Source organism: Rhinolophus ferrumequinum, chromosome 13 (genome assembly GCF_004115265.2).
Source record: "Rhinolophus ferrumequinum isolate MPI-CBG mRhiFer1 chromosome 13, mRhiFer1_v1.p, whole genome shotgun sequence".
NCBI lineage: Eukaryota > Metazoa > Chordata > Mammalia > Chiroptera > Rhinolophidae > Rhinolophus > Rhinolophus ferrumequinum.
In genome coordinates this window covers 18498171-19651603 of record NC_046296.1, presented here as the reverse complement: position 1 = coordinate 19651603, position 1153433 = coordinate 18498171, and the positions used below count along the sequence as shown (strand labels likewise).

General features: G+C 41.8%; 6 protein-coding genes, 1 long non-coding RNA gene and 4 pseudogenes across 22 annotated transcripts; 5 read left to right on the top strand and 6 right to left on the bottom strand.

The window, feature by feature from the left end:
* Positions 1 to 266286: 266286 nt before the first annotated feature.
* LOC117032731 (cytochrome P450 26B1) lies at positions 266287 to 286621 on the bottom strand. 4 transcript variants are annotated; one of them, XM_033124340.1, is made up of 7 exons: positions 286543 to 286621; positions 285102 to 285723; positions 281413 to 281637; positions 272405 to 272680; positions 272000 to 272155; positions 270100 to 270384; positions 266287 to 269729 (listed from the first exon to the last, which is right to left on the bottom strand). In XM_033124340.1, exons 2-7 carry the CDS (start codon positions 285303 to 285305, stop codon positions 269337 to 269339), a joined length of 1539 nt encoding a protein of 512 aa, XP_032980231.1. In that variant the 5' UTR covers positions 285306 to 285723; positions 286543 to 286621; the 3' UTR covers positions 266287 to 269336. The 4 variants fall into 4 exon arrangements, with proteins under 4 accessions (XP_032980231.1, XP_032980230.1, XP_032980229.1 ...); XM_033124339.1 differs by having other exon boundaries at positions 285102 to 286228; positions 286543 to 286619; XM_033124338.1 differs by lacking the exon at positions 286543 to 286621 and having other exon boundaries at positions 285102 to 286361.
* A 32736-nt stretch (positions 286622 to 319357) lies between these two features.
* Positions 319358 to 903545, bottom strand: EXOC6B (exocyst complex component 6B). Of its 3 annotated transcripts, none has more exons than XM_033124336.1 (23): positions 903321 to 903545; positions 838641 to 838806; positions 833073 to 833120; positions 830947 to 831037; positions 830791 to 830836; positions 819061 to 819265; positions 673920 to 674096; positions 658461 to 658529; positions 613916 to 613999; positions 613507 to 613553; positions 612216 to 612336; positions 603310 to 603381; positions 602490 to 602587; positions 600592 to 600697; positions 599670 to 599779; positions 593212 to 593323; positions 583203 to 583337; positions 571722 to 571901; positions 508086 to 508227; positions 478324 to 478397; positions 326860 to 326972; positions 325743 to 325754; positions 319358 to 322741 (listed from the first exon to the last, which is right to left on the bottom strand). In XM_033124336.1, exons 1-23 carry the CDS (start codon positions 903431 to 903433, stop codon positions 322615 to 322617), a joined length of 2448 nt encoding a protein of 815 aa, XP_032980227.1. In that variant the 5' UTR covers positions 903434 to 903545; the 3' UTR covers positions 319358 to 322614. The 3 variants fall into 3 exon arrangements, with proteins under 3 accessions (XP_032980227.1, XP_032980228.1, XP_032980226.1); XM_033124335.1 differs by lacking the exon at positions 319358 to 322741 and adding an exon at positions 324648 to 324851; XM_033124337.1 differs by lacking the exon at positions 325743 to 325754.
* Positions 419937 to 420490, top strand: LOC117033272 (60S ribosomal protein L18-like; annotated as a pseudogene).
* Positions 840223 to 840713, top strand: LOC117032734 (LIM domain transcription factor LMO4.2-like; annotated as a pseudogene).
* LOC117032732 (60S ribosomal protein L9-like) lies at positions 885177 to 886328 on the top strand (annotated as a pseudogene).
* Positions 887556 to 887655, bottom strand: LOC117033493 (uncharacterized; annotated as a pseudogene).
* A 37180-nt stretch (positions 903546 to 940725) lies between the features above and the next one.
* On the bottom strand, positions 940726 to 961139 carry LOC117033245 (uncharacterized). Of its 3 annotated transcripts, XR_004424858.1 has the most exons (6): positions 960881 to 961139; positions 950847 to 950971; positions 947428 to 947577; positions 946034 to 946194; positions 941162 to 941280; positions 940726 to 940813 (listed from the first exon to the last, which is right to left on the bottom strand). It is a non-coding gene; the product is annotated as an uncharacterized LOC117033245 (long non-coding RNA). The 3 variants fall into 3 exon arrangements; XR_004424856.1 differs by lacking the exon at positions 960881 to 961139 and having other exon boundaries at positions 950847 to 951236; XR_004424857.1 differs by lacking the exons at positions 940726 to 940813; positions 941162 to 941280; positions 960881 to 961139 and adding an exon at positions 944384 to 944466 and having other exon boundaries at positions 950847 to 951236.
* SPR (sepiapterin reductase) lies at positions 947998 to 952036 on the top strand. 2 transcript variants are annotated; one of them, XM_033125306.1, is made up of 3 exons: positions 947998 to 948576; positions 949244 to 949534; positions 950005 to 950850. In XM_033125306.1, exons 1-3 carry the CDS (start codon positions 948255 to 948257, stop codon positions 950013 to 950015), a joined length of 624 nt encoding a protein of 207 aa, XP_032981197.1. In that variant the 5' UTR covers positions 947998 to 948254; the 3' UTR covers positions 950016 to 950850. The 2 variants fall into 2 exon arrangements, with proteins under 2 accessions (XP_032981197.1, XP_032981196.1); XM_033125305.1 differs by lacking the exon at positions 950005 to 950850 and adding an exon at positions 951243 to 952036 and having other exon boundaries at positions 948012 to 948576.
* A 16642-nt stretch (positions 961140 to 977781) lies between the features above and the next one.
* EMX1 (empty spiracles homeobox 1) lies at positions 977782 to 993978 on the top strand. Of its 3 annotated transcripts, XM_033124324.1 has the most exons (4): positions 977880 to 978681; positions 984499 to 984683; positions 991576 to 991709; positions 993411 to 993539. In XM_033124324.1, the coding sequence occupies exons 1-4, from the start codon at positions 978153 to 978155 to the stop codon at positions 993412 to 993414; spliced, it is 852 nt and encodes a 283-aa protein (XP_032980215.1). In that variant the 5' UTR covers positions 977880 to 978152; the 3' UTR covers positions 993415 to 993539. The 3 variants fall into 3 exon arrangements, with proteins under 3 accessions (XP_032980214.1, XP_032980215.1, XP_032980216.1); XM_033124323.1 differs by lacking the exon at positions 991576 to 991709 and having other exon boundaries at positions 977782 to 978681; positions 993411 to 993978; XM_033124325.1 differs by lacking the exons at positions 991576 to 991709; positions 993411 to 993539 and adding an exon at positions 986099 to 986147.
* Positions 993979 to 1001873: 7895 nt separating this feature from the next.
* SFXN5 (sideroflexin 5) lies at positions 1001874 to 1113387 on the bottom strand. Of its 4 annotated transcripts, XM_033124729.1 has the most exons (14): positions 1113154 to 1113387; positions 1105165 to 1105233; positions 1091829 to 1091906; positions 1078145 to 1078171; positions 1077546 to 1077600; positions 1075600 to 1075625; positions 1055278 to 1055331; positions 1054327 to 1054383; positions 1052919 to 1052984; positions 1042388 to 1042478; positions 1027917 to 1028032; positions 1025877 to 1025962; positions 1019817 to 1019934; positions 1001874 to 1004706 (listed from the first exon to the last, which is right to left on the bottom strand). In XM_033124729.1, exons 1-14 carry the CDS (start codon positions 1113253 to 1113255, stop codon positions 1004629 to 1004631), a joined length of 1023 nt encoding a protein of 340 aa, XP_032980620.1. In that variant the 5' UTR covers positions 1113256 to 1113387; the 3' UTR covers positions 1001874 to 1004628. The 4 variants fall into 4 exon arrangements, with proteins under 4 accessions (XP_032980620.1, XP_032980622.1, XP_032980621.1 ...); XM_033124731.1 differs by lacking the exon at positions 1091829 to 1091906 and having other exon boundaries at positions 1113154 to 1113305; XM_033124730.1 differs by lacking the exon at positions 1105165 to 1105233 and having other exon boundaries at positions 1113154 to 1113305.
* A 1459-nt stretch (positions 1113388 to 1114846) lies between these two features.
* On the bottom strand, positions 1114847 to 1153118 carry RAB11FIP5 (RAB11 family interacting protein 5). 3 transcript variants are annotated; one of them, XM_033124726.1, is made up of 6 exons: positions 1152472 to 1153118; positions 1130567 to 1131003; positions 1129661 to 1130360; positions 1120856 to 1122814; positions 1117336 to 1117525; positions 1114847 to 1117056 (listed from the first exon to the last, which is right to left on the bottom strand). In XM_033124726.1, exons 1-6 carry the CDS (start codon positions 1152900 to 1152902, stop codon positions 1116853 to 1116855), a joined length of 3921 nt encoding a protein of 1306 aa, XP_032980617.1. In that variant the 5' UTR covers positions 1152903 to 1153118; the 3' UTR covers positions 1114847 to 1116852. The 3 variants fall into 3 exon arrangements, with proteins under 3 accessions (XP_032980617.1, XP_032980618.1, XP_032980619.1); XM_033124727.1 differs by having other exon boundaries at positions 1120856 to 1122502; XM_033124728.1 differs by lacking the exon at positions 1120856 to 1122814.
* Positions 1153119 to 1153433: the final 315 nt, after the last annotated feature.

The following is a 1153433-nucleotide window of genomic DNA, read 5'->3' as shown; positions in this document are numbered from 1 at the left end:
AACGGAGAAGTGCCCTTCACACATAAGAGAGACTTGGAGTGCTGGTGGACATCCAGGTGCAGATCAAGGGACAGACCCACGGAGACCTCAGGAGAGCTGAATGGGAGCAGCGTCCTACAGGAGGAGCACAGCTGTAGAAAGTCTAGTGTTTGAATAAACCCACTGGAAGGACATGGTGAATAGTTGAGGACATGGTAAATGCTACATCACCCTTTACAACCTTAGGCACCGATGAGGCTGCCATGCCGGGCCTTGGAGCTGTCAATTAGAACGTACCCAGATTGCAGTGAGGGAAGAAGTTGAGCTCTCCCCAAGGGCAACTGCTACCACCAGCCTTGTCTATAAGCGTCATGTAAGCCAAGGGTTAAGAGCAATGGGCCTGGGTTAAGAGCAGGGTTCTAACAGCTCAGGACCAGAGAACCTTTTCTGATGGCAGAGGAGTTTCCATGAGGCAGTGAACTGTGAACGGCTAGCCCCTTCCCACCCAATGTGGGCTCTGAGTGGGGTCTTCAGAGGCCTCAGAATCTGGTCTCTCAAGTGCCTCGCATCCCACACTTGAGACTTGATTGAAGGGACTTGGGGTCATTGTGAGGAGACAGTTGAGGTCAAATGAGGACCAGGGTTAGGGATCAGTCTGTGTTCAGGGCAGGGCATTCTGAGGCTTAGGGGACGGCCTGATGGACAGTCAGCCTCTGACTAGAATGTGGTCTCTATACTGGTTTACAGGCCTGTCTGTGCTGGGACGAAGGGAATAATACAGAGATGATATCCCCTAAATGGCGAGGACCACAATTTTAGGGTTTCAGCTTCATTAGAACTTTTCTAAAATCTCTGAGCCAGCAGGATACTTTTCAGGGCTAAGGAAAGGGAGTTATGGAAACATGAAAAACCTTCGGGTGAGTGGAGGTACTCGGGGCCCTGACAGGGAGGGAGAAGATGAGGTGGCCTTGGGAGGTGGTAGAAGAAGGGGTTGTGGAGATTTCGGGCCAAGATTCCTACAGATAACTTAGAGCCAGAAAGCTTGAAAGGTGATGGGAGGTCAGAGTGGGGTGGGTGGGAAAGGAGCCAGGATGTTTCTGGGAGCCCAGACCACCTTGGTGTCCTTCCTGTGACTGCCCCTAGAGTTCTGTCTGGAATGCTGCATGGGAACACAAAGTGCTGGCCTTTCCTGGGGTCTGGAGTCCAGGGATAAGAGATAACAGCCTCCTGTGCTCTTGGTGCTGGCAGCAGGAAATAGCCTTGGTCTGGACCCCCTGAGAAGCCAGTGGAAAGGAGTCCTAAGGATGTGGAGAGAGACACGAGGTAGTGAAACTGGGGATGCACTTATAAGGAAGGCTGGAGAAACCCGCTCCCTGGCAACAGTCATTAGGTTTTAGGAGCTGCGTCCCAGCAGGTCTCCCCACTGCTGAAAACCTCCAGGTCAGGAGTGAACCCTGAGCACCCACATCCCAGGCTGGGAGGACCGACCCACCAGATAGAGCCTGGTGGGCTCCATATGGCTGGTGAGCCTGTAGCCTGAAGAATCGGGGGACCATCCCCAAGGCTGTGGTGACAGTGAGAATGTAGGAAGAGAGCAGGAGGCCTGAGGAGTCCACCGGGCAGTGGAGAGCTACAGGACTGAGACTGGTAGAGGAAGGTGGTCAGAAAGTGTGATGGATTGATTCATTTTGGAGAGGCAGCAAAGTATGGCGACGGGCAAGGGAGGTGAGACACAAGTGTCCACCACACAATGTCTTCTCCTGTCTATTTCCCATCAATTCACGAGCTCCATGTTCTCACCAATCCTTTTACAGTGGGTTCCGGCCTCTGTACATTCATTCAACAAACAAGGGGTATCTCAAGCTGCTTGAGGGGCTTGAGGGGCTTGGGGATACATCAGTGAATAAGAGACACCCAGATCCCTGTCTGCACAGGCTCTAGTGAGAGCTCAGGTGGTTGGGAGGAACAGCACGTGGGAGGTGTTGGGAGTCTGGGAGCAGGGAGGGGGCTTTGGTCTTTGCTTGAAGACTTAAGAGGAACTGGGCCTCTGCGAGGAGAAACAAGAGCAAGACTCAGGCCGGGGCTTCAAAATGGTGCTAAGAGGATCTCAAGGCAGAGCTTCAGACTCAGGGAACGGGTCTCAGGTACAATCTGAGAGGTGCAAACCCATTTATCAGACTGTAGGCACAAAGTCAGGGTTGTCAGAGGATGGGACCAACTGCCCCAATGCTTCTTCTTCCTATGGCCCACCTGAGGGGCGGGGACAGACAGGTGTGTGCTGAGCTGCCTGGCTTTGCCCAGAGTGCAGACTGCCCTTTTATCCAGGTAGACTCACTTCTCCCACCCACGTATGGAGAAGTGGGACCATCTAGCTCTGACAGCCTGATCACTGCCTGGAGACAGATTCACCATTTTTAGCAGAATATCCCTCAAAGAGGGGTCTTTTTCCTGGAACACTTCAGATGTTTTAGTTTGCTTCCTGCGTGCTCTGGCAACTATGATTTCATGTTAACCACCCACTGCAAGAGGTGGGAGAACTGTGAGAGAGGCAGAGGGGTGGTCAGGGTTAGTCTGTGTTTTGCAAATAGACATATTGAATCCCTGACCATTTATAGTGAGCCCAGTGTTACAGCGAGAGCTGCTAGGATAATGGGGGTGGCTGCTTTCCTCACTCACCTGGGACCCAGAGCAGGGGCCCAGAGGGGAGCATATCTTAGACCCTGTCAGACACAGAGGGAAAGAAGAGTAGGTGGGGCCCAAGCCCTGAGGTCTCAATGTCATGGTAGTCGTTTGGGAGATCCTAACAGCACAGTTTGGAGGAGGGAGGAGAAGGGGTAGAAAATCCCACATCTTGTCCTAGTCCCCTCTTCCTTGTTTCTAGGGGCTGCGATGGGTTGAGAAACAAGTTTGGGCCCAGGGATGCCTGATGTCCCTCCACCATAGTAGAGAGGTGAAGGTGGGACACTCCACGGGATTCCTCGTCAAGGTTGAGAGCACAGTAACGTTGCACACGTGGCCAGCTCTGGCTCGTCAGAGGCCTCCTGGTGTGGCAGAGCGCTGGGCAAGCTCAGCGTAACATTGACTTATCCACTTGGTCTCTGTCGGCTCTGCTTCTCAGCCTGAGATTAGCTCCCCTCCCTCGCATTTGTCTCCTTCCTGGGACCATTTTTGCTCTCTGAGTATCTATTCTGACGCTCTTTTTCTTCCTGATCAGGCTCTCCCTGCCAATCAGTGGCCAGATGTGATTACTGCCACATCTATGCCACAAAACTGGCCTCCAGAGCACGTCATCAAGATCCTTTATCAGACTCTAAGTGGCCCTGCTAAGATGCACCGTGTTGAGGGGCCCTTCTAGCTTAGGGGTACAGCTCTCTCTAGTGGCTCTTTGCCCTTCCCCAGGAACGCAGTGGCAACGGACCTCCAGCTCTGGCCCCTTCCCTAGCTCTGTGCCTCTGATTCTCAGCCTGGGCTGCCCACATCCCTCCCTCTGCAGGCAGCCTCCTGGCTGACTTCACTCCCTGTCACATTCCTGGCTGTGAAAGGGACCTCTTCCAGGGCCCTAGGGAGATGACATGAGTTTGTTTGTTTTTCTCCTGTCTCCACTTCAAGGGCTCCACTGGCAAAAACAACACCCTGATGACTTCCAGCTCTTTTCTTCCTTTGCCCTGAACATGGGAAAGACGGCCTCCACTCTCAGATGTGTCAGCTGAGAAAAGAGGAGGACAGGGTCACTTGCTCCCCACTGCTTTTTTGAGGAGCACTCACAGAATCACCTGGCATCCACAAAGCTTCCCCATGGATCCAGCCCCAGGAGCCCTTCAGGGAAGGTAGGAACACCATTTGTCTAAAAAGAAGGGACTTGGGAGTGCAAGTCTCAACCCAAAGTAATGAATCTAATGAGAAAACATTGAGCCAGATTTGAGGATCAGAAAGCTTTCCTGACACCTCTTACACAAAACAATGCATGAACAATCCTCCTCATAGCAACAGGTGTGTTTCTATACAGATGAGCTGGGCTGAGCCTTCAAAATCATGACTATAGCAAACTTTCCTCTAGTGGAAGAGACATCACACAGAACCAGCGAGAAGGGGCTGTGCCTGAGGCACAGTGTACATCTACCCTCCAGGTTCCAAAGATGAGCTGCTGAGGACCAGACTTTTTTCAAGGGAAAAATGGAAAGCTACTGTTCCCCTTAAGGGATAGTCCTTGGGCCAAAGAGACTGATGTGGAGAGCCCAGTGGAAGGACAAGGTAAATAAGACGTTCTAAATCCTGCGTCACCCTCTACCACCTTCGCAACAGTGGGGCTGCCATGATGAGAATGCCCTAGGTCCTAGTGGGGGAACAACTTGAATTGTCTCCAAGGGCAGAGCAGAACCTGACTACCATTAGCCTTGTGCATAAATTCCAAACTCGGGGGGCCACACAGAAATGGGCCCACAGTGAGTTCAGGACTCTAAGATTGGAGCCCTTTCTGACGGCAGGAGTGGGTCTATGAAGCAGTGAATGCAGGGATACCTTTAGGGTCAATTAGGAACCCTTAGAAAGCCAAGCCAGAGGACTGCCGTGTCCATCTCCCATGGATTCTCAGAGAACAATGGAGGCTGATGGGGCTCAAGGTGCTAAATTAGGAACTGATGCAGGAAAACAGGAACAGGCAAAGGAGGAGGGGAGATTCAGCTTCTTCAAATCCTCAAGGTTCATTCATGCCTGTGTCTCTCACTTTACCCAGGACCCAGATACTTGCCCTGAGCAAAAACGGTTGTATAAAATTCACTTGACGTGGTGGAGGAGAAACAGCATCATCTTGAGCTCCCTCAAGCCCCTGCTTTGTGTCTGCCATGGTGGACAAAACCCTGGATGAATTGTTCCCACAAGATCAGATCAGATTCTTCCCTTATGAGTCCTTTTCCTGACGAGAAAATAGGCTTTGGGGATCCCCTACCTATCCTGATAGGTAAAATACATTTCTTGCCCCTGGACAGCCCAGGTCTTCTGGAGCCCAGGTCTTATGGCCCCTTGGGGATCCACCGGTCAGCCTCAAGGAGACAGCAGGGTCATGGACATGAAACGTATGCACTGGAACGCAAAATGGACGGTGACCACAGCTGCTAAATGGAGTACCTCACAACTGTGCTGGGGGTGTGGTGTGGTGGGGGGTGCTGGGCAGAGTATGAAGAGTCTGAGCTACTAGGGTTTGTCAGGAGAGCCTTCTCAGGGGTTCGCAAGGTCAATGGGGGCATAGATTGGCAGAGATGAAGAGGTGTCACGGAGGCGAGGGTAGTATGAACGAGCAGTTCTGTGTGGCTAGGCACCAACATAATGGTGTTATTGAAGAGCACTGGCCACCACATTCCAGTGTCTCAGGACACAGAAAGGTCACCTTGCCCACACTAAGTCGTCCTCTCTGTCTTTCCCCTACATTGTATTTTCTCTTGGTCTCTGTCTTTGAAACATACTTCTTACAGGCCATCTATATTCCTCTTTGCATTTGGTGTCCCGAACTTCTCTCATCCACTCATTCAATTTATATATATTTAGTATCTTCTATGTTCTAGATACTACATTGGGTGCCAGGGGTACAACGATGAAGAACACCCAGTTAGGTCTTCAGGGAGCCCTTAGTTGAATGCAGCACTGTTTAGTAGACCTTTCTGTGATGATGGAAATGCTCTACACCTGTGATGTCGAATATGGTCACTCGTGACAATTGAGCATCTAAAATGCGGCTGAGGCACCAAAGGAACTGAATTTTTATTTTAGTGAGCTTTAATTCATTTAAATTTAAATAGTCTCATGTGACTCGTGGGAACTGTAGTAGACAGCAAAGATATAATGAAAGAGGGAGACAAGTAGCTGGGCCACTACAGCATTAGGACGGCACAATCAAGGCTGCCATTGTGGTCTGGTCAAGGAAATAGAGGAGAGGGAGTGACAGTATCTGCCTGAGAATTAGGAAGTCTTCCCAGATGAGGTGACCTTTGAATTAAGTCTGGGATAAGGAACAGGATAGGCATGAGGATGGGGAAGGGGTGTGTGTAGGCAGAGGCCTCAAACCAGCGATTCCTGTGTTTTTGTAGATTTCCCAGCCGCGCTTCTTCATGGATTAAGCAGCAGAACTGGGCTTGCACAAGGAGATACAGATGTGCTCTGCCCACTGGCTTGGCTCTCTGCCCTCCTCAGTTTCTAGGGAGGTGAGTGATGACAGTTGGACTCATGACTCTCCCTAGATTGAGGATCCAAAGGGCTGAACTGACCCTAGGAATGATGATTGCACCCAGGGGAGAGGGTGCGGGGTATCTGGAGACCATATGGGAAGCTGGGAAGCATTTAGGGGAAGAGGATTGACGCAGGGGGAGGAGGTTACTGGGAGCCAGTTTCCCAGTAGAGGCCAAGAGTCATTCCCAGGGTCAATCCCATCCTCCTGTCCAGATGGAGAAATGGGGGAGAGATACGTGGGCCCCATGGGGCCGTTGCAGGCAGGCATTGTGGGGATAAGGCAAAGAATGGGTGATAAGGTCTTCCAGGGCCCTCCTGTGCTCGAGTCCTTGGTGTTGGCTGGTAGGACCCACTCCACTCCCATCAGACTAGGGTCTCCCTGAGGTAAGGCCCAGTGTGTGGCCCTGAGAAAAGCGAGTATGAAAAGCGGGTACTTCATTTCTACATTCCTGCAATGAAACTCTTGATATACTCTTTCAAGCCTCACCCCTCCCAGGAAATCCCATCTCAAATTGGCGTCCCCATCCAACACGTGGCTGCATCCAGAAAACTGGGAGAACTTATGGATTCTGCCTTCTTTCTTACTTCCCACGTCGTCTTCATCAGCCGGTCCTGCTCCTTTTCCCTCCGACATACATCTCTCACCCATTGACTTCTCTTCATTTCTACTGCCATCATTCTGGCCCAAGCTTCTAGAATTCCTCAGCTGGGAATTTGCCTGTAACTAGTATCCCGATTTCCTATGCTGCCCTTTCTATTTTACACACAGATGTAGGACAATTTAAAAAGAAAGAAATGAGATTACTCTTTTCACCTGTCTAAAATGTCTTCAATGGCTTCACATTTTACTTGGAATAAAATCTGTACCCTTTAACATGGCCAAAGAGGAACTGCGTAATTTGGCTGTGATGCTTCTTCAATGTCGTATCACGGACCTGAATCTCCCCCAGTACGTGATGCTCCTCCTACACTGGTCTTCCAGTTCGCTTAAACAAGCGCAGGCTTTTTCGACTGCCAAGCCCTTGCCCACAGTGTGGCCTCCCTCGCTCTTAGCTGAGATGCCTTCTTCTCACCCTTGACACCTTCACGTGTGTACACGTGACACCTCCTCCTCTTCCGCAGTACACACTTCTTTTCCCTAATAGCAGAATTTAAAATTTGTTTGTTTGTTTGTTTGTTTTGCTGTTTTTTTTCCTTCATTAGACTCAAAGCTCTGTCAAATCAAGGGCCGCTTTTACTTTGTTCACCACTGTATACTTGGCAGCTGACGGGCTGCCTTGCCCATAGAAGAAACTAGACAAGTATTCATCAAAAACATGAATGAACGGTATTTCTCCTTATTCAGTCCTATGGAATCCACATTGTTCCCTGTCAGGAAGAGCTGACTAACCCCCAGGGCTTCCAACATTGTCTTCAGCTATTACGAGGCTTGCCCTACATGTTCCCACTCTCCTGTCATCATATGTAAGACAAGTCAGACTTGTCAGGGATTACCAAAGCCCTATGGACTTCCAAGGAACCCTGATTCTGTTCCTTTTCATGTCCATTCTAGCATTTCCGAACATAAGAGCTTTCAGTAGCAAGAATATTGTGATGGGACAATCTTTTCCCAGCCTGAGTCTGGCTTGGATTTCCATACACTTTTCCTTTTCCTTAAAACTCTCCCTCTCTGGAAAAATGTGGGTGGCGTGAGACTAGGAGGATTGGATTTTTGAGAACACATTTGGACCACGGTATTGGAGGGCACCAAGCACCTAATCCTAGTGACAAGGGCTCTGTGACTCCAGAAAGGCCGCAGACTCAGCCTGGAACAAGGGGCTTGCTATGTCCCTTCCCTGAACTCTCATTTCTAAAGAATTTATAGCCCTTGTTCTGAGCAGTGCAGACCAGCCTTCAGGGCAGTCTAGCGGTAAGGCTAAGGGTTCAGGCTTCAAGGGGTACTGCCTGGGCTCAAAGCCTCTGTAACTGTAGGCCCGTCACTGGCTCTCAGCACCAGTGTCTTCATCTGTCTTCTGAGCCCCACTTTCCCTCCATCAGATCTTGATCCTGTGCGTAGCCCCCCTGACCACCCTAGTAGAGGTCACATGGAAGGAGCAGTCAGTGCATTGGGCTATCCTGGGCACCTGTCTCTTACATGGTTACTGCCAGTGCCTTCGGTCCAGGAAGGGTAAAGGCCTAAAAGCTGGGCCTGAAAACAGAGTCAGCTGCGATATCCTTTTTTCATATTTGAAATCTTGGCTCATATATGTCCTCCATGGGTGCCCACCAGGTTTTTCTCCCTCAACTAGGAGCTCCCCTGAAATAGAAAAATGTTACAACTTGTTTTTCTAATAATAAAAATAGTCTGTTCATCTCCCCCCATTATAAAAGCAATTCACAGAAATACAGAAGCTATCCAATGTTAAGAAATTTATTCATTGCACAAGTGAAAGAAAGTGCATGATTATAGCAGTAGACATTTAATAGAATTCAGCATTAATTTTTTTTTAATTAAAGTTGATTGGGGTGACAGTTGTTAGTAAAGTTACATTGATTTCATTGATATATACAGGTGTATAATTCTGTATTACATCATCTATAAATCCCATTGTGTGCTCACCACCCAGAGTCAGTTCTCCTTCCATCACCGTATATTGGATCCCCTTTACCCTCATCTCCCACCCCCCTCACCCCTTACCCTCTGGTAACCACTAAACTGTTGTCTGTGTCTATGAGTTTTTGTTTCTCATTTGTTTGTCTTGTTCTTAACTAAAAATTTTTAATCAGATGGGCCTAGAATTTTATTTTACTACTTGGTAAAGAGTGTCAAACTTTATTCGAATCACTTTATCCAGAATGGTTTAATAAAAGAGACATCATCATGAAGTCAAGGAATACTATTGCTACAATTTTTCAACAGTTTGGGATATCCTAGACAATAGAATAAAGAAGAAACACGGAGTAGCATAAATATTGGAAACAAAGAGGCAAAAACTTCACTATTTTCAGATGATTTTGTTGTCTCCATATTGAATAACTATTGCCTCTCCAGGATTTATTGCCTCTTCTTCCTGAAATAGCGTCTAAAATTTACTTGAGAGTTTACACCCTCATACACTCTTGGTCCCTTTGATCTGGTGGAGCTCCTCCCTCAGCAATAGCCTGGGTGTTTTGATGATGGACCAACCACAAGGAACCTGAGAATGAATTTTATACATCTAAAGGCCAAGGAGATAGATGGGGAAAAACCAAGTCCTCCTGATGTCAGTCAGTTTATCCTGGACTTTCCATTATCAGAGCAAATATATTTCCTTTTCACTTAAAACAGATGGAAAAAATAGCTTTATTGAGATATAATTCATATACCATACAATTCATTCATTTAACATATACTGTTCAATGGCTTTTAATATATTACCATAGTTGGACAATCATCATCAGCACAACACCTCTCCAGTCCTAGGCAACCACTAACTACTTTGTCTCTATATACCTGCCTATTCTGGACATTTCGTATAAATGGAATTACATAAAATGTGGTCTTTTGTGACTACCTTCTTTCATTTAGCCTAATGTTTTTCAGGTTCATCCATATTGTAGCGTATGTCAGGATTCCATTCCTTTCTATTGTCAAATAATATCTCGTTGTATGGATATGCAATTCATTCATTCATAAGTTGATGGATATTTGGGGTTTTTCCCCCCTTTTTGATTATGAAGGATAATCTGTTATAAACATTTGTATATAAGTTTTGGCATGGACATTTGTTTTCATTTCTCCTGGGTATTTCCTAGGAGTGGAATTACTGGGTCATATATGGTCACTCTACATTTAATTTTTTGAGGAACTTCCAGACTGTTTTCCGAAGTGGCTGCACCATTTTGTATTGCTACCAGCAATATATTAGGGTTCCATTTTTTTCCCCTGTTTGTTATTATCTGTCATTTCTATTATAGCCACTCTAGTGCATATGGTGTCGCATCTCATTGTGGTTTTGATTTGCATTTCCCTGATGGTTAATGGCGTTCAGCATCTTTTCAGGTGTTTTTTGGCCATTTGCATATCTGTTCAGAGAAATATTTATTTAGATCCTTTGGAGTTTTATTATTATCATTATTATTATTATTATTATTATTATTATTATTATTATTCTAATTGTAAGGTGGGGAAGACCTCCCTAGGCAATGTACGAAACTCAGAAATTTTAAGGAAAATATTGAAAGATCCAACCACATGAAAATTTCAAACATCTGTGTTTTCAAAGGTAAACACGGCTACATGAAAATCATCTTTTTTCTACTTTAGGAGAAAATATTTGAAACACATATAACAAGGGTTAACGTTAATACTGTATAAAGAAATTCTACAAATCAATAAGGAAAAAAATCCAATAAGTCAAAAGCAAACTGAGCAAAAGGTAAGAATGAGCATTTCACAGAAGTGCCAGTGGCAAAGTAACATGGGAAATGATACCCAACCATCCTGCACATCTGGGACTACAAATTTAATCAACAATGAAGTACTTTGATTTCACCATCAGTTGGGCAAACCTTTATAAGATCAATATTGACCAGCATTAATAATAGTTCTCAGGAAACAGGAGTCTCAAATACCCAGTCGGCATGTGCATCATTACAGCCTTCTTGGAGGTCATGGCAGGATCTATCTGTGTTGAACTATTAGCAGGAGAAATCTTAGGGTAGTAAGATTGCAGATGGCTTTATCCTTGTGCTTTTGTGTGCTTTCCAAGCATTCTGCCTTAGGTCTGTTTTAGTTTTTCAGATGGGTAAAGGGGAATGTTATTTAAAAATAACAAAAGGCAAATGTTGTACAGCAAATCTCTAGAACTTATCCTGCATAACTGAAGTTTTATACCCAATGAACAGCAACTCCCCTCCCTGCAGCCTCTGGCAACTACTATTCTACTTTCTGTTTCTATGTAAGTGGAATCATGTAGTATTTGTCTTTCTGTGACTGGTTCATTTCACCTAAGATAATGTCCTCAAGGTTCATTCATGTTGTCAAATATGGCAGGATTTCTGTCTTTTTAATAGGTAAATAATATTCCATTATATGTACACACCACACTTTCTTTCCTCATTTGTCACTCAATGGGATACTTACGTTGTGTCCAAATCTTGGCTTTTTTGAATGATGCTGTGATAACATGGGAATACGAATATTTCATCAAGATCCTAATTTCCATTTTTTTGGATCCAGAAGTAGAACTGTTGGATCATGTGGTAGTTCTATTTTTAATTTTTTGAGGAACCTCTATACTATTTTTCACAGTGGTTGCACCATTTACATTTCCATCAACAGTGCACAAGGGTTCCAATGTCCCCACATCCTTATGAACAACTCATTAACCATTCTAATAGGTGTGAGGTGATATCTTGTGATATATTGTGATTTTGATTTACATTTCCCTGATGATTAGTGATATTAAGCATCTTTTCATATATCTATTGGCCATTTATATATCTTCTTTGGAGAAATGTCTATTCAAGGTTTTTTGTTCATTTGTTTTTTTGTGATTGAGTTCCTTTTATAGTTTGGATAGTAACCTCTTATGAGATATACGATTTGAAAATATTTTCTCTCATTTTGTAGGGTGTCTTTTCACTCTGCTGATTCTTTCCCTTGCTGTGAAGAAGCTTTTTAGTTTGATGTAGTGTCACTTGTCCATTTCAGTTACGCAAGATGAGAAAGTTCTAGAGCTCTTCTATACAACGTTGTGCTTATAGTTACAATACTGTAGTGTATACTTAAAATTTTGTTAAGAAGGTAGATCTCAAGTATTCTTACCACAATTTTATATGGACATGAAAAGTTAAGGAATACAAAGGATGGGATTAGAAATGCTAATATCCAGATAATAGGAATCCCAGAAGAAGATAAAAATATGTAGGAAGAAGAATATATTTGATGAATAATACAGATATATTTTCCAGAATTTGAAAATAAATAATCTCAGATAGAAAGGATTGATAATGTGCAAATAGGAGAGAGAAGGAAAACCTCACCCTTAGATACACTATGTCAAATTTTTAAGAATCTCAAAGACAAAGAGAACATTTTAAAAGCTTCCATTGAGAAAGAAGTGAATCACTACAAAGGAAAATGAGTCACTCTGATATATCAGACTTCTGAAGATCAACAACAACAGAGGCAAAAAGACAATGGGATAATATGTTTTGAATATTGAGGGAAAAGCTTGAAACTGAAAATTGTAGATCTAGCAACCAAATTATCATTTGAATGACAGTGCACAATTAAAATAGTCTTAGTGATACATGGGCATAGATGACCAGCCACCCACACTGAAGACCCTTTTTGAAATGTCTTTTAAGAAGAGAACTAAATTCAACTGATAATACAAGATACATCAGATACAAAGGTGATCAAAAATCTTGGAAGAGTGATTTGTTTGTTCTTCTTGATAGGATCAAAGGGAAAAGAAAGAAAGTACCACCACATGGATGAATCTTGGTAGCAAATTTAGAATGAAAAAAAAAGAAATCTCAGAAGGTTCTGGTGCTCAGCTACAATCTCCCAAGTTAGAAAACAAGCAAAATTAAAAAAAAAAAATTCCCTCATATTTAAATGTATACGTATATCTGATAAAACTACATTTTTAAAAAAGTAAGAAAATGGTAAACATGATATTCAGCATAGTTACACTGAGAGATTGGGGTCAGGGGACTGAGGGGGCGAGGAACACAGGTAGTTGAAAGTTCCTGTAACGTTGGGTGGTGGTTGGTAGGTGTTCAGTTTCTTAGAAATGAACAAATTCCTCATAAATAATAAATAAAGGAAGGTCACATATGAACCAGTGATGATATATGCAGTGAGCTAAGATGGGTATTATTGTAAGATTGGTATTACCATAACTTTGTGCAGTTGAAGTCTATACGAAAAAGAAGTTCAAGAAATGCCTTAATTTGTCTCCTTGAATTTGAAAACTGTTTCATAGCCAGAGACAGGAGGCTCTGCAAAAAGTTGGCCTAGGCCAGAAATGGGCCCCAAGGTTTACGGGTGCCCCCTGGCTGCCGTCCCCGCTCCCAGCCCCACCTTAGATGCCTTGTATTGCAAGGAAGAGTGTGTGGACACATGGCCAAAGAAAGGCAGGTAGAGAGTGATCAACAACCAGGTTTTGCGGTCAGAGAGCCTGATTTCAGCTCTTACCCCTGCCACAGAGGAGTGACTGAGGGCAAATTATTTAACCCCTCTGATAAAATGCTATATGTACACATTGATTGAGCCTGATAAAATTGTACACGATCATATTACAAAGTACTTGGTACGTGACAGAGGTTGGACAGTTAAGTTTGAGAAATAATCCTAGAAAAAGTGCTACATACCTCACTGCTGAATATCACAATGGTCACCTTTGAAGTGCTCCCCTAGGGAAACTATGCACTGATGCCAGCGCCTAGTCCACCCTTCAAAGCAATTTTGGAACTCTTTTTCTGGAATGGCCATCAGAGCTGTCATCGTATTACACTTGATGTCCTGAATATCGTCAAAATGTCTTCCTTTCAATATTTCCTTTATCTTTGGGTAAAGAAAGAAGTCATTGGGGGCCAGATCAAGTGAGTAGGGAGGGTGTTCCAATACAGTTATTTGTTGACTGGCTAAAAACTCCCTCAGTGCCGTGTGAGCTGGTGCATTGTCGTGATGCAAGAGCCATGAATTATTGGCGAAAAGTTCAGGTTGTCTTTTTCATGCAGCCTTTTCAGCACTTCCAAATAGTAAATTTGGTTAACTGTTTGTCCAGTTGGTACAAATTTATAATGAATAATCCCTCTGGTATCAAAAAAGGTTAGCAACATCGTTGCAACACGTTCACGAACTTAATTGTCAGACCTCATATGCTCAAAAATATTAGTAGAAAATAATAGTGAGAATGGGGATTAGAATAATAAACTAAGAATAGGAAATAAGATCCATTTCTAAGTAAATAAAAAATAAAAGAAATCTTGGGGGATTTGGGTTGGGTTCTTTGATCTAAGCTTGCTGATAAATTCTGGAATTCCGTAATAGTTCCTAACCTCCGTCACTTGCCTTCAGTTTTGCTTTGTTTGTTTCTTAGTTTCCTAGTAAACAGTTTGCAAAAGTCCACCCTTATTTTGGCTGAGTGCAGAGGGAAAGGGGCTTGGCTGGAAGAACAAGGAGGACGCTACTGCATTCCTGGTGAAGGCTGCTCCCCAGGCCTGATGGGAATACAGGGTTGGGGTGGGAGTAGGAAATGGCCCTCGCATTTGTTGAGCCTCTACTCCGAGATAGGCACCATGTTCAGTGTTCTCACAAAGGTCAGAACAAGGCTGGGTAAGGTTGCATTCAGTCCTAAAATGCCAAGATGCTCTACACTCGGTGAGTAGCCAAGGTTTCCCAGGTCTGAGTGAGTGAAGGGCACTCAGAAAGCCTGATACTAGCAATTAGCAAGTCCATTCTCTAAACTTGTTCAAAGGGTGTTTGAATCATCTTCCCAAGTCACCCCAGCCGGAGTCCACCTGCCCAGCCTAGCTTCTGAATGCATTCAGTTATCCGCCTTCTCCAAGACCCCTAGAAGTCTGATCTGAACTCCCTGCCCCTGTCCCAATGCCTCCCCTTTAGTTGCCAGTAAGGACACAGAGGTGCAGAGATGTGTGCCATCAACTTCCCCAGCTTTTGGAAGCCAGCGGCTTCTGGGCCTTCGTGAGGTCATATGGGCCTCTGTGGATCAACCAGGCTCTGTCCGCGGTTTGTGCTGGGGTTTCTGGGAGTTTCCCGGATTGTCTCCTGTTTGCCTGTAATGCAGCCTCTTCCTCTCCACTCTGCTGCCCCTCCAGCTTTCTTCCGGCAAACCCTTGGGAAGGTGCCAGGGTTCCCTCTCCCAGCGTGCGAAAGCTCTGCTTGCTGAGGGCCCTGGGTCCTGACTGGCAGCTGGCACTGGACAGTCCAAGGTGGGGTTAGTCATGGGGTCAGTGGCAGCCCTAAGATGTAGCTGCTGATAGATGGCCGTCTGGCCTTATGTTGACTCATCAGTGACATCTGTGTCTTCGTTGAGTTCGACGCTTCGCTTCATCTTTTGTCTTGTTGCTTTCCTGAAATAAGAAATGACAAACAATCCCAGAACCCGAGCCACATGTCCCCAAATGCGTGTGGCTCAGCATTGGTCATGTTTTTCCAATTATCCCTTGTTCTGAATGCCACAGTTAATACGCGCGTGCACACTCACACACATACTGAGGACAATTTTTAGCCAGACATTCAGTCTCCTCTTTTCCCAGAACCCCATGGCCCTTCAAGGCCATGCCCCACCCAGCCCCTCCATCCCTGTTCCACGCCCCCCGAAAGCCCCCTGGCCTCCAGGTTCACCCTTGCTCTGTGAAGGCCACTGTCTCAAGACAGGATGTACTTATTTTTGTGTTGCCTGGAACACCCCTCCTACCCGCCTCGGGATTTCTAAATCCCACCCATCCTTAAGACCCAGCACAAGGGGTTCCACCATGACAGCTTCTCAAGGCCTGGTACTGCCTGAATTCATTTAGTAATAGAGGGTTCAAATGAGCACCTCCCAGCCTTTTTGAACCTAAGAATATTATAAAGTTTTGAAAAATAACATTTGAGGTTGATAACAAAAGGACAATATGTTCATTGGAAACATAGATAAACAAAAAGAAAATAAAAATTGCTTTATTCCTTCTACCGAAAGGTAACCATCATTCATCTCTTCATGAGGGTCTGAAAGGAAGGCCTTTTTCTAGACACACACACACTCACACTCACGTTTTTAAAGAAAAAAGATTGAAGTCATACTTACGTATGGCTTCATAACTGCTTTTTTTTCACTCAACAATGTATTGTGAACAGCTTTCCACAAAGAACTCCCTTTTTAATGTCAAAAGATTCCATGAATGACCACATAAGAGCATTTATTCTTTTTAAAAAACGTTTTATTATGGAAAATTTCAAACATTCAAAAGTAGAGACAACAGTATAATAGCCCCCATGTACTCATCATCCAGCTTCAATAATTATTAACATTCTCTCCTTCTAGTTTCATCCACCCCCTGCCTTTTTTCCCTTGAGTATTTTAAAAAAGAGCCCAGATAACATTTGATTTCTCTGTAAACAGCAGTTGTCTTTATAAGGCCTGCTGTTTGAGAAAGTGCACAGTAACCCAAAGGCGGTCTGCGTGCAGGATCACTTTTGAGCGAATCTGTGTTTCATTCGTGATAGCAGCATTGATGATTTGAAAAATAGTCACACATATACGTGCAAGTTGTATTATTTATTCAGCCTTCGGTCGATGCTTGTAGGGCATATGGATGTACAGCTCTCTTGCAAGAGTTCCAGCCCACAAGCCAGGCACTGCCGGTCTGATCCACTCACTCAGGCATTCAATCAAACTCTGCCCAGCGTTTGCCTGCAGTTGGCTCGCACATGTGAGTCCTCGCTTCTAACTCCTCCATTAAATTCCTTCAGCTTCTGTCCTGCACACAAGCTATAGGCATCAAACCAAGGCAGTGGAGGAGAAAGGATTGCCTCAGGGGCAGAGCTGGGATGAAATCTCAAGTCTCCCACCTCCCCGCCTGTTCTTTGTACCTTGTCTCTTGGCCTTGTGCGCAGAACTTTATGGAAGGGGCAGGACACAGGGAAAGTGTGGCCTTGAGGCATCTTTAACATCTTTGGGAAGTTACTGCTGTCTGGCTCCTTGTTAGTGCTTCCAGGGAGGTTTCGGACCTGAATACTACTGCTCACTTCCCTTCCTCCCAGCTTTCCTGCCAAGGGATTCTTGAACATAAGGATAAAATCCAAAAGGGAAACAAAGTAGTAGCTTCCCAATCTCTGGATGAGTGCCAGCATCACCCCAACGTGGAGCTGCTCTGATAAGATGGGCTAGTCAGGAGGCTCTGCCTGAAAGCCTAAGGGGAGCTTCCTACTCCCAAGTCTCTCCTGTCTCGGCAGGCCTGTCCTGTCCCCTCTGTAGGTGCTGGGAACACCTCATGCACCCAGACACAGGCGAGGTGTGAAGGACTCTGGGAGCCAGATTACAGCGCAGGAAATGAGAGCAGGCAGAAGGCTGGCTGGGATGTCCTGGGAAGGCTGAGTCCCTGGAAGTGAAAGAGAGAAGAAGGTGGCACCTGAGTACGCCCACCCACTGTAAAGCCTGGGCAGGGGAGTGCCCAGTTCTGACCAGGTCGGCAACTCATCTAGCGAGGGGCAAACAGGAAGGAGATGAGGAGAAGGTCCAAGATGGTTCCCCCTGACCTTCCCTAGATTGGCGAGAAGCTGGGGTGGGTATACACCCTTTGTGAATCAAGCTGAATTATGGGGTTTGGAATCTCATGCGCTTCCCCACTGTATCCAAAGGTTTATTTTGACTGTTTTGACTATAATCCATAGTCACTTTGTTAAAACTAAGATCAGCCAATATCTTTGTGAACCACTGTGCTGATTGTGCTACACCAAATTGTGCTACAGAAAGTTGACATATTTTATTCCTTACTTTTTCCTTTACTGTCCTTGTGCCTGGAGTTTGAGATCTGGAAACTAGTTTTCTTTTCCCATCCTTTCTCCTCCTCTCCCTTCCTTTCTTTCATCCACCAGTAACTTTGGGGTACCTACTGAGGATCAGGTTTCACGCTAGACTCAGGGCTTCTGCAGTTCAGATTAGGAGCGAAGCAGTTGGACAAAGGCAGCAGGAGGGAGAGGGTGCTGGGAGAAGAGCAAAGGTACAGGTGTGAAGAAATGGTCACCCAGGATACACATCCTCGACGCCAAGGGTCCCTGTCCCCACCAATGAAGAACAGAAGTCAGTCACCATAGCAGCACCCAAACCAAAGTCTCTGCTGTGGAGTCTCCCCAGCTGCGCTCCCTGATCTCCAGCCAAAGTGAGGAGGCTCAGGGTGAGACCCAGGCATTTGTGGCACAAAGGATGGGGACGCTGGCTCCTCCTCATGTCCAAGGCCATCTTGAGAACCCCAGACATTACTCAGGAATCCCAAACGTTCTAGCTCTTTCCTTTGCTTTAGTAGAGTCTCCCATGTACCTCATACACAAGGGCAGGCGCGTGCACACACGGTGGGATAAGGCTCCTGCTGCTCCCTATTGCACGACATAGTCTCCTCGCTCCCGCTCCACTCTCTCACTAAGAGGCTGAGAATCTTCAAATGAACAAAGCGATTCCATTTATTCAACTGATCACAAACATTTATTAAGTACCCACTATGTACCTAACTTTAGACTGGGTGCTTTCGAGATAGGGAAAAAAAAGGAAAAAAATACAGGAGTCCTGCCCCTTCCCCGCAATAAGAAGAGTCTATGATGGCTGTAAGAGATCAGCCTAATTTTCAGACATTAAGGGAAATACAGGCCATTGGCTGGTCAATTGTGTGATTCAGGTTTTTGGTCCAGGGGAATGAGTGGTGAGGTTAGTCCCAGCATTGGTGGCTTGGGAGGCTCCCAGGAGGAGGTTTGAGGGGATCTGTGAGATGAGTCCTGGACAAATTGGGGATAAGCCAGGAGGAGGAGAGAGGTGCATTAGGTGAAGAAGAGAACGTAGGCAAAGGCAGGAGGAAGGAATGAGACCAGCCTGCCCTGGGGATGGAGAGGAGCCAGGCCTGGGTGGAGGGCAGGTATGCAAGCCAGGATGGAGCGTGATGAAAAGGCTGGTGAGGGAACAGTCGATTGCAAGGGCCTGCGTCAAACACATTTGTAGGACACTCTGCCTGGAACTTTTCTGGAGAGGTAGGGAATTTGGGTCTGCATGTATTTTTAGCCTCGTCTTTTCCGCCCTCTTCTGAGCAACGATTCTAAGAGCTTTCAGCCTGAGGTCATCTGTTTTCCTAGTCCCTGTTCCAGGGAAGCAGATGCCAGCACCACCACCTCACACAGAGGCTGCTGCCGCCCCAGCGCTGACCCCAGGAGAGCGACGTGTCCACTGGACCACAGGAGCAGCCTGTGGGAGGCCGCCCCTGTGGCAGGCTCTGCAGTCCTGAGCTGTGCCAGAATGTCACCCCTCTGTTCTGGCAGGACCCTAGAGGAGGGTTTCTCTGAGGTTTTGAGAAACCCCCAGATGCCTGTCTCTACTCTGCTCGGGGCCAACAAGGGCACGCTTCAGGCTGGAAGGCTAAGGAGGGATACGGGCTATGAGAGCCAGTCTTCAGGATACCCCTGGTTACAAGGGACTCTGTCCTTCCTGTCTTCCTCCTTCCCTGCTCACTCCCTCTCTATCACCAGCTCCACTCCATCCTTCCCTGCTACCACTGTGGGTATTTCCCAGGATCTGTTTTCTCCACTGCAGCATCTGTAGCAGCACACCCTTGGAGAAGAGCTTATTTCCTCTTGTGCCTTTGAAGACCACATCCTGGTTCAAAGCCTCTTTTCTGAGATCTAGGCCACATTTTCAAGGCCCTGATGGACATGACTACTTGAAAAAACACGACCAAAAACAATTCATGATTTTTCCTCCTGAACATCATTCCCTTACACCATCTTGTTTCTATTAGAGGTACCACCAGTCTACTCTCCAGACCGGAACCCCTGAGGCCTGTCAATTCCTATGTAATGCTCATGTCCAGTGAGATGCCAAGATGGAGTGCTCTTTCTCAACCTGTCTTTTGTGTTGATGCCTCATCCACCACAAGCTGTCATCGATGCTTGGTTGGGTGATCCCAGGAGCCTCAGATGGTCTCTTCCCTTGCAAGCTCTCCTCTCCCTGCCACTCTATAATGCCAGTTCCCACCCGATCAACAGTCTTCTGAGTCACCTCTTTTCTTTTGCCATCAAATCTTAGGTCCTCTCCTGGGCTTCTCAGTCCTTACCTTGTCCCCTCCTCCTGTTCAGCTTTAGCTTTTCCTCTCCACTCAAATCATTTGGGGTTGCTTTCCATTCCTTGAACATATCAAGCTTATTCCTGTCTCAAGGTCTTTGCCCTGTGGTCCCTTAGGCTTCCTTTCTTTCCTCTACTTTAGCAAAGATTTAATCCTCCAAAGGCAAACGTTACTTCATTTCTCAAAACATACAGCACATTCCAGCCTGGAATTGTCCTCAAATATAGTTTGTACATCAGAATAAAATGTGACTCATTTATAAAATGTTTTGTCTATTATTTGTATTTGCACCACAATGGTATTACCCAGCTTGATCACTCAAGTTTATCAATTTGGGTCTTCTTAAAATACAGAATAAGACATGAGTAGATGTGAAGATTTACTGGGGGAAATGCCTGTGAAGGATAAAGGGGAGGGAGCTAGAGAAAGCAAGGAGAGCCTTCAGATCGCAGTGCAGATGTGTCCCCTGTGAAGGACAGAGGGAAGGAAGGAGTACTGGAGAGGAAGCGTCTGAGACTGCAGTGCCCTTCCAAGAAAGTCTCAGCCGCGAAGAGAAGTCTGACGAGGAATTCTTGAGCCAAAGTCTCCTGGCTGAAGAGTCCCGCATCTCCAGAAATGGGCAAGCATTAGTACCCCTGCCGTGCTCCATCATTGGCTGGAGTATCTCCTGGGAAGCATGGGCTCAGCACAAATGCTGTAGTGGATCTAGAAGGGCGGCAGCTGAAGCCATCTTTCTATATGCTCATCAAAGCAGAGGTTCTGAGCAGAGAATAGTCATGCTTGCCTCACAAGGCTTAATTTCTGCTGCTGAAGGAAGATTAGAGTAAGGATTCAAATGCTGAATCATTCCAAAGTTGAAGATTAGAGCTGAAATTATTGAAATGAGCTATGTATTCCTAAAGAGACTTTCTTGAGATAAGGGGGATTTGTCTGCATGATCACATCAAGGCATTATCACCGTCATTGCCAGAGTTTCCACCATCATCAACATCATCACTACTGTAATCACCTTAACCGTCATCATCACCATCTTCATCATCATGACGTCACCTTCACTGCCATCATCACCACTATCACCACCTTACCTACATTATCACCACCATCCCTGCCATCATTACTGTCCCCACTGCAACCACCACCGTCCTCCCCATCAGCATCACCACCATCACCATTGTGACCACCACCATCTCCACCACCTTCATCACCATCATCATCGCCATCTCAGTTATGAAATTAGAGAGTACAGTGTGGGGGAGAGGAATCTGCGTCCAAGGCCCAACACCTGGCCTTCAATTCTGCATCTGCCATTGGTTTGCTGTATGACCTCAGGCAACTCTTTTCGTCTCTGTGAATCTTCATTCCATTCTTCCATTTAACAGACAACTACAGTGTATCTGCTCTGAGCCACAAAGTCCTTTGTGAAGCAGAAAGTAGGCTGAGATTATTGTAAGTCTGATCTACCGCCAATTCTGAAGCCAAAGACTCAATGACATTGCCTAATGACTGACCACATCCAAGGTTTCATGAAAACAATGGTCATGGTAGCTGCAGAATGAGATGTGACCTTGCCCTGGTTAGAATGCCCAAGAGCAATTAAAGAGGTTTTACATTTTATCGAGTTCCTGTGGGGAGCCAATAATAAATGAATCACTACACTTGAGGGCCTCAGGAAGGAGGAGGAAATTCTGTAGAGAACTAAGAGCTCACACTTTAGCACATATCTACCGAAATTCAGAGAAGGTAAGGCCTCCCCCACTGGTGGCACAGCGTAGTGTGGCTGAGCTGGGTCTGTGATTCTAAATTTCCAAGTGTTCTCTGGAGAAGGATGGTGGCTGGGGTGGGGCCTGTCTGGGATGGGGACAGGAATGTTGCTAGAATACAGCTCTAGGGTGAAATGAAGGCCATAGGCCCTGGGTGATGACAGAGGCAGCTGCCGCAAGCCAGAGTCCCAGCCACATCTGGGCTGCTGATTGCACAACCCAGCTGTCGGCTGGGCCTTCTGACTCCCCAGTGGGATGGGCTGGCTGGGGGACTGGAGGAGGGTGGGCTGGAGGCCTTGGGAAAACTCAGCACCTGCAGATGGGTCTGGTGAGTCTCTCCTCCTTTTAAAAGATGTCCTGGCTGAACAGGAAAGTGGAGGTCAGAAAACCAAGGGGTCCTCAATTTTCAGTATTCCCTTTGTTTCCATCACCCCTGTTCTTTAGGTCACCCCCTTGTTCCTGAAAAGGGAATTTCCACAGTTCCCTTCCCACCCATCTGGGGGACTGGGCAGGGGTGGAGGGTGAACTGAGGGGCAAAGAGGAGATGGAAATTCCCTTAAAGTTGGCCATAGTGGAGGATGCCATGTGTAGGACTGAAACTACTGATCTGTGGCTTCAAATCCATTCCTGGAAGGATGTGTTCTCTGCTCCACCCCCTACCCTTCACCCCCGCCTGGAACCCCTCTGTACCCAAAGGCCCTTTGTTCCCTGGAACCTGAGATAGGTCCTGATCCTGCTTGGCCTGTCCACCCTTCCATCACTCAGCACCCCTCATCTGACCTCTCCCCATGCAGATGTCAAGGCTGGGACCCAGCAAGAGGAAGGCAGAGCCCTGAATCATCCCTGAGGTCAAGAGCTGTGTCTCTCACTTTGGGAAAGGAGTACCCCCAGGCCTCCCCCACAGGACTGGGGTTCCTGAGGGAATGGGTGCAGAGTACTCCGGGGAGGGAGGAGCTGGGAAGTAGCTTCCTTCTTCTTTGTGATCAGGAAGAACTAGGCTCTATGATGAATCACTGTTGCTTATTTTGGCGCTCCATTTTTTTTTTTTTTTCTGAGAACTGGCACAAGAGCTCAGAAAATACTACATTTCCTCAATTTTAAGACTTCATTGATTGTACGAAGCACTATTGATGTAACTGCAGGTCTCTGTTTTGTTGTGGTGGTGTTTTTTGGTGAAGGGGAGCCTTGAGGCAGAGTGGGGGATGAATTGCTGGCATGGACTCAAGGTCCTCTCCTTTATTAGCAGGATCTTGGGTTTTTCCAAGTTGGAGGCAGAATTCTGACTGTCCGGGTTTCTTTTTGCAGTTGTGGCTCGCATGGAGGTGAGAAGCCTGGGTGAGAAAGTAGAGTCATCCCTCTTATTTCCATGACCCCGTACTTAACTGACTTCCCATTTAAGGAAAATCTCTGAGAGCCAGAAGAGACCTTACAGGACATGTCCAGGCTATGTTCAGATACATCTAGGGGCAGGAATCCCAGAATAATCCCAAGGAAATTTGTCCTATCTCAGGACCACTTGGAGGGTGAAAGATTTCCTTTTTGTGTAAAATTGAAATAGATCCCTGTGGAGCCCCATGGGTTGAGTTCTACCTTTAGGGACCACGAAGAATAAGTCCCATCTTTTAAGAAAACGGCATATCTTCTTAGATCTTCTTTTGATGAAAATTTTATACTGAGTTCCTGCCTTTGTAAACATGCTTCATGTGCCTCCCCATCCAGGTGTCCCTTTGTAAGGTATGGAACCCACAGCGGAACACTGCATCAGTGAGGGTATGGAGCCTGCAGGACCCTTTTCAGTGATGACATGGCCTTTCTATTTCTCTGTTCCAAGCCCACACATTGTGAGTGTGTGTGTGTGTGTGTGTGTGTGTGCGCGCGCGCGCGCGCTTCTCTGTTCATTTCCCACTGAGCTTGTAGTCAATTGAGATTCTTAGGCCTTTTACACATTAAAAGTTGTCTCCTATATCCTAACAATCTGGATTTCGTTGTTTTCTTTGACATCAATATAGGATTTTGCATTAAATCTATATTTTTTAAATACTTAATTTTGTTAGACCATCTTATAATTTCAGCCAATATATTAGTTTCCTATTGCTTCTGTAACAAATTATCACAAGGTTGGTGGCTTAAAATAACACAAGTTTATTGTCTTATGGTCCTGGAGGGCAGAAGTCCAAAAAAAGTTTCACTTGGCTAAAGTCAAGGTGTGGCCAGGGCCATATACCTCTGGAGGCTCTAGGGGAAAATCTGTTTTCTTGACTATTCATTTCTACACGTTTCTCACATTCCTTGGCTCATGGTTTCATCCTACATCTTTAAAGCCAGCAGCATATTATCTTTAAACCTCTCTCTGACTCTGCTTCCATCATCACATCTCCTTTTCTGACTCTTCAAGGGATTCTTATGATTATATTGTATCCACACAGGTAATACAGGATAATTTCCCCTTCTCAAGGTGCTTAATGAAATCACATCAAATCACAAAAAGTCCCTTTTGCCATCTCAGATAACATATTCACAAGTTACAAGGAATAAGTCCTGGACATTGTTTTGGAGGGGAAGGCATCATTCTTCCTACCATAACCAGTCAAGATTTTTTTTTGGTCCTAATTCTATCACCTAATATATTAGTTATTCCTGTTAGTAGTTACAGCATCTGTCCAATTGATTAACATTTGGTCATTATTCTCATCCAAATTCAAAACAATGTTAAGGAAGACAGGGATCAGTATCGATTAAATACAAAGTTCTTCTTCAGGCTGACACTGATTCATTAATGAACATTTTTTGATTATGATGATTCCCGTAGTTAACAGCATATAGATAAACTTTCTTTTCCTCTTCCTTTCTTCCTTCCTTCCTTTCCTTCTATCTTCAGTTCTTTCTTTACATGAATAGTTTGTACAAGCACTACATCAAGTTCCAAAATATGGGAGAGGACAAGATAGAAATTGTCCCTTCCAAATCTCATCTTATGGTATATTTGTGGAGAAATATTATTAAGCAATTAAACCAGTTAATATTAGATTTGGCAGTGACTACTAGAGATACAACTCCAATGCCTTAAACAAAAAAGTGTTTACTTTCCTCCATGAAAGAAACCTAAAGGTAGACATAGCAGGGTTTGTACATACACATTTATTTCCATTTTTATGAGATTTTTTTCTGCATTACTATGTAACAAAGTTCAAAGTTATTCAACTCATCTGCTCTCTTACTAAACAATGCAAGGATCAAGCAATGCAAGGACCAAGCACTCTCTAACTTTTATTAACATGTTATTTTTCATTCCTACTTATGTAATGCCCCAAAGTTAATCATCACAATAATTTTTGTTTTTATACAATCAATATTTGTTTAGGTTTACCTACATGTTAATCAATTTCTTTGCTCATTATAATTTCACACATCCCATTACTACCTTCTGGATTCAATTTCTTTCCTACAGAAAAACACCTTTCTGTATTTTTTTTTCAGTGAGAGCCTGTGGGTAGTATACACCCTTTGTCTTTATGAAAATATTATTTCATTCTCACTTTTGAATTGTATGTTAGCTAGGTATGGAATCATAACTGACAATTACCCTTATGACTTTGATGATGGTCCAATTGTCAACTGACCTCTGCTGTTGCTGATGAAAAACCTGCTGTCAGTTTAAGTGTTGTTTCTGTGTGAGTAATCTGTCTTTTTCCTCTGGCTACTTTTAACATCTCCTCATTAGCTTTTGGGTTCTACAATTTCACTATGATGTGTCTATGTATGGACTTATTTTTACATATCCTGTTTGAGGTTGTTATTTCTTGAATATGAATCATGTCTTTCATCAAGAACATGGAAAGTTCTTAGCTATTATCTTCAACTATTGCCTCTCTCCCATTCTCTGTTCTCTCATTCAAAAACCTCTGTTAGAAACAGGTTGTATTTTCTCCTCCACCCTCCACATTTATTAAACTGTCATTTATATTTTCTATTTGTGTTTCTTTCTGTCCTGCAATTTGAGTAATATTCTGAAAACTGTCTTCCAGTTTACCTAATCTCTCTTCAGCTGTGTTTAATATGACCATCCATTGAGTTTTTAATTTTCTTTCTTTCTTTCTTTTTTTTTTTTTTTCATGATTCTATTTTATATTTCTAAAAGTTCTACTTGGTTATTTTTCAAATTCATCTAAAGAACATTTTTATTTTGTTTGCATATATTTATTTTTTGTCTTTGATAATTAAAATATTTATTTTACAGTATCTATCTGATCATTCTGCTATCTGAATTATTAGAAGTCTAATCCAACTACTTGTTTTGTTTGATAATTCTTATTCATGACAGAATTTTTTCCTTCTGAGATTCATCTTCAGAAGATCTTTATTTATGGGAATACAGTGCTATCTGGGTTAAGTATTTGTTCTTCAAGGATTTTGTGTTTGTTTCTGCCAGGAATATCACTTGGATGAAACTGTTTTTTAATGAGGATACCTTAAAAAGAGTAAACATGAAACCCAAATTTGCATGAGGGAAAGTTAATGGTGAAACATTCTCAGAGGTTAATTTTTTCCACATCTAGATCATAGAGAAGATAGGTAGTTGAACATTATTTTGTTCCATTCTTGGCATTATGAAGAATGATATATTCCAACTCCCTAACCTTCGTGGGCCCGTATCTACTCTCCTGTTTCCATGTGAGTAGTAAAACTCAAGCTTCCTAACTTCTGAATTTGAGAAACTCATATATATCATGTATCATTCACAACATAACCTCTTACTTTGGTGAAAACCCAATGAACCTCTTTCACATGATAGAAAAATAGACAAACAGAGAAAAAAATTGTTTCTTTAAGATAACTTAGGCTCTCTGCTGAATACTGCATAAGCATTGTCCCATTTAATTCTCAGAACAACCCTAAAGACAAATATTATTATCCTCATGTTTACAGATGAGGAAACAAAACTCAGAGAGGTTCAGTAATTTTCTCAAAGTCACACAGCTAAGTGTGTAAGTTTCAGAGACAGGGTTTAATCCTAAATTTGATAGATGCCACAGCCCAGGTATGAATATATAAAAATGTACACATTTTTTTAAGAAAGGAAAACTGTATTAAAATTGTAATACTCAATATATACTGATAACAAAAGATGAATACAAGTCATGTTTAACATCTGTAATTACAAGAGGTGCTCAAAGTGGTTACCATCAGCATCCAGACATTTCTGATTATGGCAAACTACTGCTTGAGCAACGTTGACCAAAGTGTCCACTTGTATACATTTTTTGGCACCCCCGGTGTGTGTGTGTGTGTGTGTGTATACACACATATACATACATATATATACACACACAGATACATATACATATGTATATATCCTTCCATATATATATATATATATATCCCCTCCTTCCATTAAAAAAATGCCTTCCATCGTCTGTGTTTTCCTTCAGTTGATACCCTATTTCTCAACTTAATCACAAAATAGAGGTTCTTGAAAGATTGATGGATATTCAGGCTTCTTTACTATCAGACTTCCCCTCTTACTGTATCCCAAGACCATTTCTGCTTTGGTCTCCAATGAACCGCCTACTGTTATGAGGTTGGTACAAAAGTAATTGTGGTTTTTGCCATTATTTTTAACCTTTTAAACCACAATTACTTTTGCACCAGCCTAACACATCCATGGCCCTTGTCCTACTGGACTGTCAAAATTTTGTATTGTCCCTCAACTCCTTGTTAGAACATCCTTTGGCTTCTTGAGTTCTGCTGGTTCTTTATCTGTTTATTTGCTTTGCATCTCTTTCCCTCTTTCATTTCCAACACGTAGGTGTTTTCCTACTTTCATATTCTTCTTGCGTCTTCTTTTACTCCCTTCACTTCCTGATGGTCTCACTAATCTCAAGGCCTTGACCTCCACCTCTAAGCAGGCGACTCACGAATTTCCATCTCCAGCTCAGGCCTTTGACCCCAGCTTCAGACCCCTATGCGCAATCAATAACCAGGCGTCTCCGCCTGGATGACTCCCAGAGACCTCAGATTCACAGTGCTCACACCTCTGCTCGTTGTGTTCCTCCTAAAACCTGACTCAGCCCCATCGCAGACAACGGGCCAGCATTTCCCACTCATGCATAGCGCGCCAGTCTTCCCGTATCTGCCATGGTTTGTACATCACCTGACAAAATTTCTCAGCCCATGACTCACTCCAAGATTCCACTGTTCCTGTGGTCTTGTTCCCATAACTTTGCTCTTGCTGCTCTCCTATCCTTGAGCGCCTCACTCCTTGTTTCTGGTTTTCTATATCTTACCAAACCTTCAAAATTTAACTCCTATATGAGCTATTCTTCGCTCTGTTTTCTTTAAATAAACTCCTTAGTACATTGTAACAGATGTTATCAGGGCCCATATGCTCTTGCCCTTTCCATGTTAGTGTACTCTGACTCAACTGCCAACCAACAGCACTCACACTGATTTTCCCGCAGGGTTTCTCTGGTTACTAGTAGCTTTGTCCTCTGTGTAGCAGGCCAGAGGTACGGGGGTATTAACACTTTCTGAAAACAGCTCTCAACCAGTAAATACCCAGCTCCCTCACTCTTGTGTAAAATAACTGAGTAAGTATCTTGTGTTGGCCTTCAGAGAATCCACAGTGGAATTAAACTCTAGTTGCCCACAGTGGGAGCTGAATTGGTAGGGCACCTGTTGACTGCCCTCCATTCCCTGTCTCATGTACCATCCGGTGGTGTTTCCTGGAAACATCTCTCAAATAAAGTACTTCACTCAAATCCTTGTGTCAGGGTCTACTTTTGGGAGACCCTAATGGGGATGCATGTGGTCTGTACCTCTTCTAACACTTAATTCCTGTGGGCCAGGGCAGGGTTGCGCTTTATTTCAGTCTCCCACCCTAGTTAAGCCCCTGTCCACTGAGGATGAGGAATGATAGTTTAATGAAGAGGGTCTGGAGACTACAGAGAAGTGAGCTAGGACCTGCTTGTGGTGTGTCCTCTCTGTCAGAAGGATGATGCTGGACTCTTATCACAGGCTTGGGGGAGAGGGAGTGCTAGTAAAGCCTATAAGGAGGAGAACTCCCAGAAGAGAGGCAGGAGGAAGTGGAGTCCTAATTGGTATGGAGGCCAGCCTGGGGAGATGCTCGTGGAGGTTAGTGCCAGGAAAATGGTTCCAGAAAACCAAACTACGACAGGTGAAGCTGCGAGTTAAGGGTGGAGAAGAAAGGGAAGATTTACCCTTAAAAAAGCAAACAATGACCCTTGAAGATCACTGCTACAACCTGAGCACATCAATTCCACCTGTTGTCCCAGCTAGGCTCCACTTTACTACTGCAGCTTCTCAAGGTTTCTCCAGACCAGTGGCATCCAGAAACTCGTGCCCTGGGCACCTGCCTGCCCATTGGCACCTATTCTTAGTGAACTAGTGCCTCTCCTGGGAGCCTAGGGTCCCCCCAGGGCCCAGACTAGAGAGCCCAGCCTCCTCAGTGTCCCGATCCCTACATCGGGCACTTCCTAACTGCTCTGCTATTACCCCAATCTTCAACTCTGAGTTGTCCCTGACTCACTGTGGTCCTTTCCTCTTTGTCCCTCAAGGATGGGCCTGGGAGCCCAGTGATGCTGGGAACCATTCTGAGTGGAGAGAATGTTTCAGGCCCTCAACACTGCCCTCCACCCTCTTGCCGACGGGGATTACATGAACAGCACACTCCTTCCAGCAAATACCCCAAACTCACCCGCATGCCTCTAGAGCAGAACTGTGACGTGTCAGAATTTAACAAGTGGATGACAGCAAGGGCAGAAGGACCTGGTAGGCAGGGCCTTGAAACCAGCATTTGGTTGGGGTACCTTCCTATCTGCCTTAGAAACAAGGACCTCAGGAAGCTCTTGCCTCACCTTTCTGGGAGAGGATATGGGAATTCTGCAGAAAGGACGAAGTTCCGTAGTGATAAGCAGTGTTAGAAGGAAGCAGACCAGGAGCAGTGTGGAAGAAAGAAGGCTGTCAGGCTTTCAAATAATTTTTCCTGGCAACTTTGCTCCCTTTTTAAACTGGCTAGTTGCTGCATGGCTTCAAACTAGGCACCAAGAGAGGTCATTATTGAAAATCAATGAAAGAGGCACGATTGACCACCTGCTCTAAGTTATTTGTGACAGAAACAAGAGAAGAAAACGTCCTTACCCACAGGAAGGAGACATCCTTCCGGTCTTCTCCCATCCCCTTGGAGCTTCCCCCACTAGATCCCTCCCCCCATTCTTGCATCCATGGGGTCAGAGGTAGAGGAAACCCTTCTCCTGGAAAAGGTTCATCTCTCCTTCTAAGTCCCTCACCCAAGCTACTGTGGTTCCCTACTGTGTCTGTAGACTCTGCTTGGGGTCCAACTCTTCACTAGATCCCTAGGTCTATATCATGTCCTCCACGACACCACTATGTCCCTTTGTCACCCCCAGAAATTATATTATTTATTTACTTGTTTCCCCACTGGAATCTAATTTCCATAACAGTAAAGAGATTGTCTTGTTCCCTGTGATATCCCCAGCATCCAGACAGTGCCAGGAACACAGCAGGCATCTCCCCAGGAGACACCAGGGGCCAGCCCTCATCCTTGGAAATGCATTGTCCCTAGGGGAGGGAGAGATCTACGTCGTGAAGGGCCCAGAGAACAGCTTAGCCCTAGAGAGTGTTCTGGACCTCGGCAGCTGAAGAAGGCTTCTGGGAGAGGGAGAGCCTTGCACCGAATCTGGGATAATAGGAAAGGTTGGGGTAGTGAAGAGGGAGCAGCATTCCCAGTAGGGAACCCTTCCAACAAAGCCCCATTGGTCACGGTGGGGGTGGATGTGGGGTGTATGGAGGACCCTGGGAAGGCTGGGGCAGAAAGGAAGCCATGGTGGCTTTGTAGGGTGGCAGACTTCTCGCTGTGGCCTCTCCCCCACCAATGCCTTCATCATCCTAGGAAACCAGTCCCTTCTTGGTGTTGACAGCAGTGCTGGCAAAAATGATATGGTGGTAGTATTGTGGGGAGAGTATAGCAGACATTGGGAGAACTGAGTTCCAGTCTTAGCGTTGTCATTCACACGCCATTCAGGTCATCTGGCCAATCTGATCCTCATTTTGTCCATCTGTATTGCCAATGATTCATTTATTTACTCACCAAATATTTATTGGGCACTTACCATGTTCCAAGCAACGTCCAAGGCCCTGGGTTTACAGTTATGACTTAACTGGACACGGTCTCTTCCTGTTGGAGCTTGCAATATGGTGGGAAAGCCAAGCAGTAAATCATCAACAAATTTATCATTTCATATTTTAGGAATCTTAGGAAGGAAAGGGGCCAGGTGTATGTGAGATAATAGTCATAGGCCTCCATTTAGATTGAGAATCAGAGAAGGCCTTTTGAGGAGGTGACATTTCATCTGAAATCTGAAGAACAAGTGGACATTAACCAGGGGACAAATGGAGGAAAAAGCCTTCTAGACAAGAGACTAGACTTTAGGTAAGAAAGATCTTGTCCTGTTCAAACACATGAAGGTTGGCTGACATGGCTGGAGTGAGACTGAAGAGGGGGGTAGGTGGGCCAGACTATGCAAAGCCTTGAGGTCCATGTTCAGGAGTTTGAACTTTATCCTGAGCACAGATGGAAACCTACTGAAAATTTCTAAGCAAGGTGGTAGCATAACCAAAACTATACCTTAAAAATATCATCCTGGCGGCTCTGTGCAGAGTGGCTTAGGATTGCTGAACAGGCAAGAGGTGATGGAGGCTTAGACTAGGGTGGCGGCAGTGGAGATGGAGAAAAGCGCGATGCATTCTGGGTACATTCGGGAGGTAGAATCAGTAAGATTTGGTGATGGAGTGGATGTGGCAGGTGAGGGTGGGGGGAACCAAGGATGACTTGCAGGTTTTTGGTATGAAGTGGACGTGCCTATGACAGGGGAGGGGAACACTTAAGGGAGGAACAGATGTAAGTGCCAGACCAAGAACTCGGTTTTGTTGATGGTGAGATAGGAGTATCTGTGGTGCACCCAAGTAGAGACAGCTAGAAGACTGTTTGGAGCACAGGAGTGAACGTGAGTGCACACTTGAGAGTCCGAACTTATGGTGTTCAAAGCCAAGAGGTCATACTTCCATTCCTTGCACCCAGTACAAGTACAGAGATCATGGATTTATGGGTAACAGAGGAGCCTCACCAGACTCCAGGTCATTGGCAAGAGTGACAACGAATGGCTGTAGCAGCCGGTTTGAGAAGTGGGATCTCCAATCTCCCTGTTTTATCTGAAGTATTAGGATCATGGATGCAAAGTGAGTTTGTCCTTGGGAGTCGGGGTCTTAATGCCTGAGGAGTGGCTGGCAGGAGCCCACTAGGGACCCTAAGAGAAAGATTAGGGGCAGCAGAGAAGTTTGAGCTGGGAGTACTGATGAAGATGGAATCAAGGGACTGCTGGATCAAAGAATCAGGCAGGTAATCCTTAAGGGGCCCTGGAGCGAATGTCATATGCAGAGTTTAAGCCATCTTGCCCTAATTAGAAAGCTGTAGCCCTCTGCCCTCCTCCCCTCTCCCTTTTCTTCCCCTCCCCCTTCTTTCTTCAACCACAGACCAAACCTGCTTTCCCTGGCTTTGCCTGCATCTCAGGAACTCAGACCATAAGGTCTGGCCAAGAAAGCCACGGGAGAAGGAGCACCAATAGGTGAAGGATGGTAGGCATGGTGGTGAAGACAGAGAGAAGGCAGAGGCTTGGAAGGGCTGCAGCATGGGTGGAGCTGTGGTAGGTAGCCTGTCCCAGCAAACCACCTCCTTCCAGGCACTCTTCCCGGAGCATCCCCTTAGCAGGTTTGGATAAGAGGTCCCAGGGGAAGAAGCTCAGGCTCCAGGTCCCAGGCCCCAGTCCCACAGACCTGAATTGAAAACCACTGGCCTGAGAAGTTTGACAAAGTTTTCCCTGGTGCTTACTGTGAAGCTGCGATTACTCAGGGCTCCTGGCAGAGCTCCTGGCAGAAATCGTAGGAAATGACTGGTATGGTAATTAGAGGGACTGAGAAGTCCAAGTCCCAGTTCAGACCTCGGGTGGGGCTATCCACATTGTTCTGTTTCTCATCTCCTCTCCCCAGCCACAGACTGAACCTCTAACACCCTCAGCAGACCAGGGTTTGACCCTAGTTCTGGTGTAGCAAGGATCATTACTGTTCCCCAATATCTGGTCTCCTCTCCTCCTAGGTACATGAGAAATTGTAATTCCCCACCTCGTAGAAATTAAGAGTGGTCTTATGACTTGCTTTGGCCAATGAAATGTGAGCAGAAGGGAGGTGCACCCCCTTCTGGTGGAAAAATTTAATTGGCCCCGCTCAACTCTCCACTCTTCTCCCTTCTCTTGTTCAGGCAGCTATGGAAGTCCCCATAGATATGGGACATTAGGACATTACATGGAAGGAAGACCCTGCCCTGGAGAGTCACCCAGACCTTTGCTATTTAAGTCACTGATATTTGAGGCTGATTTGTAATTGTATCATGACCTAGCCTATCCTGACTTATACCAGGTTAAGTCCGGTGTGCCTTCTGTGTGTGTGTGGTGGGGGTGGACGTAAAGTGGAGAGAGGATAGAAAAGTCATCTTCCAGAAGGTCAATAAAGCAACTGATGGAAATAGAATACTCCTTTGGACTTAAGTCTGATCAGCAAGAAGAAATTATTATAATTAGAAAAGTGAAAGTGAGAGGAATCCTGATGAATATTAACCATTATGTAGCCAGGGAGATTTCCAAAAGCTCTGAGAAAAAAATGTTAATTCATTAATTCAGGAATTCAGCCAGTCCTTCAATTTATTCATTACCAGTTATGTATTGAATGCCAGGTATGACACTACAAGTTCTGACAATTAAGTTCGTGAACTTGTTGCAACGATGTTGCTCACCTTTTTTGATATCAGAGGGATTATTCATTATGAATTTGTACCGACTGGACAAACAGTTAACCAAGTTTACTATTTGGAAGTGCTGAAAAGCTGTGTGAAAAAGTTAGACGACCTGAACTTTTTGCCAGCAAATCATGGCTCTGGCTTCACGACAATGCACCAGCTCACACAGCACTGTCTGTGAGGGAGTTTTGAGCCAGTAAACAAATAACTGTATTGGAACACCCTCCCTACTCACCTGATCTGGCTGCCAATGACTTCTTTCTTTACCCGAAGATAAAGGAAATATTGAAAGGAAAACATTTTGATGACATTCAGGACATCAAGGGTAACATGATAACAGCTCTGATGGCCATTCCAGAAAAAGAATTCCAAAATTGCGTTGAAGGGTGGACTAGGCACTGGCGTCCGTGCATAGCTTCCCAAGGGGAGCACTTCGAAGGTGATCGTAGTGATATTCAGCAATGAGTTATGTAGCACTTTTTCTAGGATGAGTTTGTGAACTTAATTGTCAGACCTTTCATATGACGGGGGACACCAAAATAAAAATATAAGGCCACTGTCCTTGCGAAGCTCACAGAGAGCAGAAGCTCTTATAACCCAGACTCCTAAGAGGAATGCTGCCAGGGAAATCTTGAAGGATCATGATGAGGAAAGGAAAGAGAAAGAGCGAGCTTAAGCTTAGATGTGAGAGGCACAGATGGACGTAAAAGGTGGAATGAGGATCACAGCGCAGGTTGGGAAAGCTCAGTTATACCACAGTCCCCAATTTCACAGACAATTATCTACTATGTGCCAGGCATTGTTCTACATGTTAGGATGTCGCGAACTTAAAGAAGGCCAGGAGAGAATCAATGTGCAATATTAGTTTAACCAGTAATGCAGTACTGGACATCGATGTGATAAGTGTATACTATGAATCATGAAGAAGGCGTCAACAGGAGTGAGGTTCTCTGTCTAGGCATTTGGGACAGGCGTTGGTGCATGAGGACTAAATAGTCTTCATGAATCAGTCATTCATCTGTACATTCGTTCAACTTCTCTTTTGGGCTCTGGTAAACCTGGAAGGGGGCTGTCTGGGAGGGGCCATGCCCAGATACAAGAGCCTAGGGTCGGGCTGAATCAGGGTAGATGTGTTCCCAGGGCAGGGTCAGCACTGTGACCACGGGAATCGTGCATCCTGGTTACACGGAGAAGCCACCAGCCCAAGCTGAGCAACAGATTGAGGGGGTGAGATGAGGGCTTTGGAAGGAGAAAAGTCACAATATCCAAAACCTGAAAAGACTCAGGTCAGGTCGGAATGAGGAGCAAAGGGAACTTGGGAGGACTCTCAGAGAGAAGCTGAACCATATCCAGAGCCTCGATGTAGCTGGTGCTGGCTGCGTGAAGCGGTGGGGGAGTTGCTGACCACAATGTGCTGGACTGATTGGAAAATGAAAATTTTGTCAAATTTTTAAAAGCACAAAAATAGACCTGTTATTATTTAAAAAAAAAAAAAAAAAAAAAAAAAGGAAGATCTACCTGAGAGAAAGTCCAGCTACTTCTCCAGAATGGGCTTTGTTTAGTATCAGGGAGCATCAACCCTCATCACCCTGACAATGGGTAGCGGGAGGCTGTGTCCCAAGGAGGGAGTTCTGGGTCCCAACCACTGGGTCTGGATGGTTACTGAGTTTGAGCTGCCCTAAGGGGTGCCAGCAGCCTGCCCGGCTCATGCCTTAGGAAGGGCCGAGAGCCCACAGGACCTCTGAAACTGCTGCAGACAAGGTCGGCCTCACTGGCCCAGCTTATGGGGGCCCCGGAACCCTGTGCCCAGACATCACTGCTCTTAGGCCAGGACTCTAGGGCCGTCACGGCACTTTTCACATGTGTGTGTGATTTCTTGGTTTATGTTGGTCTTTTTCTGTCTTTAATTAAATTCCTTTTTGGAAAAGATCCATCTCCACAGAACCAAGGGATTAAAAGTTTTCAGTTTTGCTTTTGATTTTCGTTTTCACCCCATCTGTGCCATAGCTTGGGGCCTTTAGTGACTGATTTTCACATCGGGGATAGCAGGCACCTGATTGAACTGTGTGGGAGGGTGTTGAGTGAAGTGACGATGGGAGGCCAGACAGGTGGCAAAGCAAAAAAAAATGTCTTCCTCTTAAGTTCCCATGCACCCACCCTAAATGCCCACCCTCAGGGAGCTTCCCAAAGGACCAGAGCCCCTCCAGCGTGGCTTCCTCCCTCCTAGGCCCTCTCCTCTCCTCCTGTGTGGCCAAGTCCCAGCCTGGACACTCCATCATCAAAGGGAGAAGACAAAGCCTGCTTGTTGTTCCATATTTGTCTTGGGAGCCCTTATTCCTAGGAGAGCCTCCTGGCCTCTCAGGCCAGGAATAGCACTGAGTCTACACGGCCAGCCTGCATGCCCCGCCAGACCTTCTGAATTGCTTGTTTTTATTAAAATTCTTCTGCACGCGCAATCCCGGATGGTGTGTGGATCTTGGATGAGGCGGTGTGGGGGACCTGGGGTGAGGAAGGCCTCAGACTTATTCAGCCTGGTGTTTATTTGGCCTGTCTTTCCAGAGTAGTAGAGAATGGAAGTCCATAGAAGTGACCCGAGATTGATGCCCCAGAGCATGGCGGGTGTGACACAAGGTCCACGGCAGGCCTTGGCCTGGCGTTGGGCTGCCAGCCTCCAGATGGCATAGGAAACACTCTGGAGAACCATAGGAGTGGAAAAAAGACAGGACCCAGCCCTGTGAGCAAAGTGTATAAGAACTGTTCTCTCTCGGCTCTTACCTGCAGGCCTACAGAGTGACTGTCAGCTTGGCTGTTCTCTCCTGACCACGGGCAGGATTCTGAAGCCGGCAGGGACCTCCTGTGACAGCTTCAGCAATATAAACCTTCTGGGAGCAAGATTGGGCTCTTGGCTTCCAGTTTTTCCCATGTTTTGGCCTGGTTACAGGTTCTGTATATGATGCCCTGCAAGGCTATGCGTGTCACCTTCCTGGGCCCAGATATTCTTTGGCATTCCCCCATCTGGTCTTGGAGGGTAGCACTCACCCCAAACTTCAGAGTAAATCTATTCTGTATAGTTGGAGTTGCACATAGAAATTCTGTTCCCATCACTCAATCTCATTTACCTGGAGACTGATTTCCTTCTTGTCCCACTGATCCCTACTCTCCTGAGCCATTAAGCCGGTCATTCTCCGGGGAGACAGTTGGTGAGACAGGCAGATGATTGCAGACAGTGGCATGGGAGCATCCAGCCAAAGAGTGCACTTTTCAATGTCACGGTCGAAGACCTAGGCTTGGGGTCCCAACTGTCTGGGCTCTAAGCCTCCCTGCTGAGCTGACCACCCCACAAGACCTGTGGGACGTGGTGGAGGGTGTAGGGTGGGGGAGCAGTTTTTAAGTCAGGAAATTGCAAAAGTTCCAGTGTCTGCAGCCAAAGGCTCAGTGTGGAAAATTTCAGGCTCCAAGCAAGGTTCCAGAGGAGGGGGAAAGGGGCTCTGGGGCCAAGATGCTTGTCCCGGGCTTCCCAGACCTGGGCCCTCCCCCCATAGACGGGAAGTGAGGTGAGGGTACAAGGCAGTGTTCTCTGGTGGTAGAAAACCAGGGTCCAGGGCTCACACACCTTCCCTGCCCATGAGGGGTTTACACTAAGCAGAGGGAAAAAAATACAAAAGGGTCTTAGTTCTCAGGGGAGTGCAGTAGAGGAACCCCAGTTCTCAGTGTTCAGAGCAAAACTGAGGCACAATGAGAAGGGATTTGCTCTAGATAAGACCAGAATTTCAGTGTAGGGATTGTTTCCCCCATATAAGGGGCATGCATCCTACTGGGACTTAGGAAGGGGGTGCAATCATAGGGAAGAGTTAGGGTGGGAGTGATGGTCTGGGCTTGGGGGCTACCTTCCCCTCCCCTTGGAGTCATTGTAGGGGCTGCCTCTAGGAAGAGCTGAGGTTCAGCGTAGCCAGAACGATGAAGGGATGGAATAAAATGGGGTTGGGGGTGCCAGGCATAGGGGCCAAGAGTGGCTGCAGCCCTGGCCAAACTGCCAGCCAAGACTTCCTCCCTGCCTGGTCCAGCCACTGCTGCAGTGTTCCCTGCAAGGGTCCCCGCTCTGCTCAGCAGCCAGGCTCCAAGTGGCAGGGCTCCCACCTGTCATCAGGAATAACCAGGGCCCCACAGGCACCCCGCTGACCCCGCATCCGGGACCATTTGACCGGGCCTGGGGGGAGCCGACAGTCTCTGCCACCAGCATCTCCGCCGCCTGCCTGCTCTGGCCTCCTCAGGGCTCCTGGAGCTGGGCCGAGAGCGTGCAGCCTGCCGGCTTGCGGCTGGGGATTTCACTCGGAGCCGCTACATTTGGAACCCATTATTTAATCATTAATTTCCTCCTCTCGTCGACCCCTTCCACCCCGCCTCAGCTCGGCGCCCCCGCCCCAGATTAGATCTCCACGTGGTGCTTTTCAGTGATCCCTGACAGGGCTTCTGTGCTGGGGATGGGGAGGGGAGCCAGGAGGGGCTGGGGCTGTCCCAGGCCCGCTCAGTCTTTGGCTTCGGAGACAAGATGTGTCCGCCTAGGAAACTGGATTTGGGAGCTAGGAGGGTGCAAAGTGTCCAGAACCTCACCTCAGCAACTCGGGGTACAAGCTGTGCCTGCCTGGGGGAGTCAGAGCAAAGGGACTTTGCCAGAGGATCATGGCCAGAGGGGGATGTAGTCCTGCCAGCCCAGCACTGGCACTGATAGAGGACAGGGGCTCCTGAAGCTCCTCTAAGCCTCTTCAGTGGGATGAAACAAAGTGCGCCCCGTCCTGCCCCCTTCTCTCTTGGGGGTTCATGGAAGGGGAGGAGAGGCAGTGGAGAGGGAGACCCGTGCTTGATAAGGCTGTGGTCAGTGCCCTCCACCATCCTGAGAATCACCCCCACCTCTAGCTCTGGGCCCAGCCAGGCCACAGGCATGGCCTCCCGTGCGGGAGCTCTCAGACTGTGTGAGGAACAGACTCCCCACTCCCCAGGAGGGCTGAGGCCTCAGCGGGCACACACAGCACTGGCCCCGTCCCATAGGAGGCCAGTGAGCTGCATGTGGGAAGAGGAGCCTCTGTTGGGCTTTGCAGGCTGTAAGGGCAGGGAAATCGAGGGCGTGTATCCTTCCCCCGCTCTCTGCCCTGCCCGCATACCCGTAATTACATCAGAAGCCTGAGGGGTGCTTATGACCACAGCAAGTCCCACTCCCAGGGAGGGGCAGCTCTGAGGACACTGTACACCTAGCGAGGGAGAGAGGGCGCTGCAATCAGGAAAACAGGGAAGGAACAGGCACTACTGGGTGCCTGCCGTGGACTTTGTCAGCGTGCTAGTGTTTTTATTGCCTTCCCCTCCTCCTCTTCCTCTTCCTCCTCCTCCTCCTCCTCCCCAGCATGGCTGACCTTCAGAGAGGGCTTTCGTGTGTTGACAATGTTCTCAGTACTTTACATCTGGTATCTCACTGTGAGCCTCTCAGTGAGCCTCTGAGGGACGCACTGCTGTTACGCTTACTTTAAAGATGGGGACATTGAGGCTCAGAGATGTGAAGTCACGTGCTGTAAGACAGAAGAGACAGGGCCAGGATCTGAAGTCCATGCTCTTTCCAGCAGGTAGAGACGGGGCTTCCAGCTATGAACTTCCTCGAAGCTGGGCTCGGGCCTGAACAGGCCACCACTATTCGCCTTTGATCCCTGGCCCCGGAGAAAGCTGGCTGGTCCAGGGATGCACTGGCACGTCTCAGTGGGAGACGGGGAAGGGACAAGGAACTCCTCTTGTCTAGGCCCCACTCCCAGCAAAATGCCTTCCCTCATCTCCCCATCCTGAAACACCCGCCTCCTTCCAAGCCCCAGCTCAGTGCCAAGCCCTCCCTGACATTCCCAATCCCTTCTCCAGCGTCTTAATTGCACTAACAGGCTGCGACATGCCTTGTGCTGTTGTCCAGAAGTTGCCTGTGGGCGAGACTTTTCTCTCCCCAGCCTGGAAGCCCTGGAGGGCAGAAAGAACAGCAGTCTCCTAATGAGTACCCCTCCCCCGGGAACAGGGGTGAGGACCGGAGGTCAGGATACTCTGTGCCTCACTGTCTCTCTACCACCCCACCCCCCAGAAGTGTATGAACTGGGCTGGAAACCCAGGGGCCAGGCCTCTCTTTCCTTCTCACACTCACTGACCACACTAGCTGCTGATTGCTGGCTGAGTCTATGGAGGGACATTTATCTTTATTTTTTATATTTCTTGGCTTCCTAGTCTCTGAACCCCCTTCCTGCACTTGGAGGACTTGCTAACTGAATGAGTCCTAGTGCAAGACAGATCCCATCCACAGATGCTGAAGCCAGTTACGTTCTGTGAGGTTGGGACACTAGCCGCTGACCTGGGCTGGGCAATTGGACTTTAAACCCAGGATAGGGAAGAATTATTCTGGTGGTGGCTGCAGCAGCAACCGCCAGTTTGGAGGGGCAGCAGCAGCAGTGGCAATTGTGGTGGCCAGCCTGCAGGGCCAACAGGTGGCAGGATCCCTTCTGTAGCAAGCTTCGGGCTGTGCTTCCACCTGTCTTTTGAGCCTGACTTTCTACTTCCTGGGCAATGCTGGGAAACTATGAATAGCCTTTCTCTGCTTAAATCAACCAGACTCAGTTTTTGTTGCTTGTAACTGACACAGTCTGGATTCTTGCAGCATTCCTTTGCCCACCTTTCCCCCATAGCTTGGAGCCTACTTGGCCTGCAGTCAGTCAGATATGCAGTGACAAGATGCCAAGCTGACATTCTTTCCAGGGCTGGTTTCCCAAGCTGACTTAAAAAGTAAGGACACACGGGTGAGGATAAGTTTTGGAGCGGCCAGAACCTGGGTTGAGACCCTGCCCTCCTCTTTGACAAGTGATACAATACTTAACCTTTCTGAGCAACAGCTTGCTTTTTTTAATCTGCAAAGTATGTGTCAATGTAATAAAACCTGTTTCATATCAGTTGTTGAAAAGGTTAAATGAGATGATTAATGAACACAAAGCACCTACAATGATGCCTGACATACAATGAGCACTTAACATTTATGTATTCAGCAGGTATTTTCTAATTATTGGCTCCAGATCTTCACCGCTGTCTCTCTCCATGCCCTTTGCCGTGTGAATTTGTTGTTTCTCCCATGAGAGGCAGAGTATACTTTGCGACCCCTCAACTGTGGGCGCATCTACATAACTTGCTTTGGCTAATGGGGTGTTAGCAGATGTGACATAAACAGAGGCTTGCGATGTGCCTGCACGTTTGAGCTCGTGCTGTTGTGATTTTGCTGTCATTACGGGAAGAACATGCTCTGAGTAGAGGCTGGTCCTAGGAGGATGAGAAATGCATGGAGCTGACACAACCTGCAGCTTAGAGCAGAGACCAGCTGATCCCCAGAAACGTAAGTGAGAATAAATGATTGTTGTTTTAAACCACTGACTTTTGGGATGATTTGTTATGTGGCACTGTTGAGGTAGTTGCTAACCGACACACTCACTACCAACAAGTCCATAGATAGGCAATCCATGGATGACAGAGGCTGGCCTTCACTCCATGCTAATAGAGACCCGTGCTTTCTCTATCATTCTGCTTTGCTATCCTAGCATATGAATTTGTCATCATCACTGCAAGCTAGTTCCTGCACCTCTGACCATCATGCCCACATTGTTCCAGGCAGGAAGAGAGAAGAAAGGTGAAGGATGAAGGGTAAAGGACAAAAGCAGAAAGAAACATACCAGTTGAGTCAGCCCCTTTAGCGAGCTTTCCCAGACGCCCTACCCACCATATATTTTATATTATTTTTATTTTATTATTCCACTTATATTTCATATCCAGAACAGTCTTAATGCTACTCTAGCTGCAAGGGATTCTAGGAAGCTGAATGCTTTTAAGGAACTGCAGTGTTCCCCTGAACAACTTTGAAGTTCAGTTAGTAAGGGAGGGAGAGAATATCTGCCTCAGATTTATTGAGACTATACAATGTGCCAGAGAGTATGCTAAGAGCTGGGGAGGCAGCTGGTCCAAGCATCCTGGCCTAGTATGGAAGAGAGATGAAAATAACAGCGCTATGCGTTGTTAGCTACTGTCCTGCATGGAGGCACATTTTGAGCGGGCTCTTTTCTGTCAAGTATGAAATGAGTATGGGGAGCTTTCCCTTCCCCAGCATCCCATCCTCACCTTCGCCTTCAAAGCCCCACCTCCCTGAGATATAGCAGTGTTGGTGGTGGTGGAGGGGTCTGCCCTAGATGAGCTGGATGGGAATTGAGTGGACACAGAGCTCAGAAAGAGGCTTCCCTTTTCCTGGATGGTCAACGTGCAGCATTCTGGCTGCGGCCCCGTAGCAGGCGCTGTCCAGATATCAGGGAGGAAATCCTAGGGGGTTCACTCAAGGGGAGATCAGGGAGTTCAGGGTTGTACCAATTTCACTCCCACATGATTGCCTGTTGTTGGTAATGAATGATGCCTACCAAAGAGGGGCCAGGTATTTCTGGATGCTGATCACTCCCCTGAATACATGGTTTCCTCTGGGTGCAGTGCCTGCCTTCCTGTCCAGGCCCCACTCCTCTCGTCACGTCTCCCTTTCTCTCCCATTGCCTTAACCTGGGCCATCCTATCTAGACTCGTCGTTTATTCCATCCTCTCAGGGTCTATGCTTTGAACTCGCCAGAATCTAGTTCTGCCTTTCTACTGCAATAGCTCTTCCTGGGGTCATGGATGCCTAACAGTCTAGCTTGAATAGGAGAAAGCCATGGGATGAAAATCAATACTGGGATGAAAAAACACATCCGCGATGATGCTAAAATCCTATCATCTGCATACGTGGTCAGGCTATTTCAATATAATGTGATAAAATCTAGGGAAGCCTAATCTGGCTAGAAGGGCGTCACCCAGCCCAAGGGAAGACTCAATTCGTTTATCATTATTTGTTGGCACCTGCTCTGTGCCAGGCGCTGTCCTTGGTGCTGGGATAAAAGGCGTTAACCAGGTGCATGGCAGAGGGTACTGTCCTGGCAGAGGGGGCAGCCAGGGTGGGGGCAGGGAGAGTGCAAAACACTCAGAGAAGTACTAGTGGTGAGAAGCGTGTGGAAGAACTTGGGAAGGTGGGGTGTCAGTAGTGTCACGGTGTCAGAGTGGTAAGAGGGGCCCGGTCATGTAGGACGCACTGGGGAAATTGGACTTGATCCTGAGAGCTGCGGCAAAACAGGTTTTAATGTTGGGCAGGGGTTAGTGTCTCAAGGAAGGAAGATGGCTCTGGCTGCAATGGAGGGAATGAGGCAGAGGGAGCCTGGAGAACATACAACAGGACTGGTTAGGACGTTTCGCCCTGGTGGATTTCAGGGCTCCCACCCAAGCCAGAAGCAGCAGGCATGAGAGAAAGGGACTGATCAGGAAAATGGTTAAAGGCAGAGAAGCTGTGGGTGTGTGTCTTCGTCTCCTTTTCAGAAAAAATCGATAGGGCAGAGTCACTGCTCCTTCCCTCCACCCTGCCACCATATTTTCCTTCTTGAGACCCAGGCCTAATGTTCCTCAGGGGAAGACTTGTTTAATCACGAGGAGATGGGAATGAGGGCAAGTAAAAGAAAGTAAGAAAGGAGCTGTGGGCCAAAGTGTGCTGTAGGTGAGAATGAGCAGGGACTCCAGACTGAGGAGCGGCTTCTAGCTCTGAGTGACCCTCCTCCCACCGAGCCAGCGCACCTCCTTCTCCCTCCTGCCCTCCACCAAATGGAGAAACCTCCCTGCTCTCTGGGGCCCCTCAAGAGCCTTTGGAATCTCTCTCCAGGAAGGGTTACCCATGTTCTGGCTGCCTTTGTTCTGGTTCTAACCTACTCCCAGTAGCCCGCTATGGGAGATCTACTCCCAAATGCCTTCCCCCCTCTGCTCTGAGGCCAGACAGACCCCTTCCTTGTCCCCCCGTCCAGGGCCTCCTGCAGATCCCTGCCCATGGCTTCCATCTGGCCTCCAAGGCATCACTTCATTTTCTTTGGCTGTTGCTTTTTCCTCTTTCCACGTACCTGGTTGGCTTCCAGGATCAGCCGAGGCGCAGACTTGGCTACATGGAAGTAGAGATAGACACAGTCCCTCTATTATTTAATTTAGTGAAAGAAAGAAAAAAAAAAGAAGAATTCTTGGCTAGGGTGGCACCTCCCAAGCCAGGAGACCCCACTAAAGACCCTGGGAGCTTGGACAGGAAGCGGCCAGCAAGGCTCTCTCTTCCAAACTCAAATGGCCTCCCCACCCCCACCTCAGGTCATCTCCGCTGGCAGGCTCCAGGCCTCCTGACTACCCTCTGCCTCCCACCTTCCAGGCCTCCCTTGCTCCCAACCCCCCAGGGCTGCAACCCCTGCCAAGCCCTGGCAGTGACTCTTTGCTCAGCCCCTGCCTGAGGCTCTCCCAGCTCCAGCGACCTCTGGATGCCCCCCCAGGCCCACCACATACTATGGACTGTTCCAGCCGAAATTCCCTTGCTCTGTGGAAAGAGGAAATGAGAGCAGGGGTGGGGGGAAGGGATAGCAGAAAAAAAGTAAAATGAGATGGAACCAAGTCCTGGGAGGAGAGAGAGAACTGAAGGAAGAAGAGGGTGAGAATTAGCTGGTTTGGCTGGGGACGCCTCTGGGGCCATGGCAACGGGTCTTGTCAGGTCATACTCAATGGGGATGGCCCACACCTCCCTTGTGACAATGTGCAGAGGCAGATCTTGTGTTGGCCTGGGTTTGAGTGAACCTCCTGCCCGGCCTTCTCTTGAGTAGGCATTGCTGTCCATCGGAGCTGGCCGTAGTACCGGAGCAGCTGAGGCCCCCGACGAAGCAAGGGAACGGCTGGCCCCATAGGAGGCGCTCTGGGACCGCGGCCCCACCACAATGTCCCCGTGGGCGTGGTGTTCCCCATCACTCTTCCTGGCCCCTCTTCCTCCCTGTCTGATGCCAGACTCCCAGCTCCCCATTCTGAAGGACTTTCACACCCTCCACTGCCCCGTCCCTGTCCTGAAAGAGCACCCCAACCCCTAAATTTCATAGCACCCTGTCATTCTGCACCTTTATTAACCCACTGAATGCTTTCCAAAATGCAGCGTGGTGATTGTGTCACTACTGTTCTGTCTCTACAAAACTTCAGCTCTTTGGGAATGGGCTCTGGAGACCTATCTTTGTTCCAAATGTGGGACTGTGGGGGTGGGGCTGCCTCAGGGAACAGAGCAGGACCTGAGTCAAGACAGCGCCACTGGAGCATGACCAGGGGACATCACGCTCGCATCAGCCTTGCCTGTTGTAGAAATACTACTAAATAATTGCTTAATGAATTAAATGAAGTTATAAAAGCAATGCATTAAATTAATCCACACTAAGGTATCCTCATCTATGACTAAGAATGTCCTTACTCTCCCTGACCAAAATGCGCCCATTTGTGATGAAAATGCTCGATTAGAAGGGAAGAGAGGGAAACTTCCCCAACCTGAGAAACTTCATGGGATGACGGGGATCTTCTAACCCTGGGTTGTGGTGATGATTGCACCACTCTATGTATTTACTAAAATCATTGGTGACATTGCATGACAAGGGAATTTTTTTGGCATGTGAATTATACCTCAATAAACCTATATATATATAAAAAAATCACCCAAAAAGATGATGTGTGTAAATCTGACTGTGTCCTCCCCGGAGGAGTTTCTCCCAGCACTGTTGAGACGTGGGGAGCCGATGACAGGGACTGAGGTGAGAGCCTGATGTCTCCTGGGCCCTCAGCCAGGGTCAGGTCACTGCAGGTAAGAGGTAGGACATCCTACTCTATTCCTGATCCAGTCACACCTGGGAATGCTGCGCTGGGAATTATTGGAACCCTGGCCCTGTGCTTTGATCCCCATTGACTCAAAGTTGATTAGAAATGGAGGGTATATACATGCATATGAGTATATAAATGTGTGTATTTGCATGTAAGCATATTTGTATGTGAGCATGAGTGTGTGTGACGGTATATAGCTGTGTGTGCATGAATGAGTGTGTGTGGACAAGTGTGTGAATATGTGAGTGTATGTTCATGTTTGTGATCTGCACTCAAGCCTCCAACAGTGTCTATCCACCCTGGGTGAGTGGGGCTATAGCAGATGAAACAACTGAGTCGGGGCCTGAATGGCAAGGCAGGATATTAAGGGTTGACAGCAGCCTGAAGACAAGTTGGGAGAAAAGGATGGCCTGAGGTTCTCTTCATGCCTCCATAAGCCTTGCTATCTGTGTACACACACACACACACACACACACACACACACACACACACACACACACACAGTTCTGCATATGGAGACCACAGTTACCAAGAGGGCACAGTCACTTCTGGATCAAGATGTTAAGAAGTGGATCCTTGGCCTTCCTGCTGCCATCACACCCTCTTAAAAAGGACAAAGGGGAAGGAATAACAAGCATGTGGTCTTCAAACCTTTTGGCTGTGATGCAGAATACACCTTTCAACTAGCATGAAGTAGAGAAAAAGGGGTAGACACACCATCCTAAGTGGGTCTTAGTCAGAAACTCTTGCTCCCACCCCCATCCCATTGGAGCATAAATAGCAAGATCCAGACCCCTTTTTAACCCTCTATCTGTCCACCTATCCATCTATCCACCCACTCATTTGCTCAGTGAACATTTAGCAGGTACTGTACCAGGTCCTGAGAACACAGTGATGGGGAAGCCCAGCTTGCCATCCTCAAGGATTTCATGGTTGGCTGAGGAAGACAGAAGCTAGACCTACATAGTCACAGAGGCTGAGTGTGTCTGGTGTGTGTGTGAGTGTGTGTGTAGTGAGAGGGGTGGGTAGTGTAGTAGGGGTTCACAGGACAGAGTCACCAAATTGAGCCTCAGAGAAAGGAGGCTGGTCAAGAGAAGATTCTCACAAGAGGTAATGCCACAGAATAGGAGTTTGCCCAACAGACAAGGGGAAAAGGTATAGCAGGCAGAGGGAACAGCTTGTGCACACCCTGCAGGTGAGGCAAACCTTGACTTGCCCTGGAGGCTACAGGCAGGAGACTCCTTGACATGCTGGAGGAGGAACAATCTTTGGGCTCAGCAGTGAGGCAACAATGCCACACCAGGGCCCCAGCCCCATGGGAGTCCCACTCAGCAGCCCTGCTATGTCTGTGGAGGCTCAGATATGCTTCGGTTTATAAGGTTTAGGAGGGAAGAAGTGCGGGGGAGAAAAAATTGTGCAGACCAGTAAAAATCTGACCTGGCCTGGTGCCTGTCCATGGACTGGTGGTTGGGAAACACTCAGCTAGAGAATCACTAACATTCCACGAAGCTAATGTTCCAGCCTTCCTGGTCGGCGAGCTACAATGCAAAGTCCTTTTCTCCAAAATGTCAGGAGCAGTAGGTCAAACCATGTCAAAGAGTGTAGGAGAATACAGACCACATGCCTCCTCAGGTGCCCTAGATGCTGGGCTCATAGTCCTTGCCCTTGGGGCTCCACCATCTGATGGGGAAATCAGAGGCCTCTCTTAGTCTCTCAAAAGCAGCCAAGAAGATAGGAAGGGCGGGGGAGGTCCCACCTCTGAAGTACCAGGTCCAGGCGGTACAGTGACCCTACAGAGCTGGACTCTGGGCCAGAGGCACCTACACAGCTCCACCCTCAGCGACCCACACAGTCTGAAGATGTTTCAAATCTTTTAATCCCAGCAAGTGTGTCACCAAAGTTTTTTCCTCAAAGGTGTGCCTGGAACACTAACAATATCTACAGCACTCTGTGATGTGAAGGGTGGTGAATGCACCTGAGAGAAGAGAAGAATGTGGGGATGTTAGAGACACCCCATTTTTCGCAGGTGTCTTTGAGAAGGTGAGCAAGAGGTGAACTGAGATCCCTGTGATGGTGAAAGCCTGGCCTTACCCCAAAACAAGACAATCCAGACATCTGACCTCCCAGTGTGGTGAAAGCCCAACCAACCTCAACTCTACTCAGGATTATAAAGTCGGTGTCGTGCTCATCTCAGTTCTCAAGACTCGGTCCATGTCACTTGACCAGCTGGCACACCTCCCCTTCTCTGTACCCATCCACCCTTCAAAAGCCACCTTTTGTCCTTTTTCCTCCAGCCCTCAGAGACTCCACATGGCTCTGGACACAGTGTGTCTTGCATTTTACTAAATTACTGGGAAGCTCTGCCAGTTTCTGTCTAAGAGCTCTCAGAGGGCAGACGGCCACTTGCTTTCTATATTCCTGACATCCACCTGTCACATGTCCAGTGCCAGTCCATGTAATTGGTGCCCAATAAACGTTTGTCTTATAGGATTAGCCGGAGGCTTTCATACCCAGCCCGTGTGATTCACGTTCCCCTCCACGTGCACCAGTGCTGCATTCTCCCAGGTTGTGCACCTTGTCTTCCCCACTAGAATGGAAGACAACTGAGGACTAGCTTGCTTACTGTCTTGTTTCTTAGAGTGCCAGAAGGGCTGAGCTGAAAGGGTCCCCAGAAACCATCTATGGCCTCTCAATTTTACTCAGAGAAAACTAGGCCTCGGTGCAGGGAAGTGTGGTAAAGGGAAGAGTACTTAGTGTGTCATGTCAGACCTGGTCTTAACCCTGACTCGGTGTCAGACCTGGTCTTAACCCTTCATTAAGTATGTGATGTTTCCCAAAGCATTACACACTCCCAGCCTCATTTTTCTCATCTGTGAAAGGGGGCATTAATTCTTATCTCCAAGGTGTTGGGAATATAAAATGAGGAAACAGTGTATTGTCCCCAGCTCCCAACAGGCATTCAGTTTTACCCTGAGATAAACATGGTTCATACTTTGATGCATTTTATTTCCATTCTTTGCCATGGTATTTTTCAACATAATGGTGATCATATGCTGTGTATGAAGTTGGATATATTGACTTTCTCATTGTCATTATTTCCCTAAAAACCTGTAATTACAAAATTGATTTTCTTTTTATCCCAAAAGTTATTCAAAAGGCTGAAAGTAAATTCCTAAGTAGTTGCAATTTTTTGTTTCAACTTTTGTTATTAATACCTAGTGCTATTGCACTGTGGTTAGAGAATATGGTCTGTACAGTTTCTGCTTTGAGAAGTCACATACTTCGGGGCATTCTTTGTGGCCTAAGATATGATCGTTTTTAATGTATTATGAATATTTGAAAGCGAGGTGTATTCCATTTGTAAGAGGTAAGTCTTATAAGTACATTAATCCTACTTTATTAACTGTATCCTCCAGACACTGTATACTCTTGCTTTGTGGTTATTTCATTAGGTAAATGGGGACATGGCATGCTAAATCTCCCATAATGCCACACTCCTATCAATTTCTCCTTGCACGTTCAGCAGATTTTGCTCTTTAAAGTTCAACAACGATGTAAATCGGTGCAAAAGTTTGTGAGTACTGAAGCAGATGTGTGACCCTTATCGAGAGACCCTTTGTCCATTTGAATTGTTTTGTTTGATATTCTTGTGACTTCTGCTATCTTTCCCTTTCTCCTCATTTGTTTGGCATCCTTTTACTCATCCTTTTAACTATAAATTTCTCTGCCACGTTGGTATAAGTGTCTTTCATGATTGGCATATAATTATATTTATGATATTTTTATCATGCTTCATGTTGTTTTTGGTTCCATTTGGGGCTCTGTTTCACATTCCTTATAGTTTTCATTTGTTATATGTGCTATATTTTCTTGCCTTCCACCCCCTGCCCCCACCACAGTTGGCTTCAAGTTGGTATGGAAAGAGAAAAGAGGCTACCTGGGGAAGACAGCTCATTTCTGGGGCACACTGTGGAGGTTTGCCAGATATTTTAACACTCAGGGCAGTACCCAGACATGGAACAAATTAAATAATCATCCAGGAGTGTGTCCTTAGTACAAAAGCCAAACTCTCAGACACTTGGTACGTGGAGGAGGGACCAGCCCATGTGAACTGCTGGGGCCCTAGAATCCACCTCAAAGTTGGAGAGAAGCCGGGAGGCTCCCTGAGTTTGATTTACAACCTGTGGGGGAGGCTCTCTCTGATACTGGATGCCTCAGACAGAGAACCAAGGTCATGCAGGGTTATGTCAACTCAGTAAAGTTAAATCTAACAGGTTCCCTGGTGAAAACAGCAGGCCTCAATAGGTAAACAATTTCTTTAAAAGTTACAGTCTTTCCTGGAGGGGAAGGGAGGTCCCTGACAGATTTCCTTTAGCTTCCACTACCCCGAATCACCTGCCGACGTGTTTCCCGGACCCTGGAGCTATGGCGGAGGGTGTGTGCTCCCAGAAATCGAGCACCCCCTTGTGAGTTCCATGGACCCTAGGCACTGTTGTCTTCATGGGTCTCTTCATGCATAAAAACTATATACCAGGGGTGCCAAACAAATGTATACAAGTGGACACTTTGGTCAACATTGCTCAAGCAGTAGTTCATCATAATCAGAAGTGTCTGGACACCGATGGTAACTTCTTTGAGCACCTCTTGTAATTACAGAAGTGAAACGTGACTTGTGTTCATCTTTTGTTATCAGTATATATTGAGTACTACAATTTTAAAAGTATTTTCCTTTCTTAAAATGTGTATACATTTTTTTGGCACTCTCTCTCTATATATGTATGTAAAGGTATATATATAGGTATATACCTTTACAACTGTGTTGGTGCAAAGATTAATTCGATTATTATATGTCATCATTATTACTATATTCTTTTCTTCTGATTTTAAAAGTTGGTGAAATTAAAACATTTTGTGAGCCCCTACAATTATTTCAAGCTCTTGGCACTGTCTCTCCTAATGGGTAAATAAGCCCTGCAGAAACCAGGGCCATGTGTGGGGATTGGCTGACCGGGAGGGATGAGGGGAAAGACTTCGGGTTGTGGTTTTCACTTTGGGGTGCTTGCTTCAGAGCCAGAGAGCTGAGACAGAGGAAGTGTGATAGGTCAGTCAGACAGTGGGAGCGTACATGGTCCCAAAGCCACAAACGCCTCTCCATCTGCGGCAGGAACAAGGCCTGCCAGCCCTCGAATGGGCATGTGGTGATGTGGGAAGGTGCTGGAATGCCCTTAAGGTTTCTGACCACAACCAACAAGAAAGAGAAAAGGCCTCCACACATATGTTGGGACATGAGAGATTTTGTTTGGCGCCACACGGTCAGGTGCTGAGGGGGAGAGCACACAATGAGACCCACGTGGAACAAGTCGCTGCCAGAGGGAGTCAAGGGGAAGCCTGGGTGCTGGTTCTCATTGGAGGTGACCCTGCTGAGTTAGGCGTAATTCTGGCTCTTTTAAACCAGTCTCTTAACCTCAACATTACTGACATCTGGGCTGGATAATTCCCGGGGTGGGAGGCAAGGGGGGCTGTCCTAATGTAGGATATCTAGCAGCATCCCCTGCCTCTACACACGAGATGCTAGTAGCAACCCCTCACCCTATGTGAGGAAAAAAAAATTGTCTCCGGAACTTGCCAATGTTCTCTGAGGACAAAATTGTCCCCAGGTGAGAACCACTATTTTAATGTAAGAAATAAGGAGGGAATTTCAGGACTCCAAGAGCCTTGGTGGCCCCAAATGTTTCTTACTACTTCATTATTACCACAGCCACCTGCTGGCAAGCTTTCCTTCCTCCCTTCCTTCCCCACTTCCCCTCTTTCAAACAAAGTCTAAGCAGATCTTTCCAATGCTGCCGTTTTTGTGGGACCAGATCCACGCATCTGATTTGGCACACAACTAACCGTTTGCTTCAAAGTGGGGAGGTGCTCTGACCCTTTTCAAAACTTCTCTTGGGGCTGAAATGACTGGTCATGGTGAGTGTTAATTATAACTCTACTATTTCCTTTGAGAGTAATGGTCGAGTCTCCCTGTGTTCTGTAATAGCAACATCTCACAGACTAGCACCACTTGGGGCCGAGTAATTCTCACAAGATTTTTGTCAGTCTTATGGCGTTTTATTTGTTACAATTTGTAACAGTCACTTTTAGGGGAAAACTCACAGAAATTCTAGTGTCACTGACCTCTTTAGAGCTGAAAGCTGTTAAAACTTGTCAATCTCACTTATTCCCTGAGAAAACTTGATGAATTAATTCTATGGCAGGAATAATGCGGCTGTCGACCTGTCAGGGGAAATGAACGCTGTAAAATCCTACAACTCATGAGAGTAACAGTGGCCTCAAGTTGTTGTAGTTGATGTCACTGATTCAGAGAGAGAAAGAAAAAGTGGAGACACTGGCTGCCCTTCAGGGACAGACAAACAGTAAGGTGGGGACAGGTGGCATCAAGGCAGACCTGGGAAACAGGGGGCGACATTCCCATTCCTGGTCAGCAGGCTTCTCAAACAAGCCCAGGGGTCCTGGGGAAACTATACCCATTCATTTGCTTCCTACGTTAAGGTGCCTGGTCGCAAACAGGACAGGGTAACCAACCATAGGCCCTGCCGGCCATCAGGCCCCAGTGTCTGTGGGGTAGATTCAGGAAAGACACTGGATTTCTGAGCAGTTAAAGAGGTGTTGGCCATCCACTTATTTCTAGCCACTTGTAGCAAGAAATTTTATGCCAAACTTATGGATGAACCTAATGGCAAACTTCCCTTGCGCAGAGAAATCTACCATATTATTCCAGAAATTAAGTTTGGGAGTAAAGAATTGTTGGCAGTGTTGACAAACTCTGCCAAGCAGGCAAGGGACTAGCCCAGTAGCAGCTGACTCCCATGTTAGGTGGAGGGAAAGCCTGTGGAGGAAGGGGTTAAGGCAGGCAGGGCAGCCAAGGCTCAACCGTAATTTTGGGCCGGTTGTGTATTGCACAAGTGCATCATAGTTAAGGGATATTATTTAATAATAGTCGTCAAAGGCATGCATATTTATTATTATAATTTTTAAAAGATGGAAGTAAAGGATCTTGAGAAAGGGGATGCCATTTTCTAACTCCCACAGAGATGTCGTGTGGACAGCTAAAGGGCACCCATTTATGGTATTTCTTCCATTGCAGTTGGAGTGCCAATGCTTTTGACATAAGCAGATTTTTGTTTTGTCTTTCCATTTTGTTTATTTATTTTTAATGGAGGTATCATTAATATGCAGTAATATACACAAGTACTAAGTATACAGCTGAATGAATTTTTACGTATGGATATACCTATGTAAACACCACTTACATCAAGGTAGCACATTAGTAGTTTAGGGACTTCTTTACAGTCAAAGAATTAATGAATTTAGAACAGAAACTGTACATAGAAATGACCATCTAGGCCCAAGATATTGTCTCTCCAATTTTGGACACAGGCAGTCATTTCTCTTTAACCCATATTAACCACAATTAGTTAGATTCAAGTCCATATTTAACAGCACTTACTGTCAGTCTGACACTACACTTCCTTTTCTTGAATTCTTTATTGGCTGAATTATGTCTTCAAGTGGATTATATTTTATATATACTTGAAATAAGTATATTTCTTCTAGGAAGGATACATAGATGCAATATTCTGAGGTCTTTCATATCTGACAATGGCCTTCACTTATAGATGGTGACTTGGCTGATTTGTGTTTCCAATCATAGACTTTCTTTCTTGAAGTTCCGAGACCTCACTCCCTTATTTTTTGCATTAAACAGGAAAGAAGTCCAAAGTTGACTTTTTTTTCTTTTGTAAGTAACCTATTTTCTTTTTCATCCTTATGTTCTTCATTTTTGAATTTTGGAAATTTCATTGGGGGTATTGTGTTTATTCCTTTTCAAGTCTTTCTTCAACTCAGAAAAGTTTTATTTCTATTGTTGTGGGATGGGTTTCCTTGGTCGTGATTTCTTCCTCAGGAATATCAATTATCTGAGAATTGAATCCCTGTTCTTCCATGATACCATGCTCTCTTCTTTCTCTCCCTTTTAAATAGACTTTATTTTTCAGAGCACCTTTAGGTTCACAGAAAACTCGAGCAGAAAGTACAGAGTTCCCACATACCCGCTACCCCTAGTCTCCTGCAATATTAACATCCACACCAAAGTGCTACGTTTGTGACAATAGTTGAACATACATTGATACCTCATTACTACCCAAGATCTATATTTTACATTACATTACACTTCTGGTGTTGCACATTCTATGGGTTTTGACTATGTATAATGACATGTATTCACCACTATATAATAATATAGTGTCATACTGTTATGTAGTGTCATAGAACAATTTCATGCCCTTCAAATCCTCTGTGCTCTGCCCACTCAGCGCTTTAGCATAAGCTCAGCAACCACGGCTCTTTCTACAGTCGCCATAGTTGTGCCTTCTCCAAAATGTCACATAGTTGGAATGATATAGTATATAGCCTTTCCACATTGACTTCTTTTACTTAGTAATATACACTTAAGATTCCTTCATGTCTTTTCATGGCTTGAGAGCTTATTTCTTTTTAGCACTGTATAATATTTCATTTTCAGGGCGTACCACAGTTTGCTCATCCATTCACCTACTGAAGGACATCTTGGTGGCTTCCAAATTGTGGAAATTATGAATGAAGCTTCTCTGAACATTTAAATGCAGGTTTTTGTGTGGACATGTTTTCAGTTCATTTGGGTAAATACCAAGGAGTGCAATTGCTGGGTTGTACGGTGAGACTAATGTTTATTTTTGTAAAAAACTGCTAAGCGGTCTTCCAAAGTGGCTGCACCATTTTGCATTCTGACCAGCAATAAATTAGAGTTCCTGTTGTTCCACATCCTTGGCACCATGGGGTGTAGGCAGTATTCTGAATTTTGGCCATTCTATTAGATGTATACTGGTGTCTCACTGGTGTTTTAATTGGCATTTCCCATATGACATATGATGTGCACCATCTTTTCATATGCTTATTTGTCATCTGTATATGTTCTTGGTGGAGGTGTCTGTTCAGGTCTTTTGCCCACTTTTAAATCAAGTTGTTTATTTTATTATTTTTGAGTTTTAAGATTCTCTGTATACTTTGGATAGCAGTCCTTTATCAAACATGACTTTTGCAAATATTTGCTCCCAGTCTGTGGCTTGTCTTTTCATTCTCTTGACAGTGTCTGTCACAGAGAAGAAGTTTTTAACTTAACTGAAGTCCAGGCTATCAATTATATTTTTCATGGATCATGCCTTTGGTGTGTCGCTAAAAAGTCATCCCCAAACTCAAGTCATCTAGGTTTTCTCCTATGTTATCTTCTAGGAGTTTTATAGTTTTGCATTTTACATGTAGGTCTATGATCCATTTTGAGTTCACATTTGTGAAAGTTAAAGATCAGTGTCTAGATTAATTTTTTTGGCATGTGTATGTCCAGTAGTTCAATATCATTTGTTGAAAACACTATCTTTACTACGTTGTATCGTCTGCTTCTTTGTCTAAGAACAGTTGACTATATTGATGGGTTTCTACTTCTGAGGCAGTATTAGTCTTCCAACTTTGTTCTTCTCCTTCAATATTGTGTTTGTTATTCTGGGTCTTTTGCCTCTCCATATAAATTTTAGAATCAGTTTGTCAATATCCACAAAACAACTTGCTGGGACTTTGATTGGGATTGCACTGAATCTTTGGATTTTGTTGGAAAGAACTGACATCTTGACAATATTGAGTCTTCCTATCCACAAAGATTCTTTTCTTTTTTCAAACCATTCTATCTTCTTATTGTTTTCCTCAGCATTCTGAGAGAACTCAAATATCCTCACATCGTCACTTCTGTTTTCTTCAGTGTCAAATCTCCCTTTCCATTTTTAATGAAGATTTCAACTCTGCTTCGGCATTTCTAGTTTTCTTACGCTCTTTCCCCATCATCAAACTCCTGTTTTCTCTTAAACTCTTTCTTATCCCTTTTCATCTCAGTCTAATATTTCAACATCTCATCTGTTATCTCTTTTTTCACAGAGTCCACATTTTCTTAAATTATTTGAGAACACAAAGCAACTATTTCCTAACATTTCCTGTACTGAATACTTGACAAAAGCATATTTATAATCTGCATCTTGATTGTGGTGCTTTATTTTGCAGGATCTCTTTGGTCCATGCTAAGTTCTTTAGCTTCCTCCTGAGGACAAATGAAAAAGAACAGCCAGTACAACCAATGCGTGAATTGTTCTAGGTTCCTATCACATTTTTTGGGTTGCTGCACAAATCCTGCTGCCAGCTCTTAAGCTGTAGAGGTGGCTGATAATAACTTACACAATCCATTCATTCAGAGTGAGAAGGGAGGCAGAGCTGTGAGCAGTCTTAGGAGGGGACTGTGTGTCTGGGACTCTGGCTCCATGTTTGGGGAAGCTATTTTCTACTTCCGTTTTCCTGTTAGGTCTGGCCTTCATAACAGGTATAAACCACAACTGGACCCAGCCTCCTTCCATGGCTCATTGCCCGTTTTACCAGGGCAAATTCTACTTCCCTCAGGCTTTCTGTGGGAGGTTGCTGTCACTCAAAACCTGGAGCCTTCCGGTGCCTGTTGCACTGGCTGCTGCTCTGTAGCATGAAGGGAGTACACACGGTGTGTTCCTCATCTGCTCTTCGTCCGCCCTTTCCTCTAGCCCTCATCCCTCAAATTCGGGAGAGTGGTAGTGTCCGTAGGCTCTCTTCTCCTCACTTCCTTGGTGAGTGCTGCTCCTTAGGCAGAGCCACTGCAGATTGGCTTTGCTGCTGTCCATCAATCTGCACTCACACAAGGGCCCCTTGACTTTCTGGGTGTGAGTGGTACCCTTCCATATTATCAGTGATGCTGCACATTTCCCATTTTCCCATTTCTAATAGTTTAGTCATTTCTAGGAGAATCTCAAGTAATATGAATGGGTGGTGATGCATACACACATCATTGTCTTACTCAGAACTTTGTCCGTCCATCCGTCCGTCCATCCGTCCATCCCGTTAACTGTTTAACAGGGTCAATTTTGTAAATTTGGACCAAGTCTCATCATCCTGCTATTTCCTTCTGACTCAACTCCCTTGGTCTCATCCTCCTTTTTTCCACATTGGGAAGCTGACCCCACAGTTATAGATATGTTTCCATGTGCCTTAGGGTTATCTGTATTATATTCCTATATCATTGGCCAGATCAGAGGAACTAAGTCAAATTCAGATGAAAACAATGGGTATGGATGCCCCAGAGACATTTCTTAGAGAGGAAAAGGCTCAGTCTTGATGGGAATAAAGTACTGGTCAAGCTTGTAGCTCCATTATTAACAGGCTGAGCTTCCCAGGGACATATCCTTCCTTTTATGGGGTCTCAACTTTCCCCCTTTGTTAAATGAGAGCACTGAATTTCCAAGGCCTCCCTCACTCCGGTATTTTTGGATTTTGCAGTGAGCCAAACTCTGCTCTGAAAGAAACAAGAGAAAGTGCAGCTCAGATTTGTGGTTAAAGAGGCAAGACTTATACTTGCATCAGCTTGTGAAGCCCTATAATGTCAGGTGAAACTAAACTGCAAACAAATATTGGATGCTTAGTATTTTGTTGAGAAAAGAAAAAGGAAGGGATAAAAAGAGTGACACAGAGAAATTGGATGAGAATGACAGATGATGTGAAAAAAGTAGAGAAAGACTGAAAATAAGAGAGAGAAGAAGAGTGAGAGGGAGAGAGATCAAGAGTGTGTGAGATGTGGAATGAGAGGGAGGCAGGAGAAGTACCAAGGATAGGACAGGTAGCTGCGGAAATGAGGGGCTGGACTGGCGGGGGTGGGGGAGATGAAATGAGGAGTTTCATTCCTTTTGGTCACTGTCTGAGATGACAAACAGAAGCTCCAAAGTTCTAACAGGTCTTAGTGGTTGCCTCCCACTCACATTCTCTCTCAAATTCCCAGCTCATCCCTGAGTGGGGAAGAGGGAAGAGGCAGCTGATGCAGTGACATCCGGGCCCCACTAGGCGGCCGCGGGTCTTCTTTGAACTCCAGGCTTAGCAGAGAATTCTTCCCCATGAAACCTGAGATCCATTTCCTACTTTCTCTGTTCCCTGGAGAAGATGGGTGGAACTGTGATGAAAGGAGATTCTAAATAGAATAAAGGACACACACACACACACACACACACACACACACACACACGTATTTCTTCATTGAAGCAGTTGTTGTGTGAAAAACTATAACCATTGCAGAAGGCTGAGGCTGGCTGCCATAATTTCTTACCTGGTTTTCCTTAGCAACCAATGGCTTTTTTCTGAAAGCCAGAAGATAGTGTTGCGAGTCGAATTTCCAGGATTCGGGTCTACCTTTGGTTAGGGTTAGATTCAGTTCATAGTCAATGTTTGGATCAATATAAGGTCAAGAACAAGGCTCTGACTGAGCTCAGAGTGGGAGTTATTTTGTAGCTGGGAAACAGAATGACTATACGCTCACATAAGATATAAACCCACAACATTTTCAGCTCTGTTCTCTGAGGGAAAAAACCAGGGATGATTTCCTGTAGGGAATAAGCTTCTAGTGAGACTTTGAAGAAGAAACCTGGTAAGGCAAAATGAAACCTTCAGGGACTAGAGAGAATGGTTGGACATAACTGCCTGTAATGGTAACAAAAGTCCTCAAATGATGGCGTCTTCTGATCAGGGTCTTGCTCATGATCAGGCACGTGGACTTCCAAGTCACCCTCTCTTGTCCTGTGTGGGAAGAGGACTCTTGCTGGCTTTGGCCAGGGGCACTTCTCCATGCATTTCTAGCCCTGAGTGTTCCTGGGCCCTGAGTCTACACTTGGGGCTGCCCGGGCAGGGGCTGGCGCCAGGCTGGGTGGATACAACCTGGAAACAGGGAGTGGCTGTGGAAACAATGCAAGTCTGGCACAAACCGTCCAGCCACTCCCAGGCTGGAGATGGGTTGGGTCATCACCGGGGAAGTCAGAGCCTTGGGATAGGGAGCTGCAAGGGGCTCACTCAGCCCAGAGCCCTTCTGCAACAGGACTTACTGTTGTGGCCCCCCCAAATCCAGCAGCTGCATCAGGCCCGAGGTCTATTCCATTGTGTTACCTGACACTTTTAAGTATGGTTTTGGTATGTGTCTTAGCTCTGTTTTCTCAAATGACAGCCTCAGTAAAGCATCTCCCTTCTCTCTTCGCTCCTTGCTCAGGGTACTCCTGCACCTGTGAGCAGTCTCCAACTTCTATGAGGGGATGGCCTTCACCAGTTAGTGAAAAGCTTCTCTAAAGGGAGTCTGCTTTAGTTTGAATATGGCTCCTTGAAGAGTCTCTCCCATCAATATGGGGAGGGGACTTTCTGAGGAAATGCCTCCCCCAGAAATTGGGGAATCCCTGAGGAAATTCTTCCGCATCTATCTGGAGACTCCTTTCCCATCAGTCTAGAAGTTCCCTACGAGGCTGTCTCCCTCAGGGGTCTCCATCACTGTGGTTAATCAGTGAAGGATTTTTCTCTAGTATGGCGTCCTTGAGAGTATGTCTCCCCCAGTAGTCCGGGGCCTCAGAGTTCCTGGACCAGAGCAGCATAGCAAGGTGGAGGCATCAACCAGGAATCCAAGTCAGGCTCAAGTGGAGGTCAGGATGGAATGTTAGTCCATGCCCATGCAGGTTTTATAAAGGAAACGATGGCAGACATAATACTGCTTATGGTGTTGGTAATTAATGGAGCGGTGACAGCTGGGGGTGGCAGTAGTGATCATGAGAAGGGGGTGACGGCCCTGACAACCTTGGTGGTGGTGGTCCTGGTGATGGCAGTGTTGGTGTCAGCAGTAGTAGTGATGGTGCCCAAATCACCGTGATGGTGCAAACAGCAGTGATGATGGTGCTGATGAAAACGAGGGGGATAGCACTGATGACGGTAGTGGCAGCAGGGATGCCCACAGTGATGAGCGGGTGAGGGGGGTATTGGTTATGGAGATGGTAGAAGATGCAAACTTATCACCCCTGTCCTAAGAGGGAAGGGTCCTGAGGCAAGGGGAGCAGACTGTTGGGGGATATTGACTTCGAATAGCTGGAAGGAGAATCTTAACCATAATTAAAAAGGATAACAAAAACTCAAGAGTGGTTCAAGTGAGACCTGAAACAGGAACACCAATTACAGAGTCTGAAAACTAAGGGTTTTATAAACATTTTGAGATGTGACTGAGAAACAAGCAGAGGCAAAGCCCGCTGGACCGAGACTGTGAAGCTGAGAGGGGAGAATGCCCGCTGTGATGGAGACCCTTGCCAAGGTGGGTCTGATGCCCCTGAAGTGAGGAACGTAAAATCCTGATGTCTCCATGCCGCTGGATGGTCCAGAGGAGACTGGGGTGTTCAGAGCTGCTCCCGGGCTGACTGGATGAGGAAAGACTGATGACCAGATCTGGGAGCCTCTGTTGTCCCTCAACTTCTTTGTTTTCAACTCAGGGAGAAGGTGGGGCTGTGGGAAGAACGTCAAAATCAGCTGGTAAATGTTAAAAATATAAACATGCCTCCTCACATCATGTCCTGGATATTCTGACTTAGTTTCCAGGGTGGGGCCAGGCATACGTATTTTTAATAAGCTTCCAAGGTGATGCTGGGACATACACACACATACACACAGGTCGAGATCCAGGACCAGATTCTATATTCAGCAACCTTCACCTCTGCCATGCACTTGAGGGTAATTATAACCAAAGGCAATAATTTTTCCATATCGTCACATCTTCACCTGCCCCGCCCAGAAAGTCTTGGAAGCTGCAGGTGATTGGATGATATGGAGGTCCTGTCCTGAGGCCTGGTGCAGGACTGCTGCAGGGACATGGGATGGTCATTTCCCAATAAAGATCTTCCACGGGCCTCAAAGAGGAAAAGGGAAGTGTTGGTGCCCACACATGAGTCCATACGGACCCCCGAGATTTCCTAGAGAAGAGACCTGGGTTGGGGGTGTTGGAGGTTGGGAAAAATGTGGGAAGCCCTCAGAGTATCAAAGCTGAAGGAAGAGAGAAGGCAGACGCTCAGGTGATGTGAGAGCTAGACAGCGTGGGCTCAGGCCCAGCCTGCCCTCCCTTTGAGGGAGCTGTGCTGTTTGCAGTGCCCTCCATACCACCCTGCCTGCTCTTCTAGACCAACTCCCACTGAGCCTCATCCAGGAAGCCCTCCCAGGCCCCTAAAGACTGCAGGGCCCTCTTCCTTTGTTTGGGCTGTCAGAACTGGGTGTCTGGAATTAGACACCCAGTTCTTGTATTTTACCTATTCTCACAGTTGTTTTTTTGTAGTGCCCGCACGACTGGCTTTCCCTACACCCCCACCTCCAATTGATTTTTCTTTCTCTGGCCCTCAGCCACCAATGTCCCATGGTAAGCATAGGAGAGCATTTATTAAAATGTGCAGACTTGATTTGAGGGTGGGATGGGCACCCAAGGGGAGGTCAGGGCCCTTGGGTTCCACCCCCAACTCTGCCCTTTTCCTGGTTTCCAGGGACCCACTCTGATGGGAAAGACACAGAATAGCTTATTCCGGCATCTTCTCTCTCTTCAGCAAGCCCTGGTGATTCTGTGTCCTTTGTTCTAAGGGAACAGCTTGAGCCTGCCAGCAACAGAACTACGCTGGGTCCCAAGTGACTTCCTCCAGTTCAGACTGCCAGCATAGAGGGGAAACTGAGGCAGCCTCTGAGATCCTGACAATCTTGGTTTGCTCTCCTTGAGGCTCTTTAAGGGGGTCGCTTTAGGTCACAGCCCTTGTGAAAAGGGTATAAGGTTGGCGAATCAGATTAGGGAGTAACTTGAGCTGATCAAAGGAAACTTCTTGAAGGAGGAGAAAGTGAGACAGTGAGAAACTCCTTGTCATCTCCAAGCTCAAACCCAAGGACAAAAGTGGCTCATTCCGAAGATAGGGAGGCCCTGAGGTGAAGGAAGGGGGTGGCCTGTGGCAAAGTGGGCTAAGGGGACAAAGGAGTTTGAAGGCTGGCTTATCTGCGAGGTGACCCCAAATGGGGGCGGGGATGCAGGAGGGCCCGTGTGGGAGGTTTAGGGACTAAAGGAGGGCTGGGCCTGAGGTCCAGAGGAAGGGGATGGGGCTGCAGGATTAAAAGCAGCTCAGATAGCCATGGAGTTTCCCCCAAATCCTCAATATCTCAGCTGTCTCCTCAGTGACCTCTCTGTCACCTAAAGTCAGGCCAGAGCCGCTCCCAGGTGAGGGCATCAGATCTCAGGGCAACTGTACCCTCCTTGCCAGGAAGCCTAACTGTGGAGTCTGAGGGATCTCGCACCTCCTAGCCCTCTGCTTCCCCATGAGCTACAGAGGTTTCTCTCTCCCTCCTTCTCTCCCTCCCTCCTTCTCTCCCTCCTCCTCCTCCTCCTCCTCCTCCTCCTCCTCCTCCTCCTTCTTCTTCTCTCTCTCTCTCTCTCTCTCTCTCTCTCTCTCTCTCTCTCTCTCTCTCTCTCTCTCTCTCTCTCCCCTTAGTGTCAATGTGTGGAGGGAAGGAGACTTCCTATTCTCTGCCCCAACAGGAATAGAATGTTCCAGTAGATACTTTATTCTAAAGAGGGCATGAATGAAGATGCCTGTACATTTTGTCTATAATCAGCTATGTGGTGATAGAGACCCTGGTACCAGTCAGTCAGGAGTCTCTAATGAGATGTGTGGGTTGTATAAAGCTGGCACCTTCCTGGCAGCTGGACCACTCCTCTCCCTTCCCCGGGGGCCTGTGACAAGGCCTTAGCTAGTCAGGCTTATGTTCCCTCCTCCTCACTCCTCTCCTCCATCCCTCTCAGGATGTCCTCCTAAACAGACACCCACCCCCACACAGGAGGAGCTCGTGCATGAAGGTGATGACAAGAAAAATGACAGCATCCGTCCACACAAAGGCTTGCGCAAAGCCTCACACACAGATGTTGGACAGCTTTATCTGGAGTAGCCCCAAACTGGAAACAACTCAAATCCCCATCAACAGGTGCCTGGATAAACAAACCCTGGTACATCCATCCGATGGAAAACTAGTCAGCAATAAAAAGGAATGAGCTACAAATTCATACAACAACTTGGACAATTCTCAAGGTAATTTTGTTGAGTGAAAGAAGCCAGGCCAAAAAAAGAGAATGTGCTGTATGATTCCATTGATATAAAACTCTAGAAAATGCAAACTAATCTATAGTGACAGAAAGCAAAGCAGGGGTTGCCTGGGGACAGGGAATGGGCTGGGAGGGACAGAAGGAGGGATTGCAAGGGTCAGGTGGAACCTTTTGGAGAATATGGAAATGTTCATTATCTTGGTTGTGGTGATGGTTTCACAGGTCAGAAATGAACCAAGCGTATACCTCAAATAGGTCTGTTTATTATACATCAGTTATACCTCAAGAAAGCTTTCTTTCTTTCTTTCTTTTTTTAAAGTGATGGCCATCACGATAGTGATAAAGCTGAAGCAAAAGTTGCTGAGAGTCAACCTCAAGTGTGAATGAGGCCACTGTGTTCTGACAATGGTTTAGATACTTGCCTCCCCCACAAACTGTGGGGACTAATTGGATGGTGGCTTCTTCACCACTCTCCCCAGCACCCTGCATAGGACTCACAGTGCAGTAGACATGCAACAAATAGTTTGTTCATTTGGTGATGATAACCCAGCATGATAAATGCTACAATTGAGAAACTGTGGGAGTACGAGGGACCGTCGCCGTCACACAGTCCATGAGGGCTTCCTGGAAGAAGTCATGTCTCAGCCGAGACTGGATGGGCAAGTATGGGCTTGCCAGGCAAACAGGGCTTGGCTTGGGTAGGGGAGGAGTGTCCCAAGTATAGGAAACAACTTGTGCCAAGGTCTAGAAGCTTCACAGAACAGAAGGTATATGAAGGAAGTTCTGTATGGTGGGAGCCAGAGTAGGAAGAGGGAGACAGACACATAATGTCAGATGAATTTATTAATGAATGGATGGATGGATGGATGCGTGTGTTGTGTCTTCAAAGCCATAGGAAGCCCCTACCATGGAGTGGCTATAGAGATTGGCATTGTAACATGACAGTGATGTCCCAGAGGTTTCCTTCAGATGTGAGAGAGGCCTCTGCCATCTCAGTGGTCCCTCTGGTCCCATGTGTCCACCTGGCACTAGGCCATCAAAAGAGGAGACAGGATGGATGGGTTGGTAAAAACAGCCGCCCAACCCTCACCTGCTGTCCCCCTCACTGGAGGAGAAAGCGTCTGTGACTCTGGGAGGAGGCTGAGGGGCAGGGCTATGAGGCCCCCCTCCAACCTCTCCCAGGCATTCTGCCATGTTCAGGTCTGGAGCGAAGGCGGGGGGGGGGGGATAAACAAGGCTGGCGGGTGAGGGGGGGCCCTCGTCTGCTGAGGGCTGGAACGACATGGGCTGGCCCCCCCGCCGGTCCCTGGGGGCAACAAAAATGAAGTGAGAAGGATGCAGATTGTGCTGGGCTCTTCCAGGCAGGCCAGCTGTGTTCCCCACACTCCGGGTGGCCTTGAGCGGCACAGCCAGACATGCCCTGCAGGCCTGGGGTGACCCAGAGAGGCAACCTCTGCCCTGGCTCGAGCCCACCCTGTGTGTGGCTGCAGCTTCTCCAGCACATGGCCTGCTGTGCACCTCAGCTCAGTCTGGCTTTTGTAGGGTGCAGCCACCCACTAGGCTGGACCCTGACACCCATTCTGAGTATCAGTGTCCTCAGCACTTAGTGACTGGGGCTACAGGGACCATCTGTCCATGCGCGAGATCCCAGCGGAGTGAATTTGTCTTGACACACTGCAGGGCCTTGCCTTTCCTTCTGGATGCATGGTTCCCATATCATCCTTTCTTGCACACGACACCATTGACACTCCCTACTCCCATGGAGCGACATGACTCCTTGTCATCTCCAAGCTCAAGCCCAAGCAGTGGCCACTATGCGACTGAGACCCGGACACAGCTGGAGCATCTCTTCACATCCTTTGTTGACTTTTATAATTGTCAGCTGCTGTGCCAGTTAGGATTGCAGCATTCTAACGGGGTACTTCCTACTTTTGCTCCAGTGCTGGTTGTTTTGTTTAATTAACCGTTGGGCTACAGCGCAGGCTGTCCCAGGGACTCTGCAGATGCAGAGATGGCCCTCAGCTCTGCTGGGCCTTTCTTGCTCCAGCTTTGTCCAGTGCGGGCAAGGGGCAGGGGAAGGTACTCATCCTCCCTGCCCAGGGTACCCCGAGTCTCCCCTTGGTTCCTAGCCTCACTGGAGGCACAGCTTTCAAAAGGCCTGCTCCTCATGGCCCTGGTGACTTCTCTAGTCCTGGAGGGGGTGTCATTCCTTTTGCATGGTGGCTCCACCAATGCCCACAAGGGGTGTATCCCAAGCCCGAGTCCTTCCAATTATTACATTCACAATTTCCAGCTCCACGGGGCCACATCTCCACCATGTTCTTAAAAAAGAAGAGGAAAGAAGGAAAAGGGAATGTCATGCTTACCTCCACATCCCCTCTTTGAGGAACTCTGAAGCCTTTGGGGAAAGAGCCAACCTGAAGCAAAGTCAGTGGGCAGCAGGGGGCAGGCAAGGGATCAGCTCTGATGGTTGCTGGCAGAAATCACAGGGTTTCACTGGGAAATCTGCTTCTCCCTTCCTCCTGCTTCTTATCTCCTGCCCTCTGGAGAGGTCAGTGTTGACGGGGGATGTCTGGTGGCCTTTGCTGCTCCTTCACAGACGCCTCTAGGGTGCAAATCGGGAAGGTAGATTAAGAATAGGATAAATATCTCTTTCAGACCCAAGCCAAGGCTGTGTTTGCAAAAAGCAAGTGGGGTCCAGAAGGCAATGCATTTGAAAAGTAACAGGCTCTGGAAAAGCCGGAAGGCAGGTTGAGATAGTGACAGGACAATCGGGTCCAAACACCCATCTTACAGATGGGGACAATGAGTTCTGCCAGCTCTAATCTGGGATTTCTGAAGGCAGGGCCCTGGGATCCCTACAGGATATGCAGGCCTGCACTTTGTTCACCTTCTCCGTGCTCCCTCTACACACACGTGTGCGTTCACACCCAAACGTGCACATCTGAATATACACACACACACAAACATATACACACACACACACACACACACACACACACACACACACACAGCTAATTCATGTGGTACGACCTCTCTGTGGCTTAAGACTGTGATAGTGACATGAAACATCCCTTACACTTACACTGAAGCCATCACAGCTCAAAAAGATCAGTGAAATCTGAGAAGTCACAGCAGGGTATATGTAGAGCTGGCTGCAGCAGGGGTTTTCCCTGTGAAGCAGAGAAGACAGTCTTAAGCCCTTTCACTGGGGAGACCTGGGAGGATGGACAAAATGAGAGAACGATGGGAAGCATCAGAGTGGGTCCCAGAGAAGGGAATCCTCAAACCCCAACCATCTTCTGAGGTCACTATTGGTAGCCCAGGCTCTGAGCCTAAGAAACGGGAAGGCACTGTCCCATTCTACCAAACCCAATGGGTTAGAAGCAGAGGGAGGAAGCTGGCAGCCAGGGAAAGGTCTTGGACCACTTTTTTTTTTTCCACTGGTGAATCAGAGGAGAGCGGTAATGAGAGCCAGGCTGACCTGACCCTGGTCACCTCTGAGTCATAGCTGAGGTCCCTGTGCTAATCTTAACCCCTCGGAGAGGACTTGTTGGGACTTGCCACCAAATCTTGACCACCAAAATACTCTTGGAGCTGATGTCACCCTGGGAAGGCCCAGCCCATCAGGGCAGGGTCAGAGAATGGTGCCAGGATGCAGAGGGGCTGGTGTGGGTGTCAGGTTTGCCCCCAGCTCACTTGTGACCTTGAGCAATTTACAGTGATGAGTGCAGCGAGATGAGCTCCCAAGTCCTCCTAGCTCAGACTTCTCCCACAGGGCTGAGCTGGGGTCCGTGAGGGAAGGGACCAAGGCCAAGGCCAGCAGGAAACCACCAGGCCAGGACTGGCCTGCCCTCGTCACACCTACTGTTCACCAAGGACCTGACCCCTAAGAATGGACAGCAAGTGGTGGCAACCTGTGTTCTGGGGCAAGTTCTACCGCAGATATTTTGTGTAAATTTGGACAAATTGCTTCCCAAACCCCTTTTTTGCGCTGGAGGCAGTATAGCTAGTGGTTTAAAGCATTGGACATTGAAGTCAGATTGACTTGGGTTGGAATCTTTGTTCTAACACTTAGTAGCTGGGTATTCTGGGGCAAGTCATTTAACCTCAACAAGTCTCAGTTTTCTGGTTTATAAAATGGGAATAATGATCATACTTTTCTTAGGGGATTGTTACGAGGATTGAACACATGAAATGCTCAGCTCAAGATCTGTCACATAGAAAATTTTCAGGAAATCCTAGCTGCTGCCATTACCAGCTACTACCTCTGGGCTTCAATTGTATCCCTTTATAAAAAAGAGAGAAAGGCAAAACTGATTGCTAAGTCCTTTTCTCTGATCAGCTCCTTAGCCCTGAGCAATCAATCCAGGTACTGGGACTTGTGGGGAGTGAGAAAACAGTGAGTTGTGGAAAGATCTCCGGGGCTCTAGAGAAGGGATTTGAGAGACAACAAAGGGATCGCAGCTAATCAAAGGTGAGCCGTGGAAAGGCGTGAAGTGGGGGCAGAAGCCCAGCCTCATTCTGCACCTCAGGGGCAGGGAGCCCAGGGGTGGGCCCCTGAGGTCTATGAGGACACCTTCTCCCTCATGCTCAGGCTGATACTCCGAGCTCAGGTTGCCACTGAATTCCAGCAGAAGGATCTTTCTTTTTCACACTGTTTCCGCAGGTGGTCTTTTCATCGTGATCTTAGCCGCGTTGTGTCAAATGTGTGTTGAAAATGCTTCTGTTAGAGGAGGTGGGGTGTGACACTTTCCCTCCTTTTCTCCTAGGCATGCTGGTGTGTGTGTTTGTGTGTGTGTGAGAGAGAGAGAGAGAGAAAGAGAGAGAGAGAGAGAGAGAGAGAGAGAGAGAGAGAGAGAGAGAGAGAGAGAGAGAGAACAAGAGAGGTTGTATCTGTGATGAGGACAGACAGATATGGGCATCTTTGCTGTCAACCAGGAAAGCTGGGCAATCACGGAGCTGTGGCCTAATGGTAAGGTGAGGATGTAGAGATCCAGAAGGGCGGGACCAAAATGTACAAACTACTACCAAGGCCAGAAAGGGCCTCTGTTCCTTTCCTACCCAACACCAGGACCTGCTCCCCAGGAGCCCTGGAGGTCAGGAAAGAACAGAAGTCCCCTTCTCCCTGGGGCAACAATTGTGGGGACCTTGGATGGGGCCAGGGCAAGGGCCAGCACAGGAAAAATGGAGGTTACCCCCCTTGGAAGATAAGACTATGTGGAGACCCTAAAAAGGAATATGGTGCCTGGGAGGGGTGAGGTGCTGAGTCTAGAGCACCTCCTATGGGTGGGCTTATTAGATTGTCTTCTAGTCAGGAGGCTGGGCGCCTGGTGGGGTAGATGAAACTAGGAAGCAGGGTGCCAGGGGCACAGTGAAGACACATGAGCATCTATTACATTGTTGCCAAATACTGAGGTCCACAGAGGCTGCTAAGGAGCTGGGCTGAGAGAGGAAACTGCAATAAAAAGGCAGCCCTGGGACACTCTCAGTTCCTGCTCTGATAGGAAGGGAGAAGGCCTAATATGGAGGGGTGGGAGGGCCAGGGGCAATCCCTTGACACAGAGAGCTTTGACTCAGGGGTCAAGGGAACAGCTGTGAAAACCACGGGCACATCTGGCCAGGGCTGGGTTGGAGGAGGGTGGGCCTGTGGCCGGCAGGGAGCCAGGGACGTGGTGGAGACAGATAGGGTCCATGTTTACTGCCCAGCTGAGGTGTTGCAACAGGAAGGCGGCTGGGGGAGGAGGAGGCAGCACAGGCGGAAACAATTTATCTGGAGCACGAGGAATAGCTGGAGAGGGAGGCCAACTCTGCCACTTTCCAAGGCCAAGTGGGATGTGAGGAAGAGATGCCCAGTGCCAAAGCGGCTAGCAGTCCCTGTCTCCTGCCTCCCACCTCGGAATTCAGTCCCACCGTCCTTGCCCAGAGCAGAACCGGTTAGCCAGCCACTCCCACGGCTAGTCCTCCGCTTGGGGCCACCCTTCCCAGTGGGAAGCCCCACCGAATTGCAGGATTATCTACTGCTGAGTATATGGTGACCACCCACCATGTGCCAGCGATTGCACAGTCTTTTCATCTGACGGCCATGTGAGACAGGGGTGTTCTCCATGTTTCAGAGGTGAAAACAGAGCAGCCATAAGTGATTTGTTCAGGGCCACACAAAAAGTCAGGGCTGTGGAAGGAACTGGAGCCCATGTCTGTCTTCATTCCAGAATCACTCAGATGCCCCGGGGCACGGGGAGGTGGGCTGTGGGCCTGCCCTTGGCCCTGTGGGGCGGCTTCTCCCTCCTCAGCCTCGCCCCAGGACCCCTTACCTCCACCCAGCTCACGGCCCACCTGAGAGGTCAACAGGCCCACAAGTACCCTCTCCTGCCAGGGTCTGATCAGGAAGGCTTGCCTGTTACCTGCCTCTCCTAAGTCTCTGCACCTACAGCTGCACACAGGGCAGCTTTGCAGCAAAGATTTCCAGAGCACAGTCAGGGAAGAGGAACCGGGGCTGGCAGACTTCTCCTGGACCTCTCCCTCATCTCTCGGAACAACACGAACTGGAAAGCTGGGGCAGCTATGAACAACTGGCTCCCTCCCTGAGGGGGACCTGGAGAAATGGGAGGGCAAAGGAGCACAGCGGACACCACTTAGGAAGACCTCTTGAGTTACACCTATTTCTGAGATGGGGAAGAAGAGGCTTGGAGAGCCCTGCCAAAGCAGGAAGGGCAGACCTTAACATAGCTCCACTTTTAAAACCTGCCAATCAAAAGACTAGAATGGAGGCTCCAGCCCCAGGATGAGCTGATTTTCAGAGAATGTCATTTCCCTCCTGGAGGGCTGTCATATGTCCTGTCTCACTTTGTACCCTGAATAGGGACTAGGACCTCCTCCAGGACAGGGTCTTTGCCTCCTATCTGTGTCTCACTCATGGAAGAGGACGTGCGAAATGAACAAGATTTGTATATATCCCATAATAAGCCAAGCATCGTCACAGTCAGTCCTTGCAACAATCCTATAAAACAAGTGTGAACTTTCCCAGTTTTCAGATGAAGAAACTGAGGCCCTAAGAGGAAGAGACTGGCCTAAGGCCATGTAACCAGTCAGTAGCTATAATTTAAATGGATGGGTATTGAGCAAATACTGTGTATTGGAAAAAATAAGTTAAGCTACTATAACAGACAGCCCCCAAAATTTAAAAAAAATTTTAAATATATTTTTCAGTTATAGTTGACATACAATATTATATTAGTTTCAGGTATACAACATAGGGATTAGACATTTACTTATGAAGTGATTCCCCCAATAAGTGTAGTGCCCATTTGCCACCATACAGAGTTATTACAATATTATTGACTATATTCCCCCCAAATCTTAATATAACAAAGGCTTATTTTTCTCTCACACAAAGTCTGCAGCTGGACTCTTCAGGGCAACTATCTTCCTCTTTTCTTTTAGGGTGCTTTGATTTGGAGCTCTGTCATCTCACCAGACGACTTGTCTTTCACAGGGCAGGTGCTGAAACATTCACTAATGCCTTGGTCAAAACTAGCCTCATAGTCCTGCTTCCCTCAAAGGGGAGTAGTTGCAGGGCAGCTGGAATGTTGGTGAGCACCACTGTCTCTCCACAGTCACGCATAACGCTAGCCTGGGTCCACGAGTCAGTGCTGAACCCTACACAGTTTTCGGAGCCCCCTGGGCAATGTTCTCGCCATGAACGCCCTCCAAAGTCCTTAGGCCCTCCCCTGGCTGAGCTCCTTCAGCTGCCAAGAACTTAGGGCTCAGCCTCAGGTGAACTTGGAAAAAGAACCCCATGATATAATTCCAACTTGTCCAACTCCATTTTAAAGTCCTACTTCCTTAGAGGCTGTTTCTCCAGGTAGCATTCCATGGGCACCACCCACAGTGCATGGTGAACGATCTTCCTCTTTACTGTGTCCTCTAGTCCCTTCCCTACAGCAGCCTGGGCAGCAGTTTCCTCGTCACGAGCAACTGCAGTGCAGAGATACCTCAGAGGAATGAGAAAACCAGCCCCCTGCCTCTCCTCAGCCTGTCCGCAGGCACGAGGGGAGCTCAGCTCTGACTCCTCTGGTTCAACCTTTGCTTTCTCCCTTGGTCCAGCACCATAGCTATTTCTCTGACTCTCAGATCCCCAAGGAAGCTTAGTTCTGTGCAGCTGGGCTCCAGGTCTCCCCACGTGTCTAAGGCGGAGCTGTTCCCTCAAGCACCCCACTTGGACTCAAAGGCTTCTCTTTTTCTGCCTCCAGAATTTCACTAAATCAGACTCTGCTTTCCCATATGAACACAGGCACAGAGAGGCTATTCATACTCACCCATCCAGTGAAGGCGGGGGAAAGCCCTGCAGGAGCACTGGGCGCCTCCAGGGGCTTTTCCATCCACTCCGCACAGGAACAAAACCAAACCATGTGGTTTCAAAGAGCCTCCAATTGCCTGGATTCGAGTCCTCCTCAGGTATTAGGAAGTTTAATGAATAATTATGTAAAGTGCCTTGCATAGCATTCAACACATATTAGAAAAACATATTTAGCAACATTGCCCATAAAAATCTCTGGCCTGGAATGTTCTCCTGAGTGTCAGACCTGCGTATGTGACCGCTTGGCTTCTCTACCTGAGTGCTCCACAGGTAGACTTGGTTAAAGCCTCCCCAATAGCCATTCTTCCCTCACTGCCCTTTTCTGTCTGTCAAAGAGCACCTCCCATACAGGGGCTGTAAAGGCCACATGGTTGTTTTCCCAGTGTCCCCTGCAGCTAGGACATGGGCATATAACCTTGTCCTACTCAATGGACGTAGGGGCTTCTGGGAAAGTCTTCTTCTGTATTAAACTAGGCTCATGAATGGATACTTGGCTTTTCTTTGGCCAGCAGTTAGTATCTAAAGGTGGTGCCTAGACCTCCAGCAGCCACTTTGTGACCCTGAGGGGACAAACCCAATGTGTTGAGTTTAGCAGACCAAAATTATGGATGAATTTGGCTTCACTGGTTATGTGATTGGACCAATGAACTAACCTAGGACCTTTGGACTTATTGCTACGTAAGATAACACCTGTCTTTATTCTAAGCCATCTGCATGCAGGTGGGTATTCTGTTACCTGTAGCTGGAATCACTCTAACGGATACACACCTCACAATCAACAAATCCGTAAACAAACTCATCTATTCTTTGCCAAATCACTCTTCCTCCAGAGTTCCTCATCTCAGCAAAGACAGCTTCTTTTGCCAGAAATTCTACAGTTGTCTCTGCTTTCTTCTCCCTCACGTCTCTTGTACAAAGTGTTACCAATCACCTTGACTCTGCTTCCAAAGCCTCTTCTGTCATTTGTCCCTGCCAGGATGATGGTGACCATCTCCTGCTGGTTTTCCCTGACTCTAATGTCTTCTCCTTTCTGCCATTGTCTGCAGTACACTGACCATCTCTCTCTCTTCCCTGGGCACGCCAGGCTACTCACACCTCCACGGCCTTGCATTTGCTGCTCCCTCCACTGGAATGCTCTCCTCCCTCTCTTTTCACAGAACTCCTGTTCAGCCTAACAGACCATGTGACGTGTTATTTTATCTGTGGGAACCCAATCAGAGCTAGTTGAACTTGCATTTTTTTGTTCCTCCCATAGCTCTGGTTTGAGTAATCATAGTGACCTCATTGCCCATATAGCTCCCCTACAAGAAAGACTGCAGGCCGGTGAGGTAATGGATGGTGTCTTAGTCACCTTTGAACTTCCAGGACCCAACAATACCAGACACCAGCTACTTAGAAATTCTTAACCCAGGGAATTGAAAAGCTCTGTAGAATAAACCGCCTTCCTCTTAAACGTGGGCACCTATCCCAGCTATCTAATTGCTATGTAACAAAACTTAGTGGCTTAAACAAACATGATATTTATTTTGCTCAAAATTTGAAATTTTGGAAGGGCTCAGTGGGGAGAGGTCATATCTGTTCTACCTGGCATTAGTTGGGTTGGGTCAAAGGCTGGCGGCTGAATCATCCCAAGGCTGATTTATTCGCATGCCTGATGGTTGATGCTGGCTGTTGGGTGGGACCTCATCTGAGGCTGTCAGCTGGATAACTTATATGTGGCCTCTCCATGTGCTGGGCTTCCCTGCAAGATGGTGGCTAGGTTCTAAGGATGAGCTTGTTGAGAGAGCCAGACAGAAGCTGTATCAACTTTTATGACCTAGCCTCATTACGGCTTCCTTGCCAGCCTGAGTCCCCAAGTGGGAGAAACGGATCAGTACCCCCAGCCACCCAGGAGATGTGGGGATTGTTTGTTACTGGGCCTAGTGTAGGCCATCTGACTGGTATCATTGGACACTGGGACATTGCTGGCCTTGACTATGCTTGCCCAAAGCAAGAGCTGCTGTGTGGACAGAGTCCCAGAGAGCAGTTTCCAGGCTCTCGACCTGGAAAGGTGCTGGCTCGGGTAGTAGATGGCCATCAGCTGTGACTAGTTGGCCATCAGCTGTAACGAGTTAGCCAATTAGCCACTGATATAACTGCTGTGGCTGAGCTAGCAAGTGCGGATTGCAGTTAGCAAGGGGTTGGTCTGTTGGTTGGCAGAGAAGTGGACGGCAGGCTGCGCATCGTGTGGCTCCTGCTTCCTGTGTCTCCAACCCGCCGCCAGCGAGATTATAGTGGTGTGACTCCCCTATCTATGGCTCTGTTGGTGTTCCTTTTTGGCCTCACCGTGCCCTGCATTCTTGTGCGGGGAGTGGGAGCTGAGACCCTGTATTACAGCTGCAGTCATGGAAAAATGGTCCTTGCTGTAATTCCACCTGCCAAATCCCACATCCAGTTAGAAAAAAACCTAATTTGTATCTAGAACCATAGCTTTAGAAGAGTCTAAGAAATGTAGTTTTTACTTTTCCAGCTTCTACAATGCAGGAAGGCATTCTCAAAAACAGTGTTTCTGAGCGTCAATTTAGCACACCCACTATAACAAACACATACTGAAATTCTAAGGGTGCTTCAGCTCAAAGCTGGGGTGAGAATAATCTATAACCTGATAGTTGGATCAAACAAGGCTAGATGAAGGGGACTGAAGTAAAAAAAAAAAAAGTCACATGAGATGGGCTTGGGAGAGCAGGTGGAGAAGAGGGAGTCTGCACTGACTCACCACCTCAAATGTGAAGCATTATTATAGTGTGTGTGTGAGATCTATGGGATTTTGAAGACCATTTAAAGGATCCTAAGCAAATTGACAGAATATATTTTTGTTTTATAAGTATTGCTTATAATTTATTAAACGTTCTGTGAAATACTGGACACCACTGGATATCACTAGACTGTGAGCTCTGTATGTACAGGGAACACGTCTCATTTATCTGTGAATCCTTTGCATCTAGCAGTGTTGGGCATGTAGTAGGTGTTCAGTGAATGCTTCATGAAGAAACGAATTTGTCAATGTTCCCCTGAGAAACTGACTGAGAGAATTTGACTCGGTGTTCCCAGTGTGGTCTGATTAGTCAGAGACTGGTGGGAACGCCCCCTCCCCTGGTCTTAATATTATACTTCTCTTAACATGGCCCAAGATTATATTAGTCTTCTTGGAGCCACACCACACAGATGATTCATATTGAGCTTGAGGTCAGCTGTAGTCTCTGGGTCTGTTTCACATGAACGGCTATTAAGTAAGGCAGGGCTCCTCCATCCTGTCCATATGTAGTTGATTTTTTGAACTGAATGCCTTATGTAACATTTCATTCTGCTGAGTTATAATCCATCTTTCTAAATTCTCAAGATCTGCGCACATCTTAAGTCTTTTAACTCAATGTATTCTTATTCATCCCTCTGAGAGTTGTTTCATCCATGATTGTGACACAAAGGCAAGCTGCATCTTTATGTATGTTCACAACAAAACAAGACAGGCCACCCAAGACCTCCCTGAATGTGGATATCAACTTTTCAATCCTTGTAGCCGTGGGATAATAATTTAACCATCTCTGATCCCCTCTGTATTCTCACCCATTGTGTCCACCAAATGTAACCAGAGACTGTTGCAAGCTGAAACAACGAAGTATACAGAATTCTCCTGCTCTCTGGTACCTACGCCAGAGGGTGAATGAGGTCAGCCAGGTATCACTTGTTCTTTTCAAAGTGACCCTAGGCATCTTCACATTCTCTTATAGGCTGCCAAAGACATTTCTTTACTTCATCAATATGTATCAAGAACCATGAAGATGGTCAAATTCTTAGACCATGTGAACCGCTGTGATCTAGGACTCCAGATGAAGGTAAATGGCAAAGTCGTTGTGGTACATCCTCTCCATGGAGCAGCATGGGCACCATTGGAAAAATCATTATTTTAAAAATACATATACGGTAACACAGGGGGGAAAAAAACTTAGATATAATGTGAACTCAAGAAAGCAAGCGACAAAAAATTGCATGCTCTCAGTAAGGATATACATGTAAAATACCATGCCTGTCTGAGGGCATCCAAATATTGTAGACGTTGGATTAGGGAGACAGGACTATGAGTGCTTTGTCCTCTCTATTTTCAAGCTTTCAATAACGCTACAGAAAGCAGCTTCTGAGACAAAGAGTACGTGAATATGCCCAAGGAGCTGGAGGGCAGGACAGGGAATGAAATGGGGAGGGATGGAGGGACGGAGCTGGCCTCTGCAGGTGGTCGCTGGATTCCATGAGGCTCCCCCAGAAACCATATGAAATCACCTTCAGGGCTGCCTACGTGTGGGGAAAAGTGGGAGCTCTTATCAGTGCCAGCTCCCCCCTATGGGGCGTTAACTCTTCTGCACTTCTGGTTCTACATGTGAGAGTGCCTAGAAAGTTCATGGGGAGCCCCTGCTGCCACCAACACAGAGCAGCCCTGTGGGCAATGGGAGGACATGGAACCAGCTGTCAGGCGGTGCCCACATGAGCATGGCTGGTGGTGCAGCACTGATCCAGCAGCAGTGCCTGGCGGGGGAGCCAGGTGGGGCTGGGGGCATCCAATGTACTGCATGGGATGAGTCTGATCCAGCTCTAACGGTTCATAATTACAAAAACCTGCTCCCTTCTATTGCTGGAGATCGGCTTCACTGTCTCTAACTTCCAAAATTCCATCCTGAAGATCAGGAGAATCTTTATTCATCTCCGGTTTCCATCTTTCATCCAGGGTTTGTCATTGGCAACTTCTCCCAGAGTTTGAAACCCAACTCACCTCACCTGTTAGGGACACCTGTGCCCTCCTGACCTCTCCAAATCTCCCAGGAGTCAGGTTGTCACCCCCCCCCCCACACACACACACACGAAGACAGTTCCCAGGGATGCTCACCCTCCAAGGAAAATGGAAGTGTTCTTAGGAGGCCAGCCTTCAGCCATCTCTTTCATCAAAGGTCCCTTTAAGCTTTGACACATCCTGGCTAGGGTAGCCCTGACACATTTTGGACCATCTGATCTGAGAAATACATTTTTTTTTGGTGGGGTGTGGCAGGATTGTTTTTGTTCTTGGCTATATGCTAACTCCCACTCCTCCCATCACCTTATTCCTTGTTTGTTGTTGGTGGTGATAGTTTTCTTTTCTTTTCTTTTGAGTTTTTCGTGGGGCCACATTGATCTTTTGAATTACCTTCTCAGGGCCACTATATTTTCTCCATTTGAAAACTATCTACTTTCTCAAGGTCCACCCTACACAACTGGTTGTGCCCACCACTCCCTTCCTGTGACATTATGAATGCCCAGATGATAAAGGCTTTTTCTTCCCAGGTCTCCATCACCTTCATTTTACTACCGCACGCCTCTTACTTGATTAGAATTTGCTGTCTCCTGCCAGTTCCGCTTGTTGCTTTTTCAGAGATTAAATGATCAGCCCAGCAAGAATGTAGCAGGAATCCTAGCCTCAGCAGATGTCCTCGTAAACTGGAGTCCCATGACTCCAGCCAGGACCTGGCTTCTGCCAATTTGGGAGCTCTGATCTCAGACTGAGAGAGGTACTTCCACTTCACCCTACACAGAGGACCAAGGAGGGCTGTGGGAGAGGAAAGCTGGTCAACATGGCTGGTCTCCTGGAGCAAGTCTTGTAATCTGCTGGAAGTGGACAGGAGGGGAGTGCCAGGCTTCTCTCCTCAGCTCCACGACTCATTGTGTGACTTTGGGAAAATTAATAAACCTCTCTGGGTATTAGTTTCCAAATCTGTAGATGCTGGAACTCTCTTGATCTTTCCAGAAAGTGTCAGAGAAAGGTTTTCTTCGCACAGCCACCATGCCTCCTGCCTAACCGATAGTGATCTAAAGATGCCATTTCAGAGAGGCTGAAGGGTGAAAAAATATGTGCATCTTGGAACCAATGAAATAGAATAGTATCTACACATGAGGTTGTTAGAATTACACAATTTAAAATATGCAGAGCACCGAGAGCAACGACGAGAACATAGCATGTGTGCGTGTGTTAGCTATCTGGGTAAAGAGGTGGAAGACGGCAAGGATGGAGGATAAAGACCTCTGAGGAGTGCAGGGTGAGATGGCTCCTTCTCCACTGTCGCTCTCTGTAGAACAGAGATCTTTTTCTTCTAGGAATCAGCTTCCCAAGGAGGTAGTGTCCCCACTCTCCCCCTTTCATCCAGATGTACTATATGCCATGTGACCAATTCTCACCAATGGTATGTGGGAATGGTCACTTCTCAGCTAAGGGGTTTCCGAAGAGGAGGCGCCTTCTCCACACACTGCTCATGTACTGCGCATGTGGAGCGGCCTTGAGACCCTGTGGGATAACAGAGCCACAAGATGGAAGAAGCCAGGGTCCCTGAATCACCACCTGGAGAAAAGTCACAGGTGAACTAGAAACACCCACCCAGGATTGCCACGTAACTGAGCAACAAACCACAGTTGCGTGAAGCCACTGAAATTGAGGGGTTAATTTATGATGACCTAGGATTATCTTGACTAAATATGTAGTCCACGTGAGAGGCGTGAGGAGGATGGGCCCCTGTGGAGGAAGCTTGGAGAAATGGAAGAATGTTTCAGAGAAATTCAAAAGACTGCAACATCAGGGCGTCACTCATCGTATTCTAGTGCTTCAGAAAACAGTTGAGAACATCCAGCTTCTGCTCACCTCCCCCACACAGTGCTGACTTTTATCAAAGTTTTCATCAACGGACCATTCATTCAACGTGTAATGCGTCTCTACCCTGTGTTAGCACAAGGTCCCTGCATGACGGGCCTGCTGGGTGTGGTCCCGCACGGCCCCCCATTCTGTGGTCAGGCCCACTCCCGCAGCCCATTCATCATCCTGACGTCCAGAAGAGACCCCATCAATCACAACACCTCATTTGCTAATGTGACTTCCCTCTGCCGCACTCCGCCAAGGAGGGAGCGCCAGCTGTCCTGCGGTGGGTGGGTGGACATCAAGGACAGCAGCCTGTACCTCACAAACTCACAGCAAGTATTCCAGGCCCCAGGGATAGGACCCCGAGGGCTTCTGTCTGTGGAGGGGTCACTGCAGCTGAGCTGCAAGGTTTCATTCAGGAAGCTGTCGGGGTCAGGGAGCAGGCCAACTCCTCCTGAAGGCTGCAAAATCCCAGGGCCATTACCTGTAGTGAGCTCTGAGTTTTATTTCTTTTTTGTTTAAAAAAATAAAAAACCCAAACCCAAATGGTTTGTCTGCATTTCCATTCAGTATGTTAGCATCAAGCTTAAATAGTCTGTGGCTGCTCCCCAATTCACCTCTCAGATCATAAAACCTCTGTAGTGACTGAAAGCAGGAGTCTATCAAGTGGCTTTCTGTTCCCCTCCCCTGTCCCCCCAGGGCTAGTTACAAGGAATCCAAGTTACAAAGTGCAGGCGCCCCACGGCCTGACCCCCGGTGGCCCCCAAAATCCCCTTGCCTGGGATGAGGTTCTCATAACCCCAGGCCCAAAATTGGGTGTGACAGGTTGACCCGGGTTGACCTAGGTTTTTGAAGGGTCCTCTCCCATACTCCAGGGCAGGGGTCCCTTCCCCCAGCCCTGGCCCTTGCTGGGTCCAGTGGGTGGGCTCTGGCCTAACAGGCAGGGCAGCTGGAGAAAGGACTGTCCAAAACAGAGTGTCCCAGACTACAGGTGAGACAAACTTCCTGCATGGGAGCTCAGTCTCCTCTCACCCTTCCTAGGACTGTTTTACTGTAAACCTTTCACAGGAAAGTGAACCCTACAGAGTAAAGTATTTGGGACTCATGAGCTCTACCCGTTAAACCATTGCAACCTGGAGAAAATACAAAACAGCAAAATTGGAAATAATAAATTTTTAATGGATTCATTCAAACATCATTAATTGTTCAATTTGGTACTCATGAACATGTCCTTCCATTCGAAAACAATTTGTACCTTCACCTTTCTTGCCGTATACAGATTCCTGAGTGTATGGGATGATGGCTGGCAATCAGAGTCAATTGTAAACTAAATGAGTAAACTTCAGCCAAATAATTTCAAAAGCAAAATTATAAAAATTCTTTCCAAGTATTTTATAGCAAAATAATTCTATTTAATGTGGGATGTGGGTGCATTTTAATTTTTTATATATTGTATTGTGGGACCTATAAAAGTAAGACTGTCTAGTACCCAGGAAGGTCCTGCATCTCTCCCCTCCCCGTCCTTCCTTTTCCCTCCCTCTCCTTTCCTCCTTTTCTCTCTTCTTCTCAAACTCCTCCCCTGAAGTTTCAAGGATGCATCAACAGATCTCCTGCCAAAAATATGAATTTTTATAAAGATACTGATTCTTAACGTTTCTGAGGCCTCTCGTGGAAGGTGGTAAAAGGCTACTACTCAAAGGGATTGCTATTTTTGTCTTTCTCTAGTCCCTTAGCTATTCTTAAGGAAAACATACTCTGCTGAAATAGATGCTTCCTTACAGCAAAGGAACTGAAAACCATGGCTGCTCCACGCATGACGGGTCCTCTCACCGCGGCTGGCTGAGTGATAGGCTGCCCTTGGGATCCATGGATTCTGTGACGAGCCTGAAGTTCCAGCCAGCTAGAAATAGATGCTGCAACCTGTGGTTTAGCTGAAAGGTCCTTTTTCAAACAGACACATGAGAGTCACTCAGAAGCCTGGCACCTTCTTATCAAAATGCTCAGCACCCTCAGGACTCACAGGTAGTCTTCCTGTCTCCTGGGAAAAACACCTGAGCACCTGAGTGACTCAGGCCACGGAGGTGAGGTCCACAGCACGGATGGCCATTTGCAGAACGTCGCGGGCTGCTGAGGTAGCTCCTAGGCCAGGAGAGAGGCTCTGAGGACACCGCGGGAAGCCCACCCGGGACCCTCTCAGACAACACTGGGGAGGGCCAATTGTCCCAGCCTTGGAGCGTATGTGACTGAATGTCCTCCAGGGCCCTCCCAGTAGCTGAGCCACACCGAGCTCTGCAGCGTCCCTCCTCCACGCCCCCCACACCCTGCTCTCCAGATGGCAACTCTAGAGTAGCCCCTGCTCTGCTGCCTCAGCCAAGTCTCTGTCCATGCAGCCCCCTGCTGCATTGCCCATGGCCCTGGACCTGCTCCTGGCGAGCTCCCCTATCACCTCAAAACTGAGCTGCGGTACCCCCTCTCCCAGGAAGCTTTGTCCAGCCAACTCTCCCTTCCCAGATGCTCTGCTGTATTTGTTGTGTCAGATGATAGCTACCTAGCTAGCGACACACATACGTGTATGATAGATAGATACATAGGTAAGTAGGTACATTTGTATACATATACAGATATATAGGTACATAGACGATAGAGATATAGATGGATGGATGGATAGATAGATAGATGATAGATAGATAGATAGATGATAGATAGATAGATAGATGATAGATAGATGATAGATAGATGATAGATAGATAGATAGATGATAGATATAGATAGATAGATAGATAGATAGATAGATAGATAGATAGATAGATCCACTGAATTGTTGTCCCATTGTGAGGGCACAAACAGCCTCATCAATCACTGTACCTCCACTATTCCTAGCAAAGAGCCGGGCACATAGCAATGCTTGATGAATGAATGGATGGATGGGCAAGAGCAAGGCTTGGGTGAGCAGGAAATTGGGACGGATATCTATGGGTCTAGAATGAATCGTCAGCAGCTGTTGTCTCCAATGCTCCCAGGACAGTGTTTCCAGATTCACTCTGCCCCTTTTCTGTCATCTCTTGGATAACAAGTGTGGGAGTGCTATCCTCTAGCCACCTGTCAGGCCACCTGTCAGGCCAGCATAAGGCCTGCCTCTCCCTGCCTCCCCAGTGCCAGGGTCAGGCCCACCAATGTGGATGAGCACCAGCCTCTGGAGCTAGACCCGCGCACATGCCCCAGCTCTGCTGTCTGCTCACTGTAGAATCGACGCAAATTTTTCCATCTCCCCGTGCCTCCACGATAGCAGTGCTTGCCTTGCTGAGTTGTGTGGATATAAATAAATGAATCCATAGAAAACGCTTAGACTAGCACCCGGCATGTAGAAAGGGATGTGTAAGTATTAGCACTTACTATGTCAAGCCAGCTGCTCCCCACCCCCACCAACCATCCCGAAAACAGGGTTGGGGGTCAATCTGAGGTCTGTTAGGGTCAGTCTGAACTCAGGGTCAGGATGTGGCTGGTGGGTCCACTTCATGTAGTTCTGGGACTCCTGAGAAAGGACAGCACATTCACATTCAGCCACCAACACCCCCACAATTCTCCTCAGGAGGAAGGAAGACATACTGAGGGAAGCCTGACCTGGCACTGCTCTCAGGGAGGGCAGAGGAGAGGGGTGGTCTCTCACCTCAGCCCCGGGCCTCCTCCATCCTGCTCCATTACAGAATCACCCTCACATCCAGCTCCCTGCAGCCACGAACACTGGGCACTGTCAAGTGCAGGCCAGGCCTGGCATACAGTGCCTGAGAAACACTGTGCCTATTGTCGTGCTCCCTGCCTGGGCACAGAGGCCAAAAACAACAGAGTACCACCCCAAGTACAGTGCCTGCTGCCCTCCTGCCAGGAGGAAGCCTCGCACAGGGTGAACGGGGAGGAAGAGAACCACGTTCTGCTCCGGAAACGTCAGCTGCCCTCCTGTCCCCTTGGCTCTGCACGGCGCAGCGGCTTCTCTAGAGACCTAGCAGCCCTGTCCCCAGACACCCGTCTCCACAGTCCTAAAAACAAGTCCAGGGCCTGATCAGAAGCACAGCCTCCTCCGACTTCCTTTCCATCCAACCATAGCTAGGACTTCTGAGGACCTAAGACACATTTACACAATGAGGGGTGACTTTTACATCTTGCTTTTTAGGAATTGGAAAAGAAATGAGAGGTTCCATCCACACATCAAATCTGGCTAGTACTTCAAGGCCTAGTTTGGTGCCCTCCTCCAGAAAGCCTTCCCTGACTGCACCAGCCCACAGCCACTTCCTTTTCTGTTCTTTCTACAGCTATTCTACACTGCCCCCATACACATGCATGCTTGGCGAGGCTGGTGGCCAGGCTGAGGATGGGCAGGGGCTGCTGTCTGATGGTTCCAGGGCTATCTCTGGGCCTCCCCTTCGTCTATTATCTTGCCCATAGTGTGCTCCGGGGAAGGACTAAAAGTAGCTGGCTGCCCAGCACTGCTGGGGTGACACGTCTACAACCACTTGTTAGCATCAAAGTCTCCCCAAACACAGAACTCAGGCTTGTGCCAAGAGCCTTCTGGGCCTCACATGCTCTGCAAGCACTCCAGAGTCTGCAGCTGGTCTTGTTTCGCTTACGCGGACAGGAACCTAGAGCCCTGTGCTTGGAGGGGCTTGGCGAGTTCCCTCCTTTGCTCCCTGGCTCCTGAGAGCAAAACTCTAATCCATGAAGGACCAGTGGGAGTTGGCCCATCTCTTCTGGAAGCTGCCCAAGCTGTTCATCCATTACCTGCTTTATATCCAGAAATGTTCTCTTACGTGGGGCTCATTTCCGCAGGTCCCGTTCTCCAGAGAGGTGGAGAACTATGTCTCCCTCATCCCTGATTCAGTCTCCTTTTGTTCACTCCCATCCTGAACCGCCTCTCCCAGGTCCACCTTTCCCCTTGTCTGTAGCCACCCCTGGTCAGCCAGGGGCCACCCAAAGAACTCCATCGGCACCTGGAAACCTTCCCACCTCTGTGGGCAGAAGTGAGAGCTGCTCATAATGGAGGAGGCAGCCTTACTCCCCTCTTTGCTGGGCTTCAGCAACCTCTCAGGGCGTCCTTGTTCCCTCTGAAGACCCGGAGGGCCCCTGGTCTTGGACATGCTTCGGAGGGGCCCATCACCGTCTTCACCCCCTTTCTCTCTTTGCTCCTTTCACGCCTCTGCCCACTCCTTCCTCCTCGCCCCACCCGTTACTCCAAGAAATAAGGGTTCCGTCAAATTGTCTGACTCATGTGATTCATGAGGTGAAGAGTGGGGTACACTGTGACCCCATTCTGGGAGGGCTTGTTGTCATAGCAGATTCCCTGGCACCCCGGGAAGAAAGAATGGACTCCAAGAAAGGTTGAAACTAAATGTTCCAAATATCTAGATAAGCTCTCGATTCTGAGTTCTAATGCCATTTCTCTTAGTCCTTAGTCAGGGTTAGAGTATAGATGAAGGCAGGTCTGGGAAGAGGAGAGGGGCCAGGTTTGGTCCTGGGCCACGGCAGGCTGACCCACAGCCCCTGGCCACACTTACCTTGGCACTGAGCCCAAATGTGAGACTTTCCTGGCCAGGACAGCTGATCACCGACCGCATAAGTAACTTGCAGACCTGCACTGAGGGTTTAAGTCTCTCTGCTGCCCATCTCCCTGCCCCGGCACCTGGCTCAGGGCCTGGCCTTGGCCCCCTACCTCCTCCCTCCGCATTTCATGCTCACTGTGGTTATGCCTTTGACTGTGTTCAAGAATCTGCTCCCCTACGCGTGCTCAGTGAGTAGTGCTGGAAGCCAGTGTTGCCAAGGTGGGGGGTGGGGTGGGGCGGAAGGATGGAGGGAGAGACAATGAGGATTTACCCAAGACCCCCAGGAGAGGGCGCTCTGGTCTGAGAGACCCAAGGCCTTGACTCTGCTTGTGGCTGTGTTGTGTGGTCTTGGGCTGGCCATTTTCCCCTGTGGGCCTCAGATTTTTTTTTTTTCCCCTATAAAATGAAGGGGTTGAAATAGCTCGTCCTGCTCCAGAACGCTGTCTGGGGGAAGCCTTACAAAGAGAACATTAAAGAGATATTAAACCAAGACCAGACATTGTGAGATCAGCAGCATTTTGGGTACTGGCTTGGACTAGACACAGAAGGAAAGAGTTCTGTTTCTGAAATTGAGGCCATAGCCCAGACAGTCTTGAAGAGAGGAGAGACTGATAATGTTTACTGAAAACTTGGTGAGGGCCTAGGAGCAGGTATAGTGCAGCAAGCTTTGACTAATAACGCCTTGTCAGAGCTCGGCACAGTTTGCGGGTATAGGCGTTAACTTCAACGTAAGGAAACAAACTTGGGGAGTGTGATTCACGTGCCCGAGGTCAAAACAGCTACTAAGTGACAGAAGTGGGATTCACCCCAGGTTGTTCCAGGCAGAAAGGAATAACCAACTCAGGATGTTTGGAGACCGCTGGAAGAACCGCCTTGGGTGGATCTTCCTTGAAACCTTTGCTCTCCTCGGGGACAAAGCTGGCCCAGAGCCCACCCCTCTCTAGGAGCTCCACTGAGAGCTGCCTCTGGACCCAACCCTGCTCTAGGGGAGCCAGCCTCCTCACCCCACATCCCCAGCAGGTCGTGTGGATTTGGAAGGGGACCTGAACTCCATAAACAGAGGCTCCACCTACACCCCAGGCCAAACGAGTCACTGACTAAACCACAGCTGGGATGTTTCAGATTAAATTGGCCTCTTCTTTGAGCAAAGGGAATGACAGGAGGGAAGCCTGGAATGGCTAAACATGGTTCAGCTTCTCAGCTGACATCTGAGCTATGGGAAAAGGACCACTGGGGACAGGATTGATGCTTTGTGTTTTTCAGACATAGCATTTAGTGATGTTGAGAAAATTTTCATATGTCTTTTGGCCATCTGTATGTCCAAAAATATCTTTTAAATGAGAGAAGCATAAAATGGGTTTCAAATATTAATTAACATTTTTGGATATTTAGTATGCTCCAGGAACTGTTTTAAATGCTTTATAGGACTTAGCCCATTGAATCCTCATGATAGATCTATGACATAAGTATTACGATTATTAGCCTACTTTACCAATGTAGAAACTGAGGCACGAAAGGAAAGTGACTTGTCTAAGACCACACAGATGGTAAGTGGCAGGAAAAATATTCAAGCAGAGGAGGCAATACTCACCTGACTGGGACCTCGTAGGGCAGGTATGGGCCTGGCCCCGACAGCTCTTAGTGCCCCATCCTCTGTGGGTTTCTGTAGACCCAGTCTGGTCCCTAAGGGGGGGGGATAAGGCTCTATGGCCTTTCCCTGGGGAGAAGGGGCAGCTGGGGTCTCCCATAGCACACTCAGAAGTTCTGTCCCTCATTTCATTTCAAGGACTACCTCATTCCGAATGGTCTTCAACATGGACCCTTGACAGCTCTCAGCTCAAAACACAGAAAGGCTGGCTCATCACTCATTCCTCGTGAAGACTTCTCTAACACTTGAAACTTTTTCTTGAATCCCTCCTACTTGCTGCTGCTTTATTCTCAAAGAACATATGTGCCATTTGTATATTTTTCTTTTGTAAATTGCCTGTTTGTATTTTTTGCTTATTTTTTTCTATTGAAGTATTTCATCTTTTCTTATTGATTGGTTAACGTACGCTCACATCTGCATACGCTGTCTCTCTTTCATTGTTGTTGCCTTTTTCTGCAAGATTCTCATTCTTGCAGCTCAGGTATAATTCCCAGCAGTAAACATACTGAGGAGATTATATTGCACAGTGATTAAGAGAATGTACTCTGCAGCTACCCTGCTTGGGTTTAAATTCTGGCTCCAGCATTCATTAGTGGTGTAACCTTGGATGAGTTATTTCACCTCTCTGTGCCTCGGTTTCCTCATACATAAAATGGGGATAATAGTACTACTTCTTTCACAGGGTTGTTGAAAGGATTAAATGACAAAATCTATGTAAAGTGTTTAGAATCATGTCTGGCAGATAGTAAATGTTTAAGTGAGAGCTATTATTTTAATATTAAAGAGATTGGCCCTTTGGCTGCCATGTGTTGCAAATGTAATAGAAATCAACTGTGACCTAAGATGGCAGGCTCTCGGTTTCGCTGAGCTTCTAAAAGGATTGGGATATGTTTGTTTATGGGCTAAGACAGAGCACAGAAGAGCTGAACTTCTCTGAATGACAGAGGGAAAAGGATTTGGAGTTGGAGGGATTTGGAAATGAAGGGAGATGGGAGTGAGAGAAGAGGAGGTATGAGTAAAAGAAAAATGTGGTACGTTCCAGAATATGCGCCTTTCTCACGACCCTGAAGCCTGCAGTGATGTCCAGAGGGGCAGTGCTAGATGTGAATGTGGTTCCTTTGATCTCAACCCTGGTGGGTATGAAATGACTATCTCAGGGCATGAAGTCTGAGGACATCAGAGCCAGTCACCCCCTTGATCCCTGAACAGGCAAACCCAAACCATCACAGCGCCCAGGAGCACCAGGAGTTGATATGTGGATTACACAGATCTTTTTAACCCCAGGCAATCATTGGGCTGTGTGTTTTCTTTAGGGTTGGAGTGGGTACTGAGATGTACCCACCAGGTCTCCCTGTAGAGCTGTAGGGCTTAATCTTCCACTTGCAGAGAACATTGCCGACAAAAGCCCTCAGCTGTCAGCTCTCAAAAGCTACCTTGCCCCAAATCACAGGTGTAATAGTTATCCAACGTTATGTAATAAATTACTTTAAAACATGAGGACTTGAAACATTTATTATCTTGCAAATTCGGTGGGTTCGGCACTTAGAAGCCATTTATTGGGGTGGTTCTGGCTTAGGGTTTCTCTTGAGGTTGCAGTCAAGATGTTGACCAGGCTGCGGCCAGCTGAAGTCCTGACTACTGGCTAGGGGAACGGCTTTTAAAACGGCTGTGGCCAGGAGGCCTTGGTGTCTCACCATGTGGGCCTCTTCATAGGGCTGCTTGGGTGTCCTCACAACATGGCAGCCTTTCTTCCTTCAAGAGAGAAGCGCAAGAAGAAGCCCCGATGCCTGTTACGACCTAGTCTTGCCATCACTTCTGCCATATTCATTTTGTAGAAGGGACTCACTAAGTCCAGCCCTCATTCAGGGAGGGGAAGTAGCCTCTACCTTTTGAAGGGACAGATGTTGAATAATTCATGGACATATTTTGAAACCACCACATTGCTCCATTCCTGGAGGAGTCCATATCTAATTTATGGTTGCCCAAGGATGTCAAGGCCAGACACCTCCCCCCAACTTGAGACAACTCTGAAGGGCCACCCCAACTTCAGGGCTCCCTTTGGGGTTAGCCCAGCCTTCACTGAGATGAAACACAGCTCAGCCTCTCACTGCTTGCGCGTGTGGTATTCCCAAGAACACCTCTAATATACCTCCTATGTGCTTCATCTCAGAGTCAGCTTCTCAGGGAACCCACCTGTGAAAACGGTGTTTTCTGTTAATGTGCTATGTGTTAAATCTCTCTAACTCTTTCTTTGTGCATTCTGCTCTTGTGAGTATTTTTAGAAAGGCCTTCTAATCCTGAGATGAGATAAATACCTAGATTTTGTTCTAGGTTGTCTATGGTTTCAAATTCTACTCTTAATTATTTAATATAATTGGAGTTTATTTTAATATACTTTGTGAGATAGGGATCCAACTTCACTTTTCTCCAAAGTCTCATCAATTATCCTAACACCAGTTTAAAAAACAAATCATTTTTCTACTGATTTGAAATGACACTTTTACATATGTATTAAATTCTAACATTTAATCAGGTTGGTTTCTGAGCTTTCTATTCTGTGCTGGACTCCAGCCACATTATTTTGATTATTATATTTCTGAAATAGATTCTAATACCTGAGAGTACAAGGCACTTGTCCTTTTCTGCCTTTTCTAGACTGTCATGAGTTTATTCCTTTAGAATAATTTTACAGTAAATTTGATAATTGCTCCACCTCCCATAACCACACTGAGTTTTGATAGGAATGTGTTAAATGTATTGACGTCAGTTCTTTCGAAGTATATATTTATTAAAATCTCATTTTAAGTTCTTTCGGGATGTTAGCTATGTGTGTAGAGGGTCTATGTGGGGAAGTGTGTGTATGTGTATGATGGGGGTGTGTGTGTGTGTGTGGGGGGGTGTGTTCACTAGGTCCCACTATGCCTGTTAAGCTTACTCCTAGATATATTATGGCTTTTCTTGCTATTGGTGATATATTTTTCTCCACTATGTTTCCTAGTTGTTTATTTTTGGTATCTAGGAAAGCTATTGGGATCAGTATATCTATTTTTTGACACGGTTCACTCTTACTACTTCTAATACTTTCCTAATTGGTTTGCTTCGGTTTTCTTAGGCAAAACCATGATAATTTCTTCCTCTCCAATATTTAGACCAACAAGGAGAAGAAGATGACCCTCCAGATTCAGAGAAAGAGCACATTCTTGCCTTATGCTAGTTTTGTTTCCTTTTTTACACAAGTAATATATAAGCGTAGTACAAATGTTAGGATGTTTTTTTAATTGAACACCTGAAATGCAAGCACCTATTTAACACTTCAATGTATTTTCTTTTTGGACTATTTTCGATGGAAATATATATGTGTGTGTGCATGTATGTGTACATATATAAATATGTGTATGTGTATAGTTTTATGTGTGTATAAAACTATATGTGAACTTAAAGATATAAAATAGACACTATTTGTGATGTGAATTTTTAAAATTTATTTTTTTTTTCAGTTACAGTTGACATTCAGTATTATTTTATATTAGTTTCAGGTGCACAGCACAGTGGTCAGACAGTTGTATAATTTATGCAGTGGTCCCCTGATTAGTCTAATACCCGTCTTGCCCTATACAAAGTTGTTACAACATTACTGACTATATTCCTTATGCTGCACTTTACATCCCCATGACTTTTTGGGACTACCAATTGTATTTCTTAATCTCTTTACCTTTTTCACACAGCTTCCCAACTCCACTCCCTTCTGGCAACCATCAGTTTGCTCTCTGTATCTATCAATCTGTTTCTGTTTTGTTTGTTTGTTTTGTTCTTTAGAGTCCACATATAAGTGAGATCCTACTGTATTTGTCTTTCTCTGTCTGACTTACTCCACTCAGCATAATACCGTCTAGGTCCATTCCTGTTGTTGTAAACGGTAAGATTTCATTCTTTTTTATGACTGAGTAATATTTCATTGTGTATACGAGTATGTACCACTTCTTTATCCAATTGTCTATTGATATGGGCACTTAGGTTGCTTCCATATCTTGGCTATTGTAAATAGTGCTGCAATGAACATAGGGGTGCATATATCTTTTTGAATTAGTATTTTGGATTCCTTTGGATAAATACCCAGAAGTGGAATTTCTGGGTCATAAGGTAGTTCTATTTTTAATTTTTTGAGGAACGTTCAAACTGTTTTCCATAGTGGCTGCACAAATTGCCATCCCACCAACAATGTACAAGGGTTCCCTTTTCTTCGCATCCTCACCAACGCTTGTTACTATTTGTCTTGTTGATGATAGCCATTCTAACTGGGGTGAGGTGATATCTCATTGTGGTTTTAATTTGCATTTCTCTGATGATTAGTAACATTGAGCATCTTTTCATATGTCTATTGGCCATCTGTATGTCCTCTTTGGAGAAATGTCTGTTCATTTTTTAATATGATTGTTTTTTTGGTGTTGAGTTATATCAGTTTTTGTGTTTTGGATATTAACCTCTTATCAGATGTATCATTGGCTAATACCTTCTTTCATTCAGTGGGCTGTCCTTTTGTTTTGTTGATAGTTTCCTTTGCTGTGAAAAAACTTTTTAGTTTGATGTAGTCCAATTTGTTTATTTTTTCAGTTTACCTTATCCAAGGAGATAGATCAGAAAAAATGTTACTTAAAGCAATGTCAGAGAATTTATATACTACCTATGTTTTCTTCTAGGAGTTTTTTGGTTTGGGGTCTTACATTTAGTCTTTAATTCATTTTGAGTTTATTCTTGTATGTAGTATAAGAAGGTAGTCCAGTTTCATTTTTTTCATGTATCTGTTCAGTTTTCCCAACATTATTTATTGAATAGACTATCTTTACCTCACTGTGTATTTTTGCCTCCTTTGTTATAGGTTTAATGAACTTATAGACATGGATTTATTTCTGGGCTCTCTATTTTATTCCATTGATCTATGTGTCTGTTTTGATGCCAGTACCATGCTATTTTGATTACTATCGACTTGTAGAATAGTTTATCAGGTAGCGTGATACTTCCAAGTTTGTTCTTCTTTCTCAAGATTGCTATGGCTATTTGGGGTCTTTTGTGGTTCCATATAAATTTTAAGATTATTTGTTCTATTCTGTTAAAAAATGCCATTTGTATTTTGATAGGGATTGCATTGAATCTACATACTGCTTTGGGTAATATGGAGATTTTGACAGTTTTAATTCTTCCTACTCATGGCCATGGTATATGCTTCCATTTATTTGTATCTTTTTAAATTTCTTTCTTCAGTGTCTTATAGTTTTCCAAGTAAAGATTTTTTTACCTTGGTTAAATTTATTCCTAGGTATTTTATTTTATTTTTTGACACAATTTTAAATGGGATTGTTTTCTTAATTTCTCTTTCTGACCATTCATTATCAGTGTATAAAATGCAACCAATTACTGAATATTAATTTGTATCCTGCCACTTTACTGAATTCATTTATTAGTTCTAACGGTGTTTCTGGTGGAATCTTTTAGGTTCTCTCTGTAGTATCATGTCATCTGCAAATAATGACAGTTTTACTTCTTCCTTTCTGATTTGGATTCCTTTTATTTCTTTTTCTTGTCTGATTGCTGATTCTGATACTACGTTAAATAAATGTGGTGAAAATGGGCATCCTTGTCTTGTTCCTGGTCTTAGGAGAATGCTTTTAGCTTTTCCCTGTAGAGTATGATGTTAACTGTGGGTTTGTCATATGTGATCTTTATAATGTTGAGGTATGTTCTATTCCCACTTCGCTGAGAATTTTTATCATAAATGGATGCTGGATTTTATTAAATGCTTTTTCTGCATTTATTGATATGATCATATAATTTTTATCCTTCATTTTGTTTATGTAGTGTGTTATGATAAGTGATTTGCATCCCATCCTATTGAACCATCCTTGCATCCCAGGAATAAATCCCACTTGATTGTGGTATATGATCTTTTAAATGTATTGCTGAATTCGTTTTGCTAAAATTTTGTTGAGGATTTTTGCATGTATGTTCAGCAGGGAAATCAGCCTATAATTTTTCTTTTCTATTTTTTTTGTAATGTCTAAGTCTGGTTTTGGAATCAGGGTAATAGTAGCCTTTTAAAATAAGCTTGGGAGCTTTTCCTCTTCTCTTTCACATATGGCCCATATCTAGCTTTGGAAATACTCATATATCCCTTATCCTACCAATTTCTGATCCCAACACAGCAACTGTAGGGTTCCCACCAAAGCCACAAAGCAGGCATTCTCTGATATCTGGGTTTCTCAGAAGAGTCAGCCCCCAACCCCAAGCCACTTTAGTACCCCCAGACCTGGGGCATGCAACAGTCCCGTACCTTTCGTTGCTGAAAACACCTCCAGAAACTCTCCAAGAAGTTCCTCGAAATCCCTTTTCCTAGTCTTGACAGTAGCCTCCCCCACTGATCACCTACAGGTGGGGTAAGGACCCAGAAGGGCAACAGCTCTCTCTAAAGAATCCCTTCCCCAAATCCCCCACCCTTGTAGTCTCAGTCCTTGTTTTCATCCTTGATGTTGCTGAGTAGTCCAAGAATCATTGAACAGATTCTTGGCCAAATTCCTTTGCCAATCTATAGAGAGGGAGGGGTCTATGACACATTCACCTTGGTGTCCTGAGCCAAGAAGAGTTCCATTCTAATATTTTGTTACACGATCACAAATAATGGTGCAATTAATATTCTTGTCCAAGGATATTTATTTGTGTACATGGACCAGTATATCTACACGAATTGCCAGATGAATTAACAGAGGAGAAATTGTGGGGCCAAAGTATATGACTATCTTTTTATTTTTATAAATATTGCCAAATTGTCCTCCAAAGAGTTATACAAATTACTCTCCACCAAAAATATATGGGAGTGCTGGTTTCCCATCCCCTTGGTAAGCTTCATATTTTACATTTAAGCCTTTAATCTACCTGGATTTATTCTGACATAAATTATGTTTTAACTCCTCAAATATCCCCTGCCCCCAAATATAGTAGATAGTAAATTCAAATTTATTTATTGAATAAATTCATCCATTTCCCACTGATTTAAAATGTCACTTTTATCTTGCAATGCATTGTTGAATATTCTTGGACTTTCTCTGGTTTTGTGTTTTGTTCCACTGATCTATTTTGACTATTCCTGCACTAGTTCCGTCCAATGTGATTATTGTAATTTTATAATACATTTTAATATCTGATAAGAAAAACTTTCATTTTATTATTCTCCTTTCTCAAAAATTCCCTGGATATCCTCAAACTTTATTCATTCAGTAATTTTTAGAATCATTTTGCCTAGTCCTAAAAAAATCCCACATGGAATTTAATAAAGATTACAAATAATTTATACTTTAATTTGTGGCAAATGGACAACTTTCCAGTATTAAATGTTCCCAAAGCAGAACAAAATATTCTCACTAGTTTTTTTTTTTTTTAAATTTAAGTGAGCTTTGTAATTTTCTTCATACAATTTATTTCTGTATATTTCCATAAACCTAATTACATGTATATGCAGACTGCATTTCCCCAGCTGGAGTTGTACCACATATATATGTAACACTGCAGACTATCTGTTGCTATTGTAATCAAGCTCCTTTCCTCATTATATTTTCTAATTAGTTAATATTGGCACATAAAATTTTCTTTCCGTAAAATATTACTATCTCCAGTCATCTTTAGTTTATTTTCTTTTAGTTCCTAAACTGGTAGTCATATTATTTGTAAATAATAACTTTACTAATTCCATTTCAAGATTTATACTACTCATTTTTATTTTGTTTATTTGTTTAATTACCAAGGCTTCACCACCCACTACAAAGTTAAAGCCACAAACCCATATCTATGAGTGTCAGCAACTAAAGACAAAATTGTGAGGGTACGTGACAAAATATTAATCATGGTTATCTTCTTTGTTATAAATTCTGTATTTTGGTAATATTTGAAGTAAACAGGAAAATCACAAAAGCTAATTTCTGCATCATACTTAAGTCTATAATTATCCAAGTCAAGAAGAAAAAGAGTACCTATTTTACATACTTCCAGTGATGATATTAACAGGAACAGGCTTACCTCCCACCGTAAACAACTAGAAACTAGAAAATTATATGAAACAACTGCTATCAGGTATTGGACAATAGGCAGCTAAAGACTGTTGTCCCAAAGGGGGAAAAAATGAGGAGATCGCTATGAATACATTGGCTTCTGCCTGGAGAAACATTCCGAACCACAGAGCAGGGAGAGGGATTCCAAGCTATATATGGCACTGTCACTGGAGTGAGAATTCAGGGAGTCTGTTGCAGCTGAATGTTTAGGGGAAGAATTTGCAAATGGAGTAAGATATTTAGAAAAAATCTTGAGAAATCTGCATAGGGGTCCTCTTGAGTCTTTGATGAAAATCAAGATGGTTATGTATAGAGCGAACTCCATGAGAGTGGGAAAGAATAATCAGGAAGTCGTAAGCTGAACAATTCTACGCTATCAAACAGGGTTGGAAGAATCCCTGTTGAACATGTACAGCATTCAGTAGAGATCCAAAGAAGAATCACACATTAATAGGTGGACTAAACCCTAGATTAAAAGCCCTCCATACAAAATGCTTTAAAAACAAGCCTTGACAGGATGAACTAAACCACTAGGAACTGTGTTGCCGACTACAACAAAGCCCAATGCTTTATAAAGAAAAACAACAGAATCCCAACTCTCAAGAATGTATTATTGACCATGTCCAGCCCCCAATCTAAAATTTCCAGAGATGACAAGAAGCAGAAAAATTTGACCCATAACCAGGAAAAAAAATCACTCAGTAGAAAGAGACTCAGACGGTATGACTATGACTGCTTAAACAGCTATTATGAATTTAATAATTTAAAGGAAACGGAAGCTATATTTATATAACTCAAGTGAAACATCTGAAATGAAAAATTTACTAAATGGGATTAATGGTGTCAACCCGAGAAAGAAAATACCTGTTAATAAGGGCTCCTGGTGGCTGATTAGGCTCAAATTTATAAACAGAGCTTAGCAGCCCTCGCTACACAGGAGCCTCTCACTCAAGCCTGCACTAAACTGCCTGCCACCTACACTGACCTACTGTTTGCCTGCACTGTGTTCCTGCCATCTGAGCCAACCCTTAAGGAGTTCCTGGAATTGAATTTCAGCTAATAGGACTGAGACTTTCCCCGTCTAATCTGTAAAGCTGCAAAGCTATATCTGCATTAGCATCTTCACTGGCCAATCATAGCAGCTCCATTCCAACCAGTCAGGACAGTGCTTTTTGGATCAATCAAACCGTGAAGATTTGGAGTCCTCATTTGAATAAGAATGGACCAATCAGGGTGAGGACTTTTCTCTATATAAGTCAGCTCCCCTCTGGCATGGAGAGCACACTTCGGGATTGCACCAAAGATGTCCTTGCTGGAGCTGTACCACTTAAGCTGTCTTGTGGGACTGGACCAGAATTGAGAGGAACTGTCTCACCAGAGAGGGGCCAGGCTACAACACCAGGGTCATCTCACCCCAGGGCCACCTTGCCCTAGAGCCACTGCACAGCCATGCTGTTCCATAGCCATACTCTATCATAACTGAGCTGTCTCATTCACCTCATTTCATCTCATCATGTAAACATTTTATCATTTCACATCATCACAAGAAGGGTAAGTATAGTACAATAAGATATTTTGAGAGAGACCACAATCACATGACATTTATTAAAGTATATTGTTATAATTGTTCTATTTTATTATTGTTGTTGTTAACCTTTTACTATACCTAATTTATAGACTTCATCATAGGTAAGTATGTATAGAGAAGAACATAGTATATATAGGGTTTGGTACTATTCGCAGTTTCAGGTATCCTTTAGGGGTCTTGGAACATATTCCCCATGGGTAAGAGGGGAATACAGTAAATTGCAAAGACAACCTACAAAACGGAAGAAATATTTGCAAACCATATATCTGATAAAGTGTTAATATCTAAGATAAAGAACTCATACAACTCAATAGCAAAAATGTAAATAATCCAATTTAAAAATAAACAAAAGTCCTGAACAGACATTTTCCAAGAATACACACAAATGTCCAATAGGTGCTCAACATTCACTAATCATGAGGGTAAGGCAAATCAAAACCATAATGAGATATCATCTTACACCTGTTAGGATGACTATTATTAAAAGACAAGAAATAACAAATGTTGAAAATGTAAAGAAAAGGGGATGTTTATAAACTGTTGATAGGAATGTAAATTGGTTAGCCATTATGGAAAACAGTATGGAAGTTCCTCAAAAAATTAGAAGTTTGACTACCACATGATCTAGAAATCTCACTCTTAGGTATATATATCCAAAGGAATTAAAATCAGTATCTTGAAGAGCTATCTGCACACTCATATTCACCACAGAATTATTCACAATAGCAAAGACATGGAAACAACCTAAATATCCTTCAACAGATGAATAGGTAAATAAAATGTGAGATAGATAGATAGATGATAGATAGATAGATAGATAGATAGATAGATAGATAGATAGATAGATCTTCAAAAAATGTATACACATTTTAAGAAATGTTAACACTTTGGTTAGTGTTGCTGAAGCAGTAGTTTGCCACAATCAGAAGTGTCTGGATGCTGATGGTAACCACTTTGAGCACCTCTAGTAATTGCAGAAGTCAATCTTGACTTGTATTCATCTTTTGTTATTGGTATATATTATAGTTTTTTCCTTTCTTGAAATGTGTATACATTTTTTTTGGCACCGTGTGTGTGTGTGTGTGTGTGTGTGTGTGTGTGTGTATGATAGAATATTATTCAACCATATAAAGAAGGAAATCCTGCCATTTGTAACAACATGGAGGGTATTATTTTAAGTGAAATTAGTCAGACAGAGAAAGATAAATATAGCTATTTTATAAAAACAGAATAGAAGAGTGGTTGCTAGGGGCTGGGAGGAGGGGGAAATCATCACATTGTATACTTTAAATATAGATAATTATACTTCTCAACTATTTTTAATTATCCCATAAAAAAGAAAGAACAACTATTCAGAAAACCAGAAAGTATAGAGAAAAGTTGAATGACATTATCAAGCAACATGATCTAATTGAAATTTATAATAACAACATACACATTCACAGCAGAATAAACATTCTTTTCAAGATCATATGGAACAATCACCAAGATAGACCACATTCTGGGTCATAGGATACAACATGTTTAAAAGAATAGAAATCACACCATGTCTGTTCTCAGACCACAATGGAATTAAACTAGAAATCAATCAATTCCTTGACAGACAAAATTTGCCAAAACTCACAGAAGGAGAAATAGTCAATCTCAATAGTCCTTTATATACCAAAGACATTGAATTAATAATGAATACTAATAAACTTCTAAAACAGAAAGCACCTGGTCTAGATGGATTCACTGGTGACTTCTACCAAACATTTAAGAAGGAACTTATACCAATTTTCTACAATCTCTTTCAGAGGATAGACGCAGAGGAAATACTTTGGAACTCATTTTATGAGGCCAGCATTACCCTAATACCAAAACCAGACAAAGACATTACAAAAAAAGAAAACTACAGACCAGTATAAACACAGATGCAAAAATTTTCAACAAAATCTTAGCAAACAAACAAAAAAACTAACAAACAAAAAAACATATATATATATATATATATATATATATATATATATCATGATTAAGTGGGATTTATCCCAGGTATGCAAGACTGGTTCAACATTCAAAAATCAATTAATGTAATACATCATATCAACAGACTAAAACAGAAAAATCACATGATCATATCAATAGATGCAGAAAAAGCATTTGACAAAATTCAACACCCATTCGTGATAAAAACTCTCATTAAACCAGGAATAGAAACTTCCTCAACCTAATAAAGAATATCTACAAAAAATCTGCAGCTAATGTCATACTTACTAGAGAGAAACTACCATCTTTCCCATTAAGCTCAGAAACAAGACAAAGATGCCCCTGTCACCACTCCTTTACAGCAGCATACTAGAAGTACTAGCTAATGCAATAAGATAAAAAAGGTGGGGGTGGGGAGGAAGCATACAGATTGAGAAGAAACAAAACTCTTTTTGTTCATAGACAACCTGTTATTTTATGTAGAAAATATAAAGGAATCAACAACAACAAAAACTCCTGAAACTAATAAGCAATTACAGATAGCTTGTAGGATATGAGGTTAACATACAAGTCTATCACTTTCCTATGTGCCGGCATTGAATAAGTGGAATTGGAAATTAAAAATACAATACCATTTATATTAGCAGTCCAAAAAATTAAATGCTTTGGTATAAATCTAACAAAATATGTAAAAGATCTACGAGTATATGAAGAAAATTACAAAAGCCAATGAAAGAAATCAAGGAACTAAATAAATAGAGAAGTATTTCATAGTCATAGATAGAAAGACTCAATATTGTCAAGATGTCAGTTCTTTTCAATTTGATCTAAGATTTAATGCAATTCCAATAAAAATTCCAGCAACTTATTTTGTGGATACTAACAAACTGATGAGAGGTAAAAGACCCAGAATAGCCAACAAAATATTGAAGGGGAAGAACAAAGCTGAAGGATGGACGCTGCCCACATCAAGACTTACTATAAAGCTAAAGTAATCAAGGCTTGTGGTATTGATAAAAGTATAGACAAATATAGAAATGTACACTTGAAACCTATATAATTTTACTGACCATTATTAGTCCCATAAATTTAATTCAAAAAATATTCAGCCCAGTGTTTAAAAAGTATAGACACATAGATCACTGGAACAGCATAGAGAGCCAAGAAATAGACCCTCATCAATATAGTCAACTGATATCTGACAAAAAAGAACAAGCAATACAATGGAACTAAGATAGTCTTTTCACAAAAGGTGCTGAAACAACTGGGCATCTACGTGAAGAAAATGAATCTAGACACAGACCTTATACCCTTCACAAAAATTAACTCAAAATGGATCACAGACCTAAATCTAAAACAAAACCAAAACTCTGAGAAGGTAACACAGGAGAAAACCTGCATGACCTTGGATATGGTGATGACTTTTTACATACAACACCAAAGGCATGATCCATGAAATAAACACTTGATAAGCTGGAGTTTATTAAAATGAAAAACAGATTCTCTGCAAAAGATACTGTCAAGAAAATGAAAAGACAAGCCACAACTTGGAGAAAATATTTGTAGAAGACACATCTGATAAAGGCTATCATCCAAAATATACAAAGAACTCTTCAAACTCAAAAATAAGAAACGAACAATCCGTTAAAAAATGGGCAGAAGACCTGAAGAGACACCTCACCGAAGAAGATCTATAGATAACAGATAAGTATATGAAAATATGCTCCCCATCATATGTCATCAGGGAAATGCAAACACAAAAAATACAAACAACAAGACACTGTCAATGCAAATGCTGATGAGGATGTGGAGCCACAAGAAATCTCATTTACTGCTGGCTGGAATGCAAAATGGTACAAGCACTTGGGAAGACAGTTTAGTAGTTTCTTTACAAAACTAAACATATTCTCACCATACAACCCAGTAATAGCCTTCCTTGGTATTTACCCAAATGAGCTGACAACTTATGTCCACACAAAAACCGGCACATAAATATTTAGAGAAACTATTCATAATTGCTACAACTTAGAAGCCACCAAGATGTCCTTTAAGTGAATGGATAAACAAACTGTGGTACATCCAGACAATGGAATATTATACAGTGCTAAAAAGACATGAGCTAGCAAGCCACAAAAAGACATGGAGGAGCATTAAACGCGTATTAGGAAGTGAAAGAAGCCATCTAAAAAGAGTACATAGTGTATGACTGCAACTATATGACATTCTAGAAAAGGCAAAAAAAAACAACAAAAAGAAAACTATGGCGACAGTAAAAAAAATAATGGTTGCCAGAGGTTGGGGTGAGGAATGAATGAATGAGCAGAACACAGAGGATTTTTTAGGGCAGTGAAAATATTCTGTATGATAGTGTAATGATGGGTATATGTTCTTACACATTTGTCCAAACCTAAAAAATGTATATCACCAAGAGTGAACCCTAGTGTAAACTATGGACTTTGGGTAATTATGATGTGTCAATAATATAGGTTTACAATTGTAACAACACCCCACTCTGGTGGGGATGTTGATAATGTGTAGGCAGTTGGAGGTATATTACTTTCCTCTTCAGTTTGCTGTGAACCTAAAATTGCTCTAGAAAATAAAGTCTTTTTTTTAGAACTTAAAGGGAAAAAAACTATACCTTACATAATTCTTAATGATAACAAAACAAAATTTTCCCCCTAAAGTGGGAAACAAAGTATTCACTCTTACCTCTTCTATTCAACATTTTACTGGAGATCCTAGCAAGTACCATAAGGCAAGGAAAACAAACAAAAGGAATACAGTTTTGATAAGTATTAATACAACTCTCTTTATGTACAGATAACGTGACTAAGTCCATAAAATATTATAAGGAATCAATCTACAAAAAAACAAACAAAAAAAAAAAAAACAAAAAAACAAAAAACAAAAAAAACCCCATCCTGCTAGAATGAATAAATGAATTTAGAAAGTTACAGAATTAAATATCAATAAATAAATATACATTGTATTTTTATTCTCTAGCATTGAACAACTAGAAATTAAGCTTTTAAAAAATACCATTTACAATGCCATAAAAAATATGGAACATTGAGGGATAAAAATAAAATAGATAAAACACTGCTGAGGAAAATTTAAGTAAATGGAGAGCGAGAGGTCATATTCATGTATTGGAAGACTCACCATCATTAGGATGCATATTCTACCCAAATCGATCTATAGATTCAATGGGAAACTCAATCAAAATTCCAGTAAGTTTTTAATAGAAGTTGACAAGGTGATTCTTAAATTTATATGAAAATCAAAGGCACTAGGACAGCCAAAATGATTTTGAAAAGGTGACCAAAATTGAAAGACATACTTGATTTCAAGGCTTACTATATTATACTGAAGAAAAGAGGCCAAGCACAAATAGTACTTACTATGTGATTCCAGTTATAATAAACTCTAGGAATACTAATCTAGAGAGATCAAAAGTGAATGGTTTCCTGAGATCTGGGTGGGGGGCAAAGGGAAAAGTTTACCTGGGAAGGGCCACAAGTTAACCTTCTAAAGCAATTAAAATGCTCTATATATTTTGTCTGTGGTGGTAGTTGCACTGTGGTGTATGTTTGTCAAAGCTCATTGATTTATACACCAAAAATCTTTATCATGGGATAAAGATTTTTTATGCAAAAAAATGCAAAAATCCCGTGCATTTTTATCATGGGAAATTGTACCCCAATAAAATGTATCTTTCAAAAGAGTATCTATTAAGATATCCCTATGAAAGATTTTTTAAAAAACTAGTATGTGTTTACTGCATACTTACCTTAAATTCCTCCTCCCAATTTTTATCAAAATGATTTGATATTTTTACCTCAGTTTTATAATGGTAAAATCATTATTGATTTTAAATTTTTATTAGTTAAAAATACAACTAAGAAAACAGTCTGCTTCAAACCAATAATGACAATAATTTAGACTCAGTTCTGTATCCATATTACTTCAATAATCACCATAGTTTCTTTTATACCAGGACCTCCCCATTTGTGAACTGTTTTGCTTTATCTCCTTGTTAGCTGGATTATAGATTTAAGTAAGATTTTTTTCCCAGAAAAAAATAGATGTGTGATATTTTTCCTGAATATGTACATAACTAATCATGTCCTTCTCTTGCCTTAAAACACAAATGGCACCTTACCTTGCCTATAGATTTCTTGAATCTCAACTTTCCCTTTCAATCTTCTGAATAGATTTCTAGTTTCTTCAGCTTTCTAACAAGCAAAGAAATATGAGCCTAGCTTGATTACTTTCAATCTTGAAAAATCTCTCTTCCTTTGTTTCCAGGCTCTTATAGCCTCCTGATTCTCTGTTTCTTGGGGTACTCCTTCTCACATTTCTTTGTAATACTTCTTCTTCCTCTGCTCTTGAGTATTGGTGCTCCTAGGTGCTCTATTTAGGCTCTCTTTCCTTCTCATGCTAAGCCAAGATTTACAAACTCCGTCGAGTTTATTCTTTTAAGCACTCAATAAGATAAATTACTTTCTTGGGAAACACAAATTGACATAGGAATTCAAGAAATATAAAGCCTTAAAAGATCAATAATTAAGTAACAAATTAAGAAGGTTGATACAGAATTTACCCCCCCCCCAATTCTGCAATGACCTATTTTATCACTCTAATGTTCATGGAATTGAGGACTTCCATGTTACATAAACTTACACAGAGAATAGAAAAAGATATAAAAGATCACAGTTGATTGTATAAACCTAGATTATACATGATATAAAAACATGAGAACTAAAGTAACAAAACAAAACTACTTACTAACTCTAGAAAATTCCAATCCAGCACTATAGTAAAAGAATAATATAACATGAGACAATGGGCATTATTAAAATAATGTAAATATGGTTTAAGAGGAAATCCATTAATATAAGTCACTGCATCTTTAGGTCATAGGAGAAAAACCTATGATCACCTAATTGGTGTGAAAAGGCAAGAAAAATCTGCCTTCTCTTAGAATATAGAAAAATCACAGGGGATGTTTCTTCCTTCCATAAAAATGGTTTTTAAAAAATCTCGATAATCTACAAAGTTATGAGTTTTCCTGAAACTATCAGAGAGCTGATGTCGCAAGGCTACCAGACGAACTGGATTTCAAAGAGTGAAAAGCCCATTTGAGGAGAGATAGAACACACAATTTCTCTTTGGCAGAGCACAGAAGAAAGGGTTGGAATTTGCAAGATGTGATATTGTTAAGATAAAAATAGCAACAATAATATTCAAACCTGTTTCAAATATTGACTTGTTTAATTCAATGACCCCTCCCCTCTTTCACTACACACACACACACACACACACACACACACACACACACACACACACAGATTTATGGTATCACAGAAAGAGTCATGCCCTCTCAGGGCAAAAGTACCATATATCTCAGTCTCTGCTATTTTTTCTGTATACCTTGTCCAACATTCAACAAAAAAGTACAAGATACCCCAAAAAAGCAATTAAAAATTGTCAAGAGATAAGGTAGTCAACAGAACCAAACCCAGAGATGACCCAAATGTTGGAATGATCAAACAGGAACCTTAAAACAACTATGAGTAAGACATTAAAAAAATACAGTGGAAAAAGTGGACAACATGCTTTAACAGACAGGGAAGTTCATACAGAAAGGAAAACTATAAAAAAAAGTCAAATAGAAATACTAAGGAGGAGGGAAAGATGGTATGAAAGAGTGAAGAATTCCTTTGACAGGTTATTCAGCAGACTAGATGCAGAAGAGAAAAGAATTATTGAACTTAAAGGTAGGTGAATTGACATTTTCCAAACTGAAGCACAAAGAGAAAAAAAGATTAAAAATCAAGAAGCCCCAAAAGCTATAGGACAATATCATATTGGAAAAGCAAAGGAACTAGAATAGCCAAAATAATTTTGAAAAGGAAAGTTGAAAGACTCATACTATCTGATTTCAAGACTTACTATAGAGTTACAATAATCAAGATGGTTGTATTGGAAAAATGATAGACACTTAGATCAATGGAACAGAATAGAGTCAATGGAACAGAAATAGACCCTCAGATACTTGACTTTTGTAAAAAAGTGGATAATTGACTTTTGACAAAAGATCAAAGATAGTTCATTAGAAAAAGGATAGTCCTGTCAACAAATGGCACTGAAATAATTAGACACCCACATGCAGAAAGATGTTCATTTTCAATACATGCCTCACTCCATATAAAAGTTAACTCAAAATGTATCATAGACCTATATGTAAATTCTAGAACTATAAAACTTCTAGGAAAAAAATTTTGGAGGAAATCTTTGTGACTTTGGGTTGGGAAAAGTTTTTTTTTTAGCTATGACCTAAAAAACACAATCCATAAAAGAAAAAAAAAATTGATAAATTAGACTTCATCAAATTTTTAAAATCTGCTCTTCAAAAGACACAATTAAGAAAATGAGAAGACAAGACACAGATTGAAAGCGAATATTTACAAAACACGTCTACAATAAAGAATTTGTATGCAGAATATGTAAGGAATTCTTACAACTTAATAATAGGAAGACAACCCAATTTAAAAATGTACAACTGATTTAAACACTTAACCAAAAAGAATACATGGATAGCAAATAAGTACATGAAAAGAGGCTCAACATCATTAATAATTAGAAAAATGTAAATTAAAAGCACAGTGTGACACCACTACACTCCATTAGAATGGCTAAAAATTTTAAAACTGTAATATCAATTAGTGCTGAGGGATGTGATTAATCCAAACTCTCAAACATTGCTGGTGGAAATGCAAAATAGGACAACCTCTTAGGAGAACAGTTTGGCACGTTCTTATAAAGTTAAACATATACTTACTATATACACATGACTCAGTAATTCTATTCCTAGGAATTTACCCAAGAAAAATGAAAACACATGTCCACCAAAGACTGGTATGCAAATTTCTAGGAGCCTTATTGGAATATAGGCCCAAATTGGAAATAATCCAAAAGTTTATCAATTAGTAATGGATAAGAAAATTATGTTATATCCATATAATGGAATACTGCACAGCAATAAAAAGGAATGCAGTACTGATACATACAATATGAATGAATCTCAAAAGCATTATGCAAAGTGAAGGAAGCCAGATATAAAACACTACATACTATACGACTCCATTTATTTGACATTCTGGAAAAGCCAGAACTAGAAGGACAGCAATCCCCTATTTCTCCCCAAGCTTATAAGCATAAATATTCTCCAAATTAATTCTCTTCATACAAATCAACTTGTGCAAAAAGAAACTTACATCCTCAGACTCAAGCTTGTACCCTCTTAGAATGCAGAAGGATGTTCACCAGTGTTGTTGATAATAGGCATTTAAAAGAAATTGTTGGATGAATAACCTATGACAAAAATGCAGCCATTCAATCCTAGTAGAGAATATTAATGACATGGGAGGTGATGTCATATATATAGGAGAAAAAGACAGGAGACAAAATAGAAACACTAATAGCTAACGGCTTTTGAGTGGCTACTATGCACTGGCACTTTTCTAAGTGCTGCTATGTGTTATCTCATTCAACCCTGGCAAATACATCATTGTTGCTGTTATTGTTATAAAGTTGAGATGTGAAACCTGAAGTTTAGGAAAACTGATGTAATGTGGAGCTGGGATTTGAACCCCGGTAGTCTACTTTCCTCTAGACTCAAAATTGTAACCACTATACTTTACTGACTCTATCCTGCATGACTCTGTATTTTAAACACACACACACACACACACACACACCCACCATGGGTCTGGAGGCAGTTGTACCAAAATGTTAACAAAGCCACCTCTGGATGGCGGGTAATAGGTAGCTTTTTATTTCCTTATTTTGCTTTTCTGTGCTTTTAAGATTTGTACCCCAAAAAAGTGTGATGTTCATAATAAAGTAAAATAATACATGTGATTTGAATAGATGAAGACACAGTCTTATCTGAAAAGTTGCCTCCTCAGTGAAACATGACATTCTACCCCCTGTAAGTCCAAATGTGCCACACTGATGAGGGCCCTGCACAACTCCTGGTTCTGCCGTTCATCCTAGGACACCTCACCTCAAAAGTCTAGGATGAGCAGCAAGGCACTGTCTCCAGAGAAAGCCTTCCAATTGCTTCTGCCAGGTATCCTGGATGACAGCCGGAGGGAGGCTGGGAGCGTCCAGCTTCCCCTAAGTCTGACGCCGGCAGAGCTGGCCCTGGGTCTTCAGCAGGGTACAGGCGGCAAAGACCCAGGTAGGTCTTCCACCCCTGGGAGAGGAGGGGAAATGGTAGAGACAGGGAGTCTTGAGGTAGTGGTGGCGAAAGTTAACAGAAATAAGAAAAGACCTGTTTGATTAAGCCCCGTCTCTTCCTCAGAGCCCCCGCCCCACCCCACCTCCAATTACCACCCGTCCCTCCCTAAGCTGTATTCAAACCCCATTACATTTGGAGGGAAATCCAACCCATGTGTTTCTGATTCATTTACACTTAACTCATCAAAATCCTGTTTTGAAAGAGGCCACTGGATGGTCTACAAAGTCTGAACAAAGCTCCCCACTGCTGCAGGCTGATTGTGGACTCACCAAATACCCCGTCTAATCCACCAGCTCTGTGGGCAGGCTCTGCACCATGGTAAAGGCTGTCTGAATGTCTGAGCATCTGCTCCCTGGCCTCGGCCCCCTGGGAGCCCGTCCCCACTGCCTTCTGCCTCTTTGGGAGCTCTGAGGCTGCTTACAAGGGTCTGCGAATCTCACACAGCCTAAGGGAGAGGCACAAAATGTACTGCCCTTCCAGGGGCAAGGCTGGGTTTGAGATGAGCCTGTAGAGGAGAACCAAAAGGAGGCAAACTTAGAGTGAATTCTCCAACATAAGGAGTACATTTTAGGGCAAAGTGGCCTGCACAAGGCTCCAACCCAGGGGAGATAAGTGATGAGAGGAGCAAGCAGTGTGCCTTGTTGCCCAGACCTGTCTCTCCAACCCAAAGTCTGAACCGGCATTATTTCTCAACCTCAGACCTTCTTGGATTGGATTTGAATGGCGAGCTGGCCCTCCATCAAGAGATGGAGAACCTAGTTACCATCTTCAGGGACTACCAGGTTTTCTTATGTCAGTGTGGGGTGGTGCTCAGGGTCAAATGCTGGTGCAAAGGCGAGTTCTCCCAAGCACACATTTGGAAGTCATTAAGTCAGAAAAGGTTGACTCACACAAAGCACGCCAGAGCTAGAAAAGACCTTAGAGAACTTTGTGGTCCAGCTCCCACATTAACACATCAATCTCCTTGAGATCTCCTCCAGGAGGATTTGGATAAGCCAAGCTCCTCTAGCTTGCTGTTTTGGGAGGATAAGGGGTGTGTTCAGCAGACACAAGAAAGGCTGGGTTCCCTCCAAGCAAGGCTACAATGAAAAACATGGGGAGCAAGAACAGAACCAAGAGCGTGGGGACCTGGGCACTTTTGTGTGACCATTACAATGGACTTTTAACCCTTGGATAACTCCCTTCCTTGGATTTGAGTTGTTCCCTTTCCCTGTGGTTACCAGCAGGGAAATTCTTTAGATCCTGCTATATGCAATTGGGAACCAAAAGGCAAGCAGTTACCTAATAAAGCTGAAGGGACATCAGGGGCTGAATGAGACAAGGAGGCAGAAGATGAAAAATGACAGTAGTGACTGTTTATTGGGGGGGAGGGTCCTTCAATCATGAAGCTCAGAAAGGTTCAGTAATTTCCTCCATGTCAGCAGCACTAAGTGTTGACAGCAGGGTCTAAATCCGTGTCTGCCTGGTTCTAAAATCCACGCAACCAAAGAAATAGAGGATGGGAGGACAGAGATGCTCTATGCTCCCTGGTGTGCAGGGTTGATAATCAAAGAAGCTCCCAGAAGGAGGTGCTGTTGTGTAGTGTCTAGAAAGAGGGAAGGAGCATGGCTTATTGTAAAGAGGAAGAGGATGTTCCGAATGAAGGATTGAAGGTGGTGTCAGTTGGGGTGCTCAGATGCTCTGGGCACCAATGGTACGTGGTAGCTGCACTTGGAATCTACCAGCAGGTGGCAGTATTTCAGAACAAGAAGGTGACTCACGTAGGTTAGGACTGATAAAAAGAGGAGTTACAGAGCTCTTACTACACGCCAGGCATTGTCATAAACATTTTACACAGAGCATCTCATTGAACCTTCACAACAACTCAATGAGTTAAGCACTATTATTACTCTCATTTTATACATGAGAAGGGTTTAGTAACTTGCTCAAGGTCCCAGAGCCAGGGAGCACCAGAGCCGAGATTCTTACTCAAGCAATCTACCTTCACATCCAGACCTAAACTCTGTGCAGACATAATATCACACCTCAATTCACAAGCATATACGGAATTTGCAGCATGCATTAAGCATCGTGCTGGGTGCTAGAAACTCGAAAGTGATCTAGAAACCATCCCTGCTCCGGAAGCTCCACCAACTTATGGCTCTAAAGGAGATAGGTATGCACAAGCAGCAGGTAAGGGACCAAGGGGTTGGGTACTGACCAGGTCCTCAAACCTGGGTCAAGTCTGGCTCTTCCACTCACTGCTGGATCTCAGAGCCTCAGTTTTTCTCATCTATCTGTAATTTGGTATAATAGCGACCTCATAAGGATTAAATGAGAGAGGACTCAGGAATGGAGTAGATTGTGTGCTTTGCTGAAATAACAAAAGGCTTCAGGAGTCCAGAAGAGGGCCACTGAAATGAGTTTCCAAGGCTGAGCCCTTGGCTGACCGGAGGCTGAGGATTGCAGTCCAGGAGAGCAATATTGAGAAGGCCTGGAGACTTGACAGCCTGAGATGCTTGAGAAAGCATGAGGGAGAAGGAGGAGGAAAGGGACTCAATGAGCGCCCCTCCATTCCATGGAACCAGAGAGCTGGATGTGTTAGAGGACTGGGAAATACCATCTTCGGAGAGTTCCAAAATGAGCTAGATTTAAACATGGAAGCAGAGGACGTGGAGCACGCAAATCATCATGCTGTCATTCAAGAAGCATCTCAAGGGCTCACGAAAGGCCAAGCACCAGCCTTAAGTTGGCTCGGCCTGGGCCTTTCTTCCTGTGGATGTGCTCCTGGAGCTGCTCACAGCACTGTCTTGCCCACGATTGGATCAAGCCCACTCAAGACCCACCCCAGGCTCACCGCCCAGCTCCGCCCAATACATCTGTGAGCAATTTGAGTCTGTCAGAAGTTCCCTACATGCTCTGCATAACCCACTCCACCCATGAACCCACCAGTCACACCCCCAGCAGAAAAACGGGGCACCCCTCCAGGAAAGGAGATAGCAAGAGAGTATCCACTCCTTGGAGTAGTTGAGTCATTCAGAGGGTGCATGCCCTGGGCATTGCGGGAAATGAAGGAGAAATACACAGTTAAGCCCCACAGACCTGCAAGCTCAGTGCCACCTGAGGGCACTTAGGGCTGAAAGAAGTGAGACGTGCTCAGGCAGCGGGGCCCACCACCCTCCTCTCTGCCTCCATTTCTGACTTTCAAATCTTCAGAAGCAGCTGTGAGATCATCCTCCCCGCTCCGCTCTACTAACACCATGCCTCCTCCCCACTGTCACCCCCCATGCTTCTAGACTTCCTTCTTAAGATACGGCAGGAACAAAGGCTAGTGGCTCTTCAGGGTGGGCGGGGATGATGGCAGTGTGTGTCTGGTGGCTCTGGCGTTATCTGCACACAGGAGCATTCCTTCCCTGGACTGCCCCCCACCCAGAAACATCATCATTCACTCCATCACACACACAGCTGGGGCTGGGGGAGGCAAGGACAGGTGGGCCAGGCCGGGAGGTGAGGATGGGGCACCGCGGTCTTCTCCCCACCCCCCAAACAAGACAGATATGTCCCCTCTGAACATGCTGGGGGAGATTATTTTAACAAGCACTTTTGTACCAGGAAATCAGTGTGTTTAACCTAACAAGCAAAGAACAGCCCAGTGGGGCCCATAAATCTCGTTCCCACCTATTAATTTTACGGCCTACATAAAGCAGTGTTGAAGTCCAAAGTATATGTGACCTAAAAAGGCATTGCTCATTCTGACACATATACGACGTGGCCAGGACTCGAACCCTGACCCTGACCCTCACTCCAGGAAGCCAGCTCCCAAGCTTCACAGGGTGCAGGGCTCATACTGCAGAAACCTACCCAGCCTCCTCTCGGAAGAACAGGACGTCTGGAGGCGATGACTGAGGAGAGGGCTGAAGGGTGCTGGGTCAGTGGGGACCCACTGCACAGAGACCCCAACCAAGCCCAGGGCTGCTCTGTGGAGTCGTGCAGGTGGGTCATTGCCCAAAGGCACCCAGATGACAGGACAAGTGAAGGATGACATCCAGCCTGCACACTGGAGGTTCGCCATGCCTGTCCCCTGGGGCATGAGTGGGGCATTTTTTGAATACACACAAAGGTGCTATACGGATTGGCAGCACAGCAGATCCCTACTCTGACTACTTCAAAAAGTGACCCCCAAATCTAATGACTCACTGTACCCCCAAACCAATTACACAGCCGTCCCACCAGGGAAATACTCCTAACATCAGTTCCATGTGATCCCCCCCAATCCCCAGCATGCTTTAATTGTTCACTCACCACATAAGGACCAAAAGCTGGCCACTCTGGCCACTCTATAGCAACTGCATATTGATGCCCACAAAGTCATCAGGACACAGACCACCCAATACAACCGAACCCTCAGCCAAGCCACCTCAATCCCCCACTGACCCTACAATAGAACAGAAGAAACGGCTCGAGGAACCCAAGTCACAACAGCACACTTGCTGTACCCTGGCCATGTGTCGAGGCCCCAAACTCAAGTGCACAACTGTGCTCAGTAGTTTCCATTTGCCACCCCCCGCCAGAGTCACGCTCCCACCTCTGTGCCATGTGTGCCTAGAAGGCTGACCCTGAGGACTGCATCCTGCCTCCCTTGCCTTCTAGTTTCCAGCCAGTTTCCCGAATTAGACCCTCATTAGTGACGTAAGGGAGTGACCCCCACTCCCAGAGGCACGCACTCTCTATCATGGTTTTTGCTTTATCTTGAAAAGTCATGTGGAATTCCTGCTCCATAATATATCTTTGTTAGCTTTATTATAAAAATGTTTCTCTTAGGTCGGGTTCCACAGAAGCAAACTGAGACAGGGATGTGAGGGTAAGTCGTTTACTTGGGCCGTGATCCCAGGAAGCACCATAGGGGAGTGGGGACCTGAGCCAGGAAGGGAAGGAAGCCCACACAGGGTGTATTGATGTGAGGGACTACTGTAGCAATGGGACTTGGTCCGGCTGTGGCCCCGAAGCCGGAGCACTTACGGATTCCCGCCCATCATGCGTGTTCGGCTCTCACTGAGGGCGGTAACTCCAGACCTTCCTGACTTGCCTGGTGAAGACAGAACCTACTCCTACAGCCAGACAACATCCCCAAGCAGCGGAGCCAATGCGGCAGCAATAAGCTACCGGCAAACTCGTATAAGGGACAGTGAGTACCAGGGAGAACCGGCAGGACAACAGTAAGAACTGCTAGTGGTTTTGCCCAAATAGTCAGGTCAACTTGACCCCTAAATCTCCCTTGGTTTCTAGGTTCTCTAAGAAGCCCAGTTTGAGAAGTCCGCACCCAGACTCTCCACCCCGAACAAGGCACTGACTCCCCATATTACCTCTTGCCACCAACTCTTTCTCACCCTCGTCATCGCACACCGACCGGCTGACCTTTAACCCCACCACATGTGGAACCCGTGACTCAACGCCCCAGCCGGTTCCAGCTCAGCCTTCACGTTCTCTGCTTGTATAGCTTCCTTCCTCTGGGAGTCTTCTCCAGGAGACCACTCATTCGTCCCATGCCCATCTTCATTGACAACCTAACCGCTCTAGCTCAACCTTGAGATAAGCAGCTGATCCCCAAGTACCCGACGACCGCCCAACCCTGGCCGCACCTTGACCCTCCTACCTGATAACGTGACTTGGAAAGACCCACACACGGCAAGTCCAACCATATTTCAGTTGGATAATTCAGCCATGAATAATTCCAAATCACATTGACCCCCCTCCCCCAGTGCCAACCACACGCGGATGCCTCGGTCCCATCCAGAGCCACACACTGACCCACAGACAACCTCACTGCAATATGTAGCCCAGCCACACAATTACCTCTGATCTCGGTCACACATCGTGATGCCCAACCCCTAATACACACCAAGCTCCTCAGATCCACACAGCACACACATTAACCCTCCCAACTCAACCAGATACCAATATACCAAAGCCCGAAGGGTGCTGGCTGTCAGTTTCCCAACCACATGCTGACCCCCCCCCCACCCCAATCACGGTCTGTCATTCCCATCACAAGCCTCACCTGGATGCCCACCACCCAATGAGAGCCACTGGCATAGACACACCAAGCTGAACATTCACTGACCTCACGAACCGCAACTAAACAAGGACCTTAATCCCAGCTATCCCTGGGACCCCCAAACAAAGCCACACCCTAAATCCAGAACTTCACCTGAGCTCCAACAAAATTGATCCACCAAACTTCACCTGAAAGTGACCTGTCTCAAGCATACACTGACCCTCAAACAGGCCAGGACTACCCAACAGATAGGTTGACCCCAAAGCCAAAAAGCACACAAACCACACATCCTGCCTACAAGCTGAACACCCTGTGCCAAACCTCACTGTCCCTCGCATAGAGAGAGGGCACTCTGATAGCAGCCCCAAGCCCACCCACTGTTCACTGCTCCCCTCGCCACAGTGAACCCTGGCTACACTGGGGCCTTCAAATCCTGTACACACACCAACCCACACAAAATGTTTCCAACCCAGGCTCACTCTGTCCCCTTCAGCCTCACCCACACCTGAAGGGACCTTATAATTCCATCCTCACAGAGACCACCCAAGTTCAACCACTCCATTATTCTCTAACATGACCTGACTCCACAGATCCTGTGACCCGACACAAGCCAGCACAAACAGGGATGGTATTCAAAGAGGGACATCCCCAGAGTCCTGTGGGCAGCAGCACCTAGACCAGGTCCTTGATGCTCTCCTTTATGTCCTGTCTCCACAAGTCAGGGAAGGTACCAGAAGCTCTTGCCCAGCAACACTGGGATGACCAGCTATATTCCTTCTTTTCATTTGTATGCCTAACTTGACTAAGTCTCAAGTTCCTCTCCAACTCTGAGCATACTCACCTCTTCCCTGGGGTAGAATTCCCCTGTGCCAAGTTCAGGTCTCCAGGGAACCGCCTCAGTCAGCTACACTGAGTTGGATCACACCTGTCTATGCAGCCTGCCGGGCAGAGGGGTTAGGAGCCTTGGCAATTGTCCTGCTTACCTGCCCCTACGATGCATGGTCTCTGGGGGACTCATTCAATCCTATATATCCGGGGTCAGCAATCCACTAAGGATGGATTGAATCCCACCATGCCCACTCCTTTTTCTATTGTCTATAGCCGCCTTCAGGCAACAATGGTGGAGGTGAGTAGTTGCGACAGAAACTGTAGGGGGCTCAGAGAGGAAAATATTTACTATCTGACCCTTCCAGAAAAAGTTTGCCACCTCCTCTGTGCATGCTCTTTCTCCCCGAGGGCCTAATCTCCCTGGGAGATTCTCTGTGTGAAGGTTTGAATACAGGATACCTCCCCTCCTGTTTTGGGCTTCTCCAGAAAGATGTTCCCTACTGATACGTGGATTGTTCATGATGGTGATAATAAAACTGTCATTGCCCGCCCCCCAACCTGTGGAGGAGGGGCATAACAAAGATCACAGGGACAGAGAAAAGGCCTTGGGGCTTGGGCAGCCATGTTGGGATGCCCCAGTCTCTCTGTTTATTGTGGAGGCTCTTCCAACATTATTGCTTTTGTTTATTGAAACCCAAACCCCCTGGCGCTCATCACCCTTGGCAGTGGGCCCAGACCTGCCCAGGCCCCAGCCTGCCAGTCCTGGCCAAGAGGACGGGGAGCGGAGGGAGCACTGACCGGCCCCATTCCAGGAGCCCTGCTGGCTTACAGCCTAAGGCACTAACCCCCACTTCTTTACGTCTTGCTTACAAGACAGCATTTGGAGACAATTTCTCATCAGACCTTCTTATAAACATCCTCCTGGATAAAGCAAGCCTGAAGGAGCTCTTATTAGAAACACCTGCACCAGACGGCAGGCCTGGTGAATGACAGCTTGCAGAGCAGGCCCCTGCCAATCGTGGGGCTGGTAAAACGGAGGGGACGAGAAATGGAGTGAGGGTTTGGTTGGGTGCAGTCTCTTGCCTCCGTCTCCCCTCATCCATAAGCCCCCATAGGGCCAGCATTGCTGAGGCAGCAGCACCCTTCTCGTTGCGGTATGGGAGACTCAGGGGCGTTGGGAAGGCTTGGTGAAGGGGATTCTCTCATCAGCTGGTTCTTGTGGTGCCCAGAACTCCCCCCAATTAGTCACCTCTCTGCATTGATCATTGTCCTTTTCAGGTTGTCTAAATAAGATGGCGGCCACACTTCTTTGGCATACATACATCCCAGGAATGTCAACATACTGAGTTTCTCGCCACTTGAAATGAATGAGAATATTCAAGACTTCCATCAGTTTTCAAGTTCCAAGGGTATCCCTGAGCAGAGGCAGATAGAAGTCTCCCTAAATGGAATCCCCAGGCTGGGAGTAAAGCTGACATGCCTGCAAAGGTACAGAAAAAGCAAAGTCACAGAGTCCGACGGCTACAACTTCCACTATAAGGTAGTGTCAAGCCTGCTCCAACTAAACATTTTAGTAAATCCCCATTTTGCTAAGAGAAAGCAGTAGGAAAAGGGAAGGAGGAAGAAGAAGAGGGACTATGAGCTCTGAACTCCTAAGAAATCAATTCTCGTGCCATGAGCATTTTGCCACTGGTCTTTAATGGGACATGCGAGCATACCCTGCACCCACCCCACCCCACCTCCCCTGGGACTTCTGGCCAAGTACACCTGAACCTCTTCCTGCAGTCCTGCTCACAGTATCTGTCTGCCACTTACTTGCAGACCCATCCTGGGACCGACCCTGCTCTGGGTCATCCTTTGGCTTTCCTGGTGGCCTGGAAAGGGACCTTCTTCTACTTCTGGGGTTGGACATCCAGTTCCTAAGGGGGACTGGACAGTTCTAGACGGAGCCGAGACATGAGGGTCTCTCAGGGTCCAAGGAGACAGCCTGTACTCCAGCCCACCCCTCACCCACACCTGCCAGCAGGCCACAGAGCCCTGAGAGGGACAGAGGTAGGGAGGCTCAAGAAGGGTCACTGGAAGGAAACTTGTCTTTAATGAGTTGGACAGAAAGAGAAAGCACGAGGCTCCATGAAATAAATTAGCGAAATCTCAATTTCGATAAATCCAGTTCCTTAAAAAAATGAAAGAAAGAAAAAAAAAACAACAACCAGCAACTGGTAGGAAAAGAAAATGTAATTTATGCCCATTGAAAGGAGGCCAGGTTTAAATTGATGAAGTCTCCTGTTTATGTAATAAATCCATTTCCATTCGTGTCACCAATATATTTATCCACACATCCTGATCCAAGTCAAATCTTCATTATTTTATTATTCAACGGGGGCAGAGGGGAGGGCAGGGGAACAGAGTTCTGTGTCGAATTAATAAAGTCTCACTCTCTCCCCCAGATCCCTCCTTGCACAGGGACAATTTATTCATTCCTAAGAAGGAGGCAGAAGAACTGGATGCAATTTATGTGCTTTGAAAGAGACCCAAACGTAATTAGGCAAAGTCTCAAGTTCACCGAGAAATAAATCCCAGAGAAAGTAGCCGGGGGTAAAATTTACGTTCCCTGAAAGTCTGAAAGCCTCTCTCCCACCGGCCTCCTGCCCCTCCCCCAGGCCACCATGCTTGGTTCAGAAGTCTGCCAGGCCCCAGGGGTTCTCTTCAGCGCCCCCACTTCCCAGGTGCCCCCCATGTGTCTATATGGCACTCCCCTCCGCCCGCAAGTTCCCCAGGGGATACTCATTCTGCCTCTCCATCGTTCCCTTTGGCCCCTCCTGGGGCCAACTGTGGGACTTCTAATCCTGAAGACTGTGGGACTTCTAATCCTGTAGGGGCATTTGCCACAGAGAAATGAAGAACTACAGGGAGTGCCTCTGCCTCCACACCGTGTCAGAGAGTTTTTTCTGAGCAAGGCAGTTTTCCTGAGATAAACTACCATGGGCAGCCCGGCTCAGGTCCAGGAGAATCTCACTTCACTCCTGAGCCTCCCCTCCCTGCCTCTCCTCATTCAAGAGTGAAGGAACAGCAAAGGGTGTGCCCTTTTCCCAGGAAGTTGGACATTTGGTAGTTGGATGAAGGTGGTTGAAGATTTTTATAACCATCAGTTTGCAGAATCCAGGGTGGCTGTGGTCAGAGACACGATCGTGAGGGGTTATTCTCCTGAAGGGGAAACGTGAATAAGGCGGGCAGAGCACAGCTCTCCACCCCATGGGCTGCCTGGAGCTTGGTGTAGGGCGCGCACACCCATATGAGGTTTACAGTTGGGAAACCTCCATTCCGCTTCTCCCTCCACCTGCCAGGCAGGTCCCTAAGAGTGTAGCTTTGTGTGGCGATGGCAGCAAAGATGCCCGCAGGACTATGTCTGCTTAGATGGGGGGCTTCTGGACGCACAGCCAACAAGTGAGGGGCCGCTGCTCCAGACAGACTGTGGGGCCTTCACCTAGGTCCAGCCTTACTCCAGGTCCCCCTGGCAAGAAGCTAGGATCGTGGCAGTCAGGGGCAAAGCCCCCTCTGGGAGGAGCTGGAAGGTGAGGGTGGTCGGAAGGGATCCCAGGTTCTGGCCACAGGGAGGACACAAGTGACAAGGAAGGTATAGAAAAAATCCACAGGACTCAGTGCAGGGTGAAGGCTTGAAAGGGGAAGGAGTGGGGACAGCTCCCTGGTTTCTGGTGTGAACACCTGCCTGACCAGTGATGCCATGTGCTGTGATGGGGAGTGCTGGGCAGAAGGAGCCAGGGGGGATAAAATATGCTGCGTTTATCTGACAAGGACCTGGTTTTGGGGGGAAACAGGGATGAGGTGGCTCATTTTGGTGTAAGTGAGTTGGCCAAGATTGCCACATTCCTGGGGAGATGTCCAGTAGGGCCATAATCGGGTGTCAGGAGGAATCATAGAGATGGTCACTGAGGCCAGCCCACAGCCCAGCTGTGCTTGTCCGCGGAGAGTGGGGGAAGTGAGGAGAGAGGGGTTGAGGCCAAGGGTGGAGGAACAGGGGCCGGCAAAGGATTACAAAAGGCTCAGCTGGAGGGAGAGGTGGCCATGGAAGGCGATGTCAAGAAGGGGAAGGTGTCCCACAGCGTCCAAAGCAATGAGAGTACAACGCACGAAAGACGGCGATGTCTCCACTGCTGGTGGCAGAGACGGACGCTGATGACCTTGGCGAGAGCCCTTTTGGTGGAGGCTAGGCCTCAGCAAGTAGAGGTGGGGGCACGGGACCGTGTGTTGCAGGGAGGATGGGATTAACCCTACAGGCCGAACACTGACTAACACGGATCACAAAACCAAGTGCTGGGACAGGGTCTTGGAGAGAGAAGGTACCAAGCAGCTGTTTCTCAGAGGCTGCCACTGCAGCCTGCACAGATGTGGGGCACGTTTTCCTCTGAGATGAGAGGGAAGGTGGCTCTGGACATGAGATGGAGGGCTGTGCCCAGCTGGGGGAAGGGCAGGGGAGGAGCAGGGTTGGAATGTGGTGAGAGTTGCATGGGTAGCCCTGGGCCTGACTCCTGCCCAAGCTGATGCTCTTTGTAAGAACCTTGGATTTTTGATTTCTGCTCGCCACTGCCTAAGAAGGTCACCTGCTGGAGGCTGCCCACCCTGCCCCTGATGGAACCCGACAGGACCCGTTTCAGTATCTACTATCCTTTGTTTCAGCCCAGGGGAGGCTCCTCGGGTTCAGGGTCCCGGCTTCCTCATCCAGCACACCTCATTTGCCATTCTAATTGGAAGTGACCTGGCTGCTGGGAACGCTATGCTTTTCTCAAAAAGGCCCCGGCTGGCCCCATCTGTGGGCGAGCTGCCTTAGAAGATTGTTCCCCCAAGGGCCGCACCTCTGGGAAACTTGTCATGACTAAAGGGGGCCATTTGATTCAACTGACGCGTTATTGCTCAATAGCAGCTCATGGCATACATTGATGGGAAGTGGGCTCACGGTTCAGCCAAAGGGCTGGTGTCTTTGATGATGCAACAATTGCTGTATCTGTGACATGAGCCTTCTAAGGGTTCATGGAGCCCTCTCACCTTCACCCATAGGCAGCCTCAGGTCAACTCTGGGTCAGCTGGGCAGGTCTGGGCAGGTGGTCGTGAAGACATTGGAGGAGGTTGGGATCATCCTATGGCCTGGATGAGGGGTGGAGGTAGACAAATTGTCACTCCTGCACCTCTCCAGTGGTGCTTTTCCTGTGGCCACACACCACCAACGGGGACAACTTGACCTCAGTCTGACTTCCTTGATCTGGGCTGCAGGGATTCTGGCTACAAAATTCTTGTTTTACGAGGCTCTCTGGGAACTCCCCTGGCAAGCCTACCCGGACAGCCTCAGAGGAGCACAGAGAAGGAAGCCCTGATGCCAGGATGCACCGCACATCAGTCCCTCTATGAGCAACTCGTTTCTGAAGAGCCCAAACACCTAGCCAGTTGTCACAGAGCTCGGAGGAGGTCCCTAGCTTCCTCACAAAGGGCTGACAATGCATGAAGACCCCAGGATCCTGCTGCCTTTGACCCAGGCATAGTGAGAGGACTGCGGGGTGGGGAGGAAAGTCGGTGCAAGCCCAAGTCTCCTGCTCCGTTCTGCGTTGGTCCCCGGAAACCCCCTTAGTGGACCTGCTACCTCCTCTCAGAAGCAGATGCTGAGAAGGGGATTCACGTGCAAGCAGTTTATGAAGGAAATGCTCCCAGGAGAAAGCAGTGCGGGGAGTGGGGCACGCAGGACAGGGACAGAGAGAAGCTAAGTAATGGTGTGCTTTCAGGTGTAGTCCCAGCCTGTCTGATCCTGCAGGGAGCCCTGGAGGACAAATTACACCACAGAGTTTATCTCCTCGCCCTAGCCCCCCGTTCCCCAGACGTGGAAACTGAGCTGCCATATGCCTCCACCAACCAGGCGGTAGCTTCAGTCTGCCCCAGGGGGACAGAAATTCTCAGCATTTCCAGATCTCTGGGAGTCTGCGTGAAGTGGACCCAGTGACCCAAGTCATAGGTGCAAAATCTTAATAGAGAAGCTACAAGAGCTGGGGGTGGGCGTGCAGGACTGGCAATGGGCATCTGGGCACAGCCCAACAGCATCCTTTCACCTGGTGATGCCATTGATTAGAGATTGCCTCCCAGAGCTCAAGAAAGGCACTGAAGGTCCTTTTTGCTCCCAGAGCTCTTAAACCTTTGCCTTAAGCACTAGGTCCAAGTTCCTGCAAATTGTCTGTTCCGTTTCTTGGCTGGGTACCCATTGGCTGGACCTGAAGCAAAGTCTCTGGTCCCCCCTAAAGGGGCAACTTCTCTGCTCCAAGTATCAGACCTACCAGGCTGTTGCTTTCAAATTTAACAAGAGGTCGCTGCTTTCTCTTTTGTAAGGTTCAAATTTGGGATGGCGATGATCCCCCCACCCCCCGGCCCACCCCACCCCATTGATCTCTGTCATACCATTCCAAGCAACAGAGACAGCAGTTGAAAACCATCTACCCTCTTCCCAATATGGGTCCCACTCTGCTGGCCTTTGACTCCCAGGCAGGAAGCACTTTGGAGCCGACTGTGTGGGTTTAGTATGGCTCACGTGTGTGTGTCCTGAGAACCTTAATTACCATATGACCACACTGGGAGTAACCATCTGACAGAGTCCTTCTTTGAAATGGCGATAAAGGAGGACCAATTTCTAGGCCCCTCCTTACTCTCTGGGACTGGAAGCATTGGGTTCAGCTGTGCAGCGCTGGCCACGACAACCAGAAAGACTGGGCTGAGACGTGGCAAGTACTCCCTCCTCTAGGGACTCCAAGCTTTACTTACAAAGCCCCAGAGCTGTGCACTTGGGCCACGACCTGGACCTTTCAGAACTACAGTCCATGAGCTCCCACAGAGAAACAATATGAGTGAGAATGCCAGGGGGTGATCGTCTATTTTCCTTTTGACTGCAAGGAAGCTCCTATCAAAATTTTGTTTTTAAGAACCAACCGTAGCTTGCGTTTATGTGTATGTCTTGATATAATTTTCCCTTATTTTCCTAGACTCCCTCCACACACCTCTGGGTTAGGGAGGCATCTTTCTAGACACTGTTCCTGGTGAGAATTTCTTCACTCTCAGAAAAAGATAGCAATCTTCCTTCCTCTGTCATCAGCAAAGTTCATGGCCATGCCTTAAACCAACAACAGAGGATGTTTTTACTCTGGTAGCTTGCCTGAAATTGTAACCTGAACTCTCTGCTACTCGGCGTATTCAAAAGCTTGGTTTGGAGAAATAGTTATCATGGCGGTTACGGGGAGGGTTCCTGGTGATATTAAAAATCTCATTCCTGAATCAAGCCAGGCGATCCTAAGTCACTGGAGAGCACATACTTGGACCACATGGCTTTGAACTCTCCTATAGTTGCTGTTACTAAATTGCCTTTTGCTCTTCAGCTTGGATTTCATCCCTATAATCAATAGTAAGTTTCATATAACTGTATATGTGCTTTGAAACTTAGTAAGTTGTATATAATTTACTATTTATTATGGGGATGTTGCCTAAGATCTTGTCTATTAAAATACACATTGCTCCCAGGAGCAATCCACAGGAGAAAAATTTCTCTGACCTCACAGCCAAAAAGCCAGAGCCACTGGTCTCTTTATTATTATTATTATTATTAGTAGTAGTAGTAGTATTAGTATTAGTATTATCATGTAGGCATTGTGAATTGTAAATAGTACTCTGGTTCTCTTTGCTTCGGTTGCTAGGAAGCTCAGACCCAAATCAGCACCCTGTCTCTATCAGTCGTGCATAAGTGTGAGAGTTTCTGTAGAATAGCTGTGTGGAGGGAAAGCTCATCTTCAGCTTTACTAGATATTATCAAATTATTGTCCAAGGAGGTTGCAGCTATTTACACTCCCGTCAAGTGACCCACGGAGCTCCTGTTTCTCCCTCTCCCCATCCACATAGGGTTTCATCACACACTATGCTTAGTTTTTGCCCGGCCAACGAGTTTGAAGTGGTGCATTTATACAGTGGTGTCTCATTGTTTCTTCAATTTGCATTTCCCTAATTACGGGGGAGCATCTTTTTCATACACATATTGGCCTTGGGTTAACTCACTTGCAAGTTGCCTGTTCAGAGCCTTTGTCCCTTTTTTATCTATTGAAATATCAGGGTTTTTTTCTTATTGACTTTTGTAAGATTTGCAAGACCTGTCGACTTCCTTTTATGCCTGACTTCATCTTACCTCCCTCATCTGTTTTGCCTCCCACTTGATTTCTTTAGCTATTTATTTTTATATTCTTGCTATACGCAGTTGACCCTTGAACAACACACAGGTTTGTACTGTGTGGGTCCACTTATCCATGGATTTTTTACAATAAATACCTCTACTGTTTTCGATTCCTGGCTGGGAGTCCACAGATGCCAGCTGTATGCATTGATCTATGCCATTTTATACGGGGGACTTAAGCATCTGCAGGTTTGGGTATTTGCCAGGGCCCCTGGAACCAATCCCCCACAGACACTAAGGGACAACTTAAGTTTTAGGAGAGTCAAAGGTTATGTGTGGGTTTTCGATTGCATGAGGTTCAACTCCCCTCACACCCTTGTGTTTCAAGGGTCAACTGTGTATCTTTGTAAGCTGCATAAATACTCGGGGGTACATTCACCAGAGCAGGGTAACTGGTAACAAACAACCCCCAATTTAAAATGGCTTAGAAATGACTCTCTACTGTATCAATCCAATGCAAGCCTTGCTGATGGGTGACTCTCCACCTAGCATGGTTCCGGGAATCTGGAATCTGCCCCCTCCCTGAGTTCCAGAGTTCTCTGCTGGACTCTCCACAATCAGCCAGGAGAGAAGATTATGGGGGAGGTTCTCAGAGCCAGCCCTGGAGTGCCCTCCATCACTGCTGCTCTAACCCATTGGCCAGAACTTAGTCCCTGCAAGGGAGGCAGGAAATACCTTGCCCGGGAGGCAGAGGAAGTGAAGTTTGGAGAACACACCACCATCTCCGCCATTCTACGGATATAAACACACGGTGACTTTGTTTTTCACTCCATGCTGATGGCTCAGCGTGATGGTGTTTGCTTTCGTGCCATCTCAAATCTGTATTTGGAAGCAGCAAAATGGAAGTACAAGCAAACCTGGTGGAAGAACCGCCATGTGGAAGGCCCACACAGGGGTATCTTTCTCAGAACTGCCTTGAGTTGGAATCACCTTGAAGTGTTAGGAATACCTAACTTTGCCAGGAAGGATAGAGAAAGAGCATGGCCAGAAAAAGAAAAAGGCCTGGGAAAATGACGACACAAAGAGAGAAATTCATTTCTAGAAAAAGGGAGTGATTTGCATTATCAAGTGGAGAGAGAGAGAGTCAATAAAATAAAGACTAGCAATCGGGGTCACAGGTGGCCTATCTGAGACGCAAAGAAGAAGACCTTGGGGCCGGGGAGAGACGAGGCCTAGAGGAAGTGCAGCTCTGGGACTAGAGGCCTCTCCTTTGAGAAGAGGAGGAAGCCAGGTGGGCATGGCCAGAGGGCCTGTGTCTGGGGACACTGAGAGCTGTCCCAACAACTGCCCCCTCCTGAGCCAGGGAGGGATAAATAAACGAGGTGAGCGCGGTCCTTGCTGTCACAGGCTCACTGGAAGGACAGACATATCCTCAACTGATTATGGCCGGACCACAATAAATCATGCAATAAAACTGTTAGCAAGCTCCAGCAGGACAGAGATCAGGGAAACGGCTCTGCCAAGAGGGCTGACAAGGCATTTACACTGGGCTTTAGAAGATGAGTGGGATGTACAACAGGTGGACGAGGGGAGGTGGGGAGCAAGAAGTCTGCAGATCCCGCTCCCTGGAGTGAAACGGTCCACTTAGGATAACCACCGAGCAAACATTGTCTCATTTACTCTCTCACGACGACACGGTTAGTAGCCCCACGTCGCTGATTAGGGCATGGAGAAGTGGAGATATGTCAAGAGACTTGCCCAGAACATCAGCCGGAAAAATGGCAGAACTGGCAGAAAAACAAGAGTCTGAGTAAGGCCGTGAAGAGCAGAAAGCGGAGGCGTGTTTAGGGCCGAGGGTCATCCGGCCTTCCTCCACCCCCCAGGGGCTGAAACTCAGGAGTGGTGTTCCACCAGGACCAGATCTGCCTCCTCCACTCATAATGCCCAGCTTCCCTGTAGGGCTGGGGTCCGGAACAAGACCTTCTGCCCAGCATGTGCCCACACCCTCCCTGAGAGCTTGACCCCCATGCCATCCCTGGGCCTGGAGATGGGGGTGCCATTTCAGGCATCGGGGGTGATGGAAAGAGCAGAGGCTCTGGAGTCAGACAGGCGGGCGTCCAAAACCTGCCTCAGACCCTGCGCAGCAGGTGACATCCAGGTTCATTGCTAGTTCTTCTGGTTTTGGCTTCCTCACTCAGGCGGTGAGGATACTAACGGCAATGTTGAATCTCTGAGGATTCAGTAAGAAACTAGAGGTAGATGTGTCATGTAGTCCCCTGAGCTGTGTAGGAACTCGGGCTGGGGTTGTTGAATCTCAATTACCTGGGATATTTCTGGGCAGAGAGATCTCTCCAGGGCCCCTCTTGTTGCACCTAGTTAGCAATTCTAAACTTTAGAGGGATTTCCAGCTCTGGCCTTCTGCCCTTCCTTGCAGTCCTTTGGGGGCTGAAGCACTCATGTCAGCCTTCCCAGGTCTCCCCCGAGAGACGCTGCCAGCTCCAGCCCATCTCATTTGATTGGCTGCAGATCAGGGCACAGGACCTTAATCACAGCCCACCCTTACTCATAGCCTTCAATGACGCCCTCTTACCAGTTAAGATTGAGCCCCTCTCCCTGGGATTGAAAGCCTTCACAGTCTGTCCGTCTAGTCTACCATATCTCCAAACTGCCACTACTCCCCTCTCTCTAGCAGGGACCTGGGGTCTTGCATCTGCCTGAAGCTGGAAAGCTCATCCGAAGCCAGATCGACTTACCCTTTAAGACCAAATCCCTCAGCAGGTCTCATCCACTGCCTGTGACCTTCCCAAAGGTAGCGCCTCCCCTCACATTCCGGGGTGCCCAACTCCCCCTCTCTACCATCCCTGCTTTGCTTTGCCTCACTAGTGACTTTCTGCCTGGTTGTGCACGCAGCTGAGGGCCACCTGGAGGCTCCTGCAGCCCCAATCTACTATGGGACAGGGAGTGCTCAGCTCCATGTCCCTTGCTGAGAGAGCACCCTCAAGAGAATAAGCAAGCCGGCAGGCTCCTCTCTATGGGTCCTCCTCAGGCCATACCCATTATTCAGCATTCAGGAATTGTCCTCTCAGTTGGGGGCAGGGCTATAGGAAGGTCCCAAGCCCTCCTTTTCAAAAGGTGTTGGACATTGAGGCCTAACCCCCAGGGAACATCCTAATGTCTTCCAGGGTAAGCAAGGTGCCAGGCTCAGTCCACCCCTGTAACTAACAGACCATGCTACTGCCCTGGATTGTGGCCTGGACAAGTTTGGACAGGATGCCAGCTAAGCCTCGGGGGGGAGGAAGGACGAAGGGAAGCAGAGCAGAGAGGAGGCGGTAGGAGAAATGAGGAGTGGGAGGAGAAGGGGGCTACACAGGGAGCCGTGGACGGGGAAGCCATCTAAGCCCGGGCCCCTAGAGAGTTCTGCAGTTGTTCACTGCATGCAGGTGTCCTTCTGGGAGGTAAGAACTGAAATCTATCCATTCACCTTTCACCAAGGCACATTTCCTGCCCAGGCTAGGACTCCCGATGAAGGGGTGTCCAGAGGAAGAGCCAACCCTTCCTTCAGGACCACCTCAGGATTCTATGCCTTTGCACTTTCTCCACGCCCTCCTGCCCTATTTCTGCCCTAACTCAGGATGGGGAGAAGATGTGCTTCCTGGAAAGAGGAACCCAGAGGCCACTCTCCCAGAAGGGTGAGGTGGCCTGCCCTTGGCTTCTGCAGACTCCACAGCTAGCTCCTGAGGGCCCCGTCTGTGGAAACTGGATGACCCCTCTGCCCACCTAGTCCCTGCCCCCTCTTTTCTCCTATTGGCAAAGCCTAACTAGACACCCCTTGTGGCCGAGGACAGTCCCAAGGATCTGAGGCCAGGAGGGGTGGACAGAACAATCTGGGCCACCTCTGCCTCCAGCCTTTGGAACCCTCATCTCTCAGCCAGAGCACCGGTCAGGAGGAGGCAGCGGCCCGCAGAGGGGCCATCCTGGTGTTACACCGCTACAGGCCTGAGGTAGTCCTCAGCCAAGAACCAGGAGAGTCCAACATGGCAGCCACTTACCTTGAGGTTCATTTGGCTCAACCCCCTCAATTTTGGGAGGCAACTGTGGCCCAGGGTGGGCCAGCGGCTGCTCAGGGTCCCCCACAGCCAGCAGCTCTCTGCCAGGCCCTAGGGCCCACCCTGATTGTTGTTGAGGGAGCACATGTCCCTTCCTCCCGGGACGATGAGATCGAGTTGGTTGCATGCTCTTTGTCACCAAGTCTGTGAAAGACGGTGAATGGACCTGAGTTGTTTGGGAGGAGTCAGCAATGGTCTAGTCTTAACAAAATACAATTTTATGTTTCTTAAATACATGAAGTCACCCTGAACAGCCATTAACAAAGTATGGTCAAGGCAAGGTGCTGGCTGCTTCTGAGATGAGGTCAGAGTTTGCTTGTGATTGGCCCACGAACTGCTCCCATAAAATCGGGTGTTGCCAAAGGGTACAGCACTCCCTCTGCCATCTGGAACACAACCCGTGCTCAGAGGAGCTCCTGTTATTATTATCTTGTTCCCACTAGGAGTTTGTTCAGCACATGTTCCCATCAGCAGGGTCCAATTCCTCTCTGGCCTTGTGAAAGCATCACAAATTCTAAATTAGAGGTGTCTGAGCTAACAAGGGCCTCTTTCTACTCTTCTTAAGTTTCTTCCATTGTGTTTTTCTCATCTCTACCACCATCCCCCAGCTAGACCTTCAATTCCATGGAGACAGGGACCATGTCTTCTATTTCATCCATTCAATGAGTATTGATTGACCACCTGTCCTGGTTTGTACCAGGTGCTTTGGGGAATACGAAACATGGGGAAGCTGCAGTCTCTGCCTTCCAGGAAGAGGCCTTATTGTGACTGCATTGTCTTGCTTTATGGAGCCGTCAATATTTTCAGGACTATTTTTTAGCTACAAAGCTCATTTGGATAGCCACAATGGTCCTGAGGGAGAGGCAGAGATAGCATTGTTCCCATTGGTCAGACAAGTAAACTGAGGCTCAAAGAGACTAACTGACTCCCTTGGAGCCACACCGTCTGTTGGTAATGGAACTTGGGCCAGAAACCCATGTTCTCTGTTCTTGCCAACAGTGGGCAGTTAGACCTGCACACACTCACACACACAGCCCTCTGCCCGCACATCTTAGAGGGTTGGATTTTGGCCCCCTCCTCTCTGGCCTTGCCCAGTATAGCAGCAAACAGCCCACCCCAACCCAGCATGTACACTTTAAGCAAACACAGTTTCACAACTCATTGGAGACTAAAGCAAAAAAAAAAAAATGATAAAAAGCAATGAAAAAAATTGATGTGAAAAATTTCATATTTGGCTAAATGTTCACAAGAGAGCAGGGGCCTACCTGGCAGGAAGCGAACAACTCCCTACTCTACTCGGTGCCACCCACAGCGCTCTGCCAAGTGCCCCAGGAAGAAGCAGGAGCTCCGTGAAGGAGTATCTGTTTAGTGGATAGTTCTTGCTTGTTGTGTGAAAGGAAACAGGGGCCCCGGGTTGGATATAACATTGTCATACGAGCTCCCAGGGGGACAAAGAAGCTCTCCTATCGCAGGAGTCGGCCAGCTGACAACTGATTTTGTCTGCAGTGCACATCAGCCTTTCATCTGTAACCTAAAGGAGCCAAGTGTACAGCTGACGGCGTGGCACTGCTCCTCCCCACTGCTAGGGACAGGGTTCTGGGGCAGAAAGGGAAGCCAGGGGAACCGAACTGACATGTGGCGCTGGGGTCCCACCCTTACCTCGTCACAAGCCAACTCATTTATTCCACGGCCTGCAGTGTTCTCCGTGGATGAGGGTGCATGGATGTGGCAGGCCAGGCTGGGGGCAGGGAGGGAGGATGAGAAGGCAGCAGATGCAGCCACCTGGCCTTCACTCCCACAGCCCCGTGTGCGCTGGGAGTGGGCAATAAATTTGAAGAGCTAAAGAGTCCATATGGGAGGAAACAACTTCTGAGGAGGAGGCAGGGTTAGGCTCTGGAGGGGCCGCTGGAGCCTCCTCTCAGGGAAAGCAACAGAAGAGAAGTGTCTCTCTTTTCTGGGGAGGTTTTGTGTCAGGACAGCTGACGTTCTCAAACCTGAGTGTGCATCTGAATCCCCTGGGGGCTCATGAAAACCCAGATTCTGAGGCCCCACCCGCAGAGTTTCTGATTCCGCAGGTCTGGGGTGGGTCCTGAGAATGCACATTCTGCCAGTTCCTGGGTGAGGCGAAGGCTGCGGTTCTCCAGTCCACACCTGGAGAACCACCCAAGCTTTCTAGAGGACAAGGTGACCTGCTCTGCGGGGAACTTTGGAACAGAGGGTTAGCAAATGGCTATTTTCATAGACATGTTTGCTGGGTCTCTGGTCGCAGTCTGGGAGGGTAAGGCAGGGGGTGGACAAATGATGTCTCAGTCTTCCTCCTTCTTTCCATCTCATCAAGGAAGAGGGAGACATAAAGGCTGAGGGTAGAGTTCAGGAGTGGCCTCCTGGAAGTACGCGTCTGTGTGTGTGTGTGCGTGTGTGTGTGTGTGTGTGTGTGTGTTTGCGTTAGGGAGAGGGAGCTGGCTTTTTCCAGCTTCAGGAGTTCATCAGAACTGCTGACTCTGTCTCTAGTTCCCACTGTTTGACTTCAAACAAGTGCCCACAGCTTTCTAGGACTTTCTCAGCCATGAAAGTCATTCATGGGAATTGCCCTCCCAATCACTTCACCATCCAGCTCGTAGCCATCCTTCATGCCAAGTCAAACCCACCTCCTCGAGGAAGGCCTCCTGGCTGCTCCAGCCATTCTCTGCCTGTGTCTCTGGCTCTCTCCACACCTCAAAGGATCCTTCTCCTGTTTAGCCCACAGTGGCCTTCACATGGCTGGGCCACAGCAGGTGCTCAGTAAACAATACTAAACTGAATTTGATTTAGAGCACAGTTAAGAGAACCAGGAGTGGGAGGCAAGGAATGGCAAGGCCATGGGCTCCCAACTGCTGAGCTAAAAGTGGAAAGTACAATCACAGCCCTGGAGGCTTGGCCTTCTTCCTTCTCTTACCATCTGCTTTGCAAGGAAGGGAGCAGAGAGAGGCCACAGCACATGTTACTCACTGACTGAAGTCATGGGTTGAGACAGTCAGGGATGCGGGTTAGGGAAGGAAGCCAACCTTTCTGTCTCAGTGAACAGCCCCTCCAGCTACCTTGCTTATTCAGGCCCCACACTTAGGACACTCCCCGTCTCTCAGCCCATATCCAATCCGGCAGGTCTTCCTCTAACACATACTCCAATTCATCCATTTCTCTCCATCTAAGATGCCCTTGTCCAGCCCACCTCCTTCACTCACCTGGACCCCTGAAATAGTCTCTTCTCTTAATGCCCTGTCCCACTTCTCTTCCCTCTAATCCACTCCAGCACAAGAGGGATTTCAAAAGTGTCAATTAGTCATATCATTTCCCTGTTTAAAGCCTTTCAAAGGTGTCCCCACCACTCTTCAAATAAAGTCCAGACTCCTGGCCATGGCCTTCCAGATCCTTCCTGAGCTGTTTCCTGCTCCAACCTCATGTCTCCCAATTCTCCTGCTGCCCTCCTCCTCACTCCTGCACCACGGCCACGTCACGCACTCCAGCCCGTTCCCACTCCGGCTTTTCTGCACTGGTTCTTCCTCTGTCGGGATGCCCTCCCTGTGACTCTACACATAGCAGCTCATTCGGCGACAGTTCAAGTACACACTACAAGGTGTTGGCCACCGTTGGTTGGATGATTGGTTGTTAGAGACAATAGTAATCCTAGGAGGGATAGAAAGGAAGGATTTCCAGTCCCGTGGAAACCCAAAGGGGACAGATGTCAAAGAAAGTGGATGCCCAATTTTTAACCCCTCCTAGTAGGAGAAACAGATACATCTGCGGCCCAGAGGAGCAGGGATCCCTCCATGTGCCCTGGGGCCCCAGCTCCTGCCGGAGTGGGCATACGAAATACCCAGAAGGGGAGGCCCAGGCTGTCATTTACACCACAGTCCCTGTGAATGGTGCCCTCAGAGCTGTTTAGGCTACCAGGCCACAGGCCACGCCCCCCTCACCCCCGCCACCCCCGGAAGTTACCACTAGAATCTCTTTCCCAAGGGAACTGGTAAAGACACTAGTAGTGATGTCTTTTATTTTTTCTGAGAGGAGAGGTCAGTGAGAAAATGGGAAGTACATCCATACTCACTTTTTCACACAGCAGTTTCCACAGTGCGGGTGATGAGCCCTGCTGGGAAAAGTGGAGTCCTCTTGGGTTTCAAGATCTCAAGAGATCTCCCTGACCCCCTAAAGACCATCTGTAGCTCACGCTTTTGTTGCTACAGGGGTCTCTGGCTGGGATACTAAATCCTAAGTGGTCAGTAAGAAGCAGCTCATCCCCATCTCCCCAGCGTCACCTCTGATCCTACGTCCCCTCCTACGGGATGCTGAACTGGTATCCTGACACCTCCCTCATGGGCGTTGCGACAATTCCATAAGCAAACAGCCATAAAGCACCTAGCACAGGGCCCACTGCAGGTATGGCAGTGTGTTCTCCTGATGGACTGGGGGCTGGGACAGGAATTTTGGAACAAGGACGACTTCCTGGCATCTTTAAAAGTATACTGCAAAGAGAAAAATTAGAAGAAAGAAAGAACAGAAAAGTGGGGGAAGGACGGTGCTGCTTCTCGATATGCTTCTAATTTGGAAATTCTGGCAACGGGCTGGGAGACAACGTGGCAGGGTGAGAGGATCACTGACCCGGAGCCAGGAGCCTGGGGTCTTGGAAGCTGGCTCTGTCACAGCCTCAGAGCCTGCCACTCCCCACCCCCACCCCCATGTCCCCTCTGCATACGGAGGGGCCAAGGGGAGAGCACCCCCAGCCCAGCTCCCGCCCAGCACTGCAAGTCTGGGATTCCATTTAAGCGCACACAGCCCATCTGGTTCCCATTGAGGAGGCTGCGTTTTCTCAAGTGCCGCACCCCCCCCTGCAATCCAGATTCCCACCATGTGACCCCATCTTCTCCCAATGGTGTTCCGTTTTATGGCTTGTTGTTCTGTGTGCGTGATTTGAGTTTGGGGACTTTTTTTATCCCCCACACACAGATTTCCCTCCCTCTTCCAGAAAACGTGGAGCCTGAACTTTTGACTGCCTATAACCCTCAGGGGGACGGGATGAGGACAGAGGGCAGGAGGAGATGGATGTCTCCGCCCGTCTCCTACTGCCGAGTTCTCTGTTTCTTCATTTGTTTCTTCTCTGTTTGAAGCGCTGCTCCTGATGGCTCCTCACATGCATCAGTCGAGAGCTGAGGCCAGAGAGGAGGCTGGAGAGAAGGAATGGGTTCAGTTCAACAGTTCAACCAACGTTTATTGAGCTGCCCAGGCCTGTGCGTGCTGGGGCTGCAGAGGGAAGAGGACAGGCTCCGGGCTAGAGGAGGCCACAGGCTGGTGAGAGAGGCAGGAGGCATGCAAAGAACCCAGTTCATGGCCGAGTGCCTCCCAGGAGCTCTTCACAGGGCCGGGGAGAGAACAGGGGAAGATGTGAACTCCACGTGGCAGGGAGAGGCCCAGAGAGGTCTTTCTGGGAGATGTGATACCCAGTCATTGGTGCGTTCAGTCTTTCCACAGTTATTTATTAATCCCCTTGTAGGTGCCAGTCCCTGCGCTGTATATACTGCATATAGAGAGATGAATAAAACGTAGTTCCTGTACTTGTGGGAGTTTCTAATCTCCAGGAAGAGGAAAACATCAAACAGATAATAGCAAACATATATATATTTACACAGAGTAAAGATGCTAACAGCAGTTATAAGGGGTCTCATTTAAATCCACTGATCCTTAAGGAAGCGACACTTAAGCAAGACTGAATGAAAGAGCAGGAATTAGTAGAGAAAGCGTGCTCTTAGCAGGGCGCAAGTGTACCCTGAGGTGCTCACACCCAAAAGAGCTTCCCGTCTGCAAGCAACTGGAAGAAGGGCAGTGTGGTGGGAAGACGAGGGTGGGTTGGGTGAGAGTGAAAAATGATCTAAGAGAGCTAGGCCAGAGCATCCCAGGCACAGCGAGGCCAGGACTCAGCCTGAGGTCAGGGTCAGGGGTCATTCTGAGGTCAACTTTAGGGGTCAGTGTGAAGCTAGGGCCAGGGTTGGACCTTTGATGCCAGAATCAGGGGTTAGTCTGTGGCCAGGGTTAGAGTCAGTCTGAATCCAGGGCCAGAGTCATCCTGAAGTCAAGCTTAGGGGTCAATCTGAGGACAGCGCTAGGATCAGTCACTCATTAAATATTCACTGAGCATCTTCCTGGCCTGACTCCCTAGGAGTATAGTGATGGGCCTGGCAGCACCCGTGGCCTTCCTGGGACTTACAGTGGAATGGGAAGGACAGTCATTAAAGAAGGAATTGCCTGAATAGTTAGTTCATTAATTACCACTGTGACGAGTGCTGTGGAGGAGAATGCTAGGTGCTCTGAGCCCTCAGGAGGGTATTGTTCCAGTCACTATGGCCGTGTAGCAAATGACCCCACAACTTCACAGCTTAGAACAACCATTTGTTATACGCACAGAAATTGTGGGTCAGGAATTGGAAAGTGCATGGTAGGGATGGCTTGTCTCTCTCCTCGACGCTGTTTGGGGCTGCAGGGGGTAGACCTAGAGGCTGGGAGTGGCTGGATAGCCAGCGACTAGAATCATCTGAGGCCTCCTCATGCACACGTCTGGCACCTGGGCCAAGACTGACGGCCAGAGACCTATGTGTGTCCTTTCCATGTGGCGTGGCTTCCTCACAGCAAGGCGACTTCAAGGTGTTTGGACTTCTTACATAAGCACAGCTGGTATAGGGGACAGGCAGAAGCTGTGTCACTTTCTATGACCCAACCTCCGAAGTCACACAGTGTCACTTCCTCTGGGCTCTATTGTTCAAGCAATCAATGCCCACCAAGAAACCAGGGAAGTGGAATGGAACTCTAACCCCCAACTGGGGAGTGGCGTGATCACACTATAAAAGGCATGGATCGGAGCTATTTGGAAATCTCTGGAAGATGCCATCTACCACAGATACCAGCAGAGGGCAGGTCAGCTTGGGCTGTGGTAACGGGTCTATCCCTAAACAGCCTTAGAAAGAGGATAAGAGAGTTTGCTGCTGGAATGCACACTGGTCTCCAGCACAGTGGGAGCTAATCACTTAGGCAACCCCACGTCCGCAGGACACACCAGGGGTATGTGGGAAGATTCAGGAGTGAAGAAGCTCTGCAAACACTTCCTGCCCTGCTCAGTGGAGAGGGCTGACACTTTCCCAAGTCTTGGCTCCAGTTCCTTATTGCAGCATTAGTTGTCCCTTTATAAAATGGGAAATTGTCCCAGCCTGGGCAGATTGGAGGCTGGCATAGTCCATACTGATTCTGAAGCAAGGCCCGGTTGGGACGCCGGGAATGGAGGCCTTGCAATGTCCCCAGCCGCACCTTTCCTTGATGTATACCTTAAGGATAGACCATCCCCCTGCGGCTTGAGTTCGAAATGTCCCCTGTCCTACCCAGTTCCCTGTTTTAGAAAATTACCCTGAAACTTATGATTAATACACTTTGGCTTATTGATCACAATCTCAGTGGTCTACCAGGCTAATCCCATCATTGTCCTCGGGTTGCTGACTCCACAATAGACCTCTGCAGGAATGCCCAGATTTTCCCTTAAATACCCCAAGCTGGTCTGAGAATATTAAGGCAGTTTTTGGAGGTGTTAACCCGCTGCTGTCTCAGACCACCGGTTCTCTGATAATAAACGCTTATTCTATGACCCATCTCCTGTGTCGGTCTGTTGGCTGAGCGGCGCAGGCAGCAGGACCCCAGACTCAGTTGGCCTCTGATTTCAATTCTGGGGTCCCTGAAACTTGAGGAACCTACAGGAACCTAACTCAGACTGGATGCCATATTTTAAAAACCTTTGATGCCTTATAGGTGGTAACTGTTAATAACATTTTGCTCATGAAATTATTAATAAAAGTTTTGTGAATCAAATCCTATATGAAATACACCTTACCTTCATGGAATCCTATAGTAAAGTCTTCTCTAAAATGAAGAGTAGTTTCTAAAGTTAGGAATTTCTCCCACTTTAGTATTTTGGAAACTACAGATTTATGTCAACCTGGTTGGAGGAAGCAGGGGCTCCCTTCCCAGGATACAGAGTCAGAGAAAACATTTCCTTTACTCACATTGGTCTTTCTCTGCCATCTGGAGAGCTGTCGTCTGTCCTGAGGGAAGAAAGGAAAAGAAATGGGTCCAGCAGAAGCAGGATTTAAACCAGAGGTGGACAGAACTGGAGCTCTGTGGGTCTCTAGGAAAAATAGAAACAGCTGGAGCAGGCACTAGCCTGGAGACTGTGAGGATGAAATTGGGGCAAAGCTGTCTTGGGGACGCCTTCAAGGAGGAGAGCAAAGGGCCTTGTGCACGAGCCCTAGGTGCTGGTCTTGGTTCAGCTGCTAACTCTCCGAATGGTCTTGGGGCCTCTCTCTGGACCTCAGTTTCCTCCTCTGGTTGAGTGACTTCTGAGTGCATTCCACAGCCCTTGGGCCCAAACCCCAACAGCACCCATTCTCCCATCTCCCCCCACGCCACCCCCTTCGCAGTGGCTGGAGCTTTGCAACAGTCAGGGCATGACCCCCTTCCTCACTGGCCTTGGGAAACTCCCTGAACTTAGCCCCAGGGCCGGGGTCAAGCCAGCAGTATGGCTCAGATGACCTCATGCTGGGTTCTTGCCCTGCCATTTATCCCTCCATGACTCACCTCAGGGTGGGAGAATCAGGGCCATTTGAAAATCGAAAGCACTGTGGGGCCCTTCCTTTCCAAGCGCTCCGAGAACAGGCCTTTGGTATGTCTTAGTTCTTCCCATCCCAGGCACCCACGATGAAAGGCTGGATGTGTCCCAGCCAGGGTTGTTTTTCCCCCAGAGCAGGTAGAGCATCCTACCTTCCCACTTCTCTTGTCTCTGAATCAGGTCCTCAGGACTCTAGGCCCAACCTAGTTGTATAATAGTGATTGCACTCCTTGCCTTCTCTGGGACTGTGTCTGCATCTCTAAACTACAATCCCTCTGCTCTAGTTCAGTCCATCCTTGCTTTTCTTCTCCATGCACACCAACTCAATCTGCCCGCCTTCTCCCAAATCCCATCTTAGCCTCAGGAAGGTTTGACTGCACTTAGAAGAGTTCTGTGGCAAAGCTGTGTCTTGCTCTCTGAATACGCATGGGCTCCCCCACATTCTCCAGCCACCTTGCAGTTAGCTGGGGCCTGGTGACCATCTCAACCAATGGTTACTACTTGGCTGGGCATAGAAAAGCAGGAGAGATTCTCCACACACACTTTCTTCTCCTGCCACTTGGGAGACGAACACAGAGACTTCACAATACATATCTGTACTGCCAAACATAGCAGCAAACTAGCTACATGCGGCAATTTGTGTAGAAAAAGGAACCCTCATACATTGCTGGCGGGAATGTAAATTGGTGCAGCCACTGTGGAAAACAGTGTGGCGGTTCCTCAAAAAATTAAGAATAGAATTACCATACGACCCAGCAATCCCTCTTCTAGGTATCTACCCAAAACACTGAAAACATTTATCTGTAAAGATATATTAGGTTGGTGCAAAAGTAATTGCAGTTTTTGCAATTATTTTTAACCTTTTAAGCTGCAATTACCTTTGCACCAACCTAATATGTCCCACTATGTTCACTGCAGCATTATTCACCAAGACATGGAAACAACCAAAGTATCCTTCGATGGATGGAGAAAGATGAGGTACTTATATACAATGGAGTATTACTCGGTCATAAGAAAAGATGAAATACTGCCATTTGCGACATGGATGGATCTTGAGATTATTATGCTAAGCGAAATAAGTCAGACAGAAAAAGTCGAGAACTATGCCTTCACTCAGATGTGGCATATACAACGGAAAGCAACAAAGGAACAAGACAAACAAAAACTCATAGACACAGACAACAGTTCAGCGGTGACCAGAGGGCACCCTCATTGCTGCCTGTGCCCCTTACACCCATCGGATTCTTCCTGACCCATGAAGCTCTTCCTTCTTGATGATTCTCTTGTCCTGTCATCTCACCTCTCTCTTACTGCCACTGTGGAGAGGTTCACAGGGGCACACATCCCATCTGAGCGCTAGAGCCTGCTTCTCCACTCATTGGTTGTATGATCTTAGGCAAGTCACTTAACCTCACTGAACCTCATCCCCAGAGTGAAGATAGTCCATGCTTCACAGAAGAGCTGATGTCTGGGAAATCATTTTGTGAACCTTAAAGTATACTCAGACGGGAGGGATGCCATTACACTTCTGAGCCTGTTTTCACGCACACATCTTGCCCACTTCTTTTCCTTCCCTTAGTATCTAGTTCACAGCGAAGGCTCGCCAAAAGTGGCAGGTGGGAGGCGTTAGAGGCCTTGGGGTAAAGCATTTCTGGCATCTAGAATGTCATGTGGGAGCTACGAAGTTCACTCCTCCATCCACCTTAGTCTTCACATCCCTAAAATAAGGGGGTTCACTGAGGAGTCCTCTGAGGGCCCTTCCACCTGCTGTTTTCTCGGCCTCAAGTCCTATACAACCTTGGCTAATGCCCGCCTATGATTCAGGTCCCCGTTCAAAGGTGGCTTCTCCAGAGCCAACCACTGCACCCCTCCGTGTTTCAGGCTTCCTGTTAGATGCTCTCGTGTCTCACAGTCCTTTCTCCCCACAGCTCTTTCACAGTTTGTAATTATATGTTGGTATATTTATGTGTTTAATGTCTGTCTTCCCTATCAGAATGTCGGCTTCACAGGGCTGGGACCAGGCCTCTTTCACTCTCTATTTCATCCCCAGCAATAAGCCTGGCATCTATTAGGTTCTCAACAAAGATTTGGGGAGTGAATGAATGAGTGAGTGGATGACTGAATGAGAAAGATAAGACAGTTTTTTAATCATGCACTGCATGGCCAAACACCCTCTGGGCCCATCTCCTCATAAGCACCTCTCCTCTACACTCCTGCCCTCAGCCCTCATTACCCTCTGCCCACACCCTGCTCATCCTAACTGGACTCAGGGGAAGAGGCCTCTCCACATGGCTTCCACTGCTCTGGATCTCACACTGAGCCTGACTGGGCCTGGACTTGTGCAGAATAAATAGTTCTAATCCAGATGGGCCTCACTTTGCCCAGGAACTGGGCTTAGACGTGTAGAATTCTGTGAATCTGATTTCCCCAGCCCCCAGGCTCCTCCCCGAGCAACAGCCTCTGCTCCCCTGGTGGGGCCTCTGGACAGGAGCCAGGACTCTGCCACCCTCGGGTCTTTCACCTCCCACAGCTCTCGGGCCCCCCAGCTCATAATCTCTCCTCCAAGATGTAAAAATATGTTTCAAGGCACTAACTAGGGAGGTCATTACTTCAAAGACCCTCTTGGCAAATTCTTTTATTGGCCCCAGTTTAAAAAGCCAGAGTCTTCTTATAATGGGGTTCCTTCGAACAGAGCCCACCTGTGAAAATACTGCCCTCTTCAGGGATTGAGCCGGGCAGGGAAGGGCAGGCACCAGGCCCCTCAGCGGCTCCCAGAGGAAGGGTGGGGAGGAGGTTCAGAAGAGCTCAAGAAATGGTCTTTTCCTAAAGGGAGGGAAACTCCTCTTGGCCAAAGACTCCAGATGGGAATTAACGCTTTCAGGGCCTAGTCGAGGCGACCAGCGAGTTCTGGCCTCAGGCAGCGCTCTCCTGAGTAGAAATCCCGTGAACTAAAGGGACTGACATTGGTCAAGCCATGTATCCCTCCACTCTCCAGCCCTCTGAGCGGGTGGCCTTGTTCCTGCCTCCCCGTTAGGGATAGCAGTGGGATGGAAGTCGCTGGATCTCCTGTCCCCAGACATACAGGGATTTCTGACATTAGTCCATCTCTCTGAGTAACATGGGGGAGCCATCCGTCTGCTTCAAGCCTTCACCATCCTGTGGGCTCCATCCCTAGTGAGAATCAGACTTCTCCTTCCTTCTCAGGGACAGCCCTCTTGCTATCATCTCTTACTCTCTATTTGCCCCTCCCATCAGCATTTATGATGCTCAAGTGTCTGCCATGTTAAAACTGCACAGCTCCAGCTGCTGCCCTCGCTCCCTTCTCTCATTCACAGCCAACTTCTGGGAAGTACCCACACTTGCTGTCTTTTCTTCCTCACCTTTACTATCTCCTCAATCCACAGTAGTGTTGCTTCTCACCACTTTCCTGAAACTGCTCTAAGTACCCTAAAGTTCTCCTTGTTGCTAAATCCAAATTCAGCAGCATATGGCCCTGTCTCTCCATCTTGAAAGTTCTTTTTGCTTGCCTTTCTCAGCATAGCACACCTGAGTTGGCTCTTACCCTCAGGCTACAGCTTCTCATTCTCCATCGTGGACCCTCTTCTGAATTCTGTTTGGACTCGCCTCCTTTTTAACTCTCACGCCACACTCTCCGCAGGTGATCTCATCTACTTCCACGGTTTCAGTGATTAAAGTCTTTACCTGCAGCCCAGATCTCTCTCCTGAGCTTTAGACCTACATGTTCCTTCCTTCCTTCATTCATTCATGTACTCACACACTCAACAGATTGAGCACCTACTATGTGCCAAACACCGTTTTCAGGAACAAAACAGATCAAGCCCCTGTTCTTGGGGGGCTTAACAATGCAGTAGAGACAAACACTATAGAAGAAAACAGGTCATTCCATGCAGGGTAAGTGCAAACACAGTAAAGGGCCAGTGTGACTGGGGGCCACGGGGGGCTGCATCTGTTAGGGTTACGTCAGGAAGCAGAGACATGGTGAGTATTAAGAAATGGGGGATATGTTATAGGAATAAGACATTACAAAATTGTGGAGAAAGCCAGGGAAGCAGAAGTACTAAAGGGGGAGATGGACTATCGAAAGAAAGCCATGAACCGGGCCCCTGAAGCCAGGCCTGTCCAGCCAAGAGTGAGAAGAGGCAGTGGAGAAGTGTGTGGAGGCTGTTTCCTCTACACTTGGTGGTGAGCAGGGCTGGGAGTAGAGAAGAATATTCAGGGATCCAGCAGCTCTCACCTGGATTACTGCCGAGTTTCCTAATCGTTCCCCCTGACACGATTCTCATCTCATTCCAATGTGTCCTTCACAGTACAGTCTGCACAGTCTTTCTGAAGCATAGCCCTAACCTGTCAGTTTCTTTCTTAAAACGCTTCCTGCTCCGCATTACCTACCAGATAGCGTTTTAGACTCCTTGGCAGGCTGACACAGCCCGTCACGATCCCCTACCACACCGGCCTCCCTCTCTTGCATCTCCCTCTTATACAGCCCGTCCCCATCCCATGCTCACCCCAGCTCTCCAGATCCCCACTAGATAAAACTTTCTTCAGTTCTCCATGCTCTCACTGTCTTCTAGATCTCAGGACATTCCCGCACATCTTTTTCCTGGCCAATTCTTACTCACCGTGCAGGACTTCCTCCAGGAAGTTTCTATGACAGCCAGCCCACAGACATCTGGGCCCTATGGACACGTCCCCCCAAATCCTGCCTTAGATCCTCTCTCTGCCCCTGTGTCACACTCAGGCACCTGAAGGCTTGCCTCTCCCTGTGCCTCACTTGCTTCTAAACGCCATGAGGCAAGAGGCCTTGCCACGGTCAGCCTGAGCCTGGGCATTGCAGGTGTCTGAAGAGCATCTGTTGAAATAACAAAGGTTTATAAGAGCTGTGCAATAAAACAGAAATATGATTGTTCTGTGATGTTCTTATAAGAACAGAACACAAACTTTTGTGTTTATTAAGATTGCAATTTGTAAAATAAATAGACTAAAAATGTAGGCCCAGTTAAAATAAAAGGGGAATGGAAGGAATGAGATAAAATTGTTAATAAAGGTTTATCTCTGTCTGGTGGGCCTATGAGTGACTTTTATTCTACATTTTAGTCTCAAACTGTTCTTTAAAGTTTAAAAAATTGCCATTAAATATTTTTCAAGAGCAATAAATTGCTCTCTTACCACCTACTTCTATTTTTATATCCACATTCCTCCCTAACCACATTTGTTCTATACTTCCAAGAATGGAGATCTCTGTCTCGGACAGAGAAAGCCAAATCTTTTCTTTCAGTAGGAGTTGACTGACCTGTCTTCTCTCTGTCATCTGTTCCCAAATACCATCTGCCAGAAAACATGTTCCCATCCCTTCCTTATTCTCCCTGCTTTGTATGACAAAAAGTAGTCATGGAGGTTTTGAGCTATATCAGAACAGCACACAGATGGATATTTATAGAGACATAAATGGCCCAGGTGTGGCTCCCAGATCTGGCTTTCAACAATAAGCTTCCCTCAGAATCCCAGAAAGAGAACATAGGCACAAAAGACAAGATAAGGCAAAGGAGCCCTTTGTTCCCAGTGGGGACTTTGCCCCCTGCCCCAGTGCAGAGCAGAGCCAGGTCTCCACTGGCCATGCTGGGTGACCTCCTCCTCTCCAGGGGAGCTCAGCCTCATATCCTGCAGCTCTCACTATGTGAGGAAGGGCAATCCTGATCAGGAAAGGAGAGGAGGGCGCAACGTGCAATGAAGAGTATGTTGGCCGTAGGACGCAGAGCAGCAGGGATCTAGGAGGCCCACCCAGGCTTAACCAACCTGCCAGCACAGTAAAAGTAAGTAAACACTGACTCCAGGAGAGAAAGCCGACACTGTGGCACTGTGGACCGATCTCTGACCCTGAGTGTCCTCACTGTAGGAGGGATACAGGAGGAGGAAGGCAGATAGGGACCAATACTAAGTTGCCCCAGGACGGACCAATCCTTCAGTTGACTTTTTCGCATTGTTTCAAGCCTGAGTTTATTCTGCAATCTGGCCTTTAGATGCACCACTCTCGAAGACATGTTTATGTCTTATTTTAGCTGCGTTCATGAGAGAATTCCCTTGGGAGCTTTATATGAAACCATTTGCAATCATTTTTCCATAGGACACCTTTCTTTTATTATTATTATTATTTTTGTCATTTCAGACCTTTGGATTTGATCTGGCAGGAAAAGGATGAGTCTTGAAAGTTGTGAAGCAGTGGACGGACTCGGTAGTTTTAACGGCCTGAAAGGCTCTGGCGCATCAGTGTGAAGAATGGGTAGGGTGGGCGGAGCACTGGGACGGGGGGTGTTGTTCGGAGGCCGCTGCAGTAGTTCAGTGAGAGATAACAGAAGCCTGAACAAAGGCAATTTGAGGAGCTGGGTCCAAGGGAGTAGGGGAAGGTTTGAGAGACATACTGGGGTACAGCTGATGGAATCAGAAGAGGAGGTAAGGTTATGTCCAAGGTTATAGCTTGAGAAATCAAGTGCCTAGTGACAACGCTACTCAAGACACATAACACAGAAGAAGTAGGCATTTGAGGAGAGGATAATGAGTTTGAGATGCCTAAGAGACATCCGGGTAAAATTTCTCACTATGTATTTGAAGATAGGGGCCTGGAACTTGGGATAGAAATTAAGGCAATAGATACGGATCTAGATACAGATGTAGGTGTAGCTACAAGTACAGGTACAGATATAACGTAGAAATATGTGAGAGACACAGAGATTGAGATAAATGTAGAAATAGCTTAACAAATGACAATAAGAATCCAAACCTGGGTGACTTCAAGAATTTTTCAAGGAAGAACTAAGGGTAGTGACCACTTAAGCGTATGTGACAAAAGTATGTAAGCAGTTAAAAGTGATTCCCAACATCACTTGAAGTCTTGATGTCTGGAAGAACAGTGGTCCCATTGGTGGAAACGAAGAAGACCAAGCTCTGGGGAGAAATGACAACTGGTATCAGAGTTGTTGAATGTGAGGTGATGGTAGGACAGGCAACTGGAAATGCTAAGCAAGCAGATTTAGGACCAGAGCTCTGGCAGAGTCAACCTGGAAATGCAGAACTTGGAACCATAAATTTATAAACTATTAGAGCTAGAAGGAATTTCAGACTCCATCTAATCCATTACCTTCCTTATAGAGATGAGGAAATAGAGACCCAGATGTTTTAAAGGTTATCCTCAAGCCCACACAGCTTTAGATAGAAGAACCTGAAGTAGAACCCTAGGCTCTCTCATCCCATCCAGAGCTTCTGTAACCTGCATAGACATATGTGTTGAGAGGATGACAATGGATAAAACAACTCTGTGGGAAGAGTGCAAAGGGCTATTGCAGTGTGAAATCATGGTGACTCTGAGAGGTCTGAAATGATTGCATTAGAACACTTGGAAGGGACAGAAATTCATTTCAAACTAACTCAAAGCATTAAAGGGGAAATGCAGGTAGAAATGGTGAAACAGGAACGGAACTGGCCTTCAGCGACAATTTGATCAAGGGACCAAATACCATCTGGACTGTTTCTTTCATACATCTCTCTTCTCTGTACATGAGATTTATTCTCTCAGTCTGCCTTTCACGTATGATGAAGGACATGGTCACAGGGTATTCCAGACTCTTCTCCTTGTAACTTTGGCCTGAGAGGAAAAGGGCTCGCCCAAGGAGGGGCTTTGATTGGTCAGCCTGCATCACATCCCCATACCTGACCAAAACGCTGTAGCCCAAAAGACATCACATGACTACGCCCAGGAAATTGTTTCTTATTGGAAGAGTGGGGAGCGGGGGGAGGGATGAAGAATGTTGGAAAGAAAGAATCAATAGCCCCTCAACAAGTTTTGAACCCAGACCAGAAAACCTGAGCATCAAGGGACAAGCAACATGAGAGAGATGAATGAGGGAAGGCTCAGGGCACAAATTAGATGATTTGTAAGTTGAGAGTCTGGGAAACCAAAGGAGAGATCTGTGTGTAAGAGATAACATACAAGGGAAGGAAAATAGTTTTATATCCTGCCATGATACGTTAATATTATTTTGAAAATATTGTCCTATTTCATTTACTTTTTGAAATCCCTATTTAATGTCCATGTATTTTTCCATAGATATACCATAATCTAACCATCGACTATTGTCAGTTATCTAGACTATTCCCATTTTGCTCTTAGAAATAATGTGTGCTGTGCATCCTTAAACACATCTGTAATATATTTTTTTTTATCTCTTTATAATAAATTCCTAGAAGTGGAATTACTGGTTGAAAGAATATAAATCTTTATAAGGCTCTTGATGATTCCAAATATTTGAGTCTTGGTGTCTGGAAGAACAAATTTCTTTCCAGAAAAATTTTCATCGGCTCATACTCCCACCAGCTGTAAAGTAACAGTGTCATATCACACGCTTGCAAGTAGTATATTTTTCAGTCTTTGTTAATTTGAGAGTCTAAAAAAAGACATCTTATTTTAATTTGCATATTTTGATTATCAGCCATATTTAAAATTTTTTAATGTGTTTACTAACCTTTCATAACTTTGTTTCAAAGCTCTTTGTATTTCAAGAACAGTATCTTTTGCCATATTGATATTGGAGATACTGTTTGATGTCCGAAATGTCCATGGGCATTGTACACAGTACACTATTCTTTTTATCTAGGATGCAAATTTTTCCTTATTGCTTAAACGATTTAGATGGGCAATGGTTGGTTAAAAGCAGTTCAAGAAAGTTTGCTTTTATAAATCTTTTTCTACGATTCTAATAGGACTTCCTTTGCATCTTTTGATGCTATAGTGTTTGGAGCATTAAGCATTGATTGGGTTCTGAAAAGAAACAGACGGCCCACTTTAGGTGCGGTTCCGGGGTAGCGAAACCACAGTGGTCATACAGCACCCTACGGCTAGAAACAGCAGGGGACCATCATTGTCCTTAGGCTGTAAGGGGCAAGGGTGAGAGTAGATATGGAACCTGGAAACAGAGAGGGCCTGTGGCAACTGTGACCTCAGGGGAGGGACAGAGCCAATCTGTGGGACCCTTGCAGGAGGTTGCTAAGGAACGAAGCAGCCCAGCCTCACTCTGCAACTTGCCCTCACGCCCCTGCTGGTGCTCTCCACTTGCCAAACGCAAGTGCAAGCAGAAGGAAAAGCAACTGCCAATGTGGCCCTTCCAGGCCCAGAACAGTGAGGAGATGGAGGAACAGTGGGTCTGGAGGAGAACAGAGACGGTGTCCAGAACAGGGATTCCTTACTGTTGGAAAGTCCCTGTGCATTTGAATGCTAATCAACAGAAACTGAACTTGTGTGATCCTCTTTCTGATTTCTCCTTTTTCTGATTTTTTGTTTACATGTTTCTCCATATAATTTAGTCTACACATTTTCTAGTGGTACAAGATTAATTTGATTTTATTTATTATCTACATAGCTTGCACTTATGCTTGAAAATTTCAACTGTGAGCTAAGAGTAAAAGAGAAAATATATGGGTACTGGACAGGGACTGCAAGCTGTCCCCTTCTATTCATTTCCCTCTCTGTAGTAATAGAACCCTCATTTCTCACCTGGGCACATGGCCGTCCAAAATAAAGATTACATTCACCAGCCTGTCTTAGAGCTGGGATGGCCATGGGACTAAGATCTGGCCAATAGGATGGGCAGGAATGTGATGTAGTCAATCTGATGTGGCCATTTCCCTGAAGGAAGGAGTATGAGCCTTCTTTCCCATTCCGCCGCCCTGCTACGTGGGGCATGGATGTGGTAGAGAATCACCAGGACCATAGAAATGCTGGGACAATGGACCACCCTGGACCACCTAGATTGCTTATTCCAGACACTAGATGAGAAAGACATAAACTTCTTTTAAACTTAAATCGCTGTTGTTTTGGGTGTTACACCCAGTCTAATTCCTAACTATGTAGTACAGATATCATGGAGCAGAATTTCAGTCATCCATTCAAAGAGGAAAAGAAAATAGAGATTAACATTTTCTGAGCACCTACTGTATGTTTTCCCCTGTATTATTGTATTTAATCCTCCTAATAATCCTGAAAAATGAGTGCTATTATCCCCATTGTTACCCATGAGGAGAATGAGGCTGAGTTAGCTTAAGACACTTGCTTACGGTCACACAGCTAAAACCCTGACAAGATTGAGATTTGAACCAGGGCGTATTTATCTGGCTCCAAAGTCAAGGTTCCATGTATGTCAGGCTCCTGAAGATGAGTGAACACAAAAGAGACTCCAAACTGGGCCAAGAGCAAACTTATGTAGAGGCCTTAATCGTCTCATATCCTCTAGAACCGGTGTGCTTTTGGGAAACAAATAGGTGAACCCTAACACCTTGTCATCATTGCAACTGCTGTTTACAACTGGGATTCATTCTTTAGCTCTGAGGAATGGCCAGCAGCCCTCAGCTCTGGGGATTTGTGAGTAACAGGAAATGCAAGAACTCAGCCCCTGCTGTCAAAGACAGAGGTCTTGGAAGACTAAGACACACTATGCACAAAGTCAGACATTCATGAGTCTCACACCATTATCAGTACCATCTTAACAACTGTCTTGATTCAGAGAAAATGACATTTCCCATTTCTCTTCTTTGCACACCGATGACAGGCAATAGGAGAAAAGAATTGTAGAAGCTTTTGATCAATTTTAAACTTCTCAAGGATAGTAAGAAAATGAATTGGGTTAGGGAATGTGTCCAGTTCCTGGATATCATTGGCTTGTCATTATTGACCTCTACAGTAGTACTTTCTTGGGCTTTCTCTCAGATGGCTACTTTGGGGGGCACTGTGAAGCGAACCCATGTTGAAAAATAGTCAAGTTGTCACTGCTATTGTCTAGCATGACTTCCCATTATCTATGTGAAGGTACATATTCTGGGTGTTGCTGAAAGATCCAGTCCTTTGGGGTAACAAAGCTTTGTAGGTTCTATGTAAAAAAAGGAAGAGAATGACCCCTTCTCTATCGACTTGTTATTTGACCCCAAAACAACTCCGGAGACTGGTGTTCTCTCCAAGTTTCTCTTTAAACTAAATCATGAATTTCTCTCTTCTAAGGTACAGGTATAAGATGTAAGTCAAGGTTCTTTTCTTGCCTATGAATGCATGATTGTTACAAGACCATTAGTTGAAAAGATGATCCTTTCTTCATTGCATTTTTGTCAAAAATCAATTTACCAACTTCACACCATATACAAAAATTAACTCAAAATGGACAAAAGACCTAAACTTAAATATAAGCTCTAAAACTATAGAAGTCTTAGAAGATGGGTATAAGTCTCCATGACCTTGGTTTTGTAGATATAACAACCAAAATATGAACAATAAGAAAAATAGATAAATTGGACCATAATAAAATTCAAAACTTTGTGCATCCAAGGACACTCTCAAGAAAGTGAAGAGACACGCATAGAATGGGAAACGAAATTGCAAATCATATAGCTGATAAATGTGTAGTACCTAGAATGCATAAACAGAAAAAATTTTCACAACTCAATAATAAAAATAAAACCCAATTTAAGAGTGGGCAAAGGAGCTGAATAGACATTCTTCTAAGAAAGATATACAAATGGTCCAAACACATGAAAAGATGCTCAACATCACTAGTCATTTGGAAAAAGCAAATCAAAACCACAATAAGATACCACTTCAAACCCACTAGGATGCCTATAATAAAACAAAACAAAAAAGGGGAAAAAAAATGTTAGTGAGGATGTAGAGAAGTTAAACCCTCATACATTGCTAGTGGAAATGTAAAATGGTACAGCAGCTATATAAAACAGTTTGGCTGGTCCGCAATAAGTAAAACACAGAATGACCACGTGACACAGCAATTCCATTTCTAGGTATATATCCAAAAGACTTGGAAACAAATGTTTAAACAAAAACTTGTACACAATGGTTCATGACAGCAATACTCACAATTGCCCAAAGGTGGAAACAACCCAAATGTCCATAACTGAATGAATACACAAAATGTGGCATGTCCATACAATGCTATATTATTACGGCATAAAGTGGAATGAAGTACTGATATTTGCTCCAACATAGATAAACCTTGGAAATATTATGCTAAGTAACACAAATCAGACACAAAAAGAGATGTATTGTATGATTCCATTTATGGGAAATATTCAGAATAGGCAAATCCTTAGAGACAGACATCAGATTAGAGATTGCCGGGGCTGGGGGCCGAGGGGAATGGGGAGTGGACTGCTTCATAGGGATAGTGATTCCTTTTGAGGTGATGAAATTTTTCTCGGAGCTAGATAGTGGCAATGGTTGCACAGCATGGTGAATATATAAAACAGCAATGAATTGTACCCCTTAAAATGATTAAAATGATCATGTTATGTGTATTTTACCAAACCCCAAAAAAGAGCAACTGGCCATATTTGTGTGAGTCTCTTTGTGGACTCTTACGTGACATTGATTTATGTGTCTATCCCTTCATATATATCACACTTTTGATTACTGTAGCTTTATAGTAAAGTTTTAAACTAGGTCGTGTGATTCCTCCAATTTTATTCTTCTTTTTCAAATTATTTTGGCTATTCTAGTTCCTCTGCTTTTCATACAAGTTTTTAACAGCTTTCTTGAAATATAATTCCCTTACCACGTACATTCACCAATGTAAAGTACACAATTCAATGGGCTTTAGTATTTTCACATATACTTGCAACCATTAGCACGGTCAATTTCAGAACATTGTTATAACCTCAGAAAGAAATCCCTTAGTTTTAGCTATCATCTCCATACTCCCAGCCCTGAGCAACCACTTATCTGCTTTCTGTCTCTATAGACTTCCTTGTTCTGACCTTTCATATGAATCAAATCATATAATATGTGGTCTTTTGTGACTGACTTTTTTCACTTACCATTCATGTTCCATCCTGTTGGAGCACACATCGGAACTTCATTCTTTTTGATGGCTGAATAATATACCATTGTGTACATATACCACATGTTTATCCATTCATCTGTTGATAACCATTTAGGTTGTTTCCACTTTTTTGGCTATTATAAACAATAATTTATAAACATTTGCATACAAGTTTCTGTGGACATTTGTTTTCATTTCTCTTGGGTATATACATAGGAGCGGAATTATGGGGTCACGTGGTAGCTCTATGTTTAACTTATTGAGTAACTGTCAAATTGTTTTCCAAAGTGGCTGTCAATGATTTGATTGATTTTCAAATATTGAACCAATCAGTATTCCCTGGGACAAACCCAATCTAGTCATGGTATATTATTCTTTTTATATATTTCTAGGTTCAATTTCTAATACTTTGTTAAAATTTTTGCTTCTATGTTCATGAGCAATATTAATCTATATGTTAATCTATAGTTTACTTTTTTTTTTTGGTACTTTGGTTTTTGTATCATGGTAATGCCAATACAAAATAAGTTAGGAAGTGTTCCCTCCTCTTCTATTTTCTGTAACTGATTGCTTAAAATTGCTGTTATTTCTTCTTTAAATTGTTAGTAGTGTTTACTAGTAAAATTATTTCGGTCTGGAGATTTCCTTTTCAGAAGGCTTTTAGCTAAAATGCAATTTATTTAATAGTTATAGAATTCTTTAGATTATTTAATCTTGATTGAATTCTGATAGTTTTGGGTTTCCAAGGATTTTATTTCATTAAAGTTGGATGCATGTGTTTAGAGTTGTTCATTTCCTTATTACTCTCTTAATGACTGCAAGTTCTGTACCCTTTTTATCACTGATATCAGTAATTTGTGTCATCTCTTTTTCTTCATCAGTCTTGCCGATAGTTGTATTAATTTTATCAATTTTATTGATCTTTTAAAGAACCAGTTTTTGGTTTGATTGATTTTATCAGTTCTAAATTTCATTGATATCTTCTCTTTTTTTGTATTATGTCTTCATTTCTGCTTTCATATGCTTATTTTGCTGAATTTTTTCTAGTTTCTCAAATGTGTAAGATTAGGTTATTGATTTGAGAACTTTTTCTTTCGTAATACAAACATATAATGCAATGAATTTATCCCTAAACACTGGCTGTAGCTGCATTCTACAAATTCTTCGGTTATGTTTTCATTTCAAAATATTTTCTAACATCCTTTGAGACATTTTTGGCCCATGTATTACTTAGAAGTATAATGTTTAATTCTCATGTATTTAGAGATTTTCCTATTATCTTTCTATTATTGATTTCTAGTAAATTCCATTTTTGCCAGACAACATACTTTGTGTAATCTCAATTCTTTTAAATTTTAAAAGTCTCATTACATGATCCATGAATGTTTGATAAGCACTTGAAAAAAATGTGAACTTTGCTATTACTGGGTGAAGTGTTCTATAAATTTTAATTAAATACATTTGATGGTGTTCAGTTCTATGCTGATTTTCTGCCTCCCAGTTCTATTGGTTACTCAGAGTGTTGAAGTCTCAAGCTATAATTTTGAATTTATCTATGTCTCCTTTTAGCGCCGTTAGTTTTTTCTTTTTATTTTCTTCTGTATTTTGCAGCTTTGTTATTAAGTACAAATGTATTTAGGATTGGCATGACTTTTTTTGATGAAATGATCCTTTTATCATTATATAATGTTGCTCTTAATCTCTGGTAATTTTTTTGTTCTGAAGCTTACTTATTATTATTAAAGCCACTCTAACTTTTCTTTTGATTGGTATTTGCATGGATTATCTTTTCCATCCTTTTACTTTTAGCCTACGTTATTATACTTTTTAGTTATTTATTATTTATCATCTAAATATATTTATATATTACTCATTAATTTATCATTATACTATATTATGTATACTTTTATATTATTATATTTGAAGTGAATAATTTGTACACAGCACTGGTTTTTTAATCAATTTTTATAATTTCTGTTCTAATTAGTGTATTTAAGCCATTTACATTTCATGTAATTATTGATATGTTGGGATTTAACATTTATATTTCATTTTCTGTTTATTCCCTCACTTTTCCTTCTTCTTTGTCGTTTCCTGCCTTATTTTGAATTATTTGAACATTTTTCATTACTCCATTTTAATGCACTTACCATGTTTCCCTGTAAATAAGACCTAGCTGGACCATCAGCTCTAATGCGTCTTTTGAAGCAAAAATTAATATAAGACCCAGTCTTATATAATATAATATAAGACTGGGTATAATATAATATAATAAATATAATATAATATAATACAATATAATACCGGGTCTTATATTAATTTTTGCTCCAAAAGATGCATTAGAGCTGATGGTCCAGCTAGGTCTTACTTTCGGGAAAACAAGGTATTGTGCTTTGAATATATTTTTTGTGCTGTTTTTTAGTTTCTATAAGGTTACAAAAAAGATACTTCATTTTTCACAGTTTTCTTAGAATCAATATTTTACTATTTCCAATGAAATATAGAAACATGACCACGAGATAGGTCCCTTTCCCCTTTCCCCTTTAAGTTTTAACTTATCTTATTATTATATCTACATACCTTAACACCCTCCTCAAAATGGAAAAACATAATAACCCAAATTAAATTCAATAGATATGTTTACAAGTAGGTTGAGCCAAGCTGAAAAGAGGATTAACACACTGAAAGATATATGAGTACAAAAGTCTGAATTAAATCATGGAGAGGAAGACAGTATAGAAAATGCTGCGAAGAGGATAAGGGACATACAGAACCTAGTGAAAAGATATAACATGCTAGTAATTAGAGACCCAGACGGAGAAGAGAAAGAGAATGGAGCAGAAGCACTATTTGAAGAAAACTGATGAAAAAAAGTCAAGTATAAATACGAACTCCAAGAATGAAAACTACAAAGGAAAAAGCACACCTATACACATCATAGTAAAATTGATAAGAATAAAAATCAAAGAAAAAAATCTTAAAAGTTTCCAAGAACAAAGACACATTACCTTCAAAGGAGTAAATATGTGGATTAATCTGAATAAAATTTGACTCTACAGAGCAGCAATGACAAAGTCTCCTGGGGTTTAAAACATAGGTAAAATTAAAACACAATGGAGCAATAAGGCAAAAGCCTGAAGTGGAGGTCTTTAGGATTTTTACATTGCCTAAGATAGATCAATAATATATATAGTAATCTCTAGAGGTGGTATATGTGGTAATCTTCTATATCCTTGCTGATTTCATATCTGCTAAAAAAAATTTAAAAAATGCATATCCAATAAGCTAATAAAGAGAAAATAGAATTTTTAAAATCTTGCTTAATGCAAAAGAAGACAATCAAGTTGTATAAACAAGAGCAGAACAGTAGGTATGACTATAAAACAAATAATAACATGGTAGACATATACTCCAATATATCAGTACTTAGATTAAATGCAAATGAACTAAAAACACTAATCAACAGTCAAAGATTATAAGACCAAATTAAAACAGCAGCAGCAGCAATGACAACAACATGTTTTTTTGTTTGTTTGTTTGTTTGTTTTTTACAAGAGACAGAACTTAAGTGTAAGGGCAAAGGAATATTGAAATTCATTTTCTATGCTATAACTTGTATGGTATAGCATAGAAAGTGAAAGTTGGTATAGCTATATGAATAACAACAACAAAATAAATGGTAAGGTCAAAACCACTACCAGATAAACATTTCATAATAATGAAAGCATCAATAGGGCAGCAAGATACAACAATTCTAAATTTGTAAACAATTAATTATTAGCCTCAGAATATACAAGGCAGAAATTGATAAATCAGAATGAGAAATAAACAATGGTAACCATGACTTGGAAATTTTAACCCATTTCTTTCAGTAACTGATGGAACAAGCAGATAAAATTTAATACAAATTTATAAAATTTGGATAACATGATTAACAAACATGGCTTAATCAATGTATGGAGTTTACTGTACCAATGAGTTTTCGGAATTTATGTTTTCTAAAGATAATATGGAATATTTTCTTAAGATGCTGGGCCATAAAGCAGTTCTCAACAAATTTCAAAAAAAAAGGAATAAACTGAGTATGTTCTTGACTATGCTGGAGTTAAGTTAAAAATCAATAACAAAAAGATAAGTAGAAAAATCCCCTAAATGTTAGGAAATTCAGTAATATGCATCTTAATAGCTCATAGATCAATAAAGAAGTAGCAATGAAAATTAGAAAAAAAATTAATTATAATGAAAATATAACACATTTGTGAGACGCAGGTAAGATTATGCTTCAATGGAAATTGATAGTTTTAATGCATATGTTATAAAAGAAGAAAGGCTGAAAATTAACTGGCCAAGTATCCATCTCAAGCATTTATAAAAAGAAAAAAAAATAAATACAAAAAGTAAAAGAAAATAAATATAAAGATGACAGAAGAAATCAATGAAAGAGAAAGCAAACATACATAGAGAAAAAAACAAGAGTTCATGCTTTGAAAAGTCTAATAAAAATTGACAAATCCTTAGCAGAACTTATTTATATAACAGTGAGAATCACAGATTACTAATTCCATAACTAAAATGGTACTTTATTACAGCTTCCATAGGCATTAAAAAAACCTGAAGTATATGGACAAAGGAATTATGTACAACTTCATGAAAAAAAAAAATTTAATTTCAATTAAGCAAACAACTTGCTAGAAAAAATTAACTTACCAAAATGGACCAAAAAAAGAACATCTGAAAAATACTACCTATATTTTAAACATTGAATCTGTAATTTAAAACCTTCCCACAAAGAAATCTCTAGTCCAGAAGTTTTCATCAAACATTTAAGGAAGAAATAACCCCAATGTTAAACAAACTGTTCCAAAGAATGAAAAAGGAGTAAGCACTTCCCCATTTGTTTTATGAAGATAGATGCAAAAATAAACAAATTATGATCAAAGTGAAACCAGTTATGTATATAAGAAAACCAAGTTAGGTTTATTCCAAGAATGCAAGGTGAAAGGTTAGTTTAACATTCAAAAACTCAACAAAATTCACTGCATTAATCACAATCGAGAAGAAAAAAATCAAACAATTACCTCAATAGAGGCAGACAATTTTTTATAAAACATAATATATATTCATGAGGAAAAAAAAACTGTCAGCAACTAGAAGGGAACTTCCTTAAATAATAAATAGTATCTACAAAAAAAAACAAAAACAGCAAATATCATACTTAATGGTGAAAGGTTACAAACTTATTCCTGAGATCAGGAAATAAGACAAAGTTATCAGCTATTACTTCTAGTCAATGTTTATTAAAGATTTCCATCAATGTGTTAAGGCAAGGAGATAAAAATAAAATGTATGAAAATTAGAAAAGAAGAAATAAAATGTCGTTATTCACAGGTGACACGATTGTGCTCATAGGACATCTAGAACAAAATGCAGGTTAATTATTACAATTAATAATGGATTTAACAAAGTTACTGGAAACACAATATAGGAAAATCAATTACATCTCTATATACTAGCAACATACAATTAGAGAATAGAAATTGTAATATGATACTAGTTACAATATATCAAAAAAATCAAACATCTAGGCCTTAATAATATTCAGATATAAGATCGCTACACCAAAAAATACAAATATCATTGAGAGAATCTTGAAAGACTTAAATAAATGGGAGTATATATATCATGTAAAGAGGATCAAATATATGGTGATGGAAGGAGAACTGACTCTGGGTGGTGACACACAATGTGAGATAAAAATGATGTATTACAGAATTGTACACCTGAACGTTGCTAACAATTGTCACCCTAATAAACTTTAATTTAAAAAAAAAGAATTAGATAGATCAATATTGTAGGTATAAGTTGTCTCCAAATTATGTCCCACACACATACATATCCACTCATATAAAATCATTATTTAGACAAAGATGACACTACCATGCAGTGTGGTAAGGATGGCCTTTTCAGTAAATAATGCCGGGTAAGTTGGAAATCCACATAGAAAATACAGAGTCTTGACCTTTACCTAACGTCATAGGCAAAAATTAAACTCCAGATGGGTTGTAGGTCTAAATATGAAAGATGAAACTTTAAAAGTTCTAGAGTAGTGGTTAGCAAATATTTTCTATTTTTCAGATAGAAATGCTTAATATCTTGAGGGCTATATGGTCTCTGTTGCAACTACTCACCTCTATTGTTGCAGCACAAACATAGCTGTGTTCCAATAAAACTTTATTTACAAAAACAGTGGTTAACTTTAATTGGCCAGTGCTATCAGATGCATTCTTGACAGAGGTGATATTGTCCCCTGGGGGGTGAAAATCAATTCTTGGGGAAGGGGAATAAAAAAAAAATCTTACTATTTTTATGTATAAACACAGATATACATATAGTACAGATATACAGTACATGTGTAGTATTAAAATTACAAAGTGGGGAAGGATTGTGATCAGGGAAAAAATGTCAAAGAAGTCTCCTTTGGGGGTGTTATCTGTTGCTGCCTAACAATATGACCACAAACTTAGTGGCTTAAAGCAACACATCTATTATATCACAGTTTCTGTGGACCAGGAGTCTGGACATGGCTTTTGTGGGTTCCCAATCAAAGCATTGGCCAGGTCTGGATCATCTGAAAATTTGCCAAGGGAAGAATCTACTTCTAAGCTCATATGGTGATTGGCAGCTTTCATTTCCTTGCAGGCTTTGGGACTGAGGACTTCAGTTTATTCCTGGGTGTCCATCTAGAGGTTACCCTCAGTTTCTTGCCACATGGCTTTCCTCATTGGTATACTCACAATATGGAAGCTTGCTTCTTTAAAACCAGCAAAGGAAAATATGCCATAGCAACACAGCTGTTACAATCTTAGGTAACATAATGGCGGAAATGATAGCCCGTCACCTTTGCTGTGTTTTATCGGCTGGAAGCAAGTCATAGGTCCCTTCTGTATTCAAGGGGAGGGGATTAAACAAGGGCATAAATACCAGGGGATGATGGGGACTACCTTAACATCTATCCACCACAGGTGACAATGAAACAAAGGTTGAGAAACATTGCTAGAGGATAGCACAGGAGAATGTCTTCATGATCTTGGGGTAGGCAAAAATTTCCTAAATAGAACAAAAAAAGCACTAAGCACAATGGAAAAAAAATAAGAAATCAGCCTACATTAACATTAAGAACTTCTATTCATCAAAAAATACCATTAAGGGAAAGAAAAGACAAGCAATAAAGTGGGAGGAGATGTTTAAAATATATATGTCTCGGGTGGTCGGATTGCTCAGTTGGTTAGAGCACGAGCTCTGAACAACAGGGTTGCCGGTTCGATTCTCACATGGGCTAGTGAACTGCGCCCTCCACAATTAGATTGAAGATAACGAGCTGCCACTGAGCTTCCGGAGGGGTGGCCGGATGGCAGTTGGTTAGAGTGCGAGCTCTCAGGAACAAGATTGCTGGTTCAATTCCCACATGGGATGGTGGGCTGCGCCTCCTGCAACTAATGGTTGAAAACAGCAACTGGACTTGGAGCTGAGCTGCACCCTCCACAGCTAGATTGAAGGACAACAACTTGGAGCTGATGGGCCCTGGAGAAACACACTGTTCCCCAACATTTCCCAATAAAAAATTAAAAAAAAAAAAAAAAAAAAAACCTCATTTAAAAAAAATAAATACATAAATAACATATATATGTCTGACAAAGGTGAGAAAGAGCCTGTGTCCACAATATACACTATAGAACTCTTGTAAATCATGGAAGATAGATAAACCACTAGAGAAATGGGCAAAAGACTTGAATAGGCTTGTCAGAAAAGAGGGTGTGGCTAATAAACACATGCAAAGCTATGCTAACCATTGTCATTGGGGAAATGCAAATTAAAAACACACCAACAGGCTAAAATAAAGACAAGAATGCTTACAAAGATATAGAATAAGTAGAGCTTTCAAACACTGCTGGAGTAGTATAGATTGGTAAGAATCACTTTTGGCAGTAATATTTGGCAGTAGATCTTTACCAGTATTTACTGAAAGTGATCACATGGAAACTCTATGGCTCAGCAGTTCCATTGCTAGATATATACGCAACAGTAGTGACATATACCAAAATGCTTAAAGCAGCACTTTTCATAATAGTCAAAACCGGAAACAACTCAAATATTCACCAACACTTGAATAGATCAATGGTGGTATATTTATTTACATAATGTAAATCTTTATAGCAAAGAGAATACAAGAACTACTGCTTCATGCAACAATACGACAAACTCGAAATAATATTGGAAAGAATATAGACAATGTGATTCACTTATATAAATTTCAAAAAATAGGCGAAACTAATCTATGCTGATAGAGGTCAGAATAGTGATTTCCCCAGAGGGCAGAGAGGCTAGAGACTGGTAGAAGTCATGAAGGGATTTCTGGGGAGCTGATAATGTTCTATTTCTTATCTGAATGCTAGTTATGAGGATTTGTTCATTGAGCTGCCCACATAGGATGTGTGCATATACATTATACTTCTATAGAAGTTTACTTAAAAATGTATTCATTGAATTGCTAAAACCCAAATACAAAATCTAAATCACTAGTAGATAGGGAAATACAGATTAAATAATGAAATGTCACTTCACAATATCTATTTCTAGAGGACATGTGGAGGAAAAGGAAATCTAACATATTGTTGATGGCAATTTGAAACGGTATAGCTATCACAAAAAGCAACACGCAAATAACTATAAAATTAAACTATATACACACCTATAACCTAACAATTTCATTGCTGGGAATCTAGACATAACATTAAGAGCACTAGTACATAAGCATATATCCTCAAGGACATTTATTATAGCATCATTATTGTGGAAAAAACTGGAAGCAAAATTAATGCCTACAAATAGGGGTATGGCTGAGAAAATACGGTTCAACCATATCGTGGAATATTATGCAGCTGTTTTTAAAAAATTGAACTAGAAGTATACCTTTTTCTCTAGAGGGATTTACAAGAGATTTTATTGTGCAACACGTGGAAAGGGGTAAATAATATCTACTCTTTATATTTTTATGAAAAACATGACAGAAACAAAAACTCTTATTACATATGCACGTCTGTGTGTGTGCATGCATATGTAAATGATCACATTTGCATAGAGAAAACTATGGAAGGTCACATACTAGTTCACTAACATGATCTGGTTGCTATAATGGAAAGAGGGGAGAGGACCAGGAAAAAGAGAAGCCAAACAAAGAAATGGAAACAAAAGCAACACATTCATGCCTTTATGTAAAATTACCTGTGTAGGCGCATAAAGAAATTCAATAACTTTAAAAGACAAAAACCAAATCGTAACTTTGTAGTCATTTCCTGAAAGGTTAAATAAATTATTTATTTTACATCTTTCTAGTCATTTCAGACATTTAAATTTTTAATCCAGTGTTATGAACCCTATTGTTTGCTTCTACAATATAATTGAGCTGTTTTTCTTCCTTTCGTATTTTTATTTAATATTCACAACATTTTTACTTAAACTTTTTGTCTTAAAAATACCTTTCAAATGCTCCATTCCATAATCATGGCTTACATTACCTTTCCTTGCCTTATTTTTTCCATAACACACGTGGCCAACTGAGAGCATGCCACCTGCTCAGTGACCTCCTCTCCTCCCCACTGGATTGCGCATGTGCGGAGGCGGGGCCTGGGTCTATTGTTTACCACTCTCTGGTGCAGGGAGAGGTGTCTAGCAGGCAGCAGGTTCTCAATGAATGCATCTGTGAATGAATACCTTTTCTATTTTGACTTCTGTATTCTCCAGTCCATTTCACTTACTCATGAATTTCTTTAGCACACAGTGAAAGAATGTTTACTATGCTAGAAATAGGAACATACATTGAGCTAGAAATAGGAACTAACAAAAGAAGACAACATGGCCATTCCCCACAAAACAGCATACATTCCAGTGGGAGAAAAGACCGGGAAGTCAGTGATTATACAGAACACTATGAAAGAGGTAAACATGATATACTAATGGAGAGTCGAGGACAGCCATTTCACTTATAACTTAGCCTATTTGGGGGTGCAGGTATGGGGAAGCTTCCAGAAGCAGTAACCCCAAGAAGGAAGACCCCGAGGCTGGGGAAGGAATAGCTCTTGGGGCAGTGAGAAGGTCCCATGGCAGGAGCCAGGGTGCCCAAGGGAATACCACAGGAAGCCTTGCTGGAAGGAGCTGGAGGGGCAGGCAAGAAACATCTGGAAGGGCTTCCAGGTAGCATGAAGTTGCCCCAGTACAGGCATGACTATCTACTGAGGGATCCAAATAGAATTATCATAAAATTTTTGTCCTGTTGCTTCTGCCAAAATCGAGCTTGAGGAGAATGGGTAGAAGCAGATTGGCACTAAGTCCTCAAGGTCCATTTCTAGAGGAGTTTGCTGAGTTAGCACTCTTTGAAGCATCTCTGGGCTTCTACAAGTGGATTGCTGCCAACATGAGTCTGCTTAGGGAAGATGAGATTCAAGGCCTGGAGACGCTTGCTGCCGGACCCAGGTCTGTTGATTTGCAGAAGAAGAGGCAGCCTGAGAGCTTCCAGGGGCCCATTGGTACACCAGATTCCCAGGTCAGGATTGTTTCTCATCTCTAAGTCAGTGATGAGCTAACAACTCCTCTTCTTTATGCAACCGTTCTATGTATGCTCCTTGTGTGAATTCTCCTGGTCATTAGTTGTAATGGTTTTCTGTTTACTGCACTAATTCCTCTTTCCCAGCACTCCTGAGCTTAATAATGATAATATCAACAGATAGTATGAATTGGATTATTGCCATGGCTCATTTAATCTTCACAAGAATCCTATGAGGTAATCACTATTATTATCCCCATTTCCCAGATGGGGAAACTGAGACTTGGAAGGATAAATAATTTGCACAAAGCCACGCAGCCAGAAGGTGACATAGTTACATATCCTGACATCCCAAGCTTTACCAACTTAGGAAGCCACATTTCCCCCTTTGTCCCTGATTCATAGAAATCTGAGCTCCTATCCCTTCCCAGCTCTATCTGGACTTCCTGAGGAATATTGGTGTGTTCACCAAATGCCTCCCGTGTTCTTTCCACCTCAGGGCATCATCTGGCTCTGGAACACTGCCTGCTTTTCTGAATGTTGCCTCTATAGGCTCAAGGTCAGCTTCCCTTGAGATGCGCCTGCTCTCCTTGAACCAACTCTTCCCCAAGTATGGAAATAACATCGGCTTGCCACTCCTCTGCTGATGTAGACCTTCACACGTGCTGGCTATGAAAGGAAAGGTTAGCACACAAAGTGTCTGCACTGAATATTATCAGTGACTGCCTTTAGTCCACAGGCCCAGACTCCTTCACAGAGACCCACTACTGCTCTCCTCTTTCTCTTGATTCTGGCCCCCTCACTGGGTTAGGGGCTGGCCTGCCTCCCTGCCTTGCTTCCATGTGCTGCCTGTTACAAGGTCTACCCCCCAAGTAAGTGTCCTTGAGCATGACAGCCCAACTCAAGACCCCGTTGAGTCATATCCCAAGACTTACAGACAGTAGGCAGTTTTTCCTCACTGAATTCCAGGACCTACCTTCCAAGTTCTTATTTTCCAGTCCTATGAATAACCTTTTGCAAGCATAAGAGACAACGAGAAATTAGCTCCCTTAAAGAAAACAACCCCACCCACAGGAATACGAGCATGCCCTTTGGTCCTTAAAATGTATCCGAAGCCAAAGTTACAAATCAAAAGATTTCCCAGACTCTAGCTTATTTGGTCTCAAAAATACCATCTGTGAGCTATCAGTAGTCCAAGCCAAGCCCAAACCATTCCTTTTTCCTCTTTTCTCCAGCAACAGTGTTGACCAGACCTACACAGGCTTCCTGTCATCTTCAGGAACTCCTCCAAGATCTGTGGCCAAATGCTTGAAGAGTAAGTAACATAGAAACACCTCTGAGAACAAGCAATATCATACCAAGAAAGACAGCCTAATCCAGTAGTTGTGAAAGAGGCATTTCTTTAAAGGAAGGAAGTGTTTCTGCAGAGGTGAGACTCTGTCCACCCCTCCCCACCTTCACAACTCTCATTCAAGATAACCTGTTAACATTGTTATGCAGAGACACTTAGCTCTTTGGAAATCCCTTGCCTTTGCTTTGCTTACTCAGAAGGGCCATTGCCCAAGCATGAATCTGAGAACCCACCTCGAGTGAAAAAGAAAATCATTTGAACTTCTTGTTCTAGCTTCAACCCTCCTTAGAGGGACTCTGTAAACCCAAGACCAATTCTTGGTTTGAGGATCAAGTTCAGTGTGTCTTAGCCTTTTCTTCTCAACAGCCTCTGCAAGGAGGAAGTTTCCAAAGTGGATGGTGTCAAGATGATAGTAGCTAACATCGCTGGGCGCTGTGTGCCAGGTACCACACCAAGCTCACTCTCTCATTTTCCAAGAAGGAGAATGAAACTCAGGGAGGTTAAGTGGTTTGCCCAAGGTTCCATAGCTAATAACTGGGAGACCCATTCTTTGAACACAGTCTGGCTCCAGCCCTCTTAACTGTGACCTACAGGTGGAAAATGAGAGCCCAGCCCAGGGAGGAAAGCCCCTGCAGAGCCATTCCTCCTCCACAGCAGGCGCTGGGAACCACAGCTGACTGAAAAGTCAGCGTCATTCCATGCTGCACATGTCCAGTTCTGTGATGCGACCTCCCTTGCCCCATGGTCAAGGAGAACCACTGTGTGTGGTCCCTTTGGTCCCCTTCTTGACATTGTCATTTCTGCTGGGGCATGCTCACCCCCCAGAGCTGGCGTCTGCTGCAATGCTCACTCCTGACAACTACGTGGGCCCCGTGGTCACTGTGGTTCCCGATCAACAAGGTCTGTCTGACTGGAGGCTGCAGGAGGAAGCTGGGGGAAGGGACTGATCGGGGGAAGGGAGAAAGGAACTCAGTCCAACTCAGTGGAAGTTGACAGCATAACTCATTTCTCTCTATTTTCCTGTCTCAGCAGAGTCCCTCACACCATGGGGCTCTTCATGGGTTCTCTTTCCCCCTTAGTTTACCAAACATCCTAGCTATTTGTTTTGGATGCAGAGGTGGAGTCTGACAATGCTTCATGGTGTTTCTTCATCAGGCCCAGCAGCACTGGGTTTAGTAGACACTCCTTTGACCTGTGGTATTTAGTTGAGTAAGTGTACAGGCACCTTTATTTAATGTCTTTGACGCAAGAGGTAACTTTAAATGAATTCATGTTTTGGATGAATTAAGTCTCAGAGCACAGAATATCATTGCAAATGTGATTACTGAATCACTGTCCGTATGTTTGAGAGTTCATGGAGAACTAGAGACGGACCACAAAATAGGAGCCTGACAGGTGTTGAATATTTTTCATGTAGACAAGATGGCTGGCATGTGGGAATTGTAGACTGATGAGTGTGACACCTCTTACCAGCAAAACACTAGAATGGACAATTAAGCAGTTTCTGCACCCTAAATCACTATTCATAAACATGGGTTCTCAAGGAATGACTAGCTCACACCCAATAACCGACTCTACTTCCATTTGGTTATTTGACTTAGGAGTCAGGGACCACTCTGGGTATGGCTTCTCTGACTACAGTGAGCCACTTGACAAAACTCTGGAAAGCTTAAGTAAATGAGATAAAGAAACGTGAGTCGGCTGCTATATTTGTAACTGGCTAAACAAATATACTTAAAGGATTTGATAAAATATTTTTAATCAGCAGCTCGGATAAGAGTACTTATGATATGCTTATCAGATCTGCAAACAATGCCAATCTGGGAGGGACAACTAATAATTTGGATGACAAAATTGGGATTCCAAAGTGTCTTGATAAACAGGAACTTGGGCCAACGCTAGCAATAACACAGTGAATGAAGGTAGTAAAAAGTTTTTCATTTAGGTACCCAAAAAAGCAATAAGATAAGCACAGAAAGAGTAGACGTGAGTTAGCAATAGTTCTTTGTATTCGATGGGGATGCTTTGGGCTGCAAGTAAAAAAAACAGCTGATTCAAGATGGATAAGGAAGTTTATCATCTCCTATAACAAATAAATAGAGGAAATACAATAAATAGCTGCAGGTGTGAAAGCTTTGCTTCTCTGAGGCACTCTGGCTAGTGGTTCTCAACCGTGGTGTTGTCATTTGCCCCCAGGGGATATTTGGCAATGTCTGGAGGCACTTTTTGTTGTCACACTGGGGAAAGGGGATATACTACTGGTATTTAGTGGGCAAAGAGAGGCCGGGATGCTGTTAAACATCTTACAAAGTACAGGACAGCCTCCACAACGAAGAATTGTCTGGCCCAAATGTCAATAACGCTAAGAAACCCTGATTGAGAGTAATTCAGATCTAACCCGGGGGGTTAAAAGATTACCTTCCCCGAAGTCACATGGGGGAGGTATGGATATTTGAACAAAACTGGGATTTGTTACAAAGGAAGAGGGAAGAGATGAATGTTGGAGAATCTGCCATAAAAACAGTATACGCATCTTAAAAATATCTATTGCTTTGGTTGACTATAGCCAAGGTCATTGCTAGCCTATAGAAGGTCTTTGTCTGAATTAGAAAAGGCATCCTCTTCCTCAGACACTTTACTGCCATCTGCTGGAAAATTATTATAAGAAATACGTAAATCTACAATATGTTGTAAATAGAGCCCCCTAGAGTTGTGCAGTATGTAACCTCACAATAGTTTAGAGCGTCCCTTTGGTGAGTCTAATATGATCCAGCTAATGTAAAATGGCAATCAAAGAAGTAGCTTAGGGCTGTACAAACAGGAATTGTATGTCCCAAGTGTGGAAAGTAAAAAATCTCATTGTATTCTTTATTAGTCAGACAATACATAATATTGAAATTCCCGGTTAAATTCTTAGTTCCATAGTTTAAGATTAAAAAAATCGATCACAGGAAGTTGGACAGGAGAAGAAAGAGTCAAGAAAACATCATATACGTGAGTGGTTAAAAAAAAGAGGAACTAGAGATACGGAGAATGAAGAAGAAAACACTAGAAGTGAATGAGAGAATTCTCTACAAATATCTGAAGGATGTTAAGGGGTGAGAGATCAGGCTAATCTGTGTTTCTCCAAAGGACAAAATTAGAGTCCAATGAGCGAAACCATAGAATCACAAGATCTCAAGGAAGGAAGTAACCTTGATCGTCAATTAATCAACTCTCACAAATAACATCTACATTCTCTCTACAGTGCTTCTCAGCAATCATTCTGCCAGGGCTCCTTTGGTCAATCCTAAAGGTTTTTTTCATTATACTGAACTCTGTCTCCTTTGACTCCCATCCATCATTCCCAGTTTCCTCAGCTGCTCTCTAATGACAAGTAGGTTTCAGAGAGTCAGATTTGCTTTATAAGGAAGGTTTTACCAGGGTTTCCACTCAAGGGCTTCAAATAGAAGATGGGCAAACATTTGTCAGGAATCCTCATCTCTGAAAAGAAAGAGTTAAGTGTAGATCTCCAAGTTCTTGCTTAGTATCCAAGAGGAGTATGGCCTCTGGGCTACGGAATTAGGAATGTGATGTCCAAACAGAACCAACTATATGGTGTGCCAGGTTTTTCCTTCCAATTCCTCACTCTCTTTGTACACATTTTACAATTTGGTGCTGAAATGTACCATAATTAATTTAATCAATCCTCAACTGATGAACCTTCAGGTTGTTTCCAATTTTTCATTATTATAAAGCATACAGCAATAAACACCCTTATATATAATTTGGGGGCACTTATGTAAATATTTATAAGTTAAGTTACCAGGAATGGAATTGCTGAGTAAAACAGACGGACACTGCAAACTTACTCCCCTGAACAATTTGCATCAATTTATATTTGATGCAAATATAATTTATATTTGATGCAATTTATATTTGATGCAAAATATAATATTGACCCACACCAATACTGGATAGTTGCACTCTTAATTATTTCTATCAAGCTGATAAACTTGCATTTCAATTTGAATTTACTCGATTTTCTAGTAAAGTTGAGAATCTTTTCTTACGTTTATTGATTTCTATGAATTGTTCTTTATAATCCTTGGCCATTTTTTTGAGTTATCAATATTTTGTAAAAGTTCTTTGTATGCTGTGGATAATAATAATTTTTAATATATATGTACATTAAAATATTATTTCCAGTTTTGCATTTGTCTTCTTAAGTCTATTTAAGTCTTTTGCTAGACAGAAATTATTAATAAAATCAGGCTTGATAAAATCTGACATTGTTTTATTTTATTATAACTTTTAGATTTTAAGTTATGCTTAGAAAGATGTTTCAAATGGAAAGATTATGCAAGTAGTCTCCAAGACTTTTATGATAAGATGTTTTACGTTTCATTACTTAATTAGTCTGAAATTTATTTCTGTATTTGGTGTCAAGGAACTATAGACACAAATTTTTTTTCAAATGGATATCCACATATTCTAATCCCATTTAAAAAAAATCATTCCTCTGTTAAATATGATTGCAAACTTTTTGCATACTTTACATACTTAGTTCTTTTTTATATTTGTAAACATTCATCTATTTTTGTATTCTTTATTCTCTTCTATTAATCATTTTTCCTGTATTCCATTATACAACTTTCTTACTGTATCTTTATGGTACTTTTTGATAGCTCATAAAACAAATTCTCTTTTTATTATTCTCCTTTTACAAAATTATAATTGATTTGTCATGTTTAAAAGTTAAAATCTCATTGGATTCCAAAGTCATACCCTTAACTACAACCCCACAATAATGCTGCTGGGAAAATTGGAAAGTCACATGCAAAAGAATGAAATTAGACTGCTATCTGTCACCATGTACCAAAATTAACTCAAAATGGATCAAGGACCTAAACATAAGCCCTGAAACAATAAGTTGCAAAGAAGAAAGCATAGGTACTAAACTTATGGACCTTGGGTTCAGAGAGGGTTTTATGAATTTGACCTCAAAGGCAAGGGCAGTAAAAGCAGAAATAAATGAATGGGACTATATCAAACTAAAAAGCTTCTGCACAGCAAAAGAAAGCATCAACAAAACAAAGAGGCAACAAACCAAATGGGAGAAGATATTTGCAAACAACACCTCTGATAAGAGGCTAATATCTAAACTACATAAAGAACCCATAGAACTCAAAAAAAAAAAAAAATCCAATTAAAAAGTGGGCAGAAGACCTGAACAGAAACTTCTCCTAAGAAGATGTACAACCAACAGATAATATGAAAAAATGCTCAAGTTCACTAGCTATTAGGGAAATGCAAATCGAAACCACAAGGAGATATCACCTCACACCAGTTAGAAGGACTATCATCAAGAAGACAAGTAATAACAAGTATTGGAGAGGCTGTGGAGAAAAAGGAACCCTCATACTTTGCTGGTGGAAATGTAAATTAGTACAGCCACTATGGAAAACAGTATGGAAGTTCCTAAAAAAAAAAAAAATTCTTGCCAATCTTGAAGGAGGTTTGTCTTATTTTTTAAAATCCTTTCAAAGAAACTTCACGAGGACAGCAATCACATCGGCTGTGATGTCAGGATCCCCAGTGGTTTTGTGTAGTACCTGGCATATATTCACCATTGTAATAAACATTTACTGACAGGCTAAATCAATAGAGGTTTGTTTTGACTTCTTGTATCAATTTTTTTCCTTCTTATGCATAAATTTCTTTCTCCTGCTTTCTTTTGATATTTTGTTGTTTATTTTCCAGATTCTGAAACAAAACTCGCAGCCAGTCCCTTTCAATCTTTTATTTTTAATAAAATAATTAAAACAATGAACTCTACTCTTAAAGCAACTTTGGCTTTACCTCATAAATTTTGATACATCTGTTTTCTTTATTATTAATTTTTAAATAGAAAAAATTTTTTAATTGTTTCTAACTGATTCCATTTTTAGAAAACTTTTTAAAGAAATTATTCCTAGTTTTATTGCACTGTAGTCAGTTTAGGAAATTTATTGAAAATTTGTTTATGTATGTGGACACGGTCAATTTTTGTAAATGAGTCACAGGTATCTGAAAAGATGTTTTTCTATGTATTAGGTATAAAGTTCTATTGCATGCATTACAACAAACTTAGTAATCGTGTTACCTAAATCCTTTTGAGTGGCTGCCCGATTCTGACAGAGGTATGCTAGAACCTCCCAGGTGATTGTGGTTTCATTAAGTCCTTACACTTCTAGCAGTTTAAACCTTTCTAAACCTACCTTTCCATGCATAAAATTTTATTAATATTGTGTATTTTCATTGATTTTAGCTTTTATAAATATAAATTATTCCATTTTTTTCAATCTAATCTTTCACCTTAAATTCTACTTACTCTGATATTGATATTTCCATCCTTGCTTCTATTTCTTTCCCTAATAATTTCTCTCTCTCGTGCATATGCATTTCACAATATATCTTTGTTTATATCAGTATTTTCTACATTTTGTATCAGTTTGGTTTACATGTTTCTCTTAAAGATAGCACAATGCTGGATTTGGCTTTTATAACCACTCTGAGATGATTTTTTCCTTTAAATAGAGAATTTAACTTAGTCACACTTGTCACTTTTATGTTTGATTTCATCCCTGACATTTTATCTTCTGATTTGTATTTATTAATATTTCCTATTTTCCTTTCCTAAGTTTTACTGGATAAATTTTTGGTTCTTCTTATTCTGCAGTAGTTTCAAAGTCTTATATCTTATTTCTGTCCTACTAGTGGTTATCTCTAAATTTTAACAGATCTGAATATGTACATCAATAAACACTATCTCAAAAAACAAAATAAAAGTTTTAATTTGTTTTTTTGATTGTCTTCCTCCTGTGTCTATTTCCCAGATTTTTACATTTGTTTTTCTTCTTTTTATAATCCTTCCACAATACTTGCATTAAATTTCCAAATCCCATTACTAGCACATTTATTTGGATTCAACTGTTTCTTGGATCCTGTATCTTCTATCCCTTTACCTGGATTTATTTTTCTCTGATTCATTTTGTGTTTTGTTTCTCCTCAACCCCCCCTGCCTCACCCTTTCAGAAATTTTGACTTCTGTGTTCTAGAAATGACTTTCTCTGTCTCTCACATATGAACATCCATTGGGCAGGTGCAGATTTCTAGGTCACCATCATTTCCGCTAGAAAAGGTAGGTGAGTGATGTCTGCCAGGCTCCAGGGGTGGGGTCTGCCTGGGGTGGGGACCGGGTTGGACCACACTGATGGGGGCTTTTTTTCAGGTGGATGGACTGAGAGCAGAGCAGCAGCACAGAGTTCTCAGCAAAAGGCTTCTGGCTGTAAGGACTCCTGGTCTCATCCTCCAGTGGTGTGCAGCCTGGTCCTAGTGGTAGCCTGAGGGCTGGAGAGCATCTTGGACAGAAGCTGGGGTGAGGAGCTCCAAGCAAGTCCTGGAGGAACATTAGACTGCTCCTTGCTGATGGCTCCCTGGCCTCTTACTTGGAGACCTTTGGTGCACGTGTATCTCCAGCAAAGCCATTGATGTCAAAAGAATGATGTCAACAGAAAGAAGGAAAGGAGTTACCACTGTGGGAGTCGAGGGCCCTTAAGGGATTTCACCACCCTTCAGATTTCTTTCAATCCTCCATATTTTTAGTACTGGTCAGAGTTAGCTGGGGCCCTGCCACATCCCACTTCATTTTTCAGTCCACACTGAGACTTAAGGAGCTCACACAGAGTGAACCCGCCTCTCTCACTGCGGGGAAATGACCCAGTTTCCAGTTTATATCTTTTCAATTTGCCATCTGATACTGTCCCACCACCCACCCCTGTACGCTGTTCCTGTTGCTACAAGCTTTGAGTCCCTTGAAGTTTTGCAGGCAAGGCGCCTGCCCTCACTTTCAGGGGCAGCCTCTGCACCTATAGTGTGTGTTCACTCGTGTGTTGATCAGCTGTCCTTCCAACCTGATCCTATCTGCTTCATTTCTTCCAGAAATTCCTACAAATGCCTTCTCTTCTCAGGGCAACCTCCTCTGTTTGTCAGTGCTGCTACGGACTTTTTCTAACTCTTGTTCTCATTGGTTGTTTCCTTGTATCTTTGGGAGGTTACAAGACTCAACTCGCCAGCCTGGAGCTGCATCACGGATGTCCAGAAGGAGCGTAGTTATCACGGGGAGCTAGGGAGTGGGCACCAGGCTGGGAGAAGAGGATATGCAGAGGTAAGCAACAGGAAGGTGCAGGGCCTGTCAGGGGAGGCAGGGAGAGTCGGCCATGGACATCATTGGCAGGTTGGAGGGGTGTGGCCTGGGTCAGGGTCAGGAGACACCCAGTAGGCAGGACCCAGATCGTGGAGAGCTGGCATACAATGCCACAGAGTGCAAACTTTGTTCTGGGAGTTGTAGACATGGGAGTGAGGTAATTGGATTTTGTGTGTTAGAAACATCTCTATGGTGACAGGGTAAAGGAGGGTGGATGTGTTCTAAGAAACAAGAGGCGGGAGAAGGAGACAACTGCACCAGAGGACGCAGGAGCTGTTGAGCACGTGGACTACGGCCGTGGCCCAGGACACTGAGAGGAGGAGATGGATCCCACAGATAATAGGGAACTAGAATCACTTGCACCTGAAGACCTATTGAACATGGGGGGTAAGGCCGAGGGTAGAGTCAGGGATGACTCAGAGGTTTCTGGTTTGGGCAACTCAGAGGATTAAGTCGCTATTCATCAAGATAGAGAATACAGGAGGAGGAGCAGGTTTGGGGGAAGATAATGAGTTCAGTCTTGAACTTATTGCTTTTAAGTTGCCTGCAAAATGATAAAGTATTGATGTCAATAGGTTGGGCCAACAGTTGGGTCTGGGGCTCAAGAAAGAAGGTGCATCTGGGAGTCGTTAGAGTGTGTGGTAGTTCATGCCAGCGTGGATGAAATTGTCCTGGGAATACGTACGGGGAGCAAGGCTGGCTTCATGGATGCATGGCCACACAGGGCCCTGTGCTCAGAAAAGCCCCATGCTAGGCTGAATGCTCTACTGTCTCCATCTTCAATTTCTTAATTGTTTTTTTAAAAAAGGTGCCCCACATTTTCATTTTGCACTGGGCCCTGCAAATTATGTAGCAGTTGTTGAGGGCAAAAAGGACAAACACAAAGTCCTCTGAAGCACCGAGCTGAAAGGAGCAGATGGTGCAAGAGAACCCTAGTAAGGCTACGATGGAGCCCTGTGCCAGGTGCGAGGAGATGCAGGAGAGGTGGGTAGTGGAGGCGAAAGAAGCAAGAGTCCCAGGAGCTCCATGTCATGCAGAGGAGTTTTTGACAATCTGTGATGGGATGGCAGCAGCAGACAGGTTGCACTGTTCGAGGCATGAAAAGGACAGGGACGTGTGGACAACAAAAGAAGACAAAACAGACTTCTATTTCGGTGATACAGTATAGAGAAGGACCCAGAATCTGCCCCCTTCTTACCTCTCCTATTACAGTTCAAACCCCCATCACCTCTCGTCTGAACAGCTGTAATATCCTCCTAACTCATCTCCCTGCTTCCTCCTTCCCACGATGGTCACAGTGATTATGCTGAAACTTAAGTCAGATCATGCCGTGCCTCTGCCCAGACCCATCAAAGTCTTCTCATCTAGGAAGAGCATCAATTCTTTTCTGTGGTGTACGAGGCCCTGCAGAAACAAGTCCCTGCTCCCCGTCTCCTACCACTCTCCTCCAGCTGCACTGGTCCACTTGAGTTCCTTTAACATTCTCAGCTTGCTCCGAATCTTTGCGCCAACCAGTCCCCCTACCTGGAATGCTCTTAACAGTGAAACCCCGACTCCGTCCTTCTCTTCCGTGGGCTCTGCTCAAATGTCCCCTCTCAGTAAGACCAGCCCTGGACAGGCTGTCACTGCCTTATTCCCCCTACCCTGCTTTATCTTCTTCATAACGCTTAACACTACCTGAAGTTTTATGTAGTTATTTATTTGCCTTTGTTGTCTCCCTACTCCTTAGAGAGTAGATGCTTAGCTTTGTTCACAGTTTTTCTGCTCGGTGGGTCTTGTAGATAAATGGTGGCCCTGGGACAAAAAAGAGCTACACAGACCTCATTTCCAGTGCCAAAAATTATGCTATGTTGTCTAGTGATGAGACAGAATATGCATTTGTTTACTTGTGTGTTTGGATATACACCTATTTGTTTCACCATAGGATTTAAGGCATCTTACAAGATGCATAAAATTCAGCAAAATGACATAAATTAGAAGCAGGTGAGAAAGAAAAAAATGTAAAAGCAAGGGTAAAGCCATAAAATGGAGCCAAGGATGGGACCAATACAAAATAAACATACTATAAACTTTGATCCATTTGCAAGGGGTGGGCCACAAATTTGGCTCTAAAACGTCTAACAGGCAGTGCCAAGATGAAACCTGATCAGCTGCACGGTTCCCAGGATCCTCCAGATGAAAGCAAACCACTTGCATAAGAGAAACACCAGCATTCCTGATGTCCCAGAGAACAGAAAAAATGTCTCCTCACCCCTCCCCTAGAGGACAAGACAATGAGCAAAGCACTCAGAGGTATCTTTGCAGCAGGACCCGCCATGACTTTGCTCCGCACATTCGACAGTCTGTCTAATGTGACATGCAGTTAGTCGGGGGACTCAGGGCATGAGGCTCAGTGCAGCTACACGAATACCTGAGGACCTGACTTTGTCCAGGGGTAGATGCTAGAGCAAATGGTGAAGGGTGTCATCTGCAGATCCTTCAAGTGATGCTTTGGAAAGCGTATCCCTAGGCCACGTTCACACAGATGGTAGAGGACTGTAGAATCTAGTGACTGGCGCCTTGGTGGACGCTCTCCTTGGTTCTAAAGGTTTGCATCAGACCCAATGACCTACCAGATGTCAAGCTGGGGAAAAGTTGGACATCCTTTTTAAAAATCAAAGAAGCCTAACAAGGACCAAGATTCTTCCCAGGAAGTAATGATGGACCCAATGAAATATAACTGCAAGTGATTGGAGCCTGGGAACACTTTAAAACAGAGCCAGCTAAACATCAACTCACTTTTTTTTTTTTTTTTAAGTGTCAGTAAAGTCTCGTGGGATGCCTAACTTTGAGCAGTCTCCTTCCTGCTATACCTTCCAAGATAAACCACTTGTGAAATGAAACCCAAGGTAGCTGCGCGGAGACCTGTGCGATGATTCACTGCCGTTAAAAGCCGAGGGACAGCTACCAAAAATAATGACTTTGCTGACAAGAGTATTTGATCTGAAGTCTTTCTTTCTGGCAATAATTAGATAGCAGGGCCAACTGTCTCCTGGGCCCAAATGCAAAAATCAAGCTGCCCCAGAAAATCGAGATGAGGGGCTGACAGGCTGATGGGAGGCAGAGCAGAGATGGGGTGGCCCCTCCCCAGCCCCATGCCGCACCCCTGATAAGGATCCCAGTCCCCTCCCTGCTTCCCCTGGGTGTTGAAAGCCTCTGAGATAACAAAGTGCCCCTCCTCTGCATTCCTGGGAAGGAAGGCGCTAGGCAAATAAGAACCAAGGCCCAGGCGAAGGGCACCGGGAAGACCTGAATTGCAACACGGGCTCCGGGCCTGCCAGACCCTCCACACCCCGCAGAGCCCCAGCTCCTGAAAACTAGGCTCTCTGATCTGTGACCAGGTCAAAGAAGTGTGTTGGTGGTCTTGGGTATCTTCTCTAAATTTTTCTTGACACAGATGAAAACATCCTGTCAAATTCACAGTCAATGACTGAAGTCTAGTACATATAGAGCCCTAAGAAGTCCCCGGCCTCATTCATGGTCACCAGCTTCCTGGCTGTGCCAGAGCTGCCTCTCAACCTCCAAGCCCCCTCCCCAGCTCCTGTGCCTGTTTCCTCTCCAGGCTGGCTCTATAGAATCAGCCCTTATGGCGACTCAGTCCTGTTCCCTCTCACTACACACTCCAGCCCCCTCCGTCCTCTAGGCTTTGACCTGGCTGCAATCTTTGCACCCTTCTCACCTTCTTGCTAGCTCTTTTGGGCTAGTCCTATTCACCCCTCACATTAGCAGGGCAGGAGATTTCCTGAGATCTGTCCCACAACCACAAGGAGGTGGGGGGTTGGAAGCTAATTATGATCTCAGTTTAATAAATAATCTGGCTCAGAATCGCCGCATGGTTTTCCCACGGGCAGGGCACAGAGAATGTCCAGGTGGGGAGCAGCACAACTCCAGGATCCCTGACTGGACTCTCAGCACACCCAGCCCTTCTCCAAAACCAGCCACCTATCAGGACAGGTCAGCCTCACTGAAGGGACAACTGGAGCACACAGGTGTATGTGTCAGGAAGGTACGCGTGATGGAGGCGAGAGGCCAGGGGTAGGGCCTCCCTGAAATGCTGCTACCGCTACATCTCCTGATTCACTTCTTAACACCAGGGAATGACCCAGCCACAGGCAATGCAAGAGTTTCCCCAGTGCAATCCTTCACTTCACAGATGGGGAAACTGAGGCTCAGAGAGGGAAAGGAGACAAGTTTAGAGTTCCTGTGAGGAGAGCTCACTCCATGATCAGAGCTGGGCAAACTGCAGGACTCAGTCAGGGTTGGGGATGGTTGAGCACACATTGGCAAGGGCTGAGGGGTCAGATTCTCATGTACCCATCCGCACACGTGCGCAGGTCTCACTGTCCATCACCTGTATGTCTAAGCCACGCTCTACGAGTCCTGGCCACTAAGTCCTCTGGAAAGAGCAGGAGCTGGGCAGGAGCAGCGCCTCCGTGTAGCCCCAGTTGACAGCTGACCATCTGGGTGACCTTGGGCCTGTTCTTTAACAGTTAAGAGCCTGTTTTCAGCTTACACCATAAAGGAATTGACCTGAATGAGTCCTGGGTCTTTCTGGTCTCAGAGTTCATTCTAGGATTCCAGGACTTCCTTCAAGAAAGTAAGGAAGATACGCATCCTTGGAGAGAGGAGATGTGGCTAAATGAGACGGGACACCATAGAGCATCAGAACAGACAGGGCGAAGTGTTGGGTTGTGGCGGGAGTTGAGGGCAGGACGCTGCCTTGAAAAAGGCAGGAGGAGGCCACGCACTGAGGAGGAAAACGAGCAGAAACCCAGGGCCCAGGAGGAGATGGAGAGCAAACAGACAAAGCCCACTTGGGACTCCGTGAGGCTGCAGCCCAGCCCAAGGCCCTAGAGTCCTAGACTGTCCAGTCCCTTTTCCCTCCAGATACAAAAGCCGAGGCCCACCTTTAAATTGAATAAAGCTGGAATGGCTCTTACTGGACATTTTTACATGCAAGTTCTCATCGCCGCTTCACAATCTCCTGTGCAATTGGGGTTGAGATCTCCAGAGTGCAGACACGAAAACTGAGGCCAGACAAGTGAGGCCAGGGCGGAATTTCGATGGAATCGAGGCCCGGTGCTCTCCCTACTGTGTGGCCGTTGGCCCCCCCACACCCACTTCGTGACCAGATCCCCACATCGTGTCTGAACTGATGAATACAAACGCTTCGCGCAGGAAGGGTGGCTTGGAATCGGAGACCCCTTCCAGTCAGAAAATGAGGAGTGTCCTGCCCCGAACATTAATTCTTTGTGTTCAATACTAAACTCACCCATACACTAATCTTTGTATTCATTTCACTCATCAGTAACTTGTGGAGTCCCTATCGTGTGCCAAGCACTGTGCTACACTATAGTTTTACAGTTTGTTTAGGGCACAGGCTTTAACACGATCTTGCATGTTCGTATTATGGTGCACTTGAGCACCACTGGAATGTCTGGGGGGAGTGCTCCGCCCGCACCCCAAAGCCCTGCGGAAAAGCTGCGCCCTCAGTCATCTCTATCAGGGTGAGAAGTGGAGACTGTGGGAGTCGAGGAGGAGGAGGGAGAGAGACAGAGCCTGAGAGAGCTGTAAAAGTAAGGAGGTAATCGCTGGAGAAGTTCCTCTCCATCATTAAAGAGGATCTTAATTAAGGTCCCCGAAATAGGTACTGAGAGCAAGCAGCAGCTGTGGGAACCAGATCTGGCGGGATAGCGAGGAGGCCGCCCAGAGGTGCTGGGTGTTAGCCGGCCTGCTCCTCACCTGTCATTAGGGAGTGGGAAATCGCCCCACATCAAAGCCAGCCAGGAAAGAATGTGACAAATGCCATTCAGCCTAAAAACACTGATGAAAATAAATGCCCAAGTCTGCCAACCATTGTGTGCGAAAACTCCTCAGGCAGAAGGACAATCCCCAGAGAGAGGTAAGGTGTGTCCAGCCAAGAAACAAAGAAGGGATGCCTGGATCTGGGAACAAGTCGTCCCTCGGCTGGGGCAGTCCTATCCTGTACACACCCCTCCTCACCTTTGACCTTCAGGTTAGAGGGGGCTGAGGCCCCAGAGGACCCTGAGAAAGAGAAAAGCAGTTGAGTCGCCCCTTTCTGCCCACTATTCCACCATCCTGCCCGATTACCTAACTTGGTTCCTTCCCTCCCAGCGGCTGCCTGCCCACTCAGCTTTGGCGGGAGAAGCAGGGGTCAGAGCATACCCTGGCTGGGCTCAGCCACCGCCGGGGGCTGAGGCTGGGGCACAGTCACTTCCTGTCTTGGACGCCCTGATTTCCCTCTTCTGGGAGGCGGTTATTTTCTATCTTTTTAATTTATGATTAGGTAATCCCAGACAAAAAAATAAATAAATAAATAACCTCTGCGCCCAGGCGTCTTCACTGTAGCAAACAAGTACTCCAGAATGTGGAGGGATGGTGGCAAGTTGGCATTTCAAGGTCAGGCTATGGCTGACACTGGTAGGAATTTGCCAGTGCCAGCCTGGAAAACAGATACCTGGGAGACAGCTGGCCAATCGCTTGCCCTGGCGGTGTGCTGGTGCAGTCTTAGATGAGGATCTGGTGGCATGGGGGTGGCAGAACACTCCTTGTGCCAAGGCTGGGTCTACACATGCATCTGGTTGATGTGGGAGAATTGTCCATCCACGTACCTTTGTGAGCCTGTCTTAAGTGGAAAGCAGAGAAAAAGTGGCACAGAGATCAAGAGACAGAAGCCGGGCAAAGAGAGATCCAAAGAGAACTGAGGAGACAGGGTGGGCATATTATCAGCTGCAGAGCAGTTTTTACTGAGATACTGGTGTTTCTCAAACAGCTTTCTCTTCACACTTAACCTCCAAAAGCAACGCTGAGAGAGGTCTGTCTGTCCTCTCCTGTCCCAGCCTTTAACTTTGAATCCTGTAAGCATCCCATAGCAAGTTCAAAGCGAGGTCCAATACTTCTTCCCATCCCTCCCGAAGCAGGTGTGGCCAGACCTCCATCACAGCCCCATGCAGGGGAGGCCCCAGCTCCCAAAAGGCAGAAAAGCAGGTCTGTACCTTAGCTTCTAAAATGACTTCATCATGCTCTGGCACCTCACCTTGGCCACAAATTTTAGCAATCACGGGGAAATAGGATGGGAGCGGGGGACAGACCCTAATAAACCTTTGGCCTACTTCCTATTAATGCCAAGGGCCAGAGGAACTCAGAGAGGGAGAGTCTGGAGTGGACCGAAGGCTTCCTGGGGGAGGTGACATGTGAGCTGAGCCATGAAAGATAGATAGGAGTCAGCACAGATCAAAGAGGACACCCTTGGCAGTGGCGCCTGCATGTGTGGTAAATTAGCAGTTGGGAGAATATATACTCCCTGAGCCACAGGTGAGAGGATGAAAGCCATGGCAGAGGAACATCAGCATGGCCCTTGCAGTGAGAGGCTGCCTTGGGGTGGGGTGGATATGGGGAGAATTTGTAAGCCTTTATGGCCATTCCATTTGGGTTCTTGAATGGCTGGGCCCCAGGAACCAGAAGCACAGGTGTCAGGCTGTGCATGCCCAGGACGACCCTGGCACCCTCTCATGTTCTGGACTCTGGTCACTGGGATGCCTCATAGCCTGGGAAACCAGGCCATCCTCTTTCTCTGCACTGAGCACGGGGGAGAAACAGAGATGTGATTTGGCTGCAGCATGCAGACTAGAAGTCTGACCTTAGGGGCAACTACCTGAGATAGTTTGAAGCTCCTGTCTTAGAACGCTTTGTCCTGAAGAGTTTTGACAAGATCCTGTCTGCTTGCGGCCGATAGCCCACTCCACTCCACACCTGTGATTGATGGCTCCCGGGTTCTGGGGAACGGGACTTGGAAAGGTGAGTTTAGCCCCTCCTCCCCTTTCACAATAATAAAAATAATAATTATTGCTACAGCAGCTGGTATTCTATGTTGCAGGCACTGTTGTAAATGTTCTTTATGTGTTAACACATTTCATCTTTGCATAATCCTATGGCTACATTATTAACCACATTCTTCAGTTGAAGAAACTAAGCAGCAGAGGCAAATAACTTGCCCCCAAATGCATGCAACAGTTTGGAACTTGAACCCGTGTTCCTAAGCTCTCTACAAACCCGCCCATCTTCAAATATCTTCCACTTGGGTCTCAGCAGCGTCTCCCAGGAGCCCATTCTGTGCCCAGGACTGTGCAGTCAGACAACAGAACAGAACTTAACATGAAAAAAATTAAATCTACGTGCATGAAAAAGTTTGGCGTGGAGTAAAATCAAGGGATCTTTTTTCCAAATTCTAAATGTGGACCAAACGTGGACAAAGGCTTGAATATCGAACCAAGATTTACAGGAAACCAGGGGTGTGTGGTTTCCACTAGGCTCAGAGGAAGGGCCATCGCTGCTCAGCAAGGCCAGTGACCTCGGGACTGAAGACCCCAAAGGGCCTTCGTGGAGGGCTGAGGAGGGGGCTCGGCCAGACCCTCAGGTTGGGAGGATACTACTAGGTGTAGGGCTGGCAGCTTTGAACCAGGGCAGAGGCAGGAGCAAAAGGAAGAGGAATATCATTAGCTTTCAAATCAGGTGACCCTGAACATGGCCAACTCCTCTGCAGGAGAATGAGCGGGGCAAGTAGGGGAGAGGGGACCACGGCACCAGGGTCTCGGTTGGCACACAGTTTCTGGGATTTTGCCATGTCAGATCAATGTAAAAGAAAGCAGATAAGCAAGAACAAAGAGCCTTAAGTAAATGCATAATCTGAATGACACTCACAAGGTCCGTTATGGGTGCTCTGACTGCCAGCTGCCGCTTCGGCTGCTGGCTCCATCAGGTCTTCCTGTCTGAGCCCTCAAGAGATGCCCTGAACCCGACAAAGAGGTAAGTCAGAGTAGTGTTAACTCTTCCATCCTCAGGACACCACTGTCAACTTTTCAAGTGTTAAGAGACTTGAGGAGAAGTGGAAAGTAAACCACTCATGGATCTTTGGTCACTCACACAGCAAACAAAGCGTTAACTACATTACACACTACACGTGTGTGTGTGAGAGACAGTGAAAGGAAACTAGGCCAATATAATGGAACAGGCTTCCTGGCAGAGGACTTGAGAACCTACTTGACAAGTGGAATTTCCATTCCCATCCTGGGAGAATGGCGCACACAGGCCTGATTAGCTCACCTTGTTTGAACAATCCTGAAGTTTCTCCAGCTCAGAAATAACAGCTGGGCCAATCCCCAGCTGGGTGAGTGGGGGCGAGAGGGTGTTTGCGGTGGGTGGAGGCCCTGTCCTTTCTCCGGTGGAGAAAGCCATTTATGACCTCACAGGATGAAAGGAACCAACCCAGGCCCGCTGAGCTGTTATTATAACAATTATCAAGACCTATCACCTCCCTTTGGGAAATGTTCCCTTTCAAGTTGCAGTGCCCTCCTGTACCCTGGCTCACAGCCGCTTACAATCATTACCGGGTGCCCAGGGCAGCTTCTTAATAATGCTTTCTTTCCTTCTTTCTGACGTAGATGGACGTGATCTGTTTAAAGGTCCATAGTTTTGCAAGGGGCTCATTAAAGCCACTGCAAGCTGGTGGGGAGGGAGCGTGTGTGTGTGCTCTCATTGTTATGTCCCACGACAGCCCCCCCCAACCCCGAGCTTGCCCAGGTGACTAAACATGCCAACATCTCATCTCGGGAAGTGTATACGGCTTTGATCTTGCTCATGAGTACCAGGACAGGGAAGGGAGGAGAACAGGGGGATGTTTTCCCAATAGTTTTCCTCCCTGGGTGACTCATCACTACCTCACCCCAGTGCAGAAGCCTCCAAATATTTGGGTTTGGGGCTCCAGGGCACGTACAGACCCTATTTCCTTCTAGAAGTTGACTCAAGACCAAAGTTCTCCTAGCGGGGTCTCTCTTCCCTGGACCCAGGCTCTTGGTAGAAGGAGGCCTTCTCCCCACCACCCAGCTCCCACTCCACTGTCCCCACTGCCATGGGCCAGCAACAGAAAACAATGAGACTGGATTCTTGAAGAAATAATGTCAAACCTGCAGGAACTTTAGAAATATCAGTTACAGCCTCCTCATCTCACGGGTGGGACCACCAGCAGACCAGTGGCAGAGACAAAGCAGGATCCAGTGTTTGCATTCTAAGACACCAAAGGACGGTTGGACTCCTATGTAATTGGCTGTTGTGCTTCCCTTAAAAATATTTTTGAAATGGGACACATTTTTAGAAATGCCCTTTTTTAAAAACCAAGTTGTATTGCCCTCTTTGGGATTCAGCCAGGAAGCCTCACACAAACACTAAAATTGGAAAGAACATTATTCCCATTTTAAAGATGAGAAAGCCAAGTCCCAGAGAGTCACATGTTCAAGGTTACACAGCTAGAAAGTGGGGGAGCTGGAACTCAAACCCTGTACTTTGCATTGTGCCTCCCAGTTCTTCACGTCCCAGGGGTAAATATCACTTTCAAGAAGATTTTCCACATCTCAATCGTCCTTCCCTCTGGTGGAAACTGAATATTCTCCCTCATGTCCAGATGCACTTTGGAGGTTCACTGGACACAAGCTCTGGAGGACAAGCCGGGCTGGCCGTGGCTCTGACTGTCCCAGAGCCTGGAAAGGCCTTTTGTATGTGGTGAGGCTCATGGAGCAGAACTGAACTGACAAGGGACACAAAAGCATAGGTCTCTTTGAAAGGTCCGTTCTCAGAAAGGGGCAGGAGATTTCCCTTAGGAACACGTGCCAAAGAAAATACCTCATGCTCCCGTGGGTTTCTGAGCAACGTGTGTCTCCTCTGCTGGGCTCACCTGGCTCCTCTGAATAGCTACGACCAGCACCTACTGACTACTCCATCTGCTTCCTCCCATGTAGAGTCCAGAAGCTTCTGTCTCCTGTCTCAGGCCTGTAGCTGGAGACACAATGGGGTCCAGGACAAGGCGAAGGGCCAGAGGAGGAAGGGAAGGGAGGTGGCAAGAGATAGGATGGTGAGATGGGGGAGCGCGCAGACAGGGGTGGGTGGTGTGCGCAACCAGAAGACAGCCTATCAGGACAGCAGGAAGGGGGAGAGGAAGAAAGGGAGGGAAGGGAAAGGCAGAGAGGCAAGGGAAAGAACAGTGGATGGAGAGGGCCATAGGATCCCAGCAAGGGGGTGGGGGCGGGACTGGTTTCCTGGACCCTTCAGCTGCCAGGGTTGTCCTTGGGAACAGCACCCGTGGCAGGGCTGCCCCTGAGTGAGGCCTGGGAAAAGCAGATTAGAGAATGGGTGAGGTGTGACGAAGGTGGGGAGACGGCCCCCCCAGGGAGCCCTGACATAGGAGAAGAAGGAAGGGGAGGGGAGAAGGGACCAGCAGAGGAGGCTCAGGCTGAAGGAAGACTTCCTCTCTGGGCTGGCCCCTGGGGCTCCTCATGCCACCTTCAGGAAAGGTGGGCTCTTTCTTTCTCCAGGCTCAGGCTTTCCCCATGGCCAGCATGGGAGACCCTGGCAGACACAGGTCCTCCTTACATCACAGTCCAAAAGGAAGAGAAGGTGTTTCCACAGTACCAAGAAATGTGAGTGCAAAGCCCTTTGTGGCAGCGCCTCTCTCTCATCCCACCAGGCATACTTCTCCAACACGGATTCTTCTACCCATTCTATAGATGAGGAGACTGAGGGCCCAAGAGGCACATCTTCCTGCCTGTCAGTGGCAAAGTGCTTGAAACAGGACCTGGGCACACAGCCGAGTTTCAATCAATGTCACCTACAGTTGTTGCTATTAAAAAGCCTGGACTCCTCTGCCTTATTTGGAGACTTCCCAGGGTGTTCTATCTCCAGACTTCCCCGCCCTAGGGGACCAGGCCTGGCCCTGACTCTTGCTCCAGGGGGATGGGTATCCAGGAAAACCCACCTGAGCACCAGCCAGAGAGGTAGGAGGGCAGATGGTGGGCTCCCTGTACCCTAAGCATAGCCTGCTTGTCAGGTCTCAGCCCAGGCTTCAGGGTGTCTGGGAATATAGGTCACAGGAGAGGAGGAAGGGTGGATGCTCTTTTGACCAGATCCCAAAAGGCACATATCAAAAGACTCTGGAATTCATGTGCCTCCTGGGGCCAGGCCAGGACCTAGGAAATCACAGGGGAAAATCACAGGGTGGTGAAGGAATGCTGAGACCCACCCTCATCAAGGTACAATGTGGTTAAGTCCCATTCCTCCCTGATGGGGACTAGTGAAACCTGCAGGTGGACCCCAGCGAGCCAGCACTAGGAAGTGCCTGGCTCAGGGCCCTGTTTACCTATCTCCTGGGAAGGAAGGCATGATGTGTCAAAAGTGGCACAGGCTCAGCATCCAGACCCTGTACTGACCCTCTTCCTGGCCATGTGAACTTGGGTAAGTCACTTAACTTCTCTGAATCTCAGTTTTATCATCTGTAAAATGGAGATGCTGATATGTTCCTGGAGGAATTAAAGAGGGAACCACAGTGCCAGCACCTGGCAGCTGTGGGTACTCAACAAACACTAGTTCCTTCCCTTCCCTGAAGGGGAACCCTGGGAGCCTCCCTCTTGCCAGTTAATGGTGGGTGTGTAAATCAGTGATGCCCTTCTGTCCCATGTGAAGACTCAGTTAGGCAACCGGGCACCCAGAGGTGCCTGAGACGAGCTGTGCGGTTGGGCTTGGCTGTGCCCACAGTCAGCCACCAAGACAGAGACCATCCAGGACACCAGAGGCAGCAAAGCAAGGGCCGCAGGCAAAGGACTACCAGGACTGTCTTGCTCCCCACTGTCCCTCAATACCCAGCAAGGTACCCAGGCCGAGGAGGTCAGTGAAGAGAGAGCCCTGTGAGCTGGGAGGATGAGCCTGAGGTAGAGCACAGGCCTCCCTGGAAATGCAAGTTGTGAAATGCTAACATAATTATGAAAACGTAAACACAGGAACATTTGACTATGGGAACTAATGGTTTTTAATGAAGGTAATCAGCTTAGTTAAATCAAATCAAATTATCAGCTTTGACAATAGATGTGTAAACAGGAACGTAATGAATTTGTTGCTTGCTCTTGCCTGCTAAAAAGACATTACAGTAGTCAAGGTCTAGCTTGGACCCACACATCTGGGCTCCCCTCCCCTGCTTGGGCAGCTCCCCCCCACACACACACACACATATACAGTGAGAATGTATTTCTCCCATCAGGTTAGAGGACCCCAAAGGGCAGGGCTCTTCACCCTCTTTTACTTCTTGTATCTTTGTTTCTCCTCTGATTCATTCTGTACCTGGTTGCTGCCCAGGAGACAGTCCTTGAGGAATACAAGATTGAAGTGACAGAGTCAGGAAGAGGAAGAATGTTAAGACATTGGGCTCCTGTGTCCTAGCACTTTTGGATACACGATCTCATTTAATGCCACAGGACTCTTCATACTATTATCCCATTTTACAGGTTAGGAAACTAAGGCGAGGTGGGGGGAGTGGGTTGGTGGTGGTGGTTGACACAGCTGGTGATAGTGGTTGAGCCAGGCTAGGCACCAGGCTCTGTTAATGGCATTGTCCCTAGTCTCCTCTTACTGTAGGAGGGACTTGGGGCCAAGAAGAGACCCTCTTCAGCTGGAGGAAGCAGAGAGGAAATCTCCTCGAATAAGAAGGTGGGAACTCAGTGGTGCACAAGAGGGTGTTGAGGGGCCATGCAGGAATGAGGGGACAGACCTCAGGGCTCACTGTGGAAATTGTTTTTGAGCCAGAAGATGAAACGAGCCTCCCACCTCTGGAGACACCCTGGCAGCAAAGATGCCCCCATAACTTCTACTTAGGAACATGTCAGGGGAAAAATCTTGGGGGCTACTTCAAGCAGAGGTGCAGAGAGGACCCCGTTCCCTGAAACACACGCATTCCCCCCACACACACATGCATACACTCACACACATTCACACACACACACACACACACACACACACACCGGTATCAGCCAAGCAGGTGTCTCTCACAGTGCTGGGGGCAGGGGTGCTGGTCTTACGGTTCTATGAATAATGCAATGAGCTCAGGCAGGGGCTGGGGTGGGGGCCAGCTGGGGGCTGAGGCAAACAACAGGTAGACACTCCCAAGAGACAGCTCACCCAAACAACCCTCCAAGATACCATCAGGCAGCTACACCGCAAACACAGCCGCTCACTGGGGCAGCCACAGGAGACGCTGCCGTCTCTCACCTGGGCTTGCAAATGGGAACATTAGTCAGACAGACAGAGGGAGGGAGAGTGTGCTGAAACCACCTCAGGCCCTAGCCAGGTTCTCCCCAAAAAAAGTCCAGTCTGCGAGGCAGCAAGGGCTCGATCCTGTTCTGGAGCTGGGGAGAGACAGAGGGCAAGGCCGCAGGCCTGGTCCTAAGCTGATGGAGCAGACACAACCCCTGCCATCTGACCTCAGGCCAGTGGCAAAGACAGCCCCGCCATGCAGCAGGCTTGCGGAACCCAGATTTATTTAGGGAATCACATTTTTCCTGTACTTGGACGCTTTGAGCCTGCAATCAGTCAAAGGCAACATAGCTCCCATAACCCCAAATTGGGGACGACAGTACCCATGGTCTTGCCCCTCCAGTGGGTGCAGGTGACCTAGTCACACTGTGTACATCTCCCCGAGGGAGTCTTCATGAGGAAGAGAGACTATCTCCAGAGAACTTGGATGTGACCTTAAGGTGCCTGCCCAGGCGTGGTGGAGCAATTTGGTAACTCCAGAACTCCTTCCCAGAAGGAACAGATCTCTTCTGAAGTTGAACCCAGTGATTTAGAACCGGGAAACTAAAGAATTAGCCTGTCACTAGACCCGGGCCTAGGACAGGGTTTGGCACCGGGGTGGAAGAGTCAGACCCAAGGAAAGAAGGAGAAGCCTCTTTTCTAGCCTCTGGCCCCAGTCGTATACGGCTCCACCCTCTCCAGAATTCTGTCCACATATTGTACATTCCTCTAGTAGCACAGTGTGTAGTCATTAAATGTGTACCTCCTTCACGAGACAATGAGCTGCTTGAGTGCAGGGACAGTGTGCCTGAGTCAGAGCGGGTGCCCAGTATTTATTATGGTGAAAGATGAATGAATAGACAAACAAGCACATGGATGGGAGCGTGCGTCGGTGGGTGGATGCTTAGAGGAATACTACACCATGTCCACCAGCACCCCTAGTGGCCACTATATGGTTTGCCTTATTCTTGGGTTGAAATTGTACCAGCCCTTCTCCATTCTAGCTCCAAGCCGCTGATCCAAATGTCCACACAGGTGTCCTCACTCTGCAAACTGCCCTTCTCAGAAATGAGTTAGACCCCAAGGCCTATCCCCCGACCCTTCTAACACCTTACCCAGAATTATGGTTGTATCAGAACTTCCAGAGCCCTGTTGGCACGTGGGCAAGGAAAGAGAAGGGTCAGAATCAAAACTGGTTAAGGAATGGGAAGGCTTCCAAATGAGAGTGAGACAGAGACCACATGCCCCCATTCAATCCTGACCTGGTCTCCAGAGAGGAAGCAAGTGAAGGCCATCCCAAGGGAAGTGTGATCCTGGCACTCCCACCCCCAAACCCCTCTGACCATGAGGTGCAACCTCCAGTAATGGGTGGAATCATGAACTAGAGTCATCTGCACCCTGCACCTAACACAGCCCCAACCCCCAGTCTACCCCCAATAGCAATGAATAGCAACCACGTACCTACCTAGCAAGCCCCCTGTGCCAGGCACCCGTCCAAGAGCTTTACATGTACAGGGGTGCCAAAAAAATGTATACGCATGACTTGTGTTCATCTTGTGTTATCAGTGTATATTGAGCATTACAATTTTAATACAGTTTTTTCCTTTCTTAAAATGTGTATACATTTTTTTTTTTTTGGCACCCTCTGTATTAACTCATTAAAACCCCAGGACAACCTTATGAGGCAAGAATTCTTATTATCCTCATTTTAGAAACGAGGAAACTAAGACACAGAAAGGTTATATAACTTGTTCAACGTCAATAGGTAATAAGTGATAGAACCATAATATGAACCCGGAAATCCTGGACCCTGAGTCTTTGCTCTTAACCACGAGATCGTCCTACCAAATGCAGCTCTGCCCTGATTTCAAACTCCAACCCAACCTAACCCTAAAGTCACCCTTAGCTGTAGGGTTGCCCAAAAATGCAGGTGATAAAGAAGCAAAGTAAATGATGTCAGAAGGAGGCAAACAGACAAAATCCGGAACGTGGGACATTTCACAAGGCATCCGACCTGGTGTCTACAATAAATAAGTCAATGGCATCAAAACTAAATAAATAAAAGGAGTGGGGGATATGCTCTAGATTTAGAAACTGAATAAAGTTCATCTAACTCAGGTATTTTCTCTGTAAGGCCCATCACAAACTTCCTGAACACAGGAATACTTCAGCACTATCTTTGGAGGCCACGTTAAAGAGAAAAATCTCCCGTAACAAGCACAAAAATGTGGGGGTAAAAAAACGTGGCACTAGGTAGACAGTGAAAAGGATTCTTGTTATGGTAGGAGCGCTGAAACAAAAAGGCAGAACAAAATTGTTAAAAGAGTAGATCTTAAATGTTCTCCCCACATAAAAGAAATGGTAACTATGGTACACGATGGAGTTCTTAGCTGATGTTACGCTGGTAATTATTTTGCAATATATAAGTGTGTCAAATTACCACGGTGTCCACCTTAAACTTACCCAATGGCACATGTCAATTATATCTCAATAAAGTTGGAAAAAACAAAAAGGCAGAACATTGGCTTGTTCGACCTCAGCTGAGAACCTGCTTATCCGGCGACTCAAATTCTTCACTGCTCCATGCATGGCCCTCAGTGTCCACAAAAGCACCACACGTGTTGTCTTGGGCGTTACAAATGTATTTCAGCAGTAGACGAATTCGCAAATACAGAACCCGTGAATAATGAAGATCAACTAACTGCTTTAAGAGTGAAAGGGCATGATGTCTACGAGTTGTTTTACATCACTTGGGTGGCAGGGGGAGTGGAGGGAAGGTTGAGGGAAGGACGGATGAAGCAAATGTGGGCAAATATTGATGAATGTTGCCTGGAAGATGGGTGTATGGGATGTGGAGTTTGTTAGTCCAGGTCCTCCAAGAAGCAGACCTCAAGATGGGATTCAAGGTTTTATTTTATGAGAGGAAATGCCTATGAGAGAGGAAATAGAGTGGGGGCCAGAAAGGCTAGGAGACCATCGTTCTATTATAAATGGAAGCCCAACCCTCAGGGAAAGAGGGACACAGGGAGGGCTGCGTATCACTCTCCAGGCACATCTGAGACCACAGTGCTGTCTTGGAGTCTAAGGACAGTGGTCCTTGAGCGAAAATCACCAGGCAGTCTTGCCTTAACACCGCTGCCGCACCGGCAGTGTCCAGCCCTGGGGAGGTGCAGCCTCAGCACCGGCAGAGCCGGGCAGCTGGGCGCCGGGTCCATTACGTTCGCAGCAGTAGGAGGTCTGCAAAGCATGCTCTCTTGGCTGCCACGTTAACAGTTCATTAAACTATTCTCTACTTTTGAGAGTGTTTGAAATTGTTCTCAATGACTGTTCAAAGAAAAAAAAGAATGGAGAGAGCAGAAAGTGCTAGAGAAAAGCCTAACCAAATTACCATATGCAACAGCGTTTGGAATGCCGTCCATGCAAACAAGCCTTCTCATTTTAATACTACAGGTTTGTATCAGAGTGCTGTACAGTTTCCAAATCACTTCCACTCCTCCCCATTGAACCTTCGCACCTACTTGAAGAAATGGCAAGGGTATTATTATACCTGGATGAGTAAATCTCGCTGAGTACCCAAACCTCACTTTAATTAAGACAATGCCCAGGGTCATCCAGCTGAGTGGGAGCCAGAGGGGAAAGGAAAGTCCAAGTGGCCGTCCACGGCCCTTCTGGGCCTCACTCTCCAGGGACTGAGACTCAGGCTGTGATCTCGGTCCCTCTGGACCCACCTGGAGCTGCCCACACTGCTATGCTCAGTCTCCCTTGGAAGGAAAAATACTTAATTTATAAGATAATGGGTAGGAATCCAAGATCAGCTTGTGGGGAAGGAGGCTTAAAGCTCTGTCTAAGCCCAAGGCTAGAACAGGGTCACTCTGAGGTCAGCTTTAAGGGACTGGCTTGCGAGTAGGGCTGACACTCCCTTAGCCTAGTGCTGGCTGCTGTGCCCCTATCTGGCTGGCCACAGCCTTCTAACTCTGGACCTGTGGACAGGAGGCTGACCGCACCCACAGCACAGATGCACTGCGTTTGTCCCTCAGACCCATTTGCATCTGGCACACCTCAGGCTCACCCAGGACGATTTCTCAGGAGCGTTTCGTAAGCCTCCTGCCTGCATTTAAGCCCACTGACAGCAAGAACAGCTTTGGGACAAGACCTGTCCGATGCCCCGCCCATTGCTACAGACTTAATTACAGAGCCCCACAAGTGGCTCTGCAAGTGGCCACCTCCCGCTCCCACATGGGGCAGAGGAGGGGACAGGTTTCTCCTCCACTACGAGATATCAGGGAGAGCAATCAAGGAGCCTTTCCCAATAGAGTGCTCAGCCTCCGTTGAAACTGTGGCCACAGTGGTGACATTTTCTCAGTCTGCCTCCATCCCTATTTGTGTTCCTTCCCAAATGTCAGCAAAATTCTCCCCATTCCCCAGGCAGGCTCTCCCTTCATTCATCCTGAAAGGGAAGGTCTGGATGTCCTGCCACCCTGTGAAAGGAAAACCTGAAGAGGCAGTGCTTAAGCCCAAGAGAGGACATCTGCTGGTGGGATCGCTGGCCTTGAAGCCAGCAAATGTGGACACAATTTCGGGCCACAGAGTCTTTCCGGTGTTTGGTAGAAGCAAGACCCCACCAAACTATGGCAGGAGCTACGTCCTTTCCTTCCTTAGTGATTTGTCCCCTAGCCAAGTCTTCTGGGTAGGCTCCCCATGAGCTGCCTGAGAGACGGCAGGAGCTCAGGGCGCTGCTGACTCGGTGGACAGAACCATGCTGTGTGCCAGCTCATGCCCACCACCCACACTGTCTGGGAGGCCCTCTCCCTCTCCCTACACCTGATCATCAGCCTGGGAGCCCACCTCAGAAGTCTAGCAAATCCCTGCCTCTACCTCCATCCTGCCCTGGCCTGAGGTGGCCTCATCTCTCCCTGGATCTGGGCGGCAGCTTTCTAACACTTCCCCAGTCAGCGCACAGCTCCTCAAGGCAGCTCCGTTCAGCAGCAACAGGTCTACACCGGGGCGGGTAGACACTGTGGCCGAAGGCCACATCCAGCCCCTCAGGCCTGCGCACCTGAGGCCCCACAGAGGAGAATGGTTTTCACAGGTGAACATCCATCCTCAGGCAGATGATAGGGACCACTAACTTTAAACCCCAACTAAGCAAAATGCTATATCCCTCCAAAAAATTCTATTCCTCACATTAGTAAACTTATACTATATATATATATATATATATGTTTACATATATATATAAAATATATTATGTTAGTGGACATATACTATATAATATATATTATATTAGTAGACCGATACTATATATAATATATATATATTATATTAGTAGACCTATATTACATATAATATATATTATATTATATTAGTAGACCTATACTATTTATATATATATTCTCTTATTATTATTACATTTTAAATTTCATCATTAAAAATTTGTGGAAAATTATTTTCTCTCTGGTTATATTAGTAACTATGAAACCTTCCATTTTCCTTCATGGCCTGCAAAGTCTAAACTATTTACTCTTTAGCCCTTTACATGAAGAAAAATTTGCCAACTGCTGGTCTAAATCCCTCCTTTGAACATTCAAATTTCCTAGCCATCAATACCCCTGTTTCCCACCAACCCAGCCAGACTTCTTGAGTTCAAATCTTGGCCTTTGCATGTACCATCCTGGGTAAGTTATTTATAGTCTTTGGGTCTCAGTTTCCTAATCTGTAAAATGGGGATAGTAATTCAGGAAGTTATTATGAAGATTGAATCAGTTAATATTTATAAACCACTAAAGTCACGAGCCTTTGTACATGTTTGAGAAGTAAATAAAGCCTCTCCCAGCCCCCTGCAACCTTGAGCAGCAGAAAGTCCCATCTCCTCCATGCAGCTTCCTTCTCCTTTCACTGAGCCCCTATCTGCATGTTTTATCTCTAGCACAATGAGCGTCATCAAAACACAGGCACTGTACTCTCTGCTCTGTTCCCTGTAAGTTCCTTGAGGGCAGGGATAATGTCTTTTCTTTCTTATTTTGCAGATGACTACAGAGCTGACTGCAAAATGAAGCCACACACACACACACACAAAAAAAAAAAAAACAGAAATAATATTTAACATCTAGAATAGGAAAGAGTATTCTTAACCTAAAAGTAAATGAGGAAAAAAGTGAATGGAGCAGTTTAGAGGAAAATATTTTAAATCTGATTGCTTAAAATGTAAGCCTCTCTCATAAGCAAAATATAAAATCAAGTGGGAAGCATGGAAGCAATATTTAAAACCAATAAAATCAGTAAAGGGAGAGTTAATGTCTTTAATATACAAAGAGTTCTTTCAAATCAATATTTTTAAAAAGCTAGAACCCAAATAGATAAGTGGAAAAGGATTTAAATAGACAAAGAAGTGGAAATGTAGATGGCTAACAAACATGTAAAAATGTTTGCAATCACTAGTAATCCACAAATGCAAATTAAAAGAATGACAAAAATTTTTGCACATGAAATGAATAGTTTTTAAAGTAAGAGTATCTAGGCTTGGCAAGGGGACTGCTGGTGAGCATGTAAATTAATCATCTCAGTAAATTTGGCAATATGTATCAAAGGCCTTGAAAAAAATCTTACCCTTTTTTATGTCAATAGTATCTCAATATAAATGGGGGGTGGGGAGTCTTACCTTTGTGACAGTATTGTGACTTCTGGGAATTCAGCCCAAGGAAATCCTCTGCTAGGTGGGTAAAGATTTATGCATAGTCTTGTGAAAAACTGAAAAAAACTTACATGCTCAATAATAGGGGATTGGTTTAATAAATTAGGGTCCACCCATATGACAGTAGATTATGCAATGATTTAAAATGATGTTTACAAAAGGTATTTCATGACATGAGATACAAAATTGTACAAACAGCTCAACTGCAAATATGTTTTTCAGGTGCATAGGAGACAGAATGGAAGGAAATCTATACGATTACCAACCTTCCCAGGCAGGACTGGGGCACTGAGCCTGCACGTGGCGACTACTCTGTGTCTGAAGCGTGTGCAATTACCTTTGCTTGGAGGTCTCTGTACATCGGAGTATAGGAGCCTAGTGTCTGCGATCATGCTAGAGAAAGTCTTCATTTGTGGACATGGGTGGGAAAGCGTATGCCAGGCTGCTCTGAGTATGTGCACTTGTGTCTTATGTACAAGTCCTTATGTTTAAGCAAATCAATTCGCAAGTGATAGGGACATTCCTCAGCCTGCACGCCCTTATCATCAAGGGCCAGTAGCCACGGCCCCCATAAAAGAGTATCCAAAGCACTCAGCCCCAAGCTGGCCCAGGCCAAGGACACTGTCCTAGCCAAGTTGGGGGCTTAGCAGTCTTCAGGGGACCATGACTGGAGCTGGTCCAGGCCTGCCAGGTCTGATTAGAGGTGGTGTTAGAGATCCCATGGGCCTAGAAGAAGGCTGCCATTGCTTTCCAAGACCCTGGAAGGCCACGATCTATACAGGCCAGGACTGACCTTCAGCTCACTCAGACCCAGTCTAAGCACTGCACACGTGCAGGTCCTGCAGAGAGGATGCCCACCTGCACCCGGTTGAGGGTTGCCTAGGTACCTTCCACAGACCCAGACACCTGGTGGCAGCCCTCTGGCCCCTGTCTCCCAGGGTCTTTCTGTTCCCATTCCCAGGAAGGGGCAGTGTGATGAGTGATTTTCCATTGAGGAGTGTCTGCGTGATTGCCATCTCCCCAGAGCCGGGCCAGCTCCGCCCGCTGGCCTGGTTGGCGATAAATGGGCCCCACCTGCTGCCCCCACCCCAGAAGCAGGTGGGGGCAGGCTGCTGGGGGTGTGCCAGGATCCTATCTGGAGCACCCAACCCAGATCACGGGGTGTGGAACTCCCTGGACTCCCTAGTACCTACTCCTGAACCTGGGCCCCACCACCTAACCCCAAATTGAACCCTGACCTTGGGTACCTGGCCTGTCTGTTCCCTTCTCTAAGGACCCACCCTCCTCCAACGAGCTCATCCTGTCCACCCCCTGCCTCCAAACTTGGCTGACACTCAACTCAGCACACATTTGTTGAACACCTACTCAGTCTCCGGGGAGTTCCCTCGGAGCTAAGCCCAGCCACAGCAGGTGTCAGTAACAGGCAGCCCTCCTGCAAACCTTAGCCGGTGAGTGGGAAAAGGTCCACTAAAGTCCATGTGAGGGTGTGCAGATTCTCAAGAGGCCACGGGAGATGAGAAGAGGGGACACGGGCTCTTCCTGAGAGAACTCTCACATTCCATTAAAAGCAACTGCTGAACTCCGACTGTGCCAGGCGCATGTGAAGTACTGGGCACTGATACCATCTGTGCTTCCTCAGAACTTATGGTCTAAATCAGAAGAGCAAAGGAAAGTAAAATTGCCACTGCATTAGGGACGTTATGCCAAAAGTTCATAGGACCAGGACAGCCTGCACAGGCAGAGCCCACACGGGAGGACCGTCTGCTTTGGCGACACGGCGCAGGCCGATGGCGTCCCAGCATTGCATTGGCTCCTGACGTCAGCACAAGCCTCCAGCCAGAGCTCTCCCAGGGCAGCTCAGGCCTCCCAGGGGGCAGGATGCTCACGGTGCCCCCCTTTGTCTCGTGAAGGCCCTCTACCTATCCCCAGTGTGAGAAGTGAAATGCACAGTATAATAAACGGGCACTGAGCGGAGCAACAAGTGTGGAACAAGGGCACTGCGGAGAGCAGGAAAGGTTCCTGGAGAAAGTCATGTCTGAGTGACAGCTGAGGGCTTCACTGCCCTCACTGCCGAGCTAAGAAAGAAGCGCCCCAGGCAGAGGGAACAACTCCTGCCAAGGCTGGGCGGAGGGGCACATGGCACGAGCCGGGAAGTGAAAGGTGGCCAGGGAGGGTACAGAGGAGCCAGGGGGAGACGAGATTGCTGGTGCTGGGGTGGGGCTGGGGGGACCGTGGGGCCGAACTTGGGGGGCGGGGGGCGAGGCCTGCCTCTTGTTCTTATTCTAAGTGTACTCAGAAGCCCTGAAGGACTTTAAGGAGAGGGTGACATAAGGAACTTTGTCTCTTTCCTGGCTGCCCTGCGGAGAACCGACGAGAGGCCAACAGAGAGAGGCAGGGAGCCAGCCAGGAGGCTGTGGCAGCAGGCCAGTCCTGAGGCCCCGACTCAGAGGGGCGGGGGGGGCGGGGGGCATGAGTAGTAGCCACTGGGGGGAGTGTAGGGAGGCAGGACATAGGTGTAGACAAGGTACTAGCACCGAGGACCCTCACAATTCAAACCCGTGTTGTTCAAGGGGCAACAATATTTTCGATCCAGAGTTAGGAACGTACAGGGGTGGAGGGCCAGCTATAGATACACGATGATTTTTGACTGGGTAACAAGGGTCAGCACCCTGTCACCCCATGTTGTTAAAGGGTCACCTGTTCACAAAAGTACCTGTGACTCACTCACCAATAGAAATCAGATATTTTCACGTCCCATTACAATTGGGAAGATACCCAGAAATACCAGAAACGCTCATCACTCTACTGGAACCATAACGCGTAGTAGATCTGCTGTTAGAGCTTGTTAAAGCACCAATAAGAAGCACATCTATTATGTCACAAATCTGGAGCTGCATCATTCCCAGCTGGTGGCTTTCCAGTTTCCCACAGGCGGCCTCTATGCCCCCAGCCATTCTCATCAGGAAGAACAAAACACCCACTCAGTCCAAGAAAGCTAATAATTTAGTGTCCCAGTAAACTATTAAAAATTTTTGTGTGTTCAGCTTTTATTTAGTGGAAATGGAGAAACGGATTTTCCATTAATACGTTACATCCATTTTTCTTTATGTTCAAATTAAGAAATCGACTGCTTGTAGTAAATGTAGTATATTTTAATTTACTTGAAATTGTCTTGATTTCACAATCTTCCCATTATTATAACTGGCCACTATTAGCCACCCCATATATATAGCCTTACGATATATTTAAAGAGTTGTTTTTTTTTATTCTGGTTCATGTTCATGGTTCAACTGGCCACTTTCCTCAAGTTCTCAGTCTTCCTTTTCCTAAAATGGACTTGTTGAGGGTCATGTCAAACGCTTTAAGCCTTATATAATAAAAACCAACCCTTCCTCCCCGGTAAACCGTGCTGCATGAACTATATATTATTTAGTTGCGGGATTTTGGTTGATTACAGCTTTGACTGGGTCCCAGGTGAGAGGCGTGGTATGTAACTGTGTCATGCACCAGGTACATGCTTATTGCAGAAATACAAAATCAAGATAGGTTGGCAATGTGTTTTCTTGATTCTGCTCAAGAGCACTATTTCAGTGGGAGTAGAGCTAATTTGCACTTGGTCAGTTATGGACAGGGTCACAGTTGGAAACCCAAGTTACTAGAAGGCACTATTTTCCAGCTTGATCTTTGGTACAGACTATCCACCTGACAGGTGCACAGGCTTGCGTTCCCTCAGTTTCTTCCTGCTAAGGGGAGCTGGGCTCCCAGGCCCCCTTTCACAATCCTCCTAGCTGAGCTCCTCCACCCCCTATACAAGGAAGCCCAAGACCCGTCAGGAGTCTTATAGAAAGGGCATTGGTGAATCGTGGGGATGGATCACTGTGACACCTTAGACACACAGCACAGGTGTGAAGCCTTAGACACACAACACAGGTGTGAAGTGGTCCAAGGTGCCCCTGCTACCAGCCCCGCTTTGGGGTTCTCAGGCCTCCCTCCTCCTCTCTGCTTCCCCATCTCACCTCACCACCTACCCAGGGAGGAAAGCATCAGATTATGGCATTTATAGTGATGATACCTTTCCCAAGGAAATCTGCTTATAATAAGGGGATGTGCCTTAGTCCAAATGGGTGAATCTCCCCTGCTCAAATTCCAGGCACTATAACGGTTGGGGATACTTGGAGAGAAACTTCTAGAAACACCTTGAGTAAAATACAGTTCACCTGTCTATGGGGTCAGCCTTTCTGTTGAGCTTTGATCCTTCTTGGAAAGTCTCTGGGCTTCCTGACATCCCATAGTTTCTATCAGTAGCGTAGGTACCCTGTGCCTTATCCATGGGAGAGAGGGCATGACCCAGGAAGTCTCGTGCCTTCCTTCTGAAATACAGGCTATACCAGGGAAGGAAGCAGAGCCGGCTAGGGCTGAGGAACCAGCAGAGTTAGCACTGGAAGGCTTCCTGGGAGAAGGACACCTCAGCCCCTCACCAGTACTACCCAGAACATTCCACAGGCATTTAGAAACTTTTGCAATCTGACCCTCCTCCACCTGACATCCACACCCTCTGATCTGGCCCCTGAATATAAGTTCATCCCTTTCCTCTGGCTATTTCTCGGCCCAGAATGCCTTCTACCCTGCTTGCTTCTTCTCTGCTATTCTGATGGCTTCCATGGGGTTGTCGCTAAGCACCCACGCACTGACACGTCTCCCACAGCTACTGTCCAGCGCCTGTTGCAGAGTCATCCATGAGGATGCTCACCATTAGCCCAGGTCTCCTCCTCCACCCAAAATACAAGGCTAATCAACAGGTTTCCCAAAGGTCACAGCTTGCTTCCCTAGAGCAGAGAGTCACGGCCAAGAGTTGGAAAAATGACAGCCAGGCTTGGGGACAGCAGAGATTGTATATGGAAGAGCTCTTGGAATCAGACAGGATAGGTCTGTACCCTAGCTCTCGTATTTATTAGCTGGGCACTCCGATTTATTTCTGAACCAGCCTTTTCCATTTTTTCTGAGTCTCAGTGTTCTCACCTGCAAAATAGGACTATATGAAAGTGGTTTGTAAATGACACAATACTGAGCACATGAATGGAGATGGTTAGTCAGAAATTGCTGGCAAGCTGGATAGATAGACAAGTGAGTAAATTCCAAGCCAAGGTAGGGATCTGGGGCAGGTGTGGGTGGTTGCCTGCCTCACCTATGCAGAGGACCAACCCTAGGCTCAAGTTCCCTTTCCTTCCTCCAGAATCCAGGGATTTACCAAGCAGGCAGCTCTCGCCTGGAAAGAAAGTGACTCAGGTCTCCAGGAGAGCTAAAATGAATCAGGAAGGCAGGGACTGAGTGTGGGGCCCCCACCCACGGGCCTGGGCCTCTCCCAGCAGGAAGAGCATGAGCTGGTCCCCAGAGCTCACTGGGTGAGAGGGCAATCCTGCCAAAATATGCCCCTACCCAGCCAATGGGGCCCAATAACAACCATCACCACACTCACTCCCACATTCCAGACCTGTCGGGGCACTTCCACGAGTGCTATCTTGTCATGCACAAATCTCTGAACCCCACGTCGGGAGGCCTGGGTTCTAGCTCTGCCGCTTATGCTCACTGGCCCAGGCAAGTCACACGGGCCTTAGTTCCCTTCTCTGTTCGGTATGCTGGACCCCACCAGCCTCATCCCCTTCCTGTCCTGGCTGTCCCTGGGAGGTAGAGGACACAGGAGCTGTGAGTCCCAGCCTTGCCGCTCACCTACTACAAGGCCTTTTCCTTTCAGCTGCTTCCTTTTCTCACCCACCTCTAAGGGTGCATCGTACTGTGACAGAGGGAAACCCAGAGCCAAGACCTCAGACTGCACTTTTCCTTGCACTCCAGACCCGCAGGTCCAGCTGCTGGCTTGACTGCTCTGCCTGGGATGCACAATAAGCAGCTCAAACTTAACACGCCCAAGACTGAGCTCTGATCATCCCCCAAATGCCCAAAAAAGAGCCTTCTCCATCCTGTATCTCAGTAAATGGTAACTCATACTTCCAGTTGTTCAGGCCACAAATTTTGACTCCTCTCATTCTCTCCCACCTAACATTTAATCCAGCGGCAAATCCTTTGACTCCACCTTCAAAATCGATCCCGAACCCCACTCTTTCTCACCACACCTCTCCTCCCCCACTATCCAGGCCCCGTGGTCTCCCCTGGACCATTGTGGGAGCCCCACCCTTGGCCCCCTACCGTGAGCTCTCCCCACTTCAGTCGGAGGATCCTTTGCAAACATCAAGTTAGATCAAGCCCCCCCAGTGCTGAGAACTCTGCAAAAATTGACAACGGTGCTCAAAGTAGAAGCCAAAGCCTTGGTGATGTAGCCACCCTCCTCTTCATACAATAAAACCAACTCCGTGTTACGGGGGGAAGGCCATACACTGGCCTCCAGGGCCCCACCTGCTCTGTGCCCTACTCCCGCTCCATCGTCTTCATGCCTTGAGCCGCCCTCCAACCACACTTACCCCCTTGCTGTCTTTATATGTGTCAGGTGAGCTCACCTGTGGGGCCCATGTGTGTCTCTCTCCCAGGTAGCTGCATGGCTCCCTCCCTCGTCTCTTTCAAGTCTTTGCATAAAGGCGACCCTCTTTGGCCATGCTACGTACATTGCAGCCTGCTCCTCTCCAGCATGCCCAGTCCACTGTAGGCTCCTTTATTCCCCCCCATACCACGTACTATCTTCTAGCATACTGTATAATTTACTTGTCTACTGTGTGTACTGTTTACTGTCTTTCTTCTCCCTCTGGAATGTCAGAACTTTCAGTTTGTTTCATTCACTAATGGATCCTTAACACTTGGCATGTGGTACCCACTCAATAAACACTTCTGGAATGAACGAATGAATGAGAGTCCATAGATTGTAATGGCTAAGAGAACTTTGCTAATCCACCATTTCCTAACTGTGCGACGCAACCTCTTTGTGCCTCAGTTTCCCTATTGGTAAAAGTAAGCTAGCAATGGTACCTGACTCATGGGGTTGTTGTGTGGATTACATAAGGTGTTCAGTTCAGTGGGTGGCACATGACATGTGCTCAGTAAATATTGACTGTGCCCATGATGCCATCTTCACAGCATCACTGGGAGACAGGTGTGTCAGGGCCCACTGAGCTCATTTCCAGGTCAGGAGACACTCCTGGAAGCTCCCCGTGGCTCGCTCAGTAGGCTCTTCTTGCCCAAGGCCTAGGGAGGGCGCCCCCATACTGACAAACAGGCTCCTGTTCCAAGGATGTCAGGTCAGCTCTCATACATGTGCTCGGTCACTCTGGGATACTGACCGTGTTACATGGAGGGACTGGCCAGTGGGAGAGGCAGTGCCAGAAGCCACTGGCCCTCCGGTCAGGAGTAGGTCTCTCTGGGCCAAGGAACAGCCATTCTTATAACACATGGATTCCTTTTCTAGGAGCTGGGGGCTCCTAGAAGGCCTGGAGTCTGAGAAAACCCTCCCAGTTTCTTCTTTGAGCAACAAGAGCAGTGTGCAGTTCAGCCCTGACTATTAAAACCTACCCATTGGCTCAGGGGAGCCTCAGGGGGACCCCATGAAAGCCAAGATAAGGTCCCTCATTGTACCCATTTAACTCCCAGATAAACAGAGGCCTAGTGGGGCAAGAGGATCTGCTCAGGGTCCCACTGTGAAAAAGAGGTGGAGCTGGGGCCAAAAGTCAGGGCTTGTGGCCCTAAACCCAGGCCAAAGCCCTGCTTCTCCTCACCCTACCAGAAGCTGCAGCTGTAATTTGTTTCTGGGTTTTCAGGCCCCCAAAATGCCACTTTTTCCACCCCCTCTTCAATGAAGAGGGTAATATGTGGGATACTCCTGCAAGTTCCCCTAAATGATCTGTGAGCTCCTCTGGACCCTATTATTTGATTTTTTAAAATGTATACTCTACTCACTTCCAGAGAACACACGAGGTAGTTTACAATAAAATACATGCACATAATGCTGCCACTATCAAAAAAATAATAGTTCAAGAAGAGGAAGATACAAATATGCCAAACAGAGAGAGTAACATAGACCATTGTGATTAAGGATTAAATTCATCTCTGAGCTCCCCAACAGCCAAGGTAAAAAGGGAGTCTCCAGGAGTCATAGAATCATCTCTTCATCCTCCCCCAGAACCTGGCATCTAGGAGACCCCTGAAGAAAGCTGGTAGCTGATTGAAAAAATGGGTGCCCCAGTCTCCTGGGCAGCCTAAGTTCACAACTTGCTTTGTCCAAAAGACCCCACGGGGCACCATAGCCTGATTCTCTAGGTCTGTCCCCTGGAGGTCAGTCCTGGGACATGTATGTGGGTGGCTGTCTTGCTCTTCTCTCTCTCTTAATACATGTTTCCCAGAAAATAAGACCGGGTCTTATATTAATTTTTGCTCTAATTTAGGGGATGTGTCTTATGTTCAGGGGATGTCATCCCGAAAAATCATGCTAGGGCTTATTTTCCAGTTAGGTCTTATTTTTGGGGAAACACGGTTGTCTGTGGACAGGACCCCCAGCCCACCCACAGGAAGTGTGTCCCTGGCCTATGAAGTCATGGCTGACCTTGGCACCTGTCCTGTTTTCTTAATGAATCAGACCTCACTAAGGAGAAAGCTCCAAGTGGCCAACTGGAGTGATTAACAATGACTTAATTCATCTGTTTAATTGAAAAGAGAGATGAAGAAACCAGCCCCTGCAGTTTGGGTACCTGTTTGGGTCACAAGTGCTATGGGGATTCCCCAGTACAGTGGCTCTCGTTCAGAGGACGTACCCCACCCCTACCCCAGCCCTATCCTAGGGTCCACAGTGGGAGAGGCAGGCTGGGTCCCATGCGCTCACTGTATTTGGAAAACCAGGCAGCCAGGGATCACAGCAAGGCCATCAACCGTGGAGGATCAGACCTGGCTTTTGTGACTTAGCCTTAGAGAGCCAGGTCATGGCAGACATCAATCCAGGAGGATTCGTGGAAGGGGTTGGCTAGGTCAGGCAACTCAGGAAGGATGGGCCAATGTAGGGAGGTGAGGCCTTCTTGGGGTGAAGGGCAGAGAGGAGCTCTGTGGAGAGGCTGGACCAAGCCCTGCAGGCCCAGAGTCTCTGAGAAGCTACAAGGAGTGAGGGGAACAGGGGAGGCAAGCTGAGACACCACCATCTGATCCCTCTCCAGTGAGAAAAATCCGGTTGGGGTGGGGGCAAAGATCTCAGCCTCACTGAGTCTCTCTGCCTCTGTGGAACCCCTCACATGATGATGGTACCCCTAACATAGATACCTATGGCTTCTGATGTCTGTTGAGCATTTGCAAGTGGCAGGGGCTATGCCCAGTCTCCTGAAGCTCCTCCCATTTAATCCTCACAACTCTAGGAGCTAAGTAATGTTATTGACCCCATTTTGCAGGTGAGGAGACTGAACTTAGAAAGGTTAAGAGGCCAAACAGCTAATACATGATAAAGCCAGTATTTGAAGCCACATTTACAAGTGTAGTGCCCAAGCTGCTCTTATCCCCTCCTGGGGACCTCCCCTTGAGTGATTGAGACAAAACTCCCACTCTCGGGGATCTTCCAGTCTGATGGAAGAGATGTGGTCCTGTCTTTAAGAAACCTGGTCCAATTGGGGAGCTCTGTCACTTGTCTTAAGGAGCCCCTGGACTAAAGGGGAAGGGTTGGTCCCTTCTGTCTGGGAGCTGCAGTCAGAAGGGGCAGGAGGAAAGGTGTTTGTTCCCCAACGGGCATCACTCAGACGTCGACTGAAGGGACAAAGTCAGTGACTTCTCCAAAAAGACACGAGGTAGCTTACAATAAAATACATGCACATAACGCTGCTCTTAACAAAAAACAATAATAAAAATTGAAGAGCAAGACACAAATATGCCAAACAGAGAGGGTGACATAGGTCATGGTGATTAAGGATTACATTCCTGTCTGAACTCAAGCTGAGGCCCCCTCTCCAGGTGACTACTCCCAGCAAGGGGGGCCAGGCAGGCACACCCCACTTTCAGGGAGCCAGACTGCAAGGCAGATGGAGCACATCAGCCCAGACCTTGGGGATCAGAAGGGAGGGACAAGTGGTGCAGAGAGGGTCTTCATCCCAGAAACCCCGAGTGTCTTCCATGTCTGGGAGATGGGCCAGTCTGCAGCCAGGGCCAGAGCTCAGCCAGAGACCGGAACTGGAGCCCTGTGTGAGCCCAGGAGTCTGCCTGTGGCCAGGGTCAGAGGTCAGTCAAAGGTCAGGGTCACACATCAATCACAGGCCAGCTTGAGGTCTCAGCTAGAGGTCAGGGTCAGTGGTGTATGTGGTGTACATGAGGCTGGCGTTGCAGAAGGGAGGGACTGGGGGAGTCCCATGCACTAGTTCTGGATCAAGAGGCTGCAGTGAGTCACCGGGGTCACCCTTGAATCCTACTGCTTGTGGGTCAGCTGCTAGGGAGCAGATACAAGGTGGGGCAGGGAGGGCCCCAGGGGTAGGCAGGAGCCTACACCCTGCCTATAGACTCCGCGCCCCTCATTCCTCCTGGTTGAGGTCATTCCATAGGCCCAGCCACCCCAGGCCTGGGAGGGGAAGCAGAGGTTCTGAGGCGGATCCCCCAGAGTACCTGTGAGTCATGATCCCTAGGACAACAGCTATTGGGCCCAGCAAAGGATGGGGGTACCCCAGCAGTGTGCAGCTTCCAACCCCGGAACCTCATGCGTCAGCAACGAAGAGTCAGCTAGTGGTTAAATCATATTGTGCCAGGCACAATTCTAAAGCTTTCTATACATTGTTTCTTTTAATCCCGTGATGTGCTATTATCCATTTACAGATGAGGAAACTGAGGAACAGAGTGATAATATGTGGCTCTGGCTCTTAAAACCAAGCACTGGTTTTAAACCCAGGGGATCGACCTTGCTCTTAATCACTCTGTGATTTAAGAGCACAAGCAACACTAACACCACCCCCACCCCACTCAATCAAGATGTGGCATTGCCAGAACTCTCCTCCCTCCCCCACCACCCCACTTCCTCCTGGAAGGAGCTTAAGCCAGAGTCTTAATCTCTAGGAGTGGAATTCCAGAGGGAGTCAAGCAAGTCTTCGGAGCCAGGCAGAATTTGCATTATTTCTACTTTTCTTGATACCTGGAACTTTACCATGTTCATTTTTTTTTCTTTTCTATTGAACACAGGGCCTACCAGCAGGCAACTTATCCTGGAGGGGCCACGCAATAAGATGTGCCGGCCTCCCGGGAAAGTGGGCTAAGAAGTACCACACTTTGGTGCAGTTGCTCTAACTGCATTTCTATTCGATGTTAATGGCATAAATGATTCTGGAGCTAAAATACAGGGTTGTGAGGACATGGGTTTTTGAGGGGCACGAACAAGGATCAATAAGGATCCTCAAAAAGGCTCAAAAAGGTATGCAGGACCCCAGGGGCACAGCGGTGCCCTCCGCATCGCATTTGATCAGCAACTGACCCCTCTCCAGGTACGTCCATAGATCCCTGCCTTACAGTGTCACAAGGGGTGAAGTGGCCAGAGGTGAAACTGTCCACCTATTGCACAGATGAGCAACTGGAGGGCCCCATAGGATAAGTGTAGTGGGTGCGTTGGTGGTCTCTCAACTGACATTCTACCCCACCCCTTTCTCATTGCTGGGAACTCCCAATTTTGTCCTGAGGTCCATCATCCTCGGTGATCAAGGAGACTGCCCCCTCACAGCCCCAGGAATGAACTCTATTATATAAGCCAGTGGCTCACCGCCCTCTCAAACTCAATGCCCTCTTTTGATAGCAAACATTTTTTGAGCGACCCCCTGTCCTGAAGTGAAATCTATAGATGATAGAGTTTTAAAGGAAAAAAAAATCAGCAGAATGCCATAACTAACATAAAAAAGGAACGCAAGAAAAGCAATTTCTGATAAGATAATTGTGTTCCGATCTGCACATGGTCAAGCAAGACCACCCAGAGGACGCACTGTGACAGCAGCAAACACAGAGTGACCTGAGGCAATGTGGTCCCTTGTGCTCAATGAAGCCTCACCGCCCAGGCTTGGGGACCTTCAGAAGTGGTGGGTGGCTCTAAACCACAGAGAATTTTCCCTCAATTTACCAGGTAAGCCTTGGGCAAGAACACGTCTATAAAATGGAGTTAGGTCGTAGGCTTGGATAATAAAAAGCAGGTTTTTCACCTCCACAAATGGCTGGCATGACATTCAAAGGTCATGGAAGGTGCAAACCATGTCAAGCGTTTCACGACCTCCAGCCCCCACCTCCGAATGCCACAGGACCTCCGTCGCCAGGACAATCACAACGTGCTCATGGTTTCCTTTTGAGAGCCAGCAATGAAAGCCGATGACAGGGCCTCACAAGCCTGTTGTGTGCACGTTGCCCAGTCTCAGTCACTGGGACCTGCGAGGCATAAGGGAAAGTTTCCTCACTATTCAAAGGTGAGGGACCTTCCATGCTTGTTCACCAGATGCCATGTTGCCATTTACCACCCCACTATGGTAGGTAGATAGGATGACAGGTCCCCGGTCCTCGAGGGTCAGAGGCACTGTTGGCCTCTCAGGTCAGTCAGCCTGGATCTCCCTCCATCGGGAATCCCTGCTATGTGAGAAGACAAACCCTCTCGTCAAGCTGCTTTGGGCCTTCAGTTATTAATACTCGTCATCGTGGGCGCTCAGATGTAAGACGTGAACTTTCCAGAACTCACAGACATTTTGGAAATTGGACCCAGGTCTTGCCCCTCCACTCGGTCCTCTCTCCACCTTGTCCTGGGGGACAGAAGCAACAGGAATGGGGCACTGCTCAAAGGGTGCTTCCTGGAAAGGGGGTCCCCTGGGGCCCTCCCAGTGGGTGCACACCCTGAAGGGGCAGAGGATGTGAGGGAGACCAGTCAGGAGCTTCTTGGGGCTGTTCCCCCCCACCCACCCCCAGCTCCTTCTCTGACTCAAGAAACAACTGGGATTAGCAGCTGCATACCTCACTGGTGTCGTCCTTTATGCTTTCAAGTGCTTTACAGGCGCCAATTAGCAGCCAAGTGCCCCACCCGAGGGTGCCTACCGAGAAGCCAGGGCTCCCTGAGTGTGACCAAACCTCATCTGCAGTGGGCAACCCAGGCAATCCTGGGCAAGCCTCCGAGTGCGGCCCCCAGAGGTAGGAAGGAGTAGGCTGAGTGTGTGGGGTGACAAAGGGTACTGAGAAGACCCTGCCGTAGGGAGACACAACAGGACGCAAGTTCCAGGCCGTGCAGGGCCTGCAGACCTCAGCACAGCATCTAAGCTTTATCCCAGGCACATGAGAAGCCATGGAGGGGTTTAAGCACAGGGTGACACAGCCATCCCAAGCCCTTTCCCTGACCCGCCTGGGCACACGCCCAGGGGTCCTCATCCCTGCAGGACTCCCACTACAGACCGAAGCTGAGGCCTTGAGTTTGCTCCTCAGTGGGGGCCAGGGTCTGCACAGCCACCTGTCTTTGTGGACATGGGCAATGTCCCTGGTCCAAGCCCTCTGGTGCTTGGGTGTTGAGGGAGGAAGCAGGATGCTCGCTGCTGCCTGGCATTGTTTCCTAAAGCACTTCTTGCAGCCCATCATCCCCATGTTCGAGAAGCTGCCTTATCTCCCTACTGGCCAATGGTCAAGGCCAAGGCCACTCTCTGGGCTCAAGTGACTTCTCACCCTTTACCCACTTGTTCACAAACACCAACACTGAGTTCCCAGCAAGCTCACCTCCGAGGACCCTGGCTCTGGGCACGTCCCATCTCTGCACGATTGCTCTCATTTCCCCAGTCTGGAGCGGCTGCCCTGTTCCCCACAGGCACTCACAAATCCCACCCAGCCTTTAGCCACGGAGTCTCCTCTCACTAACCCCATAAGTATTTGCACAACTCCCTCAGCCCACGATGACTCCTTAGTCCTTAAAGCAGTTGGGGAGATTTGGCTGCGTGTTCCATTAAAGCCTCCAATTACTGCCTTACACAGCTACTTTCAGCGTATATTGTTATTCTTCCCTTCGCATTTGTGTTCTTACCCCCACCACCACTTCCACTCTGTCGTAGACTCTTAAAGGATGGAGACCTTACACATTCTTATACATCCCACCCCCCAGCACAGGTTGGGTACCTGCCTGGTAGGAACTCAGAAAATGTTCTGTGTCTCTGAAGTGACTCGGTGATGAAGGTTCCTATGCAGGAGTAACTGGGTGGGGGGAGGTTGAGGGAAGGGTCCGTCACTTAAACTATCATTATCAACAGGTATTTGTCGTATGTCTCTGTTCTCACGTAACTGGGGATGAGACTCGCCCCTGCAATCTGTGATGATGGAGCAAGAAATATGCAAGCAAGAGGTGCAGAGAGAAAAAGGAAGCAGCAGCAGACATGCGCAGGGATGAAGGCAGAGATATGACACGGGAGAGAGACAACATCAGGACAGAGAGAAACAGGGTCAAGGAAAGAGGAGCAGGGAGCAAGAGGTAGGAAGAGGCCAGGGGCTGGGTGGGGCCACGACCCAGAGAGAGCAAACAAAAAAGGCAGAGAGGGAGAAGGAGGCCAAAAAGGCTGAGAGACGTAGAAGGGCAGCAGAAGAGCAGGCTCCTCCCTCCTCGGCTGCCTCAGTGCCAGGCTGGGCTCTGCATCCTCAAAGCCTCTCCTGAAACTCCTGCATGTTATAGCACGAAGGCCAGGAGGAAGGCAGCCAAGCTGGAAAGCAGCCGAGGACCAGATGCTGGGGAGGCCTGCACCCAGGAGAGTGGCAATGGGACGAGGAGACATTGCCCTGGCTCATGGCCCCCACCATCACACACCCCACCCTGACCTAGCCAAGGGATGGCTGCCACACCCAACCAGGCTAAGCCGGGCTGGAAGGGGTGTCCCTCTCCAAGGCTTGACTCAGGTATCTGCTGGGGACAGGGAAAAGGAGTGGCTCAATTGAGACCATGGCGGTTGGGGGTGGGGGTGGGGGTGTCAGGAATGAAAAGGAAAGCTGGGATTAAAGTTTCAGTAACCTGTGTCAAAAGTACCCAGGCATGGTGCAGGCCAGAATCCTGGACACTGAATAAGGCAGCCGTCTAGCATGGATGAGGGAAGAACAGGCATTGGCCTCTGGTTGGGGTGAGGTGGGCAGGTGGACAGAGAGCCCAGCTGCCCCTTCCAGGAGCCCAGAGCCTTCTGCCCACCTCCTCCCACATGCGGTTCCTTCCTACAGTACAGGTACAGTACAGGTCAGGCAGTACAGTACCGCCTGAGGGCTCAGCCCCCAGCTAAGGAAAATTAGCTGGCGGGTTGAGACTGAAGGAAACCTGGGCCTGGGGAGGTCTGGGAAAGATGCCCGTATGTGTGGTCTGTTAAGAGGGAGAGAGAAAGCCAAGAGACAAGGGACCAAAAGACGCAGAAGCTCAAGGGCTTTGAGAAGAATAGCTGGCTAATATTTGCAATTCATCCATGCACTTAAGCAACATTTATTGACATAGAAAAAAAAAAGGATCCAATCAGAAACCAGAATCCACAGACAAACCCTAACCCTGATCGCAGACTGAACCCTAACATGGCCTCAGACCGAACTTTAACCCTGGCCACAGCCTCTCCACTAAACCTGTCCTCAGATTTACCCTAATCCTACCTTCTCCAGCTTCACCGAGCCTAACCTTGGCTGCTGGCCACCACAAAACTGTGTGTTTCGATCACAAAGGTACTGGAAAAGAGCATGTAGATGTTTCTGGAAAAACACCATAAAGCACACAGCTATAGGGCTTGGCCGGAATGACATTAGTCTGCATGTTATAAATGACTGCACCGGCCATTCAAAGCCCTGTGGTTCAGCAGAGCCTCAACCTCCCCCACAACCAGATCTCCTCCTGCCCACCATCCTCTCTCCCTGCCTGCCAGGCAGTGTGTGCACTTTCCCCTGCCCTTGAGCTCCTGCCCCCCTTGGGGCCCTTCTGAACCCCATGCCCCAGCTTCAGAGGCCCCGAGCCCCATTTTACTAGTCAAGCACAGCCTTCATCTTCTCCCCAAACTAGTAATCCCAGCCAGAAGTCCCTCTCTCTGCTCGGAACTCCTGCAGCAATGTGACTTAATAATCCATCTGGCCACTCATCACAAACATTCCTTCTTTTGTCTTCTTAAACTGTTCTTGTCCTTGGCAGAATGACTGTGTGTAAGATGTACAGTCAAATTACTTCCCCAAGTAGATGGTAATTGTCCTACTATCATAAACAATGCCGAGATGAACATCCTTACAATACATCTTTATGCACTTGTATACTTTTTAAACATCTCTTCAGCCAGAGGAAAACCTTCAACATAATTTTAAAAGTCAAAAAAGTTCATGATGAAAACGAGTAATGCCCTGTCTCACTCCTCCCTCTGTCCCCTGAGACACTCACAATTCCTTTAGTGATTTTTCAGGCACTTAATTACATACATCTAAATAATTTGTTTATATTCTGTTTTCTTGATTAACCAGATTTAAACATCATCTATTTACTTCCTACTATGGAAAATGGAAAGAGGGTGCTCTTATACAGCTACTCACAAACATTTCTCCTCTCCCCGGTCTTCTAACGCAGTTAAATTACATTTCCAAATCTGAGCCATGTAGTATACTATGCTTTCATGTCCTTTTCTGTAAAATTTTCAGTTCTTCCTGGAGTTAATAACTGCCTCGTTTTTTATTTACTTCAATTTCCTCATACTTAATGCCCTTCTTTTAAAACTTTCTGACAGACCCATAAAACATCTCTAAATAAGGTCAACACCTCATGTCACCTTCCTTTATTTTTTTTTAAATGTCCTCATGTAGCTCTCTACCCTGCTGTTCCCTTCTGGTCTGGCTCTCTACCACTCCGCACAACTGCTGTTCTAGTACATCTGTCATCATCATCTTCAGAATCCACTTTGCTTCTCTCCTGTTTTGGCATCCTTCTTCCTGGCTCCCCTGTTTTCATTTTGTTAGTTCATTTCTTTATTGTGGTGGAACACAGTTTCTTGAGAAAGTGTGGCAAATACAATTTTTGAGAAATTAGGTGTCCTTATTTCTCTTTGATTACTGTAGTAAGTTTTTAAACCAGAAAATATGATATCTCCAACTTTATTATTTCTCAAGATTGTTTGACTGGTTGGAGTCCCTTAAGATTCCATATGAATTTTAGAATGGATCTTTCTATTTCTACAAAAAAAAAAAAAAATCATTGGAATTTTGGTAGGGATTAGATTCAATCTGTAGATCTTTTTGATAGTATTGACATCTTAACAATATTAAGTCTTCCAATCCAGGCAGAGATTTTTTTTTCATAATTCATATTAAATAGACTATGGAGGAAGAAAAGAGACCATGTTCTTTAATTTGTCTTTGAATTTATTTCTTCCAAGCCATTCACCTGAAAACCTCAAAGCATCTTTATTAGTTGCTTCTCAAGCTAATCAATGGGAACTATAATCACTTTTCCTTATATTATTTATCAACAAAGAATCCACACCTCCTCCAGATTGATGGCTTCTCATTGGAATTATAGATCAGAGTCATCTGAGAGATTTTGTTTTGTCTTGTATTAATATAGAATTCTATTCTCTCCATCCCTAAAACATACTGAATTATAATTTCAGGGATTTAAAAATAAAACAAATTATACCACAAAGTTAAAAACAAATCCAAGAGCAAGCAAAAAGAAACACCTCCCCCACCAAAAAAAGAGGGGGGGACAAGAAAATGAAAAAGAAGCTGGGAGAGGTAGAAATGTGCAAGAAGGAATGACACTGAGGGCAAATGCCAATGTTAGCGCTATAATAGAAAAACAAGCAAATCAACTGCAAAGCTTAGCTAAAAAGAAGGAAAAAAGAGAAAAAAAAATCATAGGGAAAACAGAAAGCACAAAGTTTAAAATTTTCAGTAATCACCATAGAGTTAAATAGACTAAACTCACCAGTTAAAAGATGGATATGGTCAGATTAGACTTTTTAAAAGATTATATACGTGCTTTTAAAAATCACAGACATAAAACATGAAGACAGAGAGGTTGAAAGCAAACGAATAAAAAAAGTATTATAGGCAAATACAAAGAAAAAATAGGTAGGCAGCTGTATCATAAAAGACAAAAGTTAAAATGAGAAACATTATCAAGGATAAAAAGTCACTACATAATGAGAAAAAGTTTAATGTACTAAGAAGATGTAATAATTATAAACTTGTTTATACTTATAATAAGTGATTGATCCAAGTAGAGTAAACCAAGGCATCATCGTAATGAGCAATTTCAGCACAATTCATTCACTTACTTATCCTTCAGCCACAAAGGTATATAGGATTTGAACAACACACTGAAAAAGCTTGAGTTAATGGATATTTCTAGAAGTCATCACCCCACAATCAGAAAATACACATACTTCTTAAGCACACATGAATAATTGACAATTGACAAAAAACATTTGTCGATTTTTTGGTCTATTATTTCAAACTACAATCTCTCAGCACAATCCAATAAAATATAATTAAATAACAAAAATATGTTTATTTTAGAAACACATTTCCAAATAATGGTTCCAAAAATAAATTTTAATAGAAAATTTAAGATGGTCAGAACAGTGGAGTTCAGCCAACATGGAATAACAATGAAAAGATTTACTCTCTCATCTTACAGAATAGGAAACCAGACAAATATATACAAAACTGATTCTCACACATTGGACAATAAGTAACACAGTTTAATAACTGAGAGAAGAGAAACAAACAAAATTAACCCTATGATTTCACCAGCTTACTGACTTCTTGTCAGAAGTTATACAAGATAGATAACAAAGAAGAGATATCATTAAAATACTGAAACCCCAAAAATCTATCAAGCTAGAATTTTTACCCAGCAAAATGTTTTCTTTTTTTATGTTTTTTTTTGCCTGTTTTTTTTAAATTAAATTTATTGGGTTGACATTGATTAGTAAAATTATATAGGTTTCAAGTGCACAATTCTATAATACATCATCTGTGTATTGTATTGTGTGTTCACCATCTAGAATCAGTTCTCCTTCTGTCACCATATATTGACCCCCTTTACCCTCTGGTAAGCACTAAACTGTTGTATGTGTCTATGAGTTTTTGTTTGTTTGTCTTGTTTGTTGTTGCTTACAATTTTATATCCCACATATGAGTGAAATCATATAATTCTCAGCTTTTTTTCAAAGTTGAAAAGAAAATAAAGAATTTTTTTCAGACAAAGACTGAGAGAGTTCATTGCCTTCAGACCTGCACTGTAATAGAAGTTAAAGGAAGATCATAAGGCAGAAGAAAAATTATACCAGGCAGAAAAATGTATTCACAAAAAGAATAAAAATAGAAATGGTAAAATTCATATCTGAATCTCTTTTGAAGATAATAGACTGCTTAAAATAAAAATAATAAGGATATATACTGTAGTTTATGCATATGTAGAAGGTAAATGTATAAAAATAGTACAAAGGATGAAGAGGGAAGTGGACGTATACTATTTTAAGTTTCTTACAAATACATATGAGGTTATATATTATTTTAAATTAGACTACAAGTTAAAGATGTTTATAGTAAAGCATAAAGCAACGACTAATAAAATAAAATAAAGACGTATAACTAACAAGACGATAATAGAGATAAAATGAAAACTTTTAAAATTAATTCCAAAGAAGGAAAGAAATAGGAAAAATGGAACAAAAATCAGATAGAAAGAAAAGAAAACAAATAACAATATGATATAATAGATGTAAACTGGAAAATACTGAAATGCACATTAAATATAAACGGTCTAAGTATACAATTTAAAAGGCAGGGACTGTGAGATTAGATTTTTTTTAAAGCAAGACCCAACTACATATTCTCTACAAGAAACTCACTTTAAATATAAAGACACAGATTGGTTAAAAAGCAAAATACTGAAAAAGATATAGCTTGCAAACAATATTCATAAGAAAGCCAAAGAGGCTATCTTAATATCACACACAGTAGACTTCTGAAAAGAGACTATTACCAGGGATAAAGACAAAATAAAATGATACATTCATCAAGAGGACATAACAATCTTACATGTGTATTCACCTAATAGTAGAAATTCAAAATAGATGAAATAAATACAGAACTGAAAAAGAAATAAATTTATTAGTATAGTTTTTCCAACACTTCTCTTCTAATAATTGATATAACAAGTAAACAGAAAATCAGTAAGAATACAGAAGACTTGAAAAACACTCCACAAACTCAATTTAATTTACATTTATAAATCACACCATCCAACTACAGCAAAATATAAATTCTTTTTAAGTGCATGTGGAACATCTGCCAAGATATACTATATTCTGGGCCATATAACAAAGTCTCAATAAAATTAAGAGTATTGAAATCAGGCAAAGAAAATTTCTCCTACTACTCAGAACTAAACTAGAAATTGATGACAGAAAAGTATTAGAAAAACCTCCAAATACTTGAAAATTAAAAATCTCCAAATACTTTTAAATAACCTATGCTTCAAATTTATTTCAAATTGAAATAAAAACTATTTTGATTTAAATGAAAGTGAAAACACAATCAATCAAAATGAATGAATTACAAAGCAGTGCTTTGAGGAAAAACTTGTAGAATTAAATGCTTATATATTGGGCATGAGGGTGGGTCTACAAACTAATGGTTTTAAGCTTCCAAGTAAAGAAACTGAGGGGGGGAAAAAAAGGAGTGGAGCAAATTAAACCCAAAGTGAGAAAGGGAAGGAAATAATAAAGAACAGAAAATAATTTCTAAAAAGGAAAGAGAAAAACAATAAAGAAACCTCAATGAAACCATAAACTGGTTCTTCAAAATACATGATGTAAAAACTGACATCACAACCATGGTATCTGACAGAATATGAAAAGTTTAAGACCAATGTCATTCATGATATTTAACCTAGAAAACAGCGTTTAAAACTTGTAGTAAACTGAATCCAGCAATGTATTTTCAGAAAGGGCAATACGTCACAATCAAATAGGGTTTATCCCAGAAATGTAAGGTTGGTTTAGCATTCGAAAATCAGTACATTTCACTTAGCATACTTGGCAAGCTGAAAAATGGTCCCACAAAAGATATTCACATCTTATTTACTGGAACATATGAATGTTACCTTATTTGAAAAACAGTCCGTGTACATGAGAGTAAATCAAGGATTTTGAGAATAGGTGATAATTCTCACCTCAACTAGATTATTCCGGTGGGTCCTAAATGTCATCATAAGTGTCTTATAAGGGAGACCCAGAGGGAGATTGACACAGAGGAGGAAGCAATGTGAGCACAGCGGCAGAGATTGGCACGACATGGCCACAAGGCAAGGATTGCCAACAACCCTCTCCAGAGAATAAACCTCTAGTCATCTGCTGGGGTAGGGGAGAGGCAGGCACTCGTTGACAGAGTTGAAGAGGGGGCCTACGGATCCAATTACCTCTTAAGCAGCTTTTCAAACAATCCTCCCTAGTTAGCCACACACATTCCTTCCCCCATTCCCTTCCAGAGGTAACTGCGGCCTCCAATTCTTGGATCTTTTCAAGACTCTGTGGTATATATGTAAACCAGGTGAGTTCTCAGCTTTCTCAGGTTCACCAAGTAAATTCTGACTCATCCATAGACTTTCTCACTTACAAAATTGTGTTCCTCCTTTCTTCTCTCCCACTCTCTCCACTCTTGCGGGTTCAAGCCTTTTTAAACAATCCCTTTGCTGTAGCTTCAGTGGGATTTTGGAAGAGAGCAAAATTAAATGCATGTGTTCAATTTGCCATTCTCTGCTCATCCATTCATTTTCAACTTCCAAAGCTATGTTGACAACTCTATTCCACTGTCATCTCCTTGTTATTTTACGCTTCTCTTTTTAACTTGGTGTCAATCTAGTGGGGTTCAGGAGGGTGCAGAAACAAACCCATGCATTCAGTCCACCATGTTGTACTTGAAGCTCTCTAATTATTAGCTTTGGATAAATTCCTTCCCGAAAGTGGAATTACTGTGTCAAAGGGCTTGCTTGCATTTTAAGGCTTTTGGTAGAGATGGTCAAATTTCCCTCTAGGAAAGTACTAATTTATACTTGAACCAATGGTGTATGAAAGTGCCAGTTTCTCTATAGTCTGAAAAGGAGCAGTACTGTGCCTTTTAATCTTTGCCAATCTGTTAAGGGGAAAAAAGATATCGCATTTTGCATTTATTTTCACTACTTAATATCAATGTTTTTTCGTATATTTATTGGTTTTTACTTTTGTGAATTATCTGCTTGTATAATTTGTCAATTTTTACAATTAGGCTATTTTCTTGCTGATTTTAAGAGTTTTTATATAGAAAGAATATTACTGATTTTTATTTGCAAAATAAAATACATAAGTGTCCTTATAAAGAAGAGGCAGAGGAAGATTGTGACAGAAGAGGAGAAGCGTTATTTTGATTTTTATTACATTTTTACTGCAAAAAAAAAATTCCCACTTTGATAGTTTTATATTTTCACTTTTTCATAAAGGAGATGATCTTAATCTGGTCTTCCGTATCCCTAATTCATGCCCCCAGGTAGATCCAGTCTGCTACTTATCCATTATTCTCTTCTTTATTTTAACTACTATATTTTTCCTACTTAATATTTCTGCTTGATCTTTGTTATGTTTTCTTGTCCTAAGATGTTAGATATTGCTAATATCTTCCCTTATCACTTTTAATTTATTACTCTAATTTTAAATCATTGATCTGTCTGTTCTAATAGTTCTCCTTCTAAAGGATTCTGTACTCCAGTTGTGTTTTATTTTTTGTTTGAAATAGCTATGATTCTAAACTGTCTTCTTTTGGCCTGAGCTCATTTCTGCTGGGGAGAAATGCACTCAGTGAGTGCAACTGAGAGAAGGCCAGACCCCTAGAATCCAAGGAGCTGAGGGGTTGGGAGTGGAAGAGTCCCGGGGTAAAGAGACAGGGCACTGGAGATCTCAATCACTACTCACCTCACAAAACAACTCTTTGGGACTGGGTTTCATTCACCCTTTGCAACCCAGAAAGAAACAGCACTGTGAGGAGACCAACACCACCACCCCCACGGCCCCCAAATAACTCACCTGCTTGGGGACTTGGAGAGGGAGGGGTGGAGAAGCAAAAGTCCAAACTTAATTAATTTCTACCTGTTTTTTTCAGTTCCTCAAACTTACCCTGCATTTCTGGAATGAGCCCTATTTTAGCAGAATGTGTGTATTCTTTTCACGTAGGCATGCGCTTGATTTGCTAATATTTTATTGATGTTTTATTCATGGGCACATTATTCAGTAGCTTTCTGTTTTGTGCTGTTCTATAAAGTTTTTGTATTAGAGTTAAATAAATTTCGTTAAATAAATTGAAAAGTTTTTCTTCTTTATCTATTCACTAGAGCAATTTAAGTTGCATAGAAATTCTGTTTTAAAATAAAGCACCTACAAGCAGATCTACATTCTGTGTCTGAGGTACAGTTTGGAGGAAAGGGGAGAGGACAGAGTTCTTCACAGACTTCTTGATTTATTCCATGTTTACTGCTCTAGTCAGACTTTCCTTTTCTTGACTGTATTTCAGTCATATTTCCTGAAAACTCAACCAATTAACCTAGATTTTCAAATTTCTCAGCCTTACAGTCTTTTCCTTCTTAAGATAAGCTTTACTGGAGTCTACTTTACATTCAAAATTCCCTCATTTTAAGTGAACAGTTCTAAGGGTTTTAACAAATTAATGCATTCTTGTAACTTCCACCAAAAATATAAAGTTTTTCTGTCATGCCAGAAATTTCCCTCATGCCCATTTATGGTCAATACCCTCTTCCCAGCCCTGCCCCAGGCAACAACTGGGCTGCTTTCTATCACTATTACTGGTTTTCCTAGCATTTCATAGGAATGGAATCAGGCAGAATTTGTCTTTTGTATCTGACTTCTTTTGCTCAGCATAGTGTTCTTGAGATTTACATATGCATGTATCCATAGTTTGTCTTTTTTTATTATTGAGTAGGATTCTCTTGTACAGATATACCAGAATTTATTTATTCATTCATCAGTTGATGAAACTTTGGATTATTTCCAGTTGGGGCTATGGTAGGCTGACAAAAAAGAAGTCTCCCCGAAAGACATTATCATACTAATCCCCGGAACCTGTAAATGTTACTTTATAAGCAAAAAGCATCTTTGCAGATGTGATTTAATTAATGGTCTTGAGATGAGCAGATTATCATGGATTAGCAGGGTGGGCCTTGAATGCAATCCCACGTATAAGAGCGAGGTGGAGGGAGACTTGACACACACAGCGGACAAGATATGAAGACTGAGCAGAGAGAAATTTGAAGATGCTGGAGTAATGCAGCCATAAGCCAAAGAATTCCAAGAAGCTGGAAGAGGCAAGAAATAGGTTCTCCCCTAGAGCCTCCAGACGGAGAATGGCCCTGCCTCCACTTTGATTTCATACCAGTGAAACTGTTTGGACATCTGGCCTCCAGAACTGTGAGAGAATAAATTTATGTTTTTTCAAGCCACTAAGTTTGTAATAATTTGTTACAGCGGCCTCAGGAAATGAATTCAGGGGCTATTACATATAAAGCTGCCATATAAACCTCTGTGTACAAGTCTATGAGTAGACACATTGTTCATTTCTCTTGGATAAATAGAAGTGATATATGTTTAAATTTATAAGAAATTGGCTGTTTCCAAAGTGGCAGTACCATTTTGCATTCCCATCAGTAATGTATGAGAGTTCTTGTTGTTCCCACATCCTTGCCAGCACTTGGTATGACCAGTCTTTTTAACTTTAGCCATTCTAGAATGAGCCATAGTGATATCTCATTGTGGTTTTAATTTATCTATCCCTGATGACTCATGATGCTGAGCACCTTTGCAAATATTTTTTGGCCATTCATATATCTTCTTTGATAAAGTGTTTATTCAAATCTTTTATCCACTTCTTACTCAGAGTTTGCCTTCCTATTAAGGTATAAGAATTTTTTATATAACAGATATGTTTGCAAATATTTTTCCCCCAATCTGTAGTACATATTTTCAATTTGCTTGTCTTTCAAATAGCAAACTTTTTTTATTTTAACAAAGTTCAATTTAATTATTTTTCTTTTATACTTTGTGCTTTTTGTGTCCTAAGAAATCAGCCTAACCTAACATCACAAGGATTTTCTTCTATGTTTTCTTTTAGAAGCTTTAGCATTTTAGCTTTTACATTTAGGTCTATGATCTATTTGATGTTAATTTTTTTTTTTTTGTGGTGTGATGTAAGGATCAAGGTTTACATTTTTACACGTAAATATGCAATTGTCCCAGTTCTATGTGTTGAAAAGAGTATCCCCATTGAAGTACCTTGGCATCCTTATTGAAAATTAATGAACCATATGTGTTTCATTGATCTGTGTGTCTATCCTCACACCAATACCACACTGTCTTGATTACTATAGCTTTATACTCATGAAACCAAATATTCTAAGTCCTATAACTTTGTCCTATCTACAAAATTGTTTGGGGTATTTTAGATCTTTTGCATTTCCATATAAATTTTATAATCATCTTGTCAATTTCTATCCCTCCATTCCCCTCATTCTCTAACCCCCCCAAAAAAGCCTGCTGGCTTGTTTTGAATCCATAGATAATTTGGAGGACAATTGAAATCTTAATAGTAAGTCCTCTAATTCATGAACATTGTATATCTTATTATTTCAGTTGTATTTAATTTCTCAGTAAGGTTTTGTAAATTTTCAGTGTACATGTCTTGCACATAATTTGTGATAGTTAGCCTTATTTTAAGGTTTTAATGCTCTTGCAATTGGTATTTTTAATTTTGATTTCCAATTGTTTATTGTTGTCTTTTTTTTTTTTTAGAAATCATTCTTTCTAGGGTTTTGTGCTGTCTCTCATTTATAACATTTTGTAAACTCTTTTCTGTTTAATTTCCACTGCTAAAGATTTTCTTATTTTATTTGCCTTTACACAAATAAACACTTTGGTTTTTCAATAAGACTATTGAGTCTGCATTTCCTAATTCACTGTTTTGCTTTTGTCTTTATTAATTTTTTTCCTTTCGCTTTCATTAGATTTGTCTTATTACTCTTCTCTAATTTTTTTAGTTAACTGTTAAAGGCATTTGCTTTCATTCTCTTATTTTATTATTGTTATGGCTTTGTGCTGTGACCACTTAGCCAAGCTGGAAGAACTACATTTCAGAGAATTCCCTTCCTTATGTGGTTGTGGGTTAGAGAGAAATTTACATGATATTTAGGAGGCAGGAGTAAAGAAGCAGTAATTTTTATTTTTTTTTATCAAAGGTCAGTGTGGGGCCAAGTACTATTGCGGTTTACAAATGTGCTGGCTGATGTTGGTGTGACAGCAGCCAGGCCCTCAGCTCTACTAGGTCTCCTCCTGTTTCTCAGAATTCTGGTCCTCCTGCATGTACAGTTGGTGCTACTTACTGAGGTAGTGGAAAACAGACACGTTTCCTGTTTGTCGTGGTAGATTCTGGTTTGCTCTTACTCTTTCCTACTTCACATCTATCTCCCTTCCTGATTTAACCTAACCTGAGGATTTTCATTGGAATCACCAGAGGTTTGGGGTCTAGGTTAATACTATAAATTTCTTTTCACTCTGGTTAGTGCTCTAAAGAGTGTTTTTCTCATTTTATTAAATTTCTAACTACGTCACTAGCAATCATTTATACATTAATTCTAAGTTTTACAGTTTTATTGCTTGCCACCATTTCTTGTGTAGCATACTTTCCATGCTGGAGTTATTTTGATCCATTTTTCTATTATATTTCTTCTAGCAATTTTTTAGGAGTAATGGAGGGTATCCTTTCTGAATCCTGGCATATCTAATAATATGCCCAGTACATGTCTCTTTCTTGGCCATATGATTGATATAGTAATGGACATTAACCAATGTCAGGCCAATGAGAATGAACTTTAACCAGACCTATTATTAAAGTTAAGTCTTAGACCTACCAAGGGCCAATTGGGCCACCATGTAGATGAGAAAGAAGCCAACCCAAAGTAACTGCAGAGGTGAGGGATGACAGGAAATGAATTCTTGAATACCTGTATCCTGCCAGAAAATGAAAGGAATTGATTGACCACCAAAAATCCAAAAGATAGATTCAATTCCTTCTGGATTCTGGTTTCAGCTTCCTCCTTCATTTCATTGGGAATATAAATGTAGAATATTTCTTTTTTAAAAATCATGTTTAATGAAGTAAATTTGTTGCATAGGGGGTATATATTTTGTTATTTTCACAGGGCTCCCCCTTGTTTTAGATCCCTTGTTTAGAGCTTTTGAATTTTTTTCATGTGTCTGGTGACTTTTGTTTGCTGACACAGAGGGTGTATATATGCTGTCCCAGGACTAGGATTTATAAGAGAGTTGTCAGCAGTTGTTGACGTGTTCAGTCATAGATAAAATAGATCTTTTCTGTGATCTTATTCTGTTAGATTTAGTTTGAGGGTGGCTTCCAGTTGCCTAGGAAGATGGGGTAAGTGAACCAAGTGAGAGAATTTGGTTCCTATTGTTTTTGTGGCACCTTAAGGTTGGCTAGATCATTGTATCCCTCATCTCCCTGAGACAACGACATCAAAGATGTCCCTACCAAGTGCCAGCTGGAACCTTAGGCCTTCGTCAGTTTCTCCCTACACGGGTTCATGCTTCACCATCTGAAATCATTCATGGGGTTGAAATTCCTGCCTCCTCTCCATCTTCCACCATGCTGCTCCTCAGTTCATAATTAGCCCTCAACTCTGTGTCAGTCTGTTCTAATCTTGGGCTTTCTAGAGGTAACCTGTAGGTAACCTGTCCTACAGCTGAAATCAGAAGCTGAAATCAGAAACCTTCTCCTAGGTAACCTGTCCACTTACTTCCTATGCAAGACGTAAACTTGTATACTTCCTTCAAACCCTATGGTTCTCAAACCCCAAGAAGCAACTAAGCAACAATAATGAGTAATATTAAACCCAGAGAAAACAAAAAGTTGCACAAGAAAGGAAATGTGATCGTAGTATGTACTACATGGCTCAGTGATGAAGAGTGGATTTATAAGGTCACAACATCAAGTCTAAATATTAATCAACCAAAAAGATATTTAAAAAGATATAATTCTGTTAGAAGACTGGAAGGAGAGCAAGTATATCTGTACGTTGGGGAGGGAGTTGTAGCTAAAATCTCATTTTCCATAGTATGAAACCAACAGATAGTATCTAAATCTACAACAAATTAAAAGCTGTATAAGTATGATATTTTAAAATATGGAGATCAAAGTCACTGAAAGAGTTAAAAGTGGCTACCTCTGGGAAGTGGGACCAGAGGAAGGGAGAGGTAAAACTACTAAAGTTTTTAAACTGTGTACCTATGTCACTTTGTCAAAATAAGACACCTATTTAAATAGGTGAACTATATGAAGGTGTTCTGTCCATTAGCTCGTACTGTAGCCACATAAATTGTCATAATTTATTTTCTATTTCTGTGTTTTAATTAAGGTGTTTCTCTCTGTAATTATTAGTTTTCCTGAAGTTTTTCTTTTTCCTCTTCTTTCCCTCTCCTCCTACTCAGGGCCTAATGATTGAGGACAATCCTGACAGTAATGACAGCTGTTCACCTTCATTATCTTATTAAATCCTTGCAACAGCACAATGAGATAAGTGCTACTTCCTGTTATACCTTAAAGAAAAGGAACCTGAGGTTCAAGGAGGTGCAGCAATTTCGTCCAAGTTGCATAACAGCAAGTGGTGGACCAGGGGCTTGAACACAGCTGTGGTGACCCCAGAGCCTACGCACTGACACTTACTGTCCTACCGCACTCTATTGCTGAAGAAGGGAGAAATCACAAATTTTAGGCTGACTTCAGTCTGCCAACTTCAAACCTGTGGCAGCCAAGTGCCATCATCAAGCCCCAGCTGAGGACCCTGCCCACTTATACCAGGTGGCTGTTGCCTCATCTGCCTGGGGCCCCCATCACTGCTCCCTAACAAGGACTCTGAGATGGGATTTCATAGTTCTAGACTTGTGCCTGGTGCTCAGAGAACAACTCATGATCATTAGCAAGAGGTTTGACCTACATGACTCCCACTCCAGCCTCTGGGGGCCCTCCCTGCTGTCTTTGTTAAACACCTGCTGGGTATAGCCTCTGCCAGCAGGCCTGGCCAAGACCTCTCTTGCCTCCCTTCCCGGGACAACGCAAAGCCTAACTGGGCAAGCCAAGGTTATCAAGGACCTAGAAAGGAGTTACAAAGTAACAGCTCATCTGCAAGGACAAAGTGAGGGGCTTCAGCTCACGGCCTTGAAAGATGGTGTGGAAGAATGAAAGATGGCTTGCAAGTCTTTGCTTGGCGGTCCATTGGGAATGGAGTCTAATTCCCTCCTCCTAAATGTGGGCTGGCTCAGCTGGTGCTGTCAACCAGAATGCCTACTCATGAGACTGTCACACTGGAGAGGTTACCTATAAAATCTGTGGTGGGAAGCCCCAGCTGAGCTCCACCTAGCAGCTTCTCTGCAGGGCTCTGGGAACACCCTGGGGAAGGTCCACTGGGAGGTAGCAGAGGTATGGGTGAAGCATCTTAGACCCTTCAGACCAGCCCTTTCACCAGTGGAGGACCACTGAGTGGGTTTAACCAACATCATGAGGAGCAGCAGGATGGTCCAGCTGAACCCTGTCCAAATTCCTGACCCACAAAATTGTGAGATATTATAAATAATATGGTTGTTTTAAACCTCTAAATTTGGGGCGTAGTTTGTTACACAACAATAGATAACTGGGGCAGACCACTTAGGGCCAAGGTAAGTGCAAAAAGATTTCATTGATGAGAGAGAATGGAGATACGGTTTGTGAGATATATCGGTGGCATGGAGAATTTGCAATACAGGAGACAGAGAAAATGTTTCTGATCTTGAAGGGAAGAAAGTGGGGTAAGGAAGGAATGCTGAGATGGGGAAAATGAGCCCTGAAGTTGATGAAAAAGAGATGCGGAGGGCCGGCCCGGTGACTCAGGCAGTCGGAGCTCCATGCTCCTAACTCCGAAGGCTGCCGGTTTGATTCCCACATGGGCCAGTGGGCTCTCAACCACAAGTTTACCAGTTTAACTCCTTGACTCCCACAAGGGATGGTGGGCAGTGCCCCCTGCATCTAAGATTGAACATGGCACCTTGAGCTGAGCTGCCTCTCGGATGGCTCAGTTGGTTGGAGCGCGGGCTGTCAACCACAAGGCTGCCAGTTCGATTCCTCAAGTCCTGCAAGGGATGGTGGGCAGCGCCCCCTGCAACTAAGATTGAACACAGCACCTTGAGCTGAGCTGCCGCTGAGCTCCCGGATGGCTCAGTTGGTTGGAGCGCATCCTCTCAACCACAAGGTTGCCAGTTCGACTCCCACAAGGGATGGTGGGCTGAGTCCCCTGCAACTAGTAACGGCAACTGGACCTGGAGCTGAGCTGCGCCCTCCACAACTAAGACTGAAAGGACAACAACTTGAAGCTGAACGGCACCCTCCACAACTTAGATTGAAAGGACAACTTGACTTGGGGGGAAAAAAAAGTCCTAGAAGTACACACTGTTCCCCAATAAAGTCCTGTTCCCCTTCTCCGAGAGAGAGAGAGAGAGAGAGAGAGAGAGAGAGAGAGAGAGAGAGAGAGAGAGAGATGAGGAGGAAACACTTAGTGGAAGAGTCTGGAAGGTGTAGCAGCCAATCAAACATCTTTGAATGAGGGGATGAAGGGGCGGGGCCTCAGGGGAGGAGAGCAAGAAGGAGGCTCCAGCCTCTTGAGTCCTCATGGGATGGACTCAAGCTTGCTGTGCCCCTGCCTGCTGTGCCCCTGCCTGAGTCAGCAAGGGAGGAGAGGTGCCATCTTCATTTGCCAAGAAACCCTCCTCAGGCCACCAGCCACACCAGTGGCGCCTTCTGAGCCCTTCTGCCTTCTGAGCTCTCTGAGGAGGAAAGGAAGGGCAGGCAAGACTCCCGCTTCCAGGAAAACCAAAACCCAGAGTGAACAAGAAACTGCCCAAGGCCATACAACCAGTCCAAGGGTGGAGCTGGATGCCGGGCCTCCTGGACTCCCACCCCCATTTTTTCCACCAGAATACGACCACCTCAGAGGAAGTAAGGGGAGGAAAGGTGAGATGAGGTGAGCTGGTTCACATCCCTGCTCAAAGCTAATTTCCAGGCAGGACCATGGTTATTCACAATCCAGGGAGGGAGTTTAATGTGCCAGAGTACACACACACACACACACACACACACACACACACACGTTTCAGGGGAAACTTGGGGTCTGAAGAACCTTCCAGAAATGTGAGCCCCAAGACACAGGTAGTCGGACTCCATACACAGCCCTCTGTCCACCCTTTATGATGAACAATGATGCCTGAGAGCCCGGGAAGGACGGGCCTGGATGGATCTCTGGCAGTGATGACCCCCACCCCACAGGGTGTGCCCTCACCCCTGGAGTGGGGCAGTTGTGGGTCCCTCTGTGGATGTGGGGAGGGTGAGCCAGGGGCCATGGAGCCATTCTTCACCCCTCACTCCAGCCACTGTGTGGGTGAACCACAGGCACACTGGCTTTCACTCGCCAGCTCACGAGACCACTGTCTCTCTGAGATTTGTGGGACTTTTCACTTGCCTGAGAACCCAAGTGACTCAGAGCTTTGGGGTTTCCAGATCGCCCTCCCTGTAACTCAAATCGCATAGCTGAGTAATCAGAGGGGTTGCAGGGTCAGAGCCACCAGTTTCCCTACCCTCAGGCTACTCTCTGGAGGGCAGCAGAGACCCCGTCTTGAGGATTATCTTTCATCAGAGCCCTGAGGCCTAACCCAGTCACGTTCCCATCCAAGCCCCTGGATAAAGCGCTTCAGTGCTACCTCTCACACTGCACCCCTACCCCTTCTTGGTCTCCATCTTGGCGAGATGGCCTGCCCCCACCCCGAACAATTCTGGGAAAGACACAGAGAAGGATGGAACAATAGCCTAAAATTAGAACCCACAATAGAATCGTGGAACCCTGAGTCATGCATTGTTCTCTTTCTGCCACTCAGTGCTGCCGGTAACCACGGTGGTTCTGGCCCTGATGCTGTGCTGACGACAGGGTTAGAGGGAGCCAGGCCTCAGGGGAGAGGGGTTGCGGGGAGTGGTGGCCCCATGGGGCATGGGCTACTGGATGTCGGAGGACAAAAGGTCAGCATTGCCCTCTTGTAGGCCCTGATGTGCACAGAGATGGGAGGCATATGCCAAGCAACTTTCTACTCGCCTGGGCCGGGGCCGATTGGTCCCGCCTCCTTTCTTCTTTGTGCCGTGTGCAATGTGGATGTGCAATTTCACCTCCTCACACGAAATGATGGTTGGCTCAGAGGATGAATCAGCCATGATTATGATCAGCCCCGGAATCCCTGTGTGGCTGGTCCCTCCCTCCTGAGGCCACACTCTCTCACCTTCTCAGGAAAAACTAATTCATAGATGTGTTCTCCAGTTTGTACCCCAGGATGGAGGCTGTGCCCTTTACCCATGACGCTCGGGACATCACAAGGATGGGGTCCCCAGCAGGGAGCCTCGCCCCAGAGACCTCTTGTCCATCTTCTCGCCTCCCTTTAACGAAGGAGACTGGTGTTTTGAGGTTCCCTCCCATGTGTGGCGTCGCCATCACTGTTGAAGTGAGTGTCCCCACTTGTAGGCAGGCCTGCCCTGGGGCAGGTCGGGCCTCGTACGGAACGTGGTTTTCCTCCAGGTGTTTGCATTGGGTTTTATGGGAGAGGTAAAGACAAAAGACATAACCTCCCACCATTGTGCAGTGACCCCCAGTGTCCCACAAGCTCCTCAAAAGTTAGCAAGAGCCAGCACCACCCCTAGAACAGCTGGCTTAAGAGCTGTCTCCCCTTTCCAGAGGGTCTGAGGCTCTGAGACTAGGCAAGCCTCACAATCTGCCTTCCTCCCAACTCTCTCAGGAGAGCCCATGGCCGGTGGTGAGAGACCACACTTTGAGAAACGTGAGCTGAGGTCTGGGCATACGTGACCAGAGTCTGAAGCACAAATGCACAGGCCTGCTGCCTGTCACCTGTTGTCCCTCGGGGGTGCTAGGGGAATTTGAAGGTTGGAACTGGCAAGGTGGGTAGCATGTGGGGAGGCAGGAATTAGAAGTTAAAATTAGAAAGATTGTAAAGAGCCTTAAATGCCTGCCAAGGACCGTGATTTTCACTTTTTGGAAAAGAGGAGCAGGGTGGGGACAGGCCGTCCGTCAGCTGTTTGGGGAAGGGGCTGGCAGAGTGTGGAAAGAGCCTGGGAGGGACGCAAGGAGAAGGGACCATGCCTGGCCCTTAATGGCAGCCCCTAAATGATGTGGGTCCAGTGAAGGCTCCTGCAGGCGTGTGATGCGAGAGGACAGGCCCATGAACAAGGAAGGGCAGGGCACAAGTGGCACAGGTTGTGAAGGTGGGACACAGGCCAGTCTTGGAAGCCTCGGAGTGGGCAGGGGTGGAGCTGGGGGATGGGCAGAGATAACTTGTGTGCTGTGAGGAGGGCGGGAGGACAACGGAGCCAAGACAGACAGAGAGAATGCAGGAGCCTGCACTGAGTAAGCAGAAGGAAGTAATAACACAGTTCTTCCGCGACGACCTCTGCCTCCAAGATGGTGTAGTCAAGGGGAAGGTGGGCCATGGGAACCTTCATCTTCGCTGTAAAGCTTCACACATGTCCCGGGTCGGGCGTGGGGCCACCTGTCCGCTAACCTCAGTCCCTGCGAGGGGCAAGCGCCACACTGTCTCCCCAAAGCGAGCTGGCACTGTAAGAGAAGATGCTGGCCGCTGAGGGGGTTTTCCACAGCTGGCGAATCCCCGGCACGTGGCTGGGCTGCTGGAGAGGGAGGTGCAGGCAGCCACCCGAATCCAGGCCTGGAGGAAATGGAGGAAAGTCAGGTCTTGCAGAGGGGAATGAGGGTGGGGGCGGAGGGGGGGGAAGAGTTTCTGTTTAGATGGAAAATTGTCAGAAAACCCAGAGCTCCCATTCCAGTTCAGACTGCCTTATTGGTTTGTTCTCTTTTTAAGACGCTGTCTTTGTTTATAAAGAGCATTTGTATTTGTTTCCGTTTGGTATTCGGCAGATGAGTGAAGCAAATTCCAGGGTCTGCTTCACGGATCAGTTCCACTTGAATACACGCACATTCCACCCTCAGATGGTGCTGTCTCCTGTCTGTCTGCTCCCCGGCAGCCCCAGGATGGAGGGTGCACTGAGCAGGCAGGAGACAGGGGTTGCCCCCGCAGGAACATCAAGGCATAAAACACCACAGCCCACCATTATGGCAACTTCAAACGCAGCCAGCTCATGGATCACTATTTAAATCCTACCATAATACCATGCCGTAGGTACAATTATTTGCCCTGTTTTACCAATGGACTCAGAAGCTCAGAGAGGTGAAAAACATGCCCACAGTTGCTCTGCTGGCACATACAGAACAAGGATTCGAACCCAGGAACCCAAGCAGTTTAGCTCCAGGGCTTATCCCAGACCATCAGGTAATATTCTTTCTGTACAAGGCCCTACTGCCCACAGAGGGATGTGGCCCCAAGGGTCTTGATCCCCCTTAAAAGTGAGTGTGGACTGAGAGGCAGGAGGCGCCGGCACCCACAGAGCTCGGTGACCGGCTATGTACTGCTCAGAAGGGAGCTTGTGTAGGGCTGCCTTCCAATGAAGACCTCTCCCAGGCAGGTGCCTGAGAGGCTAGAGCAGCCAGGCCCCGGGAAAGGCATCTTCTCCTTGCATCCCCCAAGCCAGGACGGTTGCAAGGACATGGAGCTCAGCCTAACCCAAGCTGCAGAGGCAAAGGGTGTGACTCAGGACCCCTGCAGCCCTGGGAGGGCATCTCACCTGCCTGCAGTCCCCTCTCAACACCTCCTCATGAGGACTCTGCTCTGGAGCTCCAGCAAACCCCTGGGGACTTCCCAGCCTGTTGTTCCGCAAGCCCACCCCCGACCCAGAGTATGCCCTGGGGAGGAAGGAGGGCCCAGTCTGGAGGAAGGATGTCATGGTCACAGACAGACACTTGCCTGCTCCAGAAATGCCAAGGTCGGAGCAAATATCAATAAAGTGATGGCATGAAGCAGCCAGGCCAAGTACTGAGAAGTGAGGTTACTCAGCAAGCGGTCATCTGTGCTGGAACCCAGCAGCTCCCTGCCAACCCAGGAATGCTGCCTGGAAGAAGCCGCCTACTGAGTGCTGCTGATCATTCCAGCAGCTCTGGGATCTATTCCCAGATGCTTCCAGCTCCCAATAATATGGTGGGCTGTCTGGCTTCCTCACACCCCTGCAGCCTGCTCTGACAGGGACAGGAAGAGGAAAAGAGACAAGAAGGTACTCAGCTGGGGAGGAAATGAGCAGAGGGGTCATCCCCAGGAACTGCGCCTTCTCTAAACCTTCAATTCTGCAGTCCCCTCCCTGATCACAACCTCACTCCTACCCTACTCTTCACCCAGCAGCTGACCTTGCCTAAAGCACAGAGAAATGAGGCGTAGGGCCAGACACCCGGTTCCCTGCCTCCCTGGGGACGGCAGCACATACGGCCTCCACCTGTGCTTCGGGCCACCTCTCACAGGTTGGCTGTCCCTGTTAGCCTTTTCTCTTCCTTCCACCTAGCTTCTGGCTCCTACCCCACCACCTGGAAACATACGCAAATCTCCTTCTGGAAGACTTTCCCTCCTCCCAAGCCCTTCCTTCTACCCTAAATCCCTCTAGTTCCTTTCAAACATCTTGAAAGAAAGATCCACATTAAGGCCCAGCTGGTCCTCGCCGCCCAGCCACCCCTCTGCCCTCAGCCCTCAGCTCTCTCATCTCTGCCCCACCCTCACTGGGAAAGCGACCATGGCCTCATACTTACCTGTGCCTGTCTGTCCTGACGCCTTTCCCTCCATCAGAGCTTTCCCCTCTGGCCCTCTGCCCTGATTCTTGGCCCCTCCTCGGTTCTCTGTTCCTCTTGAATTTTGCCTCTTCCCGAGTCCCCTTTTCGGTTCCCTTTCCTCCTCCTCACCAGGCCCTGGGTCACCTCATCTAATTGCACAGTGTTAGCTCCCTGTCAACAGTTCCCGGCCCTGGAGCTCCCTTCTTTCTCCCACACATGAGTTTCCAAGGAAGGGCCTGCTAGAACCCCAGAGCCACCTGACAACTCCAAAGGGGCACCCACTCAACTGTCCCAACCAGACTCACCTTTGTCCTGAGACCTGCCTTCCCGATTGCCCCCACAGCTTCACCACACACTCAGCAGTTGTCCTTTACTCCTTCCTCTCCCTCACCTCTCGCCCCCAACAGGGCCAAGGCTGACTATGTCTACCTCCAAAAGGTCTCTCTAATCCAGGGGTGTCCAAACTGCGGCCCACAATCCATTTTTTATTGGCCTGCAGCAAATTCCAAAAATATATTTAGTTTACTTAAATAAACCAGGTGAGGCAATACGTACTTCACCTCGAGTGAGTGGCCCGGCTGTTTGTGTGTTTTACCGCATATGGCCCTTGGTGAAAACCGTTGAAAAAAGTCTGGACACCCCTGGTCTAAACCATCTCCTCTTCCCATTCCAGGGCCAGTCAACAGGGCGAATCATCTTTTTCCTAGGCCATAAGAGTAGCCCCTACCATTAGTCAGCGTTCTCCCAGCCGGCGGTTACAGGATGCCCACCCAACAGGGGCTTCACCGAGGAAGATGTTGAATACTGGTTCTTTTATCTACTAGGTGTGTGGACGGTCTCTGCCCAATTCACTTCAATGTTTTGTGCATCCATTTCCTCATCGGCAAAGTATAGATAATAACCTACATGTATTACATGGATAGATAATAATATAGGTATTGATTCTTTCCTTTATTTATAAGATTATTATGAGAAATTTAAGAATCTGTACATGTAAATTTGTAGGGACAGCACTCAGCAAATGAGAGCTATCTCCAGCAGGCAGCCTCAGGATCAGGGTCAGCCCCACCCTGATTCTTGTGCCTTTCTCCTAAAGCATGGAAGACAGTTGCCACGGATCCCAACATCACAAGGCAAGTCTAAAGGCAAATAAGAAAACATTTTCCTCCTCAACTTCCTCTTTTTATCAGGGAGGATTTTCCTCCCCTGGAAACCACTTTCCCCAGGGGGATTCCCTTGGGTTCCATTGGCCAATTCAGGTCACATGGCCATATCTAGCTGCAAAAGAGGCTGGAAAAGCCAGTGTCTGACATTTTTAGCCCTTTACCCAGAGGGTGGTTTCTGTCAGCAAGGAGACAGAAGACTACTATTCTAGTTAACTGGATTACCTGCCCTTGACCTTTCTCCTCTCCAGTCCGTGCTCTATCTTCATACCAGAGTGATCTATCTAACCTGAGATTTGGTTGGCTCCTGCTTAAGAACTTTAAATAATCTGCTTCAGGAGAAAGGCCACAGTCCTTTGTATGACATATAAAGCCTTCCATTGTGTGAGCACAGCTTCTCTTTCAGCCAATCCCCAATCTCCAGGCAGTTCAAACTTCTCACCATCCTTTCAAACTGAGATGCCCTTCCCCCTACTCTTTCGCCTCCTAAATCTGCCAGACAAAACTAAACTACCCATTCCTCAAGACACAGCTTCTCTGTGAAACCTCTTTGGCCTCCTTGTTAGGTTAGGCCAAATGCCTACCATAGTGTTCAGACCAGAGGTGTTCAATCAGGAAGGAAGGAAGGAAGGAAGGAAGGAAGGAAGGAAGGAAGGAAGGAAGGAAGGAAGGAAGGAAGGAAGGAAGGAAAGAAGGTAGGAAGGAAGAATGGAATAGAATGATGCCCCAGGCATCATGAGCCCCTTTACCCCTCCCATGGAAATCTTCATCTACTACTAAAGTAGCCCCATGGGCTGCCTGGGGCATGGCATTTTGTCCCAGGCCATTGGTGGAGACTAAATTAGAGGCCACACTTTTATTATTATAGGGTTCAAGCATTTTGGAGTTATCCCTTTGGGGCAACCCCCTCACCCTGTGGGCTGTTTTCCTGTAGCCAACGAGGCATGCCAAGTATTTTTCAGAAAAGCTGTAGAGCTGTGACCTGGGTGGAGGGAGCATTTCCCATTTGTCCTTTGAGTGTCATCACATTGCATTTGACCTCTCTCCAGTCTGATACCCACTCACTCACTATTCCTCTCAGTCCTGGTCACACCCTCATGTGATAAGCATGTCGTCTATGTCTTTATCTCCGTAGCTACCAAGACATTCTGCTGAAACTTCCCTTCGTCTGACCTCAATCTTTTCCTCAATCAACACCCTTTGGTTGTGACTGTTCAACCCTGGAGAGACTGAGTAGGAACAAAATCTGGCTCAAGGTAACCTCGGAGAAATGGGGGAAGTGAGAAAAACCTGTCCCAACAAAGGTTCCACCAGGCCTGGGGCAGGAGAGGGGGAACCAGACTGATATTCAATACCCTGAAAGGCTCAACCTGGCTACAGGGTTCTGTCTTCCCATCATCTCAGAAGCAGACATCTCTTCTTCCGCTTCTTTTGCCTTTGTTTCTCCTTTTCACAGCCTGACTTCTATGGATTATCTCACTTTTGACATTCCCTAGAGAACATCTGATTAGACCAGCTAGTCACTGTCCAATATGGAACACTCTTGTGGGCAAAATCTTACCACTAGTGTGACTCCTGTGCAGCTCATCTCCTGTGTCGAGCCAATAGATGACTTCTTTGAATCGGTCCTGATTCCGGGACCAACCTGTTGTGACCAGAGAGGAGCAGGGTTCTAGACCACGCACCCAGCATTCACTTGCAAGGAGCTGCCCAAGGCCATTTTCCTCAGAAGGGAGCAGTGGAGGTAGCAGGAACTTGGAGTTCCATAGACTAGCGTGTCTGACCCCAACCTGTGAGAACAGGAGATCAAGGCTTGTAGGCTGTGGGGGAGCTGGGATCTGGGACTAGACGTGACCAGAGTAGCCGTTTGCTAGGGACATACCAGCCATCATTTGGGGCAGGAAGTGTAATTGAGCCAGTAGAAAGAGAGCAGTTTGGCTGAGAACACTGCTGTTGACGTAAGACACGTCCAAACCTATAGAGAATTTTTATGAGTTTTTTGAGCCAAAACTGACAACAATGCCAGGAAGCAAGATCTTAAATTCTTCTGAGAATGACAGTTTTGCCGTTTCTTTTATACATTTGGAATTAAGGAGGGAACTTAAGGAAGATTGCATCAATGTGGGAAAGAGCAAGGTGGGGATCAGGTGACAGGATAGTTAACAAAATCATTTGCTGTTTTGAGGGTGGTTAAGCTTCAGAGGGGTCTGATAAAAGAGGCATTTCAAAGTTGTGTTAACCTAGATGCACAGAAACAATGGACAGGGCTTGCTTAAGGCTAAGATAAAAATTTTACTAAAGAAGTTGTATGCCTGGGGTATGACTACACACCATGACCTGCCCAGTTAAGAATTTGTAATCAGATCACCCCGTGAGGTTATGTTTGATTAGATTTATAGTGCACCTTTTCTTCCACAGTGCCCAGGCAGGGTCAGCCTTTGAGGGGCCAGAGGGAAGAATAAGCAGGGACATCTGTGGGTGTCCTGGCAGGCCAGGCTGTGCAGCATGGGCTTCACTGGGAAGGAGCTGTTCAGCCAACTGGTAAGGACAAGAAACAGACCCAACACTTGGATGGATGGGAGTTCCCGAAAAGGTTCAGGGACAATACAGGCCCTATATTAGACTGGATTCAAGGCAGGCCCTAGTCTCTGGATCTGGTGCTTTAGGTCAGAGCAAGGATGAAAACAAGAAATGACAGTGCTGCCTTATCCAACTGCAGACTGAGCTCCATTTTCGAAAACCCTGTTTGGGATTTATTCCTGAATCAACATCCCAGGTAGATGTACATACCCCTGGTCTCAGCTGTAAGGGGAAAAAGAAGGCAGAGTCAGAGAAGGGCCAGGTCATCCTAGCCCCCAGGTCTCCATGTGGCCCCACTGCAGTGACTTAAGAGACTTTGGGTGAAACCGACACACCTGCCCCTGGCCCTCCTAATTCATTACCGATTAAAAAATGAACATGAAAGAACTTCACATGTCTTTTGAGTAGAGCCAGGGTGGTTCCTGCTGGTGACCACTTTCTTTTCTACAGATTCACGAGCCACATTTTCACCCAGTCAGAAGCCTACTTGGACATGGTACCTTCTTCCATGATCCATCTTTTCTCCAGTTTTCCAGTTTAAATCACATTTGCACAGACTTCCTGATCCTCTCCCAGCTTCCATGATAACTTGCAATTGTGCAATTTTTGCACAGTTGTCTCCAGGCCTGCCAGCCATGAGCCACAATTTACCAACAGGATATCAGCACTTCCATTGATTACCCTGGGGCAATGGTTGGGTACTGTCTGAGTAACTAGGTTCAAAAGGACAGGGATGGGATTGAACAACTGAATTAGTTCTGCATCATTCTCCTAAGGGAAGGGGAAATGCAGGCCAGAGGCAACAGGAGGAGGCCTGCTTACACCTGGGGGGTGGTTTGCATAGGAGTCAATTTCTCACTCATTTTGTAAGATCAAGTCCAAACTCCTCAGCCTCATATGAGGAAATGACTGTACTAGAGGCCACGGTTTTCCAATGTATCGCTACTGCACATTTTGAAACATGAATGTAAAACAGTGGTGATAAGATTCCAGAAAATGGTTTCACTTGAAAGGTGAGAGGGAGGTCTTGGAAATGAGGGAAGGCTGGTGACTCCAGCTGGCAAGGGCTTGCTCATACTTTGGCCTTACTCAACTCTTCCTAAAAATGTGTAGGAAATTAGAGAGGTCCCTGGGCTGAAAGCAGGGGACTTCAAGTTCCTAACAGAACTTGGAAGAAGGCATCTCATTCTCTCCTGGTCAAGCTTTTCCCCTCCAGTAACACCCTCAGCATAAAACAGTTCCAACTGTCTTAATAAACACAACAAAAATAATTTCACCAATAGAGAAATAGTTAAATTATAAAATGATTTAATGTATATTAAATGCATATGTATTTAGTATATCCATACATTATATTCAATGTAAAATATCATTTTATTCCGCTATTAACATTAAAATTAGAGTTTTAAGTAACATGTTACTTTTAGAATAAGAAAGTCTCAGATTACTAACTCAAAGCTAAAAATATTGGTTTAAAAGCATTGAGGGTTTTTTTAAGTCTATATTAAGATTCACTTTTTTTCACTCAGGGAAGTCCTTTATTAATGTAATTGCCTAGCTCACTGTCTGTTAACTTTTGAGATTAGTTGGTTTTTAAATGTAATAGAAGCTTTCAGAGTTTTCTGAATCTGCTATCTGCCTGATTTTCCCTTCATCCTGCAACCATCTCCTTTTGCTCCCTTCCCAGTCAAGTTTCTCCATAGAAGGGTCTGATCTCACTGTCTCCATCTCCTCACCTCCCATCCTCTCCCCAGTGCTTTACAATCTGACTTCCGGCCTCTATCACTGAGGGAAAACTGTGCCCCAAGGTCACCAGCAGCCTCCAGAGCTAAATACAATAGACCCTTGCAGGCCTTATCGTACGCGATTTCTCAGTAGTGTCTGATAATTGGCGACTCCCCGCTCCTGCCAAGTTTCTCCCTTTCTGCATTTCCTCTTAGCCCTCCTTCAGGCTCTCTTCCTCGCCTGTCCTTAGATGTTGGCACTCCCCAACTTTCTCTTCTGAGTGCCTTTCTTTTCGCTGGTCTTCTTGCTGAGTATCCCACCCCCTGCCTAACTTCCTCTCCACCCTTCACTCCAATTTACCCTCCACAGAAGGAGTGATTTTATAAAATACAATCTGATGATGTCATTCCCCTTTCTGACACCTCTCAAGGGATCTTTATCATCTTTGGGAAGAGATGACCATCCCTAGCCCAACCAGCAGCTCTCACGTTCTGAAGCTGCTCACCTCTAAGCTCCTGCCCTGCGTCAGATCTCATCCCTAGTCCATCCTCCCCAACTCAAGCAGATAAAGGTACCCAAGCAACCAGGTCTTATTCCAAAATCCTACAATTGTATACCCTGGGTTGGCCAAAGCCTCACTAGCCTCTGGGAACAAATAAAGTCACCCTATTGATAATAACCCCAATTTCTCTGGCTCATGTCATGCAAGAATTTTTCATCTAACAATCTCCACTCCAAGTATACTAGGAGTCTCCAAGAGAGTCTCACCTATGTCAACACAAGTCCAGTTGCCACCTAGTTGTCTGCTGGGCATTTGCGGATGGTTTCATGTTGCCTCCTCAGCACTCATTTCACCCTTCCTATGTGCATAGCAGCCAAGCAGTTTGAATGTTCCCGACCTCATCTCAACTCAAGGGGATCCTGATTGGTCCAAGTCAGGATTTCTCAACCTCAGCACCACTAACATTTTGGGCAGGATAATACTATGTTGGGAGTGGGAGAGGGGCTGTCCTGGGCATTGTGGGATGTTTAGCATGCATCTCTAGCCTTTAGCCACTAAATGCCAGTCACTCACACACACACACACACACACACACACACACACACACACACACACACACACACCTCTTATGACAAAATGTCTTCAGGCGTTGCCAAATGTCCCCTGGGAAGCAAGGTTGCCCCTGGTTGAGAACTGCTAGTCTAAGCTAATGACATAATGTCATGCCCTTCCACAGTTATTGGTTTGGGTATATGACCTAAATTGGTCCAATCAGAATGAAGTTCAAGAACTGGGCTCAGTGGCTATGTTTTCTCACCTGCTTGATGTCAATCTAGGAATTGTGGGCAGCCATCTTGCCATTACAAGGGCAGCCTGCTATAAAATGAAGCTGATCTCTTGGAAATGAGGTAGAAAGATGAAAAGAAATTAAGCCCTGAGTAACATCCTTGGACCTCTACATCAAATTGCCTGAAGCTCACTGCATTGCTGGACATTTCCATACACTAAGCCTACAAATTCCCTTTATTGTTTACATGGTTTATAATTCTGTCACTTGCAACTGAAACCGTCACTGCTAGCTTACCTGTTCAGGCCAAAGCCACAGTCTAACACAGGACTCTGCACAGTCACTGGGTACTACTGCCATTCCCCACTGGGCTCCGGTTTCCACCCCAAGCATGGCTCCTGGAGGCAGCTCTTCCCAATGTCTTGAAGCCCTCGAGATAGAAAGTGTCCAGGGCAAAGAGAGATAGAATATTTCTCTCCCCTTCGCGTTACACTTTGGGAGAGGATCTCAAAGCTCATTTCTCTGCACACAACATTGTTCAGAGCTTTAGTGAAATGGATATTTTGATTGTACTGGCATTGGAGCTATCTTACTTGTCATCCAAGGACAAGGTATGAGTTCTTGTGACATGGCAAGGACATATTTAAGTAATGGACACTGCTTATATTAAACACCCTTAGCCTTTCCAAGGCCAACCAGGATCTTTCTAATCTTAGAACACATTCTTTCCCAGAAGGTCCCCTCAGTCCATCTCAAATAGATTCTCATTTATTAGACTAATATTGGTATATCAATTAGCTGGTGCTAGTTTAGATTGCAGGAACAAGCAATCCCAAAATCTCAGTGGTTTGCAACAAGAGTTTTAACAGTTTTAATATTATGTTAATGGTTCTGTATATAAATGTATGTAAGATTCACCACCAGCCCATTAATATAAAGGTTTCTCCATTCCAGAGTTCTTTATTAAGATTCATCTCTTGATTAACTGGATTCCATCACCAGACAGTTTCTCAAGAAACACTTACTATGACTGCAACAGTCCTTGCATATTTTCATGTTTGTGAGTGACGATTGCCTTTAGACTTGAGTGACAATTTGGCTGAGTGAAAACTTGTTGGCTCATATTTCTCTCAGAACTCTGTAGCCAATACTCCACTACTTTTTGCTACTGAATGTTACTGAGGATAAGCCTCAGGCCAATTGATACTGTTTTTCACCTTGGGAGTGACTTGCTTTGTCTGCCTGGATGCCCATATGATTATTTCTTTAGCTTTAATACTTAATTACTTCACTAGGATATGTTGGTTTTTTTTTTTTTTTTCTGGAACATAATGTGCCCTTTCAAACTGTACATTCAGGTCTTCCTTCATAAGACAGTTTTATTTTTTATTTTTTTCTCCTCCATTTATCTTGTCTACTTCTACTGGAACAACAACTGCATATTTTTTCTATCTGTTCTTCATTTCATTTTATGAGATTTTTCTCATACTTATCTATTGTGCATCTTAATCTGCTTTCAAAAATCTGCTCCGTTCTTGTGACTGTCAATAAGGTTTTTATCTTTCTAAAACATTTATTAGCTTGCTTTTTAAAAAAAAATCTTTATCAGCTCACTTTTTAATCTCTCTCCATTGTCATAATGTTACTTCTTCAATCTTTTAGCTCTTCTCTGAGCTCTTCCATTTCCCTGTTAAGAGTTCAGGTTCTCATTAATTTCTTTGGGCTCATAGACAGAGTATTCTTCTGAAATGTTCCTGTTTCCTGGAGTAATTCTTTTTCTGATATGCATTCTTCATCAGCTTTTTACTTGTTATGCATCTTTTCTTCTCTCTCTGTTGTAACAGTTTTCTTGATGATTATTTTCTGCTCATTAATCATCTTTAAATGAGGAAATTTCTATCTAGGCCAGCCTTTTTCTTAAATTTATGGTTGGGAAGGAAGGGGCAGTGGGCCAGGGCAGGTGACAGCTTCAATTCAGGCCTTAATCTTACACCACTTTCTTACCAAAAGCACTGTGTTCTCTGTCTGAGGACACAATACCCCTCAGGTTCTGGTGATTCTCTCCTACCTTGAAGATGAGCCAGAAATCGTTTTGCAGTTTCCTCTTCTTTGAATGTCCTTATTATTATTTTTCTACTTTCATCTGTCATTTCAAAAATCAGCTTTATTGGGGTATAATTTATGCACATTAACATTCATTTTAAGAGTACAGCTTAATGAGTTTGGGAAATCGTAAATAGCCATATACCCGCTATCACAATCAAGATATAAAGGATTTTCATCTCCCTAAAAAGCTTCCCTGTGTCTCTTTGTATCAACCCGCTCCTCTAGCCCCACAGCCCAAAGCAGCCACTGATTTACTTTCTGTCACTGTATGAGTAATTTTGCCTTTTCTAGAACTTCATGTGAATGGAATCACATAATCATGTAATATGTAGTCTTTTATGCTTTGATTCTTTCACTTAGCATAATGCTTTTGACATGATTTGTGTTGTTTTTATGTATCAATATTTTGTTCTTTTTATTGCTAAGTATTATTACATGGAAATTCTACAATCCGTTTATCCATTTACCAGTTGATGAAGATTGGGCCATTTATGAACAAAGCTGCAATGAACCTCTACATACAAGTATGTCAGTGGACATATGTGTTCTTTTTCTTGGATAACTACCCAGGAGTGGAATTGCTGGGTTGCATGATAAGTGTGAACCATATTGCTTTCCAAAGTGGGTGTACTATCTTACATTCCCAAGTAGTATATCAGGTTTCTAGCTGAGTGTCCTCAACGATGCTTTGTGTTGTTGATCTTTTTAATGTAATTCTGGTGGGCACATAATGGTATCTCATTGTGGGTTCAATTTGCATTTTGCTGAAGACTAGTGATGTCAAGCGTCCTTCTGTGTGCGTATTGGCCATTCACTTTTCTTCTTTGGTGAAGTTGCCTGGGTGGTGGGCATAATTTGTGTCGGTGGCTGTCCACCGCAACATTCTTGGGAGGAAGAGTGTCCATCTGGAGGAGTAGGGGGTGGCAGCAGGAGGTGCAGCTGCAAGGGTCCATCTCACTCTCTGCCCCAGTGACAACCATAACCCACACACTTTGCTCTTCCAGGAGAGCCTGGCCATCTCAACTAGAGAACCTTGTTGTGGGGGAGGCCACTTGCTGTCTCACTATCTCCTGAACCAAAGTTAAGAAACCAACGGTCTTGGGTGGTTATGAGGACTAGGGCTGCTTCTCCAAAAGGTATGGAAGCCATAGGCATCAGATTTCAGAATAATGTGAAGGAATAATGTCATCTGATCAACGGGCTTCTCTGTTGAGAATAGATTATAATGGGTCCAGGGCAGAAGCAGGGAGTGTAGTTAGGAGGCTGGGCAGGGATCCAAGTGAGATGGCCTAGAGTGGTTGACAATGGACTTGATAAAAAGTGATCAAATTCTGGATATATTGTGAATGTAAAGCTGACACAATTTGCTATGGATTAATTGTGGAAAGTTAGAAAAAGAACACATTCAAGAGTGACCCCAAAATTATTGGCCTGAGCAATTGGAAGGATAGAGTTGCCATGAATTGATATGGAGAAGACAGTAAAAAGAGTCAGCTGGGAAGGGAGAGAGACATTTGGGATGCATAGTGGACATGTAAGTGGAGATGTTGAATGATCAGTTCAGTACACAAGTTTGGGGTCAGAATAGAAGTCCGGGAGATATAAATTTGCTAATGATCAGAACATAGATAGTCCTAAAAGCCATAATATTCAATGAGATCACCAAGGGAGGGGGTGTAGACAAAGAAGAGAAGAAATGCAAGCAATGAGCCTTAGGGCCTCTCAACATTTTGTTTCTGATTATTTCCTAGAGGGGTTCCTAAATTTGTATGTTGTTAAATCTATGGGTTTTGCCTTTGATGTTATATTAAAAAGTTCTGTCTCATCCAAAGAGTTTATAACTATTCATCTACGGTTCTTTCATGATTTAACTTTTTACACTTAATTATGCCCAAATCTTTATTTCTTAATGCCATTTCCCAATCAAAGGAACCAGAGTTCCTTAGAGAAATGGATGATTCCAAGTCTGGGGCAGAGACTGTACAAAATGAGCCTGGAACATCTTGCTGTGCCAGAAAGTAAAGAAGTGCTCAAAATAATTATGGGAACATGTCAAAAAGACACAAGACCCACTGGCCAAATCTAGGATAATTTGAGCATCTCAATGAATAATGACAGTAATGGTTGATGATGGCCCATTGAATAACATAAGAATCCATGAGTCCATACTGACAGGAAAGAAAAAGAGAGAGGAAGGAAAAGGGAAGAGAGAAGAGAGGGAGGAAGGAAAGAAGGGAGAGAAACCTCTTCTTTACAATAAAATGCCAGCTAATAAATACAGAAGGAATGATAGAGCTAGAAATCACCACCTTCCAACAATTCTAGTGACAACTCATTTAGGCAAAAATGAGTAACAGATATTTATACAGCTTCAAAGTATCCCCCCACAGATTTTAGTATTAATCACAAAAGAAAATAGAGTAACTTCACAGTGGAGAAATCCATTAAACACTACTTAGCCAAGTGATGAATCAAACTTGACATCACCAATAACAGAACAAACCTACATCATGTACCTCCTAAAGCGATGCACTGAGAAGGACACAGCATGTCTTAGGCAGTATCCCTACAAAAATGCATAACCTGATTCTAATTATGAAGAAGTATGAGATACAAATGGAGGGAGGCTCTTCAAAACTACTGTTCTATGTATTTCAAAAAAATATCAGTTACATGAAAGACAAAGAAAGGCTGAGGAATTAGTCCAGATTAAAAGGAGCTAAAGAATGACAACTAAATGCAGTAAGTAATCCTAGATTGGATCCTAGATGGAGGAGGGGGAAATACTATAAAGGATAATTATTGGGATACTTGGCAAAATTTGAATATGGACTAACCATTAGATTAGTAACAGCATTGTATCAATGTTAAATATTTTGAATTTGATCATTGTATTGTGCCTGCATAAGAGAATGCCACTGTTCTGTGAAGACTCTCACTGAGGTATTTGAAGACAAATACTTCATTCATATATGTATGTATATATATGACATAGCAATTGTAAAATGTTAACAATTGGTGAATCTTTGCAAAGGAGATGATGGAATTTATTATACTATTCTTACATCTATTATGAACATTTTAAATCTTTTCAACACAGAAGCTCAAAAATAAAACTATACATAATTAAAAGCTGAGATTTGTTTTTATGTGCCTTTTGAGGAAGAAATCTAACTTAGCTATTGTTTACTGAGTGAGTGGTCATTTCCACACTCTATGAAATACCTTCATAATCAATAATAAGTTCTCACACACACTCCTGCCTCCCTAGTCTGTCCCATGAATCCATCTGTCTGTTTTTATGCATCAGTGAATGTTTTAATTGTTGGATCCTTTAATTATACTTAATATCTGGTTGGGCAAGTCCATCCACCTTACTCTTCTTCAACATTTTCCTCTAGACACCTCTAGTCTTCCAGAGAAATTTACAGTAACTTTGTTAAGATTTCCTTAAGAAAAAAATTCTCATTGAGATTTTGATTAGAATTTGTTCACTTATAGATTAATTGGGACAACTGAAAACTTACATTGTTTATTCTTCTCGGAAAAGAGTATCTCCCTGTGTTTTCAAGTCTCATTTTGAGTTTCTCTGTAAAGTCTTTTTGTTTTCTTTACATAAATCTAGCCCATTTCTTGTTAAGTTAATTCTCATGAATTTTGTTGCTGCTATAAATGCCATATATTTCCACAATGTGTTCTAATGGCTTATTCATTACAATAGGAAAGGTATTGGTTTTTATATCTATATTTCTATATTTTGGGACTGCTACCCTCCCTGTTAGCTCCCTGACTTCTTCAATTGATTTTTCTAAGATGTTCAAATTACAAAAAACCATGTCCCCTGAAAATGACAATGATACTATTTCTTCCTTAGGAATATTTATGATTCTTATTTTATCTTCTTGTTTAATTTCATCTTGAGATTATCATGCTAAGTGAAATAAGTCAGACAGAAAAAGTCGAGAACCATATGAGTTTACTGATATGTGGGATATCAAACTGAAAGCCACAAAGGAACAAGACAAACAAACAAGCAAAAACTCATAGATACAGACAACAGTTTAGTGGTTACCAGAGGGTAAGGGGTGAGGGGGTGGTGGAAAAGGATAAAGGGGGTCAAATATATGGTGATGGAAGGAGATTCGACTTTGTGTGGTGAACATACAATGCAATATATAGATGATGCATTATAGAATTGTGCACTTGAAACCTATATAATTTGTACTAACCAATGTAACCCCAATAAATTCAATAAAGTAAAAAACAAACCATATTCCCTGAAAATGACAATGATACTATTTCCTCCTTGGGAATATATATATTTCTTATTTTATCTTATTTAATTCCATTGCTGGAACTTCTAGAACATTAATAAGTTGTAGTGAAGAGACAGAGGCATCCTTATCTTGTTCCTGAACTTAATTGGGATGTCGTGAATGTTTTCACAGTTAATTATGCTGTTGATTTGGTTTGAGAGAGATTATGTTTGCAATATTTAATTCTTGTTTTAGTTACAAAAACATCACCAGGAAAGGAGAACAACGTCTTGCGATTTCTAAAAAACGATTATTTACTGAACTCTGACTACATGCTCAGCTCTATGCCAAGAGTTTTATATTCATTATTTCATTTAATGTGCACATGACCTTGACTTTAGACAGATTTTCCAAATTTGAAGATAAGGAAACTATCCAGGAGTCCATAGTTAGGAAGTGAAAAACGGCAGAATTTGTACTCAGGCTTTCTGACTTCAAAACCTGAGCTCTTAAGACAGTGATAATGTGGGTTTTCACCTTGATCTATTAACAAAATTGGTTGCATATGGCTGCATTCAATTTTCTAAATTTTGTCTGTATTTGCCCATCTAGCTGGTTGATTTTTGTGTCAGGGCAATGTTAGCTTAGTAAAAGGACTTGGGAAACTGCCCATCTTTTTCCGCGTGCTAACCTTATGTAAACAGCACAGATGATCTGTGAGAAGGTTTGAAAGAATTCCCCTCTGAAACAGTCTGGGTTTAATAGTTCCTTTTGACAACTTTTTCAGCTTCGTCTAGGATTGTTAATCTATTCGGGTTTTCTACTACTTCGTCAGTCAAATTTGGTCATTTGTATTTTCCCAGAAAACTATCCACTTCATTGAGATTTTCAAGTTTATTAGCATAAAGTTATAAAACCAATGCCTCAATATTTTTCATTTATTCCATATCATTTCTCATTTCTGCACTCTCATATTTTCTCTTTCTTGATTAATTAGGCTTGCCAATGGTTTCTCTAAGTCAATGGTCTTTTTAAAGAGACAGACTCTGGATTTATTCATCAATTTACGTTTCCCATTTTCTAATCCATTAATTTCTAGGGGTTTTCGTTATTAGCTTCTCCTTTTTGTTTCCTTGGGTTGTGGTGGTGATTGTTTGCTTTTCTCTTTTTTCTGGCATCTGGAAATAATTGTTTGGCTCATTTATTTTTCTCTGTTGTCATTATTATCATTATGTTCTATACAGCCTGTTACTGACATTTGTATTCCCTTTTAGACCAGAGAATTACTTAGAAAAGTAATTTTTTAAATTTCCCGAGTGAGTCAGTGTTTCAGTTTTTTGCTCATCCTTTGGTTTTTAATTTCTAGTTTTCTTGAATTCTGGTCAGAGAACGTGACCTACACAATTTGTAGATTAGAGGTTATTGATAATGTCTTCGTGACCTGGTTTAAGAATAATTTTAGAAAATGTTCTCAACAGTGATTGAAGAGAATGTGTATCATGCCTCTCAGATGGCCCGTGAGCAAGCTGGAAGGATGGAAGATAATGGACTTAAACCATCCCTGTGGCCCAAACTCAGAGAGAGGAAAAGAGGTGGGGTGAAGGGGGGGGGGCAAAGGCACAAGAAGAAATGGCAAGACTACCCTACCCCACCCTTCTGCCCAGCTTGAGGCAGGACCTGAGGGTGGCTTGGAAGCTGTCCCTCAGGACACTTGTGGCAGGCACTGGGTTGGGGTCCAGGGTCCCCTCTAGGAGCATTTTTTGGCTGCTTGGGATCCCAATATTGTCTGCTTATTGAACAGGAAAAGGCAAAGAGGCCAAGTGGAGCCTCAGAGTGTCATCTGAAACAGCCAGACTCGCTAAGAACAGGCTTCTCCTCACTGGTGCTTCTCTCCTGTGTGACATTAGAATGGGGCAGGGCTGGGGTGGGGGTGAGGGGAAGAGTCATTTAATCCTGACACAAACTCAGAGAAAAGGGAACCTAATGATCCTTGGCTTGACTGTTTTGTCTTGCTTAGAAAAAGACAAAGTGCAGTAACACAGCTCTAGAAATCAAAATGTGCATGTGTATGACCCGTACAGAATTCTTTCATTAATTTCAGAGCAGCACATCCCAGCCTATTCCAAACCATGGCTCCCTTGCTGCCACAGGCCCCCTAGTCCAGATGCCCTGGGACCTTCTCTTACTCTACACTCTGAGTCCCTTCTCTCCATTCTTTCTCTTTCTCTGCCCGTCATCCCAGACCCCCCTCCTCTCTCTTCTTCATTATTCAATTACGATTACATGGAAGTATCTAGCTCTCTTTGATGAAGCACCCACTGCCCCTTTCCAGACTGAGCCCTGAGCCTTTCTTCTGTAGCCCACGCATTGAGCCTGGCTCATGGGATGGCATCGGAAGGCTCCTTTACTTCTGTCTCCCATAATCATCATTTTAAACTTGATTCAGTGAGAGACGTTCTTTAGTCCCCAACCCTGCAGTTGCAAATTGGAACATTGCTTTTTTTCCTCTCTCTCACTTTCAGAGAATAAAAATTGCTTAAAGTCCCAAATACTAACTCAATTCAATGATTGAAAGTGTTTACCCCCGCGACACTCATCTGATAATAAAATCCTCAAACCTTGATATTCTCCCCTACCTCAGCAAGGCTGCCAACTTACACGGTGTGGGGAACGGGAAGGTCTGTAGGGCACAGCTGAGTGGCACGGGCAGTATTCAGCATAAGTCTTTTTCTCTTTTTTACTGCCTGGCCTTTCTCTACCCCTGTCAGCTCAGTAACTGTAGCATCTGCCCCCTCCAGAGCTGGTGGTCGTATGAGGGAGAGTGAGAGAAGAAGTAATGGGATAGGCAAGTGCCCACCTGACAGGCACTGTTATAAGATGGCTCTATGCTCTGTGATTTAAAGATGACTTTCTTAAGGTACATTTTCACGGAAACTTCAAAGGCCACACAGGAAACATCTGGCTGCACTTGCTTTGAAGATGGAGACACATTTTCTCCCACGGCCCCTTCCCATTTTCACTGTCACTGGCAGAGTCCCATGGCTTTTTCAGGAAGTCCTCTCTGGCAAGATTTTTAACACCTCTAGGCCAGTTGAGCCTCATTCCACCAGGTTCACTCTTGCCCATGAGAAATGATGCCCCCAGGCCAGCCCTCAGTGAAAATGACTCAGTTTCCATGTAGCCAGTCTCCCTCTGTCCTGCCATCTCAGCCTGAAAACCTCAGCCTCTTCTCGGGCTGGTGTTGGACCCCAGTTTTCTGTGTCCCCAAATCCAGGCCACACAAACCAAGCTCTCCTTGAGCTTGCTCAGTGGCCGTGAGGTAAGATGGAGACCGAGGCCCACTCACACTTACACTCTCCAAAGACACCCTCCCTCACAAGCCCTCTCTAATCCTAGTAACAACCTGGCTCAATCACAGTGATTTATGCCCTTGATGTGCGTAAAGGACCCAAAATTCACAAAACCAGGTTCTCTAGTAACCCTTTTGTAACTTCCACATATGGTCTCAAACAGCGATTCACAACTTAGGTGCACCTTGAAATCACCTGAGATGATTTTAAAAATACTAATTTCTGGGCTCAGCCACCAGATTCTCATTTAATTGGCCTGGGGTGTGGCCTGAACATTAGGATTTTAAAAAACCCTCCAGGTGATTCTAGTGAGCAGCCAAGAATGAGAATCTGTGTCCTAGCCCAGTGCTTTTCAAACTTAAATGTGTTTATGAAGCACCCAGGATGTTATTAAAGGGCAGATTCTAGTTCAACAGGTCTGGCATGGGGTCAAGAGTTGGCATTTCTAACAAGCTCCCAGGTGCATCTGATGTTGGCACATGTGATCCAAGGACCAGACTTGGTGCATCAAAGAGCTAGAATATCTATGTGCCTTGGTAAAAGTCTCCTTTTTAAAAAAAAAAAAAAAAAAAGATAGGCTTTGTTTTTTTCAGAGCAGTTTTAGGTTCATAGCAAAATTGAGGGGAAGGTACAGAGATTTCCAATATACATGTATCCCTGCCCAACACATGAACAGCCTGCCCCATCATCAACATCCACACAATCAGTGAACCTACACTGACACATCGTTGTCACCCGCAGTCCGTGGTTTACATTAGGGTTCACTGTTAATGTTGCACATTCTACGGGTTTGGACAAATGTATAGTGACATGTGTCCACTACTATAGTATCATACAGAATAGTTTCACTGCCCTAAATATTCTTTGTGCTCAACCTATTCATCCCTCCCTACCCCTAACCTCTCACAACCACTTAAAACTTTGATTTTTAACATCTTATTATATATTTATGCTTTTTAAAATCCTAAGAAGTTCTCTTCCTAAACAAAGAACGCAATAATAGCTCTACAGCAGAGTTTCCCAGCCTTGGCACTATTATTTAGGGCCAGCTCATCCTTTGTTGAGGGGGCTTTCCTGTGCATTGTAGGATGTTTAGTGGCATCCCTAGTTTCTACCACTAGCTGCTGGTATCTATCCCTCCACCAAGTTGAGACAACCAAAAAACCTATCCAGAGATTACCAGATGTTCCCAGGAGGCAAAAATCACCTCAAGTCTAGAACCACTGATTTATCCTGAGATCCAAGATGGTGGAGTAGATAAACACTATGCCTGAATCCTTCCATGAACACATTAAAATTACAACTAAATTATAGAACAATCAACCTGGAGAACCACCTGAAGTCTAGCCAAACAGAAGTCCTATAACTAAAACTACAAAGAAGCCACATCGAGATTGGTATGAATGGTGGAGACGTGGAACTGGCCCCAAACTTCCCTGTGACAACTCAGAATCTGGAGTGATAGCCACAGAGGTTCCCCCACAGCCAGAGGAGTGAGGAACCCCCACACAAGGATCCCAGCCCTGAGTATTTTTGCCGCAAAGAGGAGCCCCACAACATCTGGCTGTGAAAAACAGGGGATTCTGACCATTCAGGTCAGATAGGAGGCTTCAGGAAACACAAATGTCCACTCAAATGGCCCACGCACAGACTCACTTGGTTGCAGGCACACACCTTGGGCTCCAGAGAAGGCACGGTGACTGGGGAGCTGGGAGGGCTGAGCTCAGAGACATACGGGGGACAGAATGAGGTGTGTGGCTTCAGGGGGAGGAATGGAAGATAGTCAGCATTTTCCCGGTGAGGGGTCCTCTTCCTGTGCAGCCTGCAGGTGGGCTCCGTCTTTCCTGTGTTGAGCCCTCCCCCCATGGTGAAATCTGAATCTGATTGGCCTGGTGAGCTCTGCTGTTCTGCCCTGCTGACTCAGCTAGGACCCCACCCCCACACAACTCACGCACGGCCAGAGGCACTTTCTTCATGAGTCAGCTCCGCCCACATTACACTCTTTCTTGGAAAACAACTTGAGTCCACGGGCCTCAGGTAGGTGGTGACTGGCCTTGGTGTGCTCTGAGACTTGCTGAGTCGCTCCAGGCTCAGCACTGTCACCGAACCACAATCTACCTTAACCTGGTGACCACAACTCTTCCCACTCTAGTGACGCCCTGAGACCCTGTCTCACCCAATTCACATATTGCAGAGGCTTTATCAGTGGCTGAACTTTAAGGAGCCGCTTGGTGGCAGCAGGCCTCCAGGTGTCCTGGCTTTTTGCAGAGTTACCACAAGTCTGGTATTGGTGCCAGCAGTCCTCGGTTCCCAGCGTAATCTCTACTACATACCTCCAGGTTTACCACAGGCAGAAAACAACTGCAGATTGCTTTGTAGCTCCTACAAGGTAGCCCCAAGCCAGTCACAAGCAGTAGCAGATCTGGGCCTGCACCAGGGCCCGTCCCAAGAGGCCCCGAAACCAACATACTTGGAGTTTGGCTTCAGACCATAGCAGAGCACCACCCAATTAGCCCCACAAGTGGCACACACAAAGGGTGGTCTCAACAGGCACCAGAGCCAGCTGGGGCAAATCCCAGTCAGTGAGGTAAGCTTTCCACACAGCAGCCCATAAGCTGTGGATGTGGCCAAACCCCACAGCCAGTCAGCCTGAGGGTCAATACCAACCACTGACATGCAAATAACAATCAAAGCTCAACTATAACAGGAGAGCACACACAGCCCACACAAGGGACACTCCTGGAGCACTGGGCTCAGGTGACCAGGGAGACTGTGCCAGGGCCCCACAGGACACCTACTACATAAGGCCACCTGGAAAGAGACATCTACCTAACACATAGAAACAGAGAGGCAGACAAAATGAAGAAACAAAGAAATATGTCCCAAATGAAAGAATAGGAGAAAACTCCAGAAAAATAACAAAACAAAATGGAGGCAAGCAACCTACCAGATAGAGAGTTCAAAACAAAATGGTTATAAGGATGCTCAAGGAACTTAGTAAGAAGTTCAACAGAGAGATTGCAAGCATAAAAAATGACATAGAAACCATAGAAAAGAACCAGAGTACAGAATACAATAACTGAAATGAAAAATGCACTAGAAGGAATCACCAACAGACTAGATGAAGCAGCAGATTGAATCAGCAATTTGGAAGACAAGGTAGCAGAAAACACCCAATTGGAACAGCAAAAAGAAAAAAGAATTCCCCCAAAATGAGGACAGTTGAAGAGACCTCTGGGACAACATCAAGTGTAACAACATTCGCATCATAGATGTACCAGAAGAAGAAGAGAGAAAGCAAGGGATTGAGAACATATTTGAAGAAATAATGACTGAAAACTGTCCTAACCTGGCAAAGGAAATAGACGTACAAGTCCAGGAAGTGCAGAGAGTCCCAAACAAGATGAACCCAAACAGGCCCACACCTAGACACATTATAATTAGAATGGCAAAGGTTCAAGACAAAGAGAGAATCCTAAGAGCAGCAAGAGAGAGGCAACTAGTAACTTATAAGGAAGCTCCCATAAGACTGTCAGATTGCCTGATTTCTCAACAGAAACTTTGCAGGCCAGAAGGGATTGGCACAAAATATTCATCATGATGAAAAGCAAGGATCTACAACCAAGACTACTCTACCCAGCAAGGCTATCATTTAAAATCGAAGGACAAACAAAGAGCTTCCCAGACCAAAAACAAACAAACAAACAAAAAAAGCTAAAGGAGTTCATCACCACCAAACCAGTATTACAAGAAATGTTAGAAGGACTTCTTTAAGACCAGAAAAAAAAAAATTATGAATAATAAAAATGTCCATAGCTACATATCTATCAAAAATTACTTTGAATGTAAATGGATTAAAAGCTCCAATCAAAAACCATAGGGAGGTGGGAGATGAGGGTAAGGGGGATCAAATATATGGTGATGGAAGGAGAACTGACTCTGGGTGGTGAACACACAATGTAATTTATAGATGATGTGATACAGAATTGTACACCTGAAATCTATGTAATTTTACTAACAATTGTCACCCCAATAAATTAAAAAAAAATAAACAAATTAAAAAAATAAATAAAAAACATAGGAGGGCTGAATGGATAAGAAAACAAAACCCTTACGTATGCTGCCAACAAGAGACCCACTTCAGATTGAAAGACACAAACAGATAGAAAGTAAAGGGATGGAAAAAGATATTTCATGAAAATGGAAAAGAAAAAAAGAAAAAAAACTGGGGTAGCAATACTTACACCAGACAAAATAGACTTTCAAATAAAAGCTATAAGAAGAGACAATGAAGAACCCAGTAATCCCACTTCAGGGTATTTATCCAAAGAGAAACAAAATGCTACTTCAAGGGGATGTGTACATCCATATGTTCGTTGCAGCATTATTTACAATGGCCAAGATGCAGAGGCAGCCTGGGTGTCCGTCGATGGATGACTGGATAAAGAGGAGGCATTCATGTCTTCTCTTCGTTTTCCCAGTGAGGTAGGAAAAGTATCCATGTGAGGGCCTGTGGCTCAGAGAAAGGTGATATGAAGGCCAAGTTTGCATGAAATTGTGGTGGGGCTATTATAGAGGACTGGATGGAAAACCCCTACACCATAAACCCCTACACCAGTGTATATCCAACCGTGTCCTGTTTCCAGCAATATCCCATGAAAGAAATAGATGCTATTATTTACAATAGCCAAGTTATGGAAGCAACATAAGTGCCCATCAATAGACGAATGGATGAAGAAGATCTGGTACATATATACAATGAAATATTACTCAACTATAAAAAAGAATGAAAGCTTGCCATCTGCAACAACATGGATGGACTAGAGGATATTATTCTAAGTGAAATAAGTCAGACAGAGAAAGACAAATACTATATGATTTCACTTACATGTGCAATGTAAAAAGTAAAATAAACTAATAAAACAAACACACTCACAGACACAGAAAACAAACTAAAGGTTATCAGATAGGAGGGGGGTTAAAAAGGTTAAGAGATTAAGAAGTACAACTGGCAGTTGAAAAATAATAATGGGGATGGAAAGTACAGCATAGAAAATATTGTCAATAATATTGTAATAATTATATATGGTGTCAGATGAGTACTAGACTTATTGAAGGGATCACTTCATAATCAGGTATATAAAGGCCTAATCACTATGTTATATGCCTAAAACTTACAACATTATATGTCAACTGTAATTGAAAAATTAAAATTTTTTTAAAAAATAAACAATGAAAAGTGATTCCTACAAAAAAAAAACACTGATTTATAATAACACAAAGAACTTGCAGAAGTTTACAAATTTTTATACTTAAATTTTCATCCATTTATGAATTATGCTATTGAGCCAATACTATTTTGTGCCAAACAGAGATTTAGTACTGGAGATGAAAAGGTAAACAAACAAAAATGCTTATATAACATCAAGTAGTGATTAATTATGTGCAAATAAACAAATAAACAAAGCAGGATAAGGCAATAGTGATGGCCTAGAGCAGGGCCGAGCCAACAGAGAAAATCCCATTATGAATAAGCAAGGAAGGCCTCTTTGAGGAGGTGACTTTTGAGCTTTCAGGAAAATGAAGTGAGGATGAGTCAGGTAAACATGGGTGAGGGCAGAGGCCAGGTTGTTCAAAACTAAGGGAAAGCTGGTACAAAGGCCCTGAGGTGAGAGTGTAATTTAATCCCAGAATGAAATCTTAGGCTGGGCTGAGGATGAAGTGTTTCCATTTCTTTCTCCCCCAAGACTATGAAGGGAGCAAGGCAGCCTTCATAGCAACGTAGAAGATTATTCTAGCCTGTTCAAATGAAACCTCGAGGATCTCCACTTTTCCCCTTTATTGTTAAATCCATGTTATTCAATTTCTCTACAGCTTTTCAAAATTTCCTCAATTTGTCAAATACAGGGATTAGTGTTTTAAATCCCCACTAATATGTGGATTTGTAAATTTCTTCTTTTGTTTATAATAGTTTTTGCTTTCTGCTTTTTTAATGGGCTGTTATTTTGTTCATAAAAGTTTATAATCCATTTTATTGTGGATTTACATTTGATCAATATAAAATAATACTCTCTTATTTGCATTTTCCCTTAAATTCCACCTCATATACTTCTGATATCCCTACTGCTGCTTTCTTTTTGTTTGCATTTTCTCAGAATAATATTTTCCCATGTGCTTATTTTTCACTTTTTCATAATATTGTATGTTTCTGATAAATAGAACACTTTGATTTCTTTTTACACAATCTAAAAGTTTTCATCTATTAAGTAGAAGTTCATACATTTATACTTGAATGCAACTATGTTTGGCATTGTTTTTGTAATATTATTTTGTCCATACTACCTAAGGCAATATATAAATTCAACACAATCCCTATCAAATTACCAATGACATTTTTCACAAAACTAGAACAAATAATCCTAAAATTTATATGGAACCATGAAAAACCCCGAATAGCCACAACAATCTTGAGAAATAAGAACAAAGTTGGAGGTATCACACTACCTGACATCAAATCATACTACAAATTCATAGTAATCAAAACAGTATGGTATTGGCATAAAAACAGACACATAGATCAATAGAACAGAATAGAGAAACCAGACATAAATCTATGCCTATATCGTCATTTAATATATGACAATGGAAGCAAGAATTTACATTGGGGTAAAGCCAGTCTATTTAATAAATGATGCTGGGAAAACTGGACAGATACTTGCAAGAAAATGAAACTGGACCACCTTCTTATACCATATACAAGAATAAATTCAAAATGAATTAAAGACTTAAATGTAAGACCCGAAACCATAAAACTCCTAGAAGAAAACATAGGAAGTAAATTCGCAGACATTATCCTTAGTAATATTTTTACTGATATATCCCATTGGGAAAGGGAAGCAAAAGAAAAAATAAACATGTGGGACCAGATCAAACTAAAACGTTTTTTCATAACAAAAGACACCATCAATAAAACAAAAAGGCATCCTACTAAGTGGGAGAAGATATTCGCCAATGATTAGGGGCTAATATCCAAAATTTATTTAAAAAACTCATACAACTCAATATGAAAAAAAACAAACAACCCAATTAAAAAATTGGCAGAGGACATGAAGAGACATTTCTCTGAAGAGGACATACAGATGGCCAATAGACATATTAAAAAATGCTCGATGTCACTAATCATTAGAGAAATGTGAATAAAAGCACAATGAGATACCACTTCACTCCTGCCAGAATGGCCATCATCAATAAATCAACAAAAAACAAGTGTTGGCGAGGATGTGGAGAAAAGGGAACTCTCGTGCACTGTTGGTAGGACTGTAAATTGGTGCAGCCACTATAGAAAACAGTGTGGAAGTACCTCAAAAAATTGAAAATGGAACTACCTTATGAATCAGCAATTCCACTCCTGAGTATCTATCCAAAGAAATCCAAAACACTAATTTGAAAAAATATATGCACCCCTATGTTTATTGCAGCACTATTCACAATAGCCAAGATATGGAAACAATCAAAGTGCCCACCGATAGACTACTGAATAAAGAAACTGTGGTACATATACACAATGGAGTATAACTTGGCCATAAAAAAGAATGAAATCTTACCATTTGCAACAACATGGATAGACCTTGAGAATATTATGCTAAGTGAAATAAGTCAGACTGAGAAAGACAAATACTATATGATCTCACTTATATGTAGAATCTAAAAAAAAAAAAAAAAAAAAAACAGAATAAATGAGAAAACAAAACAGAAATAGACTCAGAGATATGGGAAAAAAACTATGGTTGCTAGATGGGAGGGGGGAGGGGGTGGGGGAGAAGGTGAGGGGATTAGAAAGAGCAAATCAGTAGTCACAGTACAGCCATGGGGCTGTGAAATGCAGTGTGGGGAATATAATCAACACTGTTGTCAAGATCATGCAAGGTGCCAGATGGGCACTGGACTACTCAGGGGGTCACTTCATAGACGGTGTAGATGCAGGATCAATGCGCTGTACATCTGAAGCTGAAGTAGAATAATACTGAATGCGGGTGGGAGTGGAGGCGGGGAGGAGAGAGAGAGATGGGGAGAGAGAGAGAGAGAAAGAGAGAGAGAGAGAGATTTTTTTCCCTTGTGGTGAGAACTTTTAAAATCTACTGTCTTTGTAAGTTTCAAGTATACATTACATCCCCAGTACTTACTTATCTTATAGCAGGAAGTTTGTACCTTTTGACGGCCTCCATCCAATTCCCCCACTCCACTCCTCACCCCCACCTCTGATAACAACAAATCTGATCTCTTTTCTTTAAGTTTTATCTTAGATTCCACATAAAAGTGTGATCATACAGTATTTATTTTTCTCTGTCTTAACTAGAAACTTTAAATGAGTATATAAAATCTCCATTAGCGGTTGACTTATAGTAGGCTTAATAAATATATGTAGAATGAGTAACGAACCTTTTTTTCTCCTCCTTTGTTCTCTTCAACTTTGTGTTATACAAATGTTGTATCACCTGGATTCTCTAAGTCTGTTATGTTTTCACTCATCTCCTAAGTCTTTTATTCTGATATCTAATAGAAATTTCAAGCTAGTTTTCTAACATAATTTGGTTTTATGCTATTTACGGCTTATACGTTCTAAATGTCTTAATAGTGATGTTTTCATATAAAAGGAATTTTTATCATCAAGATTATTCTTTTCTCATAGGTGCAATAAAAATTATAGAAACTACAAAGGGAGATATAATATGTTGTTTAATTTCATTTTTTTTTTCTTTCTCTTATTTCCTGCAGTTACTACAGTTTTCCATGACGGAACATTAATTCAGTTTCCTTGGGGTAGTCCCTGCTGTAGCCAACCTCCAAACTGTCCCCCAAAGAGCCCCACCTCCTGCTATTCTTGCCCCTCTGTGTTCCCCTCCCTCAGTGAACCAGGGCTGACCTGTGAGACCAATGGAGTCATGCCACTACAAAGACACAATGGTGTATGTGTATGACTTTTGAGGCTAGGTCATTGTGCTATGGGCTCTCTCCCTCAGGGGGAAGCCCACTGTCATGTTATGAGGACTCTCAAGCAACTCTGTGGACAGGTCCATTTAGGGAGGAAATAAGAGGTCATGCCAACCATCAGTGCCAACTTTCCATTCGTGTGACGGAGCCAACTTGGAAGTGGATTGTCCCAACCCATTACGCCCTCAGATGACACAGCCCGACAAACATATTGGAAGACCACCTGCCTGAGAGTTCCCAGACCAGAATCACCCTTCCATGCCTCTCCCCAATTCCTGACCCACAGAAATTGTGACAGCTCAGAAGTGTTTATTATTCTTTTAGGACACTAGGTTTGGGGGTAATTTGTTAGGCAACAATAGATAACTGATACAGTCCCCTTCTTTTAACCACTTGGTCATTTTAATAAATACTACTTTCTCCCTGTTTACCTAGTATTGGGATTTGAGATAGGTTCTGCCGGAGAGCATGTGGGTCTCTGTTCAAGTCTTTCATTCTTGGGGAGTGAAAAGAGAAAGGCTGAGCTGTGCTGTAGCTGTACTTGCTGTACTTTTCCTGTCCAAGGTCCTATTTGTTCATGATGAGAACAGAGGTTCCGATGCTTAGTAAGCCTGGTGCCATGTGTTTCCTTGCTGTGCGGGAGGGTTTTCTATTGGGGTATATTTGAGTGCTAGGGGTAGCCTCTCCCTGCACCCTACCATTAGTACCTGCAAAGTCCCCGTTTCTCCATTTCTGCCAGCCCTGGGGCCAGTGTTGGTCTTTCTTGTTTGCATAGGTCTCCCTGCCATCTACATCAAGTCTCCCAGGGACTGCTGCAGGCCCCAACAAATTCACACTGCAGGGCATTCAGGAGCTAAATGCCCCCTTTCCTGCCATGAAACCCACAAATCTCCATCAAATCAACTCTCCAGACCACAGAGTTTAGACTATGTTCTCGAATGAAGCATTAGGACAGTATCAGGAGTGATAACCACACAGGAAGAACAAACTTTGGGAAAACAGTCTGGAATCATCTTGTAAAGTTGAACATTCACACTGAACGTGGAGTACAACCTACTTCTAAAGAAACTCTGGAGTTTATTCATTGGGACACAAAAGTATTCATAGCAGCACTGCTCATAGTGGAAAAAATCTAAAATCGATCAAATGTTCATCCACTGTATAATAGATAAATTAATATATAAGGGGCTATTATATGGTAGTGAAAAATGAGCCACAACGCCACACAACACAATTTTGTAGCATCTCAAAATTCATAATGAGCAAAAGAAGCAAGTAAAAAATGGTTCCATTTACAAAATGGCAGGCAATACAAAATATTATTTTGCTCAGGGCTACATTCCAAGGTGGGAAACAGAATAATAAACTCAGAATTGAAGAGGTTGGGGCGAAAGGAAGGTGCAATTGAGGTGAGTTTCGCTGGGTTGGTGCCAGGCCTGCAGAGTTCATTTTCTTATCCTGAGTGGTAGTTCCACAATATTTGCTTTATTGTTAAACTTTAACCTGTACACACACACTTACATGCTCTTCAATATATAAGAAATACTTCACATTGTAACAAATTGAAAAGAAAATTGTTCTCTAACAGCTCCCTGACTCAGGTCTTTACAATGAGTTTGTCCTTTTAAACCGGGCATTCACTCCCCTCCTCTCGCCTCTTACCTTTTCCAGTCTCGCAGGCAGGCGATACCCACTCTCTGGGCTGGAAACCCCACCTGCTCCCCAGGATCCTCAATCTAAAGAAGCCCCTCTGTACGTCTGTATTGGCATCAGATTACCACGCCTTGGGCCTGTGGTCAGCTCCTCCCTAGACTGCCTTGAACATTAGGCAATAAATTCCTTCTTGTGGGTAAGCTAGTCTGACTGCGGATTCCATCACTTGCAATTAAAACAGTTCTGAACAATAATATATAAAGTTTTGCTTATTGAGCATTTCTCAAAAGGTGCAGGGCCCATTATGACATACGTGAAAAGGTTTGAGAATGTTTTTCTAGATCCTTTGAGTAGCTGGTTTCAGAGCGGGGGACTCCTTCACTGACTCAGTACTCAGGACAGCCTGGGCAGGTGGGCAGACGCTGGCCTGAGAGCCAAGCCAGGTCTCAAAAATAGTTCTGACCTTAACAATGTGGCTGGTTATAGGCAAATCACGGTTCCTCCCTGGGCCTCAGTTGCTTCACCTGTTAAGTGGAAAGTATGGAGCAAATGAAGTTCACATTCACTTTCATGGGATGGTCCTTACTTGTTAAGCATTAAAAGAATGAGAGGATCACTGATGAGGTGACTTTAGTGACAAGGTGACTTTAGTGATGAGGGTCCTAAAGAGGCTTTGCTCTCCTTGAGAAAACAGGACAATACGCAACACACAGAGAGAAGAACCAGGGGAGGCTGACTCCAGGGCCAGATTCTCCAGCACAGACACACACAGACAGGCACTGAGAGAAACTGTCCAAGGAGCAGGTGGGAGCAAGGAATGTGCCCTGGAGCCAGGTGTCCCACGAGTTCAGAGAAAGCTGAGAAGGTTCTCCCTGCTCATCCTAGAAGGCCCAGCTAGAACCAAGGTCAGTTGGGAGAGAGGAGAAATGAACGAGTTCAGATCTGGAAGACCATAGCAGGCTGAGTGTAGAATCAATCCAGTGGGGTAGGGGAAATATGTGGAGCTATGGGGTGGAGGAGCTTGTGAAGCCTGCCAGCTTTCTGAAGGAGGTAATGTGTCCATTCCTTGGGCATGAGGCCCTCTTGCTGGATGCAGGAGTAAGTGCCACCATCAGATACTCCCCAATGCTAAATATCTGGTCTGTAGAAAAGCTTAGCACTGCCCTTACAATAGGTCTCCAGCAGCTGTGCTGGGTTTGACCCCAGCTGGTGGCTGATAGAGCCCAGGGCAGGGCTCTATCACCACAGTTGGCTCTGCACCGCCTGCCCCACTCCATCTGGCAACAGGCGGGTGTTTGGAAGATGGTCGTGCAGGATCTGGTAGTTTGTGGCTGGGCCAAGGAAGGGAGATGAGAGATAACTTGTTCAAAACGGAGTCCCTGCAGCCTGGCCTCCCAGAGAGGAAGCTGGCCTCCTACAGGCCACCCTCCCACCACCCCCCCCCCCCCGCCCCACTACCAAAACTAGCCTTAGCCCAGCACACAAGGCAATGAGTCTCATAGAAGGTGAAGGGGGCTGCATCATCTGGTGAGGATGAATGGGTGCTATCCTGACCATTCACCTAGGAGCCCCCGAACTTTGGTCCTTCTCCCAGATGTCACATCTGGTCCTGCTAGATTCCTAAGTGCTGCCTCCAAATGTGATGGATAACTAGGACCTGAACACCTTACCTGGCCCCGTGGCTGGAAATTACGCACAATCAACTGTCCCAGGAGGCCCAGCAAGTGTGTGCAGCCTGGTCACCCGTCTGTTTGCTGAGCATAAGGGGAAAAGAAGTTGCCCTGCAGGAGGTTGTCTGCCCTGGATTGGACTGAAATCCTCTTTTTATTGAGACACAAGTTCTGCTACAGTCATCCATCTAAGTCCCCTTGGTCTATTATCTCCCTGAGCTGTTAGCCTCACAGCGGGTCAGGACTCACTCAGTCACACATCTAGAAAGAATCAGAGCTGCAAATGCTCACATGTACAGCAGGCTAAGCATCCAGAAGGGGGCTGAGAAGCACGCTTTCCCACCCTCCTCCTCGTCATTTGGGGAGCTCCTTTTTCAGTCCAGGTACTCGTGGTGGGGCTGACATCACAGGTCTCCACCATTAACCCATGGGAGCAGGCACTGCCCGTTGGCCAACCAATTCCCTGCCTGCAACCAATCAGAGCCTGCCCTGGGATTGTGTGAACAATGCGAGAAAGCTCCCTTTCCACTGGGGCTGCATGACCTGGGAGAAGCCATAGCCAATCTGCCTCCTGCTCACTTAGAATGAAGCCAGACACAACCAAGGACCAGGAGATAAAGCCAGAGAGAGCACCCAGGAGGATCCCATTTGAACCCCCAAGAACCCGCAGGGCCTGAACCAGTGGCCCTTACAGACTTGGCAGCTCTGCAAACCAGTGGGTCCTGTTTCATGTTGTTTATACACAAAAGAGTCTTTCCGGACCCAAGCCGTATACACATAATGCCATGTGCCGCCTGGACATTCATTCCTCACGGCTGTCTCAGCAGCCTGCCAGCCCCTCACCCTTACCCCCCTCCACCTGCCACCAGTACCCGTGGCCCTGCAGCTCCAGCTTCATCATCATGACCTCGGTCCTAGACTGGCCACTCTGTCGCACTTGTCACCCCAGGCGCTGGGTGGCATTTGAGTTTGGCTGCCTGGCCTCAGCCCATAGCTTCATGTCTCCATCTCAGGAATACAGACTTCTCTGAAGAGTTGCCCCAGAGCACACAGACTCACCCTCTGCCCAAATCCTTCATTTGATGACATTATCAAGCTCCGTTCTCGTCACTCGGCATTTTGTCTCCTTAGCTTGAAAGTCTGTGAGTTATTTCTCGTTCAAATAAAATGTGAAATCAGAGCTAATGCTTGAGTGGGACAAAATGGGGTGTTAGGCAAATGCTTCTGCGAACTGCACCACAAAAATTAGCACGGCATTGCCAATCTTGTGGAATTGAGGGAGCTGGGGGTCTGCGCGGTCCTGCGAGTGGTTGGGAGGGCCAGAGTGTCGTTTTCAGCCAGCAGTGAGGAAGGAATTACTCATTCATTCACCACTGTACACTGAGCACATACATGATTTGTGTCTGGCTCCTGAGCGAGAAACCCACATGGGTGGGCCTTGACGGCAATTTGGAGCCCCAGTAGCAAGGGGTCATTCTGTCCAGGACAGAAGCCCAGGTGCCCCTTGCTGAGAGAGGAGCTACTCGAGAGAGATGCCCAGGTGCGTCCCCAACCCTCACTCCCTCGGCGTGTTGTGACAGGGAGGGACAGAGGCTGGGAAACCAGTCAGCCATTCTCAATGAGTCAGGCCTTTGGCAGGCGGCCCCCAGCCCCAGGCATCTCTGACTCAGCCTGCTGACTGACAGACAGGGGACCGACAGACAGGAGGCAGTGAAAGTGCCGGGAAAGGGCAGCACTGAGGGCAGACTATGCTCAGCTTCCCCAGAAACCTGTATTTGGCACCTTCCAAGACCCAGCCTTGGGGGGGGTCCTTTTGTGTCCTCCTACATCTCATTCCTCTCCTCACAGCCCTCCTCAGTCTGAGGCTGAAGGTCTGGGGGAATCCAGAGAGACAGAGAGGGGCACCCCTTCCCAGACAGGGGCAAGTGAGCGGCCCAGTGATTCCCCCAGACTCCGGGGCAGACATTAGCCTACCCTCCAGAGGACAAGACACTTCAGTAAGGGTGGGGTTGATTCTGAGGGCTGAGGAAAGATCACTTCCTGGCTCTCCACCTTTCATGAGCCCCACCCTACAACCAGCTCTTTCTAAGTACCGCTCACTGCTGGCGTGGGGGTCAGCTCTGACCCCCAGGTTGTTTTCTTAACCGTGTGCCTCATTGGCTTCCCCCACCCTATACTAATGCTGTCGGTTTGGCCCCTCAGGACACACCTTATGCTCATTTCTCCAGTTTGAGCCCACACATGCCCTGACTCTTCTCTATGATCACATCACTCTTCTCAGCTTCGCAGGCACAGAGCCCAGCCTGCCACTGCTAAGGAGCCCTCAGGGTCACCCCCAGCCCCGGGACCATTTACACGCCAGAAAAGGGGCTGCATGGAGTTGTTTTCCCTCCGGCTACCTCAGAGCCTTAGGACGGGCCTACTTGTCCCTTTGTTCAGCCCCTGTTCAGCCACCCTACCCAAGAGAAGGGAGGAAGCCACACCTGACAGCTCTGCACCAGCTCCCCAGGCCCATCCAGCGGCCATCCCCCCACCCCAGGCTCTGCTGTCTGTGCGCTGAGCCATGAGCGGCCCAGACCTTCCTGCAAGCTGCACACTGGGGCCCTCTCTGCTCCTCCCCTTGCCAGGAGAAAACCCCAAGGAATAGCTTCCGTTTGAGAACTCCAACTTTCAAGCGGTGGGAACCTGGACAAGTCACTTAGCACTCTGAGCCCATTTCCTCATCAGTTAAAAGAGATAATGGGGCCTGGGACATAGAAAAAGATGAATAGAGATGATCTCTTCTTGTTTTACTGTTATTGACTTAAATGGAGAGAACCAATTCTTAACCTCTCTATAGATCCCTATACCCCTTTGAAAAGCTCTCAAAGCTATGAACTCTCACCTCCAGGAAGGGCGTCATACAAACATTGTAAAGACAGTACTAAAGATGGAAAAACCAGACATGCATGGACCCCAGGTTAGAAATCAGCTCCACAAATGCAGTCTGGGCTCAGGCTCAGGGCTGTCTGAGCCCAGTATTCGTGGTCACTCTGGATGTGCAACAAAGTGCTTTTTCTGCTCTACTGTTTGCCCATCCAGGAGCAGCACTCTCAGGTATGTGCAGGGCTGAAAAGAGTTCCCTGCGGCTTTGGTCTCCATTCCAAACATGGCTGGAGATGGTAGCACCTTCCCTGGCAAGAGGCTTGTGAGCTGTGCAGCTCCCCATTATCCCCACCCACCTACAGGCTGGAGTCTCCCACAGGCTGCCTGCACCCCACAGTATCTTGGCCCAGGCACCCCCAGGCAGTGTGAGTGTCCGCAGAGGGACTTGGTCCCAAGCAATGCTCTTTGCTTCCCTTGCATCTCTTGCCTGGGACAAATCTCATGGCTTTTTTTCTTTCCTTAAGTTTTGTGTGTGTGAAATAAAACAGACCTATGGAAACAGTACATAGAAATATAGACATGCATAGTACAGAAAACACACATAAATCAAACACTAGTGTGACTACCACCCACATCCTCAAGCACACAGCACAGCGAAAGGCTAGGGGAGGCGCCCCAGAACACACGCCAGGTTCTCTTACTGTGCAGTGTCTGCAGTTCAGACCTTAGGGCACGGCCCTGACAGGTAAGTTAGACTTGGCTTTTAGCCCTAGTTCCTGGATGGTGAGAGGCCCCTGTGCAGCCGCCCAGATCAGGAACAGCAGGGGTTGCACAGGGAGCTAGCAAAGAAGCATCCTGGATGAGGAGTCCAGGGTTGACCACCAGGGCCTTTGGCCTCGGATTCTCCATAGGCAAAGGGGACAGGAGGGAGCACATGTGTCATGCAGGGTCTCAGCTCCCGCTCCCCGCACAAGAATGCAGGATATAGTGAGGCCAAAAAGGAACACCAATGGAGCCATGGATGGGCGGTTCATACCACTGTACTCTCGCTGGCGGCTGGTCGAGACACAAAAGCAAACATCCACCAGTAGCCCAACGAGGCGTCTTCCTGCACCCCAGTCTCACTGGAGGCCGGGCGAGACACAGGAAGTAGGATCCACATGATCCTCAATTCGCCATCCGCACTTGCTAACCTCACTTGCTAGCCGCAATCCACCATCCACTTCTCTGCCCACCAACCAACCCCTTGCTAACTGCAATCCGCACTTGCTAACCACAATCTGTCCTCCGCGTCTCTGCCAACCAACCCCGCAATGTAGCCACGGCAGTTACATTAGTGGCTAACGGCTAACCAGTAACAGCTGATGGCCACTCAGCCACAGCGGATGGCCATCTAATAACTGAGCCAGCACCTTTCCACGTGAGGCCGAGAGCCTAGAAACTGCTCTCTGGGACTCTGTCCCCACTGGTCTATGAGGAACCCTTGACATTTTCTGCATGAGGGCATCAGAGAGCCACTCCTCAGCAGCAGCTGGGTTTTAACCAACCTCCCACCTGGGCAACCTCAGCACATCCCAGCACTGAAGTTCTGGGGGTGGAGAGCCTGGGAGGTGGAAACAGCAGCAGCTGCTTCCCATGGAACAGCTGTGAGGCTGTGGAAGACGGCACCTGGCCTCGGGTGTCCTAGTGACAGGTGGGCAGGATATGCCTGCCTCGGCAAGTGATGGGAAGTTGGGTTATAATGGGTACAGACTGGGTGTGGATTCCTCAGACAAGTGTCCCAGGTGGGGCTGCTCTGAGCCCTGCTTTAGAAGGTGGCTGATTGGGAGGCATTCTCCATCACACTTGATACCTCTTCATCCTCCTGGGATCCTCTAAGCTGGCTTCAGCAACCTGTGCGCACCCCTCAAGTGGGTTATAACTGACTTTCATGGCCACTCACAGAAATCTGGTGATGAACTGTCCCCATCTGCCTGGGATTGAGGGGTTTCCTGGGACACAGAACTATCAAAACTAAACCCAGGAATGTCCTGGTCAAACGGGTGATTTGTCACCCTACACAGCAGCCAGGAGGACTGGGGAGTGGAGGTCCTGCCAGAGAGCTGGGCCTTCTCAGCATGCCTAGGCAGCTTTGCTACACCTCCTTAGTCCAAGGACAGCAGGAGCAACTCCTCCTGTGGCACTAATTCCTTTTGGAATGCAGGGGAGGGGGTGTCCTGGTGTCAGATGCTCTAGGAAGCCAGGAAGTATCAGGCAGGCTGGTCACCGTCACTGAGTGCCCTATCTTCAGGGTTCCCCTGCCTGATTATCTCTGCTTCTGGGTCTTTCTGTGCCAGCCAAAGTTTGGTTTGGAACTCTCCCCAGCTTGCCCTGATTCTCCCAGGACTGCTGGCCTAGAATCAAAGTGCCTAGGGTACCCTCAGGGAGGGCCACGCTCCTGCAGATCCCCCACTTCCCACAGGCCCACCTGCTCTGGACCTGCCCTGAGGGTTGACAGGGGAGGGGGGAAAGCAAGGAGGGGGCTCTGAGGAGTGTTGTCAGGACCCTGCTCTTCCCTGAGGGTACCCTAGGCACTGAGGGTACCAGCACTGTTCCCACCTGCAGACCCTGGAGTCATCCTGGCTGGCCACAGAGTACATATTTGCACTTAAAAATTAGTAGTGTTTTTCTAGCAATAAAAAGGAATGAAATCTTGCCATTTTTGACAACATAGGCGTACCTAGAGGGTGTTATGCTAAGTGAAATAAGTCAGACAGAGAGACAAATACTGTATGATCTCACTTACAGGTGGAATTTAAAAACAAAATAACGAAACAAAATAAATGAATAAACAAAACAAAGATATAGATATAGATAATAAACTTATGGTTGCCAAAGGGGATGAGGTAGGGAATGGGAATGAAAAGAAAAAAAAAAAGAAAATATAGGGATTTAAAAAAATCAGTTATGGGTGGGACTTAGGGCAGAAATTGGTGGTTTCCACTTTTCCAATATATAATAAATATATAAACAGTAAAGACTTCGTTGGGCAAAGAGCATTAACAAAAAGAAAGACATTTGTCATGCTTTTTATAACCAATCCCTGCCCTAACTGGGGTGTTCAGTTATTCACAGGTAGGGAACTTCAGACTTGAATTATGAAATTAATAAAGAAGAGGTATTTTGCTCACAGCAGAATAACGTGTGTGGATTGTGTCTTGAGTCCACATAGCAAGTTCAGCGTCTATTGGTGTGAACACCTTAGGAGGTGTCACCAGGTGACAGCCCTCTCCGAGGAGGCTGATGCATCTTCCCACCCTCTAGCAAGGCGGCAACAACAATGACAGATTAGAACTTGAGGATGACTTTTCATTCTTGCTACCAGCTCCAGAAGAGATCCCAGTTTCTTTATGGAACTGGAATTTGGCTTCGTGGAGCTGTGCTTGCAATGTTGGTGCCTTTGGGCAGGACCTAGTGGCCTGGAAGTTTAGCTGGGAAGGGTGGTAGTGACGGGATACAGCTGGTGTAAGCGCCCCCTCTTAGTTCTCTAATCTCATCCACTCAAAGGCATGGAAAACCAGTTCTAAATCCTGGAGTGCAGAATGAAGAAGTGAGTGTGTATGTGTGAGAAAATATCTGTAGAGGTGACTTGTAAGGTAAACTTCCCTGTAGGAAGGGTTGACATTACCTCCCTGAGAAGGGGTGAGCAGACCAGGGCTTCTGCACAATCCATACCCATCCATGGGCCTTTTCTGTCCCTCATAGAAGTCGCTCTGCCACAGCTGACTTAATTTCGCCCTCTTTTCCCCCACCCACTCTTCAGTCTGGTAGTGGACTATTGGGGGAATTTCCAACTCTGATTGTTTTGACAGCAGAATGGGAGCAAACCAGTGAGGTCAGCTAGGTTGCTCTGCCCTAGGTGAGGTAGGTGAAAAAGATTCAACATCTCCTATTCCCACTGCTTGTACAAGTGACAAGCCCTGAGGTCCCCAGGGCTTCTGCCTATCCTTTGACCCTGACACCTGACCCCTGGTCCTTGGACTGCTGTTTCTGTGCACTTTAACACCTCTGTATTCAGGGACCCCAATGTGAAACTCAGCCCTGCTTTGATTTTTTTAAAAAATATACACACGCACACACGCACACACACACACACCCTCACACAAATCCCTGGCACATAGTAGACTTAATTTTAACGGAGAGTATTTGACATCATAATAATTTAAACAACTTCACATGGAGAAGCAGCAGCTTCACCTTAGAACTTCTCTACTCTTTCAATGTCATTTCTCACCACCCCCAGTCCTCTCACAGTCTTGCTAGCTCCTTCCCCTTCCCCTGGGACAACATTAGTTTCCATCTGTGCCCTCCCCATTCCTCCCCGTCTCAACCTTGGGCTGCCAAGATGTCAATTATCTCCAAATTGATATACAAATATACTGTAATTTCTATCAAAATCTCAGGAAGGGTTTTTGTAGATATAGACAAGATTATTCTAAAATTTATGTCAAATGGCAAAAGAACTAGAATAGCTAAAACAATGTTGGAAAAGAATACTGTGGAAGGGATAATTCTACCCAATTTTAAGACTTATATAGCTATGACAAGCACCCAGGTTGGGGAATACCCTCCTCCTGTAGGCCTGATACTCCCCACCACCACCCACAGAGACACCAGGAGTCCAAATGGCACCAGCTAGGGTGATCTTGCCACAGCTGGCATCCAGCCTGGGAAACGCTCTCCTTTGCTCAAGGCAGGGACTATCCTGCCACAACAAGTGCCCAGCCTGACAATTGCTTTTTATCCCTGCAGGCCAGAGACTTCCTTCTCCCACCTAGAAGCAGCAGGCAACCCTGGCTAGGGAAGCTCCTTCTACCCTCTCAAGCAGCACCAGAAGGCCCAATGGGAGCCTCAGTTGCTAAATAAACTAAGTAGACCAACATAACATTGAAAGCACTCTGAAAATTAAATTTTCACTGGAACTACAGCTCATAAAAATTAAGCCAGGACCTTTGTGCTAAACCTGAACAAGATGACTGACTACTGAAATGAAAAACTTATGTAGGACCTAGAGTGTCCTAACATAATAGCCAAAACATACGAGAGACAATAAAGAAATCACTCATAATACCAAGAATCAGGAAAATCACAGATTGAATGAGAAAAGACAATCAACTGATGCCCACAACAAGATGAAAGTACCTGGCAAAGCTTTTAAAGTATTCATTATAAAAATGCTTCAACAAACAATTCTAAATTCTCTTGAAACAAATGAAACAAAACTGAAATTTATAACAAAGAAATAAGGAAGAAAAGGAGGCTACAAAAGGGGGAGTGATCCAAGATGGCAGAGTAGATACATGCTGTGCTTGCCTCATCCCGTAAACACATCAAAATTACAACTAAATTATAGAACAATCAACCTGGAGAACCATTTGAAGTCAGGCTGAACAGTTTTATAACAAAGGATATAAAGAAGCAGTCTCATTGAGACTACTGGCAGGAGGGGTGAAGATGACAAATGGGCCGGCCGCAAAACTCTGGGTGGCAGATAAAAAATTGGGAGGGATATCTCGGCCATGGAGGTTCCCCACAGAGAAGCAAGGGACCCCAGCCTCACACCAGGCTTCTCATCCAAGAGTACTGGTGCTGGGGAAAGGAACCCCACAACATGTGGCTGTGAAAAACAGTGGGGATTCCTACCATCCTAGTGGGTTGGAAACCCAGGCATCCTCTTAAAAGCGCCGGTGCACAGACTCGCTCACAGGCACTCACCTTGGGTTCCAGCAGAAGAACTGTGACTCAGAGAGCATCAGAGGCATACGAGGGGGCAGACTGAGGGGTGTGGCTTCGAAGGGCAGCCTGGAGGACGGTTGGCAATTTCCCAGTTTGGTTCCTCCTCCGGTGCAGCCTGTAGGCAGGCGCCATCTTTCCTGTGTTAAGCCCGCCCCCTACGCTTCTGGCCAAATCTGAATCTGATTGGCTGGTGAGCTCCGCAACTCCCTGCTGAATCACTGAGACCTTGCTGCACTGAACTCTGTACCACCGGAGGCTTTATCTGCAGCTGAACCTTGTCAGCGCTGGCAATCAGCAGCAGGCAGCAGCAGGCCTCTGTGTGTCCTGACCTTTTGTGAAGCTACCCCAGACCTGATACTGGTGGCAGCCATCCTCAGTTCGAAGTGTGGCCTCTCCCACACACCTCCCGGTCCAGAACAGGCAGCGACCAACCGTGGATCACTTTGTAGCTCCTACCAGGTATTCCCCAACTGGTCACAAGCAATGGCTAACCTGGGCCACAGCAGAGCCCATCCCAAGAGGCCCCAGAACCAGCACACTTAGAGGGTGGCTTCAGATGACAGCACAGCACCACTTAATTAGCCCACAAGGAGCACACCCAAAGGGCGGTCTCAACAGGCACCAGAGCCCACTGGGGTGAATCCTGCCTCATGTGGTAAGCCCCCCAGCATGGCATCTTATAAGCTGTGGATGTGGCCAAACCCCACAGCCAGTCAGCCTGAGGGTCAATCCCACCCACTGACATGCCAATAGCAACCAAGGCTCAACTATAACAGGAGAGCATGCACAACCACACAAGGGACACTCTTGGAGCACCTAGAGCAAGTGACCAGGGAGACTGTGCCACTGGGTCCAACAGGGCACCTACTACATAAGACCACCTGGCAAGAGACAAAGCAGATCTGCCTAACACGTAGAAACAGAGAGGCGGCCAAAATGAAGAAACAAAGAAATATGTCCCAAATGAAAGAATAGGAGAAAACTCCAGAAAAATAACTAAACAAAATGGAGGCAAGCAACCTACCAGATAGAGAGTTCAAAACAATGGTTATAAGGATGCTCAAGGAACTTAATGAGAACCTCAACAAAGAGATAGCAAGCATTTAAAAAACAAACAAACAAACAAAAACCCATAGAAACCATTAAAAAGAACCAGTGGACCCAGTAATCCCATTTCTGAAGAAACCCAAAATACTACTTTGAGGGTACATGTGCATCTTACCAAAAATACTACTGAAGAAACCCAAAATGCTACATTGAGAGGACGTGTGCATCCCTATGTTCATTGCAGCGTTATTTACAATAGCCAAGATGTGGAGGCAGCCTGAGTGTCTGTCAATGGAAGAATGGATAAAGAGGAAGCGATCCATGTATATCATGGAATATAGCTCAGCCATTTATGGGAACGGGTTCCTGACATCTGTGGCAGCATGAATGGACCCGGAGGATATTGTGCTGAGTGGAGTACACATATGTCAGACAGATGAAATGTGATTTCACTTATATGTGATGTGAAATCTAAAGAACTAAATAAACAAACAAACAAAACAGAAACACACTCATAGATACAAAGAACATTTTGATGGTTGCCAAACGAGAGGGGATTTGAGGGGGTGGGTGAAACATGGGAAAGGATTGAGAAGTACAAATTGGTTGTTGCAAAGCAGTCATGGGGATGTAGGGTATAGCAGAAGAAATATAATCAATAATAAAGAAATGCAATCAGAAATATAGCAGAAGAAATATAATCAACTATGGTGTCAGACGGTTACTAGATTTATCAGGGTGATAGATGGGAGGGGGGGTTGTGTCACAGGGTGAACAAGGTGAAGGGATTAAGAAGTACAAATTTGTAGTTACAAAATAGTTATAGGGATGTAATGTAAAGCATAGAGAATATAGTCATAATATGGTAATAGCTATGTATATTGCCAAGTGGGTACTAGATTAGTGAGTACTCATTTAATTCTTCAATTATACAAATGTCTAACCACTATGCTGTACACCTGAAATTAACATAAAATAATATTGAGTGTTAACTGTAATTGAAAAATTAAAAAGGAGGGGGAGAGGTGAAGGGGAATAAGAGGTCCAAATTTCTAGATATAAAACAAATAAAACACGGGCATGTGATGTACAGCAAGGGGAATACAGTCAATAATATTGTGATAGCAGGGTACAGTGTCGGGTGGTTGCTGGACTTATGGTGATCACTTCTTTAGGTATATAAATGTTGAACAACTATGGTGCACACCTGAAACTGATATAATGTCGTTATGTTAGCTCTGTTTTTTTAATTAAAATCTTAAAAAGTGGGGGTATTACCAAGTAGCCCCAAACTGGAAACAACCCAAATGTCCTTCAATGCATTTATAGGTAAACAAACTGTGGCACATGCGTTCCACATAATACGACTCAGCAACAAAAACAAACTAATGATAAAATAATTTAGGTGGCTCTTCAGGACATTATGCTATGTGGAAAAAAAAATGCCTATCTCGAAAGATCACATGCTGAATGATTCCGTTTATATAACCTTCTTGAAATGACAAAATTGTAGAGATGGAGAACAGATTAGTGGTTGCCAGAGGTTGGAGGAGTGGAGGGGTGGGGAAAGTTGGTGAGTGACTATAAAGAGTGAGTGAGATCTTTGTGGTGATGAAATAATTTTGTATCTTGATTGTAGTGGTGCTTACACAAATGTGGGGCTATGATAGAATGGCATCAAACTATAGATATACTTGGTACCTATGTCAATTTCTTGGTTTTGATGTTAGAAATCATTCGGGGAAACTGGGTGACGGGTACACAGGACCTCTCTCCTACAGTTGACCATTGAACAACCTGGGGGTTTGGGGCACTTACCCCTGTGCAGTTGAAATTTTGTGTATTGACTTTTGACTCCCCCAAAATTTAATTGCAGTGGTCTCTTGGTATCTATGGGGGATTGGGTCCAGGATCCCCTTGAATATTAAAATCCTTAGATGCTCAAGTCCGTTGCGTAAAATGGTGGAGAACAATGCATACAGTGGGCCCTCCTCATCTGCAGATTTCCAACTGTGGATGAAAAATACAGTTTTTAATCTGCAGTGGGTTCAACCTCCAGATACAAACCTGAGGATACAGAGGTCTGACTGTATATTTATTGAAGAAAGTCCACGTATAAGAGTACATAACGCAGTTCAAATCCGTATTGTTCAAGGGTCAACTGGACTACTATCATTGCAACTTCCTATGAATTTTATACTTATTTCAAAATAAAACACACACACAGAGTCACACAAAGCCCTTGGGGGCATAGGAGACTGTTTTGATGGAGGAGGAGTTGACATAATAGTAATGTGAAAAAACCTCATGTGAAGCAGCCAAGGCTTCCACTTAAGAGCTTCTCCACTCTTGAAATGTCATTCATCACCCGCCCTCCTTTCACACTCCTGGCCCGTCACTTCAGCCACCTTGGTCTTCCCCCACCTTGCTAGCTCCTTCCCCTCCTTCCTGGCTGTGTTCTGGGTAACTTTCACTTCCATCTGTCCCCTCCCACACTTCCTTCCCACCTCTACCTTGGGCTGCCAATCAAATGCCACTTTTCTGCCCCACCCCAGGGCAGCTAATCAGAAGCGGCCATCCTCCTTCCCAGGAAATGGGCATGTGACTCAAATTGTGCCAGTCGGAGACTTGCAGAGAGTTGTTGTGTGACCACTGCAATTATGGGTGCAAGTGGGGCTTCATGCTGCACACCTCCAGGGGGCACCACTCATAATGTGGTCTACATAACTTTTGGCTCAGAGGGGCTCTAAACTGGAGTGCCAGAGGAAGAAACTATGAGAAAGAAGGACTTGCCAAAATCTCAAATCTATACCAGGCAAGGCAAGAAGGGCTTCTGTAGGAGTAGACATGCCAGGAAGGAGGGGGCCATAGCCAAGCAAGTGGGCACTGCCCCAGCACACCTGCCTCCCAGACCACCCACATTCCCTCCCAGGGAGGCTGTTACCCTCAGGTGTGCTACTGACAGCCTATGTGCCTCAGATAGCCAGTAGGGCAGGCCCAGATCCTTCCGTGAGTAGCATCACAGCACCACACCTCCGTGGAAGTCTTTGTGGGCTCACCTGTCGCTCACCTGTCACTCACCTGTGGTGCAGGGTGGGTGATCAGTTGGAGGAGACCAGTCCTAGAGCACAGGGCTTGCAGGGTAGAGAGGAGGGGTTCTCATTACGGAGAATATGCCAAGTCTGGAATAAGTGTCTCCTGGGAGGCCAGAATCCCTGGTGGTGAATGAGGCCAGCAGATGCCGAAACTTGGGCCTGACCAGTCTTTTCTGGTGAAAGGGAAGTCAGGTGAGAGCTGAGGCGCTGATTGCAAGCCCCATCCCGCTGTCTCACCGTCAGCCCCCCTATGCCATGCTCAGCACTCCAGAGCTTCTGTGAGGAATGGAGGCTGGCTGGCTCAGCCTGAAAACCGAGGCAAGTCAAGTTTGTTTTTCCTTTAGCCCCCAACACAGACGCACAGTCATTCTCCCTCTCCCTTTCCCCTCCAAAGCACGTCAAAGCCGAGCTCTGGCGAGTGCTGCTCTGCCCTCACCTGGTCGCCTCATCCTGCTGGCCCCAAGGCCCTGCTTCCCCCCCGGCCCTGTTCCTGGCTCCCAGCCCCCAGCCACCCCTGGCAGCCAGGCCCAGCCAAGGCCAGGCTGTTTTGGAAAAGTGCTGGGAGGTGGCAGAATGTGCGGTCTGCAAGTTCCCACCAAACTGGCGCCCCAATCCCTGGACAAACAGCAGCCGTGTTTGCCTGTCCACAACAGCCTGTGTTCTCCTTCCAGGCCAGGAGACCCCGGGGGCTGTGAGCTGTGTGGGGGGTGGGCAGGCGGGCAGGCAGACGTCACCGACTCGCGGGCCCACAGGAGAGCAGCACGGACAGACTGGGTGATGACAGGCCTGCCACCCTCCCAGCTGGGCCGTCCCACCCCGTGGCAGGGCGGTCAGACTGAGGGCAGCCCAAGGACCATGCTTCCTTCACCTCTGCTGCCACACAGGACATTCCACCAGGAGAGATGGAATTCACATTCTGAATAACTACTACCTCCTGCTGGCACATTTCCTGGTGGAAGCTGGGGGTGTTCACTGCTGCCTCTTACCGACCCTGGAGGCCTCTGTCTGAGGGAACCGCTCAGAGTGGGCATGTGCTGGGTGGGGTAGGTGGTCTGTTCTGGCACAGGGACTAACTACCCTTTGATTCTGAGAGGCTGTGGGAAAGTCCCTGTCACTCTGAGACTCTGCTTTATGTTATGGAAAACATCAGGGGACCTGATGCTTGCTGTCCTCCCCACCCTGGGGAGGGCTGAGGTTAGGGTTAAGACTCCGGGGAGCAGGCCTGGGCATGGTGGGGAGGAGGCAGATGAGGCAGAAAGATGGCACGGGGCAAAAGACGGGGATGGCCAGGGCATGCTGCGTGTCCTGCCCCGGTGGCGTTGTTTGGAAGATGTTGGTGTTTCTCTTCTGGGTGGCCAGGCTCTGTGACCCACGTAGGGAGAGGCCCAAGGCGTGTCTGCACCCGGGTATTCTGAGCCAAGATTGGGTCTGACTGACTGAATAGAAAAGAAATGCTGCAGCCACAAAAAGGCCTTTCTCAGACCCGCTCAGGGGAGGCTTTCCCTCCCCGGGCTGTGGGGAGAGGACCAGGCATGGCAGAGGCTCCGCGCAGCCTGGGCACTGTGAGGCCTTTCTCTGCCTGGTTCCTGGTGCAGCTCTGGGGACCACGGCTCTGTCTCTCATTGTGTTCCCTCCCTACCCACAGCCCCTCGGTCCTGGGAGCAGCCCTAGGCATTCTTCTCTCAGCACTGGAGGTCATGCCCTTTGCTGGCCTTATCTCCGATTTCTGCGACAGTCAGGGTACAGAGCAGCTTGTCACAATTGCTAATTGGCAAAGAGCACACTGTTCGTCATCAAATGGGCTTGGGGAGCCCTGCAACTTGTGTCCACTCTACACCATATTGCCCTTCAGTGTGTTCGTCCTCAGGTACAAGGTCCTGAGAAGTCCTGCAGTGAAGGAATTTGCCTACCTCGGATCAACCTCTTCCCCAAACTTATTTGATTAGAGAATCAATTTGCTCCTGCAACACCCATGAAACAGCCTTTGAGAAGTGCCTTGTGGGGCATAAAGCTGGGAGTCAAGAGAATTGAATTCTACTTCTCAATTCGCCATGTAGCTGTGGACATCAGTGTACACAAGATGGACCCTGAGGACAGGTCCTGAGCACTGGGTTGCTGTGTCCAGCACTGAGACACCTCACCCAACTAGTCACGGCCGTACTGGGCCAGGAGAGCTGGCTCCCAGCTGCCCCATCCTCCAGCGGTAGTCCAGTTACACCCTTTCTTCCCCTGTTCCTCGAAAGACACTGCCACGGACTTCTCTGTGCTTAGGCATAAGGAATGGCAGGCTGGCCTCATAGGACAAGTGTTTCCGGGAAGCACTTCCTGCCTAGCAGGTGGGACTGGGCTTTGCTGAAGGGAACATGGGTGTGTATGGTGTGTGTGGGGGCGGGGGGGGGACCCTTTCAGTGAGGCTGAGAAGGCAGAGACCAGAGAGCCAAACAAGGGTGAGTCCCCACGGTTTATTATGGAAGCCTATAAAAGAGCCACAATGAGTACTTTCAAAATCACAAAATGCACAACATTCATTTTTTAATATGCAACATGGAATATTATATACAGATTAAGACCACATGACAGCAAAAACACTCACACGGCACAAGTTTCACATCACAACAAAACACACAAGTGCTTTTTCAATATTAAAACAACTGTGATAAAAACATATTAATATTTTGAACCATGTTTACAATAGAGAAAAATTCATATTTTACTAAATAACAAATATTTAACAGCAAAAACTTTATACTAAATATCTATTTTGAATTATAACAAAAATAGTACTTATAATAGTTTATAAAGACAGACACAAAATTATAACATTTATGAAAAAAAAAGTTTTGTGTATAAAATATTATAGCCATCTGGGCAGGGTCAGGATGGTGCCCAGAATACAAACGCCAGCGCCCAAATTCGAAAGTGCTTCAATCTGCAAGCCCGTGGCAGGAAGAGTTTTGTGGGGTTTTGTCTTTTTAACGTCAAGTTACAATAGTTAGGAATGGTTAAGTGAGAAAACATCACCCATCTAATGCTATGTCTATAAAACCTACACACACACACACACACACACACACACACACACACACAGAGGAGAGATGGATGAATTTTGACATTGGAACCCTCCTGTCAGCCAGTCAAGAGCTTTCTTCAGTTCTCCACTTGTTGCCTTTGAGACCCAGCGGGACAAATGATCCTTCTTTCCTCCCTCACAGGGATCCCCCTCAGCCTTGTCTCTGCCTCTCCCAGGCTGTCACTCCAACAGAAGGACACTGAAGCTTTCCAGAGCCTTCCAGTCCCCCGCCCCTCTCCAGGGTCAGGCCCGGTGGGCTTCCTGTCTGAAGCTGCACTTACTGCATTCCTAGATACTCAGTCAAGACCCGATGGTTTGGGGCAAGCTGGATCAACTTGAAGGCACATGAACCTTCCAGACACTGGGATTTTTTGTGGGTGCACCATGCAGCTATTTTACAAGCTTTGAAGAGTCTTTACTCAGTTTTGCCTGTTTTTCAGAATGTGGAGAAACGGAGAGATGTTACTACGTTTTTCAAAATGTCTATTGTTGCCAATAATGTTAGGAATACAGTTTTTTTTAACAGTGAAAAAGTAGGAACCAAATGAAACACTTGAGAACAGGGGGTTATAGGACAGTCCGGGGGGTGGGGTTAGGGGCCTTTGAGCCCTTTCCTGTAAAGTCTCCCACCAGGTCGGTGTGAGTGGGGGCGAGAGTTGGGGGGGGGGCGCCATCTGATCCGCCCATTCGACACCATCAGAGGCGGCCACTGAGCAGTAACAGTGGTCACTGCTTGGAGAGGCCATTAGGGGGATTAATGTCCTACATCTTCTTCTGTGTTGCTGATATTCTTATAAAGAGGATTCACTTTTCTTATAACAACAAAAGCCAACAGAGAAACATTAGAAAGTGAAGAAAAATCCAAAAACAGACAAAATCACTGAAGACTCACCAAAGGTCCCAAACCAGCCCCGGGAGGCATTCTACATTGCCAACACTCAAAATGCCGGTGGCAGAAACTACTCCTCTTTCCCCTGGCCAGCCAGTTTTCAAGCAAATCTCTTCTGACAAATCACACATACCCTCCTCCTCGGCTCTGCAGCCTCCCCCGCAGCTGCCTCTAGACCAGGGCAGAGGCCTGAGTCAGCTCAGAGGAAGCGCTGCCTTCCAGACTCACCTCCCCTTGCTTTCATCTCGTCCCCACACCCCTGAGCTGGGCTAAGCAGACAGTGGCATAGAGGTGGGAAGGGACTTCAAGGACATCTTTCCAAGGACAAAGGGTGAGGGTTAAGGAAGGGACAATAGAGGCCCTTGCTCCCCATCAGAAGAAAGAACCCGTATCCTTCCCCATACTCACTAGCTGAGTGGGGGGCAGCGGGAGAACAGTGACTGTGCAGGAGATGGTGGCAGCCTCCAATCCTCACAGTTTTGCCAGAGCAGGGAGGGAGGCATTGGGTCGTCTCCCCATCTCCACCAGGGCACAAAGGCAGAGGCGCTGGATTTGACCCCAGGAGTGCAGCTCTGAAGTTGAACCCACAGAAAATCTAGAGCCTGGGGGAGCTGCTCAACCCTCAGCCAGGGAGGGCTGGGTCACTCGCAGAAGTCCTTCCCCAGGACAGCTGGGATGGAGGCTAGGGGACAGAGGAGATCCTATTCCAGTCCCCGGTAACATCAAGATTCGGTTATATCAGTGAATAAATACAAGCCAAGGACCTTGGGTGTGTGGAACAGGGGAGCAGAGTGGGCTCAAGGCTGCCTGGTGGGAAGGTGTGGATGTCAGTGCTGTGTGCACGCCCAGGGCCACCAGGGAGGTGCTGGCAGGACAGAGCCTGGGGCTCCTTTGCCCCAAGGTCAGAGGAGAGAAAAAGTAGCAGCAATAGGTAATTTCAAATGTCCAAACTGGCAAAGGGGTGGGATCCCTCCAGGCTGGCTGTAACCCCTGCCCCCGCCAAGAGTGGCTATGTTCTATACCAGAACACTGTTCCTTGGCGCACACCCAGGGGGGCATGTGCCCCAGTCTGAGTAGAAGCAGGAGGGGGAGCAGGGTGCTGAAGAGGCCACCTCTTTTCCTCCCCCACCCCATGTCAACCACTTGACCTCAAACTAAAAGGGTCCAAATGAGATGGGAGGGGAGGGACCAGTGGGGAACATCACAGGCAAATGCTGCAGTGTGAGCTGACTGACGTGTAACACTGTAGTGGGCATGCAGAGCCCCCAGCCATGCCCTGTCCCAGGAACTCAGCTGGTGGGAACTGGAGAGAGACTGGGAAAAGCAGGGGCCAGGAGGAGTGCCCCGTCCCCCAGAAGAATGAGGCCCTTTTGGCTTTGGGTAGGGTTTGCCAGGGTTGGGGGACAGGGGAGGGCAAGGTATGAGGGCCGCTCCCCCTTCCCCGGGTTCCAGCTCCCTCCCACACACAGGTTTCTACCCTTCCGTCTCCTCCCACCCCGGCCTGGCTGGGCTGAGGTGGGGGCGTGGGCCAGGTCCTGTTAGACTGTGGCGCTCAGCATGGCCTCCGTCTCTGGCAGGATCTTGTTCTGGTTGGAGTCCAGGCCAAAGAACTTGACACTGAGGCCATCCACGGGGTGCAGAACAGGGACCAAGGTGATGCGGGGGAAGGTCCGGGAAGCCAGCTCAAAGCGGCTCGTGCTGGCCAGCTCCACCGCCAGCACCTTCAGGAACAGCTTGGCCAGGTGCTTGCCCAGGCAGGTCCGGACCCCACCACCGAAAGGGAGGTAATGGAAGCGGCCATCCTTGTCTTCACTCCGAGCCTGACCGAAGCGGTCGGGGTCAAATACGTTCACGTCTTTGAACACGGGTGCCGTGTCATGGGTATCCCGGATGCTATACATGACACTCCATCCTTTGGGGATCTGGAAACCCTGGGGGCAAGATGGGGCGGGATGGGGTGATGAGAGCCAGGGAAGGTCTGAGAGGGCCCAGGACTTCCGGCCTGCCAGTCCCCCACCCAGGTGTTCCTAGACACACCCCACTGTGCCCCCCCCCCCCCCGACCTGGTCAGCACCCCTCAGCATGCTAGTCCAGTCTCTTATCTACAGAGTGTCCACATGCAACTTCACATATGACACCCAGGCTGGCTTCATCTGACCCAGCATTTGGGACGGGTCTCTCCCATCAGACTGAGGTACCCTGAGGGGAAGTCTGGTCTTTCCCATCAGCCAGCCCCCACCCCAACCCCAAGGCAGTGCTCCCCTGGGCCCCTGAGGCCCAGTCCCGAGGGCCCAGCCTCACGTCAAGCTCGAAGGTCTGCAGCACGGTGCGGTAGCCGCCAGAAATGGGCGTGAAAAGGCGCATGACCTCCTTGATGACGCAGTCCAGGTAGTGCAGTCCGCTGAGCGTGTCAAGGCGCAGTGTGCCCTCGCAGGGGCAGCCGCCACTGTGCAGGATGCCCTGGGCCCGCAGCTCCTCCCGCAGCTTCTCCAGCACAGCTGGGTGCTTCAGCAGCTGCATGATGAGTGACGTGCTGGCACTGGCCGTGGTGGCATAGGCCGCAAAGATCAACTCCAGGGTCCCGTCCTGCAACGCAGAGAACAGGCACCATTAGCCATCTGGATTCAGCTGTGCAGGCCCAGCCTGGGGGCAGCCCCACTCTGCCAGGGGCCCCTGTGCCCCAGAGTCAGCTAGCTGGATCCTGCCCACTTCCTCTGAGCCTCATGTTGCTGGGCACCTGGGCCATGATGGACACAAGTCAGAGGGCCAGTCCCCTGACTCGGCTGGAGATACAACTGCTGTAACCCAGGGCAGAGGCGCTAGCCTGGAAGTCCCATGGGGTGGGGCCACTTCTTACTCACTGCTGGGTTCTGGGGCAGTGAGCCCCAGCAGCCTAATAAGTGTGGTGAGCTCACAGAGAAAAGGAAAAACTCCCAAGGAGCTAGGCACTGTGTGGGTGAGTGGGGTGCGGGGTGCAAGGTCAAAACGCCAAGCTTCCAACTTGCAGCCCCAACTCCTTCCTCAGTCCTAGGAGGACAACGGGGTTTGGGAGGCAGTCAGGGGCCACACTCAGAGGACAAGACTGCAGTGAGAAGGCTGAGGGGAGGTGGCCCACAGAGGACTTAAAAGACTCCTCCAGGGTTCCCTGGGGAGCAAGGAACCTGGGCCACATGTGCCCCATGGAAAGGCTCCAGGAAGTCATCTCATTCCAAACCCTGCATTTTACAAATGTGGACACCAGGCCCAGAGAGGGGAGTGAAGGACCTGGGTTCCTTACTTGCCATGGCACCACCTACAAGAAAAACTTCTTGTGAAATAGTAAAGTCATTCAGACTTACCAGGAAGAAAGCTCAAGCTAAAGAGGGGGAAGCAAAGACAGGACGGATAGAGAAGTCTGCGGTAAGTCTCTGCAGGCACCTGGCAAGCTGTGGGTGGCCGAGTCTAAACAAGGATGAACTTGGGTCCCTTCTCAGGTGGAACATCCACCCTACAAAAGGGGGGGAAGGAAGCCCTTCTCGGAGCCCAGTGTGGACAGTCTTGGTGCTGGCAGCCTAACTGGGCTTCACCAGTGCCAGGCAGGGTGGGAGGGTGTCCAATGCCACCAACTTGAAAAGGCTGATGAGAAGGGAAGAGACCCAAGTTAGGTCCAAACACCCCCAGCTTTTCCCCAATGGCTGGGCTGCCCTCAAGCAGGTGGCTTCCTCTTCTGGACCTGAGTTTCCCTAGGTGACCTCCCAGGGCTACTGAGACCATGAATATGCAAAGAAATAGTGAAGACTGGAGGGAGGGGTAGAGGGGTCAACAAACACCACTGACATTGAGTCCATTCAGAGGTTTCTAAGGGCCAATTTCTCACATCTTTTCCATCTTTTCCAAAATGGTAGATAGAACGGTGAGCGGAATGGAGAGCGCGGGGCTCAGTGTCACAAGGACCCTCTCACCACGAGGACTGGGTGCACAGCAAGTCGTGGGGAGCAGAGGGGCAGCCCCACCCATTGCGTGCACTGCAGGCAGGGATATGGTCCCTCTTCAGGTTTAGCCCCCAGACTCATGCAGTGACGGCCACCACAGCTGCTCAGAAACAGTCCCTGTGGAAAGGGACTAGAAAAGGTAGAAGTGGCCAGTGCTGTCCCACTCTGGGGCAGCCCCAGGGTGGGGCCTGTGGCGCTCGCTCGTGCTGCCTGGTGGGAAGGGCCCCCACCTTCAACTCCTGCATGGTCATCTCCTTCCCGTGCTCCTTGCTGCTCTCAATGAGGATGTCCAGTGCGTCTGCGTAGTCCTTGCCCTGCGTGCACTGCAGCTTCTCCCGGATTGCCTTTTCCAAGCCCTTCTGCAGGGTCTGCCGTGCCTGAATGCCCTGAGGGGAGAAGGGGACCATCCTGTCACCCAAGGGGAAGTGCAGGGCCACCATGGGCCTCCTCCCAAAGTGGGGCGGGGTAGGGGACGCCTATGAGAACTTCCCTCTCATTCACAGAGACCACCCCGCCCTCCCACTGACACTCCCCTGTCTCTGTGACCAGTGACTATCTTAGCAATAAGGCACCCCCTCCCTCAAGGTGGGCTCATGGATGCCCATCTCCTCTCCTCCCTGGCCCTGGGTGCTCACCCGCCGGTAGCCACTGAAGGGCAAGTCGACAGGCAGGGAGAAGACGTTCTCCACAAATTGCTGATAGACCTCAAAGAGATGGCCAAGGTCCTCTTCAGGAATGCTGAAGCCCAGGAGCACGCGGATGGCCATGCGGAAGGTGAGCTTCTGTGCCTCCTGGTACACGTTAATGGCCTCAGGGCGGCTGCTCCAGGCACGCAGCGTGTCCTGGATCACCAGCTGGATCTTGGGCAGGTAGCTCTCCAGGGCCTCATGGCTGAAGATCTTGGAGAAGACCTAGAGGGCAGAGAGGTGGGCAAGCTAGTCAGATAGGCTCCAGCTGCCCATGAAGCGCCTGGAAGCTGGTGGAAGCACGGGTCCCATGGCTTCAATTGGGGAAAACAAGGTTCTCACCGGACCAAGCTGCCCCCTCAGCCTCCACCACCGTCCCCTTACTTGCACCCGTTCTGAACCCCTCGTACTGCCTGTGTCTTGGTGGGGGGTGGCAGGGGAAGGGCAGGATTAAAACATAGTTCCTATGTATTTTTATTCAAAGTCAAGATCTTCCTCATCACTCACAGGATGGCCTGAGCCATTGGCTCTTGTTTTGACCCTCAGAAAAGCCCGGACTCCAAACGGCAAAGCCCTGGGGACTGGGCAGTCCACTTGCTAATAGGTGTGTGGCTGTACTAGCCATGGGGGCAACACAGAGGGGGCTGGGCAGGACTGGAGGGGAAGCTGCCTTCCATTGCAGAGGCCCATTCTTAAATTCCCAGGCCACAGGACAGAAATACCCAGGAGGACGGTGACACAGGTGAGCAGACTGCACAAGGAAGAGGTGGAGAGCAACAGGCTCTTCTATTCCACTGACAGGAGAGCAAGGGAGTCTGAGGCTAGACTGCAAGAAGGGCTTCCTGAGACCCAAATTTGCTCGCTCTCTCTGGAAAACACCTACTGGGTAGAGATCCTAGGGAGTTTGCTAACAGCTGTGCCGTCAAAATGCCTTCAGTGTGGGCAAGTCTGGAGGCAGGAAGATGGGGGCAAGGCTTTCTACCCCGAAAGATCGCAAAGGCAAACAGAAGCCCTTTCAATTCCTGGCATCTTCCTGGTCCATTTTCAGTAGCCAATGAGTGTCTGTTGTTACCTCCCCTGCTCTCAGTCCTTCTGATTCCTCAGCCACCCTCTCCTTCCCCTCCTCACCGAGATGCCCCTGCACACGTCTGTCATTCTGCTGTCTGTCATGCTGTTGTCATAGTGTATGGGAGAGGGGAGAATGGTAGCTTACTTACTGATGGCCTGTGGGTCTCACATGTAACCAACCACCTCCATTCCGCCCCCCCGCCAGCCGTCCCGCGTTCCCCCTGAGTCTAGAGTCCAAAGCAGAAGGCAATGCCCCCCCACCAGCACCAAGGGGAAGGTCATGGGAGGGGGAGGGGCAGGGCAGGGGAAGGAGACAAATGTTCCTCCAGCCCCCTTACCCTGCTCCAAGCAAACCACACACACGCGCCCACCCTCCCCTTCTGCCCCCCAAACACAACCACCGCACAAACTGTAAATGTGAGAATTTCCCCTGCAGTCAGCTCGAGGAGGAAAAGGTAACATTTTCCTGGCCTCAGCCCTGCATGGCTAATGGGAGGGCTGGTTTGCAGAAATAACAGTGCTGGCCCTTCAGTGGCCCAGCCAGGCATTCACAATAGCACTTTCATTCCGAAATTCCCCTTGGGCAGAGGGAGGGAGGGAGGGAAGGAGGCCGCCAGTGAGGGGCAGAGAAGCCAGCACTGTTTGAGGCTGCTCCTGCTACGGAGGGACAGCTGAAAGGTAGAAGAAGGATGGGAGATGGCCAAAGGCAGCCCAGGCCTGGATGGGTCACTCACACCTTGCTCAGTGCAGGGTCCTGGGAATTTGCAGGGAGGACTTCAGCTTCCGCCCCCCTTCACAGGGTTAGGGATAAAGGCAGTGCTGTCTGCCTCAGCCCCCCTGCCCTGGTGTCCTTAGGATTCCAGGTTCAGCTCTTGGTCAAAGAATCTTATGGGGTGAGAGTGGAGGCCTTGTCCCCAGAGCCCAACACCCAGCTAACCAAGGGCCCTTACAGAACAGCAAAGAGCCCACAGGGTGAGCAGAAAGTGGCATGTGGGAGCCGAGCAGACTTATCAAGGAAGCAGAAAGGTAACTGTGGCTACCAGGCCTCAGTGGGAAGGCTGGAGGTGGGGACAAGCAGGGACAGGGAGGCCATACCTGGCCCACAGCCAGCCAGCCCAGGGCAGACTGAGAAGTACTGTCATGGAGGGGACAGGGGCAGGGTCTGGCCAGGGCCCCCAACACAAGGAAGACCTGGGTTCAAAGGTGGGGTAGAGGGGGCAATATGGCAGAGGCCACACTGACCAAAACCAGCCAAGGCCAAAGCCAGCGAGGCTCTAACATGCAGTGGAGTGGTGGGTAAAGGCAGGCTGGGTGCTCAGAAACCTGAGTTTTAACCCAGATCATCCACCAGCTTACTGTGTGATCACGGCCAAGTTTCTCCCTAGCCTCAGCTTCCTCATCTGTAAAACAATGACATTGAGCCAGGGTGACCTCTTTTTCCTTCCAATGTACAGCGCATATCAACGCCAGTATCCACGTATCCCTAAGTAGAGGCTATCCCCTCAGAGCAGCCCAGAACCTGGCACTGCATGATTCACCCGCTAAGTGCCCGCCAGGCCCCCACTCACACACCCTCCATGGGCTACACTGGCCTAGGAGGGGCCATCCCTGGGTTACCAAAGGGCCCCCAGTCCCTCCCCAAGTGGCCAGATGGAACCCACAGACAAACTCTGCCCTGCCCCAAAGGTTACATTCCCTGCGCCCTCTAGTGATGGCCACCTGAATAGTTCCTTCTCAAGCTTTGGGGCCAAGGAGGACAGGGGGGACCAGAGGGGACCTGGGACTGAGCAGAGGGACTCCAAGGGCAGGCAGTCCTGACCTCACCTCTAGGTGGGAAGGGGTCCTGAGCAAGGTCAGGAGCTGGAATGAGGCCAGGAACCTGCAGGCTCCCCAGGCTGGGGCTTCTGAAAAGACAATTGCGACCAGGAGCAAGGCTCTTATCTTGACCCATCAAGAAGTCTAAGTGGATGTTCTGGGGTCCCTTCTTACCTGGCATGATTCTCCTCAGAGCCTCCCTGAGGTGGAGAAACTACCCAAATGAGTAGCCGAGCAAAGGCAGATTGCAGGCACACCGGGACCAAGGGGCTTCACTCCGAGGTCACCAAGTCTGCACCCCTGCCTCTAGCCCAGCTATTCCACAGGCACCGGGCCTCCCAGGCGCCGGGAAAACTCCAGGGCCTCATCCCTGGGTCTGTGCCCAGGGTTCACAACGTGGGCACTTCCCAAAGTCAGGGCAGCCCAGAAACCACCGCCCACCACAAAGGCCAAGAGGAGGCGGAGGTGCTGGCCAGGGCAGAAGAGGCTGACGGGCGGGTGGGGTCAGGACTCGGGCAGATGGGAAGTTGCCCGGTAGAGCCACTCAGTGTGAAGAGGGGAAGGGTTCCCGGCCCCCGGAGCTGCCTGCCCTGACCACAGTAGTAACAGGAGCCAGGGCTGCTTTGTCTCCCTCTGGGGCTTCCCTCGGAATTCCCAAAAGTGAGCCAAGAATGTCGGACAAAGGTCATCGGAAACCAGCCCTGGCCCAGGCAAAAACCCTGCAGAGGGAGCAGCAGGTACGGACTTCCCACCAGGGTTAGTGCTGGGGAGAGCGAGGGCAGAGGGTCAGGGAGACGTGGGAACTCCCAGACATAGACCCGGGCAGGGTGCGCCCCTTCTGCAGCATGTACTTGGAAGCCCTCCCCCCAGCCATGTTGGTTTCCCCAATTACACCACTGGCTTGGTTGTACCTCTCCGCTGAATGAGAGACAATTCCACAGTGAGGTGGGTGGCGGGACCACCAAGGAGCTTGTCAAGGCTCAAATTCCTTGTAATTGTTTCTACAAATCCTTCCTCCTCCTCTCTCTGGACTCCCTGGAAGGGGAGTTGCTTACTGAACCCCAACGGCCCTGGCCCTGCGTGCTGACCTGCCCAGCCAGAGAATCTCCCCCTTCTCTGTCGGTGGCTATGGATGGTCAGACCCATGGACAGGCAGCCTTGGGAGTGGGAAGAGCCCAAGAGGGAACCCACTCCCTGGGCCAGTGACTCAGACGGGTTGGAATGGAAGCGGCTGCCCGGAGGGGTGGGAGTCTGGGTAGGTCACCCCGCCAAGACACCAGAGCCGTGGCCTGCGGAGTGGAAAGAATAACAGAGGGCAGGCAGGCAGCTGCCGCGGCAGCTGTCCGCACAGCACAGGGGTGACGCCAAGGTGTGTACTTTATACTCAAGAGGGAGGACAAGAGAGGACGTCATCTTCCCAGATGCCTGGCATTTCCATTGGGCCTCAACTTCACCCTGGCTGCCTCCTGAGCCAGTCCCTACCCAGCCCCTCTGGCTTGCAAGGGCTGGACCAGACACCCCCCTCTCACCCCCCCCACAAGCCTGTGCATGCCCCTCTGGGCTCCCAGCATCTGTAGAAACAGAGTATCTGTCCCCCATTTGCCTCCAGCTCTAATCGGCTCCCCTAATTGTTCCACACACAACGAAGGCATTCGGTAGGGTGGGAGGGAAGCATTTGGAAGATACCTGCTGAGCCACAGAATGCGAAAAGGTTTGCCCACTCATTCTTCTTCCAGCCATAGTAAAACCCCCTCGAAAAGCTGAAGTCCAAGGGGAAAGAGCCTCCCAAGGTCACAGTCCAGGGCACGACTGGCCACACCTCCAACATCCCTGAACCCCCTGGCTCCCATCACCCCCAGTCCCATCAATCTGCCCTCTACCATCCTGGGGGCTCTGAATTTATCTAAGAGCCCCGACAGGGAACCTTCTATCTGGCCCAAGTTTATTCTCAGGGCAAGGCCAGCTGTTTTGGCTACTGGTTTGCTCTCAGCATTTCTCAGCCCCGGCCCTTCTGCCTGCAAACCTAGAATGGATACAGTGGTGGCACAGGAGAGTCAGGGTCAGAGCACACCCCGGTCAGACCCCCTCGCCCACTCCTAACCAAGACCACAGTTGTCTCCCAAGGCTGGAAGCTTGAGCAAACACATCAGCATCATAGTCTTGGACCCCTCCCCGTCCTGGGAGAAGGACACAGAAAGGAGGGAAAAGAGAGGGCGTGACCCCCACTCCCACCGGACCTACCCTCCCACTGCCTGGTACAAGGGCATGCAGAGGGAGGCACCGGCTCCCAGACGCCCTGGTGGCTGTGTGTGGGCTCCCTCCCCCACTGACCTTCAGAGAGATCCGCTCCTGCCACCCGCCCCCTCAACAGCTCCTGTGCCCACCAGCTGGTGCTACAGTAACAGCTGAAGGGCTTCAGCTGGCAGAACAAAGGCCTATGATAGGGGGTCCTTCCAGTAGTAGGGCTGCCTGGCCCATGCCACCGGCCTTCCCATTCAATGCAGGTGGGAACTTCTGCCCTGAGCTTGGTGGACAGGATTCTGAAGTCAGAGGCAGTGCGCTGGTCCAAAGGCCACCTAGAGCTAGACCAGGCTGGCTTCCCCCAGGACCCTGCAACCATGGGTCCTCCTAGCGCTGCCTGCCTAGAGGCACCTCCTGGCCTCACCATCCCAACACAAACCCCAGGATGCAGCAACCCTGAGCCTGAGCTCCACCCCTAACCAGGATAGGGCCCAAAGGACAGGTCAGCAAGGAGCAGTAGGTGGGCTTCCTACTCCCTGCCTCCAAAGGCTGGGGAGTCTTGCCCCACCTCAGCCTCTGGCAGAGAAAGCTTTGTAGGGAGAGGTCCAGGTAGGAGGGGCAAGAAGACCACTCCTGGGTCTCCGCAATCCAGGGCTCCAAGGCCAAGGTGTGTCCCCTAGGATGCTCTCCAAGTTCTGGGAAGGCCACTGTCTCAGGTGCCCTGAAGTTGCTGGCTCCTTGGTGCAGAGGCCCAGCCCTGTCTCTAAAGGAAGAGGAAATGCCTGATCTCGGTGTGCAGGGCTGGGCACTGGAGGCTTTCAGAACTGTCCCTGACTCCTTATCTGAGTCCATGTCTGACAACCCCGCAATCATCCCTACCAGACTCCGTCCTCCCTTCCAGAACAATACTCCAACCTCTCTGCACAGAAAAACAAAAGGGAAGGGGGCCCTCTCCCATCCGTTAGAGACACTCCAGGCCCCAGGGTGAGGGAGGGGTAACAAAGGAAGAGGGACAGAGTTTGGCGGTGGCTATAGGGACACAGGCCTGGCTTCCGAAGAGGATTGTTAGACTGGGCAAAACTTTCTGGACTTTCTCCCTGGCAACCCCACCCCTCTTGAAACTAGATGACCAGGATTACCCAGGGCCAACACCTGGAGTGCAGCGATGGCTGTGAGGAGCCCCTTCTCAGCACATCTGGTCAGACCTCCCAGAACAGGGGTGGGCTACCAGCCCCAATGGAAACAGTGACGCTCCTCCTTCCCTGCCAGCCGGGCTCCTGCACACCTGGGCCCCGCTTCCTGCGAGTACATCCTAACCAGGCCTAGGCCTGGCCCAGCAGCCTGCTCTCCAGCCAGCTCCCTCACTGCAGCATGGGCTGGACAAGGTAGTGTGAGTGGCACCCAGCAGCCCCCACCCTGGCCAGATCGGGTTCACTGGGCATTGGGTCTGGCAGGCTGGCCATTCTCTCCAGGACCAACACGTGCCTCTGAGTATTCTCGTCTCATGCCCCTGGCTAGACTCCACTGCGTGAGGGAAAGGACCAAGTTTCCTGCTTTTATGTTTATACCTAACCCAAAGCTTTCTATTTAGTTCAGTAAACTTAAGTTCATAGAACACCAATTAGAGATTTGAGGGAAGGACCTTTCTGTGTACCCACTGAACGTAAGAATGTCTGTACAGGTCACATAGCAAGTACCACAACTAATACACACACAGGAGGGGAAGGGCCCCTGTGTTAGTTCCCTAGCCTGTGTCAGAATGAACTGCATTCTGGCTGCTCCCCATACCCAAGGAGCTAGAGGGCCAGTGGGCCCCATCTATGCCTCACTGGGGTCCCTAGTTTCTGCCCCCACTCCTGCCCACCCCTTCCTTCCCTGTGTATTCCTCTGATGTTGCTCATCTATGCCGTCCGTCTCCTTTCTCCTCCCCTCTTCCCTTCTCTCCAAATGGACAACGTAGGCTTTGGGGCTTTCCAGGTAGGCCCTCCCCACGTGGAGGCCCATAGTCTGGTCAGGCAGGGGGTGGGTGGAACCACTAGGCAATAGCCTTGCCCAGAAGCCCTCTGCACCCCAGGGTCTCACATTCGGGTCCTGACCAAGCCTTCTCCTCCCCCCCCAGCACTCCATCCCCCAGTTTCTGGCAGCCCCTGGTGGGAAGGACTAAGTAGGGCTGCTTGGCGGCCAGTCCAGTAACACCTCCTCCCATGGACACGGTGTTGCTGGCCCCACCTGCCTTTGCTTTGCCTTTCTCAACCTGAGTCTCAGTGTCCCCTTCTGTGAGAAGGGACAATAACTGCTTTCTTGTCAAAGCCTCTATAACGATAAAATGAAAAGGCAGTCACGTTCTTTGGAGCTAGGTTTGTGAGTCTCGGGCTCTTTCCTCAACCTTTGGAATGAGCTTTTGGTAGAGTTTCAAAGACTAAGAAAAAAAAAGTGTCCAACACATTTTAAAAGTCCCCATTCCTGAGCCTACAGCTCCCTCCCAGCCACTCCCCAGAACCCCTCCCCCCTCCCCCCATTTGACCCTGGGCAGTGTTAGCTGCTTCCTGCTTTAGTGAGGCAGATGGAGGAGACGACTGTAGAAGCCCCTTTCCAGTCCCTGAAATACAAGTTTTATGGGGGGAGGGGCGTTGCGGGTACCGCACACCAGTCCCCTCCATGTGATTTTTTCCTCCTTTTGTCTGCTACGGAGAACTACTCTTCGCCGGCAGTTCCGAAGCCATCAAACACTGTTAAGATGAATTCCTACGTTCCCAGAGACCACCTCACATGCAGACTTCCGGCGGAGGGGGCTACCCACAGTTGCCCCCTCCCCTCTCCTGGGTTCTTCCACTCCTCCCAGAGATTAGAAACTGCCTCTCCCTTTCCTTTAGGTTTCAAACCTGGGTGAGTCCTCTGACCCAATGGAAAAAAATGGAAGGAGGAGAGGTCGTGCAGTCTCCCCCACCCCCTTCTGGCCGCTTTAAGCCCGCAGGCCGGCGCCCCGCCTGCTGGCGGCTCAGCTTTCGGGTTACTGCAGTTCAAACAGCACGTGCCGCCCGCGCTCTCAGCCGCGGCAGCCGCGGCGGCTGCAGCAGCCGCGGCTGCAGCAGCTCAGCACTGGGAGGGGGGTGGGGAGGCTCGCTCCTTGAGCGCTGGCATGCCTCCTCCGCTCCTCTTCAAGGCGCTCGGGAAATCCACAGGATAAACACCCACTTTCTCTTCCTCTTGTGGGAGGGGGTAGGTGCGCTTTGATTCCCCGCCGCGCCTCGGCTGCTCTCATACCTCTCACCCTCCCCCCACCGTCTAGTCTGATACACAAGTGGTCCAAATTTCACCTGGCCCGTCCCAGACGCGGCCCTGCAACCACTGCCCACAAGGTGCCCGTAGCCCCACCCCCGACACCCTCACTTAAAGCAACCTGTGGCAGGAAAGCTAGGTTTGATTTTAGAATGATAGGTTGGAATTCCAAGAGGAAACGTGGAGCTCCAGCAAACGACCTGCCCTCTTCGTTTTCCAGTTTTGGGGAGCACGGTGAGAACAGATGATATGACTCCTCAATCCCCCGCACCTTCAAGCTCTGTCCAAACCACTCCCCAAACAGCCACCCATTGGGCCTGGTATCGTGCCCGGCGCAGTGGGCCAGCTCAATGGGCTGACCTGGAGGAGGCCTGTGCAAGCCCTTGATCTGGGATCGCAGCTGTCTACACAGGTAACCTACAGCATGGTTTGCAAATGGGGGTTCAGATTCGGGTGGAGACGTCCCCAGTGCTTCCAGAACTCCATAACCCAAGGTGGGTGCATGGGAAAAAGGGTCAAAGCACGGTTGGCGGGGCTTGGCCCAGAGCTCTTACCTTGCGCTTGTTGCGGTGGATGTCGCCGATGGAGTTAGCCACCGTGTTCGGGCCCAGAAGCATGCGTGTGCTGCGCGGCCACTCGGTGCTCACCAGGTGGTGCTCGCCCATGAGGATCTTGCGCACGTTCTCCGCGCCGGTCACGCGGATGAGCGGCCGCCCCAGCAAGTGCGTCTTGAACACGTTGCCGTACTTCTCCCTCCGCGAGGACTGGAAGCCCGAGCCCTGCGGGAGCCACACAAGAGACCTCTCTCAGAGTGCACATCACCAGATGGGAGGTCCCGGAGGCCCAGCCGCAAGGCCCAGTGGGGGAGGGTCAGAGACACCACCCGGGGCACCAGTCCCCTGCAGCCCCCGCCCCCACAAACATGCACATACGTTTTATTTTTCATAGCATGCACAAGAACTGGGAAGTAGGGCCTAGAGGATAATAAATAATACAAGGAGGCGGGAGGCCCAGGGGCACCCCGCGGGAAGCTAGTTTTTAGTAACGACTTGCGGGAAGGAAAAGGTATCCGGGACTGCGGGACCCAAAGCTAGAGCCTCTGCCCCCACGCCCCCCCCAAACACACATACACACACACTCCCACCCGTACCCCCCCCTCCGCCTTGCACTCCGGAGCCTCTCGAAATAAATATTTCCAGGCTCTCGGCCATGGGCTGGCGAGACCCCGCGGGGTGGCCGCAGGCCAAAGATTATTTATAGCGGTGAGCGGTCGGTGCCCGGAGTCAGTCACTACAGATGGAGGTGGGGGTTTCCTAAGTTCTCGGGTGTGGGCCGTGAAGGGACGGGCGGCTCTCTGAGGGCTCTGCAGGGTCGGGTCACGAGCCGAGAGCCGCGGTTTTCCTAATGCATTTTGCCCTGGAAATAACTGAAAAAGACTTTCGTCGCCGCCCTGGAGTTTGGAACGGGAGCGCAGAGGAAGGCGCTTCCCACAGGGCGGGGCAGGGATGGGCGGCATGGCCGTCACAGGTAACTGGATCCCCGGCGGTGGCAGCACGGGCGCTAGCCGAGAAAGGCTAGGCCCTGGCTCTGGCCCGGCGCTCTGAGGAGCTGGCTGGGCTGGTCCCGCGTGTACCGGAAACCGAGGGGACCTCCGACAGGTGGGGGCAGGGGCATCCCGCTCACCTTTGACGTAGGCGCTTGCCACCCGACCCCACATTAACCCTCTCCTTCCGGGACAGCACCAGGTGAGAAGGGGAGGGGCGCCACCTGTCCAGTTGTCCTGCCTGCCAGCCAACAAAAGTACAGATTCGGGCTCCAGACCCCAGGGGTTTTGCACTCCCGAAGGGACTGCTCGGCTTCTCTGTTCCGGGGTTGGTTCCCCTTTCTCACTTTCCTTTCTTCCACGGAAAAGTATTCTCCAGCTAGATGTGTACACACCCTAGCACTGCCGAAAAGTGACTCTGCAGAACCCCGAGTACTAATCACTTTTCCACATGCGCCTCCGGTCAGGAGCGCGACAGGGAGCGAGCCTGAGCGCCCGCGCCTCCAGGAGGGGGGCTGGGCTGCGGGGACGCCGCCGCCCCATTCCCAGGTTGGCGGGTCCCAGAGAACAACCCCCACCAGGCTGCCGATCTAGACGGCGTCTACCCCTTTAAGAGAAATCTAGGAGAGGGTGGAGGTGCGACAAAGGGGGGGTGAGGAGCGGGGTTCCCTCCCTCCGTCTGCTATACCCGTCTCCCTCGCTCCGTCTGACTCTCCGTCTCTCCTCTCCCTCTTTTCCTCTGTTTTTCTTTTCTTTCGACACAAAAGTTGAGCTGTGAATTTTCCGAGGTCGCCGCCGCCTCTCTCCCGCCCCCCCCCCGCCTCTGATCTGCCTAACTATAATTAAAGTGCGTTTTTTGTGGCATTAATAAAGAGTTATTTGTCCGCCGTTTCCACGGTCTTCACAAAGAGGACTTTCATAGGGGCGGCCGCTTGGGCCGTGAGTCCAATTTATACAAAAATGTTGTATTTTTAGCCCTGGGCTCTGTTTAGATGGCGCACGGTGGAAACGGAGAGCCCTTGGAGGTCCCCCCGTAAAATCTGATAAATGACTCCGAAAAAATAAAGCTGGGATTCAGAAGGCTCCCATTAACCCCTTCTGCGCTCCTCTACACGCATCCCCCCATTTCCCTCCCACCGCGGAGTCTAGGGCCCCAGGGGCAGATTGATGGGGAGGCGTAGGCCTGCTTCCTCCTCCCCATCTTCTGCTCTGGTTGGACGCTGAGCCCCAGGGGCCCTTGTGGGATTCGGAGAAAAGGTCAGGGGGACATTAGGGGGAGCAGAGAAAGGTCAGGAAAAGGGGGGGCGGTGACAGACCGCGGATTCCGCAGATTGGCTCTAACGAGGCAGAAGCCGATGCCCATGTGAGTTATTTTATTTCCTAAATTCTCGGCCAAAAGCCTAGACCACCGCTGCAGTTAACCCTTTAAGTGTGGTGGCACAGGATAGGCTCTGGGGAGTTCTTCATTGGGGGGCTAGTACTACTGGTTAAAGGGAACCCCACCCTGTTGCACGAACAACCCCAAAAAGAGATGGCCTCATTCCCGGACTTGGGATGACCACAGAGCAGAGGAACCTTGCGTCCCTCTCCCCGCCCTCACTCTGCTGTCACTTGACGCGGGGCGGGGTCCCTGTGTGTGTGAGAGGATTGCACGCGTCTGTTAATTTCAAGCCAAGCTTTCGCACTTCTAAACCCACAGGTTTCTGCGTTCACTTCCCGCCTCACCTCTCTTTTGTGCCGGGGATGTCCGTTTCAGTATGTCCATCCTTCCAATTCTCATCAGCTTCCACCTGACAAACACTCGTGCACACGCACACACAACACACCTCCCGCGGTTGACCCAGAGGCGACCCCCCCCAAGAAAAATACCTGGTGTGTATCAAATAGCAAAAGCGATTGTCTAACACTTGACGAGTTTAATTCTAGGTTAACCTCCCCATTACATACCTGGGTCCTGTTGCGGACGTGCCCACCCGGATTATCACCAGCTGTGTGGAGTTGTGCGGTGTCCAACAAACACACACATTCTCTATGGATCTCACACACACCTCTCCCAAGTTTCTCTCCCTTGCTACACTGTCCCCACCCAATAAGTAAATAGACCCTTTTCCCCGAAAGCAGACAACCCTCAGGTCTCAGGCTTCTCATTTTCCTTGGGTTACCTCCTTCCTCCACACCACAAAACACACACAATTTCTCTGACCGTGGCACAGGGCAGTTGTACCTGGCGCAGCCGGCGATGCGGCAGGAACACAGCCCCGGTCTCAAATAGGCAGTTTTGGCTACCACTGGTCCCCTCCTCCTCTCCCCTACTCAGTTTTCGGGTCTCAATGACACCAACAAAGCTCAGGAAGCCGACAGCTACTGGGGCCTGGAGGGCGAAGGGGAGGCTAAAGCGGACGCCCCACGCACCCCTGCTGAGTCGCCGGCGACTGCAGAAAGTCTGTCTTGGGATCCCTCTCAGGACCGGGGGTCTCTCTTATCAGCCCTCTGAACCTGCGCACCCAGCGCCAGTGGGCTCAGAACTACGCCGCAGGCGGGCAGGGGAAGCCCGGGAGGCGCAGGCAAAGAGGAGGGAAGGGGCGGGGCGGGGACCAGTGCCTTCAGGTTCCCGGCGCCCCCTGGCCGGCCCGCGGCTCCACCGGCCCTGCGCTCGCCGCTAGCGGACCCTGGAGAGCAGCGGAGCGAGTGCGCCCTTACCTGTAGCAGCCAGTGGCCGGTCTCTCCGATGAGCGGGAAGCCCATGGAGCCCTTGGGGATGGGCAGCTTGCAGCTCTTGTCGCGGGTGGCAGCCCAGCGTAGCTGCCACAGCTGCTGCGACACAGCCAGCAGCAGCGTCACCGACACCAGGCACGCGGCGAGGGTGGCCAGAGCCGACACCAGCTCCAAGCCCTCAAAGAGCATGTTGGAGGCCGCTGGGGGGATTGGCTGTGCGGGCAGCGGCGGGGGAGGGGAGGGCCGGACGAGAAGGGACGGGAGCGGCGGGGGAGGGGAGGCTGTGGCCGGGGGTCCTGGCACCTCCAGCCGAAACAGAGAAGGAGGAAGGGGCCAAGGGAAGGGGAGTGGAGGCTGCGAGGGGAGCGGAGAAAGGGAGAAAAAAAATTGCCTAGAAGAAGAGAGAGGAGACACGAGGCGACTCGGAGTGTAACTTTGTTTGTTTGTTTGTTTGTTTGTTCCCTTATAGCGGACTTAGGGGCTGCTCGAGGGGTGGTGAGATGAAGCCGTGAGTCAAGCTGGTGGATTAGCTCTCCCCGCAACCATCACACTCGGAAAACTTTGGAAAACTTTGTCCAGCGGGAGCCTCTCTCGTAAGCCCCTTCCCCTGCTCGGAAAAAAAAAAAAAGAGGGGGAGACAGAGGTAGCACAGAGAAAGTGCGATCGATTGGTCAATAGGTTCCCCCCTCAAATTCCTAGCTAGAAAAAAAAAAAGGAAAAAATTCTGAATCCAAAAATTCCAACGAACCCAGTAACTTTGGGGGCGAGGGGAAAAGCTCCCCAGCCGAGGCGAGTGGAGAGGCCCAAGCCCAGCGTCCCTGGGCTGCCCCGGGTGGCGCGCCCGAGCCCCAGAGCCGCCGCTGCACCCCCCAGGCGGGCGCGGCAGGCGAGGCGGCGCGGTGGCCGGAGCGCGGGTGCGGAGCCGGCGGACCGAGGCCGGGATGGGAAGCAGCCGGCGACAGAGCCCAGGGCGGGCGCTGGGGCGGCGGCGGGCGGGAGGGGTGAGGCGGGGTGGGGTTGGGGGAGGAGGTGAAAACCGGAGCTGGGCTATTGTATCAATTAAGAAAAGGCAGTCCGTCCCGGGACGCAGGCTTTCAGCTCAGGAGTTGCTGCTGGGGGAAGAAAAGGGGGAAAAAGAAAAGGAAGGCAAAAGGAATGAAAGGAGGAAAAGCAGGAGGCAAGATTTCAGGGCTGGTGGTTTTAAAAGCTTCTCTCAATGTGAATTTGAGTCCAAAGCCAGGCGATGCGTGTGTTTATATAGAGGCGGGAGGCTGCGCCGTGGGCGCTCCGCCAGCCCCCCCCCCCCTCCCGCGCGCTCACAAAGCCGGAGGCGTGGTGAGAGGCCGGCGGCCTGAGCGTGTGAGCGCCCGCTGCCGCCCGCCCCGCCCCGGCCGCCCGCCGCCCGCGCCCGCCGCCCGGGACCCACTTGTAGCCGCCGCAGGATCAAACTCAGTTCACCTCTTGCCTCCTCTTCCTTCTCTCCGGCGTCTCACTGAGCCGGGCACCTACAGACGGACGAGATGACACACACACACACACACACACACACACACACACACACACACACACGGTGCGCACTCGCACGATGCCCGCTTGGCTGCTAGGCTACTTCCCTTCCTCTTTTCCTCCCTCCCAGTTCCCCGGCCCCTTCCTCCCTCTACGGGCAGTCCCGCGTGGGCTGTCGCCCCAGCGGCTGAAGGCTTGGCGGGACCGCGGCTTGACTAAGGGGCACCAAAACCCCTGAACCTGTGCTCAGGGTCCCCAACTTCTATCCCGCGGAACCCTGCTGGCTCTTATCTCCAGGGACCCCTCCATCCTCGCATTTACCACTCCCAGTCTCTCCATCCAGGGTCCGTATACCCACAAATCTCCGATGCCAAGGTCTCCCCGCCACCCCCATATGTCTCTTACCCTACAAGACCCCGATGTTGCCCTCTCCCCGTCCGCTTCCCAGGCCGCCAACACTGCAGTCCCTCCTCTCGAGACCCCCTAACTTTGTAGCCCACCTCTGCCCCCCCGCAGCGTTGGAGGAACCCCGATGCAGGTCCGGTTGAGTGTCCCACGCCAGGGACAAATGCAGCGGCCCCAGCCTCTGGAGGCGGGAGGAATCGGGTACAAACGTTCATTGATACAAATGAGTAAATAAACATGCCGGGTGAGCGCGGCCACCTTCTCCCAGTCAGCCGCAGAGGGCCCGGCGCGCGTGCCTGTGCAAGATGTGCGTGTGGCCCGGGGCCGCACCTGTGTGTGCGCGCGCGTGTGTCCCTGGGTTGGCCCGACGTCTGGGGAGCTATGTGGTGTGTCTGAGGATTTCCGTGTTCTCTGCTGTGTGTCTGTGCATCCGTCTGTCATCTGGCCTCTCTTCTGGAGTGTCTGTGCTCCATGGAGTTGTGCGTGCCAACCTCGCCGTAGTCTAGCTTAGTGCCCGGCTTGCCCTCTCCGGTGTGTCCTGTTTCCCCAGCCCCCAAGTCTTTGTCATTCACTCTCGCACTCCAAGAGCGGACGACTTGCTATTCCACGTTCAGTTTAGGATGGTATGTGTGTAAACGAAACTAGACTTTCCTCTGAACACCTCCCCTGTCCCCAGTACTAATTCTATTTTAGAGTTCACTAGAAGAGAACGTGTGTGAGCCTCTCTAAGGTGCGAGCATATGTGCTGTCCCTCCCTGTTGAGCGCTTCCGAGGCTGATGTGGCGAGCGGAGATTTGAAAGCTGGTCTCTGGCTTCTAGCACTGGGTCATCTAGACTCTCACTCTCTGCCCTGGAACCCCACCTGGTGGACAGTTGTAGTACTACAGATTCCGGGGGAAGCCATTCCTGCTACCCCTTCCCTCAATCTCCTTTTCTGGTGGGAGATCCCCACTAGAGGACCTGCTTGTTGGCTCCCAAAGGGCTTAGACTTCCACCCCAGGAGGCTTGGGGCTCAGACACTCATAAAGGCCCTGTCAGGCCGCTGTGGACCCAGAAATACAGAGCTGGGGCACACTCTCACAATGGGAAGTTTCACTGGATAGTCAATCAACTCTGGACTGGGCACCCAAGAGTGGTGAGGCCAATACCACTCATCTTCCCATCTAGGGATGAAGCTGGGCAAGAATGGGGATGGAGAGATTAGTGAGGCCCTACTGTTTTGGAGAGCCCCAAGAATCCAGCCTCTCCCCCCGCCCCCCACTGCCCCTGCCCTGGACACTGGCCCTGGCCCTGAGGTGGTAAAATGGACAAGATGACCCTGGGGAACCCACCCATGGAGACATCCATCTCTGAAAGGATGGACACACAGCCTTATAGAGATGCAAATAAGTGCACAGGCAAATACTGAGCACACACACACACATACACAGGAGGCACATACACTTAGAGAATCGTTGTCAACAAGTTCAAGTAACACCTGCCTCCCAGCCACAACTTCCAGAGTCCACAAGAGGTATGTGCTGTGTGGGGTCACTCTCCCAGAAGTCTCCGTAAACCCATTGTCTTCCCCTCCCCCACCCCTATGTCTGGGGGATGGCTTTTGTACACTTTCCTACTCTCCTCCTGTTCAGGCGTAGAGTGGGGTTTGGGAGGGGGCATGAGGAAGTCATTCTGAGCCCTATTGCCCAGCCACCAAGTGGGCTCCTGGGGAATGTCCATGGACAGCATGGCCCCACAGCAACAGTTGCTGGATTTCCTAATTGGAACCATCTCTCTGCTCAAGTCCCAAAGAGTACTTAGGAAAAAATGAGAGGGAGAGCCATGGTATTATAACTCTCTCAGACTTGCCAGATATGCTGGGGAGAGGAGGAGCGGGCATGTTAGGAGGGGGCTAGTACAGAGAAGGGTCAGCAACCACCTTTGCCGGTCAGAGTCTATCAGAGGACATGCTTTCATCCGCATAAGATGGACTTCTGACCCTGGCCCCAGATTGAGCCTTTATCTAGTCCTCAGTCTCACTCGTAACCCTGACCCCTGAGCCTACTCCCACACTGCCCCTTAATCCTGGTCACATATTGACCCTAACCCTGACTCCTGACAGACCCCCGGTCCCATCAAGCATCCACCAACCTCACCTTTGGTCAAAGGAGTGTGGCTGCCCCTGTAGACTGGTGCAAAGGTGGCTCTGGGAGCAGGAGTGGGCTGCAGTTCAGAATATTTTTCTCACTCTGGCCTGAGAATCATCAGCCCGTTCCTCCACGAGCATCCCTCTTCCCCCCAGGCTGGCTGTAACGAATATCCCAGGAGCTCCTGGATACCCTCTGCCTACAACCCTCTTCCAGAGGGGCCCAGGGCACAGCCCCGGGCTTCAACTCTTGCCTACAGCACTCTGAAGCCTTGGCTCACAGCTTGCCTTCCATGTCCCTGTAGCCCTTCAGTCACCAGAAATCAGACAGAACAGACTGGGGGTTAGTCGTGGGCATGCTGGTTCAAAGGGAGCTCTGCACGGATGAACTTTGCAAATCTTGGTGGAAGGGGCTGGGAGAATATGGAGGACAGGCCTCAGGCACTCTAGGAATATGCAGAGAATGAGTAAGGCACAACCTCTGCACCCTCTTCCTGGGCTCAGAAAACACCCATCCACAGGGCCAAATCTGCTTAAAGTCCTGCTCCTCACTGAGGCACAAAGCTCTGCAGGAGTATCCTGGACTTTCTATGCCCAAAGGCATGAAGACATTGCACATTCCAAATTCCTTGCATGCGTGCAGTCCTGTGGAGCCAACAAATTTCTTCTACAGCGACTACTTTATTTCATCTCCACAACAGCCCCAAATGCACAATAGTGTGAGGTAACACTATTTTTAGATACCAGATTTGCATACTAATTTTTGTACCGATGAGAAAACTAAGACCCAGAGTCCCCGCTCCCCACCTCCACGGTATTGTCCTAGTCCGGCTCCCCCAAAGCAGGCCCCTGTGAGACATGACACCCTGTCTGACATGGCAGCTGCCCCTTTGTTCAATGTCCATGCTTTTGACCGTTCAAGTTGACAACAGAGGGAATTGTCAATTTTACACTCAATTTTGCATAGTTTGGGCCCTGAATTTTTTAAATTGATGCTGATTTACTTTCTTTTCCCTAAAACTACCTCTGCTTCCTCCAACCAGAGCCCAGTGCAAAAGGGAAAAAGGCCCAGGATAACAGTGGGGTGGCCCCTTGATCCTACTGGTCAGTGACCAGAGAGCAGAGACCAGGAGGCGGTGGGCAAGAAGCAGGGCTGGTATTCGGGGTTTTACAGAGTCTGTGCAGGGTCTTCCCAACCTCCTGTCTGGACCTATGGACCTGGTAGTCCAGGCTGAGAAACAAAATTCAGAATTTCACCTCAGGGCATCTTCTCTGCTCTTAGCCCTGTCTTGCCTTGCTGGCACCAAGGACCCCCTGGAATCAGCTTTTAGCTCCTCATCCTCCCCAGGACCTCAGGATGGCCCTCATTTCATTCTAAGGACTCTCAGTACAGTGGCAGGTCCTCTTGCCTGAAAAATTCCAAGTCCAATGGGGAAGTGACAATCTGTTTCCTTCTGAGGAGCTATGGAGGAGGGGGCCCAGCCTGGGACACCAGCTCCTGCTCAGACATGTCCCCCTACCTCTGCTGCAGAGCTGCCATTCCAGCAGACGAGCAGCAGACCTTGGGCCCTGGATCCCAGCTTGTGGCCCCAGATAACCATCCCGAGGCCTGCTTGCCTACCTTCTCACACTTTTGCCCTCCCTCCAGAGCGAGCACCGTTCTGGCCGGCAGTACCGCTCTGGCACCCAATCCTCAAGGACAGCTTAGAGGACACTCCCTGACTGTGTCCCAGGCGATTGTGAGAGAGGAAGAAACCCCTGCTGTCCAGTCTAGCTGGGGGTGGGGATTTAACCCAGCTTGGTTTGGAAATCACCACAGTGCCACAGATGCTGCCTTTCTAGAGCCCCCAGGGGCTAACCTCTCCTTCAGCTCTCCCCCTCCTTGCAGCTTCAAGGGCTTTGAGACTGTTGGTTAGAACATTTACTGACCCCTTCAAAACCCCGGCCTGCCAGAATCCCACCCGGCCCACCAACCTCTTTGGAGCCACCGTCCTGCTCTTTGTGATGCTGCAGAAGCAAAGCTCAATTCCAGATTCTAGTTCTTTATTTCATAAAGGTTTCCTTCTTCTTTGTCTCTGAATGTGACTTGCTCCCACCCCACCCCCAGATATCCTCTTGTCACTGGCTCTTTAGATTTTTTTTTTTAACTTTTGTTTCACAGATAACAATCCTTGTCCAAGTGTCTCTACCTGGCAGCGCCAGACGCAGGCACAGCCTGACTTGTCACTTCCAGTCACTCAGAGACCAGCGGCTAGGAGAGAGCCCCTCACCCACCTTTTTGCAGCCCTGGGAAGGGGGTGGCCCTCGGAAGACAACTTCGCTGCTTTCTCCTTTGCCTGAACATGGAACAAGCCTTACCCCATACCTCATATCAGAAATATCAGCTTCAGAGACTTACCCAAGAAAGAATTTCTTGAAAGTAATGGAAATAGCCCCATCCTCCTCATCCAAGCCCCCATATCTAGTCCTTTTCCTCCCACCCCACACCCAACCCAGACGAAAGCAACCCAAAAAGGGACTTGCCAATGGAGCGAACAGGGTAGGTACGAGGAACGCAGCTGACAGCTGTGTCCAAATCGGCACTGCCTGGAAAAGAGTAGTCTGCTCGGTGGCGATGGGACACCAGCAGTGCCCCAAGCTGACTGTGGCTGGCAGGGACACTGCCGCAGCGATGGCGTTCCCTCAGACCCGGGGAGCCAAGAGCCCTTTATAGCCTGAAACCTGCCCTGGCACCGCCCACTGGGCGGTTGTAACAGGCCTGCAACTAGGGGAGTCGCTAGGAGCTGGGAGGGCATCCGCCCGGGGACCCCAGGGACAGGCCCCCACGCACCAGAATCTGGGATTCAACCTCCTCCCATCCAGGCAACTCAATGTCCTGGTATGTGTATGAGACTCTGTGTGTGTGTGTGTGTGTGTGTGTGTGTGTGTGTGTGTGCGTGCGCTCGTGCTTAAACGTCCATTTAAAGACCTCAGATCTCTTTCCCTCATCCTCTTTCTCTGGCAGTAACAGTTTTTGAAAGGATGGGGAGAGCAGTGTGTTTCTGCTCAGTTTATCAAATTACACTCAGTGACAAAGGACTGAAGTGCATTTTCTTGAAGGCCTGACAATTGGGATCCAGGCAGAAAAAAGAAAGGCATGACAGAGAACCCAGAGCTTTTGTCAAAGGTAAAACACCGATATGAAAGGCGGGGGATGTGGTTGGATGGCTCTAAGTGAATTTGCCGTCATGTTGTTGGTTGTTAAAAACTGCTTCCCCCACCTTCAACCTTAGCTGCAAAAATCCCACCAATCCCAGAAATTGCAAGAGTGTTGATTTTTAAAAGGAGCACTGTTCATTTTCACACGGCTGAGTTACACAAGCTGGGGCACAGCTTCCTCTCCCTCTAGGGCTCCCTTCCCCCGCCCCCATGCCAGGGAAGCCTTCTCAGAGAGGTGCTCACAGAGGCCCAGTGCCCTCTGTACCCCCACCCCCATCTTGGCCTGTGCAGCCAGCTTCCTAGGGGTCCGGTTGGGATAGGGATGGGTGGGCTTTTTTCTGCCAATCGAAGTTCCGTCTGCACCTGTACTCTGTGGATTGTTAGATGGAGAAGGATGGACCATCAGGGCACCTTGGGGCCCAAGGCAGAGGACGTCAGGGCACTGGACTGCTTGTCCCAAAGTTTTCCACTCTTTGGGGAGGGAGGATTGGGCAGCAACCCAAGTCACCAGTTTCAAATACCTGGGAAGAAAAACATCCCCTTATCCCGAACTTGAAGACAGTACGTGAAACAAGCCCACCCCCGGCCTGCCTTCCCATTCCCAGCTGGTTTTGTTCAGAAGCCACCAGCAGGCAGGTCAGCTCACTGACCAGCAGCCTTGCCCAGAGAGCTCAGAGAGCAGAGCTAACATGAGAACCTGGTTAGCACGACTCCCCGCCCGAGTCCAAATCACTTGCTTTTGCATGAGGCCATGGCTTCTGCTCACTCCCTCAGAAGAAGGAGGTGAGGCAGAGCAGGGAGGCTGTGTTGTCTCCCACCTGAATGTCCACCCACTTCCTTTCCACACCTATACCACCGCCGCCCCACCCCAGCTCCAAGCTAACCTGGGTCCCAGATGCTACAGCTTTAATTAGTTTCCTCCCTAGACAGTGACTTGGTGGCCAAATATATTAGGAACAATTCCCAGTCAGACACCCCCTGGTTAGGACCGTTCTGATGGCCAAGGCTGTTCTAGCACACCACTGCCTCCAGGATGTCACTTGGTCCCCACTGCTGGGGCTTGACTACTCTGGCGGCACCAAGAGGTTCTTGAGAGAACTTCAGCCCCTCTGACATATTTTGCCCATTGGCATCCTCACCAAAACTCTACGCTTCCTCTTCAAATCAAGCTTCAGTACAAGCCCGCAGTCTCCTACCCCTTGCAAGCAGATTGCCACCCAATGGAAAATCTGGAGTGCCTCTGACTCTCTTTTCTTTTTCCCTTCATTGGCTTTATCCATTTCCCATTGTCCTGCTGTTCCAAATCCACTCATTCTTCACTCTTGCAAATGGATAGAGTGGCTTAGTAGCTAAGAACAAGGGCCGTGGAGTCCGTTAGACTGAGACTCCAAGTCTGTTCTGTCACTTCCAAGCTTGACCACCAAATTCCCCATCCAAGACTCGGGGGCTTTCCTAGTGTGGCCAGTGGATTCAAAGGGAATGAGAGTTGAGGCAGGCAGACCTATTAGGAGACTGGTGTTAACTCAGGTAATAATAATAATAATAATAATAATAATAATAATAGTGGCAACAAGAGTGATAACAAACACAATAATGATAGCTAACGCTCATTGAGCACTTCCTATGTACCGGGTACACTTTAAAGCACTTCACATGTGTTGTTTCATTTAGTTCTCACAGCGACCCCGGGAGGTAGATACTGTTACCTCACATTATAAAAGGAAGAATCTAGGGGTACCAAGTGGTCTGACAACTTGTTCAAGTGAATCCTGCTGTACTTTTATTTAATCTCTTTTAGAATTCAAACCCAGGGAATCTGGATGAGAGTCTGAGCTGTTAGACAGCATACTCAGGGCTACACTTAGCGGATAGCAGTGAGGATGGAGAAAAGTGGACAGATTTTTAGAAGTCTTTAGAGTTCTAATAAAAAAAAAAAACGGACAGATTGGGCACTGACGAGGTGTGGAGGAATAAGGGAGATGGGGGTCAGAATTTCAGTTTGGGTTCCTGGATGCGTGGTGCTATTATCTACTGAGCTAGGGGTTCAGGAGAAAAGTGAGGCTTGGAGGACAACATGATGAGTTTGGTTTTGCTCTGGAAGGTTCCAGGCAATTAAGGGGTATACGTGTGCAGCTGTTGGATATAGAAGTCTGGAGCACAAAAGAGAGATCTGGGCTGGAAAGAGATGTGAACATCATAAGCACCCAGATGCTGAGGGAAGCCATGGCAGTAGAGAAGCCTACATAGAAGGAGACGTGGGCCTAGGATAGAGCCCCAGGGAATGCCGACATTTAAGGTACAAGTGGAGGAAAAGGAGTCTGGGAAAGAGGAACCTCTTTTCTTTGCCCAAAACACATGTCCTAGTTAACCCTACTTGAGATTGATTATGCTATTTGTTTGTGTCCCCTCGGCACTTAGAATCTCAGGGTTGTCAAGGAACTCAGGTTAGCAATTTCACCCTATCGAACCCAGGGACACACACACCTTCCTGGCCTATGGACTATAAACAGTAGGATTCTTCATCCAGCAGCCTTTTTAGGAGTCAATTTTGGCATCTTATAATTATATATAAAACCATCTATTTCACTAAGGCATCTCACCACATCAATACAGTGGCATAAACACTTTTAGGGGCACCTCCTAAGGGGTGTGGGTCTGCCTGCCCCCAGACTGAGACTCTGTCCAGGCTGCATGCCTTTCATTGCATAGAGTACCCCCACTGCACTATGTCCCCCATCAGACTGTGGGATCCTGGATAACACAGCCTGAGTCGCAGCCCTTTGCTCGGGGCTGAAACAGGAAGGAGACGTCTATAGGAGGTGGCGTTGTGAGGATTCAGTGAGGTCAGTAGAAGGACCAAAACCTAACAGATGGAGTGGTCACACATAAACCTCATGTGGGAATGGGGACTGGACAAAGCATGGGAAGAAAACCAGGCACAGAAGAGCGAGGGGTGGAATCCCTTCCCATGTACTCTCTTGACCCCCTGTGGGAGAGCCCATGTGCTGGAAGAGCAAGCAGGGGGCAGAGCTGGCCTGGAGGGGCCTGGGGGAAGGCGGGAAAGAGGGGTGAGAGATAGGGAAGGAAGGGAGGAGGACGGAGGTGCTCAGGGAAGGTTCTGCACATGATTTTGATAGTTATTAATGCATGAGTTGATTCATAGGCTGTTTCATGGTCTCGGAGCCTCTTGCCTGGCAAAAGGGCCACCCATCATTCTTAGCACCTGAGCACCCAGGTGAGCAGTGAGCTTGGCCTGCAGGTGAGCTTGGCCTGCAGTGTGAGGGACACCTCACAAAAGCCTGGTGGAATGAGGAAGGCCAGCTGAGGATGAGGATGGGGGTTGGGGTGGAACAGGCCTCTCAGAGAGAAGCCTACACTAACATAAAAAGGACCCTGCACTGCCCTGTGCCTGGTCCCCAGACATGGACTTCTAGTTCTGCCCAGCCCCTGAGCTCCCTCCACCAGGACCCAGCTCAGATGGGGCCCTGGTCAGTCGGGGGGACCCACAATTAACTATTGTGCAGGAGTAGCCCAAGCTCAGAGCACCCACTCCTGATACCTCAGGGCTCTGTTACCAGGATTTCTTCTACCTTCCTGTCCCTGTGACTCTGCCTGGTCCTCCCAGGGCAGCTGCAACACTTGGGTATAGAACAACTGCAGAGAGACGGGACACTCTGTCCACAGTGTGAGGGTTGTCTGGAAAGGAGACATTTGGGCCGGAGGCTCCTCCCAGCCCACCACATAACCAGCAAACTCAACTCAGGCCCAGGGGCGGTGAAATGGGCACAAGCCAGGGGCTCAGTTCTGCCATCCACCCACTGCAGAGTCTTCGTCAAGTCACTTCACCTCACTGAGGCTCAATTTTCTTATAAAAGTGGGGAAAATAAGTCTTGCCTTACCGGGCAATTGGCAGTTGTGAGGATTTTTAAAAAAGGTAATCCATACAAAACAGTTGACACAGTGGCGGGTTCATAGCAGGGACAGATTCAAGGTGAAGCTGAGGAAGATGAAGCTTTGGCGTCTCTCACAGGTACAGACTCTTTCCCAAGCCCTGGGAGTGGCCCCTTTTAGTGCATTATTTTCTTTTTTAAAAGTTGTTTCATACTATTCTCTTTGGCGGTGTGTGTGTTTGTGTGTGTGGGGGGGGAGGGTTCCATTTTCACCCCTCAATAGATTTTATGTCTTTCTCATATACTTCTTCACTCATTAGTTCTTCTGTTTCTGAAGGGTTGCTCAGTGTCATTTTGACTAGCCAACCATCTTTATGACTAGATTTATTGACACGTCCTGGATTTTCCGCAAGAGTTTCCTTAATTTCAGGTACTTCTCCTGCGCCAAGGTGCTGCTTCCCGCTGTTCCAATGCCATTTTCTGTTATCCATTTATGTTTCTCTGTGCGTTTACGCCGAGAGCAGATGAGGGCCGACGCACACAGCGTCGGGAGGGCACCTGCTTTCAGGCCTCAGGGCAGCAGCCGGCAGAGCGCTGCCAGCGCGCAGGCTGCCGCCAAAAGCGCGAAGCTAAAGAGGGTCCCCCAAATCATACACGCTTCAGGTCTCACATGTCCTGGGACCGGAAGGCAGTTTTCTCCTTCCCATCTCGCCTCATTCTCAATGCTCTCTCTCAGTCTCTTCCATGCACAGAAGGGGAATTATCCAGTTCGGCCCTGCAGAGCTATAATGAGCCCTGGGCGAGGCCTCCTCCCAGATGGAAGGCCCCGGTGCAATCCCCTTCCCTGAGAAGGTTGCCCTAGCACTGGTCTCGGCCCTGAACTGGGCTTGGTGCCTACTCCTGCCTACCCTGTGCTCACAGCAGTAGGCCCAACCCAGAGACCCCGTGAAATAAATTCTCTGCATTCTCAGAAGTTGTGGCTGACGCTGGGCCCCGTGTCCCAGTCCTGCCAGGGGCTTTGCTCCAAAAATGATGAACTCTCAGAGAAGCCAGTTACAGGGCTGTGCTAGGCCACGCAGGGGCTCAGGAATGGGCCTCCAGGAAAACAAGAGCAACTGGCTGGCTGCTCCCTCAGCACCCGTTTCCCTAAGGAGCCTGGGAGGCAGTGGGGACACAGGGTTCCCTCCTCAGTGTCTGGGAGATGGATGGGGCTGGTTTTTTCCACGATTCCTCCCCATAAATCTGATTTGGCCCCTCATCTGTCTAGGACAGTCTCCATGGAGGTGTGTGGTCGTGATGAATGGGCTGCCTGGCTAATATGACTGGGGTGGCAGGGACTTGGGGAAGGGCTCTGCTCTGATGGATGGTCCTCATGAGGGCATATTGCATTAGACACCCATAATGCGATCAGAGGGGCCATTACGATACCAATTTGTCGCCCCTCCTCACCAGGGTGGGGCAGCGGAGCCGGAAGATTAAGGAGGATGTCAGGACTTTGGAGACACCTGGGGGGATTTCAGGAGAGGGCAAGATTTCCCTGTTGGGGGCTGTTACCGGAAATACTATGGAGCCAAAGAAAGTGCAAGCTGGGAAGGGACGAGAGAGGAAGTGAGGCCCAGAGAGAAGGTGTGACCCGTCCAAGGTCACTTCGGGAACCAGAGAGAAGAGCTGGAATTAGCATTTGAGTCTCCTGCCGTCTGCCAGGGTAACCAGGGCTGGAGGAAGGAATGGGATCGGGACAGGAAAGACAGCATCACTCTGGCCTCTATGCTGCTGGATGGAAGCCTTCACTTCTAGAAACCTACAGAAATGGCTGAAGCCAATGGCTGCTTCTATTAAAAAAGTAGGTGGTTCACTGGGGGTCCTACCATGGCCCTGGCTGGCAACCACGCCAGACCACCCACAGTTTTCCTATCCCCCCCCAGCCACATTCATTCTGTTCTCCGCGTCTTCCTCATGTAATTTTAAAGTAGCCTCCTAAACACTACACTGTCTCTAGTCTTTCCTTATCCTCTAGATCACCAGAAGGGATTTTTTTAAAAAACAAAATGTTCTTTTCTGCTTAAAAGCTGTCAGCAGTTCCCTGGTGCCCTCAGGATGGGGGCCCAGGCTGACACTCTGACTCCAGCCTCTGTGCCAGCCACAGCTCTGGGGCTCCCTCCAACTCACCCAGCCTCTTCTGCCATGAAAGCTTACCACACACTTTTATACCGCCAGGTCCATTATGTGGACGGCAGGGGCAGGAAGCTGGTCATAGGACACTCCAGTTCCTGGAGATTCCGGCAGTGCAGGCTTCACTCTTATTTCCTTTCCCATTTTGATCCCCTCTCCATCCCCCACTACGACCCCTGGCTCACACTCCATTGTGCTACCCCTGGTAATGTATATAGCTTTGAAAATAGTGCTATCTTATGTATGTGTGTATTTTTAATTTATGTAAATGATCTTGCACCATAGATCTTGTTTGTTGCGGATTTTTTAAAAAAGGGAAAACACTGTGCTTGAGATCTATTCATGTTGCTTTGTATTCTTCTAGTTGGTTACTTCCGACTGCTGCAAAATATTCTAAAATATGTACTGTATTTACCACATTGTACCCTAGTAACAGACACCTAGATTTCCTCCAAATCCCTATTATTACAAATGCTGTGCAGTGAATGTCCTTTTCTCTGGGTGTTTAGCCAGAAGGTGCCTATAGGGTCCGAGAGGATGTGACTACTTATAAGTTCTATGGGACTCCAGAGAGGCTACATCAGTCCACACTCAGCAGCAGGGCACAAAGGTGCCTGGTTCCCCTCATCGTCATCAATAACACTTGAATTATTCCACTTTCTAAGTTTGCAAGTCTGACAGGTGCAAAGTGATCTAAGCCTTTATATATTTACCACTACTTTGAATATCCTTCCTTTTTATATTCCCTTTACTATCTTTCTGCTTTAAATATCCTCCTTTCATTCATTGGCTGGTAAACTCCTACTTATCTTTCAAAACCTAAGTCATATATCATATTTTTTATGGAGTTTTCTAGTTTGTCACCCATTCTTTGGTGCTCCAGAACATTCTGTACATTCCATCCTAGCACTTACCATACCACTCTAACCCTTTCTCTCTTTCTCATTCACTCACCACCCCACTACCTTGGCAATTAAGGCAGATATGGTTCCTGCCTTTGGGAACCATCGGGAGACAGAGAGGAAGGAGAAGAATGGAGTGAGGTGGGTTGTATTGGTGAGAACTGGGGAATCAGGCAATCCGTTCTATGCTCTTTTCTCTTGATGAATTAAATTATAACAAGTACAGAAACTACATTCTTTGTCTTCCAAGTCCAGTGTCCAGTGTCCACGCTCTCAATAAGTGTTTTTCTGAATAAATCCTCACTTATGTACTCCAGGATCTCACTCACTCACTTCTGTCCCAAGCAATTTTATTCTAGCCATTTCTAAATGTTTCTTCCCATCTGCCTATAACCAAGCCAATATCTCTGTTAGCCTGAAGACTTCCCCGAATGCCAATGAACTCTGGGCTGACACTTCATAAAGGATGCAATGGGAAGAGCATAAGTGTTAGAATTAAAAGACCTTGGAGATCGCAACCTTTCTGGGCTTCCAGTTTACTGATCTATGCATTGGAGATGGGTTAGTTGTGAGGATTACATTCACCATTTGACAGCACTCTGGGCCCAATATGCTTCCTTTATCAAGCTTGTAAAAGATAACTTTTACACATATCCAAAACTGAATTCCTCATTTCCTTTCAAACCAACCCTGCTCCTAAACCTAGCAATTCAGTTTCTAGCAGCCTGTCATTTTACCAATAAACCAAGGGGACATTAGCTTGACATCTCCCTCCTCTCTGGCTGTTTAGTTAACCAAAAGTCAGTCGATTCTCTTTCCATGTTGATTCTGAATCTATCCCTCATCTCTATCCAATTTCCACTGTCCTCAGAATAGAGGAAATTTCAGGTTGGGTAAGAGTTTGTTTAGAGACAATATATGCAATTAAGTCAGCCCCTATAACCTATTTTCTTATGCTGCTTCTTAAGTGTTTTTGCCCCATCTACACTCAGCTGAGGGCTTATAAGAATCACAAGCCACCAATAATCAGCACTCTAGCTACCTCCTCTGCCCCAGATGTAGATACTTTTACAAGTTATGTCAAGGAACAGATAACCCTTGATACACCAAAGTAAAGAGAAGAAAGGGAAGATTTCTAAAAAAAAAAAAAAAAAAAAAAAAAAAAAAAAAAAAAATTTCCCTGTATACCAAAACAAAACCTTATGAAGGCAGCCCAAAGTGTTAGTATAGACAAGTCTTATTGATGAATATTTATGCAAAAATCCTAAATCAAATGCTATTATACTAAATAAAACCCAAAAGTCCACCAAAATAATAAAACATTATAACCAAGGGGTATTGAACCCATAAATTCACCAAAAGACTTTACTATATTAATAGGCAAAAGAAAAAAAATGATCATTCTAATTTATGCTGAAAAAAAGCATTCGATAATATTCAACAGCAATTTTTTATAAAAGCTTAAAATAAGCTAGGAATAGAAGAAAACTCCCTTAACTTCATAATTAACTAAATTCATAATTAACAACTAAATAATGTAAGCACTTTTATTAAAGCAAGAAAAGAGACAAATTCTTACAATTACCACTATTATTCAACACTGTCTAGCTTAGCTAATTAACATTGTCTTAGCTAATTAAATAAGAAAAAAATCAGAAATGCAAAGAAAAAGTCAAAAGTATAACATACAAATATTGGAGATAGCTCTTGGACAAGTTTCTTAATTTTAGTTTATCTTATGATTGTTGATCTTTTGGGGCTTTCTCTTCCTTCCTGGGTCAATTTTGGAAATACATATTTTTCTAGAAGTATCAGCCATCTTTCTTTAGGTTTATGGCTTTATTTCCACAAAATTGCGTAAAGGATTGTCAATATTACTTCTTTAAATTATTACTTTTCCTCAAGTATGTGGTTATTTCCATTTTCTGATTCTTAATTTTGCTGAGGAATCAGGAAAGTATCTGTACTTTTTTACATTGTTTTTCCTTGATTAGATTTGCTAGTGATTTGTCTATTCCTCCCCCCTCCAACACCACCAATAAACAGCTCTTTGATTTGGAAAAGAATAAGAAGTTTTCATTATCTACAGATATTAAGACTGCCTATAATAGAATATCCCAGGGAATGAGCTGAAAAAAAAAATACCAGATCTGATAAAACCATACAGTAACTGGATCAAATACAGGACAAACATATAATCAACAGCTTTCTTATATGTTAGCTTTAATAAATCTAAAAATGTAATTTAAAATGTATAATGAATAATGTGAATATTCAAGTGAATTTATGTGAGTAACGTGAATAATGTGAATTCATGAATAATGCAAGACTTATGGGAAGAAAACATAAAACTTTATGAAAGACATAAAAGAAGACCTAAATAGATTTAGCATGCTGAGATGTGACTTCCTCCAAAACTGAATAAATTTAATGTAATCCCAATCAAAATCCCCATGGGATTTTAAAAATAAAACTTCAAAAATTAATTCCAAAGCTCATCTGAGAGAATAAACACACAAGAAGAGCCATGAAAGTTTTGAAAAAGATCAATAAGAGACTTTCCCTACTAGATATCAAAACATATATTTTTAAATCTTTTTCTTTTTTTAGTTTCAGGTGTACAAAACAATGCAATAGTTAGACATTTCACCCCTCACAAAATGGTAATCCCCCCAATCTATTGCCCCTCTGACATTGTATATATCTATTACAATCCCACTGACTCTATTCCCTATTCCATATCCCATGACTATATATATATATATATATATGTTACATATATATATATATTATATATATATAAAGTTATAGTTGACGTACAATATTATTCAGCTTCAGCTTTTAAGGTAACAAAAGTTAAAATAGTGTCATATTGGCATAGAAATAGACAAATAGACCACTATAATACCAAGTCTAGACGTAGACCCATGCATTGCAAATCAGTGAGGAAAGGATTAACTAATAATAATAGTTCTTTAGGACCTTCGGATAGCCATTTGCAGAAGAATAAAAAGCTTAGAGCTGCATTTTATATAACCCCCTAATAAAATCCATATATGTTGAATATCTAAATGTAAAACAAAACTAAAATATGTTTATAATCTGGGGGTGGGTGGTGAGTGGAAAAGTTTTTGAACCACGATACAAAACTCAGGAACTTAAAGGAAAATATTGACAATTAAACTACAGTAAATTTCAAAATTCTGTGTGATAAAAGTTAGTATAAACAACAATTAAAAATAGGTGAAAGTGAGGGTATGGGTTAACCATTCTGAAACTGTATACTAGGCTTGAATAAATAAGTAAATGGCTCGTGGATGATGGGAGCCAGGTTTTCATTATTGGAGAGAGATAAGCAATAAGGAAAGGCTAGAATTATCCCTCCTGTGGTACTGGATTAGAGTTTGAGACATCTGTATGAATTTATATATGATTCATACCACACATACACACACAGATGTATGAATACAGAAACAATTACAGATATTTTTGTGTATACACGGCTTATCACACATAATAGAGAATCTAGCTCTGTCTGCTGAGAGCCCCCCAAAATGACACCCCAGTGGCAATGAGCACACCAAGCACCCAGATCTTGGTTTCTAAATATCATTCTCCCATAAAAAGAATCAGGGCTCCAGAATAACTGGTTAATTCTAGGGCTGGAACAGGGAAAGTACAAGCTATGGTTGGAGCAGCTTGTAGTCCCATAAATCAAAGAAATGTTTTTGAGCTCCAAACTGTCAAACCTGAATAATCTGAATCTGAGCAATAAAATATATAACATGGCATTGGATTATTACCCAAAGTATAAAATAAATACATACATTCAAGGAGTAGATGTATAGATCAATGGAATAGAACTGAGAGTCCATAAATAAACCCATACATCTATAGTCAATTGATTTCTACAAGGGTGGCAAGATCCTTCAACGGGAAAAAAATAATACTCTTTCTAACAAGTGGTGTTGGGACAACTGGATCTCCACAGATAAAAGAATGAATTTGAACCCCTAACTTATACCACATACAAAACTCAACTCAAAATGCATCAAAGACCTAAATGTAAGAGCTAAAACTATAATTCTCTTAGAAGGAAATAACGGTACACATCCTCATGACTTTGGATTAAGTAACAGTTTCTTAGACCCTTAGCTATCACACCAAAAACACAAGCAACAACAGCAAAAAGACATATTTGGACTTCATCAAAATTTTAAACCTTTGTGCATCAAAGGGCACTGGCAAAAAATGAAAAGATTCATAGAATGTGAGAAAATATTAGCAAATCACATATCTGATAAGGGTCTGTCTAATATCCAGAATATATAAAGAACTCTTACAACTCAACAATAAAAAGCCAATCCAATTTTCAAAAGAGCAAAGGATTTGAGTTGCTATTTCTCCAAAGATGACATACAAATAGCCAATAAGTAAACGGAAAGATTCTCAATATGATTAATTAGGGAAATGCATATCAAAACTGTAATATCACTTCACACCCTCTAGGATGTTAATTATTAAAACAAAACAAAACAAAACAAAACAAAAACCAAACCCCAAACAAGAAAATAGCAAGTGTTGGCAATGATGTGACATACTCTCATACATTGCTGATGAGAATGTAAAATGATGTAGACACTTTAGAATACAGTTCAGTAGTTCCTCAAAAAGTTAGACACAGAATTACCATGTGACCTAGAAATTCCACTTCTAGGTATGTACCTAAGAGAATTGAAAACACATGTTCAAACAAAACTCGCACACAAATATTCATAGCAACATTATTCATGATAGCTAAAAAGTGGAAGCAACACAAACGTTCATCAGCAGCTGAATGGATACACAAAATGTGGTATATCCATACAAGGGAATATTATTCAGCCATAAAAGGAATGAAGTACTGATACAAGTTACAACATGGATAAATCTTGAAAACATTATACTAAATGAAAAAAAGCCAGACACAAAATAACACATATTATTATATGATCCCATTTATATGAAATGTCCAGGGTATGCAAATTAATAGAGACAGAAAGTAGATTTGGGGGAATAGAGGAAGAGGGGAATTGAGAGTGATTGTTAATAAGTACAAAGTTTCTTTTAGGGTGATGGAAATGTTCTGAAATTAGATAGTGATGGTTGTACATTATTGTGAATATACAAAATCCACTGAATTATACACTTTGAAAAGATGGATTTTTATGGTGTCTGAGTTATATTGCAATAAAAAATTATAAAAAAGAATATAGCCTAAAATAAGTTCAAAAACATACACATGAGTTTATACTGATATAAACAAATGATTTAAATGATAGATGATAAAGACAAAACTTCCTTGTAGAAGAATTTCAAATAATTTATTTAGGTACCCTTTCTAGGAGGTAAAGCTTAATTCCCCACCTCGCCCTGTCGCCAACTTAAGTGTAGGCTGCGATTAGTGACTTGCTTCTAATAAATAGAATATGGGAAAGAATAAACAGGAGAAACCTGGCAGACACTGCCATACGAAGGTTCACGTCACTAGTGATGTCATGTGAACATAATGTAACCTCTTATAGATAATGAGGATGACATGTCACCTCTGTGGCATTCTTTAAAAAAAAAACAAAAACCCATAACCCCAGTCTAATTAAGAGAAAACATCAGACAAATACAAATTGAAGTCCATTCTATAAAATACCTGACCAGGATTCCTCAAAACTGGATGTAAAAAACAAGGAAATACTGAGAAATTGTCACAGACCAGAGAAGACTAAGGAGCTGTGACGACTAAAGGCAAAAAGGGATCATAGATTGGATCCTGGAACAGAAATAGAACATTAATGGTAAAGCTGGTGAAATGCTAATGAAGTCTGAGTTTAGTTAATATTATTGTGCAGATGTTGGTTTTTAAATTTTCATAAATGTACATGGTAAGATGTTAACAGTAGAGGAAACTGTGTGAGGGGTATACAAGAACTCTGTACCACTTTGCAACTTTTCTGTAAACCTAAAATTCTTCCAAAATAAGAAATTTATTGAAAGTAAGGGAGAGAGGAGATCCAAGATGGTGGAGTAGATAAACACTGGGCCTGCTCCCTTCCATGGAAAAATTAAAATTACAACTAAATTATAGAACAATCAACCTGGAGAACCATCTCAAGTCTGGCTGAACAGAAGTTTTATAACTAAGGAAGTAAAAAAGAAGCCACGTCAAGACTGGTAGGAGGGGTGGAGACTCGAAACTGGCTAACACCAAACCTCTGTGTGGCAGTTGAGAAACAGGAGGGATATCTCAGCTGGGGCGGTTTCCCCCAGAGGAGCAAGAAAACCCAGGCCCACGCCAGCCTCCCCAGCCCAGAGAACTGGTGCCAGGAAGAGGAGCCCCCACATTTGGCTATGAAAAACAGTGGGGATTCTGACCATCCAGACGGAAGGTGGCAGGAAACCCAGATATCCTCTTAATGGGCCTACCCACAGACTCACTCGCTCGCAGGCACTCACCTTGGGCTCCAGCAGAGGGACGGTGACTCAGGGGGTGTTGGAGACATACCGGGGCAGACTGAGTTGTGTTCCTTCAGGTTGAGGGCTGGAGGAGAGTCACTAGTTCCCTGTGAGGAGGTCCTCCTTCCGTGCAACCGGCAGGCAGGCGCCATCTTTCCTGTGTTGAGCCTGCCCCCACACGGCCAAGTCTGAATCTGATTGCTCTGGTGAGCTCCACAGCTGACTCACTGGGATCCCACTCCACCCAACCTCCCAAACCTGGAGGCACTTTCTCCAAGAGCAACCAGCCCTGCTCACATTGCACTCTTTCTTGGAAAACTATCAGAGTCCCACAGACCCCAGGTGGGCAGTGACTGGCCTCAGTGTGTTCTGAGACTTTTGCTGAGTAGCTTCAGGCTCAGCACTGGCACTACACCAGAGTCTACATTAACTTGATCACAACTCTTCCCACTCTAGTGACTCCCCGAAACCCTGCCTCACCCAACTTGTGTACCACACGAGGCTTTATTTCTTTATTTCTTATTTTTTAAAATTTTTTTATTGGGGAATGTTAGGGAACAGTGTGTTTTTCCAGGGCCCATCAGCTCCAAGTCAAGTTGTTGTCCTTCAGTCTAGTTGTGGAGGGCGCAGCTCCAAGTCCAGTCACCGTTTTCAATCTTTAGTTGCAGGGGGCATAGCCCACTATCTCATGCAGGAATTGAACTGGCGACTTTCTTGTTAAGAGCTTGCGCTCTAACTAATTGAGCCATCTGGCCACCCTACATGAGGCTTTATTAATGGCTGAACATTAAGGAGCCGGCAGGTGGCAGCAGGCCTGGGGGTGTCCTGACTTTTTGTGGAGCTACCTCAGACCCGGTACTTGTGGCAGACATCCTTGGTTCACAGCATGGCCTTTCCCATGCACCTCCAGGGTTAGCATAGGCAGCGAACAACCACGGATTGCTTTGTAGCTCTTACCAGGTAGTCCCCAGCCAGACACAGGCAGTGAGTGACCTGGGCCTGCCCCAGAGTCCTTTGCAAGAGGCCCCAGAACAAACATGCTTGGAGGTTGGCTTCAGACCACAGCAGAGGACCACCCAATTAGCCCCATAAGCAGTATACCCTAAAATCAGTCTCAATAGGCACCAGAGCTCACTGGGGCAAATGCCAGTAAGCCCCCTGCACAGCAGCCTGTAAGCTGTGGATGTGGCCAAACCCCCCAGACACTCAGTCTGAGGGTCAATCCTACCTACTGACATGCCAATAGCAACCAAGACTCAACTATAACAGGAGGCACACACAACCCACACAAGGGACACTTCTGGAGCACCCAGGGTAAGTGACCAGGGAGACTGTGCCACTGGACCCCACAGGACACCTACTACATAAGGCCACCTGGCCAAGACTGGGGGATATAGCAAATCTACCTAACAGATAGAAACAAACGGAGAGGCTGCCAAAATGAGGAAACGAAAGAATACATCTGAAATGAAAGAACAGGAGAAAACTCCATAAAAATAACTAAACAAAATGGAGGCAAGCAACCTACCAGAGACAGAGCCCCAAATAATTATTATAAGGATGCTCAAGGGACTTAGTGAGAACTTCAACAAAGAGATAGCAAGCATAAAAAAGGACATAGAAACCATAAAAAGAAAAAAACAGACAGAAGTGAAAAATACAATAACTGAAATGAAGAAGGAATCACCAGCAGAATAGATAAAGCAGATGATTGAACCGGCAATTTGGAAGACAAGGTAGCAGAGAATACCCAAGTAGAACAGCAAAAAGAGAAAAAGAATCCAAAAAAAATCAGGATAGTTTAAGAGCCCTCTGGGACAACATTAAGTGTAACAGTATTCGCACCATAAGGGTACCAGAAGGAGACGAGAAAGCAAGGGATTGAGAACCTATTTAAAGAAATAATGACTGAAAACTTTCCTAACCTGGCAATGGAAATAGACATACAAGCCCAGGAAGTACAGAGAGTATCAAACAAGATGAACCCAAACAGGCCCACACCAAGACACATTATAATTAGAATGGCAAATGTTAAAGACAAAGGGAGAATCCTAAAAGCAGCAAGAGAAAGGCAACTAGCAACTTCTAAGGGAGCTCTCATAAGATTGTTAGCTGATTTCTCAACAGAAACTTTGCAGGCCTGAAGGGATTGGCACAAAACATTCAATGTGATGAAAAGCAAAGATCTACAACCAAGACTACTTTACCCAGCAAAGCTATCATTTTGAATCAAAGGACAGATAAAGAGCTTCCCAGACAAGAAAAAGCTAAAGGAATTCATCATCACTAAACCAGTATTACAAGGAATCTTAGAGGGACTTCTTTAAGATGAAAAAAAAAAAAGATCAAAATTGTGAATAATAAAATGGCAATAGCTATATATCTATCAACAATTACTTTCAATGTAAATGGATTAAATGCTCCACTCAAAAGATATAGGAGGGCTGAATGGATAAGAAAACAGGATCATTACATATGCTGCCTACAAGAGACTTACTTCAGATTGAAAGACACACACAGACAGAAAGTAAAGGGCTAGAAAAAGATATTTTATGAAAATGGAAATGAAAAACAAAACAAAACAAAAAGCTGGGCAGCAATATTTATACCAGACAAAACAGACTTTAAAACAAAGGCTATAACAAGGGACAAAAAAGGACCCAATAATCCCACTTTCAGGTATTTATCTGAAGAAACCCAAATGCTACTTCAAGGGGACATGTGCAGCCATATGTTCAATATAGCATTATTTACAATGGCCAAGATGTGGAGACAGCCTGGGTGTCTGTCGATGGAAGAATGGATAAAGAGGAGGTGGTACATATATATAATGGTATATTACTTGGCCATAGAAGGGAATGTGCTCTTGCCATCTGCCGTGGCATGGATGGACCTGGAAGGTATTGCGCTGTGGAGTGTAAGACAGAAAAAGACAGATGCAATGTGATTTCACTTATATGTGGAATCTAAAGAACAAAATTAACAAACAAAACAGAAACAAACTCATAGATACAGAAAACATATTGATAGTTGCCAGATGGGAGAGGGATTGGAGGTGAGTGAAAAGTGGAAGGGATTAAGAAGTACAAATTGGTTGTTACACAGTAGTCATGGGGATGTAGGGTATAGCATACAGAATATAGTCAATAATATTATAATATTATAATAATATTGTAATGTATGGTGTCAGATGGGCACTAGATTTGTTGGGGTGATAGATGGGACGGGATTGGGGGGCAGGGTGATAAAGGTGAAGGGATTAAGAAATACAAACTGATAGTTACAAAATAGTCATGGGGATATAAAGTAAAGCATAAGGAATATAGTCAATGATATGGTAATAACTATGTATAGTGCCAGGTGGGTACTAGAATAGTCTGGGGGATCACTTCTTAAAAATGTCTAACCACTATGCTGTACACCTGAAAGTAATATAATATTGCATGTCAACTGTAATTGAAAAATTTTAAAAGGCCAGAAAAAGTGAAGGGGAATAAGAGGTGCAAATCTCCAGATATAAAACAAACAAGTCATGGGATGTAATGTACAGCATGGGGATCATAGTCAATAATATTGTGATAACGTGGTACAGTGTCAGATGGTTGCTGGACTGATAGTGATCACTTCATTAACTATATAAATGATGAATAACTATGGTGTACACCTGAAACTAATAGAGTATTGTATGTTAGCTATATTTTAATAAAAAATCTTTAAAAAATTGAAATAAATTTAAAAAATGTAAAAAATAAAGAGTAAGGGAAAGATTAGGATAAAATATTTGCTCATATATAATGAACACATATGTATTTAGCATCAGTTGGATCAATGAGTCAAGGATATTGTGACAGACACCATTCTTGACAATATTCATTTTCCCTGAGTTCCCTGCTAACAGGACTCAGGTTGGCTCAAATGGTGGTGTAGACCCCTTCATCACCTGCCGCTATCCCAGCTCCATTTATTTTTTTCTTTCATACGTACAGTCAGTTCATTCAACAAAATTTATTGAGCATATTTTTTGTGGCAGAAACTCTTCTAGGCACTGAAGATAAAGATGTAAACAAAGCACTCTGCTTTCATGGAGCTTACAGGGAATGAACCATAATTGGTCTAAACCAGACATGATAATCTTCCCTCTTGGCCTCTATTTGTTTGGAAGTAGCCATGCGATTCAGTTCTGGCCAATAATATGTAAGACGAGGTAATATAAAGAAATAATTCTATATAGTAATTTACATAATTTTGAGACTATTTTACATAATTTTAGGGAAATAAATCTGTAAACATAAAGAAAGATGGAAATCATGAGCTTCTAAGAAAGGGTCAGATTTGGCCTGCACAGGCCTTTATCTCTTTGCCTTTCTCTCTTCCTCCTGCCTGGAAGGTGGATGTGATATCTGGAGGTGAAGCAGCTGTTCTATGCCTATGAAATGATAAGCATGCCGAGGAGGACAGAACGGAAAGAGAGCAAGTGCCTGGGTCTCTGCTGCTCACCTGCTCTAGTCCTGTATTTCTGATGCGTAAGCCTCCAGAATTCTTATGTCAAAATACCCCCCAAAAACCCAACCAAAAATACCCCCCAAAACCGTACTCTATTCTTTACTGCACTTATAGTCCATTTTCAATTACTTGCAGTTGAACATACTTCTAACTGATGAATATATCAAAATGGCTAATGAGATAGGAAAGGATGATTCAGCCTAACAGAAACTGGCAATTGCAGATTAATATATCATTTCTCCCCACTCCAGTTTGACAGTCTCACTGAGAGTGTGGGGAAACCTTGTTGGTATGGATATAAACTAACACAGCCTTTTTGCATTATCTAGCAAAATGTAGACTATATACTCTTTATTTAGTAATTCTGCTTCTAAGAATTACTAGAAATCTTATAGAAATATTTGTACATGCACAAAAATATCAAAGATCATTGCTTCAGTAGTTTTTCTAAAACTTAGCAAGTGAAAACAAGTTAAAGAATGAGGAAATGGCTAAATGAAGGTATAATCACCCTGTGCAATACTAAGTAGCCGTTACAAAGACTGAGAACACTATGTAGAATACAAATCTATTTGTAAAAACATTTCTCCAGTTCTCCATATTCATTTTAGATTTTTTAAAAAAGAAGTTCGACTTTATAAAGTAAAAAATCAACTGTGTGCCACAAGGGACTTCTTTTTTTGTTCTCCCTCAGCAGTGACACCTAGTACTATCCTAAATTTGGTGTTTATCTTTCTCATGCGTGTTTTCAAGTTTTCAATTGTACTGTCATAATTCCTCAACTGCTTCTTTTATTCAACAGTTTTCTAAAGATTTATTCATGTTGACACAAGTAGATACAGTTTATTTTTACTGCTGTATAGTATTCTATTAGATGAGTATATCACAATTTATCTACTATTTTCCCATTGGTGGGCATTTAGGTTGTTTCTAACTTTTTATAATTATAAACAATGCTAGAATGAACAACCTTATACATGCCTCCTTGTGCACGCGTGGATAGATTTCTCTAGGGAATATTCTTAGATGTGGAATGCTGAGTCTTAGGATACACACATCTTTAGCTTTACCAGATACAAGCCCACAATATGTTGTTCGAAACCCTTAGGGCCGGATGTGTTTCAGAATAAGAATATTTGGATTTTAGAAAGGCAGAGCAGTGTGTGCACCATATATAACACCCTCAGCAGGGTTTGGGGAAGTATTCCAGAATCAAATATATTACTTTTTTTGTGTTGAAAAGTGTAAATATCCATGTTAAGTGAGATAAAGAAAGACAATAAATAGCTTCCCATCAGGTCAGGTTTTGCCACCAAATGAGGTAAGAAAGAATTTTTGGTTCTCAGAGCTTTTTGGATTTCTGAATTGCAGATAAGGGATTTGGATCTTCACCACCAAACTGCTTTCTAAAGTAGTTGTATTAATTTATCTTCTTACCACCGTTTCTCCATATCCTCACCAACATTTGGTAATACAGACTTCAGGATTTTTGCCAATCTGATAGGTTTTTACACTAAATTTTACACTAAATTTTACACTAAATTTTACACTAAATTACTTCTGTAATTAAAACAAAAAGAAAATATAGAACATGGAAGGAGAGATCTCATTTATAACAGTAATGAAAACATAAAACATTCATTATTGTACTGAATAAAAAATGTGAAAATTCAAATGCAGAAAATGTTAAAACTATCAGAGGAATACAAATGTGATAAATGGACATTTTTCATGATTGCCTAAACACATTGTGTTATAAAGGTGTCATTTATCTGTAAGTTATTTTTGTAAATTCAGTGCAATTCCAATCAAAATCACAACAGAACTTTTAAAACTTAGAAGAAAATAATAATAAAATTACCCTGGAAGAATAAATATCCAAATATTCAGGAATATTCTGAAAAAAGGTATGATGTAGGAAGGGACTACTAGATATTAAAACACGTTATAAAGATATGGTAATTAAAACAATATGGTAATGACTCAGAAACAGAATGATCATGGAACAGTAAAGAAAATCCAGAAATAGACCCAAGGATATATGTGAATTTAATTTATGATAAAGATGACATTAAAAATGAATCATTGATGTTGTAGGACAACTGGTTAGCCATTTGGAGAAGGAAAAAGCTGGGAACTTGCCATATTCTTCACCTCAAAGTAAATTTCAAATTGATAAATGATTAATATATTAAACATGAAACAGTGGGAAAAAAATATGGGTCAACATTTTTATAATTTTGAAGAGGAGAAAATCTATGTATGACTTGAAATCTAAACATCATGAAGGAAAAGTCTGATAAATTGACATTTCAAAATTGAAAACCCTTCTATATGGCAAAAAACACCATGTAGTCAGTTTTATGGCTGGTCTCTTCAATATCCCTTCCACCATTTCCCCATTATGCAGCTGCCACGTGGTTTGTTTGGGGGTAAGTATTGACCTCTTTACTCCAAATTCCAGGGGTGAGAACTGATTGTTTTAACCTACCAGGGTAATCCTGTTACCTTTGCCACAGTATTTGGTTCAGGTAACTCTGGTCTAAGTAGTAAAGTCATGGCACGGTCCCAATCAAACAGAATGTGATCCAATTTAGGCCTCTAAATATTGGAGGCTTATGGGACAGAAGAAGATTCCTCAGTCTTCTAAGAAGGCCACTGAAAGTCAGTTTCTGCACAGTGTAGTGTGGAGATGTGAAGCCTGGAAAAACGAGAGCCGGTTAGCTACCAGAAGGGAAGTGACATTTAGGATAGCCTTGCTACTATAAAAGGCAGAGCAGAGAGAAGGAAAGAAATAGGACCTTGATACTTTTTAGTCAATTGAATCAAACCAACCCTGAACTACCTTTGGACTTTCAGTGGAAAAGTCACTTTTTCTGAGTTGGGTTTTTTGTTATTTGTAAAATAGAGTTCTAAATGATAAAGACCACGAACAAACTTAAAAGACAAATGGAACATATTTGCAAAGCAAAAGACAAATAATTAAAACTGCTCACATACAGATAAATATGAAAAAGGAAACAACCTATTTTTTTTTAACAAGCAAAAATAACCAAATATAATTACATACATATGTATGGGAACCCCACACACATGAGAGCGTCAGAGATCGCACATACATGAGATGTTCAGTAACATAAAGGGAAAATGAGGTACGTATGTCATTCTGAGCTAATGGTGAGGATGAGGCACCTTGGAGCTTCAAAGGGGAGGAAAGTCATTGCAGAATGACAAGAAGAACAGATGTTCAGTAATTAGTAGTTTGCCCTGCCATATAGATCGGTCAAAAAGGTTATCGCTGTTTATTTCTTCTCATGGGCAAAGCCCCTAATTTAAATTCTTATAGGGAGTTAACGGGGGCAGAAGTTTCTCTTGAGTCCACAGGTTCTTGGTTGCCTTTAGCTCAAAATAATCCACATACTACAGAGGTCCATCTTGGGGTAAATTGTTCTGAAACCCAACATAACTAAAATGTCCACATTATGGCAATTGCTGAATAAATTATGGGATATTTATTCAGAACAATAACTTGCTGCTATTAAAAATAATGTTTGAAGAATATTAATATGGAAAATACAAGGCTATAAAATAATATTACAGTAGCATATATTTATAAAAATAAAATGTACTATAGACATTGCAAAGCAACTGAAAGGATTATATCAAAATGTTGACCCTGGATTGGTGGAATTATGATGCTTCTCTTAAAAAAGCTTTTTTGGCTCATCTGTATGGTCTATATTTTCTCCATAAACATGTAATGTTTTGTGAGAAGGAAAAACCCAGTTTGTTTTTAAAATACAAAACAAAAGAACTCCAATATCAGAGGGAGTTAGACCTTGGTGGAGTCAAGAAATATATAGTTAACTTTTTAGCATTTCCATGAAAGAAAAAAATCCTATAAAAGATCCTGTCTGATTTTTCGTTTTGTTTACACTTCTGTTTTTAAAAGGATCTAAAAAGGAATGCATTTATATCAATGTTTTCATGTGGGTTATATTTTTCCTGTCGGTGAAGACGTGATTGGTGGCAGTGAACACATGAAGTACACACTGAAGCTCCAAAAAACATAGAGTGGCAAGAGGTTGGCATATGTTTGAGGGAGAGCAGATTTCTAATCATTGAAGAAGTAACTTCCCAGGTGTTTCTGTCAGCTGGGCTACCACACACTGGAGGCCTCGAGGCAGCCATCTCCGCCATTCTGGACTTGGGGGTGTGAACAACTATCATCACCCCACTGGCTCTTTGGGTTGAGGGAGCAAGTGTCCTTTGGAGGTAGAGAGAGTTCAGTCTCTCATTTAACCAGCAAAGGTTTTGTTCTGACTCTCAGTACGCAATCCAATTAAAAAGCCAAAATTAAAAGCAGCAACCCATTTTGTTTTTCCTTTCACTGGATTATTTCAACTCTTATCCACCTCGAGGATTTTCTAAGAACAGCTCAAATAAAGTTATGACCTGCTACTTAAACCAAGGAGGCCCAGATTTCCAAAAGAAACTCACCCCAGTTCACCCGATGAGAAGCGGGGAGCCGGTGGGACACCATGGGCCCTCATGTGTACCTAGCACCGGTCCTGGTCCGCAGGGTGGTCCTGGGTGGGCTTCTTCGGAATCCTGCCAACTTCGCCAAGTAAATGTTGATGTAAGAATGTCCAAACCTATAGAGAATTTTTATAGGAGATTATTTGGGCCCAACTGATGACATATGCCAGGGAGCAAGATCTCAAATGCTTCCCTTAATTTTTTTTAAAAGGCAGAATATATGGGTAGCTACATCATACAAAAGAAAATACAAATGACCAACAAATAATAGAAATAGATGCTTACCTAACTATAAAAGAAATGTAAATAAAACAAAGGGAAATCATTTTTTACTTATAAGATTGGCAAGAATGAAAAATATTGATATCCCTTAGGGTTGAGGACATACAGAGAAACAAACTCATATACTATTGTAGGGAGTGCAAATTGGTGATTTTCAAAAGAGTAATACACAATTTCTATGAACATTTATAATATTTATAGCTTTTCATCAATCAATTCCACTCTTGAAATTTCATGCTATAGAAATATCTAAGCAAGAAAGCAAAGATGCATATAAATGTCTTTCAATATTGTTTATAATTGTGAAATACTGGAAACATCCCAAATATTTATCAATTCAGAATTAATTAAATAAACTCATGGTACATCTATGCAATGAAAAGAAATACGAATGGGCTTCATAAAGGATGAAGAAATCCTATATAATGCCATGAAAGATGTTTAGGATATATTAAGTGGGGGAAAAATCTGTAATATAATATACTAAAGTTATATATTTTGTCAAAGAAGTCAGTGTATACATATTAAATGATCTGAAAGAACATCATCGTACTGTTACCAGTGATTACATGTGGGAAATGGGATTAGGGCTCAGTGGGGGAAGCCCCCCCATTCTGTCACATACCCCTCCACACGCACACTCGTACACACATTCACCACCATCACCACCAGGACCACGTCTTGCCCATCACAAACTAAACTGCTACTTTGATTTCTCACCTGACTCAATCTGTTTTCAACCTGTTCCTTACTCCATGGCATACCAAGATGGGGTGGTACATATTCGCAGAGAATTTTAAAACCATAATAAAACAGACTTAAAGTTGGTGTGCTTTGTATGGTCACCATATGCTTTCTAAACGATGTCAGTGACAAAGGACTTCCCCCATCAGGCAGGGTTGCTCACACAGCCCCCGCCCTTGGTGGTCAGTGTCCCTGCTACAAATGTGATTCATTTGGTGTGAATGCCCATGTACCATTTGCTGGATGAGGAGCTGCGGTGGATTCAGACCGGCTATGATGTCACCCCTGCCTTTCAAGAGCTCATTATGGAGCAGAAGCATCCAACGAGTACACAGATACCAGAAATCATCAGTCTCTTTGGGGCTCAACTTACAGCCTGCACCCGCCTCCCCAAAGCTGCCTCTTCGCCAGCTGCACTGGTTGGGCCCCATCCCGAGCCCTCTTACCTCGACGCCCTCCTGCTGTCCTGCACCTGAGGACTTAGGGTTTTCTCACCTTGCAGGGGGAGAAAAGCTCTTGGATCCTCTTGTCTTTCTCCTATGCTTATCTTTGCCTTCCTTTGTCTCCGGTATCCAAATCACCACTTAACCCTCCACTTTGCTCTTGAGTGTCTGTCACCTGAAAACTCCTTCCCTGGCATCTTCCCTAAATCCTTGGAAACATACCCCTGTGAAAAAGTGAAGTGGTGGCTCGGAACTGGCCCTCTGAAAGCCTTCAATTGGGCAATCCGAGGCCCCTTTTCTGTGCCCACAGACGTGGTGTTTCCCCAGCAGGCTTCTCTGGAGAAGGGGTTCACTGGGGAGGGCAGGGCCTTACTCCATCAGCTTTAAAAATAAGCACTCCATGGAACAGAAAGAAAGAAAAGCCATCCACCCAGCTGAACTTGAGCCTTGTAACAGAGAGGAGAGTGTGTGGGGAGAACAAGAGGGAGATCCAATTAATTACCCTTAGAAGCAAAGGTAAAAGTTGAAGATTACGAGACCTATTTACAGGAGGAAATAGACCCATCATTGAGCCTAGAGAATGGAAGGATTGTTTAGGGCCAGAAAAAAGTCTCAATGTTCAGATTCCATTGCTTTTCTGGAGCTTTGGAGAGAGGAAGGTCATAGCTTGGGCTTGGAAGGTACTTAGTGGTGGTTTCAGACTGGGAGGGGGCTGTTTGTTGTCGTGGGTCCAGTTCTGGGCCCACATCCTGCCCCCACCCTGAGGGAACAGAAGCTCCACTTCTCTCTGGGAACTGATGTGGGCTGGCCAGTGAAGGGTGCCCCCTGTGAGAAGGGGCCCTCTATTACCATTACAACAGCTAATGTCACAGACCCCACAAAGCAGCTGGGGCCCCAAGTGCAGGGTAACCCTAACCCCACCAGTGATTGAAACAGATAGAGGGGCAGCTCTCCCACACAATGCGCAGGCCTCACTTCTCTCCTCCTCCTCCTTCCACTTCCTCAAGAGCCTTTGTCTTCTGGTCCCTTGGGCTTGGAGCCTCTCTCATTCCCGGCAAACACTGCCCATTAAATTCAAAACTGAGGCCTCTGGGGAAAGGGTCTGGCGCTTTCGTTCCCTCCCTCCTCTTATGTTCCACAAGCTATCCCGCATCCTCATCTGCCTGGGGAGCAGATAAGAAGCCCAGCTTTGAGAAAAGGGGCAAGCTGGTGACCGCTTCACATCCGTCCCTGGTTTTGTTTTGTCCACCCCCGCCCCTGGCACCGCACAAGTCCCTCTCTGGATAAGGCCTTGGGTGAGACATTGCACCAGGCAGTATTCAGAAGCTTTGGGAAATGTCCTGAGGTGAGCGGGCTTTAGCTTGGCTTTGACAGGCTCAAGCCTCTGTCCTGGGCCCTCTTATTTGCAATCTCAGTAACAGCTGGAAAGGCCTGTATGCTCAGAAGTGCAGAGTCTCATGCCCCCCTCAGAACCCTAACTTGTCTTGGGGAAAGAAAGCTAGGAAGGATCTTTTGCGTTTCTGTGGGAGCTCCTGAAAAAGGTGGGTGGCAGAGCTCCAGGTCTTGAAAAATTTCCTGCCACAACTATATGAGGCAGGGAGAGGAAGTAACTGCTGAAAACTTCTGGTTTTCCCTCACTGGGAGATCTACATTTCCAGAGATTTGGTTCGTGTTCAGTACTTCAATCTTCAATCTTTCTTAGACATTGATAAAAACCATGCATCTTCTATGCAGAAAAGTGGGTGGATGTAAACCTGAGCACACACTCACATTCTAAGGGCTCGGGGACCCCTGGTTAAGAGTTGCTGAATTCTAGATGGAGGTATAAGTTTTGGAACCAAAATGAGAGCAGAGAAGTTTCCACGTGGAATGGAGGAACAGACTCCACCTGAAGGACTAGCTCTGAGCCCGGCAGTCGGCTGGCTGACTTGAAGGGCCTGTACCTCCGTTTCAGGTATAGGAGGCACCCCCCTCCCATTAACCCTGTGCTGGGTTTGGGAGGGAAAGCCGGGAGGCAGAGAGGCTCTGACACTTCTGCCCAGCGCTCGGCCATGAGGTATGTTATGGAATGGAGGTGAGGAAGGGAAAGGCCTGAACGCATGTGCTCGGTCTAGGTACTGGCTAAGCATTCTGACCACCCACAGCTCGTTTCCACGTCACGACAACTGCGCTGTACATGAGGGGCTACTGCTCTGCTTTCATTGATGAGGATGGTGAGATTTCGGGAGTTAACTGTTCAAGTTCATCCAGCTAGTCAGTGGGGGATTGAAGCCCGGGTCTCCAGCATCAAAGCCCAGCTGCAGTAGTCAGATGTGTTACTGCAGAAATTTTTTCCATGCTATTCCCATGGCTTCTATGGCAGCCCAGGGGCAAGCAAGCTGGGTGCTGTTACACTATTTCTGGCCTCACTCACCATGGTGCCAGATGTGCATACCAGGTTCTTCACGGTCCTCCCAGCACGTACCAGACTCACTCCAACTTTTCACTCTAATGTGATCTGTGCCTCAACTAGTCCCATAGCTTAACAGAGTTTGAATTTAATTTCTTTAAGGCCCAGCGAACTAACATCCTGCTTTCTCTTTGCTATCTTCCCCGACCAGATCCACTCCTATCCCTCTCCCCTACTGAGCTCTAAAATAGGCTCTTTCCCCCTTCCCTCAGCCTGGCTTTGTTCTAGACATTTCTACATCATGCTGTCTTGACTGGGAACCTTTCCATGGCAGGGCGGGTGTTCTAAATACACTGGGTCCCAGGTTGCCTAGCCTGGTAGTGCACATATATCAGGCATTTCAAAAGTTCTTCCTCTCGATGACTCCAGTGTTAATTGTGTAGACAGGAAAACCTAACCCAGTAGTTCGAGATGTTTCCAAGAGCTCCCTGCCTTGTCTGGCCGACAGGCTTTCTCCTCCCCGGCAGGCTTTGCCTGCTGCAGTCCTCAGTCCAGTTGAGGGGGGCGCAATGTCTGTCATCCAGTTCACCAACCATAGCCACACTGTGCAAAAGGGGCGGGAGAACAAAAGACCATGAGACAACACCGTGGCTTTTGAAACAGGTACATAGGCTCTCGTTTAATAGCAGTTAAAAGAGGAAAATGTACAGGAGGAATAAACATGCTCTTTCCACACAGGAGGGTTTCCACTAACCATGAGGCCCGTCTGCATCAGTAGCTTTACTAGTGAGTTTTAAAGAAAAAAATTCCCTTTAGAGTTAAAAATGGACTCTCCTAAATTTCCTCCATAAATGTGCAAAATAAAAAGGCCATTTCCAATACATTAGTGAAAAGTAATTGCAAACACAGGCAAATAAAAAAAAAAGATACAAAGAAAAAAAACAAAAAAAGAGGCAATTGAAGCAGCCAAGAGCAGAGCCCTGGGGGAAGGGAGGCTAAGGTAGGGGGCTTTCTGCAGCAGGCCCCAGGGAGTGTGCTCAGGGGCCTTATGAGGAAGGTCATGGCCAATGCCAACCTTGGGGATAAAAGGCCCCGGGTCTGGGACTTGCTGAGCAAGCACATGTCAAGTGTGCAGGGAAGCTAGGCTGGCTTTTAGGCCTGGGAGGCCGTTAGGCCCGGCACGCAACGCAAACACCGGGGGCTGCTCCACGGAAGCTTTATGCTCCCTTTGCCGGGGGACTCTGCTGGTTCCAGTTTCCAGGTCCTGTTCTTTCCCACCAACCAACAGCTTCATTAACAGTCACCTCAAAGAGACTTTCCTGTGACTGTTAAAAGCATGCAAGCTGACTATATTACTACCGAAACGCACTAGGGTCCCAAAACAGACTGTCACTTCAGGAACACAGACCCGGTTTCCCCAAAAACTTGGCCAAGACGAGAAGCTGCTCGGCTTCCCGTCACCCATGTTCTCAGCCTCTTATTGAGGCTCCCAGGGCACTTCTACATCTCTGGCCATTTGAGGCCAGATCTTAGAGGAGTCTGAGGGGCAGGGCACACAAGCAACGCACAGGTCTTCTCAAGGGCTGGCCCAGCTACAGGCCTACAAACAAAACTGAAAAATCCTACTTCACCGATTCAAACAGCTTGGACATTGCTGGTCCCTGTGTTTGACCTTTCCCCGCCCACCAAGAGTGTCTGTACAGACAGCTCAGTAGCAGCATGTTGGTTTTGCTGGGGAAGACGGCAGGCAGACTGAGAGGGAAGGAGAGAGCTACCGCAAGCCCTACCCTTATGAGTCTTGAGCTTGAATAGGCTTTTTCTTTAGAGGGACTTGTGTGAGCAAGGTGCAGAGTGTCTTTCATTCCTCTGCCCTCTTCACTTTTTCGTCTCTAGCACAGTTTTCTTCCAGGGAACAAATGCAAGACCAGACCAGCAACGATGACAAAAAGATAACAATTGTGACATACTTAAGGTTCACTCCAGCCCCACTTCAAAGTCTCAGTGCTCAAAGCTGAAGGGATCTTGCTGCAAACTGGGGACTAGTGAGGGAGGGTGTTTGGGGCCCCTTTTAAGCAGTAGGACTTCAGATTAGTGTAATCATTTCTTGCTCTTTTTCAATAAAATCCAGGGCTTGGGAGATGGCATCTTGGGTCTTATTCCCATTGGCCCTTGCCTTCCCTTGGTTTTGGAAGTTCTGGGTAGCAGCATTTATCTTATGCTGACCCTCATCTTAAGACCCTGGGCCCACCACGGAGCCCCCAGTATGAGACTCAGAAGGCGTGTACAGAGCTCACAGGCAGCCCAGTCTCTAGCTCTGAGGAAGGCTGTATATCTCAGTGCGTATTCTCCTTCCTGCGGTTTTCAGGTGGTGGTGGGATAAGGGGGGTAAGCGGTGGGGAATGGAAAAGGAAGCACTGCCCTCCCCAGAAGCAACTCAGTAGCTGACAAAGGCAGTGTTCTGTTTGATGAGTGTCTCCGCCCACTAATCCAAGCTGGAAATGCCTGTGTGGCTTATTTGTCATTGTTGGGTGATGCACAATTATACTCTGGCCAGTAGTCCTCACAGCATCTTCCTGAAGTGTCTTCAAGTGCAGATTCCTCTGACTGACCTTATAGCAAAGCGCTTGCAATAAGTCTCTGGGACAGGGACACAGTCCCCCAGCTACGCCAACTCCAGAGTTGCGGGAATCAGATCATAGACAGTTTTTCTCAGGCAGGGCCAAAAGATCGTTGTGGGGGTCTCAGAAGAGGATGGAAGCCTTGGGCTTGAGCAAGAGCTTCGCATCCAGGCTATGACTCAGTGAGGGGCGGCTGGGCCCGAGGCAACACGCCACCAGGCATGGCTGGCCTGTCTACTTCAGAGTGACAGTGGCTCTACCGCTCCAGGCATCCAGTCCAATTGTGGCTGCCCCCACAGTGCAGAATTGATGACATTTCCTTTAAAGATGAAGGTGGTGGCCAGAAAGCTGGTTTTAAAACACAAAGGAATAATCTCAAGTAATCTTCAGGTTTTACCTAAGGGTAAAGTAAGGGCCATTTTTAGGCTTCTGGAATCTGACTTATGCCAATGACATTGCTGGAGGGGGCCAAGTCTGAGGCTGTCTGTGAGGACCCATGGAATTAACTGTTGACCTATGACTTGAACCAACTGCCCTGACCCTGAAAGAATGAAATGAGCTGAATGGGGAGGAGCTGAGGCTCTGAGTCCATCCACACGGGCCTTCTGCTGTGGGAGCCACCTCCATTACTGATGGGGCCCAATTTTTACTACTGCATACTCAGCTCTATCCTGCTCCAGGAAAACTAGCAGTAAAAGCATTGGGTAAGATCGAAGCTAAAGAAACTGCCATTCTTGGGGGACTGGAGTGAAGCTGTCATCTTGCCACATGCCTTGTTCACCAACCAGCTAATGAAAGTCAGTGGACTGAGGAGATGAAGCCCCAGAACTATGCGCTGGTCTTTCGCGTAGGAAATAGTAGTGTTTTGCAGGCCCTTTCTTTGTGTCAGGAAGAGTCAGCCTCACCTGTGTGGTGAATGGGGGAGCCAGGAGAGGATGGCATATACCGTGTGGTCCTTCTGCCTGCTCACCTTACCTCCCAGTGCCAAGTACCCATGTTGGCCCTGTAGTCCCTGAGCCCCAGACTTCAGCTCTAGAGCCGTGGATGAAAGGTGGTCCATCGCACTGGGACTCATGACACCACCATTTCCAGGGTAACACAGAGTATAGTAATCACTTGCCCTGAGTCCCAGCCTAGCAATATCTCATATGCTTGCTGATTCTTGTGCCTCTTTTACTATCGGGAAAGGTTATGCGAATACTGTACAGAGGTTATTAAAAAAATACATTTTCTCTCTTTGCAGAAGAATGCACAAGTGCAGGGCCAGCCCGGGCGGGTGCGGCCCGCGGGCCTTCATGAGTGGTGAGTGCTGATGAGCGCCCGGAGCTGCTTGGCCACAGTGTCGATCAGTTTCTGCTTGTCTCGCTCATTTTTCCGAAACTGTGCAAACATGTTGTTCTTGCGGCTGGTGTCCTTCATCCTGAACAGAGAGAGAAGGAAAGAGAGCCAAGTGTGTGGAAGGGGAAGGAGGGAGGATGGCAAGGTGCACCTCAGCTGCCCCCCAGGGCCGAGAGTGCAGAATCCGCCCATTGCCCTGCTGGCCCCCACTGCCCTCTCACATTCAGCCACTGGAAACAGTCGAGAGCCAGCCACAGAGGGGCCAACCCCTTTATCGCCCATACCCACCCTACCTACCTCACTCCCTTCTATCTCCGGATATGCACCTGTTACAGGTACCTGGGACGTGCTACGGCAATGATGGTCAACGGGCTCTTACAGAATGTCTAGGATCTACTTACTACCTCCTAAGCCTGCTTAACCCTGCTGGGACCCCAGACCTGGTAACTGAAAAGTAAAGCAGAAAAAGCCTCTTAACCAGCAACCCCAAGAGGACATGAATACCAAAGCCCCTGTATAATTCTACACCTCATTGTAGGTGGTTAGGATTTCCCATCCCTGATAAAACTAAGAGCTTGACTGATCTCTTTTCTTTTGTCTCAGAGTAAGGACCCAGAGGCGGTGAGGTAGCAGAGGGCACGGTGCCGAGGAGAGCAGGTGACAAAGGTTGGGCCATCCGCTCACTGCATAAACCAAGAGAAACTCCTGACTTCGCCAACGCTTCTATATCCTCAGACCTTTGGAAAACTTTCTATCACTAAGTCCCTCTAAAGTGCCAGAGACGGCATATTCCTAGAGCACAAACCATGGGCTGTTCTGTCAGATGGAGAGACACCTGGGAGGCACGGATCAAGAAAGTTAAGGCCAGGCTGAGATTGTCACAGAAACCTCGGTCTGCCCAAGCCGTGGAGACAGAACCCAGGAATCTTACTCCCTGCAGAGGACCCATGAGCCCTGACATCTGCTGGTAACTGTTAACTTTGGCGCCAGCCTCTGTACACCAGCCCTCCAGCCCACAGCTAGTTCTAGTGTTAGAGAACTGAGAACACTGCCCAGACTGATGTCTCCCTGCGGTCGGGATAGGCTGCTTGTCACCATCATTCGCCAGAAGCTGGGCCATCTCTCTGACCTCACAACTCCCTGGGCTGCACAGAGACCCCCTAGAAGAGCGGAGGGAAGGAACCTGCCCCTGAGGAGTAAACCACTCCCAGGCAGACTTCCCGGGGCCTCCTGCCAATCCTGGCCATTGTTTCCTGTGGGGTGGCCCTGTGCAGAGGGGCAGATTAGAGGCCAGTGGGTCACAAGGCCAGAGACCCCACAAGGGCATTTATATCCATGTAGGAAGAAGGCTCAGATGAGCACCAGAGCTGTATGGCTCTGGCTGACAGTGACAGCCACAAACGAACTGAGGCTTCTCTCTCTGAGCTAAGCTTAAGGACCTGCAGGCTGGAATTACTGCACATAAGGTACAACCACCCACAGGAGGAGGCCTGTGCTGGGAGGGGAGGACCGAAGGAGAGGAACTGAGGTTTCAAGGTTTAGGTTGAAAAGAAAGCACAAGGGTCCTCAAGGCTGTGATGATTATGGCGTTTGGTCATTTGCACATGAATTGCACAGTTGTGCTTATGGGACTGGCCGGGGTTTCGATTATTTACCCCAGAGAAGGACTCTTTCTTGCCTTAGATATGCTGTAAATCTAAACAAAAATAACACAAAATGAAACAAAAAGACAGACAGAAGAAAACCACTTCCTACATTTATAGAACACTTCACTTAATGCCCTGTGTGATCATTAGTTTCAGGATTCCTCACATCAGCCCAGAGACGGGCAGCTTGAGCTGGTTTTCAGCTCCCACAGGGAAGCTGCTCCAGGAAGGTAGGATAAAGGGCAGAGGGTAGTCTCTGAGTCTCAGAGGCTAGGGTATCTTAGCCATTTAAGCCTCGAGTTGGGATTATTTGAAAGATAAACTCCAGTGTCCAGAGGGCTGACGGTAGCATGCTGGTTTGTACTCTAGAATGCTCTCCAAACAAAGGAGAACCCTCCCCACCTCCCATCCCAGTCTGTAAGCCCAGGATCCTCATCTGCTTTGGCTATGGCACCTCTCAATGACCCGAGGGCCTCTTCTCTTTCCTGAATGTCCTCATGAGGTCTTTGGGTCTTTCCATGATTGTCTGTAGTAAGGAGTGCCAGGCTGTAAAAGAGAGAGTGCCAGGCTGCGGTGGTAGAGCTGGCTATGGGGAAAGCAGGCATGGGTCAGGTAAAGGGACTGATTCCTATGAGGCTGGGAAATACAGATTTTAGTGATCTGGGTGGCCTTTGGCTCAACTATGTTTGGAATGCAGCTTTTAAACCCTGCTGATTGCTAAGGGTAAGGACATGGCTTTGTTACTGGCTCGGTCTCCAGTGTGCTTCAGAGAGGCTGATTATTTTACCCTGTTGTTGATCCACAGGAAGTCAATAAGCCAGTACTTCTCGGATCTAGAGAGTCTCAGCAACCGATGAGTAAGGGACTGTTGAGAGAGGTAACTGGCTGAAAGGAAATCCCAGAGCCCATTTGGACACATAATGAATATGATATCTAAGCACCAACTCAAAAGCCAAAATGTCCCCCATTTCAGCTGGGTACTGAGAACTCTGGGATTAGGTCTTGCCTGTAATAATAAAAAGGCTTTCACGGGAGACATAGGTTCCAGAACTTAAAGGCATGGGCCTCACCACCAGGAGGTAGGGGAGACTGATGAGGAGCTGCCTTCTGTCAGGGCTGAATTTCAGGCCCTGCACTAGCGAGACTTTTGCCTGTGTTAGGAAGCTGAGTGAGAAACCCTTTACCTGGCACTGCTGGGGGAAAATCCCTGCCACCACTCCCAGCCCCAAAGGAATTGGCGAGCCAAGGGTCACTCCAAGGACCAAGGACAGAGGGAGGCAGCCAGCCACTTGGCACCAGGCTGGTTTAGTAGATTAGTATGTCAGGGTGGGGACAACTCACGTGGTAGGGGTTTAGTGTAATCATTAGTGTCAATGAGGAAACCAGAAGGACTTGCCTCAAAGTGATGGAAAAGGCCCAAGTGGATAAAATACTTACTCTCTAGATATCCTAGGGAGGAAGGTAATTGAAAAAGAGAACCATGGGAAACAAAGTTAAAATGGAAACGTCAGTCTCTGTCTTGTTCTGGATAAAGTTGCACTCTGGGCTCTTATTTTCTTGGCTCCAGACACATACCTCTGCATCCTGCTCTTGCCCATTTTCCATCCCCTCTTCTTCTATCCCCCTACCATATGCATAGTAGGAGGGGTACACCTTAGCCTCTCCGTCTGCTTCAGGCTCCATTCTGACTTAGACTCTGATCTTTGCCTTCCTAGGAGGTGAGGCCTGCTTGACTGGCCATAGGTAGACTTGCTACATTACTAGATGCAGGATACTCATCTAAGAGGCTTCTAAGAAACTGGGAGTGAACTAGTTTGAAGACAAGAAAAAGCTTCCCTTCCTGGGTTCTGGCCTGCGAGCTCTCCACTGGGTTAGCAAAAGCCAGAGCCACTCTGCAGTGCACAGCAAATGGCAGCACGTAGGTGACGTACTGGTAAGCTGCGAGATTGTGGAGCTGCCTAACCCAATCTCAGTGGTGGCAGCTTTTGCCAAGTAGTGATGACCTATGGCAAAAATCAGACATCTTCTCCAACATAGCTTTCTTGGGCCAGTCAGCACAATAAAGCTCAATCTGGCGGGGCGGGGGGCGACGGGGGCGGGCGGCTGGGGAAGGTTTCAGGAAGTCCGGGAACTTCTCTGCTAGGAACGGAGACGCCATCTGTTCTGAGAGGCTGTTCTATCCATCATCACACCCCAGATGGTCGCGGCCAGACACTGCTCACCAGGCTGGCCTGAGCCCCCAACTAAGGCATCTTCTTTCCTTGTCGTCTCTCGTTAAAGATATGTTGCCCATTAAGCTCTGGGGTAACTTCAGAGTCCAACTGACCCGTACTTGGCCTTGCTCATGGGTTCATGGAGTAAGACGCTACCAGAAGACTGGCCTGCTGAATGTGTGATGGAGACTGCTGATAGTACGCACGGCAACCTCGAGAGCAGGGCCTCTCTGCTATCTTTTGGAGGTGCTGGCACAGATGACACTACCCTCTATATCCCGCCCCCATCGCCAATCCCATTTCTCCACTTTGCGACACAGACCACGGGACTGGGTACTCACTTCTCAAGCAGGGTCAGAGCTGTCACTGGGTTTACGCGGAGGTACTTGCAGTTGGGCTGCCCATAGTCGGCAAGGTAGGTTGACCAATCCCACTGGATGAAGAGATCCAAGAGCTGTAAAATATCCAAATCCACACTCCAGGGATTAATCAGACAGACAAGACAAACCCCTCAGAAACCCCTAGCATCCTTCATTATCAGCTAAGAGTAGTGTTGGAAAATAGAAACACAAATGTAATAAGAGAAAGAATGGTTACAGATTGTAACGCAACTAAGAAAATAAACGAGTCATCATTAGAGCTCAGCCATCTCAGCCATAATCACTGTATGTTGCTAAGACTACACGCTAGCAGTTAGCTCTGAGGTCTGACCAGAAACTAACATGGGACTGAAGCATAACACAAGACTATCATAATAATCACTAATTTAATAAATACTTATTGAAAGCCTGCCATGTGTCAAGTACCATTCCAGCAGCTCAGAATTCAACAATGAACACAAAAAGGTGGACGTGGTCCTGTGCCACATATGCAATCGTATGAGCTCTGAGGTCAAAAGGTCAAGTACCTTTTTCAAGTACTACGTTCATGACTTGCTGCATGGACTTTGCCCAAGCTACCCAGCTGACACGTACACATACCCAGCCCACACACCAACACGACACAGACAATACAAAAACACTGAACCAAGGCACAGATGGGTCATGGAGCACGAGCATGAGGAAATGCATGCTGGACACTGGCTGAGCAGATGGAAACCAGGGCCGTGGGGGCCAGGACTGCAAAACGGCCCATGACTAAGGACGCAGAGCCTGGAACTGGGGTTACGAGTGCTAGAGAGGAGTGCCAAAAACTAGATGTGTATTTATGAGAAGATAAGGAGAGTTTTCTGAGGGTCAACTGAGTTCTCAGACTGAGGGAAATTTTGACTTAGAGAAACTAAATTTTGTCAAAGGCTTTCCTTCCCAGCCAGTTTTAGCCTCAGGTATCACTCTAACAAATATTTAAAAAAATTTAGCTAAAAAAGTAAATAAATAAATAAATAAATAAAGTCAGTGCATTTCAAAGGTCGGGGTGATGAAATGGAAGCTGTTCGCTCCCCTGCATAAGCTTCTAGAAGGGGCACCGTCCCAGACTCACGTCACTGCCTAGAAAGAGGGACCCTCTAAAAAATCTCCAGTAATGAGAGACATATACACGTTTTTGGACTCCAGACATTTCCCCACTTCTCCTTTTCCAAGAGATAAGGACATAAGTAGATGGCTGTCTCTCTGCGCAGAACAAAGGCACAGAAGCCTGGACTCCAATCCAGTGCCAAAGCCTGGGCTCCAGGCACGCCTTCCCCCGTCTGTCTTCACTGTGCAGCTGGGCAAACAGGCAGTGTGGGCCCTGCCCTGCTTGGCCAAGCCCCCACTTCCATCCATTCTCTTAGAATAGCTGTTATGAACTTCCTCAGGCAGGATGGGAATTGGCTGCCGTCCCAAGCCTAAAACTGAGAAAAGCCCCTACACCCTCAGCCAAGAGAGGGATGCTGGAGATGAGAGGCGAGGGGAACGAGGCAGACAGACACGTCGGTTGGTCTGGACCAGCATGGCCCCAAAGGGCCCTCTCAGGCCTCTTGAAGTCTTGCCTGTTTGAGTTGGCAAGTGAAAGGGCTTCTACCGCTTCCTTCTGCCGTCCCGAGGCCTCACAGAGCTCTCCTTCAGAGGAGAATTTCCTGACTTCCTCTTCTCACGTCGGGATCTCTGTCCATCGTGTCCAAAGACCACTGGAGCTAGTGCCTCTTTACTCGCTCCCAGGGAGCGCAGTGGGCGCTCAGAGTTCCTTGTTCAGAAGTTCTTCTAGTCCTGAGCTTTACATATAAGGTTATGCTCCCCACCCCCCTTCTCCCCCCCACACATAAATCCCAGGGCAAAATTATGGAAAAGGAGATAGCATTTTCTTAATGGAAGTTCTTTCTCAGAAAATGTTGGAGAACCTTGGGGAGCCTTTTACTGTTTGTACCCTAAGGGACTAACAGAAGAAAACTGAATGAATAACAAATAAGTTTAATTAGAAAAATTTGAAAACCTGACTTCTTAAAACTATGTTAGGTACTGCTTTTCAGATGTGGACATACACATGGCATTGAATGAAACTACCTTCTCTATTAATGAATTCTTAATTTCTGTGACGGAATGAATAGTGTCAGTATTTTCTGATTTATTGCAGAGAACACCACGTCTTCCTGGCTGATGCAACGTGGGTAAATCACCAACGGGGTGTGGAAGATAATTCATGACTTAGCTCGAAGGTTTTCTGTTTTTATCTTGCTGCCAGTACTGAGCCTAAGAGCTCTGGGGTGACAAGCTACCTAATTTATCCCACTTGGAGGCATGGAACCCACACACCTCCATTAAGCTCAACCAGTATGAGCCTGGGGATCACACTGGGTCTATATTCTTCCCACACTGGCCGATACCTAGATCTCGGGGTCTCCTCTGAGAGAGATGGAGTCTGGGGGGGACCTAACTAAGTTAGCTGCCTGGGGGCACAGTTCTTTTGGATTCCACAGAACAGTGTTAGCATAAAGAGGCCAAGTCAACCAGTAGAACTATTTATCAACACAGCACTTGGATTTCTGGACTATGAATTTCACAGGGGAATCACACCACACCCCTCCACCCGCCACCCCAGCCTGGTTCTCCACTGACAATGGCCTTGTCAGGTCTTAATAAAATGTCTCCCGGGATGCAGAGCCTCTGTCATCACTAACAGTCGCATTCTTTTTCATTAAACATTTTTTCCATTGGGAAATAACTTCAAGCTTATCAGAAAGTTGAAAGAATAAGCATAGTGTAGAGAATACTATATACCCTCCACCTAGATCCTTTGTCCACGTTTTACTCACACACTCCATCATTTGTGTTCTCTCTCTCTCTCTCTTTTCACACACGTGCACATGTGATATTACTTTTTTGAGTTTCTTGAGAGTAAAGTGCACATATCATGGCCTTTTATCCCTAAATAATTCAGTGTTCCTAAGAATTAGGGATATTCTCTTACATAACCACAGTATAGTTTTCAACTTTAGTAAATTCAATATTAATAACTGTCTATATTCGAATTTTATGAATTGACCCAATAATGTCCTATATAGTCTTTTTTTTGTGGGGGGGATCTACTATAACATATAGTTTAGGATTAGGTATTACATTTAGTTGTCTATTTAGTCTCCTTTAATCTAGACTATTTCCACAGGTTTCTCTTTCTTATACGATATTGACATTTTTGAAGAATATAGTTTGCTGCCTCTTTTTTTTATCCTAGTTTTGTTTTTTTTTCATGCTTTCTCATAACAACATTTAAGACATGCATTTCTGGCCAGAATACCACATAAGTGATGCTGTGTCCTCAGGGTATCACATTGGGAGGTATACAATGTTCATTTGTCTCATTGGTGATACTAATTTTGGTCACCCAGTCAAGATGCTATCTGATTTTTCCATGTCTAGGTGGTATGTTTTCCTTTGCAACTAGTAAACAACTGAGGAGAGAACTTAAGACCATGCACATAAAATTCTCCCAATTAAAATTTCCCCTTAGATTTAGCATCCGTCGAGTACTCTTGTCCGATTCAGTCTTTACTATGATAGCTGCAAACTGATTATATTCCAACTCCCTCCTTCTCTCCACGTTTATCATTTGTGACCCAGCATTCTACCACAGGCAAGTGCTCTCCCTTCTTCCCCATTCATTTATCTATTTATTATTGGTATGGACTCATGGTTTTCCGTTTTTTCAATGCCTTATATTCATTATTATACCTAATTATTTGGATGCTCAAATTGTCCCAGATTTGGCAAATAGGAGCCCCTTCAACTGGATCCCATGTCCTTGTGACATGCCCCCATCATTTTTTTGAGCACTTCCTTATTTTTTGGAATAATGAGGTGTTGCAGGCTCATCTTGCATATACTGTGCCCCAGCCTTGCAACCAGCCATCTCTCTGATGAGCTCTGGTTTCTTTCAGTGGAAATGTTATTAGAGATCAAGATTTGGGTGCTATATGTGCTCATTGCTACTGGAGAGTCTTTTTAAATTGCTACTGGGGGACAATCTGTAGGGAATTAAGCCTCTTCAGCAGAAAGAGCTAGGAAATGTACGAGTTGCGACAATTAAGTTGGTGAACTTGCCACCATGCGCTTACATTGGCAGAACTGTACAAACAGCTCGGTAAGGTTTCATAACCTTGGTATATCAGTGTCTCATAGCTGTGTTCATGCCGACGTGTGGTGGTGTCTTGCTGAGTGGCGTTCATTACTGTTGCGTGTTTCTGTGTGCCATCGCAAGAATGTCTGAGCTTGAATTAGAGCAACGAACAAACATTAAATTTCTTGTTAAACTTGGCAAGAGTAGAAGTGAAATCAGGGCCATGTTAGTCCAAGTTTACGGGGATAATGCCACGAAGAAGTTGGCAGTGTACAAATAGATTAAACGTTTTTCTGAGGGGAGAGAATGCGTCACTGATGAAGAGAGGTCAGGGCAGCCAGTTACGAGCAGAACTGACAAAAACATTGCAAAAATTCATCGAATTGTGCGTCAAAATCATCGGCTGACTGTGAGAATCATAGCAGACCAAGTAAACATCAATAGAGAAATGGTTATGAAAATCTTAACTGACAATCTTGGCAGAGAAAGGTGTGTGCAAAAATGGTCTCGAAGGAGCTCACTGATTGAAAGCAAAGGAGAGTCGAAGTTTGCCAAGACCTTTTGGAGAGGCAAGACGATGTTTTGGGCCGTGTTATCACTGGTGATGAAACATGGGTGTACCAAATATGATCCTGAAACAAAGTGTCAAAGTGTACAATGGAAGTCAGCCAAGTCTCCAGAACGAAAAAAGTTCCGTCAGTCCAAATCAAGAGTCAAAACGATATTGCTAACCTTTTTTGATATCAGAGGGATTATTCATTATGAATTTGTACCAACTGGACAAATAGTTAACCAAGTTTACTATTTAGAAGTGCTGAGAAGGCTGCATTGAAAAGTTAGATGAAAATGACCTGAACTGTTTGCCAACAATTAATTCATGGCTCTTGCATCACGACAACACACCAGCTCACAGGGCACTGTCTGTGAGGGAGTTTTTAGCCAGTAAACAAATAACTGTATTGGAACACCCTCCTTACTCACCTGATCTGGCCCCCAATGACTTCTTTCTTTACCCAAAGATAAAAGAAATATTGACAGGAAGACATTTTGATGACATTCAGGACATCAAGGGTAATACGACGACAGCTCTGATGGCAATTCCAGAAAATTAGTTCTAAAATTGCTTTGAAGGGTGCACTAGATTCTGGTGTTGGTGCATAACTTCCCAACGGGAGTACTTTGAAGGAGACCATAGTGATATTCAGTAATGAGGTACGTAGCACTTTTTCTAGGATGAGTTCGTGAACTTAATTGTCCGACCTCGTATTTACTTAACATTTTTTCTTTGTATTGATTCATGTTTTGATCATAAGAAAAATGTAAAAGAACATTTTACATCACTATTATAAATGGGAAACCACTCTTGCTTGCCATAAATACAAGATAAATACTAGCTCCATAATGAGATGTTCTCTTTGTCATCACAAAGACTAAAAAGAACTAGCTTTTTTACAATATGATTTAGTGTTTAATGGTGCACCTGGGTATTACCCACACCCTTACCTTGATTAGCACTTTCTACGGTCTTCTGTACCTCCAGAATTCCATCTACTCTATGTGTTGGGATTAGTTTGTGACTTCAGCCAAGTGCTGAGTGATGACTGTGTGCCTGGAATAGCGTTAAATGGTCTATGTGTACAAAGAAGCACTTGTAATGGAAGTTTCAGCTGAGCATCAGTCTCCTTATGAGAGAAGATCAGTGTGCACATGGGCTGGTCAGGAGGGTCCATAGCCAAGGGCATGGTCTGGCTGGTGAGGCCTGGATGGGCTGGGTCACCTGCTAACACAACCATAAGGACAGTTCATTGTTTCCCATGACCAGGTATCCTTAGTAGTTGTGGGTTTCCTTGTTGTTGGCTCTTGATGAGTACTTTCTTCTGCATCAGAACATTGTTAAAATTCTTGATTCTGCATGTGATCACTTCTGATAGAATTTACAGAACCACATTTTGTGCCTGCACTATGTTCACTGTATTTGTTTCTTAAGAATTGCATAAAAATTATAACCTTCATAAGTTTAAAAAGTTCAAGTAAAGTAACCTCTTCTAATATTTACTCACAGAATTTGAAATATGAATAATAAAACATATATGCTTGTCTCGGGTTTTCGTAGTGTAGATATAAACCCACTGAATTAAGCAAATGTTTTTAAAGTATCTAATTGTACAAGGAACAAGGCTGGCCCTTTCAAGTGATATTAAAAGAAATGGTTTCCCCTCATACAGAATAAAAGAAAAACATGAATAACTGTAATCCAAGCCAAATGAGTTAAATGCTATTAAATGACTAACTAACTACTCCTCCTTTTGAACTATCAACTAAATATTTTGCAAAGTTTTCCACTTATAAGAAAATTTAAATAGCAAATATAAATTGTGGTATAAACTACACACACACACACACACACTCACACACGCACACGTGTGCACAGTGTACTCTAAGTTCATTCTGATTATTAGAGAATGCCTGAAAGTTGATGGGAATAATCTCAGAAATATCAAATGCCAGTTATGCTTATATCTATGTCATATAGTTCAATATGGAAATCTGCCTGCATTTTATTAACAGCAGAGGCAGATTTAAAATTTTAATTTGAAGCAATTTTAGATTTACATAAACATTGCAAAAATAGTTTACAGTCCTCTATACCCTTCACCCAGCTTCTCTAATATTCACATTTTACATTACCATAGTACAATGATCATAACCAAGAAATTAACATTGGTATAATACTATTAACTAAATTATGACTTTATTCCAATTTTACCATATTTTCCACTAATGTCCTTTTTCTGATCCAATCCAGCCAGACTCCCACATTGCAATTTAGCATGTTCCTTAGTCTCTTCCAATCTGTTGCAGTTCATCATTTTTATCTTTCCAGACCTTGATATTTATGAATAGTCCACTTTTGATCATTTATTCTGTAGAATGTCCCTCAACTTCGGTCTGCCCAATATTTTCCCCTGGTTAGATTGAGGCAGTAACTCTGAACCAGCGGAGATCTTGCCTCCCAGGGGTCATTTGGCAATGTCCGGAGACATTTTTGGCTGTAACAAGGCTGGGGGTAGTGGTGGTGGTGATTCTATGGGCATCTCGTGGGTAGAAGCCAAGGATGCTGTTAAACACCCTACAATACTCGGGACAGTCCCCCACAATTACTTGACCCAAAATGTCCATAGTGTCGAGGTTAAGAAACTCTGGATTGAGGGTATGTATTTTTTTGTAAAAATACTGCCAAAGTGATATTGTGTCCTTCTTAGCGCATCCTGTCAGGTGTACATTATGTCCATCTATCTCATTATTGGTGATATTAACCTCGATCACGATCACTCGGTTAAGGTGATGGCTGATGAGTTTCTCCACTGCAAAGTTACTATTTTTATCTTTGTAGTTAATATATTTCTTTGGGGAGCTATACTTTGAGACTATGTAAATATCCTGTTTCTCCTTAGACTTTGTCCCCTAACTTTTAATGTCTATCGGTGGACCATGCCTGAAAGAATATTTACTGTGGTGTTTGACTATTTCCCTCATTCTTTCTGTAGTTATTAATTGGAATCCTTCTGTAAGGAAAAGGGCTGTCCCTTCTCTTCCATTTATTTATTTGTCCAATTATTTATATCAGTATGATCTCATGGATATTTATTTTATTTCATGGGTTATAATCTAATACAATCATTATTCATTTTGTTGTTCAAAGTGTTCCAGCTCGGTCATTAGGGACTCCTTCAGATTGGCTCTCTTGTGTATTTTCAGGACCTCCCCTTATCCTTTTTAGAATACTCCCTTACTTTCTGGCACTAGAAGATGTTCCAAGCTCATCTTGTAGCTTTCCTGACGCTGCTCTGGAATCAGTCACTTCTCCAAGTTCTTTTAAGTGGAGAATGGTTTTTAGAAACCGAGATCTGGGCACTGAGCATGTTCATTTCTGCCGAGGCATAATTGCTTTTAGGCCCTCGCAGTCGACAGAGCTAAGAAATATATGTATGTTTACTGACTTGCACATACAAACACATCCATATTTACTTCTGTATCTATTTGTATGTGTATATTAAAGCCATGAGTTCACATGTGATGTCTCCATTTCCAGTCCAACACCACAGGTTCTTAGCCTTCCCTCTTTCCTAATTTATCACTTCTTTCTCTGACAGTGAGAAACCTGGCTCTCATTATCTATAATATATTTTACCTACAGTTGACCTTGAACAACACGGGTTTGAACTGCATGGGTCGACTTACACACAGAATTTTTTTCCCATAAATACCTGTACTGTTTTCGATCTGCAGCTGGGAGTACGTGGATGTGGAGAGCTGACTGTATGCACTGATCTATGGCGTTTTATATAGGGCACTTGAGCATCGTGGATTCTGGTATCCACAGGGGTCCTGGAACCAATCCCCTGCAGATACCAAGGGACAACTAAGTTTTTGGGGAATCAAAAGTTAAACGTGGATTTTTGATTGAGTGGGGGGTCGGCCCCCCTAACCCCCACGTTGTTCAAGGGTCATTTGTATTTGTTCAATCCTAGTATAAAGCAGTTTCAGAATTGTTAATCTATACCCCTGTGAGAAACAAATTCAGTAACTAGAGTATAGTATTTGTATGTTTTGTCTTTAGGCTTTCCAGTCAAAATACTGGTTTCTAAATTATTTGGGTTAGTTCTTTTCTTACTCATTCCTTTCAGTGTGGTTATATTTTTCTTTCATAATTCAGTTAGATTTGTTTTTCAGTGGTCGTGTTGCATTTTGGATCCCCCCGTACATTCTAGTTGATTTTAATTATTAATTTATTTTAGGGAATGCATCAGAGCTATGTCAGAAGTATGGCTCCCCCCTCATCCCAACTAACCTGTTCTCTTCTCCCCTCTTCTTCCTACATCTTTCCTACTCACCTCTTGCGGGTAACCAATCTAGTTTCGGTTTAGCCTTCTTTTATTTCTTTTGCACAATGGGAAGATACATGCGCATTTTCTTATGCGCTCTTCTTTCTCACACGAAGGGGAACATACTATAAATACTCTTGCATTTTGCTTAACAGCATATCCTAGAATTCACTCCCTGGATGCTAACTGCTTATTAATGATCATATTCTCGATTTATTCATACAAATGATCTTTTTGTAAACTAGATAATCATTTTCAAGAGACAGACAAGACATTATGTTTTGGGGCATTTTATTGTTAAACTGGTAGAACAGGGGAGTGTTAGGTATTTATAGAATAGAATACACTGATAAATGTTAGGGCTACATCAATTAAAAGAAAACTCAACCAGTCATTAATGATGCTTTGTCCTCAAACACAGAGCTATTTGTTTATGGTATTCATCACACTAGAAGAACTAAACTGATGGGGTAGTTGGCACGACAGCTTATAAGCTACATAGGTTAATAAAAATAGTAAATTTTGTGATTATTGGTTATTACACAGAAATTTGGACAAGTAGGAAAGGACAGGACTCCAATTATGATTCTGATTTCATGGGGGTCAGGGGGTATGGAGGACCAAGACCCAGACAGGAAAAGCAACTTGCTGAAAAGTGCAAGGTAGACAAGAGGTAGAGGTCGTTTGATGGCTGGCGCTTCCCAGGAGGCCATGGCTGTTTATTTTTGAAAATCCTCATTGATTTGGTCTCTGGGTTAAGTATTTGCCTGAGGCTAGGTCAAATTTCTGACCAGTCTTTCTTTATTGCAATGGTAGTTGAGAAAGACTAGAAAAATCCAAATGGGTCAAAGTGAAAACTTGTCCAAGGCCACAGAGTGAGTTAATTGGACAGAGAACAGATAACATTACAAGAGCAGAACGAATGCAGACTTTCAGGAAAGACCTTCAGAGTGAGATTTATTAAGATAAAGTAGGACTCTGTTTACCCTTGTTAAAACATACCAACATACCCAGTTCTCTAGCAGCAAACGTAGAAGTAATTCAAGTGGATGAGTTGTTCACGGGAAGGGAATCTTCAAGTGAGAATCATAAGCTAACATTCAATCAAATGATCCTGAGGTGGCCATTATAGTCTCTTAGGCAGAAAGGATTACCCCCAAACACTCAAAGAGAGTACAAATGAAGAGCCTGGTGAAGGATGAATGCCCCACTTGTTCCCACTACGGGAGTAGTGTCATTAGCAAACCAGTTCATATCATGCTTATTCTTGGTGAGAGTTGTTTTATATATTCTTGCCTTTCTCACTAATTCCTGTGATAAGAGCCTCATCTCCCATGTAGATGGGGAGCTCCCCAAGGATGGGGATCATGTTTTCTCCTCTGACCACTCCACAGCATGGGCTAGCATAAGCTAGATTTCCAGCAGTTAGTCAGCAAAGACATGTTACATGGAATTAAAATAGGTGAACTGACTTTTATAGGAATGATATTGGCTAGATTGTGGGACCGACTTATAATTTGTGTTTCTCACAACAAACTTGCTGAACGGACCAGACCTAGGGTCCTCCTGACAAGTGCTAGAAGGAAGGTTGTGTGAGAAAGAAGAAAACTTCAAACAGGAGAGATAATACCCATGATACGTGAGTGGAAACGCAGCCCTGAATATTCGATTCCAAGGTTCCTGGGGAAGATACCTACGACAAGTGAAGGGGAACTCAGCAGCCACTTGGCTCCAAGGTGACTTCTGGGCTGGCTCTTGGTGGGCAGCATGGGGCCTACCTCATGTTAGAAAGACTTCCTCTTCCCCAAATGCCTACAAAGATTCCATGGGGAGCAAAGTATTGTGGGAGCTAAGATAACACACAAAGACACACTGACAACAGTTTCCCCTCTCTCCCCTAGAGATGATTTTCTGACATGATTTTTTTTTCTTGAACAGGCACACTGAATCCTGTAGAGAACTGTACCCCGAGAGCTGGTGTGTCCTTAAAGTACACTTGATGTAACGAAAACCTGAATTTGCATTCTGTATACATCCCAGAAAAATTTTCATGTTAAAGAGGATAGAGACTACAATATGATTTTAAATAACATGCTCCTCTGGTACACTTAACATATAATCTAACTGCCAAAATTCTAAATATGCTACCTCTTCAGAACACGGCTACTATATAAAGTACAGTATACTTACTCAAGAGAACAATAATATACAGAACACGAAACCAGGAGAAGTTTCTTTTGTCTACTCCCTGCCTTTGACAGGATGAAACCAATCACATCTTTATAAAGTATTTTTCATAAAAACTGATGCACAGGTGCCTTTCAGGAGACACAGCAAAAAGAGCCTCAGGCTGGTGGTCTCCGGACTGACAGTGTGACGCCAGATAAGCCACCAAATCTATTTTTCTTGTTCAGGTATGGAATCATAATAGCTCCTATCAACAGCTGAGGGCAGATCAAATGATTGCGAAAAGTCCACTAAAAACATATAATTGACTGATGACTCGTTTGTGTTTATTGCCCAAGATCTCCCCCAACTCCTTGTCCCGGGGGGTGCTGGGCCACACATTCCAAAGAGAGATCAGCCTACCTCCCACATATCTCAGGGGCACTTGCTGACACAGAAACCTGGGCAAACGCAGGAAACAGCGAACAGGAACTATTTCAACACACTGAAATTGAGTACCGACAATGTATCAGGCATTCTTCTAGGCACACAAAAGGAGGAATAAGGCATCTCTAGTCTTGAAGAACTCAGTCTGGTAAATAACAGACACAGAATGAAGTGAGCACTCTAAAAGGTACGCTAACAGGGTGCAAAGAAAGTTCAAAAGAAGGACATTTATGCCTGAGCCAGGTAGGTGGGGACTGCTCTAGGAATAAGCAAGACAAATGAGGCAAGTAATAAATGGCCACATATACTAAGCGAAGGAGACTGAATTTTAGCCTGGAGCCTTCTCTACTTGTTTTCCTCAAGGTTGCTATCTGCTTTCTTTGTGATTATGGGATGGAAAACTTCAGTCACCGCTTGTTTTTGTAAATAAAGTTTTATTGGAACACAGCCATGCTCACTGGTTAACAGATGATTTATGATTGCATATGTGTTATAACAGCTGAGTTAAGAAGTGACGAAGACCATATGGCTTGAAAAACATAAAATATTCACTATCCAGTTCATTACAGAAAAAGTTTGCCTCTAGATCCAGGCCAGAGAGGAAGGACAGTGTGCTCTGAAATTCTCTCAGATGTAAGATGTCTAATATCGTCTAAATTAAAAGAAGGAAAGAAAATGGCTTCAGGGAGACCCTTCTAATTGTAAGGCGGTGGCAAAACGTCATTATCCTAACATCTGGCATCAGAATTCTTTTAGGGCAGAGAAATGTGTTTGGGGAAAATCTTGCTTTGTAAGATCCCCAGGGTGACAAGATATATAGTAGAAAAGGTAGAGGAATATGTTACTCTAGTTCTTGAGAGGCAGAGAGCTAATCTAAAGAGAGGAGACTTAACTAGTATGTGTGAGAGGACTAAGGAGGAAAGTCCCATCAGTATTGTGGCCCCAAACCTCTTTGGAGACCTGCAATGTCTGTTGAGTGACCTTTTCAAAGCTGTTTGCTGTGTAGTAGGTGATTTCCCCTAAAAAACCACACCCTCAATCCCAATTTTTAGACAAATCTATTCTGCTCTCAATTAGCCATGTGAATGATTATTATTTTTTTATTTAATTAATGAATTTATTTTTGTGAACTCAAAGAGGCTGAGTTTCACACTAGCCAGCTACAAACCTGCATGTGGGAATGGGAGCCCAGGAAAGAAGAAGATTGGCCGTATCTAGGGATTCACAGAAATCTGAAGGCGGCCTTTGGATTTTCTACAGGCTATGGAACTCGAGTGGGGAGAAGCTCCAAGTCTCTCTGGATTTCTATAAGTTAAAGGACGCTGGCTTTTACATGAGTTTTGTAACCATGGCCTGTCAATAGGCTAGCTCCTGGGCCTCCCGGAAAGGTCTAACCTCCTCTTCTCTTTTCCCCCTGTTGAGAGAGGGCAGGCCAAGGGGCGGGTAGTGGCTGTGCTTTCCCTCCAGCCCAGCTGCCAGGTGGGTGGAAGATTCATCGAGCTCTTTATCAGAGACCAACTGCACATTAACAATTCCCTGAAAGGGGCCATCACTCTGAGAACTCTTTATTTGCCTCATAAACGTGGGTTTACAGGTGCTGCTATCTAAACTCTTCACTGCTGAAGACTACCTTGGTAAAGAGAAAGAAAGGGAGGCTTAAGGCTCTCCTATTGTCATCAGCTGGTGCCTGGGGGGAAACTGCCAAATAAAAATGCCAACACCAAGCAGTCCTTTGTGTCAGAGACTTCTATAAGGCCATTTCACCTGGATGACAGCATCTAGCCTGGTGCAGGGGGCAGAAGGAAAACCTATTACCACACTGGGTAGTAACAACCGTACTGTACACACCTGCTTGAGGGAAGGATGGGAGGCGTGTCCTATGGGCGGACTGAGCTGGGATGGGGGAGGGCAGGCAGATGCGGGTTCTGGATGGAGGTGCTGCCACAGACGTGGTCAAAGGAGGCAGGAGCCTTGGGCCATTGTTCATTTTCTTCAGCACACGGTGATTTGGTAAAGGTTTCTAGGTAAGTGGATTAGGGACTGTGTTGTTGAATTTTTAACTAATCTACCCTCCCGCTCCTGCCAAAATGAATAAGTGGTTTACAAACACCTCTGCAAAGATAACTATGGATTGATGATAATATTAACAACATAAGTATAAGCAAATATCAAGAAAATGGCAGAGCTTACATGTCTCTGTACCCACGTGCAAGCTTTTTATCACCCACATTATAAAGTAAAAACAATGATGAATTAATCAATATGATAAAGCCATCTTCCAAATTGGAAATTATCAAAATGTCTATTTAAAATATGACTTGTCTCCACTATTGTGAATAGTGAACCTTACTTAGCCTACGTACATATTGTGCTGTGAAATATTAATGACAGCAGTATGCGTGTGTATACTCCTATGGGCGTAACACAAGTAGACTTTCAAAGACAACAATAATGTTGTGTCTCTTAAAATGCAGTGAGGAAGAGGGGGTGTGTGGGATTATCCTTTGGGAGTTACTCAGTATCTAATCCTGATCTGTTATAAATTGTTAAACATACAAGTATATTAGGAGTGAGTTCTCCAGAGTTTTTTGGCCAATGGTGGTCCATCAAAACAGTCTGGAGATGCTGGTTAGATAACCTGCAGGAAAAACTTATCACACATTCATAATGAAAATGATTTGGGTTCTCTTTTTCAGTGTGGATAAATTAAGAAACATCAGTTGTAGAAAATTACTTCTTGCCTTATATGAGTCATTACAAATGACAATCCAGGAACTTTATGATAGACGTAAGAAAAATACCTAACAAAGGATAGTGAAGCAGGGAATGTCCTTATATTCCGTAGAAGTTTAGAATAAGCTAGAATCTCTGTGGCCTGGGAAATATGTTTGGGTCTGGACAAAAGGCTTAGTATGAGACAGCTAACTTCTTAAGACCCTTAGCCCAGTCAGATATAAATTTAAAATCTATTTTGTTCTCAGTTAGAGGGGCTGGAGAGGGAATAAAATTGCAAGTCAGATTCCAATGCCAAATTGTGGAGCCAATCATAGATCAATGAAAGAGGTATTCGATGATAAGTGGTTCTCAACCACCAAAGGATCCTTTTTGTTTTCCCTCCTTGAACTCCAAATTTCAAAAAGTGTTCTGTCTCCCAAAGATTTGTGTTAAGTAAATGCCAGAGCCTCAGAAGGCCCATGGGGTTGGGGTATTTGCTATTTCCCTTTTCATTAATTTTTTTTTCCTTCCTTTCAATTCTGTCTTCCTAATATTTTATGTGTCACTTTAATGAGCCAACTCGAGGCCATTTTGGAAATAGGTGGGATTAAATACATGTGATAAAAAAATGAAGGGCCCAGCCAGTGAGCACGACATGCATTAAGCAAAAGGAAAGATGGGAGAGGCCCCGAAGATTTAAAGTTCTAGGCTTTCAAGAAGATGGGCACAATTTGGATTAAACAGAGAAGAGAATGGAGGGAATTTCAAACAGAGACCAGGGGAAGCCAAGGAGCTTCCCCATAGGAGTAGCTGAAATGTGTTCAAGGGAAGAAGAAGTTGGACATTTCTTGAACACCTACTATGTGACAGTTACTGAGCTAGTTATCTTTCTCAACAATTTCATTTAATCCCCAGGAAAATCAAAAGCCTAATAGGTAAGAATCTCCACTTTAGAGATGAAGACGTGAAGGCTAAAAAAGGTGAAAAGAATGGACCAAAAGGAACATATTTAAGTGCTAGAGTCAGGGCTTAGACAGAGGACAGTATGACTCCCAAGACAGGGCTCTCCACTCAGTTCCCTTTCGGACCTCTCTCAGGGCCAACGTGGGGTACAACTTGGATGGGCAGTGGTGGCATTAAATGAACAGTAGTGGGGAGCCTGAAGAGGTGGTAGTTGGGTTAGACTGTGAAGAGCCTGACTGCCGGCCTAAGGGTTCCAAAAAGGTATATGCCATGGAGAATGGTAACATTTCAATAGTGACTCATTAGGAAGACAGATTTTACAGTGGCACACAAGATGGACGTGAGGAGAAAATTTTCAGGCAGGACGATCTGAGGTAATGAGGATCTGGACTAGCATGGCAGCAACAGGATGAGAGAGGAAAGGGTGGCCACTGTCTCAGGTCCAAATGAAGGACTGCGGGCTGACTCAGTGCTGGACGGGGGACAAGGCAGAGTTTTAAAAAATCAGTTTCTTCCAGGGGCCAGGCAAGTAGTACAAATGGATGAATCAGGCCGGTGCTTCCCATAACTGTTCTGAAAAGCAGATGAATCAGTACATCTCCGAGTTCTCACACCTGCCTTTAGCTTAAGCTACGCAGGAGCTTAAGCTACGTCTTGCTTTACTCTTCGTCGTTGCTCACTGAGTTTCCCAGGCAGAGGGTAAAGCTGGCCAGGGGCCTGTGGCAGGTTTCAATGCGGCCTGAGTCAGTTAAGGCTCAAAGAAACAGCAATACCTTAGAAATTAAATGAACCCTCAGAGCCTCTTCTCCACCTGTGTTTCCACCCCCACCCCCATCACCACGAATACATTTTGCCCATCAGATTCTCCTTCCAAAATTGTCCTCATGTCAGAAACTGCCACAGTATTACTTCTCAGAATTCTCCTTGGAGAAAGGAACAATTTTTGCTTGAATTTTGCCTGGCATTTTATAAACATTCTGGATCCCAAACCTTTTCGGTTTGTTCCATGTTATCTGTCTCTTGGTGAGCAAACACATCTTTAGTTGTCCTGCTTTCCTTTGCTAGCTTCAGATGTATTCCTTTGGCTTTTGAAGGGTTTTCAGGTTCCCAGAATAGGAGACAGAAGCCGAGTACTGTAGCCCTGGGTGTGGCACTAGCCTTCAGTGCTCTGCTAAGTAGGGCTCCTCCAAAAATCACTGTCACGGATGGCCAATGAAATCCATGTCCCTTCCAGTTCTAAGATTCTAAATCTAGACTATTCCTCATTAGCAAATAAACAGCTATGGCACAGAGAGAGTGGTTCTCATGGCTTCGCAGGAATAAGGCTGATAAAATGTCAGACCGTGAGGAATCGCAGAGAACAGCACCATTCCTTTATCTTACAGAGGAGGAAACTGAGGTCCAGGAAGACCGATTCATGGTCATTTGCAAAGCTACCGTGCACGGGGCTGGGGTTCAAAATAAGCCCCTGACTTCTGGTGCATTTTCCTTTCTACTACGTGGTACAATTTAATCAGCTGGTGGAGAACTGACATCTATGAGGACCGAACACAGGTCTGATGCCTAAAGAGGTGAAGAAGGAAACGGTAGTTTTTAGTTTTACTTTTTTAATTAAAAAATAAAACACCATAAAATCTACCTTACCCCTAGGGAACAAATGTTAACGATTGGTCTCATTTACTTTTTAAAAGATCCTCCCTTTGTTTTAAAGGAATAAAACATAAATAAAGGTATCCCCTCCCTTCCTCCGTCCCTTTTGCCTTCCTGGAGGAAACTATCATGATTTTGTTATGTGTCCCCTACATGTTTTTGAGCATTTAATACAGAAACAATATGTGGTAATATTTTATGTTTTAGTTTATATATATAATATTGTATAGAACATTCTGCAACTTGCTTTTTCCACTCAATATTATGTTAACCATGTGAGCTCAGTTCCTTGATTTTAACTGCTAAATCATGTTCCCCTACTGTATAAGCATACTTAAATATACTACATGCATTTACCAATTAATTCAACGATGGGAATTTATCCAGTTGTGTTTGTGGCTGAGAGGGGAATCTCCGGGATGCTTGCCTGTACCCACCCAGGGAGTAGGCAGCATGCTAGATAGGTATGGTGACAAAGGAGTATCAGCCAATCTTTACCATCATATATATCAGAAGTGATGTAAAAATGTCAGGTCACCTAGTTGGCCAACTTAAACACCTCCTGAATTTGACACCACAGCAGGTGACACAGAGAAAACTCAGATGGCCTGTCCAGGTCAAGACTCTTACCGAGATAGCTGAAAGGAAATCCATCTCTTCTTGGGAAAGAAGATCCACAGGAATAAAGGGAAAAAAGCATAGTAATGCTGAGGTCATGAAGGACACTCTGACCAGAAAGAACTAAGATAAACATAAAAATATTTCTTCTCTGAATGTAACATCAAGAAGTTACATCCCCATTGCTGAGCCTCTGGGAATGGATCGAGAAGTTTCTACAGAATTTTCAAAGGTATCTATCTGAGGTTGACCTGGGATGGTAGAGAAAGGCAAGCTCTGCTTCCATAGCTATTATCCTCTATTTGAATTTGAGTAGATTGTCTGAGATTTCCAAGAAGCACCTAAGTACCCATGAGCTAGTGTTTGAGTTGGGTGTCAAGGAGAAATTAGGAGAAGCCTCCTTGCGAGAGAGTTTGGTATCGTTCTCAGAGATCCTAGGATGGAAAGATTTCTTCTCTTATTCTGCACACGAGCTCAATGTTCTAATTTCTTGTATGGCCAGAGCAATAGGGTCTTTGATGGCATAGGGACTTTTATTTGACACTAAGTCTTTGTGTTTCTGATCTCTGGGTCATAGCATGGCTTGTGGTGAGGTCTCAGAGAAATCATTATTGTTTTCTAACTCAGTTTCTCAATCAATTGTGGGAATTTATTAAAAATCTGCTCCAATTTATTGCATAAGGGTATGAAAAGAGATACAGTCAGTGAAAGCACAGAAAAACTTCACATCGTCACTATAGTTAACACTATTATCACAGGGTATCATTATTATTCAAAGATATTTTTAAAAAGCAACTAAACATGACCCTTGGTGAACTTTAAAGCAACAAAAATTGTTTGACTTTTCTTTCAACGTAATGTAGACCGGAGCCCTTGGCTCTCGTCCAAGCTACAACTCCCTTCTCCCGACCCAGAGCCGTCGTGTCCATATACTCTGTAAGCCAGGGGCAGATGGACATTCTCCAGATGAGATTTGTCCACGTGGCTTGTTCCCTGGGAGGAGTTCCTTCAAGGACCTTAACGAGGGCCAGATCCTAAGCCCTGGTGGTGGTGTTTAGAGGGGACCACCCACAGTTTGAATATTATGAGCAAGCTGTGGGAAAAACAACCTATTCTTTTCTATTCTTTTACCTGAGATCTCTCCCAGGTCTGCAAGAAAATCACCCAAAAGTCGATACCACGGTGCATTAGCAAATCACCATCATCTTGTTTTATCCAGTCCCTTTGACTAGTTCTTGTCTGGTGACATTCCTGAATTGAAGGTGTCCTCTTTAGCAGCTAAATCTTCCCAACACCTTCCACTGTCCCCTTTATGGATCTCAAAACAAACACTTTACAACACTGGGCTGGGGGCAGAGGGTGGGAGCTTAGGAGATCTGTAACTTAGGAGAGTCACAAAGAGGAGTGGTGTTGAGGCAAATCCAAGTCGTTCTGCTTAGGAGCTGTCGTCTGTTTAGATTTTCATTGTTTCTTACTTATGTGCCCCTGGGCAAGATATTAACTTCTCTTTAAAGTGGAAATAATAATGCCTAACTTGGTAAAGCACTCAGCGTAATGCCTGGCACATAGTAAATACTCAGCAAATATCAGTGGTGATGAAGATGATGATTTTAAAGAAAAAGAAAATGACAATGAAGCTGACCAACTCATTTCTGCCTTCACAACTTCACTCGTGCTGTTCTCTGATTTGGAACACCTCCCCCTTTCTCTTTGGCTTATCCAGATCCTTCCCATTCTAAAGACCCTAAAGAAACCTTCAATCGGCTCCAGGCTCAATATCTCATTTGGTAGTACCATAGCTTATCTTATCCTAATTATTTCTTTTATCTTGCCTCCCCCAGGGAGATTATACGCTCCTTGAGGGCAGAATTTTTCTCTCTGTTTCTACCTGGCATAGGCCCATGTTAGCTATGCAATACTTAGTATCAAGCATAGTCAAGGAGGTTTCTATTTCCTGGTCACGGAACATACCAAGCACAGCACAAAGGGAATGTCACAGCTGAAGGTGTATCATATTGGCTGCTCAATAGCTCTGGCCTTTCTTTACCACCTCATGCTACTCAAATGGTCCTGTGTTGGCCAGAGGGGTAAAAACGAGTAAGGGGTTCTAGAAACTGGTTTGAGATTTAACATTCGCCCAACAGGGCCCCTGGGATGAAGCGGAGCTATGTTCCCAGAGCCGTGGCCCCGAGGCTCTGGATTACCATGGAACTGGGTTTATGGCAAGTAAGAGCTGGTCAAATATCCAGAGGCCACTGCCCCTCTGTAATCTGCTGATGCTCAGGCTATGGACTGCCCTTCTGCCCTTACACACTGGCCCTTATAAGCTTCTGGAATTCTCTGGCCTACGGGCATCTCCACAACCGGGCTGGGAACCAGAGCACAGCCCTACAAAGGAGGGGGAACTTCAACCAGGTTCCATCCAGAAGCTGCCTTTGGCTTTCTCCGGACACCAGCATGGTTCTCCTTCCTTCTCCTCCCTCCAGGGCCTGATCGTAGGTGCTCTGGCCTTTCAGCCCATCAGCACCTGAAGGGCCTGGCCCTGCTTGTCTTCTTCCTGTTTCTGTCCAGCACAGTCAAGGATGTTTCTGTTGCCTGGGGCAGAAAAGGAGCCCAATAAATGCCAGCTGACTGAGAAAGAACTGCCGCCGCCCGGGTCCTGGAAGGCCCTGAACATATCGGAGCAAACACCTCTGTCTCAGGTCTTCGCTGGGGCCTCCCCAGGGGCTCCGTGCTAATCTCGGGGGCACCAGGGCCTAGCTCCTCAAGGTGCTATTCTCTGCTTTCTGCTGGTGTTTCTTCATGCTCTCCAAAAGGCGGAGAATGGGTGGAAAGGCTCAGCCACAGGATATTGGACTGTTTACAGTTGGCCAGGCCAAGATTAGCGTGAGCACAACATATGCCAAGTTCATTGGAAGTTACATTTTCCCTTTGTTTACACATTAAAGGGGAGAAGACCAGAAGAAAAAAAAAAGCAGGTGACCTTCTGTTAACCTCACCCGTCTGCAAGAGGCTGCTGCCCTCACCTCTGAATGAACTTGCAGATTATCTCAGACAAGATTCACCTTGCGTTGAACTTGTACGCCTGCTCTGAAGCCCCCAGTCACGTAGCTGTGATTAAACATTACAGAGTGGCCATAAATTTACAGAAGTATTATTGTGGCTTGCTTTCCTCTTTCTTCTTTGGGAGAGGAAGAGAGCAATGGGTTCAGGGTGGGGGGAGTTGAAAAAAGGGAAACTCAGAGTCAAACAAACAGTTCCTTTTCACAGTTCTGAACAAAAGAGAAAACATTGCATAGGTGTCCCAGAAAGAAGGGGGAAGAAATTGGGCCATGGGAGAGAAATGGAAGCTCTAGAAGACTTCAGAAACCCCACACTCAACAGAAGCGCCAAGATACTCCTGGTACCACTTCCACGCAATCTGCAAGTTCGCAGGTGAAACACAAACCTGCTCTGCCGTGCTCCTGGCCAGTCTTGAAGGGCATCCCTGAAGTAATAGTTCTGCCCGAGAGAGAGAGAACTTCTCCCTTGGGTTTGCTACACCATAGGGGGCTCACTGACAAGGCAGCAGGCAGGGGAAAGGAGGCTGCAAGAAAACACAATTCATGTGGTTCTTTTGAGCTGTTCTGAGAGATGAGGACGCCCTCACATCTGGGACATTTAATAGGAGACTGGACAAAGACTAGACCATATTCTAAAGGAAACACCCTGAAGCTGTACCCAGGAGACTGACCAGATGACCTAAGAACATTTATTTCTATGATTCACCGTTTTATGCTTAAAGTAGGAAAAAAATGGATATTCCACTGAAGTCAAGTTTGCTAAACCCTCTAGGATTCCAAAGCCAAGAGACGCTTGCAAAAGGCCTGTGCTGACCATTAAACAATGAGACCTCTATAACCAGAAAAGGCCACGGAGTGCTCTACTTGATCCAAAAGAATTGTAAAAAGTGGTCAGGAAGCCCAGACTGAGGTGATAGGCTCTGGCCAGCAAAGTCACCTTTGGAAAGGAGTCATTCTGTCTCTGGTTACCCTATGGCAGTGACGGGGGTGCTAAAGAGGCTCATTGTTTCTGCAGTTGGCAAGGCCTCATCCATAAAAGCAGCAAAGCCCAGGGCCCATCACACAAGGAAAGCAGCCGATGGCTTAGCTCAGGCCCTGCTCTCGGCAAGCTCTCTCGCTACGTGTAAGAATCTGCCAGGAGTCAGAAGGAGGCCTTTGGAAGTGCTCAGGCATTGCCCTCTGACACATAGAGCTGAGCTGGGGAGTGCAATGGCCGTGGAGCCAGAAATGTATTGGGGAGATTTAAGATTGGCATGGGAATTCTGAAGCCACCCTCTGGTTCCAGGGGGCAACTTGTGTTCAAAGACCTAGTGTGGACTTGGAGAAGAAAGAGAATGGGTTCCTGACTCTCCCGGCCAGTTCTGTGTTTGGTGGTGAGTCCAGGAGTCTGAACATATGGAGGCAGGGATATGAGAATCATGGGGAAGCTGAGATAGCAAGCAAGGGACGGCACTGAAGCTGACAGTCAATCAGGCAAACGGTCACACAACACATAGGTACCAGCTAAGGACAATGAGACAGACTCGACAGGGCAGCGAGGAACCAGGAAGACATACGCAAGAGGAAGAAAGACAAATATGTACCGAGAGCTAGAAAATATGAGATTAGACTGTTGGGTGGAAACTCAGGGGCTGGGGAAAGCATAATGAAAGTAACAATTATTGAGAGCTGAAAGTGGGCCAGGCACTATATTAAATGCTTTATAGGGATTGTCTCATTTAATGTTATTCTAAAAGGAAGATATTATTACCATGCCCATTTTAAAGACAAGAAAATTGAGGCACAGAACAATCAAGCAACTGCTCAAAACCACAATGCTAATAAGCAAGGCAGTCAGAATTTGAACCCAGGCCTATCTGATTCAGTGCATTTTTAAATATGAGAGTACAATCTTAAAACTATAGAATTAAGGAAATCTATAAAAGTTCATGCTGGCCAGATTGAATAAAATGTCCTCTTCCTTTTCCTACCACCCTTCAAGCCCTGCTCTAGGAAACCTTGAATACGACTATCAGCTTCTTAGATTTATCTCTTCTCTGAACTGCATTTGTACTTATTGTTTATGCTGCACAGGAAGCACTGTATCACATATTTTTCTATTCTTCCAACTGTTTGTCCCTCATAACTGAACAATTGATTAGGTCAGTAAACCAGATGTTGATACAGAAAAAAAACCCAAGTGTTTTATATGTGTTATCTCCCAGAAAAAAAAGTCAATTCTTTGAGCTCTGAGATCCATAATACCTAATACAGTAAGGGGTACACAGTGGGACCTCAATACACTTGTGATCAAGCTCCCAGAAACCAATAAAAAGCTCTTGACGTATACACTGAGGAAACATTTTATGATGAAGAGACCTGTCCATTAGCAGAATGTTCGGGAGTGGAGGATGTGAGGAATATGTATGAGAGAATACTTCTTCTGTGTATAATTTCACCCCCAATGATGTAGCTTCATTATGTTACTTCTTTATAAAAACAACATACGCTCTTAGCAAAACAAAAATTTCCCAAATGGACAAATAAACAAACCCCTCCCCCAAAAATTCTTTAACTCAAAGAAGCATAATGGGAAAACTATCGTCCATAATCTCATCTCCTAGGGATAATAACTGTCAATGATTTGGTATCCAGCCTTCATGACCTTTTTCTCACCAAAATTAGAGCAAATTACTTTCAAAAGCTGATTTGTTTTTCACTAATACAGCACAGAATCTTTTACACATAAATAAATACATATAGATGAACTTAATTATTTTTAAAGACGCCATAGTATCTATTTTTAATAGCTATATAGCATACTAAGTTGAACAGATCCTTTACTGCTGGTTTTTTCCCCCTCCAATCCTTTGCTATATTACTCAATGTCTTGATGAAATACCTAAATATACATCTTTGTGCATTTCTTCAATTGCTTCCTTAGTAAACTAGACAAGTTACAATATAGTACAGTGGTTAGAAGTATTGACTCTGGGTCTAGACAGCCTAAGTTAGATTCCTAGCTCTTGCACTTACCACCTCTGTGACCTTGGGCAAATTATCTAACTTCTCTACAACCCAGTTTCATCATTATATAATGGGGATAATAATCGTAGATATATAACAAAGTTGCTGTGTGGATTGAATGAGTTAATCCGTGCAAAGCAATTAGAAGAGTTCCTTTCACACAGTACATGCATGATGACAAATGTTAGCTATGATGATGGTGATGACTGATAAACTCCTGGAAGCAGAACTCTTAGTCACAGCTTTTGATATCCATTGATAAACTGCCCTCCAGAATGGTGTATACATTTACTCTCCCATTAGAAGTTATCAGAATGTTTTTGAATGGAACAGGCTACATGGGTGTCTTTCAGAAATATTAGCAGGGCTATCTCACTAAGCCAAAAGCTTTAGGGATCTTCACGGTCCCTTCCGACCACAAAATCCCATGCTTCCTTGCTCTATTCCTAAATCATATGGATGTAACGAAAATCAGGAGAACATGTTGAAAAACTTGGAACATTTTGGAAGGAGAGTCTAACTTACATTTGGATAGAGCTTTGCAATTTGCAAAATGTTTTCAAATATATTCTCATTTTTGTGGCGCAGACACATCTAACTTATTGGTTATGAAACTCAGATTTCCCAACTGGGACAATTAAGGGATGATTAGTTTACAAAATAATCAAAGGGGTGCCAGGTCTCATCTTAACCCTTTCAGATCCTAAGACCCAGCCTTGTACCCTGTAATGAAATAGACCCAGGGTGCCTGCACCCTTCACCTCACCACCCCCAGATTAAAAGCTCTCTAAGGTCCTCTTCCACTGTCACTGCTCAAGCATTCAGAAGCTTCTTGTCTTTGCATTTTAACTTGCAACCACAACTATTTCTCTACTCTCTAGTAACTCTTATATCAAATGAACACACAGGAAAGGAATTAAAGATACAATCTTGTTACCTGAACTAGCTTGAAATAGTTTCATTTACTTTGTCGTCTCTCATTTCATCAATGGTGAGCATTTACTCGAATTAACAAGTGAAAGTTCCTTAGCTGTTTCTATCTTGCTGCTCCCTTCTCCAAAAAGCCCCGAAAAACCTTCCTTTCTTAAATTTTTAGGTTTCTAAAGAAGCAAAGTTCGGACTGGTATCTTCAGGACCTCCCTAAGAAACTCCATCTTAGCACCCTCTCCTGCTAATAGGAAGTTTGAGTATCTCACTCTACTGGAAGCTTGTATGTGTTTCAGTCAAAGACCCAATGCAGACACATGCTCATAGCAGAAAAGAACAAGTGGCTCATTTAAAAATTGTGCTCTAGTTACATTTCTGATCATTACAGCATTTGCTGAACTAAAGGCTTACGTATGTCTACATCAGAGAATGAATGTTCTAACCTGTGTCCCAAGTGTAAAGTTGAGATAAGTGCACTGAAAATACAATTGTGGGCATTTGAATACACTGTTACTTATCAAGGACCATAATCAAGGCAGTCCCTCTTCCTTAAAATATATGGTATATACCATGTTTTGTATTGTTACTTTTTACATTCAAATACGATAACACCTAATGAAGCTGCTATGCACAGATTATACAGGCATACATTTTTTAAAACTACTGTCAATGAATAGTAAGGCTTTCCTTTGGTGGGTATCTGTAGCTCCTACCTCCAAGTGTATTGTTCTTTTGGGTCCTAAACCTTTACTTGCCACCAGCCTCCTCCGTAGTTCTCTCTGGTTTGTTTCAAGATACTATTGGTTTTTTTTTTAGATATCAAATCAATCACCCTTTATTGAGCATTTTCTCTATGTGTACCATGTGAAATGCTAGGATGACTACAAAGGAAGAAGATACTGCCTCTGCTCTCAAGAAGTCAACAATTTAGTTGGGATCCAGACCAACACGTTTGAGTCAATAAAAGTATTATTTCTATGGATGGCATTTTGTTAACTTTGCATTCATGCTAAACAAAATGAGCTTATCGGTGTGCAGTACGGTATGGATCACCACAGGTTTTGAAGAAAGAGCAGTGGACAATGATACTGTTTTGTTCATGCTGGGTACCCATTTCCTAGAATAGTGCCTAACACATAATAGACACCCAATAAATATTTATAGAATGAATTCCTCCTTCTCCCGACCTGCCATCTATGTCAAAACTAAGGGACCAGGTGTTTTCCAGGCCATTTCCTTCCCCCAAGGGCCCCCAAGTCATTACAATTTCCATAAGGTTGTGCAGTTTTCTGGCAGCCATCCCAGAGGGGCCTACGCCTCATGTAACAAGTCAGTATAGCTACTTCTCTGGGGACAGTGCCTGTGGGAGCTTGGTTTGCGCTTCTAATGAGGCTGGGTTTTTTGGTGGGTGGTGGGAAGCAGCAGTGGTGCTACAGGTCTGCAGTGGGGCACTTGTTTCCTTAGTAAAGCATGCGTACGTCCCCGAAGGACCGCATGTGGCTCTCCCCGCTATCAGCAGTCTGCGGCCCAGCAAAGGCATTCGCCATGAAATCTTTGCCATTATGCCTGAGTTACCAGAGAGCGACACTTGTTTACAAAGGCCTTTCCTCAGAATGTTTTCACTTAGCACTTATTGGAGGGTGCAGATTAGGAAAGAGTCACAGGCTGGGTCAAATGGTATCTGTGGAAGGTGAAAATACCACCTGTGTGCCCTCTCCACGCAGCCACAGCTTCCTTTGCCAGAGGTGAACCAGGAAAGTGTGAGCAGTTGTACTCCCCTCCCTCTCTGCCTCAAATGTGTCCTGTCTGCACCAATTGCCGGGGCACCTGCAAACCCTAAGAGTCATTCCTCAATGGACCAGTTTACACGCTTGCCTTGCGGAGATTCAGTTACAGATGTACTGACAAGTGATGCTGGAAAAAGCCATAATAGTCCTGGACTCAATTTCCCCATCTATAAAATGAAACTTTGGGGCTAATTGATTTCTAAGGGCCCTTTTCTAGCTCCGAAACTTAGTCTTTAAATGTGCCGTGTTCTCCAATGAGAGGCTGAGGTGGGAAAATGAGCCTTCCTCTTCTGCGAGAGCTGGACTGTCAGGGAAAGAGAAGCTTTTGAAGTCCTACAAGGTCGGGACTAGGGTTGGCACAGTGATCTCTGCATATGCGTGCATTTTCTCACCTATTGGTAATGAAGACCCATCATGAATACCCACCATGGGCCCGAAGAGTGCAAAGCCATTAACCGAAACAAAAACTTTGTCCCTGCTTAAGATGGAACATTCTCTCGCACACACCACAGGCCACGTTTTATGGAGATTTTAATGAGGCACCATGCATGGTGAGACAACCAGAGGTGATGTGCAGACTTATGAGTGATTTTTAATCACACAACTCCCCCACTTCTCACTGTAAATTTAGTATGTGGTCAGGCAGATGATCTGGGGTTACTATGCAACCAGTGTGATTTGGGATAAAAGTATGTTTTGTTTTGTTAACCTCAGAGGCTGTCTGAGGGATTTAGGAGACTGGACATCAGTGTGGTTTATCTGTTCCTTTGGTTTGCCTTTCTCTGATAACTGGTGATACTTCGCGCTGTGTAAAGTTATATCCCAGTGATTCTCAATGGTGGCTTTTTCCCAAACCAGAGCCCTTCACCGCCCTAATGAGTGTCTGCACTGATGGGAACGTGTAGAATCCCTTAGGTGTGTTGAGGTGGAAAAAAAAAAAAGGCTCAAGGCTCCATGCGTTGGAATATACTGAGGGCATGCCTCTCCTTGGCCCAAGAATGCCAAAATGAGTGCTGTCTCAAAGGTGGTTGTCTGGCCTTGGTTGGTGCCAATCTTTGTGGAAAGGTGGCATGTTTGCTTTGACCTCGGGGGAATGGAAGCATATCTAGATGTAGGGACCAAAAACAGTGTTTCAAAGGGTGTAATGGTGGCTATCCGCTACTAATACAGCTTTTTATCTTTGTCTGATTCAGCTTTTAGTCCTCTCCATAGTTCCAGTTTCTTAGGGTAGAGCAGGCTTTTTATGTGTTGTAGAGATTTGCTTTAATTACTAACATATCATAGAGATAAACCCACGTTTCTAACACACACAGGAATAGAGTAGCCCTAGAAAATAATAGCCTATAAAAGAGGACTTGGAGTTGCTGGTACTGAGAGGGGATAAAAGAACAGAGTAATAAAAAAAAATTAAATGTCAGTATCAAGCACATTAACTGAACTGAAAATCCCTGTGTGGATAATAAAACACCTCAACTTAATAATAATAAAAATGCATTTGACTTAAGATAGTAATAGGGGAAATGAACCAAGAATTTGCATCTTGTTTCCTTCCAGGTTTTTCTTTACTTCTAATCTTACTTAAGAGAAGCAGAGTTCAAACTTATTGGATAATTAGCCTTTCAGGGAATGTATGGAGGGTGCTGACTCCCACAGTCTCCATTTGCACTTAAGGTGAACAAAAAGACATGAATGCCAATTGTAGTACAAAATGCTTGGGTTAAATACAACACAGTTCTCACCAGAGTAGAATTTGAGGCACTGCAAGCGAGCCTCAGGTGGTATAGTACATTGTGTTTCCAAAGATGGCTACAACCATGGCTCTCGTCCCATGAGCTCTTTTGCAAAGTAAACTTTCCACTTGCCCTTCAAGAGGTGGAGTCTATTTCCCCCTCCTTTGAATCTGGGGTAGCCCCAGGACTTGTTTTCATTCAAAGATTCTTATGAGTGATGTTGTATACCTTCTGAGGCCAGGCCTTAAGGGGTCATAGCTTCTGTTGTGCCACTTGGATTACTCATTCTTGAAATCCAGTTGCCATGTAAAGAAGGCCAAGCTAGCCATGTACAGAGGTAGAGAGAGGTCCCAGCCTCCTAGCCAATCCTGCCGAGGTGCCACATCTGTGAGTGATGCCGTCCTGGTACTCCAACCGCAGCTGCCATCTGACTGTACCTTCATGAAAGATGCCATGTAAAGCAGAACTGTCCAGCTGAGCCCTGGCCAAATGCCTAACCCTCAGAATTCTGAACAAATAAAATGTTTGTGGATTAAAGTCACTAAGTTTTGGGGTAGCTTTTTAATGTAGGAAAAGATAATCAAAACAGGTAAAAACCTCCTTTCTAGATAAATTCTAGGAAGGGGTTGGATAGCAATTTGTTTCGGGAACTCAGGCAGAGAGAGTTTAAGACCCAAACTCACCTTTTTGGGTTTCACAATCCATGAACATGGATAAAGAGGAGGAAAGAATTCTCTCAGAGTCTCTATGGTGAGTCTTGTTAGGACTTCTGTAGGGGACTTCCTGATAGGAGGCCTTCCAGGGGAAACTGGTTTTTCTCTGTAGGCTGGTAGCTCTTGAAAGAGAAACTCTTTACTGTCGCTCAAGAAGGGGCTCCAATGATGCTCTTTGCCCACTACTCCCTAGAGCCTCTTCCTACATTGGAAAACTAGAGTCAAGAATCTGTCATTTCCATTCATATTGTCGTTTGATATTACTGAGAATTATTGGTGCCTGGGGCACAGGATGTGCTCTAACGTATCCTCCCCGATGACTATTTGTTATCACACACCACTGTGGGAGCTCAAGCCCCTTTTCAGTGTCTGCTTTTGGCTAGCCTTCCCTAATCAATCTATCCTGCTTCCATGGAATCTCCTCCTTCTCCTCCTCCTTCTCTTTCTTCCTCTTCTTTTCTTTTCCTTCTCCTTCTCCTTCTTTTTCTCCTTCTTCTTTTTTTAACAAATTAAAGATTTTATTTTGAGACTCTCCTACTGCGATATTATCTTAAGACCAATCATTTGGTTACCGTTGTAAATCTTGATGTATTTGAAAGTATGCATGTGGAAAGCCATCTACTTACGGTAATACTGAATTCGATGGGAAACTGAAGCATTTTGTGCAGTGGCAGGTGTTAGAGGGAGGCAGCAAATAAAAAAAACCCTTAAGCCTTATGGGAACTAACGCAGTATTTAGGTCCCTCTCACCATACTTCCCTGGAATCTTCTAGTTCCTTTGTGCTAGCCACACTTTCTACTCATCAGCTGATGTGCAGTCAGAATGCAGCTGCCATGTGGGGATGGGGCCACTTGAAGGATTCTTCCTGTGAGACCGTGTCAATGCCACCTACTATACAGGATTTATTTGATTTAATGAACAGAAGCACAGGCTGAGGACTCCAGGAGAAGCTTTCCCCAAAAGGTTTTGTTGATGCTATGCTTTTATATGTGAAAATTTTGTTTTGGGGTTGTGAACTCTTTAAAACAAACAGTTGAGGTCATTGTTGATGGGAGACAGGATGACTAGCATAGCTTCTGTCAAGACTGACTGCTTTTAGGGAGGAAATGCAGCAAACAGGGTTGGGCCTTTTCACAATGATCCATCTTTCAAAAGCACGAGTGAATGCCCTATCTCATTAATCATAAGAGTCTAGCTTACATTGAAAATGGGGAACAAGAGCTACTCATTAGGCAGTCACATCTCTCCTTTTGCTGAATAGTGAGAGAGGGCCAAATAATCTCATCTTCCCACTTGCCTATTAAACAACACCTCTCTGGGCAGGCTGGGTAGGGAAAGAAGGGATGGACATTCAAATTAGTAAGAGTTATTGTTTCGTGTCTCTCCTCTGAGGTAAGATATTAGGGAGGAGAAATCTTGTTTCATTCTTGGATTTCCCTGGGCTAGGCACAATTTCTATCACATCCCTTTGATTTACCACCCTACCATCACCCAGTAACCATGCAGGTCAAAGCAAATGCTTCTTTTGCCTGACATTACCTCTCCAACAATGTCTCACTCCCCTACCTAACGCAATGCTTATTACCTAAACTTAATTTCCAAGAAAGACACTAATATATTACACAAAAGTGACCAAGGATATAAGAGCAGAGTAAAAACTTCTCAGGAAGGAACAGCTCTTGAACCTATCAGATAACTGGGGTTGCAGAACAAACCAGCCTGAAACTTAAAGAAAGACAGGAAACTTCAAGCAGACATGGGATATGACCGCTTGATTGCCAGAGGCAGATGCTGAGTGCCAGGCAAGCTGGTAAGAAGTCAGCTAAAATTGTTAACAAATTCCTAAAGGCTGAGCGTGGACTAGCGCGAGAGCATTGACCGTCTGGGAACCGCATACACAAGAGGAATCTGCCCCTATTAGGAGACTCTTCCTCACAAATCTACTACTCAAGAGAGATTAGGAGTAGAATAGAGACGAGAGAAGGTTTCCTTCATGGTGGAGGCCTGCGGAAAAGGTACAGGAACCACTTCAGAAAAGGAACAAAGCCCTGCCCTAGATGCTTCTACCATTTCTCCACTACAAAACAAAAGCCTTAAGCTGCTTAGGAAAAAAAGGGCAGTGTTCCTGCCACAGGGGAAGATCTAGTGCAGCTGAGGAAAGGGAACAGAAAAAAACCCAACAACTCTGTATCCATGCGGGAGAGACACAAAAAGCAGTGCGTCCAGATCATAGAGATCCCTTACTGCTAAGAGAGGGACAGGATCACTGAGAATAGAAAATGGGAACATTTTCACCCCTCATCACCAAGCTAGCAAGCAATGAATAACCAATGTCTGCAATAAACTGCTAGAGGAGAGATACTCTGAGATGAAGCACAAAGGAAAGAACTAAAAGAAGAATGTCCACTCTTCCACCCATTTTCTTCAACATAGTGGAGGTTTCAGGCAATGCAATAAGGCCAGAAAACTAAATAAATACATAAATAAATATACACATAAATAAATGGCTCACAGATTGGAAAGGGAGAAATAGCACTGTTCACATATACAATCGTCTCCATAGAAACCCCCCCCAAAAAATCTACAAAAAAAAATCTACTAGTACTAATAGGTAAGTTTAGTAAGATCACAGGATAGAGGGTCACTATACAAAAAATCCATCCTAGTGCTGTCTACTGGCAATAAACAATTGGAAATTTTAAAAAGCACCATCTATAATAGTATGAAAACCCACAAAATACTTAGGTGCCAGATCTGTATGCTGAAAACTACAACATGATGAAAGAAATCAAAGACTTAAACAATAGAGAGATATACTATGTTCATGGATTGCAGGACTCAAGGTTGGTGTGATATCAGATTTCCCAAAATGATGTACAGATTAAACACAATTCCAATTAAAGTTCCAGCAGGATGTTTTTCGTAGAAATTGACAAGCTGATTCTAAAAGTTATATAGATAAGCAAAGAAACTAGAAAAGCCAAACAATTTGAAAAAGAACAAGTTGGAAGATTTACACTACCTATTTTCAAAACTTACCATAAAGCTTCAGTAATCATGACAAAGAGTACTAGTAAAATTACGGACATATAGATAGATCAATGGAGCAGAACTGAAAGTCCAGAAATAGACCCAACACATATATGTGGTCACTGATTTTTGAAAAATGTGCAAAGGCAATTCAAGAGCAAAAGGAGAGCTTTCTGAACAGATGGTCCTAGAAGAATTCACTAGTCATCGTATTAGTTTCCTATGACTACTGTAACAAATTATCATAAACTGGGTGGCTTAGAACAACAGATATCAATTCCCTCTTAATTCTGTAGACCCGAAGTTCAAAATCAAGGTGTTGGCAGGGCTGCATTCCCTCTGAAGGTTCTGGAGAGAATCTGTTCCTTGCCTCTTCCAGCTCTAGGCATTCATTGGCTTGTGGGTACATCACTCCAATCCCTGCTGCTGTGGTCACATTGCCTCCTCCTCTTCTGTGTGTTTCAAAATTCCCTCTGCCTCTATCTTACAAGGATACATGTGATTGCACATAGGGACCATCTGGGTAATGCAGGATAAATGCCTCCTCTCAAGATTCTTAACGTAATCATATTTTTAACGTAATCATATATATATATATATATATATATATATATATATATATATATATATATATTTTGCCTCATAAAGTAATATTCACAGGTTCTGAGGATTAGAACATGGACATATCTTTTTGGGGGCCACCACTCAGCCCACCACAGCTATATACAGAAAAACAAACAAACAACAATCTATGCACTATACCATTTACAAAAATTAACTCAAAATGAATCATGTACCTAAATGTAAAGTCTATAATATAAAACTTCTAGAAGAAAATATACGAGTACAAGAAAATCTCTGTGACCTTGGCTTAGGCAAAGATTCCTTAGATATAACACAAAGTACATGATTCATAAGATTAAAAAATTGATAGAATTAGATTCCATCAAAATTAAGAACCCCTGCTCTTTAAAAGAAAATGAAAAACTGCCACCGACTGGGAGAAAAATCTTTTCAAATCACTCATATGATAAAGGACTCATACCCAGAATATAAAATTAATGTCCAAAGCTCAATAAGTAAAACAACCCAATTTTAAAACATGGCGAACAGTTTAGATAGACATTTCACCTAAGAAGATATATAGATGACAAATAAGCACATGAAAAGATTCTCAGCATCATTAGTTATTTGGGAACTACAAATGCAAGTCACAGTAAGATCACTACACACCTGTTAGAACTGTTCATATTGAAAGTGAAATTGAAAATCCAGGTTGAAAACAAAATGGATTGGCAGTTTCTCAGCCAGGCTTAACTCAGCAATCCCACTCCTAATTATTTATAAAAGTTAAATGAAAACAGATGTTCATAGCAAAACCTGTATACAAATGCTTAAAATGGCATTATTCATAATTGCAAAAAACTGGAAACAATGCAGATGTCCTTTAACTGGTGAATGAATAAACAAACAGGGGTGCAGCCATACAATGGAATATTACCCAGCAATAAAAAGGCATAAACTACCGATACATGCTATAATATGGATAAATCTCAAATGCATATGCAAAGTGAAAGAACCAGACTTAGAAAGCTCCATACTGTATGGTTTCATTTACATAACATTTTGGAAAAGGCACAAATATATGGACAGAAAACAGATCAGTGATTTTCAGAAGCTAGAGTAGGGGGGAGAGGAGAAAAGGTTTGACTACAAAGGGATGAAGGAATGCTTTAATGTGATGGAACAGGTATCTCTTGATTATGATGGTGGCTACATAATTGTAAGCCAGGATTGTACTTGCCAGGACTGTACAGTGTAAAGAATCAATTTTGATGTATGTAAATTATACTGAGTAGTAATAAACAACAACAACTAAAAAACAGAAACAGAAAAAGTTGTGCCAATTTACATTCCAAGAAATAGTGAATGTGAAAGCCAGTTTCTGTACCTTTTCTGGTATTGAAAATTATTTGTCTTTAAAAAAAGTTTGTTAACTTGCTAGAGAGGAATGTTACCTTATTACTGCTTTTATTTTTATTTTCTTGATTATGAGAGACCTCATATACTTATTGGCTTTTTATATTTCTTATTTTGTGAATTTCCTGTTCACGTCTGTTGCCTACATTTTTGTGGGCTTTTTCCTATTGATTAGTGAGAACTCTTTATATATTCCGAATATTAATCTTCTGTCGATTACAGATATTTAACATATTTTCTTCTAGTCTGTTACTTGTATTTTAACTCTGCTTAATAATCTCTAATCTAACTTCAATTTGTTTTCAACTTATTCTTATGTTTTCTTTGCATTTATTTATAACTAGTGACAATTTTTTTCTTTTCCTTGCCTCTTATTTCTGCTTGCTTTATTCATTAACCAGAATAGTCCCATACTACCGGTGACAGTGGGCATTCTCGTTTAGTTATTTTTCTATTTCCATCTACTGATAATGTAAAATATCCTTGCATTTCTCAGATAAATCTTACTTGGTCAAAATAGATTATTTTTTTAATATACTTGAATCCATTTACTGGTATTTTATTTGAGATTTAAAAATCCATGTTCTAATTCAAAATGATCTATAGTTTGCTTTTTTGTGATTTTGGAAATGCAACTTTTAAAATTATGCTATTTTCATTAAATGAACTGGAAATTTTTCCATTTTTCTTAAGTTGTGATACAATTGAAATAGCATTGTATAGGAACAAATTAAATAGGATTGTTGACTAAATATATGGGGGGGAATCCTCATCAGAGTTCTGTTCAGCTCTCAAGCCTCTTTTACTTATTTTAAATTAGTTCTCTCTTTTAGTAAAAATCTTTGTTCCTGATAACATTAATATATTTAGTTGTTTACTTTACCTGTAATATACATAAAATTGATTTAAAAGTTTAACACCAATACTACCAACTATAATAAACCTATGAGTAAAATTTTTAAAAAATTTCAGTTATTTTGTGGAGAGAACAGAACTGTTTTCAAAGGGAAGTTGAAATTATTATTTGTTCTGTATGATTATGTTGTCAATTCAATAAACTTGTATAATTCAGTGAATTTATTACTGTTTTCATGCAATTTTTGTGTCTGCTACATTTTTTCCCTATTTAAGTAAAAATTTTAAATTTTGGAATAATCACAAACTTACAGAAAAGTTGGAAATACAATACAAAGAGTTGGGGAAAAAAATTTTCCTGAACCATTTGAGAGTAAATTGCCAATCCAATGCTCTATCTCTAGCAAATACTTTAGTGTATATTTCCCATAAACAAGGGCGTTATTCTACATAAGCATAATACAACCATCAAAGCCAGAAAATTAACTTGATGATATATTACTACCATCTAATCCTCAAATCCCACCCAAATTTCACCAACTGTCCCACTGTCTTTTAGAACAAAAGGACCCAGCTGAGAACTGTGAGTTGCATTTAGTTGTCATTTCCTAGACTCCTTGAATCTAGAACAGTTCCTTGACTTCCCTGGACTTTCATGACCTTGACACTTTGAAGACTACAGATCAGTTATTCTATAATATGTCTCTCAATTTGGATTTAGCTGATGTTCTCCTATGATTAAATTCAGGTGGCTCATTTTTGGCAAGAATGTAGAAGTGACATTGCTATTTATCCTCATTGTATCCTGTCAAGTGGCACATGATTTCAAACTGCCCTGTTACTGATGATGTTGGCTTTGGTCACCTGGTTAAGGTGGTATCTGTCAGGCTTCTCCACTGCACAGGTATACTTCTTATGGAGCATTTTGTAGGGAGGTACTTGCAAACGATATCAACATCCCATTCCTCATCAAACTTTTAATGTATTCAACTATTTATATCTTTATGGACTTGTGATTTCTTGCTTTTTCAATATAATTTGTTACTATCATAATATACTTTGGTGCTTGAATTATCCCCAATTTAGCCAGTGGTGTGGGGGGCTCCTCTTTAAGCTAGCGTCTGTATCCTTTGACACACCCCTATCATTCTTGGTTTCTGGTATAAAAAGAGGTTCCACGCTCATCTTGTACTCTCCCTGGAAACAGTCATTTGTCCAAAGTACCCTGGTTCCTTTCGGGGGAAAATTTATATCGAGAAGCCAAGATATAGCACTAGACATGCGTACTCATTGCCACTGGGGTGTTATACCACTTCCAAATAAATTTAGGAAATATACATAATATATATGCTCCTTTGAATATGTAGATGACACATACATATTAACATACACACATTTACCTCTACATTTATTTCTATATTTATGTGTAATAAAAACCATGAGTTCACACCATAGGGTTCATTTGAGTTCTCTCCCTTCCCATAGCTGTGTACCCCATCTCTGACAGTTAGAACCTGGCTTCCATTCCCCTTAATCTAGTCACTTATCCTCCTTTATAGAAGGAGTCTCCTATCTCTGTTGCTCCTCTGTCCTCCTTGCCCTGTGCGGTGGCTCTGCCTCCCCTTTCTGGACAGCTGTCCCGGGTGTAAGCCCTCCTCACGCTACCCCGGGTGCTCTGATTCCCCTGCCAGACCGCCGCTCTGAGTATACACGCCCCTGGACCTTTGTGGGCTCTGACGCCTGGCGTGGGCCTGCCGCATGCAGGCCTTCCCCTGTGTGGGCTCTGACAGCCAATGCCAGGCCGCCACTCTGTGGGGACGCCTTCCTCGCCCGGCTGGGCTCTGGGTCCTCACGCCAGGCCACATACTCCACTCACAGACACCTACCTCATCCTGCTCAGACTCGGACGTCTCATGCCAGAGACACCTCCTCACCCTTAATTTTATTTTTAAATATATAAATGCTTAAGGACGCCTGGAAAATAAGCAGAATGATGGAAGCTTAGAGTTGACCAAATGCTGTCTCATTTTTCATAAAAGAGAAGAAAATGGATCCTGAAAACTCAATTAAAACACACATCTCATATACTGTCACTAATATTCTTTGACATGGTAATTTTATTCCTGATAATTTATATGGAATCATCTGACATGCTGAAAGAAAGCCTTATATACTAAGAATGATCACAACAGATTTACTTGTAATTTAAAATTGGCAACATCCAATAATAGGGGAATGCTAATGTAATTTATGTGCAGCCATGACAATTGTAATGTCTGCAAAAATACAGGAGAAATGTTCTTAAAACGATATATAAAATCAGCATATAAAATTGAATATATGGTATAAGCCCAATTATAAAATAAATGCATATGAGTGAGGAAAGGATATACCAAAATACTTACAGTCATTGTCTCTGGGTTGTGTGACAATGGGTAATTTTTTTTAATGAATTAATACCTTTTATATTTTCTAAACTCATTTAATAAGCATGTATTAGTTTTAAAATGGGAACAATAAACTTTAAGATGCTAATTAGTACGTAGTTCCACAGCACTGTAAAGAATACAAAGTTAAGTAAGGATAGAACCTGCTTTTAATGGGCCAGTACTGTGGCAACTACTCATATCCACGACCAAAGAATGACCCTCTTCTTATGGGAAGGTCGTCACCCCAGAAGCAAGCATAAAATCTTAGGATCCATGAGGAAGGGCATTGTCACCTGACTAATAATAGTGGTGGCAGCAGCGGCAGCTAACATTTATTGAATACTAACTATATGCCAAGTATTGTTTATGCATCTCCTTATTTAATCCTCAGGAGTTCTATGAGGTCCTATTATTTTCTTCTTTTTACATATAAGGACACCGAGGCACTGAAGGTTAACTTACTCACCATCAGACAGCTAGTATGTCGCAGAGCCAGGACTTGAATACAGGCAATATAAGCAATTGATTCCATAGACTAGTATGGACCGGGCACCTCATAAAAGAATGAACCCTGATAATCAAAGCGGGCAACATACTGCAGCACAGTGACCTCACAGCCTTCTAATCTGGCAAAGATAGAATATGCACATACAGTTCTACATACAAGGTACAAGCAGTAACTGTCATAAAAGAGAGGTATGGTTACAGGATTTTCAGAAGGAAGAGATGACTTCCGTCTGACACAACATGCAGGATAATTCATCAGACAATAAGACACGCAGGAAAGCGAACAATTTAAAAAGTTGTAGTGATCGAGATAAGAGAAGAAGGTGGCCAGAACTAAGGTGTCTCTGTCTTCTCATATAGAACTAACTTTGTGATTAAAGATTTACATTGGGTGCTTCTCAGAGAACCCCACTATTATGCCTTACTTACCCATTCCAGACCCACCCTGGATAATCCCAGTATTTGCAGGTCATGAGAAGTTGAGGACTAAAAAACGTTATGCAATTCTGGTACCTAAGCCTTACAAGCCCTCCCTCTTGGCTCCTTTCCCTCCCTTTACTCAAATGAGGATAAGGAACAAACACACAGCAAACATGGAGGAGCATCAAGGAGCAAGGTTTCCTGGGTTGGTACAGCATGGATACCCAGCTTGGACTTCTAAACTCGGTGGCACTGAGGGTCTGACCACTTTGCTATGGATGGTCCCTCAGGTACAAAAAGGAGCTGATGTAAAAGGAAAGGGTGCATTCAGAGAACTCACTGTGCGCAAGACTCACTATGCACCAAGTGCCGCCAGCAGAGGAAGGAAAGGACCCCCAACGGGAAAGATTCTAGTCCAGTGGCCAAAACACAGTCTTCCGCCACAGGGGCATTCCTTGTTCAAGGGGGAGAGGGAACTTGCATTCAAGGGACCAGAGAGAAGTGCAGGTTAGGGAAACAGAGATAAGACAATCACGGTGTGAATATGGATGCCTCAGTGCTAATGCATATGTGGGTCTCCTTCGGGGGACGCATACCTGGTCCCCACAGAGCAGCGGCCTGGCATAGGCTGTCAGAGCCCACACAGGGGAAGGCCTGCATGCGGCGGGCCCACGCCTGCGTCAAAGCCCACGAAACTCGCGAGAGGATGAGCACCTTGAAGGCCCCTTGATTATGCTTCATTTTCTTTGTGCATCAACTGCCTTAACAGGACCTAACATATAACAAGTATTCAATAAGTAATAAGTTCTAATATGGTTACTACGTGCGAGGCACGGTGCTTAGCATTTTTATATGTCACTTTAATTATCCTCAAAACAACCTTATGAGGCAGAGTTTATTAATAAGCCCACTTTACAGATGAAGAGAATGAGACCAGAGAGGCCAGTGACTTGTTCCAAATCACTGAAGGACTTGGAAAAAGGAGAATGCATGCTATTAGGAGCAATGACGGGAAAACATTTTTTCCAGTTTACAAGTCAGTGTGCACTCAGAGGAAAAACACGACCTGCCGTTTGTCAACCAAGAGAATACCTCATAAATGTGCACAGTAAGGCCTGTAAAGTGGCTACTTAGTGCTCAGGGGAGTTTTTCAAGTTGCTTCCTGCCCTAGTAGCTAGAAAGCTTTAATCCTAGGCATAAAGACATGTTATAGTTCAGCATTTATGGATTGCATGAATTCTTTGATCCTGCCTTAATTTCTAGGGACTCAACCTAGCATCAGGTGGCCACCCAACAAGGGTCTCAGAACACAGTGAGTGTGTGTGTGTGTGTGTGTGTGAGTGCACACGTGTGCACATATATATGTATGTATTCATGTAGGTGTTTATATCTATTAACAATTATGCACCACATTAATTAACCAAATTAACACGATTAATAATGAGTTTATTTGTCCACTCCTCCAGCACTGTTCCTCTCTTTGCTGAGTTTTTATTCGTCCCCAGTACCTTTTCTTTGGCATTTATCCTACACTACTTATTCCAGTTTTGATATGTCCTTAAACCTTCAATTCTACTCTTCTAGGCTCAAATTAAAAAACAAACAAATGAAAAAACAGGAATGAATTTAAAAAAAAAAAAAAAAACCACTGGAGAAAATGCATGGAAGGCCCAGTGTTTTGGCAACTCGATTGCAGCTGCAGTCGCCGTATCTGGACGCCTTGCTTTCTAGAGGCAACAAGCGGCGCTGGCCTTCAGCAGTGACAATCCTACCAGAAAGGACTGGTTTGGAGTTTCTGAGGCCAGAGAAGAGAAAGCTGACGGGAACGTCAGCTGCCGTCGTCAGGTGGTCAGCCAACGTGTGGATCCTGACAACTAAGTTACTGTCTCATATTCTCAAGTGTGGCTCAGGCAGTGGCAGGAGGCAGCAAGGCAGGGAGGGAAAGAGCACAGGACTAGATGATCTTGAAAGGTCATTACCAGAGCCGGGACGCAGACCAGTGGTTTGGAAAGCAGAATCCAGCTACCAAAGCATCCTCTGCTCTCAAATTGTAAGCTTCTCCCTCCACGCTGCAGTACTGCTTGAGTTCAGACAATGATTTTTATGCCAAGATTAGCAGTTTATAGCACTGTTATATTTTACTGAAGACTCACAATTTTACCTCTTTCATTTTTCTCCTCCTAGCATTACTCACTCTTTTAATCTTTAGTTTACTGCTCTTTGTTTTCCCTCTCTTCTCTACTCGAAGCTAAGCTGAGTCAAATGAGAGAGAGAACTTAGTTTTGTCAGAGGCTCAGCCACTGGTTGTCTCTCCGTTCATTTTTTTCTGCTCTGGCCCCAAACAAGAAGCACTTCCTAAATATTAAATAATGAGGTTGCTGATTCCTTCTGCTTTAATCCATGACCTAATGATAACTAGCATTAAACCACTTTGCTTGCCTCATTTTATTTTCACAATCACTCTTTGGAATAGGTAGGGCAGCGATCATTAGTATCTCATACATATAGGGAAAATCTTAGGCTCAGAGAGGTTACGTGATTTGTACTGGTGGAGCCACAGTTCAGTGCTGGTTCATGCACGGTGCAGTTACTGGGGACCTGACTCATCGTGCAGCCTCAGGTAAGCCACTTAACATACTTGTGTCTAATCTCTAAAATGGGGATGAAAGTACCAACTCACTTCTTAGGGAAGCTGCAGGGATTAATCAGTCAATAAACACATGTACAGGGATTTGGACATTCCAAACGTTACATAAATGTTTTAATAACCTTTTAATGTTAAGGTTCCATTAGGGACTCATGGGTGGACATGAGATGCGTTTCTCTGTGTTTGTATTTTCCAGGATCTGCAACGTACATCAACTGGATTAGGCTGGTTCTGGGGACAGGCCTGGCATTTTCCAAACTGCTCCTGGGTGCTGGCCTTGTGACTTGCACGTCCTGTCTCTGTTGCCCCCTCCACTGGAACCTCACCCAATTTCCTCACTCCTCCATCCTAAACTGTCAGCTCCACGAAGTCAGGAAACTTGCTCTGTTCTGCTCATTGATGCTGTGTAGTTGCCTGGCACACAGCAGAGGCGCAGCAAATGTTTATTGAATCGATGAATGAATGAGCCTCTAAAAGAACAATTTACTTTTACCTTACTTGAGGGCAGGGGCTAACTTCTTTTGAGTTGTCACTATACTCAACTCAGGCTTTGGGCACAGAAGACATTTAAAAACACATCCTACTTGACTGATATATCTGAATGGTATTTGAAAACCATTAATACTCTGTGATTGCCTTCTCCTTGGTTTTGGAAAGCCCGTAGGAATTAGCCAGCCAGGTAAGAGGGTCAAGCTAAGAATGGGGGCAGGTAAAGGCAAGGGACACAGAGGGAAAGGTAAGGGATGACTGAGCAGATATCCAGAATCCCTGAGAAACAGCCAGTGCACTCACAACGATAAGACGAGTCATTAAGAGCTTCACTAATGGATCAGCCACAGAAGATGGAAATGGAACTCTCTGAAACATTTACAACTTCGGTCCCTTTGTTGGCTAGACCCCACTACCTGGTGCATTCTAAGCACTTAAAGAACGAGTCCTATAAGATATATGGAATACTATAATTGCTGCTGAAAAACAGAATCAGATCTCAGAAAAGAGGCAAGTGCTACACCAAGCTGATGAACACCTACTCACTGCAGTAAGCAAACACTATGTGTGAGAAAAGTTCACAGGCTATCGTTGCGCCCAGAACGTATCAGAGAAACCTTTCTACAGGAAAGGTAGGTTTTAGAGTGTGAAAGGACACATTTTTGTGTAGACATAAGGACAAGTACATAATAATTATATTTTTATAGGCAGAGCTGAAGGCTTGGGATGATTCATTCAAGAAGCTTCTTAATCATTTTTTTCCTTAATCATTTTTTAATATAAAAACTTTATTGTATACTTGAGTGTCACGATACCTAGTTATGGAAACTCAAAAATAAATAAACAAGCAAACAACAAACAGTCCCGGGCTAGAAGCTAAGCCAATGATCAGTTAGGGAGAGCACACAGCCTTTCTTTTTGGGACACAGTGTTTCACACCTGGGTCCTTATGGGGGCACTGGTACCTTTCTCAGGAAATATCTGACACTGGCCTATGTTGGCGACAGGTCATACGGCTGGCTGGGCTACACGAGTAATTCTGGAAAATGCTATTATTGCACAGTGAGCTGTGTAGATCACTTTAACATATCCCCAATACTTCAAATAACTCATCACAAGCTACTCTCAACCCTCACTGGGCAGAGGGGACTTTCATGCTAGGGGTCCCCTCTTGTATTTATCATACCTCAGTAGCTGAACCCATAATGTGAGGCTGATGGCTAAGACACACAGAGGAGAGGAGGCACTTACTTTCATGTGAGGGCTTGCAGCACACTCACCTGTTCTTCCGAGTCTAGCTGCTTTAGATGTGAGTCACCAGCACTGAAAATGTGGCAGCAACACCATCTGTGTTCAGTATGTCTGAACACATCCTCTCCGTTCTGCAGCCCTTCCCCATGAATCTCACCCAAAGAACACTGCTGTCTCTTCCTTGGTCACCATACTCTATTCTAATTTGGTAAGAAGGTAGAAAGAGCCCCAAAGGCAGATAAAATTATGACAGTTAACTGATTTCAATAGCTACTAGCCATTGCAAGACCACTGTTCAGAAAATGCAATGGGGAAAAAAACCCATAAAGATTCCTCCAACTTGTTTTAAAAAATTGGATGAAACTCATTTAAACTTTGGGAAAGTGAGTAAAGCACCAAGTTATGAGTGCAGTTTATAAAAGATAAAGATCTGAGTCATCCCTTTGTGGTTACAGATTATGAAACCATTTCAGGCTTTCTCTAGACAGTATTCTCTGTGAAAGTTAGGTTGCAAACAGAGCGAGCAGAAGGGATAGCATCTCTGATTACAACCGTTAAGGTTTTCTCCTAAGTATCCGTGTAGTTTACAATTTAATTTTTTTTGCCTTTGTAATCTTTAGCCCTGTGTATATATCATCTAATGAAAAGGCCTTTTTTGAATTAACATGGTATTTGCAAAAAGAACATGTGTTTCTGTTTTATTATTAAATACATTTATAAAGAGAGAAAATGTTCTCAGACCTAGTTGATGCCTGGATTTTTTTTTTTTTTTTTTTTAAAGCAAGAATTCTGCAACACTTCAGGAAAACAGAACCTTTAACATAAACACTTCGATGGTGTGGGCCATGATAAATTTTTGGGTAGAGAGTAACTGTGGAGCTTAGGAATTCAAATTTGCCTCATCTGACCACCTTGGGGGTAAACACACTGTTCTGCCTTTCCCCAGCTATTTGGTGAACTTGGCATCTATTAGGCAGGACATTCTGGGATACAGACCATTCCAATTACCACAATGATCTTGTGTTTCAAGACTGCTTGTTTATAAACACAGCCACTTTCCAGTTTAATTTCTCTCCTTTTTCAGTTTGTTTAAGCTCTAAATCTTTTCAGAGTGCAAAAGCCTAAATAAGGATTTTTTGATTAATGCCTGGCAATATGCAATAAACTAAGAAAAGATACCAGAAATGTTATGTTACATGAATATTTAGTTTACATTCACTAGTAATCAAGGAAATGGACATTAAAGCAATGAGAAGTTGCCATCTTACACCTAAGAATTAAGAAACGTATTAAAAATATTAACTTTTGATGTTTGCAAGGTTTTGGTAAAAGTATTACACTCATGCGTTGCAAATAGCACTATAATATGGCAAACTGTTTAGGAAGAAATATTACCTTATGTCCTGAGAATCACAAAAATATTTCTACCCTCTGGCACAATAATTCCACTCCTAGAAATTTACTTGAAGGAAATAATTTACTAGATTAAAAATGTTCTATGTATAAATATGCATGTTACAGAATTCTCAGGGGGAAAAAAACTACATAAAATTGGAAACATGCTAAATGAATGGATCTCAACTAGGGTGCAAGCATCCTTTTATGGGGGATGGAAATATATCAGAATTTTCCCTGGGAAAAGAGGAAAAATATATGTGTAGCTTGAAAAGCATACTGAGACTTATCATTGCTTTTATTTTCTTTTAGATATAAAATTGCTTTATTTTATAATTTTAAATAATACCAAAAGGATACGATATTTTCATGTTTATTAAAAAGAGGTATGAGTAAAGAAAGCTGGATAAATTGAAAAATGGGCGGAGGACCTGAAGAGACATTTCTCCAAAGAGGACATACAAATGGCAAATAGACATGAAAAAATGCTCAACATCACTAATCATCAGAGAAATGCAAATAAAAACCACAATGAGATATCACCTCACCCCAGTCAGAATGGCTAGCATCAACAAGACAAATAGTAACAAGTGTTGGAGAGGCTGTGGAGAAAAAGGAACCCTCATACACTGTTGGTGGGAATGCAGACTGGTGCAGCCATTATGGAAGGCAGTGTGGAGGTTCCTCAAAATATTACAAATAGATTTACCGTATGACCCAGCAATCCCTCTCCTGGGTATCTACCCCAAAAATCTGAAAACATTTATACATAAAGATACGTGTGCCCCAATGTTCATTGCAGCTTTATTTACGTGGCCAAGACATGGAAACAACCAAAATGCCCTTCGACAAGATGAACGGATAAAGAACTTGTGGTATATATACACAATGGAATATTATTTGGCGGTAAGAAAAGATGATATAGGAACATTTGTGACAACATGGATGGATCTTGAGAGTATAATGCTAAGTGAAATAAGTCAGACAGAAAAAGCAAAGAACCATATGATTTCACTGATATGTGGTATATAAACCAAAAACAACAAAAGAACAAGACAAACAAATGAGAAACAAAAACTCATAGACACAGACAATAGTTTAGTGGTCACCAGAGGGTAAGAGGGGAAGGGGGTGGTAGATGAGGGTAAAGGGGATCAAATATATGGTGATGGAAGGAGAACTGACTCTGGGTGGTGAACACACAATGGGATTTAAAGATGATGTAATACAGAATTCTACACCTGAAATCTATGTAACTTTACTAACAACTGTCACCCTAATAAACTTTCATTTAAAAAAAGTGCTATAATAAACATAGGGGTGCATAAAAAAAAAGAAAGCTGGATAAATAGAAATCCACATATCAATAACAAGTCTAACAACAAACAAATTAGAAAAGCAACTCAACAACAATAACAACAGTTAATGCTTATTGAGTATTTTATGTGCCAGGTATGAGCTAAGTTCTTTGCACGCATTATTCTTTATTTAATTTTCATATCCCTAGGTAGTAGTGTAGTTGAAACATTTTACATTTATATAAAAGAATCATTATTGGAACCAGGTAGTACAAGAAAAATTCATTTGGACCCCTCGGAAGGTGTCTGAGCCTGGGTTTTCAAGCCCACGTGGGGACTGGGGATGACGACTTGGACCTGTCTATGCAGCTGGGTTGGAATTGAAATTGCTACGTAAGGGCAAGATTGTTCCAGGGCTGAACTTTAGTGATAGGCCACATAGGAAAACAAATCTACCCTTTGGCATAGCAGGAATAAGGAAAAGTGTTTATCATAGCATTTTAAATACACTGTTCCAAATTTTGCTTCCCCCCCGTCCCCATTGAACAAGTATTGGGCATCACTTCATATCAGTGTATAAAACTTCTTCATTAGTATCCTATGAAACAATTATAAATAATGATTCGGTGAATAACCTAGTACATGTATACAAGTATACAAACCTGGAGGACTGAGTCTTTGGAAGGGGAACTGCTGGATCAAAAGATAGGCACATTATACTCCCTCCTTACAAGTTGTACCAATTTACACTATACCACAGCAACGAATGTGATAATATTTCCATATCCTAGGAAACAGTGAATTGACAACTTCTAAAAGAATAGAAACAGCGTGCAAAACCACCAAACCAAAGGGAGAAAGGGGACAGGAGATAAAAAGATTCAATGAAATAGAAGGCAGAGAGACCAAGGAGATACGATGCCTAAATGCAATATAATATCCTGGACTGTATCCCAGATTAGCAAAAAGACATTAATGGAAAAATTGGTGAAATCTGAATAAAGTCTATAGCTTAGTTAATATCAATGTACTGATATTAATTTCTTAGTTGTGACAAATGTTCCATGGTGATATCAAAGATGTCAACATTAGGGGAAACTGAGTGACGGGCATGAAGGAACTCTCTGTATTATCTTTGCAACTTTTCTGTAAATCTAAAATTATACCCTCTGCCCCCAATTTTATTTTTAAAAAAGGAGAAAGGAAAGACCATGCCAGCAGGGGAGGAAGGTAGTATAAGCAAAGACATGGAGGGGGAAAATGGTACCATCCATGCAAGGAATTGCAGACAGTTTCGTGCTGCATCTCTGAACATGAGTTGCTTAATTATTCCCTTTTTTCCAACATCCCTTTAAAAACTCTTGATCTAGGTTTACTTGGGTTGTCATGTTTTAAACAGGAAGTATGAATTTAGGGTTTACCTTGACTTTGATTAGATCATAATAACATCACTAAAGCACTGTCATTCATCCTGGTAGTAACTACGAAGGAACTAACTTCATTCATTAAGTCCGTAGACTTGGGACATCAGTGAAATGGTGTTCAAGTTGTGTTAACAGCCAAGTGGTGGTGATTCTATTAAATCTGACACATCTGTCAGACAACTAAGCAATGGCAAGAGCAATAACAAGTGCTTTGAAATTAGCAGTGGTATGTTTTCTTCCCTCTTAACCAGAAGCAAATTGTCTATATATTTGTCAGGTAAATAGGAAGCAGTGGAATTGACAACTACTATATAAAACCCCCAAAAGATATATACTCTTCAATATGTATGTCAAAGACTGAAAGTAATATCAGGTATAAAATAGTTTCAGAAAATATCTGCATTCTATACATTCGTATTTGTAATGCTAACATTTTAAAACCGAAACATAAAAAATAGAAGGTAGGAAAAAAAGAGATAAAAACAAAAAGAAGCAAAGAAAAGGCATGGTAAATAATACAAATGTTAGAAGTAAAAATATACTAGCAGTAGTCTAAATTAATCAGTTAAAAGATAGAGATTTTCATATTGTATTAATAAGCAAGTCCAACTATATGCTGCTTATAAGAGATATTCTAAAATATAATTATGAGGACCCAGAAAATCAAGCAATGTGAAAACAAAAAAAAGAAAGAAAAGAAAAAGCAGTGTAGCATAGACTATAAGACAAAAAAGTAATATTAGGAATAAGGAGAGTTCCTATGTACTGATAAAAGAATAATTCACCAAAACATAACATTTCTAAAGTTTTGTATCCTAAAAGCATCGTCTCAAAAAGTGCACTTATTCAAGACAAAAAAATGACACTATTATGAGGATAAACTGATACAGCACAATATTAGAGGGAGATTTTAATATTTTTCTTTTGGTAATTGATAAAGCAGATTTTTAAAAATTAGTAAAGATTATTTAGTAAAGAATATTTGAAGAGCACAATTATTAAGTTTGACTCACTGGATAGGTAACCTTGCATTCATTTACTAGAAAATACACATTTTTTTCGAGCACCTGTAGGGCATTTACAAAATTGGCCATAAAGATGCTATATAGCAAACCTTAAAAAGGACTACATTCTTTGAATCAGTGCAATAACATAAATAAATAACTTAAATCTGCATAAGCTTTTTTTTAAAAAACAAGAAATTTTTTCACCAGGAAGCTTATAATTTTACTTGACTTAGGAAAACAACTTGGTGGGGCAAAAAGCTAAGGCAGTGATACTCACTTTTTAGCATTACATAACTAATGTTGCTCACTAATGTTATTCATCAGGCCAAGAAGAAGAGTATTGCTGGTGGAGAAATAGTGTTTGCAAAGGTAAAAAGATAGAAAAGAGCAAGGAATTCAGCGGAGAAGTATGATTAAAGCGTAGGATCAGAAGGAAAAAGTAGAAAAGAGACTGTTAAGGTAGATTAGAGTCGGCAAGATTGGATTTGATCCAGGAGAAGTAAGTTTGAATTTTATCATTTAGGCAAAGGGGAGTGTTCAAAGTTGTCCAAGTGTGGAGTTGATGAATTTGATCATTTCATGCCACTGTGGAGGATGGACTACACTGAAGAAACAATGGAGGGAGTGATAAATTGAAAGAGCTTCAATTGGGATAGAAGCAGGGGAGACAGAGAGTAACAAAGTGGTTTAAGACGTGGTAAGGTCATGGAGCTGACATCACTTGATAATTTACCCTAAATCCAGGGAAATGAGTAAGTGGCAGAAAAAGGGGAATCGAGGATAAATGTACGATTTCGTAGTGTGAGTGACTGATTGGGTGATGATGCCACTGATGGGGAAAGAAACTGAGAAAAAAAGGAAAAACAGGTAAGAGAGGAGAAAAACAATAAAGCACTAAATTCAGGACATACTGCATTTGAAGTATTGGTGGGACATTCTGAAGAAGATCTAACTCTGACAGTGATGAGAGAGTTTAGAGGAAGAATTAAGAAGCAAAGGGGAAATGGTGAAGATTAGAGGCAGGAAAGATTCCAGTTGGCAGAAATTGAGCAACCAGTCTGAGTCCGCCATTTGCTATAGAACCATGATCTTTATGGCAACAGGACAACTTTAGACCAATAAGTTATGGTCTATAACAATAAGCAAGACATCTCTCAAACAGTATTTACAGAGGGAGACAAGGCAGGGAGTTCCCAAATGGTGGCTGCACAGATCCCACAAAAGGAAGAAATTAGGAGGAAAGAGACAATCCACAAATTCAAATATCTGTTCCATTCTCACTCTTCTCTAATTAACACTGCCTGAAAATGTGTATTATAGAGTCATCTGCAATAGCAAAAACGAGAAACCATCTAAATTCCCAACAAAGATTCGAATTAGTCAATTATGACACGGTAACACAAAATATTTCTTTTAGAAAAGCTGCCTGTGTTCAGAAAAACAGATACTACATGCCACCTAATAACATTTCTTAAAATCTGCACTGTTGAAGCTTTGGCTATTTTCGTAGTACTGGATGTAATTACATCAAGACAAGGAATTCTGACAGGAATCCCCATTTCAAAGCATCTTACCTTACTGTACAATGGAAGGATCACCTTACTGCATAATGTACCTTAGACAGAAAACCAAAAAAGAAAAAAGAATATAAGACACAGGAAAGAAAAGGGTGAGTAAAGAGTAGAATAGCACTATTTCCCAAAGTATGTTCAAAGATTGTCTGTGTGGAAAAAAAGAAAAAGTTCTGCAGGCAATAAATTTGATTCACTTATGCTACGTGGGTCCCACATGAACGGTTCTGAGCAGTTCTGTTAAGAAATCCACTGAAAGCTGTTTAAGCATGTCCAAAATTTACTTATTATGGAACTCTATCACTGAAAGACACTTACCAGCATACTATGATTCTATGGTTCTGTTGAACATACTATAAGAAATATGAGCTAAATTTAAGACAGTTTGTTTGTGAACAAAGTAGCTTTGGAAAGGGAAGAACTATTAAAAGCAGAGAGACAAAAAGACTGAATTTGGGAAGTCTGACTTGAGTAATGTCGTTAAGTAATTGAAAGCATATCATTTTATCTTTTGCATTACAATTCATTCTTGTGTCAAATGGGGATAAGAATTTATTTCACCTATGTCTTACAGAGTCCCTGATATTAGCTGCATGAGATTCTGGCAGAGAGAGTGGTAAATACTTAATAATGGATTCTGTGCATTCTAACATTTTAACGAAGGAGATTTAAAAAAAATTCTTAGTGCTGCATAATAAGAAAGGGATGAAATAGTCTCTTTGAAAAGCTTACAATATCTGGTAAAATAAGATTTACACATGGGATAAAATGAATTTAAGTGCTCAATTGTTATGATTATCAGTGCTACTAGAATTCAGAGGACCAAACAAAGCCAGCTGGAAGAATTAGGATTTGATCTGGGTATTGAAGTACTACTGGGAGATGGCTAGAAAGAGGGCATTTTAGGCAAAAACCAGTATGAATGAAAGCAAGAATAGAAATGGCACATTCCTAAGAGTGAAAAAACAAGCCTAATAGGTATGTGTTGGAAAATAGTGGTTAAATAAAAAAGAGTCAATAAAGAAATAGTAGTTAAAATGCTTCCTTATTCATGAGAACAGCTGGAGACAAAGAATAGTTAACATTGATTGGATAAAATCAAATTTACTGAGAATGTTTGATTTAAAAGTTCCCATTGAAAACAGAATCTAGTTCTGGTTTAATATGGTGGAAGATTTTCCCAACTTCCTATTTCCCATAAAAGATTACCCCCCCACTCCCCCAGAACAGCACTGTAAAATTCAAAGACATGATTGCCAAATCTGGGAAAATGGATTACTCAACAATAGTGCTGGAAAAATTACCTGCATGAGACAAAAATAAATTAAATCTTCATTTCATACTATTCTCCAAAATAAATTCTAGATGCACTTGCAATCTAAAAATTTCTAAATGGAGCAATAAAGAAGAAATGAAGGTATTATTATTTCTGATTATGGAAGGACTTTTGAAGAATAACAGCAATAAGACAAATTACAAAGGAAAGTTAGAGATTTGACAATATGCGAAGGTAAAGATTCAGTATATTAAAACAAAAACAAAAACACAAAAATAAAGGGGAAATAAACCAAGGAAAATGTCTTCAGTAAACATGACAAAGCAGTAATTACTATATGAAGAGCTACAACTGATAAGAATGAAATGCTCCTATGAAACATGGGCAAAGACCACAGACATTATCAGATACTTCCCATAAATGGCTAATGAACAGTAAAGAATGTTTTGCTTCAAAAACAAAGAAATGCTAACTAAAACAATGAGATACCTTTTGCTTATGAAATTAGCAAACACTTTTTAAACCTGAGAATATTTAATACTGGTCATAGGAGATTAAAATAGACCCTCGCATGTAATATACATGGGAGTAAATTGGTAAAACTATTCTAGAAATCAATTTGTTAATCCACATCAAGAGCCATAAATATTTACAACATTTAACCTAGTAACTCTGCTTCTGGAAATGAATCCTAAGGAACTAATCAGAAAATCTAGACAAAGATATATGTACAGGATATTCATCACAGTGTTATTTATACTAGGCAAAAAACTAGAAACAATCTAAGTGTCTAACCACAGAAAAATAGTTAAAAATTATCTCCCCTAAGGTGGAATGTAAAATATGGTGTTTATGTAGTTTTTAATAATATGAGAACATGCTTGTAAGATAACATTAAGTGAAAGAAATGCAAGACACAAACCTATATAAATAATATCCCAATATTATTTTAAATTTATAATTTTCCATATTTTTCAAAATTTCTATAATAAACATGTACTACTTTTATAACCAAGGAAAGAGGCCCTACTAAATATGACACCCTTCAAAGAGCTATCACGGGACCAAGAATCTCAACAGATCACATGACTATAGAATCATATTTTCCTTATTACACAAAAGGGAGTAGGAAATTCAGGCAGAATTGGTAAATACTACAGCTTCTAAATGGTGTTGTCTAGAAAACTGAATGAAACCTAAGAATGATCCCACTTCACAGGCGTAGGGACTTCCGGTTTATAACTGTCTTCCTGTCGCCTCTTCCCAGGCCCAGCTCTCTGGACAGGCCACACTCCTTCTGAGGTGAAGCCCTCGTTTTCCTGCGTGCTGCGTGGTGAAGGACCTTCTCTCTACAGGCTCGGCCATCACCGCTTCTTACCACTGCTTATTTGGCATTAGCATACACCACTGTGTATCGTGGCTTATCTTTTTATAGCTATATTCCACCTCTCCTTCAAGAGGGCTGTAAACCCTTCCAGGCTAACAGAGCTGTACCAAAGTGCTTAACGGATGTCACTTGATGGCGGAGCTTAAAGCATCGAACAAATGCTATATTCATCATTCTGACTATTTTTGAGAAGAAAGGATTCCTACTCATTTTATAGAAACGAAAAATGACGTCTAAAAGAGTTAATTTACTTCCCTTAGATTCTCAAGCTGAACCAAAATGGACTGAGAATGCTCCTCTCCTGACCAGAGCAGGCAGCCTCTTGGCAAATGAGTACTTAATCCCTTCAGTAACACTGGTGGCTGACGGGTATAGCTGATACTGATTTATGCTTGCAAGACTAACTGCACTTGGAAAACAGAGCTGTAAAACAGGCCACTGCATACACGAGAGGAGATTAAATGGTTTGAAACATTCGGAATCCTAGTTTGCTCTGAGCTTGGAAAATAACCTGGATACACTATTGTGAGGGCAAAGGCAAGGAAAACACACCCTTGTACTGGCTTGTCGGTACGGTCTTGAATTCAGACTTTCCAAATCACTAAACATTTGGTTTCCAAATACAATGTACCTTTCAACACACATGCCTGTAAGATAGCTACCAATAAATTCAAGTATTCTTAGGTTCTGCACACACCCCTGGAGACTTCATGGAGCACTGTCCCTGTCTCTGCATTGTTTTGACATGTTTGGCCCATGATGACTCATTCCACGAGCAGTGCTATTCCAAGGCAAAGTGGCTGGGATTCTGTGACTCAGCAGAAGAGTCTCGAAAGAAGTGGTTATTTTCTTGGCAACTTTTGACCTAACTGTCATTTGGCCAGATCTCGTGCAAATAGATAAATAGTAAGACCGCAAGCAAAGAGGGACATCAAAATTCTGGGACCACAGGCAGTCTCAGTTTCTCGTGCACAATTTCAAGAGCTCTGTGGCCAAGTCCATGCTGCCTCTGATCACTGTCAACAGCGGAGTACTAGTCTCATATTTAAACACAGCACAGTGGCAGTCATATTTTTCTAGAAAGATTTTCTACTCGCTGGGTAGAAAGATGACATAGTTAGAGAGTCAATACTTCCTGAGACTTCAGGGTAGAAAGAAAGGCTTGGAAAAGAAAAGGCACAGTGGCCCCTGGTGAACAGAAGACAGTGGAAGCTCCCATGCTAGGTAGAGGATATCTAGGTAGTTCATTCATTCATGGAGCACCTATGAAGGGTCAGGCATTACATCAGGCAGTGGGAAACCAAAATGATAAACTCTTAGAGGTCAATATATCTTAGTTCAACTGAGATAGTTGTTTTTCCAAGCTAGAAAAGTATGTGTGCTGTGTGACAGGTATCTGGTAACCAGAACACCATCTCCTTTACCTTTTGATCAATGATTTTTATCAACTGGCCAAATACAGTACTCTCTCTGAGTATATGTTCAGGAAGTTGAAAACGTACATGTGCAAATTTCAAATAAAATATGTTGAAGAAATAAAGAGGGCAAACACTATAGTGGAAGAGTCAATAGCTATGCATAATAAAAATATGGCAAGATCCCAATACATCGATTATGAACAAAACACACAGAAAACTGGAAAACTGGCTATAAATGAAGTAAAGCCTGTAGCTGACAATATAAAGCAAGCTACATGGCAAAAAGAATTTAAACATGTTCCAGAGTCAACTTTGTCCTTCTCCTTACCCTCGCCCCCTGTCTGACCTCCGAATCTCTGTGTAATTGCCAGTTTCTGTCGGACTTCACATACTATGACTTTTTGATTTCTGCTCTGTATAACATATTTCGACAGAGTTTTACCTTGTGGCAGCAGAGGCTGTAAACTGAGTGCTCCTTGGAGGCTACTGACTTGAAGTGTGGGTGGAGAAGAGGCAGGAGAGAGCCAAGGCCAAAGAAGGAAGGAAACAAAAACTTCTCTCACTTTTGGACACAGGGAAGCATTCGCTTTTCTTTATTTTTAAACAGGTTAGCTAAGATACAATTCACATGTCATATAATTCACCTATTTAAAGTATACAACTCAGTAGTCTTTAGGATATTCACAGAATTGTGCAACCAGTGCCACAACCACATTTAGGACATTTTCATCACTCCAAAAGGAAATCCATACCTATTTTCAGTAGTCATTTTGAAATATGCCCAAAGCATTATGTTCTTAGCAAGGCTTGTTCTCAACAAAAACTACTTTACAGAAAACTAAATGGGTTTTCCTAGAGCCTAACAAACCTGAGCAATGGTAATGCTTAGCCTGAGCCTGCTCCATCTTCCATGCTGGAAAAGCCAACTTTTCAAACACATAGCCGTCTCTAGCTTTCCTGTCTTGTCAATGTGGGTGAGGAGAGCCGAGCTGCACTTATCAAGGTCATATCCCAGGGGGAAAGGCTCACTAAAAGACTGAGACCAAGTAATAGGACTACACCGGGGGTGCCAAAAAAACGTATACAAGTGGATACTTTGATTAAGGTTGCTCAAGCAGTAGTTCGTCGTAATCAGAAGTGTCTGGACGCTGATGGTAACCACTTTGAGCACCTCTTTTAATTGCAGGAGTCAAACGTCACTTGTATTCATCTTTTGTTATTGGTATATATTCAGTATTACAATTTTAATAGTTTTCCTTTCTTCAAATGTGTATACATTTTTTTGGCACCCTCTGTAGAACACTTTCCCTCTCCCCACACTTTGCGACCACATCAATAGAGCTCCTGCATAGTAAAGGGGGAATAAAACCGAAAGAACACCACACTTCAGATATTATTAAAAAAAAAAAAAAGAAAAGAAAAAGTGTCTAGGGAAATCCAGAGACAAGAGGGAGTCAAAAACAAGGACAACAGAGGAATTTTTAGCCTCTGACACACCTAAAGCAAACAGTAGATCCTATCTAGATAATCATAAAACCTCACACTAAAGGCATATTTACCTCAGTTTTTTAACCCAGTACATCATGTCTGGCTTTCAACACAAAATTACAAGGCACACTGGAAGTCAAAACACACAGTTTGAAGAGACAGAACAAGCATCAGAACTGGATTCATTCGTGACAGAGATGTTGTAATTATCAGACTGGGAATTTTAAATTACTATGATTAGTATGCTAAGAGCTCTAATGGAAAAAAATGGACATGCAATACCAGATGGGTAGTGTAAGAAGAGATGAAGACTGTAAGAAAGAATAAAAAAGAAATGCTCGAAATCAAAAATACACTGTAACAGGAATGAATAATGCTTTTGATGGGCTCATTAATAGACTGGACATGGCTGAGGAAAAAAACATCAGTGAGCTTGAAGAAATGTCAGTAGAAACTTCCAAAATGGAAATGCAAAGAGAAAAAAACTTAAAAAGAACACCAGGAGAAGAAAAGAACAGAAGAAATATTTGAAGTAATGTTGACTAAGAAATTCCAAAATTAAAGACAAACATCAAATCACAGATCCAGGAAGCTCAGAGATCACCTATAGAATAAATACCAAAAAATCTACACCTAAACATATATTCAAACTGCAGAAAATCAAAGACAAAGAGAAAATCTTGAAAGAAACCAGAGGGAAAAAACAACTTAACTATAAAACAGCATGGATAAGAATTACACTAAATTTCTCTTTAAAAACCACGCAAACAATAAGAAAGTGCAATGAAATATTTAAGCACTAAAAGAAAAAAAACACCAGCATACCCAGTGAAAGTGTCCTTCAAAAGTGAAGGAGAAATAAAGACTTTCTCAGAAAGATACAAATTAAGAGAACTTATTGCTAGTAGAGCTGCCTTGCAAGAAATTCTAAAAGACATTCTTCAGAAAGAAAGAAAATAATATACATCAGAAAAGTAGATCTAAATAAAGAGTATTAGTAAAGGAATAAATGAAAGCAGTATGAAATCAATTTTCTGATTCTTAATTGATCTAACCGGTAACAGTTTTTTCAAAACAATAATAGCAACAATGTAGTTGGCAATAATATATAGCTTATGGATAAGTGAGATGAATTGATAATAATGTTATAAAGAACAAGAGGGATGAATTGACAATATTCTGTTATGATGTACTTGCACTACACATGAAGTGGTGTAGTGTTATTTGAAAATAGACTAGAATTTTTTGTAAATTTATGTTGCAAATTCTAGGGCAACCACTAAAAAAATCATTGGTAAGTATCATTAATATGCTAAAAGAGGAGAAAAAAATGGAATCTTTAACATGTTCAATTAAAACCATAAAAATCAGAAGTGGAAGACCACACAAACAAACAACACAAAACAAGAGAAATGAGTAGAAAACACTAACAAATAGATATTAATCTAACTACGTCAACACTCACTTCAAATGTATATGGTCTGACTACCAATTAAAAGATAGAGACTATTAGAGTGGACAAATTAAAAAAGGCCAATTGTATATTTTTTTTACAAGAAACCCACCTTAATTATAATGACACAGATAGACTAAAAGTAAAGGGATAGACAAAAATATAATATGCTAACACTAATCAAAAGAAAGCTAGAGTAGATATATTAATTTGAGACTAAGTAGACTTCAGAGCAAGGAAAATTATCAGGGATAAAGAGGAACATTACATAATGATAAAGGGGTCAATACTCCAATCCTTAATATGTATGTGTCTAATAATAATAATAATATGTTTGGCAAAAACTGATAAAATTACAAGGAGAAATCGATGAATCTATATTATAGTTGGGGACTTCAACATACCTCTATTAATTATCAATAATTGACAGATCCAGAGGCCCGAAAATCAATAAAGAAATATTTGAACTAAACAGCACCATAATCCCTTGCAGGACATTTGGTCCTATCTAAAACGTCCATAGAGACATTTGGTCCATGCCAAAAGGTCCTTGATTGTTGGTCCTGTCCAAAATGTCAATCCTTAAGAAAATGTCTCTGGGTTCAAATAGCCCACACATTTATTTGTACTTTTGGCTTACAGATAAAATACATTAAAATATTATAAAGTTTTATTGGTTCAATAATTGTGTTGTGGCTGCATAATAACCCTACCGCCTTGGTAGCCTAGCTAGTCATGACACATGAGGTTAGGTAGATGGGTTGGCGTGGACCCAATATCTCCATGGACATTTTGATACAGGACCAAATATCAAGGATTTTTTGGTGTAGACCAAATGCCTCCATGGATGTTTTGGACAGGACCAAATATCCACTAATTCCATCAATTGTGTGGATCTAGTTGATATTTACAGAACAAGTCATCCAACAAGAGAGGAATACCCATCTTCCCAATGTCATACAGAATATTCACTAATATTGACCACACTCTGGGCCATAAAACATATCTTAACAAAGTTAAAAGAATAGAAATCATACAAAGTGTGCTCTAAGACCACACTAGATATCAAAAGCTAAATACCAAAACCAGAAAGATGATTGAAAAAATCCCAAAATACATGGAGATTAAAATCATACTTCTAAATAACACATGAGTCAAAGAAAAATTCTCAAGAGGAATTAAATAATATTTTGAACTAAAGGAAAATACAACTGATAAAAATTTGTAGGATGCAGCAAAAGCAGTTCTCAGAGGGAAATTTATAGTGCTGAATGAACATATTACAAAAGAAGAAAAATCTAAAATCAATAATCAAAACTTTCACCAAAGGAAACTGTAAAAACCAAGAATAAGTTCAATATACAGTGAGCAGAGAAAAAGAAATAATAAAAATTAGGAAATAACCCAATGACACTGAAAACAGAAAATCAATAAAGAAAATCAACTTGGTTCTTTGAAAAGGTCAATAAAATTGATAAACCTCTAGCCAGTATAATAATAAAAAAATTGAAGACATAAATTACTAATATCAAAAATAAAAGAGAGGACATCACTTTTGATACCATTGATATTAAAAGAATAATAAAAGGTAAGAAAAATGGCAGAACAAGTGGTCCCTGACTTCAGTTCTTACAGAAAAGACCAACTGGCAACTATCCATAGACAAGACATCTTTGTGAACATCCCAGAAGGTGAAGGTGAGGCTGAAGGTACCCCCTTGGATACACAGACCACGAAGGACCATATTAGAAGGGTAAAAAGGGTGGTTTCACTTTGACTCCATCATCCCTCCCCCAGGCCAGTGCAGCATTACACCAAGAGGGCCTGTCTGGAACTTTGGATTCTTCTGTGGGAAAAAGAGAGCCCAAAGTAGACATCCAGCTTCCCCAGCATTGATGGACGATTCCCAGGAAGCCAACTTGGGTCTTGGCTCGCGGGGATCACTTGGGGAATCAGTGGGGTAGGACCATGGGGGATCAGATAGAAATGAAGAAAGGGGTGGGGTTTATAGCAGCCAATGGATAGATCTTGGCAGATCATGTTCCTGACGGCAGGGGCAGCACTCAAGAGAGATCCCAACCAGTGGCTCTGCCCATTTGTATAGCTGTGCTAGTGGCTCCATTGGGCCAGGGAGCTTGATTGGCAATTCTGCCTGGTTTCAGTTGCGAGTAAATGGGCCACACTGGCTATGCTCAGACAGGGAAGTAAGTTAACAGCTTCAACTAGCTTCTAAGCATAGCCTCAGCCCTGTCTGACCAAGAAACTTCGACAGAGACCCAGTCAGCCGCAGAACAAATCCTATAGCCCTCCTTAGGCAAAAAGCCAAGCCAGAAACCCCACCCAACTGCAGAACAAAATCTCTGGTCCCACTTTACCAGGGAGCCTGAACAGTGATCTTGGGAAGCCCTGGAGCAGAGCCTATGGCCCCATCCAATTACTGAGCACAGCCTGTAACCTGTGACCTTACCCAGGCAGGGAGACCAGCCAGTGACCCCACCCAATCACGGCTAGCCTGAAGCCCAGCCCCACCTGACCAGGGAGCCTGGAGAGAGACACTGCCTGATCGTGGAGCATAGCCCCCATCCATACTCAACAGCATAGTACAGCCGGAGACCTTGCCTGACGAGAAGGTATAATCTACAAACATGTCCAGTAGTGGAACACACCTAGTGGTCTTTCCAATGGTGAAACCCAGTCTGTGGCCCTGACCAATTTCAGAGCACAGCCTGCAGCCCCGCCTCATTACAAACTATAGCCTGAAGCATTGCCCTATTGTGAGGACCTGCGGGCAGCCCTGCCTAAACATGGAGTCCAACCAGTGGCCACATCTGTATGGAGCACAGCCTGAGGTGCTGCCTGACCAGGAGTGATCACAGAGCATAGCCTGCAGCTCCATCCATATCGTGGAGGTCAGCTAGTGGTGCTGCCCAGCCAGGGAGCACAGCCTATTCAACTACAGGTAATTGCAGAGTCCAGCTACTGGCCCTGCCTGACCACAAAGCACACCTCCACCTAACCAGATAGGATAGCTAGTGGCTCTGATTGAATATGGAGAACAGGTAGCAGGTCCACTCAGTGACAGAGCCCAGACAGTGCCCACCACCACAAATCTGAAATCAGAGAGCATGGACAGCAGCCTTACCCAACTAGAGACTCCCACATCAAGCTCAGGCTGCTCACGGATGCTATCAGATGACCTGCCTGGAACACCAAGCTGAGCTGACTGGTAAAGGTCTTTCCATGCAAAAGCAAACCTATAAAGTCTGGAAGAGGACACCACTTTCTCCAATACAGAGATACCAACACCAGGATATATGAATCACCAAGAATCAGGTAAATATGACATGACTAAAATAAAAATAAAAATAATAATAATAATAATAATAATAATAATAATAATAATAAAACTCCAATAACTGACTTTAAAGATATGGAGATCTATGAACTGTCCAATGAAGAATTCTGAATAATCGTCTTCAAGTTCAGGGAACTACAGGAACACACAGATAAGACAACTAAACAAAATTAGGAAAACAATGCATGAACAAAATGAGAAGTTCAACAAAGAAGTAGAAACCATAAAACAACAGCAACAGCAACAACAACAACATCAACAACAACAAAACCCCAGAGATCCTAGAACTGAAAAATACTATGACTGAACTGAAGAATTCAGTAGAGCTTTACTAGCACTCTAGCACACTCAACCAAGCAGAAGATAAAAATCAGTGAATTCAAAGCCAGATCATTTGAAAGTGGGACTCCTGGGGGTGAGGGGGTGGAGTGGGGATGGGAGAGGGAGAAGGAGAGACTGAGAGAGAGAGAGAGACAGAGAGAGAGAGAGAATTTAAAGAAATAATGGCTGACAACTTTCCAAACTTGGGGAGAGAAATGGACATCTAGATTCATGAGGCCCAAAGACCCCAAATAAGTCGAACCCAAAAGGCTACATACAATAAGATACATAATTAAATTGTCGAAAGTCAAGACAAAGAATATTAAAAGCAGCAAGAGAAAAGTGACTTGACACAACAAGGGAGCCCCCATAAGACTCTAAGTGGATTTCTCGGTGGACCTGGCAGGCCAGGAGAGAGTGGAATAATATATTCAAAATATTGAAAGAAAAAACTGTCAAGCAACAACACTATCCCCAACAAAGCTGTACTTCAGAAATGAAGGAGAGATAAAGACTTTTCCAACAACAAAAGCAGAGAGAGTTCATTACCACTAGACTAGTCTTAGAAAAATCCTATGGGAAATCTTCAAGCAGAAATGAAAAAAATGCTAATTAATACCACCAGGAAATACAAACGCTTAACACTCCCCGGTAAAGGTAAATGTATAGTCAAAGTCAGACTCTCTAATTTTGCAATGGTGGTGCATAAATTACTTTCAACTGTAGTTTAAAAGTTAAAATAAAGTTACTGCTATAATTATTACTATAATAATTTGTTATGGGATAAACAATATATAAATTAGGTAAATTATTACTTTAATAACCTGAAATATAATGGGTGGATAAAGTATACTTTCTGAATGCTATCAAAGATAAGTTGTTACCAGCTTAAAATGGGACATTATAACTATATTTTATATAAGCTTAATGTTGTAACCAAAGAACAAACCTATAGTAGATACACAAAAAAATTAAGATAAACGAATCAAAGAATAACATCACAAAAAGTCATCAAATCACAAAAGAAGAACCTTTGTGTACCGTTAGTAAAAATGTAAATTGGTACAGCCACTATGGAAAACAGTATGGAGTTTCCTCAAAAAGTTACAAAGAGAACGACCATATGATCTATCCCACTCTGGGTATATATCTGTATGAAATGAAATCACTATCTCAAAGAGATATCTGCACCTCAATGTTCACTGCAGTATTGTTCACTATCGCCAAGACATGGAAATAACGTGTCTATTGATGGATGAGCGAATAAAGAAAATGTAGCAAATATAAACACAATGCAATAATACTCAGCCATAAAAACAAAGGAAATCTTGTCACCTGTTACAACATGGATGGACATTGAGGTCATTATGCTAAGTGAAGTAAGTTAGGCAGAGAGAGACAAGTAATGTATAATCTCACTTATATGTGGAATCTAAAAGTCAAACTCATAGAAACAGAGTAGAACAGTGGTTACCAGGGTTGGGATGGGGGAAAAGTGGAGATGCTGGTCAATGAGCACAAACTTCCAGTTATAACATGATTGAGTTTTGGGGATCTAATGTACAGCATAGTGACTATAGATAACAATACTGAGAGTTACTCATAGAATAGATCTTAAATGTTTTCAAAACACACACACGCACACACACACACTATTCGACGTGGGTGATGTATAAACTAACATTATTTTGATAATCATTTCACAATATATACAAATATAAAATCATCATGCTGCACACCTTAAACTTGCATAATGTTAAGTATATATCAATAAAACTGTGGGGGGGAAGGCATAATAAAGAAATATCATAGGAACTAGTAAGCTACTATAGCAAGGTTACAGAATGCTGAGTTAATATACAAAAAGCCTATTTCTTTCCTACATACCAGAAATGAAGAACTAGAATTTGAAATTGAAAATACAGTACCATTTACATCGGCACTCCAAAAAGGAAATACGAACATAACAAAACATGTACAGATTTACATAACGAAAACAATAAAACTCTGATGAAAGAAACTAAAGATGTAAATAAATGAAGAGATATTCTATGTTCATAGATAGGAAAACTCACTATTGCCAAGACATCACGTCTTTCCAACTTGATCTACAGATTCAATGCAATTCCAATGAAATCCCTACCAAGTTATTTTGTGGATGTCAAAAAATGGATTCTAAAATGTATATGGAGTAGTGAAAGACCCACAATAGCCAACATAATAGTAAACTACCCGATTTTAAAACTTACTGTAACAGTAAATAGTACAGTGTGGTACCAGTAAAAGAATACCTAAGTAGATCAATGGAACAAAATAGAGACCCCAGAAATAACCCCACACAAGTACAGTCATCTGATCTTTGAGAAAGAGCAAAGGCAATTTAACAAAGAAAGGATAGTCTTTTTAAACAAATGTAGCTAGAACAAGTAGATATCCACAAGCAAAAACTTAATGTAGACACAGACCTTACACAAAAATTACCTCAAATAGATTATAGACCTAAACGTAAAATGCAAAACTATAAAACTCCTAGACTATAACATAGGAGAAAATCTAGGTGACGTGGGGTTTGGCAGTGTCTTGTTAGATACAACACCAAAAGCATGATTGATAAGTTGCACTTCATTAAAATTAAAAGCTTCCGCTCTGCAAAAGACACTGTTGAGACAATGAAAATTAACCACAGAGTGGAAGAAAATATTTGCAAAACACATATCTGATAAATGACTTATATCTAAAATATATGGAGAACTCTTAAAACACAACAAAAAGAAAACAGCCTATCTGTTAAAAATGAACAGAAGATACGAATAGACACCTGACTAAAGAGATATGGAGATGGCAAATTATATGAAAAGATGCTGTACATCATATGTCATCAGAGACCTGCAAATTAAAACAATAATGAGATACCAATATACATCTATTACAATGGCTGAAATCCAAAACTCTGACAACATCAAATGCTTGTAAGAATGCGAAGCAACAAGAACTCTCACTCATGGCTGGTGGGATTGCAAACTCGTACAGCCACTTTAGAAGACTTTGTCAGTTTCTTACAAAACTAAACATACCCTTGGCATACAATCCAGCAATTGCACTCCTTGGTGGTTACTCAAATGAGCTGAAAACTTATGTCCACAGAAAAACATGCACATGAGTGTTTATAGCAGCTTTACTCATAATTGCCAAAATTTGGAAGCAACCAAGATGTCCTTCAGTAGGTGAATGGATAAACAAATGGTGGAACAACCACACAGTGGAAAATTATTCAGTGATAAAAATAAATGAGCTATCAAGCCACCAAAAAACATGAATCAACCTTAAAAGCATATTGCTAAGTAAAGAAAGCCAATCTGAAAAGTCTACATGCTGTAAGCTTCCAACTGTATGACATTTTGGAAAAGGCAAAATTATGGAGACAGTAAATATATCAGTGGTTCCAGGGGTTCAGGTGGAAGTCGGAAGGGAAAATAGGTGGTGCGCAGGGGATTTTTAGGGCAGTGAAACTATTCTGTATGATACATAATGATGCATCCATGTCAGTATACATTTGTCAAAACCCATAGAATGTAGAACAGGGAGAACTCTAATGTAAACTATGGACTTTAGTTAACAGTGATCTACCAATATTTGTTCAATTTTAACAAATTCACCACACAAACACAAGATGTAAATAATAGGGGAAGCCCTGGCCAGAAGAGGAGGGAAGGGCTTATGTCAGAACTATCTGTATTTACTGATCCATTTTTCTATAAACCTAAAACTTATCTGTTAATGTCTGTTATTTTTTATTAGAAGCCGTAGTACTTCTGCTGTCTATCTACATAGCTCTCTTTAACAATTAGACGCGAATAATCAAGGAACTGAACTCAGATTCCCCTTAAATATTTTCCTCTTTTATTTTGTTCCTATCTAAATAAATAGCATCACTCGCAATTCAATTGCTCAAGCTCGAAATCTGGGTGTATGATAATGTGTCCATTTATTCATTCAAAAATTATTTACCTCATACGTGCTATATATTAAGGATACAACAAAAACTAAATATACCTTAAAACAGAGCCTTCTCAGAATTCATGGCTTACACACTATATATCATTCTTGTATCAAACACATATTTCTAGAAGAGGATAACATACCCTGCTACTTAGAAATGCAGAAGGTAGGACTCGGTGTTGTAAGGCAAACATCAAGAAGATTCTATCAAGAAGATGAAGAGAATTTTTCTGATAAATGTTTTTTTATTTAATGAATCACAGAGTCTCTCTGTGAGGTAGTTATTTGAGCAAGCTTATCCGTGTCTCGGGTATGAAGAGGTAGAAAGAGAAGACACAGGCAAGGCTAGGAGTTGTACTGCTGATACCACAATGTGTACAAAATAAGGAATTAGAAGCCTCTTGTGAGGAACCAGGTACAGCAGTAGGATGTCTGAAGTAGCAGGGAAAAAAATTTCAGCAGAGACTACTGCCTGAGAGAAAAAGGACACTGTGGATGCTGAGATGATCACACAGATGCTATTGTTAGCTTAGTGCCTTTTACAAGTTTCTAATCTTCCTTGAGCTCTTCTTTCAGGGTTTCCCAAGGATGTGCTGTGCTGACCTGATGGTGTGCCTCTGGCCTTTCCAGCTCCATCCAGATGTCAAAAGTCCTCCCTCTCAGATTTGCTATGAAATTAAGACACTTTTTGGCAGGCTGAAGTTTGTGACTGTAACTACTCATGTAAACTCCCAGCTCCTTTCTACAGCTGCCTTGGAAGGCAAACATGGGAAATTTGCAAATTTATCAGAACAGGATGACTGGCTCATAGATGAGATTCTTTTTGGGGGGAGAGGGAAAGGATGGTTGGTTGTTTTTTCAAAATTGAAACTTTTGGTCTTTTAATGATTTGTTTTGATTCATCTTATGATAACATTTAGAAGGCATATAAAGATGCTCTGAATCTGAACTTGGATCTCTTTCTTAAGAATCTTGGGGAGTTAGAAAGTCGGTCATCTATCTTTTCATGGTATAGGTGGAGGACGCCTGGATAATGGGAGATGGACTAGCTGTCCCCGAAGTGCTTTCAACAAAGGTTCTATAATAACATACGACCAAATCTCAGTGATTCTTTCTGTTGGTGGCTGTGCTTGCCAGTGGCCCTGGGATACTGGCCTGTTCTCCAGTCCTCTTGGAAGCATTTCTCCACATTATCCGACTCCCTTGGCCAGAATCTGAACTACTTGGATAACACAAAAACAGTGGTAACAACAACAACTAAAAATGTGTTAGAACTTTCTCATTATTACAATTCCATGTCCCATGGCAGGTATAAGTATATACTTTAGTTCCTTCACTTTTAGATTTCTGTTCTTACTTACCAAGCAGATTGATAGTCTTTGAAGGTAGGATCTAAGTTTGATAAATCATCATTTTATTGTAAACAGAATTTAGAGACACTTAAGAAATAATAATTACGTCTGGATTTGTTGAACTTTTAACTCTTTGTAGGCAGAGGTATCTTAGCTTAAATTGGGCCCAATTTTCACCATACACGGTACGCAGTGCAGGTTCATTCAAAGAGTGCTACCTGAAGGTGACTCAGCTTCCTAAATGTCCGGAGTCTTCCACCAAAACATCCAGCTCTAACTGTTCATTTCTTTGGGAACACCAAACATCCATCTTCACCTGTAATTTCCTTCTACAGACCTGTCTATCTTGTTCATTGCTGCCTCTCATATGCCCAGAACAGTAAAAGTGTTGTGTTCTAACAGTTAACTATTATTCATACCCTACGTACTACTAAAAAGGACAAAGGTTGCCTGCAATATTAAAACATATACACAATAAGATAAACAGAAAAAAGTTACATTAAAAACCCAATAGAAAATAAGAAAAGATAGAAATAAGGAAATAAGAAATACATAGTAACAGAAATAATACAAATACATACTATAAATATATAAATGTATTATAAATAATACAATAGAATAAAGGAAATAATAAAATTTAAAAAGAGACATAAAATAAATAGAAAAAAGTTAGATTAAAAGAACAAACAAAAAAATAGGAAGGAAAGAAAGAAAGATGAATGGGAAATCTGGGCAAATTCATCACTGTAATGGAGCACTAAACAGTTTTACTGTCTTCCTGGCTGCCAAACAAAAAGAGAAACACACTAAATTTCTAGTTTCAATACAGTTCATCTGAAGAGGCAAACATTTTCCTGGCACTGAATTCTAGGAGAGAAATTTTTTTTGCAAGGATCCTTTAATGATGGATGGTAGATTAAAAACAAGTACACAGGGTTTTCATCTTTAATTTTATAAAAGATGTGTAAAATTCCTTGCAAATGGATATTTCTTATATCAGCATCTACAAAAGTCAAATGTGTATAGTTTATTTTCACCATAAAACTCTTACTACCTGATAATTTATTTAATATGTATGGTCATTTGTTAATTGTCTGCCTCCATCAGCTTGTAAACAAACTGAGGACCTTGTCTGCCTTGTTCGAATTGTACCCCCAACTCACAAAAGAATGTCTGGCACAGAGAAGGTGTTCAATAAACACTTGCTGACTAGACGAGTACATTTCAGGGAGTGAACTATTAGCCACTGGGGCTTTACATACTTCTTATAGTCATTGCTGGCTTACAGAAATAAAGCTATTTAAATAAATAAAGCTTAAATCATTTTAAATAAGTAAAGTTTAATTCAATAAAGTTATATCATTGGCACGGAAAAAACACTTATCTTCTTAGTGTGGTAGGTAAGCGCTGAAATCTAATTCATAGCTGGTTGAACTGCGTGAAATTGCTGTGTTTTGGTTAAACATTGGTAGTTTTATATGATTTAACCTAATAGAATAGCTTTATTAAGTTATGTAAGTTAAACACCAAGAGTGAGACAGACCAATCTTGATTGATATTATTTATAGTAGAACTGTCCATGAAAATGTAAGCTTCCTGAAAATAGATTTGGCGTCGCTTGCTCACTGCTGAATCCTTGGTGCCTGACACACAGTAGGTGGTCAATAGCGCCTTGTTGAATTAATGGATATTCTACTCCTTGAGTTATTTCAAGGAAATCTTTCATCCAGAAAGTAACATAAAGCTTGAATGACATAGTAGAGGGATCCATGATCAAGTTTCAATCATTTTTATAATTTTGGGGGTGAAATTCTTGTGTAAAACATGGCAATCAAATGTGTTGCCCCTCTACAGTCTGTATCATGTTGGACCAAAATGATGAGTACATTTACGATCCTGACAACACTGTCTAGATATGAGCATACTTTGCAAAAGTCAGATTTTTCTAAACGAATAAATCTATTTGGTTTGAAATCTATTATGATATTTTGGAAAATGTAACGGTTCTTTTTCCTCTCATCGCTTATTAAAAACTCAATTTCAATTTGTTTCCTGAAGATGAATGAGATAATAGGTCTGCATTATTTCACTTGCTTACTGTCTGTCTGATATGGACGGTATCTCCATGGCTGGCCCCCCTACCCCCGTCTACTTTACCCCTTAGCACGCTTGTTCCTGATCTTAGTTTTTGATGAACTTTTCCTACTTGGATTGCAAGACTTTCATCATAAACCAACCTCTTAGAATAGGTTTTCTAGGCACATAGACTGGTTCAAAGTGTACATAGGAATTTCTGTTTAAGTAACACTATTCATTTTTCATCAGAATCTAATCATCTAAAGAAGTAGTTAATTTAAATGCCTTATCTGAAAGGAATGGGTATGATGACGGCACACCTGCTGTCAAACGTCGACTGGGTTATTTCTCCAGTGGTAGGAATAGATATGAACCAAATCCATCCTCACTGTTATTCATTTGAAACTAAAGGTATGCATTTGCAAGCTGGTTAGAAGCACTAAGAGGACAATGAGATACATGTGTGAATTTGAGGATAGCACTTTTATTTTTCTAAGTAGGGCAAATGACATGGATGAGGTTTGAAACCATAAGTTTAATAGCACTTGAGACAACTGGGTCCCAGGTAAGTGTACATTTACCCATACTGTGATACTTCCTACAGGGAGAGACAGAAATGTAGCATTTTCTCATAAATGTGGCTTATCCATTTAGCATAATCATAAATAGCATAGCCATAAATGAAATAAAAGTTAAGAGGCATTTCATTTAATACTTAGGAAATGTAAAGCTTAAATAACTTCACACCTGATTGAGATCAACATTAGATAACATTTCTGTTTACACAATTTTATCACCACCAAATCGATTAGCAACCTAGCATCTGTACCCGTATCTTCTGCTTCGTCTGTTACAATGAATGAAATATCCCTCCTCCTTTTGTGAACTAATCCCACTCTTTTTTGTCTACTCAAGGGCTTTGTTCCTGCAATTATCCCTTCTTTCTCTCTAGAATAAACTTTTCACTCTTTATCGATGTCATCATCACATGGACATTTTGCATTGTCTTCCAATCTGATAATTCCTGAGTAATATAAGGATAGGGAAGGGAAGAAAGTACTGGAGCCACAGAAGGGGTTATAGCTATTTTTGGAAGTTATACAATTTTACTTAATTGCATTTATATAAACAAGGGGGAAATGTCTACCACTATTGTCTTATGTAGACATTCTTGCTTCTTGCTCAATGATGTGTGTGTGTGTGTGTGCGCGTGCGCGTGCGTTGATTGGGGGTCTGGTGGAATATACATCCCTACTGTCTGCATTTATTGTAGGAGTGATATACTGCTCTTTGTAAACTAAAGTCTTGGAAAAAACAAAAGAAAGAAAGAAACAACCTCCCCCCACCCCAACACCCAAAACAACAACACTGGGAAACAATATAACACAAAGTGTAAAACCTTCAGCATATCATCTGACTGATTTGGGTTCAAATCCAGGTTGTGCCATATACTTTGTGATCCTGACCAAGTCACTTCACACTTCTGAGCCTCATTTTCTCAACTGTACAATAGAAAGAATAATACCGCTTTACAAATTGTTTTGAGGGTTGAATGAATAACACACATAAAGCATATTAGCACAGAATTAATAATACTATAAATAGGGTCATTAATGAAAAGATTTAAAGTCACAGATCACAGTTTTAGAAGGAAGCTTTAGAAATAATGTGTTTCCCTTATATCTGGCAACTGTAGTGGTTGAATGCTGACCCTCATAGAAAGGGTCCTATCCTTCGGTACCTATGAAGGTGACCTGATTTGGAAAAAGTGTCTTTGTAGATGCTACTAAGTCAAGGATCTCAAGATGAGATATTATCTAGGATTAATTAGCGGAACCCTAAATCCCAAAATCCAATGACAAGTAACCTTGTAAGAGCCAGATGAGGAGAAGAAACAGGAAAAGCCGGAGGTATAGCCTAGAATTAGGCAAGCCCACAAGCCAAGGATGTTTGGAGCTACCAGAAGCTGGAAGAGGCAAGGAAGAATTTTCCCTAACCTTCTGAAGGAGCACAGCAAGGCTAACACCCTGATTTCAGATTTCTGGCCTCCAGAACTGTGAGAGAATAAATTTCTGTTGCTTTAAGCCACCAAGTTTATAATTTTGTTACAATAGCTCTAGGAAACTAGTCAAGGTTTTGGTACATGGAAGTGGAGTGGTATTGTAACAACTATTCAAAAATGTAGAAATGGCTGTGGAATTGGGTAATGGGTAGGGGTGGAAACATTTTGAGGCAAATGATACAAAAAGTTTAGATTGCCTTGAAGAGACTGTTGGTAGAAATATTAACATTAAAGGCAATTCTGGTGAGGGCGCAGAAAGAAGTGAGGAGCGTGGTAGAGAAAGCTATCTCCTTAGAGATTGCATGCATCATCACAAACAGAATGTGTGGGAGAAACAAAAACACTAAAGGGGCTTCTGGGGAGGTCTCAGAAGGAAATGAGGAACATGGTATTGGAAACTGGAGGAAAGGTGATCCTTGTCATATACAGTGTCAGAAGACTTGGCCAAATTATGTTCTATAGTTGGGTGTGAAGTAGAACCTGCAAGTGACGAATCTGGATATTTAGTTGAGCAGATTTACAGAGTGTTGAAAATGCAACCTGATTTCTCCTTGCAGCTTATTGTAAAATGTAAGAGAAAAAAAAGATAAAGAAAAACTGAAAATTAGAAAGACAAAGAAACTATTAAGTAGAAAGGAATGAGTACTTGATGATTTGGGAGGTTCTTGGCCTATTCAGATTGCAAAGGATGCCAAAATCAGGAAATTTACTGTTAGGAAAGTGTGCTCTGGTGAAAAAGCCAAGGGTGTGCCTGGACAACCTTTTGCTGAAGAGAGCCTGTGTATGACTCATTGATCCACTCAACCATCTCAGCAGAAGCCAGAAATAGACATGGGTTATTCAGGAAAGATCTATGGAGGGCCCTCTTACCTAATGACATGGATCTCTGTGACATACACAGGAGACTCACGAGGTTTTTAGGGATGCCGTATCAGCAGAAACACTGCCAGCTTTCAGGGGAGGGGAAAAGCACAGGATGAAGTGAAGGAAGGCTTTTGGAGTTCTACAATTCTACAAGCAGGGACTGCGCTGATGGAGCTACTCAGCTGCACACGTACTACCACTCAAGAAAAGGAAAGATGGACTTGTACGACACAGACTCACGTGCAGAAGCAGAGGATGATAGAGACGCCGTAGGTCTAGAGGGCAGAGCCACAGGCCCAAAGGGCAGAGCTGAGAGCCAAAGAGGATTGGTTCTGGGCCTTGAAATCTAACCAAATGTGCCTTGCTGGATTTCAAAGTTGCTTGAAATTGGTGACCCTTTTACTCCCTCAACTTACTCTTTTTGGAACGGAAATGTCTATCCTGTGACTGTATTTTGGAAACAGATAACTTATGTTCTAGATTCACAGATCCACAGATACAGAGGAATTTTATCCCCAAATGAATCATACCCAGAGTCTCATCCACATCTGACCTAGATGATTTAGATGATGAGATTTGGGACTTTGGAGCTGATGACATTTAGGTAAGACTTTAGACTTACAGTAAATGCTATAATGGTTGAACTTTTGGAGGTGTTGGGATAGGGTGAATGTGTTTTGCATTTGAGATGGGTGTGACTTTTTGAGGGCCAGGAGGTGAAGCATAGTGGGTGGAATGATGACCTTCAAAAATATATGTCCAGGTCCTAACCTCCAGCACCTGTGAATGTCACCTTACTTGGAAAAAGGAACTTTGCAGTAACTTAGTTAAGGATCTTAAGATGCGATCATTCCTGGATTAAACAGGTAAGCCTTAAACCCAGTGGCAATTATGCTGATACAAGACAGAAGAGGAGAAGCCATAGGGAGAAGAGAAAAAGGCCATGTTAATATAGAGACAGACTGCAACTCTGCAGCCAGGGGCCCATTGATCTATGGAGCTATCAGAAGCTGGAAGAAGCAGGGAAGGATTCTCCGCTCGGAGGGACTCTCAAAGGGCTTTGGAGGGAGCATGGCCCTGCTGACATTTTGATTTTGGAATTCTGGCCTCCAGAAATGTTACAAAATAAATTTCTGTTGTTTTAAGTCACCAAATTTGTGGTAATTTGCTACAGCAGCCACAGAAAACTAATACAGCGACTAAGATACTATCAAATCATTTTGCAGAAAAGGTAACTAAAGTTTAAAGAACTTAAGCAATTTCAGTTCAGAGAAAAAGCATGAAACAGATGGTCTTTGCATCTGTTGCTTCAAGGCAGATTGAAAAGGCACTGGAACGAAAATGAGGAGACCAGAGTTCTAGCTCTGGCTTTCGCTGTGTGACTGGGCAAGTCACAACTTTTCTGGGCATTAGTTCCTTATTTGTAAAACTGAGAGTGAAGATGTGAGTACCGGTGAGTATAATTCAAAAACGGCTGATGAACTGAATCACATGGGAAGCTTACTTAAAACTATAGACTCCCAGGCCTGGTGACACCTCACCCTGTCCAACTTGCTAACTCAGAATCATTGCAGCCCTGAAATCTATCTATTTTTTTAAAACTCTCAGGTAAATCAAGGTCAACTGAGTTTGGGAATCACAGGGATAGAGGCTCATCGAATCCCTTCTAGTGCTAAATTTTATATTGGGTTAGAGAACTATCCCCATCGTTTTCAGTATTTAAGTATTTGCATGGCCTGGACTGTGTCCATCTGTGAATATGAAGAGGCTGAATGTAAAAGCAAGTATCTGGAACCTATTTATTCCAGGTTCCAGGAGCACGGAATTTGGGCCTAAAGTACCTTAAATATCCTTTGTTCTGCATAACCAGTCCCTGTCCCTAGGCTGACTCCCACCTGTGTCATCTCATCATGTTCTGGGAACAAAATGACTGTGCAAAGTGTTTTCTCGCCACAAAGGGAAGGCATATATGTGACATGACACAGGCCAAGTGAAACAGGTATTGTTCAAAGTGTCTGCATATAAGCGAGTTCTGCCAACATGGATTTGTCACAACTGAGAGTAATATTCACAAAATCTTTACCATCTTTCAGAAGTCACACAACTTTAAAAAAACAAAATAAAACACATCTTCCTTTTTAGAAAAGGCCCAGTTTGACTAAATAAGGTATTTTTGTTTGTTTTTAAACCCAGGCTTGGCTTATCTTGGCTCTCCAGTTTAACTTTCTTTTTTTTTCTCCTGAATTTAATCTCTAACTGCAATATCAGAGTTGGAAAAATCACATTTGTATTACAGCCTAAATTTGGTCATTAAAATTCACTGATCCTGAGTAAAGCCAATCTTAGCAGAATGACAAATCTCTATCAATCTCTGGTCATTAAATCAATACTGAAGGGGACATAGTATTCTGTTTATTAGCTGAATACAGTGTGTTAACAAGGCCTGTTAACACACAGAGCCTGAATTACATGTCTGTCAGCCACCAGGAGATCCTTACGGAGACAGGATTTGTGAATTCTGCAGAATTAGGAAGACCTAAAGAGGTCAACGAAACACTGATGCCTCCTTATCGTGAGGAAGATCAAGGCAGGAGTTATTTCTTCTGTCCACTGCAAAGCACCCCTTTTCCCAGGGCTGCGCTCGTCACCGCAACCTCCACAAGCAGAGGACAGCGTCAGGCTGACGGGGAGGGATCGCGTGGCCCCAGGCAGCACTCTGTTTCCTCCAACTCCAGACTCTTTGAAGAGTAGAAGTTAAATGGGCATAGAAACATCCTAATCGGGCAGTTGGGACTCTTCCCACGGTTCTGCGTTGTCTTACAAAATGGACACCTCTGGGAACTTCCATCCTGAGACTTGGAGGTGGAAGCTGGCACACTCACTCGATCTCACATTCAGAGGCTTTGAGGAGTTTAAAGCTAAAAGCATATATGTGACCAGATTCTTATGCATCCTTTAAGCCTAAAGAGTCTAACATTCGTTCAAACATTTCTTTTTTAAAATTCTCAGACTACTGTCACCAAGACAGCAACGAAACAGAGCTTTTCGTCTTTCTTTATGCAAAGTCAAGTATGAACAGCGTGGAAGCACCTCGTACCTCCCCGATTAGATCGTGAGCTCCTGAAAGGCAGGGTTTACGTTTCTCTTATCCTGCTGTTCCCAGCACTTAAGACCATGGTTGATGCCGTGTGTGGACTCTGGGAATGCTTGTTGAATAAATGAATGCGTGGATGATGATGATGATGATAGAAAGCCCTCACATACACAGACTGAGGTAGTAATTATTCCACTGAAAATTTTAAGCTTGGCTTTTCTTGTCATTGTGGATATAACCGCTTCTCAACCACCCCCAACCAACATTTTATGAAAGTTTTCAAACATACAGAAAAGTTGAAACAACATTGAACACCCATATACAGCCCCCTAAATTCTACAATTTACATTTTATTGTATTTGTTTGATCAGACACATATATGTATCAACTGTTCTTTTTTGGATGCATTTCAAAATAAGTTGTAGATAATTTATCATGCATGTCATTAACCAAAGTTCGATATTTGTTTATAGTTCTGCTCTTTCTTGTGAGGTAAAATTTACATACAATGAAATGTACAAATCTTAAGTGTACAGTTTAGATGAGTTCTGACAAATGCAACTACCTGTGTAACCCAAACCCCTATTAAGATGGAATATTTCTATCACTCAGTCCCTACCCCTCAGAGGCTACCATGGTTTTGATTTTTTTCCACTTTAGATTAGTTTTGCTTGATTCATGAATATTGCAAATTAGATAGTCACCTCTTCTAAAATTTCACATAAATAACAGCATACAATATGTTCTATTTTGCATAAGATTTCTTTCAGGCACTATAATGTTTTGGAGATACATCTATTCATGTTGTTGTATGTATCAGCAGGTGTGCCTTTTTATTGAAGAATAATATTCCATCGTATGACTACACAACAGTTTATCCATTCTCCTATTGGTGGACCCTGGGATGTGTCAGTTTTTTTTACAGTTATGAATACAGTTGTTATGAACATTCTTTTTAAAGTCCTTCTGGACATATGCTTTCATCTTGGACAAGTACCGAGGATTGGAATTGCTGGGTTGTAAGGCAAATACATGTTTACTTTCATAAGAACTTGCCAAACCATTTTTCAAACCATTTTACACTTCCATTAACAATGTATGAGAGTTCCAGTTGTTCTAATCAGCGCATTTGTGACTGAACAGTTTAGCTCCAGCTAACGTCGCCCCAAGCATGCCATTCTGGATTTCTTTGCCATGGAAGAGTAGCAGTGGTTGAGCTCCCCACTCAAGTTCATAGATAATAAAGTTTGTATATAATAATAAAGCAGTATCTTTAGAGATGTAGATAAACGAAGGAAAATCGAACTGTGTGGTCATATCTAACGGGAAGGCTGTGGCCTGTGGAGACTGGTGGGCTTTCATCTACATCATGGGATGAGGTGAGGCCAATCGGGCATTAGGAGAAAATGGCATTCTCCTTTTAAAACTTCACGCTTTGGAGCTAGCCCGTGGGATAACAGAAGTCATATCCAGTTTTGATTATGTGAGGCAACAATTATGAACTGACAGTCACTAGCACAACCTCTGTCAAGTTTGGAAGAGAATGTTTTAAAATATGTTGTCACAGATGAAGTTCAAAGATTCCCTTTCCTTGCCCCATGGCCAATAATCTAGACAGGGTTTCAAACACCCTGAAAGTGTAGTGGAAAAGAATCTCATATAAAACGTAGGCCCCGGCAGATTTCAGAAAGGGGAATGGGGGAAGAAAAAAAAAAAAAAAAAACCCAGCCATCCAGATAATTTGATAAGAGAACAGAGAAGATCTTGGCAATTTCCTTGTAATAGCTGCAATTCTCGGTAACTTAATCCTTGGGGGGATGGTGAGGTGAAGATATTCCCACATGCAAGAGCATATTCCGAAGAATCTCCTATTAGCGACACTATCCACCAAAATTGAGGTCTTATTTTTTATCTGGTGATAATCTACAGAATTTTTTCCCCTACACCATTGACTTAGAAATAGAAGTTACTGAAGTTTATCCAGTTTAGAGACGACTACAATTCTGCCTGACTCTGTATGTGTCTGCTGCATGACATCTGTGATATCATGAACCTCTTCTGTCTGTTCTTCAGAGAGGTGGGGAGATGAATACGGAGTTTATGTTGACAAGCACTATAAACTAAGCAGCCCCAAACACACTCCCCCAGGCTCCCAGCATACAAAGAAAAAAGTAATCACTCCAAATGACCTCCAACTATTTAGAATTTCATACCATCAAGTCAGATGAACCAAAATTGCTACCACCTGTAAAGATTCAAAGAAATAAAAAAATCACCGAGAAGAGGAAGAAAAAAAGTGGCAGATGTGTTTAGAGGGAGGGAGAACAAGAGAGGAAGAACATGCTTGGAGCACCCCCTCCAGGGAACTTGAGAGCATATCAGAGACTGAGGAGTTCTGCCAGATTGGAAAGTAATAAAACAACATGCTTTATCGATTCTTCTCATACTTCGGAGTTTAAGAAAAGTTTGTTAACACTTATAGATCTTTTAGGGTCATAGAACTGAAGGCTGGAAGGAGTCTGAGTTTGTCTACTCATAAAAATCATAAGACTTTTAGCTTTGGAAGGGACCTTGAGAATCATTTAGCATAATTTGCTACCCAATATAAAACATCCCTTATAAAATGTGAATCTGTTTTCTGCTTGCATGCTTCATGTTATAGGAAATGTAGTCTGCTCCAATTTTCGAGCTCTCTAGCTGTTGACAAGGTTTTCTCCCCCTCTAATATGGAGGCAATCTGCTTTCCTTTAACTTCCAACCATAGGCCAAAGTTAGCAGAACAGAAGTAAGTCCACTCACAGTTCTCTACAAGTTAGGTCTTCAACGTATTTAAAACTGGATCTCCCAAGTCTTCTCTTTTCCAGGCTGAAAAACTCACAGTTCTTTAAACAGGGTTTTCAGATTTCTTGATAGCCTGGTCAACTTTTTTTTCTAAATACACTCCTTCAGTGTCCTGCTTAAAATGTGGTGCTCCAAATCAAAAGCAATGCTTTAGGTACGGGCTTATTATCATAGCTAACCACCTCTAATTACAGATGACAGGAAAGGTTAAATTACGTGTTTACATTTATTCAAGCAGGTAGTAGCAGAGATAGAAATAGGAAATAGATCTCCTGCTTCTTAGGTCAGTATACTTTCCCTACATAACACTGAAAATAACCCGTTGGATAGAAAAAAATATGTTTCTTCAATATGGATAACAGTTTTTGTGATGATAAAAGGAATGAATGAAAAACAATGAGTCTTAGGATCAAGACCTTCCTTCTCCTAGGCCAACTTAATTCCCTTACTTGGGTCTTCACTCTTGTCCACAAAAGAAAACAAGATGTGCTCTTAGGTAACTTCTCTGGGTAAAGGTCTTATAAAATCTAGTAGTAGAGGATCAAAGCATCTGAGTAACTTCTGGTCTTTGTGTAAGAGGTCCAGTGCAGTCCAGGCTGTTTCCCCGTATCTCCCAACTGAAATCCCAACACTTACTTGGCCATGCAATAGTATCCTTGATATTAAAAGCAGCCTACTAATCACAAAGAAGCTCAAAACAACTAAATATTGGCCTGGTGATGGTGGTGGTAGTGGGGTGGGCGAAGACTTGGCATGTAAGCTATACCCAGGATTTTGAATATAAAATATATATAGCAAAGAGGCAGAATAAAGTGATATATATTACCTCTGGAGCAGTAGTTAAAATTAAGTTTGAGAGCACGGGCAAAATAGCATTCTGGTACATGCAGGTTGGTACTTGGCTTACGTGCTTTCTTTGTATCGTTCCCAACCTCCTACAAGTCCTGAATTCATCCCTCAAAATACATATGGAATTAATTCAATATATACTTACTGCAAATCAACAAGACAAAAGGCATTGAGGATAGAAATTTGCCCCAATAGAGAATAAGGCCTGCCTTAAAGAACTCAGCAACTAATGTTAAAAAGAAAACACGCAGACAATAAACAAGCTACACTGATATGAAAAAAAATAGATGCACAAAACATAAACATAAACAAACCAAGACTGAAGCTTTTCTTCTGAAAGCAAGACCCAAAGTTGGGGGAAAATTTGGAACTGAGACTAATTTACATTTGACATCAGATTGAAAATTCCAGGAAAATCTCACAACACAAAGGACTCAGGAACTCCTCTCCTTCTTCCGTTAATGGAATAAACTTGTCCTATGAAGTTAACTGGCCCCCAGGATGAGCAGATCTGTAGAACAGGCTGCCAGAGCAGGTTAACAGGATGACAGCAGCCAGTGCCAGTCCTGGCCTGCACAGTATGTTCAGCTGTGCAACTCTTTGACTCTGATATACCTGAACTTTCCATGACGGAAGATGGACTGCTGGGAAGAGACTATGCTCCATGATCAAAAGAGATACTCAATCCTTGCTTGTTTGGGAGTGGGGTACTGCTATGTTTGGACTAGAATATGAAAAGAACAGCTGAGACAGGGCTGGGGCAAGCCACGTTGTCTTCTCTCTCCTGTTACTGGGTAGACTAGTAAGCAAAAAACTATTGTGTTGGCCACAAGCCATTCTTATCCCCAAAGCAATGGATTTTACAAGCCAAATAACAAATAGAAACCAAATCTAGGAATGCTGAATTCACTGAGAAATCCAAAAGAAAAATATCAATTGTCAATTCTTTCCCAAAGGGGTTAGAAGGAGAGGCTGAATAAAGCAATTCAATAAAATGCAATCCAAAAGCCCTCATTGTTTACTGCATGGTAAATCATAATGGCAGGAGTGGTCTTATCCTGTTACCCTGGAAAATGAGCTACAAGAAGATAAAGTCACAGCCATGGCCACTAAATAAAGCAAATAAATACTTTATACATATAGCAGAATGCCCAGACAATGCAGAGTCTCCCTGTTCTCAGCCACTCCTGCAAAGGGAAATTCCCTCTTGCAGGTTCTGCTGCAGGCAACACAATAAACATTCTGACAGAGTCAAAATGTTGTGATGATCCTGAAAACAGTTGCTCAGGACACCACAGAACTGGCTGATGTCTGAATTCTGAGCAGAAGACATTTTATTTCCTTTTTCTGAATTAAGGAATGGGCCTACCCCTCAGTGTGTGTGTGTGTGTGTGTGTGTGTGTATTATACATGTAACACACACACACACGTACTGTACCTATAAAGAGCAGATGCCACATATAAGCAACTAAGTCATGCTGAGCTCTCCTGCCTGTACAGATAAAGATGGACAATCTGTCTGTTGAGTGGCAGCAAGGTTACAGACTGTCATGGGACCCAGGTCTCTCATTTGTAGACTCTACGTTGGCACTATCCCCACCCTTCTTCTCTTACTGTAAACATACACCTATAGTTTTACTTGAGGTCATCTTACCAAATAAACATCTCATGTGCATCAAGACAAGATGATTCAATGAGCCAGTCATTCTAATTCTAGGTATAGGTTCAGGTAAAAACTCAAGAAACACGTACTTTTGCACAATAAAACAAGCACAAGAATGCTCCGTGAAATGCAATTTGGAACAACACCAACAAAAACAGAAACAACTTCAGTGTTCATCGATAGGAGAAAGGATAATAAAATGTAGCATATTAATATAATGGAATATGACACAACAGATAAAAGGAAAAATTAGATCTCGTTATTGGCATGGAGGAATCTTGAAAATACTATTGAATGAAACAAATGTTACTGAATTTATGGCAGGAATGGGCCTGTCCAGGCGTAGGGATCAAACAGGATGTTATCTCTGCTACAATGTTTTGCTTCTTTTATATGTTCATTTAACTATTTTTCCTTCTTTTTATGTTTCGTCTGATCGATTGTATAGATTTTGAAATAAACATAAAGATGAAATCAACAAAAATGTTAATTTTCAAGTCTGGGTAGTAGGAATATGGTATTTGTTATATTTAAATTTCTCAAAAAATTAGATCTCAAAAGGGCCATTCAGTTGACTCTATTTACTTTGAGGTATAGAAAAATGCATCTATTGGATGACAGGGATTCTAAACACAAGTAAGGACTTAGCACTGTTTGTTTCCTCTAAAACTTAGAGGCAGAGTTCATGGTTTTTTGAATGAACAGTTCAGCCATACTGATTCTAGGCAAGGTCACTGGAGATAAGAGGCGGAAGGGCATAATAATTAGGTAGCTGTGGCATCAGACAGATCTGGGTTCAACTCCTGGTTCAGCCACTTAGTGTGACTTTGGCTAAGCAGCTTCACCCCTTTGAGCTTCAGTTTCCTCATCTATAAAATGGAAATTCTTATCTCACACAGTCTTTGGAAAGTTACCTGAGATAATGTAGGAATACACTGCTTAGTTTTTGCCTAGCACATAGGAAATACGCAAAGAATGGTCGGGGAAAATTAAAGGGATGAGGAAGCATTTATTGTTGTATATGGGCTTTTAAAAGTTAACCGTTTTTTAATCAATTCTACATACATGATGAATATGGGACATCTCCATCATAATAGTGAGGGAGACAAAGGGGTAAATAGGTACCAGCTATGAGGCGGTAGAGGTCTTCTCGCTGTGCCCACCCCTCCCCCGCCATGGCTTCCCAGCATCACTGAGAATTACTGTTCTAGTCTAGTAGGAACCACGTCCTGGGAATTTTAGGTTCCTAGAACTGCAGAGGTGCAGCTGGTGGCAACTTTGGGTCACTGTTCCCTCTGGAAACCTGGGATCACAGAGATCACAGATATGGGAGACTTCCTGTTGGCAGCAGCTAAAAACCCTGGGCGGAGAAAATTCTGGGGCACTGGGAGGTGACGGTGGCGGGTCCTCATTCTAAGCAGCCTGGAAGGAGTATGAGTGGTCTCAGGGGACTCCACTCTGAAACAGAGGGCGGGAATCCCAAATGAAGGCCAAGAAGTTGTCTTAAGATATCTGTCCACTTCAAGTCTCAAAGTGCTAAGTATGTCTCTTTCCTCTGAATATCAATAAGGGTTCAGAATAAAAGCCTAAAAATTCTGACATATTAAATCACAAACTTTGAAGAAACCTCCAGGTGAGTCATCTGCCCATCCATCCACCTCTTCCCACCTTCCTGGACACCCTGTCCAGAACGTATCATAAGCTGCTGTTAGAAACCATCATAAAAGTCTTTTCTTAGCCGTTTGTTTCTCAACAGTTCTGTCAACTAATCCCACTCTACCCAAAAAGTATCAGTAGCAGACACCTATTTTCCTCTAGTTATTTTTTCCTCTAGTTTTTAATCTTCAAATATCACAATAATCGGAAAATGAATAAAACTGATTTCCCTTTGTATGAAGCCTTACCTAAATGGTTCCCACCCTAGACAAGTAGGTGGCAGGGCATTTCTAGGCCAATCTCAGTGTGTCCTGCTGAAATTTAAACCTCTGCTCTCTTCATCTTCTTTGTGTGTGCAGAATGGTCTGGGAGGAAGAAATCAGCCACCCAAGTAATGCTTTGTAGCAGTTCTCAAGTACAAAATTGCTCCACCAATACTCCCCACATTTTCCTCTCAGGCTAGAGACAGTGCCTATCATTTTAGCAGCCAGGTGCTTTGACATGTTTCCTATTACGTTTGGAAAATGAGGAAACAGATGGTGGGAGGGATTAAATGACATGATTGAGGCCAAGAGGAAGGGTTTTAAAACTCTGCCCCTTTCATTTGGTGGGATACGTTCTTTCTGCATACTGGTCTGCGTTCTATCAAGAGTTTACATTAAGTAGACAAAAATCATGGTGAATGGTCTGGCTACATGGGAGGAGCAGTCAAAATCCCAGCCTCTTCAATATCTTGCCTGTCACGGAATTCTTGAGTGAGTCTGCCTATATCAACCAGTATCTGCTGAGGAGGGTTCCTTGAAGAGTCAGAGGTAGTTTGTCAAATGAGCTTTTTCACAGCAGAGAAGTATGGTCTATGGAAGCAAGGGGTAGACGAAGGAGGGAGTGAGAAAAGGAGAGAGAAAGAGAGAAAGAGAGAGAGAGAGGTTGATTGAGAGGTTGAGGGAGAAACAGGGTAAGTGGAAGGAAGGAGAGAACTCCACTCTCTCCTTCCATTTTTTGAAGAAAAAAACTTACAATGTTGGTGCTAATATGACGTAACGTGGTCTATGTACCTATGAGGAGAAGCTTCATTTTCATCTTGATAAATATTTCTGGGTTTGCACATATACAAAAGATCATACTTCAAGACCAAAACTGCACCTGCAGTTCACAACGACCTATTTTTTGCCCCAGTCCCTTAAAGTTGCTCTGTAGCAAAGCCAAGTCAAAACAATGCTCAAAAAAAAAAAAGGCTGCAAGTTCCTGGCAATTTCCCTTCTACTCCACATGCTGCCAAGGTCATCTAGAGGTGAAGCCGAACTCTCCATTTGGCCTTTTTTGCTTTTTCCTCCCCTTTCCCCCTCCCTCCACTTACGTACATACTGATATGGTTTATAGCCTTTACCTCAATAGCATTATCACCCTGGATTTTTATCAGACCTCAGTCAGCGGAAGCAGGAAAGGAGATTGGATGTGAGTCTGGGTGGGGCAAGGTCCTGTTGCCTTATCAGGGAGGTAAGAAAGTGAATCCACCTGGTATGCTTCTGGCTGTGAAGTGCAGTGAGGTGAGCCAAGGTGCCAGGGGGTCAGTAGAAGTTCACTTTGGGTCAGTGCCCAGTGTTTGCAGGACTTAGCTCATCAACTTTTCTAATTTGCAAAGATGTATTTCCTGTTGGATTTCTTCCTCCCTGTCATCTAGGCAAAAGAATCCAGTATGCAGCCTGTTTGGTGTGTACAGGAAACATCCCCTTCCTGAATTAAATCCAATTATGGTAATTCATTCAGAAAATCCTTGGGATCACTGGCACAAGTTAAACTGCCCAGGGTGGAGAAGTTGGGTTTTTGGCCAGGGGACTATCTTTCAAGGATACCTGGGTGCTTTCCTCACCGCTGCACTGACCTGTACCTGAACCTACCCAACCAACACCATCTCACAAACGACCTAACCTTGGCGTGCCTTGTTGTGCTCTCCTATATAATGGCAGTCCTCACTATTTATTCCTGAACTGCTTCTGTTACCTGCTTAGTGAGCTCTGGAGAGTAGAACAACTAAGCCTCTGCAGCAGAAAAAGAAACACAAGATCAAATTGCAAGGGTTTGTGCTTCTGGAATTTGGGGCTCAGGGCTGGCTGACAGGGAAGCCCTGTGGCTGGCCTTGAAAATGATGTTAGTGACATTGTTCTTTAATGGTAAATTTTGGATAGAACTGGCCATTGCTTGGATCCTACTAGAGAATAATTACAAAGCAGGTGGGAATACTAATTCCCTCCTATTAAGGTCCTGGCTGAAAATACTGCAAAACACTAAGGAAAAGTGTTTGTTTTCTGAAACACACATTGCATTGAAGAGAAGGGAAAAGATGTGACTGAAGTCTCTACCTTTCTAGTTACAGTCAAATTGTCCTCACATCTCTCTGACCTACTGGGAATCTAGCTGTGATCCACACCAATGGCAATAATCACGTCTACTCAAACTAGAAGACTTTCAAAGATCAAAACATCCATGGTCAGGACACATTTCAAGGGACTGTATTCTCTGCCGAAATACTCAGAGGGTGTGCCCCCAGGGCCCTTAGCAAGCAGCTCATATTTACATCTACAGACATAAAATACTCTAATTTCTAAGCATCTTTCTCATTGGAAATTATTTCGCTTTCTTTTAATTTCATTTAAAAAAGATGTTCTTATGTTCATTTGTTCATTCATTCATTCATTTATTCATGCATTCGACATTTATTGAACAACTGCTGTGTGCCAGGAACTAAGATAAGGATATAAGAGTAAGACAACAGTCTCTGTCTTCAATAGTTCATCGCTAGTACAGGGGACACACAGGAAAGTAAACGCAGTACCGCCTGATCTGCTGTCACAGAGCTTTGTGGAAGGTGTGAGGGAGGTGCAGAGGGAGGGCCGGTCTCTGCCTGAGAGAGTCAGGGAAAGTTTCCCAGGGGAGGAAACATCCGACCTGAGTCTTAAAGCTGAGTAAATGTTTGCCAGGGGAATAAATCCCTAGCTAAAGGGAAGAAACTGCTATGTCACGTTTGGGGAACAGCAGCAAATTCTGTGTGGGTGCACCAAGGGAATGGTAGGGGCTGGCCTGAGAAGGCCCTGTTACATGTGAGGGCTTTTTTTCTTCTTTCCTGACTGTGATGGGCAGATACTGAAGAGTTTTAAGCAGAAGAACCATCAATCAAATTTGTATTTTAGAAAAGTCTCTTTGGCAGCATGTGGACGGGGGAGAGGGATTCTACCACACAAATGCAAAAGGGACATTTTGAGACAATATGTAGAAAACTATGATAACGTTTATGATAAATGCTGACATTAATGGAGATACTTGTATAAGTTTTGTCATTTGTTGCCCACTATTATGAGTACTATAGACAATCAATATCGTACAAGTTCAGAGATTGGAATGGAATGATGAGGGAAGTCTTCTGGAGGAGGAAAGCAGGAAGTGAGAAATCACTGAAATAGAGTAGGATGAGCGCCATTCCGGATTGCAGAGATAGCACAAATAACGTGTGATGCTCCTGGCTGTAGGGTAGAAACATCACATGTCTATGAACTGGAGAACACCTATCAGAGTGATGGAGAAAACAAAAGAAATAAAATGGTCTGAGGCCCGACACATTTAGGCAGGTATTCCGAGTTACACAGAAGGCCACCAAAATCTAAATGTCACCCCAAAGTGGGATTAGGCAGTCAACGTGGACCCTGAGCTGACACGGTCATGCCTGTGACTGTTGTTGAGGGTTTAGTTGTCTACGTTTGTGCATTTGATTGGTCAAGTATGCTGGGCACATAGAACACATTTTCTTTCCATGATCCCCAAGGGACATGACATTGACTTGAGATGAGCCTCACTTATTGGCTAGTACTTCGCGAAGTTACCTTCTTCACTGAAAAATAGTTTTACAAGGAATACAAGAGTATATAATACAGACTGCTACTGAAAGAGGAGTTGGGTAGGCCAAGAGTATTTGTACCTGTGTCCTCACTGAAACTTCTTTTGAAACAGGACAACCTCAGTGTTACTTATACATTTAATGCTTAAACGAGGCCGAGCGGTGAACCATTAGACTATTCCAAACCTAGGCATGGAGTAATTCCACCCAGTAATAAAACCCATTCTGGATTCTTGTTCTTTGTTTATTAAACCAACACAACAGCATTCACTCTAGCCACCCTGTCAAAAGCGCAAAGTGAACTAAAGAATTTGTTGAGTCTAACGCTAGATGCTCTCAGCCAAAATGAGGATCTCCAAATTTTGCCTTTATGAAATGTGACTTTACCATGGAATGATATTATATAATTAGAGGGAAGGGATGTGAAGTCAGAGGCAACGGAATCATGCAGTTCTTTTTTATTTGAGGTGACAGGGATGAAATGGATTTCTTGCCAGTTGAAAGCATAGGGTGTGACAAGGTGTAGTTCGTGACTGACTCGGGCAATAAATCCATTATTTCTGGTATTCCCTTAACCTAGTACACACTTGATAACTGCAGCACCACTATTCAGTTTTGTTGGTTATATAAGGCAGTAAGCCGCACATTTACTTTAAAATATTATTTCACAGACAAGAGAGAGTTAAAGTTTATCTGGGACCCATTCATTCTACACCATAAATGACCTCACTACCCCTGCTTGTCATTGACAATGCTAAGTTATTGCTGTATGATTTTTACCTACCTCATTTTGAATAGTTCCATAAAGTTGTCCAACCCATGTGTCAACAGACCACTTGGAGTTCAAGCAACACTTCATAGCTCTCAGATGGTAATTACAATGTTTTCCTAAACATGGAGATGATATATGGTTTCCCAACTGCAATAATCTGCCTAGGCCACTATCAGGCCTGGCAACCCCTCAGCACTTCAGGAATCAATTCACAAAGTGGGCAAGTAAAGTCATTCTCCTCAGCAGTTTTCACAAATTTTATGCTTCACAAAGACGTGGATGGTCAAAACTCATTTTTATTTTCTGATTAGTGCTGCTCAATTAATCCTCAACTCTCTTACAATAGGCACTAAAAGAGACATAATCTTCTTTCTAAAAGTACAATTGGCCCTGGACATATCCTGATTTCACCTGTTCAGGTCTCTGGGTATTCAATAAAGCAAGTTCAGCCGCTGTGCCAAGAGGCCACACAGAGTTCAAGGTAACACCTCACAGCCATCAGCAGGTTAATTATAATTTCATTTTCAAACACACCGACTGCATGCTTGTTTCAACTCCAAATGACCTTACCTGCTTAATTTTTTTTTTTTGGGGGGGTCGACATGGAGTAAATTTCTGTCAGCAGAGCTGAAAGGCCACTCAGAGTTCATGGTAACAATTCATATTTTTAAAAGGTTGCCCAGACCTAAATCCTCACCTTCAAACATTCCAGAGAGAGCACTTAGTAGCTATGAAGGAAGTAGGAAGTGGGGGATGGGGAAGGGAGAGGTGGGAAAGGGAAGAGGAGCTATGGCTCCTGACTTCTGGAGGTTTGAGAGGTTCATGGCCAACGGCCATCTTAGTGAGCTGATTCTGGCTTAGGAGGGAAGGCCCTGCACCTTTAGGGCGGAGCCTTACAGGAGTTTCTAGATACTTACTGATGACTGCATCACTGCCAGAAGCAAAACTGGCTCAAAAGCAGCCTTGTGTTACTTTCTGAAGTGATCACAATAGTGGAAGCTTGAGTCTGCATTGAAGGCAACTGGGACAAACGCTGATTTCCTTCTGCTTTCTCAGTGAATAGGAACAGAAAAGGAAGTTCTCAGAGAGGTGAATGTTTTCTGCAGACAAGGGCTCTTTCTCTAATCAATTAGGCTGAAAGAGCCCAGGTAACATCAATGAGAGGAGTCATTTCAGATGGGATTTTTCTCATCCTCTGCTGCCTACAGAGTATCACATGTTAGAATGACAAGTCCTGTGGGAATGTTCTGCAGGACCACCTAAAGCATTTTCCTACTTAAAAACCAAACCCAAAAGAGTGGCCCCAAAGCGTTTGCTCAGGAATGCTGTCTGCATAACTTATCACTCATCCTCTATGGAAATCCCATTTTCCAATTCACAGAGCTTAGTTGTTTGTTTGGTTTTAATTCTTTAATTTTCCCCTCAAAGTACCTAAATGCTCATCGTATGGTTCACGTTGTGAGCTGAATTGAAGAAGATCAAACACAAGTATAGACCCCATGAGCACACTTCACTCTTGGCCATTTATTCCCCTTGAAACAATGTTCGGTTGCCTGGGCCTTTGCCTAAGAGACGTCTTCCCCGGCACTCAGATCACTGTCTGGCTTGGGCTGCACCTGCTGTCTTCCAGCCTGATCTGCCTTGTCAGTCCTCTTTGACAAAATGAAAAGACAATTTCTATAATGTTCACTCATTTCCTCTTCAGAGATTCCTTTTTTTGGCAAACAAGTGGGTGGTGTAACAAGCTTTTTCACTCTCAAAACTTAACCACAGATTATCTCAACACAGCCTTTCAAATGAGGGAGGTAATTTCTGGTTGCTGCAGGACCACAAAGCATTTAGTTGAGTGCCCCACCACAAAGCCTGAATGTTTGTTACTGTTGCATAATCCAGTGATTTACATTTTTTAGTTGCAGAGCCTGTTTTCCTCCCCCAAATAAATCCTATGAAGAAGCCCAATATATAAAACATATAATACCAAAGCTGCTTAGGCAAATTTAAGATAAACCACCCAGGGACCTATCAGCTCTGCCATTCTACCTCCCCCATTCCCCCAACTTCTACTGCCACAGCACAGCATCACACCTGAGGGAGCACAACAGAACCACTAGCGGCCATGCAACATAGCTTAAAAGCTACAAAGCTTTGGATGCTGGTAGTCATTAGACAGTAGGTATTTGTAAGTGGCAAATCATTTCCCCAAACTTAATTAACTCAGAACTGTATGATCATGTTAAAACATTTTTCCCCCATTTAATTACTGTCTCTTGAAGGCAGAATCTTTGGCTTGTTTATATTATACTCCCCACAATATCTAGTTCATAAATGTTATATGACACTACCTTGTTCAATAAATGCTCAATAAATGTTATATTATACTACCTTGTCTCATTTGGAAAAAATTGCTTTCTGTGCAGAACGTGTCATTTTAAGGGGGTAGGAATGATACATCCCTCCTCCCTCACTCCACAGTCACCCAGAAATCCCTCGTCATCCCAGGAATCATAAAAGACTAGTCATCACCTGAGACTCTATTCATCACAGAAACACTCCATTTGACCTTCAAACAAGGTGACAACCACCATGCATCTCAACTTTCCTTAATGAGAAATGTAGAATGACAATTGAAAGTTGAGGCCTTCAGTAAAGCTTATTTGGTCTCAACTTTCCCCCTTATAAACTGATAATTTCCCTCACCTGGTATTCAAAAGGATCGTGAGGAAAGAACATCCAGCCTAAGAACAAGTCTTAAAAGAGTTTATTTGAGCCAAACGTGACTATCGCTGGGAAGCAAAATCTCAATGGACTGAGAAAATGCTCCAGAGAATGGCAGTTTTGCAGCTTATTTTATACATTAGAATCAAAGGAGGGTTACGTGAAAGCCACTGGTGGTAGGTTTTGGGAGGCGGGAGAAAGCAAAGTGGGGAAATCTCTAAGATTTGATAAAAAGTAAAACGGAGAGAGACGTACTCCTTTTACATCGGTGGGTACAGGAGAGTTAATATTTACAGCACATAGACAAGGTACATGGGCAACAAGATAACACTGTAGTCTCGTGCTCTGGTACTGAGGGTTGTACCTTCTAGGGGTCTGGAAAAGATTACTCTGACATTTCAGAGGTGTGTTACCTTAGATGCACAAGGGCAAGAGACAATTTCAAAGTTAAAGACCGACCTTTGTCAAGGAAGCTATGGGTCTAAAACGTGACTACCAACCATGACCTGCTTTTAGTTAGGAATTTTTACTTCAGACCTCCTTGTGTGGTTACTCTGGCCACTGGGTTTGTAAGGCGGGGCCTCTCCTGAGCTTGTCAGGTTTAGTACATGGCCCCTTTTTCATCTACAAGGAGGTGGTGAGTGTTAAACCAGGCAAGAAGTCGTTTGAAGTCTCCCTTTCATTTTAGGGGGAATTTTTCCTTCTCAGTCAATAATCATCCAAGCATTTATTGACATCCTTTGGCGTATTAAAAAAAGGCATTGAACTTGAAGCTTAAATTTAGTATTGTTACTTCATAGCACTATGAGCTTGCTCAAGAACACCTGACTGACTGTTTCCTCATCACTAAAAGTGGAATAATAATCACTACCTCACAAGAGAATTTTGAAGATAAAAAAGGATATTTATGAAAATATCTAGCACTGTACCTGGTACATATTTGATTCAGAATCCTGTGTGGGATCCCAAGTATGCAACAGGTCAAAGGAGAGACACAAAAGAAATGTATTATGACTTTGTAAACCAACTGCCATAAGGTAAATACCCAGATATGTTGTCTTTTAATGCCCTCGGGGCTCAAGCTTTACTCTAGGGGATTCAGGTTGTGAGATGGGAGTGGGAGGGGCCCAGGGCTCTTCCCACTGGGTCTGTAACAAAGTAAGCCTCAAGATATATCAAATTGAACTGGATTCAGAACACGACTAAAGGCAGAACCAGGGCCACATTGACTTTTTAAGGCAATCATACTAATGATAGTTGCTCCGTGATATGAAAAGGACTTCCATTTCAATCACCACATCTTTCCCATCACCATCTCTTCTTTGTCACTCCTCTTTCTCTCTCCCTCTTACATTCCTGAATCAGGCCTTAACCTGAGCCAGAACAGAAACTAGATAGTCTCAGAAGTGAAGAATCCTATGGTCGTAGGCCTATTGACTAGTGTTAAGATCTGTTCCTTTAGGTAATTATTCTTCTGCCAAGCTTTCTGGAGTTATAAAGTCACATGTTAGATTGCCCTCAGGGATAATCTGACCCAGTCTTTAAGATTAGAATCAAAATGACTATGGTAAGGGACCAGGTGACTTAGAAAATTTGGACCTTGGTCCACACAAAAATTGTATAAGGGTCCAAATGCTAAAGAATCGTTTTTCATACAGGATAAAATATAATTGAGCAGGAGGCCATTTTTTATTCCTCTCAAAGTTAATATGACAAAGGAACTTTTGCTAAACTCATCTTTCTCTTTCGGATTAACATTAGTGAACGAGCAGAATAAGTACAGAAAATTTTCTAAAGGTACTGAGTCATTTAGAAACGGCTGAGGCACAACATCATCGTCAGTAACAATGACAACAACAACAAAAACCTGCTTTTCTGAACCAAGTAATGCTTCCTAAAAATACAGTTTTTATTTGTCTCACAGCAAGCATGTTATTGAGTACTCAATCTGTGGAGGGTCTTAGTCATTACAACTTCTGGTCTTCATTAATCTCTTCCTATCATTCTAGTCCTATTTTGCCATTTTCTCCTGTCTGTACTTTTTAAAAAAATGTCATTATAACAAAGCATTTTATTTATGAAGTAGATTCAAATAACATGTCCTGACATCTCTTCTGTCTTTTGTTTCCCTGTTTCATTCTCATATTCTGTTTTGGGAGTCCCTCTATTGCCTGCATTGCCTATGACTGCTTCACAAATTAACTCAGGTATGTTTCAACCATGATAACTTACTATTTTTTCTCCTTTTCACGTTTCATGTGCTCATAACCCTTTCTCTAGTAAAGTACTGTGAGATAAAATAGACGTTAGAATTAGGCAAAAAGAATGACCATTTCCCATGCACCAATTATATTAAAAGTCCATGATATTAACCTGAAAGAATCAGTGGGAATTTAAATTAAACATACCTTCAGAGATCATTTAGTTTAGGGACATGGTTGAGAACCCCCGAAACATTAATGGTTGTAATGGCATCAGTAAGCACTTCTATTTGAAATCAAGAAACAGGTTTTTGGGTATGAGAGAGTAACTTGTAGCAGACCAACACTTTTGCCAAGAACAATTAGAAAAGACAGAAACAAAATTTTTTTAAAAATAAAAGGTTGCTTGAAAGCATCAGAGAGCTGCAGGGGAATCCAGGACATAAGAAGACAGGCTATGTAAGAAAAGAGAAGTTCTTTGAGATGAACGCAAAATTCTGCATATCAGAGTCTTGGTGTTAGGAAAGAGGAAGAGAAACTAGGAGAACTATTGGCAAACTAACAGGGCTGGAGAGATAAAAATTGGAGTTTGGTATTACCAAGGAAGAAAACATTTAAGTAAGCAAGATTGCAGAGAGAAGAGAGGGACAGAAACGTGAGTCTAGTGGCCTGTGCTGATACTAAGTGTGGAAGGCAGGGGACTGAAAAGCCACACAGGAAATAGCTGAACAGTAGAGCAGAGTGTTCTGCAGACTCTTGGTGCTGAGGAAACAAAAATTAGAGTTCAGATCCCACCTAGGGGGGGTCTTACTAAAATGATCTAGTCTATTGGGACACATGGAGGGCAACCTATAACAGTGAATATGAACAAAGTGTAGACTGAACCTTAAAAAAACTGCATCCCAGCCACAAGCCTGCAAAGTTCCTAACTGGAATGCAGTGATATCCCCCTTACTCCCGATACCTGCCAAAAGAGAAGGTAAATCTCTAGAGGAGAATATCATCCAGGGCCACTAAAATTGTTCATACACAACGGCTGGGACTCAATAAAAATACAGACTTGTCAAGAACAAGAGTAAGAGAGAAACAGACAATAGAAACAGTCCTACAGGTGAACAAGATCAGAAATGGACTTTAAAATAATAACTGTAATTAACATGTACAGTAGAGGACAAAACACAGAGTTTCACCAAATAATTGATATTTGAAAAAACAGGAAATTTAGCACTGAAAAATATAATAGCCAGAGCTGGCCCAGTGGCTCAGGTGGTTGGAGCGCCATGCTCCTAGTGCCAGGTTGCTGGTGGGAGGTAGGCTGCTGTGAGCAGCTGGAAGTTGGCATGAGCTATCATGGGCTGCTGTGTGCTGCCGTGGGATACCATGTGCTGCCATGAGCGGCAGGTGGCCAGCATGAGCTGCCGTGAGTGGATGACTGACGACTGACCGGCGACCGACTGCCTCAGCCCTTGGGGCGGGCTAGTGCAAGGCTCATAATACCAGCATGGGCCAGAGAGCTGTGTCCTACAAAACTAGACTGAGAAACAGCAGCTTGAACTGGAGTTGGGGGGGAAGCGAAAGAAAGGGAGGAAAATATAATAGCTAAAGTTAAGAATACAGTGGGTTTAAGAACAGCTGAAGAGAGAGGATTATTAAATAGGGATACTGGTCAGTACAAAATATCTAGACTGAAGCAAATAACTAGATTGAAGTAAAAAGATAAAACATATGGGACATAGAGAAAAGAGCCAAAATATGTGTATTCGGAGTCCACAAATGGGGGAAGGAAAACAATGGAAGAGACAGCAGCTGCAAATTCTGTAAACTGATGAAAGATATCAAATCACAGATTCAAAAGGAATTTTAAACTCCATAGAGGGAAAACACAACGAAAAGCACACCAAGATACACTAGAGTAAAATTGCCAAAAGCAAAGACAAACCTTCAAAGGAGCAGCAAGACCGACACCTGACTTCATCAAGAAAAATTATGGAAATCAGAAAACAATGTAACTACACATTGACATGCTAAAAGAAAATAACTGGCAACTTAGAATTCAATACTCAGTGAAAATATCCTTTAGTAATAAAGGGAAAAAAAGAGACATTTCAAGACAAAAGCTGAGATAATCAGGAGACCTACACTAAAAGAAATATTAAAAAGAATGTGGAAACAAAAGGGTAAATATGTAGATACATATAAACATATTATCGGTAATAATACTAGTATTACTTTGGATTTAAAATATTTGTGAAGTTAAAATATATGTTAGCAATAATAAAAAAGCTAGGAATGGAGTAAACTGAATTAAAGTAGTCTAAAGTTTTAGCATTTTGTAGGACTTGTTAAGTTATATTAGATTCTAATAAGTTAAGCATGCTTGTTGTAGTGTTAGGGAAATCATTAAAAGACTGAATAACAAATAAGCTAATAGAGTAAAAAGGGAGAATAATAAAATACAATTAATTTTTAAAGGGCAAGGAAGATGAAAAAAGTGCAAAAAAAAGCAAGTGCAAACAGAACTTTTTGGAACAAAGAAACACTTTACATGCCACTTATAAAAGTGTACCTTAAATATAACAATCTTGAAAAGTCGAAAATAATATACCATGCAAATATTAATACTAAGCAAAAAGAAAGCTGATGTGGCTATACTAATATCAGACAAAGTAGACTTTAAGGCAAGAAGCCTTATTGGAGATACACGGAGTCATATCAGAAAGCTAAAGAATCAATCTACCAAGAAGATGCAACAATTCTAAATTTATGTGCACCTAGAAGTATAAACTGGAATATACATATATATATGTGGGGAAAATGGCCAAGACTAAAAGGAGAAATGAGCAAATCCACAATCATAATTGGAGTGTTTCACTCCTATCTCAGTAACTGACAGAACAATTAGCACAACCGAAAAATCAGTAGAGACACAGATTTATAGACTTGATCTAACTGATGTCTACAGAACACCACAGCCAGTAACTGCAGAAAACACACATTTTTAAAGGGCATATAGAATATTTACCAAAATTGACCACATGCTGAGCCATCTGACAAGTCTCAACAAATTTCAAAGGACTAGATATCATTCTATTATATTCTCTGACCACAGTGGAATCAAGCTAGAAATCAATAATAAAAAGATAGCTAAGGCTTTCCGGACATGGTGGAGGAGGAGGCACCATCATGGGAGACGATATCCGTCACAACAAAGACTGAAAGGTTCCCGCGCAAGGAGCCCAAGAGACGGGACATCTACCTACAGCTGTTGGTTAAGCTACACTGGTTTCTGGCCAAATGAACCAACTTCACCTTCAACCAGGTGGTGCTGAAGAGACTGTTCATGAGTCGTGCCAATTGGCCCTTTCCCAGATGATCGAGATGAAGCTTCCTGGCCAGGAGGGCAAAGCTGCTGTGGTTGTAAGGACTGTAACCAATGAGGTGCATGTACAGGAGATCACCAAACTGAAGATGCGTACACTTCATGTGAGCAGCCATGCCTGGAGCCGCAACCTCAAAGCCAGGGGCAAGATCCTCACCTTCGACAAGTGGGCCCTGGACTCCCCTAAGGGCTGTGGCACTGTCCTGCTCTCTGGTCCTCGCAAGGGCCAAGAGGTATCCAGGCATTTCGGCAAGGCCCCTGGAACCCTGCACAGCCACACCAACCCTACGTGCGCTCCACGGGCCAGAAGTTTGAGTGTGCCAGAGGCCGAAGGGCTAGCAGTGGCTACAAATACTAATCCCAGATTCGACCTTGTTATTAAAAAGCTTTTGGATGCTGACAAAAAGAAAAAAATCTAAGAAATACAAAAATGGAAATTAATGCCCTACCAAATAACTCATGTGTCAAAAAAGAAATAAAAATGAAAATTAGAAAATATTTTGAGCTGAATGTTAATAAAAATATGATATATAAAGATCGCTGCGATGAAGGTGTAACTGCCTCAAAGAACCTTTATTGCCCTAAATGCATACAGTAAAATGAAGAAAGACTGAAGAAGAAAGATGGATCTAGGTATTCATCTCAAGAAGTTAAAGAATAGCAAACTGCTATTGCTGCTGCTGCTGCTGCTATTGCTCCTAGCAGGATCAGAGAAGTAGAATACAAATGTAAAGTGAACTCAAAGTTAAAAATGGTTCTTGGAAAAGATTAGTAAAAATGATAAACTTCAATCAACAATGACCAAGCAAAAAAACGAAGGCATAAATTACCAATATTAGGAATGAAAAAGGGCACATAACTACAGATCCTACAGATAATTACAAATATGAGAATATTATGAACAACTTTATGTCAACAGATTGGAAAATTTAGATGCAACTGACAAATTTCTAGAAAAACACAATTTACCCAAACCGACACAAGAATAAATAGGTCTGACCAGTTACTTGTATATTAAAGAAACTCAGTCTATATTAAATTTCCCAGAAATAATTTCACTGGTGAAATCTTCCGAATATTGAAGTAAGAAATAATACTATTCATCCTGAGAAAGAAAATGAAGGAATAGTTCCCAATTGATTTTATTACAAGGTATCATAACCTTGATACCAAAAACCAAAAAGGCCATTATAAAAAAGGAAATCCAATAGAAAACTGGGCAAAATACCTGAACTAGCACTTCACCAAATAAGATATCACAATGGCCAATTAACAAATGAGGTTACTCAATATTATTAGTATTAGGGAAATAAAATCAATTACAGACATCCCTCATTTTAATGCACTTTATTGCACTTCATAGATGTGTTTTTTTTACAAGTTGAAGGCAAGATCCTCCACCAAAAAAAAGATAACTTGCTTTATTGTGATACTTGCTTTATTGAAGTGGTCTGAAACCAAACCCGCAGTTACTCCGAGGTATGCCTATATTATATTATCATATTGTACAATATATTATTATATTATACAAAATAAACTCACAATGAGATACCAGTACACACCAATCGGAATGGCTAAAATAAAAAAAAATACAATACCATGTGTTGTTGAGGTTGTGGGAGCAAGCTGAATTATCACCACTCTTGATATAACCTGATTTCAATCACTTTGAAAAACTGGTAGTATCTGCTAAAGTTGACATACAAATAAATATTCTATCCTATGACCAGCAATTCCAACCCTATGTATATATCGAATAGAAAGGGGTACATCAAAAAACATATACGAGGCTGTTCAAGGCAGCACTATTTGTAAAAACCCCGACCAAAAAAAATATCCCAAATGTCCATGAAACAGTCAAACAGAAATTAATACATTGTGGCATATTCATATAATGGAATACTTGACAGCAATGAGAAAGAATAAACTTACTGCTTCATGCAACAATTTAAATGAATCCAATACATATAATATTTAATGAAAGAAGCTAGACATAAAGGAGTACATACTATATGATCCCATTCATATAAAGTTCAAAACAGGCCAAACTAATCAATACTGATAGAAAAAGGCATGCTAATTACTATTTGGCGGGAGGCATCAGGGGCTCGGGGAACTTCGGGGACTCTTGGTAATATTTATTTTTTATCTGGCTTTTCTGGGTCCATTCATTTTGTGAAAACACATCAAGCTGCATAACTGTTATACACACACACACACACACGCACGCACGCACACAGAGGGTGCCCCAAAAAATGTATACATTTTAAGAAAGGAAAAAAACTGTATAAAAATTATGCTGATGGTAACCACTTTGCGCACCGCTTGTAATTGCAGAAGTCAAAAGTGACTTGTATTCATCTTTTGCTATTGGTATATATTGAGTATTGCAATTTTAACATAGTTTTTTCCTTTCTTAAAATGTGTGCACATTTTTTGGCATCTGTGTATGTCTGTGTGTATATTTAGCTACATATTCATGCACACACACATCTTATCAGTTCTGTTTCTCTGGAGAACTCTGACTAATACACTCTTGTATTGCTTAATTTTTAGCCCATAATAGATTGTTAATGGCCACAAACATAAGGAACACTGAAAAAATAAAAATAAATGAAGACCATAAAAATGATTATAATTTTACAAATAAATCTCAGAGATGATCTTAAACAAAGTTGTAATTAAATTCATTGATCAGACTCCTTACAATGTACATAAAAATATCCTTAGGCTTTTTAAAACAGATATTTAAAAGGAGGAAGCATATTTATATTCAACTTGACTTTTTATTTATTAGAATTTAAGATTAGTCATATTGACACTTACTTTTAAAGAAATACTTGTACTTACTACCGTGTTTCCCCGAAAATAAGACCTAGCCAGACAATCAGCTTTAATGCGTCTTTTGGAGCAAAAATTAATATAAGACCCGGTCTTATTTTACTACAATATAAGACCGGGTCTTTAATATAATATAATATAATATCAGGTATCACATTAATTTTTGCTCCAAAAGACGCATTAGAGTTGATTGCCCAGCTAGGTCTTATTTTTGGGGAAACAGGGTAGCATAAAACACCTTTTCTTATTTTATTTAGAAACACAACTTGAAAATTATAAAAACAAACTATTTTTAATATTCAAAATTTAAAAATTCAATAGGTTGTATAATTAGATTTGGCTCTTTGGATCTGTATTTTAATAACTGGAACTTCATATATTTGATCACCAAGATGATAAAATATTACAATTAACTTACTCAATAAATTATGCTTTCTCTTACTAATTAGTTTGAAATAAATAAATATTCTGCATAATTTTAATATGGGAAAAGCTGACATGTATTTAATTGTTATGAATATTGCATTGAAATTAATTTTAGAATCTTTGGTAATATGCAAAATCTGAATTTTTAATTTGCTTCTTTATCATATGTTATAAAAAAACATTATTTTTAAATTCTGAAGGGGAGTAATCATGAGATTATGTTTACTGTAAATTCCACAAGTCATAAATGTTTGAAACCGTTAGTCTAATGTCTACCCCCAAATTTTACAGATCAGGAAACTGAGACACAGAGCAAGTAAGCAATTTGACCAAGGATACATTTTCTGTTAGTGGCAGAGGCAGGGTAGACACTCAAATTCAACTTCATTATTGGCCCAGAGTTCTTTGGGCCACAGCATAAAATTCCTGTCCCTTCTAGCACTATGGGTCATATTAACTCCTCAATTCATTTTTCATCAGCACAAAAAGAATCTGGCCAACTCTAGCTTTTAAAAGGTTGCCATGTCTGACTGAGAAATTCACAAATCTAATGGCTCTTTACATTCGCCTACACCTTCAATAAATTTGTCTTTCACCAGCTAATGTCTGAAAACATCTTTGGATAATTTTCAGCAGAGAAACAATAAATCAGGGATGTCAGTGGCTGAGAGGGGAGAGCTTTTCCAATTTTCATAAACAAAAACTTCAGTGACAGCAGCTTTCAGGTTTTGGATGTAATTTTCCTAACTGATGTCTTCACTGTGGTGTCCCTTGGCTGTCTTCCACTCACTAGCCAATCTTGGGGGAAACGTGATTTATGTTGACGCCACATCAATGTGAAAATCTGATCAAGCAAAGTAGAACTCTGCAGGCTGGCTGGGGGAAAGCTGGAAGCAAGTCACCATTCACATGTGGAAAAGGCCAAGACGAGGTCCATCTAGAAAAGTACGACTGCCCTGCTTCTGGTTTAAACTGGCAACTGATTAGTAGCTAAGGACACAGCCTCCAGAAATTTCCCACTGAAATAACTATAAAAACTCTGAATAAAGTAAAAACCAAAAACTCTTAACAATGTAAAATCTAAAACAAATGGTTAACTTATTGCCAGAATTCAAAAGGATTTTCACTGTAATGAGATTGGAGCAGAACTGAAAAATCACCATCCAGAGTGCACACAGAACAGACCCACCACTGGTCTTCTCCACTCCTACCCCAGGCTCAGAAACCAGGCTCTGTAAAGATGTTTCCCAATCTCGGGCAATTTTCTGCAAATACAGACTCCTTGGCTCTATTTCCAGAGATCATGATTCAGTAGGTCTGGTGTGTGTCTGTGTGGGGTAAGGGATGTCCAGAGGGAATATTTTTTTATAAAGCTCTTTAAGTGAATCTGATGATCTCCCAGGTTTCTAAACTACTGGTCTATACCAATCAAAAAAATTGGGTGGCCATTCCTCTGCTGCATAGTTGCTTTAAAAAAAACAACAACATACGTGTATATACAGAGGGTGCCAAAAAAATGTATTTTAAGAAAGGAAAAAATTGTATTAAAATAGTAATACTCAATATATACCGATAACAAAAGATGAATACAAGTCATGTGTATACATTTTTTTGGCACGCCTTTTTACTTTGAAATAGACTCATGAGAAGTTGCAAAAATAGTACAGTTTCCATAAACCCTTCAACCAGCTGTCCCCAATGATAATACCTTATATAACCAGAGTACATTGTCAAAACCAGGAAACTGACATTGTTACAATACTGATTTCAGGTGTTGACCTTATTTGGATTTCACTGGGTTTTACTCACATTCATGTGTATGTATGTTTTATATGCACTTTTGTGTGTGTGTGTATACAGTTGTATAAAATTTTATCTCGTGTAGATTTGTGTAACTATCACTACAATCAGAATGCAGAACTGTTCCATTACCATAAAGGAACTCCTTTGTTTTACTTCTTACTAGTCACACCTTCCCCTGTCTCCACTGATAACCCCTGATTTGTTCTCTATCACTATAATTTTGTCACTTAGAGAATATATAGGATCATATAGTATATGAGGTCTGACAGTTAAGTTTGTGAACTTGTTGCAATGATGTTGCGAACCTTTTTTTGGTATCAGAGAGATTATTCATTATGAATTGGTACCAACTGGACAAACAGTTAACCAAGCTTATTATTTGGAAGTGCTGAAAAGACTGTGTGAAAAAGTTAGATGACTTGAACTTTTCGCCAATTCATGGCTCTGGCATCACGACAATGCACCAGCTCACACGGCACTGTCTATGAGGGAGTTTTTAGTCAGTAAACAAATAACTGTATTGGAACGCCCTCCCTACTCACCTGATCTGGCCCCAATGACTTCTTTCTTTACCCAAAGATAAAGCAAATATTGAAAGGAAGACCTTTTGATGATACTCTGATGGCTATTCCAGAAAAAGAGCTCCCAAATTGCTTTGAAGGGTGGACTAGGCACTGGCATCGGTGCGTAGCTTCCCAAAGGGGGTACTTTGAAGGTGACCATAGTGATATTCAACAGTGAGGTATGTAGCACTTTTTCTAGGATGAGTTCACGAACTTAACTGTCTGACCTCATATAACCCTTTGAGTTTAGCTTTTATTTTTCATTCAGCATAATCTCCTTGAGAGACTTCCATATTTTGTATATATCAATAGCTCAATCCTTTTTACTCGTAGATGTATCAGAGATGTTTATCCACTAATCCTTTTACGTGTAGTACGTGTAGATGGTACATTGGAAATACATTTCCAGTTTATGGTTATTACAAATAAAGATGTTACGAACATTCTTGTACATGTTTTGTGTAAACATGTTTTCATTTCTCTAGAATAAATGCCCAGGAGCATGAAAGCTGGCCTATATGGTAAATATACATTTAATTTTATAAGAAACTGCTAAATTGTTTTCCCACCAGTAACGCATGCATGAGAGACCCAATTGATCTGCATTTTCACTAGCAGTTGCTTTATCGGTTGCTGCTTTCTGAGGTGCACAAAGCTGGATATCCCTTTTTCTCAGCTCCTACTTAGTACTTATGCTTTCATAATATGGCAGAAGACAAGACTTGAAGTGATACAAAGCATTATGAAGTCACAATGTGTGCACAGATTAGAAGATCCCAAGAAGAAGAGATGTTGGGGCAATAGTGTTTCCCTTCATCCTACTGGTCAATGTCAGAGAAGAAGACAATGGGGATAGGCTTATGATAAACAGTAAGTCCTTAATGTTGCAGTGGATGAATAATTGCTAAAGGTGGGATACGTGGACAGGAACTGTGCATACCAACGTGCTCTCTAGCTGAGGAGCTGAGATGAAGCCAACCACACTCAAAAAGGGGATTAACAGGTGTGTACTTTTTAAAGCTGAAAATCTGGTATTTGAGCGATTGGCATACAAAGAAATACACACTGTAATGTGGCTTATAAGCCAACATTCTTATAATACATAGTACTGTGCTGTCTCCTAACTTGGATATAAGAGCAGGAACTTTCTTTTCTGATACTTCTGGGGACACTAAATGGTAAGCAAACCCGAGTAAATAAACCACAGTGAACCACATATCCTACCTGTTGAAATACGTAATGCATCTAAATATTTTTTCTAGGACTAGAAATCAGAAAGAAACAAACCAACTATGGAAAACTAGGATCATTGCAAAGGATTAGCATCCTTAAAGTTTAAGAAGAAAAACATATTTCTGAGAAAGATTTAATATAGAAACCAAAAGAAAATTTAAAAATAAAAATTGATTTGCATTCCCAATATGATGCAAGGAGGCAGAAGTCCACAATGAAAGAGATCATAATAAGGGAGATGGTGGAAATGATGCCAAAAAATGCAAAAGTAGAATTTCCATAAATACTAAAGGTAGTAATGATCATGACTTCAGCAACTTGAACAACAGATATAAATGACAAGTCTAAATAAATTTCATAAGAGTGCTAAAATAAAGAAAAACAACCAAAAAAAAAACCCCAGATAAATAAAAAGAGAAGATGATTTGTATGGGGAGACAAGAACAAACTTGTTAGAATGGCTGTTATCAACAAGACAAGTAATAACAAATGTTGGCGAGGTTGCAGAAAAAAAAAGGAACCTGCATACACTGCTGGTGGGAATGTAAATTGGTACAGCCACTATAAAAAACTGTACGGAGTTTCCTCAAAAAATTAAGAAGAAAAAAAAAGAAGAATAGAATTACCATATGGCCCAGCAATTCCTCTTCTGGGTATCTACCCCAAAAATCTGAAAACATTTATCCATGAAGACATATGTACCCCTATGTTTATTGCGGCATCATTCACGGTGGCCAAGACATGGAGACAACCAAAGTGTCCTTTGATAGATGATTGGATAAAGAAGATGTGGTACATATATACAGTGGAATATTACTCAGCCATTAGAAAAGAAATACTGCCATTTGAAACAACATGGATGGATCTTGAGATTATCATGCTAAGCTGAATAAGTCAGACAGAAACACTTGAGAACCATATGATTTCACTCATATGTGGGATATAAGACTGAAAGCAACAAATGAACAAGATAAACAAACAAGCAAAAACTCATAGACACAGACAACAATTTAGTGATTACCAGAGGGTAAGTGGGGAGGGAGGTGGTAGAAGAGGGTAAACGGGATCAAATATATGGTGACAGAAGGAGGTTTGACTCTGGATGGTGAACCCACAATAATATATGCAGATGATGTATCATAGAATTGTACATTTGAAACCTATATAATTTTATTAACCAATGTGTCACCCCAATAAACTTAATAAAAAAAAGAAAAAAAAGAATTAAATCAACAATTATTCATTGTTTACTCTCCAAAGGCATTCTTTTCCTGTCCTCAATTTGACTCTTCACAACAGAATCAGACCACAGAGAACCTGATTCAATTGCTTAGCTCTAGAATTCTGACCAATGTGGCTCTAATTTCAAGGCATTCAGAATTAGGAAGGCACACGTTGAAGACAGGCAACAATCACCTTTATCTGTCTTTTTTCCTCAGAAACTTGGAATATATGCTGCTCTTAACCAGAATTTCTTCTTCTTTAACACATATATGCACTAATCCAAAAGCTAAGAAGACTATAACCTCCACAGAGGTTACACGTTTTCTGTAATGATAGGCCTGAATGACTTTGCTCCATCACTAACTCAATAACATAATGTTCAATGAAATTAAATGCAGTTGCATCTCAATTTCTTCAACTAACAATCAATATATTAACTGCTAACCATGCTCGCCAATTTTAATACTACAGCTTCTACTTCCTTTTAGATTGTATTTGCTTAAATTTTTCTGCCTTTTATTTAACATCTCAGAGTCACTTTTTATTGTCCGGATTTTTCTTTTTTTTAAAGCCAATCTGAGCCTTTTAGTAGGGACACTTAACCTATTTACATTTATTAGCATAATGAGTATGGTTGGTCTTGTATTATCTGGTTTTATGCTTTCTGCTTTGTTTTCCTCTTTGCTGCTTCCTTTGCTACACAGAAATTTTCTCTGATTTAGTTTTTGCTAATGATTTAGAATGTATACATTCTTGATTCAATTTTCTAAACATGAACTTATATAATTACCAGTGTCAAGAATAAAAGAACATTTGTTTACACTTCTCGTGCCTCAATATCACTGACATTAGGGGTTACGGACCCCACTTCCTTATTTTTAAGTTTTTAAAAAGTATGTATAAAAATATCTTGAATATTAAAAATGTCTCATAAATTATTCAGACTTCACCATGTTTAAAAAAATTTTAGTGTTCCCTACCAGTCCTTTTATACAATCACATGCTTTTATTTAAAAAAACAAGCAAACCATATTTCTATTGATTAAAAACATGAACAACTGGTTATATTACAGAGACCTTTAAAAGTTTGGAAATGTTTTCACTTTCTTGCATTTAATACTGCACAGTAGGGGGTGGCAAACTTTAAAAATAAATTTATAAAGAGCCAGATAGTAAATGTTTTAGGCTTTGTGGGCCATATATTTATTCTTTGTATCAAGTACTTAACTCTGCTATTGTAGTACGAAAGCAGCCATAGACAATAGGCAAACGAGTGGGCATGGCTGTGTACCCATAAAACTTTATTCATAAAAACAGGCAGTGGGCCATAGTTTGCTGACTCTTGCTATAGAGAAAAGGTCTATGGCTAACATAATTGTGTTACATCCTTCTCCAATAAAACTATATGAAATGAGAGGCACAGTTCTATGTTCTCTACTCTCGTATTCCTCTTCTAAGAGACTGACTGGACCATAAATTGAACAGATATTCAGGCATTATTTACTATGATTTAAGAAAAAATAAAACTAGAGCTTCAATGAGCGTTTTAAAACCAGAATGACACAAATATGCTGTCTTTAAAGAGCACGATCTCTGAGTCTGCTTAATTTCTTTTTTCAATTAAAAAAATTTTTCAGTTACAGTTGACATTCAATATTATATCAGTTTCAGGTGTACAGACATTTATATACCTCAATAAATCAATAAATACCTCAATAAATGAGGTATTTATATACCTCATGAAGTGATCCCCTCGATAAATCTAGTACCACATGACACCATACATAGTTATTACAATATTATTGTCTATATTTCCTATGCTGTACTTTACAGTCCCGTGACTATTTTGCAACTACCAATTTGTACTTAGTCCCTTCACCTTTTCACCCAGCCCCCTAACCTCCTTCCCATCTGGCAACCATCAGTTTGTTCTTTGCATCTATGAGTTTGTTTCTGTTTTGTCATTTATTTTGTTTTTTAGAATCCACATATAAGTGAGATCATGTGGTATGTGTCTTTCTTTGTCTGACTTATAGCACTTAGCATAATACCCTCTAGGTTCATCCATGTTGTCGCAAATGATAAGATTTCATTTTTTTGTATGGCCATGTATTCCACTGTATATATGTACCACATCTTCTTTATCTAATCTTCTATCAATTGACACTTAGTTTGCTTCTATATCTTATCTATTGTAAATAATACTACAATGAACATACAGATGCATATATCTTTTTGAATTAGTGTTTTGGATCTCTTCCGATAAATACCCAAAAGTGGGATTTTCTGGGTCATATAGTAGTTCTATTTTTAATTGTTTGAGGAACAACCATATTGTTTTCCATAGGGGCTACAACAATTTGCAATCCCACCAACAGTCCACAAGAATTCCCTTTTCTCCATATTCTCCCACCACTAGTTGTTTGTTGATTTATTGATCATAGGCATTCTGACATATGTGAGGTGGTATTTCATTGTGGTTTTAATTTGCATTTCTCTGATGATTAGTGACGTTAAGCATTTTTTTATGTCTATTGGCCATCTGTATATCCTCTTTGGAGAAATATCTATTCAGAAATTTTCTATATTTGATTGGTGTTAAGTTATACGAATTCTTTACATATTTTGGATATTAACCCCTTATTGCCATTTTGTTGATGGTTTCCTCTGCTATGCAAAAAGTTTTTAGTTTGATGTAGTGCCTTATGTTTATTTTTTCATTTGTTTCCCTTGTCCAAGGAAATATATCCAAAATAAATATTACTGGGAGCAATGTCAAGTAGTTTACTGCCTATGTTTTCTTCTAGAAGTTTTATGGTTTTAGGTCTTACTTCTAAGTCTTTAATCCATTTTAAGTTTATTCTTGTATTTGGTGTAAGAAGGTGGTCTATTTTAAATTTTTTTGCATGTATCTGTCCAGTTTTCCCAGCATCATTTGTTGAAGCAACTGTCTTAACCCTATTGTATATTTTTGCCTCCTTTGTCATAAATTAATTGACCATATCAGTGTGGGTTTATTTCTGGGCTCTCTATTCTGTTCCATTGATCTATATGTCTGTTTTATGCCAGTACCATGCTGTTTTGATTACTATAGCCTCATAATATAGTTTGATATCAGGTAGCATGATACCTCCAACTTTGTTCTTCTTTCTCTCTCAAGACTGCTTTGGTGCCATTTAAATTTTAGGATTATTTGTCCTGGTTCTATGAAAAATGCCATTGGTATTTTGATAGGGATTGCATTGAATCTATAGATTGCTTTGGGTAGTATGGACATTTTGACAATGTTAAGTCTTCCTATTCATGAGCACAGTATATACTTCCATTTATTTGTATCTTCTTCAATTTCTTTTTTCTGTGTCTTTCAATTTTCTGAGTACAGGTCTTTTACCTCAGTTAAATTTATTCCTATGTACTCTATTTTGTTTTTTTGATAAACTTGTAAATGAGACTATTTTCTTAATTCTGTGTCTGAGAGTTCATTATTAGTGTGTAAAAGTGCAACTGATTTCTGAATATTAATTTTGTATCCTCTACTTTACTGAATTCATTATCAGTTTTAATGTTTTTTGATAAAATCTTTAGGGTTTTCTCTATATAATATCATGCCACCGTTGCTTAATTTCTTTTGACATGCTTAGTATATCAAGTAGAAAACTTGTTTTTTTTTGGTAATATAAAAGCAAGCATAGGAGTTTTTCCCATGTTACAGGGGGCTCTGATGAATGTAGCAACTACAGAGCCTTCCTTTAGGGTGAATCCTAAAGGTTCTGTGGGCATCTTATATAGTAAAATGCAGGGGTGTCCAAACTGTGGCCCGTGGGCCAACTGCAGCCCGCAATCCATTTTTTATTGGCCTGCAGCAAATTCCAAAAATATATTTAGTTTACTTAAATAAACCAGGTGAGGCAATACGTACTTCACCTCGAGTGAGAGACCCGGCTGTTTGTGACTTTTACGGCATATGGCCCTTGGTAAAAAACATTGAAAAACGTTTGGACACCCCTGGTATAACGGTATGAATGAAGCCTTCAAAGATTCTGATGGGCAGGGCTCTCATTTTCACCAAATTGGAATTGTAAGAGAAGATATGTGTGTCTCTTCCCCAGGCGGTAGGAGCAGAAAGGGGGAGAGAAAGAGAGTCAGTTACCAGAAAAATAGAGCGATGGTATTCCTAATAAATCCAGACAAAGATGCAGCACAGTCTAGTGCAGGGGTGTCCAAACTTTTTTCAACGTTTTTCACCAAGGGCCCTATGCGGTAAAATACACAAACAGCCGGGCCACTCACTCGAGGTGAAGTACGTATTGCCTCACCTGGTTTATTTAAGGAAACTAAATATATTTTTGGAATTTGCTGCGGGCCAATTAACAATGGATCATGGGCCGCAGTTGGCCCGCGGGCCGCAGTTTGGACACCCCTGGTCTAGTGGGACCAATGTTCCCTGCAACTCTAGATACAGCCGGGACCAATCCATGTAATTCTGAGTTTCACGTTACATTTTAAAAATAGGAACAAGTAAATTTTCTCAGTTTTCAGAGCATACATCCTTGGTTTGCCTCTTTTTAAATCTCTCCTTAATTTACTGCTGATTTACCAGAATAAACACCCTTGTTAGTTATTAATGGCCTTTTTCTTTCATTTTAATCATACGGAACTAAAAAAAAGATATTTGCTAGACAGCAGTAGTTAGGTTTCTTGAGGAAATATATATATATATAAATATATATATATTTTTTTTCTTTTTTAGTCAGGTGACTTGCTGAATCAATCCCTAGTTTGAATCCTGGTCCTAGGTATGAATTTAGCTGACTACAAATTGGCATAGATTTTAAATCTCTACAGTTACCTATAAGTGACATTTTTTATTTTGATAAGAAACAACTGGATATTTGCTACCATGTGCCTGGACATGTCTCTCTAGTACTCCTTTAAACCAGACTAGAAGGAAAGACTAGAATACAGTGCAAGTGATGAGATGTCACGTCTGTGATTAGTAGACCATCTTCTGTCTTACCATCACATTCTCTTACCCGCTCCCTTGCTAGCTCTGAAGAGGGAAGGTGCCATGTTGTGAGATGCCCTCTGGAGAGGCACTTGTGGCAAGGAACCAAAGGAGGTCTGTGGCTGACAGCTCTTGAAGAACTGAGGCCTCAATCCAACAACCTGTAAGGAACTACATCCTCCAACAATAGCTAAGCAAGGAAGGAAATGAATCCTTCCCAACAGAGCTTTGAAATGACTGCCGTTTGTGGGAGACCCTGAGCCAGAGAACCCAGCTGAGCCACACTCACTCTTGATCCTCATAGGATAATAAATATCTTATCCCACCAAGTTTTGGAGCAATCTGTTATGCAGCTGCAGATAACTAATACACATAATTAACGGGAAAGTTTAAATTGTCCATTACGTCTAAGGATTGTTCATAGGAGTAGATACTGAGCTCTTCACTATGGTTAAGAAGCACCACAGTTAGTATTTATTAAGACAGTATGAACTGGAACAAGGCTTAAAGAACTACTTCCTTTAAGAATATCAGGGGTCTCATGCTGAATGACTGAAGAGGAAGATGTGATGTTTGCATTTTCCTAGGTTTTTCAAGCAGAGAGGAGATGATTCTGTCCTGAGTTCTTGAAGCATCTGCTTGCCTAAGGATGATTATTAGACCAGATGACATTTTGAAGTCCCTTCTAATGTATGAGTATTTATTTTAAACAGATTAGATGATTGTACATTAAATATTAAGAAGAGAAAAGTAAACTTATAGTATGTACTTTTTTCCAAATATACTGAAAGAGATTGTACAAAAGAGGTGGAAGTTAAATATAAGGAGCCTTTCCAATAAGAATTATATTTCATAATTTCTCTGTAAAATAAATACAAAGACATCTTCTTAAAGATGAAGAAGTAAAGGATAAGAGTGGTTACGGATTTGTCCAAGGGTATACATAAAGAGAATTATAACAGAAACCTGAAAATGTATGTTGCATTTTTAAATGATACTAAATAATAATATATTAAAAACAATAGATTTGCTTCTGAATAAATTATATATGTCATCCTGAATTACTAAATATAACATTATATTTATTCCAGTATTTTCTATTATAAAACAGGAAGTTTCTCATGTAATATAATTTGAGCTATCTGAAATGATACCTTGATAGGATGGGGAGAAGAAACCTGGGTTTTTCAGATTCTTCTAGTGGAAAGCTTTCTGAGTTGCCCCAAACCAGAGCATCAGATTTCCTCGGCCTTTCTAAAGACAATGCCACTGTTCTCTTCAGAGCCCATATGGACAGGGAAGAAGAGGAGTTCTAATGAATCCCCTAAATATTTGGATAAAGATAATTCATTCAGTATTTATTGGTGGCCTCTTATATGTATAGCATAATTTAAATGACAGACGAGAGCAGAGCAGATAGATGAAAATATGATTTATTATGATTATTTTCTTATTTCTAGGTGTCTCATGATAAAAGATATGTGTACAATAATATTTTTAAAATGGAAATGGAAAAGACATAATCACATGGTGATTCTTCAGATTTTTAAAGAACGTGACTATCAAGGAAGAGGGAAGAATGAAACATCTCATGAGACTTTAACTAAGCTTGGGCAAAGGAAAACGAGTGATAAACAATGTTTTCCTGATTTTTCCTAAGTTTCTACCTGTGAACTAAATTCCCCAAGGAATTTAGTTTGCAGTCATGTGAAAAACTGTTCTTTTTGTACTATTTCACAAGTTTGCAGTCATGCGAAAAACTGTTCTCTTTGTACTATTCTACAGAAGATAAACCTGCAGAAACTAGAAAGAGATGAACAAAATTATCTAACAGGGACTTTCTACCTCTAAATTTATTCTCTATAATTAACTGTATTTTGAAAAAGTAGGTAAGACATGAACACACTTTCAAAAATTTAAAGAAGGTAATCAAATAGAAGCTGAAATTCTCCCTTCCGCCTAGTATAAACCCCTTTTCTTCCTCAAGATTTAAGGATAATTTAATTGTTAACAAACATAAATATGCACAATATGGACAGATTTTTAGGTGATGATGGGATTTTACTTTAAGTATTGTTTGGTGACCCACCTTTTAAAAACTTAGTATGTCTTTGGAGATCTTTTCATGCCAGTATGTATGACTTCCCCAACCTTTTTAAGGGATGTATAATATTGCAAGTATGAATGGTCCATACTTTTAGCTATTCTTCTACTAATGGATATTTAGATTTGTTCTGATTGCTCACTCTTATACATAAATACTATAATGAATATTTTACACTTACATTCTTGTACACATGTGAGAGATAAAATTACTAGAGATCAAATGGAAGATATAATTTAAAATATTCATAGTTAATGCCAAAACTATCCTCAAATATGCTGTTGCAATTTACAATCTAATTAACAGCTTCATATATTATCAGTTTCTTCACTCCTTTTCCCAACACTAGATACAGTAAATTAAATTTTTTTCCCCTAACCTAGTAGTTGAAAAATGATACTTCATTATTATTTTAATTTCCATTAATAATGAAGGTATCTTTTCATTTTGGAGGGTCACACTTTCAGTTTTTATTTTATGAACTGCCTGTTGATATCCTTTGAGAATTTTTCTACTGGATTAACTTTTTGCTTATTGAGTCCTTAGTCTCTTTTTTTTAATCTATATGTCTGGATATTAGTCATTGTTCCATTATAGATACTGCCATTATTCTCTCAGACTATGATTTAACTTTGTTTATGCTGTCCTTTATCATATTAAAGCCCTAAATCTTGTCAATCTTTTATTTTATGGCTACAGATTTTGCCTTTTAGTTAGAAAGCCTTTTCCCACCCTGAGAGTATAAAAATATTCTGTTTTTCTTTTAATACTTTTTAGGTCTTTAATATATTTGGAATTTATTTATGGGCATGGTATGAAGCAAGAATCTAATTTAAATTTTTCCTCAAAGAGACAGTGAATTGTCTCAGCACCATTTACTAACATTTTACTGACTGATTTGAAATTGCCCCTTTATCATAAATAAGCTAAATTCCCGTACATTTATTTTACTCTATTGTGTTACTTTATTCTTGCGCCCAAATCAGAATTTCTAATTTGTACTTTTAGATGATGCTTTGATACAAAGGAGAAAATATTCCCTCAGTATATAGACAATGGTGTAATTATTCAGAATAGGGGATGGAATCAGACTATGTTAGAATCCCAGCTCTGTCATTTACTAGTTGGGTGACCTTGGGCAAGTTAACCTCTCTGTACTTTCCTAGTAGACATGATCTGAAAAAAAGGTGATACTAACAGTTCCTACATTTTATTACTAGGAGGATTAAATGAGTACATACATGTAAAGTACTTAAACCAGTACTCAATACATAGTAAGAATTCAAATATGGTAAATACTGTTCAAAATTTTCTGGCCTATTCTCAAACATCATAACTTCCAGATAAATTTGAGAATCAGCCTATCAACTTGCATTTTAAAAAATTCCACAGGGTCTTTGATTGATATTCCACTGAATGCACTGATTAGTTTTAAGGAGAAGAAAATATTGACAAAAGTATTGATAAAATTCCTAGATCATCCAATCCAGGAACATGGTGTGTCTCTAAGTTTATTCTTTTCTTATGTCCTTCAGCAAAATTTTATACTTTTTCCCCCTATAGATACTGTACATTTCTAATTAGCTTTGTTCCTCAGGAGTTTTATTGATTCTGTTCTTATTATAATTGGGATATTTTTTCTCTATTGGTATTTGCTGTTATATAGAAAAGCTATTTGTTTTAATATTTGAATTTATGTCTGACCATCTTTCTGACCATCTTTTAATAGTACGTTGTTTTTCAGTCAATTTACTTGAAATGTGTAGGCTGACAATGATATAATCGATTATGAGGACAGCTTTTTATTCTCCTTTGCAATAGTTTTTGATTTTTAGTCAAAAACACTGAGGAAAAAAAGATCATTCTCTGTCTTTTTTTTTTGAGTGACAGTAGTTATAGGATGATAGATGCTTCGCTAGAACTTTTGCTCCATTTAAACACTGCATTGCTCAAACAAAAAACACAAAAATAACAATAAGAAACATATATAGTACTTACTATATGTTAGGTATTATTCTAAGTGCTTTACATATATTAACTCATATAGTCCTTTCAAAAACCCATTAGGGATAACTAGAATTATTCTCCCCAAATAGTATTTTCATAGAAAAGAGATTCTGACAGTTTCCCCATTAAGTAACTTTGTAATCTGTTAGTTATATCTAAACACCCCCACCTACGGTAAATTAAGCAAGTTGCCACTTGTTCTTTAACTCCAAAGCTTCTTAATTTCCAAGGAAGCAGTCCTAATCAGTTTGAGCTCTAGAATCTCACTTGTACACAAGCAGAATAAAAACAAGGCCCATAACAAGCTACTTGGACTTTCACAGCCACATGGACCACCAAGAGGAGCTGCGGGCAAATCCTTGAAAATCCTCATCATTAAATAAATCTCTCAAGGTCATAAAAACCCAATTCTGACTTATTGCCAGGGAAGTCAGCTGTTAGAAAAATCAGTTTGTATTTCTGGCTCTGTACACTTAAAAAAAATTTAATTTGAAGAAGATTTTTAATATATCCTTCCAGAACTTTTTTGGTGATATCATAATGAGTTATGAACTATTTACCGTCTTAACAATTTATTGCATCCAATTTTAATGTAAAAAAGTATAGATTTGGATTATCCTTTTGAACAAGTGCATCATATTCTGTGGTTTGAATATGCCATTTAAAGAAAGCATAGTGATATAAAATTAAAAAATTAAAAATAAATCAATAAAAAAACACAGTGATGACTATGTACTAGGCACTGTTTAAATGCTTTATAAATATCAACTCACTTAATCCTTATTGTATCTGAGGTATATACCATATACCATATCATACCATGTGATACCATACAGTATGTATGTTCCATAATATACTTAATTAAAAATTAAAATTAAAAACATCAGTTTTTATTAAATAATTTAATCCAAATTTTGATTAAATAAATCCAATTTTAATTTAACTTAATTAAAATTTTAATCAAGTTGCTCCAAATTTTTGTCATTATGAACAATACTATGACAAACTTCTTGGTATGTACAGCTTTGTATAGTTATATGATTATTTCATTCTACATTAAACAGATGCCTTTTTAATAGACTGAGATTAGTGGCAAAGAGAGCAGAGAGAGTAGAGACATAAAATCAGGAAAGCATAAAGCGTGCCCGGGAAACCATAACTGAGGAAAAAGGCAGAAAATAAACAGTTAATGAGCATTTACTATTTACCAGACACTATGCTAGATGTTTTGACATACATTGACATGTTCAATTCGCACAAGAATTAACTGCAGTAAGGTATAATAATGTCCTGTTTATCAATGCAGAAACTGGAACACAAAGAGTTTAGTCACTTGGAAGTTTCCACAACCAGTAAATAATTGAGGTTCTGCAATTATCAGCTGAATTAAGTTAAACAAGTTACTTACTCTCTTTGGTCACATTTTAGTTCAAGTGCAAAATGTGAATCAAAAGACTAACTTCATGGGGATATAAATTAAGGTACTGTGTGTACATTATAAATGAAATACCAAGAACGATTTAACATTTTAAATTATTTTAAAAAGGACTGAGACCAATCTTTCTAAGAAAGTCACAATCGTAGAGTAAACCTGTATTTATAGCTAAACACTCTGCAAGATGTATGCTTTTATAAACCATCGTTTGATTCCATGGTAGGGAGAAATATATAAACTGGACTACATACAACAAAAGGTCCACTGAGTCATAATATGTTTGGGTAAGAGTCTACGTCAAAGTCATCCATGTAATCTTCCATTCTGTGAGGAATTCTTCATGTAGTTCTCAAAAATGGCCATCTGACTCCTGCAATTTTACAGTCAGGACTTCCCCAGTAACAATGGGACAGTGAACAATGCCCAATACGCTCTTCCCCACTTTCCCATTACAATTCTCATGAAAATATGGTAAGTAATGACAAGTTTCAACCTTACTGGAAACTAAGAAACTTATCTGTCAGAATTCAGGAAGAATTCACAGTATTAAAAGCATGGATAAGGAGATTTCAGTACTATGATTCCCAATAAAGAGGATCAAAATATGCCACCCTAAAATACGCCACTTTGGCATAAAGCCTGTTTTGAGCTAAAGATACACGAGAAACAGCACACACAGGAAGGGCTCTCTCCTCTCTCCCTTTCTGCCTTAGAGCAAGGCATAAATTTCCCTTGTAAAGGTGATACAAATACAGGCATACCTCAGAAATATTCAGGTTCAGTTCCAGACCACCACAATGAAGAGAAGATTGCAATAAAGCAAATCACATGAATTTTTTGGTTTCCCAGTGCCTGTAAAAGTTATGTTTACACTATACAGTAGTCTATTAAGTGTACAATAATAGCATTGTGTCTAATCTTAATTAAAATATACTTTATTGCTAAAAAATGCTAACCATTATCTGAATCTTTAATGCGTCGTAAACTTTTTTGCTGGTGGAGGGTCTTGCCTTGATGTTGACGGCTGCTGACTGATCAGGGTGGTGGTTGCCCAAGGCTGGAGTGGCTGTGGCAACTTCTTTTTATATATATATAGATATATAAATTTTACCGGGGAATATTGGGGAACACTCTATTTCTCCAAGGCCCATCAGCTCCAAGTTGTCGTTCTTCAATCTAGTTGTGGAGGGTGCAGCTCAGCTCCAAGTCCAGTTGCCGTTTTCAATCTTTAGTTGCAGGGGGCACAGCCCACCATCCCATGTAGAATTAAACCGGCAACCTTGCTGTTAAGAACTCATGCTCTAACCAACTGAGCCATCCGTCCGCCCTTCTGGAAGCTCAGCGGCAGCTTGTTGTCTTCAATCTAGTCATGAAGGGCACAGCTCACTGGCCCATGTGGGAATCAAACCAGCAACTCTGCTTTTCAGAGCTCACGCTCTAACCAACTGAGACATTTGGCCACCCTGGCAACTTTTTAAAATAAGACAATAATGAAGTTTTCTGCATCGACTGACTCTTCCTTTTACAAGCAATTTCTCTATAGCATGTGATGATGTTCGATAGCATTTTACACAGTAGAACTTCTTTCAAAATTGGAGTCACTACTCTCAAATCCTGCTCCTGCTTTATCAACTGAGTTTATATAATATTCTAAATCCTTTGTTGTCATTTCAACGATCTTCACAGCATCATCACCAGGAGTAGATTCCATCTCAGGAAATTACTTTCTTTGCTCATCCAGAAGAAACAACTTCTCATCCATTAAAGTTTTATCATGAGATTGAGGCAATTCAGCCACGTCTTCAGGTTCACTTCTAATTCTGGTTCTCTTGCTATTTCCACCCCATCTGTAGTTACTTCCTTGACTAAAGTTTTGAACCCCTCAAACTCATCCATGAGGTTGGAATCAATTTCCTCCAAATTCCTGTTAATGTTGCTATTTTGACCTCTTCCCATGAATCATAAATGTTCTTCTTTTTTTTTTCTATAAATGTTCTTAAAGGTATCTAGAATGGTGACTCCTTTCCAGAAGTTTGTTGTCTTACATGGGTGCTCTTCATGGCTCTCCAAAACAATTACAATAGTAATATTAAAGATCACTGATCACATATCACCATAACACATATAATAATAAAAAGGTTGAAATAGGGCTGGCCCGGTGGCTCAGGCGGTTAGAGCTCCATGCTCCTAACTCCGAAGGCTGCTGGTTCAATTCCCACATGGGCCAGTGGGCTCTCAACCACAAGGTTGCCAGTTTGATTCCTCAAGTCCCGCAAGGGATGGTGGGCTCCGCCCCCCGCAACTAAGATTGAACACGGCACCTTGAGCTGAGCTGCCTCCCGGATGGCTCAGTTGGTTGGAGCACGGGCTCTCAACCATAAGGTTGCCAGTTCGATTCCTCGACTCCCTCAAGGGATGGTGGGCTCCGCCCCCTGCAACTAAGATTGAACACAGCACCTTGAGCTGAGCTGCCGCTGAGCTCCCGGATGGCTCAGTTGGTTGGAGTGCATCCTCTCAACCACAAGGTTGATGGGCTGTGCCCCCTGCAACTAGCAACGGCAACTGGACCTGGAGCTGAGCCGCGCCCGACACAACTAAGACTGAAAGTACAACTTGAAGCTGAACAGCACCCTCCACAACTAAGATTGAAAGGACAACAACTTGACTTGGAAAACAGGCCTGGAAGTATACACTGTTCCCCAATAAAGTCCTGTTCCCCTTAAAAAAAAAAAAAGGTTGAAATATTGCAAGAATTATCAAAATGTGACATAGAGACATGAAGTGAGCAGATACTGTTGGAAAAACTGGTACCGATAGACTTGCTTGATGCAGGTCTTCAATTTATAAAAATCACAATATCTGTGGAGTGTATAAAATGAAGTGCAATAAAATGAGGTATGCCTGTATCCATTTGCAAAGACGTTCTCTTTGAAGACCTGAGATGGCACCAGATGAGACTACATAACAAACCTTACAAATTAACCCTTACCTACCATACATTTCTCACCCACCTTCCCACAGTTTACCACCCCTAAGCCCAAATCCTCTTCTCTTTATCTAGTCATTTCATAATTTATTGCCCGTTGTTAAAATAATACCTAAGCTCTGGAGTCCAACTGCTTTTTTAAATTTTCTCTTTTTTGTGTGAAGCCCATACATGTAAAAATATTAAAAATGTGTATGCATTTTAATCTATCTCTCCTGTTAATCTATCTTTTGCCAGACAAGTATGCAGGCCCAAAGAACAGAATCTAACAGGGTAGAAGGAAAATTTTTCCTCACCTACACCAGAAATAAAACATGGCTTGAGGTTAAAATAGTAAACAGGTGAGATTGACCTCTCAGACTGAAAAACTGTCAATAGGAAGATGATGAGCCTGGAAAATCCACGGGAGGTTTGTACTCTGTGGGTTACTGATTTCCCCTCCTCGCCCATTTTTTATGGTAAAAGGAGAACTGCACATCGGTTCCTTATAGAAAGATAATCAAGCGGTTAGTCACATGGGTCTAGGAGATGCTTCCTTAGATAGTAAGACTAAATAAATACTACAAATTGGGGAACAGCTTCTATCAATCATCCCTCAAATTTTAAACTGTAATAAGTTTTCTATCAGCATTAATGTAGATTAGTGCTTTTTAAACTTTAATGTGTTTTTCAATCACCTGAGTATCTTGTTAAAGTGCAGATTCTGATTCATTAACCAAAGAGGGTCATGAGATTTTTGTATTCCTGAATGAGAAGAGTGGAGATCACACTTTGATTGGCAATAATGTGACAACCTGTTCAAAGATAAATAATAGGTCAGATAGACCTTCAAGAACAAAAAGAAAAGAAACATGGAAGGAATGGAAAATTTTTGTGATTTAAAAATATATATACATGGAGTTTATAATAAAAATAGCAAACTATAGGAAAAAAACTCCAGAACACAAGGAAATGTTAATGTTTTCAATAAATTTCAAGGAATAATAGATTGTCTAGGAAAAAAGTTGAAAAATAAAAATAGGAAACAGTGCTTAGTTGCATAGAATTTAAAATGAGATAGACAAGAGATGGTAAAGAAGTGAAAATACAAAAATTTAAATGGCCCTATAAAGAATCAATCTTGAAAAAGAACCCCTAAAACTCAACAGACCTAGCCATTTGGTTTGACATACTTCCTCTAAAAGCAGAGCAAAGAAAGGAAGAACATAATAGTGAATACAAAATTGCTATGACATAGAGATTATTCAAATGTGTGAAGAAGAAGAAAAGAGCAAAGAAAAGGAATTAATAAAATAGAAAATAATTTTAAGCAATGGAAAGAATTAAGTATACAGATTGGAAAGATTCACCATATAACCAGCAAACTTAATTGAAAAAGAATAATTTCTGGGGAATTGGATATGTATCTCAGTGAACTTCAATGATAAAGAAGTAAGCTTACAAATATGTAGGCAGCAAAAGAGGTAAATTACCAAGGAACCAAAATCAGGCTGGCCACAAAGCAAAGTCTAAGAGGAAAAATAGATATTACCCAAGAATTCCATAATTTTCAGGTTGTCATTTCCATGTGACATTAAAAGAAAGACATTTTCAGGTATATAAAGACTTACAAAATTTACTTCAAAGTACTCCTGGAAATATTACTAAAATATTTATCGAGTAAGGTAGCCCTACCAGTCGATCAAGATTTCATGAATGAAAATATCATGTCGTCAAAGACTGATAATAAACACAGAAATCAAACACACTAAATATAAAAATTGTTATAAATATGATTACAAAACAGGACACAAGTGACAAAACTATTTCCTGAAAAGATTCCCACCCCAAATTCAGGTTCGGTGTGTCTTATGTATCCTGTAATTTCCTTTTATAGCATTTATCATACTGTATTGTCATTGCCCATTTAACTTTTTAGTTCTCCATCTAAGTTACTGGCACTTACCCCTTCTCTCCTCTAGGTTTCTGTGCATATATAGATATTACTATAGTGTATACACAAGAATCAATACTAAAAAAAAGGTAAGCTTGAGGGGAAAGATCAAGAGGAAAAAAAACACTCATGTAATCATGCTTATTTTCTCATACATAGATGGGAGAGGAATGAGGATCAACAGATAATATTTCATAATGAAAGAAAAAAATGAAATGTAAGCATAATACTTAAACACTAGTAGAAATAAATATATATCATACATCTTCTGTTTACTAGAGAAAAATCAAAAACAAAGAAAACTTAGTAGGCCAAATAGCAAAAGAGAGAGGTGCTTCACAGGACAGCTGCTACAATAATCTCAGGAAGAACTTCAACAAAGGGCTAGGAAACATAAAAATGGAGATAGAAAACATAAAAAGGAACCAGTCAAAAATAAAGACTAAAATAACTGAAATGAAGAATACATTAGAGGGAATCAACAGATTAGGTGAAGCAGAGGATTAAATCAGTGATTTAGAAGATAAGGTAGCAGTAAACACCCAATCAGAGCAGCAAAAAGAAAAAAGAATCCAGAAAAAAAAAATGAAGATAGTTTAAGGAGACTCTGGGACAACATCAAGCATACCAACATCTTAGGAACTGAAAACCTATTTGAAGAAATAATGACAAAAACCTCCCAGACCCGGTGAAGGAAACAGACATACAAGCCCAGGAAGCTCAGAGAATCCCTGGCAGTATGAACCCAAAGAGGCCCACACCAAGACACATCATAATAAAATGCCAAAAGTTAATGACAAAGAGAGAATCTTAAAAGCAGCAAGAGAAAAGCAGTTAGTTACCTACAAGGGAGCTCCCATAAGATTTTCAGCTGATTTCTCAACAGAAACTTTGCAAGCCAGAAGGGATTGGCAGGAAATTTCAAAGTGATGAAAAGCAAGGACCTACAACCAAGATTGCTCTATCCAGCAAAGCTATCATTTAGAATGGTAGGAGAGATAAAGAGCTTCCCAGACAAGAAAAAGCTAAAGGAGTTCATCACCACCAAACCAGTAGTACAAGGAATGTTAGAGGGACTTCTTTAAGATGAAAAAAAAAGATTAAAAGTATGAATAATAAAATGCCAATAACTTCATATCTATCAACAATTACTTTCAATGTAAATGAAGTAAATAATCCAATCAAAAGACATAGGGTGGTTGAATGGATGGGAAAACAAGACCCAAATATATGCTGCCTCCAAGAGACTCACTTCAGATTGAAAGACACACACAGACTGAAAGGGACAGAAAAAAAATATTTCATGAAAAAAATACAAAATCTAGAGAAGCAATACTTATACCAGACAAAATAGACTTTAAAACAAAAGCTTTATATAACAAGAGACAAAGTAGGGTAGGACCTAGTAATCCCACTTCTGGGTATATATCCGAAGAAACCCAAAATGCTACTTCGAGGGGATGTATGCATCCATACATTCATTGCAGCATTACCTACAATAGCCAAGAAATGAAGGCAACCTGGGTGTCCATCAATGGATGAATGGATAAAGAAGAGGTGGTACATATATACAATGGAATAGTAGTCAGTCATTAAAAAAAGAATGAAATCTTACCCTCTGAAACAACATGGAAGGACATAGAGGATAATGTGCTGAGTGTAGTAAGTCAGATAGTGAAAGACAAATGTCACATGATTTCACTTATAGCAGAATCTAAAGAACAAAATAGACAAACAAATGAAACAAACTAATAGATACAGAGAACATTTTGATGGTTGCAAGATGGGAGGGGGGGTTGAGAGTGGGTGAGAAAGGGGAAGGGATTAAGAAGTACAAATTGGTTGTTACACAGTAGTTATGGGGATATAGGGTACAGCATACAGAATATAGTCAATAGTATTGTAATAACCATGCATGGAGTCAGATGAGTACTAGATTTATCAGGGTGATGGATGGGAGAGGGATTGGGGGACATGGTGAAAAGGTGAAGTGATTAAGAAATAAAAACTGGTAGTTACAAATAGTCATGGGGATAGAAAGTAAAGCATAGGGAATATAGTCAATAATACGGTAATATGATACTTTCATCTGCCAGGTGGGTACTAGACTAGTCAGGGGGATCACTTCTTAAATTATATAAGTGTCTAGCCACTATGCTGTACAGCTGAAATTAATATAAAATAATATTGAATGTAAAAAAAAAAAAAAAAGCACTGACAATTTTGTAACCAAAAAAAAAGTCATGCTACACTAAATTGACTTTGGAGTAGATAGAGTGAACTTACACAGCACAAGGTCAACTTGAAGCTCAACCCGCTCGTATATAATAGCCTTTATGATATGAAAAGGTTCGTCAGTGCTGCATCAGTAAAGCCCTCATTTTTGGTCATACTGATTCTATTATTAATCTTCTTTACCAAAAATGGGAAACTGCTGTTTGGAAACTTGACAGCTTTGAAGTTGCAAAGGCCCCTGGACAATAAGGAACAAATTCAGTTAGACTGCGGTTAGGTAATTTGGGTCAATATCGGAGACTGAGACAAGGTTTCTTGAGAAACCTAAAAGTCCAAAGGCAGGGGGTAGAGGGATTGAGAGCAGATGCATCATACATTTTTGTTCAATACATTTGAAGTGAGCATATATCTGAAAGATGAAAGAGTTTCTGAGAGGTACAGTAAATCAGAACAATTACAAGCCATAAACATGTATTGGATGCTTATCGTATGACAAGTAGTATGCCAGGCACTCGGCATGGATTAGCTTAATCATGTCAACAAGCTTATGAGGTAGCTACTATAATTATCTGTATTTTATAAGTGAAGAAATTGAGGCACAGAAAGGTTATGACCTTGTTCAGGGTTATACTGCTAAGTTTATGTAGGCAAATGCTTTGGCTCTGACGCTAATAAGGAAATGATTTCATGGGAATGCCTAAGACAATTAGGTTGAAAAATATACAAGTATAGTGTAAGAATGAGACTGTGTGTGTGTGTGTGTGTGAGAGAGAGAGAGAGAGAGAGAGAGAGAGAGAGAGAGATGTTTTTTGTTCCTGTCCAATGTTTGATCAAGTATATGCTTATTCAGCTGTCCCTTCTGAACCCTGTGAAAGAAGGTAAGAAGGTTAGGGCTTTTGCTTCATGGAAAGTTAACTGGTACATGCGAATACTAAAATTATACAGTTAAATTACCTACCTCAGACTGCATCGTAGATTATAATGACAAAATATATACTGTGTTCAATATAAAGGATCTATAAGAAGACACTTCCAGCATATAGGAACACAACGTTTCCCTCTAGTGCATTTCACCAAATTCGTGTCTGCTCTCAAAAGTAGCAAATTTCAATAAATTATTAAGCTCCAAGATTCTAAGAACCTAATCTCTACTAATCTTCAGATTAATTTATGTTAAAACTTTGAACACTAGCTGATTAGATTCAGGATATCCCAAGAGGCCAGTGAAATAAAAGCATTGTAATTCTAAGGCTCAGAAATTCGGTTCTTGTTTATACGACACATGACTGGGGCCTCCTCTCTTGTTGTCCTATTCCAAAAGGGGGAGCAAGCAGCATGGCCAGAGTCCCAAAAATCCTGAACACATTTTCCCTCTTGGGAAGAGCAGGCCTGCTTGAAGGAAAGGAGGAGTGCTTCCGACCCTGAATAGGCTGACACAGATTAAGGTGTCTCTCAAGATATATTCATATATATTGCCCATTTAAACATATTTACCAAAAAGGGAGTAAATAATTCATAGGTCAGAACTGAACACAAAAATGTATATCTTTATAATCCAATATCCTCATTTCACAGTTGATAAAACAGTCCAAGCGATGTAAGTGACTGAACCTTAAATAACTCTCCAAACTCTACAAGTGTTTCCCATCCTTACCATTACAAAAATAGAGTTTGATATAATTGTGTCATTATGTGTATGGCATTTTCTCATCTTTAACAAAAATGTTACTTTGTTGTACATTTTGTACACATTCTGCTCCTTATTTGCATTAATCTGGTCCACAGATTTGTGATTTTAATTACAATATTCAATTAGGATTAACACACAACAGTTTAACTCTTCTCAATGGTTAGATATTTGTATTCTCATTTTTCTTTATAAAAAATAGTGACAGTGCAGGCATAAATATCTTATGTAGTATTTCTCCTTGGGTGATTTTATAAAGATAAAGTGTATTTTGAGGTCAAAAATAGCGGTCAGGTTTATGAGCTTCATTGTCTATTGCTAAACTCTTTTCCAAAAAGACTCTGTCTATTGACTCAATTATGTCTAAGTACACTCTCCAAATTCCTCGTCCCTTTAATGGGTGGTGAGTTTCCATATGCTCCCTGTTTCTTCTACTCTGGGAATACATTATCAAGTCCAAATGAATAGTCATGAATTTCTAAATAATTCTATTAAAGTTGAGTTCTATTTTATTTCTGATACTTTCATCTGTGTTTATAAATGAGATTATTGTCATGTCACTTTTTTAGGTGCTCACTGTAATAAACATTTCAGGATCAGGGCCATCTTTAACTTATCTCACAGAATAAACTACGGAATCTCCTAGTTTGTTTTCCCTCGTCTGTCATAGCCCTCCCTCAATACCTCCATTGTACAATCAGAATAACCTTTTAACAACTCAAGTCGCATCATATCCCTTTCTTAATCTTCAAGATTAAGAATGGCTTTCTATTCCTTTTAAGACACAGTTCAACGTCCTAGGTTGGTTTATGCGACTCTGGAACATCTGGAACGTGCCTCACCCTCTCTTGCTTTGGGGTCTTCAAATGCACTCACCACAGGACTTCCACCCACTCTCCCAGCTAAATTTTACTGAGCTACTCTTAAATGGCACTGACACCTAGCACTAGGTTAAAGCTCCCTCAATACCCAGCTCTCCTTATTCAAAATTACTTATTCAATGTCTGATCTCTCTGGTAAACTGCAGAAAACTGTGAGAGCGCAGACCCTATTTTCACACCAGTTGTAAGTGGGCATTCTTTACATTGGGAATTTAAGGACTTGATATTCTGTATATTGTCTTCCTACGACAGTATAAACCAAGGATAAGTACCAGTTCTACTGCACCCAAAGGTTAGCACCGTGCCTTGCACTCAATTAAAAGTTCAAAGTATCACTAGGTACTCTAGAGTAATACAAGGAGCAAACTTAATTAAGTCTTTGTCTGGCAAATACTCCTTAATGCTTTAACATAAAACATTATGTAAAATATTATAAATATGTTTACAAAAAAGAATATAAACTCAAAAAGACAATCGGCCATCACAAACATATAGCCATACTCATTTCCAGAGTCCACTGCTGAAAAGTCACTAGAAGTGCTGAGTTAAAACAGTGGATTCACATGAAAGCCTTAAACAATGGAATGGGTAATCTTTTAAATCTCTGCAGAGACCTTGTAGAAAAACTCAGCAAAGACCACAGCACCTAAATACGTTCTGCTTTTTCCGTTTACTTTGTTAAGTGGAAATAATCCTACAATCTGTCAGAAATGCCCACGTGTCCACTGCATATGCCCAACCATCACTATCAACCTCCTTTTCCACAAGAGTGGATCATCTCTTGAGACACTTCAGCCCTAGATTCGTACATTTTAAGGCATTATTAACTTCCACAATCAACTCTCGTTTAATGCAGCTATATTGAAAGCCTAAACTAAGAGACCTAAGCAAAGTGGAAGATGAACATCTATGGAACAAATAAATAATGGAATGGCTATGGAATGGGTAAGTAGGAAGGAACACTTTAAATCAAAATAAAACAACCTTTCTAACTGATTGACTTCTGCTACTGAGAGAACATCTGTAAAATAAGAATAACAGTAGTATCTACTTCACAGGTATGTTATAAGGATTAAATGAGTTAATGCATACTATTATCATTTCTTTTTCTTATTTCCCATGAGGCAGCTGGAGCTTAAGGCATTAAGGTAATAAAAACAATGGGCCAGAACTCTGGGCCAAGAAGAGACTTATTCATGACTGATGACACTGTCTCCAGACATGTCCATTTCTAGGAAAGTTCCTGATATCCCAACATTACAACTTTTCTCATTGTAATAGACTTGCAATTCTTCATAATATCTAAAACTATTTTAGTTAATTTTTTAAATCTATTTCTTTTATTTTTTATTAATAGGAAAAGAATGATGTTTTCTATAATTTATGAGAAATCAAAGGATAACTTTACATTAATCACTGAACATTTGTACCTGTCCCTCCCCCACTCTCTCAAATTCATATATTGAAAACCTAATCCCCAATGTGACGATATTTGGAAATGGCCCCTTTGGGAAGTGATTAGGTCGCGAGGATGGCATTAATGCCCTTAGAAAGGAGACCACAGAGAGCTCTTTCACCGCTACTACCATGTGAAAACTGCCAGTGAGAAGACAACTGTCTGTGAACCATAATCGGCTTTCACCAGACACCAAATCTGCTGGTGCCTTGTTCTTGGACTTTTCAGCTTCCAGAACCCTGAGAAATAAATGTTTTTTGTTTAAGCTATCCAGCCCTAATTGACTAAGACTCCCTCTGACCAAGGGGGGTTGCTTTCTACAGCAACACAAGACTGCCCTGAAGTTTTCCTGCTTCATTTTTCTTTGTTTCTCTGATTGATCCTAATGGCTACCTAATGATTTTTATAGGAGGAAAGACAGAAGAAATAAGTAGATGGGAACTAGAACTTGGAAGGAAGAGAGAATGATTTGGCTAGATGGGGGATTCCTTTGGCTCCCAGTATTTGGAGCCAAGTTAATGATAAATACTTCTAATCTCTTCTGAAACTTTGCCTTCAAGTGAATCTCTGGTTATATACTCCTCACTAATTTGTGGGGTTATTGAAAATTAGTCTGAATATACATCCTCACATTTTGTTCCCTGCCTAGTTTACTCCCTAAATCAGACCTTCTAAATAAAACTGGACACTATGTCATAATAGTATCCAAGTTAAATTCCATCCCTGGAGTATTTCCCTACATGGTAAAAAGTCTATACCCACCTTTATTCCAATCTCTTTGACAAGCTCACCTATTTGAAGACTCACAATTCTTCCACTCGTTGTCCTAGTTCTGTTCACTCGTGTGCATGCATGCAAGCATATGTGTACACACACACACACACACACACACACACACACACACAAACTCATACCCACAAATGAGTTGACCACTTCTTAACACTTCTGGATTACCAAAAGTGAAGCTTAATTTACTATTTAAACTATTTTAAAGTATACAATTCAGTGGTACCAAGTACATTTACAGTGTTGCACAACCACTGCTACTATCTAGTTCTAGAACTTTTCATCACCTCATAGGAAAACCGATTAAGTAGTCACTACTCATTCCCCAGTCCCTGACAACCACTAATATGCTTCCTGTCTCTCTGAATTTGCCTATTTAGGATATTTCATATAAAAGGCATCATACGCTATGTGGCCTATCATGTCTGACTTCTTTCACTTAGCATAAGATTTTCCAAGTCCATCCATTGTTGTACTACCATGTTTCCCCGAAAATAAGACCTCGCTGGACCATCAGCCCTAATGAATCTTTTTGAGCAACAATCAATATACGACCCAGTATTGTATTGTATTATATTATATTATATATTATATCATATTATACCCAGTTTTACATAAGACTGGGTCTTATATTAATTTTTGCTCCAAAAGACACACTAGAGCTGATGGTCCACCTAGATCTTATTTTCGGGGAAACACGGTTGATATCAGTACTTCATTCTTTTCTATGGTTGAATAATATCCCGTTGTATGTATATACCACATTTTGTTTATCCATTCATCAGTTGGTGGGCATTTGAGTTGTTTCCCCTTTTAGCTATGGTGAATATTGCTCTTATGAATATTCAAGTACAATTTTTTGTTTGAACACCTGTTTTCATTTATTTGGGATATGTACCTAGGAAGGGAATTTCTGGGTCATATGGTAATTCTGTTTAACTTCTTGAGGAACCATAAAACTGTTTTCCATAGAGGCTACACCATTTTTAATTCCACCAGCAATGTACTAGGGTTCTATTTCTCTCCATCCTCGCCAGGATTTGCAATTTTCCATTTTATTGATTGCAGCCATCCTACTGAGTATAGAGTGGTATCTCGTTGTGGTTTTCATTTGCATTTCCCTAATGACTAATGATACTGAGCATCTTTTTCTGTGCTTATTGGCCATTTGTATTATATATCTTCTTTGGGAAAATGTCTATTTAAATCCTTTGCCCATTTTTAAATTGGGTTATTTGTCTTTTTATTGTTGAGTCATAAATTATTCTGTATATTCTGGATACTAGTCCCTTATCAGATATGTGATTTGCAAATATTATCTCCCATTGTATGGGTTGCCTTTCACTTTCTTGATAGTATCTTTTGAAATAAAAAAGTTTTAATTTTGATGAAGTCCAATTTATGTATTTATTTTGTTGTTTCTTTGATGTATTTAAGTATGGTGCTTCTTTTGAAGGTAAAATATGCCCATGTTGGTTTTAATTTTTATTATATTAATCACTATCATTTATTGAATCACATTACCATATGTCAGATATTTTACATGTGCTGTTTCATTTCTCTTTCCCTTCCCCTTCCTCCCTCCCTTCCTTCCTCTCTCTTAGTTGGTATTATAACCATTTTCTAAAGAAAAAACGTTACTTTTTTCAGTCACTCAGTAGGATCTGATAGAGACACAGTTCAAATCCAGCTTTGTCTAATTGTCTAAAAAAGATCACACTCTTTTTTCTTTACTGCATTGCATTTCATTATTGAATAGCATAATGTAAAGTGTCTGACTTTGGCAACAAAAGAGGAATGCATGTTGTATTACTTTTCTATTGCTTCCATAACAGATTACCACAATTTAGTGGCTTAAGCAATATAAATTTATTATCTTACATTTCTGTAGGTCAGAAGTACAGCATGGCTCTCCCCCCAGCTAAAATCAAGGTGTTGTCAGGGCTGCATTCCTTTCTGGAGGCTCTAGGGCAGGATTTGTTTTCTTGCTCATTGAGGCTGTTGACAGAATTCAGTTCCTTGTGGAAATAGGACTGAGCGCCTCATTTCCATGCTGGCTGTCAGAGGGCCCTTCCGAGCCTCTGAGGCCACCTGTACTCTTTGGCTTATGGCCTCTTTCTCCATCTTCAAAACCAGCAAGGTGGGTCAAATTCCTTTCACATTTTGAATCTCGCTTTCGTTCTTCTATCTTATCTCTCCAACTCACTCATCTGACTCCCTCTTCTGCTGTTAAGGACTCACAGGATTAGACCAGATCCACCCAGATAATCCAGGGTAATCTCCCATCTCAAAGTCCTTGAAGTCTCTTTTGTCCTAAAGGTGGCATAGTCACAGGACCTAGGGATTAAGATGTGGACATCTTTGGGGGAGTGGGGCATTATTCTGATAGACAGACAGGCAGACAAACAGACACACACACACACACACACATTCACACACACAATGTTTTCCCTCAGTTAGGTAGAATATATAGGGTAAGAAGAACAGAGGACTGACAGAACTGCTAGAACAGAGAACTGATAGAACCCTTAAGTATGATACTAAGGGATGGGCAGAGGAAAAGAAGCCTCCCTAAAGGAGCCCAAGAAGGAGCAACCAAAGAGGTAGATGGAAAAGGACACTGGCCTTAAAGATTCTTGTGCGAAGTTTTGCCTGTCCATGACTTACTGATTTCCTCTTTTAACTTGGAAATAATTCTCTCAAAGCTCTTTTGCTCAGTCTTTTACCTCTGAATCCAGTCACTTTTAATGGTGCTGAGTCTTGGGCAGTGACTACACGAATTTCAATCTTGCACATAATATCCTGAAATATCTCAGAACACTCAGCCAATGAACTGCTAAATTGGCTGAACATTCAGAGACCTCTTTTCCAGGAACATTTTGCTCCAGGCAATAAAATAATAGATCACTGCTAGAACTCCCTAAAGCAAGGTAGCTTTGGAAAGCTGTAATACCTAGATGGCAGGTTCCACCGTTGGCAGGCAAGATCCTTACTTCAAGTTTTCAAAAGCAGAAACCCAGCAGGGAGTCTCCTGGTGTCAATAATACTCTTTTTCCAACTGACTCAAGTAAGTTCTGAGATATAGACATGTGGATCGATAAGTATTAACTTGACTAAAGGATTCGGTTGGATCCTGTGTTATAAGCTGAGAATCATCAGTGACAGGAAAGCTAAAATGCTTCCTATTAAATAAGTACTATGTTCTAAAACTGAAATATATGAATTCTAAGCAAGTACATATAAGAAGTTAAGGAAGAAGCCAGCTTGAAAGAGGACAAGTCTAAAGCTAGTAAGAATGATTCAGAAACAGAGAACATAGAGGAACAAAGGGAACACAGAGATTATCTAACCTAATCTTTTCATTTTATATCAGGGAAAACTAAATAAAATACAAGGGGCTTTCCCAAGGTAACCTAGCTGATGATAACACCACCCGTATCCTGACTTCCCCTGCAATGTTCTATTACTACATCCTGGGTGGTCCACAGGAATAGCTCTACTATTAGTTGCTAAATGGATTCTAACATCTCAGCTACTTTATTCTGTAGCTTCAATGCAGAGGACAAAACTGTGGACGAAACAATGCCAGTCTTTACCTCTGTAAGCAGTTACAGCCTTCAGCCTACTAGAAACTCAGTACTACGATCTCTGAGCCTAAAGAACATCTTTTTAAAAGTAATAGGGAATAGTTTATGAAAAGCCATGAGCCGTAGTTCTCTCCCAGGGGGTAACATGCCTAGAAGACCATAAGACAATACACAATTCAAGACTCAATAGCTACATAAGAGATTTTGGAGGAGTATGCGTGTATATAAAATTACCACTGGATTCTGGGGAAAGAAAATGGGAAAGCGAAAGTAGGAAAAAAGGTTAATGGTTTTACCTCTGCCACATCTGACTTTTTGCCAAGATTTGTTTTTCTTTTTCTTTTTTTTTTTTTTTCAGCTCTATTACCTCATAAAACGCAGGAGCCACAATAAAGAAATCTCTAAAACCTATGCTCCCGAACACATTACAGGATACAACTCACACAAAACCACAGCTATTTTATTCTGTTCCAGACTGGTAAATTAAAAAAAAAAAAAATCCACATTTCAAGGAGTCAGTTAGCCTATCTAGGCCACCCAACCCTAGAATCTATGCAATTAGCCTTAGCCAGTCACAGACGTAGCAATTAAATCCTATGATCCCTGTCCAGGCAATTTGCTACTTAAGGAGAGTGAGCTGTTGCCAGTTTCCCTCTGCAAAAGCAGTGGAGGATTTTAGCCGGCTAAAACATCCATAGATCGTCCTCCCTTCTCGGGTTTCTGTGGGCCTAAAGTCCTCCAGAACACTGACAACCATAATAAGAAAGGGGATGAAGAAAAGAAATCAACAGAAGGTGCCTAATTAGTCCTGGATATCTTATTTCAGATTTTTCTGCCACTCCTTAGGATGATGAATTTGTAGATTCTAGCTTTAGGTTTCACAGTTTCCATATATATAATTTTTTTTAATTTTCCATATATATGGGGGGAAAATATATATATATTAATTATCCAAAATACTGTACTTGGACTATCACAGTTGCAGGGCAAACTTCTCCTGCCTCTCCCTCTTTGGTATATTGACACTCATTGTCCCTGGTTGTCACATTCACCTGGTATGGTATGATTTCCCAAACTCTACATATCTCATCATATTCTACTGTACTCTGCTGGAAAAGAGGTTAGTCTGTCCCTACACAACATTAAAAGTCCTCTGTAAAAGTAGCAATACACGTTTCCAATCAGAAGTCCATTTTCTATTTACAAAAACATGACTCCCCAACATGTTTTGTCAAGTTACTTTGACCATTTTCGAAGGACTTCTGCATGTCTTGATAAGCTGGGTTGCCTTAGTCTCACTGCCAACTGGTGATCAAAGACTTTGACACCTGGCTCAGTTTTTCTCTCCACACTTAATGTCCTTATCATTGTCATCATCATCCAGGGTGATATGTTATTAGGGAGGGACATTTATCAGCAGGTACCTATCAATTTATATTGTGAAGCAAAGAAATCCGCAACCAAGAACATTTTTAGGAAATATCCTTTCTCTACTACATTGAAAGGTACAGAGTTTATTACCAATATGTACAGCACACTTTAAAACCACTAATCAAAAACTTTGTGAAATCCTTACTTTTAATAGTGGATCAGATTGCTTTGTAGAAAAAAAATCATGTTTAAAAGGCTATTAATCTCTCTATACTTAAAACTAAGGCATACTTGCAGGGATTACACTTTTTCCTTCAACAAATACTTACTGAAGGCCTACCTTGTGCTAGGAATTATTCTAGGCATTAAGAATAAAGTTGTCCATAACATGGGCAAAATCCCTACCTTCTTCTCTTATAGATCATTTTCTAGTGGGGGGAAACAATTAAGATAAGTAAAATATATATTATACTAGAAGATGATAAATTCTTCAAAAAAACAAAGCAGAAAAGAGGATGGAGAGCTTCACTTTAGCTTTGGTTCGGTTGTGGTGTGGTAGCCATAGTGAGAGAGGAAATTTCCAGTCTTAAATAGGAAAGGCCTCAATGAGAAGGTGGACTATAAATGGTTTGAATAAAGACCTGAGGAAGATAAAAGAGCAAGCCATAGGGGTATATCTGGAAAAGAGCCTTCTAGGAAGAGTCAATATCAAGTGCAAAGGTCTTGAGATGAAAGTATACCTGGCATGTCTGAGAAACAACAAGAAGGCTCTCAGAGTGAGAGCAGGATGAGGAGAAAAGCAGTAGGAGATGAGGTCAGAAAGTTAAGGGGTATGTGTGTGCGTGAAGATTCTACAAGTCATTAAAAGGACATGGGCTTTTACTTAGAGTAAAATGGGAAGCCATTGTAAGGTTATAGACCTAGGAGTGTTTCACACTGGCTTCCATATTGAGAATGGACCGCAGAGGGGAAAAGTCACCGTCATGAAGACTCTTAAGAAGCTATTGCAAGAATACAGTGAGAAATAATTATTGCTTGAATCAGGAGAAGCGAAATGATAGTTATAAGTGGCTGGTTTCTGAATATATTTTGAAGGGAGAGAAAACATGACTTACTGACAGACTGGATGTGGGATGTGAGAGAAAGGAGTCAAGGATGACTGCAAGGTTTCTATTCCTAGAAGACAGATCAGAATTGCCATTAATTGAGATGAATATGACTGTAAAAGGAACAGATTTTTATGGGGAAAATGGGGAAATCAGAAACTTAGTTTTAGAATACCTAAAACTATAATCGAACATATTATTGTCATATGTGATGAAGATAGGTATACTTCTGGCATAGAGAATAAGGCCATGTTACATTTTCAAAACATTAATCACTTTCATTAAAAATTCCTCATTGCCTCAGCAGGAATTATTTGTAAATTATGTTCGAAGTCATTCTTAGAAAGATTTCAATATCTTGAATTGGTTTCCGAGTTTGGATTGATATTCTGGCCTGATTTTGGAGTTCAGTTAGTTGGCTCCATATATCTCAGAGGGATATAACAAGGAGGATGAATTTCTGGATGAACTCCAAGGGTGCATTTGCATTGAGGAAAATGCCCCCATTTGGGGACAGAAATAGAAGAGCAATGCCTGACACGTGAACCCAGATGCTCACCTGGGTTGGAAGAATATCACCAAGTGTTTCATCTGAGAAGTCTTCTCCTGTTGAGGCAGTAAGAGTAGTTTATCAGGTGAGGAGCTATTTCCTTTTCCAGCATGAACCATCTGGTTGCACGGTGCTCTTCCTAGGTACCATCCCTCAAGAAGAACAAGTCCTCATATGCTAGGTCTCAGGGACTACAAGCTAGGTTCCCTTTCCCCATTTTTGGCATTGCCTTCCCTAGGGCTCTGACCTCTGCACTTCATTTAACAAGATGAAAGTGAAAATTAAGAACATGGAGTGGGAGAAAAATGATGAATATGATTTATTTAAGGGAGTATGAGTATAAATATTATTCAGAAATTCAATCTAATTCCACTTATTTCTGAAATGCCTCAAAACAATATTAAGTCAAAGCATTCAGCAAACAATTATGAAAGCATAAGATTTAACAGAAACTATGTTAGTCACTGGGGTAGGAGGAATTCGAGGACAAATAAAAGGGCAAGGGTTCTTGCCCTTAGTGAACTCAGAATCTAATGGAGAAGACAGATGATTAAACAAGTAATTACAAGAGAATTAGTAAGGAAGGGACAACAAAATGTCAGAGACCCAAATGGGGAACAATTAAATCTGCCTAAGGAGGTTGGGAAGGATTAATAAAGGAGATGACATTTGAGCCAAGCTGTGAAGGAAAAGGGGAGGAGATTGTCACTCTACGGATAGGGCACTCTATGATTGGCAGCGGGTGCCTGAAGCTTACCCAGTTTTGGGATCAGAAGATGGGACCACTCTTTGAATGTTCCTGGGTAGAGGTTACATGGGGAAGAGTGACAGGAGAAGGAGACTAGAAAGACAGGCTAAGACTAGACTTGCTTTGCTAGGAGTTTGTCATTTGTTCTCTGGGCAACAAGCTCTAAGGCTTTTTAAACAGGCAAATGATGTGATTATATGTGTGTTTTTTTAAAAGAATAGTATAATTGTGTTTTTAAAAAAGTAGCAGAATGGAAGAAAAGAAATATAAGATCCTCAATGGCAGGAACACAAAACAGATCAACAGAAGAAGAATACAGCTTCATACTTAACAGAAAGAACCATGAACATATCCACTTCCATTCCCCTTCCCCATCTCCAATACCTTCCATTACCTCCCACCAAACGAAATTAACAGTCTCCTTTCACTATCATATCATCAAGCAGGCAGTGAAAGAAAAGATGTCCGCACAGAGAGATTGATGTAGAAAGTTGGTATCCCAGAGGAAACACATGGAAAACCACCTTTTCCCTTTTAATGATTTCCATCAGAGGTTATAAGGAAAAATTAAGAGCATCATATGGAACTCGAACCACATTTGGATTTAGAACTGAGAAGCATATATAAACACCCCTCCTCCATACACAAAAGCTGTATTCACAAATGATAGGTAGTATACACTCTAAAATAATACTTATTTCTCCTCTTACCTCATAACATACATTCACTTTGCCAATTTACTATTGTCTAAGATAATTCCTCTTAACATAGCCTTGGTGTATCAGTAGCTTCGGAGAACCTCTTTCTCCTCATTGTCTCTCCAAGTCTCTTGTGGTCCCAAGTCACTGAATACTAAAGACAATACCAGTAATCACTTATAAGTAGGCCATAACATCAGGCTCAAAGTATCAGGGAAGAATTTGGGAGGCCTCTCTCTGTTCGATGTGCGACTTAGATGAACATTTCAATCTTCAGGTAAGTCTTTAGAATGTATTTTTTAAGTACAGTCTAGAAAATAGAGAAGCTATACCTTAACTTTGCTAGCCAATAGCATGTCAATTTGCTCTTTTCTGTAGTAACACTGGAGCCAAGCAATGGTTTGAACGTTTTTTAATTACTAGCATGAAATTACATTTCCCCAAATGACCACAATTTTCAGAGACACCGTGCATAATGAATCTCAAATGTTTTGGTCACAGGTGCTTTTATAATACTAAATAACCAAAATAAAACTAAGAAACAAAATTAGCTCTTATCGACCAATTAAACAAAAAGGCAAGAATCATCACTTCAAATGGCACAGCACCATCTCAGCCTTTCAAACTCATACAATGCTGTGCGTGCTACTTAATTTGGCTTTAATCATATGCTGCTTTTTATTAGTAGTTACTTTTTTAGAAGTATTAGTCTTGCCTTTCTTATCAGATTTTAATAAGCTAAAGTTTAATGAGAGATACATCAAATCAGATTGCAAAAAACCTATGATAGGACAAGGCAGTGAGAATTGAAAATTGGACATTGATAAATTCACATCTTTACTGAGGTCCATGGGCCACTCAATTTTTCACATGTAGCAAAACATGTGGAATAAAAAAATAAGGGTACCCTCTTATATCTGTCAAGTCAACCCAAACTCTTAAAATTTATAATTTATAGACTCAATGTTTGTGAGGTTGCTGTAAAACTAGAGCATGAATATACTGCTAGGTGTGCTTTAAGTTGGTATGAACCTTTGATATAGGAACTACCAATACATTTAGAAGCCACAAAAATGGTTTTATAATTCTTGCATAAAGAAATTACCTTGAGAAGAAATTCAGATTTTAAAAAGGCTTTAAATATGAATACATATATTATAATTTAAACATAAAAATAAAATATTAGAAATAACTTATAGTTTCAAAAATAACAGCTAATTAAATGACAAGATATAAAACTGATGCACCATTCATATAGGAAACTAGGAATCTAAGTAAATTAGGAATTAAGAGAAAATTCCTCAATGATGAAGGAAGTAAAAAACTTACACCTATCATGATATTTAATGGTGAAAAACTGAATATTTCCCCACCAAGAACAGGAACAGGCAAGGATATTTGCTCTCAGCACTTCCATTTAACTTTGTACTGGAGATCCTGGTGCAACAAGGCAAGAAACAAAAGGCATCTAGATTGGAAAGCAAGAAGTAAAACTATCTTTATTCGTAGCTGCCATAATTGTGCATCTAGATAATCCCAAAGAGTGTATAAAATATTACTAGATCTAATAAGTGAGTTTAGAAAGTTTGAGATTCAGGATCAACATACAAAACCCAACTGTGTTTCTATACACTAGCAATGAACAAGTAAAAATTGACATTAAAAGAACAATGCCATTTACAATGAACATGAATTACTTTGAAATACACCTAACAAAATATGTGCAACTTGCTAAAAACTACAAAACACTGATGAGACAAACTAAAGACATAAATAAATGGAGAGTCAGACTGTGTACATGAATTAGAAGACTCAATATTATCAGAATGTCAATTTTGCTCACATTGACCTACGAATTTGCCAAAATCTTAGTAAAAATTCCAGCAAACTATTTTTGTAGGAATTGACAAGCTGATTCAAAAATATATATGTAAAGGACCTAGAATAAATAAAACAATTTTGAAAACAAACAAACAAATAACAGAGGACTCATAGCATACTATCTGATTTCAATACTTAATATAAAAGTAAGATCAAGACATAGAAAAAGGATAGACACACAGACCAATGGAACAGAATGTAGAGTCCAGAAATAGAAGCATACATGTAGGTCAACTGATTTTTGATAAAGGTGTCAAAGCAAATCAATGGAGAAAGCATAGTCTTTTTAACAAATGGTGCTGAAACACCTGTACATTCTATATAAAAATATGAACCTTGATCATATCTTACATCATATTGAAAAAATAACTCAAAATGTATCAACAGAAACCTAAATGTAAAACCTAACACTATAAAACTCCTATAAGAAAACATAGGAAATAATCTTTTCAACTTTGAGTTAGGCAAGAACTTCTTAAGACAGGACACAGAGAGCATGAGCTATAAAAGAAAAAAAATGACGTCATGAAACATATGTTATTGAAATAAAAACTCTCAAGCTTTTTGAAAGATACCATTAAGAGAATTAAAAGCCACAGACTAGAAAAGAAAATTGCTGGACACATATCTCATAATGGGCTGTTAACTAGAATAAATAAAAATCTATTACAACTCAATAATAAGAATTATTGTAAAAACTGGACAGAAGATTTAAACAAACACTTCACAAAAGAAGACATACGGATGCCAAAAAAGCACACAAAATAATGTTCAGCAACAAGAGTCACTACAGAAGATACTACTACATCCTTAGTAAAATGGTGTAAATTTTTAAAAATTGACAATATCAAATATTAACCAGTGTGCAGAGCAAAAGCAACTTTCATATCTTGGTGGTGGAAATGCAAAATGGTAAAGCCACTTTGGAAAACCACTTTGATAGTTTCTTATAAAGTTAAATGTACACTTAATATATGATTCAGTAATCCCACTCCTAACTATGTATTCTAGAGAAATGAAAACATACTTCCACATAAAAACCTTTACACAAATGTTTATTGTGGCTTAATTCTTGACATCCCCAAACTGGGAACAATTCAAATATTCATCAACTGGAAATATTCATTCCTATAAAGGAATACTATTCTGCAATAACAATGAACAGACTACTAATATATGCAACACTATGGATGAGTCTCAAAAGTATCTTGCTAAGTAAAAGAGCCTAAAATTAAAAGTATGATTCCATTTACATGACAAAACGGTAGCATCAGAGATCAGAGCAGTCACTGCCAGGAGCTGGGAGTGGGTAGACGCGACTCAGTGCAAGGAGGAATAAGGAGATTTTTTGAGTAATAGAAACATTCTGTATCTTGATTTTGGTGGCGGTTACAGAACTGAGTAACTTTATAAAAATTTACAGAGCTGTGTATCTAAGAAGGATGAATTTTACTATATGTAAATTATGCCTCAATAAACTAACAAATACAAAACTGTTGTATCAAGTGTTGAAGAGGATATGGAACAAATGGAACTCTCATTCACTTCGGGTGGGTATGAAAAATGGTACAACCACTTTGGAAAATAGTTTAACATTTTGAAAAATAAAATTCAATATACATTTACCATAGATCCAACAATTCCACTCCTAGAGAAATAAAAACATATGTCCACACAAGCACTTGTACACGAATGTTCATAGCAGTCTTATCCATAATAGAGCAAAACTGGAAATAACAAAATGTTCATAAATATAGCAGGTGAATGACTAAATAAATTATGATATATCCATAGAAAGAAATATCACTCATTAATAAAAAGGAATGAACTACTGATACACTCAACAACATGTGTGTATATTAAAACATTATATTGAATGAAAGAAACCAGATATAAAGGGTATAAAAAGAACCCAAATTCTAGAATTTTATATGACATTCTAGAATTATAGATATAAAATTTTATATGCATTTTTAGACTACTACTTTTGAGATAATTTTTATCCCTATATAATTTTATGTACAACAAAATGAACTTATTTTACATGTAGAATTTCATGAGTTTTGTCAAATACAGATATTTGACAAATATCTAACCATAAGCACCACCAAGAACATTTCTATCATCCCAAGAAACTCCTTTGTGCTTTTTTGTAGTCATGTCCCATTGCCCCACACAACCACTGATCTCTCTGTCAGTATAGATTAGTTTGCATTTTCTAGAATTTTACAGAAATTCTAGAGTTGGGCATATCAATAGTTTATTCCTTTTTATGAAGGAGAGATATTTCTTTATTTGGATATATCATAATTCAGTCATGCATCTGTTTATATTTATGAACTAACCTGTTGGAAAAAGATCCTAAGATATAAAAATGAAAATTTTATAGTAACTTATATAGCAGATAATGCTAAGTAAGCATTAAATAAGATAATGTAATTACGTTACTTAATATTTGGTAAGCACATGATCAAAGATAGTAAGAAAGTAATCTTAGAGAGGTCAATAATTTGGAAAATGTCACAGCTAGTAACTCAGGTCTACCCAATTCCGAACTTCTTAACCACCATACTGTCCTAAAGTCCAATACAGGACTCCTGGAATTTGCAGGTACCGGAGTCCCATTTTCCTGATGTTTACGGTGTTGAGAAAAACAAAGGACATACTAGAAGTTTAATAGGTCAAGAAACAGTTTTCTATCTCCAGATTGAAGGGGTTTGGAAAACTGCTAAGTGCTCAGCATTTAGAAAAAAACTCCAAACAGTTCTCTGCAAACCTAGTGGGAACAGTCCTAAGTCCTTGGATTGACTGAGATCTTGCTTATATAACTAGTCACCAGCGCCAGTTTTTCTTTTCCACTGGATAGTCTTAGCAAACGTTACAGTATAAAATACAAAAAGAGAACATCAGAAGCTATTCTAGGAAGTGAGATGTCCTTTCACACCGATGCTATCCAGAAGGACTTCATGCCCAAGTTCAATTTCATTTCACGTATAAGAATCCCTTAGTTGCATCATCTCTCTCCACATTCTCAACAAGTTATTTTGCTCTTGAAATCAAGAAAGACCAAGGAAGAAATGATCCTGGCTACCCAAGGAGAAGGCACTTTAAGGACAAGAATCCCCTAGATACGGCAGTGTAGTTGGGTCTGAAATTCGTCCCTTTGCAGTTCCCTGCTTGCTGACATGCACCCTACAAAAGGCTCCTTCCTGGGTTTGGGTATGGGTGCCGCAGAGAATCAGTCTTTCCTGATTGTACCTTTGCTTCTCAACTTACTCACTCTGGTTTGCCTCTGATTGCAGTTTTTTCTTTCATTTGGTTCCTGTTCCGTCTTTGCTGCAACCCTTGGGACTGGACACTTAATAATGCCCTTTTCGTTCCCTACCTGTACTGATGCTGTCTAGTTCCCTTTTCACATTCAGTGCCACTTCAATTCTTTACCCATTCCTGGTTCCTGGACTGGCCTAGCTGGAGGGTTTTAACCTTCAGATGAGGGTTCTGGATGCTCCTTTTGGTCCTTGTTCCTCAGGGGCCTATGCTTGCAACTGTGGCTCCCAGGTAGCTAATTCCCTTGCAGCTAAGGGGGCTTCTATCTTGGCAAACTAAAATATGCCCCAATTCCCTAAATCTAGTCCTTTGTTGTCACTCTCTGCTGCCCTCCAGCGGCTATCAGTAGGATGCACCAGTAAGAAATTAGCTCCAAGGCCTGACTTTGCTGCCCTTTCCTTGGCCTGTGAGTGTCCTCTAGTAGGACACTAGATAGTTAATAGATATGACATTCGTGTTCATAACCTATTAGGCTTTAATTCAGCCAGCATTACCAAAATGATCTCTAACATCACTGCTACTCTCAGGAAAACTCACTGGTGATGACTTTCCTGAAGATGTGACTGTCTCAGAAGTTCAGGTTCCAGGCTTGTGGGTAGGCATATTCACGCTGCGTGTTGGAGGTAAGGGAGAAACCTCCTGAAGCATGGCTCTTTGGGAGAAGCTGAGAGTGGTCCAGTGCCTCAGGCTAGCCCAGCAGCAAGCCTCACAGATTCCCTAGGTCTATGAGCTCAGGTAGAAACTGACAGGTGGCTTACTATGCTATGCTTATTAGCTCTTCACACAAGAGCTTTTGAACTGACACGTCACTATGAGGCTATCTAAAGTGATGCTGGCACCACAATCAAAGTTACAGCTAGTAGGAGGGTTGTCACAGATTAGACTCACACTTCTGGAAAAGTCCTTTTAGCGTCTACTGGACAGTCTGTTCTATACTCTGGTGGAAACTCTAAGTGGCAGACTTCTGGCCCCTGTTAGAGAAGGAAGTGCTAGACAACTCTGTTCACCAAGCTTTAGGTTACGCGTCCTTCTAACCCAAGACTGTGCCAAATGGGCTGACAGTAACAAGGGCTGATGTTAGCCTGGGAGGCCTATGAGTGAATACAAAGGCCAAACTCAGTGAATTCTTCATGCGAGAACATCAAAAGCTTGGTGTTTTGTCTCTTGCTACCACCAAAATGTCCACAACTGCTCCTAACTGAAGGGTCCTTCATCCACTGCCCACAATGCCTGCCAATCCTGAGCCAGCATTTTGAGACACACAACTGTTTAAAGGGCCTCGGAAGCTACCTCTCTGTCAACCAAGCAGAACTGTGTAAGGAACCAAGTGTCTGTCGCCTACATTCCTGCTAAGGGGCGTGCTTCCTCTCTGAGGAAGAGTGACGCCCCTAGAAAACACACAGTGGCGTTCATCAGACCTTCCACCTTCCCTTCAAGGACTCCAACTGTTCTCCATTTTAAAAACATCATTGAGAAGTCTACCTCTGGTAAGATGACCATGGTTTCGGCGTGGTTAGCATCTGTTACTAATACTTGTTCACTGTCTTCTCATTCCCAACCTCCTGAAATAACTCCATGACACTTGAAATTAGCCCTCTGAGTTGCTAAAATGATTTCCATAGTGAGAGGATAATGAATAGAAAATGGCCTTCCCAACACACAGTGATGCCATTTGGCCCATTAAATATTTGAATCTTTTCCTAGCATTTAAATGACACCTTACTTGATTTCTATATCAAAGAGTTGTACTCTGCTTGGATATTATTTCAAGGGATCCTGGTCTGGAAAAAAAATAGATTCCGTGTTAAATTTTTAAAAAGCCCTGAGCAGAATTTTTGAGCTTACCTCCTCCCTGGTTAAGAGGCTGGTATGAGGTGAGACAAAGTCTCAGCAGTCCTAGAACAGACTGTCCTCCAATCAGCCAAGGACATTCAGTAAATCCCAGTTACTTATTACTGGCAATTCCTTCTATAAAATTTCCATGATGGCTCTGGATACTAATGTCCCAAGCAAGGTAAGGAGATGTATCTGGTTTGCAGAAGCTGCAGCAGCATCTCAGTAGCTGAAGACCTTATGCACCTGGGCCCTTCCCAGTGTTTGCTTATATGAGGTCAAAGGTCTAGCTCAGTGGAGTCTATTCTCAAAAATGTTCCTATTTATAGTTTTAGCAGAACTAGACCCAAAGGTGTTAGCTCTCCCCTGCTTGGGAATAGGAATTATTTGCTGTTGGAGCTTCCTTTGAGGTTAGAGGTATCACTCTGAAGGTTATGGGTGTCTGCCAAAACAACCTGAGCAAAACAATTTTATCAATACAACCAGAAAACACTGCTTTCAAAAACCAAAGGACTTTTTGAAGTATTTCAAGTTGACCATATCATTTTAGCAGAACTAGACCTGCTATGGTTTAGCAGGCTGCCAAACCATTGCGGAAAGTTCTTTTATGAAAGGCTGTGGATCAGGGTACAGCATGCTTGTCCTTGTCCTGGGGATCTTTCCAGAAAACTCTGCAGCTGTCCCTAAAAACTGAGCAATACAATAGCATCAAACCAAAAAATCAAAATCTAGACAAAGTGGCATCCCCTCAAAGCACCAGGGCCACCTGAAGAGAGATTTTCAGAAGAGTAGAATGATAAAAAGGCCTGTTTGGTTGTTTTTTTTTTTTTTTTTTTTTGCAAGCATGGGCAAACTTCACAAAAATGTACACGGTCGGACAATTAAGTTCGCAAAAAGTACTACCTACCTCATTGCTGAATATCACTATGGTCACCTTCGAAGTGCTCCGCTTGGGAAGCTATGCACTGACGCCAGTGCCTAGTCCACCCTTCAAAGCAATTTTAGAATTCTTTTTCTGGAACGGCCATCAGAGCTGTCATCATATTATACTTGATGCCCTGAATGTCATCAAAATGTCTTCCTTTCAGTATTTCCTTTAGCTTTGGGTAAAGAAAAAAGTCATTGGGGGCCAGATCAGTGAGTAGGGAGCGTGTTCCAATACAGTGATTTGTTTACTCCCTCACAGACAGTGCTGTGTGAGCTGGTGCATTGTCGTGATGCAAGAGCCATGAATTGTTGGCAAAAAGTTCAGTTCGCCTAACTTTTTCACGCACTTCCAAATAGTAAACTTGGTTAACTGTTTGTCCAGTTGGTACAAATTCACAATGAATAGACCCTCTGATATCAAAAAAGGTTAGCAACATCGTTGCAACAAGTTCACGAACTTAATTATCAGACCTCATAAGCTTCTCGAGGGCAGGGAACATGTTTTATTTACTGCAGTATGACCATTATACCACTAAACCCATTATAACAGTGCTAGGGAGAGTGTTGAATGAATGAATGAATGAATGAACAAATGAGTGAATATTTTCTGATCAGAGGTCTATATCTATATTCAAATGCTTGCTGTGCCTATGTCAAGACATGGACTATGGTCTGCAGGAACTTTTGGTGGCTCCGCATCAGCAAAGAGATGTGTGCAGGTGGTCTGATATATTAATTACTACATTCTCTTCTAATCACCAAATGCTGTTGGGACATGATGACTGGATTTCATTTCTGAAATGACATCTACCCACACAGATATGCTACCATGGTGCTGTAGATAATCTTTTCCAAGATAACGTGCTTTGTGCCTGAAAACATTCCCTCCAACCCCACATCCATATCAGTCAGAGGAATGACATCATCCAATTTCATGAGTTATCCAATTATTTGATGTCTGACTCTGGTGCAGATGACTCCCAGTTTTACAGGCTGTTATTCAAGATCATACACAATCTGAAGGTCAACAAAATATTTCAGTGCAGCACTTGGAGAGTAGTTTTTACTGATAGCATTACTGATCCATACACTTCACTACTAGACGGTTTGCATTCCACTCTATTTTCCTCCACCAAGAATATCGTTTCATAACAACTTTCCCATACTACTTTCCCCCAGAACTTGTCTTCTCCATGTCTCAACCGATAACTGCTCAGTAACTACTTGGGAAAACTACAGGCCGCACGATGCCCCCTCCTACCTACACCCCTCAAAAAAAACAAAAAAAACCACACACGCACACAAACAGGCAAGTTAACATTCCAGCAGGTTAAGGACCAGTATTAGGAAGTATAGGTAGAAGATGCAGAATTGCACACCTGAAATCTATGTAATTATACTAACAATTGTCACCCCAATAAATTAAAAATAAATTAAAAAAAAAAAAAAAAGAAGAAGAAGATGGCTTTCTTCCTGCTAAATACAGCTTAGCGGTTGTGAGAAAGACTGACACCTGACACCTTTTAAGATGTGAGCCCTGCCCTACCCTGATCTCGGCCTCCTAGTTAGGAGTTGTTTAGATTACTCAGGGTGAAACATGAAAAAAGAAATTCTATTGACTACATGTCATTTCGGTATGTGGTGTATCAGACAAAATCAGTTTTTGATATAAATGGGTGTTCTACTGAGGCTAAAATATAAGTGATTATTAAGCAAAGTTAAAATTTTTCCACAAGAGCCAACAGCAGTCAAGCAAAGAGGGAATTTCCTCTTAGTGGGAATATTATTCAATAAACTTAGGGCAGAGCAAAAGAGAAGGGCAGGCAATTTGTTTCAAAAACCAAAATTGTATTGAGTAGGATCAAGATAGGATGGGAAATAGGAGGGGTGGTTCTATATAGTTAGTTCTTTTTTTTTTTTTTCCTGGAGTTAGTCTCAGATTTCCCTACCTGATGTTGACTAACCAAAGGTATTAATTTTACATCAGAATTTGTTGAATATCTCCAAAGAAACATACAATTATTTCTCTTAGGCCCTAACATTGTTTTTAAGGCAGGTTAAGTTTCTGCAATGGAAATGCACTGTGTTTACTTTAGACTGAAGGTTTAGAAATTGGGGAATAACTGGCCTAGAGGGAATGTCACCAGCTCAATCTAAAAAAAGCTATAGATATCTTGGGATGGCTTTGCTACATAAGAGTCGTTGCCAACAAGCTCCATTCAAGAGATCTGATGCAATGTCACAACCTAGTTCATTCAGCTTTATAGAAACTTATGAATATCGGAAGTAAATCACAGTTGTGGCCAAGGAACAGAAAATAATGGGATGTTACTAAAGAAAAGAACACATTCAAATCTTTTCCTGTTGGTCAAACATGTGAGGTGAACAGCCATAAATTAAATAAATAATATCAATAATTATCTGGGGAAGTTAAGAGTCCCTCACAATGAATGTCAATAACAGAAATGTGACATGTTTCAGGGTAGCCCACAAAAAGCAGCATTTGATGAGGAAAAGTGTAGGACATAAAAAAAAAAAAAATGACTATGAGGTAGCTGAACAGTAAAATTAAGGAATCAAGAAGAAAATTAAGAAATGGAGGTTTAAAAAAATTAGCCTGATACTTAAAAAAGGAAAGACAGTCTAGATCCTAGTTCAATCAATACACACACACTCACACACACACATACACACACACACTACTTTTAAACAAAACTTTTTAAAAAAGATTTTTATTAAAAAATATAAGTAACATACAACATTATTTCAGTTTCAGGTGTACACCATTGTTATTCAACATTTATGTACCTAACAAAGTGATCACCATGATAAGTCCAGCAACCATCTGACACTGTATCATGCTATCACAATATTATTGACTGTATTCCCTATGCTGTACATTACATCCTCATGACTTATTGGTTTTATACCTGGAAATTTGGACCTTTCATTCCCCTTAATCTCCCTCTCCCTTTTTAAATTTTTCAATTACAGTTGACATTCAGTATTATTTTATATTAATTTCAGGTGTACAGCATAATAGTTAGACATTTATATAATTTAAGAAATGATCCCCCTGACTAGTCTAGTACCCACCCGACACTATACATAGTTATTACCATATCATTGACTATATTCCCTATACTGTACTTTATTGTACTAATAGTCCCTGTGACTATTTTGTAACTACCAATTTGTACTTCTTAATCCCTTTACTTTTTCACCTGTCTCCCAACTCCTCTCCTATTGATCACCCAGATAAATTTAGTACTCATCTGACACCACGCATAGTAACTATGTGTTATAACACATAATAATTATGTTATTACAATATTATATTATAATATTATTGATTATATTCCTTCTGCTATAACCTATATCCCTATGACTACTTTGTATCAACAAATTTCTACTTTTTAATCCCTTCCCCTTTTTTCACTCAATGCCCCCCTCAATCTGGCAACTATCAAAATATTCTCAGTATATATGAGCTTGCTTCTGATTTGATTGTTTATTTATTGTGTTCTTTAGATTCCACATATAAGCGAAATTACATTGCATCTGTCTTTCTCTGTCTGAAATACTTCACTCAGCACAAAACCCTCCAGGTCCCTCCATGCTGTCATAGATATTAAGAACCCATTCCCTTCCCTGGCCGAGCAATATTCCATTGTATATATGTACTGCCTCCTCTTTATCCATTCATCCACCGACGGACACCCAGGCTGCCTCCACATCTTGGCCATTGTAAACAGTGCTGCAATGAACATATGGATGCACATGTCCCCTGAAGTAGCATTTGGATTTCTTCAGATAAACATGCAGAAGTGGGATTACTGGGTCCTTCTTTGTCCTTTGTTACAACCTTTGTTTTAAAGTCTATATTGTCTGGCATAAGTATTGTTACTCCAGCTTTTTTCCTTTTTCTTTCATGTCCATTTTCATGAAATATCTTTTTCCATGCCTTCATTTTCAGTCTTTGTGTGCCTTTTGATCTGAAGTGAGTCTCCTGTGGGCAGCATATGTGAGGGTCTTGTTTTCTTATCCATTAAGCCATCCTATCTTTTGATTAGAGCATTTAATCCATTTACATTTGAAATAAACGTTGATAGGTATTTAGTTATTGCCATTTTATTCATATGTTTATTTATTTATTTGTTTGTTTGTTTGTTTGTTTGTTTGTCTTAAAAAAGTCCCTCTAAGATTCTTTGTAATTCTGGTTTGGTGGTGATGAACTCCTTTATCTTTTGCTTGTCTGGGAAGCTCCTTCTCTGTCCTTCAATTCTAAATCATAACCTTGCTGGGTATAGTATTCTTGATTGTAGGTCCTTGCTTTTCTTTACTTTGACTATTTTGTGCCAACACCTTCTGGCTTGCAAAGTTCATGTTGAGAAATCAGCTGACAGACTTATGGAAGCTCCCTTGTAGGAAACTAACTGAGTTTTTCTTGCTGCTTTCAAAATTCTCTCTTTGCCTTCAACCTTTGGCATTTTAATTATGATGTGTCTTGGTGTTGGCCTCTTTGGGTTTATCTTGTTTGGGACTCTGCACTTTCTGGGCTTGTATGTCTATTTCCTTCACTAGGTTATGGAAGTTTTGCATCATTATTTCTTCAAATAGGTTCTCAATCCCTTGCTTTCCCTTCTGGTACCCCATGATGCAAATGTTAGTATGTTTGATCTCTTACACTACATGTCTCTTTCTCTCTCTCTCTCTCTCTCTCTATATATATATATATATATATATATAGATAGATAGATAGATAGATAGACAGATAGACAGATCTATATCCATATATCTATATCTATATATATCTCTATATCTATCTATCTATATGTATCTATCTATATATCTATATCTATCTATCTATCTATGTATATATATGTATATTTTTGCTCTTCTGATTGGGTGTTTTCTGCTACCTTGTCTTCCAAATCAATGATTCAATACTGTATTTCATCTAGTCTGCTCGTGATTCCTTCTAGTACATTCTTCATTTCAAATACTATATTCCTCATTTCTGACTGGTTCTTTTTTTATGCTTTCTATCTCTTTGTTCAAGTTCTCACTAAGTTCCTTGAGTATCCTTATAAGCACTGTTTTTGTTTTTGTTTTTTTCAATTGGGGAATACTGGGGAACAGTGTGTTTCTCCAGTGCTCATCAGCTCCAAGTCGTTGTCCTTCAATCTAGTTGTGGAGGGCACAGCTCAGCTCCAAGTCCAGTCACCATTTTCAATCTTTAGTTGCAGGGGGTGCAGCCCACCATCCCATGAGGGAATTGAACCAACAACCTTGTTCTTGAGAGCTTGCATTCTAACCAACTGAGCCATCTGGCTGCCACCGAACCACTGTTTTGAACTCTGTCTCTGGTAGATTACTTGCCTTAATTTCGTTTAGGTCTTTTTCTGGAGTTTTCTCCTGTTCTTTCATCTGGAATGTATTTCTTTGTTTCCTCATTTTGGCTCCTCTCTGTGTTTATTTCCATGTATTATGTACATCTGCTATGTCTCCCAATCTTGCCAGGTGCCCTTATATAGTAGGTGCCCTATGGGGCCTAGTGGCGCAGTCTCCCTGGTCACCTGAGACGGGTGCTCTAGGAGTGTCCCTTGTGTGGGTTGTGTGTGCCCTCCTCTTGGTAGTTGAGCCTTGATTGCTGTTGGCATGTCAGTGGGTGGGATTGACCCTCAGGCTGATGGCGTGGGGTTTGGCCACATCCACAGCTTACGGGCTGCAGTGCAGGAGTGCTTACCTCATGGAGTGGGATTCATCCCAGGAGGCTTTGGTGCCTGTTGTGATGCCCTTTATGTGTGTCACTTGTGGAGGTAATCGGGTAGTACTCTGCTGTGATCTGCAGCAAACCTCCAAGTATGTTGGTTCTGGGGTCTCTTGGGAGGGGCTCCAGTGCAGGCCCAGGTCACCCAATGCTTATGACAGGCCAGGGATTACCTGGCAGGAGCTACAAAGCAATCTACAGTTGGTTGCTGCCTGTGTTGGTCCTGGAGGGACATGGGAGAGGACACTCTACAAAACTAGGATGGCTGCCACCAGTACCAGGTCTGGGGTAGCCCCACAAAAAGCCAGAACACTCTGAGGGCTGTTGCCAGCTACCAGATCCTGTAAGGTTCAGCTACTGATAAAGCCTACTGTGGTAGGGAGTTGGGTATGACTCAGTGAGTCACCAGGGTGGAACAAACGGAGCTCACCAAGTCAATCAGATTCAGATTTGGCCATGGGTGTGGGGGAGGGCTTCAACACAGAAAAGATGGTACCTGCCTGCCGGGTGCACGGGAAAAAGACCCCACACAGGAAAAATGACAACTGTCTCTCCAATTTTCATTTAGAAGCCACACAACTCATTCTTTCCCTGTATGTCTCTGATGTCCCCAGAGTCAATGTCCCTCTACTGGAGCCCAGGGTGAGTGTTTGGGAGCAAGTGAGTCTGAGTGGGCCCTTTAAGAGGATGTCTGGGTTTCCCTCAGCCTTCTCTCCCACCAGGACGGTCAGAATCCTCACTGTTTTTCACAGCTAGATGTTGTAGGAGCTCCTTTTCCCAGCACCAGTACTCCAGGCTGGGGAGATTCTCTGAGAGGAACCTCTGTGACCAAGGTATTCCTCCTGATTCTCAACCACCACGTGGAGGTTTGAGGACGCTGTGTTCCATGTCTCCACCCCTCCTACCAGTTTTGATGTGGCTTCTTCTTTATATCCTTAGTTACAAAATTTCTGTTCAGCTAGACTTCAGATGGTTCTCCATGTTGATTGTTCTATATTATAGTTGTGATTTTAATGTGCTCATGGGATGAGGCAAGCACTACGTTGATCTACTCCACCATCTTGGATCTCCCTCTAAGCAAAACTTAAAACTAGAAATACCTTCTGCCCATCAACACCTAACTTTCTTTTAGTTTAACGCCACCTTTTCCATGACATACTTTATAACTATTCAGGTCTACAAAGACCTCTCCATGTCACAGATTCTTTTTGTACTTATAGATACAATCTTGCTCCTGACTTGCATTGTTAATTTTGCATCATTTATATAAAAGTTTATATCCCAACTACAGTGTAAATTTGAATTTGTTTCCCCATTCCTTGACTTTCAGCTGGCCTTGTGACTAGCTCTAGCCAATAGAATAGGTTTGCTAGTTCCAAGTGTAGGCCTGAAGGTGTTGCAGATTTCCTCTTGCTCTCTTGGAACCCTGCCAAGATACCATGTGACTAAGCCTGGGTTAGGCTGCTCATGGATGAGAGATCACATGGAGTGGAGAAGAGTCAGCCTCGCTAAAGCATACCTGACCAGGCAGTCCTTAGCCAATCGAGCAAACCAACCTCAAAGCCTGAGAGAGCTCACTTGAATCTATTGAAAAATTGCCAATCTGTAGAAACTTGAGATAAATAAATGGTTCTTGGTTTAAGCCAATACATTTTGGAGTGATCTGCTATGTAGCAAAAGCTGCAGAAATAATTGAAACATACACTATGGTTTCCTCCTACCAATGTAATACTAATCAGTGTGCCTTATGTTAGAATCAAGTATTTGCTGATCACCTTTTTGCTTCTGGAGGGAAGAGACTGTGTTATATTCATTTGTGTATTCCCACAGCACCTAAGTTGTGCTCTGTTCATAGTAGGCACTCAGAGTTTGATAAACTGAAGCAAAAATCAACTAAAGTTCAAATTCTGGTTGGTGTTCATCAACATTATCTACTGAATGTTTAACAACACAAGAAAAATACAAACCGTAGTACTGTTAAAGAATCAAATAACTACTGAGAATCTACTGCTGGCCTTGTAATATAATTCCCAATTGTGAACAATTTTAGGCCAGCAAGTATTAGTAGTTGAAGTGTACATATCACTTCAAGATAGTTAATAATTGGGCCCTCAAGTTGTACTTCTCAAGAGTTAGCATTAACCCAAATTAGGATTTTGATAGAAATATGCACATACATGTAATAGGTGATTGTGAAGTTGTACTCCAATCCTACTTTTATGAACTTGGAAATATAGAAAGTATGAAGTGGCAAAGAAGGAGATTTTGATTTGTACTGTCTAATTCACATTATTATTAACAGTAAGTTTTCTAAACCCAGAAATCTGACAAATGAGATATGTATGTAAATTTACTGTAACTTTGAAGTGCTATACAAATGTAAATAAAAAGCTTGTATATTCAAAATGTCATTTTACTTTTTTCCTTAAGAAGCAGGAAAATTAAAATAGACAGGACAGGTGAGAAAGGATGAATAGTTTTGCTATCCACATCTAATTTGCTTCTTAATAAAATTTTATAGCTTTTAAATGACACTCTGCTATTACACTCTACAGAGAGATGATTTCATCATATATTCCATGTTTTGAATATTTTTAATATTATCATCCAGTTGATAGTGTCTGAAACACTCTAAAGCAAATGAACATGAAAGCATGATCAGAATGAATGTATTCAAACCAATGAGGCAAATATACTCCGTGACAGTAAAAGAGTATCGTTGCTTCACTGAACTGGGGACAAATCCTCTTCCTGCATAGGCTGCCTATAACCTGCCTTAATTTAACTCCTTCCTTTAACTCTGCCATTTCTTTTTATTGTTAGCTTTCACTTACAAAGGGCATAATGGTTAAATCAGTTAATAAGGTAGATAACTGAATCAGAACCTAAGAGGTTTCATTCAGGTAGACTAACTAAATAAGAATGATAAAAATCTGTGTTGTTAATAATATGCCTAAAAGAAAAGCACAGACCAAAGGGAGTAACGTCCCCAATTTTGGTTCATAAAATCAACCATATAAGGACTAGATGAGGAATGGTTCATAATGCTACATTTGAAAAAGACTCAATTACTAGCAGATAGGAAGCCAATAAATCAGGATAAAAAAAGTCTGTCCCCCAAATTGGGGTTTGTTAATAAAAACATAAAGAGTCACATGGTCAAAGTTAAGTGAGAGATTTTAGCCAACCTAATAAATATCTTTGTCGTAATCAGCTTGTGCTAAGGTGGACCTTGCTGCTTTGGACCAGTGAGATCTCTTCAAGGAGGATGCTGGCACACAGTCTGGGGTGCTGTACAGGGATTCAAGGATCAAGCCAAAGGTTACATGACATGATTTTTAAGATTAGCCCCAAGCACCAAAATTCCTTAACTCTATTTGAGGATTCTGAAGAGTACATGCAAAGGACACATATTCAAGGACATTTAATCATGCCTCATTTGAGGTCAAGATACCTCCTTTGCATGCGTATTCCCAGGCTTTTTATTTATAGTTTGAACATCTCTATAGTTCAGAAGTTTCCTTTTAAAAAGACGCTCACTTTAAATAAGTTATGAGAATGACTAAGATGAACTGCAAAGAGATCCATATTTTCAGCATGGGGTGTGGAACGATAATTTTTCTCACAATAATTCAACTTACCCGACGCCTATTAATAATGAGCTACAGCCTGAGAGCTAGGAAAGTATTTCAAATGACCTACGTTTAAAAAATTTAAGCTACTTTAATAGAGACAGACATAAATAGAAATTAGGTGGTAGATTCAATAGGAAGAGCCATACACTTTCATTATTAGTAGAATTTTCAAGGTCTGGGTTCTGCTGCTAAAACGTCATAAAAGGATCTGGAGAACAGAAATGTAATAGAAAATAGGAATTTAAGCATAAACAACAGTGCTCGCTGACAACTCACAAGTACTTGAGCATTCATCCCGGCTCAGAGTCATGTTACTTTGGCTGTGCTTTCTAACTTATCCCCTTCGTTAACATTTTCTGTGAACACCACCGTGTTTCCCCGAAAATAAGACCTAACTGGAAAAGAAGCCCCAACATAATTTTTCAGAATGACATGCCCTGAACATAAGCCCTAGTGCGTCTTTTGGAGCAAAAATTAATATAAGACCCGGTCTTATTGTCAGAGAAACATAGCAGTTACTTTCCATAGGGACCAAAACCACCAACTAGAGAGCATGATCACACTTCCTTCTCAGGAATAGTAAGAAGGAAACATTTTTTTCCTTGGATGGGTACTTCCAATGAAATTCAATTTCTGCTTTCCAAGAAAAGCCAATTGGCTCAGAAGTTTCTGAGAAGAAACAGGGGAGAATGTCCAACAGATCCACTCCACAAAACCCTAAAACAAAATCCCACTCTTTCAGCCTTACATCAGCAAAGGGGTTAAAACCTGAATGTCTCAGTTGAGTTGCTGAATCCACAGGTGGAAGGGCTTAAGTGTGGAAAGAGATACTCAGCTCCATTTGTGAACATGCTGGGAAAGCCTGTATGTGTAAGAGAACCCCCACCTCGGCCCCCAAATATTAAGTTGACACACGTTTCTGGGACGCGGCCTGAATCCTCAAACTTCGGCGGATCTATAGAGACACAATTTTCTGTTTTCTGCTTAACAGGGCTTTCCAGAATTGTCATCAGATGACAGATTACACCACCCATCCACAAGGATTCAGGGGTAGCTCAGGCCATCCATTATGGGTTAAAAGCTGTTCCAGCATGAATCGAGTCACAGTGGTAAGGAGACTACCGATACAAGGGGTCCTACAGCTTTAAGAAATACCCTGGGCATCTAAAAGTTTTCAGAATGCAAACTATGTCAGCTCTGAAAACAAGAGGCACTGCATCATTATGGCAGGAGAAACAAAGCCAGCCCCCTTTTTAAAACAGACCAAAAAAAAGATTGTTTTAATAGGAGAGAAGCATCAGTCATTGATTCTTACTTCATTCACACTTTCTATCCAACCCCATCCATCTTCAGAGTGAAGAGATGACAGAGCCCAGTTAACTTTCTCCCTCTTTAGGCCCCCGCCCATCCTGCTCCTCTATACCCAAATCACCAAGGCCTACCAACCCACCATTTCAGTCTGCCAGCAACAGCCCTACAGAACGACTCTTTCTATCTGATGGGTCTGCAAAGTTCAGGTATACCTCAAGACAGGCTTTCGTAATGTTACTTTAATAGGGTTGCCTGTCAGGTTAGCATGATTGGTCCAGGCCTTTGCTAATCATCTTAAAAAACGACCACTCAGTCACTCATGGCTGACCGCATTCTACAAAGGAGGGGATGGGAAGACTTAAGGCAACAGAGAAAAGTCAACAAGCCAAACCAACAACCCAGGATGTAAAATATTTCATTTTTCTTAAAAGCTGCTGCCCTCATTATCGGCAAACAAAAGTTCTCCAGGCAGGCAGTCTCTGCATCAGTGCACCTGCTTAGCATTGGTTTGCTCAGTTATCTGTTTTGCTGTGTCTGCAGAAGGCAACTATAGTACAATGGGTCACATCACTTGAGGGTCACTTGAGTCCCTCTACGATCTGGGTGCCTCCTCCCACCTCCTGCCTTCCCTTCTACCCACAAAACCTTTAACGCCACCATAGCTAAGGATCCCAGATAGCTAAATAAAAGAGGTGGCCTCAAACACAGAGAAAAACCCTTAGGTCTCCAGTGTGAATCGCCAACGCCAATCCCCCTCCCCTCCCCTTTTCCTTAAGACCTGATGGTCTTCAGTCACACATCTTAAAAGAAAAACAAAAAACAAAAACACAAAGACTTACTTGTCTCAAGTCGATGAAGGCCAACTGCAGCGTGTCCTCCTGGAACCCAGGCACCGGGCCGGATCTGGCAAACTCTGTGGGAAAGAAAAGAGGATAAAAAGCGCCTTTAACTAACCATGGACAGGGAGATTGGCAGACGGATGACAGGGGGGACAAGAGAGGCTGGGGGAGAGGAGGACCAAGCTTCTAAGGAGTCATGTCTCTCTCCCTTCAGCTTCTTTGTCTGCCCTTCAAAATTCGTGTCATCAAAACACCATTAATTCCAGCATCCTGACAGCAAGGAAACTGTACTAATTCGACCTGAAATTTATTCCCATGAGCCGCGCTGGGCTTCAGAGTATTTGTTTTGTGAATGGACAAACAACTTGCAAAGGAGGAGGGAGTGGGGGAGAGAAAAAAGTTTTTCCTCTCAACACAATAAAATCTTCAGCTGTGAAACTCTTTTCAGTTCCAAAGCTATTTATATTTTAGATCGCTGAAGGAATTTTCTAATTTCACGCCTGTCACCTCATTCCGCAAGCATTTATCAAAAAATATTCCCTGCCACATCATTAATTATTCCCTCACTGATTATTTGTATTATCTCGTGAGTGCATTATTGCCAACGCGCGCGCACGCACACACACGCACCAGCAGCAGAGGCTGCCCCAATCCAGTACTCGGCTCTTGAGCAAAGTAGTATTTGCAAATATGAAAAGGCCCATCTACATAAATCTGTCTACAGAAACGTAGGAACATTTGCCTGTCTCTCCTTCTAGTGTATTCTTTCTTCTTAACTTCTACTTCTGTTCCACTTTTGAAAATTCTTCTTCTCTTCCCTCTACCCCAATTTAGTCTTCTGTCAAAGAGGCCACAGGAATGCCAATTACCATTTACAGTAGCACCTTGGGTATATGCTCAGTTTATGACTCTGGCGTCTACATCATTAACAAGATGATAACTGCACAGGGCTACAGGGACAAATACTAGTAACAGTTAAGAATGTCAAGTTTTATTGTCCCTAAGTCCTGCTTATTATGAAATCAAAATGTCTTGTGTAAGCCCCCCTACACACACACACACACACACACACACACACAGCAAATTCAAAAGTTGGATCGTTACTATGTCTTGAATTCTGTGAAGCCAAAGTGTGATGGACATTTACCGCCAATTCACTATTTACCTCAAAAACAACTCGAGTAACTGCTCAAAGCAAATATGAAAAGGAATGTTTTCTTTCAAATATATTTTCTCCTAGGAATGAATTTAAGAAATTATAGAGTTGGTATCATAAATTTCTTTTGAAATTACATAAAAGCCATTAATATATTTGCATATTTGTCTAGAAATTATTTCAAACAACTAATAGCTGAATAGATTCAAATGATGATTCGTGAACAATGATAGGAATTTCTTTTTCAAAAAAATATTTTCCACGTAGGGGCTCCTTACACATAATAAGTTTTCATAAAAACCTTACCCCACTTTAAAAAATGCTAACAAGTTAAGTGCAGGATTGTGGAAACTGCGTGTGAAATGAAATTTAAACCAATTTATTAAACTAAGTAAAATATAGCATAAATGTACCATACAACTGTACACAAAAGATTCTTATGTTAGACATTTCAAATCAAAATGACTCATAAATGAAGGACATAAACTATATGGCATGATTAGCATCGCTAAGTTTCTATTTGCTTTGAAAAGAAAATTTAAATGCCATTTATAAATTAATTCTATCGTATGGACAGCCCAAGTGATTAAAGTTTTAAAAGAGTAAAATCCTAAAACTGTGCAAATACTTGATGAGGGCCCCGTCAACAGGAAGCTTGACATAATCCATCCTTCATATTCTACAACAGCCATTATCTCTTATAACCTTGCACTGTACAGCGGCTGTTTAAGTCAGACGCACACCTTTCCCATACTATGCGCGGTAGAAAGCAGTTCTTTGACTCATTGCCACAGCCTCTCTCTGACAGCCTTGACTGTCAGGTGGGCAGCTTAACTAAGCTTCCCAGGCCCCTTGGTTTCATCCAAGGTTGGTAAATGATCACGACTTCTCCTGCATGACCTAAGGCGACGCTGCATCATTTGAAATATTGCAGTCCTGCCTGTAGGAACCCTACTTGAGTCACAGTGCTGCAACTAGCAAGGTGTTCTGCAGCCTACACACGTCCAACTCAACAGAATTACCCTGCAATACATGGCTTGAGATCTGGCTATGCATTCTTGAATCTCCTCATTGGGCATGCTCCCTGGGCTGATAGAGGATAGTGATGAAACCACTCGGGAATCTGGATATGATACATATTTGGGTCTCAGAGTCTCACTTTATAGACCTCATTTTTATGACACACTGAATCTTCTAGGTTCCCAGAGGACATGGTGGCCTTTTAGACTTGATTTTCCTTTTATATATCAGGGAATCAAAGAATGACAACTGCATCAAGGGATGACAAAGTGAAGAGATTCATTTTGATGTATAGCTTACGGAAATGTGTAATTATGATGTATTCAGCTTCATATTTGTATTTTTTTTCATTGTTTTATGTAGGTAATTCTTGTCTTCCCATGTAGATAGTAAACTCCTTAAGGATAAGGACCCTTTCACAGATCCTTCCAAGTATTCAAAATAGTAAATGTTCAGCAAATACGTACATATTAAGTAAATAAGTTACAAAAATAGCAAGATTCATGAATCACACACACTCCTCACTGGCAATGAAAATCTCTGGATTGCACTAGGTAAGGTGTCCTCAACAAGAATACCAATAAGCAGGCTTTAGAAATTTATAAGCTGCCGAAAATTAGGTGCAGAATGATCGAGGGGATGGGCTTCAAGAGCATAAAAATCCGAGTTTGAGCCCCAGTTAGTAGCTCTACAGGCATGGGTAATTAATTACTTAATTGCCTTAAAGCTTCAATGCCTTTATCTCAAAAATGGGGATAACAGTGTATTCCTTACAGTGCTGCTATGAGGATTATATGAAATAACACATATAAAGCACTTGGCAGAGTGCCCAGCATGTCATAATTGGTTATCATTACAATTAGTTTTTGCTGTGAAAATGCATTTCTCTGGAAAGAAGGTTGATAGCTTTCGCTGAATTTTCATTTCAGAGGGTTGGTGACCAAACAAAGGTGAAGAAACACTGTTTTACATCCGGGACAAAACATCAGAAAAAATTCAGCTACCATTCAGTGATGTTGGTATTGCAAATTTATTTATAAGTAAATATTTAAGTGTTTCACTTAAAGGAAGTTGATATGACTAATTACTAGTGTATTAGCCACAGCACAGTAATTTTCATTGGTAGTATTTTAAAAATTCAATAAATGTATAAAATAGACATGTAATTTGTGACTCTGTATACCTTTAAAAACACAATTGTTCTCCTAGAGTCAATTTTTCAGGTATGTGAAAAATATTAATAGCATAAGAAAGTGTGAGTATTTTAAAAAACAAAATGAAAATTTGTATAGAGCCTGAAACCAACTATATAAAATATAATACGCATAGAAAACACAACAGTAAGCACTCATTTCATAATGTTAACTGAGCCTGTTACTGACAGGAAGATCACAAGAGGGCTGTGGTCTTCTTTATATTTTACAAACATTTAAAATGAGTACAGACGACTTTTATAATCAGATAATCAGAGAAAAGGAAAAAGAACACACACACACACATACATACACACACCCCAAATTATTTAGTGGTGCTGATTTAGTAGTACTTTCTGTAGTGACAAGAGATATAACCTGTTCAAGATTTAGCATTATAGGCAACTGGGACTGATTTACACACCCAAATTCCCAGATGCTACTTGATAGAAAGGAGATAAACAATACATGGGAGGGGGATAAGAAGCCCCCAGTCTGCTGTAATGCATTTATGCATACACAAATTGATTATATGTATGTACAAGAAGCCTCTCTTTTGAATCCCGAATGTAAACCTTCCTTCTTTGGACATCACAGAAAGGGGAACATGTATGGAAGTGTGACCAAGTGGAACCAGTGGATATGTAGGGCTTGTCTCTGGATTCCGAGATCTGTAGGAGGTTTTTAGTCTCTAAGTGGCCTAAGCCAACAACAATTTTCCATAGCCTGGAGTTCTTCAGAGTGGCCTCAGCACTGCAAGAATATCAGGGTGCTTGCTCTACTTAACACAGTAACAAACCTTATCTTTGACCATCTCGTGTTACTTGAGGACTGAATCAGGGTTCCAGTGAGGCTGGCAAGGGAGCTTTCTCTTAAAAAACGTGTTCAGGTTAGTAAACCCCTCACCAGCACCGAAGCATCCTACAGAGCCTGGCTCTCCCCAGCAGCTTTTCCTTGCCCTTGTCCAATCATGCCACGAACTCTTAGAGTCGAAGCTGGTATCAGGGCCTGACTCCAAGATCCAAATTGCAAATGTGAAAAACCGTTTAATGAGGAAACTGCCAACTCATTGAAGTTAATGAAGGAAATATTTTCACTTAAAAAATTAAAAGGAGGTGTGAAAGTTACAGGAAAGAGGGCATCCTATTAAGTGAAGATATAAGTGAGGAAAGAAAATCACACACAAAATATTTTACTCACCAAATATCCAACATTCCCTCACATTCTCATATACACTTAAATCTATGAGATGTGACGATCATTTTTAAAAAAACAATGTTAATTTCTCAAAAATACCCTGTAGGTTTACATTTCTAACAATTTTCAAATTATAATAAAATGAAACTACCAAAAGAGAAAAAAGGAGAGATTCCACTAATTTTTAAAAAGCTTTCTAGACTTCTTGAAGGTTGATCTTAAAATTACTAACTCTGTCACTTAGAGGGGGAAGGAAAAAAATTTTAAATAAACTTTAAAATTATCTGGCACATTCTCGTTTGGCTGGAGAAAACAAAAGATACATTTTACAAAGAGCATAGAACCCTAATTAGAATAAAGTGATTAAGGCAGAGTAAGAGGGGCTTTGAGAAGTCAAAATGGCTGCTTTACTCTGTAGTTCTCAGTCTAAGGACATTTGGGAGTTTATCAAAATCAGGTTGCGAGAAACAAAATATAAAACTAATTCTTCTGAATCTTTGCAAATTGCCCATAGAACAAGAATAATTTTCAAAGGAAGATGAGCAACAAGGTAAAATTTCTTTGAGAAAAGCAAAACTAGTACAATACCTGGCAAATAGGTAAAATGGAATTGTTGGAGGAAAACATATTTGGTCAAATTAGAGGAAGTTGAAAAGACAGTAGACAAAATTTTAACCAGAGGTCTCTGGATATCATATGTGATTTCTCGCAGTGAACTTCTAGGTCAAGAAAGCATCACCAGCCCTCACTGAACGGATTAGGGTTTGCTTTTGGCCAAAAGGCCAGGTGAGAATGCCGGGAACAAACTGAAAAAACTCAGTACCTGGGAGCCCAAAGTATGTTGGGTACTTGTTTATATCTTAAGATCATGTCAGGTCACATGTGGGTTTTGTGGGACTGAAAAAATAAGAGCTACTGTTGCTGTATTAACATAATGGTTTCCTGGTATCTGGCTCCCTGGAGCAACGGATAAGGAGTGTGCTAGACTAAGAAGTGTGGCTCTAGGGAAGCTCAAGCCTTCTTGCATCACTTCACAGTGGCTCCACTAAGCTAATTACAGAGAGGAGTTGATGGATTCCACAGGGAATCCACTGGAGGCCATGCTGGTCAGAGAAAGGTCGGTCAGAACATAAGGAAGTAAGAATTAAGGGGAGAGATATCAAAGAGACAGAAAAGGGCCGGGGTAGGGGGGCAGGAGGAAAAGCTCCTTGGGGATTCAACTGACTATATTTGTATAAGTGTGCTTTTATGGACATGTGATCATGAAAAAATAGCTACCTTTAATTATCTGGGATATGACTCTGTGATGTAAATTATTCTTTGCTTTTACGTATTTTAAATATGTAACTCACTAGATCTCCTACCTTAAGAAGGCCAGAGGAAAGTACAGGCGAACTTGAACTTATTCTCCAAGTTTCTGTGAGAGAAATCTGATTTAAACTGATAATAATAAAGTCTGATAGCAAACACCAAACCAGCACCCCGCATTTATAAATAATTTTTAAAGTTTAATTCTCCAAGCTCCCTTTTCTCTGAAAGGCAATTGAAAATTAGCACAGAAAGACATGACTTTTTAATTAATAAGGAATTAATATCTTATATGTTAGGAAATGGCCACAGGCATGAAGGAACTTTCCTGCTTCTGCTAAGTAAACAGGCCAATCAATTGCCATCTGCCTGTACCTTTTGAGGTACCACTGAGAGGAAATGAGGGTTCAGGCACTTGCAGTGACTGGTGTCAATGACAGCACACATTCACCTAGAGACAGAATCTAGCTGATGAAGAATAAACCTAGAAAATGAGGGAAGCTGATTTCTATGTCTTGCCTAAATATAAGAAGAGTCGGCAAACAGTTCAATGAGATTAGCAGGATGAATCTAGCAAAGCAAACTAGAAAACAATTCTGTTCAAGATCAAAAGAAGGAGATGATACAAGTTCCCACCATTTCATGGTGTCTGGGGGGCACTGGTAGCCTTTATAGAAATAAAGTGCTGCTATTTGCCTAAAGAAATAATATTCGAAATGATGAAAAAGAATATTTTCACGGTACTCACTAAATTAAACAGAGTGACTTTAGCCTTGTGTGATTCCTTGCAGAGGAAGAAGAGTTAAAGAAAGTCAAGACCATAACAAGTGGTAGTGCAATGACATGCCACATGGCATTGGATCTGCCCTTAATATTCCACGGAAAAATAATAGTCAAAAAAAGAAAAACAAAAAGCAAAGTATGCCATTGGACTTGAGTCTACAACCTAGAATCCTAAAGCTGAAAGGAGTATTTGTAATTACTAAACTTTTACTGATGAAAAAAGTAAGGTGGAAAAGTCTGTCAAACAGTTAGAATCTAATCCCTCTTAATAGGCATCCCCCACCTAGAATATCTAAAAACATATATTCGCTTTACATGTTATTTTATATACATATTAAATATTCTTTTCCATTTAGTTAGGGAACAATAAAATCATAACAATATATAGATTTGTGTAAAGTCATCATTTTCCTCTGAAGTTCCCAAATGCTGTACAATTTTGCAAAATAAGGGCCAATTTCATAATAGGGTTTGTTAAGACTATGGTGAAAAGAAGCCTCTCCAATTAGCAATCAGCAGAGCTTCTGTGCATAATCTCTAGGAAAGCTGTGGATCTGCCATGAAAGGGGTGGGCTTCCTGAGAGATGAGAAAGACTGGTGCTCTGAAGGAGTAACTTTATATCCTTGATATTTTTACTATGCTTTTAAGGACTTAATTTTATCCATGTGTTTGTTCAGCAGTGATTATTCTGTTGTATGAATATATACACAAAAATAAGGCTATCTGAAATTTTACATTGAGAAAGGATTCTGCAGGGCATTTACCACAACAGTGAAAATCAATTCTCTTAGAAAAGCACTGTCAAAATAGAAATGTGAACCACGTGTAATTTTAGAATTTCTAGTAGACATATTAAAAAAAGACACAAGAAAAATTAATTTTAAAATTAATATCAATTTGACCCAATATATCTAAAATATTTTACTTTCAATATGAATTAATATTTTTAAAAGCACTCATGAGGTTTGTTTTTTTCCCCAAAATCCAATATGTATTTTACACTTACAATACATCTCATTTCTGACTAGCTGCATTTCAAATGCTCATAGCCACTTGCGGCTGGTAGCAATATTTTGGACAGCATAGCTTTAGATGATGTTGATTGTAATGAAAGTAAACCAAAATAAAAGGCGCAAAGAATGACTTCAGATTTTTAAAGGACAAAGAAAGAGCACTCCCAAAATTCATAACAATCTGAATTCTATGTTTACTTTGGCTATGAAATTTGGATTAAAGCTCATGTCCATGATACTATGCAATGGCTCTATTCAGCTCATATTGTAAAAATATGTCATCCTCTGAAAGAGCTATATGCTTTGTATATTCTTCACCATGTTTGTCAGTAAATTTTTATATCACCTCTCTATTAACCCTTATGCTAGTATTCTTACTTTTCTTCTCTTCATCCCAGTTTCTCTTTCTTATACCTAGTTTATTAATTTTTCAATTTATCCTGTTGAGAGTGGTCTCAGATCATTTTTGGAAAGCAGTAGAGTACAATTTTTTTATTTTTTTAAATGATGATAGTTGATCAGCACTTAAGTTTCTGGACACAGCTCTTTGCTTCAGTTTCCCCAGCCACTGGTGACAGTAACAATCTTGATCTCTAACTACAAAATGTTTTGTAAGTGTACAATATAAAGTAAATGCTGAACCATTAAAAGGAAAAGTTATCAAGACATTATCAGGACTCTTGAACAAAGTAGAGGTATGTCATACTACACTATGAAAAAAGCTGAAAGTCAGAGAAATGATTAAGGTAGGTTCCACATGGTACCTTTCCCAAGTTAAAATAGCTAGATTTTTTTTTAAAGAGGCAATACGATTCTTTCCAAACTGACAGTAGATAATGTTTCTTTGGTATACATTTCATGACTAGTCTCAGAATTTGCTAGGAAAACTGAGTCTCACAGTGTAAGCTTATGTCCACAGAAAATGGTAACTGGGATTGCAGTCCCTTCTGGAATTTACTTATGTGATTTTTGGGTCAATCATATAAGCTCTTAGTACCAGATGTCTCTGCTGTAAAATGAAGGTAATAATATTTCACTTGCTTAAAGCTATGGACCTGAATCAAATATACTCTTGAGGTTTGTGATATAATAAAGAATATACATCTGGTCATTGTCCCCAGCTCCTGGCATAGAGTTTCAAATATCCTTGGAAGTTTCTAAGCAATAGGAGTGTCTTTTGTTATTTATAATGAACTCCTTTGGACCATATAAGTTTATGTTAACATGGTGACTGGAGGGAGGCACTTAGACAGTATTTTTTGGTTTTTTTTTTTTTTCACTTAGTTTTAAAGGAGGAGCCCACAAGTGAGAAAGACTAAGCCCTTGATTAGAGAGTTGAAATATTCAACCCCATCCCCAATCTCCAGGGAGGGGAGAAGAGCTGGAGATTGACTGCAATCATGTAGTCAATTATTTATTCAATCATACCTAGGTATGTAGTGAAATCCCTCATAAAAACTCTGGACACTGAAGCTCACTGAAGCTCTTCTCTGGGAAGAGCCACTGATTGGTGAACACACTGACATGCTGGGAGGGTGACACACTCAGATTCCATGAGGAGAGGCCATGGAAACTGTGCTGCCCACCTCCTCTTCAGGACCCAGCTTTATGCATTTCTTCCATTTGGCTGTTCCGAGTTATATCTTTTATAATAAAACTAATCTTTTAGTGGTTTAGCACTTTTAGTGGTTTCTGTGAGTTTTTCTAGTTAATTATTGAACCTACAGAAGGTGTGGGGAGCCCTGAGTCTATAGTCAGCTAGGAAGAAGTACCAGTGGCTTAAGGACACCTGAGATTTGTGGCTAATATCTGATGAGGGGTAGTCTTGTGAGACTGACTGGCCCTTACCTTGTGGAGTCTGCACAAACTCTGGGTAGTTAGTGTTAGAATTGGATTGAATTGTAGGACCGCCAATTGGTGTCGGAAAACTGCTTTTAGAACGTAAAGTCCAATTCAGATGAAGTGCAACATAATTTGACATTGGTTCCATTTTGATATCTAGGCTATAGCCATACATGTCCGAGCATAAGTAATGTGAAAACTGGAATTGGATACATTAAAATAATAGTATGCATTTTCCCCTACATGACCACTTCTTCAATGAATAAAAAATGTAAAGATACTAAATTAAAACAAGTCTTCATTATAAGAGATCATTTTTGACATGGCCAAGTACAAAGTTCTGCTTATCTTGCCTGGAGAAAGCTAACAGTTTCTAGCTTTGCTTCTTGTCTTCATGGAATTGTTCTAGTATTAGCTGGGAATCCCCACCTCCCAAATGAAATTTTAATATAAAGTATTAAAACAATGATCCAACATCCATGTTAAATGATTGCATTAGATCAATATCAACATAAATACTGGTCTGCCATTCTGGTTACACAGGCTAATGAATTTATTTTCAGAGGTCAAGATCTAAACTTTGGATCCATCTTACTAGAAAACACAAACTTTGCCACTAAGAGCTCAGTTTGAGGTGTGTTTTCTCTTTTCTCTCCACCTCACCCCACCCCACCCCAAAACAGACAAACAAAACCAAAAGAAGAGAATCCCTGTCAGTGAAACCTGAGACCTTAAGCCGGTAGTTAACAGGTAAGGGGTCAAGGAATGGGCTTTAGACACACAGGAGCTCCGGAGGAAGTCTTCTGCATTTTAACTCCTCCGCACTGCTAAGAGAGGGGGAGATTAGTGTTTAAGGAGAATTTAGGTTCCCTGGAAGAGAAGGAAATGAAAATAATTGTTCCTTAAGGTATATAAGCAACTTTCCATGATAATCTAGTGCTTTTAAAAGAATATCTTACGTGTGAGGGAGGAGGTATAGGAGACAAACAAGCATCTCAAGCATTAAAAGCACTTCTGTCTTTAAAACGGTCCTGGTTGAAAAGCCCTCAAAAATGCTTTGCTAAGGGAGAGGAGAGAATCTCTCTCTTTTCCTTTGTTAATTGCTGGGGCAGGGACTTAAGCTACACCTTGTTTCCATCTATTGACAGGCAGGCAGCTGACAGAGATTCCAGTGAGTCAGAGGGGAAGGGCAGGCCTCAAGCACTGGATTTGGTGAAAAACTGAGGAGACTTGAATTTCTCCAGGAAGGCACATCATTCAGAAAGAAAGGGCAGAGATGGACAGAAAGAAGAGAAACATTACTGGGTAAATTTTAATGATGCCTACAAAGAAAATAAAGTAAGAATTATTTTTCTTTTATTCTTAGTTACACTATATAAAATGTTTGGTGTTATTTGCAATTAAATAGTCCCAAATCATGAGGCTTAACAATGGCAACATAAAGACAAATAACCACTGACATTCTCAGAGACAATGAAATAAACAACCTTTCTTCCCTTTTTTCCAAACTCAGTTTCTGAAAAAGTTGTTTATAAGTACAGATTCAATTTCATTTTCTTCCATTCATTCCTCATCCCTCTGCAATTTGGTTTCCACCACCCTACTCCCACTAAAAGTACTGTCTTCAAAATCTGCTTTGGCTTCCTTCTTTCTGAAGCAACACTTTCTGTCCTCATTTTACCTGACATTTGCATGTACCATGCAGTATATGGGACATGTTTATACTAGAGAATTATTCATTTGTCTGAAATTCATTTTTTTCCCCTTGAAATTCAAATTTAACTGGACATCTTATTTTTTATCTGGCAACCCTACTCCTAACTAGTTCTAACTAGTTTCTATATCTAGTCTCGCCCCTCTCCTATGCATTTTTCACTTTTGCCACAGTGATTTTTTTCTAAAGCAGAAAATGATCATGTCACTCTCATGCTTAAAACATATAAACAGCTCCCTGTGTAGTTAGAATAAAGTACGGTTGACCCTTGTACAACACGGGTTAGGGGCACTGACCTACACAGCTGAAAATCTGCACGTAACTTTTGACTTCCCAAAAACTTAGTTGGCCCTCGGTATCCATGGGGATTTAGTTCCAGGAACCCCACAGACACCGAAATCTGAGGATGCTCAAGTCCCCTATATAAAATAGCATAGATCCATCTATATGGTCGGCCCTCCACATCTGTGGACTCCCAACTGTGGATCAAAAACAGTACAGGCATTTATTGAAAAAAATTTGCATATAAGTGTACCTGTGCAGTCCAAACTTTTGTTGTTCAAGGGTTAACCATACATACTTCTTAATAAGTCTTGTATCATTTCCTTTTAGTCAACCCCACTTCACTTCACCCTATTCTCCAATTACACTGAATTAGTTTTAGTTCCCTAATATGCCATGCTCTTTATTTCCTCCTAGAATTTATACAATATCTGCCTTTGTCAGAACACCTTTCACAACCTACGTCAACCCACTTGAATGGCTAACTCCTAGCCACGTAGTCCACTTGGATATCCCAGTCCAATCCACTCATATATAACAAATGAGTAAAAAGATTTTGAAAGATGAAATGTGTTGTCCAAATTCACAGCTACTTAATGATTAAACAAAGACAACGACACAAGTCTTAATATAGCCACCCAAGTATATATTATCCCACCAGTGACCCTGCCGTACCACCTTCTCCCAGGAAAACAGTGGAAAATAGAAGTAAAATATAGAAAGAACATTATAGGCAAGACTTTCAAAATTCTATACATTGATTCACTAGTGTCTGGAAACCAGCTTTTCTAAATGGAAGTGATGGCAATGATATTTTCCAAATTTGAATCTAAAGTAACGTTTGGGTCTCTCTCTCTCTCTCTCTCTCTTTTGCGTGCGCGTGCGCATGGTCTCTCACACACACGTAAAATGGAGGAAGAGAAAAAGAAGATACATGTTTAAAATGTGTAATACTAAAAGTAGACTAGATAGGTAATTTAACTAAAACGGCAGAACTCAAATCAGAATCTGTTAAATGCTGAAATGCTAGAGCAGGTTATGATGGACAGGTATTAATTTTTTTTAAATGTCTTATACAAATTAGGACTTTCATCAATTTTTTTGAGATGTATAAAGTACTGTTTCACCTAAAGGCAGTAGATGGATTAGAAAGCTATGGGAACTTCTTATAGACCTGAGAAATCTGCAAACGTTCAACAATTAAAATAATTTTTAAATAAACATGGTATTTAAAATGATTTCCTGGTTTACATCCTATAAAATGGCCCAATTAAAATAAACAGTTTACTGGCCACAGCCTCAAAGACATGAAATGAGGGCCAAAGAAAATATGAAATGTATGTAATGCCCCAGTGTAAACACTTGGAGACAAGCAAGAGCAGTGAATGCATCCGATATTGTTGGGAGACTGGGGTTTATTACAAACATTTGGCTTTTGGCCTATGAGAGTGAAAGGGAGTTGCAGATGGCTTGATGGAATGATGCGGCAGTGCTACAGCAATACGTAATCATCAGTTGAAGTGATGTTTGTGGCTAGGGGATACAGCAGAACGAGAGGGCCACACATTGCTCCGGAGCTAAGGCTGAGGTCTCTGCTTTACAATGATAAGATGCACTGTTGTTTCCACTGGCTCATTTCTCCAGGAAAATGCTTCTGGGTGTTTTCAAGCAAATCATGAGATTTAAAGAAAATTTTTAAATAATTGTTTTTTTAAAGTTTCCTATAAAGAAACAGTAAAATCACTTTGGAGATTCAAAAATTGCTATGATATGCTCCTTGAACTGTACAAAAATCTGTAACCAGGATCAAGTAACAGGCAAAGAGTGATAACCCCAAAATATTTTTGATTTTTTTCCTTCTTTGAAATGGTATTTCTTAATCTTTCTGGTCCCTGAAACTTCCAAAGTGTATAAAATTGAGGAAAAAAAAACAAGGAATGAAACCTGAAACAGTCAAAATGGAAAATGTAGAGAAAGAAAGAAGGAGCACCAAGTCTGGAATATCACTTAAAAACCATAGCTGGTCCTCTTCCTTTCAAAACCAGGCAGCAATAAATGGCCTTTTGGAAACTACCAGCTGTTTAAGTTAAATCTGCTGCCGCCACCCTCACCTCCCCAAAGTATCCCTTGGAATAAAACCAGGAAGAAAAATCTAAACAATTTCAAAAAGGAATCAGTCGCTATCGTTATTTAGAGATGGCCTAAGTACAACATAAGTACCAAATAGCCAGACAGAATTTAGGGGATTGGAAGAGTTTGCCACAGAAAAAGAAGCTTAATTGGGAATTATGATCCTTCATGTAGGCGGTCCTTTGTACTCCTTCATCACTAATACGCCCCATAAACAATCCAAGGTAACATTTGCTACCAGAAAAAGTACTTTGTCTGTGTTGGCCAGTCTCTGGAAGCCAATAGCAGGGCTTGACAGTGATGTATGACAAGGTTAGAGCAGCATGATCCATCTCCATTTGCTTGACAAGGATGGCATCTTAGGCCATGGTGAGGAAGAGCAGGTTGCCTGCCCTCACTGCTCAGGTTGGCAGCATCTACTATCAAATGACCGGGTGTCTGACAACGGGCTCAGAGAGACAATGATGCCTTATCTTCTGGAATTCAAGGAACTTCAGCCTATAAACCCAAATAACTGCTAAGTGGGCACTGACCCATGTCTGAGAAAAGCCCTTCTAGAGGGTACAGGGTCCATCATCAATAGTCAAAGAGAAGTGACATGGCCATTTTAATGGCAGGGAAGCTTTCTATCCGGGTTCTTCATAGCTAAGAAAGACACATCATAATAGCATAGCACCTAGAATGAAAAACCTTGTAGGCGTGGGAAGACAACAGCAAACAAAGTAGGGCTTTTGTACTGCCTATTTTTGATGGAAGGAAGACATTTGCAGTTTGTGCTTTTCCCACACCATTTAAGATCCAAATTCAATCGTGCTTTTAAAAGGAACTGGTAAAGGCCTAGGAAGTCAGGGAGAGAGAAAGCCATACAATCCATAAGTTTCCAAAGAAGCTTTTGCATAGGTCAATTGAGAGCTATGTGCCTGAGAAAATGATACCAGACTAATTTTTATCCTACGAATTCCCACTGCACCTGAGTTTTAAATCTCATTTCTTGTACAGAATATCTACAGTATTCCAGGTCTTACAGAGAAAACAAGAATGCAGAGAATGAATGAACTGTTGATAACCGTGTGTGTGTATATAGATACAATCACCAACTTAATGATTCTCCCTTGCAAATCCATAATTTTCACTGCAATATTGAAACAAAATGAGTATCAGAAAGAAGAATACAGAACAAAACTGAGAAATGGGGAAAGCAAATGATAAAATGAATAAAGAAGGATGTGCTCTAATAAAAACTCGCTACCCAAATCCCTACACATTCCCTGTTAGAGAATGAAAGCATTATTGTAAAGAAGAGACATAAAATAATTTTCTGATTCCATTAACTAGTCAATCAACCCAAAGACAAAATTCATTAGCCATGGAGCATGTCTCATGGAACAAGTTGTCTTTATCATATTAAAGCAATAACAACTAGTTATCCTTAGATTTTCACACGTGCAGAACATTGCAAATTATAGGATACAAGTTTATTTTTCTGCATACAAGCTTGAAGTCTATCATCAATCTTCTCACCTTAATGTTTCTCAGATGGAAGAGGGCAGAAAGGGAAAGCTTGTTTTAAAATTATAATTCAGAAAGATGAGGCTGAGGACAGAAGCTAAGAGATCTGAAGTTAATGATACTGAAACACACAAAATGTCCTTCAGTAGTCTACCCATTTTTAAGATATATGTGTGTGTGTGTGTGTGTATTTTTTTATAGTCTCTAACAAAAGAGACACCTGTTATTTTCATATAACCTATTGGGTTTAAAATTTTACTAAGTTCAAACTTCCTCCATTTGTCTCTCTTCAAACTTTACATTCGTAAGGTGACTTTCTTTTTAAGACTTGAAGAGGTACCAAATGCTTATTGAAGAGTGTCCTTTGGATAAAGAACAAAAAATATACTTTAATTGGAAAGGAAGTAAATACCAAAGTTTTCACAAGAATCCTTTAACATGAAATGGTGCCATTTGCTACAGTGATTTAACATTTCTGAGATTTATTTAATTTTACAAGAGAGCAAACTTCTCCTCTTTAAGTCTATTTCTACCAGTCAGTATTCATGTCCTGATACCTAAGTTTCCAAAAGAAATATATTCATACTCTTTATTCTCCTCTGTAATTCAGGACTGCTTAGTGAATACGCTTCATCATGGCAACTCTGATTTCATCCCCAACCACACTGACATCTCTACGGGATACGAGAGTGCTTCCGGTCTTGACTAGACAGCCTGACTTTCTTCCTAAATCAGTATTATTCAAAAGTAAAACGTATAAAGCAGATGCTGAGACAATCCTACCTGAAAGATTATACAGAAAGTTAATTTCAGGAGAAAATTATTGGCCTTTATGAAAATTAATAAACAGAAACCTCATTTAAAAATGGATTTGGGAGGCTAGAAGAAAGAACTCTCATGCACATGTCAATCAATGCACACTACTGACCCCAAGAGGAAGAGACTACCTTGCATTTCCCAAAGTAAGTGATACCACTTTCTTACCTCAGCAGGAGACGGAGAAGATTCCTCCTTGCCCCGTAACAGATCACACAATGGGAGACAGCCATGACTTAGCCAATGAAAAGTCACTATGCTTGGAACTTTTAGTTTCCTCCAGTGGACTCTTTGATTACAACAGCCTTTCCCAAGTCCTTAAAAGAGCATTTAGCCTTTGTTTCCCTGGATTTGTATGTGGTTCACCATTAGACTGCATGTCCTGAATTGCAATTCTTTGTTGTTCCTGATTAACCCATTTTGCTGGAGAACTATCTGGCCGTCTATTTGTTTAAGGTCAATACCTTATTCCAACTCTCAATGACTTTACAAGAGCCCCTCTGATAGCTATCACTCACAGCCTGCTTTCTGCTTCCATATACTCTAAGTCCCCTGAGAATATGGCATCATACATAACTACAATAAAATAATGATAAACATTTAATATTTACTAATTCTTACAAATATTTATGTATGTACTTGGATCTATAAAGCATTTCATACGCATTATCTCATTTAATTCTTATAACAACTCCCCCAGAACATAAAAATGTCCACACAATCTTCCCTCTTACAATAAATCTTAGTATCTTGGAACTAAATAGAAATTCAGAAATCATCGAGCCAAATGTTCTCATTGAAGAAATGAGGAGCCGAACGCACAAATAGGTTTAATGAATTCCCAAGACCATACAGCCAGTTGGTGCAAAACTGAGGTTATAGTACAAGTTTCCTGACTTCCAGCCCAACACTCTTGCTGATCATGATGACAGTGACAGGACAGTGAGGACGGCAGCTAATGGTTATTGAGTACTTACTACTGTGTTTCCCCAAAAAATAAGACCGGGTCTTACATTAATGTTTGCTCCAAAAGATGCATTAGGGCTTATTTTCAGGGGATATCTTATTTTTCCATGTACAACAATCTACATTTATTCACGTACAAAAATCTACATTTATTCAAATACAGGCATGTCATCTTCTTCTGGAACATCGCCATAACTCTCCAAACCCCGAATTCTGGCTCGAATTTCTTGCGACTCCATTTCCTATAGAACCACTGGCCCCAATCTCTCATGTCCAGCAATAGAGCTCTCCTTAAATGAGCACTTCTTGTCCACGTAGCCTGCTCGTAGTGCACTGGCAACACAGCTGTCAGTGATTTTATCCCATGAATTTTTCACCCACATCACGACTTCTTGCAGGCTAGGCTTTACAGTTTCCAAGCTAATTTCTCTGCATTCTATTTTCAATGTAATCATTGATTTCCATGCACAAATGCTCTTTGAATGGCTTGTTTATTGCAATATCAAGAGTCTGGAGATAGGCAGTCATTCCTGCGGGAATCATTATTTGATCTATTCTTCTCTCTGCAAGGAACTTCTTCATGTCTTTAGCACCGTGAGTGCTGGCTGAATCCCAGACTAGCAGACCTCTTTGGCCACCTTGCAAAACAAGTGGCTGCATTAAATCAACCCACTTCCTTATTACTCCTTGTGTGCACCAGGCTTTTTTGGTTTCAAGAACATAAATGCCTGAAACACGCTCAGCTTTATCTTTCTTGCCCTTAGTGATGATTAGAGGTGGGGCTTTCTTTCCATCCAGATGAATTGCCAAAATACAGGTAACATGTGCACTTTAATAATCAGTGGAGGGAATGTAGATTGACGAGGCACCCCTTTGATCAATTGTCGTTTGAGATCCATGGCCCATAAACGCTGCAGTTTCATCCATAGCAATCATGTTGGAGAGTTGGTATTTAGAAAAGTCGATGCCATCAACCAAGGACTTGAAGGCAAGTGCACATTTAATAGTTTCAGTATCTTCCAGCTTGAACGGTGTTGTCAATCTTACAGATAGGTCATATGGCTGAAGGAAGCCACCCAGCCAGTGTTGTGATGCTTTGAATTCTTCTGGGGATATTTCTAACTGTGATGACATTGCAAGGGCAAATGCTTGAATATTGGCCCTGTGCACAACCAAAACCGTTGCTCTCCTGTCATCAATCCATTCACAGATGATGTCTTCCAGCTCAGGAAATAATGGTTGCCGACCTGATCCACACTTGCACTTCTTAGCATTTCCCTAGTCCACCTGTTGACTGAGGTTATCGAACTCTGCTCATCATTTTCAAACCATTTGGAGATCCAACTTCTTCTCTTTGCAGAAAGCCATGAGATTCTTGCCCCGGGAGTCCTCCATGATTCCTTTCTTGTAACCAATGGAATAGCTCTTTCTTTTTGCACTCATCTTGTCTGGGGGTCAAAATATTATTCCCTTTAACTCTACCATGAAATCAAGTGTTAATTGAAGACTTATGAGACAGGAGTGGCAACAAAAATGATGACAGTTAAGAATGATGGTCCAAAACAACCAAAACGTCCTTCGATAGATGAATGGATAAAGAAGTTGTGGTATATATACACAATGGAATATTATTCGGCGGTAAGAAAAGATGATATAGGAACATTTGTGACAACATGGATGGATCTTGAGAGTATGATGCTAAGCGAAATAAGTCTGACAGAAAAAGCAGAGAACCATGTGATTTCACTGATATGTGGTCTATAAACCAAAAACAACAAAAGAACAAGACAAACAAATGAGAAACAAGAACTCATAGACACAGACAAGAGTTTAGGGGTTACCAAAGGGTAAGGGGGGTGGGGGGGTGGGAGATGAGGGTAAGGGGGATCAAATATATGGTGATGGAAGGAGAACTGACTCCGGGTGGTGTACACACAATGGGATTTATAGATGATGTAATACAGAATTGTACACCTGAAATCTATGTAATTTTACTAACAATTGTCACCCCAATAAATTTAAAAAAAAAAAGAAAAAAAAAAAGAATGACGGTCCACACAAAAGCAATGAAAAATTGCAGGCACCAAAATTCAGAAAATGTTTCTTTATTTCACACGAGTGCATTAAGTATGTCCATTACAACACACGAAGTATTGTATTATGAAGATTCATATTAGACACAACCATATCCGTTCGTTATCAAGTGTGCACATTATTCATATGTTGTGTCTGTACTCGACTGGTCATTTGGCAATAAGCCTCGAGTTCATCTGTTTACATAGGCATTTACCTCTCATCCAAAGGCCCCCGCTGGGTATTTACAAACAATTATAATTTATATTATCGTTTATTTAAGTATTAAAATAATATTATTTATTTATATTTAATTATATATTAATATTATTATTTTATAATTCAATACATCCATCATGTGTTGCAATGGATGTACTAAATGTGTCCATCTGGCTGACGATCTTAACTGGGGCTTATTTTGGGGGTAGGGCTTATATTACGAGCATCCTGAAAAATCATGCTAGGGCTTATTTTCCAGTTAGGTCTTATTTTCGGGGAAATATGGTATGTGTAATTACTCACTTAGTCACAAGTGAGTAAGAGAGGTACAACTGTAACTTCACTTAATAAAGAAAATGAGTTTTAGAGGAGGAGTTACGTCTGCACAAATTATTAAAATGAAGATGCAGGTTTCAAGGGCCAAGCTACCTGTTTCCATCACCCACGATATTAAAGACGTACTATACAGCTGATATACTGAGAATTGACTGTTGCTAGCAAAGATGGCTTTATAATCCATAGAAGAGGCTCTATGAACTAATGTCGCCAGTCATTGGCTTGTCAGTTGTACATCCTCTTAAGGGAATAATCCTTAGGATTCCAACTACACCCCAGGTTGTCTTTCTATTCATATCACATGACATCCACGCCAAGCTACTTCCTACTTCTATTGCATCTCATCCTCAGAGCTGACAGAAGAGACCCAGAAACTGAGGTAGTTGCTAACTGAGTAATTTTTATTCATTTGGTAAATATTTATTAACAAATCAGGCATTGTGCTAGGTGCTAAGGAGACAGGAATGAGCAGAACAGATATAACTGATCTAATTAGTCTCCTTAATCTATTGTTTGCCCTTTTCTTGGATTCTATGAAATCCAGGTATTTAAAATAAGCCCTCCTTTATCTTTGGATTGGTTTGAATAGATTTCTGTTCCTTGCAAGTAAACATTCTCTAATTAAGACAGATTATTAGGGATCAAGCTGGCAAACAAAACACTTGAAAGTAGAATGTTTGGAATTGGTTAGCAGGAGATGGCAGGGAAAAGGGCATCGAGACGTCCCAGGATGGGAAGTCAACAGTGTGTGGAATGTGGTAGCCAAGCTCATCATTAAAGAATTACCTTAAGTCGCCTGGGAACAAGTTCCCACTGAGGGTGAAGCTTTGGAGGACTAGGTTCTGCTGCCATTGATCAATTTTTACAAATGGAAGAATATGAGTCATGTGAAAGCTTTTAACAACACTGGGCAACTTATTATGAAGATGGGGCAAACTCTGGTCCTTGCTAGAATGTGCCGCTCAAGAAACCAAGGAAATAGAACCAGTGTGAGGCTCTATTGCAGGAATCCCCCTCTGTCTATAGCTGGATAGCTGAGTGAACTGCAAATCAAGTTCAAAAAATGATCTTTCAAGTTATGAACTGATACATCAGCTGTCTTCATCATCTCACCGTAGTCCTTGATAAACTCAAGGGTACTAAGAGAAACTGTGGGGCTTTGATCCCTCAGCCTTCTGCAGAACGCTCCTCCCCGCGCCCCTGCCAGAGAAGAGCAGCACTCTGCTGTGCTATCTTCTCTCCCTATGGAATCCTGTCCTGTAACTATGATCTAAACAACGTGGGCTCAAGGGTGATGTACAAAATAAGAGTAGAGAAGAAAAGAATTACATCCAGAAGGAAATGTAAGCGTTTTCTAGAGAATCTCAGCAAAAACAGGGACAATTGTGTGGATATGCATTTTGCACTTCTTATTTAAGGACGACTAAACATAATCTTGATTGACAAATTAATTACTACAGGGTATCTCGCTGGAGAGGCTTGATTTAATGTACTAGCTAGTAGTTACTTTAGCAGTTTGCTTGGTTGGCTGATGCAGACTTGGGGTTAGTGCTGGCTTGGCTGTTATTTAAGAACCAGAACCCCCTTTGCATAATATAAACTTCAAAGGCTGCAAGGGAAGAATGATAGTATGGATCTGTCACATATGCTTTCCGTATGTTTCTCACCAGGGTCCTGAGGACTCTCTTCTCTCCCTCACATCAGGAAGAGATTGATGAAGGAATGCCTGAAGGCCTAAGAGAGACTCTCGTGGGGAGTAACCAAAGGTGGATTATTAGCTATATGAAATTGGAGAGTCAAGGATAGCTGAGCTCAAGTAATGCAGACAATCAAAGTAAGTGAGTACAGTTATCCCGATTGGCAGTTGCTTGGACCTGGTACTTAAGGTTCAGAGAGATCACTTTGTAAAGCTCCAGTGGCGAAATCATAAGCGAGCCTATTAAGGTTTGCCTGACTAACATTCACTAAAACACCTCACACCTGAATCAAAAGGAGCCTGCTATACCAACAAGGGGATTTGCAGCCACTTATTTTAGTGATTACAAAGAGATGGAAATGCTCAAACTTTTCAGGAACTACTGGGTCCTGACTTTGAGCTAAAACTAATTCTTTAGGGATGCAAAACCTATCGCATCCTTAGAGTGGGGACTTACGGAGGTTAAGTAATAATGGTGTTCTGCCACTATCTGATATCACAGTGGGCTCAGTGAGATCACACATTTACTCTGAAGTTCTTTCCCTAAATCCTGAGCTTAGGCAGATTCTCCACATTGGTTTCCTGACCTATACTGTCGGAGCTGTAATGGTGAAAATGGTGAAATGCAGAGCTCTGTAGCCCTTGTTCCTTTCCAAAATAGTAAACGTAGGGCAGATTAACTGGACCATCAAAAAACTGAGAGAATTTGGCAAGATGCATCCTATTGTCTTCGTGTTCAAGGACCCAGTTTATTCTGCACAAAAGACTAATGGGTCCTGGGAAAAGATGGATTACATTAAATATAAAAAGATACAATTGCTGCTGCATTTCCTTGCAACCACATGAGCCCTGGATTTGGCTTGATTATGTCATATTTGTAATATACCAATCTTTTGAATAGTTTAGAGATCTGAGCAGATATCTAAAAACTGTAAACATTTAACATTAGGTAACAGTGGAAGTGGGAAAGAAAATAAGAAGAAAACATAATAGCATTTGAATAAAGAAATGATAATTGTAATAAATAAAATTTCCATGGCTGTTTACAAATGTATATGTACTACGGTGTTATCAGCAAATATGGTGAATGTATAAATTTTTAAAAATGTATTACAGTAAAAGGCACATTGCCATTAATCACCCTCAAAATACTCCCTTTTGCTTTGAACACACTTATCCCATCATTCTTGCCACTTTCTGAAGCAGTTCTGGAAATCCTCTTTCATAAGTGTCTTTAGTTGCACTATCCTGGCTGCCTCGATGTCCTTAATCGATTCAAAACATTTACCTTTCATGGTCATTTTGACCTTGGGGAAGAGCCAGAAGTCGCACGGTACCAGATCCGGTGAAAAAGGTGAATGAGGACACACCGTAATGTTTTTATTTGATAGAAATTGCAGTACTAGAAGCGATGTGTGACATGGAGCCTTTCCAATGTAATCAACAAATCCGGTGAATGCTGCTGCCAAGTGCCATCCAACGGAAAGGCAGGGATCTTCAACGTGGATAGAAGTGGCACGTCCAACCTTAGTAACAGTGTGTGACAAGTTTCAACTTGTTTGGTGCACTCAGTCGGGTGTGAGCTACAGTTAAGAGAAGTTGTGTTTTAAAGTGTGCTGTAAATCATCCTCCATCATGACAATGCTCTGTATCACACATCCCTTCCGGTATATGGCAATTTCTGTCAAATAAAAACATTATGGTATGTCCTTATCCACCTTATTCACCTGACCTGGCACTGTGCGACTTCTAGTTCTTCCCCAAAGTCAAAATGGTTCAGGACATCGAGGCAGCCATGACAGCACAACTAAAGACACTCATGAAAGAAGACTTCCAGAACTGCTTCAGAAAGTGGCAAGAACGATGGGATAAGTGTGTTTGAAGCAAGGGGGAGTATGTTAAGGGGGTTTAATGTCAATGTGTTTTTTACGGTAACAAATTTTTTTATTTAAACATTCACCATATTCTTTGGTCACACCTCGTATATACAAAAGGTGCCTAAAAAATGCACACACATTTTAGTAAGGAAAAAAACTGTATTAAAATTGTAATATTCAATATATAATAACAAAAGATGAATACTCGTACAAGTCACATTTGACTTCTGCAATTACAAGAGGTGCTCAAAATGGTTACCATCAGTGTATTTTTAATACGGTTTTTTCCTTTCTTAAAATGTGTATACATTTTTGGCACTTTCTGTATATTGTGTACATATATATACATCTATATACATCTATACATACATACACGATCTCATTTATAACAATAGTGTGAGACAAATATAGCAGGGATTAGTATTTCTAATTTATTGATGGACAAAATGAGTTGAGTAGTCCACTCCCATGGCTTAAATTATCATGCAGAAATATGCTGAAGCTCCCAAATCTTCCCTACCATGGATTACTGCAATAGCCTTGTAACTGGTCTCTGAGGCTCCTGATAAATAGCAGACAGAGTTCCTTCTAAAAACACAAATCTAATCAAGTCACTCTCCTATTTAAAATTCATGGTTTCCAATTTTATCTCCAGCCTGGTACTTTGTACAGAGTAGGGCCTCCACATATATTTGTTGAATAAATAAACAGATTACTGAATTAATGCTGTGAACAAGAAGTTGAGCTGGAATATGAACCTAGACCCTCTTAATTAGAATATGCAAAGAGAAAGCTTGGGAGATGACAAATCCAGACATAGACTGAACACCTTGGTGAAGGAATGACAGAGTAGTCCAAGTGAGATCAAGGAGGTAAGTATTAGGCTAGCTAGACCTGCTAGTATTTAAAATCCAGTTTCTCTGCTAGGATCCAGTGCTCCACTATCCCAAACCAAATATAAGACATACAAACAAATGGAGATATGAGAAGAAATCCGTGTAAAGCAGAAATAACCAGAGGTCATTGTCAATTCTTAAGGGAAAGAAATATTTTCTCAATCTCCTAAATTCCTGATAACCTTCACCTTAAAGGCTTGGTAGCCTGTCCCTAAGAATTTCCTAACCATGCTCCTGTTAGATAATGGTACCCTAAATAGTCGTTACCATCTCTCTAGAGTAAACAGCGGAGCTAACTGATTGATTTCTTTCAAAAGCATTGAGCTAAGAAGTAGAAAATCATCAGTTCTGTGTCATACCTTTCAGAACAACCACAGAGGTTTGACAGACAACTATCAAGAAGCAAAACTTAATTTCTTATACCAAATAAAAGGGTTATCTCCAAATCTAAGTGACTCACAAACTATAGACAAAGGTTTGTGGCCTGCAAAAGACCTTCAGAGAATTGCTAAATATTTATAATTGTTGGTGGTGATGGTGCTGCTGCTAACAGCAGGAGAAGCTACCACTTATTGCATATTCAATGCTTTGTCAAGTCCTGAAATAAACCCTTTGACGTATTATCTCATTTAATTCTGATGCTATCCCTGTAATATTCGGTACTATTATTTACTATTCCTGTTTCATAAATGGAGTCGGCTGTGAGAAGTTAAATAATATACATATGGTCACACTAAAAGTAAGTGGTGATTTGAATCTATCTGGTCGAGCTCACTCTAAAATACATATTCTTAGCAACTACACTATATTAGCTGAATACCTCAGGCTCATGGTAATGCATATAATTCCTCTATGTATTTGGGCTGTAAGCAAGTGACAGCCCACGACTCAAACACTGAAGGTGCATTGCCATTCTATCTTGTCCAGAGTTTGATTTCTTTCAGGACCTATACAGTTCTCCCAAGGACTCACAGACAATAGGGAAAATACCTCATGCACACACCACTGGGTAGAAAGATGGAAGTGTTAATTATCTTGTCATTTGAGCTGCTTTTATACGCCTCTGTATAGTCACTTGAGTCTTATGTATCATTTCTTTAAGATTTTTTATAGACCACTGAGCATCTAAAGGAAAAAAAAATGAGGGGGATGGTATAGCAAAAGACATAGAAAAGAATTCTTTCCTTTAAAGTAAAATAAATGTCCATGTAAAGATTCTTGACAGACAAATTACTGACAATCAGAAATGAAACATTGAATTCTAAATCAATGAAACTTAGTGGCTCCGCAATATATTAGAAAAAATTTCAGTGGTAATATGTTTATTGTAGGCATTACAAACGTTAGCTTCAAGCTGATCTAAGTCTGAAAGGCTATTACAAATATTGAATGGCTTTTCAGATAAGATACTGGCTCTCTGGAACCCCTTTTTGCAAGGTTAACAAACTCTATTACGTTCCTACCTTTTCATTAAATGATGTCTCCACCCTAGTCTTAACTGAAAGTTGGGTCTCTGCTAAGGATACGAATTCACTTCTCTCAAGTAGAAACTACTCATCCTTCTACATAAAATGTACTTCAGAATCAGGCCCTGAGATGGGCATTTTCCTTACTCATCAGTGATTCTCCCAGACCGTCACTCATGGCTCATATATTTAGCTTTATTACCCTCCATCTCTCTTAATCTTTTAGCTCTATCAGAAATGCAGTCATAGTCATTCCCAGTCATTCATCAGACTTTGTTGTTTAACCAATGGTATTTGTTGGCTGCCTACTCCAAAGTCCTTTTCCTCCTTTTCTTTATATCAGAATGAAGTTCTACTCTTTCATCAAAACTCAGAAAAGAATGGCTTTAAAATCAACATCAACATTGGTCTAGCCAATCATTGTGTTTTCATTCTTCTGGTAAATAACTGGTTAAGACAGAAGCATGTAAAACAACTTTGGCTAATTAGAAGCAAGGAATCTGGCAGATGACTTCTTGAAACAATTGTGTGGCTGCTGTATATTATCATGTCTGGGTATAATCCCTGGAATTGTACATATTTCTGAATGATGACGTTATGGTGATTTTTATCTTCTTTTTGTCCTTTTTTCCCCCAAAAAAAAATTTCCACAAAGACCAGATATAAAAAAAATGAAATAAAAAAACCTTGAAAAGATGTTCACTTTATTCTGTTACTGGTCATGATAGAGTAAGGGAGGAAGGACTCATTTTCTCACCATAAAAAACAAACTAACTAATTAACTGGAAAACTGACAAAGCATCTGAAAGGATGGTTTTTGATATTAGACAACAGTCAATGCAGGATGGTGATCCTTGAAAGAAGGGAAACAAACCATGTGAGCATGCCTAGAAGGAGTTTCCAGGTTGTGATGCAAAAGGGGCAAAGGGAGGGAACCCAAACAAAACACACTTTGAGTTGCAAAGTCAGAGACTGCAGTCCAGAATGCCAAGGCATCTAGTATTTGAAGGGCCAAGTACCAGAGAGGATGAGGCTACAAAAGAGAGCACTCAGGGAAACTATAGAAGGGTGCCACTGAATATTTGGCAGAGTACTACTCTGTGCATGTATCGGAAGAAACTACCCAGGGCTGGGGAAAGAACCACCAGAAATGAATAGGTAGGATAACTTCTGGAGCCTTTGTACAGCTGGCATACTTTGTGTTCTCACCAGGCAGTGTTGAAAGATCTCCAGATACCTGGGCACGCGGGTAGAGAATCTTCCAAAGTGTATTGCTTTAAATTTTGGTTTCTGTAAGACCTAGACAAAAGGCTGCTCTGGACCCACTATAAACTTAAAAGCAAGTCTCAAAAGGATTCAACCAATTCCAAGTAATGGAAATGGAGGCCAGAACAAAATCTAACACTATTTTAAAGAATACAGCAAAATACAGCACCAACAACATAAACTTTAAAATGTCAGGCATCAGGGCTTCTCTGTGTGGTTTCTCCACATGAGCAGCTAACTAAGGAGATGGAGGCTGCATTGTCTTTTATGACCTAGCAGCAGAAGTCACAAAGGCCACTTCTGCCACATTCTGTTGGTTACAAGCAAGTCACAAGCTTGCCCAAATTCAAAGGAAGGAGAATTAGATGTCATCTGTTAATAAGGTAGTGTCAAGGTTCTAGAAAAAGGCGTGGGAAAGGGGCTATTGCTCTAGACAGCTTTGAACAATGTAGGCACACTATAGATCTGAGCTGACCTCTAGTCCCATTTCTCTACATTTTGAAAAACTACCTTTTATATTTGTTGTGGTGACAAATTTTCTAATCTTCTGTTTATTTGCAAATGTCTTTACCTTTGGTGTTGAAGGATATTTTTCACAAGATACAGAGTTTTAGATTGATAGGCTTTTTTTTCCAGTAATTTAAATATATTCTACTGGCTTCTGGGTTGCACTGTTTCTGACAAGAAGTTAGCAGTAATTCTTATCATTGCTCTCCATTATATAATGTCTTTTCTTTATTGGCTGCTTAAAAGGTTTTTTTGTTTATCATTGCTTATTTTTAGCAATCTGACCATAATGTGCCAGGGTGTGACTTTGTGTTTTTCCCGCTAAAGATGTGTTGAGCTTTCTGAGTCAGTAGATCAATATTTTTTAATCAAACCTAGAAAAAAATTTCAGCTCCAGTCATGCATTATGGCCATCTTTTCATTTAAATTATTGAGGATATGTACTTGTATATTCAGATTCTTAAAGGACCTGTCTGCTATTTTCCACATTGCTGTTATCAGTGGGTCTATTTTCTATTACCTGTTTTTTCTTTTGTTATGGATCACATTTTCCTGCTTCTTTTCATGTCAAATTATAGCTTTTTGCTATGAAATTGTGGGTACCATTTGGTTGAGAGCCTGAAATTTGTGTGTGTGTGTGTGTTCCTCTTCAAAGACGGTTGAGTTTTGTTTTGGTAGGCAATTATTTTACTGGCTGATTACCTCTCTCTTGTTAAGTCTTGTTATTAGGTTTCCTTAGGGTGGATCAAGATTAGCTCTTACTCTAAAGCTCGAGTAGCACTGTTAAAGCCAAACATTTTGGGCTCTTAATGAATGCACAAGATACTTAGCTGGTCTCTCCACTCTGGTTGGTCAGAATTCCAAAGTCTCCTAGCACTCTGTAACCTCTGTCATTCCTATTAAGCTCACAGATCTCCTGTGGCTGTTCTCTGCCAAAGTTTCACCCTGCACATTGCAACCTAGTTTTTGACCAGACTCAAGGGCTTTCCAATGCAGATTTCTAGATCTATTTCTCTAAACAACTCCCTGTTCTCTAGTATCTTGCCCCACAAATCTCAGCTGCCTTACCAGCCCTATATACCAATCTCTGTCTTTCTGTGTGAAATACTTTTTTACTTGGGATCTACTTTACTGCTATTTGGCTAGTGCCCCCAGACAGAAAATGAGAGTGACTGCCTTACCTGGTACCTCTCCTCTCTAAAGGATTACATCCTTGCACTGTCTGTTGTCCAATAGACAAAAGAGTTGCTTCATACAGTTAACCCAGTTTTACATTGTTAATGGAAGAAGGGTAACTTTGATACCTGTTATTCTGTGATGGCTGGAACTGGAAGACTCCATTCAGTCATTCATTCATTCATTCATTCTTCATTCAAAACAGCATAGCCAATAAAACCCTAATTTCTAGCCATCAAAAGTCAACCAAAGGAAACCAATAAGTAGTAAAAATAAAAAGGTGGGGCAGAAGTGTTAGCAGACTCTCAGAAATTTCCACTATTTTAATTTTCTTAGAATCAGAAAAAAAATCCCATAGTCATATCATTTTGGTTCATTTTCATTTTTCACTGACAGCACAATGAACATAACACTCTTCATTCCTTCCTTTTTCATTCCTAACTGAAGCTTAATTTTGTGTTCAACTCTAAATGAATGATTCATGATGAATCAACTATGCCAATAATAATACTCCTCTTTCACTTTGCCAGATAATCTCCCAGCCTCCCTTAGAGTTGGAGGTGACCATACAACAGTTTTCTGACCAATGAGACATACAGGAAACTTTGTTAGGGGGTCTCCTGAAAGATTTTTATTTTCTTAGTCAAAAGAGTAGGTGAAGTTGGCCCCTTTTTCCTGTCTTGAATGTGAGTCTCTTCTGACTATAATACAGATGAGGAGGAAAAGTTCACACTCCAAGTATGGCAGAAAAGAGGGAACAAAAAGAGTCTGGGTCCTTGATGACACCACTGAGCAACTAAATCAATTCAGTAATTCACTGCACATAAGAAGAAGAAAACCTATGTGTTTAAACTACTGTCTAAGGTTTTCTGTTTCTACCTGTAATAGAAAATATATCTGACTGATAAATGCTTTCTAAGAACACACCATTTTTTCTTTAGAGTAAGAAGGGTTTCCAAATAAGATGTACAAGGAGTTTTAAAATATAACATAAAAAAGCAATGCATTCTTTTGAAGTCTTTGGACTAATCAGGTTTTCTTTGGGATCTATTAAATGTTTGTCTGCCTATATTTCCCTCTAGATTGCCAACTTCCTGTGGCCAGGAATCTTCTCTGTTCTACATATGGGCCTAGGCACTTTTGCATGCTCAAATTAGCTTGCTGATAGATTCTACTTCTAGATGTCCTATCAGTTATTTCTGTCCTCTAGGTATTCTTTGAATTCATCAAAAACAAAGACCCCGCAGACTTAAAACTTTTTTTTTTCCACAGAAGTGAGTATGCAGGTAAAACAAACAAAGGGATAGTTCACTGTCTTACGTTCACATTCTCTGACATCCAAGTTGAACTGCTGTAATGCTCCCAAGGTGAGCTGCCTTACTTCAGCTTCCAGCAAAAGTTGCATCAAGGATGTGGCTAAATGCTTGCAAGCTGACATACACGCTGTTTGAGCCACCTTTCCCTGAAATACATGAGTGTAAATCATAACGTTAACGGATTAAAATGAAATTCCAAAAAATTAAAATCATTTCTTTTTCAATTAGGAATGTCTGTAAGGTTTTCTTCATCATAATACTGTTAATATTTCTTCCAAATAATAATTGGAATTAATAGCATTCCGAGACTATTGGAATTAATAGCACTGATGGCAATCATCCTAAATATTAGCTTCATCACGATCAGTCATGTAGCTGTAACACTAAGATAAAATTCATACAGCCCAGATATTTATTTAAGAAGCACTTTTGTAAATCAACAACAGATAAACAATATTCAAAATCCTAAACCAAGAAGAAATCTTTCCACAGAGAACTAATTTCAAACAGTCCTTTCCAAAACAATCACAAAATTTAAAAAACAAACATAAACAATAATCTCGAACTTATCTAGAAACCAAAGTCTTCATTGCTTTATGCTTTAATATATAGAAAATGAAAAGAATGAAAAATTTTCCTGAAAAAAATAATTAAAAGGATGAATTTTGTTTTCTTACAAAATGAACAATGAATTTTATTAACATAAATTCTAAGCTAATTTTTATTGATATTAAAATTAATACCTTACTGCCTTCTGTAAAGTATTCAAATACTTTATATTAAGTGAATTGCATCTTAGTCTCAGGTCAGTGTCATTATTTAATACAAGACATATTCACATTTTTCCAGCTACACATCCATTGTATTTCTGTTATTTATCATCACTATTCTGAAAAACAGGGTGACATGTGTCTTAAGAAGTCTGAGTTCTCAAATTAGACAGTGGATCTTCTTCTTTGAAATTATGAAATATTTCAACCATACAGAAAGATACATAGAATTACACAATAAACACTCAAGTATTGACTAAGCATTATAAATACAGTTTTAAGCCCCTGGCTGACCTTATTAATCATTTTCCTCCCTCTCCCCACAGGTGACCATTATTGGTGTTACTTATACCATTTGTATTTGTTTTAAATACTATTATGATATTTGTCTCTCTCTGTCTGCCTTATTTCGCTTAGCATAATACCCTCTAGGTCTATCCATGCTGTTGCAGATAGTAAGGTATCAGTCTTTTTTGTGGCTGAGTAATAGTCCATTGTGTATATGTACCACATCTTCTTTATCCAATATGATCACACTTATATGTGGAATCTAAAGAACAAAATAAACAAACAAAACCAAAACAGACTCACAGATGCAGAGAACAAAGCGATTGTTGCCACATGGGAGGTGGTATTGGGGGGCTGGATGAAAAAGGTCAAGGGATGAAGAAGTACAAATTGGTAGTTACAAAATAGTCACAGGGATGTAAAGTACAGCATAGGAAATATAGTAACTAATATTGTAATAACTATGCATGGTGCCAGGTGGGTACTAGACATATCGGGAGGATAACTTTGTAAATTATGTAAATGTCTAAGCTCTATGCTGTACACTTGAAACTAATATAAAATATATTGAATGTCAACTGAAATTGAAAAAAAATTGTTATAAAACTTTTAAAAAATACTTCTATGATAAGGATATATATGACAAGAAATATATTACTTTATTTATGTTGAAACTTTTACAATATCATATGGTATGTCGTTTTGCAACTTGCTTTTTTGGTTCAATATTATGTGAAGCTTTTTTATGTAACGCATGTGGAGGTAGTTTATTCCTTTAATTATTCTATAGTATTCCATTTTAGGAGTATACCACAATTCATTTGTTCATTCTTCTGTTGTTGGAGATGTAGGTTATTCCTTTTTTTTTTTTTTTTGGACTATTATAAGTAAAGTAGACCATAGAGTAATGTAGGTCTAGTAAGAATTCATGAAAATTCCAGATTCTCACTACAGTGTCCTTTTACATCTTTTTTTTCCCCCGATATATTTCACAGGGCCAGGGAGTATCTGTTCCTCTTCTACAAAAAGGGAGATAGTATCATCCATTGCTTCTTATACAAAGATACAATTAAACACAATTAAGACAATTATGTAGAAATCTTACAAACTCCTTCAAAGAAATATGTTCTGTGAAAGAAAGCTAGCTGTCCTTTCACACCAACTTTCTCTTTTGCTTTTGGCTGCCTGAGTAACAACACTTCCTTGCTTAGGTTTTGGTGTGTCAAATTTTATGTCTCTAACTAGAGTTATTTCATGAGTTATTTCACTTTGAAATAGAGAAAGTTCAGGCACAGAAACTAATCTAGCAAGGCAAGTCATTGTGAAACTACTCAGAGAGAACAGAAAGCCACCCTATAAATTGCTCCCTCTCTCAGGGTACCTGGGCCTCTGCTTCCTTACCTCTAGCCTGACCTCTACCGTGGGCATCTCCTTTATTATGGATCTTTGTTGTACTTCTGCCTGTCCTCTGGAACTTGAGTTTTTGGATTGATGAAAACTATAAATCCATATTTCCAAGAATCTCAATGAACACAAAGTAGGATACCACACACACATCAATGAACATTATAATCAAATGGCTAAAAAAAACAATTGCCAGAGAAAGGCCTAGGTGGAGTATATTACATCAATGTGCCTGTTATTGATTTCAAATTTATTTCTATGGTAGATGGCAAACATAGTTGATGTAATTGTACTTCTTCTGAATTTATGGAGAGTTGTTTTATGGCCCAGAACATGCTCTAGCTTAATGAGTGCTCCATGTTCATTGGGAAAATAATGCAGCTGTTGGTGGTGGAATGTCCTATAAATGTCAATTAAGTTGTTTGCCATTGTTCTATATCCTTACTAATATTCCATCTACTAGTTTTATCAGTTACTGAAAGGAATGCTAAAATAACCAACTATAATTGTGAATTTGTCTATTTATTCTTTCAGCTCTGTCAACTTTGTTCATGCATTTTGAAGATATGTTATGGAGTGCACACACATTTAGACTGAAATGTCTTGATGAATTGGTCCTTTTATCATTATGAAATGTCACTCTTTATCCTGAGAATACTCCTTCTTCTCAGGTCTACTTTACCTGATATTAATATAGAAACTCAACTTTCTTATGATTAGCGTCTGTATTGTATATCTTACTCCTTCCTATTACTTTTAGCCTCTCTGTGCCTTTATAAAGTGAGTTTCCTATAGGCAGAATATAGTTGGATAATTCCATTTTATCCAGAATAATAAGTCTGTCATTTATTCAGAATGCTTATATCATGTAATTATACTTAATATAATTAACAATATGGTTGGATTTAAATCTATGACCTGGATCTTCGTTTTTGTCCAATCTGCTCTATATTTTCCTGCCTCCTCTTGAATTAAATGAGTATTTTTATGATTCTATTTTATCTCCACTTTTGCTACATTAGCTATATATTACTAGCTATATCTCCTTGTTTTACACATTCAGTGGTTGCTCTCAGTTTTACAATATGTGTTAACCTATCAGTCCACCTTCAAATAATATTGTACGATTTCATATATGAGAAGAATATCCTTCCACTCACCCATTCCATGTGACTTCATATATTTTACTTCTTAACTTTATGTCAACTTGACTGGGTCATGGGATGACCAGATAGCTGGTTAAACGTTATTTCTGGGTATCACTGTGAGGTGTTTTCGAAAAGAGACTGGCATTTGAATTGCTGGACTGAGTAAAGCAGATGGCCCTCCCCAGTGAGGGTGGACATCATCGAATCCATTTGGGCCATGAATAGGACAAAAGGAAGTCCTAGAAGGTTGAATTCACCCTCTGACTGACTGCTTGAGCTGGGACATCAATCTTCTCCTGCTATGGGTGTTCCTGGTTCTCAAGCTTTCACACTCAGACTGAAAAAACCACACCATCAGCTCTCTGGCTCTCATGCCTTCAAACTATACCACTGGCTTTCCTGGGTTTCCAGCTAGCAGATGGCAGATTGAGGGACTTCCCAGCCTAGATAATTGAGTGAGCCAGTACCTTATCAGTAAATCAATCAATATCTATCTATCTATCTATCTATCTATCTATCTATCTATCTATCTATCATCTGTCTTCTAGTAGTTCTGTTTCTCTGGAGTACCCTAATCAGACAAATTAGCTATATCTCCTTGTTTTATACATTTAGTGATTGCTCTAGGCTTTACAAAATGCATCTTTAACTTATTACAGTCTACCCCTCAAATAATATTATACTATTTCATACATACGAATAGTATCTTTCCATTCACCCCTTCTATGTGATTGTTTTCATATATTTTATTTCTTTATAAGTTATGAATATCAATAGCATCATTATATCATTATTTTTGGTATCAAAATTCCATTATCTAATATATTTTAAAATGAGAAAAAATTCTTTCATATTTCCCACATTTTTAATTTTTGGAGTTTTTATTCCTCTATGTACATCTAAATTTCCATTTCTGCCTGTAAAACTTGTTGTAACACTTCTTGAAAATCAGGTCTTCTGGCAACAAATTCTCTCAGCTTTTGATTGTCTGAAAAAGTATTTCATCTTTATTGCTTGCTAGGTATAAGATTCCATTGTGACAGTTGTTTGTTATTCCTATATCACATTTAAAGAGTTGTTTCTTCTGGCCTGCACGTTTTCTGATGAAAAAGAAGTATGCAGTCATTTCATCACTGTTTCTCTGTATGTAATGTGTCTTTTGGTCCCACTGTTTGCTTCTAACATTTTTTCTTTATTATTGTTTTTCAGCAATTTGATTATGATGTACATTGGTGTGTGTGTGTGTGTGTGTGTGTGTGTGTTGCCCTGCTTGGTGTTCATTGAGCTTCTTGGAAATGTGGGTTTATAGTTTTTATCAAATTTAAAATATTTGCAGTCATTATTTCTTCAAACACTTTTCCTCTTCCTTTTTCTTCTCTCTTAGGAAGCCAATTAGACATATCTGCCACTTCTTGATATTGCCCCAGATATAACTGATGCTCTCTAAAATTTTCCTCCGTTTGGATAGTTTCCATTGCTCAGTCTTTTAAATCTTCTAATCTTATCTTCTAAAGTTGCTAATTTTTGCTACTAATCCAATTCAGTATATTTATCATTTCTGATATATTTTTGTCTTTAGACGTTCCATTTGATTCATTTTTATAACATCTATTTCTCTCCTTATATTTACATTTATCTTTAAATCTTGAACTCATTGAACATGTGTGTGGGGGGGGCAGTTTTAAAGCATTTATCTGCTAATTCTGCCACCTCTGTCATTTCTGCAACTTTTTCTATGGACTAATTATTTTCCTTGCTATAGACCAAATTGTTCTGTTTCTTGTGACATCTAGTAAATTTTGATTGAACACTAGATATTGTGAATGTTAGTTTGTTGAGTGTCTCTATTTTGTTGAATTTCTTTAAAGAGTGTTGACTTTTGTTATGGCAAATGGTTCAGTTTCTTTTGAAAATTTGAGGGTTTTTAGTATGCGCTTTTATGTAGGGATGAGAATCACCTTTTCTCTATGGTTACTTTAGACCTAGTACAAATGTAACTTTAGACCCACTACTAAGCACTCTTCTGGTGGCTTTACTGAATGAATGCTTCAGGAATTGAGTGGAGTCTTTCCCTTCTTACAGGTTGAAATTTCAACATTCTCCCTTCCTTGTGTGAGTTCTGGCAATTGTACTCAGCTTCTGTACTGTGGCGTTGCTTTTTCTCTGACCTCACAGATTTTTCCTACACATGAACAGCTTAGTATTCAGCCAAAGCTTCAAAGGGATTCCAGTGCAGATTTCTGGTGCTATTCCTCAAAATACTTTCACATCTCAAAACTGCTTCCTTATAAGTGTCGGCAACTTCCTCTCCAAATTCCAATCTTTGTCTTCTTAACAATACTACCATGCTGTGCTTGGGTTACCTTGGGTACCCTACCTGTACCACAATTTGCAAAGTACTTGTAGAGGCAGATTGCTGGGGCTAAATTTCATTTGTTTTCCTTCTTTCAGAGACCACAGCCCTGCACTGCCTGCTGTCCAATATCTGAACACAGTGGTTTCATTTATTTTGTCTGGTATTCCAAATGTTTGTGATTGAGAGTAAATCTGGTACCAATTATTTCAACATAGCCAGCAGTAAGCATCTGACCTTGATTTTTGGAAGACATGTTTTGCTGGGTACTGAATTGTATATTGACAGTTTTCTTTTACTTTTGGAATTTTAGAAGTTTCATTCTATTGGCCTCCATTGTTAGTATGAGAAGTCATCCATCATTTTTATTATTTTCCCCCTGAACGTGTTTTAGCTCCGTAGCTGTTTTAAGCTTTTTCTTTATATTTTAATATTCATATGACTATGTATACTCATAGTTTTCTTTGCATTTCTCCTGCATGGGCTTGCTAAGCTTCCAGAATCTGTGCATTGATGACTTTCCTCAGATATTGAAAATTCTCAAGCAATACTTCTTTAAGTAGTGTTCCTATGCCATTCTCATTCACTCTTCTCCTTCTGGGACTCCAGGTACATATATGGTTACTACTTTTAATTGTATTCCATCTTTCTTTTATGCTCCATTCCATTTTTTAAATTGAAAATAAAATTTTTCTTGTTTTTGTCTTGAAATGTGTTTAAGTTAGGTGTTTTCTATAGACCTGTCTTGGAGTTCACTAATCTTGACTTCTGCTTAAAACTTCACCTAATGAGTTTTTCATTACAGATTTTGCATTTTGCTTTTCTAGACTACACATTTCATTCTTAATATATATTCAAATAATTCATCTTTGCTATTTTGTCCATTCTTTCCTGTTTTCTTTAACACATTAATCACAGTTATTTTGAAATCTTTGTTTGCTGGCATAAATACCTGGATTACCTGACGATCTATATCTATGATTATTTTAACTTTTGATCATAGGTCAGTTTTTTTCTGCTTATTAGCATGTTAAGAAACTGTTTTATATGCTCTTCATTGCAGATAAGATGCTATGGAGGCTCTCAATTATCTTATCTTCCTCAACAGAGTTTGAGTTTTATTCAGGCAGGCCATTAAATTATTAGTGGAGCACGTCGATTTTGTTGTGCTTGTTTTTAAAGTTGCAGTGGGTCCATTTTAGTCTTGTCATACTCTTAGGAACTTGTCCTTAATCCCTGAAAATGGCTTTACTGATATTTAAACTGAAAGGCCATGGTATTCATCAGGTCTCTCTATGGGTCCAATTCTCAAATGTCTCTGACTATGCAACTTCTAGAGTATTTGCTCATATTCCAGCAGCTGTTGTCTTCTAAAGCCCCAAAGTGTGCCTCATATGTAGCCTAGAAATTAGCCAAAGACTGAAGAAGAATTTTATAAAGACAGTTTTTTGGGTTCTTTCTCTGCCTTTCTTTCTACGTATTTTGGTATCCTATTCCTCTAAAATCTATTCTTATTGATACTCAGCATTGATCCCTTCTTTTCTTTTCTTTTATTTTTTTTATTTTTGGATAATACATTCATTTTATGTTTTCTCTAGTTTTTACAGTTTATACTAGAGGATAAGTCTGATAGAATGGCATCACAACTAGAACCCTAAAAGAATCTGTTGAATTCACTAATTTGTATTATACCAGAAAGAAAACTATAATAACCATTTAAATAATTTCTCCCTGGTCAATAATTTTATATGCCCTCGTCTTGATTTCCATTATTAGCTCTGCAAACATTTTTGTATTATAAAAAAAATGCAGACATATATATGTCTTTTGAATTCAAATTTACAATAAAGAATAAAGGGTATAGCCAATTAATCAGTACATTAAAAAACAATAACACCAATAGCAAATACTTAACTTGCAAGTTTTACAGCCATAGACCAAAACAGTGTCAGAAAAACAAACGAAAAAAATATAAAAGTAAACAGAGAAATCACGTATGTGGTCTAATAAAAACTGACATACATACCAAGTACCATTCCCTAGATACTGACTTTAATCTTTGTTTTGGTTTCATCATCTGCAAAATAGATTATTATTATTATGGTTAAATAAAAATAATTCCTATGTAGCATTTACTGCAGTACCTGGCTTATATTAAATACTCAGTAAATTTCTTCGTTGTATAATTTTCATTCCTATGATCCTAATATGGAAAACCGTTAAAAAAAATCACTGGATATAGTCACTTAAAATGTAAGTATTTTATGAGTGCATAATATTTTACTAACCATTTGTCCCTTTTATAGAGTAAAGCAATTTTCTTCTTTTAAACCAAAAAATTCTGTCATGCAAAAAAGTGGAAAGTGTACTTCCTGTTCTGAAGCAAATCAAGTATAACATGCAATTAAGTGCTAAATTGAGCAGAATAAACTCTAGGTGGAATATGATTTTAGAAGAAAAGGTTATGAGGCCAAAATAGTCAGGGAAGGCTTCACAAAAATGGTAGGACTTGATGCGTAACCTTCATTACATCCCAAAAACAACACCATAGAAATAATTGCAAGTGCCTTACAACTCGAAATAAGGTAATATAAAGCACTCTACAAATAACAACAATCACAACTACAGAAACCTACATAGAATAAGTCCTCATAATGAGAAATAAAAACTCTTCCTTTCTCTTTCCTCAGCTCCTGTTCAGGTTAAAGGTCAACTTCATCAAGTCATCTCATTAACACAGAAATGTCTTTGAAGGTATGCAGTCTTTGCCATGCTTGACATTTCACCAGACTACAACCAAGATGCCAAAGAATCAGATTCAAATATTAATGAGCAAAAGGTCATGATGAGGTAATCTCCAAAGTTCTATTAGTTCCTGTTTTTTTGACCCTATCCAATTCCTTCTCCCTTTCTCCAGTCCTCTCTTACTGCATAAGTTTACAGTCACTGGCTTAGTTTCAAGATATACCCTCTAGACTGTAATTCCACTTGAAGTGCATTTTAAGTGGAGGTCTCCTGGATGCCAGATCCCCCATCCACCGGTGATCTGTAGAGGTATAAAGTTCAAATAAAAAGAAGAGAAAGAATCAGCTAAAAACCACAACTAATATTGATTTCTAATTCTTACAACAAATAAAAGGAAAAAAGAAAAATAGGAAAAATAAAAAAGAAACCCTCTCTCTCTCTCTTTCAAACTTTCCAATAAGCTATTTAATAATGTGACAAAGCAGAGCATATTAAAATATTAACCAAAGCTTCCAGGAAAACCTCTATAATCTCAATTGTTTATTCAAGACCTTTACAAACCTCATAAAAAATTAAGTGGGCTTGGAAAAAACACACCACAGCCATAGGAGAGAGTTTACAAAACACAATGGTACAGACGCCTGACTGTCTGCCAGCCAGTTGCTTTTAACTTCCACATACAACATATTACTCAGTTCCTAACTGGTCAATACCCTAAATAAGAGCATTTCTCCTCCCAAACACCTCATTAGCCTGAGTTTCTTTTTTACTTTTTTGAGCTAACATATCCTGTAGGTGCTTCGGTTCATTATTTTCTGCCAATAACTAATGCTTCATTTCAGAATATTTAAAACCTTAGGTTCTCTGAGACAAATCATTTAAGATCTTCTTTACAAGAAATTAATTAGCTCTCTACGAGTCTCACTATGGGAGAACAGTGCATGGGAAGTAGTAGTGAAAACAAGAGACAACTAGAGTGGAAGTGAAACAGAGACAAGAGCAAGGACTTTAGTTCACATTAACTTAGGTTCAAATTCTAACCCTATCACTTATGTGACCTTCAGATCCATTGTGTCTTCTTGGTTAGACTCAGCTTCCTCATCAGCAAAATGAAGATGTCAGCAACGTTGCAGAAATTGTATGCAATAAATGAGGTAACTTAAGAAAGAGCCCCGTACAGTGTCTGGCACATAGTAGGAGCCCAATGAGGGGTAGGTACTTTATTATAAAATGTTCCTGTCATTTTGAGGAGCACTGCCTATAACTTAAGAATATTTTAAATGAAAATTTATTGGGTCCCAGGCAGAATCAAATATTCCACATTTCTTAAAAAGTGGCTAGAGAGAAATTCAACATACAAATTTTAATGTGAGCTGAACTCAGTCAACTTTCATACACCTAGAAATCTACTCTGAGTTAATCACATTGTAGGAAATTGAACATAAAATATGGTTAGACAAATGCTCTTAAACCATTTAGATCCCAAGGAAACATGCTGCATACTCTCCCCATCCCCATCTTTTCCTCTTTTGAATGCCCTACAGGAGCTGTAAAAGAGGAAACTTTTCATCATAGTATCTGTGTGAAAGCACCAAAATATGTTAACAATTAGAGAAGAGGAAACCTGAAAGACGGCCTTGTTAATTAAGGAACTTGCTATCAAAGAACTCATTAAAAGGTAATGAAACCAAATGGCTATTAAAATAAATACCCAATGAATAAAGGTTGTCTGGCTAACGGCCCCTCAATACAGCTTTTTACAAACACTCCTAATAGTAAAGACCCAGAAAAAGATGAAAAGCCACAACAATGCTAAAACCAAGATTGATGAAACCAGAGATGAAATTATCCTAAATAGAAGGCAGAAACTGGATTAAGAAAAACCTTCCTAGAATTCAGAATATGGGACATCAAACATTCTTGAAAAGTCCTCTACCATCTACCCGCTGTTCTCAGACCCTGGGAATTGCGTACCATAGAGGAAGGCAGTGGTTCCTTTCTATACTTTGCTACTCCTAACCATTAGGTTAGAATGCTGTTCTCCCTTTTTCCTAGCAAATCTCTCACCTATTCTCTGCCACCTAGCTTCTTTCTTACCTAAATAGAACCTGCAAATCTTACAGAGATGGCATAAAGTTATAGTTGAAAGGAAACTAGTAGAATATATTGGAATCTCAGAGGTATAGTCCCTGGAGAAAAGGAAGAAAAAAAACTGAAGGATCTCTGTAACAGGACATGCTAGAAATTGACCATTTACATTGTACTACGCAAGTTCAGAACATTTTCAGAAAACCAGACTGGTAATAGGAGGAAGATAACACATACACTGAAATATATATTTGCAGAATATGTTAGTTGTCTACTCATTATCCATGCTCCCTTCTACCTTAACAAAACAATCCTTGGCAATATAAACAGAATATTTACATTCCTCAACCTCCTGTCATATATGGAAGGCAAATGATCTGAAAGTAGCAATGTCTGCAGAAGCCCTTTTGCCTGGTCTTTCCTTCTTTCTGCTGTCGCAATATGTATGTGATGGCTAGAATTCGAGCAGCTACCTTGGAATCGTGAGGAAAAGGTCAAGACAATGACAGAGACCGCAGCCCTGACTTTCCTGAGCCTCTGAGCTCGTATCATGTGTAGAGTTGTTATTACATGAGCAAATGCACCCTGACACAGGGACGGAAGCTACTGAAGCTGGTTAGCTATTATTATGGACAACAGATGACCGCATGGAAGCCAAAAGACTCCGGAAGTCAGGAGAGAGACGTACACATCACTGGGCACAAACAGTCTGGGTAACTGCTAAGACTGCCATAAAACGGGGCAGAGGAAAGGATGAAAGACTTGTCTACCGACCTTGTTTTTGGTAAGTATACAGTCTGTACACATCCTCTATGTCTGCAGTCAAGTAAGGGGGGAGTAAAATACTAGCACATGACCCAAGTAAAAATACTGCAGAACAGAGGAAAAAAGTACAGCATCTGTGATAATTCATTTTATGTGTCAATTTGACTGGGTCATGGGGTGCTCAGATATTCAGTCAAAGATGATACAGAGTACGTCTGTGAGAGTATTTTTGGATGAATCAGTAAACTGAGTAAAGAGATTCCCCTCCCTAATGCAGGTGGGCCCCAGACAATCAGTTGAAGGCCTGACTAGAACAAAAACGTTGACCCTCCTGTAAGCAAGAAGGAATTCTTCCTCACCTGAAACTAATATAAAATAATACTGAATGTCAACTGTAATTGAAAAAATAAAATAATTAATTATTTTTTTAAAAAAGAAGAAAGAACTCTTACTGCTTAACTGCCTTGAGCCAGATATCAGTCTTTTCCAGCCTTCAGACTTAAACTGAAATATGGCTCTTGAGCTTTCACACTCGAACTTACACCAACTTCTTTGGTCTCCAGCTTGCTGACTATAGATCTTGAGACTCCTCGGTCTATTAATGTATATTATAAGGGGCTCACGCAATTATACACACACGTAATTATACACACACACACACACACACACACACACACACACCACTTATTGGTTCTATTTCTCCAGAGAATCGTGACTAATAATAGCATTCAAAAAACTCAAAAGATTATCAAGTCTCAGAAAAGTGTATATTAATGGATTAAAAGGAAATTTTAAAGTAACTCTGTTTTTTTAATTAGTTTCAGGTGTACAAAACAATGTAATAGACATTTACACCCCTCACAAAGTGATAACCTTCCTCCCCCAATCTACTACCCCTCTGACATCGTATACAGCTGTTACAATTCCATTGACTCTATTCCCTATGCTGTATTCCACACCCTGTGACTACATATATATTAAATTATATAATAGTTGACATTCAGTATTATTCAGTTTCAGTTTCTTTGGTATCACCCTCTAAAGTATAAAATAAACTATTCTCAGTGAAGGAGAGGTATAAAACAACAAGGAGAAAATAGTGAAGTGAAATGATAGCATGATAAATAAAAAACTCAACGGGAATGGAAATGGAACGGATGCGATAAAAAGGATTGTAAGAAAACCAAACATATAGTAACTAACTTAAAATCCATGTGAGAGGGAATAAGTGCAGGATTTAAACTATGGAAAATTACCCAAGTTATGTGGATAATAAACATGAGACATTCTCCCAGAACTTAGAACACTAGTATGAAGCTGAAAATTATAATAGAGAAAGTGATCAGTTTGAATACAGAAGATCAAGTTAACATCAGGTCAACTGATGTTTGCAAAGAAGAGCCAAGAAAAAAATAAGACACCAAAAATAATCAATATAGTAGAGGAAAAACTTCCAAAAAGGTACAAGTATTCAGGCAAAAGAATTAGTTCAGTAACCAAACAACAAAATCAGACTTCTGTGCCACAACACTAAAAACCAGATGACAGTGAAACAACATGTACAGGGTACATTACAGATTGGGAAAAAATGTGCAACGTTTTTAAAATCAAGCTAAAATGTAAGAAGAAAACATTCAATATTTAACATATAAGGAAGGCCTGGCAAAATATGTAACAAATCTTTACTTGAAGATACACTGTAAAAGCCATGCTCTAAAGCATGACAACTAATTAAAAGTAACATAAGCTTCATATTGTCTTAAACTAAATGTAGATGATCAGTATTTACTACTGAAAAAAGACATATAACGTAGAAAATAATGCTGTAATAATACTCTTGATCTAAAACACGGATATATCTAAAAATATAGGAGAAGAAGAGGGAGAATAAAAATGTGTGGTGACAAAATACTTATATTAAGTATATCTCAAATAAAATGTTTGTGCTTTCTAAAAGCTTAGAGAATTATACATTGAAGAACGTATTTTAAAAAAAAAAATGAAAGGACTTATGTTCAAAACTCTGAAGATATGTAAACTGGAAAAAAAAGGACGTGTCAAAACAAAGGAAACAGAAGAAACTTCAAAAAGAGAAATAATGAAACAAAATAACACAGGTATAACCAAGTCAACAACACAATTGTATATTGTTTAAATTATTGTATTAAAAGACAAAGGCAAGACTAAAAGTTGATGAAACTGACAAAATAATAGGTAACATCATGCAAGGAAAAACAAATGTAAAGGAAGAGGTAATAATTAGCAGATAAGTTCAAATTCAAGGAAAAGGTTATTTAAAAAGAGTCATTTCCCATTAGCATTCTAAAATACACAAGCCCTAATACAACAAATCAAAATACATAATGAAAAAATTACAGAAATGGGAAAATACCAAACAACACAGACAACAAAATGATAGTAAGAGATCTTAACAGAATACACTGAGACTTTGACAAATCAAGCACAAAAATTGTAAGTGAAATCTAAATAATAATGCAATAATATGAATTAATACATATATATATATATATATATATATAACTTTCTACATTATGGTCAGGAAATACATCTTCTTATCAGTAAATGGGGCAATATCCAATGAAATCCTAAAGGATTTCTCAACATTAGTGCTTGAACATAGAGCTAAACATAAACCTCAACTGTTTTGTCACTGTTATGCAAAAGAAAATATCTAATAAAACCCCAAAATGTTAGTTATAAATCTAGAAAAAACATAGAAGAATAATTTCTAGATCTTGGAGTAGATGATTTCTTAGTTAGTACACAGTGAAAAGGCAAGGACTCACCAGATATATACCTGAAATAAAACCGGTATCCAGAATATAGTAAACAATATAAAATTTAATAATTAGAAAATTAACCCAACTGAAAATATGGGGGAAAGATTTGAACAGGTACTTGACAAAAGAAGATATATAAACAGCCAATGAGCACATGAAAAGTGCTCAGCATCATTAAGTATCGAAGAAATGATGAACAAAATCCACAAGGAAATGTCAGTACACACTCATTAGAGTAACGAAAATCAACAAAAAAAATGACAATACTAAATGTTGACAAGAATTTTGAGTAATTGCAACTCTCATACATTGGTTTTAGGAATATAAAATGGGACAGCTACTTTCAAAAAGCACTTGTGAGTTTCTTAAAAAGTTAAAAACATACATTTACCATTTGACACAAATGCAAATTAAGATAAATTGAATCCATGATTTAATTTTTACATCGCAAAAAACAGGATAAACCAAACATTATGAGCCTCCCAATTCACTGCAATTAGAAATACATACAAATATCTATGAAGCATATTTGTCAAAATTACATCTACGAACAACCTGTTTAAAGGAAACACAGAGCACAAAGGAACACGTTAAGTAACATCACAGGGATGTACCATGGGAAATCCTATAAAGCAAATAACTGAGTTTCTTTAACAAATAGCGGGCAAAGCATTATAAAAATAAAAAAATAAAAAGTAGAGTACCTACAAAAAAAAGAGACTTAAAGAGCCTTCCACTGCTGCCAATGACAATGTAGCTTATATAAAACAAATCCTCCCACCAAGACCCTCTATAAAACTGGATAAAATAACAGAAACAAAACAAAACAAAAACAGCTGTTTGAAGGCATCAAACGGCAATCAAGGACAGAAGGATTTAAAGAAAAAAAAGAGAGAAGTTAAACATTGAAGTGACCTGGAATATCTCCAATGTTTCTTCCCTTTGGAGAATTGCTTATTCCCAACACAGGGCATGGAGGCTGAGATGAAAACAGGAGCCTCTCAATAACGTGAAGTCCAAGAATAATGGAGTTTGGCACTCTCATTCCCAGCACTGTCAGCCCCGTACCAGAAACAAGCAGTCGAATTAGGACATCAGATGATGCTGAAGTTAAATATTTTGTAGAAAAGTGAGACTGACATTCTTTATATTGTTTGCCTTTACTGAATCCTAAACTGTGTAGGGGGGCATGAAACAGAAACAGCAATCAGGAAGAACCTGCTAAGAGGTGAGAAAGCTAAGCAGAGTTTAAGCAGTCTCACAGAGCAGGGCAGAAAATTAGAGATCAGGATTCATTAAGGAGGAGGATCCTGGTAAAAAATCCACAATTCAAACTGAAATATATACCTTTGATTAAGTGTAAACCAGAAATAGATCTATCCTTACAAAGCCTTAAGGATAGCCAATTTGGCAGAGAGATTACATGACCCAGAACTTAAAATATCTATCTATCTATCTATCTATCTATCTATCTATCTATCTATCTATCTATCTATCTATCTATGAATAGATAGATATATAGAGATATATAAATATATAGATAACGTTTGCATTCAATTGAAAAATAATCAGAAGTGACAAAAGACAGAAATATGTACATCATGGGGAGTGAGGCAAAACAAGATGAAAAAGTATAAAACAAAACCCCCAAGAAGTCCTTAGGTGATTCAGATACTGCAATTATCATACAAAATAATTTAATATGCTTAGAAAAAGATAACAAAATACAGAATTTCACTAGAGACTGGAGATCTATAAATAGAAAATCAATAAAATTTCTGGAACTGAAAAACACAATTTCTGAAATAAGGAACCCAAAAGGTGTTTTAAGGCTATATTAGACATAACAGAAGAAAGAATTAGTACACAGGAAAATAGGTCCAAAGAAAATATTCAGACTCAAGCAAAGAAAAAAAAACAGAGGTAAATGACAGAAAATATTGCCGAAACATATGAAGTACAGTAAAGTATCTAATAATTAACCTCCGATGATATATTTCCGCCTTTTGTCACCTCTGATAATTTTTCTATTGAATACAATGATTATCTAATATTATCTGTAAATTTATTTAAAAGTTCTGGATCATGTAATCTCCCTGTCAAATTGGCTACCCTTAAGGCTTTGTGAGGATTGATCTATTTTTGGTTTACACTTAATCAAAGATATAATTCTGTTGGTATTTCAACTTGAATTGTTTAAACTAGGGTCCTAGAAAGAAACTAAAGGGAGAGAGAAAATGGGGCAGAAATAGTTGATGAGATAATGGCTGGGAATTCTCCAAAGCTAATGAAGGACATCAAATCTCCAACCCAAGAAGCTCTATTAATGCCAAATAAAATAAATAAGAGGAATCCCACATCTAGAAACATTTTAGTACAAGTACAGAAAATTAAAGCTTAAAAGAAAAATATAAAAATAAAAAGAGGAAAAATTATAACAACAATAATATTGACAGCTGACTTTTCAATAGAAATGATAGATGCAAGAAGATAACTAGATTACAACTTTAAATTGCTGGGGTGGGAATACGTGGCAATCTAAACTAAAAAAAAAAAAATCCTTCAAAAATAAAGAAATAATGAAAATGTTTCTAGACACATAGAATTAAAAGAATTTGCTACCAGTAAACCTAAACACTATAGAGAGATGATAGATAGATAGATACATAGATACATAGATACATAGATATGTATATAGATAGATACATAGATACATAGATAGATAAAGAAATTCCCTAGGCAGAATAAAAATAATACTTAGATGGCAGCAGTGTAATGCAAAAAGAAATGAAAAATGAGTGTGTTGCATAGATAGTAAAAAATAGTAATAATAAAGTTTAAAAGGTTTGAAATAAATGTAAAATGAATATACGTGACAGCAGTAGCACAAAAGGCAGAAGGAAAGTAATGGAGTTATAGTATTACAAAATTTTTGCACTATTAAGGTACAAGTGAAATTACTCATTTGTAGTACATATAAACAATTTTAAAATGCATGCTCTGATCTCTTGAGGAACAACTAAAAATGATACACTAATGAGACAAGTTAATATAGGAGGACAATGAAATATGAAGCAATTGAATCAAAAGAATGCAAAAAGAGAATATAGAAACAAAATATAGATGGGACAAACAGAGGGTAAAAGTAAGATGGTAGATTTAAACAGAAATGCTACAGTAATTTCATTAGGTGTGAGTAGAATGAATAGTATAGTTGAAGAGAAAATTTTCAAACTAGTTTTAAAAAACACATAATTATATGCTACTAAGGTAAAGAGATGCACCTTCAAAGAAGGACTGAAAGATGGAAAAAGACAAACTATTTAATAGTCAAAAGGAAGTTTGTGTGTATCTTAGCAAACATCAGAAAAAGATTTTAAGGAAAAATATGTCTTAGCAGTACAAGGGTTAATACAATGGAAAGATATAATAAATCTAAGTTTGCATATACTTAACAAGTTTCAAAAATATTAAACAAAAATGACACAGCTAAAAGAAGAAATAAACTCATCCAAATAAATCAGAATATCAAATATTTACTAAGTGTCACAATGAAAAAACTTAACCTAATTGATATAGATAAAATAATAAAGCACCTAACAATTGCAGAATATAGATGTTTTTAAAGTGCTCATATAATTAATGGGTCATAGGGTAAGTCCCTACAAACTTGATAGTATTAAAATTCAATGCAGATTTTGGTCTTTGGCCATAGTGGAATTAAGCTAGTAATGAATTTTGAAAAAAGACACTAGAAAACCCTCCCCCAAAACAACAAAAAAAGTTTGAAAATGAAGCAATGTACTTCTAAATAATCTATTGGCCATGAAATAAATCATGATGTAAATTATATAAATAGGAAATAATGTCACCATGTACCAAAATTAACTCAAAATGGATCAAAGACCTAAGTATAAGACCTGAAACAATAAACTGCATAGAAGAAAACATAGGTACTAAACTTAGGGACCATGGGTTCAAAGAGCATTTTATGAATTTGACCTCAAAGGCAAGGGAAGTAAAAGCTAAAATAAATGAATGGGACTATATCAAACTGAAAAGCTTCTGCACAGTAAAGGAAACCATTGACAAAATAAAGAGGCAACCAACCGAATGGGGAAGATTTTTGCAAACAACGCTTCCGATAAGGGGCTAATATCCAAAATATACAAGGAACTCATACAGTTCAACAACAAAAAAACAAACAATCCAATTAAAAAATGGGCAGAAGACCTGAAGAGACATTTCTCCAAAGAGAACATACAAATGGCCAACAGACATATGAAAAAAATGTTCAACATCCCTAATTATCAGAGAAATGCAAATAAAAACCACAATGAGATATCACTTCACCCCAGTTAGAATGGCTATCATCAACAAGATAAATAATAACAAGTGTTGGAGAGGCTGTGGAGAAAAAGGAACCCTCATACACTGTTGGTGGGAATGCAGACTGGTGCAGCTGCTGCTATGGAAGGCAGTGTGGAGGTTCCTCAAAAAATTAAGAATAGAATTACCATATGACCCAGCAATCCCTCTCTTGGGTATTTACCCAAAAAATCTGAAAACATTTATCCGTAAAGATAGATGTGCTCCAATGTTCATTGCAGCTTTATTTACGGTGGCCAAGATATGGAAACAACCAAAGTGTCCTTCAATAGATGAATGGATAAAGAAGTTGAGGTATATACACACAATGGAATACTATTCTGCTATATGGAAATATGAAATCGTACCATTTGCAACAACATGGATGGATCTTGAGATCATTATGCTGAGTGGAATAAGTCAGACAGAAAAAGTAGAGAACCATATGATTTCACTGGTATGTGGTACATAAAACTGAAAACAACAAAAGAACAAGACAAACAAATGAAGAAACAAAACCTCATAGACACAGACAATAGTGGTCACCAGAGGGTAAGGGGGTTGGAGGGATAGATGAGGATAAATATATGGTGATGGAAAGAGAACTGACTCTGGGTGGTGAACACACAATGTGATATACAGATGATGTATTACAGAATTGTACACCTGAAATCTATGTAACTTTACTAATATTTGTCACCCTGATAAACTTTAATTAACATAAATAAATAAAATGAAAAAAGTAAATAATGAAAACAAGAGCAAAATTCAATGAAATGGAAAAAATATACAAGAAAACTGATAAAACCACAAGTTGATTTTTGAAAGCATAAAGTTATAAACAACTAATAGATAATTTTTTAAAAATTTTAAAGGAGGAAAGATATAAATAATATCAGGAGGATTGAAAATCAGGACATCATTATAATCACTATTGATATTAAAAAGAAAAGAGTGTATTATTAACAAATATATACTAATAAAATTAAGAAAGTAGATGAAATGGACAAAAAACTCAACTTAGCAAAAGTGACACAAGAAGAAACAGAAAAATCTGAACATCCCTACAGTATAAAATACAATGATGCTGCAATTAAAAACTTCCCCCGAAAGCAACTTTCCCCCAAAGCAAAGGCCCAGATGGCTTCACCGAATTATTTAAGTGAATCAACATTTAAGAAACACATAAGAGCCATCTTACATAAATGCTCCCCAAAATAAAACATTTCCCAATTTATTCTATGAGGTAGAGTAACTCTAACACCAAAATCTGGTAATGACATTACAAGAAGGAAACACAGACTAGGTCCTCACATGAATATATAAACAAAATTCCACACAAAATATTAGCAAATGGAATCCAATTTTATATAAAAAATGCTTCACAATCAGGTTTATTCCAGTAATGCAAGAGTCATTCATTGTAATTCAACATATTAACAGAACAAAGGGGGTGAAATCATATATGTATTTATATATTTTTCAATAAATGTAAGAATGTGAAGAATTCAATAAAAACTCAGGATAAAACTATTAATTATCTAGGAATACTGGTGCGATTTCTTAATTTGATAAGGGTATCTACCGAAACCAACCAATCAACAACAGCAAAATCATACGAAATATCATCCTAAGTGTGAAATATTTAAAAATACTATTATAAATGAAATAGCTTTCTTTCCATTTTGGATTGTTCATTGTGGGCATATAGAAACAAAACTGGATTTTGTGAGTTCCCTGAAATTTTGCTGAATTTGTTTATTAGGTATAGTAGCTTTCTTGTGAATTCTTTGGGATTTTCTATATATAGGATCATGTCATCTGCTAATAAGATACTTTAACTTCTTCCTCAGCAATTTGGATGCCTTCTGTTTCTGTTTCTTGTCTAGCTGATCTGGCTAGAATTTCCAATACAAGTTGAATAGCAACAGTGAAAGTAGGGATCCTTTTCTTGATCCCGATTTTAGGGAAAAAGCTTTCAGTCATTCACCGTTGAGTGTGATGTTAACTGTGGAATTTTCATAAATGCCTTTTATCATATTGAGGATATTCCCTTTTATTCCTAGTTTTCTGAGTGCTGGATTTTGTCAAATCCCTTTCCTGCAGAAATTGAAATGATCATGTGGTGTTTTCTTATTTAATTAACGTAGTGTATTACATTGATTGATTTGCTTATGTTGAACCACTATCCTAGGTAAGATCCCAGTTGGTCAGGGTGCACAATACTTGCAATATTTTGTTAGATTGCTGTTGCTAGTATATTTTTTTGAAGGATTATGCTTTTATATTCATGAGGAATATTGGTTTGTAGTTTTCTCTTTTTGTAATCTATTTATCTGGCTTTGGTATCAGGGTAATGCTAGCCTCATAAAATGAGTTAGGAAATGTTCTTCCCTGCTTTTCTATTTTTTCTAAAGTGTTTAAAAAGAATTGGTGGTAATTCTTTTTAAATATTTTGTAGAATTCTCTAGTATTCTGGTCTTGGGCTTTGGTTGGGATGTTTTTGATTACTGATTAAATCTCTTTATTTATTAGAAGTCTGTTATGATTTTCTATTTCTTCCTGAGTAAGTTTAGGTAATATGTGTTTCTAGACCTTTGTCCATTTCACCTAGGTTACCTTTATGTTGTTGCCATAAATTACATTTTTATACATTGTGTGCCCAATAATATAATTTTTATGCATATGTCTTTTAAATCAAGTAGGAATACAAAATAGAGGTACAAGCAAAAATACGATAATCCTAGTTTTTATATTTGCACTTGTTTTTACTTTTACCAGAGATCTTTATTTCTTCATACAGCTTCAAGGTACTGTCTAGTGTCCTTTCATTTCAATCTGAAGGAATCCCTTTCACATTTCTTGTACAGATGGTCTAATGGTAATGGACTCCTTCAGCATTTTTTTAATCTAGATATATCTTAATTTCTATCTCATTTTTAAAGGGCAGTTTTGTCAACTACAGAATTCTTGGTTGACAGTTTTCTTTCTTTCAGCACTTCAAATATATCACTCTACTACTTTCTGTTCTCCAAGGTTTCTGATGAGAAAACTGGAATAATTTTATTGAGGATCCCTTGTATATGACAAGTTGCTCCTCACTTGTGGCTTTCAAGAGTCGCTCGTTCTCTGCATATGAGTAGTTTCATTATAATGTGTCTCAGTGTGGGTTTCACAGTTTATCATACTTGGAGTTCATCGAACTTCTTGGATTTGTAGATACATGTGTTTCATCAAATTTGGCAAATTTTCAGCCATAATATCTTCAAATATTCTTTCTGCACCTTTCTCTCTTCTACGTCTGGAACACAATAATGCATATGTTGGTCTACCTGATGATGACTCACAAGCCTTTCAGGCTCTTTTCACTTTTCTTCATTCACTTCTTTTTTCTGCTCTTAAGACCCAGTAATTTCATTTGTTCTATCTTCAAGTTTCTGATTCTTTTCTCTGCCTTATCAAATCTGTTGTTCAATCCCTCTAGTGAATGTTTCATTTCAGATACTGTAATTTTCAGTTCCAGAATTTCTGTTTGGTCCCTTTTTATAATTTCTATCTCATTACTGACATTCTCATTTTGTTCATATATCCTTTTCCTGATGTCATTTAGTTATTTGTCCACATTTTCCTTTAGTTTTCTAAACATATTTAAGACAGTTGATTTAAAATTTTTGTCTGGACTGTCTCAGAGATAGTTTCTGTCAATGTATTTTTGTCCCTTTGAATAGGCCATACTTTTTGGTTTCTTTGTATGGATTGTGATTTTTTGTTTTTGTTGTTACTGAAAACAAGATATTTGAATACTATAATGTCATAATTCTGGGAATCAGATTCTGCCCCATCCACAGGGTCTGCTATTTTTTTATTGTTGCATCCTATAGTAGTCTATTTTTTAGTGACTTTTCAAAGTCATTTTTTGCAAAGACTGTATTCCTTGTCATGTGTGGTCATGAACTCTGTTCCTTTATCTGATGTTCAGCTAAACTTTTGACAGAGATATCCTTGAATGTTGGGGCAAAACCCAAATCTAACCAAAACAACAAACACAACCCTGCCCCAAGAAAAAGCATAACAAAAACAAAAACGACCAAACATTTCTCCCAGGTTTTACATGTTGGCTCTTGCAGGATCACTTCAACACTGATCCAGGCTTGCAGTGAGCCTAAGTATCTGCCCAAAGTGAAAACTTAGGGTCTCCTTAAGTCTTTTCTGAGTATATTTCCCTTGGTACACACATGGATTTCTACAACCTCCCCCCACCCACATTTAAACAGGTGCTTTTTAGTGTCCTAATTTCCCAAAGAGTCTCCCCCAGCTTTTCCTCTTGGGCCTCAGGTGATCTATTATTTTTTAATCTAGTCACCTGCTTATTGTTACTTTATGTTACATCCTTTTCAAAAAATGTTCACCACTTTTCTAGCCCGAGTTTTACATTTGACAAAACAAAGATGAGTACCTGGCACAAGGTAGCCCTAAGACAGGTTAGAAGACACATACACAATAATTTTTTGTATGAAATATTCTCTGATTCCTCTGGAATCAGTGAACAGGGTACCACACTGGGAACACAAGCTACTGCTGGTTCAAGCCTACCAATGTGCTAGGGGTGGAGTGGAGCAGGGTAAGTAAAAACACCACACAGATTTCCTACATTTTTAGACTGCCTTTTTCTTGATTCAGCATTCATTTGATCAATGTTTTTGTGGGAGGGTGAGAATCTGGAGCTATCTACTCCATGATTTTGCTGCCATCACTCTCAGAGACATCTTTTCTTACTTCAAGCAGCCATGTCACAAACATATGTCACAGATCAGCGTTTCCTAAATTGGTTTCCAGACACAGGTTCCATTGTTCTTGATGGGACATTTTTTGAAATTGTGTTTTCAATTTTTTGATTGTCTAAAACATAAATTAAGTGTGGTCTATTTAATCTGAATGCTTACTTTTATAACTGAAAACCACTATGTGATTTTAGTGTTTGCAATTGCATTTGTGTTTACAATTAGGTTGGTATCAAGTAACGGGACATTTTTCTATGAGCAAAAGGCTAGATGTAAAACTTTTATGCATTTGTATCAAGTGAAAGTCAAAATAATTTATCACACAGTTTCACAATAGGTTAACCAGACAAAGGTGGTAGAAAATTTGCAGAATTATCATACACTACATATGAACTTTGAAAATTCTGCATTGGTAGTTAGTACGATGAATGTTGGATGTAGCAATTAACTTAAGCAAAATAACAACACTGATCTTATTAAGTTGTTAATTTTATTCATTGTAAATTTTTATATTAAGTTATAAATGTCTTTTAGAATTTTTATAGTATAAGAATACTATAAAAATAATGTAAATGTATTTTAGAATTTTTATATATATATATAATTTATGTTTACACACTTATAGGAAATACTACCCAAAAAATAGGGGAAATTTAAGAGACCAAGGAATTTTAGCTCTGGCAATATGGCAGACTGAGCTAATATAACCACAGAAATTATAGACTGAAATATCACAGTACTTTTTAGTTACAGATCTGAGCTTGAAAGAAAAGGAAAGACCGAGATACTAGAAATGAAAAAGAAACTGAAAGCCGAAGGTGTATGCTCCTGAGCTGATTTTGCTCAGATCTCAAAAGAGGACATGAGGCCAGAATCATCTAACAGCTACATATTGGATTTTAATATTAACACAGGGATAGGTCTAGGGTTTTGCAAAATGAATGAGGATATAAACTAGACTCCTGCTGTATTAGTCAGCACAGTCTGCTACAACAAAGTACCATAGAATGGGTGGTTTATAAACATCAGAAATTTATGCCAGTATGATTGCGATCTGGTGAGAGCCATCTTTCAGGTTACAGACTCTCAACTTCTTCCTGTATCTTCATATGGTGGGAAAACAGAAAGCTAGCCCTCTGGTCTGTTCTTATAAGGGCACCAATCCCATTCATGACGGCTCCACCTTCATGGCCTAAATACCTCCCAAAGGCCCCACGTCTAAATACCATCACATTGGAGATTAGATTTCAATGTATGAATTTTAAGGGGTCACAAATATTCATTCATAGCACCTGCGTACTTCTGAGACCTCAGAAGGTTTGGTGAAAAGGGATCAGATTAAAGTGATATGGAAGCTTTGTTTTACTAATGCACTTAGTGTTGGGGGGGAAAATAGTTTTCCATGAGAAATCAAAGTCCCAGTGTTGATGTTATGTCAGAATTTGCAATACCCATGTAGTACAGGAATCCCTAGGCTAAAATATGAATGGAAAAGTGGTCCTGGATCAGTGAAATCCGAGACAACTAGGAAAAAACAAATGCAAAAAAGTTCAAGAGGGACACTTTTATAATCTAAGAAACATGACTGCCCATGGAATAAACAATTTTTGTTGAAAATAATCTCACAATCCAAAATTTGAAACTACAGAAAGAACTGGTTTTTCATGAGGTAGAGTCTAAAGATCAATAAAAAGCACAGACAGATCTGAGATAAAAAAAAAAACTTTTTGAAAATTGAAATAAATGTTTAAAATGATAAACAAGATAAGGAATTTAAATCATTACAAAATAACAGAACATCATGAAACAGACAAATATGAAAAAGATCCAAATAGGACTTGTAGAAAAATCCTGTCACTGAAATTTGAAATTCAATAGATTATATAAACAATAGATCGGACTAGAAGACAGATCTGAGGAATTACCTAGAATATAAATCAGAGATATAAAAAGATAAAAATCTTATAAGAAAAGACAAATTGTCTACAAAGGAACAATAAATAAGATTGACAGTAACAAGAAGAAACTAGAAGACAATGTAATAATATCTTCAACAAGAAGGAAGATACGGTTTAATTCAACTGCTAACTAACCCTAACTAGAGATTGAACAGAGGTGAAATAATAACATTTTCAGGTAAGACGGGTTCATACATCACTTAAATCTGAGAACATCCCTCTAGGTTCACACTCAGAAGCTCCCTGAGAGTATGGTGACTTAGGGCAAGTCATAGATATTCACTCTCCAAGTCTAGAACAGACCTTAGTTACTGGCCATCTGATTCAGCCCACTACATGAATGACAAATGAAGCACTGCCCTTAAGACACTGACTAGAACTTACACAAATGCCTCCTTAGAGGTGAAGCTCACTAAATCACAGAGACAGCATGTAACACGTTTGCCAGATTTTTTTCTGCTTGGTCCTATCTACTGGAGTTAAGGTAGCTCTTTCGCTAACAAAGTCAACAATCATATGCTTTAAGATACCTTTTTGCTAGGCTGAATAAACCAAATTTCTTTAAAATATCCCAACAGGATTTAGTTTCTAGTCCTTTCTATACCATAGCATTTTCTATTAGAAGCATCCTAGCTGGTCGGTATCTTTTCTAGATTACAAAAGCAAAATAATTAATTGATCCAGACATGTTCTGATGCGCATCAATTAGAAGATGACTTTCTTCTAGATAAGTAGTTCTTAAAATTTACCATTCATCAGAATACCCTGGAGAACTTATTAAAACACAGATTGCTAAGCCAAAAGCTGAGTTTCTGATTCAGTGCATCTGGTATGGGGCCTGGGATTTTGCATTATAAACAAGTTCTGTGGTGATATTGCTGTTGCAGGAACCACACTTTGAAAAGTATTAGATAATATTTTTTGTATAACACAACTCAGATCAATTTAGCTTTTTAGTAGACCTATTATCTTGCTTACTTAACCTGAACTTGCAGTCAACTCAAATTGTCAAATTTATTTTACAGACATAATTGATTTGAGTAACCTACTTAACATTCCCATTCCTTTTTTTCTCTCTATTGAGAAAAATAAACAAAAAGCATGTTACATGGAATACTATTCAGCAGTAAGAAAAGATGAAATAGGACCATTTGTGACAACATGGATGGATCTTGACGTTATAATGCTAAGCGAAATAAGTCAGACAGAAAAAGCAGAGAACCATATGATTTCACTGATATGTGGTATATAAACCAAAAACAACAAAAGAACAAGACAAGCAAATGAGAAACAAAAACTCATAGACACAGACAATAGTTTAGTGGTTACCAGAGGGTAAGGGGTAAGGGCGGTGGTAGATGAGGGTAAAGGGGATCAAATATATGGTGATGGAAGGAGAACTGACTCCAGGTGGTGAACACACAATGGGATTTATAGAGGATGTAATACAGAATTGTATACCTGAAATTTACATAACTTTACTAACAATTGTCACCTCAATAAACTTTAATTAAAAAAAATAAACTAAAAAAAAAAATTTAAATGGTGACATGCAGCGGGTGGCTACTATATTGGATTGCACAGTTCCAGAGTTCTGTGCATATGAAAGTATTTCATTTTTTTAATAAAAGTTTACTCCTTAAAAAAAAAGCATGTTACAGATGGTAGATCATTAATGACATTCATGTATGAAAGAGAGTATATTATTCTTTATATTTTAGCTTTAGTTCATCAAGCTAAAAGGAGTTCCAGACCTCTGTCATCTCTAATTTACAAGCTAGCCAGTTTTAGAGATCTATTGGTATTCTTTCTCTGACATTAAGAGAACTCAAAGACTCTGCACTGAGTAATCTATAAATTATTTTTCTAAAATCCCATAACAACAATTGCTAAGGATGTCAAAAAAACAATGAATCAACTACATAATGCTTTCCAAAAACGTTTGAAGACTAACTGTTGGCTCCCTCATAACTATATGAATAGTTTATCTAACTGTCCAATTACTAGTTGTCCAAAAAAAGTTTTATAAATACTTATCCAAAACTGAAAAAAAAAGTTACTTTCAAGTTTGCTTGACTCCAGTTAGCTAATGTGACAAGCAGACAAAGAACCCTGCCATTTCCACATAACATGGACAGAGGCCCTCTGTGCAAGGATATTAATATGCCAGGAGAACAGCCTTTCAAGGAACAGATGCGTTCAGTGTCAATCAGTTAAACTTTAGAAATTAATGACCTTCACTAGCCTGGCTTAGTTATTTTTTGTGCCAACTTCTTGAGCACCACAGTTCAATTCAAGTCAGTTTGACAGACTTAAGATAAATCCCAAAAATACAATCTTGAAGTCTTATAAAAATTTACCAGCTCAGTGAAACTGCCCGGCTCTGCTCATACTTACCTCAATTCAAGATGCTTTGGTTAGCAGAGAATCAATAGACAATTACTGGATTACAATATAACTTTTATGATAATCCTTATTTTCCATGCCTATTTTAAGACTCTATGTCCACAGCTTTGGCTGAATTAACCTGATAATAAGTACTCTCCTGTCACTGAATTGGTGAAAATGTTTTTGTACAGGATATGAATGTGCTATTGTTTTTATATCTTCCTTTTATGAAACATAATCTATTACTATGGTAACCCTGAGGAATCCTTAAGACACAGGTACTCATTCGCATTTTCAACTCTGAAAAGATAATGAACTAAATTAAAGAAACCAAATTTCCTGATTGATGTTTTTGCCCCAATCTCCCAAAGTTAACCATGGAGTTCTGAAGCCTCACAAATGAAAGAACAAACTTAGTAAAGGAAAAGATGATGGGCCTCGGATCCACCAAAGAATACATTGATGAAAGGCCAAATCATTGCGGTTGTTGCAAAAAAGCAGCAGGGGTAAGAGGCAAGTTCTTCTCACATTAAAACAAAAACCTATGTTTGAAAAGCATCCTGAAAACTCTTACAAATGTACTGACACTGTAACTTGAAATGTATGGAAGTCTTTACATATGTTTTTTGATGGCATTCAATCACAGACAGATGCTACAACTCACTGTCTCTGAGTGTCCAAAGTGTGATAAACAAAATTTAGACCACAGCTTCTAGAATTACCATGCCAATGAAAAATCCGTTTGAATAAAACTGCTTCACACCACGAATGAGGACTACGTAACGCAAAGTGAAATTTCTGGCTATTGGCTCTGACTTTATGAGACAGCAATTAAGACCTTGGCACTGTGCTAAATAACAAAAGTATTTATGGCATATATAGAATAGGGCCAAATAGTAACAACAGTTTTTACTCTGTACCTTTCATCAGTAAAGTTCAGAGAAACAGTACTTTCTGGAAGATTTTGTAGGCTTACTATCTTCAGGATTCTAAAGGTGAACACAAAAACTCTGACCAACATGGATTTCTCAATCAATTTACATTGGTTATGCTGCAATGACAAATAATTCTTAGATCTTCATGGCTTACAACTAAAAAGATTTATTTCTTACTCATGTTACATGTCAGACAGGAGTTATGCTGATGAAGCAGCACCTTTCTGGAACACGTTACCATCATGGAAGAGGGAAGGCAGCCATGGCAGAACAATGTAATGTTTCTTAAGGATTCTGCTTGGAGGTGACATCCATCCCTTCTGTTCACGTTTCATTGGTGATGGTAAGTCACATGGACAAGCTTGATGTAAGGGGCAGAGAATTGTAATTTTCTCACAGGAAGAATCAGGAAATAATTGGGGAAAATAATTATACCACAATCTGCCAACTGGTCATAAATATTTGCCTTTTCCTTCTGTACACAAAATATACATACCCTACTCCCCAAGGTGGGTAATCCCCACATCCTATCCAATCATGACAAGAGACTCACAAAGTCCAGAATCTTGTGATAGACTCTAATTAAAATTCAAAACATATTAAAGAACTCGTACAACTCAACAACAACAACAAACAAACAATCCAATTAAAAAATGGGCAAAGGACCTGAACAGACACTTCTCCCAAGAAGACATACAAACGGCCAACAGATATATGAAAAGATGCTCAACTGAGCTAGCTATTAGGGAAATGCAAATCAAAAACACAATGAGATAACACTTCATACCTGTTAGAATGGCTATCATCAACAAGACAAATACTAACAAGTGTTGGAGAAGTTGTGTGGAGAAAAAAGAAACACTTTTCATACACTGCTGGTGGGAATGTAAATTGGTACAGCCACTATGGAAAACAGTATGGAGGTTCCTCAAAAAATTAATAGAATTACCACATGACCCAGCAATCTCTCTTCTGGGTATCTACATTTATCTATAAAGATATATGCACCCCTATGCTCACTGCAGCATTATTCACGGTGGCCAAGACATGGCAACAACTGAAGTATCCTTCAATAGATGATTGAATAAAGGAGATGTGGTACATATATACAATAGAATATTACTCAGCCATTAGAAAGGATGAAATACTGCCGTTTGCAACAACATGGATGGATCTTGAGACTATCATGCTTAGCGAAATAAGTCAGACAGAAAAAGTCGAGAACCATATGATTTCACCCCTACGTGGGATACAAAATTGAAAGCAACAAACAAATAAGATAAACAAACAAGCAAACACTCATTGACACAGACAACAGTTCAGTGGTTACCAGAGGGTTAGGGGAGAGGGGAGGAGGTAAAAGAGGGTAAAGGGGGTCAAATATATGGTGACAGAAGGGGATTTGACTTTGGATGGTGAACACACAATGCAAGATACAGATGATAAATTATAGAATTGTACACTTGAAACCTACATAATTTTATTAACCAATGTCACCCCCATAAATTTAATTTCAAAGAATAAATTAAATGTAAAAATAATAAAATCCAGATGTGGCACCTTTTACTCTGGAGACCAATGAATTATAAAAACAAATTAGCTGCCCCTCAAACATCTAACATATAATTGTAGAATGGGATTAATGCAACTGGAAAAAATCTCCAATTTGAAAAGGGGAAGAATGGAGAACACTCGTTATCCATGTGAATTTTGAAACTTGGCTGGACAGAAGTTGTGAGGGCCACTGCCCTGGGAGGGGGGAATATTCCTTAATTGGGTCCTGGTTCTGCTCTCTTGGTGTAGCTTCCCAGTTCACTGTTCTAAGTCTGCTGGTGCCAGTCATTCATTTTCCTTGATCTTCCTTGGTTCTATAAGGAAGGTATTGAAGAATATGCCCCACTACCTCAACCTTGGTGGTTGAGTAGTTTTTCAGTCTGCTTCCTATTCATAGAAGGCAGGAAGCACACAAGTCATGAACAATCACAGTCTCTTTGAATTGAACCTACTAGCTCATTTGGCAATATAACTCTCTCAAAAATGTACTTGTCTTTTTATTTAACTGCAGTCATCTTGTTATGCCTGTAACCACAAATCTTTCTGAGATATGCCCCTTACAAGTTCCTTGAGGTGAACAAGTTTTTGTTGGAATAGCACATTCTTAATCTTTTTTCCCCCTCCTGAGTCATTTCATCCAAATAGGGGGACTTACTGGGTACCTATTTTAATTGGTACACTGGACCCGAGCAATTTTCTATTTAGCCTTTATTAGATGGTTTACTCCAGTGTTCTTTCTCCAAATAATCACATACTCATATATTTCTTTTTCATATTTCAAAAATTCCTTAATATCTAGCATGCCAATGACATTCTTACTTGTTTCCTTTCACTGCTGTTAATTCATTTCCATTTAAAAAATATATCTGCTCTATTATTTTATGAGATTGGAAGGTTAAAGAGTATTTGGACATGTGTGCCTAGCCTATTTTGATATTGTATACTTTTTGTTGGTAATAATTTAAATAATACATAAGAGCATCTTGTTTATTAAGAAATTAGCCCTGTCTTACCCTTAGATTTTTGACTGTTTATAGTGATTTTGATGGAGAAGTATTAAGAGATTTCATAATCAAATTTAACAGATTTCTCCTTTATAACCCCGAGTTTTGTACCATGCAGAGAAAATCTCCACTCCATTTTCTTCCAATACTATTGTGACTTTTTAAAAACATACATTTCAATCTTTGGTGTAAGGGCAGAGAAAAGAATCCACTTTTCTCCAACTTAACTCTGTTGTTACAACAGTTATTCCACAATCCATCCTTGTTACCAGTGATTAGAAATACCTTTACCATAAATTAAATTCCCAAGTACACTTTGCTATATTCCTGGATTACCTACTCTCCTCCATGGAATTGTATATTTATATCCTTGCAAGTGCCAATGGCTTACACAACTCTAACTTCCAAATTAAGTTTCAAAAGTATGTTCTCTCTAATTTTCTTTCTTAGAATTTTATGAATCATTCCTTTTCTCACATTCTTTCTTAGATAAATTTTACATAAGTTCCAATGCAAATCCCACTGGAATTTTTATTGAGTTGCTTTGGATTAAGGGATAATTGACATTTTTACAATTTCTCACCACATATGAAGAGATTATTTTGCTACACTCAACACTTTTTAAAATTTCTTAATATAGTATTCACATATTTCATGTTTATTCCTAAATGTTCTAACCTTTCAGTTGCTATTATGAATACAATCTTTACATTCAAAACATTATGTGGGTTTTGGTTTATGTACAGGAAAACTAAAAATTAATGTATTTATTTAATTATGTAATTTTTTTCTTTTAAATCAATTGTTCTTTAGTTAAGTCTCATGGTACTCCAGATATTGGACCATGTAATAAAAACAAAAGTAGTAACAAGTCTAACTCTTCTTTTCCCAATATTTATAATTTGTTGCTCTTTCATAATTGCTTTAGCTAGAACCTCCAGAAGAAAAAAATTAAATAATGGTGCCACAAAACCACCTTTGGATATTCCGGAGATGACATCATAAAAATGGCGGTATGAGGTGAGCCTCTCGAAATCTCCCCCGGAATTTACAACAAATTGAACAACTATAACTCCACAAAGGACTCCCTGTGCAGCAGACAGGCAAAACTAAGAGACACACTACTGAAATCATCTCAAGGTGGGCAAATTGCACGATTGTGGGAAAAGGGGAGGGAAAAGAGAGACGGGGCTGCGCAGGCGCAGGACACATACCTAACTCAGTGCTCCGAGTTCACTGCATACAGGAACTACCCCAGTTGTGGGAGAGGGAAAAAGTTGGACTGCTAGGGCTCCGCTTATGGCCCACCGGGCTGAGGGGACAGCATATAACATGGCTGAACCCAACGCTCATGGCAGAACCTCGGAGGAAAGACTGAGGAAAGAAGGTTGAAAACAGTGGTTTAAGCCCTCACTGCTCAGCAGAGAATGGAAGCCTTAGGCACTGAGACTAGCCACCCCCTCCCTACCCTCCCAGATCTCACCGCATCCCCATCTGCCCAATGCTAGCAGCGGAACAGTAACAGTAAGATAAAAGAACAAAATATTTGCAGTTCTGTGAACCATGGATAATTTGTGACAAACAAAACGTAAACGGGGGGAAAGTAAAGGCTACCACTGTAATATGGGAATGGAGAAAGTAAGCATAGTGAAGAAAATGGAATACTCTAATGGTAACTTAATGGTAACCACTAAAAAAAAAAAAAAATCCAGAACTGAAATATATAATGTAATAAAAGTACAGAGGGAAAAATCATAGAATACCACCACGCAGAAATAATAGACAACAACAAAAAGGCAAAGAAACAATGGAGATACAGCCTTACTAGAAAAACAAAGATAGAATGACAGGAAATCCTCACATATCAATAATCACCCTAAATGTAAATGGACTGAACTCACGAATAAAAAGACACAGAGTAGCATATTGGATCAAAAAATTAGACCCAACCATATGCTGCCTCCAAGAAACACATCTCAGCTACAAGGACAAAACTAGACTCAAAGTGAAAGGACAGAAATTGACACGCAAGCAAATGGTATCCAGAGAAAATCAGGTGTATCCATACTGATATCAGATGAAACAGACTTCAGGATAAAAAAGGTAACAAGAGACAAAGATGGACATTTCATGATGATAAAGGGGACTATACAACAAGAAGACATAACAGTCATCAATAATTATGCCGCCAATCAGGGAGCACTGAAATATAACAAGCAACTACTAACAGAACTAAAAGGAGAAATAGACCAAAACACAATTATAGTAGGGGACCTAAATACATCATTGACAGCTATGGATAGATCATCCAAACAGAAAATAAATAAATAGCAGCAGCCCTAAATGACACATTAGATGAAATGGATATAATTGACATTTATAGAGCACTTCATCCTAGAACCTCAGACTACAGAAGCACAAGGATGGTTCATTATATGCAAATCCATCATTGTGATACACCACATAAACAAAATTAAGGACAAAAATCATATGATTTTATCAATGGATGCAGAAAAAGCGTTTGACAAGATACAACATCCATTTACGATTAAAACACTTAATAAAATAGGCATAGAAGGAAAATACCTTAACGTAATAAAGGCCATATATGACACACCCTCAGCTAATATCATAGTTAAAGGTGAAAAACTGAAGCCCTTTGCTCTACATTCAGGAATACGACAGGGCTGTCCCCATCACCTCTGCTTTTCAACATAGTGTTGGAAGTCCTCACCAGAGGAATCAGGCAAGAGAAAGAAATAAAAGGCATCTAAATTGGGAATGAAGAAGTTAAACTGTCACTCTTTGCAGATGACATTATGCTATATTTAGAAAACCCTCAAGACTCCTCCAAAACACTATTAGAAACAATAAACGAATACAGTAGAGTGGCTGGCTACAAAATCAACGTACAAAAGTCCATTGCATTCCTATATACTAACAATCAAATCTCAGAAAAAGAAATAAAAAAAAAAATTTCCTTTTGCAATTGCAACAAAAATACCTAGAAATAAACTTAACCAAGGATGTGAAAGACCTATATGCTGAAAATTATACGATATTTTTAAAAGAAATTGAAGAAGACACAAAGAAATGGAAAGACATTCTGTGCTCATGGATTGGAAGAATCAACATAGTTCAAATGGCCATATTACCCAAAGCAATATACAGATTTAATACAATCCCCATCAAAATCCCAATGGCATTTTTTAAAGAAATTGAACAAAAAAATCATCAGATTTGTATGGAACCACAAAATACCCCAAAACAGCCAAAGCAAACCTAAGTAAAAAGAACAATGCTGGAGGTATCACACTCCCTGACTAGCTTTTACTACAGGGCAACAATAATCAAAATAGCATGATATTGGCAGAAAAACAGACACACAGACAAGTAGAATAGAGCCAAGAACGCAGAAATAAATCCACATAACTATGGACAGATAATTTTTGACAAAGTAGCAAAAAACATACAATGGAGAAAAGATACCATCTTCAATAAATGGTACTGGGAGAAGTGGAAAGCCACGAGCAAAAGAATGAAACCAGACTGCTGTCTGTCACCATTTACCAAAATTAATTCAAAATGGATCAAAGACCTAAGCATAAGACCTGAAACAATAAACTGCATAGAAGAAAACATAGGTACTAAACTTATGGACCTTGGGTTCAAAGAGCGCTTTATGAATTTGACTCCAAATGCAAGGGAAGTAAAAACTAAAATAAATGAATGGGACTATATTAAACTTAAAAGCTTCTGCACAGCAAAAGAAACCATCGACAAAATAAAGAGGCAACCAATTGAATGGGAGAAGATTTTTGCAAACAGCGCCTCTGATAAGGGGCTAATATCCAAAATATACAAGAAACTCATGCAACTCAACAATGAAAAAAACAACCTGATTGAAAAATGGACAGAGGGCCTGAAGAGACATTTCCCCAAAGAGGACATACAGATAGCAAATGGACATACGAAAAAAATGCTCATCATCACTAATCAGAAAAATGCAAATAAAAACCACAATGAGATATCACCTCACCCCAGTCAGAATGGCTATCATCAACAAGACAAATAGTAACAAGTGTTGGAGAGGCTGTGGAGGAAAAGGAACCCTCATACACTGTTGATGGGAATGCAGACTGGTGCAGCCATTATGGAAGGCAGTGTGGAGGTTCCTCAAAAAATTACGAATAGAATTACCATATGACCCAGCAATCCCTCTCCTGGGTATCTACCCCCAAAATCTGAAAACGTTTATCCATAAAGACAAGTAGGCTCCAATGTTCGTTGCATCTTTGTTTACAGTGGCCAAGACATGGAAACAACCAAAATGTCCTTTGATGGATGAATGGATAAAGAAGTTGTGGTATATATACACAATGGAATACTATTCGGTGGTAAGAAAAGATGAAATAGGACCATTTGTGACAACATGGATGGATCTTGACATTATAATGCTAAGCAAAATAAACCAGAGAGAAAAAGTAGAGAACCATATGATTTCACTGATATGTGGTATATAAATCTGAAAACAACAAAAGAACAAGACAAACAAATGAAGGAACAAAAACTCATAGACATAGACAATAGTTTAGGGGTCACCAGAGGGTAAGAGGAGATGGGGACTCTAGAAGAGGGCAAATGGGGTCTAATATGTGGTGATGGAAAGAGAAATGACTCTGGGTGGTGAACACACAATGTGAGATATAGATAATGTATTACAGAATTGTACACCTGAAATCTATGTAACTTTACTAACAATTGTCACCCCAATAAACTTTAATTAAAAAAGAAAAAGAAAACCACCTTTGTCTTGTTTTACACACACACACACACACACACACACACACATTTATTTTAAGAAATTGTTTATCCACTCATGGTTATCTAAGGATTTTATACAGGAATGGCTATTCAACTATATCAAATGTTTTACACAATTATATTCAATTACATGAAATGTTTTTTAAGTATCCAACAATTTAATCATGTTTTACAATATAATCTAAAAATTTTATTAAACTAACCTTGCATTCCTAGAATGAATCTCATCTGACCATGACACATAATACACTGCTGTGCTGCATTTGCTAAGTTTTTAAAGATGATTTTCATTAATATTGTGCAAGACTGACTTGCAGATTCCTTTTTTACTATTCAATGTCATGCTCTGTATCAATATTATGAATGTCACTGTCAATTATCCCTTCTATCTCTATGATCAGGGACAGTTTTAATAGCTTTAATATTACCTGTTCTTTGATAGTGAAAACTAGAGTCCTTATGACTTTGATTAAATTTAGCTTTGAATCCTAGCTCTAGAAATCCTATTTCTCTCCCTCTCCCTCTTTTCTGTATGCACCAAGAGCCTTATCCCTTCTCTTCCTAATTAGTAACCCTTGAGGATGCAGAAGACAACAGCCTGGAGCTGACTAACGGTCACAAGCTCTGTACCTCTGGCAGGCCAAAAACAATACCTTGACCTAAGTTATGATTTAGCTCCTAAGCCCTAAGGTGGAACCACCCCTGGCAACTTTTCCATGAAACCAGACAGTCGGACACCAGAGCAGTCTTCACAGCTGTCCTCAAGACCTGAAAAAATGATTTATTACCCTTCTGACATGAATCTGAGCCCCTACCCTATGGTGTCTTGTAATTTTGCCCTATATAATTTGTAACCTCCAAGGCCATCAGAGATTCAGGTCTTTTAGATTATGAGCTGGCCCAAACTCCAGATTGGCCTTTTGTATAATCTAATTTCTTTCTATACTGCAAACCCCTACTAGTGCATTTCTTTCAGTCTGTGTGCGCAGGCAGACAGACTCCAATATTGGGGTTTAGTAACAACAGGTAAGCAGAATACACCCACGAAGCCACCTAGAAGGCATTTTAATTAAAAGATAGGGATATCTTCGACAGTTTTATTCCTTCCAGTATGTTTTTTCTTTCAGTTTAGATTTTCTATCACCTTTGCAATCTGCTTAAAATTTCCTAGAAAATCAACTTTTTCATCCAAATTTTCAAATTTGTATAGATTTGTACAAAGTGGCAGCATTGAATTTTCTTTGTATCTTAAGTCATCTCCCAATTTTTAATCCTTAATTTCATATTTTTGACTTTCTTCATTTTCCCAAATTTAGACAAATGACTTACATTTTCAAAGAAAAAGCTCATGAGCCTATCGAATTCAATTCATGTTTAATTCATTGATTAATGGTTTTATCATTAATTAGTTCCTATTGTTTTCCTTTTGTTGCTGATTTCTAAAACGTACTGGTTTTTCATTATTGCTAGACTAAAACTGGAATCATTCAGGTTATGAATTTCCTGCAAGTATGATTCTAATTGTAGCTCATAGACTATAAGAGATGTTTTTGCTATTGTTATCATTACTTTAAAAATATTCTGAAGCTAACAGTTTTGACTTGTATTATCAAAACACTGTTTAAGAGAAAATTTTCTAATTGTCTTTGTTATTGTTACACAGATAATTTGACTGAATATCTCTACATTTTCTGACATTGCAATTTTAAACCCAAGTCAGTATGCCTCCAAAGTTTGAGCTCTGAACTATTATCATCTTCTATTGCCTCTTTTCCTAGCATTTTTTTAATTTTCATTCTTTTGCTTTATGGTCTGTATTTTATGAATTTTTTTTCATTCTTCCCTTCAATCATTAATCTTAAAAATATATAAAATTGACAGTTTTAGTTCTAGTAGTGATGACTTTATATGTTTAAAATCCATATTCAATGCACTCTGAAATGTCATTAACTATAAGACGCATTGTTATGTTTAAATGATAATGAAAGAAAATATCGTGTCAATTATAACTACATTACTATTGATTAGCAAACATATTCCAATTCCAGAGATGTTAAAATGTGAAAATGTTCTTCACAACTGATGAAATGCACTAGCATGCTGAAGCCACATTTTTCCATTTATACTTCAAAACTAAACTCCCCTAGGAAAAATGAAGCAATTAGCATATTAATATGACCTTCTCTCCAAACCTAACTCCCGCAAAAGACTCCATTTCGCTGGCTCTTTCTGAACATTTTATTCCAGTTAACTATCATCAAATTATGATTTCTAAATTATATATCTTCTATCAAAGAATTTGAACATCACATTCCTTTTTTCTATTCTGCTTGATTCTGTGTTTAATAAGTCCATCACCAATCTTTCTGTATGGTAATTTTACCACTTCTTCTTTTGATTCATCTTCTAAGTAAGTTTTTAAGAAGGGTTCATAAAGGCTATCATTTCTTACTTTTGATATTAAGTCACCTTTTTTTCTCTTCAACATTCTATAGACATTATTACAGTGTCATTTAGGATCTGAGAAAATTATGAGGCCAACTTTATTTTTTACAACTTTGTAGTGACTTTTTTCTTAGTCTAGTAATACTTAGGAAATTTTTTAAATCTCAAAAGTCACCAGGAGTGGTCTGCATCTTTATTAGGTTTTCCTGGTGTTTAGTAAACCTTTAGTAGATTGAGCTTTTTTTATTTCAGGGATGGTTTTTTCCTCTTCTGTATCAATAAATGTCCACTGGTAGTTTTTAATCTCTCTTTCTCACTGCATTTTGTGTGATTTTTTCTTAAACATTTTCTCTCAGGTCATTAAGTCCATCTGCTGCATCATTCACTCTGTATCTTCCTGTATCTAATGTGGTTTTAATTATTTTGATCGTTTTACTCATCCTCCTCTGCCAGATCTTACTTTGGTGTCCTTTTATCTATACCTTAATCTCTTGAATATCTTCTTTGATCTCTTATCATAAAGTCTATGGTCACTTTTATCTCCTTGAGAGTGTTGAGAATTATTTTTCCTTAAAGTGGTCTTCAGTTTCCTAGAGTAATTCTCCTTTCAATATATATTCCTCATTTGGCTTTTATGTTCCCATTTATTTTTGGTAGCACTCATTATACAGGTTCTAAGTTGTACTTGTCATTTAGCTAAGAGGAGGGGCAATTTGGGTCTGATATTTACTATGATTCATGTGGTTGGATTCTTCTGCTTCTCAGTCACTTTTTAAAACATACTATATAATCTGACCTGGAAATCTAGAACTTGATTGGATATAACATCTGTATATTCCTTCTGATGCTTTGGAAAAGAGGGAGAAGTAGGTAGACAACAGTGAATCCAGCTGAGATGACCTAAACTCATAGACAGGATGCCCAAAAAATGTATACATACTTTAAGAAAGGAAAAACCTGTATTAAATTTGTAATATTCAATATATACCGATAACAAAAGATGAATACAAGTCATGTGTATACATTTCTTTGGCACCCCTGGTATATTGTCTCCAAACAATTTCCCATTGAATTGGATGGCTCTTTTGTCGCAAGTCATTGCCAAGTTCCATGAGGAGAGTTCTCCTATAGATTTTAACCATTATTTATTTCAGGGCCAGAAGAACAAACGGAAGATTTTTCCACACTAGGAAATCAGGTCGAGAAAAATAAAGCTTCACCTCCCCTGTCATTCTGTATTGTGAAGTATGAAAAATAGCCCCAATGTGGTATTTGCCATTCTTATTCTTAGTGCTCTGATCTCCAGGTTATTGATAGTTCTTTCTGAACTTTCTCACTTTCTTTGCAAAACCTAGAACCTGCTTGAAATTGAGCGTATATATGTATCAGCCTTTGAGATCCAATTTTGATTTTATTCAAATTTTATTAATATCTAGAAAATAGTTTTTGCAATAAATGGAATGGGACTAAGGTCACTCCTACAATTTGATTTATGGCTGAAGCTTACATCTCTATTTTTGCTTCTTTGTGTTAATTTCAGAGTGTTTCATGTAGGACAATCAGCCATCTTTCTTAGAACTCTAAAATTTCAATTTTCACATAAATTTCAGATGATTTCACATTAAAGTTGATGAAACCAAATTTAAGGATATCAAATAATGTTTGTAATTAGTAGCAATTATATTTAATTTTATTTTGAACTTAGAGTGTTCTAAGATAATTACATTAATTTAGTCCCTTTGAGAGACAAACCAAAAAAAAAAAAAAAGTTATATTTATCTTTTTCTGGTTCCAGTGACAGTATCCATATTCAAATAACTTTCTGAAAATCATTATCGGAGGCACATATCCTGATGTTTGCGTTTGATGCTTAGAAATATTGTGGTACTTTGTGTCAAATGAGCACCCCAATTGTTTTCAATGGACTATTGTTGATGTTACCCAAAATGGAAAAGGCAGATAAAAAGATGAAAATATTAGAAGATAACTGAACATTGTTAAGTTGAAAATTATTTTAGATGATTAAACGACTCTGACGAAAATCAAACAGGCCATATGAGGAGAAATGAAAAAAGCACCAAAGATAAGTAATGATATATGATATAAGCATAAAGAGGTTTAATATTTTAATAAACATTTCAGAACTTAGATAATCAAAGGAGGTTATACAATAGTGCTAATCATTTTCTGAATATTCTCGAAACTCCTCTTTAAAAATAGCTTTTATGGCCAGTATTTTTATTATCTTCAGTGGTAGCAATTATTCACTGTCTCATTTTTTTTTTTAATTTTTAATTCAGACATTACAGCAGTGAGTCTCAACTGGGAATGATTTTGCTCTCCAGGGGACATTTGGCAATGTCTAGAAATACTTTTGGTTGTCACAATTTTGGCAGGGGGAGGGATCTGGGAGGGGCTTATTGGCATCAAATGGGTAAGGGCCAGGGATGCTTTTAAACGTCCTACAGTGTACAGACCCCACAACAAAGAATTATCCACCCCAAAATGTCAACAGTGCCATGAGCCAAGACTGACGAAAAAGATGGGAGATTGCTTAAGCTTGATTTCTTTTGCATTCTATAGGCATTTAACCAATATTTCTTGAATGAAGACATAATTAAATTGAAACACACTCTCTGGGATAATAATTAATAAGTGCAGAATAACATGATCCACAAGATGGCTCTAAATATATTTTTTTGGAAAAATTGTATAGCATCCAAGAAGACTATTTTGAAAGATAAAATTTATTTGGAAGTATGTTATGATATGATTGCTTTAAAAAAAAACCACACACACACGTAAAAACACATAATTGAGTTTACATTTCTTCGTCTTATTACCCATCTTATTATAGAGTTATAAGAAAGCAAAAATAAACTGTTGATGTAACCAACATCTTCTGCGCATCTATAAAGTTGGTCTTTGATTCCAAGTATAAGGATATAATTGATGCTTCTCTCTATAAGTCTTGAACACTCTTTATGATCAAGTCTGAGAAAAAAAGATGTAAATAGAAAAAAAAAAAACCTATAAAAACGCCTTTGTATCCTGAAAAATCATACCAGAGGGAAAATTTAACTTTATAACTCATTTAAGATATCGTTTCACTAGCAAAAATGTCCACTGAAAAAAATGAATAACCTTAACCAAAGGGAAATAAAAAGGCAGAAGAAATACTGAATTTCTCTCTTTTGGTTGAACTATTCAAAGAAATTGAGCCAATCCCCACACTGCCAATCCTGCCAGTGGCAAATAAAACACATTGTGCACTAAAGAGAACGTACTTTAGAGCCAGAGATTTGAGACTGATTTGTGGGCCAACCAATTCATGGCTATGGAAACACAGACAAGCTACTTACCCTTAAGGCTCCTAAGTTCCCCGACTGTGAAATGAGGACATGAAAGTCTATCTTCTCAGGTGTTCTGTGCTATTATTATCAGTATAAATTGTAATAGAGACCAAAAGACCATCTAGTTCAGTCTGCTTGATGAAATTTCCGAGAGTACTGAAAAGACCACAGCATCACTTTAACGATATTACAGTCCTCTTCTTACCTAGGACATAACCTCTCGCTTTGTGCATACTTTTCCAGAATTGATGTTTTGACATCAAATAAGATTCACCAAAAACTTCATAATGAATTTTATGCAATTATTTTGATTACTAGCTTATTTATTTAAATTTTGCTGCGTATTACCCCAGCTAATATTGTGCACTGAATTAAGGATTTGCTCTTTGCTGATGTGGCTATAAGATCAGAAATGGGATCGTATTGTGCTCTTACTTAGATCTTTGGTAAGGGAAAGAATTAAACCTGGAGTAAATTTCTTTATTTACTGATATCGGCTTATTTTCGTGATGAATTATTCATATAGGGCATCTTTCGGCCAGCTGGATTCCAAATGCATCCCATGTAGTTTAATCAGCAATACTCCTTCCTAATCATTACACTAGACTGTTCCTCAGAAAGGAGATTTTATTTTTATAATCTTACCAAGCACCACAGCACATCACTGAGTACATATCAGGTGTTCAAGAAACATTTGCTGAACTAACTTGAAAGCAGCAAACCTCAAATTCTAGGCGCTCGTGTTATCCTAAAGTTATGCACACAATAATAAAACAGGCTAAACAATGCAAGGAAACATTATAGAACTAGAGCTGCATTATTACCAATCTATCTAAGGCATTAGGCTATAAAGATATATTAAAACTTGATCAGAAAAACATCGGAGAGAAAACTATGGTTATTCTGAAATCAGTCTTTGTAAAGAAACACTCTTAACAGACCAATGTATATGGTTTTCTTACTCTTTTAGAAATCACCTTTGAATCATATTTAATGCATTCTCTTTTCATTAACATTTCAGACCCCAGTAGAGAGTCTTGCTACATGTGAGTCTGAAGCAAGATACACAAATACTGAGGCAATGGGCCAGAATTTTCTTTTGAAATGTTTTCTAAAGCCTAATTTTATTTAACTTCCACTATGTTGTCTAGAGAAACACTGGCTATTAAGAAACACTAGGCTGATTCTATAAAAGGTTGATGGTGCCTTTACTCAGGAAGCAGAGACAACAAAATTCTACCTCTGCCACTTACTAGCTGTGTGCCCTTGGGCAACTTACTTAAGTTCTCTGTGCTTGAGTATCATCAGCTATACGAGGTCTGAAAATTAAGTTCACAAACTCATCCTAGAAAAAGCACTACATACCTCATTGCTGAATATCACTATGGTCACCTTCGAAGTACGCCCCTTGGGAAGCTATGCACCAGCGCAAGTGCCTAGTCCACCCTTCAAAGCAATTATGGAACTCTTTTTCTGGAATGGCCATCAGAGCTATCATATTACTCTTGATGTCCTGAATGTCATCAAAATATCTTCCTTTCAATATTTCCTTTATCTTCGGTAAAGAAAGAAGTCATTGGGGGTCAGATCAGGTGAGTAGGGAGGGTGTTCCAATACAGATTTTTTTTTTACTGACTATAAACCCCCTCACAGACAGTGCCGTGTGAGCTGGTATATTGTCATGATGCAAGAGTCATGAATTGTTGGTGAAAAGTTCAGGCTGTCTAATTTTTTCACGCAGCCTTTTCAGAACTTTCAAATAGTAAACTTTTGGTTAACTCTTTGTCTAGTTGGTACAAATTCATAACGAATAATCCCTCTGATATCAAAAAAGTTAGCAACATTGTTTTGACTCTTGATTTGAACTGATGGAACCCTTTTGGTTGTGGAGAACTGACTGACTTCCATTGTGCACTTTGATGCTTTGTTTCAGGGTCGTATTGATACACCCATATTTCATCACCAGTGGTAACATGGCCCAAAACATCGCCTTGCCTCTCCAAAAGGTCTTGGCAAACTTCGACTCTCCTTTGCTTTTGTTCACTGGTGAGATCCTTCGGGACCATTTTTGTACACACCTTTCTCATGCCAAGATTTTCAGTTAAGATTTTCCTAACCATTTCTCTGTCGATGTTTACTTGGTCTGCTATGCTTCTCACAGTCAACCGATGATTTTGAGGCACAATTCGATGAATTTTTGCAATGTTTTCATCAGTTCTGCTTGTTACTAGCTTCCCTGACCTCCCTTAATCAGCGACGCATTCTCTCCCCTCAGAAAAACGTTTAATCCATTTGTACACTGCCCTTTTCTTCATGGTGTTATCCCCATAAACTTGGACTAACATGTCCCTGACTTCCACTCTTGCGAAATTTAACAAGAAATTTAATGTTTGTTTGTTGCTCTAATTCAAGTCAGACATTCTCACAAGGGCACACAAAAACACACAACAGCAACAATGAACACCACTCAGCAACACACTGCAACATGTCAACACAAACACAGCCGTGAGACACTGATATACTAAGGTTATGAAACCTCAGCAAGCTGTACAGTGCTGCCAATGTAAGCGCACGGTGTCAAGTTTGCGAACTTAATTGTCAGACGTTGTAAAATACTACCAATCTCACAGGGTTCTTAAGCAATATTTGTAAACTAAGTAAGAATAGTTGCTTTATACTGTTGGTGTATACATTTTTGTTAAATAAATGAGAGTTATTTAGGGAGAAACAAACTGAAAAGGCTTATTTTCCAGATGGAGAAACATAAAGATTAGTATAAATCTATAACTTAAGATATTTTAACTTAACACTTTCTGATTTTACGTTTGGCTGCATAGAAGACATTTTTTTTTCTAATATAAAAATGAGAGCCATACATAAGTGCTATTCTGATCTGGGATCCAATTCTGTCTCTGGTAGTGGAAAAAAAAAAAAATCCCCAGAATCATAATAACAAAAGTAGCATTTCTTGCTATATAACCTACTATGAACAATATGTGAAATACAGAAGCTATGCGTATCTCACACTTAACAAATTTGAGTAATTCCAATATCAGAAATATGCTGTTATTAAGCACAGAGCAACAACCTTTCCAGTAACTTTTCTGTAAAAGGACAAAGTTGAAAGATACAGAATCATATCAGTAAAAGGAACCATTTATGTCCCTCTATTACAAAAATTTACACAATGTCATAGGAATAAGTACATATTAAATGACCTCACAGTTATGTCCAAATGTAAATTCATCACCTCTTCCTAAAAATACTCTTCTTTATAGGCTATTTTATTGATACTCTTCATCCTTCAAACTCCTGACTCAAAGCTTCTGGTCATCTATAACTCTCCCTTTGCTCTACACATCCCACTCATGATCCACATATATTGATTCTGCTCCCATAATATCTCTCTAATTCTTTTTTCATTTCTATTCTACCAATTCAAATATTCTTTAATCCAAACTAGATGTACCTGTAGGTATTTCTGCAACTAACTCCTAGTTTTCCTATCCATAATTTGTTCCATCTCCAATCCAATTTCCTGCTGTCAAATTAATTTTCCAGAAACAAAGCTATAATTTTAACACTTTCTTGTACAAAACTAATCAATGATTTTCTGTTTTCTCTTCACTTACTACGTAGTTGAGGTCTTCCACATCTGACCCCAAACATTGCCTTTTCCGATTTAATTTTTCTGGATATTTTTCTTTATATATCCTCAGCTCAGGAAATATCAAACTACTCATTATTGCCTATACACATCCCAAACTTTCAGCCTTTACAGCGTTCTTTATGGGGTTACTTTTGTCTTAAAAGACTTTTCCAAAATGTTCTTCAAATCCCACACTATACATAGTGTTTTTTTTATAAAATCATTTCCAAACTTCTCTCTCAGTATGCCCCCTTGGACGTCTACTGTGCTTTATTTATATCACTCTCAGTGCACTAATTATACCTTTACATTGGCCCACTGTTAGTAAAATACCTGTCTAGTGCCTTTCACGGAGCAGGGCTTCAAAAACTCATTTGAATGATTGCTGAATATAACATCTATTTTTATATGAGGAAATGGAGGTAAAAAGGTTTTGAAGTTACCACTCCAAGACCACACTGAGTGTTTGCTTGCAAGCGAATCACCATACCAGTTATTCTCCTTTCACTTAGATTGTATCTATGCATCTATACTTATATATACAAATACACACATACATACACACATAATATACATACACACATATGTGTGATACACATACATATTACAACTGAAAGGAATTGTAAAAGCAATATGGTATCTAAAAAGAATATTGGACTGGGAATCAGGAGATCTGGGTTTTATTTTATTTTATTTTGTGTTTTGCCATTAAGTAATTGTAATAGGTTTGGATAAGTCACTTCAGGTCTTTGAAATTCATTTTCCTAATCTGTGTGGAATGAAATCTGTTAGGCATTAGGCTAGATACGACAATAACATAAAAACACAGCGGCTGTTCCTTGGCCAAGGCTCGTACTGTGTTGCTGTATTCTCAAGGCCTCGCATTTAGTTAAGGTTGTCTTTTCCTTTTCCTTTCTCTTCCACCAGATTACACATTAGGTGAAACTGTTGTATAACTTTCTGAATCCTCATCTTTTTTGGAAAAACATAGTTTACATTTGTCTATTTTTTGCTACAGAAGAATAGACCCCATTCTCTATTAATTTAAGTAACTGGTATTCAAATTATGTGATTAGGCAATTGTTTGCAAAATCAACTGAATGTGATATAGCATAACGGCTTACACTGAGACAAATAATATATTTGGAATAATGGTTTATTTCATGCACTCTCATTTGAGGTATACTTAAAACAATAACCTGAGAAAGAAAAGTTAAGCTATCTTTTACCATTGCCTCACAATCCACAAAAGGACTTTATTGTGGGAACAGAAAATAAATGAACTAAATGTTAAACCAAAGATACCATCTAGACAACTAAAATAATGCTCTATTTTTAACATGAAAGTAGAATATAAAAATTAGCAAAAATGACTATATGATGTGCTATAAGAACAATTTTCTTGGTTTGAAGCATCTGGTTAAATCAGTAATATGTTCAAACCTAAACTGCTTAAATCTAAGTCCTTTATAAATACTGGCTGCAGTACTCTCTTAGAACATCTGGACAGAATGCTAACCATGGATCAGTTCACTTCAGAATAAACTTCCCAGTTTTGGAAAGGACAGTAATTGTCACAGTTGCATCTGGGAAGATAGCTAAGGGTTTTGGGGAGAGATGGAGTGTGATCAGCATTCTTTTATATATTCATAAGTTAAAAAGAGTCATATGAGATTCTATAGTGCCAGGCAGTGAAATAAGCAAATAATTGTAAGTCTATTGTTTCACTTATACTTAAGCCCATAAGGAAAATACACCTCAGCTCATATTATAGACATTTTAGAAGTATTACACCAGAGCAGTAAACTATAAATGATATTCTAAATCCGTTACCTTTGGTATTTATGTTCCTCATTTCACTTTCCAATTTATCTTACAGCATTATCTTTTCATTTTCCGTTGCAGTTACTAGAGGATATTGTTATAACAAAGTTTTAGAAGCAATTCCTCCCAATGAGGTTCTATAACTATATTGGACCAAACGTTAAGTATTTAATAACTGAGTAACAGTAATACAAAAAAACATAAGGTGAAAATTACTCCAAATTCAGGCCTTGATCTAAAATTATCTTCACTATTAGTTTAATTTCTAATATGCTTTTACAGTTACTGGTTTGGATGACCTTTAAACATCATACAGACATGGTGTCAGATTACACACCAAGTTATTCCTCATATGTGCTTCCAGCACATGGAGGTGGCAGCATGGGAATCTCAGGGTTGTTAAGACTCAGAGCCCTAGTCTAACACTGTGATATGCAAGGATTGCTTTTATAACATCTCATAAAAAAATCACCCATCCTCTGTTCCAATGCTGCTCATGAATTAACTCGTTCATGCTCTATTTAATTTACTCTAACTTCGACTTGTTAAGTCCATTCAAGACAACCATCGTCCAGACAACCACTTTTTCCAGTGTTTGGCTTTCCTATTTCTAGAAGAGGAAACAGAGGGTCATTGGGTATTCCAATTTTACTCTAAATAAAAGGCAGCAAATTAACAGTAAGAGTCAGGAACAATAATTTACAGCAGCTAGCTATAAATTGTTTTGTTTCCATAACAATTTGAAAGTCTATCCTTTGGAAAAAATAATAAACAGACAAAATCAGCACACCAGAAAATTGTGGCAGACTCCCCAGTATTCAGATACCCTGTTAACGTAGAGAGAGTAAAATGGACTGCAAAGAGATCTGAAGGAAAGAAGAAAAAGAAGCTAAACTCTGGTATTTAGACAAAATCACTTTTTCACAGTGTCTCCTAGGCTTTTGGACTAGCAGCATTTAAGCCAAATATCTGCTCAGCATCCATGAAATCAGAGCCAGCCTGGCAAGTTTACCAGAGGGCATGAAAGGCAGAGGTCATACTGCAGAGGATATGGACACATTGAAAATTAATCACATGATTAAAAAATAAAGGAATTAACAGTGAGAGAAGTTACTTGTTAGGGCAAAACAGAATCAAGGTGAGTCATAAGACAAATACATAGTTGTGAGCTCCCCATAATGACATTGTGGTTTGGTAGTTTGGGGTAGTGGTGGTTTTTAATCAAAAGCAGATCAAAAGCTATATAACTTAGAGGGATTCACTGAATCACACAGAAGGTCACTAGACGTTCCTCGTGACTTTTTACAGTTAGCGTCAGTAATACAATTGTGCCAGGTCTAGCAATCTTCCCTCAAGAGCACAGAATAAGAACAATTAGGGCTAATCATGGCCGTATTGTTTGCAGTAAACTGAGGCCTCGAACTAACATCAGAGCTGAACAAGGACCGGAGTTCTAAGTATTACTGGTGAAACTTTGACATGTTATAAAGCTTATGCTCATTAGACTCAGTCCTTACCCTACCCTTGGGAACCAGGTTCCACCAGGAAGGTAAAGAGATAAACAAAAAACACTGGAAGGATCCCCATGGGCCACTGTAAAAGGAAAGGGAAACCTTAAAGAAAGATCACAATTAAATGTCCCCTCAGGAACTGACATATTTCCTTTACCACTTAAAGGCAGAATATCAACACTATTCCTTTAATAATCTCAAAATAACCAATGTCTCTCACATATATTTCAGAAGCATGTTTTTAAGTTTTAAATAATATCTATTATATCTATTAAATAAGATTTAATGTTATCTATTACAAACATTATAGCTAATATTTACTAAACACTTGCTATACATGATTAGGCAGTGTTATTTTTTACTACATATAAAGTTTTCATGGTTTTAGGATAATCTTGAATATTCATTTCCTGAAATAGAACTCTTCTAGACCTACAACTGTTCATGAAAACATATCTGTGATCTAGAAGAATCTAACTTCATGTAAATGTCTGAGATTTACTTTTATAATCTTTTCCTTATCGTCTCCTACCTACCAGTCAATATCATGAATGCTTCAAGTTACCAGCAATGTTTGAACCATAAACAAAGCATACTGACTATATATAACTAAAGAATGCAGGCCTGTAAGAAGGAGAGATTACACATACTAACACTACAAAATGGACATCTCCATTCACTGGAGGAAAACAGAGGGATGGAGGGACAGAGATGGAAAGCTTTGGCCCAGAGAAGTACAATACGAAAACGATAATGTGACTAACTTGCTGTGACCAGTATTTCAATTCCTTAGGGAGAAAGCAAGAAAGTTTAATTTTGAAAATTATATTTGAAAATAAATTCGTATTTTTCAAAGGGTAATATATATATATCATCAAAAGACACCATTAAGAGAATGAAAAGGTAAGCTGCAAACTGAAGTAAAATATTTGCAATAAATACATATATCCTATAAAGGACTCAGAGCTCTAATAGTAATTCTCAAAAGTATAGTCTGCAGATGCCTGAGGGTCCTTCATGCCCTCTCAAGGGGTCCAAGAGGACAGTTTTCATAATAACACTGAGATGTTATTTGCCTTTTCCACTGTGCTGACATTTGCACTGATGACATTTCACTTGTGTTGGAATTTGCAAAAGCAATGATAAGCAAAACCACTGGTGCCATAGTTTGAATTAAGGCTCTGGCACCAAACTATACTGGTAATCCTGTATACTTCACTGCCAGCACTCACAATAAAACAAATGCCAATTTCTTGTAAGAATGTCCTTGATAAAGCAGTAAAAACTATTAATTTTATTAAATGTCCCCTCAGGAACTAACATATCATATTTCCTTTACCACCTACAAGGTAGCATATGAACACAATTCCTTTAACACTCTCAAAATAACTAACATATATTGAGTATATCCTTAAGTATGTTTTTTTTTTCTATTCTGTGTGACATATAGGGTACTTTGTATAAAGCATTTGTGTTGCATGCTAAAGTATGGTAACTGTCTCAGAAAAATATTTGTGCGATTATTTGAGTTACAAACTGAACCAGCCCCTTTTTTTCATGGAATACCCTTTATAAATGAAAAAATATCTGGTAAATTGTGTTCTTCAAACTTGGATTTTTGATGGGCATTTTCTTAAACATGATAGAAATAGGACTGCATCTTTAAAGAAAACAACTGACATTGTTAGTTACCAGTGACACGACTCAAGCTTACAAGCAAAATATTGAATTTTAAAAAATTCATATCTGCAACCATCATGTAGTTTCTCAATACTTAAAAACTTTTTAAAGAGACTGGTGGTAATGTTACAGAGGGTGACATTTTTTGATAGTACATAATAAAATATGTCAACATTTAGAAGATCTGCCTAACTCAGTGAAGCAATATATTTTTTTAATATTTTCTAAATGATTGATGCATGATGCTACAAAATCATGCATGGGTAAAAATCTATTCAAAGTACAAAACAGATCAATGAATTTTAAGGTAACAGCATATGAAAAATTCATTGATAAGGTTTCAGATTCCACATTGCAACTAATCTTTAAGAAACTATCATGTGTTGAATTTTCAAATATCAAAGAACATCAACAATGATCTGAAAAGGCTATTAAAGTATTCCTCCTTTACCAAATGTATCCATGAGACCAGCTTTTCTCATATACTTCAACCAGAAAAACATACGACAACAGACTGATGTAGAAGCAGATTTGAGATACGTAACTATCTTATATTCAGCCAGACATTAAAGTTATATACAAAAAAATAAAACAATACCATTCTTCTCACTAAATTTTTTCGTTTTGTAAAATACAGTTATTTTTCTTGAAAAATGTGTTATTCATGTTAGCAAATAATGGATGTATTATTTTAAAATAAATACCTAAATATTTTACAAATCTTTCAGTATTAATTTCAAATATGATAAATGCTGGTGGATATGAGTAGCAGTAACAAAAGCTCTTCGGAGTCCTCAAGACCTTTTAATCGTATAAAGGAGTCTCAACACCAAAAAGTTTGAGAACAGCTGTATCAGCCTCCTATTGCTCCTGTAGCAAATTACCACCAATTTAGTGGCTTAAAACAATACAAATTTATTATCTTACAGTTCTGGAGTCCAAAATAGGTTTTATGGGGCTAAAATTAAAGGCAACATTCCTTCTAGAAGCTAGGGGAAAATCTGTTCCTTGCTTTTTTTCCACTTCTAGAAGCTGCCCACATTCCTTGACTCCTGGCTGTATCACTCTGACCTTTGCTTCCATCATTACATCTCCCTTTCTGATTCTCACACTCCTACCTCCCTCTTATAAGGACCTTTGAGATTACATTGGGTCCACCAGATAATACAAGATAATCTCCCTATCTCAAGACCCTTAACTTAATCATCTCTGCAAAGCTCCTTATGCTACTGTTTCCCCGAAAATAAGACCTAACCGGAAAATAAGTCCTAACATGATTTTTTCAGGATGACATCCCCTGAACATAAGCCCTAATGCGTCTTTTGGAGCAAAAATTAATATAAGACCCAGTCTTATTTTCAGGGAAACACGGTATTTACATGCTCACAGGTTCTGGGGATTAAGATGTGGACATCTTTGGGAGACCATTTTTCTGTCTACCACAACTGCTGAACTAAATATATACAACTCTTTAAGATCATCAAGAAAAAAGGCAGATAATTCAACTTACAAAATGGGTGACAGACAGACTTCAAAAGATACTTCACAACAAGAGTATATACAAAAGGCCAATAAGCATGTGAAATGCTGCTCACTTTCATTAGTCCTCAGAAAAAATGGCAATAGGAACATCAATGTAACACCAATATGTATACCCAATAAAAGGATTAAAAATGATAGAGACAGATAAACCCAAATTTTGGCAAAGATGTGAATTAACCAGAACTGTTTTATGCTACTGGTGAAAAATATAGATTGGTATAATCCTTTGGAAAATTATTTGGGAGGATGTTGAACATTTTTATGCCCTGTGACACAGCTACTCCATCACTAAGATGTACTCAAAAGAGATATGTTCACCAAAACACATACAGAAATTTCAAAAGAACAGTATTTCTAATAACCAAGAACTGGAAACAAATATCCAACAACTTTACGTAGAATAGATAAGAAATTGTTATGTATTCATGTAATGGAGTATTATATAGAAATAAGAACAAACAAACTACTTCTACATACAATGATGAATTTCACAGATATAATGGTGTGCCTAAGAAATGACACAAAAAAAGAGTACATATTGTGTCATTCCACAAACAGGCAAAACCAAGCTACAGTATTAGAAGTACAGATAATGATTAACCTCAGGGAGAAAGGTAAAGATTTGATGGGGGAAAGGGTAGAAGGGTCTTCTGGGAAACTGGTAATATTCTCTTTCTTGATCTTGCTGCTGATCACATGGGTATGTCCACTTTGTGAAAATTCATCAAACTATATAGTATTTATAATTTATTCACTTTTCTACATGTATGCTATTCTTTAATTTAAAAATACAGGAAATTAAGTTATTTCTTTTTCTAAAGAATGGACTGCTTAAAAAACATTTTTTCAGGGCCCTTATTAAAACAATGAGCTACAGGGGTCACTGTATCTGTTTTACAACAGGAGAAATATAGATATGGTCAACATGGCACCAAAAATACCATTCTAGACCACTGGGAAAATGCTGCAATGAACTTAGGAGTACATCTATCTTTATGAATAAATGTTTTCAAATTTTTCAGGTAGAGACCCAAAAGAGGGACTGTTGGGTCTCACAGTAACACTATTCTTAATTTTTTAAGGAAGATCCACACAGTTTTCCACAGAGGCTGTACCAACTTACATTCCCACCACCAGTGTATGAGGGTTCCTTTTTCTCCACAGCCTCTCCAACACTTGTTGTTACTTGTCTTGTTGATGATAGCCATTCTAACAATTCTAACAGGTGTGAGGTGGTACCTCATTGTGATTTTGATTTGCATTTCCCCAGTAGCTAGTGAGGTTGAGCATCTTTTCATGTATCTGTTGGCCAAGACATGGAAACAACCAAAGTGTCTTTCAATAGATGACTGGATAAAGAAGTTGTGGTACATATATACAGTGGCATGTAACTCGGCCATAAGAAAATATGAAATACTGCCATTTGGGACAAGATGGATAGATCTTGAGGATATCATGCTAAGTGAAATAAATCAGATGGAAAAAGTCAGGAACCATATGATTTCATTCATATGTGGTATATAAAACTGAAAGCAACAAACAAAACAAAACAAACAAAGACTCACAGACACAGAAAACAGTTTAGTGGTTACCAGGGGATGAGAGGGGAGGGTGGTGGTAGAAGAGGGTAAAGAGAGTTAAATATATGGTGATGGAAGGAGAACTGACTGTGGGTGGTGAACACACAATGTAATATACAGATGATGTAATACAGAACTGCACACTTAAAACCTATATAATTTTATTAACTAATGTCACCCCAATAAATTTAATAAAATTAAAAAAGAATGTGATAGTAGTTATTTAAGAATAAAACCAAAAAAATCATTCTAGAGAACAATACTTATATTTTACACAGTTCCCATTGGAATCTATGTTCACATGTAGGAAAAATAGACACAGCAGAATACTACCTTTACAAAGGTTCATGTTAGACTTCTTGAGACTGTAGCTAGGGCCTATTTGTCTACTGAAAAACACCTTCTCATTTATTTACAGGTCCCTGTCATCTCTTGATCCTAAGACTATCTTCTAAAGGAGTTACCAAGATACACAATGATAAAAGAAACTTAAAATAAAAACAAACAAAAAAACAGCAATCTACCAACACAGAACAAAACACATATGCCAGCACACAACATAAAACTTCCTCACTTTGTTAGTTTGACAGTCACTGCTCAGTGTTAACAAAAGTCTCCATCTTGGAACAGTAAAGGTAGTAAATCATGCATTTGCAGGAATACTGTAAAGGCAATCAAATTATCTGCCATGAAATAAAAATAACAAGTAGATGTTTTTAACAAAAACCCTTTTAAAAGTATAACATAATGCATTTCAGGGTAGAAAATCCTATTTTTTGGCTCTGTGCACGTGTGTTACTCTAATAATTTTTTAAGATGCTAGTTTTTCCTTAAGAAGAGCCCGGACCTCATCCACAGCCAGGGAGTTAAAGAGCAACAAGACCTCAGTTGCTAATTCAAAGTAGGAGGAGTCCCCAGGGGCAAGTATGCACTGTGTCTGATTTCCAATAATGTGTGTTATTTGTTTGGAGAAGTTCAAGCACTTACTAAGCCATATTAACACTGTGGCTATAAACCACCATGAAAGTATCACAGAACAGTGGCATGTACCAGATTCCTGTTCATTTAACTGTGAACTCCTCACCCCACAACATGCGCGTTAGATGTGCTGGAGCATCTTGGCACCATGTGGCAGGCTCAAATTTGCCATCTTGTCAAGAAGGAAAAATGCAGTTTAGAATGACCTAACTGCAGTGTTCCCAAGCAGCAGTATTTTCCTCCTTGGGAACTTGGAAAAATACCTTTTCAGCTATAAAGATCTAATTGTTTTTAATAAAGCAAATGCTTAAATATTTTAAAATGCCAATAACAAAAAACTATAAAATACCGACAATTTTGAAAAAGAATAGAAAAATCACACCAAAACAATTATTTACATTTAACATATTTCCTGCTGAACTTTTTCCCTACTAACACGTTTTTAGAATTTTTACAGACTTATAATCATGTTTATAAAATTTTCATTCTGCTTCTATCATTTAACATTATATTATAAATACTTTGCAATGTTATTATTTAATATTCATAAAATTAGTTTTAACAAATGCATAATAGTTCATTGAATTATGTTATAGTTTATATAACCATTTACCTGTTATTACACCGTTAAACTTGAGTTTAATTATTTGCTCTCATAAGCAATGTTGAAATAATAATTTTGTCCTCAGAAAATACTTCAGCTTCCTACCTCACCAGCACCAATTAGAGAGAATCAGAGCAGTCTCCTGTCCATTTTATAAATGGATCTGAAATATTAAGTTGACCAGACATAGCAGTAACCAAGAAGTTCTCACTGGAATCTCTGACTCATAAACAGCATATCCGATATGGGGTTTGAGTTGAAAGTTTCACAGTCCTTTAAGCTCCAGATTTTCCTTATTTTCTACCTTATCTCATCACCAAAAACAGGATTAGAATGGCTCTTAGTATTTGGAATCAAACAGTCTTAACCTTTTGCTTAATAATTGGAAGAAGCAGGCGACAATCCAAAGATCAGTATCATTAAAGAGGCAAGGGAATACTGGCTCAGTACTACCAGAACTGCTATTGGTAACAGTTTTATGGGGGGAAAGTGCAAACTAATAGTTCAACACACAATGATATCTCTGAAAAAAAAATAAAACGAAAGGATTTACGTGATTAACTACACTCACATCCCAATACCACACTAATAATGCTGATTTCAAAGTACTTTATGTAGCTCAAATAACCAAAATCTTAAGAGCATGTAAATAGGAAACATAATGAATTTCTCAGTAGACAGAGAAATAATTAGCAAACCTGTAATTTCTGCTCTATCAGAGGAGAAAAAGAAAAAAGAAAAAAATCATTGATACTGGCTCTGTCTATATAATTAATTTGAAGACAAATTTAGTCGATATCCTGAAGGCTCTGATGCCTCTGGTCCCTTGAGGACACCTGAAATTTCCTTAATTTGTTCCAGAGAAAACCTTAGGGATTGGGCTGACTTACAGAATCGTTATTACCAGTAGATGAGAGAATTTCCACATGAGGTGTCAGCTAAGGGAACTAAGTTAGGTTATTAACAGGCAACTCACTGACTCGTATCCTTCCCATTTCCAAATCGAGGCTCCACTTTCTGGGCACATTACCACCGTTTACCTCTCCTACTAGGAATTGTATTGGTCACAATGATTAAACTTTATACACTAACATAAAACACTGAGTAAGAATCTCATCGAGGAAACGGCATTTAAATGATGGCACCATGAAATAAATCCTAGTGCTCCTCATGCATAGCTTAGAGGTAACATAACTTAATGGGAAGAAAACATGGGCTTTGGGGGTAGCCACACCCCACATCCACTACCACCAGATGATTAATTTTAACACTTTAGCAAACCTCTCTATGCTTTAGTTTCCTCATCTGTAAAATGGGGTAATAACACTTGTTTGCAAATTTGTTACAAGGAAAAATGAAAATTTGTATATATATGTATATGAAAATATATGCACACACATAGATATACATATATACAGATTATCATTGGTTTCTTCCAAAAAATCCATATATACACACATTTACAGACACACACATATATATATACACATATATGTATGTATCTGTATATATGTATATATGGAAAGAGAGAAGCAGAGAGAGAGAGAGAATATGCATATGCTTAACATAGTACTTTCTACATGATATGTACTCAAAAGATAGTAGCTACTATTAAATATGGAAAGACAGTTTTATAAAGTGGAGAAAGCATGACCCAGTGTAAAAAAGACTTAGGATCTACCCACACTCTTGATATTCATTTTCTAAGCTTGGGCAAGACCTTGTTAGGTTCACTGTCGATATCTGTCAAATAAGGAAAATAATAACTATCCATATATCATAGAGGTTATTCTAAAAACCAAATGAGATCATGAGAAGAGATAAGAGATAAGTCCGAATATGATAAAGTGACACACAAATGTGAGGCATATTTATCATTACAATTCTGTCACTTTTTTATTCAGATAAACTTGAGAGAATATGACAGGAGAAAGACTAATTTAGAATTTTAACCCAAACACATTTTGGGGCCTAGTCTCAGAATAAGACTAGTTTGTGACTTTTCAACAATTAAATGGTTACTTTTAATGATATATATGATCCCAAAATGGTTTTCAATTCCCAGGTAGGAATTCAAAACAAGTAAACTCCAAAAAAACTTATTGTGCACTGTTTCAGTCAAGGTGCCCCGCTGGATTACAGAGAGAGAGACGACTAAAACGAGGTCTCTATCCAGAGCCACCATCCTACAGCTGGCGATCAAATTGGTGGGCATGATGGTATAATGGAACAGTCTGAAAGTCAAAGAAATCTCTTTAAATCCTGACCCTGCTACCTATTTGCTGTATCTCTTGCAAAGTAAATAACTTCCCTGTGTTCATGTTCTCATTATTAAAATGTAATAATAATTCTTACCTGATTGAGGTAGTTTTAGGCTTTATTAATTAGGATGACATGTAACTCATATAAAATATCTGGAATACAGTACATACTTCTTAATTACCACCCTCCCCTTTCCTGAAGTGAGCACACAAATGAATGACACATCCCACCCAATACAGGGTAGTGTCATAAAAGAAGGGTCTCGAAGAAGAATGATGTCACATCTGGTCAGAACAACTGGAGAAGGTTTCACACAAAGTGTATGCTTTGAAATGAGCCTTGAAAAAATGGGTAAGATTTCAATACATGTAGTTAAAGGGCAGAGGCAATTAATGAAGACATAAAAGCACAACTAAACACCAAGGGTAGAAAACAGCTGGGTGTACTTGACAAAGAGCAGTACTTCAGTTTGGGGAGGGCAAAAAGAAAACTGAGAGAGAGAGAAAGACAAAAAGGCAGTGTGGGGATCACAACATGGAAAGTCTAGATGGTCACAGAAAAAGTTTCATACTTAACGAGAGGTGCTGTCCGTTTCTAAATAGCAGAATCGTTTGGTTAGTACTGAGATGGCAGCAGTTCAGAAAATTAACTCAAGTGCTAAGAGCAATGTCCATTTTTGGAGGGTTTTAGACAGGAAGAATTTGAGGAACTTCTATGTAGAAAATAACTTACCCTTAAAGATGGCCCATCAATTAACTGCCCAGGAAGGAAGGCCAAGGAGAGGTATCACTGAATTTTTAGACAAACTAAGTTAAGGCAAACCAAGGTGGTTTAAGAGAGATCTTGCCCCGGGTCATATAAATTAACATCAACAGCAGACAGAAAACACATTCAGGATTCCCTCTTTTGCTTCTGTTACTTGAGACAGCATTTCCTTTCTCTCAAGCATTTCTGAAAGATAATGACCAGGATAAAAAGGATAAAAAAAAACTATGCTCTTATGCTGAGCATGCAAAATGGGTATTGTGCATGCAATTGTAAATTATACAACTGGAGCCTGAAAAACATGCTTGTGAACTTACTTCATCTGTTAACTCAAAGTACACAGCAAAGTTTTAGAACTCTAACTGGAAAATCTTATTATGACAATGATTTCTGGTTGTCTCATGAAAAGAGGTAGGCCACCTTAGTCACCAAACTTCAAGGGACCATCCACTATCTAATGCAACGTAATCTAGGGGACACACACACACACACACACACACACACACACTGACCTATCCCTTTTGCTATGTTGCTACTGTGGTGACAAAACATCCCTGAGAACTACAAAAAACTGAGGATTTCAAAATGTAAGAAAACACGGGTCTTTGCCATTTTCTTTGCAGTTCTTTCCATGTTATATAAATATTTCCTATCATTCAATATCCCTCTCCTTCCTCTCTCATCTTTCACTAATAATGCACAAGAGCAAATCTTAGACACAGCTCTGTTTGGCTAATACGTGTTTTTTAAGTTAGACAAACATGAGTTTGATCCATGTTACTATTTCTAAATGGCCTGGACGTTAAAGTAAGTATGGTGTTGACATGACAGCTATTGTATACATAGGATCCACTGTATTATATAACATATATAAACAGTGACACTTATTAGGGAATCGTTTTTATTTTGTAAGAAAAGAAAAATAAAAAATAAAAAATAAACAAGGAAGATGAATGTAGGGAAAACTTATCCAGGTGGCTTTGACTTGGAACAATTGCATTTTTTCTTATGATACTTCAAAATCTTACTCAAATAATTGTACAATGCTGGGGGAGACATAATGGCCAAAATACTACTGTCCATCTTCCTTCTAAAAAAATGAAACAAATTTTAAAACACTCTTTCTCCAACAAACGTGTTTTTCAATAAAAATTAATTATTGAAGACAGAATAATCTTGAGATAGAGAATAATGATTCTAAATATCACCTTCTCCCACCCCTAGGATTATAAAAGCAGCAAATGTTTCAGGACAGAAACGCATTTTTTTTAAACAAACAAAAAGGAAAATTTAAAAGCTACACAGAGATAAGTACAGTTAACCAGTGAAATCATATTGTATATACTATTTTGCAATCTGCTTTTCCAAGTAAGATATAATTAACATTTTAAATGACTATCAATCTACATTAATTTAATGAATGATTGATATTACATTATGTGAATATTGAATAATTTAGCTAACACATTTGTTGCAGAACGTTGGGAATAAATTAAACGGTCTGCAACAGATGTGTTAGCTACTATGATGAACATACTTATATCTGAATTTTATAATGCACCCATGATTATTTCATTAAGTTAGATTTCTAAAAGTGAGATTCCAGTGTAAAAGGTAAACAAATTTTAAGAGATTTCTGAGTCATATTGAAAAACTGACCACCAAGAAGACTTTTTGGCAAATTCATAGGCAAAAATATCACACAATGTTAATATGTAGTATTATTAGAGTTACACATTTTGCTCGTTATTATTAGTCTATTATTTTTCTTCTTTTCTGACCGCCTAAATGTAATTTTTGCAAAATTTTCCATCAAATTCTGTGTCTTCTTATTAAATCTGAAACAATGTGTTATGTTATATACTACAGATATTGACCTTTGGGAATATTTATTGTAATTATTTTTCTGAATAAGCTTGCATTCTATTTTCTATATTAATTCTTTTAGGTACTTTAAAAACATTCTATGCAGTCAAATTATTAACATTGTCCTTAATGACTTCAATTTTTGGTATCATCATTATGATGATGACTCACTTTCAGATTATAGAAACATTTGCTAATATTTTTATTGGTTTCCCCATAATTTATTTCTTTTTAAAAGTTTAAACATGTATTTCATCTAGAATTCATTTTGATATGTGAGATAGTGACTTAACATTCTTTTTACCCATTGAGAATAAAGTAGTGGCAATAGCAGCTGCCGAATGCCACCTTTACCACATACTAAATTCTTACATATACTTCGAATGACTTATAGATTTTATACTCTATCCCTTTAATCTATTATTTTATTCCAGTGTGAGAATGATATTAATTAAACTATTTTTGGTTTATAATAGTATTTCTATGTTAGACAGGAAAAGACCACACTCATTATTTTTGTTTTTCATATTTGAGAAATATTGTCCATTTTTGCCTCCCAAAGCTACCCACCACCACCAAAGTTGCTTGATAGTCATTGTAATTAGATTAATTTTAGAAAAACTCTCTACAATATGAAATATTCCCATCCTACAACACTGTATGTACTTGTACATAATGAAGTCTGTTTTAAATGACTCTGTGACATGTTCTTCACATTGATTTTACATATTACTTGTTAATTGTACTCATAGAAATGTTATATCTTATGCCCCCAAAATGAATAGGCATTTTTCTGCAATGTATTTTCTATGACAATATTACTAATATAAGAGAAGCGGATTTGTTTTCTTTGTGGATCATCTAACCACCTAACCAACTAAGGTCTCATTGGTCTTAATTATTTTTCAGTTGATTTTCTTGGATTATCCAATTATACAGTAATAACCTATGAATAATGATAATATTGTGGCTCATTACAGTATTTGTAAATTATTTCTTTTTTACCTTATTTTTTTGATAGAACTTGTAAAGTAGTTGTGAGAAGCATCTTTATTATACTTCTGATGCTAATGCAAACAAATATTTTTAGTGTTCTACTGTTACATCTATAGTAGTTGCTGAATTTCATATAGATGCTCTTTATCATGTTATTGAAATGTTATATTGCTAATATTTTAGTAAGTTTTTTTAAAAAAATCAGGAATGCAGGCTGGAAGTTATACAACACCTTTTAAGAATATATAAAGATCATATACTTTATTTCCTTCACCTATTAATGTGATAAATTATATTAACAGATTTTTAAATATCAAACCATCCTTGCATTTCTAGAATAAATCCTGCATTGTAGTGCTAAATTACCTTCTTAAAATACTGGAATGACTAGCTAAAACTTTATTTATTTATTTATCCATAACAGTGAGATTAGCTTGTTGTTTGCTCTTTTGTGCTACTTTGGTCTGACTTTGGCACCAAGATGAAGCAGGATGAAATGACCTAATTTTCTGCAGGCTAATGCTCCCAGGAAGCACTAGGAAAGGCAGTAAAGAAAAACTTCCAGAAAACATATTTAAAGATACCAAAAGATGTAAAACAATGAGGACTAAAGGGAATGAAACTACAAAGAAGGCAGACCTTTTCAAGGTGAGCTGAGGAACTGCAGCTCTCCCTGGCAGCATTTGCCAAAGCTAGACATTGAAACAGACTGCAAATCTGTTAAGATCTAGGGGTGAAAAAAACAAACACTGAATTTTTGTTGCTTCCATAGGGCCGAAGTGCCAAAACTGGAGATTGGAGGGCCAGTTTTGTCCGCAACCCCTTTCTGAAATCTAAAGCTACACAGCTGAGAAAAATAAGGGTCTAAGCCCAAACCTTTGAAAAGCAAAGTAAGATTTCCCACAGTCTTACAGTGTTTCAGAGAGAAGGACTCACTCGTGGGTGGATTCATGAAAATCTCAAGTAGGAGCTGAAAGCTCTTGAGAGAGTGGTAAATTGACATTTACAATCTCCAACCACTTTTTTTTCCTGTTGGCAACTGTTGATCAGGGTAAGACTCCTTCTCATGACATTTGCCAAATTCTAAAATTGAAAAAGTCAGGAAGAGGCTGAAATGATAAGGTTTCTCTGAGAAGTGGCAATTTCTATAGTCCTTTTGGTGCTGAAGAGACAATGATGTGCCGGGTTCTCACTAAAAGCTCTGAAGAATTGCATCCCACCCTGTTTTCCTGAAAATAAGACCTAGATGGACAATCAGCTCTAATGCGTCTTTTGGAGCAAAAATTAATATAATACCCGGTATTATATTATATTATATTATATTATATTATATATTATAAAGACCTGGTCTTATAGTAAAATAAGACCTGGTATTATTATATTATGTTATGTCATGTTATGTTATGTTATGTTATGTTATGTTATGTTATGTTATGTTATGTTATACCCAGTCTTACATTATAGTAAAATAAGACCAGATCTTATATTAATTTTGCTCCAAAAGATGCATTAGAACTGATTGTCCAATTAGGTCTTATTTTCGGGGAAACACAGTAACAGGGGCAAACCAAAGGTACACTACAACGGCAACCCAAGTTTGACCCAGATCAGTCCATTGATTTGATTAAGGTGATAAGGCTCAAACCACAAACTATCCACCCATTTTACCTACTTAGTAAGGGAAAGAGTGAACCAATTCTGGTTTCCACAATATCACCTGAACCTCTGTACATATTTTAAACACAATGTCTATTTGGTTGGTGCAAAAGTAATTGAGATTTAAAACGTTAAAAATAATTGCAAAAACCACAATTACTTTTGCACCAACCTAATATCAATCAAAAAAACAGTAAGAAGAGATAGGACCACATTACTTGACAACCAAGAAAAAAGAAATCAGAAACAAATCCAGCAATATGTAGGTGAACTACACATTAGCATTAGTAAGCAATGACCTTAAAATGACTGTAATTAATATGCTCAAGAAAATAGAGAAAAGAGAAAAAAAAAATTAGATGAAAAGATGGAGAATTTTACCAGAGAATTTGAGGTTATAAAAAAAATGAAATGGACATTCTAGAACTAAAAGATACAAGTCTGAAATTCTAACTCCTAAGTTTCTCTTCTATTTCTACCATGGTATTCATTAGGTGTTTGCACAAATTATTCTGAAGTTAGAAGGAATATAAGTACACATACTATTAGGAGCCATTTTCAAAATTAACACAACGCAAAAGTCAATGAAAAAGTAAGAGAAGATGTCTCCAAATCTTTGTTAAGGGATGAATAATTAGAGTGTGAACTTTTATATCCTGGAAAGCTTCCTGGCTGAAGCAGAAACAAACAACTTTCACCAGTTTAAGAGAACTTTTTTCTGTATGATGGGCAAAGTGAAAGCAATTGTCACTTACAGGAAGGTGTGTGAAGACAGCAAAGGTGCTACGTAGAAAGGCAATGAGGTCTACTAGGTAGTCACTGGCTTTGTTGCCCAAATCTCCTGTCATCCAGTCGTAGTCAGCCAGCTGGAGAAACTGGTCAATCTTCTGATTTAAGTTGGTATAAATCTCTTCTTCAGCGGCATGTCTGGCATCCTGAAAAATAATGAAATTTTTAAAATCATTCAGACTTCCAACATAAGCAAAACAGAAATTTCTGCTTGGAGACATCTCACACATATCAACTAAGTAACAGAATTGGGAACATTAAGTAATATCATCGTCTCCAGGAATTTTCCTTTTTTCAAAAGCACAGTAGAGTCTTTTCTATTTTGAGTCTGCAAGACAAGCTATTATTTTGCTTCACCAAATAGAGAAACTGGCACTGTCCTCAGCTTTCTGCATCCTTTTTGACTGTCTTATCTCTGTTTAAAACTATACTCTCAGGATTCTATGCCCTTTCATCTCTTCTGGGACTCCAAGAACCTCCCTTCCTGTAATACCACCCTCTCTATATCCCCTAGTCTCTTCACTTCGATTACTGTAAGTATCCTGATGATCCAACTTAAGGCTTATTCCCACAGTTACTATCCTGCCTCTCTAGTTTCTTTGTCATTAAGCTTTCTCAAAGATTGGTAGATACATCCCTAAAATGTGCTCTAAGTAACATCACTCCTGAAAAATGCTAAAACAACAGCAAAAGAGTTCCGAGATCAAAGAAGTTTGAGCAACTCCATTTAAGAGACTCTTGAAGTACACTAGCATATAAAAGACTCTAAGAAGGTTATGTGACTAATGTTCTAAGAAAAATATTTTCAGAACAAAAGCGTCTACACTGCAGCAGGACAATCAGGATTCCAATGCTAACAATCCATCAACATGGATTGGTCCAAGGTAACCCAGGACCTCCATGCTACCACATCCAACACTCATTTTTCAGTCTGATCTTACTTGATCTCTGTTAAACATCCTCTGCTAGAATTGTGTTCTCCTTCAGCTTTCATGACATGGTTTTCGTCAGGTTTTAATTTCCTGGCTTCTAATCCTCTCACTTCTGCTGGGTCATTTCAACTCTTATGGCTCCCACTATCTCTGTCCAAACTCACTCTTGTTGAAGACTATCTTCCTGAAGAATATCTGATTGCTTCCTGGGCATTATGACCCACAGAAACTTTGAACAGTTAGGTCCAGAATCAGATTGATCATAATCCCCACTCTTCACCTTTTCAGTTCAGTCCAAGGCTGAGAGCTAAGCAACATATTGGATTCCATTCATTCTTTCCATCACTGTGTCCTGTAAATCCTAACTCCTAAATTTCTCTCTAATTCCTACCCTTCTCTCCATTTTCACCTTTTTAATGGCTACAAATTTTGTAATGTGCTTACAAACAATTATATAGGTATTGGCTATGTTTACTTATATGAACAAGGTTTCAATGGGCACTCCTGTGCTTAGATCTTTAAATATTTGTATAATTAGCTATCTACAAATATGATAATCGACTTGTATGACAATCAACTCTCCTTGAATTCCCGTTTTACTAAGAGTTTTCTTTTAATTATTAAACATTGTAGTTTAGAAATTTAGGCTTAAGGAAAAATTGAGCAGAAAATACGGACCATTTGCAATATACTGGCCGCCATTCTCCTCCCATTGTTTTCCCTATTAAAATATCTTGCACTAGTGCAGCACATTTATTACAATTGATGAACTAATATTGATAATTTATTATTAACTGAAGTCCATGGTTTGATTAGGGTTTACTCTGTATTGTACAGTTCTATAGGTACCAAAAAAAAAACGTGTAATGTCATGTATTCACCATATAGTATCATACAGAATAGCTTCCCAGCCCTAAAACTCCACTTCGCTCTATCTCATCATCCCTCTTTCATTCATCCCCCGAATCTTTTTATTTTCTGCATAACTTTGCATTTAACAGTGTCATATGTTGGAGTCATACAGTATATAGCTCCTCAGAATGGCTTCTTTTACTTAGCAATGTGCATTTAAGCTTCCTCTGTCGTTCCTTGGCTTGATAGTTCATTCCTTCTCGTCACTGAATAATATGCCATTGTCTGGATGTATCACAGTTGATCCATTCACCTATTGAAGAATATCTTCATAGCTTCTAAGTTTGGGCAATTATAAATAAAGCTACTCTAAACTTTTATGTGTAAGTTGTTGTGCGGAATAAGTTTTTAACTCATTTGGGTAATACCAAAGAGCATAATGGTGGATTGCATGGTAACACTGTTTAGCCTTGTAGGACACTGACTAAGTGCCTTTCCAAATAGCACTACCATTTTGCATTAGCACGAGCAATGAATGAGTTGCTATTGCTCCAGCATTTGGTGTTGTCAATTGCTGCAATAGTTGTGTAGTGATATCTCGTTATTTTAATTTAAAATTCCCTCTCCACTCTATGATGAGGTGTCTATTCAGATCTTCTGCCCATTTTTAAATTGGGTTGTTTACATGTTTTTGAGTTTTTATAGTTCTTTGTATATTTTAGATATGTTCTTTATTAGATACGCATTTTTACAAATATTTTCTCCCAATCTGTGGCTTGTCTTTTCATTCTCTTAACAAGTCTCTTCCAGAGCAGAAGTTTTTCATTTTAATGAAATCCAACTTAATATTATCTTTGATGGATCATGTTTTTGGTGTTTTAACTAAAACGTCATAGCCAAATGAAAGGTCCCTAAGAGTCACCCTTATGCTATTCAGGAGTTTTGTAGTTTGGGGTTTACATGTAAGTCAATGGTACATTTTGGGTTAATTTTTGAAAAGTGTAAGATCTGTGTCTAGATTTATTTTTTTTTCTTTTGCATGTGGATGTCCAGTTGTTCCAAAGTATTTCACTTTACTCTTTGTCAACAATCAGTTTACTATATTTGTGTGGGTCTATTTCAGGGCGCTCTATTCTGTTCCCGTTATCTACTCATCTATTCTTCGGCCAATACCATACTCTCTTGATTACCGAAGCTTTTTAGTAAGTCTTGAAGTCGGGTAAATCCTCCAGTATTCTTTTCCTTCAATACTGTACTGGCTATTCTGGCTGTTTTTCCTCTCCATGCAAACTTTAGACTCAATTTGTCGATAGATGCAAAATGACTTGCTGAGATTTGGATTGAGATTATGTTAAATCTATAGATCAAATTGGGAAGAACTGATATCTTGATAAAATATTGAGTGTTCCTATCCATAAATATGGAATATATCTCCATTTATTTAGATCTTTCTTCTTTGCCTTCTGTTCATTAGTTTTATATGTTCCCTCACACAGACCTCTTTTATGTTGTTAGTTATATTTACTTCTCTCTTTTTTATGTTAACGTAAATGATATTGCATTTTTCATTGCAAATTCCAGTTGTTCATTACTGGTATAGGAAAGCAAATGACTCATACCAATCTTGTATCCCAAACCTTGCTCTATTTACTTATTACTTCTCATAGGTTTTTGTTTGTTTTTGTTGTTAATTTTTCATATTTTCTACTTAGACAATCATGTTATCTGCAAACAAAATCAGTTTTATTTCTACCTTTACAATCTGTAAGTCTTTTATTCCCTGTCTTATTAGATGTTGGCTAGAAGTGGTAGATGGGATATGCTTTCCTTTTTTCTTGAATTTAGCAGGAAAGCTTCTAGTTACTCACCATCGAGTGACGTTAGTTGCAAAACTTTTGTAGATGTTCTTTATCAAGTTTAGGAAGTTCCTTCTCTAGTCTAGTTTGCTTAGAGGTTTTACCATGAATAGGTATTGGACTCTTGTCAAATGCTTTTCTGCATCTATCGGTATGATTGTACGATTTTCCTTCTTCAGCCCACTGATGTGATGGATTATATTAACAGATTTTTGAATACTGAGTGAGCTTTGCAGACCTGGAATAAATCCATTTGGTGGTAGTATACAATTGACACTTGAACTGCGCGGGTCCACTTATACCCACATTTTTTTTTTGATAAATACTAGAAATATATTTTCTTTTATGATTGTAATAATATTTTCTATTTTCTAGCTTACTTTATTGTAAGACCACAGTATATAATACATATGACATGCAAAATATGTGTTAATTGTTTATGTTTTCAGTAAGATTTCTGGTCAACAGCAGGCTGTTAGTAGTTAAGTTTTTGATGAGTCAAAAGTTATACATGGATTTTCAACCATGCAGAGTCTCAACACCCATAATCCCCCAAGTTTTTCAAGGATCAACTGCACAATCTTCTGATACATGTTGGATTTGATTTGCTAGTATTTTGTTGAGCATTTTTGTATCTATGTTCATGAGAGATATTGGTCTGTAGTTTTTCTTTCTTTAATGTTTGGATGGTATTAGGGTAATCCTGGCCTCATGCAATGAGTTAAAGTATTCCCTCTATTTCAATTTTTTTGGAAAACGTAGGGAAGTGGTGTAATTTCTTCCTTAAATATTTGAATTTTTTTCAGCTTTATTAGGGTATTATTGACAAAATTGTAAGATATTTAAGATGTAGAGTGTAATGATCAGATATAGGTATACACTGTCACAGGATTCCCCACCGCAAGTAATTAAATTGGGACATCCATCATCTCACATACATTCAGTATCAAACTATGGGTATAGAGTTGTTCACAGTATTTCTTTATTACTATTTTAATGTCCATGGAATCAGTAGTGATAGCTTCTCTTTCACTTACGATATTAGTAATTGTGTCTTCTCTCTTTTATTGTTAGTTAGTCTGGATCAAGATTTATTAATTTTATTGATTTCTTTTATAAGACCCAGAATTTGGTTTCACCAATTTACTCTCTTGATTATCCATTTTCATTGATTTATGCTCTAATTTTTATTTCTTCTTTTTCTGATTACTTTGGATTTAATTTGCTCTACTTTTGCTAGTTTCCTAAGGTAGAAGCTTACTGATTTTAGAAATTTATTCTTTGCTAATATATGCAATTAATGCTATACATTTCCCTCTAAGCACTGCTTTCACTGATGTCACAAATTTTGATAAGTTGTATTTTATTTTCATTTAATTGGAAATTGTAATTTCACTTGAGACTTTTTCTTTGACTCGTGTTATTTTGAAGTGTGTTAGTTAATCTCCAAATATTTTGGGAATTTCCTGCTATCTTTCTGTTATTTAGTTCCATAGGTTAATTATGTGGTCTGAGAGCAAGTTTTGTAGGAGTTCTATTCTTGAAAATTTGTTAAGGTGTGTATTATTACCCAGGACACGGTCTGCCTTGGTGAATGTTCTTATGAGTTTGAGAAGAATGTGTATTTGCTGTTGTTGGACAAAGTATTCTATAAATGTCAATTTGATCCAGTTGATTGCGGTACCATTTAGTTCAACTATATCCTTACTGATTTTCTGCCTCCTGGATTTATTAGAGGGGTTTACTAAGAGATTTTAGCAGGAAGAGATGTTGACTTATAACTTCCTTTTAAGTATCTTTTTAGATACTCACATATTATTTTCTTGTTTGATCTATTAGTGAATAATTTTAAGCAATTTTCAAACACTAATCATCCTTGCTCTCTTAGCTTTACTTTTATCCCTACTTTCTATATACATATGATTTTGTTTGACATTTTATTGTTTATGATTTTTACACCAATATTTCCCTTTAATTGTTCGGGTTATTTGTTGTGGTTTCTGATTTCTGAATCATTGTTACGTTGACTTAGCAGAAGTGAAGTGAGATACTTTCCTTTTTTCTCTGTGTCTGGAATAGCTTGAATTCTACAACAATTTCTGTTTCGTGAGGTGTAACTGAATTCACTGGTGAACTTGTGGATTTGCCCAATTTTAAGAAGTTTTTAACAATTTTTCATTTCTTTCATAGTTATTAGTAAGTTGTCTTTATCTTCTTAAATCAATTTTAATCACATATTTTCTTATAGGTCCTGAAATTTATTAGCACAGAATTAAACAAAGTATTTTAGGCATTTAATTTCCTCTGATTATAAATTTCAAGTAATTGTGATATATTCCTTTCTTCTTTCTTTTCTCTTTCCCTTCCTTTCTTCCATCTTTTTTTCCTTCTTTCCTTTTAATTAGGCAAGGTAAAATGATTCTTTTTAAAAATGCAATACACACTTGCTAGAAGCCTCTCATACTGAATACGCCTAGTTATATTTTGTTCTTTCATCTTGCACATGTAGTTACCCCTCCTAAAAATGTCCCTTACTCTCTCCTCATCCTTTCTCCATCTGGACCTCTCCTGCTGGTCCCAAGACCCATTTCAACTTGTGCCTTTTCTGGGAAGTCCTCCTGGAAGGTCTCAAAGCTGAGATAAGTACTACTGATCCCCTATGGAATTCCCTTCTTTTTCTGGACCTGTCAGTGTTGATTTCCCTTGGAGCTCAATCCTCACATCTTTTCTCCATCTATATTCAATTCCCCCAAAAAATCCAGCCTATGGCATTAAATACAATCTTGATACTGATGAATTCTAAATTTTAATCTCCAGCTAGAACTTTGCCCTATTTAATATCTCTATGCAGATAACTATTATATATCTCAAGCTTAATATGTCAGAAATGGAACTCTTGATTGTTTGGCCACTCCCCAAATCTGTATTCACTCACTGTTCCTTATCTTAGTGAATAGCACCACTATTCACCCAGTTTGCTTAGTTCAAAATCTTGGAATCATCTTTGACTCTACTCTTTCTCTTATAACCCCATACCAAATCCAGAGGTAAAACTTGCCATCTCATCCTTCAAAAATATTTCTTATCACTTCCACCCCTACCACTGTAGTCCAAGCAATCATTATCTCTTACCTACACTACTGCAATAACCTCCAAATTGGACTCTCTTCTTTCACTCTTACTGACCTATAATCCATTTATTTTCCACATGGCAACCAGTGTTACCCATTAAGATATAAATCAGTTTATCACCATCACTCCCAATCTTCTAATGGCCTCACATTTCATTTCAGAATAAAATCCAAAGTATTTAAAGGCCAGAAATTATCTGACTCCTATCTCGTCTCTTACCACTCTTACCAACACTGACAGATACATCACTGCCAGACTGACTCCCTTGTTATTCCTTGAACACACCAATACTTACTATTGTAATGTTCCCTGTGACCAAAATGCTTATCTAACAGAAATGCAAATGATTCCACTTGTCATTTCATTCAGGTCATTTATATTTCTTCCTAGTTCTTAGCATTACCTGACATTAAATTACATTTTTGTTTGTTTCTCATCTATCAGTAGCACTAGACTATAAGCTCCGTAAGGTCAAGAGATTTATGTTTTCAGTTCATACCTATAAATTGCCTGGCATGTAGCAGATGCTTTATAAAAACGTAGAATCAATGAGGGATTTAATGTATGTATTGTATTATTCTAGTACTTTTCACATAGCTCTTTATAGAATTTACAGTATCTGTCATTCCTGTAGATTATAAACTGTAAATCCAAAGACCAAGTATTTTTTCTCTCTCTAAACAAGAATACCATACTGTTGCATAGCAAGTACACAAATATTAGTAAATATTTACTAAATATTTACTAATAATATTTAATAATAATACTTAGAAAATTAGTAAATACCTTCCTGCTATTTTGTAAGAATGAAGAAATTCCTATGAACCAAGAAAGCAAAGAATGCCTGCTGGATTATGACACATATGGCAACAGAAGGAACTCTGTAAGAAAAATACCTTGAAGACCTTCTGATTCTTTTTGCCCCTTTTTCAGCATAAAGGTTTCCATCTGTGAGGGAAAGTTTTCTGGAAACAGTAGCTTAGGAAAATACACAACTTGTAGCTATTATAATTGCCATGTTTATACTGAGTTCCGCGTTAGCTGGTCTGAAACAGTCCTGGTAAAAATAAACTCTCAATGTGTTTTAAGTAATCAGTGTTTCCAATAAGCACTGTGGACATGACCTTTAGTGGTCTCCAGAACTTCTCCTCTACTAAGTATTTAACTGGCTGTTCAACCCCTTTGGCTTCCTGTCTGCCTTTAATTTTCCCTCAGCAACTTTAAAGCTAAAGCAACAACAAAATACACAAGCCATCCTCTGGGAGGATATCTGACCATAATTTGAAAAGCCCTTGAAATAAGAAAATTGAGATGGGGTAGGGAAAGAGTAGCAGAACATATTACATGTTCTCCATATGATACACAACTATAAATGAACTTCACGTTCTAATTTCTTAAATCCTTATTCTCTGCTGAACACTCAACTATAGTCCCACCCACATTTTCTTTCCTGGAGAAATTCTGGCTTCCACAGTAAATCAAGTGGAAATATTTTTTGACAGAAGTATTACCCACGCTCCATAATAATGCTAATATATAAGAGTAATTATAATTCTCATAAAACTGCCTCAGGTCATCCTGAAGTTCTTAAAGCTCTTGTTATATTTACATACTCATTCTTGGGGCCACTTTATTAAATAAGTCTCTTCCTCACTAAAACAGTATCAATATTAATATAGTAAGACATTATTCAAAAGTTTATAAGTAATGATACACATATAATATGATGGATAATAAATTTGAAGTAATTTTATAGGTAATTTGAAACAAATAATTCATGGTCACACCTTGAACGTGTAACTCATCCAGCAGCTGACCTAACCATATAAATACATAAAGAATCTTTTGTTGCTGATCATTTAATTATTTTCAGCTTTAATGAGGTAATATTGAAAATAAAATTGTAAGTTTTTAAAAAGGTACACTGTGGTAATTTGATATACATATATATTATGAAAAAATTCCCACCATCTAATTATTAAACACATCTATCACCTCACATATTTATCTTATTTTCTTAAGTGCAACGTTTATATTCTATTCTCTTAGCAAATTTCAATTATACAATACAGTATTATTAACTATTGTCACCATGTTTTATATTAGATACCCAGACTTTATTCATCTTATAGTCGAAAGTTTGTACCTTTTACCAACATCTATTTATCTCACGCCCCACCACTGGCAACAGCTTTTCTACTCTCTGTTTCTATGAGTTTGACTTTTATTAAAGATTCCACATATAAGTGCTAGCATGCAGTGTTTGTCATTCTCTGTCTGCCTTATTTTACTTAGCATAATGCCCTCAGGGTTCATCTATGTTGTCACAAATGGCAGTATGTCCTTATTTTTCATGGCTAAATAATCTTCTATTATATATATATATATATAATTATATATATATATATAATATATATATAATTATATATATATAATTATATATATATATAATATTCTCTGCTTTCATAAATATATAATTTATAAATATATAAAACACATTTTCTTTATCCATTCATCTGTTGATGGATACTTAGGTTATTTCCATATCTCGGATCTTGTAAATAATGCTGCAGTGAACATGTCAGAATATAGATATCGCTCCAAGATAATTTTATTCCAATTGGATATACATCCACATGTGAAATTGTGGAATCATATGGCAGTTCTATTTTTAATTTCTTGAAGAATTGCCATACTGTTTTCCACAGTGGCTGTACCTGTTTACATTCCGACCAACAGTGTGCAAAATTTTCTTCACATCTTTGACAGCATTTATCTCTTGTCTCTTTGATCATGACCATCCTAACAGGTATGAGGTGATAACTCATTGTGGTTTTCATTTGCATTTTGATAATTGGTGATGTTGAACATCTTCTTTATTTACCTGTTAGCCATTTCTATGACTTCTTTGGGCAAATATATATTCAGTTCCTCTGCCCATTTTTTAATCAGATTACTTGGTTTTGTGCTATTTTCAGGAGTTCTTCGTTTTGGATATTACAAATCAGATCTACGATTTGTAAATATTTTATCCCATTCCATCAGTTGCTTTTTCATTTTGTTAATGGTTTCCTTTGCTGTGCAGAAGCTTTTTAGCATGATAAAATCCCACTTGTTTATTTTTCCTTTCGTTGCTTTTGCATTCGGTGTCAAATCCAAAATACCACTGTCAAGGCCAAAGTCAAGGAACTTACTCCCTATGTGTTCTTCTAGTAGTTTAATGTTTCAGTCTTACATTCAAGTCTTGAACCCACTTTGAGTTGATTTTCGTGTGTGTTATTAGATAGGGGTCCAGTTTTATTGTTTTGCATGTAGCTGTTTTGTTTACCCAACACCTTTTATTAAAAAAAAACTATCTCTTCCCCAATTTATATTCTTGGCTCCTTTTTTGTAACTTAACTGACCAATTATGCATGGGTATGTTTCTGGGGTGTCTATTTTGTTCCAATGATCTATGTGTCTGTTTTTATGCCAGTACCATAATGTTTAGATTACTATAGTTTTGCAATATATTTGAAATCAGGAAGCAGGATGCCTCCAGCTTTGTTCTTCTTTCTCAAGATTCCTTCGGCTATTCAGGGTCTTTCTCATTCTTTTTCTTATAACAAAAAAAGACAGATAATTCGAACAATTTTTCTCTCTCATAAAATGTAATAAGCAATATGAATCAAATTTGATTTCCTCTCTTAAATCTACTCTCAAGAGGAGGTACCAATAATAGAGAAACAGGATAAAAGGATAGGAAAAAGTAGACACCAGTAGACATAAATCATGATTTCTACTCTACAACTTTATACCTAAGTAATGTAAACAAGTGAATTTCAAAAAGGCGGCATAGACTTGTTTCAAGACTAAAATAATCAAACAATAACAACAGTAACAAAAACCCAAAGCATACATGTTTGGCTTTATGTCAGAATGTACCATTTCACTGTTTAAGAACTTGCCCTGTTACTTTTTTGGCTATCACTTTGTGAGGGATATAAATGATAAATGTCTAACTATTACATTGCTTTGTGCACCTGAAACTAATAGAAAAAAATGTTAAAAAAGAAAAAAGACGTATTGAAGGCTCATATGGCAAAATAAAGGAGTTTCTTAAGGCTCTTTGAAATGAAGGCATTTACTCTCCAAAACCTCATCTACCATCGATCCTTCTTTTGATCCACAATGGTGTCATTTTTCCCGTTTGATTTAACCATGGGTCAAAACTAATGCTGTGGCCTTGTGAAATAATTATAAAGTTGTTAACTACAATAGCAAGGGGCAGAAATTTCTCACTTAAAAGTAAGGTTAAAAAAAAAAGTTGGACACAGGACACAGAAAAGAGAGAACAGCGAACTTAAAACATTTCATTGGTGTTAATTTTAGTTATAACTACTATCATCCAAACCATACTTAAGAACTCTTAACTCTGATGGGGGCCAACTGAGGAAATAGCTATTTTCACATACAAAATGTAAAGAAGATTTAATGGACACAGTTGTAGACTTTTTTTAAACTCCCCAAAATTAGCATTAGTATTTGTTTTTCTAAGGAGTTCATAAACACCTATTCTCAAGAGCATTTATGAATCATACTACTATGCAACCTGGAGGAAACAAAGCCATGTTAGGTGGAACACCCCGGACTATGGATACCAGAGCAGTTCTACAATACTGTAGGGCCTTCTCACCTTAAAAGTTGTGGTGCCATAGAGCTTGGTGGTATGGACTGTCTCTGGAAGCACATTAGTGATATTGGTGATGAATTCTTCCAAGTACTTACAGGATTTCTCCAAGTGTGTTGTATTGATAATAATCTGGACGAGCTGGAAAATGGCAAACACATGTAAAAGTCATTTGACTAGTCACCCCAGGACAAATAGCTCAATATGAATCTGTCGGTATAAGACAAACAAAAGGCATGATGGCAGAGATCATCTGTGTTCTACAAAGCGTATTTGAAAGCATGGGCTGAGGTATTACTTCATCTAAGAAGCCTTCCCGGACTGCCTGAAACATCTTGTATTTCCCCCACTATAGGAGCTCTTATCAGCCTATTTTCAACATGTTTTTTTCTGTTTAAAAAAGACTAGACTAAGAACAAACACTGCTAGTGTTTAGCATAGTGCCTGGCATTAAATCATTGCCAAATAAATTAAATAAATAAACTGGCACTAAAAGAATAAGAATAATTGAAATGGCAAGAAGTTTAAAACTAGGCATGATGAACAGAGAGATGTTGGAATAGACTGCAGTTTATTAACAAACTGCATTAGTCTATGAAATAAAATATATGGGCAATGAAGTCAGAGAAACCAGCGGATTAACTATTTACAAATTATTGATCCTGAGAACATTTCTTAACTTCTCTAAGCCTGTTTATTTATCTGTAAAATGTTAATAATGTCTACCTCACAGAGTTATTGTGAGGATTAAATATTCTTTTGTTAATAATATTTCTCTTTTCTTACAGAAAAAATCCTTAAAGAAGATAGTGCTGGTAAGATAAAAGTCATCTATAAATTACTTTGAGGGGAGAATGAGGAATAATAAGCCATTCTTATCTGTATCAAATTAAAGTTTGTAAAGCATTTCACAATTCATTTTCTTACAATGTCTTCCCAGCACCCTGGAGAAGTAAATTAAGTGGGAGTAATTGTTACTTCCATTTTACTATAACAGAAACAAAAATAAAATGATTTTCTCTAGATCACATAACCTAAATGGGACTAGGACTCAAATCCAGGTATCTACCGTCAATTATGGATTCAGTTAAATGACTTCTCTCAGCGTCTTTTATCATAGCAAAAGATGGCAGCCCTGGAGTGTTACATGTTTAAGTACAGTAGCCTGAAACAGATTCTGGGTCTGCCATATAATAGACCCCGTCCAGGCTATGATTCTACTCTATGTGAAAAACAAAATAAAAAAATAAGTGGTACCTGCTACTTATTTCAACTATGAAAACTATTCATATTCCCCAGAGTCTAAAAGAAATACAAAGAGAACATGGAATGGAACCTGTTTTTGTCTCTCTTCTCTACATCTTTAACTTTTCATTTTCACGAGAATATGTTCTGGTGGAGGGCTGCGGCAGGTGGTGTATAAGGCTATGGATGATTTAGGGTCTTCTTTTAGTCTAGTGAGATAGTGAGCCGGGGGAGAGTGGATAGATGACACAAAGGGGAAATTGGAACTAAAGATGAAGGGAGGTTTTATACATTTTTATAGTCAAATAATATTTCAAAACAATGCTTAAAAGTTGGAATTATACTTCAATAAAAGTCAAGTATTATACTATGGAATATTACACAAAAATATTAATAGGACTACAATCAGAAAGTTCATTCTTGCTTCCTCAACAGCACCAAGCACAAGGCTAAAGCACCCAATTCTTTCTCAAAATACAAGGATACATGTCAATTCATAATGACAGTGCTTTAGTAATAGAGAGGACTAAAGGAAGAGAGACCTTTTACTCCCCTGAGGATCAGTCAGAACATCGGAGGAAAACAGCTAATTTTGAAACATGATGACAAACAACACAGATGACAAGTCGGGGCAACATTGGGACTAGATCTCTGTATTATTCCCCACAACTCATCAGACAAGTTCACATTCATCATTAGGCCCTTTCCACCTTCAGTTTGAATCTGGAGACCTTGACTTTTGGACACAGATACCATCTCCTATAAAATTACCCCAAACATCAGCCTTTTAGCTTTAGAGTGCTCGAGGAAAAAACACCCACCGAAAACAAGCAACTCATCACACTCCTCCTTTTGACATGTTTCTCCCTCAGAGGACGAATAAAATCATTAAAATAATTTTTAATTGGCTAAATTACTCTTCTTCCTGAGCAGGATGGTGGCTATTGGCAAGGTTGTCTTGATGTGGAAGTCAGAAAAGTAAGAGAGTTAATTTGGAGAACTGAAGAATTTCTATTTTTAAAACCAGCATTACCTATAGGGAACACATTCTATCTATCAAAAGAAATCCTAATAATAAGGAGGAATCGTGTCATGCTATCGAAATAAAAAACAGTGGCAGTCAAAGAGAAAATTGTCCTGTTTTGCAGGATATTGGCAGTTAAAAAAAAAAAAAGGAGGCGGCTTCACTGGGTACAGTAGTAATTTCCCATGACTTTTTAAAGATCTGTCAACACAAAAGATCACCATGAATTACATCAATTGGCTGTCAGTCACTTTTGAAATGTTTCATTGCTGAGCATAGAATAGACTATTAAAACACTCTAGGATTACAGTAGATACCATGTCATTTTCAAAGGGAATATTGTCTATTAATGAGGTCTAAGTGATTTCTACTTCTGAATGACAGCTAACCAACATCCTTACAAGGGCATTTACAAATGTGAAGCCAGATGCTTTGGGGGTAATTTTGAAGTAAGGATGAAATTAAGCAATTTCAGATATCAACTTCCATCAGAGTTTGAGCTCCTTTGATATTTTTAACCCCTACTTCCCACTCTCTTATAAAAATATATCACTGCAGCAATCTAAACTGTCCTTAACATTGTTTCAAGAACATGGCACTAACAACAGATTAGATATTGGTTGTCTTATATAAAGTTCTTTGAGAATTGGGCCAACAAAAGAAACTACTATAAGGCAAACAATCAACTCTCAAAACTAAATGACAGAAGTCACTTAGGTTAAAAACCATGAAGAAGCAGAATATTCTTCTGTCTCTCCCTCCTAGTATCACGGAGAATTTAATGAGTAGTAAGTCAGAGTAGACTGCGGAAGTCACTCCTCTAACCTGCTGAAACACCCCAGCGGAGCCTGAACCATGACAGACAAATGTTCACATTCTTGACAAACTCCAGAAAAGAAATATGTCTTGATCATCTTTAATAGTTCAAAATTAAGCCCTAAATTCCAAGAAGAAGATTCCATTCCCAACTATACACTATTCTGGGGTACACACATTTACTTACATTAGAATTGATATTATCTTGCTTCCCAAAGCAGAGAGTTTAGACACTGAATCTCCAAAGAGCTAACCCAAAGCCAGTAAACGACAAGCCACATTCCTCCCCACACCACCAATGTGCTTCTCAACTGCTAGATTTGCAAGAAGATAAAGAACTAAATAGCAGCAGTGGCTCTTATTTACAAAAAATAAGGTATCCCTAGGACTTCAAGGAATTTTTAATCTGCATTTCGCCCCAGCAAGGGTACAAAAAGGTGCGTCAACTATTGATTTTATACCATCTCCAAGGCCAATACCTAAAATACTTGGAACTACAGATTCCAAATTCAAAGGTCTAGTACAGAGCTTGTATTTGACAAAACTTCAGTATAAAACATTTTAACATAGTATTAGCAATATCATTGCTGTCGACAACAGCTGATAGACACAAATGGTATGTGGGAGACAAATAACACAGGATACAACCCTATGGTGATCGATCTAATATATTAAAAACAAAGGGTAAATGCAAAGCATTGGTGATTTATTCAGGTCTCCAGGGACACCTACCTTAATCATAAAAATATAAATATTCAATATGATGTCACTAATAGGAACTCTGAACTTCTCTAACTTTACCCTAAAGAACCCACTTACCTACTTTCTTTTTTTTTTTTTCTTTCTTCTCTCTTTCATCAATTAAGAAGTCCTACATGCCAAGGATTTGGGATACGGCTATGAAAATTATACATAAAACAAAGTCCCTAACCTCATGAACATTAACGTAAACACGTGCACATATAAACACACAGTATAATGTCAGGTGGTAATAAACACTGGGAAGAGAAGTGAGAGTAAGGACTGACATGGGAATGAGCTATTTCGAGACGGTCAAGGAACGCCTCCTTAAGGAAATGACATTTGAATAGTGACTTAAATAAAGTGAAGGTATAATATGTCTATCATTTGTAATAAATAAGTTCTTTTAATCTAATGTATATCTTAAACCTTTCTATCAATACATTTTTCACAAATAAGTAGGGTGCCCTTTGATTCATCTTAAAACTTTCTTTCAAACTTAACTAATTCTCTGAGATTAATAAACTAGTAGTTTATTTCCTTTCTCTCCGTGATATCGGTGTTTTAAAACTTATTTCAAATCTTATTTTTAAAAGAAAATGTATTTCAAAACTTATCTCAAATCTTATTTCCAAACTACTTACTGGTTGTGCGGGCTTAGGCAAAGACATTATCTTTCATCACCTTAAAATTGAGATAATAACATCAATGTCATACAAAGAAATAATAAATATATTATAATTAAATATAAATAGCAATATAAATAATAAAGTATCAGGAATAATATATACCAAATTCTTGAGAGCTATTATGGATATGGACTTAGTCATTATAGCTCCAACTAAATATGGCTTAATAAAATATACAACTATGCTGGCCAGTCTCACTTTAATTCACATCCACTAGCCAAAGTGGACACTCAATGCTGCAAAATCATCACAAAATCAGGCACAAACCAAGTCTCTTTTCCATGCACCCAGAAGTCCCTTCTCTCTCCTTCAACTCCAACATTTGCTCTTGATCTCTACATCCAGCTGAAGACCTTTCTTTCACTTGGGAAAACTAAGCATTTGGATCCTGCCACCAACACATTTAACCAACCACCACCATCTGCATCCCCATACTGATTTTCATCTGGTACCAGAGGTGACCTTCACACTACCTAAAGCCAATCCTTTTAATTGTGCATTAGATTCTACTTAGGCACATTACTCTAGAGGCTTCCCCAATTCTCATACATCGTCAACTTTTTGCTTTCTGTTGCATCATTCTCATCAGAAACAGCATTCTGTTACTTCTCCTATTAAAAAATAAAACATAACATTTGCTTAACCCACTTCCCTTACTGGCTACCACCTCATTCCTTGCTTACCTCTTTACCACAACTTATACTTGCTGTCTCCAATTCCTCTCTTCCATTCTTTAACTTTTTTAATTTAAATAAATACTTCATTTTAGGATAGTTTTATATTCACAAAATAGTTGCAGAGAGTTCCCAAATACTCCACACCCAGTTCCCCCTGTTGTTACATCTTGCATTACTGTGGTACATTTGCCACAACTAAGGAACCAACATTGGTACATTGCAATTCACTGAACAACACACTTGATTCAGCCTTCACTCATTTTTCCCTAATGCTCTTTACCTTTTTCAGGATCCCATCTAAGATCCCACATTACAAGTAGTTGTCATGTCGCCTTAGCTCCTCTGGTCTGTAACAGTTTCTCAGACTTTCCTGTTTTTGATGACCCTGACAGTCTTGAGTACTGGTCAGGTATTTTGTAGAATGTCCTTCAGTTTAGGGTTTCAAGTTTTTCTCATGGTTAGAATGAGGTCATGGGGTTTGGAAGGAAGACCACAGAGGTGAAGTGCCTTCTCATCACATCATATTATCACACTATCAACACAACTTATCACTGACAATGTTAACCTTGATCACCTGGCTGAGGTAGTGTTTGTCACGTGTTTTCACTGTAAAGTAACTGTTCCCCTCCTTCCATACTCTACTTTTAGGAAGCAAGTAACTAGGCACAGCCTACACATAAGGGGTGGAAAGCTAAGCACCACCTCCTTGAGGGGCTAATATCTACATAAATGATTTGAAATTTTTCTATACAGGACCCATTCTCTTTTACAAACTCCATCGCAGTTTCCTTACCATAATTCTATTAAAAATGCTTTTATCGAAGTTTACTTATTCCAAGTTGCCCAGTCCAATGGTAATTCTTAATCTTCATCCTACCTGACCTATCAGTAGTATTTGTCCTAGCTGACCCCCTCCCTCCTTCTTGCTATACTTTCTTCACTTGGCTTCCAGGACACCATATTCTCCTGTTTCTGGTTTTGTTTTAGTTTGGTTTTTTTCCTACTTTCCTAGTGCCTCCTTCCCAATCTCTTTTGCGGGTTCCTCTCTTCTCCTGACTTCTTAATATTGGAGTGCCCAAAGGTTCAGCCCTTCATCCTCTTCTCTTCTCCATCTTTATAAATTCCCTCAGTAATATTATCCAGTCATGTGGTTATAAATATTATTTTTATGCTCCCAAATTTTTATCTCCAGTCCAAACCTCCTTCTCAAACTCCAAACTCATATATACAACTGTTTACTCAATATCTCAAACTGTAGTCTAATAAATACTACAAATTTTATATGCCCGAAACCAAATTCCTAATCTTCCCCCACCCCAAATTTAGCTCTACCTGAAGCTTTTGTCACCCTAGTTCATGGTATATACAGGCTTCTAGTTGCTCAAATCAAAAAATATTCGGAGTTATCTTCAACTCCTCACTTTTCACTTCCTTTACAACCAGTCATCAGGAAAGCAAACTGTCTCCACTTTCCAACTCTGGTAAGTCGTCTTCATCTCCATGACTACAACAAAACCTTCCATCAAATCTCACTGGATTATTGTCATAGCCCTCCTAACTGGTCTGTTTACACCCTACAGTTTATTCTCAATACCACAGTCAATTCAATCCTTTTGAAATACATCATACCATGTTATTAATCAAAATCCTGCCATGGCTCCCCATTTCACTCAAAATAAAAGCCAAACACTCTAAAATGGTCCACCATGAACCACTGGTACCTCTGATCTAATCTTCTGTGTCCCTTCCCTTTGCTTACCCCACTCCAGCTACCCTTCCTTATCCCCTGAACTTGCCAATAACCTAACTACCTTCAGACCTTTGCTCTAGTTCTAACTTCTGCCAAGAATGATCTTTCCTGTTCACTGACAACTCACCATCAAGATATTGCTCTTTTTAATAAGATCAACCTTGAATCTCCACAGACTCCTGATTTCCTTAAATCAGGTTCTCTCTCTTCCTCCATAGTATTCACCATCTTTTCTCATACTAGATGATTGATTGATTGATCGATTTTCTGTTTTTTTGCCACTAGAATGTAAGCAAGATCTCTTTTGTTGTTGTCCACTGATTTATCCTTAGGGATTAGATCAGTGCCTGTCACAGAATAGGTGCTGAATAAATGTTTATCATGACAGGGTATCTTGTTCCAATCGCTGACTTCTCTTAACTGAAAAACTACATCTCTGTACTAGACCTGACAATCATTACTTGCCCAGATTTCTTTCTTAACAACAGGCAATATGCGTTGAGTATTTACTACATATCAGGCACAGTTTGAAGCACTTTATATATTAATTCTAACAACAGTTCTGTGAAATACACGCGATTATTGTCCACATTTTATACATTAAGCCAAGTAATTTGCTCAAGAACACATTTGTTAAGAGGAAAGCCAGAACTGGAAACCAGGCACTCTGTTTTAGAACATATACTCTTAACCACTGCTCAACTGCCCTTCTTCCCACAGACCCGGAAGAAGCAACCCTAGGAAAACAGCTGTGCCTGCTAATTGCACGAGGGATAATCGCACTTGCTCTGAGAGAGCAAGGCATTCAAGTTACAGTAGGTGCTAGAACTGAAAAGTAATGTTGAGTTGGTTCAACATGGGGAAGCAAAGAAGCCATGAGAAAAGCAAGAAATACAGTGTGTACAGACAGAAAAAGATAAAAGGATCGAATATGTAGACAGAAAATAGAGAGATGAGATACCATAGAGCCTGAAAAAGGGAAAGACAGACAGACATTAGCTTATTGGAACTTTTAAGTCTTAAAAGAATTGTCTAAGAACCTGAAATAGGATTCTTGAGTTTTGTGTACTTATAATACTTCTATTGTTTTAGTGGATGTCTGTTGCCTGTCACAAAACCAACTCTAATAATAATTTCCATGCTACTATGGACCTCCTGTAAAAAATCTCTATCGTTGTCGTGGTAAAATAATTAAATCAATATGGAAGGCAATACATATAGTGAAAGTGAATAAGTTTGGGGAAAAAAAACAACCCGGACTTAGGTCTCATTTCTATGATTTTTCTAGCTGTATTTCATATGCAAAGATGTTGATAATGCAAATATATTTGCCTAAAGAGATCCAGAGACTAAGGAATAACATTTAGCCCTCATTTAAACACTGCAAAGAATGGTGACACACTTCTTTGATAAGCTCCTACTTCTCCTTCCCATCGTTACCTGATCTGTACAGTGCCCTTGAAAAGGACAGTGGAAGCAGGAACAACCAAAGAAATAAGAAGTCAGGCCTTTCTCTTAAGATGTCACAGTAAATCAATGGTACAACTACAGCTAAACTCAAGAGTCTTCTGAGGCCAAAGCTGTTTTTCTATCATACCATGTTCCTGCTATGCTACTTGTTTAAAATAGCTTTTTAAGAGACTGACTGCTAAATTCAATGGCATAGAAGAATTATATCAAGAGTTACAATGTAGAGATAGTTTACAAAATAAATAACAAACTTCCTGTCCTACTTGCAATTCAGAAAAGTAGAACAGTACAATCTAATAAAAGCAAGACTTCCTAATATTCACTCCAACTTTCCTTTTTTGTAGCCTCCCTGATTATGAAGTTAGCCTATTCTCAGACACACAAAAGCAACACTTAATATTTCTACACATGAAAATAAAAAGAAAGATCTGCAAAATGAAGCAACTGTCCTAAATAATGTCAAATGTGACACTCAATTGTAAAAAACAAAAAAAATTGTTTTAAGTAGAATTCAGTCACTGCCAATGTCCACGTTATAATATTTTTAAATATTAACACAGAGGAAAAAGCAATCTTTCCAAAATCAGAAGTAAATGTTCACCTGGCCTCCAGCTGTCTGTATCTATGGGTCAGTATCATTAACCATTTCCTGACTTTCATTATAACACTTGACAGTGTATATCTGAAAATGTCAATTTTTCCTAGAGCAACTGCCTTTCAAACTACTCTACCTCCACAGGTAAAACAGATGGCCAACAGCCTTTCACTTTTCCAGTGAAAAAAAATTCCTCCAAGCTCTCACTTTTGGCACTATAATTTCCATAAAATGGCAGGTTGGGGCTCCCATGAAATCCTGGGTTCCAAGAGAAAGGAAACTTCACATCTTTTGAAATGTTAGGACTCCATGCCAATGAGCCAAATCTTCATTTTGCCAAGATACTGTTCTCAAAATCTTCATTTTGCCAAGATACTGTTCTTAATGTGTACAATATCCCTCCTCCCTTTGTGAGACTGCATAAGCTGCCACAGAAATGTGACAATTGCCTTTCTCTCACGTTTCCTCAATCCCAAATCCCCAGACTGACATGCTGATAAAGAGTAATTTTCCATTCCTACACATGAGGTATCTCAAAAACAAAAATCTAAGTCTAACATTAACCAAGGGCTCTGAGGGCCAATATCCGTGGCATCAGTGATTTTTGCCGGCAAAATATGATCTCATATTGTACGCTGTATTTGAACTGCCATTCATTTGGATAGGAACCTGATGTTGAATACATTCTCCAACCAACAATTTTTTTAAATATAATCAATGGAAAATAATACAAATTTAACCCAATATCTTCAGAAAGGAAAACCGGTTAAGCTGGTGAAAACAATGGGAGAGGTGGGAAAAAAGTGACTTTCAAAAAATAATAATGGATTTCTCCAAGGTGGCCAAAGAAAATCACAAGGCATTTATTTTTCACTTTCACCATTAGGAAGAACATGAGGGAAGAACATGATGAACCATACAGAAGTTGTAATTAATTCACAAACGACCCCCAGAGCTTGGACGTCTGTGACACATGGCCATGGCTGCCTCCATCGAGAGCAGCTTTACCTCAGTAAGTCCAATGTTCTTCCTTTTAATGACATTCTGCAGAGAGTTGCTCAGAGTCCTGGTTAGCAACAAGTTTGTCGATTTACGAATCATGTCATCAACTTCAGTTGAGCTGAAAGAGAAGTGTCAAGAGTCAGTCTTAACAGGTAGCAGAATTATTTTGCCAACAAACAAGATGCCAGTGGTACTGGAAATAGTAGTAGTAGTAGCACCGTGCTTCCCCGAAAATAAGACCTGGCTGGACAATCAGCTCTAGTGCGTCTTTTGGAGCAAAAATTAATGTAAGACCCAGTCTTATGTTACTATAATATAATATATATTAGATTATATATATATATATATGTCTAATATAATATAAGACCGGGTCTTATATTAATTTTTGCTCCAAAAGACGCATTAGAGCCAATTGTCCAGCTAGGTCTTATTTTCGGGGAAAAAAGGTAGTAATAGTAGTAGTAGTAGTAATAATAACAACAACAACAACGGCAGCAGCAAATAACATTTATTGCTTGCCAGAAATTATTCTAAGTACTTTAATGAATTAAAATTCATTAAACCTTCACAATAACCATATGAGGTAGTTTTATTATTATCTCAACAGATGAGGAAATGAAGTCACAGAGAGATTAAGTAACTTGCTCAAGGTCACACAGTGAGTAGAACACAGCAAAAAAAAAAGGATTTTCACACAAGCAGTCTAGCTCTAAAACCCACAGTATTTAAACACTATGTTGTCCTGTCTCTCATGGTAAATAAAGAGTTCCCCTGCATGATTCCTCATTAAAACCCCTGCTTCTCCCATACTTCCACATTCCTTAATAGATTAATATTTAAAATTTTCCAACCTGGTCTCTCTGTAGACTTCCTACACAATTAGCTGATAAAAATCCCCAAAAAAGGGTATCTCTGGTCCTATATTATTATCTTTCATATAATGCTATTTAGCTCTAATTCCAAGATAAATGTTTCAAGCCCAGTAGTTTAATTCTGAATGCATGTTTTACAATCCCACTTTTACTACCCCAAAAGCGATCAATAAAGACATTTTCTATTCAGCAAAGGAAACTAAACATAAAGCTATTTTTCCAAAGCTATTTTTATCCCAAAGCTATTTTTATATGCAAAGTTTTTAAAAAGAAAACAATCTTGCAACCAAAAGACTAAATTTGAGAACTTCGTGAGCACCCGAAAACATCACCCAAGATGGCTTTCTGTAAAAAATATCCTCTTGAGACAAACATTCCTTCAATTATAAGGTTACTATTGTAATGATACTTGTTTATACACATCAAGAAAAACTGTAAACAAAGATTGTGTGAGCAGTTCTTTGTCAATAATTTATTGCTTGTGGACAATGGTCACAAATTTTATCTCACTGACTTCTTTTTCTACAGAAGAAAATCAGAGGCTTAGTGCAATCCAATTAAAAATCTTAAAATCCTAAATATATAAGCAAGCTACGTTATCATGCTTTGTGGAAAATAGAAAATATTAGAAATAAATAAGACTACAAAATGTAAGGCCACAATCAGTTAGGAGGAAAAAAATACACAAAAATATTTTTACAAGGTCCACATAAGGATATATTTAATTGATGGATATCTTCTGGCCCACTGTCACCCTTTCCAAAATTATTATTGAATTGAAATACTTCATTCCATAAATATTTGTCAGTAGAATAATGAGATCACAATGTTGTACAAAATAGTCATGGTTCCTGCCTCCATGTATTAAACTCATAATCACATCGTATCAGTTATAATATGAGCTGTGAATAAGTACAGGTTGCTATAATAGTGATTAGCACAGCTGTCCAAAATAATCTGGTAACCCTGACGTTATTCACTGTCATGGCATCCTGTGCTTATTACATAGCTCTATTATGCTTTAAGAAGACCTGCAGAAGTTCCACTTTTAGATACTATGCAAAAGATCAAAAAAGACTGCTATTAGGTTGATGCAAAAATAATTGTGGTTTAAAAGGTTAAAAACAATTGCAAAAACCGCAATTACTTTTGCACCAACCTAATATTACCTTCATAACAATAAGAAAGCTAGGTCTAAGCTAAAAGTTATATTTTCCTTAAACATCAATGTAGTGTAATGTGTAATTGAACTAAACTGCACACTGGAACAAGCCCTTGAGAGGTGAGCGAAGAGTACCAGGCACTTTCATATCTGAGGCCAACCGCCTGATCTGGGTACACATGGATGAGAGAATGAAAGAATCATAGGCTGAGAGGCTTTAGTGGGATGAGGAGAAATCAGCCAAACCTTTAACAGTGTGGGCTAATATTACAAATTGGATCTTGGAAGAGTTCACAAACAAAAATAAATATAGTGACCCAACAATGCCCCCCTATAAAATTTCTGTTCAATAAGAAATAGTGGGGGCAGTGCTAGAAATCTTGCAAATTTTGCAAGAGGTTTAGGTTCCAGGGCTCTACTGAAACTCAATCCGAAGAAGAACAAAAACTAACTAAAGCTGAAACCCAGCTCAGCTCAAATCTTGTTAGAATCATAGATAAGCTCCTAGTCAGAAGTTTTGGAATTTCAGAGTTGGTCTTGCGAACAAAAAGACTTCTGCAGTAGCATTTGAAATCAGAAGTAATTTAAAACTAATTAAAACTGAGACTCATCTTCAGTTCATTCAAGTAATGATGAAATCTGAATGATCTATCAAATAGCTAGAAGTCACAGAAGAAGGAAAAATGAGAAAGGAGACATACTAGCAAAATCATCTTCAAACCTGATACATGATTTCAGCCTACAAATCAAATAAGTTCAGCACACACCAAGCAGAATTCATGCAAATAAAACAACACATAGGAACATCACAGTCAAACTGTAAATTGCAAAGATAAAGAGAAAATCTTAAAGGCAACCAGAGACAAAAGACCATACATTCAGAGAAACAACAATAAGAATGATGGCTTATTTTCTTCAGAAACAATGGAAGCAGATAATGGAATGACATCTTTAAAGTATGGGGAAAGGGAAGACTGTCAACCTAGAATTCTACATCTTGAAAAATATAGTTTTGAAAACAAAGGTGAAAAAATATTTTTAGAGAAACAAAAGCTAAGGAAAATCTTACACAAGCAGATATACTCATACATTAAAAGAAATGCTACGAGAAATTCTTCACACTGAAGGAAAGTAATATCAAAGGGTAACTTAGATTGACAGAAAAGAACAAGAAGGCCTGAAAATGGCAAATATCTGGGTAAATATAAAGAACTACATTTTTCCTTGAATTTTAAAACACTATTAAATGTTCAAAGCACAAACAATAATATGTTTTAGGGTTGAAAAACAGGTGTATAAGTGAAGCACAATGCCAATAATATCAAAAAAGGAGAAGAGACATTATAATTTACTGTTGTAAGATTCTTAAATTATATGTAAAGTGATATAATATTATTCAAGGTAAATAAGTTAAGGATGCATATTGTTATTCCCAGAGAAATCACACAAATAGACAATAAATAAATAAAACAGAATTTCAGAATTTTTTATGTAACGTAAAAGAGAAAATCCTTGCAGGAAAATAATGAAAGCTTTATTTAAAAGATTAATTATCCTTAAAGGGTCACAAAAATTTCAATACAGCTGTTTTTCTTGTTTTGAAAGCCTTACGTTTACGAGAACTAATTTTCTTATACACATTAGGTCTCACATCCAATATTGTTACTTCCCCCCCACGACAGCTGTAATTGTCAAAGTGGTCTCTGTCACTCCAGGTTGTAAGGTAAATGTAGTTCAGGAAATAAGGTAAATGGGAACCAAAGAGAAAATGGCAGAAAAGCCCCCCAAATTGAATACGTATTTTAAATTGTCAATGTTAAAGATATCAAAGGGAGTTTTCAGGCAAAGAAGTAATATATTCAAGAAAGAAAAAGACTTCTGAACAATTTACTCACATTATCCCTTTACCTTATTATCTTTCCTCCAAAAGATGATGGAAAAAGTCATTCTGCAATGTACTTGTAATACTTTATATACAGTAACATACCTAACAGGACCCAGAGACCATTCTCTGATATTAGGTCATTTGGGGGGAGAAGGGGGGTTGTCCTGGGAACTACAAAAAGTTTTAGTTTATAACATCCAAAGATAATCTCACTCCAAGAGAATATTTCTATAAAATCAATCTCATTTTCAGAGGAAAAAAACGAATTAATTGTACAAACCCATATTTCATCTTTTATTTAGTAAGAATAGCTACCAAACAAGTTACTCAAACTATTTTCCAATTGTGTTTATTTTCAGTTGCCTGGCTAACCATACATTCCATTCACTCATTCGTTCTTTTCTTTTCTTTTCTTTTTAATTTACTGAACTAAGTGCAGAATATATGGTGTTGAGCAAAACATAAAATGTTTCTACCCTTCAAGAGACCTTTTCAACCATCCTCCATTTGTCTCAGAGTTGGTTCCTGTACATCTCCATCACTTTGTACCAATTGTCCAGGTCCTCAATGAGATTAGGTACTCTTTAAAGACAGGGACCAGATTTTTAGTATCTTAGTGTCCTTGCTACCAAGCATCATCTGGCAAACAATCGATTACTCATATAATGTATGGTGAATAAGCCAATAAACAAAGGAGCCTACAATCTGGCACACAGAAACACAGAGATGCAAGTAAAGCAATAAGATTTAAGATAAGCTGTGATAATGGTATTCATAGGAGTCATTAGATCAACTCCGAAAGGAATGGAAGTAGTCACAAAGGCTTCATTCAGCACGTGATGTTTAAACAGTATCTTGATGGATGATTAGAAGCTAGTCAAGAGCACTAACAGCGAAAAGTGATTTCAAGTAGAAAGAAAGCCATGAGCAAAGTCAGAGGTATAAAAGAGCATGTCATGATCAGAAAACAGCGAGTAGGGTGGTCTGACTGAAGCGTGGGGTGACAGGGATAACACCCTGGGATATAAATCTAGAACGGGTATGAGGGGGACTAGGTCAAGGGGTGGGAGAGGAGGCAGATGGATAAATATGGCAGACTAGGGGAAACTGTATCCTGTGAGCCATGAGGAATCCCTGAAAAGGGGAGAAGAATAAAGTTAAATGACAAGATTTGCTTTTAGGAAAATTATTCTAGGGGACACAGAACAAAAGGAGGAGAAAGAAATGATAGATGGCTGGGAAAGTAGTTAGAGCTAGAAGAAAAACTAGGGGACTATTTAAATAGTCCAAGTCAAATATGTCCACAGTGAATCAAAGCAGTCACACTGGGAAGAGAGAACTTCAAAGAAAAAAACAATCCATATAATTTGGCCATCAATTAGATTTAGGGAAGCTCATTTACAAATAAGCACTGCCCTCGTTTGTTAGTGCTTCTTTCAGAGAAATTATTATGACAACTACCTGAGATAATGCATGTAAAATACTAATACAACGACTGCCAAAGAGTGACCAATTCTCAACATGGCAGTGACTGTTTCATTCATGCTGGTGCTGATCAGATTTGAATGCAGCTGAAACGCTCCTTCTGTGACCGTGATAACGTTACTCAACTCTCTGTCCCACTTCCTCCTCTGTAAAAATGGAGTATGCATTGTAGTACCCCACAGATAAGTACTTCTTTGAGTTTTACAGATGTAATGACATATTTGTGAGGAGTTTACAAGAATTTAGACCAATGCCTGAAACTTTATTTTTAAGAAAAAGTTATTAATAGAAAATAGGAGTTGAGAATGATTCTGGGGTTTCTAATTGGGATGAATGGCAGTATCATTCACTGAGAAGAGGGTCCTTTAGAAAGCCAATCATCATGGCTGTTCTCCCTCAAATTCTTTAGGATGAACTAAGTGTTGTTCTAGGAGTTTTGAAAGTACACTAGCCATATTACAACACCCACCCTGCTATATTTTAACTGTCTATTTTCATGTCTATTAGCCTGAGAAGATACTAACAATATCTAAGGTCAAAGAACTGGGTCTTTTTATTTTGGCATTCCCGAAAAGCAGGATGTGTGTGGTATATAAACAGGCTCAATTTATGTTAGTTAAATAATTAAACATAAATTAAAGGAGACACAGATACCTTAAACAAATCCAAAGAATATTTAAAGGGAATATTTCCAAAGGATTTTACCTGCTACTCCCCTACTGGCCTTAAAATTTCATCAAGTGGAATGTAAAAACTAGTATGTTATACTGCTCTTTTCTAGTGAATTCTCACTAATAGAAAGTGATGAAATGTAAATCTATAAAGCAAATAGTAGAGAATAAACTAAGTAATACAAACAAAAATTATCCAAAAGTCTCCAACTTTTCATAGTGAAAAGTCAATTCACTATGACTATATAAATATAGCAGTGCCATGCTGTGAAGGGCTAACACTGACTTTCAAAATCAGAGCTGAAAGAAATATCAATCATTTTTCAGAATATTTATGTATACAGTCACAATCTCAGTATTTGCTGCATTTCCACTGTTTCTTATGATACCTGAGATGAAGATCTTCTGAAAACTTCAGACAGGCGTAGATAAATTCTTTAATTTGGTTGTAAACTTTTGGCACAAATTCAGAGAAGGGAAACTTTTTTGGAAATGGTTGCTGTAAATGCAAGAATGAATGAAAGCAAGTCACAAAGAAATATACATTGAAGATACCTGTAAATTAGCTAAAATGCAAAAAGAATTTTCTTCCACATTGTGAACTGTCAGCTTAATAACCTGAATTTACGAAAGTATTTCCATAAGTTTACTGATACTAAAAACAATAAGACACTAATTTAAATAAATAATTCAAATGTTCTCCAAAACATGAAGGGATGAATAAACCGTGGTACATATTCAGCAGTAAAAAAGGAATGAACTATTGATAACAGGCAACAACTTGGATGATTCTCAAAAGCATTACAATGCTGAGTGAAAAAAGTCAATCTCAAAAAGTCAGGCAAAGATGGATAGCAACCAGATTAGTGGTTGCCAAAGGCTGGGGCCGAGGGGAGGGATTGATTAAACGGGGGAGCATGAAGGAACTTTTGGGGATGATGAACTATTCTGGGGTATTATTGTGGTAGTACATACATGACATACATGACTCAATGCATTTTTTCAAAACCAATGGAATTATAGCACATAGGGAAATATTTACTATATATTTTGGGAAGAAAATGTCCTAAGTATATACCAAATTGGAACACTCCCAGCAATCCCCCAAACACTTCACCAGTGACAGGACCCCAAAGCCATCTACTGATTCCTAAAACAGGAACTTCCATTCTTCAAAGCCCGAAAAGCATCCTGAAGGTGTTCCAGAGTTCTAACCCACTGAGTTAAAGGGAATACCTTGAATGAGACTGATACAATGAAAGCTTGTAGAGGATGCCAAAGCAGAGAAGTTTATGTTAAAGTATTCCTTACCTTTTCCAGCTCTGTATCTTGGAAGGGGAATTGTCCTACCACCTTTTTATACATCTCTTCACTTGTTACTGGTATAGGACTATAGTTGTCAGAATCAAGTATGTTTCTATAAAGAAAATAAAGAAGGGAGAGAGGGTGAATCATTAGTGATCAAGAGTAATTTTTAGTTGAACTCCAGTGGTTATACATATATCACAACCCAAAATAACTGTTTTCCAGTTTCTAGTCTATTCCTTCTACAATATAGATATTTGGTTTCAGGTAAGGACGGCTTTAAAAGAAGACAGAAAGAAAGATACATTCCAAAACAAATGGAACACAATTATAAACATGATCTCACAGCATTTGATGATACAGAAAATTTTAAGGCAACATGTTGAAGCCCTAAGGCAAGGAAGAAGTGAATTACAAAGAATGTGTGCTCTGGAAAAGGCAGAGGTTATATTTGTTTGTCTGTTTGTTTTTAAATAAGATATATTTATGTTCTTTAACCTCATATTAGATCCTCTAGTCTAACTTTCAAAATAGGCAGATGAGGAAAAGTAACTTCTATTATATAATAAATCCAAATATGTTTACTTCATATGCGGCTCTATATGGGATGAATTTTTTTTTCATCCATCAATTCTGACTCCTTAACCAGGCTGGAGGTTCTATAATAGCAGAGACTAAACTACCAAAATCAAAACAGAAATGTACTGAAGATATCACGTCAGATGCTCTTAAGACCATGAATAGATCATGTTATTAATTTTTAAGGTTCCTATGGAGATAATCCTTCATTAAATACAATTGCACCATTAGATAAAAGTGGTTTTTAGAAATACAAATGTTTATATTAATTTACAAATGAGTTTCACTATGTGATCATCAGAGATATCTTCATAAACTATGAAGTGTAAGATTTAAGGGGCAATGTAATATCTTAAAATAAAACAAATGGAACACAATTATAAACATGATCTCACAGTATTTGAGGATACAGAAAATTTTAAGGCAACATGTTGAAGCCCTAAGGAAAGGAAGAAGTGAATTATAAAAGAATGTGTGCTCTGGAAAAGGCAGATGTTATATTTGTTTGTCTGTTTGTTTTTAAATAAGATATATTTATGTTCTTTAACCTCATATTAGATCTTCTAGTCTAACTTTCAAAATAGGCAGATGAGGAAAACAAAACAAAACAAAACAAAATAGGCAGAGAATCTGAAAACAGGGTAAACGGATCTGGGGAAGGGGTCTTGCAGTGAGCAGGAAGATCACTTTAAGTAAAGGAGTAAAGGTCCAAAGGAGAAGAAACTTAAGTGACCTGACACGGGGTGTATGCCGGGAAGACAGCCTGAAGAGGAGTAACCGGGTAACTTTCTCACTGTTGCATGCATGTGACAATACATATTTAAATAATATACTTCAGATATTGGCTTGCAATAGGCCTCTGCATGTGGAGAAGGAAGAAGATGAGGAATCACACGAGTGAGTCTTCAAAAAGGTTCAAAGAAGTTAAGTAATTTAAAAGGGCTCAAAATATATAAACCAGACATGTTCCTCAAAGAGGAAACAAAATATTGAATAAGAATACACAAGATGATACGGATGGTGTGAACCAAGGTATCTGACAGTTATTCAAAGAAACAGAAAAGTCACAATGGATTTGGGGACTCCCTACATGGTAGACACTAACACACTGAGATTGGAACTTTATTTCGGATATGACTGCAATTTACCTGAATTATCAATCATAACCTAGATCATAGCTAGATAATATAAGCCACAGATACTTGTTGCTCATTACACCTGAAACACCATATGCATAAACACATGTTGAACAAATGCACACACACACACACACACACACACACACACACACACACACACACACACGACTATAGATAATTTCTCACCTGAAAATACCTGCCCACTTCTTTAGCAGAGTTTCACTATACTGATCTCTGATTTCCAATAGCATATCAAAAAGCTGATTTACAGGAAAACCATAAACCTGATACAAAATAAGAAAATAGCTTTGTTTTAAAAGGTGATTGTTTTTTTAAAGCAACATCAGAGAGATTAGGCACTGAAAGATAGTTTTGTTCTTTAGCCAACAATTTAAATGAAACCATGATAGGCAAATCTTTCATTCCCACCTAATATTGAATGTTTATCTCTAAGGAGTAAAAAAGATACATGCCAAAATATTTAAGCCAGTCAGAAAAAAAATAAAACGATGAAAATTAAAACCAATATATACAGGGTATACTGTCACTAAGCTCTTCCTACAACTCCGCCTTAACACTTAGCAACCATCAGCAGTAGGGAGAGAAACTGAAAATGCTACCCATCCCACCCACTGTTCTAATGTTATTCTACTGATATAATATGTGGTTTGAATCAATAATTACTCAAGATAGTAGTTAAGAAACTCTAAACTCACTCAGGCACTATATCTGAATTAAGGACATTTTGAAAAACTAAAGTAGTAACTGGTTCAATGAACTGAGTTACTCTAAGGAGAAAAGGGGGCATGGGAACTATTTATGAGAACAAATAGTCAAGGTGATGATCAGGAAATGCTATAAAGAGATAAAAAGATCTAGCTCTAGGAAATAAAGAAACACAACTAAAAATCAAAAGGTACTTATTCAAGCTTAGGCAGACAAGGAAAAGATTTGGAGTGGATGAAATACTCATCTAGATCCATATATGTAAACAGAAGTCACAAACCTGAAGTGTATCAGCAAAAAGCACGATGAGGTTCTTCAAATCTAACACGAGGTTTGGATCGGAGCAGTAAGACTGAAGGAAATAAAAAGCAATTAGGAAAACATCTTAATTATTAGAAACAAAACTAAATGTTGATTTATTTAACTGTTTAATGCTTCACCCGGTGGAGGCTCTCTAGAAAGGTTCCAACCCTTTCTTGGTTTAAGGTAAAGCCAGATTCCACCAGGAAAGAGCTGAGTAGAGACTGTAGGAAGTCAAGATCTATATTTTGAACACTTGAAAATTTAAAAACACACTTCGAAATAACTCTGCGGTTAAAGAAAAAATCAAACTGATATTGCGGATTATTTTTAAATGAACAAAAATGAAATATTTCAGATTAAAACCTACAAAATGTGGCTAACGCCATTTTCAAAGTAAATTTATTTCTTTGTATGCAAACATTAGAAAACACAAAAGATTGAAAATAAACTATAAGCACTCAACTCACGACACTAAGCCAAAAAAAGCCAAAATAAATCATAAGAGTACAAAATTGATCAAATTAAAAGCAGAAATTAATGACAGAGAAGACATTACAGATTCGATCAATGAAACCAAAAGCTCAAGTTAAAAGTAAAATTAATAAAATAGACAAATCTTAAGTAAGTCTGATTAAACAACAAAGAGAAAACAAAACCAACTAATACAAAGACTACAAAAGAGAAACTAAATACAGAAGAAAATTAAAATTAGAAATAAAGTCCACATGCACTCTCTTATCAACAAATTTAAAAATGAAATGACATGGAAGATATCTTCTGTGGGCAGGATACAAGGATGTATGTGTCACATTTTAAAAGTTCAGTGATTTTGATATTCAAATTCTCTTAATTTTAGGTTGGTTGCTTACTCTCTACTTGATATCTCAGTTCCTGAAGAGATGTATTAAATTCTCCTACAATGGTATTGTTCATCAATTTCTCTTCTTATTACTAACAGTTTCTGTTTTGATGCGTATTGATGTATCAGTCCGCTATAAATGGGCTATTGTCTTTCTGGTGGGTTAAAACAGGTATCAATACAGAATGTTCCTCTCTTAGCCCATTTAATTGTCTTCAACTTCAATTCTACTTGCATTGTAGAATATTGCTGTTTTGGCTCCTCTTTCCTCTCAATCTTTTTAGGTAATCTTAATGCATGAATATCTCTTAGCAGTCAAACTATAAAACTTCCTAACTGACACTTCCCATGATTACAGACATACTTGGACCTATTACAGCCATTTTAAGTGTTCTAGTTACGATTCTTTTTTTTTTTTATTTGTTTCATGTTTTTCATTGGAGCAATACTTTTAAATTATCTTATCGTGGTTATTAATAAGTTTTGTACTTTCTGTCTATTGTTTACTTGAAGTAATCTGTAGTTTACATTTTAAAAACTTTTTAAACATTAAGCCTCTCCTTTTATAGATATTCTTAATAACATTAAACTTTACAAACAATCAGTTATGTAGATTTATCTGAGTTTTTACTCTCTTCTTTTAATACATTTTACTTAATCTTATCCCATCTTGTATTTTGGATTTCTTTTTCAGTTTTCGTACAATACCAATAAGATAGGATAGATGAAGCATAAACTGTGAATCCTGATATGTTTGAAAATGCCTCCCTTTTGTCCACAAACTAAAATAAAAAAATTTTAGATGTGAGAAAATTGTTGGTTGTCATTCACTTTGCTTGACACAAAATGCATCCTTTCAATTTTAATAATCTAGGCTTTCTTCACCACAAGGAAATTTCCTTCTTTTATTTGTTTATCAAAGTTCCCGCCTTTGTGACTTTCTAAGTCTCTATTATATACAATCAAAACTCTCCATCATTAGTCATGTTTCTTAACTTTCCTTTAATATTTTCAATCTCTTTTTGTCTTTGCTCTATATTTTGGGATATATATTTGACTTTATCTTCTTGATCACAGAATGATATGCAGTTTTATCTATTTAACCTTTGAATTAAATTTCTCCATTATGGAATCATAAATTTCTATAAGACAAACATTTATCTTTGATTTCTACCCATTTTTGGCTTGTTTCCTTCCTTTCCCTCCTTCCTACATTTTTTAAATTGTGAATACAGTATATAAACAGGAAAAAATAAATAAAACCTGTATGTACAATTTTACCTGGCAAACAAAACTGAACAGCACCAGCATGCCAAAGGCGCCCGATTAAAATAATCACAACTGCTTTTCTCCCCACTCATGGAAACAATATCACGACTTATTTTCATCAGTTCCATGTCTTTCCTTAGTTTTTTGTTTCTTTGTATTTTTTAACTTAAAAGATTTTTTTAAGCAGTCTTGCATTTACAGATAATTGAGAGTTTCCATATGCCCTTTCACAAATACATTCAAGCATACTTTTCCCTACTAAAATGTCTTATATTATTAGTGCGGTATATTTGTTATAATTGAGGCACTAACGGTGACACATTATTATTAACTAAATCCCATACTCTACATTAGGGTTCACTCTTTGTGTTTTATAGTCTATGGGTTTCAACATATGTATAATGTATATGTATATAGAGAATTGATTTTGTATAGTAATTTTGTGTCATAAAACTTGCTAAGCTCTTCTATTAATTAAAGTAATTTTCTGTAAATTCCTCTTTATTTTCAATGTACAAAAAAAGTCATCTGCAAAAACAACAATTTGCTTCTTCCTTTCAAAGGTTTATTTTATTTATCTTTCGGCCCTTACAACACCAGATACAACTTCAAGTACAATACAAAATAGGAGCAATGTCTTTTAATCTATTAATGCATTAAATTACATTAATAAACTTTGTAATGTTGAAATAAGCTTGCATTTGTTACTATCAACTCAATAATATTAATATTGTTTGTAAATTGTTGGGTTCAGTTTTCTAGCATTTTTTTTCAGGATTTCTGATCTATATGTATGAATGAGCCTGATCTATATTTATGAGTTTATAAGTTTTTGTACCATCCTCATCTGGTTTCATTATCAAGACGACACATACTACATAAAATGAGTTGGTTAGTGTTTCCTCTTTTCTATTCTCTGAGAGTTTATATAAGATAGGAATTGAGGATAAAACTCCCTAGACCTGGAGATTTTTTTTGAGGGAAGAATTTTGACTGCTTTTTTTTTGTAACTTCTGGTTCAACCCTTAATCTGAAAGGAATAATCCTTTTCAGCTTAATTTGGGAAGGGCATCATATTAGACTCTCCATTTTGGGTAAGCCCAATAGGCTGTCAAGCTCTAAGTTCAAATTGTCTGAACTAACAAGTGACCTCAAGACAAAGGCAGCTTAAGTGTTTAGCCTATCTCTTTGGATTCTCAATTTCCCCTGGATTTGGCCTGGAAATTCCTTAATATCCTTACTAAGTGCTTTGAGACTTAAAGATTATCTCACATTTTATTTTATTTTATATATGATTATAGTTGACATTCATTATTGTTCAGCTTCAGCTTCACGTGTACAGTGCGGTGGTCAGGCATCTACACAGCCCATGAAGTGGTCTCCCTGATAACACACGTGTCCATCGGATACCTTACAAAATCTTTACATTATTAATTATATTCCCCAAACTGCCTTTCACTTTGTGACTACAATATTGCCACGGGGATGCTGTTATCTTCTATTTGATGTAATTGGTTTTCCTCAAATATTTTATGACTCTTAGCTGCTTGTTCATGTTTTAGAATGAATGATTAGTATGGATAACAGGTATGGGTTTCATCCTCTGCAGTTGTAAATCTGTTTCCCAAGAAACTGACTATAGGCTCTTTATATGTGGGTGGGACAGATGAATTACTTTGTTCAAAAAGCAGCACTAGAGAACTTCGCTGATCATGCTATTGTCTCTACTATGTAGATGGTAAGATTGGCCAAAGGAATTGGGCAAGCAGCTGGTTGGCCAAAGATTTTGGAAAGCAGACCTTGAAATAATTTGCCTTATGATTTCTCCTAGGCCCATTCCCGCTCGCTGTATTTGTTGACTCTAAATTTTGATTGTTCCTATATTCCACTTGGAAGAATGTCTCCTACTTTGACAATAACCACCGCTACCATATTTAATGTAATTTTTTCTTTGGTGCAGTCATTATTATGATTCCATCTGTTTTCTAAGTTCAAAAAATTTTTCAAAACTTCTAGCCTATAGCCTGGTACTTTGTAGAGTTTCTCGTTTTAGTTTGTTTGTCTTCCCATGTTATTTCAACGAGAATTTTGTTAGATCTGGAAGACACACATGCTTAGTATACCCTCTGGCTCCAAATAACTTGAAAATATCTGTGTGACAGGGTATGAGTTTGGATGTGGGTATGGGTGTGTGTAAAACTACTATCACAGCACACGCTCTTGTCTACCTAATTCCAAAAAATGTGCAATATTTACTATCTACCCTGTTTCCCCGAAAACAAGACCTCGCCGGAAAATCAGCTCTAATGTGTCTTTTGGAGGAAAAAATTAGTAAGATTCGGTATTATATCATATCATATCATATCACATATCATATTATATAAGACCCGGTCTTATAGTAAAATAAGACTGCGTCTTATGTTAATTTTTGCTCCAAAAGACACATCAGAGCTGATTGTATAGCCAGGTCTTATTTTCAGGGAAACACAGTATAAAACATGAGTTATTTTGGCCACACGGGATTGCATTATTCCATAATTCTGAATCTTAAAACACCTTTTCAGTATTATCTGATGATACTGCAATTATATAGCAGATCTACTATTGAACCATTTCTGATATAAATTCTCCTTTGTATTAGCATATTATTCTTTTAAAATATTGCTAAATTTGAATTCTAAGTGAGATGGGTTATGTAAGACCTTTATTGTGTTTTGAAATCGGCATGAGGCTATTACACTCATTAATACCTGAAATAGTGTATATTTCAAAATGTTTTCAATTTATGCAATGACTAGTAATTCAATCAGAAAATAAAGAGTACTTTTAGTCATATAGAAAGTTAGAAAAATACATAGATTGTGATAAACAAAAAACATAATCACTCAGATATAGAGTTTGTTTTTGAAATTTGTTTTGATGTTTGGGTTGTTCTTATTTTGCTTTCCTTGCTGGGTAATATAACACAATAAACAGTGTCATGAAATGGAATTAATATCTGTGGCATCAAGTACTCTGTCTCATAATGGATAAAATGGTTCACTGAGTAAATGTGGGGCGATGCTAAGTTATGTTTTAATAGCTTTCTTGAGATACAATTCCCATACCATACAAGTCACCCATTTAAAGCACATAATTTATTGGTTTTTAGTTTTTTGTATATTTGCAGATATGTGCAAACATAACCAAGTCAATTTTAGAATATTTTCTTCACCTCAAAAAGAAACCCCATGCCCTTTAACCCATCATCTCCTTACTCCTCCTACCCACTCCCAGCCCTACTTTCTCCCTCTGCATACTGATGCTGAACTATTGGGGAAGAGTATGGGAGCTGGGGCGAGGGGGGAGCCGGGGTGGAGAAGGCATTTGTCAGTTAATTTTCAATTCAAAAGAATACACAGTCAATCTATTAAAAAAAACTCCATTAAGATTAATTTTCTCCATACATATACACTTTAATCAGCACACTTGGAAAGTGTCCTGCTCTTAATGACATCAAATGCAATTGCATGATGAAGAAAGTATATTTTCCTGCTGAGAGAATCGTACAGATTTGTCACATTCTCAAATGTATCAGTCATACACAAAAAGTTAAGAACCACTGCTTTACATAAAAGAAATTGCTTGGAAGAAATCTAAGTTTTCTAAAAGAAAAACAGCTTCTCTCGGGGGAAAAAAATAAATTGTTAACATCAGTGAAATGGACAGATATAAAATAAACAAACAAAATCAAGGACTTCTATAGAATGACAGCAATACTAGTTGATAAATATGATTGGGGTAAAAAAACTTTCCTCAAAATATTCCCTGAAAAAAAACATAAAACACCAAAAACAGGACTTAGATGGGGAGTGTACAAAATATTTTACCAAAATTCATGAAAGCAAATAAATGACAAAAAAACATTTCCGGTGAAAAATACCAGTGAAAAAAATACTTCCAGTGCAAATTACCAAATATTGTAATATGTCAATTGCCTCCAATTAAATCTACAGATTTACTGCATAGTAAGATTGGAGTTCAATTTTCATCTCTATGGAGGGATAAGAGATGAAAGGGACATAACAAAGTGATTCTCAAATTAACCTGGGAGAATAGTACAAAGATAAATAGTCAGCATATTTTTAAGAGAGGATTTTAGAGGATATACATGTCCTATAAGAAATTAAACCATACTATGTCAGATGTAATAATCAAAGCAATGTTGTATTGGTTCAAGACATGCAGAAAGAAGAAGGGTGGGGGGGAGGGTGGGACTCATAGAGCATAGAAATAGACCTTAGTCTGTTTACGTGTATATAACACATATTATTTATATAACATTTATTATATGATAAAGGAAGCCTTTCAAACATGTTGGGAAAGGACAGATGTTATGGACTGAATATTGTGTCCCCCAAAATCAATGTTGAAGCCCTAACCACCAGTGTGGCTATATTTGGAGATGGGGCCTTAGACAGATAGCTAAGATCAAATGAGGTCAAAAGGGTAGAGCCCTAGTCCGATGAGACTAGTGTCCTTACAAAAGGTTGAGGAGACATAGAATAACCCTGAGGAATGACCATGTAGGGACGTGATAAGAATGCAGCCATCTGCAAACCAGGAGAGAGTCCTCACCAGGAACCCACCATGCTGGCACCCTGATCTCAGACTACCAGCCTCCAGAACAGTTGAGAAAATAAATTTCTGTTGTTTAAACTACTCAGTCTATGGTATTTTGTGATGGCAACCCAAAATAAATAAAACAATAAATTATCACAATAATGTTACTACTGCAAGTGATGAGTTACTGTAAAAATAATTAAAAGATAGAGTCCAACCTCATGCCCCATACTAAAACAAACTTTCTATGTCTGTAATTTATATGTAAAAAAAGAAACTATAGAAATTCTAAAATCAAATATAAAAAATTAATTACATATTCTTTAGAATACAGAAGATATAAATTATAAAGTTAAACATCAATAAATTTAATTATACAAAAAAATTTTAAACTTCTGTAAAGCCATGAAAAAGAAAAACAAAGGTTAGAGACACATGAAACTAAGAAAAAATATTTACAGCCTATAAATCAGACGAGGGATTAACATTCAAATTAAAGACTAACACTCACGTTTTACTAATAAATAATAAAATATAAAAAGCATATTAAAATATAAAATAAAGGAAATGCATATGAATAGAAAATTCTAAGATATACAAATAAATAAAAAACGTGAGAAAATTTTCGATGTAAGTACCAATCAAAGAAAAACATTAAAATAAGATATAATTTCTGATATTAGACTGGGAATGATTTTTTCTTTTCAAAGATGACCCTGTATTAAAAGGAATGGGGAACCAGGCATTCTAACAGATGATATTTAGAGTGTTAAATGGTTCTATATTTTTGTAGAGCAAATTAGCAATATTCATGCAGCGCCTAAGAAATATACAGATCCTTTAACTCACTAATTTTACCTCTAAGAATTTATCCTAAGTGTAAGCACTTGTGCACAGACGTTTCTATAAAAATATTCACTGCAAATTTTATAATAGCTAAAACACAAAAACAGTTTTAAAAAGCTTATCAAATACATTATTTTTTTAAATGGTATATTCCTACAATTGACCCTACCCCCAGCCCAAAACCATAAACAAAAATAAAAGGAGAAAAATATTTGCAACACATTTAATAATGACATATTCTCTTTGGTTTCAAAATTACATATTAACAAATCTCATATATATATATATATATATATATATATATATATATATATATATATATAAACAAATCTTATATATGAACAAATCGTCCTTGCTATGTGGATGGAACAAAGGCATCTGAAAGTGATCATATCCAAAGGCAACTTCTGACCTCCCTACTACAAGGCATCAAAACCAACACTATCGATCATTCAAGGAAGGAAAGCATACACTAGACCTTACCGTGGTACTACTTCTTTTACCCTTACTTCTTATATCTAATCCATCAGAAAGTACAACTAATCGTATTTTGTAAGAAATCTCTCTAATTCATCCACATCTCTCCATAACTACTATCACCCCTGGGTCCAGCTATCATCTCCTGCATGGAATACTAGACTAGCCTACTAATTGGTCTTCCCATATCCATTCTCACCACTCATCCATAATTGACCCAGAATAATCTTTTCAAAATGGAAATCTGATAAAATGTATCAGTAGATCACAGGAACTCATAATGAGGTAACTCACTGATCTGTTGTAAACGTTCTGTACAATAAGTAAGAAGAAAATTGTGAACTCCAAATAATTATTGCTAGGCATTATAAAAGGTGGTATGCAGCAGTGGCTGAAAACATGGTCTCTGGAGTCACAAAATCTGGATTTGAATCCAAGCTCCACCACTTACTGGGTGACAGTAGGCTCGTTACTTAACCTCTCTGAGGTTCAGTTCCCCGGACTATAAGGTAAATATACCAATAACACATACTTTATAGGGATGCAGTGAGGAGGAAATATATACATGAAATACACATAACAGCGTTTGAGACCTAGCAAGCAATCAATAAACGTTAGCTGCTGTTTCCCTTTGCAAAGGACACCCACAAAAGTGGGCTGTTAGAGAACATGACAATCTGAAGTGGCTACTTCCACATGTCTTTAAAGGAGATAGCTCCAAACGGATGATTTCAAATGGTATACATGTGATTATTTTAAAGCAGTGAAACACTGAATAATAGAAAGATAATAAGCTGGAAGTAAGAACTTCTCTTGGGCATCTTACTCACCGAGTGGGTTCGGAGTGCTGCGATGGTTTTTGAAAGTGCCATTTCCCAAAGTTCATCAATGTAGGCTCTATTTACTAGGCCCTGGGTTGTATGTAAAATATGATCTTCAACCACAAAAAAGCTAAGATTGAGGAAAAAAGAAAGCACAGCTGTCAGAAATTACAGTTTGAATACTATCTCCAAGGTTTGACAACATTAAGAGCTGCCATCAAATTCTAAGTTAACAGTCATTTTTTTCCAAAGAAAGCTGTTTGGTATCACAAATGAAATCAGATTTCTTGGACTTAGAATTATGCCCCCGATCATCAATGTACTCTTAACCACTTTTACAGAAATTAGAGTTACATTTCTGTTAAATGTTAACCATGGTATCCAGCAATTTAAAAGGGAGGAAAATGTTTATAGGTAAAGGAGACTAATTTCACTATATTTAAAACATCAGGCCATTAACAAATTTTTAAAAAACCAATAGATTTTCAAGAGGCAATGAAAGCTAAAATGTATTTTTTAAGACCCCAACACACAAAATATCAAAATAATCTCCCTTATTCTTACATGGACTTTCTCGTCAAAGTATTGAAAAGGTTATCTTACAAAGGTATTAAAAAAAATGCACACTTATTTTTTAACATTTTGCTGTGGCTTTTTTATTTTTATGCATTTAAAATATATCTTCAGCAATCTTGCCTAAATCTTCATACTAATTAAACAATTCTTTGAATACGGAATATTTATGTCATATTCTTCTTAATCTGTAGAAAAGAAATATCATAGAGCAATCCGATTTGTTTCCCTTTAACTGCAAAGTCATTATTTTGCAATTAAAATAAGATGGTTTTATAAACATTGTTTCATTGGAACAGAGCCATGCTCACCCATTTGTACTGTCTATAGCTGCTCTCACACTGCAACAACAGAGCTCGATAGTAGTGACAAAAACCTTATGACCCGCTAAGCCTAAAATACTTTACTATCTGGCCTTTTAGAAAAACTTTGCTGATTATTTGGTTCCCTTTTACCAAGAATACAGAAATAAAACATCAAATATAATAAGATTACAACTCAATGTTTTTCTCCTTTTATCCACAAAAAGCACTCTCCAGCAATATAATATTGAAACCAATAGAACGTTCCTTCAAAATCATCAGAAAGTCGAAACGAAAGAAACAAACAAAAAAAGGAATTTCCCAATGAAAACTTGATTTATTTTCTCAAGTCTCACAAATCTACATATTGAAAATGTATAAATCTGAATACACACACACACACACACACACACACATGTACCTACCCTACAATTTGATTAAAATACTTCCTGTAGCCATCTAAAGTTTCATGCTGCAACAAAACAAATAAGAAAAACGTTATTGCTTTTCTTTTGATACATTAATACAGAGTTAATATCAGTTATTTAATTTCTTAAGACTCAGTTCCCAAGACTATAAGGTACGTATAATAATAGTACCTACCTCATAAGGTTACACTGAGGACGAAATGAGATAATACCTGTCTAGTATTTAGAACAATTTCTGACACATAGCAATGAATAGATGTTGGAGTTGCTATTCTCTTACTCCAAGTCACATTCATCAAAAGTGGTCTCAGACTGACCACAAAAAAAAATTTTTTTAAGCACATATGCAAAATAAATAAAAACTACCAGAGAAGAAAAGTGAAAAAAGTGAAGGTGGTGATACTACCATATTAGATGGAGGCTGGAGCACCAAACGGGCCTGTTTTCGCCTCTGTTTTCGGTAGTAATTCTCAAATGTTTCCCGGGCACCCTGTAAAATAAATGAAAGAAAAAGTGCTGACCCAAATGGACCAATTATTCTCACATTTCACAGGAAAAGAGAAGCACCCGGGTCTGGAATTGAGGCAGCCCCACATTTCTCAAAATCTGCTATTGTAACAATGATAGTCATAGAAAAAATAAAAATAACTATTACCATTTATTGACCCTTACTTAGAAATCCCGAAGGGATGGATACAAAAGATTCTCAAGAGGAAACTACCAGAACTCAACCTCCAACACACCAAAGCTCTGAATCAACTATCACAAATTCACAAGAATGAAGACAAACCAACGTTCTCATAGGTTATAACAACAGTAGAGAAAATGATCCTTAAAAAAACCTCACAGATCATTCCAGAAGAAAAACTGTCCAGAATGAAAATGAATCATGAACAAAGGGCAAAATGAAGCAAAAAAGAAGGTAGGAACTAAAAACAATAAATCAGTCTTCCCAGATAGAATATAATTAGTACAGGATTAACACCAAAAAAATAACCAAAGCCCTGGAAATTCTCAGTGCACAGTTTCCACTTTTCACTTTGGGTTTCCGGGCTTAAATTGAAGGGTTCAAACTCTAGGGAACAAGAGCTGCCTCATGAGCTCTGTAGCCAGGTCTAATAGTGTCTTCTCAAAATTCACCTCCTCCTCGTGATCTCTCAATGTGACCTTATTTAGAAATCAGGTCGTTGAAGATGTAATTAGTTACATTAAGATGCAGTCATAATAGAGTAGGGTGGCCCTTAATCCAATATAACTGGTGTCCTCAAAAGAAGAGGAGAAAAGACACAAACAACACCTTGTGGTGACAAAAGCAGAGATTAGAGGAGTGCAGCTGCAAGCCCAGGAACACCAAGGAGTAATGGCACCATCAGAAGCTGGAAAAACGCAAGGAAGGATTCTTGAGGGAGGACGGCCAGAGTCTGAGAGGGAGGATGGCCTTCTAACACCTTGATTTTGGATTTCTAGCCTCCAAAATTGTGACAGAACAAATTAATGTTGTTTTCAGCTGCCCAGTTTGTGGTACTTCATGTAACAGCACAAGAAAACTAATATAAGCTCAAACAAAGCTTTTAAAACATGATTCTCCCTTATTACTACTCTTAATCCAAGACTTCTGTAAATAAACAAGAGTGGGAAGGGAGAGACAGCGCTGCACAGTGGTTACGAGCACTGATTTTGGAACCAGATGATTTCATTCAAATCGTGCCTCTGCCCCTCACTAGCTCAATAACTCATATGACTAGCTATATAACTTCCCTTTCACAAATTTAACTTCTACTACTTAACTTTTTAACTTTCACTAGTAGATACGCTGTGGTTCTCTCATTTGTAGAGATGCCAACCACACAAAGGTGTTATGAAAATTTCTAAATCAAAGCTTTACAAGCAGAGTTATGACAAAGCTTTTCGAACAGTGTATGATAAATAATAATCACCATGCAAGTGCTTATTTAAAAATTGAATAAGATAACATCCATGTGAGAAAGTATACACCCCTGCAAAACCTAGTTTAGTTTCCTTCACCTTCCCAAAAGTCTAAAGAATTTTATCCAATGTGATTTCTCTGAACTGGGAGAGTTGATTTAAGGTACTAAATCATGCAAACTCAGTACTATAGCTCAGAGGTTGCCAAACGTTTTCTGTAAAGGGGGAGATAGTAAATGCTCTTAGGCTAGGTTAGCCAGTCTTTGCTTCAAGTACTTAACTCTGCCCTTCCAGTGCAAACGCAGCCATACTCGTAGACAATTTATAAATGGGTGTGGCTGGCCCCCGTAGACCCTATTTGTGGAAACTGAAATTAGAATTGCATATAAATTTCACCTGTCATGAAATATTATTCTGCTTTTGTTTTTTTACCAACCATTTAAAAATATAAACTTTTTAATTCGCAGATCAGACAGAAATAGGCAGCAGGCTGGATCTCGCCCATGGGTCATGGTTTGTTGACCCCTGGTGTAACTTAAAAACAAAGGTTTTAAAATGCTGAAGTGATTATAATTGTATACACCTGATATTATCTGCCTATAAAATGAAATCAAACATTAAGACAGCTCTTTCAAGGCTTTCTTAGTCCATAAGTTAATGAGGTAGCAAATTATTCTATTTAAAAAAATAAGATGTGGAAACTGCCTGTTGGTTTGTTAAAGTTATTCCCCACTTGTCACCATTTCACGGCCTAGTGTTGTTATTAAATGTCAATTACATTCCATACACACTGAAGGGCTTTTCATTTTAAGGTTAACAGTCCTAAAGGCCTTTTATTATTCTGGTGTGACATTACATATTCAACATGCTTTGGAGCCAAGATATACTTAGCTGAGAATTTAGGGAAAGTCTTCTCTCTAATTAGACCATGGTATACTAATTTAATTATTTGCTATAAATGAGAGGAAAATATATAAGATGAAATTCTATATAAATACCAAATCATGAACCTCAACTTAATTCTAAACTACATACAGTTTTGCATTTCAAATATTCATTCAATAAACTAAAACATAAGACAAGACCAATATATCTAATAGGTCTGGCTTCCCCATTTACAAAAATGAGTTAGATTTTTCCCTACAGGCTGCTAAGTAAATTCACCTCTGATTATTCTGTTTCCTCTGCCAATTTTGTCAACTCAGTACTTACAGGTGGAATTTGAGAAGCAGATGTCTGACCAGTCGGGCTGAGTCATTGATTAAGTGCCTGCCTATTCACAAATAGGTCAATAGATGAACTATAGACGGTTGCCACTTCAGCTTTAAACTCCTTTAATCAAAAATATTTAAAAAAAACAAACAAAAAAAACAAAACAAAAAAATCCCACAAACACTATTGAAGGTATAAGCAAATAGATATAAAACAATATGCAGGCAAATGAAACATTTTGGTGATTTTTTTTTCATTTTATGTCATTAGTATTACAGTGCTACAAAGACTTTGTAATAATTAATATACACAATATCACAGAAAAACAAGTCACTTAATATACAGAGGGTGCCAAAAAAATGTATACACATTTTAAGAAAGTAAAAACTGTATTAAAATTGTAATACTCAATATATACCGATAACAAAAGATGAATACAAGTCACGTGTATACATTTTTTTCGCACCCGTGGTATGTAAAGTAGAATGGACCCTGTCCTCACTGAATTTATGGTTAGAGTCTATGATGGAAGATAAGCAATTATATTAACATAAACTACTGAATTTCATGGATTGGAGTGGGTGTGTGTGTGTGTGTGTGTGTGTGTGTGTGTGTGTGTGTGTGTGTGTGTGTGTAGTACATGGGAGATATGGCAGAGAGAGCTTCCTAGTTAAAAAATGGCCTTTATAATCATAAGTGAAGAATGAGTCAGAATAAGAAGTCAGGTAAAGAGATAGGGAAAAAATGTTCCTTGTAGAGACCAGAGGTTCAACGAAAAAAGGCATCACACCTCCCATGAATTGAAAGAAGCTTTTCATGGCTGGAACTTTGGAGTGTAAGGGAGAGGGATGACACGAGATACGGCTGGCTGGAGGGCTTTGTAAATTATGTTAAGATACTTGGACTTCAAATCTAAAGACAGTAAGAGTTTTAGACACTTGGAAATTATAATGTAGTGAGTAGAATGAAAAAGGGAAAATTAGATACAAAAAGATTAGTCAGACTCTGACATATATTTAGGAGATGTCAGTGGATGACTGAGTGGATATGATGTGAGGTTTCTAACCTGGGTAACTTGCTTTGACGGTGGTGTCATTTAATGAGAAAGGAAACATACGAGAAGGAATATACAGTCCAACATTATTAGTTTTCATCTGCATTTGCAAATTTGTTCACTTGCTAAAATTTACTTGTAACCTGAAAATCAACGCCCATGGCTCTTTCATTTACAGACGTGTACATTTCATTTCATGTACAGACGTGTACAAAGTGGTGAAAATTTTGAGTTGCCTCATACACATCCTCCTGGATGAGGTTGAACAAGGCAAGACTCAGCTTTCTTATTTCAGTTCACTATAAACAATTATCCTTTTCACAATCTAGCTAGTGCCACATTTTTTTTTGTATTTTTCTGCTTTTTTTAAAAATTGAGACATAATTGACATATAACATTGTATTAGTTTCAAGTACACAACATAATTATTCAATATTTGTATATATTGTAAAATGATCACAATCCATCATCGCACAGTCACAAATATTTTTTTCTGTGATGAGAACTTTTAAGATCTACTATCTTAGTGACTTTCAAATATACATACACTATTATTAATTATAGTCACCAAGTTGTACATTACATCCACAAGGGCTTATTTTTCATAACTGGAAGTTTGTATCTTTTGACCACCTTCATCCAATTTCCCTACACCCAACTCTGTTTCTGGCAACCACCAATCTGTTCTTTTATCTATGAGTTTGGTTTGGTTTGTTTGTTTGTTTGTTTGTTTGTGTTTTTTAGATCCCACATGTAAGTGAGATCATACAATATTTGTCTTTCTCTGTCTGACTCATTCATTTCACTTAACATAATGCTCTCAAGGTCCATCCATGTTGCTGCAAATGCCAAGGTTTCCTTCTTTTATTCCATTGTGTATATATACCAAATTTTCTTCATCCATTCATCCATCAATGGACTCTTACGTTGTTTCCCTACTTGGGCTATTGTAAATAATGCTACAATAAACATGAGGTGCATTTATCTTTTCAAGTTAGTGTTTTCAATTTCTTCAGTAAATACCCAGAAGTGGAATTGCTGGATCATATGGTAGTTCTATTTTTAATCTCTTGAGGAAGCCCCACTCTGTTTTCCACAGTGGCTCCACCAATTTCCATTACCAACTGTGCATGAAGGTTCCCTTTTCTTCACATCCTCGCCAACACATGTTGTTTCTTGTCTTTTGGATAATAGCCATTCTAACAGGTGTCAGGAGATATCTCATTGTGGCTTCGATTTGCCTTTCCCTGATGATTAGTGACATTGAGAACCTTTTCAAGTACCTGATGGCCACCTGTATGTCTTGCATTTTCGTGCTTCTTGTTGGTTATTTTACTATTTATAATGGCCCCAAACACAGTACTGAAGTGCTGTCTAGTGTTCCTAAGTTCAAGAAGGCAACATGTGCTTTATGGAGAAAACATTTTAGATAAGCATCGTTCAGGCATGAATTATAGTGCTGGTGGCCATGAATGCAATACTAATGAATCAACAATATATATATTAAATAATGTGTCTTTAAAGAAAAACACACTTGAAACGAGGTTAGGAATTGATTTGTTGATGAAAATGTTGTGATCAGAAACTCACAGGAACATACCCTATATTTCCTCTAGGAGCAATGGCTCAGTTTTCATTAACTCAGTGTTTACAGTGACTTTATAGAACACCACTACCATAAAAAACAAGAATTTACTGTATCTGGGGAGATTGATGATAATGACCCCTGTATTAGACATGCTTAGTTTGTGAGTTGCAAGGACTAAGTGCTCGGAGCAGCCATATTTGGGTCTAGGAGCTCAGGAGAAAGGGCTAGCCTAATGATAATGGATTTCAGAACCATCACCAGATAGATGGTAATTGAAGCCTAGGAGAAAATGAGATAATCTAAGGAGTATCTATAGAATCAAATCAAAGTACAAAAGGATCTCACACAAAAACCCCAAGTGACACCAACAATCAGGAAATGCCTGCCTCTTTCTTGTAATTAAAATATAACTTAATTGTCAACTACTTAGAGAAGATTTTTCTACTACGCAATTTAAAATGGAAAGTACCACCTAACACATTCTCTTTTAATTCTCTGCATAACACATATCTCCATCTGATATTATGTTGGTTTTTTATTTGTCTGTCTCGTTTCATTTGGATGCAAGCTCCATGAGAACAAGTTTCTTGTTTGACTTGTTTATGGTTGTGTCCCCTGTCCCTAGAACACTGTCTGCCACATAAATGGCATTTGATATACATTTGTTTGAATAAATGGTTAAAAATGTGAATATTAATCAATATTTTCCTCTAAAACTTCATTTTTACTCTATCTGCTATTGAAATAATCATTTTTTGTAATTATTCTTATTCATCTCATCTTGCTGTTTTTCTATCTCCATTTATCCTTTTAAAGAATTTTGTTCCTGTTTCACAGAGATTATGCTTTCTTCATGCCATCAATTTTCTAAAATTTCCTTTCGGTTATGTAGCAAATTTTTTTTAGAATCAAGTTTCCTCTGAATTTTTAGAATGATGTTCCTTGTCCCATTTTATTCAACGTGTTTTTTCAAATCTCATATTTTGTTTTTTATTGTTTCATTTTCCCAATTGTTCTATTTTGAACAACAAGAGCTCTTTCTGGACCAGTACTTTCATCCACGCTTGGTTTGTGGTTTGCCTTTGGCCCATTCACCATTCATCTGGCTATAGATCTAATATCCTTATGGAAGAAGCAATTCATAGCAGGTTGATGTGCCCAGGTCCAAAACTGTCTCAAAGATAATCCACAAACTGATCCCAGTGTCTAGCAAACAATCGGCCTATTAGATTCACATGTAATACGCCAAACATTCTCCTAGCACACAGTCCTCAGTGTTTGACACTGTGAACTTCTTAAAATGAATGAAAACCATAATAATATGGGATCTTCCTATCTGTGCTCCTGTATAGCACTATTGAGTATTCTCCAGCACAGGATAAATTATTCTGCCACCAAAAGTCCTTTTTATCCCCTTACCCCCACTCTGGCAGCCTTAAAAAGGAGAATCTATTCAGTACAGGGGTAGACAAACCAATAGACGCATCGATTCAGGGTTGTATTCTTTTTTTTTTTTTATTAAAGTTTATTGGGGTGACAATTGTTAGTAAAGTTACATGGATTTTAGGTGTACAATTCTGTAATACATCATCTGTATATCACATTGTGTGTTCACTACCCAGAGTCAGTTCTCCTTCCATCACCATATATTGGATCCCCTTTACCCTCATCTCCCACCCCCCACTCCCCTTTCACTCTGATAACCACTAAACTATTGTCTGTGTCCATGAGTTGTTTTTTTTTTCTCATTTGTTTGTCTTGTTCTTTGGTTGTTTTTGGTTTATATACCATATATCAGTGAAATCATATGGTTCTCTGCTTTTTCTGTCAGACTTATTTCACTTAGAATTATAACCTCAAGATCCATCCATGTTGTCACAAATGGTCCTATTTCATCTTTTCTTACCACCGAATAGTATTCTTTATCCATTTATCTATGGAAGGACATTTTGGTTGTTTCCATGTCTTGGCCACCGTAAATAAAGCTGCAATGAACATTGGAGCACATGTGTCTCTATGGATAAATGTTTTCAGATTTTTTGGGTAGATACACAGGAGAGGGATTGCTGGGCTCAGGGTTGTATTTTCAAGCCAGAAGGCATACAGTGGAAAATGGATAAAGTGTCTTCTGACTTTTAAGATTTGCTCTGTTTAGGGTAGCAAAATATACATCACTCAACAATTGGACTTCTCAATCCAATCAATCAGCTTTAACGTTAGAGAAAATTTTATTCTAATGCAGACGATGTAACATTAATCATCCTCTTTATTTAGGGGTGGCTGGTTAGCTCAGTTGATTAGAGCGTGGTGATAATAACACCAAGGTTGCCAGTTCGATCCCCACATGGGCCACTGTGAGCTGTGCCCTCTTAAAAAAAAGTTAAATAAATAAATAGTAAATAAATAAATAATAATAATAATTGTTTCTATCAATGCTGTTGTAAGTTTTCAGACTTTTATGCATCTAAAGTATTTTAATAAAAGTTAAGAAAGACTTAGAAGACAAGTAAGGCTTTCTTTGATATTTTCTATGTTAAGTGTATATATCCCATCTGAAATTTAATCTTAATACTAGAGTTTACATTATACAGAAATGTCCACAACAAATTTTTTTATCACTCACTTATAGAACAACTACATTAAGAAAAGCTAAATGATCACAGAATATATTCTATTTTTACTTAATGCAAAAACAAGAGTAAGAAATATTCTCCAGGCTCTGTTAACCTCGTCTTCAATTTACTGGGCACTTTACTTTCTAAATTCATATTTAATTTAAATATTATATATGTTGCGTAATAAACCTGGAGAAGGGTGCTAATGGTCAAATGCTCTGAAACCCATTGCTAGTTCCCTAAGTCTAATCATTAATCCTAGCGCTAGATTTTACCAGGAAATAACCCACTTATCCTCAGGCTACGCCAGAAATTGTCTGGTTGTTTTTTTAATTTTTTGCTTTTAGCAGTGTTTTCTGTTTTGCCTATCACTTTTTAAATCATTACTATTTACAAAATTAAAATATGTGACTTAGAAAAACCAGACAATAAAGATCAGGCAGAGAGACAATAAAAGTTATTTATAATCCCATCACCTGGAAATAACTACTGTTTACTTTTTGATATACTCCCTTAGAGACGTTTTTCCATCCTTAATAGATATTTCACACGCACACATATGTACAGTATATAAACATACATATAAATAGGATCATATTGTAATTGTTTCACTGACCTTTCCATGCAAAAATCTTTTCTCAAACAACATAATTTAGTATGATCCACCTTTACTGCACAACACTGTTCCAGCTCCCTCCTTTAAACATGCTATAAACTGCTAGAACAACCATTTGAATAAGTGTTTAAAAATAAAAATAAAAACACAGTGACAACTTTAATTCCCCATGTGTCTAGACACTTGTCTGGATATAAACATAGGAAAAACACACAGTACTGCTACTCAGTGTGGTCAAATGAGTGAGGCTTTTGGTTTTTTTTTCTGTAAAAGTGGTAAAATTTATTGCTAACAAACCTCAAAAGTCAAATTTTAGCTACTACAGGTTACAAATGTGCACCAGTAATCAAATAAGTCACGATCCTGTAATCTTTGCTCTTGGTGGGGAAGGGGAGAGAAGGCCAGGTGGAAGACCTTTCCACAGATATGTCTTCATAAAAGGTAACAATATATAAGGTAACAATATGCACAGGGACACCCTACACATTTCATCAGTTACTGAGCCCCATGCCTGCAAACATTGGTGGTATCTACATGCCTCGTTTTGTAGCAGGAAAAACATGTGTGCTGGGAACAATACTACTTCATACGGGCACTGTGTCTACACAACAGGCCAAGAGGGACAGAGCGATCCTCTTCATTAAATATTTACTGTGCCATTATTTGGCTAAACAGCACTCCATCTTGTGGGTTTTCCTGATAGAGATGGACATGAGGTCTACTGGACAGTGGGCTGAGAGCTTCTCATCCATCACAATAACAGAAAATTAACCCTTGGACTGAGAAGCAGCCAAAGACAAGTACACAAAGAACAAGCGAGGGAAATGGAAGGAGGGAGGGAGGCACACACCACTGTTCTTCCGGCTTTGCCTACAGGAAGCAGTATTTCCATTTGGTCTTGGGCAAAGCCTGTAATTTCACCACCCTGACTGCAGCTGGAGAACTCCCTTTCAACTGTCCCGGCTTCCAAGTGAAGACAGGTTTATTCAGAGTTTTTAAAAAAAAAAAAAAAAAAAAAAAAAACTGAAAGGGCCATTTTAATTTGCTTCCATGTGAAAAGGGGAGCACTTTTCATAGGATCCCATAATGACATTCAGCGGGATATTACACTTCACCATATGGCTAATTTGCACAGCAGGCCCAAAGCAGGATTTTCTTTCATTAGAACTGCCCTAAAGATCAGACTACAGAAACACGTGTAAAGAACAAACCCAAGATGCCCCCTATTGCTTAAACCTAGAAACATTCGATTCCCAGATGTAAAAGTCCATTCAGAGAGTTCCCACAGCAAGGTCATTCAAGAGTCGTGATGGTGGTATGTGTGACAGCTTCACCTACCTATATTCAGGCTTTGAAAAATGTCTAAAATTCAAGAACCACAACACTGTCAAAACACCTCAAATGAAAAAAAAAAAAACTATATATGGCGAAAGAATAACAGCTCTGGTAGATAACTTATTATTTAAAAAAAGTGCTTTCCAAATGGCCCAATTCTTGATATCACTCAATTAACCTACAAAATAAATCTACATAAACTTCTGAGCCTTTTTGAAGACAGCAAGGCAGTCTGATGTTCTAACAGAGTCCTGTTTACTTTTAAGATGGCCCTTATAACTTATGTTTGTCTTGGCATTTCCTCCTTCCGCCATATCCCAAGCCTGAGCCATAGAAAAGAACATCCCCTCTGGGAATGACAGAGTCTGCAGGGATTAAAAAAAGAAAAAGAAAGCAATCTGATGTCTAATGATTCTGGTGGAGTCTGTGCTTGTGAAGAAAGTAAACATTATGATTAACAATCTTGGGCTCTGTAATCAGCTTCCCCCTTCCAAGAGAGAGTGTTAATTTATTAAATATTTTAACAAAGAGTCTTTTATTATCAGATTCAGTATGGCTGGCTCCTTTCATAGCATTACCAATTACAACCAATAAAGCTTTAATTGATGACTACTTTTTACAACCTCTGACCCAAGATGATAAACAGTTGTACCTTAGAAGCGAAAGGGTAAACCTCAAAGGGAACGATGTCTTAATCATGCTTAGCAAACCCAACTGCTTAAAATTACAACCTACCTACCTGGCTAGAACAAAAACACAGACTTCCTCTATGATTAAGGTAATTGATCAGATAAAAATTTGGATTTCACTTTTAAGATAAGTGTCCCTTTTGTTAGGGAAACCCTACCTTGAATAATCTGCATATAACTGTGAGCTTAATGTGCCAATTGTATATTATCATATGATTTAATCAATCTGTGGACAATTAGCAAGAGAAATTTTTCTTTTCTTTCATGTGTTTTCCATTTTTTATTGAGGAATAATTGTCATTTATCTCTGTATAAGCTTAAGGAGTACAGACAGCATGATGGTTTTATTTACATATATTATGACATGATTACCACTAATAGGTTCAGCTAATATCCATCTTCACAAGAGAATTTTAATATGTGATACAGCTTTTACTATAGAACAACTGAAAGCCATGTTATTTCACTATTAAGGAAAAAGGCACTATGATTTAGTGATGTCCCCCCCAAGTCTATCGTTTTATTGAGTGGTCCATTACAACACCAGGAACTCTTAAGAGTATATGAGCAAAGAAGCACATCCAATGAATAGCCCAACAAGGGGACAACAAACATTCTTAGGGAATTGCGTGTCTATAGACGACAAGCAAGGAAAGTCATTCCTTTAATTGGAGTGAAATAATGAGGTTTTCTGCATTTTCTCCAAAGAATTATTCCCAAAGTTGGTTGTCTTCCAAAGTTACTCTTCAACTGCCCAGTTTCACACTTGCCAATTTTTAAGGAAAGTCTCTTCTAACTCATACCTGTCAATCTTATAAAGTGCTAAAGCATTTCACAATTTGGAAGTTTAACATTTCCCAGACAAATCTCTTCCTCTGTTTCATGCTGCCAAAATGACTAGGGCCTCTGAACAGTTACTAAGAGCTAGTAGGAAAATGTGGCATCTAAAACTGTAAATAAAAATAATACCAGCATGTCACAGTTGTTACACACAATCACTTCATGTAGCTGAAGGCAGTGAGACATGATTAGTAGTCTTCACAATGGGAACTCCTGCCTTAACAGAAGGTACACTATAAGATTTTATACGAAAAGAAGGAGGCATATACCTTTTAAGTGACTTCCCATGTATAGAGGTGAAGCCAATGCCAGGAAAGGCACAAAATCTGAGGCTCAGTCGAAGTACTTTATAAACTGAAAGAGTTATACATGTTATTTTTATGATATATAAATGTATGTAATGGCTGTTTTATTAAAGACACATGACTGCTCCTGTATTTCAAAATCAAATTTGCCACACACACCCCAAAAAAGACTTTTATATAGTTAAGTGAGCATTGGGCAAATTTTATATAAATAAATCTACGCTCTACCCGTCCCCTGTTAACAGATGCTTTACAGAAACAGACAAATTTAGAATCTAAAAATAAAGAAATCTATATACTGAACTTCAGATGTTCAGTGAAATAGGCAGAATAGCTAAAAACAGACAAAGTGGACAAATATTAGACCACCAGCTGGTTAAAAATGTTAATAATCCAGGTTAAGAAAGGAAAACACTGAAAGAATAAAATTTGCTTCAATGCCAATTTTTTAAAATTAAACTTTTTCTTATGACAGAATTGCAGATTGACATGTTGTTATAAGAAATAACAGAGACAGCGCCCATGTGCCTTCAGCCAGGTTTTCCAATAGTAAACACCTCAGAAGAAAGTACAGTTCAGTGTCACAACCGGGATACTGACATGGAGATAGTCAAGGGGCACATTTCCAAAACTGTAAGAATCCCTCAAGTTCCCTTTGCATAGCCATACCCACTTCCCCCATTCCCTAACCCCTACTTAACTATTGGCAAGCACTAGTCCATTCTCCATTACTATAATTTTGTCATTTTCAAAATGTTACATAAATGGAATTGTATAGTATGCAACGTTTTGAGATTGGCTTATTTCACTCAGCATAAACCTCCAAGGATCCATGCAGGTTGTTGCATATTATCAATTAGTGCTTTCCTTTATACTGCTGAGTAATATTCCATGGTATGGTATAAATGTACCACAGTCTGTTCAGCCATTCACCTGCCAAAGAACATCAGGGTTGTTTCCAGTTTGCGGCTATTATGAATAAAGCCGCCATCAATATTCGTATTCTAAATTTTCATTTCTCTGGAATAAATGCCCAGGAGTGCAATTGCTGGATCACGTAGTAGGTGCATGGTTAGTTTTCTAAGAAACTGCCAAACTGTTTTCCAGAGTGACTGCAGCCTTTCCATGGCCACCAGCATCCTCCCTGGCTTTTGGTGTTGTCACTATTCTGATAGGAGTGTAGTGATAGCTCATCGTGGCTTTCATTTGAATTCCTGTGGTGACTAATGATGCTGAGCAAAAGATGTTTCCATTGCTTATTTGCCATCTAGCTATCTGCCTCAGTGAATTGTTTCTTCTTGTCTTTTGCCCATATCCTAATTGGATAAATTGGGTTCTGTTTTTTTGTATTTTGTTTTTTTAATTTTGAAAAGCCTTTATATATTCTAGATACTATTCCTTTGTTGGGTATGTGGTTTGCAGATATTTTCTTCCACTCTGTAACTTGTCTTTCCATCCTCTTAACAGGATCTTTTGCAGAGCAAAAGTGTTTAATTTTGATGAGTTCCAATTTATCAATTTTTTTCTTTTATGGTGAATGTTTCGGAGTAAAGTCTAAGAACTCTTTGCCTATCCCTAGAACCTGATGATGTTTTTCCTACAAGTTCTATAGTTTTGAAAGTTACATTTAAGTCATGATCCATTTTGAGACAATTTTAGTCTATGGATGTCCAATTATTCCAGGACCATTTGTTGAATTGCTTTTGCAATTCTGTCAAATGTTTTTATGGGTCTATATCTGGGTTCACTACTCTTTCCCACCTATCCTTCAGCCAATGCCACACAGTCTTGATCGTCGTAGCTATAAAGTCAGTCTTGAAATAGAGTACATTGATTCTTCCACTTTATTCTTCTTTTTCAAAATTGTTTTAGTTATTCCAGTTCCTTTGCCTTTCAAGACAAATTTTAGAATTATCCTGTCCATAGCTACAAAAATTTGCTTTGGATTTTGATACAAATTTCAGTAAATCTGTATATCAGCTTGGGAAAAACTGATATCTTTACTGTGTTGATTCATGAACATAGTATGACTTTCCAAGTACTCGTACATATCTGTTGATTTCATCCATCAGTATTTTGTAATTTTCAGCATATAAATTCTGTACTTTTTTTAAGATTTATATATAAGCATATCTTTTTTAAGTGATCGTACATAGTACTGTATTTTTAATTTTGGTATCTATATGTTCTTTGCGAGTTTATAGGAATACAGCTGATTACTGGATATCTTGTATCCTGCCACCTTGCTATATTAACTTACTATTAATATTATCAGGCAGTTTTATCTTGATCCTTTGTAATTTTCTACATAAACAATCATGTTATTTACAAATAGGGACAGTTACATTTCCTCCTTTCTAATCTGTATGCCTTTTATCTCCTTTCCTTATCTTACTGCACTGGCTAGAACTTTCAGCACTATGTTGAATAAGAGGGGTGAAAGCAGATATTCTTGATTTGTTTCTGATCTTAGAGGGAAAACATTCAGTCTTTCACCTTTAAGTATAAAGTTAGCTGTAGGTTTTTACATATGCTCTTTACCCTTCTGAGGAAGGTTTTGTTTTTGTTTTGTTTTTAAATCAAGAACGGGTTTGCATTTTGTCAAGTGTTTTTTTTCTGCATCACTTTGATATGATTACATGATTTTTCATCTTTAGCCTGTTAATGTGGTAGATTACATTAATCGATTTTTAAATATTAAACAGCCTTACATCCCTGAAATAAACTTTCCTCAGCCATATGTTCTCTTTATTTATTACTAAATTATGCTCAATACTATTTTGTTAAATTCTACATCTATATTCATGAGGTACATTGGTCTATAGTTTTCTATTTTGTACTCTGTCTGCTTTGGGTATCAGGATATTATTAGCTTCACAAAATAAACTGGAAGGGACTCCCTCTGCTCCTATATTATGGAAGAGACTAGGATCGTGTTAATTCCTCTATAAATGTTTGGTAGAATTCTCCAATGAAACCACCTGGGTCTAAAGATTTATGAGAGGAGTTTTAAGATTATGAATACAATTTCCTTCATCATCACAGGCCTATTCAAATTACCAATTTCATATTAGGTAAACTATGGCAGGTAGCATTTTTGAAGGAATTGGTCAATGTTTTATAAGTTGTCAAATTTATGTGTGTAGAGCTGTTCATAGCATTCCCTTATTATCCTTTTGTTATCTGTAGTATCTGTGGTGATATCCCGGATATCTTGTTTTATTCCTAATTGTGATAATTTGTTTCTTCTCTTTCTTTTCTTTATCAATCTTGCTAGAATTTTGTGCATTTTATCAATCTTTTTAAAAGCAACCTCTTTCTTTCATTGATTTTCTCTGTTGTTTTCCTGTTTTTGGTTTCATTGATTTCTGCTCTTATTTCCTTTGTTCTACTTGCTTTGGGTTTATTTTGCCTTTCTTTTTCTAGTTTTTTACGGTAAAAGCTTACATTAGTAATTTAAGACTTTTCCTCTTTTCTAATGTATGTAATTTAGTGCTATAAAATTCCCTCTCGAAACTGCTTTAGCTGTGTCCCACAAGTTTTCATTTTCATTCATTTTGACAAATATTTTTATTTCCTTTGAGATCTCCTTTGAGACCTAGGCATTATAGAGAAGTATGTTATTTAATTTCAAAGTGTTTGCAGATTTTTCTTGTTATATTTCTAATCTGATTTCATTGAGGCCTGTGTGTGATTTCAAATTTTATTGAGGCCTATTTTATGTCCCAGGATATGGTCTAAATAGGTGTATGTTTTGCGGATGTTTGAAAAGAATGTGTACATTGCCACTCTTGTGTACAGTGTTCTATAAATGTATATTTATCATCTTTGTTGGTTGACGATGTTATTGAGTTCTTCTATATCCTTGATGATTTCCTATCTATTCTATCAATAGTTGAGAAAGAGGTATTGAAATCTCCAACTTTAATTGTGTAGTTGTTTCTCTTTTCAGTTCTATTAGTTTTTGCTTCACAGTTTAGCAGCTCTGTTGTTTGGGGTATATTCATCTAGGATTATATGCCTTTTAGATGGATTGATCCTTTTATCATTATATAATGTACTGATGTCTCTGGTAATTCTCTTCATTCTGATGTCTACCTCACTGATATTAATATTGCTAATTGCACTTTTGTTTGATCAATGTTTGCATGATGTTCTTTTTTTGCTCATTCTTTTTACTTTCAACCTACCTGTATTATATTATATTTGAAGTGATTTTCTTGTAGACAGTATATAGGTGGGTCATGTTTCTTAATCCACTCTGCCAATATCTGCCTTTTTATTGGTATAGTTAGATCATTTAGATTCAATGCAATTATTTATATGTTAGGGTTTATGTCTGGCATTTTGTTTTTTTGTTTTATGTTTCTTCTCCTTGTTTTCAGTTTTCTTTTCTCTTGTTCTTGTCTTCCTGTAGGTTACCTGAATGTTATTTAGAATTCTATCTTTATTTCTCTATAGTGTATTGTAGTGCATCTCTTTGTAGAAGATTTTTAGTGGCTACTCTAGGTATATAGTAGACAGATAGATAGATAGATAGATATAGACAGACAGATATTATATATACTCATAATATAACTTATCATAGGCTACTGGTACTGTCATTTTACCAGTTCCAGGGAAGTACAGAAACCTTATTTCCCTTTTTGTCTTTACCCTCTCCATTTATAATATAATTATCTCATGTATTTTCTCAACATACTGTTGGAACCAAAGCAGAAAAGACTGGCAAGTCAAAATGTCATATGTAGGTACTCTATCTAACCATTGCAAGATATACATTCAAGTTCACATAAAAGATTTATCAAACTATACTATATGCTAGACCATAAAGAAAATCTCCATAAATTTCAAAGTGTTTAAATATACAGGGTGCAAGAAATGACTCCAGTGGAAATCTAGAAATAAATAACAAAAAGATAACTAGAATATTCTGGTCCTAGACATTTTCTCAAGAGAAAAGAACATCTAGGTCCATTAAGATACCTGTATAAGAATGTCACGGCTATCTACCCAAAAAATCTGAAAACATTTATACATAAAGACACGTGTGCTCCAATGTTCATTGCAGCTTTGTTTACGATGGCCAAGACGTGGAAACAACCAAAATGTCCTTCGATACATGAATGGATAAAGAAGTTGTGGTGTATATACACAATGGAATACTATTCGGCAGTAAGAAAAGATGATATAGGAACACTTGTGACAACATGGATGGATCTTGAGAGTATAATGCTAAGCGAAATAAGTCAGACAGAAAAAGCAGAGAACCATATGATTTCACTGATATGTGGTATATAAACCAAAAACAACAAAAGAACAAGACAAACAAATGAGAAACAAAAACTCATAGACACAGACAATAGTTTAGTGGTTACCAGAGGGTAAGGGGGTGAGGGGTGGGAGATGAGGGTAAGGGGGATCAAATATATGGTGATGGAAGGAGAACTGACTCTGGGTGGTGAACACACAATGGGATTTATAGATGATGTAATACAGAATTGTACACCTGAAATCTATGTAATTTTACTAACAATTGTCACCCCAATAAACTTTAAAAAAAAAAGAATGTCACGGCAACTTGAATTCATCGTAAGCCCCAAACGAAAACAACACAAATGTCCATCGATATTGATAACATGGAAAACTATCCCACAACAAAAAGAAACAAACTACCAATATATGCAACAACATGAATCTCAAAAATATTATGTTGAGAGAAAGAAGGTAGACACAAGAGAGCACATACTATATGATTACAAACAGACAAGTCTATGGCGATAGAAATCAGAAAAGTTTACATTGTCGGGGGAGAAGAAGGCTAATAACGACTAGAAAGGGACAAAAGGCAACATCCTTAGGAGATGGAAATGTTCTATATCTCAATCTGGGTGGTACGTACATAAGTGTACACATATATTAAAACTCATGGAGTTATACACTTAAAATCTCCACATTTTAATGTTTGCAAATTATATATTTAAAAACACAGGGGAAAGTGACAGGTTTACAAAGATTTTTAAATTTCTACAAATCAAAATAAAAGAAATAAAATTGAAAATCACATAAGCTAAGAAAATATCATAAATATACATATCAGACAAAAAAGTATTTATCAGAATAAATAAAATATAAACATTCCATGTACACACAAAAAGGAAATCTGTGGCCACTAAACATTAGAAACAGGCCACAATCAATAGTGACTTCAAAAATGCCAATGAAATTTACAATGTACCTTTTTTTTGCTTACCAAATTAACAAAAGGAAAAAGACAACACCCAATGCTGCTGAAAACGCAGTAAAACTCCATTCCTAAATTCCTTTGCTAAGGAATGCAAATTATTAAGACTTCTCTGAGAGATTAGGTATCAGGAGGCTTAAAATATGTATGCCCTTTAATTCATTTTAATAACTTCACCTAAAGTGATCATCAGATCAGTGCGAGGGAGAAAAAAATGTTTGAAATGTGCACAACTGAAAGAACGTCGGTGCAGATTCTAACAATATAGGTTAGAACCCTGATTTACCTCCTAACTTTGTGATCTTACACAATTCATTTAATCTCTCTAAGTTTCAATTGCCTTACCTGCAAAATAAGGATATATATATATATATATATATATATATATATATATATACACACACACCCATATTTTGCAGGTAAGGCAATTATATACATATATGTTTGTCAGGGTTGCTATGAGGATTAACTAAGACAATGTATTCAAGTCATATAATATGATGCCTAGCATCCAAATCATATAACATGATGTCTAATAGATAGTAAATACTCAATAAATGGTAGCCAACACCACCACCACCACCATCATCATGATTAATTCCAACATTAGATTAAGTAAACCTATACAGTGTATACAAAAATAATAATGTTGGGTCTACATTTCTTGGCACGAACATGATGTTTGTGATATGGTATATGTTAAGGGGGAAAAGCAAATTATAATGAAAGCATGTAATTTTTGTAAAAAGTGTATCAAATGTGTCCAGAGAATAATGTCTGTAAGGAAGCAGACCAAAATTGTGGTTAAACTGTGAGTAATTTGGTTCCTTCAAATTTTTCTATTTTTTTTTAAACAATGAACAATGACATTTAGGAAAATATAAATAAAGCGATTTCCTTAGTTCCCTTTTATCAAAGGCATCACTGACTGATATCACTGTGTCCACTGACTGATCTCACCAGGTCAGGGCAGAAAGAGTCTAGAGCAGACAATGGTGGAATGATTAGTATAGAAACCACCAGATGCCAAGATAAAGAACACAAGCGAGGAAAAAAGCACTTTCTCCAAAACTGATAGGTGAGAATAAGAGCAGTTCCTGGGCTATGCCGAAAGTAAGGCCGGGTTCGAGTTAGCAGTGCTGGCATCAGGAAAGGAACTCACCATCCTAGTTGCAATAACGACTATGAACATAAAACCAGTCCTTTGTGGTCCCTGTCATGTACCATTTCTGACTCCAGACAAGCTGGCTGCTATTTGATGACTCTTCCCTGTGAACACCACGTATGAAACTCTACAACAAATGTGTAAGATGATTTCAGGCAACAGAAAACACCCTGCACAGTAGAAACTTTTAATAAAAGGTCTTTTGAAATAGCCAAATATCTGAAAGTCTGCCTTAAGAGAGTAATAAAGCTATGCCTGGATAAGAGGGGAAATTTTTGCTCTTTTCTGAATGGGAGGGCCCAAATGAAGCCTGATCCTGGAACAAACTGCACAATAACCTGGCATTATGAAGAGCTATTTGGCAACTCAAGGAAGGTTGTTCTACCCTCAGTCTAATCCAGAATGAGCTTGGCTCTGCCTAAGTGAGGGCTGGCAGGGATCCTTTAAAAACAGCAGTATTAGCACCTGCCCCTCCCCTCCTGATTTTCCCAAGCCAGGTCTAGATTGAAGAGCAGTGAGAGAGCACAGGGTAACTTCTAATTAAAAATAAACTCTTAGGATGAACTGTAGAGAACTATCCCAGCAAGGCTGAAATTTTACATAGCTTTGCAGAACCCTGACAGGCCCAAAGAGACCTTGTATGACGACACTAACACATTATTAGAGTTCCTTGTAAGGCAACACTCCCAATCTAAGGAGCAAACTATTAAACATATTTTGTCCTTCTCTCTCTACCCCAGTCAGTCATTTTTCTAAGCCAAAACCAAGGTGGTTTATGTGACCGTCTTTCTCCAGGTCCTTATATCTTATTTCCAGGTCTTTGCCAATATTAGAAGGTAGGACATGACTGTTATTTTCAACATAGCTTTTCCTAGAAACTACAAATAGCATTGCTTTGTTAATTAAAAATTTTATAAACAATTCCTTCTCCTCTAACTTCAAAGACCAGATATTACTGCAAAGCAATGCCACAAATTACTGCAAAACAGTTTATTTTTTAGTAATACCTTCAGAATGTATTGTTCTGGAAAAAGTCTTTTTTACTTACTGCACAGCATTTGCCCCTAAAACAGAAACACTGATATCGGAAAGTAAAAAGAGGTTTCAAATAGGATTCATAAAACCTGGCTTGGCTTGGCTCCTACTTTTACCAATCACTAGCTCAGTTAATCTCACTGAGCTTCAATTCCCTCAACCACCAAGTCAATATAAGATGCTCACTATAAAACCTGCTTGTGTCAGACTGGCATCACGAGGCTCAAATGAGAAAAGGTGCGTGTGAAACTGCAGTAGGAAAAAACACAAAGCTCCTAAACTTCCTTGAAAAAATTCAGCAGTTTGGGATGTTGACTATAGAATCCTTCAGGGCTATAGCTGATATTGTCAAATGGAGAGAAAAGAGACAAAAACTATCCTTCCTTCTAATGAGGATCATAGTCTGATACTTTTCTATTTTCATACATTCAATAACTTTTTGAGGAGGAGATAGATACAGCAGTAAAAATTAAACTAGATTCTCTGAGCTTGCCATCTTCACAAAGGATATTTCAGAGAAGCCACAAGAAAACAAATATTTTTAATTATCCAGGAAAAAGAGAATGGAAACCTGAAATAATCTATGCTTCAGGTTTTAAAAAGCATATAGTAAAAATGTATCTTAAAGATGACATATTTCAACTATAGTTGACCCTTGAACAACATGAGGGTTAGGGGCACCAACCCCCAACACAGTCAAAAATCTGCATATGATGTTTGACTCCCCCAAAATTTCACTACTAATAACCTACTGTTGACTGAAAGCTTTCTCAATAACATAAACAATTAACACATATTTTGTATGTTTTATGTATTATACACTGTATTCTTATAGTAAAGTAAGCTAGAGAAAAGAAAATGTTATTAAGAAAATCATAAAGAAGAGAAAATACATTTACAGTACTGTACATATTTATTGAAAAATATCAGCTTGTAAATGGATCTGCGCAATTCATACCCATGTTGGGCAAGGGTTAACTGCATATAATTCATAAAATAAACTTCACCTAAGAGTCTTAATGAGGTGGGGTTGGATTTAAGATTTAATGGAGTAGAAGAGGCAAGCTTACACATGCCTTAAGAAGAAATATTACACAGAATTAATATATATGGAGCAATCACTACACCTACTACGTGCTTTATAAAAACAATCTTGTTATCTCAATTATTCTTCTCAACAACTCTTTGAAGTATACTTTCCTATCCCTGTAAGGAAACTGAAAGTCAAAGTGACAAAGTTCTCTGATAGCAAGACAAATTTGTCTGATATGAGCTCGTGTTGTTTCTAACACACCACCCTTTCCTATGCAGGTTTTTCTGTCTAGTTCCACAGACTCTACCTTCCAGCAACCTGACATGAGTAGCTTGGTTTTTCTTCTTCAATAATGGATGAAGTTTTTTTTCTGAAACTCTCCCCTCCCTCATATCAAACTTTTAAGATTAAGTCACACTAATAACCGTGTGTAAAAACTGAGGTGAATATGACGAAAACTGTAATTAAAAACACTATAAGTATCTTTTTAAGCTTTATTTAAGCTCTGGAAAATGTATATTGCCTAAAGCATTAGAGTTAGCCTAAGTTAATTTAAATTCAACAATTAAAATACTTTATATTAAAAATCACAAAAATCACACTAAACTTCAGTGGAGGTAGACAGGCTTAGCGTGATTTTGGAAACTTTCATCAAAATTGTTTTAATGAAGGAATGTGTTTCACATTGATTAGAGATGAAAGCTTAAAATAAAAAGGGAAAACCTGTTAATCATATCATTTACATCTCTTTCCCTGTTTAAGAACCAAGGACCTTCTCAATGCCATTCATGCTTACAAAGGTACTGAAACTTTCATCAAGGAACTACTGTTTTTCGAGCAAGGAACCCCTGATGCACCTCTTCAAAGCCTCAAGTGATAATTGATTTCAAACCACTCATATAAAATAAAATATATCTATGAAAAATATCTGTTGAATGAATAAAATATAGTTGAATTAAAGTATTAGTTACTTAGTTGTTGGGTGCAGTTGTTTTCCGTTGAAAGAGTGACCTTTAAAGAATGTATGGTGACTGAAATTCCCGTTAGGGATACTAGATGTGTACATACTCTTTGCTGTGAGCCTCAGTCTTTTCTATTTTGGTTCTCTTTATTTGGCCTGACACATACCAGTACATCAATGACCTTAAAAAAGAACTACTGGGTTTTCAAGTTACACAGAAGAAATATATAATATCTTCCACCCATGTTTTGTGGCAATTCTGTTAAGATTTTGAGGGTAAAGGTAGTGCTTATAGGAATTCCCAGTAGCCTTTTGACAAATGCTAATGGGATTTCTCTGATAACGTGACATTCAACTAGAAACAGTTTAGAGCATTTTATTGGAACATCACTTACAAAGAACTGATTTTATAATACTACCTCAGTTCCAGACATAGTGTCGAAGTATATAGTATTATACATTTTTATTTTTTCTCTTTTATACCCAATTTCTAATCCCATTCCCCCATCAACACAGGCACCCACTCTAGTATATATATAGGACGTCATTCGTCATTCATATGAAACTTTTATGTTTATTTACATAAAAATGTCTTTGTAAAAAGTGCATTTAGTGCTATTTTATGGGTTTGTTTTATATAAATGATATTGAGCCATCAATTGTATTGTTTCTTACTTTCTTACTTTGATCCCTCAGCACCGTATTTCTGAAATCTTTATATATTGTTATATATATTGCTTATAATTTACAATTGCTTGGTATATGTTTCATATTACATTCAATTATAGGTGAATGCCAGTTTTGCTCATCCAGTCCCCCAGCAATGAACACCTAGATTGCCTCCATTGTTTGCTACCAGAAACAATACCAAAATAAATACTGTCATAAATATATGCCTATAGAAAAAAAGGAGAGCTTCTTCTGGGGCATGGACCAACACAATGTAGCCTCAAGTCTTGACAGCAAGCCACTAGCCTGTACAGCACAGAAGCTTTGAAGGAATTAGAAAAGGGGCTGTGAAGTTACCACAAACTTCCTATTGAAATTATAATTTGAATTTCATTGCTTTTACGAATTAAATTGGGGAGAAACTGACATATTCACAATGTCCAAATATCCTATCTATTAAAAGACTATTTATTCAGTACTTTTTGTATGTCCTTTAATAGAATTTTGAAACTTTCACCATAAAGGCCTTGTATATTTTAGGTTAATTTCTATATAACCTACTAAAAGTTTTGTTTTTTTTAAATTTTCAATTGTACTGTCGTGATACATACAATTGATTTAGAGAAATGCTATTATGTATGTTGTACAATTTTTAACTGTATCGATACTCTCTTTCTTAATTTTTTTTTGGGGGGCCTAAGACCTTGGGAATAATGAACATGATGAGTGGTAGTGGACCTCTTTGTCCTAGCATTTCTCTGTGCCTTTTTCCTGATTTTATCTGGAATCCTTCTAAAGTTTAGTCATTAAGCATGATCTTTGTTGTGGATATTTCATAAATGCCCTTTACCAAATTAAGAAATTTCCATATATATTGGTAGTCCTCTCATGTCTTATCTATATCAATTTTTTTAATGTAAGAATATGTCTCATACTTGTCTCTCCTTAATGTATACGACACAGTAAAAACAATATTCTCAGATTAACTAGTGTTTTTTCCAACAAGCCCATTGCAAAAATGTGTCAACACTAGGTTTAAAAAGAGAGAGAATGAAAGAGAAAACGGATGATATTTCCTATTCTGGCTTCCTCTCATGGAGCCAGTTTTGTTCACATGTATATGATTCTTCTGGCTACACACCATACTTTTATCTCCTGCTTACGCAATCCTACAGCAGGAGTCTAATTCTCCCCCTCCCTCAAGGTTGCCCACAACTTCATTCCTCATCAAGACTGCTCCCTGCTGGGGTCTCAAGCCACAGAATGCCCTACAGCCCTGAAAATTACCTACACGAGGGTTGGGACTTTGTGAGATTAAAAACATCCCCAAATTCACACATGCCACAAATACCAAATGTGACCTACCTAATTAAAGACAAACTAAATCTAAATCATGGGACTGTGATAACAAAAGATGTTAAGACTGCCATAATCATTGGCAGAGATCCAACACTAGTATATGTGTGTGTGTGTGTGTGTGTGGGTGTGTGTGTGTGTGTGTGCACACACTGTAATGTATACAATGAAGATTTAGCTTCAAGCTTCTAAAAAATAAGCCATGTGTAGGGCACTGCGATACTTACATCTTGGCAGCCTTCCTACAGACATGAAAGAACGAATACTTCCAAAAGACACAGCCAGGTAGACATCAAACTTTTTCCCAGATATTCTCCTCATGGCAGAATATACTGTAGATTTCAGCAACAAAAGGTAATCTTTACAAATAAATATTAAACACATACTGCATCCTTTTGTACTTATTTATAATTTTATAAATGACTAAATCCTCAAGATTAGACATGAGTTCTTCTTTCGTTCATATTTTACAACCCATTAGATTATGCAACTACTGTGACCTCATTTCCCTATGGCTAAAATAGTTTAAAAAACAATGACAACTTTCCTTAAGGTTTTAGTAGTTTATATGAAAGTTTTAGCAGAATTCATGAGAACTACCATCTAGATTTCTGGGTAATATTCATCGTTTTTACAAATATCCGCTTCTTATTAATGAATCTGATTGCCCAGAGGCATTCACCAAGGTTCTAAATTTATTCAGAAATGGTAAACCAATTTGATAAGAATTACTGGTATTTTTGAGATTTCCTGACCATCATCAAAATTGAAAAAAAAAGAAGGTGTAATAATTGTGGTTTCTATCCTTTTATAGAAAAATATTAAAACATACTAATACTAGAAATGACGAGGATCTCTTCATGATGGGGGGAGGAGGTATACTCAGGGTCGTATATATTAATTTATATTTCATGAATAGCAATGTTCAACGGAAATACAATGCAAACCCCAAAAGTTAGCTTCATGTACAATTTAAAAGTTTTCTAGAAGTCACAGTGATAAAGTAAAATACAGGTGATATAAAATGAAATAATGTATTTTATTCAACCCAATACATCCAAAATATTTTCAATATTTCAATACACAATCAATATACAAATTAGTAATGAAATATTTGACATTCCTTTTTTTGGAATCAAGCCTTTGAAACCTGGTACGTATGTTACACTTACTATATCTTGAGTCCAACTTTCCATGTTTCAAGTGCTCAAAAGCCACATGTGGCTGGTGGCTACTATATTCGACAGCACAAGTCTAATAAATCATCCAGCACAAAAATCTTACCCACATGTAGGAGGATAGACCATGTGCTCTGAAGACAATAAGTATGCAATAAATATTTATTGACTGGATGAGTGAACAAAGTGAGTAAAGTGAGAAAAATCCTGAAGCAACCAAAAAAGTATAACACAAGCATATAAATGGAAAGATAAGGCATCAAAGAGGACTTGACTCTGGGTGGAGTTCTCTGTATCAAACATCTGTGGCCAGCCATGTGCCGTTACTATGGTTCTTAAGTTACAGGAACAGAGTTCTGTGGATGAGCCCGTTGAGCTAGGAGTAGACACTGGATGAAATAATGACTCAGGCCATACACAGAGGAGCCGGTGAAATATAACAATGTCTCACTAAACCTCAAGCACCATTTTTCTATAAATGGGATAAACTGAAAGCATCTAATTCACCACAACACACCACTATCCACAAAACCGAAGCACAAAAGCTCTCCCCAAAGCCCAGAGTAGTGCAAGACCTCCAGCTGACAAAACAGCCTGCGGAGAACGGCTTGATTTTCCAGTAGAGCAAAGAACAGGGGAAAAAAGAAGAAGACGGGGGTGGGGAGTATCTAACATACTTCTGCTGCCCTGTTATTTCTACTCCCCACGATGACAAGACCTTTGTGAGCAGGCAAGGGAGTTGAGAAGAGAGAACTCAATCTCTGCAATCCAGGCTGCTTCACATTTTTCAGAAATTACTGCATGTTCAAACAATGGAATATTTGTCAAAGTACAACTTGATCACCAGAATTCATCTGTTTTTCATAACCACATTTGACCTAAACTGTGCTGACTAAACAAGGTGCCCTGTGTTTCCCAGTCTGGAAAATGTGGCTCCCACCATGATTTTCAGACCGCACTAAAACCTCTGGCCCCTAGACTACAGGCGTTTGGTAACTAAGTGAATTCAGATTAGGCCAAGGATGATGTCTGCTGGCTTCCCTCGTTACATCAATCACAGATATTCATTTTCAATTCATGTTTTGGTTAATTTCTCTTTTTAATAGGTATCTGTCAAGAGAGTGTACAGGAGCTACCAATTTTTTTTATATTTTTCTCTCCCTATGGGCTATGTGCATACATACAAATTTACATATGTAAATGCACATACTCTTTTTAACTTTTCATTTGGAAATAATTTCAGTTTACAGAAAAATTATAAGAATAGTATGAAAAAATACCCAGGTATTCTTAACCCAGATTCACCTGCCCTTAATATTTTGCCCCAATATCCTTTATCAGTTGCTCTCTTTCTCTATATATTTTTTCCTCATCCATTTTAATGTTACATATATCAGATCCTTTTACTCCTAATACTTCATTGTGCACTTCCTGAGAATAAGAACAATTCCTTATGTAACAAGTATCAATTTCAGAAAATTTAACGTTTTCTTAACCTACTGCCCATATTCCAATTTTGTCAATGGAACCATAAAATGTCTTTTATAGCACATTTTTCCCTCAACTACAAGATTCAATCTAGGACAGGAGTCAGCAAACCATGGCCCATGGGTCAAATCCATCCCATTACTTGCTATGTAAATAAAGTTTTATTGGAATACAACCACACTCATTCATTTACATAATGTGTCTGGCTGCTTTTGCGTTATAACAGCAAGCTAGAGTGGTGTGACATAGACCTAATGGCCCACAAAGCCTAAATTACTTAACTATCACGCCCTTTAGAGAAAATGTTTGCCAATCCCTGGTCTAGGAAAATGCATTACATTAGTTGTCATTCCTCTTTTTTTATTTTTTTTTAATTAAAGTTTATTGGGGTGACAATTGTTAGCAAAGTTATATAGATTTCAGGTGTACAATTCTGTAATACATCATCTATATATCACATTGTGTGTTCACCACCCAGAGTCAGTTCTCTTTCCATCACCATAGATTGGATCCCCTTTACCCTCATCTACCACCCCCCACCCCCCTTACCCTCTGGTAACCACTAAACTATTGTCTGTGTCTATGAGTTTTGTTTCTTCATTTGTTTTTCTTGTTCTGTCGTTTTTTTTTTGTTTTTATATACCACATACTGGTATCAGTGAAATCATATGGTTTTCCACTTTTTCTCTCTGACTTATTTCGCTCAGCATTATTCCTCTTTAGCTTCCTTTAATATGAAACAACTGCTCAACTTTTCTTTATCTTTTATGACTGACATTTGTTCAAAACTTTCTCTTTCTCTCTCTCTCTCTCTTTTCCCTTCCTCCGTCTTTCTCTCCCTCCCTCCCTTCTGTCGTAACAGGAGGCTCTTCATGTTTGGTTTCTGTGATGTTTCCTCATAAATTAGAGTCAGTTTATGCACTCAAGGTCAGAATAGTACAAAAACAATGCTGTGTCCCTCTCAGGACATCTTGTTCGATGGCACAAAATGGATCCTCAATTGTGAATTTAATTTTGATCACCTGGTAAAGATGGTGTCCAATTACCATTTTTGCCTTGTAGAAACTTCAATACCACACAAATATACTACTCTTTACTAAAATTTCCCCACTAGATTTAGTATCTAATTATGATTCCTACCTGAATAAATCTTTATTGTAATGACTACAAAATGAAGAGTCATGAAGAGTCTGAGATTTTTAACCATTTCAAGCCAACAAATTAGTTTCATGGATGTTTGCAGAAGACACAAACTCCCAGATCAGAAACAAAGGACTTTCTTACTAGTATCAATGGTAGTACCAGAATATCAGCATTTATACTTGCACCAGTTTCCAGAGTCCCAATTTCCACAGGGCAATGTGAAGAGGTCCAGGTGGCACCTGCACACACAGCAACTTACTTTACAAAAGAGGAACTTTGAGCAAAGGGAATCCAAAAATCTTTGTTCCACAGTAAAATCTATCTTGATCTCCCAAAGCTGGAAGTACTCCTGCTTTTTTCTCTGATAGGAGACATCCCTATGTTACAAAGCTGTTGACAACACAAACATCTTGAAAAGATGGTCTGGCGCAAATACAGTCAGTGCCTCTGCTCACAAGATGTACAGAGATGCGAAAGCCCCAACAGTCTACACTCAGCGTTCTACTACAAGTAAGACCACAGCCCTCTCCCCTATTTATGTATTACGTATTCATTCACTCATATTTATCATTAGCATAGACTCATGGTTTTCTATTTTCCCCAATAAAAACACCGATACTCACAAACTCTACTTTTGTATTTCCCATTAAGAAATTATGCTTCTGAATTTCTGAATAATGTCAGAAAATCTAGAAAGACAATAGGCCAAATGCAACTAAAACTTAAGAAAAGTGTCCTCCGGTCCCTCCTAAAAACCTGAATAACAGATTTAAAAAAACTCACAAGTAGCCCTGTTGATTGCTTAAGCCCACAACCAGTTGTAGCTAAGTGTGGTCTGGTACCGACTATTCACTCTCTTCTAGATACTGGTTCCAATGGCATCTTTTTATGTTACAAGAAAAAAAAACAAGAACTAGTAGGCAGACAGACCACTTTCATAAAAAGAAAGTAACTGATAGTACTGCTTAAGAAAGGAAAAGCCTGTTCTTTTCCCCACAACTATGGTCATCAGGCCTCCCCATAAGATGGTTCTTGACAACCACAGCAAAACTTTTGACAAACATAATCTCATAAAAACTGAGAGTACAGAATTGTTCAAGTACGCACCAAAGGCAACTCTGAAGGAGAAAAGCCTTTTTGAAAAGGTAGACAAAAACACGTAGAAGATGTTCCCATTTCCCCTCCTATTTCTAATCATTATTGACAGGAAACCAGTCCCTTAGCAGTAGCGGAAAAAGAAAAACCATGAATTAATTAGGTTTATATAGTTCATGTATCTATTATATATCATATTCGGAATATAATATACTGAGTAACAATACCTATACGATTTTAGAATAGGACTTCACAAATAGCATGATAAACTTAGCCACTTTGGAGTTAAAAACTCCAGATGGAGTTAAAAACACAAGACAGAATTTATAGCTAGGTTTTCGTTCTAATGCCACTATTTACCACTTATGTAACTTTATGTGAGTAATTTAACTGCCCTAGGCCAATGTGTCCCCTTCTGTGAAAAAAGGGTATACAAAAGCCCTTTTCCCCCTAATATTTCACAGTTCTTAATCCCTAGATTAGAATTTTTATAAAGATAAAATTAAATGGAGATGGGTTGTAGGAGGAAATACACAGGTTTTCTTGTATTATTTCTTATATCTGTATGTTTGCCTACACATGCATTAATATAGTTACTAGTCCCTTATTCCTTCACCACTGCATTCTTTAAAAGTCCTTTTTATAATATAAAATTTTGCTGATTGGTGGGGTGGAGGTGGGAGTAAGAAGAATACATACAAGTTGAGAGAAAAATATTTCTTTAAGATTTAGTATGTTCCAGGTATTATACTATGCCAGGTGTTTTACATATATTCTTTCATTTCATTCTCACAGAAACACTGTAAAATAAAAACTATTATTTGCATTTTTTACATGGGGAAATTGAAGCTATGAAAATTTAAATAATGTGTCTAGGTCCTGATTTAGACTGGCGTTTATCTGATTTTTTCCTAATTTTTAAAAAAAAACCCTGTTGACTGGAAATCAACTCGTTTCTAATTTTAATTGTTTTTAAAATTACAAAAGAATTTTTACAAAACCTTTTATTCTTTGACAGAAGCTACTGTTTTCTGACTAACAGAAAGAGACTCATATGGAATACTGCTTTTACATGTTGGCCTTCCCAACCTCTTGCTTTCTGAAATATGAAAAGGCTGCCTAAAGATGTAGCATCTACTTTGCAAGAATAAGACAAAAACTACATGCTAAAAATGAAGGACTGGAACATCTAAAATAACCTAAGTATTTGATAATAGTGTGGAGCTACCATCCCAACACTGAACTGCCTACATCTGGACTTCCTGTCATATTATAAAAAAACAAACTCTGTATTTGTTTAAACCATTATAGTTGGGTTTTAGTTACATGCAGTCGAGCACAATCTGAACTGCTACAAATATCGTCATTAAACATCATAGAGGACCTCATTCTTCATGTCTAAAAAAATATGTTAACACATCTTACACTTCAGGCAAGAAGAAATCCCAAACCTTAATTAATAACACTCTGTATACTAGAGCAGTAAACCATATTAACTTCAACCAAAACAACTAAATCTTCTTAGACGATGGCATACTTGATAGTCCTTTTACAGGAACTCTATTAATTTTTACATAGTACTTTCTTGAGGTATTTTGAATATTTATTCATTCATCTCACACTTATTTGTTGAGCTCCTTCCGTATCTCAGTATTCTGAGATTTCCCAAAGCTCCAGTTAAAGACACTGAGGTATGAATGTAAGACGGTTTCTGCCTATGCTCCCTGAGAAAATCTGGGGCATGAACAGGCAAAAAGTCTGAGTTTCTACTCCAGTGTTAAGGTCCGAAACTCCTTCACCTCTAGATTGTGGTTGGAGTTATAGGTACGAGTCTGAAAAAGTAAGAACTCCCTGACAGTCCCAAACTCAGCTTTTCCAATTCCTCACAAATTAAAAATAAATCAGTTCTAGTCATAGGTTAAAAACAAACTTTTCATCACACCTGCTACAACCAACCACAGATAAACACGAGCTCCTGGTTAGATCATTTTGGTAGATGCAACTTACGTAACTGTCTAAATGACCAAATTTCCCCTATAAAACAAAAGGAAATTCCTCTCCTACATGTCTTCTTGTTTAGATCAAGAGGCTCTGGCTACAGTTATTTATGGCCCTTTTCATAATATCCAAAACTATTGGGACAATGTATTACACTAAATATTCAGTACAGAAAAATTTTAGGTAAGGAGGAAAAACCTAAAAATTTTAAATTTAAAAACTGAAAACAAACAAACAAAAAACTGGCGGTCAAAACCAAAATAAAAAGGAAAAGAAAGAACAAGATGTAAGAGATCTGGTTGGCTATATGAAATGAGGGAGAGAAGATTATAAATGCCAAATCCAGAGCTCTCAGTAATGGGAGAGATTTAGCATAATTAAATAGGAAGAAACACAAAAAGGAAGAAAGAAAATCTGAAGTATGTTTCAGGAAAGAGAACTGCCTATCCAAGGCATCATTATGAGAGAACATAGTAGGTCTTAGTAGGTCTGTGTATCTGCAGCACAGAATACAAGCAGGCAGAGGAAAAGAGCAACTAGAAAAGAGGTAAGAGAATTAAGCCAAGGATAGAATATGGAAGACTGTGTAGACCAACTTAAGTTTACTTTATGCTGAGAACAATGAGAAACTAAAGTATCTAAAGCACAGTTTTGATATGATTTAGATTGTGTTTAGAAGGATTACTGGGTATCATATGGAAAATGATATGAATTATTTTCCATATAATTATGTTCAGAGCTTAAAAAATAGTTACATTATTGTGGTGTCTAAAGCTGTTTAAGTGAGATATTATTGTTTAAAAAAATAATAACAAGCAAGCACACTGGAGAAGTTCAATCTTCTCTAAGTAAGCATTCTGAAAAACAAATGCAAGCATGTCTCAGGGAAAAAAAATTTTAATCACTTTTCTTTTTGCCTCTTGTTTTGTTCAGAGCCAATTGATACGTATGCCCATGGGTAATAAGGTCACCGGGTTAAAAGAGCAATATGACAATCATAAAAAGTTAGATTACAGCTACCACAAACCAGGGCCCATTAGCCCATACTACAGGAAAGTTATCACTATAAATGGCTTTTCCTGTGTCCTTATCAATGCAGCGCACAAAGTATCTCACCCTCAGCTTTTCTCTATGATCTATGTAGTGTTTACGCCTATCTAACCTCACCAGGCACTGGTGGGTCAGTGAAACTAGGAGGCAGTGAGATACGGCAGGAGAGTGATGGGACAATCTGTTAAGTGTCAGAGATGGACTAGCAATCACCAAATATTTCAGGGCAAAACTTTCCACATTAAAAAAATATCTCTAAAGAAAATACTTAACATACGTTCTTATTGCTCAGAAGTACTCAAGGTTGCCATGGAAACAAACCAGAAAGCTTCCAGCTCTGCTCTCATAGTATAAGCTGGCTCCTCAACAGTGCAACCTGCACTTGTCTTAGTGGGGGAAAGCAGATGAACACTCTGAGGGGGAAAATAAAGTCCATTTAAAATAAAAAATTTTTTAAAAGTTACAAAAAGGATCAAGAGGAAGAGTGTCTCAATACCAGCGCCTGAAATGTTAGTCACATAAAGTTCTTAAAACATAAATTTCAAGTATATAAACATCAGAAGTCCTTTTTCACATCAATGCTATTACAAAGGATTTGAAAATGGCACCTACTCATTTCAAATTACTATTCTCAGAAAAACTTTTCTATTAAAAGTTCAATGTTGTCTTCTTATTTCCCAAAGAAAATGTATGTTTCAAATAAACATGATGGATTTTTTTTAAAAAATCAGGCCTCTTCAGAGTCTCTTACAAAGCAGCTCTTCTCTAGATCCATTAAATTATAAACTTTTTGAAAGCAGAAAGTGTCCTGATCATCTTTCACTGTATGAGGGAATGTTGGCTTACATAAAATTTAACATGTTTATTTTTCGCAGATCTTCTCAGAATATACTTGAATATACCAATGGGAACTGTAAAAAACCCAGGACAGCAATGTAGTGGTTTCAATGACATTTAAAACAAAGGACCCCTCCTTTCTTTTTTAACAGATCAACTGATGAGACTCGTTGGAGTTCCCCAGAAACATTGCTCCAGAAACAACTTGAAGGAGATCTAGATCACTAAGCAATATGCCTCTGGCAATGCTGAATTCTATATCCCCAATTCCCAATTTCCTGAGACTGGCAAAATAAAGTGATGTTTCCCTCTGTGCAACACCATTTTTAGAAATGTCAAATAAGGAAAAAAAAAAAAAAAACCCAAAACCTTATTCACAAACTCTCAGCACCTACAATTTTGCATATAGGCCTCGTTTTCGTTTGTCTTCATTTCTACCATAGGAGTAGTGTTTACACCCAAACCAAATATTTAAATGTTCACTCAAGTGTCTTTGCAAAATATTGAGAGAGTTTAAATAATGAATTTTTACTACAGTTATATAAAAGAAATACAAGTCAATAGTCTCAATGTTTATAATAAAATCAGAATAATTCTTTAAAAAAACTAGACTATGGTAAAGTCCCATCAGTTTTAATGAAAACTAAAAAACTAGTCAGAGCTCTATTTACTTACTAGCACTCACTGCCAGATCAATGGTCAGTGAGAGGCACTGGCAAAAACTATGTGAAGTTGAGGTATGAATTTTTTTTCTTTCATTTCCCAATCATCTTAATATCAAGATTTAGCAGAAATGTTTTGCTATTTTTATTAAAGGGATCTCATTTTTTAAATCAGTAACAAAAAATCTGACCATCAAAAATACACCCAATCCTTTAGATTTGCTTTAAGTCTATGTTCCAATTCTTACTGCTAAATTTACTCGGTTATGAAATAGCAACAGTGCCTTTTGATGAAAGTTCAGGAATAAGAACCCTAAAAATCTTACCTCTGATGCCAACAAAACTATTTCATAGCATGGTTCAGAGTGAGACCAGTCTCTACTAAGTGAGGTGTTTTCTTCATATTTAACATATCAGTCACTTATTTAATGTAGTCAAATTTGTGAAGTATTATAAGACTGCTGAACGAAGTGTTCTATAAAAAATCCAAGATAATATTATTATAAATACATATGTAAACAACCCTTCAACTACCACTATTCAACAGGATGTTTAAGTCTAACCTTGAGAATGCCAAAACTATTCATTTTTGTTCAGCTGAAAACTCCAGCAGTGCCTTAGACTATTCGAGTATTTATTTCCCAAGTGCTTTACCATCATAGTCAATTGTTACCAAAGTTCTTTAAGTAATTTCATTAAATAATTCCCCTAACATCTCAGAAAACATGTCACTTACAACTGCTTATATTTGTTCCTTTTCCCACTCTCCAAATCCCTTCCTTGCTACTATTATCTGCAGTTACATGACCATGAACTTTACAGTTTCCCCCAGCTGCCAATGCAGACCATGCCACTAGAAATCCTCAGACTAGAAAGAGAGAAACATGTCCCAGGAAGTTTCCTGCCCATGCCACCTCATCCATCCCCTGGTCCAGCAACATAAAGAGGATTTTAAAGAGATTGTTGGTAAATTCTAGACCTGCTGTGGGTTCACTTCTCCTTATTACAGCCAAGTACTTAAAAACAGATATTATCAAATGTAAAAGGTAAAATGTTCTGAAATTTAACAAAATTACTTATGTTCAGGGACATTCATTACTAATTACAGTTCTCATAATTATTTCTAAATCTCTTCTAAGTAGAAGACTTCAGGGGACAAATCTATCAGTCTAGGTGCTAAGGCTAATTTATTCTTAACAGAAAAACAGGTTACCAGCTTGCCATGCATAATGGCTGCTCAGGGAATAAGGATTTATGACATAGAAATAAGGTCACTTTGAACTATGCTTTTAAATTTAGATTTTGGCAAGGCTTCCAAATCTAAGAAAAAGACAAGGTGAAAGGGAGTCCTTAGGAGACTTACAAAAGGGGACACTCAAGTGGAACTGGGGTAGGCTGTTCTGAGACATACGTAGGCCAATAGTCAGTGGACACCTGAAACTTAACTCAGCCCTGTAGTTCACTTTAGGGGAGGGAGTCTTTCTAGGCCTATGGATAAAATTCAGGAGTTGGGGAAGCCTCTGAAATACTAAGCAAAACATTACATGCATGTACATATGTTCAGTTTGTCTGGGAAAGGTTCACGTCTATCATCAAATTCTCAGGGGCTCCTTAAGTTTAAAAGAATACCATACTTGCTAGAGCCTTTGCAATAATGAATTCATTGCACAATGACATTCTGCATCTCTTACATCTTTGGCTGGTTTACAGTCAGTCTCCTTTAGTGATCAAAGGGGAATTAACTACAACTGAGGTTCTTATAATTCACAGAATACTGAGGGGCTGTTGCTTACTAAAAAAAATCATACATTGCTACCATTGTTATCCCTGCACACGGGATGGCAAAAATCTCTAAAGTAAACTTTTTATTATAGTGTAACACACATGCAGAAAAACACATAAATCAAAGGTGTATATTTATCAACATTATTTAATCTGGAATATTTTAAATTGTTAATGAGCAGATGATGTAGATACTACAAGAAGATAAGATCATAAATAAGACCCACACACTAGGGGTATGGTTGTATTTACAGGTTTGCTCTCCCAGCCTTAATGACACTCAAGCTCCTTATTATGGGCCATACATATACCTTTTCAGTGACAGAAGGGTGAGTGACTAGCAAATTTGGAAAGAGATGTTGCAGTGTATAGAAGAGTTTAACAGTACATACAAATCTTTGTCCAAATTGAGCTGGGTTCAAGGATTGGAACACATAAATATGTCAGACATCACTGGGTTGACAGAGTTTTCAAAAAATCTGCCCCACTTGTTTCTGTCTTCATTAGACAGATAGTCCACCCCTATTTTTTTAATTACTTTTACACTGTGTACAAGAATCTGAGATTATTCATCATCATTTCCCTTCCAGAAAAATGTTTAGCTTGTTATTTTCTCCATTTTTTAAAAAGTGATCTTTAATGACTGTAAAATGCTTTATACCCTGCCCCTTACCTGCCCATCTCTAAACTGTATATGAAGATTTAAACAGTATAAGTTGTTTAAAACGATTCTATAAAATACACCTAATTTTGCCCTGTACGCTTCCACTGTATTACTGTATCAAGGACCAAGTCTCAATTAACCACTATCTGACCCTTGTTCACTTTCTTGCCTCCCCTCCTCCTGCCAAAGTTTGCCCTTCCTGCCAAAGTTCAGCACTTCCTAGAAAAGTCTCACTGCCTGTTTGATATTGTACTTCACTTTAGTCACCAAAGGAAGAATTTACAGGTGCTTGGCCCCATCTATAAGACCATGACCGAAATCTGACCTCCTGTTACAATACGTGAACTCCTGCCCTACTGATAAGGCTGGCAGATATAAGTAGGATTTTTCAAATAATCCTTTGGGAATTTATAAGCAGCACAGCCATAAAAGGGGGGTGAATGGAAGGTCGGTTTCACTAAAAATAATAAATATTGCCATGTTTATTCAAAGTGTGCCTTCTTATCCTCCAGGCCAAAAGTTCAGATAAACACTATTGTAAATGACAAAATATTAGAACTTTTTGTTACTTCTGTTATGATCCTTCCGTTGGACACCAATAGAACTGTTTTCCCCTGTGTAAGTCCCAACCCTGATATTGTATAACACTGCCTGAAACTAGAATACTGGATTCATTTGCAGGTCAAAGGAGGGTAGTTATCTTTCAAAATCAAAAACAAACATTTATTAAGTATTATATACCATTAAGTGCTAAGTGCAAGGGCTAAAAAGATGAATAAAACATGGTACCTGCCCTAAAAGAGCTTACAGTCTATTGAGGAAAAAGAATACATATTTAGACTACTATGAAATAATATAGCAAGCACTAATAAAAACATGTACTGGGTCCTATAACAATGCAAAGGGGATGGGGGTCCACTGAGGTCAACCCAAAACATCAGGAAACATTGCTAGAGGACACAAGTAAGTAATAACTATGAATCAGTAAAATAAAAAGAAATGGGAATTCTGGCAGAAGAACACATTAGCACAGTGCATTCAGAGAACTAGAAGCATTTCATTATCATTAAAACAAGGCGGTAAGCAGCAGGAAATACAGCAGACAAGACATGGCAAACCTTCCATACTGCTATATGCTAAATTTTCTTCTTTACTTCTGTATTTTACTCCACAGACAACCAATTAGAGAATTTTAAGCAGATCGCACATATGTCAGATTTGTATAATAAATAGATTACTATCACAATAGTGAGAAGTGAGTTAGCAGCTTACGATGATATAAGTTAAAGAGAACAGTTAGGAGACTATTTCAATAATCTCACTGAGAATCTGAACTAGGGTGACCATTTTAAATTGGGAAGGATGGTATGTATGAAAACATTTTGAGATGAAGGTAACATTTGCAAGACTTGGAGATCTGAATATGATATTGAGAAAAAAGGAAGAGTTTAGTTTCTGCCTGGTAACTAGAGAGATGAGGCTGTTATTACGTCAGCTCACTGTACATGCAGACAAAGTAGATGTTTAGGGAGCTGGGTGGAGGTAACAAGCTCATTTTGAAACATACAGAGTTTGTGCTGCCTGTGGAATACCCAAAGGGTAAGGTTCAGTATACTATTATATTAAAAATTATAAAGCTCAAGGAAAAGCCGAGAAGTAGAGATACAGGTTTCAAAGTCATTAGCACTCCAAACCATTCAAGAAAGGCAGGAGAGATGGAAGAGAAGGGGAATCTGAAGGACACAAAGAAGTAGAGTTCACAAAGACCAAATCAGGTAATAACTCTCAAAAAGGTTGGTACAGAAGAAGGAAACATATTAGAAAGGAAAACAAAGGGATTAAGAGTTTTAAGGAGCAAATTATCAACAAAGTCAAAAGCAGCTGAAAGGTCCAGTAAAATACAGATTCAGGGTAGTGGGATGGACTGAAGATAAATATACTGGGTTGAAGAGAGAATGAAGAGGGAAGAAGAGACGAGTATTGGAATGGAAAGGAATGAGAGAAATAAGATTTATTTTCTCCTCAGTGTTCATTTCTCAAATTTTTTCGTAAAGTCTAATGCTAATATTAAGTATATTAGGAAATAAGAAAATATTTATGTGACAAATCTTTATATTAAGTAATCCAATTTTAAATATCTTCATCTTTAATATTATGATGACCTATCCTTCACGATACATTAATACAAATTAGTGATATGAGAACGAGGAAACAAATATAAAGAAGTGACAAATTACAGCGCCCAAAAAGCTTTAAGAAGAGTCGACCATGTAAGTTATAAATGCTCTGACTCTTCCTTTAGCAGAGGAGATATTTTAGTTATTATTTAAAGCCCCTGTAGGTCTGGAACAGCAATGTCTCAAATACAACCATGTATTTCAAAAAAAAAAAAAAAAAAAAAAGGAAGAAAGAAATAGAGTTGAGTTCTTACCACTAGTTATACCTTTTCAAATGTTGAAAACTTATGAATGGGGGAGAAGGCCTGTTTCTGCCATGTAAACAATGCCTTACTAAATTGTTACAAAAATTTATGAATAGCAAATATTTTAACATTACAGAATACCACTGTGTAGAATTTATTTTTAAAAAGACAACTCAAGGTTCTGCTGTTTAGTCTTCACAATTTAGGACAACATACTCTTTGTATATTTAAGAATATATAAATTTTAAATAATTGATAAACTTTGTATGTTGATGGCAGAGATTAGAACCTCTAGCTACATATCTATACTTTATGTCATACACTTTTTAAAATACTAATAATCAACATCAGAGATATATAACTTTTGCTAGATTAACTGCCATTTATTAAATGCTAATCATGTGCCAGAGATTGAGGTAGGCACCATTCATACAATATCTATAACTGCCCTAAGCAGGTAATTATTCTCACACTTCATGTATGAGAAAACTAAGCGTTAGGTGACTTGCCTAACACCACACAGCGAGAAAGTGTGCAAATAAATTACTTCAATACTCTTACGAATAACTATTAGAGTTCTCACTTAAGGAAAATCTGTTACAATTTCTCTGTCATAAAAGCTTACAAAAACTAGCACACATACAGTGATGAGATATAGTGCTGTCATGCTATAGTCATTCAAAGATTGTAACTTCTCTCCTGGTAGATTGTAATTTTTCAAAAGCATATGTTCTTGATTTATAAATCCTTGCTTCTCGAAACCCATTTCATGCAGAACAGAAAGTCAGTAAGTGTTTACTGAATAAGTAAATGAATAATAAGGTTAGAGCTAACTTAAGTTCAAATAAATGTACTGCATTCTTTAGCTACCGGTTATTTACTTATTCATTCAACTAATATTTATTGAGTGTCTACTGTATGCCAAGTATGATTATTGGTACTGAGTATATAACATTAAACAAACAAACTACCTGTTTTCATAGACTTTACATAAGAGGAAAAATTCACTTTATTTTGCAATTATGAGGCTTACAACAAACCTTGAAACTTGATATGAGTCAACATGGTTCTTTTTCTATAGACATTTGGCTTAAATACAACAACTGGAAACTCCCATAACCATACATACTAATGAAGAGACTAAACAAAATCAGGGAGCATGGAAGCAAGATAAGGGGGAAAGGAGAAAGTGAATGGCAAAGGAAAAATGCATGTTATATATAAAAATGCATGATTTCTAACAGGTAACTCCTATCTTATGTAACTCATTTCATAAAATAGAAAAAAGGGAGGAATGTTCAACCATTTTAATGAGGCCAATATAACACTAACTTACAAACCACATAAGGATAATACCAAAAAAAGAAAATTATAGGCCTGTGTTACTTACAACCATATATAAATACAAAAATAATGAATGAATGAATGAATGTGTAAGATTTAAATCCCACAAGATGCTAAAAAAAAAAGCAGTAATACATCCTCATCAAATTGGATTTGTCTAAAAAATGCAAAGATGGTTTAATATCAGAAATATTTACCAATAAAATTCACAACATTCATGAACTAAAGGATAAAAACCACAGAATTATTTATATCAATATATTTGGAAAACAAATTCAATAAAATTCAACACACATTTATGTTTTTATTAAAAGATTATCAGAAGTCTAGGAATAACTAGATGAATATTTACCGAAAACCTAGTGCAAACATCAGTGAAGGGAGAAAATAGAGATACATTCTCTTTGAGATTAGAAATCAAACAAGGATGTCCACTATCACCTTACTAAACGACAAAGTAATGATGATCCTGGTAAATACAATAAGACAAAAAGGACAATGAGATATATGGACAGAAAGAAAAGAAACAAAAGTCAATATCTACAGACGTGATCAATTTTACAGAAAACTTACCATAAATTAAAAAAAAAAACTATAATAAAAGAGTTAAGCAAGCTTGCCAGAATTAAGGTTAAATTACAAAAATCAACAGTGTTCCTCAATATTAGCAATACCTAATTCAAAAATAAAGTAGAAAATAACTAAAACTATAAGTATTTTGTTATTAAACTAACACAGAATGTCCAAGACTATTAATATGGGGGGAAAAAACTCAATTAAGTAATTTAAAAGTCAATCTTATTCTTTCATGAATAAGATGACTTAGCATTATACAATTGTCAATTCTTCCCAAAATTTATCTATAAATTCAATCAATGTAAATTAAAAGTCTAAAAGGATTTTTTTTTTATGAACTCAAACTGATTCTAAAATATATATTGAAACATAAAGGTCTATAAATAGTGAAAGCAATTTAAAAGGGGAGAAATGAGAAGGGACTTCTTTTATCATGTACGTAGATATATTACAAAACCAAATAAAACAAACTATAGCGAAAAAAAGATTTGTGTAAAAATGGATATTTAGTGTATGCCAGAGGTACTACCAGGAATCACTAGTGATATACAAATTATGCAGTAGATAGCATTGGTAAAACTGAATTCATCATATAGAAAACAAGTAAGTGGGATTTCTACCTCAAACTATATACAATGCTGAACCCAAGATAGATCAAAATCAAAATGTGAATGGTAAAATGTTAAAGGAAATATAAGAGGAATGCTCTATGACCTAGGAATAGAGAGAGGGGAATTTTTTTAAAAACACAAGATGAAAAAATACAAACTATGTATAAGGTTAAAATTGATGGATTTGAATACATCAAAACCAAGGGTTTCTATTTCATGAAAAGTAACATAGACATAGTTTGGAGTCGGGAAGCAAACTGGAAAAAAGACATCCTAAACTGTCAATATCTATAATATATAAGAAATATCTGAAATTTCTCTTCCAGCAAAAAGGAAAACAAACAAACAAACAAACAAGAAATCCAATACAAAATTGAACAAAGATTAAAGATAGGTAGTTCAGAGAAGATAAATCTTAAATGATTATATTAGCAAGTCTATAAAGAGAAGCACAATGAGCTGGGAAAACTGGACACATACACACACAAAAATAAAATTGAAATTGGACCACCTTCTTACTCCATATACAAGAATAGGCTCAAAATGAATTACAGAGTTAAGTGTAAGATCCGAAACCATAAAATTCCTAGGAGAAAACATAGGCAGTAAACTCTCCAGTATTGCTCCCAGTAATATTTTTTTCTGATATATCTCCTCAGGCAAGGGAAACTAAAGACAAAATAAACAAATGGGACTACATCAAACTAAAAAGTTTTTGCACAACAAAGGAAACCATCAATAAAACAAAGCCATCCTATTGAATGGGAGAAGATATTTGCCACCATACATCTGATAAGAGCTTAATATCAAAAATTTATAAAGAACACATACCACTCAACAGCCCCCCCCAAAAAAAAAAACAATCTAATTAAAAAATGGACAAATGTCCTGAATCCATCCACATTTCTCGAAAGAGAACGTACAGATGGTCAATAGACATATAAAAAGATGCTCAATCTCACTAATCATCAGAGAAATACAAATTCAAACCATAATGAGATACCACCTCACACTTCTCAGAATGGCCATCATCAATAAATCAACAAACAGCAAGTATTGGAGAGGATGTGGAGAAAAGAGAACCCTTACGAACTGTTGGTGGGATTGTAAAATGGTGCAGCCACTATGGAAAACAATTTAGAGGTTCCTCAAAATATTAAAAATAGAACTACCTTATGACCCAGCGATTCCACTTCTGGGTATTTATCCGAAGAAATTCAAAACACTAATTTGAAAAGATACGTGGACTCCTATATTCACTGCAGTGCTATTTACAATAGCCAAGACATGGAAGGAACCAAAATGCCCATCAATAGATGATTGGATAAAGAAGATGTGGTACATACATACAATGGAATATTACTCAGCCATAAAAAGAAATGAAATCTTACCATTTGCGACAACATGGATGGACCTAGAGGGTATTGTGCTAAGTGAAATAAGTCAGACAGAGAAAGACAAATACCACATGATCTCACTTATATGTGGAATCTAAAAAACCAAAATAAGCAAACGAACAAAAAAAAGAAACAAACTCATAGATACAGAGAACATAATGATGGTTACCAGAAGGGAAGGGGGTTGTGGGGCTGGGTGAAAAAGGTGAAGGGATTAACGAGTACACATTGGTAGTTACAAAATAGTCATGGAGATATAAAGTACAGTATAGGGAATATAGTCAATAACATTGTAATAACTATACATAGTGCCAGGTAGGTCATATACTTATGGGGGTAAGGGGGTTACTTCATAAATCATATAAATGAAAAACCACTATGCTGTACACCTGAAACTAATATAAAATAATATTGAATGTCAACTATAATTGAAAAATTTTTTTAATAAATTTTTAAAAAGAGAAGCACAATGTTACCAGTAACCAGAAAAATGTAAATTGTAACAAAGACCTACCATTTAATATCCATCAGGTTAGCAGAAATTTAAAAATTAGTGAAATTAAGTAATATATACCTATGACCCCCAAATTCCACCGTAGGTATAGAAACCATAGACACAGACACAAAGTCTATAAAGAGTATTGTTTGTTACAGAAGGATGTTAGAGGCAATTTAAGTGTTGATCACCAACGTAACAGATAATTAAAAACAGCAAATACAAACCATCAATTAACTATCATGCCTCTCAGAAGTGAGAGGCAATGAGCTAGATATACAGATGCTAACAAGGACAGATGTTACAAATAGTGCTAAATAAAAAATATAGGAAACAGAACTAGATCCATAGACAACCTCATTTGAGTAAATTAAAAACACCTACATATACAAAATCACTATATACTTTTCAAGATCATAAATACAACCATGACCATATATTAAACATATTAGAGTTAGCTGGGGATGAAAGACAAGTGGGCTTATGGATAGGAGATGAATGGAAAAAAACATGATAATATAAAATATAAAAGGGGGCCTTGTATGAAATGATGATAATAGTGTCACAAGCGAAGATATATATGATTTATTTAATTTTCTATACATTAGATTGAAAACAAATTGTTTACTTATTTTAGATGTCTTGATACAACTCTATATCCTGCTTCACCTTTATATAACAAGGAATGACAGATAGAGAAAAGGAATGGAGAGGGAGAAAAGACGGAGTGGGAAAGAGAGGGAATTGGTGAGCAAGGAGAAAAGAAAACAGAGGAGATGAAGCTACCAGGTCTTTTCTCAAACTAATGGAGATCACTACAAAATACCGCATGCCATAAAGTCCACAAACCAGCCCCAAAATGTCTGGAGTAACGACTAAATGACACTATGTTAAATAGATGAAGAAAGAAAAGGGGTAACAGACTGGGCAACGACATATACTCACACATATTTAAATACAACCTAGAAACTTCACAGAACTTTTCTATTAAAAAATATCAATAATGGAATTCTCTCATCAACTTATCTTTGATGATATTTTAGCTTCATAGTTTCATTTTTTTTAATGGATTTTGTGTGTGTCTGCATGTACATGTACTACCACGATGGAGATAGAGCCATTTCTTAGAATATCAATAACACCCCCAAAAAGTTACCCCCAGAGAGGTTCCTCTTTCCATATGCTTTGTATGACAAAAGGTATAGCTATCATCAGGAATAAAAAGTATTTTTACAAATGTTATTTTAATATGTAAAGAGACTATTATAATTTAAATAACTATATTATTAAATTAGGAACAGAAATCTGAATGCATGTGAATATTTTTAGGTATAATCTAATGGTGTGTTGGTGACTGACAGAAATTAATGTTACTAGTTATAGCATATTACATCGCAAATATAAATAAAAGATTCAAGAAGAAAGGGTTATTTTTTATAATACTCCTTAAATAATAGTTTATCTTTACTTTCTCTTAATAATAAACAGAAAAACTAGCAAAAATGAGAAAGCACAGTTTGAATTCAATATACACCTTTAGAAGGCAGAGCCAGATAAAAACTCACCAGGACAGAATATATATGTAGACATCGATAAACAGGAGAGAAATCCACCAAATCTTGGGCCCCAGGTACCTGCAAAACAATCAAGACTGTCACAAAATATTCAAACAAAGTTATTAACAATAATAACTGCATTCATTTTTACTACTCGAGTGTTAAAAAAAAAAAAAAAGACCAGCTCTAGCTTCTAAGAGAGAAACACAAACGAAACAAACCATGTTCCCAGAAACCTAGTTTTGGTATTTTAGCTATGGGGTTAATAAACTGCCAATATCACCAAGGCTGGGACACAGAACAGAAGGATGAATAGCACAGAGGGGTAACAGATGTCACTATTCCTGCATCTGTTTCTAGAGATACATTTTGGGCCGTGGGCCTACAAAGGGAAAAGAAGAAGGTGGGAATGTGACTTTGAAAACTTGACATGGGCTTCTTAGACACATGGTAGTCTACATAAAAAATTATATTTCAATGGTCAAAACAGAACTTGCCAAAGGATGAACTAAATGGTCTGCCAGCCAACTTCTGAAGAACATAAGAATTAGTGAACATTTAAGTAAGAATGCAATCAAACTGCAGAAATATGATAGGAAGAGGGGAGGAGATCATGGAAAAGATAAGATAATGAATGGAAAAGCCAAACCTATAGGTAATACCAGCAAATTGTAATATGAACAATGCATATAGATTAAACCTAGACATCAAAAAAGAAAATAAAACAAAAACCATCAGGTAAGAACTGGTGTATAGTCACAGGACTAAAACAGATTTGTTATATGGCCTGACGATGAGTAAGTCACAATTTACTTTAGCCTCAATTTCCTCAACTAAAAAAGGAAACTATCAGGGCGGCCGATTGGCTCAGTTGGTTAGAGTGCGGTGCTCATGGCACCAAGGTCACCAGTTCGATTCCCACATGGGCCAGTGAGATGCGCCCTCCACAACTTGACTGGAAAAAAACAACTTGACTTGGTGTTGATGGGTCCTGGAAAAACACACTGTTCCCCAACATTCCCCAATAAAAAATTTTTAAAAAAAAAAAAGGAAACTATCAGTTGATCTATAGAAATTTAATAAAAATGAAAGGTGACACTGAAACTAAACATTGAATAAAACAAAATATAAAAGACAATTACATAAAGAATTTTTGAAAAAAAGACCTAGCTAAAGTTGTTACCATAACACTGGTAATTGTAAAGTTCATCAGACTATAAGCAGCAGGCACATTACATTGGGTTGGGCTGATTTATGACAAGGTCAGTTTCTTTCATTTCATAAAGTAAGTCTCATTTCTTCTTTTGAGACATAGCTTCTTCACCAAGATGCTTTTCCTAATGAAATCTACTCATTCTACAATTCAACTTACTTCCTTTTCCCTCCAAACCATCACATCTCTATATTTATTGGTTCAAAGTTAGTGACGATCTTGTTCTTTTGCTTTGCATCCCTGAAGGCAGAGATTAAATCTTATGTTTAAAAATCTCATAGTGCTGTATATATTCTATAAGCGCTCGAAACAAACTTTTATGTGAATCCAAACAAACTTTTATGTGATCTTAAGGTACTCAAGATCCTATACCATGGCCCAAGCATAGTTTTAGGGGGGAAAAAGCCTCCAGAAGTGTTAGTAGGCATTGCAAAATTAGAGAAAACAGTTTAGGGCAGAAGCACAGGTAGTTCATGAAAAAGCAAGATTAAAAAGCACACAGAAATTTTAACTTTAAGAATACAAACGGTCACTCATTTTCATGTTATGAACATAAAAAGAGGCAACGAGTGATCATTTTGGGCACGTGTATTTGAGACGACCACAATATTAAAGCATCTTTACGGCCTCCCTTCTTTGACTGCAAATGGAGATGTGAAGGAAATTTACTTTCTCTTGCCATAAAACCAGAACAGTGAAAACAACAGCTAAGCGAAACACAGTCTCAAAAGAAAAATAGAAACTTTTCATACAATTGTAATAGTATTTAAACTACATAAAAATTAAACATGCATATAAAAAAAAGACAAGAAAGAAACATGCAAAAAGAACTGATCTGTATAGGGTATGAAACTTTTTTCTTTCATTTAGAATTAATGATTATAACGTTATTTATTATAAATATACATTTACAAAAATGTTAAGGAATTTCTCTTACCTAATTTTGAATAACAAATTCAATTACAACTTTGTTTATGTTCTTCTTTGTGCACTTTATTTATTTTGTTTTGCTCTGACTCAGAGCCATAGTTTCATTCAAAAGGAAACCACTTCTAGCCACGGGTCAGACAGAGCCTTGGCCCTTTCACAGGTCAGACCCAACCTTGTAGAATGAGCATGCACATTAGGGGACAGTTTCCCTACAAACCTGTGATGAACAAGCTAATGGGGCCCCTTACTAATGGGCTAATAAGACTAGTTTATCTGGGCCAACTAAAAAACATATGTTTAGACAGGAGGCAAAGGCCTTTCCCGTCATCTGCACCAAATATTTACAACCAAAGCTATTGTCTGTGAGGCTGTCTTGCCATCATCATACGCGGTTTCAAACTGTTTCAAGTGTCCTGAGCTGGAAGTATCGGCTTTGCTATTTCTTAGCCTCTGAAACCGTAAATCCTCCTAAGCCCATAACTGGCGGCTTTGATAGCAGTACACAGAAATCCAGAGGAGGAAAGATGGAGCAAAACGCGACTTCAGTTCCCAAACTGTCTCTCCGCCCCCAAAATAGCCTGCTATTTAGAAGTCATGTTTCCTCCGCGCTCCCCTCTGTGGGAACAGCAGGAGCTTTCTGAGGAGCCCAGAAGAGTGCTGTGAGGGGAAAGGTATGAGAAGCATGCACTGACTCATGTTGCTTTGGGCGAGATGTGTTTTCTCTGCTTCCACTAATGAAAAAGAATCACATCTAGGGAAAGGCGAAAGGAGAGCAACCGACACTGTACGTGAAGGAATGCTACACGTTTGGAAGGATAAGCAATGAACTTTCAAAAATCTAAATAAATGGGAATGGGGGGGGGGAAACAAAAGGCAGTTTTTTCAGACGCACAGAAATAGGTCTGTTTTAAGGTCCACCTTTTGCTCCCCGTTCAAAATGCTAAATCTCTGTCCAATCTGTCTTCATTCTTCTTCCCCTCCTTTGCCCCTCCTTCCCCTCAAGTGGCAAGAAGGATTCAAGCAGGTTTAGGTTTCAGCCAGGGCAGAGGGAGGGGTCCAGGGACACTTTCCTAAGCTAACAATGACTGTCTCTAATGGTTTCTGTCTCCTAACAAAAGCCATGACTCCGTTGTTATCAGCTTCATCTAATTTTTCCTTTCCAAAGTAAATAACACAGCCCTTGCATTTTACACATGTCCAAGTTTGACAAATCATTATCGACTGAGACTATAACTGATAAGAGATAACTTTGTGGTAGGACGTTGTCATTTCCTCTCATAAGGGCTTTCTTTCTGAGATACAGAAACATGATTAAAATAGTTAAACATTTCCTCTGCCTGGCAGTCAGGAACTCAAGACATTAAGATACTGGAGTCTGCATTTTTCTAGTTCAAATAGATCTATGAAGATACCAATAGTAGCCACAAACGGTATATTCAAGATTATTCTGCTTTTTTAACTAGTTGTTTTCCTTATGAATTCACATGAAATAATTTCATCACCAAGGACAGCAGCTGCCTAATTTCCTATATAGTTTCTGAATGGAGAGCATTAATGCCTTCTGTCAGTTCAAACCTCTTTTTATTTTCAGAGAGGAGCAAATAGTAGGTAAGATTTTAGATTCTGTAACTAAGAAATCTATGCCTCAGAGCATGTTATAATATTATATGTATTAAGGTATTAAAATAACAGATAAATAATATTCTAGTAAAAGTTATCTAGTTAACTAGTCCAGTTATCTAGTAAGGATAACTGGATTATAACATTCAGAGGTAGAAATCATGAGGGCAACTACTATATTCTACAATCACACAACCACAGCCATTAGAGACTATGTATCACCAGGTACCAATACATATGGCTAATCTGTTTCAATATGACTCTTACATTTGTATGATAAATATTAACAGCTCCATCAAAGCAATACTTCTTAATTATTCTCTGTACAATATTTGTTGTTAAATAGCATTATAGCCTATCAATACGCCAGCTATCAGGTGCTGCCACTATATAGATGACTAAAAAGAGTCTGGAGACAGAGGAAGCTATAAAGTAAGAAAAGTAAATTTATAAATAGATTAGTTAAAGGTACCCTGAAAAAAATAGTCTTAGAAGCCACTGCAGACAATATATATTGGGAAAGATGTAAAAATTCAAAGAAGAAATGGGAATATTAGACAGTCAAAAAGAAAAGAAACATTAACATTTCTGATTATAAAAATTCTTGCAAAACACAGGATTTGACTTTCATGATGTTTTTCTTCTTCTCTAATACATCTTAGTTCAGGTCAAAGGAAGTCTCCACAAATGGAAAGGTTAATGGTTAAGTTCCTCTCATAGAGAATAAGGAAAATGACAGGGATACAAAGTACAGCATAGGGAAGATAGTCACTAATACTGTAATAACCGTGCATGGTGCCAGGTGGATACTAAACATCACTGCGATCGCTTCATAAGTTATGTAATTATCCAATCACCATGCTGTACATCTGAAACTAATATAATATCGAATGTCAACTGTAAAAATTGAAAAATAAATAAATATATATGCTTCTTATTTTTACTTACAACACAAAATGCCAGCAAAGATTAATAACTGATCTGTATTAAAAATAAACATTCTACAAACGAAAAATAAGGGAAATGCCATTATTTATTTTAAAATCTAAATCTCCTATTTAAAATTAAACAATTTTAAATAAATAATGGCATTCAAGTGTTAACAGATAGAATCATTTAATATTTTTATAACACCCCCTGCGTTGGGAGTTAGTAGCTATTTCTACTATTTTAAAAGATTCACTAGTGAACGGAGGCAGGAAAAAAAAAAATGTATCTGCAGGTAACAGCCTGATACATCTACCTGCTTTACCACTGGGTAAGCCTATCATTAGGAAAGGAGGAATAGGAATACTCGCCTCCCTCCACTCAAGAAAAGTAGCAAATGTACTGAGAAATTTACCTGCGCTGCTGATAAAGATAGTACGTGAAAACAGAAAATGCATTAGTTTGCTCTAGCCCTATTGTTCACACAGCTGTCCCAGGACACACACAAACACACACACACCATTTATTTTTCTGTTATGAAATCTTCCAAAGTAGGTGGATCATCCAAAAAGAGTATGACAGAAGTTTGTAAGGAATGTAGATATTTTTCTCACTAATTATTTGAGTCATTCTCCTTCTTGAAAATACTTTTGATTACCACTTTACACAAAACAGTTTCTCGGTATTGGTAAATGAATGCAGGGACTTGGTGCCCATTTCTGAGCATTAGTTGGATCTCTAGTCATTAAAATGTACCAGGCATCTTTCTGAAAGGAGAAAACAACAAATGATTAGCTAAAGAAGCATTGCCTCTGCATTCAGAGGACTGATTGCAACTGCCCATATTATGTCTGGGAGCCAGGAAATACCTGGGAAACATTTTTCATCAGTGTACTTTTCTGTCCTACTTTGCTTCCAAAATGTCAGACAAAAGAAGGGTTCGATTCATGCAGACATAAGCTTTCACAAGGCTGGACTGAACATCACCAACCAACAGACCAACACACTAGAAGGCCTAAGATTCTAAGGGACTAGAATTAGCAAAACTATAAAAAATTTTCTAAGCCTTTGAACATATAAGAATTCCCTGACCAGAGCCCCATCCTAAAAAGTACAAGATTTTGCAATTGAGCTTCTCACAAATTATTAGGATGCTTCCTGGGAAATACCTAAATCGATTACCACTGAATTCACTCAAGTGTTTGCACTAAGTAAAAGAAAATAAGAAAAATTACCATTTCTCTTTACTGAGATACTGCAAAAAATCTTGTGGCCAAAATCAAAAGACAGTCCCTCAAGAATTCTCTGCTTGAAGCTGAACACTAGGGAAATAAAAATTCAACTGGTCTTTACTTAACAATGGTCCACTATATGCTAAGAAACTCTAAACTGTTAGGGGAAAAAAAGGCAATTTAGAACTAACTATGGTGTTAAGTATAAAAGTTTTGAGAGGTGGAAAAATTAAGGTAATCAAAATCATAGAAAATGTTATACTATAGGTAAAGAATTAATATCCCCTAATATATAAAGAACTCATTAAAATTGAAGGAAAAATACCCAAAATCCTTAGAAAAATGGGCAAAAGATAGGAACAGAAAGTTTACTGAAAAAAGATAATACAAATAGTCCTCAAACTTATAAGATACTACATTTCACCCACAGTAATAGCAATGCACATGAAAAGTATACAGAGATACCATTTCTCATCTATGCAACTGGCAAAAATTCAAAAGCTTCATACTCTTTAAGGAAGCTGTCAAGAAATAGGCACCTCATACCTGCTGGAGGGGGAAGACATAGAAAAAGATACAACCTGTATGAAGCAGAATTTGACATTGTCTAACAAAACGACACATGCATTTATGCCCTTGCACCAACAATACTGCCTCTAGGAACCTATGCAGAACATGTGCCTTTGACAATATGGAAAACAATTCTCAGGTTTTGGAGGTTTATTTTGAAACTGTTTTTTATAGTTTTAAGGTGTTTTACATATAGTCAAATGCACCCTTTCTAGTGAACAATTCAATGAGTTCTGATAAATCCATATAGCCCTGTGTACATCACCACAATCTAGATTTAAAAAGTTCCAACACCCCCAAAAATTCCCTCATGCCCCTTTGTAGTCAAATTGTTCCCTGATGCCCAGCCTTTGGCAAACACTGATCCATTTTATGTCCCTGGAGTTTTGCCTTTTCAGGAGTGTCACATAAATAGACTCATATGGTATGTAGCCTTTGAATCTGGCTTCTTTCATTCAGCATACTGCATTTGAGGCTCATCTGTGTTGTTTCATGTGTTTATAGTTCATTTCTTTTTATTTCAGTGTGATATTCCAGTTATGAATATACCACAGTTCATTTATTCCTTCACCCACTGAAGGACACTTGGGTTGTTTCTACTTTCTAGCCATGCATGAATGATGTTGCTATAAGTATTCAGGTATGGGTTTTTGTGTGAACATAATGGGTAAATATCTAGGAGTGAGACTGGTGGATCATACTATATATGGTAAGTGTATGTTCAACTTTATAATACATTACCAAACTTTTTCCCAGAGTCTGTACCATTAGGCATTTTCACTGCAATATATAAGAATTCCAGTTGCTTTGCAATCTGCCAGTACCTGCTATTGTGTTCTTTTTTTAGCTAATTCTAATAGCTGTGTAGTTGAAACACTATATTTTAACAGGAAAATACTGAAAATCGTTAACTATCTACACATAGGAGATTGGCAGAATAAACTATGGTACATTCAATTAATGGAGTACTATCCAGCAACAAAAGTAGAATCAGAAAGATTTCTATGAACTGAAATGGAATAATTTCCAGGATATAGTTTTAGAATAAAATAAAATACAAAAAATATGTATGTATTATGCTATTAACAGTGATGTTGTGTAAGGTATGAGGAAGGGGACAGACACACACACAAAGGATACTGATTACTTTCAAAGAATGGGTAGGAGCAGAGCGGGAGGGATAAAGATAAGAATGGGATTTCACTGAATATATCTTCTTATATAATTTTGCCTTTTGAACCATGTTCATATTTCACATAGTCAAAAAAAATAATGACAAAGGAACTCTAAACAATAATACAAAAAGAAACAAATAAACCTAATTATATATCAATGTGGTAACAATCACACAAAAGGAGAAACAAGCCAACAAATATTTGAACACAATACTCTGAGCTATACAGCCCCAGTGGGATTTATCGTAGGATAAAAAGAACTGAAAAGAAATCTTGAACTTAGTAAGTCTACTGCTCTTAGTGATATTTGCAAAGCAATTCTGTAACTATTTTGTTTGTGATATATGATTAGGCAAATGAATACATATATTGACACTCTGGGACCCAGAATTCTTAGAGATACAAATCTGGAATAGGAGAAGAGGAAGACTTGTGATATCAGGTTGAAACTAGAAGCATCAGTTTTAACTCATGATTTAAAAAAATGTCTATGTGTTGGTGTAGCATGTGCATCTTAGCTCTGTCCACAAAGGAGCATACCTAATGCTTACATCTCAGTTTCTAAATATCATCCTCCAGTGAAGATATAGCAGATTCTGGGGCTGGGGCAGAACCTGGAGTGAACCAGGAGAATCTTGTGCCAGGAAAAAAAAAAAACAAAAAAAACCAGAAGTAGTCAAAAATTGATGGAGACATATCAAAGGATAATGGATGAGACACACACTGACCAAATTTGGAACAATTAGAGAATCAAAATGAAAGAAAAAAATGGAGTATAATCCATTGTATATAAAACAAGAATCCATATGCGAATAATAACACTAAAACAAGAGAGGAAAGGAAAGTTCTTAATAGAAGAATGCCAACTAATCAATGTCAAAGAAGTGATAAAAATAGAAAAATCACTACTTCTCAATCACCACAGTAACACATGATGCAGAAGAGAATCATCAGTGAATTCTAAACAATGGGTGAAATACTGTTAGGGAACAGGATAGTTACATGGTCTAAAAGTATCACTCCACAGATCACTTATAAATTACAATGAGGGAAAGGTACCTTTACAGTGGAGAAATCTGATAGATACCACCTTAACCAATCGTGTACCTCCTGATGCGATGCACTGAAAAGAACATAATAATACTCCTAGAGTATTCCTGCCAAAAATGATGAAACTTAACCTGATCATGAGGATAAACCAGCTGTACCTACAGAGAGAGGAATATTAAAGGACAAAAAACAGGCATAAAAATTAAATGCAATCTGTGATACCTGCCTGGATATGACTTCAGGAAAAATAAAAGAAAACATCTTCTATAAAAGGCATTATTGGGACAACTGGGGAAATTCGTATGTGGGTTGTATATTAAGTGGCAGCATTGTATCGATGTTAAATTGCCTGAGTGTGATCACTGTATTGTGGTTGTGAAGGAGAATGTCATTCTCAGGACTCTACAGGTGGCTGTATTGTGAGTTCAGATACGATGAATGAAGTATGACACTTTCTTTCAAAGGGCTCAGCTTTGTGGGGGGGAGGTGGAAACATATGTTCTTTGATTCTTTCAAAATTGAATTTTTAAGAGAGAGAGGGATCATGTGAAATTTTAATAAGTGGAGTATTTAAGTAAAGGTTGTATGATATTCATTTTACTGTTCTTGTAACTTTTCTGAAGATTTAAAATTCTTCAAGAGAAAAATATAGTTTTTTAAAAGAGGGTAATACAGAAGAGGTGAGAATGAACTAGTCTTCAGGGCAAAGTAGAATGAGATATTTTAGACAAGGGGCTGGGGGAAGGAACACACTCCCTAGTTGGGGTAACTAGCCACTTAGCACAGAGTGAAGCAGGTAGTTAAGTAAGCAATGAGTATATAAAGGAGAAATTCTAGGAGGTCTGAAAAGGCAGGTAGATGTTTTGAATTGAGGCAAGTAATTTCAAAATGACAAGACCTTTATACTATCACAAAAATGAAAAAAATTTAAAAGATCTTAAATCAATGTTAGCCATAATATATATTTGCCAATAACAAATAGACCTGAAAGATCAAACAATGGGAATAAGAAACCCATAACAGGCAGTCTAAGGCATGCCATAATGTTTTCATTCAACTTTCTAATTGGTCTTTATTGCCATTTGATTATATGTATGGGTATCTACTTTTCATTTGACCGTACGCGTATTTTTCAGCTTTGGTAGATCAGCTTTCTTTAAGAATAGAAGTAAAACACTCAAAGCCTACAGAAGGCGGTAAACATTAGGAATAAGGGAAGTAGGTCAGCATTTTAAATTGTATTCTCTGAATATACATACTGTTACTCATTTTTCAAAAAGACTACAGTCTCATCATTTTTTTCATTCCTGTGGCCCTATCAGTCTACCTTCCCTTTTGCCATTTTTTATTAGAGACTCAATGCAACTAATAACATATTCCCCTCGATGACAGCACAGATGTGATAATCAATGCAATTGCCAATGTGTAGACACACCAGGAATTGGGGTTTAGTGGAAAAACCATATCCCGGTGGCAACATCGCTACTCAGGGTGAGTCTATTACTACCATCCTTACAAAGAGCCTAAGTTGGAAATACAGATTTTTATGTGAATTCAATTGACTTTTAAAAGTTGGCAACTAATTTTTAAAATTTGTAAGCGCTGTGCAAGCCAACAAGCATCTTGCAAGCTGTTTGTGGTCCATGGGCTGCCAATCTGTAACCTCTGATTTAAACTCTCAAGTTCTAAGGGCATCCTTGATTTCACTTTAGTTTACTGAGAAATGATCTATTTTCTGTTACCTTCCTGTTAACAGGAAGTTTTGCAAAAAACAATTTGAAATTTGGGTCAAATATCCTAACATGAATTCTTCACAAACAATCTAACATAAATTAATTATTGCCATTTTTATAGGTGAGAAAAGAGATGCTTAGAGAAATGTGTCATGATTTGCTCCAATAGCATAAAGCTGACAAAACTTATACCTTCTAAATACAAATCTTGTATTCTTTCTGATTGCCTTGTGCTATAGACTGAATTGTGTCACCCCCAAAATTCATATGTTGAAGCCCTAACACCCAATGTGATTGTTTTGGAGACAGGGCCTTTAAGGAGGTAACTAAGGTTAAACGAAGTCATGAGAGGGGCCCTAAATACAATAGGACTGGCGTCCTTATAAGAACAGGAAGACACACCAGGGGCAAGCACAGAGAAATGGCCATGTGAGGACACAGCAAGAAGGCAGCCATTTGCAAGCCCAGGAGAGAGGCCTAAGGAGAAACAAACCCTGTGGCACCTTGATCTTGAGACTTCCAGCCTCCAGAACTGTGAGAAAATAAATGTCTGTTGTGTAGTTAGCGTCACAATCTGTGGTATTTTGTTATGGCAGCCCTAGCAAACAAATACATATTGTTACCTCACAATTAGTACAACAATCATTAAGACATCTCATAAAGCTTTGTATTACACGACATTTGTATTTAAATTAGCAATGTGATCCTGTTAATTCCATATTTCAAAAGAGGCACCAAAATCTTGACAGCTAAACCTGAGGTGTCTCATTTAATCACATTTATCTTTTCTGACCTATACTCTATGAAGATCTGTATGAACACGGTGACTACTGCTCTCTAACAGTGTGTAAGCAAATAAAGAAAGAGACCAACTAGAATATGAGCTGTGCCATAAGTGTGTTACAATGAAGTGTTCTAAGAAGGCAGAAGCTCTGCAGTAACCTAGAAACAAAGAAGATATCAAGACTCTACTTTTAAAAACTATTTCTTACTCCATACTGCTGTATTTGAGCAGAGTTTTTTTGTTTGCAGTAGAGGGTGTTTATCGTCCATGCAAATATACATCCTCAAAAACTACATCAACTTTTTCTAACCTTCATTCCAAAAAAAAAAAAAAAAAAAAAGCACGCAGCCATAATGGCTTAATAATAACTAATACATAATGATAGCATTGTGTGTCCCGAGTACTGTGAAAACAGCATTATATACATTATTTCAGTCAATACTCACAACGACCCTCCCCCCCAGGTACTATTGTCCTCGCAAATAATATCTCACTTTACAGGGTTCTTTGTATTTTACCTTCAAATGTCTCATAAAATTATATTCTTAATGAATCTAGATCCATAAATACATTCTCTATCTAAAATGTTCACTATTTCTAAAAATATTTTCTTAAGTCCTATCTAGACATTTACAGAAGAGCAATTACATCTGTACATAGCACAAGATGATATAGAGATTCAAACCAAATTCCTGAAATCATAAATATTTCCATTAAAACTCGATTAAGTTAAGTTGTAATCAAAAATGGCCAAATATCAGCAGTTTATATGGTTCGACTTTAACATATGACATGTAAAGGAAAAACCTCACCTTAAATAAGGTGAGCCTTTCCTTAGCTTAGACAAATATGAAATACAGATAGAGTTTTATGGGGGAATACTTTTCCTGCAACACTTTTCAACAATCAAGAGACTAACTCCTGCACTCGGTTCAAAATGTGAGTTGATTTTTCGTCCAACATACCAATTTACTACTGTGACTTCATCTTCAGTTCCAGGTTTTTCCCATCTCTGACATGACTTTTATTTCAGTTTAAGAATATATTAATTATCTATTTACCATGTGCAAAGCTATGGTCTAGATATTTGGGATTTCCTACCCATCTCATTCTATGGTCTCCTATAAAGTGTCATCAAACTGAAGACATGGTAAATAGCTTACAAATATCATTCGACTCAAAAGTCGAATACTTCCATTAAGAGCATTTTTAAAAAATTGTAAAAAGGTCTTCCTTTAGAAAACAAAAAATTCCGAAACTTAAGTATGTTAAATCAGAATCAAAATTTCATCAACAACAACGCTGGTAATCTATTATAATCAACAGATTTTAGAAAGCAAAGTATAACTTTCTCTTCGAAGGCTACATTCATTGTTGGAAAATTTGAAGACATACTAATGAAAAACCAATAGAAGCCCCACACATCCATGATTTGTTCTCTTTATGCCCTAAAAATGCTTCCTGGTGGTCCTCCCCTGTACCCTTGCAACTCAAGGTGTGCTCTGAGACCAGAAGCACCATCCTCACCTGGGAACCTGTTAACAGTGCAGGTTCTCAGATGCACCTCCAACTTGCCGAATCAGAATCGGCCTTTCACACGACACGCAGGGATCCTATGCACACGGAAGTCCAAGAAGCACTGCCCTACTACATGGTTCTTAACTTGGGTCCTAGGGACAATGTGAGTTTCATGAACCCCTTGACATTTCATGCAGAACTTTTGGTGAGAGCATTGTGTGTCCCGTTTTACTGGGGAAAAAAAACTCCATATATTTTTTTATGAAACTCTCCAAGTAATATATGACCCCAAATAGATTAAGAACCACTGTCCTAAAGGATTTTATGCCACAGTTTAAAAGTCAAAATATTTCAAAAACTATTTACGCTGCTCTCAATGAGGTCTATTGAAGAATGAGAAGAATGAAGGTCAGAACGTCACAGTGGGTCACGAAAGACCTTATCTGAAGAATTTATTCACACCATGCAAGAACTATGCCAAGAAACCAGTTTGGAGACATCTAAATAAATAATTCTCTACATGAGGTTTGAGATTAAGAATGTGCACTTGAAGAAGATTCAAACTGAGAAGTAAATAAATATAAGGTAGAATATTTTTATGATAGGATGCCATTAGATGACAGTGAGGTGCTGAATTCTTGTTGTAAGAGCTCAATCAGCAAATCTCTAATGTGAATTCTGTTTGATTTGGGAAATGGGAGAATTTTTAAATGTGAACTACCAAGTGCATTCTTAAAATATTTCCTTTATGAGGAACTCCCCAACACACTTCACTAGTCCCACTTTCTTCATCTTCTCCGGACTTCCAAAGATAAAACAGAATAAATATGGCACAAAAATTAGAAGGGATGTATCCAGGATCTTCAGTGAGTTAATGATAAAGAATGGCTCCTATCCAGAAGGTTCTCAATGATACATGAGAACTATGCATATATTTCATTCTTTTATCTTATCATCTAATCATGTCTTTGGGGTATGTATTACCCAGGCGCACAGACTATGTCTAACTTCTGTTTCCTTAAGCCACAGTACCTGATACAATTTAGTTTCCTTAACAAGCACCCAAAATGGAAATAAAAAGCACTAACTGGCCTTTCTTGAGACTGACTCTTTGCTGTGTTACTACTGTAACTTGTCATCGGTGATGAGCCTAATACCTGACAGTCTGGTCTCCAGGGTAGATCAAGTCATTCCAGGCAAGAAGAGAGAAAACCAGGAAATATTCCGGGGATCAAGTTCTCTGCCCCTTTCTATTTCCACAGGTATCAGGCAAATATCTGGTTCTTTTCTTGGCACTGTTTCTTAGAGCTATTAAAAGTTGCTGCTATCCAAATATGATAGGGGTTACAGTAAGACTTTCACACATTGTTAACTGTTGATGTACCTCATTTACATAACAAACTCATCCTGATAAAGTATAAATTATAAATTATATTCACTTACATTGTAGAACTGTGTCCCCGCAGTAATGATAACCGTATAAAAGAATATGTAGTTCTTTATACATATGATAGTCTCTCAGACATTCAATCAAACTTAAATGCTAATGTTTTAGACACATAATTAACGTGGTTATTTGCTTTTCAGCTCAAGCAGTTTAAACAGTGCCGCGTTGATTTTTGACGTGAAAGAGGAATAATAATAAGGACAGGCATACTGACAGTCATGATCCATAACAGAAGTCAGCAAGAAGGAGTAGAGAAAACAGGACTGAAACTAACATTTGCCTGAACTACCTGTTATGGTGCAGGCACTTGTGCAACCTCATGGCTGCAGAGACGACTGCTTTCCCTGATGCATGAAGACACTAAAGTTCCAACAGACCAAACAATTACCTAGGATTACAAAGTTAGACAGTGACAGGTTTTGGGGGGAGAGGAGAGTAAGGAGAGTAGTAAGGGTATGACAAAGCCCAAGGATGAGGAAGCAACAAGTGAACCCGGTTTTATTTGGGGAAATGAAACAAGGAAAAGGAGACAAGCACTTAAAGGCAAATGGGTCACTGAGTATAGAAGCAACTGGTTCCTCGTACAGGTCATTGAACGTTTTAAAGGGAAATGATATGATTATGAATGATGATGTTTTTAATAAAATAAAAGGATTGGAATGCAGTCTATCTGATTCCAATGGTCATATCAAGAAGAATATTAAAATATGTACTAGTTAAGCCTCTAAATCTGATTCTTTACCTGCAAGTGACACAGAACTAATCCAAGAGGTTACAGACATGTCACAAAATTCCCAGATTCCCTATAATCATTCATGTACTTATTTCCTCCAGAAATGTATTCTCAACCTTCTGGAACCTTTTTATATTTTCAAACTGAAGCATATCTCAAGGCTAAGAAATCCCTTTGTTTGTTCCCCACTGTTCAAAGTAACATCTTTTGTCTCAAGTAACTTTGTTCCAGCTTCAGTGGAGGTCACCAAGAGCTCTTTCTCCAGATCAGGTACCTACCCAATAACTACCTAGTCAGTATACAATCAAAAAACTTATTTTAAAAATGGGCAACTTTTTAAAATCTAAAGAATTAGTATCGAAGGCCTCTTCGTGCATCTTCAATATCCTTAAATCAGGGCCCATTCACATTTAGAATGATTATCTAATTCCAGAATATCACACAAGCTGTATTAAATGGATAAACTTTTCATCACATTTCAAACATACTGTATTTCAGCCTAACAGTCTCACATCTCTAGTTCAAATGATAGTTACCTCTTCATCATCTTCCTCATCTTCAACATCCAGAATTCCTGAATCCTGTTCCGACTTGGGGCTAGTGCTTTCTATCTCTGTATCAAAAATTGTATATGCATCTTTCTTAGATTTTCTCTTGCTACCTATTCTGGGTTGTTGCAAGACGATGTTGTCCAGGTTTCTTTGCTGTTGGGCCTAGGATTGAAAGATACACACACATTTAAAAAAAAGAAAAAAGAGAACAATTAAGCATTCAAAGAACTAATTTTGAACGAATTGGTATCTTAAAGAAACTACAACAAACTGCCTTAGTACATAAAGTTTTAGTTCCAGAAATAAAACCAAACATATTAATGTATACATTTTCAACCCTGAAAATACCCCCGCTTGATTCATTCTTCCCAGTTTCCACAGGGAAAAAAAAGGATAATCAATCAATATTATCATAAGACTTTCCAAAGACACCTACGAAATTATCACAAAAATGAAATCTACTCATTTTCCTTTAAGTAGCCAACAGATAAGTGCACATGACCAAATTTTTATGTCTTACAAGATAAATGCCATAGTGGAATCATTGTGATTGCAGAAGGAGGAACAAGACCCTTTAAGCTTAGGGGACACTTAAAAATAGTTGTGTGTATGTAAGAGATCAACACAATTCTCCTGATTAAGAAAACAAAATGTCTTAATAGAGTGATTTGAACTAACTAATCCAACAGTATTTCATGACCTTAAGCTATGGAAAACAGCATTTTAAAGGATTTCTTCCTCTGCATTTTTAGAGAAAGGAAGAGTAATCCCCTCCACTTTAAGAAAAAAAAAGATTCAAATGATGGTGCTGTTTCAATAGATACAAAGGGTGGAAAGCATCAGTTTCCAAGGTCAACAACAGAAGTATTAAACCAGATAGTATTAGAGATGGAAGTGACCTTAGTTACCACTCAGAAAACTTAGGCTATAAGACAATGGATTTGTATGGAGTCACAAGGCGAGTTTCTGGTAAATCCGAATCTCAAAGTATGATCTTCTAAATTCCAGATCAGTGATCTTCTCACTACACAACAGTCCCTGAAAGCATGGCAAAAAGTTTCCCCCAAAAAGGAGTTCTGTGATCAAATAAGTGGGAAACACTGCATATCATGTAGCCTTCTTGTATATAGATATAGAATGCTAAGGAACAGAATAAAAACTGGGAGAAGTCCTATTTTAAGAAACTTCTTTAACTTGATATAATCCAGCACGTTCCAAAAGTATTTCACAACGGAACTTTCCTTTTTTAAAAAAGTAATACTTAGTATCATCCTAAAATACAAAGCTTGAGCAATGTGGCTTCTCAGAATATACATTCCTTAATCAATCAATATGTGATCTTTCTCTGCAGTGACAAATAGATATTAGTTCAGGAGAAAATCAGTTTCCAAATATTCTGAATGAGGTTAAGGAATTCAAGACAAATATTAAGTATAAGATGTTAGTCCAGGCACTGGTTAAATGAGACAATTATAATAGGACAGAGAAAAACTTGAACTATGTGAGCTAGCTTCTGCCAAGAAAATGAAAAGAATCTACATTCCAGAGATTTGAATCAATGGACAAACTTGTTTCTCTACATAGTAGTTTGATATTTTGCTTTGACTTACATAAAATACGTGGCTTCGGTAACAAACTGAGAGAGAGAAGGCATCCCAGAACATTTAATTTAGGTTTGAATATAAGACATATATATCCTTCAAGCATTAGAGACCCCTAATTAGATAAAATATTTTCTTTTCCTCTCAAAACTAAGAAGTTCTTCCCCAGTTCCTTCCAAGGCAAACCACACAAAAAGGAATCAATGACTCTGGGGAAGCACTAAGGGAGGGAGAGCTTCCTAAAGCTTTTATATTTACAAAAGCAAGCCCTCAACTAGAGAGTCATCACTTGCCCCTTATCTCCATCCTCTCTTGCAGGACAGCAATACCAAAAGCTTTCATAAGGTGCTTACTTTATTCAATCCCAAGTTAATTATTTTTCTTTCACAGTCAACAAAAAACTGCCAGTGTAGCAAAAGCAATCAAGAGAAGGCACACTTAAGTAGTGTCTCTTAAACTTGAAATGATACAAATCTCCAAATATCCTGTGGAAGTAATGTTAGATCTCTAATGACTTGCTCTTTTTAGGTGGTACGTATCTGGTTTTCCCATCAATTTGGAAGAGCGCAAAGTAGTTTGGGCCAAATCAGCAAATTAAGATAGCAAACCCAATGTTAGAAATCAAAGCATTTTAAGTTGTATTCCAAATCTCTATCAGAACGTGGGGTCTCTGTTAGAATTGTCAAGTCTTCTCCAGTCTGTAAATGAGCAGTCAGGGAAGATCTGCCAAGCAGGAACTGGTCAAGTTAGAAACCCTAAATTTCAGGTAAGACAATGAAATAAACACTCAGGTGTTACCCATTATAGATGAACACGAAAATTACCATCTATTCAGAATGTACATTATGGGACTGGCAGAAAGTGGAGAAGAATAAAAATAGAAAAAATACATAAATACACATAATATATATTAAAATAAAAAGCCCATGGGGAAAAACCTGGTAAAAGCCCTTCAGCGCTCTCTTCTAACATGCTAAGCTACCTCACCAGGGCTATTTATCCCGTCCCTCCAGAGACCACCTTTATAAGCATGAGCCAAAGAAACACCTGCTTGATTTCTGCTGCCTAGGTTGGAATGGGGTAGGAGGATATGAAGCATAAAAGTAGCAGCTAGGCCTTAGAAAACATTTAGGTGTTTTCTTTTTCTTAGTTGTTCCTTCTCTTTGTGAATAATTATTTACACATTTAACCACCTCTTCCTCAAGATTCCCTCACATATATTCTTCTCTGGTTTCCTAACATATAGAAATTGATCAAGGTTTATTCTTCAACTCCTCTCCTTTTAGCACTCTTCCCACCCTCCCAAGATCCAACAGCACATCTCCAGTTTCCTAGACTACTGGGCTCTCCCATCACCTCACTTCCAACATCCCTAAAACGGAACTCATCACCTTCTCATTGTAATTCCCCTGCATACTGCGGCCAGGCTTTTCTTAAACCACATCATTCATCACATCAGTTAGGCACGAGGGAAACTGGGGGGGAAATTTAAACAAGTACAAATCCAAACTTGATAATCCATCACAAACTCCACCATCATGGAAGCTGAACCTAATTTTCCAATGTACTTACCCAGTACTTTCCAACATGAATCTTCCACTTGAATCAAACTCTACTTCATAATATACTGGGTATATTTCCACTTCTGTGTCTCTACTGAATGACTTCTTTCTGCCTGTCTCTAACCTTTCCTCCAAAACTCAACTAAAATTCTTCTGCCTTTAGAAAGCCTCCTCTCGCTGCCCTAATTCATGATGCTTTCTTCTGTATTCCTCTTTTCAGTCAAACTACATTGAATGTCTGCTTGGTACCAGGCATTGTGCTACATGCTAGGAATACAGAGAAAAACATGGAGTCTCTGACTCATGAACCTCACATCAAATTATTTTATGAAAAGCAGATAGGCAAATAAGTGAATGAAATTCTGTGCAATATGTATAATAATAGAAATAAATACAGAGGACAATGGTTGAACAAAGGAAAAAGTAATAAGATCTGCTTGGAGAAGATTCAGGAAAGGCTTCGACGAGGAACAGGTAGAAAACTATGCTCTTAAAAGATAAATATGATTTTTCCAAAGGGAGGTAAGTAGAAAGGGTAACCATTTCAGAAGAAGGAAAAGGCATGAGAAAGGATCATGTGTGAAATAACATTATCCACCCAAGGAATAAGTGATTTTGTATAAGAGCATAGTTTATAAAGGACTAACAACAGATAAGGTTCAAGATGTCATACCAAGCACTGTCAATGTTAGCTAGTAGGCAATGGAGAACCAATGAAAGAGTAAGCAAGAGAATAACAGGATCAGCTTTAGAATTCAGGCAAATCCTCTAGGAGCAGCGGAGTGGTCAACTGGGCGAAGATAAAGACCAGAAAAAGAAAACCAATACAGATCACTGTTAACCGTCCGAATAACAATGATGAGGACTTGAGGTAAGGTAGTAGCAGAAATGCAAGAGGGAGAAGGACCAGAATTTACTAATTTGAATGTAGTACATGGAAGATGGGAAGGAAATAAAAATAACTCAAAGTAGTCTAGCCCTGATGACTAGATGGTGGGGCATTCCAAACAGTAGGAACCATGGCAATAGTAAGTTGAGAGCAGGATGAAGAAGATGAGTCCAGTAAGCTTGTCAGATATCCAGGTAAACAAAGGACAGCACGACACTTCGGTAGGTAACTCTTCTTTCTTTGAGGACAGGAAACATGCTTTACCATTAGAATCCCCAAGCCCAGACACAGTGACACATACAGAGTAAACTTTTAAAATTGATTACTATATAAAGGCAATAGGTAACAAAAGAAATCTATGTGAGAATGAGATTTTGCCCAATAAAAGGGAGGGGTATCTGCAAAAGAGATAATTTGGATGTTCTCCTACCTATTAGAAGAGGGAGAAAACGCATACCTAATAAAATTACCTAATATTAACCTAAAAATGTTGCTATTAACACTTTACAACTGTCAAATAGTGTCTATGAGGCATTACATATTTATAAATATATACGCTATAAAATAAAGTTTTACTGTGAAATACAACTTCCAAGGGTGCCTACCAAGAAGACTCAGTGTGAATCAAAAACTGAAGGCTCCTGTCTTTATCAGCCCAACACTGACCTCTAGTGGACTAAAGGCATACATACAAATGACCCTTAGAAGGAGAAACTAATTGAGAAGGGTAAAGGTTGGATGCCTGATACATTTGCATGGACTTCAATTACAGGTTGCTATAGCAAAAACCGAGCAAACTAAGATCTTCTTGGAGTAAAACAGGTCTTTAAATCTAAACTCCGCAATTTATTCATTCTATAACCTTGGGCAGTCTCTTCACTTCACGGGGCACATCTCCATCTCCAAAAAACAAAGTTAATAAAATGTACCTTAATACTGCCACAGGGATTAAATGAGATAATACAGGTCAAGTATCTTGAATTAAAAGATAATTAAAACAACCAAAGAGAACACCCCAAATTTGCAAGTTCTACCTGTCCTCCCTCTAAAACTGAGACAGGAATTTTGTTTCATTGTCCACTATGGAAGCATCTGAGATCCAGCAAGTATTTGGATACATCATCATTCCTGGCATCTAACACTGCTACACATCGCCATTCAGTTGCGCATTTGTACCACATTTCAAGTATTCGATATCGGTATGAGGCACGTCATGTGCTATGCTTCAGATCCTCTCAGCCTCAGCTGTTATTCCAGTGAGAGCATCAGTAACCTGTTCTGGGCAGCCTTGGAAGGGCACATCATGTAACCTGAAACCAGCTCTAACACTTTCTCCACACCTCTAGATTCCTTCCCTGCGGCTTTCCTATAATACCACAGCATAGAATCCTACAAGAACTACTTAGCATTCATGATTCTCAACGCAGAGGAGAGGTAACCACTGACCAAGGCAGGAACAAATACATACTTCCCCTCTGTGTGCCTCCCCTAGTCAGTTCCATATGGCTTCTCGGAAGGTCCCAGGAATTAAGAAACCAAATTACCTACCATTGTACCACGGTACTCACTCTACAAACTTTTCTTTTCACTCCTCCTGACCCTTAAATTCCTGTTCCATGGGTCACATGCTTGAGTAAACCACTTACAACTCAACCTCTCAGGTTCCCTCAGGGAAACCAAGACTAAAATAACACTCCATACAACAAAACAGTGAAGGACGATGATGACCCCCCGTTTTATGTCTGAAGCCCACAGGGTAACTCTGAAAATAACTGACAAGATCAAGAAATGATGATCCTGAAGTTGCCTCTTCAAGTCTCACCAATCCAAAGAACTGCAAAAGAGCTGCCATTTCCAAACAGGCCTTCTTCACATTTATCAGCACTAGTCTGGCAACTAGCATTCTTTGGCAAATAGCTTCACTATCAGATTCAAACCAACAAAATGAAAACAAAACAAGGAGAGTGATTCACAATGAAGGGGAAAACACATATCAAGATCATGTAAAAAAAGTTATTTGCATATTAGTGTACATAGGCATGTGTATGGTATTTTAAAGGAGGGATAAAAAGACAATTTATTATATCCTTTAGTCAGGTCCCAATGACCTAAATGCAGCAGTAGGATGAGAAATCTAGAATTATGATACTCTTGGGATGTTTTTATTAATTGAGGAAGGTGGACACTATATCATCTTGAAAATTATAATTGAGATCCTTAGTCCTCTGAAAGTCTCCAGTTCATATTTAAACCTACATTTCATTGGGGAGAAAGTCTTTGCACTAACAAAATTCACTGTAGTAAGATGTACTGTATGTAGGGTATCACAATTTGTATGAAGTAAAATTTTGTAAAATTCCCTTGTGAATTAGAATATTCCTAGCTCTTTTAAAATACTGTCTTATTCCTTTGTCAACACACACGCACACCACAAATATACATGTGTTAATTGCAGTTAATTGGAAAATAAACAAAGAAAAAATGGGGGGGAGGGGAATCTATCAAAATCTCCACTCAGTAATAATCAGTTACTTTGGTGAATGGCAACCTATTTTCTGTGCATATATAAAGATTTCTCTTTTTGCTTCTCTATATTTTCTATTTATCTGCAATTAGTATTTATATTGGTATGCCAGAAAAGGGATAAAACTTTTTAATCTAGATAAATCTCTTTGCTCAAAAATATTTCACAAATATTTTTCTCTACAAATAAAAACACTTATAACATTTATATTTTATTGTATTTCAAAGAAGAAATGTTTATTTAAACATAGTCTAGCATTGGACATTTATATTGCTTCCAATGGTTTGCTGTTTAATAATGCTGAAAAGACTACCTTCAGAGCTAAAATTCTGTGTATATCCTTAATTTTTTTATTAGGGGAATTTGTAGAAAACCTAGATAAATGTTGCAAAACAAATAAACACTGACAAACTGCCCTCCAGAAAAGCTACGCCACGTCATAGTAGCACATAAAAGTATATGAATGCTTATTTCCTATCCCCTACAGCATCAGAAGGCACAATTTCTCTTTACTATTCTAAACATGACAGCAAAGGAAGAAATGATAACATGTAATTAGATTTGGCTAGGTAAAAAATGAAAACTATCCCATTCCACAATTATATCCCATTCTACAATAAATAAATATGAATATTTATTTATTTTCCTCTAGTACTTCTATACCTTAATTTATTCTACATTAATATTTTTAATCCTTCTACAATTTACCATGAGTGTTATACGAGGCAGAAAACTACTTCCTCAAATGTTTATTTATCCCAATTCAACTTTTTAGAACAATTCATCTTTTCCCAACTGTTTTATTTTAAATGTCTGCCAAATGAATATCAGCTCATGGTTTTAAAATTCTAACAATACTGAAATTATATTAATGAAAAAGACAGTAGACGGTAGACTTCTTAGGCCTTTTCCCACCCCCAATCCTGCTCTGTAGAGCTAATATTTTTACAACACATTTCTAAATAACACCCTTACTTCATGGTAAAAACTTAGCTCACTTAAAAATCTTACCTACTACTTCTTCAATTATCCTCCCAACATAGTATTTTCAGTGAAAGCAATAATTGGTGTCATGTAAGCATGCTGTGTCACTACAAAGCCAAGGACATATGTAATGATTACATGTATTTGATTACATGTAGTTTTTTAGTTCTCTTGGAGTTTCAAATTGCCTACATTTTAAAAAAATTCTCTTAATGTTATAACTACAATTAATCTTGATCTTTAAAAAAAAAAAAAAGCTCATCATCACACATGCTGCGTTCAAGCTCTATTATTCCAAAGGTATATCCTGGGCTGATTGTCCATCACAACTGTCATTCTAGAGAAAACTTACTTTTATCTCTCACTAGAATTAGAACCATAGTTTCATAAATTCCATACCTATCTTTCACTTAATTTAGTCCCTCGTTTTGTTAGAGCATATCCTCACGTAATTCTTAAAAGTGAAACATGGCAGTTCAATTTCTTGAGTCCTTGCATTCTAAAATGACTTTAATCCTTCTTCACATTAAACTGATAAGTATTAAACTGAGTACAGAATTCAAGGTAGAATATAAATTTCCCTAAGATTACTGAAGGCATTGCTCCATTGTCTTCTAGCATCTATTATTGCTCGTGAGAAAGGCAATGTCATTTTGGTCTTCATTCCTTTCTATATTTCATAACTTTTTCTCTCTGGAAGATTTTCAAACCTTTTACCTATTATGTTCTAAATTTCACAATGATGTACCTTGGTGTAGTTCTTTGTTTAATTTGTTCATTATGATGGGTAATATATGAATATATGAATCTGGAAGTTTAAGTGCTTCAGATAAGGGGCATTTCCTTGTATTACTGCTCAGATAATTTTCTCCCTTTGTCAAGAATTCCTAATTGGTACTGAATTCTCCTATAGTTCTTCCTGATGATCTCTGCAACATTTTTATACAAAGAACCAAATTTTTAATTTTTGAGGATACCAATTAATTTTTTTCGACATATTCTGTTTTCTGCATTATCTGTTCCCTCTAGGTCCTTTTTTATTGTTGATAGTTATTTTCTCACAGTGGTAGATTTTGGTCTCTCTCTTTCCAGTTGGACATTTTCCTCAAATGTCTGTTGATCCTTGGCCAATCATTCATATTTATAATAAATCACTTAAGAGCTTACAGAAAAGTCTGTGGGCACAGGAAGACTTGTCAACTAGCAAGCTTCACTTTAGGAAGTCTAGAAAGGAGCTCACCTCTCTGCTGGGGAAATCCAAATGGTAATTCGTGGCAATATTTTATCAATTTCTCTAGAAAAGAACCTTCTAATCTCCCACTGAAGAATATAAGTGCAAATATTCCATGCATGAAACAAGAGAAGTGGAGGAATTAAATGTTTTAAATACTAACTTTCAACAAATCACACCTCTAAGCCCCTCGTCTTACCCCCATCATCTATCATAGCTCACACCTCCAAAATTTCAGACAATGGAGTTCTCTGTACTAAACTGATTTCTCCATTCCCTGTGTACCTCTGTTTAAACCTGCAGTTGTGCCTTCATATATCGTGCTATCTTAGTTACCACTCTTCCCTCTGCCTTTTTTGCTTCCAGCTTTATTGAGATGTTATTGATATGTCACATATGTAAGTTTCAGATGGACAACGTGCTAATGTGATACACATACATACTACAAAATGATTACCACAATAGGTTACTTAACATCTCCGTTCTATCACATATGAGGTCTGACAATTACGTTCAAGAACTTGCTACCATGCGCTTACATTGGCAGCACATACAAACAGCTCAGTAAGGTTTCATAACCTTGGTATATCAGTGTCTCATAGCTGTGTTCATGCCGACGTGTGGTGGTGTCTTGCTGAGTGGTGTTCATTATTGTTGCGTGGTTTTGTGCACCATCGCAAGAATGTCTGAGCTTGAATTAGAGCAATGAACAAATATTAAATTTCTTCATAAACTTGGCAAGAGTGGAAGTGAAATCAGGGACATGTTGGTACAAGTTTATGGGGATAAGGCCATGAAGAAAAAGGCAGTGTACAAATGGATAAAATGTTTTTCTGAGGGGAGAGAACACATCACTGATGAAGAGAGGTCAGGGTGGCCAATAACAAGTAGAACTGACAAAAACATTGCAAAAATTTGTCGAATTGTGAGTCAAAACGATCGGCTGACTAAGAGAAGCACAGCAGACCAAGTGAACATCGATAGAGAAACAGTTAGGAAAATCTTAACTGAAAATCTTCCATGAGAAAGGTGTGTGCAAAAATGGTCCTGAAGGAGCTCACCGATGAACAAAAGCAAAGGAGAGTCGAAGTTTGACAAGACCTTTCGGAGAGGCAACATGATGTTGTAGGCCATCTTATCACTAGTGATGAAACATGGGTTTATCAATATGACCCTGAAACAAAGTGTCAAAGTTCACAATGGAAGTCAGCCAACTCTCCATGACCAAAAAAGTTCCATCAGTCCAAATCAAGAGTCAAAACTATGTTGCTAACTTTTTTTATATCAGAGGGGTTATTCATTATGAATTTGTACCAACTGGACAAACAGTTAACCAAGTTTACTATTTGGAAGTGCTGAAAATGCTGCATGAAAAAGATGAAAATGACCTGAACTTTTCACCAACAATTCATGGCTCTTGCATCACGACAATGCACCAGCTCACATGGCATTGTCTGTGAGGGAGTTTTGAGCCAGTAAACAAATAACTGTATGGGGACACTCTCCCTACTCACCTGATCTGGCCCCCAATGACTTCTTTCTTTACCCAAAAATAAAAGAAATACTGAAAGGAAGACATTTTGATGACATTCAGGTCATCAAGGGTAATATGATAGCAGCTCTGCTGGCCATTCCAGAAAAAGAGTTCCAAAATTGCTTTGAAGGGTGGACTAGGCACTGGCATCGGTGCATAGCTTCCCAAGGGGAGTACTTCGAAGGTGACCATAGTGATATTCAGCAATGAGGTATGCAGCACTCTTTCTAGGATGAATTCACTAACTTAACTGCCAGACCTCGTAATTGCCATTTCTGTGTGCAATGACATTCATGGCCTGCTCCCTTAACAACTCTGAAGTACATAATATTGTTAATCATAATGACCATGCTGTATATTAGATCCCCAGAACTTATCGTCTTAAAGCTGGAGGTTTGTACCCTTTGATCAACATCTCCCCATTTCCCTTGTATCCTAGGCCCTGCCAATCACCTTCCTACTCTTTATTCCTAAGAGTTTGGCTTTTTTAATTCCACATATAAGTGATACTATATAGTTTTTGTCTTTCTCTATCTGACTTATTTCACTTAACATAATGGCCTCAAGGTCCATCCATGTTGTCACAAAAGGCAGGCTTCCCTTCTTTTTATGACTGAATAGTATTCCATTGTACTTATATAGCACATTTTCTTTATCTGTCCATCTGTCAACAAACAGTCAGGTTGTTTCCATGTCTTGGCTATTGTGAACACTGCCTCCAGTTTTGTTATTCGTTCTCATAATTGCTTTGGCTAGGTCTTTGGTAGTTCCACACTAATTTTAGAATTTTTTCTTCTACTTCTGAGAAAAATACCATTGGAACTGTGACAGGCATGGCATTGAATCTGTAGATTGCTTTGGATATTATGGATCTTTAAACAACATTAATTCTTCTGATCCACAAACATGGGATATCTTTCCATTTATTTGTGTCTTCAATTTTTTTCATCAATGTCTTGTAATTCTCAGTGTACAGATCTTTCACTTCTTTGGTTACATTTATTCCTAAGCATTTTATTATGTTTGGTATTGTAAATGAGATTATTCTCTTTATTTCCTTTACAGATAGTTCATTATCAGTGTATAGAAATGCAATTGATTTTTGTATGTTGGTTTTGTATTCTGCAACTACTGAATTTGTTTATTAGCTCTAACATACCTTTGGTGGAGTAGTTAGGATTTTCTATATGTAAAACCATTTCATCTGTAAGTGAAAAAAATTTCACTTCCTATTTTCTGAATTGGCTGCCTTTTATTTCTTTTTCTTGACTAATTTCTCTGGCTAGGGCTTCCAGTACTATGTTGAATAGGAGTGGTGAGACTGGGCACCCCTGTCTTCTTACTGATCTTAGCAGGAAAGCTTTCAGACTTCCACCATTGCGTATGATGTGAGTTGTTGGTTTTTTCTTATACAGCCTTTATTATGTCAAGGTATTTTTTTATATATACCCAATTTGTTGAAAGTTTTTATCATAATAGAATGTTAAATTTTTTCTAGTGACTTTTCCGCATCTACTGAGATGATCATATAATTTTTATCTTTCATTCTATTAATGTGTTATATCACATTTACTGTTTTGTGTATGTTGAACCACCCTTGCATCCCAGGAATGAAATCCCACTCAATCATGGTGTATGACTCTTTTACTGTGCTGTTGAATTCTGTTTGCTACTATTTTGTTGACAGTTCTTGCATCTACATTTATCAGGGATCTTGGCCTGTAGTCTTCTTTTGTTGTAATGTCCTTATCGGGCTTTAGTATCAGGGTAATTATAACTGGCCTCTTAAAAAGAGTTTGGGAGTGTTCTTTCCTCTTCAATTTTTTGGAAGAGTTTGAAAAGGACTGATGTTAATTCTTCTTTAAATGTTTTATGGAATTCACTAGTGGAACCACCTGAGCCTGGGCTTCTCTTTGTTGGGAGGTTTATGATTACTGTTTCAATCTCCTTACTTGTTAATGGTCTGTTAGAATGAATGAATGAATGAATGAATGAATGAATGAAGAGCATCAGAAATGAAAAATTGTTGAGCAAATATAAAAGAAGGAAAGAGAGGTTGCTTTTAAATACAGAGTGATCAAGGAGCGTCTCTCTCATAAAGAAGCATTTGTGTTTCAGAACTTAGTGCCTATTTATTTAATTGGTAGGGGCTTAAGAAAAAAAGAGACAAATACATGTGGTCAATCCTTTAATCCTGAGTTCTCACACACTTTTTAAACTATTATAAACATTATAACATATTTTACTACCTGAAAGGACAATGTCCACCCTGTTAGTCATATTTCAAGAATTTCTAAGTTATTTTCAAACAGAACATTTTTTTTTAGAATGCTAGCTACCAGAAGATAGGATGGTGGTAGGTTTTGCTTAATGTCTAGCACATTAATTTGTCAATTAAAATCATTTATGCATGATTCTAAGATAGGCTGGTTCTTGAGTAAACTAAATTTCAAGGTAATTCTTAACTCTCTTCCCCACAAATTTCTGCCACATATCAGGTTGAGTTTTACATCCTTTATCATTGTCAATCTTTATGTGGTCATGAAAATGACCCCAAAATATAGGTAAAGTTGGGAGGAAAAGTAATCAAGGATAGATAGTATTCTTAGGGTAAGACTCCATTAGGTGCCTAGTATCCTAAGTTTTAACCTAGTCTCCCAGAAAAGATAAGGCCTATAATATAAGCAAGGTTTTCCCCAAAGACTACCCCATCCCACCTGATAAGGGCCAGAAAAAGTTAGAATTTTTACTATTGGTTCATGCCAATGTTTCAACCAAACTAATAGTTTCAACTATAACTATAGTATCAACAAGATGCTAACTTTACGTCCTACTTGTAGACTTTCATTGTAGCAAAGGATAAAATTATATTAAAAAATAAGATTTTTATGTAGCCCTTTTTCTACCCCCAGAAGACAACTGCTAAAATTGGGGGAAAAGAGAGTAGGCATATACATCAACTAACAACTCACATAACCTTTAAATCACTCTTCTCAGTCAATTCAACCTAAATTACATCTGAAAAGTAAATACCTAATAAATGTGTTACTAGGTAACATAGTCATAGTATATCACCAAACTACAAAATAAGCTATCATTCTCCATGTCCCTTCCATTTCTGCCATATGAAACAAGCTGAAGGAGAAATGTCCCCTTTTTTTCTATGCCATTTACAAGACTTACAATCAAAACCCAAGTGAGAAAAACAAACACAAGAATACAATGAAGAAATGTAGTGGTAGAAAGTAAAATTAATAGCATCCTGGGATCTATTCCTGAACAGCAAGGATTATTCCGTAATTACCTATTCTATTGATTCACCCTTTCAACAAATTAAAATTCTAATAAATCAATCTTTAATTATCCACTTTCTTCCTTCTAGGAAACTAGGTGAGTCTTGCCTTCACCCATACCTTTAAATTCTGGAATATATTCCTAATAATAGCCAGAGTTTCAAGAGCTCTCAGAAGCAGAGGAAATACCCATATTTCCAAAGTGTCTCATGTACAAGTCAGTTCACCGAAGGCAAGTATTGTTACCATATTTCTTCAACCACTTCCAAACTCTGATAATTATATTTGTTTGAATGAAGATGAGGAAAGGCGGAGAGTAGAGAGTGGTAGGGAGAAGGAGGAAGAAAAACAATGTTAGGTAAATGTTTAAAAAAAAATCAAAATCACTACCAGTAGACTCCAAAGGGCAAATGCTTCCAATTTTAACATTATATTGATTATTCCAATCCACTATAAACTTCCTTTCAAATGTACTTTTAGGTTTTCTCTGTGCAGTAACTTAACACAAGAAAAGAAATACAATTAGGCCCAAGTTTGCAATTGTCTGTCATAAAGATTTTTTTTTCCTGACAGATTTCTTCACAAGAAAGTTAAAATTAAAGAAATTGCTGTGATAAAACTAAGCAGTGTGACAAAGAAGAAAAAATACTGGACATAACTTATAGCTCTAACTGCTACTTAGTCGTATGTCCTTTTATGATTTCAGTTTGTTCAGTGAAAAAAAAATGAAGATTTTGAGTCTCTAAAGATAATTCTAGCTTTAAAATTGCATATATTTATTAGTTCAACAATTGAAACAACATTAATTCAGTAAAAAAATACATATATAAAATAAATCATTATCAGACTTTGAAAATGAAAATAAAAATAAAGGGATCACTTTTTTTAAGTACCATAACTTTTTCTGACAATATACATGATACAAAGTTAAAACTCCTGTAATAATTAATATCCACACAATCTGAATTAAAATAGTAACTATGGTTCTAAGTAAACAGCAAATTTCTCCTTTCCATCTACTTCAACAAAGTGTTACAAAGTGCCCAGAGTTTCCTAAATGTTATCAAAATGGAAAATATTCAATAGAATACATTAACTATTTAAAACACTTAAGCACATGGTCCAGAAAATAGACTATTCTTTAGTTAAAAAAATAAGTTTTAAATTTTTGAAAGAAGCATGATATTAAGCTATATTCTAGAATTTCTTTGTACCTAAGTGATCCACTGAGACATACTGTCTGTTTAAAAATCAGTTTTACGCAGCAAAATTAAGAGGAGTCTAAAACCAAGTTACTGTAAGTATGTGCCCTGAGACACTAGAACTACTTACTTCCCTATGTCTACCTACTGATTCCCTTCTCATGTTTTTGCACCAAGAAAATGATATAACAGATCCAACATAATTTACTTGACATGGTATTGCATGAAAAAAAAAATGATGTGTTAGAAAGCCACATTGGATTTAAACATTCTGTTTCAAATAAAGGCTTCTATAAGAAGTCCAATGAAGAGAAGAAATTTAAAAACCACATCAAAGTGAAGGCAATACTCCAAACTGCCCTCTAAAGAGAGGAGAATAATGAAGGAAGCCAATTTTCAGCAGAGGAAACCCATACCTTTACTGTGGTTTACTAGGAAAGCCAAGGTATGCTTCTATCCTGTAAATTACCTTGACTTTGGGACATCAGTCACTGGCTACGTAGAATGCTAATGAGACCAAGGATGTGGGATTCAAATGCATATAAGACAACTTCTCATGGAGAAAAACTCCATACAAGGAAAAACTTGGTAATAGTCCTAGTAAAATTCATACATTGTATAAACTACTGGTAACAAAGCAAATCTGGAAAAATAATATGGATAACATTGCAGTTTATAAATATAAATAGAAAAGTTATGAAAACCCTAAACTTATGTCCACATTCTAATATAAAGAATGTCTAAAGAAAAGCTACCAAGAGACCAAATTTATAAGGAATATGAATATTTACAAGAAAAATATGTAAGTCATTATGCTATGCTTGATTCACATCCCCTGGAAACAGCAAAAATCACAAAGAAAAAAACTGCAAAAATTAAGGTCTCCACAGCTGAGCTTCAACTACCTTGAGAAGTTTTCATTAAAGTGTCAAAAGTTCTAAACAAACCAGTCTCTACATTTTATGTGAGTTCCAAGCACTATAACTGGCACAAAGCAAACATTTGAAAAATGACAGTTTCTTTCTTCCTTCCATAATCTAATATTTCTTTGTTTATCAATACCTTCCTATTGGCACAGAAGATATGTTCTCCATGAACCACGTTAGTTGGGTAAGAAGATTATCAGAACAGAGAGAACCTAACGCTATTACCCACTCCTTTAAGACGTGCCATAGGAAAAGGAACCACACAGTTGCAATTTAGTCAACGTATGAAAAACTAAACATAGCAAACATGATGTAGTTTATAGAAATAAATTAGAAAGTTGAACCAGATTTCCCACAAAATTAAGTTTTGATGAGCCATAGTAGACAGGAACAGTGTTATGGAATAGAGAGAACATATCTCTATCAAATACTCCTAAAAAGTGCGTAGGAAAAACAATAGCAATAATTATAATTTAGCCAATCTGTAAAGACCTAACAGTGCAAATATAACCTAGTTTATGAAAAGAAATAAAAAGGTTGATACAAATGTCACACAAAAACTGAGTAGAAAGCTGTAAGATTTAATCTCAATGATATTATTAAAATTGCCAGTTTAAATGCCCTTCTACAAATGTGATTTTAAATCCCTCACTCTTATCCACAAAAGAAGATAGTGATGTTTGTTTCAAAAAAAAAAATGAATTTGCTGTTTCGTTGATCACTGCAAGCTGATTTACTATGAAACAGAGCTAAAAGAGAGTTATGGTTAACTCTGTGGTTCTGACTAGTTGCGGCATATTTTGCGTTATGATGTTTTATGAGTCTTTTTAATGGACTGAGACACACAATTTTAAGACACCATTTTACAAGATCCTTTTGAATGAAATCATATTTTTTTTAACAATATTACAAAAAGCAGGCTTTCTGTAAGAAGAAAAAGAGAACAAAGTTAATAAAAAATGACAGCAAGAATGGCTCAGGGCCAAAGTCCCATTTGAAACTTATAAAATCTTCCTAAGATCAGATGGACATGTGTTCTCTTATTGCTAGGTGTAAAACTATACACTCACACAAGCTTCTGTTTCCAGTTTTAACTTAAAAGCCAGGTGTTTCTTGAGATATTAAAGGTTCCTATGAATCCTGCTAATAAAATTCAATTTTATTATCACAGTAGGTACCTAGTCCAGTAAAGATGACCAAGTTTACATTCATAAAATGTGTAAACAGGGTCTGTAAATAATTTTGAATCTACAAATATTATATAGCAAATAAGAAGAGGGAATGTAAATGTTTACTAATAGGGAATTAAGTCAGAAAAAAAAAGAATTGGAAATTACACAATATAAATGTAAAGAAATATTATTCAGTAAATTTTTAAAACCATGTCTTTAAAGAACATTTAATTAGATGGAGAAATATTATTAATATTATGTCAACTTAAAAAATCAAGATATATTTATATATAATATAATCAAATTTTTTAAAAATAAATGTGGCTATAAACAACTGTAAATATAACCACTTCTGGCAATGGTAAACTAAATAATTTAGATAAGAAAAGCTGAACAAAATATAAAAGCCATCTGCTTTAAGCTTCAGGAAGCTAACAAGATGGTGAAAACTTGTTAGGCCAGGATCCAGAAAAGGGAAGTGGCATGGGGAAGAAACACCAACATTTGCAGCCATTCTTCCTTTGAGGGCATTTACCGATACTGAAAGGATAACAGACTGGCTGAATGGCACTAGTTTTCAAGTGACTAGAAAACAGGAATAAAATTCAAGTTCCATCAGGGAGGAATGGCCTTGGTATACCCTTCCTTATAGGTTAGAACCTTGAACAGTTGCACTCTGATAAGGTTAAACCAGGACTAGATAGGCCCTCATAGGGACTCATACTAAGCATTAAATTGGATTAAAGTGATCCCAAAGTATTACTGTCCCCAAGCATCCTATAATAATACTGTCTACTGGTATCTGATAAAAGCAAATAGAACTCATCATCCTAAGACTTTACCTTCTTTCTACAAACAGTTTGAAATTACAATGCCCAGCACATAATCAAAAGTAACCAAGCACATAAGGAGATAAGACAACAGGAACAAAACCAACAGGAAAAAAAGAGATAGATAAAAGAATATATCAGAGGTCCAAAATTTGTAATTATTAGATACAGACTTTAAAGATTCAAAAACAGGATATCACTACAGACCCAACAGACATTTAAAAGACTAGGCAATATTATGAACAATTTTATGACTATATATTCAACAACTCTAATGCAACAGACAAATTCCTTGAAATACATAAACTACTAAAGCTCACTCAAGAAGAAATAGATAAACTGAATAGCCCTGTATGTATTTTAAAACTGGAATTTGTAGATAAAAATCTTCCAAGAATAAAATAAAACTGCAGGCACAGATGGTTCACTAGCAAACTCAATCAAACATTTAAAGAATAAATATATATACATATATATCAATTCCACACAATGCATCGGAAAATAAAAGTGAACAGAACATCTCCAACTCATTTTAAGAGGCTAGTATTACCCTGATACAAAAACCAGACAAAAACTGTACAAGAAAACTACAACTATCCCTTGTGAAAATAGACATGAAGACATGTAACACTGTTAGCAAATTGAAACTGTGAGGGGTGTGTGTGTGTGTTTGTGTATGTGTGTGTGTGTGTGTGTGTGTGTGTGTGTGTGTGTTGCTAATACTTCATAATCAGATGGGGCTTATTTTAGGAACGAAATTTTGGGTTAACATCTGTTTTTACTCACAACAGGTCATACACCAAATGTGTGGGAGGTTTTCCACACACCAGTCAATTCTCCAACTCCATGGACACCAAGTGGGTGTCCTACAATTTAATTCTTACACTAACTTAATCAGAGTTAGCATTAGACTCCACAGGTTTATGGTCTCAGTCTAACAAGACTGTCAACCTTTCAGACACCAGCCACAAGTATTGGGTGCCCAGGGTACCCACACTTCTGTCTAATTTGGCTACAAATCGGGAGTTCCTACAACTTCCTCACTGGGTCAAAAATTTGCTAGAATGCTCATAGAAATCAGGAAAGCACTTACTATTATCACTCATTTATTATAAAGGAGACAACTCAGGAACAGTCAAATGGAAGAAATGTATAAGGCAAGGTAAGGGGGTATCGGGATCATATCCAGAGCTTTCATGCCCTCTCCTGGTATACCACCTTCCTAGTAGCACCAGGATGTGTTCATCAACCTGGAAGTTCTCCAAGACGCATGGTTTAGGGATTTTTATGGAAGTTCCATTAATGTGGCCATAATTGATTAAAATCATTGGCCCTTGATGATTAGTGCTATCTCTAGTCACTCTCCTCTCTCTCTGTCCTCCCCAGAGGTCAAGGAGTGGGGCTGAAAGTTCCAGTTCTCTAATCACAAGGTCGGTTCCCACTAGCAACCAGCTCTCATTCTGAAGCTATCTAGGGAGGCACCAAGAGTCACCTTGTTAACATAAACTCAGCTACAGCTGAAAGAAACTTGTTATGAATAACAAAAGATGCTATTCTCACTCCTATAATTCAGGAAATTCCAAGAGTTTTAGGAACTCTGTGCCAGAAACAAGAAATAAAGATCAAACATATATTTTTATTATATCAACATGATATAGGTTCACATTTAAAAATTAACCATGCAATGCATTATATTAAGAGACTACAAATGAAAAACCAAATGATCACTTCAATAAATGCACAAAAGAGCAACTAACAAAATTCAACACCCTTTCAAAATAACTTTCAGGAAACTACAAATAGAAGGGAACTTACTCACTAAAGGGCTTATACTTAGACTAGTGTATAACATCATACTTAATGGTAAACACCTAAATACTTGTCATCTTCCATAGGAAACAAGGTGGACAGTTGCTTTCACTACTTCTATTCATCACTGTACTGGAAGTCCCAGTCAAAATAAAAAGGCAAAAATAAGAAATAAAAGGCATACCGAATGGGGTTGGGGAGAATGAAACTGTCTTTGTTTGCAGATAACATGATCATCTGTAGAAAATAATATAGAATTTGAAAAAATACTACTAGGACTGATAAGAAAATTTAGCAAAATCACAGGATAGATGGTCAATACACAAAAATCAATTGTGTTTCTACATTCTGCCTGGAAATAAACAATCTAGAAAAAAAATACTATTTATAATAGTATCAAAAATATGAAGTACTTAGAGATTATTTAATAAATGATGTGTAATACTTAAATTACACATCAAATGATGTGTACAACGATGTGTACAAATGATGTGTACAACGAAAAATGCCAAGTATTGCTGAGAGAAATCAACAAAGACCAAAATAAATGAAGAGGTACCTCCTTCACATGAACAAGATGTATTAACGATTCAAACAGTATATTCTGTGTTTCCCCAAAAATAAGACTGGGTCTTATATTAATTTTTGCTCCAAAAGACACATTAGGGCTGATGTTCAGGGGCCGTCATCCTGAAAAATCATGCTAGGGCTTATTTTCTGGTTAGGTCTTATTTTCGGGCAAACACAGTAGTTAAACCAAGAAAAAAGTTACAGGTCTAGCAATAAACAAAGAGAGCAAGTGGAGAGAAGCCAGAATTTTAAAAAAGAAAATAAATAAAAGATATATAAAACAAAAGACAGGCTAAGTTTTTTTAAATTGGGAAAAAATAATTTGATATAATAAAAGAAACAAAATCAAAGAAATTAATAAAACACGAGTACTACTAAACAAGTCATCAAAGGAGAGAAATAACATACCAAAACAAGGTAATATTTTTAACAGTGATGAGAGTTAGTGGAAGAAATTGAATAAAAAATTAAAAGTATTTTAAAACAAAGTATATTGAAAGCTGGAAACAATACCAAGTTAGGGATAAGAAGCAGAGAGCTCACAGGAAAAATATACATATACATAATAAGAAAATAGATAAAGATATGAAAAAAATTAGAGAGATGACAGTAAATATGGAAGACTGACAATGGAAAGCTAACATACTGATTAAGAATTGTTTCAACCCTCCCAAATCCTGGCCCTAGGAAACCATTGATCTGCTTTCTGACACTATAGATTAGGTTTGTATACTCTTAAATTTCATATAGGTTAAATCATATGGTATATATATATTTGTGTCTGGAAGGAAGAGGATATTGGTTGTATCCTTATGGTAGATTAGACAAAGGAAATTAGATGTATTATTTTTAATGTGGTCCTATTTGTATGCACAGGCTAGACAGCTTTAACATACATAGAATATAAATAAAATGTTCCTAATTTTAAAAAAAAAGAATTGCTTCAGATTAAGAGAAAACAACCAGTAGAATATAAAAATATTGAAAAATATAAAACTTTTTAAGTTTTAAACTTATACATCAAAAAACGACTATCATGTTCCTCACCCCAAAAATAATAATCAATACCAAGATGGAGCCTGGTAAGATTCCAAAAGTTTAAATCTGAAGAACTTAAGTCAAAGGAAGTACACCACATCCTAAAGGGGGAAGGAGGGAGAAAAAAAAGAAAAGGAAAACTCAAGTAGATGTCAGCCTTCTCAATAATAATAGATGTCAAAAGACAAGAGGGTGGGGGAAAAGACAGCTCAGGAAGGACCCGCTACAAAAATAATATAAAAGGTCAAAATGGAATAAGACTTCTGGTTGCAGCTCTGACGTGTGAAGAGTTTAGAAGCTGTCACTCCTGTCCTCACAGCAAGAAAAAAATCTAAAACACCTGAAAACAAACCAACTCTTCTTAGATCCATTAGAGAACTGAAGTTACAAAGCAAACTGCTATCCCCAAATTAGAGAGACAAGTGAACACAGAGAATCACAGCTTGCAAGATGCAGAAGTCCCTGAAGCCTATCCAGTATTGGTAGGAAAACTTAAATAATATATTGCTGGAGACTAAATTTGTACTACCGTGTTTCCCCGAAAATAAGACCTAGCAGGACAATCAGCTCCAAAGCATCTTTTGGAGCAAAAATTAACATAAGACCCGGCCTTATTTTACTATAATATAAGACCGGGTCTTAAATTAATTTTTGCTCCAAAAGATGCATTAGAGCAGATTGTCCCGCTAGGTCTTATTTTCAAGGAAAAACAGTAGCTTGAGAGTTGAAACTCCTGGATGTCCAGTCATAGGAGGATCCCTACATTTCCATGATTTTTTTTTATTTCAAGGAGCCTCCAAGTTTCTCATGGAAAAACTCCAAGAAAAATCCCCTCATACTTCCAGCAGGGGAAATGGAAAAGTAGCCATTTTGAAATATGCCCCCACTAGCCTTTATCACATAAGGGGAGAAAAAACAAGAAAGGTTAAGAAACACTGAAGGTCATAGCTCAGACACTTTTGTACAATTTAAAACAAAACAAAACACAAAATGTAGACTTAATCATAAGACTACAGAACGCTTCCCTTCCCCAATACCTTAACACCATGTCAATAGGGCGCCAGCGTAATAACAGTGAATTACAACTCAGAGAACTACAAGATAAGGCTCTATTTAAAAAGGAGTAACTAGGGAAGAATAGGAAGACCACCCAAATAGGGCAAACAAAGACACTCAGGCAAACCAAGTCTATGACGAACTATAGTTACAGCAAACATTAAATACAGCCTAACGCCTATCCAGGTAAGTGTAAATACTCACATTAAAATCCTATTTACCTCAGTTCCTATTATCTGATGCATCATGTCTGCTAGACAGAGGGCTCAGGGAATAAATAGGTACAGGGTTTCTTTCTGGGATGATGAAAATGTTTTAAAAGTAGATAGAGGTGGTGGTTGTACAACATTGTGAATGTACTAAATGCCACTAAATTGTTCACTTTAAAATGGTTAATTTTAAGGTATCTGAATTTCACCTCAATAAAAAAGATGTTTAAAAATTCAATATTAACTAAGTGTGTTGGGTTATTACAGTTTATGGATAAGAGAAACGTGTAACAGCAATAACATAAGGGACCAGAAGAAAGAACTGGGAATATTTTGTGATATCTGCCTACCTGTGAATTGTTATAGTGTTATTTGAAAATACACTTAGGTTAATTATAAATATATATTGCAATTGCTAAAGCAATCAGCGGGGGGAAAATTTTAAGTATAATTATGTGCTGAGTGAAGAGAGAAAATGAAATTATAAAATACTCCAAACCAAAGAAAGCAGAAAAGAAAAGACAAAAAAAGAAACAAGTAACAAAGGCAATGAATATAAAAATTACAAATATGGTAGATCATAGTCCAACTATATCAATAATCATTTTAAATGTAAATTGTCTAAATATATCAATTAAAAGAGACTAAAAGAATAGATAAAAAACAAAACCCAACCATATGTTGCCTACAAGAAACAAACTTTAAATATAAAGTCACAGATAAATTAAAGTAGTAACGGGATAGAGAAAGATAGTATACCAGGCTAATACTAATCCAAAGAAGGAGTAACTGTTATTTTCAGAGAAAGCAGACTTCAAAACAAAACAAAACAAAAAATCATCAGGGATAAGGAGGATATTACATAATTACATACTTCCTAAACTTGATGAAGAACGTCTATAAAAAATCTATAGCACATCATACTTAATGATGAGAGACTCGATGCTTTCCTTCTGAGATCAGGAAGAAGGCAAGCATGTTCTCTCCCAACATTCCCATTCAACATCGTATTGGAAGTCCTGGCTAATGCAACATGGCAAGAAAATGAAATAAAATGTATACCAACTGGGGAAAGGAAAAATAAAATTGTCTTTGTTTGAAGATGACACAATTGTCTATGTAGAAATTTCCAAAGAATCAACAACAAAAAGAACAAAAAACTCCAGGAACTAGTAAATGATTACAGCACAGTTTCAGGATAGAGGTGAATATACAGAAGTCAACTGCTTTCCTAAATTCCTGCAATGAACAATTGGAATTAGAAATTTGAAACTCAACACTACTTACATTAGCACCCAAAAGAAATACTTGGGTATCTAACAAAATATGTACAAAACCTATAGGAGGAAAACTACAAAATTCTGATACAAGAAATCAAAGAATATCTAAATAAATGGATATATTCCATGTTCATTGATAGAAAGACTCACTATTGTTAAGATGTCAATTCTTCCCAACTTAATCTACAGATTCAATGCAGTACCAATAAAATTCCAGCAAGTTACTTTGTGGTTATTGACCAACTGATTCTAAAATTTATATGGAAAGGCAAAAAGAAGAAAAAAAGATGCAGAATAGTCAACATAATATTGAAGATGAGGAACATCAGAGAACTGATAAAGCTCAACTTTGAGACTTAGTATGAAGCTATAGTAATCAAGACAGTGTGGTACTGGCAAAAGGATAAACAAACAGATCAATTATTATCTTAATGTTTTAGAAAAATTCAGAAGAAACCGGATCCAAAAAAGCTTGTAGCTATTAGCCTCATTATGGAAGCCAGGCACTTCTTTCTCTAAAATAGGAAAGAGAAGGCAATGACCCAGAGAAAATTTGAAATAGAAAAAAAGAAATTTGAGCAAGTTATCCTAAATAACCTAGACTCCTTTAAACCTCTACTTAATGATCTCCTGTTTCTAAGTAAAAAATTACCTGCTGAAATGTAGGACAGAAGTAAAATCAGTGGGAAGCAGCGACGTGAGAAAAGTTTAGAATTGTCACCCCTTAGAAAGTCATCGGGATTTATGAGATAATTATAAGAATTTGTAAGTAGCCATGAATGTCTAGGTGAGTTTAGATAGCTTGATTATAGTGGATAAAATCTGGATAATTATATTACTTCCTCCAGGAAGGAATTCTCAGTAGTAGTAATATTTGTCTTGTTATGGATTTTACTGTCTATATCTCTGTCTTGTTCAGTAAAGCCATCGTGCTTCTTGTGAGGAACACAGAGCAACAATGAACATCATGGTTAATAGTTACTAGAACATTCTCTCACCAACATGAGAACAAACCAACCATGTTGACATCTCCATATTCCCCCGGCTATCAATTAATTAAAATCTTATCAAATACCTGGTTGTTACTTCAGAACCCATTTGCTGTCACAGACTGTTTATATAGTACAGCAATGTAGTATCAACTTTAATTCCCACTAACAGTAAATTCATGCCAAATATGTTTTTGATTACAAATACTGCACACAATTCCTATTATACGTAACATCATTTTATCATACAGATTGTTGACTTCTGCTAACATTTCCAAGACATACACACAGGAATGAGCCCCAAATTCAAAAGGAGCCGTCTGCTGAGACTGAAGCAGCAGCCTTAGATCAAACTTAAGCATTCTTCCTCCCCACTCAGTATCTTTGGATCTGGATTAATCAGAGCTATCAATGTATAAAAATGACAGCTTCTAGGAGATGGTGGCACACAAATTTTGTGAGGCCAAGGATCTGGCTTTAACCTGAGTCTTTGATCAAAACACAAAAAAAAAAAAAAGAAAGAAGGAGGAGGAGGAGGAGACAGAGGAGGAAGAGAAAGAAAAATAGTCAGGGTTAACTTGTGTATGGACAGATGGATTTTTTTTTAAAAAAGCACTTTCTTTTCCACGAGGGAATATCAATAGCCTTTTAAGCAGTCTCACATTTAAACGTGTGTTCTGACAGTCATGTCAGAGCCTGGGTAAAAGCCTTTTCATGGAAATCATTAAAACGAAAAGAACCAGACAAGAGGCCTGTTTTTTCCCAGGGAAAGAGGGTGGAACAGAATAATGTCAGTTTTAAAAGATGGAAGCACCTTAAACATCGATGGGATAGATGAAACACCTTCCTTCCCCTCCCATCCCTCCCCTGGCCCCCAAGCACCTGAAAATTTTTACCTGCTGCTGTCTAGAATACTCTATTACAAACAGTCAAGCAACCTTGGGGGAAGGGTTAGGAGTGAGGAGAAAAGAAAAAGTCTCCAACCGCACAACAGCCCTGGTATTCAAAGCAGAAGGGAACAGAGGAATCCCAGAAGTATTCCAAGAGAGCCTACCCTCCTGGGGCAGGTACTCCCCATGTGGAACTCACAGTGTCTCACAGCTCTCAACTTTAAACTGCTGAATCATTTCAGCAAGTGATGTGTACCTATCTGCTGGTGAGAAATAACAGTCATTCCTTGCTTCAACCATCATTTCCTTGCTTCCCACTGTTAAGTGATCCGCTGCCCACTGTGAAGTGCTGAAGCAATGCTGACTCTCCCTAGGAAAACTTGGGGTTGAGCCAGCCAGCCATGAAGGTCACTTTATATCTTGGCTCCAACACTACGCCCTCTGCAAAAGATGTTTTTTGTTCCTGAAAGACCACAGAGATACTGGTATTTCCCTTATCCAAGTTAACAACTTTTCAAGGACTTCCCCCACTCACCACAGTTTCCTCTTATGGTCCTGAACTTTTTTTCTTAATATCAAGACTGGAATCTTGATGGGTAAGGATTTTTGTTTCATTGATATGCCCCATCAAGATAGTTTCTGAATAATTATTAACTGTACCACACAAAAAAATCATATTTATTAGTCCCTAGTCACTTGACACTGATGGAAGTTTCTGTCACACTGATCTCCTAGATTCCCCAAATGATTTAGTGGCTCTGACCACCTTAGGAAGAAGTATAATACAAAACCCAAAGTCAATGTTATTAAAATAAATCTCATGGATGCCTGGGGATTTCCCCTGAGAATTACTGTTATTCATAGTCTTAAACCCACTAGAAAAAAATCCCGTGACTAAACTCTGGTTTCAGGTCCTTCAAAAATACTTCTGAATTTTCACTTTACCCTTCAAATAAGGAAAATCCTATAAATTTTTGACTCTTAAAAAGAAAAATCATTAAAACATTCTTAGTAAAAAAAAAAAAATTCTAGCCAAAAAAATTTTCTATAAAGACCAGATTTTATACAAATTATTTCTTCAGACTCACTAATTCATTTACTCAGTATCTCCATCACTCACAACTAAAAACTATAAAAAATATAGTGATATGTCGATGTATTTAATTATTGAATGAAGTGTGTATAAAAATACAAGCATCTCTTCTGCACTTAGAATCTCATAAAATCTGAAAGCAAAACACTACCTATAAAGGTTACAATTAAGAATATCCATTTACAGAGGAAACACTAAAACCCCAGGATGAGAAGGCATGTCACTTAATCAGTCCGCACTGTGAAGACAACCGGGGAGGTCTTCACAACTTCCAGTCTCATCTAACAGTCTCTTCCCATTATTATCTTGATTATATAATTGTCCTCTTAACCCAGAGGAAAGCATTTTATAAGTTTTTACTAGTTTTTACCATATCATATTAACTTATCTCAAAGATAAAAAGCACTAAACTGTTTTGTTTGCATTTTAAGTTCATAAAATGCCTGCAATAAGAAAAAACCTTCACTTTTTTTTATTGTTATTCAGTGGGAAGGGTCACTACTGTGGAATTTCAGGGAAGAGTAGACTATCACACGTATGTTAAAGCCTGATTCATTAACTACTGCATTCCAGGCAAACAAGTCTTAGGAAGCTTTATTTATATGTTCTTTCTTCATTTAGTTCTCAGGAAAGATAAAAACCACAGTCAGAGAAATCATTGTAACAAAAAATTCATTGTAATTGAATTAATTTTATAGTTTCATAACTATCTTCCACATCAATCCAATATCACTAAAGATAATAATCTTGACACTTACGACACATCATAGAATATTTTACTATAACTCAGAAACTATTCACCTTATATAATGACTTTAGATGAAACTAAACATATAAAACAATATTTACTATACATGTAATGCCCTCTACAGGCCATCAGTGGAATGAATCAGAAAGAGAAAACTAAAGAAACGATTTATCAGATTCAGTTATTATGCATTAATATAATTTTATTTTCTGGACGGACCAATAGTACTTGCTCTCATTTTTAACCTACACAAATGTCAAACAAAATATTCTAAATGCTTTCAACTTTTCAAACGAAGTCTTTCAAGGGCCCAATTAGGTCATTTACCAAGCTTATTTAAATTCAATGTCATGTTCTAATAAAAGGATTCATATTTACTACCACTATATATATGTATATAGTGGTAAATATAAATATATATATTTATTTATATATATATATAAAAATATATATTTTATAGTAGTAGTAAATATAAATATATATACGCATATATATACATATAGATGTGTGTGTGTGTGTATATATATATATATATATGCCATAAATAAACACACGCACACTATTGGACAGGCCAATGGAGTAAACATTAAAAATCTATTCCATATGGGTAAAACCTTCCACCCATCCCCTTTCCACCAAAAATAAAAGATATTAGTGATGATTCTAAAATATAAAGTTTAGAAGATAATCACTTCCTAGAAATATAGTATATTCACATTCTCTTAACCCAATGTTATCAATATTTAATCTAACAAATATTCCAAGTGTTTAACAAAATCACACTCATGGTTAATGCATATAATACAACAAAACAAGAAATTTATTTCAGTGAAATCATTTTTTCATGGCATTTAAAACCTACTGCCATTCTCAAACCAGCATTAAGAAAAGACAGTGACCACAGATTGTAATATAAAGAATCTATCTCCCAAATAGGGTTAGACATGAACTTAACCTAATTCTAAATCTCAAGTTATTTCCCCCAAATAATTAGAACAGTCTTGTGTCTCATAACTTATTGAGGATACAACTATACCCACCCAATTTTTAGAAATCATCTAAGTTTTAGAAACTCTCTCAAGAAATAACATTTTTACAAATACTACGTAATGCTCAATCCAAGTCTTTAGGTGAATGTGTGAAAAATGTATGTTATACCCTAGAGTCCAGACATCCAGTCATTCCCTGGTCTACAGAAAAATCAGGCCTCCTTTTTAATGAGGTTTTATAGACAATAATTAGACAATAATATGGTAAATTCTTCTAAGGTAAGAAAAATTTAATATAAATAACTCTTCTAAGATTCCGTGAAGCATACTGATTCAATTAAATACCCATGTGTTGGTATCACTTATATGTGGAACCTAAAAAAAAAATTAGAACTCATAGAAACAGAGAGTAGAAAAGTGGCAGCCAGGGGCTGGAGGGTGGGGAATGAGGGAAATATGGAGAAGTTGTTGAAAGGGTACAAACTTTCAGTTATAAGATGAATAATGTCTGAGGCTCTAACGTATAACATGGTGATATAGTTGATAACACCATACTGTATAATTGAAATTTGCTAAGAGAGTAAAACTTAAATGTTCTCACCCCGCCACCACCAAATAAGGTAAATATGTGTGAGAATGGATGTGTTCATTAACTCAATGGGGGGAATCCTTTACAATACATATGTATATGAAATCCCACTGTACACATTAAATATTTTACAATTTTATTTATCAATTGTACCTCAATATAGCTGAAAAAAATGTCTATGTGTGAAGACAAAGATATATATATTGTTGTTGTTTTTTTTTTTAAAAAAAAAAAAAAGAGCAAACACATGATGGCCAAAATATTTGACTATATTCAATGTGCCAATCTAAGAAAAAAAACATGGGTACAATGCTGTTTTTCAGACAGCTGGCCTACTAGCTGACAGGTCACACTCAACACTTACCCAAGTTTCAAAGACACCAGATAGAACTTCAGTAAGACTTTCTAATGGGTGGTCAGAGGCCTAGAACTGAAATTTCCATAACTGTTTGGAGGATGGAATGATAATAAGTATGACAGTGCTGGTAAATTAAAGCAAAAGATTCTAATTAACGTGAACAGAAAACATTAAGGAAATTATCAGAAAAGAGCCAAAACAAATGGGATATTATTGAAAGGAAGGATAGTTTTATATAAGTTCAGCAAATAGGAAAGAAGGCCATCATCGAAAATAAGTTTAAATGAACTAAACAATGCTACATAGACTTGAATGCACAGTACTAAATAAATGAAAAAAGAAAACAATATATAAGTCTATCAGTTCTCTCCCTAAACTCTTTGAACTTTACAGATCTCAGAATAGAGCATTAATATTAAGTACACAGAGGCCCAAAGCTTTAAGAAACTTCAGAAAGTCTTAAGAATTTAATAAGGCACTCAATACCATCACAAAGACGGTATTAAAGGGATGCAGGTGTAAAAAGCAGAGAATAAGGAGCAAACAATAAAATTAATCAAGATTTCCATATACTAAAGATAGTAAAATTCCAGAATGTCCTGCTTGAAAGGGGTGAAAAAAATCATTAATCTTAGAAATCGCTGAGTAGTTTATAAACTGAAAACGCTTTGTATTCCTTAATTTTAATGGTCATCAGTAGCCTAATTCTCCTGCGAAACCCAACCTCATCCCTCCTCTCCGAGAGTCATATATTCAGATGCACACAGCATTATTGAACCAGAGATTCCTTTTAATTTCTTTCTTTTATTGTGTATACACACCCCCTCACACACACAGAGTAGACATGAGATTTGGGGCTACTTCCCCTCTATGTTAATGTTTTGAAAATGAATGTCAAAGCTGAAAGAAATTTTTTAAACTAACTTCAAACAAGAAAAAGGAGTTTCAATTCTAGTTATGCGGTAGAAAGCCACAAAAGACCATTCTTCTCACCATCCCAGTAACCATGGAAAAACATACCAAAAAGTAAATTTTTTTCCTTTAAAAACATACAAGAGATGTGGATGAAAAAACAATCTAAATGAACAAAGTACCAGAAAGAAACAAGCCCTTCTGAAGGTTAGCAGAGAATGGTATCCACTATCCTCACTAGGCACAGATAGAAGAATATTGTTGGAACAGGAGAAAGCAGTCAAATTTTTAACACTGACACTTAGGTTGCTGTGGGGCAATGGAATCTTGAGATGTCCCAAAACAAACCCAGTTATCCCCACCTTCCATTTAGCACCTCACTCTCCACCTCGGCTCATAGATCCATAACTAAGTCAGCAAAATGTGGGAAGATAGGGATGGTACTGGAAAACACAGGGCGATTTAGAGCCTCACAGTGCTTTGATCCCAAATCCCTGATGGAAAGCAAAGAATTGAAAATTAGGAGACATGGAAGATAAGCAGAACAATGTCACTCATAATCAGGACAATAAACAGCAATACAAGCAGACTCACAACTTATTTAGATGTTCAAATTAGCAAACAAAAACTATAAAATAATTACTATAAATACGTAAACAATTTAAACCACTGGAATAAATGAGAAAAAAGTAAACAATTTCAGCAGAGAAATGAACCTCTAAAAAGAATCAAATAGAAAGTCTAGTATTGAAAAATACAATACCAGAAATGAGAAATTTATTGGATATTCTTAAAAACAGACTGAACAAACCAGGAAAAAGCATCAATGAAATAAAACAAACTATGAAAGTGCACAAAAAGGATCAGAGACCAATGAATCAATATCTAACGGTATGACAGATGTATAACGGGATTCCCAAAAGGAAGAGAGACAAGAGATGGGACAGAAAAAAATATCTGAAGAGATACTGGTCAAGAATTTCCCAAAATTAATAAAAGATTTCACAGCCAAGATCCAAGAAGTTCAGTAAATCCCAAGAAGGATAAACACTCTCTCTCTCTCTCTCTCTCTCTCTCTCTCTCTCTCTCTCTCTCTCTCTCTCTCACCTAATCACACTGCACAAACTCAACAATAAAGGAAAAAATATTAAGAGCAACTAGAAAAATGAGACATTACATTCAAGGGAAGAACAATCAGAATAAAACTCATTTCTCATCAGACACAATGGAAGTAGAAGACAAAAATGACAGTTTAAAGCAGTGAACAATAAATTAATCTGAAATTTTATATCTAGTAAAAATATCCCTTAGAAATGAAGGTAGAATAACCACATGCCCAGACAAGTAGAAACTGTTGCCAGTAGACCTGCACTATAACAAATATTAAAGTGTGTTCTTCAGGCTTCAGGGAAATGGTCCCAGACAGAAGCCTACTTATGAAAGAAGAATAAAAAGAGTACCAAACAGTATAAATAGATAGGTAAATATAACAGATTTTCTTTAAAATTTATTTTAAAAATTACTGACTATTTAAAATAAATATAATAATAATATAAAAATATGTAGGAAAATACAATATAACAATAGCACAAAGGATGGGAGTGAAGGTGAATGGAATTATACTGCTGTAAACTGCACAAATTGTTAACTGGTATTACATTAATTAAGGAAGGGCTGTGATAAGTGAAGTGTACACATTTAGATTTCTACAGTTACCAATAAAAATTGATATATAGCTAAAAATTGAGATTACAGATATGTCCAGTGCGAAGATAAATGGAATTCTAGAAAATGCTCAATGAATCCCAAAAAAGGGCAAGAAAAGAGATACAAATGAATGAAAAATAGATACAACATATAAAATATAAGAAAAATATAAAAGATTTAAATACAAGCATATAAGGATTTATAATAAATGTAAATGAACTAAAAACACTATTTAAAAGACAGATATTGTCAAAATAAATTTACAAAACCAAAAGGAAAGACTAAATCTATGCTATTTACCAGAAACACACTTTCAATAAGAGAACACAGAGAGGCTAAAGTAAAAAGATGAAAAAAGTATACCATGTAAGCAGTAATCATAAAAAATAACTGGTGTGGCTATCTTAACATCAGACAAATGGACCTCAAGACAAACCATATTACCAGAGATCACGTGGTACATTTCGTAATAATAAAGTGGCCAAACCATTAAAAAGACATAATAAAACTCAATGTGTCTGTCCTTACATGGGTTAGTAATCCATACACATATCACCTACTTCTTTCTGCTGAGGGACTAGAAGCAATGATAACCCAGTAGCAATGTGCACTCCTAGTAACCAGAACTTGGTTTCTAAATACCACTCTCCAATAAAAATGAACCAGGGCGACCTGGAGAAATGGATGATTCTAAGGCTCAGTCAGGGGAAATAGAAGATGAGATTGGAGCAGCTTGTAGTAACAAAAAGTAAACTGTTTAAAAAACCAAAAGATGGGGTTTATCAAAGGGATATAGAAATCAATCTGAAAGAACTCCCAATGGCCTAAACCGGAACGATTTGAGCAACAAAATAAATAATATAGTATTGGATTAAAACCCAAAGCATAAAATATACATGAGTCCACACTGATATAAAGGATTGAATCAATAAATTAACTGAGGAGAGAAGAGACGAATCTTCCTTACAGAAGAATTCCAAACAATTTATACAGATATTCCTTCCAGTAGGTGAAGCCTAATCCACTCCTCCCCACCATACCCCACACCACCGCCGTAAGTGTGAACTACACTTAGTGACTCATTTCCAAAGAATAGAGGAAAAAAAGAGAAAAATAGTAATTCTTCAGTAAAGAAACCTGGCAAACACCATCTTACCCAAGTGATGAAGGTTCATATCACCAACGATGTCATATGGATATCACATATTTCCCGATATACGAGATGAAAGTGGCAGTTCACTTTGGTGGTATTCTTTCCACAAACCCACAATCCTGTCTAACTATGAGAAAAATATCATACAAACCCGAATTGAGGGACCTTCTACAGGATACCTGGTCAATACCTCTCAACACTACCAAGGTCAAAAAAAACGAGGAAAGAACAGAGGAAAATGGGGAGACATGACATCTAAACAATGTGCTACCCTGGATTGCATCCTGGAGCAGAAAGAGAATATTAACGGAAAAACTGGTGAACTACAAATAAAGTCTGTGGCTTATTTCATAGTAATGTGTCAATGCTGGTTATTTAGTCTTCACAAATGTAAATCAAAGATGTTCACGAGGGTGAGGGGTATATAAGAACTCTCCATGTTATCTTTGAAACTCTTCTGTAAATCTAAAATTATTTCCCCCCAATTGTAACTATACAAATAAATTAACTAAATAAATGTTTAACAGTAGGAGAATTGGTAAACAAATTCTGGTACATCTATATCTTGGAATACTATGTGAAGCCTTCAAAGATATTTAAAAGGAACTTTAATGATATGGTAAAAACTTATTAAGTAACATTTGAAGTGTGAAAATCAAGATTAAAAACTATATAAACAAGTATGATCTAAACCTTGTAAACTTCACACACAACTACACTGGCAATAATACATAGAAAAACGAACATAAAGTATATAAACTACATATTTTTCACATAGTAGTTTTAAAAATTCTCACCTTGGTGCACCAAGTAAGATGAGGACCACTGTGCCTTGATGAGGCAAACGTTTCAATTCTGTGACCTCTCCTTTGAGGTTTCCACAAAGAAGGCTCCTAAAAGAAGCAGATGCTGACACTGGCCTATCCGTTACCCGTTCTCTCCTTCCATACTAACAGAATTGCAATTGTGTGAGAAGTGGCAGTGTGTTTAGGTAAAAAACTACATTTTGAGGGGTATGCAAAAGTCATCAGGTGAAGCTTCTGGGAATGCTGCTTAAAAGAGGGAAGACTCAGCTCAATTTGCATTCCCCTCTGCCTTTTGTCCTCCCTTTTCTCCTTAACGCTGGGGGGGTAGAACAGCCATCTTGAAATTGTGAGAAGAAAAAGCACGATGGTAAAAGGCACAACCTCTGGATTTCTGAGCAGAAAGACAGAAGATGCCTGTGCCCCAGTTAGAATCATGCTCCTGCAGCATCAGCCCTGAACTGCCTACCTCCATGCTTCATGTTCCCAGAGAAAAATGAAAACCTCATATTTGTTTAAGCACCACTGTCCCAAGTTTTTAATTCTGTTTTTCATATTTCATTATATATTACTTAGTATGAAATACTTACATAAATACAATTCTGCCTATATAAATATATCCTGAAATCTTCCCACTGTAAAACACCTGAAATGCTGGATAAAACAGAAAACTACTTTTAATTCCATATTAAAATGAACAATTAAGCTTTCCTAAGCTTGAACTGAAGTGAGAAAAATCCTAAAAGGGCCAGGAATAAAAGCAGCAGGGAGGAATGATACCTTAATGGTGTATAGCAGGGGCTGGAAAACTACGGTCTACAGGCCAAATCCAGCCTAGAGTCATTAACTACGAAAGGTTTGTAAGTTTTTAAATGTTGAAAATAAAAAAGCAGAAATCTTAGTTAATGAAAATTATATGAAACTCAAGTTCTAGTGTCTATAAATAAAGTTTTTTACAACACGACCACGCTCAGTCATTTGAGTACTGTCTACAGCTGCTTTCATATCACAACAGCAGAGTTGAGTAGTTGCAACAGAAACTGTATGACCTGCAAAGTCTGAAATATTTTCTATCTGGCCCCTTGCAGAAAAAGTTTACCAATCTTTGGCCTAGAGCTTCATTTTTAATGACTACACAAGTGGGACAGGAAATAAAGTCTCTGGCTCATGCAGGGTGAGGAATCGAATTAGAGATGCAGTAAAAAGGCAGTAATGCCAAACGGCTAGACACTCAATCAAAGGTGAATTAGAGAAATACATATCCACAACATCATACCACGTGGACACAGACCTGCTTCCACAATGACTCTTCATGGAGCAGGAAGCAGGATAGGCAACGAGGGATAAGAAGAGGCGTTTCCCCTGAGCATTTGTGGCCACTAAACACCCTGTATATGGGTTTGAGGCTCAAAAAATACTCAGTTGAAAACCAGTGGTTGCCAGAGGGGAGAGGAGTGGGGTGACAGGCAGAAAGGGGGAAGGGGATTAAGAAGTACAAAATTCCAGTTGTAAAATAACTCACAGGGATATAATGTACAGCACAGGAAATACAGTCAATATTATCATAATAACTGTGCAGTGACATGTTACTAGACTTATTGTGGTGATCACTTTGGAAGGTATATAAATGTTGAATCACTATGTTGTATACCTGGAACTAATATAATATTATATGTCAACTATAAGTTTTTTGAAAACCCAGTTGATAATTTAAATTGGACTCAAGTAATTAGTGTCCCATACCCTATAAGAAGCTAATACAAATTTTCTTAGGACTATAGCATCCATAAATAAAGTTCCAAAGACACTAAAAACAACAAAATCACAATAGAAATTCTATTTCTACTAATGAAGAGCTTGATTACTCAAACCAACATTTCTGCTTGTAACAACTAAAAATGTTAGCTAAAATGTTAAAAAAAATATCAAGTAAAAAGCATTGGAGGACTAACAAGCTACTGTGAAACCACCAGGACAAATTCCGGAATAAAACTTATACCCAGAGAAGTATTCTCCAATACTAGAACACCAAAAGCTAATTTTGAACTGAGGGTGTATGACAATTACAATTCCAGAAACTTGGAATTTAGGAAGCCTGCAAGGGCAAGGAGGGCAGAAGTTAAAGCTCAAGTCCATCCAAGATGAGGAGTGTTATACGTGGTTCTTTCCCACAGAAAGCTTCAAAGGACTACATCCTAGAGATAAGGCTACATTATAACTAAATCCTTCCCAATAAGTGGGGAGTCCAAGGAAGGATGCCTTGGTACAGAGCAGAACACAATATTTCAAATAAAGGTGGGGGGTTGGGGGGCAGCAGACAAAACAAAATGCTGAAGAAGCGGTGGTCATAGCCAAGGCCACACAGGGATTTGGAGCCTTAGGCCTAGATGGACCACAAGAGTTTGGTTTAAGAAATTCCCTTATTGGCAGTGCTAGTAGGTACCAGACAAGCAAACAAAATTCATCTCTGGAGGAAGGTACTTTCATCCTAGCTAGGCTTCAAGGAATACACACACACACACACACACACACACACACACACACACATACTTTTTTCCAAGAGTAATAGCCAGGACATAGTCAGCGAAAAAGAAAATCAAGATCCATGAGTGTGAACAAGCAGAAAAAACCCCATAAAGATTCCAGGTTTGGGAAATAATAGGCACAGATATTATAACTTATAACTATTCTTACTCTGTTTTAAGAAATAAAATTGTTGAAAATATCTTCTAGAAATAGAAAACCGTTGAGAGGGAGGGAGGGAGAGAAAGACAGAGAGAGCGAGAGGGAGGGAGAGAGAGATTGATTTATTACAGATTTGGGGAAATGATAGAAATTCTAGAAATGAAAAAAAACAACCACTGAAAGTCAAATTTCAGTATATATCGCTGATAGATGGAACACAGCAGAAGAAAGAATTAGCTAACTAGAAATAGATCAAAAGAAATTACACAAAATAAAGCCAGAGAGAAATGATGAAAATATAGACCAGGAAATAACAAACATGCAGTTTAGAGTGAAATTAATCTAATGTGCATTTAATTAAAGTTCCAGAAAAAGAGAGACTGAGACAAAGACAATATTTAAAGAAAAACAATCTGAGAATTTTCCAGAACTGATGAAAGATACCAATCCATACATTTAAGACACAACAAATCCCAAATAGCATGAATAAAAAGGAATCAACTCACAACCATATCACAGTGAAGCTACTGAAAACCAAAACATGGAGAAAATTTTAAAGCAGACAGAAAAGAAAAAGGATATGATACATTCAAAGTGGTAGTCAGACTGACAGCTGACATGAAACTATCAAAAACAGAAGTTAGAGACGTAATGTACTAATGGAAAATAACTGCAAACCCTGAATTACATATCCACTTTTAAGAATAAGGATGAAATAAAGGATTTCAAGCCAAACAGAGGGGAAAAAAGAAAAGAAAACGTTAGTTGCAGACAGACTTTCACCGATGGAAATTGTAAAGGAAATTCTTTAGACAGAAGGTGAGTGATCTCAAATGGAAGGTCTGAGTTAAAGGGAAAGAAGATATTAAGAGCTAAAATGCAGCTGACTATAAACTAGCACTGACTGTATGAAACAATAATAATACCTACTAGAATTACAAACAAAATTAAAATATAGAACACTGATACCACAAATGAGGTAGAGCATAGAGGGAATTTAAGTGTTCTCAAGTCCTTATCCGGGAGGAAACTAACAGTTTGGATCAACTTTATTCTTTCATAAGTTAAGGGTGTATGTCGTAATTTCTAGGGTAACCACTAAAGAAATAGAAAATGTGTATAATCTTCAAAATAGGGAGGGGGACTGAGAGATATGGGATGGAATGATTTTTTTAAAGTCAATCCAAAAGGAGGCAAGAAAAGGTGAGAAACAAAAAGCCAAAAAATAGAAAACTCAAATTAAGATAATAGATAAAAATTCAGTATATATCAGTAGTGGACTAAATATAAAGGACTGAACGCCCCTGTTAATAAACCCTGATAATTAATCACACTGGAATGTTTTTCAAGTCCAGCCATATGTTATTTACAAAAGACAGGTCTAAAACCTTACTTTCAAAGAAACTGAAAGTATTGGATCGTGAAAATACTATATAAATAAATAAATAAAAGCTAGCACTGTTCCTTTAATATTACACAAAATATCAGGCAAAAGCCTTCCTGGCAATAAAAATAATCTTACTAAGACTCAAACACCTAATAATATAGTTTTATATAAATAAAACAAAAGTGATAGCAAACACAATAATATATAAATACATAATCATTATATGTATAATTTTATATAACAAATCGTACTGCACTACTTTCAGGTCATCAAACTTGCCATCTTCAAATGTCCATCTTCAGTTGAAGATGCTGAAGTACATAGTTCTATTTTTCTAGAGCGATGAAATTAAATGAGCTGCAAAGACATGGATGATTTGTAGCTACATATGTTGTGTGTACAATGCAAGCTTGAGACATGTTACCTTTTTACAAGGATCAAAAACAAGGAAAACAAAATAATATATAATATATGGCAACACACATAACTAAAAGAAACAGAAGTAAATGATGAACACAAAATGCAGCTTACTGGTTATCTCTTGTAAAGGAAGAAGTAGGGGTATAATGAAGTTGAGCCCCACAGAGGGCTTCAAAGTCGTTGATAACGTCTTTCTTAAGCTAGGCAGTAGTACAAAAATGTTTAGCTTATTTTTATGCTTTACTATGTGTATGTATGTATATATATATATATATATTTTTAATGCATTCATATTTTCATGACAAATGAAAAATATAAATACTAAAGTATGTTATAATCCATTATAAATATAATGTCAATGTTTCTAATAAATATATATGCTTATATTTCTTTTAAAAAATAAAATCTATTAAAATGTTCACAATCTCTTTCTGGATGATACATCATTAATGATGTATATTTCTTCATTACACCTCTTAGCATTTTCCAAGTTCTCTAGAATGAATATATATTACTTTTCAAATCAGAAAAAAAGTTTCCATGAAATTAAAAATGGAAACTACAGCTCAAGGCAAATGTTTGGAACAATTTCTGTCTTATTGTTTACTAGAATTACAACTGATGTTAATAAAAAAAAAAAGAAAAAATACATATATGCCTGCAATTTTAAAAATAACAACAACACTTTTATGTTTTACATAAGGGAAAGTCCCAATAATTTAGCCTTTGGGGCACTTTAGAGAAATAGTGGAACACTGAAATGGTCACAGTATTCTCAGGCCAAGCGCCCCATCAAAAATCAAAAGATGTGGGTAACAAACTATTCCAAATATCCACAACTGAAATTGGATATAGAAAAATATGTTCTCAACTTTTACTTCTGTTTACGATAAAACCAAAAACATATGACCCCAAAAAGCATATTGTGTGAATTGATAATTAACTGTCTACAGATGTTACACAGCACTGATCATTTCCATGCAAGACCCACAAAGGTCAACAAACAGGTAAGCAACTTAGTCAGCTGAAGTATTCTCAAGAGATAAAAGGTGAAACAGAGGTTGATATCCTGTCTTCCTTCCCTGGTGTATTTTATACTCTCAAATTATGGAAGGGAACGAAATCACAAAGCAAACATTTTGGTGTCTAGTATTACAAGACAAAGAAGAGTAGGGCTGAAAAAATACAAGTAAAGAAAAAGCAGGTAAGTGTAAATAAAAAGAAGGCAAAAAATACAAACAGAATACAGTCAACTGTGGGTGAAGACCAAGCCTAATGGTTTATACTGGAATCTATTTTTAAATAATCTAAAAGGTCAGTTAATTCTTCATACTGTCAAAGCATTTAGCATGCATTCCCAGAATTGCTGGGTCTGCTGGCATTTCTCATAATTTCAATCTATTCTAGGAGGTAACCACTTCAGGTAGTGAAATATATTCAAGAAGTTTAAATGACTTCGCTAAGGTCGTAAGACAAGCCTAGGGCAAAACTAGAACCTAATACACCCCCAATATTCTTCTTCACATGGTGGTGCTAGAACAAGCTGACTAGGATCTATCCATGATTTCTATTATATATTGACTCTCATGTATTCTAGTATGAACAGTAAACAAAAATACTTAAAACTAACATGGTAAAAATTTCACTCTTAGATAATATCACTCTCAAAGAAGGCAGAGTAAACAGACTGGAAAGCTAAGCATATTTTTTTTTCTTCTTACTGACAAATTTTGTGACTATGAGGTAAATCCTCTCATTTTTTCATCCTTTCCAATATAAATCATAAAGATGTGACAGGGATTAAACAGTCAATGCAAAGCACTTTGAACACTAAGAGATTAGACTTGGGTAACAAATGTGTAGGGTTTCTTTTTTTTTCAGGTTTTTACTTGCCAAGTGTCCAAAACTACAGGGATACAACAACAAAGTACATATTCTTCGACTAGATTGAAATAGTTGAAAAGCACAATTGGGCAAGATAGTGTGGGGATGTTGTTAGACTATAGGAATGAAAAGCCCTGACGTCATGGATGACAAAGGGAGAAAATTGACCAAACAAACAAAACCAATATAAGGGTAAGGGCAAGAATTAGCCTATTTAGAATATAGAAAGAATCACCAGAAAACATAGGCTGAATGATTCCCAAGAGACCTTAAAGAAACCCAGTGATATAAGCCAGTCACCAGAAGAAAAAGCAGAATTTGGAAAAATACACAAAGAATGCGTCAGCCCACAGAGAGAGGAGAGGGGAAGAAAGAATTCAAGGAAGGCTACCAGAAATTGAATCATGTAAGTTTGTTCAGTAAAAAGAGAAAAATATACCAAGCAGAAGGGAAAATAAGGCAAAAAGTATAATGGCAAGAAAATAGAAAGAGAAGATTCTGAGGCTAAGTGGGATACCAGAAGAGGAAGACAGAAAAGAAGGAACCCATGAAGGAATTAGAAAAAGAATGCTCACACAAACAGGTTTCTGGTCTAAATAACTTCAGAAACCATCTAATGTACAGTTGCTAGAATGAAAAGAGAGACAGGAAGTAGACAGGAATCAGATAACGGACAGCCTTGGATGCAGGGATAAGAAGCCTGGACATTATTTCCAAGTATTAGGGAGCTACTGCTATTTGAAAATGGGGAGTTGATGTTTAGTGCTATCCTCCTTCTAACTATGTAGAGAGTGGACGTGGAAGAAAACAATGGAAGGCTGGCTGCAAGACTGGTTAACCTATACCCACAATAATGAGAGTCTGAACTGGGGCGTTAGTAGAGACGGACATGAAGTGAAAGATTCAAAAATATCTTCAAGATAAAATTACCAAGACTTGATAAGAGCAGAGGTTGTAGCGCCAGACTGCCAAAACCTGTCAAGTTCCTCCACTTTCTAACTATATGATCTTGAGCAATTTAACGTCTTATTGTCTCAAATTCTTCATTTGTAAAGCAGAGATAACAACAGTACCTACCCTCCAAGGTGTGCTGTAAGAATGAAATGAATTAACAGAGCTCAGCAACAGTGCCTGTCAAAGCATGATTACTGAAAAATGCTTTGGCAGCAGTTCCACTAGTAATGGTGGTGCAGGCTGCAATAATGAGATGGATGTGAAAATAGGGAGGGAGAGAGATGAATGTCTAGATCCCTACTCTGAAAGATTAGTCAGTTAAGCTACCAACTGAGGAAGAAAAGAGAAAAGAAAGTTTTGTTCAATGAATGAATATGAGTTTAATTTTAGATATTTTGAGTGTCAGGTGTCATTATGAGTTTTATCAAGATGAAATTGCCTTATAAATAGAAAACAGGAGTGGAATTCAGGTGAGAGTTCAGAGCAGACAAAGATATTTGGGGATCAAAGATTATATATGGTAGTTGAAGTCCTAAGAATTTTCATGTTACCTTAGGCAGAAAACTTACAGTAAAAACAAAAAATGGCCAAGGATAAAACTTGGACATTATTACAAGTGGATCAGAGCAGACTGTATAGTTGTTTGGTAGAGGAAGGGATAAATGTGCTATATATATATATAAAAAATTATTAAATAAATTAAACCACTAAGAAATAATGGAGAAGATAACAGAAAGATGGGAAAGGTACTGAAAGGGGGAATAGGAAACATGGGAGAGAGAGGAAGGGAAGGAAGAAGGGAGGGGGAGAGACAGAGACAGAGACAGAGAGAGAGACAGAGAACTATAAAACTCTAAATAGCACTTAGCACAAGAGTATTAAGAACAATATATCATGCCAAACTTGAGGAACGCTGAGAAGGTATTGTACCCTGTCCCAGCCAAAGAGGTACCAGCGAAGGCCTAAATGGGAAACCTGAAATCCCACCTCCACACAGTAATAATAAGGCAACCTCCTCCTAGGGTGTCAAAGGAGGCCAAGTATGGAACCTGGATTTCTACTACCACTGACAGTAAAAGGTAACCTGTTTTCCTGCTTAAGCAGTATCCAAAAAGTTTGCTAAAATTGAAAATTTAAATAAGATATAGTCTCATAATACATAAAATGCACACAAGTCAAAAATCATATATAAGGTGGCTGGTTAGCTCAGTTGATTAGAGAGTGGTGCTGATAACACCAAAGTTGCTGGTTCGATCCCCGTATGAGCCACTGTGAGCTGTGCCCTCTTTATTTAAAAAAAAAAAAAAAATCATATATAATATCAAGAGCCAGGAAAATTCAACCTGACCATAAATAAATAAATAAATAAATAAATAAATAAATAAATAAATAAATAAATAACAATCAATTGATACCAAAAGCAAGATGACAAACACTGGAATTTATGACAAACATTTTGAAGCAGCCATTATAAAAATGCTTTAACAAACAATGACAAACATTCTTGAAACAAATGGACTATCGACTGTACAGGACTACACAAAAAGGTAACTAATGAAAAGGATACACTTATTCCTATTCCTCCCACTAAGGAGAGCTAAAAGTATTTTTAGAACTAAAAAATACCATAACCAAAAATTTTAGAAATCCTCAGTGGAGAGACTCAATAGAAAAGAGAAGACAGAAAAAAAATCAGTTAACTTGAGAACAGAACAACAGAAATTACTCAACCTAGATAACAGGGAGAAAACAGACTTAAAACCAAACAACAAAAAAACAGATACATGTAGAACTATAACAAAAGATCTATTATTCTTATCATTGGAATCACAGAAAAGAGGGAGAAAAGAATGAGGCTGAAAAAGTATCATAAGAAATAATACTAAAAATTTCACAAATTTACAGATTCAAGAAGCTAAGTCAATTTCAAACATCATAATTAAACTTCTGAAAACTAAAGACAAAATAAAAGTTTTCAAAACAGGCAGAGTAAAATGATATCTTACCTATAGGGAAAACACAACTCAAACAATTCAATGAGTTATCTCATCAGAAATTATGGAGGACAAAGGAAATGATACAGCATCTTCTAAGTGCTAAACAAAAGAAGAGTCAATGCCAAATTTTTTATCCTGTAAAATTATCCTTTAGGAATAAAGGGGAAATCAAGATTTATCTTAGATGTTCATGAGAATGTCTCAAAACATTCAAGATGAAGGAAAACTTAGAGAAATTGTCACCCACAGATCTACCCTAAAGAATGGCTGATGGATGTTTTTTAAACAGAAAGGAAATGAATGAATCTTGGAATGTCAGGAAGGAAAGAAAAATAACAGTAAGTAAATACGATAGCCTTTCCTACTACTTTTGAGTTTTCTAAATTAAATTTGATGATCAAAGCAAAAGTATAATATTTTCTGGTAGAGATTTCAATATACATAGAGAAAAGTTTTAAGATAATTATATTTTCAACAAGAGAGTAAAGACACATAAGAGAGGTAAGATTTCTACACTTCACACTAATTGGTAAAATACTGATACCAGTAGATCTTTGTGGTGATGGACTATTTCTATATCTTGATTGTAACAGTGGTAACAGAAATCTACACAAATGACAAAATGGTACGTACACATACACATTACATTGTACCAATGTCAGTTTCCTGGTTTTAATATTACACTATAATTATGCAAGATATGGCCACTGGGGGAAACCAGATGAAGTGTACGAAGGGCTTCTTCCAACTATCTTTGTAACTTTTGTAATTCTATCATTATTTCAAAACAAAAAAGTTTTTAAAGAAAGTTAACTGAAGATTTCCTTATTATGGCTTTCCCTTAAAATTGCTAATAAATAATCATTTAATTGGGTTAAAAGAGATTATTTTCCAGTTAAGAACAAAATTACTTTAAAAATTCATTTCATCATTATATCTTTTTAACTTCTACATTGTGTGCACGTTTTCTAATGTTAATAGTATAATGATATAGTAGTACTCGTGTAATTTCTAAATTAATAAAATTATATATTTTTTACTATCAAGTATAAACTATCAACAAATTTAGAAACCACTGACTTAAGTCCTGTCCCAGAACTTACTGAATAGAAGTCCTTCTAAGAAGGGTAAAGTAGAAAGAATGGTAATGAAGCATCATAGGATTCTAACTCCAGTCCAAATGCTGTCATCCCAAAATTCTAAGCTTGTTCCAACTATTCAAAACATCCAAATATAAGTCATTCTAGTATATGCACTGAACCAGCTTCCCCTCTTTAACTGTCTGTGTGTTATATGTCTGTAACTTAGAAAGGCACTTACTTCTCATTGTGTGACTGCATAGTATTTTCCTACCCCAGATGCTATTGCAAAATTAGATTATAAAATCTCTTAAAGGAGCTCTAATCTGATTGGCTTAGAGATAAGTAAGCCCTTATACAATTAGAATATTCCTTCAATTCCCAGAAATTAAGGAAATTAAATTTCTAATATTTTCAATGTGAAAAAAGATGTATTCTTATAAAAACTCAAAAATATTTTAAGAATTCAAGTTCACATAATTTAGGTAAATCTTTGGTGAATAAGACTAATTTAATATTTTTGGCTTATTAAAAACAGCTGTGTCTTCTCTAATACATTAAGTATAATACACCCATTGATTTTTTTTTTTTATTCTACTTGGGTATGTTCTTCCTAAGTATATACTTTACTGATCAAATAAGCTGGTGCTGCTTCTACTTCATGTTTGAGATTGTGAAAAAAGGTAAATTTGTGTTTCTCCAAATTGAATGATTTTCTGACAAAATTTATCTCAACAGTAATTATGTCAGCTTCAAGATATCAAATCAGTAATTATGTTAATTTCCAAGATATTTAGGGATGTGGGAATCACGCACAGGAGCAGGGACAGTGCCATGGCAATCTGGACACACATTTGCTGCAGGGACTGTGCATCAACTGCAAGAAACAACATTTCACAAACAAGCTAAATGGGCATTCAAGAGCAAAGCTCCTGACTTCACGTTCAAGATGGCAGAAAAGGAAGATCCTGAGCTCCCCTCCTCTCACTGATACCAAAACTACAACTACATATAGAACAGCTACCTCTGAGAACGACCTGAAGACCAGCAGAACAGATTTTCTACAACTAAAGGATATAAAGAAAACCACAATGAGACACATAGCAGGGGCAGAGACTTAATATAGTCAGGACCCACCCCTACCCGAGGGGTGACCCACAAGCGGGAGGGATATCACAGCCACAGAGGTCCCCCATTGAAGAATGGCAGGTCCAAGCCCCAGCCTGTGGGACATGCACTGCGAAGAAGAGCCTCATACGTCTGTCTTTGAAAACCAGCGGGGCTTACATCTGGGAGAGCCAAAGGGCTATAGGAAACCAAGGTGGTGTTCTTTCTGATTCCCAGCACAGAGGAAGCAGTTTGAAAAGCACCAGGGTTATATGTGAAGGTGATACATTGACTAATTTTAGGGTGTGTGCTGGAGGGGCAGAGATCTGTTCTAAGTTCTTCCAGGGACAGAAGTGCTGGTGGGTGCCATTTTTTACACCCTCTCTTTACTCTCCTTCCATCTATCTGGTCTGACATTGTCAGGCACCATTTCTGCCGTTCTTTATTAACCTAGCTAACACTGTTCACCCCATGGTGGCATTTCCCAGGGAACCCACCCCAGCTGGCACCCCTCCGAAGTGCCTCCTGCCCTGTTACATAAAGTGGGGGGCCTCAGCCATCACTGGTATCCCCCCAAAGTGGCACCTACCTCTCTACACCTCATGGGCAGCCTCAGTCAACTGTCAGCAACCGTTGAGGTTGGGTCTTGCAACCAGCCACACCAGTGGCTCATCCTGCACACCAGCACTCCAGCAGCAGCTGCAGTCAAACCCACCAGCCAGCTGCACCAGGGGTGGGAGGGAGGGCTGCCATACATACCAGCATACCTACAACAATTGTGTCCAGGCCTCACAGCCAGCGGGGCCAGGGAACAGCCTCTCCTGCCAGTGCATCCCTAGCAATTGTGGCCCAGCAACAACAGGAGGCCACCATAGTCCACACAAGGAATACCGCTAGAGCACCTAGTTCTGGTGACTAGAGGGGACTGCACCACTGGGTCCTACAGGACACCTTCTACATAAGGCCACATTTTCCAGACCAGGAGACGTAGCTGACCTACTAATATATAGAAGCAAACAGGCAAAATAAGGAGACAAAAGAATATATTCCAAACAGAAAAACAAGACAAAACCCCAGAAAAAGAACTAAATGAACTGGAAGTAATCTGTCTACTAGAGAAAGAGTTCAAAATAATAGTCATGAAGATGCTTATCAAACTCTGCACAACAGTGAGTCAACTCAATGAGAACTTCAACAGAGATAAATAATGTAAAAAAGAACCAATCAAAACTGAAGAATATAACCGAAATGAAAAAAAAAATTACACTAGAGGGAATCCACAGCTGATCAGAAGACACAGAAGAATGTATCAGCGATCAGGGTAGTGGAAATCACCTATTAGAAAAGCAAAATGAAAAAAGAATTTAAAAGAATGAGGATAACATAAGGAACTCTGGGACAACATCAAGCATACTAACATTCACATCACAGGAGTCACAAAAGGAGAAGAGAGAAAACCTATTTGAAGAAATAATGTCTGTAAAATTCCCTAATCCTGTGAAGAAAACAGACATCCAAGTCCAGGAAGCAAGGAAAGTCCCAAACAAGATGAACCCAAGGAGATCTACACCAAGTCACATAATAATTAAAATAGCAAAAGTTAAAGATAAAAAGAGAATCTTAAGAGCAGCAAGAGAAAAACAACTAGTTATATACAAGGGAACCCCCCCCTTGTATGTAAAGCTACCAGCTGATTTTTCAACAGAAATTTTGCAGACCAGAAGGGAGTGGCACGATATATTCAATGTGATGAAAGGAAAAAACATACAACCAAAAGACAAACAAACATACAACAACATCTACCTGGCAAGGTCATCATTCATTATTGAAGGAGAGATAGAGTCTCCCAGACATGCAAAAGCTAAGAGTTCATCACCACTAAACAAGCATTACAAGAAATGTTAGAGGGAATTCTTTAAGCAGAAAAGGCCAAAACTAGAAATAAGAAAATATATGAAAGACAAAAGTCTCACTGGAAAAGGCACACATATATAGTAAAGGTAGTAGACCAATCACTTGTAAACCCAGCATGAAAACAAAATGGCAATAAGTACATATATATCAATAATTACTTTAAATGTAAATGGATTAAGCGCTCCATTCAAAAGACACAGAGTGGCTGAATGGATTAAAAACCAAGACCCCACATATGCTGCCTACAAAAGACTCATTTCAGATCTAAAGACACACAGACTGAAAGTGAAAGGATGGATAAAGATATTCCATGCAAATGGAAGTGAAAAGAAAGCCGGGGCAGCAATCCTTAGAAAAAATAGACTTTAAAACAAAGACTATAACAAGAGACAAGGGTATGACATAATAATAAAAGGATCAACACAACAAGAGGATGTAACACTTGTAAATATCTATGCACCCAACATAGGAGCACCTAAATACATACAGCAATGGAGAGACATAAATGGAGAGATTGACAGTAATACGATAACAGTAGGGAACTTAAATACCCCACTTACATCAATGGATAGATTATCCAGACAAATCAATAAGGAAACACAGGCCTTAAGTGACACCCTAGATGGACTTAATAGATATATACAGAACATTCCATGCAAAAAAGGTAGAATACACATTCTTTTCAAGTGTACATGCCCATTCTCCAGAATACATCACATATACACCACAAAACAAGTCTCAATAAACTTAAGAAGATTGAAATCATATCAAGCATCTTTTCCAACCATAGTATGAAACTAGACATCAATTATAAGAGGAACACTGGGAAAAACATGTGAGAGGCTAAACAACATGCTACTAAACAACCATCTTCAGTGAGTACATCGAAAAATACCTTGAGACAAATGAAAATGGGAACGTTACAAAATTTATGGGACACAGCAAAAGCCTTTCTAAGGGTGAAGTTTATAGCAATAGAGGCTTACCTCAAGAAACAAGAAAAATCTCAAATAATCTAAACTTACACCTAAAGGAACTAGAAAAAGTGGAACAAACAAAGCCCAAAGTTAGTAGGAGGAAGGAAATAATAAAGACCCGAGCAGAAATCAATGAAGACCTCACTCTCCCTGGTTTCAAACTATACTACAAGTCTATAGTAATCATAACTGCATGGCACTGGCACAAAAACACACATACATCAATGGGACAGAAAGGAGAACCCAGAAATAAACCCACGTTTATGTACTCAATTACATTTACAACAAAGGAGGCAAGACTATACAATGGGAAAAAGTCTTCATTAAATGGTACTGGAAAAACTGGACCACTTTCTTACACCATATACAAATATAACTCAAAACGGATTAAAGACTTAGATGTAAACTATAAAACTCCTAGAAGAAACACAGGCAGTCAACTCTTTGATATCAGTCTTAGAAATATATTTTTGAATGTGTTTCCTCAGGCAAGGGCAACAAAATAAAAAATAAACAAATGGGACTACATTAGACCAAAAGGTTTTTGCACAGCGAAGGAAACCATCAAAATAACGAAAAGGCTACCTACCAAATGGGGGAAGATGTTTGCAAATTATATAGCTGATAAGGGATTAACATCCAAAATATATAAAGCACTTACACAACTCAACATCAAAAAATCAAATAACCCAATTTAAAAATGAGCAGAAGATCTGAATAGACATTTCTCCAAAGAAGACATGAAGATGGTGAACAAACACATAAAAAAGGTGCTCAACTTCACTAATCATCAGGGAAATGCAGGTAAAAAACCACAATGATATCACTTCACACCTGTCAGAACGGCTATCATCAAAAAGAAACATCAAGTGTTGGTGAGGATGTGGAGAAAAGGGAACCCTTGTACACTGTTGGTGGGATTGTAAATTGGTGCAGCCACTATGGAAAATAGTATGTATGGAGGTTCCTCAAAAAAAAAAAAAAAAAAATACAACTACTATACAATTCAGCAGTTCTGGGCATTTATCCTAAGAAACGAATAATTTGAAAAGATATATGCACCTTTATGTTCACTGCAGGATTATTCACAATAGCCATGATATGGAAGCAACCTAGGTGTCCACCAATGGATGAATGGATAAAGATGTGGTGTATGTGTGTGTGTTGTGGTTGTGGTTGTGTGGTTGTTGTTATAGCAACATGGATGGATCAAGAGGGTATTATGCTAAGTGAAATAAAAGAAAGACAAATACTATATCATTTCACTTATATGTGGAATCTAAACTAAACAAATAAACAAAAAAACAAAAACAAATGGACAAAACAAAACAGACTGATAGATACAGAGGACAAACTGAAAGGACTGGGCAGTGGGTGGAATGGCCCAAAAAAGTGAAGGGGATTAAGAGGTGTAAACTTATAGTTATAACATAAATAAGTCATGGGGATGTAATATACGGCATAGGAAATACAGTCAATTATATTGCAATAACTTTGTACAGTGACATATGGTTCCTAGACATCTCTCATGGTGATCACTTCATAAGGTATATAAATGTCAAGGTATTTATACATTCACAAGGTATATAAATGTCACTATATTTTACACCCTGAAACTAATATAATATTGTATGTCAACTATAATTAAAAAGAGCTTCACATTCCAGAACAGAAAAAAAAATTTTTCCAAGATATTTAGGTAATTTAAGATCTTGGACTGATACTAAAGGTAATTAACGGGCATTCATTACCTACCTGGATCATTTCTAAGCATGACTGAATACTGAAATGCTGATTACTAAATATAAGTTTGTATAGTGTTGCTTCTTATTTTTATATGCTGCAGGGAGTTATTTATATTTTGATCTGTTAATGAACAAGTTCATTATTGCCACTTTGAGATGTGAATGGATAAAGAGAGCTATAGGAGTTTGGAAAGGATTTTTTATTTGTCATGGTCAAAGCTGACTAAGGTTTGATGAGTTTATTCCTGAGATTTTCATAAAGAACTTCAATATCAGATAATAGACGATGCGAAACTAGAATTTGGTTATCTCTGTTAAAATAAAAGTATTTTCTTAATTATTGGTCTGCTCTTAAGAAGAAGTTGTAAATCTTTTCCTTTCTGTAATCTACCCATATAGCAAGTACTGTGTCTCTTAACCAAAAAAACCTTCTACGGTTTATGTTGACTTTATATGTCCTTGATTATATAAGAAAACATACATTTCTCACTTAGGACAGAGGTTCTTGACAATCATGTTACTTCCTATGTTTGCTTTTAAAATCTTTATTGTCACTCTAATTAAATAGATAATCAAGTATTACGTCCCAGTAACCCACAAGCCTATCTGAACCATGTATTCAATACTCCTAACAACTTTTCATATTTTGCCTTCCTAAGGTTGAATCCTAAATGCCTTTTGCACGTAAAATTATCTTTGAGATTTCCCAGAGAGACCCTGGAAAATCATAAAGGACTTATTCTTTCATCTTGTAAAAAGGCAAGTCCTAGAAATACTTAGGTTCATTTTATAGGTTGCTATTGATGAGTTAGCAAATCAGAAGAGATGCTTAACGTTCCCTAGATTAAATTTGTAAAATGTGGTAAATGTTTCAAAAATTGCATGCTGTACGAAAAGCTCCTAGAGAACTGTCAGTGGCCTCACTGTCCATAATGTTTCCATTTATCAGAATCTTGGTGCTGCTTTGCCTGATATTAGTCAAAGTACAGTGTTACAATCATGATTTCTGTCGCTTTTAAAGTGTTAACTTGGCCACAACTTTATTTCTTAAACTTGAATCCAGCATCTTCCAGACCAGTAGTTTGCAACTGGGGATTCACATTACTTATCTGTTAAGTTTTATTAATACCAAATGCAAATGTTTAGGACCTACTCCAGACTTAGATAATCTCTTAGACAATGTCAGGATTATTATATAATATCTGAAGATTTTATCTGCAAAGGCTATGTTCGTCCATTTTTATAAATTAGATGTGTTACACACTCTTCTTTGAAAACAGGGTCAATCCACATGTTTTTAGACATATTTGTAATTTTTTTTGGATTGACTTTTATCTCATTTTCCATGCCACAGAAACAACAAATTTCAATTATTCTTGTTAGTTATATTATTCTTATAATAAACTCTCATCAGATCTTCCATTTTATAAATTACCAGTAGTAAGTGAAACACAGCCAATTTCAATCTTTTTTCACCTACAGATACTTTTCTGATGTTTCCCTGAAAACACTTGCCATCAGCTGAGGACACAGTGTTTCGTCTTCAATAAGAAGTCTCAGAGTCCTGTGGAAAAAGACTACGGCAGGTCCTTTTGGTACAGGATTCTGATACATCGCTTAAGCAACTCTGAGACCATACTAGTGGCCTAAGGAAGGATTTCCAGAACACTAGCTGAAAAGCAAATGGGTTCATGAGTATGATAACCCAAGATGAAGTGGAACAAGAATAATTACATAGGACTAAACAAAATGATGAATGACTATAGATTTCACTGGAATATTACTCATGTTTTAATGTTATATTTCTGAATATATAAGGAACTCCTTTCCAGTTACACTTCTATAGTAGAAAACCAAAACTAAATGCTAATAGAGAACCTTAATCCATATACTGTTTTTAGTCCTGAGTAGAAATGAAGATATAAAAAGGAACTATATTTTCTCCCTTTTAGATCAAAATCTGAGAATCTTATTTATTGTATTTTATTTTTTAAAGCATTTATATAGTACCAATCATTTGCCAGGCACCATTCTAAATACTTTACACACATTGCCTTATTTAATTTTGAGATCAACCCTATGAAAAAAGAAAAAGACACCAAGAAGTTAGGTAGCTTCCCTACGGTCAAACATGTTGTAAGTGACAGAGTTAGGATTTCAAACAGATGTGTGACTGCAGAGACCACACAGTATTAACCAGTACACCCTTCTATCTCCTAATTAATGGTAACAGGCTGGTGGCCTGCCTTTCTATATCTTTTTCCACGCTCAAGAATATAGAGAGCATTTTTATATATATAAAAAAGAGACACAGAAAAGACTTGTTCAGTAAGAAAAGATGAAATAGGACCATTTGTGACAACATGGATGGATCTTGAGATTATAATGCTAAGTGAAATAAGTCAGACAGAAAAAGCAGAAAACCATATGATTTCACTGATATGTGGTATATAAACCAAAAACAACAAAAGAACAAGACAAATGAGAAACAAAAACTCACAGACACAGACAACAGTTTAGTGGTTACCAGAGGGTAAAGGGGCGGGGGGTGGGAGATGAGGGTAAAGGAGATCAAATATATGGTGATGGAAGGAGAACTGACTCTGGATGGTAAACACACAACGGGATTTATAGATGATGTAATACAGAATTCTACTCCTGAAACCTAGGTAACTTTACTAACAATTGTCACCCCAATAAACTTTAATTGAAAAAAAAAAAAGACTTTCAATACTGTTTAACATTTGTCCCCTTAAGAAATTCCAAAAGGGACTGAAAGTTTTTCATATTTGTCAGTGACTACATAGTCAAATATATGTCCAGAACCCCGAAGACAGCTCTGCTAGGTTCACTGCTTTCAGTTCTCTCATGCAAAAGTGACTGCCAGGCTCTGACAAGGAACTGCCCTCATCTCCTGTCCAAACGGAGGGCAAGGAAACGTCGGTTTCTTGTTTCTATTGTCCTTATTCCAGTAACTCATGAGAAACTCTCCCATGTAACACATCTGGAAAGAACATTTTTTCCCAAAATTTTGCTAGCCTATGACAAGAAAGGCTCCAGGCCATACCAATTACCCCCAAATTCCTGCACTCTTATTCAAGATCCCAAATGTCATACATTCTCTTAAGATTGTTGGTCTTTTATTGAATTGTATAAATATCAGCGGATATTCCTATTCTCCACCCATTGCTATAAGACCACCACAGCTGATCCATTACTAACCTAACTTCAGGAATACCCTCACCTCCAATTCGCATTCGGTCATCATTTATACTGAACAATGTTTCTCAATTGAATTTACTGTGGTTTTGGTAAAACTATAACTTTGCCATGGTTTCAAAGAAACTAAACCTACATTCTGGCTATCCTTCAAAGTTTCTACTAATCTATCCCTCCCTTCTTAATTCACCCTCACTCAAAATTTCTTGATCAGGACTACTGTACACACATAAAGCAACTAATTTAAAGCTATGCTTTTCCCCACCTCCCAGAACACTTCAACAAACCTAGAAAAATTAAACCTAATACAAATTTCAAGACACTTTTTTTCACTTAAAAGAATAAGAAATGAGGCATCACAATACCTGATTATCAAACTGTCATAATCAAAACATCATACTAGTGGCGTAAAAACAGACACATAGATCAATGGAACAGAATAGAGAACCCCAAAATAAATACACACCCATATAGTTATTTAATCTATGACAAAGGAGGCAAGAATATACAATGGAGTAAAGACAATCTATCCAGTAAATGGTGCTGGGAAAACTGGACAGATACATGCAGAAGAATGAAACTGAACCATCTTCTTACACCATATACAAGAAGAACAAACTCAAAATGGATAAAAGACTTAAATGTAAGACCTGAAACCATAAAATTCCTAGAAGAAAACACAAGCAGTAAACACTCTGACATTGCTGCTAGCAATATTTTTTCTGATATGTAGCCTCGGGCAAGGGAAACAAAAAGAAATAAATAAACAAATGGAACTACATCAAACTAAAAAGTTTTTTGCACAACAAAGGAAACCATCAACAAAACAAAAAGATGACCCACTGAATGGGAAAAGTTATTAGGTTGGTGCGAAAGTAGTTGCAGTTTAAAAGGTTAAAAATAATTGTAAAAGACGCAATTACTTTTGCACCAACCTAATATTTGTTAAAGATACATCTGAGCAGGGGTTAATATCCAAAATACGAGCATATGTAAAAAATTCAAGCAACTTAACACCAAAAAACTAGCAACCCAATTAAAAAATGGGCAACAGACCTGAATAGATATTTCTCCAAAGAGGACATACAGATGGTCAATAGAAATGAAAAGATGCTCAACATCACTAATCATCAGAGAAATGCAAATTAAAACCACAATGAGCTATCACCTCACACCTGTCAGAATGGCCATCATCAATAAATCAACAAACAACAAGTGTTGCCAAGGATGCGGAGAAAAGGGAACTCTCATGCACTGTTAGCGGGACTTCAAATTGGTGCAGCCACCATGGAAAACAGTGTGGAGGCTCCTCAAAAACTTAAAAGTAGAACTACCTTATTACCTAGCAATTCCACTTCTGGGTATTTATCTGAAGAAACCCAAAACACTACTTTGAAAAGTTATTTGCAATCCCTGCAGCACTGTTTACAATAGCCAAGATGTGGAAGCAACCTAGGTGCCCATCAATAGATGACTGGATAAAGAAATTGTGGTACATACATACAATGGAATATTACGTGGCCATAAAAAAGAATGAAATATTGCCATTTGCAACACCATGGATGGATCTGGAAGGTGTTATGCTAAGTGAAATAGTCAGACAGAGAAAGGTAAATACCATATGATCTCACTTATATGTGGAATCTAAAGAACAAAATAAACAGACAAAACAGAAACAGACTCATAGATGCAGGGAACAAAATGATGGTTGCCAGATGGGAGGGGGTTTGGGGGTGGGATGAAAAAAGTGAAGGGATTAAGAAGTACAAATGGATAGTTATGAAATAGTCAATAGTAAAATAAAGCATAGGGAATATAGTCAATGATATGGCAATAACTATGTACAGTGCCAGGTGGGTACTAGACTAGTCAGGAGGATCACTTCGTAAATTACGTAAATGTCTAACTATAATACTATGCTGTACACCTGCAATTAATATAAAATAATACTGAATGTCAACAGTAACTGAAAAAATTTTCAAAGGGGGGAAAAAGGTGAAAGGGAGTAAGAGGTTCAAATTTCCCGGTATAAAACAAGTAAGTCATGGGGATGTAATGTACAGCATGGGGAATACAGTCAATAATACTGTGATAGCACGGTACGGTGTCACATGGTTGCTGGACTTACCATGGTGATCACTTCTTTAGGTATATAAATGTTGAATAACTACGGTGTACACCTGAAACTAATATAATATTGTACGTTAGCTATATTTTAATAAAAATCTTTAGAGAATAAGAAAAAATCAAATGTAAAACTATCATAAATTCATTCTTGTAGATGAATTCACATTCAGCAATAGAAATAAATGGCTTTCAGCATTCATCTGACTGGATTTATCAAGAACAGAATAAACACTAAATGGTTATCAAGCAGAGAATACCCAGGACTCCTAACAGTATTTAGAGTTCACATGAAGATAACAAATAGCTGGTATAACAGCTCCCAAATTTAAATTGAGGAATAATTTATGATTTAGCCCCACCCAAAGACGTAAGTTTCTAATTTTTAGACGTATCTGACTGTAGACTAGTCAATCCTTAAATGGGTTATTAAAAAAGATGATTTTTTGGTCCCTTAAAACTGTGAGATCTGTAAATTCTGGTTTTTTATCTTTCCTTGACCATTTCACCAATAGTGATCACTTCCTGCTCCAACAATCGTTTCTACACATTGCCTACAATTGTTATTTATATACTACCATTTTAATTCCTCTCTATGTGTTATAGTTTGTCTTCTCATGTAGACTGTAATAATATTAAAGACAACATCATGACCTTTTAATAATTTTTGGCATCTAACTGGCACAATAATTTACACATATTAATAAGCATTGCTAACTTTGAGAAGGAGGAGCTTTTTCTTCCCTCCCACACTCTACTTACGTAAATGGGAAAAGACCTCTTTTCGCTTTTATATTATTTTAAAATATATTTATTAGACATCTAAGGTGTACTAATCTCATGCTGTGAGCTACAGTTTGGTCCCTACTGGTCCATGATCTTAATTAAGATGATTCTGATCTGTGCCTTATTGGACATAGAATTCAGAAGCAATTTTCATTTCTATTTAATGAGGCTGACTGAGTGTTCTGTTGCAGAGGGTTGAAGATTTAAGAAAGAGAGCAGTATCAGAGCAATAGCGTATGTTTTGTAGTTGAGTAGGGCGAGACTGCCCTCTGAGCTGTTGTAAAAATAGGGGATGGGGGCAGAATTCATGCACAAGCTTTTAGTAAGCAAAATGGAAAATCAGTGTCTTATTGTTTTTCTTCAGCTGTTCTCAATGCTGTTGTGCATGCAAAATTGTTCCTTTTTTCATCTCTGCGTCTCAGGTTACCAAAAGTCAGGGCAAACTACAAACCAAATTCCTTTTCTAATTGAGTCTTAAGACCCTGCAAATGTACATATTAAAAACACTCTCCATTGCAGCAGCGCTCCCTTTACTGGTGCCACATAAGAGAGATCTCTGCCCAATTGTATAATAACTTATCACTCATAGAGAAGAAGCTTTGTAATTTAACAAACTATGCTGTACACTGTTACGCAACCAGTATTCCATCCACATAAATCATTCCTGAGATGGAAAAGCTTTTTCGGAGGTAGTTAGCTTCAAGTAAAAAATATTATTTTTTTATATTCAAAGAAAAAGGTCAATAAAATTACTAACAAAAGCTCTTAGAAGAGTTGTTAATGAAAAGTGTTGGTTGTTAATCAATTACCCTGCATAATTTTGTCATCCTAGAAGCATGTGCTCTGTGGGGAGAGACCTGGCAGAAGCCTATCTTTTCTTTGCGATCTCTTTTTTTTTTTTTGAGAACAGATCACATAGTATGTCGCTGGTGCTTTAGGTCCTTGTATTCAGAAAATGCCAGAATTGGAGAATCCACTCATAAGAAATACAAAAATGTAGGTTGAGGTTCCTCTGTGTCTCATTTTTAGTTGTGATGTCTTTGTTATATATGAATTCTGATAGACGCATTTGTTGTTCTTAGCTAGTTTTGTAAAAGCAGGATGTGCAAGCCATCTGAAGTAGAAGATCAGTTTTTAAATACGGTTTTAAGCAAACATGGAATTAGCAAACTTTCAAAAATATTTTGTAACAAAAAAATTAATGTTTTATAGAAAATTAGTTTTTAAATAATACTTGATGTGTTGAGTATTGTAAGGGTTATATTATTTGATACGTACCAAGTTACATGTATAGTATGGAATGTTACTTCCCATCCCTTTGCTTTCTTTCTGCATCCTCATCTTTCTCCAACCCCAAAGCTTCTATCCATCTGCTATAATGCTACTCTCTTGGTGCCAAAAAACTAGAATTCAAATCAATTTTCCATGTTTAACCCTTTTAAAATATAAAGGTATATCAACGGCCACGATCTGTTTTCTAGATTAAAAAATATCTTTTATTCCTTCCTTCAACTACTCACCATATGCAATAGTGTTTTGTTGGACAGCTCCCCTATTTCCCTTCCCCTGAAGATGTTCTGCATCACGTACAGTCTATTAAACTGGTACCGAAAGTAGACTATAACATTCCAGGTGAATTCCAAATAGAACAAGATGGGACTGTCATCTCCCTCACCCCATACTAACCTATTCACGCAGCCTTCGCTTTTGTGAATGGCCACATTGCACTGCTTCCACACACATATTGCTTATAAACTTTACCCATTCTACACTTAAAATTAGTTATTTTTGATTTAAGAGCAGTGCAATGTATTCAAGATAAAATATTAACTCAAGATGAAATTTAATTCTAATGGATGAAGCTGGATTCACCACCCTGTAAGGACATTTCAGAATCTTGATTCTGATATTCATCCTATTCATTAACTACTAATCAGTAATATAATAACCATACTCTTAACATCTTTATTCTGATAAGACAGCCAATACTCAACACAAAGGATCCTACTACAATAGCAGAAATAGCAACAACCTTCTCATCTCAGGGATTTACTTATCATTGTACTTTATATTCAGCCAGTTATCTGTTCATTGGTCTTTGTACTAAAGTTGTAGTTCTTTACCTTGGATGAACAGGAACAAAGAGGCCAATGATATAAAACAATGTTAAAAATGAGGCATAGTTAACAAGCAGTGAATTACTTTACATCTGCTAAATGCACCATCCTCCCTAGCCTTCAGGCCCGTGTAAATTTTGTTCTCTGCCCACTCACCCTCCCACCTTCATCAAGCTCCTTTCTCTCAGCTAATACACCACTTTTTATGGGAGGCCTTCCCTAATCACCCAAATCTGAGTCAGACAGCCCTCTTCTGAGATGCAGAAATGCCCTGTACTTCCTCTATCATAACACTCACTGTACTTTATTATCATTTCTTCTTTACTGATCTTTAATACTCACCAGGTTGCAAGCCTTTGGAAGCAATATTAGCCACGGATAGCATTACATCAGGCCAAGCCTCAAAGAGCCAACAGATGGAGAAAGAAATATTCAGGACCAGACCAAGAGATCTGGTTACTCACCATCATTTCATAGGTACTAATTCTATCATGCCTCGCATCCATTTACCTTAGCGATTGAAGTCTCACTCTCTTTAATCATCTCTCATCCTCCAGACTGTTATCCCCACATGCTCTCTAGATCTCCTAAGCGAGAGATCACAAATGTGTGACCTGCTACTTTTTAGAAATTAGGAGAATTCACACAAAAATCCAGGTTTTCAATATGTCTTGGCGGGGAGGGGAGTTTTAAGGTCTGGTAACATTGAGCCTATACTGTCCCACGGAAATAATCACCTAGAGCTGAATCGTAGCTAACCCCCTTAGACCGGCACAGTCCTCGCTACGCTCATTTACATACCTGCTTGGTTCTTGCAGTTAACAGAATATGCAACATTTGTCCCAGTATGACCTAGTCCTATGCACGTCGTGACCTCTTCCCCCAACCCTTCCACTGTGACCTCTGGAATATCACTCTGAGATCATCAAACTCCTATATCCTCTTCTGTGTTGTACAATAAATGTGTATATATTTTTTAAACAAAATAAAACTTGTTACATTTTTTAAAGCAATGCTGCTGCCAGAAGACGTTAGGAAATATAGGATTACTTCTCAAGCGAAATATGAGAGAAAAGAACTCCCAAGCTGTCTAATTAAATAATTATAGTAGGAGACATGGCACTCCTAAAGCATATTAACTGTATTTTTACCTTGGAAAAAATGTCTAATGCTCAAGTACAAATCTCAGGAGGAAGAAGCAATCTGAGTAATAACGCTACAGTAGTCAACCCTACAGGAGAAACACTGGCACCATATCAAATCAGCAAACTCAACTAAATAATCCCAAGTGATGTCCCAACATAGCAAACTATGTAATACATTCATCATGACTTTGCATTACCGCAACTAATCAGAGCATCCTACAAAAACTAACTTCTATTTGTAAGGGAAAATATATCACAACCTCAACAAGCAATGTGGCAGAGTTAATATGCCTTGATAGTTCTAAAGCATAGAATTATGTATGTGTGTGTATATTTATAGATGTATGTACTTATATGTATTTCTGTGTAAAACAATGTAACTTAAATGAATCAAAGATAAATTATCCATAATCCCATGTTACTATTACATAGGACTCCTACTGCTCCACTCCATTCAAAGATAAAGTTTAACTCTGACGTCAAACCTGTAAAAGATAATGCACAAACACATAGGCATGTGCAGGACTCTCATTTATAATAGAATGCAAGGATTATCCAATAAATGGTGATGCCAACCTGAAAAGCAATTTAGATTTTTATATCACACTACAGAAACTACCCCCCAAAAAAAATTCCACAAAAATTATGGGGGAAAAAAACACTCAAACTATTTAAAAAAAAAAAAAAACGGTCAAATATAAATGTCCAAACAAAACAACAAGAAATCACACCAAAAAAAAAAAAAAAGAAAGAAAAAGATTGGGAGTAAATATAAATTGATGACTTAAAAAAAAAATTTAATTAAGTAGTAGCTTCCAATAGAACAGAAGAATGAACAAAAAAAATGAACAGACAAATCATAAAAGAGAAGTATATCTAACGGGAAAACACATGTTAAAATGTTTAGTCTTACTAGATTACAAAAAAGCAGAGTAAAACAATGCCTATTAAATTTTAAAAGACTGAAGAAAATAATATACATGCTATGGGCAAGAGTACAATGAAACAGAAACTCTCTGAAAGTATCAGTAAAATGTGAAAATTCAATTTGGAAAACAATTTTTTAATGTGTGCTAACAGCCTTCAAGATATTTATATTCTTAAAAAAAAGATACTTATATTCTTTAATGCAATAATTCCATTTCTTAGACTCCATCTTAAAGAAATTATCTTAATATGGAAAAAGCTATGGGCACATAGTTAATATTTTGATATTTTAAAAAGCTGGAAATAATCTAAACATCCATCATTTAGTAAAAATAATTAACATATAGCATAATGACTCTCTAGATGAATACAAAACGTTTGTTAAAAGTGATATTCACATGGAATATATAGCAACATGAAAATACATATTAGTATATGTGTAAAATAAGACACACAATTGCACGTACAGTATAAGAATGTGTCTTTAAAAGCACAGCCATGGAGACAAAAATTCTAGAGGAAAATAAGCAAAAATTTAATAATGGTAGTCTCTTATGTTCCACTTAGCTTACCGTCTACTTCTTAGTACCTAATGTTACACTCAGTAAGAGAATACACTAATTGTCCCCCAAGAAATAAGTCTTAGATACCAGCTTCTTAATTTACAGCCTGCCCTCCCAATGAAGAGCTTGGTTTGTGAACAAACTTCTTTAAACTGTCCAGCTGGATTAAACTGTATCCTCCTCAGTATATCCACTTGTATATCCTTCATTAATTTTATACTATAGCGTTCATTTAACTCTGCCTCATTAGTTTATTAGCTCAACAGCAATTACAAAATACAAAATATGTACTGACCAAATATTAAGCCCCTTAACACAAAGTACTCTGTCTGCCAGCAGGTGGAGGTGCAGGAATTCTAAACATAGGAGCACATTCCTGGTGCCCGGGTTTTCCAGCCCGTGAACTGGGAAAGGAACTAGGAAGGATCATATCGTGTTTATTTTTGTTGTTGTTGTTCTTTTATTATCACTTCCCCATCTGCTATCACCATCAAGATTCTGAAGCCTCAAGGAGAACTGCTAATATAATTAAAACAAAATGAATTTGTATTCAGGCTACCACCTGACTCTAGTCCTTTCTAACTCTCTAACCTTAAACAAATTACTTTAGCTCTTACAGCTTCAGCATCCTCACCTATAAAAAGCAATAACAATATTTGTCTTACAGAATTCTATGAATATTAAATTAGCAAACATAGGTTAAAAATGTAGAACAATATTTTAGGGCTGAATCCAATGGAAGTTTCAACTTCCTCTTAATAAAATTGACGTGTCAACTATTGTGTTGAGTATTGAAATAATTGTTCTAGAGCAGTGTAAGCTGTTGACTAAAACAGACAAGGTCTGTTCCATTAAAGAACTTAAAATTTTGTAAAATAAAAACAAATGTTAAATTTCGAATAAGATATTGTCACAAGTATAAAAGAAAAGCTGACAGTGTTATGAAGTAGTATGGGGGATCTAACTTAGATTGCTAAGGGTCAAGAAAGTTCCATGTGAAATTATGATATTTAAGCTGAAATCTAAAGGATGAATAGGAGACATAGAGAGACAATGGATATAAGAATGAACCACATGAAAGAAAGAGCATTTGTGAAGTTCCAAGAGAGGAAAGAGTTAACAGGTTTAAAAAAAAAAAAAAAAAAAAAGCCAGTGGCTGCAGTATCTGGAGCAACCAGGAGAAAGACTTAAGATGACATTGAAAACATATAGGCAACTATCACATTGGTAAACCACAGCCTGTGAACCAGAGCCATTCCATACCCTGTTTTTGTATACCGTGTTTCCCTGAAAATAAGACCTAGCCAGACCATCAGCTCTAATGCGTCGTTTGGAGCAAAAATTAATATAAGACCTGGTATAATGTAATATAATATAATATAATATAATATAATATAATACTGGGTATAATATAACATAATATACTGGCTCGCATACTAATTTTTGCTCCAAAAGACACATTAGAGCTGACGGTACAGCTAGGTCTTATTTTCGGGGAAACACAGTAGTCCTTGAGCTAAGAATGGATTTTCAACATTTTTAAGTCTTGTAAAAAAACAAGCTACCACTACACACTTATTAGAATGGCCAAAATCCTGAATACTGACAACACCAAATACGATGAGAATGTGGAACAGGAACTTGCATTCATTACTGATGGGAATATAAGATGGCACGGTAGTCTGGCAGTTTCTTACAAAACTAAACATACTCTTATTGCCATACAATTCAGCACCTATGCTCCTTGGTATCTACTCAGAGGAACTGAAGACTGACGTCCACACAAAAACTGCATCCTGAACACAAATGCTTAGAATAGCCTTATTCATTATTTCCAAAACTTGAAAGAAACCTTCAGTAGGTGAATGGATAAATAAATAAACTGTGGTACATCCAGGCAATGGAATATTACTCAGCACTTAAAAAAGAAACTGAGCTATCAAACCATGAAAAAACATGGTGGAATCTTAAATGCATACTACTAAGTGAAAGAAGTCAATCCAAAAAGACTACATACTTTACGATCACAATTACATGACATTCAGGAAAGGCAAAACTATGGAGATAGTAAAAATATCAGTGGTTGCCAAGGGTTGAGCAGGGGTGGTGAATAGGCGAAGCTCAGAGGAGTTCCAGGGTAGTGAAAATACTATGTGTAATACCATAATGGTAGTTACATGTCATTATACATTTGTCCAAACCCAAAGAATCAACAAAACCAAGAGTAAACCATGACGTAAACTATGGGTATCAAATGAGTTAAACATAATGTTAACTATGGACTTTGGGTGCTTATGGCATGTTAATCTATGTTCATCAACTGCAACAAATACACCACTTTGATGGGTGATGCTGATGATGAGAATAGCTACGCATGTGTGGTGGGGGGTGTACAGGGAAATCTCTGTAACTTCCTCTCAATTTTACTATGAACCTAAAACTGCTCTAAAAAAATAAAAGTCTTGGGGGGAAAAAATCTATTGAAAAACAAAACAGATTTCCACTTCTAGAAAGACAGAACAGATGTACATTTTTTTTAATTCTTCCTGCTAACTACAGCTAAAAACTTGAAACATTACATAAAGAGTCTGAGAGGAGGTGAGATGGTGGCAGACCATCTACGGACCTCAGGACCCAAAAAAACGACATGGCAGTGAGTTTTCTGTGTTTTATTTTGACTCATGTATAGCAGACTAGATACTAGGGAAGTCAGCAACCTGGAAAAGCCAATAAAATCAGACAAAGAAAGATCAAAAAAATTCTGTCGCTAGCCAAAAAACCAGGAATGGGACCATCTACCAAGACAAAAAACTTTTACACAGTAACTACTCCAGCCAAATACCACAGAAAAAACTCCAACCCCACCCACCACCACCTCCTCAAAGGCCGAAGAGAAGCTGAGACTCCCACCGCCTCCAGACTATAATGAGGTGCACTAACTCCCCCCACCCTTTTTGGATGCTGTCAGAAAAGGTGGATTAGGGACCCAGGACTTTAATCCCTACCAGGAAGTAACAAAGAACCCCTGCAAGGTGTCAGTGGAGACCATGTGATAGAATGGGAAGGAAAAATAGACAAATTTAATCACAGCTGCAGATTCAACACCCCTATCTCAACAACTGATAGGGCAAGTAGACAAGAAAATCAACAAGATATAAAACTCAATACCATCAACCAACAAGATTTAATTGACATTAATAGAACACTCCACACAATAACAACAGAACACCCATTTGTTTTTTGAAGTATCCACAAACATATATCAAGATAGACCACATTCTGGGCCATAAAACATATGTCAACAAATTTAAGAGAACTGAAATCACAGGAGTATGATCTGTGAAAATAATGAATCTCCCACACACTTGGAAACTAAGCAAAACACTTCTAAACAAATACATGGGTCATGAGAAAGTCTCAAAGGAAATTTTAAAATAGATCGAACTGAATGAAAATGTAAATAAAGCACATCAATATTTGTAGGACACAGCTAAACCAGTGGGGACATTCAAAGCACTAATTACATACATTAGAAAAGAGGAAAAATCTCAGATCAATATTGTAAGCTCCAACCTCAAGAAAGTAGAAAAAGAAGAGCAAAATAAACCCAAAACAAGCAGAGGAAGGAAACAATAAAGATAAAAGCACAAATCAATTAAATTGAAAACAGGAAAATAGTCAAATCAATTAAATAAAAAGTGGTTCTTTGAAAATATCAATAAAATTGACAAACTTCTAACATGACTGACAATGAAAAAAGAGAAAAGACATAATAAATAAGGAATGAACCAGGGGATATCACCACAGAATGTACAGACATGAAAAGAATAATAAGGGAAAATTAGAAACAACACTGCACACATAAATTTGACAGCTTAGATGAAATGGACCAATTCCTCATAAACTACACACAATAAACAAATTGTGGTACATTCATAACATGAAACAATATATCTCAAAAACAAGTGAGAAAAGCCAATCACAAAAAATAATATACTGCTGATTCTATTCACATAATATTCTCAAAATGACAAAAATAGAAACAGATTAGTGGTTTCCAACGGTTAGAGAATTTGACATAAGGAGGTGGCTATCACTATAAAGAACTAGCACGAGAGAGTGTCTTATGTTTGATGGAATAGCTCTGTATCTTGATTACAGACTGAGGTGGGAGTTACAAGAATTTACACATGTGATAATACAACTATACACACACATTTTACCAATGTCAATTTCCTGATTTTACTATTGTACTATAATTATGTAAGATGTAACCATTGGGGAAAGTGTATGAAGTGTATATGAGACCTCTCTGCATTATCTTTGCAATTTGCTGTGAATCTACAATTGTTTCAAAATTAAAAAGCTAAGGGGGGAAAAAAAGAAAATGTGACAGATACTGTATGTGGTCCCAAAGCCTAAAATATTTATTATCTGTATTTACTCTCTGGTCCTTTATACAAAATATTTCTCAACACCTGCTGCAGAATATTTGGAGAATGAATAGAAGAGTGAAAAGGACGGAAACAAAAGAATAATTTAGAAGACTATTTCATCTCTCCTGAAAATCTTATACATATGCTAAGTAGTAAAATCCTGAATCTTAAGTTTCATAATTAAGTTTATCTAAAAACTAGTTTTACCCAAGTATTCACTGAAAAAGTGAATGAATAAAACCAGTGATGAGGTAAATGAATGATAAGAACAGCCAATTTTTACTGAGTGCTACTATGTACCAGGAATTATAAACTAAACCTGTTTATGTTTTATCCACTTTAAATCTTTAAGTACCCTTTGAGTCTGTTACTTAAACTGTGGATTACAGAAGTTAAATTCCTTGCCCAGAGCATCACAGTTAGAAAGTAATAGAGCCAGGACGTAAAATTCGGGTAGTCTGACCACAAAGCCTACAGTTCCAATCCATGATTCAATACTGCCCCCACTATATTATCCTCCACCTTTACCTGTGAGTGAACAATCAAATAAGATGTAGGAAATTAAGTATAAGACTGAAGTGAAGTAGTTGGATCTGAATTGATATAAATTTGGTTGACCTTTGAAAGGCACTTGAAAACCTCGGAAGACACAATTGTCCTAAGTATAACTAATTGGTTAGAAAATGATACAATACTTTCTTATTCAGTGAGCATTATATAGTTTAAAGATTTATGTTCCCATTCTACTTGAAGACAAAATATAATTATGACACAATTATCTACAGATCGTGTTGTAATTAGGGCTGCCTCCGGCAGGGGTATAAATTAAATACCTTCTGAAAGTCTCTTCTAAGTAATCCACAATCTCTAGTTTGGAATTTATTAATTTTATAAATGAGAACATTTATTACTTTTCCAAATTTCTATTTAAAAAACAACACATTGCCAGGTATGAGACTTTTGATATATAACACATTAAGTTTCAATATTCATCCCAAAAATAAGAAAGCAAAACTTAATGATTACACCTAATGAACACAGTAGTGAGAAAGTCAATCTTTAAAAGAAAAAGGGGAGCGGGTAAAAAAAAAAAAAAAAAAACGTGTAACCATCTGGCAACCATACAATATTTGAGAAAATGTTAGTGTTCTAATTGAGATCTAATTGAGTTTGATTTACTTGTCAAGATAATTGCTTCAGTATTAATTAAATATGTCTCCTACAGCTGCAGAGAAAGCTAAACCTTACATTCTACTGATTATACAGGATACACATCACTCATTTAAGTCAACATTGCTAGGCTCATGTTACCACAAACTAGCTCTCTGTATATTGATTATTAACATCTCAGATTTTGACATTAGTATTTTCTCCGAAGATTAAGGCTTAAATTCCTTAAATCTTGAGAGGAAATTACTGAGGCTACCTAAAAATTAGAAAACTATTCTCCATCAACAATATTCAAATGTGAACAGCTCTTTGGAGGAGAAATTTTAGTTTAGTTTTTTTTTCTCATTTTTCAGTGACAGTTGACATTCAAAGTTGTATTAATTTCAGGTATACAGCGTAGTGGTTAGACATTTATATAACTTATGACTCACCTGATACATCTAGTACCCATCTGACACCATACATACTCGTAGTTATTACAATATTACTGACGATATTCTCTATGCTGTACTTTACATCCCCATGACTATATTGTAACTTCCAATTTGTACTTCTTACTCCCTTCACCTTTTTCACCCAGTCCCACAACTCTCCTCTCGTCTGGTAACCATCAGTTTGTTCTCAGTATCTATGAGTTTGTTTCTGCTTTGTTTGTTCATTTATTTGGTTTTTAGATTCCATATATAAGAGAAATCATATGGCATTTGTCTTTTTCTGTCTGTCTTACTTCATTTAGCATAATACCCTTTGGTCCATCCATGTCACAAACAGTTAAGATTTCATTCTTTTTTATGGCCAAGCAATATTCCATTGTATCTGTGTACTATATCTTTATCCAATTGTCTATCTATGGACACTTATGTTGCTTCCATATCTTGGCAATTGTAAATAATGCTGCAATGAACATAGGGATGCATATATCTTTGTGAATTAGTATTTTGTATTTCTTCATGTAAATACCTAGAAGTCATATTGCTGGGTGAGAAACTTTAGTTTTAAATCCCCATAGTATCTGAGGCACTACAATTATCTGCATTTTACTGATTGACAAAATAAACATCAAAATTGCCTTTATTTTCTTTATAATATTTCTCTACTTACAAGGCTTTTACAAATTAAAACAAAACAAGAATTACCATTTCCCATTGTCTCAGTAAATAATTCCAGGACTTACTGGCAGTCGTTAAATTTTTTTCCCCATTTTTGAATTTAGGTTCTGCTATAGAACCAAATCAAATTCTTTCCTCATGAAATGGTGGACAACAGCTTATCAATACTCTTAGAAAATGAACTGTGCATGCATATCTTTAAAGATAGTTATTAGGTCATCATGCTAACTTTCAGGATACTCAACACTCTCGATTCCCTGAATTTTGCCTCATTGGGTATACTTTCTAGCTCTTTAATCATCAGGATAATTGTCTATCAAATCCATTCCAAGTTTAGCTTCTGGTAGAAAAGGGATGTAAAGAGAATTCTAGTTTAACCAGAGCAGGCTACATGAATTATACTCAGGGCCCATACATCAGTGCATCAGTCTCTACATCTCGTCTTCATGTTTCATTTTCCATCTGTTCATTCATTCACTCAATCAATTATGTCTGAAGCTCCCACTTTATAGCAGGCACTGATCCCTACCCTGTGAGGGTTTAAAATCAAATGACAAATATAGAAAAGTAAAGAGGCAACCAAAATGTGGAAGGTCTTACGTTAAGAGAAGTCAAGAATGCCATGGAAGTACAAAGAAAGGGTTCTTAACGTAGAATTAGGAAATGGTATACGGAAGAAGCACCTTAGAAAAAGCTCCCCAGCTCTTCCCATAAGCAGCCTGAGGTGACCTCTGAAAATGGTTTGCTATTCACTTGACCCAGAGAACTGCACAAAATCATGTAAATCAAGAGGTTCAAATCTTCGTGTTCACTCTAAGGGCATTCATGAAATTGCCCAGGCCATCAAGGGCAATTTGCCTGTCTGAAAAGCCGCCAAGTATCTAAAGCATGTCACAGAAGCAATGTGTGCTTTCAAAGTTGAATGTGCTTCAGAATTCCGAGGACCTCATCTTCAGAATCACAAAAATTTCCATTATATAATCATTGTAAACATTTTGCCACATATTATTATACAGATTATAAACACTGATTTATAATCTGCATTCTTTCCCTAAATATTTCTCTTAAAAAGTGGTTCACAAAACATGGTCCCTGAACCAGCAACATCAACATCATAGATGCTGATCACGTGCAAATTCATGGCCTCCTGCCCCAGACCAAATCAGAATTTCTGAAGATGAGATCCTAGTAATTCTGAAGCACATTCAAGTTTGAAGACCACTGCTCTAGAACCCATTTCAGCACATTTTCCCACTGTATTCACATACAATAATTTATGCAATCATTCTTCTAATGGTGGACGTCTAGGTGGTTTCCAATTTTTACTGCCATCATGCAGGGTATTTCCTTATAACTAGATCTTTGCACATGCCCTTGATAATTTTAACGGGGCTAATCCTCCAACCTTGAAATTCTAGGTCAAACCCTTAAATCTTTGATATGCATTCTCAAATTTTCTTTCACTCACCAAAACTTCCTCCAATCAGAAGCATGTGAGAATGACTGTTTCTCTACATTCTTGGTCACAACATATTATCATCTTCTCTTAAATCTCTGCCAATGTCATAGATGGCAAAGGACATATTAGAGCATTAAAGCACAATTCTGTTATTTCTACTGAACTTGTCTTCTTTTGTAAACAGTCTGTTCTCTGCTCATTTTTATAAGGCTCTTTCTTAGTCTTTAGAGTTCTCTAAATTCAAGATATTAACTATGGGCAGCCAGATGGCTCAGTTGGTTAGAGCGTGAGCTCTTAACAACAAGGTTGCCGGTTCAATTCCCACATGTGCCAGTGAACTGCGCCCTCCACAACTAGATTGAAACGGCTTGAGCTGAACCGCCAGTAGGCAACCGTTTGGCTCAGGTTAGAGTACAGTACTCATAACACCAAGATCACCAGTTCCATTCCCACATGGACCAGCAAGCTGTGCCCTCCACAACTAGATTGAAAAACAACTTGACATCCTGGAAAAACACACTGTTCCCCAATATTCCACAATAAAAACATTTTTAAAGATATTAACTATTTACTTTCCAAAATACCAATATTTTCCAGTTATTTGCCTACCTTTTCTTTTTAAAAAATGACTTTTTTTTAAAGAACATTTTTGCATTGGTATGGCAAATTTGTTACAACTGATGAATCAATAATGATAAATTATTAACTCAAGTCCGTAGATTACATTGAGGTTCATTCTGTGGGTTTTGAAATGTATAATGTCATGTATCCACCATTATAGAATCATACAGAATAGTTTCATTATCGTAAAACTCCCCTATGCTCCACCTATTCATTCTCTTCTCCGTCCCCTAACACCCTGATCTTTTTACTGTCTCCATAGTTTTGTCTTTACCAGAATGTCATATAGTTGGAATTGTACTGTAATGTAGCCTTTCCAGATTGGCTTCATTCCCACACATTCAAGGTTCCTCCATGTCTTTTTATGGCTTCACAGTTCATTTCTTTTCAGTGTTAAATAGTATTTTATTGTCTGGATGTACCACAGTTTATTTATCTATTCACCTGCTAAATTTGGATGCTTACAAATTTTGGCAATGATGCATAAGGCTGCTATAAACATTTGTATGCAGGTTTCTATGTGGGAACTCAAATTTTTGACTCGTGGTAAATATATAGGAGCCTGATGGCTGGATCTTATCATAAGAGTATGTTTAGCTTTATAAGAAACTGCCAAGCTGTCTTCCAAAGTGACTGTGTCATTTTGTATTCCCACCAGCAATGAATGCAAGTTCCTGTTGCTTCATATCCTCAACAGCATTTGGTGTTGTCAGTGTTTTGGGTTTTAGCCATCTTAATAGGTAGGTACACAGTAGTATCGCATTGTTGTCTTAATTTGCAATTCCCTAATGATATAAGATATACAGCATCTTTTCATGTGTTAATTTTCATGTTAATATCTTCCTCTGGTGAGGTGTCCGTTCAAACCTCTTGCCCACTTTTCAACTGGGTTGTTGAGTTTTAAGAGGTCTTTGTATATTTTGGAACAAGTCCTTTATCAGATATGAAATATTTTCTCCCAGTCTGTGATTTGCCTTTCGACTTTTCATTTTGATAAATAAGACACAGGTTTTTAATTCTATAATGAAATTTACCAAACTTTTCCCAGACATTGTTATGCGTCTTCTGGTATCATGTTTAGAAGTCCAAGATTAATAGAGTCAAACACAATGTCTAATACTTTGATGGTTTTTTACATTTATGTCTTTAACCCACTTGCAGTGTTTGTGTGCTGCAGTGAAACCTTTAGTCTTCTAAGAGATTTAAAAATGCCGCCTCTATCATGTATCAACTTCTTGTATGTACTAGGGTTTCTTCAGATTCTTTCTCTTCTAGTATGTTGCTCTGTCATTACTGTATATTATAGCTTTATATTTTTTCATATGTTAGCACCAATCACAAATACACACCACAAAAGCCACACATCATTATTCATGGTAATATGGTTGTAGTTACTCCATCAAGTGAATTCTGGAATCACTTTCAATTTTATCCAAAAGAATAGCATTTCATTGTCAACTTCATTATAACTACGTTGAATTATAATTTCCAATCCATCAACATGGTTTCTTCATTTATTAAAGTCTTATGTCCCTTAATAATGTTTTTTTCTCTTCTTCACACTGATCTTGCATCTTCTTTGTTAGTTTGTTAATTTAACTTAATTGTTTAATTACGTTTTATTTATTCCTAGAAAATATACATATGTTAGAGAACATGTAGTTGTTTTCAGTGCTTTTATATATAGGATCTTTTTTCCCATTTTATCTATTTGTTATTTCTTGCATATGGTAAATATTGAGTATTATATATTTGTAGCTAGTCACTAAATCTTATTAGTTAAAATCATTTTCCAATTGATGTTCTTGGGCTTATTCAATAAATGGCATGACATTGCAACTAAAAATAATTCTGCTCTTCTATTTTTTGCACAACTCATTTCACATCTTTTATTGTACTAATGTTCATTAAATGTTAAATGGTGATAATGATCAAGAGTACATTGTGTTATTTTGTAATGTTAAGGATTTGTATTCCATAATAAACCCTTTTTAGTTACAATGAAATTGTCTTTTAATAAGCCATTGAATTTGTATCTTCCTTATAGTTTATACCTACTCAGTACTAAGTCTGCATCTACACGTCTTTCTAGTTTGCTTGACTTTATACTAAACCCAAATCCTATTATCCAGTGAGACAGCTCCCAGCATCTTAAATGTGATGTCATATTTACACTTATTCAGGTCAGTAACAAAACTAACCAACAACTGTAGGACCATTGCCAACTCCTTGGTACCCTTATTCCACAAAATACTAAAGTTAAAAAACTAAGGGAAATTAAATGTGTTATCCACTTTATGGATAGGTAAAGCTGATTAACTTTTGTGCTGAAACTCACACATCCTACCTTTTCAATACATTTTATTGCCACAGTGCAAACCACATCAAAAACAATTTGTCATAGTAGCTCAACAAATCACTCATCAAAATGTTACTTCCTCTAGCTATTAATACCACATAACAGTTTCTAAATAAAAAGTATTCTTCCTATCATTTTTCCTGATTAATCAAGTGAAACTTGGCAATTATCAACAATGACCTAAGGACAGAAATTTTCTTTTTGTTGCTATAAAACAATCTAATTAGTCTATTGCTTAGCTCTCTGAGCAAAAAAAATTCCATAAAAATTAGCCATACACACACACACACACACACACACACACACACACATACATATGGTTTATTTTATACACTCATATATTATGTATATATAATTTATATTTATAATTTAATAATTATGTAATGTAATAATTTATCATTATAAAACATTTCATATATAATTCCATTTAAAAAAGGAAAAAATATTCTTTTATAGTCATTTTGCCATTTTCTAGAGAGTAGTATGTTAGAGCAATGTCTTTCAACAGAAACTGAATTGAAAGAGACTTAAAAAATCATCTAGTTTCACCCCCAATCCTGAATATGTAAAAAAGGAAATAATATTAATTGGCTGAGAAAAGTTATTGATTCATATCAAATATAAATAGATAGATATTTCTATATATATAGGTATTTCTATATAGAGAGAGAGATTTCCATATAGAGAGATTTCGATGGGATGTACCAAGCTTCCCTAAGCAATGACTATAGCATTGCTAGAAATGGATCTAAATTAAACTTAAGAATTAATAACATCCAAAATGTGAAAGTACACTGGTTTAAATTTTTGAAAAGAATTACATTATACTTCTTTGATAATATATCACTGCACAACATCCTGCATTTAATTTAAATTAAAAACACACTTTTAGACATTAGATTTTCTTCCAGGATGGAATCTACATAGAAGTCTTTAACAACTGTCCTCCAGCAAGTCTTATCTTATTCACAAAAAGCATATATAGAGATATATATCTATACATATCTATATATCTATAAATATAGCTATAGATATAGATATCTCAAATCCTGAGGTAAGTTTCCTAATTTTTCTCAGATTTATGATTAAGTGGGTTAACCGAGAAAAACCCAAAGGAAATTTATATTACTTGGGAAGAGGGAGAGACTAGATTTTAAAACTGACATATAAAGTTTACGTCTGGTTTTGTCTTGATATTTTGGGCTTCTCCAGAGATGTAAATTAAACAACCAAGTGTCTTTTGATCCTTTCTGAATACACGAAATGTTTACATGCTGAACATAGAGGGTGGATAATTTCTCTCTCTCTCTCTCTCTCTCTTTCTCTCTTCTCCCCACCCCATCATCCCCCCTTTTTTTACCCTTTCTTGACCACACAACTTTATGCTAGGATTACGTTAAATTCAAAGTCCCCAAATTTAATGCCCAACAGCTGTTATTACCTACACATTAAGATTACCACAAATGTTCCAGCCACCAAAATCTCTCAGCAATTTATCAGGCTGTATTTAATAGTTTAATTAAGCAGAGAACAAGCTGAACTTGTTTTCTTGAGTTTTATTCTACATGAATTATCTTAAATACTTTGCAAGAAAAAGACAGGACTATCGATTGAAAATAAACACCGTATACACAATAATAAAGAATTAATTCATTCTTCTTACTTACAAATATATTTATGAACATTGGTAGCCTATGTAGAACCAAGTCTAAATCTAAATCCTACTTCTACAAGTCTGTCACAAATTAACCATACTTCAGCTAATCATTTTCCTTAGGAGAACAAATCTGGTTTTCATATTGACATGGAATACACACTGTGTCCAGAATTACTAGATCAATGATTCAAACAACTAAGTAAATAGGTTTTAGTAAGAATTCTATGCAAAGCACTGCTAGGATCAGTGACATTTACCTGAAATAATTGGCACTATGATCACTTAGCTCATTAGCTAGGGAACATAAAGGTCAACAAAAAAAATACAAGCACATAGTATTTATTAATAACTGTATTCTAACTTATTCAAAACTACCAAGGGTTTTTTTAATTCTTTCACTTTACAGATATTTTTACAGGCAAGCTAAAAGGAAAACTCAAGCAGGTATCAGACTCCTACCATAAATGCAAGATAATGGAAGAAAATAAATACATTCTGAAGGGGGTTAAAACATGTGACATAAGAATTCTCTATTCAAGAACCTTGCTATTTGTTAGAGAAGGAAAATTGGAAATAAATTCTTCAGATATACAAGAGGTCCAAAAGATTTTCATCCATGTAAATTCTATTCCATGTAAACTTACTTAAAAAGTATTCAAAGACACACTCCAATCAAACACAAAACTAATCAAAATAAGAACCCAAACATGGAGAAACTCCAGTATCCAAAGCCTAGGAATGAGCCCTGAAATACATAACAGATTCAAAATAATTGTTGAAAGCATGATGGCCAAAATTACAAATTTCATTTTTATGTATTAAGTGCTTTTCTAATTTAGCAATATTGAATTAGTTAACCATGCCTGAGATGAGATATTTTGCAAAGGCTGCCAGTTTAAACTTATCTATTTTCTGATCATGCCTTGGTCTATAAAACTTAACAGACATAAAAAAGACCATAATAAATGAAGATACATATCATGTTCCTGCATGTGATTCCTTTATTGTAAATATGTCAATTCATCCACAAATTAAATTAGGAAATATAATGTAATTATTTTCAAAATTTTAACAAAGTTCTTATGCAACATGACATTTTTCTAAAGAAATGTTGGAAGTGAATAAATAGATGAAAATTCCAAAAATCGTTTGAACTGAAGAACAAGAGAGAAACTAAAATATCAGATATTAAAATATACTATAAAGTGATGATAGTTAAAACAGTGTGCAACAGACAGAAGGAAAAAAATGAATAGAATGGAAAGTCTAAAAACAGCCTAAGTTTATAAAGGTAGCATTTCAAATCAGTAAGAAAAAGATTAACTAATGGGATAAATGAATAATCTTTGGTGAAAATATACAATATCAGATTTCTATCTTATACTAAAAGAACCATACTGTAAGAAAATAAAAAAGAGTAACTACCATGTTTCCCCGAAGAAAAGACCTAGCCGGACAATCAGCTCTAATGGGTCTTTTTGAGCAAAAATGAATATAAGACCCGGTCTTATTTTACTAACATTGTAATATAATATATAATATAATGTAATATAATGTAATATAATGTAATATAATGTAATATAATGTAATATAATGTAATATAATGTAATATAATGTAATATAATGTAATATAATGTAATATAATGTAATATAATATAATATAATATAATATAATATAATATAATATAATATATAATACCAGGTCTTATATTCATTTTTGCTCCAAAAGAAGCATTAGAGCTGACGGTCCAGCTAGGTCTTGTTTTCAGGGAAACACGGTAGTACTGGAATGGAGATTTCATAATAAGAAACAAAACAAAAGCCTCAACAGATAAGATTACATAAAACTAAAACTCCTACACATCAATGCAAGCGACAAAAAGGGGCATTTTACAAAAGAAGACTAAAATGGTCAAAACATTGCAAATCAAAGCAATAACATATCAATTTTTCCTTTTTATATCAGAAAAAGTTTGTTTAAAAAAACAAGGCTGCCAACAGTATGGATAAAAAGACACACTTGTCCACTACTGGTAAAAGTAAAACATTTTCATTCAAAGATGTGCATCACACAACTATTTTTTTTTAATTTTTGAATCCATAAAACTGCCATCCAGAGATGACTATTACTATAATTTTCATGTATGTCCTTCCAGACATTTTTAGTGTGTATGCACACAAACATAATTGTGTACATACATATATAAATATATACACATTTTATTTTATAACCTGTTATTTATTTTTTAAATAAAACAAGATATCATCAATTATCTATTTTGTTAACTACTTAACCATATTACCATGACTATTCAACATTAGGCCTTTTCTTTTTTATTTCTTTTTTAACAATTCTCCTCCTGCCTGGAATATGGCTAGGGCAAATGGAACTCAGATAATCATGTTGGACCTTGAAGTGAGAGCAATGACAGGTGGGTCTCTGATGATTTTGTGAAATAAAGTCATTGTATTATTCTTGGAGAGCCCACCAAAATAATTTTACACAAAAGAAAAAATAAAACACTAAATAAATACTAGCTTGTATTATTATTGAAGAATATGTTCTTACATTTAAAAATGTTCACAATATATTTATATTACTAGATTTTAAAAGCTGGATGTATTGAAAAAAAAAATCATACGAACACTTACCAAACTTATTACCAGTGATCACCCGTAAATACTAATTATATGCCATTCTTAGTTCATTTAGTTCCCAAATGTCCTGCATTAAGGAAGTATTTTGTAATTTGAAAAATATGTCTTATTTAAATAAGACAACAGGTAGTGAAAAATAAAGTCCAAAGAACGGGTTAACTATCCAATCCAGCTCTTAATTCTAACTTTCTCTATAAAAATATACTGAAGGTCACACAAAAACTTCTTCAAGGAACCAATGTAGATACCCGTATATCCTTGACCTTTAAAGGATCAATATATCCTGAGATGACTGGAGGGAAGGAGCAGGAGAGGGAAGAAATCAAAGATAATTACGTATCATAGTAAAAGCAAAACTAGTTTTAATAAAAGTATAAAATCAACTTAAAATTTTTAAAACTTCAGTAATTTAGGAGGACCAAAACAACTATTTATTGATGGCAAAGTGCACCAAATATTTCTGTCTGTTAGAACAATTTGTAATGGTTGTCAGTTCATGGCTGAACTCTTTTTTTTTCCCCCCAAATATTATAATGGGTCCAAGGAGGAGCAAAGACTCGGTCCAGCTGCAATGTCCCCCATCACCTAATTCCTCTACCTTCATAGCCCTGAAACGGTGGTCCTGAAACCTAAGCACCTTCTGCTTTCCTTTCCTATGTGACTGGCCATTGGAGGGTTACAAGTCTCGTTGGCAAGAGAGAGAAATTAAGAAATGTAAAACTACTTTCTAATAAGTGTGGGGGTTTTGTTAATTGAGAGTTATTTTCATTTTTTCACTAGTATAATTTCATTACTTTTTACCATAATTATTGTGTAAACCTCCCCTCTCCATAATTAAGTTATCTTGGGGGGGGGGGCGCGGGGTGATGGCGGGTGGGGATAGCTTTGCATTCATGCAACCCATCCCGTCTTTTTTAACTTTGGCTGATAGAAAATTCAAAGTCAGGTTATGTCCAGGAATACAGTCACTTTCTATAGATCGGTTTCCTGGTACAATTATTCCCTCTTCCTTTTAGTTATGCCTCCCCTCCACCATCATTTTCATGACTACATTACGGTTCATTTAATCCCAGTATTTGTAGGTTTATGTCTCTTCCCAGAAGAAACTCAAATTATTTTTGGAAGTAAAAAGAAACATACAATAAATCAATAAACAAATGAATATATACAATATGAAAATAATGCAGTCTTTTGACTATAGCCTGAGTTCCAAAGAACAATTGAAAATGGGATATTATCCTCCCATCTGAAGCAGACAAAGTCACAACAAAAGCAATATCCCTCGATGGAATCTTCATCCTTCAATCAAGTGATTACTAACCTCTGACTCACTGTATAACAAGCAAAATCCTTCCCACCTAAACATCATTCAATTTTCACTGAATTCCTATAATTTTTCTATTCCAATTCCTAATTATTTTACCATAAGAGAAAAGGTGAAAGAATTGTGTGCATAACTATATTTTATTTCTCCAAGCCTACACTGGGTTCTTTAGATTGTTATTCACATGCAAACAGACTTCTGTGAGGTTTTTCTTGCATCCAAAATTTCACGATTGCAGTGACCACAGTGCTGGCAAATGCCTCCTGAGCTGGAAGCAGGACAAGATTTCAAATAATTTATAAATAATCATTTCAAGAACACATCTTTTCTTCTTTTATCCCACAAAAGACAGTATTTTGTTCAGGACCCACAAGCTGTCAACTTCTCAACATACCCAAAATCCCATTTAGCTGTCTACTGTAAACAGTGTAGATATTGCCACCACATCAATAAATAAAATTCTTGAAAGAATCATTTTTGTGTTTGATTCACATTTGTTCTACATATTCCAATAAACCTAAGGTATTTGTAATATTAAACCCTTAAAAGCATTAGCTTACAAAAGGGTCGTGCAATCCGAAAACAGCGAAAGATCTATCCCATTTAGATCAGTCTGGATAAAATCCAAAATAAGGAATTACAGCATAAACTGGTACAACAGTCTCTGTTACTACTTTATCTCACTCTCTCCTTTTAATAAACTTTTTTTAGAGTAAGAGTGAAGGATTGACTATCAAAACTCAGTCTGCAGTTAGGCAGTGCTATCCTAATTCTTAAAAATTCTGACTTACCTAATCAAGAAGCTGAAAGAAATAAAGCCTGTTATTATCTAATTATCCTGAATATAGTTAACAATAAATATACCATTGCAAGTATTTCCAGTGACATTTGTAGACTGGTATTCAAAAAACACTCTCCTTTCTCAGCCTTAGGAAAACCAGCCTTTTTCTATTCTCTTTAATTAATTTTTAAAAAATTATAGAAATGGAGCTCTTTCTATCGGCACAGATAAAGAAGAATTATCTATGGTATCCATGATTTTCCCTTCAGGAGCAGTGTACAAATGTTATCCTGATTCAATGCCTCCCAACAATTTTGTCTCCATCTCCATTTGCGTATCAATTGCTCTATCACAGAATATTTTCAATTATAATTATGGCAAAATCATGAGCTCATTCATTCTTGATTACTTAGTATACACAGAACAGAGATGGCTTATTTCAATCTCCGTAAAATTCCATTAATGGATTCCAGTTCCAGGTAAAATGAAGCAAGCATACTTAAACCAATCTCTGCCACTGAATATAGCTATAAAATCTGGACAGACGGCATGGAGTAGCTATTTGAAAACTTTGAAACATAAATAGCAGTCTGGGGGGCAAAGACCAGAATTTGAAATACCACAAAACTGACAGTAAATGTACTTTTTTTGTTACTGTTGTTCTTCTAGTATGTCCTAGCCTGAACTCCAAGTACCAAAAACCTGGACATGGGCAATGAAGCTCCAGGAACAGTCCTTTGGTTTTGGCTCAAGGAACAGGAAAGGGACAACCTAATGTTCAGAGAATACAGAAGTACCTCATCCTTTTTCTCTTCCTCTTCTCCATCCCACCACACAGCCTATAAAGCAATCTCCAAGCAATAGTGGCATGTTCACTAATGGGAGCCCCTAAGAACTAAAAAGGGAGAGGAAACTTTCCCTCTGAACAGTGGAGCCATGGTTCTGGAAGGATAGGGCCAAATCCCAGTGCTTTTTCCTTTCTGTCTTCCCACTGTTTGGCTCAGGATGAAGAGGCAGCTGGAGAAGTCCACAGCAAAGCTGAGTAACAAAAACCCCAGCTTTCGAGCTGGATGATTTAAAAAAAAGCCCCAAGGAACTGAAAAATACCTAGTCAATACAATCAGACAAGAATGAAAAATTAAAGGCATACAGACCAGAGAGAAAATATTAAAACTGTTGCTATTCACTGATGACACAATTACCTACCTAGAAAAATACCAAAGAATCTTTTAAAAAAAATACAGTCCTCTCTAACAAATAAGTGAGTTTGGCAAGCTTGCCGGACATAAGGTCAACACATAAACATCAACTGTACTTTTATAAACATCTGTAAACAATTGGAAACCAAGAAGAATAATATCATTTACAACAGCTTAAAAGAAATAGGAAATAATTGTTATACATCTAACAAAACATATCAGAATCTATATGCTAAAAACTACAAAATGCTAATGAATGAAATCAAAGGAGATCTAAAAAAATGGAGAGACCACCATATTCATGGATTAGAAGACCCAATAAAGATGTCATTTCTCCCCAGATTGAACCATAGATTCAATGAATTACAATTAAAATCCCAGCAAGATTTTTTTGTAGATATAGACAAGCTGATTCTAAAACTATATGAAAAGGCAAAGGAACTAGAATATTTTTTTTAATTTTGGAAATAGAAGAACAAAGTGGGAGGAATTACACTAACAGATTTTAAGACTTACTTTAAAGCTACTGTTTATTATTGGTGAAGGGAAAGACACATACATCAATGAAAGAGAAATGATAGAAACAGGCTCACACAGTATGGCCCTTTGATTTTTGACAAAGGTGTAAAAACAATTCAGTGGAGAAAAGATGATCTTTTTATCAACTAGTATTGGAACAACTGGACATCCATATACAAAAACAACAACAATAAAAGACTTTGAATTTAACCTTATAACTTACGCAAAAATTAACTAAAAATAGATCACAATACTAATTATAAAACATAAAGCAATCAAATGTTTTACCGAAGAAAATCTTCATGGTCTAGGATTAGGCAAAGAGTTCTTAGACATGATACTGAAATCATGACCCATTTTTTTAAAGCTGATAAACTGAACATCAATATTAAAAACTTTTGCTGTGTAAAAGACACTATTAAAAAAAAACTTAAAAACAAGCTACATACTGGGAGAAGATGTCTGCAAATTCCAGGTTTGACAAAGGACTTGTATCTAGAACATATAAAGATCTCCCAAAATTCAAAATAAATAAACAAACAATTCAATTGAAAAATACGCAAAATATTTGAGCAGACACTTCATCAAAAAGAGCACTTGGATGGCAGGAACAGATGCTCAATATCATTAGCCAGTATGAACAGGTGAATTAAAACCACGATAACATATCACTACACAGTTCAGACTTACAGGGAAATAAAGCTGACAATTCCAAGTGCTAGGAGGATGGAGAGCGATTGAACTCTCAGACATTGCTGGTGGGACATTCTGAAAACAGTTTAGCCATTTCTTAAAAAGTTACATATATACCTATGCTATAATCCAGCAATTTCACTACAAGGTAGTTATCCTAGATAAATGAAAACTTCTATCTATCACACAAAATTCTGTACACAACTGTTTACAGCAACTCTATTAAAAAACTGAATACAACTCAAATCGCTTCCACAGCTGATGGGATAAACAAATTGTGGTACATCCACACAATGGAATGATACTCAGCAATAAACATGTAACAATTTGGATGACTATCAAAGGCATTATGCTAAATGCAATAAGCCAGTCGCAAAAGTATACACATGTATACCTTTTATGTGACATTCTAATGAGACAAAACTACACAGATGAAGAACAGACTGGTGGTTGTCAGGAGTTGGGGTGGGGAGAGGATTATAAAAGAAGTGCAGGAGGGAGTATTAGACATCAACAGAAAGATAGCTGGAAAATCCAAATATACTTGAAGATTAAAAAACACACTTCTAAATAACATATGGGTCCAAAGAGAAAGTCTCAAGAGAAATTGAAAAATATTTCATACTAAATAAAAACAAAAATACTACTTACCAAAATTTGTGTGATGTGGAAAAAGCAATGCTTACAGGAAATTTATAGCTTATGATTCCAAGTATATAACATTATAGAAAAGGCAAAACTATGGAGGCTATGAAAAGATCAGTGCCAGAGGTTAAACAAGGGAGTGGAAGAGGAGTGAGTAGGTAGAACACAAGGGATTGTATGGCAGTGTACCTATTCTCTATGGTCCACTTAATGGTGGATACATACCATTATATGTTTGTTATTGTATATACTTGTTATTTATATTGTTATCAAATCCATAGAATATATAACATAAAGAGTGGTCCTAATGTAAACTGTGGACTTTGGTTAATAATAATGTATCGATTCTGGCTCATCGATTATAGAAAATGTGCCACATTAATGCAAGTCCTAAAGAGGTATATAAGAACTCTCTGTACTTTCTGCTCAAGTTTTCAGTGAACCTAAAACTGCTCTAAAAAATAAAGATTATTAATATTTTAAAAGGAGAAAAAAGCCACCATTATTCAAATATGAAAAAATAGTTATAAATCCTGGAAACAATAGTCACAAAGAACAATGCAGCAACCAAAAGTTCCAAGTACTACAAGTGGCCAAGAAATTCTCACAATGCTCAAGCAACATGTGGGAGGCTCACTGCCAAGCCTCCCTTACCCAAAATGCAACTGTAATCTAAGCTAATAAAGGCCATTCAATTTTTTATAAAAGAAGAGAGAGAAACAAAGTCAAAGAAATGATTCTGATTTATAAAGGGAGTGGGTACCATTTTCATCTATTTGTTTTTATATGATTCAGAGCTCCAAAAAAGATGAGGAATTAACACTAAAATAAATATGTCAGTACCACTGGGATCACAAACTATTTAAATGTACATCTATACAATTATAGAAATACCAAACCAAACAGTATCATTTCCTGATAATTCATAAAAAGTTCCAACATGACACTATAATCCACAATAGGTTTCTCCTCAAAGTTCTTTAAAATGAGAAGCACTAGAAACAAAGCGATCAGGCATGCTATTAAACTAGGGCTGTCGTGTGTGTGTGTGTGTGTGTGTGTGTGTGTGTGTGTGTGTGTGTGTGTGTGTGTGTGTGTGTGTGTGTGTCGGGTGGGGGAGACATTTAAGAAATCTGGGGAGGAGTTTTGGTTATCATAATATTTGGTAGGTAGCCAGGCACTACTGAAGTTATTAGGCAGGGCTGGGATGCTAGACATCCTGAAATGTGTGGGGTAGTCCTGCAAAAGGAAGAAATATCCCACATCATTCTCAACTGTCTGGTGCCCCAGTGCACATTTGTGTAAGCCAAATAACTGTCTGTAATTAGCTATGTGAACCCATAACTTAAGGCTTCTGCACAGCTTTAATATACACTGAACTTTCAGAAATGTAATGACCATGTAAATTGAGAGAAAACTATGTTCTGAACTATGAACAACTTTACAAAGAGTTGTTCACTAATCCAGAAAGGTAAGCACTGCTTATGGTATTTAAAATGCAAATACAGAGTGTTGGTAGGAGTCTGCATTATATGGAAGGGTAACAGCGATCTGACTATTTCATTACATTTTCAATATATTCCATAATGTCTTCAAGCATTTTCAGATAGAAATACATAATATATTTATCTATGGAATTTTTGTGTTTTATTCTTTCAATATCCATAAACGCGTATCTGATACAAATCTTGAGCAATTCTTTTACATATATGTCCAGAATTTGTAATATTTTACTAAAACAAAATACAACAGAAAGCTACCTGAGAAAAGAAGGCAGGTAGCTTCAGATTGTGGGGATAAAATAAGACCCCTGTCTCTGAAGCAAAGGTCCCCTCCCAGAGGGAAGGCCTGAGTCCACCACAGTAGTACCTCCTACCCCTGTTTTATAAACACTGGGTTTCCAATCACTAATTATTCCCTTAAGGATGGAGTATCAGAAGAGACCAAATGGGGAGATGTCTATCTAGTAAGAGCCCCAGTGGGATAAGCTACTTAATACACATTTTTAAAAAGACAATGGCTCAGCTCTATTTTCTGGACCCACTTGTTTTTGTTTTGTTTTGTTTTTAGGAATTATATTATACAGCACCAGTCCTAAATGGTGCCTGCTTCAGATTCATTCATGCATATCAGAATGGATTAGAATGACAACACTTTCCAAGTCAAAAAAAAATTGTATCATAATACAACTTTTATGTTACGATAATATTTTATTGTAAGTCATTTTCCATTTATCTCTCCTTTCTACTACAGTTAGGATAGTATATTAGTTTTTGAATTATGTATATAGGTAGATTATATTATCTATGAATTTTATTTCAGCATTGTAAAGTGGCGCTACAAATATTCTTTATAAAAAGGCAGCATTGGGTCTGACGCAGTTGAACCAGTCCATTAAACTAATCATCTCTCCCGTGAAATTTTACAATAGTCTCTCAGCTAGATCCCTTTTTGTTGAATTTGGCTATCACACTACTTACCAGGAAGCCTGCCTAAAACACAAACTCGTCATGTCCCTCTTCTGTTCACACACATCTGATAGCACTGACGGGAAAAAGCCCAATTCCTCAAAATGGCATTCAAAACCCTTTGTAGTATGGTACTATTATTTGCCCAAAGATCTTTCTTTGCAGGAACTTGCTCTTCTCATACTGAAAACCTTCATATAGAAGAACCTGGAGCACCTCTCTCTTCTGGCTCTCCTATTTCTTTATTCAATGCTATGCTTAATCTGTTTTGCTGGCTACACCTCCTTTCCTCAGCCTCTAAATGCTGGAGAAGTTCCTGTGCTTACTCCTTGGACCTCTTCTTTGATTACACGCCACTTTTTAGGTGATTCCATCCAGTTCTATGATGACTCTCAACATTATATGACCAGCTTAGGCCTTTCCCCAAACCCCAGACTCATAAATGCCATCACTTTCGTCAACATCTCTATGGGGTGTCACAGGCATGTCAAACATAACATATCCCTAATCACAGGCATGACTCCCTCTCCCCGCCCTTTCTCCCCGACCAAAACCTACTCCACAATCATTCTTCTTGGTAAAGAGCAATTCCATTCTTTACACCACTCAAACCAAAGCCTTAGAGTCATTCTTGATCTCTCTTTAGCCTACAACCCACTTAATCCACGTAGTGATTCTATACTCAAAATATACTAAATCCAGAGTATCATCCTTTTCAACATCTCCACCACTGTAGCCCGGTCTAAGCTACAGTCCTCTCGTGCCTGTATTGTTAAATTGGCCTCCTACCTGGTCTTCTTATGCCACTTTCACCCTCTGTCTATATTCTACGCAGCAGTGAGAGTGAGGTATCCAAAGAATCAAAAAAAGTGATCTAGTCTTAGATCCCGGAAGGGATCTAAAACCCTGCAATAGATTCTTTTTCACTCAAATGTAAGTCCTTGCACTAACTCTCAAGATCTACAGTTGTATCTACTGCATTAATAGTACAGTGTCTGATGCATAGCAGATACTCAATACTCAGTTATTGACTGAATAAAAGAGTTTATTAACATTTAAAACTTCCCTTCAATTAGAAGTAATACTGCACAAGGACTTTTGCCTTGGCAGAAATGTTAGATTACATGACTTTAAAAGTTTCTTTCACCACTTTCATTTTATGAATCTGTGATTTCTTTATTTCAGTGAATTTCACTAGGAAGTCCCACTTATCCCACTACCCTATCTCCCAGTTTGGTCCTTTATTCCTCTGCCAATCAAGCATATTCCCAATCTCCCTTCAATGACACCATTCTTCTGAGATTTCTCTCAGGTCTTGCTCTATAGTTAAGGTAGTCCTTTTTACAGATGATCAAGTTTTTTGCAGATGATCAAGCTCCCCACCTTCAATATTCTTCCAAATCCAGAGTCCCATGTCTTGTAATTAACAAAGTATTTTGTTAATTAATGAAGTTGGACCGAGTGCTATCTGAACTTTCAAGATTCTTAACTTTTCACACTCTTATACATACATTAATACAAGGTGCATCTATACAAATGCCCATTTATTTCAACCATTTATATTTATCCAATAGCAATGATTCATATCTCTGAATAGGTTGTGCAACTGACTGAAAAACAATATTAAACCAACAATGTTTACCAGTTTTAGCTTCCAAAGGCCTAGAAGGTAGACAGAGTCAATTTAACTAAATTGCCCAATGCACAATAATGTGCTTAGTAATGATGCTTGCACGCTTCCTAAATATATTCCTTTCCGATTTTTAGGTTAATATCAACTTCAGTTGTAGGTCCCTTCTATCCCTTCCACAAAATCAGACTGACATGTTTCTTTACACGCCACTCAAAACAAGCACAACTAAAACAGCTTGCTCCACCATAATTGATACAAGTATTTACCCAACATGGTACAATCCTGAGGAGAATTATTGATAAATGCTGTAAGATCAGAGCACATCGCTAACTGGCTCTTTGAACTTTGTCCTGGCTTTCATGTCTGGAACGCGTGTAAAGCAAAATTTCCGTAGCTGATTAAAAATACATTTTTAAAAATGAACGAGATCTCTGCCAGTTTAAAGACATCATCTGAACAATTATTAGTCTGATGTTTTAAATAGAATCTCCGTTAAAAATCTACCAGTAAAAGCTGGGGCGCTCTATAAGTAAATGACTGCAAACTGTGTCAATTACTTGAATATTTATGTTATGGAATCTTTTGGCTCATAAGATCCAAAAGCAGCTAAGTGCCTTGAAATGGCATGTCAAATATGAGAATTGGGGGAAAAACAATGTATAAAACACAATTTTTCTATGTATACTCTATCTTTGGTTCAACAGAGATACTTATGTGGTGTTTTCCTCTGTTCTATTAATATGTCCCTGGTACCTGAATCAAGATATAGCTTCCTCTGTAGAATTTAAACACACACACACACACACATCTCTCCTCAATGGCTATTTCCAAAGAAATTTTCATTGACTAGAAGGTAGACTTTGGAAAACAGCCCTTATGAAACGGCTAACATGACAAGACAAAGCTCTGAACCAGTATGTATACAACTTATTCTAGTTAAAAAAGAAGTAGGTTAAACAGACTCAGAGATATTAGGGGGAAAAATACTGATGGTTGCTAGATGGGAAGGGAGTGAGGATGGGGAAGAAGGTGAAGGGATTAGAAAGTCACAAAATAGTCACGGGGATGTGAAATACACTATGGGGAATATAATCAATAATGTTACAAAGATTACGTAGGGTGCCAGATGGGCACTGGACTTATCAGGGGGATCACTTCATAGACTGTGTAGAGGCCTGTACTGTACACCTGAAGCTGAAGTAGAATAATATTGTATATCAACTATAACTATATACATATATACAGTCTCGGGATGTGGAGTACAGCATAGCAATGGAGTTAATGGTATTTCAGCAGCTATATACGATGTCAGAGGGGTAGTAGACTGGGGGGATTATCACTTTGTGAGGGGTGTAAATGTCTAACTATTATGTTGCTTTGTACACCTGAAACTAATAAAAAAAAAGTAGGTTTTTAATGTTTGAAGGAAAAAAATCAGTTTTGCTTATGATAAGTCATTTTTAGTCTTTAGAGAATGCCCTGGCCATTTTCTTTCTCTCAACTGAACCTCTCAAACAATTTTTTTAAAAGGTTCAAACACTACAAAGCATCTGATTTAGTGAAAAGCACTTTAAATACCTCTCCAAGTACTCCCCACTGGATCAAAATGTCACAGAAATGTTGTAAACACTATCAGTCATGTTCCAGAGAACAATTTAAACAAACATTGTTCTGCTCTGTTGTCTGGAAAAGTAATTTCTGAAGTGAAGAGTTCAAAACTTTTAGTCCTACATACTATGCAGTAAGAAAAAAAAAATACATCTTTTAAGCATCAGAAGCAGAGTACACAATAGGCTTTGTCTTGTTAAACAAAAGAACATGCTTTTCCTTTCGATCATTTCCAGCTGTATGATCTGGCCTTCATGGAATCAGAAATTAACAGCATATGGCATCTGGCTACCTACACAGACGGCATATAAAATCTGAAGTCTTCAATAAGATTAACAGGTCTAGAGGTTTAAAGTAGAGGGGGAACCACCAAATACTATTTCTAAAACAGAGGCGATAGCCCTAACTAAAAGAAGGCAAGAAAAACCATCCCTATCTAATCAGATGTCAACTGTATTCTTGAGAAATGACTCAGATCACAAGATTTTCCTGCCTCCTAGGCAGCTGAAGAAGATACCACCACTGTCTTGATTCCCAACCAAGGAAGGAATTGATACAAAAAAAGAAGAAGAAATTCTAGGTTAACCCACCTTATGACACATCAGAGTGATTGATGCCTTGGAAACAAAATGAACCAGAAACCTGAAAAACTCAAATGTCTTATCGTTTTTATCATAAGCCCCACATAGTCTTAGGACTAGAATGTCAAAATACATAGAATCTTGGACTAAAAGGTCTTCAAGGTTTTGCAAAATAAAGCCATTCCAGACAAAACATTAACTTGCCTTTCTATTAAGATCAGTGGACCAAAAATCTGCTAACTCTTGGAATATATTTGTTTCAGAATCCATACAGTCCTAATCTCTTAACCTGATACTCAGCTGGCAGAATAGCTCAACAGGTTGGGGGAATGCGTGCAACACAGTAAAAAGATAACTAAGTACCTTCAAACTGATAAGAAATAGTTGCTCCAACACTAAAGATGGATCCTTTTCAGTTCCTCAACTCTTTCTTCTACAGCTTCAGGCACTCAACACCTTCCAAGTCTACTCTTCACACTTTTAATCCTGTTTAATACTTTTATTTGGACCCTCTCCAAAGCATTATACATTGAGTTTCAGTGGGCCTGAAAGTCAAACAATAGTATATTCCTTGACAGTTTACTTCATAACTCCTAAAGGAGAGAAAAAATATAATTTACTAATAAATATTATGAGATGTGGGCTTAAAGTAATTTCATAAAGTTTAACTCTGCCCTCAAGCATTTGGATCTCATAAAAGAATTCCTCAACAGTGCCTTAAGTGAAGACAGGAGAAAACCCAAACACATTCAAAGGCAGAATTAAAATTTCATAAAGGCATACATTTCAGAACAGACAAAATAAAGAAGATGGGCTATCCACGAGAGAATTACGTTAATATTTTTAAGGCAAGGCATACATGGTATATACATAAGGACAAGGCATACATAAGGACAATCAACGTCTAGAATTCCTATGTCAAAAACTCCTTCAGTGACTGTGGGAATTGCTAGATTCTAGTAGGGCTATCTAGGTTTTAAAAAAAAGGAGACCAAAAACTTAAAAGCATAACAAGTCTATTTGTTAGATTCTCCCTCTCCCCACAATTCTCCCCAGGACCCTGACAGCCTGACAACAGCAATGTATTATTACACACCCTGAGGCACTAGGTCAACTGCAGGAATCTATCTATCACAGCTGCTAATGTTTTATCTTCACTTGAAATTTCAGAAATGCAAATGCAATGCACCAACAGCTGTTCACACTTTCAGGGGTTTTTTGGTGTTGTTTTTTTTTTTGCAAAGCTGGTCATGAAATGTGGCTTGCTAAACATTTGTAACATGATTATCCATTTCTGTTTCAATGCCTATAAATGCTGCTGCCACTAGTGAACAATCAGATTTCACTGCCCAGTAGTGAAACACTACGGCTGGATTGGCACTGGTTCCCTGGAAGAGGTCCTAGCAAACTTTAGTCACGTGCAGTTATTGAATATTCACCCTGCACACCCATGTGATGTGTGCACATGCACATTAGTGTATTGATAAATGCATGTAATATTGCATATAATTTCAGATGCTGATGGACGTCCTGGGCCTACATAGTCTATGGGCCCCAGATTAAGAACTCCAGTTCTAAAACAAAAAAATTTTTAAGTAAACAAGGGAAATGTGGGTCTCTTAGTTGTAATCTTTCAAGATTATGTTTTAGGAAGCGTATTTTCAATGACAGAGAAAAAAAGTTGGGCAGAAAGGAAACCATTTCTAACATGAAAATGGTAATTCCATAGGATTTCACTGATGGTATAAAAGTTATAAAATGAATTGGGAAGAAGTGACAGAAAAGTGAAATATGCATTTATAACTGGAGAAAAAATTTTGAAAAAGAGAAAAGGAACTTCAAAATTAATAAGTCTTTGAAGCTTATAGAAATAACAACAGCAGATTTCAAAAGAAAAATAGAATATAATCAATGTTTAGCTGGAAACAATGATTCTGGTAGTAGTAGCGATGGTGACCAGCCTTGTACAATAAAGAAATTAAGATCACAAACTCTGAACAGGACTGGACCCTGGACCAAAACAATTTTTGTTTTCTTTTATAAAATTTAAATAAGATTTGTAGATTGAATAACATAAATTTCCTGATTTTGATAATGTGATTACATAAGAGAATGCATTTTTTAAAGGGGGCATTATGTCTGCAACTAACTCTAAAAGCATTTGGAAAAAAATAATAATAGGTATAATTATATGTTTAGAGAAAAAGGTAAAGCAAATATGATAAAATGTTAATATTTGGGCAATCTGGATAAAGTGTATATGGACTTGTTTGGACTATTTTTGTAACTTTTTTTTAGGTCTGAAATTATTTCAAAATAAAAATAAAAATCATGTACTCTGCAGCATGGCTACCTGGTTCAAATCCTGGCTCTGCCACTCATTGGTGTCATGCAGGGTGTTAGGTGGGGTCTCAGCGCCCGCTCTCCGCACAAGAACACAGGATATGGTGAGGCCAAAAAGGAACACCCACGGAGCCACAGACAGGGGCGTCCTACCACTGTAGTCTCGCTGGCAGCTGGGTTGGAGACACAGGAAGCAGGAGCCACACGATCCGCAACCTGCCGACCGCTTCTCTGCCAACGAACCCCACTTGCGAGCTGTAATCTTCCATGCTAACTGCAATCCGCTCTTGCTAGCTCAGCCACCATCTTCCTGCTAGCCACCCTTTGCTGCTAGCGTAGCCACAGCAGTTATATTAGTGGCCAATGGCTCACTGGTTACAGCTGACGGCCAACTAGCCACAGCTGATGGCCATCCAATCACAGTTGATGGCCATTTACTACCTGAGTGAGTACCTTTCGACGAGAGGGCGAGAGCCTGGAAACTGCACTCCTGGCTCTGTCCCCACAATTGGCTATGTGACGTTTGGCAGGTAAGTTTTTTAACCTCTCTTTGCCGCCACTTCTTCATTTGTAAAATAGGGGTAATATAGCATTACCTTAAGTTGTTGTAAAGAATAAAATGATAATGAGGTAATTCACGTAAAGTGTTTATTAGAGCAGTGTCTGACGAATTAAGGAGCACTCAAATTATTATTATTCCATTCCAAATATCATCCTTATTCCCTCCCCCTTTCATCCCATCAGTCTCTGTCTTAGACCTGGCCAATTTTAGAAAGGAAAGGAAAAAAAAGACAGAAACAACTTTAGCTTCAAGTTGACTTTAGCTTCAAGATCTCAGTGTGGACTCCCTGCCTCCGAGCTGGTCATCCATTAACCCACTGTCTGATTGCTGTCACACACACGACTCTATACACACAACTCTGGTAGGCCGATGCCTTTCTTAAAACCTTCAATGTTAACTTTAAGAATAAAATTCTAATTCCTTTCATTTATTATATAAATCCCATCATGATTTAGTTACAGCATACCTCTTTCTTCTCACCTCTCAACACACTTCCACAAGTATACCCTTCACTCAGGCCTCAATAAATTAGTTGTACTTCTTTGAATACAAACTTTCAATCCCTGAAATAGAATATTCTCTCTACCTAGAATAGGCGTTCACCATTATTTATTTACCCAACTCATATTCACCCTTAAAACTTATCTCAATGGGACGCAGACACTCTGAGCACACCTCCACCACACCGTCATCCTATAGCCACTGATTCTTTCATCATGCTCAGTAGGTTCTCAGCTTCTTAAAGGCAGGAGCTCGTCATGTAAGTCTTTGACTTGCAAGCACAAAACCTAACATAATATAGGCTTTCAATTAGTGTTGAGTGAATGAATCTCTTGACAAGAAATTCTAATACGTGTGTACACAGAGGATAATCTATTGAGTAGCAAATGAAAGCATTTGTCAAAGGCAGAGGGCTAACTAGTGCTTACGTCAAATCTATACTTTTAACCAAGTACATAAAATGTTAGCCATGTAAGTTTTGATCATAAAACACTAGCTCTGTACTCAGAAAAAGTAGATGGCAGTGTAGTTTGGGAAGAAATGGTATTCCTCTCAACACCTGTTCATGGAGTTCCTAAAAAATACCAGTTGCAACAGTGCTGTGGTCTTCATTTGTTAAAAACAAAACCAATAACTACAAATGCTTTTGCTGCCAGGGGTATACACCATATAAAATGACAACTCTTCTAAGTCCCTTCCTTCCACTCCCCTTGAAATAGGACAGCCTCATTTTAGTTCCTAAAGTTATTTCTAACCAGAGTCTGAATTTAAAAAACAAAAACAAAAAAAGCCTAATACGATCTGTCTGAGAAGGCTTTTAAGCTTGCGAGTCACAATGCCTGGTTAATTCCTATAATCAAAGTCTTGACCAGAGTTCCCTTTCGCACCATGAGTTGGGCAAAACACATGGCCAAATAAAAAAGGTGCTGGAAACGGGCCCTTGAGCAGTATTAAACACAATGGAAATAACATTTGAAAACAGTATCCTTCCCAGCTGGGTAAGAAAGTAATGGCTCCAACCATCTGCTCTTTCTTCCTAAGATTCCTTTTTCACAAATGGAAAGACTGACTTAATATTTATTCCACTCAAGAAACAAGAGCCCCAGAGTTGAAATCATAATTTAAATTAGATAAAATTCAGACAGTAGTAAGGTAAAAAAGTACACGAACTCCTAGACATATTTTATTGCTTTTTATAATATTATATTCTACACCTCCTTTTTCTCTTTTTACCTTTTTAATTGTTATCCCTCTGTAAGAAAAACTAGTAAGAAGCTTCTTGGAAGAAAGCATATTTTAGAATAATTTTGAAAGGAGAGATGATGGGCTTGCATACAAACAACAGGGTGACCATAACAGATAAGGAGAAAGCACATGAGAAAACCAACTAGTAACTCATTCGGTAATTTTAAAAGATTTAAGACTTCTAAGTGACAAAATTACCAAGTATTAATATTTGAACTGATTTGGTTCTGACTTTATAAACATAACTAAGAAGAAGTCCATCTTGATTCCATATACAGTTGAAGTAAAACGGTTAGGAAGTTATTGCATACTACCGCTTTATAACCTGGATCTTCAAATTCTATTGTGGGATTACATGTCAACCCTGCAAGAGACATATCCTTTATAATTATTCCTTCTTTCAATGAACCCCCATAAAGTTCTCATGCAATTCTAGGGTTCTCTGGAACAACCACTGAAAACCACATTCCCAAATGAAACTGATTTACTACATACTTCTTTTTTTTTTTTTTTTAAGATTTTATTGCGGAAAGGGAACAGGACTTTATTGGGGAACAGTGTGTATTTCCGGGACTTTTCCAAGTCAAGTTGTTGTCCTTTCAGTCTTAGTTGTGGAGGGCGCAGCTCAGCTCCAGGTCCAGTTGCCGTTGCTAGTTGCAGGGGGCGCAGCCCACCATCCCTTACCAGAGTCCAACTGGCAACCTTGTGGTTGAGAGGACACGCTCCAACCAACTGAGCCATCCGGGAGCTCAGCTGCAGCTCAGCTCAAGGTGCCGTGTTCAATTTTAGTTGCAAGGGGCGTTGCCCACCATCCCTTGCGGGACTCGAGGAATTGAACTGGCAACCTTGTGGTTGAGAGCCTGCACTCCAACCAACTGAGCCATCTGGCTAATCAGGAGCTGAGCGGCAGCTCATTGACTTCATTCTAGTTGCGGAGGGTGCAGCTCGCTGGCGCATGTGGGAATCAAACCGGCAGCCTCGTTGCCCAGAGTTTGCGCTCTAACCAACTAAGCCACCCATCCGCCCCTACTACATACTTCTTAGAATATCAAACTCTTATCAAAATTTGGCAATCTTGCTGCACAGATATACCAACAAAGAACTGACCAGCAAGTCATATTAAGTCTGACTTAAAAGAATTCTGCACAAACCACCACAAACTCTCTGTACTCTTGGCGGGGGAGAGGGGACTTATTTCGAAAGCTTTTAGTGTCTGAATCAGTTTCACTGGATTACAAGTTCCTAGAAGGCAGAACTATGTCTTTTTCATTTTTGATTCTCTACATTCCTAAACCTTGTCCGCTTCCTAAACCTAGTGCCTAGCATAGAACTTTACACATAAAAAAAGGGCTGCTTTAAAAATACTAGATACAATTCAATGTTGAGAAATAGAGGAATAGTTAATTTATGGTATTTATATAATATAATAAACTATTTAAAATTATTTGGTAGATTTATTCTTATGGACATTATGTCTAAGATGTGAAAAAATATATACATTTGTAATGTATAGCTCACGCCTGGTTTTGCAAATATGTACATACTAACATGCATATACACATAAATGACTGTCATTTATCCACAGATAAAAATCTAGTCTTTTCACCAAAAGGTGATCTGTGGATAGTGGGACTTTTGAATGATTCTGACATCCTGTTTACATACATCTTCATATAGTTTATAAAATTTTTAAATAATGAATACTAATCTCTCCCACAAATATCAAAACAATAAAAATGTTTTCATGTTGGAAAAAGGTCAATTAAACTTAACTCTCTAAGCCAACTACTATTCTTCTTCCCAAATCCCTGAAGTAACTTCGGTTCTGGTATCCCTTGAGTCATTGCTCCTTTTGTAACCTGCCTTATCGTTCCACCTGTCTTTCCTTTGTGTTTTTTTCACTCTTTGCTTCATCCACATCCAACCGCAGGACCGAAAATTCACTATCTGGGCTATTATAAATTGTTTGTATAGCCCTTCCATCTCTTATTCCTCATTTCCTATACTAAACCAAAAATAAATGTTGACCATAATGACAAAACACTACATACCCACCAGAACGACTAAAATTAAAAGGACTGACAACAACAAAATTTCACAAGGAAACAGAACAAGTGGAATTTTCATATACTAATAGCAAAAGTGTTAAATGATACAGTACTTTGCAAAAAGGTTTGCAAGCATTTCATAAAATTCTGGCCCAGAAGTCCACTCCCAGGTACATTTACCCAAGAGTAATGAAACCTACATCCACAAAAACATAGATTGTACAAGGATGTTCATGTAGCTTTAGTCTTAATAGCCAAAAACTGAAACATCTCAAGTCTTCATCAATAGGAGAATCAATAAACAGGTTAAATTCATACAAGAGAATAAAATTCAGCAATGAAAAGGAATGAACTACTGAAAGATGTAACAATATAGAGGCATCTCAAAATCTTTATGCTGAGTGAAAGAAGCCTCATATAAAATAGTACATACTGTATGATTCCATTTATATGAAGTTCTACAACAGACAAAACTAATGTATGGTGGAATAAATGGTCGCCTCTGCGGAGGGAAGAGTAGAGGACAGAGTAGAAAGGAGCTTGAGAGAAGTGTCTGGGGTGATACTAATGTTCTCTATCTTGACAGCGGTTTAAGTTAAATAGATGGATACATTTGTCAAAAACTCACTTCAGATTTGTGCATATCATGGTATTTCAAATTTTCCTCAAAAGAAAAAAATAAACAAATACTGAACTCTAGCTAATGTTATGCATGTGGAAGTGTTTAAAGATAAAGTGTAGTGATGTCTCAAACTTACTATGAAATGATGGGTTGCTGGATGATAGATGGATAGATAAATGATAAAGCAAGTATTGCAGAATGTGAATTGTAAAATCTAGGTGGTGGGTAAATATGGGTGTTAGCTGTACAAGTCTCCCAACTTTGCTGTATGTTTGAAAGTTTTCAAAATAAAATGTTAAGCGGAAAGAAGTAAACTTTTTTAAAATCTGCAGTTCAAACTTTTTACTCAGTCTCCAGAGATAGACAGTCTCATTCTATGGCAAGCAAAGTCCAATTTCCCTCTGCCGAGACTACTGGCAGACGCACTCAATGTGCTACTTACGTAGCACTGGAGTTGGAGGTGGTAAATTAGCCAGCTTGCCTGGAGGGAAGACTGGTCCCAAAGGATGAACCAAACAGGAAACTTACTGGTGCAAAGCAATCAAAGAGCAATTACACTACTACTAACTGTAAGGGCACCTTTGGTGACTACTTTCTTGAGTTAAAAAACCAACAGCCCTTTCAACCAGTGCAAATCCCCTTTAGGGGACTCTGCCACCACCACCCAAATATTCACTAACATTCTCAGGCAGCTTTTCTTCCCTAAGTACAACCAGAAGTACCTTCTAACAAAAGCACACACTGCTTTGAATCGTAGCATGGGACAGATTTATGGAATATGGAAGACATTAAAGTATTCGCTTTCTCTCTGAAAATAAAGAGCGCAGACTCATAAACAATGCCTGAAAGGCATTTCAGCAGCTTAATCCACACAGGACATGTTTTGCTTTTTGAGACAATCAGAAACTATTGGGTACAGGAAGCCATAAACAACAAGAATTTGGCTTAAGAAGGAGAACAGAATAAATGTTTTTTATGGAAATCACTTAACATTTTTGAAGGGGTTTATTTATATGTGCAAGGTCTACAAGACACAACTTGTACATAAGCAGCAGCTCTTACAATATATCTAATATTGATTGACTTCTCACAACAGTGGCACCAAGCAGGACCAGTCTGTCAGCATTTCCATCAACAACTACATTTGCTGGGCTTAATAATTCCTTGTCCAATTTTCTCCAGGCAGAGAAAACCACTTAGCTGGTTCTCAACCTTCAAGCTCAGCCAAGAGTTTTTCTTTTAAGTTCCATCACACATAGAGTCTGGAGTTTTGAAAAGTGGATTTCCTTAGGAAGGTTCAGTCTTTTAAGTCTAAGAGGCAAAAGAGTCATGATAGAAAAACCACCCACAGAATTCTGTAACTTAACTAATATGCCATATACAGAGTTCACTGAGTTAATAAAGTTTAAGAGAATAAGACAGACAGCACCACGAAACATATTATTTTCAATAGGTATCTTAGAATGCACAATTTTGATCTGACAATACTACTGAAGTAAAATAATTTATGAATAAGGCACAAAATTTTTGCCAAGGTGTAGTATATGAAAAAGTCCAAGTTTCAGAAATAAGGGATTAGTGTTTTGTTTTGAGGATTCTCTGCAACCATAAGCAAGATTCTGAACTCTTTATTTACCCCATCAATAAAATTAACCAAACTTTCTAAATTATTTATGTTCAAAGACTTTGAACTTCTCAGATGAGCAATAGTAAGTATTGTTACTGTAGTCTTACTTCTTCCCACTATAAGCGGCCGTGTACAATACATATAAATAGTACTTACACCCCAAACGATCCTACTCAACACAAATATACTACACAAATACAGAATGCATCTCCCATGCACACTAAAATCATAAGATCTTATTTTCTTTCCCAACTTTCACTCTGTTTTTCTTAATAGTATTTTATGAATAGTCTAGAAAGAAAGAATTGCTTGAAATGGTTTTCCTCGGATGCATAGAAATATATAAATTGTTAACTATCGGGCACTACATGCAACCTACCATTTTATACAATACTGCTGACTGTACAGCCTCTTTTATTATGTTTTCGTTTGTGAAAACTAACTTCTCCGACCTCAAGTCAAAGATGGCAGATTGAGCATGTGGGCTGAATTGAACTCCTCCCTCAAAACGCTACTAAAATAAAACTAAACGGCCTTTTTTAAAAGGCATAAACCCATAAAAATCAAAGAGTACATAAGAACCAACAGCAACAAAATGTTGGAAGGTGGAAAGTAAAGGGCCCATTCGGTAACCAGACAAGGCAAGTGGTGGGGAAAACCAGGTGGCTGCATGACTCGCATCCCATTGGTAGCACAAGGTATTTCTGGAAGGGAAACTAGAAAATGACGTTTGAATGGGTTTAGTTGAAAGTCTAAGTAAGGAGCAATAAGACCCTCAGGTTCGCCTTTTTGACTTCATCTGGCCAAGTACCTATCCTTCCCACACCACAGCAAAAGGCTAGGGATTTATTCTCTAGAGAAGAAAAAAATAGAAGGTCTCTGGACTAGGGAACAGCTGTCACAATTGAGGAGATGAGTTATCATTCTAAACAGGGGGATTAAGCATGAGAGTTTATTTACTGAATGTTGAGATCCCCAATCTTTTTATCCCACTTAGACTCCTTAAAATGCTGGCAGGTAAGAAAGATTCTATAAGCTCCAACTTGGGGTAATTTGACCAACCAATCCCCCCCAAAAAAATCACCTACTGACAAAGGAAGTTTCTCCCCAAGAAAGTTGTCCATCCAGATTACCCTACAGGTGGGGGAAGGATTGGGAGGATATCTTTGATGGAAGGATTAGCGGCTATGTAGGTATGCTTTGTCTTGGATCTACTAGAAACCCCCATTTATTGCTATATATAGAAATAGGGTACAGACTTTTCATTGCTATTGACTACTGTCTTATTGTAAGCTCTCCCAGAAGGAGAAACTGAGACAAGGATTTGAGTTCAAGGCATTTATTTGGGAGAGGACCCTAGGAAGGACTAGCAGGGAAAACAGGAAGTCAGACAACAAAAAGAAAGAAGTCAATAAAGGGTATGTTATCAAGCAAATAGGTCAACTGAAACTTAACTCCATGAAGAAGTCAGAAGAAGTATAGACTACTGACCTGATGGGCAAGGAAGCTCAGGTATTTACATACCAGCTTACATCAGTTATTGATTGAGGGCTACTGGGATGGGGTGGGGGGAACGTGGCATTAATTCGCCATTTCTGGCACCCGAGAAAGCCCTTAGGCAAAGCGGTGCAGGTGCTGGCAATTGGAGGTTCGGTCACCACGCACAGAAAGGGTCAGAGCTAAAGGGATATAAACAGGGCACCAACAGCATCTGCCACATAAATCATGATAATTGAGCTAATTTGTGTCACTATCATATCCAATGTAAAAAAAACCATCTCTTGTGGGTTCACTCTTGAATTTGTTTCTTCCCTAGTAGAAAGCTAATACTCGAGTAGTGAATGATACGGGACCCCACATTATCAGGCACTTTGACAAAGTCCTGTGACTATAGCCAGAACTGCTCACCGTTCTGGGAAATGGTACTGACCTTATCACTCTGTACTGTAGAGAGATCAACATTACCCACCCCTGTCTTACCCATGAGAAAATGAATCCAAAGCAATAAAGTGATGCATTAGGTCCAAAAGTTAAACTGAGATAAAATTAAAAGCTGACCTCATGACTCCCATTTTAAACTTTCACAATGTGCTACCTGCTAACTTGGACATTTATATTAATTATGCCAATTCCCAGCTCTGAGAATTGTAGCTCAGAGCAGCTGGCCAGAAAGGTATGTTACTCTGTTTCACAAATAGACAACCAAAACTAAAAATGATGCCAGGCGACTGAATCTCTGAAAGGTAAATGCAACCTGAATGTCCCCGAAGCCCATTAACCTGAATACCCTTAGGCTACTCTTACAATATTATGTCTCTAAGCCCAATTGGCTCCAAAGCTTCATTTATCGAAGTGGCTGGACCTCGTTTTCCACTCGCCATATTCTTACTCAGAGCCTGCATTGTCAGAGTCTCTCTCTTTTTTCCAGAAATGCCTTTCTTTTAAATATCTAATTTGTTTAAAGATGGGTACCCCATAGTAGAAGGATTGGGATTCTTCTTTTATTTTTTTTTATTTTATTACCCTTTGAATGGCATATATTTTTCTAACTTTTCACTTTCATTCTATTTGTTTCTTTGAATCTAAAATATTTCTCTTATAGATAGTATGTAGTTGGATCCTCCCCCCATTTTGCTAATTTCTGCCTTTTGAATGGAGCATTTAACCAATTTGCATTTAATATAATCATGGATAAAGTAGGATTTATATCTGCCATTTTACTATTTGTTTTCTATGTCTTCTGTATTTTTTGTCCCTCTATTTCTCCACCATTACATTCTTTTTAAAAGATATTTTTAGTGTGCCATTTAAACGTTCTTGTTAAAGCTTTTACAAGATTTAAAAAATTATTTTCTTACTCGTTTCCCTAGGGATTAAAGCTAACATCTTTAAACAATCTAACCTTACCAATTCTAGCTGAATTTCAATGGTATAAAAAGTTTGTTCTAGTATACCTCCATTCCCTGCTCCATTCTTTATGCTATTATTGTCATAGAAACTATGTCTTTAACCATCGTAAGTCCATAAACTGTTTTATCATTATTGTTTTATGCAGTTTTCTTTTAAATCTCATAAGAGAGTTAAGAGTTACAAACAAATGCACATTTACACTGTCTGTATTAATTTCCTATTGCTGCTATAACAAAGTACCACAAACTTAGTGGCTTAAAACAACAGAAATGTATTCTTTTAATTGCTGGAGGTCATAAATTTAAAATAATTTCCCAGGGTTTAATCAAGGTATTAGCAATACTTGATGGTCTGTGGAAGCTTTAGAGGACAATCCATTTCCCTGCCTTTTCCACCTTCTGACGCTGCATTCCTTGGCTTAGGTCTCCTTCTTCCTCCATCTCCAGAGCCAGCAGAATAGCCTCTTCCAATGTCTCTCTACTTTCATCATCACAAATTGCTTTCTTCTGCTGCTGTGTGGATTGGAATTCTTAATGATATAATCTTAAAGCTTCATAGCCTAAGGTTCACAATCGTTTGGCTCGAGAGTGAAGTAGGGGAGAAGACTAGGTCAGAATGGTCTGATCAACGCTCTTTTCTAATAGTTGAGTCCAGTGGCAAAATATGGCTCACTGTGCTGGGATCTTTACACACATGCTTGCTTCTCCGAGGGGCTCCACTGTCTTTCCTTGCAATCCAATCACCTTCTCCCAGTTTAGGTATGCACAACGGGGCACATGATTTGCCTTCTTTCCCATGTAGTCCATAATGTACCAGACCAATAGGCGACATAGCTACTAGGTACATGCTTAAGTGTCCCCGAGAGTTCGGAGACAGTTAAGGAAACTGTCTGCCCAAAACATGTATAGCATACCCTGTGGAAGATTGCTTAACTTCTCCTTCCAGCTCTGACTCTGCCAAGACAACCTGTTACACAAGTTGTAAGTCTTCACAACAGGAGGGCAGGAGTGGTTTATGAAAGCCCAGGAATTAAACCTTCAGTTCAAACCAGTTTATCATTAAGTTTCTATAGCCAGTCTGCCCAGAGGAGTTGCTTTTTCTCAGTGCACTTACTTTTCTAGCATACGAGACAGAAAGGAAATAACACCTACTTCACAAAAACATCAACAATAACTAAAACCTATAAAGAAATGTTTCATATTATCAATAATCTTTTCATCATTTAAGCACCATCTGGGTATATGATAACCAAGGACAGTGACATTATAATTAACAAATGACCGAGGGCCTTCTTCATATCCTCATGGCCCTAAGCATATTCTAATCATTTCATTTCCGTGGAACAAGAAATAAAGAAAGAGGAATACATTATTTTCTAATTTAAACTAATATAATCTTTCCTTTAATTCCCAGGTTGCCTCGATATTCTTATAATATCAGTTGATCATGTGTCAATTCACTTTCCTGAAAAAGTTCTTAGGGGATTCTTCCTTCTTAATCCTTTGACAGTATCTATATAAGTCCTTGTACTTAATGATCACATGAAAAAAAAGTCACTGATAAACCACTACTGACTTGTTGACTGCAGTTAGGCACAAGCTGTTGATAAACACTAGTAACAAATCATGAATGTCTTTCTAATCAATTTGACAACTTTGTGTATACAGTCTTAGTCTTTGATCATAGAGCCTATTATACCTACTTAGCTTTACTTAGTTTTTCATAAAGTACAGACTTTCTTATGCTAAAGATTTCTGAGGTGTTTAGAGCGCATTTTAACATTTTCCTTGTGGCATGAACACACAGAGAAAGCTGCTAAGAAGAGCTTGTCAGTCACTCAGTCAAATTAAATTTTACTGTTGTCAGTTAAATTGTGTCCCCCAAAATGAAATACTGAAGTTCTAATCCCCAGAACCTGAAAATGTGGCCTTATTTGAAAACTGTTTCTTTACGGGTGCAATCAAGTTAAGATGAAAACGTCAGGGTGGGCTTTAATCCAATATGACTGGTATCCTCAGAAGAAAAGGAGAAGGGCCACAGACACGCAAGGAAAACACCATGTAATGAAGAAGGCAGAAATTGGGAGCTATGCTGCCACAAACTGAAAAACACCAAGGATTGTTGGAAACGACCAGAAACAAGGAGAGAAACATGGGACAGATTCTCTCTCTGAGACCCCAAGAAGGAATCAACCCTGCCTACATCTTGATTGCAGACTTCTAGCCTATCTAGAACTGTGAGAGAATGAATTTCTGTTGTATTTTTATGCCATCTTATTTGTGATACTTTGTTATAACAGCCCTAAGAAACTAATACATCTACCTTAAGAAATGAAACTATAAAGTCAGGGACCAAATTTAAAAGAAAAAAGAAATTAACACACAATATAGTTTAGCTATAGAACTTACAGGAAAAAACATAATAAATATGAAGTTGAATTTATAGAGCTCTAAAAAGAAAGTTAATAGATATTTTAAAGAAAACTTTTATTCTATTTCTAATTAATATTTCAAAAAACTTGAAACTGTATGGGTAAAGAAAAACAGAATTTTAACAGGAACGCTTGTGAAAAGAAAATATAAACTAGCAAAGCTTCGAACGGATAAATATAATGGTCTAGGGTTTCTGACGAGTGTTTCTAGATATGAGACCTCCGGGATCTAAAGAATCTCTTCGTCTCTGCAAAATAAGGGTCAGTAAACTTGCTCTTAAAGGGCCAGATAATAAATAGGTATTATAGGCTTTGTTGGTGATACATTGACTATTGCAAACTACTCAATTTTGCCTCAGCAGCACAAAAGTAGACAATATGTAAACAAATTAGCATGACTATGCTCTAAACTTTATAAAACAGGTGGTCCACCCACAGGCTGTAGTTCCAACCCCTGCTATAGAGTAATGGTTCTTAACTGTCCTGGCATCATGGACACACAGTTGTAATGTGTCAATTTGGCTACACTGAACTACATTTCCCATAATTCCTCCTCCCTATTTTTCTGTTTAGTATGAGGCACAAGAGATACGACTATGTAAGATTTTGAGAGTAGAAGTGAAGCAGCAGCCATTTTGTAGCTCACACGTTGCACTTATCTGCTAGCTAAGTATGTTGACATGAGGCCGCAGCCAGATGTGCTTTCCCCTGGATCTTCCTTCAGCTTCTCCTACGCCAGGTGTGTGTTTAGTTCCAAGGTGAAGGGTACCAGTTTCTCCTGCAGTATACCCACATCATCAAGATCAGAGGCAGCAAGAACTAACATGAGTTTCAGTCGTTTCTCCTCGGTTCCAGCCCATGCTTGTAGCTTCCAGTTTGTCCTTGCTCTCCCTTATTTTATATCTACTGTCTGTTCCTGACAACCTTCCCTATGGACTTCAAACTCCAGGATCAGACACAACGATAACCACCCTGCTTAGGAATTGATCTTTTGCAATTGTGGGAACTGGGCAGGCACTCTCCTGGTAGTTCTATTCCTCGGACTAAACCTACACTGACACAGACTGCTCTGAGGGTCCATGAATGTTATGAACCAACAAAATGCACATACACGTAAAAGGACAAAATCTGAAAACACATCAGAGCTCAACAAATCCATCTCAAAAACCCATTATGGAGTAAAATGAGTACAAATTTCAAGTATCAACCAAAAGACTAAGTGGTTTGAAACTTTCCTGTCCTGAAATAAAATAGAACACAAATGCGCTACCAATGTGGCTAAAAAGCAGGTTATTAATAGCCTATCAACTGCAACAAACATAGGAAAAGCATTCAAATCCTCTTTTGACTTAATATATAAATTTATAATGCATAAAAACTTCTTTAATCTTGAAGTTTCAAGTACTTTTTTTAAATTCGATACATTTTTATTATTTGTTTCAGGTGTACAAAATAACACAGTGATTAGACATTTACACACCTCACAAAATGATAACCCCAACAAGTCTACTCCATCTGATACCGTACATAGTTATTACAATACTATTGACAATACTCCCTATGCTGTACTTTATATCCCATGACTATACACGTATATATCTTTTTAATTATAGTTGACATTCAATACTATTTTATATTAGTTTCAGGTGTACAGTGCAGTGGTTAGACATTTATATAATTTATGACGTGATCCCCCGATAAGTCTAGTACCCATCTGACACTATACAGTTTTACCATGTTATTAACTATATTCCCCATACTGTATTTCACATCCCCGTGACTATTTTGTAACTACCAATTTGTACTTCCTAATCCCTTCACCTTTCTCATCCATCCCCCCATCCATACAGCAATGATCAGTTTGTTCTCTGTATCTATGAGTCTATTTCTGTTTTGCTTGTTCATTTATTCTGTTCTTTAGATTCCACATATAAGTGAGACCATATGGTATTTGTCTTTCTCAGTCTGACTTCTTTCACTTAACATAATACCCCCTAGGTCCATCCATGTTGCAGCAAATGGTAAGATTTCATTCTTTTTATAGCCGAGTAATACTCCATTGTATATATGTACCAAATTTCTTTATCTAATCATCCATTGATGGGCATTTCGGTTGTTTCCATATCTTAGCTATTGTGAATAGCGCTGCAGAGAACAGAGGGATGCACATGTGTTTTCGATATCTCTGCATAAATACCCAGGAGAATCGCTGGGTCATAAGGTAGTTCTATTTTTAATTTTTTGAGGAACTGCCATACTGTTTTCTATGGTGGCTGTACCAATTTGCAATCCCACCAACAGTGCACAAGGGTTCACTTTTCTACACATCCTCACTAACACTTGTTGTTTGTTGATTTATCAATGATGGCCATTCTGACGGGTGTGAGGTGATATCTCATTGTGGTTTTTATTTGCATTTCTCTGATGATTAGTGATGTTGAGCATCTTTTCATAAGTCTATTGGCCGTCTTTATGTCCTCTTTGGAGAAATGTCTATTCAGGTCCTCAGTCCATTTTTTAATTAGATTGTTTGTTTGTTTGTTTGTTTGTTGAATTGTCGGAGTTTTTAATATATTTTGGATATTAATCCCTTATCAGATGTATCACTGGCAAATATCTTTTCCCATTCAGTAGGATGTCTTTTTGTTTTATTGATCGTTTCCTTTGCTGTGCAAAACTTTTGAGCTTGATGTAGTCCCATTTGTTTTTCTTTTGTTTCCCTTGCCCAAGGGGATATATCAGTAAAAATATTACTAAGGGTAATATCTGAGTTTACTTCCTCTATTTTCTTCTAGGACTTTTATGGTTTCAGGTCTTACATTTAAGTCTTTAATCCATTTTGAGTTTATTATTGTATATGGCATAAGAAGGTGGTCTAATTTCATTTTTCTGCATGTATCTGTCCAGTTTTCCCAGAACCATTTATTGAATAGACTGTCTCTATCTAATGTGATTTCTTGCTTCCTCAGTCATATATTAAATGACCACATAGGCATGGATTTATTTCTGGGCTCTCTATTCTTTTCCATTGATCTATGTCTCTGTTTTTATGCCAATACCATGCTGTTTTGATTATAGCCTTGTAGTACAATTTGATATCAGGTAGCGTGATACCTCCGGCTTTGTTCTTCTTTCTCAGGATTGCCGTGGCTATTTGGGGTCTTCTGTGGCTCCATATAAATTTTAGGATTATTTGTTCTAGTTCTGTGAAAAATGTCATTGGTATTTTCATAGGGATTGCGTTGACTCTATATATTGCTTTGGGCAGTATGGACATTTTAACTATATGAATTCTTCCTATCCATCAGCATGTTATGTTTCCATTTATTTGTATCTTCTTTAATGTCTCTCTTCAATGACTTACAATTTCCTGAGTACAAGTTTTTTACTTCCTTGGTTCAATTTATTCCTAGGTATTTTTTTTTTTTGTATGCCACTGTAAATGGGATTGTTTTCTTAATTTCTCTGATAGTTGATTATTGGTGTATAAAAATGCAACCGATTTCTGAATGTTAATTTTGTATCCTGCTACTTTACAAAATTCATTTATCAGTTCTAATAGTTTTTCGGTGGAATCTTTGGGTTTTTCTATATATAATATCATGTCATCTGCAAATAATGACAGTTTTACTTCTTCCCATCCAATTTAGATGCCTTTTATTTCTTCTTGTTGTCTGATTGCTGTGGCTAGAACTTCCACTACTCTGTTGAATAAAAGTGGTGGAAGTGGACATCTCTGTCTTGTTCTTTTAGCTTTTCCCCATTGAGTATGATGTTAGCTGTGGGTTTGTCATATATGACCTTGATTATGTTGAGATATGTTCCTCTATTCCCATTTTGCTGAGTTTTTATCATAAATGTACGCTGGGTTTCATCAAACACTTTTTCTGTATCTATTGATATGATCATATGAATTTTAGTTTTCATCTTGTTTATGTGGTGTATCTTGTTAATTGATTTGCGGACATTGAAACAATCTTGCATACCAGGAATGAATCCCACTTGATTGTGGTGGCAGATCTTTATAATATATTGCTGAATTCAGTTTGCTAATATTTTGTTGAGGATTGAACTGGATACTATTATTTAGTGATGCTTTGCACTAGCCGAAGGTACTATGAAAACCAAGGACAAATACAAAATGTTACACCCATTTATTTAATAAATAGCTGTTTATAGTCAGAATCTGAGCTACTGAAAAAGCAGAAGCATTAAGTGCTGCCACCCAAAAACAGCCTAAACTCTAACAAAACTCTAATCGGTTTCAGCTGATGTGAAGAGTCAATGAATCTTGAAACTAATTTTGAAGTGTCTAATTATAGAACACTAAAGATGTCTATAGAACACTAACGGACTGAACACTTTATCCAATCTGAAATCAACAGCTAATCCTTCCCCCCTCCCCTGCTTGATTTCCCTCCATAGCAAGTATCACCATCTGACGTATGGTATACTGACTTGTTTTTTAATACAAACTCAATAGGTATTTGTTGATTGAAATAAGAAAGTATAAAACATCAAGATATTAATCTTGACATTTAAAAAAACTGTAATCTAAAAAATAAAGATCAAATTCTGGGATATTACTAAATAAGGATAATCTTTCAGATATGAAATAAATTCATGAGGTTAAAGTGTTACACGGAGAATACTATGTGATTACTGACAAGTTCCAAATTCCTTTTCTACTATTCCTCCTACTTACTCTTTTACAACTTTCACTACAGAAAAACACACACACGTATAAAATCTTCTTTTTTCATAGTATTCTTTGTCAACTAAGATTGTTTTAACTAAGGTGAAGCTTCCATTTAGTAACTGACTTATTTGAAACTCTAAGATAATCCTTGGAAAGAAGTCACATTCACTAAAGCTTTAGTGGCTGACTACATTCCAGTTGCGTTTTTCTCTCTGTGCAAAATATCCTACAAAAGCCCAAGAGAGGAAACTAAGTGGAATCTTAGGTTTCAAACTTCTTTTACATGAAGTCAATACTAATATCCTCAGGGCAAATTCTATTTGACCCAACCAAGATTCTAGGAAAGCAAAAAACAGATTATCAACCCTCCACCCCCAAACCACTCTTAACAAAAGTTTAGTCAAAAATATTATTTAGAAATAAGTATCTTCATGACTGAAACACTGAGCTTTAATACCAGAGGAAAATGAAGAAATTGCATGAAATTCAATAATGGTAGGTAAACAGCCAGCATTTTTTCTTTCCATTCCCTGCACATTCTCTACCCTTGTTTCAAAAGAGTGAAGACGAAAGAGTAGGAGGAAGAAATCTGATTTAACAAAGAAATATGATACGTCATAGAAAACTCTTAAAAGCAAAAGAGATCTGATGGTCTCACCTGGAAAACCTGAATATATCTACATGCATAAGACTTGCTTTTTTTTAACGTAGAATTTATAAAATCAAATTCTTAAGAATAAAATGTATTTGTTTACCTAATTCAGGATCTGCTATACATAGTGCTTTACTTTGCCATGAAATTTTTCAATTTATGCCTCCCCACCTCAAGTATAACCTAGATATAATAATGTCCCATAGTGAGTCCCCAAAGCCATCTTTTGAGCCATGAAAAACAAAAGGACAACTGAAAAACAAAAGGATACTGCAAAGGATCAAACAAGGGGCGGCCAGATGGCTCAGTAGGTTAGAGCGCGAGCTCTGAACAACGGGGTTGCCGGTTCAATTGCTACATGGGAAGGTGGGCTGTGCCCCCTGCGACTAAAGATTGAAAATGGCGACTGGACTTGGAGCTGAGCTGCACCCTCCACAACTAGATTGAAGGACAATGACTTGGAGCTGATGGGCCCTGGAGAAATGCACTGTTCCCCAATATTCCCCAATAAAATTAAAAATAATAACAATAATAATAATGCTTTCATCTTGGGGGAAAAAAAGGATCAAACAATTCTTCAGTCTCTGGAGCAGGGGATGAATGTGATGAAATACATCAATGTTTGGTGGGGTCATTTAAATCCATAAATCAATATAACTCTGGCTGCTTTTTATTGATATTTCATAGCCACTCCACATTTTGTAATCCCTAATCTTATATCTGTCCCCTCTGGTTCACCCATGAATTAGAAGCTTGGCTGACCTCTCTGCTCACCCTCCTTTTTCCACCAATTTCTTCAACCTGTTTCTTTTCTTTTCCCCCACATGTGTGCCACTCACCCTTCTCGCTCCTCTAAATTCCTTACCTTTTCCTAACAAAATGTCTAACTTCCTTTAAAGAACTGATGTTCTCTCTATCCTAACCTTGTCATAAATGTGGGGCAAGATGTCTAAGGAAATGTGACCTGAGATACTAATGTTGACTCTGTTGCCTTTTAGGCAGTGACGATCTAGGCATATAACATAAATACACAGCTCTTTTTAGAAAGAAATCCGAGGAGACTTTGAACCTGAAAAGCTCTGCATATAAACATTTCTGCTTTATCAGAGCTCGCTTCCTTCAAAAATGACCTTCATAGATCTCATCCCAATGACCGATAAATCTAGCTTCAGAAGGTAGATAATTCTTCCACTTCCATGTCTTTGGTCCAAGTCACATTTTTCATAAATGTTCAGCAGGACATGGTAATGCAAATTATTATTTCCATATGGGTTTTGCTGCTGCTGTGGCTGCTGCTGCTGCTGCTGTTGTTGTTGCTGTTGTTGTTTAAAAAGGAAGGAAAAGGAAAAGGTTTTCTTCCCTGCTAAAGTGCCATAGGAGAAAGGAATTGCTAAAGAATCCCGGATGCTCCACAGGCTGTGTATGTACACATGCCCAGAGTCACCTTTCCTTCTGCAGGCTTGCACATTGCTCGGATAGACAGAATTCAGTCCTTCCACTTGTAGCAAGACATCGCTCTGTATGTCATTTGGCAGATGCAGTTGTGGGGCTCTGCCAATTCACCCTGGAGCCCTCCATTTTAATCAGTATCACATAAAGTTTAACACATGCTTTGAAATGTGTACCAGATCCAAAGCTTTGCCTGGGGGCTGGGCTGGGGGTGCTTGCTGCAAAAACACATACCATCCCAGCCGCTACTCCACAAGCAATTATCTTTCACCTTTGGCTGAACCAGGAGAACTGTCAACACCAGCACACTGCCAACCAAAGGAGAGGTTATGGGGTCGAAGCAGAAAAGAAGGCTGAATGCTTTGGGGTTCAGCTAGCCTATTTGTTAATCCTGCTGGCTGCATGGAAGAAGCATTCTTTGCAGTGACCAGAACAAGAAAAGCACAGCTATAGGAGAAGTAGCTACAGCTGCACTAGAATTTTAACTAGACTTTTCAAGTTAGTAAACTCCTTAGTAAAAGCTCAAAACTCTAGCAGTACAATAGGACAACCATGTATCAAATGCCAAAGAACTCATATCAGCAAACACCCATATGTCAGGAAACTGCAACTGTAAATTGAGTTTTGTAAAGAGGATTAAAACAAACCTCATACATTGGAAATAAATCTTGTTTTCATCTCCCATCCAAACGCAAGTTAAAAATATACGAAAATATTCTTAAAAGTTTTTCTTTGCATACAGAAACCAAAGGAGAGTTACGACTGATGATTTTAAAAAAAAGAAAAAAAAGATATGCTACTAAAGCAGAGATGGAAGGCCACAATCTCCCCAATTACACACACACACACACACACACACACCTGATGAGATCTTTCCTAAAATGCCAACTATAAATATGAACTCTCTACCTCTTCCACAAGTAATATTAATCTCTTATAACCAGAATAACAAACACATTGTATCTCCTGTGCCATCTATGGTCTATTTGTGAAGCCAGCCTAATTCGTGACATTGAGAAGGACTCTAAGGCTTAGTCTAGTGCAGTAGAATCCCACACTAAACCACTGACTTCTGTCTGTCAGGGTTGACGCTGATGGGCAAACCAGTGCCACAGACTCGTGGCACATAATTATTCCCTATCGGTTTGACCAATGATTTCCAAAGTGGCTGTGTCTACACTCAAGATTAAGTAAAAACAATCCATTAGTATTTACATTTATTCTCATCTTCAAAAAAAAATAAACTAAGCTTTAGAGACATTTGATTTAAAAAACTGACACCGTCATTCTCTCTATGTCAGAGAGTCATGTACCACATATAGAATTTAAGATATACCATACTGAGGAAAGATAGTGCACAGTGGTGGATATAATACCCTCACTTGTTTATTTTCTTTCAGCTTATTGTGATATATTGTAGATTACATGTGCTCAGCTAAATAAAATTAGGTTATATTATCTAGTTTTAAACTTGTAGAAAATAAACGGTTTTAACATACTCCTAAAAATACTAAAAATAACACTAATAATGTTAGCACATGCAAACAACAAGAAAATAGCAGGATTAATAGTTGCCCTCCTCCTGGTGTTACAAGACCATTATATCGGTCCCCAGTGAATCGTGCTTCCCTGTGCATATGGCCCTTAGCAATGTGACAATACTGCTTCTCCTGTCAAGAGGTGGAGACCATTTCTTCACCCTCTTGAACCTGGACTGGCTTTGTGACTTGCTTGCCTAACAGCATGTTCCGGACATTGTCAAATTCTATAGTCTAGACCCTAAGAGGCCTAGCAGCTTTGGCGTGCTCTCTCCCTCCTTCTCACCCTCCCTCTCTCCCTCCCTCTCTGAACCCTAAAACCACCAGGCTATGAGGAAGCACAGTTTACCCTACTGGGCAATGAGAGGCCATGCAGAGATCCAAGACAACAGCTGGCACCAACTGGCCACATGAGTGATTCCAGGTGAGGCCAGCAGACAAACTCTAGCTATGCCCAGCCTGAAGTGCTGATCCCCAGACTCATAAGAAATAAATATTCAGTATTATTTTAAGCCATTAAGTTATGGGGTAGTTTGTTAAACAGCAATGGATAACTGATACACCTGGTAAAAGCCCCTTACAAAACATATCATGTGGTAAATATAAAGATGATCAAAGCAAATTTGATAGAAAATAACCCCCCAAATTTGAAATGATCAAGAAGACTATTTGAAAAAGGGATTTAAATGCATTATTGACAATGGCTTTCTCCTCTAAATATATGTCCAAAGATAGTAAGTAATGAGAGTAGTACATATGTATATAATTTATAAATAAATAATACATACATATATGGGGTACATGTACACAGGAATGTTTTACTGAAAGTGCCCGACAATGAAAAAAGTTTAGAACCAGTGAGTTAATGAGAGTAATACACATATATAGTTTATAAATACAAATACACAGATATTGGGCATAAATGTTCAATTTCTTTTGAAGATAAGAGTGTCAAAATTTTTTGAAAATTCCCTAGTGAGCTGCCAAGCGCAAGTACATGTAGTAAAGTTGAAAAAAAGCCTCTTCAGACTATTTAGCCCACCTCTACTTCCAGACATTACAAATTTCAAACTATCCCAGGAAGTAAGAATCTCCACAGTTCTTATATTCTGCTTTTACTAATACAGTGCATTTTCACTGTACAATATTATGAATACTCCCCCCCAGCCCACAATATTTTACTTACTATACTACTTATACGCTTTGATCACTACACAACTATCAAATCTCTTACCATGGTAGATTTCTATCTTGGATAAACAGTGATATCACTCAATGAGACAGGAAACACGAAAGAAAAGCATTGGATGGTTTGGTGAAAGGAAGAGAGATTACAGTGATATGGCCAACAAAAGAGAGACCTGAGCATGTCAACTGCAAAGTGGAACAAGTTATTGAAAAGGAAAGGTTGAAGAAAAACAGAGGAGAATGGGGGAATAATTGAGAGAACAAAGAAATGAGACTGAGCGCAAGTGGAAGAAATAGCTTTAAACAGGAGGAATAGCCTCTTCATCTGAGACAGGAGATACAGCAATAAAGAATGGCGGAGACAGATAGTTTAGGAACAAGATAGTTTAGGAACAGCTTTCAGCCAAGAGTTTCTGCCTAACAGTCCTCAGTTTCTCTATGACATTGGTTAAGAAGTAAGTTCGCCCATAAAGAAAAAGGAGCATTTTATCTGTGAAAAAAGAGGTCAAAGTCTTCACCAAAGTAAAATGATTTTTTTATGTCATATTGGATATTTAAATAGATACCAATTTTAAACTTACTCATCCTATACTACTTCTAGCTATTTCAAGTCAAAATTAGAACATTTTTTCATTATTTTGCCCTACACTATTTCTTCTGTAATACCCATACAACAGAAATAAGAAGAAAAAAAAATAAATGACAAAAGCTCATGAGAAGTCAGAGCCAAACCAAAGTATGGAAACAAAACCTTATGCAACTTCCACAGCAAAATGCAGTATAGGCCAACTTATTTTCTGACACCTATCTGCTATTTAAACTCAGCTATTCAGTCAAGTTTACCAACATCTTGAACCTACTTGTCAATTTGTTTGTGAAGATAGCATCCATTTTCACTAATGATATAAAACTGAACTCTGAGACAGTTACAACTTTATTCAACCATTTCTACTATGTACTCTTCACAAACCATGATTAAACTACAATAGGAGAAACCCAGAATTTACTACTGAATCTGATACTGATTGTGGACATTAATAATTCAGATGTCTCCCACAAGAAATATATAGTTGGATACATTCCACGAAGTGCCTAAATCCCCTGGCATTTTATGAAAAATTTTTATTCACATGATAATTTTTCTAAAGGGAGAGAGTCCATGACTTTCATTAGATTCTCAAAAGGTTCAGAAATACAAATCTCTGAAATGTTTATGAACTCCTGCTATAGATGTCTCTCTTCTCCAATGTTAAAAGATTAACTCTGGTTGAAGACCTACCAGGAAAAACAAACAAAACACACACCCAGTTAGCCACTGCCTCTTCATCAGGAGAGCTAGAAGACCCATGTTTAGCAGACTAAGAAGTCCTAGCATCATTCTGTTGGGAAGTAGGCTGTACTATTTTTTGCATTTGTTTGTTTTCTTATATGATCTACTTATAAGGGAAAGATACAAATTAATAAGAGACGTGAGCCTAAATCAAAAAACACATACTCTTAGGAGACCCAAATGGCATAATAGATAAACACTGTGCCTGCTTCCTTCTATGAACACGTTAAAATTACAACTAAATTATATAACAGTCAACCTGGAGAACCATCTGAAGTCTGGCTGAACAGCAGTTTTATAATTAAGGATACAAAGAAGCAGCCACATGGAGACTAGTAGTAGCGGTGGAGACGCAAAACAGACTGGTCCTAAACCTCTGTGTGACAGATGAAAATGGGAGGGATACCTCAGCCCACAGAGGTTCCCCCTAGAGAAGTGAAGGACCCCAGCCCTACTCGAGGTTCTCCAGCCCAGAGTACTGATGCCAGGAAGAGGAGCCCCACAATATCTGGCTGTGAAAAACAGTGGGGATTCCAACCACCCAGGTGGCACAGAAGGCTGCAGGAAACCCAGACGTCCTCTTAAACGGCTCTCATACAGACTTACTCACAAGCACTCATCTTGGGCTCCAAAGGAGGGATGATGACTCGGGAGGCATCAGAGGCATATGGGGAGCAGACTGAGGTATGCGGCTTCAAGACCGGGGCTGGAGGACAGTCCCACTATTCCCTGTGAGGGGTCCTTTTCCCATGCATCCAGCAGGCAGCCGCCATCTTTAATGTGTGGAGCCCTTTCCCTATGCTTACAGCCAAATCTGAATCTGATTGGTCTGGTGAACTCCTGCTGACTCACTCAGACCCCAACCCGCACAACTCCCCAAATCCCTTTCTCAAGGAGCAGCCAGCCCCACCTGAATTGCACTCTTTCTTTGAAAACTATCAGAGTCCATGGGCCACAGGTGGGCAACTACTGGCCTCAATGTGCTCTGAGATTTTTGCTGTGTAGCTTCAGGCTCAGCACTGGCACCAAACCAGAGTCTACATTAACCTGGTGACCACAATGCTTCCCACTATAGTGACACCCTGAGACCGTGCCGCATGCAACTCATACACCATAGGAGGCTTCATCAACTGCCGAACTTTAAGAGAGCTGGCAGGTGGCAGCAGGACTTGGGGTATCCTGGCTTTTTGCAGAGCTACCCCACATCAAGTACTGGTGGCAGAAGTCCTTGGTTCACAGCAAGGGATGAGAACCTATTTGAATAAATAATGACTGAAAACTTTCCTAACCTGGAGAAGGAAATAGACATACAAGTCCAGGAAGTGCAGAGAGTCCCAAACAAGATTAACCCAAACAGGCTCACACCAAGACACATTATAATTAAAATGGCAAAGGTTAAAGATAAAGAGAGAATCCTAAAAGCAGCAAGAGAAAGGCAACTAGTAACTTATAAGGGAGTTCACATAAGACTGTAAGCTGATTTCTCAATGGAAACTTTGCAGGCCAGAAGGTTTAGCACAAAATATTCAAAGTGATTACAAGCAAGAATCTACAACCAAGACTACTCTACCTAGCAAGGCTATCAATTAAAATTGAAGGACAGATAAAGAGCTTCCCAGAAAGAAAAAAGCTAAAGGAGTTCATCATCACCAAATTGATATTACAAGGAATGTTAGAGGGACTTATTTAAAATGGGGGGAAAAAAATCAAAACTATGAATAATTAAATGGCAATAGCTACATATCTATCAACAACTACTTTAAATGTAAACAGATTAAATGCTCCAATCAAAAGACATAGGAGAGCTGAATGGATAAGAACACAAGTCCCTTACATATGCTGCCTATAAGAGAATCACTTCAGATTGAAAGACACACACAGGGGCTGTCTTTTGGCTCAGTTGCTTAGAGCACAGTGCTCATAACACCACGTTTTGCCGGTTAAATTCCCACATGGGCCAGTGAGCTGCACCCTCCACAACTAGATTGAAAATGACAACTTGACTTGGAGCTCAGCTGTGCCCTCTACAACTAGATTGAAAACAATGATTTGACTTGGAGCTCAGCTGCCCCCTCCACAACTAAATTGAAAACAACGACTGGACTTGGAGCTGAGGGTCCTGGGAAAAACACACTGTTCCCCAATAAAAAAATTTAAAAAGAAAAAAAAGAAAGACACAGAAAGCAAAGGGATCAAAAAGATATTTCATGAAAATGGAAACAAAAAAAGACAAAAAACAAAGCTGGGATATAGACCAGACAAAACAGACTTTAAAACAAAGGAGATAACAAGACACAAAGAAGGACCCAATAATCCCACTTCTGAGTGTCCGAAGAAACCTAAAACTCTACTTCGAGGGGTCATGTGTATCTATATGTTCATTGCAGCATTGTTTACAATGGCCAAGATGTGGAGGCAGCCTGGGGGTCTGCCGATGGAAGAATGGATAAAGAGGAGGAGGCACATATATTCAATGAAATATTGCTCAGCAATGGAAGGTGTGGGGACAGAGCCCCAGAAAGCAGTTTCCAGGCTCTTGGCCTCACATAGAAAGGTGCTGGCTCAGGTAGTAAATGGCCATCGACTGATCAAATGGCCATCAGCTGTGGCTAGTTGGCCGTCAGCTGTAACCAGTGAGCCATTAGCCATGAATATAACTGCCGTGGCTGGGCTAGCAGAGAGAAGAAAGGGGGAAGAAAGGGGGGGCTAGCAAGAAGATGGTGGCTGAGCCTGCAAAGTGGAGCAGTGAGGGTTGAGAATTGTGTGGCTCCTGTTTCTTGTGTCTCCAACCCAGCCACCAGTGAGAGTATAGTGGTGTGACTCCCCTACTTATGGCTCCGTGGGTGTTCCTTTTTGGCCTCACCATGTCCTGCGTTCTTATGTGGGGAGCGGGACCAGAGACCCCGCCGGACGCCCCGCACGACACTTGGCGTAGTCGGCAGGATCCCCTGCACTACACATGGAGCAGCGAGCAGGGTACGGTGTCGGCCAATGCTCTCCGAAGGACGGTGGAGCAGTTTGTGCCTATGAACACTCAGTTGCAGGAAGACTAGGAGGAGCAGCTGCCTGAGAGCTGGACCCCGTGGAGGGGTGGGAAGACGTGGACGGTTCCCCAACCAGCAGAGGCCGGAGAAAGCAAAGGTTGTTGCGGCCCTGTGGGCTGGGAAGTGCTTGCTGAGGCAGCCCGGATGCAGGACGTGTAGTCCCAGGAGGAAACGCTTGCTGAGTCCTCCGTGGGAGCTGAGGGTGAGGTCAGGGTCATCCCTCACCCCCAGGACAGCCCTGGCAATGACTATGGACTATGGGGAATTGCCTTCCATCCCTAATTTAATGGACAGCTTGACTGTTTGGGAACATACCACCATGTAGTGGAACTGGGGGATGTTTGCTTTTGTGTCTTGACCGGCCACCATTGAGAATATGTAAGCACCTTGACTGTGAGCCGCTGTTGTTCCAGCGCGGTACCCTGAGAGGCCCAGAGAGAGTGGCAGTGCCCTGAGAGCCCTGGCTGTGTCCAGGAAGCCGGGCTGTGCCCAGAGAGAGTGGCGGTGCCCTGAGAGGCCCTGGCTGTGTCCAGGAAGCCGGGCTGTGCCCAGAGAGAGTGGCGGTGCCCTGAGAGGCCCTGGCTGTGTCCAGGAAGCCGGGCTGTGCCCAGAGAGAGTGGCGGTGCCCTGAGAGGCCCTGGCTGAGTCCAGGAAGCCGGGCTGTGCCCAGAGAGAGCAGCGGTGCCCTGAGAGGCCCTGGCTGTGCCCGGGGAGACTAGTGGTACCCTAAGAAGTCCAGGAAGTCTGGCTGTGCCCAGAAGTACTGGTGGTGCCCTGAGAAACCCTGGCTGTGACCAGAGAGCTTGGCTGTGTCCAGGAAATAGCATTCACCTCCAGGTTCCTCGCACAGGGCCCCTCGCGGAAGACGCTTGTCGCGTAGATTGTGAGGTGAGAGCCTGTAGGGGTGGAGTGTGGGGACAGAGCCCCAGAAAGCAGTTTCCAGGCTCTCGGCCTCACATAGAAAGGTGCTGGCTCAGGTAGTAAATGGCCATCGACTGATCAAATGGCCATCAGCTGTGGCTAGTTGGCCGTCAGCTGTAACCAGTGAGCCATTAGCCATGAATATAACTGCCGTGGCTGGGCTAGCAGAGAGAAGAAAGGGGGGGCTAGCAAGAAGATGGTGGCTGAGCCTGCAAAGTGGAGCAGTGAGGGTTGAGAATTGTGTGGCTCCTGTTTCCTGTGTCTCCAACCCAGCCACCAGCGAGAATATAGTGGTGTGACTCCCCTACTTATGGCTCCGTGGGTGTTCCTTTTTGGCCTCACCATGTCCTGCGTTCTTATGTGGGGAGCGGGACCAGAGACCCTGCCGGATGCCCTGCACGACAGAAGGGAATGGGTTCTTCCCATCTGCGGCAGCACGTATGGATCTCAAGAGTATTGTGCTGAGTGGAGTATAAGACAGAGAAAGACAGATGCAATGTGATTTCACTTATATGTGGAATCTAAAAAACAAAATAAACAAACAAACAAATCAGAAACAAACTCATAGATACAGAGAACATTTCTGATGATTGCCAGATGGGAGGAGGGATGAGGGTGGGTAAAAAAAAGGGTAAGGGATTCAGAAGCACAAACTCATTGCTACAAAGTAGTTATGGGGATGTTAGGGTATAGCATAAGGAATATAGTCAATAATATTGTAATAACTATGTATGGTGTCAGATGGGCACTAGATTTGTTGGGGTGATAGATGGGAGGGGAATTGGGGAGTAGGGTGAAAAAGGTAAAGGGATTAAAAAGTACAAATTGGTAGCTAGAAAATAGTAATGGGGATGTAAAGTAAAGAATAGGGAATATAGTCAATGATATGGTAATAACTATGGATATAGTGCCAGATGGGTACTAGACTAGTCAGGGGGATCACTTTTTAAATTATATTTAACCACTAGGCTGTACACCTGAAATTGAATGTCAACTGTAAATGATAACTTTAAAAAGAGGGGGAAGGGGAATAAAATGTCCAAATTTCCAGGTATAAAACAAGTAAGTCATTGGGATGTAATATACAGCATGGTGGAATATAGTCAATAATATTGTGATAGCATGGTACGGTGTCAAATGGTTGCTGGACTTATCATGGTGATCACTTCTTTAAATGTTGAACAACTATGGTGTACCTCTGAAACTCATATAATATTGCATGTCAGCTATATTTTTAATAAAGAATCTTTTCTTAAAAAAAGAGTGTAGCTAGAAAATTCAACCAGCAAGAAGCTGTATAAAGTGGTACCTCGGTTTTCAAACGGTTTTCAAACGTAATCCGCTCCGGAAGTCCATTCGAGTTCTGAAACATTCGAAGACTGAGGCACAGTTTCTCCATAGAAAGTAATACAAAATGGATTAATCCATTCCAGACCTTTAAAATCAAACCCTAAAACTGCAAATTTAGCATGAATTTTACTATCTAATGATACCACTGATCCGTAAAATTTACGGCGTTTGTACACCAAAATGTTCGTCAACAAAGACTTTTGAAAACCGAGGTACTGCGGTATATTTAAAAAAAAAAACAAAATACAGATACTCCTTATCCTTAAATTATCTGACACCAGGGTGAAATCACCATTATGTACTGCCATATTATAGCCCTCAAAAGTAAATTAAGACAATTATGGTCCAAGCCAGCCAGGAATGGCACTAAACATGAAACCTAAGGTAAAAATATAGTTTTCTATATACCTAACTTGTTAGATACAAAGACTACAGAAACACACACACAGACTGGAAAGACTTTGCGAGAGTAAGAGCTACTCCAGTTATTGCTTCTGAACAAATTTCTTTGTTCAGAAGGAAACTGAAGAGCAGGAAAACTGGTGTATAATATTCAATAATTACAATCTACTTCTTATTAAATTACAAAACTGTTCTGTGAATTCTGGTTTTGCTCTTTGCCTCTTTTTGCTTCCCTACAAAGAGATCATGAGTTTTTCAGCATACACACAAAAGACATTATTTGTTCAGTCAGGACTGGAGCACAAATTACAAGCTTAAAATTCATTGGTGTGACGTCATAAGAATGGCGGCAGCGGGGCGCACTTTTTGAGTTCTCCTCTGAATCTTATCACAAACGGGACATCTGTAACCCATCATCACGCAGAACAGTTAAGAGACTCATGCAAGGATTACTTGAAGGACAATATACACAACGCAAGAGTCACCTTTGGAGCACACGCAGAGGAGAAGAACGAAGTAGTGCAAGTCAAATATAAAGGACACATACTACACAAGATAACCCAGCAAGAACTAAGAACTCCAGGGAATCTACCTAATACATCGAAGCAAACACACAGAGTCAGCCAGAATGGGGAAACAAAGAAACATGTCCCAAATAAAAGAACAGAAGAAACCTCCAGAAATGGAACCAAATGAAACAGAGGTAACGAACCTATCAGAGACAGAGTTCAGAACCCTGATGATAATATGTTTAAGGAGCTTAGAGACGACATAAAGAAGGATAGAGAAATCATAATTAACAACCAGTTAGAACTAAAGAGCACAATTACTGAAATAAAGAACTCACTTGAAGGAATTACCAGCAGGTTAGATGAAGCAGAGGATCGAATCAGCGACTTAGAAGACAAGTTAGCAGAGATCACCCAAACAGAACAACAGAAAGAAAAAAGAATAAAAAACAATGAAGATGGTTTAAGAGACCTCTGGGATAACATCAAGCTCAACAACACGCGCATCATAGCAATACCAGAAGGTGAAGAGAGGAAGCAAGGGATTGAGAACATATTTGAAGTAATAATGTCCGAAAACTTCCCTAACCTGATGAAGGAAACCAACATACAAGCCCAGGAAGTACAGAGAGTTCCAACCAGAATAAACCCAAACAGGTCCACACCAAGACACATTATAGTTAAAATGGCAAAGCTGAAAGACAAAGAGAGAATCCTAAAAGCAGCAAGAGAAAGACAGAGGGTTACATACAAGGGAACTCCCATAAGACTATCAAATGACTTTTCTACAGAAACATTGAAGGCCAGGAGGGAGTGGCAGGAGATACTCAAAATAATGGAAAACAAAGGCCTACAACCTAGATTGCTTTATCCAACAAGGCTATCATTTAAAGTTGATGGAGAGATAAAGAGCTTCCCAGAAAAGAATAAGCTAAAGTAATTTATTACCACCAAGCCAGCATTGCAAGAAATACTAAAAGGACTTCTGTAAATAGAAGAAAGATGAAAACAATCTAACTACAAATTTAAAAATGGCAATAACTATGTACCTATCAATAATCACTTTAAATGTAAATGGATTAAATGCTCCAATCAACAGACACAGTAGGGTGACTGAGTGGATAAGAAAGCAAGACCCTTGTATATGCTGTATACAAGAGACTCACCTCAGATCAAAAGACACACACAGGCTGAAAGTGAAGGGTTGGAGTAAGATATTTCATGCAAATGGAAATGAGAAAAAAGCTGGAGTTGCAATACTTATATCTGACAAAACAGACTTTAAAATGAAGAACATATTAAAAGACAAAGATGGGTACTATATAATAATAAAGGGATCGATCCAACAAGAGGACATAACCCTAGTAAACATCTATGCACCCAACACAGGAGCACCTAAATATATAAAACAGATATTGACTGACATGAAGACAGAGATCAACAGTAACACTATCATAGTAGGGGACTTCAACACACCTCTGACAACAAGGGACAGGTCTTCCAGACAGAAAATCAATATGGAAACAACGGCCTTAAATGACACACTGGACCACTTGGATTTAATCGATACTTTCAGAGCATTTCACCAAAATGCTACAGAATACACGTTCTTCTCAAGCGCACATGGAACATTTTCCAAGATAGACCATATGTTAGGCCACAAAACAAGTCTTGATAAATTTAAGAAACTTGAAATCATACCAATTGTCTTCTCTGACCACAGTGCTATGAAATTAGAAATGTACTACAAGAAAAAAACTGGAAGACACACCAATTCATGAAGGCTGAATAACATGTTACTAAACAATGAATGGGTCAACCAGGAGATCAAGGAAGAAATCAAAAGATATCTCAAGACAAACGAAAATGAAAACATGATGACCAAAATCTATGGGATGCCGTGAAAGCAGTCCTCAGAAGGAAATTCATAGCAATGCAGGCCTACCTAAAGAAACAAGAAAAATCACTAATCAACAGTTTATCTTCACACTTAAGTGATCTGGGAAAAAAACAGCAAAATAAGACCAAAGGGAGTACAAGGAAGGAGATAATAAAGATCAGAGCAGAAATAAATGAAATAGAAACCAGAAAAACAATACAAAAGATCAATGAATCCAAGAGTTGGTTCTTAGAGAAGATAAACAAAATCGACAAACCTTTAGCCAGACTCATTAAAAAAAAGAGAGAGAGGACCCAAAATAATAAAATCAGAAATGAAAGAGGAGAAGTGACAACAGATACCACAGAAATACAAAAAATTTTAAGAAACTACTATGAGCAACTATATGCCAACAAATTTGACAATCTGGAAGAAATGGACAATTTTCCAGAGGCGTACAACCTTCCAAAGCTAACTCAAGAAGAAACAGAAAACCTGAATAGACTGATTACCACCAGGGAAATTGAATCAGTAATCAACAATCTCGCAACAAACAAAAGCCCTGGACCAGATGGCTTTACAGGTGAATTTTACAAAACATTCAAAAAAGAATTATCACCTATTCTCCTCAAGCTCTTACAAAAAATCCAGAAGGAGGGAAGACTCCTAAACACTTTTTACGAAGCCACTATCACCCTGATCCCAAAATAAGACAAAGACACCACAAAAAAAGAAAACTACAGGCCGATATCTCTAATGAACATAGATGCAAAAATCCTCAATAAAATATTAGCGAACAGAATTCAGCAATACATTAAAAAGATCATACACCACGATCAAGTGGGATTCATCCCTGGTATGCAAGGGTGGTTCAACATCCACAAATCAATTAATGTGATACACCACATTAACAAAATGAAAAATAAAAATCACATGATCATATCGATAGATGCAGAAAAAGCATTTGATAAAATCCAGCAGCCATTCATGATAAAAACTCTTAAGAAAGTGGGAATAGAGGGATCATATTTCAACATAATAAAGGCCATATATGATAAACCCACATCATACTCAATGGGGAAAAGCTAAAACCATTCCCCCTAAGATAAGGAACAAGGCAAGGTTGCCCACTTTCTCCACTTCTATTCAACATAGTGCTGGAAGTTCTAGCCACAGCAATCAGACAAGAAAATGAAATAAAAGGCATCCAAATCAGTAAGGAGGAAGTAAAATTGTCATTATATGCATATGACATGATACTATATAGAGAGAACCCTAAAGATTCCACCAAGAAACTATTAGAGCTGATAGATGAATTTAGTAAAGTAGCAGGATACAAAATTAATATTCAGAAATCAGTTGCATTTGTATATACCAATAATAAAATATCAAAAGGAGAAATTAAAAAAACAATCCCATTTACAATTGCTTCAAAGACTATAAAATGCCTGGGAATAAATTTAACCAAAGAAGTAAAAGACCTGTACTCAGAAAATTATAAGACACTGAAGAAAAAAATGAAAGAAGATACAAATAGATGGAAACACATACCATTTTCATGGATAGGAAGAATTAATATAATTAAAATGTCCCTACTGCCTAAGGCAATATACATATTCAATGCAATTCCTATCAAACTACCAACGACATTTTTCACAGAAATAGAACATATAATCCTAAAATTTATATGGGACCATAAAAGACTCCAGATAGCCTCAGCAATCTTGAAAAATAAGAACAAAGTGGGAGGTATAACGATACCTGACATCAAATTATACTACAAGGCTACAGTAATCAAAACAGCATGGTACTGGCATAAAAACAGACACATAGATCAATGGAACAGAATAGAGAGTCCAGAAATAAATCCATGCCTATATGGCCATTTAATCTATGACAATGGAAGCAAGAATGTACGGTGGGGTAAAGACAGTCTACTCAATAAATGGTGCTGGGAGACCTGGACAGACACATGCAAAAAAATGAAGCTGGACCACCTCCTTACACCATATACAAAAATAAATTCAAAATGGCTTAAAGACTTAAATGTAAGATCTGAAACCATAAAATTCCTAGAAGAAAATATAGGAAGAAACTTCACAGACATTACCCAGAGTAAGATTTTTACTGACATATCCCCTTGCACGAGGGAAGTAAGAGAAAAAATAAACATGTGGGATTATATTAAACTAAGAAGTTTTTTCACAGCAAAGGAAACCTTCAATAAAACAAAAAGGGACCCTACTGAATGGGAAAAGATATTTGCCAATGATACATCTGATAAGGGGTTAATATCACAAATTTATAAAAAAAACTCACTCAACTCAACTCCAAAAAAACAAACAACCCAATTAAAAAATGGGCAGAGAACATGAAGAGACATTTTTCTAAAAAGGACGTACAGATGGCAAACAGACATATGAAAAAATGCTCAACCTCACTAATCATCAGAGAAATGCAAATAAAAACTACAATGAGATACCACCTCACCCCAGTCAAAATGGCTATCATCAATAAATCAACAAACAACAAGTGCTGGCACAGATGTGGAGAAACGGGAACGCTTGTACACTGTTGGTGGGATTGCAGATTGGTGCAGCCACTATGGAAAACAGTATGGAGGTATCTCAAAAATCTGAAAACGGAACTTACCTTATGATCCAGCAATTCCACTCCTAGGTATCTATCTGGAGAAATCCAAACCTCTAATTCAAAAAACATTATCCACCTCTATGTTTATTGCAGCACTATACACAATAGCCAAGACATGGAAACAACCAAAATGCCCATCGGTAGATGACTGGATTAAGAAACTGTGGTACATTTATACGATGGAGTATTACTCAGCCATAAAGAAGAAAGAAATCTTACCATTTGCAGCAACATGGATGGACCTAGAGAACATTATGCTAAGTGAAATAAGTCAGACAGAGAAAGACAAATACAATATGATCTCACTTACATATGGAATCTAAAGAAAAGAATAAATGAATGAACTAATAAGAAACAGTCTCAGAGACATAGAGGAAAAACTGAGAGTTGCTAGATGGGGGGTGTGGGGATAGGGGGGAAGGTGAGGGGATTAGAAAACAATCAGTAACCACAAGATGGCCACGGGGTTCTGAAAATTAATTTGGGGAAAGTAATCAATAATGTTGTAAAGATTTTGTAGGGTTTCCGATGGACACTTGTCTCATTAGGGAGACCACCTCAGGGATGACGTAGATGCCTGATCACTGCACTGTACACCTGAAGCTGAAGCTGAACAATAACGAATGTCAACTACAAGTTTGTATGTATATGTATGTATGTGTATATGTGTGTGTGTGTGTGTGTGTGTGTGTGTGTGTGTATTTACAAGAAGCGGAGTACAGCATTAGGAATGGAGACAGTGGAAATGTAATGGTTGTGTGCAATGTCAGAGGGATAGTGGATGGGGTGGGGCGGTTCACACAATGTGAGGGATATAAAAGATAAACGTCTAAGTATTACTTTGTCTTGTGCACCTGAAACTAATAAAACAAAAAAACACTTATCCCTAAATAAATAAATAAATTCATTGGTTATAAGGTGTCAGTCTTGGAAGATGAAAAAAGTTCTAGCGATGGATGGTGGTGATGGGTTGCATAACAATTTCAATGTACTTAATGCCATTAAACTGTACATTTACAAAAGATTAAAAAGGTAAATTTTATGTTACATATATTTTAGTACAATAAAAAAAAGTCTCTGGTACATGGAAGTGAGAAAGGTTCACAGGAGAAAAGTCAAGATAAAATTATACCTAAGTGAAAAAATTTCATGTGGACCTTCAAAGATAAATTGCATCTTGAGATATCAAAATTGAGTGTAACAGTCATTGGTTTCATCAGCAAATTAATAGCCCAAGAAGAGCAGGAAAATATTAAAACTCTTACAATATCCATGGAGATTCCTGTTTTTAAACGCTAAAGTATTCTGCCAAAGAGAAAAAAGCATATGTATGTATAACATAACGAAGATTTGAGGAATGCCTAGTTTATACAAAGCAGTGTGCTAGGTTCTGTGGAAACAAAAAGATAAAACCAATTTAGACACACGCTCTCGAGAAAATCCCAGTAAATGATCATCTTACTTCCACTTCCTAGATTCTCTCCTAGCCACAGGGTCCCCTCTTCCAAACACCTGACCCAGATCCCTTTCATTACCAAGTGTTCTGCAAACGAGTCACCTGTGATTGAAAGTCTCCTTTCTTCATGGTGGTGTGCCACAGGACAGAACACATTGGCACAGTCAGACTGTTTCTAAAAATAAGGGCTCTGAAGTTCCCTACTTCCCTGCCAATCTCATTAACATCTCACTGGTGTAGACTGTAACCATCTCCCCAACAGGCCATTCTCATTTCTAAAACAATATTTTCTCAATTTTCAAAAATTTCCAAATACTTAAAAATTTATATAAAGATCCATTATCACTGTTCTAATGACTAACCACACTCAGAGGCCTCAACGGTTTGTTGACTTGTAGTTTAAGCAAACACGCAAACACACACACACATACACACACGTACAAGTAAGCAACACAACCTGACAATTGCCCTAATTTGCAGAGAAGTTTCTCCTCCACATGCACAGATACAAACAATAACTGAAAGCTGTTCTAAATTTGCTATAAATGAGCAATTAGAAAAGTATGTCAGGAAGGTAAAGTAGCCTGAACTTGTCAACAAAACAACTTTTTTTGCAAGCTTTCAAAACAAATAAAAGTCAGTTGAAAACTTTCAGCTCACAGTATAAACTCTTGCCATTGCTCTGCTCATTAGCCTCTCACAAAGAACAAAGTCTATGAGTGAAAAATTCAACTCAAATGATCCAAGTGTTTCACATACTTCCTAGTCCAAAGTGTTATATTCCCTAGCCATCTCAGCAGTCATTTATCCATTCACCTAATGAAAATAGAAAGCATCTATTCCGTGACGCAGGTTCAAAGGTGATAAAGCCTCTAAACCTTAGAATCACATAGACTTAGAAAAAGCAACAATTTAGGCGTTACTCTGTCATTACTCAGTTGCAACATTTTAACCTCTCCGTGTTTTTGGCTTGGGATTCATTTCTCTGTTGAGATACTAAAGAAGAGAGAATAAGAGATATGCCACATTCCCAATCAGTGAATAGCCTAGCAATAATTAATTAACTAAAGTTTCTGGTAGTCTTCATTATATGTTGGATGTCCTTCCTTCCCATCTTATATTTTTGATACACTTCATGACCAATGGCCTGAGGATATGGGTAGAAAGAAGGTTTGACAAAGGGACAGCACAAGGGGATTTGGGGAGGTAATGGAATTGTTCTGTATCCTTTTTGTGGGGGTGGTTACATGAATCTATGCATGTTTTAAAAACTTGTGCATGCATACCAAAAAAGAATAAATTTTATTGTATGGAAATTTTTTAAAAATTTTTAACTACTTTAGGGTTACCTGCTAAAACTTTTATGTCAGGGAAATCCAGAAAGATATGAGAAATTTTTTAACTAAGCTAGGTTTCTCTAGTTCTAGATCATCCTCAAGTCTCTTTCTCTGGCACTCCTGAACATGACTGAATATTTCTTTTTCTCTCTTTCTTTTTATTTCCTCACATATCAGTTTCCTTAGCATTATTTTGATGGAGTTTTCGTGCTCAGTAAAGAAAACAGCTGACAGAGGAGGAGGATAAACCACTTGCTGAGAGCACAACAATCCTAGGAATTCTCAGCTGGTTTATCCAGGACTGGTAAGAGCCATTCCCCAGGTCAAAGGGTACACCCTGTGGAATTACGGAGGGCTCTAGATCTAAACCTCAAAAATGGCTCCACTACACTCTGCAAAATCCATGTAAGTCTCATTCATTTCTATTGTCTAAACTGCTTATTTAAACAGAGCTAGGGTTTGGTTTCTCATTGACAGTAAAGCCATTTTTGCAAATATAGTAAAAAAAAAAAAAAAGCCTTCATTTCTTAACACTGAATCCTGAAAATAACAAGGGGTGGGGGGGGGGGGGGAACGCGTCCCTTCCAAAACTAGTGGCCCAAATTTTCCGAAATCAGTTTGTTTTAAAATACTCATGGAAAAATATAGTTGTAATCGCTTAAAAGAAAAGATGGAGAGGCAGAAAGACAGTTGGTATCAGACTATCAATAACCAACCCATCCCAAATGATTTTAATTGCCTGATAAAATCACATTGATCTCAAAACAAAAAACATACAAAAGTGCCATATTTATTGTCTACTGTGTGTTGGACACAGTGCTAAGTACTTTATATATATGATCTTATTTGACTCTTATTAATAAAAGGAAACTAAGGCTTAGATTAAGTGTTTTGCCCAGTCATATTATAAGTGCCAGGCTTCAACTCAGCTTTCTTGATTCCAAACCTATGTTCTTTAATATTGAAGATGTTTTAAAAGTTTTTCTACAACAAAGACTTGATGAGAAATGGATATAGGCTTACTTTCTCTAAACATTATTGCAAAGAGAATTGATGGATGCTCTGTACTCTGTATTATCACTATAACTGCATAACAAAGATATGGTAAGGCATTAACTCTCCTAGCTTTCAATTAGTATAAGTCAAGTTCATAACAAATAAATGCCTATAAACCTCAAGGAGAGTCAGCCATGGAACCAGTCTCCCAATGCTAAGTATATTAAAAGGTCTACATTCTTAGAACACTATCTCAAAGTGTTCTTAGAACCAATATAATCAAATTCAATCTTTTTCTTTAAAAAGTAGCTTTGGTTGGTGCTAATTCCTCTTTGATTATATTTTATAACTCATAATTTTATTTATAAAATATTACAATAACTTCTATAGTGAATTACTTAAGAGACCTATTTTCTTGGGTATTAATGATCCCAGCTACCCTAATAAAAGCATTTTTAAAAAGACAACTAAGATGACCAAACATAATCAATCATGCTCTATGAGATCTATTTTATAGAATTATATTAAATAGATCTAAATGTAGGGTAGAGAAGAACCAAAAGTGATACAGCACTGAAAACAGAATATTTTTAATTTAAGATGGAATTCAAACAGTAGACTAAATTACTATCTACAGGCAGGGTCCAAGGATTAATCACATTTAAGTGAAAAATGGACAAGACTTACAACCTTTTTAAAACATGTCCTTGGTGTCTTTGTTTGCTTTGCACACTTTTCACTGTGTTGATATTAGAGCAGATAGAATCCATCGAATCTAATTAGAATCAATACTGAGATTATATCAGAATATCAAGAAATTCTGGGATCGGGGAAGAGCCAGAACTGATTAGCTCCTATCCCTGAATTGAAACGCTCTAAAAATGTCATACTTGGAATTGTTCTTTACACCAAAGAACCATTATTGACATAGCTAAACATACACATTATAGAGAACAAATACCATGGATTTCAAACTTGATTTGAACTTTATTGTGGTTTTAGATCTTCTATCATGGTTGATTTTTTAAAAATAAAGATTCCCACTTGCAGTGGTCAGCATGTATGTCTGCTCAGAAAGAAGCTGAGTCCTCGGGTTTTGCAAGCCATATTTCTACTACTAGGAGAGAGGGAAAGGGAGGAAGAGAAAGAGAGAAAAAAGAGAAGAGGGGGAAAAGAAGATAAAAGAAAGGGAGGGAGGGAATCTCGCATGTAGAGATGGGAAGTAAAAGAAGCAAGTCTTTGTTTTAAAATATTAATTCTATATTTCAATCATGCAGTTGTTATAGCTGACTTGAGAAAACCCCATCCATATACAAGCAAAGTAAGATAGTAACTTTATAAATAAATACAACACAAGAATACTAGTTCATTCAGACCTGTAATGAGAGACCACTACCTATTAAAAATAAGCTTTAATAGTTCATTCCAATGATGAGATGAAAAATACACCTTGCTTCCATTCATCTTTTAGAAAGGCAGACAAAGGCTATGCCTGACCAATCTAAATTTTATCAGATAATAAAAATAATAAAGTGGTTGTTCTTGGCCCCCCTGTGTAGTAATGTTTAACAGCACTTAGGCTGTATATTTGCAGACTATATTTAAGGCATCATTTTAAATAACGTCACACATATCCTTGCATATTTCAGAGATTACATTATATAATAAAAACATACCCAGATAGCATCTTACTTATATTAACAGGATCAATTCATTTCCACTTCATAACTTAGATCTAAACTTTTAGCCTCAAGTTCAACTCAAAAGTGAGTTCAGTGAACTGAACCTCATTTACACAGTAGTGTGGCGCATTTATTAATGACCCCTGGGGGCAGAAGGAAATCCCAGGAGTACTGTATTGGAATTAAGTTAAGTTATTGTAAAAACCACCCACGAATAACTTCATAGTGTGGGTCATGTTCCTTTATTTTAAATTTAACAGAAAGATAAGTTTCCCAGTGTCATAATAATGAGGCTACTGACTCTCTCCCACAAGACTCTGAGGCCAAGCCAATTATGTGACGGCAGCCTATCAGCACTACTTTCCTTCACTGCTCTCTAATTCCCTCTTTCCCAGCAGCACAGGGACCACAAGTGTGTGGGCCTGCAGTTGTAACAGGGGTGGGGCAGTCTGACATTTGTTTGCAACCAAAAGAGGGTTGAAGAACTCATATTCTCTTCTGAACACAGGTAAAGATTTATCTTAAGAATTCAAGACAAAGGAAACAGATCATTCTGATTATCACAAATTTTCAACCTTTATCATTACTTTGAAGATTTTTACATTAGGGCTTCTGGTCAAGATGGCAGAGTAGGCAAATGCTGCGCTCGCCTCCTCTCATGACCACATCAAAACTACAACTAAACTTCAGAACAACCGTCACTGAGAATCACCAGAAGTCTAGCTGAACAGAAGTCCTGTAACTAAGGACATACAGAAGAAATCACCTTGAGAATGGTAGGAGGGGTGGAGATGCAGAACAGGTTGGTCCCACACTCATGTGTGACAGTTAAAAATCAGGAGGGATATGTCAGCTAAGGAAGTCCACCCCAAGGAGCAAGGGATCTCAGCCCCACACCAGGCTCCCAGCCGCAGAGTTCCAGTGCAAGGAAAAGAAGCCCCATAACCTCTGGCTGTGAAAACCAGTGGGGATTGTGGCTGAGTGAGACAGAGACCTGCTGGAGTCCCAGGTGTTCCTCTTAAAGGGCCCATGGACAGACTTACTAAAGGACTCATTCACTTTGAGCTCCAGCACTGGGACAGCAGCTTGAAAGGCACCAGGGACATATAGGGAGGAACTGAATTGTCTGGTTTTGGAGTGAGGGCTGGAGGAATAACTTTCTCCCAGACAGAAGTGTTGGCAGAAGCCATTGTTCCTTTGTGAGCCCTCTCCCCACCCAGTGTGCACACACAGGCAGGCGTCATATCTGAGTCTCCATCAACCCAGCTAACACCTTTAATCCCACCCTGGTAATTCCCTGAGACCCCACCCCACCCAACTTGGGGGCCCACGCAAGTCGCTTCCTGTGGCTTTGCCATACAAACAACTTATTTTGGCTCAAACTGAGGACTTTCCTAAAATCTTTCAAAGGTTCACAAACCCCAAAAAAGCAGCATCTGGCCTTGGCATGCCCCATACCTCTTGCTAACAGCCCCAAGCCCAGCACTAGCAGCAGCCAGCCTCATTTTACAGTGTAGCCTTCCCAGGCACCTCCATGCCCAGCACAAGTGGCAGCCATATGCAGATCATGGTGTAGCTGTTATCAAGTGGCCCCAGACAGGACACAGGCAGCAGCTGACCTTGGCCGAAAAAGAGCCCCTCCCAAGAGGCCCAGAACCAACACACTCGGCAGCCACTTCAGACCACACCAAAGCACCACCCAATCACCTCCACAAAGGGTATGACACACCCAAATGACACACCCAAATGACACACCTTAGCTCTGGTACTAAGCATGTACCAGAGCCCTGCTAAAGGGAATCCTGCTCCTTAGGGTCAACCCCTGCACAAGAGCTCCTCCACTGTAGTCACTGACAGTCCTCAAAACCAATCAGTACAAGGGTCAATCCCTCCCATTGATGTGCCAACAACAATCAAGGCTTAACTACAACAGGAGGGCACACACAACCCACACAAGAGACACATCTGCAGCACCTGGATCAACTGACCAGGGAGATTGTGCAACTGGGCCCCACAGGATACCTATTACATAAGGACACTCTAAAGCCTGGGAGACAAAGCAGTTCTACCTAATACATAGAAACAAACAAAAGGAGGCAGCCAAAATGGGGAGACAAAGAAACATGTCCCAAATGAAATAACAAAACAATGCTCCAGAAAAAGAACTAAACAAAATGAAGACAAACAATCTCCCAGATGCAGAGTCCAAAACACTGGTTATGAGGATGCTCAATGATCTCAGTGAGAACTTCAACAAAGAGATAGGAAACATAAAAATGGAGATAGAAAAATATAAAAAAGAACAAGTGAGAAATGAAGAATACAATAACCAAAATGAAGAACACATTAGAGGGAATCAACAGTAGATGAGATGAAGCAGAGAATCAAATCAGCTATTTAGAAATTAACATAGTAAAAAACACCCAATTAGGACAGCAAAATAAAAAGGAATCCAAAAAAATGAGGATAGTTTAAGGGGCCTCTGGGACATCAAGCATACCAACATTTTCATCATAGTGGTACCAGAAAAAGAAGAGAGACAGCAAGGAATTGAAAACCTATTTGAAGAAATAATGACAAAAAAATGTCCCTCACATCGTAAAGGAAATAGACTTACAAGCCCACCCAGGAAGCACAGAGTCCCAAACACAAAGAACCCAAAGAGGCCCATACCAAGACACATCATGATTAAAATGCCAAAGCTGAAAGACAAAAAAAGAATCCTAAAGGCATCAAGAGAAAGGCAAGTAGTAACTTATCAGGGAGCCCCCATAAGACTGTCAGCTGATTTCTCAACAGGAACTTTGCAGGCCAGAAGGGATTGACACGAAATATTCAAATATTCAAGGACCTACAACCAAGATTACTTTACCCAGCAAAGCTATTATTTAGAATCAAAGGACAAAGAAAGAGTTTCCCAGACAAGAAAAAGCTAAAAAGAGTTCATCACCACCAAACCAGTATTACAAGAAATGTTAAAGGGACTTCCTTAAGAAAAAACAAAATCAAAAATATGAATAAAATAGCAATAACTACATATCTATCAACAATTAATTTCAATGTAAATGGATTAAATGCTCCAATCAAAAACATAGGGTGGCTGAATGGATAAGAAAACAAAACCCTCACATATGCTGCTTACACAAGACTCACTTTAGATTGAAAGACACACACAGACTGAAAGGGATGGAAAAGATATTTCATGAAAATGAAAACAAACAAAAGAAAACTGGGGTAGCAATACTTATATCAGACAAAACAGACTTTAAAACAAAGGCTGTAACAAGAGACAAAGAAGGACCCAGTACCCATTTCTGGGTATTTATATGAAGAAACCCAAACACTACTTCAAAGGGATGTGTGCATCCATATGCTCATTGCAGCATTATTTACAATAGCCAAGATATGGAGGCAGCCTGGGGTTCTGTCTATGGATGAATGGATATAGAGGAGGTGACAGATATATATATCTATATATCTATATATAAATATAGATAGATAGATAGATAGATAATGGAATATTACTCAAGCCATTAAAAACAGAATGAAATCTTGTCATCTGCAACAACATGAATGGATCTAGAGAATACTGTGCTAAGTGGAGTAAGTTAGAGCAAGACAAACGCCATATGATTTCACTTACATGTGGAATCTAAAGAACAAAATAAATAAACAAAACAGAAAGAAATTCATAGATACAAAGAACATTTTGAGGGTTCCCAGATGTGAGAGAGGTTGGGAGGATGGGTGAAAGGGGAAGGAACTAAGTACAAATTGGTAGTTACAAAATAGTCATGCGGATGTAAAGTATAGCATAGGGGATATGGTCAATTATATTGTAATAACTATGTATGCTCTCAGATGGGTACTAGATTTCTCAGGGTGATCACTCCGTAAGTTATATAAATGTCTAAACACTATGTTGTACACCTGAAATGAATATAATAGTGCATGTCAAGTGTAATTGAAAAATTTTTTAAATTTTTTTTAAAATCAGGGGAAAGTAAGATTTTTACCTTATAAAAAACATCTGCTTTGTTGCCTATTCTACTAAATTTATCTGTTCTCTTCTTTAATAAGGCACATACTATAACAGAGAACTCAATGGACCTTCATTCAATTTACATCTAACACATAATTCCAATCCCATCTTGTTACATCTATGAATCTGAGGAATGGAGACTGCTCAATTACCCCACATAAAGCAGAAAAGAAACTGAATAATGTCCTAGATAAGTATAAACAGTCCCTAAAATAAGGGTAACTCTTCCTTTATACCCTGAGAGTTAGAATTTTTACTACCTCATATCCAGTCCACCAACAAATCCTGTCCGCTATATATATATTCCAAATCTGATGACTTATATTTCTTTTCATTTTTTTGTTCAATATATTTTATCCAAGTTTTCATGCAAAGCTATACATAATTAAGCTGTACAGTCAAATCATTCTACAGAGTTTATTATAAGAAACAACAATATCTTCCTCTTCTCTTTCTCCCCAAATCCTGCTCCCCAAAGACAATCATTCTTTTGATGCTTACCTCTTTATCTCTCCATAGAATGCTATGTGTGCTACCATGTTTTTTTAACTGTGATAAAATGTACATAACATGAAATTTCCTTTGTGTGTATTTTTCAGTGTACAGTTCTGTGGCACCAGGTACATTCACATTGTTGTACCAACCATCATCGCCATCCATCTTCAGAACTTCTTCATCTTCCCCAGCTGAAACTCTGTATTCATTAAACACTAACTTATCATCCTCTCCATCCCCAGGCCCTGGAAACCATCATTCTACTTTCTGTCTTTAGGAATTTTACTACTTCAGGAGCCTCATATATTCTTAGGAACATCTCTTTTCTCTAAAATGCTCCAGGCTGTGTTCATTACACTTTCTGCCCTGTTACGCTACTGTCAACCAACTATCTCCCTTAACCATCATCTTAGAAAGTCTATTTGCCTCTCTTCTTTATTGGATTATCTATGTCCTGAATAGCTCAGTCTTTTGTTGTTGTTCATAGGAAGTAAACTTTTGAGGCCTTTCATTACTGAAAACATCTTTATTTATTCTACCTTCACACTTGCTTGGTATAATGGCTACATATGGAAATACAGACGTGTAATCATTTTCCCTTAGAACTTTAATAGTACTGCTCCATTTCAGTCTAGCTTCCAATATTTCTATAATGAAGTCCAAAATAATTTTGACACCAAGTCTTTTTGTAAGTGACCTCTTTTTTTCTCTCTCAAGCATTTAGTATTTTCTTTGTCCTCTGGCTCCTGAGATTTCATACCATGCCTTAATGTAAGTTTATTTTCATCCCTTTTGCTGGGCACTTAGTGGGTCTTTTAATCGTATTAATTCATGTCTTAGCATTTTGGGAAATTTTCTTATATTACTTCTATGATTGAATTCCTTCATTTTCTTTGCTTTCTTTTGCTAGAATGTCTAGTATTCCAATGCTGGATCTCCTGGACCCACCCATTAATGGGCCTTAAATATTTTCTATTTCCCATGGTCTATTTTTCTTCTTACTCTTCTTTCTGGAAGATTTTTTCAATCTTATTTTTCATACCCTCCTTTAAGTGGTTTCTGCTTTATATTTTCAACTTCTAAACATTCTTTTTGTTTTCTAAATTTCTCCATTTATGTAGTATTCTGATCTTGCTTTTTGCATGTATAATAATTTTCTCTTACCTTTCTAATGCTATTATTGATGATCGTCTGTTTTGTTTTGACTTTTTGGTTTTCCACTTTTTGTATAATCTCTATGTGTTTACTCTGACTTCTAACGTTCATGTAAGAAGCGTTTCTCAAATGTCTGGTGATCCTTAGCTCTCTGTTCATATTTTAAATTGGGACACTAAAAACTTGATGGAAAGTTCTGTGCATGAACATCACTCTAGTCAACTGTGGACTTCAAAGCTTTCTGACTTGTGCATTTTGTTAGGGACTACCCAGTGGATAGATCTTTAGGATATTTCTCTTGGGCTAATCATATTATTCAGAATATCTTCCAATCTCACATCTGAAGGGTATAAGCCTGGCTATTAAAGTTCTGGAAACCAAATCAGAATAGACGGCTGTGAGATTCAGGAGAAATCTCAATATTTAGTATATACACTTTCACTGTGTTCAGTTTGGTAACCCAGCCCTCACTTTGTGTGTATTCTCCACTGGTCTTCTGCTAAAGTTGGGAGAGGGCAGTTGACTGCTGGGGAATAGCTGGGGAAGAAATCAGGTTGTCTAACTGCTTTTGAAACAGACATGCCACCAGTCCTTCTGTGTGGGCATTGACTTTACCCCCTTTTCCCAGATGGACCTGATGGTGCCAATTTCTAAGACATGGGGGTCCTGCAAAACACTAAAAATTGGGTTGTTCTCAGCTCTTTCTACTACTGGGTTAGAACTAGTTTTCTTGGTTAAGCTATGACAATTATCGCACTTCTTTCTACTTTACACCTCCAAAAAAATGTTGCTATCATCTGCTCTCCTGTATTCTTTATGTTAGGGAGCCCACACTTTTTTAAAAATTCCCTTAGCTGTTGTTTTTATGAGTTTGGAGAGATAGAAGATATAAATGTATACATTTAATCCACCATCTTTAACAAGACGTCAATTTGGTAACTTCTTAGCACCTCCACAGGACGTTTAGATATGGTCAAAAATCCATTCAAAGAGCAATTTCAGATATTTTCATATACTTTAAATAATGCAATTGATAACAAAGAGCATATACCTTAGAACATTTTTTTAAAAAAAAGATGTTTTTTCCTGAAAAATGTCAGGGTGTAGGTACATTAAATTAGATACGCAAAGAATATAGCCATTAATTGATTTATTAACTATCGACAGTCACCAAGTACTATGCTAGTAAGGTGCTGAAGATATAAAGATAAGGACCTCTGTCCTTACAGAGAACACAGATTGGTCGGGAAGACAGATAAGTAAAGCAACAATCACATTAATGGAGTTCCCCACTGCTAGAGATGTCCCCTAGTGGCACTCTACCTTCCCTAGTCTCAGGGCTTAGCAATGAGCTGGTTCAGTAAGACTGAGTTATTAGTTCATCAGAAGAATACTAGGTTTCTTTAGCTGATATCACTGGCACCGAGAGAACTGTCCTAGCCAAGTCATTTCTCTGAGCAGCAAGGATCCATGTTCTACATGACTACATGTTCTCAGCCCTCTTCCTAACTTCCCTATAAATGATACAACCAGGGTCCCTCTCCTGACGCATGTCCTGCTGTTTGTACAATGAAGCTGAACCCATTAGAACCCTCCACAGAGTAAAAGGAGGTGGTGCCCCACGCACTGTGCTGACCTTTCTGCCTGCAGGTTTACTGAGGGAAGACTTACTGTACACTGTGTGGTGTGAAGCTAATTTGTGTGTGTCTGTGCCTCTTGCTGAACTCCACCTTTACCACTTATTAAACTCTTAGATATATTTGGGTCAAATTCCACACTTGTATTCTGTTCTACTCATCAGTTTATTCTTGTCACACTATATTGTTTTAAATTAAGTATTACTGCTCTTTAGCACAAGGCAAGGCTCAGTAAAAGGAATGTTCTCAAAAGAATTTCATCATAATAACTGAAATATATATATATATATATATATATATATACACACACACACATATATACTGTGTTTCCCCGAAAATAAGACCTAGCCAGACAATCAGCTCTAATGTGTCTTTTGGAGTAAAAATTAATATAAGACCCAGTCTTATTTTACTGTAATATAAGACCAGGTATAATATAATATAATATAATATAATATAATATAATATAATATAATATAATATAAATACCTAGTCTTATTTTACTATAAGACCGGGTCTTATGTAATATTGTCCAGCGAGGTCCTATTTTTGGAGAAACACGGTATATATATTTATAAGAAATATATTTGTAAGAAATGGTGTAAATATTGTAATAACTGCTCTTCCTATAGATTTTCTAAGCAATGATCTATTTTAGGATGAGCCCACCACAAAGCCACGTTCACAAACTATATTGAAAGTCTATATGACAATTTTCTCTTGAAGTTGAATAAAAGGAAAATTTCTCCTAATAAGCCAATAACCTTTGCTTAACCAAAACAAACAAATATGTTTAGTATACACACACATATATACATACACTATATAGTTTTCTGTTTACCCTGAAGAACACAAAGCCTCAAAATCAAACTGCAATACTGTCCTCAAAACAAATTTAGGGAATAAATTATCTTTCTTCTCTCCCCAGGAAAAGGATATTTATCTTTTAAACTTAGTGGTCATCTAATATATATGTGCCTTTTAACTAAGATCAGTTTCAAAATATTTTGGAAGTATATATAATAGAAATAATTTTTTTAAGGCAAGGAGAAAAAAAATGTTTAAAAATTAGATCTAATTCAAGGCTGAAAATGCCACAAGAAATTAAATTCTAGGAATAAATAAAGCATGAAATAAATACCAACATCAAAAAGAAAAGAGAATATAAAGTAAATTCAGGAACACTAAACCAACTGAACAGCAACTTCTTAGACTCCAAAGGTCATATTCTGTGGAAGTTTTGCATAGCATCCAGCATGAAAGAGGTTTCAACAGCAATACTGCTTTTACTTGGCAGTCATTACAAGGCCTGTGTGAACTCAGTTGCCAGTTCTAAGTCAAAAGATGGTCTATACAATAAATAAAAGAACACATTTTGCTCTACTCAACACTTAACCAAATAAAGTCAAGGGTGGAAAGGACCATGGTGACAACTAATCTCACCCAAGGGTCAGTTTCTTTAAAACCAGTTACTAAAAGAAGAATGCCTGGAAGCCTTCAATTTCTTTTATGGGCAACCAGTTCCTTTTGTAAGCATCAGTTATATAACCCATACAATTTGGCAAAGCCAAGTCAGAATTTTAAAAGTAAATAAATCCTTCCCTTCATTAAAGGATCTCACACAGAAATCAACCTAGCTAAGAATGTTTACATTACAAATGTTATTTAGCCCCACAAAGCCTAAGGCAAACTAATCAAAATAAGAAATACAGAACTTCCCTCTTGCACAAATCAATTCCATAAGTGACTTACAGAAATCAATTTCAAAAGAAACCAGAAAACGGTAGACAACTAACAAAGAACTTCTTTAGACATTTTTTTATAAAATCACTTCAAGCTAAAATGATAATTACAAATCAGATATGCCCAGTCTTTTGGAAACACACTGAAAGAAGATCAACACAGAAAATGAGACAGGATAAAAGGGTTTTTCTACCTGCTTTGAAGATGGCTCTGGGGCACCCAGATGGCTCAGCTGGATAAAGCGCGAGCTCTGAACAACAGGGTTGCCGGTTCGATTCCCACATGGACCACTGAGCTGTACCCCCTGCAACTAAGACTGAAAACAGCGACCGGACTTGGAGCTGAGCTGTGCCCTCCACAACTAGATTGAAGGACAATGACTTGGAGCTGATGGGCCCTGGAGAAACACACTGTTCTCCAACATTCCCCCATAAAAGAAAACATTTAAAAAGATGGCTCTGTTTCCCATGGCAGAATCCACAGGCGGGTCCACTAAAGGCTTTTAATCCAATACCATGCTTAAAAAAAACACAAAAATTATAAATTTTGTATAATTTATATATATAAATTTTCTATAATTTTTGTGTATATATACATATATATCATGTGTGTGTATATATATATTAATATGAAAGATTTTTTAAAATAAAAACATGACTGCTAATTTAAAATTCAATATGATAATAAGCAATACAATGGGCAATTTTTAAATTCCTTCTAAGATTTTGCTAAATGATTGAATTTCTATCCTATTTTCCATAATTGTACATTTTCTTACTTTTCTTCAGCTTCCCAGGTATATTGGAAGACAGATGGAAGACTCAGAGACTTCCAGCTGGATACCATTTTAAACCAGACTATACCACCGTTTCCTAGATCCAAGAGCAAAATAAAAATGTACAGTTTAGTAAAAAGTAATTCTATTCAAGGCCAATATAATAGTGTATATTAGTTTTCTAGTGCTATGTAACAAACCACTACAAACTCGGAGGCTTAAAACCACACGCAATTATCTGAGTTTCCATACTGGGTCTTCTGCTCAAGGTCTCAACCAGGCTAAAATCACGGTGTCAGCCAGGCCTGTGGTATCATCTGGAGCTCAAGGTCCTCTTCTAAGTTAGTTCATGTTCTTGGCAGAATTCAGTTCCCTATGGTTGTAAGACTGAGGTCCCCATATTCTTGCTTGCTGGCAGCCAGGGATAGCTCCCAGCAACTCTAGGTTGCCTCCAAAATTCAGCAGTCTGTTTATTCAAGACAAATAGTAGAGCACAAGCTGCCACTTTGAATCTCTCTAATTTCTGTATCTGACAAGCATACCCTCTTTTAAAGGAACTCACCTGATTAGATCAGGCCCACACACTCCAGGGGAGGGGGTTTTATAGGATGTACACACTAGTGGAGAGGAATCCTGGGGGCCTTCTTAGAATTCTGCCTACCACATGCAATCAAAGCAAGTGCTTCCTACTAAAAAGCTTTATCCACAGACAATATAACACCTTCAATATAGAGGAATAGATAAAATACATATCCTTCAGATCATGCTCCAATAGTATTTTTTGCATTGTATCTTTTGATAAAATTGGACAACAAACAGTTTGAAATTATAATCTCAGATAAAAATTTGAATCATTTGCTCATTAAAGTTTAGTTACTATGGAGCCCTTCTGGTAGTTTCTTTTGGCTGGCATATCACAAAGAAGCCAATTTACCAACTGCCACCATCATTTCACTGTACTAAGGACAAAGCCCACCCATGGGTCACTGTAGCAAATCAGGATACAGTGGGTGGAAGAAGGAAAAAGAAGACATCAACCAAGAAATGGCATATTCACCTACATAATTTCTAGAAGAGCCCAGACCATCTGTCAACAGAAATAAGACTCCTCAATCTGTTTTCTCATATGATTCTAAAGAAGGGTACTTAGGCTGTTTTTTTAAGGACAAGAACAAATTCTTTAAAACAAAAACTTTGGTTGCTAAAAGAAGAATAATGATAAGGACAAAGTTCTAATGGCAGCATTCACAATGCTAAAAATTGAATTAGTAAATCAGAAGGCAAACATACGGGGGGAATGTCAAAGACATGAAATTGTGCAGAAAATAGACATGGAAGATATGTATGTATTTTTCCAGGTTATGTAATAGGAGGCTGCAGCACAGACTAGCTAGCTATTCCTAAACCTATTTTCCTCTTCCTCCTGGTCACACAGACTATTATTTCCAGGCCTCACTTACAGCGTGTGAGCTACGGCCAATGTCATGTTGGCAGAAGAGATATGTACCACCTATCAGCCTGGTCCATAACAAACCTCCAGGCATTCATTATTTACTGTCTTTTCCGTATGCTGGAACCTTGGAAGCCACAAGCTGGAAGATGGGGTGGAAAAGAGCCACCCCACCGGAACATCCATTTCGGACTTTATATGACTAAAAATAAAACTTCGATGATGCGATTCTTGAGCTTTGCTATTACAGCAGGCAGCATTATTTAAGGAAAACAGAAACCAGTGTTGGAATAATGGTACTGCCACAACCAAAAAAAAACTTAAAATAAATGGCATTGGTTTAGAGATCAAGCAGTAGGCAGCAAGAATATATATTTCAGAAATCAAAAGCCTGGAGAGTCCTGCAACACTGTGGCAAAACAACTGGTAAAACTGAAACCCGTAATAAATGAAAAGGCACACCACGTGCCGACTCGGCCTGTCTTCCTAGAAGTGAATGGAGAGTCACCGTCACGTGTACCTTGTCATCTACCCTCTGTTTTTAGCAAAGTATTATATGAAAGAGATGAGCACAGAAAAGAATTGGCAGATGTGCCAACTGAACTTATAGGAAACAGAAGTCCAGGCCTCAGAGTGTTAGAAAACTGAACACATATATTAATAGATCCCAAATAGTAAGAGAAAAGGATTGAGGAAGAAAGTCCCAAGAGGACTTCTAGTTGAAAAAAGTGACTCAATCCTGAGGCAAAGATTAGATTCAGGTAAGATCTTTCCAACCATTGTTTCATACAGCCTCAAAACAGCCATTAACGTAAGACAGTGACATGAGGCAAGGGATATGCTCCAACTCCAGTACCTCCCCAAACAAGGGAGAAGGAAAAAAATAAATTCCTGAAAATTGTAGTTAGAAAAGTACATTGGGCATGGTGTCCCTATATAACCTGTTAGAAAGAAACAGATCAAAGTTTTAAGGTGACTATAATACCAAAAACCCACAAATCTGGACTAAACAAACTTTTGATGGTTTAGAACCTTAAAACAACTTTCAGGCCCCTGAACTTGCAGGAGCAGAAAGCAGGCCATGAAAAAATACATAGAGATAAAAATGTGGTTGTAGATATAAATGTAGATGTGCAGAGAGGGTGAAAGAGAGAGAAATCTTCGAAGGAAGGTATATTCCCCAGCATCCACTTCAGAAGTGTATGGAGAAAAAAATAGACAAAGAAAAACAGCGTGCAGACAGGAAACCTGGAGAACAATGGACAAGGAGTCAACGTCTAAGCAAGAAGTTACCCAACAGCCAAGGCAGAAAGATTTCCCAATACTGGCCCCAAAGGATTACATGATTTGCTATGAAGCAGGGCATACTGCATGTCTTCCATTCTCCCTTTCTAAAGGGAAGTTTTTCTTGTAGTTATTCTATTCTTGCTTCTTCCTTTTATATTGGGAGTGGGAGGGAACACAGGTCCAGATAACTCGTCATCCAAGTTCGTGGTCACCAGCCCCTGAAGACGCACATCTGATGGAGAGTGCTAAGCATCTCTGGGAGATACTAGACTTTGAGATTTATATAGTGACTGGATGGGATACTGGGTTGCCTCCCTTAGGGAAAGGAAAGTACATTCTCTGGATGAGAGGAAGAGTAAAGAGATATTTGATGACCAGAAGGGTAGATTGTGCCAGAGACTAGCTACTATTCACCAAACCTGTGTCCTTCTCGTCTTAGAAACAGAGTGAGATTACATTTCCCAGCCCCCTTGCAGGTCTGTATGGCCATGTAATTAGGTTCCAGCCAATGAAATGTGAATAGACATGATAATGTGCTACATCCATGCCTAGCCCTGAAAATCTCTTCCAAATGCAATACACTTCGGTCTTTCCCCTTCTGCAGAAATCTTCAAAGCCAGATTAAAGATGGAACAGTCACATAATGAAAAGAGTCCCTTCATCAGCACTGTGAAGAAAAACATCAGAAACACCATTTGGGCCTTGACATAAGTTAGAAATAAACCATTTCCTCTCCTTTTCCAAAATCCATGAATTCAAACAAGAATTTATTTAACACTACCCACAAAGTACATGGTAGTTTCTCTCCCTCTGACTCTCTTTACTTTTTAGGTACTTATTTTCATGTTTCCCCGAAAATAAGACCTAGCCAGACAATCAGCTCTAATGCATTTTTTGGAGCAAAAATTAATATAAGACCCAGTCTTATTTTACTATAATATAAGACTGGTATAATATAATGTAATATAATAAATATAATAATATAATATAATATAACATAATACTGGGTCCTCCATGAATTTTTGCTCCAAAAGACACATTAGAGCTGATTGTTCAGCTAGGTCTTATTTTCAGGGAAACAGGGTACAGAAGATTTTTAAATGTGTAAGTATCTTTATTCAAGGATCTTATATATACTATAGCATAGGATAATAATATATGCAATAAGACCTATACTGATATGAAATTTTTATTGGAGGGATGGTTATCAGTTAATTAAGAGTCTTGAATTCATAAAAGGTGTCTTCATCATTTCTTTATATGACAAAAATATAGCTAACAGCTAATAGTTTATACAGACAGAGTGCCACAGTAGACAAATTCACCTCAACCTAACCTGACTTCTACTACAGCATCTGACCTTGAAAAGCTTTCTGAACTTGAGTAAGTCGCTCTCTGCCCTGGGCCTTCATTTCAAGAGATAAATACGGGATAAGATCAAATAATCTCACATTAAATGAAATAGTCTTCATGGAATCCTCTCCCTCACCAAAAAGGAGAAATAAAGTTAATTTCTCAAGCAGATGCCTAGAAAAAGGAACTTTAAAAAAAGAAGTTTCCGGCCTGGTGGCTCAGGTGGTTAGAGCTCCGTGCTCCTAACTCCGAAGGCTGCCGGTTCGATTCCCACATGGGCCAGTGGGCTATCAACCACAAGGTTGCCAGTTCAATTCCTCGAGTCCTGCAAGGGATGGTGGGCTCTGCCCCCTGCAACTAATATTGAACACGGCACCTTGAGCTGAGCTCAGTTGTTGGTTGGAGCGCGGGCTCTCAATCACAAGGTTGCCAGTTCGACTCCCGCAAGGGATGGTGGGCTGTGCCCCCTGCAATTAGCAACAGCAACTGGACCTGGAGCTGAGCTGCGCCCTCCACAACTAAGACTGAAAGGACAACAACTTGAAGCTGAATGGCACTCTCCACAACTAAGATTGAAAGGACAACAACTTGACTTGGAAAAAAGTCCTGGAAGTACATACTGTTCCCCAATAAAGTCCTGTTCCCCTTCCCCAATTAAAAAAAAAAAAAATTTTCCACAGAAGCTTTACATATACTCTCCTATATTTGACAGTTTAGGAAAAAATAGTCATAGTCAACCACAATAAAGACTTATTTTATAATATACCTTCATTCCTATACTCAAAACATCACCCAGCAATGTAAAGGTATATTTTCAATGATAAATTTTGTTTCATCACTAAAAAAAAAAACGCCATGATACGATTATTTTTATCAGATTTATCGTCAATTAGTTTTAAGCTTTCCACTTTGTAAAGTATAACAATGACAAAATTAAAAAGAAGAAAGGGAAAAAGAATATTTGCATTCCCTTAGGAAAGGCATTCTCAATAGGCAAAACTCTTGCAGAATCAGACATCTGAAAGAAGACATCTGAAAGAAGATTCAAGGCTAGCTGAAACTGAAAACAGGACCCAGATATGACCTATCCTCTCCTTCCTCATAGAATAAGAAATACAAATGACTTAATCAAGAATACAGTTGCTTACAGAACAAAAAAACACTTTCCATAAACAACTGAATCTTCTATTTATTGTTGTAGGCTACATCATAAAGTATACTGAGCGATTTTAATAAAATCAATGTGACTTAAATTTCAAAAGAACAAGTAGCACCGCAAATCATGCTGCTCTCTTATTAAAAAAAAAAAAAATCCAGACATTCCTGAGGCTTTGGTGACTTGAAGATGAAAATATTAAAAGAAAAAAATCTAAATATGTCTAACACATTTGTTACTTTATAAGTTGTAAATAAATCCCTTTCTATGATCATAATTTCCTAATAGGCCTTTTTTCATTGACACCCAATGATATCAGAAATAGCTATTACAGAAATATTTATATTCATAACATGACATCTCACTTACACAGTAAACAATCAACCAAAGGTACCTGCAGTACAATTAATCTCATTAACTAGAAAGAGAACACTTAAAACTTTTGGGCTTCAAATCATATCCGAAGTCAAGGATAGTATTAAAAAAAAAAAAAACACAGAAAAACCTCTTCAAAGCCCCAGCATAAACCATCACAATAGATCAGTATTTTTACTGAATATGCACACAGCAAAAAAACAAAACAAAACAAAACACTAGTAAATAATTGGTTCCTCTGTTAAGAAAATAAAATACCATTTTTAATCATGTGTTCCCATAAAGGACTTCCTTAAAATGACAAGAAACTATTAAGACACTTGGGAAAAAAAAGCTGTGTTTAACAGAATACTTGCAAAATCATTGGCCAACCTATCATAAACCCAAGACCTACTTGCTTCATGGCAGTCTCTCCAATTTTGTCTGAATGTTTGCGGATACTCTCCAGAAAGTCTTTGAGATCAGACATAGAAACATCCTTAATTTCTTCTCGAAGCTTGGGAATGTTGTCCACCATCACCTTGCAGAATCGATAATGGCTTACTTGAGGCAGATAGGTATGCTCTAGATGTTCCAGAGTTTTCAGTGCAGGATAATGCCTATAAAAGGAATTGTATCACCTTTAGCTCAACTCAGTCTTCTTTAGGGACACAGATATATTCTTCAGGCAAAATTTCTAGCCTGAATTAATTTTCACTTTACATTAAGACAAATCCAGTATTAAAATGTAATAAAAATATAAATTGAAAATCTCAAATTATTAACAATTAATATATGCATTGAAAGACTAGTAAGTTATAATCAAAAAAGACTTTTTTCTTCTTTTAATTTCATTAAAATATAAGAACTTTTTTGAAAGTGATTATAACACTGTATTGTTGGATTTATAAAATATATAGACATAATATATGTGACAATAATAGTGCAAAAGAGAAGAAAAGAAATGGAGCTAAGTTAAAGCAAAACTACTACTATACGTATATAAAAATTACATCAGCAATGACCTAAAGTAGACTGTGATAAATTAAGATGCAGATTATAATCCATAGAGTAACCTCTACGAAAATGACTCAAAAATTAATCATTAAAAAAATTAATGCGACAACATGGATGGATCTTGAGATTATAATGCTAAGTGAAATAAATCAGAAAAAGTACAGAACCGTATGTTTTCACTGATATGTATGGCATATAAAACTGAAAACAACAAAAGAACAAGACAAATAAATGAAGAAACAAAAACTTATAGACATAGACAATAGTTTAGTGGTTACCAGAGGGTAAGGAGGGAGGGGCTGGTAGATGAGGGTAAAGGGGAGCAAATATATAGTGAAGGAAAGAGAACTGACTCCGGGTGGTGAGCACACAATGTGATATATAGATGATGTATTACAGAATTGTACACCTGAAACCTATGTAACTTTACTAACAACTGTCACCCCAATAAACTTTAATTAAAAAAAAAAAGTAACAGAGCCATTTTAAAATAGTACACTACAAAATAACACAAAAAAAAGGGAGAAAGTAGAATTAAAAAAAAAGACATAGAAAACAAAGAGCCAAATTCAACCATATAAATAATTACATTAAATGCTAATGGACTAATAAGCAGTCCAATCAAAAGGCAAACATTGTCAGACAGGATTTAAAAAGCATAATCCAACTATATATCGTCTACAAGGAAAACACTTTAGATTCAAAGATACAAAATGGAGTAAGATATAGCATGCAAAAAATAACCGTACAAGTGATGGAATAGCTATATTAATATCAGATAAAACAGATTTTAAGACAATACATATTGCTGATGATGCAGATAAATGTTTCATAACAATAAAAAAGACAAAATTTATCTGATAGGTAGGAAAGCATAAGAGAATTAATAAAACTAAGTAATAAAGGTGACTAGTTAAAAACAAAATAAGTTATGCATAAAAAGGACATAACAAGAATAAAAAGGAAACGACAATCTGATCCAGATCATTTGCAACATATAAACAGAGTTTTTCTTAAAAAACAATGAACAAAGAAAAATCACAGAAGAATGAAAAAAGGCCAACATGTGAATAAAGCAGTTGAACTGATATGTGAAGAAATGCAAGTCAAAAACATAATTTTGTCACTCAAACTACCAAATAAAAGATAATAGGTATTATCAGGGGTTTCAATAAATGATAATTCACAGCCTGCTGGTAAACAAATCTGGATTATTGATATAAGTTTCCAGTGAAGAACTTTACCAAAACAAGTATTCTAAACAGTTGTATTTCCAAAAAAAAACAATTAGATGCAAAAAAATGCATATGCTTCTTGAATTAAAGTTATATTTATTATAATAGCAAGTAAAAACTATGCTAGATGTCTAATAAGGATTTGGTTAAACACATCATGATATATCCATGTAGTAAAAGATTAATAAAATAGTAAAATGTTTACAATATTATTGAATGAAAATTATTTCAAAAAATAGAAATTACAATTATAATCAAAACATTTTTCCAAATTATAAATATGTATACAGGTGTAAATTATGAATATGTACACATGCATGAGATAAATATCAATACACACACATAAGTACACAAAAAAATGACTAGAAAAATATATACAAAAATTTTAACCATGATTTTTTTCCTTTACAACATTATGGTTGACAATTTTTTTCTTCATGTTTTTAATTCCCTAATTCCCAGTGATATAGTTAGTGCAGGAAAAACTCAGTTCCAATCCTATAAATGAAAGACTTATAGCTCTATTTTAGATTTTAAGAATGAATTTCACAGTAGATACTTAATCTCTTCCAAAGCTCTAACACCAAAGACTAATATTGGTTTTACCTGTTTTTTTTTGTTGTTGTTGTTATTGTTGTTGTCCCCTTATATGTTCCAAAAATCAAAATCATAGTCCAAATAAATGAAGAGAAGAAAGGTTTATTTCTCATATATTTAGAAATAAAAGTACAGATATAACCTGAAATGGTTGCTTTTATTAAAAAAAAAAAATTTATACTCAAAAACAGTGCAATTCACATGGTTTAGTGTAAATAGAATGGTGTTTATACTACAATTAGGTACAAAGACCTATGTGCAATAAAATGCAATTCCTCTAGAGAGAAACTTTAGAATGGATAGAGAGCCAGAAATTAAGCCAAAAAGATAAACACACTTTGGGGTTTAGTTATATTTTGCAACATTGTTTATAGAATGAGAAAAATCTAACAATGTTGCCTGCGGACACAAGGCACAATCACTGATGAGACACATGGCTGCATGCCGAAAACATCTGGTCTGTCAAATAACTCCACATTTTTCAAGGCTAATTAGTACAAAACTCAGTGATTCCTGGCAACAAAGAATGTCACCTTATTTCCCCATTGTCTTTTCTCTACCATATTCATGTTCTGACTGTAACAGATCAATAAGATTATTCAAATTTCTGGTGTATTTCAAATATCAGTGACAGGTTAATGAATGACACTCAATTAAACACCTGTATAGCAGACACCAAAGGAAAAAAAAATTCTACTTCCAACGGCCATGGAAATCTAAAACAAGATTTTGACATTACTTTTGACAACCTCTAAACATTATTAAAACTGAATCAAAAGCCAAATTCCTAAGTTTCCTTTGTGTATATGCTAGTTCTTCCTGTCCCCCTTCATAAAGACTCCCTAATGGAGATGTGAGCAGAAAGAAAGCACATGAAATAAAAGCAGGGAGTAAAAAGAAAGGCAGCAGGAAAAGAGATCTAAATAATCCTATAAATTGGATAACTAAGGTCAGAATAATTTAGTCATGGTTGAATGCTATCGTGAGAAGAGAAATGTTGATTCTAGGCAAATCAAATTTTGGTACTTTCTTGCCATGGTACTTTCTTACCATGGTATGAAACTCTTTCACAATGATGGTTTTAAAATTTTAATAGGTGATCTTTTAAAGCAGATAACAACTACCCATAAGAAATTTTTTTTAATTCAGAGTATGATAAGAATATGAAATAAAAACTTGCACCACAGGAAATATTAGTGCCTTTCCTAATCAAACAACATCAGTTAACAAATATTTAATCCCTTCTATGTGCTAAAGATAGAAATATGGTTAGATATCTTTCCTTAGGGAACATAAAACCTAGTAGTATAAGCAGTATTTTCAGCTTTAAAAAATGTAACTAGGCTTCCAACCATGAGGGAGTAACAAGGAACAGACTTCCACTTTTTAAAAGTAGAATACTGGTAAATACTATATAAAACAACTGTTTTCATATAGTGGATATCAGGTAACACAGAACTGTAATGTCTGAAAACAGGGAAACAAACAAGGTGAGCTTCATAATTACCTGAGTTATCTACCTGAAGGTGAAATCTAGATCACGGACAGAGTCAGAGAAAACACAAACAGAACCTAGCAGCTTATAGCCTTAGAGTCAGAGATAGAAAGGAGTTCAGGAAGCCGACGCACCGTGAGGTTGTGCAGCAGAATTCAACAAAAAGGGAGCAATGCAGAAAAGAACTGCAGAAATCTACACAGAGGTTCCTTTGAGTCTTTGCTGAGTACGAGGCCAGGCATTGGAAAAGTGAAATTCCACATGGACAGGCAAAAAGAAGGAAGGGAAAGAGCGGAAGGGAGAAAGGGAGGGAGAGACCGACAAACACGAGGGAAATGTAAGATAAACACTTCCAGGAGCTCAGACAAGGCATAGAAATATTCAGACTCTGAACAGCCAAAGAGTTCTTAGGTATTCCTGAGTTATTCAGCAAAGACGAATACTACTCTGAGAAATACCCCTGAAATGAAAGTGGGTCTAGCAATACTTAAAAATGAGGTTCAAACAGATCTACAAACTAAACTGTTTGCCAAAATAAAATAGAGAAAAACAAACCCCCCCCCCAAAATCCAGACACTCATCAAGATAATATAATGTCCATTATCCAATCAAAAATTACTAGACATGGGCCGGGCCGGTGGCTCAGGCGGTTGGAGCTCCGTGCTCCTAACTCCGAAGGCTGCCGGTTCGATTCCCACATGGGCCAGGGGGCTCTCAACCACAAGGTTGCCAGTTCAACTCCTAGAGTCCCACAAGGGATAGTGGGCTCCGCCCCCTGCAACTAGCAATGGCAACTGGACCTGGAGCTGAGCTGTGCCCTCCACAACTAAGACTGAAAGGACAACAACTTGACTTGGAAAAAAAGTCCTGGAAGTACACGATGTTCCCCAATAAAAGTCCTGTTCCCCTTCCCCAATAAAAGCTTAAAAAAAAAAAACTACTAGACATGATAAGAACTAAAAAACTGATCTATAATGAGGGAAAACAAAATCGGTCTGCAGAAAGAGATCCAAAATGCCAAAAGTGACTGAACTAGCAAAAAGTACATGAAAACAGATAGTCAAGCTACGTACCCTGTTTCCCCGAAAACAAGACCTAGCCGGACCATCAGCTCTAATGTGTCTTTTTGAGCAAAAATTAATATAAGACCCAGTCTTATATTATATTATAATATATTATATTATATTTCATATTATATTAGACCCAGTCTTATTTTACTTATAGTAAAATAACTTATAGTAAAATAAGACTGGGTCTTATATTAATTTTTGTTCCAAAAGACACATTAGAGCTGATGGTCTGGCTAGGTCTTATTTTCAGGGAAACACAGTACATATATTTAAAGAAAGACACACAAAAGGAAAGACACAAAAATAACAAGAGAAACGAAACATTTTTTAAAAAAATGCAACTCCTAAATATGAAAAACATATTCTCTGAAATGAAAATTTCACTGGATGGGATTTTTAAAAGATTAGACAATGCAAAAGAGAGAGATCAGTGCACTTGAACACAGCAATAAAATCAATACCATACAAAGCACAGAGGGGAAAAAAGACTGGGGTAAAAAAATAGATCCTTAAGTCACCTGTGGGTTTACATAAAGTTATCCAACACAGATATACTTTCAGTCTCTGAATGAGGATAAAAAAGGACAGAAAAAAAAAATGTTTGGAAAAATACTATCCAAACGTTTTCCAGATTTTACGAAAACTATAAGCCCACAAATCCAAGAAGCTAAACAAACCACAAGCAGAATACATACACACATGCAAGCATGCACATGTATTAACACCAAAGTGCATCAAAATCGAATTGCTGAGAACAAAGGAAAAAGACAAAAGTTTTAAAACAGCTGGAGAAATGACACCTTAAGTACACAGGGACAACAAAGGTAAGACTGTTTACATACCTCTCCTCAGAAACTACATAAGCCAAAAGACAAAGAATAACATTTTAAGAGCTAATGAATCTATAAACCTAGATTTCTATATACATCAAAAACATTTTTTCAAAAATGAAGATGAACAATGAGATACTATTTCACACCCACCGAAATGGCCATAATCAAAAAAAAGACAAGTATAGACTAGGATGTGCAGAAGTTGAAATTCTTCACATGCTGCTGGTGAGAACATAAAAATATAGCTGCTTTGGAAAACAGTCTAGCAGTTCCTCAAATGGTTAAACATAGTGTTACCACATGATCCAGTAATTCCATTCCTAGGTATATAACCAAGACAAATGAAAACATATCTCAACACAACACCATGTAAACAAAAAGTTATAGCAGCATTATTCATAAAAGCCAAAAAGTGAAAACAACCCAAATGTTCATAAACTGATGAATGGATAAATAGCATATGATATATCCCTATAATGGAATATCATTCAGCAATAAAAAGAAATTAAAGACTGGTATACAGTATAACATGAATGAACCTTAAAAACATGTTAAAAGAAAGAAGCCAATCACAAAGAACCACATACTGTATGATTCACTTATATGAAATTCTAGAAAAGGCAAATCTATAGAGACAGAAAGTAAATCAGTGGTTCCCAGTAGCTGTCAAGGGAGGGCAGGGACCAGGAGAGGATTGGATAGTGATGGCTAAGAAACTCAGAGTGTCTTTGGAGAAGAATAAAAACATCCTAAATTGATAGTAGTGATGGTTGTTGCACAATGCTGTGAATACACTAAAAGCCACTGAATTGTAATTTTAAATGGATGGATTGAATAGTATCTGAATTATATCTAAATAAAGCTGTTAAAAATACTTCACATGAAAAAAATTTTTTAAAGAGACTGTAAAGATTAAACAAAATGCAAGCAACAGTGGCTATATTAATACCAAATATATATTTCAGAAAAAGGAATATTACCAGGGATAAATAAGATCCTTCCATAGTAATAAATGGGTTATTTCATCAAGAAGATATAACAATGCTAAATGTGTATACACCCAATAAGAGAGCTTCCAAACACACATACCGTGTTTCCCCGAAAATAAGACACGGCTGGACAATCAGCTCTTTTGGAGCAAAAATTAATATAAGACCCGGCCTTATTTTTCTGTAAGACTGGGTCTTTAATATGATATGATATGATATGATATAACATAACATAATATAATATAATACCAGGTCTTCATACTATAACACAACATATTATAATATAATATCAGGTCTTAGACGAATTTTTGCTCCAAAAGACGCATTAGAGCTGATTGTCCGGCTAGGTCTTATTTTCGTGGAAACGTGGTAGCAAAAGAGCAAAGAACTGAAAGAAGACAACATAATAGGTAATTTCAACACTCCTCTGTTAGCAAATGACAAACAAATAAAAAATTAGGATGTAGAAAACCTGAACACTATCAACCAAGTGAACCTAAACGACAGTTAAAGAATGTTCCACTCAATAAGTGAATATATATTAATTTGAAGTGTACATGGAATTTTCACCAAAATAGACCATATGCTGGCCATAAAACAAGTCTCAACAAACATAAAAGGTTGAAATCATACATTTTACATTTATGAACACAATGACAAATACATTTTGAAAAATTACAAATAAATTTTGAAAAATATGAAAATCCCCTAATATTTGAAAATTAATCAATTCATTTCTAAATAATCAGTGAATTAATTTTTAAAATTACAAAAGAAACTAGAAAATATTTGAAAAAAATCATGAAATATGTAAGATTCAGTTAAAGCACTGCTTAGAGAGAAATGTACACAATAGCTACAATAAAAAAGAACCAAAAAATCAATGCTCTAGGCCTCTACCTTATAAAGCTAAAAAAAGAGCAAATTAAACCCCAAATAGGCAGGAGAAAGGCAATACTAGAGATAATAGCAGACAGATATCAGTAAAATAAACAACAGTAAAATAACAGGGGTAAACTCAATAAAACCTAAAGATGCTTTTTAAAATAAATTAGTAAAATATTTGCAGGATATAACGGGAAAAGGTATCCAAGTGAAATAAGTCACACTGAGAAACACTAATGCCATATAATCTCACTTATATGTGGAATCTAAAGAACAAAATAAACAAAACAGAAACAGACTCATAGATATAGAGAACAAACTGACGATTGACAGATAGGAGGGGGATTTGGGGCCTGGGTGAAAAGGTGAAGGGAAGTACAAATTGGTCGTTACAAAATAGTCCCAGTAATGTAAAGTACAGCATAGGACATAACTCAATAATACTGGAGTAACTATGTATGGTGTCAGGTGGTATTAGACTCATTGGGGATCCCTCAGTAAGTTATGTAATGTGTAAGCACTATGCTATATACCTGAAACTAACATAATATTGAATGTCATCTATAATTGAAAAATAAAGTTTAAAAAAATAAAAGGAAAAGAAAAACTGGAACAATTGTCTATCATTTCACAATCACTGACTTCCAAAAACCAAGAAGTTTGACAAAAGATACAGATGATGCTACAAAGGGGTGGAGTAACGGGACTTCCAATAAAGTGATGGTGAAATCGGTGAATAACTCTGCAGAGCGACCTGTACTTAATTAAGATCAGAGATATTCATACCCTTTCTTTGATCTCCTTTTAGGTATAAACCTAGACCAGCAGAACTGGCATTACCTCAAAGCCTGGTAGAAATGCAGAATCTCAGGAATGACTCCAGACCTACTGAATCAGAACCTACATTTCACAAATCCCCATGTAATGTGTAAACACAGCAACATTTGAAGAGCACTGTTCTCAAGAAACCTTGAATATGTGCCCAAAGAGGCATGAACAAGGATATCTATTGTACCATTATCTGCAAACAGCCCTGTTTCCCGGAAATAAGACCCAGCCGGACAATCAGCTCTAATGGGTCTTTTGGAGCAAAGATTAATACAAGACCCAGTCTTAATTTATTATAAGACCAGGTCTAATATAATATAATACAATATAATATAATCTAATGTAATATAATATAACACAATATAATACCAGGTATAATACCAGGTATAATATAATATAATACCGGGTCTTATGTTAATTTTTGCTCCAAAAGACACATTAGAGCTGATTGTCTGGCTAGGTCTTATTTTCAGGGAAACAGGGAATTAGAAACATACCAAATATACTTCATAGAATTAGTCAGGAAAGTTATCCTATGGTAACAACAATCCCAAAATTCTCAGTAGCTTTAAAAAAAAGATTTATAGCTTACTCATGTTATACATCCATAACAGGTTGGCAGGGAAGCTCTGCTCATTACAAAATACTCTGGAATTCAAACACCATCTTGAAAGTTACTATTTGTCATGTCCAAGGGAAAACAACTCTGGAGGGACTTGCACTGGAAATTAACTGCTAAGCCCAAAAGTAACACTCTTCGCTTCTGCTCACATCTGATCAGCCAGAAATAGTCACATAGCCAAAGGGAGCCCAGGAAATATAATCCTACTGTGTGCCAAAAGAAGGGTCAATTAGAAATACTGGTGAACAGCACTTCTGAAAACCATTAGAACTGTGAGATGAAATGTGAATTATTCATATAATGGATTATAGAGTAATTAAACTAAGGAAACTAGATCTATATACATAAAGAAAGTAAGTCCTCTACTAGTACGTAAGCCCCCTAAGAGCAGATATTTTTATTTGATTTGTTCAGAGCTGTATCCCACCATGAGCAATACTAGTATACATTAGGTACTCAATTCATTTTTGTTAAATAAATGAATAAATGAATCTTTAAAAAAATGAGAACTGAGAACCATTCATGTAAATGTTTTTAAAAATACAAAATAATACAACATATGATTTATAGATATTAAAAACATGGAACAAAATGACACTCATCAGGCGACCCAGTGGCTCAGATGGTTGGAGCTCCGTGCTCCTAACTCTGAAGGCTGCCAGTTCGATTCCCACATGGGCCAGTGGGCTCTCAACTACAAGGTTGCCAGTTCAACTCCTCGACTCCTGCAAGGGATGGTGGGCTCCGCCCCCTGCAACTAAGATTGAACATGGCACCTTGAGCTGAGCTTCTGCTGAGCTCCCAGATGGCTCAGTTCGTTGGAGTGCATCCTCTCAACCACAATTTTGCCAGTTCGACTCCCGCAAGGGATGGTGGGCTGCGCCCCCTGCAACTAGCAACAGCAACTGGACCTGGAGCTGAGCTGCACCCTCCACAACTAAGACTGAAAGGACAACAACTTGAAGCTGAACGGCACCCTCCACAACTAAGATTGAAAGCACAACAACTTGACTTGGGAAAAAATTCTGGAAGTATACACTGTTCCCCAATAAAGTCCTGTTCCCCTTCTCCAATAAAAAAAGAGGGGAAAAAAGGACACTCATCAAATTTATGATACTGGTTGCCTGAGGGGAGTATGGAAAAGAATAGGACTGAGGAAAGGGACCTAAGTTTTATCTATAGTTTTAAAAAATGTGTACCTTTACCTCTTTCTATCCACATATGTTTATATATGTGCTACGAGTAGATATATTTATATATACATGAATCAAAACAGGAAAACTGTTAATATCTGTTAATTCAGAGAAGTTGGTCTACAAGCTTTTTTTATTCTCTGTAATTTTAGAATTTTACAAAAAAAGTTGTCAGAAAAATCCTACTACTGACGTATTTCATTGAATATCTCATTCTATTGTTCTACCTATGTTTAGTGTATATAGGCTTATGGACATGTCTTCCGGGGTGAAGGGTATCTGGGAAACAATCCTAAGAAATTCAAAAAATTTTGATGCCTTATGCTTTCTTTAGCTTTAAAATTCTTGTGAATATAGAATTTTTATTCATAATATTTCTATTCTTACTTCAATATGAAATACATTTACATTCTATACTTTTTCCCTCAAAACCTAGGTAAAATAAACATTCCAGGAAGATGTGTCCCATTTATCCGGCAGCTTCCATCCTGCTGCAAGGTACCCCAGGCCAGAGAGGGTGGGGATGCTTACTCTAGTTTGGGAAGAAGAGCCAAAGAGTCACTGTAGAGTTTCTTCTGGAACAAACAGAAGAAAACAACACATAGGAAAGGAAACCACTGAATTTAACCTTAACCTTGTCCTTGTAATGGTTAATTTTGTGTGTCAACTTGGCTAGGCCACAGTAACCAGGTATTTGGTCAAATATTATTCCAGGTATTTCTGTGAAAGTATTTTTTTAGATGAAATCATTAACACTGAAATCAATAGACTCTGAGTAAAGAACATCACTCTCCATAATGAAGTGGGCTTCATTCAATCAGTTGAAGGCCTTAATAGAAAAATGACTGACTAACCCCAGGGAAGAGGGCATTCTGCCAGCAGACTGCCTTCAGACTCCAGGCTACAATACTTACTCTTCCGTGGCATTCTAGTCTACCAGCCTACTCTGCAAATTTTGGACTTTCCAGGCTCCATAATCACGGGAATCAATTCCTTAAAGTAAATCAATCTCTCTCTATGTCTACACACACACACACACACACACACACACACACACTCACTCACACACGCACTACTGGTTCTATTCCAATGGAGAACCCTAACTAAAACAGGTATATGCTTTTCCCCTGAAAGACTGGGTCTTCTAAAACTCCAACTATGAGTAGTATGTTTTATTAAACATAATACATGAAAAAATACATCAGCATACCACTAGTATATTTAAATAAGTCTCAGGATAAATCAATAGACATACACAAGGCTAGAGAAGATGTTACATGAACCTAATTATTTTTTTAAAGGTTATGTTAAATATATACCTTAAAAATATTCTAAATGACAAATTTTAGATAATAAAATGTATTCAATAAAAAAATTTTACCTTTTAGTTTTCATCTGGTCCCTCAGTTTGCTATACATCTCCAGGACTTGAAAGAGAAAGGAAAAAAGAGCACACCAGCATTATTTAAAGAAAGTGAAAAACTAATAAAGCTAAAAGAATTGGATCAAGAATTCTACTCCATTTCCAGTTCCTCACCTGGAAGACACAGCATTAATTTATCAACAGTAGCAGAAATATTTCTCTGTTGTAGTCGACACTGCTTCAGCTCTTCCATTGCTATTACCAGCTTGGCAAAAGGAGGGAAAAAAAAAAATTATGCCAATAGCTGTAAATAAAAACCTTTCAGTCACATTTTTCCACCCTGTGTTCAATTCATCAGAAAACCCAGACAGTTTCATAGTAAAACGTGCCAAGTGGACTAAGGAACTGCCTTTCTGAACAAGTAAAACATTCCTGCACGGTTTCCTACTTTCTCCCCAAGATACATACTATACAAGGAAAGGATACGTAAAATGAAATCCTAAAATTCAGAAGCTATCCAAGAGAAAAAAGATTTGCAGATTTTCTCCAGACCCTATTCAGACTCTTCATGATTTATGGTTTCATCACTCTCCTGAGAAGATCCCGTATTTCTTCCATCAGTGCTAGAGTCTTAGAGGAAAATAGTCCTTCCTATACAGCTTCGAATGAGTCTTGAAAGTAATCTTCAACTAAATCTCAATTTCAACAAATAAGCCACACACTTAGAAGTTGTGGCTTTTCCAAGAGTTCCAGTTTAGTGAAGAATAACTCACTTTTCTTCTCAAAGCTGTTTTTGAAGGCTTCCGTCTAAAGTCATACCACAATATAAATAAAAGAAACTACAATCTCTGCATAATTTAAAATATGAGACAAATTTTTAAAAAGCAATAATCTACCTATATAGCCTCCTATAGTACTCATCCCATATTCATATCTAAAAATGTTATCTGTCTAGATACCAAGCAAAAGAGAACAAAAGAAAATGGCCCTGATTAAGTCAATGATAAAACAACCAAGAGCTAATCTTAAAGATTATTAAAATTAAACAATAAATAAATATTAGGCAATAAGGAAGGTGCACAGTACAGAGAACAGAAATGGACTATATACAAGTCAGAAAACTTGAGTTTTCAGACTTGGCAATTACTATGTACACATTAGCAAATCACATGTTTTAGTTTCCTCATCAAGAAAATAGTGACATTGGGGGGTGGGAGATGAGGGTAAGGGGGATCAAATATGTGGTGATGGAAGGAGAACTGATTCTGGATGGTGAACACATAATGTAATTTATAGATGATGTGATACAGAATTGCACACCTGAAATCTATGTAATTTTACTAACAATTGTCACCCCAATAAATTAAAAATAAATTAAAAAAAAAAAAAAGCACCCAAGAAAAAAATCTTTGGTTAACATCATGCTTAATAACACTTTCTAAGAACAGGACAACTTCTTACAACTTCTGTTAAACATATTATAGGAGGTTCTAGCCAGTACAATAAGGCAAGAAAAATTAGTAAAATGCATTAAAAGTGTAAAAGATGTAAAAAAAAAAAAAAAGAAAATAGTGACAATACCTGTCTTGACTTTGTCATAGGTCTACCATGAGGATCAAGTGAGAAAAATGCATGTAAAGTAATCTTGCAAACTGTGATGATTTAAATGGTGAGTATATCAATTAATGGAATCAACGATTCATTTTTTAAACAAATATTTATGGAGCACCCACTTTGTGCCCATTACTGTCTAGACAGGTAGAGGGGATACGGCAATAAATAAAACAAACAAAAATTCCTGACCTCATGGAGCTTAATTTCTAATGGAAAGAAACAGAAAAAAAATGTATAAGTAAAAACATATAGCAGAGCAGGATAGGTGCAATTAAGAAAAATAAAGCAGGAAAGATAAAAAGAATACGGTGGGTTGACAGTGAGACTGCAATTCCAAATAAGGTGGTTAGAAAAGGCCGCATTAAGAAGCTAACAAAACAGCAAGGTCTAAAGTAGGTAAATATTGGGAAAAAAGCATTCCAGGCAGAGGGAACAGCACTGGCCGTATTATGACTACTCAAGTGATTTAAAAACACAGCTCAAGAAGGCTACATCCTCTCTCTCTAAGCTTTCAAGTGGCTACAGTCACTTAATTCAGATAAACATTAGGAGAAGCAACAACAATAACGTCCAAGCTCCTCCAACATGCTGCTTATGGTCTTACAAACCACTACATCAGGAAGACAGTCATCAAAAGAGAAGGACAGAAACAGAAAAGATTTTTTCAAAAGGTAAACTGGCCTTACTTCCTTCCCCTCATGTTGTAGTTTTCTGTTAGTATCCGTCACTTGATTCTGTGGAGAGAAGACAATTTAAACTCATGAAAAACAAACATTTAAACAACAGTTTGGATAAAATCAAAATTTACAATGAAAAGACTAAGGGTAGGTATTCAGATAGTTTCAGGATTCCACCACATTTTAGTTTAGTGGCATCCTCTTGTGTTTAAATTATATCAGCTTTTCTACTAAATGTTGCACAGCCTTTTCAACAATGGAAAGAAAAATTTACTGAGCGATACGTTCAGTGTGGAGTATTCCAAACTAACATACCATAATGACTAAAGACCGTACTTTAATTCTGAAAAGAAAAGAAAAATTAAAATAGAAAAATAACCCACATAAAGAAACTTACCATCTCTACTATGTGTAGGAAAAAAACAAATGTTATCATAGATGTTCCTCTCTTCACCAATACACTCCTGGAGAACTTGAATATAAATTGAACTTTTTAACTCAGGTCAAATTTTCCCCATTTATTATCCTAATATTAAAAAAAGTGTTTCATCTTAATTCTTTTAGGATCATTAATTCTTAACTTGTAACACCTCCATTCCCATTTTTCTAAATTAATCCCTCCATCAGATAGTCAAAACTATGTGAACAAGCCTTAACGTTACCTAGAGTTCATAATTTAAAGGGATTGGTACCACTATTTTTGGTTTCCACTTTTGAAGACTCAATTGATATAAAAAAATTTAAGTGCGCAGAATAGTAATTTCCTCACCATCTCAGACATTATCAAAATGAGCAATTGGAACTTCTCAAACTTTCTTTAACACAGGCGTTCTAACCTGCCACCAATAACTGTCACTCTTTATACTTTGAAGGCATTCCCTTACTTCAGCATTTCCCATTATGTCCCTTAGAACACTAAGGAATGTTAGTTAATAGGTATTCTGCAAACGCACAGAGGTGCACATATGCGCGTGCACATACACACACACACACACACACACACACAGAGAGAGAGAGGTACGTATGGGAAATACCACAGGATAGTTTATTCAGGATTTCTTGAAGCTTTTAATATTCTACATGCACTATGAATACCCAAGAGGAGGATATCATATAGCGTGTTTTCCAAACTTATTTAACATAAGTTTCAACATTTAACAAAAAACACCCTTTTACTGAGACTAAATCATATTAAGAAACTAGCTTTTCAGGAGCATACCTTTGAAAGCTCTACCCTAAACTATAAACTATACCTGGACTATCATTTTCAGAGGAGATTATCACATGTACCCCCATTCAAAGACAAAATGAAATCTGACCTCCAAAAAGTCTTTATAAAGTGTCAGAAAAAGAAGCAAGAAACCCTCAAATTCCCTCTTTATTATTTATTTAATATCACCACAAGTGAAACAGTTGTTTTTATTGGACTGTGAGCCCAACGTGAATTCAGAGTATGATGTAGCCATCCAAAATGCTGATCAGAGACAATGGTAATAGAAGCATTATCTAAAACAGGAGACTGCAAACTGTTTTTGAAAATGGACAGGTAGAGAGTCTCTGATGCAACTACTCAACTCTGCCATTGTAGCAGTAGTGCAGCCCATAAACATAACGTATGTGAATGGGCATTACTGTGGCCCAATAAAATTTTGTTAACAAAAATAGGAGACAAGCTGGATTTGGCCTGCAAAATATAGTTTGCTGATCCTTGTCTAAAATAAGTGAGATGGTAAGGCTTTAGGATCACACTATGAGAATTACATTCAGATGCCATGTTTTAGGAAGGCCATTGACAAACTGAAGCATGATCAGATGTGACTACATTTGGAGAGAGAGTCAAAGCTACAACACATAGAAAACAGCTACAAGAATTTTTAGCCCAAAGAGAGGGTAAATATTCATTTGGACACACTACACCAGACCTGAACGAAAGCTGTCCTTCAAATACAAAAAAGCTGTAAGAAAGGTAATGCTTAAAAATAGTGCTAATTACTCAAACAAATAAATGGATGTTACTAGAAAATAAGGTTATTATCAGCTCAATACAAGAAAAAGGTTTCAAGCAATATGAATAAAAATGGGGTGGGCTGCACTGAGAGTAGTGTTATCTATCCCCTTCACAGCAGTTATTCAAGAATAATTAGATATTTTTTATCCTAAAGTAGAAATCTCATAAAATTAAACCTTCCATAAACACTACTAAATTCAGCATCAGTGTCTCTGTGAGAATACAATTTTTCCTCTATAAAGACACCGCCTCTGATACATTTTTTACATCAAACTCATTATAAGAAATACATTTTAGACTGCATCCCAGTAGACAAGTATAGGGAATACATACACACACACACACACACACACACACACACACACAACCTTGAAACAAAATTTTCAAGAAATAATTGTTTCAAGAAACAAATACCCTTACTACATGTAATATACTTTATTATTTTATATTCTATTCCATTTCATTTCAATATTAGTTAAAAATACTGATTATGGCCCACTAAATTGATTTCATACAAACCAAGGTCCTAATACAATGGGAGCCTAACAATGCTTCTGATAAGAAAGATAATTACCATTTCAATAATACTTTAACATAACAATGAGAAGAAACTGTATTGCCTCTCTAGGATGCTACTTCTCTTGATTCAGTGATCTAGAAATACCTATATAGATATAGATAGAAGATAGATATATGATAAATAGATAAAGCTGTAAGTCAAAAAAAAAAATAGTGGGCATCCTAGAGAATGTAGTTTCTTTTCATTGTGTTAAATAATATTGACAGAAGTCAATGCTTAACCTTTTCCATTTTCTAAACTCTCTTCTAGAGTTCAAGAACCTCTACGTTTCATAGGTTCTTAATCTAGGTTGAATCCCCCTAGAGCAGAGCCTCCCAGGTGTGCCCAGAGGTGCTGTTAGACTTTAATCCCCTCGATTCTCAGAATGAGTGAGTAGGGCCAGAAGCGGCCAACCAAAAACCCTGAACTGGCAGCCCCAGTTCTCACTTTCCTGAGTAATTTGAAGGCACCCTGAGTAATTTGAAGGAATTTGCAACTTGAAACAATGTGAAGAAAGGAAGAGAAGATGAGTACCGACCAGCACATGATATCAGCAATGGGTGAGCAATACGGGTAACATTCCATGCTACCTGCCAAGGAAGTACTCCATCACATGACTACGTCGGTAACCAGAGACAGAGTATCCTGGTGCCCATCACTGACAAGGGGCACAGGAAGCGGAGGGTGAAGTTTGGAGCACAGGTGTCCAAGGATTATAGACAAAAAGCAGCCCAAAGTGAGGGTGGGAAGATGGGATGGCTGAGTAAGGACCAACGGCGCACACAGCTCCTGGCAGGAGCGCCATCTTTGTTCTCATACATTTCAAATACTTTTGTCCATCTGAGGCTGTTCAGCCCCCAAAAATTCAGTATAGTTTTTTATTTTAAACAGGATCAAATTGTTCATACTTTTTAATGTCCTTTATACATTAAGCAAACATTTCTAATACTTTCCCCTGTCAGATATCGTTCTATAATATATTATAGTTTATTCTTCTTTTAAATGAATGCACCATGATTTATTTTACTAATCCTCTACTAAATGACTTTTAGAGACATTTTGAAGTTTTACCTATTACAAAAAACTCAAAAGAACATCCTTGTACATGCACCTTAGGATAAATCTTAAAACTATGTGGAGTTTTAAGTACTGATAAATAAAATTGCTCTTCTCAAACGTCCTAACAATTTACACTCCAACGAGGCATTCCCTCATTGATTGGTGTCATCTCCAATCTTAAATATTATTTTTTTCATCTTTGTCATTTTACTAGATGGCACATTATTGTCCACATTTGCATTCCTTTATTTCTAAATTGTAGAGTTCCCTGTATTTCTTGTGTACACTGCATATTAATGTGCATTTCTCAGTTTTCTATTAGTGTTCACATTTTGCTATTAACTTACAAAGACTTTTTATATGTTAAGGATATCAATTACTTGTATATATTTGCAAATATTTTTTACGTTATTTACCTTTTAATTTTTAAAAGGTATGTAGAAAAGTTTCTTTCATTTTAATGTTCTCATATCTATCAATTTTTTCTTTCTGGCTTACAAATTGTCTTTAGAAATGTATTCCTTGCTCTCAAAATCACAGAAACATTCAGCTATATTGTCTACTAGTTACTTTATGGTTTTATTTTTTACACTTAACTCTTTAGTTAATCTGAAATTAATTTTGGTATGTTGAATGAGAAAGGGATCTAATTTAATTTCAATTACATTAGTTAAGCATTAAAGGATATTAACAACAAATCAGAAGAGGGGCAGATGGAGGAAGCAACTCAGAGGGTACAAAAAGAGAGCTTTAATGGTGTTGGCAATATTATATTTCCCAAGATGGTTGGAGAGTTGTTCTGTAGGCCCATAAACTCGCATTTGAAACCTCGGGACCCACTGTGTTCTGGACTTCAGAATTTTGGAGATTTTATAAAGATAATATGGTACATATTGTATATTACATAACCAGTGGGTACTAGGACAGTATCTCATAATCAAACACATTAACATTTCTGAAACAAAATACAAAAATTTACATTAAATAAAATATGTTAAGAAGTTTGATAGCTTCGTGTCTGTTCAGGTTGGATTCTGCAGTCAAATTAGCTTTTAAATCACTATACCTTGAAAACATAATTTAACATCTAATAGCCCACTTCTCCCTCAATAAAATTGTTTCTTTGCTTTTGCTACCAATGTATTCTTTTATATGAATTTTACACTCACTATCAAGTTCACCCCATGCCCCAGAAAAATTCTTTTGAGGCTTTCATTCAAATTCTAAAAAGACCAAAATAAAAAAACAAAGAGGGGAAAGAGAAAAAAAAAGAAAGAAATTAGAAGTATAAAGACTGGAAAGAAGGAAATAAAGCTGTTATTATTTGCAGATCGTACAAGTGTTTATACAGAAAAAAAAATCTAAGTACAAATTATTAGAAATAATAGAAGAGTTTAGTGAAGTGGTTAGATTTAAGATCAATAAGTAAAGTCAGTTATCCAAGATAAGTTAATGTGCTATGCTAGGGACCAGCGTGACATGACTAACCCTCCCTGAACCTGAATCTGTCATATCAAGAAAGAACCTTCCTGCTTTGGTAGAACACTCTCCACAACTATCAGAGATCTTTTACCTTTGGCTTCGGCTGCCATCCTGCAGTGACTTCTACACCCATGCCCTGTAAAAGCATCAGGGATGGCTTGTATCGAGCAAAGAAGTAGATGGATGACATGAAGAGTCAACTGAGCTTCTGTTTGAAAGAAACTATTACTGATTCTGTTTCTGGTTCTCGCCTACATGTAGTTATCGCAAATAAATTTTACTAAAAAGAGTATTCTTTTTAGCTAAAAGCCATAATCCCAATGATCTATGTTTCAGTACAAATTCCTTTCTTACTATACAAAAATCTTTACTACAAACATATAACCTGCAATGTACTCTCTATTCCTTTAATGCTGATCAAAATCCGGGTACGGGACAGAGACACAAGTCTCTCTCAGAATCTCCTTACTTTGAGTTTCTGGGCTTCTCCTCTCACTTTCAGCAATTCAGTTATAGAGTCCACAAAGCCCTGGTAGTGAAAGTTGCACATTTTTTCAATTTCTCGGTCATGGTTGCGGATGCGAGTTTCAAGCTTCTCCATGAATCGTCCATGTTCCTCACCATCATAGACAGACCTTTAAAAAAAAAAATGGCATAAAAGATTACACCAGCTTTACTTCTAAGAAATGGAAAAAAAATCACAAACCCAGAAGCAAACTTATTTGGAAATCAGGTCATAAAATACATAAAGCACAGAGCAATCCGACTGTATTAACACCACCCCAATGCTAGATGACTATTTTTTAGGAAAACCCAAAATCTTGCTTCCTTTTTCATTCAAATCTATTTAAGCGTTTGACAGTATTCATCACAGACTTCTCATCATAAAATCAAAGGACTAAATTACAAGTCCTTTGTACCTTTCTTTCTCAATTAAATTAACCTAGAAAAACTCAATTTTGGATAAAAACAATTCGCATTACTCCATGACTACACCCAAGAAGCTGAACAATTAAATTAACCTAGAAAAACTCAATTTGGGATAAAAACAATTCGCATTACTCCATGACTATACCCAAGAAGCTGACACTACTGAAGAAAATCAAAAGCTCTATAAGGTTAGACTCAGTTCAGCTATGTAACTACAAATCTAAAGTGGGCACAAGGAATACTGCTAGATAACACTACTAAGTCTATCTCCCACCACAACCACCACCAGAAAACCACTTTGTATTCTCCAAAATAACTATATATAAAAATCTTACCTTCTCCTCTCCTCAAACATCCAACCCCTCACTCTCAGCTACTGACCACGGAATAAAACAGACAATGATTTCATCTTCTCTCACTAAAATCAACCAACCTACTTACATCTGTAACTCCTAACCTGTCCACCCTTCTATAACAATGGAAAAAGTATTTCGAGTTCTTATCTACTGTCAATCCTGGTGTCTCAAGAACTTTACTCCTGCAATTATTCCCTTTTATCTCTCCCCTGCATCATGTATTTCTCCCACTCTACTAAATCATCCTCGTGGATATATAAACATGGCTTTATGAAACATGTCCAAATTAAAAAAAAAAAAGGAAAAAAAAGGAAAGAAACATGTCCTGATCTACACACTTCCCTCCAGGTACCATCTTACTTCCCTTTCAAAGGAAAGGTCAAGAAAGGTTTCCATGAAAATACACCAACATTCCTTGTCATTTGGAGGAGAGCAATAACCACTGAAAACTCATCAACATAAATGGCATAAGCTGGTACTACTCAATATTAGGTAACTCTTGGTTTCCAATTCAATTGTATCTCGAACCAGTCACATTTCTAAGTAGCAATCTACTTCCTCCTGCTATGCAAAACTTTTCATTTTCTCCCCCCTCCAAAGATCTACATTAACATTACAAAAGACAAACTCAAGAAGAAAATTCCAAAGTCAAGAAATGTGTTACTTATGTTAATAATGACCCCCTAGCGCCTTGGACGCCTGGCGCTTCGCTCACAAATCGCCACCGAGCCTCTCTCAATATTACAATACAGGGAAAAGCAGGTCATGGTGAACCCAGGCGGCAGCCGCCCCGGGTGACCATCAGCTCCCTCACCCGGAAGCGGTGCCCAGACTGCGGGGCCAAGACTGGGGACAGATTTCTGCTCGGTGCCACGGCCAGCTACTGGCACAGACGCTGCCTCAAGCGCTCCTGCTGCCAGGCGCGTCTGGGTAACATCATCGTCCTGTTACACCAAGAGCGGCACGATCCTTTGTGGAAATGACTACGTGGCGTTATTTGGGAATAGCGGTGCCTGCAGCCCGTGGGGACAGTCATTCCTGCGAGCGAACTCGTCGTGAAGGCTCAAGGCAACGTATATCATCTTACGGGTTTCATATGCTCTCCCTGCCAGAATCGCCTGGTCCCAGAGGACTGGCAGTTTCACCACATCAGTGGCAGTTTATTTTGTTAACAGGATAGACCTACAGCTCTCATCAATGGCCATTTGAATTCACTTCAGAACAATCCACGACTGCCAGACCAGAAGGTCTGCTAACAGGCCAGAGTAATAATGCAGAATGCATGCCTTCCTCTCAGATTTCGTTCATCACCGGGGGATCCCATGTGTCTTGTTCAGTAGACAAGTACCTTTGCAGCCAGCGCCAGTGCCAGCTCCAAGCCACTGCATCTTTAGTCTTGACTGCCCTTCCTGTATTTATTGGTGTGTTTAAAGGTCTAAATACGAACATTAAGGACTCTGTGAACTTGGTCTAAGGAAAGACCGCAGAGAAAATGAAAAGATCCAGCAGAGGACATCTGGGGGCTGGGGGGGACAGCTTGGGAGAAGGGAAATGACTGATGAAGGTAATGAAAAGAAGCATTCAAATCTGCTTCCTACCGTCAGCACCAATTAGCAGAGCACTGGCCAGAGTTTGCGCCCGGTGCTTTATTTAACAACATTCTACTCGCTCTTTATGTGTTTATGTGTCATAAGGAAATGGGTTTCAATCAAAACTGAACATGAGATAAAAGAAAAAGATGTGGCTTTTGTGATACTCTAGCAAACACTTTTATTGTGTCTTTGTAAAATACAATGTATGTATGCATGTTAGTGTTTTCATCCTAATGTTGCTACTCCCATGATGAAGGGAAAAAAATTTTTTTTTAAAAAAAAAAATCAGGCTCATAGCAGCTACTGTGTAGAAATTTCCCCCTATTTCTAATTAGCTGAATAAAGAAAAAAATTTTTTTCCTTGTGTAGTTTGTGATATTTTCGGAGACATTTGCTGTAGCATGGCATATTTAAATAACAAAAACTTAAAGGGAAAAAAAAGAAGGACTCCCTAGCTCCCTGAACTTCCCATAAAAAAAACATAAATCAAAGAAAGGAAACATGGATTTTAGGTGCCTGACTGTGTGGCCTTGGTTTTCCCAACGTAATTAGCTCTGAGTCTTTGGGCAACTCAGTTAATGTCTCCGACCCTCAGCTTTCTCATTCAGCAAATAGGAAGCAATCAATTACCTATTCTCTCAAGTATCAGCCCAGGTCTAAATCCCTACAATTCACTTCCACTTTCAAGTTCAGTCAATAATAATGTAAAGATCATACATTTTCAGAATAGTGTAAACAGGTAGTTCAAAACAAGTTAATGAACTTTCTATACCTTGTCACGCACCCCTGCCTGTTTCTCCTGTTATGTAAGCCTTTATGATTCTAGTAATATCGTCTTTAATTATAATAGTGTTGAATAATATGAAATGTTTATAGTGCATCCCCTGACTATCTTGAGAATTTTTAAAAGTTAGGAAAAAATGTAAAACTCACATATTTAAAACAGGAGTTTGGGACTGTATTTAATAAATTTGTGTTCCGTGGGTATGCATCAGGAAATCCACGATTTCCAGACTTTATGTACATTTTGTGTGCATAGGGAGAAGCACATATATGTAATTTTAAGGGAAATTGATCCATGATTTCCATCTGGTTGTCTAAGAGGTTAAAAACCACTGATTTAAAGGTTTTGTTTCTAGTTGCCTACCATAGGAAAAGGCAATTATAGATCACTACCTACCCGTTCACCTTGAATCAGCATTTCAAGTATACACTCAGTGCAAACTAAAACATCTATCATATATAAAATGCGAAAAACAAAAATAAACAAGTCTGAAATTCTGGAAAGGTCACAGACATACTGAAGTTTAATATTGCTAGTCAACATTGTACTTGCACAGAATACCTCCCCCATGACTTAAAGTAGAGAAAGACTGCCATCTAGTGATGGCTCATTTCTAACATTCTTTGAAATTTAAACTTGATATGGCAGAGAAATAGGGACCGCTTAAAAAGCTAAAAACTATATTCTGTAGTACCGGCTGGCTAAACACTTATAATTAGTTATTAAATTATATTTTATATTAAGTACTCCAATGTTTAAATTTCCATTTCTAATAATAGAAAGCAGGATCTAAAGAACAAAGTCATATGCTTTTGACATATCCAGGTGTGTCACAGTCAAACAAGACTATGAAATAAACTGCACCACTAGTTTAATTATTTGGGCTAATCCAAAGAAAATCCTAGTACCTAGTAAAAGGTAAACAAGAACAAATGCTTGGAAATTAACAATTTTTTTATAGCCTATATTTTGACTCAATGACATAAGTGCTGCTATGTGAAGTCTCATTTTCAAACACTATCAAACAAACTACAGGTTTTTGTAAAATGTAAAATGTTTTATCCTGGTGTCTATGTCTGGTACATACTTCTGAACATCCTCCCTAGATTTCATGTGCATATTAAGAGATTTTAACTTATAAAATGGCACCTCAGGAATTCTATGCAACAAATATGTATCATTCATCTGTACTAAACCATTACAGTATTATATCACTTACTAGAGCCTACCTCAGCTCAAATCTGTTTGTCAGAAGAGAAAAATAAATATTATGAGCATATGTTATCTCATTTAAATCCTATGTAACTTATAAGTTAGCCATTATCCCCATTTTATAAATAAGTAACCTGGAACCCAAGAAGATGAAGTAATCTAACAAACTCACACAGCCAGAAAGTGCTCTCTGCAGTACATCAGTCCATGCCCTCTTAGAGCAAGGAAAGCAAGAAAGTCCCTTGAACCCTTAAAATGTTAGAGTTGAAAGAGGTCTCAAAGATGGAAGATAAAGCTCTTATTGTACCATGGAGGGAACTGAGGCCAAGAAAAGTTAAATGCCTTAATCAAAATTACATTGCTTATTACTGATACATCTGGGCCTAACTCCCAAAAAAAACACAATTAGGAAAAGCTAATGTAACATGAAGCCCGACATAAAGGTAAGTGGTTGAGAGAGAGAGAATTCTACTTCAAGATGAGTCAGTTGCCTATTAGTTACACCTACACAAAAGCTATTCCATTCTTCTTCCTGCTGGAAGAGACCCAGTTTGCTCTGGTATTTCACCTTCCCATCTAGCACTGGGGTAAATACTGTAAATATCTGTAAACCAGTCATGGTAATTCCGTTCCCTTTGTCAGTGACCAGTGGTGTCACCAGTCAGTGACACAACTTTCACCGACTGAGAAGTAAAGGGAAGCCTGGCGAGGATCCACGAAACGGTTTTCTTTCCTGAAGGATACAGAAAAAGAAGCTGCTTTTCCTACTTTGGGCATCGTCCTTGTCCTATATGATGCTTGGGGAAGCAGCAACCCTACTAATATGAGAGAAGACATTGCCAAAAATCTGCGGATGGCCAAAGGAAAAGATGGAAAACACCTGGGTCCTTGAAGATGAACCAATCCTTAAACAGCCCTGTCTCCAGACTTCACGTTATATGAGCGTTAATGAATTTCCTATTTTAAGAGAAATTTCCTATTTCTACTTTCCGTTGATATTCTGCTACTGGCAAAGGAAAGTATTCTAAATGCACAACATTGTTCAGTCGTCAAAGAAACAACCAACAGCAAGTCAAAGTCTACACAATGCTAAGGAGCAGTGTTCCCAGGACGTACACTGCTCTTCATCTTGTTTTTCCCGTTAAGAGTTATCCCCATTCACTCTTCAAGTCTCAGCGTGCACCTTACTTTTCTCTAATCACATATACTTTGTTATGTGCTCCTCCTTTGGTATCAATGCCATCACAGAATGTATTAAACTATATTTTGATGGCCCATTCACGTGACAATTTCCCCATACCAGAACATTAACCGCCTTGTGAGTAGAGGCTGTGTCTCTCCCATTTTATTTCCAGCACTTAGCACAGGGCTTGGCATGAGGGAGATCCTCCATGGATGCTGAAGATGGAGAAAGAGAAGAGTTGGAGACTAAATAATGTGGGTTTGTGATTTTTTTCAGGTATGGATGCAAAAGAGAATTACATCAAACAAAGTTTGTCTGTTGAGATGTTTTCAGAACCAAGGAGAACTTCAAGATGCAAAAGACTGAACAATTTGCTTTTTGTTTTTGATTCATCCAAGAAAAAATTCCAGAGTTTACTGTAGTCTTTTCTTTTTCATATATATGTTTTTTCACTTGTGTCACGGTTTAAGTCCTGAAACATTTTCTTCTCATTAAGCTCCATAAAAACATCATCAGTATTTTTGTTTATTCCAAAAGTTAAAAATAAAGTGGAAAAACAGACTTGAGCATGATGTTGAAAGAGAAACTGCAGGAGGTCAACAGAAGTTTAAAGTCCCTTCCTTACTTTGGATTGTCTATCAATGTAATTCAGACTTACTATGCTAATTTGGATTCTCTGAGGGCATAAAAGTGAAAGAAGATCATTGTATATCATTATCAATGATATGGGAAGCATATGCTAGTTAATGACATCTAAGCTGTAGGCGATACCCAAATGTTTTTGTACTTTCCACAGGAGATCAAATACATTCGAATCCTTTTTCCACCCGTGCAGATACCAAGGTATCCAAATGACTTCACCAAGATAGCTCATGCAACCAAAATAATGCTGTGAGGAGACCTCCCTCAAAGCAGAAAGGGAACCCCACACTTCCATGATGGCTATTTTCAGAGGGATTAAAAACAGGATGAAGTTTCAAGTAGCACCTAGCCAAAGAGCCTACTAAAAGCCTGGTATTGGTTAAACAGCACAGGAGAGTGGCGAGGGGGAACTTGTCACAAAACGTCACTCAAATCAATAACAGACTATTAGGAAATAAACTAATGAAAGCAAGGAAACTCCATATTAAGGGTATAGAGACTACCGTAACTACTACCATGATAATGTCACACTGCTAGAATAATTAATCATTATAAATAACTGAAGATACAAAGGTACTGCAGGATATGTTAGTGGCCTCTGTACCAATTTGTATTAAGTGCAAAAAAATGTATCCCGTTTTCAGTGGTGGTCGTGAAATACGGCAGCTAAAAATTGGATTACAGATGTGGCTGTCAAAAAAAAAATAATCCATCTACAGCCTGACGATTCCACGGAATCTAACCCGGGAAACTGCTGAGCGCAGAGAAGTGATACAGGTGGTATGTACGAGGTTATAACTGACATTGGTAGATTAGCTCCAGTTTCATTGTATGGAATTCAAAGTGTCAACTTTAACACTTAAATATGCAAAGGTGGAGCTAAATGAAACTACCGATTCACTTCCCATACACCATCAGAATGAGCTGAATGTAGGGTATGTTGGTAAAATGCTTCAAGATCCTTTACAAAACACATTAAGTACTTAATTAAATAAATCCTCTGAAGAGTTATGTAAGGATTTAGAAAGACGGCATACTAATTGAAGAAATGTTTCAGAGTCTCCACATTTAAAATTATTATTATGGTTCCAATGACAGAGATCATAATGCAGAAAAACAAACCAGTGGAGGCGGGTACTGGAAACACTTAAGAGAACAGTCCTGTTCTCCTTATATGTGTAGATTTAACGTGGGCTTAACAAAATTAGTCCAATCAAGTCCCCCAGAATCACTAAATCCAACTGTAATAAATTTAAGTGAAGTCATTAATAGATGTGTATGTTATGTATAAGATATATATACATACTTATGGATACATTATATATGTATAGGTGTTATATAGTGTATATGCTATATATCTATATATATGTGTGATATACACACATATGCACAAAATATACCACACATACACATACACACACACACACACACTCACACACACTCACACTTTTCTGATTTTCTGAGAAAGAACCAGACTTGCCAACGTCACATTCAATTTCTGGTCCAATTTCATCCACAAATGGTTGTTTACTGACACTTCCTGGCCAAAAGTAACCACAGTTTAAAACTTCTTAAGTCTATCTGTGTGGTGCGAGATACCTCAAGTCCCAGTCTGGTTGTTAGTGCCCCCACAAAACTGACTTAAACAAAAGCCACTCCTCTCTAAAGAAATACATCTTAACCCATACTTCCGAAACCCTCACAAATAACACAACTATCAAGAACCATAAAACACACAAGGAAACAACGCATATTAAACAAGAATCAAAAGAAACACAAATAACAAAATCAGATGTGCAAAGGCTTAGAAATAAATATGTGTAAATTAAAAATAAATGTCTAATATGTTTAAAGAAGTATGAGGAAATTACCAAAAAAATAAAAAACAAATAGGCAAACTGGAGAAGACATATAGAACTTTTAGAATAAAAACTATAATAGTCAATATTTAACATTTAATAAATGGGAAGGGGCAATATCTAACTGGGAGGTATATATAAAACTCATACAAAATGCAGTACAGAGAGACAAAAGATGGAAAATGTTTTGGTCTGCTCAGGCTGCAGTAACAAAATACCCCTGACTGGGTGGCTTACAAACAGCAGAAATGTATTTCTCACAGTTCTGGAAGCCAGCATCCCGAGATCAGGATGCCAGCACCGTCAGGTGAGGGTCCTCCTCTGGGCAGCCGACTTGTACCCTCACAAGACCGAGGTGCAAGCAGGCTCTCGTCATAGGGGCGCTAATGCTGAACATGAAGGCTCCGCCCTCGTGACCTCATCACCTCCCAAAGGTCCCAGCTCCTAACGCCATAATCTTGGGGGTGAGCATTTCAACATATGAATTTTGAGGGGACACAGATATTTGATCTGTAGCAGAAAACATGAAGAAAGGTTAAGAACATGGAGAACACAATGAGTGTGATGAGAGCTCTATTGAAATAATAAACAGTTAATATTCAAAGAAATAAACGAGAATTGCCCAGAATTGATAAAAGATACAGGAAATTGTTATCCTTGAAATCAAAAGACAGACCTAAAAGCCAAAACCCAAAAGTAGTCTCCCAACACAGGAACAGCACTGTTCAGTTATATCTACCAGCATTTAGAGCTGGCTGCCTATTTGTCCTTTCTCTTCATGGCTCTACTTCAGCAGCCTACAGAACCTTACCCTGATAGAGCTAATTATACCAGCACAGGAACCCTTAGAACCACCTGAACATTTGGTGTATCTTTTATCAACTCATTCTCCCACTACCTAGAGTATCTATTGCAAACTGTTGCCATTGTCTTTAAGATCCCAGCCTCGATCCTGTAACTGTTTTTCACAACAGATGACTTTGCCATCTATTTTATAAAGAAAATTCAGGCTTATTAGGCATGAATCTTCTAAATTTCCTGCATTCCAATACACAAGTGTATATCTCTGTCTACCTTTATACGTGTGCCTTGCTACCTCAATAAAATAGAGAGCCCACCTCAATATAAGACTAATCCTATGTTGTAAAAATGTCATTTCTCCTCTACCAAGAAATGTTACTCCATCAATACTTTTTTAATTTCTGTACTTTCAAATGTTTCATTTCAACTGACTTCTTCCTCCTAACAAAACATGTCCCCATCTTTAAAGGGGGACGGGGCTTTTATTTTCTTTTTTTTAAAGGTGCTATTCAATTAAAATCTCTTTTCTAATAATTTTCCTTCTGGCATCCTTTTTGCTCTCTTCTTTCCTTTCACAGTTAAAAATCTTCAAAGAGCAATCTACACTCACTGCCTCCATTTCCTCCAATTGGACTTGCTTTTCAACCCACTATAACCTGTTTCTTACCCAAATCACCGCAAAGAACCTATGTTTGCTAAGGTCAATAGAAGCCTAATAACTGTCAAATCAAATATTCATTCTTTAGTCGTTTACTGGACTCGCCTTTCTGCCATTGCTAACCATTCCCTCTTTGTTTAACCTCTACTCTCAGAGCTTCCATGGCATTCCCCTCTCAATGTCCAATAACTCTTCCTTCTGGCCCTCAATACCTACTTGGCCTTCATCTTCTCTCCCTCTTCATATATACTCCCTTGGAGATATCATCAATACTGCAGCTATCACTGTAATTAGATATCTCTGGTTCCCAAATCAATAACCCCAGGGCATATCTCTGTCAAATCCTAGAAACCTCAATATCTAACCACCATTCATCCTCAAAAACATCTCAAACTGTGCGTGTCAAAAGTTGAAATCATCAGCTTTCTACCCAAACCTATACTTTCCTCCTATATTCACCATCTCAAAAGAAGGTACCACCAGCCACCCACTTAGTTACCCAAACTCGAAATATGTAAGTTACCCTTGACTCCTCACTCCCTACCTCCCACGTCCCTCCAACTAATAAATCACCAAGACCTACCAATTCTAATTCCATGATATCTTTTCTATGCTTTTCTTCCTCTCTATCTTCCCCTGCTATGGCTCATATCCTCATTATCTCTTCTGAACAACTCTTTTCACCTCTCCTTATTTCCCTAACAATCCATCTTTGATACTTCTTTCACAGTAATCTTCTTTAAATGAAATTGTGATCATGAAACACATACGAGGTATGACCAGAAAATAAAGGGAATGTTTAAATTCTAAAAAAAATTATTACAGTAAGGGACACATTGCCATTAATCCCCCTCAAAATACTCCCCCTTGCTTCAAACACACTTATCCCATCGTTCTTGCCACTTTCTCAAGCAGTTCTAGAAGTCCTCTGTCATGAGTGTCTTTCTTTGCACTGTTGTGGCTGCCTTGATGTCCTGAATGTTCACGTTTCATGGTCATTTTGACTTTGGGGAAGAGCCAGAAGTCGTAGAGTGCCAGATCCAGTGAATAAGGTGGATGAGGAAACACCATAATGTTTTTATTTGACAGAAATTGCCGTATCAGAAGCAATGTGTGACATGGAGCCTTTCCGTTGTGATCAAACAAATACAGTGAATGCTGCTGCCGAGTGCCATCCGACAGAAAGACAGAGATCTTCAATATAGGAAGCGGCACATCGAACCTTAGAAACAGTGTGTGACAAGTTTCAACTTGTTTGGTGCAGTCAGTCGGGTGTGAGCTACAGTTGAGAGAAGGTATGTTTTAAAGCGTCCTGTAAACCATCCTCCATCATGACAATGCTCTGTGTCACACATCCCTTCAGGTATATGGTTTTTATTTCCGTCAAATAAAAACCTTACTCACCAGATCTGGGACCGTGTGACTTCTGGCTCTTCTCCAAAGTCAAAATGATTCAGGACATCGAGGCAGCCACAACAGAGCAACTAAAGACACTCACAAAAGAGGACTTCCAGAACTGCTTCAGAAAGTGGCAAGAATGATGGGATAAGTGTGTTTGAAGTGAGTGGGAGTATTTTGAAGGGGATTAATGGCAATGTGTCTTTTACCATAATAATTTTTTTTATTTAAATATTCACCATATTGTTTGATCACACTTCATTCTCTCTCTCTCTCCCTCTCTCTCTCTCTCTCACACACACACACACACACACCATTTGACGATTAAGCCCTGCCTCGGGGTCAAGTCCAAAGCCCCTAGCGTAGTATAAGAGACCTCTCCATGTACAGGTTTACCTCTGAATATTCCCCACATTCACAACTGTACTTGAAGTTTCTTGAGTGCACTATGTAGTCCCTCTGGCCAGAATCTCCTTATTATCACATTGTCTGGCAAATTCCTACTCATCTTTCAATACTCCCCTCAAAACTCCTTCTTTAAAACCTCCCTCCTTACTACAAGTACTATAAACTGGTATAGAAGCTCTCCTCCTTACCGAGTAGGTAGGACCTAAGAAACTGTTCATCAAACCACAGAGAGTCTAAGCTTGCACTCTCTGGAGGCATTTGTAGCAAACAGGGCTGTGAGTCCATTCTTCGAATATTCATTGTGAAGGTTACTTTTCTCCTAGTTACTGACAGGCTGATATCAGGCATCTTTTCCCAGAAGAGACCAACTTCATCAATAATAAAAATCTGTTGCAGTATATAATAGTCTAATTTTTTTGAAGAAGTATATTTAAAAACGTATTTTAAAAAATGAAGAAACAAAACCTGTGAAGCACCTAGCCCTATCCTTGATAGGAAGGGCTACTGGGTCAGTAGTACTGCTTAACGGCCATTGCATCCTCCTTTACCACCTGGCCCTCCTTTTGACACTGCGCAAATTTCAACTGGCCTCGAACCTATGAAACCATGTGTGGTTTGAAGTAAATGTCACCAGAAATACTATCATGCTGTTTTGCCATAAAGTTCGTGAACAAATGCCTCGTATTATGCTAGAAATGAATGGGCACCACCACTAACAACATGCACTGGTGGAAAGCTGCGTTGATCTTCTTTTGTTCTGAAACGTTTATTTGTTCATGTTTTTTAAAGGGTACTACACTGAGCGTGCTACACTGCAAAGGCTTATTTACACGTCTATCTCCCCTACAGGACCTACAGGACCACGAGTTCCTTGAGGGTTTACTCCTGGAGCCACGCCTGGACCCCACAGAGAAGGCATTACAAAGTGACAAAGGGCTGAAAGCAGTGCCCAAAAGTGTTTCAACATTTAAACTTTCTCCAAAGACAAACACTAGCGTTAATAATAAACATTCTTACTTAAAAAGTAAATTCAAGTTCTAGCAGTGCAAATAATCTGTGTTTTAGCTAAAACGCTAAATGAAAAAAGAAAGAATGCGAGGACGAAAAGGAGGAACTTTGAAGGTTCAAGGAAATCTTCTGTAGGAGAAGAGAAGGGTCTGGGAATAATTTATTTCCCTAGCTCTCCTCTAACCTCCTCTGGAAGCTAGGAGAAAGATGATGATTAAACTGCAACAAGACCTGCCTCTGAAGGGAACTGGTGTTTCTGGCCCTTGTTGCCAATAGAAGGGGGAGGGTGACAACAGTCCCTAAGGGCTTTTAGAAAAAATTGCTTCCAGGTGGAAATTTTTTATGGTACTGTGCAACCTGGAGCCATTTTTTGCTTTCCTTCTTAACTACTGATGATTAAACCATGGGCAATCAGGCCGCAATAATGAAACAGATAGCTCCCAAACATCGTGGTTACATGCTCCAAATTACCAAGCTAACTCTCAAAGGAGAGAAAAAATTTGTTGGCAAAGTCTTTTTTTTAAGGGGGAGGGTGGGGTAGAGTCTGTTAAACATTTGTATTTGGTAGAACATAAAAGTAGTCAAGAACTCTGTATCATAATGATAAACATCAGTCTCATACTAAGATTAGACACTGAAATATCCAGTCATTCAGATCTGAACAAGGGCGATGCTAAATGTCCTCTTATTGAGCAATTTTTCATTATTTTGACCTGGATTAAGTGCTCCATTAAATGCTTATCACAGGGATATGCAGAGAAATTCCACCACACATCATGTGGGGCACAATTTATAACTGATCGTTGTTCTGAAAAAAGTTTGGGGTGTATGTCTGAATGTGTAATGATGGCTCAAGAACATGGGGGGAAAGTTACATAGAGTATCAATTCATGAGAAAAGCATAGAAAACTAGACACCAATCATTCAACTTCAACTACCCAGCAATTTAATCTAGGAAATCTTACTATACCCATATCACCTAGAAGATTAAAGGATAAATCCAGCTCAAAATTGTAAAATAATATTAAGAATAATAAACATTTTTAAACTATGTAACAAGTCCTCTGTTGAACATTGTATATACATTAACTCACTTAGTGCTCAAAAATAATCCTACTGGAGTAGTTATCCCTATCATTTCACACAAGAAGCAATCTTTCCGATATTGCCAGTACACAGAAACATTTTCCTTCCATGGGTTGCTATAATTCTATCAAGAATAAGATGAAAGAAAAAGGATGGTGGGCGGGCGGAGAGGAAGATACATCAGAGAAAAATGAGGACAAGTAGAAGGGAAAGGAGAAAAACAGCAAAGTAACACAAATGGTAACGTTTGGGTAATGTACTATGACTTCTTTCTTTCTACTTTTCTACAACTGTAGCTTTTATTTAAACATGTGTGCTTTCATAATCGAAAAAAGAAATGTACTTAAAAGAGTCTAGAATAGTACCTAGTTCATAGTAGATGTTCAATAAAATATTAATTGAAATAAAAACCAAACAAGAATATACACTTCAGGTTAACTGGGGTATAATTTTTAATAATTATCAAAAAAAATCAAATAAATGTAAAAAAAAAATAGAATGAGAATTTCTTCTTATATGCTATCCCCTGCAAAACCAAGAAGTGATTGCCAGTAGTCAGAATATTTACAACTCAGTAGCTTTTCTATAGTCTAAACTTCTCTTGTTATTAATTGTAATCTCAAAATGAATTTAAAACATACTTATATTTGATACCCTGAAATTCTTAATTTGAAAATTGATGTAGCAGCTTCCTGAGCCCTTCCATTACAACCATGAAGCCCCCCAGTTAATGTTCTTTCATTATCCTTCAAACGGGAGACGGAGAGGGGAGCCCCAATGGTTATTATGATGGGACCTCTGATCTCTAACTAATGACTGAATCTGTGAACTGGAAAAGGCAGCCATTTTTCCGTTGTTTCCTATTTCAGTAACATGATGTGCAAAAAATTTCCTACCAATGCTATGAAGCTACTTACCAAAAAAAGTTCATGTTTTAGACAAAAATAAATCAGGACACACCCCTTCTCTCACACCATAAGTGCCATGTTTCCATTAGGAAATCAATAGTGTGTCTTTTTTCATAGAAGCACTTATTTACAGAAGCACTTGTGTACAGACTAGATCACTTGAAAGATCCCCCTTTAATATAGAAATATACAGAAAAAAAGGAACCTTAGAGATAATCTTGCCCAAATCCATTAACACGAAGCTCAATTTTTTTCTCGGTATCTCCATCACATACTTACGCAGCTTCTGCTGAAACATCTCTAGTATGAGGAAGTTCGTTACAAGGCAACAAATCCCATTTCAACAACTGTTGCAAAGTTCTTATACAGAAATAAATTCTGCCTTCCTATAATCACCATTTATCTTATGTTTGCCCTCAAAGGATCGCTAAGTACAAGATCTTGATCCCTCCCTTCCCTTCTCCAGACTAAACAATCTCAACTTCTTCAACTATTCCATATAAACAGCCTTTCAATTCAGGCCTTTACCCTCTGGACACATTCCAGTAGCCAACACTCTCCTTGAAGCGAACCAAACAGGCAGAATATACAGTGGTCAAGAGCGCAGGCTTCAGAGCCCAACTTCCTGGATTCAAGTCTGTGTTCCGCTACTTATTAATTGTATGACCGTGGACAAGTTAGAAAACTTCTCCATACTTCAGTTTCCACATCTGTGAAATGCAGATAATAATAGCAAACACTTCATGCACTCGTTGTACGAACATTAAATGACATACTATAAGTAAAGCATCCAAAACAGTGCCTGGCAAACAAAAAGTATGCTGTAAGTATTAGCGATTTTACAATCAAGGATGGTCAAACGAGGAAAATAAGACACACCTCCCTTAACTTTTTGTTTACTCAGCTTCCATTAAAACAGCCTAACAATAATGCTTTAGCGATTCTGGCAGACATATCATGCTGTATATTGAGCTTAAAGTCACATAAAATCTTTTAATTTGTTTTTATATATTGCTATACCCATTCAGTTATTATTCTGAATCTACAACTTATTGCCTATTACAATTATAGCCCATTTTTCCAGTCTTCTGAGATCTTTTGAAACAATGATTTCGGCATTCAACCTTCCACTTCCGTGTTTTGTTAGGTACAAGAATATTTTCCCAAAAGAAAACTCACTATGGGGAAGGGCAGAACCCCAAGCACCTCTCCAGGATCTAAGAAAACACCCACATATAAAACTGTGATATTTTCTAGTTCCATTTTAAGGGGGAAGAAAGGACCATTAATCACATGAAGTCAAGTAGAGAGCTTGAAAAAGTTAACGTTCAGTCTTTAAAAAGTCCTGGACGTAGAAGTCACCCACCCTACTTCCCTCAGCCAACATTCAGCCCCCCAACTGCGTCCAACTTGGAGAGAACTTGCCATGAGCCAAAGCTTTTGAAGGCACAGTGGAAACAATTCCCCAAAACAAAGCAGTTGCGTCAGCAAGCTCTCTGCTCTTTCAAATTGGAAGGACAGTTGATTCACACCATGTGTCAGAGAGAAACACCAGTTAGAACCAAGTGAGATAAATTGCAGTCCTCCTGAGCTGTTTAATATTAAACTGTAATAAGTCATCTTTACAGCCAATTATAAAGACAATATTTTGTTTACCCTCCTTCCGACATGCTCCTTCCCTTGAAAAGAAATTCTAAGACAATTCATAATTCCAAGGTCACATGTGCTCCAGCAAGAAATCATTTTCAAATGTTAGCATCCAGAACCAATGATCTGGATCATACTCCCAAAACAACGCCCGCCACATCATAATCAGTCCTTGCTCTACGGTCCTTCGTGTCCTGACGCAGGTTTACTTTAGTAATTGTCATGGTCTTTGATTAAATTAAGGCCTCACTCTGTCATTAAGTGTCTCTACATGGAGTCATCTTAGGGTCTACTCTAGTCAATAATTTCACTTTATAACTAGACCAAGAAATCCAATATATGTTCAACTACATACATGATACTAAAGTAATTTTCTTTTTAATACTGTAAAAAGGTAAAAATAAAATCTGAAACAACCTTGATCTACATGGACTTATTTGGGAAAATGGTCCTAAAACAAAATAAAATTTAACAAAATAAGGGATACCAAAACCCAAACCACAGAATTAAAATTGGGAAGACTAGCTTAACATGGTAAGAGACATCTTTCTAAAAAGAGAGGTCACTAAAATTGCATGATTGGTTCAATGTACAGAATTAAGAAATTCCAATGGGTAGGTAACTGTGGAGAAAGTAAATTGCCTTCCTTTCAGAAACGACTCTATGATTAAGATTTGTTAGATACCTATCTATACCAGTGCATAGTTTCAGGTAGCCTTGAAACTATGGAGGAAATCCACCTGAGGGAAGGGGCCCCAATCAGCACTCGAGGCTCTTTGGAATACATGGAGCACTGCACCAGAAAGCAGTACTGAGCCACAGGCAAGCACAGCCCCACTAAGCCCTAGTGTAGCCAGCTCTGTCCAGGATTGGATTGAGCTGCTTGCTCTCTATCTGACTTAGAAAAAAAGCAAGGGAGGAAGGGAGAGGATAAACCTTCTCTCGGGAAGATAAGTTTATCTAAAACCTCCACAATTTTTTTTATCACCATTCAATCCAATATCACCAGGAATGCCAAGGGAGAAAATCATATGACTGAAAATCAAGCTCCACAAATGATCCAGATATTGAAGTTACCAGAAAAGAACTTTAAAATGGCTGTGATTAATATGACAAGAAATAAAGACATCAGAGTCAAGAAATAAAATGGAAAAGATCAACAATCTAGATGAAAAGATGGAGGATTTCACCAACGCCTTGAAATTTGCTATTTAAAAATTGAAAAAAAATTCAGAAGTAAAAAATGCAATTATTAAAATTAAGAACTCCATGGACAGGTTATCATCAAGAGAGAATTAATGAACATAAATCAATAAAAAAAATACCCAGATTAAAGTGTAAAGAGGAAAATAAAAGGATGTAAAACACAGAAGAATTAAGGAATATAAAAAATGAAACATAGTCAAAAGGCCTAACAGCAGTTTTCAAACTTTTTGGTCTAGGAATATTTTCATACTCTTAAAAAATAGTGAGGCCCAGGCGGCCGGTTGGCTCAGTTGGTTAGAGCACAGTGCTCATAACACCAAGGTTGCCAGTTCGATTCCCACATGGGCCAGTGAGCTGCGCCCTCTGTAACTAGATCAAAGGACGACTTGGAGCTGATGGCACCTGGAGAAACACACTGTTCCCCAATATTTCCCAATTAAAAAAAAATAGTGAAGCCCCCAAGAACAATTGTATTTGTGGTTACATGTATTGAGATTTATTATATTAGAAATTAAAACTGAAAAAATTAAATATTAGAATACACAAGTATATATTACACTAGCCATTAAAATAATGATGTCTTCACATGTCATATAACCCCCGTGATACTATACTATATTCTGCAGGAATGTGAGTAAAAATAGCAAATAACATCTTAGCAATATTATGAAAATAGTTTTGAATTTGTGACTCCGCTGAAAAGGGTCTAGTCTTTCTGTAACGGGGCAGAAGCAATATTTAAAGACATCAGAGTCAACTATTTCTCAAAACTAATAAAAGACATCAATCCACAGTTTCAAGCCTTACAAACACCAAGTAGGATAAATACAAAGAAAACTGTATCTAACTACATCATAGTATAACTGCAAAACCAAAAACAAAGGAGAAAATATTAAAGGAACAACATTAAGAGTAAGAGCTGACTTTGTAACAGAAAAGATAGGTCAACAATTACCTTGAAGTTCTGAAAAAATAAACTGCCAGCCTAGAATCCTAAAACTAGTAAAAAAATAAAAATAAAATTCCTTTTACAAATAAAGGCAAGCCATTGTAAAATGGTGCATCAGTACGGAAAAGTGTGGTAGTTTATCAAAAAATAAAATTAAAAATAAAATTACCATATGACCCAGCAATTCCATTTCTGGGTATAAACTCAAAAAAAAAAAAAAAACTGACATAGGGGACTTAAAAAAGTGCTTACACATATATGTCCATAGCAGCATTATTCACAAGAGCCAAAAGGAGGAAGCAATCTAAGTGTCCATCAACAGATGGATAAACAAAATGTGGTACACATACAATGGAATATTATTTATTCTTAAAAAGAAAGGATATTCTGACACATGCTACAACCTTGATGAACCTTGAAAACATTATGTTAAATGAAATAAGCCAGTCGCAAAAGTACAAATACTATATGATTCCATTCACACTTATATAAAGTGACTAGAGTAGTCAGATTCATACATACAGAAAGTAGAATGGCAGCTGCCAGGGGCAGGGGAATGGGAGAATAGGGAGTTATCACTTAATGGGTACAGAGTTTTAGTACATGAGGAACATTCTGGAGATGGATGATGGTGATGGTTGTACAATGTGAATGTACTTAATGCCACTAGACTGTACACTTAAAAATGGTTAAAATGGTCAATTTTTTGTTACATAAAACTTCTTGTACCACAATTTCAAAAGAATTAAGGCATTTTCATACAAAGCAAAAGACGAAAGAATGTTATCCAATAGTAGGCTTGCACTGGAAGTAATGCTAAAGAGAGTTCATCATGCAAAAAAGAAAGTAATCTCAGAATGAAGCACAGAAATGTAGGAGGAAAAGAAAATCAACCCAAAAAAGATAAACATAAATGAATGCTCTACAAAATAATAAGGACAATATCTTGTGGGCACTAAATGACTCATAAAATTAAAATTCATGACAGTAGTAGCTTAAGAGGTGGGAGAAAGTAAATAAAAATAAAGTAGTATATGATCCTAACAATGCCAAGGAAGTGATAAAAGTATTAACCTGTATTACACTGTGATCAGTCAAGGATACATGTGTAATCCTTAGGATAACTCCTAAAGATTAGAAAAAGAAGAGGAACCAATGGACATCCAAAAAATATACCAGGAAAAGAAAATCCAGCAGAAATAGGACAAGCAATCCTAAAATTTATATGGAAGCACAAAAGACTGCTAACAGCCAAAGCAATCTTAAGAGAGAAAAAAACAAAGCTGGAGGCATCATGCTTTTTTATTTTAAACTATACTTCAAAGCTAGAGTAATCAAAACAGTAAGGTATTGGCATAAAAACAGACTGATAAATCAGTGGAACAGAATAGAGAGCCCAGAAATAAACTCATGCTTACATAGATGGTGAATTAATTTACAACCAAGGAGCCAAGAATATACAATGGGGAAAAGACAGTCTCTTTCATATACAATGCTGAGAAAACTGAACCACAACATGTAAAAGCATGAAACTAGACCACTATCTTACATCATGCACAAAAACTAACTTAGAATAAAGACTTGAATGTTAAAACCTGAAACCATAAAACTCCTTGAAGAAAACAGAGTTGGTGAGCTCCTTGACATCAGTCTTGGTGATAATTTTTTTTTTATTTGACACCAAAAACAGAGGCAACAAAAGCAATAACTAAGTGGGACTACATCAAACTAAGAAGTTTCTGCACAGCAAAGAAAACCATGAACAAAATGAACAGGCAACCTATAAAATGGGAGAAAATATTTGAAAAATCAAAAATCTGCTAGGGGGTTAATGTCCAAAATATATAAAGAACTCATACAATTCAATACAAAAAAAAATATCTGATTTTAAAATGGACAGAGGAACTGAACAGACATTTTTCCGAAGAGGACATACCGATGGCCAACGGGTACATGAAAAGGTGCTCAACGTCATTAATCATCAGGGAAATGCAAATGAAAACCACAATGAGACATCACCTCACACCTGTTAGAAGGGCTCTTATCCAAAAGACAATAAATAACAAGTATTTGCAAGGATGTGGAGAAAACAGAACCCTTGTACACCGTTGGTGGGAATGCAAATTGGTGCAACAACTATGGAAAACAGTATGGAGGCTCCTCAAAAAATTAAAATAGAATTACCATATGATCCAGCAATTCCACTTCCAAGTATTTATCCAAAGAAAACAAAAACACTAACTCAAAAGGACATATGCACCTCCATGCTCATTGCAGCATTATTTACAATAGCCAAGATATGGAAACCATCTAAGTGTCCACTGCTGAAAAGAATGGATAAATGCACACGCGAACACACACAAAATGGAATATTAGCCATAAAAAGAAAGAAACCTTGCCATTTGCAACAACGTGGATTTACCTTGAGGGCATTATGCTAAGTGACAGAGAAAGACAAATACCACATGATCTCAATCATATGTGGAATCTTTAAAAGAAAGAAGAAAACAAGCGTATAGATAGAGAACAGACTGATTGTTGCCAGGGACGGGGGTGAAGAGTGGGGGTGGGTAAAATGGATGAAGGGGGTCAAAAGGTACAAACTTCCAGTTAAAAAATAAATAAGTCATGAGGATGTAATGTTGAGCCATGGTGATGATAGTTGACATCCTGTATTGCATGTTTGAAAGTTGCTAAGAGAGTAGATCTTAAAGGTCTCATAAGAAAAAGAAATTATAAGTATACGTGGTGACAGATGTTAACTAGACTTACTTTGGTGATCATTGAACAATATATACAAATACTGAATCATTATGTTGTACATCTGAAACTAATATAGTATTATTAGTCAATTAAACTCCAATTAAAAATAAAAATCCAGCAGGATACCCACAATATCATCGAACACCAGAAGACAAGACACTCAAGAATATATGAGCCAAGAATTTTAAGTTCAACCAAGCTATGCTTTGAACATGAAGTCTACAGAGAAGCCATTCTACATATACAATAACTCAAAAATGATTGTTCATGTAAGTCCTTCTCAAGGACTAGAGAAGGAACTCCAACTGAACTACATGACGAGAGAAATCTACAAAAAACATCAGCAGTAACAAGTGAACATATTTAACAGCAACTCAAGACAAAAACAAGACCAGATTAAAAATGACAAAATATGGTATATAAAAATAGCATGTGAAAATTATACAACTAATATTAATAAAAATAAGAGAGAAAAGACGTAAAGTAAACTAAGCTGGTAGAATGCCTCATACCTAATAACTGGGAGTCAAACCTGAACAAATCAAATACAAGTATGCAATCCCTAATCTAAAATTCCTGGAGCAGAAATGTTTCATAACTCAGAATTATGTAATTTAAATATATATATATGTATATATATATGTATATATATATATATACATATATATACACACATATATATAATGTGTATATCATACATTATATGTAAGGTCTTCAGAAGCATTCTATAATCAATCACATTAGTGTTTCTGCAACAAAATGTAGGAATATTCACACAAGTGGTAAGTATAAAGACTATCATTATCCCATGTCAACTCATGTTAGATTTTGTTTCCAAATTAATTTAAGCAGGTTTTGACCACAAATGGTCTCAGAGCCTTTGAGATTTTCAAATTGCAAATCAGAGATAATGGGGTAGCAGAATTCTAAGCATATTAAGATTATAAAGTAAAACACTAAGATAATATTATTGACTGATATTTAGTAGTAAAAGAAAAGTGAAAGGGGAAGAGTATAAATAAGTTTTACTGTTGATATCAGATGAGGAACCAATAAATACTACCTTTAAAACAAGAGAGAAAGGGGAATAAAAGGGGATTAAGGATACAATACAAAGGACAAGGATAAAATACAATTTCTTTAAATTCAAAGAATAAAAGAGATGGTGAGATATGGCTTCACAGTAGGATCGTCCTCCGCCCTCAAAACAAGATTCTTTTGCCTGATACTAAGTTATGTTTAAATGATGTCTACTACTACCCTGCTCAAATACAATTCTCAGGTTATTGTATTTGCAGAATAAATTGCTGATAAGAATAAAAGTCACTAGGGGGCAGCAGAGCATAAAGAGTGGAGCACAAGTAAACACCAATTAATATGTAAAATCTGCATCTAAGAGATTCATTATATAACTTCATAATTTTTTAAACTTTTATTTGGAAATAATTTCACATTGCACAAATAAACAGAGAACTCCTATATAGTCTTTATGAAGGATTCACCAATTTGTAACATTTTTGCCACGCGTTTTATCATTCTCTTTCTATACATGTACATGTATGTTTATTTTTCTAAACCATTTGAGAATGTTGTATACATTATGCCCTTAAAACTTCATTTTTAAGGGCATAACTTCCTCCCTTACCTAACTACAATATACTCCTCCCTTACCTAACTACAATATACTCATCAAAATCAAGAAATTTACATTGATACAATTATAATCTAATCCACAGTCCATATTCCAATTTTATCAGCTGTCCAGATAATGTTCTTTAGAGAATTTTCATTTCCTGGATAGTATCCAGTATGGTATCACGTATTACAATCAGTTACCACGTTTCTCCAGCTTCCAGTCATCTAAGCTAGTAGTTCTCAAACTTTTTAGATACAGAACTCCTTTATGTGATTAAAAATTATCGGGGACCCTAAAGAACTTATGTTTGTATGGATTCTATATGTCAATATTTACTGTATTAAAAGTTAAAACTGAGAAATTAGAAATATCAATCGATTCATTTAAAATTAACAACAAATAATACATGTCAATGAATATATTTTATGAAAAATAATTGCATGCTCCAAAAGAAAAATAAACAAGAGGAGTTTTTTTGTTTTTTTTACATTTGAGCAAATCTCTTTAATGTCTGGCTTAACAGAAGACATCTGAATGCTGTAACCGATTCTGCATTCAATCTACTGCAATGTGTGGTTTGGGTTGCAGTATAAGAAAACCCAGCCTCACACATATGTAGCTAGAAAAAGTACACTGTTTTTAAAGCCTCTCCAGATAATTTCATATATATATACATATATACATATGTACACACATACACATATATTACATATATACTATATATGAATTTTTAATACAACCTCGAAACTCCATGAGTTTTCTATTAAAATCCATTGGTCTATCTTACACCTCAAATGAATCTTTTACCCATGTATGATTTTATAACACCAGGCATTGGTCATTTGAAAAATACTGGTGCACTGGGTTATGCAGGTCTTTCAAATGTTAACACATAACAGTATACAATATCAAAAACGTACAGTCATTACTATCACCACCCAGTCTACTAGACTTACCGAGGTGATCACTTCATAAGGTATATAAATGTCTAATCACTATGTTGTACACCTGAAACTATTTCATATATATATATATATATATATCTCACACCCCATCCCATGAAAAAAGTTTATAAGTATTGGCAATCTTTAAGAAGGGAACAGGCCCCATCTGCAAAAATATAAACAAGCAGCAACAGCAAATCCCACCTAAGTAGTGTAAATAATAAATTGGTCATTCTGTAGAACACAATAATAAAGATGGACTTGAAATCTAATCATAATAAACTATATTACAATATCACTATACATCGGAATGGCTAAAGTAAAAACTAGTGACATCACCAAATGCTGGCGAGGAAGCAGAAAAACTAGATCTCTCATATATTACTCGTGAGAATTTAAAATGGTATAGCCACTCAGGAAAATATTTTGACATTTTTCTTTAAAAACTAAACACGCATTTATCATACAATCCAGCAACTGAACTCCTGGGCACTTATTCCAGAGAAATGACCAGTTATGTTGACAAAAAAAAAAAAAAACACAAAAATCTGTGCATGAATGTTCATAGCAGCTTTATCCATAAACAGCCAACGAAAGGTTCTTTCTCTGCTTAACACCAAATACTTGGTGTTTCTACCAACACCAATTCATTCTCTGATTCTCTGACACCAACGGGGTCTCCTACAATTCAATTTAATTCTGATACCACTATGAGACCCGGTCTTATTTTGGGGGAAACACGGTAATTACTGGAGTTAGTGTCAGACCCCACAAGTTAAGGGCTCAGTCCCACAAGACTGCCCCCACTTCAGACACCAGCCATAAATGGGATATCCAGGCCACCCACATTTCTCTGCCTGGGCAACTACAAATTCACAGGTTACCATGCCCACCTCACTTCCCCAAGTCAGGTTCATATATTAACACAATATAAATATGCGCAGTGTATATGTACATAAATAGTAATACACATTACAGTATTTATAATAACTAATATTTATTCCATATTTCCTACTTATAAACAACTGTTCTAAATACTTTTTTATATTATCTTGCTTAACCTCAAAACTACTCCATGATATAGGGTAATAGTATTACCTTCATTTTACATACAGAGAAATTGAGTCACAGATAAGACAAATTATTTCACAAGACACAGAACCAAAGGATTAAGACTGACAAAGAATCCCACTCATGTATTTCTCTATCTGCCTATTAAAAAATGTATATGCACTATACATAACAGAAATATACATATTATGAATTGCTACCCCTACATGACGTAACATTATAAAAATACACGTTATATACTCATATACACAAAACTTTTTATATGCACATTTGTGTATATGTGTATATTTTTCAACTACATAGAAAACTTGCTAAGAATGTAAACATATTGCCTACAGGTCAACATGCAGCTTCACCCTACGTCTTCAGATGCTTGCTCATGGTAAGCTAAAAAATTTAACTGTTTTCCTTAAGTTAATTCATGTTGAGCTTCTGTCACTTGCAACAAGAGTCCCAAGAAATATAAACATCTTTTATTTTCATCATCAGGAATAGCAAAAAAAATGTTCCTATCCTGTTTATTTCTTTTTTCAATTGTGTATATGTAGCATGTTGTATTATTAAAATATAAATTCCTAGAAAAAACAATTAACAGCTTCACCAACAATAAAAACATGCCTGCAATACAATGAGTCTTCCAAATTTCCAAATACCCCTGTGCCAAGAAAATCAAGTAAAAAAATTATTTCTTGGGGTGGCCGGTTAGCTCGGTTGGTTAGAGCGTGGTGCTAATAACACCGAGGTTGCCATTTCGATCCCCACATGGGCCAGTGAGCTGTGCCCTCCATTAAAAAAAAAAAAAAATATTTAAAAATTATTTCTTTCACTAGAGCAAAACAGTATTAGAAGAACACATTCTTCCATCACTTTACAAAATAACCTGATTATACAGGTTATTAATAACCTGATTATACAAAAAACCTGATTATACAAAATACCTGGTTATACAAAAAATCCTGAAAGGGATTTTTTTTTTAACAGCATTTTTTGTTATTGTTATTGTTCTCTATTTTTTTCTCTCTCCACATCTTCAGAACAGCATTTGTAGGATGAAACTGCTTTAGGAGACCCAAAGGACTCAGTTTCCTAAAATATTATATCTTAACCATGAGGAGCTACTATATATTATTATTAGATGCACTCATGTAATTTGGCAAGCTGACCAGTGTCCTTCAGCAGATAGATAGCAAATTAAGTAACAGGAGAAAGAATTCTAAAGTGACTGGTTTTCACTTTTGAATACTACCTTAGGCTATCTGATACCAAATTTTATTGGTTTGATGTTTTTGCTTTATCTAAAAAAAAAGAGGAAATCAAAGAAAGAAGGAAGTAAAAACTGGCCCTCAGCATCCCTTTACAATGCTGTCTCCCCACGTGTGTAACAGCTCAAGTTACAGAACATCTAAGGTTGCTATTAAGCATTAAACAGAACAAGGAACTAAGTGATTACTGCTTGTTAAATTAAAAAGAAAAACTCCATTTAAATCATGGTCAGTCAGGTTTTGGGGGATTTTTTTTGCTTTGTTTTACAGAGATCAAATCCTTGACTCAATGACTGCTCCCAGCATTTCTATAACTACTGGCAGACTAATCTTCTTGTGGTTAATAGTATGGCTCCCACCATACCAGTCTTCTGTCCCTTGAAAGAACTGCCAAATCTTGATCCACATTGAGGGCTCTGAATAAAATCTAAACGCCTGAGCCTAGTACTTCCACAATATTACCCTAACATCCCTATGCATCTTTTCTTCACACTACTCCTCTATGTAAGGTTTGCTCCTCTCCAAGCAAACTGAATTTTTTTTAATCCTATAAACAGCCTGACTGTCAGGATGGGCTAGATTATGTTACTGTAACAAAGAACCTCAAAATACCATTGCCTGAAAAACAACAAAGATTTATTTCTTGCTGATGGTCTATGCCCATTGTGGTGGGCAGGAGGCGGGGCCCTACAACGCCCTACCTCTAAGCAGCAGCCACCATCTAGAGCAGTTGTCAACAAGCCTTTGCTATAAAAGGCCAGATAGTAAATATTTTCAGCTTTGTGGGGCATATGGTCTCTGTCACAACTATTCAACTGTGCTGTTGTAGTGCAAAAGCAACCATAGACAATACATAAACAAATGAGCACGGCTACGTTTCAATAAAACTTTCTTTACAAATACAGGCAGCCAACCATATGTGGTCCACATGCTCAGCAGAGCAATGCAGGTCACTGTGGCATGTATCATAGTGATACATGAGCCCTTAAAACTTCCACTTGGAAGTGACTCATGTCACTTCAGCTCAAAACAACTCACATGGCAACAACTAACTTCCAAGGAGCAAGGATATAACGTGCCTGGGAGGAGAACGAGAAATATTGGGGGGATAATCCTAATGAATACAAGTCTATTTCTTGGTCACTTTTTTCCACCTTTTGAAATGCCCATCTCTCCTTTCTCTACAAATATAAATCCTAGCCGTCTCTCAAGATTCAGTTCAAATGTCACCTTCTCCAGAAGCACTCCCTGAGTCTCCAACGCCTCTGCCCCTCATTCTCTCCCAAAGCCCCCGCCTCACCTTTTTATTTACTTATTTATTTTTTAATAATCAATGCTTTATTTTTTATGACATGCTTTTCCTCACGCTGCCATTTTGATGACGTCTTGTCTCACCTTTTTAGATCAGGTGTTTTCTACATTAATAAATTCAATCTTCTTAAGAAAGACATTATGTATTATTAATCTTTGTATATTCCACAGGACTTACGTAGTACTATGCCTTAAGAAGATTTCAATAAATACTTGTAGGATGAATGAAATTATCATTGGTTTCTCTGTTTTTCATTTGTTAGATATTTCTTTAATAAAGTAAGATATTCTGTAAAACAAGGGCCCAATAAATGCTTTTCTAAACAAAAGGGCTAGCATGCAGAAGATACTGAAAGAACAATAATAATCAGAAAATATTTATGTAAGGATATATTATGTCCTCTGCCCCAGCTTGGATGTCAGAAGAAATACAAAGAAATTATAAGACAGTCTTTAACCTAGCAGTTGGAGAAACAAGACATACAAAATGAAATGATATAAGTACTAAGATGATGTCATAATTCAAACATGTATGGAGCACTTACATTCCAGAAATTATATTCGACACTGATGTTAAAACAATAATGAATAAAATACTATCCCTGTTTTCAAGAAATTCACAAAGTGTCAGAGGAGACTGACACAAACAAATATAATGAATACTCTGATAAAGATGTTTCTAAAGTGCTAGGGGACCCAGGATAAGAAAATAATTGTTTCTGCTACTAAGGAGAGCTCAAGGACAATTTCATTGGCGAAGTCATTTGAACTGTTGAGGTATACTACAACTTGACTATGAAGAGCTTACAGTAGGCAAAAGAGAACCAGTAGAGATGTGATCTGGATTTCAGAAGACGTCTATGGCAATGGTATGGAAAATGGACGGACTAGTAGACTATATACACTCAGGGCAAGGCCATATCCGTCTTGTTTATTGTTGATACACTCAGGGCTGAGCACAGCACCTCACACATAGCAGATCTTAAGTAAGTATATATTTGTTGAAAAAATTGAAAAGACACCAGCAAGGAAACTGTCGTCAACGCAAACACAGGGCCTGAATTAGGCCATTGACAGTGGAAAGTGGGGATGACGACATCCACTCTGTCTTTTTTATATATATATATTTTTTAACATTTTTTTATTAGTTTCAGGTGCACAAAACAATGTAATAGTTAGACATTTATCATTTATATCCCTCACACAGTGACAACCCCTCCCCCATCCATTACCCCTCTGACCTCACACACAGCACTCTAAGTCTTTATTTAAATGCTAAATTTTATGGCTTATGAGCTATAGGAGCTCAGAGAAAACAGCTAGAGATTAGAGAAGAAATCTGATCCCAAAGAAACCTCACAAAGAACTCTAAGTCAGAACAACTACCTGACAAGCTTTGAATTATTCCATATTATTAGAAAGTGATTCTCTCAAACTAATACTATGAAGTCATCTCAGAAGATCTTTAAAAAGCCAATTCACCTCAATCTCCAGGGGGTTGTTTTGTTTTCTTATTTTCCATAAGAGACAGTTTCAAGGAAAATTTAAGATTATAACTTAGCTGTCATTATAACACAAGCTTCAAGAAAGTTCTAGTTAAGATCCAAAAGATTTTTCTGAGACAGCACTATAAATTCTAAATTCTAAACAGAAGACCCAGTAAGCCATCTGAGCTAGATAAGAGAGCCATGACTAAAAGAGTTTTTAATACTTGATATTCATAGTTTTCCTTGTCAAGCATGACCTTAAAGGAAATATTTTATGCAAGGATGAGATAATACTTACCTTATAGTGCTCTTCGAATATAGCAGCATGGTTTTGATATAGCATAGAAGTCAAGAGCAAAAACACTACATGCACACTGCCTAAGTTCAAGTTCCCGTCCTTTTGCCTAGCCCTGATCTCAGCATTATTCAACCTCTCTGAGCTGCTTTGCTCATCTACCTCACAGGATTGCTGTATTTAATGAGTTAACATGTATTAAACTGCTTAGAATGGGGACTAGCACAAAGTACTCAACAAATGTTAACTGCTGTTGTGATTAAAAAACATCTAGTACAAAATAGGTGATACAGTGAATGTGATGCCTAGTCATTTAGCCTATTCATGAGCCTAGCAAACTACCTACCAGCATTTCAATTAGCAAAGTTCTAGAACTGGACATGCCTCACAACATCTGTCCTTCCGGAATATCAAGACTCTCTCATACTCCTCGAGCTACGACTGGCACAACCCTGAGCAAATTATGAACCCAGTCTTTGCTTCTGTTTACTCCTTAGATCTTCATGTCAGCTTTTTCTCCAGGATCCTGAGATGAGTCACGATCTCTCCATTGAATTCCTGACTTAGCCTCTCTTGTGGGCTGTGCCTGGCAGATTCTGGGTGTGGTGCCATGTCTGGCACCATCTCTTCTAAAATGCTGATGCAGCAGAATTCAGCTGTCTTTAGGCTGGTTTACCTTGTAATTTTCCACTGTTTCTTTATTAGAATGAGCAAAAGCACAAAACATGACTACAAGTACTGTACTTAGCACTACCAAGCTCCCTAAAATCCCAAAGGAACTAAGACCTTTGTCAACTATCTTCTAAGAAACAGTATTGACAAGTCACACCCAGACTGCCAATCATACGAGACTTCAATGATATAACCAAATTTAAATGTTGAAAGCACCATTTTCCACCTGTGAGCCCTAATTCAAAAGCACCTGAAGTACTGTGAGCACAGTGACCTAAAAATAACATAGCCTTTTTTTTTTTAAAATTCAAATATACTACTCTACTCACTACTAGAATGTGATTTGGGGCAAAATATTTAACTTACCTGAACCTTGGTCTCCTCAAGCTATAAAATGAGAACACTAGTATCTATAATAGCGTTGTTATTATTATTAAGTGAACTAACATACATAATGCATTAAGCTTGGATCAATACGTGCTTTCCTTCTACCTGTCCTGTCCCTATTTCACCCCCACCTCCTGGGAATATACCCTTATGATAACAGACTTTGGGCACGAGTCCAGGATAGGTGTGTGTGGTAAGCTTGCTGGGGCACAGCTTGGACACTGGGTTCTTGACAACAACTCAACACCTTCTGAGGTGACTGTGAATTAATGATACCAGTGTCCTGCTTCTTCATTTTAGCTATGCCGCCCAAGTTCCTAACAGGTGGGCGTGATTACATGCTTTATGTTTGCTTCATGATGAACATTATCAGAAAGAAAACTGCTTCATTCATAACTCAGAAGTCAAAATGTTCTACCTTTCAGGCAATTTGTGAAAATAAGAACTAAGTAACTGATGGCACCAAACTTAATTTTCTCCCAACTATACAAGAAAAAGCCAATTTGATGCCCAAAGAGGAAAATGTGTATAAAGTAAGTGTCACGCAGGGACTCAGCTCCCGCTCCCCACACAAGAACATAGGACATGGTGAGGCCAAAAAGGATCACCCACGGAGCCATAGATAGGGGAGTCATACCACTATATTCTCGATGGCAGCTGGTCAAGACACAAAAGCAAACATCCGCTAGTACCCCAACGAGGGGTCTTCCTGCACCCCAGTCTCGCTGGAGGCCAGGTGAGACACAGGAAGTAGGATCGACACGATCCGCCATCTGCCATCCGCTTCTCTGCCTGCCAACCAACCAATCAACCAACCAACCAACACACCCACCTACTAGCTAGCTGCAATCCACGCTTGCTAGCTTAGCCATGGCAGTTACATTAGTGGCTAATGGCTAACCGGTAACAGTCAATGGTGACCCAGCCACAGCAGCTCGCCAGCTGATTACAGCTGATGACCATCTAATAACCGAGCCAGCACCTTTCCATGTGAGGTCGGGAGCCTGGAAACTGCTCTCCTGGCTCTGTCCCCACAGTAAGGATGGCAAATGTTAATAATTAATTATCAAATCTAGATGGTTGGTCTTTCCATTTTTCCTTAAATTAGGAGTTTTTCTTAATAAAATGTTGGGACAGCAGAAGACAGGGAGGCATACCTTGACACACTCATATATTCATACTCCCAGAGTTCAGGGGGAAAATATTACTGTTTACACCACCTAATTAATAGAAAGCAGAGTCTGACTTTTTCCTCTCTTTATAAACTTCATGAAGTCTTATACCAACCTACCTAGATGCTCACAGACCCCCTTTACTGATGCCAAACTGAGGGGAAAGGCACCGGGCTAATTAGGAAAAGGAGTTCCCATCTGGCAGCCATAAATCCCCTTGCTTTCTCTAGTATAGTTGAAATGGACCAGTGTGTTAAGTGTATTTCCAGCCCCCACCACACAAATGACACCTCTACTTTAAGGGAACATCAGAAACCTTCACAGAAATCATTTTTAAAAATTTTAAATCCAAGAAGGAAAATACTGAGTACAATCAAATAAACCTCCTAAGAAAAACAAAACAGTGAGATAGAAGCAGTAAGCAGCAAGTTTCTACAACCTGGGTTGGGTTTTTTCACCTAAATAAAAGTAAGAATGGAATTCTGTATTCGGTAGCCCATTAATACCTCAAATGCAGGAAGGACCTGATCCACAATATGCTCTTTAATAGGGACCAACCTTCATGTAAAAATGGGGACTTTTTAAAAAGCTCAATAATTAGCTTATTAAAAGGGTCTCTCCAACACTTTCTGGGACCTAAAGCATCCCACAAAAAGCCATGCTTTCAGTTTATTCTAGCCTCCTAATTTAAATCTAAATATTTTGAATAAGCTGTTCATATTTCCCTCCTTAATGTGGGAGACAAGACATAAGCAGTCCATTTGAATTGTAAACTACTCAGCAGAAAACAAGAGTCTAGAAAATTAGACTAGAGATTTACTATTATTAGAACTAACAAGCAACCTGGAGCTGGAAATACGAGTTGACATCCAGGTATGACTACAACCTCTCTGGGTGGATTTTTAAAGCCACTTAACTTTACCTGTGTGCTTAAATGAAGAGCAATGCTAACCATACTTTCTGAACTGAAAATAGGACTATTAAAAATGAATTTAAAACCCAAGGTTATGTAAATGCTTATTAGCAAATAATAATGAGAGAACAAATCCAGCTGGGAAGGACTCAATACTCCAAGGATATAGATCTTCCCTACCTCATGGATAAGCAATCCTTGGTGAAGTCATCTCTTTAATCCTTGGAGAACTGTAAATCTAATCGCAAACTGTCAAACCTGGCTTCACTATAGGAAACATCAAAGACCATGAACACACAACGAATCAACATCAGATGTGCTTCAGCAGCCAATCGTGTAAATTTTGCCTGTAATCTTGAATTCACTGAAATTTAGATTCCATTTCTCAAGGTGTATCTCAAACACTTCTGAGAGCATTTATATGTACACTGAAGGCAGACTAACAGCTATTTACTGGCAACTTTCAAATCAAATTTAATCATTAATAACAGCACAATAAAAAAAAAATCTTGATTCAAATCCCACCTGTATCACTTATTAGCTGTAGAACCCTGGGAAAGCTACCTAACCAGTCTGATGTAAAATGGCAATAAATAATGACATGTAAGTCACAAAACATGGTTTCACTCTGGGTGTTATAACTGAATCTGTCACAGGGTTATTTTGAAGATTAAATAATATTCCCAGACAGCAAGGTATATGAGAAAAGGAGTGATAGCTCTCAAATGTACGAGTAGTTTCTTTGTCCTTCTCATTATTTCAGATTTTCTTATTTCAGTTTCATCCTCTTGTTTTAAACTTTATCCTCCCTACCAAAAGCCTGTAACATCTGCTATTAGTAATGGTGAGAAACATAATATAAGGAAAACATTACCATTTATTTAGTATTTACTATTAGCCACACACCGAACTAAATGGTTTAAATAGTTTATCTCACTTAATCCTTACAACTTTCATAAGGTGGTTATATTATTCCAGTTTATAGTCAAAGAAATGGAGGCTAAGAGGATATGTAATTTGCCTAAAGTCAGCTGGTTACTAGAATCACAGTTACTTTTGCCCTACTAACTCCCTCTCCCCAGTCACTATCTTCCCCAAAGGTAACCATTACCATGAGTCTGTGATAACCATTTCCTTGTTCATCTCTATATTTGAGCATCTATGTACGCATCTGTAAATAATATTGGTTAGTTTTACCTATTCTTGAATATTATACAATGGGAATATAGGACTATATTCTTTTGTGCCCTTTTTAAATATTATATAAATGAGATGACTCCATGTTATTCTATCTGACCTACGGTTCATCCATTTTCATTATTGTATAATATCCTACCATATGAACATACAGTAATTTATCAATCCTATTGTTTTTGGACGTCTAAATTGTTTCCATGTTTTAGTATTACGTACATTGGTGCTGTGACTATTTCCTTTACATGTAACCTGATGTAAATGCACAGGAATTTCTTTAGGGCAGTGACCTTTAAAGAGACACAGACCTACACAAAGGGTACACAGACTTTCCAAATGGGAAGTGGGCATCCAGTTTCTCAAGAATCCAATTTAAGACCCACAATTTCCATATGTACTCCTTCCTAAAGGTGATCTTCCTAAGAAGAGGTTGCATTTATAATACAGTAACTTTAGAAAATAATATTGGTTAGTTTTGCCTATTTGCCTACTCCTTGCCTGTCCCAAATATTACTATGATGCATTAGTTTTGAATATAAAACTCACAGAAGGGTAAAATGCTTCGTCTTGAGGGCAAGGAAGAATTAACAAGCCAAGTCTATAATACTGTGATACATTCTGTAACAGAGTTATGGACAATGTTCTTTAGTAGCAAAGAAAATGAACTACGTAACTACCTGGAGAAGTTAGGAAAAAAGAGATGACATACATTTGAAGTGGGCCTGCAAGAGTAGGTATAGTTGTCAGGTGAAAAATGACTGAAAGGACAATCCTTGCAAACAGGTCAGTGAGATATAAGTGGAAGTCATTAAGCAGAGCCTCGGGGGGGAAAAAACTATTTAGAGGGATAATTCAACTGGGAGATGAGCCCCTTTTGCCACTGGGAAGGTAAAGATTTGAAGTAGAAAGAAGACAGTATATAAGAAAAGAAGATGCCGGAATAATTTGTACCTATAATAACGAAGAGACACAGGCAATAAGTTGGTACACATTATGTAAGACATATTGATAAAATGGAAGACAAAGGAATGCTGAGGAAACTAAAACCCTGCCTCAATCTGTCCACTGGAGCCAAGGCGTGCCAACAGGGAGGTGTCCTAAATCTCATTCCAAAAGGGAGGTGTCCACTGGCAAAAGACTGTTCCTTGGTATTAGGGTTAGAGATAAATACAAATTTATGAACAACTAATTGCCCTCCCACTAACCACTGCCTCGTTGCTCAGTAAACTCATTAACCATCATATAAATAGAGAAATCCTGTCACATGCTATGTAGAGTTGCCCTTGTTAGAAGCAAATCAATTTTGATCAAACACAGATAACCTACCATTTGACTTCTGAGGTGGAGCTTATACTTGAAAGCACTGTTTCTCTGTCTATGGCATCTTAAATATGTATGGCACAACTCTCCAAACTGGCAGTCAGATGGGCCACTTAACCTACCTCAGTATCAGCTGCTCTGGAATGATAACTGCCTAACTTTGAGGGGACACTCCCTCCAAGCTCCCCAGACTGAATGTCAAACAACCCTAAATGTAATTTTGAAATTTAGTGAATATCCCCCAGATATTTTGGTGAGATGTGGAGAAACAAACAGAAAAAGAAAGTTAATTCATATAAAGTCCACTAATAATCAAAAATACTTTAATCAATTCCTACAACTTGATAAATTTCTATTTCCTTTGTTCACTCCCTAGAGAAGGTGCAGACAGATTGTGACCCAAGCATAAGCAGATGAGCTCAATGACTGTTATTTGATAAATGATCAAAATAAACACCGAGTACCTATCATGACTCCTTTACTACAGCAAGGCTGTGAGAAACAAGGAATTCCTAACCTGTTCAGGAAACAAATGTCAACAACCAAACATAATGAGCTAATTGCTGTAACAGAAATACAAAAAGTGTGAAATGTAAGTAGAAAAGAAATAACAGAGAAGTTCTAATAGGTATGGAATCAGGAAAACATCACAGAAGAGATGCCATCTCACCTGGACCTTGAAAAAAAAATACTAGGAATTTATCCAGTGGAGGTAAAGAGAGCAAGGGAGAAAGATGAAATTCTCTAGGAATAACAGTTAGTCCAGTGTGGCTACATCAGTGGTTCTCAACCCTGGCTGGAAAGGGGAGAAATCCTGGACACATAATTTTATACCATTTCACAGATGTTTCTGAGAAGCCCTGGGCTAGAAAAACAGATTCCTGGGGGTGGGAGACAGGGTGGGGGGAGGAGGAGAGCTAGAGGTTAGGTTAAGGCAAAGGCCTTAACGCCTAGACCTCTAAGAGGCCCTCCCACAACTATTACAAAATTTCTGTGTTATCATTATCTTGGTGAAAGGAATCATACGCTTCATCATATTTGGATTCCGGTTTCCCTCCAAAAAAATAAGAATCTCTTTTGTAAGCAATAAATTAACCAAGTTTTTAAATAGGGTAATGACATAACAACTATTCTTTCCTGTGGTAGGCAGAACAATGCCCCCCAAAGATGCCCATGTCCTACTCTCCGGACTCTGTGAATATATTAGGTTTTGTGGCAAACGGAAATTAAGGTTGCATGTGAAATTAAAGTTGCTAATCAGCTGTGAGACAGGGTGACTGGCCTGGATTATCCAGGTAGACCCAAGGTAATCACAAAGCTTTTGAAAAGTGGAAGAGGGAGAAAGAGGAAGAGACTCAGAAAGAGATGTGAGGATGGAAGCAGGGTCAGAGAGATTCTCTGTTGCTGGCTTTAAAAGTGGAGAAAGGGGGCCACAAGCCAAGGAATGCAGACGCCCCAAAAGCTGGGAAAAGTGAGGAAGCTAACTCCTCCCTGAGGCTCCCGAATGGAACCCAGCTCTGCTGACACCTTGATTTTAGCTCAGTGAGACCATGTTAGACTTGTGAGCTATAGAACTACAAGATTAACAAATTTGTATTGTTTTAAGCTAGTTAATTTGTTACAGCAGCCATAGAAAATTAATATACTTCCTTACTTAAAAATAATTTTGAATTTACTATCTCAGGTGCAGCTCAAAAAGTACCTCTACTTGAAAGAATTACTATTTTATCTTCCCCCCCTTATAAATGCACCCTAAGCATATTATACCATAATTAGATGTATATACGCATAACTCCTCTTCCCCACTAGAAAACGTATATACTACTGAGCTCTTCAAGAACAGGGGCCCCATTTTGTTCATCTTTCCATCCTGAACAATACTTGGCACTAAATAATTATTTGCTTTACAAATGAATCTCTCTCTTTCACCCTCACTTTCATGGATGTCTCTGTATTCCCCAACCTTCCCACCCCCAGTACCTGCTAAGAGTCCTAAATCAAAAAATAAAAAATAAATCTTCTATCCAATAAATCTTGGTATAACCTGTACACATAGGCTCTCTACTTGGCACAACCCATATGCCACTCTATACAGTGAAGATGTGGAGAACTCTCCCAGGCATCCTCACTGGTCTCTATGCCACAAGAGACAATGAGCTCAACCTGCAGCCAGAGGCAATTTCACTTAGACCACAGGAGGGGAACGCCCTTAAAGAGAAGGTAATTTAGCAAGATGGCCTAAGGTTATATTACAAAGTAAACTTGCTAAAAGAGCCTAACTAATGCTGTACAAATATTACCTCCGGCTACAGCACTTCTCAGGAGGGAAGGCACCTTAGATAAATTAAGCTTCCAGGAAGACTTCTAATTGAGAGAAGGGACTTCAGATACAAGCAATGGGAGGAGTGACTTGAACGTTAAAGGAATAGCTGCCCCTGGAAATCCCAAAACTGGCATCATCATGCCTGAGGTCAATGGCACCACTGGCCACTCCATCATTTCTTTGGTTCTTCTTCCTTTCCTGTACTAAGCATGCAACATTAGCTGGTCTTTTCCTCAGCAAGGGTGGTTTTCTGACGGAACCAGGGAAGAGCTGTTTACAAAATATGTCTCAGTTTCTTGCTACACCTCTGACTGGTCCTGACAAAAAATATTCCTTTTTTTCTCGGATCTGCTCAGAAGATAGTCTAGCTAGACATAAAGAACTTCCCATTATTTTTTAGTTCAGTGTGGGTAAAAAGCTAATGAAAAGCTAAGAGAAGGTCTCTATATAGAAGAATACAAAAGCAGGGTAAGGCTAAAATGGTCTAGAATTTGGATTTTTTTTAAGAGGAGGAACTAAGTTGAAGATGGAGTAGAGGAAAAAGACTAAGTAAAAAAACACCAATCTGGGGACTCATTGAAGAAATAACTGCAATATAACATCACTAGGAAAAATCCTCCTATACTCAAAGCCATACAAAGTATAACCAAAACAATATACTTTGCCAACAGCCAAAGTTAAAGAGAAAAGGCACCAAATTTGGGTTACAGAATCTAGCTGAAGTCCAAATTCTCCAACTAACTAAACTTTGCAATCTCAAGCAATTTACTTGACCTCGCTGGGCCTCAATGTACTCTCATATGTGAAATGCAGAATCTGAAAGGAGCTTCAAGGATACTACAGTCCACTCTGCCTTTATTAAGTTTAAAAATGTCTCTGGAAAGTGCTCTTAGAACTACAATCTCACCTCCTACCTGTGGATAAGGCCAGCAGGGTGATAGCCTGCACTGCCTCCCTGAACATTTCTACAGTCCGCAAAATTAAGCCAGATCCCCTTCAGCCTTCCTTTATTAGCTAAATCGATGGTAAGAATACAGGGAAGGGATTTATTATACTAGTCTCTTTATTTTTGTGCATGTATGAAATTTTCCATAATGGAAAATGTACCACCTAGAAAACACCAGAAAGTCTTAATATATATTGTGTATTAAAAAGAAAAAGAAAAACATGCTTAATTATAAGACATATTATTTCTACGTTGGTTTTTTATTATCTATTTTACCATCTCAATATTCAGTTAATCTGAAACTAAATACGAATTTTACTGAAACACAAATTCAATCAAATGCTAAATCACAAAGAATAAATTTACCATTTTCTAGAAATACTAAACTGAATCAAAATATCTGCTGAACAATATACAGATTTAATGCAATCCCCATCAAAATCCCAATGTCATTTTTTAAAGAAATAGAACAAAAAATCATCAGATTTGTTTGGAACCACAAAAGACCCCGAATAGCCAAAGCAATCTTAAGAAAAAAGAGCAATACTGGAGGTATCACACTTCCTGACTTTAACTTGTCAAAACAGCATCGTATTGGCAGAAAAACAGACACATAGACCAATGGAATAGAATTGAGAACCCAGAAATAAAACCACATAAATATGGACAGATAATTTTTAACAAAGAAGCAAAAAACATACTATGGAGAAAAGACAGCCTCTTTACTAAATGGTACAGGCAGAATTGGATAGCCACATGCAAAAGAATGAAACTAGACTGCTATCTGTCACCATGTACCAAAATTAATTCAAAATGGATCAAAGACTTAAGCATAAGACCTGACACAATAAACTGCATAGAAGAAAACATAGGTACTAAACTTATGAACCTTGGGTTCAAAGAGCATTTTATGAATTTGACTCCAAAGGCAAGGGAAGTAAAAGCTAAAATAAACGAATGGGACTATATGAAACTTAAAAGCTTCTGCACAGCAAAAGAAACCATCGACAAAATAAAGAGGCAACCAACTGAATGGGAGAGGATTTTTGCAAACAGTGCCTCCGATAAGGGGCTAATATCCAAAATATACAAGGAACTCATGAAACTCAATAACAAAAAAACAAACAACCCAATTGAAAAATAGGCAGACAACCTGAAGAGACATTTCTCCAAAGAGGACATACAAATGGCAAATAGACATATGAAGAAATGCTCAACATCACTAATCATCAGAGAAATGCAAATAAAAACCACAATGAGATATCACCTCACCCCAGTCAGAATGGCTATCATCAACAAGACAAATAGTAACAAGTGTTGGAGAGGCTGTGGAGAAAAAGGAACCCTCATACACTGTTGGTGGGAATGCAGACTGGTGCAGCCATTATGGAAGGCAGTGTGGAGGTTCCTCAAAAAATTACGAATAGAATTACCCTATGACCCCTCAATCCCTCGCCTGGGTAAAGACACGTGTGCTCCAATGTTCATTGCAGCTTTGTTTACGGTGGCCAAGACATGGAACAACCAAAATGTCCTTCGATAGATGAATGGATAAAGAAGTTGTGGTATATATACACAATGGAATACTATTCGGCGGTAAGAAAAGATGATATAGGAACATATGTGACAACATGGATAGATCTTGAGAGTATGATGCTAAGCGAAATAAGACAGAAAAAGCAGAGAACCATATGATTTCACTCACATGTGGTATATAAACCAAAAACAACAAAAGAACAAGACAAACAAAGGAGAAACAAAAACTCATATACACAGACAATAGTTTAGTGGTCACCAGAGGGTAAGGGGGGTGGGGGGTGGGAGATGAGGGTAAGGGGGATCAAATACATGGTGATGGAAGGAGAACTGATTCTGGGTGGTGAACACACAATGGGATTTACAGATGATATAATACAGAATTGTACACCTGAAATCTATGTAATTTTACTAACAATTGTCACCCCAATAAATAAAAAAAAAAGTTAAGCCAAAAAATAAAAAATAATTAATTAAAAAAAAAATCTGCTGAAACAATATTTCATTTGATTCAAGTTCTAAATCAACTGAATCTCCTACCATATACCTATCATCCAGCTTCAATTATCAGCATGTGGAGAATTTTGTTTCATCCCTACCCCTACTCCCAACAGATAATAACTAACCATTCACAAAAAAGGATGATACAATTAATTTCACTTCCCATATTCCTAATGTTTTGTGAACAGTTATTTTCCTTAAAAAGTGTATGAAATTATGAAACTATTACTCAAACATGATTTTACAATCTAAGAATCTAAGTGCACTGCCAAAGAAATTCCCAATAAACCATGTTCTTCTAATTTTATCTTTATATCCCTTAGGACTAATACAGTAATTGACATTCGTAGATATTTAAGAAATGTTTATAAACCAAAAAAATGAAAGAGAAAACCTATACAGACAGTAAATTTAGCCATTTCCATCCCAAAAATTTACCTGTCAGGAAAGACAACATAAAAGTTGAAAATCCATTTTGTGTAACTCTGTAGAGCAAAGAAAAATAAGGATCTGATGTTTATAATTCTTAAGCTTTGTTTATCACAAATTCATATTCACCTACCCACATTCAAACTGAAAAAAGTATGTAAAAATTGAAGACATTTTTTTAAAAAGTTAAACTCATATCTATAACACATTGACTTAAAATAGCAACATGATAGATATTTTAATCACTAATCAAAATCACTAGAGAGCCAAACCGCTAAATACCACACATTTATGAGACACCAAAGCAGGTTCTAACACTCAAGAAAAAAAGCAGTATATGTTCTCACTTGCCATTTTCACAGATTTGTCATGGGTTCCCATAAACCACAATAAATTCCAACATTTCAGTCAGAAGTAACTAAATATTTCATATAATATGTATTTTTGTTTTAAGTTTTAAAGGCAGAGCTACAAAAGATAAGGAACCCAGGCCAAATCGATACCGTGATATTCATGAAAACATGTAGGTGATGGTCTGTATCACACACATATACAGTAGTTACAAAGTTTACTAACAGGCCAGTAACATAAAAGCTTATGCAACTAGGTAACAAGAAAAAGTTAACGGTAATATGAAATCATGATGATTTTATTTCCAAGTATTACTTTACATGGTCATTTGACCTAAAGTTCAATATCATTTGAAATATATACTAAGTTAAAGTTTAAAATTGTTATTTTAATGTCAAAATGTTATGTAAAAGAAGCTGTATTTTTAAATTTTTTTTATTTTTCAATATGATATTAGTTTCAGGTATACAACATAGCAATTAGACATTTATATAACTTACGAGGTGATCACCCCGATAAATCTAGTACCCATCTGACGCCATACATAGGTATTACAATATTATTGACTCTATTCCCTATGCTGTACTTTACATCCCCATGACTGCTTTGTAACTACCATTTTGTACCTCTTAATCCCTTCCGTTTCACCCATCCCCCATCCCTCCAATTCCCCACCCCATCTGACAACCCTCAAAGTGTTCTCTGTATCTCTGAGTTTGTTTCTGTTTCGTTTGTTCATTTACTTTGTTCTTTAGATTCCATATATAAATAAAATCATACGGTATTTGTCTTTGTCTGAAAGAAGCTATATTTTTGAAATGTTTACAAAAAGACTAACCCTTTCTTTTTGAAGAAATGAAACAAGTAAAACAATACACCTTATTTCTAATACAGAAGTGAGATAATTATTGTTTAGGGTTCATAGTACCTCAAAATAATAGGATACTATATAGATATTAAAATTATAAGTATATTAAAATTATAAGTATAACCAAATAAAAACAAAGAAGATAAGAATCTGATTTTAAAAATTAAAATTTATAAATGCATTTGAGCATCTGTAAAGAATAAAACATACAGAATTTTTACTGATCAGTCATTATACTCAAGCATTCTTCTAAACTCTATACATGCAACAATTCATTTAATTTTAACAACAATTTTATGATAAGCACTATTATCATCATTCATTTAAATGATGAGTAACCAGAGACCCACACAAGTTGATCTGACCAAGGTGACAGACACTAAGTAACAGAGCCAGGTTTCAAACCCAGACGGTAGGACCCCAGAACGATACACCATTCTGCCTGTCATAAAATATCAAAATATCTGCTGGTAGATTTATAAGAGAAGTTTTTAATTTTTTGGTTGAATTTAAGTTTTCCTTTTTATGCTGCTTTGAAGTTAATTTAGTAATAATGAATGAATTCTAGTAGCAACAGCCAGCATTTAGTAAAAGCACAAGATAGACATCATCTCTCACAACAGCCTCCTAAGATGGATGCTCTTATTAGCCCGTTTTCAGAGGAGCAAAGTAAGGCACAGGAAGATACAGTAACTCCCCCAAGATCACACAGTGAATAGGTAACAGTGCCATAAACTGAATCCAAGAACTTTAACCTCAGATTCTGGGGTTGGGCTCTTAACTACTATTCTACACTAAAATTTACATAATAAAAAGAATGAGACAAGATGATTTCTCTGAAACACCTTTTATAAACTCTATGGTTCTGAATGGACCTAAAATCAAAGTAATATACACCCTATAAATGATAGATAAATAGAATTTAATAATAGATTTAAATAATAGAATTTCTCCATCTACCTAAAGGAACAACTAATACCCTCTTCCTTCTCATTCTCCACTGTGGTGATTACCAGTAACCAATTTTTCAGAAATGACTAAAGAAACATAAAGTGCGTTATAGGATTCAGGAACAGATTATCAAAATAGGTATTTGGGCTTGGTAGGACTGTAACAGGTAGAAAAGTTCAGTTCAGATATATGCCTCAAATCAGGAAGGCCCTTGTTCTCTGCAGAGAACAATGCTTGAGAAATAAATCCCACAGAGAACAACAGTTTCTATTGAGGCACAGAAAGAAAACATGAGCATATGTGCTATCAATATCTTAATCTCATCCTTTTAAGCTTTTAGTTTTCTATGCATGTTTTATAATATATACATTTTTAGTACTTGCTTATAATTTATAAATAAATACACTTAAAGAGGGTGAGTGTGCTCGTTGTCTCCTGATAGGAATACACGGCCAAAAAATAGACAACAAAGAAAAAAAAAATCACTGAGAAGATGGTTTGACTTTTATTTTAAAGGTTTCCTTTTACACCTTAAAATTTCAGGATATTTTTAGTTACTTAACTGGTTGCCAGATGACTCCTAAAGCACTATGTTGACTGTCTACCCTGCAATAAAGGCCCTTTTCAGAAACTTTCAACAAAACTTGAATGAAGAACAAATAATGCAGTTGTCACCTGAGAAGTTCCTTTCTGTATCATGAATATAAGGATGTCTGGGACAGTGCTTTGAGGCTCACCAAGATTAAATAATCTATGATGAAATTTAAAGAGGTAGAGCTAAGGGCTCTTTATTGACCCCAGAACTATTAGAATTTTTATTTGCTCCAAGGAGAGTCAAGTCCGTCTCTAGAGAAAACATTTTCTACCATAAGACTGGAGTAAAGTAAATTGCTATCTTTAAAGCACTTCAGTTTACAGACAACGCTCAGGCACTCTCAGTGGAAGTGTTAATTCATACTACCTTTCTGGAGGGCAATTTGGCAATTTGTATCAAAATTTAAATGTACATCTCCTCTGACCTAGGAATACCATTTCTTGGAATTCATAATAAAATGATTAAACATATGTTCAAAAATGTAGTATAATAACTTGTATAGCAGCTAGAAAATTGGAAACAATCTAAATGTTTATCACTATCATTAAACAAATTGTGCAATCTATATAATGGAACACTAACTTGATATATATGTGTCTACTATATACTGTTTAATTTTAGAAGTAGGTTACAAAATATAAGCTATAAATGGAAACATTTTAGATTATAAATTTATATAAATGCATAGAAAAACATCTGAATAAAGCTTACCAAAATTAGTTTATTGTATTAATAATGGGATTTTAAGCAATTTTTATCTTTAAGCTTTTCTTTATGGTTTAACTTTTTACTGTATATACATTATTTTCAAAATCAGAAAGAAAAAAATCCCTTTCCATCTTGGAAAAAAAGAATTCTTAGATTCTGATTGTTTTCTCAAAGACCTAAACCTACTTCCTTTCATGCCAGATTGTTAAATACTATAAATTTAGGGAAGAATAAGATAATTTTATCTTAGAGCGATGATTCTCAAAGTGTGATCCAAACCAGCAGACTCAGGATTGCCTAAAACTAGTTAGAAATGCAAATTCTCAGGTCCCACTCCAAATCTACCGAATAAGAAACTCTTGGGGTGGAGCCCACAATCTGTATTAACAAATCATCCTGGTGATTCTGACCCACGCTCCTGTCTGAGAACCACTGTTTAAGATGAACTCAAAATCTGATGACCTAAAAGGCCAAGTTCAGCTCCTCTTCGTATTGTTAGTGCCACATAAATCCAAACAAATGTAGGTGATATGCCCACCTGATAAACTTTGGGGGGGAAAAAAATCTCAAAAATATTCAAAATACCAGAAATAAAGCAGAAACCCCACCAGAACTGTGACTAATCTTGATGCTAAAACAACACATAACAAAACATTCAAACCCAACATTAGGAATAACAGCTCTAGATGGTGAATACTGTCAAAAGCCTAATGCTACCCAGGGCAACCTTCCGGAAACTCTGAGCAATAACAAATGAACTTGGAATCCCAGCTGACCACATACTGAAAGAATGACAACTGAGTAGTACCCAAATCTCTGGCAAAGATGTGAGATTTATTCAACATACAATGGAGCTATTAACAGGATCCAAGCATTAAGTCATCTCAACGTTGCAAGAACATCCATATTAAGGCCTCAGAGTTGCTAAACTGTGAACAAACTAAACACACCAAAGAAAAGAGTCCAAAACACCCGCGTAGCAAATTCACTTAAGAGCTCATTTCTTCAGGAAAAGGAAAATTAATGCTGTCAGTATTAAAATAGGGAAAATGTAGGAGAAATAATAAATACGGGAAAGAGAGGGTAAATACATGAACAGCAGACTTAAAATTATTGCATCTATAAATACAACATAAAAGAGTTCTTATATACAGTTTTGTAAGAAATGTTTTAATACTTAAAAATAGGATCCACACCCACCTGTATGGTATCTTTCCTCTCTTCAAGATACGTGTCTGTCATCTGCTGGAAAACTGTCCTAATGAATACACAAATCTACATCAGCTACACTATAAATAGCCCAGCTATGTACTATATAACCTGCACAACTGTACAAGCAACCACACGGAGGAATTAATCTAATATGCGTACAGACCATTCCTGAAATGCCTGTGAACTAGAAATCTTTAATGTATCTAACGACAAAGTTCACAGAAGTTAGGCTGACAGCAGCCTCCCAGCTGCGTACATAACTATAACGTCATCTTTCCAAGTAACTAATGATAAAGCTGGGGTCCTGGCTTCAGGCAGATAAAGAAAGAACAGCAGGTTGTCTCTGACCCTTGGCTTTCCATCAGACAGTATGGTGCTGCTTTGACCATGGATTCTAGTATAGAGGAAAGCAAAACTACTTAGAAAAATTTGCTGCAGAAGCATTCTCTTCATTTACTTCTGAGTTAATTTCATTTTATTTACTTGTTTTTCATAGGTCTGGTTGCCTATTTTGTCTGTTATCTCTCAGAGAACAAGAACACTATGATAGATAAGGGTCTGATGCAGCCCATCCTACAGCCACGGACAAACGAGTGGTCTGATTACTAGCAAATTACTTTAGTGACACACACGGACTTGCATGAAATAGTCTTTAAAATTTTTATTTAATAGAACAGAACCTAACAGTGCAAAATGGTAGCAACAGAAATAAATCTGCTCAGGTATCCAGCAACCTGGATTTTGCAGCCTTTCTTCACTTCTGAACCAAACAGATGATCATTTTTCCTCCATTTAACTCTCACAAAAGCTATTGCAGAGGCCATTCCCATGCATAATTGGCCTTAGCAGACGAGCAAACTGAATAAAACAAGGAGGATCAAGGGAATTTCAAGTAACTTGCTTTAATGAAATGAAACCATTACATCTCTTCCTCAAGTATGCTGAGAAATTTCTCTGATTCGCTAACCATCAAACCGTTGTAATTTAAAAGTGATTCTAAGCGACATGAGACTTGTCCTCTTCGTTTGTCAAAGACTGCAAAGTAGCAAAAAATAAAACTCCTGACCAAGTTTGTGTGTGAGGTAGGGAATAAAACAGCAAAAAGCACACCTAAATTTTTTTTTTTTTTTAGAATTAATTTATTATAAACTTCTGACTTTTTTAGTAAGTCAGGTTAACAGGGACAAATTCTGGGACATGCTGTCCAAATCTGAACATTGAGACAATGACAGTTTAAATCCAGCATACCTTTGGGAGGCTGTTTTCCCAGCTTTATAAACTGCCAGAACTCTGCATATTGAAAAGAGGCCACTTTCAAAGTACTGGTCACAGACCCCCATACTGTACAACTGATTTAAAATTCCAAACTAAATAAAGCCCTTAGAAAGATTTGCTTCCTCCAGAATTAGTCAAGAATCACTCTGCCAATTTACCTACTCCACATGAATGGTCTTTTCTGACCAGAGAGTAAAGCCTGAGTTGTCATTTTAAAGGAAAACATTTTGCGCTCTTTGCTGCATCTACTGCGAGGATGAAAACCATTCTCAGCAATCAGACAGTGGACGTCCCAGAAAACGTGGACATCACTCTGAAGAGACCCACCATGAGTGGGAAGGGCCCCAGAGGTGCCCTGCGGAGGGGCTGCAATCACATCCATGTAGACCTCAGTCTCCTTCAAGCTAAAGAAGACGCTCCGGGTCAACAAATGGTGGGGAAATAGAAAGGAACTGGTTCTTATCCGCACTATCTGTAGTCACACACAGAACAGGATCAAGGGTGTTACCTTGGGCTTCCGTTACAAGATACGGTCTGTGTATGGGGAAGGACAATTAAGTTCACAGACTCATCCTAGAAAAAGTGACACATACCTCATTGCTGAATATCACTACGGTCACCTTCTAAGTACTCCCCTTGGGAAGCTATGCACCCCTGCCAGTGCCTACCTAGTCCACCCTTCAAAGCAATTTTGGAACTCTTTCTGGAACAGCCATCAGAGCTGTCATTGTATTACCTTTGATGTCCTGAATGTCATCAAAATGTTTTCCTTTCAATATTTCCTTTATCGTTGGGTAAAGAAAAGAAGTCATTGGGGGGCCAGATCAGGTGAGTAGGGAGAGTGTTCCAATACAGTTATTTGTTTACTGGCTAAAAACTCCCTCACTGACAGTGCCGTGTGAGCTGGTGCACTGTCGTGATGCAAGAGCCACGAATTGTTGGCAAAAAGTTCAGGTCATTTTTGTCTAACTTTTTCACACAGCCTTTTCAACAGTTCCAAACTTGGTTAACTGTTTGTCCAGTTGGTAAAAATTCATAATTAATAATCCCTCTGATATCCAAAAAGGTTAGCAACATTGTTACAACAAGTTTGCAAACTTAATTGTCAGAGATTGTATTCTCACTTCCCCATCAATGTCATTATTCCGGAGAATGGTTCTCTTATTGAAATCCGAAAGTTCTTGGGTGAAAAATACATCTGCAAGATTCAGATGAGGTCAGGTGTTGCTTGTTCAGTAGCTCAAGCCCAGAAAGATGACTTAATTCTTGAAGGAAATGATATTGAACTTGTATCAAATTCAGCTGCTTTGATTCAACAAGCCACAACACTTAAAAACAAGGACATCAGAAAATTTTTGGATGGCATCATGTTTCTGAAAAAGGAACAGTTCAGCAGGCTGATGAATAAGATCTAAGCTGTCCAGCTACAGAATCGCCAAGATGTCAAATGATTCCTCAGTCTTATTTGTGATATTTTAAAGATGCAATAAAAGTCATGTATTGAAAAAAAGAAACAACAGGAAAACATTTTGCTCGTCCTCAATAAAAAATGTTGTACTTTATTAAGTAATCCATTGCAATTATAGGCCAACATCCTCAATAAATGCAATCTTAGGTTTCTCCAGTCAACATTATACAAGGAGCTGGCAAACTTGAGGCACAGCTATTCTAATATTGATCATCAGAAATAATAAGAATATCGATTGTATGACTGTATGATTATTGATGCTTACTCAGCTTAGGACTGAGTACAAATTTATGAGCTCAAACAAAAATATCCCTTCCTGATACTTAGGATCTATTCCTTAAATGTGGCACAAGACATGGAAACTGTAGGTAAAGTCTTCTGAAATGTCAGTGAAACAAACAAGGATTTTTGTTGTTTAGGCTCCGATAACTCTTTGAGGTGAGCTGAATGTACGCCTTTCTTCTCCTCTGTCCCTCCTCACCACTATGCCCACAGAGAATAAAAAGAAAAGCTGTATCTTATATACTGATTATATGGTTTTAGGTGTGGCCTTAGAAAACTGACCTGGCTGTCTATTACCAAAAAGAATAACTACAGACCAACACAGGGAGTCCTTGATTTACTCAATAAATAAGTTCCTGCGAGCCTATGTAATAAAGCAAATATTTGTAAATCAATGCTGAATTTCCCAAAAGTAATACAGGTGATGCTCCAGTGCTTAAGAATGAAATGATATGATGTTTAGCATTTACTTCAAAATCAGTGAAGGTCGGCATGGGGGGATGGGGTAGGTAGTGAGAGAATTAGATGAAACAAGACTTACTGGGTGTTTAACTGTTAAGGCTGTGGGAAGGATACACAAAGATTTATTATATTATTTTCTTGATTTCTGTATGTTTTAAATTTTCTTCAGTAAACTAATTTGGAAAGAAAAAAGAATGGGGTGGGAATTGGCAGCATAAAACAAGAGAAGGGGAGAAAAAGACAGAGAAAATTCAACACTGTTTTGAGAACAGAAAAAGCACTAATTTTCCTTTTCTTCCACGGTGGGAAATCAATACTGCCTAAAATTGAATGCGAGGGGTTTGTTTTGTTTTTAAGATTTTAATAATATTGGTAAGCAGCCAAATTACAAAATGCCCCAGAATATGGAGTATAAAACCTCAGAAAAATATGAAACGCTTCACAAATTTGCGCGTCATCCTTGCGTAGGGGCCATGCTAATCTCTGTATCGTTCCAATTTTAGTATATGTGCTGCCAAAGCAAGCAAAAATGTGAGGTTGTTTTTCTTTTTAATTACAAATATAGAAAATGACTTTTTACCTTTTTAAGTTTAAGCGATCTTTAAAAATTGAGCATCATTTGTGATGAAAAACCATTTACCTGAAATTCAGTAATTCCATGTTTCATTTCAGTTTCCTCTTTAAGTAAGATTAAATGTAATACTTTTTCATGGAAAAGCAATTATAATCTATAATGACAATGCCATTATAGTATATCCAATATCTAATTTCACTTTCCTCTTACGTTTGCTAGTTCAATGCCATGATCTTGATTGTACACCTCTTCTGTACAAACGTCAAGCAAACCTCATTAAAAACAAACGGCTTGGCTGGCTCCCTATTTCTTTCCTTTTTTTTTTAATGTACTACACAAACGTGTATTTCCCAAAATAAAACTCTATACCAAAAATGTTTCATAACATATCATCGGTCCAGCTCAATGTCTGCTGTTTTTATTCATTGATATTGCTTGATAAGATCACATTTCATAGCAATACCTTTAGGATTGTATTGTTTATTGGCACCAGAGCTTCCCCAGCAAATGGAAGTTAGCTACACTGTGATGATTCTTGCTTGCTTAGATGTTTCACTGGATAATGGGTGTTTTCAAGTTCTAAGTTACAGGAAGCAGAAGGGAGATACAAAAAGCAAGCACAACTATGAGGAAAGAATCAAAAGCACAATTTGCAAAAGAGAAAAACATCAAGAAGAAAATGTCAAAAATAAGAGCTATTGAGAATGAAGGAGCAAAGACACTTGGCTTAGACATGCAACAAGCTGTCAGTGCTCCAGTATACAATATCGTAGGGTCAAACCATATGCTTCCGTCACAGAGCTTGTCACGTTCCAGGTATATAAAAAAAGGATTAAAACCGAAAGCCTGTGTTACCTCACAGCATTTTAATCTAAACAAATACAGCAAAAGAGCTTATATTTTCATCATTTTTGGCAAATGGCCTTCAACATTTATCTAACATACAATAGAACATTTATCTAGCATTCAAAACACCGTATCTAAACTCAAAACAATGATAGAATTGCTCTAAAAGGGAAAAAAAAAAAGGTTGTTTTTGTCATTGTTTTGCTTTTGCTTTTATCTAATGATCAATCTGATTATCAAACCACAGTAGTAACTGAAGGTAAATTCACTACAATGCAATGTACATGTTAATGTGATAACATCAAGACCGAATAGCAAACAGTTCCAATCCATACGAGTCTGTATCACCACAAATCACATTAAGGGAATCTAGTTGGTTAGACTGTGATAGTTCTTGCTCACTTAGATGTCTCACTGGGTAAAGTGTGTTTTAAACTTCTACTTTACAGTTATGCAAACATGTATTACATACTTAAACTTCTTTGATTAATCACTGTGCTCTTGAGCGTTATATATCTCAATTTTTCATCATAAATTTACAACAGGGTAGCTTCCAGATATTCCAAGTAAATAATCCCTTAATAAAACATAGATTTTCCAGCCACTTTATTCTAAATTATATAGCTTAAGGAAAAAAAAAAAATCTATGGTTAATTTGTTGGCAATACTTTTTTTAAACTTATTTATTTTAAGTGTGTTTTTCCAGGACCCATCAGTTCCTAGTCAAGTAGTTGTTTCAATCCAGTTGTGGAGGGCGCAGCTCACAGTGGCCCATGAGGGGATCGAACCCGCAACCCTGGTGTTAGGAGCATCGCGCTCTAACCAACTGAGCTAACCAACTGCCCCTGTCGGCAATATTTTAAATAGCCAAGGTGGGTTGGGTTTTTTTTTAATATCAAATTTATGATTGTTCCTAATGAAGTTATTGTGGCTTTAATGGCATTTGTTTAATTGCTAGAACACACCCAAAATTACTTCTAGGTAAGAATCTTGGTGCAATCTTTGGGTACTCTCCCTCACTGCACTTCTTCTGGTTTATTCAGGTTCTTCGACTTTCATAAAAAGATGGTAACCCTACTCACAGACGGTTTACTTTTAAAGCATATATAGCTCTGTACTTAACTAATTACACGAGCAGGTGATACATTCAGGGGGAGAAAAGGCAGAAAAATAAAACCTTGAACTCACTCATACTCATTACTTATCAAAAACCTTGACTGCTAGCACTTCCACTACTGGTCTAGGGGACCTCAAGAGCGCAACTGGCCGGGGCTCAGGTTCATGGAGTCAGAGAAGCTTCAGGCAGTGGCCCAAAGCATGACTCCTTCTATGACGAACTTCGGAGGAGAAATTCTAGTTTCCTTCCCTGAAGGTTAGGCTCTAAAGTTAGATCTTAGGTACCTGGAGAGTGGGATTGGGAGTGGGGTCTATGCCAAATATACTGGGCTCGGGGCGAGGCTTAGGTCAAACGGGCAAGGATTAGGGCGGGTGCAGGGCTTGGCGGGCAGGGATAGGAGTGGGGCCTCCCTAGCAGTTGGGACCTTAGTGTTAAACCTTCCTCCCTTTTCCATGTCCTCCACCTTTCTCCTTTGGCTTAATCCAATCCCCTACAAAACAATATCCTAGGTCAGATTTACTTTTCAGTCTTAGTAACTTCTTTTAAAAATAGGATTGCATGGGTGGTGAACACACAATGTAATTTATAGATGATGTGATATAGAATTGCACACCTGAAATCTATGTAATTTTAATAACAATTGTCACCCCAATAAATTTAAATAAAAAAATTAAAAAATAAAAAAAAAACATAAAAAGAAAAAAATAGGATTGCATACAGCCATGCACAGCATAAGGATGTATAAATCGAGGAAAGACATCATATACCACAGTGGTCCCATAAGATTATAATGGAGCTGAAAAATCCCTGTCACTTGTGCCGTGGTAGCTATCCTAATGTGATATTACGCAAATACTTACTAGTGTGTGACAACTGCCCGAAGTATTCATTACAGCCACACTCTGGACAGCTTTGCAGCCTAGGGGCAATGTGCTATACCGCAGAGCCATGGGTGTGTAGTGGGCCGTACCATCCAGGTGTGTGTAAGCGCACTCGATGGTGATGCCTAACGGCGCATTTCTCAGAACGGACCCCCATACTAAGCAGCACATGACTGTATCTTACTTCTTCTACAGCTTGCCTTTCACACTAAATATAAGATGTGAAAATCTGTTCAAGACAATAGATAGGAAATCTGACTCTACTTTCTTAAAATTATGGATTTATGTAGTATACATCATACATACACATAGGAAAAGTTCAAATGGGGGGGTCCACTCCATCACTGAGTTTTTCACCCCAGAAATAACCACAGTAACCAGTTCCCTGATATTGTTTACGTATCAAGCATATGTATATTATTTCTTCAAATAAATATAGAGCATAAAAAAACTTGACTACTAAAAGTAGTACTTATGAAGAAATAACTAACATACATGCAATGTACACGTTTTCAGGTTAGAAATCATGGTGACAGGACACATATGCATTGTAGTACAATGCATATGGAAGGTGTCTATAGAGTTCATACAATTTTGAAACTGATCAATGATCCAAAAAAGGGAGGGAGAGGTAACGCACTTCCAACTTCCACTGGAGATATTATCAAATCCATGCCTTGATTAAGCCAAGACCGGTAGAGAACTGCATTCCTTTGGCTCCCTGCAGAACTGCTTTTACTAAATTGTGCCTTGGTTATGCCATATGCTTTCACTAAAGGACAATACAGGAAACAGCCTGTCACATATTGCTGCATTTACTATGTGGATATTAAAGTTACACTATGCAGGGCCTTCTTTGTGAGGACATATGGGCGAAACAGTTCTCTGGTCTTTCTCAGAACCAAGAATAGCTGCGCTTCTCCAAAGTAACTACTTTTTCATTTTACAACACCATAACTCAACTGAACATCTCTTTTTTTGTACTAGTTGCTAGAAAGCATAGAACTAAACTGATGTCCTACCTTTAAAAACTGTATAGGCCTTCAAATACGAATTTTTTCATGCACTTAGGTTTCCTCTATGTCTTTTCCTTTTAGAATTCAGTAAGTTAGGGCTTCCCCACTAAGAGGTTACGTGTATCAAAAAGGTATTCTTCTGGAACATATTAAATGTTCTAAAATATATGCTCTTTACAAATACGACTCTATTAACTGCCGTCACTCTTGATTTCATATTTCATGTTTTCCCTTTGCCCCAATTTCCTCACCACCTGTGCTGTATCTATTATGTATATTTTTTTAAATCATGTATATTTTTGGAAACTCTCTAATTCCTATCTAGAACAAGGCAAGGGGAAAATTAGAGAATAACAGTGAGAAAGACAGTCAATTGTCAATTAACCAGAATAAGAGGGAAAGAAGATTGAGAATAACCCAAAGACTGAGTTAAGACAAAAATTAATCTCTTCTCAAAAAAATAGTCAAAATGTGTTGTAAAATATGAATGTTAAGTTACAGGCAACTTAAAGGAAAACATTTACCATTCTGCAGACATCTAGAAATGTAAATTATAATATACATATAATTTACAGATATACATCGCAAATTGCTTTTTTTAAATAGCCAAAATATTAAAATAATATTCCATTATTGTCTATTTCTCAGCTGAATTCTCCTTAATTCCACTATTAGATCACAGTCCATGCAACATCAGTTGGTCTTTGAGCAACTGTCTTCCTTGTTTTCTAAATACTCCAGCAGATACTACTATTATTGTAGTACTAATCCACTACTAATATTATATTACACATTGCAGAAATGGCTTTACTCTTCTTTCCAACAGCAATAGCAAACATCTCTAAGAAATGACCTATTAGTCACCTTAGCTCTCAAGTGTTCAAGCTCAGGTCTGTGTGTTACTCAATTGTTACTAACTCCTCCCCTTCATTATGTTTGCTTTTTCTCCCCAAGCAAATTTAAAATGTCATCATTGCTCAGCTTCTCAAACCAGATTCACATATTTCATAGGTAAGTCACACACTAATTTTATTTCTTCAAGTTGCTTTCAGCTGGAAGCTTGATTTTGGTACATGATTAAACCAATTATTACATTATTAGCAAATACTACAAACTATCTACTTCAATGGTATAAAGAACCAAAATATCTTTATTTTCATCAATGACCTAATTAATAATCATGTACCGGCGATGACAAAAAAATGTATACACATTTTAAGACATGTTATCTATGTCTTACTTTTCGAAGTTGAATTGAATTACGTAGCAATGTGTAGTATGACATTTGCTCAAAAGATGTTAATCAAATGAATGCTAGCATCATTCATTATATAACAATTTTAATACAGTTTTTTTCCTTTCTTAAAATGTATATACTTTTTTTGGCATCCTCTGAATATCATATGCTAAACTAAAACTATATTATAAATGTCATCTAAAACTCTAAATTGCTTCCAAAACCATACTAAATTATTGTCTTTATCAATTGTTTGCAACTAATGCTTATTCTAATTGTGTTAATGCTGGAAATGACGTAAACATAAGAATACATGACATAACATTTTAAAGTAAAAAATTATTTAAATGTCGACATTCTCTAATTTGCTAAGAATTTTATTTGTATATGAAACAGACTTATCTAACAATATCACTGCATTTCCCACCCAAAAAAACTTCTGATTTCAAATTATCACAGCCTCCTGGTAGAAGACTTTTTAAATTCTTTTTAAATGTCTCTGTTTATTCATGTCTCTTTATGACTAAAATAATTAAAAGGCAGGTTTGAAATTTTCATTCCTTAAAAATAACAGTTTCTCTGTTTTAGTAATCACAACTCATTTCAGTTTGTATATACCCATGATGTATTTAAGCAAAGCCTAACTATCAAAGGTTCTGTACTGGTGCTCCCTCCCAAATCAAAAAGAAAAATACCAATCTTATAGAAAAATCAGCAAAGAACATGCAAACAGTACACACACACACACACACACACACACACACACACACAAAGATATACAAAAAACCTTTACACATAGAAAGAGATGTTCAGCTGTACTCATAATAAAAGCACAAATGAAAGCAACATTGAAATCCCATTTATCATTTATCATATTGGCAAAAACTCAAAAGTCTAATACATATTCTGTATTAGACTACAGAAAAAAAGCTATAGGGAAATGAGCAATTTCATGGACTGCTCAAGGGAGAGCAAAATGGCACAACCTCTACAGAGAGTAGTAATACCTACCAAATTACAGATACATTCATCATTTACTCAGCAATCCCATTTCTGGGAATCTGTCCTGCAGATACAGTATGAAATGTACAATAAGAAATGACAAATATTCACTGTTATTCATTGCTGCATTATTCTGTCCAGCAAAAGACTAGAAATAACCCAAGTGTACAGAAATAGGGGAATGGGTGAATAAACCATGGTATATTCACATAATGGAATACTCTGCAGCTGTTGGGAAAAAAAAAAAAGAATAAGTACAATCTCTGCATGCTAATATGGGCAGATCTCCAAAATACACTGATGAATAAAAAACTAAGCTGCAGAACTATATTACAGTACACTGCTAATTTTGTAAAAATGAGGAGAAAATAAAATCATGTATGTTTATATTTGCATAAAAACTGCAATGGAAGAATAAACAACCAACTAATAAAATGGGGAAGTAGAGGGAATGGAAGAAAAAAATATTAGACCTATGGTTCACATCCTTTTCTTTCCATTTTTTTAAATAGAATATTTCAAACCCAGACAAATCAAGACAATTTACCTATTAATTTTTTACTTTCAAAATTGTAGTACATAACATTTTAGATCAGTTTCGCAAGAAATATATTATACTGGGGTGCCAAAAAAATTTATACACATGACTTGTATTCCTCTTTTGTTATCGATATATTTTGATACAGTTTTAATACAGTTTTTTCCTTTCTTAAAATGTGTATACATTTTTTTTGCACCCTCTGTATATTTGACCTGATGATATCAAACTCTTGAAATTCAACACAAGAATAATTGCCAAATGCTACACTCCCATTTAATTTCTCTCTGAGACTACTAATTTTTCTGTGGTTTAAATCTAATTAATCAGATAACACATCAGAATAACCTTCCAATAGCTTCAAAGAAAACTTTTGTTTATTTAGCTCTATAAAATCAGACACAGAGCCCACTGCTGATTGAACCTAATCAGCATTGTCTTATCATCTACAAGAGAGCTTTTTCACAGTTTTTCTTATTTTCCAATTTGCTTGACAACTCAATAAGGTTATTAAAGTAAAACCTAACTCCTCTTTATCAAACACACAAAAAAACCCATTTTCCTAGTTCATATAGTAATGATACATTCAACACTACCCACCTCCTTTTTCCAATTTTAACTTTTTATCACATTCTAAGCTTTACTTACACAACATGCACTTACATTATAGCATTTTTTTTTATTTTTTTTAATTAATTAATTTATTTTTTAAATTTATTGGGGTGACAATTGTTAGTAAAATTACATAGATTTCAGGTGTGCGATTCTATATCACATCATCTATAAATTACATTATGTGTTCACCACCCAGAGTCAGTTCTCCTTCCATCACCACATATTTGATCCCCCTTACCCTCATCTCCCACCCCCCAACCCTTTTACCCTCTGGTAACCGCTAAATTACGTTCCCCAGATTAATTTTCAAACCCCGTGGCCATCTTATGGTTACTGATTGTTTTCTAATCCCCTCACCTTCCACATTATAGCATTTTAATCACTAGAGTTATCATACTTAAATTTGCAAACTTGTGAAAACACTGAACAAAATACTGAAGAATGATAGGCTTTAGGGGCCATAGATTTGGGTTGATGAAGAGAAAGAGGAACTACAAAATTATTATGTAATTCCAAAAAATAAACACTTCTGATATGTTGAAGTTTTCAAGATTTTCAGTAGTTTTATTTTTTCTCAAAAGCCTAGTCATATTTTTTAAGATAGTTAATCTGCAAAGCAGTTAATTAACCCCCAGATAAGTAACAGTTCATAATACAACTATTTTATTCTTCTGTTCATTCAACAAATATTTATTGAACACCAACTGTGTATGCCAGGCACTTTTTTATAATAGGTCCCCCGAATACAGCAGCAAACAAAAGACAGAAAATCCCTCCCCTCCTGGAATACACATTCTAGTGATGAAGACAATCAAAAATTACATATGTCAGGCAGTAGTAAGTGCTATGAAGAAAAACAAAGTTTCGTCCCCTTTATTTCCTGTACCAATAAGTGGCACCACCATTCACCCAGTTAATACTTAGGCCAAGAGCCTTGGAATCATCCTTGATTCCCTTCTTTCTTTAATCCTCATAAATAATCCATCATTTTGGCTTTTCTTTCAAAATACCTAAATCCAACTACTTCTCATTATCTTCTCCCCAGCACCTTATTGCCACAACCATCTTCTTGCCTTTTATTACTGCAAATATCTCTTGGCTGATTTCCCTGTTTCATCTCTTATTCTGTCTCCACACAGTAGCATAATGTTCCTTGTCTAACATAACTTAGAGCACGTCACCTTCCTGCTCAAAACTGTCCTGTACCTTCCCGTATCACTTGGAATAAAATCAGTCTCTTTCTAGCCCACATGATCTGGACCCTAACTACTCCGGCACCATCGCCTCCCACCATTATGTTTCTACTGAGGGACTGGACATTTACTGTGCCCTCTGTCTAAAAGAGGGTTCCCTCAGAAAGCCAGCCATTTGGCTTGCTTCTTCACTCTCTTCAAACTTTTGCCACAACTTTTTCTAACAACCTTATCAAAAACAATACCCCAATGACTAAATAGCATTATTTTATGTATCTGTTTGTTTGTTCTGTGAGTAAGCCATTAGAATACAAGTTGCATAAGGGCAGAATTTGTCTATTTTGTTCCCTGCTGTATCCCAGAGCCTGGAAAACTATCTAGCACGTAGAAGTTGCTCAGTAGGTATTTGTTGAATGAATGAATTCATTCATGAGTGAGTGAGTGAAGCCACTAAAATGATATAGTTATACAATATGTAACAAAGTATAAAACTGTATATAACACGTTAACTGAAAAAGCAAAACACAACATGATAATACTCTTCTAATACCTAATGTAATAAAATACATACAGAAAAAGTTAAAAAGAAATATACAAATCTATGAGTTGTGACAGGGTGGTAGAATTAAGTTTTTGCTGTCTGTTTCTTCAATCTATTTTTTCTTCCATCTTTTTAAAAGTCATTATATTGCATTTATAATTAAAATATACAAATGTTATTTTTAAAAGGGAACTACAAACTGAAAAATGAGCAATCAGCAATGAGATCATTTCTTTCCCCTCAATGATTATCAAGGAGGGAGGATTTCAGAATCACCTGAGGGTCTTCATAAATTTGTTTCTTATCTCCTCCTCCGTTCTCCACTCTATCCCAAAATAAGCACTCCCAAGGTGTGATTATTGATATTATGTGAGTGCAGACATGTAAAAGTAGGCAAAAAAAAAAAAAAAAAAAAAAAGCCAAGAACCACTAAACCAACATAACTCCAAAACCAGAAATATCTAAATCCACATATCAAACTCAAGGATAAAAGGCAAAAGAGGACTCTCATTAACTGAGTAACCACTACCTGAAAGAATGCTTTACCTCCTATGTTTTTCAAATACTATACCTACACCATAGGTGGTATCATTCCCATTTTATAGATGAGAAAATTTTTCCTACTCAGGTGGTAAGTTGCTTATAAAAATAATTAATTAACTGATTAAAGAGGTCCATGCATGGACCAATAATGAGAAAGTATCATAAACCAAGGATTCTGATTAACTGATTTCTGTACAATTTAGGTAATGGGGAAGGGTGGAGGATGGAAAACTAAGCCTTGTGGCCAAAGGCAGAGAGTAGTAAGTGGGGAAGCCAGGTGCCGACATTTAATTACCAAATGATATTGAGCAAAGCACCTTTTGAAAATATTCCCCCAATCTGTTTTCTGTAAGAGCCAGCTTTATAAACAACTTCAACTTTAAAAAAACAAGATAGAAATTGTTCTGTACACCGAGAGTACAGCTTTGTAACAACAAAATATATGAGGTAAAGGTCTATAAGGAAATGCATCAAAACAACAGCAGTTGTGTTATAGGATTGTAAGTAATTTTTGTTTTTAAGATTTTATTGGGGAAGGAAAAGGACTTTATTGGGGAACAGTGTGTACTTCCAGGATTTTTTCCAAGTCAAGCTGTTGTCCTTTCAATCGTAGTTGTGGAGGGTGCAGTTCAGCTCCAGTTGCCTTTGTTAGTTGCAGGGGTCGCAGCCCACCATCCCTTGTGGGAGTCCAACCGGCAACCTTGTAGTTGAAAGGACACGCTCCAACCAACTGAGCCACCTGGGAGCTTAGCGGTAGCTCAACTAAAGGTGCTGTGTTCAATCTTAGTTGCAGGGGGCGGAGCCCACCATACCTTATGGGAGTCTAGGAGTCGAACTGGCAACCTTGTGGTTGAGAGCCCACCGGCCCATGTGGGAAATGAACCCGCAGCCTTCGACGTTAGGAGCACGGAGCTCCAACCGCCTAAGCCACCGGGGCGGGCCCCTGTAAGTAATTTTTAACATAGCTTCCAAAATTTTATGTTGATACAATATTTTAACAGTGTATTTAAAACATTGTAACTAACAGTGTAATTAAACAGATAACATTCTATCATTAAGATACTTTGTTAATCTTAAGACTGGGTAATATGTCACAACGCAATTCCATAAGGTAAGATAAGAATCAGTCCTTAAAATAATGTGCTTTACCAAGATCAAATATAGCAATCACATCATTCTTATAACACAGGACCTCAGAAACAGAAGGCAGCAATCAAGCTAAAAAGAGAAAACCATTATTAGCTGACATTAGAGTAGATTTCTTCCTGGGTGAAAACACTCAATGAGGGGAGTTGGCTGAATAGCAAAGTCAAATAAACACAATGACAGGGTCTTGAATATTACACTTTTACCACAAATAAGGAAGATAAATTTCATGGTGAAAAGATCATGCTAAATCAACCAGGATTAGATGTGGGTAAGAAATGATGGTGCTGGGACACCTGGATAGCAACATCTAAAAGAATGAAACTGAACACAAAACTTAACTCAAAATGGATCACAGACCTTAATGTAAGAGATCAGATAATAAAGCTCTTAGAAAACAACAAAGGAGCAAATTTTTGTGAGCTTGGGTTAAGCAAAGACTTCCTAGATACTCCAAAAGCACAAGCAAAAAAACTAAAAATAGATTAAATGAATTATATCAAAATTAAAAACTTTCGTGCAGAAGATGATATCATCAAGAAAGAAAAAAAGACAACTCACACAATGGAAGAAAGTATTTATAAATCATGTATCTGATAAAGACTTATATCCAGAACATATAAAGAACACCTATAACTGAACAATAAAAAGACAAATAACCCAATAAAAAACTGAGCAAAGGATCTCCATAGACATTTCTCCAAAAATAAATAACCAATAAGCACATGAGAAGATTAGCCATTAGGGAGATGCAAATCAAAGCAACAGTGAGATGCATGCAACTTCACACCAAGAATGGCTTAAATAAAAAAGATAAAGACAAATGCTGACAAGTATATGGAGAAACTGGAACTCAGACATTGCTGGTTGGAATGTAAAATGGTACAGACATTTTGGAAAACAGTTTGGCAGTTTCTCAAAATGTTCAATACAGAGTTACCATATGACCTAGAAATTCTACTCCTAGTAATACACACAAGACAAATGAAAACATTATGTCCACAAAAAAACTAGTACACAAATGTTCATAGAAGCATTGTTCATAACAGGCCCAAAAAGGAAACAACCCAAATATCCATCAACTAATGAGAAAATAAAATGTGGTATATCAATACAATGGAATACTATTAAGCAATAAAAAGAAATGAAATACTAATACATGCTACCACAAGGATGAACCTTCAAAACATTAGTCTTAGTCACAAAGAAACACATACTGTATAATTCCATTTACATGAAATATCCAGAATATGCAAACCCATACAGAAAGTAGTGATTGCCCGGCGAAGGGAGGGACAGAATAAAAAGTGACTGCTAATGGGTAAGGGGTTTATCTTTGGCGTGATGGAAATGTTCTAAAATTAGATTATGGTGATTGCTGCACAACTCTATGAGTATACTAAAAACCACTGAATTGTACACTTTAAATGGGTGAAGTATATGGTATATTAACTATGTCTCAATAAAGCTATTTTTTAAAGGTAATGCATTTTACTGTTAAATTAAAAGGTTTATATGGTAATGGAAGGAAACTAGACTTTGAGTGGCGAGCACACAATAGAGTATACAGATATCTAATTATGTTGTACATACGAAATTTATATAATGTTATTAACCAATGTTACCTCAATAAATTTAATTATTTTTTTAAGTTTTAAAACAAAATCTGAAATGGCAATTAAGAATGAATTTTAAATTACTAGTATCCAGAGAGCAAATTGAAGAAATGACCTACCGAATAAGTGATATGAAAGAAAACTAGATATATAGAGATGGGATTTGAAAAATAAAAATATGGAGCAATTGTGCGTGAGTGATTTGCAATCAATACTTTAGCATTAGTACTACAAAGCTGGGATCAATACTATTTTAAAAACAAGACAGGCCATAACATCTTACGGCCCTATTTCCTCATCTGCAAAATCAGGACTTGCAGCTAACAAAAAAATTTTTAAGATGAAGACAGAGAAGAAAGCGATGGCTGCGTTCCCAAAAGAATTTGCTAGGCAACAACCTCTATATGTGTGATATGCTTGAGCCTCTCAGAATTATAATGAAAAAGGAGAGGCACTCCCCTATGATATATGGGAATCGACTAACATTGCATGTACTATTCAACATTAAAATAAGGATAGTTATACAAAGAGAAAGTCAAGCCACTGTGGCTCCTCAAACACAAAGGAGTAAGACTGGAAGAATACTTTGGTATACCCAGGAAAGCAAGTAATGATTCACAAGTATTAATAAAAGTTGGCAAAGGAAAGAATCTGGTTAGGCAATGTTGCTGGATGGATTTTTGTGAAGAGCAAGAATTTTAGGGATGGGTATACTAATCTTCTATCTGCTATCAATTTGCGGTTACTCCCTGTTCTTTCATTTCTCTTCAGTTACTCAGGAACACCTAAGAATCTGGTGCCTTAAAAAATGCTACCCCAAAAGATGGAAGAAATAGGAAAGATTATGAAAAGGGGTAAAGGCGTTAACAGTTGAGGGTAAAGTTAGGGAACAGAGCCTAGTGCCTTAATCAAATCTGGTTAATGACTGTACTGTGGTGGAAAAACGGGATATAATGATGATGGAGGTGCATCCAGGGTAAAGCATGGATCTAACACATCAAGTCTGTGCATGCTGCTACCTCTGAACGGGATAAGGAAAAAAGCTGAGATCATCCCCTATGAATATGGGCAGAGACAAGCTGGACTGAAAACAAAGACGGGGGTAATAAATACTTGCATTATAGGACAGTCAAGTGATTGAGTCTTGGTTCTGATGATAAGATTTAGGTTTATCTGCCAAAGACAGGATGAGGCCAAAAATGAAGAGCCCCTGAGAATGATACAGGGAGTAAGGAAAAGCAGCCAAAACGGATAGGATAGTGCAGAGGTCTCTAACCCATTTTTCTCTTTACCAGATCCACTTAGGGCAAAAGATCCCTTCATCCATCTACCCCCACAAAACCCCACTTTCCTGTGGGAAAAGAACTCAGTGAGAACAATGAAGCAAATTTTAGGGGGAAACGGTAACTTATATTTGAGCCATAATGCAACATTCTTAAGTCAAGATACTAGAAAATTACAGGCCAAAATTCAGATGATACAAATATGCATTACTATTCAGCGGAGAGTTAACATAATAAATCACAACAAACTAAACTGATAACACGAAACTAAAGTCATTATCCTATAAACCAAGAACTACAGCAATTGAAAACCATAACCAATTGAAGACAACACTGATCGTGTTCTGAGAAAGAACACTTCCTAAAACCCCTGGTAATCCCATCTGCTCCAGTGGGAGCTTTGCTTGGCTGCCAAATGCAGCTCACCAGCCAAATTTCTTAGGAGAATACTGAAGCAGCATCTTCAGCTAACTTTAGTAACACTTTGTTTTATGAAAACCAAATACTAATACCCATTAATAATGCACTTAGAAGACTAGTAAGTAACCGTTAGTTTTTATAAAAGATAATGAAAAGAGGAGCGATCATTCACCCTGAAGAGCTCAGGAAAATGGATAGAGAGAGGAGCATGATGGTCGTGATCATCATGCAATAAGGGACAAAAGGCAAACTACTAGGAATGGTCACGTTCAGGGATGGCACTGGAAGAACTGTGCTAACAGAAGGAAGCTGTGCAGGGGGAGATAAGGGTCAAGTCTCCAGCCTGCCCCTCCTTGAAACACTCTTTCATGAGGCAACTCTCCCCATGAAAAAACAAGCAGTGAGTAATAACTCTCTTTTGAAGGGAGGAGCAGTGACCTAAGACTGGACAAGGTGGTTAAGACAATGATCTGTTGGCTACGTGGAGATCAGAAGGTACCACAGGAAGGAGGCAGATGAGTTAGTTCTAGGGCTCTAGGAAACCGAGGGGAAAGGAAAAGGTGGTTTGAAACTGGGCTAGGTAAGTAAGTAACCGGAAGTACAGGGAGATGGTAATCCAATCCCCAAAGGAGGCAAAACGACAGAGGTTAAGACTTCAGAGTCTGGATCCAGACTGCCTGAGTAGGAATCTCAACGCCCCCACTTTATTTTCTCAGTGACCTTGGGCAAGTCACTTAACCTCTCAGTGCCTCATCTGTAAAATGAAGGTAATAATAGGACCTACCGAACAGGATGGTTTCGCCGCCTGAATCAGTTACATTTGTAAATTGCTGAAGACAATGTCTTGCGCTGCACATAGTAAGGGGTACTTACGGGTTATTAAACCAATTGAAGTAGGTGGGGGTGTGTTTTGACATCTCCAAATAAAACGGGGGTGTGTGGGCAACGTGATGGTAACAGGGACGGGAGGGGGGTAACTTTTTCTCGGCGACGAGGCTCCCGCAAGGCAGCACCTTCCGGAGAGGTCGCCCTCCCGACAGGGTTCAGGGAGCAGCGGCTCCCAGGAGAGCGGCGCGGGTTGAAGGAAACTTCCTTCCTTCCTTCCCGGCCTAGGATTTTCAGGAACTCGTTTCCGAGCAGGGGTTGTGATTTCACCACGGCAAGAGTTTAATTTCCGCGCAACAGACCGGGGTGCAATTCTGTTTCGTCTGGACAGCAGGGCGTCTGTCTAGGACAGGACGGGGTTTGAGTCGGAGGGAGAAGGGTGATGTCCTCAGGGGAAGAGCTGCCTGCTAAGAGCCACCATCTGTCCGGCGCGCTCCAGCTGCCCGGAGCCAGGCTGGCCTCGAAGGAAGGGCGAAGGCTGCCCCGGCCCGGAGGGAGGCAAGAGGAGCCTTCGGAGGGTCTGGGCTGTGAGCCGGCGATCGGGCAGGGACCCCACGTCGGGGCGCCGGAGCGAGACCCGCCTCGCAGAGGGTGGAGGGCGCTCGCCGGGCTCGCCGAAGGGAGGGGCCGGCGCTGGCACTGCGGGCAGAAGGCCACACGCACGGTCCCGAAGGCGCCTGCCCCCCGCCCGTCCCACCCGTGCCCGCCGGTCCATGGCCCGGGCACCCCGGGTACCTGAGCGTGGGCCCGATGCAGGCCGTGTCGGTGCTCTCGATCTCTCGCAGGATCCGCTCGTGCTCCGCAGCTGTCTCCAGGCTCTCCGCCTCCGCCATCTTACCCCGATCCATAGAATGGGGGCGCCCGGCAGAGTGTCCCCTTCTTCAGATCAGCTCACCTTTCGCTCCCACTCTCACCCCAAGCTCCAGAGCCTCCCCAGCCTCTGGCTACCCGCAGGACGACCCCGCCCTCAAGCTCGGCACGCCCCCTTCGTCACTGCGTCCGCCGACATTCCACGCAATGCCTTCTGGGATTTGTAGTTTTCTGGGCGACGTCGGGTAGGGTTGCGTTCATTTATTCATTAAATCTGTAAATACGAGTGGAAAGCCGCCCTATAAGCCGGGAACAGTAAACGACAGCATGCAGCGGTGGTCAAGTCAAGCAATGGCACTAATCCCACACATTTTTGTTTAAGACCCTTGCCACAAATCTCAAAAGGCTCTATAGGCGCAAATAATAAGAAAGGACTGGGTTTCTGCGGACAGATACGTTAATAGCTGGGGGGTTAGGGGGTGCGGAGGAGAAAGCTGGAGAAACCCAAACTAAGAGGTAAGGCAGAACGTGGCTGTCAGCCAGTTCAGAGAATCGAGCCCAGAGATCACCTCTGGATGCGAAGGATTCATAAACTGGGCCTAGAAGTTTAAGCCGTGTTACTGGAAGGTGTGAGGAGTTCTCAGAAAGCCAGCAAGAACTCCATTTGCACTTATGTAGAAGAAGTAATAGTAAGAGATGGGCTGGAAAAGTAGAAAGAAATACTGGGCGGAGAAATTTGTACTTTATTCTAATGGCTTCACTGGTCCAACAACCAACTGTGTAAGAAACACCTAGAAACTTTTTTTTAAATACAGACTAAAGGTTCTACATCTGGACGTTCTGATCATGCATTTCCTAAACTCCCCAGATTAGAATTTAGAAATCATATTTATTGATCACTGTTGGAATTGTTACATAACACGATAAATGAGAATTCACTGAGGGTTTTTAAGAAGAGTGACACAATCAGAACCGTGGCATTAGGAAACACTCAAGATCAAGTGTTCAAGGTGGGCAGAAATAGAACATTTGCAGACAGGGAAACACTAGAGAAAAAAACTAAGGTCTAAACCATGGAAGTAGCAATGAGAATGAGAGAGAACAGACAAATAGGAAACACATTTAAAAGCAGAATTGGCATGATTTACTAGATATTGGGAAAGGGAACCTTGGGTATTACTCCAAGGTTTGGAGCAGAGTGATTGAGGAAATGGTGTTGCCATCAACAAACGAGGCATGCATGTAAGAAGAACCAAACTGGAAGATGAGGCTAAGTAATTGGTGTTACAGCCATGCCACGGATTATTATGCAATGATTGAAGAGAAAGAGAAAAGACTCTATATTCAATAGGAAACTGTCTTCACAGTGTAGTGCTGAGTGGAAAAAAGCAAGGCACGAAACAGAATATATAGTATGCTTTCATTTCTTTTATTAAAAGAATATTTACATGCTTACATATATATAAAATATTATCCATAGGCTATTTCTGAAAGGATACCCAAGAAATTGTTAACAGTAGTGGCAGCCAGGATAGGGATTGGAAGGAAGTAGGACGAAGGTAAATTTTAATTATATATGTACTTTGGCAACTCTTTCCCTTGTGCATGAATTACTTTTTCAATAAAAATAGTCGTTATTAACTAAAAACACATTTTAAAAATAGTGAGAAGAATGGGTTACAAGTCTTGGTTTGCCAGGAATTGAGCAAGTTGCTAAACCAGTCTGTGCCTAGATAATCTCTGGCTGTCCTCGTTTTATTTCATTGGTCATGTTTAAACACTTCCAGGTGGATGTAGGAGGGGTACAGAGTGTATGGAGTTTTTCATATTTTCCTAAACATCTCTTGAAATACATGACAGAGGGTCCCTTCAGTCACCCATTTTAGCATCTCACTCAGCAAAAAACTTTTTTGTCCATCTCAGGAAGCAGACTGGTTATGTACACCAGATAAGTATCACAATGGTCAAATAAGCTTCTGCTACTCTCCGTAGTTTAGTTGAGCCCCCACAGAGGGCAGGGGTCTCACATGTTACCAACAAGGGTGTGTGAGTCTGGAGTGATTGGTGTAGAAAAGTTCCAGTGGAGAAGGCCTGCCCTCTAAATAGGAAGAATGTCAGGTCAGTGTGGAGTGGCCAAAAAGCACCACACTAAGAGTTGGAGGGGAAGGGGGAAGCTTTGGTTCACTTCCAGCGCTACTAGTTAAAATGCACTGAGCACTCTCTGTGTGCAGGCACAATACACAAAGCAAGCACTTCACATGCATCATTAAATCCTTGCAACAATCCTTCTCAGTAGATATCATGTATCCCATTTTACAGATGAGAACATTGAGAGAATTGGTAATGCCACAAGTCTCACAGCTAGTAAATAAGGAAGCTGGTATTCAAACCCAGGTACATATGATCGATCCCAAGACCCATTTTCTGATCACTGGGCCATACTATCCCACCCACACCCTCCATTGCCACAAGCTTATTGTGTAATCTTAAGCAAATCATTCTGCCTCCCAGCGTCTGCTTCCACATTAGTATAATGAATTATATCCTTTCTCAGACCCCTTCCAAATCACTTTGAAGACCTCTTCACAGAACCTCTTCTTTCTACTTACTCACTTTTTTTAATAATTTTTTTTTCAATTACAGTTGACATACAATATACACATATTAGTTTCAGGTATACAACACAGTGATTAGACATTTATATCACTTACGAGGTGATCACCCCAATAAATCTAATACCCATCTAAGACCATACATAATTATTACAATATTATTGACTGTATTCCTTATCCTATATTTTACATCCCCATGACTATTTTGTAACTACCAATTTGTACTCCTTAATCCCTTCCCCTTCTGCACATACGCACAAATCCCTTCCCATCCGGCAACCCTCAAAATGTCCTCTGCATGTATGAGCTTGTTTCTCTTTTGTTTGTTCGTTTATCTTGTTCTTTAGATACCACATCCGAGTATAAGAGAAATCATATGGCATTTGTCTTTCTCTGTCTGACTTACTCCACTCAGCATAATACCCTCTAGGTACATCCATGTTGTTGCAGATAGCAAGATTTCATTCTTTTTTATGGCTGAGTAATATTCCATGGTATATATGTACCACTTCTTCTTTATCCATTCATCCATTGATAGACACCCAAGTTGCCTCCATATCTTGGCTATCGCAAATAATGCTGCAATGAACATATAGATGCACATGTCCCTTTGAAGTCGTATTTTGTGTTTTCTCAGATAAGTTCTCAGAAGTGTGATTACTGGGTCCTTCTTTGTCTCTTGTTGTAGCCTTTGTTTTAAAATCTATTTTGTCTTGTAGAAGTATTGTTACCACAGCTTGTTTGTTGTTTGAGTTTCCATTTTCATAACATATCTTTTCCATCCCTTTCCTTTCAGTCTGTGTGTGTCTTTCAATCTGAAGTGAGTCTCTTGTAGGCAGCCTATGTATGGGTCTTGCTTCTTATGCAGCCATCCTATCTTTTGATTGGAGCATTTAATCCATTTACATTTAAAGTAATTGTTAATAGATATGTCATTATTACCATTTTATTATTCATATTTTTTATCTTTTACTTCTTCTTCTTAAAGAAATCCCTTTAACATTTCTTGTAATACTAGTTTGGTGGTGAGGGACTCCTTTACCTTTTTGTTGTCTGGGAAGCTCTTTATCTGTCCTTCAATTCTAAATGATAGTTTTGCTGTGTAGAGTAATCTTGGTTCTATGTCCTTGCTTTTCATCACTTTGAACATTTTGTGCCATTCCCTTCTGGCCTGTAAATTTTCTGTAGAGAAATCAGCTGACAGTCTTATGGGAGCTCCCTTTTAGGTAACTAACTGCTTTTCTTTTGCTGCTTTTAATATTCTCTCTTTGTCTTTAACCTTTGTCATTTTAATTATGATGTGTCTTGGTGTAGACTTCTTTGGGTTCATCCTGTTTGGGACTCCAAGCTTCCTGGGCTTGTATGTCTATTTCCTTCACCAGGTTAGGGAAGTTTTCTGTCACTATTTCTTCAAATAGGTTTTCAATTCTTGCTCTCCTCTCCTTCTGATAACCCCATGATGCAAATATTGGTACATGTGATGTTGTCCCAGAGGCCCCTTAAACTATCCTCAGTTTTTTGGATTCTTTTTTGCTGTTCTGATTGGGTGTTTTCTGCTATATTATCTTCTAAATTGCTGATTCAACCCTCTGCTTAATCTAATCCACTGTTGATTCCTTCTAATGTATTATTTATTTCAGTTATTGTATTCTTCATTTCTGCCTGGTTCTTTTTTATTTATTCTATTTCCATTGTTAAAGTTCCTATCTCTTTGTTGATGTTCTCCCTGAGATCACTGAGCACCCTTATAACCAGTGTTTTGAACTCTGCATCTGGTAGATTGCTTGTCTCCATTTTGTTAAGTTTTTTTCTGGAGCATTGTTCTGTTCTTTCATTTGGGGCATGTTTCTTTGTCTCCCCATTTTGGCTACCTCCCTGCATTTGTTTCTATGTATTAGGAAGAGTTGCTGTGTCTCCTAGTCTTAGTAGAATGGCCTTATGCAGTAGGTGTCTGGTGGGGCCCAGTCTCCCTGGTCACCTGAGCTGGGTGCTTTAGGTGTGTCCCTTGTGTGAGTTGTGTGTGTCCTCCTGTTCTGGTTGAGCCTCAGTTGCTGTCAGCTTGTCTATGGGAGGGATTGACCCTTGGGCTGATTGGTAGTGAGGATCGGCAGTGAATACAGTAGAGGAGCTATTTTGCAGGGGTTGACACTACAGAACAGGATTTGCTTTAGCAGGACTCTGGTACCTGCCCAGTGTGCCTTTTGTGTGTGTCATCCACAGAGGCAGCTGGATGGTGCTCTGGCTCAGTAGAAAGCCACTGGATGTTCCTGCCCGAGGGCCTCCTGCGAGGGTCCCCACCATAGGCCAAGTTCAGCAGTAGCCTGTGCCTTGCCTGGGGCCACCTAGAATGAGCCACAAAGCAATCCACAGATGGCTGCCACCCCCACTGGGCTTGGAAATGCCTGGGAGAGGGTAAGCTGCGAAATGAGGCCAACTGCCACTGGTGCTGGTCTTGGGCTGCTTAGCAAGAGATATAGGGCACACTGAACCCAGATGCTGCTTGTTTTTGGCTTGTGAACCTTTGAGAGATTTTAGCAAAGTCCACAGCATGAGCCAAGACAGGTCATTTGTATGGAAAAACCACTGGAAGTGGTCTGGATGGACCTGAACAATGGGTGGGGCACAGTCTCAGAGAATCACCAGGGTGGGGCGAAGGAATAGTGTTAGCTAGGTTGATGGAGACTCAGACATGGTGGTTGCCTGTGTCTGTACACTGAGATGGGGAGGGCTCAACAAAAGAACAATGCCTTATGTCAGCACTTCGTCTGGAAGAAAGCTGTCCCTCTTGTCCTCACCCTAAAGCCAGACAATTCAGTTCCTTCCCCTATGTCCCTGACTTCTCTTGAGCTGCTTCCCCAGAGCTGGAGCTCAGAGCAAGTGAGTCCATCAGCGAGTAAATCCCTGCATGGGCCCTTTAAGAGGAATACCTGAGTTTCCAGCCACTCTCAACTCACTCAGCCACAATCCCCACTGGTTTTCAAAACCAGAAATTGTGAAGACTTCTCTTCCCAGCACTGGAACCCTGGGCTGGGAAGCCTGGTGTGAAGCTGGGAGCCCTTGCTCCTCAGGGGGACCTCCATAACCAAGATATCCTTCCCAATTTTTAAATGCTATACACAGGTGAGGAACCAGCCCGTTTGGTGTCTCCAGCCCTCCTACCAGTCTCGACTTGGCTTCTGTGTATCATTAGTTGTAAGACTTCTGTTCAGCTAGACTTCAGGCAATTCTCAATGATGATCGTTCTGTCATTTAGTTGTAATTTTGATTTGGTTGTGAGAGAATGAAAGCAGAGCATTTACCTACTCTGCCATCTTGACCTCCACTTACTCACTTTAAATGAATTGGTTTTCTCTTCTCCTGCATCCATAGGCTTACAGCATCAACATTCTCACTACTCCCCACTGCCACTTCTAAACTATTGTTCCAGCACACTAATACTTCAACTCCCCTTTGAAATCTAGGGTATCAGGTTGTGCTATGGTCATCCACTGATGCTCATATTCCTCAGAAATCTCACCTCTTGGCTCAGAGTTTTGCTCTTCAACTCATTCTCACCATCATCCTGAGGCACTTCAACATGAACATGGATGTGCCTCCCAACACTCTGACCTCATGGATCCCAACTATCCAGCCACGTTCTTCACGCCACACAGGCAGTATCTTCATGGCCTCACTTTTTCCTTAACTTTCTTTAAACACTGCTCTACCCCCAAGACTACAAACTTTGAAATTCCTCTCTACATCTCTTTTCCATCCACTTCTACCTCTGCCTAATTTCTATGGGACCCACACATTACTCTAATGCCAATCTTCACCTCTAATTTCTATGTAATCTACTGGCATCTGTTCCCTTTTATCCTGGATTTTTTTTTCTATCCAAGCTTCCAATTCAGAGAGATCTGAGTTAGATTCCTGGCTTCCCTCTTAATCAGCAGGTGAATTTGGGTGGTATGTGGCTTCCTTAAACTGCAGTTTTTTATATATATAAAATAGATTTTATAATATATGCCTTAGGCAGTTCTAAGAATTAGACATAATTAATGTAAGGGATGTAGCACAGAGCTTGGCAGAATAAATGTTGTCAGCTACCCACTGCATGTACTCTCATGAGCCACCAATTTGACTAAAACATCTCTAATTCTTTAGCTTCCTTTTATATCTTGATTATCACCATACTCACATGGCCAATTCTCCACTTCTATTGTAATAGAGAAAGAAGACTGTGACCATGGCAACTAGCACCATTAGGCATTTGTGTTGCTCAATATCATTTGGGTCCTGAGGGCTCCTGACCCATCCTTTGATTTCTATTCCTGCTTACAGCATCCATTTATAATCCTTTTCTCTCCACTTAAGGTCCTAGCCCTGCTCTCATCCTTCTCACTCTTAAAAGATACCTTTGCATCCTACTTCATTGGAAGGACCACCATCTGTTATTAAAACTTCATCTTTCTACCCCTTCACCATCTTTTCATCCAATTCCTCCTCATCTCCTATGTAAGAGGAATGGGGATCCCTATCACTTTCTAAAGTCAACTTCTCTTCTGGGAAAAGTTCTCACAATTATCTCTCCTCCCTCTTATAGCTTCAGTCATTCCTTCTTTGCTTTACCTCGGTCAGAAAACACATGTTTGAGTCTTTCCAGTTAAAGATCTGTCCCATCAAACTAAATAACCACATACAGAACAATGAAATTGGAACTCTATCTTACATCACACACAAAAAATTAACTCAAAATGGATTAGAGACTTAAAGGCAAGACCTAAAACTGTAAAACTACTAGATAAAAACAGGGGGAAAGCTCCTTGACATTGGTCTTGGCAATAATTTTTTTGGCTATGACACCAAAAGCACAAGCAACACCAGCAAAAATAAAGTGGGACTACAGCAAACTAAAAACAATTCTGCCCAGCAAAAGAAACAATCAACAAAATCAAAAGGCATCCTACAAAATGAGAAAAATATATTTACAAATCATAAATCCTATAAGGGGTTAATATCTAAAATATATAAAGAACTCACACAACTCAATATCAAAGGAAAAAAGCCATTGAAAAAAATGGGCAGAGGAACTGAACAGACATTGTTCCAAAGAAGACATCAAATGACCAACATGAAAAAGATCTTAAATATCACTAATCATCAAGGAAATGCAAATCAAAACCACAATGAAATATGACTTCATACCTGTTAGAATAGCTATCATCAAAAAGACATACGCTGCATTTTGTCAAAGATAAAAGAGTTGGCAAGGATATGTAGGAAAGGGAACTTTTTGTGCACTGTTGGTGGGAACGGAAATTGGTGCAGCCACTATAGAAAATAGTGTAGAGGTTCCTCAAAAAATTGAAAACAAAACTGACATATAATCCAACAATTCCACTTCTGAGTAGTTACCTAAAGGAAATGAAACAGGATCTCAAAAATATTATCTGCACTCCCAGGTCCATTGTAGCATTATTCACAATAGCCAAGACATGGAAACAACCTAAATGTCCAGCAACAGATGAATGGATAAAGAAGATGTGAGTGAGAAAGAAAGGAAGGAAGGAAGGAAGGAAGGAAGGAAGGAAGGAAGGAAGGAAGGAAGGAAGGAAGGAAGGAAGGAGGAAAAGGTGATAGGTAGGCAGATAGATAGATAGATAGATAGATAGATAGATAGATAGATAGATAGATATAGATAGATATTATTCAGTCAGGAGAGAGGGAGGGGGAGAGAGAGAGAGAGAGAGAGAGAGAGGCAGAAAGAGAAGGAAACTTACACAATGTTGTATGTCAATTGTGTCTCAAAAAAGCTGAAAAATTAAAATTAAAAACAAAATCTCTCCCCTCAACCTTGCTTCCCTGAGTTATTCCAGTTCCTCCATTTCCTCCATTACTTGGAAATGTATTTTACACTTACTCTTTCTCTTCACCTCCCACTTGTTTCTGTATGTCTTAACTCAAACCACTCCTAGGAAGCAACTTTTCACAGGTGATCCTAACTTTTCAATTGCGAAACCCAACAGTATATTCCAGCCATCATCTAACTGATTTCTATCCATTATTTGACAGTGTAGAGGTTCCACAAAAAATTGAAAACAGAACTGACATATAATCCAACAATTCCACTTCTGGGTAGTTACCTAAAGGAAATGAAACAGGATCTCAAAAATATTATCTGCACTCCCATGTCCAGGAGCCAGGAAATAGAAATAGAAATAGAAAGGGAACAGACCTCCTTTCACACCCTTATCCCAAGTCTTCACAAAGCGTTAGGGATCAGACCTCGATGACTACCTGTATGTAGGTCATTCCATTATTCTTCCCAATTCTTCACAATGCCATGTGACTTTGCAGTTCCTCCCACTACCAGTGGAGTGTGCTTCCCTGACCATGTGACTTTGGGCTCAGCTATGTGATTTTGTTGGCTAATAGGCTAGACAAGCGTTAAGCAGAGGCAGGAAATGTACTTACATGGTTGGGCTCACTTTCTTGCTTCTCTGGCATCACCATGAGAAAAACATGCCTAACAAAGCCGACTGGTTCAGTAAGAATGAAAGACAGAGCTACCCAGCCAATCTACAAACTGCAGCCTGAAACAGGTCCCGCCCCCAGCTGACCACAAACGCGTAAGTATAAAATAAATACTTCTTGTTGTATGCCACTGCCTTTTGGTTATTTGGTTACACGGCTTTATTGTAACAATAGCTCTCATACTCTACCTTCCTTCCTAAAAGTTTCTCTTCCCTTATCATCTGGGTATGTAACAATCCTGGCTCACTCCTCCTGTGCTTACATCTTCTTACCTTTCTTCACCATTTTTTTTTTACTCTGTCTACCTACTTGGTTCTCTTTTCAACCTCCTTTTCCAGCTATTTCACAGTCTGTCCCTAAGTGATCTCATTTAATCCCAGAGGGTCAGGTATGATCTCCACTGTTGATTCCTAATGCTCTCCTCTAAACCTCAGATCCAGATTTCTAGTGGCCTTCTGGACATCACTGTTTAATATCCCACTACCACTCCACTACCACTTCAAACTCAATATTTTAAACAAATTTCTAAATTTCTTGACAAAAATAAGCTCTTACACCTTCCCATCTTCCCTCTGGCAGATTACACCACCACCTATTATTTATTCAATAGCCATAAATTTGTATAGGTTCATCCCAGTCCTGCACAAAGCCAAAAAACACCTGGGATGAATAACCGCACCTGAGTTGACCCACAGACTGGTTGCCTACTGCCAGTGTGACTGGGGCAGAAATCATCCTCTGGAGGTTTGCCCTCTGAGTTTCATTTGGAAGGTCGAGCCAGGAAATTTTCTTCTTTGCTTTCAATCCTAATCACTTTTGACTACTATGCACATTGCAAACCCCTCAGATTGTCTCACTCCCTTACTGCTCTATAATTCCTCCCCGCAAGTGACCTGTACTTTAAGCCAGGCTCCTTTAACATTTTCCCAGAATACTCCTGCCATCTCCTTCCTTTAATGACCCTTCCTGAGGCAAGGCTGATAGTTCTATTCTTCCGTCATCATTCTCAATGCCAGGCCCTTGTCCTCTCACTGCACTGTCTTACAAACCCCAGCTGTGAATCCATCATCCTTCCCCATTCCTACACCTGAAGTGCCAAGGGAAACTAGAGAAAAGAGCACAAACGTGCAAACTGCCACCAACCAAAAGTACCAGTCCCGCAAAGGTCTGTGTGCTGCCCACCCACCACCATACAACTACTTTGTACCTCTCTTTAGTCAGTTCTCACTCCCATTTTCCTTGTCCACTATTTGACACCTTAATAATCTGCTCAACCCCTAGAATTCTACTACACACACACACACACACACACACACACACACACACACACACAAGATTGCCTCAACTCCTTTTTTAAAAAAGTAAAAGACATCATTAGTAATGAGAACTCTCTTGTTCCAATTACTACTGTCATGCTACAAATCATCCCAAACTTACCACTTTATTATTCTCACAGATTCCATGATTTAATGATTTGGGGTATATTCAAAAAATTATGCAACAATCACCACAATTAGTTTTTAGAACATTTTATCACCCCAGAGAGAAACCCTAAATTCATTAGAAACTATCCCTATTTCACCCAAACCTCCCCAGCCACTAATGTACTTTCTGTCTTTACAGATTTGCCTATTTGGGACATTTCATATAAATGGAATCATTCAGTACATGGTCTTTTGTAACTGGCTTTTTTTCACTTAGCATGATGTTTTCAAAGGTTTATCTGTACTATAGCATATATCAGCACTCGATTCCTTTTTATGACCAAATAGTATTCCATTGTATTGATATACCACTTTGGTTTATCCGTTCATCCGTTGATGACATTTAGATGTTTTCCATTTTTTATCTACTATGAATAATGCCGCTATGACCATTCATGTACAAGTTTTTGTGTGGACATATGTTTTCAATTCTCCTTGGTATATACACCAAAGAGTAGGATTGTTGGGTCATATGGTAACTCTATGTTTAACATTTTCAAAACCGCCAGAATATATTTCAAACTGTCTGCCCCATGCTACATTCCCACCAACAGTATGTGAGTTCCTTCCTTTTCATATCCCAGTCAACATTTGTTTTTGTACGTCTTTTTCACTGTAGCCATTCTAGTGGATGTGAAGCGGCATCTTATTAGGGTTTGGATTTGCATTTCCCGAATGGCAAAGGACGCCAAACATCTTTTCATGGGTTTATTGGGCACCAGTGTTTATTTTCGTTGGAGAAGTGCCTTTTCATACCCTTTGCCCACATTTCCATTGGTTTATTTTGATTTTTGTTGTTATTGAATTGAAAGAGTTCTTTATACATTCAAGATATAAGTTCCTTATCAGATACATGTTTGCAAATATTTTCTCCCATTCTGTGAGTTTTCTTCTCACTCTCATGATAGGGTTCTTTGAAGGACAAAAGTTTTTCATTTGAATTATGTCCAATTTATCTATTTCTTCTTTTGTTGTTTATGCTTTCGATATTGTATCTAGTAAACCATATCTTAGCCCAAGGTAATGAATATTTATCTCATGTTTTCATCTAAGAGTTTTATAGTATTAACTCTTATATTTAGGTCTGGGTCCATTTCTAGTTAATTTTTGTGAATGGAGTGAGATAGGACTCCAACCTCTTTTTTGCCAGTAGATGTCCAGTTCTCTCAGACCATTTATAGAAAAGACTATTCTTTCCCTATTTCTTAAAAATCAATTAACCATAAATGTAAGGGTTTATTTCTAGACTCTCGATTATATTTCATTGATCCATATGTCTAGCCTTATGACAGACATCACAACTGTCTTGATTACTCTGTCTTTGTATTAGTAAGTTTTGATGTTAGGACAGGTGAGTCCTCCAACTTTGTTCTTTTTCAGGGTTGTTTAGATATGCTGGGTCCCTACATTTCCAACTGAATTTTAGGATAACCTTGTCAACTTCTGTAGAAAACAAAAAAGCCATCTAGGCTTTTGATTGTGATTTTGTGAATCTATTACAGTGTTTCCCAGAAAATAAGATCTAGCTGGACCATCAGCTCTAATGCGTCTTTTGGAGCAAACATTAACATAAGACCCAGTCTTATGTTAATGTTTGCTCCAAAAGACGCATTAGAGCTGATGGTCCTGCCAAGTCTTATTTTCGGGAAACACAGTAATATATTTTAGTTTGGGGAGTATTGCCACCTTAACAATATTAACTTTTTTGACCCATGAACACAGGATATCTTTCCACTTATTTTTAGGTCTTTGTAAATTTCTTTCAACAACATTTTGTAGTTTTCAGTGACAAGTCTTTGACTTCTTTTATTAAATTTATTCCTAAGCATTTTATTCTTTTTTTTTGGGGGGGGGGGTCTTCTCTTTGTTTTGTTTTGTTTTGTTTTTGTCAGTCTAGCTAAAAGATTTTCAATTTTGTTGCTCTTTTCAAAGAACCAACTTTTTGTTTATTGGTTATCTCAATTGTTGTCTCAATTTATTTTTTCTCTAATCTTTATTATTTCTTCCCTTCTGCTTGTTCTAGGTTTAGTTTGCTCATCTTTTTCTAGTTTCTTTAGACAGAAAGTTAGGTAATTGATTTGAGAACTTTCTTCAATTTTAATATAGACATTTATAGCTATAAATTTTCTTCTTAATGCTACTTTTGCTGCCTTCCATAAGTTTTGGTAAGTTGTTTTCATTTGCAGTCACTTTGAAGTATTTTCTAATTTCCCTTATGATTTTTTGACCCACTGGTTATTACGAATACATTGTTTAATTTTCACCATATTTGTGAATTTCTCAGTTTCCTTCTGTTATTGATTTCTAATTTAATTCCATCATGGTGCAGAAAACATATTTTATTTTATTTCCATCCTTTTACATTTACTGATATGGTCTATCAGAGAGTGTTCCATATGCACTTGAGAAGAATGTGTGTTCTGCTGTTGTGCACATCTTCTATTCCCTTGTTCCTAGATGTTCTACCAATATTTAAAGTAAGGTAACGAAGTCTCCAACTATTTTGTTGACTGGATATCTGCTCTTAAATATCTTCCAGGTGCTTTAAAATCAGTATGTTCAAAATTGATTTTATACTCTCTCCCTTCTCAAATCCACCTCAGTTAATGGCACTGGATGCTCACACCAGAAACTCAGGAGTCATTCTGGATTCCTTCTCTTCCATCATATCCTACTTCTCATAGACCACCAGGCCCTGCTAATTTTACTCATCTGTTCACTCCTCTTTATCTCTGCCCTACCTAATTCAGGTCCTTGCACCTCATATCAGGACTATTATAACCAATCTCCCTGCCTCCATTCTTGCAGATGTTGTTCATTCCCCCTGGAACAACACACTCATGCCGTAAGATTTAACTCCAGAGTCAACCTTTCCTTTGGGAAGCCTTTGCTATATGATCTCATTCCTCCATTTGGGCCCTCCGGCTCCTGTGTATACATACATCTGTCCCAAGAGTTACCAGATGATTTTACCACTGTCTTCCACTCAAGACAGCTCAGCCTCTTATAGCAGAGTAATTAAGACACTCTAGAATCAGACAGGATAGACTAAAATCCTGACTCTACCAGTTTCTAGCTGTGTGATTGGCAAATTATTCATCTCTCTATGCCTCAGTTTCTTCATCCATAATGTGGCAATAATAATAGTACTACCTTATAGGGTTAACTTGAATTAATACATACAAAGTAGTTACAATAAGAGCCAATATTTATACTATTATTCACCTCTGAGTTCCCAGAATAGAAAGCTTTTAGTTCATGTAGCCTGAGCTGAAACGAACTGAAACTAACTGCTTTCCCTTTTCTCAGTCTTCGGCTATTCTGTTCCTTCTGTATGAAATACTCTTTCCCCTGCTGACTCCCTGCTTCCTTGGTGAAATTATTCTTCAAGATCCAGCTTGTCTGACCTTCCTCTGTAAAGAGAAGCCTTCCCTTCCTAACACAGGCTGTCGATCAACGGATCCTCTGTCAACATCTCTATCTTGTACCATTACACATAACTCTATATTGTCCCTACCACACTGTGACCTCGAGTAGTGGCAATAGTAACAGCGACCATTTATTAAATACCTGCTGAGTTCCGGGAACATAATATGATTTCTGTCATTTAATCTTCATGATCATAGTGCTGTGAGACAAAAATTGTCTCCATTTTATTGATGAAAAAACTGAGGCCCAATATGGTTAAACAACTTGCCCAAGGTCAGATGGCTAATAACTAAGTGACAGATTGAGGTTAGTAGCCAGGCCCAACCTCAAAGCTCATATGCTTTCTTTTATTGCTTTTGTTAGTTTTCAAGTCTATCTCTCCAGCTATACCATGAACGCCCTGGGGGCAGGGGCCTGTACCAGCAGCTGGCTGTCTTAGGGGAAGAAACATGTCTCCCCAGAAAGCTTCAAATTTCCTGGGTTCAGCGCATTCGTGCTGTCTCTCCCTACAGTGCTGAGGTAGGATTCTGTGCTGGCAGAAGAGTGAAGGAGAAGAACAATAATTGAACAATAGACAAAAGCAGCTCAGCCCCCAGGGCTCTCTTGGTCATGTTTGCAGCTGCAGCATCTGTGGGGGACGTGAAGGGACCTCCCTGGAGTCTGAGCTCACTGGGTCCCCTGAGCGATGATGTCAGCCTCCTGCTCTGCCAGGCTCCTGAGAGCACAGGTACGCTGATATCACCCAGGTTTCCATGGGGCTTAGTAAGAAACTCAGCCCTCATCCACATGGCCCTGCCTGAGACAAGTTCTGTATTCATGATTTTGGGATTCTTTCCTTTGCCTAGAGGTTTCTTTCCAGGTGGGCAGCTTTCCTTCCTGTCTGTCACCCTAACTTAGAGGTCCCCTCAAATTATAAGCCTCACTCAGTACTTCCCTCTACACATATACTGCCTGAAATCTCTGACAAACCAATATAAGTCAGGAAACACAGGAAATTACCTTAATAAACAAACAAACAAATAAATAAATGCTCCCCAGCGATTCTGTCAGACTGGAAAAAGGAGAAGCTGAACAAGAAGAAATAGGAAAACTTGTCAACCTTTCCAGGGTCTGACTGTCACAAGGCTGTTCCACTTTAAAGTGGTTGAAAACATGAAATGGCTTCAATCCTGAACTTCCAGATTTTTAACCTCCCAGTCTCTGTTAGTCATAAGGAAGCCATCTCCACAGAGGGGTTCTCTCGTTCCGTCCACCAACTCCTAGTTTAATTCAATTTGGCTAGTCATCATCAAACAATGGAACAGATAGTCATTTACCTGAATACCTGACACTATGGGATGCGGTTTAAAACAAAATTAGACAGGCACCTCTCAGCTTATAATGCTCGCATAGCTCCCACTGCACTCAGAACAAAATCCAAACTTACACCATGGCCTCGTGCAATTTCCCCCCAACCACCCCCAGCTTCATCTTGCACCGCTCTTCCTGTGTTCACCCACTCCACCTGCATTGGCCATCTTTCAGTCCCTCAAACACAACAAAACCTTGCCTACTTTGGGCTTTGCAATTGATGTTTATGTGGAGACCTGCAGGATGAGTCGGAGTTAGCAGGTCTCGGGTTCACTGCCTCCTCAGAGACAGTAACAAACTGTGACTGGCCACTCGAGCAGTGTGTTTGAAGTATTAAAAGTCCAAATTGGAAAGATCTAGCATGTCTGGCCATTATGGAAAGCAGTGTCAGGCCTGAGACTCAGGGTTTGGTCGAGGTGCTGCCACAGTATAGGAGCTGGGGCATGGACTACATCAGAGCAACGAGGTCTTCTCCCTGGGGCAGCACTGGCTGTGGGGCCAGCTACTACATTAGATACGCTGCTGCTAAGAGGAAGACCCCTTTCTTTTCCTTCATAGCACTCATCCCAATTTATAATTATATATACTTAGTTGTTTGTTTCTTTATTTATTTTCTTTCTCCCTCACTAAGCTATAAATCCAAGGGGGCAGGTACCATGTCTGATTTGTCTAATGTATACCCAGTGCCTAGATCGGTGCCTGGCACATAGTAGGTGCTTAATAAATCTTTGTTGACCAAATGAATGATAAAAAGTGATCACTGCATTTAGAGTGTCTCATCTATTTGGGGAAGCCAACCTGCCCACATTAAGCAGGTATAAATTTTCTTTACAAACTGGGTACGCGCATTATTTTAATTCCCTTCAATCAAGTTGAATCTACTTTCAAACCCTGAACCTTTTTTAGCAGAAATTCAGTCTCAATCCACGCTTGAGCAACGGCCTGGGGGTTTTCCTGGAACAGAACATTCAGGGCAGTCCCCCAACTGAGATGCTCACTTGTCCCAGCCCTGGGGGTCCTGTGAAGGAGCTCTACAGCCTTCAGACCACCCTTCCTCGTAGGAAGCACTGTGGGGTTGGTAACCCTGGTGTCTGGGGTGCACTGAATGGCACTGGGGTCCATTCCTTCCTACTGTCTCACCACCTCCACAGGGTGCCCCAAGGGAACAGGCCAGGGTTCTCACATGCTTGGGAAGCCTTAAGTCATCCCCCAAATTTTGCAGAACTCTTCTCTGCCCTCTCCACTTCAGCCTTAACCCTTCAGGTACTAGCACCTTCCTTCTCTCCATTGCCTGGTACCAACCCAGCAAGCAAGGAACCTCCCTCTGACTACTTTCATTTCTGTCTTGCATGCAAATGGCTGTGAGGCCATGGTAACTAAAGCCAGACCGCCTCTTTGGAACAGGAGAAGGCGATCAGGAGAATGAAAGACAAGGAGAAGCTCAATACATTATCTGCTCTACACGAACAGGAAACTTCACAAAGACAATACAATAACGTTCTAAGTTGAAAATAACCATGTATCGAAACACATGGTGTGATCGGGAGTATTTGGGGTTAGTGTTTCCTTCACCTCCTTAAATCTGTCTCTAAGCCCTCTCTCACAAACTATGTGCCCATCCTAGGCAATCGAATTCTCTTGTACATTAGAGACACATTCTTGGATACACGTTTATACCATGAAATCTTGTCAATGCTTCTACTTCTCCAGTGGCTTGGAATGGCCCCATCCTTCATCTAGTGCTACCGCTACTACCAGAAGTCAAGGTTTAACATCTTCTGCCAGGACTTTTTACAATAATCTACCGACTCATTTTCCTAAAATCCTCCTTCCCTTTCATTCATTCATTTGCTCTTCTATTCAAAACATATTTTTCAAGCAACTACAGAGACACTGCCTGTGTGATCTTGGGCAAGTTGCTTAATTCCCTGAGCCTCAATTCTGTAAAATCAGGATAATAATAATACCTCTCCTATAAGATTGTTATTGTTATAAAGCGGGCCTCGCACATAATAAGTGCTGGATCCGTGTTGGATATTGGATTTATTGTAGCTGTTGTCATTATTTTTGCTGAAATTACTTGCCAGGCACTCTTAGGTACTGGAGATACAGTGGTAAATGAGGAACTAAATCCCTCTTCTATGGAGCTTACAACATAGTTGAGGGAGAAAAAAACAAAGGGTGTGTGTGTGTGTGTGTGTGTGTGTGTGTGTGTGTGTGTATGTGTGTGTATGTGTGTGAGAGAGATCTGCTTGTGTGGGGGAGGAACAAACTTTCCTCTACCCTCAAGGTTCTTCTGGCTCGCCTAATAATCAAATAGACATCAGACAGATTAGCAAGGGAAAATAACCAAATTTCGCTAGCCCAAGAAACCAGTTTCACAAATATTTTCTCTTGCGAATTTCTAAATTTAGAAGAGAGAAAAAGATTCTCATCACTTTCGCCTGCACTGGATCCTGCAGACAGAGATCTGGGGGTGTGCTGACATGGTAAGAATCCTTACCTTCTGCCAGACTGTCTCAGACTCCCCAGGATCTCCTCATCTGCAGCAGCCTTGTGGGGGAAGTGTGGGGTTCTAGCCGGTGAGTTTATCCTGCTCACAGCGCCAAACCCATGGGGAAGGAAAAATTCCACTTTACCTCCTCTGGTTCTTTTGACTGGCTGAATAATCAAATCAACAGGAGGCAGATTGACAAGAGAAAATCAGATTTAACATCATGTACACAGGGACCCCACATACAGGAGAGAGTCAAAGACCCCACACGCATGTGTGGTTCAGAGACAGAAAGGGGGATCGAGGCAAATAAGACATCCTGTGCTAGGGATGAGGTAAGGTGCCTTGGGGGCTTCAAAGGGTCTTTCTAAGATAATAAGAGCAGACTTTCAGTAATTAGTAGTTTGCCCTGCCCTATAGAAGGGTCAAAAGAAGTTATCTCTAATACTCTCTTATGGGCAAGGCCTTTAATTCAAATTCTTCTAGGTAGTTAAGGGAGGTCGGGGCAGCGGAGAACAGAAGTTTCCCTTGAGCCTGAATCTAAAATTGTCTTTAGCTCACATTAATCTGCATACCACTGAGGCACATCTTGGGGTGGCTCATTCTAGACCCCACACTAGTCACAAGCACGATTTGGAAAAATAAAATAGACTGATATGTCACTTCACACCTAATAAGATGGCTATTATAAAGAAAGGAAGAAAGAGAGAGCGAGAGAGCGAGAGAGCGAGAGAGCGAGAGAGAGAAAGAAAGAAAGAAAGAAAGAAAGAAAGAAAGAAAGAAAGAAAGAAAGAAAGAAAGAAAGAAAGAAAGAAGAAAGAAAAGAAAGAAGAAAGGAAGAAGAAGAAAGAAAGAAAGAAATAACAAGAGTTGGTGTGTGCGGATGTGGAGACATTGGAACCGTTATGACTGTTGGTGGGAATGGAAAATGATGCAGTCACTGTGGAAACCAGCATGGTATCACCTCAAAAAATTAAGCCTAGAACTACCATTTGATCCAGCAATTCCACCCAGAAAAATTGAAACTGGGGGACTCAAACAGATATTTGCACGCCAACGTTCATAGCAGCATTATTCACAATAGCCAGAATATGGAAACTACTCCATTGTCCATCAACAAACGGACATTTTGTTTAATCCATTCATCTGTTTTTATATATACATTATATATATATGAATATTATTCAGTGTTAAAAATAAATGGAATTCCAACACATGCTACAACATGGCTAAAACTTGAAGATATTGTGCCAACTGAAACAAGCTAGACATGAGAGGACAAATACTGTGTGATCCCATTTATATGAGGTACCTGGAATAGGCAAATTCATAGAGACAGAAATTAAATAGCAGTTGCAGGGGCTGGGGTATGAGAGGAATGATGAATTGTTATTTAATGGAAGCAAAGCTTAAGTTTGGGAAGATGAAAACTTCTGGAGATGGACGGTGGTGATGGTTGTACAACAATGTGAATGTACTTAATGTCACTGAATTAATGCCACTGGTTAAAATGGTAAACTCTGTGTTACATATATTTTGCCACAATTAAAACAAATAAATATTTTTATGTGGAATGACATAACAGATCCTGCACAGGTAATTTCTAGATTGATGGTTAGAGGGGTCTCTGAGGAAGCGACATTTAAGCTGAGCTCTGAATGACAAGCAGCAGCCAGCCCCGTAAAGACAGTGGGTGAGGGAGAAGCAGTACAGGCAAAAGGTACAGATAGTGCAAAGCCCTAAAGCAGGAACACATTTGGAGGATTCCAGAGACCTAAAGAAGGCCAATGTGGCTGGAGCATAGAGGGCAAGTCGGGAGAGTGGCTGGACTGGCAGGTGACGAGGTAAACATCATAACCATGGACAACTCTTTCAAGAAGTTTTTCTATAACGGGAAACAGAAATGGAGCAGATACCAAAGGGTTCTGTGAGGAGATTTTGTTTTTCCCAAGATGGGAATGGTCCAGTGGAGTGGGAGAACTGACAATGCTAAAGAGAGAGGCCAAGTTGGAGGACTAAAGACCTTGAGTAACAAGAAGGAATGAGACGCAGACGACTGGTGGAGTTTTTGGTGAGCCTTGATGCCAACATAATTCCCTGTTCTTATATTTAACAATACTGAGACTGAACATACTTTCCTGTCCTGTGTTAAACAAGACTGAGCCCAAGGAAAAATTACCTAGCTGATTGCTCCAGGAAATACCTGTTCTTGGGAAGTAAGACTGAACCAACTAGGGGTGGCCTGTTAGCTCAGTTGGTCAGAGTACAGTGCTAATAACACCAAGGTTGCCAGTTCGATCCCCACATGAGCCACTGTAAGCTGTGCCCTCCTTAAAAAAATAATAACAATAAAATAAAATAAGTGAGTAAATAAATAAATACGTTAAAAAAAAAAGAGTGCACCAACTAAAATGACTTGTTCATCAAGACTCCTTCACGACTTTCCCTTCACTAAAGACTTCACCTTGTGTCCCCCACCCCAAAACTGTCATACACTCTGTTCAATCCTAACCAGTTCTTCTCCTTGCAAGACACACCTTAAGATCACCCAGCCCCTGCCCTAAAACTCTATAACTATCCTGTCCTCATTTTCCTTTTTTGAGACGCTACGAGGATTCAGCAAGTGGTGTTCTCCCTTATTGCAGTTAGTCTAACAACTAAGCTTAACTCGGTTGAGAAACAGTTTTTTCTGATGGTCTTTTGGGGAGTCAACAAGTTAACACTGGCTTTTGATGGCGGCGAGGATATTCATCCATTGTAACAGGGAGTACGGTATAGACGCAACTGTGTTGAGGTTTAGGTTGTGGAGAGGTGATAGAGCCATGTTCCTAAAATATAAAAATTATACCACAGCTACCATGTGTTAGTTTCCTATTGCTGTTGTAACAAATTGCCACCAACTCAGTGGCCTGAAACAACACAGTCTATTATCTTACAGTTCTCTAGGTACAACGTCTGCAATGGGTCTCACTGGGTTAACATCAGAGTGTCAGCAGGGCCGCTTTCCTTCTGGAAATGGAAATACATTTCCTTGCCTTTCCAGCCTCTGCAGGTTGACTGCATTCCATGACCTGTGGCCCCCTTCCAGAGCAATCCAGTCACTCTGACCTCAGCTCTCGTCATGACCTCTCCTCTGACTGCCACTTTTCTCCATTCCTCTTTCGCTTCTAAGGACCCTCTTATAAGGCACCTCACCTTGGGCCCACCTAGAACATCTTGGATAATCTGCCATATCAAGATCCCTGCTCACATCTGCAAAATGCCTTCTGTCACAGAAGGTAACATACTCACAGATTCTCTGGGTTAGGACGTGGACATCCCTCGGCACCACTATTTTGCCTACCACATACTATTAGAAACCTGAGATATTGTTGCTTTAGAATAAAGATGTATTCTGGTCTTTAGCCACAGTTCCTGCCTCACAGCTCCCAAAACCCTTGGAATTTCTTCAGGGATTAGAACAATGGGATCACCTTTTGTTATAATGTTCGGACTTGTGTCCTCCATTCCTGAGCCATAAGGTAAAATGAGTGTCCTGTTATCATAACAAGCACCTGAGTTTATATTAAGAAGGTGACTTTTGGAAAGCCCCTAGGCAACCTAAGAATGAGGGCTGGTTATCAGGGGAACCAACTATGTGATTAGTGGGGTCAGAGGGTTGCAACTTTCAGCCCCACCCCCCAACATTCAGGGAGGGGAGAAGTGCTGGAAATTGAGTTCAATCATCAATGTCCAATGACTTAATCAATCATACCTACTAATGAAGCCTCCATAAAAATCCCTGAACTATGGGGTTTGAAGAGCTACACCAAAATGCATCCAGGTGCCAGGAAGGTGGTGTACCCCAAACTCTACTGGGATGGAAGCTCCTGTGTTCCGAGCACTTCTAGACCAACCTCTTTGCATCTCTTCATCTGGCTGTTCATTTCTATCCTTTAACATCCTGTGTAATAAACTGGTAATCTAATGAACTGGTTTCCTGAGTTCTGTGAGCTGCTCTAGCAATTTAATCAAACCTGAGGAGGGGGACATGGGAACCTCCCCTCGATGGATGATTTGATTATAACTAATGTGAGGAGGGTGGGTACGGAGGCATTTCCTACCTTGCTGTTGGAAGGATACATTAAAAGCAGCAACCCATTCTTTTTTCCTTTCCCTGGGTTATCTCAACCCTTATCCACTTTCAAGATTTTCTAAGAACAGCTCGAATAAAGTCATGGCCTGCTACTGAAATCAAGGAGGCCCAGAATTCTGCAAGAAAACTCACCCAAGTTCACCTGATGCAAAGCAGGGAGCCAGTGGGTCACAATGGGCCTTTGCGTGTAACAAGCACCGGTCCAGGTCCACAGGGTGGTCCGTGGTGGGCTTCTTCGGAATCCTGCTGACTACCTCAAGTAAACGTTGATATAAGAACGTCTAAACCTGCAGAGAATTTTAGTAAGAGTTTATCTGAGCCAAACTAAGGACATATGTTGGGGAGCAAGATCTCAAATGCTCCACAGAATAACAGTTTTGCAGTTTCTTTTATGCATTTGAAATTAAGGAGTGGACATAAAGAACATTACATGAAGATGGGAGAAAGCAAATCAGGGATTGGATTACAGGATAGTTCAGATTATTTGCTCTCTTGAGAGTGGTTACGTCTTGGAAGGAGGAGTCTGAAAAGAGGCATTTCAAAAGTGTGTTAACCTAGATGCACAGAAAAAAATGGACAGGGTTTGTTTAAGACAAAGATAAGCCTTTCAAGTAAAGAAGTTGTATGCCTAGGGCGTGACTGCCCACTTCGATCTGCCCAGTTAGGAATTTATGATGGGATCTCCTGTGAGGTTACTTTCTATGACACCCTTTTTTTTTCTGTCCGCAAACCTTTAAGACAGGAAATTTGGCAGTACTGATCAAAATGACAATCACCAATATATTTTAATCTGACAATTGCACTTCTAGGAATTTATTCTACAAATGTTCTCACACGTGTCGATGACATATCATTCATGTGCAACTGTTTGTAATAGCAAAAATAGATTGGAAACAACCTAAATGTCCATCAGTAGAGAAATAGTTAAATAAATTACAGTATAAAAACAAATGAGCAAACTCTCTATGTACTGAGTCAATAACCTCCTAGATACACATTAACTTTTAACTTTAAAATAATTTTAGATTTAGAGCAAAATTGTGAAAATAACACACAGACTTCCTGTATACCCCTCACCCCGTTTCATTTTCCCGTTATCATCTTACATTACATGGTGCGTTGTCAAAACTAAGAGACCAATACTGGGACATTTCTGCTAACTAAACTCCAGACGTAATTCAGACTCCATTAGATCTTTCCATTAACGTCCTCTGTCTACTTCGGGATCCAATCTAGGATAGCACACTGCATGTAGCCATCATGTCTCTTAGTCTCCTTTCCTCCGTAACAGTTTTTCAGGCTTTCCTTGTTTTCACAACCTTGGTGATTTTGAAGAAGAATACTTGTCAGGTATTTCATAAGCTATACCTCAGTTTGAGTTTGGCTGTTTGTTTGTCTCATGACTACACTGGAGTTAGGATTTCCCGGAAAGAATACCACAGAGGTGAAGTGTATTCTTCTTGCATCACAGCAGGGGCACCTACATCCACATGACAACACTGGTGACATTTACCTTGATCACATGGTATGGCAGTGTTTGCCAGGTTTCTCCACTGTAATGGTACTGTTTTTCCCTTTCCAAACTCTTTGGAATCCAGACAGTAAGTCAAGTCCACTTTCATGTGTGGAAGAGGACCAAGCTCTGCTTCGTAGGGGAGGAAATAGTCACAGATGTTCAGTGAAATTCTTGGAAAAGAAGATTTCTCTCCCCGACCCCCTTATTTACTTATTTATTCAAACATACATTTTATCACTATGGACACATGTACATTTACTTCATGCTTTGAGTAATAATCTAAAAATACATTATTTGTTTTATTGCTCAAGTTGTTCCAGCTTTGACCACTGGGAGCTCCTTCAGGTTGGTTCCTGTGTCCTTTCTAGATGTTCCCATCCTGTTTTTTTTTTTTTTTTGAGAACTTCCTTACTTTTGATTCTGTTGCCGGGAGGCCAGCCACTAACCTTCTTCTCCCTCTTCAGTGGCCTCCAGAATTCCCTCCCCTTTAGCCTGTAGGCCCCCTACCCCTTCCCTTGGGCTGGGCTGGGCTAGACTGGTGCCCTGTAGAGGGCTGAAGTCAGAAAACACTGCACCTCAGCCGTATCGGTCCCCAGGATGATTAAGAAGCCCCACAGGAAAGCCCAGGGGTCTTGTTCCCAAACCTCCTTCCAACTATGGTGCACTGGGTCCTCGGGGCTTGGAGGTAGGGGCCTATGTGTCACATGACCACTGTTGCCATGGTACTCTGGTTCAGCTTCTCCAGGGGCCAGGACCCAGGGAGGCTGGTCTACAGGGGAACAGCTGGCTAGCTTTTCTCCAGGGTTCTCAGAGAGAGCCTGGCTAGATGAAATCACAGATTTGTTGAGCTAGGGTGACCTACACCTTGGGATCTCACTCTTCTTATCTCATCTATTGTATAGTAGCACCCCTTTATCCATGGGGCATACATTCCAAGACCCCCAGTGGATGCCTGAAATCACAGATAGTATCAAACCCTATATATACTATGTTTTTTCCTGTAATACATACCTATGATAAAGTTCAACTTATAGTCATAGTAAGAGATTAACAGTGACTAATAATAAAATAGAATAATTATAATACATTATAATAAAAGGTACGTGAATGTGGTTTCTCTCTCTCTCGAAATATGTATTGTACTATGAGAAGGAAGAAATTTTCCTCTGCCCTTCTAGGCTCTTTTGGCTGGTCTAATACTCAAATAGACATGAGACAGATCAACATGAGAGAATACGACAAAATTTAATTCATATGTATGTGTGGGAATCCCACATACATCAGAGAGTCAGAGACCCCACATATATGAGAGGTTCAAGGACAGAAAAGGGAAAATGAGGTGTATATGACATTCTGAGCTAAGGTTGCGGTAAGGCACCTTGGGGCTTCAGAGGGGAAGAAGGTCATTGCAGGATGATAAGAGCAAATGTTCAGTAATTAGAAGTTTGCCCTGCCCTATAGATAGGTCATAAAAAGTTATTTCTGGTGATAACTCTTATGATAGACTGGGCCCCTAATTTAAAGTCATTAAGGGAGAGGTAAAAGTTTCTTATGAGCCCCCAGGATCTCGACTGCATTCAGCTCAAACAAATTTACATGTCAAAGTGGCACATCTTGGGGAGATGTTCTGAACCCCTACAGTACTGTGTGTACAGTGTGGATACGCTGGACAAAGGGGTGATTCACATTCCAGGAGGGATAAAGTGGGACAGCAAGAGATTTCATCATGCTACTCAGAACAGTATACAATTTAAAACTTATGAATTGTTTATTTCTGGAATTTTCCATAATATGTTTGGACCACAGTTGACCAGGGGTAATGAAACCACAGAAATCAAAACTGCAAATAAGGAGAGACCACTGTATGTTTATGTCCTTACCCAAAGCTCCCTGGTCCCTGAGTTCTCCCTCTGAGATGACTGACAGAGGAAACTTTTCCTCCAAGGACTGACAAAGGAAGAATAGCAGGGATGTGGGCGCCTGTTGGTATCTATGATCTATGCAAGTAGCAGAGCACCAAGTGAATGGGGAAGGTGGAGCAAGAGTGTAAACGTGGGTGTGAGTATGTATGTGAGCATGTTCACAGGAAAATTACCTTTTCCTTGTATTGTAAACGCATCTTTCATTCCTCTCCCCCAAATTCTAACTAGGTCTTTTCTCCATCTCCACCACCACCAGCCTCTCTCACTCAGGCCACAGCTATATCCTCCTAACATGCTTAGCCCATGCCAAGTCATTTTACAGACAGACTATCCTTTAAGACACAAATCAGACTACATCACTAATCTGTTTTGACCCCTGAAAGGCTTTCCATTGCTATGATGATAGAGACCAAAACTGTGAACCCCACAGGCCCCTTACCTTACCTTGTACCCCTCCCCCTTCACTGTCCACGTTCCAGCCACCTCAGCGGTCCTTTGCACGGGCCCCCCCTCCACTGCAACCCCCAACTCTTCACTCCCATTCTCCTTCATCATTCAGAACTACTAAGGGGAGTGTTAAATGAATGCAACACTTTGGGGTCATTTCCTCGACTGCCAAATACAGAGCTGGGGGGAACCTTAGAAGCTGGTGAGGGGCGGGGACGGCTGGCCCCAGAGGAGGGAATATAATGGTGGCAGGAGGGGCTGAAATAGCGGTGGCCCCCAACCTTCTGAGTGGAGTCTCCAGGTGCTGAGGCAGGTCCCCCCTCTCTGCCCAGCCCACACTGCAAGGGAAGAAGTTGCCAAATGTTTGTCTGAGACCTCTTAAGTGGGCAGCTGCAGTGACAACGTGACAACATGGACCTTCGTGAGGCGGGAACGTCACCCAGCTATGAAAGAGCACTGTGGTCAGAAGCATAGACACAAAGGGGCCTTGGGTAGTAGCTGCATCACGGATGAGAAGGAGCCACAAGGAGACTCACCTTCTGCCATGACTGAACATAGGAGAAGCCGCAGAATATTTTTTGAAGCAGCCTAGTAAGTCCTTTCGGCGTTTTTGCCTCCTGAGGTTTCACTTCTAAGAATTTTTTCCAGAACCACAGACACCTGTATTCAGACCTCACTTGCCTTCTTGAAGACAGTGAGAAGAGAGCATTGTGGGGGTGGGGAGACAGAGGAGAGGGGAAAATCCCATTGACCCCCGTGCCAACTCCAGGAACCTTCACTTTCAGTATCTGGCTATTACACAGGACTGTCAAAGGTTCAGTCCAACTGTGTTTTGGAAGAATGTTCTGACAAGTAGTCCCCAACACAGCTTCTTTTACCTTCCCAGTAAAGTGCCCATGAAACACAGAAGAAAAAGAAAAATCACAAACAACTACCAATTCATGCCCGATCTCAGGGGGAACCAATGATAACTACGGGCAAATAGAGCCAGGTCTACCGACCTTCAGTGACGCCAAGGCAGCTTTAGAAAGTTTGGTCTTCCCACCTGTACATGCTCACCCGACCCCCAGATTTAGCCTGTTCTAAGGAATCCATGAATTTTGCTTAAGACTAGACCTCAAAATGTGGCGGAAAGTGATGAAGTGGCGAATTAGGAAAACCTTAGGATTTAGCAAATCCAGTTTGTGAAACAAAATAACTAAATGTCTACAATATTCAGTATCAGGGTAGTTGTTTTATATAAGCTACATCTTGAATACGACACAAGTACAGAAAATTCACCGGATATCAGCAACAGTGCTTTTTTAGTGCAAGCTGTGAGAAGCAGCACAAGGAATGATGGAAAGCAGACCGAAACCTGACTAGAGACCAAACGTTCATGAGAACAGGACGGGCTCCTCTACCTGGGCAGATTCTTGCAGGGCAAGAAGGCGCCTGGACTTAGGTCAGGAAAGAAACCTCAGATTCTGCTGCCACCTTATGGCGGTCATACCACAACAGGGTGTCCCATGCTCTGGTTAAGCGGAGGCTCCTGATTCAGGTCCAACCTAGGGCCAAAAAGAACGAGGCAGACATACATATTATTTTTTATATGTATATAATAATGGGTAAATTTAGTTCTTTCATTATAAAAATAGTTACAATACTTTTTATAGCATAATGATAAGACCGGGAGGCTTACAAACCTCATTTGGCTCAGCATTGGGCTAGCTGTGTGATGCAGGACAAGTCACTGTAACCCCTAGCTGTCAAATGGGAATCATAACAGCACGTCCGCGTGACGAGAGGTTAACTGAGATAATGATTGTTTGGCAATGAGGCCCTGGTATATATATGGTGCTCAGTCATTACAGATGATGGACAAAGGTGGACAAGGAAATCAGGGTAGTTCTTTTCTAGGAGGCGTTTTCTTTTTTTTTAAATTTTGGGTACACGGTTTGAATTAACTAAAATCCTTGGTTTAGAATGCATGTTCATCACTGGTCATGTGACACATACAAAGGTACATCTGTGTTTGGATTGGTTGCTTAGAGTCTATCTGGATTCAACAGTTTAGAATAATTCTAGGAGTGAAAGAACACAGCACACACCCACATGTGTGTGGATGTGCACACTCACACGTGTAAGCACTTTACACCTAGTCCTGATAACTCATATTACCCTGCTGTCAGCCCCTATCTCCTCGGGGCTATGTAGGTGTGGGAACTTCAGGATTTTTAAAGGTTACTTTAGATCTTGTGGCAGTGAGCTCTAATCTACAAGGAAGGGTGTCTTGTGACTTTTCTTCGAGGGGCATAGTGGGCAAATTAGAGGGAGAGAAGAGCCCTCTGCGGGGACAGACAGTTAAGCGCTTTCTGAAGGAGGAAGTATTTTTCATCGTCTCTCAGTGTAATTTGTCTATTAGTTTGTTAAAAACATAACTCTGCTCTTTTTCTAATTATTTCCATAGTTATTCCTTTAGTCCTTTTCAAAGGACTTTTTGTTTTTCTAAAATTCTAAGTAAAATATCCAGCTGATCAATTCTTTCAGCTAACAGAAGCATTTAAAGCTATGATTTTATATGTGAAAACACAGCATTGTCCATATATCTTAGACTTGGTGTGTTGTTGTTTTTTTTTTTACTTATTCTTTAAAGAATCTGATATTGTAATCTTGATTTCTCTATGATTCTAGTTCTATTTAGGATAATTTTCCTCCCTTTTTCGATTTCCAAGTGGCTGTTTTCTTGTTTGTTTTGATATATTATTGGCTACAAAGTGGCTATCGAATGTAGTCTATACAATTTCTGCTTTTGGAGTTTATTAAGGTTTATTATATGCATTCAGTTTTCATAAATATTTGTAGCTGATATGCATTTCACAGGCCACAGTTCCAGGTTTCGTAAAACAAAACGTAACTTTATTTTTCTGTTACAAATTTTTTCCTCTATTTTGAGCATCCCCTAATGGCTATTATAAAAATAAAACCCATCAACCACATACAAACATTAGTCACTTCCCGGAGAACTCAGCTTTGCTGTTCTTTCGGGATTTTCCCCCATCAATCATGGTTCCCCCTATCTTCTCACAGGGGGTGCATCTAAGTCAAGAGGAAATTTGTAGCCTTAATGAGGGCCATCTGAATGTTCTGTGGTCACCTGCCCCTTTGGCACCCCTTGAGATGTACGTCATCTTCCCCGCCCAGGCCTGTCACCTGCCACACTAACATTAGCTTAGTGGCCTTTTCCCCACTCTTCCCAGTTTGGGTACATGCACTACTGGCCCAGACCTCAAGGCCACTTCCACTCTGCCAGCCCTCCCCCGCCACCTTTGTGAAACCTTTGCATACTCAGGTCCTCCAGTCCTTTCACAATCTTGATACTCACCCGGCTGCTGTAGGCTGACTACTCAAGGCTTGCTGCCTCCCTGTTCTCCCAGACAACCTCCACTTTGGGACTTCATATCCCTATGTAGGGAGTGGGGGTGGATGCGGGGTCCATACCCCCTTCGGGGGAGTTTCCACCCTGGGAATGGAAGGCAGAGGGCAGGATCCCTTCTCAAGAGACCCACGCAGGGTCTGATACTGGTGCTTTCCCCACAGCTCTAGGCTGACACCTTGTTTCGGCTGCTCTTTGGCGCCACCTGGTGGTAATTTGACAGCCCGGGGGTAAACACGACTTGGCATGGTGCTGTTGTGCAACTGGACCTCCACCTGGCTGGGATACCCAGAAGGGCTACAGTCTTCCCAGGATCCGCCTGGCTAAATGGTGCATGCTTTGTTGGGTGACCTGGGGACACTTGGCAGCGAGAATACCAAGGACAACACCTTCCCGGTTTCCAAATATAAGGTGGCCTGCGTTTTCAGCACCCAGCCTTCCACCTACCCTACCAACAAAGATAACGTCAATCCCCACCTCAGCCCTTAGAGAACAGAACACAATTACCACAGTACGCTACACTTACCAGAATTCACACAGTGGTGTGGACGTGTTACTGTTGGTGTCTATTCATTATGCCGCCACATGTGCTATGAGCACTTGAAAAGCGGTTAATAGCCCCTCTTTTAAATATCTGATTTCCCTTTCCCAGATGGGGATCCAGAATGCTGAGTGCTGGGGTCAGACAGAGCAGAAACCCAGGTGGCAGCAGCAAGAAGGAGCGAGATCCAACTTCCAAGCAGTCCACCCAGCCAACCCCAACTCCGAAGGGAAGTGCAGGTGGGAGGGAGAGATACAGACAGACACCTGAAGGAGGTCAGACCAGACAAGAGCCCAGGCATTCAAAGCAGCGAACAGGAGGAGACAGAGAGGTTGGGGGTTCCTGAGTCACAGAGGCCAGTAATCTCATAGGGAATTGCCTATCAGAATATAGGCACCCTTGATTGTTTTGCTTAAATTTTACTTTGTCTGGCATTAAATTTGCTAGCCCATATTATACCCTAGCTTCTTTATACCCACATTTTAAAACAATATACTTTATTGTGGAAAAATACGGAAATTTTTGGGAAAATATATTTTATATATTTTCTCTATCTATCCATCTATAAGACAGATTACTGGTGTGTGTGTGTGTGTGTGTGTGTGTGTGTGTGTGTGTGTATGTGTTTTCTAGGGCTGCTGAAACAAATTACCACAAACTGGGTGGCTTCAAAGAATAGAAATTTATTCTCTCACAGTTATGGTGGTTCAAAGTCTAAAATAAAGGTGTCAGCAGGGCCGCACTCCCTTCAAAGGCTCTAGGAGAGAACAGTTTCTTGTCACTTCCAGCTTCTGCTGGCTCCAGGCATTCCTTGGCTTGTGGTTGCATTGCTCTAGTTTCCATATTTACGTAACCATGGCTTTCTCTGTATCTGTATCTTCTCTTCTATCTCTTGTAAGGACACGGGTCATTGGATTTAGAGCCCATGAGGACAATGCAGGATTATCTCATCTCAAGATCATTAATTTAATTATATTTACATCTACAGAGACCTTTTTTCCAAATAAGGTCATATTCACAGGTCGAGGAGCTAGGATGTGAATACACACACACACACACACACACACACACACACACAGGGAGGGACAGAGAAAGGGAGGGAGGGAGAGAGAAAGAGAGAGAGAGGAGAGCTCACACACTCATAACTTTTTAGTACTGTACTAAATGCTATAGCGAACATCCTAGCAAAAAAATCTAGCTTCTAAAGGTGTGTAATGGACAATTTGTTGTTTTTGCCACTCCACATCCATTGCCCCTCCTTCTGATAAAACTACCCCAACTATTCTTGGGGAACTAACTTTCCCCTATTGGATACTATTTGGTGAAACCATCAATGAAGATGCACTGAACTTTTCTAGATAAAAAATGGACATGACACCTGACCTAGGCTAATTTTATGCTCGCTCCATGGCAACTAAATTTTAAGCAAAAGGATAAAACTGGAAACAGCTGTAGCTAATTCATCTAGTAGCTGATTCACCCTGTATCTGATGCACTGCTTTCTGTTACCTGCTTCAGAAATCAACCCAAGAACCACCTGGGGTTCCTGCCCTTTTTGGATCTGATTTTTCAGCTTTCTTTTTCAGTGCTGCGAGCTGAACCAAAAATTTATTGTTTTGTTTTGCCTGAGTTGATGTCTGTTTTCTGCAAACAAAGATCCTTATACAAAGCGAATACTTGATTCATTTCTTTTTTGCTTTCTAATAAAAAATATTTGGTAATAAAAATTGTCCTCTGCGAAGAGTTTGTCGGTATACAATGTAGCGTTCTCACTGTGTTTTCTGAATAGATTTTTATTTCTTCTTTGAACTGAGTTATTTGGAAAGGTGGGTTTTTAGAATTTCAAGTGATTTTTTTGAAAATAATTCTATTGCTACTTTGTCATTTTGTAACATTGTGTTAAGAGAATTTGAGGGAGTTATAGAGATCTTTATGTACATGATGAATTTTTGTAAATGTTCTTTGGATAATTACAAAAATAGATATTCTCTATTTGTGAATTGAAAAATTCTCTTTCTGTCTATACGCGCATGCACACACACTATATTTCTTTTAAATCAAACTTGAAACTGTTGTTTAAATCTCCTTTACTATTATCCTGATGCCAAAGGCAGACAAAGACACTACAAGAAAACTACAGACCAATATCCCTTATGAATATAGATAAAAAATCCTCAACAATATCCTAGCAATCTGAATTCAGCAGCGCACTAAAAGGATTATATAACTATTACCAAGTGGGATTTATCCCAGGAATGAAAGGTTGGTTCAACACATGAAAATTAATCACTGTATACACCATTATTGTATACACAAAACTAATCGAATGAATGGGGGAAACCCACATGATCATCTCAATTGATGCAGAAAAATTATTTGACAAAATCCAACATTATTTCATGATAAAAACACTCAACAAAATCAGAATAGAAGGGGACTTCTTCAACATGATAAAAGCCATATACGGAAACGCACAGCTAACATCACACTCAATAGTAAAAGACTGAAAACTTTTTCCCTAATGTCAGAAAAAAGACAAGGATGCCTGTTTTCACCACTTCTCTTTAACATTGCACTGGAAGTTCTAACTAGAGCAATTAGGCAAGAAAATGAAGTAAAAGGCAAAAACCATCCAAATTGAAAAGGGAAACGTAAGTTTTTCGCTATACACAGATGACATGACCTTATTTGTGGAAAACTTGAAGAACACGTGCACACACAAATGTCAGAGCTAATAAATGAATTTGGCAAAGTTGCAGGATACAAAATCAACACATAAAAACCAGTTACATTTCTATATATAGCAATGAACAGTCCGAAAAGGAAATTAAGAAAACAATTCCACTTAAAATAACATCAAAAAGAAAATACTCAGAAATAAAGTTAACTAACGAGGCACAAGACATATACTGAAAACTATAAAACACTGCTGAAAGAAATTAAAGACCTAAAACAATGGGAAAATATCCCATGTTCCTGGGATGGAAACTGATATACAGATTCAATGCAATCCCTATTAAAATCCCAATGGCACTTTTTTGTCTTTTTCTTTTCGGAAATGAAAAAGCTCATCCTAAAATTCATACGGATTTTCAAAGGACTCTGAATAGACAAAACCATCTTGAAAAAGAAGAATAAAGTTGAAAGACTCACAAAAGTTACTACAAAGATACAATCATTAAAACAGTGTGGTACTGACATAAGGATAGAAATGTAGACCAATGGAATAAAACTGAGAGCCCAGAAATAAATCCTCACGTCTATGGTCAATTGATTTTTGACACGGGTGCCAAGACCCTTCAATGAGGGAAAGGTCAATCGCTCCAACAAAGTATTTTGGGAAAACAGGATATCCACAGGCAAAAAACAAAATGAAGTTGGACCTTACTTCACACCATATACAAAAATTAATTCAAAATGGATCACAAACTTAAATTTAAGAGCTAAAACTATAAAACTCTTACAGTTGTGCAATCATCACCGCAATCCAGTTTTAGAGCATTTCTATCACCCCAGAAAAGTTCCCTCATGCTGATTTGAAGCTTACTCTTGCTTCCACCCTCAGTCTTGGATAACCATTGATTTGTTTACCTCTATTGCTTTTGCTAAAAATTATATACAAATGGAATCATAAAATATATAGTTATTTGTGTCTGGCTTCTTTCATGATTTTCACCTATGTTGCAGCATGTATTGGGACTGTTTCTTTTTATTGCTGAGTAGTATTCCATTGTATGGATAGACTACATTTGGTTTATCCGTTCACCAGTTGATGGACATTCAGATTTGGGGCTACTATGAACATTTGCCTACAAGTTAAGTTTTCATTTCTCTTGGGCAGCTACCTAGGAGTGGAACTGCCAGTTAATCACCTAGATTTTACTATTCACAATTTACTACCGTGTTTCCCCGAAAATAAGACCTAGCTGGACAATCTTATTAATATAAGACCGGGTCTTATATTAATTTTTGCTCTAAAAGACGTGTTAGAGCTAATCGTCTGGCTAGGTCTTATTTTCGGGGAAACACAGTATAGTTGCTTTATCACATATCTATCCACCTAGTCATCCCTGTATTCTTTCATTAATCCATCTAATTTCTTGGATGCATTTTAAAGTAAATTTCAGACATAAAAACACATCTACCTAAATTCAAGTAATTTTTTAAAGGAAAAGAAGGAATAAAGACTGGATTGTTATTTTTTTAGAATAGTTTTAGATTTACAGAAAAATTGTGAAGACATACCCACATGTAGCTTCCCTTATTTATATTTTACATTAATGTAGTACATTTGTTTACAACTGATGAACCAACATTGATATATTATTATTACCTAAAGTCAACATGTTATTCAGATTCCTTTAGTTTTTACTTAATATTCTTTTTTCTGTTCCAGGATCCCGTATTACATTTAGCCACCATGTCTCGTTAGTTTCCTTTTGCCAATGGCAGTTACACAGGCTTTCTTTGTTTTTGATAACCTTGATATTTTCGGGGTACTGACCAAGTATTCTGTAGTATGTCCCTCAATTTGAATTTGTCTGATGTCCTCCTCATTATTGCACTGGGATTGCAGGTTTGGAGGAGGAAGACCACATTGGTAAAGTGACATTTTCATCCCATTATATCAAGGCTACATGCTATCAACATGACTCATCACTGTTGATGTTGACCTTGATCTCCAGGCTGAGGTAGTTTTTGTTAGGTTTCTCCAGTGTAATGTTACTCTTCTTTTCCTGTTACATACTGTACAATTTGGAAGGAGTTCACTGTGCACAGACCACACTTAAGAAGTGCGGAGTCATGCTCCACCTTCTTGAGAAGGTAGTATCTATATAAAGTATTTGGAATTATTCTGTATACAAGGTGTGATGATTAAGTTCGCGAACTTGTTGCAACGATGTTGCTAACCTTTTTTTTTTTATATCAGAGGGATTACTCATTATGAATTTGTACCAACTGGACAAACAGTTAACCAAGTTTACTATTTGGAAGTGCTGAAAAGGCTACATGAAAAAGTTAGACGACCTTGGGTGGCCGGATGACTCAGTTGGTTAGAGCGCCTTAACCACAAGGTTGCTGGTTCGATTCACGAATGGGATGGTGGGCTGCAACTAGATTGAAAAGGGCAACTGGACTTGGAGCTGAGCTGCACCCTCCACAACTAGATTGAAGGACAACATCTTGACTTGGAGCTGATGGGTCCTGGAAAAAACACAGATACCCAATAAAATTAAAAAAAAAAAAAAAAAGTTAGACGACCTGAACTTTTCGCCAACAATTCATGGCTCTTGCATCACAACAATGCACCAGCTCACACGGCACTGTCTGTGAGGGAGTTTTTAGCCAGTAAACAAATAACTGTATTGGAAAACCATCCCTACTCACCTGATCTGGACCCCAATGACTTCTTTCTTTACCTGAAGATAAAGGATATACTGAAAGGAAGACACTCTGATGATATTCAGGATATCAAGGGTAATATGATGACAGCTGATGGCCATTCTAGAAAAAGAGTTCCAAAATTGCTTTGAAGGGGGGACTGGGCACTGGCGTCGGTGCATAGCTTCCCAAGGGAAGTACTTCAAAGGTGACCATAGTGATATTCAGCAATGAGGTATGTAGCACTTTTTCTAGGATGAATTCGCGAACTTAATTGTCCCACCTTATATTTGTCTATTCTCCTCCATTTATTTATTAATAATTTATTTATAGCACGTGGACTTGTGGATAACTATTTTATACTTTGGGTTATAATCCAATACTACTTGATTTTGTTGCTCAATTTATTCCACTTTGGCCACTGGGAGCACTTTCAGTTGCCTCCCTTCTCTCTTTGACAAACCCCTTTCATTGTGGGTGCTTTATTTTTCTTGTGTACCTTTTAAACTTTCTGGCTCTACAAGATGCTTCAGGCTATTTCCTGCACCCGTTCTAGAATCAGCCATTTCTCCAAGAAGCCCTGGTTCTGTTTACTGGAGAATGGTATTAGAAACCAAGATCTGGGCACTGGGTAAGCTTGTGGCTACTGAGGTGTCTCCTTCTTGACCCTCTGAGAGGGCAGAGCTTGGCAGTATAATTGTGTATATACCCATATCTGTAATTATCTGTCCATTTATCCTTCTGTGTCTGTATTAAGGTAAGTATGAGTTCATACTGATGTCTCCAATGCTCATTTTTTCCCACACGCTGCGTTCTAGCCTTCTGCCCTCTTCCTGTTTATTTGTAAATTCCCATTCCAATAGCAGGTTTCATACAGTGAAAGAAATATTGTCCTCACAAGACAATCGAGTTGACTACTTCTTCAGAAGTTTCCTGCAAATAAACTAACTCATCTTCAAGATATCATGAGTTCTTAGACAGTCCTGCTATGTTGCTATTGTTATCTGAAAAGCCAAGGCTTTCTTTTGCTCAAACGGCCTTCTTAATGCGTAGTAACTGCTATTTTATCTTGTTTGATTGTACTGTGCAACTACATGACAAAGCAGGTTCAAAGTATTTTCTATATCACATAGTTTGCATTGGCTGGAGAAGAATATGGAAAAGGTCTACTCTGTTTATTGCCAATAATCCATGGTGCTCTTATTTTTCAGAAAGGCTCTGGTTATTTCAGTATATTCAAGTGTCTGATGTACAGGATATAGAGGTAGCACATTTAATAATATCATTAACCTTTTTATGCACAGCAGACCTTAAATCTATAGACTGTTTTTAGTAACATACTTAAGGAAGGAATTTTGTATCTTCATCAAATGTCAAAAATCCTTCATCTTTTACCACTAAAAATAGTCGGCAGTCTATAGCAACAATTTTGTCAAGCTTTCTGTTTAGATTTTTGCATGGATTCAAAAGTAGAAGGCACTATTTTATTGAAATATTTTTATAAAGTCTTTTGTTTTGAAATTTGGTCAGAACCGAATGGGTTTGAGATATCTAATTTTTCTCTAAAACTTTCTCCCTTTAGTCCATATTCTTTATTATATCTGGGTCAAAGTTGTTTCATCATGGATGTTGTTTTACACGATTTTAGAGTTTTCCTCCTCATAAAACTTGACTGCAGCATAATGCTCCAACCCTGCACCTTACAGCCATCTGGAGCCCTTTATTCAGCAATGTAAACCCATGGCGGCACTGACTTACAGATTGATGCTACAGGGATTTAAAAGACTGCTCAGAAATACTTACATAGTTCATGTGAAAAGGATAAAGAGATTAATATGATGGTAAGTGAAAATATAAAAGACTTGGAAATAGATTCAAGAGATCAAATGAACTAGCTGTGGGGGTTCTACCTGAAGAGACTAAAATGAGTAAAATTATAGAAAGATGTCCTGAAACTGAAGAAAGATTTCAGTCTTCATAACAAAAGGGCCCACTAAATTATCATGAAAGCACAGTGGATTTTCAATAAATCTTTGTGTAATAAATTATAATAAATAAATATTTGTGTAATAAATGATAAAAAATAAGACCCACACCTAAACATATCAAATAGCCTTTTAAAGTTTCAAGAATAAATAATTCTGTATGGACCCAGCCAGGAACAAAATGGGTTACCTACAAAATGAAAAACAGAGCAACATGAGACTTCTTTTGGGATAACACTAAATATTAATAATAGAAAGGTGATAGATCATCATTTCAGAATATCATTAAAAATTTTATGAATCAATAACTCTACACCCTACTAGGGCTTTTTCATAAGAGAGGGCAATTGAAAGACACTTTTATACATGGACTCAAAAAAGTAAGCAACTTATACAAATTCTCTGAAACAAACAAAGAAGTACTTCAGTTGACTGAGAAATGAATCAAAATAAAGAACTCAAGTATCTGGAAGATGTAATGTGATAAACATATAGCTAGCCATTGAGACCAGAAAACATAAAGTTAGTGTTTAAATACCTTGTTTCCATGTTGATGAAACAGTATGATGTTAAAAATAATTCTTGAAGAAGACGACATAATATATAACATTAAATAAGTTGAATCTGGAGGCCACATACATTTAAAAAAACTGGTACCTGGGAGGAAGGAATTAAAATCTCTCATAATATGGAGGTATAATAATAACAATAATTAATAACAATATCTGCTGTTTATTGAATTATAAAGCAATGTACGGGTACTAAGAGCTGCTTTATCCCACCCTCTGTGAACATAGGGATTATCTGAGTTGCTCATCATTATATCTCCAGAGCCTAGCCCATGTCTTGGTTTGTGTTAGGCACGCAACAAATATTTGTGCAATGTTGAATAAACAAGCCTATAAAGTAGCCAAGGTTAAATGTGTTGTATGACCTGACCAAGAATGCACAATAAGAGGTGGAGCCAGGATTCCAACCAGGCCTGTTTGCCTCCAAAATCCAGTCATATTATTTCCCCCAAAATAAAATATTTTGTTTTTAATATTGATAGAAAAATAAAACTTCACACATTTATCGTTTTATTTCAAAAGTAACCATTGGTGGGTGGCTAGTTGGCTCTGTGGTTAGAGCACAGAGCTCATAGTACCAAGGTCATCGGTTCGATTCCCACATGGAGCAGTGAGCTACGCCTTCCACAACTAGATTGAAAACAGTGACTTGACCTGGAGCTGAGCTGCGCCCTCCACAACTAAACTGAAAAACAAAACAAAACAGAACAAAACAAAACAAACAAACAAACAAAAAAACACGACTTGACTTGGAGCTGAGCTGCACCTCACAACGAGATTGAAAACAATGACTTGACATGGACCTGATGGGCCCTGGAAAAACACACTGTTCCTCAATATTCCCCAATAAAAATTTTTAAAAAGTAACTATTGGTAGACTAAAAATGGGATGTGCAACTTCCAAATCAATAGGGAAAAAAGTAAGTGGAACAACAACAAAAAAAACCCCACATACACACACAAAAAAAACCGTGGATGAAAAACGGGGTTCTCTGGAAAGTAACAGTCACAGAGTGATCTGATAATAAATTCCTAACTGGGTAGGTCATGGTGGGTAGTCATGCCCCATGCATATAACCTCTTTAGTAAAGGTTTATCTTTGCCTTAAGTTAAGCCCTGTCCATTGTTTCTGTGCATCTAAGTTAATACACTTTTGAAATAAGCCATAACACCCTTCAAGAGAGCACATAATCTCGTTAACTATCCTGTAATCCAATCCCCACCTTGCTTTCTCCCACCTCCATGTAATCTTCCTTACATTCCTTCCTTAATTTCAAATGCATAAAAGAAGCTGTAAAACTTATTCTCAAGGCATTTATATCAGTCTGTTGAGATCCTGCTTCCAGGTGTATCTTCTTCGGGGCTCAAATAAATTTTTATAAAAATTCTCTATAGGTTTGGACATTCTTATATTGACAAAGCCTAGATAGAAATAGGAAGCCTAATAGAAATGGGCAAAGAACATGAGGAAACAACTCACAAAAGACATAAAAATACACAATTTTACTGAAACCTAAAGAACTAAAAGAAAATCAATATGGTGAAATGGACATGCTTATATGCTATTAATTGGAGTATAGAAGTGTTCTAACCCTTTTAGAGGTCTTTTAGGCGATATCTATTAAACTGCATAATGTTCCAGTACTTTTGCCAGTTTCCAGAGCTTAAAAATTTTTTTAATATAAAAATTTTCAAATATACACAAAAGAAAGGGAATAATATAATGGACCACAATATACCTATCAAAGAAAAAAAAATCCAAACCTATAGAAAAAGTTGTAAGATTTTATTAGAGTTAATTTGAGCCAAACTGATTCCCAGAAGGAAAACCTTAACAGATTGAAAAAATGTTCCAGAAAATAGCAGTTCTGTGGTTCCTTTTATACATTTAGAATCAAAAGAGAAAAGGTAAGGAAGGTTACATGAAATCCATTGGTGGTAGATTAAGGAGGTGGGAGAAAGCAAAGCAGGAAAATCTCTAGGATTGGATAAAGAACAAAATGGAGAAATCTATACTTCTTGTACATTGGTGGGGACAGGATAAAGTTTAACATTTACAGTAAATAGAGATGGTATGTAGGCAACAAGATAATAATGAGTTTTGGCGCATATGTTCCTTTGAGGGTAGTTAGGCCTGCAGGGGTCTGGAAAAGATGATGACTCTGGCATTTCAAAGGTATGTTATTGCAGATGGGGTAAGAACAATAGACAGGGCTCACCTAAGGTAAAGATTAACTTTTTACTATGAAAGCTATAGGCCTGGGGTGTCCAGTTAGGAATTTATGATCAGATCACCCTGTGTGGTTACTTCTGTGGCCACTGAGCTTGTCAGGCCTGCTAGCTAAGTGGCCTCCCAAGCATGTCAGTTTTGCTACATAGCCCCTTTTTCATTCCCATACCCATAATCTAGATTCAATAATTATCAAGATTTTGCTTTACCTATCCCTTCTTCTTTTTCTTTTTTGTTATTTAAGTATTCTAAAGCACATCCCAGACTTCATATCACTTTGTCTAAAAATTTAATCATTTTCTTAACATAACCATATCCCATTATTATACCTAAAAAATTAATAATAAATCATTGACATTTATCTAATACCCAATCCATATTGAAATTTCCTCAATTATCTGAAAAATGCTTTTTACATTGGTTTGTTTGAATCAGAATCCATATTATTGAGTTGTCATGTCTTTTTAATATAAAGCAGTCTTTCCTACCTTTTTTCATAGTACTGACTCAAAGCAATTGATCAATGTTTTGCAGACGTCTCACATTCTGAATTTTTCTTTCTTAATTTATTCTTCAGTTTTACTTGTATTTTTATTGTTGGGATGTAAGTATGGTTAATTTTTTAAAATTCCTATTTAGAAATCATTTCAGCCTTTTAAACAGTTGCAAAAATAGTATTAAGAACTCTTGCATACCTTTAACCATTCTATTAGTCATTCTATTTTTGTTCTAAAACATCTGAAAGTAAGTTGCAGTTAAGATGCCCTTTCCCTCTAAACAAGGACATTCTCTTACATAACAACAGTTCAATGGTCAAAATCAGGAAATGATACAATGCCAGTAACTAACCTACAGATCTTATTCAAATTTCACCAATCTTTCTTCTAATGTCCTTGATCAGATTTAGGCTTTTAAATCTATTTTAATGTATCTCTGACCTTTCAGATATTTGTACCTTTTAAACAAATGTGACTGCCAATTGCTATTGCAGTAGTTCCCAAACTTGCTTGCACATTAGAATTACCTGGAGATTTTTAAAAATTCCTAGAGAAAATTTTTAAGAAAAAAGAATAAAAAACAAAAGTAAGGCATCACATTTCTTGATTTCAAGTAATATTACAAAGCTATAGTAACAAACACAGCTTGATTTTGGCATAAAAACAAACTCATAGATCAATGGAACAGAATAGAGAGCCCAGAAATAAACACATACATATATGGTCAATTAATTTATGATGAAGGAGCCAAGAATATACAATGGGCAAACGACAGTTTCTTCAATCAATGGTGTTGGGAAAATTGGACAGTCACTTGCAAAAGAATGAAACTGGATCACTACGTTACACTATACATAAAAATTAACTTAAAATGGATTAAAGACTTGAACTCAAGACATGAAACCAGAAGAAACTCCTAGAAGAAAACATAAGTGGTAAGCTCTTTGACATAGGTCTCGGTGATGATTTTTTGAATCTGACACAAAGCAAAAACAACAAAATAAACAAATGGGACTACATCAAACTAAAAAGCTTCTGCACAGCAAAGGAAACCATCAACAAAATGAAAAGGCAACCTACTGGGAGGAAATAATTGCAAATCATTTATCTGACACAGGTCTAATATCCAAAAAAAAAAAAAAAAGAAGAAAGCCTATAACTCAATAATAAAAAGCCCAAACAATCCAATTAAAAAATGGGCAGAAGGTATGAATAGACATTTATCCAAAGAAGACATACAGACGGACAACAGATACATGAAAAGATGCTCAACATCACTAATCATCACAACAACGCAAGTGAAAACCACAATGAGATATCACTTCATAGCTGTTAGAATGGCTATTATAAAAAAGACAAGAAATAACAAGTATTGGCAAAGATGTGGAGAAAAGAAAACCCTTGTGCTTTGTTGCTGGAAATGTAACTTTATGCAACCACTATGGGAAACAATATGGAGGTTCTGCAAAAATTCAAAATAGAACTACCATGTGATCCAGCAATTCCACTTCTGGGTATTTATCCAAAGAAAACAAAAACACTAATTTGAAAAGATATATGCACCCCCACATTCATTGTAGCACTCTTTAAATTAGATACAATATGGAAGCAACCTAAGTGTCCATTAATAGACAATTGGATAAAGAAGTGGTACATATGTATAAGGTGTATTACTCAGCCATAGAAAAGAATGAAATCTTGCCATTTGCAACAATACAGATGGACCTCAAGGGTATCATGATAAGTGAAATAATTTGGAGAAAGACAAATACTGCATTATCTCTCTTATATGTGGAATCTGAACACACCCCCGCCCAAAAAAACAACCCAAGCTCCTCATAGACACAGAGAACGAGGTGGGTGGGAGAAATGGATGACATATATATTTAGTTTAAATAAATGTAATAAAAAATATTCCGAAGTCCATGTCTGCAGGATACAGGGATCAGTACTCCTGAAGCTCCCCAGTGATGTGCAGACAAATTCAGGAACCACTGTGCCATTGTTAAAGGAATGCTACGGAATGTGTTGCCCTTGAGATATTACTCACAAATTACTGAAATATTACTTGAAAGAAGGCTGGCAGTGGGGCGAGGTGTGGGGCAGATAATCACCTTCCTCAGATAAGGATCTTCCAGGCTCTCTCCCAGTCCAGGCAAACCACGCTCTCCTTGGGGGTTGTTTCCAAAAGGTTCCTCCTAGAAACATTTAGGTTTAGGAGAAGCTAGGTCTGATTTTTCGCCATTCCTTCTTCATTCCCTCCTTTCTTCAAAGCCTGGCACATAGTAGAAATTCAATAAAAGACAAATGAATGGATGGGATTGTGCTTTCACCAACCTGTTTGCTGAGGCCTGGAGAGCAGGGAGAAGCTACTGAAAATAATTTAGAGTAGGATGTTGGACCAGTACAGGAGAGTTTAGCTTTGGTGCAATCAGCTTTAAGATCTTTATCATCCATTGTTATCAGATAAGTGAAAAGCAGGGCAGCTTCCATTTGATATCCACATACACACAGAGTCCTGTTAAAATACGAAAAGCCTCTTGACCGCTCCCCGGACCCACCTCTCCACAATCCAGCACAATGCTGGGGCTGTTAAGTGTTTGGACTCTCACCGGTGAGTAAGAATTCAGCTTTGCATCAGGAGTAAGAAACCCAAGTGTCTACATCTGTGAGTGGTGAGGATCTTGGCAAACTGAGTGCCCTGTCTCCTTCCCAACAGGCGGTGCTGCTCACCTCACCCAGCACCCAGTTTGCCAGACCCACTCATCATTCAAAAGAAGGTGGGAATTCTGATATTATGTAAAATCTCTCACTTTAGAAATGGCATCTCAAATTTAAAAGGGCGGGGGGAAGCCCTGTTTGGGCCAAACAAAACACAACTGTAGACTTTATCTAGGCACCACTTTCATCTCTGCCATTTTTGCCTGCAGAACTCCTAAAAATGTTAGTCACAGATATTGGAGAACCAATACATCCAGAAGAGAAAAACGTGTTTTTGGTGTTATCACATAAAAGTAAAAGTAATTGCAATAAATTCTACAATTTTCTGGCTTCCAATTCAAATTCAGTTTTACTGACTTTCCCCTTAATTTCCTTGAATTCATACTTGGTCTTTTTCTCTAACAACTTTAGCATAATTACTTGTTTTCTTGGTCCTACTTTACATAAAATAGTTTTGAAATAATACTATACATATTAACAATCAATGTACTAAATGAAGTTTAAGTTTCTTTGCAGTTTCATTTGTTCTTGGCATATGATCCACCGAGATATACAATCTACAATCTGAACTGCACGTTTTACAAAAAGTCGGTGGTAGAGGTACTCTTATGTCGACAAGTGAAAAGCTTCCCCCCTCTCAAACTGTTTTGGTGTTGGTAATGACAGCTCACAGCACAAGGAAGGACAACACATTTTTCCAGGAAACTTGAAAGGTTAACACTGAAGTTTCTCTTCAGAGGGGAAACACCCCCTGTGAGGATTTAGGCTGTTACCCGTGGTTACTTACTGCCCTTGCTAAACTCGGAAGGAGACTCCTTTTAAGAAGATCTGTAGCCAATTTTCACACCCTCTCTCCTTAAAAAAGACGGAAATGTGGATTTTCTGAAGCAGCACGAGCCTGGACAGGACTTAGGTGGTCATCTCCGTAAACCTGAAGCTGGGAGTAGATGGAAGTGCCTGTTAGGAAGAGGGTAGCATGAGTGGGTGCTGAATCCCGGGGTACAAAGGCCTTTAGGAAAAGGAGAAGTCAGAAATCTGAGAGAGGCAGGGGAACCGGGGCCAGCACCAAGTTGCTCAGAACGTGGGAAGTAAGGGAGAAGAGGTTTTTACATCACTTGGAGGAGCAACGGTGGTTTTCCCGGCGGTAGCTCTTGTAACCCACAGGGAGGTGAGTTCCTCAAGCGCAGTAGAGACTCCAAGCCCTAAACTGGCATGGGCTTCACTGAGGGCTTTTTGTCGGCCAAGAACAGGTTGTCCTGCCAGGAGGAGGTCACTTGGGCTTGGAGGTTGGGTCTGGAGGAGTCCCCATTGGGCACTGAACTTGCGGCAGCGCCCGGCTCAGAACTGGGCTAGGATTTCCCTTGGGGGGCCGCGCGTCCCTGCCCTTTTTGTTTAGTCCTTTCGCGCGCCTCCTACCGGGCAGGAGCTTCCATTTCTGCCAAGAGTAGCCAAGGAAACGGGTGAGGGGGCCGAGGAAGCCCGCAGCCCCAGGTTTCCGCTCCCGCCGGGCGGGGCGTCCGCCCACTCCCCCCCGCGGCAGCGCCTCCAGCGGCCGCCCCGCCTCCTGTCGGGTCTCCGACTCCAGCCCGGAGCAGGGAGGGAGTGGTCAGAGGTATGGAGGTCGGCGGCGGCCCGGAGGGCTCCCTGGGACGCACCGTGTGCGTGCTGACCGGGGCCTCCCGTGGCTTCGGCCGGGCGCTGGCCCTGCTCCTGGCCCCGCTACTGTCGCCCGGCTCCGTGCTGGTCCTAAACGCCCGCAACGATGAGGCGCTGCGGCAGCTGGGGGCCGAGCTGGGCGCTGAGCGGCCCGGCCTGCTCGTGGTGCGGGTTCCCGCCGACCTGAGCGCCCAGGACGGCCTGCAGCGGCTTCTCGGCGCCCTGCGCGAGCTCCCCAGGCCGGAGGGTCTGCAGCGAGTGCTGCTAATCAACAACGCAGGTAAGATGCCTGCGGGCGGGGGACAGACCCCCGCCTTGTGAGCACTTGCAGTATTCACCATCCCTTTTCGTCCTCCCTCCCTCTCATTGCCCCCACCGCTTGGAACTCTAAAGGTGAGAGCTAAGGGTCAAAAAACGTGCCTGGAAGTACTAGTTGTTTCAGCTGAGTGTGGAGGAAGACCCAGTGCTGTCGAGGAGGCTCATTCCACTCACCCTCCCCCCCTCCCCGCTTCACCCTCCCCCCTCCCCCCTCCCCCCTTCCCCCCTCCCTCCTCCCCCCTTCCCCGCTTCACCCTCCCCTTTTAAAGGCCAGGTTTTCCAGAACGCCTGTGGAACTTTCCCGATCGCCTTGCTCGGCGCCCTCTGGCGGAGGCCTGAGTCAGGGCATGGAGTTTCCCAGCACAAGTGAATGTCCCCAATTCGCCAAATGGCCCCTAGAGTTCTCCCCCAGTCCCAGAGCAGGGCTTTCTCAGTGTGCAATTTGGGGTGAGTGGGTGCCCCCGGTATGTATGTGTCTACAGAGCTGGGAAGAGGGAGGCATCTTCAGAAGCACTACGGAGACCCCTCTAGGTCTGGATGGGAAGGGATTGTCTGGAGGAATTTGGGGAGGGCTGAAAGAAGGGAAAGCCCCGCTTGCACTGGGTGATTCTTAAGGTCTGGTTTTTCAGGCACTCTTGGGGATGTGTCCAAAGGCTTCGTGGACCTGGCTGACCCAGCTGAAATGAACAGCTACTGGGGTCTGAACTTGACCTCGATGCTCTGCCTGACTTCCAGCATCCTGAAGGCCTTCCCAGACAGTCCTGGCCTCCACAGGACGGTGGTTAACATCTCCTCCCTCTGTGCTGTGCAGCCTTTCAAGGGCTGGACACTGTACTGTGCAGGGAAGGCTGCCCGTGAGATGATGTGCCAGGTCCTGGCAGCAGAGGAACCTAGTGTGAGGGTGCTGAGCTATGCCCCAGGTAGGTGGGCATTACTGCCATTCCTGTCCCCCCCTGGGGGCTGGGCAAGAGGCCTAGCCTGTCCCCTCCAGTAAGGGCCCACAGAGTATACTGACCGTGAATCATGACACATAACTCCTGAAGGGAAATACAGGCTCCCAGGAAGTTAGAGCTAGCAAGGGCAGGGAGCCACAGTTAGAGGGTACGGAGAGAGAGTGGGGAACCACTTGGACTGGAGGGTGGAGCCAGAAAGTCTGAGATAGAGTTCGAGAGACATTTAGGTTTTGAATTCCAGGCCTGTCACCCATTTCTTCATGTAAAACAGGGAAGATTCCAGTTGTCTCACAGGGCAGTTTGGAAGACTGAATGAGGTGATATATGTGAAAATACTCCCTAACTGTGAAGTGCTATCTAATTGTTAGCACTTCTAATTATTATATAGGACTTACCACACTGTGTATCTTCATAGGTACACTTCTCTCTCTTGATAGGAAAGCCTTAAAGGCAGGGATTGTGCCTGTATGTCCCCCAGCATGTAATGAAGCACCCCACTGAGTCAGCCTGCAGACAATGTTATTTGAATGAACAGCAGCAGACAGACATTGTTGAATGCTGACCCTCTCAGGCTGAACTGTGCTGGAACACCGAGGGGGTGCTTGGGTAAATAAGATAGGGCCCCTGTCCTCACAGAAGTTCAGGGTAAGGGTCTCATGACGCTTGGTCTGGTTTCTCACCACCCTACCCTGATGCCACTGTGCCTCTTTCATAAAAGTGAAGCTTCTGTTCTAGGCTTTAGGTTGCTGGAATTAGAAGGCAGTGACATAGCTGTTGTATAATGTCTGAGCAACTTAGATTCTGAGATCCAATAGCCTGTGCCCCTTGTTACCCTAGGGGCAAAGGTAGAATGACCTGACCGAAGCCCACAGATGGCAGAGCCAGGATCAAACCTTGCCGCCAAGTTCATCATCAGTGAGCATGATCGTTGCTACTTCCTCATGCTCGCCAATAGCCAGTCCTCCTCCCGAACACGCAGTTACTCTTCCCGCCAGCATTCAACTCAGCACCCACTCTGAGATCAGCCTCGGAATTCAGTCAACAGGGAGCAAATGAAACCCACAGCCAGAAGTGGAGCAAACTCCAGGATGCCATGTGACTGGCTTACATCCCAGGGTACTGCCTGGGAATTTATGAGGAAGTTGACCTTCTGTGAGGCCACCAGGGCCAGAGTGAAGGCTGAGACCAGTCGAGTTTTCCTTTCAGTCTCCCGAAGAATGTTCTAACAGGTGTCCGGAGGGGAATGGGCTGCTTGAAAAGGTAGCAAGTCGCAACTTACCAGGGATGCACAGGTTCTTGAAAGACACTCGAGGGTCAGGAGGCTGGTTTTTCTTCCAACCCTGAGATTCCTTGAGATTTTGGCCCTAAAGCCCATTAACTCCAAATTCTGGGGTGCTGTGGTTCCTATATTAACAATAGAAAGTGCCCATGTGAGTTCACTGACATCGCCTCAGGAGGAGGTGCTGGTTGGGCAGGAAATGATAAGCTTGGTTGTACCCGGTGGTCTGGAGGGACCATGTTCAGTGGGTGGCAGAGTGACCCTTTGGTGACCCTGACCACACATGTCCGCCAAAATGAGGTGTTGCCTCTGGCCAGACTTGACTCCACCCCACTTCACACACAGCAGAGACCCCTGCCTCAGCTGTGCCTTCATTTTCTACTCTTTATGCCCTAGGGCCCCTGGACACAGACATGCAGCAGTTGGCCCGGGAGACTTCCGTGGACCCAGACTTGCGAAAAAGGCTACAGGAGCTGAAGAAAAAGGGGGAGCTGGTGGATTGCAAGATATCAGCCCAGAAACTGCTAAGCTTGCTACAAAATGACACGTTCAAGTCTGGGGCCCATGTTGACTTCTACGAGAAATAAACACACATCCTTGGCTTTCTGGGGCTTTTTTCCCTCTTTCAGGCATACCCAGGAGCTCTGCACCTCCCACATCTTGCCACAGTGGCACTGCAAACCCTGCTTTACACATATAAGCACTGATGCCTGCTGTTCTGCCCTCAGACCCAGCCAGCTGTGAGGGCCTCAGGTCGCTGGAGTGCCCAGCTCAGGAGTCTGTGTTGAGCACCCTGAGTTAGGAAGAGGCTTGGGAGAGAAACATTATGTCGGTGTTCCCTCTACAGGAATAGAATTTTAGGGATAGGAAAAGCAAGACAAGAAGCTAAAACACTGAACAGGGGGTTGGATCTCCTGCCCATGGCCAGTCCATGGGGAGTGGGGTTAAGCTTTGTCAAATAGGAGGACCCAGTAGATTCACAGATGGCTTGGCAGGGAGGGAGGACAGCACGAGTTCTGGCCCACAGGGATGCCCCCTTACTCAGGGTAGCAGCACCTTCTGTTGAACTTGATTCTAAGGCTGCCTCCCTCCAGAACCTACCGTTTGTCCCCTAGGTGGGAGAGAAGAGGCCCCTAAGAGTTTTTCTACATGTCAAAGGCAGATACAAATAAAATGTGGATTGTCCTTTATTAATGCCTGGAATATAGTGATGCCATGACTAACTCCCTGGTTTGTGGGCCCAGAGGTGTTCCTGAAGCAATTAACCCAAACTCGGGGGTGCTGCCCTTACTTCCTTTTGTCTGTACTGACCCTAGTCTTTACCCTTTGCTCACCTTGATTTATTCAGAGTATCTAACCTTCAGGGCATGACTCAATCACCCCAGCCCTCAGGGAGGGGTCCTTGCCCTGGCTCTTGGATTCCTATTTCTATCCCTTGCCCACATGGCGGTGCTCTGAATGGGTCCCAGCTCCTCAGGGGGCATACTGTGTCCACTTGGTCCATGGCCTTGGTCCTCAGTATGGTGGGCTTAGGACCAACATGCCTTAGGGAAACGTGGGCAAAACTCCAAGAGAGGGAAACCCTGAGAAATCAGGGATGTGACTAAACCCATCTGCAGATGGATCAATTTGGGTGGACTGGGAGCCCTGCAGTGATGGTCTACAGCCAGCCAGCCCCTCGCCAGGGTATTTAGGAGAACAGCCTGGTCCCAGCCAGCCATCTCCAGGACGGCGCCTGATGCAGGAGGGAATGCTCTTTGCTCCTTGTGCACAGCAGAGGGCGCACAGAGGCCATGGAGAACTGGCAGCTCTGGATGGAGGCAAGCCCTGGGCTGCAGCTGGCAGTGCCCTTCTGGGTTGCCCAATAGGAAGCAAGCAACTCATGCTTTTTCTTCACTTCTTGACTCCTTTGCACATACTGAGTCAAAATTGTTCTACAAAGGTTGCTGCTCTGCCACTTATATAACCCAGGGCAAGCTGCTTCTCTGTGCCTCAGTTTGCTTATCTGCAAAATGTGGATTATAACCTTTCCTCCCTCAGAGGGTCACGGTATGAAATTATCTAGTGTTTGTAATGTTAAACACAGTGCTAGCATTGTAGGTGCTAATATTCATTGCCTTTTAATATCAAAATTCAGGTCACACGGGAGCCTCACTTGCAGCCTCATCTCTACATGGCCCAGACGCCTTCCCTTTGCTGACCTAAGGCAAGAACTGTCACTGCTGCCCCTGTTCTGGGCTTCAGTAGGGCGAGGGTTCAGTCTAGACAGCTTGTTCTGGACACACTGGACCCACTGGAAAATCCATGAGCCTTGGAGTCAAGAACCTTCTAACTTCCCTCTGTGATGGAGATGCTGCGAGGTCTCGGACAGGGCCCCCCTCCCTTTCTGGGCTTTAGTGTCCTTAGAAAAGATGAGTTTTAAGATTCCTTCCTGCAAAACTTTCTCCGAGTTGTTTCAAACATGAGGACATCAGGTTTGCTTCTGTGGGTGGTGCTGGGCCAGCCTGAGAGGCCCCTTCTGTCTGGTGGGTGTTGGGTGGATTTCCCCACCTGGCTCCTTGCCTGGTAGGAGTATGAGGTTCAGCCAGCGCCAGCCCAAACGCCAGTGGATACTCCAGCAAGGTTTTCTCCCACCAGGCTGGTTGCCCAGGAGGAGTACCACATGTCCCCACAAGGTGGCGAGAACTTCTCACACCTGATACGTCCTCTCTGAGCCCAGGGATTTCAGAGCCTTGGAAATGACCCTAGACCTGTCTCGCTGTCTCCCTGTACTCTAGGATTCTGGCCTCTCAGGGGCCCCCAGGGAGCTGGGGAGGCAGAAAAGGCCAGGATCACTTTCCCTGGCAGGGCCCAAGGCCTCCTTAGTGACCCATGAGCTTTGGCCACAGGGATTTCCCTGGCCTCGCTCCATGGGCTGGACTCAGCCTCCCCTGGTTCCCCACCACTGGGACAGGGAGACTTTCTTAACCAGCCTCCTGGCCACAAGCAACCATCCACCAGAGGGTTAAGAATCTGTGTTCCCAGAGTGCGTGGCCTGGCCTTGGCCACCACACACAGGAGCACATGCAAGCACACACAATACATGCCTGCACATGCCCAGAGCCCAGCTGCTGGGTTGAGCAGGGCCTCAGATTAGCCAAAAGACAAACAAGGTTTCTCTTTGTCTTTGGTGTGAGTGAGCTGGGCAGTTTTTTTGTTGTTGTTCTGTGTTTACCACCCCTGAGCTGGAGGCCAGCAGCTGGCCTGTAAGGAGCAGGGGAGTGAGGGGACTATTCCAGGCCCACCCCAGGGAGCGACAGCACCTCTGTCCATGAGCATGACCATCTGGGCCTGGGCTGGTCAGGAGCCGCCACACCCCGCCCCAGCTCCTGCCCTTTGTCCCGGGAATACAACGCAGAGTGGTGTTTGAGTCCATCATTAGCCACGCCTGGAGGTGCCCAGCTGCTCCTCCCTCCCCACTCAGAACCACTCCTCCAGGCCACGCTCTGTCCTCGCATCTCCCCATGTCTCACTTCAGGGAGGTGTGCTCTGGGAACCTGCCTTCTGGTCTCCTTCACCTGAACCACAGCCTCTGCCCACAGAGCATGGCCTCCTACGCTAGCGCATGGGTAGGAATTCCCAGTCACATGGCACATATGCACACCCGTGTCCCATGCCCAAGAGAGCCCAGCGGTGCTTCCTCACCATCGGGGTCCCATGTGGTGACAGGGAGGGGAGTGAGGCGCACTTCCAGTTGCCAGAGTGGGGACCCCAAGGGATGACACCTCTCCGGCCCCCACAGAATCTCTCAGTGATCTGGGAGGAGGGGAATGCAGCAGGCCACTAGGAAGCTTGCAGGGAAGTTAGCTGAGGAATCACTCCAAGCCCCCGGCCAGCTGGGGAAGGATTAAGGGGTGGCTGAGGAGAGGATGGAGTGAGCCAGCCTTTCTCCCCCACCCCAATCCTGAGGTCTTCTGCCAGCAATGCTAGGAGCCAAGGCCCAGCCTGAATGTTCTCCCAGACATCTGAAGTAGAGCCCACCTCCCCACTCCCACCCCAGAATTATTGTTACTTCCCTGCAAGGCTCCCCTACCTTGCCCTTTGTCTCCCATTTCACCCATCCTCATGCACTCTCCCTCAGCCCTAGTGTGAAAAGGGAGAACCCTGAACTTCTATTTTTTGGGAGGAGTTAGGGGAAAGGAGGAAGGGAGGGAGAAGAAAGTTCCTTTAAACTTTAGGGGCTCCACCTCTCAGGCCTAATCCCCCCAGCTGACCCCAGAGGCTCAGAGAAAGGCTCAGCCAACTCACCTAGAAGCTGACTGTTGGGCTTTTAGTCTATAGGCCCATGCACCCTACCCCCCAGCCTCCCAGACCCCAACCCCAAGAAGGTACTCCTCAGACCTGGTACCTTCTTGGAGCTGCAGGAATCTGTCTGGCCAATAGTCTGGCTCAGGTCTTGGTCCACTGCTACAGAGGTCTTTCCTGTCTGGGTCCTGCCCTTTCAAGCCCCAGCTTGTCCCCAGGGATCCAAGGCCTCCGGCTCAAGAGGCTGTGTGTGTCCCACAGACCTTACCCAGACCTGACCCAGTGAGGCACTGTTGAGTGTTTGATGAATGAATGGATGCATGGATGGATGAATGAATGAGAGTGAAGCAAGTGAGCAAGTGAATGCTGTTGTGACCCACTGCCAGGTGCACAGTGAAGCATTTGCAGGGCGTGGGTGTGATGACTGGGGCCTGGGAGTCAGGTCTCTGCAGACCAGCACCAGTTGTATGGGTACCCAGACCAGGTGTCTCTATGTGGGGGATCAAGCCCCCCTTGGAATCCTTAAAGGAAAGCCCACATGTGGGAATTGTGAAAGTGGGTGGGGCTGACCTTAGTCAGAATCACCTGGGGAATTTTCCCCACTAATCACTGTCCCGTTTGTCCTCCTTCACCCACCTGGGGATCCAGGTGTGACCCCACTTTGCACTTGAGCATTAAAAAGTGAACTGTGAAAATAATTAATTTAAAAAGTGAGCCGTAACCCTTTCGAACCTAAGTGGTATTGGCAGTGATCAAAGAAGGCAGCCCCTCAGTGAAAGTGAAGTTCAGGGGACAGAATCAGGGTTAGGAGTTGGGGTTAGTCTGAGGTCAGAATTAAGGAGCAATATGTGGCCAGAGTCAGGGCCACTATGAGGCCAGATTTGGGGTGAGCACAGGACTGTGGCTAGCTTCAGTCTATGGTGGGGTTTGGAAACGTGGAGAGAGAGACAGGAAACTTGGGGAGGCAAAAGAGGCCTGCACTATTGGTTTTTAAAATGCTAATGTAAGCATAAATGATGAACATCCCAGGATGAGAAGTCCAGGATTAAAGACAGGGACCGAGGCTGGGAGCCGCTGTCCGCCCAGGACAGCCTTAGATGCCCCCGCCTCTTGGAACGGGAGCCCTGTGCACAGGGCAGGGACAGCTACATCATTATCGGGAACCAAACAGGCTTTCTCTAAGAGTCCGTTCTTGTGGCCTGCCTGGGTGGGACAGGAAAGGCAGCAGGGGCAAAGTGAAGGAGTTGAGAGGAGGCTCGTCTCCCTTCCTCTCAGGAGCATCCAAGAAACAGACACCAGGGTGAAAGACGGACACGGGATGAGCAGGACAGTGAGAGGAACATGGAGAAACACAGAGAAACAGACAGGAAAACAGACAGAGACCAAAAGTTTAGAAAATATAATAGGACAGATTTCGATGGCGGGAGAGAGATTGCGGGAGAAGACACACACACCCTCACACACACACTTACTCACACACACCCGGGTGTGTGCTCACTCAGTCTCCAAGACTCGCTGGAAATAATCCCGCTCTCGACGCCCGGGCCTCAGCTGCACAGGCAGTGCCGAGCTGTTACCTTCCACATCTGTCAGCTCCAAATGTAGAAGCTGTCATAGGGCTGTGTGTGTGTGTGTGTGTGAGTGCGAAAGTGTGTCTGTGTGTCTCTTCCTCCCAAAGAGTTCTGAGGCCTTAGCCTGGCAGAGGGAGATCCCCGAGGGCCCCAGACGCTCTCTAGGAAGTTCACACCCTGGGAAACAGGCCCTTTTCCTTCCCATCCTGCACAGGGAGAGAGAGGCTCAGGGGCCACCCATCTTTAGGAGCTAGTCCACTGGACTTGAATTCTGTGGCCTGGCTTGTCTGTTTACAGCCATATGGCCCTGGGCAATCAGAACAGCTGGGTTCCTCACTTGTCAGGTGGGAATGTAAAGTAGCCATGCCACCTGGATTCCAGAGGGGTAGTGACGAGCACCTGGCCTCATGCATGTTGACTGCTCTGGGACATCAGGGATTCTTGGTTACTAGAGCTAGGAATTCCTTCTGTGTCTGCCCCTGACTCCAGGGATGAACCCATCACACAGGTCCCTCTGGTGGCACCAAGGACACTGCTTTCCGGTGGCCTGGTCATCTCACAATTGCTTTCTCTGCTGGACCTGCGGATGTGCCTGACACTGACTCTGCGCTGCAGACTTCTGAGAACCTCAGACCGCAGCCTCCAAGAGCAGAGAGGGTTGGCACAAAGCCTGACTGGAATGCTTAACCCTTTCTTGCAAGGATCCTTGGATAGGATTTTCTGCCCTTTCTCTTTGGTGACCCTTTCCAGGTTTTCAGCTTCCCATCCACCATATGTCAGAAAGTTTTTATGTGTTTGCATTCCCTTCTGCTTTCACGTAAGCTTATCATAATGGGATTGTATAGTAATGAGGAAAAAGCCCCAGAAACTATCCAGAAAGTCCCCTCATTTTTCATTCCAAGTAAGGGAAATAAGGACCCTGGCCAAAGGGACCCTGCCCCTATGTCACGGCTCTTCCCACAATGCCATGCCCACCTAGGTTAGCCTCCCAGACCCACAGAACTGACCCTTTCAAGAATACGGAGGCCCTGCCATACATCCCACAGGCTGGCAGCGTCACCCCTGCCGGCATCATCAAAGCCCATGCCAACCCCCAGGCCTTTGCTCAAGCTCCCCTCAGATCCACTATCCTTTCTGCCCAGAGCTTGGAACGGACATTCTAGGAAGGCTGTGGGTGCTAATGTTGCTCAATGCAGGGTGTTTTGAGGGAGGAGATGAGACCTACGTCCTTAGATCTGTGGCTCAACCCCTGTCCTTTCAGGAAGGTGGGAGGTCATCATTGGGGTGTGTTCTCTCCTGGGGCTGGGGTCCCTGTGTGCACATATATGGATGTATATGAACCAGACATGGCCCTGCCCTAGGCCCCAGTCATGTGTACGCATGCATGGAGGGGGAGCTTGTGTTATTGTGTGTGTACTTATGTATAAGCATTTTGATGTAGAACTAGTTGCCAGATAACAGTGTGTGCAAGCAAATGTGGGCTTGGCTCTGCAACTACATGTACATACCTGTAAGACTACTGTGTGAATGTGAGTGCAAGGGCAAACTGCTGTGTGTACATCACATTTACATTTGAATAACAGTGGGTTTGTGTATTTAAACTGTGCATGCAGGCAATAGTCTGCCCACACATGACTACGTGTGATTGTGTATGACCACATGTTGTGTCCCTGGGTTGCTCTTAGTTTATAACTGGCTGTGCATGTGTACACACATGCAACAGGGTGATGCGTTGCAAGGATAAACCTGTACAAAGCTGTGCATGAGATTTGTGTACATTGATGTGTGTGTGTGTGTGTCTGTCTGTCTGTCTGGGTGTGGTTTTGACATAGTGCAGGTGTTCCTAGATAAATGGGTATGTTCAGGCTTGTGACTGAGGGACAACACTTGTATGTTGACAAACTCCAGCCACCCCTTAAGCCATGTCCAGTGAGATGGAAATGTGTAAAAGTGTTTGTTAAACACAAAACAGAACAGCAACAAAATGCCAGGTCCTGCAGTGGTAAGAGTAAATCAAGGAAATGTCTCTCTCTCTCTCTCTCTCTCTCTTTCTCTCTCTCTCTCTCTCCCCAGCATCTCAGCCCCTCTCTGGCATCGTTCCCTCACACCTAAGCCCAATGGTGTTTTGCAGTCTTTCAGCTGTTACCTCAGTCCCTCTCGCCTCATTCCCGATTCACTCCGTTGCTATAGGTATGTTTGAAACCCCAGCGTGGTAGATTTTAATTAGTCTTCCTACAGATGGCCAATTAACATTCATTACTTTTGCCTTGAGCGATTAATTATGAGTTTGGATAGAAAAGGAGAGAAGAGGAGAGGAAGATGGGCAGGTGAATGAAAGGAGAAAAGAGAAGGGGGTTTGATTGGGAGTTTGGAATTTTTACACAGAGCAAGCTGGTGGGGGAGAGGGTGGGAAAGAGCCATTTGAATCCCCTGGCTGCCAGCGGCCTCCCTGGGCCCACAGCTGCTCAGGGCCCCTAATCGGCTTGGCTGGCCTAGCCCTCCAGGAAAATATAGCTCACACCCTCTTTGGGGCGTCCTTAAGCCTTTGGTGTTCCCTGACCCCAGCTTCTTTCATAATACCGCCCCTCTTGTGTTTCCTGCCAGAGCTGAGTGGGAACTGTGTCAGGAATCATCCAAAATGCAGTAGATAACCCAGAAATGAAGTTTCATGGACATTCACTGATTCCTAGAATTGTAGTAGCTCATTGTACAGATGAGGAAACTGAGGCTTAGACAAGAAATGACTTCCCCAGCATATGCATCTCAGGATGAGGGTCCAGCTTAATTGACCCCTGGCCCAGTTCTCTTTCCACTGCAGCCAGAGTATTTATAAAGACTTTGTGCAACATTTAACATTACAATCTGGAACATACTTGCCTGCTTCAGACAGAAGCATTCTACAAGGTTTCAAATATAATTCACAGCCTCTAGTGTGCACCCAACTGCCCAATGTTCACATGGTTTCCCAGTTCATTAAAAGACCCCCTGGGTGGAGGCGGCCAGTTAGCTCAGTGGGTTAGAGGAGGTGCTCTTAACAACAAAATTGCTGGTTCGATCCCCACATGGGCCACTGTGACCTGTGCTCTCCACCAGATTGAAACAACTGCTTGACTTGGAGCTGATGGGTCCTGGAAAAACACACCTAAAATAAAGTTTAAAAAAAAAAAGACTCCCTGGGTGACGCCCTGTTTAGGAGCTATAGCTATGTTCCTAATCCTAAATTCATTCCAGACATCAAGGATAAACTCCTAAATGTAAACAGTGTCCTTGTGGGTGGGAAGATTACAAGCAATTTTTGTTTTCCTCTTTTAAATCATCTGTATTTTTTACTTTCTCTAGCAAAAATATGTCACAATATAAAGTAAGACTATATGTTACTTGAAATTTTTTCAAAATACAGTTGTATAAAGAAACAGAAAAGGAGTCCATGTTAGTATATTATCTTTTTAAAGGACCATTTGAACCCTGCTTATCGCTTGACTTAGTTATCATCTGCCTGGATTCAAGTTGCAGTTCTGCCAGCTACTTAAACTGTGTCTCGGTTTCCTCACCTGTTAAGTTAAAGAGACCACCTGTCTCGTAGGATCAAGAGGATTAAATAAAATAATGCATAGAAAGTCTTAGAATAGTGCCTTGTATCTAGAAAGAGCTCAATAAATATTAGCTATTAATATTAATAACAGTAAGATTTTAAAATGGTATCTGAGTGGCAGGATTTGGAAGAATTTTTATGTAGCTCTTTTTGCTTTCCTATATTTTGAAACATTTCCATAGTGAACATGCATTTCCTTGGTAATAAAAAGAAAATGTAATAGAAAGATGAAAGGAAGGAAGGAAGGAAGGAAGGAAGGAAGGAAGGAAGGAAGGAAGGAAGGAAGGAAGAAGAAAGAAAGAAAGAAAGAAAGAAAGAAAGAAAGAAAGAAAGAAAGAAAGAAAGAAAGAAAGAAAGAAAGAAAGAAAGAAGAAAGAAAGAAAGAAAGAAAGAAGGAAGAAAGAGCGGGAGGGAAGGAGGAAGGGAGGGAGGGAGGGAGGAAGGAAGGGCAGATGTTCAACGAAAATGTAGTTCTGCTGTTTTAAATTTCTACTAAATTTCTGCTGTTTTACTCACGCTGTGGTGAGTGCAGCTGTGTAGCCTACATCCCCTGGAGGTCTTACTCATACCATGACAAACATTCTTACCTCTAGTAGAATCATTTGTGAGCTTCAGACTTCTCTGGAAAGAATTGGAAGGTCCAAGTGAGTTGGAGTAGTCAGGCTTCCTGGAGGAAGAGCAAATTGAGCTGAAGGGAAGCAAGATGGGGCTTCCGCTGCAGCAAGAGAAAGCTTGGCTTAGCATGTCCAGGCCTTGTTTTGGTTCATGTCTGAGCAACCAGAAATCCACCAACCACAGTGTTAGCACTGAGGACGTCAGACAGGTGAGGGCGTGGAGTTAGGCTCACAGACAACAGGAGATGGGGGCAGCAGCGTGCTTGCGGCTGAGTTGCAGGTGGCAGCAGGGTCGGAAGGGCAGGGAAGACCCACTGGTGCAACTGAGGGGACAAAGTCTGTGATCCCTAGAGGAAGGAGGGTCTCCAGAAGAGCTGCCAGCCACCTCATTAAGGTAACGAGACGCTCGCCCAGCTTACTGAAAATCCTGGGCTCGCACACCTGAGCACTAATGTGCTCATTAAAGGATGGTTGGCTGCCAGGTGCTGGGGCTGGGGGACCAGGCTGAGGCTGCAGACTGGGGCAGAGACAGGGGTGTGCCCAGGGCTGGGTGGGGTGAGTGGGTGTGCTGCAGCCTGAAAGAAGCATCCTGTGCCTTTGTGGAGGCAGAAGGAGAGGGAAGAGCTGACACCAGAAGCTCCCTGGACAGGGTGGGAGGATTACTGAAAACCCAGACATGGATGTGGAAGAAAGGAACCACTTCCGACTCTCCTTTGTCTGTGTGGTGGTGGGCCACGGAATGAGGCAGAAAGGGGGTGAGACGGGCCTGGATTTCTGGTATGGGAACCAAGGTTCGTAGCTGCTCCCTTATTTTTTTCATGCCATGGTCGTGGGAAGTCCCGAGTCCCTGCCACATGCCTTTCCTGAGTTATATAAATGCAAATGGCCCGAAGGCTCCAAACGACAACCTTTAGGGGAGGGAGGTGGCGAGGGCTGCCTGAAGAAGTGAGACTAGAACAGGTCTCGAAGGGTTGGCATTGGTGGGGAGGAGGAAGGCATTCCAGGTGGCAGAAAGCGCGTGAGCAAAAGCACTGCGGAGAGAACGGACTTGATAAGTGGAGACGGGGACACCAGCTAGGCGGTGGCCTGTGGACTATTGGTGAGGAGTGGATGAGGCTGGATGACAGATGTCTTTGAGGCACCTGGGATGAGGCACTGGGGCTTACAAACTACTTTCCTGGGGACAAGTGTCTCTATTATAGGCCCCTGTCCTCAACACCAGGCTCTTGAGACTTCCCAGAGCTGTCTCCTGGTCCCCCTCCAGGCCTCTCCCCAGACACTGAGGCTACCAATACTCTGGCCCCCTTCTAGGGGATCCAGTAAGAGTCCTCTCCTACAGTGCTTTCCACGCTCATCACATCCTTCACCTGGTTGGATTTCCTAACTGTCCTCTTATCCTAATTAATCCATTTCCAGGAGCCTGGTGAACATTTCCTGGGTGTGTGAGTTGAGGGGCGGGGACGGGGGAACTTGAGATAACAAGATGTAAGAGTCTCAAGGACTTAAAGTTGCTCAGAGGAGACAAACATGGGTGGAACAGGTCCACGATAAAGGCTGTCTCCTGAACTTCATGCAATAGGCCTGTGGATTGAAGCCAGGATGGCCTCTCTGCGGGAGCTGCTGTTCTGGGCTCACACAGAAGCCCCGCTCACAGCGTCTCCAGGCACTGTCCCCGCCTCCCTGGTTTGCTGTACTCTCTTCCCCTCTGCCCACTACCAGGTATCATTTCCCTCTGAGTCACTTAGTTCAAATACCTGAGAGAAAAATCTCATTGTTTGAGCCCAGCCCCAAATCAAGGTTACCAGCAAACTCCCAGTGACCACCTAAGTCCAATCAGTTGTGGTCAGTAGAATGGCCACGTGGTTCACCCAGGCCAGTAGAGGGTGCGTGAGATGTGGGCATAGAAAATTCTTGCTCATGTTTATCTGTTTCTTCATTGAATATACAGTTTCTGAAATTTCTCTCATTTTGTTGTCATTGCTTTTTGAAAACACAAATTTAGTAATATGGCTACTATTTATTGGAAATAAACATTTATTATAAATTGTTTTTCTGATGTAATAGGGAAAATGTAATAACCGAATTACCATGAACTGTTTTTTGTTTTTCCCTTACAACAATTTTTTTTTCAACTTTGAAACCTTTGGGTATAACTTTTTGGCATAAATTCTCATTCTGTCCCAAATGGTTTTGAAATATTTGTCACTTCTCTCGGCTGATAAACCATGGAATTTTGCTTCCAGCTTTCATGGCAAAGAGAAAAAAATGTCTAAGCTTAGATTAGAAGCTCTTTAGAAAAAAAAAAAATGCCTGCAATGCTTAGCCCATTGTTTAAAATTTGTAAACAAAAGGTAAATTCAAATTTGGAAACCAAAGTCAGCCAAGATCTCCCTGTACCAGCCACCTGCACATTTCAAGAATCTCTTTATACGACTTCCCATGTCTGAGTCATGCGCAGAAGTCCTTCAGTCACAACCAACCATCCAACATGTTTTCAACAACCTTGGAGCTTCCTGTATGTTACGCCTTCACTCTGCTTACAAACGGTTTGAAAATTTGCCAGCTTTTCAGAGATGCATGAATAGTGTCATACAAAGAATTGACAGTACTGAGATCACGGTGCAGTTCTTTCATATCCCGACAAACCTCAACACCATTAAATCCCCGAGACGTGCATGACAATGTGTGTATAAAGCTCTTGGCTCATCTTCCATAAACGTTGTAGCAACAACATTAAATCTTTCCCTTGTGTCAGCAGCTCCTGTGTAGACATAGCCACTCATTTCATTAACATCAGCTTCCATAATAATCTGTTGTGAGAGCCTCCCAATGATCTTTTCCATATCTATGGCATCCATGAATGCCTGCCTCATTAAGACAGTCTTGGGGATTTTCTGCAAGAAACTTGCACAGGTTGAGAGTTTGGTGTTATTACACTATTAATTGTTTATCTGTTATCTCATGAGTAATTTATGAAAACAATTTCCATTTTAATTATTTTATTAATAATTTTAAATGCTTGCTATGTGCCAGACACTATTCTAAGTGCTTTACATAAATATACTCATTGAATCCTCCCAACCACCTATAAAGCAGGTTGTATGATTTAGTCCCATTTTTCAGAAAAGGAAACTGGCACTGAAATGTTAAGTAATTCGCCCAAGTTTTATAGTAAGTTTACACAATTTGTAGAAACCAACTTAAATTAGTTGTAAGTTTTCTTTATATTTCTCTGATTTCCAACTCAAAATGCTTTTGTTCACATGTTAGATTCCCTATGCCCTTGATTAACAGCTTTTCAGAAATAAAGTATTTTCAACTTTAAATACATTCTACTTTCCTCATTAGGTTTCATGTAATCAGTGTAGTTTACAAAAGACAATGTCACCAAAAAGTCGGTTTTTACTACAAAACTCCATGAATATAAACGCATTTCACATTTTTTCTGGTTTTCTGAAATTTTCAAGTTTTTTTTTCAAGTTTTAATTGCTCTTTCATTCCTGAATTTTTGTTAGCAGAATAACTGGAATGGTAACAGAAGAGCACATCTTTTAAAATACTCTGTTCCATCCGTCCACAATCTGATTACAAAGGTTTTATGAGCATATTCTAATTCACCTTGAAGTTTTGTTTTTTTTTTGTTATTGTTGTTGTTGTTTGTGGGGAGAAGGGGAATAGGACTTTATTGGAGAACAGTGTGTACTTCCAGGACTTTTCCAAGTCAAGTTGTTGTCCTTTCAATCTTAGTTGTGGAGGGCGCAACTCATTTCCAGGTCCAGTTGCTGTTGTTAGTTGCAGGGGGCACAACCCACCATCCGTTGTGGGAGTGGAGGAGTCGAACCAGCAACCTTGTAGTTGAGAGCCTGCGCTCCAACCAATTGAGCCATCTGGCCACCCAATAGCTGAGCGGCAGCTCATTGACTTCATTTTAGTTGCGAAGGACACATTTCACTGGCCCATGTGGGAATCGAACTGGCAACCCCGTTGCCCAGAGCTCGCGCTCTAACCAACTGAGCCACCCATCCGCCCCCCACCTTGAAGTTTTGTTTTTTTTTTTCCTTTTTTTTTTTTATTAATTTATTTTTAATTTATTGGGGTGACAATTGTTAGTAAAATTACATAGATTTCAGGTGTGCAATTCTGTATCACATCATCCATAAATCACACTGTGTGTTCACCACCCAGAGTCAGCTCCCCTTCCATCACCATACATTTGATCCCCCTCACCCTCATCCCCCAACCCCCAACCCCCTTACGCTCTGGTAACCACCAAATTACGTTCCCCAGATTAATTTTCAAACCCCGTGGCCATCCTGTGCCCACCTTGAAGTTTTATACTTCGAAGTTACGTTTGGATTGATAAGGCCTATTACTTTCTTTCATAAATTTCAAATCATGTGCAGAATCTTGGCTTGAAACGTGTTACTCTATACCAACTCTCATGTCAACCCTGATTAACTCTTGGTGGTGAAATACTTGATTACTCCTCACAATCCTATTGGCATCATAATTTGATGGCAAACTCTTGGAAATTTTTGTGAAAAATCGGAACTCAAACTTTTGTTTTGACATCACTTTTTAAATTCCTGTGATTTAAGTATTTATTTAGAATTGCTCAGCGATTGTGTTCCATCTCCAAGAAGAGAATGCCAATGACAGATTCTCTAACACTTCTTGTTATGACACTTTCCATGTTTTCTCAGTTGTTTTCTAACCAGATTAATGTCCCAAAGCAGGGCTCTTTCAGCCTAGTGGCATGCTACTGTTATAACCTAGAAACCATGGATTTTAAGATTTTTTTTTCCACTGACTACAGTTCTTATTAAGAAACTGTTTTATTGTTATTCAATTATCGCTCATCCTAGATTTTTTTAATTCTGTTTTTTCTCTTTTACTAATTTGGAAGTAATGTCCTGTTTCTATTCCTTTGGTGGTTACCCTAGACATTTTAACAAGCATGTTTAACTTCGAAAAATAATCTAAACCCTATCTTTACCTTCCTTCAGAAATATGTATGATTCAAGTATGCTTCAACTTCGGTCACCACTCTGCCCCAGCTTCTGTGTTGTTATTGTTCAATATTTAATTCATTTTTTTAGTCCTACAGATTACAAAGAACCATTAAGTTTTTAAAAAATCAATATTTATACTTTGGCGGGTGTTGCTAAGTTCTTATATTGCCCCAAAAATGTATTTTAAAAGACACACACTACTTGCTATTGCCATCATTTTATTTATTTGTTTATTCTTTTTTATGTATTTATTTTTAACTTATTTTTATTGTGATATTTATTATGTGTAATAAACACACATAACATAAAATTTGCCATATTAACTATTTTTAAGTATGCAGTTCAGCAGTATTAACTACATTCATACTGTTGTATGATTATCATCACCGTCCATCTTCAGAACTTTTTTCATCTTGCAAAATTAAAACTATATATCCATTAATATTCCACATTCCAATAACTCCCTATTCCGCCTTTCCCTGACAGCCACTATTCTACCTACTGTCTCTATGATGTTTTACTATGATTAAGTGCCTCATATAAGTGGATTCAAACAATATTTGTCTTTTTGTGATTGGTTTATTTTATTTAGCATAATGTCCTCAAGATTCATCCATATTATAGCAAGCGTCAGATTTTCCTTTATTTTCAAGACTGAACAGTATTCCATTGTATATTTGTACCACATTTTGCTTATCCATTCATCCATCCATGGATACTTGGATTGCTCCCATGTTTTAGCTATTATGAATAATGGTGCAATAAATATCAGTGTAGAAATATCTCTTCAACACTCTGCTTTCAATTTTTTTGGGTATATGCGTATACCCAGAAGTGGAATTGCTGGATCATATAGTACTTCTATTTCAATTTTTTTTGAGAAACTGCTATGCTGTTTTCCCCAGTGGCTACACCATCTTATATTATCTCCAACACTGCACAAGGGTTCCAATTTCTTCACATCCTTGTCAACACTTGCTATTTACTGTTTTTTGATAGTAGCCATCCCAATGGGTACAAGGCAGTCTACTCTTTTTGTAGTTTTGGTTTGCATTTCCCTAACGATTAGCGATGTTAAACATTTTTTTTTCATGTGCTCATTGCCATTTGCATATCTTCTTTGAAGAAATGTCTATTCACATCCTTTGCCCATTTCTGAATTAGTCAATATGAGTATTTATTTTTATGAACTTTACTCATCACTCATCCTTTCACCTCAGACTTTCCTTCTGCAATAATTTTCCTTCTGCCTGAAATTTCATTAGTGAGGTTTGTTGGTAGAAATTTTCATTTTTGATTTGCCTGAATATGTCTTTATTTCACTCATCCTTGAAAGACCACTTATGCTAGAAACACATCTGGGTTGTAAGTTAATTTCTCCAATTGCTTTGAAGCTATATCCCATTCTCTTCTAGCATCCATTGTGAAGAGTCACTTGTTAACCTAATTGTCATCAGTTTGTAATAATTTGGTTTTTTCTCTCTGGCTACTTTTAAGATCTCTTTTCCTTTTCTGCAATTACATTATCTATATGTGGATTTCTATTTTTCATCTTGTTGGAATTCAATGGACTTCCCTAATCCAAGGATTGTTGTCATTCATCAATTTTGAAAAATTTTTAGCCATTAGCTCTTCAAATGTAGACTCTTCCCCATCACTTCTATTCTTTACATCTAGAATCCTGATTAGACATACTCCTTCATACACAACCCTCCATATCTCTTAACCTTTTGATAATTTTTACATTTTTGCCTTTCTCTGTGCTGTATTACTTCAACTATTCAGATCTTCCAGTTCATGAATTCTCTCTTCTTCTATGTCTAATCTGCTAATTTCTTAGAAATTAAGTCTCTAATTTTAGTTAATTTAGTTTATATTTCTCTTTGGTCCTTTCCAACTTGGCTGGTCCCTTTTGTTTATAATAAAGTACAATTTACATACTATACAAGGTTTAAATCTTAAGTGTGTATCATGATGAATTTTTACATACATGCACATCGATATAGACACCATCCAGATTAAGATATAGAATATTTCTAGGACCTCAGAACATTCTACTGTGTCATTTTCTAGTGAATAACCCCTCAGAGGTAACCATTATTCTGACTTCTATCAACAGATTAATTTTGTCTGTTTTACAGTACCATATAATTTTGCCTGTTTTACAGTATATACCCAGGAGTAAAATGGCTGAATGGGTATATGTTTAATATTATTTAAAACTCTCACCTATATAATTTTGCTAACCAATGTCACCACAATAAATTTAATAAAAAATAAATAAAGATCAGTCAAGATCCAAGATGGCAGAGTAGATAAACACTGTGCCTGCTTCCTTCCATGAACAAATTAAAATAACAACTTAATTACAGAAAAATCAACCTGGAGAACCATCTGAAGTCTGGTTGAACAGAAGTTTTATAACGAAGGATATAAAGAAGAAACCACATTGAGATTTGTAGAAGGGGCGAAGAGGCAGAACTGGCTAACCCCAAACCTCTGTGTGGTAGTTGAGAACTGGGAGGGATATCTGGGCTGCAGAGGTTCCCCCCAGAGGAACAAGGGACCCCAGCCCCACACCGGCCTCCCCAGCCTGGAGTACTGCTGCCAGGAAGAGGAGCCCCCAAAACATCGGGCTATGAAACACAATGGGGATTCTGACCATCCAGATGGGACAAAAGGTGGCAGGAAACCCAAGCATCCTCTTAAAGGGCCCATGCACAACTCGCTGATTCCCAGGCACTCCTTGGGCTCCAGCGGAGGGATAGTAACTCAGGGTGTGTTGGAGAGATACAGGGGGCAGACTGAGTTGTGTGGCTTTGGGATGAAGGCTGCATTTTCCCTGTGAGGAGTCCCTCTCCCATGCAGCAGACACACTGGCGCCATGTTTTCTGTGTTGAGCCCTCCCCCTACACTTAAGCCAAATCTGAATCTGATTGGTCTGGTGAACTCCAGGACTCCGTCTGGCTGACTCACTGGGACCCCACCCCACCCAACTCCCCCAATGCCAGAGGCAGTTTCTCCAAGAGTAGCCAGCTCCACTTGAATTGCACTCATTCTTCAAAAACTATCAGAGTCCAATAAACCCCGAGGGCAGTGACTGGCCTACATATGCTCTGAGACTTTTGCTGAGTAGCTTCAGGCTCAGCATTGGCACAAAACCAGAATTTACATTAACCTGATGACCATAACTCTTCCCACTCTGGTGACTCCCTGAGACCCTGCCTCACCCAACTGGCACACCACATGAGGCTTTACCAGTGGCTAAACCTTAAGGGAGCTAGCAGGTGGCAGCAGACCTCAGAGTGTCCTGGCATTTTGCATAGCTATGCCAGGCCGGGTACTGATGGCAGACATCCTTGATTCACAGTGTGGCCTCTCCCACACGCATCCAGGGTTAGTACAGGCAGTGATCCAGTGTGGATCACTTTGTAGCTCTTACCAGTTAGTCCCTGGCTGGTCACAGGTAGTGGGTGACCTAGGCCTGCTCCAGAGCCCCTCGCAAGAGGCCCCAGAACTCACATACTTGGAGGTTGGCTTCAGACCACAGCAGAGCACAGCCCAATTAGCCCCACAAGTGGCACCAAAGAGCAGTTGCAACAAGTACCAGAGCTCACTGGGGCAAATCCTACTTACAGTAGCCTATAAGCTGTGGACATGGCAAAACCCCACAGCTAATCAGCCCAAGGGTCAATTCCAGTCACTGATGTGCCAATAGCAATCAAGGCTCAAATATAACAGGAGGGCACACACAACCCACACAAGGGACACTCCTGGAACACTCAGTGCAGGTGACAAGGGAGACTGTGCCACTGGAAACCACAGGACATCTACTACATAAGCCACCTGGTCAAGACTGGGGGACATAGCAGATCTACCTAATACATAGAAACAAATATAGAGGCAGCCAAAATGAGGAATACATCCCAAATGAAAGAACAGGAGAAAACTCCAGCAAAAGAACTAAACAAAATGGAGGCAAGCAACCTACCAGACACAGAGTTCAAAACAATGGTTAGGGGGCGGCCAGATGGTTAGAGCGTGAGCTCTGAACAACAGGGTTGCCAGTTCAATTCCCACATGGGCCAGTGAGCTGCACCTTCCACAACTAGATTGAGGACAACGAGTGGCTGCTGACCTTCCAGAGGGGCAGCCGTATGTCTCAGTTAGTTAGAGTGTGAGCTCTCAACAACAAGGTTGCCAGTCAATTCCCGCATAGGATGGTGGGCTGCACCCCCTGCAACTAAAGATTGAAAACAGCGACGGGACTTAGAGTTGAGCTGCACCCTCCAAACTAGATTGCAGGACAACAATGTGGAGCTGATGGACCCTGGAGAAACACATTGTACCCCAATATTCCCCAATATAAAATTTTTTAAAATTTTATAAAAAAAAAAAAAAAATGGTTAGAAGGATGCTCAAGAAACTCAGTGAGAACTTCAACAAAGAGATAGCAAGCATAAAAAAGGACAAAAAACCATAAAAAGGAACCAGTTAGACGTGAAGAATACAATAACTGAAACGAAGAATGCACTAGAAGAAATCACCAGCAGACCAGATGAAGCAGAGTATCGAATAATTGATTTGGAAGACAAGCTAGCAGAAAACACCCAATTGGAACAGCAAAAAGAAAAAACATTTTTTTTAAATAAGCATAGTTTAAGAGACCTCTGGGACAACATTAAACTTAATAACGTTCGCATCATAGGGGTACCAGAAGGAGAAGAGAGAAAGCAAGGGATTGAAAACTTATTTGAAGAAATAATGGCTTCCCTAACCTGGTGAAGGAAATAGACATACAAGTCCAGGAAGCACAGAGAATCCCAATCAAGATCAATCCATACAGGTCCACACCTAGACACATTATAATTAGAATGGCAAAAGTTAAAGACAAAGAGAGACTCCTAAAAGCAGCAAGAAAAAGGCAACTAGTAACTTATAAGGGAGCCCTGATAAGATTGTCAGCTGATTTCTCAACAGAAACTGAAGGCCAGAAGGGATTAGCAGGAAATATTCAACATGATGAAAGTTCGGACCTACAACCAAGATTACTCTACCCAGCAAAGCTATCATTTAGACTGGAAGGACTTGGAGCTTCCCAGACAAGAAAAAGCTAAAGGAGTTCATTACCACCAAATCAATATTACAAGGAATGGTAGAGGGACTTCTTTAAGATGGGAGGGGGAAAAAAAGATAAAAAATATGAATAATACAATGGCAATAGCTACATATCTATCAACAATTACTTTCAAAGTAAATGGATTAAATGCTCTAGTCAAAAAACACAGGAGGGCTGAATGGATAAGACCCTTACATATGCTGCCTATAAGAGCCTTACTTCAGATTGAAAGACACACATAGACTGAAAGCAAAAGGATAGAAAAAGATATTTCATGAAAATGGAAATTAAAAAAAAAATCTGGGGTTGCAATATTTATACCAAACAAAATAGACTTTAAAACAAAGGCTATAATAAGAGACAAAGAAGGACCCAGTAATTGCACTTCTGTGTCTTTATCTGAAGAAACCCAAATGCTACTTTGAGGGGACATGTGCATCCACATGTTCATTGCAGCATTATTTACAATGGCCAAGACGTGGAGGCAGCCTAGGTGTCTGTCAATGGAAGAATGGATAAAGAGGAGGTGGTACATATATACAATGGAATATTGCTCAGCCATGGAAGGGAATGTGTTCTTGCCGTCTGCGGCAGCATGCATGGACCTGGAGGGAATTGTGCTGAGTGGAATGTCAGACAGAGAAAGAAAGAAACAATGAGATCTCACTTATACGTGGAATCTAAAGAACAAAATAAACAAACAAAACAGAAACAAACTCATAGATACAGAGAATGTTTTGATGGTTGCCAGATGGGATGGGGATGAGTGAAAAAGTGGAAGGGATTTAGAAGTACAAATTGGTTGTTACACAGTATTCATGGGGATGTAGGGTATAGCACAAGGAATATTGTCAATAATATTGTAATAACTATGTATGGCGCTGATGGGTACTAGATTTGTTGGAGTGATAAATGGGAGGAGCTTGGGGGGCCGGGTGAAACGGTAAAGGGATTAAGAAGTATAAACTGGGGGCGACAAGATGGCTCAGTTGGTTAGAGTGTGAGCTCTTAACAGCAAGGTTGCTTGTTCAATTCCCACATGGGATGGTGGGCTGTGCCCCCTGCAACTAAAATTGAAGATGGCAACTGGACTTGGAGCTGAGCTGCGCCCTCCACAACTAGATTGAAAGACGACTGATGGGTCCTGGAAAAACACACTGTTCCCCAATATTCCCCAATAAAAATGTAAAAAAAAGGAAGTACAAAATGATAGTTACAAAATAGTCAAGGGGATGTAAAGCCCAGGGAATATAGTCAATAATGTGGCAATAACTATGTATAGTGCCAGATGAGTAGTAGACTAGTCAGGTGGATCATTTCTTTTTTTTTTTTTTTAATTATACAAATGTCTAACCACTATGCTGTGCATCTGAAACTAATATAAAATAATATTGAATGTCAACTGTAATTGAAAAATTTAAAAAGAAGGGGAAAAGGGAATAAGAAGGGGAATAAGAGTTTCAAATCTCCAGGTAGTCATGGGGATGTAATATACAGCATAGGGAATATAGTCAATAATATTGTGATAGTATGATGGTGTGATGTCAGATGATTGCTGGACTTATCATGGTGATCACTTCTTTAGGTATATAAATGTTGAATAACTAGGGTGTATACCTGAAACATACCAACATAATGTTGTATGTTAGCTATATTTTAATAAAAATATTTTAAAAATAAAATACATTGGAAAAAATAAAAATAAATAAAGCTCTCATATAAGTTTCCAAAGTTGCATCATTTTCACTCCCATGCTCAGTATTTTTAAGTTTCTTTTTTAATATTTTCTTTTATTTTTAAAAACATATTAAACATAATTATTTTATAATCTAAATCTGATTATCCTAATATACGCTGTCACTGCAGGTCTGATTCTGCAGTTTGTGGTTTCTGTTAACTCTCATGGTAGTTTGTTTCCCTGTGTATTTTGTGATTTTCGATTGAGAGTTTATCTTTCTTGGAACTTTCCTGGGGCAGTTACTTGAAGTTTGGTTTTCAAGTATATTCCTTGAAAGAAGCAGAATAAGTATACTTGTTTGCTTCTGGGCATACTACATTTTCAGCTTGGAATCTTTTAGGGCCTCCTAAAATTTCTGGCCCCAAATCCCAGGAAAGTGGGGCTGTGGTTCAGAACTCTCAATAAAATGTTTTATTTTTTATTTTATTTTCCACACAGAGCCAAAGCTAAGTCAGACACATATATCTATCATCTCCCTTTGTGGGGATGGGATTTTTACTCATTCACTCAGTAAAGATGTCATGTTTCAGGGTCTCTTATCTGACTTCCCATCCCAAGCTTTTTCCCTTGTCCCCCTCATTTTCAGTCCTTTAAAACCCCAGCTCTGGGCCACCAGTGAATTAAGATTTGTTCCAACACAAACTCCAGCTTCAGAGCTCACTTCATAATGGTTGTTTCCGAGTGGTAGGATATTATAATTATAAAACCTCTGTTTTCCTTTCCCCCACACCAATTTACCCTCCCTCACTTTTGCATTACCTGTATTTTCTATAACAACTCTGTCCAATAGAAACATGAGACATACATGTAATTTTAAATATTTAGTAGCCACATTTAAAAAGTGAAAAGAAACAGATAAATATAAGCTTAATAATATATTTTATTTAACCCCAATATATCCCAAATATTATTATTATAACATGTAATCAACACGGAAAATATTAATGATATTTTACATTTTTTTAACACTTGGTCTTCCATATCTGGTATGTATTTAACATTTACAATGTATCTCAGTTCAGGCCATCCACATTTCAAGCACCCATAGTCACATGGCTTCCATATTGGACAGCAGGGTTCTATAAAATAATAGCTAACATTTATCAAGTACTTACTATGTGCTAGGCAATGCTCTAAGCCACTGTGTGGGGATTACAATTCATTCAATCTCGCAATAATTCCATAAAACTATGTTTATTATTGCCTCCATCAGCACAGGTTGCTGTTGTAATAACATCATACTAAAAGTTTCGGAGCTTTTACAAGCTACTTTCCTAATGTGACTGGGTGGAAGCCACCTTGTAATGTCTTATGGACTCAATGAAGGAGTCGGAGAGAGATTAAAACTTATTTCAAGAAGTTTGGTGGTGAAGAAAAAAGTTAACAAGAGTGAGGGAAACATGAGGAGAGGAGACTTTTTGTAGAGTAGGAGACAAGAATATGAACTTAGGCTGAAGAGAAAAGAGGGCGATGTATGAGGGCTGGGTCATGATGTACACCACAGCTTCCCAGCTTCGGGGTTTGGGGGGGCATCATAGCCTCGTGAGGGAGACAGACCAGATGCAGACACAGACAACTCCATCCTGTAGGTGAATGCTGGGTCTGAGAGGAGGTGGGAAAGGGAGGGCATTAGACTTGAGAAGTACTTGACTACAAGACCCAGTGACTGTGGTTGGATGCAGAGGATGAGAGAGCGTGAGGGTTTGAGGACAATTCCTAAGTTTCTCGCGTGGGCAAAAGGCAGAGACGGTAACACTTACCAAGTGCCTGTCTGGAGTCAGGCATTAGTTCTGTGTGCCATGTACTCATTTCGTTTAATTCTCACAGCTTCCATATAATAATGCTTGCCATTTCACAGATGTGTAAACCGAGGCAAGACTACTGATCCCAGGTCTAACCATTAGCAAATAGAAGAGTCAGGATTTGAGCCCAGGGTATTCCAGAGATGGAGGAAGGAAAGTTGATGAGGGGCCAGAGCCAGGAGGGTGATCCAGGGGTGTGAAAGGAGAGCAGGTGTGAAGTGAAAGGTAAGCAGCCCACAGACGTGTGGGATGGTAGGGCACTCCAGCAAGAGGAAGGCATGACCAGACTCTGGTCACTGGTAGAACTCAGCAGCCCGGGAGGGAGGACAGGAAAGGTGGAGAGGAAGGGTTGGGGGACAGAAGTAGGGGAGGGGACAGCAAGTTTTGGTTAGGGTAGGTGGCTGTCTGCTGGTGAGGAAAGAAAGCATTTGTGCACACAATCAGCTGTGAGACGGAGGGTGGTAGAGGCAGAGGTATGCGTTTGGCAGACACTGGGCAGGGGAGATGGCACAGGAAGAGACTGGGGCCGGGTGGGGGTCATTGATGCTGTATCCAGAACACAGTGGTAGGTTTAGAGACCCTCTGAGGGTGACAAGTTCCTCTCTTAACCTACTGCAGGGGAAGCGACAACAGAGGAAGAGGCTCTTTAAAAAGCAGAAATAGAAGAGACTGGGTAAAGGATAAATATCTGCAAAAGTAGGGAAATTAGGAAATTACAGGAGAGGAAAGTGTGAGAAAGGGGTATAAAGAGAGGTAGTATGACGGTAGAACTCCCTCCACCCAGCGCACCCTAGTACCCCCTCCCTAACCCTGTGAACGCCGGGTCTTGGAAGAGTGGGCTGCAGAGGGTGGGGGTGGGGGTGGAACCTGAGCCAGGCTAAGACCCGACCAGTCATTGGTACTGAGCAATGTATTTCTTCATCTGCAAAATGGGGTCAATGACAGACAGCTGAATGTCCAAGTATCTGGAAAGCACCACAACAAGGGAAGGTGTTATTTTGAAAGTCTATCGAATTAAATACGACCATGTATGTCCGTAGCCGAACGAATGAAAGTAGATGTGGTCAGTGTAGATTCAAGTCTAGGAACCGCCTGGTATATTTCCAGCTCCTCTATTTGCCAGTTAGCGATATTTCCTCTATTCGCGAGTTCCTCTATTTCCTCTATTAGCGAGTTCGAGGTCAATGATAGCTTCGTGGTGGGGAGGGAGGTGAGGGCCTGCGCTGGACAGGTGGGGTTCCTCTCTCCGGCTACAGGCAAAAGGCCCTGGTGCCGCGTTCAACTTGTTCCTTCTCCTTCGCCGCCCCCAGCACTTGGTCTGTACCTATCCAACTGCACCCGCGTCCCTGCGGGGACCTTGCTCCCCTGTCATTTCTTTCCATATAGAACGAAATTCTCTCCTCGTCTGTGCCTCTTCCCAGCTCCACACCCTCACCCTCTTAGTGATGTGTCCTGGTGAGGTCCTTATCCCCACTTTGTGGAACTTCCCCTATTCCAGGATTAAGGATGGGGCAGAGGAGAAGGAAGAAGAAACAGAAGAAAAGTTGGGGTAGGGGAGCAGAGAGGCAGGAGAGGGGAGAAATAGAAAGCCTGAGACAAAAATGTGAGAGGAGGGCGAGACCAGCAGAGAGAGACGGAGATCCGGAGAGGCCAGGAAAAGAGATTCGCACGGATTCCTCAGCTCTTCCGCAGGCGTTTCTAGAGGAGCCTCCGCGGTGCTCAACCCTGGGTTTCCCAGGACGCGAAGGGCTGCTGGGTGCGGTGGCCTCACCTCCCCCTCCTCGCCCAAGGGGGCCGGAACGGCGTCCGCGCGCTGGGGGCTTTTCGGAGCAGTGGAGTGGAAAATAGACTTTAACCCGCTTTGTGGCGAAGAGGGCGCCCGGAGCGCTCTCGGGAAGCAGGGCTTCAGGCGCTCAGGAGGGCCACTGCCAAGACCCGGCCTGGAGTCCCTTCAGACTCACGCGGCCCGCGGACCCCCAGGCCTCCCGGCGTGGGGAAGCTCAGCACGGATCTGCGCACCCGAGCGGCGGCGGGACGGCACTGATTGACCCCGGCAGTGGCGAGGAAGAGGAACACGCTGCGGTTCCCCACCTCGCACTGGGCTGGCAGGGTTCTGGTCCCAGCCTCCCCACCACCGCCCAGCGCCCTGCTAGGCCTCGGCACGGTGTTTCCTGCGGCCTGGAAGGCCCGGGTGAAAAAGTTTGCGGAGTATCGATTCTCCTTCCCAACCACCCTCTCATCCCCCGGGGAATTATTGCACGAAATGGAAACTGGCTGGAGCAGAGCTGTCCACTACATCGCAGTCGCGGATGGAAGGGGAGGGTTAAGGGAGGCCATGTGACCGCTGCGTTCCTGGGATGGCCGGTGTGTTTTCTTGGGGATGGGCTCGACTGCTCGGCCAGCTCCAATTTAAGACAGTGTCCCCGAGGCCCCGGCCTGGACCGGCCCGCCTGCACCTAAGCCCCGCGACCAGTGAAGGCGAGGAAAGCAGTTTGCCCTGAGCGCTGAGGCCAGCCGTCCCGGTGCGAGCCGGCCGCGGTGGCTGTGGCGGGGCCAAGGGAGTGCTTCTGATCCCGGCGAACTGCGGCTTGAGGGCTGCAGGCCGACTGCTCCGGTGGCTCCTTTCACGCTGTCTCCAGCACGGTTCCTTGTGAAAAGAACTGAGTGTCCGCTTTCTGGAGCTGTCCCTCATGACGCCCAGAAAAGGCGAAAGTTCACGAACAAGGTCGAGGACCAGGAGACGGATGATGGGTGAACGGGAGGGTCCCGCAGGCCAGGGGAGTGGGGAGGTGGTTTTTTGGGAGAATCTATTTGTTGGACCCGAAACACCCACCCTCCACTCGTTTCTAAGTTGTCTGAGAACTGAAACGACATCCCGGGACAAAATGGAGAGTGTTCAACTGAGTTACACAACGGGGAGTGGGGCTGGAGTTTCTCCCAAGCCCCCGGCCTCTTGGACGCCTTCTCCAGCTCCAGCGCGTATTGAGACGGTTGCGGCGGCTGCCAGACTCAGCTAAAGGGCGGAGACGCCAGGAGAAGCCAGCGGCGAGGGATGGGGGAGGAGGACGCCTAGATCGCCCGGCAGAGGCTCCAGTCCGGTTTTTGCCTCCGACTCCAGGTTCCCTCCTCCCCCCCCTACCCCTCCGCCCTGGTCCCCCCGCCCCTCGCCCCTCCCCGCCCCGCCCCCCACCTTGGGCAGGTGAGCAGCGGCCAATGGGCGAGCGCAGGGCAGGTGCCCGCTAATTCGCGCCTTGCTGCGCTGCGGCCGAGGCTAGGCTGGGTAGTGCTGGGAGAACAGGGGGCGGGGGTCGGTCGTGGCTGGACTCCGGAGGGAGGGGTCCGTGCTCAGCCCTCAGGCCGCAGAGGCAGCTCACAGCATCGCACCGAGCCCGCGCCAGTGCCCGCGCCGGCAGCTGCCCGCTTGGCCGCAGAGGCCGGCGCGCCTAGTAGCGCGCCGGAACCCGAGTCAGCGCTCGCTGGCTCGCACGCCCCTTGCCTCTCCGCGCCTGGCTCGCCCGCAGGGGCTGAGCGCGGGCGGGCGCGCGGGGGAGGTGAGGGGTGCTGGTGTGTGTGCATGTGCCTGGCTGGGTGCACACCCCGCACGGTGGCGGCGCCAGGACGCGGAGCCCTCCCCAGAGCCCGGTTGCCTCTCTCGGCTCTGGCGCCTGCGACCATGTTCCAGCCCACAGCCAAACGCGGCTTTACCATCGAGTCTTTGGTGGCCAAGGACGGCGGCACCGGCGGGGACACTGGCGGCGGGGGCGCGGGCTCCCATCCTCTGGCGGCGGCCGCCTCGGAGGAGCCGCTCCGACCCACGGCGCTAAATTACCCTCATCCCGGCGCTGCCGAGGCGGCCTTCGTGAGCGGTTTCCCCGCTGCCGCCGCCGCCGCCGCCGCGGGCGCCGGCCGTTCGCTCTACGGTGGGCCGGAGCTCGTGTTCCCCGAGGCCATGAACCACCCGGCGTTGACCGTGCACCCCGCGCACCAGCTGGGCGCCTCCCCGCTGCAGCCCCCGCACTCCTTCTTCGGCGCCCAGCACCGGGACCCCCTGCACTTCTACCCCTGGGTCCTGCGGAACCGCTTCTTCGGCCACCGCTTCCAGGGTGAGTGCCCACACTTGCCCGCCTACGCGGCCGGCCCGCGCCCGCGCTGCAGTGAAGCCAGGGAGTCTCGGGGGCTCGCAGGGCTGTTCGGAAGTTGTTTCGAGGAGGCTGCGGGTCCGCAGAGGCCATTCCCAAGCTGGGAGGAGCCGTGCCAAATCCATCGCGCTTCTGTCGCGTTGAGTTGCCTCCCAGAGAGCCAGGTTGGGACCTTCCGGCCTTCCCAGGAATGATGCGGGTCCGGACGCATCCTTGGAGCCTCTCCTGGTGCTCCCGCTGGCCAGTCTTAATCTCTCTGCTGAGCCAGTCCCAGCCCAGAAAGCGCAGCGCCCGCCGCCCTCCCTTCGCCGTTGCTGGGCCTGGGATCATACTTCGCTCGTATGTCCACAACCAGCTCCCAGGGATCTGCACTAGCTGGCACGTCCCGGCAGGGGAAAGTCCCCCCCTGGGTCTGTGCGAAGAAGAGGCAGCGGGCAGGGCGAACTGGCGAGTTAATTAATGTTCAGTGTGGATAGCTCAGCTGTCTTGGGATGTTTCTCAGCAACCTCGGCCCGACTTCCCCAAATCACAAGCGCCTCTCGGACCCAGGGTGAGGAAGGTTTGCAGTCGCAAACCAGCTTCCTCCGCCGCTTGCTGACTTTGAGAGCCCACCCGGCTTCTGTAGGACGGAAGGCAGTCCTCACGGGCAAGGGACCGGGGCAGAAAGCTTTTAAGGTCGTAGGCGGTCTGAGCCCCCTCGTCTGCACTGGGCAATGGGTTTGCTAATGAAGATCCTCTACTGCCCTTACACACACACACACACACACACACACACACACACACTTGAATTATCTGACTTTCCCGAAGGAAAGATAGTTGCATTTGTTGGAGTTGGTTTTCTTCCTTGAATTTGTTGGAGTTTGCTTTTCTTTCTTGTTTTTAAAGAGTAGCCTTAATTTGTGCAGTAATTGCTTTAGTTTCCGGCTTTATTTTAGTGTAGACCAGACCTCCCAGACTTGTGAGGTTCCACGACTCAGAGCTAGGTAACCCAACTGCTAGTGAAACAAATGGAAACGACGTGGCTAGAGCTTGGGCTCCAGGAGCTAATCTGACGGTAAACCGGGTCTACATAGTCCAAGTAAATGAGATGTTTGGTACAATTATCTAGTTAATAGGAGAAAAAACGATCTCTTGAAGCTTTAGCTATAGCTGCTTGTTTCACAGAAAGCCGCTTTCCCTGGTCCGGATTTGTCGGACTACTTTCTCAGTTCCATCTGGCCAGTAGACACTGATTCAACAGACCCCACAAAACAAGAGAATGTAATTATTTGAACAAGAATTTTTGTAGGCAGACTTGTCTCCCCTGGGAATTTCAAAGATTTGCCCAAATCATCCGGGGAAAAAAAATGCCTCCGGTGTCAGGAGCTTTGGGCACGAAATCTGTCAATTAAAATCAATGTTTACTGATAAAATTTAGTAGTCTTCAAAACTGAGCAAACCGCGTCGATCCTCCACGGGCTGGGATCCCGGCCTGGGTCTCGAAATGCAGTGCCTTGAGACCGATTTGAGAGTCGCGGCTGTTTGTGAACGTTCAGGCCAGGGCGGCGGAGGTACCAGAGGTTAGGAGCTGGTGGAGGGACAGAGACTCGTAGGAGAGGGCAGAGCTGTTCTTAAGCCCTGTGGTCTCTGCTCAGCCGGAGAAGACCTCTCCCATGGCGCCCTCGGCTTCCGACCAGCTCCCCCATACCCTCCGAGCCGCCTTTCCCACCTCTGGGCTGGCCCGCGAGGGCTCAGGGTGGAGGGCCCAAGCACCTCGCGAGAGATCCCGCTCCGGCTCTGAGCATCCCCGGCCTGGCGAGTCCAGATAAATCCCCCACAAAACCCTTTCGGAAATTGCCTCCGCTTCCTGAGCCATCAGTCCCGGCGGGCACGTTGTCGAGTTGAAAAACCGTTGGATTTTTCTCTCAAGAACCATGTCTGGACGAGGAGATGGAGCCAAGTATGGCCGCGTTTTTGAACTCGGAAATCCCTTGGGCGCTGAAGGACTTTTTGAACCCTGAGACATTTTGGCTTCGGGGCCGGTCAGCGTCACTGTAGACCCGTGCGCGTCTCTGCAACGGAGCGCCCTGCGGACCCAGCGGGGACCCAGGGCTGCGAGCTGAGCCGGCCCAGGCCCTCCGGCGCCGTGTTTTCTAGAGAACCGGGTCTCTGCGATGCTCTTTTCAGCCCCGTTTTAACACAAGAAACGGAAACCCTACACGAACGAAAAGGAACGTGTCTGCACTCCGTGCGCTGCGCTCTGCGGCTGCAGCGTGGTCCCGGCGAGCAGGAAAGCGGCTTCTCCGCTAAGCAAGGCGGTAGAAGAGGAAGGGCCAGCGCGGCATGATCGGGACCAGCTTTCAGGACCCCGAAGCCGGGAGAGGAGGGATCCGCTTTCGAAGCGTGGAGGGGAGGTGCTGGTGGAGACGAGGTGTTGGCTGCCCTTCCATGCTATTTCCCGGACTTCAGGAACTTTCCAAGCCAAGGAGCAGCGTCAGGAGGGGGCCTTGGGAGACCTGGCCCTGTGGGACTGGCGACGGTAATGGGCCGGTGCTTCAAAGGGCGCCTTTGTTACGGCAGGAGGAGGGGGAATGAGGTTATCTCCGCTGCCTGGCCGGCCTCTCCCTCTCGTAGCCCCAGGCCCCTCCGCCCTGCCATCCGTCCCAGAGCCCCGGGCCCGCGGCTGCTGTGGAAGGGACTGCAGCTTGAGCCCCGGGCCCTCCGGATCCCGAGCTCCCACCTCCAGCTGCTTGGTTCCTGGGAGTCTCTATTGCTAGTTCCCAGGCATTGCCTTGAAGTGTCCCGCAGAGAGAGGCTGTAGGAAAATGAGGTGGGGTGGGGTTCAGTTTCTCGCTCCAGGGAAGGCTAAGCCAGCCCCTTTCTACTTTCCCACCTGTCCTTGTCTGAAACTGACAGCCCTCTCTCATAGCCCAGAATTAGTGGGTCAAAACAGGCCACATTGCACCCCAGCCCCAAGCTTGTTCTGCCCTTATGGTCCAGTTAAGGGAAACTGAAGCCCCATTAGAGATGGCGGAGGCCTCCTCCCGGTAAGTCAGAGAGGCGTCCTTGCACATATCACCTAAGCCACCACCCTGTACTTATAGAAACATGTATCTATTGATCAGTTTCTCCAGACGGTTAGTTTTGTACTAAACATCCCCCTTCTTACAGGGAAAAGCCCTGCTTCTTTTGAAATCAAATCTGTCACCACTTATCAGCATCTTGAATAATTTTCCTGCCCCCTGCTTCTTTGCGGTTGGGTCGAAAGGATCCCTATGATTCTGCATATGCATATGGACACAGACTGTAGACACACGCTGTCTCCCCTGACAGGACATTACAAGGAACTGGGGTCGTTCCCTCAATAAGACAGACCCCAAACAATCTCGCTTTCCCCCAAATTACCCAGATTGGAGGCAAAGAAATATGCGTATATCAGAATGAGAGAGAACTTTGTTGCTTCCATCCTCTACTTTGAGTTTATAAAGACAAGCACAGAGAACTCCACCACACAAGTGACTGACACAAAGCACGGAATTATGAAACAGCCATCATGTCACACACACTGAGGTAGACTGCAGTCCTGCTTCCCCAGCCCGCACCGCCCTTCACACCTCTGCATCCCATTCTCTCACACCTATGGGTCTCTCCACTGCCACCTCATCTCATTTGTCACTTCTGACCAGCCTGAGCCAATCGAGCTGCTAGAGCCAAACCCTGTGAGTGCTGGCATGAGCTAGGCTTTCTCTCTTTCTCTCCAGCTCATTTGTCCAGAGGAAACCACCGTTGAGATTTCACCTGGGCTCAGAAGGATATTGTTTCTGAAGCAATTTGTTTAAACATCAACAAGAAGTGTCTGCTTCCCACCCACCTCTCCCACCTTTTTCTGGCCTATCATACTGGCCCGTTACTCAAGACTTGAATCCTTCTCATTCCTACCTGGATCCTCCTTTCTCTCCCTCTTCACCCTCACTGCCAGACCACCGCCCTGATCATCTGTCCCCTCCACTACCACAAGTTAAACTTCTCTTCCTTTAGACAGGCCTATGGCCCTTGGCATGACCCCATCTTGAAGGGCCCAATGAACAGGGTCCATTTCCTATGATGTGACCCCACTCTCTTTTGTAGCAGCACAGATCCAGTCACTTAAAATGGATAGGTGACTGGAAGTTGGTGACTTCTCAGGGTCAGGGGACTTGGTCTCCCTCCACCCCCAGGCACCAGCCCCTCATTCCTAGGCCACCCTGTTCTACAGAAAACCCCAGCAATAAAGTTCTCCTGTGTCAGTGTCCAAAGCCCAGGGATTTGGAGAAAGTAACGTCAGGCAGTTTCCACCAGCAGAGGGACATGAACCTGGAGAGTTTTAGCAACAGCATCTCAGTTCTGTGCCTGGCTTCACTTAACAGGGATATTTCCAGAGATGGGCGATCTCAACTGAATGATCCAAACAATTGTCTTAAGAACAAAACGACAGGTCACATTGAGTCAAACCAGTGGCCATTTCAGAGGGAATTAATTGGATCCGTCCATCTCAACAGCTAACTGTCAAAATATTCCATCTAGGGCTCTGCGTTGTTGGTGGCTTAGGAGGCCTGTTATGCGTGTGTGCCACTGCCTGGGAATCCACAGGTGATGTCAGTGCCTGCTTCCAGTCTGCTAGCAGGGTGACCAGGCCAGGGAATGTGTGAGGGCATGGTGGGGGGTTCATTGAGACTGGGGCTGTGGGTGGAAGCTTGTTTGCCTTTTGTAGTTCCTGGCCTCACCACCCCAGACACATCCAGTCCAATGACAGCCCCTCCTCCTGCATGTAGGAGCTGAGTCCCCTTTGGGCCAACATTTGCCAAAGGACAGTCACACTCTTTGAGAATCCCGTACGGTAGATGGGAGGAAAAAGACAGTCGGGAAGCTGGAGCATATATTTACACATGTCCATGCAAGAACCAATCTATCTATTAGACAGAAAGATGATATCTAGACATTTATAAACATGTTTCTTTAGCATGGGACTATTCGGGGTGAAGCAAAGTCTTTTGCCAGGAGAGCACTGAGAGTTTCCTGTGGGGAGAGTGTTTTACCCAAGGGGAAGGGGGAGAGAGGTGGGGAAGGGTAGAAGAAGAACCTGGCCTTAGACCTCCAGGTACTACCTGGCAGTTGACCTAGCCACTGTCCTATTTTTACCACTTGGAAGGTAAGCACCTGGGCCTGATGGTAGGAATTTTCAAAGGGCTAGTAGCCTGAGCATTTTGCTGCAAAGCTGGTTTAAGCAGGAATAAGGGGGAGAGCTCCTTGGGTATCCTTTAGTTTCTGAATCTGTGTTTGCATGAGGATGCCTTTAACGACTTCGCAGTTCCCCTTATCACCTTCCTGGCACTCGGCCCCTTCTTTACTCTTGGTCGGTCCACTTTGAGGGAGATATGACGGCACAAGCGGACAAAGAGAGATAAGGGACTTTTCCCACGCCTTGGCGTCTTGGGTTGCTCCGGGTACTGTGGATCTGGGCCGGTCTGCGCCTCCTCAGGCCCGGGCCCACCACCTGGGCCAACAGGAGCGCTGCTGTTCCGTGCGTCCCCTGACCGGGTAGCTCTGGGATTGTGGGGAGGTGTTGGGAAGGAGAGTGGCCTGGAGGAAAGGGCAGCAAAAGGGAAAGGGGAGACAGAGGCGGGGTGTGTGTCGAGGATTGGAGAGGATAGCGGAGCTCTCAAGGACGAGTGCGAGCTGACGGGAAGGCCCCGGGCTGCGACTCACGGCGCCCCTTCTCTCTGTCTGTACCTGCGTGTGTTGCTGTCGGCGGCGCCGCCGCAGCGAGCGACGTGCCCCAGGACGGGCTGCTTCTGCACGGCCCCTTCGCCCGCAAGCCCAAGCGGATCCGCACGGCCTTCTCGCCCTCGCAGCTGCTGCGACTGGAGCGCGCCTTCGAGAAGAACCACTACGTGGTGGGCGCCGAGCGGAAGCAGCTGGCCGGCAGCCTCAGCCTCTCGGAGACGCAGGTAATAATCACCCCGCCGGCCCGCGGCCGGCGCTGGCCCGGAGCCCCGATGGAGGTGGGGGCGGGCGGGTGCCGGAACGGCCCGAGTCCTCCCCCAGGCTTCCCCGAGCCCTTCTCCCGCCCAGCTCCGAAAGCCACATCGGCGGCGCTCCGGCAAAGCCAAGACTGACTTTAGACACCCGGACCTCCGACGGTGGTTAGCCTCGCAGAGGCTGCAGGACTTTTTAATCAAGCCCTAAGGACCCAACAGAAGTGGGAACCAAATCTTATCCCGAGTCCACTCCCCAAACCCATAGGGAGGTGCCAGGTTATCAGGAGGCGGTGGGCCCTCTGTCACGCTCGCACCAGGGGACACTGGAGCCATCCCGGCCCTGTGATTACTGCCCCCCTTCTCCCGCCTCTCTTCCGGGGCTCTCACGGTTTCTCGGGATGCCCAGGCCTTCCCCGCCCTGGCTTTGCTGCAGTTCATGGGCAGAGTTGGTGGAGGCCTCGACTGCGCTAGCAGCAGGTGCGGTGTGGGGCGAGAGCCCACGTGTCCTCAGGCTAGAAACAGCAGCAGCAGAGGGGATTAGCCAGGGAGCAACCGGCCCTGCTTGGGGTCGGAGGGCGGCCCTGATCTCCGCACAGGCCGGCCGGCAAGGCTCTGGAAACCGTGGAAATGGCTCTGGAAATGCGCGGCCATCTGAGAGGCCTGGATGTTGTGGAAAAATAGATTCTGGGTACTGGGGGGCTGTTTTCAATCATCTGAAGGGCTGTTGAGTTGGGGAGAGAATAAACTCCAATGGTGTTGGAGGGATTTGACCTGGGTGAAATTACAATTATCACGTAGTGTTTTTGTAGTTGATGATTAAGAAAAAATTTGAAAGAACTAGATGGAAGTTACAGGGCAGCAGGTTGGGGTTTATTGTAAGTACAGGCTTTGCGATAAATTAGTGCTGCCTGGAGGCAACGCCTAAGCTCGAGGGGAGTACGGCTTGCCGGAGGGGCTAGCTGCTGTCCTGGAGGCTGATTTCAGTGTCTGGTTGGGCCTTAGAAGACCTTACTCCCTTGGGTCCCTAACATCTCCCGGATTTGCAAATAAGACAGGTCTGCACGCTGGCCTCACAGTTCCCGCCCCGCCGGCATTTCACCATCCTCTCCCCTTCCTGTTTGCCCAGCCCCTACCCTCCACCACTCTCCACCCTCGTCGCGGGCCAGGACAAGTAGCGGGCCTTGGGGCGAGGGGGGAAACAATGAGGATAGGAAAGGAGCTTAGGAGGGGATTCAAACCCTCACTGCGTCGCCAGATCCCTGCGGCCGGCGGACCTCACCCGCTGGTCCTCGCGTCGCATTTTGGTATCTACTGTCTTATCGGTTTGCCCCGTTTAATCAGTGCATTACTCCCGTCTCTGATGCAGGACCCGTGTTTTTTTTCAGATTTACTAGCTCGGCTGTTCTAACTACAGAGATACAGCTTACAAACAACGGAGTTAATTTAAAAAAATATTTTAAAGAAAGACATGTTTTGTTTTGCTTTTTAAAAACACGTTAATAAAAGAATTCCCCCCTTTTCCTCCTAGCAAACAGCATTTTAAAATTGTTGTCTAAAACAAGGTGTCAATTTAAGGATGGTGTTTAGTTAACTTCATTAAAAAAGTAACAGTTGTTTAATTTTAATTGCAGAAGTGTAAGAAAACAAAACGGTTTATAATCCCACCACCCACCGATTAATACTTGTTGAAATAATGTCATTGTTTCTAAACTTTCAATTTTTTAGTGCAGTGAGAGCATTTTTAATTAACTTTCTTTCAAATCGAATCTAGCTGCTTATTATTTGCTCCTAGCAATGCCAGTTAGTAAACATAATAATTATTTCTTTCACTTTTATTATAACATATTTCAAACTTATATTTAAAACAAAACCAGATAGAATAATATAGGGTATCCAACTTCAGTATCGAAACTCATGTCTAATCTTGTTCCATCTGTATGGATGACCTGGTTTTAGCATATGGAACAACAAAAAAAATAGAACTACAGGAGGTTTGAGCCTAAGAAACCTCCTAGTAGAGACCTATCTTTCCAGGTGAGGACTCTGAGATGGAGAGACTGGGCAGAGCTCCCCAGGCAGGCAGATGCGATTTCAGTATCTGTCTCCCTGCTAACTGGCTGTGTGACCCTAGACAAGTTACTCAACCTCTCGGAGCTCTGGTTTCCTCATTCAGAAAAATAGGTTGTTTACGGATTAAAGGCACCTACTATAAACTCAAGTGATATTGTCATCCCCCGTCCTTCCCTTTCCCTTATTTAAAGTAATATATCAAGTTAGTGTTATAATAAGATTCAAACTTGGGCTTCCTGACTCTTAATCTGGTGTCTTTCTAGTATGTCCTTTCTAGTATGTCTAGTATGTCCTTTATCATCAGAGCTGTCTTTCTGTCCCTGTCATAACTGATCATTTGGACCTGGGTTATATCATTAAGTAATTACTTATCCATCTTTCAGTATTTTCCAGGCAGGCTTACCTGTCATTTCCAGCTGTCAGCTACTTGTCAAGCATCAGTCATTCCCATCAGCCCCCTGCCATCTATTTCTACTGTTAATATCTATATTTGTCTCTCAGAGCTCTCTTATTTGACCCTCACAGAGAAGCTGTTTAATATCTAGCCTTGTATTCTGTCTTCTCTCATTAAACTGCCTCCCCCAAACTGGTTAATTTATATTTCCTATCTTCTATTAATTATAATCTTCTTCCTAACAATAACTCCTATTTACCCAACTGTTGGTTATCTCTTCATCATCTATTTTGTTTTATCTTCTGTGTATCCACAACCCATCTCACACTTCCATCTCTATAGATCCACTTAGCAACTGACACATAGTGTATTCCTAGGTCTCTAATTGTTGTCCATCATCTCTGGCTTTATCTTCTTTCTGGGCCTCAGTTGCTGTATCTGGAAGATTGAATGAAGTCTAGGTTCCTTTCCAGCCCTGAGTTTCTGGCTCATCTATACTCTACTTCTCTGTGTTTCTATATAATCCTTCTTCCAAGTTCTCAGAGCTCACAGTACATCTCCCACATATCATAATATGCACAGGACTTTGCTGTTGTTTAATTATCTGTCAGGTCCACGTGTCAGTCTATAGACAGGCTGTTATCTATCTCGCAAAGAAATCTAAAATACTGATTCCTGGGCCCCAATCAGGAGATTCTCTTAGGAGTTCCAGGATGAGACCAGAAAAGTTTTTAAAATAACCGTCTGGGTTATCCTGATGAACAACAGGCCTGAACATTTCAGCTCTGGGGACAGAAGCTGAGCTTTCCTATTTCTCGCTGTACTCGGGGGCCCAGCTCAGTGACCAGCAAGGAGTGGATGCTCTGTAAACATGTTTTGAGTGAATGGGCAGGCTTCATTTGGTTGTACACATACCCATATGTTAACTTTATCAGTCATTTCCCTTGCTCTCTGCTGTCACTGCTCCCTCCTTGTCCCTCTGTTTTTCATTTTTCCCTTGCAATTTCATCTAGATTGTTGACCTAGTTTTATCCATGGATAAAGCTTCTGGGAGGGTTAAATAAATCAGTGTGTGGTTCTTCATCCAGAGCTCAGGAGTCTCTGTACACCCAAAGCTTTAGCATGGAGATTCGGGAGGTGGGTACCCTGAACTTCTTTGTTGGGGCAGGATTATATGTGGGGAGTAGGGTATTTGTGCCGTGATGGCTGTGGGTCCACCCAGGAGGTGGAGAGAGTGGTCCCAGGGGAGGGCTCTTCTCCCTTCTGGCTCTAATCAGTTGCTCCTCACCACTGTGGTGGAGCCCTGGATTCTGCCCTGGATGATGCCCATCTAAGCTGGTCCTGGTGGCTGGTGGGGCAGACCCACGCCTGAGTCAGATCAGATGCACGAATGCGAGTGAGTGAGTGAGTGTGTAAAATGGGTGTAACGTTGTGCCCACCATGTGGGGCACATATAGGCTTAGTGTGATTGATGCCCAAAGGTCAGATGATATCATATGACACATCAGATGCTGGCAAGTCATCATATAGCATGGAGTGCAGCTCGCATGCTTCTGTGCTTGTGCATGACGGGAACACGTTAGTTTTAGGGGGAGTGAGAGAAAGCATTGGTTGCTCCAGCCGGACTAATTGGTCGGTGTTTCCAGCTGCCCCTCTTGCTATGAACAGTTCAGCAGGCGTGTCTTGACCTTCCCTGGCTTTGAGTTTAGCTAAGCCGTGAGGGGAAAGGGCGCAGAAATGTGGTCTTTGGCCTTGGAGATTCCTCATTTAGTGGTAGGACCTAAATGCAAAGTGTGCACACTTGTGGGACAGGCACGGGGTGAGCGACTGGAGTTCCCTTGAAGTCACAGGTGTGGGCTGACAGAGGTCAGGGGGGACCTGCATGGGTAAAAGCTCCCAGGAAGCCTCAGGCCCAGAAGACCTGGACAATACATAGGATTCTAGGTGGGTGGGAAGGAAGGGGAGGGTTTGAGGTGGGAAAATTAACAGGAAGCAGGACCTCTAAAGTTTGGCCACATCTTGGAGCCAGAGAGCATGGAGGGAGGTCTTAGGAGACAGGAGTGTGTGGTCACCTGTCTATGGGTTCTTTTCCCCCAGAGGCATGATAAGTAGACTTTCTTGGGTCCCTTCCTGCTCTGGAATGCTCTGCCTTTGGGGGGATGTATGAGACAGGGATAGCCAAGTGACGTAAATTTTAGAGAAAGGTCAAGGGACCTTTGTTACTAGCTCACTGTCTGTTTCGAGATGGACTTGTCCCTCCTCTAAGTCTTGGCTCTTCTCCAAGAACTCTGGCACCTCTGAAGTTCTAGGTCCAGTGGGCGGCAGAAGGCAGCAGGGGAGATAAGGAAAACTAGGGTGGTTCTCTGAGGTCATGGTCCTGAGGAGGCACGTAAATCCTAGGAGATTCACCTGAGAGTGAGGGCAAGCATCCAGGATGGTGTGAGAGAGGAGACAGGAAGGCTTAGGGTTATGATTGATGGGGGGTCAGAGGGGACCTCAGGTTGGTGGGGTGAGAGTCCAGCTTAGCATGACATTGGGCTTCACCTTGAGAGTAGGAGCAGATCACATGATCAAATGATAGGAAATGGATCCCCAGGGGAGAAGGCGGGGAGGGGGGTAGAGCAGACTGAGGGGTGGCTTGATTGATGTCTCCAAGCCTCTATCTAGTCTGAGGACTTTCTCTGTGTCTGAGAATGACAGACTAGGAGCACACAGGCCTAAATCAAAGCAGAAGAGATAACAGTAAGACATAAGGAGGAACTTCTTGTATTAAAGTGACAAGACTCAAATACCCCTTGACAGGGGTATTTGAACTTCTCGAGGAGAGCACAGGTATGTATTCACGCAAAAGTATGCAGGGGCTGAGAGCCACAGACACTTCCGTTGGGGATGGGCTGAGGTTGGGGAGTAGTGGAAAAGAAGGGATCCGGGCCTGGGTCATTCAAACAGCAGGTTATTCAAAAGTAAGACCTGAAATATGGGTTGGAGCTGTAGTTTGCTTGTTAGTTCATGTGTCCATTTGCTCACGCATTAATACATGCGTGTGTGGTCATTCATTAATGCATACTTTGATCTATCTGCAAATGCATTGATGTCTTCCTTCATTCATTCATCCACAGCAGTTTCACCTTCTTCATCCTGCCGGACTCAGACTGACCCTTGTCCCCTCCACAATGAGTCTCCCTTCCCCAGCTTCCCTCTGCAAGTGTTTAATCCAGTCTACAACATGGAAAATTAAGAACTGACCATCCACAGAACTAAGCCAAAGAAGGATCCCATCTCTTTGGCAATTAGCACTACCCAAATCCTTTAGTTGATTACGCCTCAATCCTTCTGCCATTGATGTTCTCCTGTTTTCCAGGTCTGGCCCAGAGCATAGGGCTGGGCTACCTCGCTTCTGAACAACTGGCTGAACAGACCTGGAATGTGTCCCCTGGGACTCCAAAGCAGACTAACTCATCACTTTGGTTCTCCAGGTTCCCAAAATCCTGTGAAGAGACAGGTTCCAGCAAATACATTAGCGCACTGCTGGGCTCATTGTTACTGGGACAGAGAAAAGAACTAAGGAAGTACAGACAGGCAATGGGGCAGGTCCAGTCACAGAACTTCAGAGCAGGGTTTTGAAGGCTAAGTGAATTTCAGGTGGGGTAACTTAGGCCAAAGCGGAGAATCTTGGAAGGGTCTGTTTCTGAGAAACAGGGACATTCTGCGAGGTAGGGACTTGGGAGACCATGAGGAACGTCTCCCCAAACCCCGAGAGGTCAGAGATGGGGTGCGTTCCTCTCACCAACACCAACACCCCAACTGTACTTTTGAGGCTTAGAGAGAGGTGTATGTGTGTGGGGGTGGGGAGATAGGCACAGAGGCAGTACAGTCTCCTAAGGCAGCCTCCCACAGAGCTGGGTCGCCACACTGCGTGACCTCTGTCCTCCAGGAAAGGGGCTCGGGGTTCACCCCAGAATTGCCTGGCTGGATTAGAGAGGTCATGGGGTTTCACTCTTACCACGCACTACACTCAGAGCCCAGTTCCCTTTCTTTCCCAAGTAAAAAATAACTAGGAATTGTTACCAGTCATGCATTAAAGAAAATTCAGAAAAGTGGAAAGAAGAAAAAAGTCAGCCATACTTCAGTTACACTTCCTTCCAGTCTTTTTTCCCCCCATGCGTAGATTTTGTTTTTCCACGGTGTGATCACACTGTGCCCAAACTGCATCCTGCCGTTTTCACTGATATTACTAAGTCCTAAGCATCCCCCTGTTATTACAGTCTTTGTAAACAGCATCTGGACACGCGGCCCAAGGCTGTTCTCTGGAAGACGGCCAGGCCGCCTGGGGAGAGGGTTTATAGCCCTGTCTCTAGACAGCTTGACAGCCTTCCTTGACCCTGGTTGTTTTCGTAGAGAAATCATGAAATCACTTGCATTTGGGTGTGTCCGGAAGCAGCTCCTGTGCCTGAAGCGCCACCATTGAAGCTTTTTTCCTATGGGCCAGTGATACTGGGCAAGGATAGCAGGCTGGGTGTATCCCATTATAGGTAAGTCTCCTTCCTGGAAGGAGACTTGGGAGTGTGTGTGAGTGAGGAGGTGCAGAGCCATCCGTCTGTCCTGTCCCTGGTACTGTCCCTGGATCACGCCATCACCAGGCTGGCCTGCCTAGCCCTCAGCCAGCCCCTTGGGTTCTCAGGAATGCCGCCCCAGCCCAGCATGCAGACCTGACTCACGCACACGCCTTGCACAGGAGGCAGGGTGAGCTTACCCGCCTACTGGATGGCACAGTCACAGCAGGCTCCAGGGCGGGGGTGGGGGGAGGCAGGGGCCAGGCTGGCTGCCAAATGGTTATGCTGAGAACCACCCAGGGCCCAACCAGCCCTGTTCCCAAGGAAAGGTGGGAATCCAGAAGCCCTGCACCTAGAGCATCTGCCATCCTTCCCATCTACCTGAGGTGAGACATGCAGGCGACAGGTTTGAACCCTGACCTGAAAATGAGGGAAGGAGACCTTCCCCTCATTCCATCCCCCAAGGCCAGGCCGCTCATCGACTCCTGTCCCTGGCTGTCTGCTCTGCATAGCACTAAGCACCGTCTGTTCCTGTCCCCATCCTGGTGCTCTAAAATCCAGGGGGCAGGGTAGACTGTGCTATGGACACCTTGGGGAGGGGGGCAGTTGGAGGACCCCTGGGTTGGGTGGGCTCCAAGGAAGGGACAGAGGGGGAGTGTCTTGGAATTGTCACGGTCGGGTGTCCTGGCTAGGAACTGCTCCCTGGATCCAGAGGCCAGGCCTGCTTTTGGCGGCCACTGCTTGGCTTTTGGCTGAGGCCTGTGCCTTTCACTCGTTCTCAGGGAGCAGGGGTTGGACTGGGTAATCTTCCTGAGGACTGCCCTCAGCAATGCCTAGGGTTAAAGGCTCTCCCCTCAGCAGTCACGGCTATCGCCAAAACCAAGGTGCTCACCATCATTCCACACACACCACTTACTACTCACCACCCACACGGGCACCATGGATTGCCCCAGCTGCAGTTTGGCACTGCTTGCTTTTAAATGTGCTGTCATTTCCAGGAAACTATCCACATCTTCTAACCTCGCCCACTCCGCATCACCTCTTCCAGGGACCCTGTGGAGCAAAAGCCCAGGAAGTGCCCTGGAACTGCAAGGGACCTAGAAAGTATTTCTCCTATATCCGATGGACATAAGCCCAGAGAGGGGGAGGAACTTAGCAGAGGATCAGCACTCAGGCCTCTCCCACTGACTCAGGATGGTCTGGCCTGGCTCTGCAAGGCCAAGTAAAGCACTGCATGGTCGGGAGGAGCTGACAGACAGAGCATGTGATGACTTTTCAGATGTTTTGACTTTTCTTTCATTTACTGTTCCCATCGACTCTATGAAGGAGTGATTATTATCTCTTCTCTAGAAACTGGTAGAGACCCAGGTCTGCCTGGCTCCAGAACCTGGGCCTCCCGCTCTGCTATGCTCTGGCTACAGGATGCTTGGCAGCTCCCTGACCCCTCCCTTCCCTCTGTTGAGAGGGACAGGAAAACCGCCCCCCTCTGGCCCACTGTGTCCTCTCCCTGCCCAACAGGCCTCCAGACCCACCAGGTCGCAGCTGGCCAGAGGAGAGGACTCTGGCCTCAGTTTCCCCATCTGGCTCCCAGTTCAGCCTGAGTGCTGAGGCCCTGTTGGCTGCTCGGGGAGAGGGGGTTCCTGGGTGTTTCTCACCTGTGCCCCTCCCTCCCTGGCCCAGGTGAAGGTGTGGTTCCAGAACCGGAGGACAAAGTACAAGCGGCAGAAGTTGGAAGAGGAGGGGCCCGAGTCTGAGCAGAAGAAGAAGGGCTCCCACCACATCAACCGGTGGCGTATTGCCACCAAGCAGGCCAACGGGGAGGACATCGATGTCACCTCCAATGACTAGGGTGGGCAGCCATGAACCCATGAGGGCAGAGTGCTGCTCGCTGCTGTCCAGGCCCCTGGGCTGGGCTCAGCTGGACTCTGGCCACTCCCTGGCTGGGCTGTGGGGTGGCGTCAAGTCACAGCCCCATAAGGCTTGGAGCCTGGGGCCACCACCGACAGAGGGACAAGAAATGGGCTGGCTGAGGCCTGGGACTGCTCGACCTTCTCCTCGGAGAAACTGCCTGCCTGCCTGGGCAGGCCGCTGGCCACTGCTGCCTCCGAGCCACTCTCCATTTCTCTTATCTTCTTTTTGTTTTGATGTATTTCTGTTTTAATTTATTTTCCAGGCACCTGCTGTAGTTCTTAGTGATCCCCTGTGTTTCCCTTCCCTATGGGAACAATAAAAGTCTCTCTCTTAATGACATGGGCATCTAGCACCAACTCTAGAGCCCGTGGGCCTGGGGTGGTGGGTTCTGGCTCTGGGGGCCAGTGGGGACTGGCAGGGCAGGCTTGTTCAGGGCCTGAAAGCCTGGGGTGGGGCCTTGGAGACTCATTTTACTAACTCCCCTGCTTTGTTGGTGGTTCACCTGGTCTCTAGCTCCAACGTCACAACAAGAGAAACTGAGGTTAGACATAGGGAAAGACCACCCTGTATGTGAGGGAGCCTAAATGCTCAGGTCTTTCCAAACTTATTGAGCAATGAGAATCAGGCCCAGATGGGTCCGGGGAGAGAGAGGGCATGCGTACTTCCCCATGCTTACGAGACTGGTGGCTTTTCCAGTTGAGGAGAAACCAGAAAATGAAGGGGCATATTGGGGGCTGGGTGGAAAGGGCACACTTCACAGAGGCTGACAGTCCCAGCCCCAAGTCCTGGCCCCACCAGGTTGCTCACTTGTCCCCAGAAGACCCCCTGTGCAGATTATAGCTTCAGAGACTGGGCTTGAGGCTGAGCCTGCCACCAGTGCCCAAGGACTCAGGGCCTCCCAGCCTGGGAAGAAGCACGAAGGCAGGGCACACCCACCTCTTTAGTTCCCCTGGCTTCAATTTGTCCACTTGTATTTCCTGCTTGTTACACACCAACGTTTCCTTCATCCTCCAAAAGCAAAACCCGTATTCCTAATAGCCATTCCCTTACGCCATCCAGACCTGTGTCTAGTTCTTCCCTCCCAAGTGTCCCCCAACTGGATGCTGATGCTGACAACAGTCACCAACAAGTTACCGCCCCCCCCTTGTGGCCAAACTCAACTGCTTCCCATCTGGCTTCACCTGCACCCCAATCTTCTGGCCATGCCCCCATGACTCCCCGGCCACCTTCACTCCAGTATCTCTGACACCTCCTCCTCCCGCCTCCCCGAGTCCTCCCCAGTCTGGGCCACGCCTCATCGCCTCTGTCCACCCCAGGGTCAGCCCTCCTCCTCATTGAGCCCTTGGCTTGGGGCTTTGAATCCAATGCCAGGACTTCTCTTTGGCTCCCTGGTTTACGCCTTCAGCTGACCTCCGGCCTCTGCTGAGCTGCAGACCCAACCAGCCCGCCGCCAGCCAGCCGTGTGCAGCTCCAAGCCCCTCAGCACCTCAAACCCAATGCGTTCCCAGATAACGCATCTCCTCGCCTGTTCTCCTGCAGGCTCGCCCACTTTGGCAGGTGGCCAAGGTTTCTTCCACCTTGGGAAACAGTGTACATGGCTCCTGGTGGGTTGGGAGGGGAGGGGTGGTGGGCACAGTGAGCTTTGTGGAGATGTCAAGGATGAGGCCGACTCCAAAGCAGGACCTCCATGCTAGGGCTAGGGGCTTCCTCAAGCCCAAATAGGACCGTGTCTCCCCCTTCCTGAGCCCCCCACTCTGCCCTCACTTCTTCCCACCCTCGGCCTCTCCTACCTCGCTCCTGGTGCCCTCTGCTTCAGTCTCACCCATGTCATCCCTGTCCCTCAGTGAGCCACAGGTTCTGCCTGCACTGTGCCTTTCTTTACCTATGCTGTTCTTGTGACTGGAAGGTCCTGGGGGGGCTTGATCAATGCTGAAGTCATCGGAAACATGTCAGAGGCCCAGCCTTGTTGCCTGGGGCGCACGCAGGGATCCAAACACAGAAGGTCCTTCTGCTGGGAGTATCAGCATATCACTTGGGGCCAGTCAGTGCTGGAAACCAAAGGGCTTTGTCCCATCCCAATGCCCCTTACACCCCACCCCCCCACCCCCCCAACCAGGAAAACACATCCCTCGCATTCTAGAGAAGTCCAAGTTAAACCTTGGGTAGACTCTCTCACTGTCAAGCAGGTGGGATGACCTCTGGGGAGCATATGCGCACAGGTTGGGTGAGGGTGAGAAGAGGAGGCCTCCTTTTGGCACTAGTATGGGTCAAAGGCATTCGTGAGCCTTCTTCTCAAGATTCTTTCTCACTTGGTGGGGGAGGGGTATAGGGAGATCACAGCAGAGCACCCCCTGTCATCCAGATAAAGAGCTGGAAAGGACCCAAGGAAACCTGCCAATCTTCCTAGGCCAGGCCTGCAGGGGGCGGGGCGGGGCGGGAGTCCCGCTGCACTCCCATCCATCCCCCATGTTGTGCCTCTCCCTGCAGACGGTAAATATTGGTGTTGTGACTTCATTAATAAAGGCTTCTGTGAGCCTGAAAAACATGGAATCAGGATGAACTATTTTCTGAGCTGCGGGCTTGCCAGGTTTGCTAATTTGGGAGTTTTTGGGCCCTCTCCAGGGAACAAACCAAAGTCTCTCTCGAAGAGACACAGATGTAGCTGGGAAGGGGAGAAGCAGCCCAAGAATGATGCTCCCCTCCCTCCCCCAACTGCTCCTCCCCCTGGAGATCAGGGCCCGCAGGGATGAGGACAGGAGGACAGGAGCTGCAGGACCAGGCCCTCTCTGTGACAACCTGATGGGTTATATCCCCTCAGCAGGGCTGGCCTCCCAGGGCCCTGCACAGTCCGATGGGCTGAGGTGTGATGAGCGCCTGTGAGACGCTAAGTTGCGTGCGGCTGAAGCAGAGGGAGCACAGGGGCGCTGTTCTGAACGCTCGTGGCCTACACCCTGTGCCTCAGGTTCAGGGAATGATCTTTACACATCCTCTTGTCCTCAGAACTTCCAGGATTAGTCCCTCCAGCCTCCGCAGCAGCATGGCTCGTGCTCTTAGCATCTCTGCACTTGGTTTACACCAACTCCTCCTCACGGGTGCTGTGATTGCTGCCCATGGGACACACGGAACCCCCACCTCATGAACTGTTCTGGCCAAGAGGGGGCCAAACTGGGCCCACAGGCCTCTCCCAGAGCCCCTGCTCCGGGGCAGCCGTGCAGGGGGAGGGGCAGGGAGGCCAGCAGGCTTAGCGGAGCAGGCCCAGCCAGCTTTCCTGTCAGACAGGCGCTGCCAATGCGGAGCCAGACATCGGAACAGGTTTAACCAATTACCCGAGCGCCCCATCTGCTGTCTGGGGTGTGTGTGAGGGTGAGTGCATGTGAAGAGTGTCTGGGAGGGCTGTGGGCGTGTGTGTGCAAGTGTGACAGTGTGGGTGTGTGTGGGCGTGCGGCTGTGCATGTGGGCAGCGTGTGGCTGCAGGGCCTGGTCACACCCCCTCATTTGTCAAAGCCTGTGGCTATCAGCTTATAGGCGTTCTGTCTCCCTAAGGCCTGAGCGTCTACACGGACAACGCACCCAGCCCTCCAGCCTCTCGTTCCCGCCCCTCCTCATGCCCACCCACCCTCAGGGCTCATCAGAGCTGACAATTACAGCTTCCGTCAAATCACACACTCAGATGTCCTTTCCTATCAGACCCCACGTGCTTCCCCCTCACTCACTCAAGTTTCCTCGGCATCCGGGCTTTGACCTGATGGGCCCCTCTGTGTTCGCCCCACGTCCCTGTGTCCCACGGTTCCTTAGCTGCACCGGCCTGGCAAAATGGCAGACTTGCTTGAACCTGTTTCCCTGTCTGCCCTGGCAACTGAGGCTGTGAGGACATCAGGCGAGCTGGCTGGGTGGCCCCCCCGGACACCCGGGGTCCCAGACTCAGCTGAGGCCTCACCCCTGTTGATAAGTCCACTCACATTCTCCACAGGAGGTGTCTCAAACAGTCACCCTGCTCCCCATACCTCTTCTCTCCCTTTCCCTCAGCAGAGGACTTTATTTCCATCTTCAGAGAGAAAAAAGCAGGACACCTTCTTATCCTTATGAAGGGGACACCTTCATATCAGTAAAGGGCCTGACAGGAAGAGATGGTCCCTTCAAATGGGGCACTTTGAGAATTAATTAAAGGAACAATTAATGAATTTTGGGAAGCCAACAAGAGATGCTGTAGTACCCCAACGCTATCAATCATGGGGAGCCTGAAGAGGCAACGAGCAAAGGGAGTAGTTACCAGACTCTTAGGACATCTGGAAGGGGAGTGCCCCAGATGGAGCCGGGGACTTCAGTAGCAAGAGGCCCACGGACTGCAGGGGAGGCCAGGGGAAACAAGTCCCTGGTCTCAGTCTCCTCCAATCCTCGTTTCCTGCTGGTGACTCCCAGTGGTGGGAGCCAGGTATCAAGTCCATTCAAGCCACACACCTGAGACGGATAACTGGTGGAGAAGGGTGCAGAGTAGACCTGGAGGGGCCAGGGAAGCCAGCCTCTCTCCCCTCAACTTCCCACTTTCAAATCCACACTGCCTGCATCCAAACCATCTTCTTCACCTAACTCCTGTTACCGCCTGAGACTTCTCTCCTCAAAGAGGACTCTCCCGCATCCCCGAGGGACCCCACTCCTGGGTTCCTTCTTTGTCCTGCCTTTACAGTCTCTCCCACTCTCACTCATTAGAGTTTCAACAGGCCCAAGAGTCTCCCTTCTAAAGTGCCCCCCCGCCACGTTAGCTCCATGTCATGTTGCAGCCATTGTCATGTCTCTCTGCCCAACTCACAATCAAGTTTCTGTAAAGAATAATCTACGCTGGCAGTCAGTGGGAGTCCTGTTAATTTCTCAACACATGGCAAACTGGCTTTTGCCCTGAGCATACTCCACGGGACCATTCTCTGTAGGTCATTCCAAGGGACACACTCTGCTCTTCTTCTTCCATCAACTCTCATCACCTACTAAGTACGTGGACAACCCCTCCTACTGAAGCACGCTCTTGTCCTTTGGGATACCACGCTCTCCTCATCTTCCTCGTACCTCTTGTGTTAGCTTGCTAGGGGTGCCATGACAAGTACCACAGACGGGATGGCTTAAACAACAGAAATTTTCTCACGGTTCTGGAGGCTGGAAGTCCGAGACCAAAGTGCCAGCAGGGCTGGTTTTTTCCGAGGCCTCCTTCCTTAGCTTGCAGACCCCTGTCTTCATATTTACATGGTGTTGTTCTCCCTCCAAGCATGTCTGTGTCCAAATTTCCTCTTCTTATAAGGACACCAGTCAGATTGATGAGGACCCACCCTAATGACCTCATTTGACCTTAAATACCTCTTTAAAGACCCCACTTCCAAATACAATCACATTCTGAGGTATGGGGAATTGGGACTTCGACATATGAATTTGGAGGGGGTGGGAGACACAATTCAGGCCATTAACACTTATCTTGTGGTTGAACTTCTTAGCAGCCTCCTGTCTCTGCCCAGGCCTTAGAGATGGGGACTCCTTGGGTGCCATCGCAGGTCTTCCTCTTCTCATGCCACGTACTCCCGAGTGGCTACCACTGTTACTTTAGCTCCAGGTGCTCTCAATAAAATAAATGGATAACAAGCCACTCTACATATCCAATCCCGACCTGCCTCCTGAGTGCCAAACAAGTATACTCATTGTTTCCTAACATCTCCATTTGGTTATCTCACAGGAACCTCTATTAATTGGTAACAGAATGTATCACCTTCTCGGCGAATTTGTTCTTCCTTCTCTGTTCCTTAGCACTGAGAAATGGCACCACCATCTATGTCCTCAGCTGCTCAAGCCAGGAACTTAGGGCCATCTTTTTCTCTTTTCTGCCACCCTCCCCACAATCAATCACCAAGAGCCGAACAGTCTTGATCTCTTCACTTCTCTCCATCCCCATCCCACTGTCTGGTCCAGGCCCCCTCTTCCCTCACCTTAACTGTCACAGCGGCCTCTTACCTAGTCTCTCCAGCAGTCTTCTTTGGGTCCACACTACACTCCACTCTGTTGCCAGATGAATCCACTTCCCCACTGAAAGCCTCTGATGGCTCCCAACTATCCTTGGCCCTGCTGCAGCTGGCACACTTTCACCTCCAGTGTCTTGCCCTCTGTTCTCTAACAACACTGAGCTTTTGTACTGTTCCTCCCTCTGCTCGGCTTACCTGTGAAGAGGAGAACCAGCTCAAGTGTCCAAGGGACTAATGGCAGCTCCCTTCCCTCACTTCCTCGCATCTACTTCCTCTGCCTGTTAGCCCATTTGCCCATCTTCTTTTTCCCCTTTTTGTTCTCTTCTTCCTTTTCTCCACCGCTCCACAAGGCCCAGGGAATGGGGTTAGGTGAGGCCCTAGATTCTTGCTCTGGCTGAAGAGGTGTCCTTGTGGGGAAGGAGTCAGTCTCTGACCTTAGACAAGGCTGCCAGCAGCTGCCTCATCTCAGAGTGGGGCATGGAGAAGGAACACTTCTCGGTCACTGCCCTGAGAGACACTTGGTATTGCAGGGACGCATGGAAATGTGGGGGTTAGGCCTTGCGGTGAGTGGCTAAGAGGTTCCTGTTTTGGGGGCTAATCAGTGGCAGGAGGAGGGGTGAGATGGCAGGAACAGCAGCAGCTCCAGGAGACTAAGGGAAGCTCCATTTGAAAATGAGGCCAGGCTCCCTAGAGCCTTGGGAGAGGGTCACTCATCACTGCCCTCATCCCCTAGCATTCTGACTCTCCTAACCACAGCCTGAGTAGGAGGAGGGAGGCCCTAGGGGGCGGCAGCTGGGGAGAGGGCCAGGAGAAGCCACATTCTTGGAGTGTTAATGATCTCTGGGCTGGGCAGGAGCTGAGCCCCCAGACCAGCTAAAAACAACAAACAGCTCCCAGGAAGGATTTGCATCTGTCCCAAGAGTCAAGGATTTCCGCCCACCGCCCACCCGATGGGGGCTGTGACCAGTGGAGCTCTTAGCAAAGAAATTCCCCAGAGACCAGAAGCCTCCTGACCCGGAAGTATGTAAGTATCACTTTGGGAACAGTCCCCTCCCCCATCCCTTTCTCTCCTCCTACCCAGGGAGGGTAAGAGAAGAGTGGGTGAGTTCCTCTCCTGGTCTCTCCAATCTCTTTACAGCAGTCCCGCGAATGACACTATTCTTGACATTTTATAGCTAAGGACACCAAGGCTCTGCTAGAGAAGATACTCAACAAACATCTGACCGAATGAAAGGGTGAATAACGCAAGTGGCTAGAAGTCACAGTCATGCTGAGGCCAAGCTGGGGCTGGAACCCAGGTGGCCTGTTCTCAACCACACAGCTCACCTTTCCTGCATGGTCTTCCTGCCCTGGGAGGCCATCAGCTTCTCCCTGCAGGAGTGGAAGTTGCTTGGAGGGCCCAGAGAAGAGGCCTGGCCTCACTCCCTCAGGAACTCTGGGCACTGCCTGGAAGAAGAGGAGCCTGAACTATCAAGAGGCAGCCAAAGCCCATGGAGGAGTCAGGAAGGAACAGTTCTCAGGGCTTGTGCTGGGCAGTTTGCAGACAGTAGGTACCTTTCCACTTGGCTCAAACCTTTTCTCCCTGTGGAGCTTCTCTTGGCCCCCAGGAAGTCCAGGAAGACCCGCTCCCCCCGCTTCAGCTCCCCTCCCAGTGCCCTGGATATAATCAGTATGAAAATCTACCAAAATCCCTTACCTACTCCAGTTCAGCAACAGCTCTGTAAAGGGGGTTCTTTCTGCGGAGTTTCAACTCACCCCCTTTGTCCTGCTTCCTGTCCGCACATGCTCTTCCATCCTTTCATCTCTCCTTCCCTCTGGGCCTCCCTGGGAGGCCTGTGTCTGCACCTTTCTCAGGGACCTTCCCACAGAATCCTCAGGTAGCCCACTGGCTTGTTCCCACTGTGTCTCAGTGCCCCCGCCTCTCCCACCCACAATTCACAAAGCCAAACCCTGATGCTTTAAATCCATCATTTATTGCCCACAGTTCATTAGTATTACATAAATCACAGAGATTGAGAAATTTTCAGAGGTTAAAAAGACACTGCAAAGTAACCTGGATATGGCCAAGGCATGTGTACTGGCGCCTCATTCACACTGTTCCCGGGCTGGAAAACCACCTTGCTTCTGTCCACTGGAGTCTTCTCTCAGGACCCCATCCTTCTGCCAGGCTGGAGCCCCAGGACAGGAAACAACCCCCCCACTCACAATCAGGAAGTGGAAAGGGGTCTGTCAGCCATCTTGACATCTTGGGCTTTTGGTCCCTGCACTCCGATTGCTGACTGGGGAATGGAAGTGGGAGAAGGGCATCCGCCAGCCTTTGGAAATGTCTGAAATGATTAGAGTAGGTTGGGCAGATACACCAGGATTGGAGAACCAGTTGCAGATATGCCCTGTATTCTGGCACAGCTGGGCTAGCCAGCCCCCCAGTGACTGTGGGTTCTGGCTCAGCCTCCTCCCCAGTCAAAAAACAATCTTCCCATGTGGCCTCCCTTCTTCTGGCCTCAGCAGAGTGGAGGATGGATGTTGGCTGAAAGTTTCCCTTCATGGTGTTTTCCACAGCCAGACCAGGGCTTCGCAGCACGGCCTGCTGAATCTCTGTCACCATCACCTAAGCTATAAGGATCCTTTGCCATCATCACCCCTTAGCTCACCTGAAACTGCATTTGGGAGCATGACCGGAAATCATCCAGAAGACAAAGTAAGTAGGTTATGAGACGAAGAGGCCACAGGGCTGGGGCTGGGCTGGGGCAGCCAGCTCAGAGGGGGAGGTGGACAGACCCCATCTCTGCCAGGCCTTTCAAAGGGGTGGGAGTGGAGCTGGGGTGGACAGTTTTGGTCCCAAAGTAAAGTGCACAAGAATAAGACCCAATGAGAGGAGGGATAGGGTGAGCTTGAAGTGAACTTTGCAAAAGAGGACCCAGCTATGCCCAGCCGCCTGTCACTGGCACACTCACATTATGGCGGGAATAGCTAAAACATACCTGCCCCTCCAACACCATGGCACCCCGCCCCTCTGTTGTTTTGTCTTCCAAGCTTGTCTCTGCCTTCTCTCCTTCCTGATGGGCAGTGGGGGGGCTGCTCCTTGGGAGAGTGGGGGGCCCTCATGGCAGCATCCTGCAGAGCCTGGCTAGGAGGTGATGGCAGCAAGGACTGCTAGGGGCATGCATGGTGTCAATACCTGCAGAAATCCGCCTCACCACAACTCCCGCAACCCTAACCGCAGTAAGAGCTGCCCGTGGCCACGCTCTTTCTGCCCTGCACTGGCCTTTTCCTGCATGTGCACATATTTACCTCCAGCCAGGTCTCTCCCCAGGTAGAGTCACCAGGGTAGGGGAGGCCCTGTGGCTGCATGCAGAGGGCTCCTTCCAGTTGGGGTCAGGTGAGGGGTGCGTTGAGACCCATGCTTCCTCCTTTGTGGGCCTTTCCAATGAGGGGGTTACCCTGTAGGCCCCCACCTCAGGCCCTGCTTTCCTCTGAAGAGTTCTCTTCTTTCCTGGCTTGCAAATGGAAAGGAGACGACAGCCAGCAGCAAACAGCGTCAAGGCCAGTGCAGGGTGAGAGGCGGCATGCGGGTGTGGCCCCCTACTCAGGCCCAGGCATCCACACTGCCTCCTTTTTCGGAACGGTAAAGTGTTTGGCAAAGGTCAAGTGCTCCCAGGATGTGGGGTGACATACATAAAGGCAAGGTCCAGGCTCTGAGGCCCACAGCTGGTCATTCCCAAAGGGGCCCACCCCTTTCCCAGTCCAGTGTCCATGTTGGGATGTGCCTGGGATGACCTGTATCTAAGCAGGACAGGCCAAGACAAGGTCCAGCTGGAAGAGCAGGTGAGAACCCCTTGATCCAGTCCTCTGGTTCTGGGCAGAGAGTGAAAGCTCAGAGAAGGGAGTGGATTTGTCCAAGGTCACACAGCCCACTAGTGCCAGCGCTGAGGCCTGCCGTTTTTGGGTTGATGCTTCCTCTCAGATAGGTGCTTAGAGATCTGGCCTCCAAACTCTCAGGCGTGAGACCCTTCTACTCAGGAAGCAGTGGGATGGGGCAGGAATCGTCGGGGGCTGGCGAGGCCCCTCCGACGGCAGTCAGCCCAGCGCCAGCCCCAAGGCCCAGTCTCCAGCCTGGGAGGATCTTCCATAGTGCAGAAATGCACCAGAGTGCATGCCCGTGGCTCTGGCCTAACACTGTTCCTTCTTGGGGTTTCCTGCCTGGAGCTGGGGTCATCTCAGGGGCCTCAAATGGATCAGGGCTCCATGAAGGGTAACACCAGCCCCAGTGTTTCACTGGGCTTCATGCAGAGGAACTCGTTCTGCAAGTGTGGCACGCATGAAGGCCGGCCACACTCAGAGCCAGATGCCCATGGAAACTTCCAGAGGCCTCCAGTGCTCCTTCATTTCCTGGGCCACCTTCTGAGGAGCTTAGTCATAGCTGCTTCGTCCTGTGAGGGGTAGACTGCCTCCCCTCCCCTCACTACCCCTGCCCAGCCCAGGGAGACATTGGTTTTGGCCACAGTAATATCCTAAATCTACCAGCCTAGCCACCAAACCAACCAGCTCCCAGGACTACTCTTATTCCCACCACCTGTCCACCTGCCGGCAGCAACCCATCTGGGCAGCTGCAACCAAGGCTTGATTCTGATAAAAAATAAAAATAAAAAAACACAAAGTATAAAAGGATCCTAATTCTACCCCGTGGGCACTCTACAATTTTTTAGCTTCACACATAATCGTGTGGAGTAGAGTTTTGACAACCCCACGTAAGGCCCAGAAATGCACTTGATTATTTTTGATAGGAAATGTGTCAGAATTCCTCTCCCTTATGTTAACATGTGAATAGATTAGTCTCCCTACCACTGTGGATGGAGCCCCCCCACCCCAGGTGGCCCAGGACTGGTGGGGTCAGCGTGCCCCTCCCTGCAGGTGCAGCCCATAATCCTCCTTCCCTGCCCACACATTGCTGGCCTGGACAACGCTGCGTCCCCAGGCCAGCCGGCCACCGCTCACAGCCCCTTGTTGTACACCACTGTCCGGCTGCTCGTGGCCCGGGCAATCTCAGGCTCTAACTGGGATGTTTCGATCTGAGGAGAGAGGGAGAATAGAGGGAGGGAAGGTGAGGGGACAGAGGAGGGAAGGGGCAAGTGGGGAAGCTGGGAGTAGCAGCGAGGACTACCCTAGGGCCCACAGTTCTCCCCCCAGCCCCCGCCCTGCCTCTGGCACTCCAGCCAGGACCCACATGTGCCCTCTAGTGACACATCTTCCTTCTTTTCTGCCCTCCTGCCCAGGGGCTCACAGTCTCCCTTCCCGCCCAGGTCATGCTGCTTCCTCTGACAGTGTGTCCATGGGGGTGAACATCCTATACGCTGGTCTCTGAGCTCTGTGTTTTTCTCATCTCCAATGAGCTTGCCCACTGCACTGCACAGACTGCCTCCCAGGGCCACACCCTGGACCTGGTCACCATCCAGAGTCCTTATATCCAAACTTCACTCTCTCGGACCCAACAGTCCCCTATCCTTCCAACACCTCACTCACGCTCCCCGCCTGTTTGTAGACCACCAAAACCTCAGGCTCCAGACTCCCAACATCTCACATCCTCCCCCTCTAACCTGGACACAAGGGCCCATCACTTCAGCCACTCCCTAGCCCCAAGGTCCTTCCAGCCCTGACTGGCAGAAGTTCACTTTGCAGGAAACCAATCAGACCTTGTCTCCACTTGAACCTGACCATCTGAGACCATGCAACACTCACTGTCTGACTTTGGCTGGACCCTCACAGTGGCCAGGCAAATCCCTAGAGCCTGGCCACATGGCCTGTCACCTCTCTCTCCCATTCTCCACAGAGGCCACCCCAAACCCTCAGCTTCCCACTCATCCTGAGCAGATGAGCCTTCTTTGTACCTAAGGGGAAAAGTAGAAGGCGTCAGAAGGAACCCCCGGTGTCCCATCATCAAACCCACCACCTACCTGTGTCCACACTCTGCTCTACACTTGCCCTCCTGCTCCCCCAAAGCAACAATCCCTCCCTTCAGAAGCAGATCCCCATGAGCTCTATCTCCCCCTTGCTCACTCCCGGAGCCCACCCTCTGACTGTCTTCCCTCTTTCCCATCTTTTCAGTTCACTGACTCCTGCCCACCAGCATTTCAACACAGACCAGAACCTTCCGTCTGAGAAAACCTCCTCGTAACCCTGTGTCATGCTGTAGCTACTGCCCGCTGTCCCCAGCAACCACATTTCTTTAAGGTGTTGTCTACAGTAGCCATCTCCACTTCTTCGCCTTCCACCGACTTTTCAACCCACAGCAAATCTGGCCTGTGTTCCCACAACACTCCACAAAAATCTTTCTCTCCACGGTCACTGCTGTTCCCGTTTTTGTGACATCTACTGGACACTTCTCAGGGTCCCCAGGGCTCAGTCTAGCTGGGCTCGCTTCCCTGTACACACCCCCTGGGTGACTCAATCTTCCTGGTGACTCTCAGATCGGAGGAGTCTCCAGCCACGTTTCTCCCGGGAGCCTCAGGCCCACAACTGACTGTCTACTAGACCTTTCTATGGATGTCTCACAAGCACTTGAACTCAACCCATATAAAATGGAACTGAATCAACCCTGCCCCAACACAGCTCCCCCCACTGCCACCCCATGGTGCTCCGGCCAGAGACCCTGGGGCCTAGGCAGCAGGTGCCACAGACCAGCTCTGCCTTCGAAGAGCTCAGTCATGCCCAGGCTGTGCACGTCAGAGGCCAGACAAGAGGGAATTTGGTGTGGATGAGAGCTGGTGGGCATACCAGAGTTTCTGGAGAAGGGGGCCCCTTCCCCTGTAGTCCCTGGCACCCCAATACCCAGGCTTTGACCAGTTGAGAGGGCCAAAGAGGCAGGAGCTCGGCTGGAGACCTGGGCCTCTTCCCCACCCCCTCCTCAAACCGCCTCCTCTGTCCCCACCTCTGTTGGCCTCCGAGGCCTCTCCACTCCACCCGCTCCCCTCGTCCCCACGCTGCCACTGACACAATGCACAGCGCCCACGCTTAAAAATCTAAATGCTTTTGAAAATGTTTAACCTAGTTAGACAAATTAGCAAAAATTTGTGCAAAACAATTTAGGTATTTAAAATATTCAATGTTTTTAAAAAACTGGAAAACTGTTCTTAGCTTTCAGCTGCAAAAACCAACAAAATATAACATCCCAGCAATCTTACCATGAGGTGTAACATAACCCTTCGGGAAAGCTGTTAAACAGCTACTGAGGCATCCTGGGAAATAGCACTTCATTTATTCAAATGCACATATGTCAGGCTTTTGCACCATATGTCATTCCAAGCTATTTACAGTAATAATTAAATCTTAATCAACGTTTAACCTCTGTAAAATGTTTGAAGAATCCTAATCACCCTTCAGACTGCACTAATGAAGGAGAAATATATAAACATAAAAGGAGAATGATGCATAGATATCACGCTGGAAAGAACAGTAATTGCAAAATTGTATTTCTTTTAAATATAATCAGTAAATGATGTAAAGTAAGCCAAGGAGTATTTTAAGTTAAGACATCTTGGATGTCAGAGGTGTGAGCAGCTAATTTTGTTCTGCTACCCATAACAGATGTAGCATATTTTATTTTAGTGCCATTATTAGCAACTTCCCATGCCGGCTTTCACTGAAGCACTGAGGCCCGCATTAAAATCGGAGAGGCTGCTCTCCACCACAGTGGAGGAGCACAGGCCAGGGCCATGGCCCACTCGGCCCACTCCCTGGGGAGCACTGGCCAGGGGACCCTCCCAGTGGAGGCTGTCACAGGCCCAGGGCTCCCAGGCTCCCCGCTGTGCTGAGGGCAGCAGGTAGGAGGGAAGCAGGTAGGAGGGAAGCATGGGGGAGATGCGGGAAGTGGGAAGGTTCTGGGGGGGAGGTGACTGAGGCACTCAGGAGCAGGGGCTTGGGGACAGAGCTGGCATTCAAGGCTTCTTCTCTCAGTTCAATGCAATCAGCCCTCAAGTCAGCAGGTGTTTATGGCTGCCAACTCCATTCACCGAGGCTGGGCATACAAGGATGGATAAGATCAGCCCGTGCCCTTGAGAAGCTCAAAGTCAAGGGGAGGAGTCAGATATGAGAGCAGATGTTCCCAGAGAGAAACAAAATGCCACGGAAACTGAGGAGGGGTCGGGGGTTCCCGTGGAGTGATGAAAGAAAAAGGAAGGAAGGCTTCTCAGAGGAGGTGGGCTTGGAAGAAAATAGGGGATTTTGATGAGAGGGCAGGAAAAGCTTGCTAGGTGAAGGGAAAAGCATTAGCTGGCCAGCATGGCCTGTTTGGAGTGAGCAATATCGGGCATATGGGGTACGTGGCAGGAAACGGAGGTGGGGCGGGGACAGGCAGGCCCTTGTAGACCACGCGAAGGTGTCAGCCTTTTATCTGAGGGCAGTTGGGAGCCATGGAAGGATTCTGAGCAGGGGTGGGCTCCGTTTTAGAAAGGTCTCTCTGGTGGCAGTGGGTGTGAGAGTCCTAGAGGGGAGAGGTGGCAGCTGTGGGAATCAGAGACAGGTGCCAGGTCCTGCCCTCTCATGCTGCCAGTGGAGCTGAGAGGAGGGTGTACGCTGGAGAGCCTTTCTGAAGATGAAATCCATAGGAGTTGATGACCAATCCTATGGGGGGTGAGGGGGAGGTGTCGTGGATGACTACGCGTTGGATGATTCCTAATTCTAGCTCAGGAGCTGGGAGGCTGGTGATGCCATTCTCAGAGGCAGGGAACACGGGAGGGGGACAGGTCAAGGTGGGAGGGTGACAGGCTCAGGTTTGGCCATGTTGAGTCCCTCAGGCATAGAGATCTGAGAGGCAGACAGGTCCTGGGTTCTGAAGCTCGGGGAAGGGGTCTGGGCAGGAGAATGAGCCCGGGGTGTGTGAGCACAGCCGGAGCCCCCGGAATGGAGGAGCTTGCCCAGGAGAGCAGATGGAAGGGGAAGGTGCCAGCCTGGGAAACAGGCACACTGAGGGGCGGGCGTAGGGAACAAGCCCATGATGGTGGCCTTGGGGGACCGGCCCAAGGAATGAAAGCAGTGACAGAGGGTGCCACAGAGAGATACCAGGCAGCATGGACACCAGAGTTTTCTGGGTGGTCCCAGAGAAGGCCGAGAGGCTTTGGTCTTGGTATCAGGATTTGGTGACCTCCAGAGTCCAGATTTCCTCAACTTCACTCAATGCTGACTGACCCCAGTCCCAGCCTTTCACTTCTGCCCTGGGTTAACTCAACTGGCCGTTGGTGAAGACCCCTCCAGCTCTCTGGCCTCAGCTGGGGGTTGGGTGTCTTGAAGTCTCATGGGTGTCAGGACTACCCGGGGGTCGTCGCATCGCCACTGGGCTAGCGAGGAGGGCTGGACAGGGACGCCTGGGCTGCCCCCCCTCCCCCGCCCTTGAAGATCACCTGCCTGAGATAGGGGTGCTGTCTCCTCCATGGAAATCACATCCAGGGCAACGAATGTGATTCAGGTCCTGGGTGAGGGCAACAGAGTGCCCTGCTGTAGCCTAACCAACTCTGGGGTCCCCGAGGCAGCAACAAAGGGTTGTGCTGTTCTCTTGGGGTCTGCCTGCTGTTTGGGAGGGCTGATGGGTAAGGAGCAGAAGCTGGCTGTATGTGCCACATCGGCAGCAGAATAAATGGGGTGATGGCTCCAGTGGCTCCAGGGCAGGTTGTGAAATGAGGGAGGTGCCAAGGCCCAGTGGGAGGAGCGAGTGCAGTGAGGAGGTGCAGCACCAGCTCAGCAAAGGCTAGAGCCCCAGGGTAGTGGGCTGAGGCCAGCGGCTTGGTTCCGCTTGGTTCCGACAACAAATGAGCTCTGAGGGGCCTCTTTTGGGGAGAAGGTGACCGGACAAAGGGGGCTGGGCAAGGAGTGGCCACAGGGAGAAGGCGTGACCTAGCCCCAGGCTGCCAGTGGGGGACAGGCAGGAATCTGAGGGTCCCCAGTTCACCTGATGGACTCTTCCCCAGGCACCTGATGGACAGTCAGCAGGGGCCCTTGAGGGAAGGGGGCGTCTTGGATGGGGAGCCGGAGCCCTGGGGGTGGGGGCTGCAGGCACCTGCGAGGAAGCTGAAGTTATCAATCAGCACTTGCTGATGGTACCAGCCCCCCCCAACCCCCGCCCCAAAACGGGGGATGCCAGGAAGACGTGGGAAGCCCCTGCTGGGAACACACCCACTCTGCCACGACATAAGCAGCGTTGCCCTGCTGGCATTCCCTGCCTCTGAAGCAGAACCTGCACCCTGGCTCCCAGACAGCCGCATCTGGGGGGTCGCTGCCCCCACCCATATCAGAGCCCCAACCGCATCCTCCAGACCCGGCCGGCTCTGCTGTCCCTCACCGCAGACACCCCGGCACTCTGGTTGCATCGAAGGTCAGAGGCAGCAAACATGCAGCAGCACCTCTAGTACCACCTCCCCTGAGCACCCCAGGCCCAGCTGGCCCCAGGGTCCCCCAGAGCAGCCTGAAGGCCTTCCTTTGTGGTACGGGAAGGGTTAACCTTGAGCTATTTGCCTCTGTCTCCTGGCTCATCCTGGGTGGGGGGCCAGAGTCAGGAATGCATTTGGGGCCACCTCTGCCTCTGCAGCCTGGGAGCACACACCTGCAGCCAGCGGCTAGGATAGTTTACATATTTGAACCTGGAGCTAAGGTGCTGAGACATAAACAGGAAACTGGATCCCTGGCCTGTGCCCCATTCTCAGGGGCTTTTACCTACTACAAAGAACTTCCTCCTCCTTGCCTTTCTTCTGGTGGCTTTTCTGCGTCCTTTTCAAAGGCACAGGGTTGGGGGTTGGGGTGTGTTCAGTGTGACCTTATGACACCACTCAAAGCAGTCTCTTGCTCCTGGCCAATGGTCTGGGACTCTGAGAGTCTGCAGGTGGTGACATTGACATGGGGTCCAACACCCAGACTGGCACCTGGCTGACCCTGTGTGCCTGAGGCCTCTGCCAGGCCTGGAACCAACTTGCCTCCTGGGCAGTCACATCCCACCCTTTCTCACCAGGGCTGGGCAGCCCTGAGGTCTTGCTCAGACACACACACACATCAAGGCTCCATTTTTTGGGAAGCTATCCTGAGTGGTGGGCAGGGGTGTCAGGCTGGGGATGAGGAGCAAGGCCTGAACCTGGACCCCTGAGTAGGCCTCTGGTGCTGGCTCTGGGCTCCCACTGCCTTCCCAATAAATATCAGACTCACTGGCTGAACACTCAAGGCCTTCTGGAACTTTCTGCTGGTTCCTCACCTGATGGCTGCTCTCCATGTCCAGTACATTGTATGCTTAGGCTTTGAGGCTTGAGTCCAGCGATACCCTAATCTTCTAAGTCTGCCACCTCCAGGAAGCACTCCCGATCTTCTCAGACCCAATCCAATGCTGCCACCTCTGATGCCCCTGGCACTTATTTCCATCTCCATCACATCCCCAGCCAGAGGCCAATTTGTACACTAACCATCTGTGGATGCAGTGGTCCCCCACCTCACCCCAGTGTGAGCTACTTGAGACAGCTCAGTATCCCTGTGCCTTGTGCACTATAGGTCCTCGATAAAAGTCGAATAAAATTAAACCAAGCACCCCAAGTGCAGAAATCCTGTCTTATATTAATACTTTTCTACCTCCCCTGTACAATGTGCACCCAGTGAATGTTCAGACTTCCTCCCCATTTTGGAGCTTTGCACTGTTCCTGGGTGCCCTCTGGTATACCAATTTCCGAATCATTCTCTGTCCTCCTTAGCCTAGAGGCCTCAGTTTTCCCATATGTGCAATGGGAAGATTTTCTACCTCCTGCGGCTGGGATGAGGATAAGTCAAGAAATGGATAGGAGAGCCCTTTGGGGGCTTGAAAACCTATGTGCTGCTGCTTAAGGAAGGCAGGACTCCGTGGTTATCCTAGAGACCAGGCCTGGTCTTGCTTGCCAGCATCTCCTCACAGCTCACAAGGCTGAGCCCTTGCTGTGGGCCAGACATGTTCTAAACACTTCACACATATCGATGCTTTTAATCCTTTCAATAGAAGCTTTGTACAACCAAGCCTCCTCCTTCCCTATCCTGAATTCATCTAGATGTTCTAGAAGGTACCAGAAAGAACCAGGGAGGGACAGGTTGAGAGGCGGCCCTGCTGAGGCCTGTCACTGGGGTATGTGTGTGCATATTCGAGCACGTGCTTGTGTGTGGGCCTGTGTGCACATGCAGGTGTGGGGTAGGGAACAGGCAACATGACAGGTGGCGTTGGCGTTCCTGGGCTCCGAGTGGCTTTGCCATTCCCATCCATCCCTCCTGGGGGGTCCTGTGGGCAAACTCCAAGAAAGCAGCGGGCGGGGAGGCGGCAGATTTCTGATAGCAAAAATAGCTCACTTTGGAGTTCAGTAGGGACTGATTAAACCAGTAAATGAGAAAACCCCCAAACAAACATCTCCAAGCAAAGTAGGAGATGAATTTGAGATTGGAGGGGAAAAGGCCCCTGCTCTGGGAGATGGTGAATACCTGAGGACTTCGGAGGAACACAATGTCCCCTAGGCATTGCCTCTAGCCTCACATCAGCCCTGGAAGAATGAGAGAAGGAGGAACCACCGTCAAGGTGAGCCCAGGTAAGCCAAGCTCCGATTAGGGACTGATAGAAAGTGCCAGCTCTCAGCTTAGGGTCACCCTATGTGTTGAGGGAGGAAGAGAGGATTATGGTCCCGAGGAAGGAGATGGGACACAGGAAACACACACCACGAGAGGATACATGTGTGAGATGAGACAGTTCCCGCTGGGGCACATCAGGGAGGACTTCCTAGAGGAGGGGTCACTTCTAGAACAGTTTGAATGAAGACCTGAGCTCATTCCCCACTCATCCGAACTCTTGGTTGGGAGTTCAAATGCTTTCTTGGAGAAAGAGATGCAAGCTCGGGGAAATATTTGTTTCTGGTGGGTCACAGCTCCCAGCCAAGTTGGTTCAGCAAAACCATAATTTTCCCCAAGGCTGGTGAAGGGGAGAGAAGTGGTGGAGGTGCTGTACCCACTGGGAGTACCCATACTCTTCTCCCACACAGGGAGGGCGTGCCTCTTTGTTTCTTAGCTCTGAAAGCTGGAGGGGGACAAGGGAGGGGTGAGGCGTGAGCAGAGAGAACAGGAGTGACTGAGCCTGACCCTCAGGTACCTCATCTCCAGCAAGGGCTTGGCCTCTAAGAATAAATGGTGCGAGGACATGAGAAGGGCCTGTGCCTTCCTCAGAACATGCTTCTAGTGCCCTCCTAGGCCCTCTAGAGATGAGGTGAGGAGGAACGAGGCTGCAGGGGCGGGGAGGGGGGTGGTTGGCCCTGGGGGCTCTGATGACGTCTTTTCTTCCAGTCAAGGTGTCTGACAAAAGCTGGAGGGGCAGAGGGAGGCTGGGAGGGGTTCCCCAACTGAGGTGTCACAGAAGGCCGAAGGGCAGAAGCCAATGAACACACAACTGCAGGGCAAACAGGCCCAATACGATACAACCCTGGCTGCTAGTGAATCTCACCCCTGGTTCCCACTCGGCCCCTGCAAAGCTGATACGGGGAAGAGAGACACACACAATTGCACAGCCCCCAGCCAGGGCCCTCTCTTCCACCTGCAGCCCAGCCAGAAGCACGTCGCCCCATCTTTCCGATCCCAGCCCTTACTGCTGCGGGGAGGCCAGCAGGAGCTGAGGGAGTGATGCCCCGAGGAAGGCGAGGGTCTACCCAGTCACCACTTGGCACCATTCTTGTGCCATGCCTGGCCCAAAAGGGTGGCTCTCAGAGAGCCCACCCATGCTGCAGACAAGACATCCGAGGGTCAGCATCTGACTTAAGGTCGCAAAGCCCACTGTCAGCTCTCCCAATCGAGGCCCAGGGCCTGGTCTCTTGGTTTCATTTCCAGAACCCTGATGGGCAGAGCCAGGAATAAAATGAGTTCCAACACCTTATCTTATGGCTGGGGAAATGGAGATCTTTGAGGTCAAGACCCAGGTCGGACGAATAGCTGAGGCTAAGGGATGCCATCACGAGGGGAGGAGGGCAGGAATAGAGGACATGGGGGGACCTCCAGCCCCAACCTTACCTAGGGACGGGGCAGAGCCCCCGCTCCCCCAAGCCTCACTCATTCACAAAAGAGCCCCAACTTTTCCTGTGGACACATTTCAACCTCACCAAATCAGCTAATTATTGACAGTTGGTGAAGAGGAGATTTCACTTTTTCCTCCTGTTAAACTGCTCCTAATTAGTTCCCTGTCACCATGGCTGGCTCGCCCGCCCGCCGCTCGCGTTCACGCGGTAATCCCGCTGCACAGTGCCTCATTAACCTTTTGCTCCTCTCCTGCCGCCTGCCAACAAGATGAAGACAAAAACAGATTGTTGAACAATGGCTCCGGCTTGTATGTGCAGCCCTGTTCCCCAGCCCCCGAGCTCCCGGGGGAAGAGTGGGGGGAAAGAGAGGGGAATGGGGTTGGGCGGGGAGCCCGAGAGGCATCCGGGAAGGGAGAAAGAGGCACAAAGACAGATAGACGGAAACAGAAACAGGCAGGGATGTGGGGAGAGGGTCTTGGCCAAGGTAGTGCTTCTTGCTCTGTGGGGACATGAGGTCCATTCAACAGGATTAGAAGCGCTCCCAGGTGGGGAACGCTGGCTGTCAGACTTGGGGGGACATTCACGTCCCCTGGTCCAGCCTCTTTTGGCAGCCAAGCTCATGGGCTTGGAGACTGGACCCTGGACGTCTCCCTCGAGGTGCCAGAGTCACATGTGTGTGTGTGTGTGTGTTATGTGTGGTGTGTGTGTGTGTGTGTGAAGCTGTTCTACAAATGACCCCTCCTCTAGGACATCCACCCTGATGAGCCCCAGCAGAAACTTCTCACCTCAAATGTGTAGACTGGTGGTGTGTGTTTCCTACGTCCCATCTCCTCGGGACAACAGTCCTTTCTCCCTCCTTCGACACACAGGGCGTCTGTAAGGCTGAGAACTGGCACTCTTTATCAAATGACCACATTTGCCTAGAACCCAGAGCCCCAGTCTCCAGGGAGCACAGGGCCAAAAGGCCACCACAAATCAGGCCCCACCGTGCCATGGAGGCCTCCACAGCTCACCTGACCTTGAGTTGCCCCAGGGAAGCTCTAGCACAGCCCTCTGCTTTATTTTTATTGTAAGTGTACCTGATGTTTCTTGTTTGCTGGGTTTCTGTCCGCTCTACCAGAAGAGAGGCTCCCTGAGACTGAGGGCTATGCCTTGGCCCAACCAGTTGTAGGAAGAAGGGGAAAGCACCCAGTGTCTATGGGGTGGGGAAAAGACTCTGGGTGTGATGGGCCCATCCATGCTTGGGAGGGCCTGGGGGGGGTCAGCCTTGGCCAGTGCCCCATAGCCTACACCTGCTGGTCACAGGGTCCACAGGGCAGACCCCATGGTCCCTACGTGGTGATGGGACTGGGGCCCACAAGGGAGGCCACATCTTGCGCCCCTGTTCTTGCACCCAAGTTCCTAAGGAGATTCCCTGCCCCGCGTGCTGGGTTAGAGACCAAAGGCTAACTAACACGCACTCCAGAAGGTCCCTGTGAATTTGGATATGGATTTCCAATGATGGGTAGGAGGGCTGGCGGAGGGCACTGCAATGGTCCTGTTGATACATTAGCAGGGAGCCATTTGGGGCTCAGATCTGGGCCTTCTCATTTTATAGTGAGGTGAGGTGGGCAGCGGAGGGCGACAGAATCCTTCTGTGGGTACAGAGTTCACTCCATCGTTACCAGCTTTACACCTTGATGTGCCTCAGTTTCTTCATGTGTAAACAGGGAATAATATGGGGACCTACCTTGTAGGATTATCACTTTCAGGACCCCCATTTCCCAACCACAGACAACCAGGCCCCTCTACTTACTGGGCCCAGGGACCCCATCACTGCCCTCTCTCCAGGCTCCCAATCCCCAACTTACAGAACGCCAAGTGAACGAAACTTTCTTGGCGGTTCTCCAATGGTTTCCCATCCCTGAGCTCCCTTCTCTGAACAAAGAGAGAAACATGACTACCCTTTTGCCTCGTAGGCTGCCTTGGCTGGCTATATCACTGTTTCCAAGTCTCATCACCTCCTTCTGGTCCCTCTGCAGCAGCTCACTTGCAGAGAGCCCCCTCTGCCTTGAAATGCCCTTGTCCTCAGTGACTATGAAGCCACTCAGTTGGGTTTCTCCCTTTGCCCTGGCTGCTCCTGTCCTTTCTTGACACCTTTCCTTCCCCCCTCAGTGACCTCACCCCTTCCTCAGCTTCAGTTCCCCCCGACGCACCTAAGGTTCCACGTCTCCAGCCAAATCTCTCCCCAGAGCCAGAGACACACATGTCTGTCTGGACATCCCTTGACAGTCAATAACACCTGGGACCTGAAGGACACTAGGATTTAACGCCAGGTATACAGAGTTTCCCAGCCTGCCGCCTGGCCTAGTAGATGCTTAGCACATGCTAACTATTATTTGCAATTTTAATTTTAAAATTAACGCCATTTCAATTGGCAGAAATACTGATTTGAAAAGAGCAGACAGAACTCTCATGCAGGGATTGAAGTTCTTTCCTCAGCCTCTGGGGTTAGTGGGTTGGAAACCCCACACAGATCACCACAGGCCAGCCAGGCGAGGAACCAGTTCCTAAATGGCATCTCCAAGTCCGCTAATTAATTAATTCGTGTTCCGGCGATTATTCCTGTCGACAACCGTGGTGGCTCCTGGCAAAGTTGGGTCAGCTCAAGGAAGCCCAGACTTATGGTGGCCAATCCCACTGGCTTTTGGGACATGATCCTTACACAGCAGAAGCTGTGCCTTGTTAGAAAGAATTCATTGGGAGGATGAACGGGGGAACGAGGTCCCCTCAGGCAAGTGGCTGATGGCCTCCGTGCTGCAGGCCGCAGAAAGGCCTCGAAACACCGCATAATGCCCAGGCCCGCCTGCATCCTACTGGGGTTCATCCAGGTAAGGAGGGGGCTCTGTAAGTCAGGTTCCTAAGAACAGACTTATTATGCAATGACTGTATTCTCCCCAGTCTAGAGGAAGAGGCCTGGGTTGCAATGAGAAGGACTTTGGCTAGAAACCCAGAAGAACAATGCCTCTTTGAGGCAGGCATGGGGAAGAGAGGCGCCTGGACCTACACATGGAGCCTCTGGGAGGCCAGGGCTGCTCACGTAGGCCACTTCCTGCCATCTCTCCATGATCTGCCCCCGAGGAACACCCACCAGACACCCATAGCACTCCTTGAGTCTTCCCCACGCCAGGGCGCCCCCAGCTCCGCCTCTCTCCACTGCCCCAAGTAGGCCAGGTGGTGGAGTGAGGGAAGGAAGTCCCACAGAAGAAGCAAATGCAGCATTTCCTGGGAGCTCTAGACTGGGAGTGGCCTCTGGGGTTTCCTCCCATCTCAGCACCTGGCTTCTGTGACTTTGGGCTGGTCCCCTGGCTGCCCTGGGCCTCCATTTCCCCAGCAGAGCCAGCAGGGTGGTAAACTGATGACCTAGAAAGCCCTTCCAGCAGGGATAGTCTCTGATTCTGTACTGTGGGGTTGGCCCTGGGTCCCTCCCCTGTGCAGACAGTGGAGCCATGACAGCTATTTGAAGCTTCTGAACACAGGGGTGCCCCCAAGTGCACCGGGCCCTGGGACCCTCTCTTAGAATCTTGGACTCAGCCCAACTGGACAAACACAGCGGCTGCAGGGAGTGCCGGGCCCAGCCCAGCCCAGGATGGGGATACCAAGACCACCGAGAAGTGCCCTCCCTCCCATTTCCAGAATGTCCAGGCAACCTGGAGCCCTGGGATCCCTCTGGACTCCCCAGGCATCAGGTAATAGCTGTGCAGCTTTTACGGGGGGTGGGGAAGAGGGAGGAGGGGTGTCTCTGGCTTTAGGACAAGGCTGGGTCCTGTGGACATGACAGTACTGCAGGGACTGATCACACACCAGGTTTCCCGTCCCAGTGTGGTTGGGCCCCCAAGATAGGAGGCCCGCCAGTCATAGCTTCCTCTGAAAACCTGGGGGCTCGGTGGAGGGAAGCAACGCCAGTCCTTACCCTCCTAGGACCGTGAGGCTGCAGGCTGGGTCACCAACTCCTCCTGCAGACCCTGGGCTCCCGCCCTCACAGTCCAGGTCTCACACCCAGGCCCCTTCATTTCACCTTCCCTGACTTCCCTCTGGAAGCCAGTACCCCTACCTCCACGTTTCTCTCGAGGACAGAGCAGGGTCAGTCCTGCAATCGCAAATTCAGCAGTGCCCATCTCTGGCCACAGCCTCCATCTGCCCACGAGCTCAGTGACTCCAAATGCCAAGTTCACTCTCTGACCCCCGGGTCTGCCTCTCCATCACACCTTGCTTTTCCCACCAGCTGGCTTGCCCATCTTCACCTCCCACCGCCCAGCTAAGATTCCAGCGTCTGCTGCTTTTCCTGATTGCCCATCAATGTCCCGAATGCCCCACCCAGCTGGAGGAAACCCACTGAGGGAGCCCTGTGGCCCCTCCAGGAGCTGGCTCCCATCACCTCTGGGTAGACAGGCCCTGGTCACAGCCACAGGCCTGTGTCTCTCTCAGCTTTTCCCTCTGCTGACCCCCCTGCACTGCCCACGAGGTCCTCTGACTTCCTTGGTCAGCTGTCTCTCCCTCTCACTGCTGTGAGTGTCTAGGACCTCCCCCTCCCCACCCTCTTGCTTCCTCTCCACTCAGTCATAAGGACACCAACCAGCTCTCAGCACCACTTCCTTAGCCTCCCCAGCCCCGACTGCATCCGCCTCCCCAGGGCTAAAGTAGGGAGGGCTTTCTCCCTGCCCAGGTGAGTCCCAGGAATCCCGGTCTGCGCTCTGCCTCCGCCCCCTTCATGCACTCAGCTCTCCCACTCTCCTCCTCCCTTTTGTATTATACACGTGCCACTCTCCCATTTAAAAAGGGGGAAAATAAACAAAAGTCTCTTGATCCCACACCTCAGTGAGGGTCTGCTTCTCTTTGTTTCCTTGGCACCAAGCCTCTGGGCCTAGCGTTCGCTCTGCCACCTGGGTTCCCCGCCCATCCGCTGAGCCGCCCCTCGGGACAAGGTTTGCCTTCACTGCTTGAGAAACTAACGGACACGCTTCCACCTCTCAGAGCTTCACCTCTCAGGAGTGTCTGACTCTGCGCTCAGCCTACCCACCACCCCTGAACCCCACGTGGCTCTGTCCTTACCTCACTGCTCACTCATCCTTAGACACCACCCCTGTCCGGGGCCCTCTTTTCTCCACAGCCTCCCTGGTTGATCCCACCCAGCGCCCTCGATTCCATTCCTGTTTTTATACTGGTGACCCCACTTCTGTCCCCCAGACCCAGGGCCAACTTCCCCCAGGCTCCTCAAACCCCACGTGTCCACCCGACTCAACAGGCTGTCTTCCACCAATCCGGCCCCTCCTCGTGTCTCCATCTTGTTACACAGCACCTACAGCTTCCTGGTTGTTCAAAACCAGAGAGTTGGGCGCCTATCCTGTGGCTCCCTTTCCCTCCCACACATGCAGTTCATCTATTCCGACGAAGCTGCCTCCTAACTCTCTCCGAAAGGACCCACTTCTCTCAATGCCCACTGCCAACAGCCTGGTCCAAGCTGCCATCATCTCTCGCTGGATGCTCGCCACAGCCTCCTGATGGCTCCTTCTCCTCCAAAGCTCAAACCCAGCCTCACAATACAGCCACGGGGACCGTTCACTATCACGAATCTGTGGTCCTGCTTTGCACAGTCCTTCTGACGACACTGGACCTCCTGCTTTGGCTTCCACGTTTCCGGCACCAGCTGGGCCCAGGCCGCCTTACCTGGCACATCTCACCTTGCTCTACTCTCTGCTTGAGAGGTAGACTTTCCTCAGCTCGTGGAACACGCGGTGTGCTGCCTCACCTCAGAAACTTCACTCCAGGTGACGCTAGCCTATGTGTTCTCTCAGCCCACGCTACACACCTGGCCAACTCTAGCCCATCCTCCAGGCCCCAGGAAACGCCACTTCCCTCCAGGCTCGGTTTGGGCCCCCTACTGTCTTCTCCCACACCCAGCTGAACTGGTCCCCTCCTAACACTCCTCACCCTTCATTTTCTATTCCCCGTTTCACTGTTTTGTTCACTGCTTGACCTCAGCTCTGAGAGGTCAGTCTCACTTACGGTTCTAGCCTAGTGCTAAGGAGGCAGCACAGAATAAGCACTTGTTCATGATGGCCAAACTGTACCCTCCCATCCTGCCCTTGAGCCCCTGCCCCACTGACCTCTGACATCTGTGGGAAAAGGCTGATGGCCAGCGGCAGGGCCAGGCCAAAAGCTGCCAGGCACACGAGGCTTTGGACAGGAAGGAGCAGCCGGGGCCGCGCCTGCAGGAGAGCCGTCCTGTGGGGGAGAGATGGAGACAGCCCTGTGAGACCTGGACACAGGGTGAGCAGGCCACTAGCCACCACGCGGGGTCCTACTCAGAGTCCCAGGGCCAGGGTGGCACGGTTCTGGGCCAGTGCCAGCCCGTAGCTAAACAGTTGTGGTGGAATACTGTCTCTGGGGCCTCCCCTAGTTGGCACCCCTCTCCCCAGGCCTTACCCTGCAGGACACAGCTGGTTGAACACTCAACCATAAATCGTAAATGAGCACTTGTAGGGCCCGTCCTGCACTCCACGTGTGCCCAGCCTTGTGCAAAGTTGGCCACATGTTGGGCAGATAGAGGAGGCTGTTGGCTCCTGCCCTGGGGTGACATACAGGACAGTAAAATCACCCTTGAAAGCCGCGCGTAATGAACTAGCAAACAAACCAGAGGAGGTGCCAAGTTCAGGAGAGGAGACAAATCACATATAAACACAGAAGCACACACATACATACGCACATGCACACATATATTATACACATGTACACAAACACACACACACACACACGCACACGCACAGCCGGAAGGGGCTGACCCTCTTTTGTGTGTGGGAACAGAACACACCCCACTGGACACCTCGTCAACTTCAATCCAAGAGCCACAGAGAGAAGCAGTGACTTGTCCAAAGCCAAGGCCAGGTTTGTTGGAGGCAGCAGGGCTGCGGCCTGGACTTCTGACTCCCAGGCAGTGCCGTCACCCCGTGCTGCTCCTGGGTCCCACCTTCAGGACCCTTTGCCAGCTTCATCATCAGCACAGCACCGCTGGCACCCACGCCCCATGCCAGACTTTGCAGGTAGGATTCCTAGGCAGGAGTGGGGCATGAAAAGCCTCCCTCCAGGCCCCGGGTCCCCCAGCTCAGTGACAAAACAGGCTCTCCAGATAGAGTGGGGGCCATACCAGCTGGCAAACACAACTTCGCCTGTTGTCCATCAGAGCTTTACGTTTTATGTCAGGCAGCAGGCCCTTCAGTGAAGACCACCAAGCACTGTACTTTGGGAGGGCTGGGGGGAGGTGCCAGCAGGATGGAGGACTGAACGATTTGCCAGAGGGTGTTGGGTGGGCACTAAATCTGACCTCAGTCACTGCTCAGCCTCCACATGATTGTGACGGGCTCCTGGTGTGAAGAGGATATCATTGGGAACAGGGCTGGCTGTGACCACAGGCAGGTGAGAAGCAGGCCTTCCTGGGGGCAGGGCCCCAGTGCAAGGCGGCAGGTAAACCCCACACCACCTTCACCTCCTGGGACAAGAATCCCAGGAGCCCTTGGCCTTGAGCAGACAGTGACAATGGGAACAGCAGTTCTCAAACTTCACGTCTAGGAATCTGGTTCACAATGAAGATTCTCAAGAGCCCCTTACCCCCATGAGATCCTGACTCAGTTGGTACAACGCCTGGGAACCTGCATTTCAAACAACTCTCCAGGAGTCTAACACAGGTGATCCCAGACCACACTTCTGATTAACCCTGGCCCAGGATGTTTCTGCTAAGGGACCAATAAGATCCAATTACTTATCAACTCTATGCAAGTAAAACGCCTGGCCATCGTAAATGCATTGTTACTGCTGTTGTCACGTTATGGTATGTTAAGGAAGGAGGAGTCCTGGTGGCAGGGCTGTCCTCCAGCCCTTCCCAGTGGTCCAGACCCCAGGATCTGTCCAGCTGTTACATGAAGCCTGAGTTGAGCTATTGGAGAGGGAAGTTTCCACAGGATGGAGAGCAGCAGGACAAAGGTGCTAAATCAAGCTCCAGTCCATCAGACCTCCCTCTCAGTCAGGTGCCCCCATCCTCTCCCTCTCCTCCACCCACGCCTCATACCGGCCATGGACTCAGCCCAAGGCTTCCTGGGCTTCCAGGAGAGTCACAGAGGGGCTGAGATGGGCCCTGAGATCTTTTCAAGTCAGATCTACTTCTCCAGCAGCACAAGGAGGGGTTACAGGGCTCACTCTCCAGACTTGCACACAGGGCCCAGAGCCCCGGCTCTGAAGAGGCTGTGGAAGGTCCTATGACCCAGTGGCACTGACTGGTACCTCAGTCCATGAGGGGGATTAGAGAAGAGGGAACGGGACAGGAGGATGTGAAGTCTCTGGAGGCATAGCCCTAAGGGTCACTGAGGGCAAGGAAGGTGACAGGGAGAAAGAAGGTGGCAGGTAAGGGGCAGGTTACGAACTCAATCCTTGGGAACTCCTGGCAGTGACACCAGACAGACCTCCTTCCACGGGGGGCCGTGACCTTGGCTTCTTTCTCATAGGTGGCTGGCTGAAGTCCCCACTGGGAATGGGGTCCAGGAAGCCCCAGGCCGGTGCTTCCGATTACGGAAAGAGGCCGGCCCTACACCGAAGCCAAAGAGCTTCGGAAGTCCCAGCTCAGAGCAGGCGGGAGAGTGAACACAGCAGGACAGGGGGAGGGGAGGAGGAGAGGGAGATGGCAGCTGGGGGAGTTAAAATATGCAGATGGAGAGATGTGCGAATGCCTGGGAGAAAGGAAAGACCCGGATCCCAAGGAATGAGGGAGGCAGGAGCAGCCTGGAGAACCCCCATGGAGGGTGTGGCCTGAACCCCACCCTGGCTGAGACCCAGTCTGGTGGGGAGGCTGAACTCCAGGACCTGGGAGGCAGGGCTGGGGGGTGGGGGAGAGCTGCTGCACCTGCCTCTGAGTCGGGGAGACTATGGGGGAAGTGGCTGATAGCCCAGCCCAGGGTCTAAAACCAGCTTCCTCCTCAACAAGATGAACCTGTGCAGTGAGAGGATGTGTGTTGGGGGGAATGTGTACCCCCTCAGAGGGAGGCCCGTGCTGGGAGCTGAGGCGCCTCTGCTTCCGACTTCACACACTTTTCCTTTCAGTCTCAGAGACTGGGACCACTGAACATGCCTGGCGCCCACCTCTCTTACTCTGGCAGGAAATCCAGGGCCGTCTAGGGGCTACTCCCAGAGAGGATAAACTGAGGCCAGAGGCAAAGCGAGACAGGCCCCAGCCCCACACACAACAGCTTGTCTCCCTACTGCTGTGCATTCATTCCCTCAGCACTTGAAGCAGTTTTAGTTTGCGCTCCATTAATTTGCAAGTAGGCTGCTTTGTAAGTGTTCTTTGGTCTTTTTTTCCTGGCTGTCCTGACTCCCTCACCCAACCGGGGCTCCCTAGGGTGGAGGCTGCCTCCCCCCACCAGCCTTCTGAGCAGAGGCCCTGCCACTAGCACCCTGCATGGAAAGGCCATGGGGTGCCCAGTGGGCCCCTGCAAAGAGCCAAGGGCCTGCTAGATGGTGCAAAATGCAAAGCCCTAGTGAACACGGTGACAAAAGGGGCAGTGTTGTCATTCTCCAGGTGGGAAACTGAGGCTGAGGGGGTCTCCTGGTCTGAAAATGATGGAGCAGGAATCCAGATTTCAATTTCCTACCAGGAGTCTCAGCTGGTGCTGCTACACTGCCCTGGCTCTCCCCCACCCGGTCTTGCAGTCCCCCAATATATGTGAGAGTAAGTAAGTCTCTGAGGGCACAAATTGGGTCTTACTCATTTTGGTATTCTGGGGGGAACTCGGGCTGGACTCTTTCTCCTCCCAGAGACCCTCCAAGAGGCTTCAGGGGAGAATCAGCCAAGAAGAAGGCCGACCTTCTCTACCCGCCTAAGGGGCTTCTTTGGACGTTGAGCTGAGCCAGACTCATGGCAGCCTGGACTCTGGGCCAGGGAGGTTCAGAACTAGAATCATCCCATCCCACCTCCATGACTCTCGAGTTTAAGCCCCCAAGCCAATGGGACGCCCTCCCTCACTCCACTTTCTACAAACCCAATGCAGATGCCAACCGGGAAGGCATCACAGACCACATGCCCCCATCAGACTCCAGGCTCAGGATTCAACAGCCTAGAAGACAGAAACCCTACCTTCCTCATTTGTCTTGTGGTGTCCTTGTTTGTACTTGCAGTCACCGGTATTTGGAGACAGCCTCAGTTTACCAGGCAGCTACCTCTCTAAGGGTCAGGGCCACTAAAGCAATTGCTCTCCCAGGATCTACGTATTTTTGCAACTTCCATACGAGACTAATTTTCTTACACACACAGTGCCCCTGCTCAGGCACCCTCTCACCTGACCCCTCCCCCTTCTCCTACAGTGAGAAAGGGATCATCTCGTCAGCTGGACACAGGGCCCCCATCAGCTGGCCTCGATGAGCACGCTTTGCTTCTGTCGGGCTGTCCACACAACAGGCCCACACCCTGCCCGGAAAGCCCTCCCTTCTGCCAAAATCCTATTTTGCGCTCAGAGTCAGCGGTAGCCTTTCTCCTCTGGACCAGCCCTCCTGCTGCAGAGCCCATAGTATGACTCCTCAAGGTCATCTTGGTCCCATTCACACACCACCTGGTCCCTCCTACAGCTGACCTGGGTGTGGGTCATACCCATCTCCCTTATCAAAATACAGGCTTCCTGAGGCCAGTCCCCAAATCTGCTCCTCCTCAGTCTCCCCACAGGGCAGGACACAAACACATGCTGATTACATGATGTGACCTGAAGACCAAAGACACAGCCAGCGTGGGAGGAAGAGCCCCACTTTGGAACCGTATTCCTGGGCCACTCCTGGCTCTGCCATTAGGTAGTGTATGACTGTGAGCAGATAATCAGACCTCTCTTTGCCTTCCTTTCCTCATCTGTAAAATGGGATACCATACTTACCTCATTGCACTGTTATGAAGGTTAGATGACTCATTTTGTTCATTCATTCATTCAACACTTACTGAGCACTTACTATGTGCCAGGAACTTGCAAGGCAGTCAATAAAAGGAATTTACTTGCCTTTATGGAGATTACATTCTAGTGGAGCAGACAGATAATAGACAACTAGATAAAGACTCTCAGATATTGATAAATGCTGTGAATAAAAATAAGGCAGTGTAAAGAAAGGGAGTAGCGTCTATTACCTCGACGGGGTGGTCAGAGAAGGACTCTTTGAGATGGCATTTGGGCAGAGGCCTGGCTGAGAGAGGGCTAGGATGTAGTAAGTGCTTAATAAATGTTAGCTGTTATTAGAATTGGTATTGTGGGAAAAAGAAAGTCTCCAAACAGGGGAGAAGACCCGGCCCCAGAACCCCAGATGTCCTTACCCTACACTGCCTCCAAGCCCAACCGTGCTGCCTTGGTGTGCCCCCTCCCAGGCTGAGCCCCCAGGAGAGAGGGAGCAATCGTCTCATCTTCACCTGTATGAGCCAAGGATCTGCACCTCTAAGCTTTTATTCAACCTGATCCCCCGACCTAGACCCTGCCTGTTCCTTTCCTGCTAGACTTACTCAAATCCTCAGAGCCTGCCCAAACCTACATGGTCAGCCCGAGTGTCCTCCCTCCCTCTCTGCTCAGCCTCTCCTTCAAGCAGCATTTCAGTGGTCACGATTCAATTTCACACTCATTACTTAATAGAATCACTCTATCATTGTTTTTATTATTGTGTTCCCTCATTTCTTTACAGTCATGACAAATATGTGTTCCATCCTTCTGAGGGAGGCAGGGAGGTTGGTACTATTCATGTTTTCCAAATGGAGAACCTGAGGCTCTGTGACTTGCCTCATGGTGGATGCTTGAAAGGAGTGGTGCTGCCCCAAATCTAGTTTTCCTACCACAGTCCTCACTCTCTTCATAACCGGTCCTGCACTGTGCACTAAGAGTGTGCATGCACACACACACACGCACACACACACAAACTTGGGCACACACACATGCACAGAGAGACACACACACTCCAGCTCCTCAGGGCAGGGCCAGCCTTCCTAACACCGGGTCCCGCACAGTAAAAGTCCATGAATTCTCCCAGATTCTAGCAGCATTGCCTGGGAGAGCCTGAACAAACCTGGCGGGCTGCCAGCTACTCCCCTTGTCCATTGGCCAGCCGGCCCCCTTCCCCCTCCCCCCAGTGGTGGCCCCTCTGTCCTGGCTGCCCCGACTCACTTCTCCAGCATGGACATGACAATTGGAGGCAGCACCAGGATGGGCATGGGAAGGACCACTCGTGTCAGCGCCGTCTCCAGCAGGGCCTGAGGTGCAAGCAGAGGCTGTGGTAAGTGGGGCTCCTGGGATAGGGCACAGCTGCCCGGCAGCAAATCCCACCCCGTAGCCCCTAGGTGTGTGTGTGACTGCTAAGCACATCTGGCGGAATGGAATAATTCATGAAATTGCTCACACAGCCATGTTCCAAACAACAGAGAGAAGCCACGCGTCTTCCCACTGCACACATTTGCAGAGCAGATCCCCTGCCACGTGTGGGGGAGGAGTGGCCACACAGAAGCAGCCCCAGGAAGGGGCCTGCACCCAGGGAGGTGCCTCGGGTGGGTGGCGGCTGCAGGGGCTGGGGAGGAAGCATATGGATCACTTGAGATGCTCTAAAAACAAAGCGGGTGCTGAAGGACCAGAACAAGCAGCTGGGGTCTGCTGGAGCACGGGAGGCTCCTGGTGCTCAGGGAGCACAGAGATGGTGAAGACCTTGTGTCTCCTGGCTGTGGATGAGTCTTTCTTAGTGACTAGAGGTCGGCTTTGTCAGAAGGAGATGATTCTGCTGAGGGCCTGCTGAGTCTCCCTATGGGGTCTGCTTGGGGCCTTGTGCTGGGGGCTCCCTCGGGATTCTTGGGGGTGGGCACAGTCAGGGCATATCTCAGCGGCAGTTCTGCACTCTGACGGTTATTGCAGGGAGTTCTTTAACCCCACCAGATCCCAGCCCTCAGAGAGGGCTCCAGGAAGGGCTCGTCGCCCCCGGGTCCCTAGGTCTTCCTCCAGACAGTAAGGGCTGACAGAGCCAGGCTGAGGGACAACCAGGGCTGCAGAAGAGCTTGGGGCTCTCTGCCATTTGGACCACAAGGAGGAGTCACCATTGTCAGGCTCCCTCACAGCAAGTCAGGGAAGAATATAAGGTTGGATAGGAGGCTGGGGTCAGGTAGGAAATTTGGGCCAAATTCCCTCTGTGGCGGGCTCAGGGCTGGAAATTTCTCCCAGGAACTTGGGTCCTTCATGATCAGCCTCAATCATGAAGGATTGAGTCCCTCTGGTCTCCTGAACAGGTGTGGGGTGACGGGCCCCAGAGGCAGTGCAGGAAGCAGAGAAGCCAGTGTTGGTATTGGCACGCTGAGCCCCTTGCCCTTCACGAGACTTGGCTGGTCATTCACTTTCCCTAAGTCAGTGGGCGGGGGGCAAGGGCAGGGCTAACAGAGGGGTCTTCCCACATGACAGGCTTGTGGAGAAGGCCTCACTGACAGAGGCCCCACGTGGGAGCTGAGGAGGGGCAGTGGCTGGAGCAGAGGGAAACGCTCAGCTACCTCACCGCTGACCCCGTCCCAGTACTTGGAAGCCAGAGCAGGATGAGCCAGTTCTGCCATTGAGGAAGGCTGGAGAGCATAGGGAGAGGTCCAGACGGGATTTAAAACAAAAATGACAATTGCTGAAGTGGGTGAGGCTAGGGAAACAGGGCCTTCTTGTAACACAATACCACCCCATGGCCTCCCACAAGCATGACACCCCTGCACCCCAGCCACACTCACTCCCGGGTGAGGTGTCACTTGCAGGAGAGCCTATTAGCACAGAAACACAAAGCACCCGCTCCCACACTTCCTCTTTTACCCAAGAGGATATGAAAGCCCAGGGGGCAGTGCCCTAGGTACTGGGGAGGGAAAAGAAAGCTCTGGGGTGGGGGAGTCTCCTCTGCCCTCATCAATTAACAGATAAGAGAAGCCAGGTCCTGAGATGGGGCGGTTTCCCAGCGGTGAGGGGAGGGCAGTTGGAAAGAAGCAGGGATGTCCAGGGGACAGGAGTGGCTGGGCCTGACCTTGAGGCCGGGACTCATAGAGATGGGAGGTGAGGAGGAGAGATCAAGAGGACAAAGCAAGGGTGCTAGGCACAGCAGCCCCCGGGGAATGCAAACATTTAGGAGGAACAAACACCCTCCCTGCTGCTGCCCCTGGCACCCCCCACCCCTAGCTCCCGAGCCCCAGGACAACCCACATGTCTGGCTGCGATCTTGGAGGAGCCCACGAGGTTGCCATCACCATCCAGGACATCAATCCCTTCCTCTAGCTCCCCGTACCGCATTAGGACCACGTTGCAGATATTGGCGCTGGCTGCAGAGAGAGAAGGGAGCAGGGAGCAGGAGAGAGAGGAGAGGATGACATTCCACTGGGTGGAAAAGACCACTGGGCTCCACCCTCACCCAAGCCTCCTTAGCCCAAGCAACCAAGTGCTGAATAAATGCCACGTCCGCCTTCAGACGCAGCGCTGCCTATCAGCCTGCTGAGGGACTTGGGCCCTTGGGAACCTGGTGAGCAAAGGTGGAAAATACCCAGTGTTAGGAAGGCAGGGGAAACTGTTCAAGGCTTAGAGAGCGACCAGTTATCAAGGAGGATGCTTTCCTTTCCTGGGGGCTAGGCCCCGCAGGCAGACCAAGTGGATGTCCATCTTGGGGGGCTCTCTGGCCTGATGAGGCGTCCCCCCCCGGGGCCTGATGCTCCACCGTCAGCAACTCAGTCCTTTGGGCTGCCTTTCTGGGCATCCTCTTACAATGCCAGCCTGCCACAGTCAGCCCCTTGCTCCTCAGAGCGAATCCAGTTCCCAGAGACACGCCTCCCTGACAGCAGGTGCAGAGCGGGCAGGATCCTGTGTTCACCCAGCATCGCCCCCTCATCATAGGGATGGAAAATTGAGGCTCAGAGAAGGGGGCAACTTATCTCAGGTCCCATCGCAAAGTGGGACAGAGCTGAATGGCTACAGAGCCTGATCCGTGAGATAACCAGGAGATGGGAGCGTGTGAGGAAGGCGGGGGAGAGGGGTCAGGCAGCGCTGAAGGCTTACTTTTGACATTCTTGCTTCAGATGGTTGGCTTTCCTCCTTCGGCCATGCCCCCTTCTCTCAGCTGAGATCATGGGGAGCTGGGCTGAGGGGAGGGCTGGATGCCAGCATTTGGGGCCACCCATCTGCTGGTGACTAGCATAGGGAACGTCTTTGGGCTCCTCTCACCTGGGATTCACACAGCTGGGATTGGGCTTGAGGCTGGGCGCGGGCACTGCCCTTGCCTGAACTCCGCCAGCCCTGCCGTAGGATGGATGTGCGGGGACTTGGGGGTGGTAGGCAGGTGGGAAGTGGGGGGCGACAAATGTGGAGCCCGCCTGCTTCACTCCTCCCCCCAAAGCGCCTTGCTGTGTTTAAAGTTTTAATTTTTGCTAATTAATGTCAATTAATTTTGTATAATGAGTGTTTAATTTTGGGGAGTGTGTCAGCCTGAGAGCGACTGCAGTTCTGGGCTGTGAACACTGATTAGCATCAACACCTGCTGCTTCCCCACTCCCTCCAGTGGGGGGGGCACAGGGCTTGGGGGGCGGCAGGGCCTCGTGGGCAGGTGGAGTGGGAGGAGGACCACAGATGCCCCTGGTGCCTGAGCCAGGGCTGGGAGCAGAGGGGTCCAGGGTGCTTGCAGTGGGGGTACACGGTCCTGCAGGTGAGGGGTGGCGTGAGACCCTGGGGGGTCTCTCAGCCTCAGTTTCCTGTTTCAATAAAGTGGGAAGGTGGAGTAAACAGAGGGAAAGACCGAGAGGCTCTGCAGTCTTTGGAGAGAAAGGCAGGAGACCAAATCCAGTTTTAAAATGCATTTTCAGCACATATGCCATCTTTGACTAGCTCTTGTGTTTCCACACGACACTCGGCAGCCGCGGTAACCATGGACAGACCTCGTCTGCCTTGGGCCAGTCCTGACCCCACTGCAGGCGCGCTCACCTGTCTCACAGAGCGGCTCTCAACCACGGGCGATTTTGTGAGACGTTTGGCAACATTTGGAGACCTTTTTGATTATCGCAACCTGGGGTGGGGTGTTGCTACCGGCATCTAGTAGGTAGAGACCAGAGATGCTGCTAAACATCCCACAACACAGGACAGCCCCAACAACAAAGAATTATCCAGCTCAAAAGGTCAGTCGTTCTGACGTTGAAAAACCCTTGTCTCACACACATCCAGAGACAGACAGAATCTGAGGTAAAGAAAGAGAAGTTGGGAGCCTGGGCTTCGGACCTACTAGGCTTCAATTCCAATCCTGACACCGAATCTCCTCCTCCTCGTTCTCAGAGGTGATCGCCTGCCAGCTCCCCCCACCAGGGCTGAAGGAGGGGAGGGGCCCCCAAAGTGGCCTTGGGAAGGGGGCACCTGGCCTGTGTTGGTGACATGCCCTCTAGTGGTGGCAGGAATACTCTGCATGCCTCACCTGCTGGGGCTGCCAGGCCGGCAGTTCCCAGGAGATCCAATAAAACCACTGGAGAGGATATCGGGGTTTTCTCCCCCTGGAGAGGATATTGGGGTTTTCTCCCCCTGAAGGGCATCAGTCTCTGCCCTCTGAAAATCTCCCCCCACCACCACCACACCACAGCTGTCCCAGGAAAGGCAAGGCTACAGGAATGTGGTCTGGGGACGAGCATCTGCTTTAAGTCAGAAACCACCAGCTCCCTCTGCAAATGCCACCCCCTGCCCACTTCCCTGGGTGTCAAAGGAGGGACTGCATGTAGCGTCTTCACGGGATCTCTGGGCTCACAGCCTTTCCATCTGTGCCTACACCAGGTCGAGGGAAGCCAGGGACGGCGGGGACACCTCTAGCCCCAAATGTGTGTGTGTGTGTTTGTGTGTGTGTGTGTGAGACAAAGAGAAGAGAGAGCATGGATTTGGAGGTGATGGTGGATCAGGCCCAGGCTCATGGTGGCATCTCCCTGCTTGTCCGCAATTTCTGAATACGCAGTGTAGCCATACCAGGACCCAGCAGGACCTTGGTTCAAACACAAAATGACTTGAGACAAAAGATAAAATCCAGCCTCCCTCCCCTCAGACAGCCCCTCCAGGACACTTTTCAGAATGACAAAGCTGCCCTTTCATCTAAGCTCCCTGGAAAGAAAAGACAGAGAACACCCTAAAAGCCACCTCAAAATGATGGCACCGCCCAGCCTCCTCCCTTGGACCTCCCATCATTCTTACTGCCCACTCAAATGGCACAGGCCCTGGAATCTCTCTGTTGACTGTGTATACTGGTTGTCCACTTATTGAGCACCTGCTGTTAACACAGGTTATTAGCCATCCCTGCCTCTGAGCAGTGAAAATGCTGGCCTTCGTCGGTGATTCCATTTGCAGAATCTCATCCAGAACATTCAGTTATGCTGTTTTCCTTTCAGACCTTCCCTGGTCCCTCCCATCCCACTCCTGGCAAGTCCGGCTCCCGCATCATGGCCACTGAGAGCCCAAGCAAATGAAAAAGAGAGAGACCAACGATGGGCCACAGCTCTCCTTTCTAGCACACCACCAAGATCTACTATTGACAGTATCAGCAGGTTAATTATGCAGTCTGTTAGTGATAATGTTAAGAAAGCTGGCACATTTTCAACTCAGATTGACACCCCTCAAGACTCAGGCATAGCTGATGTTGGAGCAGTGATGCTGGGAGATGTCAGGGGATGAGAGACTGAGACAGAGATCGCTTCACACTGATGGCAAGCTCGGTGTCAAGTCCTGAGAAAAATGTGCTCTTGACTGCTGCAGATGTTCTCACATCAGACCCATCGTGATGCAAAATCCTGCCGATTGTGAACAGCTAATGAAGCACCCCGTGTCAAAGGGACAGTGTGGAAAGAAAGAGCAATAGACAGAAGACAAAGGTGCAAGAAAGTTCTCAAAAAGAAGACTACAGGGGAGCTGGTCCCCTGAACTAGCACAGGAACGGACACAAATCAATAGAGTTAACAATCCAGAGACACACCCGCCCACCTACCAGGGACATGAGTTAAGCGATTGTATTAACTCCCAGGCAAAAAACCATTCAAATATAGGGGTGAAGCAAAAGGCTATTCATTTAGGGAAAATAAAACACCGTAACTCCTCTATTCTAAGATGCATTTTCTCATATTTTCATGTTTTCAAAACTATGATGTGCCTCACGATCAGTGTTGCAGGGGGTCTTGTTTGCTCCCCATCACATCTGCCTGTGCATGGGTGAACTTAGCCATGGTTAGAGGTAGCTGTTCATTTGAGTATCACCTCAGTTGCTTACAGCAATCCACACAGAATTTGAACTTATACTTAGATTCCTAATTGTCGCCTAAGACATCTTTTTAAAACTTACACTATAATGGAGCACGGACATGAAAAGTTATTGTACATGCGGAAGATCGTCTGCCAGATACCAGGCAATGCAATTAAAGGCAGCAGAAATTGCCAAACCATAGATAGCTACCCTAAAGAAATGCTTGCCCATATGCACAAAGAGACATTTACAAGGATGTTAATTATAGCACTGTTTGTAAGAGTAAATAATTAGAAACAACCTAAATGTCCACCATTTAGGGAACTTACATGGGAAGCTCTCCAAAACAACTTATATGAAAAGAGCTACTGAGTATGTACAGGATAATATACTGAACATAAAACCCCGTCACTGGTATACACACAGCTGTGTGCACCTAAAATCCACAGGTAACATTTTTGGAAGGTTCACACCTCACAGAGTGATATCCTTGGGGAAGAAAACAAAATTTGGGAATTAGGGGATGATGAAGCACTTTCACATTTTTGCCCTAAAATTTTCTATACTGTTTGCATTTTTACAATTTTTACAATCATGCTTTACTTGTCGAAAAATTGAAAAGAAATTATCAAACTTCTTGAAGTAGATCATAAAAAAATTAAAAGTCAACAGGGACTGGTGTGACCTATTCATGGGTCCTATATTTAGGCATCTATATATCAGCAACTACCTAAAGCAGTAGATTAATGTCAAGAATATTTTTTCTGCACGTAGAGAAAGAAATCAAACCGCAAGTATAATCAAACAGGAACTGCAGACACAAAATTCCCAATATTCTTTTGTGTGCTTTTAAATTATACTGTCGATGTTAAAGGGGCTGAAAGGGTCAAGATTAGAGACAGAGATTACAAAAAGTAGTGGGGGCCATGATGCTATTTAAGAACCAATGTCCAAAAGAGAACTGGAAAATGTGAAGAAGGCTGAGTGTGGTGTTGAAGAAAGTGCCTTGGATTGAATGTATAAGGAAGGCTTGTTTATTCCTTCAAATGAAGATGAAATACAGTCCTACCCTCTTCTGAATGGCTATTATATTAATGCCTCTTGTAATCTTAGAATTGAGAAATATGTTATTTAATATCCATCATATAAGAAATGGTAAACTTGGAAAATATATTTATTATATGTGACAAAGAGCTCATATTAATCTATGGAGAGTCATGGTGATTGATGCTCAACAGCTATTCTACTCCCAAAAGATGAGTCTAAACTAATTGTAATAATCCTTCCCTTGCCAGGGATTGGTTTAGGAAGGGACATGTGATTGATACTAGCCAATGAGGGATGTCTGCAGAGAACTTCTGGGAAAGGTACCTTAAGAAGAGGTAGCAGGCCCTGCCTCCTGTCCTCTGGGCAATGGTGGGTCTGGATGTGACGTTTGGAATTCTGATGCCAACTTACAACCATGAAGGGAGCTACCCTCAAGATGAAGCCCCTGGCAGAGCAGAGGGATGGAAGGAAGGGCCCTGGATACCTCACCTGGGACTCAACCTTTGTAAAGTAATAAAGTCCTTTATTATTTAAGCTGCTTTGAGTCAAGGGTTTCTGTTACTTTTAGCCAAAAACATCCATAAAAATGTATAAAGAGCTTTAACAATTATTATGAAAAAGATAGTGTTTGAAATCACTGAAAAATATTTGAGTAGGAATTCATAAAAGAAATGTTAAAAAAAATCAATGAACAATGAATTCAATCTTACTAAGAGTCAAAACTAGATTTTTGAAGCAAAGAAAAAATATCTACAGGAGTTCTTTATGTTTTGGAGATTCATCCTCATTGGTGAAATGGTTTACAAATAGTGTGTGGCATCTGTCATATAGTTTAATAGGTAGTCAAACAGTCCTTTCCTCTCTGGTATATAGCTTTTAAGATGTCTTCGAGAAACTCTACTCCTACCTCAATGTTCATCTTTATTTTCTTCTAGAAGCTTTAACATTTCACTTTTCACATTTTGGTCTTTAATCTATCTGGAATTTATTTTTGTGTGTGGTATAAAATAGGGATCCTTTCTCTCTCCTTTGTGGAAACCCAAATGCCCAATACACTTAAGAAAAGGTTCTCAACCATACTGGCAATTGGAAAAATGCAAATTAAAATGAGAAAAGAACCGTTTCAGATGGACAACACTTTTAAAAGAGTGATAATACCAAATATTGAAGAGCATGTAGGGAAGCAAATGTTCCAACCTGGCAGGCAGAGTAAAAGCCAGCATGCTCATTTAGCAATATCTAGGAAAGCTAGAGATGTGCATACCCTCTGATGCAGCCATTCCATTTCTGGGTACAGAGCCCAGACTGGTGACTCTCAACAATGGCTGCACAACTGAAATCAAATCTAAGACCCAGATCTGGGCGTTTTTTAAAGCTCCCCACGTGGTTGTTTGAAACTCTCTGCTCTGGAGAAGAAGCTCCTACAGGTGTGCATATGGGCACACGTACAAGGTTATTTAGTGCAGTACTATGTATAATAATGAGAAGCTGGAAACAACCTAAATGTCCCTAATTAATCAACTGTGGAACAGTCATACAGCAGAATGCCTACCGCAGCTCAAGCGAATATATATGTATTAACATGGATGAATCTCTAAACCACAATGAAAAGCAGTTTTAAAAGGACCTGTACAATATGAGAGTTAATGTAAACTTAAAAAACACATAAACAATGCAATTTCTGGTTTATGGTACATACACATATGATACAATATAAAAACATAAATGAGGAGAATGCAAGTCGACAGCCTTGCCCTGGGAGAGAAGGAGGAAACCGGAATCAAACTGATGGAGGGCACAGAAGGCTTGGGTGCATCTAATATTTTATTTCTCTATTTCCTACAATATTCCATGTGTTTGAAATAATATTTCATAATTTTTTTAAAAGTCACGGAATAAATTATTGTGGCTGTTAAAAAGGATAATTTGGAATTTTATGACTGCCATGTAAAGACATTCTAAATTTATCGTGATGTTAAAAAGCAGTTTATAGAACAGTATACACAGTATAATCTCATTTGTATTAAATATATGTATATTATACATAGATACAATAAATTGGCAGAGAGTCCTTCACTTTTAGATGTTTACTTGAATTTGGAAGGATATATACCAAACATTTCTGGGGAGAGAAGTAGATTGTTCACATAACAATCACGTATTATCAAGAAAAAAACAGAACCATTTTTTATTAAAACAAAAACACTCTAATGGCAACCAGGGCACGTGCGCTCCCATCTTGGCTCCAGACTGACATTGCGTAAAATTCTCCTGACTCCACATTCTCTCTCTCTCTCTCTCTCTCTTTCTCTCTCTCCATCCCTCCATCTCCTATTTTGTGAGTAACACATGAACACAGTAAACAATTCAAATCATGCAAAAGTGTAAATTATAAAACGTAAGTCTCCTTCCAACCCCTGATCCTTAGCTTCACTTCCTTCCCCAGAGAACACCACTGTAGCCAGGTTCTCAGGTCCCTGCCAGGCAAGGTTTATGTACTTACAAGCAGACGTGTATGTATATTACTGCCTTACACACACACACACAAATTTATTGCACCCATATATATTTACATATATGTGAATATATTTATATATTAAAATTATTATAATAAATTACACACACACACACACACACACACACACACACTGAAATCACACTAGAATACAGTCCCTCTGCCTTTGGAGGATGATTATCAAAGGAGAATGTACACCCAATATTTGCTTGATTCTACAATATTCCCCATTGTTATGCCTGAGAGGCAGTGCTATATGGCATGGATTTTCTTTTAAATAGCTGGAGAATTGGGGGAGAATTTCACTCCCCACATTGAAGTGAGAATTTCTGGATTGAAAAATCAGCCTGTAAATTTAGGTATAGGCTGACTCTGAAGTTCAGGATCTCTTAATAAAAGATTCTTGCTAACGTATTTATCCTCTGGAAAGCTCCCTTTTATCACAGCTGCTCCCTAGCTTGAGATTCTTAAGTAGTTCTCCATTAACCATACGATAAAGCCTCATCTCTCAGCTAATATCAACATGCCCTCCCACCCTCCCCAATAGGCCCGGCCCACCCCAACCAGGTTTCCTTCCTCCATCCTGCCCACACTCATAACCCCTCTTCCCCTGCCTCGTGCCTCCCTACCTCCTCTGCCTCTGGACTTCTTTGCCCTCTGATTTCAGGAATTATAAATGCTCTGAATTGGAAGGCCATTCAAAAGCATTCACTGAGCACCTACTGTATGCCAGGTCCTGGGCAAGCTGCCCAGACACAGGTGATGTGGTCACATGTGACTGCCTCTCACAGCTCTTTGGGCCAGGCTGCTACTCAGACACTTCCCTCACCAAGGGATCAGGCAGCTCATTTCAATAACAGACTGTCAGGCTTTCAGAAGATCCTGCTACTCTTGCTGGGCTCCCACTTATCAGTGCTACTCTGACTGTGTCGAGTCCAGAACTAAAGCGATTCCTTTATTCCAGGCACTCTATCTCTAGTAATACAGCTGAAATTTGAGTGAGCCTCATCAGAGCCACACACTTGTAAGATCTTTTTGGAACCTGGTACTCTTGTCCATGAATTCATAATCACTGCTAATTTGCCATTCCTTGAGTGTGACCCACGTGCTTCCTCTGACCAAGGCAGTTATAAATAACTGAGGGAATGAAACTGAAGACAGAGACCTAGGGCCCGATACTGGAGACTTCCCTTTAGCTGAGTTGGCCCCACTGTCCATGACTTCTTGGGGCCATGACACCAGGGGCCCATGCCAGTTTTGGGGCTGCCCCCAATCCTAGCACCGAGCCCAGCCCACCACCTAGCCTTCCAAATCCAACCCAGAAAGGTTGGAGAACGCGCCCAGAAAGGACCTGGTAAGGGGTGGGCTCATGGGGGCCATCCTCCCTAGGCCTGCCGACTGAAACGTAGATCACAGTGATGGTGAAAACATGTAAGAAAACAGAACATTCAACACACATTTTTAAAAATGAAAAAACCCAGAATAAATGTCCAAGTAGCTATCAAATCTGATCACCAATGTCATCGGGGGTGGGGGTGGGGGGTTCCACTTTGGGTGCCCAATGTCAAAGCTTTTCTACCAAAGCACTCATTTATTTGATCACAGAACAAAACCACATTATGTGCTGACTGTGTGCCAGCCACCCAGGGCACCTGGGGGTTGGTGATGAATGAGATCCAGTCCCTGTTTGGGGGACCTCATGGTCTGATGAGGGAGGTAGAATCAGAAACAAAGCAGGTAGTTCCAGGATAGACATAGGCACACACAAAGTGCTGTGGTCTAACCCTGACTGGGGCTACCAAGGAGGGCTTCCTGAAGGAGGTGGTATCTGAGCTGAGAAACAAAGGCCTGGCAGCCAAGGGAAGTGGGGAAACGTGGGGACTCCAGCCAGTACGGCCATGTGCAAAGGCCTAGGGCCCAGTGGGAGAGGAAGGAGGGAAGTCCTAAGACTGACCACAGCTTCGATGGGGTATGAGCAGGCAAGCCCGAGGCCAGGTGGAGGAAAGGACTCATGGCCCTTCAGAGGAGCCTGAAGGCCGTGGTAGCCACATTATCACTGACCTGGATGGAGAGAAGAAAAGTCATGAGGCCCAGGAGACAGCTGATGCAGATGTACGTGCTGTCCTCGAATCACAGGGGAAGAAGGAGCAGAGAGGAGCAGGCTTGGGGACTCACCCTGGGGGCTTGGGCACACTACTGTGGCCACTTTCCAAATGAGGCAAGCAGGGTGCATTGAGCACCAAGGCAGGAGCAGTGACGTGAAGGAGGAATCAATGACACTAAAACCCAGGTGGCCTAGGGGCAAAAGGGAGCATGGAGACGGGGGCAGATATGGGGCGCACTGGTGTGAACTAAGCCTTCTCCCAAAGGCTGCTCTGGCGTCCTGAGGAATGGATTCACTGGTGAATACAGAGATCTTTTTCATGGGAATGAAATAAGCTGTGACATTTAACGTGAGGGACTGCTCCAGACAACACAGGAAGAAGCCATTTCCCGGCAAAGGGATGATGACGCTGGCATTTCCGGTCCACGCAGGAAGATTATTCCCTGCGCAAGCAGTCCGCTGGCTAGGGCTGAGGCTCCGCCCTCCTCCACCAGGAGCTCAGAGCCCCCATGAGGGTCTTCATTAGCACAGACAGCTGGTCCTCTGCTCGGTGTGGATTCAACCGTGCAGCCTGAGCATGACCTTCAGAGCTTTCTGCCCTGCCCCCTACACACACATAGAGAGAGCCTGGGAACATAGACATCCTTGCCAGGTGACACCTGGGGTCTCCACCTCTCAGCTCCTGGCTAAAGCCCCTGCCCCGCCCATTCCTGAAAAGATGAATCTACTTCTATGCCAGTGCCCCATCATGGCACCTGGCACCTGGCACCTGGCACGCCCCCGCCTGGCCACTCCTCCCAGCCCCCACCCCAAGGCCTCATGAGAGGCTGCTTATGGGGCCTGCCTCCACTGGAACGGACTCTGTTCGCGGAGCTTGGCGGCTGGATCTGGAGGTTTGTATTTTTCCGATGCCTCCTCAATTGACCTTTAATTACACTGTTTGCCCAGCTCCCCAAACCATTAACTTCCACCTTACAGCAACCGCATGTCAATTAATGGAGGGCCTGCTCTGGGCCCGAGCTCCTGAACACAATTAAGCGTGACAGTCCACAAATAAGAGAGAACTGGAGAATTAATTAAGGTCTAAACAAATTAATTACCAGTCCCCAATCGATTCCGATGCCAGCACACACCGTCTTTCCTAACGTGTCCATGTATAAATAGAAACTGAGATTTCTCACATGATGGCCGTTCCAGACCAAGGCACAGCAAGGTTCTGAAACCACCCTGAGGGAGAGAAGTGGCGGAGGGACTGTCCTCGGCGCTCCCCACGTACTCCACGCACATGCACACAACCCCGGCTGAAAAACCAGGGGCAAACCTGGAAGTGGAGTGCTCCCGGTGGGACACAAACAGCCTCGGCCGCCTCTGGACCACGTCCTGTTTCTGGGCCGCAGGGTTATTCAAGGGGGCTTGAAGTGGCCCTGGGCTTTAGCCAGCTCAGGATAACTCAACAAGTCTTGTTAATTCAACAAGAACTTGTTTATTCTTCTGTCAGATGGGATGGCTTTCTCTGCCCTAGGGTCCTCCCAGAGAGAGAAAGAGGACTGTTGAGGGAAATGAGGAGCGCTATGGAGGTCTGGGAGTACTGGTCTCTGCAAACCCAGGGGAGGCCGCAGTGAGTGTCCCAGAGTTCCCAGCGGGAAGGGACTGAAATAGGGGTGTGAGCTGCAGAATCAGGTGCGAGAACCAAGCATCCTGTGCGGAGAGTCTCAGGCCTCTGGCTTGGGCCGCGTATGGGGCCCGGCGCAGAGAGGTGTCCTGCCATCTCCCAGACTTCCCAGGCAGGAACCCCAGGGGGAGCTGTGCAGAGAAGGAGCAACTGACTCTTGGGAGCCTCCTGGCCTCCCAGAGCCTGAGTTCCCAGCCTGCTCAGGAGGGACAGCGTGTGGATACGACCTCTGAGCACAGGGCACACAGGCCCCTTCAGGCCCCTCTCTCACTCTGAAGATCCCCTTGTGCTCCATCCTCCCACACACACAACCCAACAACCAGATCTTATCCTATCATTTCCACTTGCCTCAACCTACTTCCCATGTGCACTCATGGCTCGGTGAGTCCTGTCTCCCCATCAGGCCAGGGTAATGCACCCTCTATAAGGTATATAAGGCACCTCACTATAAGGTAAAGTGAGTCCTGAGCAAGCCTCTCTGGGATCTTAACAGTGGCCTGGCTCAGTCTGGCCCAGCCTGCCGTGGAAAGCAGGGGTGAACGCCTAGTGGGACCTGGGCCTTACCAGTATGCAGTGGGGCTGAACAATGCTCTGTCCTGGCCAGAGGCTCCTAGGGAAAGGTGGAGGGAGGCCAGGTGCACAGACTCGATGGTGGCCTGAGAGGACCAGGGGACTTTTGAGCCCCTGGAGGGTGAGGGACATACCCACTTATCTTGTATACCACTGTGTCAGCACTGACCAGGGGAATTGGCAAGTGCCCTTTTGCAGTTGGGTCTGGGATGGACATTGGGGGCCAGAAAGATGGGAGCCTGCAAGTGAGGGAGGAGAGACAGGCAGGGAGTGGAAGGCAGACAGGCACACACCCAGGACTTGGGCAGCAGGCCTGAGGAAGCAGCCATAAAGGACCTGCTTCTCTCAGCATCCCGGCAAGCTAGGACAATCAGGGCTGCAAACCACACTGTGTGCAACCTGTGCAACTGGCGAGGGCTACGTGAGAACTCAAGACCCCTTAACAGTGGCTGGATTAGTACAAGGGGACTGCAGGCTCCTCCTCAAAAAGAAAACAGGAGAGAAATCGGTCTGGAGCCTAGAAGGACAGGTCAGAAAGTCTCAGGTGGGCATGACAGAAGGATCAAACCCAAAGACAGGGACCCTCCTCCTGAAGGAGACTCGGAGAAGTTAAGACCACCCCCCAAGGTCACACAGCAAGATGGCCAGCAGAGCAGGGCTGGAATGGGCTCTGGTGACGTCCTTGTCTGAAGCTTGGCTCAAGGACAGATTACATCTCAGCCGAGTCCCAGATCCAGTCCAGTGCAGCTGAGAGCTGCCTCTTTCTCAGGCTGCATCTAACCCTCCAGCTAGGGATGGCGAGGCCCGCAAGAATGGCAGCCGTGTTCACTCAATTAGGCCCCTTAACAAAGTCAGATCTAAACAGTTATTCCATTAATGGCCCACCCCAGAAATAGCTGAGAGTTCATTAAAAGTGTGGAGTTGCTATAGCAATTATCTGGGTTGGCTGAGGCTCATCGAGTAGGTTGGTCCTGGGAGTTCATTAGCCTCTGGGCCGTGGAGGAGGTGGGGCTGACCAGGAATGAGCTCCTGGGGGCTTTCAGGTGCTTCAAAGCACTTTCCTGTGAATGGAATCTGGTCTGTGGTCTCATGTGACCCTCCCACAGTTCTGGGCTGTAGGAAGGTACCGTGTTTCCCCCAAAATACGACCTGACCGGAAAATAAGCCCTAGCATGACTTTTCAGGATGACATCCCTTGAACAAAAGCCCTAATGTGTCTTTTGGAGCAAACCTTAATATAAGACCTGGTCTTATTTTTGGGGAAACACGGTAGGTACTGGTACCCCACTTGACAGATGGGGAAGCTGAGCCCTGGAGAAGAACAGGGTCCAGACCATCAACCTGGATCTGACTCTCTGCTCTTCAGACTGAGTCTTGGAACCAGGGACGTCACAGTACCCCATGCCTCTCCTGGGCTGGCCCCCATCTTTGTCTTCTGGCAACAGATGGGAAACTCAGTGTCATGGTTCAAATACTGGCTTATACTTCTCTTTTAATGACTAATTGCTGAATGCCTCATGTTTTTTTTCAATGTTATTTATTTCTCTTTAATCAAAAAAAAAAACTTCTTACTGCAGTGCCCTCTCCCCAAACAAGGCATAGGCTTCTTACAGAGCCAGGCTAGACTTTGTGGGATCCCCGGGCCCAGGCCTGGGGCATCTATTGGGAACTCAGAGACTCCAAGACCAGCAAGGACTCAGTTGAAGGCAGGTAAGATCCCCTCCACACACACACATGCACCCACAATTACCTGAATTTGAGTGGGGGCCTCCAAAACCTAAAGGGCCCACAATACCCAAAAGCTTGGAACACTAGACTAGCAGGAGCAGTGGACCTTCTTTTGTGTCACGAACCACTGGGACAGTCTGGTGAGGCCCACGCACCCCTCTTCGAATAATGTCTCTAAATGCATAAAACGAAATACACAGGACTACAAAGGAATTATATTGAAGTAAGGTATCAAAATATTTTTTAAATTGTGATATAGTCATAGATTTGGTTTTTTAACTAATGAATTAAAAAATAAGATCTACCAGTGAATCTGTTAAGTATAATTTTGATTTAGTATTAAGTATGAACAATATTTTAAGATCTCTGCAACAACTGTAACATTAATAGGACATAAATTATCTGTGATTTCTATTGGTGACAGTCACAGGACTTGCTTGTTACTATAGTTTGCTGCCTACATTCATAATGCAAGGAAATGTTTAACGTCAGTTAGATGTTAGCCTAAATTTTTCCCCAACCACGTTCACGAGATCCACTGCATTCTATCTGCTGACCCTTCAGGAGTCTGGGATCCCAGGTTAAGAATCCCTGTGCAGAATTTTGGGTACAGAGCTAGTCAGCAGGGCCCCTGTCACCTTTGCTTCTATCTACACGTTTGGTTCAAGTTGTCCCTGCCAGAAAACAGCCCCTCACCCCCACGTCAGGAGAGTGAGAAGGTGCAGTCCAGCTTCCGAGACCCCGCAGCCCCACACGCCCACACACGCATGCGCACTCAGCCCCGTGCGGATCTTACCTACGGCAGGGAAGGGTACAAATCTCTGCACAAGAAGGCGGGTGGCTGGGGTGAACTTGTTGGCTTTCTGAACCAGGACATTAAGGCCCACCTTGGAAAGAAAACACAGAAAAAGCACGTGGTGCTGCAGCCGCCTGTGGGAGGAAGGGGCACACCAGGGGAAGAGCAGAGAGTGAGAGGCACCCTCTTCCCTTGCAATTTCACCCCGGATCCTAGATTGCCGAGCTCCAGTGTGGCTATTAAGAGCACCCCAACTCAGTCATCCCAGTTAACTGGCTCATGAGACAGAGTGAGGGAGGTCACACACACACACACACACACACACACACACACGCGCGCGCGCCTCTCTGGAGAGTGGAGAAGTGATGGTGGGGTGGTTGCTATTGCAAATCATAAAGTGTAGGACCGCCTTATTCTCAGCCCAGCCTCTAAGTACCACCCCTCTGAGGCCCCACTGGGAGCCCAGGCCTGGGCCTAGCCAGACCATGAAGGCTCAGGAGAGGGAGATCCAAGCACCTGCACGTAGGTGCCTGCAGAGTTAAGCAGAGCAGCCGCAGCAGGACAGGGGCAGGTGGGGGACACAGGGGACATCCTGGCCTCCCTGCCTGTCTTCACTCAGATCCCAGCTCCCCTCACCTGGAGCCCCCTTGCCTGGATGTTTCTTCGTCGACACTTGGGTGTCCCCCACTCCAGTCCAGGACCATGCTGTCCTTCATCTTTCTAGAATACAGGTCCAATCACACCCACCACCAGCAGCTCCTTCCTGCAACCTGGGCGAGAAGGTGCAATCTCTCCCGTGTGGCGGCTTGGCCTCCATCCCTTCCTTTCCCCACTCCCCCAACAATCCATGTTCTCCCTCCATGAGTCAGGTTTGCTTCTGATTAGATGCTACGAAAGCTTTCCAGCCTTGGGGGCCTTTGCCAGTGCTGGTCCCTATGCCCAGGAGGCCTTCCTTCTTTCCTCTACTCAGTTTACACTTGTCCTTTTACGCTCCATCGGCAGTATCACTTACTAACTGTGGGAATCCATTTAGTCATGAAGTCATTCAACCTCTGCCTCAGTCTTCTTGTCTGTACAAAGGGATAGTAAAACCTACGGCATCCCAGGACTGTTGTAAGACTGTATGTAATTCTTTAGCCTGAGTTTAGCGTCTAAGAGGACTCAATAAATGAAGCTATATAAGAAGGTTGTCGCCTCTCCCTGGCATAAAGTCCCTCCCTCACACATCACCAGCCTCTCCTTCCCAGCACGCCATACACTGTTCATGCGTGTGATGTCCCCGCCAGACTGGGAGGGAGGGGCCGTGCTTCTTTCATCTCTGTGCCCAGCACTAGGGTAGTGGATGGCACAGAGTACATGCTGAAAACACTGTGACTGAGGAATAAATGCATGAACCAACAAACAGAGGAATGGATGGAGAGATCAGCACAGGCTAGAAGGGGAAAATGAGATGAGTCTAGGTGGAAGGAAAGGACCTTTTGGTGGGGAAAACAGCGTGAGCATAGGCATGGAGAGAGAAAAGGCAAGATGCCCGTGGCCAGACCAGAAGACAGGTGTGTAGAGGCCTCTGCTCCCCCAGTTGATGCCAGAGCCAGCCCCTGCTCTGTAGATAATTCCTGGCCTGAGGGGGCCTGGGGCTGCTTGCTCGGGCTCTGACACACCTGCTGTCTTGGAAGGCCACCTGTACCCACTGCTCTGGCTCTGGCCTAAACCTCTGTGTTGTTGGGGAAGATGCAGAGCCTTGGGAAGGCCTCCTGCTTTTGGGTCCCTGCAGCAGTCAAAAGCGGGGCATGGCAGAAATGGCCCAGGCACCCAGGAAGACAGGACGTGCCAGCCTGCTAGCCCCTGGGCAACCCAGGGCCCCCTGAAGCCAGAATACTGCCAGGCAAACATAGCCTCGGCTCTTGGGTGCCTGGCCTCCATTTGAAGCCTCAAGTGGATACTCAGAGTCCGATTCTTGTTGTCTCTGCTTGTTTAATGGAAGGCTGGGAGGCAGGGAGATGTGTGGCAGCTTGGACACACTTCAGTGGTACAGCGGGGCAGGCTGGGGAGCTGCCAGCCCACACTGGGCCCTGCTGCCCTGCTTCCAGGCTGCCCCTGCCACGCAGATGGAACTCATCAAGTCCAGGTCACCCCAGCTCTCAGCAGTGAGTGACTCTATTTCTGTGATTCAGAAATGGTTCTCCCCTCTCCCCCAAAATACCAGGGAATATGTTCCTACAGAGTGCAGGGAGGGAAAGTGTGGAGGGACAGGCAGGTAGGTATTAGTGATAAAGAGGAGAAGGAGGAAAAGGGGGTGGGGATATGCCTAACCACATGCCAAGCAAGGCACATAAAATACCTTAATTAAATCCCCACTACAAGCTTTCAGACAGGGCGTTACTCCTTACAGATTCAGGGAAGTTCAGACAGGTTCAGAGAGGTAAAGTAACTTTGTCCAGGGACAGACAGCTATTATGAGGCAGGTAAAACTAGGATTGAACCCAGGGTCTGCTAATTTGAGTGCTTTGTTCTTCACCACTATGCTATTTACTGTCCAATTGCCTTCCAGCATTGAGGATTGCTTTAATGTCTGCCATTTAAAACTGGCTGTTTGCATAGCAAAAGCCTCCCTGAAAAGCCCAGCCTGGGTCTGGGGCTCAGAAGACTGGAAAGGGGCAGGAGCTTCAGTCAGGGGCCACAGGGCCCTTGAACTTCCTTCCCCCGTCCCCCCATAGCTAGAAATCAGAAGGTCTGGGTACAAAAGCCCCCGCATTCATTTGGAAAGAGGCAGAGAGTGCTGGAGGAGTGGGGGGCAGGAGCCCTCCAAGAAGCCAGCAGGGAGCTCGGCCACTTCCCCTGGCAGCCTCTTGGGGATGGGCAGGGCAAGGAGGCATAGTGGCCTTGTAGCAAACACTCAGACTTGCCCCCTTACCCTCAAGCCTTCCTCTCCCTGGCTGGGATGGCACAATCCAGAGTGAGGGATTTAGCCTGTCTTCCCCTACCCCATGTGGGAGCCCTGGATAGAAAGAAGGAAAGAAGAGAGAAAAATAAATGCCCGGGGGCCTAGGTTTCTTCCTGCCCTCCCTTCCCGGAAGCTCATGGGAGTCTCCCCAACACAAATGTGGTGAAATTTACTGAAGGACATGCATGTTTCTGAGCACATAGCCAACACTCTAGAGTCCAGGGAAGGGGCTGGGGACCAGGAAAGGGGGGAGAAGGCTTGGGTTTCTGGGTAGCCCATCCTGCTTCTCCACCCATGATGGACCCAGTGGCAGACAGCCATGAATACAGGGGAGGCAAGTGACCACTCCCCTTCCCTCTCCCTCCAGCTCCTCCTGCAGTCCCCCACCCAGGTCTTCCCGTCCCAGCAGCTAGGATGGCCGAAGCCTGGGAAAGAACCAGGGTGGGCTGCACACCGGGGGTTGGGAGCCCGTCTGTTCTGGTTCCTCGGGGGCCCTTTGGCCTGGAACATTTGGTGGAGCCCATTAAAATTAAAAAGCCAAGTGGCTGGTGGCTCTGAATGCCAGCTCGTTCTCCCTGGCATGGTAGGTCCTGTTTAAGGGAACCAGCTGGCATTAATGGCACACAACTCATCACGAACAGCAGCTAGCGATCAGAAAAATCTGAGCTAATAATCGGGTTTGGGAAAGATAATGAGATATGGAACAATCGCAGCTGAGGGTCCCCTAGGGTCTGTTTTAACAGCCTCCAAATAAGCCACAAAATAGGAATTAACCAAACAGGGGTTCCATTTGGGTGGAGGGGAAAACAAACAGGGTGTGGATTTTGCACAAGAATTCCCATGTGGCCAGCAGACAAGGGTCCTGGGAGAAGCCAGAACCCAGGATCCGAGGGGCATCAGCAAAGGTCTGAGGAAGCAGTAGACTTTCTCCGGCCACTTTTCTCCAAGCTGCGGCTCCCAGGCTAGTGAATTTGCCACAAGCAGCTGACAGGAACAGAGGAAGAAGACAGAAGAGTGGCTTCCTGACAGTCCCCCTGCAGTGGGGTAAGTGTTGACCAGTACCAAGAACTGGGGTGGGGTGGGAGCTCCGTGACTCATGCGGCTGATAGCCGTCAGCCGTCTCCGTAAGTATCAATGTCTTTCTCAGGCCCACAGCAGCCTAATTTCTGCACGGTCAGCGAGGAGACACCAGAGGGCCTAGAGCAATGCATGCAGCCCTCTCTCACCCAGGCTGTGTCCTCGCCTCCAGCCCACACATCCAATCCCCTGCGGGAACCTCTGTTCCAAGAGGCTTCAGGCGCTCCACCTTCGCACACCTCAAATGAAGGTTCTGTTGCTCTTTCTCACGCGCACGCCCAGTCCTGCTCTCCCGTTCCCAGCTCCCTCCTCCTGCTGCAGACCTAGGAGGCTTCCCAGCAGGAGCCGCTCAGCCCTCCATCCCAGCCATCACCCCATGTCCAGCCCATCCACAGAGCTACCGTTCCAACTCCTGGGCATCCTGAATGCGGCGACTTCTCTCTCTCTGCTCCCACCACTTCACTTAAGCACCAGTCTCTTCTCCCTGGATGACTGCCCACCTTCTAACTCAGCTCCCTGCTTCCACTCTTGCCTCCCTCCAGTCCCTCTCTACACAGCAGCCAGAGTGACCTCCTAACAATACCAACTTGCTTTAGCCTTTCCTGGCTTCTCACTGCACTTACAGACCCGTGTGCCACTGCGTGACCGCCTGGCCTTGTTTGCCAGGCTCCAGCCACCTCAGCATTGCCCCTGGACCTCTTATGAGCCAATTTTCTACCCCCTGCCCCCCCTCTTGGTCCGCTCCCTTTTCAGCGTGAATGTCAGGCCCTCTTTACTCAGGGCTCCCCTTTTATAGTCTCTCACAGAACCTGGAACTCTTCCTTCTGTGTACCTATCATGGTCTCTAAGCACATATTTACTGACCTTCATAAAATGTTGTAGATCAAAGTAATGCATGTATATGATGAAAAACTGAATTCCATAGAAATGTTTTTACCTGTGGCTTCTGCTAAACATCCATCTCTCCCCACAGGCCCTGGGCACTGGGCTCAGGGTCTCTGTCTCTCTCATTCCTCACTGACATTCTGGTGGCTGGTGAAGTGAGTAGGTGCTTCATAAATGTCTCTAGAATAAATCAAGTGAATGATTGCTGAAGCAGGAGGAAAATAACGAAGAGCCACAGAGGAGACTTGCCTTGTACAGTGACTTCTGAGCACCTCTGCAAACAGCTCTGCCAGTGCTGGATGCTGCATACCCGGTCTAAGTCGGCCCGAGTGGACGGCTCACCCCTCCCAGGAGGGACCGGGAAGGGGTGGCCCCAAGGGCCGTGAAGGCTTCTGAGAACAGGGTGCCTGATTGACCCTGAAGGGGGAGTGGGAGGCAGCCGCCAGGTTAGAAGGGAGAGGGGTTCAGCAGGCTTCAGGACCATGAACTATCAGATTGTCTAAAGCAGGCCCTGCAGACACTTGCCATAAGGGGGTCCAAGGACCCCTAGAGAACAATGGAGAAGGGGGCATGTCTGAAAGGACGGATGGTATAAGATTAGAATTTAGGTCCACTCTTGGGTGGTGGTAATAATGTAACCAAATGGTCACAGGTTTGTGTGGGTCCTAGAGGGGGCAAGGGCTGGGGCAGGTCAAGGAATCTTTGAGGTACCAAAAATGCCCACCAGAGGGCGCTCATTGTAGAATAAACTCTTGGTAACTAAGTGGCCCATTACCCTCTAATTTTCCTGCAACCCCAGCCAGCCTGTGGCTTGGCAACAGGCTCAGGAGCCAAGGGCCAAAGTGGGTGGGACAGAGTCATGCACAGGCTAAAACTCCAGTCAGCTCCAGCTGCAAATGAGTGGCTTGTTTGTTAGCAACAGTGACCAGACCTGACCCCTGAACCATGACCCACAGAGACCAGCTGGCCACCTGCTGGAAAACCAATTACATTAGACTCCTTCCATGTAGGAGGGGACAACAACTTATCCTGCCCAGAATATATACAGAATGGCACTCGTGTCAGACTCACCACGGCTAGCATCACCATCTACAGGCTTTTAGAACACTTGAGATTCTGCTCCAGGGTCTGTGCGATGGGTCCTCCAACCCAGAAGCCACTCCTCGTGAGAGCAACCAGATAATAGTCTGGTCCAGGATTCTCAGGCTTCTGGCCCCCGTCCTCCATTAGGCCCAGAAAAGAACAGCAGGGCCTGAGGTGCACCCCAGACCACAAAGAACAACCTGAGGTACACTCTTGACCACAGAGAACTCCCTGAGGTGCACCCCGGACCACAGAGAACTCCCTGAGAGACACACTGGACCACAGAGCCAGTGAGGTGTGTCTTGCTGGAGGCAGGGCATGCTGTGACCAGGGACAAATAAATGCTGCTGACGACTTTAGCCAGAAAACACAGGCCCAGGCACCAAGTATGAAGGTGAGCAAAAGGGCTAACCCTGTTACAGCTAAGGAGCCTCTCAAACATTTTCTTCCCATCTCTATTGTTCTCAGGGTACCTGGGGAGGGCCTTGTCTACCTGGGTGCATGGTAGCAGTTCCTCCAGCCTGGAAGCTGAGAATACTGCTTGGCTTTTTCTGCCTTCTTATGCCACAGGGGAAGCAGGAAGAAAAAGGGGTCCTGTGGCAGCAGAATAGTGTGTGAGTAAGCCTGGGTTTGAATCCCTGCTCTTTCACTGACTTCACCTCTGTGCCTCAGTTTTCTCATCTACAAAATGGAGTCGAACATCTAAACAGTATCTGGCACTCCGTAAGTGCTAGCCATTACGATTATCTGTCTGTCTGACAATCATGGGGACATGGAGTAAGCAATGGGAACTGAGTGGGGAGGGGTTTCACCCAGGGACCCCCTGGGATACTTCCTTGTACTCCAGTGTCTAGTAGTAAAGGTTAACAGACATCACTGTATCCTATGCAGAAAGGACCCCCGCCCCCCACAGGGCCTAGACCCTTCGGGAATGGAGGTCAGCGTTGCCCCACAGGGAAAGTCCTCGCCAGCTAAGACCTGGCTAAAAGTGAAGGGTTTGAGGGTCAGGCATGAAACGACTCTCATACTCTAGCTCCATAAACCAGCTCCTGACCAGACTGTAGCCCTGAGCCTTCCTCTCCAGTCCCAAGTGCACTCTCATCCCAGACCCTGCGTCCATGAAAGTGGTCCATCTGCTGGGCCTGCCAATCCCCCACAACTTCTCCAGCCCACTTCTGCCTGCACTCCCAGCAACGCCAGGGGTCCCTGAGCCCGGCAGGGGCTCCCGGCATGGCTCTCCAGTGCTCCGTGACTGGCTCCTGCTACTGTCCTGGTCTCATCATCACCTCCTCACCGTCACTCCGTACACAGCAGCCACTCTCAGCTTCTGGAATGTGTCATGCTCTCTTCCTGTCTGCCTCTTCATGTGCTGCGCCCTCTATCTGGAACACACAGCCCTGCCTTCGCCTCTCCCGGGTCTGCCCTATGAGAGTCAGCCCCGTGTGAATTAGGGGCGCCTCCCCTGGGTCCCACCAAATCCAAGGGTCACCTTCATAATTCTGGTTATGCCACAGAGTTCCCCAGCTTCCCCTCTCAGCATCTTGAAGGACACACCAGTCTACGCATCTGCATCTCAGTGTCGGCAGGGAGACCAGCACATATGCGCCCTGAAGGGGGTGCATGGGTCACCCTCGTGTAGCCAGGGCCCAGGGGGAGCTGACCACAGGGCTCCACATCAGCTGCTGATGGAGGCTCCTTTGTGAAAAGCCGGTAAACTGTGAGATCTCAAGAATAACTTCTGATGAAATTTCTTTTTTATTCTTGAGCAAGAAGCCAGACATTGCCAAATCTATTTAGAGGGTTCACCAAAAAGGCTGCTAACCCCATACTGGTGGTCCTGCAACCAGCATGAGACTTCATATTGGGGATATGCAAACTGGGGATCCCTGACTCTGGGGGTTGCTGGCCAAGGCCGTGAGCTCAAGTGAGAGGGGAAAAGGGCTATGTAGGGTCCAGAGAGGATGCTGGACTCCCAAGGCCTGGCCTCCACTTCCAGCTTGCCCTCGGTCCCTGGGATCTGCCCTTGGCCTGTCAGCACCCCCATCCATGCTGCCTGCTTGTAGGGACTCGTTTTAATTAATGCCAGATCTGGACCAACCACTGGGGCCCTGACACTTGTTTGCAGGTCATCTCCTCCTAACAGGCTCACCCTGGGAGGGGATTTGTCACTAATTGAAGCAGAGATCAGTTAATGAGGCCGCGAGGCCTGGGGTTCCATAGAACAAGGGAAAGGGAAATAAAATAAAGCCTCTTTCTTTGGAGGTTTTGTGATTTACACACACAAAAGAAAAGCAAGCAAGCTGCAGATTTTCCAAGTCAGAAACTCCACTCCATCTGCCGGAGTTAGACCCTCACTGTGTGAAGACGGCAGGCAGAGGGACGTGCCACTGCTGAGACTCCTGGATCAGAGTGGAGAGGGGCCTCCCGAGGCCAGCAATCCATCAGCAACCTAATTAACAAGTATTTATGGAGCAGTGCTCCGTGCCCCCCTCTGTGGAGGAGAAGACACAGGGCCTGTCCCTGGTTAGCTTGTAATCCAGTGGAACAATGAGAAGACAGGACACGGGGCATAACTGAGTAAGTGCGCAGGAAGGACAGAAGTTTCTAGGACTTAGGGTGGGGGAAGAACAGTATGGGCTGGCATGGTCAGGGAACGCCTCTTCAAGGGCTCTGCAGCTAGGCAGGGAGGAGGAAGGAGGGTCTCCCCAGCACAGGCACGGTCCTGGGGGCCATGACAGTCCCTGTGGGTGAACCCTGGCTCTGAGAGCCCTAGAGGACCCCAAGACCCCAGGAACTCTGCTGGGCTTTGGGCCTCAGAACGCCCACCCCCACAGCTGGGCTAGCTTTGGCCCTAAGGAGTGGTTGGAATGGAATGACTAGGGTCCCTTGGGTGAGACAGCAAGGGCTGGGCGTGCAGACAGCCTGGGGCCCTGGGAAGATACTGCTTCCTGTTACTGGGGCCCCAGGCTTCAGGAGGAGGAGGTCCCACCACGACAGTGATCCCCTTCCCTCAAGCCCGTCCCCATCAGAGCCACTCAATATTCTTCCCAGGCGGCTTCTCCTTCCAGCTCCCTGCCTCAACTTTACCTTTAAATCTCAAAGAAGGAAAGCGGCATTTTCAAGCGGCTAAACTAGGCTGAGCCATCAGCTCCTCTTGTCACAAGGGAAGAAGGGACATCGGCAAGAAAGAGGTGACAGAGCCCTTTCCCCTCTCTCCCAAGAGTCCCTGACCTTGGCCAGCAACCCCCCAGAATCAGGGACCCCCAAATTGTACGAAACCTCATGCTGGGTTGCAGGATTGCCAGGGTGGGTTAGCAGTCTCTTGAACAGCCATCTAAACAGATTTTGCAGTGTTAGGCTTCTTGCTTGGGGTGAGACATAAGGATTCAGGGAAGGAGAGTGATCTTGGGCATGAAATGGGAGCCCCCACACACACACACACCTAACAGCTATTTGGAGATGATCTTGTCTACGTGGGAGTGGAGTAAATGAGGCCATTTCAGAACAATCCCCAATCCCTGCTTTAGAAGAACAGTAGGTAAATGACGGTGTTTGGTGCAATGGTTTAGTACATAGTCATGAATAATTATACTTAATTAATGACACAGGAAAGATGAGGAAAGTGGGTTTTACAAAAAAATTATTATACGTGAATGTTTTTTAATTTGCATTTTCTCATTTTTTCTTACTAATTGCAAGTATTTATTGTGTAATGAATAAAATAACAAAGTTGTGTGACTTTTGCCCCTGGCGTCAGCTATAGGCCACCCCGCTGGATTCTAGGGCCTACCAGATAGAGGAGCCAGGGAGGGCTCAAGGGTAGGACAAGCATAACCACGGTCTTGGGGGCTTGAGCTTCTGCTCTGGCGCTGGCCATGGCCCCTCGCTGTGTCACCTGCTCTCTGCCCTCATCTGGGATCCATCCTTACGCTCACATAGTCAGTCTACAAACTTCCCGTACGTAATAGCTGCTCTATTCTCAAATAGACACAAAATGAGCCTATTGCCCCTGTCTTGAGGAGCTTACCGGCCTCCAGGAGGGACTGGACATGTGCCCACATGACCAAGGCTACCAAGAGGGGACAACAGTGCCCTAGGAGCTCAGGCAAAGAGCAAAGAGGAGCTGGCATTTGGGCCAACCTTGCGGATTGTTCTCGAGCCCCCAGCCACCTGCATCAGCCGCATGACTGAGCATGATGCCCAGCTCCTCTGAGAAGAGTGCCGGGTAAATACAGGGCCCTTTAGGGACAGACGTTCTGCCCTCGCTGCAGTGGGCAGCCCTTTACATTGCCCACGAGCACCACCTCACCTCCCGCCGGCGCTCCGAAACCTGGAGCACCAGTTTACGCTCTGTTAAAGGTCCAGGATGTATTCTCTTCTCTGCTTAGACAGCCTGCCTTGGCAGCCCACCCACTGAAACCTGTCTCCCACACCCCTTGCCCAGGTCTGATCCCCAGACAAGGTCTGGCCCAAGATGCTGGATGGGCCAGCCAGAGAGCAGCAGGACTGAGAGGAAGAGAGGGGAGCGGGAGGATTACTCACAGCGATGGAGACGGCACTGATGACAGCTCCTAGGTAGCCCTGGATGAACTTGGATGCAGGTGAAGGCTGGAAGAAAGAGACAGAATTTCAGGCCCACTGGGTGCCCAAAGCCACCAAGGGGTATTTCTATCGTCCAACCCAGAGGTCAGGGCAAGAAGGAAGAGGTCCTTGTGGAAGCCAAAGGGACCCGGGCCACCATCAGCACAGTTCCAAACATGGAAATGTGAGGCAGCCATGCCCAGGGAGATGCCAAAGGGCCCACTGTACTCTGCCCTGTTCTAGAAAGATCACTGGCAGACACCATTGGCTGGAGGTAGAGACCAGCAAAGGCCAAATGGCTCATTTATGGCTGGGCAAGCAAGTGGTTTAGGAAGACCACGCGTTGCAAATGGGCTGTCTGGTACCCAGAGCACTTCCCAGGTAGAAATGGCAGTGTCAGGCCCGGCTACAGCCTGGCTGGCTCTCACAGGCCTGGTCAACCCACGCAGCAACTGCGCTTCCATGCCAGTAGATGACAATGGCTCAGTATTTCTATGGAAAAATGTATCCCAAGTTGCAATGTAGAAAATTAAGAAAGAGCTGAGGAATTTGCCTTTAACTATACGACAATGGCAACTTTGGAGCTGTTTGGTGTATGGTAAACAGGAGCCATCCAAGCAGAGATGTATGTGTGTGAAACATATGGGCAAGGCGTGGACTGAAGGTTTAGATGGGGGGACGGGGCATCCTCAGAGTATCACGCCCTAACGTTCCTACCCCCCAGGCCAGCCTGCAAGGTTAGAAAATGCCCAGACCCTGTCCTACTCAAACTGACAGCCTCCTAAGGGCACCCAGACTCCTCCTCCCCTCTCCCTGCCTTTGGACCGAAGTACAAGACAATTGACCACGGTGAGAGAAGGCCTTGCCAGTGAAGCAGGGGTTCAGCCCCTTTCTGGACAACAGAGGGGTTACTGGGCCTCCACTGTAAGCTCACCCCAGCAGTTCAGGGGACTGGAGAGGAGGTGTCAGCGCTCTCACACCCCTCACCCTTCAAGAGCAGCCCTTCAGTTTGCAGCCAACAGTCTGGGGCACCAAGGGAGCTTCCAGGCAAGCTTGGAGAAAGCTTTAGGGAAATTCAGTTCCCACCTGGCTGACACTGTCCTGATCCAACCTCAGCTGCCCAGGGAGGAGTCTGAAGCCACAGGAGCTCATCCCTGTAACCATCCCCGCCACACTCCCCTTTTGTGGGCCTTCGTCACTGCATGGACCAATCCTCCCCAATAGGGCCCCTCCTGAAAGGTTGGCGGTTTAAATGAGGTGTCGACAGGAGGGCAATGCTTAACCTGATGAGTGGCATGACCCACTGCAGGGAGGACGAAGGTCACCCTGACCTGAAGGCCGCCACTGGGTGGTGGTCCATGGCGCTTACCTTGGTAGCATTTCGGTTTGCATAGTTGACACAAGCGTTGTGACTCTGGTTCAGCCACTGAAAGGCAAAAGGGGAGAGAAGTCAGGGAAGGCGTGGTCATGTCCCTGGAAGGCAGGCCTGGGCCCAGGAGGCCACACCCCTCCAGAAGGGCGTGGGTCACCAGCTCATGGTGGGCCCATCATCCCACTGGTTAGCATGACCAACTCTCCTGGTTTGCCTGGGACTGTGCCATCTTAGCACGGGATATCCCCAGTCCTTGGAAAACCCCTCAGTTCCCGGCAAACCAGGATGCTGGTCCCGCTCACCCCAGCAGTCCATCCCGATCCAAACACCTCTTCTGGAATTATGGCGCTCACTGCCCCAAATGGCCCCCCTCCCTTTGCTCCATCATCCTTATTACATACTTACTGGGCCGAAGGTGGACGTTAGGCCCCTGGAATGACTGACAGCCCTGAACCTCTTTCAAAAATACCCCAGCCCAGTGTCCTGCAGTGCCCAGACACAGGCACTGTTGGAGTTCTGTTCAGGGAAGACTGACAGACACACACAGAGCTTCCACGGTTGTCAGAGAGCTGCAGCCCAGACTCTCTTTAAGAACAGACACCAGGGTCTGTGATGCTTTTTCACCCACCTCATTACCTTGGGTTTGGGTGGATTTACCTTCCTCACAAGAGGCTGTGGGCCTCAAGGTCACTGGCCATCGGACAAGCAGCCAAGGAGCAGAGTGGATGGCCACCAATGAGCCATCCAGGTAAGAGCCCCAACTCAGCCCTCAACACCTCCGTGCAAAAGTTAAATGACACATCATGGCCTAAGATCTGGGTTGGGGAGAGGTAGGAAGTGGAGTGACTTTCCCCAAGGGGCCTGGGTGGGAGAGGAGACCATGGGGCAGGGAGTTCTAACCAGCACCTGGGCCCTCCCCCAGCAGCCTCTCTGCCCAGAGACTGTTACCTGCCAGAAGACAGTGGATGCCAGTGTCTGGTTGGGCAACAGAAGACCGACCACCTAGGAGAGAGACAGAGAGAGAGAGAAGAAAGGCTGAAGAAGGCAAAAGAAATGTCCTACACATTTGCAAAGAAAAATCACTCAACAAAAATTCCAGAAGCAAGCAGGATCCGTACGAACTGATATGGATGGTGAGTACTTACAGACAGATAGCGTACAATGAAAAGCCGGGTTATAAAGGTATATTATAGCACAATCCCATTTTTGCAAAGAAAAACATCTCATCTTATATATAACCATATACACATATACATATGTAGCTCCAAGCACGAAAAAATCTGTAGCACAGCATACAGATGTCTCTGGAGGTTGGGTTACACCGTACTGTCTCACATTCTTCTTAAGTATTTCTGTATTCTTTGTAACAGTGGATATGCATTATTTCCATAATTGGTGGGAGTGGGAACAACAAAAACAAACAAGCAAACCAAAGGAACCCCTTCACTTCCACTCGGTTAACCCAGCTCCTTCACACTGCAGCCATCCAACAGGATTTTTGTGAGGATTAAATAAAAATCATTTCAAAGGGCCTAAGTGCTTTGCAAACACAAGCTGGGGGAATTTATATCTGTTATCTCTGAGCCCTCATGAAGCAAAACCTACACCGTATTTAAGCTGTTAAACGAAACGTAGACGAAACATAGATGTCTAATAAAAATTTGTTGAATGCGTGAATAAATGAGTGAGTGAATGAATGAATGAATGAACAAATGAATAGGCAAATACACCCCTATGGCTAAGTATGGTTACACAGGTGTGGATCCATTATTCCCAAAGCCCAAACATCACCTAAGACCTACACTCACTGACTTTGTTTTTGGGTTTAGGTCGAGATCAATTGTCTGATCTTGATGCTGACCAACCTTGGACTTCAGGGATCCATGTGTGTCTCCCAAGTTTAACTTTTGAGCGCTTGTGTGCAAAATAACATCTACCAAGTACTGCTGCATATGGAAAAAATGTGCACAACCATCTACATATTGACTTATTTATTATTCCTGTAGATAAAATGGCTCTTTGGCAAGAATTTCTGTAAGGAACAAGTATAAACATTCAATTCTATGCAGTAAATCAAATTCGAGACATCCTCAGCAGCATTAGTAAATCATGTTTTAAACATTAAAATGTTTTAAAACAGAGAACACGTACACACATTTATATTTATTGGCCCATATCAGTTTGAATAAAATTATATCATGTAAAGCCATTTCGTAGCTCCAGTGAGGAATTATCTTACAATATTTTTCTCCCAAAAATCAGATCCCAACTTGATGTTCCTTTACAATGACAGCTCAGGGTACAGCAGTGGGAATCAGGAGAACGGAGGTCTCAGCTTCAGCTCTGTCCCTGTGTGATCTCCAGCAGAAGACAGTCCCTTTGGGGGCTTTAGCTTTCTCACCTATAAGTAAAGGGGTTGACCTGGGAGGGCCTATCTCGATTTAAATTCTATTCTCAGGTTCCAAGTAGTATGTGTGAAGTCAATTGAGATAGCCCCATTCTCTGTAAAAAAAAAAAAAACAACCCCACCCCTGCCCAGGTGAGAAGCATGAGGAAAAACCCAGGCCCTCCTTTAGAGTCTCCAGTCAGGAGCCAGAACATAGAGAGGAGGCGGGATGTAGAGAGGCCTGCAGCTGGGAACAGACAGCGTGAGCCAGCGTGTGTGCACATATGCATACACATGTGGATATGTGTACACATGTCTGACAGCCTCCCAAAGCCTAAGGAAATGAAAGGTGTTTTCCGCTGTTGGGGGCATATCATTCCTCCTAATCTGCCAGTTTGTGTAACACGGTGCATTGTGAATGACATTGTATTCTCCCCTTCAGTTCTCCCCATTGCACCCCTTGAACTACGTTTGGGCCACCAGGAACATCGTAAGACACAGCTCCATGGGACTCACTGTCTTGTTCAGGATACTCATTGCTCATTACATCACAGGGTCCCCTTATGAATCCTCTGGGGGTCAGAAATTGTACTTTTGAGCATCTGGTTTGCATCAGTCTTGCAAACTGTGTCTCTATTTGCACTGACTGTCAAGGTCAGGCCAAATCTCCATGGCCCACATCTGCCAAGAGTACACATCCTCATGGCCTGTATTTTGTGTCCAAACTTCACTCTTGACTTCATCTTATCTTTCCTTCCCTAAACTTCCTTTTGTCTCATTTTCATCTTCATTTGTTTTATCTTGTGCCATGCATTCTTTAAATGTGATATCAAGTCTTTTCCAGAAAGAACCACAGCCCTAAACTAAAGTAGTACCCAGGCTATGTACTACACACACACACACACACACACACACACACACACACACACACAGCTTGTAACCAGTGAGTTTTTCACTGTGTTTGCCAACCCCGACCAGCCTCCTGTCCCAAGCTCCTGCCCTAACATGGGCCTGTCCCTGCAGGCTACCTCTGACTCCTTATGCTTTTTTAAAGAGATTGATTGATTGATTGATTGATTGATTTTGCTAAGCATTTTCCTCTATGTCTCTTACCATGATATTTATTACAATGCTGGGGTTCAGACAAAATAGAGATTACTTTCTATATTTCGCAAATGGGGAAACTGAGGTTTAGAGAAATTAAGTGATCTGCCTCAGTCTTCATAGCGAACTAGAGAAAGCGTCAGGTCTCCTGATTCCTGCCTTGGGGGGCCCTGACTCTGTGATTGTAGGGGCTTCTTCTCCAGCTCATTCCCCGGAGCACAAAGGAAGAGTCAGGCCCTATGCCCATTTTTGAGCATCTTGTATGCGCAAAGCGCCATGCTGCTCCCAGCGGAGAATTCCCGAGGAGAGGACTATCGAGTACTTCACCACAAAAAACATGAAGACCAAACAGGAAAATGTATGAGAACGTCCTTTATTACACCTGGGCATGAAAACGACAAGATGGTTTAATCAGGTACTTGGGTGTGTGTAAAGCTGATAAATTCTAACATCCAAAGAGGAGTTCAGTAAGTGAGAAGTCGGTGTGCTCTGGCTATCTGCCCAAGGAGGAGGTAAGATGGTGCGGAGGTGTGCATGTGTGAGCGCGTGTGTGCACGTGCGTGTGTTAGCCCACAGGAGCAAGAACAACAGCTGAGAGACTGGCCTCATTGAAGGAGGAGGTTTGGGAAATCAGTAGACTGGAATCTGGGAAGGGTGAGGTTAGAAGGCGGTGGAACACAGTGCTGCATTAGGGAGCCTGAGGGAGCCATTGAAGGCTGTGGCAAAGGGAACGGGGATCCCACCTTCTTGGTCCTACAGTCAGGCTGGTGGGACCAGGAGCACGCGGTGCCAGCTCCATTCCCCATTAGGCAACACGCAGCACCATCTGCACAATCCCAGAGCAAGAGCAGATATTTTATAACTTCCTTTTTCTTTTTAAGTCTAAATTAAAAATAAATGTTCCTTCAGTTCTCAGATGTGTATCTCTGGTGCAACCTGCCCACATTCCCTCACGCTGCCCTTTCCAGAACATGGCAGGGGAAAGGAGGAAAGAGATGGAGAGAGGGAGCCAGTCCACCCGGCTTCAATGCCAGTGGATTGCACCGCTTCCAAGAGGGAAACGCTTCAGGCGTGGCCGCACAGACTGGTGGAGAGAGCCCAGAACGCGGCTGGTACCAAGGAAAGTGGAAGGAGAGCCAACAGCCAGAATTTCCAGCCCAGCCTCCACCCTATCTTGCTGCAGGACCTTGGCCAAATCGCACATCCTCTCTTTGCTCCCATTTATAGTTCATAACATGACTGGGGTCCCCTCCACAGCTCCCACCCCCTGGCAGCAGCTGTCCTCTTTGCACATCTGTCTATTTTTGCTGTTCCCCTTCCCCTTGTGTGGCTGGCCATGAGCCCTGGTGATGAACACTCAGGCTCTGGTTGCAGGAAGAACTGGACAGAATCCTGGTTCCAGTATTTATCAGAGAGATGACCGTGTACAAGTTACTTGAGCTGTTTGTGCCTCTTTTTTTTTTCATCAGTTAAATGAGGATGATCCTGGTACCTCTTTGGATGGTCAGGGGAATAAAGCATGGGAAGAATCTGGCACAGTGTCTGGCACGCAGGAAGTACTTACTAGGTGTTAGTATGATTCCTTTCCTCCTAGCTCCTTTTCTGGTCTTTGCTGGTCTCTCCTTTCTCTGAATTCCACAGTCTGCATGACCCAACTGAGCACCATCTTGCCCCTGTCTTGTCTTTGAACACAAGCCTTATCCCTCAAAGGATTGTGAGTTCCTGAGTAGAATCAGAGCTTTTCTTTCTGATGTCCCCCAAAGCACTCAGCACAAAGATGGGCCCACATGACACACTGGAAACACTGCCAACTCATTAAGAGCATTAAATAATTATTGACCAGGGAAAAGCTCTATGATGGATTGTGACCATGACAACCATCAGCCATCTCTCCCTTGCTCCTTTTATTAAAGTCAGAATTGCATGGGGTGTTGGCCTTTGGAAGAGGCAGTGCAGACTGAGTTGGATCCCAATTCTGTCCTCCTCCTTGCATCCATACCTTTGACATGGAAGGAATGTACTTCCCTGCTCTTGGTGTTGCTGGGCCACATGGCTTGCTTTGGCCATGGCATGTGGGAGGAAGTGGCAATCTGCCCGTTCTGAGCCCCAGCCTCAGAGGCATCATGTGCTTTTACTCGCCCTCTGGTGCTTCTAACATTGCCATGAGGAGATATGGCCTGCCCAATGTCCTGGTCCAAGAAGGATGAGACACATATGGAGCAGAGTCCAGCCTGGGTCAGCTGACTCCCAGTTGATCCCAGACCTACTGTGAGAAGCAGAACTGTCTCAGTAAAGCCCGGTCTGGACCAGCCAAACTCCAGGCAACTGCAGATCCCTAAAAATAAAGGTTTATGGCTGCCACTGAAATTTTGTGGATGTTTGTTACACAGCACTATAGTGCAATAGCTGATTAATACAGAGATTACCCCATATGAAGAATGAATATGCTGTAGTTTCTGGTTCAAAATTCTGTACATTACTAATGCACCTCGAAAGATGTCTTCATTAGTGATGTTGGTTCCTGAGCAGCCTAGGTTTTTCACCCACTTCACCTGGTGACCATTAACGCAATCTGGAGCCACCCTGGCAGGTCCAGGACAAAAGCCAGTGTGCTTGAGCCTGGTCTCAGCACAGAATTGGGATGGGGCCAATTACCCACCTGGCAACTGGCTCACACGAAAAACTACATCTTCCCTTCAGGCATCTTCCTTCAGAGTATTCTAACCTCTGGAGAGAGATGAGGTCTCAATCTGGCAGAGAGGCAGAGAGTTGGCTTGGCCAGAAAGGGGACATGACCAGTTGAACACAAGGACAGGGGACCAAGGCCACAGGTCACAATTCTGTGTACTGTGCTATTGGGACTCAAAAAGAGAGGGAGAACTGAGCAACCCTCCACCCCCTTGGCCACTGTCCATACAAAACTAACTTGAGTGATAGAAGAAAGATTTATTTTTTTTTAAGTGTAGAAAATCAGGAAACAGGGTGTGTGTCAAAACAACTGGGTGGTGAAATTTAGGTCAGGGCAAGACTACAGGGCATGGAATTATCTTGCTTGTCAAGATAACAGCAGAAATAACTGTCCCTTTCATCTCTACTTGGCTAATCCTTCCTCATCCTCCAGCTTTCAGCTTAGCTGTCACTTCCTCCAGGAAGCCTTCCCGGAACCTCAAGGTAAGGTTAGGTCCCCTATCCTATGTTCCCCCAGCATCCTGCCTGCCTTCTTTATAGTATTCATCTCAGTAGTATCTGTTTAAAGTGTGTCTTCCTCAAGAGCTTCCAGAAGTTGAGAGGGGTGAGACCATACGATGTTCACTTCTCACGTACCTGAGTCCTCACGGGTAAAGCAACAGTCCTTTGAAACCATACCCGTTTCCTTCACACTGACGCTCTCAATTCTAAATGTTCTTCTTCATTTTTCAGACACCTGCCATGAGCCCCAGGACTCAACAATTTGCCTGCTTTTTCCTTCTACTTTGTCTCCATCTTCTGATTTATGTAGCTAATGATCTGAAAAGTAACACTTCAGTGCATGAGGGGTGCTGTTATTTAAAGGATCCCAACCAGTTAAAGAAAATATCTTTTGTCAAATGAATGTTTGTCCCTGACTGGTCAAATCCAGCTTAACTGAGCAACACATCTTGCATGGCATAAACGAGGCCAAATGGCTGGTGTCTGTTACAATGGAAGAAAATTGGGACTGGGATTTAAATGTGTGAAAAAGCAGCGTCTGGGATGAGGAGAGCTGGGGGATGTCAGAAAGGCCCTGGGATACTGTTGAGTCCTCATGTAAAGTGAACTCTTTATGGTCCACGCCTCCTTCCCCAGAGATGAAGTGACCTGCACTAGCGCCTCTGAGAAATGGGGCTTCTAAATCCACGTCATCATCTGTAGTGTAAAACGAGAGGGCTCAGAGTATGGAGTCTAAGCTCTGAACGGCCCAAGACAGAAATCTGGTTTGGACATAACCCAAAGCCACTGGACTCACTGACCAGACATGCACAGCCAGCCCTCTTCAGTCCCCCAGCTAGATATAGGGGATTGGGGCCTTGAGTTTGGAGAGTTCCAGAATGATTGGAGCTGCTAGGGCAGCAGTGCAGTGGGGAGCTCAGGGCTGAGGAAGAAGGCACTGGTGACCTGGGAGATCCTCGGGCCCATGAGAGAAGCCCAGTTCCTGGTATCTGAGGTGCTATATGATCCAAGGGTGCAGGGCACAGGCTGGCAGGTGGGGAAATGCCAGAGAGGACAGGAAGGGGCCAGACACTGGCACTGCCTTTCCCCGGCCACACACACATGGAAAGGACAGTGCTGCACACCTCGGAGTGGAAACGTGGGAACGGAGCTGCCAGTTATAAGAAGCGGCCACGGTTGGTGAGGTTTTTTTGTGAAGGTACCTGGAGGAGGGGAGCCGGCACGACACTAGCCTCCTCAGGACCAGCCTTGATGTGCTGGCTTAGCCACTGTGCTTATGTATAAATTGGGATCTCTTTGCCACACACCGAAGGGGGAAAAGTTCCCATCTTCAAATGTTAAGCTTAAAATAAGACACTACATGGGTGCCAGTGGATCTGTGAAATCTGCTGACTAAACTGGCACCAGCCTCTGGGAGAAAACCAGCTCGTTTCCCCTGAGCTCTCGGGAGTGAGCAGGGTGGAGGAGGGGTTCCTCTCAGGCAAGGTGGGAACAGTGTGGGGTGAGCCAGGGATGCTCACCTGGCCAGGAGGCAGCTTGGATATTGCTCCCAGAAGCATCTCAGTCGAGGTACCTGCCAGCCTTATTCACCCCTTCCCTTGTTCACTCAGGGACCCAGTTCCTAGCACATTTGCCAGCACCCCCATTTCTATTTTGGTAAGCATTTAGTAGCTTCTGCATGTGTATATTTCTTACCCACTCTATCACACTAGGGGCTTCCCTAAGGTGTGGACTGGAGCCTTCACCCCCCTTCAAACCAGGTGCTTGCTGAGATGTTCAGGGCTACCAGGCAACAGTGGAGTCTTGCAGGAGCTGACATGGCTGGTGGGGGCCAGGCCTCGGGTGGAAGTGCCAGAACAGCCACAGTGTTCCTTCCACACGAGTCAAGGCAGTGGCCCGGAGAGGGAGTGGGACCAATGCGTCCTCCTATTACTTGTGCGAGTCAAAGGACCAAGATGGAAGGCTACAGGTTCTCCACATCCAACGGCTTCTCTCGGGACCTGGCCTCAGGGCCAGCTGTTCTGAATCCTGAGATATGACTATTTGGGGTGAGGAAGTGGGGCTAGGTGAGCATTGTCATTTTGGTTCTGGCTGCCACGGAGGCCTGCTGGGAGATGTCCTAGGTTATGCTGCCCGTGCACCTCAGCCAAGTGTTCACACAGGATATCGGAGGCAGGGCACACTCTTCTCACATTCTACACATTTATGCACAGAGGGCTGTTTGCTCCGGGCTGCGAGAGGATTGGTCCTGAAAGGATATTCACAGCATCTGCTTTAGCAGGGAAGCCCTGCACAGCGTGGGAGTGGACCGGCACCCAAGTTACCAGGATGCCCACATGGTTGTAGTGACCCTGAAATGACTGACCTGTCTTGGGTAGGAAAAGGAGTGAGTGAGAAAGTATGGGGAGTCTTCAGTAACATCTTACGAACTAGAGACAGTGCTGGCATCCTTTGGCTTAGCTAGTTCATCCCAGGTAATGGCAGCTAATAATTTTGTAAGGGTCCATTTGGCCTCTTATGGGGAAATGAGCCCCAAATTCAACTTTCCTGGGTTGGCAAGGAGATGATACTGCCAAATGATATATCTTTTTCAAGTGTTGATAAAATATGTATTTTATTATAGCAAATTCTTGTTTGACTACCTATTAGCCATTTCCCCCACTTTTTCACTAACAGAATCCCTATAATTGGGGATTGACTATATATCCAGCTAAATTCTGCATGAAACGTAAATGAAACTGTTGTGTGAGACTTCAGAGAAGGCTTCTTAAAGGGAACTGACTCAGTTAGGAGGTACATCCTTTTGCTCCTCCCTCTTTCTCCTCCCTGTAATGTGGATGTGATGGCTGGAACTCCAACAGCCCTATTGGGCTATGAGGTAATTTGAGCTAGAAATAAATTATTTTGTTTAAGCCACTGTTATTTTGAACTTTTTAATATGCAGATATCCTAATCCTGACTGATATAATCAGTACTATGGTACAAAGAAAATCATAATACATCTCAGATTGCAAAATTGTAGAGTTCAATCTCTCTAAAAATAAGATAAACTAAAAAATAATTTTAAAAGAATATATTTTAAAAAACCCAGCCACTTGGGATTCAAAATGTGCTCTATCTAATTGATTAAAGAGGATTCAAAACTATAATTTCATGCTTATTTAGAAAATAAAAACATAGATCTCTATACATGAAAACATATTAGACATAGCCAGGTATTAGATGCACTCAGAAGAAAATCCACAGCCCTAACAACTTTTATTAAAAGGAAAGAATGAGAATAAGTACGCATTCAAGGCAAAAAGTAAAAAACAAACAAGCAAAAAACCCACAAACAAACCAAAGAAAAGAGGCAAGAGGGATATTATAAAAACAAAAATGAATAAATTAGAAAATTAAAACAGAAGAATTGATAAATATATCCAAGAGCTGATTCCTAGACAGAACTCTCCCAAATCCAGTTATTTTAATGAAGGAGATGGAGGTGAGAAATGGGGACAAAACTCAAAATCAATCCAAGGAAAGATTATTACATTTAAAAACATAATATTCAAAACTTTTCTACAACAAAGACACCAGAGAGTAAAGGGGAAAGAGCTGGGAGAAGAGATTTGCAATATATATAATTCAAAGGATTAGTATCCAGAATATATAAAGAACTCTTACAAATCTATTAGGAAAATACAGCCAATAGAAGAATGGACAAAGGATGTGAACAGGTAATTTACAGAAGAGAAAATATAAATGGCCAGTAAATACATGAAAAGAAGCAAATCTTTTTTGTGTTCAGTGAAATAAAAAATTAAAACCATAATGAGATGCTACCTTTCTCCCATCAGATTGGCAAAAACACTGAAATATGAATACCAGTAGTTCAAAATTGTGGTGAAATCTAGCCTCTCTGAAGAGAAATTTAGCAATAGCTATCAAAAATTTAAATGTGCACAGCCATTTACACAGCAAATTCACTTTCTAGAATGGCCCTAGAGAAATCCTCATACTTGTACAAAAAGAGCTTTACAAAAATTTTTCACAGCACCGATATTTCTAATAGTAAATAATCAGGAACAACCTTAATCCATCACTAGGGGAGAGACTACCACTCAGCAGGAAAAACAAATGAATGAATAAATAAATGATTGAATGAATGAATAAATGAAACAGATCTTTATGCAGGCAAACTGCTAAGTATAATAAGCTAATTGTAGATAAATGAATATGTTGTTATATTTTAATGAAAAAATACAAAACAAATAGTTTAAATAATTCCTATGTATGCAAATACATGAAAAAAAGCCAGAAAGTTCACACCCAACTTCTAACAGAGGTCACTTCGAGGAGCGGATTGTCAGAGGAACTATTACTTTTTTGTATTGTTTGAATTCTGAGCTGAAAGAACACATTCATGTATTACTTGTATAAATTTTAAAATAGTCTTTAAAAAATTCTTGGTGGTATTTTTGAATTCCAAGAACATATTCATATATTACTTGTATAATTTTATAAAATATACAGAGAAAAAAATTTTTAATCCTGAGGATATTTCTGAACTCTGAAGATAAAGAGAAAAAATACCAAAGGATCCCAAGGGAATCTTTTCCTCCAAAGGAAAAGAGAATCAAGCCAACTATTATTCATGTATGAGGTGGAAAAAAGACATTTCTAGATATGCAAGTACTCAGAAAGTGTGCTGCCTACACACTCTGAATATTATTCAAAGAAAGACTCTGGATAAACATAGAACACACACACACACACACAGACACACAAATTGTGAAGTTTAAAGCAAGGATTCAAAAATCTGATGAGATTCCAGATTATTTTCAAAATCTTGGCAGGTGTATATGAGCAACATGGTAGAGTTGAATAAAGTGATATGTTCAAGGTCTCTTCCTATGTAAGTAAGGTTGGGGAGGTCATATTTATTATTCAATTGTTGATATTGATAAGGTAAATATAATGGAATGTCTCTGTAAAATGTTATATAGATGAACGGCAATTAGAGAGCATTAGGCTGTTCCCCTTCCAAGCTACGCAAGAAACCAAAAGAACCAATGAAAACAATCTAGTAACCAATGAAAACACTCTACTACAAATCAGAAAAAGAGATGGAAACAATAATTAAGCTTTATACACCTACCAACAAACAAACTACCTGATAGCTGTGATAAGCGTTCACAATTAATTAGTGGCAGAATAAATATGAATGGATCTCATTTATTTTACAATTAAAGACAGCATTTCTCAAACTGGGTAAAAAAGTAGATTTCAGCTAAATTTTGTCTACAAGAGATGTATAATGCAAAATGACACAGAAATTAAATGTCACTCATATAAACATGTAGGCAATGATTTACAAGGTAAATGAACAAAACAGGAATAGAAATATTAATATGAGATGAAGTAGCATTTTGACAACAATATTCAATGAAATGGATATTGTGTGTGTGTGTGTGTTTGTGTGTGTGTGTGTGTGAGAGAGAGAGAGAGAGAGAGAGAAAGAGAGAGACGGAGAGAGACAGAGAGAGAGAGAGATGATAACAACAGACTCATAAACATACTCATAAAACTCATGAACACACCACACATCACTGCATTGAAATACACACAGCAACAACGACAAGAAATGAAAGGAGATTAAACACACACAATTATGGTTGGAAACATAATCCTTTCACATAATATTTTAAAACGATGTAGTAGTTTTGGCAAAACTACATAAGGATAGATATGTGAATAATAATACTCTTTCTACATATTTATATACATAAACATTTTAAATATATGTATAAAATGAAATATTTCAAGCATACAGAAAATTTTAGAGGATAATATAATGAGCATCCATGAATTGTCAAATTTTATCATTTTGTCAAATTTTTGTACAAATTTTGTCTTTTTAAAAGATGGAACGTGACGAATACAAATGAAGCACCTCCTGCTCTGCCAGATTCCACTGCATTCTCTCTCTCCCCCCAGAGGTAAGCAGTATCATGAATCTGTTGCTAACTGTTTCCATGAATGTTTTTATGGATACATGAAAAATGTACCCATAAATTTTATATAATATTGCCTTGCATATTTTAAAACATTTTATAAATGACATCAGACAGTGTTATTACTCTACTATTCTTTTTTCATTCAACATTGTTGAATGTGATTTATTCATATTGGTACATGGAGCCTTGTTCATTGTTTTCTTTCCTGTAGTAAGTATTCCATTGTATGATTAAACCACGATTTATTTATCCATTTTCTTGTTGATGGACATTTCAGTGGTTTCCAATTTTTTGCTATTAACACCATTTATTACGGTCCATCCTTTTTCCTCACTTTGATTTGTAATGCCACCTTTGTTAGATATCAAGTTTCCATGTGGGCATGGAGAGCATGTTTCCAGGCTTTTTCCACTGATTTGCTTCTCCCTGTACCAAAACCAAACTGTCCTACAGTATTTGGTAGGGTGATTCTTCTCCTACCACCTTACTCTTGAAAATTGTCTTGGCTGTTCTTGGCCCTTAACTTGTTCATATAATTTTTAGCATCAACTTGTCAAGTTCCATGAAAAATCCTGCTGACATTTTGATTGGAATTATATTGAATATAGATTTTAATTTGAAGAAAATTGGTCTCTTGATAAAAGTGAGTATTCCCATCCAAGATGATGTCTCTCTCCGTTTATTTGGATCACAAATGCCCTTCAATAAAGTTTTATAAGTTTTTCCATAAAGGTCTTACACATCCTTTCTTGAATTGAGTTTCAGGTAACTTATAGTCTTAAGTGTTATTGTAAATGCTTTCTTTTTTTTTTTTTTTTTAAAAAAAAGATGTTTGGTATAGGTTTATAATCATACAACAATTATTTTGTATATTTGCCTTACATCCAGAAATCTTTTCAAATAGTAGTTCCAATTGTTGCCTATTCTCATGAATTGATTATTTCTTCCTTTCTAATCCTAATACTAGTTATTTATTTTTTCAGGTCTTACATGCTTGTCTCCTAGGAAAATGTTGGATAGAAGCAATATTATCAGATATTCTGATCCTGTCCCAGACATTAAGAATTTACCTTTATCTGTTTTATCTTTAAGACTGGTACTTGCTATGGGGTTGTTTTTTTTTTTTTGATAGGTAACTATCAAATTAATTAAGTTCCCTTCTAACTTCTTTTTTAAATTGTAAATGGAGTTATACTTAATTTTATCAAACAATTTTTCTGTATCTAATAAGATTATCATGTTTCTCCTTCAATTTGTTAATGTGATGAAAATATTAATACGTTCTCTAACTTTACCATTCTTGGTAAAAATTATTTGATTATGATGCATTTTAATGCATTGCTGGATTCAACTTGCTATTATTTCATTTACACGAGTTATCTGTAATTTAATAAGTGTTACTGGCCTATAATTTTTCTTTCTTATAGTCACTCCTTTGATATTGGTCTCAAAGTGCCTCAAAAATGAATTGGGGCACCTTTTTTCTTTTTTATCCTCTTTCAGGGGTTTTACCAAGATTGGGCTTCACTATTCCTTTGAGTGTAATCACCAGGGAGATCATGAAGCCATGTGGTAAGTTTCGGTTTGTTGGTTCTCTGGTGCATCTATTTTAAACAACTGATTTAATTCCTTGCTACTTATAGGTCTATTCAAATTCTATATTCCATCTTGCTAGGTCGTTCTTGGTAAGCTCTACTTTCCCAGAAATGTGTCCATTTCTTCTAAGTATTCAAATTTATCACCCCAGATTGTTCAATGCATTCTGACCGTTTAAACTTCAAATTATATCAATATTTATTGTGCTTTTTATTTCTAATATTGTTTATTTGCATCTCTCTCTTTTTTCTTGCTCACTGTTGCCAGAAATTTCTACTTAATTAGTCCTTTCGTAGAAGCTAGGAATTTATTGTCAAGATACATCTCCAACAATATCAAAAAACATATGCATGAGATTATCCATTCTTGCACTATTCATCATGGCAAAATATTGGAAATAACCTAAATGTCCATATCTAGAAAATTAGCTGGATGAATTATGATACTTCTACATAGTAGACTACAATGCATCTATTAAAAAAAAATAAAGAATGAAGATCTCTATAAACTGATATATCGTGATTTCCAGGATACATCATTAAGTGAAAAAAACATTGTGCAATAGAGTCATATATTATGCTAACTTTTATATAAGAAAGAAGGGGAACTATACATGTATTTGCTTATTTTTCCAAAGACATAGGAAGAATAAAATTATTTACTTACAGAGGATAGGTGGGAAGGAGGTAGAAGGGATAGAGAGGGGAATCAAACTTTTATTACGTCTTTTTATATAGTTTTGACTTTTGAACTATGTTGATATTTTTATATATTTCCCAAAACAAATCAATAAGAATGGGGAAACAACTGAAACTGAATGCCAACAGAAACAAATAAACCTAATGGTATATCAAATAAATAACATAAACACACAGAAGAAAAAAAATCAAGCAACTTTTAAACACAGTTCACTGACTGTATACTCTTAGTAGGATATATTCAATGGATAAAAAGACCTTCAAAGAAATCTTGGGCTTTACTTAATACATTTTTGAGGGAGTGGTATTGACATAGCAATTCTGAAACTCCTTTATTTATATGTATAAGATTTAGTAAGTGAATAAATATACTGTTGTTGGATCTCATTCAGGGAGAAGGTAGATATAAATATGGAATGGAAGGCGGGGAAGAACCCTGAGATGTTAGATTGGAATTATTGGAGTTAGAGTTATTAGTATGAACTCATGATTTTTTAAAAAGTTGTACCTCCTAAGTCTGCTAAGATGGCCTAGCAACAATGATACTCTGGTATCAAGGAGCACGCCCATCCAGATTTTGGTTTCTAAATACCATTCCTTTCTGAAAGGAATCAGGGCTCTTTGGAGAAATGGATGATTCCAGGACTGCGGCAAAGAAACTACAAGATGAGTCTGGAATATCCATATACTATACCAGAAAGTATTGAAATACTCAAAAAATAAGAAGGACTAAACCTAAGGTGGCGGAATAGGAAACACTGTGCTTACCTCCTCTCATGACCACATCAAAATTACAAATAAACAATAAAACAACTGTCCTTGAGAATCACCTGAAGTCTAACTGAATAGAAGTCCTACAACTAAGGATTTACAGAAGAAGCCACATTGAGACTGGTAGGCAGGGCAGAGACCCGGAATGGGCTGGTCCCATACCCTCAAATGTGACCATTAAAAATTGGGAGGGAAATCTTTGCAGCAAAGTTCCCTGCTGAGGAATGCAGGGTCCCAGCCTCACACCAGGCTCCCCAGCTGAGGGTTCCAGTGCTGGGAAGAGGAGTCCCCATAACTTTGGGTTGTGAAAACCAGCAGAGATTGTGGCTGAGTGAGATGGAAGGTGGCTGCAGTCTCAACATTCTCTTAAAGGGCCAGTGCACGGACTTATTCACTGATGGACTCACTCACTGTGAGTTCCAGTGCTGGGGCAACAGCTGGAAAGATGCCAGGGACCTCCGGGAGGAACTGAATTGTCTGGCTTCAGAATGAGGGCTAAAGGAGCAGCTTTCTCCCAGACAGAAGTACAGGCCGATCCCATTATTTCCCTGTTGAGCCCTCCCTACTCCCTCCTGGTGTGCAGACACAGGCGGGTGCCATATCTGAGTCTCCACCAATCTGGCTAACACTGTTCGTTTTACCTTGGTGATTCCCTGAGACCATGCCCCACCCAACTTGCAGACCCACCCAAGCCGATTCCAGTGGCTTTTCCATACAAACAGCCTGTCTTGGCTCATGTTGTGGACTTTCCTAAAACCTCTCAAAGGTTCACAAACCCCAAACAGCAGCATTTGGCCTTGGAGTGCCCCATACCTCTTGCTGAGTAGCCCCAAACCTGGCACTAGTAGCATCTGGCCTCAGTTCATTTTGGCCTCTAGAGGCACCTCCAAGCCAAGTGTGGGTGGCTGCCATCTGCAGATTGCTTTGTGTCTCATGCCAGGTGGCCCTAGGCAGGGCAAAGGCTGCAGTTGAACTTGGCCTGTGACAGAGCCCCTCCCAGGAGTCCCCAGGCCAGCACTCCCAGTGGCCAGCTTCTGACCAAGCCAGACCATCACCCGGCCACCTCTGAGGACAACACACCCAAAGGGCAGACTGGGCAGGCACCAGAGCCCTGCTAAATCAAATCCTGCTCCATAGGGTCAGCCCCTGCACAACAGCTCCTCAAGTGTAATCACAGCTAGTCCTCACAGCAATCAGCCCGAGGGTCAATCCCTCCTACAGACGTGCAAACAGCAACCAAGGCTCAACTACAACAGGAGAGCACATAAAACCCACACAAGGGACACACCTGGAGCACCTCATTCAGGTGACCAAGGAGACTGCACCACTGAGCCCCACAGCACACCTACTATATAAGGCCACTCTACTAAGATCAGGAGGCATAACAGCCCTACCTAACACATAGAAACAAACACAGGGAGGCAGCCAAAATGGGGAGACAAAGAAACATGTCCCAAATGAAAGAACAGAACAAAGCTCCAGAAAAAGAACTAATCAAAATGGAGGAAGGCAATCTACCACACACAGAGTTCAAAACACTGGTTATGAGGATGCTCAGTGATCTCAGGGAGAACTTCAACAAAGAGATAGGAAACATAAAAATGGACGTAGAAAACATAAAAAAGAACCAGTCAGAAATGAAGACTACAATAACTGAAATAAAGAATACATTAGAGGGAATCAACAATAGATTAGATGAAGCAGAGGACTGAATCAGTGGTTTTGAAGATAAAGTAGCAGAAAACACCCAATCAGAACAGCAAAAAGAAAAAAGAATTAAAAAAAATGAGGAGAGTTTAATGGGCCTCTGGGACAACATCAAGCGTACCAACATTCACATCATTAGGGTACCAAAAGGATAAATGAGAGAGAGCAATGAATTGAAAACCTATTTGGAGAAATAATGACAGAAAACTTCCCTAACCTGGTGAAGGAAATAGATATACAAGCCCGGGAAGCAGAGAAAGTCCCAAACAAGATAAACCCAAAGAGGCCAACACCAAGACACATCATAATTAAAATGGCAAAGGTTAAAGATGAAGAGAGACTCTTAAAAGCAGCAAGAGAAAAGCAGTTAGCTACCCACAAGAGAGCTCCCATAAGACTGTCAGCTAATTTCTCAACAGAAACTTTGCAGGCCAGAAGGAATTGGCAGGAAATATTCAAAGTGATGAAAAGCAATGACCTACAACCAAGATTAGTCTACACAACAAAGTTATCATTTAGAATTGAAGGACAGACAAAGAGCTTCCCAGACGAGAAAAAACGAAAGGAGTTCATCAACACCAAACCAGTATTACAAAAAATATTAAAAGAACTTCTTTAAGAAGAAGGAAAAAAAATAAAAAATATGAATAATAAAATGTCAATAACTACATATCTATCAACAATTATTTTAAATCTAAATGGATTAAATGCTCCAATCAAAAGATAGGGTGACTGAATGGATAAGAAAACAAAACCCTTACATATGCTGCCTACAAGAAGAGACCCACTTCAGATCGAAAGACACACAGACTGAAAGTAAAGGGATGGAAAAAGATATTTCATGAAAATGGAAACAAAACAAACAAAAGAAATTGAGGGGTAGCAATACTTCTACCAGACAAAATAGACTTTAAAACAAAGGCTATAACAAGAGACAAAGAAAGACCCAGTAATTCCACTTCTGGCTGTTCATCCAAAGAAACCAAAAACACTACTTTGAAGGGACACAGCATCCATATGTTCATTGCAGCATTATTTACAGTAGCCACGATACAGAGGCAACCTGGATGGTTCCCCAATGGATGAATGGATAAAGAAGAGGTGGTACATATATACAATGGAGTATTACTCAGCCATAAAAAGAATAAAATTTTGCCACCTGCAACAACATGGATGGACCTAAATGTATTGTGCTGAGTGGAATAAGTCACACAGAGAAAGACAAATGCCATATGATGTCACTTATATATGGAATCTAAAGAACAAAATAAACAAACAAATAAGACAGAAACAAACTCATAGATACAGAGAACATTTTGATGGTTGCCAGCTGGGAGGGGGTTGACGGGTGGGTGAAAAGTGTGAAGGGATTAAGAAATACAAATTAGTAGTTACAAAATAGTCATGGGGATGTAAAGTATAGCATAAGGAATATAGTCAATAATATTGTAATATCTACATGTCTGGTGGCAGGCGGGTACTAGACTTATTGGGGTGATCACTTGATAAGTCATATAAATGTCTAATCACTATGTGAAACTAATATAATACTGTATGTCAACTGTAATTGAAAAATATTATTTAAAAAAAGAAAAAATGAACGTGTTAAATGGGCAGAGAAACTGCCTTAAAAGGTTCCTATTGGTCAAATTTGGCACAATTTGCATACAAAAATGAACAATGACAGAAGTAAATCATTACCCACTGAATACAAAAAATACACAAGATCATACTGATAGTTTTAAAAAACCTTAAAGGAAGTCGCAGAAGGGAAGTCTCTTATTTACAGGAGGGTGCCAACTAATAAACATGGAAGGAATGATACACATGAAATACATATAGGAAACTGAGACCAGGCAAATATTCTATTCCCAGTTTTTCACCCAATGGTCTTAACATTTGTTGGTCATTCTTGTCTGTTTACAGTTTTAGGCTAATAAGAAAAAAGCTACTGTAAACATTCACATATAGATCTTTGTATGGGCATATGTACTCATTTCTCTTGAAGTAAATACCTAAAATTAAGATTGTTGGCTCACATTGTAAGTGTTTAACTTTATAAGCAACTGCAATACCATTTCACACATACTCCTGCCCCGATCCCAGTTCTAGAATCATATACAGCATTTCGTTCTTATCTCTTTAGCCTTCTAGGTAAAATTAGAGAGAGATGAGAATATATATATCCTCTAAAAGACTTGTACAATCATGTTAAAAGCAGCACTATTTGTTGTGAACTCCAAACTGGAAAAAACCCAAATGTTCACCAACAGTAAGATGGATAAAGAAATTTCAACATAATTATAACAATGGAATATTAGACAGCAATGAAAAAAACAAACTAATATCACATATATCAATATGGACAAGTCTCACAAACAACTTTAGGTGAAAGAAGCCAAAAGGCCAAAACAAGAACATACTGATGATTCCATTTATATAAAGTTTAATAACAGGCAAAATGAGAAAATGGTGAAGGAAGTCAGCAAAGTGGTTCCTTGTGGGGGCAGTTATGAGAGGGGAACCCGAGAGGTTTCTGAATGCTGATGATGCTCTAAGCCAGGGGGGTCCAAACCACGGCCCGCGGGCCAACTGCGGCCCATCATCCATTGTTAATTGGCCCGCAGCAAATTCCAAAAATACATTTAGTTTACTTAAATAAACCAGGTGAGGCCATACGTACTTCACCTCGAGTGAGTGGCCCGGCTGTTTGTGTATTTTGTCGCATATGGCCCTTGGTGAAAACTGTTGAAAAAAGTTTACACACCCCTGTTTCAAGTCTTTATCTAAGTGACGTTTATGTGTATGAGCTCACTTTGTAGAAACCTATCAAACTGTCCATTTATGATAAATGCACCTCTCTGTATATTTGTTTCATTCCAATATAAAAAAATTTCAGAGTAAACTTAACCCTGATTCCAAAACTGAACAAAAAGAAGACTGAATCTTTTTTGAGTTACTTTTAAACCTTAGTTTTCTGACATCACTTTTACTTTCTGACTTCCCAAGATTTTTGGGAAAACTTCTCTGTAATCAGACCAAAGTGTCTCAATGACAATAATCGGGATGGAAAATGTGCAGGGACGAAGGCCCTTTGAGGTTCCGTGTTGGGTGTGCTTTGGCACAACTTCTACGGAAAGAAGTTTGACAATCACTTCAAGAAAATTAAAAAGAAATATATGCTATTTTATCCAGTAATTTCCCTCCAGGAATTTATCCTAAACCAACCACTCAGTCAAATATTTATGAATAGGGTCGGCGCAGTGGCTCAGGCGGTTAGAGCTCCATGCTCCTAACTCCGAAAGCTGCCGGTTCGATTCCCACATGGGCCAGTGGGCTCTCAAACACAAGGTTGCCAGTTCAATTCCTTGAGTCCCGCAAGGGATGGTGGGCTCTGCCCCCTGCAACTAAAATTGAACATGGCATCTTGAGCTGAGCTGCCGCTGAGCTCCCGGATGGCTCAGTTGGTTGGAGCTTGTCCTCTCAACCACAAGGTTGCCGGTTCGACTCCCGCAAGGGGTGGTGGGCTGTGCCCCCTGCAACTAGCAACGGCAACTGGACCTGGAGCTGAGCTGCGCCCTCCACAACTAAGACTGAAAGGACAACAACTTGAAGCTGAACGGCACCCTCCACAACTAAGACTGAAAGGACAACAACTTGACTTGGAAAAAAGTCCTGGAAGTACACACTGTTCCCCTCCCCCCCAAAAAAAAAGTCCTGTTTCCCTTCCCCAATAAAAAAAATATGTATTTATGAATAATATGTAAACTAATACATCAATTTTTTTTTTTAAAGAAAATCCTTTGAAGTTAATACTTACAATTGGTGTCCCAAAAGGTATGTAACCTGTGAGAGGAGAGAGAAAACAGTCAGGTCATATAATCCCACCCACTCTGCCCCACCCACCTGTCAATTGAGATCAGAAGAGACTTCTGGGCTTGGTCTTGACAGTGGCCCTGATGAAGGGGCTCCAGTCAGTTAGTCAGGAGGCACTTCCAGCCCCCAGACCTTTTCCCAGCTCAGACTTTCCCAGCTCAGGGTAGAAGACTCCCCTGCCATTCCTGAAGGCAGGGCTGCCCACTGCTGGGGCACCACTCTACACTTGGTGGTCCTCCCATGACTTCCTCTATGAGGCACAATACCCCTGCCCACACATACTCCAATGTCTTCAAAGCCCCCAGAATGTCCTTCTTCTCTCAGCTTGCCTTTCTGGCATGCACTCTTACTTCCCCGGCACTGTGACTGTTACTGGAAAGGAAATTTCCTCCCCACCTGAGATGTGTACCTCTAAGTGCCAGGGCTCTTTAAATCTCTAGTTCCCTGCCTAGATATCCTCAGCAGAGCAGAACAGAGTTGGCATGAAGTGCAGCCCGGTCCTGGGCACCATTTCCTCACTGCTCATGGCCCCTCCACTATGGCAAGACTCCCTCCGCCTTCCCCAATGCTGTCACTGGGTGGCAGCCTCCTGTCCCCAGCCTCTAACTTATAGCAACTGGTGGCTGGACAGCAGCAAACTACACTTATCTGTGTAACGTCTGAAGCAAAGGTTTGTGTCCTGAGGGTGTGTAACTGCATGCACATGAGCCATCACTCTTTTACCTGCATCCCTCTGGAGAGAGGTCCAAAGTGTCATTGGAGAATTACAAGGGAAGTCAGGCTCAGGGTGAGAGCCTGCTCTGGTCCTGTGCAGGGACTGGGGAGCACCCACAGCCATGGCTTCCAGATGCTCAGAGGCTTCACTGCCTTGGAGTTGCTCATGGCAGAGCAAGGGGGTCACGAATTGCCCAGTTTGCACAGGGATGTCACATGGTTGTTTATTCTCTCATCCCCATGAAGTCAGGCTCTCTGGGGGTGGAGACCCTAACTGACCTACCCAACTGAGAACACCCACTGGGAGAACCCTTTCTCCAGCTGCCGGAGCACTTCCGAAGGCAGCAGCCAGTAGCCCTCTGACCTGCCCTGTAAGTCGGGGGTGGTACACCCCACTACACTGAGAAATGGCATGGGGAGGCATCGGCACAGGGGTGAGTCTGACCTCTGCTATGTGACTCTGGGCAAGGCCTGGGGCCCACAGGATAACCACACCATCCCCAGCCAGCCGCATGGGTGCTAGTGCTTTCCAGGCTATTAAGCTCATTAGTACAGCGCTGTCCCTCTAGCGACCATAGGATGGGGATTTCCTGGGGGCAGGGACTTATACCCACTCTCCCACTACCCTCTCTGCCCACTGGTCTCCATAGGATGGGAATCCACTGTCCCTGTGTGTGTAGTAGGGCAAATGCAGTGCAGACATTCTGAAGGGCAAGGTTAAAAGCAGGATCAGAGCCCGGGGAGTTAGTCTGGGGACTAGGCCTGATAGGGCTGAGCAGGGAGCAGGGCCTGGAAGGAGAGCGCGGTGTGCACAGGTAAGAGAGGAGTGACTCACAGAAGGCAGAGCTTGCCCATAGCAAGTGTTACCCCTGAGGCTGCTGCTAAGTGACTGATGCATAACCTGGGGGAGGGGGCATAGGCAGTAACGTGTGGCGGCCTCCACCCCACCCCACCTGCTCAGGCAGAAAAGGCAGACAGCACATTGTTTAAAAGCGCCATAGGTGATTCTGAGGCCTGGCCGGAGTCTTGAGCCAAGGTGAATGTGCAGGTGCAAGTGTGGCCGTGTGTATAACAGGCTCTGTCCCGTCCTCAGGCTGGCACATCTGGAAGTTCCTGGAGCTATGACCACAGTAAGTGGACCAGGCTGGGCAGAACCAGAAGGTCCCAGAGGCTTACCTGACATTCTAAAGGGCATGAAGATCTTCTCATTGGTGTCCGGGTGTAGAATAGCCTGACAAGAGCCGGGAACAGAGCACAGGGTGACAGTGGGAGAGGGAGGAGGGACATGGGAAACGGGGAGGAAGGGAGGCGAGAAAGGACAGCCTCCCCCAGGATGACTCAGAGGACCAGTGGCTGTATGTTGCCTTCTGGCCAGTCAGTCCTTTCCTACTATTCAGAGCAAGCGAAACCTAAACCATGGCCCCCAAATAGCACTTATCCTCTGGCAAATGCTCAAAGCTGAATGCAGGGGAGAGAGGGACTGCGTCACACTGCAGGCCCTCTGAACCCCCATGCCTGGCACACAGTAGGCATGTAATAAGAATTGTGTGGAAGGACCCACAGGGAAGGAGCTCAGGGGGCCCAGAGAAAGGAGAGCTGGTCTGAGCTCCAGTCTTCAGAAACTCAGGCCCTGGGTTCTGGGGAAGAAGGAAGGCGTGAGGCAGACAGGGCCAAAGGGGATAGGGAACACATCAGCAAAGGATGCCCAGGACAGGGCAGGGCAGGATCCAGGAGAGCAGAGAGGAGGGAAGGAAAAGGAGCCAAAAATGGATTACCTGCTTGATTTTCTGCGCACTCCAGAGCTGGAAGGAAGGGAGAGAGGGAAAAAAAGGGAAAAAATTAAAGCACACATCAATTTAATGTCTCAAAAACTACATTTTCTAACCAAAAGATCCAGCTCCAAAGGGCATAAGAGGCTCAGGCTGTCCTGGTCGCCCCAGGTCTGGCTGCTACCCTAGGGGTACCAGGGACTCCAGAACAGCAGAGCTAAGGAATCTCATGAAGATCAATTATACCAAGGGTTCCCAACTCTGGCTGTTGTAACATTACTTGAAGAATTCTTCCAGCCTTTTTCTAAAGCTTCCTAGCTGATTCTAAGGTACGACCAGGTAAGAAGCCCTGATTTAAATGAAGACCCTTCAACTGTTTCCTTGAATCACTAATGGCAGCATAGCATGATTTTTTTTCAGAGCTAAACAGACTGCCTTGAGCCTGGTTTTCTCACTTCTACCTACGAACCTCAATTTCCTCATCTGTAGAATGGGAATAATAGTTGTACCTCTAACATTGTTGAAGAGGTATATGGAAAGGGCCTGGAGCAGCTCTGGGCACATAGTAAGTGCTTTATAACTGCTTACTGTTGTAGATATTATTCCTATTGTTGTTATAAGAAGGTTGTAGGGAGAGGAAAGTTGCTTTCAAATGAGTGGTAAAGTTGTCTCTTTCTAGCATAGCGTGGGGGACAGACTGGAGAAACAGAACAACATGTCAACTCCTTCAAATGATATAAATACTGTATTTCACTGCATCTAAGACATCATTGATCCTAAGACACACTACTATGTGCCACTAAGAAAGAAAACGATAACATAATACCCAGACCACCAGCAATAAAAAGACTCATTCCATTTAAGAGATGTTAAAATGGGACAAAATAGGCCTTTTAGAATCAAGAAAACACAGTAAATAAAAATTTACATTGTGGGGAAACCAGAGGCCAGAGCATTTTTAATGGTGCAAGCACAGTAAGAGGTGAGAGGCAAGACACGGCCAGGAGTTGATATTTGAAGTTTATAATAGAAAAGTTCAGTTATGCTTCATGTATATGGCAATGTTGTGGTCTGGAATGTAAATTAAGCTGCAGAATGCTACTGGGTGGTAAAAATAGACGTTATAAAATTGATATATTAAAGTGTATGCATTTTATTCACAGCAGAGTCCCCCGAGCCTTAATTCACAGCCTAATTACTCTTATTTTAGATACATTTCAAACATATTTGATTGTCTGCCATTCCAGGAAGATTGGAAGCAGTAGGTTTTTAAAAAATAATAATTGGGGAACAGAAGGGATTGAAAAGAGAAGAACCAAATGCAGAATCACTGTCAGCCTAAGGAGATAACTGAGAGCATACAGCAAAGACATTTTTAAAAAAAGATACAAGACTGAGCCCTTTTTGCTCAGAACGTGCCTTCCTCAGGGGTACCGCCCATGTCCCAGCGCCGTCCTAGGTGTGACCACAGGACTGTACAGACTACTGACACCCCATACTCTCCTCCCCCACTCAGAGCCTTCCCTTTCTGGGACCTTCACCCTGTGGATTCACAGTTTCGCCTTTCAGGGCTGTCCGTTCCCCCAGCTTCTTCCACAGCATCAGGCACACAGCAAATCCAAAGCTATTCTAAAATTAAATTTTTATTTTAAAGAACTCAAGATTTCTTTATACAATTTCTTTAAAAAAAAAAATTCCCATGATTCTGATGAACAGCCTAGGCAAGAAAACACTGGTCTAAGACATCAAAGGACAGTGTGAAGAGCCAGTGTTAGAACCAGGCAGGCCTGTGTTCAAATCACTTACTGGAGGTGTGGACCTGGGCAAATTACATTGCCTCTGTGCCTCGGTTTCTCCATCAGTAAAATGGGTTGTAAGGGTAGGGCAAAGAGCATGCTTGGTGCCCCACAGCAGTTTGCATTTCCCTTGGTAGACACAGCAAAGCCTTCACTTCCCAGCCTCCCCACAATCAGGTGGCTGCTCACATGACTGGGTGCTGGCTAACTGGACTGTGAGAGGAAGTGATATTCCCCACTTCCAGGCTTGGCCCCAAAGCCTCCCACAGAGAATCTAGTGGAGGACAGTGAGGCCCTAGAAGATGGTAAACCTATGAGGTGAAAGGAGCCTGGTCCCTGGACAACGGCATGTGCCAAGTGCCCGAGCTGCACTGGACCCTGACATGACTGAGGAATACACCTTCCTAAGAAGCCCCTAAAATCTGGGCCCTGTTGGTGACAACACTTGGCTCACCCTAACTAATGCAGGGATTTACAGGAGATATGCGTATCTAAAATACTTGGCCCATCGAACATGCTCCATAAATGCCTAAAATAGAGGGACAATCATTCAAATGAGCAATATTTTTTGAATGGACTTATTTTTTAAAGTAACTTCACTTCTATTCTCTTATTCTTACAGCATGACTGTGAGGTGGGTAGATTCTTTTTCAGGCAAAGTAACTCATCTCGGGGAGACTAAGTGACTCAGCCAGGCCCCGGGGGCCTGGTGGCAGCGTGGACGTGGGCACCCAGGCCTCCTGGTTTCCAGGCTTGCCTCCCTGCTCCTCAGGGGCCTCGTGGAGCAGATCGATGTCTGGTCTGGCCAGGCAGACTGCCAGGGCTGAGGCACGAGAGCAGGGGGAAGAGAACTGGCTGACCTTCTCCTGAGGGCGGCCTGGTAACAGATGCTCCTCACCAGTACCTGTTCCTTCCCTCCCTCTGAAGCCCAGCCAAGCACAACTTGTGATCCATGGCGGCATCTGGGTCCCTCAGGTTCAAGGTCTGCCTCCTCCACCTCCTCCCATGGAGAGCGGCCATGGAGAACGGCTGGCTCGCCAGCAAAGGCAGAAGGTCAGCAGGGGTGGCAGTAGGCAAGACCAGGAACCCAGAGCTCACAGACATGTCCCCCATCCTGCAGTGACAGCATCCACATGGCCCAGGGAGGCTAGTGCCACAGACAAAGGCAATAGTAAAGCCTGACATGAGAGATAATTCCATGCCTTTCTATTTTGCTGAGCATTTTCCCTCAGCAGCACTGGGACTGGAACCCAAGAAGTCTGGTTCCAGAATCCCCACTCTGAACTACCACACGTACCCATCTCTAAATGCTGGCACACCAACGCACACCGTTCTGTCCCTTAAGGCATCTAATGTATGTTGGAGAGCTCTCTACATCCGCACACAGACAGCAACCTTATTCTTCCTAGTAGAAACCCTGAATGAATATATTGTAAACTGTACCTTATTGGTCTTTTAGGCTATGTCCTATCTTTTTTTTCTTTATTGTGGTAAAACATACACAACATAAAATTTACCATGTTAACCATTTTTAAGTGGCAGTCCAGTGACATCAAGTACAGTCATTCACATTGTTGTAAGCCATCACCACCATCCACCTCCAGAATTGTTTCATCTTACCAAACTGAAACTCTGTACCCAGTAAGTACTAACTTCCCAATCCTCTTTCCCCAGCTCCTGGCAACCACCATTCAGAAATGGCAACAGGTACCGCTCACAAGCCGAGAGCTGATTGCTATGAAGTCTGATGTTTCATGAGCCGGTCCTGCAAACAGGTTCCAGGTGAAGATCATCGTGGGATGTAAAGCATTCGATGGGAAGCCAAAAGAGATGTGGTGGACGGTCCACCCACACTGAGAATCTAGAACGGGGGGCCCCCAGCATCTTCTCAACAGCCCACTGAAGAAGCTCTGCTTTAAACTACAATTCCTCTCCTACACAACAAAAAGCTAAAGGAGCTCGTCCCCACCAAACCAGTATTCTAAGAAATGTTAAAGGGACTGCTTTAAAAAGAAGATAAAAAGATTAAAAATATGAACAATAAAATGCCAATAATTACATATCTATCAACAATTACTTTAAATATAAGTGGATTAAATGCTCCAGTCAAAAGACATAGGATGGCCAAATGAATAAGAAAACAAGACCCTTTCATATGCTGCCTACAAGAGACTCACTTCAGATCAAAAGACACACACAGACTGAAAGAAAAGGGATGAAAAAAGGTATTTCATGAAAATGGAAACAACAACAACAAAAAAAGCTGGGGTAGCAATGCTTCCACCAGACAAAACAGACTTTAAAACAAAGGCTAGAATAAGAGACAAAGAAGAACCCAGTAATTCTGCTTCTGAGTATTTATCCAAGGAAACCCATAACACTAATTCAAAAGACATATGCATCCATATGTGAATAAATGCAGCATTATTTACAATAGCCAAGATATGGAAGCAACCTAAGTGTCCATCAAAAGATGAATGGATAAAGAAGAGGTGGTACATATATACACAATGGAATATTACTCAGCCATAAAAAGGATGAACTCTTGCTATCTGCAACTCCATGGATGGACGTAGAGGGTATTATGCTAAGTAAGTCAAACAGAGAAAGACAAATACCATGTGATTTCACTTATATGTGGAATTAAAAAAAAACAAAATAAACAAACAAACAAAACAGAAACAAACTCATACATATAGAGAATGTTTGGATGGTTGCCAGATGGGAAGGGGGTTGGGGGCAGGGCAAAAAAGGGGAAGGAACTAAGAAGTACAATTGGTAATTACAGAATAGTCATGGGGATGTAAAGTATAGCATAAGGAATATAGTCAATAATATTTTAATAACTATGTATGGTGTCAGATGGGTACTAGATTTACAGGGGTGATCACTTTAAAAGTTATATAAATGTCTAATCACTGTGTTCTACACCTGAAACTAATATAATATCGTATGTCAACTGTAATTGAAAAATTTAAAAATATTAAAATAAGTGAATAAACAAATAAACGACAATTCCTTGGCATGACCCCGTCGCCTGTGGGCTCAGCCCATCTCCCTCTGTGTCCCCGGCTGAACATAAAAACGGGCATCCCTGATCCCTTGGAACTGATGGTTGCAGCAACAAACCAGTGTGGATCAGAGACTTTGGATCTTGCTTGATTTTTCAACTTGTAGAATGAGGACAGAGGGTGTATGTGGGAAGCAATCTGAGTGAGAGGTTGCTGGAACAATGCAGAAGTTTGCTGATTTCAGAAATGGCCTGCATTTCAGCTGACCTGCCATCTGAACCTATTAGAACCCCAGTGTCAAGACCAAGGGAGGGGCAGAGGGTGGACCCCAAACAAGTTTCAGAAGGAGAAGCCCTGTCTTCTTGGGGTGGAGCAGGGATACCCCCAGCGCCCAGACCCCAGACCCCAGATGGAGGAGTAACTACCCAGGCCCCACCCCCAGTCTGGCTCACTCCCCTTCCCCTCTGCCTTCTTCCAAGCTGCTTCTCCAAACCTCTGAAGGCAGCAAAGACAGAGCCTATTTAAAACAGCCTCCAGAAGGTAATTAAACAGAGCCTGAAGGGGATCCTTCTGCAAGGCAAAGGATGCTTCCATAAAACAAACAAAAAAAAATCTTCCTAATTTATCATTTGGGCCAATCCCATTACTCCTCAACAATAATTGTGTTGCCATGGTTACTCCCAGGTAATATGTACATATGCGAGTCTATGTGGGGTGAAGGCACTCCATCAATTCTACAGATACATGAAAGGAAAAGGAACTTCCCACGGTTCTACAGCATAGCACACAGCAGCAGTCATGGGTTCCCTATAGAGCCAGTTTCTTGGTATTAAGAGGACAGACCCTGGAATCAAACCCCGGAGTCTCCCACTTGCTGGCCATGTGATTTTGGGCAATTTAATCATTTTGACCCTCCACCTCCTCATTTGTAATATGGAATTACAAATGTAATATGGAATATGAATATTTATTTTCAAGGTTATTGTGAAGATGAAAGAAAATTCATTTGTTCAACAAATACTTATTGAGCACCTATCATGTGCTCGGCACGGATCTAGGCACAAAAATACATCAGTGACCAAAAAAGACCAAAAAACCTCTGCTTTCATGGAGCTTACATGCTAGTAGGGACAGACAATAAACAATAAAGATAATAAATAAGTAGAAGGATGGGTGCTGCAGGACACATGGGGAAGTAGGCCAGGGTGTGTCCTGGCAGAAGGACGGATACTTTTCTTTTTAATTTATTGTAATGGGGTCAGCACAAAAGAAGGTGAAGGATGGGCAACATGTAGGGGACGTAGGAACATGATGACGTGGCCAGGGCCACAGCTTCCGTCATGGGGGAGCGGGATGAAAAGAAAGGCCAGGGCTGGAGCTGGGGTGCAAGAGGGAAGGGGGAGACACTGTGGCTGCATTTGCTCCACCCCCACAAAGTACCTCTAGTCCTTAGATCCCCCCATTCACCCTGGCCCCCTAAGGCACCATCTCTTGTCCTGCCTCTGGCCCTAGTGGCTACTTCTTTTGTAATCTTAGCTTTTTTTTTCTTTTTCCCTGACAGATTCTCAAGTAGGATGCTGTTTAGGGCCTAACAACGGTAAGTAAGGTGGTTAGTGTAGTTTTCATTGAGATGACACTGGAGGAAATACTTGAAGGAGGGAGTGAGCCTTGCAGATATCTTGGTAGGAGATTGGCAGACAGAACAGCCAGTGCAAAGGCCCTGAGGCAGAAGTGGGCCTGCCCAGCACGTTTGAAAGACAGCGAGGCGGCCTGGGTAACTGTAGTGGACTGAGTAAGGAGAATAGGAGTAGAAGGTAAAAGAATGGGGGCTTTGTAGGCTGTGGTAAGGACTGTGGCTTTTACTCTGAGTGGAAAGGGGGGACACGACAGAGTTTCTACTAGAGCAGTGGTTCTTAACTGGGGAGGGAGGAGGGAGGATTTTGCACCCAGGGGACATTTGGCAATGTCTGGTTGTCATGAATTGGGAGGGGATGCTACTGGCATCTAGTGGGTAGAGACAAGAGATGCTGCTAAACATCCTACAGTGTACAGGATACCCCCCACAACAAAGAACTATGCGGCCCCAAATGCTCGTCGTGCCAAGGCTGAGAAACCCTGGAGCAGAGGAACCAATGATGTAATGTATATTTTCACAAATCGCTCTGACTGCTGTAATGGGACTGAAGAGAGGGGCCGAGGTAGAATGGGAGACCACCCAGGAGGCTACCGCGGTGACCCAGGCCAGAGATGTATCTATAGCACCCAGTACAACACTTAGCACACTATACAAATGCTCTGACTAGTACTAATCACTCTCGCCTGTTGTGTGCGAACGCTAAGGGCAGCCTGGCCGGCCCAGAGAGGCAGCATGCTGATCAGGGTCCCAGAGGCCTGAGGCTAGGGGTCAGGGGGAGGGGGTGGGGGTCGGCCCACTTCTGACAAACCTGCTTACACCCAGAGAAGATGTGGGGTCCAAGTATTTTTAACTCAGTATTCTATTTTCAGCAAAGCCCAAACACAGCTGACCCCATTTCCTGTCTGCCAGAGGAGAAGACTTGCAGGATCTCTTACATCCCAGCTGTCCTTTTCCTCCGCAGGTTGCAGGCAGAAGACCATCCTGCATGGGGCCAGCCTCTGAGCAATTGATGTGTTTTGCTGGGTGCAAAGTAAGCACTTAATAAAGGTGGGCTGGTTCCCACCCTCTGGGGAACATGGAATGACGGATAAAAGACACCACTCAGAAAAAACACACAAAACAAACCACCACTCAAAAGCTTGCAGTGGATCCCAGAGGCCGGCTCACCTTACTCCAGTAGCTTCCAAGCTGTTTTCCTTAACAGCACTATTCCTCCCCCATTCACCTGGCACCCCACCAGAATGATTCTACCACAATACACTTTCATGCTACTCCCTTGCTCAAGAGCTTCCAGAAGCTTCCTCTTGCCCGACACAACATACAAGGCAGCTCTCTATATAGGTTTCAAAGACTTGCACAATCTAGCCTGTAACTTTCCAACTTCCTCTCCAACATTTGCTCTCTAATCTCATCTTCTCTCTTCTCTCTCTCTCTCTCTCTCTCTCTCTCTCTCTCTCTCTCTCTCTCTCTCTCTCTCCCCCAACCCCTCCTTCGTGCCCTCCCTCCCTCCCTCCTTTCTCTACTTCTAGGCTTTTGTCTGTGACTTACAAGGAACACGCTCCCACTGCCTTGGGTCTCTCTCTCCATTTTACATTCGACCTACCGTTCAGGTCCACTTGTGCTCTCCTTACACGAAGCCTTTCCTCATTACCTGTGTTTTCAGAATTCTCTCAGCGATGCACTCCGCCTACCTTAGCATCAGCTCCACACAGCTCTGCCATCAACCTGGCTTCTAGCTACCTGCTTATGTGTGGTGGCCTCAGCTGTGTGGGAGCTGGCTATATTAGGGCAAGAACCTTGGCACATGCCTATTTCCACCTCGGTGCCCAGCTACCTCAGTACCTTTTACATACTGGACACTTAGCAGAGGCCCACAGCTTGGACTGACGCATTAACTGCACAGGTGTAACTGGGGCTGCAAACCTTCACAAATGCCAAGCTCCTCTGACCACCACCCCCCACACTCTGCTGCCCCGTTTGTGCCCGTCATTCCGTTCCACAGAGTATCACCTTCCCTTCCAAAGCCACCTTCAGATAGTGGGAGAAAAACAGTGGTGAGATCTAACAGTCCCAGTGTCAGATCCTTATCCCACCACATACTGGTCATATAATCTTAAGGACGCAATGTAACCTCTCTGAGCCTCAGTTTTCTTGCCTGTAAAATGGAGTTAATATAGGTACCAACCAAACAGGGTTTCTGTGATGATTAACTGAGGTAATACATGTAAAGTGCTAGTACTTAGCTTAGCACCTGGTAAGCACGCAGTGAGTGGTGGCTCATCAACATGGGGAGGGGGATCCTTCCACGTTTAACCCCACCCATGCCAAACCACTCCAGTCCATAAAGTGCACACAGCAGAGTCAGCACCCAGAAACTTCGCTGCCTATGTTTTTGCTCTCATCTACGGCTTTGTTAACTGATAGCTACAGCCCTTATTAGGATTCCTAGCATACCAAATTTCTCCCTGTTAAGCCCAAAGGATAAATTATACTTATTTTTGTTTTATCCTCGGACTAATTATTCATTGGTGTAGCAACCTTTTCAGGAGTTAACAGTCTCTGGAGGCGATCCCAGCCACCCACTAACAGAAGACCAAGCCAAGGCATCAGGAGTGAACACATTGTCAGTCCATTCATGTATGGCCCCTGGTGAGCTGTTGTAACTGGAGGGCAGGTTACATAACTAACTGGCATGCCCAGCGCGGTCCATGACATCAGGACACGCCTGCAGGCATCAGGACATAGGCACAGGCTGCTGACGCACGGGCTGTTGACCCACACGCCTGCAAAAGGACATCAGCGCGGGCAGAGCCTGGGAGCAGACAAGGCTGACCGACACCAAGAACCACTGGGGCCTCTTCAGACGGCACAGACATGACCCCGAACAGGGTTGGCCTGTCCTTAAGGACCAGAACAAGGACTGTCCTTAAGTCCAGGTTGCGGAGGTTTCCCCAACCCCTGAGCTGGAATGTCACCACCATCTCCTCTGGTCCTGTGTCTGTGGAGGCCAGAGGTGGGTGTGCCTTTGCACACGAAGGCCAGGGGAGGGAAGCAGTGGAAGAGCTGCCACAGAACCCAAGCCCTGAGGCTGTGGGGAGCCAGGAGGGCTGAGAAGGGAGGGAGAGGAGGACCTGCTTATCGGGGCAGGCTCACCCCTGGACCACTGTGCTACCCAGCCGCCAGATGGCCACTGCTGCCTCACCGACGTGAGCCAGGAAGGGAAGCACAGCTCGTGCCAGGGCCCCCCACCTCCTCTCCTCCCAGCTCCCTGGAGGCACATGGAGGCTTTCAGCACAGAAAACAAAGAAGGCCCAGGAAACAGGATGGGCAACTTTAAGCAACTAAAGGGAGCAAAGAGGGGGAAACATGGCCTCATTCCCCAAACTCTGGAAACTGGAAGGAGTCCCAGAGGCCAACCTCAGCAAGGGTGGGCCAGAGGGGAGCTTGGCTGGGAGCAGACACGGGTCAGGAACGGCTTTGAGGCTGGGCCCCTCCCTGATGTGTCTGACAGGAGCTGCCTGAGTCTGAGGACTATACTTCGGCCTAGAGAGGCTGTCAGGTCATGCCATCCAGGCTCCTCGGTGCCCATGGCCAGAGAGTAGTACGGTGCTGGCAATGAGGAGATTGTGGCAGGCAGTGCCGACGCCTGAAGATGGGCCGTGCCTAGCCAGGTACTGCACCATCTCGCGTCACTCTCCTGGGCCCTGCACAAGGAGGTGCGGCCAAGGTGCTGCCATCTTCCTGCTCACTTGTCCCCCCTTCTTACAGCGAGGTTGCAGCGGAGCACATTGCTCTGTCACTTCCTCTGGGGGGCTTGCTCTCTCTATGTTCACAGTCGCCTTCCTCATCTGGACTGCTCCTACTCCTTCTCACCAGCTCCTTCTCATCCCTCCAATCTCAGGAGAGAAATCTCTTCCAGACACCCTTCATGTGGGCAGGGTCTGTCTTCTTATGCTTTCTTGCGGTATCATGTGTTTTCACTATCATTGCCTAGAGTCTGGGGAGTCCATGAGGTAAGTCTCTCCTCCAGCTTCCTCCCTGCTCTCTTCCTGAGGCCCTAGCACCAAGCCTGGCCTGTAGGTGCTCCATAAATACATACTGAAATGAACTGCACTGAGGAGGGCTGATGGCCAAGCCGCCTGCCCCAGGAACACCCAGCCAATCATGAGTGTGTCGGGTCGGCAACACAGAGCTGCTTTGAGCCTAAAGGTGTTAGAAAAAGGCAGGGACAGCGATGCACAGAATTACAAAAGGACAGAAGAGGAGACACCAGCAGAGGAGGGACAGCAACATGCTTCTGGATAGAAATGAGTAGCATTATAGTAACTGATCCAGCAGAGAGGAGGAAGCCACCCCCCAAATGTATGAAGAAGGCATGCTTAAGGAGACAGCCCATTACCCGCCCCCACCCCCCCCCCCCCGACACCAGCAAAGCTCAGGACTTGGAAGCACCAGGTAACGTACGAAAACAGGGTTAACTATAGGGCTAGACACAGAGGGTGGTTGAAAGTCTGTCCTCAAAGCTATAAGACCCACCAGGCCTTCCCTTCACAGCAAAATGACTCTTACTGCCTCACCTGTGTCCCCACCCGATGCTGGAGGTTTAGCAAACTTCTGGAGAAACTGAATCCAAGTGACTCCAGACTTGGGAACACTAGCACAGTGGAACGGGTAATAGGTGAGGCTAAAAGCAGGGAAATTAATGAAAGTCTGCAAAGTGGATTTTGGGACCCCAGCTTCCTTCCATTTCTTGGTTTCCAGAATGCAGAGAGATGAGATGATATTGTATTCACAAAAGGAGAAGAGGATTCTATCAAAAAGAATAAAGAAAAGAAGCAATCAAAGAGTTCTCAGAAATTAAAATTATACTAGCTAAAGTTAAAAATTCAATAGACATGTTGAAAATAAACTCAAGTACAGTTGACATGTTGAAAATAAACTCAAGGAAATTTTCTGCAAAGCCAAACAGAAGGACAAAGTGATGGAATAGAAAAGAAAAAAAAAAAAAAAGAAAATTTGAGTGTCAATTTAAGATGTCGAATATTTGACTAATAGGAGTTCCAGAATGAGAAGAAATTATCAAATAAACAGTATAAGAAAATTTGCCAGAACTGAGAGACACAAGTATCTAGATTGAAAGGAGTTATCAGGAATCCAAAATAATGAATTTTAAAAGAGATGGCACTGTGGAATTTCAGAAATAAATTTTATAGATAAAGGGAAGATCCCAAACATTCTCAAAGAAAGAAACAGGTCACTTGCAAAGAATCAGGAATAAAATATCATTAGATTTTTCAACAGCTATCCTGGGAGCCAGAAGACAGTAAAGAAATGTCTTCAAAATTCTGAAAGAAAATTATTGTCATACTAGAATTCTCTCCTCTGCCAAACTGTCAATTAAAGCTGAGTGCAGAATTATAATTTTTCAGACATAAAAGTATTCAAAAATTTCTTTCCATTTACTCTTTTTTCAGGAAGCTACAGGAAGAGGTGTTCCACCAAAATGAAAATGTACAGAAAGAGGAAGGCCTGGAGCTAGAGGGAGGTGGGCCCCACAAAGGAAATTTTCAGGGGAAAAAATAAAACTGAAGAACACAAGTGTTCAGATTGAAAGGAGGCACTGAAAATATCACTAGAGGGTGCAATAAGAATTAGAGATGGAACAAAGAAAACTATGCCAATGAGGGGGAAAAAAGAGGCAATCATTAACTACAAACAAAACATAAAGTAAAAAAGAGGCAACATAATCATGAGACAACCAACTTGACTCTACAGTAAATGTTATTTACATACTTATAATGTGAATACTGAATACCCATAGACCCCAAAACCATGGTAACTGTCTTGGGAGGGTGATGAAGTTTGGGGAGGGGAGTGTATTTATGGGGGTAGATAATAAGAGAGCCGAATCCTCAACTACCATATTAGACAATACAAAAGAACTAGTTGAGAAGTATAAGCAGAGCAGTTTGAAATACAGATATCTATCTGAAGAAACAGCTAAAAGTATTTGCTTCTGGGGAACCGGAAGGAGAATTGAGGCGGGATGATGGGGCAGCCCACGATTTTTCCTTAGAAGTGTTCTAGTACTCTTTGATTTCTTAAATTACTCACACATATTACTGTGAAAAAAATGTGAAATTAATTTTTTAAAAGTTTTAAAAATAAATTTTATGAACAGCAACAGAAACACTTTGACACATTAACCATTACGAGGCTCTGTAATCATTAAAGTCACCTACCCTTTGCCCAAACCAAACACAACCATCAATATTTCAATTAGCTCTAGCTCAAGTTTCTATATGATGTTAAAAATGAAAGTAAGTGTCCTAGCCTAAACCCCTGCCTCCTCCCCCATCTTTCTCACCCTCAACCTGAACTTTTGGGTAGTAGTATCCTGGTAAATGTTTAAAACAAATTTTTTTTTTTTTAAGATTTTTTTATTGGGAAAGGGGAACAGGACTTTATTGGGGAACAGTGTGTACTTCCAGGACTTTTTTCCAAGTCAAGTTGTTGTCCTGTCAGTCTTAGTTATGGAGGGCGCAGCTCAGCTCCAGGTCCAGTTGCCGTTGCTAGTTGCAGGGGGCACAGCCCATCGTCCCTTGCAGGAGTCGAACCGGCAACCTTGTGGTTGAGAGGATGTATTCCAACCAACTGAGCCATTCAGGAGCTCAGTGGCAGCTCAGCTCAGCATGCCGTGTTCAATCTTAGTGGCAGGGGGCGCTGCCCACCATCCCTTGTGGGACTCGAGGAATTGAACTGGCAACCTTGTGGTTAAGAGCCCACTGGCCCATGTGGGAATCGAACCGGCAGCCTTTGGAGTTAGGAGCATGGAGCTCTAACCGCCTGAGCCACCAGGCCAGCCCGGTAAATGTTTAATAATCAATTCTTTGGGGGGAAAAGAGTCCTAATTTGTAGCATTTGCCTATTTCCATGGTGTAAATACTCCCAATGTGGCTGATTTCAAGCTATCACGTGATGTCAGTGAATGTGGAATTGGGAAGAGATACACATCAGCTCCAGCAAACTACTGCCTTTGGGCCTCTCTCGTCTCGTCAGCCTCCATGCTTTCAACCAGACTCAGGGTACAGGAAAGACCCGAGTATCCCCTCCAAACAGCCGGAAGTCCACAGAGGTCTGTAGCCACAGTAGAAGTGGATGCTGAATGGGAAAGTAGTGGTTCTGGCTGCAGGGAAGATGTTATGAATTTGCCACCGTCCTTCCTTCCCCACCTCCAGCAGCGTTACCTGTTCATTGGTGACTCCTGGGCGTAGGGTCCCATGCTTGTAGTCCTCCAGCAGTTGTACAGCCTCTCTGAGACGTCTCTGCAGGGGGAAGAACAGGGACATTGAGGGGCCCAGATCCAGGGCTCCGGCAGCTCTCCCTTGTGGGAGTGCATTAGAATCAATCAAGCACTGGCAACAGTACAGTGTTGCAAGGCCTGTCCTCCAGGTCACGTACACACGCAAAACAATAAAGAAGGATGTAACCGAAATGTCCTTCCAAAGGGAAATGGCTACACGACCCGTGGTATGACAATACTGTGAAACATTTTTCGGCAGTTTAAAAAGTAAAGTAGATCTACATCCAATTTTATAATCATATCTCCAAGATATTATTTTGAGTGAGACAGTGAGTTGTAGAACCTTCTGATGCCATTCGTTGTACCAAACAAACAAAACCCACACACATAGAAAACAATATTTTCTATGAGGATATTTACTGTGTAAATGTATCAGAAAAGCTCTAGAAGGAGATAATAAAATGGCAACAATTACTTTAAATGTAAATGTATTAAATGCTCCAATCAAAAGATAGGGTGGCTGAATGGATAAGAAAACAAAACCCTTACATATGCTGCCTACAGGAGACTCACTTCAGATCAAAAGACACACACAGACTAAAAGTAAAGGGATGGAAAAAGTTATTTCATGAAAATGGAAACAACAATAACAACAAAAGCTGGGATAGCAATACTTCCACCAGACAAAATAGACTTTGAAACAAAGGCTATAACAAGTGACAAAGAAGGACCCAGTAATCCTACTTCTAGGTAATTATCTGAAGAAACTTAAAATGCTACTTTGAGGAGACATGTGCATCCATAGGTTCATTACAGCATTGTTTACAATGGCCAAGAAGTAGAGGCAGCCTGGGTGTCTGTCGATGGAAGATTGGATAAAGAAGAGGTGGTACATATATACAATAGATTATTGCTCGGCCAGGGACGGGAATGGTCCTTGCCATCTGTGGGAACATGGACGGACCTGAAGAGTATTAGCTGAGTGGAGGATATCAGACAGCAAAAGACAGATGCCATGTGATTTCGCTTATGTGGAATCTAAAGAACAAAATAAACAAACAAAACAGAAACAAACTCATAAATACAGAGAACATTTTGATGACTGCCAGACGGGAGGGGGGTTGGGAATGGGTGAAAAAGGGGAAGGGATTAAGAAGCACAAATTGGTTGTTACAAAGTAGTCATGGGGACGAAGGTTATAGCATAAGGGATACAGTCAGTAATATTGTAATAACAATGTATGGTGTCAGATGGGTACTAGATTTGTTGGGTAATAGATGGAAGGAGGGTTGGAAGACAGAGTGAAAAAGGTGAAGACATTAAGAAGTACAAACTGGTAGTTACAAAATAGTCATGGGCTTTACATGGACATGTAAAGTACAGCACAGAGAATATTGTCAATAATATGGTAATAACTATGCATAGTGCCAGGTGGGTACTAGACTAGTCAGCGGGATTACTTCTTAAATTATATAAATGTCTAAGCACTATGCTGTACACCTGAAATTAACATAAAACAATATTGAATGTCAACCGTAATTGATACATTTTTAAAGGGGGGAAAACGGGAAGGGGAATAAGAGGTTCAAATCTCCAGATATGAAACAAATTAGTCATGGGGATGTCATGTACAGCAAGCGGAATATAGTCAATAATATTGTGATAGCGTGGTACAGCGTCAGGTGGTTGCTAGACTTATGGTGATCATTTCTTTAGGTATATAAATGTTGAATAACTATGGTGAACACCTGAAATTAATATAATATTGTATGTTAGCTACATTTTAATGAAAGTCTTAAAAAGAACAATAAAAAAAATAACGTTCAAAAACCAACAAAACTCACCTATGGTGGTAGAGGTTATTATAGTGTTACCTTTGTGGGGAGCGGGGTGTACTGACTTAGAAAGGGCATGAAGGAACCCTCCCTAGTAATGGAAATGTACAATGTCTTGATCTGAATGGTGGTTACATAGGTATAAACAAATGTCAAAATACATTAAGCAATAAACTTAGGATTTGTGCATTTTACCGTACATATGTGATACCCCTCAAAATTAGCAATAAACAGACAACAGTGATAGAAGGCAGCCTATGCCAAGGTCAGGTGAGGGACCCAGACATCAGGGATGCCCCGTATAGGCAAAGAAACCCAGTGAAGTCACCCTGATCCCCTTAATTTATTGGGGTGACAATTGTTAGTAGAATTACATAGATTTCAGTTGTGCAATTCTGATCCCCTTTTGACAGAGGAGGGACAAGGCTGGCTGAGAACAGGAGTGCTGAGACCTCAGCATAAGCCCCTTGGTCTAAAGGCAGGACGCAGTACCAAGGGCACCCAGTCAGACAGAAGGGGCATTTGCTGAGCCGACTGAGAGGGTGGTCTCATAGGATGGGAAACGAGCAGCCACCCCCTGTCCTGTAACCACAGGAATAACTACCAGCCTGGACAAGCCAGCCAGGCCACCTCCGACTCACCTGACCTATGTGTAAAATACTTGTGGCCAGCACTGGTCTAACCCAGGATATTAGGGGCCAGCAAAACTCACTTGGGAACAGCCTGACTGCTGGAAAGTACTGCCCCTGCCCTTTCCAATGTATGTGTATCTGTTCCAAAATTCCAGAGTGCCTTTCCAGAATGTTTGCTTCCAAACTGGAGACAGCTTTGTGTTCTCAGGGTTTCCCTCACTCCCAACCTCCAATTAATCCATGCTGTTTAGAAAAAAGGTCAGAAAAAATAGAGAAGCACAAAAAATAATTTTAAATCACCTGTAAACATACCACTGAGATAACCACTGCAAACATGAGGATGCTTTTTCCTTCTAGACTTAACACATTCGTTTTTCATGTTGATTGTTGTTTTAACTTGCTTAAGGTCACACATCGAAAGTGAGTGGTTTGGTACTTGAACCTAGAGTGTAGTCATACCCTTGCTCTGTCCCAACACCCCCAAAACCTCCTAGTGATGCATCAAGCTCCCCACCCCAAGCTTGCTGCCTCGGGGGGGCCATAGCTGCTACCACCAGACAATGAATGCTCTACTTTCCACCGCTGAATGGTGAATGGCCCTGTGTTCTCATTATTTTCCCACTCCAGGGATTCTTCCGAGTTCCTATAACAACCTGGCCAATTTCCATCTCATTTGACACGGTCATCAAAGGGAGGCCTCCTGCCACAAGAATAAGTTCCCAAGAACCCTGATCTTGGCATGGGTTGAGGGAGAAGTAAATCCAAAGTTCCTGAAGACAGATCTGAGAATCTAGGACTGAAGGAAGCTAGAATGTGCTTTTCTGCCCCCGGGTCTTACTAACCCTCAGCCAGGCTCCCCTCTGTCAGAGGTTGAAGGGCTGGGGCTCCAGACTTCTCTCTGGGGCAGGAAAATGCCTAGGCTACTTGAGAGGCCCGAGTGCTGACTGTACTGGGGGCTGGTCTCCCCACTGCAGAGAAGGGGGCCATTTTCGGGGAGGCTTGAGGGATAGGAGGAGGGTCAAACCTCTCTTCACCCAGATACATTTCGAGGCTTGGCGGTAGAGCCCTGGGCACTTGAGGGGTGGGGAAAGCTAGAGGTTGGTGGGAGGGTGAACTTTGCAAGAAGTCTATTCAACCGGGAAGGAACTGGCAGCCAGGCCCTGAACGCAAACATGGAAGCGGGCCAGCTGGCTGGAGACAAGACTGGGAGCTCTTCTCTGGAGGCCCCAGGAGCCAGAACGATGGACGGCCCAAGGTGCAGCTTCCCAGACTCTATCACCAGCCTGCCTGCCTCTGGCTCACCTGCTGAAAATATCACTGTGAGGGTGTCTCCTTGTATTTTATGGGGGCATGATCTTCAGAGGTCCCTGGCATCTGAGAGGTCTGCTCCAATGGCAGAGAATTTGAATAGAGGAGAATCCTGGCTCCAAATCCCCGAGGGAAAGGAGAAGGAAGCAAAGGGGCAGGTATGGAGTGTTAGGGTGGTGGCCAGAGAGGGCAGGACACCACGCCGAACAAGAATGGGGACAGAGGGACACAAGCAGGGAAGGGCCAAACAAGGAAAGCTGGGGAGAGTCATCAGAAGCAACATTAATCTTTTTAGGGAGGGAAGAGGAGGCACCATAGTGCACCCCCAAACTAAATGCAGACTGAGTTTAACCCCTGCTTGGTTAAAGGAGGATCTCAAACTGATTTAAATATTTATTAAAATAATATTTAATATATTAAATATATGATGGGAGCAAGAGTACCTGGCCAGGAAGCGAGGAATGCCCAAAAATATTTCACCCCCCTTTTGGTAAAGGGACCCACTCACTCTCCAAGTGGTACCTGCATGTTCCCACCTCCTGACCTCGCCCACACTGTTCACTTCACCGAGACACCCTTCCTCCCCAAGTCCATTACCATCCCCATTCATCCTTAAAGGCTCAGTGCCACCTTCTCCAGGAATTTTCCAGAAATGCTGCCTCCTGGGAACAGTCAGAGAGCATTGGGTTTGCATCTCTCTGAGGTCCCTGACCACTTACTGCTCGTGTCCCCATGTTATCTGTCAGAGATCGCAAAGTGCAGGGAGCAGGGGATTAGGTTTAAGTATTTTTGCAGGACCACAGGACATGCCTACCCCAGCCCATCACCAGCACAGGGACACACATAATGCTCATTTAACAAAAATAAATGATTGAGGCTTCTCGGGGGGAGGCAAAGGGTATGGTCAAGGCAAGGAATTCAGGTTCCAAAGCAGCAGCAGACCAAAGTCCCTCGCTGGTTTGACAGAATCCCCAGATTCCAAGAGACTGTGCCCTATTTACACAGGACATGAATAAAAATACCCGTGTGTGTGCATATCATAGAACCATCTAGGCCATCGCCTTTCTGAGCCAATCGGGGGTAGAGAGGGAAGGGCATTTCCTTACCCAGGGCCACAGAGTGGGTGGGTGACACCTGGACACCCCAACTCCGTTCCATCCTAGTTCTGGGCCATTTTCACGAGATGTCAGCATGGAAAAACCTCATACGGTAACTTGAAGATGGGCGGTCTCCCAAAGAAACCACAGCAAATCTTGCATTCCCTCCAAAGCTGATGCCTACTTGGGTGGGCGCCCTAGGTCGGAAAAGGAAGGTCCTTCTTCACTCTCATTCCAAGCTGAGCCCAGCCTGACACACAGAAACTGGAGAGCATGATTAGGGAAAGGGTACAATTGAAACAGGGAAATTTCAGGCAAAGCTTTGGGAATCCCAAAGCTTACAGAACTGAAGGCAAAAAAGAAAAAGAAAAAAAAAGAGCACTGTCAAGTATCAAGGAGAATGAACTGACTGCAGGGTGGGGGTGTGTGGGGACAGAGCCCCAAAAAGCAGTTTCCAGGCTCTCGGACTCACATAGAAAGGTGCTGGCTCAGGTAGTAAATGGCCATCGACTGTGATCAAATGGCCATCAGCTGTGACTAGTTGGCCGTCAGCTGTAACCAGTGAGCCATTAGCCATGAATATAACTGCCGTGGCTAGGCTAGCAAAAAAATGGGGGGCTAGCAAGAATATGGTGGCTGAGTCTGCAAGCGGCACAGTGAGGGTTGAGAATTGTGTTGCTCCTGGTTCCTGTGTCTCCAACCCAGTCGCCAGTGAGAGTATAGTGGTATGACTCCCCTACCTATGGCTCCGTGGGTGTTCCTTTTTGGCCTCACCATGTCCTGCGTTCTTATGTGGGGAGTGGGACCAGAGACCCCACCTGACACCCCACAGGCCGCCCCACACGACACTTGGCGTAGTCGGCAGGATCCCCTGCACTACACATGGAACAGCGAGCAGGGTACAGTGTCGGCCAAAGCTCTCCGAAGGGCGGTGGAGCAGTTTGTGCCTATGAACACTCAGTTGCAGGAAGACCAGGAGGAGCAGCTGCCAGAGAGCTAGAACCCCGTGGAGGGGTGGGAAGACGTGGACGATTCCCCAACCAGCAGAGTGTGGAGAAAGCGAAGGTTGTTGCGGCCCTGTGGGCTGGGAAGTGCTTGCTGAGGCAGCCCGGATGCAGGACTTGTAGTCCCAGGAGGAAAGGCTTGCTGAGTCCTCCGTGGGAGCTGAGGGTGAGGTCAAGGTCATCCCTCACCCCCAGGACAGCCCTGGCAAATGACTATGGACTATGGGGAATTGCCTTCCATCCCTAATTTAATGGACCACTTGACTGTTTGGGAACATACCACCATGTAATGGAACTGGGGGATGTTTGCTTTTGTGTCTTGACCGGCCACCATTGAGAATATGTAAGCACCTTGACTGTGAGCCGCTGTTGTTCCAGCACGGTACCCTGAGAGGCCCAGAGAGAGTGGCAGTGCCCTGAGAGCCCTGGCTGAGTCCAAGAAGTCTGGCTGTGTCCAGAGAGAGTGGCAGTGCCCTGAGAGCCCTGGCTGTGTCCAGGAAGCCGGGCTGTGCCCAGAGAGAGTGGCGGTGCCCTGAGAGGCCCTCGTGTGCCCGGGTAGACTAGTGGTACTCTAAGAAGTCCAGGAAGTCTGGCTGTGCCCAGAAGTATTGGTGGTGCCCTGAGAAACCCTGGCTATGACCAGAGAGCTTGGCTGTGTCCAGGAAATAGCATTCACCTCCAGGCTCCTCGCACAGGGCCCCTCGCGGAAGACGCTTGTCGCGTAGATTGTGAGGCGAGACCCTGTAGGGGTGGAGTGTGGGGACAGAGCCCCAAAAAGCAGTTTCCAGGCTCTCGGCCTCACATAGAAAGGTGCTGGCTCAGGTAGTAAATGGCCATCGACTGTGATCAAATGGCCATCAGCTGTGACTAGTTGGCCGTCAGCTGTAACTAGTGAGCCATTAGCCATGAATATAACTGCCGTGGCTAGGCTAGTAGCAAAAAAAAAAGGGGGGGGAGCTAGCAAGAAGATGGTGGCTGAGTCTGCAAGAGGCACAGTGAGGGTTGAGAATTGTGTTGCTCCTGGTTCCTGTGTTTCCAACCCAGTCGCCAGTGAGAGTATAGAGATATGACTCCCCTACCTATGGCTCCGTGGGTGTTCCTTTTTGGCCTCACCATGTCCTGCGTTCTTATGTGGGGAGTGGGACCAGAGACCCCGCCTGACACCCCGCACGACAGGGTGTGTCTGAGGGAATGGAGCAGGGATGGCTGGCAGCGGGGCCAGCAGGTTACATCACAGCACGTTAACAGCTCAGTATTTTGATTGCTCTCACCTGGGCCAGTCTTGAATCTGCCAAGTGCAGACCCATGCATTCTTACCTCATCTGCCAGCTGGGCTTGATCCATTCTTATTGTGACCCCAGGCGTGGGACCTGGAGGCCAAAGCTAATGATTTATGTGCGTGCAGAGTCCCAAGACCTCCTCTTGTCTTCCCTGGGTCTTTCTAAACCCCTTCGTGTTCCCTCCCAGCGGACCAAGGACTCACAGGGCTGTCTGTGCTGAGATTGGTTCTTGGCTCCCACCAGCCATAAGCCCCCCTCTGGGAGGCTCAAGGAAAGAGGAAATGAGAGGACCCATAAAGAGAGGCTCTCTTTGGCTCACCTCTCGTCCCCTCAGGGGCCTATGTGAAGTAAACCAATATAATTTTAGCAGTATGACAGGTGGTACAGCCCTTTAGAAAATAAAACTGTCCAGCTACCCCCAAAACTGTAAAAACAATCATGGCCTCCAGCCTGGATACCCTACTCTTGGAAATTTATTCTAAAAAATAATTTAGCAGAAGTAAAAAGTGATATGCTTGAGTGTTTTTTTGTGGGAACACAAAGACAGGAAACAACCTATCTGTTATACCAAAAAGTCTAACAGTAATGCTTACTTATACTATAAGATTTGACCTTAAAAAATTATCAAGACTTGGAAATGAATGAAAAAACCAAACCAAAAGTCTATGTTCAATGTAATAAGTATGCCAAAAATGTATGCAGATAGGCAAGAACTTGAAGTATATAAAAGTACTGACATTTGGGTATATTTTTATTAAAAATTCCATTAAATATTTTTAAGATTAGAATATCTGATGCTGTCAAGAGTAAATGGAGGGGCAGCCAGATGGCTCAGTTGGTTAGAGCTCGAACTCTCAATGACAAGGTTGCCAGTTCAATTCCCGCATGGGATGGTGGGCTGCGCCCCCTGCAACTAAAGCTTGAAAACAGCGACTGGACTTGGAGTTGAGCTGCGCCCTCCACAACTAGATTGAAGGACAACGACTTGGAGCTGATGGGCCCTGGAAACACACTGTTCCCTAATAAAAATTAAAAAAAAAAGTAAACGGACACCCTCACTCACTGCTATTGAGAGTATAAACTGATATAATCTTGACATGGGATGGTACAATTTGCAAGGCAATTTGGCAGTATATTCAAAAGACTTAAAATGCCTTTCATGCAGAAATTCCACTTCTAGGAAATTATCCAAAGGAAATAAAGAGAAAGATGGGGAGATTTATGTGCAAGGATATGTATTATAATACTATTTATAATGGTAAAAGACTTGAAACTACCCAAATGGTCAAAAAGTGATTAAATAAATTATAGAATAACCACATGGTTGATTACTATGAAGTTATTAAACACATTTTGAAACAACATTTAATGACAAGGAAAAATGCTTATGATATGCTACATGGAAAAAAGAATATATGTCATGTATACATTTATGTTATGTGTGTGTATATATATATATATATAAATCATATGATTCTTTATGTATATATCTATACAGAGAGATAGAGCTACATATATATTATGCAAACATCCTAATTTTGTACATAGACATACACCAAAATGCTAATGGTGATTATTTCGGGCAGGAGAGATAATGAGCAGTTTTTATTTTCTTCTTTAGACTCCCATATCTTTTCCCATATTTAGGGATTAATACCAGAATCACATCACATCAGGAGGCACATGTCAGTTTTATTTATTGTTAGTGATGTCAAGTTTGGTCACCTGGTTAAAGAAGTGTGCACCCAGCTCTCCACTGTAAAGGTAGCTTTTCTCCTTTGTAATTGCTAAATAATCACTGGGGTGATAATGATTTGCGAGTAAACAAATATCCTGTTTCCCAACAACTTTTTAGTCTACAGAAAAAGCATCCATTAATGATCCTAGTTGGAACCAGTGGCTTCACAGAGGAATACATAACGCTTAACTCCTTCTACATTTTTAAGATGGCATTCTTCTGTGAAGAAGAGCTTCCTCCTCCCATATTTTTAGTATTACTATGGACTCATGGATATTTTATTATTATTATTATTATTATTATTACTATTACCATCATCATCATTATTACTCAATGTGTTATAATTCATGGCTTTTATTCTGAATGCTCAAATTATCCCAAATGTGGCCAGTAGGTTTCCCTTCAAGCCAGTTCCTGTGTCTCCGTCATTCTCTGAGGCACTTTCTTACTTTCTGTAGGAACTCTTCTTGCCCCAGATGTGGACCTGACCATCTCTCCAAGAAGCCCTGGTTCCTTTTAGTGGATAGTGGTACGTTGTTACTGAGCGTCATTGCTTCTAGGCCTTTTCAGTGAACAGAGCCAGGAAATTGTGTGTGTGTGTGTGTGTAAATCATGAGTTCATATTGATACCTCCAACTCAAACACAACATGACATAGTGTTTTGCCTTTTCCCCCTACTCCCTATATTTGTATCTCCCTACTCCCACGGTGAGAACCCCGGTTCCCAGCATCAGCATAATTATTTGTGCTATCCTACAATACACCCCAAATAGTTTCAGATTCCTGCACCAGTACTAGTACTGAGATGGTGTTATTAACGCTATTTCAGTGAGTTTTCTGTGCCCTTCAGGATAACACTCTGTCAGCCACTCGTTCCCTTAAATAATTGTTGAATTCAGAAAAGCAAATCCCTTTCATCTTTAGTTCATAACTAAAAGTAGCTTAGATGTCTACTGGTACAGTATTGCCCTCAGAAATCTAGATTAAATTCCCTGCCCCAGGAAGGCCAAAGATGGGGCAGTGTCCTTTCGTGGTCCTGATCCTACACTCACACGCAGCCCCTCGAGATCCCCCACATAATCTACGTTTGCAGAGATTTCATGCACCAGGCACACTCGACTGACACCTTCCCAGGAATGACGGAGGAGGGGACAATGACGCCACATGTCAGTGACTTTCACAAGCACAGCAGACATGACCCATCTCAAAAGAGCCCCCAGGCCCTGGCCTTTCGGGCTCACCGTTACTTGCTCTCCTTCCCAGTTTTTCCCTCTCCCTCCTTCTCTCTCCTCTCTCCTTTGGGATCACAGCACAATTCTTCCCCTTCTGTCAAGCAGACCAACCCAACCTCTTCTGAAGTCTTGCTCAAGACATTCCTAGAACAAAGACAGCCTTCTTTCTTCCTAAGAGAAATTACGGTGACTAACACTTCCTTCCCCTCATTGCACATACAAGGGTTGGAATCTTTTTAAAGCTTGGTCAGCTATAAATTGCAAACAAGTAGCTGCAAAAATCTCTCAAGATGAGTCTGTCCATTGACTCAGCTCCTGCCTCTCAGAACCAGGCCACCAGATGGCTCAAGCTGCCCAGGATCTTTCCACCTCGGGAAACTGGTTTCCAGGGCCACCTTCTCATGTCCTCCACTATCCTCCCACCCTCCTCACAGGCAAACAGGCCTGTCCTCCGACTGGGTGGCCACTGTCCCACATTCCCTCCCAGGACACCAGCTAAGGGCCCAGGGAGGGGAGGCGGGCCTCCTGCTGGCACCAGGGTTCATGGGGGAGGGGCTCAGGTAAGAGGCCTCTTCCTCCCGGCGCCTCTAATCTCTCATTGCTTCCATGGAGATGGCCTTGCTAAGCAACCTGCCGGGACTAGAACCAGTGAGGGCCTGCAGGCCCCACTCACGGTCCTTCTAAAGTTTTTAGTGTCTAGAAGATCTTCTGTGGGCAGAAATTTTCCAAAAGGCCAGCAGGCCGTGCTGGAAATAGTCCCCAACTGTAGTGCGTGGGATGGGGGTGTGGGGAGGACGCTGGGGGAAGTGAAGGTCCTTCTGGGAAGTCTATCGTAATCCTTGATAAGGGGAGGGAACACGTGAAATTTGAAAAATATTCTGAAATTACTGTTACATTGGTTTCGTTTCCTAGTTAGTAAACAGTTAAGTTGCTTTGACACTTCAATTAATAATAGTAAAGTAGGAGATTTTTGTACTTAGTGATGGCATTTAGACCCACATGGTTTAATGTTGTACAAAAATGCTGGGGCCTTCCAAAAGGTAAGAGTTGGAGAAGAAATAAGTGGTACAGGAGGAGAGCAGTAAAATAGTCGGGGAATGAGAACAGGGCCAACTGGAGAGGAGAGAGGGTGTAAGCCCCCGGGCACAGGTAGCATGCCAGCCTGTAGCCATCTGTTCATCCCCACAGCTCCTGCCGGCTCATGGTACGCTGGGGAGCATGAAATACCTCCCCAGTCTCTCTCTGTCATCTCTCAATATACCTCGAATCACCTCCATCCTTGGAGTTAAGCAGTGGCCTCTGCTGACTCCTCCAACACGCAGGTTGTATTTAGGTTGCAATTGTATTTAGTTTTGCACCATTCTGGAACTTTCCAGAAAGACACATAATCTAGGCTGGGTAAGTAGTTTCTCTCGTTTGGTGCTCTTCCAAATTTTTAGGTGATCACACTGACAACTCCTTAAGAGAATCCAGGCAGAGCCGAGAAACACATCAGCCTTGTCCTTAGGAGGCAGTAGGCCCAGAGGGGCAGGGAGAGCCAGCCAGTAACATACCTGAGCCCTGTGTCCTCGCTGAGACGCAGTGGGGAACCACAAACACGTTAATTCCCACATTTCACGTTACTGGGCTGCTCTCCGAGGTCCAATGGGGAGGGTTCTAGGCCCAGGTGCCCAGCAGGTCTTGTGCTCCTTTCCACCATGGCTTTTCCTTCCTCGAGCTGATCAACTATGGGGCTGAAGGAAGCCAGTGCTCAGCACAGAGAAGAGGTGCAGGGAAGCTATCCACTCAGGAAGGTGACTCACAGGCTTCATGACTTGCCTCAGGGTAAGCGGTTCAGGGCCCATGGTGGGGACTCAGGCCTTCTCCCAGCTGGGTATCTTGGGAGAGTTCCCTAAACTTGCTACCTGAATAGGAACATAAACTGGCTAAGAATAAGAGTTCTGGAGACAAGCTTTCCTGGGCTCCATCACTGGCCAGTACCATGTGCACGAGACTTAATTTCTGTCTGTCTGTTTCCTCATCTACAAAATGGAACTTGCAATAGTGTCTACCTCCTGGGTTGCTTTGAGTTAATCTGATGAGCTGATGCACATAAAATGCTCACAGCACTGCCCTGTTCACAGTAAGTGCTTCATAAGACTTTGTTATTTTATATGTGCATGCACTCCTCCACACACTTGTAAATACCCATACAAAGGCTATAAAGACACACTTCTTGGGATGGCTGAAATGAACTTAATACATTTAAACTTGACAACACCAAGTGCTGGTAAGGATGTGGAGCACCTGGAACACCGCAGGTGGGAATGTAAACCATGGAGCCACTCTGAACAATAATAGTCTGGCTGTTTTCTAGGAAGTTAAACATACTTTACCACACTTACCATATGAGCCAGTGATCCCATTCCTACTTATTTACTCAAGAGACATGAAAGCATACGTCCATACAAAGAATGCTCAAGGTAGTTTTATTCATAAATGCCCAAACCGGGAACTAGCCCAGGTAGTCATCAACAAGTGGATGGATAAACAAATTCTGGAACATGCTTTCAATGGAATACTACTCAGGGAACATGCTTAGGAAAAGAGGAAGGCACACAAGGCTCCATACTGTAGGATCCCATTTATATGACATTTTAGAAACAGCAAGGCAGTAGGGACAGAAAACAGGTATGTGTTTGCCAAGGGCTGGACAGGGGAGATTCACTGACTACAAACGGGCACAAGGGAACATTTTAGGGTGATGGAAATGTTCCATGTCGTGATTGTAGTGGTGGATTTATGGTTGGATGTGGTTGTCAAAATTCACAGAGTGGTTCACATATAAAAGGTAAATTATACCTTAATTATCAATGACAGGCGGGAACTGGGTAGGAAGAGTGTATAAAGGATACTTTTTTGTTCTACTTAATCACATCTGGACCGTTTGAACTTTTGTAACGAGCATGTAATTCATGGTGTTGGTAATAATTTTATTAAAGTTGAAATAATAATAATAATGATGTATATCTTCCTTGAAGAGATGTTGTGAGATCCAAATGAAACGAGATAATGTGTATGAAGTACGCACACAGATGAGATGACCCATAGATCTTCTAAAGCGACAAGGTATAAAGGACACGGGGCCTCCACGAGAGTGACAGCCATGACTTACCTCAGTGACAAAGAGGGTGCGAGGGTCAATGATATCCAAGAAGTGCCTGAAGCGACCATAGAAGGACGTCTGGAGAAGGGGGTGGGAGAGGAGAGTAGATCAGCTACTGTGACCATCCTCTAGCCACAGGGAACCCCACCCCACACCTCACCCCTACTGTTGGGGTCCCACAGTCCCCAGGACTCCCCATATGGGTGATGAATGCCAATGAGGCCTCACTGCTCGGTGACCAGAGGGCAGCTTTCCAAGGTCTGAGGGCTTTCTAACGTCAGTTTAGAAAGACCATGACATACTTAGTGACTGTCCCAACTTTTCTTCAAGGTAACTCCCACTTTTCTCCCTTGCCCCCCAGTACCCTGAGATCTACTCCAAGCTTTTTAGCAGATCCTGACCACCACTGAGCACGCAGACCAGAGATGAGGCCTGGCCCTCTGCCTTCTTCCAGCTTTCTCTGACCACCACACTCTCCCTGCCTTGCTTAGAACCTCTCCAGTGAGGGACGGTCCCTCTTCAAGGTCAGTTCCCCATAGGCAGAGCTCAAGCACCATAGCGCCCAGCTTGCAGCTCTCAGGCCCTCCTTTACCCACAGCCCTGGAGCTGCTGTGAGGCTCAGGACAAGGGGCGGGATCCCCATCATCTTGCCCCAGAGCAGGGTCCCTGGAAAAGAAGGTCTTTGTGCAAAGCCGGCCACAGGCATTAGAGCGCAATGAAAGGAAACCGAGCAACCCTGCTGCTGGGCCCTCTGCCCTAGGGACAGAGCCAGCTTGGCAAAGCCAAGCTCAAAGTGAGGAGAGAGGGTGCCAAGCTAGAGGACAAAGGAAAGGCTGCAAATGCTGGGGGTTCATGCCTTGCTACTCTCCCGGGCTCTGCCCCAAATCCTCCCTGGAGCCCCACAACTCTCCATCTTCTGCACAGTGGAAGAAACAGAAGCCTCCACATTCCCTTCCCTTGCTCTGTAAGACACCAGACCCTGCAGCCAACTTCTGCTCCTTTCCTTCCCCAATGAAGACCCTGCAATAGGCCTCGGGTCACCTCAAAGTCCCCTGTCCACACCAGGCCCCATGCCGTCTCCATCTCTCTGCTCACTGCAGCACCCCCTGCCTGAAGCAGCCCCTCCATCTCCTACTTCCACCCCCATGAGGTGCTGCCTTTCCCAGACCAGCTCAGGCTTCAGCACCATCCCCAAACGAAAACAGTTGCTTCTCTAAGCTCTTATAACTCAAATAGCCCAAACCACGATGCTCGCACCGTTGTCCTGGTACCATTTTTCCTAAGGCTAAGGAAAAAAATCAGAGACGTGGTCAGAGGTATATGCTAAGGACGCTCGCTCACTGCTGAATTATTTGCAAAGGTGGATGGTTAAATAAATGATGGCCCATTCATACGATCGAATACTATGCAGCCATTTAAAATCATGTTTCCAGACATTTATGACATGGAACAACGCTTACGATGTTGTGAAATGCATATGAAGAGGATGATTCCAATTCATAGGCAAGGAGATCAATAGAGCCAGGTGGCTATTAAATGGATATCAAAGCGACAGACTGACATCCAGATCCTGGCCCATTGAAATGAGTCGGGGTTCCTTAGAGAAGTGGCCAATGCCAGGGCTCCGGCAGGAAGGTATCAGATTGGACTGCTATATTCTGCTGTGCCAGAAAGTAATGAAATGCCACCCCCCAAAATGATGGGGACATGTTAAAGGGACCAATGAGGGACAGATGGACATTGTCTGCCTCCAGATGTGACACCCTGAGAAGTTCACCATATCACTCACATAGTATTCTTGGATGCCTGAACCTAATCATGAAGAAATATCAGACAAACCCAAATTGAAGAACATTCCATAAAATAACCAGCCTGATTCATCCAATCTGTCAATGTCATAAAGACAAAGGAAGACTGAGGAACCGGTCTACATTAAAGGAAACTATAGAGACAATACATGCTTCACGTGATTCTGGATTGAATCCTGGACTGAAGGGGGAGAATGTTCTCGAGGATGGTATTGAGACAATTGACAAAATCGGAATGTGGGTCATAGCTTAATAAAAGTATTGCATCCATATTAAACTTCCTGAATATAGTAACTACCACGTGGTTATTGCTATGGACTGAATATTTGTGTCCCTCCATTGTTCATATGATAAATCCTAATGCCTAAGGTGATGGCATTTGGAGGTGGGGCCTTTGGGAGGTGATTAGATATCAGCCGCCATGCTCTCATTAAAGAGACCCCAGAGATCTTGGAGAATGTGATTTCTCAGTGAGCATGAAAGAGCAGTGACTCAAAGAAGGAGGTGGTTGGGAGACTTTCTCTCTGCAGTGGGTCCTCATGGGAAACTCTGTTTCTTTGTACCTGCTTTATGTGCCTGTCCTCCCAGCCCAACGAGTGGCAGGGAAGGTACCTACTTTCTCAGTCTGATTAATTTTGATTTTCTCTATAGTTTAAAATGTATGGGCTTTCCCTCACCTCCAAAATTCAGCCCCCATCTTTACCCAGTCAGTGGATGTTTCTCCTTCCCTTTTTCTTTACTTGAAGAATGAGTCAGCCAAGTGACTCCTTCCCTTTCCTTTCACAAAAAGGTGAGTCAGCTAATTCTCTGCAGGGTCTGGGACCTGCAATCCACACTGCCTTCCCTCCTCCACCACCCTGGGGGACAGTGGGCCTTGGGAGCAGCAGCTGAGAGCAATGGACTAAGGAAGAACACTGAGCCCTGCCGTTCCCAGATCTCTAACGCACTGCTCTTCGGGATAAGGAATAAAATACTCACTGAACCTGTAGCCCAAAAGCAGAAAGCTAGGACCGGCTCAGAAGTCCTGGACCATCTGCACACTGAATCACCTGGGTACCCCAAAACCAGTTGTACACCCAGACATCCAAATTCTACTGGCCTGGGGTGGGCTCCAGGCATCAGTGTCTGTCTGATAACCTGCCCAGGTGAGTTATGTGCAGCAAGAGGTGAGAACCACTGGACTAGAAGGTACTGACACTTCCATAGCACAAACCAGCGCCAGGGCTAGGCCAGGGAAACAGTCGCTGTCTAGTCTGTAAATGATTAAAATACGTAACTACCTGCAAGGCATTTTCATTATAGAATTTACTTCAGGCAAACTATGTGAAAAACTTCCCCATTGCCTCCCAACTCAGCCACGCAAACTCTCCACCTTGGAGGGAAGAGTGCATTTTCCTGCCCAGCAAGCTCCTCAGACCTCGAGGGAGCCTGGTGCACCTCACCTGCTCTGCACCACGGGCCTCGGCCAATTTCGAACCCCAGCACACGCACAGCACACCCCAGTTATCTTAGCAGGTAACTGAGACTTCTGAAGGAGCAAGGAAGTTAAAAAAAAAAAAAAAAATCTCTTTCTGGATAGACTGAAGCACAAAGAGGAAGAAGCCTGTGTGTTTGTTTCCTGTCTTGGGGCCCTAATTTGCCAAAAATGGTGCCATGTCTGAAGCGAGCAAAAGAGCAGGTTCAGGAGAGGAAATGAGCAGAAAAGGAGGAAAAGGGAGCAAAGTTGGGTCACAGTGCTTCCCCCCGGTGCTGTCTTGCTATCTTCCTCCCCTTCTCTAGGCAATATGGGCCAGTGGTTAAAAGCATGGCCTTCACGTTGATGGGAACAGGGGACAGAGGAACATGGCTAATAACACAACAGAGATGCCTTCAGCCACATTCAGAATAAAGGAAATTCTACAGGGCAAACAATGCAGTTTCGTCAACAAATAGAAAAAAAAGAGGGAAGGAGAACCAATAGATTAGAAGAGACAAATCAGTGAAATATAATGGGGGGCCTTCTGGGGGTCCTGACTCAAACAAACTATTTTAAAAATGATGTGACAATCACGGAAATGTGAATAATGCCATGGATTGAACGTTTGTGTCCCCACAAAAGTCACATATTCAACTCCTAACCCCCAAGATAGTGGTATTAGGAGATGGGGCCTTTGGGAGGTGAGGCGGTCACGAGGGCAGAGCTTTCATGAATCGGATTAGTGCCCTTATGAAAGAGACCCCAGAAAGATTCCCTCCACCCTTCGGCCACGTGAGGTTACAGCTAGAAGGTGCTGTCTATGAACCAAAAAGCTGGCTCTCCTCAGACACCAACTCTGCCAGCACCTTGTTCTTGAACCTCCAGCTTCCAGAACTGTTAGAAATAAATTTGTTGTTTATAAGCCAGCAAGTCTATGGTATTTTGTTATAGCAGACCAAACAGCCTAAGACAAATAGTGACTGGTTTGATGATATTAAAAAATAATTATTCTAGGTGTGTTAATGGTACAGTGGTTATGTTAAAACTAATCAAAAAATCTTCTGATACCATGTGAGAAAAAGAAGGCACTTCACCTCTATGATCTTCTTCCTCCGAAAACCATCACCCTACTCTAACTATGAGAAAGACACTGGAGAAACCCAAATTGAGGGACATTCTACAAAAATATCTGACCAGTACTTCTAAGAACTGTCAAGGTCAGCAAAAACAAGGAAAGTCTGAGAAACTGTCAGACCAGAAGAGACTAGGGAGACATGATAACTAAATGTAATGTAGGATCCTGGAACAGAAAAAAAAAAACATTAGTGTAAAAAATAGTGAAATCCAATAAAGTCTGGAGTACAGTAAACAACAATGTTCCAAAGTTGGTGTCTTAGTTTTGACAACTGTACCATGGTAATGTGAAGATGACACACTATTAGGGGAAATTGGGTGAGGCTTATATAGGAATTCTGTTACCTTTTGGACTTCTGTAAATCTAATATTATTCCAAAATTTAAAAGTTTATTTAAAAAAAAAAAACTAACCAAAAGAAGTGCTCATTTTTTTAGATACCTACTAGCAGGTGCAATGAAATGATGGGATGTCTGGGTTTTGCTTTAAAAACTTCATTGGTTGGGGGCAGGGACATATAGATGAAATGAGGCTGGCCTTTCGTTGGTAGTTGTTGAAGCTGAGTGAAGGGCACCGAGGAATCATTGACACCTGTCTCCACTTTGTATGTTTGGAAACCCTCATAATAGAAAGTTGACAGTAAACAAACAAACATGGACGCTGGAGCCAGAATGTCTAAGAAGTTAGTTAATCTGTGTGCTGCACAGATTAACTAAAGGATAAGTGTACCGGTTTCACAGGGTTGTTGTGAAAATTACGTAAGTCAATACATAAGAAAGGCTGGGAAAATGCTTGGCTATCATCATCATCTCCTGGGGAGAAAGATGGTCACAGACCAAAGGCCATCAAGGCAAGCTATCAACTCCACCCTCTGATGCTGCTTAGTGACTTTGCTCTCCTGCTCTCCTGAACAGGGAGATCCTTAAGGGATGAAAGGAAGAAGGGTTGTGGGAAGACTCCGAGGAAAAAGGAAAGACTTTGGCACCCATTCTTGCAGAAAGTGGTGAGAATGGTATGGGCTCTGAGAATGGACCCTAGATTATGAAACATTCAGGGTTCATTGGGCAGAAAGGAGCCAGTGTGGTGAAAAGGAGGGTTTCAGGAGGTGGGTGGGGGTTCAGTTTGAGGAAAAAGAGGTCAGCAGGGGTGGGCCATGCAGGCCTTTGGGTCCCCTTCAAAAGCAAGGTCTTTATCTCAGAAGCAGAGGAAGCCACTGGAGGATGTTTAAGTGAGGGGAAGGTCACCTGATCAGACCTGCACTGGGATTCTGCCAATGCAGAAGAGGGAGGAATTGGAAGGGGGCTAGAGTGGAAGCAGGGAGACCTCTTAGGAGGCTTCCTCAGTGGCCCAGGAGATTGATGATGGGGGTTTGGTCTAGGATTCTGGTAGAGGAGACCGGTGGATTTGAGAGCTGTTTAAGAGATGAGAACACTAGACCTCTGACTGTACTTAGAAGGTGAGGGAGAGGGAGGGAAGTATACAGGTGACTTCCAGGTTTCTTGGGAGTCAGTCGGGGGGCAGGTTGGGCTGCTTGCACAGCTGGGAGTGGTGTGGGAGGAACAGGTTGGGGGAAAGACAAGAAGTTCCTTTACATGGATGGATCACATGCACTGTGCTTTATGCAGGTCACTGTGCTGGAGGAGGAGCGCTTCAAAAGCAAATGCAACGAACACTTTTACTGCCCTCAAGAGCATTGCCACAAAGAGATACCAGCAATGGCTGCCGGAACAGAGTAGTCTCAAATGTACATTCATGTGCAGTTATGGCTCCACTGGTGATCACAGCAAAGGGCTCAGTCCACTTGGGAGTTCTCAATAAATGCCTGTTGTGTGATAATGTCCCAGAGCAGGTACGAGAAAATAACCACCCCACAAATCTTTATTCAGCACTTTCCTATGTGTCTAAGCCCCACCTCCGGGTAAGATGGAGACAACAGAAGGGCAAAGATCAGCCCTTTCTCTCACAAGGTGCACACAGGGAATGTGTGATTACTTGGTAATCACACAGAGAAGTATTAGAGGACCACAGGGCAGGTTGACCTATAAGGATCCCACTTGGGGTGGCCAAAGAGGTGGGCAGGAAGGAGTCGTTGCCCTGGTCCCACCTGGGCATGTAAAGTCACAGGGAAAAAGGGAGGAGGTGGGCCTAAGCCTTAGATGAGTGAATGTGAGGAGGGCAGGGCAAGGGGGACAGCCAATGAAGGGTCACTCAAGTCCAAGCAGAGGCCCTGGACAGTCTAGCCCTAGGTGGCACCCTCCCCTGGAAGGAAAACACCAGTTTCACTTCAGGCATCTATGCTGAGATGGTTTATTTTTTAAAGGACTTAAAGTCCTGTTTAAAACAGCGGGGACATTTTCTCAGGAGCACAGCTTCTTAATTATCAGTGAAGCTCAGTGCACCACCTTGCAGGAACCAGTTTCTCTACCACCACCACCACCAAAAACAAAAACAAAACACCCCACTGCACCGACCTTTGTACATTTCCTTTCTTTCAGTAAACTTTTTTTCTGTCTGCCCCACCCCCACCCCGGGCAAGCCCGGGTTCACTTGAGCCGAGTCTCTGCCCGTTTCCTAATAAAGTCCCTTTCCTGGGCTCTGGAAGCAGCGAGGGCCCGAGGGCATGCGGTAGCAGCGTGGTAACGGTCCCTCCCAGCCTCACGTCCGGGCTGCGGGTTAGATCCCTCTCCGTGGCCGAGGACCAGTTAGCGACGCCCCGTCGGGGTCTCGAAAGAAAAGGACCACTGTCACCGTGCCCGAAGAGCGCGAGCAAGTCGGACAGAGCCAGGCGCTCGGCAGCGCCAGGCCCCCGGGTGCGGAGACCCTTCGCCGAGGTGGCAGCGGAGAAGGGTGCTAGTGCGGGCTCCTGGGGACTTGGACCCTCCCAACGCCCGGCAGCCCCAAGATGACACAGCGTTTCCTCCGCACCTGGTTCTCCCCGCACGTCCTCGATCCATCCCCGGCAGGGCACCAACCGGACGACTCGCTGCGTCAGCGAATCACCCGCCGGAGGGGACCGGGGTCGCCGGGCCGCGGGTATCCCTCAGGTCGTGGCCCTGACCAATCGGGCACGGCGGACCCGGCAGGGATGGAGGGCTGGGAGCGTGACCCGGGAGCACGGAGGCTGCCCCGAGGCTCCGGCAGCATCTTGGAAAGACTGTCAGTCCCCACTCGGGGAAAAAGTTAGAAGGCATCTCGGGCACGACAACTTCTCATCCAGAGCCAGACTTGAACTTTCCGCCCGGAGTGGGCTGCACAGCCGAAAGCGACCCTGCAGAAGCCGCTCGAACCCAAGTGCTCCGCATCCCGGGCCGCGGCCGGCAGCGGCCAATCACAGGGTGCCTCGGGGAGCTAAGGCTAGAGGGCGCGGGCAGCCGCAGAGCGACAGCGCCGACGGCCAATAGGGAGCCAAGGTGGGAGTCCTCGACCACCCCGCTGACCAATGGAAAAGGAGCAGCTGTGGCCAAGGTCCCCCGGTCCAGTAGCTGCAGGCTGCCGGTGGCCGCGGGTCGGAGACCCTAGGGCTAAAGGGAATTTTGAAGAGGAGTTTGCTCGCCCTCCCTGTGCCACCCGCCGACCCTCAGACCACAGCCCGGTCCTCACCTGCTGGAAACGGGGTTTGCCCAGCTGGAAAGGAGGTGCATCGGTCGAGGTGCTAGCAGCACTTGCCGCTGCCGCCGATGCTGTAGTCGCTGTATCCGCCATGGCCACTGACGCCCGCAATCTCCGGCCCTTTTAAAATGTCCCTCCTCGGCCCCCGCCACAGCTGCCTCTCCCGATTGGTCATAAGCAACCGCAGCGAGCCCAGAGGCGCAAGGGGTTATGGGAGGTGTAGTTTCCCTTGGCACAACGCTCGAAAGCCCTAGACTGCAGAGTTACACGTACTCAGACCGGGGTTCAGTTCCCGCTGCCAGTTTTGCAGGGGTCGGCAGTCGGGGAAGAATGTACGTGTAGGACTCTGAGGTCCCGACAGGGGGCCACGGGGCGACCCCTCGCTGGTTACCTGCCCCTAGAAGTTTGAGTTACTGCGATGGGCGTCGCTCCTGGAGCTGCAGCCCAGAAGAGCCCTACTCAAGCGGGTCCGACCCGGGACCGGACGGGCAAGGACTCCAGAAGGAGTAGGGTTAATCTCGTAAGGCTTTCTGCTGGGAGTTGCACTGCGGAATTCATGCAGTTTCTTCTGTCGCCACCCTGCCTTTCACCTTGTGCTCTCCAGGCACCCGACACTCAGTTCCTGGAGCATGCTGGGCGCTCCCCACCCCAGACCCTTGAACATTCTGTACCCTGAAGACACCCACTTTTTTATCTTCGCCTGTCGCTAGGTAGCTCTCTTTATGGCCTGAGCCTAAACATTGCATTTCCCAACCCACTGCGCTACTTCCACAAAATCCACTACATGCTCCTATAGCACCCAGTCCCAGCACGTCTCTTTTGCTGTCCGTGCATTTATATTTATGGTTTTGAGTACCTCTGTCCTACTGTAAGGTCCATAGGGCAGGAGTTGTGACTTTCGGATTCACTGCTAAGTCCTCAGTGCCAGGCATGGGAGGGCTCACAGCAAGGAGTCAAAATGTTTGCTGGCTGTGAGTTCAACAGCTGAGGCCTAGGAGCCTTGGCAGCCACCACTTCCTTTGGCCAACCAAGGAAGATCCCTCAGGGGCCTAATTCCTAGGCAGGAAGAGAACTGAGAGAGGGGTTCAGTAGTGTTTATCAGGCACTACAAAGACCTTAGGTAAGGGAGAATACTGCTGATTGTAGAGCAAGACAGCAGCAGGGAGAATAAACACACTGCTGGAAGGGGAGGAGGAGCTGCCTATTTCACCCAAGAAGACAGTAGAAATACTTGGTTTGGACCTGAGGAACCCCACTTTGGGTCTCCTTAGTCTCATGGGGAGGTGCAGGGTTGGCTCATGCCTGCCCATGTCTTTCTGAACAATCCATGATTGGCAACAGTCAGTTCCTCATCTACCATCGGTCAACCCACAAGAAACACATTTTCCCTAAAGCTGGAGAGAGTTTCTAGCTAGCCATGGAGAATCATCTGTATCCTGGATTTGTGTCTTTTCTATCCCTATTGAACTAAGCAGCTTGAGATTAGGAATAAAGTCTTTGACCCTCTGTAACCCCCACAGGAGAGAGGAAAGGCGGAGTCCAGGCCACTGGCCAACACTGTGCTGCTACCCTGATGTTAGGACAGGAGCAGGGTCATCCAAGAACCCCATCACCTACCTTCTCCCCCCAGGAAGCCTCCTTCACGTGCTCATCAACACAAGAACACAACAGAGCCACCTGCAGTCTGTGAACGTTTTATTCTTCATAAAGTGCTCAAAACATGAAGAACAAGCTCTTTATACACAGGAGTTACAACTAGGAAGACAAACAGCAAAGCAGAGCTGTGCCTGCTCCCTGCCCACCCCACCTACAGCTCTCCTCCACCTTGTGGCCAGGAGCAGAAAACATCCAACTAAGAACCTTGGACTTCAACTCCCAACTCTTCTGAAGACGTCCCTGACCTGGGCATTTTGGAGGCCCATAATCAAAGATGAGTAGAAGGTGAGGGCCAGGGCTGGGACTGAACAGAGCCCAGAAGAATACCTAGTACAGGAGTGACCCCCTTGCCCCCAGAAGAGACACCTATCCAACCCCCAATAACCCTCCAAAAACATGACCGAAGTCCTGGGTACCTGTGGACACTTTCCTCAGTTTTGATGAGCGGTCCTTAAGGTAGGTAACATTACAGGGGCTTTCCCCCCTAAGTGGGGCTCCTCTGCTTCATCCTGGCAGAAGACATCCCCCCCACAGAGCACATCCCCTTCTCTTCCAAGGGTTTCCGAATGATCCCACAGAGTTACCCCACAGGCCCGCTCACGAAGAAGAGGTGTCCCAAAGCAGCTCTCGCCTCCTCACTGGGTCCAAAGTAGCCTCCTTCAGCACCTCCTCACCCCACAACTTTGCTAAGGCAGGGTGCCCTAAGCGACCAAAGGGCCCCTGCAGACCCTGTGGGGAAGCCTGCTGTGTTTTCCGTAAGCAAATCAGGGCTGGACCACAGGACAGACACTTCGTTTCAAAGTGCACTGCAGCCAAGCCAGGGAAGGCCATGGGGCAGAAGGGACAGGCCGAGACAGCAGCTAGTGGACGGAAGAGCAACAAAGGCTTTTTCCTAAGTATAGGCAGAGTGGGACCTCCCATTTCCAGAACATAGTTTTTCCCCGGGATCCCCCTTAATTGGGGTTGAGGGAGTAAGAAGGTAGCAGGGAGGTTAAGAGCACAGCAGCAACTTGGCAAGACCCTTCACTGAAATTCACTGTAGGGAAGGGCACGTACCAGGGCTGCCCCATCCTCCATTCCCGTTCCCGTTACCAGGGCCCTGCCAGATCCAGCCCCAAGTGCTCAACAGGGAGGGGGCAGGGCGCCAAACAGGGGGTGGGGCCTACATCCAGAGGCTCTTGACCCCACCCACAAAAGGCACATTTTAATCGGTTTCCAAAAGTTCAAACCCCGTAGCAGCACAGAGTTTTGGCATCTGGACAGGCAACGAGTACAGGAATGGAGGCTTGACCCCCAAATGTAAGCCACCCGAAGCCCTGAGGCCTGGAGGTGGGTGAGGAGATACCCACCTGCTCCAGCTCTCCACACATTCACACAGGACACTCATGGAAAGGTCAGGAGGGTAGGGAGTCACCTGCAGAATGTCCATCATCTCCCTCCACCCACACCACACTTGCTCCGCAAACAGCTGGAGACAGACAGACTCAGGACACAGCAGACACAACACTAGACCATACAGGATCCTTGTTCCCGGGGGACAGAGATGAGGCTGAAGAGCAGGTACCCTGGTTGCCCATAACTCAGACAAATGGGCAGCTCAGCCCCTGCCACAGCCCCAGTAATACGCGGAGCCCTCCCGGGGCTGGAGGGAGATGAAGACGAGAGGGTTTAGCTGTGGAAGAAATGGCTGAGCCTCCCCGTGGGGTAATAAAGTATGTCCCAGATACCACGTCAAATGGCAGCTCACCCCTGCTCCATCTTGAGGACTAAATTCTTTGTTCTAATTCCTGGAGCCCCCAAAGCTAAGGGGTATGAAAATGGGCAGGTGTGTAAGACCCACCACCTGTTGGAGTCCAAAGCCCCCCTCCCTTCAACAGCCCCAGTTGAGGCAGGAGGGGGGGGGGGCAAGGGGTGACAAGAGAGGACACTGTGCCCAGCCCCAGGTGAGTCAGTTCGGCGGGATCAGGGAGGGTATAAGCCCTGTTTGGGCAGTGGGTCCTCGCCAACCCTCCCGGGGTGGGGGGATGAGGAGGGCTACTTGGGAGGGTTGGGGGGGATCTGCAGCAGTGTGGGTGAGGTCTCCATGATCCGCACCAGCAGCCGGTCAATGTAGCTCTCCAGCTCCTGCACGTGCTCATCGCGCTGGCTCAGCTCCCGCTCCCGCTGCAGGACCAGGCCGATGAGCTCGTCGTGGGTCAGATGGTAGTACTTGGCCGACTGGTCCAGCACACCTGAATCCTGAGGGCAGATGGAATGAAGTGAGCAAGGCACCCTCAGGCCTACCTGCCCGCCGGCCCGCCAACACCCCAGCTGCACCACCACAGACCTTTGGAGCTGCCTCTGTCTCTAATGCCAGAGACAGCCTAACTGGCTTCAGGGCTCGGGTGTGGGGGGCCAGACCTGCTCCTTGCTTGCTCCACCCTGCCCAGAACCCCGTTCCTGACCTCCAGACGCCTGGCCTCTCTCCACAGCACTGCACGTCTTTCTGATGCCCCATGGCATCCTGCGGGACCTCACCTTCAACCGCTTGGTGTCCGAGGTCTGGCCAGCCTGGGAGGCCGGAGCCACAGGCTGGACGCTGCCAGACGTGACTGTCTTGAGCTTCTCCAGCCCGCTGCTCAGGGCCGTGCTCAGACTGGAGCGGGGCTGCTTCCTGTCGGGGCTGCCCTCCACAGGGACAGCACTGAGGGGCTTCACAGGGTGGGGGCTGCAGAGACAGACAGGAGGTACGTTACGGGGTGGGGGGCAGCACAAGGAAAAGGTGGGGCCACAGGTGTGCTGGGCAGATACCCCCCACTTGGCGGTGGTTGCCCCTACACAGCCAAGGCCTGGGACAGCTGTGCCCAGCATTCCTCAGCACCCCACCCGGCTCATTCCCAGATGACCTCCCCCTTCACGGGGACAGCAGAGGCCTCTGACACACTTCTCTGCACCTCTATTCAGTCTTTGCCAGGGCCGCCCTTTTCCATCCATCTTCCCTCCCTCCTCCTTATTGCGACCTTTCTCTGGTGGTGGTGGTGGTAGGGTGAACATGCCCCCACCCCCAATTATCCCAAGTTTCCCAATTTTCCCAGGACCATGGGGATTCCCAAGATGTGTGACTTCTAGTGCTAAAACTAGGAAAGACGTGGGCAAACTGCGACACTTTGTTGCCCACCTCTCTCCACTGGTTGCTTCCCCTCAACGTTTGACACTGGCCTGAGAAAGCTTCCCTGACCCTGTGTTTGGCCGGCTATCACCGTCAGTCACCCGCACCTCTTGTCCCTTCTCCCCCAGCCTCTCCAGAGCGTACAGACTGCATTCTGTCGACGTTCTCACCTTCACAGACTCAACCCATAAAACAGGACGTCAGCCCCCGCCAGCCTATCGCAAACGTGCTTGCTGAGGCCACCAAGCCCTCGGCCCTCACCTTGCTGACCACTGTGGAGTTGACTCTTGGACCACTCCCTTCTTTGGACTGCTCTCCTTCTCTCTCATTTTCCCCCAAGCCCGCCTCTGGTTCTCTGACCTCTGACAAACCCCTTCTGCAAATATGCTCTGGGGTTCTCTCCCCTACACCCTCATTGCTACCTCCAGCCTAGACCTCAGCCCTGAGCTCTAGACCCACACAAACAGTGCAGGCTGGCTTGCTCCACTGGGGGTCCACTCAAAGCATGTCACCCTGCCCTCTATGCCTGTCCTTTCCTCTGCTCCCCAGCAGTGAGTGGCACCATTAGCCTCTCATGGCTCCAGTCAGAAACCCGGGGATCCCTCTGAATCCCCTGCTTCAGCTTCAGTTTTAACACACATCCAGCCCTGCTACCTTCTCTCACACCACCCCCGCCCCTCCAGGCCAAAGCTTCTAAACCTTCCTTCTGGCCACAGCTGCGAAGTCAGCTCTTCAGGGAGTCCTGCCCACCTCCAACCACTCCTCCACTCTGCTGTGGGATCAAGATCTCAGCCATCCTATCCGGGTCAGAAAACAGTCTCCAACAACTGAGCCCTGCCCTTTCCTCCTGGCCGTCTGCCCCCACATGCTCCAGCCAGAGAGGGCACTCTCTCTCACCCTTAGGCTCTGGCAAAAGCTGCCCCTCTGTCTGGAATTCTGCCCCTTGCCTGAGGGCCTGCTAACTCCTACTCCTGTTTCAAAGCTGTGCGAAGCCACTTCCTCCAGGAAATCTTCCTGATTCCCCCAGGCAAACTAAGGTGACCCTCTTCTGGGAAACCCCCCAGTACCCTGTACCTGCGACAGTTACCCAACCTGCAAGCATCAGGCCCCTCAATCAACTAACCTACCCCTAGAGGACCTCTGAAAATTGATGCTTACTTCACAGAGGATTCAGAGCATTCACAAGTAGGAAGCAAAATGGCTTAGGTCAAGGCCCTGCCCTCCACTGGAGAAGGGCTCACCCACATCCAGAGAAGTGTGCTCTGTTACTCAGGAGAGGCCTGTGTTGCAGCCTCACAAGCTGGGGACGGTGGCAGAAGCCCGGGCAGGGGCAGGCAGTAGGGGCAAGAATGCATCTCAGTCTGCCCTCCCCACCGAGGAGTCTGTGAAAAGGCAGCTAGCTCTCCTGCCACCTGCGGGCGGTGCCGTGGGATGGGAGGGGTACTAGGGAGGCCTAACAACACCCTGAATGAGGGGCCAGGAGTCCTGCGCTCCCAGTATGATTGCCCTCTTGCATCTGAGGGACCCTGGAGCTTCCACGGACTCCATTTCCTTATCTGAAAAATGGGGACAGCTCTATTGGGCCCACCCACTTCATAACGTAAAGAACATACCAAGTACAGACATGAAGCCAATTCTGAAGAGAACAAAACTTCTAAAAAGTGGCAAGTATAATTAGCAGTGCTGCTGGCACACAGCAGGGCCAGCTGAGGACACTGGAAAGCTGTAACCACCTCCTCTCCCACACCTCTGGGAATGGCAGCACCACCTATCACTGGAACAGCAGACGGGGCAACCCAGGCTCCTTCCCACCCACGTCTGATACATCAGCACTGGCCCCAAGCCTTCCCTTCGGGGCTCACTTCCATCTTCCCTGCTGGACTGGAAATTCCTTGGGAATACAGTGGGGACAGTGACTTCCATTTCTGCTCAGCGTCTGGCACACAGTGGATGCTCAGTGAATGGGGAGGACAGAATGTATGAGCCAGCGGGCTGGCGCCTCACAGAGGTCAGCCGGTGCTGGAGCCTGTCCTGCTCCCCAAACCCCTCGCCCTGCCCTGCTTATCAGAGGCGCGGCCACCTCTGCTCCTCCCACTTCTTCACTCAGGCCTCCTAGAGCGCTGGCGCCCCCCTCGACTTTGCTGCCTCTGCTAAATCATACCCTGTCACCCCCCAGTGCCCTGTGTCTGCAGACCTCAGCTCGGGTCACCGCTCACCAGCCACCCAGTGAGGTCACAGCCTCCTGAATCTCTCCAAACAGACCAGTGCCACAGTGACCAGCGTCACACAGGCCCCACTGTCCACAGCACCGTCCTAAGCACAGACCACACCCGCCCGCACAGGCACAAATGCAAACCAGTGAAGCACCTGATGAGGCCAGGTACCCTTTCTTCTGAGTCACAGACGTACACAGCATTTCTTTTTACCTTTTGTCCTCCAATGGGGTCTCCCCTTTCCTCTCGGACCTCAGTACCGGTCCCCAGTCTGGTTCTCTGCCTACCGCAGCCTCTCACCCTGAGGCCTGTCGCAGAGGACGCGGGGGGGGGGGGGGGGCACTGGACAATCTTCACTGCCCCCAGCCCCTAGTGGCTGAGTGCCCGAGCTCTCATCCCTCTCCCCCTGCTGACCCGCATCACCTCTCCCCACCCCATTCCTCACCCCGGGCACTTCATCAGTGTCATCCCCCCAAACCCCTGGCTTGTGGGGGCACCCGGTGGTCCAAGGCCTCCAAAAGAAGGTGGCTTCAGAGCCTTAACCACAGAAGGCTCATATCTGTCTGCCCAGGTAAAGAAGCCGCTCGCCCTCCCCCGGACGGTCTGAGGCTGAAGCAGGAACCCTAAGCCCGTGGGCTGCATCACCCCCGTCAGTGCTCTCGGAGTGGCCACTCACCTGGCACCGGGCTGTGGCTCCTCAGCTGGTCGTGTCTCCAAGGGCAGAAGCACAAGCAGGGAGGCTGGGGTGGCTGCAGCGTGGTCTTCCCCAAGTGGGGCGGGGGAGCCCCCAGTGGGGGAGGCGGGCTCCCCAGGGGGTGGGGAGGAAGAGGTCAGGGGCCAGGCTCCTGGGGGGGGAGAGCACAGAGGGCTGGGCCCCCCGTGGCGGTGGCTGGCCCAGGGTGGGAGAGGGGGCGGTGGAAAGCCAGGCTCTGGGGGGGTCGGCAGCTCTTCCGGACCAGAGTGGATGGAAGATTCTCTGGACCCTGGAGGAGATGTGGATGGGAGGCTGGGGGGATCTTGGCTCCCCTGAGACAAGAAGGGGTTCGAGGCATCCTCCTCCAGGGCCCACAAGTCAGCCTGTTGGGAGCTGTCCGGCTGGGGTCCAAGCCCTTCTGCTGGTCCCTGGCTCTGGGCCTCAGGCCCTTCTCTCTCCGGAGGCCCCCAGATCTGCTGACTCTGAAAAGCCAGGCTCTTTGAGGAAGAGGGTACAGGGGCAGGACCCTTGGGGCAGCTGGTGGGCCCAGACACAGGAGGGCTGGCATCCTCCACTGGCTCTTCCAGGCTTGGCTCCCCCAGCAGGGTTCCAGAAGAGCAGCTGTCAGACTCTGACCCCGGCTTCTTGCCCTCCTCCTTGGCCTCCTGGGAACCAGCAACCAGTGCACTTGGGAAGGTGTCTTCTTCTCCCGTCTCTGCCCACCTGCTACTCAGCCCCCCTGCAGCCATCTCCTCCTCCTCCTTTTCCTCCTCCTCCTCCTCCTCCCAGTCCTGGGACTCTGAGGGTGTGAAGAGGCGGGGTGGCTTGGGAGGTGGCGTGCTGGACTGCAGCCCCTTGTCCAATGCCCACTCAGGGTTGGGCTCTGTCCCCAGCTCCAGTGAGGGAAGCCCCTGGCTCCCCTTGGGGCTCACAGGTTCTGGCGACTCTGGCTGCACCTGGGCAGGAGACAGCTCACTGGACTCTCCCCGGATTGGTGAGGACACCTCAGCTGCAGGAGAAATGGTGACCACATCCCAAGGCCAGGAACTGTCGACTGTATTGAGCTCATGCAAAAGCTGGCTTTCGCCTTCAGAGGCCTCCTCATCCTGGCCTTCAGGGGCGTCGTCAGGGCCAGGCAGCCTCTCCCACACACTGAGCACCTCTGGGGAGCTAAACAGAGATGTTGCACTGTCTGCTGGACTCTGCCCGGCTTCGCCTCTGGGGGCTGTCGGCTCCCTGTCTGCATCCGAGTCTGAGGCTCGTGGGTGCAGCAAGGCTGATGTGGACGGCAGGCCTGTCCCGACCGACCCGAGGGGCTCCGGGTCAGCCGCACTCGTGCTCTGGTGGTCCAGTCCCAAGTCCAGAGGAACCCTGGGCTCCAGCCACACACTGCTCCCACCTCTTCCTCCTCCCCCAGGGCTCCCCGGGAGCTCAGCTTCCTTCACTGTCTTGGCCCCAGGGCCTGGGTCTTGCAGCCCAGTCGCCTCCAGCCCCACTTCTGCAGGGGCCAGGATCTCGCTCCTGGCCTCTGGACGTAGCCTGCTGGCAGTAAAGACGCTGAAGGTGTCGTCCCACTCAGGCAGGGCTTTCTCAGGGGAGGCCAGGGGGGTGGGGCTGGCCCTCGAGGCACTGGGGAGAGAGGGAGCAGGTGAAGGAGAGTTTAGTGCTATGTCGGCTATGAGTTCCTCGAAGAAAGGGTTGCTCTGCAAGGAGGTGAGGAACGGGTTGGTGAGACCCAAGAATCCAGATGGGGTGGCTTCTGGGGCGGTGGTGGCAGCAGCAGCAGTGGCAGCAGCAGGGGAGGCGGCTGCAAAAAGGTTAGTGCTTAGCATGGGAGCAGCGGTGGGAGCAGGAGTGGGAGGGGCCGGAGCACAGGGGGAGCAGGGGGGATGGTGAGGAAGAGCAGCTGAGTCAGGTTCTACCTGAGGAGACACGTCCAGGCTGTGGAGGGAGACAAAACCGTGAGCCTCCTGGTTAATGCCAAGACTGAACCGCCCTGCTGAATACCACGCTCCCCACCCCCCACCTGCCTCGGGATGAGATGCCTCAGCCACACAGGCTAGGTTTGGGCACATGTATCAGCCCGGGGACTTAGGGAACACCCCAACATGTAGCTTTCATTAGATACCACCCAAGGAGGAAGATGCTGGATAGAATTCATTTAATCCTCACACCAACCCCGGGGAGCAATAATCCCATTTTACAAGCAGGATCCCAACCTAAACCAAATGTTTCTTCCACTACCCTGGGCTGAAGATTCTACTCAATGAAAACACGATCAGAAAGTGCCTTGCATCCCTTCAAGGACTGAGAGGAAAGAAAATACCAGCTGGCTTGGAGGGGATAGGAACCAGAGAAAGGCCAGCCTAGGTACCCAGCTGGACAAACAGAGACAAGACTGGTTTCTACGGCCTCCCGTAGGAAGAGCAGATGATGGGGCAGTCATCAGGCCTGACAAGGTGTCAGCACATAACAAGCCAAGGACGACACAAAACACGGCTGAGGACATCTGTCAGCGGTCCATTCGGACCAGCACCTGGCAGACGGTGCCCCTCACCGAGGGCACCCACATTCCAGCCTTGAAAGCAGCCCTGCTGGGGAGGCAAAGGCTGGAATGTAGAGCACAGGCAGCAGCAGCAACTCTAGATGTCAGAGGGGGCCTGCTAGGGTCCCCCACAGATCCCTGGCTCCCCTGGGGAATCCATGCCATGGCAGTGAACATGGGGGCATTGCCTGCACTTGCGCCTTATCTACAGTGCGCAGCTCACTTTAGGGAGGTGGACAGGGGCGGACTCTGAAATTAGAGCCCCCGGCTTCCCCACGACAGTCTTGGGGAGACCAGAAAGACGGTGTAAGACCCAGCACCCGTGTGCAGCAGTCTGTGGTTTGCAGCTGCTTTGAGGCTGAGCCCACCTGTCAGACCCTGACCTCAGCGGCCTAGCTTGCTATCTTGAGTCTCATCTCCCAGGCCCTGCTTCAAGCCCCAAGATCCCCATTCCTTGATGCCTGCCCAAGTGGAAACACCCTGGGGAGCACCTGCACATCCATCTTTTCCACTCAAGATGCTTCTTCCCATGGGGAAATCCTGGGGTCAGGCCATAAGGTGGCAGAAGCCAGGCTTCCCCAGTCAGCCCACGAGGACTGCAGGTTGGGACAGGAGGACATTTAGGGAAAGAGGCCAAGAAATCTGCAGCTTGCCAGGATTCTTCCGAGAAGCCAGGGCCCAGAGAGAGCAGGCCCTACCCAGAGCTGGGCAGAGGCAGGGCCAGTTCGTCCACAAACACCGGAAGCAAGAGATGGGGACGAGTCGGTTCAACCAGCAGCAAAGGTGGGCTTCCCGAGTCTGCGAGTCGTGAGCCTAGCGTTACAAGCAGGACACGGCCAGATCCCCATCCCCTGGGTTTCTCTTAAGAATCCAGCTTCTAGAGACTCTACTGACCCTGTCTTTGCCCTACAGTAACTCCCCACCCAAGGGTGGATTCTCAGTCTCACACCGTCACTTAGAGATGGAGGGAGAGGAGATAAAAGTCTCATCCACTCCCACCCCACCCAGGCTTCCCAGCACTGCTCTGCCTCTTTGGTCACAACATGGTGACCATAGAATCCTGGGCCCAGAGTCCCAATCTCTGCAAACATCCCTCTCCCTTCATTCTAGGCAGGCCCCAGGACCAAGGCACACATGCCTACCTTGGGACCAAGGAGAGCAATGTACCACCAGCCTGTGGGGTAAGACCCTGCCCTGAGGTGCCCCCACTGCAGCACCCATAGCAGATACAGCCCAACCCTGCCAGCAGGACTCAGCCCCCAGGAACAGGGCGAGGGTACTCTGAGCCACCTCACTCCCCAGGCCCCTTTAGGACGAGTGGCCGGCGGGGGCGGGGGGTGGTGGACCTGGGGGAAGAGAGCTCCAGCAACATTAAAAAGCACCGAGCTTAGCTCTATAGCCCTCAGCCATAGCCTGGCCCCACTCACCCTTGCAGTTTTGCAGCAATCGGGCTGGCAGTCGGAACTATAGGGCAGCAGGGTGGCAGGGAAGTAGGCTGGAGCCTCAGGCTAGGCTGGCAACTCCTCCTCCCCCACAGGCTCCCCAGAGGGGCACACACGCCGTTGGTATGGAACCGGCAAAGGGCTCTCCCTGGAGGAAGGGATGCTAGTGCCAGGCCCGGCAGCAGCACAGCTGAGAGCACCCAGTCCATCCCTTCTACCAGCAACAACCCCTCCCCCATGCGCCCCTTGCCCTTGCTCCACGTAAGATGCTCATTCCGCAGGTTCTCACTTTAAAACGTCCCCTCCCCACATTCCACCTGGCACAGATCAGACACGTGCCCGTGTGTGCTTAGCTTTGCAGGTTATGCTCTGAGGACAAACATAAGCACTGGTGTCCACAACCCACCCTGCCAGCCTAGCACAACGCCATCCCCCCATGAAGGAGCGGTGGCTTCATCATATGCTGATTCATCTTCTCTTTTAGGACCAAAATTTGGGGAAAGAAATCAGAAACCCAAACGGCTCTGCCGCTTCAAACTATGGAAAGAAAACTTTAAGGCCTATAGAAACCTTAGAATTAGTTGAACCTGCCACTTAATGCAGGGATCACCTGTTCACTCCAACAGCCCCCCTCTTTTAAACACTACTGTCACCGGGCAACTGACTCCACCTCCGGGTCACCTCTGTAACCGGAGGCCAGGTTTCACTCGTAGACAGCTCTTCCTTAGGCTGACATGAGCTCTGCGTCCGTGATATTTCCATGCATTGACCGCAGAGCTGGCAGGTGGATCTGAAAGGCTCTCCACCAGGCAGTCCCCCAAAAAGGCCAAAGCCAGCCTTCATGCCCTTCAACCATCTCTCTGTGTTTCCGACTGTCAAGACCATGGGTGTCAATCCCACTAGTACCAAACGGACTGTTTTTGTGTCTGTCCCTCCCTTTCTAACCCTTTCAGAACACCATCTCCTGGCATCTGCCTGAGATATGCCCAATGTCGAGGAAAACGTCCAGGAGACTGGACATATCCTCTCCCAGCACCTGGGCACAAGGAGGTGACACAGTGGAGCCTTGGGAGCTGTAATTAGGGAGACCATATAATTTCTCTCCCAAACCAGAACATGTTTATAGGGTACAGGGCACTATTAACTGTGCCAGGACAACAGGCACCGACAGGATACATGGCCACACTACGTCCCTAGACACAGTTACACATTTACTCCCCGAGAATGCCGCTGAGACAGCAAGCTCTGCCAGGCGCCACTGCGCACTGCAGGCTCACCAGGACCTTGCCCACCACCCCTGGTGTGGGGCTGGCGCAGAAGCAGAGACATGAAAGGCCAGCACGGTACACAGTACACCTATGCTGTACCACACTTAGCCCTAATTAAAACAATGTTTGTACTCACCACCTGCTCCCCTACGTACACAAAATGTTACGGTCAGTGTGAAGGGGGAGGGGGTGGGGAGCAGAGTGACCTGCGCTTGGGAAGCTGACTCTAAAAGGGCTCGAAAGGGAGGGACAAGACACGAAAACAATCTGCTTTGGCACGGGTGTGGTTAACAGCGGGGGTCGTGCCAGTCCCAGGCTGCTAGGGGCCTCTGCACAGGGCATCAGTGCCACCTGGGAGCACTAGAGGGCGCCGCTGCCCGTTCTAGTGAGCAACCCCCAGCAATGCGCAATTGCATCCCTAGGGCAGAGGCCCCCCAAAGCTCTAGGCCTGCAGGACAGGTTCCTGGTGTCCCAGCTGGGGATCCTGCAGCTACATTCAGCCACTCCAGTTCCAGGAGTCTAACTACAGCTTCCTGCAGTAAGTCAGCTCACCTTTCACCGCTCTTCAAAAGCCCTTGGCAAGCCCTCTGGGTTACTAAGCACCAACTGTCATTTCTTCCAGACCAGCCTCTGCATTTCCTCAAGGCACACAGGGCCAGGGTCATGCTGATGGAGCTCAACAGCCAGGTTTCACACCTCCCCAGGCCAAGCCACTTTACGCAAAGGAAAGCCCCTCCTGCCCTGCCTGGATGCAAGGCCACAGAGCCCGTCCCTGCAAACGGACCCAGGGAGGGCAGGGATGCCCCAGGCGCCCTCCAACCAGCTGAGGTCAAGCTCAGAAGTCAAATGCAGGACAAACACCTCAGCTTCCTCTGGACATCAGTGACCCAGCTTCTCTGGACGCTGAAAGGCGATTAAGAGACATGGAGAAACAGGAGAAGGAAAACGGAAGCTGTGAGCAGCAGTGACAACCCCAACGTCACGCAAAGTCTTGGTCTGCAGGAATCTAAGCCCAAAACCGGCAAGCACCTAGAAATGGCCTCACAGAGAGATGTCCCCCAGCATGTGTTCTACCCCAGAAAAGAGGCCCAGAGACGCCCCACAGCACTGAAAACCCATTGACTGTGCCCCTTCTGACCCAGGCCCCCAACTGCTCCCAGAAAATGCCACCTTCTGCCACCTCCCTCCATTCCGCCACCTACAAATATTTCTGAATTGTCACAAGGCCACCAGGCTTAGCCTGGGCATCTGAGAAAAGCCCGTCTCATTCTTCCCCTAGGCTACAGGCGGCCAGCAGTTCCCCTGGGCTCCGGTGAATAGGGGCTGGGCAACAGGGACCGGGCTGATGTACTACGCAGGGGAAGCAAAGGGTGGCATCACCCAGAGACAGATCCACCCCACACATCTGTCCATGAGGCTGCCAGCTGGCCAGGGTCCAAACCAAGAAAGGCGGCATTTCTTTGCCCACTCCTCTCGGCAGACTCAGAATTTCACAGGGAAAGAGAAGAACCAGGACTTCAGGAGTCTTCTCCCTCTGCTGGGAAAGAGGGTTACGGACCTTCCCTCTGCCCTATGGCTTGACCCTTCCCACTGTACCCCGCCTTCCCACCCACCTCCTGCCCACAGATCCAGGGGGAGGGGCAGGGCTTGCTGAGAGAGCAGAAATGGCTGCCCTTGCCACACTGGTTAAGGCTGCCACAGATGCTCCCATCCAGGGCTGGCCGTGGGGAAGGAGGGACACATGTGCCTATGGCCCATGCCTAGAGCTCCACCCTGGGCCCTGTGGGCCAGCGCAGCAGCCTTCTATGGCTCAGAGTCAGGAAAAGGCAAAGGGGCCGGGGTGGGGGCCAAGGGCTCAATATTGTGATTTATAAGATATATATGTGGTTTTCACCCACAGTTCCTGGATCACAGCTCCCAAAACTCCTGCAATTTCCTGAGTGAGAAAAGTAATGGGAGCATCTTTTGTTATATTTGTTCTCTAGCCCTCAGTTCCTGAAAACAATTTAGAGCCATAAAGGTGAAATGGGTGTTTGTTATTCATAACAACTAGGTTTTTGTTCCTAAGGTGACTTTTGGAAAGCACCTAAGGTGGGGGGCAGGGATGAGGGCTGGTTGCCAAGGGAACCACTCATAAACAGAAGGTTGGAACTCTCCGTCCCATCCCCAAATTTCTGGGGGAGGGGTGGGGCTGCAGGTTGAATCAATCACTAAGGGACAATTATTTAAGCACTCGTACCTATGTAATGAAGTCGCCATAAAAACCCAAAAGGACCCAGAGAGCTTCCTGGTGGGTGAGCACATGGAGGTTCGTGGAGAGTGGTGAAGGTGGAGAGAGCCTGGAAGCTCCCTGCCCTTTCCCCAGCCATACCCTACGCTGCTCTTCCCTCTAGCTATTCCTGAGTTACATATATAGCCTTTTGTAACACACCGGGGACCTACGAAGTAAAATGTTTCTGCGAGTTCTGTGAGCCTCCCTCACAAATTAATCGAACCTAATGAGGGGATTGTTAGAACCTCTTATGTGTAACTGGGCAGTGGAAGCGCAGGTAACATCCTGGACTTCTGACTAGTGTCTGAAGTGGTAAAGGAAGAGGGGGACTGTCCTGTAGGACTGAGCCCTTTACCTGTGGAATCTGCTGCCATCTCTGGGTAAACAGTGTCAGAATGAGTTGAATTGCAGGATATCCAGCTGGTGTCAGAAAATTCCTTGGATGTCTGGGGAACCCCCTCCCCCCAATCACCACACTGCAACTGGGTGAAGAATCCTAATTGGTATCGGAACCCTCTTAGCTCTGCCCAGGGCCTGAACTGAAGGACCCCTGCCTCCCTCTCTTGGGTGGGACTCAGCACATTCAAAACAGACGGGCCATCATCAGTACTTGCCCTGCCTCAAGACAGAGATCCAGAGATGGCCAGAGCCCAGGGGTCTCCAAGGACAGAGGGTAGGTTAGATTTCAGGGGAGCTGCCCATAGCCTCTTGCCAGGCCAGGGGAGCAACTGGAGGGAGGTACACAGGGGGTAAGCGTGGGGGCATCAATTACTAACTCCCATCTCTCAGGGCAAAGAGATCAAGAGCCAGCGGGGGCAGCTTCAGGGAGGGTGGTGGAAGTCTGAGGTCTACTTCATGGTCTCCACCTCTCTACCTGCCAAGGCTTCCTTACCTTGAGGCCAGAGGGCAAGAGGTGGAGGTGAAGCAGCAAAGAATTGACACAAACGGCCTTCCTGCTTTTCTCCTATTCCTCCCCGTTCCCTCAGGGGTTGGTGTGCCAACTCATGAAGCAAGGCCGGCCAAGGAAGGCCTGGACGCCTCAGTCCCCGGGGCCCTCAGAGCACTGTGCCCTCGAGACTCACCTGTATCCAAGTGCAGACAACGAGCCTTGGCTTAGGGAAGCCCCGCTCAACCATGCAAAGCCAGAGCCCCAGCCGCCTGCCCGAGGGCCACGGGCTCCGTCCTCCCAGCACCAGGATCTAGGCTGCAAACACCCCACATCCTCCCCGAGGGACCAAGCTGGTCTTACCAAAGACGTACCTGGGTTTCTGAGTTGGTTCCTTGGCTTCCCTCAAGCCAAACCAGCTACTCTTGACCTTTTCCTCCCCGCTGGATGAATGATGGGGGGAGGCCCCCACGGTGGGACCCCCCTTGTCCCCGAGAGAGCCACGGCGCCCCAACTCGCTTCGGCTCAGCCCCTGGTGGTGATGGTGGAAGAGGCCCATCCGGGGCTTCCGCTCCTCTTTCCGCGCTCCTTCCTTCTCTGCCACAGCCTCAGAGGAGGCCACTATGGGAGTGGCAACCTGCACTGGCTTCCCCTCCGGGAGCCGGGCCCCCTCCTCCTCTCCAGAGTGGCTGGCCCCAGCGGCCAGCACTTTGGCCTGAGTGCTCAGCGGCTCCTCTCCAGGCACCGCCTCTGAGCTGCTGGTGCCGTGGCTGCCTCGGCTCCAGAAGTCCTCTGCAGACGGAGGCCCCTCCTCAGAAGGCCGGGAAAAGACACTGTGCAGGGAACTAGAGGGTGGAAATGGGCCCGAGATGGAGCTCCGGTGCCGCAAGGGGCCCTGGGGCTCCTCGTTGTAAATGTGGCTCCCATTGACACAGAGAGAAGAGCGGGAGGAGGTGTCGAGATGGCCCTGAAGGTCAAGAAGGGCCCGGGGAGGAGCTGCTCGCATCTGCCCGGCCTCATCACTGTAGGTCCTTTTGTGGGTGAGCAACTTAGGGGATTGTGCAGAGTCCCTGCCTAAAAAGGAAGCACACTCGGGGTTAGTGCAGGGAAGAGAAGCCCTGTTTCCTGGCCCTGGGTCAACCCTGCCCCCCTGAGGGGAAAGACCAACCTCCCCTCCCTGCAGGCCCTCCCCACCCCGGCAGGCCCTCCCCACCCCGGCAGGCCCTCCCCACCCCGCATGCCCTCCCCACCCCGGCAGGCACGGCCCCTCGCTTGCTTACCCCCTTCGCTGGACAGCCAACTGCTGCGGCTGGGCGAGCGCGTGAGGAGCTCGGCGCCTGGGCCCTGGTAGGCCAGGCTCCCGCTGGCCGAGGACAGGGTGCTGTCGGAGCCCAGTGAGGTGTTGGACTGGGTCAGGGATGACTTGCGCAGCTTATTGCGGAGGAAGAAACCCTTGGCTTTGCCCATCTTTCCCAGGCTGCCCAGCTCAGGATCCCCCGGGACACTGCTTGGGAGGATAGCAGAAGCGGATTCCAGGTCATACTTCTTCTTGCCCTTCATCTTATCCTTGATCTTGCTGAAGGGGGACCGCGGTTTGTCCTTCATGGACAGGTCAAACATACTGGCGCTCAAGTTGTTGCGAGTGAACTGGATGGTGACTTGGATCTCCCCACGCTCCTTCTCCTTCTTGCCTGCCTTGGAGTGCAGCTTGTACCACCTGTGAGAAGAGGGGGAGCGGGCAGAGCTCTGGTCACAGACACAGGGAGCCTGGCCTCCAGCAGGCTGGCCAGGCACCTCACGGGGCCCCTCTTTGCCTTGGGGGTCACAACAGCCTCTCCCCACAGACTCCTGCTCTGACACACAGGCCCTGCCTTTCAGGCCACAGGCATAGCTGAGAAACTATCCAAAACTTTTCCAGGATGGAGAAAACCACATCCTGGGTAGGGGAAGCTCCTTGTGCTACTGGGCAGGGCAGCAGTGACCAGGCCATGGCCCCCTCGCACCCCAGCACCTTCCCTGGAGCTCAGAGACCTCCCCTCTGCCCGTGCCCCCTACAACTGAAACTCTGTGGCCCAGAGGGCTGGCGCTGGGGCTGGCAGGGATCCTCACGTCTCCAGGCCCCTGGTATGGACTGACCTGCCCACATTTTTCCCTGTTTACATCATCTCCTCCGGCCAGTCCCAGCTAAAGCTCTGCTCCGAGCCACTAGCGAGCCCAGGAAAGAACAGCTCACCCAGAGGCCCAGGGCCAGGAACACAGGAACACTAGGGCATGTACACATACACACACACACACACACACACACACACACACACACACCCTCACCCACTCACTGACTCACCCCAAGCCCTGCCAGGAACACCTCTGCGAGATGTAGGAGCAGACAAAACGGCACAAAGGGGCCTTAAGCAAGAGACTCAGGGAAGGCAAAGAGCACTTGTACCTACTGTGTGTTACAATGGAGTGCAGGGATTCTCATCTTATTCCCACTTATACCTCACAACAAACCCATGACGTCAGAGACGCCGCCCCAGTTTTACAGATCAGGAGGCTGAGGCTCAGAGGGAAAGTAACTCATCGAGAACAAGCAGCTCCCAGGAAGGAGAGGGGAGAGGCGGAGCCATGTTCTTCCCATCACACACTCCCAGAGACCCCCTCACACACGTGACCAGGGTGGGTGGGACCCACCCTACAGGGGAGGGCTGTGCAGGGAGATCTTCATTCGTCTGCTTCCCAAATCCTCCTCCCCAACCACTCAGACAGACTCCTAGGAGAAGGCCCGAGAAGGAAGGGCTGACCAAGCCGATCCTGCCTGGCTAGGGTCTCTGTGGACTCACCCAGGTCACACTCCGGCCTAGCTCCAAGGATGTGAGCAGAGAGATTCCACAGAGAGAATGAACCAGAAAGGTTCTGGACTTAAGGACACCAACCTGAAATGATGGGGTCAGATGCAGCTGAAAACAGGAGTGACTGGAAATCAGCCCCCTTTCTCAAACCAGCACCCAGAATGCATAACCTCCCTGGCCCATAAGAGCTGAAATAAAATAGTCCAAGGATGTGTTCCAAGATAAATGGGAGGAAACCTCCAGAATGTAGAAGGGCAACGATGAGGTGATTATTCGAGGTCAATCCAAGGAGGTTCACCACCAAAGCACTGGAGAGTCAAAAAAGAGAGCAGAGTCTGTTCCCATGTGTGAGGAGCTTGGGGGTCCTCCCTCCCACCCACAAAACAAGAGCTGAGCAACCTGAAAATCAACCACTCACAGGGGACTCTTAGGCAGTGAAACTATTCTGTGTGATACTATAATGGCAGATAGAGGCCATTATATATTTGCCAGAACCCACAGAATATAAAACACAGCGTGAACCCTAATGTACACTATAGGCGCTAATCAATAATAACGTATCGCTATTGGTGCATCAATTGTAACGAATGTACCACACTAACGTTATTGGGGCAGGGTGGGAGGGCTTAGGGAGTAGGTGAGAGCACTGTGCTTTCCCCTTGTTCTTCTGTACATCCAAAACTGCTCTAACACAACAAACTTTACTAATTAAAAAGAAGAAGAAAGGAGAGTACGTACAGAGAACTCAAAGAGGACAAAACTACGAAAGAAATCATACAAGAACGGTTTCCCGAACTGAAGGGCGTGAGCACCCCACAGAAGGACCTACGAGTATGCAGCACAATGAACAAAGACAGACGCAGCCAAGGCATCCCTGGGGGGTTTTAGCACACCAGGAATAAAGAGGAGACGCCGAAGGCTCCCAAAAAGGGGAGACAGGCTCAGATATCCAGGAACAGAAGAGGACCAGGTCCTCATTACCAACACTGGGCACCTGTGAAGTGATGCCTTCAGAATTCTGATGGAAAAGCTTGGTGCCTAGAACTCTAGACCCAGCCAATCAAGCATGATGGTGGACTAAAGCCTGGTACAGACGGTCAAATCGGTCACTAAAGGACTCAACAAGTCCCTTGGTGCGTGCACACACACACACACACACACACACACACACAGCCGCACACACTCCACACACGATTCTACTCACCACACCACACATACACACTACACTGTACCACACACATTACACAACAACCCACATGCCTCAGTCAGCACTAGGCGGTCACCTTCCACCCGAGATCTGCCTACCCCACAGCACCAGCTCCCCGAGCTTCTCTTGGACACGAAGGGGTTGGGAGTGGGTGATCTTTCGTGTGAAAAGTCCCTAGACATCCAAATGTCCAGAATTAAGTCAGTGCAAGGGCTTGGAGACGGTGCGTGTTTTTATTTTTGTTCTCAATGCTGAAACTTAAAAAAGAAAAAGGTCTTCTTCCCAGGGGCACCTCCAACTGCATCCCTGGAAGAGCCATGATGACTAAACTCCTGTGTGCGCATCATGGGCTACACCTGGGGGACCGCTCAACAGCCTGAGCACAGTGAGCCCGGCTGCCGGTTTTCCCTCCCAAACCTGAGAGACCATCCCTGGCAAGGCCGGCTCAGCAGAGGCGAGGCACAAACAGGGAGGGCGCAGAGCCCGGCTCAGAGGGGGTTTGCTCAGAGGGGGTGCTTGCGTATCTCCCCACAATCAGCGGCGGGAGGGAGGGAAAAGGGAGAAGTGAGGGGAGGGGAGAGCTAAGGGAGACAGACAGACGGAAAGGCTGTGTGGGGGGGCAGGAGGGGAGGTTTCCTAAACGGAGGAAGCAGCCAGCATCAGCATCCCCACACCTCCACCTTCTCAACCCCATGCCCACCCTGGGCCCGACCCTTTACCTCTTTCAAGGCCACGCCCTAGTCACTTTCCCCAACCCTGGCCTAGGCTTCATTTAGGACAGGATGACCCCGGGAGGTGGGGCAAAAGAGAATACGTGTATGGCCCCCAGCCCCAAACCCTCCAAGCCCTGAGCAGCTGGGATCAGCAAGCAGACATCCTCTGCTGGGGCATCAAGGTCAGGGGCCCTCAGCCCCCCTGGTCACGCGCCACACACCACAGCATTAGCCACGCTTATCTCTGGGGGGTACGGCTGCAGGGAACTATCACTTCCGGCATTGTCTATTTTCGTCCTGTTTGAATTTTTTATAAGGAGTATATATTACTGTCGTAACAGGAAAAAGAGACAAGAAAATGCCCGTTCCTGTCTCATCTCCTCAGTTGCCTGAGCCCCAGAATGGGCTGCTGGGCTGTCCCTCCTACCCCCTCTGATGAAGGGCGTGTGCCTCCCTAACCCAGGGGGAGGCTCAGGTCCTCTGCCCAAAGGATCCTTGTCCCCTGTCCTTCCCAACCGCCGCCCCTAGAAGGTCACCTCTGATTCTCTTGCAGGGAATTTGGGATTCTCTGTGGACCTGCATTTCACGGAGGCCAGGAGGGAAAAGAAAAGGCTTCTTCCCTCACCATTTTCTGAGACCACCTCTTCCAGAGCAGACTGTGGCTGAGAATAGACCTGCTTCTGGACTTCCAGCCACTGTCACCCAGCTCTCTTCCTACCCCCTTACCCCAATTCCCTCTGCCCACCAGGCCAGGGCAGGACTGAGCCCACCACGCCTGGCACCTTGGGTTCTCCAAGGACTCGACCACAACAGGCCTTCCCCCAAAAGTGTGACCCACACGGGCTGAGATGGCAGGGGACCACAACCAACAGCTCCCAGACCACAACCCTCCCTCCTCCCACCCCTGCTTCCTGCTTCCTTCTGCCTATCCACAGGGTCCACCAGCAGACCCCAGGCCTGCCAGGCACAGCAGTACAGTCCAGTGGGGGCTAGGAAGCCCCAAACAGTGCCCACATGGACTGACGGCTCCTCAGTGAAAGGATGCAGACATTCTCTTTACAGGGCTCCACACACAGCAGACCCCAGAGCAAACAAGCTGAGCATCTCATCCCTACAGACTGAGGCTCCCAGAGGGAAAGAGACAGCAGGGTCCTGGGGCCCCAGTTCAAGTCCTACCTCCTCCAGAACGCTCTCTCAGCTGCCACCATCCGGGCTCAGTCCAACCCTCCTCTTTCTGACCAGGCATACATACTCTGAACCAAACTCACTCTACAGCCCATCTGGCTGCACTCGGCTCTGACCACCTGGTATTGTCATTCCCAGGTGCCCAGGGTCTCCGTGGCTGGACTGCGTGCCCTGTGGATATTTACTGTGTCCCCCAGGGCACACAGCTCCAAAGTAGAGAAACAATGCCTGGCAGTAAAGCCTGGAGGTGTTATAAGCCCTCAGCAATTCACTGTCCACTCTCCTCATTTTCCCCTTGCTCTGCACCCCCTCACTAGAGGCTCTCATCTGGACGCACATGGCCGCAGAGTACGGTGGCTCAGAGCTGGCTCTGCATCCCGAGTGCACATCTGGCCCCCCTGCTTACTGGTGTGAAACCTCCACCCACCAGATTACTTTCCTAAGCTTCCCCTTCCTCTGCTATCCAGTGGCGACACCACCCTACGAGGGCTGCTGAGAGGATGACACACTCAAAGTCTGGTCAGCACGTTTCCCATTCAGTCCCATCCTCTCCCACACAGAGTTCCTGGAACTTTCACTTTGTGCTTGAATCCCTAAGCCTGAGCACTGTGCCTGGCCTTTAAAGGGAGTCTGCTGGCTCCTTTACCAAGCACCCGCCCTCAATTCCACGGAGGACACGGCCACATGCAAGGAGCAGCAGGGCCGCTAGGCCTGGCCGTTGGTTTTGGAGTTTCTGCTCCTCGGCACACCATTTCCCCCAGCCACCCCAGCTTTCTCTCTCTCACTCACTGCCCTGCACCCGCCAGCCTGGGTGGGCCACTGCCGCCCTAGGACCTCCAACGCCAAGGCCCAAGCTGAGGTCTAATCTGTCACTCCCACCATGGCTGAGGCCCAGCCAAGTCCCATCAGGATTTGACCAAGGCCCCAACACACATCGAGATGCTGGCTCACCAGACAGAGCTCTGGTCTTCAGAGCTCGCCAGGGAGGCGTGCAAACCTGCTACATCCACATCAGCACAGGATTGCTTTTCTACCTACTCATACCAAGACACCACCTAAAACCTCCAGGATTGGAAGGGCCAGACCTGGGAACATACACCTTTAAGTGAAGAGGAGCAGTCCCCCCTGAGGTGACTGAATTCACCAGCCCCCGTGTGAGGACCATAGGGGGACGGTCCCCTGGCTGGTCGACATCACTTGCTGGGTCAGAGACCAACCTTCCGTGGGATCATGCTCAGGGACACGCGGGTGGTACCCAGAGAAGCCTGCCTGCTCCCTGGCTGGCTGAGGCTTGCCTTCCAAAGTCTGGAGGACTGAACCTCGTGATGCTCATCCCTCCCGCGGGAGGGGATGATTTACCAGAGGCACACGCATGTGGTGGTGGGGCTGGGGGCAGGCACCACGAAGCACTTCCTATAAATAAGGAGCGCTAAAACAAACACGGCCTCCTTCCCAGGAGGGCTCTCTCCCTGAGACAGGCGGAAGGACAGCCCTTCTACTCCAGCACAGCTCCCCTGCCACGGCTGTTCTCAAAGCCCGGGTTCCTTGGCCCCTGCAGCAGGTAAATCGCCAACCTGCCTGTCCTTCACTGCGGGTCCTAAACGGCTCCACCTGCATCGTGCCCACCTCCACTCGCACTGTCAGGGGCACCTGAACTCACTGAGGCCCGGGCAGCACATGCTCAGGAAGCAAGGGTTCTGACAGCGATGATCATTATCTGGGACTTGTCCCAGGGATGTCTGTAGCCAAGACAGGATGGACACCGTCGGGAAAGGAGCCGCAGAGGAAATGTCCTGCCCCTGAAGAGGCATGCAGAGCTATGGGTGCTGCTCTTCAGGAGTGCAGTTCAGAGCGCTTCTCAAACTGCAAAGGGACAAAGGCTCCCTGGGTCTGATTAAAATGCAGATTGACCCCGTTGGTACAGACGGGCCTGACAGCGCTGGGCCTGTGCCTGAACAGAGGGAGACGGGCCTGTGCCTGAACAGAGGGAGACGCACGATGGGGCTAGAGGATCAGCAGAGTCAGTTGTGTGCTCACTGCGGGCCAAGCTCTGTGCCTCTTTCACTATCCACACAGTCCGAGAGACAGGGTCCCTTCTCCCCATTCTGTGGATGAGGAAACTAACAGAGAAGCTTTGCAACTTGCCCAAGGTCACACAGCTAGTAAGGGATAGAGTCCGGACTTAACCATGAAGATGCCTAACTGCCAGCCCGTGCCCTTAGCCTGTAAGGCAGAGCATTTCTCATCAAGCTGAATGCAAACGCTCATGCCTCTGGAAACCTCCAGAGAACAAAGGCTGGAAAAGGCCTGGACATCCATCACAGACGCCCAAAGAGGCACAGACATCGGCTATGAAGACCAGAAAGACGTTCAAGGGGTTGCCACAATCCTGGGAGAATAGAGCCCTGAGAAGTCATTGAGGAAACCTCAGAGTTTTGACCTGGCCCCAGACCATTAACATTTTTACTGAGAGAAGTCTCCCCCAACAGCCATCAATGGGTCCAGAATTTCTGGGAGAGGTGACCATGGGGAAGTTCTAAGGGCCCCTGCTCAGCCGAAATCCCTCCCCTACGCTCCCTTGGCCTGACAAAGCTCAGCAGGCCCAGCGTGGACTTAGGACTCAGGCCACAGCCTCCTGCCAAGCTGGACCCCTCCCCACACACCGCAGGGGCAGAGGACAAAGGTGAGACGGAAGGGGTGGGGGACCAGTTGCCCCTCCTGGGGCAAAACTATGGCCCTACTTACTCCTGCTAGTGGGCTACCTGGCTTTCCACCCATTGCTCAGGACACCAGCTGGGCCAACAGGTGCCACACAGCATAACTGGAAAAGCCCAACACTCTTGGGAGGGCTGACATCAAACACATGCCACGTGCCAGGGTGTTCAGGGTGGTTCCTGTCAGAGACAAGGCTGGCGGGGACTGTGACAGCCACAAGCACAGCTTATGGCCCAAATAATCGTGCCCCTTCCTGAGGCCCCACACGTCATTTATTTCAGGCCCCAAACTAAAGAACCATCTTTGTCTCTCTTTCCCCTCACAACTCACATCGAAACTGAACTCTTGGGGCGGCCGGATGGCTCAACTGGTTAGAGCGCGAGCTCTTAACAACAGGGTTGCTGGTTCGATGCCCACAATGTGCCAGTGAGCTGCGCCCTCCACAACTAGACTGAAGACAACGAGCTGCCGCTGAGCTGCCAGAGAGGCGGCCAGATGGCTCAGTTGGTTAGAGTGCAAGCTCTTAACAACAAGGTTGCCGGTTCAATTCCCACATGGGATGGTGGGCTGCGCCCCCTGCAACTAGATTGAAAACAGCGACTGGACTTGGAGCTGGGCTGCGCCCTCCACAACTAGAACTGAAGGCCAACAACTTGGAGCTGATGAGCCCTGGAAAAACAGACGGTTTCCCAATATTCCCCAATTAAAAAATTAAAAAAAAAAAAAGAAAGAAACTGAACTCTTTGTTCTATCTGCAAATTATATCCTGAATTCCACCTCTCCCATTATCACCCTATAGTGCGGTCCTCCATCATCTCCTGCTGGATATCACAGTTCCCTGCTTCTCTGTCGCCTAACCATCCGAGCTCCACCTGGCAAACAGGTGAGGTCAGAGCACATCACACCCGCTCCTCAGAATGGCAGAAAGGCCCTATGTTTTGGGTCCCGGCGCCTCTGACTCTGAGTCTCTAATTTCACACTGGCCACCATGGTGTCCCTGAATCCATCCAGCATGTTCCCACCTCAGGGCCACTGCATTTGCTCTTCCCTTTGCTGAGACACAGGCCCAGATCTCAGCCACGGTTTCCTCACTCACTGATGTCAGCTCTCCATCCACCTGAACCTCTTCTCCAGTCTTCCCTCAGTACCCCAACTAAATCCGGCCCTGTACCTATTTTATTTCTTCAGCGTACTTAACACTACCTGACATTGTGTGTTCATGCATGTGTGCATGTGAGCACACGTGTATCCCACAGTAAAATGGTGTATGTACAAGGTCTGACAATTAAGTTCGTGAAGTCATCCTAGAAAAAGTGCTACATACCTCATTGCTGAGTATCACTACGGTCACCTTAGAAATATTCCCCTTGGGAAGCTATGCACTGATGCCAGTGCCTAGTCCACCCTTCAAAGCAGTTTTGGGACTCTTTTTCTGGAATGGCCATCAGAGCTGTCGTCGTATTACCCTTGATGTCCTGAATGTCATCAAAACGTCTTCCTTTCAATATTTCCTTTATCTTCAGGTAAAGAAAGAAGTCATTGGGGGCCAGATCAGGTGAGTAGGGAGGGTGTTCCAATACAGTTATTTGTTTACTGGCTAAAAACTCCCTCACAGACAGTGCCCTGTGAGCTGGTGCATTGTCGTGATGCAAGAGCCATGAATTGCTGGTGAAAAGTTCAGGTCGTCTAACTTTTTCACACAGCCTTTTCAGCACTTCCAAATAGTAAACTTGGTTAACTGTCTGTCCAGTGGGTACAAATTCCTAATGAATAATCCCTCTGATATCAAAAAAGGTTAGCAACGTCGTTGCAAGAAGTTCATGAACTTAATTGTCAGACTTCCTATGCACAGCCATTTAACATCTGTCTTTCCCTGCTCTATAGGCAGCAACTTTGTTCTGCTCATCTCTGCTTCCTCAGCTCTTAAAATAGTGGACATTCAAATATTTGTTCAATGAACTAACATATTAATCCATGAATTGACTTAGGAACGTGTTTGTCCCTGTTCACAACTGAACAACTGTGTAACGTTTCCATCAGTACAAATCCACGGGTCTTACCTATGACACTGGCAGCTCCCAAAGAGCAAAGAGGGGCCTCCCTGCCCACCATCCCCCAACAGAAACCTCCTAAGAGAAGGGGCCACAAGAGCCAGGCTTCAAGGGGACAGTTCCCAAAGGAGATCTTCTTTAACCCTGACACCCTCATCCCCATCTCTGAGCTAAGAATCTCAATAACTTCCCTGAGAGAGACGGTGCCAACCAGATTTGGGAAGCACCCGGCCTTGTGAATGGAGGCGGCTGCTGACCCCACTCTAGCCCAGCCCCAGGCCACTAGTCTTATCACCATGAACAACTTCACCTTTCATTTAGCACCTATTTGTGCGCTGGGCACTATACTAAGCATTCAACACACCAAATTATATCTTTCTAATCCTTTTAACAGCCCTGTGAGCTAGGTGTGGGAAGCTGACCCTGAGAGTGGCCACCAGCAGACTTTGGGGCCGGGCTGTTTGGTTTACGCCCCATCCGCACCACTCAGGGCTTTGTGACTTTGACCAGGTCATCTCATCTCTCTTTGCCTCAGTTTCCACCCCCATTCCGCTCACAAATCCACTACAAGGATTATGTGTGGAGCACTCAAGAGAATGGGGCTGATATGATTTTGCAGAGGCAGACGGGGGCCACTGGGTTACGTCCAACACTTCTTTTCAGTAAGTGGGAAGCCAGGATTTGAACCCAGGCTCCCTGTCTCCAGAGCCCCTGACCTCGATCACTGCACTAGGCTGCCTCCCTCTGCAAGTGACACACACACACACACACACACACACACACACACACACGGGCCCAAAAACCCGAGTTCCTGCTCAACCAAAGAATCTAAAGTCATTCCTTATAAGTCACTCCTTATATCCCTTGCTCACTCCCTTGTAGAGCAAGGGATAAGTGTTAGATGGAAGAAAAATTACATCTTTATTGCCCCTAATTGCTAATTGAAATTTAGCATTTCTTCCAATTATGAATTTTGCTGCTGCAGCAGCAGCAGTAGAGTAGCAGTACCTGAGGGCGTCACCAGGAGAAACCAGGTATTTTCATATCACATCACAGATGTTACCAATGTCGCAAAATATTGTCTACTCATATACTCATCGCTACTTCGAACTTTAACGTTCTTAGACCACCACTGGATCACATTATTTAACACAGTAATACAGCACATGTTACTTTAGCAAATGTTCTAATATATTAATTAATGTGCCTCCATGTCACTTGTGTACTGTGTGATCCTAGGTAGTTGAAGATCTTGTTCTGAGAAGGGGTCCGTGGCACAAAAAGGGCTAAGAACACCTGCTCTAGAGGAGGGAGGGCAGAAAGGTATCAGAAGGGCAGGTCTTTGCCTTCCTGCCCAAATGCATGGCACCCAAGCTGAGATCTCAAGGCAGGGGACAGGCACTGCTCCCCAGTTCCCACTCACAACGGGCAAGAAGCTGGCCAGCGGCCCTGAGACTCCCCAGTGTCATGCTGCAGGGCTCAGCCTGATCCTCACCCGCCCTGCAGGCCGATGAAGGGGGCTCCAGAGAAACGAAAACAGCCAAGGACACCTGCGAGCAGGCTGGAGCAGACTGCTCCCACAGCTTGTTTCCATCATGCCCCCAATACCACAATCTCCAGCTTCCCAGAGTCGGTCCCCACCTGAGCCTCACCTGCTACAGCGGCAACCCACCGGCTCTGCAACCTCTCTTTTCTGGCTGTGGCCGCTGCTCCAGCCTCGGGAGACCGACCTGACCTCGGGCGGGTGAACAGCTACTACCACGCTGGGGATGAGGGGCCTGCAAAACTGATAAATGTAGAATCGAATTCCATCCCTCCCGCGTCAACTGAAGCCAACAGGCCCTTATGAAAGACAACTGTGCTGCTCTACGTACTGGCTGGAGAATCTTCTAGAAGGGAAAGTGAGGAGCCAACGTGAAGGAGAGGAAGAAATCCTGACCCAGCTCCCCTTTCCCGGCCTTACTCTCCACTTCTAGTTCCCCGAGAGAGTTCGTACAAATGGGGGGGGGGGGGGCTCAGGGTTCCAGAGGGGGAAGACAGGTGACTCAAAAACTAGAAGTGATGGAAAACTGTAGGAGAAAACACCAAAATATCTGTCCATAACATTGTCTGCCTCAGATTTCCACTCCAGGCCAGCCACCGGCCGTTCCAAATGATGCTGCATGGGTGAAATCATCTGCCCTCAAAAGACCTGCACCCTTCAGAGATATGCCACCCTGTGTGCCGCCTCCCCAGGCGCAGGAGGCCCTACAGTCTCTGCTCTGGCAGGAAACTCCATGTAAATGACTAGGATCATGACACTATCATGGGCATGGTGGACTTTTCATTTGAAAGTCGTCACTAACTGAAAAGTAATGGCAGAAAAAGGGTCATTCCTGCGATTGCAGCCTGCCATTCCCTGTGTAGAGTGACCAGACAATTGAGAGGTCAGGTTCCTTATGCCAGATTCCTGCTAGATAGACAAATAAATGCAATACATAAAAGACAGACCTGGAGACCTATAAGGCAACCATCATCAGTGCACACTAAAAGCACTGGGAGAAAGGGTGCCGGAGACGTCAGAACGGCTGGGTCAGGCTACCAGCCCTGAGCCCACAGCTTAACCTGGGCCTCACTGAAGGTGAGACGCAGACTCGCTCAGGTCATGCAGCAGTGGGCCACCACACGTGGAAAGACTCCTGCCTGGAGGTGGGGCCTGGGGAACAGGCCTTCCAGACCTAGTGTTCAGGGGCTGGAGAGTTAGGGAGCTGGGCATCCTGAGGAACCCATCGTCCGGGGCCACAGTGTGGGATATTCTCAGGGACAGTGACCCAGCCTCTCCATCGGGGAGGGTATGAAACACAGAGGGAGGAAACCGTTACACTGGGAGACCTAACACCAGGCACAGTACGGGAGCCCTGTTTGGATCTGGACTCCACAGACCACCTATGAAGAGACAGTTGTGGTATCAGGGAAAGTTGAACATGGATTGGATATCAGATGGTTATTAAGGAGTTGTTATTTTGTGTGTGTGATAATGGCATTATGGTTATGTTTTTGAAAAAGCACCTGAATCTGTGGGGAAAGGTTGAAAACACATATGGAAGCATTTAGGAAGCGCTGATTCATTTATACTCTCCTTCTGGTCCCCGCCTAGGACTAAAAGGGGTTTACATTAGGCCCTTAAGGAGGTCAGGGAGCAGCCTTGGGCCAGCACACAGGCCTTTTCTCCTTGTCCTATGACCGAGCCCAGCCTGGTCTTGTCCTGAGCCTGTGCTGAGCACCGACTCATGGCCACAGGGCCTGGCACGTGAGGGCTTCACAGCCCATCTTGTCATTCGCAACATCTTAGAGGCACAGGGAACTAACTCGCCAGTGAAACCCCACCCAACCAAAGGTGGCCTACGCTCAAAATATTTCCCAAGAATTTTCCAGAAACAAGGGAACAAGTAAGGGAGTGTCCTCCAGAAGCTTACATGTTGGTGGAGAAATAAGATAGCCCCATGAATAAAAGAAGAAGGTGATCAACACCAAAAAAATGCACAAATAAGCTGCACAGGAAGGTTAAAGGAAGTAGGAAGACGATTTCAGGAGAGCTAGGGAATGGCATGGCATGTCTACTAGCCTTGAACAAGGGGTAGGAAGGAGGCAAGCATGGGGGTGGGAAGACATTCCAGGTGGAAGGAACAGAAAACACAAGTTGCCCAGGGCTGGAGAGGCGAAGACAGGCAGGAAGGTGCTTTGGGGCAGATAGGAGACTTCTTCAAACATCATGCTAAAGAGCTGTAACTTTATTCTGTCTGTGAGGAGCGCTACAGGGGACAAAACAAGGACAGGACCTGACGGCAGCTGTGCTGGAAGAAGAGTGCGGGATAGCAGAGGGGAGAGGGAGGGAGGCCAGCAGGAAGCTGGCGCAGCCGGGACAGGTCCCATAGCCGGGCTGACCTGAGCAACCACTGAAGCCTTAGCAGTTATTTCTCATCATAAATTAACAAACCTGGCATTCTGGTTTATATTAAAAAAAAAAAAAAAAAAAAAAAAAGCAGCAGCAGCAGCAGCAGCAGCTTATGATAACAGTCCAGAGCAGAGGTTAAAAAAAAAAATCCTAAACCAGGACAGGAGCAACAGTGAAGGTGGGAGGGGCCAGTTTTCGTCCCCTTGCAGGCCACTCTGGCAGAGCCACTCCACCCTGCACTCTCTCAACTTATTGACAGCAGGGGCTGTTACCCACCTTTTATCCCCCACAGCCTAGGGCCTGATATACAGAACACCTTCTAACACCTGCTGAATAAATGAGATGGAATTGGCAGGGCTCAGCTAGCTACAAAAATAAGCTGAAAACATTTGTTTTTAAACGCATAGGTGGGAAAACCCCAGGGGGTTTGAAGCCACGGGACCTGGGTTCTAGTCCTTAATCCAACTTACTAAGTGGCTTTAAACCAGCCATTTCACCTCTCTAAAAATAAGCCCGTTAGGGGCAGGGAGAAATGCCAACTAAAACTGTTATTACTCAGAGTTTGGAGAGACAGCTGGAAAACCTTTCCCCAGAGTCTCCTCCATCCAGACACCTTCTCTCTCTCCAAATGCCACCCCCTCCCCCTAGCAGTCGTCCTGACACACTGTGACACATGAAGTGTGCAGGCAGCAGGCCAATCCCCTTCTGGTTCCCCACACCCACAACCGAACCCACCCTTTGATTTGGTATCTACAGTAGAACTGCAAGCCAGACACAATCGTAGGACAGGATATTGCTTCCTATCAGGCCAAAAGATGATTCTTATCGGCTACCCTGGCACCATGCCTGGCACCAACAGTCATCGGAGCCCAGAACCATCCCTTCATGAGTTTCCCCTGCCTCCGTGGACGTGGCTAACTCAGCACCCTGCAGACCCCGGCCAGGCCCGCCTCCCTCCTTCCTGGGCACAAACATCTTGGCTAACCCTCATCCCTCCTACTGCTGGAGGCTCCAAAGGTCTGTCACCGCCAGCTGCCTCAGACGTGGCCCAGATGCACTCACCCAGCAGAGAAAAAGCTATAAAAATGCCTGGAGACAAGTCTAACCACCCCAGATAGCAACAGAAAGTATGTACCGCCGAAAGCATGATGTAGGGGAAAAAGCAGTGGGCTTGGAGGTCAGAAATCTGGCTGCCACTAACAAGTCATGTGACTTTGAACAGGTCATTCCACCTCCTGAGACCCCACACTCCACATCTGTAAAAATGGGGGTCACCCTGCCTGCCCTCAGGGAAGAACGAAATGAGGCGATGCTGGTAAAGCGCTCTGAAAAGTAGGACAAACCATCTGTAAAGATTTGGGTTTAGTGTCTATCGAGGGCCTTTTATAGGCTGTCAACAGCCCAGTGGGAATGAGGTGGCCCAGGACCAACCAGCGACGACCCTGCCGAGGAGGAAGCAGAGAGCCAGCCAGACTACCTCACTCGGGGATGTCCAGCAGACAGGAATAGGAGATTCTACTTAACCATGTGCCCCTCCCCAGTTTGCTCCTAACCTTATATTCACCCCAAAAAGGAGTCTTGGGTTATAGAGGACAAACCTAAATAGGGCCCAGCCCCTCTGCCAGGGTCTCGGTTCAGTCACCACAGGTCGAGACACACAACAAACACCCCTCTGTGGGCAAGTCAGGTTGACCACAGGCAGAGACCTGTGTGTGGAGAATGTTGTGTTTGTGCACACAACGCGGGGTGGGGGGGAGACAATACGTCATGTGTTGGCTTTTAAATGCATGGAATACCTTTGGCAGGTCACACAAGAACTGGTAATGTCTGTCGGTGGCCCCTGAAGAGAGGAGCCGGGTGACTCAAGGTCAGGGCAAGGGAGACTTTTCATTGTATACTCTCTGTACCTTTAGAATTTGAACCAGGTGAGCTACTCAAAACTAAGTAAGAAGTACAGAAAGTCAGACTGTTTTGCTGAGAGAGGCACATAGGAAACTAAGCTTGGCTCCCTTCCATTCCCTCTCCTGGCCCAGCCCCCCACAGCACTCAGCTCCTCTCCTGGAGGGGTAGTCTCCCTCCCAGAAATCTGCCCAGCCCACGACAGTCATTCCATGTCCCACCTCCCCCAGGAAATCCTCCCTGATCACTCCAACCCTAGAAGAGTTTGCCTTCCTTCTGACCCTTTCCTTCTCTCACACTCTCTACATGCTGCTTTGTAGGTTAACTACCCTTCCTGTGTAAGTCTTGTCTCGAACATATTTTCACCCTTTTAGGGAAAGGGCTATACATTTTTCTTTCTTTTGGTTCCTCCAAAGCCCTGATCCAGGCACAGCGCTTCCTAGATCCTGAACAAAAAAAAAAACAAAAAAAAGGAAGAAAAGAAAAAGCAAATGACTGCATTGCTGTGGGGAGGAACTGGATGGCTCAGAGCGCTCTGTCACAGTGAAACAAGCATGTGATTGACGTCTTGGGTAAGGTCAGGAAGTCCTGTATCTGCCCTGCTGTACTAACTACGTAAGCCAATGGGAGCAAATCTCCCTGAGGTGAGGGGTGGCCAGGGCCAAGGCTGAGCTTCCCACACCTCCCCGACTCCAGAGACACACCCTGGTGGCAGTGATACCCTCCTTCCCAAAGTGACAGGCAATGCCCCCATCCCAGACAGACACAGACACAGCAGACCCGGAGCCACAGACCAAACACGCTTACCCAGTCAGCAAGGTCTCCCACGGGGGAAGCGGGTCGTGCTTACAGAGCCCTGAAGCCACCCGCGAGCTGTGCTCTGGAAGGAGAGAGGAACCCTCAGGAGGGTAGCTGCTGAGCACCTAGTCCCATGCAGAGCTGGACCATGGAGACACAGGGGGACACCGAGATGGCCGGTACGGTATGGTGGTGAAGAGCACAGAACGCGAAGCCAAGTGCCTGGGTCCAAATCCTGGCTCTGCCGTGTACTGTGTGTGCCTTTAGAAAAATAGTCACCTCGCCTCTCAGTGTTTCTCCATCTGTTACACCTAACAGTACCTATGTCTCTAGGGATTGCTATGAGCTAAAGTAAGTCAAGTCCTTACGACAGTGGTAGCAACTAGAAAGGGCTTAATGGCTGATACACTAGGCCAACAAGTCAATAATAACAGAGCGCCGCACGCGGTCGGTGTGGAACTCGGAGAAGGTGGGTGGCGCTCTGATAGGTCTTTGGTGTGTGTCCCGTCCTCAAAGAGGACTTCCTTGACCTCAGCTGACCCCAGGTGCTCTATCTGTTCTGAATATCTCCAGTGCTCCCTGGCTAGGCCCCAAAATACAGCACCTGGCTATGGTCCTTCCTCCAAATGCGGGGGTCCATTCTCCTAATAAGACTGCGTCCTCCAGGCATGGAGGCTGGGGTGTCTATGTACACCCTCCCTCAGCCTCTGCCCAGGCACTCCAGAAAGACCTCTGGATTATTAGACTGCCCTCCAGGTTGACAGATAAGCCCCAAGGCCCCCTTCCCAATCCCAGCTAAAGTGGCCCCCTCTCACTAACCCCACAGGCACTTGCACAGAAAGTGCCTAGGGACGCACATAAGGTCCCAAATGCTCTCTCTTCTGGCTGCCAGGGCCCAACAGAAACCACACAGAGCCCCACCCTCCCTAACTGCTGAGTAGCTGACAGCTTGTCACTCTCCCTTCCCAGCCTCAATTTCCACAAGTCTAAGCACTCTTCTAGCTCTGACACTAGAATTCCAGGATTAAGGGCTGTGCTTTCCACCCCCACCCCTGGGTCAACTGAAGGTCGAGGTAGCTGGTGACAAAGCCCCTCCCTGTGCTGCTCCTCTGAAGCGCTGCCTGCCGCCTGGGAGCTGAACTTGTGGGGTTACTGCTCACTAAGGAGAGGCCTAGGGCCGGCCCCCCACTTGGGCCTCAAAACGGCCTGCCAAGCCCAGCCAGCTCCCCTGTCTGGCGGCCATCACCTGAGGGAGGGAAGAAAGAGCCTAAGGGCTCCTTGGCCAGCTCAGGAAGAGCAAAGCAATCAGACTTCCCTGACAGGACTGCCAGGTACAAAAAGGACCCACATTGTGGACTTATTTTTATTACTTGGCCATGGGGAAGGGCAAAGCTTTGTTTTGCAGAGGGCTGACCTTGCGCAAGGAAGAAAAAGAGTAGAGATTCCCAGAGAACACAGAGCTCCTGTCATTGTGTTCATTATCTGTCTCCACTCAGGGTGGGGAGGGGAGGGGAAACATCTGGACAAGGGCGAGAGCGGCACAGCACCAGGGTGGCAGCAATAACAAACGAGGTGGGCAGCCCCCATCAGAGGAAAGGGACAGCCCTCAAGGTCACCTGGGATGGAGGCTCTGCTGAGTTGCGCCTGGCCCTGGCTGCCTACAGGCAGAGGAGAACAGGGCAGACATGGGGTTACCGCCTAGCACCAGATGCACAGGGAAGGGGAAGCTGCTGTGCCAGCTGGGAGGAGCCGCCCAGTCTGACAGGGGACTCACTTCCTACCCCTCCCCACTGCCCCAGATGCTGCTGCTCCAACAACGCCAAATAAAAACTGCCCCATAACTACGGGAGAGAGATGGAGCCTCCTGTGTCCTAATGACTGGCTTCTCAGTACAGCCACACCCTTGCCTGGCAGCCAAAGCGACTTCTCAGACAACCCCCCAGCCCTCCAACTCCAGGCCTGGGGCTGGAACAGGAGCCACAGCCAAGGACCCTCGTGGCCTCAGCTGCTTCCTAAGGAGCAGTCATATCTGGAAACCGGTGGAGAGAAGGCTGTGGGAGGCCACGCGCCATCTGCCCACAATAGTACTACGTGGCCCATCTGGAGGCTAAGGGATGGGTGGATGCCCTCAAAGACCATCCCAACCTTAGACCGACGGGCTGCATTTTCCCCAGTGTCTCTGCCCGTGCCCCAAACCCTCCCTCCTCAAGAGGTCTCCAGCCAGAAGGCTCTGGTCTCAAGCCTAAGTCATCCTCTGCCACAGGCCTCCCAATGCAATCAATGCACAATGACCAGAGCCTCTTAGGGGGCCATAGTTAGTAGCCTGTCCACCGTCACAATGGTTTTACTCTTTGGAACAGTTTCATTCTTTGGAATGAAAAAAGACAAACTCGTCCCAACCCAAATCGAGCCCACAGTCTCGGCTTTCCCAAGGGGCCAAACTCTAACCACTGATCCAACAGGCCCAGGACGGGGGTTCTTTATGGCAGGGACCATTTTACTCCACACAGAGCAGCCCCTGGGATGTACCAGGAAGAGTGCAGGAGGGGAAAACCAAAAAATCCTGAGTGGAGAAGCATCTCAGGATTCCCAGACCCATGGTGATCCATGGATGACTTTACTGAGGAGAAAGGCTTATAATCAATGTCTTTGTCTACCACATTCAATTTTGTTTGGGTAATTTCCTCTTCAATTATTTGGAAGTCCCCAGGGAAATCCCTCACCTCTAAGAGCACTGCACTGACAAAGGAGGTTCGGGGGCTGTTGAGGTACCTAGCACCCCAGCCACCACCATCACCATCATTACACAAAACACGACCCTGAGAATAATCCCAACACTAGTATTTTAAAAGCTTGCTATGGTTCCAGAACTGTATCAAGGCTTTCATTGACAATGTCTTATTTTCTGTACAATTCTATGATTATTATCATGACCTTTGTGGAAAGGAGGAAACAGGTTAAGTAACTTGCCTGATAGTTAAGTCACAGAACTGGGAATGAAACCCCGATCTCCAGGTTCTTAAAGACTCTGCTGCCTTGCATTTCTGAGAGGGCAAGGGCAGCTCCTGGCAAGACTGCTGGGGAGGAGCGCAGCAGAATTGCAGGCTGATCTGAGTCCTGGCTTCTGGGCTGCAGAGGCCTCCCAAGTCTGGCCCTAGTTCTCAAATCTCTAGCAGCAAAGTGAATGGTGGAAGGCTGCAAAGGACCAGCCATTTCATCAGGAGCTCTCATACTCCTGTATGTACCCTGCTACCCACAGTCCTGAGGCTTTCCCAGGCTCTAAGTTCTATATTGTCTCCCCCAATCACATGAGAGGCTCTTACAGGGCAGGGGATGTCTTCCAGATCAGAACTACTGGACATTGTTACCAAAACCTCCCTCCACCATCACTGCTGTTCACTGACCACCAACCATGTCCAGGAACTGCGCTGGGTAGTTTAATTGCATTCTCATGTCATCTCTTACATCAACTTTATGAAGGTATAAATTAGCCCCATTTTACAGATGAGAAAACTGAGGCACCAAGAGTTGACCTGACTTGCCACAAGGTGGAAGGTTTGGGACTGGAATCTGTTCCATTACATTCTGTGGACCTTTCCTCTTAACCATGAACCTGCCCCTCCCCAGCAAGGTTCTTTCTTGATGACACAAGGCTACCATCTGCTTTCCTTGAGACCACCACCAGTGGTGATACTGTTCTTTTCCACCATTATCCAAAGCCGAGGAGGATACACCTGGGTCCTCTCCGTCTTGCCCTCTCCCCACTAGGCAATGTGCAGACTACTGTCGTAGCAGTCCACGCCAGCGTGCTCCAGGAAAGGCCACCAGGAGTGGCCATTAGAGCCAAAGGTGGGAAGTGAGGACAGAGTGGGGACAAGCAGCCCTCAACCTCTGTCAGCGGGCATGCTGTGAGGTCCTGTATACTAGAAGATCAGGCTGATTTCACAGACTTTTCCTCTGCCCACAAGTGTCCCTCTCCTCCCTACCCTCTCAGGTTCTATAAATAATCTAGGTCAGCGCATCAAAGGAAAGGCAGCCAGTTGGGTGCGGAACAATTCTGGTGGAAAGATGACTTCTACAAAGTCAAGTAAGGCTCCCATTCAGATCAAGTGGTGGCAAGTCAAATTCTCCAAGAGGAGCTGTCCTTGTCAGAAAACAGGCCCACTTGGGCCTGCACACATAGCCCAGCTGAGCATGATTCACAGGCCAAGAAGAAACAAGGGCAGGAAACGGAAAAAAAAATTTTTTAAAGCCCCTCCCCAAGTCACTGACTTCCCAGAAGCCCCTCTCTACAAGCCTGGAGACTTTTCTGTGTGCCCCCCAGATGTGTCACCTACCAGTCTAGTAAGATTAGCTGAGAGGGGGAGGTTAAGAACTAAGGAAGAAAGGGGTGAAATGAATTTTCAGATAGCCTTTTCAGAAAAAGAAAGGGCTAAGAGATCCAGGGGAGAGCTTTCCGCCCCACACCCACCCGCTTGGGCTCCCTGAGCCAGAAAGGAGGGAGAGGACAGAAAAGGGGAGGAAAGAAACAAAACAAGGGCCAAGCTATACCACATGATCCCACACCCAGCAACCAAACAGCAAGTCATGAGGGAAGGAGAGGAGAAGGCCAGGGGAGGGGGAGATGCAGCCAGGTCACAGCCCTGCCCAGAACCTGCCCTGTGCTTCAAAGGGCCATGTAGGAAGGCCCGTCCCAACCCACATTTTGCAAAACATTCAAGGTCAGATCCTTTTCTATCCAACTCCTGTTTTCTTTTGGGTCTGCACCAGGCTCATTGTTCTCCGGCAAGCCTCCCTAGATGTACGCAGTGGGATGCCAATCTACTCAGGCAAAACTTTCCAGCACCTGTCCCCACCTAGGGCACACCCCTGCCCTCATCCCCTCACCCTCCCCATCCAGGGCCCAGAGGGCCCAAGGGGCCCAGGGGAGGTGTGACCCCAGCTGATCACTTGAGTGATACACAGCAGGTTGTCAGTCCTGGGGACTGGCTTCCAGATCCTTCCCAAGCCCAAAACAGGAAATGAGGCTCCAAGTCTGAAGCCTTGATCTTAACACAGGGAAGGTTAAACGCTGCCAAAATAAATTATTAAAAAAACCTCACTGGCCCTTCTAGGTGGAAGTTACTGGGAGGTAATCTCCTGCTGTGCATTAACCATGCCGCTGTTTCCACCTCACGCAGGACAGGCAGGAGCTGGAAGCCTAACTAAAGTGTTTTTCCTTCCTTCACTTAGAGGTTCTCTTGCTCTCAGACCAGAGACACAGAGGGGCAGAGTCCAGTGCTCTCTCTAAGCGGCACAGGGTATCCCAGTACCAGACAGGAAGCAGATGCCCTCACAGTCTCTAGATCTGGTGGGACACCTTGGTTCAATCTCACCCTTGAGGGCAACACTGCACCTTCCTTCCCCCACAGGACGAGGTAGCGCCTCTCCACTCTCCTGCAGGCCTGGCTTGGGGGAGGCGCCCACAGTTCCCATCCCCTTCTAGGACAGAGAGACCCACCAGGAGGCCCAAGGAATGGTCCCAAGGTTGTCCTTTTTGAGGTTCCCACAGTTCAAGAGTCTCGGGATCCTACTTCCAACTTTTCTTGACAATGGACGCTAGGCCACCATTCACACCTCCCCGAGCCTCCCAAGGCCCACCAGCGGCCAAACACCGCCCGGCACACGTTTGGGTATCGGGAGGGGACCCGAAATGCGAAGAACCAACTTGTCGGTTTACGCCCTTGAGCGCGAGGTTAAGGGCGCACCGCCAAGGCGGAGGTTCGAGGTCCTGCTACGCCACCCGCCCCGCCAGGACAGGCCTTTAACCGTCTCCGCGCCCCGCGCCCCTCACTCACTGTGTGTGCTGGGCGCGGCCTGCACCGAAGACCGTGTCCAGCGCCACCGTGGCCTGGCCCAGGAACTTGTCGACGCCGATGAGTGAGCGGTGCATGGTGGTGAGTACCAGCTCGCAGGCAGCGGCGGAGCCCGCGGCCCAGGGCGCCGGGCCCGCATCAGCCTCCTGAGCCCGCAGCAGGCCATCCAAGGCGCCGGGCGGCAGCTCAAAGGAGCACTCCTCGCGCCACTCGGGGCAGCCCGGCGTCTTCTCCACCACCGACGTGCTGTACTTCTCACGGCCCACCTGTATTACCGTGTACGCGTCGCTGGTGCTGCCCGCGCCCGAGCTCTTGCCCCGCAGTCCGCGGGCCCGCAGCACGGTCACCTGAACGTGCGTGGGTAGCCAGCGAGAGGGCCCAGCCGCCGGCTCGGCGTCCCGCACCAGGGCCATGGCGGGGGAAGCGGCGGCGGGCGTGGGCTGGCCCAACCCGGCGCAGACACCGGGACCAAGTGAGAAACCGGGCAGCGGCGGGAGGCGGTCAGGAGCCGGGTAGGAGCGCCGCCACCGCCGCCGCTACCGCCCGCACACCCAACCGCTGCAGCTGCCGGCTGCGCTGGGCCGAGCCGGCCGCTGCCTCCAGCCGCTCCGCTGCCCCGGCCGACTGCCGCGCCGCGACGTCAGCGCCCCGCCCCCCGCCCCGCCCCGCGGCCCGCGGCCCTCGACCCAGCCCCGCGCGGTGCGGCAGTGCTGCGGGGACGCTGGCCACCACGCCCTCGTCCTGTCCACGGTACCCTCGCGGAGGCTGTAGGAAGCCGAGGTGCGCGCCGCCTCTGCAGAGGGGTGGGCGGGGCTCCCTCGTTGGCCCCGCCCAGGGCTGAGGGCACGCGAGAAATCCCGCCTCCCTCGGGGGCTGCGCGACACCCTCCGCGGGTTCTGAAATGCCTGTTCGGCGTCTCGCGGCCAATCCCACATCTTCCTTTA

Excerpts from the sequence above, each read along its gene's own strand:
- LOC117032731 (XM_033124340.1), bottom strand. The coding sequence starts at position 285,305 with ATGCTCTTTGAGGGCTTGGAGCTGGTGTCGGCTCTGGCCACCCTCGCC. Across the intron at positions 281,638-285,101 it reads CCGGCCACTGGCTGCTACAG|GGCTCGGGCTTCCAGTCCTC; the intron begins GTAAGGGCGCAC and ends TGGCTCCCGCAG. Across the intron at positions 270,385-271,999 it reads TGACCATGCAGGAGTTGAAG|GACGGGACCCTGGAGTTGAT; the intron begins GTGGGGGCCCTT and ends TCTGCGTTGCAG.
- EXOC6B (XM_033124335.1), bottom strand. The coding sequence starts at position 903,433 with ATGGATCGGGGTAAGATGGCGGAGGCGGAGAGCCTGGAGACAGCTGCG. Across the intron at positions 674,097-819,060 it reads GAGAGACTGCCATGAAGCAA|GCCCAACAGCAAAGAAACCT; the intron begins GTAGGTCTTGGG and ends TTTCAATCCTAG. Across the intron at positions 599,780-600,591 it reads AAGATACAGAGCTGGAAAAG|CAACCATTTCCAAAAAAGTT; the intron begins GTAAGGAATACT and ends TTGCATTTACAG.
- SPR (XM_033125305.1), top strand. The coding sequence starts at position 948,255 with ATGGAGGTCGGCGGCGGCCCGGAGGGCTCCCTGGGACGCACCGTGTGC. Across the intron at positions 948,577-949,243 it reads GCTGCTAATCAACAACGCAG|GCACTCTTGGGGATGTGTCC; the intron begins GTAAGATGCCTG and ends CTGGTTTTTCAG. Across the intron at positions 949,535-951,242 it reads GGTGCTGAGCTATGCCCCAG|GGCCCCTGGACACAGACATG; the intron begins GTAGGTGGGCAT and ends TTTATGCCCTAG.
- EMX1 (XM_033124323.1), top strand. The coding sequence starts at position 978,153 with ATGTGCCTGGCTGGGTGCACACCCCGCACGGTGGCGGCGCCAGGACGC. Across the intron at positions 978,682-984,498 it reads CTTCGGCCACCGCTTCCAGG|CGAGCGACGTGCCCCAGGAC; the intron begins GTGAGTGCCCAC and ends GCGCCGCCGCAG. Across the intron at positions 984,684-993,410 it reads TCAGCCTCTCGGAGACGCAG|GTGAAGGTGTGGTTCCAGAA; the intron begins GTAATAATCACC and ends TCCCTGGCCCAG.
- SFXN5 (XM_033124729.1), bottom strand. The coding sequence starts at position 1,113,255 with ATGGCGGATACAGCGACTACAGCATCGGCGGCAGCGGCAAGTGCTGCT. Across the intron at positions 1,028,033-1,042,387 it reads TGTACCCTTCCCTGCCGTAG|CCAGCGCCAATATCTGCAAC; the intron begins GTAAGATCCGCA and ends CTCTCTCTGCAG. Across the intron at positions 1,004,707-1,019,816 it reads TTTTCCCACAGATGTCAGAG|ATCGAAACATCCCAGTTAGA; the intron begins GTCAGTGGGGCA and ends CTCTCTCCTCAG.
- RAB11FIP5 (XM_033124726.1), bottom strand. The coding sequence starts at position 1,152,902 with ATGGCCCTGGTGCGGGACGCCGAGCCGGCGGCTGGGCCCTCTCGCTGG. Across the intron at positions 1,130,361-1,130,566 it reads TTGGCTGTCCAGCGAAGGGG|GCAGGGACTCTGCACAATCC; the intron begins GTAAGCAAGCGA and ends CTTCCTTTTTAG. Across the intron at positions 1,122,815-1,129,660 it reads GAACCAACTCAGAAACCCAG|CCTGGACGTGTCTCCTCAGG; the intron begins GTACGTCTTTGG and ends CTCCCTCCACAG.